The sequence below is a fragment of the Pogoniulus pusillus genome, chromosome 5 (genome assembly GCF_015220805.1).
Source record: "Pogoniulus pusillus isolate bPogPus1 chromosome 5, bPogPus1.pri, whole genome shotgun sequence".
Taxonomy (NCBI): Eukaryota; Metazoa; Chordata; class Aves; order Piciformes; family Lybiidae; genus Pogoniulus; species Pogoniulus pusillus.
In genome coordinates this window covers 34,286,305-35,171,775 of record NC_087268.1, presented here as the reverse complement: position 1 = coordinate 35,171,775, position 885,471 = coordinate 34,286,305, and the positions used below count along the sequence as shown (strand labels likewise).

The 885,471-nt window shown below is 39.6% G+C and overlaps 4 protein-coding genes and 1 long non-coding RNA gene across 6 annotated transcripts; 3 read left to right on the top strand and 2 right to left on the bottom strand.

Moving 5' to 3' along the window:
* Positions 1–79,248: 79,248 nt before the first annotated feature.
* NALF1 (NALCN channel auxiliary factor 1) lies at positions 79,249–604,471 on the bottom strand. The gene is made up of 3 exons (XM_064143774.1): positions 603,652–604,471; positions 96,939–97,110; positions 79,249–82,751 (listed from the first exon to the last, which is right to left on the bottom strand). Exons 1-3 carry the CDS (start codon positions 604,468–604,470, stop codon positions 82,456–82,458), a joined length of 1,287 nt encoding a protein of 428 aa, XP_063999844.1. The 5' UTR covers position 604,471; the 3' UTR covers positions 79,249–82,455.
* LOC135175531 (uncharacterized) lies at positions 603,824–606,270 on the top strand. The gene is made up of 3 exons (XR_010302380.1): positions 603,824–603,891; positions 605,911–606,000; positions 606,101–606,270. It is a non-coding gene; the product is annotated as an uncharacterized LOC135175531 (long non-coding RNA).
* Positions 606,271–789,823: 183,553 nt separating this feature from the next.
* LIG4 (DNA ligase 4) lies at positions 789,824–794,081 on the bottom strand. 2 transcript variants are annotated; one of them, XM_064143771.1, is made up of 2 exons: positions 794,017–794,081; positions 789,824–793,417 (listed from the first exon to the last, which is right to left on the bottom strand). In XM_064143771.1, the coding sequence occupies exon 2, from the start codon at positions 793,399–793,401 to the stop codon at positions 790,666–790,668; it is 2,736 nt and encodes a 911-aa protein (XP_063999841.1). In that variant the 5' UTR covers positions 793,402–793,417; positions 794,017–794,081; the 3' UTR covers positions 789,824–790,665. The 2 variants fall into 2 exon arrangements, with proteins under 2 accessions (XP_063999841.1, XP_063999843.1); XM_064143773.1 differs by having other exon boundaries at positions 793,956–794,037.
* Positions 794,082–794,163: 82 nt separating this feature from the next.
* ABHD13 (abhydrolase domain containing 13) lies at positions 794,164–806,412 on the top strand. Its single transcript, XM_064143770.1, has 2 exons — positions 794,164–794,427; positions 805,069–806,412. Exon 2 carries the CDS (start codon positions 805,104–805,106, stop codon positions 806,115–806,117), a length of 1,014 nt encoding a protein of 337 aa, XP_063999840.1. The 5' UTR covers positions 794,164–794,427; positions 805,069–805,103; the 3' UTR covers positions 806,118–806,412.
* Positions 806,413–818,213: 11,801 nt separating this feature from the next.
* On the top strand, positions 818,214–831,987 carry TNFSF13B (TNF superfamily member 13b). The gene is made up of 6 exons (XM_064144035.1): positions 818,214–818,531; positions 818,614–818,719; positions 828,134–828,190; positions 828,819–828,931; positions 829,028–829,178; positions 831,532–831,987. The coding sequence occupies exons 1-6, from the start codon at positions 818,214–818,216 to the stop codon at positions 831,642–831,644; spliced, it is 858 nt and encodes a 285-aa protein (XP_064000105.1). The 3' UTR covers positions 831,645–831,987.
* Positions 831,988–885,471: the final 53,484 nt, after the last annotated feature.

The following is an 885,471-nucleotide window of genomic DNA, read 5'->3' as shown; positions in this document are numbered from 1 at the left end:
ACCAACCAACCAAAAAACAACACAGATTGAGGATGAAACTACCACATCTATTGTCTCTCTTTTAACTATGAAAGCAAGAGTTTCTTTCCCATTCTTGTTGGAACTCTTAAGTTGAGAAATTTTATAAAATTCTGATTAATAAACCAAGTATTTTTTTCTCACTCATCATCTATGGCATTTTTGCCCTGCTTTAGCTAAGCCTGGTATCAAATATTAATTTCAAAGTTGTGTCTCTAATAGGAAGCTCACAGCCTGTCTGCATATGTGGAACTGCATTAGGAAGAGCCAGTAGACTAAGAAAAATTAGTTAACCTTCTGCTTAGGATGCCTGTAACACTCTGTCCAGTTCTAGGATGGAACAAATATCAACAAACAGGACAGTTTGGTGAAAGGACATTTATGGATGGTTAAGGTGCCAAAGCATGCAAAGTAAATTAAAGAGATTGAAGGAACAAGATTTTCTTAGCCTGGAGTAGAGAAGCAAAAGGAGAAGTCAAATTGCAGTCTTCCACTACCTAAATGTCCACCTGGAGGCCAGTGACAAGTGGTGTCCCTCAGGGGTCAGTGCTGGCACCAGTGCTGTTTAACATCTTTGTCAGTGATATGGGCAGAGGAATTGAGTGCACCCTCAGCAAGTTTGCAGATGACACCAAGCTGTGTGGTACAGTCAACCTGCTAGAGGGCAGGGATGCCATCCAGAGGGACCTGCACAGGCTGGAGAGGTGGGCCCAGGTCAGACTCATGACATTCAACATGGCCAAGTGTCAGGTCCTGCACCTGGGTTGGTGCAATCCAGATACAGGCTGGGTGACAAATGGCTGGAGAGCAGCCCTGAGGAAAGGGACCTGGGGGTCTGGTTGATGAAAACCTCAACATGGGTTGACAGTGTGCACATGCAGTCCTGACAGCAACCGTGTCCTGGGCTGCAGCAAGAGAAGTGTGACCAGCAGGGCAAGGGAGGGGATTCTCCCCCTTTACTCTGCTCTCATCAGACCTCACCTGGAGTACTGTGTGCAGATCTGGAGCCCCCAGCACAAGAGGGACATGGAACTGTTGGAGTGAGTCCAAAGGAGGGCCACAAAGATGCTGAGAGGGCTGGAGCAGCTCTGCTATGAGGATAGACTATGAGAGTTTGGGCTCTTCACCCTGGAGAAGAGAAGAATTGGAGGAGACCTTATAGTGGCCTCCCAGTATCTGATGAGGGCCTACAGAAAGGTTGGAGATGGACTATTGACAAGGTCTTGTAATGACAGGATGAGGGGTAATGGGTTTAAACTGGCAGAGGGGAGATTTAAACTGGATGTTATGAGGAAGTTCTTTACAGTGAGGGTGGTGAGACACTGGCACAGGTTGCCCAGGGACTTTGTGGGTGCTTCCTCCCTGGAGGTGTTTAAGGCCAGGTTGGATGAGGCCTTGAGCAACATGCTTTAGAGAGAGGTGTCTCTGCCTATGGCAGGGGGTTGGAGCTGGATCCTTGAGGTCCCTTCCAACCTAGACCATTCTATGGTTCTACTCTATGATAAAGAGGGACTACAGAGAAGAAGAAACCATACTTTTCAGAGGCCCACAGAGAAAAGACAAGAGTCAATAGCAACAAACTGTGGCAGGCAAAACTAATATAGTTGCTGCCCAGAGGTCATTCCAAAGAAAAGAATGAACCTTTTTTTTTTGCCTTCTAACTCTTCAGTTTTATCCAACAGGAAAACAGCTGTTAGCATTCATTCCTCTACAGCAAACCTAGGCACAGATGACTGCTATTGCTTCCTCTCTTCTTGTGGGGAGATAGCTCCATTTCTTCAACACAAAAAGTAGCTGAAATTTCTCTTCTATGGGTGTCTATAACTCTTCTTTACATTGCTTGTCTACAAACAACTCACCTCAAACTTTCACCTCAAACTGCTACTTTTAGCTTTCGATATGGGGGTGGCCTCTTCTCCCAGGCAACCAGCAATAGAACAAGGGACACAGTCTCAAGTTGTGCCAGGGTAGGTATAGGCTGGATGTTAGGAGGAAGTTCTGCACAGAGAAAGTGATTTGCCATTAGAGTGGGCTGCCCTGGGAGGTGGTGGAGGCACCGTCCCTGGAGATCTTCAAGAAAAGACTGGATGAGGCACTCGGTGCCATGGTCTAGTTGACTGGCTAGGGCTGGGTGCTAGGATGGCCTGGATGATCTTGGAGGTCTCTTCCAACCTGTTTGATTCCATGATTCTATGATAGTAACTACAGATGATACAGTAACACTTCGGAGGTAAAGAACATTGTAGAGTGCTTTGGTCAGCCCTGCTTTCTCTTCTCACTCCCATCACATGCAGACTTACATACACATCCTTTGTCAGATTCTGTTGGCACATTTTCACTTCTTAGAACAGCATGAGAAGGAATTACATGGCAGGGAAAGGAAGAGAAATCTGACATGAAAGATCTTTTCCGTGTTGTGACCACTGTGGTTATACCAAAGTGACTTCTTCCACAGATTCAGGCAATTGATTTTTTTTTTCACAACTATTTGCCCAGGTATTCTGTCTTATTTCTGGGGGGAAAATAAGAGAGGATCAGGAATAAGTTGCTAGGACAGTATATGTTTGTAAGTTATTCAGGTGCTAATGTTGAATTGCAGTTATGTAATATTAAACTGTTTAAAATAGATTTAATAATAGTAACCTGTAATAGGTAGGTAGACTGACAGATCTGTATCACTACACCAGGCTTATTTCTATTTTCATTGACATTTTCTCATTCAGTAAAAATAATAATGAACAACTTCTTCCTGTATTTTTTTGGATTTTCCTTTCTTTTTTTATATTACTTTTAAGGAATAGAAATAGATCATTTATGATTCCCCCCCCCACCCACCCCCCCCTTATTTCCTTTTTCTCTTCTGGTGTTTCTGCAATAGAATCTTCAGTTTCTGTCTGATCAGTAGTGGAGCTTTTTTTTTTTTTTTTCCTGGATAATTTTCTACTTAAAAATCAAGAATGTGTTTGCATTATTACTCTCTGAAGAAAGCAGGTACTGGAAAGATAGAATGTCAAAAAGAACATTTGTTCAGTTTGGTCACTTGTGAAATACTGACATGTCTGAATCTAAATGACTGATTCTCATACCTTATCCCTCTTGTTCTCTAGTCTTAACAGATAAGCATCTTTGGACCTTAAATCTTCTGGACACAGTCTTGTGTTCAAGCACACAGACAAAACTTTATTGCAAATATCCTGTTGGCTAAGCTTAGTCAAGATCCGGAAACTGCTTCTTTGCCTAAATCCCCTGATTCATTTGTCATGCTCTGAGCATGACCACAAGAGCAGGTTATTCACAGAAAACATTTCATGGCCCTTTTAATTTTTCCCTGGCAGCACAGCACACTAATCCAGCCAGCAGCTGATCTAGCCTCAACTCCTTGTCAGTGTCAGAGAATTCCAGCATCCAGCATTCCCTCTCCCTCTCTTCAGTAAAATCCTGCTAATTCCTTGGGGGGGGGGGGGGGGGGGGGGGGCAGAAAAAAAAAGAAAAAACTATTTTCTAGCTTTGCATTGGCTTTCTATACATCTGTATAAAAGGCATGAACTCTAATTCCAACCTAGGAATAGGAATAGGAATAGGAATAGTCTCAATAGGAAAATTGAGACATAATAATGTTTTCTCCTTTGTGGACTGTTTCTATATTTCATCCAGTCATACTTTCATTTCAGGTGCTTGTGTGAACCACTTTATATTCACTTCTGAAGTTATAAGGAAGCCTGAGTACCCGGTACAAACTTCAGGCTTCCCATGTAGTGACCTTGGAACTGTAAGGCTATTCCAGCTTGTACTCTTTAAATAGTCCAGCTCTGTTGCTGATTTTGGTTTCTACCTTTGAACCAGGAAGGCAGGTGACAGATGATAATACAGGTTGAGGTTTCTCTGAGCTCCCTCTTCCTTTGCCTTTAACATATTTGAAATGACACTTCAATGCTCTTCATGCATGTTCCCCATATTTTTGGGGTGTAATTTCATGCCAACAGCAGTAGCCAAATATCAGTATCTGTTTCAAGGTTTTCTGCAATTCATATATTCTGCTATTGTAGTTATCATTTTTTTAAAGTATACCTGCACAAAAAGCAATTTTCTCACCTTGTAATGTTCTACATTGAACTACATATTGCAGCAGATATGGTTGTCTGGACAGGATTGTTCTTCCTCATTACCCAACAGCTCAGCTTGGTAGTGCAGTGAATTCAAAATCTTGTATCTATGGCTTCACAGTCCTAACCATTGAAACAGCCTGTAATAGCACAAATTCAATGCTGAGGCTTTACTTAAGACAAAACTGGCAAGGACTAAAGGGTGATATTTCAGAAGGAATAATTTGATAAAGAGAAATGAAACAAAAGCAAAAAAGCCATCCAAAATACAAGGGAATTAAGTGTTTTGTTTTGTTGGTTTTTTTTTTCTTTAACCTATAAACAAACATATATTTCATTTGAACAACTTTGGGTAACACTAAACTAGGGCTTATTTTAAGAGAATTTCAAGGCATTGGATGTGTTCCCTTTCCATTTAAATAGGAAGAAGAAGGGAAGAAAAAAATGCATGTGAAGCGAATGGAAAGCAAACCTTGCATAAGGCTCGGTTCACGAGCTTTAAAATATATAGCGATGTTACTGCACCTGGTTCATCTACCCTGCAAGGCATGAGAAATCAGGCCACAAAGATATATGTGTATTTGTATATATATATAAATAAAATTTTATATATACATACATAAAACTACATATATACACAAATAGAATTTCTTTCCCCCAACTATTGGCAGAGTACATGTGATGTCCACCAGAAAGACTGTCTGCTTATCTCTGGTTTCCTTCTTCTGATTGTAAAAGTGAGGCTGAGCTCCTCTGGAGCTGTGACTATAACTTTCCATCTGGAAAAAAAAAAAAAAAAAAAAAAAAAAAGGCAACCCTGTGATGGGAATGGGAGATTTCCCACTGCTCTGAATGGAGCTTGAACTGACACTTGATGGTTGTAGGAGTCACTACACGCTGTGCTCGTGAATTTGCCAGCACTCACATTACACCTTGTTTGATCTCTACTTAAATTTCCTTATACACTGTCTGAAGAAGTTTCTATCGAATCTGATCCAAACTTAGCAGCTGCAATGGCTGGCTCCCAGTCTTGTGATAGAGTGGGCTATAATTGTCTGTATATTACTGCAGTCAGACTGCAGTAGCCTGTAAAGACATTAGCCTCAGCAGGAAACATTTCCTCTGCCACTTTTCCTGCAAGAAGAGTTGGATGTGGTAACAAGCTGGGATAAGTATGGTACTTACAGCTTCTGCTTCCTGTCCCTTTTCATCTTCCCACCTGTACCCCGCAGAAAAGATGTCCCTTCTTTCCCAAGGGCATCCATAGACACTGGGACAGACTGTCATTGAGAAATATGAGAATGAGATGTTCAGGCCAAGCCAAGCACAGACAGAACATGTCTCACTCCTTTCCTCTTTATATGTTCTAAGAGCCAAGTGTTCACTTTGTCTTTGAAGAAGTCCTGAGCAGAAGGTAATTGCTAATGAAAAGGCAATTTGGGATGGATGGGAGAACTCTAAGATGAACATCTTCATAAACTGTATGTTGAATCACATTCGTATAGACATTTTTAGAAGTTCTTCTTAATGTATAAAGTTGTTGGCTTTTTTTTTTCCCTCAAATTTCTTCAAACATTCCCAAGAGTGTCCCAAGTTTTGGACACTTCTGAGAAGAGCCTCTATTTAATCAAGATTTATTTTAAAGCTAATTATGACTTCTAAATCTTTGTGAGGACCTGATGTTTTGGGGAATACTTGATCAGATAGCTTGTCAAGTCTGCAGTTTGCATATCTTTGCGATCATTGAATGTTATCAGAATATTCACACAGAAATAGAACAATGTTCACATAACAGAGAACAGGCTCTGTTTTTAGGAGCTTACCTAGCCCCTCACAGCTCCTTTGATTCCACCTTGATGACATCCTTGATTGCCGTCAAGCTAAAAAGGCTCTCTGAAGCCTACCTGCTTTTGATCACAGTGATATGTTGAACACCATACGAATCAACACCAAGCAGGGAGTTAGAGATTGTTGCTGCCAGAAATGGATCTCAGGCACTGAAGGAAAATTAAACATTAGTTTCTCCCTTAAGTAGCACTTCTTCTTTTATCATCATAATGCTTTCTGTACTGTGATTATTTGTTGTAAATACAAGTGTAGGAAGTGCTGTATAAAGTATACTACACTTGCTAAGCCTTAAGCCATGTTGATACATCCTTGAAGCACTGCAGCACTGACTGAAAGATACTTCTCAAACATCTCTCATTATTCATGGATCATTGACATGATAGACCCTAATGGCTCCCTCAAAGCTATTACAGTGTGCTATATAAATGTGAGTCCTTAATCCATGGATCATTGTCATGATAGAAGGCAACATTCTTTCAAAACCCTTGCAGTTTATCAAAGGAATGCATACTATTAGAGATTTTTAATTTGTGGATTATTACTACAATTGATCATTACACTTCCTCTGATGCTGCTATGATCTATCCTGTTAACACATACTTGGTGAGCACCAGATACATTCTTTTAATACATGGCTCCATGGATAGTGTCACCACCATAAATTTGGGTTCTTTGACAATGGTATGATCTATACAGCACCAAAGTTGTTGACAGCAAACAGAAGACACCTCTCTCAAAGGGGTAAGAGGGTCTTTGCAGAGGATATTGCAGTGCTAGTTGATGGGGCTTTAAATGGGATGTGGAGAGGGAGTGCGACAAAGTCATCAGGCTTCCATGTGGCAATGTGTGGGAGAACAAACCACTGTGTGATCAATGGGAGACTAGTAAGGGCTCTCGATCTGCTGCCCAGAAGTCTTCTGGGGACAAAATAATGCAGGCAAAGACTTACAGAGGTGAGCCAGATTCCCTTCAGGTAGTAGCTGCCAACAGGGAAACATCACGTGGTAATCCATGTGGTAGTGATGACATGAGGGGTAGAGATAGGTTGATAGCTACAGAGGTGCTTAAGCATGGACATGTGGGATCTGAACCTAGGGTTGAAGTACAGACTGAGAAAAGAGTGCCCAAAGAACAGGGTAAGGGAAAATCAGTCAGTAAGTCATCTCCAATAGAGGCACACTGAGGAGGCCTCTACACTAACACAAGGAGCATGGGGAACAAACAGGAAGAATTGCAAATCTGCACAGGTCTACAGGGTTATGATGTCACTGGCACCCCTGAGACATGGTGGGATGGATCTCGTGATTGGAACATAGGGATAGGTGGTTACAGACTCTTCAGGGAGGACAGGCAGGGGCGAAGGGGAGGGGGTGTTGCCCTCTGTATCAGTGAGAAACTAGAGTCCATGGAGCTTCACCTGGGGATGTGCAATGCAAAACCAGAGAGCTTATGTGTAAAGGTTAAAGGGAAGGCAGGGGAAGGTGACATCATAGTAGGAGTCTGCTACAGACCTCCTGATCAGGAAGGCGAAGCAGATGAGGCCCTCTACAAACAAATAGGAGAAGCTTCATGTTCACAGGCCCTGGTCCTCATGGGGGACTTCAGCCACTCTGTCATCTGTTGGAAGGACAACAAATCAGAGCACCAGCAATCTAAGAGGTTCCTGGAATGCACTGATGATAACTTCCTCTTCCAAGTGGTAGAGGAACCCACAAGAAAAGGTGCTATGCTGGACCTTGTCCTCACCAAGAGGGAGGGGCTGGTGAGTGAAGTGAAGTTGAAGAGTTGCCTTGGCTGCAGTGACCACAAAATGGTAGACTTTAAGATCATCATAGAATAGTCTAGGTTGGAAGGGACCCCAAAGATCTTAGACTCTAGATCTATAGGCTCTTCTAGACTATTTAAATCTTAAGTTGATTACTTGAATTTTATTTCTTGTTGTTTGTTTTTTTTTTTTTTAAATATATTATCAATTTCTTATGAAACAAACAAGTTCACCTGTTCAGCTGGTGGTTTATATTTCAGCTAGTAAAATGCAATTCCAGCTTTCACTTCCATTATTTGTGAGATCAGGTATAAAATGACACAGGCAAAAATATGTATTCTGACTTGAAAATGTGGCCCCATGACTCTTGTACTTTGTGAACATAGAAACTACACTTTGAGTGGCAGAGATGGCAAAAACATTTATGAGAAGAATATATCACAGTCCTTTTATACATATTAGGGATGAGTGCCTTTAAATGGACTTTCTCACACAATTCCTCTTAAAGTTACCAAGTTATCCCATGGAGCTTATGGCTTGTAGTCTTGAGATTAACCTTTTAATACTTAACTATTAGTGACATTCAGCTATTTCTGGTCTGTAAGTAATAAAATGGCTAAATCTCACCTCATAAACTCCCATAGCTTACATTCTTGCCTATTCCCGGTAGTACTGTAGTGATAGGTGGTTGGAGTGGGAAACTGATGGTTTGAAGAGTGGCTCAGAACACCACATCTCCCATGTTGCTAGGTAGCAAAAAGACTGAATCCAAGGCTCTTACATTACTCATATTCCCACTCGGGACACAGTTGCAGTTAGCTGTCTACTTACATCCCTGTGAAAATCTGCATTTTGGTTTAGCAAAATCAACACTTCTTACCAAAATAAAATACCTGCTTTGCTAGAAAATTCCTAATAATTTGTTTTTCCTGTAGCTCAGTCTCCTTCATTCATGGTTTGGATAGATCTTTAGATGAGTATAAATCACGTGAACAGGGCATACATCTAGTACTGATGAAGCGAGTGCAGAATCTCAGTTTGTATTAAAAGATTTCCTTTTTTAGCCTTAGTGGTTGCTAAGAAATACTTGGAATGTGAACTGAATGCAATGGCTTTACTTACAGCTACTTGGAGACATGAAAAAGAAGCAGCAGATGGTGGAGCAGCAGTGGTTGCTGGAGTACAAAGCCAGCATGAAAGCCACTTGCTCCCACACCTGCAGAAACAGACATAGTTCTCATTTTCTGGTGGCTGGCGGGGGTGTGAAAACCTGGTTAAGAGTGGTAATCTTCTTGGTCAATGGAGATGGAAACTGTGCAGACATGGCTATGGCAACCATAACAGGGAATAGGATCAGCAGGATGGTTTACTCATCCTTCGCTGCCTCATCATCTGCTATCAACCAGGGTATATAGGGGCATTTCTCCGCTGAAAAATGTTTATCTAGTCTAGAACTGCTGATCTTGTTGGTTTGTTGTTGGGGTTTGTTTTGTTTTGTTTTTTCTTTTTAAGAGATAACTTCTATTTACAATAGAAGTAAGACTTCTGATTTTGTAAAGCCTGCATCCTTTCACAATGAAGGATTGTCATATAAACTCTGTTGCAGCATAGTGTAAGATATGTGAATTCCCTTCACCCTTTTTTTAGCCTCCTGAGAACATAAAGATAGGAAAATCAATTTAAAACAGATAGGTCCATAAATAATGGTTGGGGGGAGAGATATCTGAGTTGAAAGCATATGTATTTTTTTCAGCTAAGAGTATGTATTTTTGGAAACTGTGATAGCCTCTCAGTGGGACAGCAGTAGGTAGTTTAGGCTCCAGATCTGGCTTATGTTAAAATGATCACAATCTGATGGAGATAAACTCAGCAAGTTATTTTATTTGCTTTCCTTCTGCTCTTAGGAGAGAAAATCTTAAATTTCCATTGATTTTAGGGAACGTAAACAAATTATTTAGACTAATGTACTGCTATTTGCCTCGCAGCAGTACTCAGTGTTAACTCCACAAAATTACTTTACAAAATGCAACTCCTCATTAGAACTGCTCTGAAGTCAAATCTGTAGTGAGAGGTTCCCAGCAGAGCCTCTTGACTCACCACAGGTTGTTGCCCTTTCATATGTACTCGTTCAACTGTTTGTGTATCTGTGCTCTAAAGCAGGCTGGTGAGCTGACCTTTGGTATGCACAGCAGCTGTTCTTCAAATGTGGCTGTTTTCATTGGTCTCATCTATAGAACAGACCATGTGATGCTGCTGGGGAAGGCAGCTCATAGTGGGAGGTGACCTTGACAGTGCAAGGGTGGGACAGAGACCTGTAAAATGGTTTTCATAGAATAATAGAATGGGTTGAGATGGAAGAGACCTTAAAGATCATTTAGTTGCAACCCCCCTGCTATGGACTATGAGCAGTGATATCTTCCACCACACCAGGCTGCTGAAAGTCTTATCCAACTTGACCTTGAACACCCTGTGGCAGGTACAACCACCCAGACAGGAACACAACAGCCTGGCAGACAGATGACTGAGACTTGTTAAAGGCTGATAAAGTTCATCTTGGCATCTGTCAGACATCAATCCATACCTCTGGGCCCAGGTGCTTAACCTGCCTTTGTATGGTTCTGTGGTCTTGACTGTCCAACTAATAAATGAGAACAATACACCTTCTACCTAGGGTATAAACAGAATTCTGTTACAGAGCCCTTTTGCGCTGCCCTTCTCACAGCACCCAGCCTTGCAGTCAGATCCTCTCCATTTAGAAAGTGACACAATCTAAGGATACTTTTGCACATCAAGTCTTCATCTCTAGCCTTGGTGAGAGTGTATTTTGAGTACTCTTGAATAGGAGGTTTCCCCTTTATGAGTGTGGATACATTTTGGTTCATCTTTATAGTAGCACATTCTTAACTGACATCCCAAACTTGTAATTTGTGTCTGAAGGAGTGCTGACAATTTTAGCTACAATAAATCTGCATTTTTGTGTAGCCATCACTGTCTGTTTCATGAATGCCTCTGGGAGGCACCTCCAGGGGAGATAACATCCACAGCTTCTCTGCACAACCTGTTCCAGTGTTTCCTCAGTCTTGCACTGAAGAATTTCTCCCTTATATCTAGTCTAAATCTATCCTCTTTCAGTTTAAAGCCATTATGCCTTGTCCTATTACTATATGTCCTTGTAAAATGCCCATCTCCAGCTTTCCTGTAGGCTCCCTTGAAATACTGGAAGGCTGCAACAAGATTTCCCTGGAACTTTCTCTTCTCCAGGCTGAACAACTCCAACTTCCTGTCCTTCTTCAGAGGAGAGATGCTCCAGCCCCCTTATAACTTTCATGGCCTTCATCTGGACTGACTCCAGTAGGTGCTTATGCAGGGAGCTGCAGAGCTGAATGCAGTACTCTAGGTGGGATCTCAAGAGAGCAGAGTAGGAGAGAATCACCTTTCTTGCTTCTTTTGATGCAGCCCAGGGTACTGGCTGCATAGTCACACTGCCAGGTCATGCCGAGCTTCTCATCAACAAACACTCCCAAGCCCTCCTCAGTGTTATCCTCAACCTGATATCTTTCCAGTCTGTATTTGTGCATGAGATTGCCCTGATTTCAATACAGGACTTTGCATTTGACCTTGTCGACTTGCATGAGGTTTGCACAAGTCCACCTCTTAAGCCTCTCAAGGTCCCTCTGGATGACATTGTTTCCCTCCAGCATGTCAGCTGTACCAGACAGCTTGGTGGTGTTGGTAAATATGATGAGGATGTACTCAATTCTACTGTCCATGCTGCTGACAAAGATGTTAAACAGTGTCAATGCCAATATTAATCCCCTAGGAACACCACTCCTCACTGGTCTCCACTGGTTTTGATGAGAACCATCTATTAATATTGGACATGATATGGAGGTTATAGTTGTGTTAGTGGTCTTAAAATGAAGCATTTCAGCTGTTTCATTGTGTATTTTCTTGCACATGTACTTTGTGGGGTACGTACGTCTGAATAAGTACGACAAAAAAAGCTCTGTTGACACATTAAGAAATAGAAACAAATATGGTAATGTCTACTTGTTTTCCTTCTTCCAATGGACTCTAAGATACTTCTGTGAATGAAAAATGTAAGTCAAATCAATATTTAAAATCAGACTGGAATTTCCCTTTAAATTATAGCAGTGCTGCTAGCTGTTGCCACATAACTGCTCTCATGAAGCTGCTTAATGACATCTTGTTAGTGATGGGAGATAATGAGATGATAAGGGCAAAATTCATTGACCTTTCAAAGCTTTTGATTCACTAAATGACACTGTTAGATAAGCTAATTAAATTTTGCTTTTTCTGCTGGAATGATGGCTTGGTTCTGATCTTATTTGATTAAGAAGAAAAATCAGTGGCTGTTTCAGGCTATCATTCTGATTTATTACTGTTACTATCGAAAAGTGCCTTAGGGCTCAAGGATTGATTTACTTATTTTTATTTAGTCCTAGATTATCTCTGAGATATTTGTGATAAGACATAAATTCACTTACATGGCAGCTGACAACGCTATTTTGCACAATGGTTCTGTAATATCTCTGCCTTAATATGCTTGCTTCTAAAATAGCTATAATAAAATCATTTGGAAAGATAAACTTGAGATAATCATAAAAGACTAACTTCAGCTCAGTTTCCCAGGAGACTTGTCAAGGGGAAAGAGTTATTCAGCTAACAGTAAGGCTGTAATAAATTATCAGAGAATAACATGATTAGTCAGAACATTTTACTCATGGCATTCATATACAAATGTTCCAGGCTAAAAGTGTACAGGCTCAGAGTTCTGCAAAACTCTTAATCATGCATTCACTTCTAGGCATTTTAGCAGCTTAGATTTTCCCATCATTGGGAATCCATTTTGGTTTGATGGGACTTCTCACACTCTTTAATTCCTCATATGTTTCTGAACCAGACTCATAGTTCACAAGAAGAAAAGTAAATGACAGGTACTTCCAAAGCTATTAAGGAAAATTACATGAAGAATGCTACCAGGTACATGTGCAATATAAAACCTTCCCAATGGCTTAATATTGCTAGTTACTTTTAGATAAACATTAGCTGGTTGATTTACATGTCACCCTTTTTACTCAGGTTATTTTATGAAGTACAATATCTCAGACTATATAAATTCCTTTTAAAAAAATAAGTGCATTACATCCATTCATGTAACTCCATGTTTCAAACTTTTGTCTCACTAAAAACTGATACCAGAGCTCACAGTCTGTTTTCTTGAAATTACATTGACAGCTGTTATTAATTTCTATCAGTTAAGTTTAAATAGATTTTTTGTTTTGGTACACTACTTGAACTGGAATTCTGACAGAATGATTGAGCTCTATTTGATCAGACAATTCCAAAGGCATTGGTACTTCATTATTATTCTTCTACTCTGGAATTTCCTGGGCTTATTATTAAAAATGACGCCCCATAAACCATCAGGGTTTCTGGAAGCTCCCATGAAACCTGCTCTAGGTGAGTTCCAGCACTCTTCAGACTTTATGCTGCGAAATTAAGACTCAGAGCCTGAACAGATTTTGCAAAGGGTTTTGGGCTCCGTAGCTTCAGCCAGGCCACAGGCACTGCAGTTCTTTTTTGCCTGACTCTGAAGCAGGCGCTACAGGACTCTGTCTTGTTAACTCTACCTGGAGCTGGAGGCAATGTGACATCAGTTAAAGTGTTGGACAGTCTATAATGACCTAAAGAGGACCCTACATGTGCTTTTCATATTAGATCTATGCAGATAAATTTTGCCTGCAAAGTTGCAAAAGAACAGAAGCTTCCAAAAGCCACAGAAACTACAAAACATCTATGAGAAAGATGTAGAACGATAAGAGGCTTATGGGCTTACATAAGACACTAGCATTTACAGCAAAGCAGCAGACCTCTGTAGCAAAGGTAGGAGAGACTAAAATATATGCAAGATCAAAGAAGACAAGCTGATGTAGAGAGACTGTGCCTTGTGAAGAAAAGCAAAGTGGCTATTCATAACTCTTTCCAAACAAGAGCTTCAGATTTGCTAGCAAAAAGTGACAGAAGACCACAAGCAGATTGTATTTTGATCTTGCTGAGGTACTTCATATTCCTGTAAACAAAGTAAGCATTGTACACTGCAAGTAAAATGCACCCTAATGAATGCAGATCTGTTTGGTCATGTTAATCCTGTACTTCTTGAAAAATTAAACTGTAAACTCAAAGTAGTCTAGCAGTGATAGCAGCTTGGGAAAGGTGCTTGTAAGCTACCAAAGACATCTGATTTGTTTATCCTATTTGCCAAATTCTAAAAGACAGATTTTCACACTTAGAAAGTAAAGGGAAAGAGTGACTATGCTTACTATCAGATAGGGTTGCACAAGTCAGAGCAGATTCAGAGTTGAAGTAACTGATGCTGAAGACCTGATGTTCTTGTGATAGGTATTGAAGAAGTTTTGTTTCTTTGGAATAGCTCTAGTGTGCCCACAGACTGACAAGATGGAGGCGATTAAGTGAGCTCCTGTAGTGCCACCTGGTACAAATACAGTTTACATGTCCTAATATCATCCCACAGTGCAAATCAAATCAAAATAAGTAATAATGACTAGGAAATTCTCTTCAAAAGTCATATTGAAAGAACAACATCCCCAAAATGTCTGGATTCCTTAGACCTGGAAATGCTGAAGTGCTTTAAAGGTTCAGGGACTTGAAATACACGGTGAATTTAGCAGTAGATCACCCTGACCAGTGATGGTTACTGTTGTGGTTTGAGGGGTTTTGGGTCATCCCAAACTCCCTTAAAAAACTACAGAGACCAAGATCTATCCCAGGGGACTAACTGGTCACCCTCGGATGTGGTAATTATGTTATAAATCCTGCAAACACTTTAAAAATAAGCAGCAATGTCAATTCGTTCTCTTTTCTCCCTGCATCTCCAGCTCTTCGGATGGATCCTTATCTGGATAACTTGACAACAATGTAAGCAGCACCCAGTAGGCCCACAGCCTTCAAGACTGTGGGCTGCAGTGAATCTGGCCAGCTTGGGCCTAATGGGAGACAATGGGGGTTGGGAGAAAATGAGCACTGGGGCTTTTGGCGGTTTGTTTTTGGTTTGCTTGGAGGGAAGGTTTGGGGGGAATTCTTATGTGTCCTCTATCTCTGTTAGGTGTTAAGGACTCATGTATGCCACATCTGCTCCTGCACATTTTAAAATACAACCTTTCTGCATTTTCTTCTCTAATTCAGCAAGAGTGTTATTATTTTACTGCCCTTTTTCCTTCAAAAAAGCATAAAGTAAGATAATCTCAGTCTGTTGCGCTCTCAAACACAAAACCACTACAGAATAATGGTGGAGAAGAGAAACTCACTCAGATTCCTTAAATCTTTTCTAAAACAAAAGCTTTTATGTTATACTTTAACTTGTGAGCCAGTGTTAGTGATTTTGGATGATTTGTATTGTGCTTCTGCAAACTGCACTTAAGTGCTGAGATTTCCTACATAACATACAGAACCTTGAAGCAGATTGTTTTTCTCACTCTTCTCAGATGCCATCGTGCTTGTTAAAGTGTGGCATCCAAAACAGATGTTGGAGCAGCTAGAGCTGTTTGTTCCTCTTATGTATGTGTCCAAGAACGTGAATGCTGCACCATGCAGCGCTAAATGGCATGGCTACTGAAATACAACACTGCGCTGCTCAGACAAAAACTATTACAGGCCTACAGGGTTAGAGGAAATATTACTTTACAGTTCAGCCGTTTACAAACTGGATCACTTGAACATTGAATACTAGTTTTGAAGCATTTGAACAAGTTAATGTATAATGCTGCAAACCCTTTGTGCCCAGAATTCCTACTGCCTTCCCAGAGAGACTGGTATGTGGCAGATTTATAGAAATACTTTGCAGGCAATTTGATTGTTCAATAAGCAAAGTTGTGTAAGGCACATTTTTTTATATAAAGTCACGTCTACTTCATTCTCCAAACTTCTCTTTCCCTGTTTCCAATTTCATTTCCCAGTCATGCAGAACAATGTGATGTAACCCAAAAAAGGGACTGAGTAAAATTAAGAGGGGCGGCGTACACTGCGGCATACAAAATGTAGCCTGGCAGTGGTGCTGAATGCTAATGAGCAATTATATGGTCTCACCCCAATCAGGCTTGATCAGATAATTAATTCAGGGACTGACCATATGACCCAAATTTCTGAGGGCAATTGCTGCATAGAATCTTTTTCGGTCTGTGCAGAGGTTGTTCACAAAATGCGTTCATTTTAAACAAAATAAATTCCTCTCATCTCAATTTGTCAAAAGCTTAACAGCAAAATCTGCATTAAAAACAAAAATCTATAGGTGTAAGTTAATAATATTTTGTACCCAAACAGTATTTCTTCAAGGTTGCTGCCCAACATAGTGATTGATCTGTTGTATTATGTTTTAAGCACAGTAGAATTAACAAATAGTTGCTTTGAAAATTCAGGTTATCTTAAATTCCCATCCCTGAGCATTATTTATTAACTCAAATGCTACGTGAAAAAAAATATAGATTTGCAACTCCATCTTGGCTACCTCTCAAAATGCATACCTGTCCTGCTCACAGAAAAATACATGACTAATGGACTGTGTATTACTTTTTGTGCTCTTACTTTCTCTTGCTTTGAACCTTTGTTTAAATTTCAGTAGCGCAATGATGGATAAAGGATACTGGGAACAGGAGTGAGATTTTGTTTCCTTTGAATATGTACCTAAATATTTCCAGTTCATGAGTAGGGGTAAATGTGAAATAAAGGCAAATATAGTCTCTGAGGAAATCACATTCCTTGTCTGAGAAAATCACACAGACATGCCACTGGAAGATATGAATTACTGAGTCCCACCTCAAAGAAACAAAGATGGCACGTGGTATTTGCTAAACTTGATGTAAAGTCTAAAATCCTGAATTCTACTTCAGGATACCAAGAATGTCTAGATACTATTTCCTCCTGCTTCTTATGTAGCTACAGATTCAGAAGGTGAGTCAGAAAAAGTAAAAGATTTCACTGAGCACTGCTAATATGAATAAATAAATATTTATATGGAGTATTTGGACCAAGTGGACCTTAAATCAAAGTTATGAATCTTGTTCCACAGTGCTGATGTTGCACCCCCAGAGTAACAATTATGACACCAATGTGGTTAGATAATTGTTCTCCAGATAATCTTTATTTCTGTGATAGAGTGACTTAAATGCCAACTTGGAAGAGGTGTGCATAGCTAACTTAGTTAAGATTGGTACATGTGGAAGGCGCAGATAAGCTTAAGGTTATGTGTGAAGTACATATAGGTTAAACTTATGTAAACAACTTGTAGAGTCAGCCTCCTGCAGCCAGCAGACCCTGCCTCCTTGCAGCTGCATGTGGGGGGCTGTTATCACCGTCCTGGTTCCTGTCTCCGGGATGGACTGAAGGACACCTTGCAGCACGGGCTCCTCATTGTTTATCAGTTCATGTCCTCTGTTAGCAAGAAATCCGTCCACACCACGGTGCCTTGGATTGAGAGATGGGGCTACTCTGATTCAGGAAATAAATTTGGCAAGTAGAGGACAAAGATTTGACACAGAATCTTTAGCACAATCACAGAAAACTCTTAATGTCAAAAGATGTATAACAGTTTTAGCAAGATCAATGCTGGCCCCTTTTTTTGGGTGAAATAGACCTTATCTTTGGAGAGAGGACTGACTACAATTCACTAAGACAGGATTGGAACTGTGTTAGTTAAGAGAAGAGGAAAATGGGAAATAACTACGCTGAAGGTTGGAGCAGGACTGCTTCTGGTGGATTCCATGAATAATCTACTGCATTAAAATCAAACAGAAAATGGAAATAAAATTAAATAAATTAACATTGGAAATGTTAGTTAACAGTGGCAAGCAGTCCTCAGCATGACAGACTCTCCAATTGAAGGGCAATATCCCACCTGCAGGAAAACTTGAAAAAACTCAAGACATTCCTGGACTCTGGGGTAACAACAATGCAAAATAACTGGTAAGTCTTTGAATCACGTGGGAGACATTTGAACCTCCTTCCTATCCTGATGTAGACTTCTGTAGATAGTGTTCCACTTTCTGGAGGAAAGGAATTAGTATGCAGAGGAATATAGCACTTCTTTTGAGGGTTTATGGGATCTTCTCTTTTGGTTTATGCCATCTTACATATATCAGGAACTTAGAAAACTGCTTTATATGTAACATATATGAATTTCTCAAACTCATCAATTCAGAAGTCCATCATCAGCCAACATCACACCCCAATATTTTCAAATTTTACCTGCTGAAAGAAAAAAAAAGTAAAAACAGGTGTAATTTTTTTCCTTCCCAGTTTTGTGAAACTTCCTGAGGCAGACTGCATCTCATTCACTGTGTTAAACAGTTCATGATAGGCCTAATGTCTGTGGCTTTCCCTAATCCTCTCTAAATTTACTTACCTTTTTTTTTTTTTTTTGGCTGCCATTAACATGGTTTATATTTCTTTCAGAGGCAGCAAGTTATTTGAAATTATCATTTAAATTGCACATCTGGCATGGAAGGCCAAAATAGGCCTAAGCATGTCCTGGCTTGCCCAGACATGTTTTCTGCTCTCCCTCCTCCTATCGTTGTGGGAAGCAAGGGCAGGAAAGGAAGACAAAGACCCTGGTGCCTTCCAGTGTCCTTCTCTGCTTCCAAAGTTGTAAACAGGGTACAGTTGTTTGTGTTCTGCCCTAAAAGGGTAAAAGTAAGTCCTGCCTTTACCTAATTTGGGTAAGCTTGGCAAACTGCCATTCTGATTGGCTGATCTGTGGCCAAAAAACCATTAGTCTCAGGCTACATCAATAAAACGAGATGAGCAGGTAAAGACAATGTGCTTCTACTTCATTGCTCTCTGCCTTTGCATCTTGCCATACTCTACCTTCTACATAATAACAAGCTCTGATGTTTTGGGTTTGTATATATGGAAGCTGCCTTTCCTGAGTTTATCAGGAATAGGCATTAAGTGCCTTCACGTTATAGGCTCACTTAGCCAGCATGACATTTTGCCCATCTGCACGTCTGCAAGACATCTGGCCTGCAACTCTGCCATCCTCCATGCCAAGTCTGGAATCATCAAAGAGGAATCAAGATCAGGTCAGAGATTGTCTGCCTCTCTCCTAGCATCCTGTTAAGAGTCTAAGAAGAACTTGAAGCCTCAATGGCTGACAAGACATCAACAGAATTCCCTGTAAGTGTTTGAGTCCTGTCTGGAAACTGTAGTTAGCCCTGGGACTCTGGAGTAAATACTCAAAAACCTCTTTGTAAAACTGTAAATTCTAATTGAATCCACATGCCTTCTGCCTTAAACAGAAAGGAGCTTCTCGACTACCCCTAGTAGGCAAGCAGTATAATCGACTGCAAGAACCTCTTTCCAGTTCTAATGGTTTAATGTTTGTTGTATCTTAGAATCATAGAATCATAGAAACAACCAGGTTGGAAGAGACCTTCAAGATCATCCAGTCCAACCTAGCACCCAGCCCTACCCAGTCATCTAGACCATGGCACTAAACGCCTCATCCAGTCTTTTCTTGAACACCTCCAGGGACGGTGCCTCCACCACCTCCCTGGGCAGCCCATTCCAATGCCAATCACTCTCTCTGTAAAGAACTTCCTTCTAACATCCAGCCTACACCTACCCCGGCACAACTTGAGACTGTGTCCCCTTGTTCTATTGCTGGTTGCCTGGGAGAAGAGGCTACCACCCACCTGGCTACAATGTCCCTTCAGGTAGTTGTAGACAGTGATAAGATCACCCCTGAGCCTCACTAGTTATTTCTTCTGTGTGCTAGATCCTCTGCTTTCCTCTGTGCAATGTTTTCCACGACCGTTTGCAAAGAACCTGTTATTAAAAGTGATGGCCTGTAGCAAGAGTCCTGAATATAAAAATTAATAAATTATATTAAATTTGAAAATAAAATCTCTCACCACACTACCTGCCACTGTAACATCTGAAGGAGGAATTGATCTCATTATACTGATGGTTAGTCAATAGTTGGCTTGAGTATTTGCTTTTTACATAAAGAATTTAATTATTTGGTTTTTGTGACCAACATGTACCTCATGTTTATGTGTTATCATTTATTTTTAAAAAGAAAAAAGTGATTTTCTGGAACATTCCAATCTTGGGTGCAGGTTCTGCATTTTTTGGGGTAAATCAGATAGAATCAAAGAATCATAGAATCAACCGGGTTGGAAGAGATCTCCAAGATCATCCAGTCCAACCTAGCACCCAGCACTGTCCAGTCAACTAGATCATGGCACTAAATGCCTCATCCAGTCTTTTCTTGAACACCCCCAGGGATGGTGACTCCACCACCTCCCCGGGCAGCCCATTCCAATGGCAATCACTTTCTCTGTGAAGAACTTCCTACTAACATCCAGCCTATACCTCCACTGGCACAACTTGAGACTGTGTCCCACATATTTGATAATTTTAGATAAAAGATATTGATGTGCTGTCAACCTATGGAGTATGTCAACACTTAGGATCATAGAATTATTTAGAACACAATTGTGTACTTGGTTGTTATCTCTTCCTAAGATTGTGGTGGTTAGAGAGTTCTACATTTGGTAAACTGCAGAACCCATGGACAGAATTATTCTGAGGAAGGGTATTATAGAAGGAAGCTGGACTTAGCTGAATTTGAAAAGGCTTATAGATGATGGAGCAACTTCCTTTAATGTAACTAGGAACTGAAAAGAAAAAGGTACACACAGGATTTTGACAACCTAAACATACTGGAAGAGTATAAAAAGAAATTGTTGACACACTGTATAGTTAGAGAGCATTTCAATAAATTCTTTAAAGGCAAACTATTCTTTCTATACTACATAGGCATTTTTTAGCAAATATTTCAACTTTTCTCATTTTAGTGCTTTAAGGTGGAACGGATGGTCCCTGGTCCCTGTAGCTGGTGGAAGGCATAGTGTTAATCAAAACATTTGTTACCACTTGTAACTTTTCTGTACCACAAAGAAAACTGCTATTTATCTTGACAACTATTTTTTCAGAGGTTCAGAGATGATTAATATAATTTCTAAAACACCTGCTGACCATAAAGGGGAAAAAAAAAAGATTTAGGAATGCCCAACAGCAATCTTCAGATTGCTTGACAGAGTTAATTTTCCAGAATCACTAGGAAACTCTGAGGGCTTTCCATTGTTTCTAATGGAGTTGTATTGAGATAGCTCTTCAGGACATGTTTGCATTTGCCTGTACTCTGAGTCTTGTAATTATTAAAACTTTTATTTGACAAATAAAACCACTTAAGCAGAAGCATAAATTGCTTGGCTTGGAAAACTGCTGTTAATTTAATCTAGAATTAAGGTGGACATGTCTACATTTATCTTTTCTTGGAGCATACTCTTAAAGATATGCATAAATAAAAACAATTGCACATAGCTATGCAATATGCATTTGATTTTTTTTGCCTCAGATGGCAGTAATCATCAGGTAGACTGGGCTATAAAATTTGTTGATGAAGATATGATTCTATCTGATCTGGAAAAGGTCATTTTACCAGTGAAGAAGTCCTTAACTTGCCTTGCTAAAAACAGGCCAAAGCCTATTCCTGCCAAAGCTAGTTAGCAGTGTGGTAAAATAAGGAAGGGAAAAGAATGGTAAGAAGTTAAAATTATTTCCTGGCAGTATGATGGTGTCAGAAGCATTTCCATAGGTCATAGATAGATGACTGACATCAAACTGTTTCTGAACTTTTCTCAACAGTCTGCTTCAGAGGTTAGTTGAAACCATATATCTGTTTCTGGTTGTCAAGAGTTAGGGCTGGGTCATCCACTAAATAAGTGACAGAGACATATCTATTAACCCCTGTCCTTTCCCAAAGAGGAAGAGAAAGGGAATTAGTGAGAGAATTTAATTAACTGGAAAAGTAAAACTGCTTTAATGAAACTAATAACAATAAAACAAAATATGTACAAACATAAACAAAATCAATATTGAACCCAACCCCTCTAATGGCAATTGCATGAACACCACCACTGATGATGCAAGCAGGCACTAGGGAAGTTCAAGACTGTACCCAGCAGCAGATAGGAATTGGACTCAGAAACTGGATTCTGGAACTGGATTAAGGAACTTGAGATCAAAGGCAGAATGGACAGAATCTTTCTTAGATGTTAATCATTATCTAACTCAACCAAGTCTGGTGCTAAAACTCATCCCTTAGCACCACACCGAGGAGTCTTGAACACCTCCAGGGACGATAACTCAATCACCTCTCTGAGGAGCCTATTTCAGCCTTTCAGTGAAAAAGTTTCTTCTAGTGTTTGCTCTAAACCTCCTCAAGCGCAACTTGAGAAAATTTCCTCTTGCCCAAAGGCTTGATTGTTGACACTGAATTCAGTTTTGCAAAGACCTTGACAGGGTTCTGAGCTTGGTGCTGGAGGATTTATGGAGAGCTTGTATTGCCACTTGGACATAATGACAAATGAATAGCAGGTCTGGTCCAGGCAAAACTGTTTAGTTTGGAGTCAGGTATATTCTACAGAAATTTCTTCTTGAAAATCTCAACAAGATGTTTGTTTATGATTCCTATAAAGATGCTGTCTGAGACCAGGAAACTCAAAAGGGCATTCAGAAGAAGGACAATTTTCTGAATGCAGAAACCAGTCAGAATGAATCACTCAGGTTTTGTGTTCTGAGAAGTTTTCTTACACGTTACTTACGCTGCTTCATAAAAGTACTAGAAATGATAAATGAGAGCTCAGCTTTCATAGCCTAAGGTATACAATTCAGGCTCACTGAAAGAATTCTGGTCATGGTTTCACATTCTTACATGTGGAAACTTTATCTTGACCACTGTCTCAAACCTGTTACTTGAAGAGCTTCCTTTGCTTGGCTGTGTCAGAATTACTGTAATATAATCTTGACATTTGTAATTTGTAAATCAGTATAATCAACACAGTTTACAATCACTATCCTTTTCTACAGAGACAGTTACTTTTGCACATTTAAGGTATTAAACATAAGTAAGATAATACAAGATATTAAGCACAGTTGAGCAAATATTTCCATTGTTATGTAAGTCTTTTTTGATACAGATCACAGAATCACAATCAATGTTCTTACTATACCCTTCACTCAGTGAAATTCTTTACCCCAGTTTAGAGGTGTATCAGTCTTATTTATTAGGATTCACTAATAATCTGAAATTCTGCAATTTTGATGATTTAAATTATTTGATCCCTGATGGTAAAGAGATTGTAGCCTTCAATTCAGAGTCCTAACAGTGATCCTTTCTGTCCACAACCATTTTCAAGGTGCTATTATAAGAATAAAAAAGATCATTATTATTGCATTTTCATGAATAAACATTAATTTGTTGAATCTGAAAGTTCTTGTGTTAAGTTCTTTTAAGAGATGGACCAATTCACATTTTGAATATTTGCATAATGTTTAGTATGGAAGAGCCCAGAGATTGTAAGAGAAAAAAACATGTGAGTCCAGCTCCCCTCATACTCAGTGGGTTATGTTAAACCAAGACAACAATTTAAACTGTTTTTAGCATGGTGTGAATATATTCCAAATGTTCATTCAAATTCTTTCTTGCATCTTTATGTATACCCTACTTTTGCTAGCAGTCCCAAAAATATATATATAATGAGGTGATATTGTAGTTGGATATACACAGAATGATCAATCAATAAAAATATTTTTTAATCTTAAAAATATAGCAATAAAATATAAAAGGTTAGTAATGCACTAGATCTTGCTATGCCTTTTATTTTTTTTTTATGGCTGACATAAAGTGGAAAACCTAAATAAACACCGTTGAAATTCTCAAATATCTTTGAATCAGTGGAAGAAGAACTGCAGTATCTCTAAATGAAGATTGGAAGAAACACTGAAAAAAGGCTGGTACCCTACTGACATAGATACCTGTGGTGATTTGGGTTTTACCCACCCCCACACACTTGGGAAACCACCCAGACTAGACTCAGCTAGATCTGGAAATTGAATGAAGCTTATTATTTACAGCTTAGCACAATATACAAGCAGATATTTACAGTTTATACAGTTGTATACAGAAATATACAAGGTAAAAGGTATCTAGGTATCTATGAAGTTTGTTTTGACTCATCTATTTGTTTGTAAGCTGTGTCTACATTATTAAATAGTCTTTCTGTGAGAGCTTCTGCCCCTCCAGACCAGGAGACCTATTATATTTGTTGTTCCCTTCTCTCTGGAATGGGAAGGTGAAGAGAGAATGGTTCTACCTTCCAAAAGTGAGACAGAGATACAAAGCCACTTACAATGAATCAATGAGGAAATTATATGTGTTTTATTCAGATCTTCCCATCATCGTATCTGCTTTACATCCACTGTTTGCTCAAAGCAGTTTGCAAGCTGACATGGAATTGCAACTATCCACAGAAAAATCTCACTGTCCTTCTCCCCACATGCCTCCATGTGTGGTCAGGTAAAAGCAGGTGTTGTCAAGCATTCCTCTCACTTCTGTAAATGAAGAACTGCAGAGGGATCTTTCAGAGACAAGTGCACATATTTTACAATAATTGTCTGTTTCAGTTTACTTGAAGATACAGAGATGGTATGAACCATTCTGAGAATGAAGGAAAAAAAAGTAATTATTTTTTTTAGGATTATTTCATTAGTTCTCTATGGCCTTGCCAGGACCAGCCTTAGGACCTCAATTTATGGTGTAAATATCTCTGTATGCCTGTAGTTTAAAGCAAATGCTGAACTAAAAATAATCCATGAAAATAAATAAATAAATAAATCTTCTTTGCTTAGAGAAGTATTTGTTTTATTTTGTTCCATAAAAGCAGTCAGAGGAAGAAAACAGATAGCTATTCCATTCTGGAATACTGAACAGTACAAGTTCCTTGTTTAATTTTAGTTATGCTCTCTGGATATTTTACAAGTGCACTTAAAGGCTAGAGTTTTGCAAGTTTTGATCAGAACAAATACTGGAAGGTATCTGAGAAATTTTGTTTTAATTATTAAAATATATTAGAAAAACTTTCTACAGACTTAGAGTGCACCTGAGGTCTTAAGGAAGGTATATAGAAATGGCTTAAACGTCCTTAGAAATATAGCAGGAAGATACTATAAAACAGCTCTCAAGAAATTACTGAAGCAGGTGAGTTCATATGAACTATAAATCGCAGGCCACTCAGGAAAGCAGGCTGTTGGTTCGCCTTTCTAGAGTATTGCCATAAAATACAGCTAAGAAAAGATAACCTGAAGAGAAAGAGAAGTTTCCCTGCAAGCTAGTAAGTGGATCTTCAGACAGCGATCAGATCCAATGTGTATTTAATGTGTTCATAACTGGCGCTCAGTTCATTGAGACAACAGAAAGGTTAGAAGATGCTCAATTTTGGAGACATCTTGACAATAAAGGAAAAATAAAGATTTGAGCAGGTATTTCCATTTAGAAGACAGTCTTCTGAACTTTGTCCAGCCTTTCTAGGAATCCTGGAACTTGCATAGGTGGAAAAGGTGAGGAATATGACTGCTGACTCGAAACAGTTGTCACATCTCAAATTATTTACCAGTGCATAAATGCTTTGTTGAATTATTCATCATTTTCCCAGAATCACAGAAATGCACAATTGTTTACATTAGAAAGAACCTGTAGAGATCCAACTCAAGCAGGGTTAGCCACAGCAGGTTGCCCAGGATCATGATCAGTCAGGCTTTGAATATCTTCAAGGATGAGGATTATACAACCACTCAGTATATTTTCCTATTTCTGATTACTCATACTGAAAAAAATGTCCTCTGTTCAGGTTGAATTTCATATGCTTTAATTTGTGTTGTTTGTCTGTTGTCTGTCAGATGATGCTATTGAGAAGAGCCTGGTTCCATGACCTTCATTCCCTCTCACCAAGTAAATGTGTTGTTCTCAATTCTCTCAATTCCAGACTCCCAGAAACACTCAAGCTTGCTCTGCCAAGAATAGCTATAAAAAACCCCAAGAAGCAAATTCACCTGGAAGAAACTTAACTGGGTTTGAATGTTGTTGTACTAATACATCTTGTCAGATCTGAACCAATTTGTGCTGCCTACATCTATTGTGCTGCTGATAGTATACATAGATAATCCATCCCTAGACAACTGATGTGTATATTCATATTTATAATCCTTAGCAAGGAGTTTAGCACTATTGACTGAAAGTCTTGTTTTAATTGCCATGTTCTTTACTGTGTTGCACACCACAAAAATGTAAGTCCAGAAGCTGATGCTGAATCATTTTGATCCATTGCATTCGGTAGCTTAACAATGTGACATGCTGAAATGACAAAATACCAGATCTCCGTTGAAGATGAGAAGTGCTTAGAATTACTTTTCATTCAGAAAGAACACATCATTTTAGAAGAGGACTTGTGGAACAGAAATAGTATGATGGAGGATAAGACAAGCATCTTTCAAGGTCACAGTCTATCAAAGTCAACAATTTGAAATGCAGTCTTCATAAGCAGAAGTTTTTGAAATATAAACACTATGTATTTTTCTCAGAAACTGTTATGTAACTCCAATCTTGGGAAACTATCCTCTCAGTCCAAATGTGGCAGAAAGGGACCTGGGGGTACTGGTAGATAATAGGCTGAAGATGAGCCAGCAGTGTGCCCAGGTGGTCAAGAGAGACAATGGCATCCTGGCCTGCATCAGGAACAGTGTGGCCAGTAGAACAAGGGAGGTTATTCTTCCCCTGTACTCAGCACTGGTCAGGCCACACCTTGAGTACTGTGCCCAGTTCTGGGCTCCTCATTTCAAGAGAGATGTTGAGGTGCTGGAACACGTCCAGAGAAGTGCAACAAAGCTGGTGAGAGGCTTGGAACACAATGCCTATGAGGAGAGGCTGAGGGAGCTGGGGTTGTTTAGCCTGGACAAAAAGGAGACTCAGGGGTGACCTCATTGCTGTCTACAACTACCTGAAGGGAGATTGTAGCCAGGTGGGGGTTGGTCTCTTCTCCCAGGCAACCAGCAACAGAACAAGAGGACACAGTCTCAAGTTGTGCTAGGGGAAGTATAGGCTGGATGTTAGTAGGAAGTTCTTCACAGAGAGAGTGATTGGCATTGGAATGGGCTGCCCAGGGAGGTGGTGGAGTCACCGTCCCTGGAGCTGTTCAAGAAAAGCCTGGATGAGGCATTTAGTGCCATGGTCTAGTTGAGTGGCTAGGGCTGGGTGCCAGGTTGGAGTGGATGATCTTGGAGGTCTCTTCCAACCTGGTTGATTGTATAACTCTGTAACTGCTTTAAAAATATTTAAATACATCATGCCATTTGAATGCATGGACTATTTGAGAAGGAAACCTGTTGTTCACTGCATAATCAGTAATTTTACAAACACCAAAGAAAATATATTTTCAATGCATATTTCTTTTTAACATGTGTCTTTCTTTTTTCCATATTTGCCTAAAATTTTGTATTTAATGATATTTCAAGTAGGATTGTAAAAAAAATATGGGTTTCATTACACTTTGCCTTTTGTTATCTTGATATACATTTATAAGGGGACCTGTTTTATCTGAAATGGTACACACTGACATTACAAGTAGTCTGAAAAGTTCACAGTACTTTCAGTACTAGGAACATATATTTCAATGCAATTATTTTCTTTCTAACAGTGAGCTAAATGTATTTTGCCCATAGAGAGTGTTGCGGAGGGGAAATTAATTGATGTGAGATGATATTTTCCAAAATTAATATAATTTAATAATTTTGCTATTCAGAACTCTCACCACCCCTAACCACTAATTTTAATAGTATTTTGTTTCTTACACAATTATGGAAACATTCTATGGATAATATCTGCATCTAATATAACCAGCGAAATACATAAACATTAATTGAACTGGAAGAGACTATTCCCATGGTCGAATTCTGCTTGCCCAGTGGATGGGCTCAAGCTCTTTCTGCTCTATGGCAGAAAGCAGTAGAGAATCACAAAGAGGGCATTTAAGCATTTACTCACAGATTAGTATTATTACCCTCACCGGGGTTAGCCACAGTCAAGACAGTACCCAAGTGCTTTCAGGGGACTCTGTCTTGTTGGGCACTAAGGCATGAATCTTCCTGGCTTCTGGGGAAAGGATGCAGACAATCTCTAACCTTGTGTCCTAGCTTCCTCTGGACAATCCGTGTATACGTCCAGGAATTCTAGGCAGGGCCTTAAGGTGCAGAAGGCAGATGTGGTGCAGTCTCAGCACGATGTCATGCTGGCCACACAGGCCGATTGCGTACAGACATCCAGGGTCTGCTCCTGGTAACTCGCGGCTGTGGAGTTTAGCAGGCAAGCAGTAAGGTAGTGTGCAAGAGCAGCAGGGCTGGGCACAGCAGAGAGAGCAGGCAAAGAGCAGGGAAGTAGAGCAGGGAAGCAAAGCAGGGAAGCAAAAGCAGGTTGTTCACCTGCCTATCTCCTTTTATCAATGTGGGCCGAGATTAGTTGCCCTTTGGACACAGAATAGCCAATCAGGATGGCAGTTAGCCAAACCTTACCATATTAGGCAAAGCCACAGGCTCACTTTTCCCTAATTTGGGAAAAGCACGAGGCAGGCACAAGCTAAGTGTGTGCACTTTACACCACACAGCAGGCCAGACTCTATGGATCCAGGCTCTTTTGTGTCCCGTTTCCCATGCTTGCAGAAAAGCATGCCTAGGCAAGGCAGGACATGTGTAAGCCTATTTTGTGCCTATGAGGACTACCACAACACAGAGTATCTCTATAAGCATTTGCATTTAAAGTATTGGTTCACATCATACCTACCACACAGATTTCCACACATTTTGACAAAAACGATCACATGAGAGGAGGCTATTGTTATATATGTAAGTATTGAATGACTATTGGGAACAACGAGGAGGGAAGACCAAACTGAAGAATAAGTCCATTTAGTAAACCATCCTCTAGTTCATACAAGTTGAGTTGAAGCAATTTATGCCATCTGTGTAAACTGCAGCATATTTAAAAGTAAGGGAAAAACTTAAGACATGTGCTAAAAGGCATTCAGCACTTTGCATAAGCTTTCTATCCATAAAAGAACAGTAACAAGTCCTGCTGATGTTTCTTCAGAACTTCAGAATCCTTTCTGATTAGAATTCATCAAGGCCACACAAGGCCTCTGTGTTGATGAGGAACTTGAAGCTTACAGAGATTAGTTTGAAAGTTTAATGTGAAGAACAGTGCCAGATAGTTTCCTACAGCTAGGTCTCAACTATTGAATTAATTCCCCATGGGAATGAATTAGCCCACATCCTTAACAGACCTGAACTAAAATAATAAATGTACTTACTTTTCAAAGTAAGGCAAAGCCATTAGAACAGAAAACAAAAAAAGACCTTTGATGCCAACTAATAACTGAATATTTAGCACCAAAAATAAGCAATTAACATGCAATATGACCTGAAGAAAGTTAGCCGTAGTACGCAGACTTTTTGTGAGGCCAAAATATTTTTTCACTTGAGAATCCATCAGTGTTGTTTTCTAAATAAATCTAGCAGCTATTTTTCCTTGTTTGTTTCCTTTCTTCCTGTCAGGAATGTCACCTTTCATTAAAGAATCAAATTTCTGCAGAATTGTTCTAACAGCCTCTAAAAGAGTAATGTCTCCATGTTAGTTTATCTGCCAAAAGAATAGAAGAAAAGAAAAACACAACCCAAGCTGCTAATCAAAGCTTTAAAATTCACCTTCAAGGTGACTATGCCAGAATAACTTTAAGGTCACTGTGAATGAAACAACTGATAGATGAGAAGTAATAATGCAGACAATCTTTACTTTCAAATATCAGAATAGCTCAAAATGTCCACACCTTCATTACTTTTGTCAAAATACACATTTTAGAAGCAATCACTCAACACCAACATTGTGAAATACCACAAAAATTGAAAACTCAAATACCTTTTCTTAAATACTGCAGCACTATTACAGTTCTTGAGTGCTGTACTGGAAATTTATTTTGCTGGAAATTTATTTTACCTGTTCCTTAGTACACTTTAACTTTGCTCTAGTTTATTAAGCATTTATATTCAAGTGAGGAAAAAGATGATGAAAACCAAATTGACTAAAAAATTAAGTAACATAGAATGAAAATGTAAAAATCTCATTAGTACCTGAATGTATAGATTAGTCTAAAAATAATTTTCATGTGCATGTTTTTTAATGTTTGCAATGTTACTATTGATCAGTGTATCTTAATTAAATAGAGTTACATTGCATAGTTATCAGGGAGATGAGCTTAGATCTTTCAATTTAGAATGATGAAGAAGAGCTAAGGGGGGGAAGGATATACGAAAGTAACAAACAAGGTTTATTTTGTTTAAAGGGCTGTACAAATAATTGCACAGATAGGGAATCATCAATACTAGTTATTTAAGTCAGAGCTAGACTGTCAACAACAGAGGGAAAGAGGCACTTCCAAGAGAAAGATTTACCTCATTCAGTAGAAAGTGCCTAAAATAGCTGGGATGAACACAGGAAGCAGTTTCTCTCTCCACAGGCAAAAGAAAGAACTTTGATTACCAGCTTTGACCAGATGCCTCATGATTAGCAAAAAAGACACATTGCAGTGATTTTATGCATTGACATTTACCATGAATGATAAAAGAAAGAACACTCCAGTTGTGACTTCACCACATGATTACACACTTTTAGTGAGGATTATGGTCTAAATCAATCAAAGTATCATCAGGGAGGGAGAACATTTCTGATACTCTGACATTTTTCACAGCTTATTATCTAGCTGGTAGTGTTGGAAGGTGCACTAGAACTTGACAGTCATAAAATACCATATGAGAAAAAAAAGTAAGACAAAATTAAATCATAAAGTTAGCAATTATCAGAAAAAAGGGAAATGTTCCATGAAAAAGAAATACTATATGAAATTAATTGAATTAACAGATGTAGAGGATATATAAACTGCCTTAGGTCTTTGGTCTTTTTGTGCAAACAGGGTATGCCACCAGTTCTGTGCGCACAGGGATTTTTCTCTGGAACAATATCCATAAAATACATGTTACAAGACCGGGGATCAAATATGTTAATTTACTCTATGCTAAATAAAGCTCACTTTCACAGAGAATAGCTCTTGATAATGTGAGAGCTTAAAAGATTTAGGGCAGGGAAGAATAACACAAAGAATGCAGATCATGTAACTACCTGACTTCTACTTTGTTTGATATTATACATAGAAAAAAGAGTCTATGCATATCTTATAGTTCATCATTAAATATTTTTGACGGGTGTTTTATAATCCAGATGCTATTTAGGTAAAATAAGGTTCATTTTCTTACATACAAGTCTCTATTTTCTCAGAATAGAGGGACAAAATGATTTGCTTGTAGTCCAATGTTACTATACTTCTAGTGTGTATTTCATTTGTTATGTTTCTAGGGAACATCTAATCTACACCAAAGCTGGTTGTCTGAGGCTCTACTGTAGTTAAAGAAAATGAAGAGGCATTTGTAAGACTTATGATTTATGTGAAATATTTAAAATATGTACTTTAAATGAAATTAGGAATTTTATCAAAGGTTTGAGGGTTTTTTTGTTGTTGGTTGTTTGGTTTTTTTCCTTCATCAGTTGTAAAGATAGTCTGGATAGCTAAAGTATCTGTCTACATTTTAGATATATAAAGTTTAGTGAGATGAATCACATCCTCAATAACTCAGTCATTTATAAATCTAACCACTAGGATGTTTGAAAATAGAAAATAAACCTCTGCAGGTTTGTGGGCTAAGATTTCTGTCATGACACTAATTTGAGCTTTACGCAGTCGTTGTCTGCAGTTCACTTAGACTCTACAGTAACTTCCATACATGTATTCCAGAAAGAAATAATAGTCCTCAGAGAGGATTCATTCTTTTAGAGTTTGTAGAATATTTACAAAGATACCTAAAGGCAGCCATCAATCTAGACACAAAACCACATAGAAAATGACAGGATATTTTCGTAAAGACCCTTATCTACTCCATGCTCTTTCAACTTTCAAGAGGATATTTATGTTTCAGAAAGAGCAGAAAGTGAAGCTCATGTTGACATCATGCTGGTGCTGAGGTAATGCCTGATGGATTTGCTCTTATTTTAGTTTTTTTATTTGTCATTGCTAATGGAAGTATATTACCAGCTTTTTAACTTCTTAAAAGTTTCTGCACACAAATTAGTCAGATACACTGCAGGAAAATACAGCACTTTTAATTGATTTAGACTTTCTAAAGATGATGACAAAGTTTCCCCTGAGATTTTTTTTTTGAGTAGTCATTTGATGAGAAGTAAAAAACAGTCACGGATCAGAAGACAGCTAAGAAGTGGAAAACAAAGAGTAGGAATTAATTATTATTATTCATCAGGGTGAAGGTTAACATAGTAGGATCTCTTAAACAGTACCAGTACCAGTTATGAATTTTAATGCTTCTCTAAAAAAGCATGGCAGGCAGGTAACAAAATTGCATGGGAGTAACAGAAAGCTTAGCATCTCTGTGGCCTAACTGTACTGATAGAAAGCATTTATACATGTAGGGATGTAGCTGTTCATCACTGGGGGTGACATAATCACCCCAGGAAATTCTAACAACATAAATTCAGCTTTTACAAAGATAAGATATCTGGATTTTTAAATTGAGAGGATTCCTGTTGGATATAGTCAAATTAAATGCAGTGATTTTATAGAATTGTGTGACTGGTGCAGCTGTTGTCCAGCCATGGACAGGAGAGACTTCAGTAAGTGCTGATAGAGGGTTGGAATGACCTTAGAGAATGGTGTAGCAAATATAAACAAGTGTAAGCCTGGAGTCTGTGTTTTTTGCCTATCTCTGCTGACTTAGAATCGCCAGACACAATATACATGTTGTTGAGAGAATATGAGGAATGGCTATGTCAAGAAATGTGTAATCCTTATGCAGTCCTAGTGCAGGTGTGTGTAACCAATCAGAACCTAACATGATGTTGTAATCCTTCTTATGTGGCCTTCTGATAAAAAAGTATAAAACCCCATTCTTGGGGTGCAATAAACAGATTGGAATTGGATTGGGATTTGGATGGGATTTGGATTTGGATTGGCTTGTATCGGGCCTTTGCCCCATCTCTTGTTACCCCCTGATACTATCGTATCGCAGCCTATGACAGAATCCCACTTTTCACAACAACACAACTCTTCACTAACCTGAGCAATTTTAAAGTAGAATATCTGCATCCAAGAGCAGAGGATTGTCTAATTTACTGGATTCTTAAAGTGAAAAACTGCAAAGGCATGGGCAAATCTTAAGATAAGGTAGACTGAGAAACTTGAAAGGCAGCTAGTGTAGATTTACTGTCTATGCATAGCATTTATAAAGCAAGCTTCAGAAACCACCTTGAGAAACATAACAGCATTTGAGCTCTTTAGATATATTCTCATTAATGTATTGGCTGCTCTTAGGGACAAGCTTGCATAGCTAGTCCACAAAGGAGCTATACAAACAGAAGATACTGATGAAATTGGGAGTGCCATGTTTTTGTCTTCAGAGACAGATCTTTCAAAGTCAGACATCTTTTCTGTAGTATTTTAAAATATTTGATTATGTACATATATTTGCATGTGGTTAGAATGTAGAATATTAAAAAATGTTATTGTTAGTTTTATTGCTTATGTTTCAACAAGATCATGCAGAGCTCCCTGCTATATATAGCTCCTAATTCAAAGACCTGTTAGCACTCAAAACCGAAAAAGTGACCCTTCATTTGGATATAGATTACAGCAGACAAGTCTATATATAGCTTGCAAATAACCTAGCTATTGACCAAATGGAAAAGTAGCACTCCTTCAAATAAACTGTTTTGTAAACTTTCAGCAGATTTCAGATGATCAGAGGGAAGATATTGTCATAGATAGATCATCATAATCTGCAAGCTTCCTTCCTGGTAACTAAGTAATGACATTTCAATTTGGAGGGAAAAAAAAAAGAAAAGAAAAAGAAAAAAGCCAAAAAGGCAGCACCCAAGATACATTTAATCATCTCATAGTTATTAACACCTCCATGCCATCTTCATGAGTATCAGTGGTAGACAACAAGTGGAAGAACAAGAGCAAAGGGGAATAGTAGTGAAACTGACTGACATCCAGGGAGTGAAGAAGCTGCTGCAGTCTGCTGAGAAAAATCTGAGGTTACTCATGCATAAATAGGTACATCAATGACTACAAATATCCTCAAATGGAAGCACTGTCAAGGATTGAAATAAAAAGGTGATTTATAGCTACAAATACTTACTATCAATCTCTATTGAAAAGAGGTATATTTTTATCATGTCCCAGACTTCTTCTTTTCATGCAGAAAAGTAGTAACTCTTGTATGAAAAAATACACTTGAAGTACCTGTTATGGTAGGCCTGATAGGTCAAAATAGGCTTATACATGTACTGGCTTGGCTAGGCATGTTTTTCTGCTCTCCCTCCTTCTGTTTTGGAGAGAAGCAACCGTGGGAAAGAAGACAAAGAACCTGGAGCCACTGAGTCTAAGGAATCTGGCCTGCCTAGACTTTTTTTGCTCCTATAGTAAACAAGTTACACAGGCTTAGCTTGTGCCTGCCCTGTGCAAGGCCTGTGCTTTTCCCAAATTTGGCTAAAGCAAGCCTATGGTTGCACCTAATATGCTCAGCTAGCAGAAATTCTGATTGGCTATTCTATGTCCAAAGGCCTGTTAGTCTCGGCTGCATTGGTAAAAGGAGATATACAGGTAAACACAACATGCTCTGCCATTGTATTCATGTCTGCTGTTGTCTGCTGCCATTGTTTACTGCCTCAATGCATCCTGAATTGCCTGGAAACTGCCTGCCTTGACTTTACCAGGACCAGGCTCTAAATGCCTCCACACAATCAGCCTGCACAGGCAGCGTGACATACTAAGACTGCACATCGCAAGACATCCTGCCTACACCTGAAATACACAGATCATCCAGAGGAGCTAGGAGATAAGATCAGAGATTGCCTGCCTCCTTTCCCCAGAAGCCTGTGAAGAATCAGAAGCCTTAGTGGCCGACAAGACAGAATTCCCTGAAAGCACTTTGGGTACTGTCTGAAGCTGCTAGCCCCATGAGTTGGGAGATAATATTTTGAGTAAATGCTTAAAGCCTCTTGGGATTTACCATAGCCTTCTGCCATAAAGGCAGAAAGGACCTCCTTGAGTCCATCTAGAGGGCAAGCGGTATTTGGCTTCAAGAACCTTCTCTTCCAGTTCAGTTAATGTTTATATTTTTGCTGGTTATTTCTAGATAATATATTGCTAACTGCATAAAGTTTCTATGACCATGTGAAGAATCCATTATCATTAAAATTAGTGGTTGAGGGTGGCAAGAGTTCTGAATATCAAAATGAATATACAACATTAATTTTGGAAAATATAACCTTGCATTAATTAATTATCTCTACATAACAGTACCTACATCCACTTTGCTAAAAACATGTGAACAGAATGAAATCTTGAAGTCAAATAATCAGCAGCTTCTAATGCTATCCACTTAATATGCTGCATATACAATAGAGTGTAGCTGTATGTGACAAAAGATGTGTGAGGTCTACAACTACCTGAAGGGTGGTTGTGGCCAGGAGGAGGTTGCTCTCTTCTCTCAGGTGGCCAGCTCCAGAACAAGAGGACACAGCCTCAGGCTGCGCCAGGGGAAATTTTGGCTCGAGGTGAGGAGAAAGTTCTTCACTGAGAGAGTCATTGGGCACTGGAATGGGCTGCCCGGGGAGGTGGTGGAGTCGTCGTCCCTGGGGCAGTTCAAGGCAAGGTTGGATGTGGCACTTGGTGCCATGGTCTAACCTTGGGCACTGTGGTAAAGGGTTGGACTTGATGATCTGTGAGGTCTCTTCCAACCTTGGTGATACTGTGATACTGTGATATCTGTCTGCCTTTAAAAGCATGCAGCCACCCATTGCAGCACTCCAGTCATGACAATCATCCCACCATGTTTCTGTCATGGCAACTCTGTTATCACTGTCCCACTGTAGGATGCTTCCAGCTCCTCCTGTTTATTGCCCATGCTGTGTGCACTGGTGTAGATGTGCTTGAACTGGGCCGTAAGTTTCACCCCAGCGATGCCATGCCACCTCTAGGCTTATGTCTGTCTACCTTGCTTTTATCCCCTTTATCCTATGAACTACCTGAAGAGTAGGTGGGGGTTGGTCTCTTCTCCCAAGCAACCAGCAGTAGAACAAGGGGACACAGTCTCAAGTTGTGCCGGGGGAAGTATAGGCTGGATGTTAGGAGGAAGTTCTTGACAGAGAGAGTGATTGCCATTGGAATGGGCTGCCCAGGGAGGTGGTGGAGTCACTGTCCCTGGAGATGTTCAAGAAAAGCCTGGATGAGGTGTTTAGTGCCATGGGCTAGATGACTGGGTAGGGCTGGGTGCTAGGTAGGACTGGATGATCTTAGAGGTCTCTTCCTACCTGGTTGAATCTATGATTCTATGATAAATGATTCTATGCTATATTTTCTCTTAATTAGTGTTTCTCTTTGCAAACTTTTTCAAACACACACAAAAAAAATGCCTGGAGAAACTTAAGCTTCTTGCTTATGCTAGAACTTTCAAAAGCATTCAAAATGCCTCTTTTCTATTTAATTTTCAAATAATACATACCTGCCAAAAATTCTTTTCTTGATAAGTGTTTCACCTGTATTTCTTTAAGGCTAATAATCTCCAGGTCTATAAACTTTCAATTAAATGTGTTACTTTTTTTCTTGTTAGTTTAACTTTAAAGTGGAGTTTGAAATAAGGAGTGCAAAAATTCAATTGAGGGAATCCTAAATTATTATGAGTCAGCAGTTTAATCATATATGCATATATGTATGTGTGTATATATATATATGTATGCATACAAGTGCAAAGGGATAAGAAACACTTTCCAAATATCATTAAGGGAGGTTATTCTTCCCCTGTACTCAGCACTGGTCAGGCCACACCTTGAGTACTGTGTCCAGTTCTGGGCCCCTCAATTCAAGAAAGATGTTGAGGTGCTGGAAGGTGTCCAGAGAAGGGCAACAAAGCTGGTGAGGGGCCTGGAGCACAAATCCTATGAGGAGAGGTTGAGGGAGCTGGGGGTGTTTAGCCTGGAGAAGAGGAGGCTCAGGGGTGATCTTATTACTGTCTACAACTACCTGAAGGGGCATTGTAGCCAGGTGGGGGGGGGGGCCTCTTCTCCCAGGCAACCAGCAACAGAACAAGGGGACACAGTCTCAAGTTGTGCCAGGGTAGGTATAGGCTGGATATTAGGAAGAAGTTCTTGCCAGAGAGAGTGATTTGCCATTGGAATGGGCTGCCCAGGGAGCTGGCGGAGGCACTGTCCCTGGGGGTCTTCAAGAAAAGCCTGGATGAGGCACTTAGTGCCATGATCTAGTTGATTGGTTAGGGCTGGGTGCTAGGTTGGACTGGATGATCTTAGAGGTCTCTTCCAACCTGGTTGATTCTATGATTCTATGATTCTATTCTTGGGAAAATTCAGTCTGAGATCAGAAAAAAGAAATCTGCCTTAATTTGTGCTGTGCTGTTTGCACTTCAGTACAGCAAAACATACCCATTCACTTAACAGCTGCCATTTTAATACAGACACTTTTCCAGTGTAGAATTTGCCTTTAAAGGTTATCTCAAGACACTTTTCAACATCCAATAGACAGTTGCGCAAGTGCAGTTTTGTGATGGGAAATAATTTTCTCACACTCCTAAGTTGCCATAACATTCTGTCAATTGACAGTATTTGTTTAAAGCATCCGTAATGAAGAGTACTGTATTTCCATCCAACAAACCTGATTCATTAGTGTGTTGTTAAACACTGCAGTTTTGAAGAATGGATAAGAAGCTACAAGAACAAAGTACTTTCCCAGTTCTTTGCTTCATTAAACAGTCTGAAGGAGTGCTTCAAAGGGCACAGTCTTGAATGCGCGGGTTATCTCAACTAAACCTCTGCACTGAAGAACCTACTTCATCAGCAGAGACCCCTCTGTGCCTGCATGTGAATGATAAAAAAGAACAAAAGATTCAGCTCATTGAAACAGTAGGCATTCACTGAATCAGATTCTGTGTGCAAGCAGATTTTAGGATGCTTGAAGCACAACAGAACAGCGAGGAAATAATTTACTTCAGTGGTACAGAGTTGGAGAGTGAAAGCTCTCCCAAGTGAGGGAGGATTGTATTGAATGCAGATGAATCAAGTTAATTAGTAGTGTATATATCACAGATCATGAAATAGGCCTTCAGGATTTAAAAGTATCTGTCTAATACTATAAACATGTCAAATGCATTTTACATTTGTTTCTAGTTTAAGGCTTTTTAATGAATGAAATGAAATGAAATAGGGATGTGACTGAATGTCAGAGTAATAAATTCTAAGAGAAAATCCCTACACAGAAGTGTTTTCCTTTAATAAAGCACTATCCTAAGTTTTGTGGTTGTTGTTGTTGGTAATGGAACCAAGCTTCCTACAAGTAGCAAAACCAAGATAAGCACAACAACAAACAGGCTTTGCAAATAATGAGCATGGCAAGTTCCTCAGCAAGGTAATGCAGCTAATAAAGCCTTTGATCTTGTCAGCACTGGAGGAGAGCAAATAATAAACATGAGTAAATTTCAACAGACATGGACATTATGTATGTGAAATCCCTTAACACTGCTTCTCCTCATGTGTTGAAGTATGTGATTCCATGCAAAGCAAAACAGTACAGTAGGGATTCATTTGTAGCTAATGGGAAAAGCACCGATAAGTTTTCATCAAATATAAAGGAATTCTTAAGGATTCCTGTTCCACTCAGTGCGATTTCAGCTGCAGGATTTTGTAATGGGTACGATTATAAAACCGTATTTTAATAATATGGTTCCTTGCTCATTTCATGTGGAAATGAATTTTATGTCCACATTTAAGTGTGTGTGTGTGAGATTCTTGCTCCATGGACCAAGAGCCTTTAAAATCATCTCTCTTCAGTTAAAATTAAGAGGGAAAAGGAGGTCTCAAATAACCTCATTATGTCAAGTTTTCTGCAAGAAAGGAAAACCAGCAGCAATGAAGGTACCTCAGCTGAAAGTACAGGATGGACAAGGGATCAGGCCCAGCCAGCATGGGTTTAGAAAGGGCAGGTCCTGTCTCACCAACCAGATCTCCTTTTATGATTAGGTTACCTGCCTGGTGAATGTGGGGAAGGCTGTGGATGTAGTCTACCTGGACCTCAGCAAAGCCTTTGACACCGTCTGCCACAGCAAGCTCCTGGCAAAGTTGGCAGCTCGTGGCTTGGACAGATTTACCCTGATATGGGTCAAGAACTGGCTGGGAGGCTGGGCCCAGAGAGTGGTGGTGAATGGTGCCACATCGAGCTGGCAGGCAGTCACTAGTGGTGTTCCCCAAGGATCAATGCTGGGCCCAGGCCTGCTCAATATCTTTATTGATGATCTGGATGAGGGGTTTGAGTCCAGCATCAGAAAGTTTGCAGATGACACCAAGCTAGGAGTAGGTGTTGATCTGTTGAAAGGTAGGAGAGCCCTGCAGAGGGACCTGGACAGGCTGGATGGGTGGGCAGAGGCCAATGGAATGAGATTGAACAAGGCCAAGTGCAGGGTTCTGCACTTTGGCCACAACAACCCCAAGCAGCACTATAGGCTGGGGACAGAGTGGCTGGAGAGCAGCCAGGAAGGGACCTGGGGGTACTGATAGATAGTAGGCTGAAGATGAGCCAGCAGTGTGCCTAGTTGGCCAAGAGAGCCAGTGGCATCCTGGCCTGCATCAGGAACAGTGTGGCCATCAGGACAAAGGAGGTCATTCTTCCCCTGTACTCAACACTGGTCAGGCCACTACCTTGAGTACTGTGTCCAGTTCTGGGCTTCTCAATTCAAGAGAGATGATGAGGTGCTGGAATGTGTCCAGAGAAGGGCAACAAAGCTGGTGAGGGGCCTGGAATACAAACCCTATGAGGAGAGGCTGAGGGAGCTGGGGTTGTTTAGCCTGGAGAAGAGGAGGCTCAGGGGTGACCTCACTGCTGTCTACAACTACCTGAAGGGACATTGTAGCCAGGTGGGGTTGGTCTGTCCTTGCAGGCAACCAGCAATAGAACAAGGGGACACAGTCTCAAATTGTGCCAGGGGAGATATAGGCTGGATGTTAGGAGGAAGTTCTTGACAGAGGAAATGATTTCCCATTGGAATGGGCTGCCCAGGGAGCTGGTGGAATTGCCACCCCTGGAGGTGTTCAAGAAAAGCCTGGATGAGACACTTAGTGTCATGGTCTAGTTGAGTGGCTAGGGCTGGGTGCTAGGTCTCTTCCAACCTGGTTTGTGCTAGTTTGAAGCAAGCTAGAATGTTTTGGTAACAGAACTAGATAACGGGCAGTGAAATGAAAACAATTGATGTCAACTTCTCTCACAGTCACGCTGAGAACTCTGGGAAGAAGAAAGACTTTTTCTCTATTTTGTTTCTCACTCTTGCTTTTGCCTTAGACCTGGTCACATCTCATTAACCCTGCTCCTACTAACCCTCCCCCCGGCCCTCTTAACCTTACCCCAGTTCTCAGGAAGAAGAGAGGTGCAGCCAAGAGGTTAGGGAGCAGGGTTAGTAGGAGCAGGGTTAATGAGATGTGACCAGGTCTAAGGCAAAAGCAAGAGTGAGAAACAAAATAGAGAAAAAGTCTTTCTTCTTCCCAGAGTTCTCAGCGTGACTGTGAGAGAAGTTGACATCAATTGTTTTCATTTCACTGCCCATTATCTAGTTCTGTTACCAAAACATTCTAGCTTGCTTCAAACTAGCACACTGGTTGATTCTATGATTCTATGATAAAGAGATGCAGATGAACACAAAAACAGTACTTTGGCCAAGAATAGTTTAGACGGTTACAAGACTGGGTAGGCACAAAAGGTTATCTGAAAAGACTTTGCCTATGGAGTGAAGTTTGGTGTTTCACAAAATTTCCTTTCTGATATATGATGTTTAGCCTCATCGCTGAACATTTCATCCAGCCCACAAACATGATTTATACTGTGCTGTTCATCACCGTTTGTTAGAATAATGCTTGCCATATCTCTAAGGTCGTTCACCTTCTGAATGATTTTTCACAGGTGAATGAGATGACTTATATAACTTACTGTGTCTAGAAAATAATACCATAATAAATTACGGACTTCACAGCATGTTCTGTAAAGAAAAGATAAGTTTATAGATAGAGAACTATTGGAATGCTTATGAGAAGATGAAGAAATATGATGAAATAGAAGCACCCTGTTCCCACCCCATTTAGCAACTGACACAGTTTAGGGTCCATATGTGACCTGAAGTCTGCTGAACATTGTCTTTTAGCCAGGTTGACAAAACTGAAAACTATCTGTGTGTACGTTGTGGTGGAGGGTTGCACAGGCCTCAAATGACTATGTTTACAAACCTATTCATGCCCAGACCTGTTGTCCCCCCGAAGGGTGTTGCCCTGCCTATACTTGGGGTAAACAAGTTAAGGGGGGCAATGGGGCACAATAGCCTTGGTGCCTTCCAGTCTGGGTTGCCTCCTCGAAGGTTGAAGTAAACACATTACATAAGCTCACGTGCCTAGGGTGGGGAACCCACCTGAGCCCCCTCCTTTTTTGGGGGTAGCAGACCCTCAGACTTTACCTTATTTGGCATGTTTTGGCCTGTTGCCAAGCCCTCATTGGACAGAATTGTGGCCCAAGGACCATCAATCTCGGGGTCAAAGCTCATAAAAAGGGACAATACAGTGCCCCTGCTACCTACCTACCTACCTCGCATCTTGCCTCTCGCTCCTTGCCACCCTTTACCACCCACCTGCTGCTCCCAGCCGTGTCTAGCCGCTTTTGGGGACCACCGCCACTGCATGACTACAGCCCATGGCACCAGCCCAGGGAAGCTGACTAAGGTGCTCCCGGCCAGCCGCCGCTCCAGCCGCCACTTCAGCCACCATTCCTACCTTGACCGTGCCTGTGGAAGCTCCAGACAGCGTGCCCCAATAACCCCTGAGTTGAATTATTCAGACCCATGATACTTGGGACCATCAAAACTGACTCCGGCCAGTGAGTAACTGAGAAACTCGATCTAAGCCAGAATAACTCTCAATAGCTTACCAGTGGCACTTTCATGCCACAGACTCTCTTCCTAAATCCTTTCAAACCTTTGCTAAACTTCTAATTTGTTGTACATAGACATTCTGTAATGTAATCTCGCAACCGCATACAAAGAACTTGTGTGGGGTAGTGTTATGGAGGGTGGCAAAGCCCCTGAAAGGTCCCCATGTCATGAAGGTTACAGTGTCTCACATCTTAAGCCAGAAGCATCGTAAAACCAAAACAATCTTCTAGTCCCATGAGAAGTTTCCTCCCTAGAGGAGATAAAAGGTAAACATCGGCCTTGTTTTCCAACTTTTGGCCTTGGTTCTCATGCACACTGACCACCTGCTGATGGGCCGAGCTTTGGGTGGTCCTACAGGTTGTTTTGGTAAGAACTGTCCAATTATACAGGTTAATTATAACTTTGTACCAACCTGTAATAATATCATAAAAATTGTCAGAAGTGGTGAACACACCTCTTTGAACATCATAAAATGGTGTGTCTGCCTGGATCAATGTTCGGATCGTCTGGTTCGGTTCATACACTACCAACCTGCCTGCGGCCCGTTCCAACTTATCAGCCTGCTCCAGCGTGCTTGCCTGCTTCGGCCTGCCTGCCTGCTTCGGTCTCAGCTCGGTGTAAGACTGCTGATGCCCGACTCCCAGAGGCCGAGGGCCTGCATGGACCCGATCCTGGCCAGGAGAAAAGGGACAACGCCCTAGTGGTGCACCGAAACCCTGCTAAGCTGCTGACTGTGAGTAGACTGATGAACTCTTAGTATCGAAACTGAACAACTTCAAAGACTCAAAGAACTCTTTAAAGAATCACAGACTCTCTTTTATTTACCATTTTCTGAAATGTTACTCTAGCCTAATCAAGAATAATTCACGTGGGTAACTCGGTTCTCGGGAAGGGGATCTTCACATTTAGCAATAAATCACTTGGTTTCTGCAAGCCAGCCTCGCGCGTTTTCCCCATCAATTTCTCGTGAAACTGCGTTCCACGATACGTAGTTGTAAATAAGTTTGGGGAGGGGGGGAATCCTTGTGTATATAATATTAAATTATTTAAACCCTTCTAAAATTCAGCCTCATATTTCATTCCCCCAAAACCTAGATGAGCCCCCCACGACATACGTACATGTGTATGTACACACATACACACAAACACACACACATCTGTACATACAGAATCACCCATAATCAGCATGGACATTTTCTTTTCTACTATGATTTGTTTCTTGCTATAAAAGCTCATTCCTAAGAAGAACAAGAAGTTCAGCTAATCATGCTAAACTCATGTTTTGGTTATCAGATGTGATTTCCACTTACAAGAGTGTCTGGAAGAAAAATCCAAGGACTACAGGCATGTCAGTGTGATCTCACTTCCAAGATCATCTTGATTGCCATCACATGCATGTACAAGACAATCAGAGGATTAGGCCTTGTCACCATAGGCTTATGAAAGGCAGGTCCTACTTGACTAACCTGCTTTTCTACAACAAGGTTACCTGCTCAGCAGATCAGGGAAACTTTGTGAATGTTTTCTATCTGGATTTCAGTACAGCCTTTGACACTGTTTTCCACAGCATTTTCCTTGAGAAACTGGCTGCTCATGGCTTGGGCAGATTAAAAAATTGCCTGCATGGATAAGTGCAGTTGTCAGCCAGTCACAAACAGTGTTCATGGTAGTTAAGTATTGGTAAGAGTTGTATCTGTCTTTATCAATTATCTGGACAAGGAGATTGAATGCACTCTCAGTAAGTTTGCAGATAAAACCAAGTTCAGGGAATCACTGATCTGCTTGAGGATAGGAAAGCCCTACAGATAGACCCGAGTATGATGGACTGATAGGCTGAGACCAGCAGTATGAAGTTCAACAAGGTGTGGTGGTGGGCTATCATCCCATGTGAAACTGCAGGCTTGAGGAAGAGTGGCTGGAAAGTTGTCCTGTGGAAAAGGACTTGAAGATGTTGGATGATAGCTGGCTGAGCATGAGACAGCAGTGTGCTCAGGTGCCCAAGAAGGCCAATAGCATCCTGGCTTGTATAAGAAACAGCATGGCCAACAGGATCAGGGAGTGATTGTTCCCCTGTACTCAGTACTGGTGAGGCTGTACCTTGAATACTGTGTTCAGTTTTTCACTACAAGATACATGTGTAGGTGTTGGATCCTGTTCAAAGAAGGGTGCTGAAGTTGTTGAAGCATTTAGAGTACCTTATGAGGAGTAGATGAGGAAACTCAAGTTGTTTAGTCTGGACAAAAGGAGGCTGAGGAGAGAGATAAAACTATTTCAAATGAGACTGCAGTGAGGTGGCTACTGGTCCTTTCTCTCAAATGACAAGTGATAGGACAAGAGGGAATGACCTCCTTTGTACTAAGGGAGGTTTAGATTTCACTGAAAGGGTTGTGAGACAGATTGGAATAGGCTGCTCAAGCTGATACTGAAGTTACTATCCCTGGAGGTATTTAAACGATGTCTAGATAGGGTGCTTAGCAACTTGGCAGTGCTAGGTTAAAGGTTGGATTCAATGATCTTACTAGTGTTTTCCAACCTAAACTGTTCTATGATTCTATGATTAACATAAAAAAGAACTTCCATTATTGATGTTGTACTGAATTGTCTTTAGGTGTGACATAGCACTCATTTACTGAATTAAAGAACTGGATTCACTGAGATGCTTCCTATGCAAAGACCTTCTTGTCTTTCTCTTCTTTTCTTAAATGTACTCTAAAGGAATAGTAGGCCTTTCACTGAGCTAAGAGGTCTTTAGGGCAAAATCTTCCCTGCTGTGACTTTTTTGTCCATTCATTGATTGAAAATTTCCAACTGTTCCTCAAAAAAATATGATAATAACAGTGACAAAGAGCTTTATTGAACTTGGCAAATAAGAAGAAAGAGTACTTTATTGCCTTTCTACTCTAACCCATAGTTTGTCTTTTTAACTATCTAAATAATACTACACACAGGATTAAGTACTAAAATATCATATAGGAGTTATTATCAAAGTAACCAGCAGTGGTAGTTTTTATTGATGTGTATTCATTGGATAACTGAGGTGCAATGTTCATTTCTGTGACATTCAAGAGGGATTTCTGTCTGCTTTATCGTTCTTCATCTTTTTCTTAAGTGAGCCCTAGTATTTATGTCAGTCACATAAGACAACTGATGTAGGTGAAGATTATCCTCCTAACAATCTCTGCCTACCTTCATATATGTCTGTTTGTTGCATGTATGAAATCTGTCACTAGATGAGATCCCTGTTCAGCTAACAATGTAGTGGCATAAGTGCTAGTGTGGCATAAGGAACAAGATGGGAACATGCAAGGTAAGTAAGGGCAGGAAGGTGAGAGCACTTTGTGTTAAGCTAACTAAAATAAAGTATGAAATTGCATTGCCCTTTATAGACCTTCATTGTCTGAATGAAGTACAGTGTGAGAGATGAGGTTACACTCCATAAACACACTCTAAAGTTTTTATCCTCATTCATACAGTTTTTCAGTCAAGTACTTAGATCTTTTCCCCCCCCCCCTTTTTTTTTCCTCCAGTTTTCTTTTATGCATGAGTTAAGTGCTGCACTGTTAAACAATTTCACTATGAAGAATATGGAAAAGTTACTTTCAGTAACCTCAAGGTGACATCAGACAGCAAGTAGCTTCTGACATCTTGCAGTCCAGACTGTACAATTCAGTGTAATAACAAAAATGAAATTATCTATGCTAAAATCATATCTTAATAATACCCATGAGTATTATGCAGACAGATAATGTATTTGGTTTGGCTGAGCTGCAGGTGATTCTCCCCAGAGCATCTTTCTAGTGCTGTGTTTTGCAGTGCATTGATAACACAGCCCTATTTTGGATACTGCTGAACCAAGCACCAAGGCTGTGCTTTTCCAACGTTTTCCCATTATATAGATATATAAGATATATATAGATATATAAGTTAAGTGAAAGAAGGAAGTGGGGGAACATTCATTGATGGTGTCTGTCTTCCGCAGCAACTGCTATACGTATCGGCCCAGCCTCCTGGTGAGTGACTAAAACACTGTTTGGCTTGATGGAAAGTAGAGAGTAGCATCTTTGTTTGCTTTTGCTTCCACACATTGCCTTTGCTTTGGCTTTGCATTATTAAAATTGCTTCTACCTTATTACAAACCTTTTGCTATGTTTTCCCCTCTCCATATCCATCTAAGAAGGAGAGTGACAGAGCAGCTTTGGTGGGCATTTGGCCCCCAGCCAGAGCCAAACTACCACAGGTAATTATTTGCATTTTTTAGAAGTGTGCAATAACTTAGTTGAAAAAAACATGTTCTAGAGCCCCATAAGTTTAAAAAAAAAAAAAAAAAAGGTAAGGATAATCATCACATTTTTGTTACTTGAGGTTGTAGTTAAGATCACTGGAAACTCATGGGCAGTGTGAAATAATAGATTCTGTGCATTTCAGATCACACCTTAATTTTCTGCTGCCTGACAATAATACTGCCTGTTTAGCAGGGCTGCAGTTTGTAAAAATGCTCAAGTCACATGAAAAATGGCAGCTCAAGAGAATAAAGGTCTTTGCAAACAGTGAAGAAAGGAAGATAGTGAAAATGGAAGGAGATTGCTTTAAGAAATTCAAAGGAAGAAGCAAGAGAGATGAAAAGCAAAAGGGAAACAGATATTTAACACTGGAAAATATGGGAATATTCCTTCTGATATTTAACAGCTGTATCTAATCTCCCATTTTAACACAGGTGTGCATGTAAACCTGTTTGAGCAATGTGTTTGCCATTTGAAGCAAAACATTTTATAGACATTCTTATCTCCATCAACCACCACATGGCCTGACTGTGACAAAATCTAGAGTGATTTGCTGAGAAGAGAGCTTTAGCACACACTGAATCAAGACCTTCAGGTGTACTGTAACACACATCACTCAGGCATACAACTATCCCTTGTTCATTACCTGAGTGAAAAAATCCACTTCTAAGAAAGCCTTTGCACTGCTAAACTTCCCCACAATAAGAAATTACATTCAATAACTACACAGCCTGTTTATGTGAAAAGTTTAGTGCTTGGCACACCTATACAAACAGGGGACTGAGAACTCAATTCTAAAACTGGTTGTGAAAATGTGGATTTTTTTGGTTGATTGATTAATTTTGTTTGTTTGCTTGTTTCTTTGTGTTTTTTTGTTTTTGTTTTGGTTTATTTTGGGTTTGTTTTTCTCCTAGTCTGGCTAAAAATTCAATGGGAATTTGCTTGGTGACTTTTTTCCAGATCTAGACTTTTGAGCTACATTAGGTGTTCATGGATTAGAATGAGAGCAACCTATAAGAAGTCCTCAAAACAACAAAATGTTGAGATTGTGACAGTTTTCATGTTCTTATTGAGTACATATACTTGGTACAAATACATTGATAAAAAAACATATTTTACTGGATCAAGTCCAATTCAATGAAGTTAATTTTCTGGGATGGGTCTCATTTCTCTGAATTTTACCCATCCAAGAGCAGGCTTCTAAGATGAGATGTATTGACTAAATCTCTACCTAGTGGAAGGAAATTAGTGTTTCCAGAAAATAATTCCATCTGCCTAATGTAGAGTCAAATTAATTGCTTTTCTGAAGGGGCTTATCTACCTTTCAGCACTGATTGTGGAAATTAAATGCCAACAGTTTTGTCAGCCAATGTTACTTGCAGCAAATCTAAACTTGAAACTCAAATGCAAAGACCTATACATCGAAATCCAAATGAGAGATCCTGCAAAATCTGGTTCAAATTCTGACTGATTATGGAGGTAATGTGACTTTTAAAATGAAAATATTCAATATAGGTAACTACTATATGTGTGTGAGCATTTGTAGCTGCTGCTAAGATAAGAAATCAGAAATAAGATATTGTTCTGCCTGAGAGCACCATGGGTTTTTCAGAGAATGACTATTGTATGGCGTGTGAGATGGAGTACTGAGCAAAATCTGTTTGAAGTTGCCAGAAAAGGTTGATTTATCCTCAGTTTAAGTACCTAGGAGTTACAATAGTCCTGTGGGAATGGAGACAGAGATGGTCTCAAGCCTGACACTTTCATGCTTCGGGAAACTGCCTTAAGAGTCAGGCTGCAAGCTAATGCAGGCAGAGGGAGGAGGAAATATCCACACATCAAGCAAAATGTGTGTCTATGTAGCAAGTAAAGCAAGGTAGTGTATGGTTATTTTTCTTACCTCTTCCCCAGACATTTTATTTCCTACTGTCAATACAAGGAATTAATTCATTAACAGTGACTTGACTAATTTGGACAGAGTGACAAGGTGATGATTTGACAGTCATCCCTAGAATATATTTAATCTTATTTACAGGAATAATTCCAAAATAGGACATGAAACAATTGGCATACAGTTTCTTGCTCAACAAAAAACTCCAAACTGCAGAGTAAATATCTGTGTCCAGGATCTCTTGATCCTAAACAAACAAGTCTCACTGGTCTCTTATTATAGGAATGATGAAGTGTTCTTTACTTTTTTTTTTTTTTCACTTGCCAAAATATTGACAGGTCGAGTCAATTAATCCTTATTCAAACAGTGTTTCCTGTAGAAAAAGTTCTGTAATAGGCTTCCTCTTTCTGTACTGCAATCAACACACTCTTATCACTGTTTTACCTTGTGATAAAGGCAGGAAAACCAAAGCAACCACAAAAGGCACACTGCACAAAGATACACAGAAACAGAAGGAAAGCAAACTGCCTGATTTTATTCTCCTAAAAACATAAAACTAAAATCAAACCTATCAAATGCAGATGCAAGTGTTGCTAGCAAAGGAACAAAATTGAGTTCAGTCCATTCAAGCAAGCTAAGGATTGCCAATTCTCCTCCCTTCAAGTCGTAGCAACCCAAACTTGTAAAAACATTCCTCTTCCAAATTGTTAGCAGTGGAGACAATTGTAGGGACATGAGTCTGAATACTGGTGTTGCTGAATGGCAGTCTTAGAACTGCTGGTCTGTTTACTTTCTTGGCTGCAGGATAAATGATATAGACAGCTGAACAATTGGAAGGGAATTGAACTGTATACTGCAAGGTTTTTCTCAAGTGCCAGAAGGATAGATGACCCTGCTGTGCTTTCATTTTCTGCCCACTCAAAATTATTTTTCCTGAAATTCTCCTACCAATCTTACATTTGCAACAGCTTAAATTGTACAATTTCCTCCCTTTGTGGGGGTGTCTTTTGAGGTGTTGTGTCCCATCCAGTTAATGACACTAACTTGTTGATGATCAAGATTGTATTCCAATCTCTCTCAAAAGATTAAGACACTTTGCAACACAGAAAGGACATTTGGAATTTAGAAGGGGACAAAAACTACTTTAAACTTATTGTCATTATGATATCAGGTACTTTTTTCTTCTCTCTTAACACCAGAACAGACTCACACATACAGGAAGCTTGGGTTGAAAAGCAGAAAAACCTGAAAACATGCTTAAGGGGTCACAGAAACCCTCCTCTTGAACAGTTTGCCAAATTGCCTGTTACATGTCATGGACCAAAGGACATGTCATGCCAGGGAGAGATAAAATACACTTTACACAGCTATTCCTAAGCAGAAATTTTGTGCATATGGGTCCCTTCAGGGAAAAAATATGTACAGTATGATTTTTCCTACTTGCTACTAGATCAGAAATATCACTCTCTCAGACCATTTCAAAACCCCTCTATTTTCCAAAAGAATATGGGAGACCACAGAAATAAATTTAATATCTTTTATCCACTGCTTTTAACAGCCAGAGAGTAAATATCTTTCTGTGACCCTGAATCTATAAGAAGTCTATCAGGTAGACTGCTTGGCAACCTAATCCAAACAAAGATCAAGGCTAAATAGGAGTAGATAATAAATGTCTGGGAGACAAGGCATGTGTATTCCTATGTTCTTTAAAAGAAAAGAAAAAGCAATGAAGAAATGACTACTATCAACTACTATCTCTCTTATCTCTCTTCCTGGAAACCAGTATGAGGTCTCACATGATAGCAAATTGAACACATTTAAATTTAAAAGTTTGTATTATTTAATACCAGTTTGTGTTGGAGGAAGAGTGACACAGCAAAGACAGAGATTTGCACTCTTTGGTTGTGCCTTACAATTACCTCTTCAGAAAAGTAATCTGCCAATGTATAGATAAAACACCCAATTTTCAGATTTTGTCACCAAAACTAGAAACTTTCTGTATAAAATATTAACAACCTTAAATTTTCTACTTTTTTTGATCATTCCTCATTTGGCCACAAAACAAACTGGAGTCAGAGAAATGTATTTGCCCTAGCAATTTAAAGACTAATGTAAAGAAATTTGGTTGAAAATGTTGCTTTAATGTTTCATTTTTCAACAAAGCACTTCCTCTTCCAATATAAAATTAATTTTTTGAGTCGTGGGCTATGACAACTTTTTTTCTGGGAGTGAATTTTCCCTAGCCTGCCAATTAGAGTGAAGCAGAAACTTCACTTGGATGAGGAGATCGAGAGGGCAATAGTGAAACGAAACACCTGTTCTTACCTATTGGTCTTAACTATCTGTGATATCACTTGATTCTAAATGGTTTAGATTCATTTGTTTTGGGTTTTGGGGTTTTTTTTTTTTTGGAACTTGAGTCTGGGAAGTCCATTACCTTGTCTCCAGTGAGAGCCAACAGCAGATGTTTGGGGGGAAAAAGTGTAAGAAAACAGCAAATATTCTTTCTTTATGTATTTTTATACTTTCCAGACAAAGCCAGAAATTAAATCATAAATGAATTCTTGACCACTGTTTTGTCTTCTTCCCTTAGGTACTCATTCTTGTCACTGCATTGTCCTTTAATGAGCTCTGCAGCTTAATTGTCCACTCTGTGAAGAGCTGTTTCTCTATGCTGCCTGATGGCATAAGTGCTCTTCTAGTTTTGTATGAAGAGCAGTGAATAGTTAAGTTATTCCATAGTATTTTTTCTTTGTCATGTGTAATTAAACCAAAACCCCATAACTTCTGTATTGTTTTTCCCTAAGCAGAGGACATTTACTCCTCCTAACCTCTGCCAATATGTTATCTCTATTATCTGTATCTTATTTAGTTTCTCTGTAAGCTTCTGAAAGTGAGCACAAGACTTTGATGCAGTAGTTATTGATGGAGGCCTACCACATGTTTATGCAAAAGCACAATGACAATAAAATTTCTACCTTGTTCCCATTTCCTTCCTTCATAATTCTCTATGTTCTGCCACTTTTCCTCACATCTCATGAACATGGGGTTGGTATTTTTGGGAGTGACATACTGTGACATTGTGTTCTTTTCTTAGTTACAATACTGAATGTACAGCTTACAATGATATAGTTGTTTTTATGGTTATACTTTTCCACATGAGGCACTTCTTGCTCATGGATGCTGAGTTTCATGTGTTATTTTGCTACCTACTTTCCCATATATTATGACATCTCATTGGACAGGACTGGGTGGTAGGTTAGGCTGGATGATCTTGGAAGCCTCTTCCAACCTGGTTGATTCCATGATCTTTTCACTTTAAATTTTACAGGCAAGTTTTGAAATGTTGGCCTTCTTTTTTATTTTATCATCTGCAAGTTTTCCTTTCTTTCCTTCCTTCCTTCCTTCCTTCCTTCCTTCCTTCCTTCCTTCCTTCCTTCCTTCCTTCCTTCCTTCCTTCCTTCCTTCCTTCCTTCCTTCCTTCCTTCCTTCCTTCCTTCCTTCCTTCCTTCCTTCCTTTCTCTCTTTCTCTCTTTCTCTCTTTCTCTCTTTCTCTCTTTTTCTTTTTCTCTCTTTTTCTCTTTCTCTCTTTCTCTCTTTCTTTCTCTCTTTTTCTCTTTCTCTCTTTCTCTCTTTCTTTCTTTCTTTCTTTCTTTCTTTCTTTCTTTCTTTCTTTCTTTCTTTCTTTCTTTCTTTCTTTCTTTCTTTCTCTCTTTTTCTCTTTCTCTCTTTCTCTCTTTCTTTCTTTCTTTCTTTCTTTCTTTCTCTCTTTTTCTCTTTCTCTCTTTCTCTCTTTCTTTCTTTCTTTCTCTCTTTTTCTCTTTCTCTCTTTTTCTCTATCTTTCTCTCTTTCTTTCTCTCTTTCTTTCTTTCTTTCTTTCTTTCTCTCTTTCTTTCTCTCTTTCTTTCTTTCTTTCTTTCTTTCTTTCTTTCTTTCTTTCTTTCTTTCTTTCTTTCTTTCTTTCTTTCTTTCTTTCTTTCTTTCTTTCTTCTTCCTTCCTTCCTTCCTTCCTTCCTTCCTTCCTTCCTTCCTTCCTTCCTTCCTTCCTTCCTTCCTTCCTTCCTTCCTTCCTTCCTTCCTTCCTTCCTTTTTTTTTTTCCTTTCTCTGAATGTTTATGACTATTTCAGGTTGTAGAGATGGTAGGTTTGGAGCAAAGCTACTTGTATATTCCATCATTCTGGGAACTGAAAGTGCATTCCAGTCCTTTGTTTCCTATTTATAGATCACTTGCCACTCTGTAAGAGCACTTCTTACTCTGGGGTGGGGGGTGGGGGAAGAGAGAGGGTTTTTTTAATGCCTTTGATGAAGATTCTTCTAGAAATTTAACAGCAATGGATAAGACCATTTGTGATGATCTTTCATTGAGGGCTTTTTTCTTTAACCTTTTGTTATGTTATTCTTGTTATCATTATAAATTCCTATAGTGTTATAAAAAATGTATGGGGTCAATTGTTATTTAACTCAATAAAACAGCAAACCTGTGTTTTCTGTCAGTTTACAATTAGAAGGCCAAGATTTAAAAACAAATCAGACAAATAAACAAACAGAAAACTCCCAAACAAACAGAAAAGCCCCCCAAACAATGAGCCATTTTGGAGCTTCGATGGCCCGATTACAAACACAGAACAATTCAAGAGAGCGACTCCTCAACAAATAGCTGTAACTCATCTCATCTCTGAGGCACCAGCCTTGGAACAATTCAGATGTGTAAGTCATTGAAAAGCCCTGGGTTTTTTCCCACTAAGAAAAGAGCTTAGTTGATGACCTTGGATGTAGAAATCTACAGATGTAGAGGAATAGAGATAGATCCCACTTGGCTTATCTAGACAGCGTTTGCATGAGATGATAAGATATTTGGGGCATATCTAAATGTCAAAGCTATCAGCTTTCTTATAGTTGCTTAGAATGAATGAACAGGAAAAACTGCAAAAATCACGTATGAAATCTGTGCGTTCAGCTGAAGTCTGCTGGATGTTTACAGCTCTCATGGTGATACAGAAGGGAGATTGAAAAGAAAAATTGAAATTCAGGCTACTTTGACAGCAGTCAGCTTGTAAACCTGTCAGGAACCCATATATGCAGTTACCACATCATGATAAAAATATTTGTATACTAAAAGTATGTGTGTGCATTATTATTTGTGTGTGTGTGTGTTCTGAAAAAAAAATAGTTAAAGTTTCTTGTCACTAGCATGGGCATAGTGGAGCAGATGCATCACCTGACATGGACTGCTTAATGCAGGCAATATAGTAAACAGCACTCTAGGGAAGGGTTTCAGAAGTGCTTTTAATTGCATTTTCCATTTGTGACATCGAGGGATTTAATTGAGACAAAATCTAATGGAACTAGCTCTTTCCTATATGCCTAAAGAAAGGTGGGAAGTTAACTGAAAACTCTGTTTATTAACCTGCTAGGGAAAAAAGCCTACCCAAAATTAATGAATTTATAAACCTATTATTTCTCATGACTAATGGAGAATTCTTCAGCTGGAATCTAAATGAGTGTTAGAAGAAGTTAAAAAAATAAATACTGGAACCCACTGCCATTATTTACCAGTGTTTAATTCCCACAACCTGATTAAGTTAACTAAGGACATTAATGCATCCATGTGAAATGAGAAACAATGCTCAATCAGATATTGTATATTACTCAAGGATTTAGAAGGTGGTATGTGTTATTCAGTGTTCATATCTGTTCATAAGAAATACCTGTCTTCTGCACTGCTCTAAAAATTACCCAATGTCTTTACACTTCCCTGAATGCAACTTCTGCAGGTTGCTTTTTGAATGTTTTCCTCTACAAATTAAACTATTGTAAATTTTGCATTTATGCCACCACTCCATTTTTTTCTGGAAGAATTCTTTGCTGGGATAAACATCAAAGGAATAAAATATGCCTCTTCAGACATGCAATGGCAGTGTTTGAATCCACATCTACAGCAGTGAACAGTGAATGCCTGCATGTTTCAAGATAACAGAACTTAACAGGTAAGCAGTGATACTCTCTACTAACAAGGGACTGATGTTTAAAAGAAAAAATAAACCAAACCTGCCAAAAAACCTATTTAAGGTTCCAAGAAATAGTCACAGTAAATACTCATACTTGATACTATCTTTCTGCTTTTCAAGGAATAATATTTTTAAATTCTGCTCCCATGTGCAATATCTCTAGAAGTGGAACACCTGAATGCCTGACTCACTAGAGCAATTAAAATGCATAATATTAAGGCAATAGGACAGATATCTCTGAAATGATTGGAAATATTCCTAGGCTTAAAGTGTCACCTAGAGACTAGAGTTATTATAGGAATATACAAGGATGGATGTGTTGAATCAGACCAAACTTTCAGTAAGGCCAAAATTCAGCCTCTGCCTGTTGCTAACAGCAGAAAGAGTAAGGCAATTATATGGTGATGTTCTTTTTGTATGTCTTGTCTAATTTTGGCAATTTGCAGCTAAAGAAATTTTCAAGGCAGATGGAGAACTGGTCCTGATTGGTCTTGATAGGTATTTCTTCCAGAGATTGCTGGACCTCCTTGCTTTTTGAGCTTAGGGTGAAACATGAGGCAAAGTCACTTCCTGCTGCTTCCTCTCAGAGAAGTAGACACAGCACTAAAGGAAGTTAGGAAGTAAATGACAACTTTCCTTGCATCAGAAAAAATATTAGGTGCATGGTAAACAAGCAAACAAAAGACATCCTTTCTTACACGTTTGTGGTGCCAGTCATCTGACACATCCATTCCTCTGTACCATCCTATTCCATCCACAAAACCCTTGTGCTCTAAAGTTTGGTTTAAGCAGCCTTTGCCACAACACTGTTTAACACATCCCCTTGCTTTGTTGTGTGACAAAGCATATTTCTGATAGGCATTACATTTTTGTAAGGAAATAACTTGCCACTCTTTTACCAAAAAACTGTTGAGCTTCTTTTGAATGCAGAGGCATGAACATTTCTTCCTGAAAGACTTTAGGCTCAGAGCTTTGCAGGATGGGTTGGCTAATTTTACAGTTTAAATAGGAGGCTGAGTTTGATGGTTAAGCAGCTGATGCTTGATACTTCTCACTTTCAGATACCAGCTGCTTCCATTTAACTGATGATAAAGACCTATCCCTACCTCAAACACCAAATCAAACCTCACAAACAGTGAGAATTAGCTTTTGTCTGTATGTTGATGTCTCTGCATATATCTGGGTGGATGGGTATGGTCTTATAATCACAGACTGTTCATTTCCTTTGCTAGTTTTAAAAAGTGAAATGTTGAGAGTTATATCTGACCTTAGATCTTACTACTCTTTTTTTGTTGTTGTAAAATATGCAAAAACCTGAGGTTCAAATTCAGAAATCAGTTGCTACAAACAATACAAAGATTTTGAAGTATCTTAATCTTCCACTTTAATTTTCAGTCTCTAGAGGATTTTATTGAACGCTAACTTGCAAAGGTCAGTTCTTTTGTAAAGTGTGCTTTGGGTTTGTTTTTAGTTGTATTTCTATTTTATATTACAAGTGTTTTGTTCCATGATGACATTTTAGTGCATTAGTGCAATTCTCTCTAATGACTCTGTCTTGAATCACAGAATCATTCAGGTTGGAAAAGACCCTCGGGATCACCAAGTGCAACCATTAACCCTACTCTACAAGGTTCACCCTAAACCATATCCCCAAGCACCACATCCAAACGACTTTTAAACCCATCCAGGGTTGGTGGTTCAACCACCTCCCTGGGCAGCCCATTCCAATGCCTGACCACCCTTTCTGTGATTTTTTTTTTTTACTAATGTCCAGTATCAACCTGCTTGGTTGCAGCTTGAGACAACTCCCTCTTGTTCTATCACTAATCACCAGTGAGAAGAGACCAGCAGCAGCATCTCCACGACATCCTTTCAGGTAGCTACAGACAGTGATGAAATCTCCCCTCAGCCTCCTCCTCTTCAAACTAAACAGCCCCACCTCCCTCAGTTGCTTTTTGTAAGATTTATTCTTCAGATCCTTCCCCAACTTTGCTGCCCTCCTCTGCACTCACTCCAGCACCTCAACATCTCTCTTGCATTGAGGTGCCAAAACTGAACGTGATATTTGAGGTGTGGCCTCACCAGTGCCAAGTACAAGGAGACAATCACCTCTCTATTCCTGCTAGACACAGCATTTCTAATACAAGTCAGGATGCCACTGGCTTTCTTGGCCATCTGGGCACACTGCTTGCTCATATTCAGCTGCTTGTTGATTAGAACCCCCAGCTAGACAGCTTTCCAGACACGCTTCCCCAAGCGTGTAGTGTTGCTTGGGGTTATTGTGACCTAAGTGCAGGACCTGGCATTTGGCCTTATTGAAGCTCATGCCATTTACATTGTCCCATTGATCCAATCTATCCAAGTCCCTCTGTAGAGCCTGCCTACTCTTGTGCAGATCTGTGATTATAAGACTCCCACCCACCTTGGTGTTATCTGTAAACTGACATGCTCTATGTCTTCACAAAGATCATCAGTAAAGATGTTATATAGGTGTGATTCCAAGTTTGAGTCCTGAGAAGCATCAGTTGTAACCGACCACCAGCTGGATGTAACTCCATTGACTATCAGTTTTTGAGCCTGTTCATCCAGCCAGTGCTTTATCCAACAGAGCATTTTCACATCTGTACAGCCTCGTTTCTCTCGCCTTGCCATCTTGTCAGTTTTATTTTATCTTGACAAACACAGCTGGAAGCTACTTAGTGTTTGAAGTGGAGGAATGAAAAAATAAAAGCAGCTTTTTAACTTCTGCATTCTGCCTGCCCTGCACTCTCTCCCACAGCTCTTCAGTGGGTTAGTTTCATTTTGGATTGAAAAATTCAATCAGGTGAACAAAGCACCACCCAATTGGATTTTTTTTCCCCTCTAAATTAAATTACCCAGCTGATCAGATGAAGGGAGAAAGACTCTGGAAATTTAAGAGAGTGATTAAATAAAAAAACAGCCCACAACAAAAACAAAACAAAAAACTTCCAATCCCCTTGTCTGCTTAAAATGTAAGAGCACTAAAATAAGCTTTCCCACTAATTCCATCCCCAGTTACTCTGTTATTCTAGCTGTATTGTTTACTACAATATATCCCATTATATTGTATAATACGAGTGCACTGGCCAGTAGAAAAGAGAGTTTCTTGAGAGGTCTTGCAATAGAATATGTAATCTGGACTAGAGAGGTTGATCAACTAGCAGTCATGAGCAAATTAGAAACTAAGAGAGTAAGAGACTCCTGAGTAAAAAGAAAAGCTTTAAAACAAGGAAAGACAGCAGATTCATTAAATATGTTTAGCATATTCATTCTTGTTCTCGTTCAGTCATGATAGGATCTATTTGAAGAGGTGTTTTAAACTGTGGTGTAGCCTGCTAATTAAACACACATACACATGTGCACTCTAGGATAACCTAATACTGATCAATCTCCCAAAAGATTTGAAGCCTCTTGTATAAGCCAATTTCTGCTTGGGCTTCTTGGTGAACTGTAAGACTATTTTGTTTGTTTGTTTGTTTTATTAATGTTAAATACAGAGAACTACATCTACTGGGAAGACTTAGTTGCATTGTCCTAAGTTACAGCACCTGATTTTTACAGTATCTAGCAGAATTCTGATACTCATGTTCAGTATCCAAACTACTCAAAATCTACCATTTGTAGGGCAAGGAAAGACATTTTCAGTGTTCAGTTGCTTTCACTCAGATTAGTGCTGTAATCATGGGATCTTTATGCTGAAGGAGAGCTGAAAGAGGACTAAGTCCACTTCTATTGGATCTGTGTCCTTATATGCATCACAATGGAATTCACAAATATGGCTCCTTTAGTGGGACTCTATTAGCTTCCCAGATGTGACCTCTAAAGTACCTTAAATCCCTGCCTCTTCTGAGTTTAGGCTCTTAATTTGACAAAGTGAAATATATCTCTTTGCAGTGGATTTGCAGTAGTCTTACAGTGGAGTAACTGGGGCATAAAGCAAACTGAAGAAACATTGATAAGGTTTTGAATAAAGAAAATAAAAAGTGCATTTCTCTGCTTTATTGCTTTACTTTTTAAATGTGCATTGCTAAATTAAAAACAAACCAACAAACAAACAGACCAAACAAAAAAAAAAAAAAAACAAAACAAACCCAAACCAACAACAAACAAAAGCACCACCATCAGCAAACCACAAGCAAACACTCCTAAATGAATGACAGGTGAACTGCATGAAACAAAATAATGTGATAAGGAAAAGAATAAATGAAAAATATCTAATAATTGCCTCAAATTCAGGTCTTCAATTTCATGATCTTTAATGGCATTGTATTTACTTATCCTAGATCTATATATGGAATCCTTCTTCCATTGGATTATGTTAGAGAAATCATATGACCTGAAAGCAGCTATGATCTATAGCAGATGTCTATCAAACTATTTGCAGTCTGCTTGTATTTATTTTTATGTGCTTTGAGTTCTTGGAGTAATCATTTCCCATTAAATTATGGTTTTCCTACTTTATTCTTAAATACAATATTGACATTTTGTGTGCTGTCTCTTTCTTTGTGTGTGTTTGTCCATTCAACCTCATGCACAACTGCTGTGGAGGGGATTCTGCCGCCTACGCCAATTGTGGTGGAGGGGAGAAATTAATTGGTGCAAGATGATACTCTACAAAAATATATCATTTATTAACTTTAATATTCTGAACTCTCACCACCCCCAACCACTGAATTTTAATATTAATATTTGTTCTTGCATGGTTATGGAAGACATTCTAGGAATAATAGCAGACAGAACTTGTTAATAACTAGCAAACATTCAAACTATAAACAGAGAGAGAAATTTCCCCACGGCCAAATGCTGCTTGGGGTCAATATGCTGCTTGCCCAGTGGATGGGCCCAAGCTCTTTCTGCTCTATGGCAGGAGGCAATATAGAATTACAGAGGCATTAAAGCATTTACTCACAAATTCTTATTAATTATCAGTCGCCCTCCTGGGCTACCCCACAGCCTATACAAGTGCCCAATCTTCAGGGGAGTATGCCCATGGACTTTGAGGCTGGAATCCTTCCAGCTTCATGGGGAATGGACAATCTCTGACCTTGTTCTCCTGGCTTCTTCTGGATGATCTGTATGTATGTCCAGGAATTCTTAGGCAGGTGGGGGACCTCAGGTGCAGAAGGAGTACGATGCCGTGCAGTCTCAGCATGGTGTCACGCTGACCACACAGGCCGATTGCTTGCAGACAGCCCAGGGTCTAGTCCTGGCAACTCACAGCAGTGGAGCTTACCAGGCAGTGATAAGGCAGCGGATGTGCAATAGGGTACACGGCTGCACAGGAGACTGAGCTCCGTAGATGCAGGCAAGACAGGAGCTAGTCCTGGTAACTCACTGCAGTGGTGTACAAGTGTGCACAGCTGACTGGGAGCCCATGAGAGATTCCGTGGCTGAGCAGGCAGACAGGCATAAGCAAAAGCAGTGTGGGTGAGTCTAAGCACTTGTTTACCTGTGTACCTCTACTTATCAAATGTGGGCTGAAATTAATGCCCTTTGGACACCAAAATGACCAATCAGCTTGGAAGTTAGCTAAAAGCATATCATAATAGGCGAAGTCCACAAGCCTGGACCTCCCAAATATGGGGATAGCATGGGTCTAGCACCCGGTGAGCCATAAGGTGGGCATGTGGGCTTACACAACCATGTTACAGGATCAGGGGCCCTGGGCAGGCCAGGCTTTATGGCACCAGGTTTGTTACGCCCCTTTGTTTTTGTTTATGTGTTTACCTCTGATGTGGGCAGAAAAACGTGTCCAGGAAAGACAAGGCATGAATAAGCCTATTTTTGGGCCGAAGGACCCTCCACGACAACAACATAGTCTGAAAAGCCATCAAGATTTTAGCACACATATCATTAATTACAGTCTAATTCTATACAACTAAAGAGAGATAGAGCTTATTTTAAAATTCTTTGTGTGTGGAAATAAATAAATTTTTGGAATGCCTATTTTTCAATGTATAAAAATAAGAGAGATGTGTGTGTACTGAAATAAATTACATCTAGCTGCACCTACTTGACTTGACCTTCAAATACAGGTTTGTAGCATGTACATACGTATCACAGACAGTCAGGTAAAGTGTTTGTCCTGGAGTCCTGGATACCCCAAAATTCCTCTCCCTCTGTGGTTTGAATGGGAGAGGAAAAGGTGTGAAAAGATCTGTTTCCCCCTCCCTGCAGGCGTGAAGGAGGGGAGCAAGGGGCTCTTCTGGCATGAGGGGTGCCCCATGCAGTGCCTGCACTGGAATCAGGCTGGGATTGGCTGTGGTCTTCATGCCTAGGCAGTGGTAACTCTGCTCTTTGTCTAGGGAGAGTATAAATATTGGGAGACTTCCCACCTTGGGGTGCCCGCCTTAGAGTTCACCCCCCACCTGGATAGATTCTGCAGGAAAGAGTCCCCTGGTGCTCCGAAGGACAAGCTCCTGAGGGACAGGACTGTCTCTGCTTTGGATGGTTTCCACCTTAAACACCCTTTATGCAGGCTCAATAGGCCTTAACGACCCTCGGATGGCATCTGAAAGAGGGAGGAGACAAGCATCTGGACTGCCCTTCCTTTCAGCCAGCCTGACTCACCTGTGAGTAACTTAGGCTCAGCCTTATTAATAGTGGGGGATGTTATATTTAATAGCTCAGCCTTTTCCAACTTCAGCTTCCAAAATAGTCAAATCTACCTATGGCATCCTTGTAGATCTTCTCAATCAACTAAATCTGCTCATTAAAATGGAATTAATTTCTGTATATAGTTTTTGGGAAATAAAATAACTCTGTTTTTCTATAAAATTCCTGACTTGGCCTCACTAATTCCCTGCCTCCACAACAGTGCTGCAGCAAAGCAATATGGACCTGTGGGATTGACTGGGAGCTCCAACAACCTCCTGACCCATCCATCAAGAAACTGTACAGATGTAATATCTTTCCAGTGAAGAGTTCACTGTGGACTTATTTCTTACATTCAGTTGTCCTCCTGCTGAGTAAGGGTTTTGTGGTCAAGTGAAAAATGGTAACCTTAATTAAATGCAAATGCCTCAGGTCACTTTTTTCCTGGATAGCTTTGAATAAGAGAAGAAAAACCTTTGATCTGAAACTTGACTCTAAATGGGAACAAGTGCAAAATTGATTTATGAAATAATAACTTCATGGGACATTATATTACCAGCTTTTGATAAAGAGGTTTGGTCGAGGTCAGAGAGGTCAGTATCAACATTTGACAGGCTCAGATACAGCCAGCAAGTCCTCCTAATAGTGTGAATGAAGTGCTTTTGGATGAGTGAGGGAATTTTATTGTCTCTTTGAGGACTGGGTCACACTTAACTAACTTTAAATTTCCTGAAGTTAGATATACAGGCTTGACCTACTCACTTGAGATTTGTCTACATTCAGCAAAGAGTAATAGGCATTCTTAAAGTGAAGTTTTTCTAACCTCTCTTAGATGTTCACACCTTGGGAATGTTAGTTCACCAGAAGTCACTCGAGAATTTTCTTGTTCTCTCCATAAGGACCCTTGGATAACTATGTCAAGCCATGATAGCTTTAAGATGCTAGAGTGAAATCCTTCATCATGATAAATCTTAAATATATCATTGCTATTTCTGCTTCATAATTTGAATTCTCAATGGTCTTGTGCGTGGAGATCTACGTGTATACACCTCTGAGACATAGGAAGGAGGTGGGAGCTGACTGAATATGCAGCAATATGAATATCTTGTAATTGCTTATGACTAATTGCTAAGGTGAAGAATAGCTTTATCTGCCTGGTTCTTGCAGATTATCTAAGTCAAATTCATCATATATTCATGCATTTTCTCTATCAATTCTCCTAGAAGGTATTTTCTATCTGAAAGGTGGCAAAATGTCAACACAATTGTCTCTGAGTTCAGATAAAGTGAATGCACTCAAAGGATTCTGTTGCAAATGAGCTGAGGCATTAATGCAAAGAAGAGAAGAGAATCATTATGATATCTTCAGTTTGTTTATCTCTATTGGCCCGAATTCATGACAGCTGTCTGGAAATCTTCCACTGGGAAATGCACATTCAACAACATTTCAGATGTTCCACCAAAACATGTCAAATTCTTCTAATTTCCCGATTGGACCCAGGAAAATTTCTCAGGAAAAACCTGTTTGATGAACAGCCGGCTTTCTATTTCCTTGGCACTCCTCGTGGCAAGCTCCTGCAGTGCTGGTAAGCTGGGGAGGCCAAGGACCAATACCTCCAGTGAAGAATTCCAAGTCCCCTGCTGTGCACGCAGATCACTGAGGGCCCTGAGGACCTCGGCTTGCCTTGCAGCAATTAGAGCTTCCAGACTACTGGCCACATGGCAGAAAACCTGGTAGTAGGGCAGTTTAGATTTGAGGAAAGTTGGAAAGTTGCATCAGAGAAAAACAAAACAAACAAACAAACAAAAAAAGGCTGATGGTATTTTTCCTAAAGAAAGATATTGAGGAATTGTCTTTCAAGGAGAAAATTTTGTGTGCTGCTCAGCTGGCATTCTGAAATGCAAAGAGTGGGCAGCTATTTAGCAGTATGATTCAGGTGGTAACAATACTTTTGAACAGAGACCTGATGTTTGTTACCATAAGGCAAAAATTGTGTTCTGGCACCTGTATTTTGCACTACTACGAGATAGCTCTTAACTTGTTTATGATCATGATGTCTTTAGGGAAAGGTTGCTTAGTAGTTTCATCAGTATGAACCAATGAAGACACTTGTTTCATCTAGGATGGAACATTTTAGCAGTTGGGTAAGCTTCTCAGCTCATTCTTCAGATGGGAGATAAAAACTGTAGAAATGGTTGCTAGGGTCAAAGTAAGGATATGCTGCAGGCTGTAACAGCTTACTCAACCTTGCTATAGCTGGAACAAAATGTACATTTACAACCAGCAGAAGGTCTTTTATACCTGTACAATTTCATCACCACTGTAGACAGTGGCACTGCAGTCGTTTATTCAAGCTGGCATAATTAAAGTACAAACAAATATGTTCATGGGCACTTAAAGCAATAATAAGTTCAGGCAAGTTCTGGGAAGAATCAGCAGAAGATTGAATAATGTAACACACCTGCAGATTCAGTGCAGCAGTTAGTATTAAGCACAGCTGAAAAATTTCAGGGAGCTACACTAGACAGATAGTGAAAGATCAGCTAAATAAAATGCTAAGTGAAAGATGTCAGGCCTTTTCTGGAAAGGTTAGGATGCTAAGAATAAACTATGTCATTGGGAAGAGGAAAATAGAGATAGGAAAACTGGTGTGAAGAAGAGAGGATGAAGAGCTGAGAAAGTACATGCGATTCCCCAGTTTTTTGGAGGCAAGGTTTTGTGCCATACACATACTATAACCCCACTTGAAATAGTTGCCTGGAGGCTGAGTTGAGAGTGAGGATATATGTTTCAAGGTTAGATGAATATGAAATATTTCTCTTTGTAAACGAAAGCAAACATATTAATTGGATTGCAAACAGTTTAAAATAAAAACGTTAATTAAACACTCTGGATTTTGTGACATATACGTAATACATAGGTGCAAAATTATCCAACACAAGCATTTTCAAATGATCAGGCTGAGCTGTTAGAGGAATAGGATGCATAATTTTCGTGCTGTAAAGGAGTGTTGTCACTGTGGTCTTCACCCTTTTATTTCAATATCTCCTGCATAATGATAAACCGAGATCCAAAGATGACACCAGCACTGCTGAAAAGTACAATATGAGTGTCTAATATAATTATAATTAACAGTTTCCATTCATCTGCAGAATATACCCTGATGGCATTGCTCAAGAGAGGGGGAGCATTAGAGGTAATTATGCTTTGACTTTGTAATGTTGCATTGAAGTGATGGTTTCTGACACCACCAGGAATACGGACGCGGCGCTTTGACTGGTGTAACACTGCCATCTAACGACTGCTCAGGGGAAATACAAGTTAGCGCCGCAATCATAGAATCATAGAATCAACCAGGTTGGAAGAGACCTCCAAGATCATCCAGTCCAACCTATCACCCTGCCCTATCCACCTCAGATGAAAGCATCTGTAAGCATCAACCAAACCACCTCAGATGAAAGCATCTGTAAGGCCCTTGTATTTTTCTTGTTTAATGCTGACTGTATAGTCTCTCAAGCATTTCTTACAATCAGAAATTATCCAATTTTAACTTTTCCAAGGAGTAATATCAAACCTTTGTATTTGTTCTAAATTGGATTTTAAGCAGCGAATTTTATCTTTGAGTGACCGAGGAAAGGTTAAAACTGTAATGGAAATGTACTTTGCCTTTGTCAGGGGGTGAGATACCATAACAGGTGTATGCTGGAGGGCAGTGAAAAGCCAAAGGATACAACAGACTACATGATCACAGGAATTTCTACATCAACTAGAAGTACAGGCTGGATGTTAGGAGGAAGTTCTTCACAGAGAGAGTGATTTGCCATTGGAATGGGCTGCCCAGGGAGGTGGTGGAGTCACCATCCCTGGGGGGTGTTCAAGAAAAGCCTGGATGAGGCACTTGGTGCCATGGTCTAGTTGAGTGGCTAGGGCTGGGTGCCAGGTTGGACTGGATGATCTTGCAGATCTCTTCCAACCTGGTTGATTGTGTGACTCTGTAACTGCTTTAAAAATATTTAAATACATCAAGCCATTCAAATGCATGGACTATCTGAGAAGGAAACCTGTTGTTCACTGCATAATCAGTAATTTTACAAACACCAAAGAAAATATATTTTCAATGCATATTTCTTTTTAACATGTGTCTTTCTTTTTTCCATATTTGCCTAAAATTTTGCCTTTAATGATATTTCAAGTAGTATTTCAAGGATTGGGTGCTAGGTTGGACTGGGTAATCTTGGAGGTCTCTTCCAACCTGGTTGATTCTATGATTCTATATGTCCCCTACCTTGTACCAACCTAACAAATGCTCCAGAAGGATATTGAAGAACACTTAAAAGTGGGAAATGGTAGATAACTAACTCACAGCCAGTGTCATTCTATAAGATATTTTCCTATCATTAGGGTGCCTCATGTAGATTGAGATGGTCTCATTAGTACTATTTTTTCACATGCTGTTAGCACTGCTACCTCTGAAAGAGACTTTTGCCTGCAAGTAGGTTGAACATGAAAGTGTCTTATTTCCATGTGTGCTAGTTTGAATCAGGCTAGAATGTTTTGGTAAGAAAAAGTAGATAATTGGTTATGAAAGGAAAACATTGGTGATGTCTCCTTCCCTCACAGTCTCGCTGAGATGTATGGGAACAACAAGGGTAAACATTAGATAACTTTCGCCATTTTCTCTCTGCTTTTGGCTTCAGACCGAGCCACATCTCCTTAACCTCGCTGCCACTGACCTTGCTTCTTAACCTCTTGGCTGCACCTCTTTTCTTCCTTAGGACTGGGATAAGGTTGAGAGGGGCAGGGGGAGGTGCAGGGGTGGTCGAGAGCCCCTCCTGGGGACTCAGGTTTCTGGGAGGGGAGTTGTGTTTCTGTATTACCTTTTACCTTCTATATTTCTGTCTATAACTGTATATATTGTACATATCTGCTTGTATATTGTGCTAGCTGTAAATAAATAGCTTCATTCATATTCCCAGAGCCCGTCTGAGTTAGCTGGGTGTTTCTAAAAAGTGTGTGGGGGTGGGATAGAAGCCAAACCACCACACCATGCTTTAAAACTGATGGCCTTCAAAGCTTATTATATGATGGGTTCCCCCCCCCCGTATCTGATACTGAGGTCTTCAAACAGCTCCTACTCTATTCTTTGTTTCTCTGAGTTCTATTATTTCCAAGTATTTAACAGTGGAGTGGCTGTTACAGGCTTTTCAGCTTTTCAAAATCAAATGACATTAAGAGGGAAAGTGCAGAACCTCTTTGCCTGCCCAGCAGAGATCTGCAATGCCTCATGCAAAGCCTTGACAGAAGACAGGGGGGAAAACAAGTACTTCAGGATGAATTAGTAAAAATTAGTTATTTTACTTGGATAGAAAAGACAATTAAAAAAAATATATATATATTTTGCAGGAATGCTCACTATGGTCACTGTCCAAAAGGCTGGAAATGCCACATGAGTAATAAGCTATCTACAGGCCCTTTGTGAGACAAAGTACATCTTTCAACAGAATACATTTTTTTCAAGGTTAGCTGCTCAGGATTTAATGACATGAAATAAGTAATTTAGAAGCATGAACATGGTTTCACCTAGTTTCACTCATGACAGACAACACAGTATAATAGTCACCATGGAGATATCTTTCTCTGCTTTACGCTTACAGCATATTCTCAGGCTGCAGTAACTGCTTCAGAAGGGCTGATTAGAGCAAGCTAAGTTTATGATTGCCACCTGGTGGCTATTAAAGAACTTAGTTTTTTGAAGCTCCAGGACTTAAAATGTCAGTGCTGAAGGTAATTTTATTTAAAAAAAGTAAATTGGAGTTTCATGTGTTCTGTGGGAAAGCTCAATGAAATTATACAGAGACATATGCAAAGTTTTCATTCATCCTTTTCCTCATGTTTCATCTTTTAAAAGAGCAATTAAAATAGAAACCAATACACTGAACACAGGAGCTGAGATTCAGTCAATCATAGAATCATAGAATCAGTCAGGGTTGGAAGGGACCACAAGGATCATCTAGTTCCAACCCCACTGCCATGCCCAGGGACACCCTACCCTAGATCAGCCTGGCCAGAGCCCCATCTAGCCTGGCCTTAAACACCTTCAGGGATGGGGCCTCAACCACCTCCCTGGGCAACCCATTCCAGGCTCTCACCACTCTCATGCTCAACAACTTCCTCCTCATGTCCAGTCTGAACCTACCCATCCTGAACCTACCCATCTCCAGCTTTGCTCCATTCCCCCATGTCCTCTCACTCCCTGATATCCTAAAAAGTCCCAGCTCTTTTGTAGCCCCCCTTCAGATTCTGGAAGGTCACAATAAGGTCACCTGGGAGCCTCCTCTTCTCCAGACTGAACAGCCCCAACTCTTTCAGTCTGTCCTCATAGGAGAGGTGCTCCAGCCCTCTGATCATCCCTGTGGCCCTTCTCTGGACACACTCCAGCATGTCCACATCCTTCATGTAATAAGGGCTCCAGAACTGGATGCAGTACTCCAGGTGGTAGCGACTCGACCCAGATACAGGACCCTGCACTTGGTCCTGTTGAGGGCCAAGGCTTGAGACGTTCACTGAACTGACTTTCATCAGCATTTTCTTAACAGTTGAAATTTGTTTGGAGTGAAACTCATTTATGAACAGTACCACTGTTTATAAACAATCGAAACCCAATACAAAACCCTTGCAAAGTTAATTTCCTATGTTTTTTGTTTGCCTGACACCTGCAACTAGAGTCTATGGGAACTTCTGTTGTGGAATTAACAATATGAGCAAGCAACAAGTATATGTTGTCAAGATTTAAAATGCTGGATTGCAGATCTCCCTTCTGGTTTATGGTGAACTCAGTATTATTGACTGTTCAGATTTACTGTAACAAAAAAGCAAGTGAAATTGCATTTATTAAATCACTGGGAAATACCCAACTGTTTCAAACAGGTTAATTGTACTTTAAGTAACAGAATCATAGAATTGCGGAATATTAGGGATTAGGAAGGACCTCCAGAGAGCATCAAATCCAAATGCCCTACCAAAGCTGGATCAACTAGGGTAGGCCACACAGCAACGCATTCAGGAGGGTTTTGAAAGTCTCCAGAGAAGCATACTCCACAACCTCTCTGGGCAGTCTGTTCCATTGCTCCACCATTCTCACTCTAAAGAAATGTCACCTCATGCTGAGGTGGAACCTCCTGTGTTCTAGTTTGTCTGTGATGCTCCATCTCTGGGCATCACAAAAAGAGACTGCCACTTTCATCTTGACACCCACCCCTCAGATACTTATAGACATTGATAAGACCCCTCTCTCAGCCTTCTCTTTTCATGACTAAACAGCCCCAGGTCTCTCAGTTTCTCCTCACAGGAGAGGTGTTCAATTCCCACAAGCATGCTTGCAGCTCTCCTTTGGGCTCTTTTCATCAGAGTCTTGTCTCTCTTGAACTAGAGACCCCAAAACTGGACACAATATTGCAGGTGTGGTCTCACAAGGGCAGAGGACAACCTCCCTAAACCTTCTGGACACACTTTTCTTAATACACCCCAGGATGCTGGTGACCCTCTTGGCCACAAGGGCACATTGCTGTCCCATGGATAACTTGCTGACCACTGGGACTCCAAAGTCTTTCTCTCTGGAGCTGTTTTCCAGAAGGATGACCACTAGTCTGTATTGACGTCTGGTGTTATTCCTTCCTGATGCAAGACTCTGCACTTGTCCTTATTGAACTTCATGAGGATTGCCTTCAACCATCTCTCCAGCTTGTCCAGATCTCATTGGATGACAGCAGACCCCCTCAGTGTGTCAGCCACCGTCCTGGCTTTGTATCATCAGCAAACTCAATCCCCCCGTCGAGGTAACTGATGAAGATACTGAACAAATCTAGATGCAGTAATAATGCCTGAGGAACACCATTGGTTTCCAGCTGGACTCTGCACTGCTGATCACAACTCTGAAATCTATTGTTGAGCCAGTTACCAATCCACCTCAGGGTCCAAACATCTAACCCAATTTTCTTGAGTTTACCTATGAGGATAATGAGATCACTGTATGATTTGAAAATAGATAAAACTGGATATAATTTTTGTTTTCCAGTGGTTTTTTTTAAAGAAGGTATTTGAGTAAAGAAGAGTTGAAAATGCAAAGTAAAATGTTAGAATTTAGAGATCCTTCACCTGGAATGTCTGCCTCTGGCTTACTCTTCTATGGGCCAAGTGTCCTGGAAAGACACATCTCTGGAGGATTGCCTTTTGGCAAGAATAGGTAATGAGTCATGAAGACCCTGGATGTGATGGATAATGTGAAATGTATTACAGCAAGATGCTGAAAGCTAGAGAAGAAAAAGAACAGGAAGCAAGCGAATTTATCTGCCCTCATAACTATTTTGTTTCTATTTCTAGTCTTTCTTTTTCTGCCCTCATTAATTTGTAATTGGAAACATGTCATATATGATGGAAAGGAAAAAAGCCAAACAAACAAACAAAAAAAGAACAAGGGTATTATGCCCACTAGTATGAAGGTCAGGGCATTTCCATGAAGGATGCAGATCTCAGACACAAGAGAAACTGAACCAGCATTGCTCACGCGCTGCATATATTTAAACCACTTTACTGAAAATAAGTATGATTGTGTGCAGTAATACAAGGAGTGGAAGAGGAAACCGAAGTAAATTAACTCCCCCTCCCCATATCATAAAGATTACTAAATCTCCTCTCCCTTATTTCAGATCAGTCCTTAGACACTTGGAGGAAAAGCAGAGATATTCCACATAAAGAGAAGAATTATACATTATATTCTCGCATATATTCTTCCTGTATTTTTTAATAGGATGCTCAAATCCTAGGGAGAAAATAATTTTAAGACTATGGAATTCTTATGGATACAGAGAGTATATTTCCTCTGAGTAGCTTAAAGTGTTTTCTGAGTGAAGAACTCTGTTTCTAACATATGTGTGGGTTAAAAAACCGCTCTTTGCCTGACACAGATCTGTAGATTTGTTGTAGAGCTGGTAGAAGATAGCAGGCACTGTAAGTCTCTACTTGCATTCCATTCAATTTCACTACTTATTGAATCCATTATGTTTATAATGCATTTTATTTAGGGGAGAAATTTATCTATCCAATTTTAAAACTTGACACTTCAGATAGAACTCTTAAGCAGTGAAATGGGATCTGAATTATAAATGAGAGATGGAATCAACACCTACATGGGAATTCTGGTTACCAGATTAGAGAAAGAGAGATTGTTCAGCTCTGAGTCTTTGATTGACTTGAAGACAATACAGGACCTGACTGAGAAATTTATTTCCAGGTTTCAAAATATAAAGACCTATTAAGAAAGAAACCTACAGACTCTAAAAAGCATTTGTTTCACGTGCAGCTTTGCTTTAAATAAAATACTGTGTTAAGTTCTGTGCTAGTTTGAAGCTAGCTAGAATGTTTTGGTGAGAAGAACTAGATCATAGGCTGTGAAAGGAAAACAATGGTGATGTCTACTGCCCTCAGAGTCTTGCTGAAGAAGAAAGGAAAACATTAGATAACACTCTCATCATTTTCACTCACTCTGCCTTGGGCTTCTGACTGAGCTACATCTCTCTAACACACCCTCCACTCACCTTTGCCTCTTAACCTCTTGGCTGAACCTCCATTCTTCCTTAGGACTGGGATAAGGTTGAGAGGGGCAGGGGGAAGGTGCCGGGATGGTTGAGAGCCCCTCTTGGGGACTCAGGTTTCTGGGAGGGGAGTTGTGTTTCTGTATTACCTTTTACCTTGCATATTTCTGTCTATAACTGTATATACTGTAAATATCTGCTTGTATATTGTGCTAGCTGTAAATAAATAGCTTCATTTATATTCCCAGAGCTGGCTGAGTCTAGTCTGGGTGATTTCTAAAGTGTGTGTGTGTGGGGAACACCCAAACCATCACAAGTTCAGAGGCAGGACAGATAGGTAATACTGCTGAACTTTGTGCTCTGTCTGAAGATGAAGAAACAACTAATAACTGTTTTTCTACGGATAAATTTTGTCCCTAGTTCTGTGCTTCTGGAAGATACAGCATTGATAGCCACGATGTAATAGTGATAAACCAAACATCCCATCCCAAACTTCACAAAATTATGCATCTGGAAAGCAGAAAGCAGCTGTGAAAGTACCTCTTGACTGCAGTAGTCATGGGATGAGTAGTAGACATCCTGCTCAGTATACACTTGAGTAAATAAAAATTGCCTATGCTTATAAATAGAAATTCAAAATATTATTGATGCCAAGAACCACATACTGGGATTATGAGGGCTAAAATATCCAAGACACTTTATTGCAGACAGGTGAGAGTAACTTTGATGTAACTGGATTCTATCAAAAGGTCTGGGAGTATGTGTGGAACTAGATTTAAGAGCTTGAGGATTTGACCTGTATGGCTGCTTCAGAAGTAAACCAGCCACAGTGTCAGCTTCCTTCCTCTAAATCAAGAGATGAACTTTCAATTTTTTCTTTAAGTCACAAGAGTCAAAACTGACTGACTTGGCTTCCATATATCATTTGATATTTCAAAACACTTGGGGTTTGGGTGCAGTTCTTAATACACATTCTGTTATTTTACAAGACTGATTTTTACAGCTTTGTGTGGAGCATGAAAAAAACTATAACGGCATCAAAATCAGAAGACATATTCAAGAAAACAAATAATTATATGTTATTTTGATAAAATAGGAATCACAAAGTTTCACTAATATAAGGGAATACATATTTGATATGAAGCTGAGACTGAATTTCCTGTGTGTACCGAATGGTATTTATAATAAAGTTAATATTGACAAGAAATGTGTATTTCTGATACTGTAAAATATGAATAATCTAAAATTTATTGTTTAACTTCAGCATAAGTTAAATGCCTAATTATGTGTATTACTTCATTTTAATAGTTCTTGTGACAAAAAATTCCTGATACCCTTCATTATGTCAGTGTTAGATTAATGTTGACATGAAAGCATCTATGTATTTGACTAGAAAAGGGATCACAGGATCACAGAATGTTAAGGATTGGAAAGGACCTCCATAAAACGAGTCCAACTAGCACAGGTCACACAGGAACACATCCAGACGGGTTTTGAAAGCCTCCAGCGATGGAAACTCCACAACCTCCCTGGGGAGCCTGTTCCAGTGCTCTGTGACCCTTACAGTAAAAAAGCTCATGTCAAGATGCTGTAGTTTATATCCATTGCCCCTTGTCCTATCACAGGGTGCAACTGAGAAGAGCCTTCCCCCTCCCTCTTGGCACCCAGTCCTCGTATACTTATAAACATTGATTAGATATAGATTAGTTATACTCCCATTCTAAAACAGACAAAGATTTCTAGGAGCACAGATATCTCAATCCCCTGAACCTCCAGGCAGGCACTAGGTCCCACCCATTCAAGTGAAGGTCAGAGTCAAGACTACCTGAGGATCCCAAACATACCTACATCTGTGGAACCTGATGAGATGCTTCCCAGGGTCCTGAGGGAAATGATTGACGTAGTTGCCAAACCACTCTCCATGAAAAATCATGGTTGTCAGATGAAGTGTCCAGAGTCTGAAAAAAGGGAAATGTTACATCTATTTTTTAAAAGGATAGAAAGAAAGACCCTGGGAACTACCAACCAGTCAGCCTCCTGTCTGTACCTGGTACGATCATGCAGCAGATCCTCCTGGAACTGTGGAAGACAAGGACATAATTCAAGGCAGCCAAGGACAAATCATGCCTGAACTAATCTAGTGGCATTCCATCACGAAGTGGTTTCATCAGTGAATGAGCAAAGAGCCATGGGTGTCATCTACCTGCAGTTCTCTAAGGCCTTTGCAAGATCCCATATATAACATTCTCACTCTTAATTTGGAGAGGTGTGAGGTTTATGGATGAAATTGTCTGGGGGAGGTGGGGTGGGTAACTCCCAAAGCATCACATCTGCGTAGCCATGGCTGAAGTCTTGCAGTCAATGACTCAGTGTCACAGTGGACATGAGTAGTGTCCATTCTGGGAACAAACCTATTTAATGTTTTCATCAACAACAACAGTTGCATTCAGGAGGATCTTTAACAAGTTTGTGGCTGACATCAAGCCAAGTGATGTGGTTCCTATGCTTGAGGGAAGGAATGCAATACAGAGGGACTGTGCCAGCCTTGTGGGGTGGGCCCATGTGAACCTCACTGAGTTAAGGCCAAGTGCAAGTTTCTGCACCTGAATAGGGGCAATTCCCACTATCAATGCAGACTGGGATCTCACATAGGTTACAGGGCTGTGAGGAAACTGTGAGACTTTTGGCTTATTTCTGAACTGTACTGTGCTAGTTTGAGCCTAGCTAGAATGTTTTGGTGAGAAGAACTAGATTACAGGCTGTGAGAGGAAAACAAGGCTGAGGTCTACCTCACTCATAGGCTTGCTGAGATGTATGAAAACAAAAATCAAAACATAGGTAAGGCATTCTGCACTTCTGCTGCTGGGAAGCTCTGAGCTGCATCTCCCTCTCTCTAACCTCAACCTCCATTTTTTTCTTTCCTAATCCATTTTGCTTCCTAACCCCCTGGCCGAACCTCCATTCTTCCTTGGGACTGGGGTAAGGTTGAGAGGGGTAGGGGGAAGGTGCAGGGGCGGTTGGGAGCCCCTCCTGGGGACTCAGGTTTCTGGGAGGGGAGTTGTGTTTCTGTATTACCTTTTACCTTGTATATTTCTGCATATAACTGTATATACTGTAAATATCTGCTTGCATATTCTGCTAAGCTGTAAATATAAGCTTCATTCATATTTCCAGAGCCGTCTGAGTCTAGTCTGGGTGATTTCCAAAACTGTGGGGTGGCAGGGAACACCCAAACCATCACATGTACTTGCAAATCAGATAGCTACAAATGGGTTTATTTTCACCCATTATTTGCCAGAGCACCTTATATCAGTTTCATTGTACATTGGCTCCTCTTGTCAGGAGGGGCAGCACCGATTTCGCAGACATGTTGCTATCATTCATAGTCACCCCAAACAGTTCCTAAAACATTTGAAATCTGGCATGTCAATATCTCTGTACTTACCTCTCTGGACAGTTGCTTTGTTGTCTAGCCCTTTTGAAAACAACCAATCCTTGCATGACTCGACAGACATACATCTAACACCGCTGATTAATTCACAGCCTTGCTGTACACAATCGTATGTCTTATAGGTAAGAAAGGCACACATTTTTTTGTAGCTGTCACACCATTGAGAGTTGATGTACACATGACCTAAAAATTAAATTCTTCCATTTTGTAGGTCTTACTTTTCATGTCTTCTAATTTTACTCCATTCATAAGAAATCTGACATGATCATCTGTAAAGTAGAGATATGCTATACAATAGAGTCTGGAAAAAGGTTGAATAAGAGGCAAGTACCTCAACCATTATATTTTTGTTAGAGGCCTCTTATGAAACAGGTAGCTGCAGTCCAGGTAAGAACATAACTTACTTCCTTTTTGCTTTTGTTTTGTTTGGTCGTCTTTCTTTTGAGGAAAACTGAAAGTTGTTTAAATTTAACCATTCTCCAAAAATCATTATCTCCCCCCCCCAACTCCCCAACACTTTGGGCTTATTTTCATTTCACAAATCCCTAGTACCCAAAAAGTCAGACTCACTGTTTGCATTGTTAAATTTATTCTTAGTAGAGCATTATCTTTAGTAATTTTTTTTTCACAATCTTCAACAGTTTCTCCTGTCATTTTGAAAACAAGTGTTTCTGTGAGTCATTGTAATAAATTATTTCATCAAAGTTCTCTGTAAAAAATTAAAGATAGTATTAATTACTTAACTAAAGTTGCTATAATAATACAATATTTAATATATTATTACAATTTACAGCTTTTGCTTTTTGTTATTGTTTGTGGTTTTTTGTTTGTTTGTTTTTGTTTGTTTGTTTGTTTTTCTCACAGGACCACATAGCCCTCTCTTCAGTGCTAAGAATCATAGGACATTCCATATAGTTAAAAAACACTGATGCCAGTTCAGCCCATTTCAATTAAAATTCAGTCCTTAACTCTGAAGGAAGAAGACAAGAAAAGAAAAAAACAAAAACCAAAACCACAAAACAAGCAACAAAAAAAAAAAGTAAACAAGATGAAACACAGTTAATTTAATTTGCTTTTAACATGAGCTTTCTATTTATACAATTTTGGAATAACAGAAGAGTTGAATAATTTTAATTGCAAATCTATTTAACATAAGCATGTGATTTGTAGCTGCATAGTTCAATATGAATCTTTAAAAGGCCAAGAATCTGGTTTTGAACCAAACAATAGAGAACAAAGGAAACAAAGCAGCTTCTCAAGAGCTACATAAATAAATTGTCACTACGGGTTAATAATAACAAATGCAATGATCAGAATTCATTAATTTAATTTTCACCTGTAGGAGTGAAAATATAGTCAATCTTCCTCAATAGTTCTTCTTTATATTTATAATCCTGTGTAAGTTTTTGCATATTCAGACCCTGAATGAAGATTGTTAGATTTCAGAAAAAGAAAAATCTATCAAATCAAAGCTCAAAGCTTTGGCTAAACATGACTTTTGCATAGAGCTGCAGCTAATTATTTGACCAACCCCTTGGACAAACCTTTGGAACTTTTCGACCTTTCAGCTGTTCACATGCTTAGTTATTTATCCATATGAGTTTAAATGTGCTCAAAGAGATCTCGGTCTTTTCAAGTCCTCCCTGAAATCAGTAGAAGGACTTGGTAGGTTTTGATCCATGGCATAAACTCTAGTCCCATCTAGATGAAAAGCATGAGCCCCATTGAATTCAGTGGACCAGCAGACTAGTGATGGATAGGAAACGAGAGTATAATTCTTTGTGAATGAAAGTCTCTTTTTTCTCTGTTTATGTTGTTTTGGGTTTGTCTTTTGTGAGTTTTTTGGGGGTTGGTTTTTGGATTTTGTGTGTGTGTGGTTTGTTAATCTTTTTGTTTTGTTGTGTTTGTTGGTTGTTTTTTTCCCCTACATGTGTATGAAATATAAAGCAGGAGAGCTTCACACCTTATCAAATGCATTCAACTTTTCATAGGGCTACTAAGGCAAACGTATGTCTTTGTTCAGACTGGCAACTGTCAGAGAAAGGGAAAGGTAGAGTGAAGGAAGAAATAGGAGAAAGGAAAGACTTTTTGTCTTCCTTCTGTCTTTGCTTTTACCAGTCTTTTCCAAACCACAGAAAATCTAATTGCTGCATTTCCCACTGTTTGCAGGCCTGATGTCTTCCAATGGACGTAGCTGCTCTGCTTCCTTTTCAGAAATTTCTTAGAAAGCTGATTAGTAGCTGACAATAGTTAAGTAGATCTTGGTCCTCTAAAGTGCTAGGTGCTCTTTGCCATCAAATGAAATAATTAGAACTGAGCACACTTGGTTGAAATTCTGTCTTCTCTCTGCAAATTATAATAAATGCAGTTAAAATAAGGTAATTCTGCTTAATATATGTCAACATTCCTCTGAAAAGGAAAAGATCATCTCTCTCTCATGAGTGTGCAGTAACCAGACCTTGAATAGTTTTACTAGGCAAAGTAATAGTCCATTACTTTTTGTCCACTGGAGCAACACTAGGAAAGAAGCAGATAAAATCCTACTTTTTCTTTCTTGCTCAGTAGAGAGTAGTCAGATGGTTAGAAAAAGGACTTATGTGCACTCACAGAAAACTCAGTCTCAGCATTCCAGCTAGTAGAGTTATAATTTCATCTTCCATCCATATTTCATGAAAAAAAAAGGCTGATGTAGGAGTCTAAGTCCAGTAAAAAAAATCAGAAATGTGAATAACTGGTAGAGAGAAGTACTTCCCAGGTGTTCAAAGAGTGATTCTGAGAGGGAGGGCTGAAATAAGACTATACTGTTCAGTGTAGACCACTGACTTAGGTACACGTTCCTCAGTAGATTCTCTTTTCATATTGCCAACTTCTCTTGTGTATTACACTTCATCCAGCTTAATTCAAAACTGTGTATTCATCTCTTATAAGATAGATAAGTTTGATGCTGCAGAGCTCAGTATTATCCTGATTAAAGGTGCACTCAAAACTTGCAGCAGTGTGGGAAGTTATTATTTACTTCTGCTGCCTACTTTATCCCTCTGACAGCAAATATCCCTCTCCTTTCTTAATCCCCCTCACTGCTAAGGACTTGATGGAAGGGTATGTATGCCTGTGTTACAGATGTTCCAGCTGGCAATAGTCTTCACCCAAATGCTCCTCATCTTGCACTGGAGTGCAGCATCACATCTCTTTGGATTATCCTACTCAGATTCAAAAGATCCTGGCAAAATCTTACAGGCAGCTGCGAGGGGTGATGTCTGAAATGTCACAGAGAAATATGACACCAATTCACTGATGAACCTTTTATCTCTTGTGCTAACACAGTCATTGTGAGAAGAGCAAAAAGGATTTGAAGACACACACCTGGCAAAATCTTCACTCTTAGTCAAATGACTAGTTACAAAATATGCCTCTAATTTTAATCCTGTTTCAGTTGCTTGCAGAGTTCAGTGCCTATAATGCATTTAAAGTACCCTGGTGGTTCCTCTCACTTTTGTCATGGGACCTGAGACTGAGACTGAAGGTGTGATCAGGATAGGGACAGTCCCCTCTGAAGAGGACACTGAGTCATGTGTATGTGGTGTTAGGAGAATGAGAGAATCTAGAGATTGGATTGAATGTTGAAGCACAGTGAGCACTTTGAATGGAAGCTCTGCCTTACAAGCCCTGACTGAGACATCCTGTGCTACAAACACCCACTGGAACTGCTGCAACCGAGTCTGTGTTTGGAACTTTCTGCAGAAGTCAAGAATTGAATGAAAAGTTCAGAAGAATATTAATTACATTTAGAGGAGACAGAAGGGTGGAATGAATAACCAAACAAGCCCCTTCCTCACAAATTGTTAACTTTTCTTATTACAAAATATGCTGCTGAAATTCTGCCTAGAAATCCACACTCCGTAGTAAGAAATACAAATATAGCCATTTTACCCTATTCTATAGGTCTTATCCTTTGGTGCTTTTACTCTGAAGTATGCTGCATTAGTAATCATTGTGGATTTTCCAAATTGGTCCAGATTGATTTATTTTTTTTAGTTTCATAATTCACAGTAGTTCTCTCTTCCTTCTTCTCCCCCAAGGGACAGATAAAGCTTGCTAACCTTTGAAAAATTGCTGGAGAACACTGCAAAACTTAGGTCTTCAATAAACGTGATTGCTCAGAGTTGTTGCAGATGTTGGCAAATTAAATCCCTCAGTTGAGATGGCATGTGCTTCAGTCATATTTGACATCCAACAGCCCGGTTCTAACGAGTGCTATTATCATACTCAGAACTGAATGGAACATTTTTCCAAAGTTTTTTTTTTTTCTAAAACCAATCCTTTGCCAAATTAATATAATTATAGACAATAACATTAAACCAGAACCATTCACAAGTAATTCGGCATTGCCAGTCTCTTCTTTAGACTCAGATGGCTAGGGCTGAACCCAGTGTTCCTCTGTTGGTGCACCATGCCCAAGAGCAATTCCTGAGTAAAAGCTATGGGACAACAAATCAAGACCTATGCACTACAGTGAATTTTTTTGTGGGTATGCACCCACCTGTATCTGTATTGAGGCCCACTGAAGTCAGCATGACACAAAGTGCAGCTCGAATCCTGCCTGTGCAAGGCTCATCACAGGGCTGTGGCACTGATGAGATATACAGTGAAAGCTGCAGTAAGGACCAGGCACCCTCACAGACACTTGCTTAGATGACTGAGTGTATTTTGAAATATCCTAAACCAAAACTACCTGTACTCTTCAAATGAGTTTTGTTTGTGCTTTGGACAGTCACTTAAGACAGGTTTCACTGTGTAATTTTGAGTGCATGTATATAAGCTGTCTTCAGCTCTCCCAATGAGCAGATACCTTCTGTGCAGAGAGGCAACACTTACAAAAAGAACATTCATTATCATAACAAATACAGAGAGAGCAAAAGACAATGGCCTCGTCCCTCATGTTTAATAGAAGAGCATAATTGTATAAAGGGAGAGCCACATCAGGTACCAGATGAAACCTGCCACCTCTGCTGTTTGAAATGTGGCTCTCATTCTTTCTCCTTTAACCACTTAGAATAACCCTCAAGAAGGAATTTCTTAAAAGTCTGTGTTTGGTTTGTATCTATTGTTCCACAGATTCTTTGGCAGCTGATGGCTTGGTTTCACCATTTATAGAACTAGAATTTCATTTTAACGTTTTGTTGGAGTTTGTCTTTACATTAGGGTGTGCAGAAGGACAGCATTCACCTGCTATTTTTTTTGTTAAAAAAGGATACTGTCTCTTTAATGAAAGAAAAGTGTCAGCATAATGCATTACCAAATGTAAATGCCATAAGGTGTAACATAGAGCTCTAGTTATGTTATATGACATTTGGCTTAGCAGTATTAACATAATGCACAAAATATGAATTTTCCCTATTGAGAAAATAAGACAATAAAAGACATGGGAAATTTCTCTCTTCCATATGATCATGAAATAGTTATTATTCTATTTTTTTTTTTTGCTTGCTTTTCTTCTCATCAGTCATTTGCAGGAATATTTTAGTATTACTTCTTTGTTAAGACAGCTCTTTATCATGTATGTATTAGGCATACAGTACAAGGAGAAATGGAACAAGATGGCAGTTACAGCAGTGGCAAGATGCAAATTTATTCTGGCAATAAAGTAATATGTGCACAATATCAAGCATGCTTAAGTTTGTGCCAGGAAAACTATTACGAATGAGGAATGGATGGAATGGAATTTCGCATCATACATGATTACGTGTTGCTTAACTTCATAGAAGAGTCTTTGCCAACTCCTGATGTCCCAGATGCCATCAAGAGAAGCTGCATACCACAATGCTGGAGTGAAAATAGCAACAGATACCCCAGCAGTAGTCATCTCTGCAACATGACTCTTTGTTTCAAAAATAAAAGAAACAGACCTCAAAAAGATGACAGAGAAAAATCAACAGACCATTGAACTGCAGGCACTAACTCCAGGTGGAGAGAGGGGGAGGAATTGATTACATCTTGTACTTGTGTAATAATTGAAAGTCCATAATTGTTTTCTGCTTCATTTTGCCCAAGCTTAATTTGGCTACTTTATGCATTTGATGATGTTGTCACTGTTTCCTCATGTCTGTCTCGTATTGTATGACACATGATTCTATGTAGCCAGCAGTGGAGGAGTCATATTTTTCACTGACACCATTTCAAAACACTTTTAATAGAAAATTAAGGAATGAAGGATGAAGAAGAGCAGCAGGAAAGAAAGAATATGCCTTAAATATATCTCTCTACATTAATTCATCATGAGGCCAAACAGAAATAATAACTCTTCTTTGTGCGCCCATTCAATTAGGATGAACCAGATTTGCTACTGTATTGGTACAATGTAGAAATAGATGACACTGAGTAATGATGTGAACAAAAAAACCATGAGGAACATCACATAAATGTATGCTGGATGGCCTTTGCACAGCAGAGGTAGATAAAGGTTATAACAAACTGTTTACTGACCATGCACACTTACTAGAATTAAGAGGTCAGTTGAACAAGAGCTCACCTAGCAAGAGCTTTCTCAGAAGTGACTCATCAGCTGTTGTACAGCACCAGAACACTGCCCAGTTATTGCTCCATCACTTTTTTTTCAATAACATCTCTGTCCTTTCAAAAGTCTACATTCTACCATTAGTTAAGGCTTTTTCATTTGCATTTCTACATTTTCCCCCACTTTTTGCATCAATTCAACACAATTAATACATGTGCCTCTAATGGAAAATAAAATAACTAAAAAGCATCATGTTTTATTAAACAAAATATAGCATGTGCAAGGAAGGATAGGGAGAAATTATAGAAAGAAACCACTGCTGAAGAATTTTGCATTAGCTGGTGCTTTTTGCAGTTGCCATATTTGCACAGATCATTTTAAGCTCCTCAGTCCAAGCTGTAGTAAAACTCTATCAAAACAAATACTCTTGCAAAATATTTGAGCTTTTGCAGCTTTACATGTGCATCGTGAACTGCTTAAGCAGCGTGGTTATCTCCTTTTTGTTTTGCTCCAGAATTTAACAGACCATAAAGTGTATACAAAAATTCATTATGCACCAGTGATTAAATGTTCTTACAACATTAATATTTATCAAGGGGTATTTCATAGCAAGAAAGTAGGTAACTATGCTTTATTTCCTAAGAGAACATTTCCTATAGTTTTCCTTCGTCTCCCAGCTACACAGCAAACATCTCTAAAGTGCACTTTCCAAGTGTAGTTAGAGAATAGGAAGGAATGTAAAGTTTTTAAAAACAGCCCTTATGAACTTTTCCTTCCATTGATTCTACTGTAAACTCTTAAAAGCCTTTTTAAAAAGCAAATCTCATACACTCAGCAGGTGAAATGTTCCCACAAAAATAAAAGTCAACAAATTAAAAAAAAACCCCAAACAATGAAAAATCAGCAATCATGTTACATTTTTTTTCTCTTGGTTACTCATATCCTAGTATATCTTTACTGGGTTTATTGCACATTTATGAAAATGGTTGTTCTGTATTAAAAGAAAAAAAGAAGTTTCTTTACCTGTGCTAACACATTCTTGTGCATCCTCAGTAACTAGAGTAACTTTCAGCAACACATAGGCATTAGAAAAAGAATGGAATCAAAACCAAAGAGATACTTTGTATTGCGGATGCTCAAAGGCTTCTAGTGGAATTTCATTGAGACAAAAAGACTTGAATTTTAGAAGCTCTTTGCTCCCATTCCTTATGGAAAGCTGCTGGTTATGTGACAGCAGAACTCAAAACGTAATTCACAATGAATGCCAATCCTTCACCTCCAATATGAAGGCTTTCCAACTATATAACTTGCTGAGCATAACTGGTTTTCCACACCATATCTAAAAAAAAAAGGCTGCTCCTGTTCAACTGACCAGTGAGAAAGGACTGGACTTCTTCAAAACGGGTATTGGAGCAACAGTTTGTTATGTATTTCTTTACATTTTTTAACTGTCCAATCCCACCTTGTAAGGAGAGCACTTATTTGTTCAGCTAAAAGGAACCCCCTTCATGCTCCTTTTGGGTTTGCTCAGTCAACTGGTTTGTGCAACAGCGGCAGAGGCACACTAGAATTGTGTACCCATTCATTGTGATTACACAGACAGAAGCAAATGTATGTTGTCTGCGACAGGAGATGGGAAAGGGAAAGGAGATGAATGGTTCCCAGGGGTAAGAGGACAGTTAGATTTGTTTGGGGTTTTTTGTGGTTGTTTTGATTTTTTTTTTAATTACTATTTTTTCTTGTTACATTTTGTTTTGCTGTTCTTTTTGCTTAGTTTTTTAAATTTGTTGTTGTTTTTGTTTTGCTTTGTTTTTTTTTTGTTGTGTTTGGTTTTTGTTTTTGTTTTGTTTTTTTTGCTATGTCGTGGAGTCATAGCAATCATTCCTCTAATAGAAACTGACAGGACATAAAAGACAGAACTATCAGATGAACACACACAATGACTAGAAATCTATTGACAGAGAAAAGACTTAATTTAGCTTTGAGAAACCGTCCCAAAAATAAAATCCCATATTAACAAGAGCAAAAAAACAAACAAAAAAGAAACTCCAAACATTAAAACACAGTGTATAAAATGGTGTGAGAAATTTTAGTCACCATACAGCCTTTTAGTCAATAAAAAGCTGTGTTCATGTGTCCTTGTTGTTTGGGTAGTGACCCATTCTTTTCATTTTACCCAAAAGGTTATTCAAGAAGAGATCTGAGGGTGAAGTACTCAGTCCTCACTACTTTTGACTGTGGTCATTTGGACCTGTTTCTATAACATAAGATGAATTTTTTTAAGTTTATTTTTTTATTCCTCATTGGATGAATTGTCTTCCAAAGCTGTTATGCCTCCAAAAGCCAGTCCTGTCGAGTTCTGTGCTGCTGAGACTGTAAGTACTGTATGTAAGAGAATTAATACAAGAAGACACAGTTTAAGTCTGCTGCTACACAGTCTTGATGCTGATGAAACTGTGAGCGATGTCCTGTGACACATTGTTGAGCCACTTGTTTTTATAGTCCCTTTGGATTGGCGATCTGATAATAGTCCCCATCTGACATCACAGCATTCTGGTTCTGCATTGGTTGGATAGTTTTCATAGAGCCCTGTAGGATAAACACATGGGAAAATAAACACCAAGCACAAAAAGTTTGGCAAAAATTGATAGCTCTATGGAGCAGTCAATAGTCTAGTCTAAGCTATCAGATCCAAGTTTTTGTGTGTGCCTGAGGCCCTCAAAACACCTGCTATTCTGTATAATTAGAGTTGTCAAAGAGATTTGTGTCATCTAACAGGAAGCAGCATCCAGAGATGATTCAACAGAAGTGTGACACTAAGTGTATAAAGAAATGGCATCAAAAAGTAATTATTGATTTTGAATGACAAAACTATTTGAATCCTTCCTGCTTGGAAAGTAATGATTAATGATTAAGTAGCAACTGATTTTCATCTTGACATTCTTCCTCAGTCTGCAAGCACATCTTGTAGCATCGCTGTCCAGGAAAAGAAAAGCATTAAATAACAAATAATTGATATACTGACAATATTGACAATATTTGTCATCAAATCAGTACAGATCCAACAGCTTTACATGAACAGCTTTCGAATGTTCAGAGTCTACTGGATTATCCTGCCTCAGTTGAATTCCTTCAGATAGGATGTTTTCTTCGGCATATGCAAGAGGCGAGAATCCCACTTGCTATGTAATTGTGGCCGTTTCAGCTGATCCTCTAGCTCAGACGTAGGGGAGAGATGAACATTTCGCCCTTCTCTGGACACGCTCAAGCATCTCAACGTTCCTTCTAAACTGGGGAGCCCAGAACTGAACACAGTACTCAAGGTGTGGTCTAACCAGTGCAGAGTACAGGGGCAGAATGACCTCCCTGCTCCTGCTGACCACACCATGATGCAGGTCAGGATGCCACTGGCTCTCTTGGCCACCTGGGCACACTGCTGGTTCATGTTCAGGCAGGTATCAATCAGTACCCCCAGATCCCTCTTTGTCTGGCTGCTCTCCAGCCACTCCGACCCTAGCCTGTATCTCTCCATGGGGTTGTTGTGGCCAAAGTGCAGCACCCTGCACTTGGAGCTATTGAACCCCATCCCATTGGACTCTGCCCATCTGTCCAGGCGGTCAAGGTCCCGCTGCAGAGCCCTTCTGCCTTCCAACTCAGTCACATCTGCCCACAGCTTGGTGTCATCTGCAAACTTGCTGATGACTGACTCCATGCCCTCATCCAGGTCTCTTCCAACCCTGATGATACTGTGATACTGTGATACATAAATGGCAACAATAGATAAATTAATATAATTTCATTGGAGCATCAAGAACTTAATGTCTAGAAGCACAGTTTGTTCTCCCCTTTTTCTCCCGCTAGCTTCTGCTGCTGCAGCTTCGCCTGTCGTCCCCCGGCTGCTGTTTTGGCTACTGCTGCTTCTGCTGCTTCACCGCCTGGAATGTTCATCTCTCCCCTACGTCTGAGCCAGAGGATCAGCTCAAACGGCCACAGTAATCCTTGCTATGTAATAATTTGATCTTTTAGTGTTTCTGATTATATATCTAGGCCATTTCTGGTTCTGGAACTTCACTGAGTTACTCAGTTTGATCTTATTATGAATTTTTGGAACCATTAGAGGAATTCTGTCCTTTCCAGAAGACACCTATCTTTTTGGAAATTGTTAATGCTGTGTCTGCATTACCGCATGGGAGATTAATACAAGCAGATGATTCTGTTTCCTTCTCATATACCTTCTTTCCCAATAAGCTAAAAGAATCTAACTAATTTGCTTAACTAGTGGTGAAATGCAACAATGTCTAACATAACGGACAGGCATTTTATTTCTGTTTAAAGTAATCTCAATAACGATTTTGCAGTAAATAATTGCTCCAGGGTACTGCTAGGGTTTATCAGAAAAGAAACCAAACTGATCTGTGTTGAAATATCAGGATAAGGATTTGAAAGCAGCTGCATAAATGACATAATTTATAAATTAACTTCCCTTCTTGGAGCAAGAATTACTTTCCATATGAAGTATCCCAGCAATGATATTAGTTAAAAAAAAAAAAAAAGAAAAAGCAGTATGGAGAAGTTTAGCCATAATGTTCTTAGGTCAGGCACCAGACTGCTTGTTTTGTATAATCTGTAAAGAAATGCAGCACACCTTAAAATAAAACTGAACTCTTTTGTTCCCACTTTCATAACACTGATCTGCAGCTAAACAAAAAGTACAGCAGGTATGGTGAGCACATTAAAATGCAGGTTAAACCAAGACTGGAAGTTTTTTTACATAGCTGGTTCATAGGTTCATAGAATACCAGGTTTGAAAGGACCTCAAGGATCATCTACTATGCAACAGTCTATTGTGTCTACACAGCCTACTATGTTTTACATGAGTTCAAGTAAAGCTGCATCTACTTTTTGATTTTTTTTTTAAATATGGCAATAAGAACAGGCTGTTTGATTTTATGCAGTTAGGGTTTTCTCTATAAGAAATCAGGCTGTTCTTGCACATATACAGTCAGATACTCAAGGCAGCATACCAATGGTTGAAAATTATTTATTCTCTCTCAGATCATTACTGAACTACGTGAAGGGACATTGTAGCCAGGTGGGGGGTGGCTTCTTCTCCCAGGCAACCAGCAATAGAACAAGGGGACACAGTCTCAAGTTGTGCCAGGGTAGGTATAGGCTGGGTGTTAGGAGGAACTTCTTGACAGAGAGAGGGATTGGCATTGGAATGGGCTGTCCAGGGAGGTGGTGGAGTCACCATCCCTGGAGGTGTTGAAGAAAAGACTGGATGAGGCACTCAGTGCCATGGTCTAGTTGACTGGCTAGGGCTGGGTGCTATGTTGGACTGGATAATCTTGGAGGTCTCTTCCAACCTGGTTGATTCTATGATTCTATGATTTTTAAATGTACTTCATGTTTTTAAAGAGATTCTGCTGCATTTTCAAACTTGCGGACAGATGCTTATTGTAAGTATAATAAAGCAGTCTTATTACTAATATTGTATTTTAAACATGGTAGCATACAGAACTGCATCACAAAGCAGGCAACTATATGACCTTTTCTGTGACTGTGGTATCTCAAACCATTAGTAGTAACTGAAGAAATACAGAGAATGGTGTCCTGGAGTCCTGGATACCCTAAAATTCCTCTCTCTCCGTGGTTTTAATGGGAGAGGAAAGGCGTGAATAACCTGTTCCCCCTTCCCCTGCCCTTCAAGTGTGGAGGGGGAGAGCAGGGCGTCCTTCCGGCACGAGGAGTGCCCCGTGCAGATGCCCACGCTGGAATCAGGCTGGGGATTGGTTGTGGTCTTCATGCCTAGGAAGTGGTAAATCATCTATTTGTCCAGAGAAGGTATTGGGGTCCTTCCTGCCTTGGGGTACCCATCTTAGAGTTCTCCCCTGCCTGGATTGTTCCTGCAGAAAGAGTCCCCTGGCACTCCAAAGGACAAGCTCTTGAGGGACAGGACCATCCCTGCTTTGGACAGCTTCCCATCATAAGCATCCTTTGTGCAAGCTCAGTTGGCCTAACAAGCCTCCGATGTCCTCTGAAAGAGAGAGAGCTGGCAAGTATCTGGACCACTCTTTTTCTCAGACAGCCTTGGTCACCTGTTAGTAAAGGTTCTGCTCAGCCTGATTGATAACTGGGAAATCTGTGTTTATAGCTTAGCTTTTTCCATTTTCTGACTTCCAAAATAGCAAAATTTATCTATAGTATCCTTGTAAGATCTTCTCAATCAAACTGAGTCTGTTAATTAAACTAAATTAATTTCTGTATATAGTTTTGGGGGTGGAGTTTCAGGAAAATAAAATAATTCTATTTTTATATATATATTTCTGATTCAGCCACATTAATTCCCTGCCTCCACAACAAATGGTTAATGCTTTGACTTCAACAAGGATTTTTGCTACTCAAACAAGTATTTTCTGCTTTTTTTGTTATAGGGAAACCCAGACTATTGAAATTAAACCCTATATATACAAGTTGGTAATCAAAAGGTATTTAGATAACACATAGGCATTTAATGACTTTAAACAATAAATTGAAGGCAGCTCCACATTCACAATATCAATTTGGGAACTGAGCTTAGGTTTTGAATTTGCAGCTAAAGAACCACTGTTCATATGAGAGTTTCAGAGCATGTAGATAAATTTGGTTAGAGCTTTTACTCATAAAATTTCATTACTGTGCTTGACTACATACTTGTTTGTAGCCATAACTATCAGTTTTGACTCCTTAAAACTAATTAGTCAATCTACTCAGTCAGACAGTAACAAACACCTGACTTACAAGAAACCCTGGAAAATTTGCTACATTAGCCTTTGAAAATCAAGAAGAAAAAAAACTACTTTGTTGTTTTATTAAAATATTGTATATAGACACAGGGTCTGGAATAAGAAATAAAAATAATATCTTTAGGTCCTAAATCACCAAGGCTTCACTCTTCCTTTTTTTTTTCTTTATTTGAGTCTGTAGACATCATTACTCTGTACTACTTGGATGTTAGGTACTCATGTTTTCTGAGAGCAACTTATCAACTGTTACCAGCTCAAAATATACTTTTCACTTAAAATGCTCAACCCTGGACATCCATATCCCAGCTTTTCCCAGCACTCATCTGTATTTCACCAGAAGAAATCTCATCCCATATGGAAGTTCTTAGACCTTGATCTTAATCAAGGATCCAGAATTTGCCAGGTTACTTTTCATTATTAAGGCATCCTGCAGACAGATGTTGCATGGAAAAAAAGTCATGTAAAAGCTATCTCTTTTTTGTGTAACTGAATTTTTTTTACATTTTGATGTTCAACACAGCAGTAACATGTAGAGAGTGTGTGTTGTAAATGCTGATGCAAGAATTAAGGTTATCATTTGACTGAGATTATGTTAATGAAGACATGGTTACAGGTAAATCCCAGGTATCCTGCTCAGCTGAATCATACTGAAAGAAAAAGAAGAAACAGTATGAACATCATATTCAATCTGTGTGGAAACAGCTTTGGGACATAAGCAGCAAACTACAAGTAAGCTTTTACACAAAACCCCTAAAATCACAAGTACCATCTATGCATGCACAGTCTGCCAACCAGATAGATCACCAACTAACTCAGAGAATTCAGTGGTCTCTGATTGAGAATTTTCATGTCTTTTACACAGGAACCAGTATGCAAAAGAAGTGGTTGCATTTCCACACCTCACTCCAACACTCTCAGGATGTGTTCTGTTTGTAGCTGGATTTAACTTGGCCTACAACTTGATTTCTTTGCTACAGAAAGAGCTACAGAGCCATATTATTTTCTATCGAAGAAAATTGGTCTGGTTGATAAATTTGTTGTCATACATTAATATTTTTGGGAAGCAAATAAATCAGATCTTATTTTATCTCACGCTTTTTTCCTCTTCTTATATCTGCAGATGTCTAAACTGCAGTCCTTTCAAACATAGACTTCTGGTTATTTTGAGAGGCATACTAAACTTCTTCTGCTTGAAAAAAGACCATGAACTAGAGGAAGAAACCAGATAAGTGGATGTAGCATACCAGAAGTTTCAAATGATCCATTTCACTCTGAAGTTCAAAGTAAATAATGTCTGCCAAAAGTGATCCATCCAGCGTGACATCATTGTATCAGTGAACACCAACACTCTGCATGACATTTCTCTTTCTGAGGAATTATTTCTGAGATTTTAATATTAACATTTTCCAACTACAGAAGGCAAGAGAACACATTAGGTATTATATGACTAGATTTCACTGCTTGTTTACATCTAATCAGGAAGCCAGCACTCTTCGATCTTATCCAGATGGTCCTCTTGTGTTCTAAATTGCTATGGCTGTGACAGATTATGATGCTTCTGTTCAGATATGTACTCTTCATATTATAAAAAGTAATAAAATTAAATGTAGGAGAAGGATTAAAGATAAATAAATTATTCTTTAGTCAAAAACATGACTGTTAAACTGGTAAATAAGCCTGTTCAACTCTTTTGAAAAGTCTGATTTCCATTTCAGACTCCATTCCAATTACTGGAGGACATTTGGGTTGCTGTGTTTTAATTTTATCACTGCATGTTGTTGACTGTTTCAGATATTTGTTTCTCAGATATTTTCCTGTGTGTGTTGCCCTGGAAGGGTAGAAAACCCAGCTAAAGTAGTTTGGCCACTGCCCCTCTTCCTCTCGTTGCAGGGTCCAGGAACAGAAAGAACAGACAATAGGGTTGGCTCCAGTAAGCTTGCCCTAAGAAGTAGCAATCCAGCACCACATCTAGGGTGTCTCATGCAGCTCAAAACACGTGCCCTATTGCCTTGTCTGGAATATATGTGTCACTCAGGTGAGGTACAACACTTTGAATTCATTGGCCAAACTCCTGACACTTGTGCTTATTGGACAGTTTCATTTCCAAAATGCAATTAATAGGGGAATGTTTCCAAAGAATGCGATTCTGTGACTCACTCTGTAGCCATTCTCAGCCATTCTTAGCCATTCTGCAATTCCTAGGGCAATTCTTCAGTGAATCCCCAGGGGCGCCCTGGAGCCCTATTAGTGGCTCATTAACTGTGTTCCTCTATGCAGCAGCACGACTCACAGCTTTTGTTTCACAGAGGCCACTTGTCTGCCGCATTCACTTACAGTGACTCAATTTTCCTCTCCTCCCCACTGCCTTTGAATTATATTGTATTTTTACTGGTGAGATTATAACCGTGGGTTTTTGGAAGGGTCTTTAGACAGGAAAACTCCCTTTGTGCACAGTTTTGGGTTAGTTTTCTATAAATTACAAGACTTGGCTAATTTGGCCTCATGCAGCAAGCCTGTTTGGTTCATCTTGTGACCAGAGCTCGTATTGCCTGTTGCATGTACTTAGTATTTTTCCTGTTTTCCACTTTCCTATTTTCCAAGTTCTGACTGCCTTAAACTGTTTAACTCTGCGTTTATAAATACCCTTTATGTAAATACTTGCCATTGACTGATAATTTGATTGAAATTAATGTGATCCAGTGATTTTACATTAGCAAATCATATTTTCATAATATTGATATAAAATTATCACATGTATGTGTCCCCATTCAAGAAAATTTCATTGTGTTTCTTCAGCATGCATGGATTTTTTTCTCTTGGCACATGTACAGGGCCAATCTTCTCCTACTGGTATAAACATCAGTGTTATCTCTGTAAAACATTGAATTGCTTCAAGTCAGAAAGATAAGTATATAACTGACTCTCAAAAATACACCCTGAATCTTTTCTTTTGTTCTGTTATGTTGAAATACAGGATAAGGACGTGGCAACTTGTGTCTAGTGAAGGCTTGGATTTCCCCACCTCCGGTTTTTTTACATGTTATAGAATATGCTATAACAGAGATTGACTGTTGTAATATAATGTGAAAGGAAAGGTCATACATATCAATGCCACCATTGAAAGTGCAGGGATATCAACAACTTAACTGTCTGAGTTGTTTTTATAGGAGAATAATGTTTGCAGCTAATGACCCTATTATGATACAGTATTTTATAGAAAATCCCCAATATTCAACACTAGAAGAAAACTAGACTGAAGGAAAAAAAAAGAGCTATTTAATCAATAGGTTCTGAAAAAAAAACAAACCCAATGTCAAACTCTCCTTGCATGCTGATCCATAGATAGTAACAATTTCAACCATGCTTGTCAAACGTTAAGTGGGATTTGTCCTTCTGTCTACATTAGCTTAGTATTTTGATATATTAGGACCTACTAAGATGTGTAGGCAGGATGCAAATGACACATTGTTATAATTTTTTTTAAGAGTAAGAATTAGGATCAAGTATATCCATTTTGTGGAGTTTGATAAGGACAACATAAAGTGCATTGAATTCAGAGATATTATCTTCTTGAATTTTGCAACATAGATTGTGATGCATTCTACATATCACATTTTTCTCAAGGAAAATAGCTTTTTCAAATTGTACTGAAATCATAGCACCTGCTTTGCAACAGACATTTTACAGCTAAACCTGATGGTGAAACCCAAACACACATCAACCCCTTGGGAGCAAGCTGTAGTTTAAATAATTGTTCCCAATACCTTTGTTGAGATTTGTTAGTCAGCAAACTCCTACAGATTGGTGAGAATTCTCTGCAATAACTCTCAGTATAGGCTTAGAATCATTAGTATGGGCTATAAAGCATGCAGGCAGTTTCATTTCTAGCGAATATTCTTCTTTAAAGGAGAAGAATTTTCTGAGGAAGTGCTACTTTGCACAGATCACATAAAATATGCTACTGATATTCACCAAAAATTGGTGTATAGAATATCCACAGTGCTCTTATGGAGTACCAGAGGGTGCCATACTTGTTCTGGAAGAAGCTAATTTCTGCCTTATTGCTGCTCAATAGATTCCTTTTCTTTCCTTCACAGAGGAATTTAACATGCTCCGTTAATTCCATGACATCTATTGCACAGGTAGAGAATGTGAATGTGTGTCTGGGATTTCCTGCTTGATAGTTGTTGCCAGGTGATGGCTCCTTTCTGTTACAAGGCACAAAAAGACCTTAAGTCTTGATCAATACAGATAAAGCCCTTAGCAATACAACTTGTCTCTAAAGTCTGCTCCGTCATGGTAGGCCTCCTAGGCCCAAAATAGGCTTACACATGTCCTGCCTTGCCTAGGCATGCTTTTCTGCTCCATCAGAGAGGCAAGCACAAGAAATGGACACAAAAGTACCTGGAGCCACTGAGTCTGGCCTGCCCAGGGTCCTGTAGTGTAAGGTGCACACACTTAGCTTGTGCCTGCCTAGTGCAAGGCCTCTGCTTTTCCCAGACTAGGGAAAAGTGAGCCTGTGGCTTTGCCTAATATGGTAAGGTTTGGCTAACTGCCATCCTGATTGGCTGTTCTGTGTCCAAAGGGCAATTAATCTCAGCCCACATTGATAAAAGGAGATAGGCAGGTGAGCAACCTGCTTTTGCTTCCCTGCTTTGTTCCCTGCTCTTTGCCTGCTCTCTCTGCTGTGCCCAGCCCTGCTGCTCTTGCACACTGCCTTATTGCTTGCCTGCTAAACTCCACTGCCGCCAGTTACCAGGAGCAGACCCTGGATGTCTGCACGCAATCGGCCTGTGTGGCCAGCGTGACATCGTGCTGAGACTGCACCACATCTGCCTCTGCACCTGAAGGTCCTGCCTATGTCCTATCCCTGGGCATACACACAGATCATCCAGAGGAAGCCAGGAGACAAGGTCAAAGATTATCTGTGTCCATTCCCTAGAAGCCAGGAACATTCAAGCTTCAAGGTCCAACAAGACAGAAACCCCTGAAAGCATTTGGGCACTGTCAGGACTGTGGCTAGCCCTCTGTAAGTGGATAATAATAATAATTTGTGAGTAAATGCTCAATGCCTCTTTGTAATTCTCTACTGCCTTCTGCCATAGAGCAGAAAGAGCTTGGGCCCATCTACTGGGCAAGCAGAATTTGACCACAGATATAGTCTCTTCCAGTTCAATTAATGTTTATGTATTTTGCTGGTTATATCAAATGTAGATATTATCCATGGAATGTTTTCATAACCGTGTAAGAACCGGAATATTATTAAAATCAGTGGTCAGGGGTGGTGAGAGTTCTGTATAGCAAAATTAATAGACAATATTAATTTTGGAAAATATCGTCTTGCATCAATTAATTTCCCCTCCCCAACATGCTCTCTAAAGTATTCCAGACTTGGATAGCAGTTTTGCATTTCCTGTCTGCCTTTTCTTCATGCCTCCATTCTCAGCAGGTGCCTCTGAGCCTCAGGTCTTAGCCATAGTTGGACAGGAAGGGGCAGCGGTGGCTTTGTATTGTGTTGTGGAGGGGATTTCTCTATTCCTCCCCTGTTAGGGGAAGGTGAGAAATTAATTTGAGGTGGTTTTGATATTTTATAAAATTATTTATTAAAATTAATATACACAAATTTGTACCACCCCCAACCACTAAGAAATCAGGTTCATTTGCAAAGTTATGAAAATAGCTTTGGGATATATTTACAGGGATTGATTATTAAATGGAAATATCAAATTATGAACAACTATAGACAGAGAGAAATTCCCTTAGGCTTAATGCCTCTTAACAACTCTAGTGTCTGCCCAGTAGGGGCTGAACCTGTGTGTGCTCTTTAGATAGAGATAACTTATATTACAAAGGAATTAAAGTTTGTTTAGATGTGTTGCTCTTGAGTATTAATCATTAATCACCCTCCTGGGATTCTGTCTCAGCGTGTGCCCAGTACTTGGGGTCTTTGCAGCTGGAGTCTGTCCTGGCTTGCAGGAAATGATAAGGGTTCCCTGTCTCTGGGTAACAGAATTTCTCTAACCTTCTCTCCTGGTGTGGTCTCCGCCTTGGAGCTGCTACTTCTGGAAGCCGTGTGTCCAGGGATGATCAGCTGGCAGGATTCCCAGGTGCAGGAGGAGCATTTGTCCATGTAGCTTCTGACATGGTCTCACAGCTAGCAGGCTGTGTTTGCAGGTTTGCAGACTGAAGGTCTGCTGGGCCTGGACCTTTCCAGACTTCCAGTACAGCTGGCAAGCAGTATCTATGCCGGGCAAGCAGGGTCTATGCCGTGCTGCATGGAGACGAGCTCCGTAGATAAATCAAGATAGCTCTAGGCTTAGGCAGGGGGTTCTTGGCTCCCCATATATGTATGGTGCAGGTGTGCATGCGCTCTGCTTCTCAAAGGGCTCGCAGGTAGCTTGACTGCGCCTTGAGATCAATGCATGAGGTCTGAGCCTCTGTAATGCTTGCAAGTGAGTAAGGCCTGATCCTGTGTCTAGGCCACGCAAGCAGGTCAGGGCAGCAGGGTGCTGCTGTGGATCAGAGCTGAGTCTGAATGCTCTGAGCTTCTGAACGGTTTGAACGGTCTGGACCGTCTGACCACGTGGTGCTGCTGTGCACCCCTCTTTATAAACTCTGGGCCGAGATGCGTGGCTCGTTGGACATATAAAGGTGACCAATCAGGTTGGCCGTAAGCCAAACCTTGCCCCAATAGGCAGTAGAGACATGCCTGGACCTCCCAATAGGGCATCACCTGCCAGACCTCAGGGTACACGGACTGGGCGTGTGTGTGATACACAATTTGTTTGCTGCCTCATGGGTCCTGGCAGAAGAACAAGTCCGGGCACGTAGAGGCATAGAGAATCCTCAGTTCTGGGGCTGCTGCCCCTCCACCACATATTGCCACACCAGCTGGTAACATGAAGCCACACTAACCTTTTACCTAGCTGTAATTTGAAAACAGTATGTAATACATTCATCCTGCTCACTTCCACAGTGAATTGAGATGTTTTAGAGAAACCAATCCCTCTGTCTTTCCATTAACTTTAATCTCTAATGAGTCTTAGAGGAAACAGTCTGTTTCCATGGAGAAGCCCTTATTACAAAGCTATTGCTTCTAAATTCATACTTAAAACAAAACAAAAAAACTCCAAAAAAAAGCCCCTTGAATCCACACATTTTGATGTTTCTCAGAACCAAATCATTCTATTAGCAAAGGAGCATTTGTTTGGTTGGTTTTGCCCTCCAGACAATATTTTATAATTATCAGTGTTCCTTAGCTAGTCAGCTACACTTTCATTAGTTTCATGGGGAAAAAAATTACATACTGACATAACTGAATTCACTTCCTGATGGAGTTCTCTGAAAATGTATGTCAACGTTTCACAAAAGAACCTGTAGCGTTTTCCCCCATGGGTTATCATTGGAGTCAGGAGCAGGAGAGATATTTGAGTCTAATTTAAATGAGTGATGGGTTGTGGCAAAATGCTGTTCACGAGGACAAAATTTGCTCTTGCTGTGCTTCCTGTAGCAGAGTTCAATGGCAACCAGCTTCACAGTGAACTTAGGTCAAATGATGACACCACACAACCATCTATAACAGATAAATACCAAATAAAACCACTTTTGATCAGACTCCTTTGGCTTTTGCCAATGAATTTCACTCACCCAAGGAAAAGCAGGATTGGCAACTAGAAATCTCAGAACATGTCTACAAGACAGGAGCTTACTGAAAAAAGCAGCAGAAAAGGTCCCTCAAGACATGGGGGACTTTCTTTTAATTGCTTTTCTGCAGAAGGAAGTTAATTGTCAAGGCATAAGCTATGCTAGGTAGAGCCCTGCCTGCTGTTGGACTCACTGTGCTTCGCATGATACAATTCTGTTTTCACTAAGATGTAGAGAAGTGTAATTCTTTAATCCCACAGCAGATATTAGTCTGTTCTCTCATTGTTTAATTGCAGGAAGCGCTCTTGCAGTGAGTTGCTAATTAAAAGAGCGTTACAATAGGGCTGTATTCTAGGCAAAGTTTGAACTGCAGCTTTGTACCTCCCCTCAGCATCTCACACGCAACTGTCTAGTGATAGCATACTGATTCCTATGGGTCTATGAATACAAAATCTGCTCTGCTAGGCTCAGAGTCTTGACTCAAAAGTTTGCAAAAAGTTCAACCATATATTAGTGAACTGCTGAGATAAGATTCATGTCACCCTGATCCTATGCATCCGCAATAAGACCTTGGCAACTAAGAGTAGCTGCAGCAGCAATTAAAGTGCAGTCAGCACCCATTAATAAGGCATGGAGAAGCTAGTCAGGTGCAGGTGTCTACTTAGGCTGAATTGCGCAGCTCTCAGCTCTACTGACTACACCAGACCTTCAGTGACTCTAGTTAGAGCTTACTCACAGAGTTTATATGTAGTCACTCACATGACTAATGCCTGCAATAAAACGAGTTTAATCCTTCCCTGAACCTGCTTTTCATCCCAAACTCAGAAATACTGACTGTCAGGAAACATTATGAGTTCACCAATTTCATATGTTTTCAGAATTAATTTGGAATTGTACATTAGGAAAGTGAAAAGTCGAATATGTATTTCCTAAGAGTTTTTTTCTGAAATAATTACTAAGACTTTCTTGAAATTGTTTGTATGTTCTTTGCCATTATGCCTCTGTGTGTGCACAGCTTTATATACACATGCACACAAACACACATATAGCATACATGTTGTAAATAAAAGCATCCTAAGTTTCTCACTTCAACTGTCCTATGTTAATTCACTAAGTAATACTAATTTTGTTACTGGAAGGTTATTAATATTTATGAACTGCACTGAAGTGCTAAGCACAACTGCCTTATTGATGACTACCAAATTGTAACTCAGCTTACATTTCTTTGTATTGTCTTTTGCATATGGATGCATATTGCTCAATTGTGTGGAATAGGCTCAATCTTGACGAAGAAATATGGTAAATGCTTTGCTATCAGGACTTACATGGGGTATGTGATGAAGTGAGTTGTCACAAACATTACTCCTTCCTCAGGGACAGTTAGTATAGAGCACTTATGGAGTTTTATATTTACCTCTGATTTTAAGTAGTTTACCTTGGGCAATACGTTTAGCATCAAGCTTTCCAGTGCAGCCTTAATTTAAGGTGGATGTTGTTTAATTTCAGATATTTGGACCAGGCTGTCAAGTGACCAAAGTGTCCAAATGCCTCTTTTATTGATTTAGTGGGAATAAGTTGCCTAAATATCTTCAAAATTCTCACTGGATACTTCAGGAACCAGAAATCTGCAGCTAACATTGCTAAAAGCTGAAATTTTGTGTGGATGACTCCCAGACAGTCCTGTAAAAAGTATCAAGGATACCTGAGGTATCTGTATGAAAGATATTTCTTCCCTATCATGCCCTGTTTGGCTGGACCATTCTAGGATAGTATTTGAAGCAGAATGGAATGTAAAAGGAACCAAACCTTTTATTCAAGAAGAGACCAAAAAATCAGCTCCTTACAAGCGAACAATGAATTCTTAACATTCTTCACCAGTGAAAGACTTTTCATTTGACATTTATTTTCCAAGAGCTGTTCAGTTTGCAATGCTGTGCCTCAGATTCTTAGTTTACCTGACATGAGAATGCAGGTGAACAAAGGTGAATACACTAAAAACTGGACCTGTCTTTTTTCCTGAATATTGCATGACATAGCACTTCTTTTCTCCGAGGACTGCATGACACAGAGGAATAGAAATCGTCTACAAAATAATTACAGGTTAAAAAATATTAGGATAAATTTCTTTTAGCACTTTCTGCAAGGTTAATGACAGTGGCAAGCTGTTGCATAAATGTGCATTACTAAATCTGGGCTCAAATCCTAGCACCTCTAACAAATCTTTGTGACGAGGAAATCCTTCAGGCTCTCACAGTTAGAGCTAATTTAAAAAAAAGAAACATTATTCACACTCTCCTTCACATTCAGGTTTACTAAAACAAGTGAAAATAGCTTTTCTATACTATACCTGTACAGATGAAACTTGATAGTCCTCCATAGATGACATCATCATTGTCTGGTAATATAAAGGGACACCTCGTCTGAACTTCCAAACAGTATTGCTTGCAAGGAATTCTGTTGCTGCAGTGAAACTGTGTGACTTCAAAATACTGGGAACAGAGCCAGGCTTTGTAGACAGTCTGGAAAGAGAAAAGAACCAGAAGTATAGATGGATGGCAATGGCAACAGCACTGTCTTTATTAGAAGAACATACTGTCCTGCACACCTACATTTAACACTGCTTCTGAAAGTAAATTTTGAGAGAATTTTACCTGGTTAAAATATACTCTCAACTGCTGACTATTCTCCTTCTCAGAAATTAAGGCCTCAGCCAAGTCACTTAAAAGCAATAGTTAGTTTGGACTAAGGTGATGCTATTATTTCATCTTAGTTTGTAAGCAGGTATATTTCTTGGATGCCCCTTTTCATTGGGAACATGCCACACACCCCTATCCCTGTACCTTATTATAGACAGAAATCCTAACCTCATGTGAAGGTTGTCTGGGAAAAAAAACTTATGGAAGTAAGAGATTAAAACTGGGCTCAGGAGTGCTCTGTTCTTTAAATCACCTAGAGCTAAGCTACCAGGCTACAATAGATGGTGCTGCTTCCCTTCAAATATAGCCTTATCCAGACCACAGCATTAAAGCACACATTTGGGTTCCTAAACAGACCAGGTGTAGACTGGCAGGTAAATAGGCAACAGTGAGGACTGATGTCTGTACTAGGGAGCTAAAAGGAATACATTATAGATGCTGTCATCTGATGCTGTGTAGCCTTGACTGCAGGATCTGTGATTACTAAAATTACTATCATTATCTAAATGAAAAAGCAAAATATACATTTTGATTTTAGATTCTTTAGCCTATTCTTTTCATAGTAAAGGTCTTTGTCACAGGAATTAAACTATTTTTTTGAACACAGAAGAGTTTTACATGTGATCATACTCTAGAAATGGATTTGATACCAGGGTATAAAGATGACAAAATACCTGTATGTCTGATTACAGAGAGGTTTGCTTGTTTACCATTTTGCTTTGAACTTATCCATGTTGAAGTACATTATTTACTGGCTAGATACTTGCTATCTAGCTTGTTATTTCATGAAAATTTCCTCTTTGCATTCATTCAGAATGTCTGAAAATCTTAGCAACTACCTTTCCTTTGTCACTGGCTGAAAAGCAATGTAGGCAGCTGATTACTTTCCTTCTTCCTAAACCTGCTTTTAATAAAAAAAGAAATTTAGATTAACTTTTTAATTACTGAAAATTCAGAACCTGACACCTGAAGAGAGTAATCTAGCTGAAAGTATGGTTTGACTTCAGTATGTTTCATCTCATCAGTTATTTTATTCATGTCACAACAGCTTAAATTGTATAATTAATTTCAGTGTATTAGTTTAGTTCTAGAATTACACAACTTTTAGCTTGTTTTCAATGGTGGCAAGTATGGGTATGGTTGCTGGATGATAAAGTGAAGTCTTCACCACTAATCTATGGTTCATTGTTATCTCTTTATAGTAGCTTTTGCCTACTAGATTCTATAGATTTTTTTTTTTCATTACAACTTAGAATCATATAGAATCATAGAATCAAGCAGGTTGGAAGAGACCTCCAATATCATCCAGTCAAACCTAGCACACAGCCCTAGCCAGTCAACTAGACCATGGCACTAAGTGCCTCAGCCAGGCTTTTCTTGAGCACCTCCAGGGATGGTGCCTCCACCACCTCCCTGGGCAGCCCATTCCAATGGCAAATCACTCTCTCTGGCAAGAACTTCCTCCTAACATTCAGCCTATACTCCCCCTAGCACAACTTGAGACTGTGTCCCCTTGTTCTATTGCTGGTTGTCTGGTAGAAGAGACCAACCCCCACCTGGCTACAACCTCCCTTCAGGTAGTTGTAGACAGCAATGAGGTCGCCCTGAGCCTCCTCTTGCTTACAAATGCAATGAATTTAATTTCTTAGCCACAGTTAATGATTAACTAGAAGGAAGATCTGGTTATAGGTTTACTTTTTTGTATTTAAATAAACACTGCATTTTTAATGTCTGGTTGCTGTACTAACATTTACAATAATAAAAGAAATAAAGTGATTGGCTTTCTGTTTTTAATTAGTGAGCACACTCTCTTCATCATAGACAGGAACGCTGGGACAGATAAAGATACACACATTTGCAGGTGTTACTTTCTGATCAATAACATTGTAGACCTGTTTAGTATGAACCTACATGTTGTCTTCATAGAATAAGACTACAACATTTGAGAAATGTACTTCAGTTTATAGGGAGTATATTGAACAGCACATCACACATAGTAACAAGAAAATGAGTAAACCTATATGTCTACTTAAGCATCAGGAAATAAATGTTTGTTCAAGAGCAAAAGTAAATAATGCAGGCATAGACTTCTGTGAATGTTTTTATTTATCCAGTCTCAGTTGGTACACATCAGCTTCCTGTTCTCATGAACGTGTCCATAGCTGTGTATCATGTTTGAACTCCTGCTTACATTTTAAAAGAATGTGTAGCTATACCTTTTCCTGAGATCAACTTCTCTGATAATTCCCTCCCAGTCTGTGTCATTTTTATTGCAGCCCCTTTCAGCCTTATCTCCAGTATATATTGAGACTTTTAATATGCTGTTCCCACTTTGCTCTGTTTTGGCCAGCAGGGCTTACACAGAAACCAAGACTTTCAGAGTTCTGTCTGGATCAGATTTAGGTTGTATCCCACTTTGGGTTGAGATGCTGATACTTATCCAACTTCTGATCCCCATACTCTGTCTTCATCTAAAGAAACTTCAGGTTCATTAAACACGTAAAACATATATAAAAGCTCCTCTTGTATAAGAAGACCTGGGGCTGTTTACTTTGAAAAAGAGAAGACTGAGAGGGTGCCTTATCGATGGCTACAAATATCTGAAGAGTAGCTGTCAGGAGGATTAAGCCAGTCTCTTTTCAGTGATACCAAGTGAGTGACAGGATGAGGGGCAATAGACATAAACTCAATCACAGGAAATCCCATCTCAACATGATAAAAATCTTCTTTACTGTGAGAGTGATGGAATACTGGAATAGGCTGCCCAAAGCAGTTGTGGAATCTCCTTCTCTAGAGAGCTTCATAACTCTCCTGGATGCATGCCCTAAGTGGTCTTGCTTTGCAGGAGTTTGGTATCAATGATCTCTGGAGGTCCTTTCCAAACCCCAGTATTCTGTGATTCTGTGATTCTGTAACAGAAGTCGTAAATGTATGAAATACAAACTCTATGTTTTGTGATAGTTTTGCATTTGGTTTTGGTAGCTTACCTTAAATTCATAAAACATTTATTAATGAAAATGCTAATTATGCCTTCTAAAGGCAAAACTTCTTATAAAAATCACTAGATATAAATTATTAATTGGGTAGATCAATTCACTACAGAATCACAGAACATCAGGGGTTGGAAGAGATCTCAAAAGATCGTCTAGCCCAATCCCCCTTACAGAGCAGCATCATCTACACCAGATCACACTGGATCACATCCAGGTGGGTCTTGAATATCTCCAGAGAGGGGAACTCCATAACCTCCTCGGGCAGCCTGTTCCAGTGTTCTGTCACCCTTCCAGTGAAAAAAAACAAACAAACTTCCTCATATTTACATGGAATTTCCTATGCCTCAGCTTCCAGCCACTGCCTGTTGTCCTGTCATTGGTCATCATCAAGAAGAGCCTGGCTCCATCCTCTTGGCACTCACTCTTTATGTATTTATGAACATTAATGAGCTCACCCCTCAGCCTCCTCCTCTCCAAATCAAAGAGCCCCAGCTTCCTCAGTCTCTCTTTGTAAGATGTTCCACTCCCTTAATAATTTTTGTGGCTCTACACTGGACTCTCAAGCAGTTCCATGTCTTTTTTGAACTGAAGGGTCCAGAACTGGACACAGCATTCCAGATGTGGCCCCACCAGGGCAAAGTAGAGTGGGAGGAGAACCTCTCTTAATATACTAACCACAGCCCTTCTAATACACTCCAGCATGGCATTGGCCATCTTGGCCAAAATACCACATTGCTGGCTCATGGTCAACCTTCCACCAACTAGGACCCCCAGGTCTTTTTCTCCTTCACTGCACTCCAGCAGGACAGTCCTCAGCCTATACCACTATGTTGGGTTGCTCTTTCCCAGGTGCAACACTCTACACTTGCCCTTGATGAACTTCATTCAATTTCACCCTGCCTAGCTCTCCAGCCTGTCCCCACTGTCAGCAAACTTGCTGATAGTGCACTCTGCACCTTCATCCGGGTCATTGATGAATATATTGAATAGTACTGGTTCCAGTACTGACCCTTGAGGGACTCATTAGGTACAGGCCTCCAACTAGACTCTGTCCCATTGACCACAACTCCCTGACTTCTTTCCTTCTACCAGTGCCAAATCCGCCTCCTACCCAATCATCCAGAACGCAATGCCTCAGTTTAGCTGCAAGGCTGCTGTGGGAGACAGTGTCAAATGCTTTACTGAAATCAAGATAAACCACATTCGCTGCTCCACCATCATCTATCCAGCTCGTTATGTCCTCATAAAAGGCCCTGTCCAATCAACTAGACCATGGCACTAAGTGCCTCATCCAGGCTTTTTGAACACCTCCAGGGACGGTGACTCCACCACTTCCTTGGGCAGCCCACTCCAATGAAAAATGATTCATAATTAATAACCATGACACCTGGTCATTGCACTAGCTGACTTGTGTCTAGCTGTGCTATTGCATAAATCCAATTTTAATTTTATGAACAGTATTTACTGCGACTGGAAAAATTATTGGAAGATAAAGTTATGTTTATTGTGCGTATATGCCCACAGTGTCCTTCCCCCTCATTCTCTCTCGCTCATACATGCACAACACATGTGATTTTTAAAAACCTACTTTCTGTCAAAACAGACTGAGTACACAGCCTGAATCCTCTGAGTCACAGTGCATGAGATATATCCACAGAAAGGAATGGAAAAGCTCATTCAGTTTCATTCTCTACACCTGCCAAATCCTCACAGTTTTCAAGAGATTAATTCAGCACTCCTCTGCCCTTTCCCCTGTCATTTGTGACTCCAGTTACCATCACAGTTCTTATTAAGCAGTGTGAAACACCCAGGAAGTATTTAATCTAGCTATTCTTCATGAAAATTGCATTTTTTTTCCCTCACTGAATGAAAATTTGATACTACTGTCTGGGTTGTCAAAATAATAATACAAAAGGGAATGCAGAAATCATCAAATGGCTCTTAACTGTGTAGATGTGGAAGATGATAAGAGGGAAAGAAAGTAGAAGTCACAACAGAAGCTCTCAATATGGTAAATTTTATGAATCAAAATAAAATTTAACTGCTTTATAGTGATGCTTTGCAACTATATTCATTCCTCTCTATAAAAATGGAGACTTCAAGCAGAGAACAATTTAATAATATCATCTACCAGTTGACAAGGAAGAGCCCTCCCATGAATTTGCATGGCATTTTCAAACACATCAGGAAATTATACCTTATTGGAATAAAAGCATGAACAATATTGCCTTGGGCAGTGTGATATGACTTCAGCTCAAATTCTTCCAAAGCTTTTGAGTATTTTGAAATAATTTCTGCAGTCTTTATCTATACTGAGGAGTATCTCAGACTGTGATTGACTAATTAATTTATTTTCCCAAGGATATTAAGGGAATGACTTACTATGTAAGCTGAGCATTTTCAGTGGAAGTAGATATAGAAATAGCATTAATTAATAAATAAACAAATGAAATCTCGATTGCAGAAAGTGGTGTAGCTTTTGCTGTGTTCTACCTCAGTGGTCTCTAGCCCATGCTGACTCCTTGATGATGACAGTGAATAAGGTGTATAAAGAGAGCAAAATCCTTCTTTCCCTGTCACCCTTATTTTTGACATATCACAGAATCACAGAATGCCTCAGTTTGGAAGGGACCTAAGTGATCATCTACTCCATGGTAGGGACATCTCACAACTAGACTTGGCTGCTCAAGGCCTCATCCAACCTGACCTTGAGCATCCTCAGGGAGGCAGCATCCACAACATCCCTAGGCAACCTATTTCAGAGTCACAGCACCCTTGTACTGAAGAACATCTACCTAATATCCAGCCTGAATCTACTCTCCTTCATCTTAAAACCATTCTCTCTTGTCTTATTGCTAGACATTTGTGCTAGTTTGAAGCAAGCTGGGATGTTTTGGTAACAGAACTAGATAACGGGCAGTGAAATGAAAAACAATTGATGTCAACTTCTCTCACAGTTACGCTGAGAACTCTGGGAAGAAGAAAGACTTTTTCTCCATTTTTGTTTCTCTCTCTTGCTTTGGCCTTAGACCTGGTCACATCTCATTAACCCTGCTCCTACTAACCTTGCTCCCTAACCTCTTGGCTGCACCTCTTTTCTTCCTGAGAACTGGGGTAAGGTTGAGAGGGCCGGGGGGAGGTGTTGGGGTGGTTTGAAAGCCCCTCCTGGGGACCTTGGTTTCTGGGAGGGGAGTTGTGCTTTTGTATTGTTTATCCTTTGTATATAATTGTATATAATTGTATATAACTGTATATAGTGTAAATAGCTGCTTGTAAATTCTGCTAGCTGTAAATAAATTGCTTCATCTATATTCCCAGAGGCCGTCTGAGTTAGCTGGGGCAAATACAAAGAGTGGGAGGGGCGGGGTAACCCCCAAACCATCACATTTTTTAATTGGCTTTCCCAACGTGGGGCTAGATATTTCAGTGAGTGGAAATTAGCTCTGGGAATTAAGATGAAGCTAATCAAGCAGCTATTGTATTTGGTTGGTGCATTGCTCTGGTCTGGTTTTGTTTACTTGGCATTTAATTGGATAAAAGCTCAAATTGTTGCTTATTTCATTGATCTGGCTTATAATAAGGCTAAAGCTAAGGTTTCAGATATGTTCTGGAGCTGGGGTGATTTTATTCTTGGTTATGCTGGTTTTAATATCTCTGAGAATATTACCAAGGACATTACTGGAGCTCTGGTCAATAATGTGACAATCAATGGAAATTCTGCTTTAAATATGGCTCTAATGAGAGTTATTCAGCCTAAGACAGGAATTCCAACTGTTTGTATAGGTACATGCTCGTGTAAAACTGTTTTTCTTCTCACAATTTTTAATATTTGCCTCATGATTTTAATATTCATATTAATTTTGGCATTATGTGTGAAAAATTCAAAACCAGCTTCTGCAAGAGCTAGGAAAATTTCTGTGTCTCAGAAGCAGTCTCTTTCACAGCAAAACAAGGGAACACAGTTGTCGGCTTCCCCCTTGCCAGCCTCTGCCCCTCCTTCTCCAAGTGCTGGGAACACAGCCAGTGTTCCTGCCAATAACGTAAACAATGATAAGGATAACCAAAACAAGCCACAGAGTTTAGCAGGAGCCTCAGGAGCACAGGCAGGTACCCAAAATCAGAATGTTCCTAGCAACAATCAAAACAAGTCAGGGTTGGCAGGCATCCCAGGAGGACAGGCAAATAATCCCACTAATGATAATAACGCTAATGCTGGTAACGCTAGCCCAGTCAGTCCAAATCATAATGACACCAGCTCAGCCAATTCGAAACCCCAGCCAGCAGACCAGAATAAAAATCCTCCTGTTAAAAGCAAGGCAGATTTGAACTCACAAGCTCCAAGTCAGACCTCCAATAATTCAAATGCTCCAGGTCAGACCCCTAAGGATTCAAACCCTCCAAGTCAGACTCCTAAAAATTCAAATCCTCCAGCAGACACATCCAAGTCTGTTGCTGCTCAGGCCCTTCTGGCACCTGCTAAGGCAAAAGCTAAAACAAAGAGTGGTTCGCAGGAGGATGTAAGACAGGGGACGTCTGGTGATCAGCAGCAAGAGGAGGAAGAGGAGGCAGTTAGTCTGCGAGACCTTGTAGATGTGCTGAGACAACAATACTCAAGTGAGAGGAGCGCTGTGAGGTTAGCTGCCAAGAGAGAGGATGGTTCCAATGAGTTTAGGAATGCTATGAGGAAGATTGTGTTAGGCCAGGCACCACCAGAACAACAGGAAGAAGAGGAGGAAGATGACATCCAAGGCTCCAAGGATCCACTCAGAGAGGTCAGGGAAGTTAGGAAGGAATACACAAGAGAATCAGGTGAGCCAATCTTAAGCTGGCTAGTGAGATGCCGTGGCATTGGTGCTAATGCTCTGCAGGTAGGAGACAAGTCTGCCAAGCAGCTGGGACCACTCACTAAAGAGAGTGGAGTGGACAAACACCTAGCAAGTCCTCTTGGTAGGGTTAGCTTGTGGACACGCCTTCTGTTGGCTGTGGCTATGAGATATCCTTCCCGAGATGATTTGCCATGGGCTGCCAAGAAGTGGAACACCGTTGAGCAGGGAATTAAGCTTCTGAAGGAGTTTGCTATGAAGGAAGTGCTTTATGGAGATCATGGTACTCATGAGCCTGACGATATTCCTTTGGGAACAGGTCTCATGAAGAAGCTGATTAAGCTTGCTCCTTCATCCTATGCTAACATCTTGGCCAGTAAATTCCTAGCAAGGAGTGATAATGGAAGGTCTTTCACTGTTGGTGAATTCACTGATCAGCTCAGGCAGATTGAGGACAGCTTGTCACATTCTGGCCTAGTCTCTGCCATACAAACTATGACCACAGAGATTAAAGATACCATGAAAGAACTGAAGGAGGATCTTAAAAACATTACTAATCTGGTAAAGGATACCATTCCTGCATCATCTGAATGGGTGCATGTTTCTGCAGTCAGGAACAGACGCCCACCTCCTGCAAGGCAATTCCAGCCTAGGAGGAGACAAATTCCACCCAGACAGCAGCAATCACGTGCGTCACTGTGGATACTTCTGCGTGACACATACGGGGAGAACATGAACAAATGGGATGGTAAACCTACTTCAGCTCTTTCAAAGAGAGTCAGGGATCTGCAGAGTGGCAGAAACAGAGGCAGTAATGCCCGAAAGGTAGCTGTCACTTCTTCAGCTCCTGAGAGCAACTGCAATTGCTCCAACAGTTGCAGTTCCTCTCGCAACAACACCAATCATTGTGTACACCCTACATGCCATGTTCAGCATTAGGGGTGCCCTGCCTCCAGCCAGGAGGAGGAAAGGGATAGTGGAGAAAACTGAATCTATTGGAATGTATTCATTAGGTGGCCTGGCAGTTCAAGAGTTCGGAAATACAGGGCTTTGGTTGACACAGGTGCTCAGTGTACTTTATTGCCATCTAATTGCAAAGGGACAGAGTCCATTTCTATTTTTGGAATCACTGGTGGATCTCAAGAGTTAACTAAGGTAAAGGCTGAGATCAGTTTAACTGGTAAAGAGTGGAAGACACATACTATTGTAACTGGTCCTGATGCGCCTTGCATTCTGGGAATTGACTTTTTGAGACAAGGTTGTTTCAAAGATCCTAAGGGTCATAAATGGGCTTTTGGAATAGCATCTGTAGAGATTGAGGATGATAAATTGAAATTGTCTGTTAGACCTGAACTTTCTGATGAATCTGCAGTTGTGGGACATCATGACATAGAGGACCTGGAAGTGCCAATTGCAACTCAAACTGTTCATCATAGGCAGTACAGAACTAACCGTGACTCTTTGTTGCCCATTCATCAGCTGATTCGTCAATTGGAGGATCAGGCTGTCATCGAGAAAGCTCATTCACCTTTCAACAGTCCCATCTGGCCTGTGCGTAAACCTACGGGCGACTGGAGACTGACAGTTGACTTTCGTGCCCTGAACGAGGTGACGCCACCCATGAGTGCAGCTGTGCCAGACATGCTGGAACTCCAGTACGAGCTGGAATCGAAGGAGGCTAAATGGTATGCAACCATAGACATTGCTAATGCTTTCTTCTCTATTCCCATAGCAAAGGAGTGCAGGCCTCAGTTTGCATTCACCTGGAGAGGAATCCAGTACCAGTTCAACCGTTTGCCTCAGGGGTGGAAACACAGCTCAACCATCTGTCACTCAGTCATCCACAATGCACTGGAGAAAGGTAAAGCTCCAGAGCACATCCAGTACATTGACGACATCATTGTGTGGGGCCAAACTGCTGAGGAAGTCTTCGAGAAAGGTAACAAAATCATTGACATTCTGCTGCAAGCAGGTTTTGCCATAAAGAGAGACAAGGTCAAAGGACCTGCCAGAGAAATTCAGTTTCTGGGAGTGCGGTGGCAGGATGGTCGCCGTTACATTCCTCAGGATGTGATCAACAAAGTCTCTACCATGGCAGTTCCCACCAGTAAGAAGGACACACTTTCTTTTCTTGGTTTGGTGGGATTTTGGAGACTACACATTCCTGGTTTCAGTCAGATTGTCAAACCTCTGCATGATGTGACTCGTAAGAGAAACAATTTTGAGTGGGGACCTGAACAACAAGCAGCCTTTGATCAAATCAAACGAGAAATAGTCCATGCAGTGGGCTTAGGACCTGTGAGATCTGGTCCGGACATTAAAAACATTCTGTACACGGCTGCCAGTGACAATGGTCCAACTTGGAGTCTTTGGCAGAGAGCTCCAAATGAGACACGTGGTCGTCCACTTGGTTTCTGGGGACGTTGTTACAGAGATTCAGAGACAAATTACACTGCAACTGAGAAAGAGATCCTAGCAGCCTATGAGGGAGTGAAAGCAGCTTCTGAAGTGATTGGAACTGAGTCACAATTACTTTTAGCTCCTAGACTGCCAGTTCTGAACTGGATGTTCAAGGGCAAAGGTTTATCACCACATCATGCCACAGATGCAACCTGGTCTAAATGGATGGCTTTGATAACCCAACGAGCACGAATGGGTAATCTTGACCGACCTGGTCTGGTGGAGGTGATCACCAACTGGCCGGAAGGCACAGACTGTTCCAAACCTCCAGAGGAGAAAATAACTCGTGCTGAGGAAGCTCCTCCCTATGGTGATCTCTCTGATCAGGAAAAGAACTATGCTTTGTTCACAGACGGTTCCTGTCGTCTTGTTGGGAACAAGCGAAGATGGAAGTCAGCGGTTTGGAGTCCAACCAGGAGAGTTACCGAAACGAAAGATGGCGAAGGAGAATCCAGTCAGTTCGCTGAGGTAAAAGCTGTTCAACTTGCTCTTGATGTGGCTGAACGTGAGAATTGGCCTATCCTTTACCTCTACACCGACTCGTGGATGGTAGCCAATGCTCTATGGGGTTGGCTAAAGGACTGGAAGAAGAATGGTTGGCAGAGGAAAGGAAAGCCTATTTGGTGTGCTGATCTATGGCAGGACATTGATGCACGGCTGGAGAAAACTCCAGTGAAGGTGCGGCACGTAGATGCACACATGCCTAAGAGCAGAGCCACTGAGGAACATCAACATAACCAGAAGGCAGATCAAGCTGCTAAGATTGCTCAAGTTGATACCAACTCTGATCTTGACATTGACCTTGATTGGAAACACCGAGGTGAGTTGTTCTTAGCTCGGTGGGCCCATGACTCATCTGGACATCAAGGCAGAGATGGAACATACCGATGGGCTCGTGATAGGTCAATTGACTTGTCCATGGACGCTATCACCCAAGTCATCTATGACTGTGACATTTGTGCTGCTATTAAGCAAGCTAAGCGAATCAAGCCCTTATGGTATGGTGATAGATGGTCAAAGTACAAGTATGGTGAAGCCTGGCAGATTGACTACATCACTTTACCTCGATCTCGTTCTGGCAAGCAGTATGTGCTGACAATGGTAGAAGCCAGCACTGGATGGTTGGAAACTTATCCAGTTCCACATGCTACTGCACGTAACACCATTGTTGGTTTGGAGAGACAGATCCTGTGGAGACATGGAACTCCAGAGAGAATTGAGTCAGACAATGGTACTCATTTCAAGAATAATCTTGTGAAAAACTGGGCCAAAGAGCATGGTATTGAATGGATCTATCACATACCCTACTATGCACCAGCTTCAGGGAAGATTGAACGCTACAATGGTTTGCTGAAAACGACCCTAAAAGCCATGGGGGGTGGAACTCTGAAAAACTGGGACAAACATTTAGCACAAGCTACCTGGTTGGTAAATAGTAGAGGTTCAGTAAACAGAGCAGGACCTGCACAATCAGATTTGGTCCAAACAGTAGACGGTGATAAAGTTCCTGTTATACATGAGAAGAATCTGTTAGGGAAAACTGTTTGGGTATTTTCTCCTTCGGGCGAAGGGAAACCTGTCCGAGGGGTGGTTTCTGCTGAAGGTCCTGGTCATACATACTGGGTAATGCAGGAGAATGGTGAAATTCAGTGTATTCCACAGAGAAATCTAACTTTAGCTGAGAGAGTTTAAATTCAAGCTGTTAGGAGTTTTCTGTTCTAGGTAACATCGGCGCCCAACACTGAGAAAAATCTACAGTATGTGAGCACGAACCCAACATCACCTGGGAGTCCCTGTTCTGAGCTTTTGAATCACCTACATCTGATTGAAGTGTGAACTGAACTTGTATATATTGTTTTAGTGTAAATATTGGTTTAGATTAGATTGGATAATTCTCAGCGATACTCTGAGCGAAGTAGACAGGGGTGGATTGTGCTAGTTTGAAGCAAGCTGGGATGTTTTGGTAACAGAACTAGATAACGGGCAGTGAAATGAAAAACAATTGATGTCAACTTCTCTCACAGTTACGCTGAGAACTCTGGGAAGAAGAAAGACTTTTTCTCCATTTTTGTTTCTCTCTCTTGCTTTGGCCTTAGACCTGGTCACATCTCATTAACCCTGCTCCTACTAACCTTGCTCCCTAACCTCTTGGCTGCACCTCTTTTCTTCCTGAGAACTGGGGTAAGGTTGAGAGGGCCGGGGGGAGGTGTTGGGGTGGTTTGAAAGCCCCTCCTGGGGACCTTGGTTTCTGGGAGGGGAGTTGTGCTTTTGTATTGTTTATCCTTTGTATATAATTGTATATAATTGTATATAACTGTATATAGTGTAAATAGCTGCTTGTAAATTCTGCTAGCTGTAAATAAATTGCTTCATCTATATTCCCAGAGGCCGTCTGAGTTAGCTGGGGCAAATACAAAGTGTGGGAGGGGCGGGGTAACCCCCAAACCATCACAACATTCTTATGAAAAGTTCCTGTCTAATCTTCCTGTAGGACCCCTTCAGATACTGGAAGGCAGCAATAAGGATTCCCAGAGCCTTCTCTTCTCCAGGCTGAACAACATCACCTTCTCCAGCCTATAGCAGCCCTTGGATCACCTTTGTGGCCCCTCTCTGGACTCCAACAACTCTATATCCTTCTTATGATAGGGACACAAACTGGATTCAGTATTTGAGGTGGGGTATTTCAGTACATGAGCAGAGCAAAGGGGATGAATCACTTCTCTTGTCCTGGTGGCCACACAGCTCTTAATGCAGCCTAGGATATGATTTACCTTCTGGGCTGCATGAGTGCACTGCTGCCTCACATCAAGCTTCTTATTAATCATTATACCCAAGTATCTTTCTTCAGAGCTACTCTCAACCCACTCTGCACCCAGTATGTCTTTGTGCCTGGGATTGGCCCAACACACATACAAGACCTCGACTTATTGAACCTCATGCAGTTAGGATTGGCCCGCTTCTCAAGCATGTCAAAATCCTTCTGGATGACATCCCTTCCCTCAAGTGAGCCCTCTGCATCACACAGCTTGACAACACCAGCAAACTTGCTGATGGTGCACTCAATGCCACTGTCCATGTTACTGACAAAGATGTTAAATAGCACTGCACCCAGTACAGCTCCCTGTGAAAAGTGGAGGAGCTCCACTTGTCACTGGTCTCTACCTGAACACTGAGCCTTTGATTACAACTCTTTGAGTCTGTCCATCCATCCAGTTTCTTATCCATCAGATGCTCCATCCATCAAGTCCATGTCTCTCCATCGTAGAGACAAGGATGTCACGTGGAACAGTATCAAATGCCTTGCACAAGTCCAGGTAGATGATGTCAATTCCTTTTCCCATATCTACCAGAGCTGTAACTCTGTTGTAGTAGGCCACTAGATTCTCCAGCCATGATTTGCTCTTTGTGAAGCCATGTTGGCTGTCACTGATCACCTTGTTGTATTCCATGCACCTTAGCACAGTTACCAGGAGGATCTGTTCCATGACCTTACCTGGCACAGAAGTGAGACTGATTGGTATGTAGTTCATTGGGTTTTCTTTGATTCTATTTTTAAAAGTGGGGGTTACATTTCCCCTTTTCCAATCTGATTTTCTGTAGCCAAAAGTAACCTTAAATATACTAGTCAGCAATTTGCTGCTTATATGCAATGGGCAATAGCTACTTCACAAGGCTAATCTCTGCCTTATTCATGGAGTTTTGAAGGTATAAATTATTAAAAGGAACATGTGCCTTTAAAGTTAGAGCATACTTTCATTTGTTTTTTAATCTGAGTGAATTGTTGTCTCTGTGGTATTCTGTGGCATTATCACAATCAGTAGTGCCTTCTCTAGGGTTTCTGTTTCAACCTGGCTGTGAAAGGGTTTAATAGTATCTATTTCTAACTTGCTTTACTTCATTTTAGTTTGCTTTAGTACCCCATAACCTTAAAGGATAGAATATATTAGGGAGTTTAAAATAGTAGTAATTCAGTTTGTGAGATGAGATCTTGTCAATGAAGAAGCTGGAGAAAAGCTACTGGTAAAAGTTAGAAAATCTCCTAAGCCCTTGGTTACCCAAATAAAGACATTCACTCATCTACTCAGAACTGCACTTCAACATTGGCCAGGCAAAGATAAATATATTAAACAATATATTTAGGAAATAAGGGATAGTATCTGAATGTAATTATGGATTTCATGTCAGCAATGAGTGACCACATGCTATTATTCCTGTGATAAAGCTTCTGCTGTGAAATCCACAGCAGTAATAGCTGCTGTCACCTCCCAGCTAACACACTGCCTGTGCAGTGCAGTCTTTAAAAGGCTTTTTATATTTGGGTCACCAGAGTATTATGTGCTGGCTTGAGTGACAGTGCATCTTCTTTAAGAAACACTTGAATCAGTCTCAGTGTCTGCTTTGTGCACCAGGACCTTAGATATGGTATCATGTACAAGCAGAGATGTCTCTTGGATAGCTTATAAGTGTTATTTTATATAGACTACATAACCAAAATATAGATGGCTAACTGGTACAAGATCTGATTCAGCCTGACAAGGAATAGTATTACAAATGTGAAGTCCTCCAGGAACTTTGTCAGTTTTGAGCAGTGAGGGCTGTCAGAATGCGTTTTATGGAAGAAAAAATCAGCTCTTACAGAAAGCCTTCTGCCCATGAGATCTGAGAACACTGGTGGAATTTCTCTTCTGCTGGCCTTCATTCCCAGCTCAGTTTTGAGACTGTGGACAGCCTCAGGATAAGGCTGGATAAGCACACAAACAGTACAGCAATAGTGACTGGATAGGAGGGATCAATCCTCCTTAAGTTGTCTTTGCCAAAAGAGTCAATGGTACCATCATTGCCTGAAGCAGGAAACAAGTAAGTGGCTTGCTGAAAAGATCTTTTACAGCAACAAGCTTTCAATGGATGAAGTTGTTCTGTCTTTTTTTAAAAGTTATGATTTTCACCTGAACACTATAATTTATTTTTTAAAATTGACTGAAAAAATATGTTTCAATTACATTCAGACTTTTCTTATAAAACATTCATTTAAATACACATCATATTAAAAAAAATAATTACATAAATTATTGTTTCAAAACCATTCTGCTTTGTGGAGAAGTTGCTTTGTACATCCACACACGTTTGCACTCATATCTGCCACTTCTTTTCCCTAGAGAATTCTATTTTTTTTTTGTTTGATCTCTTTTTTATTTTAATCTGGTACAAAATGACCAGAAATTAACAATCTGAGCTTCCTGTTGAACAGACATCATATTTCCCAGTTACTCCATTCAACATCAGTGTTTTAAATCCCTTGTGTTAAAAGACCACACCATGAAATGAGAGTTTCTCTTTAGTATTATCAAAATTTGCAACTGAAATTTACAGTAATTTGGCAACAAACACATCTCTCTGGTGGTTATTTTAACATTTGATTTGATTTGTATTTCGTCATGATGAAGATGTATCCGCATGGATGGACTATCATAAGTTAAATAATTAAATATTTATTTAGAATATCTTGACACCAGTGAATGAAAACCACTGTATTAAGAGAGAAAAAAAAAATATTATTTTATAATGGTAAATTAAATAGAAAAGCTTCTTTATTTTTGTATTTTACCTATTATATGAATGATTTCATGTGTAAGATACACACGGTACTTGAGAGAGTGATTTGCCATTGGAATGGGCTGCCCAGGGAGGTGGTGGAGTCACCGTCCCTGGAGGTGCTCAAGAAAAGCCTGGATGAGGCACTTAGTGCCATGGTCTAGCTGACTGGATAGGACTGAGTGATAGGTTGGACTGGATGATCTTGGAGATCTCTTCTAACCTGGCTGATTCTATGATTCTATAAATTCTATGATTCTATAAATTCTATGATTCTATTTGAAGACAGAGGAAACGTAAACCAAGGTCGAAATTTATTTGCCAGAACATTTATGATCTTAGCTTCAGTTTATATACTACATAGAAATCTCTTTTAACCAAATATAATCAAGAGGAATGACAAGCTGCTCTGTTCACATCTTTGTTGTTTTTATTGGAAAAGACAACCAGAAAGATGCAAATATGCCAGCTCCTAATAATAATATGCTTATTCAATTATGGAGAAATTACTGCACAAGAGATAACATCGATGTCTTGCTGCCACTTCAACAATCTTAAAAGAGAAATTAGGCACAGATATAGAAGAGATCTAAAAAAGAAGTTAAAAATTCTTCAAGGAATAGATGTTGTGCAAAAAGCTGATCCACTCATCCTATGGTTTTGATGATCAGCCTCACAATTGACTGCGGTCATCACAAAGATTAACTTCACTGTTTTACAACACCCTAAAATCCGAACTAATCATCTGTATCAGAATTCAGTCTTAGGTCTTACTGACTATCACAAAGAAGCTTTCTTCTGGAGATGATAAGCATCTCTTTGGATGAGCTTAAAGGGAAAAGAAAATTAACTAATTACAGACATAAGTGATCTGGAGAAAAACGAAAAAGCAGACACTAGCCTTTGATTTTGTGAGGTTAATAACACTCCATCTAATCAGATACTATATTAAAATGTTTAAATTATTAAAAGATAACAGTTTATAAAGCATCTGATCAGTTTCCCTGGAAGATCTTAAGTCAACTGACATGGTGTCAGATCACAATGGGCAGGGGCTTGATTTAAAGATTTGCAATCTGTTCTAAAAGTACATCTGAATTCATGAACCAAGCAACCTATCAAGGCTGGCAAGTCTTTGTATTCAAGACCATTCTCCATCACTTTCCAAGTGATAGCAGTCTATATAAATCAGCTCAATCTGACATTATTTGGAAGATTGATGCTGTTTACTACCAGTGTACATGGGAGGCCAGGACAGTCTCTTTCTATAATCTGCTTGCTCAAATTAAGGACATGATTTTTTTCTGCCTGCAAAGTTCTGGTGTTGCTCAGAAGAAGCAAGCCCTTACGGGTTCAGAGAGCCTCTCATCAACACATAACATATGAAGGAGCATCTCATAGTGTGGGCTCTATTAATGACATAATTTGTATCAGTGATTCAAGCTTATTTTAATTACACTCATTAGAAAATGTTTAGAAGAATATGCCAAAACTTGCCTGGATGGGGATATACATGTAGGGATATATATGAGACTGCATTCAGAGCCATGACAGCTTGTGATCATACATTCAATACATCATGTTTTCCAAGAGAATACAGCAGGCTCTCTGAAGAGTTCAATAAGATCAGCAATAACCTCACCCAAGAGCAGGTGTTTCAAGTGAGGAGTTTCCCTAGTTTTGTGTGACTCTGCAAAGGACTAGATATTTGCCACAGTAGAATGAAACTTGTTATCAGAGGAGATTACAGAGCAATGGGCAAATTGCTCATACGTGTTGCCAATCTAGTGTTCATGAGCAAAATGATTGCAACAAACTATTCTCACCTTCGATTTTGCAGAAGTGTTGGAGGCATAAGGTGTCTATTCAGGGCTCCGTGCAAATTGTCTGCAGGTTGGCTCACAGTTCAGCATTCAGAGCTCTTACACCATGTAATACAGTATTCATGAAACTTCAAGCTTTTACCCACCTTAAGAAGGCTGTGTTGTTTGGTTTGGGGGTTTGGGGGTTTTGTTTTGTTTTCTTGCTCTGTTTTCTTTCCATAATCTTGTTGTAATGTTGTTTGAGAAATCCCTTGAAAGCTAGTGTATGTGTTGTTTATCATCACACAAAACCCATGGTGCCTCTGAATTGTATTCTTTATGAGCAGGTTTGTAATTCACGGGCTGTTTCTGAACTTCTCTTTTTTATAGATTAACCATGCTGCTGCTGTTTTATCCTGGAAAGAATCTGAGGTGCATTTTTGACCCTTTCTGCATTTACTCTCATATAAAGATAAATAAATGTAAGATATTTAAGGCCCTAACTAATTATTCAGATACTGCAGTCATATATTCTGCCACACCTCTAGACAGAGATGAATCATTTTAACATGAAAATCTTTGTCAGGTAAATTCTCCTCCATTAGAGTAGTGTTGGAAGCAGAGATTAGTGCCAGATGTTCTTGCTGACATTCAGAAATTAAAGCAGAATTTCTCAAGCACTATTAAGGCTATAAATTCTTATTCAAATACCTAGAATTATCAGGTTTTGCCACTTAAAATGTAATACATCTTTTATATCCCTTGAACTTGTAACCTTAAGGCACTTAATCTTGATTATTGTTCAATTTGAAGGAATACAAAGATGAACTATTAAATTGAAATTCCAATGAAGACAAGACAGATCTGTGACTTCCAACAATTTTTGTGTGACAGACCAACAGGCATGTCTCATAGAGTGGAAGAGGGTCTCCATAAGGCTCTCCACAGAAGAGTAGAAGATAGGTACCACTTTAGATAGCATTAGTCTCAGGGCACAAGTTTCAAAACTTAGTAATAGAAAATAAGTTTCAGGAGTTTTTGGCTGATGAGATTAGTGCAGAGTCTTGAAGACTATAGAGAGTGAGACCTCAAGAAAGTTATGGGTACAGGATTCAAAACTGTTAAGTAAGCATGAAAATAAAACCAGAGTCTTTCAACCTCTTTGAAACAAGGATTCTCAGTATACTTCCTTACAGTATTAACTATAAAAGCTTTGGTTTTGTTCCCATACAGAATAATTGTTCTGCACAGCTGTCAAGAAAGTTCATGGAGACTTCCTATCTTACTCTCACTTCTACTCATTCTTTTCACCTTATATTTATGATTTTTTTTTTTCTTTCCCCCTCCTCCTTTCTTATTCTGCACTTCTGAAATTCAAATGCCTTTACAAATCCATTTCTGTGTTAGCAGTGGTAAAAAATGTTCTCATGTCTAGATATGTGACAGTTCTTGTAAATAAAAAATAGATCTAATTCCTCCAAACCTTATAGTGTTTCCAGAGTTTTTGGAGAAATCCCAAGAATATCTCAGAGATTCCACCCCAAGACTGCCAGCACTCAGCATTACTATACAGACCTGCAGAAAAAATAGCTAATTTTAAAAATACCCAGAATCACAGAATAGTAGGAGTTGAAATGGACCTCTGGGGATCATCTGGTCCAACCCCCCTGCTAAAGCAGGTACACCTGGATTAGGTTGCATAGGAGCACATCCAGGTGGGTTTCTAAAGCCTGCAAAGAGACTCTGCAACCTCTCTGGGCAGACTGTTCCAGTGTCACATCACCCTCAAAGCAAAAGTTTTACCTTCTGTTTAGGTGGAACTTCCTGTTTTCTAGTTTGTGCCTGTTGCCCCTTGCCCTACCACTGGCCACCAGTTAGGAGAGTCTGGCCCCATCCTCTTGATCCCCCTTCTCCTCAGCCTCGGGTCTCTCAGTCTCTCCTCATGGGAGAGATACTCCAGCTGTCCACTGGACTCTTATCAGTAGTTCACAGTCTCTCAAACTGGACAGTTCAGAACTGGACACAATTCTCCAGATTCAGCCTCACCAGAGCAGAGTAAAGAGAGAGGAGAGTATCCATAGACTCCTCTTAATGCACCTCAGGATACCACTGGCATTCTTGTCCACAAGGGCACATTATTGGTTCAGGCTTCTTCACACAGCTGCTTCACAGCAAGTCAAACCCTAACCTGTATTGATGCATGCGGTTATTCTTCTCCAGATGCAGGGCTCTACACCTGCCCTTATTGAACTTCATGAAGGTCCTCTCTGCCCACCTGTCTAGCCTGTCCAGGTTTCACTGAATAGCAGCACAGACTTCTCCCATATTTGTTTCATCAGAACTTGCTTGAGGTTACACTCTGTCCCTTCACCCAGGTCATTGATAAAGCTGTTGAACAATATAGGACCCAGTACTGACCCCTAGGGAATGCTGCTAGCATCCAACTGGACCCTGCATGGATGATTACAACCTTCTGAGTTCTGTCGTTCAGCCACTTCTCAGTCCACCTCGCTCATCTAACCCACACTTCGTAAATTTACCTATGCAGGTGTTGTGAGAGACAGTGCCAAGAGCCTTGCCAAAGTCAAGGTAGACAACACTACTTTCCCCTCTTCTACCCAGCTGGTCACACCGTCACAGAAGGCTGATAGGTCACATGTGACTTCCCATTGTGAATCCATACACCTGAGAACCTTATTTTCCTGTACATGCTTAGAGATGACCTCTAGAATGAGCTGTTCTATCACCTTTCCAAGGATAGAGGTGAGATGATTGGTCTGTAATGTCACTGGAATGACACTGGCTTTCCACTACTCCTGTTGCCCATGACCTTTCAAAAATGATGGAGAGTGCTAAAGAACTAACACCAGCCAACTCCTTCAACACATACATATGCAATATATGTTCACTGTTGTCTTCAGAATACCTAATACTGGGACCAGATCTGCATGACTTCCTTTTTTCTTTTAAGGAAAAAAAAAGATGTAGTTTTATGTTAGACTCTTAAGGCTAGCTGAGGTGGAAATTACAAGACAGGGCACATTATGTACCATTTTCCCTAACAAAGGAAAAAAAAGCCTTAGATATTGTATGATGAACACAATACTTCTTTGTGAATGGCTGTATTTCTGTTGAGAGACATAAAAAAATCAGCAAAAGTTAGGCAACCATGATGGATATGCTTTGAAACCATAGTAACAGGAACAGAGAGTCCTTAAGAACAGCATATTGTAATAGTCACCGTGTGGCCAACCTATTGTTCAAAAGAGATTCAAACAGAGACTGTAGCCAGACATGGAGTTATCCAAAAATTTAGTCTTGTGAACGGCTAATTATAATACAATACTAAAAAAACACACCTCTAGGAGAAGAATTTACATACAAGTGTAGGACCACATTAATTTAATGAGTTGGATAGGATGTTCAAAATAACTTCTGTAACATAATCATAGGTAACCAACCAAATATTGCAGGCTGCGCTGCCTGCTATCTCTGCTTGCTAGAGGGACTGCAGTAAACAAGCCCATAGACCAGTATGGTCATAGGCCAGCCACAAGGGAACTCCAGATGATTCAATGTGAATTATGCAGAAGCCAATTTTATTCATGCAACAGCCCGAATATATACACTCAGCCAGCAGAGCACACACCTACACATTAGCATAATTAGTCAGGGACAATCAACCACATCTGCATACATACACACCTTGTTATTCTCGTTAGTGAAGTCCCCATTATCTGTTCCTTCTGAGATAAGGTGGCCAGTTGTTGTTGAGAACCAAGGTCTGTGATTGTAAGAATCATTTCTCTTCACTCTGTTCCCACAACTCTCCTGCACCTGCACCCCACAACTCTTCTGCATTCTGCATTCCCACAACCAGATACCATGCTGCAATTTTTCCTTAATTACCTTTTAACATATAAGACACTCTGTGGTTCTTTGGGGGTGTGCTAGCTTCACAAATTATCACCTAGCATCTTTTTTTCTGCCCAGAACAGAAAACAAATATCTTGATTCTGTGTGTTGATCAGTCTTCACACCAGGAAAGGAATTCAGACTTGGTGCAACTGCACTGGCAGTTATCTCCATAAGGAGAAATATTTTTTTCTGTTTCCTCTGATGGATTTCCATAATATTTAATAGTATCAAATATGACATATATGTTTTTATCTGAAACAGCAAAATGTTTTCCTTATTGAATGTGGTATTTTTGTGGGAAACTGAAAAAAAAAAAAAAAAAGCTCTATATGATAATGTCCAATGATTTCTATACATTTCTTTTTATTTGGTTCTGTTGGATTACATGATCATAGTATCATAGTATCATCAGGGTTGGAAGAGACCTCACAGATCATCAAGTCCAACCCTTTACCACAGAGCTCAAGGCTAGACCATGGCACCATGATGCTCTCTCAGTTTCAGACTATTTTTTTGCTTAAATGTCTATATTTTTGTTATATATTAGACATCAATAATTACTTGCAGCCTTTAGAGGCATCTCATTAAGTGTGGTGCCATCTTAGGGGGAATCTGGGGATCTGGGACTGCACATTTTTCATATTTCATTTAGTTAGGTATGCATAAAGGATACCAAAAAAAAGGCTCAGTATCTTCTACAGTGATACTGTTTTAGAGTTATACATTAATTAAACAAGATTAGCTTGTCATGAATACACCAACTCACTATCACATTGTTTTGGTGGTACATATATCAAATATTGTCATCACAATAGCCTATCTGCCCTCTCTTTTCCTAAAGAACTGCCTGAGGTATGAAAAACTGGTATTTTTGCAAGCTATGGCAAAATGGAACACTTTCTGTCTGAATTAAAGTGTTGTTTATTTTTAAAACACACACACACACACCCCCAATATTTAGCTTATTTGCAGTTTTATGTAGATGATTCTTTATGCTACATGTTGTCAAGTTTGAATGCTGCTATCTGCTGACACATCTAATGATTTGCATAGGTCAGTCACATCGGGAAGACATTGAGATGCCGAGTTTTGTCCTTCAAATTTGCTTGCATTTGTTGCTGCCACAAATGTTCAGCAAATGGAAGACAATGCTGGAAAACTACTAAAGAACATGAGAATAAAACCCCAGACCTGCTACCAAAAATTGTACTGTCTATTATAAAGGAAAGTTATGGATTACATGGGTTGAGAGCAGAAAATACTTAACTTTTTACATTTTGGAATGATTCCCTAAAACATCCAGAGACTCTGACAAGTAAGCCTGTAGTAGTTTAAGGGTTAGTGGAAAATTCCAAACTGAGAAATTGGGACTTCTGTGAAAGTTCAGTGCAGAATCTGAGTGAGCAGGGCATTGGTTGTGAAACAATAACAATGATAAAGTCTGTATCATTCACTGGTTTGCTAAGAGGTATAAAAAGACAGTGTATAAATAATCTTCCTCTCTCAGTTTTTAGGCACTGGATCTGTTCGCTGCTCCTTTGCTCCTCTTTAACTCCTCCACTAACATTTTTCCAGATAACACATAAGCCTTGCTGATTGTTTTCTATCTAGGGGGAGAGAGAGAGGTGTTGGTCCCTTCTGGGATTTCTTTGCCTAGGGGGGGAAGATTTGATTTCTGTATTATTTCTAAATGGTATATAATTGTGAAAACATGTAAATAGACACTGCACTCAGGAAAACAATACAAACTGAGCTAAGTTGCAAGCTTCTGCCTGGCCGCTTCTGCCTTGCTGCCTCCACTTGCTGCTTCTGCCTCATGAAGCTGCTTCTGCCTTACTGCTCTTGGACAATGTGTTCTGCTCTGCCTCATGCTTCAGACCAGCTTAGCCCTGAAATTTTGGGCTTGAACCACCTGGAAACTTAAGTGTCTCAAGTTTCCCAGGAGAAGGCATTTAAGTGCCTCACAATGTGGCAAGAAGTGCCACCAACATTGTGCTCTCTGCACATTTGCAAGAGATCCGTGCCGGGAGGAATGAGAATCAGATCAGAGATTGTCTGCCTCTTTCCCAGCACCCTGGGAAGATCTAGAAGCCTCTCAATGGCTGAGGAGTTCCAACACCGTCACAAAGGAGCCAGGGACTATCTTGAAATTCCTACTCCACCAGAGTGGGTAGAACAGACTTTCCCTAGGGCTCCAGGCTACCTATTTGTAAGTGGGGCAAAGCCATTTTGTGGCTAAACTTTTCCAATTTTTCTGATTTTCCTAAATGAATGAATTGCTCACAAACATCCTTGTGAAGATTTTCCTGACCAACTTTGAACCCAAATTTAAATGATTTCTATATACTTGTGGTTGGGGCTTCCCGAAAATGAAAAATAACTACGTAATTTATAATTCCTGTCTCATTAATGCCCCATCTAAATCAGGCAAATATACTGCTTGCACACTAGATGGACTCAGTAAGCCCCTTCCTGATTATGGCAGAAGGCAACTGGAGAATTACAAGAGGCTTTAAGTATTTACTCACAAAATATTAGTCTCCCAATTCCTCAGGACCAAATGAGGTCCAACAAGAACAGGTGAAGAAGAGTCCTGCACCAGGGGAGGAATAATAAACTGCAGCAGTACAGGTTGGGAGGTGATCTGCTGGAGAGCAGCCCTGTGGAGAGGGACCCGGGAGTGCCGGTGGATAACAGTGCTGGTGGATAACAAGTTATCCATGGGACAGCAATGTGCCTTGGTCAAGAAGGCAAATGGGATCCCTGGATATATTAAGAAGAATGTATCCAGCAGATCAAGGGAGGTGCTCCTCCCCCTCTACTCTGCCCTGGTGAGACCTCATCTTGAGTACTGTGTTCAGTTTTGGGCTCCCCAGTTTAAGAGGGACAGGGATCTACTGGAGAGGGTCAGCAGAGGGCTATGAGGATGATTAGGGGGCTGGAGCACTGTCTGATGAGGAGAGGCTGAGTGACCTGGGGATTTTTAATCTGGAGAAGAGAAGACTGAGAGGAGATTTAATAAATATCTATAAATACCTGAGGGCTGGGTGTCAGGAGGTGGGGGACAGGTTCTTCTCACTTGCTCCTTGTGAGCAAGGGGCAATGGATGTAAGTTGCAGCATAAGAGGTTCCATCTCAACAGAATTGGAAACTTCTTTACTGTAAGGGTCACAGAGCACTGGAACAGGCTTCCCAGAGAGGTCATGGAGTCTCCTTTTCTGCAGACTTTCAAGGCCCATCTAGATGCATTCCTCTGTGACCTGAGCTAGATTGTATGGTCCTGCTCTGGCAGGGGGATTGGACTTGATGATCTCTTTGAGTCACTTCCAATCCCTGACATCCTTTGACCCTGTGATCCTGTGAAATTAGGCCACAGGTTATTTCTGATTTTTTTATTTCTCTTTGGAAGGTTATATGCTTTGAAACTTTTGAACATATGGTTAGTTTTAAGTTTTCACTGTTATTTTGTGGTGGTTTGTGTTCCTTCATTAAACCCTGTTATGTCTCGAAGCTCTACTGTGACTTTTTGTCAAAATGCCTCTTTCTAAATGCACTCAACAAAACAACTGTAGATCTCTATTTGCTAGCCTGTGACCTAGTTAATTAGTGTTTTATGAAGCTGGATTTCTTCTCATATTGACATATTTTATTCATCTGTGGTTTTTTTGGTGAAGATACTGTCTTTATGAATATCAAAGACATCTTGAAAAGTCAGCACTGGCAGTATAGCCTGTCAACCTGTGCTGTATGCAGTATTTTCTGGAGTACAGAATGGGAAAAAAGCAAAGAACTAAATAAATGTTTTTCTGTGATCAGCTGCTCTTCTTCTTGCTCAGAAACTCACTTTTACTAATCATGTTCTTTACAACAGCATGCCTCCCTATCTTCTTATAAAGCTCTCCTCTTTAGTAGAGTGAGAAAATAATACATTAAGCCTCTGTGCTCTTTTGCCTTTAAAGTCCTAAATTCCTTCAGAGTTGGTTAATCTCAGAAACCAGACTCAGACATCTCCGTTTTGGGGTGATTACAGTTCCACTGATTGACATACAGAATCCTTCATCTAGGTTATGAACTAGCTGTGTGACGTGGTAAGTCCTAAAGATCCACTCTCATGAATGCTAACAAGCTGCTTGGAAACTCGTCAAATCTCCCCTGTCTACTTTTTTGCTTCTTAATGACTTATTTATACTAAATTTCTTCTCAGCCATGGTGTGTTAGCTGAATTTTATTTTTATTTTACATAATCTTTTTTTTTTTCTCTTCACATTTTTCTTTCTCTCCTTTTGCTTGTCCACTAACTCTAAACACACTGATATTTAATTACTGTTGGTTCACAGCCTTATCTAGGGGCCACAATTCCTGGTCAGAATCAGAGCCTAGTCATGCTACTTAGGAATTAACTGTGACAGGCAAAAATCCAACACTGAAGCAGACTACTGACAAGTCCCTTTTCAAAGACCTGGTCTTTGCAGGCATTAAAATAGACCTCACTGACTACAACTGAACTGATTCCTGCTTTCTTAGATAGCAAGTAGCCTTTGTATAGTTAAAATGATGCAAGAAAGTTGTTCACAAAGGCAGAAGCCCCAAAGATACTGAATTCTCATAAGTTTGCAAAACTAGATGACTGAGGACAGTAAAGAAATAAAGGTGAGAATGATATAAAAATACCAACTTAATCCTTACTACACATCAAAGATGCCATTCGGGAGTTTAGCACAAGACATGAAGCTATGCTTCAACACTCCTGTTTACGAATATAACTGATTTGTCATTATTGCTGTGGTCTCAGTGGTGTCATTTAAAAATACTCTCCTGTTGCTAAATAACATTTCTTTCCACTATATTTGTTTCCAGAACTGTTACTCTTCAAATAAACAAATGGTTCCATCATATGTAGCCACATTATGCAATGATTTTGAGTATTACACCATGGCGTAGTCAGAGTTGATTATGAACAGAGTTGTGTGCTCAGCCTCATTTTTGAGAATTATGATTCTTTTGAGAAGTTTTCTATGTACACCATTCTATTAGAGATCACCAGAACAGGTACTACACTTTTTGCTGCCATTCTTATATTATCTGGAATAAAGGCATTTATGTGCTATTTTCTGATGTCTTTCACAGTGCTATACTGTCCCATGTTTTATCTCTATGCACTTTTTTGTACCATCAGGAACAATATCTAATAGTTTCTAAAGTAATCATCCTGCATGAAAATCCTCTTTGCAGGAAATTTTGAAGTATCAAAGGAAGTCACAGGGCCAGAAGATCCATGCGTTTCAGAGATAAAGGAAAGCTCAGCACATTAGTGAAGTTGAAGAAAAGAGTAATGGTTCAAAGCAACTTGGAGAGATGAGCATGTGTCTCTGTGGTATATTCCAAGTCCTCAAAAGATTGGAGATTGGTCAGATCTGGTCAGATGATCAGTCAAAGTTAAAAGACACCATATGTCCTTCCATATGGCTTTATGTGTGATGTGAATACAGACACTATACCTTTACCACTTAGGGCTGTATGAAAAACAAGATGGAAAGTTCTGAAGCCTACTGCCAGTACAATGGCTCAGCTGTCGATATGTATGCTAAGGATCCCAGGATACACTTCAGAAAGTCAACCTGTTAATCTCACTGCTCTGACCACTCTTTTCAATGTCAATATGTATGCTAAGGATCCCAGGATACACTTCAGAAAGTCAACCTGTTAATCTCACTGCTCTGACCACTCTTTTCAATGTCAGTGAAATAGTTTCTGGTGCCAGGAGTTTGTATGAGCTATTACAAGCTGAATAATAAGTAGGATTTGCAAATCCTGTAGGGGTTGATTTGTGAAGGGTCTTTCATGAACTGAATCCAAACATGTAGCTGTCAAGACCAGGAGTTAATTTTTAATATTTTTCTTTAAATGATATGTTCTGTTAACAGAATTCAGCAGAGGAATACAAGAGAGAAGGAGAAAGAGCTGATGACACCTAAGAAATATAGCAGCATATGTGACAACCTCTCCCTTTCCCTGCAGCTATGTTGAGTCCTATGTAGACATAACAGCTATGTTGAGTTATGTCCTTGTAGACATAACTTCAAAGTACAGAAATATTTTTTCCTGTCTCCATCTTACCTATTTTGATATCACCTCACTTCTGTTTTCTGAAATACTCCAATCAGAAATAAAGAACAATAAAATAGACTTTGTTCTTTTTGGCATGGTAATTTAAAGCTTTAGTTATTTAAGTCTCTACATAATGTTTTACTCTTTCATTTTTTACCTATTTTGTCAAATAGGATTTTTTTTTCATGAATCTCTTTTGATATGCATTGTGAAAGGTTGCTGTCTCAAACATCTATCAAAACAAGTAGACTAGACTGTGATTTAACTGTGGAAAAGGGAAATGTAGGTGGAATTCATGCTTAGACTTTCTAAAAGGAAGTCTTAGTCTTAGCTCAATCAAGGCTAATTGAATGGAGGAAGATAATATCTGTTTAAATGTTTAATGAAGCATTACTAACCTGGCACTCCAGGTATCATGGTTGTCTTTTTCTGTTTTCTGTGTCGTCAGTGAAGACACCTACTATGACTTGCTTGCTGAAAGTGGCTGCTTATCCACCCTAGGGATGCAGAGATTTAGAGAGATTATCCTCTCCTACTCTAAACCCCTCTATTAGTGGATATAAGCAATCACATTCTGTTGATAAACTGCTACTAATTCTAAAGATAAGAAATAGATCCAAATACATAAAGGAAGTTTATTAACATTGATTTTGCTTGCTGTACTTCCACAGATTGTGGAGTGAATGAATCACGGAATGCAATGAGATGTCTGCATTTGGGAAATGTGGCATTCTTCCTATCAAAAAAAAGAGGCAAGCTTGTATTAGGGAAAAATATCCATTGTGAGTTTTGGGGTTTTGGGGCTTGGTTGGTTTTGTTTGTTTAGGGTTTTTTGTTTTGTTTTTTTTTTTTTTTTTTTTTTTTTGAGGGGGGGATTGTTTACTTTTAGTTTGCTCATTTGTTTGGTTATGTTTTCTAAATACGATTGTTCTGTTAAACAGGGTGGATCTGCACAAGCAAATAGATTTTGTGCTCTGTGGATTTAGGCCTGGGTGTAGGAGAGAGAAGGGGATATATATTTTGTCTGTAAATTTAACCTTCTGCTAAGTAACTCAAAAACATGTAAGAAGTTGGCCAGTACTAATATTACTGGTCAAGTCCAATTCTAAAAAGTGCTGTAGCCACAATATCAGGAACAACATTTTTGGCAGCTGATTCTGCTTTTGAATTGAATATGACCTGTTATAAGACTGGCCAAGGACTTTGTGACAAACTGTGCAAAGTAATTTCTTGTAAAAATTTACTATATAATTTCCCCCACCAGGAAGTCCTGTTTGTGAGACATAGAAATAATTCTACTATCCATCTTACTCTACACAATAAAATGCTGGTGCTAAACCAAAGTGGCAGTTGTTCAAAATTAAAGATTAAATAATTATACTGATTTATGCATAAAAAGAGTGCTGGGGATAATGCGTTCAGTCTGCATCTGGCAATGACACACATCACAGCATAGAGTAACCTGTCACATTCTAGCATTGTATATAAATGTCAACCCAGCTATTTATTTTCAATTTAAAATGCATTAATATCAGCTCTATCATGCTGACAAATCTGATAATGAAGACAGTTGATTATTTTTTTTTCCTGAAGGACAGGCAAAGACAATCATGAAATGCAATGCAATGTTGAGCATGTCTCTTATTATTTTATTGGAAAATCCACACATTCATTCTGTTCTTATTCTTGGCAAAATAGTCTATAAACCAAGACATAAGGAAGGAGAGATGGGAACTAATTGCATAAGAAAAATTGCTAGGAAATGTTGAAGAGGGCAAGAACAATGTTTTTATTTGTATGTATTTTGATACCTACATTTAATCGCTTTACATTAATTGCTTTACAATAAAGCAATTACACAATTGCTTTACTTGTAATTCATCACATTTTTGCTAATATTAAATTGTTTTACACTTCTTGAAGATTCTACAGGCATGATTGTTTAACTGCATGGTTTAATGGACCACAGAACAAATCGCTCTATTTATTTATTTACTTATTTATTTATCAATCTGTATTTTGCTCAGCTAACAAAAGGCAGTGCTATCATAGAGTGGTGTGGTTTTAAGTGTATGCAAGGTCATGTTTAACATTCAATAAAACTAAGACAGAGACTGACAAAGTCACAAAGCTAGATTATTAATCATGTTCTCTTATAAATGTGTATTCAGGATTCATCTTCCCTAAACAAATAAGAATGAAACTATGAATATTTTCAACAGCAATTTTTGCGAGCAAAATGTATAAGGCACTTGCTGAATGAAAATATGCTTTAAAGAAATGGTCACTAAAAGCTATTTGATGTGGTGATGTTGAAACATGTCCAGAGAATCAAAGAATACAATCTGGATAGTCTAGATAGGAAAGGATGTCAGGAGATACCTAGAGCTCAAACCAAGGGCACCTGTGAGATGAGAGCATGTTGCTCAGGGCTTTATCATTAAATCACCCCACAGGCTATGATGCCACAGGCATCAGAAGAGACGGGGAGATGCTTGATGTAAGCCAATCCAATCTGTTTCTTGCATTCCAAACATGTGTCTGTATACCTTTCATCAGAAGGCTACAAATTGTATTAAACTGTAATTGGTTATATGTACTTGCGTTAGAAATTACATGGTACATATTCTCTCAACAATATGTACATTGTGTCTAAGCAATCTAAGTCAGCAGAGATAGGTGAAAACCACAGGCTCCAGCTTTACATTTGTTTATATTTGTTACACCATTCTCTAAGGACATTCCAACCTTCTATTTTATCTTAACTCAGTACTTCTGAGCTCATGCACTCTCACCTGTCCATGGCTTATCTTCCAGTATTTCAAGTTCCAATAGCTGTACCATTCCAACAAGGAGATACCTAGAGCATCCCTCTGCTCAAAGCAAGGACACCTGTGAGATGATAGTATGTTGCTCAGGGCTTTATCTTTTAAATCACCCCAATGACAGAGCCTCCTTGTCCAGCTGATGATGGTTCTCATGCAAGAAAAAAGTATTTTCCATTAAAATTTTGGAAGCTCTGTTGTTTAAGCTGTGTCTATTATATTCTCACTGTGAAGAGCCTGGATTTGTTTTCTTTGTGACCTTCCTCTAGATAGCATTAGAGTGGTGTTACACTGTGCTAGTTTGAAGCAGGCTAGAATGTTTTTGGTGAGAAGAACTAGATTACAGGCTGTAAAAGGAAAACAATGGGGATGTCTACTTCACTCATAGGCTTGCTGAGAGGTATAAAAACATAAGCCAAAACATAGATAAGACACTTGGCACATCACTCTCACTTGGGCTGCTGGCTGAGCTGCATCTCTCTAACCTCACCCTCCATTTTGGACTAATCCACTTTGCTTCCTAACCCCCTGGCCAAACCTCTATTCCTCCTTGGGACTGGGGTAAGGTTGAGAGGGGTAGGGGGAAGGTGAGGGGTGGTTGAGAGCCCCTCCTGGGGACTCAGGTTTCTGGGAGGGGAGTTGTGTTTCTGTATTACCTTTTTACCTTGTATATTTCTGTCTATAACTGTATATACTGTAAATATCTGCTTGTATATTGTGTCAGCTGTAAATATAAGCTTCATTCATATTTCCAGAGCTGACTGAGTCTAGTCTGGGTGATTTCTAAACTGGGGGGGGGGGGGGGGGGGGGGAGGGGGGGACAGGGAACAATCAAACCGTCACATACACCCCTTAAACTTTAGAAACATTATCACTTGATGTTTACTCTTTGCTACATACCAATTAGCCCTCACACTCAAAGTGCTTGAAACTTGATAAACATTTAGTCTGATCCATCAGTTTTCTTCTTTTTTTCAGAAATTAAAAATATATATATAAAGTTCTTCCTCATGTACTGATTAAAAGGGACTGAATTTATATAAGGTAATTGCTAAAAGAGTTTGAGGTGGTGTAAAGTATATTTAAACAAACTCACTAAACTCTTCTGTAACCTACAAATAGAATGTTTTGTTGGTGCTGGGCTTTCATTGTGTTGTTTTTTTTTCAACAAAAAATAAAGACTATTCTTCTCTAATGAAATAACTTGACTAATCTTATGTCAGTAAAATGACAGATTTCAAATAAAGGATTACATTTTGTGAATTTTGACAGAAATTGTAAGATACAGCAGCTGTCGCAATATGTGCTAGAATTTATATGGCCTTTCCAAATGATGTTCCTCCTCTGTTTCCGAAATAATGATGAAGGAAAATTAAGTTAAGAAAGTTTCTAAAGAGCACATAAACCAACAGAAGCAAAAGAGAAGCAAGCATAAAAATTTTGCTACTAACAATCATGAGTCACATTGTGATGGTACTTTAAAGCATACTCACATCATTGAAATTAATAACTGTTTGACATTAAAATCTGAAGCACATTACGGCTCAGTATAGATACTTTATACTTCTAAACTCACAGTTCTCAGAACCACTGTCAACACTGGGTAACACTCATCACTCTCACCACCCACGGGGAGACATGAAAAAACATTTGACAAGTAGGTAAACAGCAGTAGAGTAAAAGGTCAACAAATGTAAATACGGGAGACCAAATATGAATCCATTAAATGCATACAGACACAAAGAAGGGCTTCCTTCTGCTTTGTTCACAATGGCCGGACTGCTTGACATCTGCTCACAAAAGCTTTTTTATACATAAGCATGTATGACATTGTGGTGGTTTGGGTGTTATCCGCCCCCCCCCCACTGTAGAAGGTACCCCAGCTAACTCAGACGGGCTCTGGGAATATAAATGAAGCTATTTATTTACAGCTAGCACAATATACAAGCAGATATTTACAGTATATACAGTTATAGACAGAAACGTACATGGTAAAAACAACACAGAAACACAACTCCCCTCCCAGAAACCTGAGTCCCCAGGAGGGGCTCTCAACCATCCCTGCACCTTCCCCCTGCCCCTCTCAGCCTTACCCCAGTCCAAAGAAAGAAGAGGTTCAGCCAAGAGGTTAAGGAGCAAGGTTAGTGGCAGTGAGGTTAGGGAGATGTAGCTCAGTCTGAAGCCAGAAGCAGAGTGAGAAAATGGCGAAAAGTGTTATCTAATGTTTACATTCTTCTTCAGCGAGACTCTGAGGGAAGGAGACATCACCAATGTTTTCCTTTCACAGCCAATTATCTACTTTTTCTTACCAAAACATTCTAGCCTGCTTCAAACTAGCACAGAGATAAGGCAGGATTTTAAAGCAGAATCTTTCTCTGCTGTATTCTAATGAAAACCAAAGTGTTGAATATACATAATGCAATTAATTAAAATGAACACAAGGTGGTTGAAAGCAAAGTTAGAGAAATTCAGTAATTATTGTGGAGATTAGATCAGTAATGTAAGTTAAATTAATGCTTAACTGCAAAACATTCTTGTTGTAAGATATGGGTTTGTTTTAAATGAAGAATGAGACATGCCAGGAAATAAATAAGGTATTTTTGTTCAGCTTTGAGGACCTCGCTATATTCAGGTCATTATCAAATCATGTGACTGCAATACAGGTCCAGGTGCTAACTGGTATCTTCTCATTGAACAAACCTATAAATAATAAATGTTTATAAGTATATGAAAGCTGGCCAGGAGGGGGGGACAGGCTTTTCTCACTTGCTTCCTGTGATAGCACAAGGAGCAACGGGTGTAAGTTGCAGCAAAAGAGGTTCTGCCTCAACACAAGGGGGAACTTCTTTGCTGTAAGGGTCACAGAGCACTGGAACAGGCTCCTCAGAGAGGTTGTGGGGTCTCCTTCTCTGGAGACTTTCAAGGCCTGTCTGGAGGTGCTCCTCTGTGATCTGTGTTAGATAGTATTGTCCTGCTCTGGCAAGGGGGTTGACCTTGATGATCTCATTGGGTCCCTTCCAACCCCTGACATCCTGTGATCCTGTGAAACCTGAACCAAAGAGGCTGATTCTCATTTTGCAGAGGAAGTTTTACATTCCTGCAACGTACATGCAGTATCACTATGAAATATATTCAAATTATTTTTCAGAGTGTGCAAAGGGACATTTGTCTAACTACATTCAGGAGATTTATGAAGTGACTAAATATTTTGCTCCATCCTTTTTGCTGTCTTCATTCTAAAGAAAGTCACGTTCACTTTTTCTCCTATAGAGGACTGTACTTTGGCTTACCTCAGCACTAAAAGATCAGTGAGCAAGCTAAGAGTTAAAGTTTTTTTCTTTTTTTTTGGTAGTACAGCTTCAAAGTATACATCAGGAAGTGGGGAAACTAGATGAAACTACTCTGTGCCATATATGCCATCTGCACCAAATCTGTTTTCACATCGATTTCTTAATTTGACCACAATGGATTACTTTCAACCATCAGTACTGCTACGATGCTTCAAAACGTCTACTTTTACAACATATTACTGTTTTTCTGCAGAGTTCTCCTGTTTGCACTGAAGCCTTTCCCCCCCCCCCCCCCCCCCCCCCCTCCCTTTCAACTACAGTTTCTCTGCAAGTGCATTTTATACTTAGGTGTGACCTCTCGTCAGTCTTTACATATTCTGAATTTATTATCTGTGCTTTCAAGTAAAATTGACCAACTCGCATAATTTCTGAGTTTAAGAATATAAACACTATAAAAACATCAGGAAGTGGAGGGAAAGCTGTTCAGGGACATCACTATTAACTTAGGTTCAGTGCTCATTTATTTTCTAAATGGGACAAACATGATATAAGTTAGGATCAGGTAAGTCAGGTCAATCAGCAGGAGTCTGGACATGTTTCTGAGTGTTTGGCTTCTGGCAAGAGGAAGGAATTAGAGGAAAAATCCTGTCCATCTGAGGATGATAGCCTTGCAGGTTTTCCAAGTCTCACCCCCATCTTGGGTGCTATTAGAGGACTGCAAACCTTACTTCTCTGTTATTTGTTGGCATGATCCCCTTAACGCAATTCTAGTCTCAGGGATAAATTGCATGTTTCCAGGCAGATCAGAGCACTAACCCACTTCTTTTGGTAATCTGACAGTTTTTCTTGAGTTGTATATCCCCTGAACCCTGCTTGGTCTAGCCTTTGATTAAACTGAAGGGTGATGAAGCTAAAATTGCAACAGGCAACCTCAGCATCCCCTGGAAGGTGGCAAATAGCCTACACTCTGGCAGCTATGGACATTTGTCTTTTCCTCTGCAAGTTTTAGCATTTCATAGCTGGAGTAGGCCACCCATTTCTGTCAGAAATAGCTCTGTCTCCTTCAAAGTCTGTCTGTATTCCTCCCATCTTCCCTGGGATTTATGCTCTCTGATCTGCATGACTAACTTTGCTGCTTTCACCACTGTTTCACAGGATGCCTATTCATAAACCATATTTTCCACTGATTAAAGAAGAAACTTGTTGAAACTGTAGGATATTGCAGTGTAATACAGATCAATTCCTAATTCTCTCAGCATTTGTGTAAAGTAACTGGGGAAGTAGGTTTCTTGTCAATATTTAGCCTCACTTAGTTTCCTAGGTATCAGTTATATAGGCACAGATAGATTGCCTAAAGACATTTTATAACATCTGAAGACACATTATAGCATAATATACTTTTGCATCTCTGAGGAGCTGAAAAGTGATTCTTGTTCACTGCAGTGCACAGCTGTATGCATGACAAACCAGCCAGGAGAAACTTAAAAGGAAATATTGAGACATTCCCTGTCTTTTTAAACACTTTAATCTTTTAATAAGAGTTGGCAGGTGCTAACAGTTTCGTACGAAGTTCTTTCTCCTTTTTTGGTTATCTTAGTCCTGTGGAGGTAGATTAATTTTCTGAGTTCATTAAGTATTCCTTCACCTGCCTTGAAATGGAACTGCAGACTCTGATAAATAGATTAAGCAGTTATCTAATTTCACTGTTGCTTCTACAAGTATCTTTGTTTTCTGTGATGAAATTCTCTTTTGTAGCTATCTAGAGCGTTAAACTCCATGAATCTCAATAAATGTCCCTACTCCTCCCACAGCAAAACCAAATCAAGGGGGGAAGGAAATTGCCTTAATTCTGCAACAAAGACATTCAAAGCAGTGCTAAACAACAAGACTCTTCTGTGCTGATTTCAGCAGCTCCCCAGTGAAAATTACAATGCCAAATTAGCCCCTCGCTAAGGCCATTAATGGAGATTCACTAAAAGTAATTTCGTTCTGTTATTAATAAGAGCAATTTATATACTGAATCATGAAGGAATACAGAGTCACAGGAAGCTCCAGTGCCTTTACCATATACTCACACAGCCATAACTGAGATAAGAACCAGGCAAGTGGAAAGATGCAGTAAAATTCTCAAGTTGTGCCAGGGTAGGTATAGGCTGGATATTAGGAAGAAGTTCTTCACAGAGAGAGTGATTTCCCATTGGAATGGGCTGCCCAGGGAGGTGGTGGAGGCACCGTCCCTGGGGGTCTTCAAGAAAAGACTGGATGAGGCACTTAGTGCCATGGTCTAGTTGATTGGTTAGGGCTGGGTGCTAGGTTGAACTGGCTGATCTTGGAGGTCTCTTCCAACCTGGTTGATTCTATGATTCTGTGACTCTATGACAGGTTTAACATTGGACACAAATAGTAAGTGATCTGGTAAAAACACCCCTAAACTAGAACAATTTAGGAAAAATATAGCATGTGAGATAGGGATTACTGAGGTGGACACAAATGTTGCAGCATGTGATGCCTGACAAAGTACACGCTCCATGAAATGTGGTGGGAAAGCTGCTGTTGTACCTCCTTATGTGGCACTGATCACTGGAGCACACAATAGGGTATACAATTTTGCCATGGCATGACTTGCTTCTTTCTGGGAGATACCACTCAGACACACACCACAGGTTGTGGGAGAGAAAGGGATGTTAACTCTCTAAGCCAGGGGTCCTCAAACTTTTTAAACAGGGGGCCGGTTCACTGTCCCTCAGACACTGTTGGGGGACGGACCATAGTTTGTCAGGGGCCAAGCTATAGTTTGGTTCCAGCCCAGTAGTGTCGGGGGCCGGACCATAGTTTGGTTCCAGCCGAGTCTGGGCGGGTGCCTGTGGGCTGCAGAGGATCAGGTGGCAGGAAGTGGCTGCTTGATTTCCCACCCAGCCCCCAGCAGGGGCAGGGGGGCTCTGTAAATACCGTCAGGCCAGATTGAAGAGCCTGGGGGCTGTTTCCAGCCGTGGGCCGTAGTTCGAGGACCCCTGCTCTAAACCATAATGCTTAGGGAATAATATATGCTGTGAGACCCCAAGTGTTGGCATTGCCTCAAACAGTACTACTGAATGGTGGCTTTGTTCATGGCACTTTGCACAGTCCTGGGGCTGCTGCCCTGCCCCACTCCTGCTGTTTGGGGCGGTGAGAATGGGGGAACTTACACAGGAAACAGGAGGGAGTAGGGGCCTGGAGGAAGGTGTGTGGTCCCTACTGCTCCACTCGGTCCTGCCCATTGGCAGGCTGCAGCGGCAGTGGCCGCGTGGCACGGCCCTGTGTCCCTGTTGCTCCATTCAGCCCTGTTCTGGCCATGTGAAACAGCATTGCATCCCTGCCACTTTGCTCGGTCCCTTGCCCTGCCTTCCCACTGCTGCCTGCATGACTAAAGGGCTGTGAGGCAGGCAGCCTGTGCCGCTGCCAGAGCACGCTGTTTGGCTCTCCTACTGCCTGCATCCCACAGAAAAGCCATGTGGCACGTCTCTGCTCAGCCTCTTTGCTTGCCCTCTGTGGCCTGCAGACAAACCACACAGCACAGCCCTGCTTTGCGCTGCCTGCAGCCTAGAGAAGACCACGTGGCACGGCCCTGCTCTCTCACAGCCAACAGGAAACTTAGATGTTTCATAAATCAAAGCCAGGAAAGAAGAGTGCATTGCAGGAATTGGTTGAGGTCTTTCAAATGAAGCTGGTAACTGAGTGGGAAAAATGTCTACAGGCTGAAATGGAATTGAGAGTTGAGTGAGTGAAATGGCTGCAAACTTACATGGTTGATTCCGACAGGATCAAGACTTTACTTCTAGGGAGAGAACTCATGTCCCTTGTCATACGGTTCAAAGTGAAGAGATTGAGGCGGCCAATCAGATGCACTCCAAAATGATTGTTCTGTCTTTCGTTGGGTGTCTGCCTACTCACTGCTATAGTGATTCTGGCTGCCAGTATCTGTTGTTATTTTGCCAGTTGTTGCAAATAAGTTGTTGTATATTCCCCGCTGGTATATTCCCTGCATATTGTTGTTGTTATAGATTGCATACATATTATCATAAAGTTTAGTTTGCCAAGCAAATTACCTGCAACTGTTTGACTTGTCAGAAGATAAATAAGAAGGTTGTGTGTCAAGTCCCTGGTGGGGGAAGGCAGTTATTGTACAGGCCTTCTGAAAGGGTCCAGGCTGATTATACTGAATTGCCTCAAGTAAATGGGTGTGGAATGATTTGCAAGTCAGGGAAACTGTGATATCCCTTCTCTCTGATATGCATTTTCCCCACTGCTTTTCTCTCCCATTTTCCTTATGCTTCAGTTTCAATCTAATCAACCCAGTATATTAACTGTTTGGCATTGTTTTGCCTTCATTTACTCCAAGGGAATTATTTGAACTTTAGCCTGACCACCCGCCACCCCTACTGACCAGGGATGGTAAGGGGAATACTGGATCTTGGCATACGCTGTCTGAAAATACATTCTGTGGTTTGTTGCTGTCGTCCTCCTAAGACAATCACAACTGGTAATATTTGTGCAGATAGTGCTCTGCTTTTTCTTAGCATTCCTTCCTCAGATGCATTGAAAAAGAAAAACCACTGACAAATAACCAGTGGATGTTATGCACATGTAAATATATTAACTTGTGGTCAGTAGGAGCAGGGAGGTCATTCTGCCCCTGTACTCTGCACTGGTTAGACCTCACCTTGAGTACTGTGTTCAGTTCTGGGCCCCCCAGTTTAGGAGGGACATTGAGATGCTTGAGTGTGTCCAGAGAAGGGCGACGAGGCTGGGGAGAGGCCTTGAGCACAGCCCTACGAGGAGAGGCTGAGGGAGCTGGGATTGGTTAGCCTGGAGAAGAGGAGGCTCAGGGGTGACCTTATTGCTGTCTATAACTACCTGAGGGGAGGTTGTGGCCAGGAGGAGGTTGCTCTCTTCTCTCAGGTGGCCAGCACCAGAATGAGAAGACACAGCCTCAAGCTATGCCAGGGGAAATTTAGGCTTGAGGTGAGGAGAAAGTTCTTCACTGAGAGAGTCACTGGACACTGGAATGGGCTGCCCGGGGAGGTGGTGGAGTCGCTATCCCTGGAGCTCTTCAAGGCAAGATTGGATGTGGCACTTGGTGCCATGGTCTAGCCTTGAGCTCTCTGGTAAAGGGTTGGACTTGATGATCTGTGAGGTCTCTTCCAACCTTGATGATACTGTGATACTGTGATACTGTGATACCTGAGGGCTTTTCTAGATGAAGGCTGAACCACACACTAGGAATGGGAAACGTGTCTCAAAACTTTCCTCATGCTTTGAATAAAATAGTCCTATTTCCTGTAATTTTGCAGAGTCATCATTTTTTCTTCATTCATTGTCTAGAAAGACTTCTAAGCAAGAGAACAGTATCAGTGACAATATAAGCAATATCAATATTACAGAAGATAGCTTCTGTTCTGCTAGGTGGAAGATCAACTGGCTCACCCCCATGCTGCTCACAACTTACTTGTGACGGATTTAAATATTTATGTCCGTTCAAAGGCTAAGGAGACAACTAATCACTAAAGACACTGTGGATAATTAGGACCCAGAGAAGCTCAAAAGAGAAAGCTCTTTTGCTCTTTTTATTCCCAGACATTCTTCACATTTCTTATGACTCTAGGAAACATCTGTGACCCTTGTGATTTTCAGGTGTCATTTTCCAGATCTGGGCATAGCTTGGTAGTATGCATTTACTCAGAATGTGAGATATTTCATATAGCTTGCTGAAATACAGTTGTAACCTTAGATTCAGCTCCAGAGTCTATGGCTTCTGCAGTACCCAATAAGTTAGAATATGAGACACTCATACAGAGAAACAACAACAACAACAAAAAAATACAGAGAACATCTTCATATAATGTTGCAGAAGCTCAGCATGATACAAACAGTAGAACACTCGAAAGCTGTGAAAGGAAGCACACAACATATATATATGCATTCAGAAAATATGTATTGAGAGACATTGAAAAAAATACTACTTTAGGAAAGGAAAAACTGAGTGTTAGAAATTCAGGGACATTTATGGGACAGCCACTGCTTGAGGTCATGAATGTAATCAAAGCCTATTACCATGCCAACAAGTACACACTGTTTTGTACAATGTGAAGGAAAAGCCATTCAAGATCATGAACTGAAAAAAACAAAACCCCAAATACTCACATTTGAAAAGGGCAAGGACAATGACAATGGCAATAGCAATAGTTCCTGTAGTGAATCTTATGCTACTGTGTTTTTTTTTTCTCACAATAAAACAGTTATGTCTTTATTTTCTATAATTTATATTTTCCTATGTTTACAAAACCATTAAAAAATAATTTTAGTTAAATGATATAAGATGACCAGAGTCTACAATTGACTTGTAGGGACTTAAGAAGGTAAGACAAGAGATCTTCACTCCTTTATACTTGCTTCTTATGTCATATAGGCTTCAGGCACATTAAAGGGGAAACTGGGACAATTGCCTATTCTCTTTCAGCCCAAAAGCAGCTCTGGAATTTGTTGGCATTTCTCCTGCTGAAATAACCTACAGTCATGAGGAAGAAAAAAACAGAGGAAAAAATGAGACTACCGTCTATTCTGCAAGTAAGAATTTGAGACTATTTTTCTATTATGGTTTTGTAGAAATTAGAGAGAGAAATAAAGATGGAAAAAGACAATGGCTTTCTCACTGTGACTGATATGTTACTCAAATCAATTTTAAATTGAAAATACTATTATGTCTAGAGTTTTGTGAAAGCAATTTTTGTAATTCTAGCACAATAGTGTTCTCTTTTCCAAATGTATGCTTTAAGGAAACTCTATTGAAGAATCGGAGAATTGAAGAATTCTATTGGAGAATCACATGGAAATTGCTTTCAAATGATTTCAGCCATTTCTCTGCACCATGGGACACCCACTGACTTTCATGAATATAAAATATCAGAAAGTATGGATTTTCTCATCAGCTGAAGTAGTACCACTATAAATCACCTATGGCTCTGGTATTATAATTTATCTAGGTATGTTAAGAAGAAAAGCCTTGTCAATACCCTATGGCTTTGGGACATAAGTGAAATTAGAATTCAAACCAGGAAAGATGTTATACAATTGGAATGTTAATGCTTCCAAAGCACTAATGTTTCCAAAAGATGTTAAATCAATGGTGTGGTCTAGGACAAGATGACTCAGATCTACACTCTTGTCAAATAATCAGGCAACCAAGTCATTTAGCCTATGCTAGGATTTCTAACTAACGCAGAATGTGACCTGTTCATGTAGTTCCTCATGTACGTTTTTTCTTTCTTTGTTGCTAGTGTTCTAATGGTGGCACAATCAGCCAGTTACTTCACCTAACACTGAACAAACAGATTTTGTTTCAAAATATTTAAAATGCATCTTTTCATAAGCATTTCACCCAATCTAATAACTTTAATCATGCCAACACATCTTAGTATTATGTCCATGGCTTTTCTTAAGTTATTGTTCTCTGTTTAAATTTAAAGGTTGAGACATCTTTGCTCATCTTGGTATGTTAGATCTAGTTAACTGACATAGATAATAAAAAAGAATAGCAATTCTTACAGTACAGAATGCATTAATTTGCTGAAAGTGTAATAGGCTATCATATTAATCTGTCAACAAGTAAATTCTCGGAATCAGATGAGAATTTGCTTATTTCATTCCATATGTGATCTCCAAAAGAAGAAAAAGAAAGAAGACATGAAACCTATGTCACTTACACGAATTATGGCATCCAAGAAACATTAAAGTCTCCAGTAAAACAGACCAAAGAAACCCAAAGATTTCATATTTGAGCCTACAAATACACTTGTGTAGAATTTACAACTCATACAATCATCATGAAACATTATTCTAATGAAGTGTTACCCTAAATAAGTCAGCTATAAGGAAAATTCTCCAACAAAAATGGTGGATGGAAGGATTGCCATGAGCCAGCAGTGTGCTCTTGTGGCCAGGAAGGCCAATGTCATTCTGAGGTATATTAGAAGGGGTGTGGTTAGTAGGTCAAGAGAGGTTCACCTTCCCCTCTACTCTGCCCTGGTGAGGTCTCATCTGTAGTATGTGTCCAGTGCTGGGCCCCGTAGTTCAAGAGGGACAAGAATCTGTTTGAGAGAGTCCAGTTCAGAGCCACAAAAATGATTAAGGAAGTTGAACATCTTCCTTACGAGGAGAGACTGAGGGAGCTGGGGCTCTTTAGTTTGGAGAAGACGAGACTAAGGGGTCTGGTATGATGCTATAACAAAGCTAATAAGGCAGAAATTAACTAGGAAATCTCAACAGATTGATATTGATTGAAATTCTGGGACCAGGCAAACAGAGTATTTTCTTATTTAGTAGAGACAAAAGTAGCTTGGGTGAACACCAGTAAGAGTTTAATGACCAACACTGCCAGAGACTACAGCCTTACTAAAATTCCTTTGTCAGTGTAAACACTGATATATAAGCAGGTCATTCTAGATTTCCTGTTACAGTCAATGAAAAGAAATACATGGTTGTGAAATACGATTCATCTCCTATTATGTAAGAAATATAAAAGAAGTAAGATGTAGATGTCCTTGGCCCAGAAACCTTTCTAGATGAGTTCATCTAATGCACAATTACTAAATCAGTCAATGCACACATCCAACTGGATGAGTACAAAGTTGACTTTTTAACAGTGGACCGTCAGGTCGGTCAAGCATGCCAAATGTTTTGTCTTTTCCATCTGATGAATAAGACATAACATGACATTCAGTAGCCAGATAAATATGCAATGAAAACATATTCTGTTGTGTTTAAGGCAAAAAATGTGTGATTCTGACCTTATTAATATTACATATATATATATATTTTACATCTGTGCACATAGACTGCCTGCAGGGTTTGTTGGTGAATGGGATTTTCAGTATAGCAATCTCCTACCTAGTCTGTGTGATAATTACTGTTTCAAATATCATTCCTTTAACTGAAGACCAAAAAAAAAAAAAGACTCAGAAACTCTTCTGAATTCAATGTGCCCCACTCTTTGAAATTATGTCCCAAGTCTATAGTGCAATAGGCTGTGGAAGTGATTAAGTAGAAATCTCTACTGTCTCTTGTAAGACTGATCTGATCTCCCTGCAAAGAAATCTGTCCATGTAGAATGTGCTACAGCGTGCTTTTCCTGATCGTTAACCTCGATGCAAATGCTGTATTCTTTCCTCGGGAAATAAGCATGGAAAGCATGTCTTTACTCTTCTGAAATTGTTCAGAATCCTTGAACCTCTGTTGGAGTTGAGGGAAAGTTGAAGGTTTTTGCTCATGAGAAGGTTTCAAGCAAACTCTTATGTACTGTTAGAACTATGGAGATCTACAGAGTACTTCTTATTCTGGTATATTAAACAGCAAGAACAAAAGTCAAAGTATTTCACTTTATCCAGAAACTCCTTCAAAAACCAAGAAGTAGCTGCAAATTCGAGTAGTGCTTATTTTCCCCCCTGGGATGCACTGTCTGAAAGGAAGCTTTGTTTACTGGAAGAACAATTGTCAGTATAATCATAACTTCTTACAGTTCTATCAAGTTGGATAATTTGGAACATATTATGTCAGAACATCTCTGCTGCTTAAAAGAGTGTTAATGAAAAGACTAACAAAAAGAGATTACTGAGCATCCCCAATGCTATTGTGCTTTTGAATTACATGATTTTACAGTCCTCTTCAATAGATTTTACATTTCTCAAAGTCAAAAACATAATTTTATCATTTCCACAAGCAAAACTTAAGATAGAGTGCTGGATTACATGATTTAATGAAAATGACACAATAAAGCACTTAACTATGTTCGGCCTGTCAGACTACTTGTATGCATGAATCAAAAAAAAAAGCTCTGCAGTTTGGACTGTCTTACATGATCTTCCTTCATGATTATGTTCAGCCAGCATGTGTTACCATTCAACTGTGACAAAACAGATGTTCTCCATTAATTCTAAATTCAGCAAAACTGATCCATTTTATGCTTTAGAATGAATTTATATGCTGCCTTGGGGGTAACCTTTATGTAATACAGGGAATCTTGTTCACAGTTTTGGCAAGTTAAAATAATTCTGCTTTGTTTTATGGCTTTATCCTAGGGCTAGCACGACATTTTCTGAAATTGTTATGGACACAATACGCAGTTATTGATACAATTTTCTGTACTCAGTCACTTAGGTGCCATAAAGTACATTAATATGAGAATTATCAAACACAATTTTAAAGCAATTTCTAATAGAAAACTCCAAATTTTAGGTTCTCAGTACAGACACCTGGCTCTTACAATTGGCAGAGACAGGTATACCAGCCACAATGACAGTTCAGAAAATTCGTAGACTAAAATTGCTGCTGGAGAATACTCTAAGCAACCTTGGTTTGGCAAGTCAGATTTTGAAACTGGAATTTTCACTCTCACTTATGAAAATATGGGAGCTTGAAAAACATCACCTAGCTAACATCTGCAAGGAGAAATACTTTTTGAAATACAGTCTGCCAACAGAGTGCAGTATGTTCACACACATGTGGTCTCCTGTATTTGTCTCAACCAAAACCAGCTGAAAATAACTGCTTCTACTGAGAATAAGTAGTTTCTGCTGCTTGCAACAGAAGTTCTATGAAGATCTAAGTACAACAGACTGTCCTAGATGAAAACTGTTATCAACTTTGCTTATTATCTGCAAGTACAGTTGATTTTATTTTTTAATCTGCTTTAACTTTGTGGACATTTTAAAGGGCTACTAATGAACTATTGCTGTGTTCTATAGAAATACAAAGCAGGTTTAATTAAAAGACAATATTTCAAAAGATTATGTTTTAAATATATAATCAGAAAATGGAAAAACAAATAACCATGTTCTTCAAAGTTTGGAGGAAAGTTCATGATGACATTAACTTTTAGAGAAGATAAAATAATTCTAAGATTAAACTAAATACAAAAGACTGAAAGAGAGGTTGGCAGAAAAAGGTGTTAGCAATTATAGATCTGGGAAGGTTAATTCATTTTGCCATATTACAAGGCAGTCAACTCCCTGGAGAACTTTTCTGAAGGGTATAGAGAGTTGAATACTTTACTTTTATGCATTAAAAGCAAAATGCTGCAGCAAATTTGCTTTCGACAAGCCAGACTTTATACATATAAAGCAGTCAAATAAATGGAATTGATTGTTTGCTAGGTACAAAGTTTATGCTTTGCATACATTTATTATGTTTCCAATCTCTTTCCTAAACTGTCCACAAAATATACTTTGTTTCCAGGCTTCGCTTTAATTTCCTGTCATTTGCTTATCTAACTGTTTCTGTTGTTATTTTGTAATCACAGATGTCAGGATTTTTTATGAGTAAAATACCACTTCAAGACGTTCACATAAAACTTGGTATTTCTGCAAATGAAGATTGTTTTCTAAAAGGTCTTCTATCAGCTCAACATATTTACAGAAAACCACCTTTTTTTTTTTTTCTTTTAGCAGTTTCTAGAAAATAAAAGGTCTGTTACCTAAATTAAGTGTGATCTTCAGAGTGATCTCTGGAGCTGATGTGTAGAGATGCATAGAACAATATAATGTGACCCTACAGATGTATCCGTACAGCGGCAGCAAGATTATGTCTGGCGCAGAACTGCCGCATGAACAGCATTTGCCACTTTGTGGTTTAATGATGAACAGTCTGCCACTCACGCAAATTTCTGGAACACTGACACAAACACTGCACTGTTTTAACAAGAAATTATTGACTGACTTTACATCTAAGCCAGTCTACTCCATAGCTACTCCCAGTCCACATATGTGAGGGAGAGGCTGGCCTAGATGATGGTCTCTTATCAAAATTTTTTTTCTGTTTCTACTATCAAAAAAGATTGTTTCTGCTGTATTGTCTCCTACTCCCTAAGTGTTCTCTGGTCTGATCCTTCATTGAGTACATTCAAAGAGTTAAGGTTGTACAAAATTACTGTGAACTCAAAAAAAAAAAAAAAAAGAAGATAAAATCCATTTCTAACAGGCTGAAACAGTTTACCAACTATACAGACAAGTTTTTGTTCAGCTACAAATTATAATGAAGAGATGGAAATGTATGGCTAGCAGCAAGAACGGACAGAAGACTGACCTTTACTGCAGTGGCAAGCCTTTAGATTGCACAGCTGCACCATCGAATAGTGTGCTAGGAGCAATTGAGGAACCAGCTTTGCAGGTGATATTCTTTACAAGCTTAATCAAGTCACAGTAGTATGTTCAATATTATGTTAACAATGCTGCTAATGACACAGATGAACAATAATGATTACAAAGAACAAAATCTAAGAGAAATGACTCCTACTGACTGTTAAATTTCATAAAACTCTTATGCCATGTCTTTTTCTGAACTATCCTATTTAGGTAAAAACTAAATTAAATTTAAAAAAAATAATAGACTGTGTTTGTAAAGATGGTTTAAATATTTCAGTGGCAATGAAACATTTCATAGATGATACTTGATGCCTCTGGTGAAAATTAAGAGCAAATAATTTAAAAAAAATATTTTTATATGTATATATAACAGAACAAGGGGACACAGTCTCAAGTTGTGCTGGGGGAAGTATAGGCTGGATGTTAGGAGGAAGTTCTTCACAGAGAGAGTGATTTGCCATTGGAATGGGCTGCCCAGGGAGGTGGTGGAGTTGCCGTCCCTGGAGGTCTTAAAAATAAAAGACTGGATGAGGCACTTAGTGCCATGGTCTAGTTGACTGGCTAGGGCTGGGTGTTAGGTTGGAGTGGATGATCTCGGAGGTCTCTTCCAACCTGTTTGATTCTATGATTCTCTATATATATATAATATAAAAATACAATAATGTAGGAGATGGATACAAATCGCTTTTTTTTCTGCAAATGTTAATTCTTCTGCCTATGTTTTTTTAGTAATTATTATTATTCTGGTTTAGCACCAGAAGCACTTCTCATTGAAAGTCTGTTCAATTTGTCCGACATGATTGAAGAATATAGGAAGATGGCATCTCTGAAATATGACCTAAGTTTGGTCATAATATGGATTCATTCAATTTTCCTTAATATTTAAGAAGTTTAGCATATGACGTGAGGTTAAGTTTTATAAGGATTCTGTGACCAGATGGTATGAGAAAATGGAAAACAAAAATTTGGAAGTTGGATAATATTCTGAGATTTGAAAAAAAAGGCATAATTTCAGGTAGTTTTTAACAGAGCAGAAAAAAAGAATGGGTTGTAACTTTCTGCTACTGGATGTGAAAATATTACTTCTATCACCTGGCGCTTGATCTCAGTAATTTCTGTGACAGTTTGCTGTTTACTTGTTGTCTGTCAGAGTTCATAATTGATCCATATGTTCACCGAGGTAATTACAATATTTCTCTAAAAATCCTTTCAAAATTTACTTGCAAGAAACCTGAATTCCCTGGAAAAGAATGTAAGATGCCACGGGCTTCAATGCTATGGGCATCAGAAGAGACGGGGCGAAGGCCTGATACAAGCCGATCCAATCCAAGCTGTTTATTGCATTCCAAACATGTGTTTTTATACCTTTCATCAGAAGGCTACAAATTGTATTAAACTGTAATTGGTTACATGTACTTGTGTTAGAAATTACACACTAATTAGCGTAGACATTCATCATATTCTCTCAGCAACACGCACATTGTCTAAGCGATCTAAGCCAGTAGAGATAGGCAAAAACCACGGGCTCCAGCCTTACATTTGTTACACCATTCTCTAAGGTCATTCCAACCTTCCACTTCATCTCAATTCAGCACTTACTGAGCTCATGCACTCTCGCCTGTCCATGGCTTATGTTCCAGTTTTTCAGTTTCCAATAGCTGTACCATAATTAGACAATTCTATAGAATCACTACATTTAATATTACTATACCCAACAGTAAGACTGCAAAGCCTGTGTCTTTCTGATTAACAATCAGCACAAAGATACTAATTTAGGAGCAAGTAGCAACATGTTTAAATAAGTGCATAATAAAAATTCTGCGAGTAGGATGACCATTTGAGTGGCAGTTAGCTTTTTCTCAAGGTGGGCTCATAGAATCATAGAATGGTTTAGGTTGGAAAGGACCTCAGGGATCTTCCAGTTCCAATGCCCTGCCGTAGGCAGAGACACCTCCCACAAAAACAGGTTGCTCAAGGCTTCATCCAGCCTGGCCTTGAACACCTCCAAGGAGGGAGCATCCACAGCCTCCATGGGCAACCTGTGCCAGTGTCTCATCACCCTCACTGTAAAGAACTTCTTTCTCACATCTAGTTTAAATCTCCCCTCTTCAAGTTTAAACCCATTACCCCTTGTGCTGTCATTACAAGACCTTATAGATATTCGCTCCCCAGCCTTCCTGTAGGTCCATTTCAGATACTGGAAGGCCACTTCTCGAAGCCTTCTCTTCTCCAGGCTGAAGAGCCCCAACTCTCGTAGCCTGTCCTCATAGCAGAGATGCTGCAGCCCTCTGATCACCTTGGTAGCCTTTCTGGACTCACTCTAACAGTTCTAAGTCCTTCTTGTGTTGGGGGCTCCAGAACTACACACAGTGCTCCAGAGGAGGTCTCACGAGAGTAGAGTAAAGGAGAAGAATCATCTCCCTTGCCCTGCTGGCCTCATTTCGCTTGACGCAGCCCAGGACACAGTTGGCTGTCAGGGCTGCACGTGCACACTGTTGGCTCATGTTGAGCTTTTCATCAACCCAGACCCCGAGGTCCTTTACCTCAGGGCTGCTCTCCAGCCATTTGCCACCCAGCCTGTATTTGTGCTTGGTATCATGCCTACCCAGGTGCAGGACCTTACATTTGGCCTTGTTGAATGTCATGAGGTTGGCCTGGGCCCACCTCTCCAGCCTGTCCAGGTCCCTCTGGATGGCATCCCTGCTCTCTAGAAAGTTGACTGTGCCACACAGCTTGGTGTCATCTGCAGACTTGCTGAGGGTGTACTTGATTCCTCTGTCCATATCACTGACAAAGGCGTTAAACAGCACTGGTCCCAGCACTGCCTCCTGAAGGATGCCACTTGTCACTGCTCTCTAGGTGGACATTGTGCTGTTGATCACCACTCTCTGTGTGTGATCATCCAGCCAATTCCTTATCCAGCTGTGCTCCACCCATCAAATCTGTGTTTTCCAGTTTGGCGACCAGGATGTCACATGGGACAGAATCAAATGTCTTATTCAGATCCAGGTAGATGATGTCAATTGCCCATCCCTTGTCCGTTGTTGCTGTGACTTCATTGTAAAAAGCCACTAAATTTGTCAGGCATGATTTGCCTTTGGTGAAGCCATGCTGCTTACCACCAGTCACCTCTGCTTTGTTTTCCATTTGCCTTAGCAGAGCCTTCAGCAGGATAATATTCTTCAGAAAACTGAAGTGTTATAAGGATACAAATACAAAGAAATACTGAATTTTGTGGACAGTTTGATCTTCAGTATCATTTCAGAAGGTACATGTAGCTATGTTATGTGGAAGTGTGTGTACAATTAAAACTACTAAATGCTTGTGTTATCTGTTTCTAGCAATGTCTGTCATCGTCAAAGACATGGATATGTATAACAAAGGATTTTCCATTGTTCAAATGTAGAATCAAGTAAGTTTGTACTTTAAAAAATACTCATGTATGAGACACATGCATGATATATAGTATATATCTACAGATAGGCATTGTATGCAATTTAGCAGTGTTTGTTGCTACTACTTCTAAAATGTACAGCTTGGTGTGAATCTATGTCCATATAAAATGACTAATGCCTGTTAAAATCTGTAAAGCCCTAAGGGCGGATATAAAATTCAATTCCAAACCAAACTAAATAAACCAAATAATGTCTACAAATAGACATTCTATGTATTTTATCAATGTTTGTTGCTACTACTTCTAAAATGTACAGCTTGGTGTGAGTCTATGTCCACATAAAATGACCAGTGCCTTTTAAAATCTGTAAAGCCCTAAGGGCAGATATAAAATTCAACTCCAAACCAACCAAACCAACCAACCAACCAAAACCCAAACAATGAACTATGGTCTTTGCTGCAGCTTTAAAATGTTAAAGGTAAGTTGTAGAAAGGTTGTATCATAGTATAGAAATAAGAGTACTTATTTTGCGTAAAATTGTTATTCAAATTTAAAGTCCACAAGTGAAAATATTAAGGATGTGTTGAATAATCAGTAAATTACTCTGATATTACTTGAAATGTAGATAATTGATGTATCAATTAAATAAACCTTTAAGTTACTTACAGAAGTGTAAATTCAAATGCTAGCTAATTTCTTTTTACCACAATACCGATGTGAATTCCAATCAAGATTTTATTTCCTATGTGGATGAAGACATCAGCTTTGAAAGTCAGGAACAGAAAAAAAGAAGAAAAAGAAAATTCTACGAATGAGTTGGGTGCATTTGTTGAAAACAATTGTTATTTCATTATGATTGCTTATGTCTAGTCTACATGTTCAGCAAATTTCATGCATCCAACATGACGTTAAGAAAAGATTTCTATCATTAAGTATAATTTCATTCTAAATAAAATTATTTTTCTTTATACTCTATCAACCTCTTTATGTATTTTCTATGAAAAATATTAAGAAAAAGGTTTCTGGTAGTCCTATCTGAAAACTAACATCCTGAAACAGAGCATAGGTCAGATTAGATAACCACAAGGAAAAAAATCTTTCCATTATAGCTAATAGTAATTATCATAATAATAAAAACATATTATCTTGGAAAATAATGAGGATATACTGCTCCTGCTGCACAGCAGACATGATTTCATTAATTGTTAATTATTTTTACAATCTCTTTTTAAATGAAAAAAATTATTTCAGACTTTGAAATTACTGGGTACTTTCTTTACAAACAAAGGAACACAACATAAAGGAAACTGGGAAAACTAGGCTGATGAAGCAAGTCCTTTCTGCAAGCTGCCTGAAGCCCGACCCTTTTTCTTAATGCAGTTTGCTAAAGGAGACTTAGTGCATTGGCTCAACACTGCTTCCCAGTTTTCCTTCTTTTGGCAGTTATTTTAAATATCACAAATCTCTCCCTGCAATTTCCAAGTTCTTGGGGAGTAAGATAAGAAAACACAGGAAAGACTTTCTGCTTTTTGCTTTCTAAGATCATAAAAGAATTTAGAATCTAGAAGTAACCAAATTACGGAATTTTAATATTTTATTCCAGTGCACTAATATATTTTTCAAATGATTTTTTTTAAGAATGCATCTTGTAAGCCTGCTGTCCCTGAAATTCCACAATTTAAGGGATAATGTGATATGACACATAATTTTATTTACTCTTTATAGAGATACTGAGTAATCCACAGGCTTACTTAGAGCATTCACATCCCATTTTCTACTTGGCCAAAACAGAGATGTAAAAAGACACATTTGCTATTTAGCTGTCAGGGAGCAAACTGCTGCACAGCTTAGGCAACTACTGTTTAGCAGCAGGACCTACCCAGGGTGCTAGAAAGACAATCTCCAACTCTTTCCTTCCCTTCAGGAGAGCTGCTAAATCCAACCAGTCCACTGTTTGTTTGAGTGTTTGGTTTTTGTTGGGTTTTGTGATTTTGTTTTGTTTTGTTCTCTTATTCCACATCAGCTTTTAGTCTCCTCTTACACCAGGAAAAGAGATGGTGCTGGTGGTGTTTGTAAATCAGTGCAGTGTATTCTGCTGAGAAGCTTGAGTTGAGGAATTGTTTATAATAGTAGCTGTGGTTTGGAGGCTGTTTGGAGATTCAATCCCCAAGGCACTGCAGAAAGAAACACACAGAGAGCACAAAGCCATGCCCCAAGGAGCTTGCCAACTAAAAGGTAAAAAAAAAACAATTAGACAAGTAAGCAAGATAAACTCAATAACTAATATAATGTTTTAGTTAATCCTAAGGCATTGTTGGTAACCAGCTCACGGCAATGAGCATAGCCCCTATCCTGCCTTCCCCATGTTACCACATACAAGCTTTCTCTATTATTTTTACCTTCGTTCTACTTCACTTTATGTTATTAATGCTCAGATGAGCTGCAGGCTGAAACAAAACTTTATTCAGTATGTAAACAGATCATTCTGCTGCTGTGCTACTGATATATTCTGATCAGCTTCTTTGATCATTAATACAAACTGTGAAAAGATAAATAAAGCAGGAATGACATTTCCTGAGAACAAATGAATATTTCAGATTAAAAGGAGGAAGAGTGGAGTGATTTCTTCCATAAGAGATAAAATGCAATGGGAAAACACCTGGTTGCTGGTCTCATTTTGTTTATGACATTTTTCAGTGTGCTGAGGGAACTTCATGCGGTGAATTCTAGATACAAAACACTTTGCTATTTCCTAGAATCAAACACAAAGTTTGGAAAAATAGTACCTCTTGTCTCAGTGCTTGAGAGTAATAGGAATGTTTATTAGTTTTTAATTTAGTTCTCAATTTTTTGACCTCTACTGAACTATTCTTCAGCCAAACAAATGTTTAAAATTATTTAAAATTACCTCAAAATGAAAAACATTATCCATACGCTAAAGTAAATTAGTGTATATGTGCACAACAATATAGAGGATCAAGATGATTATATCAAAATCAAAATGTCTTGTGGAGGCCATATTTATTTAAAGGCACTTATCTCTGGAATATATTATCCTTCAAGTCTGATAAGCACTAATCCTATTGCTTTTTACTGTATGATATGAAGCACATCTGTTTATAAGTGTGTGATGGTTTGGGTGTTACCCACCCGTCCCTCCCACATAAGAAAAATCACCCAGACTAGACTCAGCCAAGCTGGAATATTAAAGAATGAAGCTACATTTACAGCTTGGCACAATATACAAGCAGGTATTTACAATAGATACAGCTTTATACAGAAACATACAAGTTAAAAAAGTAATAGAGAAACACAGCAGCTCTTCCAGAAACCAGAGTCCCCAGGAGAGGCTCCCAACCACCCTTTCACCTCCTTTCCACCCCTCTACCTTATCCCAGACTTGGCCTTACATTCAGGGTGAGTTTGGAGAATTGGCCAGGGAGGTTAGGAAGCAGAAGGATTAGTTACACAGACAGCAGGTTAGAGAGAGAAGGGAGGCAGCCAAAGTCAGAGAGCAACTCTGCTATCTGTGTTTGTGTTCTTGTTTTTTTCACATCTCAGCAAGCTTATGAGTGAAGTAGGCATCACCATTGTTTCCTTTTCACAGCCTATAATCGAATTCCTCTCACCAAAATATCACAGCTGGGCTCAAACTAGCACAAAATGGATGTTCATGAAGTCAGTTCCTGTTTAATGTTATATTGGTCAAACGGTAATTTTAGAAACTAAAAGGATAAGCAATTGAAAAAAAAATACATATGCCTGCATATACATATACATATATGTGTGTGTGTGTGTGTGTATTAAAAAAATGCATTTTATATTTCAACTCTTGGCAAAAATCTAAGACAATTCATTTGTCCCACACAGGGACATGGAAAGACTAAAGATGATATATAGAATGCCATGACTCAAATGAAGAAATAGGACAATAAACACTCATTTTGAATAACACCTACAGAATACAGCAGCCATTGGTGAATTCTCCTGGTTCATTGCTGCAATAAGTGCCAGTATTTTAATTATCCTGATAATTTTACACTTGAAACATACAAGTCAACTCTATAGAAATATTGCAGCATATTCTTGACATTCTTTTTTTTTACTAAGATAGGCTTTGTATAGGTAAAGCTTTGAAATTTCAGTGCTGAAAAATATTTTTCTCTATTTAAGTCCTTTTCTTGACTAAAAGAAAACTATTATTTTAAAATATAGGTGGAGAAATGCAGAATAACTTGGAGATACTGCAGTATCCCAGGGAGAATCTCCTCTGTCAACTTTCTATATATCTCCAAGACAAAATATTTCCATTGATATGAAAACTGAAGCACATTCCTGAAATTTGTGCTGATTCTTGTCAAACTGAGCTTAAGGAGCTCAGTATCTGCTACACAAGATCTAATCTGTTCAGGAAAGAAAATAGCTCAAGGGTCTTAAATTGCCTGTGAGAACTCAGTGTGGAGAAGGCAGTTGTCAGGCTCAGCAATAGGTAAACCATTGCCCATGCCATGCTAGTTAAATAATTCAAATCTGAAGGGCAGCAGAAGAAAGTGAATAGAAGGGTGAGAGGAAGAAGGACAATTTACATATAAATATAGCTAGACACTTTTGTTTTTCCTTCTGCTATTGCTTTTTTTCTTTGCCAATGATTCACTCAAGGTACTCCACAGAAAGACAATTCACAGAATCAGAGAATGACACAATGGTAGGGGTTGGAAGTGACTTCTGAAGATCACCTAGTCCAACTGCAATGCAGGTGTGCATAGATCAGGTTGCACTGGAATCCATCCAGATAGCATCTGAAAGTCTCCAGAGGAGACTTAACATTAGATAATTAAAATATTATTTGTATCAATAACGGTAAATCTTACATAAAACAATCTTCTGTCCCTCAGAAGAATGCAAACAAGAGCCATTCAATGATGTTTTGGAGATAATTTTGAACCTCAAGGATTTAATCTTTTCCATATAATTTTAATTATTCAAGCATAATCTTTATGTTCATTGAAAAGAGAGTGAGAGACTGTGACAGATGGCAATACAGAATGAAGTTAGCGTTTTCCTCTGCTGTACTATGACTCTTTACTTTTCTATAGGCTGCATGTGGGACTATCTTCTTAAGCTAAAACTTAGTTATGCACCTAAAACTGGGTGTTCTGGATACTACTATAAATCCTGATTTTTAATTCTTTTCTGCCTGGCTGTGGTGCTGTGTCAAGATATGGTGCAGTGTTTCATAATACTTTTTAATTAAACATTTTTTTTTCCTGGAACTTTTAGTAGTAAACCACATAGTTGTTATTAATCATACTAGTTACATTCCATTTCAAATAATAAATAAATGATATTGTTATTGCATTTTATTATTTATTCATGTATTGTGTAGAATTATATTAGACATAATTATATAAACCTCTAATTTTATGCATCTTTATCCATAGAATCATAGCATGCATCAGGTTGGAACGGATTCTCAAAGGTCATTTTGTCCAACCACCCTTCAATGAGCAGGGACATCTTTAACTAGATCAGGTTGCTCAGGGCCCTGTCAAGTTTGACCTTGAATGTCTCCAGTGATGGGGCCTCCACCACCATTCTGGGCAACCTGGTCCAGTATTTAACTGCCCTCATTGTAAAGAACACCTGAAAAATTAAAGGTAGGGTTAAATCTTGCAGTATCTTTCCCTTTCTGTTCAATTTTCATGAATATCAACAGCTCCTGTAAGAGTCTGATGAATTTCGAGTTCATCCATGCTTGCTTTGTGACAAAGTGCAATTATTTTCAAATGGAAGTGAAACTGCTATTTCTTTTCAAGATGTTTTTCTGGTTTTGCAAAAGCTCAACATTATCTTATACCAGGAGCAGTGACAGATTGTGCCACACTGACACAGCTTTTATTGTGAGAGTCTTCCCTCATTTTTATGGAACTTAAATGCATTTCTGGCAGTCTCTGGCCTCTCTTCACTGCTAGCATATTTATTCTCCTTAGGCTTTGCTAATGCTAAGCAGTAGAAACAGCCTATCACAGAAAAAAAGGTTAATTTAACACACCAGATGCAGAGACCTGTTGAAATGGTTTACAGATTATTGGCCAATGCCCAGGCACAGAGGTTATTAAAAGGTCCAGCCAGAGTCCCAGCTGACACTGGGCTCATGACACCTACAACAGGAGTGAATATGCATACAATCAGAAACTGCATATTGTACCAGGACATGTTATTGTGCCAAAGTTGGAAGACACAAATGAAGTAGAGGACAAGTTACTAATCCTTCCAGGGATCTTTAATCGGATTTGCATAATTGAGTGAAAATGTTCTCTGCTCTTTTTCTGATATGCATAGATACAATTAATATTAAGCTCATCCCTTCTGAAACTGCTAAAATGGAGACCGACTGAGGCTTCTAGGCTAACCTAATCATCTAGACTACCTCTGAAGTCAACAGAGATGGAAACAGAGCTTCTAGGAAAAAATAATCCCTGTTGCAGACACTTGCTGACTACATGGGATGAGATCCTAGTTGATCTTCTTCAAGGCCCTCTCATTGAACTATAGAAGAACCACAAGTGTAAACATTGTCTGGAAGAAGAGTTCCTTAAATGCCAATAAATTTAGATCATGTATTTATTTTCTTCACTAGTACTGTGGTGGAGGGGCAGCAGCCTTAAAGCTGAGGCTTCACCACGCCTCTGCATGCCTGGACATGTTCTTCTGCCAGGACCCACGAGGCAGCAAACAAATTGTGTAACACACACACGCTTAGCCTGTGTGCCCCTGAGGTCTGGGCAGGTAATCCCCTATTGGGAGGTCCAGGCATATCTCTACTGCCTATTGAGGCAAGGTTTGGCTTACGGCCAACCTGATTGGTCATTTTATAAGTCCAATGAGCCACGAATCTCGGCCCAGAGTCCATAAGGAGGGTTGCACAGCAGCACCACGTGGTCAGACGGTCCAGAGGTTCAAACAGTTCAGAAGCTCAGAGCATTTAGACTCAACTCTGATCCACAGCAGCATCCTGCTACCCTGACCCTGCTTGCATGGCCTAGACACAGGATCAGGCCTTACTCACTTGCAAGCATTACAGAGGCTCAGACCTCATGCATTGATCTCAAGGCGCAGTCAAGCTACCTGCAAGCCCTTTGAGAAGCAGAGCGCATTCATGCCTGCACCATACATATATGGGGAGCCAAGAACCCCCTGCCTAAGCCTAGAGCTATCTTGATTCATCTATGGAGCTCGTCTCCATGCAGCACGGCATAGACCCTGCTTGCCCGGCATAGATATTGCTTGCCAGCTATTCTGTAACTCTGGAAAGACCCAGAGCCAGCAGACCCCTTGCCAGATGGTCTGCAAACCTGCAAACGCAGCCTGCTGGCTGTGAGACCATGTCAGAAGCTGCACAGACAAATCCTTCTCCTGCATTGGGAAATTCCTGCCAGCTGATCATCCCTGGACACGCACAGCATCCAGAAGCCGCAGCACCGAGGCAGAGCCCACTTCACCCCAGGAGAGAAGGTTAGAGAAATACTGTTACCCCAGAGACTGAGAAAACCTTTATCATCCCTGCAAGCCAGGACAGACTCCAGCTGCAAAGACCCCAATACTGGGCACACGCTGAGACAGATTCCTGGGAGGGTGATCAATGATTAATACTCAAGAGCATCACACCTAAGTAAGCCTTAATACCTTTGTAATATGTTATCTCTATATGAAGAGCACACACAGTTTCAGCCCTTGCTGGGCAAACACTAGAGCTGTTAAGAGGCATTAAGCCTAAGAAATATTTCTCTCTGTCAATAATTGTTAATAATTTGATATTTCCATTTAATAATCAATGCCTATAAATATATCCCAAAGCTATTTTCATAAACTTGCAAACGAACCTGATTTCACAGTGGTAGGGGGTGGTGCAAATTTGTAAATATTAATTTTAATAAATAATTTTATAAAAAATCAAAACCACCTCAAATTAATTTCTCACCTCCCCCTAACAGGGGAGGAATAGAGAAATCCCCTCCACAACAGGTACCAAAAGTAGTGATACAGACATATAGCATGAAAAAGATGAATAAGAACAAAACAGTTTTATTGCACCAGCTTCCAGCATAAAAAAGACTAGAACAAGCAAAATTATTTTACTTTGCTGCTGCAAACACCTATGTAGCAAAGCAGTAAGGTCATCCTTAAGAAAAATATATCTGAGAAAAGAAAATACTCAGACTACTGTTAAAATGTGAAAAAAATGTTTAAACTTGTTAATGATCTGAACTGATTTTAAATGGAACTGTCTTAGAATTTTGTTATACTGTTTTGTTTTGGACTACCCCATACACTTTCTGTACTAATTAGAAAACACATCCATATTTACAGGTCAATTTTGTTGCCTTGGTAGAAGTAAAAGATCTGAGTAAATAATATAAAAAGAGAAAGTGAGAGAATATTTTAAAATAAAAATTCAGACAATATGTAATTTGAAATTCTTGTCCCAGGTAACATCAAATAAAATAGTATGTATAGCAGGCACATGTATTCTATCTATCTCCAGTGTTTCCAATGTTTGCTTACAAATAGTGCAAGGTATTTCTCCTCAAATCTCTCTCAGTTCACCTAGAAGTAAACTGAAGTAAATACTGTAAAACATAAAAATAGACTACCCAGAAAAGCGTTGGATTTACTGTCCCTGGATGAATTTTAAAGACATACAGATGTGGAACTGAGAGACAAGGTTTAATGGTGACTTGGCAATGTTAGGTTAATGGTTGGACTTGATGAAGTCTCTTCCAACTGAGATGATGCTATGCTTATAAAAATACTATCCAGGCAAGAGTAGAAAAGCCAGCCTTAAATCTGATGTATGCCCTTGTTCTTTCATTCCTTCCTTGAATCTTTTCTTGAAAGCTGTTTGACAGACTGTCCACTAAACCTCTGCTTTCAATTTACAATCACTTTAACAAAATGACAACTAATGATGTGTATACTTTAATAACTTAGGGAATTAGAGCCATAGAGTCCAAAGGAAATACCAGAAAGTTTAAAAATGCCTTGGGCTGATATATTATGCAGTTATTTTAAAATCTATTGAAGACAAAAATGCAACAAACAGAGTTAATTGCTTCCTTAATCTATGCTTTATTTTGAAGGAGGTTCTCACCTCCTTCATTTTTTTTACTGGTTAAATGATAAAAAATGACAAAAGTTCGATATGAGGTCCCTTGTTTCTGGAATTTTATTATCTAACAATGGGGAGATGTTACCACTAACAGCAATAAAGCTTTGCAGCACTTGATCATCCTGGTTATCTTGATCATCCTGGAAATCTCCATGAGATTTCCATCAGATTAGACACAGTAAAATGATTTCACCAAAAACGTCAATAAATGAAGTTCAAATGAAGTTAAGTTGGTTACAGAAGTTTGAGAACTGTTGCAACAGATTTCTGGCCTAAGTCTCTTCTATTTATTTCTTGTTAAGAGGTTAGTAAGATATCTTAAACAGAATTTTTGGATCCCTGTCTCTTTCAATTGCTGTAATCCTGTCACAGTTCTGTAAAAGACTTTCATCTTATTGTTTTTGCAGTTTTGCTGTTTTAGAAATAGCAAGAATAGTTCATTTTAAAGGGACACTGATATTTTTAAATCAGTCCAAACACAAGGCAAAACACAGTCGATTTTATGATATCTTATTTTCTCCGTCTGTGTTAGAAACCATATGTAAATTTTAAGTAGTTTATGATCATTTATTATTGCTTGCAAAGACTACTACAAAGATATCTGGATTTGTATATAGTTTTGACAATAATAATTTGAATTACTGAGAGTATTACTTGCCAGAAAAAAACAAACCTGAATTTATTTCACACTTGTAGGAAATAATAGTTTTCTTTTTTTAATGTTACTTAATTATCACAACCTGGTGAATTAAAATATTTTCTCTAGCTTTTTGTTGCAGTCCCTTTATTAATATTATTTATGCTGCATCTTAGTACAAAAGTTAGGAGACTGATGAAAGTTAATATTCCAGTCGTAATGTTTTGTCATTGCCTTTTAAAATAGTGTTGAAATGGACTTTGAATGGAAACATTCTGAATAAGATCAGAGTTTTATTTTCACCTCTTAACTTCACAGCAAATTCATAGAGTTGTTAAAAATTATTTTTATTTTATTTACTTCTTTCATTTCAGTTATTTAATATAACAGGCAGGCTCTGGATATCTTCATAGAACACAGTAGGAAAATACCATGCTTTTCAAGTGTTAAATGGCATTGATGTTATGATCATCTCTTATTGCTATCATCAGATACCTTTCCGGTGTAATATAGTATGAAAACAACTGAAACCCACAAGAATTGTGAGCATGACCCACTTACCATTCCTGTTCCATGAAGATCCTGAGACAAAAATAGTAAGAAAAGATATTTCTAGTATTATCAAGAGGTTTTGTTTATTATTCTTCCCTTTTCTGATTTCTTCCTGGGACATGTGCTAATAGCCACTTCTGAATACTAATGAGAATGAATACTTGATCTGATCCTATCAAGCCATTCTTTACTTTCCTAAACACTACCAAGGCATGTCTATTGCCTTTCACTCTCAACAGTAAATGATGCAGAAAAGAGAATGAGCATGGCACTATGCAGCATGGAATGCCTCACTAATGAATTAATCAGATTTGAAATTCCAAAAGCACAACCTGTTGGCCACTGGAGGCTCAAGAAAACTTGGAAGAGATTTATTTTAAGTGTAGTATCCTGCATCACACTGGCTGAAGGTAATCTTTTAAAGCAGCTCATAGCCTGCAGTCCCACAGGCTAAATAGTCCTCTGAAGACAAAAGCTTGGCAATACATGCTCCACATAGCTGGAGGGTAACTTAACTCAGCAGTTTGCTTACTCTACATACTTCCTGAGCATTCAGCTTAGGAATGAAGTGAAGGATATTGTTTGATTTAAAAGAGACAGTCTGGGCCCATTTCAACTGTGAATTAAAATATAACAAGACTGAAGTGACAACAGTTATTTTTTAATTATCATGTAACATTAAGTAACTTACTGAAATTATCATATTTGTTCCCTCTTTCCATTTTACAAGCATAAAATCCTTAAACAGCTTCGTCTATCGGACAGCTTTGCTTCAGAAAGTGTATGAATTTCCAATTAAATCAAAGTAGATTAATTTATTTCTGCCATCATCAAAATGTGAAAATCAAATAAAGCATTTGACATATTGCAGCCTAATGGCAAAATAATAGAGCAAGCTGATATGTAGCCAAGTATTTATTATCCAATAGGCAGCTAAAGAAAATCACAGCTAATAATACAGGTTACTAGGCAGGAACTCTTCTTTCCATTCCTCCCTGCTTCTTTGGTCTGGAACAGCAGAAGAATACAGCTTTGAAGCTGCTCTGAAAAACACCTTTGGAAAATGATAAAACTGAATGAGCTGCCTTCTTTATGTTAGGGCACAGGACCTCTTATTTTTACAGCTGTCAGGGTCTTGATGGCTATTCTTGTGATTTAAAACTGGATTTCTACTGCTCAGTTTCCATTAGATTTCCATTGATAGTGCCCTCACAAAGACAGCCACCTGTCAGCAAAATAGGTTTCCCAGTTAGCACCAGTAGAATTGTGGCACTTTAGGGCTAGCAGAGGCACTGTCCCTGCTTCTGTAGTTTTGATGCACAGGAAATGACATACAGCTTATATTTTACAGATGGAAGTACCATACAGAGGCATAATCTTTACTTGATATCTCTGCTTGAGAGGCTGACACATAGCAACCAGCTTCCTGGCTAAGCTGTTTGTATATTCTTTTTCTTTTCTGGTTCAGTCAAAGGTAGTCAAAGTTATTCCTGTAAATGAATCTATTTCCACTTGAAATGATCACACAAGCAGTGTACTTGTGTTCAGAGTTGAGAGGGTGGAAAATGCTGAAACTTCAGCTAGTATTTCGAGATAACAATAGATAGAAAAGCAGGTGAGTGCAATTATCTTGCTATAATAAAGACATGGATAAAGACAACCACATGTTTAGGACTCCTTGCAATATGTGTCATCAAATGTGCATAACCTCAGATTAATCATTTCTCCAAAGTTCTTCTGTAGCTCAGCAGGTAGCAATTACAACTGTTCCAGTTTAGATACTAGCTTTGAGGGAGCACTTCCTCTTCAGAGGTTTTCATACAACAGTTTTGGTTATGAAAGAAACCAAGTGTCTATACAAGAGTATGAATTTAGAGCAGTAGAGAGAACCCATAGTTGAAGTCTAGCTCACTCTTTCTAAATTGCATAAAAGGAGAATCTATTTTTTTGGTACTGTCACTATCTGTGCCCTTACTCAGAAGTTCTCATTACACATAGTATATAGTAGGTCTATCTCACTTACAGAGCCTTAGAGAGGCTTAACTAATGGTATGACTAGATGAAAAAAATTCACCATTGAAAATCCATCAGTGGATCAAATGACAGAAGAAATTACTTCTTTTTTTTTTTTTTTTTTTAAACAACCAACAGGAAAAAAGGGAAGAAATTATCTGGAAATGTAAGCTTTTGGGGATATTATGTATCCTGCAGTCATATATTACACAGGCATGGTGACACTTGTCATTCAGAGGTATACACAGGCTGAAAAAACAATGAACTTAAAATCCTGCAGAGAAAAGGCTGCAGGTCAGAGATGAAAGAGACGAAACTAAGAGTACTTCAGATACTATTTTAAACCATAGGATACTCCAGACAACAGCTTGGCACGATCAAAGACAGTAGTAAGAGGCATCTGGTTAGACCACACCTTGAGGATGGTGCTCAGTTCTGGGCCCCCCAGTTTAAAAGGGACGTTGAGATGCTTGAGCGTGTCCAGAGAAGGGCGACGAGGCTGGGGAGAGGCCTCGAGCACAAGCCCTATGAGGAGAGGCTGAGGGAGCTGGGATTGTTTAGCCTGGAGAAGAGGAGGCTCGGGGTGACCTTATTGCTGTCTACAACTACCTGAGGGGTGGTTGTGGCCAGGAGGAGGTTGCTCTCTTTTCTCAGGTGGTCAGCGCCAGAACAAGAGGACACAGCCTCAGGCTGCGCCAGGGGAGATTTAGGCTGGAGGTGAGGAGAAAGTTCTTCACTGAGAGAGTCATTGGACACTGGAATGGGCTGCCCGGGGAGGTGGTGGAGTCACCGTCCCTGGGGCAGTTCAAGGCAAGGTTGGACATGGCACTTGGTGCCATGGTCTAGCCTTGAGCTCTGTGGTGAAGGGTTGGACTTGATGATCTGTGAGGTCTCTTCCAACCCTGATGATACTGTGATACTGTGTGATACTGTGATCTATTAAAAATTGTCAAGAAATGGAAAGACTCAAAGCTAAGCCAGGCTTTAAACTGTGTCATATGAGAAAGGTTTTCACTGAGTAAAGACTTTATACCAAGCAAATGGTGGGCCACTGTGGAAGACATTGCACTAGGAGACAGTGATTTCAAACAGAATTTAGACAGATTTTCAGCTGTAGGCCTTGGATGCAGTGACCCAATTGTTAGCATAAATGACTGCTAGATAGCCTGAGCACATGAGCATGCACTACTTTTAACAATACCACATGTACATACTTGTAGGAACTTTCCTTGGAGCCATGTAAAAGCATAATCCTCTCCATGACATCTAGGAAGTTCAGCATTGTACAGGTGAAGGATTGATAGCTCTGTTCAGTTGTGAAAATGCTCTAAAGATACAAAGAACATCGAGGCTGGAGAATGCCAGCATAGGTGGGTTCTATGCAGTATGCTGCCATCTATGAGGAGGGGCATTTCAGATGTTACAATAGGAAGAGTTTGCAGCATCTAAAGAGATATAAGACTGCTAGCATCTTTTCTATAATTTTTATCCTTTACTCAATAAACCAGTTAATCAACCTTGAGAGTGAGTGCCTCTCTTACTGAGATCCTAAGACAATTATTACCTCCACCGTGCAAAACCAAATGTCAGAACTTCAAAACTAGGATTGCAACAAAACTGAGAACAGTTTTGGTTTGTAAAAGAAAGGTCAGTAAAGGAACTAAAGTCACTAAGCAAACTGGTAGTTATTACTTTCAATATTCAAGATTACTTTCAATATTCAGTCTTGCTGCAAGATAACCGAATTAAATTGTTGTCCTGTTCTGTCATTGGTTAAATTATTATGTTAAAACAAAGACATTATGCCCTAAATATTGTTTAGGTTTATCACTCTTTCATAGTAGCTGGCTATGTAAATGAGTACTGGAGATGAATGAAAAATGTCAGGTCCATCCATTTCTTTAGCCAATGCATGTTTTACAATGAAAACTATAATAAACGTTGGGGGAAAATCAAAACCCACCAAAACCCCCAAACTATTTACATGACTGTGGAAAATGTTCCATTTTCTCAGTAAAGCATAGAATTACAATTTTGGGCCCTGGCTAGTTGGTGTTCTGTCTTCTGTTCTGTTGCACCACAACATTTTTGGTTTATTTTCCACTCAAACTTGTTTGATTTAGAATCATAGAATCAGTCAGGTTGGAAAGGACCACAAGAATCATCCAGTTCCAACCCCTCTGCCATGCCCAGGGACACCCTACCCTAGGTCAGCTTGGTCAGAGCTCCATCCAGCCTGGCCTTAAACACCTTCAGGGATGGGGCCTCAACCACCTCCCTGGGCAACCCATTCCAGGCTCTCACCACTCTCAGGCTGAACAACTTCCTCCTCACATCCTGTCTGAACCTACCCACCTCCAGCTTTGCTCCATTCCCCCTAGTCCTGTCACTCCCTGATATCCTAAAAAGTCCCTCCCCAGCTTTTTTGTAGGCCCCCTTCAGATACTGGAAGGCCACAAGAAGGTCACCTGGGAGCCTCCTCTTCTGCAGACTGAACAGCCCCAACTCTTTCAGTCTGTCCTCATAGCAGAGCTGCTCCAGCTCTCTGATCATCCCAGTGGCCCTTCTCTGGACACACTCCAGCACATCCACATCTCTCTTGTAATGGGGGCTCCAGAACTGGATGCAGTACTCCAGGTGGGGTCTCAGCAAAGTGGAGCAGAGGGGGAGAATCACCTCCCTCAACCTGCTGGCCACACTTCTCCTGATGTAGTCCAGGATCTGGTTGGCCTTTGGGGCTGCAAGTGCACATTGCTGGCTCATGTTGAGCTTCTCATCCACCAGCACCTCCAAATCCCTCTCCTCAGGGCTGCTCTCCAGACATTCACTGCCCAGCCTGGATTTGTGCTTGGAATTGCCTCAATCCAGATGCAAGACACTGCACTTGGTCTTGTTGAATCTCATGAAACTGGCTTGTTCCCACCTCTCCAGCCTGGAGGGAAGGCATCCCTTCCGTCCAGTGTGTCTGCTGCACCACACAGCTTGGTGTCATCAGCAAACTTGCTGAGGGTGCACTCAGTGCCACTGTCCATGGCACTGACAAAGATGCTGAAAAATTTGTATCAGTTTCTGTCATGTTTTTTTCTAAGTAAAAGGTTTTTTTTAAAAAAAATAGGTCATTCTGTAGAAGATAAAATCCAGAGCCTGATTTCCTTAAGAAAATGATGTGATGAAAAATTTACTAAGAAAAATTCAGAGTATTCTTGAGAATAATTAAAAGTTCACAGGTTTAGTAAGTCGCTGAGTTCACATTACAAATACATACACTGATATTAAAAAAAAACCCAAACAAACCAAAAACCCAAATTCCACCCAAATAATTTGAAAAATATTTTTATCTAGTAATTTATATCCTCTGGTTTTAATCTGATGAGGTAATAAATAAATAAATAAATAAATAAAGGTGTAAATTAAATTCTTGTCAAAAGTACTGTTTGTGTTAATCATGCAAGCCATAATGTTATTATAGTTGGAAGAACTGGTCAGTTTGGTTCACTGATCTTACAATGACCTTCTAAACTTTCTTCATCCATTAGTATGAACTGATCAAAGAATTAACATTTTTAAGACATTAAAATTATTTTCCAAAATAAATGAAATGTCCACTTCTGGGCTCCTCAATTCAAGAGAGATGTTGAGGTGCTGGAATGTGTCCAGAGAAGGGCAACAATGCTGGTGAAGGGCCTGGAACACAAACCCTATGAGGAGAGGTTGAGGGAGCTGGGGGTGTGCAGCCTGGAGAAGAGGAGGCTCAGGGGGGTCCTCATTGCTGTCTACTACTACCTGAAGGGACATTGTAGCCAGGTGGGGGGTGGCCTCTTCTCCCAGACAACCAGCAACAGAACAAGGGGACACAGTCTCAAGTTGTGCCGGGGGAAGTATAGGCTGGATGTTAGGAGGAAGTTCTTCCCAGAGAGAGTGATTTGCCATTGGAATGGGCTGCCCAGGTTGGTGGTGGAGTCACCGTCCCTGGAAGTGTTCAAGAAAAGACTGGATGAGGCACTTGGTCTAGTTGACTGGATGGGGCTGGGTGCTAGGTTTGACTGGATGATCTTGGAAGTCTCTTCCAACCTGGTTGATTCTATGATTCTATGATCTTACAATGACCTTCTAAATGTTCTTCATCCATTAAGTATGAACTGATGAAAGAATTAACATTTTTAAGACACAAAAATTATTTTCCAAAGTAAATGAAATATTTTAGTATCTGTTAGATTTACAGACTAAATCTACTTGCTTCATTTTGTACATTCTGTGTACCTCCTAAAACTTAAAATCACAGTATCAAAAGCTTATGTATCCTACAAACCTTTTCTTTTCTTTCTCCTTTTTTTTATTTTAAAGATTACTACATGAATTAGGGAAGTCTCACAATTTTTACTTTCAAGTGAAGAATGAAAATCCTTTCCAAAGTTAAAAAAAAAAGCCTTTGAAAATCCACAGAAATGCACTTAACTCCTCTGAAACTTTAATCCTTATCATTAATGACATACTCTTTCCTTAAACTTTTCAATATGTTTTGTGTAGTCATCCAAGCAATTAATTTAATACATAAGAAGGATCAGCCCACCTGTCAAAACTCTCTGGCCACCACAGAAAAAAGTACACAATCTGAATGTGATGTAGGGAAAACATCATGTACAGATGATTTCTATATGTATATGTACTATGGAAATCAGGTTTACTGACTCTGGATGTTTAGCTGAAGAGTTCCTCTATATAAGGACTCTACATTAAGTTCTCCAGAGGACTTTTCATTATAAAACAATGTTTTGGTTTTAGAGGTGCTACCCAACAGGTGTCAGAATCTTAAAAGGCAAAGGTCTCCCAATGCCCAGAATGAACCCTGGTCATAGTTACAAACATCTACAAATTGAAAACTAAAAACAAAACAACAACAAAAAAAAAAAAAAAAAAAAAAAACCAACAAAGGTCCAAAACTGGGCTATAGTATATATACAGGTCAGCTGTCAACACATACACAGTTCACAGCTCCCATACTACATACAGAACTTTCATTCTGCTTATTTGTCAGAAGACACATATACATCATATGAATGAACAGGAACACAGGCCCTAAATCTTTACACTAATCCAATTTATTAATACATACAGCAGAACACTAGATTTTTGTACACATGCTTCAAGCTGTCCTTCTGCTGCAACTAATCATTTGTTAGAATCTTAGAATCATAGAATCAACCAGGTTGGAAGAGACCTCCAAGATCATCCAGTCCAACCTAGCACCCAGTCCTATCCAGTCAACTAGACCATGGCACTAAGTGCCTCATCCAGGCTTTTCTTGAACACCTTAGGTCTTATTTAATCTAAAATCAAGTTCATAGTCAAGATAAATATAAACTGGATTTCTGACGAATATTTGCAGTTCCCATACTTAACCCAAAAAATGAGGAATCATTGAATCATAGAATGCACTGGATCGGAAGGGACCTCTAGATGTTATCTAGTCAACCCTCCTGCAGGAAACAGGGTCATCCACAACTAGATCAGCTTGCTCAGTGCCCTATCAAGCCTGACCCTGAGTGTCTCCAGGATGGGGCCTCCACCACCTCCCTGGGCAACCTGTTCCAGTATTCCACCACCCTTATAGTAAATAACTTCTTTCTAATCTCCAATCTAAATCTACCCATCCCTCATTTTAAGCCATTACTCCTTGTCCTGTTGTGACATGCCTTTGTAAACAGTCCCTCCCCAATTTTCTTGTAGGTTTCTCTGATGTACTGGAACTATAAGGTCTCCCCACAGGCTTCTCGAGGCTGACCAATTCCAATCTCTCAGCCTGTCTTCCTAAGAGAGGTGCTTCAGCTCTCTGATCATTTTTGTGTGCCTTTTCTGGACCCTTGTCTATCAGGTCCATGTCCTTCTTATGTTGAGAGCCCCAGAGCTGGACACAAGTACTCCGGGTGAGGTCTCACCAGACCAGAGTGGCAAAATCAGCTCTCTTGATCTTCTGGTTTTTACTTTCACAGAGGGTTAGGTCACCTTTCTGGGGCAGAACAGTAGAGATAAAAGCCATCTGCCCTAAAGCTCTTACAAGCTGCTTTAGCTCTGTTGTCAAATCAAAATGTTGCACTTCTTTTTATTATTTCGATGTGTTTGTTGTTTGTTTGGTTTTGTGGTTTTGAGGGGGTGTTTGTGTTTTTTTTTCTGGACTCCAGAACTAAGTACTCATAAAAATACAAGAAAGTGGGAAAACAGAAAATTTTATGCAAGTCTATTTGGCACCAGCCTTTAATCCTTTCAACTTTCCAGAATGGAATGCTTTGCAAAGCACAGAAAAGTGCAAAGAAACTAAGCTGTAGTTTTCCTGATACCGAATAACAGTTGAGAATGAAATATTTATATGAATTACAGAGACAAAACACACAAGAGTTGAACATATGTTACTTTAATGAATGCCATCATCTATGACTGGAAATAATCAGTACTAATCTTGATGAAATGTAAGGAGTTGTTAAATGAGATGATATTTGTGAGGGCGTGCTCAGTGATTAAAAAAGCGAAAGGAAGCAGAATATTCTCACCTTTTTTCCTTTGTCTTTCCACTTAATTTTTTCCCAGAAACTCACTACAAACCTGACTTAAATCCAGCTCTACATCTCTGAGAAACTGTCTGTATTTTATTTTCTCTATGATTTTTTTCCTTAAAATGTCAGTGCAGGATGGTTGAATGTGCAATTACTCTTTCAACAGAATTGTGACCCTTCTGCTAATATACTGTTTTACAGCATCTGATTAATAATGTTAATATTTAGATGTTTTAAGTCACTTATTCCCCATATCTTTCAGAAGACCGAGTTAGAGTTCTCTGGGACTGAAAATAATGCACATAACTGTGTCCCTCAGATATTACTTTAAAGCACACTGAAAGAACACTGTTAAAATTTGTAGATAATAATGAAAATAATTCCAAAAAAATGTAGAAAATTTAATCTCTACAAATTTAATGACAAAAAATGCATTAACAGTCTGTATCAGGAGGGACAGGCAGAAGTAATGCCGCTGCGAATAATGCTGTCAAAAAACAAATACCCTGTGAAGCAATATCTTGCAAAGTCTTTTGATCAAGCTCTGAAGTTCTGATGCACATCTCAGAAGGAATTCTGATTATTCAGTGTTGACTAATAGATTATTACTGTTTGCCATAACATACCTTTGCTTTTCACGCAGAGTAACACAAATTATCCAGCTTTCTAAAGCCTGTATTTTGATTTTCTATCGAGCATGTTATTAACCACAATCAAATATGCAAAGTCATATTCTAAATTTGTACCCTTTTCCTCAATGACTGTTATTTTCCCATTAGTCATATTGATATAATCAAAAATTTGTCAAATTATGTTTTGACTAATTATTTTCTTTCTCCTGCTATACTTAATAAGCACACAATGGCAATCATCACTGCGAGAAACCTTCTCCCATCTGGATTTTCATACTGTAAAGAATGAATCTCGTATTAGGTCTCTTATTGACAATTCTTCTCAGAAACTAAAAGATATTATGAAGCACAGTCAGAAAGTATGTATAAGGACTGTTTGCTCATGTAAACAAAAATGGGTACTTTAGAGCATCATTCTAGGGTTGCTAGTGTAGCTCTGAAATCAGTTTTCTGGTAGTCTCTGAGCATATGTTAGAGGAACTGGCATTGACAGTGGCATTTCTTGAAATAGTTTGCTTAAGAAAAAAAAGAAAAGAGCAAGTTCATCTTTAAAGATGTGAACTCCTTGAATTTTCTGTAAGAAATAAAGTGGGAGTAGAAGATTCATTAAGAATATTCTTTCACACTCTTCTTAACTTTTTTTACTTGACCAGGAAGAAAATAGGCTTAACAAGCTACCACAGTAAATAACAGATAGGAAACAACCAGGAACTGTAGGAATACTTGCAAGAGAATAGCTGAATTTCTAGAAAGGATTTTGCAAGTGGAAGGAAAAAGGTAACAACAGAATTTTTGAATAAATTTGGAGGTAAAAATTAATTCCAAATTTAGAGCTGAACATAAAATTACAGAAAATGAAAGTGTGTCTCATTTTCTTGATGCTATCCGAAACACTGCAAAGTTTAATGAGAACTACAGCCCAGATGAAATAAGAATATGCAGGTGTTTTGCTTTCCTATCCAAAAGTTCAAGTCATACACAACAGGAGAATATTTTTTGCCATTGTATCCATTGCCTATTGAGATATTTAAGCTTTCAGCTATTGCCTATTATTTATTTAAGGTGTACTGACCAGTCAGCCTTGCTCTTCCTAACAGAATTCCCTTTATCTGGAGTCTTTTCTTCTGTATGATAAGCAGGTCTATACTCTAATGGCATTGAGGCTGGAATAGATCTCTGAGATCATCAAGTCCAATCCGTGACCTAACACCACTACACTGACTAAGTGCCACATCCAGTCTTTCCTTAAACACTTTCAGGGCTGGCAACTCCACCACCTCCCTGGAAGCCCATTCCAGTGTCTAACTACCCTTTCCATGAGGAAGTGCTTCCTAAAACCCAACTTAAACCCTGCCACAGCTTCAGGCTATGTCCATTTGTCTTGTCACAAGTTGCCTAGGAGAAGAGCTTGACCTCCTCCTTACTACAATTTCCCTTCAGGTAGTTGTAGAGTATGATAAGGTCTCCCCTGAGTCTCCTCTTCTCCAGACCAAACAACTCCAGCTCCCTCAGTCTCTTCTCACAAGACTTTCCCTCCAACCCCCTCACCTGTCACATCACTCTCCTCTGGACCCGCTCCAGCACCTCACTTGCAGTGAGTGGCCCAAAGCTGCATACAGTGCTCGAGGTGAGGCCTCGCCAGTGCCAAAGTCAAGGACAGAATTACATCCCCAGTCCTGCTGGCCACACCATTCCTGACACAGACCAAGATGCCATTGGCCTTCCGTGCCACCTGGGCACATTGCTGGCTCATGCTGAGCTGACTGTCAGTCAGCATCCCCACATCCCTCTCTGCCAGGCTGTTCTCCAGCCTCTCTTCCCCCAGTCTGTAGTTCTGCATGGGCTTATTGTGGACAAAGTGTAGGACCCTGCACTTGGCCTCGTTAGCCTTACTAAAGATGCATGTGGGTGCCACCTGTGTGTATACAGCTACTTTTATGCCTTTATAGTTCTATATTGTCACGGAGAGAAATCCATTTTTCCATCTCTTTGTTTTTCTTTGTTTCCATGTCTGCTTGTGCACATACACAAGGCAGTCATACTAGGGAACTGAGGTAGTACCTGCAAAAATGAGTGGGGTTTTGTTTATTCATTGTTTTAGGGGGGTTTTCTGGTTGTTTTTTTTTTTGGTTTTTTTTTGGTTGGTTGGTTGGTTTTGTCATTGTTGGTGTTTTTTGGAGGGTTGTTTGTTTGGTCTTTTTTGGTTTGGTTTGGTTTTCCTATATGTATTTTAATGCCTTGATGAGAAAAGACACATACCAGGAGGGAAGACAAGGACCAATCAGCTAATCACATAACAGTAAGAAAAATCCATTTCCTTCTAGAATACACTGAATTTAGAAGGATACTGAGTTGAAATTGCTGTATGAGCATAAGTTTGCTGTTTGGAATTGGGTTTTCTGTTCTCTTGTCATAAAACATAGTCAGCAGGAGGAAGGTAGAAGTAACGTAGCAAGAGGGACCTTGAATCAGAATACTAATAAAAATGTTAAAATATTCAAAAGCTACAAATTACAAGATCTGAAGTTGATTACAGACGCTTCTGATGAGGTTACATGTGATATCATATCCTATTTTCTCACAGAATGTTAATCTTACGCAATCCATATCTGCTGTACAAGATCTGCTCAGATGATTAAATACTCTAAGGACACAATTGATTATGACAAAGTAACATTGAGAATATTTAAAACTGGGAAAATGAAGAAGAGGAATTAAATTCAGCTCTTATCTGCAATACTTTCATTCATCTTACTGGTAGATAAAATGTCTAATTTCTAGAAAAACAGAAAGTATCAAATAAAACACATTAAACCTAGAATTTGACATCATGAAGGAGCAAGTGACCTGTAATATCAGATAGTCTTCAGCTTTATGCATATTCAGGACTGAAGGCCATCTGTTGTCAAGCAACCAGTTTCCATCTCATCATTTTCAATTACTGCAGTTTCCATCTATAATCAATTCCAGAGTGCTTTTATAAAAACTGTTATATTAATTGACCTGATACCATACTGTTAACATTAGTGAGTAACAGATCATTCCAGGGGAGATGAGCAAAACTAACTAGAAGTTTTGTGGTACAAGAAATAGGTCTTACTGAGAAGGGCATCTTTGAAATAAGACAGTGGATACAGAGGGCAAATTTATAGTGCTGCTATGCTTGATAAAAGAATTCTCTCTCCCTCAGCAAAACAAAACTGTACACATAAAAAAGATTTGATTGTTCAGTGTACTATATCATGCTGATGCTTTTTTCATATCATGAAGACAGTATTTAAAAGAGAAGACCTGAGATCTATGCCCCAAAATATTGTGACTGATTTTTTGCAGTTGCATTGACAGTCACTGATTCTTTCTTTTCTAATAGTTCAGTGAAAAAAATCTTGTCTCTCAGGATCTCTATACTATAATAAATGACACCAAGCTAGGAGCAGGTGTTGATCTATTGGAAGGTAGGAGAACCCTGCAGAGGGACCTGGACAGGCTGGATAGGTGGGCAGAGGCCAATGGGATGACATTTAACAAGGCCAAGTGCAGGGCTCTGCACTTCGGCCACAACAACCCCAAGCAGCACTACAGGCTGGGGACTGAGTGGCTGGAAAGCAGCCAGGAGGAAAGGGACCTGGGGGTACTGGTAGATAGTAGGCTGAACATGAGCCAGGAGTGTGCCCAGGTGGCGAAAAGAGCCAATGGCATCCTGGCCTGGATCAGGAACAGTGTGGCCAGTAGGACAAGGGAGGTTATTCTTGCCCTGTCCTCAGCACTGGTCAGGCCACACCTTGAGTCCTGTGTCCAGTTCTGGGCTCCTCAATTCAAGAGAGATGTTGAGGTGCTTGAACGTGTCCAGAGAAGGGCAACAAAGCTGGTGAGGGGCCTGGAACACAAATCCTATGAGGAGAGGCTGAGGGAGCTGGGCCTGTTTAGCCTGGAGAAGAGGAGGCTCAGGGCTGATCTCATTGCTGTCTACAACTACCTGAAGGGAGGTTGTAGCCAGGTGGGGGGTGGCCTCTTCTCCCAGGCAACCAGCAACAGAACAAGGGGACACAGTCTCAAGTTGTGCCGGGGGGAAGTATAGGCTGGATGTTAGGAGGAAGTTCTTCCCAGAGAGTGATTTGCCATTGGAATGGGCTGCCCAGGGAGGTGGTGGAGGCACTGTCCCTGGAGGTGTTCAAGAAAAGCCTGGATGAGGCACTTAGTGCCATGGTCCAGTTGACTGGCTAGGGCTGGGTGCTAGGTTGGACTGGCTGATCTTGGAGGTCTCTTCCAACCTGGTTGTTTCTATGATTCTATGAATAATTACAATCTACTTTGTGTCATGGCTTTCAGATCATATCTTGGTTATCATTCACTCACTGAGGCCCACTAACTTCATGCTTTGCTGTCAGTTGCAGAAATATATCCCAAACTTGTCATTCAAAGCCAAAATGTAGAGTGTTCCTTAGGCAGAGTGCAATAAAATGTCTAATACAATCACTTTTGCACTTTCTATATGCAATATAAAATGCTTCAGGAAAGTTAAAATCAAGTGAATGAAAGCTGATTGTGTTTTTCTCGACGGTACTAGATGTCACCATTATGTCATGAAATGTTTTGTTTCTGAACACAACCAAGGTAGAGAAAAGATAATAACATGGAAGAATACAGTTCACCCAACTAAATAAATGACATTACTCACTGAAACTGGGGAGCAGGGGGGGATTATGGGAGGATATGATCCTGAATTCCTGTTTGCAGAGAAGTACTCTGTTTGAATAGGGAATTCAAACATCTACTGTCAGTCTTTCATCTTGAATGCACACTTCATGAGAAGCTTTACGAGAACTTAAAATATTAGTACAGACTGTTCTGCAGAGTCAGTCCTTCTGGATGAGAAAGCAGGAAAGAAGAAATCAGATAAGGTTAGGCCAAAAAAGACTTAGAGAATTTATTTTTTTTTTTCTTTCTAACACATTCTTGACAGATGTTTACTTTATCCATTCATAAATCCCTAAGGATCCCAGCATTCTGACTTAGGCAAGTAATTAGAATTTTTAATCATCCTTAAAATTAGTGGGTTTTCCCCTGTGTCTATTTTAAACATTCTTTACTGCAGGTTAAACTCATTACTTCTCCTATACCAGGAGGTATAGAAAAAGTTTTCCCTTTATCTTTTCAGCAAGTTTCCCTCTGTGAAAACCCTTCTTATGCCACCAGCAGTCTTACTTTTCCTAAATATTTAAGCTTTTCTGAGCATCTAAGCTTATGACCCTTTCTTCCCTTGTCCTCTTCAATCTAAGAAGGACAAACACAGCTGACCCTGAGCTGCAGCTTTGCTCCTTAGTGTTTCACTTATCTCTTGCAAGATGCACCATAATCCTGTTCATGATATAAAAAAATGTTATCATAACCTTTGTTAATTGATGTAAAACAGTACCATGAAAAAGGTTGAGCAGTTTGTCTCAGCTGTTTGATTTTAACTTGTACCTGATTAGAAAAGTTTTAGTTCATTGAGGGAAGCAAAATGGGCTAGAGATCTGTTTTTTACTTAAGAAATTATATTCTGAATATCTAAATGGCTTTGGAGATCATCATTGATTGTTAGTCAGTAGGAACCTTTCCATTAACTCCAGGAAAGACTTGAATCAGATTCTTAGAATTCTAAAATCCAAAATTACATAATTCTTATTATATCAATCTCTGAGTGTCTCTGCAAAACCCATTTTTAGTGCTTAGTAATTAAAAAAAAAAAAAAAAAACAGTTCTATTATTTCCATTTCTTAAAGGGACCCTACAGGAAAGATGGGGAAGGACTCTTTATCAAGGAGTGTAGTAATAGGATAAGAAGTAAAAGTTTTAAACTGCAAGTGGATTGACTTAGAATGTGATGAGCCACTGAAACAGTTTGCCCAAAGAAATGATAAATGTCCCTTCCCTGAAAGTGTCTGATTGGGGCTTTGAGCAGTCTAATCTGGCAGAAGGTGTCTCTGCATGTGGTAAGGGGGTTAGAACTAGATCTTTAAGGTCCCTTGTGCTAGTTTGAAGCAGGCTAGAATGTTTTGGTGAGAAGAACTAGATTGCAGGCTGTGGAAAGAAAACAATGGTGATGTCTACTTCACTCATAGGCTTTCTGAGATGTATAGGAACAAGGAATAAAAACATTACATAACCACTCTCACTTGGGCTGCTGGCTGAGCTGCATCTCTCTAACCTCACCCTCCATTTTGGATTAATTCACTTTGCTTCCTAACCCCTCTGGCCAAACCTCTATTCTTCCTTGGGATGGGGGTAAGGTTGAGAGGGGTAGGGGGGAAGGTGCAGGGATGGTTGAGAGCCCCTCCTGGGGACTCAGGTTTCTGGGAGGGGAGCTGTGTTTCTGTGTTACCTTTTACCTTGTATATTTCTGTCTATAACTGTATATACTGTAAATACCTGCTTGTATGTTGTGCTAGCTGTAAATACAAGCTTCATTCATATTTCCAGAGCTGACTGAGTCTAGTCTGGGTGATTTCTAAAGTGTGTGGGGGTGGGTAACACCCAAACCATCACATCCCTTCAAACCCAAACCATTCTGTGATGCAAAACATCAGATTGTCCTATCAAAAGTGGGACTAATGCTTCATTTGCACAACAATTTAAAAACATAGGATATTATTTAGATGCAATTTACAGGAGAAACAGCAGAAGTAACAATCTGTACACACCAGCTGCTGGCAACTTAGCAGAGTACATGTTGATTTCAGATGTTTGATGTCTCTTCATTTAGAACTCATGAGATTTGTATGAATAGCTCGCTCTGGGCTTTTGACATACTCTAGTAACCAATCTGTTCTATTGGATGTAGTTGCTGTTCACAAGACAGATGTGCCAACCACCTTAATGAAGTGCTGTAAATTCTAATTTAGTGTCTGCAGGATAAGTGAGGTTGTTCAGAAACAATCTAACTTACTTGCATGTCCCTATATTAATACTTGAAGGGTGCTGTTGTGTTTATCAAGCAATATCCCCACAGTTCAAACGTTCCTCCTAGGCTTTTCACAAAGCTTACATGTGAGAATGATGTACTACCAATACATTTCTTCTCAGTGACTGTCACAAGCAAGACAGAAGTGCTAAACTGATAACATACAATCAGACTCTATAGGCTGCAGAGCGTTTATCTATTGCCTCCATTCCTTTCTGGATCTCTCAGAGTCTGGACAACCTTAGTTGCTCAATAAGATTTCCTCCAATTCTGTTCTATGAAATATGCATATTTTTACTACATTGAATTTGGATTCAGAGGTTTGTCTTCTACAGTATTATATGTATTTTGTTGACATCCTTTTTTGTGACATCTGTACTTTTCTCACATTCTTCTGAAACAAGAGTTTTCTGCAATGTAAAATAATAAGAAATGTCTATTTCTACCTCTTTTGTAAGATTTTAAGAACATGTTAAGAGTATCAGATCTTTAACATATTTTTATTCAGTGCTCAAAAAGTATTCTTCTGCTTGTTTCCATTTTAAGATTAAGTAACATTTTGAGGATTGGGAGCAAAAAAGAAAATATTTTCTTAGTGATTTTATCTTTTTTTACTGACAAGTCAGACACAAAATCAAAAAAACTTCCAGACTGATCAGGAGTTTGGCACATTATTGACTCTTTAGCATGTGTTTAGTTGTTCAATGACAAGAAGCAAAAGAGGTTTCCACAGAACTACCTTAACAAAGAAAGAAAACTTTCTATATTTTCATTTATTCTCAGTTTTACTTTATTCTTTTTACATTTAGCTTTTTTTTGGTCATAGTATTTTTAAAGTTGTTTTTTTTTAAACCAATTTACTGGAATTACTGATAAAGAATTACCTGAATAACACAAAGCTTTTATTCCTTGTGTTTTCACAGTATCACAGTATTATCAGGGTTGGAAGAGACCTCACAGATCACCAAGTCCAACCCTTTACCACAGAGCTCAAGGCTAGACCATGGCACCAAGTGCCACGTCCAACCTTGCCTTGAACAGCTCCAGGGATGGTGACTCCACCACCTCCCCGGGCAGCCCATTCCAGTGTCCAATGACTCTCTCAGTGAAGAACTTTCTCCTCTTTAAATCTTTGTGATTTAAAGAAGCTGCTTTGAATCAAAATTTTCTGCCACTTTGCCAAGACAATGTGATAATTATTGACAAAGCCTCCCTCAATTGATTTTATTGCTTGTTTAAACTGATATGGGTTTTGAAATTTACAACAAAGATCATTTCAGTGCCATGCTGCAACATTAAAAACTTGATACCACGACTCGATGGTTGTCCTGATGCAGTACTTACATGCACAGAGCCTGTTCAGCTGACACCCAGAAGATGCATTAATCAAAATCATATATTCTCATTAATAAGAAATGTGTATTTTTCTTCACTTTTCATACTCGTATGTCAAGAATATTAATCCTTTCAAAACTAGTGACAGATGGACTACTCAGATCAATAGGTATAAAATATTCTATGTATAAAATTGCATTACTATATGAATTTATATTATCATATGGGAAAACGTGCAAATAACCAAATAATGACTGGAATGGCTGCTTCTGATGCTTAATTTCAAATCACTTTCCAGAATACTGGATGTGTTCATTTAAAGTCATACTGTGGTCTTTGTGTCCCTGTTGTCTGCTGCTCCAAATTTCTTCTCTCAAAAGATACAGATAAATGTTTTAGTGTGTTTTGTGATCCCAGTGTTTAGTTGTTGTTTTTTTTTTCTGAGTTGAAATTCAAGAAATTTTACTGACAAGTGGGTCAAATTATCTGTGGTCAAAAGATAATCCAATTTTTTATCCAAACTCCTAAAGATTAAAATTGCTAAATTTTATAGCAGTGTTCATTTTCTCCTAATGGAATCCATGCAATATACATCTCTGCACTATTTGGACTTTACTTGCCATATTAAAAGTTTTACCAGAACTGATGTGGTTCTATGAGGTGTTTTGATTCTGATGGACTGAACTACCAGAACTAGTAAATAATTACATATGAATGAAACTCTGTAAATAGTACCCATTACTTATAAAAATGGGTGTATAGAAATGAATTAATGAGAAAAACATGGCAAGAGTGTGTTCTCTATAAGGAGAGAATTTGTATTTGCTGTATAAGTGAACCTGTAAGTATGAATGTGCTGTCACTGAGCAGGCTCTTTCCAAACTGCCACTGTTTGTCTGTTCTTATTACACATCACTGACACACTGACTCTACAACTACTGATCAGAGTACTACTAAACTACTATAGCTGACTATGTGTAATCACTGGCAATGAGATTTTCAATTTATGACTGTGTACTTGTGACTACATCGTGGACATTAAGACTGTAATGTGGACATTACCACTACTTGGAAAAGGGATTTCTATTACTCTCTTTTGATCTGCTCTCATTTAATGTGGTTGGTCAGATGTAAATGTTTGCTTGGATGGTAATCAAAATGAACTTTCACAAACACAGTATTTGACTTTATCACATGATATTGAGAATGACTAACTGAAAAATCTACCCTGATTCTTCATTTCTTTTTCTTTGGTTGATAATCTAAGATATAACTCATCTTATTTCTAAATTCAAGAGTATCTGATAAGATGAACAGACAGACTTTATGGCTGATGGCTTTTATCCTGATCAACAGATGAACGATATCAAGGATATAAATAGAAAGCACATATCTATACTGTGGTTTTAAAAAGAGGTAGTTCATATTTCAGTAAATGAAGGAACTCAATGTTCCATTAGAGAAGGGCAAGAAAATATTCTTAGGTGAATCTTAACACACATACATCTGAAGCAGATTATGAATTTAGCAGGCAGCTTTCATTCCCTCTTCTCAATGTGTCATAATTGTAATTAATATGGCTCTGACTGAGAGATAGTGTGAACTCTTCTTTTTTTTTTTCCCTCTCCCTCCCTGTGAAAGACAGGTGGGGATAGAAAGCTTTGCTAGACTGAAATCACTAATGATTGCTTTCAGAGGAAGGAGTGGCAATTTGGGCAGGGCAAAAGCTGTCAGTCGAAGAGAAGCAAAATGAGCAGATAATTGAAATCTTCAATTTCCAAGGTTCACTTGAACCTTTAAATGAAATGAGCAAATTCATGCCCTTTCCTCCTTTTCTTTTACAAGAGTCCTAAGCTTCTCCCATTTATTTTTCTGGTGTAAAGGAACTGATAGGAAGATAGATGGGAGAGCAGTCATATTCCTCCTAGTTGCTTTGTATGTGGTGGTTTGTTGTTCTTCTATGCATGGGGTTTTGGTTGGTTTTTGGTTGGTTTTGGTTTGTTTTTTTTTTAAACTTAATGGATCATCTAAGAATTCTATCAGTGATATACTGGTGTACTCTATTTCACATGCCTTGTGTCTTTCCGACCTTGAGGCTATGGGCCACTCTCAGGTGCTACTCAAATCAATTACCTTCATCTAGAACAAAGGTTATTGACTCATGTGCCATTGCAGCAAAACAGCATGCTGATCTCCACATCAACCTAGACTATTGTCACGGTACCTTTTAAAGTCACATGCATCATGTCTTGTTTTTCTCCTGGGCCAGGTGTCCCACTATCTTTCCTTCTCCATGAGAGCCATCCTGAAGCTGTGGGAATGAAGGTCAAGTGCTTAAACGCTGCTCATTATTTTTCTGTCATATATTGGATTCCCACAGTTCTTAGACTGCTCTGTGGACATTAACTGTGGCTTTTGGAAACAGGATACTGGGCTTCGTGTTCTTAATTTGTTCAGAGTTAGAGTAATTTCTTGAAGGTCACTGAGCACTGACAAAAGCTGATCTTAACTTCTCATTGTTAATGGTTGCTGTAACAATTACTTTACAGACAGAATAATGACAATCACAGCCCTTTAAATAACTATATGAAGATAAAATATAGATGTTAATTGTCTGTGCAAATACAATCATAAAGCACTACTTCTTCCATTCACATTAAAAGCATTCTATTCTACATAGTACTAATATTATTCTGCCACTCAAAACTGCAGTATGAAAGTCTGAGCATATGACCAGAGTAAAAATAAATGCCAATTTTTACTGCACAACATGAGTCCACACTTCCCTTTGAGGAGTTCAACTAGTTGATTAATTATTCAGTTTTGCACCATCTTCTGTTCCATGGTAGGCCTAATAGTAAGTATCTGAGGGTGTTGCAATACCAGTCCAGAGAAGTGATACAAGTCCTTTTCCTGGAAACACATTCAGGCTGGATGGGGTTCTGTGCAACACAATCTAGTTGTAGATGTGCTTGCTCATTGCATTAGATAGATGATTTTTAAAAGTCCTTTCCATCTCAAAGCATTCTATGATTCTATGCTCCTATATAAGATAGAATACATTTCTCACTCTATAGGTCTTATTTACTGTGTTATGACTGTGTGCAAATAAGACTTATTCAGATATAAAATCTGTTGGAAAATGCAGCGCTGTTAAGGACCATTGGAGCAGGTCCATAGAATGTACTACATGGACTTTATTACACTTGTGCTAAGGATTAGTACTACTTCAGCTCATGAGTTAAATCAGATCAAGTCTAGAACAATATGGTTGGTTGTAGTCTGTAAGCTGCTCAGGCATGCAACTGTCCAATGCCACAGTCTTGATTCTCTTAACAGGAGTTCACATAAAGCGCAATGCTGCTTCATTGAGATTTAATATACCAAAAGATGCCATAATCATAGAATCATAGAATCATAGAATCAACCAGGTTGAAAGAGACCTCCAAGATCATCCAGTCCAACCTATCACCCAGCCCTATCCAGTCAACTAGACCATGGCACTAATCTGTAAATTGTCAGACTTACTCAGATAAACATTTGATAAATTTGCTAAATGGGAGGTTGAGGGAAACGTTGCTTATAAGAAAATGCTACAAAACTTTTACTGTGCACCCAAAAGTTTTAGATAGGACCTCAGCTTTACTTTCTTTAAACGTTCTGAAATTCCTTCGTCCTTCTTCCAGGCAATTATGTAATTTGGAATAGTCATGTCTGTTGGGATGGTACAGCTATTGGAACTTGAAATGCTGGAGCATGAGCCATGGACAGGCGAGAGTGCACGAGCTCAGAAGTGCTGAATTGAGATAGAGTAGAAGCTTGGAATGACCTTAGAGAATGGTGTAACAAATATAAACAAATGTAAGGCTGCAGCCTGTGGGTTTTGCCTATCTCTGCTGACTTAGATTGCTTAGACACAATGTACGTATTGCTGAGAGAACATGATGTATGTCTATGCTAATTAGTATGTAATTTCTGACACAAGTACATGTAACCAATTACAGTTTAATATAATTTGAAGCCTTCTGATGAAAGATATAAACACATGTTTGGAATGTAATAAATGGATTGAATTTGCTTGCATCAAGTGTCTCCCCATCTCTTCTGATGCCTGTGGCAATGTAGCCCGTGGCGCATGTCAACTTTGGAAGTAAGCTTATTCAAGAAGAGTTAAAAGGCACATTCACTTGTCATTGTACACTGGCCAGAAACAGCTCTATTTCACCATAGCTTTTTTGATTTGTAGTACTCCCCATCAGAGAAATTTGCCATTGTAAGGAGTTATATTGCACCAATTTGATATCTCATCACAGCTGGCAACATAACAAGTTTTATGTATATATTTTAAGACATGTTTTATCTCCTGCTTTTTACAAGTAATGAAAATTCTTCACCAGATTTCAGTAGGAACAATCTCATTCTTCATAAATATTCTTCTATGACTAAGCTTATCATTCTTAAAAATATTTTTTAGGGGAAGAAATTTACTTGTAAAAAGTAATTATTAGTTTTATAAAATCAAAGAACTTCTTCCAAAGTGTCTAGTAGATATTGGACTGTTTAGAAGAGTATCTGCACCCATCAGCTAGTGTTGAGATTTAGACATGTGTGTCTTCATAGGCTGGATGTTAGGAGGAAGTTCTTCACAGAGAGAGTGATTTCCCATTGGAATGGGCTGCCCAGGGAGGTGGTGGAGTCACCATCCCTGGAGGTGCTCAAGAAAAGACTGGATGGGGCACTTAGTGCCATGGTCTAGTTGACTGGATAGAGCTGGGTGCTAGGTTGGACTGGATGATCTTGGAGGTCTCTTCCAACCTGGTTGATTCTATGATTCTATGATTTTATGATTCATCACAAAGTCTTCTGAGGGTTATCAGTTGCTTAGATCTGTGCTAACAGATTCTCAATATTTTTTTCCCTTCTCATTCCTCACATATGCAAGAGATCTTGACATTAAATTATGCCTACTTTGAGCTTCTCTTTCACTCAGATTACCAAGAAGGGCTTCTAATTCTGTAAAAAACAGGTCAGCCAAAAATAGAGCTTTATGACTGGGACCCACATATTGTTATGAGAACTTTTGTTGAGAATATTAATTTATGTGTAGAAATAGTTCCATGTCTTGATCTTGAAATATATCTACTCACGTCATGCAAGGTAGCTTGCTTTTAAACCTTTCCTCAGATCAATTTGCTATGGAAAAAGTAAGCATCCTGAAGTTTTCCCTAGAAATTGTTTTCTTTAGTAAAAAACAGTGTTACATGTCTCCTAAGGCAAAGGATAGCTCTTCACTGAATCCATGTAAGCATCCTCTGTTTTCCAGTGCAGATTCTGCTATACCATGAACTGGTCAATAGAGTAATGTTGATATTTATGTACATTGGAGAGTTCAGTAATCATTTTGCTTTATTGGATGAGTTATTTTCCTCATAGAAATGTTCTAAATAGTAAATCCCCCTCAAATGATCATAGAATCAGTCAGGGTTGGAATGGACCACAAGGATCATCTAGTTCCAACCCCCCTGCAATGCCAAGGGACACCCTACCCTAGATCAGCCTGGCCAGAGCCCATCCAGCCTGGTCTTAAACACCTCCAGGGATGGGGCCTCAACTATGTCCCTGGGCAACCCATTCCAGGCTCTCACCACTCTCCTGCTGAACAACTTCCTCCTCACATCCTGTCTGAATCTCCCCATGTTCAGCTTTGCTCCATTCCCCCTAGTCCTGTCACTACCTGATAGCCTAAAAAGTCCCTCCCCAGCTTTTTTTGTAGCCCCTCTTCAGATACTGGGAGGCCACAATAAGGTCACCTCTTCTCCAAACTGAATACCCCCACCCCTTCAGTCTGTCTTCATAGCAGAGGTGCTCCAGCCCTCTGATCATCCTTGTGGCTCTTCTCTGGACACACTCCAGCATCTCCACATCCCTCTTGTAATAAGGGCTCCAGAATGATGAAGGCAGTTATCTGAAAGCTTTGTAACTCAATTGTTTCACTACATGGAACAGTGAAAATCCTTCTAAATTGATTAAAGAGAATCAGAGGAATCAATGCATACTATGAATATTTTTTATGAGGAAAAAAACCCGTTTTATAATAATTTGCTTAAAGAAATTAAAAGAAACAGGCCCATTTTGCTGTTTATTGTATGTCCTCATTCTGCTTCTCCCCACATACAGGAAAGACTTATTTCTGGTATTCTCAATGATGAAGAGAACAAATCATCAGCTACTGCACTGCAGAGTTTCCTATTATCTTATTAGTCCATTTTTGTTGTTGTTAAAATTAATGTTTCTGTAAAGACCAGATGAATTATCTTTTTTTTTTTTTTAATGTGAATTTTGTTAAAATTATATATATATATAAAAATGCTTTAGAGCATCTGTTGTTCAGCCTCAGGAGGATCTGCTCTCTGTAGATGCATCACGTCCATTTCATAAGCCTCTTGTTAACGTTAGAATAATATCACCGTTAGAAGAACTTATAAGTCTGTATACCAATTATTAATTTATGCACTTTACTTGGAATTTTGAAACAAGAATAAGAAAGAATAGACTACAAGAGATGAATGTATAAAGCTCTTTCAATTTTTGTGTTATTGAGATATAAACAAGTCTCAGGCATTCTGAAGGTTACAAAAAAGCCTCATATTCAAATAACCATATCTGCTGCAATCAGGAAAAAAAAAACACAGAAGAAAATAGGAAAATCTGGCAATGAGGTGTGCAATTGGATCATCCATTTTATCTTTACACTGAAAGAAATTATTAGAAGACACAAGGAAGGATGACAAAAGCCATGGGAGTTGAAAGAAGGATATAATGTAGAAAGTAAATGAAAAAGAAATATATGTAATCTGGGAAAGGGTGGGTGCCACATTTTACTGACTCAAATAATAACAGTGAGTAGCAGAAAAAATAACTGTGAGATGCAAAAAATGAGTGAATATGATAAATTTAATTTTTGTTGTCCGTATACTAGCCTCCTCTAAAGATACGATTCACAGTCAAAACCAACTAACAAACAGAAAATTACCACAAAGGAATATTTTGACAAAGCTGACTCTATCATAGGTCTTCATATATAGGTCACAAACATTTCATGTGGAGTGTTAGTTAGCTTTAAAGGCAAAAATATTACATTGAGGTGGTCCTGATAATCACAGAATCATAGAATCAACCAGATTGGAGGAGACCTTTGAGATTATCCAGTCCAATCTAGCACCCAGCCCTATTCAGTCAACTAGACCATGGCACTAAGTGCCTCATCCAGTCTAAAACTGCTATTACTGTAATATTCCAAGCAACATTAAAGAACAGTTATGGAATTGTATAACCACTTGTGCAAAATAGCCCTATATCTACAGGATAAGCAGAAAGTAGAATATAAAATTCTTCTTCTATTAACTTCTATTTGACTCTTTGTTTAGGGTACAAAAATCAAATACAAGACAAACAATCAAAAATCTAAAACCCTAAAGAAATATTTATGGATGGCAAGTAATGTCATGACACAATTGTGCTAGATCAAATCAATATCAGTTTATGATAGTAAAAAAGGCCCTCTGATTTTCCTGCATAGCTCATTGTCTCCACTGAATGTTGAGTCTCCATCCTGTGGTACACATCAACAAGTCTCTAGGACATTGGAGCCTACAACTCTCAGGAGTCAACTATAAAAAAAATTGTCATGTATATATGTATGTATCATATATATATATATAAATATATATATAAATATATATATATACACTTAGATATATATATTTCTAGTTGGAATATTGTATTAAAGAACTTTCGATACTTGCTATGGACAGAATGCAAAAAATCATGTGCCCAACTTTGGACTTCTGCTCAGACAATTTATATGATACTGTTTCTATTCCATGAAGGAATAAATGCATAATTGCATGCAACAATTTACAGTTTTAAGCTTGGATGTCTTAGCTTACTAAAATTTGTGTCAACAAAACTATCAAATGGATTTTGATGGATAAATAGCTCAAAAAGGCAGCAAACACAAAGAAAGCACAGGCCAACAACTGGTCAAAATCAACACTCAGATTTTGATGTGATTTTGAGCATATCTTAAGTGTGTTCTATCCACACAGTAGCACAGTTCAAGCATTTTCTTAATACTGTAATGAAATGTTGCTGAATATTATAACATACCATGCAAAGCAGATGTTTGGCTATATTTTGTCCTCTAAATATCAGAATTTTTGCTCCCTTTTCCCTGCCTCCAGGGAACACTGTATTCATAGACTGGGTAAAACGTAAAACATGATTTTTACAGATAATTTAACTTTATTATATTTTTCTTTTTTGTGACAATCTGCAAACAAGCATAACATGACCTGGGTGGTCACTACTGTCATTGTGAAACAGGAATAGCACAAAAGAAGCACACTTCATATCTGGATTCTTAAAATCCTAAGAGTTAAATCCTAAGAGTTCACTGGAACTCAGCTTTTAAATGAGACACTTATGTGACATTCCTCAGGTGAAGAGAAAGAAGTGGAAGAGAAATTGGTTCAACTCACTCAAGATATGGATGAATCTGAAAGTAGATTGGATAGATTTATGCCTAAGTGCCCCGAGATAAAACCCAAAATCCATAAATCTCAATACACTTGTCATTACATGGAGTCCATCATCACTTATGTCACATGCTCCCATGGGATCAAATTCTGAAATGTTAGCCAAGTTATAATCAATTCAATCTCAGTTACATGTCCTAAGAATTTAATGTGATGTTACCCCAATAACAAAAAATGAGAGGCAGAAGAGTAGTATCTGCAGGATTTGCATTATTAATAGCAGCAGTAGAAAATTTCTAAGGAGCAGAAATTTTCAACTGATTTGATCTTAATTCAAAATTGATAATGTGAAAAACATTATTCATTTGCTTTCACTGTTTCACAGACGCAAAGAGCAGCACTGATTAAGTGTTTCTTCAAAAGAGAAGAGCACACTGGTTTCCTCAGTTGGGCTGCCTGTGATACTGTGCTCAATTGCAGCAAATAAAACATGACAAAATACAATATTAATGTTGTCATCAATGGAATATTGTTATTGTACTCATTCAAACATACTCCTTTGCTGCTGAGAAAATACTTTGCAGAGCCAGAAATTGAAGGCTGAATACCAAAGGGTGATAGTTTTAGGTTTCTTGAAAACATTCTCTATTCCTCATGGGAATCCTTTAGTAAACAAGGATTTCAAATTGTTCCAAAGTCACTGAAGGAAGGAAATTTCCATTCTTTTTCATCATTTTACATGAAAGTTGCTATAGAAAAGTAGTTCCATCTGTATCATGAACTCAGGAATGACATGAAAATGAAAGTAGATATCTGGATCTACTGAATATCCAGTAAAAATCTGGATATTCAAAGCTGGATAAATATGAAGCACAACACCCTGAGAACTTCTACTTTGATAATATCTTCCCAGTTCTAAACTAATGAGATAACTTTGCCATTTTTTAAAAAGTGTATTTATTTATGAATTAGGAACAAAGCAAAACATATAGTTGAATACAGATGGACTTCCACATTAAAATCTGTGCAGGATTTGGTCTCCAAGTAGATCTAAGCCAAATAAAGGCACCACAGAAATTGATTAACTTCTCTGAACTAATAATACAAAGACATTGTCATCCAGCCCTACAAAACCATTGAAGTGGTAAAAAGACTTGAAACTTGGAATCAAATTTCCCTCCTAGCAGAGTCAGTTCTAACTTTTATGCATCCATCAGTGTATCAGAATGGAATGTACCTGAAGAAATTAAGGTTTTGGTAAAGCAATATTCAAGTGTTCATGTTGTGTAGATCTTTCAGAAGAAGCTGTGTGTCTCAGAAATAAGGTGTGTTCTTACCATTATACTAGAAAGTGTTTTCACAGAATCACAGAGTCAGTCAGGGTTGGAATGGACCACAAGGATCATCTAGTTCTAATCCCCCTGCCATGGGCAGGGACACCTTACCCTAGACCAGGTTGGCCAGAGCTTCATCCAGCATGGCCTTAAACACTTCCAGGGATGGGGTCCCAGACACTTCCCTGGGCAACCTAGGGAGGTTTGGATTATAGTGCACACTCAAATATGTTTCAGTTAGCTTCTTCAACAAATCAATATGATATCTGAAGCTACTTTAATTACCTAAGTGTATAGCTAAAATATTTCTTTCTTTATGTCTTCTGTACTGAAAGCAAGAAAAGAAATTAAAATTCTTCATTATGCAATTCTGTTATTACATTTTTTTTCTGAGTTGTGGTTGTAGTTTCTCTACCACTTTACATCTTGCTTTTCACTAAAGCAGAGAGATTTCTGGTAGATAACAGGACTTAGTGTTTCAATGGTGTTACAGTTATGAAGTAATGATATTTATTTTGGTTGACACAAGAGAAATGTTCCAGAAGAGAGAATCTTCAGAACACTTTCAATTTTCTGTTCACTTTCACTGTACTGAAAAGGAAATTAAACCTTGCGGTGGCAAAAAAAAATCTGGATAATCTGGAGGTCATCAGAAATCTGAAAATAAAACCTCAATTAGAACTTCATCCTCCACTCAAATTTATCTAACAATCTTTGGGATAATCATAAATATCTGAGGGGAATTTTCCTTACTGTCTGGGTTATCTTTTGTATTTTCACTGAAATATAGTGCTTACCAGTTACTATAGTAACAATACCACTTGAGAATGCATTTGCTTTCCAAGTAATTTCTGGGTATTTGTATGCAAACTGCTGAACTACATCTTTCAAACCGAATATGAGACTGTTCTTAATTCAAATGACAAAGAAGAAGGTATAATGCTAAAATAAGGAAAGAAAAAAAAATATGTTGATGGAATTCTCTCAAATACACAAAGGGTCTTCTACCAAAAGTCTGTTCTTTTGCACCATCTATTCATCGTTCTGCCTCTCCTTTGAATGAGCTTGCAACTCTAGATTCTCATTTTGATGATCCTATAGGAAATGGATAAAAGGTTATAGTGTTTATGAAGAGAGAGAAGCCTAAGTACAACAAGCTAGTTTAGGAAGTAAGATGATGCTTTGTATAATCACTATTAGAATGATTCTCACTCTGTTCAGCAGTGATATTGTGAAATGCAGTTTAGCAAACATGTGATGTTTATTAGAAACTCTAAAAGAAACCAGTGAGAAAAATGAGCACCTACCTGATAAGATCAAACTGTTTGCAACTGAACTTTCCAGCAAATTTGGCTAATACTGGGAAAGAGTAATGGAGTTTTAAGTTGAATGCTTGGCTATTTTTTTCCTAGTAGACAATACCAAGCTTTCAGAGCCATTTGTTTAATTTTACTTGTACTTTAAACTACAGTCTCGCAAACTACTAGAGACACTTAGTAAAGCACTGTAATCATTCCTAGGCTACACATATAAATAATTTTATGTGCTTATATCTAACATATCTGAAATTAAGCAAGGTTTCTTAGCCCCCTGTTCTGCAACAGAATCCACACAAAATTATCATTTCACACTCACTGCTTCTATTATACTGCTGGGCTCAGTGTACTGCAATTCATGGACTAACACTTCTGTGGAGTTGCAACACTAATTTACTGCAGAGACTAAGTGCTTTGATGCTGCATCTTGAGGTTCTACTCATTCAACTTTTCCCAAAGTTGCTAAATACAAAATAAATCATGAAACAGAATTACAACTATTTTATCTCTCAAGTAAGAAAGAGGCGGTTCTAAAACTGATAAACAAAAGACTTGTCCGTGATGACTCTGAAGTGGGGAGCCTCTTTTCCAGGTGTTCTCGGGGTGCCTGTGAGGGGATTTCTATGATAAGCTTATCTGTGGAATGGAAAATGCTACATCAATTGTCTCCAACATAAAAATGACTTTCATTATTAAAGAGTTTATTTTCTCAAAGCACAGATGGTGTCAACATGCTTCAGAAGCTGTCTTTCAGTATCTTGAGAACAGAATGACTTTACAAAGTAGTGAAATAGGCCAAGTATAAAGAGCAGAGCTGTGCAGTTTGATGAACAAAATGGAGTTTTATTTCATGAAGATCAAGAAATAAAAAACCTCAGGTATCTTTCCACCCCACCTGCCCTTCTTGTTTTAAAACAAAACCATTCTTACATTTCAAAAGGTCATAGTACCTTTACATTTTCCCAATCATTCTTGAACCATAAGAATTCCTCAAAGTCTGTATTTAAAAACTAGTCTCAGCTTTCAGGTTGTTTTCTTCAGTCGTGTATCCTACTGAATTCCTCTCAGAACTGGGATGACTAAACCCTCTTTAATGAAGCCTGTAAGCAGATATTGCAGCTCCATGTAATGAGGTAAAGCACCTGCCTGAAGCCAATGGGGTTCATTTCCAACAGAGTTTTATAGACCTTGAAAGAATCTTTGGGGTTATGTCTTAGCAGTGACACCTAGCAGCAGCATAGCACTATGGAGTTTGAAGGGAACAAATAAAACAAAACAATAACTGTAACTTATTAATTCAGTTAATATTAATAGAGTCAAAAGGTTTAATTGTAATACAGTGAAAAAAAATTTTAAATGGGCATTATCTTTCAAAGCATTTTGCTATTTCATCCTGTATGCCCCTTTTTGTGAAATTGCTGATGAAAGTTAAGGACCACACTTAATTTATTCTCTATGCGCTGTCATGTTTAAAGTGATGCAAAATTGAGCATAGTTCTTGGGAGTCAGTTTTGGCCAGCCCCACTACCTGCAAGTTGGGTCAAAGTACACAAAAATGTCCTACTGAAGTAGATCTCAGTGGCAGTTTCACTGACTACTCAAGCTTGCAGAGATGAGCATGCAGCAGCTGGGGCTCAGCAGAAACAGAGACACACAGCAAAGTTACAAGGACATGAACCTTTACAAAGTCATTAGTATTTTTTTGTTTTCCATTGCATAACAGCTAAATATTTTTATCCTGTGAGTATAATCTTATATTAAAAATAATAGATCTATATGAAACTTGCTTTTTGTTACACTTGTACTCATTTTTTAATCCCACTATGCATGCATACAAGTGCATGGACACACATATGTATAGGTTTTATACCACAGGAAGTGGGGGGAGTGGGCTAACCATCACCTGGAGTGTGGCCCACCCCTGAGGAGGGGCCGAGACCCCTAGGGTCAGGTTCAGGGTCACTCCCCCAGGAGTGTTAACCCTATACAACATACACACAAATATTCTTAATATCCCCACCAGCTAAAGTCCTCTAGAGCCACTACTAAACAATTATGCTCAATGACTGTGTCAGCTCCTAAAATGCTCATTTATGTATAAGTTTTCAAGGACCTTCCTAAGTGAGTAATTGACTTTGATTAAGGATTCTAAGGCAGCCAGTAACAGAACAAGGGGACACAATCTCAAGTTGTGCCAAGGGAAGTATAGGCTGGATGTTAGGAGGAAGTTCTTCCCAGAGAGAGTGATTGCCATTGGAATGGGCTGCCCAGGGAGGTGGTGGAGTCACCATCCCTGGAGGTGTTCAAGAAAAGCCTGGATGAGGCACTTAGTGCCATGGTCTAGTTGACTGGCTAGGGCTGGGTGCTAGGTTGGACTGGCTGATCTTGGCTATGATTCTATGATAAGTTAAGCCAGGACACAAAAGGACCCATAAACAGAAATGTTCATGGTCCCCAAGCTACTCAAGTCAAAAGGCCAAAAGAAGTCACCATGATCCAAAAAGAAAATCATTCTTAGCAGTGCTTTAAAAAAATATGTACTAAGGAGGGGGAAAAAAAACTCAAGTCTATTCCACCACTGGAGGGTATTTATTCTGTCTCTCTGAAATACAGATGTTGATGCTGTCATTCACTGTAATCACACTAGTGACAAGACTAAAGAATTAATGATAATGTCTCCTGAAAGTTTGCAAGCGAAATCTAAGTTAAAAATACTCCTCATGGCGTGGGTTTTTGTTTGGGTTTGGTTTTTCCCTTTTACTGTTGTGAGGTGGTTTTAAAAAGCTGAGCACTGTGGTTAGCAGCATCTCAAGAAATACATTGATGTACAGCTGGACAGCAACATCAGAAGAATTAGGAATATTCAAGTCTCTTCCTAAAGGGAAATTTATTTCACTTTTATAGAAATAGAGGCCGCAGTGCCTTTACCACACACAATTATCACAACTTTTCTCCAAAAAACTTTCTGAATTAAATTCTTTTCCTTTTATGTTGCACCCCTGAGTGCCTTTTCAGAGACAGAGAGCCCTTTAAAAATGATTTTTTTTTTAAATTGCATCTCCTTATTTTTTCTCCTGGTAAAAGGAAGGTGATTTATCTTTTGAACTCAGAAGAAATAAAGTGTACATGCATACAAGGCACTTGAAATGGCTGTAGAGAAAAAAGCTGCTGTTACTTTGGAATACGACTGGAAATAATAGGCTTAAGTTACAACAGAAGAAATATTGGTTAGACAGGGGAATAGAATCATAGAATCATAGAATCAACCAGGTTGGAAGAGACCTCCAAGATCATCCAGTCCAACCTAGCACCCAGCCCTAGCCAGTCAACTAGACCATGGCACTAAGTGCCTCATCCAGTCTTTCCTTGAAGACCCCCAGGGACGGTGCCTCCACCACCTCCCAGGGCAGCCCATTCCAATGCCAATCACTCTCTCTGGCAAGAACTTCCTCCTAACATCCAGCCTAGACCTACCCCAGCACAACTTGAGACTGTGTCCCCTTGTTCTATTGCTGGTTGCCTGGGAGAAGAAGCCACCCCCCACCTGGCTACAATGTCCCTTCAGGTAGTTGTAGACAGTAATAAGATCACCCCTGAGCCTCCTCTTCTCCAGGCTAAACAACCCCAGCTCCCTCAGCCTCTCCTCATAGGATTTGTGTTCCAGACCCCTCACCAGCTTTGTTGCCCTTCTCTGGACATGTTCCAGCACCTCAACATCCTTCTTGAATTGAGGAGCCCAGAACTGGACACAGGACTCAAGGTGTGGCCTGACCAGTGCTGAGTACAGGGGAAGAATAACCTCCCTTGTCCTACTGGCCACACTGTTCCTGATGCAGGCCAGGATGCCATTGGCTCTCTTGGCTACCTGGGCACACAGCTGGCTCATCTTCAGCCTACTATCTATCAGTACCCCCAGGTCCCTTTCCTCCTGGCTGCTCTCCAGCCACTCAGTCCCCAGCCTATAGCGCTGCTTGGGGTTGTTGTGGCCAAAGTGCAGAACCCTGCACTTGGCCTTGTTAAATCTCATCCCATTGGGAAAGCATAGTAACTCTGTAGCTTGGGTTTGCTTACACAGTGTGGGAGTCTAAATCCTCTCTCTTGGTCATCAACAAAGGTAAAATTTGCATCCTCTCCCTAATCAACAAAGACAAAGATTGCCTTTGCTAACTTCCAGGACCCAGACTATTTGGTTGGCCAAAAGCTCAGGGATGCAAATCAACAGACAACGCCTTGGAAACTACTGGACTTCACCCTGGCTGGAACACCCAGGATGCCGACATCTTATCTCAGCTACCCCCAAGGGAAAAGGTTTATGTGGATTCAGGGTATGGACAGGTGCAGCCAGGGAGGGGGCAGAGGCTCTCCCCTGCCACTGCCACAGGACCCCTGTGAATGCATGAGAATACACAGGAAGATTTCCTGGTGACCTGCACCTGGACACCAAGCTAAAAGGCAGGAGGAATGCCTGCCAAAGGGTACACTTCCACCAGACTACCAAGGATGGACCTCCACCAGACTACCAGAGCTGCACCACCACCAGAAGAATCCCTGACGAACTCCACGGAAGATCATCCCTGGGTTCAATTCTCTTATTCCCACTATTGTTTTGCACAAATACTAAGGAAAAAAAAAAAAGAGAGAGTATTAAAATGTCTTTATTTTTACTTTTTGTCAGTAATTGCACTATCGTGGTAACCACTGCCAGCCTCCTTTGTGCTGTCTCTTATGAAGCTAAAGAGTGGTAATTGGATTTGGGGGTTTCCATAGCATTATATGGACTCTTGGTTTAATGTATTGCTATCCTCTAATTTGCTAGGACAGTGAAACTCCATCAACAGTGAAACTCCATCCTCTGGTTAAAGGGAAGATAAAAGGACATTTCAGGGCTAAATGTGTTCAGGGAGCCCTTTGTGAGGACTGTTGCTTAACCTCTTAAATATATAATTAAGGAAGAAAAAAAAAGAAAAGGAGAGAAACAATTAAACTCCACCAAAAGAGCATTCTAGAGTAAAGTAGCTAAAGTATCTGAACAAAATATGTATAAATCTGCACACTCATTACCACTGCATTTTGTATATTCATCTTTCTGTCTCAATTTCGTATCCTAAGCAGCTGTCAGCATGCAGCAAGAGCCATCTCATGTTCAGTTGCTTTTGGGAATTCATGGTTTATCTCCTGATTTGTGGAACCTTTCTCTCATATGTAATTGTTTTCTGAATTCAGCCATCTAGCTAGGTAGAGCTATTTCTGATGTTTGCCTAAGCTCCCCCATGTACTGAACAGCATTTGTCTGCTGAGGTTCTTACTTGTTTTTCCTCCCTACCTGCCTCTTTTTTTGTTGTTGTTGTATTTAAATGAGATTTCCACCATCATACAACACCCAAAGGATCACAGGCTTCTCTACTCTGCTTTGGGTAATTTTCCATTGTTTCAAAATCAACTCCTCCCCACAGACATAGAAGAGAACACTGGTTCTCCTGGGCTTCTGCTAACCCATCATACCAGCTTGCTTTTAACTACTATTTCTGGTCTGGAGGGATACAGCGTAGTCCTTGCCAGCAATACTGCATACACAACATAGAAGAATTAAAAAGAAATAATAAAGAGAGAGAGAAATTTTGTAGTAACTCTAAACCCTGAAACAGATTCTGTAACAGATTCTGTAAATTATGTCTATATAATTAATCAGATCACCAGGGCCAGTGACCTTATTTGGACCTGATACATTTTGGTATTTGCTCCCAGTGGAAGTATCAGGAAAGTCCTCCTAGGATAGAAAATTAAATGAGATCGAGATAATCTCTTTGCAAAACCTCTGGGTACTTTCATCTCTCTAATATGCTATAATACAATGAGGTAAAATCTGTGCCACCATGCTAACAAAACACTCATGGATTTTCATCCTCCACCCATCTTCTGTCCCAGAGAGTGAAAGGGAAAATGAAACTAATGCTGTGTATTTATGGAAAGGGCTGTGCATAGTTTGTATTTGTGAACTACAATGCCAGTGAGATTTAGCAGTTTGCAGGTCTGTGTTCTGTTAGCTTTGATCATCGTTATTGCAAAATCATTCTTGGTCAGAATTTGGACGGACCGTTTTACTATTATGTAACTGTGTAACATAGATAAACAATGTTTATATACTTCTATAAAAGAACACACTTGTTAATGTAAATCAGAACATATAAAAGCAGAAATCAGATGAAGCATGATTGCATCAGGATTGGTGTGGTCAGCAGGAGCAGGGAGGTCATTCTGCCCCTGTGCTCTGCACTGGTTACACCACACCTTGAGTACTGTGTTCAGTTCTGGGCCCCCCAGTTTAGGAGGGACATTGAGATGCTTGAGCGTGTCCAGAGAAGGGCGACAAGGCTGGGGAGAGGCCTTGAGCACAGCCCTACAAGGAGAGGCTGAGGGAGCTGGGATTGGTTAGCCTGGAGAAGAGGAGGCTCAGGGGTGACCTTATTGCTGTCTACAACTACCTGAGGGGTGGTTGTGGCCAGGAGGAGGTTGCTCTCTTCTCTCAGGTGGCCAGCGCCAGAATGAGAGGACACAGCCTCAGGCTGTGCCAGGGGAGATTTAGGCTCGAGGTGAGAAGAAAGTTCTTCACTGAGAGAGTCATTGGACACTGGAATGGGCTGCCCAGGGAGGTGGTGGAGTCGCCATCCCTGGAGCTGTTCAAGGCAGGGTTGGACGTGGCACTTGGTGCCATGGTCTAGCCTTGAGCTCTGTGGTAAAGGGTTGGACTTGATGATCTGTGAGGTCTCTTCCAAACTTGGCAATACTGTGATACTGTGATCCTGTGTGCTTTTCAACCTAATTTTAAGAAAGCAAGATAGAACTGACCAAAGTTTACCTTTCCCAGCAGTCATTAAGAGTAGTTAACAGGTTCAAATTACTGTGATTTGACTCAAATCTGGCTTGAACCATTAAGATTCCAAGTCTCACATGCCACCATGCAATTTGTCCTTGAAAGTCACCAGTTTTTATAGACTACAAAATTAATGTTAGTTAGAATGGTGCCACATTCAGTTGGCAGCCAGTCACTAGTGGTGTTCCCCAGGGATCAGTGCTGGGCCCAGTCCTGTTCAGTATCTTTATTGGTGACCTGGACGAGGGGATTGCGTCCAGCATCAGTAAGTTTGCAGATGACACCAAGCTAGGAGCAGGTGTTGATCTGTTGAAAGGTAGGAGAGCCCTGCAGAGGGACCTGGACAGGCTGGATGGGTGGGCAGAGGCCAATGGGATGAGATTTAACAAGGCCAAGTGCAGGGTTCTACACTTTGGCCACAACAACCCCAAGCAGCACTACAGGCTGGGGACTGAGTGGCTGGAGAGCAGCCAGGAGGAAAGGGACCTGGGGGTACAGATAGATAGTAGGCTGAACATGAGCCAGGAGTGTGCCCAGGTGGCCAAGAGAGCCAATGGCATCCTGGCCTGCATCAGGAACAGTGTGGCCAGTAGGACAAGGGAGGTTATTCTTCCCCTGTACTCAGCACTGGTCAGGCCACACCTTGAGTCCTGTGTCCAGTTCTGGGCCCCTCAATTCAAGAGGAATGTTGAGGTGCTGGAGCATGTCCAGAGAAGGGCAACAAAGCTGGTGAGGGGCCTGGAATACAAACCCTATGAGGAGAGGCTGAGGGAGCTGGGGTTGTTTAGCCTGGAGAAGAGGAGGCTCAGGGGTGATCTTATTACTGTCTACAACTACCTGAAGGGACATTGTAGCCAGGTGGGGGGTGGCCTCTTCTCCCAGGCAACCAGCAATAGAACAAGGGGACACAGTCTCAAGTTGTGCTGGGGTAGGTCTAGGCTGGATGTTAGGAGGAAGTTCTTGCCAGAGAGAGTGATTGGCATTGGAATGGGCTGCCCAGGGAGGTGGTGGAGGCACTGTCCCTGGAGGTGTTCAAGAAAAGACTGCACGAGGCACTTAGTGCCATGGTCTATTTGACTGGATAGGGCTGGGTGATAGGTTGGGCTGGATGATCTTGGAGGTCTCTTCCAACCTGGTTGATTCTATGATTCTATGATTCTATGATCCTATGATTAGTGGAGTAGAACTCTAGTTCCATTTTACACAGAGTTGAAGTGGAGAAACAAAACCAAAAAGGAACTATGGTTTTCTCTTCTTCTGTGTGACTCTTTCCGGGAAAACAATGTCTTGGTCTTGCTTTAGGATCCTGTAGATTTCTGCCAAATAGCTTTGTTTCAGTGCGACAATAAGGCCAAATGAATGCACCATAGTTAGTCCCTAACTCAGCAGGAGGGAACAGAGAGTGAGGACATTGACTGGCAAGCAGTGACAAATCTTGTGACAGCCCCCAGCTGGCGACTCTGCCCTTCTGACAGAGGTCAGCAGCAGAGTCAGCAGAGATAATGTGGGCCTGCCTGTCAGCCGCTTCAGCACAAAGTCCTTTGCTGGCAGCCTAAACCGAGACTTCCAGCTTTACATTTGCATCTCTGAGGGTGAGAATTTTTGACAAAGCTGAACCATTCTAATGGCTCATTCCCAGTAAAATTGAGCCTCCCTTTCTCCCACATTCTCTCATCAAGGATGCTCGATTCTACCTCCTCCCTGCTGCAGACTCTGGAACTCATCTGACCTCAAAATGAGACAGTTCAACTTGCAGGGTTCTGCACTTTGGCCATAACAACCCCAAGCAGTGAAAGGCCTGGAACACAAACCCTATGAGGAGAGGCTGAGGGAGCTGGGGGTGTGCAGCCTGGAGAAGAGGAGGCTCAGGGCTGACCTCATTGCTATCTACAACTACCTGAAGGGAGGTTGTAGCCAGGTGGGGAGTGGCCTCTTCTCCCAGGCAACCAGCAATAGAACAAGGGGACACAGTCTCAAGTTGTGCAAGGGTAGGTATAGGCTGGGTGTTAGGAGGAAGTTCTTCACAGAGAGAGTGATTGGTATTGGAATGGGCTGCTCGGGGAGGTGGTGGAGTCACTGTCTCTGGAGGTGTTCAAGCAAAGACTGGATGAGGCACTTAGTGCCATGGTCTAGTTGACTGGATAGGGCTGGGTGATAGGTTGGACTGGATGATCTTGGAGGTCTCTTCCAACATGGTTGATTCTATGATTCCTAGCCAACAAAAGGCTAACAAAAGTAAAACAAGGATGGATGTCTAGCAGTGGAGGCAGCTCAAAGGAGGAAAGAAAACTGTGCCTGTAGGTGGGAAAAGGAGGACTGCTCACTTTGCTGTTGCAAAGAGTTGTCTCATTCAAACTGTAGAGCCTCATCCTGTGGACTGGAAATTAAGAACTTGCCTTATGTTAGCTCTAGAGTGTAGCTACAGTCACCAAAGAGAGAGAAATAGTTGAGAATGGTAATGCACCCACTGCACAATCTGCCACAATCAGCATTCTTCCTGGGGTTGCCCAGTATTTGGATTACACTGGAGTTAACCATTAAATCAGCAAGTTGCCAGGGTTTTCCCTTATTATGATCCATCTTGTCACATCATTATTGGTCTACTTTCTAAAACCATCAACACTTTAATTGCAACTGGTCCCACAAACAAATCAGGTAGGATGCAACTAAAGTTTTGTCCATGCTGTAATTATAAAATGCAATTACATGTACAAAATACTTGAATTTACTTTAATCTGGCTACCAGATCTGTTAAGAGCAGTGAAACTGAAGTAGTATGGCTTCTGCAGGAGCCAACTAACACTGCCTAGGACCCTGCCCAGCTGTTTGGTTGTGTCATACAATGTCTGCTAAAATCTGAGCACCTGAAGACTACTTTGCATTTATTAATTAATTAATAAGTATTATACTCAGAACACTGAAATCAGCCTCAAAATGCAATGCAGATACTACCTTCATTTGAACTTTTCCAAAACCAATTGCTGTTGTTCCCCCTGAACTACCAAGAAATCCAGCAGCCCTGTTTTGACCTTGAGTTGAATCTGGCAAGCTAAACTTTGGAAGGCTTGCCTGCTTTCTATCAATTTTCTTCATCAAACTAAAAGCATTCTAAAGAAATGTATCATCTGGCTAATTTCACATCTCAGATTATTTCTATTAGTTAACTGTTTGGCCCCTGGTTACATGAGTAAGAGTATTATCCTCTTAAGTATACCTTTGTAAGTGGAGGAATTGCTCTGCAATACATCTGTGCTGTATGATGCAGATGCAGTTGTAGGATGCAAAAATATTTCCATAGAAAAACACAACAGAAGCCAGGAAACACCACTAAAGCCTAATAGCTTTTAATTTCATTTAACTGGAAGCAAAACTTCATTATTTAACAAATTTAGGATTCTCTGTTTTGAATTGTTACCAGGCAATTGAAACAGTATTTGCAGGAAGAGGGAGAAAAAGAGAGGGCAGGCAAGTTTGCTCTAAGCCTTCTGTTCAGCTTGTGGAGCTTAAAACATTTCTATTCTGTTAATTTCACGTCATTCAGATACTCACTGTGCATGTCAAATACTGCCATAAGCCAGAGTAAATAATTTTCTGTTCATGCATCTCAGCCTGACTGAATGAACTACCAAATCCCAGCCTTGCATCAAGTTTACTCTGTAGAGAAGTTCTATACATTTCCAGTTAAGCATCATCATCTGTTGCTAGAATTAATTAGCTAGGGCTAAGGTAGAGCTGGAAGCTGGTTCTGGAGGAAGAACCTAATTTAAGGTGATGAAAATGCCCTGATAATGAATACAAAATGTTAGAGGAAACAGCCTGGTCTAGGGTAACATGCTTCAGCTGGCTTCCTGCGCTTACATCTCAGCAAATCAGGAAGAAATAAAAGACCTGCACAATGTCAGCCTCTTCATTTTTATACTAAATTAATTCAGCTAAAGAAAAAATTACTCTAGGCTTCCTTAGCGCTTTTTTTTTCCTGGGCATTTTCATACCTACTTTATAGAAGGACATGATTCATGTGTCCTTCCTACAATGTCTGTTACATATGACAGGAAGAAACTGTGGGATAAGCACATATTTAAAAGCAAATCAAATTCAGATGACTAAAAATAAAATCCCTCCATAAAACTGTTCCCTTTCTTCAAGAAATAAGAGTATTTAGAATCCTAAATACTACATAGGAATATATTTGTGGTTACAATTTTAATTAACAGTCAAATTAACCAATAAATAGCCCAGCTAGACATACATAAACATCTCTTTGCTCTCAAGATGTACAATTTAGTTCTAATCAATATTGTTGATTAAGAACATATGAAACAAAACCTGCTGTGGAAAGGACACAGTTCTTCTTCCTATTCCAGAGTAGCATTGGGAAATTTTACTCTCCATGCTTTGTCCCTTCTGCATCAAGGGAATAACAGCACTGGCAAATAAGCAGAGGTTTTAAAACTATGCTTGCATCAAGTATTTGCACTCATCATTTCTTGCATTCTGTACATAAATATGCTTTATCTTATAGGATATAGTACCACTGTGAATATTTCTGTCAGTGCAGTACTTCAGGAGAATGTATTAGGAACCAGACACAGTGGGAATGAGTAGTAAGTTTAAGCTAATCTATATGAAAAGAATGAAACAAAAAGTCACTCACTGAAATTTATGTGACTGCTATATGCCAGTAATCATTACTTTTTAGGCACTTGACCCTGAGTCTTAATTCTGTTCCCTAGAATGTAAAGTAAGCCACATTAAAGGTCCAGCTGGGCATAAATCAGGAGTGAATCTCAGCCACATCCAGCACCATGCTGGAATATCAAGGGGGTTTAACTTCTGGCATATTGCCCACTGTTGGACCATGACAGAATGATAGAAAAGGTGGTGAGATTTTTCTATGTTATAGTTTAGTTTCTGAATTTATCCTTAGCAACACATGCCACTTCTTGGGGAGAAGATTTTTACAAATACTGCATGCAGTGTTAGTTTATTTGTTAGTTATAGGTTGGACTTGATGAGCTTGAAGGTCTTTTCCAACCTGGTTAATTCTGTGGTTCTGTGATCTTCTCAGTAAGAAGTTTCCATAACTCCAAGCCTTTTTCCTTTGGTTTGTACAATGTAAATAGAAAGGTTTATGATACAAATCACAGAATCACAGGTTAGGGGTTGGAAAGGACCTGTCGAGATCATCTAGCCCAACCTCCCTGCCACAACAGGATTACCGAGAGTAGTTTACACAGGAACAACTCCAGGCAGATTTTGACTGTCTCCAGAGCAGGAGACTCCTAAACCACTCTGGACAGTCTGTTCCAGGGTTGACACCCTCTCAGTCAAAAAAAAGTTTTTCCTTATGTTCCTATGCTTCAGCTTGCACTCATTGCCCCTTGGCCTGAACTGCAACACTAAATCTATGGGAAAACATAAAATTAAGTTTAAAAAATTCACTCTCCCATACTGCCAGAGTCTAAAAGCTCTCCAACTAACTGATTATTTTTTTACCCTATTTTTTTAATGAGGATAACCTGAGGAAATAGCCAAATAATATTAGAGAGGCTTCCTGTTTACACCCAGTTGACTTTTTGCTCTCCAGCTGTGATCTTTTTTGGCTCCCTGGCATCAGGAACACATCCACATGCTGATGAACATCAGACAGTGGTTTCGGTGTGAGATCAGGCTCTAAACTCAGGCACCTAAATTAACAGCTATGAAGGTGGCTATATGTATTTAAATATCTCAACACTATTTATCAAATAGATAAGAATTACAAGCTCCCAGGTAAAGATGCTGGACTGAAAGCACAAATTCCTGTGAGCACAGAACAGGCTAAGACAAAAGGAAAATTCTGGCCCTGCACTCAGAATTTATTCCTTACTCACCTTCAAGACACTAGAAACAAAATCATCACAATTCCAGGTTATTTAGGGCAGCAGAACAGAGTTTGGTTCATGAGGGTAAATTTAGCTTATGTCAAGCAAGTGTCAACCAGCTGTAAAATACATACCATGAATTTCACAGAATGCCAGAATACCAGGGGCTGGAAGGGACCTCGAAATATCCAACCCCCCTGTCAGAGCAGGATCACCTATAGCAGATCACACAGGAATGCGTCCAGGTGGGTTTTGAGTATCCCCAGAGAGGGAGACTCCACAGCCCTCCTGGGCAGCCTGTTCCAGTGTTCTGTCACCCTCACAGTGAAGAAATTCCTCCTCATGTTTACATGAAATTTTCTGTGCCTGAACTTCCACCCATTGTCCCTTGTCCTGTCATTGGACATCACTGAGAAGAGCCTGGCTCTGTCCTCCTGGCACTCATCCTTTAAATATGTATAATCATTGGTGAGGTCACCTCTCAGTCTCCTCTTCTCCAATCCAGGCACATGTGTATTACCAGTACTAGATTTTTATTTAGGTCTTCATTAATGAAGCTTTTTTCTTGCTTTGTTGCTACTTCTCACTTTCTTCTTTATTTGAGATATATTTTTAGTCATTCCTTGCCTGTATTCTTCCTTAAACCAAGTCATCAAATATTCCCAGAGAAATATCTGCGGGTTTTGTCTGCCATTATACTTTCTTTTGCACTTTATTATTTTCAGTTTTGATTTATATTTCTCAACTACCAAATTTTCACCTCCAGATCACAATCAAAAATACATCTGCTATAATAGCTGACTCATCTAGAGCTGTAAAAAAACATAGTTAAATTCTTTCGTTTCAGTTTTGGCAAGACGATGATAGGAGAGAAAAGTGTTAATTCCAGGTTTTCAGAATCCTTACAATATTAAATACTAACCATAGACAATAAAACAGATCAAAAAGGTCACAATCCACTAAATACTAACCTGCAACAGCAGAATTAATAATAGAAGAATGGAGTTGCAATCCCTGTAATATTTTAACTGAGAGAATAATTTATCACTGGAACAATATGCCAAAGCATGTGGTAGATTCTGCACTGTTTGAAGTATTTATTATTCAGCTGCTACTGTTTTTTAAATGATGTCTTAGCTAGTAACATTTTAATGAGTGGTTTAGATTCATGAATCACAAGAAAACCTTGAATGTTGTTAAAATATATCAAGAAATAATAAGCCTTGCAGGTAAAGTATTTGCTTTTCTTAATTTACTGTCTTTAAAACTGTTTGATTCCTTATAAAATCCAGGAAAAAGAACTAGTGAATGTAGAGAAGAGTGAATGAGCCTCAGCAGGATTCAGGGATTTTCCAGACCCTAAAAAAATGTGGAAGAGGTGTTATAATTGCAAAGGCAATGCAGAGAAGCCTTTGCAGCATAGAACAGCCTTCTGTTTTGCAATGGAATCATGGTCCCTTGGAGTCCAAAGGAGAAAATACAAGTTGGTTCAAGGAAGGTAGAGTGAACAGGACTTGGAAAAAGGCTTGGTAGAAATAGGCAGATGCTACAGTGACAACACAAGTGTTTCTTAGAATACCATTTTGTGCCTGCAGATTCCAGATAGTTTTACTAATGCTTTGTATTAAAGAAGCAGAGTAACAGCAACATAGATTAGAGCTGCTGGAGATGAATCACCTTCAACCAGACATGGCCTCTGTCTTTCTTGTTGCTGCAGGGCCTGTTAGAGGATGATGCTATATTAAGTCTCTGCTGAGAGCTTATGCCATTAAGTAATATTCATACCACAAAGGTGAAAAAATAACCAAAGACACTGGAAAAAGGGCTATGCCATTGCCTTTGTGTAATGTAATATTCAGCATTTATACACCTAGATTCATTTGCATGTAAAACTATGCAGGATATTTTTTTGAGGCTATTGTCTTCTCATTGATTTTATTAAAAAATTGGGATTGCCTTTAAGACTTGACACAATCTTCTCACCAAGGGTATAACAAGCACTTTCTTCTTGCTCAATGACTCACTCACTACTACAGTATAATTGCTAATAAAGTCCAAGGAGTGCTTCTGTTATGTACTAATAAGTAACAGGATTTCAAGCCCCACCAAAGTTATTAACAGCAGAGGTATCCCCTTCTTCTCAAATTCACTTTTATAGCAGTGTGCTAGTTTGAAGCAGGCTAGAATGTTTTGGTGAGAACTAGATTACAGGCTGCAAAAGGAAAACAATGGTGATGTCTACTTCACTCATAGGCTTGCTGAGGTGTATAAAAATATAAGTCAAAACATAGATAAGACACTTGGCACATCACTCTCACTTGGGCTGCTGGCTGAGCTGCATCTCTCTAACCTCACCCTCCATTTTGGACTAATCCACTTTGCTTCCTAATCTCCTGGCAAACCTCCATTCTTCCTTGGGACTGGGGTAAGGTTGAGAGGGGTAGGGGGGGAAGGTGAAGGGGCGGTTGAGAGCCCCTCCTGGGGACTCAGGTTTCTGGGAGGGGAGTTGTGTTTCTGTATTACCTTTTTACCTTGTACATTTCTGTCTATAACTGTACATACTGTAAATATCTGCTTGTATATTGTGTCAGCTGTAAATACAAGCTTCATTCATATTTCCAGAGCTGACTGAGTCTAGTCTGAGTGATTTCTAAAGTGTGGGGGGTGGGGAACACCCAAACCATCACAAGCAGATGTCACCCAGATATACTTACTTAAGGAATGAGTTGTTTTGCTGAAATTCTCATGAAAAGAAACTAACTGAGTACCAGATTTTTTTTGAGAGCATTTAAGGACACGGAGATACAAATAAGCCTTTGGGGAAGGTTTTTTTCCCAAGTCTTTTTGTTCTTCATCAGATCAGTGGATATCAGATTCTTTATGGCAGAAGCCATCCAATAGTGAATTTTAAGCTGTTCATAAGTAGCTTGCTTATAGGTCCCTTGGGCTGCTGAAGTGGTGAAACAGTCAACAACAGAGCTGTACTGGCATGGAGTCTTTTAGGTAGCTTGGATATTTAGCTCCTTAGCTCTTACCAATGAAATACTCTCACACCTCACAGACTTCTCAGCTGAAGTATGTTTCTCAGGTAAGGTTTTGATACATCACCTGGTCAGGAGGACCAGTCATCTTTGCATTTAAATGGTTTTGAAAATGCAATTAGAGTCCTAGTATTAACCATGTTCCATGTTTTTATTGTTGGAAGCATCCTGTATTTCATACACAACACCCTGCGAGCTTGGTATATTCCCCTGAAGCTACTTCAATTTAGCAGTGAGCAGGGCAGGCTATAGCACATACCTTTTGCCCCTCCCTCACCTCCTCCTGCCTTCCACCTACCACCAGCATGCTAAGAATACATCTGGATTTAGTCAGAAAATTATAGGAGAAACAAACTGGAATACTTTTGTGAATGAATTGGTCTTTCACAAGAACAAGTTCCTCTGAGATATGCTTACAAAGTGGTTCAGGGGCTCTGCTACTCATCCGTAAATGAAACTGATGAGAGTGCCTTTGGCTGCCTCCCCCAAATTTCCATATGATGAGTGGAATATGACTACATTAAACATTACCTGTATCACTCTAAAATATAATGCCAAATGTAGACATTCTCATGTCAGACTGAAATACTAGTACATCTCATCTTTAAAAAGCATTTTACTCTTCAAAAGGCTTGAAGGAAAACAATGCTCTCTAGAGCACACATCACTGTATTTAGGATGCCACATCACTGTGTTTAGTGTCTGTTTGCCAGTTATCAAGTACATTAAAGTGCAGTCCTCCTAAAGGTTTTGATTTTCTGTGGAATCATCAGCTTTTAGATCAGATGCCACTTCCTTGGGACAGTCTCAGAAAGCTGGGTTGAAATCTTTTGAAAGAACACTTATCAGGAAATATGATACTGCTGTAGGCAACACAGTCATTCCCTGTGAAGATGACTGCATCCTCTGAAGTGGGGGAGCCACAGCTTCCCTCCATGCTAAATTTTGGGGTAGGATGCTAAATACTGGAGTAAGATATAAAATGGAGATAAGATGCTAAATGTTGGGGTGGGATGCTAATTTTTGGGGTAAGATACAAAATGAAGATAAGATGTTAAATTTTGGGGTGAGATATAAAATGGAGATAAGAGATAAGATACTAAATGTTGGGGTGGGATGCTAATTTTTGGGATAAGATTCTAAATTTTGGGATAAGATACAAAATGGAGATAAAATGTTAAATTTTGAGGTGAGATATAAAATGGAGATAAGATGTAAATTGAAGTAGGATGCTAAATTTTGGGGTTAAGATATCAAATGAAGATAAGATGCTAAATTTTGGGGTGGGATGCTAAATTTTGGGGTAAGATATCAAATGGAGATAAGATGTAAATTGAGGTGAGATGTTAAATTTTGGGGTGACATGCTAAATTTTGGGGTGAGATGCTAAATTTTGGGGTGAGATGCTAAATTGATGTAAGATGTGTCCCTGCCCATGGCAGGGGGGTTGGAATGAGATGATCCTTGTGGTCCCTTCCATCCCTGACTGATTCTATGCTAAATTGGTTACATAGCCTCTGGAGCCGTTTAGGGACCTCCCATTGCCATACAAACATACAGAGTGTGATATTGTCTCAAACAAGGTGCGACATACCTGGTCTTGAATAGACCTGATGTCTTTAATTGCTCTGGTAGAGAGCTGCTGTCTTAACAATGAAAAGAGAGAATTTCTGTGGAGGCAAGAAATGCCTCTTTAAAATAGATGTAACAGCCCAAGTGACAGACGTTGCACTGCAGGGGCCTGTTGCACATCTCTCTTTGTGATTTGGAGAGACTGTGCCCAGCACTCCACCAAAAGGGTATAAAATGACCGCAACTTCCAGGGGCCACGTGTTGCATTTCCTGCAGAACACCCTGTACATCTACCACCAAGAACTTGAATTATTCCTGTGAAATCATTACTGGATCTGGGGAGTGGTGATATCTTTATTTTCTCTGACTTCTTAACTCTCTGTTGCTCTCTTTCTCTTTTTTTTCTCTCTTTTTTCCTCTCATTCTTGTTCACATTTTCCCCTGCTCCAGTGCATTACTGGGAATTTTCACTAGCTCTAATAAACCCACATCATCAGCCTTTTGATGTCAGTTCTCTTTAATTTACTCCAAGGGAATTTTTGAATGTTAGCATGCCCAGAGTTGGCTCAGAATATCAGCTTGTGACACACAGTAATTTCCTCCCCCCCTGCTCCCTTTTTTTTTTTAATAGAAATGGTTTTGACCCCAAAAAATACCCCCAAATTCAGTCTGAAGTCCATACATCTAGACCTACCTATAATATGTATATATACCTAGAATATATATATATATACCTATATATATACACACACATATATATATACACCTATAATTCTGTAATAATAAATAATAAAATGTAAATGTAAATAAGAAAAAATAATAAAAAATAATTTCAGTTTCTGTAAATGCAGACAGCTCTGCATTACTGTGGCTAAAGGAAAATCTCCTTGAAAATTCTTCTGCTTTCAGCGAGAACCAAAGCTTCAAATTGATCTTCAGACTGAAACAGAAGCTCCTCTAAATCAGTCATATTTGACTGCATGGCAGCTCTTCTGTTGTGTCTATTATCACAGTATCACAGTATCACCAAGGTTGGAAGAGACCTCACAGATCATTAAGTCCAACCCTTTACCACAGAGCTCAAGGCTAGACCATGGCACCAAGTGCCACGTCCAACCTTGCCTTGAACTGCCCCAGGGACGGCGACTCCACCACCTCCCCGGGCAGCCCATTCCAGTGTCCAATGACTCTCTCAGTGAAGAACTTTCTCCTCACCTCAAGCCTAAATTTCCCCTGGCGCAGCCTGAGGCTGTGTCCTTGAACTGCTCTTCTGCTGTGTGTAGTGGAAGTACCTGGAGATAAGAATATTTTGAAGAAATTAGGTTTTGTTCCCCAGAACTATGTTCAGCCTGTGAGGAAATTTTTCAAGTAGTTCTAATCATTTGGCTGAAGCATTATGCATTTGTCTGGGTAAATATGCACTAAGTTCAGCAGTTCAGCACTGATGGACATTTATATTAATTTATTTCTTTTTTTTCTTATGAAGCAATGCTTCTGTAAATGTTCCAGGTCCTATCATTTAGCTTAAATGATGTTAGATGCTATGTTAATTTAAAACTAATGCTTTGGTTAGACTGATGAAAATACTATGGCTCCAGTGTCAAATGTTAATGGCCAAAATGAAGGGCACATGTAAGGGAAACACTGCAAGAAGCTTAAAATAATTTTGAATTTCTGTAACAGACCCTATAATTTGTATTTCATGAATCACTAAGTCAAAGTTACAAAATGCACATTAATATAAGTGGTATATTTTTATGAGACAGAAGTAAAAAGAGACACGGTTATAAGGATATTGTGAAGCTGTTTCCTTCCTTCTGAGTTCCTTCCTTTTCTCTTCTTCTCTTCTCTTCTCTTCTCTTCTCTTCTCTTCTCTTCTCTTCTCTTCTCTTCTCTTCTCTTCTCTTCTCTTCTCTTCTCTTCTCTTCTCTTCTCTTCTCTTCTCTTCTCTTCTCTTCTCTTCTCTTCTCTTTCTTTCTTTCTTTCTTTCTTTCTTTCTTTCTTCTTTCTTTCTTTCTTTCTTTCTTTCTTTCTTTCTTTCTTTCTTTCTTTCTTTCTTTCTTTCTTTCTTTCTTTCTTTCTTTCTCTTCTCTTTCTCTTTCTCTCTTTTCTTTCTTTCTTTCTCTTCTCTTTCTCTTTCTCTCTTTTCTTTCTTTCTTTCTCTTCTCTTTCTCTTTCTTTCTTTCTTTTCTTTCTTTCTTTCTTCTCTTTCTCTCTTCATCTTTCTTTCTTTCTTTCTTTCTTTCTTTCTTTCTTTCTTTCTTTCTTTCTTTCTTTCTTTCTTTCTTTCTTTCTTTCTTTCTTTCTTTCTTTTTCTTCTCTTTCTTTCTTTATCTTTCTTTTTCTTCTCTTTCTTTCTTTATCTTTCTTTCTTTTTCTTCTCTCTCTTCTTTAACTTACTTTCTTTCTTTTTCTTCTTTCTTTTTTTATCTTTTCTTCTTTCTTTTTCTTCTCTCCTTCTCTCTCTTTCTCTCTCTTTCTTTTATTCCTTTTCCTTCTCTCTTCTTTCTTTCTTTCTTTCTTTCTTTCTTTCTTTCTTTCTTTCTTTCTTTCTTTCTTTCTTTCTTTCTTTCTTTCTTTCTTTCTTTCTTTCTTTCTTCCTTCCTTCCTTCCTTCCTTCCTTCCTTCCTTCCTTCCTTCCTTCCTTCCTTCCTTCCTTCCTTCCTTCCTTCCTTCCTTCCTTCCTTCCTTCCTTTCTTTCTTTCTTTCTTTTCTTTCTTTCTTTCTTTCTTTCTTTCTTTCTTTCTTTCTTTCTTTCTTTCTTTCTTTCTTTCTTTCTTTCTTTCTTTCTTTCTTTCTTTCTTTCTTTCTTTCTTTCTTTCTTTCTTTCTTTCTTTCTTTCTTTCTTTCTTTCTTTCTTTCTTTCTTTCTTTCTTTCTTTCTTTCTTTCTTTTTCCTCTTTCTCTTTCTCTCTCTCTTTTCTTTCTCTCAGTATTAAGAATAATTTTTCATGCTAGAGAGACAATACATATTGCAACAAACACTGATGTCTGTTCACTGACTTCATTTAAGGTTTGAGTGGTCTTTCTTTGTATAGAGACACAGAACCTTACCAAGAAGTAATGAAATGTTTTTTCATCCACCTCTCAGCTCCAAGTGAGGATCAAGTTTAACACAGTGATACATCACAGAATCATAGAATCAACCAGGTTGGAAGAGACCTCCAAGATCATCCAGTCCAACCTAGCACCCAGCCCTATCCAGGCAACTAGACCTTGGCACTAAGTGCCTCATCCAGGCTTTTCTTGAACACCTCCAGGAGAAGTGACATTCACAATCACTTTCCAGATGTTTTTAGATCAAAGTAATAGGCTATAAATAGGTTTGATCTGGAGACATATTGTTACAAGACAGTATATCTCACAATGCTGTTCATAAATACTACAAAATATTTATTATTTGAGTCAGAAAGTTGTTGCCCTCACCTCTCCTCTCGCACCTCAACTTGTTATCCTGATAGTCAGAAAACTTTCTAACCTACATTTCTTCATGACCTGTGTGTACTTACTTCTTTTTGTACCAATATTACCTGTTGTGTTAGTGTTTATTTTCTCTCACAAGTGTTATGTTCCTGAAGGATTTAGAAAGAACATTTGTATCTACTCTCAGCTCTTTGCTTGCTGAAGTACAAGTCTTAGGACTGGATCCTCTAAGGTATTTGTGCACCTAACTTCTATTTAGACCTCATATTCCCACTGAAACTAATTATTTCAACGTGCATTAGGCTCCTCGGCAGGAGTTCAGTGTGTGAAGAACTTGGAAAGGCTGAACTGAAGCACCTTTGCTTTCTTTCATTATTTTTCTTGGGCATGGACAACACTGCACCACAGATAACATGTTCTCAGTGCCTGATAAAAAGATAATAATAAATTCCCAAGTCTTTAGGTTAACTTTGCCTTTATCTTAGGTTAACTTTATCCTTTAACAGGCTGAATCATACTTGAGGTACTGTTTGTGTCCAACTAATGTGATCAAGCCTTTCTACCCAGAGTCACTATGAATAAATCATCTAATAGTAGAACTGTTGTTACTGGTCTTTAATTATATATCTGTAACTAAATTTTCATCCTAGTTCAACTATGCCTCTTGAGAACACTCAGTTCTTTCTATACAGTATTCATTCCATTTCTGGTTATCCACATTCTATATCTTAATATTATCAGAGCTTGATGTCATCAACAAAATTATTGTTACTCTCAACTCTGTCTTTGAGTGATTCACGAGTAGCATCTCTCTGGTCTTCTGATTCATGGCTGCATGCAGTTCATCAGTGCTCTAAGGCAGTTGTGATTTTGGACAGGATTTGGAAAACAGGAAACAACAATGCAGCATAGTTGAAACTTTTTTTGTTTGCATTTTGATTATTGTTTTGTAGTTCTTGTGCTGTTGCTCTGCTTTTCCAGCCCAGGTGGTGGTTTCTCATGAGGTACTATGCTTTACTGAAGTCTCTGTGTATCAGATTATTTGGAATCACCTGCATGGTGCTTCTGCATCTCATCCACCAAGTAGGTAGACTCCACATTAAGAGTAATTTCTTTATCTGAAAATGTCTATTCCATGTCTGCAGAACATCTCAGACACGCACAACTCTGCTACCTGCAACCATCCAGAATCAAGGTTGGGGCTGCTGTTTTAAGACGGTAACGGGATGTTATAGATTTACCTTCTGCCACAAGAAGCTCCTAGCCAAGCTGGCAGCTCATGGTTTGGACAGATTCACTCTGTGCTGGATCAAGAACTGGCTGGATGGCAGAGCTCAGAGAGTGGTGGTGAATGGTGCCACATCCAGTTGGCAGCCAGTCACTAGTGGTGTTCCCCAAGGATCAGTGCTGGGCCCAGTCCTGTTCAATATCTTTATTGATGACCTGGACGAGGGGATTGAGTCCAGCATCAGTAAGTTTGCAGATGACACCAAGCTAGGAGCAGGTGTTGATCTGCTGGAAGGTAGGAGAGCCCTGCAGAGGGACCTGGACAGGCAGAGGTCAATGGGATGAGATTTAACAAGGCCAAGTGCAGGGTCCTGCACTTTGGCCACAACAACCCCAAGCAGTGCTATAGGCTGGGGACTGAGTGGCTGGAGAGCAGCCAGGAGGAAAAGGACCTGGGGGTACTGATAGATAGTAAGCTGAAGATGAGCCAGCAGTGTGCCCAGGTGGCCAATGGCATCCTGGCCTGCATCAGGAACAGTGTGGCCAGTAGGACGAGGGAGGTTATTCTTCCCCTGTACTCAACACTGGTCAGACCACACCTTGAGTCCTGTGTCCAGTTCTGGGCCCCTCAATTCAAGAGAGATGTTGAGGTGCTGGAGCATGTCCAGAGAAGGGCAACAAAGCTGGTGAAGGGCCTGGAAAACAAACCCTATGAGGAGAGGTTGAGGGAGCTGGGCCTGTTTAGCCTGGAGAAGAGGAGGCTCAGGGGTGATCTTATTACTGTCTACAACTACCTGAAAGGGCATTGTAGCCAGGTGGGGGGTGGCCTCTTCTCCCAGGCAACCAGCAATAGAACAAGGGGACACAGTCTCAAGTTGTGCAAGGGTAGGTATAGGCTGGATGTTAGGAAGAAGTTCTTCACAGAGAGAGTGATTTCCCATTGGAATGGGCTGCCCAGGGAGGTGGTGGAGTCACCGTCCCTGGAGGTGTTCAAGAAAAGCCTGGATGAGGCACTTAGTGTCATGGTCTAGTTGACTGGATAGGGCCTGGTGCTAGGTTGGATTGGATGATCTTGGAGGTCTCTTCCAACCTGGTTGATTCTATGATTCTATGATTCTACCTGAATCAGTCAAGAAAAGAACATTTAAACTTCACTGTTGTCTTTATAAAATGTCAGAGAAATTGTCACTCCACGGAAAATACAAATATAAAGTGCACCACAACACCCAACAACTCGTTATGCTGATAAAACTTAGTTAACTGTTGTCCATTTAATGTAACGCTACAGAAAAAAATCTCAGTCACTGAGGCACAGTCAACACCGTACATTAACCAAATGCATAAACTCGAATGCTAAAGGACTTTTATTCTGTCTTTGCTTACATGATCATCTCACACCAAAAAGGAAAATATTGGTATACTGGTCCAATTCAATACACATTCAAGAAAATTTTGTCTTTAATATCTAACTTGTGGTGCTTCCCTCCTAATATCTGTCTGTGAAAAATCTCTGGTGTTTACAATCTCTCCCCACCACTCTCCCATTTGAGTCCAAGCATCAAATACAAGCAGCTGGCTACTTTTAAAGTATTAACAATATCCTTTCTCAGATGAATGTGAGCAATGCTAGTTATATTTTCAAACACCAAAGGAGTCAGGTTTTCTTTGTTGCCATTATCACAGAATCAAGAAACAGAGAATGTTTGAGGTTAAGAGGAGCCTCTAGAGGTTATCCAGTGCAACTCATTGCTGTCTACAACTACCTGAAGGAAGGTTTTAACCAGATAGGGGTTGGTCTCTTCTCCCAGACAACCAGCAACAGATCAAGGGGCACAGTCTCAAGTTGTGCTGGGGGAAGTATAGGCTGGATGTTAGGAGGAAGTTCTTGCCAGAGAGAGTGATTTGCCATTGGAATGGGCTGCCCAGGGAGGTGGTAGAGTCACCATCCCTGGAAGTGTTCAAGAAAAGCCTGGATGAGGCACTTAGTGCCATGGTCTAGTTGACTGGTAGGACTGGGTGCTAGGTTGGACTGGATGATCTTGGAGGTCTCTGCCAACCTAGCTGATTCTACAATTCTCTGGCTCAAGCAGGGCCACCTAGAGTTATTTGCTCCTGACTGATTCAATGTTTGAAGATGTCACACCTCCCTGTGCAACCTGTGCCAGAGCTTGATAACCTTCACAGTGAAAATATGGTTCCTGACATTCAGATGAAACTTTCTGTGCTTCATGTTCACAGGATCACAGGAAGGGACCCAAGGAGATCATCCAGTCCAACCCTCCTGACAGAGCAGGACAATACTATCTAAAACAGATCACAGAGGAACACATCCAGACAGGGCTTGAAAGTCTCCATAGAAGGAGACTGGTTTTCTCATTGTCTCTTGAAGGATTATGAACTAATTGACCTAGGGGATTAGTGGTTACTTTTTTTTTTTGAAGTTTGGGGTTTTTTTTGGTGGTGGTGGGGTTCTTTTTCCCTACTATTGAGACACAAAATTACTTTGCTCTTCAGAAAAATAAACGGGGTTGCTTTTGTGGTGAAGTGATAAAATGCTGAGTTTCTTGGTGTGTGATTGTACTTACAATGCCCTACAGGTTTACAGGACTTCTCCTGAGGGAACTTCTTATATCATCTCTGAGTAAACTAGCAGGATTTCAGCGGATGTTATAAACAACAGGGAACAAACAATTCTTGTTCATTCTCTTACTCTTCACTGCCAAACATGAGCAGGGACATTGGTAAAATGTCAGCAGAGAATCCCTGCAACATCCTTTGCAAAACAAGAGTGTCTGTCTTTGCCAGCTGTTTTTCTTTGTTATTTCTGATATGTCCCATGTGTAATTAATTTTAAACTGTCTTAAGTTAACCTGTAGAACCTGCCTTAATAACCTTGAAGTCCATTGAATAAAGTGCATAAGTAACAGGGACAAAACACAATAGAAAGCCAGTTTATGACTGTTGTAGCTCTGTGAAGAAAATCATATTAAATATCTCTGGTAGTTTGAGGCCTCAAAGCATGACAGCATGTGCTAGTTTGAAGCAGGCTAGAATGTTTTGGTAAAAGAACTAGATAACAGGCAGTGAAATGAAAAACAATTGTGTCTCCTTCGCTCACAGTCATGCTGAGAACTCTGGAAAGAAGTAAACATTCTCCATTTTGGTCTTTCATTCTGCCTTTGCCTTCAGACCTGGTCACATCTCATTAACCTTGCTCCCACTAACCTTGCTCCCTAACCTCGTGGCTGCACCTCTCTTCTTCCTGAGAACTGGGGTAAGGTTGAGAGGGCAAGGGGAGGTCTTGGGGTGGTTTGAGAGCCCCTCCTGGGGACTCAGGTTTCTGGGAGGGGAGTTGTGCTTCTGTATTGTTTATCCTTTGTATATTTCTGTATATAACTGTATATATTGTAAATAGCTGCCTGTATATTTGCTGCTGTAAAATAAATAGCTTCATTTATATTCCCAGAGGCTGTCTGAGTTAGCTGGGGCAAATTCAAAAGTGTGGGGGGTGGGTAAGAGCCCAAACCATCACACAGCATCTTTAAGCCCAGACTAGAAGAAAATGCTGATGCATGCTACTTTTTGTTTTTTACATTGTTACCATCATTTTCTTTTTCAAATTTTGTGGGTTTTTTTTGATAGTGTTTTAAGCCAGCTACTAACAAATACTGTGAATTATTAAACTACATGGCAATCACTTAGTCCCATGTGAATTTTAGCACACATATCCCAGCAGATGTGCAATTTTATTCAACTCTCTCCTTTCTTCCTGCCCCTCGCTCCTTTCCCTGATAGCTTTTAATGAGCTAGAATAGCTACCACTATTCTAAGGAAGCCAGAACGGATTAAACTGAAAAGATTTGCAAAGTTTTTTTCTTGGGCAACTATGAGTTTTTAATACACAGGTTTCAATTTATAGCAAGAGTAGCAGGAACAAATTATACAACTACTTCTTATTATCATTTGCTCATTAACACTTTAATGAATAAATTATTATGCTGTATCAGTTCTGTTCTGCTATCATGGCAAAACCTGCATTTATATAACCTGTAATCAGTTTCACTATAGGCACAAGGGAAAAAAACTGATTCTGAGATGACAACCACATTTTTTTCTTTACATATTAGTTGATTTTGAGAATTTACAAATGGTTTGCAGAAACAGGGCAAAGGGAAGTGTTACTATAGGTGTGTCCACCTCAATTATTACTGGACTTAGAGTTAGAATGGATGGAACGAATAGGCTACGTCATCCACACTTAACTTGCCTGAGCTAAAACACATATTCCGCTTCTTGCAGTTTACTTTGCTGCTACTCTAACTATTTTGTCTGAAGGAAGAAAAAAAAATTCTGTAGCTACACAAGATAAAAAAGTGGATTTCAACATGAAAGTAGTCAATCTCAGAAAGCTGGAGATGTTTCGCTAAATGGTTCACAGGTATTTTTATTCCATAGAGATTTTTTTCAATGTCTATAAATAAAGGCATTAAATATCTTTCTTCTCCCTTAGAAATCTTTTAAATCATAATTCATCAAGTCTTCAGTGGCAAAAAAAAAATACTTTCTTTTCCTCTTCACACAAAACTTGCTAGTTTCCTTTTCCTATTTTCAATTGACTGCTAGGTGACAAATTTGAAGGTTAGCTTCAGAGTATGAGGGCAAAGGCATATAATTTCATCCATGTCACACATAAGTTCTGTCAATCTTTTTTCCTCACCAGGATGGACTAGAATTTATCTGCAAGAGTGTAACTCTGTAACATTAGCTTCATAAATTCATCACTGTGCTTAGTGAGTGGTAGTGTTCTTCTAGCAGCATAACTAACATTCTGAACATCTCGGTGTAATGTTGTCTACGATGCAAAGAAGTTGAACAGAAAAGTGGAGATGTATGGTTTTCAGTTTGCTTTTATGACAGGGTAACATGGAGGCCTTCTGCAGCTACCTAACCTCTATGTCACTACACTTAATACTTACCATGACCGGAAGATCCAGAAAAGGGTTTCAGTGTCACAGTCAAGCAAGAGGGCAAGAATGGGAAGCCTAAGTCATTTTACAAGGTCAGACCTCAGTGCTTTCCAAATATCATTAATTTATCATTGCAACATTCTCCTGAAATAGTAGAACTCCCAGTCCTTGCACAGATCTGAGAAAACCGAGACTTATGAAGTTCTTCAGAGAGAGAGTGATTGACATTAGAATGGGCTGCCCAGGTTGGTGGTGGAGTCACCATCCCTGGAGGTGTTCAAGAAAAGCCTGGATGAGGCACTTGGTGCTATGGTCTAGTTGACTGGATAGGGCTGGGTGCTAGGTTGGACTGGATGATCTTGGAGGTCTCTTCCAACCTGGTTGATTCTATGATTCTGTGATAGTGATGATTAAGACAACATGAAAAGGTGGAAGTTGAGTATATGCAGAGTCAGGAAAACTTGGCTAATGCCACAGTAAAAGTCAGGTGGACATTTTGCTAAAGTAGAACTGAAGTACCCTGAAACATTTTCTATAGTTTATTTTTTACAAGGACTCAAAGAACTCTAGCTCCTTATTTGCCCTTATTCTTTGAACAGACTTTCCTAGCATCCTGTAGATAATGAGAAATGATAAATTTTGATAAATAGCAACTCTGAACCCCTCCTCCTCCAAGTTCAACAGCATCCCTGTAAAACATTGATCTTAAATTCTGTTCATACCAAGACTATCTCATTCTATTTTATTTTCTCTGGCTTGATTCTTATTGAAGTTGTCAAAAATGTTACACCTAAAAGTATAGAAAAGCAGACAAATAACAAGATACTTGCTATTTAAAAAACTTCTGCATAGCACAGTTTCAGAATCTGAGTGTGTTTAGAATATATACATCTCATCATACTTTTTTATTATTAGCTTTGCTTGAATTTTCAGGTTTTTAATTGCAGAATGTTTAGTGGAAGTCTAAGATGTAGTAACTAATAGCAATTTTCACAGAAACTCTGCTGTTGCCAGGTGGTTTTTTTGGAACTTCAGCATCCCATTATGAGTTTTGGGTTTTATTTTTGAAGTTCAGAAGACACTGAATCACTCAGTTTTAAATACAAAATATCAAATACAATGCCAATTCATGGTAATAGAGAGAACCAGCAATGATTTAGAATTCAGGTAGTTGAGTTCCACATCATGCAGCAAACATCCTTTTACTTGAATTCTATTTTCACTGCTAGTAACATTTCAGTGATTCAAATCATGTCAACTGCTGCCATAGTGGCCCTCTTGAGAGGAGAAGGCTGTAATAAAGGTTTTCAATCTCTCTGTACTAGTTTAGCTGAGTGGAAACATCAAATGGAGCTTTCACATTTATAATGAGTACGATTAAAGAATGCATTTTGAAAAATGCACACTTGAAATATGAAATTAAGATTAGAAACAATGTTATGAGCATTGAGCCATATTTGGGAAGAGGGCTGTACATTTTACTGAGATCTGAAGAGTACTACTTACATTCAAGAGTCTGAATTATTTTAATCATTTGGTTTGTCCCTGTTACATCCATTAACAGCTGGCAGAAGCACTCACATTTGTTTCCAGACAAGACATGTGTTGTCCAGGAGTGAGTAATCTTTGCTTTTGTGGTTCAATTCTTTCAAAGAATAGCTTTTGTAAGAAGGTTATTTCTTGGCCCTGAAAGAGGGCCAAGAAAAGAACTGTGGTGCCAGGCAGAATGAAATTGGTTTGCATATCTGCCAACTTGGCTATTCTTCGGAATTCAAAGCAGCATGCATGCAAAGAACTTCTCTCCTCTCCTCTCCTCTCCCCTCCCCTCTCCTCTCCTCTCCTCTCCTCTCCTCTCCTCTCCTCTCCTCTCCTCTCCTCTCCTCTCCTCTCCTCTCCTCTCCTCTCCTCTCCTCTCCTCTCCTCTCCTCTCCTCTCCTCTCCTCTCCTCTCCTCTCCTCTCCTCTCCTCTCCTCTCCTCTCCTCTCCTCTCCTCTCCTCTCCTCTCCTCTCCTCTCCTCTCCTCTCCTCTCCTCTCCTCTCCTCTCCTCTCCTCTCCTCTCCTCTCCTCTCCTCTCCTCTCCTCTCCTCTCCTCTCCTCTCCTCTCCTCTCCTCTCCTCTCCTCTCCTCTCCTCTCCTCTCCTCTCCTCTCCTCTCCTCTCCTCTCCTCTCCTCTCCTCTCCTCTCCTCTCCTCTCCTCTCCTCTCCTCTCCTCTCCTCTCCTCTCCTCTCCTCTCCTCTCCTCTCCTCTTCTCTTTAAAACTGAAAAGTGATGTGAGACATGTAGTAGCCTTTCAGGATCTGAAGGGGGCCTACAGGAGGGATGGGGAGTGACTATTTACAAGGTCTTGTAATGACAGGACGAGGGGTATTGGGTTTAAACTGGAAGAGGAAAGATTCAAGCTAGATGTCAGGAAGAAGTTCTTTACAGTGAAGGTGGTGAGATGCTGGCACAGTTTGCCCAGGGAGGTTGTGGATGCTCCCTCCCTGGAGGTGTTCAAGGCCAGGCTGGATGAAGCTTTGAGTGACCTGTTCTAGTGGGAGGTGTCCCTGCCTATGGCAGAGAGGGGGAACTAGAGGATCTTTGAGGTCACTTCCAACCTAAACCATTCTGTGATTCTATGATTCTGTGACATATCTAAGGACACAGCATCAGTGTCTGATGCACAAAATACATTTTCTTTTATTGTTGACAGTACTTCATTGGGGGTTGGACTTGATGATCTCCTTGGGTCCATTCCAACCCCTAACATCCTGTGATCCTGTGATTAACCATACCTAGTGCACATCACAGAGTAGTTGCAAAGCATAAAAAGTGATTGATCAATTAAACTAATCATTTACACTCATGAGGTATTTGGGCCATGAGGATAAAATTCTGTTTTTTTCCTTAGGGGTGCAGAGACTTCTCCCTACCTGCTTGACAAATTTCTGTGAGGCAGCAGCACAGTCCTGTGCTTTGGAAGCTGAGCATGGAAAGAAAGGGGTATTAGCGTAAGGAATAATAAAGAGTCTGGACAATGATGACCAAAAAGAAATACAAAGGCATGTAGAGAAACAACAGATTTGCCTTACTTTATTATCTTACTTTATTATAACACTAAGAGAAAATATTTGTTAATGTGAAGCCTAACTCGAATTTATGCTACGTGTTCCATAAATTGCTCCCAGTGCTTACTTCAGAGTATTACCTTTGCAATAATACATAAAGGGAGTAATGAGAAACCAATTTTAAACTGTGACAGACTTCTTTCCTTCTGCTCCCAAGCCTGGTAGAGGATATGCTTAAATTTAATGAGGTGATGTAATTTCTGAGGTGTCCTTAATTGATCAGGACTGAAATGTTGCAGAGTTTCCTTAGTTACATTTATTTTCATCTTTCTGGACAGGTTAACCATTTCAAATAATTTAAGCCATCAGCTATTATACTTTTTGCCTTTTCTCTCCATTATTTTAAGATCCTGAATATGAAATTTCACTTAAAGCAAGAAAGCAACCTTATTTAACCTCGAGAGTCATTACTTGATAACTTATAGTTACCTTAAGCTATTTAAGCGTACATTCAGACAAGTAACTAACCATTTGTTCTTTAGAGATTGGTGCCCCAACCCATACCCCTGGAGACACTCTTCAGTCTCAACCAAATTCTGCTCTCTTGTTCTTCACTTAATTGTTCATATTTTTCTTCTGTCCAAAAATTGCTCTTTATTTTTAACTATAATAATATGCTACATCACAGATCTTTTAAGTATATACATATCTTGTACTCAATCTGCCTACAAATACAGAAATTAATTAATGAATAAATTTCAAGTCTGCAGAATTAGACAGTAATTAAACACAGAATATCCATATACAATGTGTATGCATTCACAAAACCACACATACACATGCGTGTATTTCAGAGTGCATTAAATGAGTATATACGAATAAAGACTATGTACTTATCCATGAATCAACGGATACATATGTATGAGTAGCTGTACACAGATATTTGCACACACTCCTCCAACATTCTGTAAAATGTTATCATGATTAACATCAGTAGCCAAGGGGAGTTAAAATATTATCATAGTTTCCAATTATATTCCATTTTATACCGGATTAGTGAATGGAGATGTTGAGATACTGAAACGTGTCCAGAGAAGGGTGACGAAGCTGATGAGAGGGTTGGAATACAAACCCTATGAGGAGAGGCTGAGGGAGCTGGGGTTGTTTAGCCTGGAGAAGAAGAGGCTCTCTATAACTTCCTGAAGGGAAGTTGTAGCCAGGTGGGGGTTGGTCTCTTCTGCCAGGCAATCAGCAACAGAACAAGGGGACACAGTCTCAGGTTGTGCCGGGGGAGGTCTAGGCTGGATGTTAGGAGGAAGTTCCCAGAGAGTGATTTGCCATTGGAATGGGCTTCCCAGGGAGGTGGTGGAGTCATTGTCCCTGGAGGTGTTCAAGAAAAGCCTGGATGAGTCACTTAGTGCCATGGTCTAGATGACTGGATAGGGCTGGGTAAATAGGTTGGGCTGGATGATATTGGAGGCCTCTTCCAACCTGGTTGATTCTATGATTCTATGATATTTCCTCTTTTTAAAAACAAAGCACTGGAATCATAGTAATAACTGCTAATCCCACAATACAAGTTGGAAAGGAACTTCTGGATATTTGTAACAGAATATATATTAATCTGAGGAATTAATACTCTTTCATTGTACGGAAACCCAGAGGTTATGGTATATGTAAACCTCAGGTTTGGTTCCTTCTCCTGCTTGAAACTCAAATCTCCTTTCTTCTACTGGAATATTCTAGTCATCAAGTTTTAATTATTTTAGAGCAGGAAACGCTTTCAGTCTTGTCTCTCTTTCAAAGCCAGTCTGTCCTAATTGAGCTACCCTTTTTTTTGCCTTCTCATTGCATAAACACTTAAGAGTTTTATAGAAGTGAAAAAGCTCCCTCAGGAATGAACTGAGATAACCCATACCAGACTACTTCATAATTGCAATCTAGGACATTCAGACAAGAACTGTAGTCATTTGTCCAAATATCTGGGCCAAATGAGACAGCTGATAGTCTGAAATACATTTCTCTGACATCCTCAGAATGTTTCCTGGCTGGCAGATTGAGACCTTCTCTTATATTTTAGATTTGGAATGAGGAGTGTCAATTTTCCTCAGTCATTATATTGAAAATGTTTCACATTATTGTGAAGAACAGCTTACTCTTGCAACTCTTATTATTTTTCCCAGATGAGAGAGTATGGTGAGTTTAATATTAATTTGATCACTTTTTTTTTTCTTAAATAAAAAAAAAAAAAGCTAATTGCTGAAAGAAAAATCAGGTTTAATTCAAACACTGTAAGCAAAATCTTCCCATACAGAGTTACTTTACGTCAAGCTTATGGCAAGCATTTTAGTAAGAATGTATAGCTGCAATGTGTGTGGTCATAATCATCTCATGCTCATAGGATTGAGTCAGTAAAGAAATTCTTTGTTTCAGAGAAAAAACACTGCTTTCAGAAATGTGATAGATTACATAAAATGAAATCCAACAAAGTAGAATGATCACTAGAACATAAAAAAAAAAAAAAAAGAATAATATACCTTTTTATATATGATTGAACTACTGTGTCAAATATGAACAAATTGTGATGGTTTGGGTGCTACCTGCCCCCTCCTCCCCCTTATGAAATCACCCAGACTAGACTGAGCCAGCTGGAAATTAAGAAATGAAGTTTTATCTTTATAGCTTAGCACAAGCAGGTATTTACAATATATACAGAAATAAACAAGTTAAAGGTAATGCCGAAAACACAAGACCCCTCCCAGAAATCAGAGTCCCCAGGAGGGGCTCCCAAACACCTTTCCACCCCTCTACCTTATCCCAGAGTTTTCTTTATGTGCAAGATGAGCTTGGAGGATCGGCCAGGGGGGCTAGAAAGCAGAAGCACTAGTTGCACAAGAAGCAGAACTGGGAGAAAAGCACAGGCATCAGCTGCAACAGAGAGCCACTGCAACTGTGTTTTCTATGTTTGTGTTTTTGTTTTTATACATCTCAGCAAGCCTATGAGTGAAGTAGACATCACCAGTGTTTCCTTTTCACAGCCTATAATCTAATTCTTCTCATGAAAATATTCCAGCTAGTCCCAAACCAGCACACAAGTGAAAATTGAAAAGCTGTGGGAAAAAGAAGAAATACCTAAATATACACTGCCCAACTTCAATGTTCACCAAACGATGACCACAGATGGTGTGATTTCCAGGTAAAACAATGACATCTGTTTGGCAGCTCTGAGTTCCTCCTCAGATAAGCAAACTGTAACCTTTACATTTTCAAGTGTCCCTAAAGTGCCTAGGCTAGACAGATCATTATACATTAAACATAAGAAATATTTTTACCTTACGGGCTGGTTCAGGGTTGCACTAATCCTAACTAAGCACTTTCTCTGCAGACAGACCGAGGCAAAAAAAAAAGAAAAGCAGAAGAGGAAAACACAACAATACAATTAATGCCCAAAAAACTTCAATTTAATTAATTTCAGTCAGCCAGATCTTCTGATTAAGTTAACTATATTAATTCCTTCCCATTCTTTATTATCTTAGATAATTTTACTGTGACTGTGCAAAGGTTTCTAATAATGTACTACACTTGGAAAGTGTTGTGTCTCCATGTGATGCTCAAAAAGATTGAGAGCAGAAATCTCTCTTTGCCCCCAGTCACCTTGGAGTTGACAAGAACTCATACAGAAAATAAATGACAAGTTATTTATTGACAGGGAAATTACAGATCTGTCCATAGTGACTAAAGATAACCTATGTATTACTGTGCTTTGAAGATTAGGTGAGGAAGCAGTTGTTCACTTATGTAAAGTTCCATGAAGCAAACAGACTAGAAGAAACAAAGATCACAGAATTAGAGAATTAACCAGGCTGGAAAAGACCTTCGAGATCATTGAGTCCAACCTATCACCTAATACCTTCTAATAACTAAGCCATGTCACTAAGTACCTCGTCCAGCCTCCTTTTAAACACCTCCAGGGATGGTCACTCCACTCTAAGCTTGGTAAATGAGGCAAAAAATATGCAAAAGGACACACAAAGTATTTTTATATCTGATCTTCCAAGGTTAGGATTTGGTTTGATTTGGGTTTTTTAATGAATGTTATATGAGTAAAAGAGTGATGCTGGCTACAAATCTCCAGTGCTTTCTAGAAGATCTTTTAGATCTCAGCCCTAGAAATTCACTCATCTATAGCTTTATGAAAACAGATAAACCCATATAAGTCAATGAGGACACTTATGATTGAAGGCACTGCCTCAATAGGATCAGGCCAGTAGATTGTAGTCCAATGCAGTCAATGTTACAAGCTTTAGTTAGTGTTTTTTGTGACGCGTGCAAGAGTGAAGAGGTGTATATACAATTTGGTCCAAAGCCATGACAAAAGGTGTGCTAGTTTGAAGCTAGCTAGAATATTTTGGTGAGAACTACATTACAGGCTGTGAAAGGAAAACCAGGCTGATGTCTACCTCACTCATTGGCTTGCTGAGATGTATAAGAATCAAAACATAGATAAGGCACTCATTTCTGCTTCTGCTGGGGAACTGGCTGAGCTGCATTTCTCTCTCTAGCCTCTCTCTCTCTGCCATTTCTTTAATTAATCTACTGTGCTTCTTAACCCCCTGGCCTAACCTTCATTCTTCCTTGGGACTGGGGTAAGGTTGAAATGAGTAGGGGAAAGGTGAAGGGGCAGTTGGGAGCCCCTCCTGGGGACTCAGGTTTCTGGGAGGGGAGTTGTGTTTCTGTATTACCTTATACCTTGTATATTTCTGTCTATAACTGTATATACTGTAAATATCTACTTGTATATTGTGCTAGCTGTAAATATAAGCTTCATTCAAATTCCCAAAGCCATCTGAGTCTAGTCTGGGTGATTTCTAAAGTGGGGGGGGGGGGGGGGGGGAGCAGGGAACACCCAAACCATCACGAAAGGACAGCTTACTGAATGCCATAAAGAAAATCTACTAATTAATAACCAGAAAGCAACCATGATGATCTGCTCCTTGGAAACAGCAGCAATCGTTCTGTTGCAAAAGGAATTATAACAAATAACATCTTAAATATGCTATGATAAAATCTGCAATGCAGTAGTAAATCCCAATTATTGTTTTCTCAAAATGCATGAAGTTTTAAAGAAGAAAAAGTTTTAAAAGTCGCAAGAGAAGAGAATGCATTTTTGTGTCTTGCATTCGCATTGTACTAGATGGTGTAAAGGCAAAGGGTGATCACTTTTGCTGTTTTCCTCAGTCTGGTTTTGACTGCAGGAAACCTTACTTTTCTTGGTATCATGTATTTTTCATTCATAAAAGCAAGTGTGTGTATACCTATACAAAAGTCTGAACACCTATGCAGACGCTGAATAATGAAATCTCTATTATGCCACAGTATTTACTTACATATGCATACCATGCTCTCAGCTTTTAGAAGAATAGGAAGAAGTGAGAGAGTGTTGGAATTATTTTTATTATATTAATAATTACTAATATTACATTAATATATAATATACTGAATACATTAATATATTAAACATATACTACATATCATTATATTAATAATTATTATATTATGATAACATTATTATATTAAGCATTTTTCAAATTTCAGCTGAAAATAGCAGAACTGAGATTTTTGCTGTTTATGAAGTGAGTAAATAAAGAGTGTAAGTGTGATGGTTTGGATGCTACCTGCCCCCCCACATACACTTCAGAAAATCACCCAGACTAAAATCAGCCAATCTGGAAATTAAAGAATGAATCTATATTTACAACTTAGCACAATATACAAGCAGATATTTACAATATATACAGCTATATATAGAAATACACAAGTTAAAAAAGTAATACAGAAACACAGCACCCATCCCAGAAACCAGAGTCCCCAGGAGGGACTCCCAACCACCCTTCCACCTCCTCTCCACCCCTCTACCTTATTCCAAACTTTGCCTTACATTCAAGGTGAGTTTGGAGAGTTGGCCAGGGGAGTTAGGAAGCAGATGGATTAATCACACAGAAAGCAGGTTAAGGAGAGAAGGTAGGCAGCCTAAAAGCCAGAGAGCAACTTTGTTATCTATATTTATGTTCTTGTTTTTATACAACTCAGCAAACATATGAGTGAAGTAGACATCACCATTGTTTTCTTTTCACAGCCTATAATCTAATTTCTCTCACTAAAATATCCCAGCTAGGCTCAAGCTAGCACAGTAAGAGATTACAGCCTCTGTTCTGAACAGCATTCTGTACTGTTTGGGACATGTTTCAGCTCCCTTTCTGTAAAATAATTAGCTAGCAATGCTTTCTTTATACTTTCCTTCTCTCTCTGCCCTACTTAGAATCCAGGTTTCACAGACCAAGTGTAATGGTTTAAAACAAAACCAGTAGGGTAACCTATCTGCTCCCCTGACACAGAAGTGAGGGAAAAGTAATACACAAAACTCAGAGCTGAGATAAAGAGATAAGAGTTTAATATAACACACTCATAATTCATAATTACCTTAGCTTGCAGAAAAAAAGATAACATAATGTAACATCACAATTACTTTGCCTTAGCCTACTTGCAGAAAAGCACATTGAAATGCAGGAAAGAAAAAAAAAACCAGCATGAGATAGAAAACAAAACAAAACAAACAAAAAGACCAGCATGCTACCTGACTCCCTCCTGTCTTGCCACCACGCCTGTGGAAAGAAGTCAACACCCAAAAACTTGCATCCCAGAAACAGTAACTGAATAGGAAACTTCCCATGTTACAATCTGGACTTCAAGCCCCATAATACTTCGCTCCAGCCAGTATTTTCACTTTGAAGCTGGCATGAGGCAGGATGGTATGAATAGCAGCAGACTAAAAGTCAACTTATGACACCAGGGAGTGTCTTTTGCTGCAATCTGTCTGGGATCTCTTCAAAGGTTTCTAAAGCACCAATGTCCAATACAAAGGAAATGTTCTGCTAAATGGCAACCAAAAGAACGAACATAAGCACGAAAGAACACAGATCCTTTGATAACATCATTTGAGAAAACATTTCTGAAGAAGAGACATGAGTAAGTATAAAGAGAGAAATAAAGAAGGAAAAATGTTCTGAGGAAACCCAGACAAGATTAATGTTAACTTAATATGAATTATTTAAAGTACCTTTTCAATCCTTATTTCAGGGCCTATATAAAACTGACGGGCACAAAATTAAGACAAAAAAGAAGCTGAGATGTGATTAAGATTTCTCAGTATTAGCCTTTGTATTATGACTGCCACACTGTCAGAGGATAAAATTGCTGTATGACCTCTTTGTTGTGCTGTAGGCAGACGATATGAGCAGCATGCTGAAAAGGCATAATTCTTTCTAAGTGTGTCTTACACATATACTTAATCAATTTGTTTTCAAGAGACACACAGAATCTGAGGTAAATCATTCCATAAGTCTCAGTCAAAACTCCCCACCCCAAGTCACGTAAAAATGCAATTGATTTGATTCCTGTTGTCCAACACAATGAATGACTACAACAACAGCAAAGTGCAGGAAACACAGAGCACTTCGAAAATGCTCTTTTGGCAGAGAATTTGTATTCTATCTATGCACTTTCAAACCTGTCCTCTGTTCACATCCTGTAACAGACATAAGCAAACCTTGCAGTGAAGACCATGACCTAGACTGTTCTGCTTTTTCCTGTTGTGCACCAACTACAAAATTACAGGAGCATATCCTTTTTTGTCTGAATCTAGGTTATTACTGTTACTTACTATGTATACTATGTATATACTCCAGCTCAGCCAGAGATAAGGGGTTAGGGCACTGCTTTAAGATAAATACAGAAGAACCACCTTGCAGGTAAGGAAGACAGAAAACTCAGCTCTCCTAAACGTGGGATTAGTGTTGTTATTCCAGAGTTATTGGACAAACCCCAATAGTAGCACTACATCTAAAAGCATAAGTGAAACAAATATGGCCATCGATAGCGCATCTTGCACAGCAATCAGCCATGCCAGTGTTTTTAAAGGAAAACCTGAGCACATCATTTACATTATATTCCAATCCCTAACATCTTGTGATACTGTGATTATATTCCTCTGGATATAAAAGAAATGAGAATGCACACTTACTTGTAAGATCTTAAAACAGAAGAGAAACTGAGAAGCTCAGTGATTTCTGGACCATAATTTCTGTACAAGAACTGATGATCCTTAAACACAGAGTGCATTTAGCACTATAATCTTAGATATCTAGAAACCAAGTGTTCCTAAGTTTATAGTCTTGTACTATAAGCTCTACTTCTTCTGCAATGTTTCCATCAAAGACAGAGTTTGCATGTGAGAAACAAAACATCGTATCTAGAATATTTGTAAAGGATTACCAGATACAGAAGTTAAATAAATGGGACTAGTCCAAACTTTTATTTTTATATATATATATATATATATATATATATATATATAAAACAGCCTTATTTTCTAAAATATAAGAAGTCCTAAGAAAATGTGCCTGAATCTATTCAAGACTGTTGAAACAAAAATCTTCTCTAAACTTCTTAAACGACAAAAGAATGTTCTGGCACTGTGGGACTGATTTACTTCCCCTTCACTGCTGAGTGATAAGATTTCCATAGAGAATAATCTCCTCTCTTCCTACTTCATCAGAAGTGACCACTGTTAGTAATGTGGCTTAACTGCATTGACTTCCACAGTACATCCTCTTACACTGCCTTGTAGACAGGACTGAATGCTGCTAATGTAAATGAGCTCTGCTAAGTTGGTTTGCAGAAACATTTTATTCAGTTATGTAACATAGATTTTCTTCCTGCAGATTATTAAAGAAAGTGGGAGTCTGTCGTGGAGGGCCCATAGGCCCACAATAGGCTTATACCTGTTCACCTACTAAAAGGGACACAATAGACCTGGTGCCTTAAAATCGGTCCTGCCCAGGGCCCAGGTTGGTAACATGGTTGTGTAAGCCCATGCATCTAGTATATGGCTTACCGGGTGCAAGCCCATGCTCTCCCCATATTTGGGGGGCCTAGGCCTGTGGCCCTTGCCTAATATGGTATGGTTTGGCTAACTGCCAAGCTGATTGGTCATTCTGGTGGCCATGGGGCCATTAATCTCAGCCCACATCTGATAAATAGGAGGTACACAGGTAAACAAAGTACTTGCCTGCATGCTTGCTTGCTTTTGCTTCACTGCTTTTGCTTCACTGCTTGCTGCTGTTTGCCTGTGTTGGCTGCCTTTCTCTACAGAGCCCAGTCTCCCATGCAGCCGTGCACCCTATTGCACACCCGCTGCCTTATCACTGCCTGTGAACCCCACTGCTGTGAGTTACCAGGACCAGACCCTGGATTGTCTGCACGCCATCGGCCTGTGTGGTCAGCATGACATCGTGCTGAGACTGCACAACATCATAGAATCATAGAATCATAGAATCAACCAGGTTGGAAGAGACCTCCAAGATCATCCAGTCCAACCTAGCACCCTGCCCTATCCAATCAACTAGACCATGGCACTAAGTGCCTCATCCAGGCTTTTCTTGAAGACCCCCAGGGACGGTGCCTCCACCACCTCCCCGGGCAGCCCATTCCAATGGCAAATCACTCTCTCTGGGAAGAACTTCTTCCTAACATCCAGCCTATACCTACCCTGGCACAACTTGAGACTGTGTCCCCTTGTTCTATTGCTGGTTACCTCCCTGCCTGCCCCTGAAAGTCTTCCTGCTAAGACTACAAGTCCTGGAGATCATCCAGAGGAGCCAGGGACAAGGTCAGGGATTGTCTGCCTCCTTTCAAAAGTAGCCTGGGAGAAATCAAGTCTCAGCAGCCAATTGGACAGACTTCCACCTGCTTTGAGTACTGTCTGAGTAATAATAATACATGAGTAAATGCTTTAATGCATCTTTGTGATTCTCTATTGCTTTCTGCCATAGAGCAGAAAGAGCTTGGGCCCATCTACTGGGCAAACGGGATACTGACCCCAGGTGGCATATTGACTGTGGCGATTCTCTCTGTTTATTGTTTGAATGTTTGCTACATAACAATAGTTCTGTTTGGTGTTATTCCTAGAATGTCTTTCATAACCATGTAAGGACAAATATTAATGTTAAAATTCAGTGTTTGGGGGTGGCATGAGTTCAGAATATTATAATTAATAAATTATATATTTTTATAAAATATCACAGTATCACAGTATCACAGTATCATCAAGGTTGGAAGAGACCTCATAGATCATCAAGTCCAACCCTTTACCACAGAGCTCAAGGCTAGACCATGGCACCAAGTGCCACGTCCAATCCTGCCTTGAACAGCTCCAGGGATGGCGACTCCACCACCTCCCCAGGCAGCCCATTCCAGTGTCCAATGACTCTCTCAGTGAAGAACTTTCTCCTCACCTCAAGCCTAAATCTCCCCTGGCACAGCCTGAGGCTGTGTCCTCTTGTTCTGGTGCTGGCCACCTGAGAGAAGAGAGCAACCTCCTCCTGGCCACAACCACCCCTCAGGTAGTTGTAGACAGCAATGAGGTCACCCCTGAGCCTCCTCTTCTCCAGGCTAACCAATCCCAGCTCCCTCAGCCTCTCCTCGTAGGGCTGTGCTCAAGGCCTCTCACCAGCCTCGTCGCCCTTCTCTGGACATGCTCAAGCATCTCAATGTCCTTCCTAAACTGGGGGGCCTAGAACTGAACACAGTACTCAAGATGTGGTCATCTTGCATCAATTAATTTCCCCTCCACAACAGAGCCCAAGAGGAAAAAAAATCATCAGTTTTGCATAACTTCTTTTAATTTCTTCTCTTCAAGTAGTAGTGCAGATAACGGAAGGACAACTGTAAGAAACAAGATACAAACAATGTGAATGAAGAAAATTAGGTTGAATAGACAACCTGTAGTGCAATATTTGCTGCAGTCTTCTGAGGATAGCACTTGATAAAAAGCATGAGAAGAAAGTTAGTCTCAAAAAGCTCTATTTTTCTTCTTTTTTGTTGATCTATTTGCAAAATGTATGATTAGATATAGGTTTGCCACTCCAGGTGATTTCTCTGGTTTATATTCTACAACTCAAGCAATCTGTCAGTAACGCCATTGAAATAAGCTATGTAGTACACCCAGCTATGCTGGGCTTATGAGTAGCTGAATTGTATTGTGCCTACTTTTCACTTTGATCACTGAAAAAAAGTTTTTAAACTGTGTTTTTTTAAAAGAAATAAAAATAATTAACTGTATCATTATTATATCTCATGCTTGCTTGTATTCAGTTTTGTAATTATCTTTTTCACAATACTTTGAAGTGCATCAAAGTTGCTTAAAACTCAAAGCACTTGAACATACCATCAAAGCACAGAGGCATTCAATGTAATAAGAGAAGAGAGGTAATGTGTCACATCTACTAGGTCTCACAAAAGGTAATGCTTAGATATTGATGTGATACTTCATAATGATATCTTTTGTGCTAAAATGGTAACTGTTGCTACAAAACAATTTTTTTCTTCTTATTATTTTTATTATTTATGAGGTTAGGAAGAAAAAACCAATATTTTAAGGAGACAGTAATTCTAGAAATGTTAGATTGTGTAAATATATATGTATCTATATTTTTATACATATATATATGTTTATGCAGATGTATGTAAAGAACTGTTGTTTTATGTAAATAAGTTGTCACCTGGGAAAATAAAAGAAAATAAGTCTGTGCTTCTAAATTTTATTAAGATATTTGCATGCCTCCAAGTAGGCTCAATTTTAAAATTACTTCAAAATGCAAACTGGCTACTTAATTCTTTAACTTATTAAAAGCAGCTATTAATTTATATTGAGAACAGAACTATCAATCAAAGCAACATCTTATGTGGTAAAGGCATAATACTTGCACAGGCATTATTGCACTTAGCTGATGGTTTATGGCCATATGCTAATGTTCACCTAGCTAATGGTTTATGTAAATGCATCTAACTGATGTTTTTATGACCAAGGGTTTTGAAGAGGTTAAATGGTATAAAATCTGCCCCATTCAGGCCTATCTATCTCTCTGTCTATCCATCACACTGTTATTCTATTGATTTCATTTTTGTCTGCACAGTTGAAGAGTCTTTGAACACTCAATAACCTAAACAAACAAATAAATAAACATACTGGCAACTTCTATTCTCTGAATTCTCACACATTCTTTTCATGATCAAATGCATGCCAAAAGGAACATAGACTTTAATCTCCAGCCTGGCATTATGGCTTTTCTACATATTAACAGAAATGTCACATTTAGTGACCATAAAGACTTCATATTTATAGCTGATAAATATGAATTCATATATATTGCTGCACCGTGCACCTCCTGTAAAAATCTGTGGCTGACTGAAATGGAGAATGTTATCTTTTTGTTTAATACACAAGCGACACCTGAAGAAACATCATGGGATGCTTCTCAGATAGAGGTGACAATAACGAATACCTTGTAGGATGGATTAATTTGTACTTTGTTTATTTTTAAGCATGTTAAGTCTCACCTGAGTGCACATTTTTCTAACCAATTCTACTTGGTCAGCAGTTCCATGAGGTCAGCTTCCACTTGTATCCACTTCACAAACATGAAACAAGAATACCTGCTGCCTGCTGGACATGTTTAAAATTCCCTTTTATTGTATAAAAATATGCACAAAGAGGTGGTCAGCAGGAGCAGGGAGGTCATTCTGCCCCTGTACTCTGCACTGGTTAGACCACACCTGGAGTACTGTGTCCAGTTCTGGGCCCCCCCTTTTTAGGAGGGACATCGAGATGCTTGAGCGTGTCCAGGGAAGGGCGACGAGGCTGGGGAGAGGCCTTGAGCACAGCCCTGCGAGGAGAGGCTGAGGGAGCTGGGATTGGTTAGCCTGGAGAAGAGGAGGCTCAGGGGAGACCTTATTGCTGTCTACAACTACCTGAAGGGAGGTTGTGGCCAGGAGGAGGTTGCTCTCTTCTCTCAGGTGGCCAGCACCAGAACGAGAGGACACAGCCTCAAGCTACACCAGGGGAGATTTAGGCTCGAGGTAGGGAGCCACGCACCCATCTCTCTCTCTCCCCTCCATCTGCGACTGAGGGCAACTCTTTTCCTTCCCTGCTTCTTCTCTTCTGCTCTGTCATTATCTCTCTCCTCCTTCCCCCTCTCTGCCTCTGTTTTGTCCAACCTTATCCTTTAATAAATAGTTTCATGGTGATATATGGTCTCGTTTGCACCTTAATTTCACAACACGGAACCCATGAGAACAGATCTTGCTCCTCTGGACAGAGATACTGTTAATCTCTGTTCTCTGGACCTTGACAACAGGAAAAGGAAGGACATCTGTTTCGATTTTGGCAAGATTGAAGAGAAAAGAATATGAATGTTTGATATCAGAGATAGTAAGTGAACAGGGAATTCAGATGAGTTTAAGAAAAAAAATTGTATTTTAAAAGTTGTTTGTAAGCAAAGAGCATAGATATGCAACTCGAGTGTACCCATTCCCTACAAAGTTTAGTTCATTAACTGGAAAACAGTAGATTCTTATTCATAATAATCACAGTATCATCATCATCAGGGCTGGAAGAGACCTCACAGATCATCAAGTCCAACTGTTTACCAGAGCACTAAGAATCTTAGAGCTCGTGACCACTAGAGCTCATTAGATTCTTAATTGCTCTTAAACACTAAATGAAACCTGTGATCTTAAAGTACTGTTAAATAATGATGAATCAGAGTGCAATGAATTTAAATGTGATGCCACATATTCAGCTGAAACAATTCGATGATAGTATGATTCTGTGATTCTGTTCTCTCTGTAAAATACTCATGGATGGAACAAGCTTTTTTTTTTGTTGTTGTTGTTTAGTTATTTTGTCTCAGGCATTAACTAAACAGTTTTCTGTAAAGAAAATATGATTTACAACCCACGACTGTGTTACTATGTAGCTAACTCTTAAAAAACTATCAGTCTTGTCAACTTGCTGACTGCTCATAATGGTTATTCACTACTTCTACTTGTAACATCCACTGAAATCCTACAAAAATAAATTATATTTGACCAAAAAAAGCCTCAATCAAAACTGTTAGGAGAAAAAAAAAGGAAGGGGGGATGGGGTGGGGTGGTTTCCAGTCCTAGAGATATATTAATCTTCTATCCCAGGAAATACAAAATGACAAAGTAAGTAGTTAGCTTTTCTCATCACAGTAAATTTGAAGAGAGCAATGGTGGACAACAAACATTTTAAGAAAAGACTGGCTGAGGCACTTAGTGCCATGGTCTAGTTGATTGGTTAGGGCTGGGTGATAGGTTGGACTAGATGATCTTGGAGGTCTCTTCCAACCTGGTTGATTCTATGATTCTATGGTTCTATGTGTTAGATGGTCAAGCAGAGCTTTTAAATTTCAACCTCATACAATTTTTCATTTTCCTATAAGGCATTATACTGCAAAACTCCAAATAATAGTTTTACATTTCAGGTGGTGATTATTGTGATAATAGTGACAGTTTGCATCACAGATAATTGCCCTCTGCTTATTGGTTCTAGAACTGAAAAGAAGAATCAGACAAATGTTAGAAGTGCTTCAGCAAATTTGAACAGTGTAGTAAATAACTTGTTTCAGTGACAATGTATGTGAATATATGTACTTATATCAATGTCTAAAATGAATAGAAGAAAATACCAAATCTTAAGTAAATAACTATGTTCTTAGTCAATGAATCTACATTCTTCCAGAAAAGAAACAGGATGCTAGGTTTCTATGGTAAAACACCATTTTGTACTAAACTCAGAAGCATCTTTTTGTCAGAACTTCAATTTATCATTTGTGCTTTTCTGCTCAAGGTACCCTCTGTATTAAATACAAAAGTAAATATATGTAAGGCATAGACCTCTCCCAGCTATCAAATAAAGCGAGTGGATCTGGAGAGCAAGGAGGTATTCTTATGCACTTTCAAAGGGCTCAGAGTGAGAGTTCAGAGGAAGCTGGCATTGTCAATGATGCCTAAAGGAATTAATGGAGTAAATAAAATAAAATATCTAGGTAATTTCTAGAGATTTATTCAATTTCCAAAATCAAACTAGAAAGAAAAGCTGAAATCCTAAACTTCTTCCTCTGTATATTCTCTGGAAAAGAAAAAAGAAAAGAAGAAAAAAAAATTAAAAAATCATAGAATCATAGAATCAACCAGGTTGGAAGAGACCTCCAAGATCATCCAGTCCAATCTGTCCCCCAGCCCTAGCCAGTCAACTAGACCATGGCAGTAAAGAGACTATTTTTCCCAAGTGACAGTGTTTCCTTGTGGTATTAGGAATATGGGAGAGACTTATTATAATTAAGAGTACATTGCCTGTAAATTCAGGAAAACCACACTATTTTGCTCTTGAATTGAAACTCCACTGTCTTTGTAGCAACAAGATTACAATTACCCTGATCTAGGGTAGGCTGTCCCTGCCCATGCCAGGGAGGTTGGAACTACATGATCCTTGCGGTCCCTTCCAACCCTGACTGATTCTGTGATTCTATGATTATTAGAATGTTGGAGACTGCCTGTCAATCCTGCTGAACCTCACTTGGAATACACTGACAAATAAGATGCTATTGTCTATTAAAAACTTTTTTTTTTGTTGTTAATGATGTGCTATTATTTAAAACAAGGTTAAGAAACCAACAATAAAATTATTTTTGTAACCATTCTGATCAAGGCTTTCACCACTTCAGTGGCTTATGCTACATGTGAGAAAGCATGTTATCAGTGTTTTTCAACACGTACATTTTATAGCTGACTGCGTTTTCTCAGGATTTATAGAATCATAGAATCAGTCAGGGTTGGAAGGGACCACAAGGATCATCTAGTTTCAACCCCCCTGTCATGGGCAGGGGTGCCCTACCCTAGATCAAGCTGGCCAGAGCCACCAGATTAAGTTTAAGATTAATCATTCAGGTTCTTAATAATCTTTTGTGCTTCCATATGCCCTTAAGAAGTGTGATTTCCCCCCATCACCCATTTACCTAATGCTGGTGTTTAACACCTTTGTCAGCCACGTGTTTAGCCTGGAGAAGAGGAGGCTCAGAGGTGACCTTATTGCTGTCTACAACTACCTGAGGGGTGGTTGTGGCCAGGAGGAGGTTGCTCTCTTCTCTCAGGTGGCCAGCACCAGAACAAGAGGACACAGCCTCAGGCTGCGCCAGGGGAGATTTAGGCTGGAGGTGAGGAGAAAGTTCTTCACTGAGAGAGTCATTGGACACTGGAATGGGCTGCCCGGGGAGGTGGTGGAGTCGCCGTCCCTGGAGCTGTTCAAGGCAAGGTTGGACATGGCACTTGGTGCCATGGTCTAGCCTTGAGCTCTGTGGTAAAGGGTTGGACTTGATGATCTGTGAGGTCTCTTCCAACCCTGATGATACTGTGATACTGTGATACTGTGACTGTGGGATTGAAGGCACCCTCACTCAGCAAGGTTGCTGGTGGCATGGTTGACATGCTGGAGGGAAAGGATGCCATAGAGAGGGATCTTGACAGACTTGAGATGTGCGCCAGCAATGTGTGCTTGCAGCCCAGAAAGCCAGACAAATCCTGGACTGCATGAAAAGAAGCCTGTTCAGGAAATGTTGCATTTGCTCATGAATTCTGGAATAAATGAGGACACTGATCACAGAAAAGGTGAATCCATCAGACTGTAGGCAAAAGTAAGTATCTAAATATAATTAGGGAGTTTCTTGCAGTGTTTGGGTGCAGATAAATGCAGTTCTGTAAATATTTGAAAAAAGAACAAAGTTTAAAATGTTGCCAGAGAAGAAAAGGTTTAACCACAGGAATATACCTGAAATGAAATATTATAAAATATGTCTCTGGCCCTGTGAATTCCCACACAGCCTATCTGACCCTCTATCTTTGAAGGCCCAGAGAATTCACACACAAAATGCCATGTGACTTCGTGATTAAAAATAACCTGCCACCTAGACATTGACAGCACAAAGCAAACAGTTTTTTCCCAGTACATGCTACTGATGAGAGGCACTATGCACTTTCTGCAAATAAACACTTAAAGTCATCTTTTTAAAGACACCAATACCATCCCTAATTAAGAACCAACTCACATGTTGTAGTAAATTAAGGTTTGTAATTGGCTTAGACACTCAATGATATGAAAATATGACAGGATTCTTATATATACACCAATCTAGATGAGCTAATCATTGTTTTTTACTTTCTTTAGTCTGCTGAGATTGATGTTAGCTGTATCATTTGAACTCTTATCTGACATATGCCTTTTTTCTGGTTACCAGGCAACCAACATCATTGAGAAAGCTAAACATGTGCACCAACTATTATTCACATCAATGCTTTAATTCAGGGTACTTCAAAACAGCTTTGCCAATTCACAAGTTTGGTTCCCAGCCTGTGGTCCCTTTGGAACAACTTCACATCGCTGAGTCCAGTAAGAGATGTGGATGCATTTTGTATTAACAACAACAAAAAGTTCTTAGATGTTATTGAAGGAAAACATAAACCTAGGTCTAGAATTCAGAGATTTTGATTTTAAAAAAATTTATTTGAGCTAAAAAGAACCCCAAAGCCTTAAATAATCATTACACAACTGTGGTACATGTAAAGATTTACACTCCTTTTCACAAGTATAAGTCTTTTCTTCATGGCCCTAGAGAGCTTATGCAAAGTCTGAAGAGTAACATCAATACTCGGCTATTAAGAAATAGGAAAATACAAAGTCTGAAGTAATGAGCTGAATCTCTCATGGTATTCACAGGCAGTTTTTTAGGTGAAAGAATGAAAGCATAAATTAATTCTTCATGTAGTTTAGTAATCCCTAATGTTTTGGGTTTTTTTTGTAAATCCAGTGGCATATACTGAACCCATGATTGTGTAGCTTAGTCAGGAAAATGACAGAACTGCTTTGATTTTACCTCAGTAACTATGAAGTGAAATGGAAATTGGAGATGTTTTCTTCCAGTTCTTTTACACCATAGAGAAATCATCTACAAAAACTATACAGTCTAATTCTAGCTGAGTTCATATCACATTGGAATAAAATATGAAAAGGATTTGAAGGTTTATTTATCAGTTGTACCTGACACAAGTGAGGACTTCATCTTCATACAACTCCAGTCATACCGAATGATTTGTTTAACTTGAATACTTTTATGAACAGAGGGCTACCTACACTGGATTAACATTTCACTAGTAATAACTGTTTCTCTAAGATTTTGAAAGAAAAATGTCTTTTAGACTATAAGTAAGAATTTTCCCTGGCAGAATATAAATATATGCATACATATATGCATAAATATATGCATATATATATGTGTGTGCATACATATAAATGCATGCATACACATGCAGCCTAAGTATTTTTGGGTGATATTTTTTTCCTTTAATTGTGACCTTGGTTGTTCATTTCCTGGGTACACAAACTCATGATATCTTTCGGAGGTGTTTAGATGCTTAGAGATTACAGGAAAGCAAGATAAGCCTCAGAAGATATGAATATACAGAAATACTTCAATTCAATTCTGTATGACCATCAAAATCTTCTTTTAAGTATACACATTTCATTAAAACACCTTACCAATTAAGAGTAGTGCTATTATGCAGAGGGTGCTGGGGCTAATGTGTGTAAAGATAAAACCTGGCACAGATTTGTCATCAGAGGACCTGAATGAGTCTTCCAAACTTCAGTTTTAATTTTTTGTATTTTCATTTGACAGTAAAATGAAAATTTAATTCAGGGGATAAAAAATATGTAGTGGCTACATAATTTGTGATAGCTCACAGCAAGTAAATTTCTATAAGATCATAACCAGGCTAGGAGGAGTTCTCAGTTTACCTAATCATTAAGAATAATTCATTAGGGATCAATTTGTGTCTGTAGCAATTGTGGAAACAGTTTAATTTGTTGTTTTATGCTCCCCTGAGTCACACATCTTTCAGCAGATGTACCACCCAAATGTAGTTTTGTATTTGTGAATATATCTAGTGATTTAAACAAATAAATTCATCTGAAAAAAAAATCTGTAATATCCCTGAAATTTAAAAAGATGACTTCACAGTTTCTGCATTGAAATATCCATGATAGAGATATTGAGGGAGACTAGGAAACAGAAAAAAAAAATGAATTCTCATAAGGAAATGATGAAAAATTAATTTTCTTACTCTCAGTTAAAAAAAAAGAACAAATACTAAAAGTAAATGAAGTGATTAAAAGTCTTTTGAAATAAAAAAATAAGGTATCTACTTCCCTCCCTAACTTCCAAATTCTTTTGGTACTATATTGTTTAAATCTTCCCTAACCAAATGAAATCAGCTTGCAAAAACATGATTTTTTTGCTTCATCCTTTCTCACTCTTCACAAGAGTAAAAACAACCTTCCTGTTTGCACTACAGTTATTGACAAGGGAATATTGTTATCTCCCATTACAAAAATAGTTGAAACAGCTCCTTTTCCAGCATGAAGAAATCCTAAGTCTTGTTTTAAATTAAAGGAGGACTAAAATGAGAAAATTCACCCAGTGCAAAGTCTGGTCATGGTCATTAATGCTGCTGTCTGTATGATGTACAGCTATAACTGCTGTAGTCTTGCCATTAGCATTGCCTCTTCAGTTTCCTTTGGTTTACTTCAATTTCTTTCCAAAGAAGAAAATGAAATTAGTCACATTGTGTTTTGCAGAATCAGTGAAGTATTCTAGACTTTCTGAGGTTAACATGAATTACAACCATTTTATTTTTTTAAAAAAGACTGTTATGTTTGAGGACCAGTTTAGTCAAAGAAATAATCAATGTTCTCATAGCAAAGGAAAAAAAAAGGGAAAAAAAAACCCACAAAACTAAAAAGAGCTACAATGCATGGATACTTTTCCTGAGTCCACAAGATTACTGGAAGTTTCAAATAGGAACTATCTCAAGAAGAATGAAGTCTGAAATATAGCTCCATTTCTTGCGTCCTGCTTAATCTTAGAATCATAGAATCAACCAGGTTGGAAGAGACCTCCAAGATCATCCAGGCCAACCTAGCACCCAGCCCTATCCAATCAACTAGACCATGGCACTAAGTGCCTCATCCAGTCTTTTCTTGAAGACCTCCAGAGACGGTGCCTCCACCACCTCCCTGGGCAGCCCATTCCAATGGGAAATCACTCTCTCTGTGAAGAACTTCTTCCTAACATCCAGCCTATACCTACCCTGGCACAACTTGAGACTGAGTCCCCTTGTTCTATTGCTGGTTACCTGGGAGAAGAGGCCACCCCCACCTGGCTACAATGCCCCTTCAGGTAGTTGTAGACAGTAATAAGATCACCCCTGAGCCTCCTCTTCTCCAGGCTAAACAGGCTCAGCTCCCTCAACCTCTCCTCATAGGATTTGTGCTCCAGGCCTCTCACCAGCTTCGTTGCCCTTTTCTGGACATGTTCCAGCACCTCAACATCCTTCTTGAATTGAGGGGCCCAGAACTGGACACAGTACTCAAGGTGTGGCCTGACCAGTGCTGAATACAGGGGAAGAATAACCTCCCTTGTCCTACTGGCCACACTGTTCCTGATGCAGGCCAGGATGCCATTGGCTCTCTTGGCCACCTGGGCATATGGCAACTGAAGAATTAAAACGATAATAGAGGACCTCCAAAAAAATCAGTTTGTAACTAAATATTCAAAAAATGCTAACAAAAATGGGAAAATATAAATTACTATTCTGAAGTTTGCAACTTGTAGTAACAAGCATGGAGTCCTCAGTTACAATACTGACAATAATGAAATAATGTCCTATCCCATCTTTTGCAGTGCATCAAACTGGAACTGGTAAACCTTCTGGCAGTTATACTGTCACACCACACTTGAAACCTGCCAGGAGAAACAGCTGGAAATTGGAAGTGGAACAGTTAATGTAGGGGTCTCCAGCTGAATTTGCAGTGGTTATAAGTAGACTTCTGAACTCCAGAGCAGTCCTATTAGTCTCTTTCCTTTAGGATGAATCCTTTGGCTTCTAGAAGCCAACAACATGGAGTTAGGGCAGAGGGCTTTTTCCTCAAACTCAATACCGTGGTGCCAAGCCCAACAGTGTACTTATTTTCCTTTCCTCAAGTAGGCTGTGGTGGAGAAATAGCAGTTCTCCACCATGTGAAGGATTGCAAGGAGACTGAACTACTCAGAGGTCCCACAGTCTTGTGAGACACTGAGAATTTGGACTTCTGTGAATTGCTTAATGGACAGGGCAATCTATAAAGCAACAGTAATTAAACTCTCTGAAGATAAGGCACAGTATCCAAATACTGATTTTTCTCCAAAACAATCTCCAGACGTGGGAAATATGTGTACAAAACTTTGTCCTCAATTTAGCTATCCCAGGATAATTAGAGATGACTCAGCTAAGTCTTTTACATTGCCTGAACATGTTTCTTGTGACACTTTCACAGATTAGCCTGATAATGGAACTTATTTTTGTTATTATAGCTATTGTTAATGCCATCAATGCTTTTATCAGTCGGGGTGATGAAGCAAAAAGCAGTATTCAAGCATGGACAAGTATTGGTATGAGTAATGCAGAGACATTCAGATAGCACAGAATCATAAAATCATTTAAGTCAGAAAAGACATTTAGGATCACTGAGTCCAGACATTAACATAGCACTGCCAAGTCCACCACTAAATCACGTGCTAAGCAACACATCTGTACACCTTTTAAATACCTCGAGAAATTGTGACTTCACCACTTCTCTGGGCAACCTGTTCAAATGCTTGACAAACTTATCTGTAAATAAGTTTTTCCTAATCTCCAATCTAAACATCCTATGGCAGAATGTGAGGCTATCTCCTCTTGTCCTGCGACTTGTTATTTGGAAAAGAGACTTACACCCACCTCACTGCAACCTCCTTTAAGGTAGTTGCAGAGAGCCTCCCTTTCCTAGACTAAAACAATCCCAATTCCCTCAGCTGCTCCTCGTAAGAATTACCTTGAACAACTCTTTGCAAAACATGCAAGCAATCAGGCTTAAAAACAAACAAACAAAGAAACAACCTAGAACATTTCTGACTATTTTACATGCTTTACAAGCATTGAATGTGTTTTAAAATATATTTCCTAGCTATTTTCTCAGAATGAAGCATTTATTACATTAATTCCAGGACAGCTGGATTTATTGAAGTGCTGCGTATGAAGAACTGTTGCTGAGTTTTGCTTTAAAGTAAGGTAAACTACTCTAAGTACTATAAAACTAGACCTTTGAGTATTTCAGGTTAGTTTTAATATGAAACCCCACATTCTTTCAGAATAGATTTGAGAAAACAAATGTGTCCATGCATGTTTCCCATCTCTTGAAAGAAATTGCCTTTATAATAAATAGAAATTAGCTATCTCTAAATTACATTGTAAAGATGGAAATAATATCTCTTCTTTCAATAACTGAATACTATTGAGTATGAAAATGTACTATTGAATACTATTGAGTATGAAAATGATTTAGTGACATCCATGACCCAACTTGACAAATTTTGCTTCAAACTCACTACTGCCAAAGAATTTTGAATCCTCCAACTGTCAGTTCTGAAAGAGATGTCATAGAATCAGAGAATCATAGAATCAACCACATTGGAAGAGACCTCCAAGATCATTCAGTCCAACCTAGCACCCAGCCCTATCCAGTCAACTACACCATGGCACTAAGTGCCTTATCCAGGCTTTTCTCGAACACCTCCAGGGATGGTGCCTCCAACACCTCCTTGGGCAGCCCATTCCAATGCCAATCACTCTCTCTGGCAACAACTTCCTCCTAAGATCCAGCCTATACCTCCCCGGCACAACTTGAGACTGTGTCCCCTTGTTCTATTGGTCCATACTATTTAGTAGCAAATAAAAAAAATATTAATTTTCCAGAGCCATAGCTGTTATTTTAAAGAAACATCAATAATACATAACTTAATAGATGTCTTAGTGGGTACCTTTTAGCTGTTTAGTCAATGACACAGCAATTCAATAGTACTGACAGAAGCTGCATGTAACTAACCCAGTTCAGCTCAGCGTCAGAGATGCTTGAAGATCACAGTGCAAAGAAAATGAAGTGTAGATATCAAAATACTAGTTTTAAAAGAATGGGAGGTCTAAAGCCTGTCTTCACTAGAGGTTTTTACTCAAGTTGACTTCCAATTTCATTACATTAATCTATCTAGTAATATCATGTTCATTTGAACCCTCTTTAGATGCTTGAGGAGATGAACATTCTGTTCAGAACTTCCCACATGCAGATTAGGGCATTCGAATTGATGTAAACAGATCATTACTTAATCTGAATTAATCTTAACTCAAAGTGTGGTGATAATCAGAAAAAAAAACCCAACCAACAACAAAAAAAAAATAAAACCAACAAAAAAACCCCAAACCAAAAACCAAACCTCAAACAACCAAAAAAACAACAAAACAAAAATAGACTACATCAGGGACATGGACTTGCAACCCTGTGCATCAGAAAGATGTTATTTTAACTGGGCAAATACCTATGAGATGAGAGGTTCTACCACACAAATCACATATGGTCAGAAACTTAAATGTATTTAGATAATCAAAAAAGGGTTGAAATACATTTGGAAATCTAAACCTTCTTCCAGAACACCTCTGTGATAGATTGCACTGAGATTTAGAATATAAAATGTATTCCTTTAATTCTCCTGAACTATGAAGTTAACACAAATGTCCAAATGTCACAGAATTGTCAGGGTTGGATGGGACTCCAAAGGACACTCTCCACTAGATCAGGTTGCCCAGAGCCACATCTAGCCTGGCCTTAAAATCTTCCAGGGATGGGGCTTCCACCATCACCCTGGGCAACCTGTTCCAGTGTCTCATGTTTAATCTGAATCTAACCTGCTCTAGCTTGGATGCATTCCCCCTAGTCCTGTCACTACCCAACACCCTAAAAAGTCCCTCACCAGCTTTCTTGTAGGTCCCCTTCCAATATTGGAAGAATAAGTTCTCCTCAGAGCCTTCTCTTCTCATAACCAAACAACCTCAACTCTCAGCCTGTACTCACAAGAGAGGTGCTCCAGCCTTCTGATCATCCTTGTGGCCCTGCTCTGGAAATGTCTCAGCAAATCCATCTCTTTCCTGTAATAGGGGTTCCAGAACAGGACACAGTACTGCAGGTGGGGTCTCACAAGAGCATTGCAGACTGAGAGAATGATGTCTTTCAACCTGCTGGCCACACTCCTCTTGGTGCAGCTCATGATACGGTTGGCTTTCTGGGTTGCACGTGTACACTGGCAGCTCATATTGAGCTTCTCATCCACCAGCACTCTCAAGCCCTTTTCTTCAGGGCTGCTCTCAAGCTCAGCCTATACTGGTGCCTGGAATTGCCTCAACCCATATGCAGGACTATACACCTGGTCTTGTTAAACCTCATGAGGTTGGCACAGGCACACCTCTCCAGCCTGTCCAGGACCCTCTGGATGGCATCCCTGCCCTCTAGTGTGTCAGCCACACCACACAGCTTGGTGTCATCAGCAAATTTGCTGAGGGTGCACTCAATGCCACTGTTCACATTGCCAGTGAAGATGTAGAACAAGACTGGTTCCAGTACTGATCCTTGAGGAATTCCACTTGTCACTGCGCTCCACTTGGACGTGGACCTATTTGTGATCTGTGGACTGACCATGCTGTGTATTGTGCAATAACTACACAAATATGTGTGTATAGGGATAGTCTCCTTAATTTCTGACATGCTTTTCAAAATATAGTTCCATGCATCCAGCTTATTAAAAAAAATATATTTTCCTGTTTCAAAGAAGCAGTGCTCAACAGTTTACAATGTTACAACCTTTGAATGGTCCACCAGGGGAAGCTCCTCATGTGGCAGTTTTAATATGGCATTGACTACAGATTTCTTTTTCTTACGAGGCTTCAGAGATCTTAAAGGGTGCTAACAGCAGCAGTTCAAAAACTGACTTAAAGATATTTTTAAGGGGATGTAATCAATGTCTTATCTTGTCCTGAATCCTCACACTATTATATTCAGTCAAGATAAATGAATATCCTTTTCCTGCAAGCCACAGACATCTATATAATGCCTTTTTTTTTTTTTTGTGGTCAGCAACATTTATCTACATCACATTAAATATGAATGACACTTCTTACTGCATTATTTGAATTATGAGTTCTCTCATCCTTGACATAAATTGGGCAGCTCTGTTTAGTTTGGGTTTTGTCGTTGTTGTTTTGTTTTGTTTGTTTGCGGGTTTGTGTTTTCTTTTTCCCTCTTGGCTTTGGGGAACGAAATAGAAGCAGAAAGAGAAAACAGAGAGCTGAGATAATTCACAACATTTTCAAACATGAAATGTGTGAATTTGTAATTTGCACTAGCATCCAAGTGGAAATTATTTGATAGAGCAATAACATAAGCATTCGATGCTCCCACAGAATTAAAACCCCATCAATCTATCCAGAAAATACCTGCCTTTGAGATACTCAGATATATTCTTTATAAAAGTACTTATGTTCCTGGAAATAAAAAATATGCATCATTGCTCTGATCTGCTACAAAATAACAGAAAATGCTTCCTAAAACAATTTCTTAATGAGGTTTGTCAATGAAGTCTAAAATTAGAGGAGTTTTGGCAGCCTCCATGAATCCTCTTTCTAGTACAATAAGGAATTAAGACTCGCGTGAAGGAGGCACTGCAAAGACTGGAAAGATGTGTCCTTTTTCTACTGTTGCACTGTTTGCTTTTATTGGGAAAACCTGTATGGAAAATGCTACCAGAATACACTATATTTTAGAGGCTGACTTGCAGCCAGAAGGTCATAGTAGGTGAATGATGTGTTGTACTGGAAGTCTCAAGAGGGACATCCACAGTCCTAGTTACATCTTGTAAGTGAATAAACACAGTTTCACATGGTTCAGTTCTCTGAGCTTACAGACTGCTCTCTTTAATGTAGACAAGGTATTTACACAAAACTGATCACATTTTCTATACCTACATGCCTGCTCTATAATCTCACTGAATTTAAGAGGGATTAGGTCAATGTTGGAATTTATAATTTTCTGTTTAATTTCTCCCATTCTGTCGTCATCTTAAGAATCTCTGATTCTAGTGTCTTCCATTTAGCATCCAAATAAGTCTCCATCTCCAGGAAACACTGGACTCATCTTTACCAGACTAACCTTCATGGTTTGGTAGAAAATGCCTACTGCAATTCCAGATAAAGTCTTTGTGTTCAGACAAGTAAATTGATAAACTTACCCCAAAATGAGGAAAATGAGATGTCTTGACTGCTTTCTATGATGCAATACAGTAGTCAGAGAACTAACCACTTATGTGGGGAAAAACTGGTTCAAAGATACCCTCTTCTGATATTTGTAGTAAACAGGTATGTCAACATGTTTCAGCCCAGATCTCAGCCTTGATATATCCAAGGTTTGAGGAGTCAAGTCTCTTAAACAGTCTTAATCACATTACAGTTTATTTGAACATCCTTCAGAACAGGGACTTCTTTATGTAAGGTATTTAATTCTTTCCTAGCTTAATATTTAATATATATATATATTTTTCAAAACAGATTGAAGCATATGTTCCTGTAAAGCTTTGGAAACAACCATCAGGTAGCCAAGAGGACCCTTGATTAAGGAAACATGATGACAAAAGAACGTTAAACTGGTCAGCTTCACTAAGTTGTGGCTGTTCACATGTTTGCCAGTAAAAATGTAAGTACTGGAAAGAAGCTGACCATTTATAGAGCACTGAGAGCTACATTTGGGCTTTGATTTTAAAAGTAGAATGTAGATACTCAAATCTTTTTTTTGTGGATCTTTCCCTTTGTGATTTATTCTGAATTCCACTGGCTAAAGCAAGTGTAGATTAATTTATGGAAACATTAAAAATCTCAATTTTCACAGGTTAAAGTAAATAAACAATAATAGATTGATTTATCTTTTGTCTTTTTAAGTGTGGCATGATATCAATTCTTTTAGAAGCAAAAAACAGGAAGCATTTTTTTTTAACAGGTAAAGCAAGATAAATCTTTGTACTTAAATTTCATAATATATAATGCATTTTGCATTCAAAGTGTATGAAAACATGGCCACATCAGAATGGCTATACCTTATAAATTACATCCTCCATTACTTGTCTCCAGAAAACCCTGTTCTCCCTCAGGTTTCAAGCCAGAGAATCAGTGAGACATCTCAGATCTGGAACAAGACATCAATCTATTGTTCCTTTAAGTCAGTAACTGCCTCTCAGAAAAACCTTAAGCTAGATCCGAGTCAGTGAGATTAACTGCTCTTCACAAATTAGCTACATCCACTCTTGCTATTGATGCAACTGTCACCCTTGAAGACAGAGAATCCATATGTCTTCTACTAAAACCAGAGTGTGTTTTTACTGTGCAGTTAGAGCTAGTCTTCTTGCAATTTCTATGCAGTCTTCTTATCTAAAACTCAGTTACAGCTTTTTCTCAGGCACAGTGACAGAAAGGCCCAGTTATGAGCTACCTCATGAGATTTGGAACTTTTTTTTTTTAATTAATTTTAAATTAAATTAAAAAAAAAAAAACTAAAAAGGAATAGGAAAAAAACCTACTCACACTGAATTTTGGACAACATAGCAAGTTTTTGTGTTCAAAACTGATGATAGAACATCATATTTTTATGGAGTGATTTTTTTGTTTCCATAAACTTCAGTAAACACTAACAAAATAAATCCCTCATAAGTAAATATAAAATAAGCTTATTTTTCCAGCTTATAGGAAAGGAGCTTAATATACAGATACAGATAAGTAGTTTTGAGACTGCCCTGGGTAAACATTTCAAAAGCAATTAAAAAGGTAACTACTGATTTCCGATAGAGGAGAACTCAGAGTGACCTGTGAGCATATTAAAATATTGTTATAAGTGCAAAATGTTTTCTTTTTTAATGAAGTGTATTTTGTGTGCATAGCAACATGTAACCCATCTGAAACATAAGTTAAATATTATTAAACACTAGAGTGGGCATTTGCTTTACACTGGATTTAAAGACTTCTTTGTTTGAATGGTGGTGAAAATGGATGCTTTTGTTGGCTGCAGCATAACTGTCCCCCACAGCAAACTGCTGGCTAAGCTGTCAGGCCATGGCTTGGATGGCAACACTCTGTGCTGGGTTAGGAACTGGCTGGAGGGCCGGACCCAGAGAGTGGTGGTGAATGGTGCCACATCCAGCTGGCGGCCAGTCACTAGTGGTGTCCCTCAGGGATCTGTGCTGGGCCCCATCCTCTTTAACATCTTCATGGATGATCTGGATGAGGGCATGGAGTCAGTCATCAGCAAGTTTGCAGATGACACCAAGCTGGAGGCAGATGTGACTGAGTTGGAAGGCAGAAGGGCTCTGCAGCAGGACCTCGACCGCCTGGACAGATGGGCAGAGTCCAATGGGATGGCGTTCAATAGCTCCAAGTGCAGGGTGCTGCACTTTGGCCACAACAACCCCATGCAGAGATACAGGCTGGGGTCGGAGTGGCTGGAGAGCAGCCAGACAGAGAGGGATCTGGGGGTGCTGATTGATACCCGCCTGAACATGAGCCAGCAGTGTGCCCAGGTGGCCAAGAGAGCCAGTGGCATCCTGGCCTGCATCAGGAATGGTGTGGTCAGCAGGAGCAGGGAGGTCATTCTGCCCCTGTACTCTGCACTGCTTAGACCACACCTTGAGTACTGTGTTCAGTTCTGGGCCCCCCAGTTTAGGAAGGACATTGAGATGCTTGAGCGTGTCCAGAGAAGGGCGACGAGGCTGGTGAGAGGCCTTGAGCACAGCCCTACGAGGAGAGGCTGAGGGAGCTGGGGTTGTTTAGCCTGGAGAAGAGGAGGCTCAGGGGTGACCTTATTGCTGTCTACAACTACCTGAAGGGTGGTTGTGGCCAGGGGGAGGTTGCTCTCTTCTCTCAGGTGGCCAGCACCAGAACGAGAGGACACAGCCTCAGGCTGTACCAGGGGAGATTTAGGCTTGAGGTGAGGAGAAAGTTCTTCACTGAGAGAGTCATTGGGCACTGGAATGGGCTGCCCAGGGAGGTGGTGGAGTCGCCGTCCCTGGAGCTGTTCAAGGCAAGATTGGACGTGGCACTTGGTGCCATGGTCTAGCCTTGGGCACTGTGGTAAAGGGTTGGACTTGATGATCTGTGAGGTCTCTTCCAACCCTGATGATACTGTGATAAATTTCTTTTGCAAACAAAGAACAATCCCGAAAAAGGTCAACACATAGGTGGGAATTGAGCATTCAGCACAGAATCAACATCTGGATTCACATCAATGGTAAGAGCTCATAGTTTCTAAGGAAAGCATGATTATGGCCAAGAAAACAATGACTAGTTTTATTACACGAGGATTCAAATTTAGTGAACAAACACAAAGTCTAAAAAGAAGGTTAACCAATGTCGTAACTTTAGACAAGTAGGAACTCAAAATATGGGACATAGTCCTTCATTATATCACAAAAGGCAAAAAGAAGGGAGGGGAGGGAAAAAAAAAGGAGGGGGGGACTGAAAAAAAGAAACAGATACTGGTTTATTTCACCTGTAGGCACCTCACCCTGTCTGAGATCACCAAGAGAGAAGGAAATTATTTTGTGAGGTGTCGTGTTAACCGAAACAGGCACAGTTATTCATCACAGAAAGAGAAGGTAATATGGTTCAGCCAGACCTAGAGAGTGGTGGTGAATGGTGCCACATCCAGTTGGCAGCCAGTCACTAGTGGTGTGCCCCAGGGATCAGTGCTAGGCCCAGTCCTGTTTAATGGCTTCAGTGATGATCTGGAGGAGGGGATTGAGTCCAGCATTAGTAAGTTTGCAGATGACACCAAGTTAGGAGCATGTGTTGATCTGTTAGAGGGCAGAAGGGTTCTGCAGAGGGACCTGGACAGGCTGGACAGATGGGTGCAGTCCAACCCCCTGAGTTTTAACAAGCCCAGGTGCTGGGTTCTGCACTTTGGCCACAACAACCCCATGCAGCACTGCAGGCTAGGGACAGAGTGGCTGGAGAGCACCCAGGCAAAGAGGGACCTGGGGATACTGGTCGACAGCTGACTGAACGTGAGCCTGCAGTGTGCCCAGGTGGCCAAGAAGGCCAATGGCATCCTGGCCTGCATCAGGAATAGTGTGGCCAGCAGGTCCAGAGAAGTCCTTTTGCCCCTGTACTCAGAGCTGGTTAGGTCACATCTTAAGTACTGTGTCCAGTTCTGGGCCACTCAATTCAAGAAAGATGTTGAGGTGCTTGAACGTTTCCAGAGAACAGCAACAGGGCTGGTGAGGGGGCTGGAGCACAGCCCTACAAGGAGCAGCTGAGGAAGCTGGGGTTGTTCAGCCTGGAGAAGAGGAGGCTCAGAGGGGGCATTATTTCTCTCTACAACTATCTGAAAGGAGTCTGTAGCCAGACGAGGGTTGGTCTCTTTTCCCAGGCAACCAATAACAGTTGGCATAAGAATAATGAAGGCTTTTTTTGTGCAAAAAAAAAAAAATTAAACTGATAGAATAAACAGATTCAAAAATGTTTGCCAATTTCCTTCTGACTACCTCAAGAAATTTGGTGATCTTCAGAGAACATTTCTGACAAGATATGAATGTATGTCTGCAATTAAAAACTTGTCATACATAGGGGCTGGGAATATAAACCTTATATACAAGACACATTTGTTATACAGAATTTAATTTCTTGTAATCACTCAGCAACCCTAGTTGGCATCACTGTTTACACTGAGATATTTGATAAACCAATGGTGATTTGGAAGAACAAGACTGATAAAAAAAAATATTGCAAAACTCAAATAGCAACAAGAATATCAATGATCTCTGAGCAAACAGACTAAGATCACTTCATACAACATGATTAGTGAAAAGATATGTTATGATAGTTCCTTGATGTTATTCCAGATCTCCCTTTAATAACACACAGAACCAAAATGAGAAATAACTAGCTTGGCTTTTAGCTTTGTTAAACTCTCAAGAACTACTTTTGGCATTTGGCTTGCAAAGAAAAGCTTTTGTGCATCACATTGCTGATTATATGATGTCCCAGAAAGCAGTGGGTAAAATTATAGCAGTTCTCCTAATAAGGCCATTTGACTTTGAAATCACCAGTCACAGAGTACAACATGGACAGTTTAGTCCTATCATGATCAGTTATTGTGTTTAAATTAACATCCATGACCAAGAATTTTGCTAGTGACAGCTAAAAAAAAAAAAAAAAAAAAAGAAGAAGTGAAAATGTCTATTTTGTTTTTGGAAGAACAGTTTAGAACCAAGTTGGCAAGGAAATCTGCCTAGTTGGCAAAATCTGGTCCATGTGATTTTCCAGGGCAGATGAAAAATCTTAGCTTTGTCAGTTCAGTATATTTTAATGACTTTACTTGGCTGCTCTCTTTTCACTATAGATTATTTTACAGTGGAACAATCAACTTGAGATCTACAATAACTTAGCTAGTAGGTAACATTATTGTGGAATGATCAGCTCAGGATATATAATAGCTTAAACATGGTTGCATACTAATATACCTAATGCACCCTGTCCTTTCACCACACATAGAGCAGCCGAGAAGGTGCTGCAGCAGGAAAATAGAAAATTCTGCATGTACTCCATGTGATTTATGTGAAATATGCATATTTAGGGTGAAATGTAAGCAAAGGAACAGAACAACATACTCTGGAAATATAGACAAATGTTCCTCCATGATGCAGACAAGTATGGTATAAGGTATTTAGCAAAAATAACTAGTTTAGAAGCAGTTGAGATACACACTAGAGATGGACTGCAAGGCAGGACTGCTCAGGCCACTCAGGGAGGTTGTGCAGGATCAATCATTGCAGGTTTTCAAAACTCAGCTGAGCAAAGACCTTAAAAGCCGGGTCCAGTTTTGCAGATGGCTCTGGACCTCCTGAGGTCACATCCAGTCTGAATGGCCATATGACTCCAACACAGACACCAACTCTGTCCCCAGCTTGTCTAGTACCCTTTTTCTTAGCCTTGTGCACGAAATTAGACTGATTACTATTCCTAGTCATGTATTACACTACTGTATACTGTGTAGAATAGGATATAAAGATGTTACTGAAATCAAATGGAATTCAAGGAAAAAATAAATGTAAAGAAAATATATGCAAACATTAATTTCTTGTTTTGTTTTTCTAGAAAACATGGGTGGGTTTTTTTTTTTTGGTCCAACTTCTTATGGATATTTGCGTAAAGGATACTTGTGGAGTGTAAGTTAATATATATGAATGAAAAACTAATTCTTCTCCTATAAGTAAAGAATATTTAATCCTGTTCTTATTGCTGTGGCTTAATCATTAATATCCTTGCAATAGGTAAAAAATTGGTATCATATGGCTTGTCTTATGAGAAGAACTTCTTCTTCTTACCTAACTCAAAACTCTCTGGATGCTGGAAGATAAGTTGATGAAAATCTTACTATGCTTACAGATATTCTAGGAGAAGAAAAAGTGGCTAAATTTATCAGATGGATTATTCATTATGAGTTACTATGAACACATATTATTGATACTATTTGTGTTGATATTTCCATTGTTCCTATGCCACAATTTTCACTGCTGGATGTCAGGTGCACTGATTAAAGATATAATTAAGTTCTTTTGACCAAAAACTGACTTCCCAGTCCAAAAAAATGTATACTTTTATCAAGTCATCTTAGAAGCACTGTGACTATTGTCAAAGAAGACAGGAAAGAAAAAGAATGTTTACTTAAAGATCCTTCCTCATTAAATAGCACAACCTACTAAGTAAGCTCAAATGTACTGGGTTCAGGAAGGAAAATAATAATTTTTGGGAATACAGAAAGTAGGTAGTTTCCAAATTGACAGCCAGAGAATACTAACAGTCTATCAATTTTTAAGAGTCATTAGAAAACAAAACAAAACAAATTTAAAAGAAACCACAAATCCAACCTGTACCTCCTGCTAGTCAAAGCAGAGAACTTTCATTTAGAGTCTTAATATTTTAATTGATTTCATCAATTAAAACGTAAACCAAAAAATGCCCTTTTATTCTGGCCATCTTTACCAAAGTTAACTCAAGACTGCTCTCCATTGCTCTAATTTAGCTACTTCCAGCACACTAATTTTGTTGACTTGTGCAATTAAATATTTGATTAATGCATATTTATACCATGTTACAGTCTGAGTCACTCAGGGCTTAATATATCTACATCACTTGAAAAGACATTTCAATAAATCCCAAAGCATTTCTGTGGAAGGCATCAGTCTCCTCCACACGCCTGAAGGAGTACCAAAGTATGATGGCAGATGGGAAACCCAGTAGCTAAGCCAGAGATGTAGGCCATTCAGCAACCTGTCCCAAGGGAGCTGCCAGCCCCATGGGAAGGTGAAACGCCTATAATAAGTTTATGGGAGATACTTTCCTGGATCACCTTTTGAAATGAAGGATTCACTGTCTACAGGGGTGTGAGACTCACTGTGGGTACAGGGAAAGAGCATTTCAGGATTTCACAATAAATTGTGGGATGTCTAGGAGGAACCAAATATGGAGAAAGAGTGGGATTAAGGTGGAAAAAACTAAGAAAAGGAGGGATAAAGGTTAAAAAGCATTGGGCAAATGCAAAACATGCAAAAAAATTGACTGGTTAGGCTGTAACTGTCACCTGATCAGCACAATTTGTCCTCATCGTATGACATCTGCAATTCCTTTCCTGTATGAGAAAATAGCAATTCAGTGTGCATGTGTGCATGGAGGTGTGCATGCCAGCAACTGGAGTAAGATCAGAAGGTCTATCTGTCTATGTGTCTTTCTGTGGTGTCAGCAACTACAGAGGCCAATGAGACTGCATGTAAAGTTGATGTGTGTGTACCAGTGTCACTGCTGGTGAAAATCAAGCTGGACTAGCTGAGAAATAGGCTAAGAGGCTTGAAAGCCAGGTATTGTAGTAACCATGAGTCTGGGACAGACACTGGCAAGTAACAAGTTGGCTTCTGGAGAGGCCAGAAGGTCCAAGTCATTTTATGGGGAGACTCTAAAGATAGAGGGTCACCTATTGGTAAGGCTTTAGGTCTAGTCCAGCAACTGGCAAGACTCTTTTGTAAATGTATATCCTGGTGTGTGTAGAGACAAGAGGTACATATTGGGTGACTGTATGTCATAGTAGACCTAAGAGGCCAGAATAAGCTTATACATGTCCTGGCTTGCCCAGACATGTTCTTCTGCTTTGCCTCCTGTTTTGGGGAGAAGCAACCATGGGAAAGAGGATAAAGAACCTGGAGCCACTGAATCTAAGGACTATGGCTTGCCCAGACTTGTTTTACTCCTGCTTACATCCTGTGGTGACCAAGGTACATACACTTGGCTTGTGCCTGCCTCGTGCAAGGCCTATATTCTGCCCTAAAATGGTAAAACAAGCCTATGGCATCACTTAGTATGGTCATTCTTGGCTAACCACCATTGTGATTGGCTATTTTGTGTCCAAAGGCCCATTAGTCTCAGGCTGTATTGATAAAACGAGATAAGCAGGTAACACAACATGCTCTGCTGTTGTTTTTGTGCTTGCTTGACTGCTGTTGCCTGCTGCAATTGCTCTTTGCTTCTGGCAGTGCTCTGCCTCACTGCCTTATTGCATCCTGAACTGCCTGGAAACTGCCTGCCTTGATTTTACCAGGAACAGGCTTTAAACACCTCCACACAATAGGCCTGCATAGCCAGTGTGACATTCATTGCAAGACGTCCTGCCTACACCTGCCAAGATGAGAAGTCCTGGAAGAGACACACAGGTTGTCCAGAGGGGCCAGGACCACGCCTCATGGTCTGCCTCCTTTCCCCAGCACCCCACGAAGTCTGGGAAGAATCAGAAGCCTCAGCAGCTGACAAGACACCAACAGAACCCTCTGAAAGCATTTGGGAACTGTCTGAATCTGTAGCTAACCTCATGTGTCGGGAGATGATTTTTATGAGTGAATACTTAAAGCCTCTTGTAATTCACCTATTGCCTTCTGCCATAAGCAAAAAAGGGCTCCTTGAGTCCATCGAGTGGACAAGTGGTATATCGACTGCAAGTGGTGCACTGATTGCAGGAACCTGTTCAGTTGAGTTCAATTAATGTTATATTATTGCTAGTTTTTTGTTCTAGATCCTATGTAGTCATCTGCATAATGTGTTGTGGCCATTTGATCTAGATTTCTAGGTCAGACATAAAAAGAAAATCAGAACAGAGAAACTTAGAAGTGGAAGCGCTGAGTGGAGAGGTGAACATTCCTAGGGATAAGCCACATAATCACAACAATGGATAAATTAATATAATTTCATTGGGCCATCAAGAGCTCTATGTCTGGAAGCACAGCTTGTACCTTCTGTCTTGCTGCTTCTGCTGCTTCTGCTGCCCCTGCTGCCCCTGCTGCTATTTTCCCCCTGCCACTGTTTTGACTGCTGCTGCTGCTTTTGCTGCTTTGCCACCACTTGACCCCCTCCCCATCTTCCTCAAGGTCATTATATTTCTGTGGTAGTTTATTCACCTTATACTGTTATATTTAGTTTGAACTCTAAGAAAATACAATTTTCTTTTCCCTGACTTTCCAAAAATCTGTGCTGTAGTGAGTTTACTCTACCAAGGGAGGGATTTGCCTTAAGCTGGTACATTAATTTTGGCACCCGACGTGGGACACAAACCCACAACCTTGAGATTAAGTCATCTCATGCTCTACCCACTGAGCTAGCCAGGCCCTCTGCTGCCAGTAAGTCTAAGGGGTGGAATGGCTCAGGTTGGGAACTATAGGGTTAAAAATCCTCTAGGGACTAGAAAAACTGTCATTCAATCCCATAATTCTGCTACCTCTTTAAAAACTCACATTGAGGCCAGCTAGCTCTGCTTTCTTCCTCCTCCAGCCCTGTGTTGGGTAGGTTCTGCTTTTATTGGGACAAACATGTAAAGAGTAGGCCTGTTTTGAGGCCTCCAGAGGCTTGCATTTCGGCCCATGGGTGGCAGAGGTGTTTGGTGGGGGGCAGAGGATTGGAGCACTGGGGATTATAGACTTAGATTTGGGTGGGGGGGAAAATCGAAGAGCTTTGCTATGGATTTTGTATCTGCTTTGTCATTTCTTCCTGTATCTCTCTTTCCAAATATAATTCTGTTTTCTCTCCAATTCACTTGAGAGCTTCGTTCTGTCGCCTCGTTAAAAACCACAGCATGTTTCCAGGATCATTGAAGAAGAAGCTGATTATTATTAAAAGCAGTGGTTGGAGGGGTGAGACTCCTAAATCCCAAAATTAACAACCAATATTCATTTAGAAAAAACACCATCTCGCAGCTAACTGATGACCCTTCCATTACACTGTAGCAGTCTGTGCTAGTTAGAAGCAAGCTGGAATGTTTTGGTAAAAGAACTAGATAACAGGCAGTGAAATGAAAACAATTGATGTCAACTTCTCTCACAGTCTCGCTGAGAGCTCTGGGAAGAAGAAGTAAAACATTCTCCATTTTGTCTTCACTTCTGCCTTTGCCTTCAGACCTGGTCACATCTCATTAACCTTGCTCCCACTAACCTTGCTCCCTAACCTCTTGGCCGCACCTCTCTTCTTCCTGAGAACTGGGGTAAGGTTGAGAGGGCCGGGGGAGGTGTTGGGGTGGTTTGAAAGCCCCCCCTGGGGACTCAGGTTTCTGGGAGGGGAGTTGTGCTTCTGTATTGTTTATCCTTTGTATATTTCTGTATATAATTGTATATAACTGTATATATTGTAAATAGCTGCTTGTAAATTCTGCTAGCTGTAAATAAATTGCTTCATCTATATTCCCAGGGTCCGTCTGAGTTAGCTGGGGCAAATACAAAGTGTGGGGGGGCGAGTAAGAGCCCAAACCATCACACAGTCTATACTGTGCAGCAGTGTGTGTAAGTGTGTGTGTGTGTGTTCAGGTCTGAGTCCTAGCCACAGGAGAGGAGTTGTGAGCTTTAGTGGCTGGTTTGCCCAGGGGCCCAGTTACTGGATACAGCTACTGGGGAATGAGAAAGTTTTCTGACCTTAGATTGTTTTGGAGTCAGAAGTGGAAGCAGGAGGTGAATGGACTATTCTACACTCCATTAATAAAATACTTTTTCCTTATCTCATGACTGTGTCTCAACTGCTGAAGCCTGCTTGCTTCACTCCCCCCGCACAAAGATGACAGTAAGATCACATCAAAGGACAGTGTGTGTGACAAAAGTGGCTATCCTGTGGCATGAGAACTACAATTTTGTTTTCTTAGTTGAGAAGCTATTACTTAATAGTTCTCTTACAAAAGCACCCAAGGGTCCTGCTTTATGATTGGAGAGTGTCTGTGATGGGCATCGGCTTTGGAGTGAAACAGATTTAATTCCTGTCTTAAGAAACTATGATGATGGACAGAGTGGCAGCTCAAAAAAAGCTGCTACTGGTCCCAGAACTACTTGACCCATTTTCAAACAGTTTAGTTTTGCCTTTAAGCACACAGAAGCAAAAAGTTTTCCTCTAGGTACAACAAAACTCAAATCCTATCTTGATCTTTAAGTAATGTAAATACTTTGGTGATATATTTAGATTAACTGTTTTTGTTTCTGTATTTGTTATGCTATAAAAGAATGTGAAAAAAAGAGGATCTAACTATGCTTCATTATATACTAGTCCATTTTCACTTAAGGATTTTAACCTCTATTTTCAATATTGTAGCTTGAAATATACAAATATAACACACATATATTGCTTTTCAAAAGTCAGTCAACATACCTGATGATGAAATATCTACCATTATGTCTCTCAAATTTACTTCTGTGCTATTATTTACTTTAAAATGCCACTTAAAGATAAATACTACAGTCATTTTATCATTACTAGTTAGACATGCTAGAAAAATGGCCAAAAAAAGCAGGGAATTTTAAAAAGCTTTGTGGTGAACAGCATGAGCCAATAGCATGATGCACCAGATCTAGGAGGGAAGCCTGTGCAGATTCTGAGATGTGTTTAAGGCCAGGCTGGATGGGGCTCTGACCAGCCTGATCTAGGGTAGGGTGTCCCTGCCCATGGCAGGGGGATTTGAACTAGTTGATCCTTCCAACCCTGACTCATTCTATGATTCTATTCTATGAAGTACTCTGAACTGAAGGCCATGGGACAGGGGAATTGATATGTGGTTATGCAGGTGATAAGGCAAAGACTGCAGCATGTAAGAGTATCTTCTTGATGTATCTAAGAATTCCATTAATGATCTCTCAGCTGCAGGGCTGTGAAAAGATGAGGTACAATAAGTACTGATGGAAAACCTCATGAAAAAGAAATCAGAGAAAAAAAATTAGTCTAGAGTGAGAAGTCAGATGACCCATTTAGTTCACACTGTTGGAACCTGCCCTCTTAAATAAATGCAACAGAAGCAATAATTCATCACTGTTCTACATTCTAGTCTCTTTTGTGAACACTGAATGTATTAGTGCTCTCTGACTTTTTCCTGCATGATTACAATATGCCATGAAGTCTGATTATTCATGCATTAAGTGATTATTTTTTGTTTTAACTTATGGAATATCTTTTGCTCTATCAATGCCATCATTAAAAAAATCACTTCACTGCATAAAGTGAAACCACAGGAGAAAAAAAGAAAATTTAAGTCTAGAAAGACATGTGTAGGCTCGGCTATACTGAAGTATTTTATACTTGTGGTCCAGTGAGGAATACGAAGGACATGGAAAGCATACTGAGAAGCTATTTTAAGGAGGGAAAATACTAAAGCACTGTAAAAAATGATGCAATCATAGCTGCTTTTATAAAATGAAACAAAACATTCCTATAAAAGATGCTACCAATGTATTTACAATACCTGAAAAAGCCATTTGTGTGTTACAGTAGCATTACTGAAAGACTGAATGGGGGAAAAAGTATGCAAAGTAGATTATCCTTCTTCTGCCACAGATATCTGCTCTTCAAAATGCATATTTTCTTCCTCTAAATTTCTGCAGATGATATTGAGTTAATTCAAGTCTGAGATTGGAAGATTCTGATATTTCTTGGACTTTTACAAACCGCTGTAATTATATTTCTTCTTTTGAGTATGCACACTGACCTAAATATACCTAATCATAGAGGAACACAGCATTGTCCTTAAAACTATTCTCGAGGCAAATAACTTGTTCTTCATTTCTAAATATCAGAACGCAAAACAGCTTTAAATTCCAAGGTAGTAACTCTGAATCTCTGTTTACCAGGCAGTGGAAAAAATATGTTGAATGGGGAGTCAAGTAAGATCACGGATTTTATTTTAATATGCAAGTCATTTTTTCCCTAATGATAGGATCAACAGAAACGTCCAAATATTTGTTGTATAATTACTTACTGCTTAGGGGTAAATACACTGAGCTTTTTCAAAGTGATGTCTACCTCTCTTAAACTGTACACAATTCTATGTTTAGCATGTTGATTTCCAATTTTATTTACACAAAGAAATACAATTGTTTGACATAATTACTGGCATGCTGTTGACAATTTGTTATTTGTCTCATCCGTGGTGAATATTTTCAAGAGCAACTGTTGTGATCTTTTTAGCACCACTCTACAACAGTAAATGGAGATTCCTCCCCCCCCCCCCCTTTTTTTTTTATGATGAGTGTTTCAGAACTCTGTGCAAGAAATTTGTCTGCACTTCTTTTTAATTTGCCCTAGCAGTATTGCAGGATGCTACACAGTGAAACAAACAAACAAACAAACAAAAGAGGAAGCAACTGACTGTAACCCAAGCTATAGTTAAATTTGATTTAGCAGTTGAAACTGTAATTGGTTTTAACAGTTGAAACACATCCAAGCTTTTACACATAAAACATAAATGAAAACAGACGATTTACAATTCAATCGTGTGCTATGGCAGAGTTTAGACTGCAAAAAAAGAAGCATCTGCTCATACTGCCTGAATTCAGTTTAAATGTGGGAATTAAAATGTTTCCACAACCTAAATGGTAAATAGCATGTTTTCAATATGCTTGCATGTCCCTTTTCTGGAAACTTCAACCTTAGGAAACACTACCACTGATTTAATGGTTCACAGATTTTGTCTGAATTGATAACTAAGCTCTTCAGGAGACAGTACACTCATTACTAAGAAAAGAAACACTTCAAAGAACAGCTCAGATGTCGGTGGATTTATGTCACAATGTTGCTCAGTATGGGCAATGAAATGTTCTCAAGGATAGCTTTACTGTAGGTGAAATTTTATTATTAACAATTGCCTAAGCATTATTACTTTCCATGAATATAAGAATTCTGTTCCTGAAAGCTGGTGGACATCCTCAAGTGCTATTATATTAAATGGGAGTCAAGAGCTTGAAGTTTCTTACAGAAGATGCTTGGAGGAATATCCATTGAGACCCCCTAGAAGTTAAAACCTAACATTCATCCAAACATGAATGTTGGAGTACACCAACAGATGTCATTTTCTCTAAGTACAAGCCTTTTGTACAAAATAGTCAGGGCTATAATAAAAGGTACTATGATGATTTCCAAGCATTAGACATTTCCATTAAGCATGACAAAAAAGCAACACATTTTTATTCTGAAGGAAGACATAAGGGCAGGTTAGCCATGTCCTAATTTTTCCATCATGATGAATAAGTTGTTATTCTGCATTTTAAAGTCCTCCAGCGTAAAGTATTAGATATGGGTATTCCTGTTTTAAAGATTACATACAGATAGCATTAAAAGATAACTGTTTTTATAGTACTGCATGATGCAAGAAAAGTGGAAAAAACTAAACCCCACCATTCCTTCTGAAGAAAAACCCTTCTCTAACTTCCTAATTAATATGAACTAAAAGAAATATTTGTCAAATGAATTTAAAAGATAATTTATTTCCTCATTTTCAAGTGTAAAATTGAAGTGCATCCGTTTGAAGTCTAAATAAGTTAAATTTTTGAGACACAGGTCTCTGTGTATGTTAAGTGATAAGCTTCATTTAAATTAATTAATTTCTAGACTCAATTTGAGTTATTTGTTCATATTGTACACACACAAAGTAGAAAGCACCATTGAAGGAGAGATCACAGAATCACAAAACTTTACAGGTTGGAAGGGACCTCCAGAGTTCATCAAGTCCAGTCTCCCTAATAAAGAAGGATCACCCAAGGTAGTTTGCTCAGAAATGCATCCAGGTGGGTTTTAAAAGTCTCCAGAGAAGGAGTCTCCACAACCCCTCTGGGCAGCCTGTTCCAATTCTCTGTCACCCTCACTGTAAAGAAGTTTCTCCTCATGTTGAGGTGAAACCTTCTATGTTCTAATTTGTAGTCGTTGCTCCTTGTCTTATTGCTGCAGAGCAGCAAAAAGAGATTGGCCCCATCCACTTGACATCCACTCAGATGTTTGTATACATTGATAAGATCTCCTCTCAGTCTTCTCTTCTCCAGACTAAATAGCCCCAGGTTTCTCAGTTTCTCTTTGTAAGGGAGATGCTCAAGTCCTCCAGCCATCCTTGTGGCTTTCCACTGGACTCTTTCCAACAGGTCCCTGTCTCTCTTGAACTGGGGAACCCAAAACTGGGCACAGTATTCTAGATGTGGTTTCATCAGGGCAGAGTAGAGGTGGGAGAAGAACCTCCCTAAACGTGCTGGTCACGTTTTTCCTGATGCGCCCCAGGAAGGCATTGGTTTAGGAATTGTTTTAACTGCCATTCTTCTCCTCTTGTGTAGAGAGAAATGCCCCAGGTTTTTCTCACTAACTGCATCTTATACCCATGCTTATCCTCAGACACAGACATGCTATTTCTAAATGACAGAGAAGACTGGAGAAGTAGCATTTGTACTTTTATCTATTACTCCAGATATGGTCACTCTCTATGTACAACATCCTACATATGGGTCTGAGAAGCTAGAAGGTATTCTGAATAGTCTGACTTTTTTCAGCTAAGCTAGAGTGATTTGCTGCCTTCTGAGGTACCTCACGTTTTTCCTCAGGAAATCTCTGTCATTCAAAGTAGTACTCATGAAGAAGAAATACTTACACTTCTAATAAATTAGATGTCAACAAATGATAACAGTTCTCAGAAAACAACTGTCCAAAGTGCATTATGAAATGTTCTTAACTGGCCTATTCTGTAGCCATGAAAATACAAAATATACTTGGCTGTATATATATTCTTTATAATTTTATGGAAAGAATAATTCATTAAAAAAAAAAAATCCATTCTGTATTGTGATGAAGCTGAGACCATCTCAGACTGAAAATATGTTCGGTATCAGTTGTTAAGAGTATTCAGATGGGGAATAAAACATCACTTTCTATCTATTATATATATAAGGATGAACAGAACAATCTCAGCTTGCCATTTCTGGAGTGTTTGTCTTCACGGTAGCTGTCCTGGCTGTTTTAGAGATGAGAGTAAGCAGGGGAGAATATTCCTTTGTTATGACCAGAAATCTAATTCAAGACAACGGAAAGAGTAACATTTCCTTAAACAGTTTTGGCCTTGCCAAAATGCTTTTTTCTCAGCTAAAGTGTCAGGTTGAAATACTGCATGCTACCACTAAGCTAACTCAATATTCTTATCAGTACAGTTGATACAAAAAAGGGAAACATTACCCAGAAAAACCCAATTGTTGATTCTGTTTTTGCCACATAATTCAATATTCAAAATTATGGAGGTGAGACAACTGATGAAAGATTATACTGCATCTCTCACTGAAAAGTAAGCTCCATGGACACCTCCTTAAACACTAATAACCAGTGGAGGCTCTTTTCCTCTACCAAAAAGTGATCTTTTTCAGCACACTGTCTGCTGTTGATAGTTCTCTGCCTATATACCACAGTAATGAGCATTTTCACAGAATCATAGAATTATATAATCAACCAGGTTGGAAGAGACCTCCAAGATCCATCCCATCCAACCTATGACCCAGTCCTGTGTAATCAACTAGACCATGGCACCAAGTGCCTCATCCAGTCTTTTCTTGAACACCTTCAGGGACAGCAACTCCACCACCTCCCCGGGCAGCACATTCCGTTGGCAAATATCCAGTTTCAAAATCTTGTGTCTTTAAGTCTTTTTCAGTTCTTACCATCTACACTCTTTTTATCTATGCTGCTGTGAACTCATTTGTATGTGGGACAGCAGCTGCTGCACGAAGGTCACAGACAGGAGGCATACTTGAATAGCCAGCATGTTGTTGAATTCTGGCTGCAACTTTGCTCTAAAACACTTATTATTATAATGAATGTCATACCTTACACAGAAAAAAAATCACAGTTTACAAAGGACAAAGCGTTTAGACAGAGAAAAGAGATGCTTACATCCTTAAAGGAGGAAGTCATCATTCCTGACACTCTTCTGGCAGAAAGAATCTGACATTCAGAGACAAACTCAGGAGAAAGAGTTTAATCTCAGAGCTTGAATTCTGTAACTGAGTGATAGAGATGGATTTCTCTAGTTAGACCACTTCATGCAGTGTGTAAGCTTGGAAATACCTCATTGTTGTGTTGTTGTGTGCTAGTTTGAAGCAGGATAGAATGTTTTGGTGAGAAAAAGTAGATTATAGGCTGTGAAAGGAAAACAATGGTGATGTCTGCTTCCCTCAGAGTATTGCTGAAGAAGAAAGTAAACATCAGATAACACTCTCACCATTTTATCTTCACTCTTGGGCTGGGCTTTGACTGAGCTGCATCTCCCTAACCTCACCTTCCACTCACCTTTGCTCCTTAACCTCTTGGCTGAACCTCCATTCTTCCTTAGGACTGGGGTAAGGTTGAGAGGGGCAGGGGGAAGGTGCAGGGGTGGCTGAGAGCCCCTCCTGGGGACTCAGGTTTCTGGGAGGGGAGTTGTGCTTCGGTATTACCTTTTACCTTGCATATTTCTGTCTATAACTGTATATACTGTAAATATCTGCTTGCATATTGTGCTAGCTGTAAATAAATAGCTTCATTTATATTCCCAGAGCCAGCTGAGTCTAGTTGGGTATTTCTAAAGTGTGGGGGGGGCGGGGAAGGTCCAAACCATCACATGTTGTAACCATTTATTCCTGTATTCTATGAGAGGATTTTTGATTTTTATATCTGTTTTTAGATTGGTTTTTGTTTGGTGTTTTGGGGTTTTTTTTTGTTTTTTTTTGTGAATGTGAAGAATTTTGTGATGCTACTAGCAACCCTTTAAATTATATAATGAAGGAAAAGATTCTTCAATCTGCTCATTTTGAAGCTAACGATCAAAATAACACAGAACTAAAGGTGCCTTTAAAAGCAGTGTTTTCTTCAAGTCTTCAAGTGTCTTGGAAACATAATGACAGAAGAAGAGTTACTAAGCATGATAGTGGCATCTTTTTCAGATCTGTTCCGGTGAGGAATCATAGAATCATAGAATCAACCAGGATGGAAGAGACCTTCAAGACCATCCAGTCCAACCTAGCACCCAGCCCTAGCCAGTCATCTAGACCATGGCACTAAGTGTCTCATACAATCTTTTCTTGAACACCTCCAGGGATGGTGCCTCCACCACCTCCCTGGGCAGCCCATTCCAATGACAAATCACTCTCTCTGGGAAGAACTTCCTCCTAACATCCAGCCTATACTTCCCCCCAGCACAACTTGAGACTGTGTCCCCTTGTGATGGTTTGGGGGTTACCCCGCCCCTCCCACACTTTGTATTTGCCCCAGCTAACTCAGACGGACCCTGGGAATATAGAAGAAGCAATTTATTTACAGCTAGCAGAATTTACAAGCAGCTATTTACAATATATACAGTTATATACAATTATATACAGAAATATACAAAGGATAAACAATACAAAAGCACAACTCCCCTCCCAGAAACCTGAGTCCCCAGGAGGGGCTTTCAAACCACCCCAACACCTCCCCCGGCCCCTCTCAACCTTACCCCAGTTCTCAGGAAGAATAGAGGTGCAGCCAAGAGGTTAGGGAGCAAGGTTAGTGGGAGCAGGGTTAATGAGATGTGACCAGGTCTAAGGCAAAAGCAAGAGTGAGTAACAAAATGGAGAAAAAGTCTTTCTTCTTCCCAGAGTTCTCAGCGAGACTGTGAGAGAAGTTGACATCAATTGTTTTCATTTCACTGCCTGTTATCTAGGTCTTTTACCAAAACATTCCAGCTTGCTTCAAACTAGCACACCCCTTGGAGGTCTCTTCCAACCCCCACTGGCCACATTGCCTCCTGACAGACAGATCTACTCTCCATCTACTCAGATAAAGAATGTATCCCAGACAGCTTTGCAAAGTGTCTGCCTGGAGGGTTGGTCTCTTCTCCCAGACAACCAGCAACAGAACAAGGGGACACAGTCTCAAGTTGTGCTGAGGGAAGTATAGGCTGGATGTTAGGAGGAAGTTCTTCCCAGTGAGAGTGATTTGCCATTGGAATGGGCTGCCCAGGGAGGTGGTGGAATTGCCATCCCTGGAGGTGTTCAAGAAAAGCCTGGATGAGGCATTTAGTGCCATGGTCTAGTTGACTGGCTAGGGCTGGGGGATAGGTTGGACTGGATGATCTTGGAGGTCTCTTCCAACCTGGTTGATTCTATGATTCTACGATAAATTGGAAGCCTGCACCAGAGAAAGTCACTTAATGTAGAAAAATATAGCAGACTGGCAACAAGAAAGTTAAAAATATTTAGTTCAATCTGCAATGTTGACAAAGTGTGTTGGTAAATACCTAGCAATGGACTGTGAAGTAATTTAAAAATACATAAAAGTGTGGTAAAATGCCATCTGCACATATTGTCATTGCTATATTAACTGCAGTCAACCCAGAAATAAAAATTAGCACACCTGCATATCCTGCAGCAAAGCTCTCTTGAAATTCTATCACCACAAAAAAGCAAATTCTATCACCACAAAAAAGCAAATTCAGTCACATTAAGAATATTATTGAAGACTTTTGAAGACTACATTAACCTAAAGCAATACTAGTAAACTTTACTTGAGTTTACTGGGAGGTGAGTGCTCTTTAGTTGGAATAAGGATCAAGAGGATCAATGACACTGCAGAACTTCTGGGAAATGGATCTCGTGTACATATACAAAGTTTAGGGGTCTGTTACAATAACTCAGTTTTGATCATCTTGCACTGAATAATTTTGTTCCACTACACCAGTCACTGAGATAATTTTTTTTAGAGTATCTTAGAAGGTTAAACTGAGTTGGGCAACATGTTCTGTGACAGTAAGGAAGAATACATCTCGGAGACCGCTGCACATAACAGTAATAAAATCTTCACAAGGACATCACTATAATATATATGGCTTTGAAGCAACTATGTTTATAAAATTGCCATATACTAGATATTAATAAATCTGTAACTTTAATAATGCTAGAGGCACAAATCTGTATGTGTATTTGTCATTCATGTCTGTCCTGGGTTACTGCATTTGAATCAGTCCTTGCCAATGGAAAAAAACAGTCCTGTAAATATATTGCAAATTTATAGTCTTCAGTGTTAATACTCTTTCTACATTCACTTTAAAATAAGCTGCTGCTTCATCTTGTGCCAGGTTTGATTTATGGCATTCATAGTAAATACAAGAATGAGAGACATGAATACTTGTTATCTCCTAGTAAATTACGGGCTTTCACAAGCCTCTATTTTATGGGCTGATGTTAAGGAACATAAATATAAAGCACGCTATAAAAGCTTTGTCAGTGATGACCCAAAGGACTTACAAAGACTGTTGCTAACAACTGTTGGATCTTTAACTAAAGGTCAAGTAAAATAACACTGGAAGCCATGGGGAAACCTTCAAGCTGTCATGTAGTAGGAGACTACATTTTGGTGATTCGTCTCCAAAATGGCACAAATTTTATATATATATATATATATATATATATATATATATATGTGTGTGTGTGTGTGTGTGTGTGTGTGTATACACAGTGTTACTGTGTGGCATGTGGAGAAAATTAAGGTTATCAGAAGCAGTCAACGTGTACTCAACAAAGGAAAGTCATGCCTGACTAATCTGATCGTCTTCTGTGAGGGCATGATTGGATGGATAGATGAGAGGAGGGCAGTGAATGTTGTCTACCTTGACTTCAGCAAGGCATTCAACACCATCTCCCACAACATTCTCATAGGCAAGCTCAGGAAGTCTATGTTAGATGAATGGACAGTGTGGTGAATTTAAAACTGGCTGAAAGATGGAGCTCAGAGTGCTGTTGTCAGTGGCACAGATACTACTTGGAGGTCCATAACAGGTGGTGTTCCCCAGAGGTCAGTTGTGGGTACAGTCCTGTTCAATATATTCACCAACAACCAGGATGAAGGGATAGAGTGTGCCCTCAGCAAGTTTGCTGATGACACAAACCGGGAAGGGGTGGCTGACACACCAGAAGGTTGTGCTGCCACCCAGTTTTGCCTGGACAGGCTGCAGAGTTGGGCACAGAGTAAATGTGATAAAATTCAAGAAGAGCAAGTGTAGGGTACTGTACCCTATGTAGGGACTGACCCAATGTGAAGCAGCTCTGTTGGAAACGACCTAGGAAATCTGCTGGACAACAGAGTGAGCATGAGCAAGCAACGTGCTCTTGTGGCCAAGAAGGCCAAAAGCGTCCTAGGAGACATCAAGAAGAGTATGGCCAGAAGGTCAAGGGAGGTTCTCCTCCCACTCTACTCTGTCCTGGTCAGGCCTTATCTGGAGTACTGTGTCCAGCTCTGGGCTCCTAGTTCAAGAAGAACAGGGAACTACTTAAACAGGAGGATACAGCAAAGATAGACAAAGATGATTAGAGGACTGGAATATCTCTCTGATAAAGAAAGGCTGAGAGAATTAGAACATTTTTTAGCCTGGGGAAGAGAAGACTGAGGTGGGATCTTATCAACACTTATAAATATTTAAAATGGTGATTGTCAGGAGGATTGGGATAGGTGTTATTTAGTGGTAGGACAGGATGAGATGTAATGGGCACAAACTTGAACACTGGAAGTTCACCTAAACATGAGAAGGAATGTCTTTACTTTGAGAATGATAGATCACTGGAGCAGGATGCATGGAGATGTGGAGTCTCCATCTCTGGAGTCATTCAAAATCTGCTCTGGATGTTTTTCTGTGCTATTTGCCCTAAATTAACCTCACAGAATCATAGAATGTCAGGGGCTGGAAGGGACCTCGAAAGATCATCTGGCCCAAGTCTCCTGCCAGAGCAGGACTATCTAGAGCAGATCACACTGGAACGCATCCAGACAGTTCTGGAATATGTCGAGAGAGGGAGACTCCACAACATCCCTGGGCAGCTGGTTCCACTGTTCTGTCACACTCACTGTGAAAAAAATTCTTCCTCAGATTCACATGGAACCTCCTATGCCTCAACTTCCACCCATTGCCCCTTGTTCTGTCACCGGGCATCACTGAGAAGTGGCTGGCTCCATCCTCCTGGTGCTTACCTTTCATATATTTATAAACATGAATCAGGTCACCCCTTAGTCTCCTCCTCTCCAAGCTAAAGACCCCCAGCTCCCTCAGTCTCTCCTCATAAGGAAGATGTTCAACTTCCTTAATCATTTTTGTGGCTCTGTGCTGGACTTTCTCAAGCAGCTCCCTGTCCTGTTCTGGTGGGGAGGGGTGAACAGGATGATCTCCAGAAGTCCCTTCCAACCCCTATCATTCTGTGATCCTGTGATTCTGTATCATCTAAATGTAGATAGTTTCTTACATAGGCTACTCAGTTACATCTTTCCCAAGTGATTATTTTAAGTGTAAAGAGCATTCCCTTTGCACTCTTGCAGTGTGATTAAGAACAGGCAGGCTCCACAAAAGAATCACTCCTCTGGCTTCACAACCTGTAGACTGTTGCCTCACATGGGACTTGCAGGATGTACAACAGATAGCTAAGCAGCAAGGGAATCAGTGTCCTGCAGGGTGACTCCTGAAACTGTTCAACCAATGCTGGACAACCCCAAACACAATTGTGAGTTTATTTATTTATTTTTGTGATAGAACCAAGACATATTGAAGGAAAATTGGAATCGTTTATGCAGGCATTATGAGGGTCATAATAAAAACTATTTCTTCTCTTTCAAATGACTGGAAAAGATTTTATTCCATTTTCATGATAAAATATAAAGTAGGTTCAAACTTGACAAAAGCAATGACATTGCTCATAGGAGATCTGGAAACTGAATTCAAATGTTCTGAATCCTGCACAGTTTAAGTTACTGTTAATCTGAAGTAGAGGACAGGTCAGGGTATGAACTAAAAACAGAGTGAACTTTGAAACTTTTACAGTTATTTAAGGAGTATCCTTAAAATATTCAAATTAACCATTGCATAACTTTTTCCATTTCTTTTTCCATTTCTTTTTGAAATTTGGTCATTATTTTTAAAACACTTTCATTTTTACAGCAGTCTTTAGTCTGATTTTCTAATCTGTGATTTTTTCATCATCTATTAGCACACTTGAGAATTTTTTATCACATTAAATTGCCTTGCTTATTTGATTCTTTATCAAAAAAAAAAGCCTCTTTTGATGCATCTATTTGTGTTTCAAATTTAGCCCTAATTTATGCTAAAGTTATAAGTGAAGATTTTAACATGAAAATATGAGAAACTCAGATAATTGCACTCATAAATATGCTTTTAACTCCTAAGCATCAGTTATCACTTTTTATTGGATTTGCATTTCCAAAAGGTTATTACAGCATTACAGGAAAGTTGCCTGGTGGAAAAGGACTTGGAGGCGCTGGCTGACAACCAAGCTGAACATTAGCCAGTAATGTGCTCAGCTGGCCAAGAAGGTCAACAGCATCCTGGACTGCATCAGGAACAGTGTGGCCAGTAGGGGTAGGCGAGTGATCATGCCTATGTACTCGGCACTGGTGAGGCTGCACCTTGAATATTATGTACATTTCTGGGCCCATCTCTAGAAGGGAGACTTTGAGGTGCTGCAGCAAGTCCAGTGAGGGGCAACAAAGCTGGTGAAGGATCTAGAGAAAATGTCTTATAAGGAGAGGCTGAGGGAACTGGGATAGTTTAGCCTGGAGAAGAGGAGGCTGAGGGAAGACCTCGTTGCTCTCTAAAACTACCTGAAAGAAGGTTGCAGCAAGGTGGGGGTCAGTCTCTTCTCTCTAGATAGGACAAGAGGAAATGGCCTCAAATTGCAGCAGTGTAGGTTTATACTGGCTATTAGGAAACATTTCTTTATGCAAAAGTGGTCAAGTATTGGAATAGGTTGCTCAAGGAGGTGGTGGAGTCACCATTCCTGGAGGTGTTCAAGAAATGTGTGGACACAGCACTTTGGAACATGGTTCAATGTCCATGGTGGTGTTAGGCTGATGGCTGGATTCAGTGATCTTAGAAGTCTTTTCCAATCAAAACAATTCTGTGATCCTATGCGTATGACATAATTCTCTGTCTTTTCTTTCATTTTATTTCTTACCATAACTTTTGAAAAATAGGTTGTTATTTCAATCAACATGTAGGATATTCACTAAACACACAAGACAACAGATCAGATCAAGTTTATGTTTAAGAAAAGGTTTTCTTTGCATGAGGAAGGAAGTCTGTAAACATACGTTGATTTTTAGCTCAATGTTCTGTGAACAATCTTCCTGAAGTCAGCTTCTACTTGAAGTTTAGGAAGCTGAAAGTGCACATCAACCTTCGTAAGATCAGACACTAAGACAATAAGCGATGTTTTATTTTCCTGAGTTTAAAATACAGAAGTCAAAAGCTGAGATTTCTCCATACAAGTAAATTATGGCAACTAGATATGTGGCACTACTTCTGCCTCTTTTCCTGACACTACTGCTTTTGTCACCACTTCTGTCTCCCTTATTGTTGCTTTGATTGCTAGCATTTATGTTGGAGACAGGAGCAACGGCAGTGAGCACACAGCAGGCAGCTTTAATCTGTGAGACACATCTTCATTTTACATATTCCGTGAAAAGAGATATTCCTACATATTGTCATGGTTTAACTCCAACCAACAACTACATATCACACAGCTGCTTGCTCACTCACTCACTCACCCCATGGTGAGACAGGAGAGAGAAGTGGGAGAGTAAAATATGAGAAAATTCGTGAGTTCAGATAAAGATAGTTTAATAAGTAAAGCAAAAGCTATGTGTACAAGTAAAGCAATGCAAGGAATTCCCTACTTCCCAGCAGCAGGCAAATGTTTGGCCAATCCCAGGAAAGCAAGGCTCCATCACATATAACAGTTACTTGGGAAGATAAATGCCATCACTCTGAATATCCCATCTTCTCTGCTTCTTTCCCCCAGCTTTATAAGCTGAGCATGACATCATATGATACGGAATCTCTCTTTGAGGTCAGCTGCCCCAGCTCTTTCCTCTTTGAACTTATTGTGCACCAACTCACTGTTGGGTTGGTGTAAGAAGCAGAAAAGGACTTGACACTGTTCAAGCACTGCTTGTCAGTAACTACAACATCCCTGTATTAACATTGTTTTCATAGCCACATACTGGCTACTGTGAAGAAGACTAGCTCTAGCCCAGCCACAGCTAGTATATATGTAATAGATTATGACATAGAATCATAGAATCAACCAGTTTGGAAGAGACCTCCAAGATCATCCAGATGCAACAAAAGATGTGTAGCATGGATAAAGGACAATCCACATACAGTCTACACAATTTTGTAAAAGCAAAGGACCAAACGCAGCAGAAAATGTAGGCTGTGTATAGCATTCATACTCCATACATTTTTGATGGTTTTGCTTGTATTATGTAAACCATAAAACAGCCTTTGCCATGCTCAGGTTTTTGTTTTGTTTTGTTTCGTTCTTCTGTTAGAACAACTCGTTCTCAAAGAATAAAAGGCCAAATGAAAGGATTTAGTTATTTTGACTACACATATTTATGAATTCTCCAAGGAAAGGTAAAGGAATAAACAATTGAGTTGCAAATGTGCAAAAATAGTTCCTTCTATTTTCCTGTTCTTAAGGAAAAATATTAGAGGAAAAAAAATAATAAAACCCACAAAATCACAGTCAATTTTCTTTACTTTGCAGGAATACTTCATATTTTCCAATATTTTTCCTTTCCCTCAGTTTAATACTTTTATTCCTCTCAGTCATATGAAAAGGTAATAATAATATTTGCTGAAATGCTCTATTTTGAATAAAGTAAAGGACTGTAATTTGGAGTCTCATACAGCAGCAATACTGTGGTCTCATCTGAGCCTAAAAGGTGATGTTTTCTGACTTAGTTCATTGCTTTTCTTGGTCATTTTTGTGTGTTCATGGGTGGCTGGCATTTATAGTCACTTGTTTCCTCATGACTATTGTAACCAACTACTGCTCATTTATAATTTGCTGAGAAGCAACCTACCAAAACTGCATATAGTAGTGAAAATTAAAGAGCAAGAGGTTGAAAAGATTTACAGAAAACTATAAACTTTTAAGGTTAAGGGGGTCTTCTACAACCACCAGTAAATTTCACAAACCACTTCTAGCATTGCATTCTTCTCTTTTGCAAATTCCTGTAGAAAGGAGTAGTTCTCAGCATTTTCCCAAGTGTTAAAGAGAACCAAAACCTACCTTCATAGGCCAGGGAAAGTTTGACTCCCTTTATGTAGCTCATTTAGTCTGGCAGATAAAAACTTAGACTTCTAACTACTAGTTATATAAAGTTTTTCCTCCTCCACAGTTATACTGCTGTTAGCAATCAAAGACAGTTAGTTGCTACCTGGCTTGTATAAATACTGCTGGTAATTACAGCACTTCTTTTCCCTTTTCTTCCTTTTCTTACAGCTCCCCTTTAGCTGGAGAAGGAAAAGAAAGGAAGAGTGTGATCCATGGAAGGGAGTTCAGGAAAGAAGCCACAGAGGAAGAGGTAAACACAGAAGACACTTGTGATTTCTAAGAGTTTGAGAGGACACAAGTGAAATGAAGCTGGTTATTTTTCCAAATACTGAAGACAAGAAGGCTACCATTTTAGCAGATTCTGCTACCCATGGCAGCTTTAGTCTTGTACAATTTGGAAGCATTCCAAATATTCCTCTTAAGCTGTGAACATGTGGCATCCAGAATGATTCAACGATTGTTCTTAGAAGCAGTGTTTTCAGGAAAAAATCCAAAGGAATGGCTGTTACTAGGAGACTCAAGCAGGCAGGGGCTTGTGGATTAAGCACCCAGGGAATGGCTGCCCTGTCTCTCCTGTTAGCCACCCTGCCTGATACCAGCCCAGGTCCTCCACTGGCCACATTGCCTCCTGACAGACAGATCTACTCTCCATCTACTCAGATAAAGAATGTATCTCAGACAGCTTTGCAAACTATCTGCCTGGAGGGTTGGTCTCTTCTCCCAGACAACCAGCAACAGAACAAGGGGACACAGTCTCAAGTTGTGCTGGGGGAAGTATAGGCTGGATGTTAGAAGGAAGTTCTTCCCAGAGAGAGTGATTTGCCATTGGAATCACCATCCCTGGAAGTGTTCAAGAAGAGGCTGGCTGAGGCATTTAGTGCCATGGTCTAGTTGACTGGCTAGGGCTGGGTGCTAGGTTGGACTGGATGATCTTGGAGATCTCTTCCAACCTGGTTGATTCTATGATTCTATGATTCTATGTGGGTCATCTCCTTTTCAGGCCATAAGTGAATAATACCTAGAGGCAGACTTCAGCTCGCAGATAGATGCTCTCTCAAGAGGTCTTGTCTAGCTCAGCATCTTCTTTTTTTCCCCCTTTTCTCCCCTTCTTTCTGTTAGTACTGCTTAGTTTGTATGCCTTCTATTTTTAATTCTCCAGTACTGCTTTCATTGCTTTATATTGGCAATTACCAAAGACTACCTGTATGAGTATAAATTAAAATTTAACAACAACTAATTAAAATTTATACATGACTACTTTATATTTTAGAAGTGAATTATGCATCATTACATTCAGTCATTCAATATTAGTTGATTCAATAAATTCCAAACAAAAGCTTTTATGTCTCCCTGTCTCCTAAATGACTTCATCCTTATCATGTCATTTTCACAGTATCACAGTATCACCAAGGTTGGAAGAGACCTCACAGATCATCAAGTCCAACCCTTTACCACAGAGCTCAAGGCTAGACCATGGCACCAAGTGCCACGTCCAATCCTGCTTTGAACAGCTCCAGGGACGGCGACTCCACCACCTCCCCGGGCAGCCCATTCCAGTGTCCAATGACTCTCTCAGTGAAGAACTTTCTCCTCACCTCGAGCCTAAATTTTCCCTGGCGCAGCCTGAGGCTGTGTCCTCTCGTTCTGGTGCTGGCCACCTGAGAGAAGAGAGCAACCTCCCCCTGGCCACAACCACCCCTCAGGTAGTTGTAGACAGCAATAAGGTCACCCCTGAGCCTCCTCTTCTCTTTTGTCTACAGTAAAGTTAGGAATTGAGGTGTGTTTTTTTTTTTCTTTTCCTAATTCAAATTCTAAAACTGAGATATGTCACAATTCTCACATAAATGATGTATTCTGGGTTCAAATTACCTCTGAAATGTTTTGTTCTTTCAGTCTTAATGAATTTTTTTTTAATGGAGATATTCTCAAGAAACTGCTCTTGAAAAATGAGTAACGATTATATTCCTAAAAGCAATTCACACAGCTCTTTAGCTTCATTACATACTGATTTTTTTCAAACTTTTGTGAGTCAAAACCAAAAAGTCAAATGTATAAAATCACTCTGGAACAGCATTAGAAGCAGCTGAGACCAAAAATCTCAGTCTTATTTACAATTAATCACAGATCTTCCAGTACAACTGGAATTTCTAGATATTGCCACAAGTAAAAAACAAACAAACAAATAAAACAAACAAACAGCAAAACAATTGATTATGATTTCTTACAACTCAAAGGTTAGTTAAACAATATTTCTCACTGTGTGGTTATTTTATGCAGACAAACTCCCACAAAATAATAGGAAGATGTAGCACTGCAACTGCAGCCTGTTATTCACCTAAGTCCACCTCTGGAGAATTTTCTTGGAATACAAGATAACAGCTTTCAAAACTTGCATTGTTTAATACACAATATTGTGTGGGGACAAAAAAAATACCAATAGAGAAGAAAAAATAATCTCTTGAAGAATACACTACAAGGCATTTTATACCCAATTCTGCCTTTTCTGTGAACATGTTAGTCATGTTGCATACAAAATATACTACTGAAGGACTTTAAAATACTAGGTTCATTATCAAAGCCTGTAGAATTTTGAATAAAATCTTCAAGTTGTTTTATCATGCTTTTATTCCCAAGACATTATATTCACTTTTGTAGGCTGTGCCAATTCAGCTACAGGCTGTTTAGGGAAATGAAGTTATCATGTTATAGCAAATTTCCAGATGGACTGAACAACACCAGCTGCTACATCTGGTTTTGGCCAGAAGCCTAGGGTGTGAGTGCAAGCCACTCAGTTTTTCATGAACAGTCAATGAATATTTCCTATCTCCTGATGACAATGGTGACTGGATCTTTTAGGAGATTCAATTTAAAATGCAAACTCTTCTGAATTTTTGGAGTAATTTAATGCCCAAGAATAAAAGTGAATAGACTAGGTTCTACTAATACTACTGGGAGAAGTGAAAGGAGGCCAAAGTAAGCTACTCAAATCACTAGATACCTGTCATGTTATAGGAAAGTCAAAATATCAATATGACCCACTGTGATGTGGGATTGTTTCACGTATAAGAATATGGACAGAAGTGAGAAATAAAAGTGCTTAAAACCTCTACAAAAGCAAGAGAGCAAGGGCTAGAGATGAGGATTACTGTTAGTAACAATCCTGAGGAACAATTTGCACCTGAAAGCTCAACAGAATTTATTTTTGATACATGAGCGAGGTGTCCAAGAAAAGCCTGGATGAGGCACTTAGTGCCATGGTCTAGTTGACTGGCTAGGGCTGGGTGCTAGGTTAGACTGGATGATCTTGGAGGTCTCTTCCAGCCTGGTTGATTCTGTGATTCTATGACTATCTTCTCCAAGAACAAACACCAGGTACACACACGGACAGAAACTTAAACATATTTTCAAATTATTTTATCTTTGTCCAAAGGAATTTTAAGTAAGTGAAATGGAAGGTGATGATAGAATTATAGAATGTCAGGGGCTGGAATGGACCTTAAAAATCATCTGGTCCAGCCCCCCTGCCAGAGCAGGATCACCCAGAGCAGGTGACTCTGGAAAGCATCCAGACAGTTCTTAAATATCTCCAGAGAGGGAGACTCCACAACCGCCCTGGGCAGCTGGTTCCAGTGCTCTGTCATCCTCACAGTGAAAAATTTCTTCCCCAGGTTCACATGGAAGCTCCTAAGCTTGAAGGAAAGGAGTTTAAAGAATCTAATGCTAAGCAGAATCACCAGAAGTATCACTGCGCATGATAACAAGCAGACTTTCACTCTGCAAAGAGAATTCTGTTAAGCAAAATCAGAAGGCATGCTGCTAAGTTACGCCTGAGATAATGGTGGTGGTTCAGGAGAATGTAGTTGAATAGCTTACTTAAAAATACAGATAATCATGGATCTACACTGCAGAGAGTGCTGGCAAATTGTTTCTGAATATGCTTTCAATTATGTTTTACATTTTTCTTGAATTTTGAAGCTCCCTTCAGTTTTGGTCCAGACTATTATTTTATCCAACGAGTATTCCATCAACATTTCTAGCTCAATGAATGCGACCAAATGCTGCAGTTTACACAGGGAACTCAGACTCTCTATTGGAACTAACAGGAGGATTTGCCAAAGAACTATTCCAGTAAAATTACTGTGCTATTTTCAGTGACTGTGTTTACAAAGAGTTGGATAAATTACTTTTTAGTATTCAAAAGAATAGATTATTGAGACTGAAGATTCATTATTGTTTTTACAAACTAATTTGACAGCTGTTGATTTGGCCACTCAAAGCAATCTCTGAGCATTTATAGCCTAGTATCATCTCATATGGAACTTCTGGAAAAGCATATTACTAACCACAGAAATAATTTGATTATTTGCGAGAATATGCCTGAAACCTGCTTGGAGTGTGTGAGGACACAGAGGCTACTGTGGAGACACACTCAGTGTTCATTAAAATTAATGGTTCTAGGCAAACTAGTATTGTTTTATATTTTAATCTGAATTTGAATGTTCTTAAACTGCATTATTCAACTAAGAAACTGATGAACCTATGGGTGCAAACCACCCTGTTACAAACAATTCATTGTAGGACAATAATAACAAATAATGACCAAAATAACAGTGTTCAGTATTTGTTCAAGGCCAGGTTGGATGAGGCCTTGAGCAACCTGCTCTAGTGGGAGGTGTCCCTGCCTATGGCAGGGGTTGGAACTAGGTGATCTTTGAGGTCCCTTCCAACCTAAACCTTCTATGATTCAACTTGGAAATCAGCTAAAATGGTACTTAAGCCCTGAGTTTCAGAAAATCTTAGACTGCAGCGAAGATGCTTTGCAAAGATACAGATGCTTTTCATAAATTCAAGAGTCTTTCTAAAAGATGCCAGTGAACATGTAGCAATTTGAAAATTAGCCAGATTTACTGCTTAAGAAGTAAAACTTTACATCATTTAGTGTACTTCCCGAATATGATAGCCCTGTGATAACAGAGCACCATTGTTCAACTGTGTTTTACATAAAATCTCTTTTATCACAAAATTCTGATCTCTTAACTCATAGAAACTGGTCTAGCTTTTTTACTAAGATTGCTCAAAATACAGGTGATCATAACTGAAAACATAAACTATTCAGTAACACAGAGTACCCAAATAATTTAAACACCATATTTTAATTTAGGTGGGCCACATGCTGGCAGCCATAACAGCCAGATGTCTATGTGCATTTGAAAGACTTTCTAAAGCAATATGAAGATAGCTTCAGATGCCTCACATTAAAAGTCTTAAGTCTGTCAGATGGAAGTCAGTTTGAGAATGCATCAGGTACTTATAACATAGCTAAAATTACAGCAGTTATCACAGTACCTCTCTCCCTTGTGGAGCATGTTTATGATTTAAATGTGCTGTATTTTAAAATGACCAGTTGCAAGACTGTTGAATGTCATTTCATTACATAATCAAGGCTTGCATATGAACTGCAGTGAATTTAAAGCATCATGAACTTACAGAAATCTCTTCTCTACCTAGTGCTGGTCATTTATTCAACAATGACTTCTTTCTTTGGTTTTAGGGAGCTGTTCTTTTTCACCTGCATACCTTTAAATCAATTTCATGGGCAGATCTCCACTCCTCCAGCTCTCAAAGGTAGGCAGCATAATATTTTTTGCCTTTTTATTGCAGTGAAAATTTTGAAAAAATATGCTTAAGAATACTTTGCCCTAGAGGGAAATTTGAAAATATATTTAATGACTCTGTTTATCCCATACCCTAATGTGGATGGAAAACACTGTGATATCTCTTGCAAGGTTCTTTTCTATTATGCTTTATTCTTGTGCAAGTGGAGAAAATGTACCTAAGTGCGAAACAGAAACACTACTGAAGTTGAGAACACAAAAAAGAAGACTGAGATCTGGCATATGCTGGTGCAGGCTAATTCATCAGTGTTCAAAGGCACACAAATTGTCATAGAATCATAAAATCATAGAATCAATCAGGTTGGAAGAGACCTCCGAGATCATCCAGTCCAACCTAACACCCAGCCCTAGCCAGTCACCTAGACCATGGCACTAAATGCCTCATCCAGGCTTTTCTTGGAAACCTCCATGGATGGTGACTCCACCACCTCCCTGGGCAGCCCATTCCAATGGCAAATCACTCTCTCTGGCAAGAGCTTCCTCTTAACATCCAGCCTAAACTTCTGACAGTACAACTTGAGACTGTGTTTGCTTCTTTTGAGCCAGCCACTAGTAAATGAACCAATCCCTGTTTAGACAACACAGTTGCATTAGTACATGAAGTTATTAATTACATAACAATATATAATAGAAAGCATTTAATTCACCCAAATTCTAATGTTCTCATAATCTGATGAAGTGTTACAGTTAAAATCCACTTTCTTATTAAATATGACACTGAGAATAACAAATTCAGTTACAGGCATAACATCACAGAACTCAACTTTAAAACTGCATATAAAAATAATATTTTATCTGATTTTCTCTTTGAAAAAAAAAAGGGTAAAAAAAATATTCTTTTAATACTAAGTAGATTCAGCATTTGCTAAACAATGTGGTACTGGATTAAAAAAACCCTGATTTGAGCATCTCAACAGAAACTAAATAATCACCAGGGATCACATGACAAAGACAAGCTGTTTTTAAGTTCTGTCAATGCAGAATAATCTTAACCATGTTAAGATAGGTCCTCAGTCCATGTATACTGCCAGAAACTGTTGCTAGCAACAGAGGTTGCCCCTAGTGCACGAAAAATGCAGAGGAATAAAGGAATCATCGTACTGATTACAAGGCATGAAAACACAAGGCAGCTTAGTCTACAGATGACAGGGCATTAGCTGTTAATGTTGAAGCAGTGTGGTGGAGGGGCAGCAGCCCCAAAACTGAGGCTTTTCTATGACTCTGCATGCCCAGACATGCTTTTCTGCCAGGACCCATGAGGCAGCAAACAAGTTGCATAACACACACATGCCCAGCCCTTGTGCCCCTGAGGTCCGGGCAGGTAATCCCCTATTGGGAGGGTCCAGGCATGTCTCTACTGCCTATTGGGGCAAGGTTTGGCTTAGAGAAAACTCAATTTACCCCAGAGACTGGGAAAAGCTTTATCATCCCTTGCAAGCAGGGACAAATCCCCAGCTCCATCAAGTCCCCAGAGACTGAGGCACATGCTGAGGCAGATTCCCAGAAGGGTGATTATTGATTAATACTTAAGAACAGCACACATAAGTAAGCTTCAATACCTTTGTAATATAAGTTGTCTCTACCTGAAGAGCACACATAGTTTCATCCCTTGCTGGGCAAACACTAGAGCTGTTAAGAGGCATTAAGCCTAAGAAATATTTCTCTCTGTCAATAATTGTTAATAATTTGATAATTCCATTTAATAATCAATCCCTGTAAATATATCCCAAAGCTATTTTCATAAACTTGCAAATGAACCCCGGATTTCATAGTGGTTAGGGGTGGTGTAAATTTGTAAATATTAATTTTAATAAATAATTTTATAAAAAATCAAAACCACCTCAAATTAATTTCTCACCTCCCCCTAACAGGGAAGGAATAGAGAAAACAAAAAAAAAAAAGTAAGCCTGGCACCAGCTGAAACCATATTGGACAAAAAGAAGGATGAGTGGTCAGCTGCCAAAAAGCACACAATACAACTCTACATGTCCAGATTAATGATAAAGACATTGGGAATCCAAACACTTAAATAATTCTACAGTAAACATAACTGGCAATTACTATACATGGAATATCTGGATAGGAATATTTAATTTGTCTGCAAATATGTTTGCTCTATTTGCTAAGAATAATCTTTGAAATTCTGCTTACATAAAAATTCAATCTAGGAATTCAGTTGCTCTAACAACATGCTGCATTAGTTCTCTGATTTTATTTTTTATCATTTGACTACAGAGTTGTTTGCCAGGATTTTTGTGACTTAACTGTTCAGTGTGTCTCAGTACTACTTGAATGAAGACTCTGCATGTTTATTTAATTTTGAAGACACTTCATAACTTATTTTCCTTAAAGAAGCAAGACAAGGTCAAGGAATCTGATTCTTAAATAATAACACTATTTAAATTTTGCACATGCATTCTGGAATCAGAGAAAACACGAGAAAATAAAATTAGGTAAACACATTTCACCCTTTTATGCTTTTGCTGGCAGTATTAGATTGCAGCATCACATTTTTACTGAAAAAAATGCTTAATCAGACTAATTAAAAGCCATACTCTTCTACACAGCTCTTCAGTATTTCCCATATTTTGTGAAAAAACACACTTTCAAAGAATGCCATGCTCTGAAGACTGCATTTCAATTCTTGCCTTTGCAACATGAAACCAAATTTGTGTTTATAAAACAGAAATACAAAACAAACCCTCCCCTACAATCTACATAATTTTTGTGAAGTGGAGGGTATATCTCTTGTAATGTGTCTGTCGCCAGCTGAAAACCCAAAAGGAAGCAAATGCAAAAGATGTGAAATTCTGTCCATGTCTCTCATCTAGTGAAAGCTGGCTGTATCAGGACTCCACAACACTCATGAGGAAGAATGAAATCTTCTGTATCAGTGGGGATACATTCACATTTGTTGCAGTGCAAAATGGAACGGCGTGCAAAGGCTAACGTTAAAGCTGAGCAATTGCTAATGCTAGCAGCAGATATTCTACAAGTCCACAGACTACTCATGAATGTATGTTTCATTTTAAAACTGTTTGGTTCAGTTAGAAGTCACTTTCCACTGATGCATCAAGAATGTATCTACTGAAGGATCAGCAAATTGTATAAGTTGGTTACATAGTCAAATATTTTCATTCAAAAAGTAAATCATATTCTACCTCTCTACGTACTCCAAGCTCTGTCATGCTCTTTGTTTCTTCCCAAATATCTTAGCTACTTACAAACCATGTTCAAGTATGTTTTCTTATCATGTATTATGCAGTATTATTACAGCATACTTTCTTGTTTGTTAAAATCATAGAATTATAGAATCAATAAGGTTGGAAGAGACCTCCAAGATCATCCACTCCAACCTAGCACCCAGCCCTATCCAATCAACTAGACCATGGCACCAAGTGCCTCATCCAGGCTTTTCTTGAACACCTGCAGGGATGGTGGCTCCACCACCTTCCTGGGCAGCCCATTCCAATGCCAATCACTCTCTCTGGCAACAACTTCCTCCTAACATCCAGCCTAGACTTCCTCCGGCACAACTTGAGACTGTGTCCCCTTGTTCTATTGCTGGTTGCCTGGGAGAAGAGATCAACCCCCATCTGGCTACAGCCTTCCTTCAGGTAGTTGTAGACAGCAATGAGGTCACCCCTGAGCCTCCTCTTCTCCAGGCTGTACACCCCCACCTCCCTCAGTCTCTCCTCACAGGGCTGTGTTCCAGGCCTCTCAGCAGCTTCGTCACCCTTCTCTGAACACATTCATTGAATTGAGGAGCCCAGAACTGGACACACTTCAAGAAGTGTTCAAGCAAGTGTAAAGTATGTTCAAGTAGACATAGACAAAAGAAGAAGTAGGGAGAACATGTATAACATGTTTTATTAAACCTGTGAGTGGGACTAGACTAAGACAACAGGTTTTTAACAAGAACTGGACTGAGAACATATTAAAAGAAGAGATAGACTGAAAAAAAAAAAAAAAACCAAGAAAGAAAAAAGGAAAACCCAAATCCGACGAACCAAACAAAAACAGTTGAGTATTTGAGGGAGACATTCTACTTTAGTAGATTATTATCAGCTTTCCATCTTTTTTATTTTCTTCAGTTTCACATTTTGACCTGTCACATTTCCTTGTTACCTGTTTCAAATGTTAAATATTTCTTTTTATCTCTTGTTCTTAAGTTATGTTGAAACAAACAAACAAACAAAAAAGCCTAATCCCTTTTCAGTAGAAATACCTCAACATCCCAATTCAAACTAAACACATATTCACCTGGATCTGGCATTCATCCAGAAAGTAAATGTAAAATGAAATTTTCACAAGGTCAGAATGAGCAGGATGACCATGAGCCAGCAATGTGCCCTCATGGCCAACAAGGACTGGGATCCCCAGTTCAAGAAGGACAGGGAACTGCTTGACAGTGAGGATACAGCAAAGGGCTGAAATGGACTAGGACATCTTTCTTACAAAGAAAAGCTGAGAGACATAAGGCTTTTTAGCCTGGAGAAGAGAAGACTGAGGTGGGATCTTATCAATGCTTATAAATACTTCAAGGGTGGTTTTCATGAGGATGGAGCCACTTTTTTCAGTTGTGTTTAGTGACTGGACAAGAGGCAATGGGCACAAACTTTAGAAGGTTCATGTAAATATGAGAAGGGACATTTTTACTTTGAGGGTGACAGAGAACTGAGACAGGCTGCCCAGAGAGCTGATGGAGTCCCATCTGTGAAGTCAGTCAACACCTGCCTGGATGTATTCTGTGCAGGTGAACCTGCTTTGCTGGGGAGTTGGACCAGATGATCTCTTCCAAATTCTACCACTCTGTGATTCTGTGAAAAAAATATAATCTTGCATATTTAATATATGGATTGACATTTCTCCCAAGCCAGTTTTAAATGAGGCTAAATTGTGAAATTTATGCCTGACTTTCTCAGAAAATGTTTTCCTTTAAATTGTAGGAGAAACCTAATATATTGTCCTATTTGTTGGATCATTCATAGCTGCTATCAGATCAGCTTCACACATCCTATAAAGTGACTGCAAGATGCTGTGAGGCTTAAGATGAGATTGTGTTATTATTGAGGAAAAGGGAGAAAACACATAGGAATTGTTTCTGTCAACATTTTGTGTGTGAGAAGTCTGGATAATTCTATTACTATGCCATGTGTAAAATTTGACAAGCATAAAGAAGAAATTAATAAATGTTAAGAAAGCCTGAAAATAGCAAAACCCCCAAACAAACAACAACAACAAAAGAAAACGTGAACCAACCAACCAAAAAAACAAACCAACCAACGAACAAACCAAACCCATGATGGTTTGGGTGTTCCCTGCCCCCCTACACTTCAGAAATCACCCAGACTAGACTCAGTCGGCTCTGGAAATATGAATGAAGCTTATATTTACACCTCAGCATAATATACAAGCAGATATTTACAGTTTACACAGTTATATACAGAAATATACAAGGTAAAAGGGAATACAGAAACACAACTCCCCTCCCAGAAACCTGAGTCCCCAGGAGGGGCTCTCAACCACCCCTTCACCTTCCCCCTACCCCTCTCAACCTTACCCCAGTCCCAAGGAAGAATGGAGGTTCAGCCAGGGGGTTAGGAAGCAAAGTGGATTAGTCCAAAATGGAGGGTGAGGTTAGAAAGTAAGATACAGCTCAGCCAGCAGCCCAAGTGAGAGTGGTTATCTAATGTTATCATTTCTTGTTCCTATACATCTCAGCAAGCCTGTGAGTGAAGTAGACATCACCATTGTTTTCTTTCCACAGCCTGTAATCTAGTTCTTCTTACCAAAACATTCTAGCCTGCTTCAAACTAGCACAATACCAAAGCAAAGGAAAAAAAAACCAAACCAAAAGAATCATCTATTACAGATGAGGAAAGGGTTTTGTGGGCAAGAAATGTTAAAAGAGGATCCAGGACTGAATTTCTAGGGTGGACAAGTAGAAAATGGAAAAACACAATTTGCAGTGAAGGCAGTAACTGGGGAGGAAAGAAGCAAATTAACTCAGAAGCCAAGGAGAGAGAAAAAGATATTTTGATCATATAGAATCATAGAATCATAGAATCAAAGAGGTTGGAAGAGACCTCCAAGATCATCCAGTCCAACCCATCCCCCATCCCTATCCAGTCAACTAAACCATGGCACTAAATGCCTTATCCAGTCTTTTCTTGAGCACCTCCAGGGATGGTGACTCAACCACCTCCGTGGGCAGCCCATTCTTCAAAATTGTCATGTATCCCTCCATACTAAATACATCTTTAATTGTCAGGGTCATTACAGGTCTGAAATTACACACCTCTAGAATAGAGAGGAAGATGAGCAAAACCATTTGTGGGTGGAAAAGTCTGCAATACATGTTCCCATTTTAATGCATCTGAGGAGTGATTATAAGCATGTGAAATATCATCATGCCACTGTCTAAATTGCATAACTTTCTATCACATTCATCTAGTAGAACTAGAACGCAACCTTGCACCAGAAAATTCCTTGCCTGCCGTTCTCCAGAACTTTCTCTGGTTCTGAATTCCCAAAGATATTCCATGTGAAACACAAGGAAAAAAATTGTCAGCAGGGAACTTTTTAGCTGTACAGCCTTAGCTTTTCCTAACTAGACTTGGTGACTATAATGAAGGAAGATGGTGCTCAGGTTGGAATAGAACCTATATCCCTAAGGCACTACATGTTGTAATGCACCTTTACTACTGATCCGCCATACAGCTGCTTATTTGTACCTGATATATATACAAGATAATTACATGTTTGCTACTCTTTGATAGCTTTAACTAGCCAATATGCACCTGTTTGCTATTTTTCTGTTGTTTTTTTAAAGGTATTTTTTAACTACAACTTTGAAGATCATTGTATTACATCATACTCTTGAAATCATAATTTTGCAGTGTTGAAATACACAAAGCTCAGAATTTGAGGCATATTTCTAGCAGTTTTATATCAGCAGAACCTGTTTAACATTAGAAACATGATCTCCACACACAATAATTGTGTGCATTGGTCCCTTACCATAACTTATTTAAAAAGCCATCATTCAATCCTGACACCAAATGGCAATCCATTCGTTGTATTTGCCTAATGATTTCAGCTGAAGACTGCCTGCTATCTTTTCCCCAAAGCATTCACTGGGAGTACTCAAGTGCCACTGTATTGATATGCTGTAGTTGTGAATTTTCCAATTCCAAAAATGTAATGAGGCTCAGGTGGATTTAAAACCACAATCTGATTTGCCTGTTACATTCAAGGTCTGTATGCTGTAGGTACCACACTTCCAGCCCCTGACACACTGTGGTTCTATGCCACTGTACTCTGATCTGGTGAGGCCTGACCTGGCTTATCAACTTCATCTGCCCTGCTGCATTAGGCTTGCTGTTCAAATTACTTGCCTTTTTATTTCTATTTTAAAATTTTTTTTTACAAAGATTCATAGGCACTTTCCCAATATATTTCATAGAATCACAGAATCAACCTAGTTGGAAGAGACCTTCAAGATCATCCAGTCCAACCTAGCACTCAGCCCTATGCAATCAACTAGACCATGGCACTAAGTGCCTCAGCCAGGCTTTTCTTGAACACCTAGCCTTGAGCTCTGTGGTAGAGGGTTGGACTTGATGATCTGTGAGGTCTCTTCCAACCCTGATGATACTGTGATACTGTGATACCTCCAGAGACAGCAACAGCACTGCCTCCTCGGGCAGCCCATTCCAATGGCAAATCACCCTCTCTGTGAAAGACTTCCTCCTAACATCCTGCCTATACCTCCCCTGGCACAACTCTTCCCTAATCTACAGAGTGCTGTGCTACTTTAAATTCACAATACTGATTTCTGTGTTACTTACCCAGTTCCAGCATTTTCTGAGTCAAGCTGTGATTTATTCTTTTTACCATCAGAGTTTTTCAGCACTGCTTAGTGATTGTTTTATGAGAAAATAAACAAATTTCTTGTTTGGCATCAGTGGTAACAACAAAATTAAATCATAGAATCATGGAATCAACCAGGTTGGAAGAGACCTCCAAGATCATCCAGTCCAACCTAGCACCCAGCCCTATCCAGTCAACCAGACCATGGCACTGAGTGCCTCATCCAGGCTTTTCTTGAACACCTCCAGGGACGGTGACTCCACCACCTCCCTGGGCAGCCCATTCCAATGCCAGTCACTCTCTCTGTGAAGAACTTTCTCCTAACATCCAGCCTATACTTTGCCTGGCACAACTTGAGACTGTGTCCCTCTTTCCTAGAAAATAAATTAATAATGTAGCACTAAGATGTTAACATTAAGGTGAGCTTTGGTTAGATGTGTAGCAGTTTAACCTTCTATTCTGGTTCTGTATTATAAAGAAGAAATAGGAAAACTCCAAAGACATTGAATAGTGAAAAAAATAATAAATTAGTAAAAAGTCAATAAAATAGGGCATTGGATGCAAAAGAAAAATAATAGATAAGTCTATATCATTCCATTGGATTGTTAAATATTATGAAGTATGCTGCACAAACTGTTCTTCCTCCTTTTTTTGTGCCCAGGTGGCCAAGAGAGCCAATGGCATCCTGGCCTGCATCAGGAACAGTGTGGCCAGTAGGACAAGGGAGGTTATTCTGCCCCTGTACTCAGCACTGGTCAGGCCACACCTTGAGTACTGTGTCCAGTTCTGGGCCCCTCAATTCAAGAAAGATGTTGAAGTGCTGGAACGTGTCTAGAGAAGGGCAACAAAGCTGGTGAGGGGCCTGGAGCACAAATCCTATGAGGAGAGGTTGAGGGAACTGGGCCTGTTTAGCCTGGAGAAGAGGAGGCTCAGGGGTGATCTTATTGCTGTCTACAACTACCTGAAGGGCATTGTAGCCAGGTGGGGGGTGGCCTCTTCTCCCAGGCAACCAGCAATAGAACAAGGGGACACAGTCTCAAGTTGTGCCAGGGTAGGTCTAGGCTGGATATTAGGAAGAAGTTCTTCACAGAGAGAGTGATTTCCCATTGGAATGGGCTGCCCAGGGAGGTGGTGGAGGCAACGTCCCTGAGGGTCTTCAAGAAAAGCCTGGATGAGGCACTTAGTGCCATGGTCTAGTTGATTGGATAGGGCTGGGTGCTAGGTTGGACTGGATGATCTTGGAGGTCTCTGCCAACCTGGTTGATTCTATGATTCTATGATTCTCTTCTTCGGTCTGGCCACTGGCTAATCCTTATGCATAGCTTCGCTGACCTTGGCTGAGACTTCTTGTTTATGGCAAAGTAGATAGCAGTGGGGCTCTTCTGATCTCTCTCTGTGAAGGGAGAGCTATTCCACTGTTCCCTCGTCCATGGGAGTGGAGGAACAATTCAAGGGTTTATTTGTATTATTTCTGCATTGTTAATAATTGTAAATATATGTAAATATATTTTGTACATATTCATTGTATTTTATGCTTTTAGATTTTAGCTTTGCTGTAAATAAAGCTTTATTTTGCTTCCAAACTTTCTGAGCTAATCCAGTGATTTTATTTTGAGGGTAATTTTAATCCTATCACGAGATGAATGCTTCCTGACTGCAGCAAAAAGGTAATATCAACACTCAGATTTTTATGAAGGATAGAAAGCCACTTTATTGGTTTTCTATCAAAAATAATGTTCTATTATGCAAAATCATAGAATCATAGAATGAGTCATGGTTGGAAAAGACCGCGAGGATCATCTAATTCCAACCCCCCTGACATGGGCAGGGACACCCTACCCTAGATCAGGCTTCCCACAGCCTCATCCAGCCTGGCCTTAAATCCCCTCCAGGCATGGGGCCTCACCATCTCCCTGGGCAACACATTCCAGGCTCTCACCATTCTCATGCTGAACAACTTCCTCCTCAGGTCCAGTCTGAATCTCCCCACCTCCAGCTTTGCTCCACTCCCCCTGGTCCCATCACTACCTGATGGTCCCATCACTACCTGATTGTCCCTCCCCAGCTTTTTTGTAGGACTCCTTCAGATACTGGAAGGCCACAAGAAGGTCACCTCAGAGCTTCCTCTTCTCCAGACTGAACAGCCCCAACTCTTTCAGTCTGTCCCCACAGCAGAGCTGCTCCAGCCCTCTGATCATCCCAGTGGCTCCTCTCTGGACACACTCCAGCATGTCCACATTCTTCTTGTAATAGGGGCTCCAGAACTGGATGCAGTACTCCAATTCAGGAGGCATTTATTTTGATGGAAATCTGTGGTGTTTCAAGGCAGCTTGAAATCCAAGTCTTATTTTTGTAAAGGCAGTGGAGTTTAAGTATCTTTATTTAACCACTTTGTTGGGAAAAAAAAAAAGGCAGCTATGAGTGAGAACATAACAAGTGAAAAAAGCATAAGGATGGATGGCATCTAGGACTATCAGCCTTGATATCTCTTCACAACCCATGGTCCCTCAAACATGTCTTCGAATATGTGGTCACTTGAGGTTGAAGGCAACACAGTGAGGGTTATTTTGGCTGTTAGCTTTAAACAACAATGAACTCCCTACTCTCTATTTAGCTCATGCTTCACAAGCAAGCAAGATCACACTGCTACAAAATGTTAGCCTGTAGTGGCGGGTTTAATGACCTTTATAGTGTGTCCCATCCTGCAGAAAGTTATGTGCAATGATGTATTTGGATTATGTTTCCTTCTCTGGCCATACCACTCTACTGGAGTATTTTGTTTACAACTGCTTAAATTGCCTGGGAAATTGAAGTCTAGTTTACAAGCAGTCTTTTCTAGTTTTTCTTAACTAGTGACAATCCCTTGAAATCTATACTCCATGTGCTGTACTGTAGATCTCTGGAAGTGTCAAGTGCTTTGCTGTCTGTGTAACTACTGACATCTGTTACGCACACTATGCTATTGTGTTCAGACTGTTACATGCACCGCTATTATATGCCAGTCTATGCTTTTGCTTTTGTGTTTTGTCACTAGTTTTATGTAGTGCAACATACTGTTTAGGGACTCTGAGAAGGGCTTTAGATAGAGCAGTGGCTAACCACTGGAGCACCAATTCATAAGCAAATGGTATTTCAAAATACTTAACTGCCTTTTGGAGTGCTTGATGCAGAAAAGCATAGGCACTAACTAGTTATTGGAGAGTATGCATAGGTTGGGGCTTGGGGGGGTGGAGCTGTTGCTTTCTTTTTCTTCTTTCCACTGTAAAAAATAAATCTTTTCATGGTGAACTGCTAGCAAGCTTATGATCTCAATTTCATTAGCAATTTGTATCAAGCAGACCAGAGGCTCTGTTTAATATGGTCACTTTTGTTTCAGTAAGCTCTTGGATGCAGAAAGATTTTGTGTTACAAAAGACAGACTATGTTTAAATCACATGTGAATACATATCTTTCAACATTTCCAGATTTGCTTAAACCATCCTAAAATACCCACTGGAATGGACAAACCTTGGACAAGAGCAAGCCATCTGTTTAAACATTTCAGATTCAGTAAGAACACAAATTAAGTCAACATTAGGTTTACGTCCTTTGATAGTATGAGAGAATTGTGGTATTTAATAGGTCATAAATATCTTTATAAATATTTTGTTATCTTCTCCTTTTCCCAGATAGTACTAGGACATAGTCCTAAGCAACCTGACTTGTCACTAGTTCTACTTGAAAAAGGCAGTGGATCAGGAGATCTCAAAAAACTCCCTCAGTCCCTAAATCTATACTGCCACAGCAGAAAAGAAGATTCCAGGCAGCTTTTCTAGGACATTTGCTAGGTGCTTCAGAAATTGCAAGCTGCTAATCTATAATGTCCTCAGTACAAACAGTAAGCTCCTATGGATATAAAATTTTAGCTGTGCTGAGTATTTTTCCTTTTAATATACTGGTAAAGTCACTGCAGTGCTTGAAAACGTCTAAGGGTAAGAGTCAGAAATCACTTGCCCAAATGCCACCCCCCAAGCCCCACCCTCTCCCAGCAGCACTGCTCCCTACAGTCTCCAACTTCTGCTCCTCTCTTGGCTGGACTGCTTCTAGACTGGAACTACTTCTTTCAGTGTTTCTTCTCACCTACCATGCAGCATCTTTCTATTTCTTTTTCTTTTCAGGAAATAAATCTTTCCAAGTGTTGAATAGTAACACTTTATTTTACAATTGGTTAGTAAAGTACCAAGAAAAAGAAAAAAAATATATAATAATCTTGAGAACTTATGAAATGTTCCAGGATATATAATTCCTCATCCTACCTCTCCCATCCTGCCCTGTGCCATTATACATTAGTGTACAATAGCATATTAAACCGGTCCCGTTGAGCTCAATGTGGGATATCCATCTTCACTGTAACTCAAGATACTCATTTGAACTTGCTCTCCTGCTTCCCATATTTTCCACAGGTCACATATACTGTCTGTAGACATACTGGTAACTGCCTTCTTTCAACAAGAAATTCTACCTTAGCTGTGAGAAATATCTGCTATGATGTGTGCTGATGAAACATTTCTTTTTCTAGTAGATATTTTGCTTTCTCCCCAGGTTCTAAACATCTTCTAATTATTTTTCTCTGTATAACCAGGTATTTGATTTTCTTATAATAATCCAAAACTATCTTAAAGGGAAAAAATACATTTCATAGGATTTAGGAATTTGTTCTCTGGGAGATACAAAATCTAACTGAAGCAATTCTGATAATATTTCTTTTAGTTTCTTCAGAGCTTGCTGGGATGCATTTCATCAAAGTTTATGCTTCTATTGCCAATTTATTCAACTTTTCTTCCACATTTCTACTTCAGATGTCTTTTTTTTTTTTAAGTGCTAGATTACATACCACTAAATGGAGAAATAACCACTACAGTGGTATGTAATCTAGCAAGTTAAAAAAAAAGTCCACTAAATGGAGAAATCAGGATATTTCCCAAGGAATAGAATTAAAACCTAATGATACTTATCAGCAAGAAATGCTCCTTGATTGGGATAGTAATTCGTTTAACTGGGATGCCAGTAATCAGGTAAGGACACCTGATCCTTATTTTCCTGAGAAGAATATCAAAACTGCTAGTTCTAGAAAGATGTCATAATTACATTAACACAGTATTTCAAGTGTCATACTCTCATCTGAGTTATTGGCCACCTGTTCACAGCTGCACTGTATCTATATTCACCATATAGGCTATACCACAGACATCTTCCTTTGAGCCACAGGAGCCAAAGTGACATCCTGAGTGTTCCCTAGCCCCTAGGACAGGATAAGAGTACAGCAATTCATGCTAGGAATGAACTTGGAAATAATTCATTAAAGCCATATGATCACTGTCTGACAGCAAGATCATATAACCAGCACTGAACTAATGGAATAATCTAATAATGGCTATGAAAAAACGAATGTCACTCAACAGATTCTCCTGGTAAGGCCCTTGAGGACACACATGCAACAAGAACTTGAGCAGCATTTCAGTGAGCTGCAGCTATTTGGTAACTGCAAATGTAAATGTCTCTTTCTGGGCTATTTAGGAAACTATACTCTCTAGGATGGCTATATTAAAAAAGTCTAGGAGAGTGTTTCAGTATGCTACTTTAATTCATTGTATTTTAGCTCACTTGGTCAAATATAATAAAAGTTGAACTGCTGGCAGAGAACATGATATAATTTTCAGCTCTTTAATGAGACAATAGTTTTGAGATGGGTAGGACAAGGGAAAGCTACTTCAGACTCAAAATATTATTTTGCTAATTATACTCCATCACAGCATTATGCAGATGAAAGTATTCAGCCTCAGTATTAGACATAATGGAACCAATCATGCAAAGCATCACTGTGGAGATAGAGGTTGTTACAATTAGGACTAAAACTAACAGAAAATAATCTTCTTTTTCTTTCCCCTCCTTCCTCTCCCCCTTTCTTTGTCCTTTCATTATTAACAATTTTACTGCAAGCTGAGTGCACCAGAGCTTTAAAAGTTGTAACTAATGGACAATCCATTCTTGATTGTTCTTATCGTGAAATTCACTTACTATTTTTACCTGACTGAATGTCTTACTGTGCTTGGAGGTCAGGAGTTTACTCATCTAAGCCTCCTACTCCCGGCCCTTGGGAATGGAAAGGATGAGGAATGATTGATTCCATTAGTAACCACTTATTCAGGCATTTACAAACCAGGAAGAATGGCAGTGAACATAAAAATAATGCATTCAAACATGCAGAGTTAATGCCTGTCACCCTATTTCAAGGATCTTAGAAAGCAATTACTCTGTCTTTTGCTTTTCATTCTCCAATGGTCATTTCTGCTTCATTACATAGGACTGTGCTGAGCCCAAGGAGCACTTGCAGACTTCATCTGAAATTTCTGAGAAAAGAGAGTGTAATAAAATACTGATATTTCCATAAAGAAGAACTGTACCACTTCCTTTTGATTTTTGGCATCTGCTATACAGGAAGGAAGCTTTGTAAATTCATTTATGGTTAGCCTGGATTCACAAAAATCTCCATGAACATAGATTTCTCAGGTAAGGGGAAGAAAATATTAGCTTCGGGGGTTGGACTCGATCTCTTTGGGTCCCTTCCAACCCCTAATATCCTGTGATCCTGTAAGCTTGTAAGAGTAGTCCAATACCTGCTTTTCATCCACTCAGGTTATGTTTTCCACTGAGTAATCCCATCCCAATAATAACTCAGAGTCCATATGACTTCATTGCAGGAGTTCACAAATGGACATGAAACAGAAAAGAGAATGCACAAATGTGCAGCTACCAGTGAATCTTATCAATACCCTTTCTGGCCCTACTGCTGTGGACATCTGACACAGCAGTCTCCACTTGACTCATTTACCCAAAGAAGACAAAATATCTCCCCAACAGATTTTGAAACAGATTTCTAGAAGAACTGAATAAAGAACAACATCCAGTTATTTTTGTATGGTTTTAGAGACTGATCAAGCTTTTGAAATGACTGTATACAGCATGGTAGATATTGAATTCTGTCTAACAGCCTTCAGAGATGCTGTGCTTTGTGCAGTAATACTTTACAGCATCTACAGAATATTCCTAGACATAAATCCTTTGATGGACATTAGTGTATAAAAAAACCCAAAGCTTTTTTAGGCAGTGTGCAGTCTGTTCCCTGACCCAGATCCATCAGTGTGTATGAACTGATGATGATAACAAAGGCTGTAAAGCTCTGGCAGCTCACTTCCAGGAGTTTAAGGTGCCTGTCACTAATGGAGCTCATTTGATCGCTTTTCCTACAGCAGAGCTCTGCTCATGATCTTTATAAAGCAGCAAATAATCATGGACCAAAGGCTCCTTGTTCTTAGATCATCTTAGATGTACGTTTCCAGCCAAAAACACAGGCAGTCTCCAAAATCTGCAGTAAATGATAAATACTTATATACCAGTCACATGGATATACCAGCAAGTTTGTTTTGAGTATGTACCAAATAATATGCTTGCTTTACTTTTGAACTCTGAGTGAGCCATTTGAACTGTTTGAACATCATGAAATAGAGGCTGAGCACTTTTTGCTCTGTATTATAATCAGTCATTCTGCTTACCTAGTAGCAAGATGCCAATTCATAGAATCATAAAATCATAGAATCAACCAGGTTGGAAGAGACCTCCAAGATCATTCAGTCCAACCTATCCCCCAGCCCTAGCCAGTCACCTAGACCATGACACTAAATGCCTCATCCAGGCTTTTCTTGAAGACCTCCAGGGACGATGTCTCCACCACCTTCCTGGGCAGCCCATTCCAATGCCAATCACTCTCTCTGGGAAGAACTTCCTCCTAACATCCAGCCTAGACTTTCCCCAGTACAAATTCAGACTGTGTCCCCTTGTTCTGTTGCTGGTTGTCTGGGAGAAGAGGCCACCCTCACCTGTCTACAACCTCCCTTCAGGTAGTTGTAGACAACAATGAGGTCAGCCCTGAGCCTCCTCTTCTCTAGGCTAAACAACTCCAGCTCCCTCAGCCTCCCCTCTTGGGGTTTGTGTTCCAGGCCCCTCACCAGCTTTGTCACCCTTCTCTGGATGCATTCCAGCACCTCAACATCTCTCTTGAATTGAGAATTCATGGCAATTTTGGCTAGGATTTGTTTCAGATTGGGCCTCCTTTCAGAAGGGCATGCCAATATCAAATATGCTGCTCATTACACTGTGTAGCCCTAATTTCCAAGAGCACTTTGCTGTTTTATTTGCTGTTTACAAAACAATACTGAAGATTTTTGTTTATTTGTTTGGTTTTGTTAAGAGTAAATACAGAGTGAAATTCTACCCTCCTGAAGGTGATAGAATGCTTTTAATTTGGTTTCATTTTGACTACAGGTTCATTGTGAAATAATAACACCAGGGGAAAAAAAAAGAAAAGCGACTTTGGGAAAGGACAATCTGTCTCATTACAGGAGAAGAAAATTGTTTTGATCAAGAGGCATATTTAAATGCATAAGTAGGAAAAGACAGTTCTAGCATGAATAACAGATATGGTGTCATCACATGCAATGAACAGCATTTAGATTATATGACCCCAGCAATATCCCTGTAGAAAATAAAACCCACAAACAAACACAACCAAAACCAACCAAACAAAATGCCCCAAACCAACACCACCCCTTTCCAACACCTTCTCTTAGCCAGAGTTTGTTCGATTAATAGTCAAAAGCAATGGAGAACCAGTTTGCTGATCAAAGGGGTCCTCATATTCAAACCATCTCCTTCATTGCTGTCTACAGCTACCTGAAGGGACATTGTAGCCAGGTGGGGGTTGGTTTCTTCTCCCAGACAACCAGCAACAGAACAAGGAGACACAGTCTCAAGTTGTGCCAGGCGAAGTATAGGCTGGATGTTAGGAGGAAGTTCTTCACAGAGAGAGTGATTGGCATTGGAATGGGCTGCCCAGGGAGGTGGTGGAGGCACCGTCCCTGGCAGTGTTCAAGAAAAGCCTGGATGAGGCATTTAGTGCCATGGTCTAGTTGACTGGTTAGGGCTGGGTGCTAGGTTGGCCTGGATGATCTTGGAGGTCTCTTCCAATCTGATTGCTTCTATGATTCTATGATTCCTTGATTAGCTGTGGTATAGCTCTGTGGTGAGACGGACTGGGAAAGTAATCTCAACAACATTTAGGTTGAAGGAAATGAAAAAAAAAGAAATTGCTGTGTTTGATGACAGTTTACAGTCACACAGAAATTAAGTTATTCCAGATAACACCTGAAGTACTGCAAATAAACAGACTTTTGACGAAGTTCAATAATTAGGGTTACCACACTGTGCTATGTGGACTAGCTTGTATAAATCTACCTAGCGTTGGTTCAGTACTAGTATCATATCTCATTGCACAACAGCAGATGTGTGCTGAGAGAAATTTCAGGCAATGTGACAACCCCCCCTTTTTTTTTTTAATACATTGGTTCATGGTATAATTAAAATATTCACTCTATTACTATATTAGGAATAATTATTAGTATTAGAATTTTGTATGAGTGTGGATCTCCATCAAGTTCAGAATTGCATTGTACCTGTTTTCTTTTCTATGTAAAATAATTTGCCAATTTCTAAATGAAAAAGTCTCTGTGGAGTTGAAACAAACACACATAGCAGATGGTTACTTCATTACTCAAAATCACAAGTGAAAATAATTCTACTTTTTCTACGCTGTTTGTCCATATGACAAAGCAGACCTCCATACTGCAGAAACACTGTAGCTCGTTAATTGCAATTTCATGGCTTTAGGTAGGTACATTGCAATTAAGTCAACACAGTTAATCATGTGTTAGTAATTCCATTTCATAGCTATTTCCAAATTTTCAGAACTTTTTTTTTCCCCAGTGGAATATTGCCTGCTGAAAGGCAATATTTAGCTGGGCATTTGAAGATTGAAAATCAAGCTCTCTAACACAGGAAGCAGGGTACATATTTTTTGGATTGGACCTAATTTCGGTCCTCCTGAATGTTCATACCAAAAATGCTCAAACGACAAAATGCCTAATCCAAAACGGAGATGTGGTTAAAGGAAGGAGCTTGGCTCTGTGCTCTTGTGATTAGGACACTTAGCTGCCTGAGAATGTCAAAGACCTAATTTCTTGTACTACCAAGATGTACAAAAGCACTGAAGAGTTTTTTAGGAGGTTCCACTTTAAGGTAGAGAAGTTTAAAAAAAAGAAGTCATAATGCATATGGTCTGAACTATGCAATGCTGAATAGAGAAAGAAATATTATTTCTTGATCTAAGCACTGTTTATTCCCTCAAGCATGAGGTTATGAAGATGAATGACATTTTCTTCACTGTCATTTTTCAACACAATATGCCACCCGCATCACAATTCAACAGCATTTTATACTGGAAATGTTTAAGACCTCACCATGGTTTTCTTCCAAAATATGAGTTTAAAGAGATGTCATTTATGTGATAGAAAAGACAAAAAAATCCTTTATTATGAGCTTAGATAGTTCATATCTCTATAAATAAGAGGCATTTCTACAGTGTACTTTAAAATATTTTTCCAGCTATGAAGGTTTTACTTACAGCTAGCTTTGCACTGAAGTGATCTCAAATTTACACTAAATAATAAAATCAGTGATCAAGATTAAATTTTTGCCCATTTAAAACACTAAGAGGAGTAATCTTACTGTAACCTTGTCACAGATCTGCTTTACTAGGTATATTAACTGGTGAAACAATGAAGACATCAAAATTTATTCCAAGCTAAGAATATATTTCATTTTCAGTATAGAACTGTGTAATATAACATTAGAGCTCATGAAATATCTTGCACCGAAAAACAGCATTAAAATGTGATACTTTGGGACACTCAAAATGATTCATACACTTGTGCCAAATGTGCAAATAACTTTGGCTGCAAAAAAAATCAATTCTTTCCCCCAAGCACAAAAAAAATAATTTGGAAATAAAGATAAAATTAATTTAAAAAGGAAAACATTTAGAAATTGCCAAAAGTCAAAGTCATTTTAATCCAGAGACCCAAGCCTACACTGCTTGAATGGCAAATTCTTTTTCTCATACAGCTGGTCTCACAAGAAGCTATATAATCATCTTGTTTGAGAGGGGGTTTTTTGTTTGGTTTGGTTTTTGTTTTCTTTTGTTTGCGTTGGTTGTTGTTGTTCTTGTTGTTTTCTATCACATATCTACAACTAGGAGAGAGGCTTGCGCTTTATTAAAGGAATGGCATCCAAAAGTCTCAAATTGTTTTTATTTAATTGGCTTCTCCAGAGATATTTTCTGATTTGATTTTCTTTATTTTTGACCAAGCTAAAACAAAAAACAATGGCAATGATTCTCTCACAGAGAATTTTGTCCATTACAAAGTACGTGTGATGGTTTGGGTTTTACAGCTTCTTCTAACAACAAAGCTAAGAAATTCCATCAATGCCAAGAGCACATAATTATATTCATGCAGTCCTACTGCCATTGGAATGAGCTGCCCAAGGAGGTGGTGGAGTCACCATCCCTGGGGGTGTTCAAGAAAAGTCTGGATGAGGCAGTTAGTGCCATGGTCTAGATGACTGGCCAGGGCTGAGTGATAGGTTGGACTGGATGACCTTGGAGGTCTCTTCCAACCTGGTTGATTCTATGATTCTATTTTACATATAAGTAAAATTTAGCTGTGATAATTCCAATGGCTGCCACTTTTCAGCTGATTTTGTTCCCAAGTGCTTACTGAAAGTCATGTCTTTCAAACAGGGATGGCTCACAAACCAATTATAACCTTACCTCGTAAAATTAACAAGCCCTCAGCTTCAATTTTCCCTAATTCACCATAATGCAATTTTCAACAGTTTAGGAAATATCACACAAGCATCTGAGCTGTCCTGGCAATAAATGCAGTTTGATAACTGAGAGGGGTTTAGGGAGCTGGAAAGCAGTGTTGCAAGGGAAAACTATTCCCAACTAAACAATTCCCAGAGCAAATCAGAGCTTTCAGATAGTAATTCAGTGCACACCAAAAAGTCAAGCCTCCCTCAAATCATAGGCAATTATCCAAACACAAATACAGATGCTGTTATTAACTTATTATTCATCAATTATTTAATAAGGATAATAATTATAATTGAAGCAAATTATATTTCATTAACTTTCATACAAGCTTGTAAAGTTCATGTGATTTTTTTTCTCTTTGAGCTGTAGCAATAGTATCTTTTGGGCAATGCATAGTCCCTTTCTTAAACCTAAACTGTTCTGAGGAATATATCTTCAACCAACCATTATAAAATGCATTTTTATTTCATGAAAGTGCTTTCCTTTTTTGTAGGCACTACACTGTAAACGGGAGTCCATTGATTTGTTTGTGAACTGTATTATTAAAGTATGATGATGTTATGCCCAATTGGGCAGCCTAGAATGAAAGAAACCTTCCCTAGGGAAACTGAGTTAATATTAAAGGAGAAAAAATCTACAACCATAATTTTTTCCTTAGACAAAATTCTTAACTATGTGAAATGAGATACTATCACTAAAATGGCAATGTAGGCAATATTTGCCATAAAACAGGCAAACCTAAACTTTTCACCTGAAAGAATCACTTTCCACACCTAAAGCCACTAAGTGATGTTCTCTTTCATGTATCTTTGTTTGTATTTTCTACCTGGTGTGCCTTCAGTGACTGTACTCCAAAGCACAACTTCGACACTATTAGTAAAGACCAAGATCAAAAACATGCTTTGCTTTTTCCCTTCTAAAGCAGCACTTGGAAAGCTGTCACATATCTTTCATTATTTACTTCAAAGCTAGTCTGGCACACCCCTTATCATCTGATCATCTCCTAAAATACTGATAAGTATAATTAGTGTTTTAATAGCTTTGCACTCCACAACTGTGATCAAGACGACGACATAAGAAAAATATGTCTTTTCAGTATATAAATGAATGAATTTAATGTCTTAGCTCTTTTTATGACTGAAATAGTCCCAGTCTAGCATTCTTGTTGAATAAAGTCTTAACTTGAAGTGGTTTGGCAGTAGTGACTCTCAGCTGCTGGCTTTCAAATAATCTAGCAGTGCAAACTCTTTTTGCTGTACTATTAAAGCCAAACAAGCATAGACCAAGAAAACCAAAGGATACCATATTTATCCTTTGTACCCATTAAAGAGTGTACCATTAGAGAGTGACTTGCCATTGGAATGGGCTGCCCAGGAAGGTGGTGGAGTCACCATCCCTGGTGGTGTTCAAGCAAAGCCTGGATGGGGCACTTAGTGCCATGGTCTAGTTGACTGGCTAGGGCTGGGTGCTAGGTTGGCCTGGATGATCTTGGAGGTCTCTTCCAATCTGATTGATTCTATGATTCTATGATTCCTTGATTAGCTGTGGTATAGCTCTGTGGTGAGACGGACTGGGAAACCAATCTCAACAACAATTAGATTGAAGGAAATGAAAAAAAAAGAAACTGCTGTGTTTGATGACAGTTTACAGTCACACAGAAATTAAGTTATTCCAGATAACACCTATGATTCTATGATTTAGATTGTGAGTGACTTTATCCAGGTGGACCAGGAGTGTTGTGATGAACCGTCACTATCTTTTTTCAGGTCACACTTTGTCTAATGCTATGTAGCTTTGAAGTCTCTACTAGTTAAAAATCAGAATATTTATGTATAATGGCAAGGAAATTAAATAATAGGATCATGGAAAGAAGATGGGAAGTAGTGATATTACTATCATTAAGTTACTCCTTTTCCCCTCTTAACAGTTTAATGATAGTTACCTAAACATAGACTTATAAAAGTATAATTACAGGATGGTTACTGTATGGTGATATAGATACAGCTAAGGTAGATAGCACAGGCTGTGGAGTCAAATGTGTTTGCCTGTGTTCCCACTGATTTTTAGTGGTATAAGGTGCATCCAATAAAAAGGGTGGAAAAGGATCATGTAAACCAAGATTAGGCAGTCTGCTACAGTAAACTACACCTAATCACCTCTATAATCAAGTAACTGAGAAGAATGTGAAACATATTTACATATATATATATATATATATATATAATTTTGTTACCAACTGGTATTATGCATGTGCTTATGTATAAAACATGTAAAAATATAAATTTTGCTGAAAAAAAGAGCAGCTTGTGGGTGAGTGAAACTATGCAATTAAATAAGAGAATATTTTTGTTGAGTTCTTTTTCTTCTACTTCAGATTCCCCCCAGTATCTAGAACCTGATTTATGAAAATACATTTTCTCAGAATTAGTATTTGGTTTACTCTGCAGCAGTTTATCCTAGCTTTTAATTTCTCTGAGAGACAGAAATAGAGTATGACAAGAAAGATTCTAAATTACTTTTCATTCATGACATCAGTTCATTCATGACATCAAACTCCCTTCCCACACACATACACATTTGCTCTCACAGGCAAATAGAGAATCATTAGCCCAATAAAAACGATGAATAAAACAAAAGAAGTCAAAAGCATACTTGATTTTCTGACTGAAAATAGACAACAGCTTTGAGTCCAGAACACCAATGTTTTTCAAAGCCTAGAAAGACAACAGAAAACTGGAAAGAAAAGTTCTAACTTAGAATGTCAATAGAGGATAGATCTTTCAGAATGTGAGCAGATCAATTCCAAAGTAATCAGTCCCTAGGATATATCATTACTGTGTTATTACTTCAGATTTATATAAACAAACAGCGTTACTGTAGTGGGCTTTTTTTGTGACAGATGTAAAATCAGCCTCAAGCTGTTCCAACTTGAGACTCCTGATAATGTGGAAAACACACTGCTAGCCACGGATTGAAGCAAGTGGTCTGAGAATAAAACTCTGGGGTCAATCTCAGATAAGTCATCTTAGAAAGACAAATTGCATCAGATCTTGAAGTTTCCACAGCACACAATGAAAAGTGCACAAAAAGAAGTGAAATATGCATGAAGCTTCTGCCTGAAATATTCCTCAAAAGTATGATGCATTTTCACAAAGCTGGCATGAATGTGAGAAGGAAGAATGCAAATACAAAGTGATTTTAGCTCTGATAAATTTCTCACGAGAATCATGAGTTGAATTTCTCACAAGAATCATGAGTTGGAGAAAAAGAAAGGATATTATTATTTAGTTGATACATTACCTGAAATTGGAATATTATCTCTTTAAGTAATTTTTGGCCTAAGTATGGTATTTTTTTAAATCATGTTTTCTGAGTTAAACAAATGTTCAACTACAGTAATCAGTAGCTTTATTAAATACGGTCTTGTGGATAATTGCCATCCATGTGAGATTAAAACTTTACCAATGGTTCTGTGCCAGGTTTCCTTCCAAGAAGCATTACAAATAGTGCTTTTCAGCAATCCTAGTCACTGCAAGTTAGTAAAAAGCAATTAGATACTTTAACAGCACTCTGGCTAGAGCATCGACAAACCCAGTAATTGAAAGCGATGTGTTTGTGTTTTGCAATATGGTACACGCCCACACAAATAGACAATCACATAAAGCAAAACTTGGTCAAAACTTGAGAAAACACAACCATGGATTTATTTCTATCTTTTTTATTGCAGATTTGTTATTCAATTTGTTGTGGACGGATTTCTTGCTAACAGGAGGACGTGAAAGGATAAATAATGAGCAACCTGTGCTGCAGAGCGTCCTTGAGGCAGGAAACCAGGCGGTGAATAACAGCCCCCCACATGCAGCTGTAGGAGGCAGGGTCTGCCAGCTGCAAGAGGCTGACCCTACAGGTTGTTTATAAAAGTTAACCTATCTGTACCTCACACATAACCTCAAGCCAGTCTGTACTTTCCACATGTACCAATCTTAAACTAAGCTATGCACACCTCTTCCAAGTAGCATATAACATGGAAATGAATCAGAGAACGATCATCTAACCATATTGGTGTTCTATGATTGTTACTCTCACGGTGCAACGCCGGCAATTTGTAGTATAAAGAAGCAATCATTAAGAGCTGAGGTTTAATCACTACTATGCCTTAGTTTGCTTACAATTTTAAGAAAGTTTTCTATTCTAAAGTTCCTTATGAATATTTTCATACTTGAGATACCACTCAAAAAATATTTGAGAGCTACGGTAAGCAATGTCTCAGTCAGCTTGGTACTAGTTGGTTTTTTTTTTTTTAAGACTATATTTTTTACAGGATTTTCTCTCCTGGAGCAGTGTGCACACCACATTTGCTTCATCTTGTGATTGAAATCATTGTTGTTTCAGCTCCCTACACAGAGATTAGTAGGTGTCAGGAGAATTTTGTCCCAAACACTAATGTATAAAGGAGACACCTAAAACATTAATTTTGAGAAGTTTTGGGCTCTGGAAGTCAAATAAAGCACCAACTGAAGAGTGAAAGAAAAAAATCTAACAGTATGCTGGCAGGCCACCTCTAAACAAAGCCTACTAGAAAAATAAATCACTATTTATTTTCCTATATAAAGCTCATCTCTCCTAAGTACTGAGACAAACAAACAAACAAACAAGTCCTCAAACCAACCAAACAAAAAAACCTCACATTACTTAGCTACAAACTCCATGGACTTTTTCACAGAACCACAGAATTAACCAGGTTGGAAAAGACCTCTGAGATCATCAAGACCAGCCTATCACCTAACCCTTCCAATTAACTAAATCATGGCACTAAGTGCCTCATCCAGTCTCCTTTTAAACATCTCCAGGGATGGTGACTCCATAACCTTCCTGGGTAGCCCATTCTAATGGCCAATCACTCTGTATAGAATTTCTTCCTAACGTCCAGCCTAAACCTGCCCTGGTGCAGTTTGAGACTGTGTCCTCTTGTTCTGTCACTGGAGGTTTTGTATGTTGTTTATCAAAACCAGACTTTTTAGTACTGCTATTTTCTGTAAGTAATGATTACAGTAAAATCCAGAAACAAAGATGAGTGCAGATTTGTCCTTAGTAAGTCTTAGTTACATAAATCCCCAAATGTGTGAGGTGTATTCCAGTTTCCCTCTATCAGAATGTGCTTATGATGGCAACCCCACCTGCAGTTCTGTGTACAGTTCTGGAGCCCCCCAATACAAGAGGGACATGGAACTGTTGGAGTGAGTCCAAAGGAGGGCCATGAAGATGATCAAAGGGCTGGAACACCTCTGCTATGAGGACAGGCTATGAGAGTTGGGGCTCTTCAGTCTGGAGAAGAGAAGGATTCAAGGAGACCTTATAGTGGTTTTCCAGTATCTGAAGGGGGCCTACAGGAAGGCTGGAGAGGGAATATTTACAAGGTCTTGTAATGACAGGATGAGGGGTAATGGGTTTAAACTGGAAGAGGGGAGATTTAGAGTAGATGTTAGGAGGAAGGTCTTTACAGAGAGGGTGGTGAGACACTGGAACAGGTTGCCCAGGGAGGTTGTGGATGCTTCCTCCCTGGAGGTGTTTAAGGCCAGGTTGGATGAGGCTTTGAGCAACCTGTTCTTGTGGGAGCTGTCCCTGCCTATGGCAGGAAGTTGGAGCTGGATGATCCTTGAGGTCCCTTCCAACGTAGACCATTCTATGATTCTATGATATTTATTTGTAATACATAAACACTTAGATACAAATATTAAATAAAAATCTCAAAAGTGGTGATACTTATTTTATCAGCTAGTCATATGCATAGTCTACTATATGGTAAACTCCATGATTGGTACCATCATTCATAACATGATACATAACATCTGGCAATTTCCTAACATGTTAATTCTATCTAATAAAGTTGTCCTTCAAAATTATTTAAGAGACAGATGTGAAAATTGGTGTGAGGCCTCCCACCAATTTTATATCAGGCACCTGGCAGGTTCAGGTGGTCCTGTCAATAATATGTTCATCAAAAGAAGAATGAGACATAAGAATATTAGTCAGATTTTTGGATCAAAGTGTTCTGTCACAGAAAACATCTTCGTTCATCAATTCACAGGAAAGCTTCTGAATGAAGTGGATTCTATTGCTTCCACATCTAAGAGTTTTATGCCACCTTCCTCTCACTTCTGATTTCACTTGCCTACTGCACATACAAGTTTAGCACCACGACTAAGAGATTTCTGAGTTCAACATGTATTCAAACTATCATATATAGTATACGACATTCCAACAGCACTAAAATTGCAAAGCCATGTTCTCATTAGATTTTTTAATTCCAGAATTTTTCAGGAGTGTCTCAGTTCTTGAAAAGGCTGGTACATCTACAGTCTAGACAAAGGCTTAAAAAAGGCACTCAGGTTTTAAACAACTACTGAAATTTGTATTGGTTACTGCCTATTCCTATAAACATCACTTTACAAAATACTGATTGCCAGAAATTCAGTCCAATAGCTCTAAAAATGCCTGTCCCATTGCATCATCACAGTAAGCAGTGCATCAGCTGACCAGTCAAGCACAGCTATTTGCTACCACAGAAGTATTTTCCTCCTCCTTCGGTTCTTGAAATTAATTAGATGGGTAAGGGGTGAACAGGCTCAAACTTGCCTCTTCCAGGTTACTAAACTGCTCCTGGAGAGGAATCATTTCGATGCCTCTCCACTCTTCAGATGGCAGTTACAATTCACTGGGGTAGAAAGCAAAGATGCCACCTGAAACAAAATTCCAGTTTCATCTAGGGATAACAACAAAAACAAGAGGTCCAATATGCAAACCTTTGCTCCAAAGTAGTATCATAATAATTTGACCTAGATTTGAATCTCATCTTGAATTTTTCCTGGAGTTCACAGTAAAGAGCAGCACAGCTTCAGAGGGAAGTGTGGAGAGCTTACCCCACAGTGGCACATACCCTGTGGCCAAGATGTTCTCCTGAGAAGTCATCTGAGACTACTTCAGGATACAGGTGGATACCCAACTTGGTTTCCAGTAGGGGGATCACATCAGCTATCACATAATGGAGAACTATCAGTTATTGTATAAAAGAAGCACCATTTTTTCCTCTGTTTATTCTACATAGACATTCACATTCACCATGTTAAGTGGCTCTAAATCCCAGGTATTCTTTCCTGGGGCCCCATCCTGAGCAGGCTGTGCCATACCATAGCTTTCCAGACTGAACCAATTGGGCTAGGGCAACCAAACACTTTGCCTAATACAGGCCTAATGCAGAAAACAGGATTAACTGCTATTGCTTAAGCTGCTAGCCTTTTTCCACAGGTCATTATGATTTTCCTGATGCATCAAGTACTATTAATTGAGCAAGGGGAATTGAGAAGTTATTGTAGCAATGTTCTTTGCAATTGATGAGAATTGTGGTTCCTTAATTCTAAACCTGACAAAGACTTTAAAAGTTAATGTGCAGCTTGTACAGAACAATAACAGGAAAATATTATAATGAATAGTTAATCATAACTTAATTAAATTTTCAAGATACAAGGGCTACTAAGCAATTAAGCAAATATTATGTACTTAAGGACATAATTAAAGGGCCTTCCTGCTTCCTGCATATAACGTAGGTTTTAAAACTTTACATTTCTCATGATCATTTCTATTGGGAAATACCCGAGGCAGAATGCAGATTATGCAGCAATATTTCATTGCTTCTTCAAGGCTGTCACAATTTAAAATTATGTCTTAAGCAATTTACATACTAATCAGTCATAAAGCTATTTGTTTATTAAGTGTAGCGTATTAGGAGTCAATGCCTTATAACTAACTTTATAGCTGAAATAACAGAATGTGCTCTTTTCAGTAGTGTGATGTCTGAGACTGACTGATCAGAGCCTTCCATCTCTAGTCAATAAAATCTGGCTGGGACTTCTACTTTTGAGCCTTAGTTTGCTGTAGAGTTTATATGACAGGGCATTATGAGACTGGATGTTATCTAAGGACAACAAACATGTACACATTGTAACAATTTAGAAAAAACATCAAAATGTATGAATCAAAGTCTATCAAATCAAACCAGCCTTTATCAGAATGAGTTCTGGTTTGGAAATACATGCAAGCTCTCTTGAGATTCAGGCCACTATAGTCAATTCTCAGACTCATTGATTTCCACTAGTATGAATAAAATTTACAGGAAAAAAAAACCCATTTCTGATTATTTCAGCACAAATCTTTCAGTTGATTCAGACTCATTCTTCCCTTCTTTCTCAATTCATCCTGCTATTCAAAGCATTCCTGTCATCATGATATCATAAATTGCTCAGAGCAACAGTTTTGCAGGAATTTCAATTAAATAAGCAGACAACTCCAGTTATGTAGAATCTGCTATGTAGTTCTGGTTTCAGCAGCCTTATTGAACCAGCTCAACAGGATGCTATGACAATGGTGTTGACTACTCTGGTTTACCTTATAGATTGCTTTTTTAATCTAGTATTTTTAACAATACCATTTATTCCATTTCTCATTGCTCAAATTATCTAGAAGAAAGACCAGCCCAGTTATCTTGCCACCCAATTGATCTCCTGTACATTTCCTGAGCTATGTGCATACATAAATTCTATCAGGCTGTGAACAATAGTTAATGTAACATGTTTATACTCCTTTTTAATGTGCTATCTTTAAAAAGAAAGCTTAAATTGTATCATGATATGAAATGACAGCCAACAGAAAATGTAGAAATAAAGGCACATTTGTAATTTTGACAGTTATTTGTTCTAGCTTTGGCTGACATGTTGACAGATATTTCCCTGAGTTTCCTCCTGTAAGTGAGGTTGGTCATGATTATTCCAATTTTAGCATGTAAAGTGCAAAATAAAAAGACACACAATGAAGAAAAGTTCTTCACTACTCCTCCTCAGAGAACTTAAGAACTGAGCAACTCATCAGATTTGTTTGCTACTATCCTACTAGAAAAACATATTTGGATATCAGGAAAATCATAACCAAATCCCAGTCTACACTTTTCTAAATATAAGTGGTTCCACAGTTCTCCCCTCCTACTCAAATTCTACTATATGACAAAAAACAAAACAAAACAAAAACCCACACAGACACACACAAAAAAAAAATCAAAACAAACAAAGAAGAGCAAAAAATAAATGAAAACCAAACACCATAAAAAAAACCCCAATCATCCCCACAGTCAAAAACCCTCTAGAACAGCAACATTAAAACTGCTGGTGCTCTTCTCTGTCTCTCACTTTCTCTCTGGTTAAACACTCATGACATCACTAGCTATACCAGCTCATACCCTCATGAAGAATCATAGATCATAGAATCACAGAATCAATCAGATTGGAAGAGACCTCCAAGATCATCCAGTCCAACCTAGCACCCAGCCCTAGCCACTCAACTAGACCATGGCACTAAGTGCCTCAGCCAAGCTTTTCTTGAACACCCCTAGGGATGGTGACTCCACCACCTCCCTGGGCAGCCCATTCCAATGCCAATCACTCTTTCTGTCAAGAACTTCCTCCTAACATCCAGCCTATACCTCCCCTTGCACAACTTGAGACTGTGTCCTCTTGTTCTGTTGCTTGTTGCTTAGGAGAAGAGACCAACCCCCACCTGGCCACAGCCTCCCTTCAGGGAGTAGTTGTAGACAGCACTGAGGTCCCCCCTGAGCCTCCTCTTCTCCAGGCTAAACAACCCCAGCTCCCTCAGCCTCTCCTCAGAGGGTTTGTGTTCCAGGCCCTTCACCAGCTGCCAGGATCTCAGCTGCTGATGCAAAAATGGCTTTGTAAAACAAACCAGTCAGAAGAAAACAAAGAGAAGCTGCATTTTTCTCAGTAATAATCTCCAGGTTCAAACTAGTTCACATGCACTACTATTCAGTCTCAAGAAGACAGTTTATCAGCAGAGGCTATAAATTATCAACATAAATTGATTTTCTGTTGAATCTTTCTTATGACCTTCTACAGTCCACATTAGGATTTAGCAGTCCACCATTATTTCTATGAACTGAGTGTTAATTTGTCAGTACACATACTTTGACTCCTTCACATCTCTCTGCAGAAGAATCCTCAAAATGCAGAATAAATTTTATAGTAACACAGCACTTGAAAGTCGTTGAGGAGTTCTACATTGAAATTGCAAGTTATTAAATAAATACTTTGGTTACTGAAAACAAGAATACACATATTGACTCCACTAAGATACTTTTCATTACTCAGCTGCAGGTCTGTGTATTAGGACACAAAAATACTTTCAGCAGGATGTTTTGTGAGGAATTCTCACTTCTACAGAAAAAATCCTTTTGATGCTACCCAGGTGATGGTGATCTATGGAAAGCAACTTAATCTATTCAAGAAAAGAAAAGAAAAGAAAAGAAAAGAAAAGAAAAGAAAAGAAAAGAAAAGAAAAGAAAAGAAAAGAAAAGAAAAGAAAAGAAAAGAAAAGAAAAGAAAAGAAAAGAAAAGAAAAGAAAAGAAAAGAAAAGAAAAGAAAAGAAAAGAAAAGAAAAGAAAAGAAAAGAAAAGAAAAGAAAAGAAAAGAAAAGAAAAGAAAAGAAAAGAAAACCAAAAACCCAAACAAACCTAAATTTTGAGTAGGCTGAAGACATGATCTGGGATGTCTTTTCATACAATATTAAATCTCGCTACCTCACCTTTTTGGCATTTCTGTCAGATTATTCATTTCCTAGCAGTCCACTTAGTCTCCCAGACACATTGTTCTTAAACCTGTGAACTCTGAAATGGTCTATCTTCCAGGGAATTGTGTGGTTTGAGAATCCTATTTTCCATTAAAACACAGTAAAACTAAAGCTTAAGAAGTAAACATGCTGCAACCCATGCTGCACCCCCTAAAGTTCCACAACAGAAGCTGTCTTATGGTCAAGGCTTGCAGAACATCATATACAAGATCTATTAGACTCCAGCATCAACTAAGACCTCCAGAATTTTTTTTTCTGCCTAAAAGAACTCCATACTATAATTACTAAAATAAAAGGAAACAGAAGGAGGAATTTTTTTTATCACTTATCTGTGGAAATCTAATGTAGCAAGTAAAACTTCTTCAGTCCCTTCTGAAATTCACTGAGTGGAAAAAAAAAAGAAGGTGACAGGGGTGAAGCAGCACAAACTGTGCTTTGCATACTACTCATTCTCTGTCATTCATTTTTCCCTAACAGCAGAAATGCTGTGGAAAAGAGCAGGGCATCTAAAATGGGTGGTATGAAGTAATTTCTAAAGCCCTTTCCAACCACAGCTCTCACCAGAATTAATTGTATTCGAAGCAAGTACATACACATAAATGGAATGAGGTCCAAGTTATTGTTGTGGAGACAGGGAATTAACGTGGCTGAGTCGGGAATATATGTAAAAGTAGAACTGTTTTATTTTCTTGAAACCCGCCCCCAAAACTATATACAGAAATTAATTTAGCTTAATTAGCAGACTCAGTTTCATTGAGAATCTCTTACAAAGGATACCACAGGTAAATTTGGCTATTTTAGAAGTCAGGAAATGGAAAAGGCTAAGCTATAAATATAGCCTTTCCTGCTATGAATTAGGCTGAACAGAAAAGTTATACTACTCATAGGTGAGTCAGGCTGTCTGGGAGAAAGGGCAGTCCAGATGCTTGCCAGCTCTCTCTCTTTCAAAACCCATCCGAGGCTCGTTAGGCCCATTAAACTTGCACAAAGAGGTGCTTATGGTGGGAAGTTGTCCAAAGCAGGGACGATCCAGTCCCTCAGGAGCTTGTCCTTCACAGCACCAGGGGACTCTGCAGGAACTATGCAGGTGGGGGAGAACTCTAAGGCGGGAACCCCAAAGCAGGAACCACCCCAATATTTATACCTTTCCTAGACAAAGATTCGATTTACCACTTCCTAGGCGTGAAGACTACAGACAATCACCAGCGCAATTCCAGCACGGGCATCTGCATGGGTCACCCCTCATGCTGGTAGGACCCTTTGCTCCCCCTCCTGCAAGCATGCAGGGCAAGGGAGGGGAAAAGATGTTTTTCTCACCTTTTCTTTCCCATTCAAACCACGGAGTGAGAGGAATTTTGGGGTATCCAGGACTCCAGGATAGTTATTAAGAGCAAATGTGAGGGAGAAGACAACAGTGTAAGAACGCCAAAACTTTCCTGCCTTCCTCCAGAGGGTATCTCTGAAGGCTAACTGAAGCCACTGTCATTGTTCTAACTAGCAGAAGCAATGTCTCAATGCTAGGTACCTGAATAATAACAACGAGGAGGAAAAAAAGAATGAAGTTTGTTGGTTTTCCTTTCTTATCCTTTGCTCTTGTGTATCGGCTTGTGTTACACTAATGTTCATTTTATTCAACAACCTTCTGGTCTGAGCTTTGTAGAGTTGCAACAGAGACAAAAATTTCATTACTGTTCATGGTCTGCAGCCTCCAGTTTCAGAAATATAGTACTCAAAGTCCAAAATACAAACATGAGGGGTAATGGCAACAGCATACTCAAAACATCTTGGGGGATGTTGTGAACAACGCATGTGTCAGTTAAGGCACTGGATTTGGTTGTCATAGGACAACGAGTTCCCTTCTGATTGTCTCTTATGCTATATGCAAGACTGACATATCTTCAGAGTATTCTCAGATTATTCCTCCAAACAATTTCTTCCCCAGTTATATGATTTTGCTATTGATTTTCTCTCTTCATCCATTGTTCACTCCTGAAGTTTCTTCCAAGATGCTTGCTAAATACAGCTTATACTCTTTTACATAAAATGGAGAATTATATTTATAAAAATCTTGCCAAGTCTTGTCATGAAGACTTCTGGAGTACATTTTGAAGTAATTTAATGTTAATTTAATGCTAATTTTAATTCTGTCACAGAGAAATTTTGGAAATATGTTGTTAACTGAACTATATCAAATGCAATTTAAAATGAAAGAGCTCTCTCAATCAGATCCACTCTTAGGTTTTGATAGCTTCTGACAGCACAAAACTGTGGAGATATTACTTTTACTACAAAGACATGAATATCTTGATCTAAACAGTACAACAGAGGAAACTCCCTCTAATCTAGGTTAATTAGGTCGCTAATTTATGATTCTGAAAAGGGCTAATAAAATTTAAGCCAGACAACATAGGGGTAATGGAAATTATAGCTTGCTCAGCTTCTTCTAAATGTCTTTTTCCTTTTAATGAAATAACAAAATTGACAGATTAGTTTAGTAGAGTCAATGCTATATTCATAAGCCTTTTCAAATTAGGGGTATAGCAGCTATGTAAAGCAGAATATAAATTTGTATGGCCCTTGTTTCTGCTGCATATTTATCTAAGTTTACTTCACAGATACTCACTTTAATCACTTGTAATGTATGGTCATGAGAGTAATTAATGGAATATAGAGTCTAGTGTGGCACTATTACCAAAATGAATGTTACAGCCCTTGGATATCTGAACAAGGGAAATATTAATTAGGCATGAATCAGTTATGCTATGTGTTTATTTCTAGTGGTACTACTAACATTTTGCAAGCAGCTTCAAAAGAAAAATGAGAAAACAATGGGAGGCATTTAGACACCAGGATCCAGAATGATGAATGAACTATAAAATATGTCACTCATGACCATTTGGCAACATTCACCCCATATCTATGTAATTTATCACACTGAAATCAATTAGTTAATTAATCACCTGATTTATAAGTTAATACCATGAGACTCCATGCCTGAAAGTGAATGTTAGGTAGATTGTCATGCAGGATTGAAAAAATACTTTTTTTCTTTTTCAGTCATGATTTCTAGTATCATTTGTAGTGGTTCTTTAACATTTCTGCTGAAAATTGTCAATGAGATGTTTGAATTCTTGGGATTTTTTTTACACTGATTAGATTTCAAAATGTATTTTCACTAGTTCTGATAGTAATAGACTGAGGAAAGACATATGAGCTCTGTACACATGACCATACCAGTTCTCAGGAGCAGTCTCTTTTTACTCTGCTCTAGACCTTGCCTGGAGTCCTGCATTCAACTCTGAAGCCCTCAGCACAAGGACATGAACCTATTGGAGGAACAGAGAACTGGACTGCCTGTCTTACGGAGGGGGATGAAAGAGCTGGGGTGGATTGGCCTGAAGAGACTGTATTACAGACTTTCAGTACTTAAAAGGGGCCTATGAGAAAGATGGGAACAGTCATTTTAGCAAAGCCTGCCGTGACAGGACAAGGGGTGACGGTTTTAAGCTAAAACAGGGAAGATTCAAACTAGATCTACAAAAGAAATGTCTTACAATTACAATCTCTTAAAAGAGAGATGGTACACTGTTAAATCAAACTTCCTCAGCCAGAATCATGGTGCCTTCTTGCGCTCTTCTGCTTCTAACCAATAAAAGGATGCACAAAAATAATTCTAAAATTGAATACCATTGCACTGCTTTTTTTGATATTAACTGACTGGAGAACTTTTTAATAATATTTTAATAAAGGAAACAATAGTCTCTTTTTATATGACTTTTGATGGTAACATCCATGATTGACTGTTAGGAGAGGAGAACATAAAATACACTTGCAGAGAGTTTTTGTCTTATGTGCATGGCAAAGAGAAACATCCATGTATTAAGTACTTTTCATAATGCAAGAATGTCAAGTCATAGATTTAGAAGGCCAGTTCTAATGCTTCGTTGTTGTTGTAAAATAAAGCTCTCCAGAACAAAGAAGATTCTCATGAAGCTTATTGCTGCAAGCACAAGAAAGGAAACCTTGCATCCAATTTAGTACTGAACAAAATCAGTTCCTGAGCAGAGTTTTTGGAGGGGTAAAAAGAGCTACCAAATTAGATCATAAATTGGTGTGGCAATTGAGAGTTGTACAATGCTATAATTAACTGAAGGAAATGGCAGCCTTCAGCTTGATGACATTAGTGATCAAAAGTAACCACAGAGGTTTTGGAACTTTGTTCTTATTCCGAAATCCTAGAAATAAATTATTTGTAGCTACTATTTTTCTGTACCTTTCCTAGTTCTTGTTTGGTTACTGTATTAAATGATTTCTATATTATTTGCATTTTTTATGGACACAAAAGGTAAAATTGTGCTTTACATTAAACCCCCCCAAATTTATGACTAAAATAACTTCTTTACACACGTATAGGCCTAATATGACTGAAATTAACAATCACTGCATGCTATTATTTGGGAAAATAATTTTCTCTCTTTTGACTTCATTTTTCATCTATAAACAAAAAAATACATAAAGGAAGGGATTCTGCTGCTGTGCATTTGTTTGTGTGTATGTCAGGTTTGGAGAAAAACAGATATAAGGTACAACACTTGCATACAAGGATTCCTCTCACCAAGACACCAAAGCTTTGGAGAAATCAAGCACCATCATCTTTTTCACAGTTTGCTGAGTAGCAAGGGGCTGGACTCTGTCCAAGGCACTCTTAGAGTCTACTGACAAGAACTCCCCTGCTGTCAAACTTCAGCACTCTAGAAAGCAGATCAAAGATGGATTTCCCACTACGTATCTGGGCTCCTTCAGTTCTTTTTCTGTTTCCAGAAACTGTGGAAGTCTGTCCTCAGCCTCTTCACAACTTACGCTGTGGGTAAGTGAGACACATTCACAAGCACAAAGAATCTTTGTTTTGCATGCCAAGCAGAAAAGGACATCATATAGATAAGGATCCAGGCCTTGCTAGTGCTTTCTCAAGTTCATATTTCAATACTTAAAAGATAGTCACCTCACCTAATCAAAGCCTACATCTTCTAGAGGCAAATCTTCTTTAAAAAAAAAAAAAAGGGGATTTGTTCCTATTGCTATTTTCTTTATGAGAGATAGAACTTTGTTGACAGACAACAGCTTCAGATTTCACATATGCTTTTCCCAGTCCTAGGCTAGCAGCATAGTAGGCACTGAACCCACTGAATGATGACAGAAGCCAGCATGTAAAGTTACAGCTTGCATTTAACAGCAATTTTTCTGGCTGTGTTTGTACCAGTAAAGCAAAACAGGTAAATAAAGAAACATTTCAAATAGATGATCATTAATACAATGTAAATATTATACCAGTCTTGTCCATTGCAGAAATGAGGTGCTTTCAGTACTACGTGGGAAGTTAAAACACACTGCTAGCCTTCACACATCAGAAAGCAAGTAAAAGTACACCCATGGCTGATAAGAGAAGCATCTGGCAGGCTGTCTGGTAGGAGGTGTAAAGCAATACCACCCACAGGGTTCGATGACAAAAACAATTCCTCCCACTTTCTAGACAGTGCCTTGGGCTTTGCCAGCACAAGGTGAACTTTAGTTACAAGTAAAATTTCAGCAAAAATAATATAGTTTCATGAAGACAAACCTGACGTGACACAACTATGCTTTATCTTAGGTATGCTAATTAACAACCAATAGGCATCATTCCAGAGTGCAGGTCCTTTCCTGCATCAGGAATCAGAGTCAGGAAAGTAGATGGCTGACTTTAGTTTCCACGTCTGGGAATCCTAACAAAGCAAGTAATCTGATCTGATTTTTTTCCAGACCTAATGTATATCTAAAATTATCATTTCTTACTTGAACTACTCAAACACCACTCTCTACAGTGTTAGACACATCCATAATTTGTTATCCTGGTGAAAATAAAAGACAACTGAAATGAGCAAAGTTATTATAAATTTAACAGCAATATTTTGCCCAAAAGTTTTATTTTTCCAAGTATTTTTCTCGGCTTTTCTCCTAATTCAAGTGCTTAAAAAACCCTGGGTTTTTTCCTTACAGTTTATGAAACTTTGGGAAAAAAAAAAACAGATGTTATAAATATCACATCTACAAAATAGATGTGTACATCTGTGTTAGTGGTTGAGGATTTTCTATAGACATTAACGAGTTAAAAGTCACATCATATCTGATCTTACAGAGCAGATAAGTTGAACTCAATTAGTGCTCATTTCTCTGTCTTAACTATGAAAGGATTTTATAGCTGACATGCATTCACTTACATCATAAGCACCTAATCCTACCCAAGAATTCTCACAACGTTCCACTAGCTGTGTCAGGCATACCTAAATTAGGTACTAAGGAGGAAACAGAGAAAGATAATATTTCTTAAATATCTAAAATAACTCCTCTGTGGAACATTTTTCTAATTTCAGTGTAAGAGACACTCAGAACAGAAATTTAGTTCTAAATTAATTTCCAAGTTTCTTTTTAATTTTACCTCTAATGGTTTCCCATATTCCACAGCCAAGAGAGGTGCAATTCCAGAAAACAGGATGTATGGTTTGCAGTATTTCACTACTGAAGTGGGCTGAAACTTCTAACATATCATATCCACATTTTTGGAACATAACTTTGAAGCAAATTATAGTACACTGTGACAGATTATAGATAGCTTGCTGGATTGGATGGAGAAATAATGAGCAGAAGAAGAGGATGTAATTCTGAAAGAAGTCCAACAGTTCTGCTTGATTTGTCTTCTTAGTCAGGCTGAACTTATTATATTAGCTTTAAATAGTCTTTTGCTTTATTCTTTATATTTCCTCCTGTCCATATTCCCCAATTTCCTTTGACATCAATGATGTTTCAATCTGAAAAGGTCAATCAATGGATGCAAATTAAACACAACATTTAATAGCCACTGGTTTTACAGTCCCTTAGGAAAATCTCACCTCAACTCACATGGGTATGTGCTTCTAAAAAACAAACCAAAAAATAAACAAACCAAAACCCAATCCAAATAAAATAACCATATGCAAACAGCAAGTTTGGTTGTTTTTTTTACTGGCAATGTAGGGCTGAAGCACCACTACTATGAAGACAGACTGAGAGAGCTGGGGTTGTTCAGTTTGGAGAAGAGGAGGCTCCAAGGAGACCTTACTGTGACCTTACAGTATTTGAAGGGGGTCAACAAGAAGGCTGGTGAGGAACTTTTTTAGGGTGAATGGATCCAAGGTAGAGGAGGGTAGATTTGGATTAGACATTAGGAAGAAGTCCTTCACCATGAGGGTTGTGAGATACTGAAACATTTTTCCCAAGGAGATGGTGGAAGTCCCATCTCTGGATGTTTTTAAGGCCAGGCTGGACAGGGGTCTGGGCAACTCAATCTAGTGGAAGGTGTCCCTGCCCATGGAACCAGATGATCCCTGAGATCACTTCCAACTCTGACAATTCTGTGAAATTTCAAAGATTCTTAATATTTCTATTACTTCCCTTCATAATTGAAAAACCTAACAGTCTTACAAGCATTCTGTATATAATGATCCTAAGGAAAAAAAAGCCACATCTCCTCCCATAAAAACCAACCCAAAACAAACAAACAAACAAAAAAATCACCAAAACAGCAACCAAAAAACCCAAACAACAAAATCCCAATCTTTCAATCTGTTGATATATTCTGCTCAAAGATTTCTTTCTCTGCTACATTTCCACTTTCAGCCAAGCTCCAGCTTTTAATTTAATAGCTATACCTCTAGATTTCCCATTGGAATGGGCTGCCCAGGGAGGTGGTGGAGGCACCATCCCTGGGGGTCTTCAAGAAAAGCCTGGATGAGGCACTTAGTGCCATGGTCTAGTTGATTGGCTAGGACTGGGTGATAGGTTGGACTGGATGATCTTGGAGGTCTCTTCCAACCTGGTTGATTCTATGATTCTATGATTTTATTTAAAATGTGCAACTATAAATTTACTAAGTTTCTGTAAGAAATCCACACACGATATTTCAAAGAAGTGACTATGAAAAAATTGACATTTTTAATCAAGAAAATATAACAGTTATTTTCAGGGTCGCATCTTTCTCTCACAACAAAACAAAAAAATGCTGGTTTTATTGTTGTTGTCTTTTTAATATTCTCAGTAACAATGTGCTTATAAAGAAATGACACAAGAATTTTCCTTATAATCCTATTAATAGAGTAGTTAATTGATTTGATCTTCATCTATATTATCTTTCTCCACTGAAATTTCTCAGTATTACACAGTTCTTTCTAGCAATGTTAGGCAGGAAAGATCTCAGATCTCAGTACCAATGTGCTCATAAAGAAAAGAGACAAGAATTTTCCTTATAATCCCTATTAATAGAATAGTTAATTGATTTGATCTCCATCTATATTATCTTTCTCCACTGAAATTTCTCAGTATTACACAGTTTTTTCTAGCAATGTTAGGCAGGAAAGATCTCAGTACCAATGTGCTCATAAAGAAAAGAGACAAGAATTTTCCTTATAATCCCTATTAATAGAATAGTTAATTGATTTGATCTTCATCTGTATTATCTTTCTCCACTGAAATTTCTCAGTATTACACAGTTCTTTCTAGCAATGTTAGTCAGGAAAGATCTGCACATTAAGTAAATGATGGGTTTATTTGAGTTTAGTTTACATTGTGATTAAATGTCAGCCTCATTAGTATAGGAGTAGCACAGTGAAAAATAAGGGAAGGAGGTTACTGTAGGTAAAAACTTCACTTTGCCTGTATGATCCCTCCCCAAGATAAAATGCTTTGGTATAAATGAATGAAACTAGAATAATATTTCTTGATAGATTTATATAGAAAAAAAAAAAAGAATCAAGTTGTTTTTTTGATTCACAAGCAGAGTTTCTATATATGGCAAAAGAAAAGTCTATCTGTGTTTCTCCTTTTCCAAATACCCTCTTGTGAGCTTCCCTCTTTCTGTTGGGAAGTTACTGAGCTGTGAAGAGTCATAGAATCATAGAATCATAGAATCAACCAGGTTGGAAGAGACCTCCAAGCTCATCCAGTCACACCTAGCACCCAGCCCTATCCAATCAACTAGACCATGGCACTAAGTGCCCCATCCAGTCTTTTCTTGAAGACCCCCAGGGACGGTGCCTCCACCACCTCCCTGGGCAGCCCATTCCAATGCCAATCACTCTCTCTGTGAAGAACTTCCTCCTAACATCCAGCCTATACCTACCCTGGCACAACTTGAGACTGTGTCCCCTTGTTCTATTGCTGGTTGCCTGGGAGAAGAGGCCACCCCCCACCTGGCTACAATGCCCCTTCAGGTAGTTGTAGACAGCAATGAGGTCACCCCTGAGCTTTCTCTTCTCCAGGCTAAACAACCCCAGCTCCCTCAACCTCTCCTCACAGTCACCTGTCTTTTGGTTTTCATTGCATGCATGCACTGGAAGTACCTGGGGACAGGAACTGTCTGTTCTATACACGACTCCCATCATTGAACTGACGCACAACTGAAACATTTGGAAAGCTGTACCTAAGATTCAATTAAGGCACCTGAATCCAGATTTAACATATGTCATGGTTTAAGCCCACCCAGCTGGCAACAAAGCAACGCCATGAAGTAGCTGATTGAGTCCTACTCCTTTCCAGTGGGGAGCAAAAGGCTCAAGTCAAAGGACAGAGAAGACTCACCAATTATGGTCACAGGCAAAAGGCTTGAGTTGGAAAATCAAAATTTACTTGGTTTAAACAAATCCATCACAAATTTACTAATTGAATAAGAGTAGGATAGATAGTGAGAAATACAACCAGAATCTAAAAACACCTTCCCCTCTTCCCTCCCTTCTTCCTGGGCAGAGCTGCTACCTCCTCCCCCAGCAATGCAGGGAAGTACAAACACAGGGGTTACTGTCAGCCCTCCCCATGCTTTCTCTGCCGCTCCTTCCTTCTCAGGGAGAAAACTTCACAGTCCTTCTCACAGTCCTCCCCTGCAGCGTCCCCACTACAGGAGAGAGTTCTCCATGAACCTCTCCAACTAGCATGAGTCCCTCTGTGAGCTGCAGTTCTCCCAGTGACAGCTTGCTCGTCTGAACTTCCCTCAGAGAGACAGCCTTTCTTGGGAGCAGTCACCTGCTCCAGTTTGGGTTCTTCCATGGGCTGCACATGGGATCCTTCTCCACCACTGATCCCTGAGGGCTGGAAAGGCTCAGCCCATGGGCAACAGCACGCATCCTTCTCTCCTCAGTGAGGGAATCCTCTCTTGAACACGTAAAACACCTGGCGATTACGTTCTTCCTTCCTTTCTGCCTCTCTTCCTTTCTTTCTTCCTCTCTTCCTTCCTTTCTTTCTTCCTTCCTCCTTCCCTTCTCTCTCTCTTTCCTTCTCTCTTTCCTTCTCTCTTTCCTTCTCTCTTTTTCCTTCTCTCTTTCCTTCTCTCTTTTTCCTTCTCTCTTTCCTTCTCTCTCTTTCCTTTCTCTCACTTTCATTCTCTATCCTTTCCCTCTCTCCTTCCTCTTTCCTTTCTCTATCTCCTTCCTCTCTTCTTCCTTCTCTCTTTCCTTCCACTCTCTCCTTTCTCTCTTTCCTTCCTCTCTCTCCCCTTTCTCTCTCTTTCCTTCTCTTTCTCTCCTTCCTTCCTTCCTTCCTTCCTTCCTTCCTTCCTTCCTTCCTTCCTTCCTTCCTTCCTTCCTTCCTTCCTTCCTTCCTTCCTTCCTTCTCTCCCTCCCTCCCTTTCTGTCTTCCTTTCTCTCTCTCTTCCTCTCTTTTCTTTGCACCATTTACAAAACAGAAAACAAAAACACCTCTTCTGTATAAAGCTTTGAAAGTTTACTTTTTAAATATATCTATTAAACACAGTGGTTCTTTATCCATTTGATTTATCATGTCAATATCTTCATGGAATGCTCATCGAATGAATGTTAAATTTGTCTCCAAGGTCATGCATACTGATGGATCTGTAACTGGAAACCATTGATTGTTAGTCTAGTAGTTACCTCCAAATACTACTGAAGATGGTCAAATTTTGTAAGTTTATCAAATATGTATGTTGGGAAATCTGGAATGAAAATAATAGTGAAATTAATCAAATTTCTTTCCGTATTTTAAGAGCTAAATCTATTTCGTAGTTATTAAATGTCTTATTTTCAGAGATTGATGCTTTTCCCCCCTTGTCTCATTGGCATAGTGGCATTTCATTACTCCCTTCTAACTCACCAGCTGAATCATATTCAGAAATCAAATTGGAAGTTCTTGAATCATGTATCTGAAACCTGAAAAAAAAATTCTAAATGAGATATCTTTTTGGTAGGACATTTTTAAACTGTCTAATTTACTTTGAACAGAAGAGATGCATTTAGAATTTGGGCATATATAGCAAGACAGAAAGACAAAATGACCCCAAAGAGCTTTTGGGGCATATGTGGTAGAACATTTGCAAGTAACTGTAATTTATGGTCTTAGTGACCAAATGAAGCATTTATACTGATTAGATCTTAAGAAAGACAAGAATTTGTCTTCATATTTCTTTATTTTTCATTTCAATGAAGAAAGAATTTTTTTCCACACACTGAAACGAGTGAAAGATATGGGAAGGAGAAAAAGTTAGGACAGAGAAGGAGAACAGGTTTCTTAAGCTTTGGAAAAGCGCAACACAACTCAGTGTTGTGGGTGGCACAGAGCATAAACATCATACAAAACATCTCACAACAATTCATAAAGCTGAAGACTTCTTCACTGGCTGCTTTTGAATGAAAGGCTCTTTTATTCTTCTGTATCATATACCTACAATTTAATAGGCATGCATTTTAGTGAGAGCTTTTGCCCAGAAGTTTCTCCACTTCTGTTGCTTCTCCCAGGCAACCAGCAATAGAACAAGGGGACACAGTCTCAAGTTGTGCTGGGGCAAGTATAGGCTGGATGTTAGGAGGAAGATCTTGCCAGAGAGAGTGACTGGCATTGGAATGGGCTGCCCAGGGAGGTGGTGGAGGCACCGTCCCTGAAGGTGCTCAAGAAGAGCCTGGATGAGGCATTTAGTGCCATGGTCTAGTTGATTGGCTAGGGCTGGGTGATAGGTTGGGCTGGATGATCTTGGAGATCTCTTCCAACCTGGTTGATTCTGTGATTCTATGATTCTAAGTATCTGGCATACAGAATTGTGTAAATGGAATTTAAAAATTGTATTTACTGTGCACTTATTCTAAGTTCACTGCTTCCTTCTTCTGCAGAGGAAACAAAGCATTTCTGAAGCAAACAAGAATGTCCTTATTCCTAGATTCATTAGGATTGTTAGTTTATTTACCATCCCTGTAACAGACAGTGAAAGTGTGCTGTCTCTGTTATAAAGAAGTGGCAGAACCCAGTTTGGGAAGTCAGATATGTCAGTGTTTCCTGACCACATTCCACTTGTGTATGAGGGTTAAAAGGAGCATCTGACTGTACTTCGACTGAAAAAAAAAACCCCAAACTCAGTCAAATATGCCTTTGGAAAAAACCTTCAACTTTTCTCCCAGGGGGTTCTATTGATAATATCCTCTAACTTAAAACCAAAACCCCCAAAACTCCAAAGACAAAATCAAATGGACAACAACAAAAGAAACAAACACAACAACAACCAATAAAACTCCACCAAACAAAAAAATCCAATAGCCAAATCACGGTGGAATGGAGAAACAGGTGGGGGCTGTTATCTTTAATTTCCCTGGAGATGTTCTGGAAAATAAATCTAGAGGTTAAAAAAAAAAAAATGGGAACACTACTCTGCTTACCACCTAAAAGGAGAAAGTTGGCATGTACAGATTGTTTGTGGTAGTGAAATTAAGCAGCAAACAACTCTGCAAGTGACATTAAACAGCAGTTATATATCCATAAAAGAGAATACCCATCTGAGGAAATCTGAGGCAATGATGGCATATATTTATGTGTTGAAAGTCTACATATACTTATGTACTGGAAAAAACATATAAAAATAGATTATAATCTGGATTTCTATGTTGCTTTTGCATAGCACTTGCAAGTTAATTCTAACAGAGTTAAACTGTTGCAGAAATATTCAGTACATCCAAAAAAATACTGAAACAGAAGAAGAACCTGCATACACATCTGTTCACACACTGGATGTATCCAAACTCATGGTTAATGGTTAGAGTGGCCCACTACGTGACAGTACATCCAAATCAAATGCCTTAATCTGGATGATGTAGTTCAGATTAAACTAGAATTACATATGGCTTTTCATCTGCATTGCTCAAGTTTACATTAACTACTGGAAGACCATCATTAAATTAGATTAACTGACTCTGAATTAGTATTACATGTAACTATATTGATACTTGATTAAAAAACACCCTTTATTTTATTCTCATACTGATCTTTCCTTTCCTGCTAAAGCTATGATCCTGGGATCATGAGGATATTTCAAAGTGCCACATGTTTTCCACATTTTGTGTAGGTGAGTATAATCTGTCATACACTTTACCAGCTCATATGCATCATTTGTTCCCTGAACAGTAGATTTCTAAGTTCCCTTTCAGATAGTTACAAGTGCTGAAGCTAGATAAAACATTCCTACTCATACTATATAGCTACTACAGATCAACAGTCTTAACTTGGCATGCACTGCCCTCCACCTGTAATGGCTACTATCATAGGCCTCAAGCAAGGCTGAATGAGGCAAATCTATTTAATCTCATTTTTTATGTCATCAGATATATGAGCAGAAAAAAAAAATCATACCTACCACTAGCTAAATTTGAGCTAATAATACCTCTTAATAAATACAATTATAGTCCTGAGACATTTAATCTTCAAACATTAACTTTTATCAGCCTGTCCATTCTGTAGACAATGAAAGCATTAATCAAATGTAATTTGAGCAAACTGGGGCCTGTTTCTAAGTATGATACATCACTGGAGCTCATAGACATTTATTACACTAGATATATTAAAAAACAACAACAACATTTTATTTCCCCTGCACAGGAACTAACAAAGTTTGTTTTCCTTTGGATTTATATCCAAGATCATTTAAGTTACATCACCATAATAGCTGTGTGCTCTTTTCTATCCCACTGGCACAAAAAAAAAGTATATATCCTTGTTCCTGTATTCTCTCTGTCACCTGAACCATACCCCAGTGTATGTGCTTTCCTCTTTTATTCCTAACTAGAGCTAGATCAGTGGCAGCACACGTGATGGCTCTGAGAGCACCTGCTGACTAGTTTGATACCAGGGAAAGGCTGAGTTCACTTTTCATCTTGCCATCCATGGAGGTATGCAGTAGGAATGCTTCTTTCCCTCCATCAACTTTCACAATACTTGTGTAACATGTTACCTTTCAGGCACTTCATCTTTTATTGGATTTGGCTAAAATTTGCAGTAGAGGGGAAGTCAGAAGTAATGAAAGCAAATTTGCACAGACCTCATTTCCTCAAGATTCATCTCAATGTGTTCAAATCCTCACAAAGTGCTGTAAGAAATACAGCTATGCTAGAAATGTAGTAAAGGATTATGAAAATTTCTAAGCTCATCATATTAAAGTCCTTTAAAAGCCTCTGTGGATGAAAATACATGCAAAATACCTTCTAAGACCATTGCAGGCTCATATGCATACTGAATAACTTTATTTTTCTACTGACTGATTCAAGAGGTGCATTTCTAAATATGTTCTCAAGTCCTGTGTTTGCATGTAATCAAAGATCTGTTAGCAAGGCAATTCTCTGTGCAATTCTCTCTGTCCAGCTTGAAGCTACATTTGATACAACTTCTTATTGACAGACTGCAATGAAAAATTGCTATTACTAGTCAGAAACCAAGATACCTTATGGTCATAAATATTAACTCTGCTGTGTGAGATTGTTTCACATTAATCTTACAGTTATTCCAGCTATTTTGTGGAGGGGTTCTTTATGATTGATGGGCTGCCCAGGGAGGTGGTGGAGTCACCATCCCTGGAGGTGTTCAAGAAAAGACTAGATGAGGCACTTAACGCCATGGTTGACTGGATAGGGCTGGGGGGTAGGCTGGACTGGATGATCTTGGAGGTCTCTTCCAACCTGGTTGATTCTATGATTCTGTGATTCTATAATTAAATTTTTGGTTAAAACCAGACAGGAAAGCATTCCAGACCATTTTTTTTAAATATCCAGCAGCCTAGTAACTAGAGCATGTGTTTAAGAGAGAGAACAAACAGACTGCAGTCCCTGCCTTCCTAATTTGAGTTCTTTAGTTTCACAGGTTGATACCCTGATGACATCTATCACATCTATAGAAGTTAATAGCAGAGGGTACCTTGTAAGAAGGCTAGGCTCTCTCTTAGAGCCTTTTTGACTGACTATTGTGGTACAAATGCCTGTGCACAGCTCAGAGTCATGGGGTGCCTGCAGTTTCAGCTTTGGTGGTCAGACCAGCTTTCTGTTCATAGAAAGGTAGCCTGTAAAGATGTGTAACAAGTTTGCTTTATTTTTTTTTTTCCTGTATTGCTGTGTAATATCACTCAGTTTGTCAAGCAACTGTCACATCCTTATGTGGACTGAGAAGATTTCTGCGCTGGGCATGTTTACAATATGCTTCAAAAGGAGAGGAGCAGCAGCAGCATGCAGCACAGAGACAGCACCCTCAGAGCGGAAAGCTGACTTGGTGTTGTTCAGGTGGCCCACTATCTGCTGGGCTGTCCTATTTGTTACAGTGTGGGAACACATTTTAGTAAGTGTTGAAAACTTGGACTTTGCTAGTTCATTAGTTCACATTCAATAATAGAAAATCAATTGCCCACAGCAAAGAAAAATAAATCTAGCATTATAGAAGAGCTATAGCTGTGCAACTGGCTTGATTTTGTGAACTCTTACTACCATGCTGCAAGTCACATGGACTCAAGATGTTGCACTGCATTACTTGAAGTAAGATTCTCCTCTATTTGTGACCCTGGAACCTGCACAGGCTTCTGTAACTTCTTGTAACTTGAGTCTCTTCTTTCCAGTTAATTTGCACATTCTGCACTCTGCTGTTAATATGCATTTTATGTAACAACCTGAAGATGTGTTAGGGAAAGACATAGCAGGTATTATAGGCATTATAGGGTTGCTTTCAAGCAGTGAGAAGTTCAATCTTTTCTGATGAATCTTTACATTTAGGAATTCTTACAATGAGTAAGCTTTCACCTGTCTCTGCTCCTGTCTCTCAATATTTGTTAAACTAATACTAACCTTTTTATCTCCTATCTCTTCTGCTAAATTTAACTTCATGCATACAACCCATCTTTTCTTCTGGAGTAATGCCAGCAAGCCTTACAGAAGGACATGAACTTGTTAGCTAAGTGTTTCTGCAAGGTCTTTCTTTCCCATTGATACAATAAAGGGAGACTTTAATTTTGAAAAGTTAATGACTGAAAGATCTGTATCTAAAACAGTGACATTCAAAACAATTGCAGAAGTGTAAATATAATGGTGAAGAGCAGAGGACTATGAATCTTAGGATCTTTGGGGTTTATTTTTCAGTTTCTGTTGTGTTCTTTTGCTATTTATTTTTAGATGTTATTCTTTTGTTTGAAAACCAAGATCATTCTGTGTTCCTGAGAGCAAATGGGTTTTCCTGTCTTTTCTGATCCAGGAAGACATCCACTGACAAATAGAGTAAGTTTTAAGAGTAAAAATAATATGTAATATAATATATAACACAAATATAATAAATAAAGCCACATTGTTTTAAAAATTAGAAATCTCTAGCCTAAGATTTCCCTCGTGAAGAGATGATCAATCTAGCACTTTTCTTGGAGCACATATATATTGACAGCCTGTGAATATTTTTTGTTGTTCATAGAATCAGTCAGAGTTGGAAGGGACCACAAGAATCATCTACTTCCAACACCCCTGCCATGAGCAGGAACACCTCACATCAGATCAGGCTGGCCAGAGCCTCATCCAGCCTGACCTTAAACACCTCCAGGGAAGGGGCCCCATTCACCTCTCTGGGCAACCCATTCCAGGCTCTCACCACTCTCATGATGAAGAACTTCCTCCTTACATCCAGTCTGAATCTCCCTGCCTCCAGCTTTGCTCCATTCCCCTTAGTCCTGTCACTCCCTGATAGACTAAAAAGTCCCTCCTCATCTTTTTCCATAGAATTGTTGTACCTCCCTTTCTACAAGTATGTACTTTTTAACTATTAAGGATATATATATAAATATAATGTACACATTTGTTGGACAGAAATGAACAGCCGTAGTCTAGTAAGTTCCCATGGAAAAGATACTGCTACTAAGACTAATGTTTAACCCTCTACTGAACCAAGTAAGAAAAAAAAAATGTGTATTGAGATAGCTGTGGCTCTGCTGCAAGTATGGTATCCAAAAAGCAGTATTTGTTTCCAAGAGAAATATGTGTACCCCAGGACATATTCAGGTTCTTGAAGACTTTGGTTATTTAATCTGGAAACAACCATCATATTTTTTTACATTCTCCACAAACTCACCCACCTTAGGTATCTTAATTTTTAATTAACCATACAAATATTTTTCCACAAATTCTGAGACTTTGCTCTCTTTCACATGAGGTTTTTAGGGACGGCACACTAAGGAGCATGTCAAGGCATAGCTCTTCAAGAGTTTTCAGAAGAAAAAAACCTGCAAAATTATATCAATAACAAAACTGTTGAGAGCAATGGAGATATTTGTCTGTACTCCATCTTCATGCTATATAATTTGAGCTATAATATTTTATTAAGCCAACCCCAGGGCACTCCAGATCTCTTACAAATGTGTATTTGGTTTTGTTTTTTTTCTGAAGATAGTAATTTTCCTGGTGATTAATCATTAAAATGTTCCATTGAAAATGAAATATCAGATTCATAACAAACATGCATTTTTAAAAACAGAGATTAAGAAATCCTACCAAAAGAGGCTAGGGTAACACTTTTGTCTTGGATTTTTTTGCATAAAATATGTACAAGTCCAGAGTTTTATCTGGAATTTGCTTAAAAGAAGCATACAAACTTTCTTTAAACAAAGTGTCACTGTCACTGCATGGCTTGGCTGTTGTGAACTATCAATTTTGAAAATATTTAAATTTTGCCCTGTAATTGGAATTATAATCTAATTGGAACTATAACCTGTTTCATCATCAGAAGGACAATTTCTTTCTTTTACCCATAGATCAGGCTATACCTTGAGTACTGTGTCCAGTTCTGGGCTCCGCAATTCAAGAGAGATGTTGAGGTGTTGGAACATGTCCAGAGAAGGGCAACAAAGCTGGTGAGGGGCCTGGAGCACAAATCCTATGAGGAGAGGCTGAAGGAGCTGGGGTTGTTTAGCCTGGAGAAGAGGAGGCTCAGGGCTAACCTCATTGCTGTCTACAACTACCTGAAGGGAGGTTGTAGCCATGTGGGGGTTGGCCTCTTCTCCCAGGCAACCAGCAATAGAACAAGGGGACATAGTCTCAAGTTGTGCTGGGGGAAGTATAGGCTGTATGTTAGGAAGAAGTTCTTCCCAGAGAGAGTGATTTCCCATTGGAATGGGCTGCCCAGGGAGGTGGTGGAGGCACCGTCCCTGGAGTTGTTCAAGAAAAGCCTGGATGAGGCACTTGGTGCCATGGTCTAGTTGAGTGGCTAGGGCTGGGTGCTAGGTTGGACTGGATGATCTTGGAGGTCTCTTCCATCTGGTTGATTCTATCATCAACATAGTTCACTCATCAGGGTGAAGCAAGACTGCCAGTTTTTTAATGGGTTAGATGCTGACCTGTGGAAATCTGATCGATTCACAGACTTTAAATCAAATCACTACCAAAGCAATTTATTGATTTATTAATGACTTGTAATTAACCAGCAAACACTATGTTCAGGATCAGCATCAGAAACACAGAAAAACAAAGTAATAGACACTTGTAAAATCTTAATATATCTGTCTAAATGCTTTTTTGTATCTTCTCTAAAGAAGTTCTATACCACCCTGATCTGGTGATGGTCCCCCCAGCTGTGGGGATTAGAAGGTCAGTTTGATTTATAAACTTGGTATAAACACAGTCTTCAATGAAGAAATCATCTTGTCACATGAGTTTTCTTGCTGCATATATGAAATAAAAATGATTTACTGTGCGCACAAGCTGTGCAAAAAAACTCCAGTAAAAACTACCCACTGTGCAGAACTGCTGTATATTACATAGCTTTAGTGAGAGACTGTGTAGGGACATGCAAGCAACAATCCAATTGTTCCTCTCTTATCCGTCTCTGTAAACTCCCCAAAAGAGGAGGAGAAATTAATCTTAATTCTGTTCTTAATCGGATTAGAATCACTGTCTCTGATAACAGGTGGGGAAAAAAGGTGAGGTAATGGAAAGTCTACCCTGCTTACACAGTGAAATGTATGACCACCTTGCCAAAAGAAGAGGACATCTTCAGAGAGTGCATCCTCTGTATTAAGACAGATTTTTGTATCCCCATGGTACAAAATGCCTTGCTGTGCTCCTGCCAGAGTGGTTTCTGTGCCACGTTCCTTATGCCAGATTTAGACAACAAACCACCATCTGTCCTGAAGCTTATGTGTAATACCAGTTAGCCAGGATATTAGGCTATCATTCAGTTATTTGTTTCCAACTATATGTTTAGACATCCTGTCTAAATATATTTGTTTTTACAATTTTCAATGAAGGATAAGGGAACTCAAAATATCAAGCATGTAATGCCAATTAATTGTGCATCTGCCTACAACAAAGCCTTCATTCCAATGCACTATAATAGCTGTTCCTTTAATATTGATTTTATTTCAGAAGTAAGTATCACTCTGAATTTCTTGTTGTTCCAAGATTATTTTGAGGGAAATGCATAATAAGAGTTCTCTACTTTCAGAATTATTGTCCTGATTGGATAAATAGAGGCTCTTGTGATGTTCTAAAAGTGGCCATCATCTAATTGTTAATATAATAGGAAGATTAATACAATGTATTGCTTTTCAGATTTAACAGAATATAAAACACCCAAGGAATTCATATCTGACACTCAGCATTGCTTGAAAATGTTAACTATTGCAGACAGTGGAAATGTCCATTAGGGAAACCTATAAAAATCTGCAGAAATATTTTTTTAGAAAATGATTCCAAGATTTACCTACTTAAATTATCATTATAGACTCCTAAGGGATTTCTTAATTGGCCATTGATATTTACAAGAACAATTAAATTGATTACACCTTACAAACCCTTCCAATAAACAAAATGAAAAATAGCATTTATGCCTTCTTCCTCAGAAACTTTTTCAAATGCCCTGTGATTAATAATTCACCTGTGAAAAATAAACCAAAGATCTGCATGACCATGCAGGAAGTCTCCCATCTGTGGCTTCAAAGGGAACATTCTATCTTCTGTGTTGCTTCTATTACTCTGTTCTGCAGAGGCTGCTGCAGTTCTAGTGCTGCATAATCATATTTCTCGTCCTTCCTAACAGTGATTTTTACTTCTTAGCATTCTGGAAAGACTGTCTCCTCACTTTCCTCCTTCCCCACGATCCCCATGATTTCTGGAGGAGTTACTTCATACTTCTCAAAATATTATTTTCATTAACAATGCTTTCAGGATGAAAAGACAAAGCTCTGATCAAATCAAAGGCTCTGGAGCAATCAGGCAGCTCGGGAATCCCTGGTGATTGTAGAAACGAAGAAAAGCACTTTCCCTCTGCTTGCTTCCCCCTTGCTGTGAACTATCTGGATAGATACTATAGCAACTGTTCTTAAGTTACATGATCCCTAGCTTCTTGGAAAAAAAATTACATATGCAGCAGAAGCAAACTATGCAGTGCAAGACACAGACAAACTACATGTGGCAATCCTTTGCCTAACAAGAGCATTTGAAATGCTAAAACCACAGGATCTGTTCACAAAGTGGCCAGGCACCGGCAGAGGGCTCTAGACACCTCAAGAAAATGGACAATTTGACATGGAAATAAAGAAAGAAGTCAGAGGAATAAAGAGTGTTACATTTTCAGACTAATATTTTGCTGTGCAGTAAAAACAACCAAAAAAAGAGAAAGAAAACAATTGTATCATAGAAGAGAAGTCTGACTGCAAAAATAAAGGGCTGAACTTGATGCAAACAAGGTGGGGATTATTCCCGTGTAAATGTGCAGTCAGAAAAATAAAGACTGTGAGAACAGAGTCAGAAATATTTCCACCATTCTTAAGTTGAAGAGGAAACTTCAAACTGCCTCTCATGATGGTGATGCCACAACCTTGCTGGTGTCTGTCAAGGCTTTGCTGTTTTTTCAGAAGTGATGCACTGTTATGCCACCACTTCTTGTGTTATAACCACTGGACACAAAAACCAGCTTCCTCTCTCCAAAAATAATCTACTTTTAACTTGGCTTTCTAATGCTGAATTAGATAGATTAAAGCAAAGTATCCAAAAAGAATGAGGGGAGAACTGTCATTGTATCCTTTCCAAGTGCCAGCTATGCACATGATAGATCACAAAATCGTTGTACACACAACAGCTATCAACAATCAGTGTTTCTCTGTACCTCTGCTAGCCAGTGCTGTTCTTTGCCTTAGCAAAAGTAAAGCTGAGATTTCAGCTGCTGCTGTGCTGAAGTGCTACGTATTCTGACGACTGCTGTTGTTTCACTAATTCTTTGTAAACATGTAGTCATGATCATTATTGACACCAAGAATTATACTAGAGAACATGTTTAGCAGAATGATACATAATCAGAAAAGAGGCCATCCAACTAATTTTAGAGCATTATGGACTACATAATTAAGGAGCTTTTCCATATGATAAAAGCTCATCATTCTGGCATTCAGCAGTTGGAATCACTGCTACTTAAACAGTGTTTTAGAACAGAATTTCATACTAATAAGTACTTCCTTCTTCCTGAGTTTCTTTTTTTTTCATTTGAAAGGGGAATATTCAGAGCACATGTAATAGAATATAATAAGAGTGATTCCCTAGTTGTTAGAGGTCAATTTGCTTTGCAATCTATTGGAAATGATTAAGAAAAAGAATAACACAGCAGTAATGTGGCATTAAATTAGTCCATTTGTCCAAACAAGGACATTTCAATGATTATTAGATGCCTAACTACGTTGTGCAGATTTCTCTAGCAGATGTTAAAAGCCAATATTAAAAAACGGAAGAGAAAGACTGAAATGAAAACAATATTACAGATTTTTTTTTCCTGGCTTCAGATTCTGTCAATAATTGTGTTTTCATATAGCAGGAGGAAGACACTTACAACCACTGTTTCATGAATGATATTTTGGCTGCTCAGTTCCTAACTCTTTACAGGCTTTTACAGAAATGGTCCTATGCTCCCCCCTGCTCCCATGGTCCCACTCTCTGAAGCAAATACATTTTGCAAAAAACCCAGCACTGCAACAGAATCAGAATCACAGAATGTTAGAGGTTGGAAGGGACTGCCAGAGATCATCCAGTCCAACCTCCCTGCCAAAGCAGGATCACCTTGGGCAGTCCACACAAGAATGCATCCAGGTGGGTACTGAAAGTCTCCAGAGAAGGAAACTCCACAAACTCTCCGGGAAGCCTGTTCTAGTGCTCGGTCACCCTCACTCTAAAGAAGTTTCTCCTCGTGTTGAGGTGAAACCACTTACGTTCAAGTTTGCATCCATTGTTCCTTGTCTTATTATTGGGCACTACCAAAAAGAGATTGGCCTCATCCACTTGACCCCCACCCTCAGACATTTATAGACATTGATCAGATCCCCTTTCAGTCTTCTCTTCTCTAGACTAAACAGCCCCAGGTCTCACAGTCCCTCTTTACAGGGGAGGTGCTCAAGTCCCTCAGTCATCCTTGTGACTCTCCATCAGACTCTCTCCAGCAGGTCCTTTCTCTCTTGAATTGGGGAGCCCACAACTGGACAGAGTATTCTAGGTGTGGTCTCACCAGAGCAGAGTAGACGGGGAGAAGAATTTCCCTAGACCTGCTGGCCACACTTTTCTTGTTGCATCCCAGGATGCCTTTGGCCTTCTTGGTCACAAGGGCACATTGCTGTCCCATGGAGAACTTGCTGTCTGCCAGGACTCCAAGGTCTTTCTCCATGGAGCTGCTCTTCAGCAGGGCAACCCCTAACCTGTCCTGGTGCCTGCTGTTATTCCTTCCCAGGTGCAGGACCCTGCACTTGTCCTTATTGAACTTCATGAGGTTTGCTTTCACCCAGCTCTCCAGCCAGTCCAGATCTTGTTGATGGTAGCACAGCCTAACAGGATGTCAGCCACCCCCCTCTATTCCTGCCCTCCATTCCAGCAAACTTGCTGAGTGTACACTCAATCCCCTCATCCAGGTTGCCAGTAAAGATATTGAACGAACATGGGTCCAGCACTGATCCCTGGGGAAAATCATAGCCACAAGCCTTCAAGTTGATTCTGTGCCTCTTATCACAATCCTCTGAACTCTGTTGTTGAGACAGTTTTCAATCCACCTCACAGACCAACCATCCATACCACATTTCCTTAGCATTTCTGTGAGGTTGTTAAGAGAGACAGTATCAGAAGTCTTGCTGAAGTCAAGGTAGATAACATCCACAGCTCCTCCTTTGGCTACCCATTTGGTCATGGTTTTCTAGAAGGCTATCAGATTAGTCAAGCAAGATCTCTCCTTGGTAAAATCCATGGTGGCTACCCCTGATGACCCCCCTTTTTGCCATGTGATTAGAGATGACCTCCAAAACGAGCTGCTCCATCATCTTTCCAGGGATGGAGGTGAGCCTGACTGGTCTGTAGTTGTCTGGGACTCCCTTCTTGCCTTTTTTGAAGACTGGAGTGATATTCACTTTCTTCCAGTCATCAGGCACCTCTCCTGTTCTCCATGACTTTTCAATAATGATGCAGAGAGGCTCAGCAGCAGTATCAGCAGTTCTCCTAGCGCTCATGGAAGCAATTCATTGGGACCCATGGATTCGTATGTCTTCAGTTGGTACAAGTGATCTTTAACCCAGTCCTGACTGACTAGTGGAGTGTCCTCCTCCTTCCAGTTCTGCTCCCTTACTTCCAGAGACTGAGGTTCCTGAGGACCAGTCTTAGGAGTAAAGACTGAGGCAAAGAAGGCATTCAGCAACTCGCTCATCTCCGCATTTTCTGTTTCCGTATCTCCCATATCACCCAGTAGCAGACCCAACTTTTCCCTGCTCTTCCTTTTGTATTTAAAAAAGCTCTTGTTTTCTTTCACCTCCCTGACAAGACTTAGTTCCAAGACAGCCTTGGCCTTTCTTGGTCCTGTACTGTATTTCAAACTGTTTCTCTAGACTGGGTATATTAATTAAGGCTGCTTCTGGATCAAGAACAGTTTTGAAGACAGGCCCCAGGGAAAATATATGTAGGCCATTCATAGTGATTATTCCCAAGGCTGCAGACTAGGTTTACTTCTTGGTGAATAAGATGCATGCCCAGAGGGAGAAAGGCTGAGTAGAACAGCAGTGTATGCTTACTGCCTGGATCAGCTATGGTGTTACATCACCTGGTTCTAGGAGACAACCTTAAAGTGTTCACCATCTAGCTGCTGGTGATGTCACTTGAATAAGGCTTGGTAGAAGGATGGGAAAATTACAACCTCTCATGGCAGAGCTAAGACACTGTCTGCAATAAGGCACCTTCTTTTTTTGCAAGAAGCTCTCTTTCAGTGTTCTGCAAGAGCTGAATGGATCTGTCCTGACATGTCTCAGAAATGTATAAGGCTCTCTACCATGCTTATGCTCAACTGAAGATGGCACAGTGCTGATACAGAAGAAGTGGCTCCCTAAGATCTTTTCCAGCACTTCTTTTCTCTAATTGTCCACATGAGCTAACACAAACCCATGATAAATTTATCCTCTGAGAAATCCACTGTTCACTCTGCCTTTAAAAAAACAAGCCAGCCTCAATCCCAAACCAAATCTAAAAATTGTAGTGATCAGCAGACTGCTTTCTATAGAGGAATGTGTTGAGAAGAGGAATTTGGTTTCCTGTCCAGCTACCCACTCACCAGTATGACTGACTGTAGATTGTTAAATCTGAAGCATAGTTCTAATTGATGTCTGAATACGTAACAGCATGCTGTAAATATGCTATTTATTTATGTTTAATCAAAATTAAATCGTAAGCCCTCACGAAATTTTATGCAAAGCAATACTTCACTTCCTGAACCACAACTGCCCAGCTTTGACTACGTCAAGAAAACGGATACCGAATACAGGACCCTTTTTTCATTCTCCTGATGTGCATGAAAGCCATTTCCAAAAGCCTTAAGTTTTTCTCATTTTCTCATTCTACATTTCTCTTTGAGCCTAATCTTTGGGTGACAGGTGAAATGACTCAAAGCAGAATTCTGTGTCATCTTTACATTGCCTTTGTCCTACCCTATGAGGAGAGGTTAACCCTATGAGGAGAGGCTGAGGGAGCTGGGGTTGTTTAGCCTGGAGAAGAGGAGGCTGAGGGGTGATCTTATTACTGTCTACAACTACCTGAAAGGACATTGTAGCCAGGTGGGGGGTGGCCTCTTCTCCCACGCAACCAGCAATAGAACAAGGGGACACAGTCTCAAGTTGTGCCGGGGTAGGTCTAGGCTAGATGTTAGGAGGAAGTTCTTCACAGAGAGAGTGATTTGCCATTGGAATGGGCTGCCCAGGGAGGTGGTGGAGTCACCATCCCTGGAGGTCTTCAAGAAAAGACTGGATGAGGCACTTAGTGCCATGGTCTAGTTGACTGGCTAGGGCTGGGTGCTAGGTTGGACTGGATGACCTTGGAGGTCTCTTCCAACCTGGTTGATTCTATGATTCTATGATTCTACCTGTGGTACAACTATTTTGAAATAACCTGAATATTATTGTCTAATAATAATTCTGTTTTCCATGAGAAACTATTCATCATCCTGCACATGATGCTTTAAGAGAAATGGGCTGTAGTGTCTGCCTTTTCTGGGGGAGGATGGGGGAATCTTACAAGAAAAGCAATTGTTTTAAGTCCAGCTACAGTAGCAGAACAACTGTATTCCTGTGCTGAGAAAGATGGTGCTAATACCAAACGTCTTCGTTTTTACAGTCATAGTTATAATCTTGTGAGTGCCAAGCAAGCAGGAAAGGGATAATGAATTAACTAAAACATGGAGATCACCAGGCAGTGAGAACATTCACAATGGCCTTCCTTTGCTCTTGATGCAGAATTCAAAATATATGTGACCCACATTAATAACTTCACATTATTTTGACTGAATATGATCTTAGGAAGCAGTGACACAGTCATTCACACAGACTGCAAGTCATTGTCTTTAGAAGGAAATACATTTCACTGTGTTACTCAGTCGTCTGCCCTGTGTCCTTGTAATGACCATGGCACACTGTAGCCAACTGTTTTATCTGGTTGGAGTCCAATGTTGGTGCCTTTAAAATAATTTTTAGAAACGACAGTAGAGCAAACTGGTACAATAATAGCAGCACAGGACAGTGTGGGTGCAATTCCTTACAGTCATATTTGCACATGGATTTAACACTGCAGCAAGTCACTTGGTGTACTGAGTTTGCTGTCCAACCTAGGCAAGTACATGCACATGATATTTCTTTCTTTACCTACACACTTTGCACTCATCAAGATTTTTCTCATTTTAAGAACATGAAACCTTTATGAGAATTCACATTAAGTGGTAAGACAGTCTTTACTAATGACTTAAGGTACACATTTATAACTCCAGCATGTCCTGAGGATGAAATTTCACTACATCTCAACATTCAAGTCAAGAGGAATGTGTGGAAATTACAGTAATATTTTCTATTGTATCAAGGGGAATTGATTTAGCAGAGATTTAAAGCACACATTTAAATGGTTTGCCAGAAAAGGGATCATATGGAGAATCAGAGCTGAAAACAGAAGGGAGTATTAAGATAGCTTTAACAGCTATCAGAAACACACATAGTTTAAAGGGTCACATATTCTTTTAACACATAGGTTGGTAAGGTCAAGAGTATTTTAGATTCAAGATCAAGCAGTGTAAGATTTGTATGCAACTAACACTGAATCTCACTACTGTGGGAAAGTCCAGAATTACTGTTATTTGGTCCATTTGGGGGCAATTATTTCTTCGCCTAGCTGCCAGGTGGCTTTGCAGTGTCTCTCTCTGAACAACAGAACTCGTCTCAAGGAGAGAAGAATTGAAAGGTAATTCATCATCCTAAAATTGCAGTACAACTGATGCACTGAAGGACGCCCATACAAACTATACTCAACATAAATAATTGAAGTACTCAAGTATTTATGAGTTAGCTAACACACTGTGTTATTTTTCACACACTGTATATTTTTTACTTACCAAACTGCTAAGATATTAGTCAGTTTGACTTTACAGCTGCCACTATATAAGGGTAATTATAAATTAAGAATTCACTGATATTGGATCTTCAGGAAATGGAAAATAATGGAAATTTTGAAATTTATTCAAATCATGTGAGGCAGGAGTTGAAAAATGAGAGTATCTTTATGCTTTGAAAAGTCTCCTGCTCCTTAGAATCATAGAATCATAGAATCAACCAGGTTGGAAGAGACCTCCAAGATCATCTAGTCCAACCTATCACCCAGCCCTATCATCTTTCACAATTTTATCACTGGGCTACGAGGATGATTAGGGGACAGGTGGGCATGGCTGATAAGGAGAGGCTGAGGGACCTGGGGCTTTTTAGTCTGGAGAAGAGAAGACTTGGAGGGGATTTGATAAATGTTTATAAGTATCTGAAGGCTGGCCAGGAGCAGCGAGGGCACAGGCTCTGCTCACTTGCTCCCTGTGACAGGACAAGAGGCAATAGGTGAAAGTTGCAGCAAAAGAGGTTCTGCCTCAACACAAGGGGGAACTTCTTTACGGTAAGAGTCACAGAGCACTGGAACAGGCTCCTCAGAGAGGTCGTGGGGTCTCCTTCTCTGTAGGCTATCAAGGCCTGTCTGGATGTGTTCCTCTGTGATCTGTGTTAGATAGAATTGTCCTGCTCTGGCAGGGGAGTTGGACTTGATGATCTCCTTGGGTCCCTTCCAACCCCTAATATCCTGTGATCCTGTGATCACTGCTCTCTAGTGATTTTTTTTTTATTTGCCCATTTATTGCTGACATTTTTTTAATAAATAAATTCCCTATCCTTTATTCTCACCTCAAAAATTGGTTTGTTAAATTTGAGAAAACTCTTCAAATGTAACACATAGGAAACCTAGCAGAAAGAGGATTTTTTTCCCTATATAAATAAACTGTAAAGCTAGACTTTTAAAAAGAAGTTAATTCTTCAGCTATTCTCTCACACTCTGTTAGGCAATGTGAAATTTTGGAAATTAAGTGAAATAAATAGGAATAGGTAATAACATGAAGTACATCATTCTCATTAATAATTAGAGTAATGGAAATTTTTTATTAAGCCTCCATTCCCTTCCACAAATTTCCTAATCAATAAAAAGCACTGTGAGAGGAGGATGGACAAACATAAGGTGGAAGTCCAGAGAACTTCATTCACTCCTGTGCTAAAGGATGCTTTCTTTCCCTAGGCATGGCTCAGATCCATACAGTTAACAGGCTGAGTCCTCCTGCTTTCTAAGAGCTACTCTCTTCATTGGCAAAATTGTTGTGCTGTTTTGGTTTGGGTATTTTGTGGTGGTGTTGTTTATTTTGTTTGTTTGTTTTGATTTTAATTATTATTGCTAAAGCTAATTAGCATCAGTTATTTCATTCCTTATTACAGGAGCTTCAGATTCAAGACACTACTGTTTGTGTTTTCATCAGTCTCTCCCTCCCTTGATAATCTGAATAAGAGCTGTCCAAGTGCAGATGAAAATATACAACCTCAGCATCTCAACACAAGTCCAGAAGTTCATTCACTTCAATGAATATAAGCTGATCTGGTACTGAACGCATCAGCACAAGAAGCTCCTTAGTGCTGGGGTGCTAACATTGTAATTTGCTACTTGGTGTATTTCAACTTCAACAAGGAGAACATAAAATTCTGTGGACATATATTTTATTTGAACATAAAATTCAATAGTTCTGTAAATATGTGTACACCACATATATACAGAATTTTGTTTCCCAAACAGAAACTTGGTGACATCAAAGACCTTTTAGGGTGACAAATGTGTTCTCCATATAAAGTTTACATTGTGCTTTGAAAATAACCCTAACAACAACAACAAAAGTTATGCAATATTTTTGTCACTAGAGATCCTTTGTATAAGTCCTGTTTGCTCTCACAGACTCCCGGGGAGGCAAAATATATCTGACCTTAAGACCTCCTGCTCCACAATGCTGTTGTCAAATTAATGACACTTGGCAAAGGAATTTACAGGGGTATTAACTGAAACATTGGCCAGCCGTTCACAAGATAAAATACAGTGGAGGACAAATTTTAATTAAGCAACTTCTGCAGGAAGATGTCCTCAGGCAGCAAAAGCTGGTCTCCCCCTTGCCTTTCTGGTTCTGATGATAAACAGCTGAATCCTGCGTATATGAAAGGCTCCCAACTCCCGTGTGTGTAACCTGTGAAGAAATAACACTTATGCTATTTTTCCAGTCCCTCTCACTCTGCCACAGCTTGTATTTTCTCAGAGTTTGTTCTCAGTTTCAAAGTCACGCTCTTAAAATTTGCCCAGCAGACATAAACCAAATAAAGATACTAATTTCTACTTGAATTTGCTGCTGGAGTGGGATGGGCAAGGAGGGAAGGGCAAATTCTTCTCCTCAATGACAGTATTGGCCTGAGAGGAAAGACATACGTCCCCTTAACTCTCCTCTCATCAAATCCTTCTTGCTTGGTGATGAATACTGACTTGTACCTTTTAGCACAGCAAATGTACAATATCAGACCTAATTTCTTAAATACACACAGATTGCATCTCTGAGCAAGCAAATTATGTTGATGGTATTACAACCTATAATAGAAAGGAAGAGTAAGAATATACTTAAATATTAGTAGTACAGTAATTGCTATTATAGGGCAATTACATGAAAATCTGCTAACCCAGAATATTAAACTTTTATTTTTATGTATCCTATTTCTCATAAACTTTAACAGCTAAACCCAAGATATTCTAGTCCAGTATACAGTCAGCTATATGAGGACAACTGAAAATATAAAGCACCTTTTCAATTGTCTACTAAGTAGGAACTTCTGGACAGATACTGTATCAGGCTTCACTTCTTAGGCATATATAAGCTAAATCCAGCAAATCCTCATACACATATTGGTTGTATGGATAAAACACTAAAAGCAATTTCAGTGACAGTTCCTCTGCTTAAAATCAAATGGGGTTCAGGATCAACCCCCTATTTTTTATGTACTCCTCCTGTTTTCACTGAAGTAATTGGAAAATTAAGATACTACACAGGTTAGGAATTGTTGTGGTTCAGCCCCAGCCAGCAGCCAAGCTCTCCACAGCTCATAACACAACTGCCTCCTCTCCATCTCCCCATCCCGGTGGGATGTGAAGGAAAACTGGGAGAAAAAGGCAAGACCCCATGAGTTTAGATAAAGAGAGTTTAGTAGAACAACAAAAAGAGGTGACAGCAACCAGGGAGAACAAAACTACTATGAAATAAGATATATGGCAAGCAACACAAAAACCAGCACTGACCACAATGGCCCAGCCTGGTCCAGTCCCATCCAGACCAGCCTCCTGATCCTGTTGTCGGAGGTGTTTGTAAGAGTGTGACAGATTGAGATTATCTTATTGTACTGTTTTTCTATAGAAAAAGGGCAGTAAGATAATAATGCTGTATCTGAATTGGAGATGAAATCCAGAAAGATAGCCAGTGGCATCCTGGCCTGCATCAGGAGTGGTGTGGTCAGGAGGAGCAGGGAGGTCATTCTGCCCCTGTACTCTGCACTGGTCAGACCACACCTCAAGTACTGCGTTCAGTTCTGGGCCCCCCAGTTTAGGAAGGACACTGAGATGCTTGAGCGTGTCCAGAGAAGGGCGACGAGGCTGGTGAGAGGCCTTGAGCACAGCCCTACGAGGAGAGGCTTAGGGAGCTGGGGTTGTTTAGCCTGGAGAAGAGGAGGCTCAGGGGGGACCTTATTGCTGTCTACAACTACCTGAAGGGTGGTTGTGGCCAGGAGGAGGTTGCTCTCTTCTCTCAGGTGGCCAGCTCCAGAACAAGAGGACACAGCCTCAGGCTGCGCCAGGGGAAATTTCGGCTCGAGGTGAGGAGAAAGTTCTTCACTGAGAGAGTCATTGGGCACTGGAATGGGCTGCCTGGGGAGGTGGTGGAGTCGTCGTCCCTGGGGCAGTTCAAGGCAAGGTTGGATGTGGCACTTGGTGCCATGGTCTAGCCTTGGGCACTGTGGTAAAGGGTTGGACTTGATGATCTGTGAGGTCTCTTCCAACCTTGGTGATACTGTGATACTGTGATTTAAAGATGAGCAGGAAAAGATGCACCTAATTAACACCTAATACAGATACAGGATACATGAAAATTCCCCCAAAACCTTAAACCTTCCCCCCAAGCAAACCACAAACCACCAAAACCCAAAAACCCCAGTGCTCATTTTCTCCCATCCTACATTGTCTCCCAATTGGCCCCAAACAGGTCGAAATTCACTGCAGCAGCCCGCAGCCTTGAAGGGTCCTACCACAGGGTCCACCTACATAGTTACCCAGCTACCAGATAAAGGATCCCTTTGAAGGGCTGGAGAGGTAGGCAGGAGAGAGAAAGGATTGCCCTTGCTGCTTACTTTAAAAGTGTTTGCAGGATTATGGGACTGAATAACATAATTACAGTATCTGGGGGCGACTAGTTCATTCCCTGGGACAGACCTTGGTCTCTGTAGTTTTCTCAGGGATAACCTGGAACCCCTCAAACCTGATCCTATCCCACCACCACCACCTGCTTAAATCATCCACTTGTCCTGGTCAGTCCTTTCCCTTCTATAACAGACATGGCCTCGACATAGTATCAAATACCCATTGGCTGACTCACCTGCCCATCTTGGCTGTGGCCCCTGACAGCTTCTTGTGAAGGGGGAAAGCAAACAAACAAACCAAATAAAAGCAAGCAACCATCAGCAACCAAATAACTCCCCACAAAAATGAGCAAACAAACCAACCAACCTACCCAAAACCCCACCACCCAAAATCTTATCCTTACCCTAGCTGAATCCAGGACAGGAATGTGGAATCTACCCCTCAAATTCATGCCATTGTAGCTAGTTCAAAGCTTAGGAGATAATTGGGACATATAAGCTGAAGTTTAACATCCACAAGATGAATAAACATACTTTAGTTGACATTAAACTTGAAAAATTATTTTAATAATATTTTGGAATTCCAGGCACAGTAACCTCCTTACACATCAAAATTAAATCTGAGTTTGGGACACCGCTGAGAACGCGAAAGAAGCCTTTGCAAAAACTGACTGCACTGAAGTGTGAAAAATCAATTAAAACTTCCAGCCACCTCTGGATAGAAATATTTTCCAATAAACAAAATGTTGCTAAAACCTGAAAAAAAAAGAATAATTACAAAATATTTAAGTTGAAGCTTTAAATGGAATTAAATTGGTCTTTAAATATCAACCCCTTAAATAAAAGAAAAACAGCACACATTTTCTGCTTTGTATTCATATGTATTCTTTCTTACATAGTTAATGTACTTGTACCTAACCAGGCAACCTTAGATAAATTAATACTCCATTTGAAGTGCAAAGCCAAAAGACTGCAATTGCTGCTGTATAACCAAAGCCTCTGTAGAGCTAAACATCAACAGCTTCACTGTTTTGAATCACAGTGTCATCTGTCTGGAAATGACCTTAAGATCATTGAGTCCAACCATAACCTAACATCTCCCTGTAGACTACTGTCACTAAGCACCTCATCCAAGCATCTTTTAAACACTTCCAGGGATGGAGACTTCATCACTTTCCCTCACAGCCTGTACCAGTGCCGGATGACCCTTTGTTGTTGACAGTATAGAGGAAACAAAGGTCTAAGATAACAAATTTAGTTTTCACTACTTTGAAAATCAGTGAAAGCATTGGACAGTTGCAGCACACCATGTTGCTTTCAAATACTGATCAGATGCATTCCTGTACAGTCCCATGTAAATTGTTGTGTGTAAATTATAGTTTGAAGCTAGCTAGAATGTTTTGGTGAGAAGAACGAGATTACAGGCTGTGGAAGGAAAACAATGGTGATGTCTGCTTCACTCATAGGCTTATTGAGAGATATAAGAATCAGAATCAAAACATAGATAAAGGCACTTCTCCTGCTGGGGAGCTCTGAGCTGAATCTCTCTCTCTAACCTCACCCTCCATTTTTTCCTTTCCTAATCCACTTTGCTTCCTAACCCCCTGGCCGAACCTCCATTCTTCCTTGGGACTGGGGTAACATTGAGAGGGGTAGGAGGACAGTGAAGGGGCAGTTGGGAGCCCCTCCTGGGGACTCAGGTTTCTGGGAGGGGAGTTGTGTTTCTGTATTACCTTTTACCTTGTATATCTCTGTATATAACTATATATACTGTAAATATCTGCTTGTATATTGTGCTAAGCTGTAAATATAAGCTTCATTCAGTTTCCAGAGCCGGCTGAGTCTAGTCTGGGTTATTTCCAAAGTGTGGGGGAGCAGGTAACACCCCAACCATCACACCCTTGTCTTGTGACTTGTTACTAGGGACAAGAGGCTGGCTTTCACCTCGCTGAAGTCTCCTTTCAGGTAGTTGTAGAGAGCGATGAGGTCTCCCCTCAGTCCTCTCTTCTCCAGGATGAAAAACCCCATCTCCCTCAGCTGTTCCTCACAGGACTGGCCTTCTTGGCCACCTGGGCACACTGCAGGCTCATGTTCACTTGGCTGTCAATGAGTAACCTCAGATGCCTATCTGCCAAGTAACTTTCAAGACAATCTTCCCCAAGCCCATAGTGTTGCATTGAGTTTGGGTGACTGAAGAGCAGGACCTGGCCTTGCTGAACATCATACAGCTGGCCTTAGCCTGTAGATCCAGCCTGTCCAGATCACTCTGCAGAGCCTTCCCAGACTCCAGTGGATGGATAGTCCTGCCCAGCTTTGTGTTGTCCTCAAACTTAGTGTGGGCAAACCCTGCAGCTTTGTACGTAAAGTCTTAATATGCCTTCATTAATCTCACCCTTCAGCCTTTCCTGTGCATTTATGACATTCTTCTTACAGCAGTATGTCAGCTCTAGCACTTCTTTGTTTAATCTTATTCTGCTACATTTGGAGCCTCCCATACTAAGTGGTTAGCAGTCTGAGTGTATCTCTCTAGTTCCTGTTTAGCAAAGCATCATCTGGCAAGCAGCAGCAGTCTCAGGCATGTAGCAACAGGTGGCACGAGGCTAACTCATCCAGCAATTGAACTGAGAGGACCTCACTAAGGATATCAGTCCAGATAAAGGAATATTGGTTGCAACTTTTAGTTTTAACAGCTAGATAATTGACAATTTGTAATTCCCAAAACTCTGAGAAAATTTCAATTTTATTTTAGCAGGGTGAAACTTACCAAAACCAAACATGCAAATCATCAAACAAAGCAAATTAACTTTCTTTTACTACAGTAATGTCTACATTTCACAGAACAGTATTTTCATACTGACAGCTGCTGAGAGACCTAGCACTCATTCCTTAAAACACATTAGAATGGAAAAATTAACACCTTACTGGCTCAGACCAGAAGTTTCAGAGAGCTCAGTTTCTTGTCACTGACCGTATGTATAGACTGCAGCTGGGGAAACATTCACTGTACTTGACAAAGTACTAAAAGTAAATTTAATCTGTCTAGTTTAAGGAAAAAGTGCTGTGAGAACATGTCAAGATGGGTTTATACAAACCTGTCAGAGCATTGGAATGCTAGTCTGCAATGAATATCATACTGCTGAGGTGTTTTGGGTGTTGGTTTGTTCTCTTTTTTAAGATAGGTTGGATTTAAAACAGTGTTGGTGTGTTTATTGATACTGTCTTAAGTTCCCAGTTATAGCAGAAATCATAGGCCACAATGACCTGCAGAAAATGTTTCAAAGGGAATAAACTCAACAGCACAGGAGTAACTGAATCACACTTGTGGTAAAAATTTCTGTTACCATTTTCTGTTAGAAAATACCTTAAGACAGATACACTTTCAAATATTGTCTTTTTTTCCCCATCTTTAATATAATAATTATGGACAATACATTATAGTTAAGGCCAGAAAACTGGACATAGTGTTCCATAGGAAAATTACTTGTTTTGTAGGCATTTTTTTTTAAGTCAATGATAAAGAGAAGAAAATAAAGAGCACTGGAACATTAGTAGGGATTTCTCATGTCCAGTGGTATAAATTATTGATCTAATCAGTTTATCATTTGATAACCCAAACTTGAAATGTTCTAACATCCTTGTACAAGTGAAATGTTCATTTTTTTTATAAGCACAGCAAAATATATGCTTTTCAAGAAAGCAACAGAAAGGAGAAAGCTGATGAATATCTTGACGCTGCTAGAAAGCTCATACAAGTTTCTCTGCAGCATTTCTATGTAGGTGATTCTTCTACTTTAAATTGATTGACCTTTCCTCAAAATCCATGTCCCAGTGCACCAGCTACTGCTATATACAAGGACTACATGCCAGCCTGTGCTATAACCAGCTGTCCCTGCTCATCTCTTGTCAGCCTGTGCATGTTAACATTGCTGCCTCAGGGAAAAAGATTTTCACACCAAGGAAAAGAGACATGAAGGAATGGAAGAGGAAGTCAAGAGCTGCCGAGTTTCTGATGAGACTTCATTCTCCATCCTTTCTTGCTTCTTCTTTCCCTAACTCCAACAGGGCCCGGCTTGAAAATATGACATCTAATTTATTCAAGAGACCTCAAATACAAAAGCAGAGAGACAGAATATAAAATAGGCCATGAAGGGAGTTACACAGAAGACAGCTGTGGGGTCTTGATGTTCTCCTTTGTCAGAAGCAGCATGGTCAGATGAAGGCATGAGGAGGGATTTTTATGGGTTATTTTCTTTCCAGCACTCACGCTTCAGGAGCAGCCAAAGCAGTCAGGTACGTGTGACACATTTACATGAGGAAAAGCCTGGCATGAACAGCATCTAAGGGGCTCTAACAGAGTCCCACAGAAAATACAGTTTAGGAACTTCTGCCTTTACAGCTGAAGGAAAGAGAAAAAAATCACAACAGCACTCATATACACTTTGACGTAGAAATGCTTGAGTTTATACAACTATTGCTTTCACTTGCTGTAGCATTTCATTTTCTTGTAGTAGCAACAGTCAACCCACTGTGTCTACTTGGCAAGACTGCTGTGCAGATCTAGGAAACGCTATGCTTTCTGTTGCTAACGTGTCTTTGCTATCTCAAGAAAGCACATGCCAGTGCTTCTTATTTTGAATTAGTAACCACATCCTACACATTGCAAGCTCTCAGATGTCAGCTACTAGCAAACTGTTCCATGTTGCCAGCTATCCTTGATATTAGATCGTTTGATAGTTGCTTAGTGGTTGCTAAGACAGAGTCTTCCTCAGCCTCATTCATGCAGAATAGGATTTTTTCACTGCTTTGACTTCCAACTTGCCTGTCCTCCTAAATGAGAATCACAATTAATTTGATGGCATATTAAAAAAAACTACATCCTTGCCCAGTTTTTCAAGAAACTCTCCTTACTTCAGTATTCATAAAGGGATACTGAAGTAAGGCTTGAGGTGAGGAGAAAGTTCTTCACTGAGAGAGTCATTGGACACTGGAATGGGCTGCCCGGGGATGTGGTGGAGTCGCCGTCCCTGGGGCAGTTCAAGGCAAGGTTGGACATGGCACTTGGTGCCATGGTCTAGCCTTGAGCTCTGTGGTAAAGGGTTAGACTTGATGATCTGTGAGGTCTCTTCCAACCCTGATGATACTGTGATACTGTGAGAAGGACTTGACTGTGACAAGCTTCAGAGACAAATCTGCCTGAATTTGAACTTCGAATACTCTGGGTTTTCTGCTCTTCAAGTTTATCAGACAAACTATTCCCCTTGTTTATGAAAACATTTCTAATTAGATTATATCAAACCACACATTAATCATCAGAATCCAAATTTCCCTAGTACAGGCATGGTTTCTAATTCAGATGGAGATTTGGCTAAGGAAAATCTAAACTGCTATTTTGCTCACTGCAAAAAGAAACACAGCATTGCAGTTATTTCACTCACGCTTTGCTGAGCACAGTAATCAAAGTGATATCAGGAACACAGGAAAGCCACTTTGTATGCCAAAGTTCATCTGTTTATAACACACTCTTTAATATCAGGATCACTTTCACATTGTCTGTTCTGTTTTAGCAAAACAGTAACATGCTTATGCTTCCATACCAACAAAGGCTATTATTAAAACTAGAGTTACATTTTTTTCTTCCAATTTACTCAGTTGCTAAGGGCAAACCAATGCAGATAATATAATCTTTTACACACCAATGCACTTTTAAAGTATCTCTTTGCCCATTGCATATGTGTGCCTGGTACTTCAAGCTGGGCAGATTTTTGAGTATTAGTTTATCTGGTGCAGTGATGTGCTGATGTTGGAAGAAGTTTACCTTTATAAACCTTAAATTAACCAAAGTATGTCATTTCCAAAGCATGCCATTGACACTGCAAAATTCTGCATGCCTTTAATTGAAGTTATTGTTGAATTTTATCTGGGGAAAAACAAATGCTTGGATATATCTAGTTTCAGAAAGGAGAAGTGACCCTTCTTAGCACAGCAGGCATTACAGCCACTCATCATCACTGTGAAAGCTCATTTCTATTTTTACTCTCTTGCTTGACAACATCTCAATGCAAACCCTCTAGGAAGCATTTCTAAAAGCAGATTTTTGAGTCTCTTTTTATACTTGTGTATTTTACTATTATAGTTAGAACTAATAGAATTAGATTTAACTTGTGAGTTTGGTTTTTTTTTTTCAGATTAAGTCTTTGCTAGAGAGACTGCTAAATGTGGTGCAATTTATGTTTTGGGGGATCCGTGAAGAAAAGTTGTTCTTCATTGCAAGCGTAAGTTATGCAACAAGGGATGCTGCAGAGTGTAGTTCCATTGTATAAAATCAGCCCTGTGGTGCAATTTTCTACCATTTCCTTTATGCTTACATATTAAACAGCAAGAAGGTTTTGAGCACACTAGCCAATAGAAAGGTATCACAGGCTGCAGCTGTTCCCTGTTTAACATGTCAAAGACTTTTTGTTCTTGCTAGACTTGTAGGTTTTTAATATGTGAAAAATGTGGTGTTCTCAGGTGGAACTAAGCAGAAAACAAACTGTCTCAAAGGCATAAAAAAATAGAGAAGGAAAAAAAGAAAGAAAGGTGAGAGCAGTTGGAAGTGAATTCCTGTTTACAGTAGTATCAGGCTCACAGCTGTGGTGGCATGACTTGCTCTTCATGCCTCCATATTATGCCACCTTCTTTCAATAGAACTGAAAGCCAATGACTGTGATGTATACAATTAAACTGTATCTATGTAATTATTAACATGGAAAGTTGAAAACACTGAATTTAGGTTTTGAGGTGTGTCTGTCTTTTGCACCAGCATGTCAGAATATGGAAGCATATATCTGTATCACTAGGGACAGGAGTGGTCTTGATAAAATTTGTAGTACAGAGAGCAGGCAAGTAAAGCTAGCACTGCAACTGGGAAAAGGCATTTTGCTTCCTTTGGAGTTTTTGGGTTGTTTGGGTTTTTTGTTAATGACTGAGTTAAGTGTAACACAATGGAAAGGCTACAGCCACAGATAAGAAAAGGAAAGAGAAATTACTGTGAAATGGAAGTGGTGAAGAATAAACCAAATACCTAGTTATACCAGAAGCATGAATGCAACCAGTGGAAGTTGTAGTAGGTTAAGAAATCTTAGAAGAGCAATGGAAGATTTTACTTGAGTAGGAAAAAGGAAGAAGCCTGGGGATGAGTTACTGCATATGAATAAAAAAAAATACGCTTTTTAGAAATGTTAGAACTTTTCTCTTTTTTTTATTGTTTTGTCACACAGAATGGTTTGGATGGGAATTACAGGATCACTGGATGGTAGGGGTTGAAAGGTACCACTGGAGATCTTTGGGTCCAACCCTGCTTCCACAATGGGACCATATAATCCAGTGTATGTCACACAAGGATGCATCCACATAGGTCTGTAAAATCTCTGGAGAAGACACTACAAGCTCTCTGGGAAGCCTGTTACAGCACTCTCTGTCCCTTACAGTAAAGAAGTTCTTCCTCATGTTGAGGTGGAACTTCTTGTGCTGTAGTTTACATCCACTGCCCCTTGTCCTGTCACAGGGCATGTGAGGAGAGGCTGTTCCTTCCTTCTTGACACCCAGCCCTCATATATTTGTATACATTTATTACATCTCCTCTCAAGCATCTCTCCAGACTAAAAATCTCCAGGTGTTTCAGCCTGTCCTCATAAGGCAGTGCTCCAGTCCCTTAATCATCCTTGCAGCCCTCCATTGAACTCTTTCAAGTAGATCTCTGTTCCTCTTGAACTGGGAAGCCCAGAACTGGATGCAATACTCAAGGTGGGGTCTCATTAGGGCATAGTAGAGGCAGAAGAGAACATCCTTTGATCTGCTGGACACTCTTCTTAACACACCCCAGGGTTCCATTGGTCTTCTTGGCTACAAGGGCACATTGCTGTCTCATGGGACTCCTGGGTCCTTCTCCACAGGGCTGCTTTCCAGCAGATCACCTCCCAACCTGTATTGGTGCAGTTTATAGTTCCTCCCCAGGTGCAGGACTCTGCACTTTTCCTTGTTGAACCTCATTAGGTTCCTCTGTGCCCAGCTCTCCAGTCTGCCCAAGTCTTGCTGGATGGCCACACAGCCTTTAGCTGTATCAGCCAAGCCTCTCAGTTTGGTATTATCAGCAAACTTGCTGAGCAAACACTCTGCCTTCTCATCAGTGTCATTGGTAAAGATATCAAACAGGACTGGACCCAGCACTGATGTCTGGAGGACTCCACTAGTTACAGTTACAGGAGTGGGTGATGGTGGAAGGGCAGTTGGGAGCCCCTCCTGGGGACTCAGGTTGCTGGGAAGGGAGTTGTGTTTCTGTACTACCTTTTACCTTATATATTCTCTATATATTGTAAATATCTGCTTGTATATTGTGCTAAGCTGTAAATAATAAGATTCATTCTATTTCCAGAGCCAGCTGAGTCTAGTCTGGGTGATTTCTAAAGTGGGGGGGAGTGGGGAGCAGGTAACACCCAAACCATCACATCATATTAAACTTCTTTTCAACCAGCATCCTCAAGTCCTTGGGACCACTTTCTATCCATTCCTCACCAAGCATGCATTGTGCTTGGAATTGTCCCAGTCCTGGCACAGTACCTTCTACCTGGCTTTGTTGAAATTTATGAGGTTGGCATTGGCCCACATCAAGGTCCCTCAGGATGACATGCCTTCCCTCCAGCATGACAACTGAACCACACAGCTTGTTGCCATCATCAAATTTGCTGAGGACACACTCAATTCCACTGCCCATGTCATCAATTAGGCTGTCAAACAACACTGATACCAATACCAACCTCTGAAGAAAACTGTTTCTCACTTGTCTCCACATAGTTACTCTTTGAGTGTAATCAGTAAGCCAATTCCTTACCTGCTGAGTGATACACCCATCAAATCCATGTCTTTCCAATTTGGAGTCTAGGATGTGGTGGGGAAAGTATACATACTACTCACCCATGAGCTTCCAGTTCAGCCAAGTACTTCAGGTAACAACACAATACTACTCACCTGTGAGCTTCCAGTTCAGCCAGGTACTTCATGTAACAACACAATACTACTCACCTGTGAGCTTCCAGTTCAGCCAGGTACTTCATGTAACAACACAATACTACTCACCTGTGAGCTTCCAGTTCAGCCAGGTACTTCATGTAACAACACAATACTACTCACCTGTGAGCTTCCAGTTCAGCCAAGTACTTCATGTAAGAACACAATACTACTCACCTGTGAGCTTCCAGTTCAGCCAGGTACTTCATGTAACAACACAATACTACTCACCTGTGAGCTTCCAGTTCAGCCAGGTACTTCATGTAAGAACACAATACTACTCACCCGTGAGCTTTCAGTCAGCCAAGTACTTCAGATGACAGCACAATGCTTCTCACCCATGAGCTTCCAGTTCAGCCAAGTACTTCAGCTAATCGTAAATGAGCAAAAAGAAGCAGCTAAACACACAGAGGAGCTCAGCTTAAGAAAGGAGGTGTAACCAGCACCTATGAATGATATTGGAGTAATTGTCAATTCCCTATCCTACCTAACCGGGGGGCCACCAGGCCCCCCGGCCTTTAGATCACCTCCACCATTCACCCAGTGATGCACCACAGGGACTCACCAGTGATGATCGGAGGAGGATCCCTCTGCCCAATTGGGCAAGCTTGGGGCTTGCTTCTCCTGGGGCCCATTAAAAAGGGGAGTGGGCAAAGTGATCACACCTGGGGTGGGAGGAGACTCCAACAGAACCCAGATTAAAAAGGGGCGTGGGCAGGGAGGGCAAAGTGCTTCACACTTGCTGTGGGAGGACATTCCAACAGAAGTCAAGTGCTCTGGGAGAAAGAAAGGGAAAACGCAGACTAAGGTAAGAAAGGTGCAGAAATAGTAGAAAAGGGGAGGTGGTGCTGAAAGCAGGAACATGAGAGGGAAAGGATGGAGATGAAAAGAGAAAGGTGGGGGGAAAGGAAGGAGATGGAGAGGAAAGAAAAGGAGAAAGATGAAGGAGAAGTGGGGTTTAAAAAAAAGTAATAAAAATGAAAGCTAGATTGTTAAAAAAAAAAACCAAAAAACAAAAGGGTGCTGGTCTGGCAGGAGGGTTGGACTAGGTGATCTTTTGAGGTCACTTCCAGCCCTGGAAAGTCTGTGATTCTGTGATCTGGAGAGACAGGAGTTGCTCTTCCTTTCTCTATCAATGCTGCTACTACATCATAAAAAGACCCCAGATTTATCAAGCATGATTTGTCCTTGGTGAAGCCACCTTGGCTATCACCAAGCAGCTCCTCATTTTTAGTGTTTAGAGTTTCCTGGAGGTTCTGTTCCATGATCTTGCTGGGCACAGATGTGAAACTGACAAGACTGCAGGTCTCTGGTTTCCCTTTTTGAAAATGAGAGCATGTTCCCTTTTTTTCAGTCAATGGTAACTTCACCAGACTGCCATGACTTTTCAAAAACTATGGAAAGCAGTTTGGCTTCTTCATCTACCAATTTCCTCAGGATCTGTGGATGGATAACATCAGGTCTTATGAACCTGTGCACCTTGTGCACATAAGAACTTTTCCAGCTATTTGAATGGTTTTCTACTTATCCATTCTGATACAACAAAAAAAGGGCTTCTTCATTCTGATGGAAGAATACCCCAAAATCACCTCAAATTTGACTCAACTGGGCTTTTTACATCTTAGCTGTGATCCAAAAGGCCTGCTTCAGTATATGTACAAGCCTGTGTGATCACCCCAGCCATAAGTGTGTATGTCTTGACCTTCCAATTTCCTTGAGAACAAGCTAACAGGATAGTCATACCCTCTGGAGATAGTTATTAAAAGAAAAAAAAAGGAAGAAGAAAACCCTTGCCACATTCTGGCATTTCCAGAAAAAATAATCCAGCTAATGGGAAGTAGTTGACAATCCTTGCTTTTGGCTTTGCCCTTGCATGTTCACCTGCACCTAATCTTTTGTTTGCAGCTGATAAGTCAGGACAAATTACATGTTTGTCTGTGCCTACTGAAAGAAAAGGAGCAAAGGTTTCAAAATCAGCTGTAGAAAAAGGAGTTATTTTTCTCATTTCTGGCAAATATTTAAATTGTTTGCTCTGCAGAAACTGACATTTCCCATGAAACTTTAAAAGACTCAGTTTTGGGCTCCCCAGCTTAAGAGGGACAAGGATCTGCTGGAGAGGCTCCAGTGGTGGGCTATGAGGATGATTCAGGGACAGGAGGGCATGGCTTACGAGGAGAGGCTGAGGGACCTGGGGCTTTTTAGTCTGGAGAAGAGAAGACTTGGAGGGGATTTGATAAATGTTTATAAGTATCTGAAGGCTGCCAGGAGGGGGAGACAGGCTCTGCTCACTTGCTCCCTGTGACAGGACAAGGAGCAATGGGTGTAAGTTGCAGCAAAAGAGGTTCTGCCTCAACATGAGGGGAAACTTCTTTACTGTAAGGGTCACAGAGCACTGGAACAGGCTTCCCAGAGCGGTTGTGGGATTTCCTTCACTGGAGACTTTCAAGGCCTGTCTGGATGTGTTCCTCTGTGATCTGTGTTAGATAGAATTGTCCTGCTCTGGCAGGGGAGTTGGACTTGATGATCTCCTTAGGTCCCTTCCAATCCCTAACATCCTGTGCCTTTTCTATAAAAATAAGAAATTTGCCATGCAAATACTTTCAGGAGTAGTTAAGTGGAAGGCTTTTGAGGGGCCTGGAACATAAACCCTCTGAGGAGAGACTGAGGGAGCTGGGGTTGTTTAGCTTGGAGAAGAGGAGGCTCAAGGGCGACCTCATTGCTGTCTACAACTACCTGAAGGGACATTGTAGCCAGGTGAGGGGTGGCCTCTTCTCCCAGGCAACCAGCAACAGAACAAGGGGACACAGTCTCAAGTTGTGCTGGGGGAAGTATAGGCTGGCTGTTAGGAGGAAGTTCTTCACAGAGAGAGTGATTGGCATTGGAATGGGCTGCCCAGGGAGATGGTGGAGTCACCATCCCTGGAGGTGTTCAAGAAGAGACTGGATGAGGCACTTAGTGCCATGGTCTAGTTGACTGGCTAGGGCTGGGTGCTAGGTTTTGCTGGATGATCTTGGAGGTCTCTTCCAACCTGGTTTATTCTATGTTAGACTTTACAAAACAACATTAATTTTATGTATCACTGTTTTGTTTCTAGGTTTTTCTGATGAAAGAATGCATAAAGTGGGCAAATCCTCAAAAATGTTCCTTTTATTTGGAAACTATTTGTTTAACATCAGTTTTGAGGTACTCCTGGTGTTGCGTTTAGTGAAGGAAACATTTAATAAGAGATTAATCCCCTTGTGTAATAGGCAGGATTTCATTAGTTCTTTCCACAATCATGTACCAGTTACAGACTCAGTTGTCCACAGGTGGCGCTGTGCCCCTACAGACTACATCTATAAAGCAGAAAGGACCTGGTATGATTACACTTTGTCTCCTTCTTAACTGTTGTTCTTTATTCAAGCCTCATATCAATGATAATAAACTTCTCTCGAGTTTCTGAAGGAAAGGAGCGAGAGCAAAATTCTAATGGTCTCTCTGATCATTCTGGTCCTCACTGCCATGGATTGCAATGGGAGCTGTGATCACTGAATCCTCACTCTGCGTTGATTGGATCAGTTGAGTGTAAGTGGCCTGATTGTTGGAAAAGTCTAAATTCTTTAAGCAGTAAATTAAATGCTACCTCCTATTGTTCAGTCCATTCCCATGATTCATGTCTTTTTAGCACACTGTATAAAGGGCAGGCAATAGCAGAAAAGACAAGGATGTGTTTGCATCAGTAATTTTGAGACCCTAAAGCATGCTGTAATTCCTTTTTCCTAGCAGGACTCTGTCCGTGTTTCACATTTTCCAAGGTGTCCACAAGGACAATGGCAGCTCCTTTAATCCATCAGACCCCTAGCAACTTAACTCCTTTGCTGGTCCTTAACACTTGGATGTCTGAGTGTCTGGCCCTAGAGCTTGTGTATCTTGTATATTCTCCATGGTGTGCTTGACCTCTTCAGGCTTTTCCCCTTTCGTGTTGGAATTTGGCTGTCTATAAGTGACTGTAAGTCACCACTCTCCATTTGATTTCCTCCCTGGCCACAGTGAAGAGTTGTAGAGAGAATAGTAAATACTGCAAATAGTAATGTCTGGGTTTTTTTCCAAGTCTGCCACCACATCATCATACCTGAATATGTAACTGATGGCAGGAGATACTGCTTTACATTAGTAATTTTGGATTACTAATCCAATTGCCCCCACCCAATTTTGGACTGGGGGCAAAGGTATAGCTATTTCTAGGTAGTCTTAAGTTCTGTGCCCAGCAAAACTCCCTATGGATCCATCAGGGTGTTTACCACACTGCCATATAAGAGATCAAATTCTAATAAGTTATTATTGGCACCTCCTACCAGAATTTCTGCTTTGGTGAACTGTTTTTCCTCTGGGAAACCATAAAGAAATCTTTGTTGTTGGACATTTCTTTATGATTCCGTTGATCCCTGAGACTGATAGGCTTTGCATTTAGGAATTCTGAAGTTTCTTTAGTGATTACTGACATTTGAGCACCTGTATCAATAAGAAAATATATATTTTTTTTTCCTGGGCTGAAGAGAATACTAATAATTACTGTTCAGGGCAGTGGTGGAGTCACCATCCCTGGAGATGTTGAAGCAGCATGTGGACCTGGCACTTAGAGACATGGCTTAGTGTTCACCCTTCAGTTCTGGCTCAAAGGTTGGATTGGATAATCTTTGTGGTCTCTTCCAACCACATTTTTTTCCTGTGATTCTATTTGAGAGCCACAGCCACAACTAGAACTTTCTGGGGTAGGGCGGCTCACTGCCCTCTCTGGAAATGCAAAGTTTTTGGCTTCAGCTTGTTTGGATCAATGAAGCCCTATTTGGAGCTGAAGGTTTAGTCTTAGCTGGAGTGGATTTGAGCCCAGCCAAATGGCCTGCTTTATCTTGTTCTGAGGTTTTTGTCTTATTAACCATAATAAAGCTTGGAGGTTAGCTGCAGTCATACCATGTATAAGTAGGCATGGTACTCTTAAGGCTAAAGCTTAGTGCCATAAGCTATTTAATTCTGGATCAAATTGTGGTTTATATTCTGGCCTATGCATGTTGGTATGGAGCTGTTGGACTTGTTGGGGTGGTTTGAGTAGCCTCCTGGGAGACATTCCAGCCCACTCAATGTGATGCCCATTATTAACTATTTCCTGAATGAATTTACTTGAAATAGGTATGTGAATTTGCTTCCTGAGTGGTTGTGCTTCCTCTGCAGCAGTGTTCATAGCACGACTCTCCAAGATCATCCAGTCCAACCCTCCAGCCCTATACAATCAATTAGACCATGGCACTAATTGCCTCATCCAGTCTCTTCTTGAACACCTCCAGGACAGTGACTCCACCTCTCTAGGCAGCCCATTTCAATGGCAAATCACTCTCTCTCTGGAAGAACTTTCTTCTAACATCCACCCTTGTACTTCCCCTGGCACAATTTGAGACTGTACCAGTTCTGTAAAGAGTAAGTGTTCAGTTTTGTGCAGCGAAAAGAATAAAGCCAATGCATTTAATATGATTTACTACAGGAAAAATGAGAGTTGGATTTTCTCTTGGAAAAATGATTCAAGCAAATGAGGTCTCAATCTAGAGAATGCCATGAATATGTGAAAGTAGATGTGTATTTTGCATATGCTTATATATTTGAGATGAGTCAAGCCACTCTTGTGTTTCTGTAGATTAAAAAAAGTGTTTCTGATCTGGGACAAGGGCTTCTCTGCAAGAGTACAATAGAAAAGTATCACAGTATCATCAGGGTTGGAAGAGACCTCACAGATCATCAAGTCCAACCCTTTACCACAGAGCTCAAGGCTAGACCATGGCACCAAGTGCCACGTCCAACCTTGCCTTGAAGTGCCCCAGGGACGGCGACTCCACCACCTCCCCGGGCAGCCCATTCCAGTGTCCAATGACTCTCTCAGTGAAGAACTTTCTCCTCACCTCCAGCCTAAATCTCCCCTGGCGCAGCCTGAGGCTGTGTCCTCTTGTTCTGGCGCTGGCCACCTGAGAGAAGAGAGCAACCTCCTCCTGGCCACAACCACCCTTCAGGTAGTTGTAGACAGCAATAAGGTCCCCCCTGAGCCTCCTCTTCTCCAGGCTAACCAATCCCAGCTCCCTCAGCCTCTCCTCGTAGGGCTGTGCTCAAGGCCTCTCACCAGCCTCGTCGCCCTTCTCTGGACACGCTCAAGCATCTCAATGTCCCTCCTAAACTGGGGGGCCCAGAACTGAACACAGTACTCAAGGTGTGGTCTAACCAGTGCAGAGTACAGGGGCAGAATGACCTCCCTGCTCCTCCTGACCACACCATTCCTGATGCAGGCCAGGATGCCACTGGCTCTCTTGGCCACCTGGGCACACTGCTGGCTCATGTTCAGGCGGGTATCAATCAGCACCTCCAGATCCCTCTGTTTGGCTGCTCTCCAGCCACTCCGACCCCAGCCTGTATCTCTGCATGGGGTTGTGGTGGCCAAAGTGCAGCACCCTGCACTTGGAGCTATTGAATGCCATCCCATTGGACTCTGCCCATCTGTCCAGGCGGTCAAGTTCTCGCTGCAGAGCCCTTCTGCCCTCCAACCCAGCCACATCTGCTCCCAGCTTAGTGTCATCTGCAAACTTGCTGATGACTGACTCGATGCCCTCATCCAGATCATCTATGAAGATGTTAAAGAGGATGAGGCCCAGTGTTCTTCAGTAGCCAATTAGAATAGCAGAAGAGCAAATGGGTCTTTAGCATTTGCTTCAATGTGCTTGCATCTTCAGTATAGAATAAAAATCTTCTTTGCACATAGTCTGAAATTATCAGTCATGTTTTCAGACCAATTGGAGGCTGAAATGGATTCTCTAAGTCTTTTAATGGAAATCAAATTTGTCAGAGCAATATTGGGCAAATTGTATGCTCTTGCATATGTCTCATCAGCATTTTTAGGTGAAAAATAAAAATTACTTGAAGAGGCTTATTCATTCTAGAGAATACTTGGGTTTCTGTAATGCATAAGCTCAAAAAGTTCATTATTAATTACTGCACACTGCTCACAAAAGTTTTAAATAAGGTTAAGCTGTCATAAAAATCCCTGCCCTGTAGTGCTAGGCAGAAGAGATGCTCCAAGCTCAGAGGGATTGAGTTACGTTGTCCTGACCTGTTCTTCTGCCCTCTCATAGAACAAAGGACTTTGTATAGCAGTTTCTGCAGTTCTCTTGGTCAATAACAGCTAGATCTATCCAAAATTTGATGTTAAAAAAGCTTCATCTGGGAATATGTAATATCATTTGCAGCCCACTGTTTGTATTTTGGCAAAATCTACCTAAGGTCTTTGCATGTTTGGGTTTGTGTAGGTGTTTTTTATTTGGTTTGGGGGGGGTGTGTTGTTGTTTTGGGTTTTTTTGGTTGTTTTCGTTTTGTTTATTGTCTGTGTTTTTGGGGCTCTTTTTGAAGGGTGAGGGTTGATAAAATGACAAATCCAGTTCTCAGAATTTTGGTTAAAATTAATTTCATGAGCATTTCTGTTAAAATGAATCCTAGTTATAATAAAAGCTGTTTTCTAGACTTCCCTATGCACAACAAGCCAATTTTTGTAAGTTGTTATTGTAACTTCAGCCAAAAAGAAATGTAGATAGGACCAAAAAATGAGTAAAGTAACATATAGCAAGGAACAACCAGGGAGTATATGGTCAATTATGCAGCTCTATTCTGAAAAGAAGGACAACAAAGCTGGTGAAAGGCCTGGAACACACACCCTATGAGGAGAGGCTGAGGGAGCTGGGGTTGTTTAGCCTGGAGAAGAGTAGGCTCAGGACTGACCTCATTGCTGTCTACAGCTACCTGAAGGGAGGCTGTAGCCAGGTGGGGGTTGGTCTCTTCTGCCAGACAACCAGCAATAGAACAAGGGGATACAGTCTCAAGTTGTGCTGGGGGAAGTATAGGCTGGATGTTAGGAGGAAGTTCTTCCCAGAGAGAGTGATTTGCCATTGGAATGGGCTGCCCAGGGAAGTGGTGGAGTTGCCATCCCTGGGGGTGTTCAAGAAAAGCCTGGCTGAGGCACTTAGTCTATTTGACTGATAGGGCTGGGTGCTAGGTTGGACTGGATGATCTTGGAGGTCTCTTCAAACATGGTTGATTCTATGAAAATATAGTTCCTTAAACTGGAAGGTAAGTGGCTTTACCTGATGGAGGAGAAAAAGAACCTGACCAATAACTGTTGTTTGCTGGAGAAAAGAACAATACTGTGCTGAATGTGATCAGTACGTAGCATGCTGGGATCTCTGTACTTACCTTTCCTCGTTATCTGTGGCCATGCTAAACCATGCTGCTCTTGGCACGAAAATGACATGCTAACCCACCCTGCCTATAAAAAGTATTGTTTATATGTGTTGAAAACTAATTCCTTCATAATGAAGGAGAGGAAACATAGAAGCTTTCTCCATAGGTAAAATACTGTTTTATTAGAGGCGTTTCTTTGATGCTGAGTATTTTCGACTCCCTTTAGTTTTAACTGTACTTCTAGGAACACTTTAAAGACTCAAACCACTGTTTTTATAACATAAATCTAAAAGCTTCCTCTAAACACCCTCTGGCTGTTATACACTATCTTGCTTTTTAAAGATAGCATAACAAAAGAAATTCCTGAAGGTGTGGAGGAGGTAAGAATCAGTTTTGGGAATGGTAATAGCATCACACTAAAATTAAACTTGAAGCAATTGTCCCAGTAAGTAGTTGTCTCCTTTCTTGTATTGTAATGAGCATAAAACAAATTCTGACAGAATCAATCAAATAATTCATAGTAAATATAATTTGGAATAAATGTATTGGAACCTCCTTTCATAAACTCACACGTCCTAAGATCATCAAATGTAACTTTCTGGTGGCTAAAGAAATTAGGTTTGCCAGTGAATTTCTTTTAATTGCAAAGTGCAGCATGCTCCATTTTTCCTTGGTACAAATGTCTGTAGGCATGGTGTTGCATTTTCTCATTTATCTTCAAGAAAATACAGCACAAACCTGTCACTCTTCTGGATTAAAGCTAGGAAAGTGGACAGCTTCAGCAGCTGTCAGGATACAGCTGATGTTTTCTAGCTGTTATTTAATAAACCTCTCTAAGCGTAAGAGTGGACCTCTGCTTCTGAAATTTGTATTCTCTTTTTTTTTCTAATGACATCCTGATGCACAAACGGCTGGAGCTTTCACATTAGTGCTCCCCATGGATCTCCACATCTCAGAGAGTTAAGTACACAAATGAGAAGAGCAAAACACAGCATGAATATTAATGTTCTGGCCGTGCGTCTTTGAGCTGGCAGGGCTCTTTCACTTGGGCAGCTGCCAGATGTGATCATTTGGAATATGATCACATATTTCTACTTTGGAGAAAAAGTAAGAAATGAATCATGAAAACACTGGAAAGCAGAAAGTGGTTTGTTTTTTTTTTAAATTAAACTATGCATTTCTATTTGCCCCAAATCTGCTGGAATAGCTGCTAGAAGCTTCAAAGAAAAATGGGTGTTACCCAAATTTAAATAAAATGCTGCAAATTTACAGCTAAAATTAGACTAAATAGTAGGTAAAGATGTGCAGAACTAGAGCCAGTGCCTTTTTTCATGTCTGTGAGATGCATTTAATGGATATTTGAGTATCAACATATTGCTGATTTTTTTTTTCTCCTTCTTCCCCTCCTTTTCTGGTTTTTTTTTTTTTTTTTTTTTTTTTTTTTTTTTGTTTTTTTTTTTGGGGGGGGGGGGGAGTGGGTGGGGAGGAGGGGGTAGTGCTTGCTTGTTTGCTTGCTTGTTTGTTCTTGTGGCAGAGAAAACAAGGCTGTCGGCAGACTGGCAGTGGCTAACCCCAGCTGTTTCCTGTAGTTTTCCTAAGCTGAGCAGCTCGCATTATCAGTTGCTGTGACACATGCAGTATCATTAGACAGGGAATAAACAAGTTCAAAATCATCTACAGAGCCCATCATCTAATTAGCCAAACAAGCAGAGTAGGAAATCAAAACCACCAGAGCCAACACTAGCTTACAAAGTACTGTGAGGAAAAACTTACTCCTACTGCATCTACACTTCAAGGCAGTACTGAAATGACTTCAGGTACAAATAAACATGATCCTATGAGACTCCAAAAAAGACTTATTTTGTAATACTTCAGAGATAAACAAACAAAAAAAAAAGGGTATTTATATACTATAGCTGCATAGTAGAAGGGAGGGGGAGAAAATTCTTCTGTTATGAGTGAAATTATACACCAGGAAAAGGCAGAAGGAAGATACCAGGGCATTGTGGGACAGGAGTCTAACTTATTCTTCCTGGCAAATTACTATGATTGCCAAATATCCAGCAAAAATCCTCTTCTGACTGTGGCACCATCTCTTATACTGAAGGGCTTAAAACTTATCTGCATGAGTAGATAAAATCATGTCATCCAATACAGACAGGTAAAATAAAAAGATGCAATCAGGCTGTTCTGTGGGATGCACAGAACACAAAAAAAGAAGCAAAAGACTGTAGCAAGGCAAGTTCTGACTGGAGGAAACGGGAAAGAAAACTTGTGCAAGTCTTTAAACACCAGGCTGTATTATCCAGAGAGGTTCCTGGAAATTTTCAAAACTGAACTAGAAGTCTTCAGTAACCTTTGAAGTTAGCTCTGATTGGAGCAGATGACTGGGTTCGATGAACACCAGAGGTCTCTGACAGCCCGAATTATCCTACGATGATGTGATCTTTTACCATGTTTCGGGAAGAGGGTCTTTAACTATTAGGCAAGACTATGTGTCAGGCTGGCATTCACATTTTGAGGAAGGTTGTTCTGCCACAAGGAATGAGACTGTTGTTCTTTAAAGGTGAAGTAGTTCTTAATGCGTTTGTGTGTGTTGCTTCATTTCCAAATCTATTAATCTATCTAGTCTTCTATCATCTCTCACTGTAGAGAGAACTCTCCACCTGGACATCTTTTCTTAAACTACTTTTTAATTCTGTGAGTCAGAGCAATGTCTTCTGCTACTCCTGTCTTTAGAGAACTGTAGGACTGCTTCAGCTCATTATTTACATAGTGTCCACGCTATGTGCTTGACTAGTACTCAGTTCCAGGTTTCTTCATAACTTAACTGACCTGAAGAAACCAAACAGCTGTGCCGGTTGTAACTGCAACCCGTACATAAAAGGTAACTCTGACAAAATCATCTTAGTTCTCTTTTGCAGACAAAATTTTCAGCCTTACGCAAGCACTGATGCTGTGTAAAACCAAATGTTTATTTTATTAGGTTCTGAACCCTCACTTGTCATTCTAGTGATGAAAAATAAAATAAACCAAACAAATAGAAGAACAACCCAAAACAAAGAATAAGATCAAGCCCTGACTTATTGTACAAAGAAGACATTTCCAGGTCAAAATGAAAGAACACAAGTCCTTTCACTATTCCTGTGTTTATACACGTTTTCTGTATCTCTTATTTTTCTTTTGTGTTACCTTGAAGAAAACTGTTAAATAACTTATTGCTGCATGAGCAAGAGAGAAACCATTATCACCCTGATCACTAGTGATAGCAGCTGTTAGATAATTTTATTATGGAGCTATTTCCTGCTGCTAAAGGGCTGGAAATAACATTTACTCTTATAATTGTAATTCCATTTATTTTACTCATTCTGGTCTAAATAAAAAGCATAAATTAATCTGTATTGGATATTTTGTGGAGATAACTTCTTCAGGATAAATGTGTTTTCTAACATTTGACAAGCTATTACAAGATAACTGGTCATAGAAGACTTGCCTCAAACATCCGAACCTACACAAACATCAGTTTGTCCTCCCATAGTCTTTGTATAATGGCATGACACTAAAAGGCCTTGGTGACCCAATGAGCACAGGGCCCAGTGTCAGCAGAGGTTTAGGGGTTTCTGGGTATTGGGGGATGTGAGAAATTTATTAGGTGATGTCAAGGAGCGGAGTCAAAAGTAGGGGAAGGAAGGGATAAGTGTGGATCCAAGGAAACAGTTGTAAGGGAAAAGGAAACATGGACTGGCTAACTGCAATGAGAATTAGAACGTAAGCTTGAGGATTCTGAGGGCCAGGTCTCAGGAATTCAAGGAAGCTTTATTTCTGAAAATCAGGATCAGAATAGTCAGTGCTTCTTGTGCTAGGATGAGAGCTGCGCCAAGAAAGATGTTTTTCTATTGCTGGTCTGTGCAGTCAGCCGCCTTGGTACCTAGCACATGTTTTTGCTGGGAGTATGTACTCAGCCTTGCAGCAGGCTGGACCTGCCCAGATCCTCTAGGCCCTAGGATTCAGCTGCCCCTGATGAGATGCAACCTCACTCTGACACATGAACTACAGAAGCACAGAATAGCACTTTCAACCGCTTGTTAGGGCAGAACAATATTACTTAACAGGTCACTCCTCTCTGTTTTCTGGACTGCAACTGGAAGGAAGAACATGACAGATCTTCATCCATACTCGGACCTCTCTTAATTACTATCTGCCTGCAATTTCCCTGTAGGAGGCTCTTTAAACTTTTAAAAGTAAAATAATAATAATAAAAATCTACATTTCCTTCTAATGTGTTCCCTAGCCTCCATGTGGCCTGTGAAATAGGGTTCATTACACGAATTCAAGTACTCATCTATTAAAAATAGTTAATAAACCACCAACCACAAAAAAAGAGCAACCAATCTTCAGGAAAGTAAAACTAGAAAGTACTAAGTAATCTGACTCTTAAATGAGCAAATAGGTAATGTGCTCATTCTAGTGGAGACTGCTTATCTACTATAGTCAACTCTGTGAAGAAAATTGGTGAATGAGAGCTCACTTCAATTGTCTACTGGTTTCTGAGTCCTTCTGCTTTCCATACAGCACTACATTCACATCCTTCATTTGGTTATCTGTAGTATTAGCAAATCAGCAGAAGAAAAAAAAACAGCCCAACCAAACAACAACAAAAAAAGAAGCTGCTATTCAGATGCTATTATGCACGAATTAAAACTCAAAAAGCTCTTACCCCTGCTGTTGACTACAGAGATTTATCTTGATCTCAATGCATTGCTCACATTAAGTATCATCTTGAGTAACAACAATAGAAACTTGAAACTTGAATCACACTTTAATCTGTGATTGCATCTGAATATATTTCATCCAACTCCCTGAATATTTATTTTTAATCACTCCAGCACATGATCTGCCAAAGTACAGTGAAACGAGAGATGAGAGGACTGAAAACTAAAAGAAATCTTACCTGGGGGGAAAAAATAATACTATTGCCTCCTTTTTCTTATCTTTTTTTCTCACTCTATACTGGTACCATACTCAGTAGTCCAAGTACTTGTCCTAGGTTTTTTAATCCAAGAATGAGGTGCTTGTGAGCCACTACAATATAAATATTAGATGATAAATGCATTCTGGATTATAGCCTACAAACAATAAGAATATAGCATAAAACCAATGGTCTTAGAACTTCTAATCAGTACTTTGCTGTTGATCTAGATTTAGAATACTTCTCTAAAATCCAACTTTTAAAAGATGAATTGTTGGTAGCAGTTAAATAATCTAATGATGGGAAGCAGAAGAAAATTACAAGGTGAGATAGTAGCTTGAGAGAGGACAAGGAGTTGGGACGGGGATGGGGATAAGGAGTTGGGAAAGACAAGAGAAAAACAGAAAAAAAAGGGAAAAACACCCAGAATCTGAAATGTCATAGCAAGCAATATCTACCTGAGACAGATGAGAAAAAAACAAGAAGACAGAGAAGATTGTGAAATAATAATTAATAAAAAGATTTAGAAAACTTAAGGAGAAGAACAATTAAAACATTCAAGAAACCAAAGGAAAAGAATTAATGGGGGAAAAGCACTTTTTCATTTTTTTTTCCATGCAGCTCTACCTAAAGGAAAGGAGGATAGGTAGCAGCAGGTGGATAGATGATTCCCAGAGGTCTCTTCCAACCCTTACCACTCTATGGTTCTAGATGGAACAGGACAAAAACAAAACTTAAAAAAAGAAAAATAGAAAATAAAAAGCATAAAAGGAAATCCTTAGAGATGCTACCACAGAAACAAAAGCAAGGCCAACAGCAAAAGGCAACATGGTATAGCTCATGCTGCAGACACCAACATTTAAATAGATCAGCATTTTACAATATATTTTACTTTCTTTTAATTCCAATTCATTACACTATTTTTTAGAAATCTTGCCTTGACCTCTATCTCACAAACTGTTAGAAATTAAATTCCACCTGCATCATTAAGGTTGCATTTCACTGCTGCTTAAAATAGCTGAAAAGTTGCAAACCCTTGAAATACAGGTAATCTAGAATAGAATCATAGAATCAGTCAGGGTTGGAAGGAATCACAAGGATCATCTAGTTCCACCCACACCCCCTGCCATGGGCAGGGACACCCTACCCTAGATCAGGTACCACTGTACTTTGATTTTCACTGGTATAAACTAAAAAGATAGTTAGGTTATTATTTCTTTTTATATTTCAAAATTTGAGAGGTCCTTTGCATCAATAAAGATATCCTCAGAGCATGTGTAAGGCTACATAAAGAAACAAAGACACCTCAACAAGTAATGTAAGATGCACCAATCATTCATAGAGTAAATCAGTGTGAATAGGCTCAGTAAGACTAAACTTCATTGCTTGCCCAACTTTCCTCCCATTGAATTTGGACAGGATGACTGGAATGATGATGTTCTGAAGCACAGAGGCAAGCTTCTTGCAGACCAGTTTTGCCCCAGCTGAAGTGAAATTAACTTAGAGCCCTGCATCCTGTTTACAATGCTAGCAGATTTTCATCAGCATAACTCCAGTGGAGGCAGACAATAATAGCAGTACATTTTGAATCATATCTGTCACTTTAGTAAGGTCTAGGATTCTGTAGAGAGATTCTCTGCAGAAGAGGATTAGCTGTCTCAAGATCACATCTAAATTGTGATCTGTGAACCTAAAAAAGTTTTACTTTACCTCCTTGAGTAGAATTCTGCTGGAATTATACCATTTTAGACTAGGTCTAGAAAAGTTTTTAATTTCAAATGAAAATAATTATTATTTTATTGCATGACTTTTAAGAAACATTGATGAATTTTACTGAAATCTTGAATGAAACAGTTGAGGGTTCAGTTGCCAAACCAGACTTTCTTTTCTCCTTCTTTTTTTTCCTAACAAATCACAATTACTTTTACACCTGCAGACAGGTTCTGTGGGACTGCCAAAGTCCAAATTCTTTTTTTTTTCTTTAGATTTCTCATTATCAAAAGGAAAATGAGAAAGCTTACTCAGATGTAATAATGGCCACGTGGAAAATCAGATCAGAGGTTTCACTCCAAAAGTTAAATGTTTGTACTCATAATGATACACTGTCAGTGCATTTGTATGCTTAAAACACTATTAAACAATCCCTGTAAAGGTTACTGCACAGTGCCAGGGTAGGTATAGGCTGGATATTAGGAAGAAGTTCTTCACAGAGAGAGTGATTTGCCATTGGAATGGGCTGCCCAGGGAGGTGGTGGAGGCACCGTCCCTGGGGGTCTGCAAGAAAAGACTGGATGAGGCACTTAGTGCCATGGTCTAGTTGATTGGTTAGGGCTGGGTGCTAGGTTGGACTGGATGATCTTGGAGGTCTCTTCCAACCTGGTTGATTCTATGATTCTATGATTCTATGTCATGCTGTGACCCAGAGGTACAGAATTCTGACATCTTCTGCTCTCTAGTTATCTCCTGTTCTCTAAGTATTGTTGGTCAGTGACCTAAAGCACTCTCTCTGTTTTCACTCTTAGTGATTTTGTTGTATATAAAAAATGCGTAGAACAACCATACACACATGTCCTATCTTGTGATCTAGATTTAAAATGCATATATATCTAGAAGATAAAAATGTTCATTGTTATTTTGTTCCACCTGCTAAAATGGGATCAGGAAAACCAACTCCTACAAAATGAAGTTGTTTTCCTGTGAACAATATTTTGAAATCTCAATGCATAAAGATAGCAACACTACATGGAGATGCAGGTTTAAAACCCTACACGATATTAAAATTCACACTGGCAGATACAAAGGTCTGTTAAAATCAAGTATTTGTAATCTTTCACACTGCATAGACAGATGCTGCACCCAGGCATTCTTTCTGCTATGGACAAATTGCTTGATGCCTCAAGACACTAAACTCGGGGCTTGAAGGTACTGCATCAGCTCCTAGATTCAGTCTCCTAGGAGCAACTGTGGGAAAGAAAAGCAGTAAGGACTGAACTCAAATAAATTCTCCTAAACATCTGGCCTATTATATTCTGTACAATAGAGGCATGAGACACCTCTGAAATATGACGCTTATACAAAGGACCACATGCCTCAAGGTATCAGAAAAAGAGCAGGAGCTAAGAAGGTTGCCAGTAATGCAGTGAATTACCGAAGTGCAGAGAATTTGTTATCCAGAAGTGAATGCAGTCACTTCCCTAATGATCTCCACCCATCTGCCTGGAGGAAAATTGTTTCCTATTTCCTGAAATGAAATATCTGGTAATCACATTAAATTGTCTTGTAAATATAGGAGCAAATAGCACTAATCAACAACTTAGAAATTTGGAAAACCAGCTCCTTGTATGGAGAAGCTGAACAATTAGATTCATCCTTAATTCTGAACACTGAGACCTTGGGATTTGATGCAATCACTGCTAGGGTAAACCAATATTTTTCCAGGAGTGGGGTTTAATGCTTCTGTATGTCGTACACATTAAATACATATTTAGATTCAAACAACTAACTGTGATGTAAAGATCAATAAACTCAGGTCAAGGGTTGGGGCAGGAGAGAGAATCACAAATCCTTTATTGTTTAATTATTAACACAGCACCCCAGTGACAACTATCAGAATGGACTCTTCAAAAACTCAAGCATGGATATTTGTAGTCAGCTTCCCAGCTACAGCAAAAAGAAAAAGTCATTGATCATTTCTATGAACTGGTTTCTAGGATATTGTCTAAATGTTGGTTTGTGAGATCAGCCTTTTAAATTCAAAGATGTGTACCTATATTATTATACTTTACCAACCACAGTGCAATCCAAGGAAACATTAATATAGTGGCAGAATCTGATGACCAAACCAGAGAGGCAAATTCATCCCTGAGCATATGTTTTGATGTGAACAAAGAAAATTTCCACTCTAAAAAACCCTGGCCTAATTATGCAGTCAGGGAACATATCACCAACTAAATGGTCAGAGGTAACCAATCCACTACTGACTAAATGCTGATTGGGAAGGAGATGATTGAAAGAGAGAAGCTTTTAGAATAGATATGTGTTCTAATGGCCATAAAAGTTAGTGGTATTAATCAGAATTTGCAATACTTGTGATATAACTATAAATAAGGAGTGGACTAAACCAAACCTTCTACATGATAACATGCCATTAAGTTTGTTTTTTTTTTTTAAGTTCTTACTTTTTACTTAATCTCATACATATTTTCATTCTTTTCTTTCCAATCCCTGATAATTTAGGAAATGTGCCCTCGGGAGTCACAATGGATCACAACCTTCCCAATAACACAACTGTTGAGCATAGGGAGGTCTCCAATATGGTTGAGAACCAGAAAAAATAACACAGTAATGAAGAAACTGAAGATACATTGATTTAGAATTATCACAAAATCAGAGAATTTCTTAGATTGGACCTTCAAGATCATCGAGTCCAATCACTAGTTTCACACTGACAAGTCCTTCACTAAACCAAATCCCTCAGCACAACATCTAATCACTACAAATCACTATGGTTGGAGAGGACCACCAGGATCATCCAGTCCAACCTTCATTCCAGCATTCTTAATCACTAGACCATAGCCTCAAGCACCACATCCACTCTCCTTTTAAACACCTCCAGAGATGGCAACTACGCTACCTCCCTGGGCATCCTGTTCCAGTGCCTGACCACCTGCTCAGGAAAGAACTTCCTCCCAACATCAAACCTAAACCTCCCCTGATGCAACTTGAGGCCATTTCCTCTTGTTCTATCATTAGTAATTCGTGACAAGATACCAGCTCCAGCCTCACTACAACCTCCTTTTAGGTAGTTGTAGAGGGCAATAAGGTCCCCTCTCAGCCTCCTCTTCTCAAGACTAAACACCTCAGTTCCCTCAGCCACTCCTCATACGTCATGTTTTCCAGACCTCTCACCAGCTTTGTTGCCTTTCTCTGCACCCACTCCAGCACCTCAATGTCTCTCCTATACTGTGGTGACCAAAACTGAACACAGTACTTGAGGTGTGGTCTCACGAGTGCTGAGTACAGGGGCATGGTCACCTCCCTACGCCTGCTGGTCACACAATAATACCTTGCTTCTCAGGCCTGTTCCTTGAAAGAATAAGAGTTTTTACCCAAAATGCTAGACTTCTGGCTATGTTTAACAGAAGTCCTTGTAGAAGGGGTGTAGCAAGAACCCTTCTTTCCCTACAACATCCATATTCTTCACAAGGTCCATTTCTCTTGTACCCAAGGGATGATACCAATGACAATGGAAAAACAGAAGATATCTGCAAGTACATTAGGGATAAGTGTTAAATCTGAATATGCAGAAGCTATCTACAGTGTGCTTCCACAACACTCCTTTAAAAAAACCAAAGATGTATAACCCACTTTGATGGTTAAAATTGATACTTCACTGAATGCGTAAGAAGCAAATAAGCCATCTTCAAAGTCCTCATGGATGAGGCATGAATCACCTAAGTGGCCATTCCACTCTAGTATCCGTGGCATCTGCAGAGGGGTAACATCCAGAGCTATGCACACATCATTTTCACTTATCAACAAGTCTTTTCTAAATCCACGCAGTTCCAAGGTGAACTGTGCCATCAGGATGTTTTAAAAGCAAACCTACAAGATTATGCTCCCTTTAACTGGCATTTATGTCTAAAACATATAATTTGAGTGAAATAATTACTGATTGGAAAAGATAGTTGTTGGGTTTTTTTCCCTGTATCATAGTCATAATATTCTTTAACAGTACACATGAGCAGTTAGGTCATTTCATAGAATCTACGCTCAAGTTGGAGGGTGTCATCATCTATCTACGAGCAGAAAGGGCTACAGTTAGGTGTAAAGATAAAATGTTTTCCAGGAGAAAAAGCCTGTAAATCACTATGTGTTTGCTTCTGCAGTTTAAGGCTAGTCGGAAAATCATGTGAAATGACGCTGGGAAAATTCAGTTTGACAATATGCAGAGTATTTAAAGCAAAATTCATCTGTGTATTTTGGAGAACTCTAAACCTGAGGAATCAATGCTTTGGGCTTTCTTTATTCCAAGATGCATCCAGTACACCTGCCTGCAGTACTCAAGTTCTGGAATTCCTTGTGTGGAAGTCTCCTTTGGATACAGCTTGAGTGAGAGGTACTGGAGTCCTTAGCCTTATCCTCAAGCCATGAACGTGAATCCTGTCTCTTAACAGGACCCTCTACTTGATAGATCTTCAGGCCAAAATAATATTTTAAATCTCCTGACATTTCTTAACTCCATTCTGGACAGTTCTACTCTTGATTTACTGTCACAGCAAATTTAAGTTATTTCTTTTTAAATACATATCTAAGAAAAAAATGTAAAAATTGTAGGTAGGACAAACTACATAAAGAGTTCTGTCATAAGCTGGCTTGAAAGAGGAAGGATAAAGATGAAAAGCTTTGTCTAGAGTGATGAGAAAGAAGAGAAAATGTCTGGTTCATCTGTAAAGCTAAACTAAAGACAAGACATGTAAGGACATCTGTACTCAGCACTGGTCAGGCCACACCTTGAGTAATGTGCCCAGTTCTGGGGTCCTCAATTCAAGGGAGATGTTGAGGTGCTGGAACATGTTCAGAGAAGGGCAACAAGGCTGGGAGGGGCCTGGAACACAAACCCTATGAGGAGAGGCTGAGGGAGTTGGGGTTGTTTAGCCTGGAGAAGAGGAGGCTCAGGGCTGACCTCATTGCTGTCTACAACTACCTGAAGGGAGGCTGTAGCCAGGTGGGGGTTGGTCTCTACTACCAGGCACATAGCAATAGAACAAGGGGATACAGTCTCAAGTTATGCTGGGGGAAGTATAGGCTGGATGTTAGGAGGAAGTTCTTGCCAGACAGAGTGATTGGCATTGGAATGGGCTGCCCAGGGAGGTGGTGGAGTCACCATCCCTGGAGATGTTCAAGAAAAGCCTGGATGAGGCACTTGGTGCCATGGTCTAGTTGACTGGCTAGGGCTGGGTGCTAGGTTGGACTGGGTGACCTTGGAGGTCTCTTCCAACCTGTTTGATTCTATGATTCTATGATCTGCAACATACTACTGGAGCCTTCTGGAGAGATTTGGTACTTTGTGTACAAGGGCAACAGTAAACCTATGTAACAGATCTGCAACTGAGCGCATCACAATTTGATTGTATTTGCTATGAAACACCCAGTACTTCCACTTCCCAAGCTTCCAGATTGCACCAAGTAAATCATTGAACTGAGTGACATGGCATTTATCAATAAATGATCATAGTGGTTCTCATTATTAATGACTGTGAAGTGCTCATCTAACAAAGGTATTTGTGAATGCTGGTTTCTAACACAGACATCTATTACCTAATACAGGAATAGTCAACATTAGTTAAAAACATAAAAGCAGCATAATTAATGTAGCTAGCAAGAAAAACTAAAGCCTCATTTATTTCAGGATAAGCCTGGTGAATAATTTTATATAAACAAGGAAGAAGAAGTGACTGGAATGTCATTATTCAAAGTTGTGTTTCCTTGATAAAACTAATGCAAAGAAAAACTACTTACTGCTCTCATTCATTTTATTCCTCATTTCTTCATATGTTTTGTGTAGGGATGGCATACCCTATCTGCCCTCCACTTGTTCTAGGAACAGATAATTACTGCACTGATTGACTCAGTTCTAAGATACTCTGTGCATGGTGACCGCAAGCTTGTTAAGTGCAAACAAGATATGAAAAAATAGAGAAAAAGCAAACCAGGGATGTGTCAAGCATTTTCTTTTTTAAATGCTATCTTGAAATAGTAAGAAAAGCTTTATGGCAGGTTTGGTTGTTTTGGTTCTTTTTACTGTCAGATAAGAATCAAACTGTCTAAAGTACCAGTGGACCTTAACTAACATGTCTGTGCCTATCTAAATGATAAAAGGCTTTGCCAATCTTATCGCTTAAAGCACTTTTCTTTACCTGCACTGCAGAAAGAAAGAAATGGCAAAGCAAACACCTGCTTGTAACTGAAAGCAACCTAGGCAAAAAGTTGCTTTTGTGAAGCTATACATACCCTACAGAAGGGAAAAAAAAAAAAAGCAAAAAAAAAAGAGCAAAAGCCTCGTAAATATGCAACATTCCTCTGACAAACTGATATAGACACTTCTATCTCTGATACAAAGAAATCTGCTTTATAAACTAGGTAGCCATCGCCAAAAAAAATGATAACAGCCTTGCTTCTTTAGAGGTGACATAACAGAAAAGATACTACCAGCTGGAAAAGATACTACCAGGTAGCCACAGAATAATGCTGTCACGGTAGTAGTGACACAAATCTGAATAACCAACATGGCCTGAATTCTTCTGTTACAACAGCAGTATTCATCTCTTGAGAATAAAGTTTTATCTTTTCTGCAACATAGTATTTGCTGGTTAATAAGGAAAACCCTTAAATTTAAGCTTTTGAAAGTTTTGATTTCATTATATACGTATAGGAAGCAGCCTATTATGCTGACTCAAACTCAACAGGCTTATCTATGTTAAAGTTTGTTTTTCTAGGTATGCCTGCCCTGGAAGTCCTCAGGTATGATCTGTATTTCTCAACCTTGGCATTAAATAAACATCACTCAATAGTTTAGACTATACAGTTTGTGCCTGTACTCAGGCTATACAATTTGGAATGGGCAGCCCAGGGAGGTGGTGGAGTTGCCATCCCTGGAGGCGTTCACAAAAGCCTCCCTTAGTGCCATGGTGTAGTTGATTGGACAGGGCTGGGGGATAGGTTGGACTGGATGATCTTTGAGCTCTCTTCCAACCCAGTAGATTCTATGATTCTATAAAGACCCTTATTTAATGAACTAAACTAAGCTAACATGACACACACAAATTCACAGTGTCAATAGTTCAGAAATGTGGAATATGCTAGAAAACAGTAACTATGAAACACATATTCCATTAATTCTTATCAGAAAAGTTACTGAAGTAAAACAGGTAAGTATCAAAGTACTTTCTACTTCTTGAACTAGTATATATTTATGTCTAGATTGCATGAGGCTTTGCTTGATTTTTAAATCAGAATCCTCTAAATAAAAGTAAAACCAAACCAAACAAAAACCCCAAACAAATCACCCAAAAACCCCATATGCAAAGTTATTTGAAACATGAAGGTACTTCATTTTTCTAACTAAATTTTTACCACCTCTTGCATAGACAGGCCAGATAAGAAAAACAAAGATTATTTGTCTGATCAAGATACATTTGGAAGTAAAAATCCTAATGACATTCCACGCTTTGAGAAAAAATAACAAAACATATCAAGCCATCTCCAAAACTCAGAAGATTGTTCAAATTATATTTTACCCCAGTTTCTATTCACTTTCCTGAAGCACTCTGGACTGCCTTTCTAATGTGGGAAAGGAACCACCATTTATCATAACTTGTTCCTTTCTTGCAAGGCTCTGTTAACCTCACTATCAGGTCCTGCCACCTCTTCTTAGGTAACGGTGAAGGACAGCTTTCCTGTCATCAGAAGATAGCAAAAATGTGCAAAGCTACAAAACTGTTTTATGCCCACAGTTAATTCAGTCATGTTCTTTGAAAAGTTGTCAGGTATCTGAAAACTGAAAACATGAATTTGTTTCTTATGTTGTATATGTTATTTCAAAAAATGAGGTGAGTAAATACTGGGAAAAGAGAAAAAGGGGAAAACACAAGTTTAAATCTAATCTGCAAGGACCCCTTCATTTCAGAAAAACATAAAAGATCTCTGGCAGGTGATATTCTGTCCAGTTCAATATGTATCCACAGAATCATAGAATCACAGAACTTCAAAGGTTGAAAGAGACCTCCAGAGTCCAACCTCCCTGCCAAGGCAGGATCACCTATGGTAATTCACTCAGGAACGCATCCAGGTGGGTTTTGGAAGTCTCCAAAGAAGGAGACTCCACAACTTCTCTGGGCAGCCTGTTCCAGAGCTCTGTCACCCTCACTGTAAATAAGTTTCTCCTCACGCTGAGGTGAAACCGTCTATGTTCCAATTTGTAGTCTTTGCTCCTTGTCTTATTGCTGCTGACCAGTGAGAATAGACTGGCTCTATCCACTTGATACCCACCCCTCAGATATTTGCATAATACATTGATAAGATCTCTCAGTCTTGTCTTCTCCAGACTAAACAGATCCAGATTTCTCAGTCTCTCATCTTAGGGGAGATGCTGAAGTCCCCCAGTCATCCACATGGCTCTCCACTGGACTCTTTTCCAGCAGGTCCCTATCTCTCTTGAACTGGGGAGCCCAAGACTGAGCATAGTATTCCAGGTGTGGTCTCACCAGGGAGGAGTAGAGAGGGAGAAGAACCTCCCTAGACCTGCTGGCCACACTTTTCCTGATGCACCCCAGGATGCCATTGGCTCTCTTGACCATGAGGGCACATTGCTGGCCCATGCAGAACTTGCTGTCCCCCAGAACTCCAAGGTCTTTCTCCACAGAGCTGCTTTCCAGCAGGGCAGCCCCCAACCTGTACTGGTGTCTGCTGTTATTTCTCCCCAGATGGAGGACGCTACACTTGTCGTTATTGAACTTCATAAGGTTAGCCTTCATCCGGTTCTCCAGCCTGTCCAGATCTCACTGGATGGCAGCAGAGCCTGATGGGCTGTTGGCCACCCCCTCCCCCCATTTTGTACCATCCAAGTAATTGATAAAGATACTGAGGAAATACAGTCCATTCACTTAAAACTTCTCAATCAAGGTGCAGTAACAAGCATCTTTTTGGATTACAGGATAACCAAGGTTTCACAATTCCTATGGACTCTGTACTTCCAAAATTGTTTCTCAGTACTTCCCAACACCATCCTATTGCTTGTATCCATCTGCTAATCTGATCTGTGCTTCTCTGTAATCTCCAATTGTCAGTGTGACAGCATACAGAGATGCTCGTTCATAAGCTCCTCACACTGTAAATTCTCTCCATTTCTCATGTGCTGAAGCTGGCTGTGGCACTCCAGGGAGAAGGGCAATCTGCATCCAAGGATGCCACAGGGCCTATTTTCTAAGCATGATCTCAGCACAACTTCAATGCCTGTGATCAGTTATCTTAAAAGGAAAAAAATCCTAGAGTCTAAACATCTGTTGTATAACCCTGTGTTGCATGATTCACTTAAGTATCTGCTTATGTTCCTATTAATTTTATGACATATGCAGCCAAAAAAAAAAACCCAAACACATCAGAAGTCAATTGATGAAGTGAAACAAAATGTGATTATCAACAAAAGAGATGAAAATCCTTTTCACTGAAGATTATTTCCCAGTCCAGTTTCTGTTTTCTTCCCCTTTCTTATCCTGTCATTTCACCTACTAACAGAAAATAGGTATGTAGCACAAACCAGTCTTCACATTTTTAATAACAACCCTATACTTTTGCTCATAGCTTCCAGAGAGGACAAATGAATCAGAAATCACCTGTGGAAACCTTTAACTCACACATTACTGTTTTAAGTAAAAATGAGTTAATAAGAATAGAAAGAGAATAGGAATACTGATAAAATTTAACTATAATATTCATTTACATGCAAATGCAATATGAATAAAGGCATTTAACAGCTTCACATGAGGATGAGCTGCAATAATGAGGGAATCCTGAAGAAAGAAGCCAGTTTTCAATGGAATCTCTTGTTTCTAAAGCAGAAATTGTGTGCAACATGTGAGAATGTTCTATTAATAACCTTGGACAAGACTGAAAAGACTGAAGCAGAGAAGTGCATGTTGTTCTGTTGTTTCATACGTAACAAGCTGCTTTCTCTAACATTTCATCCTTACACAGCCATGGAAATTTTGATAAAAGTATTCTCCGTGTCCTTTTCCCAACCTTTCTTGTAAAACATTCATGAAAACAGAAAAGGAGCAGCACTGGGAAGAAAAAGTACATATTAAACATCCACTTAAGCAGGAAGAATTTTAAAATGAAAGCCTCACTTTTCCATTACAATGTGTTGAAAGGGCTTTTTTTGGTTTTTAGTGTCCCTACCCAAAAGGAGCAATCCTCTTTAAGCCATCATTGGCCACAAGACTTTTTTTTTTTTTTTTAAATACATGTTTAAAGACACAATGCCAAAAAGGGAAACTTAAAAAGAAATCATCCGGGACCATAAATGTCTCTCTCCTCAATAGATACATATTATAGTAACTGAAATTTGGTTAACAGCTTTGCACAACAAGGTGATAACGACTTTAGAGATCATCTGGACAAATATGTAAAGAAATACAGGCCATGCAGTTGAAGACATATCCAAACAAGACCCAAATCTACCTTCTCAATCATAAGATTGAAAGCATGATACTATAATGAATTGGATATGCCTGCCTTTGATTTATTGTCTCTTTCACATAGTCATTGCAAAGCCTACTACTGCTGTCTACAACTACCTGAGGGGTGGTTGTGGCCAGGGGGAGGTTGCTCTCTTCTCTCAGGTGGCCAGCACCAGAACAAGAGGACACAGCCTCAGGCTGCGCCAGGGGAGATTTAGGCTGGAGGTGAGGAGAAAGTTCTTCACTGAGAGAGTCATTGGACACTGGAATGGGCTGCCCGGGGAGGTGGTGGAGTCACCGTCCCTGGGGCAGTTCAAGGCAAGATTGGACATGGCACTTGGTGCCATGGTCTAGCCTTGAGCTCTGTGGTAAAGGGTTGGACTTGATGATCTGTGAGGTCTCTTCCTACCCTGATGATACTGTGATACTGTGAAAAAAAAAAAAAATGAAACACAGTGTTTGATAAAATCTTCATGTTTTTGCTGGGTAGAGATACAGTGCACAGCAAGACTACAATCTACCAGCACAAGTAGAATACTCTGTACTGCTTTCTTTTTTCTTCCTGGTTAAATGTCCTAGGAGAGTCTTTTCTTATAAAGTTTACCAACAGAACCTTATCAATGGGTGTTTAGTTTGCACACAAAGCATGCCCACACCTTAATGAAGTCATTTCCCCCATTACATTTTCAGTAAATGCTGAAGTTCCTTGTTGCTCCTAGTAAATGCACATCAAATCCAGCATCAAGCAAGAAAGCAGAAGTGTAAGGGCACCTAAAGTGAAGAAGTGAATGTCCTGGGAGAGGTTGAACTTGGTGATCCTGAGGGTCTTTTCCAATCTGGATGTTTCTGTGATTCTGTGAAACACTAGACTCTGCTTCTACGTAAGCTGCAAGGAAGCTTGAACAGCAGCAAAGGAAAAAGCAAGAGGTACAGTCAGAGGAATACACAGATGATACCTCTGACATTTTATGTTTTTGCAACTCATTGATAATTTCCCCAGTTTTTTTCTCTATGCTTTGGCTGAGAAAAGATGATTCTTTCAAAGCCTACCTAGTATGAATTGTGATCCCTCTCCTCAGCCTTTTCATTCCTGCCCTAAGATTATCTATTGCATTATACACATTGTAGAATTCTTGTGAGTTGAGAAGCATGCTTTTCAGGGCTTTTTCACTTTTCTCCTCAAGAGGTGGATTGAGGTCAGTTAATAACGAGTATCACACACAACAGCCAAAAGAAATCTCTTCTCTAGTCAGCTCTTCTCTGCTAAGAGTTTATAGCTCTGAGAGTACTGATTCTTCTTGTTGTTGTTTGGTTTTATTTTAAAGAAAATTAGCAGATGTTTTATTTGTTGAAACAAGTAGAAGATGCAACCGATTAAACATTTTGTTGTGTTTTCACAGTAAGCAATATTATTTCTCAAAAACCACCTAGGTTCTTGTATTGCCTCTTTTGTGGCAGTTCAAGCTGCCCAATACTTAACAGTAACAACGCATTGGATTCCCTACCTTATAGGCTCATTCCCATTTTGTTTTGCAACAAATGCAGTGAAAACCTCTCTTAATTCTCACATGAAGTTTTAAAAGAATAATCAAAATTTCTCTTCCAACTCATACTTCCAATGGCATCCTGGCCTGCATCAGGAATGGTGTGGTCAGCAGGAGCAGGGAGGTCATTCTGCCCCTGTACTCTGCACTGGTTAGACCACACCTTGAGTCCTGTGTTCAGTTCTGTGCCCCCCAGTTTAGGAGGGACATTGAGATGCTTGAGCGTGTCCAGAGAAGGGCGACGAGGCTGGTGAGAGGCCTTGAGCACAGCCCTACGAGGAGAGGCTGAGGGAGCTGGGATTGGTTAGCCTGGAGAAGAGGAGGCTCAGGGGTGACCTTATTGCTGTCTACAACTACCTGAGGGGGGTGGTTGTGGCCAGGAGGAGGTTGCTCTCTTCTCTCAGGTGGCCAGCACCAGAACAAGAGGACACAGCCTCAAGCTACGCCAGGGGAAATTTAGGCTGGAGGTGAGGAGAAAGTTCTTCACTGAGAGAGTCATTGGACACTGGAATGGGCTGCCCGGGGAGGTGGTGGAGTCGCCGTCCCTGGAGCTGTTCAAGGCAGGATTGGACGTGGCACTTGGTGCCATGGTCTAGCCTTGAGCTCTGTGGTAAAGGGTTGGACTTGATGATCTGTGAGGTCTCTTCCAATCCTAATAATACTGTGATACTGTGATACTGTGATACTGCTAAAGACATAGATGAAGCTGTAGCATGATACAGAAAGTAGGAGAGATTGCTGTTGAAAAGTCTTAATGAGGATTTCTGGCTTGCTTGTTTTCCTGGCCTTTGGCCAATTTTCTGTGAATCGGTGTGACCATATTGACAAATGTGTCACCACTGACAACACTGAGCCAAAGGAATTAACAGAAGCGGACATTTCTTGAACCATTTGGAAGAGAGGTTTTGGAATTGAATTAAATGTGACTTTGCAGACTGTAGGCTCACAGAGCTTGACTGTAGTGGAGAAGATTTTTCCCTGTGAATGTCTGTTCCCTTGAATGTTGTACATTTGGAGCTCTCGAAACGGCATTCTGTTTGGATTGTAATCTAATAAATCACATTTCTCGGGAGGAGAAAAACATTGTGTGTTTCTACATCAGGCAACTGGCAGCACCAAGTGCCTTAGAAAAAGACCATGGAATTAACATTCTGTAACTGTGCAAGAAAATTATACTGGGTAGGATCCTACTCACCATTCACACAAATGTGCCAAGGAATAATAGTGTGATGCGGTTTTGATATAGATTAAACATTTTAACAAGCTGAAAATTATCAGCTTAACCAAAGGTTAGTGCAGGGTACTGATAGAACTGACTTGTTTCTAGTCCAGTTTAATTTAAATGCTGGCAAGGAAACCTGAGGCAGTAAGTGACAGGCTGGTCACTGCCAAGATATTTTGGACCTTCTTTTTACAATATTAAATCATTTGTTTCTGTGCTTTTTTCTGCCCCCATGCAATGTTTGTACTACTACCAATGTAAGCAAGCGAGATCTTTGTCCAAAATGCAGACATTTGGTGGAAACTCTGTTTTCACAGCATTTTATGACAGAATTCCTATTGTGAATTATGAATGATATCATAACCACAGAGGTACCCACATGAAACAATAATCCTGGTTTCCATAACTTCAATGGTCAGTCAGCCTCTATCTTTCACCATCCCTCTTGGACTGGCCACTGAGGACCATTGAGTTCACTCCTCTGTCCTGTATTGTTTAAAGGACTTCTTGATAAGAAACTTAGCTTCTCCTGTTTCATGCATGCTATGATCTTATAGTAGGCTGACACAGAGGTAGATTCACAACCTAGGTCAGTTATTCTGGCAAGCCACAAAGCTTCCATTGTACAGACAATCCAGTGTGTATTAGTAGAGAACACAATGCTACCATGGTCAAAATCCACTCACAATATGCCAAGCAGCCTTTTGAATCAATCAGAGGCAGTGAGCTGTAGAGGAATTGCATCCCAAGGAATCTCCTTGCACTCCATTTTAGTGTGCAGCATCATTACAGATTTCACATCACATAAAATCTGACTTCTGTGAAAACAAATGAGGGCATTAAATTCTTTTAACTTCCACTGACATGGCTGCAACTATAAATCATGCTCAGATTTGCCTGGAAGTCACAAAACTAAACCAGACAACAAAGTAAACCCACCAAAATTACTTCATTTTTATACAAATCTCTATGGTGAACAAAAGAAAATCTGTATGCAGCACTGATGCTCAAACTCAGCTATCTATCTGAGGACCTTTATGCTCACAGTCTACATTCAACCAGCAAGAAAATCCAATGGAACAACATCCAGTCATATGTATTTGCAGGTTCAAAGCACTAGATTACCTTCAGCTACTGAGTGCAAGTAATGTATTTTCCTTTCAAATTTTATTTTGATATTATAAACCATAAAGACCATTTTTCATCTCTTAGAACATTTCCATGAAGGTGAAACCTCCAAGACACAAATGAAAGCTTTATCAGCTCTGCGAGAATCTGGCAGATTGTGTAAACTTCTGCTGCTACTCGAGGAAATTGAGTGGATGGAAGGAATTTAAAATTTCACCAACAAACACAAAAACAGCCGCTGGCAAAAGAAGTTCTAGTTACAAATTCACCACAGGAAAAATACTGATGTTCTAGTTCAAGTATCAACAGCACGTTCCCTGATGGCAAAGCTAGACAACTTCTACTAATTCTCATATCTCCAACTGAGTATGGGAAGACTTCTGTTCTGTCTGTCAGCATCAGAGGGAAGTCAGATAGGAGGGAAGTCACTTATGCCAGTTTGCTAAAAAGAAGTGATATCCATCTCAGAGCATCAACAGCAGCATAGCAATAATACGCCAATAATTAAAGAGCAGAGCTAGTGCCTTGCATTTCTGTGCAAAAAACATATCATGAACCTTATCTGTACAATAGTCAGTCTCACTGTCACACATATTGCTGGCATTGTTGAAATTGCAAATGTTACACTTCTAAATGCTGTCAAGGCCAAAGGCACACTTCCCTGGACTGTGGGGAGTAAAGAGGTATGCGACCTCCAGGGAGAACTTCATATCTAAAGACAACATTTCATGGAAGTAGCAAGAATGAAGTGGCTATTATCAATGTGGTAAAGAAATTGGTCCAGGGTGTGGGCACAAAAACCTATCAGTATGGTATAAAGTTAATGACAAGCAGCAGACTAGGCAATGGAAAGGTTCCTTCCATATATTAGGTATTACTGAGAAAAGAAAAGAAAAAAAAAAAAAAAAGGAAACTGTCTTTCAACTTAATAAAAATTCACTTCACACTAACCAACACTTCTGTGTGGAGCAATTTAATCCTACAGATGTTAGGACTTAAGAATGTAAATGTATGAGACTGTAAGGAGTGGAAGTACTATGTCCTTAAAAGCAGCTGCTATGACACTGCATGCCACATTAACTTAATTAAATCTCCTATATGGTGTTCCATATTGTTTCACTAGTTTTTGCTTGGGCTCATTCTGACAATTCAGAGGAGGTGAACCAGCAAATCAATATCTGAAAACGGAGCAGATCATGAACCTGTATGTAATAAAAGTGATTTAATTAGTTTAGAGAATGTGACTTCAGTGAGGAAGGCACACAGGATACACTATATTGATTTGCAGAACTGTGACATAAGGAGAGCAATTAAACAAAGAAATTACCTTGAGGAGAAGTATCTACTCAGATACAGGAACAGGAGTTCCTTCCTCAAAGTTTCAAAATTATGGGAGATTTTTTTAAAGAAGCTATAAACTGGGAGTATCTTTACAGTTGCTAGGTAAAATAAAATAGTAATAGGATACCAGATACAAGATACTTGGAATACTTTTCCTTGGATGGAGGGGAAACAACTTGACTTAATCTGGATTGAAAAATGGGGTTTTTTTTTGACCACGTTGCAAATCATAGAATCACAGAAAACAACCAGTTGAAGGAGATCTCATCATCTAGTCCAATCTTCAGCCTAGTTTAGGGTCAATCCTAAACTATGTCTCTGAGTACCAGCTCCACACACTAAATATTACAGAATTTTGCTGTCTACATTTCATAATAAAGTTAGCACTCAAACAGAACAAAAAATATATTGCCTCTTAGAAAAAAATAAATAGGCAGAAGATCAAAGACAAATTTAGTTGACTAAATTTTTGCAGATGTGTGCGATATGGTCTTCAACAGTTAGAATTCAATGTGTCATTAACATGGATTAATCAACCATATTGCAGCCAAAATATATCCCTTAAATGAAATAATAATTGATAGTGGAAGGTGTGTGAATGGCCAGAGACATGCTCTTCTGTCAAAAGTCATTCTTTTTAAATCCAGACCTAAATGCTTCCTAAAATCCCTCAGTTCAGCATGGAAGGGAAGGAGCACGATGGGTCTGTCCTGGCACAGCGTGTTAGAATAGTCTCTTGTGGATATCTATGGAGTTTGAATATTCCAAAGCACAGTAACTCACTTAACAGCTATCCATGTATAAGCATCCAGCACATGCACTGTACCTCTTCTGATTTTTGTGAGGCATTTAGAGCCAGTCTCAGCCACATTGGTGGCAAAATACCCCAGCATGCTCCTACATATCCCTTAATAATCATAGAATCATCATAGAATCAACCAGGTTGGAAGAGACCTCCAAGATCATCCAGTCCAAATTAGCACCCAGCCCTATCCAATCAACTAGACCATGGCACTAAGTGCCTCATCCAGTCTTTTCTTGAAGACCCCCAGGGACGGTGCCTCCACCACCTCCCTGGGCAGCCCATTCCAATGGGAAATCAATGGGGAGTGCCTGATGCAACTAAACAGAAGGTTTTTTTACTTATTTATGATGTTTATATTCAGTCCATCTCACCACATGTCTGAATGTTCAGTTGTAGTCAAACAAAACAGGTGGCAGAAATGTGTGGTGGTAGAGAGCAGTATCATCCTTCTGGGCACAGCATGTATTAGAGCAACTGCACCTGTAATATCTGACAGCCTAAATAAGAATATTGGAGCATTTATTTCTACAGAATTTAACAGAAATGTTGTTACCAGAGTGCAGGAGTCCAGGATTCCATCTGTAATTGTTAAGTTGAGTATATTTGACTTTGACTCAAGGTACTTTAACTCTGTGTATAGACTGGCATATGTGAACAGCTTCAGCTGACTTGACAGCCTTGTGGTAGTTTTTTCCTGAAATATTGGATATTCATACTTGATTTATCCCGTGGGAAAGTCCTCCCTGAAGCAAACAACACTTAGAGGGAAGAATTTGGCTCTAGCTTAGAAGCATTTAGGTGTTATTTTTAAGTTTTCCTGAACTATGAAGAAATTCTAGTTTTATGTTTCCCAAAAACCAGTTTAACAGCAGGCTTTCTTAATCAATGTGAATAAAATCTAAGTATAAGAGGAATATATAATAACTCACTGTCTCTTCAAATATGAAAAATTGTCTCTGGGGAATAATTGCAGCGCTTTCTCTGACTGGCTAACTCACAACTTGAGGGCAGTTGGAATAAACTTCCCAAATACCTACTAACTTTCACTAAAAATGGAGAAATAGACTTCTGCACATAGTATGTAAAACAGAAGAAAGCCTCGCAGGTTGAGATGTGCTTTCCCCTGTTTTTCAGCAGGGAAAATTTGAAATTGTACAACAAAGAATAAACAATACATAGTTCCTTTCTCTTCTAGCTCACATTGTTCAAAGAAAGGTTTTAAAAGCAGTGGTGAAGAAAATGTATTTGATCACTCATAAAAGAAGGATGTTGCATAACTCCTCAAAATTAGCATTACTTCTTTTCCCATTACTGAAATTAGAATACCCACAGGTTCTAATCGCCTGCATTCACTTGTTAAAAAATCAGCCTTTTATATGCATTCATTCTACAGTAAAATCAAATTTCCTTATTCACTTTTCAATTCAGGCAGAACTCCTACAAAATACAAAAGTCAGGATAAATGCTGTACCAATCAGTGTTACTTTGTCATTTGTATTACTTATTTTATTAAAACTCCTGTTCTTCTCTGTCTGTCTTTTAATTACTACTTTGTGAAATAACTTGCATTTTATTCAAACTTATAGAAAGGGTCAGAGTCGAAGCCAGACTTGGAAAAGTTGCTATTAGAAGGCAACTCAAAAAGACTTTACATGATGTATCTTCGTTGTTTGCATATAATTTGCTGTATAAGCAAGATTAACTGATTTCAGTGAAGAGTCTTGTATATAGTTATGATTTCCATGAGAGGCCTGACTTAGTAATTTGCAGCAGGCACAAAAATGTTCTCTTTAGATTTGTTGTTTTTCCTCTGTTTTTTATTAATCTCTTTTTTTTTAAATCCTTTTTTTTTTTGTTGGTTGGGTTTTTGTTCTTACAAATACAATGCTTTACTTTCCAATGTCTCTGGGAAAGCAATATTAAGCAAGACTTTTCATTGAGGAAACTCTCCAAATCTGTCTTTTTTGTAACAATTTTGTGTATGTATCTCTGGAACAGAAGGAAATCTTTCTCACTTCATTGTAAAGCTATCTTCCTTCAAGAAAAAAGAGTCAAGATTTTCAGGTCCTTGAGCAAGAGCAAAGTGAAAAATATGCACACTAATATTTTTATTCACTGAAGCTATTACTGTAAGGTCAATAAGGTCACAGTATCTTTCTTATCTCTTTACTGATGCAGTCATAAAAACATTAAGCACTGACAAACTCCCATTTTCTGTTAATGCTTCTGTGCTTTCTCTTATTCTGAGAGTCCATAATGTTAGGCCATCTTTGGGCTTAAGTTAAATCCCTGCTCTGGCAGGATTTCCTGTTATCCATTGCTTAATATAATAAAAATCAATACAGATGAGAGTTCAAAAGTAACTAACCTTAGCCATTAATTCAAAACCTGGTAGAAAATGTGAAGTGTGTATATATATAATGAAGGTGAAACTGTGACTTAGAACTTTTCTCTACAGTCAGTTTAGAAAATATTTGCATACTTAATAGCTGGTGAGCAAAGGTCAACTCCATCAGCAGCACTGTTGTGTAATACAACATAGAAATCTGCATGATAAGAGTTACAGTCTTTCTGGTGAGGAAGTTATAGTGGTCTGCACACTGCTGAAGTGAAAAGCAACCCTAATTCCTGTAGCCCTCTTAAACAAATTCAATTGTCTGTTATCTGAATCAGAAGACATTAATGGGTACTTCTCAAAAGGAAAATATATATATATATGATCAGGAATGTAAAATATATTAAATTACCATAAAACCATAGAAAATTAACTGCCAATTAAGAAAGAAGATAGAAAACAAATGTGACAAAGTTTGAAAATGCAACCACTAGAAAGGAATTGGAATAGCAACCTTTCAGTAGGAATTCAATACATTTAGGTAGTTTTTCACTTGCTAAAAGGATGTTTTTTTCCACGTTTCTTGGAGTTGATTAATACTGGCACTGTAGAAGGCAGAAGCTTCAGGGAGGTGACTGTCATTGATCACCATATGTAGCACTAATAGTTTTTCTTTCTAATAACATAGTCACATTTTCCCCTGAAAGCTCCATTTGATTATGAGGATATTTCATATTTACTCCACAAGATGGGAACTTTGATGGCTATTTCTGGAATTAGGCATAGAACCACACACAAAAAGAAATGTGACTGAACACAAAGAGTGGGTATTTAACGTTCATAGGTGCTTAAACATGACATAAATTACTGACATATGCAGTAAAGACTGTTCTATGCGTAAAAAAGAACCATGAACTCATACAAATCAGTCCCTGTCTTTTTTGTATAAAGATCCTAGATTTGGACTGAAAAATAAATATTCCAAAGACTGTGACTCACCAGCTGAAAAACTAAACACAAAGATGAGATACAGAAATCTCAGTAACTGGGGGTGTGACATTGTAAAAAGTGTTTCCTGAAAATAATTCTCACATGCACAAAGATTTCATCATTAGAAATCTTCCACCAGGAGATCCAGTCACTGGAAAAATAACTTGTTTCATTTTCACTGACTTGCAGCTAGTCTGAGGTCACTTTTTCTTTGTATTTTTAAAGAAGCTACTTCATCATATTCTTCTCCCATTTTGACAAAAGTCAAAAGGATTTATTGCAAAGTCCTCACCTAAGCAGAAAGGTGAGGGAGAATAATGACTGGGTATTTCTAATATCAACCACAATAAAATATTGCTCCACAGGACTGTGTGAATAGTACCTGAATATTGAAAGTATATTCCTATCTTGCATTCCAACAGTCAAATTTAAACACTGAGATACACACATGCACATATGTGTCTGTGTATATATATATATATGCACATCTTCATGATCAGATGCACAAGCATGTACTTCATATTAGTTTTATTTCTTTTAATCTCTAAGGAAGTGCAAGAACACAGAAAGTGGGGGGAGATGAAAAGGAGATTTGATCAGCATGTCAGAAAATATTCAACACCTTTGTTGAACAGAAGCTCAATAGAAAAGTCACAGAACTATTACAGAGGGAGATAGGAGAGTCAACCTAGCCAGTTCTCAGCTTCCACAGCTGCTTACTGTACATATGCCATTAGCCACCTAAAGGTGATGGATTTTCACCATGATCACCACACTGTATCACATTCCAGATGATGAAGCATCTTAGCATTGACTGATTGGTAGTAAATCAACTTTATTAACAGTTCCTACAGAAGTTAGCAGTTCCATTTCCATCCTTCCTCCTCCTTTTCAAAAGGGCAATTTATGAACTGGGGTTGAGTAATGGTGTGACGACTAGCACAATTTATGAAATGAAGATCATCTCTTAGAGGGTGAACAGTTTGTGTAATAACAGGTTCAGCTGAACAATTTGGGAAGAAATCTTCCCAAGCATGAAGGCTTTATTTCTATTCACTTTCCTTTTATTGTACATAAATAATACAAACATTCTAGGGATTTAAAATGTTGGACTGAGGTGGGCTCATCAGGGAAGTGTTTCAGAAGAACATAGTAGCATGTACACCACTCTTAAGCATGTGATTAGCCTGACTGAAGTCGGAGACAGGCACAGAGCTGCGAGAAGAATTCATATTTCCAGCTCCCGAGGGTTTATGATATAAAAATGTTCTCCTCCCACAACTGTAAGTGCCTTCAACATGTAAAAATATAACCTACAATGATATTATCATTGCATGAAACACAATATTATTACAGAAGGAGAATCATTTGTGATGTGTGGGAAGGTGGAGGGGGGAGCGGAGAGGAGAGGCAGAAGGAAAAGGGAGAGAGGCAGAAGGAAAAGGAGGAAGGTGGGAGAAGGAGAAATGAGAAGAAAGAAGATGAAAGAAGGAGAAGAAGAGGAGGAGGAAGAAAGAGGAGAAGAAGGAGGAGAAGGAGGAGGAGGAGGTGGAGGAGGAGGAGGAGGAGGAGGAGGAGGAGGAGGAGGAGGAGGAGGAGGAGGAGGAGGAGGAGAGAAAGATTCAGATTCATGCCAGGAAAGGAATACAAAAATGGCGATGAAAGCCATAAAGCTGTCCTAGGAAAGTAAGAATAGCAGAAAATTGTGGACACAAAACAGCATTACAGAAAAGGAAAGAAGTATTATCAGGAAACAGGATGAATCAAGGTGGTTAGGATAAAATAAAGCAAATGGAAGGGTTACATAGGCATGTTAAGACAGGGTAATTGAAATGAACAAGACATGAGAGAGCTCAGAGTGGAGAGGAATGAGTTGCATTTACCACTGATTATGAAAGTTTCATGAAAGAAGGTAGTGTAGAGACTGTCACCTATTATAAAACCTTCACCTGACAGTCATTCCTTTTGAAGTCATTTATAGAAAGCATTTCTCTTTTTTGTCTACTTAGTATATTCATAATATTGCTTTGGTCTTTGCTTGTTAAAAAGATACTGTGACTCACTTTGAGATAAAACAGTGCATCTCTAGGAAATCAGTTTTCATGTTACAGTTCTCATGAAAGCTCATTCTTTTATTTTTAATGCAGTCTTTTACCACACAGAAGTGATAACCCAAGACAAACATTCCAAGAGTTCTTATTCTTATGTACACAAGGTCATCATAAAGTGGCTTTATCCTCAAGTCTTATGAAGACTATCACTGGAAATATGTACTAACAGAGGGATTCACTGAAATTGCATAATTATATCCAAATCCAAGAGCCTGATTATAGACACATTCATATATGGTAGGATGCTGTCTCCTATTATCCAAAGGACATCTTTCTGTGCACTTAAAAAATGTCTCTGCAATTCAAGATCCAGAGTCCAAAACATCTATGTGGCAAAATGATTTTCACAGTTGCTCTGAGAATTAAACCCTACTACAGCAGTATTTTGTTAATGTTTTTAAGATGAAAATGGCACTCTTGGGTGGCAAACCTACACAATGCACACCTTTATTTCTTTTGCTCTTTCTTTTATAAGAGGCAGTTCTAATTCATTGGCTAGAATGCACTAGATAAAACTGAACTGTTGGGCTGTATTATTCATCTATGGGTTTCCTTACAGTGCAAATGACATGCAGCTAATAAGAATCAAACTAATTAGCACATGTATAGCACTTTGTATCTTGGAAGTGCCATACAAATGTTAACTAATTAATTCTCACAACAGTCCTGTGAGGAAGTGAAGTAATTATCCTGAGCCCCATTTAAGACTCAGGAAGAGGTTAAGCATTATTCTGGTTGGAAAATGCAAACCGTGGGCAGGTTGGTATTATAGTGCTTAACGCTTGTGATTTTTCAGCGATATTGCTCTTCAAGGGTCAGGACTGCAAAGTCAGGGACAGCCTGAATGGGACAGGCTTTACTTTCATTCCCTTGCTCTGCTACCAGCTCAGCCAGGGCACAGCCCACATAGGCTTCATGGCTGGCCACGTGTGTGGACAGGAGACAATCTGCCTCCTGTTACCTCCCCTTTGTTACCCTTTCCTTTTCATACCATCCTTTCCCTCAATTCCACTGCTTCCTAGGGGCTTTTTGGTTTCAGTGAAGCCATTAGGCCTGCAGTGGCTTCCCTGTGTTTCAACCATGCCCTGTGTGGCACCTGCAAACTTCTTTGGATGGCTCTGCAGTGTATGGTGGACACTAACATGCAACCTGTGATTCAGGGAGGAACAATAGGAAAATCTTACTTGTCAGCAAGGACTGAGCAAGAGAAAGAAGTAAAATAATTTCTGACATCAGCATTAATAGATTTACCTTTTCTATTCTACACACAAGGAACAGACAGATTACATGAGAAGAGACCACATTCCTGCAATTCATCAGGGAATCAAAATCAGTTTTAGGGTACTTCCTTGCAGTGAAAGCAGGTTACTACATGATTGCAGAACTAGAATCTCTCTTCTTGCTTGTAAAATAAGCACAGACATTCACATAAGACACTATTTATTTCCTAGATTAATTTTTGTTAACACATCATATGGAGGCAAAATTGCAATGCAAATGGAGCAGCCCAGATGTTGAGACAACAGTTGATGATTACAAGAAATACTCCCAAATTAAAATATATCTAGATCAAGAGTAGACCAGGGCTACATATCGTTTCACTACAGCTTCCATTTCATTAGCATTACTGTGTATTCCAACCTGTTAGAATTCTAGACCACTGGTCATGTAAAGGTTATCTGTTTCCACTAACATTTTTGAGGGGAGATCATTATGCTGGATGCTACCTTCAAGAACTCAGAAGTCAGAAAATGCAGAGTAAGAAGTAAAGGACTACGAAGACAATGAATAATGTGTCTAAAGCCATGCAAAGAAGTTAAGAGACTAGCTTCTTGTTTTGTAAACCTGTGCTAACATGACTTTGAAACTACAAACATTGCATTCTAATAAACTGGAAAATTGAGTGCTACAATTTTCTGCTTTTAGAAAACAGTAAGAATAGAAAACAATAAGAATAGAAAAAGAAAAGATCTAGAGGTGTTCAGGAAAGGACTGGATGAGGCACTTAGTGCGATAATCTCATTGACTGGCTAGGGTGCTAGGTTGGACTGGATAATCTTGGAGGTCTCCTCCAACCTGGTTGATTCTATGATTCTATGACAAAGTAACTATAAGGAATGAAACAGTAGCTCTGCTTTGTTATGGATTTCTCTGAAGAAGCAACAATGTGCACAGTGCTTTATCTCAGACTTCCAATAATACTTTTTGTTCACCTTGACCATAAAATATTACCTTGTAGAGATGCACACTATCTGACAGATGTAGTATCCACATGTAGACCTTTCTAAGAAGTCTCAGAACAAGTTCTGGAATAAAGTCAGATTTCACACTAGGTGAGAATGAAACAAATAAGTAATTCACCTAATTAAGTGTTATACATTTGTGAAACAAAATTGATTTTGTAGTGCAGGTTTATCAAGAGAGATACTTAATGGCAATTAATCATCTATCATCATTGCCAGGACTTCAATTGTCAACCACAATTACGCACAAATTCCTCTCATTAACACAGACTTAATCATGCAAATCCAACTTAACTTGTAACTGTGTCAGGGCCACCAGATGGTATAATCCAATAGAAGTGTCTCACAAGTAAACAAATAAAGGAAAATAGTCTCCCATAATACAAAACCATTGGGAGGATAAGAAATCCGACAACCCTCACAGCTGTTTCTTTCCATGATGTTTTCAGTATCTACATTTATGGAAGATTTGGTGGTTTATATTCAGCTTAAGTGCCTTGAATTACTCTGATAATTGATGAATGGGAATCATGTAATAGACTGGAAACAAAATTATGCTTTTCCTAAATCACTCTTGTCTTGGGGTGTTCCTTAGGGAAATAATGCTTCTTTGGGATGCAAGAATTTTCCTGGCATCTGTATGTTTCCAGAGCCACCTACAAGATGGGCTTGATAGCCACTTCAGACTGACTCATTGTCTCCTGTTATCAGATCGAGATCTAGTGTCAGAGTGAACATGACAACTCCATTTATAACTGTACTTGCAGCCTTGTAAATTCACCATTTCTGCATTGTCTGTAAAGTAGAGCCATCTGTGCTTATAAGTGTTCTACACTAGACTCCCTTGCTGCTATCTACTTGTTTGGTAAAATACATCAAGTTACATTAACCACATAAATTAGTAATTTAACAGCTTTCTGAGCAATATCTTATCTCTCCAGTAAGATTACATATTAAAGTGTGGGGGGGGGAAGTCTATATGCATGCTTATATCTACATAAAAACATCTATCTCGAGTCACTGATTAAGATGGAGTTTATATTTCATAATGCTCTTACATATATTTCACAACTGCTGTTAAGAAGAAATGTGTTTAAAATTCATACACGCTCCTTAATATGTATGGCAAATTGAGAGAGGAATTAACATAAAGAATGGAGGCACACTGTTTCCATCTCTCACAAAGTTAATCAGTAAAGTCTGCAATCTGAATCTTTTAAATGCAGAAAATGCTTTAAAACTTTTTAGTAAAGTTACTAGAATCTGATGTGTTCTTTTTAGTAATCGACACAGTATCAATGCATATTTCAAGTTAGCATATCTCTCTCAATGAATCTAACATAGACTCGTATACACATACAAATAGTAGTAAACTCATTAACACAGGGCTTCAAAGGTTACTGCCACAGCGGCTTTGCTCTTAAGCTGGAGTTGCCTCTGTATTTCTGCTTTTCAACCAATAGGTGGCACCAGGAATGTCTCGAAAATACCTATAAATTTGACACACTTTTTGATGGCAACTTAGATTCAGGGTGATCAGTAGCCAAACTATCATCTCGATATAACAAATAATTATATGGCAGCAATTGGAATATGAAGGAGGCATACAAGAAAAAAAAATAGAGTAAGAATAATTTTAAAAAAACACCTCCTAACAAGAACTATGACACCAAAAAACAGATGCAATAAGAAATGATAACCTGATGAAAGACTGCCAGAATAGATGACAAGAACTGAATCCTGGCAACAACAATACAACAGCATGCAAATTGATACAAATTACTAAGACACATTTCTGACAGGTAATTGCCCTGCAGAAAATAAGATCCTTATAACATGTCTAAAAATTAAAGCACCTTAAGTAAACTTACTTGAAAACCAGAGGAGTATATGAACACATGATACATATGCAAACTCTTATATTGTGTCAAATCTGAAGGAAAATTAATGCCTGAAGGGGCAGCTCAGAAAAATACGAAATGCGCTCAAAAGCTGTCAAATTGCACTTGTGGCCGAAGAAGGACATGCGAACACCTGCCCTATGACACCCTGACCCACAAAGGCTCACAGTAGTATGTGCAAAATATGTACAACTAGAGACAAGGTGCTCCTGTACTAGAACACATAAAAATAAAACAAAACAAAAGGATAACCTACACTTTTAACAAAAACTGACACAGTAGCCAAAGGAATTTACTGTTGGATCCTGCTACTGGGATGCTGATACTGTGGGAAGTACTGCACCATGTGATAACAAAGATATTTACACACACTCACATATGCACAAATCCGTGTTTTTAATATATCCCTCCTCTTCTCCCTATTGAGACAAATTTTCATGTGGAAGCCTATCAATCATTGCAGATATTTTCTCCAGAAAGGCAGCCAATGCATCCAGTATTTAGCTTCAATGATACAAAAGCAAGCAAGCAAGCAAACAAAAAAGCATTGCAAGAAATTGAATACAATATGTTATGTGAATCTAAAGAAAGAAGTCATTTTAAAAGTCTTACAAAACAACAGATGACATACTGTGCTAGTTTGAAGCTAGCTAGAATGTTTTGGTGAGAAGGACTAGATCATAGGCTGTGAAATGAAAACAAGAATGGTGTCTGCTTCCCTCATAGGCTTGCTGAGATGTATAAGAACATAAGAAGGATATCAGAAAGTGACAGGACTAGGGGAAATGGAGCAAAGCTGGAGATGGGTAGGATCAGGCTGGACATGAGGAGAAAGTTCTTTACCATGAGAGTGGTGAGACCCTGGAACGTGTTGCCCAGGGTTGAGGCCCCGTCCCTGGAAGTGTTTAAGGCCAGGCTGGATGGAGCTCTGGCCAGCCTGCTCTATTCACAGTATTCACAGTATTATTAGGATTGGAAGAGACCTCACAGATTATCAAGTCCAACCCTTTACCACAGAGCTCAAGGCTAGACCATGGCACCAAGTGCCACGTCCAATCCTGCCTTGAACAGCCCCAGGGACGGTGACTCCACCACCTCCCCGGGCAGCCCATTCCAGTGTCCAATGACTCTCTCAGTGAAGAACTTTCTCCTCACCTCCAGCCTAAATTTCCCCTGGCATAGCTTGAGGCTGTGTCCTCTTGTTCTGGTGCTGGCCACTTGAGAGAAGAGAGCAACCTCCTCCTGGCCACAACCACCCCTCAGGTAGTTGTAGACAGCAATAAGGTCACCCCTGAGCCTCCCCTTCTCCAGGCTAACCAATCCCAGCTCCCTCAGCCTCTCCTCGTAGGGCTGTGCTCAAGGCCTCTCACCAGCCTTGTCGCCCTTCTCTGGACACGCTCAAGCATCTCAATGTCCCTCCTAAACTGGGGGGCCCAGAACTGAACACAGTACTCAAGGTGAGGTCTAACCAGTGCAGAGTACAGGGGCAGAATGATCTCCCTGCTCCTGCTGACCACACCATTCCTGATGCAGGCCAGGATGCCACTGGCTCTCTTGGCCACTTGGGCACACTGCTGGCTCATGTTCAGGCGGGTATCAATCAGCACCCCCAGATCCCTCTCTGTCTGGCCGCTCTCCAGCCACTCCGACCCCAGCCTGTATCTCTACATGGGGTTGTGGTGGCCAAAGTGCAGCACCCTGCACTTGGAGCTATTGAATGCCATCCCATTGGACTCTGCCCATCTGTCCAGGCGGTCAAGGTCCCGCTGCAGAGCCCTTCTAGGGCATGGTGTCCCTGCCCATGGCAGGGGGGTCGGAACTAGATGATCCTTGTGGTCCCTTCCAACCCTCACTGATTCTACGATTCTATGATAATCATAAAATAAGAAAATAAAGTCATTTTTAAAAGTTTTAAAGAACTCACCTTTGGCAAGAAGGCAAACCACTAAATCTGCTAAGGAGTTTGCAAATGCTTCAACACATCACACCTGACTAGATTTGTTAAGGGAGTATAACCATTTAATGACATTTAAAAACCAAAACAAACCCACAGCTTCTCACTTTTCTTTTGCAGATTCCAGAGGAATTAAAAATCATGGCCTTTGCTGTTCACTCACCCCTACGGCTATGCAAACAATTCATTCTACAGTTCACTAGCTGCACACTATAGTAGAGGCAACAGAAAGAAGAAGGGCAATAAAATGTGGCAAGATGTAAACAAAAATATTTTCAAGTCAAATGAAAAAATACCTTTAGGGGGCATTTTTTACTAAAAAGAAAATAAATCTCTTTTGAGACATTATGAGTTTTGGCATTGTTATAGACAGAAGTCTTTGAAAGCAAGAAAGTGTTGTATAGAAATGCCTAAACAAGAGTTTCTCCTTTTCTTCCTATGGAGGAAAAGGAAGATCTAGAACAGGGGTCCTGAAACTATGGCCCGGGGGCCAGATACAGTCCCCCAGGGTCCTCAATCTGGCCTGCCGGTATTTACAGAACCCCCCTGTCCCCCCACGCCGGGGGTTGGGCTGGAAACCAAGCGGCCACTTCCTGCCACTTAATCCACTCTCCAGCCTCTAGAGCCCACAGGCACCCGCCGGGACTGGGCGGGAACCAAACTATAATCCGGCCCCTAACACTACTGGTCTGGAACCAAACTATAGTCTGGCCCCCGACAAACTAGAGTCCGGTCCCCGACTGTGGTGGAGGGCCACATAGGCCAAATAGGTTTGGTTACAAGTCTGTGCTTGCCCGGACGTGTTTTCCCGCTGAAAGGTGTTTTTCTGTCTAACCCAGGGGAAAACACATTGAGGGGGCAAAGGGGCACAACAAGCCTGGCGCCTTAGGGTCTGGCCTGCCCTGGTTATATAAGGTGGATGTAAACAGGTTGCATAAGCCCACGTGCTTAGCGTGTGGCCCACCTGTGCTCTCTCCATATTTGGGGGTACCAGGCCTGTGGACTCTTCCTTATTTGGCATGTTTTGGCCTGCTGCCAAATTGGACAGTATTGTGGCCAAAGGACCATCAATCTCAGCCCACATCTCATATAAAGGACAGTTCAGTGCTCCTGCCACCCTGCTCCACCCACCGCTCCCAGCCTCCTCGTCACCTGGGGGCAGCGCCCAATCCTTGTGAGGAGCTCCGGGAATCAGCGTCCAGCCTGAACCAGACCCACAGAAGCTCAAACAGCACACCCAAATCCACGATACTTAGAACTTTTCTGAACTGCATTTGAACAGCAACTGACAAGAACTTAATTTAAAGACTGAACAATCTCTCAAGCTTCCAGTGAACTCTCTCAAAATCACCGACTCTCTTCCTAAAATCCTGGCATTTTCAAGCCACAGACTCTCTTTCTAAATTCTTTTACAAACTGTTGCTAAATTCCTGATTTCTTGTACATAATCATTCTGTGATCTAATTCATAAACCGCATATAAAGAACTTACGTGGGATAGTTGTAAATAAGTTTGGGGAAGGGGATTTCTAGTGTACATAATATTAAATCATTTAAACCTTTTATAAAATTGGCCTCGCATTTAATTCCCCAAACTCCCCCAAACAAAACTCCCTTCCACGACAAGCACCTGAGACATTTAAGCCCTGCTCATCCACAGAGATAATAAGCATTCAGTGCTGCTTATTCATATGCTCTGAGATACTTTTAAAAAACTGATTTTTATGATAAACTGTCACTTAAGGGGACTTTATTTTTGTGTACAATTACTTCCCAACTAATTGCACCCATGCCCATTGGTATCTGTCTATTTTTGTGATATTTGTACCTTTTTCATAGTATATTAAGACCTGTAAGAATTGGCAAAGTTTACCACACTGACACCGTTCACAATTTCATTGTAAATACTCTGCCATAGCAGCTGCTAATCACTTGCTTACAACCTGGTTGATTCTATGATTCTATGATTATTTGGTGACCATAAACCAGAGTGAAATCAAGATCTATAAATGAAAAAGAGGTATCCGAGCAAAATATATGTGATATGTAATACACTTCTGTGTATCCCTTCCAGCACAAGAGCCTTGTTTTGTTCAGCTTTAGACAACACTGATTTAAACAGCTATGCAATCTTACAGATAGTCTGGTGGGTTCTAATAATCCTAGCAGATAGACACTGAGGAGGAAATCTCCTTCTGTATGGATATCACTGTGTGATGGTTTGGGTGTTCCCTGCCCCCCACACTTTAGAAGTTACCCAGACTAGTCTCATCTGGCTCTGAGAATATAAATGAAGCTATTGATTTACAGCTAGCACAATATACAAGCAGATTGTACAATATATACAGTTATATACAGTAATATACAAGGTAGAAAGATAATACAGAAACACAACTCCCCTCCCAGAAACCTGAGTCCCCAGGAGGGGCTCTCAACTACCCCTGCACCTTCCCCCCTGCCCCTCTCAACCTTACCCCAGTCCTAAAGAAGAATAGAGATTCAGCCAAGAGGTTATGAAGCAAAGGTGAGTTAGTCCAAATGGAAGGTGAGGTTAGGGAGATGCAGTTCGGTCAGAAGCCCAAGGCAGAGTGAGACAAAATGGTGAGAGTGTTATCTATGTTTTCGTTTCTTCTTCAGCAAGACTCTGAGGGGAGCAGACATCACCATTGTTTTCCTTTCACAGCCTATCATCTAGTTCTTCTCACCAAAACGTTCTACCCTGCTTCAAACTAGCACACACTGTTCAAGTTCAAGTGTAGTTTTGGCTCTCTTCAGTTTTACTACAGTAAAGCTCAGTGCAGCTCCATTGCTCTCTTTTCTTGACATCAGGAACAGTTTTCCTTTCCTGAAGAAGCTGCAAATAGAATTGATCATCTGAGACTGAACTCATCAGGAATAAGAAAATCTTTAAATTTTCCTGTCTTACTTTTCTTTGAAATGGGATTAACTGTTTTTTTCTTTTGCTGCTGTTTAATTTTGTTTACAGGGTACAATATCCAGAAATTATAGAATTGTCTGGTTTGCACCTGATAAAGTCTTTGATTACCATCTGCAAACCACATTACATCAGGCCTGATGTGGGAATGGCAGAAATCCAATGTCATGTCAGACCACTCGTATCCTATCTAAACAAACCTCTGCACATCACTTTCATCATCATGAATTACATGTTGGTCTGTAGATTGCAAAATATAGCTCTAATTGCAGCACTCCACAACAAAAAATTAAACCAGGCTACTGACATACCCAAGTACTGTGTAGCCAGACACCACCTGCTCTAGTAGGAGGGATAGCTTTGTGTCCCACTACAGTCTGCTGTTTGAGTCCAGCCCTCAGTTGTTGAAAGCTACAGAGACAGCACTGAAGGGCATTAGGGGGAAAAAGGAAAACACTCCTCAGTGCATTTTGTACTGTAATTGCCACTGCTTTTTTGATTAAGGACTGACAAAATTTAAAAAAAAAGAGTGCTTTGCTTTTGTACCTAAGGGGTTTTGCTTGTCTCATTGTGCCAGACAAGAATGTGTTATCTTTTTCATGATTCTAGACCTGGGCTCCTTCATTTATGATCATAAATAAAAGCCTGAAATCTTTTAGAAAGATGATTTTTTATGGTTTAATTTTATACTTTCTAATTACACTTGGCACATATTGATTATAATTACAGTTTACTGTTCATCAAAATAGTGATGTTCCTACACATAACAGAAGACAACATTTTTTCAATCATGGGTAGCTAGTACAGTCACAAACCCTTGGTTTACATAGTTTCTACTGAACTTTATTTTTAAAGGTTGCTGTCTGCTTTAAAAATTTTGTCCACTTTAGCTCAAACAGGGAATTGGCAATGGATATGTCACTGCAGCATTCAACATTTAGGTCTGCTTACTTAAGTATTAAGAGAAGTGATACCTCAAATTTGCTTGATTTTCTGGAGAAATTACTAACATTCAATTATGTTTAAAAAATTATATAACTCAAAGATTTAAAGCTCTTGATCTTTCCACAGTTTTAGAAGCAAGACAGTTCTTAAAAGAGCGAGAAAGCAAAACTAAGGTAAGACAACAACACTGCTTTAAATCACAACTATCCAGAAGCTCAGCTGCTTAGAGCAGGTAGAGTTCCACTGGGTTCAGCAGAGCTCTATACTCTTGCACTGCTTTAGGATGCAGTCAGGATTATGTAAGATGTTTCTTGCCTCTCTCCTTGATTCTGTGTTTTGCACTTGCTACCTAAACCCAGACTATTTAGAAATGTTTTGCATGCCAATATCTGTTTAGTGACAGCTGATCCACTTCAACAAATTTTTCAAACACTGTTTCCAGATCTATTTTTATTTTTAATAAGGTTCTGTAAAAAGCAAGTACAAATGAAGTCCTAATACAATAGTACTACATAAACACATGTGCTTTGCTCAGAATGAAAACTCTGGAGAGATAATTAACTCAGATTACAGGGGGTTTCTCCAAATGCTCTGCAGTTACTAACAATTTATCCTCTTTTAATTACCTTATTATTATAAATTATCTATATGCCAGACCACTTTGTCATTTTTCTATTGGCTAGTAAGAAATAAAAGCTCAATCTGTAGTTTGTCTTCTTCCTTTATACTATATCATATCATCTCCATGATTGCTATCAGAAATGAGAGAAAAGAGCAACTCTAAAGTACCTTCAGTCAAAATGTTGCTAATTTGTAAACCCCTTTGTTACTAGTAGCAATGAATGCTGACTTATATTTGCATGCCTTCGTATAATACACAAGTTCCTTTTACACAAAAGCCATTATATTCACATCTAAATATCACTAATAATGACAATAAGAGTTTTTAATGTTGTCATTTATTTCTTTAAAAATATTATCACTATTATCAAATAGCAGTTTCACTTATGTACTGAACATGATAATATTTTCTTTACCATGGACATAGCCACCACTGTCATGTCAATTCTATCCCTAGAAAACAGTCTCAAGCATCTGGTCATAGATGCTGAATTAAGTGTTTGGTTGGTTGGGGGTTTTTGGGGGGTTGGAGGTTTTTTGTTTATTGAGGGTTTTTTAATTTATTTGGTTTGGAGTGGTTGTCAGTCTTGAACACAAGACTATTATTAATCTTGTTGGCAAGATGAACTTCTTGTTTAAGGGTTTAGATTTGATACATGAGATGTTTATGTTGGGTTGAATGTTGCTTCCTGACAGTAGTCTAATATATCTGAGAAGATACTAAGATTCGTATTACATTTACTTGTGTGTTAGATCAGCACAGAGTATCAGATCTGTGTGAGTAGCCAGAAAAATATTTGTATTAAATAGCTATTACTAAGCATCAAAAGAAACAAAAAGGAAAAAGCAAAAACATCTGATGTGAACCCAAATGTCCCCACTTCCCTTTTTTTTTTTTTTTTTTTTTTTTTTAATGTCACTGGCTATATAAAACCTCTAGTGATGACAACTTCATCCTTTTCTTTCTCTCTGCCTCCAAAGGAGCAAAGCCAGCCATTTTGGAGAAAAGACTGGTCTATGAATATAGGCTGATTTTAATGGTGAACTCTCAGTGTTCTTTGACACTATATGAACCGTATATTCCAGTATATAACAATCTTTGCAGACTGATTTTTTCCCTTGCCCTTGCTGGATCCTCTCTTTTTAATGAACCCAGAGGAAAAATGGAATCACTTTTTCAACACTGTTCACACTCCAGGTGTCACAATCAGACCTCAATTAGCCACACTAATACCAAAACTATTTAATAAAAAGTCTTAAAATGAAACTTTTTAAAAGTAATAGAACATCAAGGGCAAATTGTTTTCTTTTGTCAAAGAGTTACCCAAATACAATGTCTCACATTAAAAGGAAGAAGCAGGACCATGAACACACATTTGAAGGACTGTTTTTCCTTTTTTCCCCTACAGAATCAATGAATACTCATTACATTGGTTTTTCTTATAGCTCCAATTTGATGCATCAGTTCATATTCCCAAACAAGTGTTATTCATTTTTGCAATATAATTAGAGTGTATACCAGTGCAACATAGTTGTATTGCTAAACAAAAAAACCCACTCCACCTCCATTTTGCATTGATGCAGATCCAAAGCCTGAATAACCAGCCTGGCATCTGGATAGGTTCCTTTGATATGAATGACAAAAGTGCTGACATCAGTGGATGTAACGACCCACTCCAGCAACCTCATTTCCTTTGCATAGATTTGGGGTTTGTTTTCCTCGATTTAAAAAAATACTTTTGCCATTTAAAATTATGCTATACAGATTAAATCACCTCTCACCTCACTCCAGCAAACACCCCATCGAGTATACTTTGTGTGCTAGTTTGAAGCAGGCTAGAATGTTTTGGTAAGAAAAAACTAGATGATGGGCTGTGAAAAGGAAAACAATGGTGGTGTCTCCTTCCCTCAGAGTCTCACTGAAGAAGAAAGGAAACATTAGATAACACTCTCACCATTTTGGTCTTCACTTTCTGGCTGGGCTCGGACTGAGCTGCATCTTCCTAACCTCACCTGCCACTCACCTTTGCTTCTTAACCTCTTGGCTAAACCTCTTTTCTTCCTTAGGACTGGGGTAAGGTTGAGAGGGGCAGGGGGGAGGTGCAGGGGTGGTTGAGAGCCCCTCCTGGGGACTCAGGTTTCTGGGAGGGGAGTTGTGTTTCTGTAATACCTTTTTACCTTTTATATTTCTGTCTATAACTGTATATACTGTAAATATCTGCTTGTATATTGTGCTAGCTGTAAATAAATAGCTTCATTTATATTCCCAGAGCCCGCCTGAGTCTAGCTGGGTATTTCTAAAAGTGGGGGGGGGGGGGCAGGGAACATCCAAACCACCACACTTTGAGAACATAAACTTTGGGAAATACTTCAAACTCAGTCAAAACCTACTTCATTACCAGAAATAATAATAATAATTAAAAAATTGCATTAAACTTATCACAGAATCACAGAATGTCAGGGGCTAGAAGGGACCTCAAAAGATCATCTAGTCCAATTCCCCTGCCAGAGCAGGATCACATATCATAGAATCATAGAACCAATCAGGTTGGAAGAGAACTCCAAAATCATCCAGACCAACCTATCACCCAGCCCTGTCCAATAAACTAGACCATGGCACTAAATGCTTCATCCAGTCTTTTCTTGAACACTTCCCAGGGACAGCAACTCCACCACCTCCCTGGGCAGCCCATTCCAATGGCAAATCGCTCTCTCTGGGAAGAACTTCCTCCTAACATCCAGCCTGTACCTCCCCTGGCACAACTTGAGACAGGAATGCATTCAGTTTTGAATATTTCCAGAGAGGAAGACATGACAACAGCCCTTGGGCAGCCTGTTCCAGTGTTCCATCACCCTCACAGTGATAAAATCCCTCCTCATGTTTACATGAAACTTCCTATGCCTAATCGTAAAGTGTGTGACATTAGGGAGGTTACAAGAAACCCGGAGAGGGTCTTTCTACAGGGGTATGTAGTGACAGATAAGGAGTAATGATTTTAAACTGAAAGAGAGTAGATTTAGTTTAGATGTATGGAAGAAGTTCCTCACTATGAGGATGGTGAGGCACTGGAACACATTGCCCAGAGAGGCTGTGGATGTCCCATCCCTGGAAGTTTTCAAGGGTATGTTGGATGAGAATGTGAGCAACCTACTCTAATGGAAGGTGTTGCTGCCCATGTCAGAGGATTTGGAACTGTATAATCTTTAAGGCCTTTTCCAACCCAAACTCTACTATGATTCTTTGACTGTATGATCAGTGACATATTCTTTATTTATCCAAATGAAGTACATATTTCACATTTATACAAGCTAGTACTTGTGCTTTGCATTACGCCACTTTCTGTGCTTGCTATTAAACTAAAAACCACCTCACACACTGTTGTGGAGGGCCTGTAGGCCCAAAAATAGGCTTATTTATGCCTTGCCCTGCCTGGACATGTATTTCTGCCAGGGCCTCTGGTTGTAAACATGTTGTGTAAGCTCCCACACGCACCCAGCTCGTGTCTCCCTGGGGTAAGCCCATGTGATTCCCATATTTGGGGAAAGTCCAGGCAAGTGGCATTTGCCTATTATGGTAAGATTTGGCTGGCTGCCAACCTGATTGGTCATTCTAATGGCCAAGGGACCATTAATCTTGGCCCACATTCAATAAATAGGGGAACACAGATAAACAACGTGCTCAGACCCTCATGCTCAGACCCCTGCATAGCTCAGACACTCATACACTCAGATGCTCATGCTCTGATCCACTCGCAACTCAGACTCCCCTGCCTGCGTACCTTACTTGCAGAGCTCACTTAAGCCTGCCTATATATATATATATATGGAGCCTATAGTCTCCTAGCCAGCTGTGCACATCTGCACACCACTGTGTTATCAGGACCAGATCCTGCATTACCTGCCTTTACCTACGGAGCTCAGACTCCTGAGCAGCGCGCACTTTGCATGCCCGCTGCCTGTTAGTGCATGGTAAGCGCTGTTGCCGCTGAGATAACCAGGAAGCAGACTCTGAATTGTCTGAACACGCTATCAGCCTGCTAGCCACAAAAGAACCGTGCTAGAGACAGCATGATATTCTACTCCTGCACCTGAGGTCCTTGCTGCTAAGAATCCTTGGACAGAGCATCCAGAAGAAGCCAGCAGCACAAAGGCAGAGATTGCATCCCTCGCCAAGAGAACCAGGTCAGAGACTATCACTTCCCCAGAAGCCGGGAAGAATCTCCTTTCCTCTCAAGCTGAGAGGATTCCAGGCTCAAAGTCCATGGGCAAAGCTCCCCTGAAGTTTGGATGCTAGGCATAGGCTGTGACATAACCCCAGAGAGTGATTTATAAGAATTGTGAGTAATTATTTTGATGCCTCTGTAAATATCTGTTGCCTCTGCCATAGAGCAGAATCAGTTTCCATCTCTGCTGGACGAATAGTGTATAGACCCCAAACAGCATTAAGCCACGCAGAAAATTCCTCTCTCTGTTTATAGTTTGAATGTTTGCTAGTTATTAATAAGTTATACTGTAGATATTTTATCCTGGAATGTTTTCATAACCATGTAAGAATCCTTTTAATATTAATATACAGTGGTTGGGGGTGGCAAGAGTTCAGAATATTGAATTTAATAAATATATATTTTTATAGAATATTATCTCGCCCCAATTAATTTCTCCCCTCCGCCAAAATCGGCGTAGGCGGCAGAATACCTCTCCGTGACACACACCACCCTCAAGTCTTCTTCAATAAGCAAAACATACACAAATCATATAATTAATGAAGAAAATATCCCTATTAGCAATGATCAGAATTCAATTAGGGAAAAAAAAGCAGCCCACAATATGGTATTTACTTTCTCATAATGGCCTGAAATTCCAGTTTGCCCAGGACTGAGACGAGCTGACATTTTTACTTGCAAGTAAAGAACGTGAGAGGTTTAACGTTGTTTTTAGCATCTTTGGTGCTAGTCAGAGGTCATAGTTAAGTTTTAGTCTTGCTCCCAGTTTTATTCCCAGCAAAAGCTATAGCATAATAAACCTCTAGAACAGTGGAAAAATATCCTTCTCACACATTTCTGAACATGACAGAAGAAAGATAAAGTTTAATGTGATAAAATATTGACCCTAGTCAGTAAAAGATACTTTAACAGAATTAGTATAAAGCTCCTTTTAATTGCAGTGAGGTCACTCCCTATTTACATTTTTTAAAAAGTCAGTGTAACAATCTGCTGTTAAAAGCAAAAACACTTCCAAAAAGAAAAAAAAATATGGTGGATGGGTAAAAGGCAGGGAAAGAGAAACAAGGCAACCTTCAAAAAGGTCAGTGGGAGGGAGAAACAACAGGGAGAGAACAAGGGAGCTCAGACTCTGAAATCCTTTTAGTCACTACTACCTTGTAACTGATGAAGGTGAAGTGATTATTATGTTTGACTCTGTGTCAGAAGAGATGGGAGAAGTATTGTATCAGCTTTTCTATAAGGACTGGAGGGAGAAAACCCAGTGAAGAACATAAATGAACAGGATGAAAAGAAAGGATGAAAGATCACAAAAAGTGCAAGCAGAGAGGAACTTCCTTCCTAAATATGGCCATGCAGAGGTATGAATCTTTAATATGCAGAAGTAAAAATATATATTTACACACACAGATGTGTTTATATTTATTTATAAGAGGAAATATAACTTGCCTTCTTGGGGATAGTACTATCTTAGGATAGTAATCATGAATAAATTAGAGCTTGTTGCAGTAGATAGGATGACATAAGCCTCAAAGATGTTGTTACTGAGTTTGAACTTGTTTTGGGGAATGACAAGATGATATGAAATAGCCATCTGTTTCTTTAGGATATGTATATATCAGTGCTGTTGTCTAAAAAAAAATCACTTTTGTGGAGGATATTTCCATGAAATGGTACAAACACTGCCCAGCATGCCATTTTGCAGAACTGCTCCCTTGGTCCCAATCTCTTTGTTTAACTTTAATTGTGCTTTTAAGTTTCTTCCTCCTCTTGGGAAAGGAAACAAACAGCAACAAAAAGACCCTGTGGTAGCTGAATCTGATTGTAGTGAAACCTACTGAGAAAATAAATGACCTGATGCTGAACTCAGGTAGCAAGCAGCTTACATACAACAGAGAGCTCAGGCTCTTTTGAGAAAGGAGACAGATAAACAGAGAAACTTGTGCTGGCAATAGTATTGGATGTTCATCCATCTTTCCTTCATGAAATGAAACCATAACTCAGTTCAAAATCCAGTCAGAGGCATCAGGAATATGCAGTATGGGAGTTAGATCTCAAAAATACAGTGAGGAAGACAAGAAAATAAGGTTTAGATTCACCCAATTGTGTTTATGTGGACCATGCTGTCCTTCTTCCTTACACTTTTTTTCCCCCATTTCATACATTGTCAAAATCATCTCAAGTAAATGCAGTCAACTGACTTCGACATATATTAAGCTGGCTCTTTTTTTTCCTCACCGTGGAAAGAATAGAGATGTGTCTGTTAGTGGATGAGAAGGCAGTACAGTCACCATGTCTGAAATATAATAAGCAAATAATCCTACCTTCTTGATGCATTTTGAGAAATGTCTGAGTCTGAAAGAACACTTTCACAAACGTATCCAGGAGCTTTTGGGTTTGTATAAAAAATAGATGGCACTATTACATGTCATGTTAAATCTGATTTTTTGGTACACGAAGTATCTTTGAGGTAGTTCATCTAACAGCAGAACTGAACCCAAATAACTTTCTTGCTTATACAACATTTTTTCCAAGATTTTAGAAAAACAAGTCAATGAAAATAGGATGTTTGTTGTACAGCAGGAACACTATAAATGACTGGGGCATAAAAAAAACCTTCTCTGCCCTTAAGGAGCTGTGCAGAAAGGCTGACTTTTGGATAGGTGAAATTCAAAAGAATAGAGCAGGAGTCTTCTGCAATTTGAATACGAGTTGTCTAATGCAAAATTATTTAAACACTTCTAATACTAATTCACAATAACAACTGCCAAATATTCAGGCATGAAAAGGAGGAAGGATTTGTGATAATGTCCAAGCCATTTCATGTTAGCCTTGTCCAAAATGAAATGTTCAATTTCATTACCATAAAATGTTTCCTTTAAAAATTTTAAAACAAAACTTTCAAATTCAAAACTTCTTTTTTAACCCTGCAAAACTATTTTAAGAGGCCACAAAGCAAAATCAAGCATCCTTTGCCTTTACCCAAAGTAGATTTGTTAACAATGTAATAACTTTCTCATGACAAATTCTTAGAAAACAATTGTTCCAGTTCATGAGACCGCTTATTTTTCTTAATTTTGTTTTAGTTACTGAACTAAAAAATTATTACCTGCTTAGCATTAGCCCTAAATCTATTTTTAAAGTCAGGTAGAAACACATGTACATTTTTTAAACAAGAACCCTTTTTAGCAATATTTCTGATCTTGATAACACAGAGTGTGTAAAACCATCAAAGTTTAAGGCATCCTTTGGTAATGGAGACATAACTTTTCTTCCTACAAATTGTATTATCTTTGCTACAGCTCAAGGAAAATGGAGCTGTCCAGAGAAGGGCCACAAGGATGATCAGAGGGCTGGAGCACCTCTCCTATGAGGACAGACTGAAAGAGTTAGGGTTGTTTAGTCTGGAGAAGAGGAGGATCCAAGATGACCTTATTGTGGCCTCCCAGTATCTGAAGGGGGCCTATAAAAAGCTAGGGAGGGACTTTTTAGGATATCAGGTAATGACAGGACATGGGGCAATGGAGCGAAGGTGGAGATGAGTAGGTTTAGAGTGGATGTGAGGAGGAAGTTGTTCAGCATGAGAGTGGTGAGAGCCTGGAATGAGTTGCCCAGGGAGGCTGTTGAGGCCTCATCCCTGGAGATGTTTAAGGCCAGGCTGGATGAGGCTCTGGCCAGCCTGATCTAGAGTAAGTTGTCCCTACCTGTGGCAAGGGGGCTGGAACTAGATGATCCTTGTGGTCCCTTCCAATCCTGACTGATTCTATGATTCTGTGAATCTCATCTTACTTACAATACATCAAATCCCAAGTGTGCTATGTTTGGGAGTGGAGAGATTACTTGCATGATGAAGACCAGGTAAAAATGGCTATGTTAATGTCAATAATGTATTACCACATTTGGGAGTTATGTATTTATTGAATCAATGCGGTAAGATTGGTATTGTGATGAATATTGATTTTTCTGTAAATAAATGTTACCTCAATAGTTCAGTTTATTTTGGAGGACAGCTGCCTACAAAGCTCTAATTTTAAATCAAAGGACTTTAGTTAGTCATTTCACATTTAGTCATGCCTCCTTGTCTTCCAAATCCCTGTAATTTAGATTTTTAATAAATCTGTATTTAACTATTTAAAACAAAGATAAGAACTCTCTTTACTGTAACATCAAGCCCCAGGGCACAAGATCCAGTTGTGTCTGGATTTAGCAACTGTATTAGAAGATGGCTCTTTAGAAGGATATGTTACAGCATTTTGGTGGAATTAGCAATCAATCATGAACCAGTACTGCAGAATGAAGAATCAGATGAGAAACCAGAAAACTCTTAGCTTTAAAAAACCATGAAACTAACAAGGCGACACATTCTGATCTACATAAATCTTCTCTTTCCAACATATTCCATAATTAAATCAAGGAAGTCTGGGATCCTTCAAGGACAATACTGTGGTGGACAATAAAACATACAGTGGTACGTGTGACCTGTATGACATAATACATCTGCTGCTCAAGCTCCCTCTGTGTCACTGTGACCTCTGATGGAATCAGTGTCACAGATCCTATACTTCACTCTTTATTCGGTATAAAACTTCTCCAAAACTTGAGATAATAAGGCTTTGCATTCACTTCACATATGAACTTGCAGACAGAGAGCACAGCTGAGGCCAAGTAGTATTTTAGCATGTTGAAACACTACTGAGGCATAGTTTTTTCACTCTGGTTGTAAAAGGAGTGTGAGTGGAGAGAAGTATATTAATTGTCTGTTCTGCTGAACAGTGCTATACTTGTCTTAATTTTCTAACTCTTTTTCCCCACTCTGACCAAGAAAGGAACAAGAATCATGCCATATGGAAAAAAAAAAGTTTCTTTTTAATGAATTAGTCTTCTCATCTTTAAAATGGAGTATTATTTAGATGACTATTATAGACTCATGAAAAGGAGGTTACTGAAAACAAACACTTATCCACTAAAATTAATTCCAAGCATTTATGCTTTCTGCATTAACAAGATGCATGTCTTGTTTTTGGCTTTCAGTATGCATTTGCAGATATGAACTGAGGCCATTCATTTGTTAACCATGTGTTAAGAAATAAGAGATGTCACTCTGCCTATAAAATTGTTAGCAATCAAAGTGGATTTTATGAGAAGTAAAAAAAAAATAAAGTTTTAGTCACAATTTTCTGCACATCTGGTACATAGCACAGAGATGGAAAATTTTGCCTACAGAACTAGAGGCATGAATCAGGATGATCCACACAGGGTTACCATTCCAGAGGCTTTGTCACGGAACGGAAGCCTATTTGTATTCAGTAGATGTGTGTCAACCTAGATATCTATTCCAATCTCATCACCAAGACATCTATGGATGCTTTAGGCTGGATGAACAACCAAGCTCTCAAACAAAATATGGCAATGCCCCTTATTCTGAACCAAAGAAGCCTACACACCTTAAATAGCAGCAAAACAAGGAAAACAGAAAGCTCGTGATGAAATGTCACGAAACTGTAAACCAAAATTAATACAGATGGTATCAGAAGCAGTAATTCCACACTGAACATGAGACTCTACTATTTGGACTAAAAAAAAAAAGACTTCCAACTGTATTTCATAGATGAGTGGTTGGGCAGAGATTTATCAAGAGATATAAAACCTATTTAAAAAGTCACTGCTTACATTTTAAATAGACATAAAAACAGTCCATGCTAAGAATTAAGGATGGTAGGAAGAATGAAAAAAAGGAAACATTTATGTTTTGGTATTATTCCAATTTACTGACCACCCTCTGCCTCAGCAACTTCAAAATACTTTCCAAAGAAAAATGCATTGTCAGTTTCACAAAAATCGAGATCCACCAAGCCATAGAAACAAGAGTGAGCTACATTTTATGCTCTAAGAGAGTTCAATTTTACCTTGGTCACTGATGAGAATTATTGGTTACTAATATATCTTCCTTCCTTACAAAAATAAGATCTCTGGCCTTTCTGATGCAAGTTCGAAACCAAATGTTAACTATCTGCAAAGGAAAGTTAGCTAGCTTCAACTGAGAGAAAGAAAGTGGATACTGTAGATGGATTTGAGCTAACTTTAAACTACAATTGTCACTGTACATGGCCTACATAAACATTATCTATTTCATTACTCTCTGATAGATCTTAACAGGTAGTGTCATGTTTGCCATTTTTAGAAACACCTACTGTTATTTCCTCCCTTGTGGACATAATTCTCAGCCAGAGAGAACTCAGTCTCAATATTTGAATGCTAAATACTCTGTTTTACTGACACTAATGGAATAGTTTATCCAAATATGAAGGAGCTGGTTAAGACAGATACTGAAAACACTGGATCATGAATCACACACCAGATATACATTAGGAGTTAGTTATTTCTGTTTCTTTTCAAGCCAATGATTTCTAGATTTCTAGTGACTCTGGTTGTAGTTTACGAGCAACAGAATTCAAAACCAGGTGTCTTCACTCAATTAAAAAACAACCTCTTTTTATTTACTTCAGAAATGCAAATACAGCTAAGAAATACAAAATAAAAACTCACAGATTCTTCAGCACTGTGCACATCTTCTAAAACACATGATTCCAAAAGGTATGTCAGATCCAAAGGACAAGAAAAATCCCTTTGTAATGCTCACTTAGCTGGCCAGTTGACTTAGTTGGTTAGAGCACAGCGTTGAGTGGCTGTGTGTCATATCCCCTATCACACACCAGCTGCTGAGAAGATCGAATGTTATGACAGCCTGCTAAAAAACACCCTGAGAGCAATGGGAGGAGGGACCTTTAAAAATTGGGATGCACATCTAGCACAAGCCACTTGACTGGGTAACACCAGAGGATCTATTAATCAAGCCACCAAAGAAAACAGATTGTCCTGGTTTAACAGTCTGCTCTCACAAGCAAGTGTCATCCCCCTCCAAAGACTGGCAGGGAAAGTAACACACAAAGCCCTGTGTCTGCGATAAAGAGTTTAATGAAAATAATACAGTGTGCAATTACCTTAGCCTATGTCACAGGAAAGCACAGCAAAACCAGAAGCATCAGCAGAACCCAGCCATAAAATTACATTGCACCACATCCCCAAAAGCCCACAGCCAGCCCAGCAGAAATGATCAACACCCCAAAATGGGAAAGCTGAAAGAGCAACTGGAAACAGGAAACCTCTCATCTTAAAAGTCAAACTACAAGCCCCATAATACTCTGCTCCAGCTAGCACTTTCATTTTAAAGCTGGCATCTCATCAGCATGGTATTGAATACTCATCAGTACATACATTCAACTGGCTAAACTCATGACATTTGCAATGCTCAGCAACTCCTGGATATCGTTTAGCACCCCCAACTCTCACTAAGGTCATCTCTTATTTCTGGGGGGGAGTCACTTTACTAAGGTACTGAACTCACTTGTTTACTACATGACAAAGGCTGGCTACAGAAATCTCTCTTAGCTTGTTTGTACGATTTCATATCAAAAGGCTTCCAAAGAAATTACCATAAAAATGGTCATTTGCAGAAGAATTTTTAATTTTAGTAGGTTGAAAACATACAGTGGTGAAAACATATAGAGGTGAACACTCCACGTATTCACACCTTTAGGCATTTTTTAAATTACAGTGCTATCAAAAAGACAGATGATCTATAAACATAACATGTTTAGAGAAATAGGGAAATAGAGGATATGCTCAAAAATATTAATAAAATCTGCTAGGAATCCTTCAAAGCCTCACAGCTGTTCTTCATTCTGTACACAAGTGTGCACATGTAGTTTTTCCTATTTATAAGTGGGCATTTTCTGTAATAAAAGGGTCTGTAATTTTACAAGCATTTTGGATTGTTTCAGTGCAACTCAAGCAGCACATAAACAACCAAAACAGCAGAAAAGAAATCTCCTTTACTAAGCTAATTACTATGCTTTATAAAACTAAACGAGTTCTGAAATTTGCTAATTACATAGAGAATGTATGAATATTTCCTCTGGCATATAGCATTTAAGGACTGAGTTTGAGAAGATATGAAAGGAAATGAGCACCTTGAGTGATTAAGTATGATACCAGCTTGATTCCATTAGAATAATTTGTCAACTGCTGTCTGATTAAGGAATGAAACAGAGTATTTTGGCTCCTTTTTTTTTTCTTATACTTACTATGACACATAAAAAAAACTTACAGTCAAGGTCAACACTTTGTGTTATGATAAATTTCATGGGTTTTACATTTTTTTCTCAGCATTTAGCCTAAGTCTAGGCAAAACTCATTAGCCAGCAGGAGCTTTGTTTCAGTTTCAAGAAGCCAGAAGCAATATTGTATAAAATGCAAAGTTATTTCTTGAAGTTTTATGTAAGGGCTTACGAGTTCCTAGAAGGAGAAAAATAAAACAAAACCCCACAACCAAAACTCAAAACCAAACAACAATTCTTCAGAAAGAGTAAAGGAAGAAAGACGTACAAAGTACATATGCTTATTTCTATAGATTATACAGAACCGAATGGGAACTTCAAGTTATTTGGTGGTGCTCATCTACCAAGTCTCAAGCATCCCATGGAATAGGAGTATCTTGGTGTCAGTTTGCACAGGTAAGGAAAACCAAGGCCAAGCAATGGTTTTGGCTTCAAGGCAGGAGTAGTTTCATTCATGGTCAGTACTAACTATGCTCTTTCCTCAGAACTGCTGTTCCTGACAGTTCCTAATGTTTCTTTTGACTCCACAGAGCAAATCAAAACACATTTCTCACTTCCCTTTTCCTCTAGTCCTTCATTTCCCAACCAATAGTTTCCTGCCATCAAGTTAGATCAAATATTTTCAAGTATTTATTTATACTGTAGTAAAGTGTATACATACACATACACACAAAAAGAAAATTGAGTAATATCTTCAGAACACTGATGAAAATAATGAAGGTGCTTTTGCTCTTTCTGCATAAAAGGATTAATTACAGCTCCATTGTGTTCAAGTGTAACAAGCAGGACAATAGTGAGATATTATCTTCTTGGTCTCCTGCACAGTTGGCTGTTGTATCTCATGAGTCTACATGTTGCAGCTAACTATCTGCTGCTGCGGAAACATTATCAAAGCTCATGCAGATCAGCGCGATCAGAGCGATGCCACATGGACTCCAGATGACTCAATGTGAATTATACCAGAGACCTTTACTGATTGTTTTGGCTCTCATTATATAGTCTCAAGCATAGAACACACACCTCCACATTAGCATAATTAGGCAAGGACAACCCAGTCTTTTACATACACCATGCCTTGTTTTTCTCATTAATGAGATGTCCACTTATCTATCCTTCTCTTCAGATAAGGCAGCCAGCTGTGGGAACCAAAGTCAGCATTCGCTTGTTATTATTCTTCTCACATTGCATTCCCACATCTACATTTATTAGACTTCCTAAAGCTACCAGAAGTGGCAAAGAATAGGAAAAGAAAAAGAGAGAATTGGCTGTGTGCATATAACAAACTGAAGCACGGGTCATCTATTCTTACCTTATATCAATGTCTCAATGTCTAAGTTCTCAGGTCTAATTCATATCAATGAAGTATTACAGTGTTTGCTATCTTGCAAGGCAGCTGAGCACAAGGTGTATTTTTCTGTAGATAAGACTCTGTAACAGCATACCTGTACACCTTGAGGTATTCACTCTGTTAGCATAATCCTTCGTGGGAAAAGTTGGACTTAAAAAACATTTTGCCAGACAGTTCCTACAAATTTCTTACATACTTAACAACAGCCAAAGGCAAAACCTGTATTTCAAAAACATGCAGAAGAATGATGTGTTTGTTTGTTTTTTTGGTTGGCTAAGTTTTGGTTTGGTTTTTTTTTTTCCTTAATTTTTATTTGGTTTGAGGTTTGGGTTTTTTTTAAGGAAATAGGGGAAATGACCTGTCCCAACTGCTTTGCTATTACAGACTGGCTATTTTTCTATCAAACCCAGAGAATCTTATAAAGAGTCTAAAAGAACTTTGGTGCTTTTATCCAACACAAGTTCTCACTTCAAAAAGAGTAGAAAAGATTAAAAAGACAAGCCATGTACAGGTCAACTTCTTAGTAAATCACTGATGTTTTAAATCACTTAATTTGCACTTCTATCATTTCATTTACAGACAACTTGAACTCTAAACTGTCTTTCACAGACCATCTTCTACCATTCTTGTTAAGATGTGCATGTGTGTGCGGGGTAGGGCAGGTGAAGAGATATGAATGATTTTGCACTTTTCCACCAGAGCCATATCAAGTGGACACAGTAACTGATCTGTCAGCTACCAGAACCTTAGGCTACTAATGATTCCTTACACGTTTGTACTCTAGGCATAAAAGCCCTTTATCTAGTTTATTTTATGTTTGAAAAGACCGAGATGTTAAAATCCTGTTATATTCCATAGAATATGTTTTACAATATTAAATGTGCACTAACAGAAATGTACTAACAGGAATATGATAAATTTAAGAAGGAAGGAGCTAAATAAATATGCAGAAGTATTCTACATACATAAAAAAGTAGAACTATTCAGATTCCTCAGGTAATTCTATTTGTTCTAGTGAAATGTGAGATTTTTATGCAACATTTTAAATCTTTCATGCAAGGGCATCCCCCCCCCCCAAATATTTTTAAACAACTTTTTTTGTTTGTTTTGTTTTGTTTTTAATATCCTCATTATCCCATCTAAGTAATGTATTCAGGCAATGCCCATTATCCAAAATTTTACTGGCAGTTCACAAAAATTTCTAAAACATGCAGTCCAAGCAGTGACTGCAGCACGCAAAGATTTTGTGTACTTCTACACAAGTGTGCACATTGTTTATCTTATTAAAAAAAACAAAACTTAAATTTATTTCCTCAGTATTTTTCATTAATAAAATTCATAAATGAAAAGCATAGACCTTTCTCCATAAAACATGTAGTAGATCTTCAAAGAGCTTCAGTGATATACACAATTTAAATGTCAGTGGACCTCATATTACTTTCATGATGGTAATTTGTGTAGACAAAGATTGCTTTTTTTGAATCAAGTACCACCACACAATTACTCATTTTTAAATCTGCCTAATTAACTCAGACAGACAAAAACAGTTTATAATTTCCTCAGCTATATTATGCAGGCCTCTAGGTTGTGTTTTTTGAGTACAGGTGTGGTATTTGTTTTTCTTACTTGAAATCACTCTTTAATGACTACTGTCTTGAAAAAAAATATGTATTGGACAAGATTTTATCCTTTCATATTTGTTTCCCTTGCTTCCCATTGTGGCAGACTCAATATAATTTTGTCAAATACCCTTCTGATTCTCAGCTCTTTGGAGAAATTTACAGGTTAAATAGCAAAAAAACCTATAGAAGAGGTCACATAATCTTTAACATCTTATGCACTGAAATAACTACATCGGTGGACAAACAGAGGAGCAGTGGATGCCATTTACTTGTACTTCAGCTGGACAGAGCCAGCAGCAAGCTCTAGCAGCAGAGAAGTCCAGCAGCATCCAGGGCTGCAACAGCAGAAGCATAGACAAAAGCTTGGGGCAGGGCATTGTCCCCTCTGCCTGGTGTCTGCTATTAGATCACATCTAGATGCTATGAGTTTGGTGTTCCCAGTGAAGGAAAGTCAGTGATAACCTGGGATGGATTCACCTCTGTGATGGTCAGAACTAGAGCACTGTCCCACAGACAGAGTGGGACAGTGGGGCAGACACCTTCAAGGACATCTCTCAGCCACTGCTGTACTGTGCACTTCAGGGCGACAAAATAGAGAAGGCATGAACTGAAACGAGAGGGACTCCAGCTGAATATTGAGGACTCTCCTCTACAAGGTTACAGATCAGGCAAATGAACAGGCTGACCCATGCGGTTGGGCAGGCTCCATCCTGGAAGTTTTTCAAGATCTGGCTAAGCAAAGCCCTGAGCAACAACGTCTAATCTCACAGCTGGGCCTGCTTGGAGCAGGGATGCATGAGGGACCTCCTGAGGTCCCCTCCAGCTTCCAATATCCTACAAACCCATGACTTTTCAGTAAAATACGATTTTCCAGAGAAAATACTCTGATCACTTCTAGTACTAACCCCGAGGGGTTTCCTTAAAAGAAAGCTCATGTGGTATCTGTCCTTCTGCAAACTCACTGAGATGTTTTACATTTCTAGAGGACAGCTATTCTGCTAATGAATGACAATAATTTCTTGATTAAAATATCACTAGGACAAAGCCAGAGGATACTCTGACATGAAATATTCAGTACCTTATAATTTGATCACTTATTACTACTTATGAGTCAAAATCATAAGCATAAGAAACTAAAATTAAAAAGGTTGATTCCATGTGGAAGCTAACTTTTATGTGATGATTCAGTGTTTATATGAATACGAGAGTGGAAAAGTTTACAGGAAATTTAAGGTTAGAAATAAAACAATTGTTAGGAACTTCAATGTAACTGGGAGGCAGCTGTTCCACATGAAATTGTTTGCATTGTTCAGAAACTGCACTGCTCCTCCTGAAGACCATTTACTCTCTTCCTCTCAAGCATGCACTGTGTAAAGCTTTCTTTCCCCTTTCCTGCCCCACCACCTGACATTGTGCCAGCCATTAGCAAGGAAATGGAAATGTTCATGTCTATCTCAGGCTGCTGCTTTCCCCCATATCGTTTGGCCACAACAACCCCATGCAGAGATACAGGCTGGGGTCGGAGTGGCTGGAGAGCAGCCAGACAGAGAGGGATCTGGGGGTACTGATTGATACCCGCCTGAACATGAGCCAGCAGTGTGCCCAGGTGGCCAAGAGAGCCAGTGGCATCCTGGCCTGCATCAGGAATGGTGTGATCAGCAGGAGCAGGGAGGTCATTCTGCCCCTGTACTCTGCACTGGTTAGACCACACCTTGAGTACTGTGTTCAGTTCTGGGCCCCCCAGTTTAGGAGGGACATTGAGATGCTTGAGCATGTCCAGAGAAGGGCGACGAGGCTGGGGAGAGGCCTTGAGCACAGCCCTACGAGGAGAGGCTGAGGGAGCTGGGATTGTTTAGCCTGGAGAAGAGGAGGCTCAGGGGTGATCTCATTGCTGTCTACAACTACCTGAGGGGTGGTTGTGGCCAGGAGGAGGTTGCTCTCTTCTCTCAGGTGACCAGCGCCAGAATGAGAGGACACAGCCTCAGGCTGCGCCAGGGGAAATTTAGGCTGGAGGTGAGGAGAAAGTTCTTCACTGAGAGAGTCATTGGACACTGGAATGGGCTGCCTGGGGAGGTGGTGGAGTCGCCGTCCCTGGGGCTGTTCAAGGCAAGGCTGGACGTGGCACTTGGTGCCATGGTCTAGCCTTGAGCTCTGTGGTAAAGGGTTGGACTTGATGATCTGTGAGGTCTCTTCCAACCCTGATACTGTGATACTGTGATACTGTTAGTTGTGCCTCATTCCCCTTCATTTTGACACTAAAACTAACAGTTTTTCACCAGTTCCAGTTTGTGGCACCACTGAGAAAATGTATCCTACTTTCTTTGCCCTGCATTTCCCCTCCATGTTGCTAAACAGTAGCACAGAGGTATGCCACTCTTTTCTCTGAAGATGTTTAATCACATCTAGAGGATTCTACATGTCCTTTCAGCAGGGCAGCCGAGCAAGTATGCTTCCCCTAAACGAGCTCAACTGACAGTCAGCTCTTTCAACAAAAAGAAATAAAGCATTTGAGGCCAGAATAAGTCAAAAGATGTTCTCCAACGTGAGAGAGTCTATTTTCAAATTATTAGAGAATCACTTTGATGCCACTTGAAGTATGCTTTGTCTGAGATGTCAGAACGAAATAAGAGCAGAGGCTGTTGTGTGGGAAAGTCATGGTAACAATCCAACAGCTCCTGTCAAACCTGTAGTCTTACAGCAAGATTTTCTATACTTAATCTCACAGGGTGGAGAAGCTCTGACTCTCCGTTTCTTTATTAACTTTCACAATATTGGAGGACTTAGAAACCTTTCAAATGTCTTAAGGTAAAACTATTTGATCATGAATTTCAGTTAACCAGAGTCTACCTTACCTGAATCTGCAAAGAAATATCAGACAAGCTATTGTGTTAACACATTAAAACTCAGACTCCATAGAAGTAAAGGGAGATCAAACCTCTTCTAATCAGGTGTCTTGGACAGAAGGGAAGTTTGTTGACAGAATTTATCTCTATAGGAAAATCTGTAGGAGCTGAGAAATGATCACTGGATGAAGGCTACTTATTTTCTGTTTTGAAAGGCCAAACCCTGGATGAGGAATTGACTGGATGGTCACTCCCAGAGAGCTGTGATCAACAGCACAATGTCCACCTAGAGAGCAGTGACAAGTGGCATCCTTCAGGAGACAGTGCTGGGACCAGTGCTGTTTAACATCTTTGTCAGTGACATGGGCAGAGGAATCGAGTGCACCCTCAGTACGTTTGCAGATGACACCAAGCTGTGTGGCACAGTTTACTTGTTAGAGAGCAGAGATGCCATCCAGAGGGACCTGGACAGGCTGGAGAGGTGGGCCCAGGCCAACCTCAAGACATTCAACAAGGCCAAGTGTAAGGTCCTGCACCTGGGTCGGTGCCATCCCAAGCACAGATACAGGCTGGGTGGTGAATTGCTGGAGAGCAGCCCTGAGGAAAAGGACCTGTGGGTCTGGTTGATGAAAAGCTCAACATGAGCCAGCAGTGTGCACAAGCAGCCCAGACAGTAACTGTGTCCTGGGCTGCATCAAGAGAAGTGTGGCCAGCAGGGCAAGGGAGGGGATTCTGCCCCTTTACTCTGCTCTTGTCAGACCCCACCTGGAGTACTGTGTGCATTTCTGGAGCCCCCAACACAAGAAGGACATTGAACTGTTGGAGCGAGTCCAGAGGAGGGCCACAAAGATGATCAGAGGGCTGGAGCAGCCCTGCTATGAGGACAGGCTACAAGAGTTGAGACTCTTCAGTCTGGAGAGAAGAAGGCTTCAAGGAGACCTTATAGTGGCCTTCCAGTATCTGAAGAAGCCCTACAGGAAGGCTGGGGAAGGACTATTGATGAGATCTTGAAATGACAGGATGAGTGGCAATGGGTTTAAACTGGAAGAGAGGAGATTGAAAGTGGATGTTAGGAGGAAGTTCTTTACAGTGAGGGTGGTGAGACACTGGCACAGGTTGCCCAGGGAGGTTGTGAATGCTCCCTCCTTGGAGGTGTTCAAGGTTGGATGAGGCCTTGAGTGACCTGCTCTAGTGGGAAGTGTCCCTGCTGATGGCAGGCAGTTGGAACTAGATTATCTTCGAGGTCCCTTCCAACTTAACCCCTTCTATGATTCTATAAAGTCAGAAAGGAAGGTAACAGATTTCTAATGACCAAAATTCTGAGCAGAGTGCAGATGAGGACTAGCACTGTACACAGAGATACTGCAGCTGCCCTGGGAATAGTTTTACTTGAAACTCATCATTTCAGAACTTGGAAACAGACACAGGATAAAGACATTTCCACAATTTAAATTCCTGAATGGAGCCAAGAAGAAGTAATAAATATATCTATCATACCTGCATGGAAAAAATTTACACTTTCAACTAGTTTACATATCATGTTACCTTGCCAAGCTATTAAGCAGTAAAATAATTTCTAGATCATAATTTATTTACCATCACCACTTCCATCACAAGTGAAGGATGGCTTACCACTTCCCTTGCTTAATTTAAAGTATTTCAAAGCTAATAAATCCCAAGTTAGAAGAGAAAAAAGTAGAATTTAACCATAGGATCTAACTCCTTCACATATACATGACTGTGATTAGCTTTCTACACTTAGGATATGAAGTGTAACAGAGCTCCCCACATGCAGAGAATTAAATGCAGACATACACGCTTGCCAGCTCAAAGTCTGCAACACTTGTCTTTTTTCTCAATTCCTGAATTATGGTTTTGCCTAACTCAGAGAATCAGCAAGAAAATATTGACAAGCTGTAAAAAAAAACAACAAAAAAAACCCCCAACCAACACCAAGCAAAAAAACACCCACAAAACAATCCCATCTTCTACTATTTAGACAGCTGTTGCACGTATGAAACTATGGTCATAGGAAAAATAATTGCAGTTTTACAATTAATAAATTATTTCCCTATTCATTTAGTAAATGCAAAAAAAAAGGAGATTTTTCTACAGTGACACTGCAACCACATTAGTTTTTTCTTTGCAAATTTAATCTCAACATTTACTTTTATATAAGTGTGGTGCCACCTATTCTGCCTGCCTAGGCTGTATTTAAATTGCAGGATAGTTAAAGTTGAACTTATGCATTTTTTCTATTCAAAAAGCTAAAAGATCTTTACTAAAAGTGTCACATTGTCATCGCTTGGTTTGTTTTGTGTTTTTTTGTTTCATTTCTTTTTTTAAATTGAAAATTTCCAGATTAGTCTATAAATCAAATGAAGTTGTCTGATAGTTAAAATTACTTTAAAACATATTTAAACCTAAACAGTAAGCCAAATAGTACAGAGAAGCATAGTCAGGTGTTGTGAGAGTCTAAATCCTCTCTCTTGTTCATCAACAAGGATGAAGATTCCATGGTCTCTCCCTAGTCAACAAAGATAAAGATTGCCTTTGCGAACTTCCAGGACTCAGTCTAGGTGCTTGGCCTAAAGCTCAGGGATGCAGAGCAACAGACAATGCCTTGGAAACTCCTGGCCCTCATCGTCTGGAATGCCCAGCATGCCTACATCTTATCTCAGCTACCCCGAAGGGAAAAGGCTGATGTGCATTCAGGATATGGCCAGGTACAGCCAGGGAGGGGGCAGAGGCCCTCTCCCCAGTGGTGCCAGACCCCTACAGATTTCGTGAGAATACACAGGAAGAGTTCCTGGGGAGATGCAGCTGGACATTGAGCAGACAACTGTACAAAAGGTAGGAGGAATGCCTGCCACAGTGTGGCACTCCCAGCAGACTACCAGCTGTGCACTTCTACCAGACTACCAAGGGCAGACCTCCAACAGACCACCAAGTGCACCTCCATCAGAATGCCAGAGATGCACAACCACCAGAAGAACCCCTGATGAACTCCACTGAAGATCATTCCTGGGCCACACACCCATCTCTCCCTCTCCCCCCAATCTGCGACTGAGGGTAACATCATCCCAGCTCTTTTCCTTCCCTGCTTCTTCTCTTCTTCTCTTTCTCTTTATCTCTCTCACTCCTCCCCCCCTTCCTCTGTTTTGTCCAACCTTGTCCTTTAATAAATAGTTTTGTGGTGATATAAGGTCTCATTTGCACCTTAACTTCACAACATGGAAGTCCATAAGAACAGATCTTGCTCCTCTGGACAGAGGTAGAGATATTGTTAATGTCTGTTCTCTGGACCTTGACAGGTGTCATGGGTTGAGTTGAATCTGCTGATGTGTATTCAACACCATGCTGACGCCAGCTTCAAAATGGAAGTGCTGACTGGAGCAAAGTGTCTTGGGGTGTGCAGCTCAGACTGTAACATGAGAAGCCTCCTGTTCCAGTTGCTTCCCCCAATTTCCAGTTTTGGCATGATCTTTCCTGCTCTTTGACATTAAATCACGAAGGTTGTGAAATTATATAAATAAAGATCACATTTGGGGTTATTCAGAGTCACAGTAAAATTCTTTAGAGTTCAATAATTAGCCCAGATGCTTGAAAGCTGTTATTTTTCTCATTATCAAAGCAAAATATTTGGATTGATAACAATATACACATATCATATCTGAGAATGTGCTCACAGTCATTTATTATCAAAAACCTCAGGCTTGCACACATTGGCAGGAATCAACATTCACCACATATAACCACAAACAGAAAGAGAACAGATTGAATGAAAATCTCCCGAGGCAATTGAGGAGGGTTCAACTGAAGTATATGTTGAAGATGTGTTTCATTATAATTTCTGACTCTAGAGACATACTTCAGGTTTGCATTCAACAACTGCAGAACTAAGATGTGATTATATTATTTTTCACTATCACCTTAAGTTTCTTCATGAACTATCATTTTTCTTCTCTTCATGATTGTAATTATGTCCCCATTCATAAATGCAGAAATATTACTGCAGAAAGACAGAGAGTGAAGTCTGCACAAGCGTGAGTGTTAATTGTGTTTAGCTCACCCCAATTTCTACTGAAACTTCTGCAGACTATAAAGGGATATCTATTTCTGCAAAGTTAATCAAGGTAAGGAAAACATCACTTTTAAAAGATCAATATTCTTCTACAATTTAGCAGAAAATGTTGTAAAAAGTGATAGATGGATTTTAAATATCTCAGAAAGAGCCTAGACAGCTTTCTCTATCCCCCACCCCGATCTCATCACAGATATGAAGAAATAAAGAAACTGGCAAATGGCAAAGCTAAATGAAGACAAAGCCTTCAAGCACAACCTGAGAAGGACCCAGTCCTCTACTTTTGCACAGCCAACACCATGTTTTCCTGAGCTCCAGGTAAAGAAAGTGTGAAGCAAACTGTGTCCATTTCTTTAAAGAACTCCACAGAGCTCAAACACATTCTTAAAACGGAACCAGGAGGGTTCACACTTTCTGGAGCGGTCAGCTTTGGTCATTAGTTGTTCACTTTTGATCTTGACAGCCTGTGATAGACCAAGCCTCTGCTGTTAACCTAGCTGATTGGACAGGGCTCAGCAATGTGTTGACTGGATGATCTTGAAGGTGTCTTCCAACCTAGTTGATTCTATGATTCTATGATTAAGCTAAATTCAATTTCACAAGTATGTGGATCATATCAGGTTATGCTTCTTTCATTTTTCCCACCTCCAAGTTATCACCACAACTAGGCAAATGTATCTAATTCAACAGCTTAAATTTTAATGCTCAAAAAGCCCAAAAGCCTCATTTAGACCAATAGAGTATTTTGAATAGAAAATAAGGAAAGAACAAAAAGAAGATTCTGTAAGAGCCATTGGTGTGCAACAAGTATTGATATCTTGATATGATCTTTCCCAAACACACACATTTTTTGAGTAATTCCTCTTCACCTTTCAAAGCACAGTTCTACAAACCTAAAAGGGATTACTTGCTTAGAGGCAAACATGTATTCTTTGCCATAAATAGATGCTTTGTTTCTGCTCTGAAATATGAATAACTGCAAGTCTGTAGAACACGGAGAAAAACAGAGGGACAGTGAACACCCTCCTGTGGTTCACTTATTTCATGAGTTCTCTCTAGCATCAAATTTCCCTTAAGAATTTGTCAATATTTATATTTACCATTCTTGTTATTACTTTACAACTCTACTTATAAATCCTTTCCCACTAATTCAACATCATTGAAACATTCAGAAGCCATAGAAAAACAGATGGGATGTTGAAAAGACAGAGATTTCATGCATATGTTAGGACAGGTGAATGTAATTTCCCAAACAAACAAGCAAATAAACCCCCCACAATTCCTTTCAATGCAACACTCAATGCAATGTTTCCTTGCAATATTCCTTTTCTGCCTCATTTAGTATACTGCTTTCTAAGATGACAGTCACAGCAGTAGGACTACAGTTGTGTAAACAAAAAACAAAGCCACACTCGAATATGAAAAATGCCCAAGGAAATCCAGCAAGATTTATTAAGCTGACTTCAAAGAAGGCTGAAGAACTCTACCTCTCCAGCACCTCACTGTGCATTACTTTGTGTTTTTTCCTTACCCCAGAAAATGTGAAACAGAACTGCAGCTCCAACTTTTCTGCAGCTCCACTAATTTCAATTTATTCCAGTATCCCTCTTTATGAAAATTCTGCAAGGATTTTTAAGCAGGTAGGAGACTGTCCTCTTAATTGGGATCTGTGCATAACAGCAGTATCATTTTTATCAATTTAAGTATCAAGAGAAATGAATACTGTGGGTGGTAAGAGTCAAAAAAATCCCCCCAAACCACAAAAAAAACTACCGCAAAAAATACCAGAAACAAGGCAGTGTACAAATAGAAACAAACATTTTTCTTCTCTTTGTCATTGTTTTGGCAAGACACAAAGTAATTTGTTAATAAGATAGTTTGTGCCATTTTTTTTTGCAAGCAAGAACAGACCATGGGAGGAAGATAGGGCTTTTCCTGTGCTCCCTGTTCTAGGTGCTTTTACTCAGGACTCAGGTGCACTCAATATCTGTTGTCTTCTTCATCCCAAATAAATTTCTGATACGGTCTGTGAATGAATCCTTGCCAACAGAATGCAGATAATTTATGACAGTGAATATGAAGTCCTTAGTATTTGTCAGCAGGACTTATTATGAAATGTGAAGTCTTTCCAGATGTCTTAGGACTCATACACATGATAAAAAAAGAAGCAAAATGTGGGCATGGAAACTGAGGGCTGAATTCTACACAATTTGCTAGGCAAAGGTAGGTAAAACTATAAAAAAGAAGCACAAAACCAACCAAACCGAACCAACTACATGAACAAACCAACCAAACCAGCAAACAAAAAACTCCACCTTTAATACTTGTCTGTATAATGTGTATATATAGTGGTCATTTAATAATATATAGAATTTTAGAATGGTTTGAGCTGAAATGGACTGTAAAGATCATCTAAAGTAACCTCCCTGCCATGGGCAACCTTATACTAGATTAGGTTGCTGAAAGCCTCATTCAACCTGACATTGAACACTTCCAGGGATGAGGCATCCACAGCTTCTTTGGGCAAGCTGTTCCACTGACTCACTACCCTCATGTGCTAGTTTGAGGCCAATTGGAATATTTGAATGAGAGAAATTAGATTATAGGCTGTGAAAAGGAAACAATAGTGATGTCTACTTCACTCATAGGCTTGCTGGGATGTATAAAAACAAGGACATAAACATAGATAAGACAGTTTCTATCTGTTGGAGTCGATGTCTGTGTTTTCTCCCTGGGCTCCTGCTGTTGTTTTTGGATCTGTGTAACCCAACTAATCATTCTGCTTCTAACCCCCCTTGATGATCCTCACAACTCACCTTGCAAGTAAGGCAGATGCCGGGTTAAGGTAGAGGGGTAGAAAGAAGGTGGAAGGGTGGTTAGGAGCCCCTCCTGAGGACTTTGATTTCTGGGAGGGGTATTGTGTTTCTGTATTATTGTATTACTTTTAACTTGTATATTTCTGTATATAGTTGTAAATATTTGTGTATATTGTGTATATATATGCTTGTAAATTGTGCTAAGCTGCAAATATAGCTTCATTCCTTAGCTTCCAGCCAGCTGAGTCTAGTCTGGGTGATTTCATAAGAGTGTGGGGGTGGGTAACTCCCAAATCAGAGATGACCAAATAAGGGTAAGCAAGCCCTGGTTTCAGCTAATATGGTCAGTTTTGCAAATGCCATTTTGATTGGTGAATCTCTGTGGCCAAAGGAGCCATTGCACTCGGGTAAATAATATAAACTGAGCTAAGTTTCAAGCAGTTGTGTTGCCTCTGCCTCACTGCTCTGCCTCAGTGTGTGCTGCTCTACGTTCTGCTCTACTCAGACAACACGCTTCTGCCTCACTGCTCTCAGCTTGGACAATGTGTTCTGCTCTGCATTGTGCTTCAGACCAGCTTAGCCCTGATGTTCTGGGCTTGAAATACCTGAGAACTTAAATGCTTCAAGTTTACCAGGAGAAGGCATTAAGCACCTCATGACATGGTGAGAAGTGCCACCAACATCATGCTCTCTACACATCTGCAAGAGATCCTGCCTGAATGTCTTCAAACCTCCATGCCAAGAGGAACCAGGACCAGGTCACAGATCATCTGCCTCTTTCCCAGCACCCTGATAGAGCCTGGGAAGATCTAGAAGCTTCTCAATGGCTATCAAGATGCTGAGCAGTTCCAACACTGCTGCAAAGGAGCCAAGGACTATCTCAAAATTTCTACTCCACTGCCATGAGTAGAACAGACATTCCCTAGGGCTCCAGGCTGTGGGGCAAAGTCATTTTGTTGCTAAACCTTTCAAATTTACCAATTTTCCTAAATTACTAAATTGCCTATAAACATCCTTGTGAAGCCTCAAGCTACACCAGGGGAAATTTAGGCTTGAGGTGAGGAGAAAGTTCTTCACTGAGAGAGTCATTGGACACTGGAATGGGCTGCCCGGGGAGGTGGTGGAGTCGCCGTCCCTGGAGCTGTTCAAGGCAGGATTGGACGTGGCACTTGGTGCCATGGTCTAGCCTTGAGCTCTGTGGTAAAGGGTTGGACTCGATGATCTATGAGGTCTCTTCCAACCTTGGTGATACTGTGATACTGTGAATGAACTAGAACCCAAATTTAACTAGTTTGCATATAGTCTGTGGGCAGGGCTTTTTGGAAATAAAATAACTATGTATTTTATAATCCCTGCCTCATTAATTGCTCCAATTAAATCACTGGATTCTGAGCAGACACTGTCTGCTCATACTGAATTTTTCATTCACCAATATTCTTAAGTCCTTCTTTGCAGGACTACTTTCAACCCGGTCTATCCTGGAGATTGCTCTGACTCAGTTTTTTAAGACATTAAACTTGGCCTTGCTCAATTCTATGAGAGTCACATGGACCCATGTCTCAAGCCAGTCAAGGTCCCTCTGGTTGCATCCCTTCCCTCAAGAATATCAACAGCACACAATATCTACGTCAGTAAAACAGATGCTGGATAGTTCCAGTCCCAGCATGGCCCATTGAAGGACACTGCTTCTGCTGATCTCCATTAGGATATTTAGCCTTTAATTTGTTGGATGCAGACAATCTGATAATATATTATTCATCAATTAGTCCGTCCACCAAACCTCTATCTCCCCAATTTAGAGAGAAACTTCTCCGTGGGGTCATGTCAGAGGTCTTACACAAGTCAAATGTACCTTGAACTTGCAGTTAAGTTAACCAACTCTAAAATAAAGAATCAACCCTTTCATCAAAACACAGGACACAGGATCATTTTCCACATACAGTATGTCAGTGCTTCCATTCCATTAAATAATGCAGTAGGAAGTTATGGATCACAAATAAAACATGAAACAGATGTTTAATTTGAACAAAGGCACTCACTCTCTCTCTCTCTCTCTCTCTCCCCCCTTCCCCCTTCCCCCTCCTTTAGCTGAGAGTGCACTCAGTCAGCTGTAATTCCCAAATACACCAGGAACAAAGTGTATTACAAGACCACAGAGCTGAAGTGAAGGATCTAATCTGGGCTGACAAGACTCATTTAAAAACGTGGAGACATCTTTCTAGGACACTGCAGCTGGTTCAGTCTCCTTAAAAATTAATTCACATTAAATTTTCTGCCCTTTGGAGACTGCAATTAAGTCCTACTTGTGGGATGGACAGCTACATAAAAAACTTTCACCCAAACTTTAAGCTATCAAACACAAACTCAGTTCCAAAGGTAGGTGGTTTTCTACTTTAATTCTGAATTTTATTTCATTAAATACCAATACAATTTAATAGTTTAGCAACAGATACGAGAGAACATTGACCTTAGGCTTTCTTGTTATGTCATTTATCTGACACATCTGAGACCACCTGCTGCTATTGATTCATTTTCCTCTAAGTGTTCCAAAAGCTGACATATTCATTCTGGTTGTTCTATATCACACTCTTCCCCTTTTTCATGTCTGTTCTTCTATACTGCCAATGCAATAGATCCTGTTCGGCATTTCTCTCTAGTGGAAAATCAAACTTCTGTTGTACGCTGCTGGCTCCTTCACAAAAATGATGCTCTGCCTCCTTGCAGAGCTGCATCCTTATAGGAGCAAGCCATCATACCAGGAAACTCCTTATTAATTCTGGAATTTTGAGGTATGAGATTTACTAAATCAAAGAGCACAATTATGGTTGTTCAGATTCCAGTAAGTAGCTTGGAAGTAGACTTCTGCCATCTAACATTTTTTGCATGTGAAGTCTCACCATTAGAGGTTTGAGCATAATAGTTTAACCAAGATACTGAAAGATCCTCCTTAGTCTTCCCTCTTGCTTATCTTTTCCTTCCAACATGTGTACATGCACATTTTTTTTCCTTTCTCTCTGCATATATATCTATATATTTAAAAATCTATTACTTAGACAATTAATTACCTTTGCAATATGTAAGCTTTCCCAGTAGATTTGTTATAGTTTTGCTTGTGGTTGTTAATTTTTATGTATTATTTGATATGTATTGCAGTTCAGACACAGATATTTTCCTGTTGGGATAGTCTATGAAAGGTGGAAAGAGGGACATAAAAAACTCCAGCAGTTAAATGAAAACCTTCAGTTACTGCAAGAATGGGAAATGATATTTTATCTAATTATGCATTTTTTTGACAGAAAACAGAAAAAAACTTCACAGGAGTCATAATTAAAAGAAAACATTTATTTTGCTTTTTGAAATAACATCACAAAATGAGTATCAGAATAAAAAGTGCAAAATTACATGAATCATGACCATGAATTCCTTGCTACTTCCTGTTGACTATGAACCGTACTTGCAGCAGTCCTCATAGGATTGACCAATAGAGAAGATAACTCCTCTTAGAACAAGAAAAATGCTCTGATAAACAAACTTCCTTTGTTTTCAACTTTTTCCAAACTAGCTAATACCACTGATCCCCCAAATCCATAGGTTAAAATATGAAGGAAACTTGAAAGACAATTCATTGGGTTTGACTGTTTCTTCACTGACCTGAGATTTTCATCCAAGAATTTCATTCTCATCAATATTCTTTCAGCACTTCCTTGTAGAGATAAATTTTGATAAGAAGATATGAGCATAACATGGAAGAAAGTCACACACTTGTTCCAGGGTCCAGAACTGGCTTTTTCTTCTGCAAGTTGAACTTTTATGTCCTTTTCTCATCAGATCAACTCCATTATGGCAGACAGGGTATATTCTCCTTTGTGTACATCTTCTAAGCATCCATGCATAATACCTGCTTGTCTCACACAATGGAAGTAACATGTACCTCTGCTTGAGATAAACTGGGTGGATGCTGAAGAGGCAAAATAACTTGAGAACAAACAGAGGTTTCTGCTTCAAGACTGTCTCTGTTCTACTGAACTTTAGAAAGAACAGCTCATGCTTTTTCTTTCAAACTGCTCAAGCAGCCTTAATGTCCAGCGACTCTCTAGTGACAGCATGTGACTCTCGCTTACAGAAGAGTGTCTGCTGACAGATACAGAATCGGCAGGTGAAGAGTCCTGTAAATTAAAACAAATAACAAGATTTTTAGACAATAAAATCCAATAGCTTCACTTTTTATTTTATTTCTTTATTATTTACAAAGTTTCTTAGTATATGCTGCTTGCTGGATACAGAATGAACTTACTTCTGAAGCCAGGAGAAGTCTTCACCAGTAAGGAGCAGGATCGTGCACTCTGCCTGGCTACTTCAGAGAACATGGAAGGGGAAAGAGCATCTCCAAGACAGATGCTGTAGATGACTTTAAAGAGAAAGCTGATGACTAATAACTAGCCATTTAAGGAGCATCAGAGCTTTATGGCAAATACTCATTGTGTGTTTAGTAACAATATGCTGCTCTTCCAGAAGACAGAAAGCCAAAACATACTGACTTACAGCCTACCACTTGGGATTGACTTTTATTATATACTCTGGATTTATACAGTTTTATTATTATTTGCCATTTGTAATGCATTTAGCACATGGTCACTGGAACTATTTCTTCTAGATGCTTTCTTGCATTTAATACAATGGTTTTTTTTCCCTCCGTGTCTTGTAGGGAAGGATAATAAGAGGCTTTGCCCTAACAACTGAATAAGTTCAGTAGTATTTTTACAGTAGCATTCCTGTAAACTAATATCACTCATAAAAAACAGGTGATACTAGCACTACCAACATCGAAATCAAAACATACAACTACTGGATGGATTGTCACAAAAACAGTACTTGCTTCCTTTGCTCCAGGCCTGCCTATGCTCATATTTTGAGAGATAAAAATTATTTTCTTGTTCAAAAGGCCCTCAGGTCTTCCATGAAGAGATTATATACTGTTTCAGTGAAACTACCTTTTGCTAGTTGTCCTTAATATTTCTTTAGATAGCAGTTTCCTAAACACATTTACATTCCCTAAATCCTAATTTGTGTAGTCGAATTAATGACACTCAAACCTATTGACACTGAATGCCCCCATCCAAGTGCTTCAAAGCAACAGAAATTAGCTGGACCAAATTCAGGCTGCCTACTGTAGCCTTTAAGGCAAAATCAGGATGCATAAAAGCACTTATGTGCAAGGCAGCGGTGACTAATTGCACAAGACTCAGCACACAAATTCTGGTTTGGTAATGTGAATAAAAGTGGGCATGATGCCTAATAGACAACCATATCACCAATGTATGGTATCTCTTGGATCAGTAATATGCAGCTGAAGCAAACAGGAATGTGAACATATTCTCCTATGCAAACTTCTTATACTACTGTTTCACGTTCTGAATTAACTGGTTCAGTTCAGTAAAAACTTCACTCTTTGACTCTCTGGAGCATGTGTTGGGATTCCTTTTACTCAATAGACAAATGTCTAAGTAAGAATATTGCTAGAGCAGCAGGGATTTTCATTTTGGAAAACACACCACAACAGTGGTCTCTTTCTCTCTGTGTCTCGTTTTTAACATAATTTTTGACAGTATACATTCATGATAAGTCAATATTATCTCAGCAGTCTATGACTGAACTTAGAAACTGAGCAATAGATTTTAACAACATGGCATAAAATCAGCCTCAAGAGAGATCAATGCAAGCAGTCTCTCTCATGGTCAAGCAAGCCATGCACTAGAAAAAAGTTAAGGATGAAAAGAAGGCTAATGTTTACCTAGAATATAGAAGTAGATGATTAAGATGAGATATGCTGTGGAACAGTTCTAAGAAGATTAAAAAGAACACTGACATGAAATGTTTAATTATCCCGTAAAAATTCAAATATACTTTAGCTCAGAAGTGCATGAAAATGTCAGCAAGGGATGTTAAGAAATTATCTTTCCAAGACTTGTATGGAAAAAAACACAGAGAGCTGGTGCGGTGTTTCAAAGTGCTGCTTTGACAGGATAATGATCCTGGGGGACTCTAAGAGATCTCACCCAGTCAGTGTTTTCATGGTTATATGAAGTAACCTCGTTCAATTTGCTCATTGTTAGAGGTCTGTTACGTGTGCCTAAAGGAATTAAATGTAGGAAATAAACGCCCATCTTTCTTTTTTTAATATTAAAATTCAGACAACAGCCAAAACTACAAAAGCTAGGAAAAGATGTGAAAATCCTTACAAAGCCACGAGCTTGAGACAATAATAATATGGACATTTCTTTTCAACTCTATATAATTAACAAGTGTCAACTCTTAAAATATGTAATAGCTATTCTTTTTCATACTAGCCAGCCAAAGAAATTGCAGATACTTACTGTAGAGAATTAATGACAGACTGAATTAAAAGAAAATAAAAAGGTCTCTATATCTGAAGAATATATTGATATGAATAATTTATTTCATTATGATAAATATAACTCAATCAACCTTTCCCAGAGTTTTTATTATCTCTTTCCTAAGAAAGTAATCATATTATTGCAGTTTCTCCTGATATATGGTTAAATAGCTGAATGATTAAGAGAAGAAGACTACATCTTTTGCTGGATAAATTTGCTCTTAAAAGAGTTGTTTGAAGAAGTTATTCATACAATATTGTGTTGGTTTGAGGCTAATTGGACGATTGGATGAGGCACTCATTGCCATGGTCTAGTAGACAGGGCTGGGTGATAGGTTGGACTGAATGATCTTGGAGATATCTTCCAACCTGGTTGATTCTATGATTCTATGATTTTAATGAGACAAACTAGATCATTGGTTGCAAAAAGAAAATAATGATGAAGTCTCTATCATTATATATCACTGTGTATCACTGCTGTACTGAAAGGGATAAAAAGCCAAAATGTAAACAATTTGTCCCTTTTTGTTCTGGGACACTGCTTCCTTTCACTTCTCCTTCACTCCACTTTAATATCACTCCACTTTAATATCTTCCACTAACCTTGGCTAACCAGAAAACAAGTAAGCTTTGCTGGTTGTTTTGGTTTCCGTCTGGGAAGGAAGAGGGAGATAAAGAGGCTTTGAGCCCCTTCTTGGCAGTTTCTTTGTCTAGGAGGGAGACTGGATTTTGGTATTATTTCTACTTTGTATATGTAGTTGTAAATATATTGTGTATATATTGTAAATTTAGCTTTCCTGTAAATACAGCTTTATCTTATTTCCAAGCCCTCTGAGCTGGCTAGGTAAATTTCAATAGTGTGTGGGAGGGAAGTTCCTAACCCACCACAAATCTAGATGTTACACACACACACCAAAAAATGTTTTTATTATGTTTTCTCTTTGTCTCCTCAAATTAAACAGACCCTATAGGAATGAATAATTTAAATAAGCAACCTTTTTTATTCAATGATAAACTGATTAATTTCATAATCACAAAAGTTTGTCCTTCGCTTCTGAAGAAGAAAACTAGGGACTTCCTCTTGATCTGTTTTCTGCAGATGAAAAGGCAAAGCCTGTATTCCTGCAAAGCTAGTGCAAAAATTAATTAAGGAAAAATGTTCTTGTAATTTTGGCACAACATGCCTACTGTTTCAATCATGCATGTTTAATCCACATGTGTCTCTGTTGCTTTGAATATCTGTAATATTTCATTGCATCCACTTTTCAGTTAAAGGGTCATAGGGGAGTTAACTTACCATTGATTCATTCTGCTACAGGGTATAAACTTGATTTGAGCTTGATTTTAAGCATGCTGATGAATGTGAGTAGATTTGTTTTCTTCAATAATTGAGAAGTTTTATAATTTTACCCATTACAGCAATTCAGCTTTTTTTTGTTTGGTTGGTTGGTTTTTTTGAAATTTAAAACTGATTTTGACCTCATCAGCGTAGCAGTTTGTTGTGTAATCCTGCCAATGCAATACAATGAATATCAGGGATCATACACGTGGAATTGGGACAGTTAAAATGAAAAAGGCATTTTTCCAAAGCTCAAGGAAAGTAAGCAGAAATTTCTTGAAAAGATTTTAGAAGAAACATCATTGTATCAAGCAGATTTGAAAGAAATTTGCTGGTGAACCAAAACATTAAGGACAATCATATTTTATCGATGAAATAAAGAATCACAGAATCATAAAATGGCTGAGATCAGAAGGGACCTCTCGGGGTCACCTGGTGAAACCTCTTTGCTCAAACAGGACCACCTAAAGCCTTTTAGGTGGCTTTGGGTGCCTCCACAACCTCCCTGAGCAATCTGTGCCAGTGCTTGGTCACCCTCACAGTTAAAAAGAGTTCTCTGATGTTCAGAGGCAACTGCCTCTGTTTCAGTTTGTGTGCATTATTTCTGGTCCTGTCACTGGGCACTACTGAGATGAGCCTGGATTTGTCTTCTTTGCATCCTTTCCTTCAGCTATTTATACACATTAGTAAGATCCTTCTGAGCTTTTATTCAGGCTGAACAGTCCCAGCTGTCATCCTTTCCTCATAGAAGAGACACTCCAGTCCCTTCATCATCTTAGCAGCCTGTCACTGGATTCTCTCCATTACATTCATGTCTATTTCATACTGGGAACCCAGAACTAAACCCAGCAATACTGGTGTGGTGTCACCAGTGCTGAGGAGCAGGTAAAGATCACCCCTCTCTACATGCTGGCAATAATTTGTCTAACACAGCCCAGCATAGCTTTTGCCTTCTTTGTAGGAAGGGCATTGTACTGGCCCACATTCAACTTTGTGTCCACCAGGACCCTTGTGTCCTTTTCTGCAAAGCTAAAGCCTTTAACTCAAATGACAATTTAAATTCAAGTTACCATTTAACGGTATTTTTTCCCTGCAGATTCTGAAGGACTTGATCAGAGAATTTTAAATCAGAATTTTCTGAATCTTTACTCTCCGTTTTACTATTCTGACACATGATATTGCTACCCAGCTTGACACATTTCTTCATGGAGACAGGGCAGGATTTTAGGGGACTGTACGATGCTATGTGAAGCTGTGTACTCAGTGGCTTTTATGGCATTATTACTCTTTAGAGCTTTGACATAATACATAAGCCAATACTGTTTTTTCTTCCTCTCAGTTGAGAAGATGAAAATTAATCTTCTGTCTCATCAGTTGCTTTTCAAATGTCTTTCTTTCAGCAATTTCATTATAGCAAAGGAGCCTATTGACACTTCTTGCTTCCTGTATGGTGCCAAATATAGAGATCCTAAAAAGGAAGCATACTCTTTATTTCCTAGAATTTCAACCAAAAGCGAATGTGAAGAAACACCCTTAATAATGTGAAGAATCAAAATATGAGAAAAGAGGTGGACTTGAACAATCCTCCCAATCTGTCACTGCTTCTTGTTCTTCATTTCTGAAAGGAGTGTAACTGGTTTTTCTTTATTTTTAATTCTCCCATTGCACATCTTGCTCCTTTCTTCACATTTCTTTTGTTTTTATTTCCATTCATTTTTTTTAAATCATCTGTAGCAGGTTGGAAATCCATCTCTCAACCACTCTTTCCTGCAGATCTCCTCCAATGTACTTCCTTTCAGCTAGCTGGAGCCCACAATACTCTATCCCACAACAAAACAAGAACAAAATGTTACTAGTCTGTGTTTTTACAGCCAATTTGCTATAATTACTTTCTTTTGTATTATATAACACAAAGTACAGTACATCATCTTCAAGAACAGGGAGGCTTCTTCTCAACTATTTTTAACAGATTTCTGTTTGCATTCCCTTTCCAACTTTTTCTTTGCAATCTCCCTGCTATTTTTCTCACAATCCAGAGTGCATGGTTTGACAATGAACACTGAATCATTGACCCTTTGGGTCAAGATCAACTGAGGTAATGAATTGTTGAATCTGAACAGGGAGGGTTCCTTACAATTGGTAAAGATTAAAAAACATATGTAACACAGCTCATAACACATAAAATGTTGAAGCTACTTTATAAACACATATTTTACTTTTCAGTGAATAACATGCTGAAGCTTTATTACATTTACAGTCTTGATAATGCCACACTTTTACACTGATAAAAAAATAACTGAAAATTGGGGGAAAATACATATACTGCTCTGCCACTTGAGCAACAGCGATAAATGGAAACAAGAATAGACAGTCCTTGAATGTAAAGAAATGCTCATAACTTTGAAAAGCTTTTTCAGTGAAAGCTTTTTCAGAGAAAGAGGCTTCCCATATGGTAAATTTCAGGAAGTTTTCTCTCTAACTTACACTACCATTTTAATGAGACTACTAAGTATATTTTTCCTTCTTCTCCTCTTTGTTTCTTATACATTTATATTATTTATTGTCATTTAGTGCAGAGCTTATTTTCTGATTTTAAACCTCAATTATTTTATTCTTTGCAATCTTCATCAATGTGAACTCGTGTTTTTAACTGGTAAGGTCACAGGAAAACTAATGGGATCAGAGAATCATGAGGTTGGAGGAGACCTCCAAGATCATCCAGTCAAACCTAGCACCCAGCCCTAGCCAGTCATCTGGACCATGGCACTAAGTGCCTCAGCCAGGCTTTGCTGGAACACCTCCAGGGATGGTGACCCCACCACCTCCCTGGGCAGCCCATTCCAATGCCAATCACTCTCTCTGCCAACAACTTCCTCCTAACATCCAGCCTAGACTTCCCCCGGCACAACTTGAGACTGTGTCCTCTTGTTCTGTTGCTGGTTGTCTGGGAGAAGAGACCAACCCCCACCTAGCTACAACCTCCCTTCAGGTAGTTGTAGACAGCAATGAGGTCCCCCCTGAGCCTCCTCTTCTCCAGGCTAAACAACCCCAGCTCACTCAGCCTCTCCTCACAGGGTTTGTGTTCCAGGCCCTTCATAAAGCTAAGCAACCTCAGCCCTATCCTTAGCTTGCTGCTCCCTGGCTCCCTTAGCTTTCCAGAAAATACATTATGTATGCATCAACTGTAGCATTTCTGTGTCAAGCACTGTTGGATATTAGTCTACTCCAGAATTGTTTATTTGGAAAAATCATGTTAACTTGCACTTGAGACTGTTTACATGCAATTCCAATAAAGCCATATTTTCCCCTTCTGGAGGCAAATAATATACATTCAAAACGTGCTAATTACTGTAAGAGCATCACTGAAAATATGACAGCCTATATTTATACTCATAGACCATGTTCACAGTTTGACTTTTTTTATATGTTATACTCTTAGGACTAAGTGCATTCTCTCCTTTAGCTCCTCCCCCACATATACTGGCCCAGAAGCAACAAGAAACTATCAGCTTACTGAAATGCAATAGAGACTCCTGCACGCTTTATATCCTATTCTTTCAGCTGTTGCTAAGACAAGGTGAAATCTCTTTAGAGCACATGTAGCTTTAATATATAATAACTAGAAGAGGTTTACTGCAAATGCTACATAAAGTGACTGCTAAATTTATTAGACACTAAATTTCTCATAGTTTTGACCTATACATCTCACTTGTGCATTGCTCTGGTCTAGAAATTTATGAGCAAGAGCTGTTGTGATTCCAGAATGGGATAGGTGTAATGCTGGTGTATGTACACACTCCACTGAGCTGAGTCCTGCTTTTAGAGACTAAATGGAGCATGCAGGAAAAACAAAGGGTTTATGTTATTGCTTTTGTCATATTATATAATAAGATGCAATATGGCACTACTGCAGTATTGCTACGGGTTCATGAGTCAGAAGAGATGTACACTCAGCAAAAGTTCAACCATATTTCAATTTGGCTACTCTTGCATTATATATCTTAAATGTCATTCTTACAACTACCTCAAAACAAGGCTATGTTAAGTATTAGCCTGCCTCAGAGTATCAAGGATGAACTTGGCCTAAGTGACCTGCTATAAAAAGTGTGGGCTAAAGTGAAAACTGGAGAAACACTTGAGATCCTTTTTGAGTGGTAGTCATGACAACTAAGCTGGGAGAATCACCCTTCCATATTAAAAACAAGGGGTGTGTAATGGACGGTTGTGGACTGTGCCTTATCTCACTAGGAGGGCAGAAATTCAACAAGAAGTAGTTCATATATTTCAACTTAATTTCAATCAGAATATGAGACAAATTTCAATACTACAGTGGTATGAAAGACCATTCCAGCTTTGACACCAATACCGTGTGATGACATAGGATGTGCTAACAAATGCTGACTCAGGTCTAGCCTATGCATAATAACGTGACCAACTGAGTGAGAGAAACTAACAATAGGCACAGACATTGATAAATCTACTGCTGGCCCTGCCTAATCCCTGAAAAGCTAAGACAATTGCTTCTGCTGCTGACAAAATGCTGAAGAGTGCGTGTGTTAAGCAAGATCACACTTCTCTCACCTTCTCATTACTCACAGCAATTTGCAAGACTGTTCCTCCCACTCAGCTGCACCATGCAGCCAATCGTCTTTCCCTCTCACAGGAATATCTGTAATATCCTCACAGGAATATCACAGACAGAAATAGACTCTTGTATATTATAATAGCATATTTAAGAGCTGTTTATGCAGTGCCTGTATAAATGGCGCAAAGAACACCACACTCATATCAAAGTGTTATTTTTGCTCCATTTCTCTTTTAAAGGTTATGGCCAATGCGTAAAGAAAATGAAACCAACTCAGTGCACTGTTCCAAACTTACTCATGCAAAACTCCAAATTACTTCAAAGGGACTTTTTGCAGTAGCAAGACAACCTAGTTCTTCAATTCTGAACTCACTGTGTCTATACACTGTTGTGTAGTAAAAAGTTTCTGTAACTTCAGAACTCACTGCGAAAAAAATAAAAATGCTACAAAATTTGCAAAGCTACAACTGATGTGATGGTCTTAAACCATTCTGCAGGATCACAAGTAGTGTTGGAAAGAAATAAACTATATCACCCATATACTTCGCTATGATACTTGGATTTTTGATTTCCCCTCTGGCTTGCAATTTTTATTTATTCCTTTTTCCTCCTCAGTAGAACTGGTGTGAGGATTAGAGTGCACAGGGAATTGATACATAAATGCTATAATTTTCTGGAGGAGGGAATGGAAAGGGGAATAAAATGCACTAATGGATCATAACCAGTCACAAGAAATTTTGAAAAGTATAATTTTGTTGGTCAAGAAGAGACGTGAGAGAAAAAGAGTGGAAATAAACGACTGAAGTGGTGACAGCAATTAGGAAAGAAAAAAGTATGTTAAAAAAAAAGGCAAGAAAAAAACCAAACCACTGGAATTTAAGGGATTCAATGAAGAAAGGTTAGTAAGTCTTGGGAGAATTTCAAAATGCTTCCCGTCTCCTCAATACAAAGTGACAGCCTACAACCACAGCAGTGAGTTTACATTCACATGGATCGAACTCAGTGAAGCGAGAAAAAGCAGTACAGTTCTCCTACCTTAAAGTGACTCAACCAAATCCATTATTATTGTCCTGTCTCACTATCAAAAGTCAGATTCTGCATACAGTGAATATATGAGCTATTCATACAGTTATTTCTTTTTGACTTCTGAGTTTCTTTTTGTTTTTAACTTCCTGGGCTGCTGCTCTAGATTCACTACTCATCACCAGTGTTCAGACTATAGCAAGGGAGGGGCTCCAATGAAGACAGTATGATCTAAACTTCATCTTGAGGACTGGAACTGAGGTGAAGACAGGGCAGTCTCTAAATTAAACTTCCAATAATCTTTTTGGGTTTTGTTTTAGCCCTGAATGAATACAGAAACAATAAATTTATTGATGTGACTGAGATTTCACAGTTTCATATCTGACATAGATATGTCTTTTGGGTTGTTGACCACGACCAGTAAAAACAAATATGTGATATATATGCAAGGACAGGCATTCAATTAATGTCTGAATAATTTTTTCTTTTAATACTCAAAGAAACAGATAAAACCCCCTCCACAATCCATCCAGGCATGCTTCACACCTGAAAACAGTCTTTAGAAAGTGCACAAATATGTTTTCAAGAAGGGTATGAAAATGCTAGGTTGATGTGCAATCATACAAACCCACAATACAAAATGCTTCTCAGCAAGCACAGCAAAATAAAGTTCTGCACAGCATACAAATTTAATCACTAATTGCCTCTCGAAAGGAGACTGAGTTGATTTTGCACTCCACCTCTAATATTTTTACTTTTGTGAATTTGTTAATATCCACTGAACTGTCTTCATCAACAAAGCCACCCTGGAAATACTTGTAGAACATTTAATGGAAAAAAAGCAGCAGTGAAGTCCATTCCTTGTACAGGAGAGGGAAAAGAGCAACAGTTGTTCAAAGTTAGCACCCAGCAGAAGAAGCTTTTCATACAGCAACAAAGCATTCTCAAACTACAGATCTGTTTAAACAAAAACTCTCTATCATGTTACTTGCTCTTCCCAGCTCTTAAATATGGTGTTAGTTAAAAGCTTCATCAAAGCACAACAAGGTGAGGTTCGTGACCAGGTAAAGAGGATGTTAGAACATTCTCAGCCAATTGATGTCTGGCCCTATGAATGGGCACATTGATTTCCTTCTGCATTGCTGGTACTGCAAAATCACTATCACTAATAGTATAAAGAGTTTAAATTGATGTTCACACTGTAAGAAAGAAATAAAGAACATTGGACATGACACTGCACTATCACTTGTAAAGCATTTACTTTTTTTTAAAAATAATTTTAAAAATCCAATTTCTTTTTAGAAATACTTTTCTCATTCCATTGTAGAATTGGCCAATTTAGAAAGTCAAATATCTCTTCTCATGAGTTGTTTTCTTATAGCATTATGTAATTGTTTCAGTTGGAAAAGATCTCCAGGAGCATTGAGTCCAACCACTGAACTAACACCACCATAACCCATGATCCATGTCCCAGAGTGCCATGTCTATGGATTTTTTAAACAGCTCCAGGGACAGTGAGTCCACCACCTCCCTGGGCAGCCTGTTCCAATCCATGACCACTCAGCAAAGATATTTTTCCTAATATCCAATCTAAACCTCCTCTGATGCAATTTGAGGCCATTTCCTGTCATTCTATCACTTGATGCTAGAGCGAAGAGACTGATCTCCTTTCAAGTAGTCAAAGAAAGCAATCAGGTCTCTCCTCTGCCTCCTCCAGACTAAACGACTCCAATTTCCTCAGCTGCTCCTCATATGACTTGTTCTCCAGACCCTTCACCAGCTTCACTACCCTCCTCTGGACATGTTTCAGCAACACAGTGTCTTTCTTGTAGTGAGGGGCCCTTATATATATACATAATAGCTTTCTCTCCTGTGTATTCTAATGTAAGATGTTATTGAGTCTGAGATTAATCAAACAACAAGCTGATGCCAAAATCAGAGAATTATTCAATATTTTATATCCAGCTTAACTCAATTCTTCAAAATTCCCCAAAGAATCAACTGCTTTGGCTTTGGCTTTGTTTAGTTTTGTTTCCCGTTTTTTAAATATTAGACTCCTTTGAGCCTTTCACTGAGAATCACAGAATCACATAATGGTCTGGGTTAGAAGGGACCTCTGAAGGTCATCTAGTCCAACTGCCTCTGCAGTCAGCAGGGACATCCTCAACTAGATCAGGTTGCTCAGAACCCTGTTGAGTCTCACATTGAATATCTCCAGGGATGGGGCCTCAACTTGTTCCAGTGTTCCACTACCATCACGGTAAAGAACTTGTTCCTAGCATCCAGTCTAAATCTACTCCTCTAGTGTCAATACATCATCCCCCCCTCATCCTATTATTACAGGCCTTTGCAAACTGTCTCTCTCCATCCTTCTCATAGGTCTCCTTCATGTACTGTAAGGCTGCTATTAGGTCTCCCCTGAGCCTCCCCTTTTCCAGGTTGAACAATAGAGCTCCCTCAGCCTATCCTTGTAGCAGAGGTGCACCAATCCCCTGTTCATTTTTGTGGCTTTCCTCTGGACCCATTCCATCAGGTCCACATTCTTCCTGTATTGAGAACTCCAGACCCAGATGCAGTAGTCCAGATGAGGGTTCACCAGAGCAAAGTGTCAGAATCACCTCACTCAATCATCAGGCACAACCCTGATCTCACAGATTCAATTTCTGGATAGGGGCTATTCCTGCCCATACAAATAATGGGAGAAACTCCATCAATATTGACTTCTACTTATAATAGTTATTAAGTTCTGCAAAAAGTTACACAGTAGTAGGCACCCTCAAAAAGGCCAAGGTGGTGTCTGGTATACTGGATGTGCTCACTAAGCATGCACTGTGAAATAATTATGTTATAGCCGTGCTTGGGATGGATGGAGATAAAACTTCTCAGCACAGCTTAGCTGATTAAATACAGAAAAAACCTGCAGCTTCTTCTACTGCCTTATTTGCTATATATGTAGCATCAGAGACTGTACTGAATGTACTTTTTCATCTATGTTTTTATTCCCCCAAACAAAGGAGGCAGAGGAAGAAAGCTGAAGTTCCCCTCCTCTTTACCCACTCTCACAGGTCTTGAGTGTGACAAGGAAGAAACCCCAATACATTTAAAATACATAAAACAGTATGAAAGCAATCTGGAAGAGACTACTGATGTCCCTTGACAATTCAGTGGTTTCACTGCTGTGCCAGGAATCTATGACACCTAATGGCTCTGGGTCTGCCAAGTCTTCCAGCCCTCCTGTCATGTTTAGCAAAACCACTCATGTGTGCAAGGTCTTGCAGATCCAAGCAGTAAAAGGTGATGCAGAAGAAATGTGTCATGAGGAACATCTTAGCAGGATCAGTCTTGATTTAAGTCAAATTTTCACTTTCTTCAGTACAAGTTAAAACATGTCTCTCTTAGCTGCACCTAATATATTTCCCCATCCTTCCACTCAATACTTGAATACAGAAAAAAGATGTAGCTTCAAGGCTGTATTACAACACTACCTCATAGAGCTGTACACGAAAGAACAAACTACTCTGTTTTGCAGACTCATTTTGATTCACTTTCTAAAAATCAGAAATTAAAATAGGTATTTATCTGAAGATGGATATAAAGGTGCATCAGATAGGAGTTGTCAGGCCAATGCAGCATTTCCTCTGTGAGCCACATGTTACTCTAATGCTTGTAAGGAATAGCAGTAAAGCCATAAGACAATCAAACATAGTTTTCAAGTGGTTTATTTTGAAAAAAAATGAGTGTTACATATGTCAGTTTTCATTCTTCAACACCACACTTATTCGAACATTGTAATGTTCCTTAAATATCAGTATTCAATTATTTGACGCACTCATGGAAATGAAAGAGGTATTTTTAGGTAAAGCCATTGTTAAGAGCAATGTTACCACACCAGAGTTAGCAGTATGTTTATAGTGTCAAGGTTTTGGGTGTTTTTTTAAATTTCAAGAGGAACAAAATATAACCTTAAACTTAAATCATCATCTCTGGAATCTGGGCAATCTACAGAATCTCTACTTCCCTAAGCAGATATTGGGGGAAAAAAAAAGGAAAACCAGGGGGAAAATTAGATGAAATCCCAGTATCAACACCTTTCATTTCAATTTACATAACATTTCACTCATTCCACTCCTTGCCCCCCCCCCGAATATTTCATTGAACCTCCATGACATTTATTAAATACAGATTTTCATAAAAGCTATCAGTTTGCACTAAAATAACTCTGAATTTAGCAAACGAGGCTGATAATTTCTTTAAGAAAATCTAGTGATGTAGGTATATCAAGAAGAATCCTTATTATTCAGACAGACTCATATCTGTCCTTTTCACATCATAATAAATTGTTTGCCTGTAATTTAAATTTGACCTCTTTTATGAAAAAAAATCCATCCTGATTTCTTAATGAGTTCAAATAGCATTGCCATGCACAGTATTTTCTCTTCTGAGCAGTCTCTGAACAAAGCTGAATCCTCAACTAATTTCATGAAGGTTATGTGTCTGATGATTTCACAACATTGTGTTCTTTTTGAACAAAATAAACCTGACTAGGCAACATTTTGTACACCACAGGACTGAAACCACTGTAATCGGTAAGAAACATGACTGCAGAACAACTGGCACAGATAAACTCTATTTCATTTCATTAACTCTGTCAGATATGACTGGAAAATGGAAACATTAGGAAAAAAATAAATTGAAACAGAGTATTGTACTAGAAGGTTTCAGGTTTACATAGAAAACACCATTTTTTTAAACATAAGTAGTCAAACCAAGTATTCCTGACCAACTGGAGTCAGTACATCAAAATGTTTAGGGAGTGCATAATGAAGCTGCATATTTTCCTCTATTAATTTCTAACACTGCTTCAGGGAAAAAAGCTCTGAAAGATCATGTCCCAGACATATTCAATATGCAGGAGTATACAAAAAGTACTTTCAAAACTAGCAAAATAGAATGATTCTCAAAGTTGATGAAATACATACCTTGAAAGCATCTGTAAAATGAGCTTTAAAATCTGTTGTGATTGAGAAAAGAGATTAGTTTGCCTGTACAAATCAAACCTTTTCCCATTTAGTGGCAACAAAACAGAGTTCTTTATTCTGTTCTGAAACTCAGATTCTGCTAAATGATAAGAATTTCTACAACAGATCAGAGATAGAATTTTTAGTTTGCATAGTGCAGTGCATGACTGAAAAATCACATGCTGCTATTTAATGTTGGTATTCCAATGTACATTGTTTTTTGAGAAATAAATTATAAAAAATACACTACTGTTAAGATTTTAGCTTTCTAAAGGAAAAAGAAACAATCTGCTCCTTAGTTTCTCTGCTGTGATGCTCATTTCTTCAAAAAAACACCGCTGTATCTTAATTTGGCTTTCATGTATGTTTACCCTTCTTTCCTAAATACATTTAGCCAAAGAAATTTCTGCTGCCTAACTTGTTTCAAAAGCATTGAAAATGGGAGCAGGAAAAAATCTAGTCACAGAGATCACTTTGTCACAAACACACACGTGGAGACATAGACAGGAGATCACTAGTGATGCTAAAGAATAAAGACCTGCATATACACATACAACTGCATATTCCCAATGAGGAGATGTTTAGACTATCCTTTTTAGATTATCTCATCTGGTTTTGAGCACAGAATGAAAGCATTTCCTATTCTGTGTGGAAAAAAAAAGCGTTACACATGATTCTATGACTATCATCACCTGGTGAGTGACAGCTAAATCGACCACTGCTGGTATTTAAGACCAACCAAGCCAACTCATTAGGTAGAAAAGTGATCATAGAGTTATAGAATCAACCAGGTTGGAAGAAACCTCCAAGATCATCCAGTCAAACCTAGAACCCAGCCCTAGCCAATCAACAAGACCATGGCACTAAGTGCCTCAGCCAGGCTTTGCTTGAACACCTCCAGGAACGGTGACTCCACCACCCCCCTGGGCAGCCCATTCCAATGCCAATCACTCTCTCTGCCAACAACTTCCTCCTAACATCCAGCCTAGACTTCCCCCGGCACAACTTGAGACTGTGTCCCCTTATTCTGTTGCTGGTTGTCTGGGAGAAGAGACCAACCCCCACATGGCTACAACCTCTCTTCAGGTAGTTGTAGACAGCAATGAGGTCCCCCCTGAGCCTCCTCTTCTCCAGGATAAACAACTCCAGCTCTCTCAGCCTCTCCTCAGAGGACTTGTGTGCAGGCCTTTCACCAGCTTTGTCGCCCTTCTCTGGACATGTTCCAGCACCTCAACATCTCTCTTGAATTGAGGAGCCCAGAACTGGACACAGGACTCAAGGTGTGGCCTGACCAGCGTTGAGTATAGGGGAAGAATAACCTCCCTTGTCCTACTGGCCACACTGTTCCTGATGCAGGCCAGGATGCCATTGGCTCTCTTGGCCACCTGGGCACACTGCTGGCTCATCTTCAGCCTACTATCTACCAGTACCCCCAGCTCCTTTTCTTCCTGGCTGCTCTCCAGCCACTCTGTCCTCAGCCTTTAGTGATATACTATGCAGCTGAAGGAAGGTCCCTCAGAAGTCAGCTGAATCTAACCAAGTTGCATGTTGAAACTAAACACAATTGCATTGAACAATAAATATTCTACACATTAATCAGAGACAAAAGTTAATCAAATCCCAGATACATAGCAAGCAGTCTAAAAAAAGCAGTCATTCAAAGAAAAAAAAAAAACAGAAGAACAAAAAGGTAAAATAATTACAGCATTTTATATATCATCATTAGAGATGTCCAATGAAACTCTAAATCTAATTTAAACATATCTTTTGTCTGTAATAATCCACTCAGAAAGTTGTTTTGAATGTGTTATTCTACATTTACAACAAAGTTCAAACCAAAACATTGTCCAAAACTGAATCACATTAAGGTCTAATTCACAATTATGCTTTCTACTTTAGTATCAGAAATTAAAAATTCCTTGAAACCTATTCTGTAAACAAAAGTCAGAAGGAAAAGAACAGACTGAAGAGATCAAATTTATGGACACCATTCATTATTAAAGGCATCAATGAAATGTGAATGCTGGAAAGCAGTGGTCATTTCAGTAAAATGCTGGGGTTTTCTTATGGTGGGGTTTTTGGTTTTTTTGTTTGTTTGTTTTGGCTTTTTTTGGTTGATTTTTGATTTTTTTAAATAAGGATTAATGATTCAGGCTTCATTGTTTCTTGCACAGTATTTTGTTTTGTGATATAAAACCACCACCTCATTTGCTGGAACAATACCAATCCTTATATAAAAGAGATCAAGGAACTATTTCCTTCTGAATATGAGGGAAGTATCATTGTCAAAAAATCCCTCCTTTCTTTTTCTGCTAGTTCTCCAGATGACTTTGCAATCCTGAATTATTTACATCTAGACAAAAGCTGTGATATAATTTTACAAGAGGATGTCTCAAAAATTTTCCACCTCAGTCAACAAGACATATGATATTCCCTGAGCATAACAGCTTTCCTGCCAAAAATTAAAGTACCTTTCTACTTACTGCCAACCCACCTGACTCTACCTAAGCAAATTCCTTGCCAGGTCCATCAGTCTTTCCATCCTAGACCCTCAATCCATTCATTCTTGCTCAACTTAATATGTGTTTTCCTATCTGCCAAATAATGAAACACCACTTAAACAGTCTAAAATATGCTAAAGTGCTATCTCTTTAGATAAAGTGAGGCACGGGCTGCTTAATTCTGTGAATCTTGATCTTGTCATATGGACTGTAAATTCAGAGAGTGAGACCTCATGTGATCTGAATGGATCTTCTCTGATTGCCAATGATCTCTGCAGTAGAAAGTGCCAATACATTGGAAGTAGGAATGGTCCCCAACAGAAAGTAAGGAAACACAGCCACAGTTGCCAAAGAGCTGCTCTGAACTACAGCTTCTACTAAATTCAAATACCAGGTCTCCTCAAAAGTCACACCGGCAAAAATTCAAGCTAAAGATCACCTTTATAGTTCAGTATATTCTAAGAACCTTGAATGAAAGATTTGGTTTGATTATGATTAGTGAAGCTAAAGCAATCAGTAAACTTTTCATTCCAGCCCCCTCTCCTCTACTAAGATTATAATTCAAATTCCCTTTTGCATTTCCTGCTCAGGAAGCTATTCAAAGCAGCTAAACAGAAATGAAGGAAAAACAAAACTTCAGAGAGTAATATCCCAGTGCTCTTGGTACCTAAAATAAATGTCTTTTTAAAAAGGTGAACAGTTGCAAAATCAACTGGATTACTTAGTCTGCCTTGTAACTTTATCTCCTAGTCCTAAGAGTTAACTAAAGAGGAAATGCTGGTGCCAGGAGGACAGGAAAGGAGTAAAAGCCAAGCGATAGCACAAGCAAAAAAAAGGGACAAAAAGAACTCTGAAAGGCAAAAGGCATGGAAAAGAGGGAATTTTATAACAATAGAGAAAAAAGGAGAACAGCCCACACTACTTAAATTAAGCAGGTAATTAAGGAGCCTTAGTTGTGTAGTAAACTCTATATAGCCAAGCAAAGGTGGCAGATACAAAAGCAAAACGGAGATTGTACTTCAGGAAGTTTCAGAATAGTCTGACTTCATCAATGAATTCACATCTTAGATCTCCATTTGGCTGCTATGCAAAATACATAGTAACAGTTTGCAATTTACTCTTATTAGAGTGAAGCCATTCTGTTTGATTTTCAGTCCACTGAATCAATCATTAAGCTTTTTTGCCAAGATCAAGCACTGATTTGTTTCTAGATGGTAACTCTATAGGTCAGTTAGATCCTCATGATACTAACCTGTCAAAGAGAATGCTTTAGGTTATTCCCTACTGTGGTAATCCAGACATCCAGATAGTTACTACACAATATTTTATGAGTTGAAATTTAATAAAGATGTTGATGTGCTTGAACGTGTCCAGAGAAGGGCAACAAGGTTGGTGAAGGAGTTGGAGTACAGCCCTATGAAGAGCATCTGAGGTAGCTGTTTAGCCTGCAGAGGAAGATGCTCAGGAGCTACCTCACTGATGTCTACAACTACCTGAAGGGAGGCTGTAGCCAGGTGGGGGTTGGTGTCTTCTCCTAGGCAACCAGTGACAGAGCAAGAGAACACAGTCTCAAGCTGTGCCAGTGCAGGTTCAGGCTGGACGTTGGGAAGAAGTTCTTCACAGAAAGAGTGATTGCCATTGGAATGCACTGCCCAGGGAGGTGGTGGAGTCACCACCTCTGGAGGTGTTTAAAAGGAGACCGGATGAGGTACTTAGTGCCATGGTTTAGTTAATTAGAAGGGTTAGGTGATAGGTTTGACCTGATGATCGCAAAGGTCTTTTCCAACCTGGTTAATTCTGTGATTTATCTGCATATCTATGTGCATACACAATCCATACAGCTTTTGTGTGATATTACTGTTTGCAATACTCCTACTTACATTATAGATAATTATGACTTTTTTCTTTCATGTCCTCTGTGTATATGAACAATTTGGCTGATGTTCCAAACACTGAATTAATCTCGTTCTCATTGTAATGACAGATTAAAAGAAATGACCTACTTTTACGATGTGCTTATTGGGTTTTCTCCTGAATTTATCTTTATTGCTTTCTAAGCTCCCCTACTATCATGTGTTTTCCTCATTTCTTACATCTTAATGTTCCAGTCTTCCATTTCCTGTGTAAAATAGCTATAAGTGGATTAAAAGGCAAGCATTAAAGATATAGTTTGTACTGCATAATCAGATGATCAAATGTTAGCAAAATACAAGGCTGAATTTCCTAGTATGTTTTAACTCTTTGTAATCATATTTGATCCTTTCCAGGCGGTACTTTGATCCTTTCCAGAGGTACTTAAATGAAATTTTTAAACAAAAACCCAAGAAGTCCTTGAGAAATTTTGATGCTTGGAAAAAGCTGCATTTTTCACAAGACTTTTCTTCATAAAGTCTGACAGAAAATAATATGCAAACATCATTTTCAAAGAAATAACCTTTTCATCTCTTTCTTGAGAGTTATTTTGCTGTAACTTTGAAATTACCAGAACAAATTGTGATCTTTCAGCCTATCTTTCATTGTTAACCAAACCTATATCTGAGTCATTCAAATAACACGTGAGTATTCAGATACTTGCATTTTAAAGAGAAAGCATAGGTAACCATGGGACAATCTATTCTGCAACACTAGTTCCATCAAATAGCTAATCAAAGCAGAAACTTGGTAATGCTTTCAAAATATACAACAAAGTAACAAAATATCTAGATATTTACAAATATGTATATTTTAAGATTCTTTTTGTGTGTGTTCACACACTTGTCTCCGTATCAGCACACATTTGCAATCCATGTTTAATGTCATGCATTGTATTCAATTTAAGGAAATACAACACAGACTTAAAGGTTATGCTTCACACTGTAGTACAGACTTGAAAAAATATGTTAAGTTTTATTTAAGCTTCCAGTCACAGCCTATAGAGCAAGGAAAGGGCAACATTAAGTATGTTGTCTTCTAAATGCATGTTATGATTGTGTATACACTTTTCTCCCATATAGATCTTGTTATACTCGGTGCATACTTTGCTCATTAAATGACTCTCCAGTAGTTTTCTTCTCATAAATTGCTTAATATAGAGCCTTATTTATTGCATATTTTTCAGACCTACTTTGATAGCACAATTAGTCATTCCTTGCAGGATTTTAGAGTGATTCTCTGTATGGCAGGGGAGTGTTTGCAAAGACTTTTTGCTCCACATCTATTAAGTGAAGTTAGCATTTAGTGAATTTCCATCTAGGCAAGGAAAAAAGAGAAAAAAGTATCAAAGCCAACGACTCCTTCCAACACTGGGTGACCAATTCAGGGTGCCCAACACCTAATTTTTCAAAGTACTTTAGCCTTTAAAGATATGTTCAACACTGCTTTGTCTGAGCATAGCACTCCTGAGATCACAGCACAGATTAAGTGCTCTTAGACTATCAGGCAAGTTTCCTGGGCGATGGCGTTCAAGATTGGACATGGCACTTGGTGCCATGGTCTAGCCTTGAGCTCTGTGGCAAAGGGTTGGACTTGATGATCTGTGAGGTCTCTTCCAATCCTAATAATACTGTGATATTGTGATATCAGCTCATGCAGCTCATGTCCAGAAACTGTTGTGGAGCATATGCAAACAGAATTTTTGCCACTTGGCCAAATCTGGATGGAATTTTATGAGACCGGTAAAAATTCCTCTCTAGCACATACCTCTCAACATCCCATAATATCTATAATCCTGTTCCATATCTGTGAGGTTTTAACAAGATTTATCATCTTAGCCTTTTTTCTCAAAATTAAATGAATGGAATTGATACAAATTTGGTCAATCTGAATAAATTATCAACCTCTAATGTTTTAGATCACACAGTCAACAACTGATACATGGCTGATAAAGTGACCTACTGCCAGCCCCAATCCTATTTTTCCAAGGCAATTCTATACTACCACAGGGACGGTAGCACTATTAATATGCAAACTGTATTTGCCTATCTCATTCGCACTCATCTCCTTGCCTGCTTCAGCTGAAGTGGTTTATTTTACTTTCTTAGTGTACTTGCTGACTTGGTCATTTCTCTATGTAAAGCACACACAGTAAGTCATACTAAGTATTTTTACTGTTAGCCTTTATGTTTCGTTCATTGTTGCTGGCATCCAAACTATTGAATACTGAATGATAGCAGCATCTGTCAGCAGTAACTAATTAATTGAATAGACTGAGACAAGGGGAAAAGGAATAGGCAAAAAGTGAGGCCAAAAGTGCTGATGCTCTGAAGTATTATGAAAAGCTGCAACGAACATGCAGGAGTTTGTCCTATTCAAACAAAACCATGTAAGTGATCTATTCATTTGTATACCTTAATATATCTTTATTTACCTTGTAAAGGTAAGATATACCTTGTATATTTTAATTTGTAACTAAAATGAAGGGTCTGAAAATAAATCTAAACAAAAAGATACTCAAGTTCTTTGCTTTATAAACTAACCTTGGAAATCACAGGGTTTCCTTCAAAACTATTCAGGACAACAAACTCCAAACTTCTGAAACTACTTCATTGTTCCAAGCATAATTAAACGTATGGTAAGAAATTAGGGCATAGATTTCTTTTTACTTGTATAATGAGCGTGAAGCAATAGAATTTTTTTTTGTGGGAAGCTTCTGGTTAAGTATAACAGTATTTAGATTCTGTTTCTATGTGTCTATTATTCTTAATCTTAAAACCTGCCCCCTTGTATTGGGAATGGTAGACATAGTAGTGAAAGACTGCTTTTAGTGGTATCTCTTACACTGCCTTTTCAAGAAATGTATTTTTCTGTAGGAATATCACACATAAAATAAATGTATATCTATTCATAGTAAATTATCTTGTTCTTCAGTGTACAAATGATATAGAATCGTTTAGGTTGGACAGGACCTCAAAGATCATCCAGTCCAACCCCCCATCATAGGCAGAGACAGCTCCCAGTAGAACAGATCACTCAAATCCTCATCCATCCTGGCCCTGAACATCGCCAGGGGGGGAGCAGCCACAACCTCCCTCCATATGCACATGGATTGTGAATGAAGTAGTTTGAAAGCTGAATTATCTGCTAAATAATACAACCTTACACTCCATAAATGGAGCCCTATACTGATCATGCTGAACTGGGACTGACTTTAAAACAACAAAGCCTAGAAAAAAAAGTATGCAATTTTTTTTTTTAAATGAATCACTCATCACGTCCATTAGTCACTAACATGAAGATTTCTCTGGTCACAATTAACAGCAGTAGTAATATGAGGGAAATTAAATCATTTCAGCTGAAGCTCTGCCATCAAATACAGACAGGTGGTCTTTAACAGGGTAAGACTCTGATTAGGCCTGCACTTTAGTTAGACTTCTAAATCACAAGTCTGAATCAACAGTCCTGCAGTACTCTACAATTAAACAAGGTTTGCAAGCCGGGTAAGAAACTTCTTTGGGCTCTTCCTCTTCTATTATTGAACATTTAGGGAGATGCTGGAATGTGTCCAGAGAAGGGCAACAAGGATGGTGAAGGGCCTGGACACAAACCCTATGAGGAGAGGCTGAGGGAGCTGGGGTTGTTTAGCCAGGAAAAGAGCAGGCTCAGGGCTGACCTCATTGCTATCTACAACTACCTGAAGGGAGGCTGTAGCCAGGTGGGGGTTGGTCTCTTCTCCCAGACAACCAGCAACAGAAGAAGGGGACACAGACTCAAGTTGTGCCGGGGGAAGTATAGGCTGGATGTTAGGAGGAAGTTCTTCCCAGGGAGAGTGATTGGCATTGGAATGGGCTGCTCAGGGAGGTGGTGGAGTCACCGTCCCTGGAGGTGTTCAAGAAAAGCCTGGATGAGGCACTTAGTGCCATGGTCTGGTTGACTGGCTCGGGCTGGGTGCTAGGTTGGCCTGGATGATCTTGGAGGTCTCTTCCAACCTGGTCAATTCTATGATTCTATGATCACCATGACTGTTCTTTTAGTTAATGGTAGGTTACCAAAACTTCATGGGCTCAGCTATTTACATCTAGACTCCTCACCTAAGAAAATCTATAGAAGGGCTACACAGAGCCGATATCACCCTGTAAAAGATGAGAAATACTTTTGGCTTAGTTCTTCACAGCTACTTCACTACTAGCTCACGACTTCATTTGACAGCTCAGTATATCAACCACATCAGTTCTACTTCAATGAAGGATAGCATTCACATAGAAGCAAAGATATGTCACCTTCTCAAGATGTCTCATGACAAACTGCACACACTTCAAACAATGTATATCAACAAATAGATGGTTTAGTTTCACAGTGTACATTACAGGAAAAGTCTTCCCTGACAGCCTATTTGTCAGTGCGTCAGATGCAGCACTGTAACACCAGACCATCTGGAGATTCCAGTGAAAAAACCACTTAGGGTGAAATTCCTCCTTTGGCTACTGCTCACTGAAAGGAGACAGAATAATGGGCCTTCTCTGGGGTTTGTCATAACATCAGAAACCAGGGATTGACTGTGCTGCTTTTATTTGTATTGGCTTGAAAAAAAGATAGAATATACTGTAGCAGTGAAAGCAGAGGATTGAAATTAAGACTGAGTCATGACAAAACACTGCTAAGATTTACTCCTCCATTTTCACAAGGGGAGGAACGTGTATTCTATATACACACACATTTTCAGTCTTTAAATGCCACAGCACCAAACTCATCAGACTACTCAGATTCAAACAGCAGTTTTCATCAGATTCTTGATGGGAGCCATGAACACTACTGAATTATTTTGTCTCATTTGCATCAAATGACCCACAGTCACTAATGACTTATGAACTCCTGATGCTCGTAATATAAAACTCACTAATACGTCTATTGCTCTAATTGGCCAGGTGGAGTTTTAACAGCAATACTATCTTACAACAAAACATACTTTGTATAATTAGTGTGAAATTTGTTACACACTACTTTAGAGCACTCTGTCCAATAGCTGCAAGAAAAAGAAAGAAAAGAATCTTCACTATTTTTATAGTGATTTCTACCTGCTGCAATTAATGCTACTGTTGGAGGAAGAAGTTTTTGGGACTATAGAAACTTACATAAAATACACCTAGGTAAATGCTCCAAATGAAATACCAGGGGAAAAATGAAATATATGCAAATAGAATTGGATGACAGTTAACTGTGTCCTTGGGATAAAAATAATCTAGATTGGACAATGTATTTATAAAGTAGTTAAACAACAATCCCACAGTAGTCATGCTATACTTAGTTTAGTAACAAAGCTGATCCATTTAGATTTGCTCACATTTGCTGTTAGATGCACTATAATTGAGGAATACCAAATGCTGTACTTTCATCTGATTTGCTGCTGATTAACAGCAGAAGAGATCAAACTTAGAGCTTTTTAAGAACAGATGGTGCTTCTTTCCTCTTCTTACTGGTCAAAAAATTCAGAGAAAATGCATATGAGAAGACGGATGTAGATAGAGAAGCAACTGAAAGAGAAAAAGGAGTTTGCCAGATCCCATAAGCAGCTATAGAAACAAATTATACCCATTTTCCACTGTGGGTGTGCAAATTTGAGGATTCACAGATGGCTTGGAATTCAGCTCCTTATCAGAGATGAATCTGTTTCCAAGTCAGTCTGAAAAAGGGGTGCCGAGTGACTGCAAAATCATTTTTTTGCCACTTTTACTACTTGACAGTTTCCCATGTTTCCCTCGGCTTTTTTCTCCAAATTGATAAAACTTTAAGTAAAAATGATAGTTTATTGAGGTACTGTGGAAAAAATGGACAGTGCCACTACCTGCCCAGATCAGACAACTGAAAATTAGTTTCAATGTGGTTTTCCCTAAAGCCTAAGGGGACTTGAGGAGTTCTCATATCCTCCCACCTACTCCTTATAAATAAAACCATGACTCACTTTTAAAAATTTGGTACCAAGTGAGTCATTCATTTGCACGCTAAGCTTGAGACACCTCAAAATGGTGGTCTCCTTTCCTCCAGCATGAGGACAGGAACATTTCCAAATTCTAGGAAGTACAATTCAATGTAAAGGGATGTGCTCTGCTTTCTGAGAATCAATCATAACAATAAGGAAAATTATCTCAAGTGTGCCGAGCAAGTGTTTGGTCAGTAATGAGGTACTAGAATACAATGCCAGAAGCAGACCTGTTGCTGTTGAGAAGGCATTGTCCATTTTTGTTCCAGAGCACCAAAATGCTGGTTTGGAGTGTGGTATTTCTAGTTTTATACTGACAGTAGCCCTTTCTTCGAAGTCCACTGGATTATCAACACATCTTTTATAAGCTAAGATCCTTTATTTGCCATCCAAATGCATCAGGCTCCATCTGCTACGACTTGCACCAGTCTGTTCTGTAAGTCAGAAAAATCGAGCATTTCAGCCTACTGACACATCTTTCTATTGATTAATGTTATGAAAGAGGTAAGAAACTTGTTTTGATCTCTGCCAGACTCACCAGTGGACCAAAATCTCACCATGCACTGACCTACTGCATGATTTTAATTCTTTGTGATGACCCAGTTGAAATTTCATCAATATAGCTTAGCTAGTGCATCTATCAGTGAAAACCAACTGCAACAGCCTTGCTGAGCCCTTATTTGCTTCTGTCACATAGTTCATGAGGGTTTTCAAAAGTGAGAAAGGCAAAAGTGCACATGTGCCCCACTCAGTCAGACAAATCCACCATATCCTATCTGAAAGAGACACTAACTCTTCCTGTAAAGGATTTTTAAACATGTGGGTTAACTCTGTTTCTCATCACAACTTAGAGGCAAATGCACTTCAGCTTACTCTGTTTAGAAAACTGATGAGGTTTTCAGAACAAGAGAAAGGCAAGACTGCTATTAAGAATGTCTTAAAAGGCTTAAAATGCTTCCAGAGCTAAAACAGCCTCAGGGAACATTTTTCTGTGGCCTGCTAAGTTTCCAGTGGAACTCTCATGGGGTACATAATAAAATACCTCTGGTTTTATAAGTCTGATGAAGCCATGTTAGCAGCACGTAAATGTTTTGACATGTCAGATGCTGCTAAAACAGTAAATTAAAAAAAGCAAGCTGGTAATTGGAATCCTAATAAAGTCTGTAGGCTAAACTAGCCATAAATAAGTTATGCCTAATAATTCCATAGATAAACATCTGAAAACATGAAAATATAAGCCAGCATAAAATTAAAGTTCAGTATCCAAAATAGGAGACAGATTCTATCTACACATGTTGCTGTTTGGATGACTGATGCTATTTCAAAAGCCTTTACTTCACTAAAATCACCCTAGACAAGAAACAAGACAGAAATCTTGATTCTCCTTCTTTGTTGTTAATGAGCTGCTGAGAAATAAATTTACCAGAGTGAAGAGTTAAGCTGAGGACTTTCTTGCTCTGAAATGAAAATACTGAGTTAACAATTATTCTCTCCCTATACTTGCTATTGAGTATTTCAAAACTCTTAATAAGTTCATGAAGCTGTGATTAGTCATTTACCTGCTACACATCTATCAGGAAAATGCTGGGTTTCAATCTTCTTTTCCCTCCATTTACAAATACTGTTTCATGAAGTTCATTTTTCCTTACATATTTCCAAACTGATCTTAATGGAATTGCAGGGTTTTCGTGATAGCAAAACATTTTTATGTTTTACCTTTATGGTTTAAAGACTACATAGTCTACAAAATATCAAAGAAAATGCAGAAGAAAGTACTCAAATCTGAGAACTGCAGAGTGTACTTTACACTATTCATTGCGAGTATCTTTCTGGACCTATCACACCTGTTAATATCCAGAAGGTAGCAAAACATAAATAAAAGCACTAAGTATGTAATGCCCTAAAGAACTGTAAAATCAACCAGATTGGAAGAGACCTCCAAGATCATCCAGGTCTACCTAGAACCCAGCCCTATCCAGTCAATTAGACCATGGCACTAAGTGCCTCATCCAGGCTTTGCTTGAACACCTCCAGGGACGGTGACGCCACCACCTCCCTGAGCAGCCCATTCCAATGCCAATCACTCTCTCTGGCAACAACTTCCTCCTGAAGAACTGTCAAGAAGTACTTTTTAATTTTTTTTTTCAACACCGATTTCTTCTTGCATTTTAAGAACAATCCTTGAACTTCACTGATCTTCAGAAGGGATGGGAATGTTATCTAGTAGGTCAGGAGACATATTTTTAATGTATTGCTGGAAGGTTTTTCCTATTCTTTGAAACTACATCTGAAACTACAGAATTATGTTATCTGCAGAAAGGTTGTTTAAGAGCCTCAACATCGCACAGTCTTCAGAAGAAACTAAAAAGCTGTAGAAGTAACAGCTCAAATTATTGCTCCTACTGCTTATTTGCTTACATTCACTGCAACATGAAATGCTAGGAGAGCAAACTGCAGTTTTCCTCCTCACAAAGTTGTTGTCACAAGTAGAAAGACTGTGGGTGGGACTAACTTCAGGTTTTAAACACCTATCATAGATATCTGTAAGAGAGCTCAGAGGCTAACCTATTGCAGTTAATGAAACGTAGAAAACAATTCAATAACTAACCACTGGGTGTCTTCTTCAGATAGATAGGCTGGATTACTTTCTATACTTCATTGACCACATAGAGAACTTAAATTCCCTACAGACAGCATATTTGGGCACTGAATCTCACACTTGGTCTGCTTGAGAAGCAAAACAGAACAAAGAGAAACAAATTGACAGTAAACCAGTCAGTGCTAGAAACAAAACCATTCTGGTCCATATTGAAACACATATAACTCAAGTTATTACAACAGAAATCAGATTCCATTATATGATCATAGAGTCACTTTGGTTGGAAAAGACTTTTAACATCATTGAGTCCAAGCATTATCTAACTTTACCATGTGTGGTGCTAACCTCCTTAGCACCATATCTATGTGTCTTTTAAACATCTCTAAGGGTAACAATTCAGCTACCTCCCTGAGAAGCCTATTCCAGTGTTTGATAATAGTGAAGTTTCTTCTCATATCCAAACTAAACCTCCTCTGGGGCAACTTGAGGCCATTTCCTCTTGTCCTGCCACTTGTTAGTAAGGGCAAGAGACCGAAAATCATCTCTCTACAACCTCCCTTCAGGTAACTGCAGACAGCAATCAGGTCTACCCTTAGCCTCCTTTTCTCCAGGCTATGCAACTTCAGTTCCCTCAGCTGCTCCTCAAGAGACTTGCTTTCTAGACCCTTCACCAGGTGTGTTACCCTTCTCTGGACCTACTCCAGGACCTCAATGTCTTTAGTATAGTGAACTGAACACAATACTCAAGGTGTGACCTCACCAGTGCTGACTACAGGGGGAAACTATACTCCTTGCAATTGTATAATCAGTATGTCCAAGAGTACAAATTTACTTAAAACATTAAACATTTATTAGAATGTTTATTAGGGGGGATGGTGGTGTATAATCTCAGTTTACAATGCTTTTTAAATCAGTAGGAAAAAAATCAGCTGCTGCACAAATTTTTTCCATTCTCCTTTGGTTTCTCACAGGTTTTGTGCTGCAGGTATATAAAGTTCCTTTGCAAATTTTTGCTTTCCAGCTTCTTCAGGTTGTGAAGGTTGTTCTTTGTTTCATTAACTCCAACTTTTTAATTTCTTGCACTAAGGCCATGTATGAAGAAGAATTGCCTGTTTCATTTTTCACTACTTAGAGAGGAAACTATGTACCTAGCTCAGACTAGGTGTCTAATTTTTTGAGAGCTAAAACTACATTAGCCCATAAGATTATTCCACCTTTGGATACGGCTTTAGCTGGAGGGAAGAGGAGAAGAGTAAGGGAGTGATGCTATTAAATTCCCACACTACACAAATGCAACCTACCTGTGGCTTGGTATGCATCCTGAATACTTTTCACTGTATTACTGAGCCTGCTCCCATATGTCACTGTTCAGTATGAGTGGACTACATTTTACTTGCATGCTGTGACGCTGACAAGCAAGCAGCTCAGCCAGAATTGCACTGTCAGACTGACAGCAGTTTGACATTGTCCCCTCTTTTGTAACATCTCCTTCAGAAGACAACTGTCATCTGTGTATGCAAAAATCCAGGGCTCAAGGTTTATTTGTCTCTGACCTTCTAAAGCTGAAAACTGTGCTGTACGTGGATGTGGCAACCTTCCAGTCTTTCTGCAGAAGTGCTTGTGTGGTCTGTGCTATTTAAGTCACCTGTATATTTTCAAGCTTGCTCAGCTGAACTGTCTTTTTTTCACAGCTACTTTTTCTATGCTGCCTCAGGTTTCAACAAAGTAGATTGCTATCCTTTTACTTGCCTTAATACAACTTTAAAAGATATCTTCTTGTGACAAAACTGTGCCTAAACACACTTCATAGCATTCCCACTCAGGAAAAAAACACAACAATCCCACCACTACCACCAGGCAACCAGCAACAGAACAAGGGGACACAGTCTCAAGTTGTGCCGGGGGAAGTCTAGGCTGGATGTTAGGAGGAAGTTCTTCCCAGAGAGAGTGATTGGCATTGGAATGGGCTGCCCAGGGAGGTGGTGAAGATGTTCAAGAAAAGCCTGGATGAGGCACTTAGTGCCATGGTCTAGGTGACTGGATAGGGCTGGGTGATAGGTTGGACTGGATGATCTTGAAGGTCTCTTCCAACCTGGTTGATTCTATGATTCTATGAAAACAAACACAACAATAAAAACAAAACAAAGCAAAAAAAACAAAAAAACCACTAAGCAAAACCCAAACAGAACCAAAATGAGCCAACCAACCAAAAAACACAAAACACAAAGCAAACATAGAACTGCATTTTTGTTAAAAATCAATGAGAGGAAAATGTGAAGATAAAATCATAGAATCAGTCAGGGTTGGAAGGAGACCATAAGGACCATCTAGTTCCAACCCCCCTGCTATGAATTAGGAGACATAAAATAGAATAATGCACACTAATCGGTAACACTGAAGAAGCATGAATTTCACAACAAAACAATTGCTCCTGTAGGTACAGTCTCTGTTTATGATGTATATAACATTAAGCAGGCAATAACTTATATAAGTTTTGTGTATCCCTCAGAGTCAAGCTCACAGTCGTCTTGGGAATCCTGAGAGAAATATTTTGCAATAAGACCATGATGACCATTATTCATTCCCAGTGTGCATTACATTTGAACAGCTTAACAAGCCAGTTTATTATTGAACAACAGATTACACAGGTGAGATGCACAATTGTTTGCAGTATAATAATTATGAAAAAAATTAGATATTTAACTGTGATTACAAACTTGTCTTTTTTGACAATGCATCAGGCACCAGAAGGATGCAGATAGTATCAAGTCCTTACTGTGCCAGATGACACAAGGATGCAATGAAGAGAAACACTGAGAATGAATGGACTTAATACAGATGCACCATAAATCTTAAATTTGAAAATCAAATTACCAGGGACAACACTGAAGACTGTAGTAGTACATGGTATACCTTGAAAGAATTAAACTCTACTAAACCTGTCCAGCAGGTTTCCAGCTATGCAGGAAGCCTGAAATTTTTTTCTGGGCAGTGACTGGCTGGGGAGCAGCCCTGAGAAGAGGGACTTGAGGGTGCTGGTGGATGAGAAGCTCAACATGAGCCAGCAGTGTGCACTTGAAGCCCCAAGGGCCAACCAGATCCTAGGCTGCACCAGGAGAAGTGTGGCCAGCAGGGCAAGGGAGGTGACTCTCCCCCTCTATTCTGCTCTGCTGAGACCCCACCTGCAGTACTGCATTCAGTTCTGGAGCCCACATTACAAGAAGGATGTGGATGTGCTGGAGTGTGTCCAGAAAAGGGCCACTGGGATGCTCAGAGGGCTGGAGCTCCTCTCCTATGAGGACAGACTGAAAGAGTTGGGGCTGTTCAGTCTGGAGAAGAGGAGGCTCCCAGGTGACCTTACTGTGGCCTTCCAGTATCTGAAGGGGGCCTACAAAAAACCTGGGGAGGGACTTTTTAGGATATCAGGGAGTGACAGGACTAGGGGGAATGGAGCAAAGCTGGAGATGGGTAAGTTCAGGCTGAATGTGAGGAGGAAGTTCTTCAGCATGAGAGTGGTGAGAGCCTGGAATGAGTTGCTCAGGGAGGTGTTTGAGGCCCAGTCCCTGGAGGTGTTTAAGGCCAGGCTGGATGAGGCTCTGGCCAGCCTGCTCTAGGGTAGGGTGCCCCTGCCCATGGCAGGGGGGTTGGAACTGGATGATCCTTGTGGTGCCTTTCAACCCTGACTCATTCTATGATTCTATGATTCTGATTCTAAATGTTATAAGCACCCACAAGGCACTGTCATTCTGGGATGTTATGGTTTGGTTGCTTTTTTTTTGTTTTGGTTTGGTTTTTTTTTTTTCTTTCTCTACTGCTCATGAATCATACAATAGATAAATAAGCACATTAAGAAATAATAGGTTAATAACAAAACCAACAATCCCTAAGTTCTAAGAATTTTCTGTTCTAAATAGAGAGCAGACATTTCAAGGACAAATTTCTAAACCAGACTAGCTTTTTAAAAGGCTTTTATATGTGCAATTTATTATGCTAGGAACAATCAACTTGGCAGTCAAATCTGTTTTTCTATCAAATTGGTTAACAGAAATGTAAAAGGATCAAATATGGGTTTGATTTTTAGATACCTCTATCAAAATGTCAATTAAAAGAGTTCAATTCCGTAAGTGGCTGAAAATTGAGAAAATTAAAAAAGCAACAAAAACAAAATTTCTGAAATATTTCAGTCACCTCTACTTTGTGGTAGCAACAGTCATGTATTTAAGTTACTGCAGGTCTGACTGAAGAATAAAATCCCTATTTTCACAAAATCAAAGATAGTTTTGCAAATTCTCTCAAGTATTTGCCTATCTATAAATATTTTGCAACTCATGGCTGCAGCCAATGGTCAGTTGACTTTACAAGGTAAGAAATTTGGCTGTAAAGGAGTAATTTGCATAGACTTCTCTGGACCAAAACTCAGCCTGCAAGTTTCCTAAGGATAAATCATGAAGCCTGCTGCCTCCTTTTAGCCCACTGAACTCTCCCAACTGTCACCTCCAGCAAGTGAGTCACTTATTTCACTTTAATTTCTTGCAGCTCTATAGACTTCCTTTAAATGAAATAACGTTTTTATAATCAAAGAAATAGAAAAAATAAAGCTCAAACTTAAAATCCAGAAGCTGCAGCATTCGATACTGATATCACCTGATTTTCAGAGATATTAACCATATTTGAGCTCTTTCACTGGCACAAGTCTATATGCTATGTTGCTAATAACTGTCTGAAGGCCTCCTAGTAACAGAATAATGACTGTATTCGGCTACCAAGAGCAGCACAATAAACTGTTTGTCTAAACTCTACTACCCTCTGATCTATCTTTTGACTTTCTGATTCTCCAAGTACTAAAGATGCTTATTCACCTTTGCAACCAATAATATGCTGGTAGCTGAAATACCCTTCAGAATTTGAGCAAGTTGGACAAGTTTCTGCCACCCATATTTACTGGTAACTGAAATGAAGGAGGCTGAACTTAACTCTTTTGAACTCTTTTCTTAATCTGCCTTAGGGCAATAGTTCTAGATTTAGTGACAATTCATCACCTGGCTTTGATGCTTGCATAAAGTGGTCTTCTTTCTGCAAAGACAACACTGCTTGCTAGCATAAATTTGTATATAATAAATATGAGAGCTTGAATGACACTCAGAACTAGGGAGAAATAGAGGCATTAAAAGATCACATGAGTTGATCCAAGCAGTAAAGCAAGCCACAGGAGGGATCTGAGGCACAACTTGCGTGATTTGCTTCTAAAGCTACCATCTCAGTTCCACTAACACACATCCTTTCAGTAGCTTTCAGTATCTGTACAAACTGAATCAGGGAGATAAGGAATAAAATTCTAAATATGGCATGACCATATGCTCTGAGTTAAAGTCACTAAAAGGCTACCTAGTTTCCCATGTGCAGAACCACATCTTCAGGCCCACATTCTCAGAAAAAAACATCTGATGACAAGGAACATTCTGAAGAAAAGTACTTGCATTTTGATGAACAATACTAGTAAGAATAGAATGGGATGAGGAAGATGTACATTAAAAGACTCATGTTACAGTAATTAGTACCAACATAGAACATAGCAGGAAAAAATCGTCTGTCACGACTGGCACTAATGGACATCTATGACACTAAACGATTCCACTGAAATCACAACAGAGGAGTGAAATGTATAAAGCCAAATAATTGCAATTTTTATAACAGTGAATCCCTCCTAGAGGTAAACCACTATATTAACATTAAAAATACATAATAACAGAAAAACAAATCACTGTTTCTGCACTCTCATTTTGCCAATATTTACTAATTTATTTAACCACAGTACTTCCAGGAACTTGACCTATGGGTATGGAACAAACACACAAACAAAATCACTGAAAAATCACCTAAGTAGGTAGAGATACATAGTTAAAATAATATTTTATTACTGTTCTTTTTAAATGTATAGTTTACATGTATAAAATGTTTATGGGTTTTGGTTTGGGACCAGAAGATTGCCAGATCTCACTAAAGAATTGTATGTATTCCTCTGCATGTGAATTACATCTAGTAACAAAAAGTAATAAAGACAGACTACATAATTTATAACTTTTGTTTGAACATCTAGGAAGAAAGTATCTTCATTCTCTATGGATCCTTCATAATTTATCTTGTTTAGGAACTTAACAACCTGGGCACATTTCTGAGAGTTGGCGCATGTTCCATAAATCCTACTTCGGGAAGAAGCTAGGAGGGAGAAGAGGAAAAATAGAACCAAAACAAAGGCTAAAGACATCAGAGTACAATCCAGTTTGTAAGTACTGCATGCATTTGTCTTCCGTCCTGAACAATCTTGGGGGTTTCAATCCAGAATGCTACTCATCCTGCTAAAATATGGCCATCTCCTTCAGTGGGCGTGTTGAACAGCTTTACACTCAACACTTAGTCAAAAAGTGTCACATGTCTTTTTGCCAGCATAATTCTCCAGCAAAATTCTTCCCTGGGTAACAGAATTTATATGCAGTAAAGCTGGATGGGAAAAGAAGACAGACTACACTGAGAACAGCTCAGGAGCATAAGAAACTCAGCAGAAATATGAGGTATGAAGAATGCATTAACATCAAGCTCCCAGGAGCTCAGCCAACTATATACCGATTTGGATTACTTCTACTTAAAAGTGCCAGCTAGATTTTAATATTTTCCCTCCCCTATCATTCTTTTTCCATGTTTAGCGAGCACTCCCCTTCCCTGCTTGACATTGTAATCCCTGATTCTGTACTTTCACAAGCTCTTTACAGCCCTTGCTGATATTCATACTGCAAGTGAAATGCAAAGGGTAGGAAAAGCCAGGCAATTATATTTTGAAAGTGCAATGTTCTGAGCAGTAACTCCATAAAAGCCTGGGAACTTCCAAACCATATATTTCATCTTGACGATGAAGAATGAAAAAAGAAAAGTATTTGTTATTTGTACAGGTCTTTCAATTTTGAGCTTTATTAATATCAGAATTCCTGTAGGGAACCATTTGGACCCAACAACTAAAAATGACAGAGCAGAAATTAACAGTCCTAGAAATTGGGTCATTATCATCACCCACATTCTGCAAATGAGATGCTCAGAAAGCTATGAACAACTGTTTAAACTAAAATACCTAGAGCTTTTCTTTCTTAAATCCCATTCTACCTGGCAGGCATATGACTTGTTTAACAAGAGTGTCAAACACGAGCTAATCTCACTGATTTCACACTAGCCCACAAAGTCAAACAGCTGTATTTGGGTCTGCCACAGCTGTCAACAGGAAGGCAGAAGCTTCTTAGAGTGCACGCCTGGCATCACTCTTCTGTGTCATGAACCTGTCAATTAGATGAGCTCTCAAAATTCCTCTCTTCAATTGTCTTGGTCCAGTGTTCACATTTAGGAAAGTGAATTCTTTGGAAACAGGCACTCATATTTTGGTGTCATGAAATATATTTGTTTTCAGAATCACTGCCTCCATCCTTTCTCTGTAAGTCTCTAAATTTTGCTTCCCTTGTTTCCAGAACTTTGGCAGCTTTCTTTTTTACCCAAACTCTCTTTTTTCTTCCTTTGGCAATTTGCACATAATAATCACCCAAAGACCAACACAAATATTCATCTCTTTTATTTTTACAACAGTCGTGTTTCTCATCTGTTTACATCTCACCTCTGGCTTCTGATCTCTTTCCATATCAACTACCAGATGTTCATCCCACCTCAACACAGGTAGGAAACCTGGCAAAGATGCAGTTGGACTGCATCTTGCAGAAAGACAAGATGTAAGTGCACTCACTAATATTAAGGTCAGAGGAAAAAGATAAGTTACTTATTTGCATCAATATTGATGGCAAAACAGCTTAGGAAACGTCCAATACTCAAATTTTAATTTAGAGGAGAAGGCATGAGAAGAACTTAATTTGAAATATCTATAGAGGAAGTTTTGGAAGGATTCAGGAAAAAAAAACAGTAAAAAAATAAAGTCATCATAGATTGAACACTGCACTCATTTTCTCTAAGTAGGAAAGCACTGAGCTGTCATTCAAACCACCCTCAGTATAAGAAGGCAACAAGTAGTAATAATAAGAAGAATGTTAATTTCTGAAGCACTTTAATGTACTTGATTTCTAGCAACACATTGAGAGTATAACACAGAATAAAGTTAACTGACCCACAGCCACTATGGTGAAGATTCAACACTTTATTTTTTAACTGGACTTCACAAAGTTATTATAAGGCATTTTGATAAACTTAGTAAGCAGAGGAGATGAGTAAAATGGATGAAACAGGGAATCAGAACTCTTGGAAATGTCTTTCAACTAAAATGAGAAGATTCAGAGGCCAAGAACAAGAGGTTGGCATTCACCATTTTGAAATTATTCTCAGTAATCAAAAATAAAGTTGACAGTAGAGTAATGATGGAAGCTTGTTATTAAGGGATTGAAGTTCACCTTCCACCTTAGCAACCAGTACCAGGGCACATGAACTAACACACACAGAGAAAAGCAATCCTAGCCATACATACATGACACGTTAAATTGTTTTTTGCCATGCAACCAAGAGATGTTGTGGATATTGATGATGGTCCTCTGAAGATTTTGGGTCCTGATTAGTAATTTGCAACTCTGGCTGCCCCATCTCTAAAAGAATAAAGAGAGGACTGGAGAATGTTGACTAGAGTGATCAGAGGTAGGGAAAGGCAGGCATCAAAACTGAGGAGAAACAGACCACATGGATGGTTTTGCTTTGAAACTGGAAGATGTATGAATCTGTAAAGTAAAACATGATACAGGAAGGAGAAATAGGGAAGGGGTTTTTGTCTTTTTTGTAATGTAAGGCTGTGTGCACCCCCAAAAATTTGCAAAATATAAGACTTAAAACATATGGTAGTACTTTTCACAAGTAATAACATTATTACATCAATTGCCACAGAATGTGAGAGAAATCAAGGTGTAAATAGGACCAGGAAATTGTCTAATAATAATAATAATAATAATAATAATAATAATAATAATAATAATAATAATAGTTGCTGTTGTTGCTGTTGTTAATATTTAAAACTACATTCCAGAATTTCAGAACTTCAGGAGGGTTTGCTTCAGGAAAAGTCATGAAAGATTTAGGCCTTGACTGCTGATGCAATTCAGTCTGAACTCTGGAAGTACCTAAACTACTGATTTCTAAATTTTTAAGAGGAAAAGATTTCTCTGTACTTTTGTATTTGTTATTCTCTTTCCTTAAAACCTCTACTGGCTAGTAAAAGTCAGGCTGTTAGGTGACATGGATGAGTATATTTGCTGCTACATTTTCATCTTTTCTTATGTCCTAACAGCTTTTAAGCTCTGAACTCCTGACTGTACAATAAGATTGTCTTTCTCCCACACATAATTTGTAAAGGTTCTGTTTGATTACTGATCCTCTGTGTATCACACAGCCCACTGTAATTCCTATCCTTCAGTGCTTCTCCTTACAAACCACTTCCTTCTGACAGCCTGCTAACATGAATTTTTCTGCTTCAATTTTGTTTCCTCTAATTATCTTTCCTTCTCTTTTACTTCTTTAATATTCTACCTGTCCTTCCAATAACCCTTCTCACTCTGGGGTAACTGGTGTATTGCATCGATTTAAATTAGTGGCTGTCTGAGTTTCCTTTTCACTTCCTTGCCTAGAAAACTAACTGCACGCTGACTGTGCTGCCCACGATGCATACTGGTGGAAGTGTTAATAACTACCATGCACAGTACTGAGCAGGTCACATTTCCAGTCCCCAGACAAATCGCAGAACTAACACAGGAGGCTGCATCTCTGTTTTACAACCTGTGCTGTAGCCTGTGCTTTAGATAAAATGTCACATAGAGTCTCACAAAAGATTTCACACATTCATATTCTTCTATTAGATTTCAGAGAATATGAAAAGGTGCTACAATTCCAGTTTGCAGGATTTAGGGCATTACGTTTAATTATTAAGCGATCCTACTGTAGCAGTGCCCATAGGTCATTGACATACATTAAATCCTAGGAAGCAGAGCAGCAGCAGGTTTATCAAGCATTGTTCATGCACTAATATTAGCTGCTTAAATCTACCTGTAAAAGGCTCATCATCCAGCAAAGCGGCCAGAAGAATCAGCCAGAAGCCAACCAGAGTAGACAGTGAAGACCACAGTGAGAAAAAGGACAGCAGACAGAGGAGAATGACTGTTGAATTGTTTCAACTGATGGTTGATAGCTGCCAAAATCATGATTTGATTTTTCCAAATTCGAGAGGCAGAAATGTGCAGGTTACAGTATACAGAAAAATAAACCAGAAATTGCTTGAGCAACTAAATGTTGCAACATATCACAGAATCATAGAAATCAACCAGGAGGGAAGAGACCTCCAAGATCACCCAGTCCAACCTAGCACCCAGCCCTGTCCAATCAACTAGACCATGGCACTAAGTGCCTCATCCAGGCTTTTCCTGAACACCTCCGGGGACGGCAACTCCACCACCTCCCTGGGCAGCCCATTCCAATGGCAAATCACTCTCTGTGAAGAAATTTCTCCTAACATCCAGAACCCTTAATGAGAGAAAAAAGATGAGCCTTGAATATGAGCTTTGGTTTTGGATCTTGTTTCCTGTTTCAATGACCAAGTTTATAAAATCTGTTTAAATCTTGTGCTTATGTCCCACATTTTGAAATCTTTAATAAACAATTTGGAACGTTTTTAAAATTATTGCACTCACTTTTGGAAGCAATGCTCCTTGAAATCAGATGAACAGATTCTACAAGCAGTAACACGGTTCTCAGAAAGAGCCATCAAAATACTATTATCCCTGTTTCAGTTATGGAGGTAGAGCAGTGTTATGTGTACTGCTATATGCATCACAGAACAATCTACAGTTTATATTTACTCCTGCCATTGCTAAAACATAGGCATGTGAGATGACTACAAGCAGGTTCATCTCTTCATGGGACAAGAAACTATAACTGTTCACCTAAATAAAATGGTCAAGGCCTCTATCCCTCTAAGTAAGCTGCAAATAGAGCTTGTGTCCCTGTAGCTAAACCCTTTCACAACTGTGAGTCATTAAACAGGTGGTCTTATCTATGCAACTTATATTGAATAGGTCCTGATCTTTGAAGCAATCACAAGCACTGGCTGGAATGTGTTGGTACAGACAAAAGCTCTAGCAGAAAGTGTATTATCAAACCCTGAGGATTGTAGAGGATAACAGTGCTCAAGATGAAGTCCTGGCTCTGATGAGTTTACCGATTCTTCCATGACTACAGGAATCACCTTCTCTTCATTTCTGTGCTTAACCCTTTTCAATTTTTCATTCTGGATGCATTAAGGATAGCAAGCAACTTGATTAATATTTCTTTTGTACATCACTGCAGATAGCGCTTTGCAAAACAAGAGGATTCTAGACTTTACTCATCCCATTCCTCTCCCTCTTTCTTCAGCTGGAGATCCTGGATAGCACCACTACATGTAAATGACACATTAATACCAGGACACACACTGCTCACTGCTGCAATGGGTGCTACAGCTTCTTTAGGTACTTCACCTCCTCTCCCTCTTAAATACATTTCTGGGCTACCTGTGATAGGAAAAGTTAATACTTTGCCTGGATAAGAGTTTAGCCCAGAGTCAACACTCAGATATCAACTCGGAAAAGTGCTGCTCCTTTAAAGCTTTTAAAATTAATTGGCTGTACTTAGTGTTCATTCAAATTCTGGCTATTACTCAATGATTTAATTAGGCCTCTTAATGGGATTTCTAGGAAAAGTATTATTATGTGATAACCAAAAGCCATTGTGAGCCGAAATGATACTGAAATATTTGACTCAGCACTAAAAATTCAAACTCTTACTCAGTAAAATAGATCTTATTTTTACTAGCAGCTGATTTCACTGTGAATGAAAATTAAGGTTGTTTGGAATCAGCTTCCAACACACAACTTCCTCTTTCATGTAATTCCAAGGAAGTTATTGACTTATAGCAGGCATGTAGCTTCCTACTATATTTATGCATAGGCTCCAACAGACACTGAGAGAGTTCTTCCTCTTTTATTATGTTCTGTTTAATTGCAAGCAAGTCTTGTTGAGTCTCAGTCCTGGCTGAAAGACCTGTGTTTGAACTGTGCATTAAGCTTAAACTATTTTAGCCAATTTTAGACTAGTTTTCATTAGTAACTGCATAGCCTGAATTAAGCATCCTTTTAACAGACTTCTAAGTATCTTTTAATAAGATAAAACTCAAGTGACAGCATTTTTCTAAATAAGTGGTCCTTGAATGTATTTCACACTACTTTTGCATTTTAATAGATCTTAGTATAATGCTTCCTTTTAATTTGTTCTTTGCTCACTCTGTAAACAGTTATTGACAAAAAACAATGCGGCAAACAGCAGCCAGTCTCTGTAATCCCAGCAGAGTGATATAACCAGTTGCACATAGAAATGTGCTTACTTTTCCTTCTTTTTGGAGAATTCTGAATTATCTTCTGGGAAGAAGAGGGGGAAAAAAAGAAAGCAAGAAAAAAAAAAAGTAACAACTTGATGTGCCAAAGCCTGCCTTTTCTCTCCAGGCCTTCTGTGTGATTTTAAGACTCTTGAAGATGTGTACAAGTATCCTAATCAGAGAACCTGGGTCTCTGAAACCATCAGTGAGTATCTCAATCACACACAAAAAAAGGAAGACACCAACATTATTATTTCTACTTCTGCAAAGTCTGATATCTGCCTGAGTTCAGGAAGACAGGAGAAGAAACAAGGGGTATAGCTGTCAAGCCAAAAGGGATTGTGCCATCTGAACACTGCAGCGTATTCAGTGTACCTCCAGCTGCTGCAACAGGAAGAGGCAGCTCTCCTGGAAATCCTGGACTAGACCTGCAAGTTCTGTGCAGGTGCCTCAAGCACTCTGGAGAAATTAAAACAGCTGTAAGCATGAAACACTAAGTCATGTCTAATACTCATTCATGGCCATGGAATTGTTTTCCTTGAGGTGTGTAGTGGAAATTATTTCCCTATTGGTTAAGCCTAGGCAACAGTGTCTTCTAAAAAAAAAGTCTCACAAGGAACTTCAATATCTATCCAAGCATCCTGGATCTCATTTTTGTAGTTTCATAACTGAGCACTGCTTGGCTGAGAAAGCCCAAATGACATCTGGAGTGTTTTAATGAGATACTGTTAGACCAAAACTTGAGTAGATTTTCATATTACTTCATTTGAAGGCTACAATTGAGATGTTAAAATGTTTCCTGAGAAACAAAGATAATTGTTTTACTGCACCAACTTACATAAATCAAGTTTTGACCTTATTACAATGGATTTCTAAGAAAGTTGTCTTGTAGTCCTGTCCTCATATAAATTCTCTGGACTAAGCAAACTTGCTGACAGACAACAAGGACTTTCAATCAACCAAATCAACAATCAATGTGGTCAGATGCTAATATGGAGATAGGATATGCTGTCCAAACATGTTAAATAATATTTGTTTTAAAATAATGCTTTCCATTTTCAAATTTTGATTATTTTAAAAGCTAACTACCTGTTGCTGTCATGATCTGTGGTCACTGCACATAGCATGTCATATGTAGCAACATTACATCACTGACCTCAGATGAAAAATAACTTCTAGGAAAACCAAAAAAAAAAAAAAAAAAAAAAAAAAAAAAAAAAAAAGGGAAATGTTTGGGAAGTAAAATTTGTCTGGATGCAATACACGACAGTGGCAATATTCAGCAGAAGTCTGCTGCCTTTTTGTGGACTCCACTGGTGCATCTCATTTCACTAGACAGGTCATGTAGCTGTTGTCCTTAGAAATGAGAACTGCCACTGCTAGTGAACATTGGTACATAGGGCAGAAAGCAAAATCGTGGATCCAGACAGAGGTTTGGGGGGCTCAGAATACAAAAATCTATCATAACTGTTTCTGACAGCATTTATATTGAACTAAAATCAATTAAAAAGAGTGACTAGAAGGTTAAAATATTGATAGCTATGCAATTTCTCCAAATATGAGTTTATATATACATATTTCACAGATACAGCTTAAGGAATCTGTCTAAAATTTCCAAAAGCTCAGTACAAACTTGTTCAAAGTCACATTTTGAGCTCATACAAATAAGAAATGGATCTACATTTGCTACATTTTAAACCTGTCTGCATGTTTAACCTGTCCTGACTTGCCCAGCAGTTACAGTTCAAACAAATCAAAGAAGCTTTGTCTTGAGATACTACAAATCTTACTGTAGAATTAGTTCTCCCAGCTTATCTTCCAGAGCATCCATCTATATCCAGAGATTTCCCACAGAGGCTGAGCATAACTAGACCTGTCACAGTCCACTGGGCTATCAATATCCCTGACACCACTGCTTCTTTTACAGATTGCTATTTGCATTCTATCACTCTCAACCTCTCCTTCTTCCTCTGTTTGATTTACTCAAGTTTGTTGGAAAAGTCATTACAAAAATAATCTTGTGTACATCTGCATCTTTAATAGTGTGGTTCTGAAGTAGCACAGTACAGAACAAAATTTGCAGAGTCATTTATCCTGAGTACCACCAAGGTGTATTAAACTAAATAAAAAATGGGAAAACAAATTCAAGTTTTCCCTTTTTGACTAGGGAATAAGATGTGACAATCAAACACTGGCAACTGCAAGTTTAAAAAACAAACAAACTAACTAACTAAACCCCCAAAAGTCTCCCAAAGCACCAAAAAAACCAAAACCTGGAGACTGGCAACGTTGTCAAACTCTGTGTTATTTAATAATCCCAGTAACATGATGATAATGAAATATACCGATGCTTTGAGTAAAACTTGGATTTACCAGAACATACTTTGAAGGAGAGCCTGAATTAGTCATAAAGTCATTCCTCAAAATTACAAGTACTATATAAACATCTAGATAAATACTAACTTCATAACATTAGCACTCCTTTGAATATCTCTAAAGCCTCGTAGTTCACGTGTTGTATGTAACATACTTAAGCCAATACATGCAACTGTTAGATGGCTACCAGATGAGTACCAGATCTTGGTTTACATTCTGTGCTAGACTTGTATCTTCACAGTCATTTTCATTGACCTTGCTTTCAGAATATAATAAAACTAAATTTTCTTAATTAGTCTGAGTAATCTAGAAAAATTGTGCACCTCTGTGCTTGTATTTCTGTCTGGTCATGGGCAAACGCTGTAGGACATCTTCCTGACATGGGATAAGGTGCAATCAAGTGTGGAAAGACTATGGCACCTGTAAGACACAGATTCACTACTGTAATCTTGGCAGATCCCACATCAGTTTAGACAGTTGCCTAAAAGACTAACTGATTTGAATTTGTTGCATGTGTAGGAAGTGCACTTTGCAGTGAAATTGCATCAATACACCGAGGATTAAATATTAAACACAGAAGGCAGATAAGAGAGATTTGGGCATTTAGCACAGGTGCCAAAAAGGTGAGAGGCACTGAACTGCATTCTTCCTCCTCTTGGCAAGCGCTCAAGATGCTCTAAGTGCAGAAGTTCAGCTTGAAGACTTTTATCAGCATCCACAGCCAAACAAAGCCCCTTGTCTTATGCTCTTTCTGGGGCAAATTCATGCACAAACAACTCTGTTGATTTAGCTGAACTTTGGGGAGGATATAAAAACCCTAATCCTGCATGATTTATCACCTCTGGGAGTTCTTCTGATGAAGGAACAGAAGTCCCTCTTGTTTTCTTCTGTTATTCATTAGAAAGAATGCATATGACTAACAGCACGTTATTTTCTTGAGGGTTTTGGTTTTTTTTTATTCCCTTACGTGTGGATAGATTTTTGTTATGTCTCACTTGGGAGCAGGCCTTTTGCTGTTTTGTTTTTCCCATTTGTGCTGGTTTTGGTTGGGATAGAGTTAATTTATTTTATCATTATTATTATTATTATTATTTAATAGTAGCTAGTATGGGGCTATGTTTTGGATTTCCGAGATTTGTGATGAAAATAATGGTGGAAACAGAGCAATGTTTTAGCTGTTGCTGAGCAGTGCTTACACAGAGTCAAACTGTTCTCTGTTCCTTGTACCACCCCATCAGAAACCAGGCTGGGAATGCTCAAGAAAATGGGAGGGGATACAACTGGGACAGTTGATCTCAATAGACGGAAGGGATATTTCATACCATACGATGTAATGCTCAGCATGTAAAGCTGGGGGAAGAAAGAGCAACAGGGAGATGTTCAAAATTATGGCATTTGTCTTCCCACGTAACTGTTATGCATGATGGAGCCCTGCTTTCCTGAGGATGGCTAATGCTTGCTGATGGGAAGTAGTGGATGAATTCCTTATTTTCTTTGCTTGCATGACTGGGTTTTTATTTACTTATTAAACTGTTTTTATATCAGTCCATGAGTTTTCACACTTCTATTTTTTTAGTTTCTCCCCATCCCATCAAGGTGGGGAGTGAGCAAGCAGCCACATACAGCAGTTGCAGGCTGATGTTAAATAATGGTACCATTTACAATTGTAATAATAATACCCACCAACCAAATTATTTGGATATTTTCAACTTCAAGTTCTCTGCAGTTGGACACAGGTGTTTTGCTGTTATCCACAGCTTGAGTATAATACATCTCTTTAGGTGGATTGCCCCATGATATGGTATAAGTCCCTGAGGAACTAGCATTTGGCAAAATTCTAAGTAATGCACCACTGAAAATGCTGACTCCTCTGGACTCACACGAGAGGGAGGGAAAAGGAGAGACAAATTAATATTTGTTTGTTCTTAAAGAGACAAAGGAATCTACCTTGCTTTCTTTATTCACATAAAAAAAAGAACTATGTCTTCCTTCTCTTTGAAGCTAGTGCAATTCTTCATATTTCAAATTCAACATAAATGAGACTGTCCTACGGTGCTGCCTTCATGGAGTGTAATAAGATCCTACTTTGCTGTGATTCTTTTGTACTCACATACATGTAGGGGAACCAGAACAAGGAAAAGATCATCCTGCAGAGTCCCAGTGGACAGAATCTTTCTCTCTCTCTCTCTCTCTCTCTCTCTCTCTCTCTGTATATATATATATATATATATATATATATATAAAAAATTGTTTTCCATTAAGTAATGAATGTCAAATTTGGAAGTAATGATTCCAAAACAGGTAGCAAGAGATCTTGGAAAGTATTTAAAGAAGTCTTGAAGTTTGATACTAAATATATGATTCTGAAACTTGCTTGCTTTTTGTCATACACACAAATAAGATGCCTATTCAGAGGACATTGCACCATATTCTCCATGGCTTTTGGGGGTCTGAATTCATACTTCTGTATGCAATGGAGGAAAGAATCTCTTACTTCAGTGTCTGATTAATCAAGCACCATAAAATAACGGAATGGAAGTATTTTATATTGGGATTGCAAACAATACTAAACAAGTACATTGTTTTTTATATCCATGCATCTAGCTATTTTTGATAACCAATGCATTTGGAACACTTTGAGCTAACTTTCATTTTGTTTTAACATGAATTACATGATGCATCATACAATGGAAAGGAGCTGTTAACATCAAGGGGAAGAGTGTTTAAAGAATGTGATGGTAATCTTAGACTGACTTTTTGTTCTTGTCATCCTTTGATGTTTTCATTCTTGCATTGTCCTTATTTCCTTCTCCTTGACAAGATATTTAAAATGTTACACTTGATGATCACCATTAGTAAATCCAAAACAAAAGTTTACATAAGTGCATTTTGAAGGAAAATCTGGTTTTCACTGCAAAGAGTTTCTAGTGAATCTCAGTGAATAAATAAACAATGGGCTCTATCTAAATATCATGCTTCCTAGAAATGATACAAGGATGTTAAAGATGCAGAGTGCATTTACACCATGTTTTTAATATTTGGTCTTCTCCCTCAATGTTATCAGTTCCTCAGATGAAAAACAACTGCTGTCAAGCCAGTAAAACCCCTACAACTTATTATACAATTGAAAATTTTGTGTCTTTAGCAATTCAAAATGAAGCAGCAACAAGAAGTAGTCTTCTAGGGTGATTCCAGGAAAATGCTTTGTTTGCTGGGCCAACAGAGCTAAAAGACATTGTGTTTCACCATTCTTCTCCACTGTACTGTGTAACTAATCCTGATTTTGTGGTGGAGTTTAAAGATTGGATCCCATAATAAAAAGAATTCCACAATTGTTTTCATGCTACTCAAAATGTAAACCAGTGAACATACACCCATGTATATTCCCTAGAATGTGTTCAAAACTACTGTTAATTGGCAAGTAGATGTAAAAGGTTTTTTAAAACCTTATTAAAGAGAGAAGACCATAACTTGCATATAGCTATTAGTAAATAAACGCACAAGAACCATCAATAAGAAGAACAACTACAAAGTAATGCATCAGAGGAAAATAACGACCTGCTTAACATATAAAAAAACCCAGGCATTCCGATGTTGTATTTTAAGTCACAGTCAAAGATGCTGCCATTTGGACTTTTCATGCCTAATAATAGTGAAATTAGATAATTAACTAGCTGAGAAATAGGCAAGTTTTCAAATGTCCAGATGGTTCCACCACCCACCTCATTTAGCAAAACTTCCTTTATTCACACTGCTCTAACATGCTGCCTATTTCCTCAATTTGTACCCATTAGCTGACAAGAAAAGGGCTGAACTCAGAAATCAACAGGATCTGACAGGAAACCAATTCCCAGGGGTTCTCTTAGAAGAAGTAGGAATTTAACCGATGTTGCCCAGGAGACAGCTGTAGCAACTAAATCCCTATCTGAAGTAATATTAGTGAAGCACATGAAAGGATTTACAGTACAAAGACCTCTTAATATTCTTAGTAAGCTGCAAGGAATGATCTTTAGGCCACAGGAAGGCAAGACTGTGGGCTTGGGATAAGAATACTAATGCAAATTATTTGTCATTTGCTAGTGAATAAAATTTCCACATGTCACTACGTGATCCAGCTACAAAATGCGGTTTATATAGTTTGGTAGATATAAGGGGCAAGATCAGATTTATGGTGGAAGGCATATTCATGTCTCTGCAAACATCTGAGAACTCTCCAGGTTCTGGGGAGAAGCAGCCACCTCACTGCATCAGCAGCCATGTCACAGGCAAGGACTTGATTTGCTACTGGTCACGTTTGGGAATTATGCAGCATTCTGACAGCAGAGGCATGTGTGGCCTTGAAAGGGAGGACAGAAAGAAATGCACAAACAAGGTCATCTCACAGATGTCATCTTGTGAAGTATCAAAAGACGCTAACAGCTAATTAATTTCAGCAAACCAAATGAAGTTACTTCTCTGATTAACCTGATGATCTTAAAACATACTCTAAAACATCACTACTTTACCTGCCTTTACAACATGAATATTCACTACGCCAGAAAGGCAGTGAGATCATTTTAATTTGTAGCATGAGGACAACAAAGAATAAATATAATGTTTGGAGTTTTGTTTTGTTACAGTGAAAGCAATCAGCAAATAATGGAAGTTTCATTTCAAGCTCCTTAACAGTAACTGCCTCAGAGAGAAAAGTAATTCACCTAACACTGAACAACAAAGCTCAGATACCGTGATGACTGTATCTGTTACATGGCCTGAGAAACATATTAGATAATTATCTATAGGCATAATGATTCCCTGACAAAACCTAAATTAAAAAGGAGTTGCTACCAAGAGTACATGTTAGTAGTTTATGGTAAATGACAAAGCAAGCATTTTACAGTTATCCTTAAATCTTGCATTTTAATCTAAGACAGTGAGTGAAGGTTAAAAGAAAGCCATGCTTACTGTGAGAAGAAAATCCAGCAAGGACAGCAAAAATGCTTCACTTCAGAACCATCAAAGATGTCACAGATTGGCAATGAAATAGATTTGGATTGAAATCTAGTGCCTACACAGCATCAGATAGCAAAAAAAATTGCTTAGAAGTGAATGTCTCTAACTTTTCTAATACAACATAAATAGGGAACATTTGGAACTGACAGTGTATCAATTGGTACTAGGTGGCAAATGATTGAATCTTTAATAACTATAAAACTAAAATCTTAATCTCAAATCTTTAATAACAAATAATCTAAAATCTCCCATGAAAAAATTTTGCATCAAACACCCTTTAGAGAAGATACATCTTTGAAGAAGAAAAAGAGAAAAGGCACACAATAAGATTAATATTTAGAAGCCTTAAGAATATCAGAGAAGGGTGATCTGGCCTGCAGAATACAGTAAGTATAGAGTACTGAGCTGACAGATGCTTTCAGCTACTTCTGCCTTTTGGCATAAAATTAGTCTGTAAGACATTAGAATCATAGAATCACAGAATCAACCAGGTTGGAAGAGACCTCCAAGATCATCCAGGCCAACCTAGCACCCAGCCCTAGCCAGTCATCTAGACCATGGCACTAAGTGACTCAGCCAGGCTTTTCTTGAAGACCTCCAGGGATGGTGACTCCATCACCTCCCTGGGCAGCCCATTACAATGGCAAATCACTCTCTCTGGGAAGAACTTCCTCCTAACATCCAGCCTGTACTTCCCCAGGCATAACTTGAGACTGTGTCCCCTTGTTCTATTGCTGGTTGCCTGGCAGAAGAGGCCACCCTCCACCTGGCTACAATGTCCCTTCAGGTAGTTGTAGACAGCAATGAGTTCACAATACTCTTAAGGAGAAAAGAAAAACAAATGAGACAAATAAATAGACTAAGCCTCAAAAGAAAAAGAGAACTGTCTGAAGCATTCTAGTTTATCAGTTTATATTATTGGTTAACTGTTTATAAATAGCAGTATATAAATACTATCATCCTTTCTGTCCTTCAGATAGGCCTATTATCCCAGGTAAGGGGCATATGAGGACTCATTAATCCTGCTCAAAAACTACAACATTTTTCTTTTGCTTGCTTAATAAATGACTGTAAAATACTAGTCTTCAAAAAGATTCCTTTGAAATAGATATTCACACATACTTCTTAAAGATTTACATTCTTATTCCTTTAATACAATATATATGTGTATATATATATATATAAAGGTGAAATGTCATCACTTCTGAAATTTTAGTGATCTCTCATATGCTGCAGAGTAAATAACTCCTAGAGAGTCAAAACCTCAAGAGACAAAGAAAAGCAGCCCACTATTGGTACTTTGATTGAACAGAATAGGAGAGAAGTCACAACCAAGGCAGGCTTTGGATTATTACTATTTGCAGTACTGTAGTTTTCAAAAGGATTACAGTAACTTAATATTTCATTATATTCATTTAATTGTTTCCTTCACTTGCTGAAAATTTAATCAGGGAAGTGAAGCTTACTTTCCAATAAATAATAGACAAGATAACAATATAGTTAGACAGACTCCTCAAAGTTACCAAATATACTCTGCTTGCCCTCCCCAGCTATGATAGCAACTTTTTCCTCTGTAATTGTTGAAACCTCAGGATGGAAGAAGTCTGTCTTGGTAACTATTGTCTACCACCAAAGTACACCTTTAAAGTGAAGCTGTTGTTCATTTCTGATGAAAAACTATAATCACCTTTATTCTGTATTGTTTCCTTCATCTAATAGAATTATAGAATCAACAAGATTGGAAGAGACCTCCAAGATGAGCCAGGCCAACCTAGCACCCAGCCCTAGCCAATCAACCAGACCATGGCACTAAGTGCCTCATCCAGGCTTCTCTTGAACACCTCCAGGCATGGTGACTCCACCACCTCCCTGGGCAGCCCATTCCAATGCCAATCACTCTCTCTGGCAACAACTTCCTCCTAACATCCAGCCTAGACTTCCCCCAGCACACACCTGAGACTGTGTCCCCTTGTTCTGTTCCTGGTTGCCTGGCAGAAGGCAACCCCCACCTGGCTACAACCTCTCTTCAGGTAGTTGTAGACAGTAATGAGGTCACCCCTGAGCCTCCTCTTCTCCAGGATAAACAACCCCAGCTCCCTCAGCCTCTCCTCATAGGACTTGTGTCCAGGCCTCTCACCAGCTTTGTTGCCCTTCTCTGGACATGTTCCAGTATCTCAACATCTCTCTTGAATTGAGGAGCCCAGAACTGGACACAGTACTCAAGATGTGGCCTGACCAGTGCTGAGTACAGGGGAAGAATAACCTCCCTTGTCCTACTGGCCACAGTGGCCAGGACTCAGTCGCTCCTTACTTTCAGATACTGTCACTTGATTGATACTCAGTTAATATCAGAAAATCATTCTTGTACAACACTTTTTTCCCTCTTGTACTAGTTTAATTTTGCTATCAGGACGTAATTAATCAACTAGACTTTCCATTTTGATTTTAACCTACTGGTGTGAGAATGTCTTTTACCAGAAAATATGTATTTCTATTTAGTCTCAAAATAAATGTCCTGATATAAGCATGTTTTTCATTGTGTTGCATTAATAATGTCATGGTACACAGTTTTACACTCTACAGCACATTAATTATACAGCTAGTAGGATAACTAGAAGTACTGACTAGAGAGTCCTCTAGAAAGCACTCATTTCAGTGATATTAACATGTGCTAGGACAAGTAAAGGCAACCAAGCACAGGTAAATAGGACTTTGTGTAAAGCAATAACTGTAGATCATGTATGTCACCTAAAAACTTAAATAGATGACTTTAGAAAAAAAATGTTTGTGTTTTTGAGCTTGGTATAGAAAGAGCCTCAAGTCTGTGTCTGCCTTACACATCCTGCAGCCTTTCCAGGATGTACTGTGCAGTGAATTCTGATTTTCTCAGGGTGAAACATTCTCTGAAGTGTGTCTCTTCTCACATGCAGTGTGCTTTGAGAGGTATTTGTCTCTAAAATGTCCTGTAGCATACTCCAGCACATAAATACAGATATCCTTTAAAGGTTAGAAAAACTCAAAAGTAATCTATGCATGTGCCTGGCTTCTGGTGTTCTTTTGCATAGTTCCTTAAAATTAAGAAGATTGTCTGTAACCTATAATACTAATAACATCCACCCATTTTTTGGCTCATAGAGTCAAGCACACATCCATTTATTCACAACTAAATGAATAACCATATCTCTACTTCAACTCAAGCTGAAGAGCTCTTTCTTCACAACTTGAAGGATTGATTCAAGGACAACAGGTTAATGCAGTTAGAAGAGAGAACAGAGAAGGGCTGATCTAGGTAATACTGCTACACTGAAAAGTACCAGAGTGATTTCTGAGTAAATCAGAGACAACAAAAAGCTATATGGCTATATAACCAAAACAAGTCAAGGAAAGGCTGTTCCATTATTCTCTTCCTTGTCCCTCTTTCTCTTGAAGGACAAATGTGGCTGGAACACCTTTGTTTGTTACCTTTACATATAAAGGTCGTGTTGTCTTTGAAATGCATGAAAACACATGCTTTTTCAGACTTGAGATGTTTCACTGCAGAGGAACTGAAGGACAGAGATGCAATGTGCAAGATTTCTGGTAACTGTGATGGGGAGTTACAGACAAGCGTGGACTGGATACAGAAATCAATAAAGTGCACGCTTCACTTTCAAAAACCTTATTTCTCAAAACAACAGAAGTGTCTAATATACTGTGGGAATGCAGAATGCAGGAGAGTTGTGGGGTGCAGATGCAGGAGAACTGTGAGAACGGAGTGAAGAGAAATGACAACAGGCAGATCCTTGTAATAACAGACCTTGGTTCTCACAGGTAACTGGCTGACTTATCTCAGAAGGAGTAGATAATGGAGACTTCACTAATGAGAATAACAAGGCGTGGTTTATGCTGATGTGGTGGGTTGTCCTTGACTGATTATGCTAATGTGCAGGCATGTGCCCTACTGGATGAGTGTATATATTTGGGCTGCTACATGAATAAAATTGGCTCCTGTGTAATTCAAACTGAGTGGTCTGCAGACCCTCGCAGCTGGCCCGCCACCACACTGGTCCATGGGCTTGTTTACCACGGTCCCGCAGCAAGCAGAGATAGCAGGCAGCACAACCTGCAACAATGTACTATTAACACATACCCAATATAAAGAATACATCTCAGTATAATGTGCAAAGTTCTTATGGCTCAGGTAATGACACCTTTAATGGATGTCAAGCTAATGTACCCTACCAAACAACTGCATTATTTCTTAAACTGAAACCCACATGGATATACTCCATACATGACACCATTCAGCCTTCATGGACTTTGCTATGTTTGCTTTCTCAGGTGCTTTCTCAGCCTGAAAAAAAAAATTGGACAGTATTTGAAGTTCCCTAATTTTCTAAAAGGAGGCTCTTTATCTTCCTGTAAAATTTGAAGGTAACTCAAATAAGCAGAAAAACTCAGTTGGAAGCAAACATCAAAATACTGTACCATAAGGAAGGCTGGGAGGGTGGAAGGAGATATAAGTCATTTCAGTACTCAGGACCATGTATTTAGGAATACATCCTGTACTGAGGCTGAGATCTAGCTGTTGACTTTACTTAGCAGCTAGAAGCCAAAAGCACAGCCCTGAATACAAAATAAACAGAAGCCTGAAATCCAGAAAGCGCTGCTGAAAATTTGACAAGTATTTTCTTTTCTTCCAGCAAACAGTCATGTTGGAGGAGAGGATTTGCAGCAGTGGGAGAACTGTCTAGTTACTGTTCCAGTCAATACATACTGTGGTTGTATGCAGCAGCAGCAACAATAAAAGAAACTCTGCAGCAGCAACAATAAAAGAAACTCTAACTAGTAGTACAGAGGTTTAATGTGCTGAAGAAGCTCTCAGAGCTTAACAGTGCAATTTAACCTGTGAGAAGCTATGCCCACAGTGACTGTCTGGAACACCTAGCAATGTACTGATTACAAGCACTTCTGCTCAGGAAAGTGTGAATTGAAATTGGTTGGCACTTTTAAGAAACAGCTTTCCACAGCAATGAAAATGCACATTTCTATTCCCTGCCTGGGAAAGGAACTCATTCTTACACAGGCAGAAGAAACCTAGAAAGACCCAGAAACTCAGAAAAGTTCTAACAATTTTGCATTTTTTGTTTTCTGAAGTAGAGAGAGAGACTACAAAACACATGACCCTGGAGTCTAGCAAGACTGAGAGGCTTCAGCAGGCTTTTTTTTCCACCGGTTCTCTACGCCTGATCTGATCTGAGCACACAGAGCTCATGGGTTGCTCAGCTTTGTCTAGCCTGTCTTCATCAGCCATCACTTGACAAGCACTCTGTTAGAGGTTTGTGGCATCTAGCTGGTTAGGAACAATTCACATCAAATTAAACGCTAGCCTCCTACACGAAAGATTTGACAGCAAAAGCTGGCCTCAGGGAAACCATAGCAGGATCCTGCACATATGGAAGTTCTGTATTAAGATTTCATTAGGATGTAGGCTGATACAATGGCATGAATGAAAGAAGCCAAGGAGCAAAATCCATCCTTCAAAAGTAGAGCACTGTTTTCATTGTTATTTCAGCATCCTTAGCCCTAATACCTGGAAATATTGCTTTTCCTTGTTTCCTTTTGCCACACCCTGAGGAAAATTATTTGAAGAGCTGAACATTATTTCTAAATGTTAAAAAAAATCCAAGAAGTTCTGATTTAATTAAGGTGTACTTTTAATCTGCCTCTTAACAAAAGGGAGAAAATATCTGTTTTCATTTCAGCTTCTACTAGTAAACGTATCTGATTTAATTTAGGACATTTTCATTATTTGTGTATTTAAGGAATGGATCCTTAAGTAGTGTCCATGCAGGGATTTCACAGAAGACATCCTTTGAGTGAAGCTATGTGACATTACACTACTGTCACTGCAGGTGGTAGGTACATTTTTAAAGCCCTTTGCAGGTTTTTACTTTAGCACCTCAGGGTACGACCATATCTGAAAGTGTCTCTAACAGGTGATAAAGTGAAGTCTGATGAAAGCACTGCCTCTTAATGTAGGATTCAGTGGACAGCTTTGGTGATAAAATTCAAGTTGTGCAAAAATCACCCTGGACAGTATGTCATCTGGCCAGTACCAGTCACTCAATATTTTACAATGCTCACCCCACTTTTCTATTGAAATTTCTTATGTTATACCAAAGTGGCATAACATGATGTGCCAGCAATGAGACACCCTTGTTCACAGGGGAAATAAATAAAGTCTGTCACCATCCTCTAAACTACGACATCTGCATCTGCAGTGCTTCTTGCTGCCTTTTGTGGTTGGATGTAGCCATGCACACAGGCAGCAGCGTGCCCTTGTGGCCAAAGCCAGTGGTATCCTGGTATGTATTAAGAACAGCATGACTGGCAGGTCATTGGCCAGTCTCTTTGCAGTGGTGTCTAGTGATAGAACAAATAGTAACAGGCACAAACTAGAGCACAGGAAGTTCTACCTCAATGTAAGAAAACATCTCTTTGATGGTGATGGAGCACTGAAAAAGGCTGCCCAGCGAGGTTATGGAATTTTCTTTTCTGGAGACTTTCAAGACTTGCTTGCACATATCCCTGTGCAACCTGATCTAGGCAAACCTGCTTTAGCACAGATGCTGGATCAGATGATCTTCAGAGGTCCCTTCTAACCCCTATCATTTTGTAATTCTGTGACACATAGAGCTGGTAGTAACAGGACATTTTCCTACGTAGGGTATGAAAATTGTATGTGACAATTCTACCCTTCGTCTGGGAAATTCAGGGCATGATATCTTGTATCTTAAACTCAGAATTGCTCTCCTGGACAGTATAACTCAAAAATTACCTTCATTCAAAGGAACATCATAAAAATAAATCTCTTCTTTTCTATAGTGTCTATTTCAAGTTCAGACTCAGTACAAGGTCTATGCTGCTTGAATGACAGCTTTCAATAAAGCTGGCCTTTTAAAGCACACGGCATAGAATCCTGCTGTGTTAAGGCCACATTATCTAAGCCAGGTGGGTTTTGGGTTGGATTTGCTTTTGTTTGTTTGCCATTTGAGTTTTTTTTCCAGTTTTGAGTCAATGTGAAAGTAATGAAAAATTTACTTTCTCCCTAGAAAGAACATGAGTATAGGATTTACAAACTACCTCAGCATATCGGGTTAATCTGCTTCAATATTGGTTTATTTCTGCATATACATCAATATTTGTTTAAAATTATTTGGTTTGGTAATGTTGTATGTATGGAAACAGTATTTGTGCCAATATCACCATCTTACCATATTACTGTTCAACTTGTCTATTGTATTAACCACATTACACACAATATAGTTCCTGAACTGTAATGAAAAATATATTCCTTTTTTTCCTTTAATAGTCAGCATTTGCTATACATTGCATGTTATTCAAATGAATGTTTGACCCCTGCTGCCTGGGTTTGGCTCAGGATACTTGCACTTCTTATTAATAACAAAAGAAATATGTGTTTCCATAGATTTTTACATACAATGCTGAGTCAACTACCTCTGTTGTTCCCTACAGGGCACCTAGACACATTTTTGGAATGCTGATCATCAAACTCAAATCCTTGGCAATCTTAACCCTGAGTCTCAAAATCTTAGTGTCTTTTTCTTGCTAGAAGAGAACAATGGGTGATCATTTAAAATGCCTGTTAAATCAATCCTTGCATTTCCAACTGAACAAACATTTCAGAAGGACAAAGGTACCAGAAAAGTGTCTGATTACTCCTCTGTACCAGTGCAACTCTCTGTGGGTTCAGGGACTGCGGGTCAGATTTAACAAAATATATACATTAGTGACTTTCAGAAGATATTCTTTTTCTTGTTGTAAAGGAAGAAACCTAATGCAAGAGTAACAAGATTTCTACAAGCAGTTTCTCCTTATTAGCTCTGGCTATTTATAATCAACTGACATTGAAATCTTAACTTAAGATCAGTAAAATTTCTCCCAGCATTCAGAAAAAAAAATACACTATTTTTTTCTCTGGTTTACCAGTCAACTTTTGACTGGAAAGATGGTGTAGTGGTGAAAGACGTCATCTCAAACCTGATGAAAAATGGATGCAATTCTTTTCAGCAGGACTGACTTGCTGACAAAACTAATTTCATTAAGAGGAATCAGATGCCATGATTACACACACACACATGCACACAAAAAAAAACCAAAAAGCAAACCAGCCCAAAAAAACACACACCCCCCAAACAAAGAAACAAGCAAGCAAACAAAAATGCTTGTATGGTTTAATAGGCTTTTAACCCTCTACTAGAGGGAGAAGATTTCTTTCTTTTATGCTCTATTTAAGCCTGTCTGGGAAATTCTTATTCTTCCTTCGTTTCTTATGCCACTCCAAATATCTTCCCAAATTTTTAGTTAAATAACTTTAAAGGTTTCTTGAACTTTGATATCTCCACTACTTCTCCAGAATTTCATTACAAACAGTGCACAGAACACTTAGTACAAAATCTGCTTCAAACAATGAAAGATACAGGAACCATGTAGATGTATGAAGGTGCCCTCCCCATAGTGCTGACAACAGCTTGAATAATCTGCACTGTTAATCGACCACTGCTGCCATGTAACCTAAGCTGAAAATTGTATCTGAATTGTTTTACAAGGGAATTCCTGAAATATATATTTTTTTAGTATCTTAATTTATTTTAAACATGATCAGTCAGTTCTTTTGGTTTGTTTGTTTGTGATTTTTTTTTTTGTTTGATGAGTCTTTTTTGTGTGGTTTTGTTTGTCTGTTTGTTTAAAGAGCAACTTGTTAACTTATTCTAGGTTCATTTGGCTGTTCCACATTCACCCATACCATCACCATACAAAAACCAGTACTCCATGTATTACACCCTAAGCTGAAAAGGTAAACAAGCAGTTCAATAGGGAAAAAAAATCAGCTTTTCTCACCAAAATTAGAAGCTGCAGGTCAATCACAGAATCACAGAATTGTCAGGGTTGGGAGTGACCTCAAGGATCATGTAGCTTCAGTCCCCATGACATGGGCAGGGAAATCTTCCACTAGATCAAATTGTCCAGAGTCACATCCAGCCTGGCCTTAAAAACATCCAGGGATGGAGCTTCCACCACCTCCCTGGGCAACCTGCCCCAGTGTCTCATCGTCCCTATGATAAAGAACTTCCTCCCAATGTCTAATCTACATCTACCCTCCTCTAGCTTGGATCCATTCTTCATAGTCCTATCACTACCCAACACCTTAAAATGTCCCTCATCAGATTTCTTGCAGTCCCCTTCAGATATTGGAAGGCCAAAATAAGGTCTCCTCGGAGCTTTCTCTTCTTCAAACTGAACAACAATGGACAAGATGACTGCACACTTGTAGCAAAGCTGACCACGCTGGCCAACTAGAAATCTGCTGAGGTTAAAGTCTTGTACTGCTCAGATAATATATTCTGAGTATTGTTCAATGCTGGCAGATTGGAAGACTTATCCCCCCACCCTCTTCCTGGCATGTGTCCTGCACACTGGTTCTCTGTCAATTTCTTCTTCAAAAAATACATTTATCAAGCTCTCTGAAGCAGTGATAATGCTTGGCACCCTGCAACAAACAGTGTAAGCACATTCTCTTGCTCAGAGTTTCAACCTTGAGAGGTATCCTAGATTTACAGCTCACCAACTCAGTGGCATGTGGCAAATTAAGCAAATAGACAAGAAAGTGTCACAAGGGCTCTGAAACTCACACTAACCTCACTTAGTTTCTATAAATAGGACTAAGAAATGTCTATTTGTTCTCAGAGATATTTAACATTTCATGATCCTAGAACACAATCCTCTACAGCACCGAAGATTTATCTGTGGAAATGTGTAACTTACCAAAACCTTTGTGTTTTTCCTACTCTTTTACTCAGATTAATTTTTCTGATTTCACATACTAAAATGTGAGATGTGCATTCATTTAGGGAACTCCTGTCAGGTTTGCATAATTCTTCATTAATAAGAAAAATGTCATTTAAATGTAAAAATTCAGTTTCCTCTGTACGACAGCCATCCATTTGTTCCTAGGATGCCTTAGTGAATGAAAACCTGTGTTTAATGGTGCTCCATTATGATCCCTGTGACAGATGCAATATTTTTTCATGTCATTTGCTATTGACTTTGCAGCAAAATACAGACACACAATGCAGAAGTGATGGGAACCAAACCTTAAATACAGAACAGATTTTTTTGTCTGACAGATACAAGTAGCAATTCTCCAGCACCAAACAGAATGAATAACATGTATACATACTCCTCACATCACTGCAACTGATTGAATGTATTGTCAGCCTGATTCTGCCAACTCCTTCCAGCATACATTTCCCATGTCTAACGCTCCTTGTCTACCCTATGTCAGCTTTTGGGCTTGGAACACAGAGAAGATATTTGTGCACGTACTCATTTGGTGTGTAGTCTTTGTAATAACCACAGACACTGTAATGAACTGTGAAGTCTGGTTGTAGTCAACAAGGTATTGGTTTTCATATGGTTTTCATCTCTGCAGAGAATTTCAGGTACTAACTCATTTTGACAGAACTTCTGTCTTCCTGAGCTTCTACTTTTCCTTTCTGCTTTTATTTCTAGACACAATGAAGATGTGAATTATGCTTCACATTTCTGCAATGTGTTTTCTCGGAGCAATGACATTCTAATTAAAGTTACTGATTAGCTACACTTAAATTAAGCACAGAACACCTCAATGCCAGTATTTGGAGGAAAGGGGAAGCTTCTATGGCAGAATGCTGCAGTAGATTGATTTTATATTTTCTGGGAATATTCTCACACAAGCCACGTAAAGTATTCATATTCATCTCTGCTCTTTTAGAAGTTAGAGATATTAGACACACAACAAAGTAAAATTCTGAAAAAAATAAGCAGTTGATGGATGAGTTAAAAACTAATGTTGAAGAAACAGTATCAAACTTCTTATTAAAGATAGTTCAACACATTATATTAAAAAATCAACGACCTTGAAGGCAAGGGAAGTCCATGCTTATTCAGGGAATCTAAGCAAAATTCACATTAGCTGTGGTAGCGACTCTTAAGACACAGGACCAAAAACCAGCTTCATAGATCTAAACAAAATATGTAATTTTATATATATATGTCATCATATGCAGAATTTATATGACAAAAAAATCTATAAAAACCTGAGATCGATTAATTCATACAGACTAATTAACCATTATATAGATGTAGCTAGCGGAGTCCCCCATGGGTAGCTGTAACTTGTGGAGTCCCCCAGGGATCAGTGCTGGGTCTGGTGCTGTTCAACACCTTCATCAATGACACTGATGAGGGGACAGAGTGTCTGCTCAGCAAGTTTGCTGATGACACCAAACTGGGAGGCTTGGCTGAAGGCTGTGCGGCCATCCAGCGAGAGCTGGACAGATCGGAGAGATGGGCACAGAGGAACCAAATGAGGTTCAACAAGGATAAGTGCAGAGTCCTGCATCTGGGGAGGAATAATAAACTGCACCAGTACAGCTTGGGAGGTGATCTGCTGGAGAGCAGCCCTGTGGAGAGGCACCTGTGAGTGCTGATGAAGTTATCCATGGGACAGCAATGTGCCTTTGTGGCCAAAAGAGCCAATGGGATTTTGGGATGAATCAGGAAGAGTGTGTCCAGCAGATCAAGGGAGATTCTCTTCCCACTCTGCTCTGCCCTGGTGAGACCCCATCTTGAGTACTGCATTCAGTTTTAGGCTCCCCAGTTTAAGAGGGACAGGGATCTGCTGGAGAGGGTCCAGTGGAGGGCTATGAGAATGGTTAGGGGACTGGAGCACTGCCTTGTGAGGAGAGGCTCACAGAGCACTGGAACAGGCTCCCCAGAGAGGTTGTGGAGTCTCCTTCTCTGGAGATTTTCAAGGCCCCTCTGGATCTGTGTCTTGGCATTATATTGAAGCCCAAGTGTTTCTTTTCACTTCTCTCTCCATTTCTTATCTCATTCTCTTTATATCTTATAAGCCAAATCATAGACAAATGAGTCTTGCATTACCCACAAGTTTAAAGCCAAATTTTAATATAGAGCTACCTCTCAGTCAGTATTCAGAGCACAACTTCCCAAGAAATAGCAGTGTTGTCATATGAATGGCTTCTCAGTTCAGTAGTAAGCAGTGAGCACCACAACAATGCTCAGACACTGCAGTACAAGAATTATGCTACAAACACCTGCGAGTTCTCTATCATAGAATCATAGAATCAACCAGGTTGGAAGAGACCTCCAAGATCATCCAGTCCAACCTAGCACCCAGCCCTAGCCAGTCATCTAGACCATGGCACTAAGTGCCTCAGCCAAGCTCTTCTTGAATACCTCGAGGGATGGTGACTCCACCACCTCCCTGGGCAGCCCATTCCAATGCTAATCACTCTCTCTGGCAAGAACTTCCTCCTAACATCCAGCCTAGACTTCCTCCGGCACAACTTGAGACTGTGTCCCCTTGTTCTATTGCTGGTTCTATTTTGTACTTCTGAATATTCAATAGCAATATTCAGAAGTATATACTTCCTGCTCCTGGTTTTGTAGTTTGTCATCTCTACCTAGATACTGTACTATGAAAGTGTACTACCTTCCGCAGTTCTTTTTCTCGTTATATACATTGCTCCTCATTGTTGAAGCTCCTCAAATACATTTCTCCTACACTGTTGAAACTATCATACCGATAAGAAAGAGCCTCAGTCTTAAGAGTCACAAAACACTGTCTGGAAACCTGAGGCCTTGGGGACAATTTTCCCAAAGTGTAAATTCAGGTACTCTGGTTTCATTTGTCGAAGAGAAGACTTTTTGAGACGATGTATATAATAAATTGTATACTTCCTATTATCTGCATATGATGATTGAGCTAGCCATATTTGACACTGTTTCTTAGGCACAGAGGACTTTAAAATAAGTAATAAAGAAAAATTCTGTCTCCTGACGTATGCATTATGCTATTCAAACTAGTTGAGTGACAGCTGATATTATTATCGACAGTACACTATTAAGTGTTCTTTTTTCACACAGCAAAAGACTTTACAAGAGACGTGGTTACTACATAAGGTTAACTTTCACTCCATCCACAGTCGTTAAAAAAACATTTAAAACTCAATAATTGTCTATTAAGTCTTCCTTAATGATAATGGAAAGAGAGCTTGACTTTAAACTTTCCATGCTTTTATTTCTAAACCAGAGAGAAGTAAAAAATAGTAGCAGCACAGAAAAATGCTCCCTCCCATATGCCAAAGTAGGTAAAAGGCACTATTCAGATAATTTCATTTAGAACTAAATCTTTTCTCATTTTCTACATTTTCTATTCCTGTGAAACAGCTAATGTTTTTCAACTTCATCATTTTATACCAACAAAACACTATAATTTCCTATGCTTCTCTCTCTCTCCCCCCACACCCATCCATCTTAATTTTGAATAGATTGTGTGAAATTCACCCATCTGCTACTTCTGTTTAACTTGTATGCTGCTGATTTTATATAGTGGTTGCTGATCCTCATTTGAAAAACAAAGACATGGGCTGGAAGCCTGATTTTATCTATCTACTAACAAGCTGTCTGTAAAGTCATTAGTTTACATAGATTTTAACAGGGAAAAAGAAAAATACAGTATTCCTGATAGAATTCTCCAGCTCTGACAAAGGGGGTTCTTAAGTTTGCTTGTTAGTTTTTGTGTTTGGGGTTTTTTGTTGTTGATTGTTTTGTTTTTTAGAATTTTGCACACAGAAGCAACTGGGAATAAGAAAAGATTGTTTAGCTTTAAATGTTTGCTTCATGAAATGACTATGAATTGGCAGTAAAATTGATTATATTGATGGTTGTTTCAGTGCTTTGTGTATATTGATGAAAATAAGTGGCCAAAATCAGTTAGGATTATTTTGGTTTAGAATATCAGATGTCTCGTAACATGGCAACAAGGTGTTGTTTACAAGTATAAAGTAACTGCCTAGATAGATTGATTTTATATTTTAATCCAGGGTGTGCAATGAATCTGAAGACTAGCTGTATAATAAAAATAATATGTACAAATTCCAATGACTAATATATTTTTCAACTTAAAATCATATGTGTGTGTATATAAGTATATATGTATATATATTATATAGTCATATATATAAACATATGTGTGTATATATGTGTATGTATATATACATATGTATATATGTTCATGTATATATAGATGTGTATATATATACACAGATACATATGTATATATACATACTCTATATATATACATACTATAGTGTGTATGTTTGTAGTATATAGGTATTAATTTTCTCCTTTTTTTCAGATGTGCTTTGATCTCCCTATCAGTTTCATATTGTAAAATTATCTTTACTCTCTATTGATTCTCCATCTGGTCCAACTCACATGCCTTTAATTGCACACAGAGAAATCACTGCTTCAAAACTCTGTTATATTAAATCCAGACTAGATTAGACAAAACAGCAACAAAATAAGCCATTATAGTTAATCAGCAGATTTCAGCTCGCTCATTTCTGCTATCAGTAACAGTGGTTCATATCCAAATAAAAAGTTATTTGTCAACAAACTAACAATTAATAGAAGATGTAATAGATTTCTGTACCTTCCATGGTTCTGAACGACTTTGTGGTGCCTGATTTTAAAATAACTATTTTTTTTCTTTTGCTTTGTGCATCTGAATTTTGCCTTAGCTGGGGCAAGAATGCAGCACTGGATCAGAAAGTTGTGTCGTGGTTAAAAAAAAAAAAATGCATGTAAGGACTAGGAATAGTTTGGTGAAGTTGAAGCTTAAGTTTTGTCATTTGCAATCAATGTAACTTCACTTCAAGCAGTCAGTATAACAGATATGATGGTTAACAAGTATTTCTGACTAAGAAACAGGTTGTATAGTGCACACTTAACAGTATAAAAGCTCTTGGAAGGTCATTTAATACTTTTTCTTCTCCTAGTTTAGCTGTCTACCAACTACATGAGAGTTCTTAGCAGGTTTAATTTTGCTTCTCCCTTATATTTACATTGATTGCAATCACATAATTGCTCCATACACTGAGTATAGCTGATTTTGAAGAGATTTTTTTTTCCAGTCCAACTTTGGGAATAATTTTTCTGTAGTTTGTGTTGAAGATTATTATCTTGAAATATAGAATTGAAGCACCTTATTTCTAAAGGATAAGATTAATTCCATAGCAAATCAGTTTACAGGTGCAAATCTATTCATATGCTCCTTTACTTGGAAATCTCTTCGAGACTGTATTCATTATCTGCAATTTTTCAAGTTTGAAAACACTTTTGTGTCAACAGATTGACTTGAACAATGAGATAATGGTGTTTCAAAATAAGTGTATTCAACAACTTTATTCACTCTTTTTTGATGACAATATAAATAAGAACAAAAAGGAAAATCTGAAGTTACTTCTATTTTGTTTTATTGGATATTCTAATTCATGTGTGAGCTAATGTAGTCTTCACAAATACTAGTATTTTGCAGTTTCTATGTTCTTCACAATCATTTGTTTGTCACTTTAAACAACTTGCATGTATTTGTAAATTGTTTTTAATCTCTGTGCCATTACACATAATACAAGATTGACTCACCTGTGTATTTTACCTGGCGTTTGGAACTCATTTGGAAGCTAGGAAAGAAATTTCTACCTGATCAACCATCCTGTACATTAATAGTGCCACATTTAAATTGGAGACTCAGGAATGGTAACAGATTTATTGCACCAAAATGTCATCTAGGTAGAAATTATTATTATCCAGGCAGAAATTATGAGTACAAGAAAATAAACAATTTGATTGCCAAAACTCCCTACAGAATAGCCTTCCCTACAACATGGGCTTCCTCCTGCAGGCTTCCTACTGCCTGCTTGTAGCAAAGAGCCTATTGAGGGGGTGGTTAGTCACTAATCCTATGAGGAGAGGTTGAAGGAACTGGGCCTGTTTAGCCTGGAGAAGAGGAGGCTCAGGGGTGATCTTATTACTGTCTACAACTACCTGAAGGGACATTGTAGCCAGGTGGGGGGTGGCCTCTTCTCCCAGGTAACCAGCAATAGAACAAGGGGACACATTCTCAAGTTGTGCCAGGGTAGGTATAGGCTGGATGTTAGGAAGAAGTTCTTCACAGAGAGAGTGATTTCCCATTGGAATGGGCTGCCCAGGGAGGTGGTGGAGGCACCATCCCTGGGGGTCTTCAAGAAAAGCCTGGATGAGGCACTTAGTGCCATGGTCTAGTTGACTGGATAGGGCTGGGTGCTAGGTTGGACTGGATGATCTTGGAGGTCTCTTCCAACCTGGTTGATTCTGTGATTCTATGATTCTAATGGCACAGCACTGATCCTGATCTGCTCAACTAACTTGACACTCAGCTGGCAGTCATCCTAAAACACACCTCAAAGGAGCTGCAATGTGGAAGTGATGTAACCCTGTGACCCTGGGCAGTGCCTTTCAAATCAGGAGGACATTGTTCACCAGTGTTCTTCCCCATAGTACCAAGCCTATGGCTATCACTGTGGTGGGACAGAAGAAACATCAGACAATATGCTGAATCATTTTAAGACAGTTGTCTGTGCGGTCGCGGGAAGCTGGTGGAGGCGAGATCGGGGTACTGACGAGTCGACTCAGCTTCTAGCAGTGCAGTACACTTTATTAAGGCAGTGTAACTGCTTAAATATTACTTAGGAGAGGCGTGCATGATTAGTTTGGGGTTGGCACAAGTGGACGGTACAGACTGGCTCAGAGTTATGTGTAAGGTACAGATAGGTTGCCCTGTATCAAAACAATCTGCGGTGCCCACCCCTGGGAGCTGGCAGGCTCAGCCCCCTGCAGCTGTGTGTGGGGTGCTCATTGTTTACAGCTTGGTTTCCTGAGCCAGAGCCAGGCCCAAGGACACTTCCCAGAACGGGTTCTCAGGTTTACCAGCTCATGTCCTGCTGCGGGAGAATTCTCCCACAGTCTGCTCATTAAAAGCTGGGACCTCACTGATGAAGACATGGCTTCTTCATTTCTCCCAATTTCAATTTCTACATGACAATAGTCATATAATAGTGTTTCAAGACTGCTTCATTGGAATCAGAGTAGGGAACTGTTTGAAGTATGTGTATCATTCCCTTAAAATATCTTCTTGTCTTTCAAACTGCTCTTCTGTTAAACTGAGGTGAATTTACAAACTACATGTCACTGATAGAAATCAAATTGCAAAAGAGGATTTTTTTTCCCCCACCAAGGTCTCTCAGAAAGTGAGAACATCAAACTGCTCCATCACTCTGGGAAAACACAACTAAACACTAGTCTGGAAAAAGTTAAGCCCCTGCACCTACTCAAACTATCACAATTTTTTGTCAAATTTCTTTCTGATACCTAAAGATCAGTGAAAATGCTTTGAATAATTTATTTTTTCTTCCACTTGAAATACTTTTGAAATTCAGAAATATTAAAGATTTCCATGTATAATACTCTAAGTACAATTGGACATGCCTATCACATTTAGCATCTTACAAGTGGAATGATTTTCTTAAATTATTATAAATCAATCAGATTATCATCTTTCATTTCCAGAAGTATATCATCAGTTGCAAATGTGCCTTGTGAATTTGCTTGCTGTGATAAGTCACCCAAAACCTGAAGCAACAATATGAATTCATAATTACCTCTACTTTCTGAATCAGAAGTTACTATTTTTACTTAGATTATGAAGTTGTACTCAGAATTCATCACATATTTCCCATTTCTTTTTTATCTCATCTAGCTACTTGTTTGAGCTAGAGAGGAATTTGTTTGATTGATGACCATTAAAGACCCAGCTTTCAGACAACTGATGCTAGTTTTGCCATTTGCAACCCATTCTCAGATTACTTTTGCTGCATTCACGACACATAAACCCTGGTTGTAAGACTAATCTCTTTTACAGCCTGAAGTGTGACTGTAGCTTACTCTAAGCTTCAAATCAGTTGGGGAACTGTTTACAGCACAGCTGCTGCACTGCTGCCTGCATTGCAAACAGTCACATACCCTGAAGCAGCCCAATATTTCAGCAACTGCAACCTGCACTAAGCTGTTTCTCTAGAGATAAACCTTTGATTTCACTTGTAGTTCAGTTTTCCTTAGCTTGCAGTTTATCCAAAGGAATGATCTTGATTTAGTCATGCAGTGGAATATCATAATTTCAGACCCTGGTCTGAGACAGTTGGAGGATTTTCCACCACAGACACTATCATGCTGAAAGATGACAGCCTCAAATCTGTCAGTGCTAGACCTACTACAGAGCATCTTATTTCTCTGGCTAGCCAAACAGTTAAGCTTGAGAACAGCAGTTCTAAGCAAGACCATGAAATTACTAGTAGCTCAGCAGACAGTGTGTGACACCTCTTACTGCTTTATGGGGCAGAGCAATACAAGATTATAGATATGACTAAATATTTAACTAAAGGAAAGTTCTCTCTTATATACAAAATCCTGGTAGACATTAAAGGAAAACAGAGGAAAAGACAAGTCTTTTTTTTTCTCAAATAGCTACATCAGATGTCCATATGATACATGGAGATTGTTTCAGAATATAACAGCAAGTCCAGCCTCCCTAATAGTTTAGCTAGTTTGTTCTACAGTTAACAGAGACTTCAAGGAAAAAGCAATCAATAATGCTCTGCCACTTTCTCCAGCCTGGGAAGTACACTATCGGCTCTGAGGAATGTCACAACCCAGAGACAGGATCTGGGGACTTGGGGAAAGCTTCTTCCAAACCCATATAGTTTATTTATACTCTGTATCACCTCTTCCCATGCACATATGCTCTGTAAAGGGATGAAATCCATGGGAGGGATGTGGGGAAGGAGGGTACACAAGTGTGGGAGGCAAGGCAGGATTCCCTCACATAACTTTTCTCCAAAAGATGGATGTGGAGGCCTGAATTAGTCACCTAGCCTCTCTATACCTCTCTCTATGTCTTCATCAGGCTCAATAGATGTTCTGAACACCACTTCACATCTGGGTATTTACTGTAGTCAGACAAATCCCACCACAAGTTTCAGACCCTTGGTTAGGGCGCATGAGAAATGGAGTTCAGAGCTGTCAGATGTCTGGTTATGCCTAGGACATGAATAACCTTAGAAGATTTAAGGTTAACATTTGAGGCACTGATGGGAATGGGAGAGGTGTGTGTATGTGTGTGCTTGTTCATTCAAGACAGGGCAGTTCTGTGGAGGGGATTGCCCTGAGAGAGGAATGCATTTCTGAAAATACCTCTTCTCCTCAGCTGAAGATTTGCCAGCAAATACTTAGAATCATGGAGGATACACTGATAAGCATAATTTGTTTACTGAGGCCTTAGTTGCTTTTACTGAAAATAATAAAGTTATCAGAAAAGTTTGCTTGTCATAGACTTACTGTAAGAGGAAAACTTAGGCTAGATATTTACAATCTTTTTTCTCAGACCAGCTGTCAAACTAGGAAAATAGCAACACAATTGGCAGAGATGTCATCAGATCATACTAACACAGTAGTATGGCTCTGTGGCTAATTAATTTGGTTTTAGCAGTAACTACATTTGGAACCTGTAAAATCTGGTCCATAAATTCAAATTGATCACTACGAGTCTGGAGTAGCATGACAATGTGATGAATCAGCCTAAGATGACATAGGACATGGAGATGGACAATAAATTTGGGCAAATAGAGGAATAATTTTATAAAGAAAAATAGAACTGTATTTTAATAACTTGTGTTTAATACACTATACCCAAATTTAATTATATCTAACATCATAAGCGTAAAAAATATCTCAACAGTTGTTACATGTGAAGATTAACAGGCCACTCCTTAGAGCCTTGATCTTGTACTCTTAACCTGTGAAAAAAGAACTGTAAAGGGTTGCCTTCCCCATTTTGTAGCTTTTAACACAGAGACTGTGTATGATACACACAAGGAGAAAGGTGAAATAGATCAAGTACAGAAACCATGTAGACTGATAGTGACATACCTGGTAAACTTGAATGTTAACACCAGAAAAAAGTTAATGTTGTCCTATGAGGGCTGTCTATAAAGCCTACTGAACTTCTAAAACTGAAAAATAACTTTATCACCCATATTGGACAGGAAACCTTATTTCACAGTTCCAGAAACTTAAAGCAGGCATAAGAATGTCAGAACTATGAAAACAAATCCATAGGTAATATATTTTATTTTTAAAGGCGTGAGTTACTAATTTAAAAATCGATCATTCAGGCCTGTGATATATTAAAATCATATCTGAGACTCCAGAAGAAACAAGGTCTGTCTATGAACAACTTAACCCTTCATCACTGATACTGACTTGAACTGAGTCAGACTGAATTCCAAATCCTGGAAAAAAAATTTTCCTACTTTTGTCCAGAGATTTTTTTAAAATTATTATTATAGTTCCTTCAAATCTGCCTCCCTTCTCTTCCTGGACAACAAGTATTTTAAACTTAGATCACAGTTTCTGACTTTTTGAATATATATGATGGTAAGAACCATTGAGTTTTAAACTGTATTGTGGAAGCAACCAGCTATGTAGACATTTCTTTTTCCTTAATGCAATTCAATGACAGAACAAAACCCTGCAGGAATTGCCAATTCTTGGCAGAGTGGGGAACAAAGAAAAGGAGAGAATAGAAATATGAAGGTATTTTAATGTCATGGGAATTAATTATGGTGCCCTTGAATAAATATTTGAATAGCAACATTAGTACAATGCAGTAAGAGCTCTCTGGTGGCAAAAAATTATCATTACATTGCATCTCATTGTTTTACAGGAAATAGAGGGGCTTTGACCTGCACATTTCCTTTCCCACTTCACTTGAAAATATAAGCAAACCATTTTTACAAGAACATAGTTTTTAACTCTGGGTTTATATTTCTGCAAGAATTTTAACTCAATAGGTTCTACGTTTCTGGTCTTTTGTACCTGCACTGGGTTCCCACCAGAGCAGTGATTGCTTCCAAAGACTTACCTGACAACATCAGTTCTGAAATTTCTTATTCATCTTATCAAGTGTTCCTAATGGACATATTTTATGTTTGATTGTTTGATACCAATTGCTTTTTCATTATTATTCTTAATGGAAACACAGAAGACAAGTACTACACAGCATAAAACAAGCTGTTTCTTAACAGCGTGCATGAAAATGTATGAAAAAGTTCCCCTGATTCCATTCTAACAGAAGCTGACAACACTCCACTTTTTGTGCTGACAATGTTTGCAACACAGGCAAGATGTCAATGCAAAATTATATGTGCAATGTGAAACAAACAATATACTTAATAAAACAATGCAATGCCACACAATGCAAATGCAGCGCACTAGTTATGAGCATGTGTATTTCTACATCAGTAACCTCTTTGAAAGAATCTGACTAACAAGCATCTCACTTATTCCTAACTTCTAGATCTCTGATGCAGTATTCCTCACAAAGGGGAGAGTAAGTGGTTAGACAGAGCTAATTTTGAAAATATTAGAGGATGATCCTGTCCATCTAGTAAATGGGTTTAAAATTGCAAACGCCTTCTTTCAGAAGATACGCACATTGTTAAAGTAATTAAGACAAGAATGGTGTAAGCTAAGACCACGTTTAAGGATATCAATATCTATTAAAACTTAATGCATAATCAATGGTCATCATCTAGACTTTGTAAAAGACAGAGAATGTGATTCGAAATGAAGCAGAGGCCAGGAGATCAAAGAACACAGTCCAGATTTGTCAGTCTGTACCAATCTCTTGCTCCTTCAGGTCATCTGGAGTTGGCCAACACCTAAGAACTGAGTCAGCCAAGAAAAGAGGCAGGATTTTCTGCAGTGAATCAGCACAGTTATCAGTAAGTATCTAGCAGAGCAGATCTTCAAGTACAGTACACCTCACATAAACTACACATAGTTCTCCCAGCCACCTTCCTTGTCACACTTTTTCGCACTTTTCTGTGCTAACAGGGCACAAGACTGTTTAAAGAAAGTACCAGAAATGATGTTGACATGTGCCAATCGTATTTTGCTGCTGAAGCTCTATCAGTGTTAGTAGAACAGTTGCAATTTACTAAAACAGGCTCTGTAAAAAAGCAAATGGTATGAACAATTCTCCAGGAAAATGACAGCTAATTTTGGCAAGAACTGAAATCTCCTGTATGTGTAAATATGCCAAATTACATGCTTGCAAAGTGCTCAATGTTGGGTTCCTCTAATGCATTCTCCTGGGGAGATGCAGAACCTCAGCAGGAGCAGAGTTTGGATGCCTACTCATAAAACAGAATTTCCTTTAAAAATGCAGATTTTTTTCAGTACTACAAACTAGAGCAATATTAGCATGTACAATTGAAAGCTTCATTCACATGATACAAGACTGTCAGTGAACTTGCTATCTCCAAATTTATTCTTTTCCTTAGCTGAAAAGCTCTGCAAAGCAAGAGAGACCAATAGTATTCCTCTTCAAAGTAACTGAAGAAGAGTCTAGGTTTTGCATAGTGAAAACCAACTCCTATGCCATCCTACTGGACAGTTTCACCTCATCCATTAACACTTTAAGACTTCTCTATCTTTTTGGTATCTAAATAGAAAAAAAAAATACAAGCATGCTACAAGTAGCAATGAATAGTCCATACTGCCATCAGTGAAACACCTGCCTTGGCCATGAATTTCAAAACAAAGAATATAATATTGGAAATGGTACTTCTACAAAGAGTGCAAAGCCATATAGAATCACAGAATCACAAAGAGTGCAAAGCCATACAGAATCACAGAATCATAGAATCAATCAGGTTGGAAGAGACCTCCAAGATCATCCAGTCCAACCTGGCACCCAGCCCTATCCAGTCAACTAGACCATGGCACTAACTGCCTCATCCAGGCTTTTCTGGAACACTTCCAGGGATGGTGCCTCCACCACCTCCCTGGGCAGCCCATTCCAACAGCAAATGCTCCACTCAGAAAATTATTTTTAAAAATAATTAAAATTAAATTCCTCTCATAGTTTTAAATTCTTCCCATCCACTTGCAGCACTTACACTGTTATCTAACTCTTAACTATAAACTACAGAGTTCTCCCTAACAACGCTCTCCTTTGTCATTTGCTTTATTACCATAAGCTGTGTGGATAGAAGCATGAATTGGGGAGCCAAGCACTAGAAATTCAGAAAGAAATACACTGAGGGAGGAAGGGAGGGAGGAACTTTGTCACTGTTTATTAGTCACAGAATAATGGAAATTGCAATTTATACATTGCAAACTATTACTTTCCATCTATAAATGCCTAAAATACATTTGTGGAGTGAAATTTCATAAGCTGTTGAAAAATATCCTGATAAAATACCCAGTTTAAAACATAGAGTGTTCTTGGTCATCCTCTTTGCCTCCTTATGAAGAGGATGGTTTTCCACTTACACACACACCCCCCTCAAATGGTATAACAGAACCTGGTTTTAGAAAACATGTAAAATTTCTCTTTTCTGAACTTTGAAAAAAAGGAACAGGAAGATACACATTACTTCGAGTTATGGCATTCAATACCTCGAAGTTCCGGGTGCTGCACTTTGGCCACAACAACCCCACGCAGAGATACAATCTGGGGTCGGAGTGGCTGGAGAGCAGCCAAACAGAGAGGGATCTGGGGGTGCTGATTGATACCCACCTGAACATGAGCCAGCAGTGTGCCCAGGTGACCAAGAGAGCCAGTGGCATCCTGGCCTGCATCAGGAATGGTGTAGTCAGCAGGAGCAGGGAAGTCATTCTGCCCCTGTACTCTGCACTGGTTAGACCACACCTTGAGTACTGTGTTCAGTTCTGGGCCCCCCCAGTTTAGGAGGGACATTGAGATGCTTGAGCATGTCCAGAGAAGGGCGACGAGGCTGGGGAGAGGCCTTGAGCACAGCCCTACGAGGAGAGGCTGAGGGAGCTGGGATTGGTTAGCCTGGAGAAGAGGAGGCTCAGGAGTGACCTTATTGCTGTCTACAACTACCTGAGGGGTGATTGTGGCCAGGAGGAGGTTGCTCTCTTCTCTCAGGTGGCTGGCCAGTGCCAGAACAAGAGGACACAGCCTCAGGCTGCGCCAGGGGAAATTTAGGCTGGAGGTGAGGAGAAAGTTCTTCACTGAGAGAGTCATTGGACACTGGAATGGGCTGCCCGGGGAGGTGGTGGAGTCGCTGTCCCTGGAGCTGTTCAAGGCAAGGTTGGACGTGGCACTTGGTGCCATAGTCTAGCCTTGAGCTCTGTGGTAAAGGGTTGGACTTGATGATCTGTGAGGTCTCTTCCTACCCTGATGATACTGTGATACTGTGATACTGAGGCAAAATGAGCACCAAGTGTGTGTTTGATGTAAAGTTCTCATTTCACATATCAGTCAGCCTTCCCTGCAGTGGCCAATCATGAACTTCAGTCCTTCCTAAGACTCTTCACCATGGCTCTCCAAGCATATTCTGCTCCCTTGTCTCCCCAGTATATATAGTCTCAAAACTGCACATTTTTAATGCAGAATATAGTGTGAAAAACAGACATATTAGAGAAGGTCAAGACAAAGAATGAGTCTGAGAAAGCAAATGTCCAGGAATAAGTGGGGATTGCTGTACCTCAGACTAAAGTATACAGATTGTTTTTCAATTAGCAGCATGATTCACAGCAAACTCCATGTATTAATTAGAAAGAATATTAAAATGAAAATAAAGATCTGCCTACTGACAACACAATTTAAACCTGAGGGTAAGCGGCAATTTTTGTTTTCAAGGGACTTTAAAGAATGTTTGTGACTTCCCCACTGACATTTCAAGGAAATTAAACATATGATATTTAATTATTGCTGATTTGGTTTTCTTTACACAATCAACTGCGTATTCTCCTAAAATGCAATTCATACTTGGAATGCTAATATGCAAGAATAGAAACTGCCACCAAAGATAAGGACCCAGAACATTGCTCATTAATCTAATATTTGTTCTGATAGACAAGTCATACAAAGCAGCCAAAATCATATTGATATGCATTACAACTTTCATAAACTGGTTGACCTGGCAGTTAAAAAAGAAAGAAAAAAAATAAGTTGTACAGAAGGAAAATTCTATTCTCCTAGGTGAGACCTTCAAATATCAGTTTAGAGTGAGATAAAGTTGAATATAGGAAAGAGCAAGCTCTTGTTAGCAATGTGGCCAAGATTTGACTTGATTCAGGCAAAAGAGAATTAATTTGCAATTGCAGCACTTTTAAAAAGAAAGGCAAAAGCACCTTTCACTTCTAAGGAACTAGAAAGGCAAAGTAAAGTGCAATACCGCAAGCAAAAAAGGGCTGGTTTAAAGAGAAAAGTTCCTTTTTATTGAAACAATATTGATGCTTTCAAGGGTCATGTTGTATTCACCAAGTTGCAGTGTTTTTTTGGTTGTTGTTGTGTTTTTTTTTTAATGTAACCAAAATTACTGCCAAACTCACATGAAGGTAGAATCTGGAGCTTTCAGTGAAATGATCTGTCAGAAGACAAAAATTACAAGGTCTGGCAACAAACCCACTAAAACAGACCATTTTATTAGGTACTAGATGTTGCATGATTGCTTTTTGTTATTTTTTCCTGTGTATATTTCCCACAGTTTCGGAGAAAAGAAATGTTGAGCATGTTCCTTTTATATATTCACATCAAATTTTTAATATGAACACTGGAAAGAAAGCAAACAAAAAAAAAAAAACCAATTCTACCACTCTCACATTCACTATGCCTTTCTTGAACTTAAGTGTGTAAATACATAGTTCTTTAAAGATGAGGCTCTCCAGTCTGAAATGATATGTATTGCTCAATGCGCCACTTATCAAGAGACCCCAGCTGGAGTACTGCATCCAGTTCTGGAGCCCCCATTACAAGAAGGATGTGGACATGCTGGAGTGTGTCCAGAGAAGGGCCACAGGGATGATCAGAGGGCTTCAGCACCTCTCCTGTGACATAGACTGAAAGAGTTGGGACTGTTCAGTCTGGAGAAGAGGAGGCTCCTAGGTGACCTTATTGTGGCCTTCCAGGATCTGAAGGGGGCCTACAAAAGAAGCTGGGGAGGGACTTTTTAGGATATCAGGGAGTGACAGGACTAGGGGGAATGGAGCAAAGCTGGAGATGGGTAGGTTCAGACTGGATGTTAGGAAGAATTTCTTCAGCATGAGAGTGGTGAGAGCCTGGAATGGATTGCCCAGAGAGGTGTTTGAGGCCCCATCCCTGGAGGTGTTTAAGGCCAGGCTGGATGAGGCTCTGGCCAGCCTGATCTAGGGTAGGGTGTCCCTGCCCATGGCAGAGGGGTTGGAACTGGCTGATCCTTGTGGTCCCTTTCAACCCTCACTGATTCTATGGTTCTGTGATACTGTGAATGACCCCAGGAGCCAGTATTCAGTGTGTGGATTTCTGTCTGTAAAATAAGCATTAATAGGTAGCACATATATTACAATGTTCAGTGTCTGTATAATATTTTTAAAGATTTAAGTTCTGAAATTTAAGCAGGAGTGCACTTTTTAGTACATTTATTACAACTGAAATGTATTATTTAGCTTCAGTTTTGTAGTGGACATTCAAACATGACTAGCTCTCTGGTGAGCATATTCAAATTTATGTTACACAAATAATTAGTTATATTAAATTTAACTCAAAGGTGAAGTTCCCCATTTTTAAAGGTACTGGATTCAAGTACAATGTTGGCTGATTTTAGAATTTTCTTCTCTTTTATTTTATATTTTTCCCCTTGCTGCATTTGCTACACTAAATTATTCTCTTAAAGGCAGCAGTAACAACAGAAATCCAATTAATAGCATTGCAGTCTTTGGGACTCCTGTACTTTGATCTGGCTAATTTCGTTTCACCTTAGCAATTACTCAGTTTAAAATGGCTTCATATTATGAGCATTTGTACACAGAATGTTGTCATAACTTTTGTGCATGCTCCTAATCTAAACCCCTGAAAGCCTGCATATCATATTTGATACATGTCTGGAGTACAAACAATTCACAGACTTTAGTGGTCATTAAGAGGCAGGAAAGACAATCACCCATTATGACATCCTTATATCTAAATAGTAATGGTGGACTTTATTTTTTCCTCTGATGTCTTGGAAGTTTTGGGTTGGTTTTTTTTTCCTAAAAGCAATACTACAATACTACCTTTCCTTACCCTTTAGGTCTGTAGCTGGATATGTGTATCACCACCTCAGACTGCTCTGTTTTCCCTTTAGGTTGTTCTTTCTGATCCAAGATTATGACAAATCTCTGTACTGATAACAGTAACGGTGCATGAAAGAGTGCTTGATACCCACATTACATGTGGGAATGAAGGATGCTGATACAATCCTGGATGCCCTAGGCACTTATGACTCACAAGGACAGCCTTATTAGAGTACACTGTTGTTTACATCAGCAGTGGAGTCTGCTGGCATCAGAGAAAAGAGAGCAGTGACGTATGTCACAAAACAGCATGGAAGTAAAAAAGACATATGGACAGTTAGAGAACGTGCAATGCAGTCAACGACAACCAGTATGTCATGAGTACTGCATGCATTAGTTACCAAGCTCTTATTCTTTAACATTCTTCCTCACTTGGTATGTTTGTATCACAATTTCTGCTTTAACAAATCATTAAAAAATCTCAGTGTGCTTCTGAACTGCTATATATTCTTCTCCACTCTCTTCTCTCTGTACCATGCTGTCCAAGAGTCGCTACCTATGTGCATAAGCACACATATTCCCTCCTATAACAGCAGCACACAGGACTGTAATGTATATTACAGAGCCCTTAGTTCTCTGAACTTCATTAGTCTCTGTTTATACACCACTTCCCAGAAAATATATAACATCATTATTCCACAGTAGTATAAAGCAATTGTTGTCATGGCTACATAAGCTACAAGCCAGAATTACTCTCTCTAAGTTCATGATCCTTGCTTGTGTCCTCCTTCTAACTCCTACATAATGAAACTGTTGAATCACACTGATGCACTGATGCCTTCAGAAAAGGAAATCACCTAAAGATTCCTCAGACAAGTTGATTTCATCAATCAGAATAGCAGAAATCAATTATATCAATTGCAATAGCATTATCCGTTTAGACCTAGGCAAGGACAGAGAAAAATACACATCTAAATTCAATACAAATAAATTTAAATAGAAATTAAAAAAAGAACAATGCACTGACTCCAAGTTCTGGTGACCACTGCACACTAAAGCTACCAACAGTCACTTAGCATCTCACTTTTTGGCCTGAGGACTTCCTCAGTGCAGATGCTTCACTTCTCATAAAATTTCTATGTGTGCAAAACTGTGACCAGAAGAAGATTAGAAAAGGTCTGGTTCCACCAGCTCCCTGAAGCACTGAGCTCAACACAAAGTGTAGCAGTCACAGACATTTATAGGCAAAAACATCGCTAGAAGAGTCACCCCTGCCCACCTTTTACATTAGCTCATTTTCTAATGACAACACCATTACATGGTATATCTATTCAACGCTACCCCTCTCCGTTTTAATGAGAATGTTCTAACCACAAGTTGACAGAAACACCCAGAAAATGAATCCACATCTTCAAATATTTGCAGCTAAGTGCTCTGTCCAGCCCAGTCATTCTGGGACAAGACACCCAGAGGAATTCATGAAGTTATACTATTTCAAAGCAAAAGCTCTGGCAGATTTTAAGTATATTAGAAACTAATGGCTGATTGTGGTCAGGGAGTTCTGATGTATATTGAAAATCAAGCTGTACCAGTATAATGGTATGGGTGGGATCTATTCTAAAATGAATATAGTTTATTAATTCTGATATTTAGCAATCTCTCCACAGACCACAGTTTTTTTAAATAATAAGTTCTTTGTACTACACAGAGGGAAATGAACAGGGAATCTAGAACACTAGCAAGAATATAAGAAACATTAAACTATTTAGGAAAGGGAATCCTGAGGCCAATATGCTGATTGCCCTTGAGGGAGACCCAAGAGGCTCCTTTCTACTAAAGCAGAAGGCACAATAGAATTCAGTTATAGAGGGGCTTACGAATACATACTCACAAAGTATTATCTCTGGATTCCCAGGGCTAACTACAGTTTCCAGACAGTACCCAAACACATGAAGGGAGTTCTGTCAATGTCTTGATAGCTATTGAGAGGTTTCTAGACCTTCCCAGGATCTAGCAGGGTGTTGGGAAAGAGGCAGATGATCTCTGATCTGATTCTGGTTCCTCTTGGCACAGAGGTTTGCAGAGAAGCAGGCAGGTTGTCTTGCAGATGTGCAAGAGAGCACAATGTCAGTGGCACTGCTCACATCATGAGGCACTTAATGCCTTCTCCTGATAAACTTGAAGCACAGCAAGTTTCCAGGTAGCCAAAGCTTGTACATCAAAGATTTGCTGGTCTGAAGCACGAGGCAGAGCAAAACACCCTGAGGTAGGGCAGAACATGTTGTCTGAACAGAGAGCCAAGAGCATGTTGTCCAAGCAGAGCAGCGAGACAGGGCAGAGCAGACTGCTTGCAATTTAGCACAATTTATATTATTTGCCTGAGTGCAATGGCTGCTTTGGACACAGACATTCACCAATCAGAATGGCACTTTGCCAAACTGACCATATTAGGTGAAACCAGGGCTTGCTTACCTTTACTTGCGCAAGACACTCACAAGTGCATAAACACCTGTGGGTACCTGTTTATCACTTTGAGAGGGGACATAAGGGCCCAAGCCTTTCTTTTCCTCTTGCCCTTGCTTCCCCCATCAGCAGAAGGGTGGGGCAGACCAGGACATGTTTTAGGCCTATTAGCCTTCCATGACAATGAAGCGGTAGCTCAAAAATGGAAAAAAGGACTTTTTCCTGGGAGGTAGACAAAACATCTCACAAGCAGATCACATAATGAAAGCTGGTAATAGCTGTGCTTGTTCATTTCAGTCCACCGTCTTTGACAGTCCTTACCTGTCCTGAGGAAGAAAGGCTTTTTTAAAGATTTGGTGAAAGAAATTGAAAGTGGTTCAAATTATCATGATTTAATTCCCACATCAAATTATGTGTATTAAATATCCCTGAAAACAAGAGTACTACAGATATCACTGGAAAGAGAAACAAATATTACTCTAGATTTCACCAAGAATGGCATTTTCTTTGATAGCTTCAAAGAAAAGCTGTTTTCATAAGTATTCTCCTTGTATATACTTTAGCTTTATGATAATTTTATCATTAAATGACAGTTATTGTTATGAACATTCAGTATCCTACAATGAAAACTTACATATTTCCAGTGATCTTTCTGTATTTCATCCATTTGAGGAATTATATATTTGCTGTGATTTCTCATATACAATATGAAATTCTTATCACTGATAGAGGTCAGAGATAACTATCTAGACAGTGAATGAAGTGGTTGTCACTTCAGGATTTCATTTCCTAGACAATAATATCCAGTACAATGCAATTACTATCATAATTACTTCAGATTTTGAAAGTCCCTTCTCCCAGGTCTTAAGTTATAAGTTTGGGGTTAGTATTTTAGAAATGTTTACAGTATCATAAAATACTTTTATTACAAAAATTATTTTGCATAGAGTAATTTTGAATACATTGCATTGAGATGTGATTGTCTTGTGGACTATTATGCACTGAAAATTCCAGAAGTTAAGATCTGAAAGAGTATTATCATTAAAAAATCACAGAATCATAGAATCAACCAGGTTGGAAGAGACCTCCAAGATCATCCAGGCCAGCCTAGCACCCAGCCCCATCCAGTCAACTAGACCATGGCACTAAGTGCCTCATCCAGTCTCCTCTTGAACACCCCCAGGGATGGCAACTCCACCACCTCCCTGGGCAGCCCATTCCAATGGCAAATCACTCTCTCTGCAAAGAACTTCCTCCTAACATCCAGCCTAGACTTCCCCCAGCACAACTTGAGACTGTGTCCCCTTGTTCTATTGCTGGTTGTCTGGGAGAAGAGACCAATCCCCACCTAGCTACAGCCTCCCTTCAGGTAGTTGTAGACAGCAATGAGGTCCCCCCTGAGCCTCCTCTTCTCCAGGCTAAACACACCCAGCTCCCTCAGCCTCTCCTCATAGGGTTTGTGTTCCAGGCCTTTCACCAGCCTTGTTGCCCTTCTCTGGACACATTCCAGCACCTCAACATCTCTCTTGAACTGAGTGGCCCAGAACTGCACACAGTAAGTGTGTAAGTATGCACAGTATTCTAATAGTGTGCACAAAACCCTTCTGTCTCCCTCCCCCTTGCAGAGCTGGGACGGGGGGAAGAGAAAAACACAGGAAAGGGGCAGGAGAAGGCACCTTTCTCTTCTAGGGCTGCAGTCATTGACACATAGACCCTTCCTCAAGCCACATGTCAGAACTCCCACACTTTGGCAAGCCTGGGATGCTATAGGCTGAGCTTTCCACTGCTTTTGGTGACATTATGACAACTGTTAGCTGGGAGGTATTAAAAAGGAGTGAGGCAAAAAGCACACATTTCTTCCTTCGCTACAAAGCATTGCCCTCATTGCAAAGAGCGCTCACTGGGTCTCTATCGTCTGGCTTTCTGCATTGTGCATGTGGACAGTAACAGCAGTTCCAGAAGGCTTCCCAAGAAGGAGACATGACTAACAATGCCACCTCATGAATAAAGTAAAATTGGAATATTTCCTAGAGTCTTCAGGGAAAGCTTGCCTCTTGTTAGTGAGGATATTCACCGCTTGTGCATTTACCTTTTCCAAATACTTTTCCTGAAACTATTTGTACCCATTCCTATATTCTCAACCAAACATAATAACCTGTATAACTTTCAGAACTTTATATATAGTTGTGTGTGGGCAGGGTTTGAATTAGTAAATTATTTATATTTTTATTAATTCCCCACCTCACTCCCTCTTTATTTCAAAACAAGCGTACATACAGTACACATATAATGCTATATTCAAAGATAGCTTCAAAATTGAAACTTTTTCATATAATCTTGCATTATTTCATATTTCAAACTGTATTTAACACCACAAAACTTCAGCTTGATTTTTATTATCTCTTAGAGGGTTTGTTCATTATTGAACAGAAGGATGGGATTCACACTCAAGTTTTTGTCATCTCTGATATCATACAGAAGTTTATTTTGGAGATATTCAGGACCCATCTGCATGCGTTACGGTGTGATCTGGTATAGGAGATCCTACTCTGCAGAGGGTTTGGACTAGATTATCTTTTGAGGTCCCTTCCAGCCCCTAACGTTCTGTGATTCTGTAATTTATCATTCAGAAGGTTGTCTACATCCCTCATGAAAAATATTTCTAACCATAAGTTGGCAGTGTTTTGGTAAAATTCTAGTCAGAACAGACCAACCTCCAGTTGCCTACGTCAGTCATGAACAGTAAAGAGAATAAATTCCTCTAGCAGGACCCTTTCTACTTCTTCAGTAAAATAACTACCCATACTGCCTCATAAAATTGTGAAGAACACTGAACATGAGCTCTCTAAAATATAAGCACCCAGGTTGAAAAAAAAAGAAAGACAGAAAACACATTCTTCTCTCAAGGAAGAAGCAGCACTGGGTTTTGAATATACCCAAACTCTCTTTTCAGTTCTTTCAAAATAAACAAAACAAAACAAAAAAAAAAAGCCTGTGTCTTCATTCAACAAATATAGTCATCGAGGCAGGACTAAAATCACAGGCCTAAAACAACCTGACATGAGTTTCTGGGGAAAATCCTGACAAATAGCAAGCCTAATTTAAGCTATAGCTTGACTGAGTGATAAAGCGTACCTGAAACAGATTAACCGTTGCGAGCCGCACTACTCAACTGGTTGTGCTTTTAAACAGTCCAAAATGCCAACTCCATCTTCTGCACTTCCACCCTCCACTCCAGCAGTACAGTTAACTAGGAATCTTTCTTTTCTTTCTTCACGACCCACCTCCTCCATTTTTTTTTAATTACATAATGATCTGTTGGAGGTTTTTTTAATTGACTTTGTAAATAGAAAAATAGTAAGATAGGCTTTTTCCCTTTGCTTATCTTATAGTTGTTCATATAAATGTGGCTATCTACATGCAATACCCAAAATTACATTAAATTTCACATTAATATTTCTTTTAGGTAGGATCATTTTTATGTCTGTCCTGTTTTCTTTCATGTTCCATCAATGAAGGTATTTCCTCTGTTGTGCACATTTACATATACAACCTCTACACACTTTCAAGAGAAAGGCACTACCTGAAAACATTGGATTCTGTCATGATTGGAATCATAAATCTTTATTATGAGAAAAGTCACAGAGCAACAGAGAAGCCCTCTCCGCTGCCAGAGTGCTGAACTAGTGCTTCTTAGGCAGGAAAAGGCAAAAGACCAAGAATCAAATCTGAGAAAGAATGACCTAAATACAGTTCAGGTAGCAGGTCACCCAACCTCTCTGTGTTGTCTCTTGGAAGCCAGAAAACCCTTAAGAGGCAACTAAGAGATTAACTTAGAGATTTTAAATCAGGCAGCATGAATACACTTTTCAACCCTACAGCAGTTGCTTTTGTGCAAGATATTTTCTGTATCTTGACTGCAGAGCCTTAATTGTATATTTAATCTAAATAAATTGTTCTTCAAACAGTCAAGATAAAGATGCTAAATTTCATTTGACTGTGTTCCCTTCATTTCCTCATTGCACTAATCCAGATACCTCCCCGGTGTTTTGCACCGCTTGCCACAAGCCACATTCCTTCCATTTCCTTTTATTCCTGGGCTTCCTAGCCAGCACAGTGATGAGGAGCAGCAGAGAGCAGCAAACAGTGCCTATGGGCCAGCTGCCAAGGCAGTATGAATAGGCACACCCTAGGCAACTGCTGAGTGTGAATGACAGCCACTTCTGTAGTCTTCTTCCACTGCTCAGAAACCCCATGGGAGTTTCAGTTCTTTGGGAGGTCTGCTTGTCACAGATGGCAGAAAGTGGCCAATGGGTTCAAAAGTTACTTAAAGGTGGAAAGAAAAGCAGGGAAATAGCATGATTACATAGGCTTTAAGGAAACTAAGCAAGAAAGGGGAATCAAGACATTTATCTCATCTTCACTGAGCTGATTCCCAAAGTCAGTGTATGTTCTCCCAATGCAAACCCTACTCACTTTCTATGCATCCTTTTCTCTTTCTTTTTTTTTTTTTTTTTTTTTGGTTTGGTTTGGTTTTTTGTTTATAGTAGGAAGTGTCTGAGTCACAGATTTATAGATTCTTAGATTTATAGAATGGAAGGGACTTTAAAGACCATCTAGTTCCAAACTTCTTGCCATGGGCAGGAGGACCTTCCATTAGACCAGGTCACTCAAGGCCTCATCTAATCTCTCTCCTTCAACATGTCCAGGTACAGGGCACACCCAACCTCCCTGGCCAATCTGTTCCAGTGTCTCACCATTATGACTGTAAAGAATTTCTTCATGATATCCATTCTAAATCTCCCCTCCTCAAGCTTCAATCTATTCCCTCTCATTGTATCACTACAAGTCCTTGCAAAAAATCACTTCCCAGTTTTATTTTAGGCCACTTTCAAGTACTGGAAGGCCACTATAAGGTCTTCCCAAAGCCTTCTTTTCTCCAAAGTGAAGAGCCTCAACTCTTGCAGCCTGTCCCTATAGAGGAGGTGGTCCAGCCCTCTAATCATTTTCATGTCCTTCCTCTAGACCCACTCCAGCAGTTTGATGTCCTTATTACGCTGGGGGCACCAGAACTGGACTCCAATTGGGCTCTTATAAGAGCAGAGTAGAGGGGGACAATCATCTCCTTCATCCCACTGGTCATGCTTCTTTTGATAAAGCCCAGGATATGGCTGGCCTGCTGGGCTGCAAGTGCACGTTGCCAGCTTTTCATTAATCCCAAAGTCCTTTTCCTCCAGACTGCTCTCGAGCCACTTCTCTCCCAGCCTATACTGGTGTTTGAAATTGCCCCAACCCACGTGTAGGACCTTGCACTTGGCCTTGTTGGTCTTCCTGAGGCTGGCTTAGGCCCATATCTCAAGCATATTCAAGTATCTCTGGATGACATTCCTTCCCTTTAGTGTCTAAACTGCACAGTTTGGTGTCATGTCAAAACCTGTTGATGCTAAAAATGGAATATAGGTATAAGATTGGACTGAAACACATTTTTTTTAAAGTAATCACTCATTTAATTTGCTTTGTCATTAATTTACTGTGCTACTTTGAAGCTAGATGGAATATTTTGGTGAGAAGAATTAGATTATAGGCTGGGAAAAGGAAACAGTGATGATATCTACACGCATAGGCTTGCTGAGATATATAAAAACAAGAACATAAATATAGATAACACAGTTGCTCTCTGACTCTGGCTACCTCCCTTCTCTCCCTAACCTGCTGTCTGTGTAACTAATGCTTCTGCTGCCTAACCCCCTGGATGATTCTCCAAACTCACCTTGAACATAAGGCAAAGTCTGTGGTAAGGTAGAGGGATGGAAAGGAGGTAGAAGAGTGGTTGGGAGCCTCTCCTGGGGACTCTGGTTTCTGGGAGGGCTGTTGTGTTTCTGTATTACTTTTTTTTCACTTGTCTATTTCTGTACACAGCTGTATATATTGCAAATATCTGCTTGTATCTTGTGCTAACCTGTAAATATAAAGCTTCATTCTTTAATTTCCAGCTCAGCTGAGTCTATTCTGGGTGATTTTATAAGGCAAGGGGGAGGCAGGTAATACCCAAACTGTCACATTTACTCATAATGACTATGTTTTAAATATGTATTTATGTGCGTGTGTTTTTTTTTAATTCAAGAAGACAGTAATGGATAACAAGCTTCAATATGAATCCATTTAACTTCCATTGACTGTCAAGACATAACACATGGATCATTCAAGTATGAATTAGAATTAAGTGATACTACACTGAGGGATTAGGATGCCTCTGTTTCCATTTCATGTAGTCAGCCACCAGCTGAACACAAACTTCAAGCAAGCAGATTCAGCTCATTGTCTCATTTCCAGATTTCTCACTCTCAGTGCTTACAAAACTGAGACAAGACATGAAAATGTTTCTGAATCTACAGATAAAATATGCTAGGAAAAATGCAAGGCACTGTTGTCATCTAATGGACTGTCTTCCAAGTGCTGTCAATCCCAAATAAAATCATGGGTGCTAAAGTTCTCTGCAAAGTCATTTTCTCAGACCATTAATTCCAAATTGCCATTTAGAGAATAATTGCACTTCTGTTTCCCTAGGGATCTTGCTGGTGTGCTTGAACCTGTGCTATCCTTCTTAACCCTCACATCAAAATATATACAGCAGAAATGGAAGTCATGAGCTTATAGGTCATTAAGGCAGAGCTGGGCCTAAGGGTATCTTTAATAGTTCTGTTAGGACACGTTTACAATGACTGTATTTTTAGGGGAGTGGGAATATTTTGTACAAAGGGCACAGCTGGATCTATTCTGAGAAAGGTTAGCTAGGACAGCTGAATGTCCCTGTGGAGATAATAAATTGCATTGGCCAATTTGATAGAGCTGATTCTGAACTGGAGGAAATCCAAACAGCAAAAGCCTGGAGAACGATAAATACTTCCCCCATTAATTGCTCAAAATACAGGTAGGCTTCAGGGAGTTTCAGTGTGACTATGCCTTTTTTCCCCCTTCTTTGTATAGGTAACTAAGAGATAAAAAATGTACTCTACTTGAAAATTACTTTCATGGCTTTGATGAGGCTGAGGTTGAGAAAAAAATCCTCTTTCTTTCCTTTTAGGAACCACCAAGGGAGGAATAAGGCTAACAAAGTTAATGGCTTGATGTCAGAAGTCAGGAGTGGCAGATCTAAGGCAGGAAAGGAGTGTAGCTGCCTCCTGCTATTGTGCAGGGTAAGTAGGAAGGCACTGCATTAGCAAGAACATCATCCTGGCCACACTTTTGTCAGGCTCTGAATAGAAGGTCACTGTCTCCCTCATTTTTCCCTTCCAATCAATATTTAGCCTTCTCAGCAGTTGCCAGAGCTGACTGCCTCTGAACTTCATTGCTGTAAGTTACTGAGAATCCGGCTTATTACGACAACTCAGATCTCCCATCAGATCTGACCTGCAGCGGCTGCCCTGTCTCTTTCAATCTACTCCAAAATATAAAGATGACTCCAGCACACAGCATTTACTGTACAAACCACTGAGGAGAAGCTCCAGATCAATAGGAAAAGTAACAGGCTACGAAGGAATTAGGGGCTAAGTATGTTGCATGGAACAAAAAAAGTGTCATCTAATAAGGTTAACTAGTTGTTAAAAAGTACACCTATGAAAACTTATTAGTTAAAAAAACATAGCTCTACTTCCTCAGCTTTTACCAATAGAAGCTCCAACACAACTGTATTTTCCAAGTTTGTTTTACTTTTCTCAAGGCTTTGTACAAGATACATCATATCTGTAACACGTCACAAGCCAGTGAGTAATTTTTTTGGTGAGATTTTATGTAAGTGCAGTACCCAAGTACTATATAACAGAGTAACAGTGCAATTTTGTTTAAAATTATCCTGCAAACTCATTGTTTTGCAGGTTCAAATGACTGGTAACACTAACATCACCATGGCCAGTATTTTGAGACAACGCTAAGAACTGAAGGAGAAAGGGAAAAAAATTATTTGCCATGTTGTTAAGTGAGCAGCCCACAAAAATGAATCCTGGGCAGGCTATTAGCTTTTTTGTGTATCCGTTGGAAACATTAATATACTTCCATTCATTTAATCTTGAGGTTTAACATGAAATCAGGATGTGGAAAGAATGTTTTGCTCTAGTCATAATAAATATTTCAATCTCAAATCTCAGATTATCTGTTTAGGAATTAGATTATTGCTCAAATACAACGGAGAAGACTCCACTAGAAACAGGGCTTCAGCATGAATGGAGGTACTCAGACCAGTTATTTCATGATAATGAACTTGTTTCATGAATTACACACTGTTAAAAAGTAGTATCATACTGTTACAAGATTCTGTTCTCTTTTATTTCAGTTTTAAACACAATTAGTTTTACAAAAATGACTGTGAAAACTTCCATTTTCTTTGAATTCTACTTTGAATCGTTTTGGCTTTCAAGAGATAGCCAAAAATCTGCATGTAAACTTTCAGCTGGATAAAAGAACTGCTAAAAAATTCTATTTGAAGCAAAAAAGCCAGACAGAAGCTAAAACTTTGACCAAAGTAAACTAACGATGATAAAAATGATAGTAAGAATACAGCTGTACATCTAAAAACCTTAACAAACAAACAAAACTAACAAAAAAATCCCACCAATAAAACCAGGAATACATTTACTTAGAAAGCTCTCATAATCCTACCAAAAGTAAACTTCCCAAAGTTTGCCTGTTATTTTTGGAGGAGTTGTGACTGACCAAGGGCTGTGTTGTGGCTACCTTTGCATAGGTACCTCAGGGGGAGGGAAGTGATATAGGCATGGGTTGTGAGCTAAGGTCTTTTCCAAGTTCTCTCCCAACTTCCTCTGTGACCTTGAGCGAAGCACCTAATTCCTCTGTATTTCAATTCCATTTCTAGAAAATGAGGACAAGGAAATTATGATATCTCAAGAGTGCTGTGAAAAGAAAATTAATTAGCAGTTATGAAGCATTCATATGCTGCGGCCACAGCAATCTTCACTCTAACAAAAATGGGGCAGTGTAGTACAGGTTTTTGTGTGTTCTGTACACCTACGGAATATGTAGGAGGCAGTCCTATAAGCTCAAATATTAAGCACTTGGCATTGATGAAATAAATTACAGTCTGCTTTCAACCCCTGTTTGCCTCTGAAAAAAATATATGAAAATTGGATTGTAAGAGCAGCAGAATTGCTATACAAACATGTATGTTCATTTTTCTGCCAATAAAAAAACCTCTGTCTTAAATCTTATTTCTTTACTGAAATAAGCTTTTCCAAAGTTGTTTCTTAGAAAATTTATTTTGAGTAACCTAAAAGTAAATTAACAAAGAAAAAAGAAAAGAAAAGAAAAGAAAAGAAAAGAAAAGAAAAGAAAAGAAAAGAAAAGAAAAGAAAAGAAAAGAAAAGAAAAGAAAAGAGAAAAGAAAAGAGAAAAGAAAAGAGAAAAGAAAAGAAAATAAAAGAAAAAGAAAGGGAGCATCAGATTCAGAAAACACCAAGAAGAGGAGATTCCCCTTTACCTACTATTTTAGTAGCTAGTATACTCTGCAAAATATGCACAGTGATCTCTCCTACGGGAGACACAGATCTAAATCTCTTGGCTATCTCACCTCCCACATTCCACATTTCTCACCTATTCCCATTATTTCTACTTGATGCCTTCCTACAAATTCATCACAGATTCATAAATAGCTTGGGGATGACTTAAACTGGGGGTAGGATTGGCGTATTTAGTAGTCACGCAACATTTTTAAAGAGATTTTGATGCAAATCCCTTTTTTTTTTTAAGCTTTGTTAACTGTTTAGTGATGATGCATATGCATGTAGACTATTACAAATATGTTTATATATTGCTTATTTCAGTTACCTTGAAATTATAGAACCATAGAATCAACCAGGTTGGAAGAGACCTCCAAGATCATCCAGTCTAACCTAGCACCCAGCCCTAGCCAGTCAACTAGACCATGGCACTAAGTGCCTCAGCCAGGCTTTTCTTGAACACCTCCAGGCACGGTGACTCCACCACCTCCCTGGGCAGCTCATTCCAATGGCCAATCACTCTCTCTGTGACAAGCTTCCTCCTAACATCCAGCCTGTACTTCTCCCGGCACAAATTGAGACTGTGTCTCCTTATTCTGTTGCTGGTTGTCTGGGAGAAGAGACCAACCCCCACCTGGCTACAACCTCCCTTCAGGTAGTTATAGACAGCAATGAAGTCCCCCCTGAGTCTCCTCTTCTCTGGGCTGAACAACCCCAGCTCCCTCAGCCTCTCCTCATAGGGTTTGTGTTCCAGGCCTTTCACCAGCTTCGTCGCCCTTCTTAAACACTCAGCTGACTCTTTCGATCTGGTTTGAGCTTTAGAATAGGTAGTTCTCCGCAGTACAAATATTCTCACCAACAGAATACTCAGTATGTCTGGAAAGGCTACACTCTTACAATTCATTCCTGTGAGGTGTATACTATGAATATCAATTTCACAAATATAGCATGGGTCAGTTGATGCCTGGAAAGCAAACAGGAATACAAAAAAGAACAAAGAAACTTTTAGCCAACAAGCTAAATTGGCAGGTTTTTTACTCATCTCTAGAAATGTACATTAGATATCTGTAAAAAATAGCTGTTAACTCAGATGCAAATTTAAGAATCCACTTTGAATAATATTTTGAGTAATCTGAATAAAACTTGTAATATGCTTTCAAATCCCTTTTTTTCCCCCCTGCCAATACTACCTGCCAAATGCTATTTCTGAAAGCCTTAGTTTTACAGAGATGATTCTATTATTAAAGATCTCTGTGATGCTTCAAAACCATCATAATCTTTGCAGACTATTTTATTTACACATGTCTGTAAATGCTCAGGAAACATATGAATGTTTCACTGCAAAATGTTCGTGATATGGTCCTGATTCAGGAGCTTATTTATGTGCTTCCATAACTTTTGGAATTCTCATAGCACAGCAGTGTTTTCCCCTGATATGTATGTTCACCACCTGGCACAATGCCTGACTAATCCCACAGAAAAAGCTGCAGCAAAGACAATTGCTGAGACAGAATATAATGGTGAAAACACAGGAGTTACAGACATTGTAAGCTGAAGAATGTTCAAGTGTGGCCATTGTTATTCTTCTTTCTGACCTGTCTTGCTCTTTCCAAAGAAGGAAGCCAGTTCTGCAGTGTGAAGCCTAGTTGTGGGTTGCAGATAACTCTGCAAACACTGTGTAAAGTCTCCAGGACTAGAACTTCTTCCCAGCAGAAAGACTAAAAAGAATTATTGGCACATCTATGTAAAACACCACACAACTGCATTCATTCAACTCACACATCATGAGGCTAGCAATAGGCTCAGAAGGCTCCACAGATGGCAGGTTACATGACTGTGCTGCTTTGGTAGCCTTGGCAATCCATTCGTATTGGGGCAATGAGAAAGTCCTGGCACTGATGTGGACAGTGTGTGAATGTGTTGCCTTGTCCTGTTGCAGGTGTAAGGATTGATTCAACACCACAGTCCACATGAGAACCCTTTGGAAAACAGAGTGTTTCAAGGCCAGAACTGAATTTCTGAGTTTGTTTGCTAATTGGCTTGTTTGTTTGTTTGTTTTTCCAGACCTTTGTTATCAATTAGAAACCATCTGAATGTCCCAGGAGCCAGAATGGCTATGTTTACTTGGTGTACCACTACATGTTTTGGGTGGTATCAACAACTTAGAGCTGGGCTTAATATATGAGGGTAGAAAACAGCAACAACAATAACATTTAAAATCATGCAGTTTACCCTACTTTACCAAGGGTAATAAAAATAATTTGTTTGTTTTTTATACTCATTTTATTGTACAAGTTGGTAGGAATGAAGGGATTGAATATTTGCAAAACCACAGTGCCATGATGTTAGAGGGGTAATCCCTTGAAGTATGGTTAAATTTGCTTGATCTATAGTTGTGATTTCAGTAAAAACTACTGAAAGGCACTATTAAAGTCAAGAAGTAATTAAGGATTTTAAGAATTCTGGTAGGAAATCCATGCAGGACAGAAGAGGTTTATTGTATCTTCTGCAGTAGGAAAGTATGCAGCAACAGATGGTACAGAATGAAAAGTTCACAGTAAATGCTCCTCCTTTAGATTACAGATACTTTCACACAGCAGAATATACATGCTTCAGTACAAATATCTGGCCTTAAATTTGAAACTGAAACAAATATTCAAGCACTCATCTCTCTCAGCAGCTATGTATGATTATGCTGCTAACAAGAGGTAGGCCAACTCACTTGCCATAAGAAAACACCAATTTGAATCTACCACCAAATTTAATCTTGATTTTGAGTAAAACCAAAATGTTTTCACACACAATTTAAAAGTCCATATGCTTCCAGTCCATATTTACTTGTATACATGTTTAAAATAAGCCCATAAAAATATTGCACTGTAACTCAAATGAACTCAGGAAACTTCTGTAGTTTCAACAGAAAATATAAAAGAGTAAAAGCTTTGTGTAATTCTGTATTTTTAGATATTTATTTCTGTGTCAACTTGTGTAATATCATCTTTCTAAAAATTGCTGTATCATTAGAATCAGGATAGTCAGCAAAACTGTGATATAATCATATATCAATCCCACATGTAAGTACAATACCCAGAGTGATAAATGTGTTTAAATAAGATAAATAGCTTTAAATAGGTTGTGATGTGGACTTGAAGGCCTAATTACTTAGGAATTTTTGGAAGCTGTATTTAAACACAAAAAGTCTAGAATGATACCTCATACCAACCCAATGTGATTTCAGACCAATTCAAATAAATGCTGCAACTTTACCTGAAGTTAATCTTGCAACAATATTCTGTAATCAGTACAAGAATATTGTGTAATCAAAAATGAAGTTGAAAATTTTCCCTCAAAGCCATGAAGAAGGAGGCTTCAATCTCACAAATGCTTTTTTATAAGCTTTGTTCCCCCTTTCATTCTATGTCTCATTAAGAAGGTATTGCTTTTTACATTGTAGGCACCTAAGGTCAGGTAGCACTGGCTTCTAATTTTTAGTAAGCTGCCCAAAAGGCATGCCGTGTTAGTTCAACTAGATTACCAGGTGCAAAGCCACCAGTTATTTACAACAGTACTCATCACTGTAATGGAATATCGCCCACAGGTTGTGACTACTCCTCCTGCAATGTCATTATGAAGCACTTACAAAGAATTCTTCACCAGCAGGCCATTCTCAAACAAACAAACTTGTTAGATAACACACATCTTCAGCTGAACCCAAAAACTGCCACACAACAGACAGACCTGCATGCTTCTTTGTTTTCTTTGTCCTTTTGAGAATAAGTAGTCCTGGCATTTTCCCACAGCATCTGCAGCTATACATCTGATTCTATTGTGCCATAACCTTTATACTGTCTAGACTTGCATTGTTGCTCTGGAAACATTCCTCGTCCTTTGCTCTCATGAGGTTCTCCATTGAAGTATTATACTACAAGTAATTACTCTCACAGACCAATCTATGCTTTGTAGTACTCAAGCTTCCATTTTCTTTGCTTTCCATAGTGGCCACTCACCATAATGTCTTAATATCATTCAGTCAGTCTTTAAATTACATGCATGATCTTTTGTCACACTCTTATTGTCTTTCATAATCTGAGAAAATTATGCCAATGACATCATCCTTCAAGCTGAAAGAGTTCAAAGGGAGAAGTATCATAGAATCATAGAATCAACCAGGTTGGAAGAGACCTCCAAGATCATCGAGGCCAATCTAGCACCCAGCCCTGTCCAATCAACTAGACCATGGCACTAAGTGCCTCATCCAGTCTTTCCCTGAACACCTCCAGGGACGGCAACTCCACCACCTCCCTGGGCAGCCCATTCCAATGGCAAATCACTCTCTCAAGTAGAGGAAGAAGACTGGAATTACAGTTAGGTGTCCTTGATATTTTTGAGTCAGATGAACATTATCTTCAACTTGCTTCTGAAATTTAGCTACTCCTATTTCAAATGTTTTGTAACACTCTACTGTCACTATTTAATCTTCTGACATCAATTTTACAGCTGTCTGTGCATCTATTCTCCTGAAGAACATACTCATTCTTTCCGAAAAACAAGCTACAACACCTTTTAAATGCCCTCCAGTTTTGATGCATAATTCTAGCAGGCATCGCAACTGCAAAGAGCAAGTTCAAGACATCAGTAAAGTTTCTTGGGAAATAAAACTTCCATGCACGTTACTAAGTCTACCCACAGGGTTGGCTGCATTTGTCAGTATGTTTCACACTTTTGTTTTCCTTCTTTTTTGCTGTTGACAAGATACTCAAAAACACTTCCTATGCTCAGCACTGGTTCTGAAGTCACAGTGTGTGCATCATGTGGAACACAACAGATAACACAGCATGGAAAGCAATCAGTGAGACATTTGGCCAAGATTTCCACAGAAACCATCACCAAGAGCATAACACAGCAGTTTCTGCTGTCTGATTTTATCTTTCACTCTTTAACATAATGAGGATGAAGGCATTTTGACATCCTCCAATATTTCTTGTTTTTCTGTATGGAGGAAGTAGTCAACAAAGGTCCATCATTTTACCAACATTTCACATGGACATGTGTCTGTCAATGCACTATCACAAGCTTTATAAAATCATTTACAGCCTTTGGTTAAACACTGGAAGACCACAGAGTTAAATCAGTGATGTTTAGCTAGTACAGTTCTAAAGTTTCTCACTCCCCGTTGTCTCCTTATGCACTCGCCATTCTACCACTATCTACTCATGATTCTTTTCCTCTTAGCAAATAATTTCTTGCCTCTCACTTCCTTTGTAAATGTTTGCTCTCTGCTCTGGGACTGAATGACAATTTCATCATCTCTGCATGACTACATACAAAAGGAACTCTGAGACATTTTAGGAAAGACATTTTATCAAAGAATGGCTTTCCTATTCTTCAAAAGTGATTTAAAACTAAATGTATCAAGTATTTAAAGTTATTGAAGCAGTACAAAGGGGCTTTCTTTTTTCATGATTTTCTCTACAAATAGAGGAGAATACAGTTGTGTTCAGACTTTCTACCTTAATTCAAATGGAAAATAACAGAATCACAGGGTCACTAGCTGCTATACCACAGACAGCAACAATAGCATTTTACAGAAAAAATATAAATGGTAGTGTCACTGAAATACCATCTCAAAATTATGTCATGTGTTTTCCAATTTAAAGCACCTTGAGTCCATTAAGCTAAAGAAACCACAACCCTTTATTTGAATTTACAGTGTTTAAATGTTTTCAGTTAAATGTTCCATGGGGAGAGTTGTACTGGGCTGTGTCATTTTTACCAGTTAATATCCATTGGAGAATATTCATTGAATTCAGTGGGGAAAGCCCCAGAAAGCATATGCTATTTATCACAGTATCACAGTATCACCAAGGTTGAAAGAGACCTCATAGATCATCAAGTCCAACCCTTTACCACAGAGGTCAAGGCTAGACCATGGCACCAAGTGCCACGTCCAATCCTGCCTTGAACAGCTCCAGGGATGGTGACTCCACCACCTCCCTGGGTATTTAAACTACAAATACATTTTCACAGAGTGCTTTCATCCTTATTTAGGTGATAGGATTTACATCTCCTGGAAAGACATCTTTGCACAATTCTTTCTAAAAAAGCTAAACAAAAAGTGACTCTTAGATGTTTTTTGCCTCGTCTCTTACCATATGATGCACTCAAGATAACCAGCAATGTAAACGTGATCTGGACACACAGCCAGCTGTCTCAGACAGTTCACACTATTGAAGACTTTCTATAGCTCATCTTTAAAGCTACTGCAACAAACTTGTTCCAGAACTGTTTTTTACTTTCTTCCTTTTTAGGAATGTGTTCTGCTTAATTCAAGGAAACACCAAATAAGGTGCTAATGATCATCTTTCCCTAGATAATTAAAGAACTTTCCTGAGAAATATCATGCTGTTGTTCAGGCTTTTATGCAATGATTACTAGCAGATATCAAGTGTTTACACTGAATGTGTTACAAATTAACCTAGCAGGAACCTCATTACTGCTGTGTACTTAAATAGTTACAAATTAACATATGTACCCATCGAAATTTGAAGGTGGGAAATGTTTAGCAAGCTGAATCTGGAATAGTGTTGCTGTTTCACACAAAAGACACCAATTCCATTCTAGACTGCCATAGGAAACCTGTTAAAATCCAAACAGCCGTCATAAAACACAGGTAAATCATTCAGCTTTTCTATAATGCATTCCTCCCACAACTTCCTTCCTCCTTTGCATCTTTCATTTCACCACACTTATGGGCCTACTACTACTCCTGATTTAACAATATGTACTTGCTTTCCTTGTTTCCTCCTACTGATAACCTATTTTACAACAGTTCTGTACCCTAATTTATCTCCTTTTACTTTGAGACTCTGGTGTAGTGACCAATCTCAGAATTTATGACACATAAAAAATAACTGTATTTTAAATGCATTTGGAAATACTCCAGTAATATTTTACACTACATATTTTTTTAATTTTAAAATGTTGATAAGCATTAAACACAATTACTAAATAGGAGATTGATATTCTGTATGAATAACAATTCAATGATTTATTTCCTAAAAGGCTGCAATGTTCCAGGTAAAATGGTTTGACTACTACACTGATTTTGAGTAACAGTACTGAAAAGACAAGCAATAATGCACATACCACCTAGACTCATGGTTTCCAAAAGTATGAAGAGAGACATTAAGAAACACAACACAAATAATCGCACAGAATCACAGAATCAACCAGGCTGGAAAAGACTCTAGAATCATTAAGTTCAACCTATCACCTAATCCTTCTAATTAACTAAACCATAGCACTAAGTGCCCCATCCAGTCTCCTCTTGAACACCTCCAGGGACAGTGACTCCATCACCTCCCCAGGCAGCCCATTCCAACAGGCAATCATTCTTTCCATGTAGAACTTCTTCCTAACATTCAGCCTAAACCTGCCCTGGCACAGTTTGAGACTGTGTCCTCTTGTTTTGTCACTGGCTGCCTGGCAGAATAGACCAACTGCTGCCTGGCTACAATCTCCTTCGAGATAGTTGTAGAGAGCAGTAAGGTCTGCCCTGAGCCTCCTCATCTCCAGGTTGAACAACCCCAGTTCCCTCAGCCTCTCCTCACAGGGCTTGTGTCCAGCCCCCTCACCATCCTTCTTGCCCTTCTCTGAACATATTCAACACCCTTCTTAAATTGAGAGGCACAGAACTGGACACAGTACTGAAGGTATGGCCTAACCAGTGCTGAGTACAGGGGAAGAATGACTTCCCTGGTGTTCTCCAGCCACTCTGTCCCCAGCCTGTAGCGCTGCATGGGGTTATTGTGGCCAAGGTGCAGAACCCAGCACTTGGCCTTGTTAAAACTCATGGCATCAGACTGCACCCATCTGTCCAGCCTGTTCAGGTCTGTCTACAGAGTCCTCTTGCCCTCTAACAGATCGACACATGCTCCCAACTTGGTGTCATCCGCAAACTTATTGACCGTGGACTCAATCCCCTCATCCAGATCATCCGTGAAGATATTAAACAGGACTGAGCCCAGTACTGATCCCTGGGTCACACCACTAGTGACTGGCTGTCAACTGGATGTGGCACTACTCACCACCATGCTCTTGGCCTGGCCATCCAGCCAGCTCCTAACTCAGCATAGACTGCCCCTCTCCAAGCCATGGGCTGCCAGCTTGGCCAGAGTTTGCTATGGCAGACAGTGTTAAAGACCTTGCTGAAGTCCAAGTAGACTACATTCACAGCCTTTCCCACATCCACCAGGCAGGTCACCTGGTCATAAAAAGAGAAATAATCCACAACTTTCTTATGAAGAAAGCTTAAGTGAAAGTTTAATATATTATCTGTTATTATTACAAACTAACCATTTCATCAAAATTTAGCTTTCATTGATGAAGACAGAGGAAAATGCCAGAGCTTGCTAAAATTGGAAGTAATCCATGAATTCAGTATTATATGGGAGAGGTTAAGCCCTAAAAAGCTTTTGAAGAAAGAGTGAGAATTCTTTCTTTCAAGCAGCAGGTAATAAGTCTTGTCCAACATTAAAACCAGAAAAATGTTTTAGGGTTATTTAAGAGAGGAAAATCTTCATAACAGGGACAGTCACCTTAGCTCGTTAAACCAAGAATCTTAAACAAAAGACTTTCAAGGTCAGATGTTCCTTTGCTTCCCTCAGTAATGCTCGCAGTGTGTAAGTACTGCAATCCCTTTAACTGCTTCTTTTCATGGACAGTGCCTCTATTGATTCAACAAATTGAGGTTGCTTCAGTATGCTCAGAAAGAAATCCTGAGTACGCATGCGCACTGATGCAAAATAGTCTCTTAACAGTTATCCACTTCTTGGAAACCCATTAAAATGGCTCTTTAATGTGCTTATGCATAGGGATGCCAAACAAAGTCATCCAGTTCACATAGATCAATGATCCTGAGGTGAGAAACTTTGATCTGCTCTAAATTCCAACAAAGTTCCTTATACAGTGGTAGCAATTTCAATGATAGGGAGCCTACGTTTGAAAAACTCAAGACTTAAGCAGACCTCCTCAACTACTGCTCTGTGATCCAGGATGTCATTGATGAAAGTTTAGTTCTCAGAACTGCCTGATCTGCAAAACTGAGGAAACTGTGATGGTACAGATGCATTCATCCTAATTGACAACTCAATCTGTGCACCTAGTGCTCTGTTTGCTAGATGTCTGTGAAGATCCTAATTCTATCCATAAGAAACTCAATTGGATATGTATGATAATCTGGGTTTAATCAGCATTCCACTCTGCTCTTCTTGGAGAAAGACCACCTATTTGCCTATCTCAAATTCATTTTATGATAACTATGCTAAGTTTTGTGGGGTGCTTATGCATTAAACATATCATATTTATCTTAGGTGCCTGTAAAAATACAAACTGAGATACTCTAACTGAAATAATCTGTACTGCTGACATTCAATATCCCCCAAAGAAGACACATTCAGTTAAATTAATGTTTTTGTAACACTAAAAGTCTGCAGAGCATTCTTTAAAAAGATGTGATCCTGGCTTGAATTATTATCACTGAAAGTGGATAAAAAGAGAACCTGAAGGTAGTAGACAAAAGAAGATGAAAGGAAAAGAATACAAAAAAGACAATGATCCTGCAGGTGTCCCTGCTCACTCTGGTGGGGTTGGACAAGATGACCTTTGAGGGCCCCTTCCAACCCAATGCAATCTGTGATTCTGTGAATGGTAATTACAGGCAAGCCTTAGAAAATGCTTCTTTGAACTCTGATTCATAAACTGAACTGGATTTAACTATAACAGCTAAAGAGGTTACTGTTACTAACTTGCTCCCACAGTCTCTTCCAGAGGCTAGGGACATTCTGCAATAACTGATTTTCAGACGGTTGGTTGTTATCTCAATCCGCCACTGTGTTATGTAAAAGGATGAGGATAAGGGCTATGACAACTCAAAATCAGCGGTCCCTTCCACTCTAATGACCCTGCCAGGGATGTAGATGAATGGTGCAAACACACCAGAGCAGCTGCACTTGAGTGGCTGAGGCCTCATTCCTGGAGATACTCGATTTGAAGGGCTGGAGCACCTCTCCTATGAGGAGAGACTGAGGGATTTGGGGCTGTTCAGTCTGGAGAGGTGAAGGCTCTGAGGTGACATTAATGTAGCCTTTTAGTATCTTAAAGAGGCCTACAAGAAAGCTGGGGAGGGACTCTTTAGGATGTCTGGTAGTGATAGGACTAGGTGGGATGGATCAAAGCTAGAAATGGGTAGATTCAGACTGGATGTTAGGAAGAATTTTTTCACCACGAGGGTGGTGAGACACTGGAAAGGGCTGCCCAGGGAGGTGGTCAAAGCCTCGTCTCTGGAGATGTTTAAGGCCAGGCTGGATGAGGCTCTAGACAGCCTGATCTACTGTGAAGTGTTCCTACTCATGGCAGGTGCTCCTGCCCATGGAACTAGATGATCCCTTCCAACCCTGACTGATTCTGTGGTTCTATAATGACTGATTCTGATTCTATAATATGAGGCTCAACAGGGCTCTGGGCAACCTGGTCTAGTTAAAGGTCTGTGCTAGTTTGAAGCAGGGTAGAATGTTTTGGTGAGAAAAAATAGATTATAGGCTGTGAAAGGAAAACAATGGTGATGTCTGCTTCCCTCAGAGTCTTGCTGAACAAGAACAAAGTAAACATTAGATAACACTCTAGCCATTTTTGTCTTCATTCTCTGGCTGGGCTTTGCCTGAGCTGCATCTCCCTAATCTCACCTTCCACTCACCTTTGCTTCTTAACCTCTTGGCTGAACCTCTTTTCTTCCTTAGGACTGGGGTAAGGTTGAGAGGGGCAGGGGGAAGGTGCAGGGGTGGTTGAGAGCCCCTCCTGGGGACTCAGGTTTCTGGGAGGGGAGTTGTGTTTCTGTATTACTTTTACCTTGTATATTTCTGTATATTTATTGTAAATATTTGCTTGTACATTGGGCTGCTGTAAATAAATAGCTTCATTTATATTCCCAGAGCCCGGCTGAGTCTAGTTGGGTACTTCTAAAGTGTGGAGGGGCGGGTAACACCCAAACCATCACAAGGTCTCTTCTGACCTGGGTGATTCTATGATTTTACAATTCTACGCTTCTGTCAGCTCCAGAATTGAAGTTTTGGGTTGCAATGGCAAATGAGAGCTCACCCAGGGAGAAACAAAGTAAAAACAAAAATGGCTTCCCTGTTAAATTATATGCAGGAGAGGTGATTCATGAAAAGAAGGACCAAACTGAACAGCAGTTTGCTCCGTGTGAGAAGAACCAATGTGAATGTGGACTGGGTATGCCCTATTCAAACAGTAAAAAGTTATACATGTTTCCTCTAAAGGAAGGGTATAGCTGGAACCTCCTATCAAGAAGGTCTGCTGACTACAAGCTCTACCTGAATCTCATCTTTCTCTGCAGCTCTGATCTGAAATGTTAGTCTGAACTTTTGTTTGTGTGGATGGCTCTTGGCTGAGAAATTCCCCCTTCAAGTAGTGAATTAATCCAGGAAGCATGAATTTGACTGGAGGATGTGAGTATGCACTTAATCAAAAGTGTAAATACATTTCAGTTTTGGCCTGTATTTCATCTTTGTATTTAAGTCAGTCAAGATTTTTATCAGAGGATGGCTGATAGGCTCCTAAAGGCAGCCATGAGAATGAAAAGTAGACATAAGTAAGTCTTTAAACACTTGATAGCAGCTTTCCCAGCTAGAAGACTGGAGTCTAGAATCATTCTGTGGTCATTTCTGGGTGATTTGCAATTGTTTCCTTGAAGAGAGACGAAGACCAGAGTGTGTGTGGATGGACCTGCTGAGCCTCTCATCAGCTCTTATGTCTGCCACAGTCTGATTCAGAGAACAGCAGCCTTACTTTTAATGGGAGCGAGAATGACATAAGAGCTCATTCAAAATCAATCCAGCCTGCTGTAGGTGCATAAGGGATAATTCTGAGAAATAGATAAGTGCAACGGAAAGAGTGGAAAGAAAAGCAGGGGATAAGAGTGCAACCAAAAGCTTCATCATGCTCCTGTAGTTTCTGGCTGGACAATCCTCTCTTGTCTGGCAGACAACTGCTTTAAGAGCACATACAGCATTTGCTGCATGCTCACATTGTGTCCTGGAACTGACAGCTGTCTGATACAAAAGTGAGAAAGTTTCAGATACCTGATCACAGAGAGAGAAAATATTTACATTAGGAGTCTAACAATCCTGGGATCAGATTGTATGTTATAAAAAGTCCTGAACTACCTAAGTCTCAACTGTCTTATTCAGTGAGATCAATATCATTTTAAACAACAGGAAAATCTGGGCCTCAGATTTGTTTTTTAGAGGGCAAGAAAGCCAGTTTAAATCTCCTTTAGAAATTTGTTAATAATTTTTCTAGTTTGGTATGTAATTAGGAGACATATTCCCAAATGTTAAAGGCATCAAGTGGTTCAGTGGAAATTATGAGAAGACCAGGACTGCCTACAGTCAAGGCACTTATTTAAATGCTTTCTTAACTAACTTGGGACAACAGATTATACATCACCAAGATTCTACGGAACAATGCCTCAACAGCATTGCTGTTCTTTTGTTCCAGTATGCCAGCTGTGAACAAACTTTTCACTGTCACTTACATGTATTAGTTTCCAGGAAAATAGTTTGTATGATGCAGTCCACTGGAAACTCAGACAGCATATTAAAAAACTGATATAGAAGAAAGATTCTGACCAATAAAATTAATGTGAAATAGAGAGTTGAGCACTTTACTTGTTGGTTTGGTTTGATTTTGTTGTCTTATCTTCATGGAGAAATCAGGTAATTGGGCTTTCATCCAGTTCTAACTCACTTCTCAGCTAATCTTGCTCGGCAGGCGTAACATTTACATATGGACAAGAACAGAGCAATCACAAAAATCTGCAAACATGGAAAAGCTGTCATCTTTACCACAGTAGCATTTGCTGCATGGATAGAAACCTAACCCCCAAATTTCCCATCACACTTATGCAAGTATTTGCTCACACTTTAACACTGAATAATATTGCAGCAGGCATACTAAATCTTTTCTGATAATACTGTCAGCGTGACATAAAAATAGTCTATAGTCCATTTTAAGATCAGCTCAATATGCTAACCACTAATTTACAGGAAACTCACTAGCTAAGAAGATGGAATTAAACAGACTTCTATTCTAAAATCTTCCATCTTTTTTCCCTTTAATTGGAATTTGCAGATTTCCAACACACTGAAATACTTTAACACTCCAAAAACACACTGAAAAAGCAGACTTTAAAAAAACCCCAAACAACAAACAAACCACAAGGAAGGTTTTCAAGCTTGTAGTATTCTTCCCTACATACTTTTCCAGTTCCAGTAGGCCAAGGTGGTATTGAAGTTATGCATAAGGTGTATACATTTGGTCAGGCAGAAAGGCAAAAGAGCTAACATGAACAAAAAAGGCAAAGTGATAAGTAGCCAAGTTATTCCAGCAAGCAAGTGGAATGCAGTGTTTTAAATGAAGACACTTCTGCTATTTTTTTATTTGTATTTTTAAAAGACCTGCATTTTAAAGAACGAAAAGTAAATGTGAGCAAGCACGCAACATCGTTTTGCTTATCTGTTAATAAAACATCATAGAATCAACCAGGTTGGAAGAGACCTCCAAGATCAGCCAGTCACACCTAGCACCCAGCCCTAGCCAGTCAAACAGACCATGGCACTAAATGCCTCATCCAGGCTTTTCTTGAACACCTCCAGGGACGGTGACTCCACCACCTCCCTGGGCAGCCCATTCCAATGCAAATCACTCTCTCTGGCAACAACTTCCTCCTAACATCCAGCCTAGACTTCCCCCGGCACAACTTGAGACTCTGTCCCCTTGTTCTGTTGCTGGTTGTCTGGGAGAAGAGACCAACCCCCACCTGGCTACAACCTCCCTTCAGGTAGTTGTAGACAGCAGTGAGATCCCCCCTGAGCCTCCCCTTCACCAGGCTAAACAACCCCAGCTCCCTCAGCCTCTCAAGCTACCACACTGATCCTGATTTTGTTTTCCTTACTCTGTGTGGTGTTCTTCCCTCAGCCTGCATGACAATAGTAAAAAAGGATATGTCTTGGCCTCTTAGAAGTGTGTCTTGGTGAATGTCTTGACTGCACTGTGTACAAGTCAATATAATATTGAACTTCCAGAATATTGTTTTATTTAGTTCTACCAGCCTAGTAAATACCACAAAATATTTACAAAGTTGTCATGTTTTAACCCTGGTTGACTGCTAAGCCCCACAGAGTCTTTCACTCACTTCCCCCCATTTGGTGGGGGAGAGATTCAGAAGGGTAGAAGTGAGAAACCTCTTGGGTCAAGATATAAACAGTTTAATGAATAAAGTAAAGGTGTACAATGATCAGTATGCTATCAACACCATTGTGATGGTTTGGGTATTACCTGCCCCCCCCCTAGTCTTATAAAATCACCCAGACTAGACTCAGCAGAGCTGGAAGTTAAGGAATGAAGATATATTTACAGCGTAGCACAATATACAAGCACTTACATACACAAATATATAAAGCTATATACAAGTTAAAAGTAATACAGGAACACAATATCCCTCCCAGAAATCAGAGTTCCTAGGAGGGCTCCTGACCCAAACCTCCTCCACCCTCTCTCTTTCTCTCCCTTCAGAAATAACCAGATCAATCCCTCTATATCTCACAGGATAAATCTGGAGATCTGATGTGAGATGTCAAAAAGACAACAAAGAGGTTAGAGGAAAAAAGGTTGTCAGTTAAGGCAGACACAGCCACAAAGACCAGACTGCCAGAAGGAAGGAACAGAAAAGAAGTGAGAGCTATCAGAGAAGTGTGTGAGAAGCGAGTGTCTTATCTATATTTTGACTAGTTGCATTTCTCAGCAGGAGAATGAGTGGTACAGGGTACTGTTGCATTTTTTCTTTCCTCTCACAGCTAAAGATTTAATTTCTCTCAGTAAAATATTCCAATTAGCCTCAACCCAGCACAACCACGTTGGTCACGAAGCATAGCATCCTACAAGCTGCTAGGAAAAAACCCACATGTATCCCAGTAAAAAAAAAGTACAAAAGTAAACAGAGCACAGAAGTATTTGGAAAAGACTGAAATATTTGGAAAAGGGTTAAAATTAACTCTACATAAATATAGTGGTAAACTCATTTTGCTTAACTTTCAGTCAGTCAGTTGTCATAGATTCTCATTTGCAGGTCACTGTATAACTATTTCAAGTACATAGTGGCACATTAATAATTTCTATCATCTTAAATGCAAGGAGCCAGTGCACTTTACCATGTAGCAATACACAAGTCTGTGTGGTTGCTTTGTTATCAACAATTTTGACAATGCAATTTTTACTCCAGGTGTTGATGAGACTATGATTCCGTACATGTGGATGTATCTTGGGATGCACTGTTGACCTGTCTTTAGGAGTTGGTTTAACCCTGAAAGCAAAGAAGACCACACACACCAAGGAAAAAAAAAAATCAGGACCAGTGTAGCTTGAGAAGGCTTCTTGTGAACTCTAACACAGAGGTAAATGCTGGCAAAGGAAAATGAAAACAAACCAAATTGGAGGCCAAAATTGTATGCCACAAGGATTTCCTAAAAGACCTTGTGGAAATCTCTGCCCCAAATTAGGGTTTGCTTAGGGTAGAAGAAATAGTCTTGGGAGACTAGTCAGAAAAATAATCTTCTTTTCTACCCTTACTCTGCAATTCAGGGTAATCGACTTTTGATTGCAGTGGTATACACTCATTTTCTTTCCAAACACCCAAGAGGCTAGTCTGAATAACACTGTTTTCCCAGAGCTACACCAGTAAGATGCACAAGAGTGTGTATGTCTGTGCCTGGGTGTTAAGCAAGGAAGCAAACTAATCTCAAAATCTCATTCTTCCTAACATCTCACAGAGTTCACTATATGTTGCAATTTTAATTCTATCAGAAATTCTCTGTACTTTGAATGGGATGCTACTTCCCCCTCCACCTCAAAAAAGACAATGAAAAAAGAATATTAACAATGTCATGCACTTGTGGTATGTTTACTGTCTCTAACCCCAAGGAACACATTTTCATGTTCTTCATCAGATTATTTCTTTTATATTCATTTTAATATTGCATCGCGCTCAGAATCACAGAATTAACCAGGTTGGAAAAGACCTCTAGGATCATCAAGTCCAACCTACCACCAAACCCTTCTAATTAACTAACACATGGCACTAAGTGCCTCATCCACTCTCCTCTTAAACACCTCCAGGGGTGGTGGCTCCACCACCTCCCTGGGCAGCCCATTCCAATGCCAGTCACTCTTTCGGTGAATAATATAAGCTTTGCTCTTTTCCCACATCACATTTCCCCCTTTTAACCCCCAAACCCACAGCACCTGGGTGCTGTTGCAGTCTCCTCCCACCCCAGATGTGACCACTTTGCCCTCCCTGCTTGCTCCCCTTTATAATCGGCCCCAGAAGAGGCAGTAGCCCTAAGCTTGCCCGACTGGGCAGAGGATCCTTCTCCAGTCACCATTGGTGAGTCTCCTACCTTGGTGTGTGCACACTGGGTGAGTGGTGGAGGTGATCAAAGGCCGGGGGGCCTGGTGGCCCCCCGGCTATATAGGGCTAGGCTTGATGATTGCTCTAACATCAGTCATGGGTGCTGGCTGAGCTCCTCTGCGTTTAGCTGCTGCCTTCTGCTCTCTTGTCACAAAGTAGAAAGTGCAGGACTGAATTTGTGAAGCACTGAAAGAGCATGGAGGGAATGTCTGAGACTCCCTGACAAGGTAAGTGGAACAAAACTCCAATCTCATTGGCACTCCTTTGTGTCAGAGTAGCTAAAATTCTGTTTTGTTTTGTAATGAAGCTAGAACTGGCTTTATTCACAGACTCACAGAATCAGCCAGGTTGGAAGAGACCTCCAAGCTCAGCCAGCCCAACCTAGCACCCAGCCCTGCCCAATCAGCCACACCATGGCACTAAGTGCCCCAGCCAGGCTTGGCTTCAACACCTCCAGCCACAGAGACTCCACCACCCCCCTGGGCAGCCCATTCCAATGCAAATCGCTCTCTCTGCCAACAACTTCCTCCTAACATCCAGCCCAGACCTCACCTGGCACAGCTTGAGGCTGTGTCCCCTTGTTCTGTTGCTGCTTGCCTGGCAGCAGAGCCCAACCCCACCTGTCTACAGCCTCCCTGCAGGTAGCTCGCTAGATAAATATTTCATCTTAGATTCATGCTCAGTTCTATTCTCCTTAACAGGTCTTGACATCTCTCCTGCACGCAGTTCTCACTGGCTGTATTGGATAGTGCACCTACGAGGTGAACTCTAGCCAGGAACTTCAGTCAAGAATAAACCAGTGTAAACCCTAAATAATAACAAATCATACCTAGTGCAACAGAATAAGGCAGGAATTTTGCAAGATCATTTCTTTTTTCCCCTGCATAGTTTTCCAAAAATGACATTTCCTTTCCCAATGGCTTCTAACCATCTTGGTTAGTAGCAACTCCTTAAAGTGAAAAATGGTCACTGGGAAAACCCTTTTCTTTCAAAACTAAGTTTTACAAATGACATTCAGATTCTGGGCATAAGTGTTTATGAGTAACACTGATTTAACCATGGGGTTATACACTGTGGCACTGACACAGGAGGAAGAGTACTCCCCCTTCCTGCCTCCCCATACATTTTAATGGCAGCCACCTCCCTTCGGTTTTCCTTCCACCTACATGGACAAGGACTGCTTTCTCCACTCCCTGACTTGAAGCATGCACTGGAGACCGCACAGATTGCCTAAACCACACCTGCAGTTTGAAGCAAGCTGTAGCAGAAGGGGATTATGTGTCCCTGCCTGCGTTCTCTTATTTGTTGCACAGGAGCTGAAGAGTAACTGTATTAATATCCACATAGTAAAGTGTTTCAGAACATCATGTTTCAGGGTTTTTTCCTGTTCATATTTGTATTCATATTCTACAATCTTGTAATTGTTTTTGACATTTATTCTTCTATTCCTCCCTTGCAGTCTTCTTGATTTCTCTGTCAATTATGATTTTATACACATTGTGAGTCACTTCAGAGTCTGCCCATTCAAAACATTAATCATAACATTCTTAAAAGAATAAGCATTTTTTTTAAAGCTGTATATAACTTTGTGGGCTTTCTTAAAATAGTGTGTAAGATTTCCAACAGAAATTCCAGTCTTACCCTCCTACAGCAATGTATAGGACAGCAACAGTTAGGAATTGTAGGACATTTCAAGGCTTTTGTATAGGTTAAGGCAGAACCAGTATCACCGGAGCAATGAAAGAACTCCTGCGATAGCAGTTGTCACATAGGAAATTTATCACATAATTATCATATATTTACATAATCTCTGAGCCTGTTGATTGTACAGGGAAAAAAAGGAAATACTTTTCCTCTCTTATTCTTGTCCTACTAAGCTGGAAAAATGGAACCCATCATTTGAATATATCATTACTTTATGAAATCGTAACATAATTACTTCAGGTGTCTAATTACACAATTTTTTTACTCGGGTCTATGAAGTCACTTGAGTCCTTAACTGGGTAGAAGTTAGGCACCTCTACTCCTTAGTAACATGAGCCCACACCCTTTTGGTAACAAACCCAAATCCATCCTGAGATGTGTTGCTTTGTTTCCTTGAGGACAAGGTTCTTTGGGGTTTTTAGTGGGTATTTCCAACGAATTATTATCTTGCATTTGTTCAGATTACTAGTTCTGCTTATATAAACAGCCTGAGTGCCAAATGCATATCCATGGTAACTGATTTAATACAGAATCAGACTGCAGTGGTGTTAACTTGTTATTGCTAATGTCAGTGGCAGATCTCCTACCGATTTCAGTGCTGCCAGTAATGCTACTGTTCTCCCAAACTGCATGGAGAATCCTAACAATCATCAGTGTAATCATCTTATTAAACACTGTGCATATCTGAAAGCATTAACAAGGTCTCCATATCAGAAGTTTACCAGCTATCATTTATATATTAATATCTCTGGGTTTCTATATCTGGCATACATATATCATGTACCTGAAATATATGGAAACTTGAGGCAGGCTCTTGATATCACTTATTCTCCTCCTATGCCTGCAAACAGTGTTGGATCTATCTTTGCCACTTCTCTTGCCATGAGTCTGTTCCTCCATACCTTCCAACTATAAAATTAGTATCTCAAATTCTGATGCTATAAGTAGTCTCCATGTGACAAGGTCATTTATTGATTGCACTATTTATGAAAGTATTGATGCTCAGCTGTAGCATTAACTCTCATTATTCTTCCCAATTGCTTTCCTCCTAATCCAGTCAATGAAGAGAAACCTTGCCTTAATTTCAGTAATATATGAACTCTGGGGCAGGTTGCTCCAAATGACCAATCAATTGCACAGCTCTATAACAATCATGAGGTCCTCTTTGGGGCCATTACAGCAGAAAACCTTATTGTTCTGTTACAGCCTCAGTATTATCTACTTGACAATGCCAGCACCTGTCACTATTCATTACTTCACACTGCCTGTGTGAAGACTTGCCTTTTTTTTTCGTAGTGAATTACTGAACATAACATTTCATCTGAACATCCCATACTATATCTGCCCACATTCCTGCTTCTTCTTAATATACAATTTAATATGCCTATGAAATTCTTGTTTGATGACCTCATTGGTGAGTCTAAGTGCAACTCAAACTTTTTTACTGTAGTTCTTGATCTACGACCTCTCAAACAGCACCAGTACTATCTATCAAATATTTAAATGTAATGGCATGGCTTTGAACAGAAAAAAAATTAGAATGATTTCAAGAAATGAGAACCTTGCTGTGTTTCCAAGGGGCTGATGCATAGCATAAAACACTGCGTAATATATAACCTTCACACATTTGCCCCAGATACTCCGGAGGTGGGTAGGAATATCATCAATAAACTAATCCTTATTAAAGAAAGAAAAATAACTGTGTCTTCATTGTTACAAAACTGCAAGCACAAAACAGGCACACTAAAAGAACAAAATAATTTGATTCATAATATCACCTCTTTTTTTTTTTTTTTTTTTGTTTGTGTTTGTATGTTTGAGAAGCTTTGAAAATACTCTGAAATATCTTGGGTGTAATCAGGAAGAATGCAGTGCATATGATTGTGTTTCAGAAAAGGCAGCTGTCACCCACTGTAGTAGTTGCATGGATATTTATAAACATGTCATTTACAAAAAGTGAATAATGTACCCAGATAAAAATGTGTGGGTTTCCTCAAAAAATATTTTATATTCATAAAAGCCTAAAGTGAAGTTTGTCTTGAGCTAACTCTCCAGGAATTACAAATTACAAATTTGATTTTACACTGCCACATAGCACAGATCCCAGCACACGTATACATTTTTTTTTTGACAGACCTGATTTGTACAATGCCAGACCCAGTCCTGTGGGTCCCATCTGTTTCTGGAATGAAATTATGTAATTTTAAAGTCCTTCTATGAAAGATTATGAAATTACTTGCCAGAAAGTAATGATAAATAGGATTTAGAGGCAACCTCAGTATAGTCTGCTAAAGAACAGCACAGATACCAGCAGCTGAGATGCCATTTTCACAGAATAAGCAAATATGGGTCAGGGAGCAGCATTCTGCTATTAATAAAAGGCCATACTGATCATCAGACTAATTAAACTCCTTTTCTGTGTGTAGTTACAGTGGATGCAGTTTCCACCTCTGCTCTTCCTATTCACAAACAAGTGTTTCACTTTCCTGGGACCTAAAGTACTTTATATCATGAAGCTTTTATTTTAAAGGCTAGCTATATATGCATATACGCATGTATGTATGCAATTTAAGAGTAATATTAAAAGTGAAGGTATAAATATTTGCATAAATATTTGAATACCTTCAATATTTGAATATTGAAGGTATAAATATCTGCAGCGACCTGATATGCAAGGACTGCATGGGAAGTTCTATATATCCATATGCCTCAAGACTGTGGTAAAGAATGTGGGCTTCATTTTCCGAGTCCTTGTGTAACCCCAGAAGAAGTAAGAATGATAGATGTGCAGTGTGGAGAGATTTTTGCTAACAGGACATGAAATGATAAACATGAGCAACCCGTGCTGGGAAGTGTCCTTGAGTCCATCTTGGACTTAAGATACCAGGTGCTGGGTGGCACCCCCCACATGCAGCTGCAGAGGGTGGAGTGCCAGCTGCATGTGGGCAGGGTTGGCCAGCCCAAGGGGCTGACCCTCAGATTGTTATTGTAAATTACCCTGTCTGTACCATGCCTGTAACCCTGGACCAACCGTGTACCTTGGATGTGTACCAATCCTAAACTAAGTTAGTTGTGCATGCCTCTTCCAAGTAAGCATATAACACACTGCAACATGGAAATAAGGCAGAGAATGACCATCTAATCATATTGATGACCCAAGAGTCATTTCATCCCAGGTGCAACACCGGCAGTGCAGCAACTTGAAAAGTATCTCCTCTGCTTCCACAAAGGGAAATAGAGGTCAGGTTCAGATGTGGACTCCAATGTCAAGTGAATCAAATTAAAATATTTGTTTTTGTGAAGCCCAATTAAGATATATCATCTAAGAAAGCTACATTTAGCTTAACTGGTCACCATGTATGATATTTGTTAAGATTTTACTGAAGCTGTATTAGGGAAAAACACTTGATAAGCTGTATTCTAAGGGTCTCTACAGCCTATGAAGGCCTCATATTAATAGTCACTAATAAGTAAGAAAATTGAATTAATATTCTGTAGCTAAGGCAGGTGGGAAAACATGAAAACACAACAAAGACCAAATTCCTCAAAATATAAATCACATGAAAATTTCTATCAAATGAACATTAATTTCAGAGTAATGCTCCTAATAAACATACCTCAGACATATTTAGGAAATATAAAGCCATGTTTAGTAACAGTTAAAGATCATAAAGATCATTCTAAATCCAGAACTAAACACTGCCATCCTAAAGACCAGTGTGGTGGGCCTTAAGTGTAATGATTTCAAGTCATATCATCTTAACTTAGGAAAGGGAACTTCCAGCTCTACAAGGAGTTAGTGGATAGAAACCCCTGGTATGCAGTCCTCAGAGACAAGAGAGCAGAACAAAACAGGCAGATATTTAAGGTGCTCTTGATCCTCAGGTATAGGAAATCAAGCAAGGAAGGGAAGAGACCAGCATGGCTGCATCAAGACGTGCTGGCCAAACTAGAAGGCAAGAAGGAACTGTGAAGGCAGTTCAGAGACAGATATATTGGGAAAAGTACAGGGACACTGCCCAGTTGTGTAGCAATGAGGCCAGGATGTCCAAGGTGCAGCTGGAGCTGAGCTTAGGGATACAAAGAGTAAGAGCTATGGGTATGTCAACCAGGAAAGGAAAGTTAAAGAAAATGTACCCAAGCTGATGAGCAAGAATGGCGAGCTAGTAACAGAGGAGGAGAAGGCTGAGGTTCTCAACAATTTTGCCTCAGTCTTCACAGGCAACCTCTCTCCATGCACCTCCCAAGTTGAACAATCAGAAAACAGGGACCAGAGAGACAAAGTCCCTTTCACTGGAAGTGAAGACAAGGTTCATGACCACCTGAAGATATACAAGTCCATAGGACCTGATGAAACGAATCCCAGAGTCCCGAGCGAAATATCTGATGCAGCTGCCAAGCCAATCTCCAGGTCTGGCAGTCAGGAGTAGTCCCTGGAGACTGAAAGGAAGGAAACATTATACCCATTTTTAAAAAGGGTAGAACAGAGGATCCTGGGAACTACCAACCTGTCAGCCTCACCTCTGTGTCTGGCAAGATCATGGAACAGATCCTCTTACCAGATCTGATAAGGCATATGGAGGACTGGAAGGTAATTTGAGACAGCCAGCATGGCTTTACTAAGTGCAAGCCCTACCTCATCAATCTAGTGGCTTCCTACAATGGAGTGACAACATCAATGCACAAGAGAATGGCAATGGGTGTCATCTACCTGGACTTCTGCAAGGCCTTTGACAGTCCTCCACAACATGCTTCCCTCTAAACTGGAGAGGTACAGATTTGATGCATGGACTGTTTGGTGGATAAGGAATTGGCTGGATGGGTGCATCCAGAGGGTAATAGTCAGTGGCTCAATGTTCAAATGGAGATGGGCGGCAAGAGGTGTCTCTCAGGAGTCCAAACTGGTACGGGTGCTGTTTAATGTCCTCATCAAAGATAAAGACAGTGATGAACTTTCAAGGTCCCTTTCAGCCCCTGACATTCTGTAATTCTGTGACATAGGGAAAAATGTTACATAGAGGGACCTGGACAAGCTGGAGAAGTGGGCCCAGCTGAACCTTATGAGATTCAAGAAGTCCAAGTGCAAGGTCCTGCACCTAGGCTGGGACAATCCTCATTATCAGTGTAGGCTGGGTGAGATAGAGGAGCCCTGTGGAAAAGGACCTAGGGATAGCAGCAGACAAAAAGCTGGACACAAGTCAACAATGTGCATCTGCAGCCCAGAAGGCCAACCACATCCTGTGCTATACCAAAAAGTGTGGCAGAGTGAGGCCCTCTGCAGTGCCAGGTGAGAGCATGACCAGGTGTGGCATAACCCCACCTGCTCTCAGGCAATACCTTTCCTGCCAGGAGCAGAACAAGCTCCTGCTGCCTCCTGCTTCTTCTGGAGGCAAACCAAGCTCCCTGGCATCACCTCTATTTAGCTAGGTCCAGATCCCAGCCTAGCAGTGAGGTCCTGCTGGCCCCCAGGGATAAAGGAGCTTAGGGCACACACTGGGCAAAACACAGCCCCTGACTTCAGCAAAGGCTAGTGTGGGCTCCACTCATGATAGGTGATTCTGCCCCTCTACTCTGCTCTGGTGACACCTCACTTGGAGTACTCTGTCCAGCTCTGGAGTCCCCAACACAAAAAGGACATGAACCTAATGGAGAGGGTCCAGAGAAGGCTACAATGACACTATTGCAGCCTTCTGGTACCTTAAAAGAAAGCTGTGGAGCGATAATGGTTTAAAATGAAGGAAGAGCAGATTTAGATTGGACATTAGGAAGAAGTTCTCTGCCACACACGTGGTGCAACACTGGAACAGGTTGTGCAGGGAAGTGGTGCAGGCCCCACCCCTGGAGACATTCAAGGTCAGCCCTGATGGGAACTCTAAGCAACCTGATCAAGTTAAAGACGTGCCTGCTTACTGCAGGGGCGTTGAACTGGATGACCTTTAAAGGTCCTTTCCAACCCAATGCATTCTATGATTCATTCTGTGATTCTATGACTAAGCTAACATTTAAAAAATAAGTTTGCTGGAAACTGTAAAAAGTGAAATAAGTGGAATTCTAAGTCATTTTTGTCAATACTAATTGCGTGGCTGCACAAACATAAATTAGTTGTCTCTACAGTCAATATTCAATATTCTCCAAGTAGTCTGAGTTTCACTTCTTCCTGTATCTTCTTTAAAAGAACAAATTAAAGATTCATAGAATCACAGAACTGCTTCAGTTGGAAAAGACCTCTAAGATCATTGAGTCAAACTATCAGCCTGACATCACCATGACTATTAAACCGTGTCCCAAAGTGCCATGCCTACATGTTTTTTGACCACCTCCACGGACAATGACTCCACCACCTCCCTGGGCAGCCTGTGCTAATGCTTGACCACTCATTCAGTAAAGAAATTTTCCTAATATCAAATCTAAACCTCCCTTGGTGCATTTCAAGGTCATTTCCCCTCATTGCATCAGTTAATACTTGGGAGACAACAACAACCTTACTTCAAACTTGTTTCAGTGTTGTGCTGTAAGCTTACACTTTTTCTCTCTACTCCCTCAAAGGTTTTTTTTTTTTTATTAAGTAGGTTTTTACTAGCAGAAAGATGAGACACATGACAATTAATCTGAATCAGTTTCTACTGGAGTTATAATTAATATTATTCACCCCTAAAGAAATATGTTATAAATTCAGGTATCTAGATATAAGAAAGAAAATTTGAAGAATGAAGTGTCGATTGTACTTCTTAGTCCTCATACTTTTGTTTCACCAAAGAAAGTGCTGTACTCACTGTAAATTTTCAAAATCAGAAAAAGTTGAAAAACATATAAATATAGCCCTTCAAATGTCAGATAGCTAAACCAATTTCTGTATATCATTCTATGAATTATAGATGTAATTCTCAAAACTTGCTTCCCAACCTGAGTCCTGTTTCCAGTAGAGTAATTATAAAAAGGATGCAAATTCATTATATATATACAAAAAAATAAATGAAGCCCAGCAATTCTGACTGCTGTGAAAGGAAGTCCCTTCCAGAAATCTGTGAACAATTCCAGGAAGGAGTTTGCAAGAAAATGGTCCAGAATCCTGGACCAAATTTAAAGAAAATGTGATGTTAAGAAAATAAATACATACAGAAGCAACTGCATTGAATAATCATTTAGAAGACACTGTGCATTATTGTGATAAAATTACTGAGAATTTGGTAGTAATGATAATTTGCATCATTTCACTCATATTAATGAAAAGTGGCCTCGTTTTTTTTAGAACATAAATTGTTATATATCTCTCTATGCAAATTATTTAGAACTCTATCCACTCACACCTCAAGACAATCAGCCTCAAATCTAGGTGAAGTTTTTCATCAAGGATCAAATAGGCTGGAGATGATTTTTCAACACCTTTTTTTGAATCAAGTATTTTTCTATCTGGCAACTTTACTACAAAAGGTAAAGCTTACTATCTTCGAGCAACTATTAAAGACTAAAATCTCCATCTCTTTCAAACAACTCAGTTTTAGAAACACAAAGTCCTTCTTCCTGTAAAACAGATACAGTCAGAGAAATCTAAGAAGTGTCTTTAAAAAGTAAATAAATGCAAAGCCAAAATCCACTCCATAAATTTAAGTCTGCCTTTTTCATACATCTAACAACATTGTTTAGAAGTATCACCAGGCAACTATTCAAAAATATCTTCCTGATTTTATTCGTTCATAAAAACCCTTGAGGAAAAGCAGGTGACACTGATAGTAATTTTTTAAAGTATATAAAACTGTTGAAAAAGTAGTAAACAATAATCAGTGGCTGCCAAAACCATACTGACAAAGAAGAGTTAGGGTGAAAAATAGAACAGAGGATACAAAACTCTCATTTTAGTTTTGAACACTGTAGATGAAATATGTACCTTGACCTCACAGTCAGTATACTCATTTTTGTGTGGATCTAAGCTGAGACAGACAATGGTAATAAATGCAGCTGTTTCTAAAGCTACAGTCAGTAAACTGAAATTTCTTATTTTCAAAAATTAAATAGTAGTTTATATATTTTATACTGACTCTTCTTACAGAATGGGAAAGACATATTCTGAGAGGTTTACCTTTCGATATGCAAGGAAAGAAACAAATTGATGATACAATCGTATTACTATGTGATAAGCCAGTTTGGTTTTGAAAACCCTTCAAATTTGCTTGAGTTTCTTGATGTTTTGCCATCAGGAGATGGAACTGCAGGGAGAAAACGGTTGTAATTTTAACATGTAGCACATTTGCTTCATTATTTTCTTGCACCTTGTAAGAAGAAAAATCTTCGCCAACTTTAAAGCAATCACTACAAATGCAGTGTGAATGGGAAAAAAAAAAAAAAAAAGCAAAACGACTCCACCACCTCCCTGGGCAGCCCATTCCAATGCCAATCACTCTCTCTGGCAACAACTTCCTCCTAACATCCAGCCTAGACTTCCCCCTACACAACTTGAGACTCTGTCCCTTTGTTCTGTTGCTGGTTGTCTGGGAGAAGAGACCAAACCCCACCTGGCTACAAACTCCTCTCAGATAGTTGTAGACAGCAATGAGATCACCTCTGAGCCTCATCTTCTCCAGGCTAAACAACCCCAGCTCCCTCAGCCTCTCCTCATAAGGTTTGTGTTCCAGGCCCCTCACCAGCTTTATTGCCCTTCTCTGGACATGCTCCAGCATCTCAACATCTCTCTTGAATTGAGGAACCCAGAACTAGACACAGGACTCAAGGTGTGGCCTGACCAGTGTTGAGTACAGGGGAAGAATAACCTCCCTCGTCCTACTGGCCACAATGTTCCTGATGCAGGCCAGGATGCCATTGGCTCTCTTGGCTACTTGGGCACAATGCTGGCTCATCTTCAGCCTACTGTCTACCAGTATCCCCAGGTCCCTTTCCTCCTGGCTGCTCTCCAGCCACTCTGTCCCCAGCCTGTAGTGCTGCACCTTGTTAAATCTCATCCCATTGGCCTCTGCCCACCTATCCAGCCTGTCTAGGTCCCTCTGCAGGGCTCTCCTGGATGAGGCACTTAGTGCCATGGTCTAGTTCACTGGATAGGGCTGGGTGATAGGTTGGACTGGGTGATCTTGGAGGTCTCTTCCAACCTGGTTGATTCTATGATTCTATGAAAACCCAACATAAACTCCTCAGTGAGAACAAGTGAAGACCCCATTAGGTTAGAAGAGAAAGCTAGAAGCAAGTCATACTACAATTTTATTGTCAGGGTATGAAGTGGTGCATGAAAACATTAAATTTTCATACTGCATTCAGTCTCAATTCAAGATTTGACAGAAAATGCCTTTTTTTTTTATATATATAGTGATTATCCTGAACTGTTAAAATGCTGTTTACATACTGTTTGGAAAAATTGTAATTCATATTAATTTGTCAGTACTTGTCCCACTCAGTCAGGCAAAGAGAGAATATCACAATTCCAAATCAAAGTCGTTTTTCTGTCAGTGATATTCATTGCTTCTAAATACCAACATGTAGACAACTTTTTCCTGATTCTTAATCCTGCTTGCATATTTCGTAATGCTACATTTCAGACTAACCCTTTATAATTTCCATGTGAAGAGTTATATTCAGGAGAGAAATGGGAACTTCTGTTACGGAGCCAGTATGTCTTTTGATCTCTCTCTTTAGCGAAATACATTATTTCCCTGACATGCTGCAACATCAAAGAGAGCTGTTCTACAAAAACCTGGCCATAACATTTCAGAGAACTCTCTTTGCATAATGTATCTCCATTAGTGTTTCCATACAACTTGTCAGCATGACAGTTAAATGTCTTTATGCATTTCTGTCACTTCACGTAAGAAAGTGTCAGACTTTCGTACGCACATTGAAGACAAAAATGTACAATATGTTATGCACACAGCCAGAGCATGACAAAATCCTATAAACAGGGGTAGTTGGTATCAGACTGAAATCTAGAAATTGCAGTCTCTTAGGTATAATGGTTTCATTAAAATGTTCAAACAGTGTCTCCAAAGCTAATTTTCTTTCCAACGTACCCATGCATAGGAAGTACAGCAATAAGACATCCCCCTGCTATGCCTTTCTGAATAGCAGATTAACTGCAGAACTAGAATGATGTCAATTTGTTTCAAAATATTGCAGCAAAGCTTTTGAATGGATGAGCAATTACTAACAGAGGGTGCAATTATAATGGAGTCACAGGGAATGCTTTAATATGGCTCTTCTCCTGTGTACAAGGAATAACAAGAAAATGTAGTGAAAGTGGAATAATGAGACAGCTGGGTTTGACAGCACCTTGGCAGCTGTCTCTAAGAAAGTAAGTGCACTAGTTCAGTGAAGTCCATTCTTTAAGACTTATCCTAAAGAAGGACGAAGACAATTAGCATCTTCTCAGAGGGCAGCTGAAAGCAGAACCAACAGAGGATGCTGAGTATTTATTTGAATCAAAACAAAAATTAATTTATACTAACTAACAGTTAAAAGGCAGACATTTAGGCAGTTTGAACTGAAATGTCTTTACATTTTTTTCTCTTCCTATACCAGATTTTGTTAGCTCTGTAGAGATGATACAAAAATCTACTCGCTTGTGACCTCCCTTTCCCAAAAGCTCACTCAAAAATTCATTCTATTTTTTTGAATGAAATTTTTACAAAGTGCTTTTTGCCATTTGTCACATTAAGGTGGTTTAATACTATTTCTACACTTAAACAGGCCCTGCCTGGAGCCAGCTGGTCTGCCTAGACAGGTTTGGGAGGAACAAAATTAAGTTTGAGAAGCAATGGGCCAAATTCTCCTTTCAATTATCCATTGTAACCTTATTACAAGCAAAATCAATGATACAGTGTGCTCCCATGTTTTGCTAGTAGAATCAATATAATTGCCCTTTATGGAATTCAAATGCTACAAATATGGCAAATGTTTTTATTAAAGATAAACAACTCCAACAAAACCCCTAAACAGAAAAAGGCTGTATTTAGACTACTGCCAAAGTTCATGTTTTGAACACTGTTGTCCTTGAGTTGGCAAAGCTACATGAAAAAAACAACGACTATGAGATCAAACTGTACTGTCGAGTTTTGGCCTCCTTAGTATAAGAAAGACATGGAGAGAGTAATGGAGAGAGTCCAACAACGATGTTTAAAGGACTGGTGCATGTGCCTTATGAGGAAAGCCTAAGAGAGCTGTAATTACTTAGCCAAGAGAAGAGAGGGCTCAGGAGGATTCCTGTTAATGTGTGCAAGTACCTGAAAGGAGGATGTGAACAGGGTGGAGACAGACTCTTTTCGCTTGTACAGGACCAGGGGCAATAGGCATATACTAAAATACACAAGGTTCCTGATGAACATGAGATCGACCAAGCACTGACACAGGTTGCCCAGGGAGACTTTTCATCCTTGGAGACAGTCAAGACCTGCCTGGACATGATTCAGGGCAATTGGCTCTAAGTGGCTCTCTCTGAGCAGAGGGTTTGGACCACAGACCTCCAGAGGTTCCATCCAACCTCAATCATTCTGTAATGTGATTGTCATAAATATTCACAAACTTAGTAGAAACTCTGGAAAAAAAAGGTATGAACAAAAAGATAATCAATGGTACAAGTTGCTTCTTCAGCACATTACTTCTACTATGTAGTAACTTGTCTTTGGAGTGTCCCTGTGTAAACAGCTCTCAAGAGATGGAAGGTATCAGCACAATTAATCCAATAGAATAATTTAGATTTCATAGAATCATGCAATCTTTTTAATTGGAGAAGATGAAGTTCATTAAATCCAATCATTATTTAACACTACCAAAACTGGTGCTAAACCATGTCCCTTTAAACCACATCTGTGTTTCTTTAAAACCCCTTCAGGCATGGGGATCCTACCACCTCCCTCAGAATCTTACTCCAGTGCTGATAATCCTTTCAATTAAGAAATTTCTTCTTGTACCCAATCCAAACCCCCCCAGTTGCAACTTGAGGCCATTTCTTCTCATCTTATCACTTGTTACCAGAGAGAAGAGACCAACACATATCTTGCTACAACCTCTTTCAGGGAGTTGTAGAGAGCAGTAAGGTCTCCCTCAGTCTCCTCTTCTCCAGACTATGCAACCTCAGGTTCCTTGTATGACTCATTCTCCAGACCCTTCACTACCTTCATTGCCCTTCTGTGGACATGCTCCAGAACCCCAATGTCTTTCTTGCAGTTAGGGCCCCAAAACTGAACAGAGTTGAAGTGTTTTGTTGTACATTTGTTTTTTTCTAAGACTTAAAACCATACATAAATTCAAACATGGAAAAAAACACATTAATAATGTATTCCATCTTTATGAAAGAGAAGAACTTTTCTTTACTCGCCCTTTTTTTTTTAATCCCCCTTTATTACCATCTAGAATCGCAGAAACATTCAGGTTGGAAAAGACCTTTGAGATGACCAAGTCCAATCAATAATCCTACTCTACAAGGTTAACTGTAAACCATATCCCCAAGCACCACACCCAAATGACTTTTAAACACATCCAGGGTTGGTGACTCAACCACCTCCTTGGACAACCCATTCCAATGCCTGACCATTCTTTCTGGCAAAAAAAAATTCCTAATGTCCAGTCTAAACCACTCTGTTGCAGCTTGAAGCCATTTCTTCTTGTTCTATCTCTAATTTTTGTGAGAGGAGACCAGCACCAACCTCTCCACAACACCCTTTCAGGTAGCTGTAGACAGCAATGAAGTCTCCTCTCAGCCTCCTCTTTTTCAAACTAACCATCCCCTCAGTCAGTCTTCACAAGATTTATTCTCCAGGCCCTTCATCAGCTTTCTTGCTCTCCTCTGCACTCACTTCAGCATCTCAACATCTCTCTTGTACTGAGGTGCCCAAACTGAACACAATACTTGAAGTGCAGCCTCACCAGAGACCAAGGGGACAGTCGCCTCTTATTCCTGCTGCAGCATTTCTAACACAAGCCAGGATGCCACAGGCTCTCTTGGCCACCTGGGCACACTGCTTGCTCATATTCAGTTGCTTGTCAATTAGAACTCCCAGGTCCCTTTCTGCTAGACAGATTTCCAGCCACAATAAGAAGTATGCCTATGGACTTTGTCACATACATATATTTCTTGGCTCTTTATTGCTAGATCATATGTTCACTGTTACTATCTGCATGAGCAAGAAATAGATTTTTACCATTAAATCTACACTTAGTAATACAAGGAATAGGAATAATAATAATAACTCAGCATCTGGGACGACAAGAGAGACTTACTATGACTCCATTGTGCTATGCACTCTTGAATTGCAAGACTAAAATGCGATGACTCTTGTAGAAAGCTTTAAAAAGTCTTTCTTTCTACATCTTCATGTTGTAATTCATTTCTAATTTTTCCTTTGTAGAGCAAGAAATATATTCTTAAAACATGCATAACCACAGCAGAAATCTAGAGGCAGAATTAAATCACTTGAGTAATTTCTTGCACATCCCATCAGTAGCCCCTTACATTTCCCCACTGTTGTACTACATACATCCAAGAGAAATCCAAGCAGGAAATCAGGTCTTCTGGCTTTCTCCACCATTTTTCAAAAGAACCTGTGCATGAGAAGACAGCTTACTTCCCAATTACATTTTCAAAACAAAAAGAAACACATCCTTTATACTCTTTGGTGGGAACTTTAAATTGCACTCATTGCTTTACAGTAAGTATCTCACTCTTAAAGAAAAATAAAATTATAATCCTGAATAATTGCCTGATGCTTTCCAACTTCGAAGTGCTTTGTAAATGTGACCCAATTCATCACAATTTTAAGTGCTATGGGGAATTGAGTACACAACAGCAGAGAGGAAAAGCAATGCAGACAGGGTTAATGGTTAAATTCCACATTTTTCCCAAGTATGTCCTTTCTCAGGATTTTCCTTAAATAAAACCCCAGCATAAAAAAGGAGGTACACTTTTCAAAATCAAAAACTATAGCTACAAGTGCAGCTCTCACGGATTTGGGTTGTGTGATTAACAACAGTGCTTTCAGAAATCTCCGTGACTCCACATGAAACCTGTGGATAAGGACACTGTGCCAGGACCTCAGAATTTGCATACAGCAGATAGAAATTCCTTTCCCTTCTGCTACCAGTTCTGGATTGGTTTTATCTTCCCATAAGAAGATTTAGCTGGTCAGCTCACACTATATTTGTGCCCTTAACAACTCATTCAACTTCTGCTCCAAAAGCTTCCTATCCTGCAAGCACAAAACACTTCTTCCTTACAATCACTGCTGTGTGCAAACATGAGACTACAGTAGATCTGTGGCTTTGAAGCCTTATCATCTAAAGGGAATCATATTATTCCTGCAACTTTAACCATGCAAAAGAGGTAACACCATTACCATGACTTGCCCATGTCTATCTATAAATGTATGTGATCTTTGGAAACATGATGAAATGAAGGAATGCTCCAGTGAATGAACTCCGGAGTGAACCGTTTTTCCTTCCAAACCTTAACTAAAAATAGTTGTGCACAACAACTAATACAAGGCTTTCTAATAGTGATACATTAAATGAATGTGTTGTTATTTACATTTATACATATATATAAATACCTATGTACTGCACAAATATATGTGTCTATATATATTATATATATATGTATGTATGTGTGTGTGTGTGTGTATATATATATATATATATAATAGAATCATAGAATAGTTTAGGTTGGAAGTGATCTCAAAGATCATATAGTTCCAACCCCCATAGGCAGGGTCACCTCCCACTAGCACAGGTCGCTCAAGGCCTCAATGTGTGTATAATATGAGATCACCATGAAATAAAAACAGTAGGGAAAGCAGACTTGATGATATTGAAGATAATTCATGTCTATCATACATGACTGCTTAGATAAAATACATGCTTCTCATTAGACATCTATGTAGCTAATTGTTTGGAGAACACTGGCTAGGCTTCCAGAGCTTCTGTATATTAAAATGTTACATTAAAAAATAAAGCAAAAGCTGTATGTTTTGCATTTAAAACAGTCAAAAGGCAGCTGATCTGAAGACAGTCTTGTTATCTACTTTTGACACTTTTTTACAATATTCCATTTAGTTGTGGCTTCCAGAGAAATTAGGAAGGAGGCTGCAGAAGAAAGAAAGCAAGAAATAAAAAAAGCAAACTACCCCATTCATCTCTATGTTAAATTCTTGGGTTCCTCCTAACAGCTGTAGATAATATTGGCAAACCTTACTCAGCACAATTATCTGTTTGCCAGGAATAGGTAAGATGACAAGTAGCTGGAAATACAGAGGAAAATGAATGGGGCTTTCTACAGGAATTACTTAAACTAAACCATCCCTAATATGAGATGTTCTCACCTCTTAAAATTGTATTAATGACGATGACCATAAGCAAAGCCAGTGTATTTTATTTTAATCCAGCAGGAAAAGAAATTATTAGTACTTGTACTGTAAACACTTTCTTCATTCATGTTTGGCCACTAGACTACTAGCATTTTCTGCATATAAAATCACAGTTACTGGGCATTTTCAGAAATGCTTTTGCTATTTTAACACTTGTACAATGCTTGAGCATTTCTGCAAACATATTAATCGGCCAAGAAGATGAAATTACATTTAGCAAAAATATATGTGGGGTGGGAGATAAGCCAGCGCAGTGGTGCTGGAAGATGTCTGCTACCAAATCATTTCTTCTTTCAGGGAACTATATAAAACAGCATATAATTATGTGATCTGTTTTTAAGTTTCAATAATGACATATTTTACTGTGCTTGTAGCTCTTTTTCTGTGTTTAATGAGCTCAGATTTAAGCAGATCAATAAGACATACTGTGTAAGTAAATCAGTAGTAGTTAAAAAGTCAAAGTTTGGATCTGATGAGGATAACAAAGACTCTTAAAAAATGACCATATGACACTATTTTATCTACTGTATGTGTCCAACTATCCTTCTGGCCTTCCTAAGGAGATGCCCCACAAGTTCTAAGGAGATGCCCCCACCTGGATCATCCCATTAAGCAAGCCAGAGGCTTGAAGAAGCAGGTCTATAAAAGATGTGGGATAATGTCACTATTGTGCAGATTCAACTTACTATCCAGAAATAACATGAAACAAATGATTGATCTGTTAATTTAGATTAATAGCTAGCATAAAACATTTGGTAACATGGATTCAGCAGGAGAAATCTTGACCCAGCAGTACCTGGAAAACACACCATGGAAGTGTGGACACCAACCAGAGTACAATCAAGTTTCTTTCCCCTCTGCTCCACAACAATCTACAACATACTAACTTCCTCCTTGGTCTGCCACAAAGTGGCAATGAGGGTTTGGCAATGAATTGTTCTGTCTGACTGCATGGATTTCTCACCACCTGGCTCTGTAAGGGCAGGGAGAGCTGCTGCAACGGCAGTGCACAGACACAAGACACAGCAATAGTGCCAGGGATGCAGGAGTCACTGCTGAGTTCACACGTGTGAGGCTGGGGACCACGCTGTCCCAAAATGACCCTTCCATGGGTAGTAACTTTCTTGAATGAAATCACTCATTAATTAGCAGCTACTTGTTTATTAATGATACAGTTCAGAAATGAAAGAGGAAAACTCGAAAGTTCAATCTGTCACACTATAACCTAAAAACACAAATGAAAAAGCAAACAAAAACACCACAAAAAAAAAAAAAAAAAAAAAAAAAAAAAAAAACCCAAAACCCAAAACCAACCAAAATCCACTTCACATAAATGAGCCCTGCCCTAAGTTACTGGTGGTTGGAGTTTGGCTGAAGGGAACGTGTGCTTGTTTTTTATTTAATGTAGAGATTTATCTCAGTTGTAATGTCATGATGTTTTTAAAAAGGAAATCAATGGAAACAGTTTACTTATTTGGTTTTCTTGTTCCTGCAGAAATGGAAACCTGAGCATGCCAGTGCTGTGCTAATGTGTGTAAACCATAAAATTACACTGTCCGAAGACAGCAGCTCCAACTAACTCAGACAGCAGGCTACTTCCATTATCCACCCTAAGCAAAACTAGAATATTGAGAAGAACAAAATGTGAAAACTAAATTAGGAACTGATTTTATAAATCCCTGTAAGCAGCCTGCTAGTCTTTACATATAAACAACAATCAAATACAAAATACTTTAAGGAATAAGGATTTACAGGCTTGAAACTGCTAATGAAAAGGGTAATGTAAGGTGCTACTAGCACCTTACATGTCTGAGCTAGAGGATCAGCTCAAACGGCCAAAAAACAAACAAAAAAGATTCTTATATGTATCTACTTATTGCAATCTTGGTTAATTCTATTAAAATATTGCTACTTATTAGATTACTGTGGGATTTTTTTTCCTCTTTTTGTTGTTCCTCCTGATAACAAGTATTTCTTACATAAAGCACAAATTTTAGGGAAAACATGAGCAGGCTATGATTCTCAGGGGTATTATGCTAAGAAAATGCTAAATTTAATGTAATTGTTCCTAATGAAATCAAAGAATGTAATCAGAAAGTTTAGGAAGGAGGATGCTAACAAGAAAATCTATCCAAAATGATCCAATCATCAATCACACAGCTGGGAGCAATTTTTACTATTTGGCTCAAGATAACAATTGCCTAAGTCTTATCCACATGCTAAGTGTTGAGCATAAGCCTTGGTGAACAAGTGTTTAGAGAAGGCAAAGTGAATCAGGATATTAGCTTCCCCTATTCCTACAGAATTCCTCAAAAAAACAAACAAGTTGCCAAACACTACACCTAAGGGCAGAATTTGATAATAAAGCAAATACAGCTTTGAAACACCTTGTCAGATCAACACCAGCACAAATTCATAATGCAAGCCATTGACCACATGCAAATGCCAGCTGCTGGTGCAAATGTGTTCAAAGGGGTTTTTTTGACAGATTCACTTTACACTGTCAAGCTTGAGTGCTGCTCAAATATTGTCTGTCTACCACTGCCCATATGAAGTCAGTATAAATGCATAAGGCCAACATAAGCTCTGTGTACATGATCTGGTTAATTTGCCAGAAATGAAATTGGAGGCCCATTCCTCATCCAGAGGAAATTAGCACTCCTGGGTCACCCAGTAGCACACAGATCAGGTATTAACAATTGTGAAATTAAAGCCTAATTACATTTACTGTAAAATGGGTATATTGATAGCTCTCACCACAGCCAGAGTATCGAGAGGATTAATTCAAATCCCTGTAAATCCCAGAGGCCCTTTATCTCATTCTATTGTGGAAAATTCAGCAAAGTCATAATGTTTCATAACTTCATTTTTTATATTTTGAAATTGTCTTCACAGGAATATGTATCAATACTATCATTCACGATGCATAAGCAAAAGTAACAGTAGAAACTAGACCACAAAATCCTAAATAATGTACCTCTTTCTAATATGTTCACTATCCAAAGTACAACTGAAGACACTTTATTATACAAATGGCATATTGGAGAGGAATTCTTGGTTAAATTCTCATGGGAAAGCTTGCCTTGGTGGGAATAAAAAGAATTATCTACTGATATTCCCTGAAAACATCTGGAATCTTACTTAATTCAGCCCATAGGCTGATTAGAAAATTGCAAATAGGTTATTAATTCAAGTAAAAGTGACACACATTTATGCAGCTGATGCTGTAAACTACTGGCAAGGGAAAATGCAGTTTCATTCATATTGGGGAGATGAATAAACTAACAGAAACAATTACCCTGTTTTGACTCGCTATTTTTGCAGGAGGATGAGCCACTTAACCCAGTGTCCAAAGCTCAAGTCCACTGAGTCAGATAACTGCTTTTTTTCCTTTTTCCCTTTCATCCTATTACATCAAACTACTCAGTTTCTATCATATTACTTAGACTCCACAGTCTTGTAAATGGAGTAATGCAGAATCTCCACAAAAATTGCTATCCCTTTCTGCATCACAATAACTGCAACATCAAAGCTCCACCCTTCATCTTAAGTGTAGAGCTACTTGAAGTCAAGCCTCCACTTGTTTCCAAGGTAACAAAGAGAAACTCAACTCCAGCCTGTTTCTGATTTACAAGTGAAAATTAAGCAAATGGTGGATATGTATATGCTCTGTTTTCACTATTTGTCGAAAGTTGACAATTGTACCAAGTAGAATAAACAAAATTAAATATATTTCAAATAGTGAGAGCATTTTGGAATGAATAATATCAACAAAACATTACAAATTCTGAGATAAATTTCCATCCACATCCTTTACTCTCTGTAGAGAGTACATAATTTAGTGAACCAATTTGTGAATTTCATTGTCTTATTCAATGACAGTCACTTAGGAGAAATGTATCTGTGTTAACAGCTTATGTGTTATAAAAAATACATTGGACACATTGGCTATCAGTATCTTAAAATACCTTAGTGTGATTGTTCAAGGCTACATCTTCACTTCTAGTGATTGTACCACGCTTTTAAATATGGATAAAGCATATTGTAACTCACAGACAAATGCATGATTTCAAAGTATAGGGTAGCAAACAAGCTAATCAGAGCCAGAACGGAAGCAGCAAACTTTTCACAATGCTTGGGACAGAAGCACTTCTCATGGAACTGATAACTGCAACTTTCAACCTAGGCAAACCACAGTGTAGTCCAAGACAGAACGGACCACATTTTTTTCTTTTCCATCTCACGATAATTCTGATCTCTGTCTTGAAACTTTCCCTGCCAGCGCTACCTACAATTTTCCTTCACAGATTTCATTTTAGCTTACCTCAGGTACTGGCAACTCCTATTCCAAGTTAGCATACTTCTGATGTTACCTTAACTTTTAAAATAACCCACCCTGGTAGATCAACAAATCACACACTCAAAATACAGTTTACTGCCTTCTGTCACTCAGATTCAAGAAATCTGATTTACTCTTTTTTTCATAGAAAACACTAAGAAATGTAGACTTCCAAGTTGCTTCTGATACATCTCAAACGTGCAGATTACTTCTGCCCTTGAAATTTTGCTTCCTGCTTTCACTGTGGTTTTTCTCCGAACTACCCATTGGAATGGGCTGCTCAGGGAGGTGGTGGAGGCACTGTCCCTGGGGGTCTTCAAGAAAAGCCTGGATGAGGCACTTAGTGACATGGTCTAGTTGATTGGATAGGGCTGGGTGATAGGTTGGACTGGATGATCTTGGAGGTCTCTTCCAACCTGGTTGATTCTATGATTCTATGATTCTACTGTGACACCCACAGAAGGAGACCACAAGTAACTAAAGCAAATTTTAGTCTAAGCAATGTGAATTACACCTGTTGTGGAGGCAGGAAAATTAATGTGTGGCCGAGTCGGGAATTTTTATACAAAAATAGAGTTATTTTATTTTCCCAAAACCCATCCCCAAAACTATATATACAAAGATTGATTTAGTTTAATTAGCAGATTCAGTTGCTTGAGAATATCTACAGGAATGCCATTGATAATCTGACTACTTTGGAAGTCAGAAGTTGGAAAAGGCTTTAGCTATTAATTAATAGCGTTTTCTTACTAATAAAGTTGAGCCAAAATAACTCACAATCAGGCTGACTTCCTCGTGTGGTCTCTCTCGTTCCCTTTCAGCAGCTGCAGGTGGACCATTAAGGGTCGCTAGGCTTACAAAGGGTGTCAATGGCTGTAGCAGTCCTTTGAAGCTTTCTGTATCCAGTTTAGGCAAGCCGGGGCGGGGGGTGGGGGGTGGAACTCTCAGGCAAGCACGAAGGTTCAGGCAGTAATGAACTCCAAGTGGGAATGAACTCCAAGGTGGGAACCCCCAAAGGTGGGAAGCCCCCAATATTTGTACCCTCGCTAGACAAAGGGCAGAGTTATCACTTCCTTAGGCGCGAAAGGGCACAGCCAATCCCAGCCCGATTCCAGCGCGGGCACTGAACGGGCACCCCTCGTGCGGACAGGACGCCTTTGCTCACCCCCTTCACCTGCAGGGCAGGTGAGGGGGGGAGGGGTAACAGGCAGCTTTCTCCCTCCCATTCAAGTCACGCAGAGAGAGCAATTTAGGGGTATACAGGACTCCAGGACAACACCCTGAATACCATTCAAGACTTGAGTAACTCCAGGCAAGCAACTTATTCACATACATAATCCATGTGCCTGTTTGTGTGTGAAGACTAAGCTATACAAAAAGATATCTAAAGAGAAAAATGGTCTACACAGGTACAGATCAGACAAATAAAAGAATCAGTTGCCAAGACACAGTAAACAGAATGGGCTTCCAAACGGAAATATCAATAAAAAATTACAATTATTCAACTACCACTCTCCCTCATTTAACTATTCTTTTCTCAACTCTTCATGATCTTCAACAACTACTTTCTCTCCCTTCCTAAAAATATAGAGGACTATTAAAGATGTAAAATTCAATAAAATATCTAAAACTGAATGTTGTGCCTTTTGGTCAAAGAAAACACTCTGAAAATTGACACTGTAGTTCTTTGTTTGAAAGCTTCAGTTGCACCCAGAAGAAAAGTGCTTCCTTCAGATTTCTAAGTAAAGGCTCAATAAGAAAAGAATACAACAAATTAAATTAACCAACAAGCTTGAAGCCAGGCAAAACTCCTCTGCTAAGACTGCTTAGTCAGGCAAGCATTCCTGATGAGTTCTTTGGTGCTGTTTCCAGACCAAAAGGTAGTGAGCTGTCTCAGTATCACAGTATCACCAATGTTGGAAGAGACCTCACAGATCATTAAGTCCAACCCTTTACCACAGAGCCCAAGGCTAGACCATGGCACCAAGTGCCACGTCCAACCTTGCCTTGAACTGCCCCAGGGACGGCGACTCCACCACCTCCCCAGGCAGCCCATTCCAGTGTCCAATGACTCTCTCAGTGAAGAACTTTCTCCTCACCTCGAGCCTAAATCTCCCCTGGCGCAGCCTGAGGCTGTGTCCTCTGTTCTGGTGCTGGCCACCTGAGAGAAGAGAGCAACCTCCCCCTGGCCACAACCACCCCTCAGGTAGTTGTAGACAGCAATAAGGTCACCCCTGAGCCTACAAAATTTTTTGTCATAAAAATCCACTGTGCATTATTAGAGAAACAGAACTTTCTGGTGGTTCCTAGATTGGAAAGTAAAATAAAGGAAGTCTTTGGATGGAGTCGGGGAGGCTTTTAGAGGCAGACAAATGCAGAAGGTTGAAAGGAGAAGTTTTAAGTGTGTAGAATAGAGGGTGACTTGACAGACAAAATGAAGATTCAAGAGGCCTCATTAGTTACACTGGGCAGTCATTTGAGTAGGAAAGAAAGGATTATATTGTAGTCACAGAAGAACTCCTGGATGCTGACTTGAAAAAAACAAGAAATGACAGAGGCATAAGAAACTATTTCTCTGTGCTAAACCGAAGAGAATTTGGGACTGATCCTTGAGTTTGAAGCCAAGTGGCTCACCCTTCTCAAGAAGAATTGTACTGGAAGAAGCCAGATGTAATTCTCCCAAACATACCCAGAAACAGATAAAATATTCAGCTGTGGACCACCATGGCTTCAGTGACTTCGACATTTTTAATTGATGCATATATTCAACAGCATAAACACTTCCACAGTTGCAAAGCAGGATCATGATAATAAGGCAGTAAGCTATTTGAAGAAGTATATATTAAGTGTGTTATATCTTAACACTTCAGTGTGCACAAAAAGCAGTAAAACATGCAGTTTGCTTGTGTGAAGTGAAAAATTCCAAACAAGTCTTTATTGGTCCATTTGTAAGCCTCATCCCAGCTTGACATCAAATAGATTAATCTAAAAGGATACTGTGTATGACCATATCTCTAATCCTTTCTAATTTACCCAGGGCTATGTTCTTTCTATAAACCTTTGGGTTCTTGCATAAGGCTTTAGAACATGAAGATGAGAAGTTCCACGTATCACTATCCTTTCCTGGGCACCCAATGGGCACTGGACTGTGCTATCACAAAATCTACTTTCAGTCAAATTCCAGACTGAAGAGAAGCTCCACTCAGTTCACTCAGGATCCTGAAATGACAGAGGAACCAACACCTATAGAAGCAGTCCCTTCCTGATTGTCCATATGTCTCAGAGTAATAAAAGAAACCTTTTGCACTACCATTTTGCCGCTTTCATTCACAAAAATCAAGGAAGTAAAGCAAAACAGTGAATCAAGAAACAAGTCTAACATATGTAGTTTTAAATATTTTACAAGCAATTCCCCCTTCTGCCTCATTTAATGAAATCTTTAGCTGAATAGCAGGAGGAACAAAAAAAAGCAGGGAAATGTTGGTCTACTGACCAAGAAAATCACTCTCTGTTGGCAGAGGTGTCTCATGTTTATTGTTTTTTTCCTGTGCTAGGCAGTAAATAAAAGTCATTTTACAGCTGAGGTTTTCAAATATAATTTTGTTTACTTATACTTTCTGAGATGATTTATCTTTCTTAATTCTATTTTGAACGGATTGTATCTGTGTCTTCACAGATGACAAAAATAGATTCACAGGTATTTCCCACATCCAGGCAAAGGCTGTTTAAATGTATTTTTCAAGCTTATTTAATATACAGTTTCAGCTCTGAAGAAAAAAGTATTTATCAGAACTTGACTGACTTTTGATATAGTTCTAGGTGAAACCACTGGCTTCCTGTGTTCTCAAACAGTACCTCAAACAGCAAACAAAGATTCGGGGCACAAATTTAAACATAGGAAATTCCATCTAAACATGAAGAGGAACTTCTTTTACTTTGAGAGTGGATGCTATTCTGTGCAATATGCTGCAGGTGAACCTGCTCTGGCAGGGGCACTGGCCTAGATGATCTTCAAAAATGCCTTCCAACCCCTACCACTCTGTAATTCCATGGCTTACTGGAAATTACAAGCACTACTTTAGAGGAAAGTTCAAGTCAAACTTTGCAACTTTGGAGGTGAACTGAAGCGTAAATTTTAGCCACTGCATCCTTCCATAAATTACAGAATTTAATCTTTCAGTACAGAATACTGCTATTTAACGGACTGGTTATATTGACTTTTGAAGTGCCACTCCAAATAGTAGCAGAGTGTATTAAAAATGTTCAGCTCGGACAGCTGAACACGTGAACATCAGATGAACACTCAGTTTAATCCCATGTGGAATTGTAATATATTGATATTCATTTTACAACCACTTTAGCATTTAGTATATTTAATATTGTGACTTGATGTCCTAATTCAAGAAAGCACCTAGCGCCACCAGCTACAGACTCCCCTGTAAGGTTGTATTTTTCAACACAAGAGTACAAGAGTTCTGCATTGTTTTTCCAGTGGATATAGGCTCAGTTCAGTCATATACTATTGTTCACGAATATTCACCTGAAGCTATGACTTGACAGGGGTGAGGAGATAATTATAGGAGGTGCAGCAAATAGGAAATAATAGGAGGCTGCTGTTTGGTAAGGTGGAGGAAAGTACACGCACGGGAAGGGAGTTGCCCACATGTCCTTAAGTTCGGCAAGTTCCTTCTTAAGTTCTGGGCCCTTCAGTTTAAGAAAGATGTTGAGGTACTCAAATGTGTCCAGAGAAGGACAACAAGGCTGGTGAGGGAGCTGGAGCACAAGACCAATGAGGAGAGGCTGAGGGAAGTGGGGTTGTTCAGCCTGGAGAAGAGGAGGCTCAGGAGAGATCTTACTGCTACCTACAACTACCTGAAAGGAGACTGTAGTCAGGTGTGTGTTGGTGTCTTCTCCCAGGCACCCAGGGACAGAACAAGAGGACATCGTCTCAAACTGTGTCAAGGCAGGTTTAGGCTGGACATTAGGAAGAAGTTCTTCGCATAAAGACTGATTGCCCATTGGAATGGGCTGCCTGGGGAGGTGGTGAAGTCATCATCCCTGGAGGTGTTTAAGAGAAGACTGGATGTGGCACTTAGTGCCATGGTTTAGTTAACTAATTAGAAGGGTCAGGTGATATGTTGGACTCAATGATCCTAAAGGTCTTTTCCAACCTGGTTAATTCTGTGGTTCTGTGGTATTCGACAAAAGGCATCCCCTGCTACTCAAGCAGCCTTTCTGCTATGGAGACAAAGACAAAGCTCCTCCATAACCCCTGCACCATCTCCCAGATCTCCTACTGCTTACTCAGCGTCTTGCCCAAAATCTCTCTCCCAACAATCTGACTTGCAAAGTTAAGGGAAAAAAAATCATAAAGGTTTATACAAGACAACTTGTTTCTTTGCACTGAACTATGACAAATTCTAATTAGCTTGAACTTGAAGCAGAACATGGAGTGTTCTATAGTGCAGCTCACTGCTCCACCTAAAACACATTTTCAGTGCTCTGAAGCCAAGTGAAGAAGTGGGCTTTAAAGGGATCAAGATATGGCAGAGTGGGTGGCTTTGCTCTAAAATGTGAGAAAACCTGACAGCACATACGAGTGTGAAATGAATTCCATGCAGAAACAATTTTAGAATGTGTAATAGACTTGATGTTTCATGACTTCTGATTTTCATTTAGTTATATACGCCCTTTGAAATTAAAATGTATGGGAAAAAACATTTCTAATCAAAAAGGTCATTATTTCACAATCAGATGGATGAGACAGTTTAAATGCATGACATATTTAGTGCACCTAATTTTCTCTGTCTTCAATGCTACAAAGGCATAAGGTTCAGGTCTTTCTTTAAAAAAAAAAAACAAACATGCAAATGCTTATTTCCAAATGTAAACCCAATTAGTCTACTCAAATGACATAGAAGTGACTTTAAGTTGTCAAATAAATACATTTTTACTTAAAAAAAAAGTTACTTGTGGTTTTCATACTCTGTTACAACAACTGAAACCTTTGTCAGTTTAATTGCAATTTAAAGTCTAAGCCTTAGCACTACTCAAAAGAAAATTACTGGGTTGATAATAAAAAAAACACCACAACATCAGCTCATAAGTCTCCCTTAATCAAAACTCAAAATTTGGCAACAAAATGTCATTGTGAAGTGTTCCTTTTATGTACTGCTGGGAAAAGGTTTGCAATGTTAATATTTCAAAATTAATAACTTTGTGGAGTTTCTTAATTATTAATAAGCATTTAAAACATAAAAGCAATTTAAAACATGAGCTGCAACTTTGTATTCCTAACAAAAAATAGATGGAAAATTGTAAGCAGTTCAAGAATCATAGAATCATAGAATCAACCAGGTTGGAAGAGACATCCAAAATCATCCAGTCCAACCTAGCACCCAGCCCCATCCAGTCAAACAGACCATGGCACTAAGGGCCTCACCCAGGCTTTTCTTGAACACCTCCAGGGACGGTGCCTCCACCACCTCCCTGGGCAGCCCATTCCAATGGCAAATCACTCTCTCTGTGAAGAACTTCCTCCTAACATCCAGCCTAGACCTCCCCTGGCACACCTTGAGACTGTGTCCCCTTGTTCTGTTGCTGGTTGCCTGGGAGAAGAGACCAACCCCCACCTGGCTACAGCCTCCCTTCAGGTAGCTGCAGACAGCAATGAGGTTAGCCCTGAGCCTCCTCTTCTCCAGGCTAAACAACCCCAGCTCCCTCAGCCTCTCCTCATAGGGTTTGTGTTCCAGGTATTATTTTTTTAATGTCATGTACTCTGACACCATTCACATCACCATAGTGCACAACAGTGCAGGATTTGCCACATTATGTGGGAAAAACAAACTGTATTTCTGGTTTGACCATGAAATACTGCAGTGTATTCACAGAGCACAATTCAGTTCTTAGATGTACATTGCTCCCTTATCTCCTTCCCTTTAGCAGTTTTGGTGCCTGGGAAATGTTTACATGCCTTAGTAGATGCCATTGTGACAATTTCTATTACCAGAAATTATAACTATTCCTCTGGACAAAAACTGTCTGATTATCTACCGAGGTTTCATTCTAAACCCATCTTTGTACTATTCTTGTGCCCACTACAACCCCATGGCTAGCAGAGTTCGTGTCACACAGCTTGGGCATGGCAGAAGTATCAAGTCTCTTTCCAGAGCTTCCCTCTCTGCTGCTCTGGCAGGAGTGAGCAGAGTTCACCTGCCAAACATGGCAAAACTGTGTTCCTAGCTCAAGCAAAAACTTGGCTTTGCTGAAACCCATGGCATGATGCCCCTGTTCTCTTTAGCACAGCCAAGCTTCTGGCTACGTGATGGTGATGGGGAAGGACATAACAGCCCCATGAAGTGAGGAGAGCACCAGTTGAAGAAAGCTGAGATGTTATGCACACAGATGAGAAGAGGACAGGAAGAAAGTCAGGTAGCCACAGATCTTAGGTTTTTGGTCTCACTTGATGTGGTATATAAAGATGGATGATATTCACAACATTACTGAAATTATTTATTGACCAGAGTAGGCAAAACAACACACTCACCATTCTATTTTTCTTTATTAACTTATACAATTTACTCTTATGTCTAACCTGAGCCTTGTAACATTTCATCACTGTGCTCTTTGTCCCTATTTACCCCATCATCCTCCTTACTACGTATCATCCACATTAATCATGTCATATTTAAAATTTAGGCAGCAAAATCTCTCAGAACAAAGCTAGGTCTCACAGAAGCTCCTGAACAGAGCCTGCAGCACACCTTTCTTTATGTGGAATATAATGAAATCAATACAAGTTTACTTTCATTGTTCTCTTCCTATAGCAAGAGATGACAGAATTAGGTTCCCTGGCATCTAGTACTCTAAAGATATCATTTGATTTTTTTTAATCCTTGGATAAAGTTTAATTTTTGCTCTTTTTAGCTTTAATCGTGACCTGTTTTCAATACAGCAAAATCTTTAGAAGACCAAACTCCTCACTTTATCTATTGTCTGTTCACAGCCTCACAAAATGCATGGTGGAAAGGGGTAAGAGTCATTTGGCCAACAGACATGTTCAGAAACATGAGTAACTAACTACAGGTCCATCATTTCTTGTCTAATCACCAGTGGCCATGAAGAGCTAGATACTCCTTTTTTTTCTGTAGCAACCTTTCACTTACTTGAGTATTGAATAAAGTGCTTGTTATCTTAGGAGTGCTAACTCAGCTCATCTCCTGTGATTATTTTGTTACCGGGCTTGACATTTCTGGGTATCTTGATGTCCTTTCCTTTGTGTGTTTTAAATGTAATTTGTTCTGCACCATTGCATCATATATTTGATACTTCGGTGCTGACTCCCTAGGGCAGGTGTCAGCAACTCAACTGGAACAGTTTGCTGAACTGCAAGTTTATTTCTCAAATCCAAGATTGTGTTTATCGTCAGTCATCTTCTTGATATAATCTTAAATGCATTTGCCAGTGGAGCTTGGTTCTTGCTTATGTTGACTTTCCAGCAAGCCAAAAGCTGCAATGCTCCCAAGATGCCTTCCTCAGGAAGAAGAAGTCTCAGCATCTGGCTCCAAAGCTGCATCTGTATCTAAAACCTCCCCCACTTCCATAATACAGGTGGTGACTTCCTTCCAGATGTCTACTTATTCCCACCCCTGAGACATTAGACAAAAAGAAACAGAAGCTTGCAAGCTGCAAAGAGAATTGGCAAACTCAGCATGCATAGCCATAACATTTTGACCTGTATTAATTCACACATAGGTATTCTGCAGCTCTCAAAAAATACCAACACTTGACAACAAATTCACAGAAAAATAGCAACCTTTGACATTTTCCATATCCTTAGATGACTACCTTAGCATTAAAAGCCAGAGGGAAAACTGTGACCTACCAGACTGGAGAGTAAAGGCTGTGGAATAAGGTATTTAGAGAGAAAATGAAATGTTATCTGTTTGCATAGGCCAAGATGCTTTAGGCAGAAGGGATTTTGGTGGTTTACCTCTTATTTCTTCAATATTACTCCCTAAACTAGTGTTGAATTTCAAGGATGGCAGGAGTTTTACAGATAACCTTGGCCATTTCAGTTTGTTGTTATGTTTAACAATTCTCCCCTCTCTTACCTAATTGGTATATTAAGAAATATGAATTAAATTCTATTTCCTATTCATTTCACAAGTGAATACAAACTAAAATAGCATGTTATTTAAATGAAGATGGAGAATTTGTTGACAGTATTCCATAAATTCTGCAACAATCTGTGTCAAATATTGCTCCCTAAAGTTGTCGATTTCATGCCAAACTATTTAGAAATGGAAAATAGTTTGATTGGAAAACAGAGAAACTTTATTTTCAATTTGGAAGTAGCAAAAATTATAGGGGAAAAGAAGACTATCAGGAGTAGTCAGTATGGATTCATACATGGGAAATCAAACTTCACCAATCTGATTGCCTTCTATGATGGTGTGACTAGCATTATAGATGAGGGGGATACACTGGATGTCATTCTTAACAACCTTGCCTTCAGCAAACTTTTTGGCACTGCCTCCCATAATATCCTCATAGGTAAACTTAGGAAGTGTGGATTAGATGAGTGCACAATGAGGTGGATTGAGAACTGGCTGAATGACATAGCTCAGAGGGTTGTAATCAGCAATGGAGTGTCTAGTTGGAGGCTGTAGCCAGAAGCATTCAGTCTTGTTCAACATCTTCATCAATGACCCAGATGAAGGAACAGAGTGTACCCTCAGCAAGTTTTCTGATGACACAAAACTGAGGATTCAGTGACATACCAGAAGGTTGTTACTGTGATTCAGCAAGACTTTAGCATGCAATGTGTCAATATTTCATTTTCAAATCTTTTGATCATTAGAGGCAAGCTAAATATAATTTCTGTTTCACACCAAAGTATTGAAACTAGGCATATTCCCTGAACTTTCCACTCCCCTACAAATGCTTTAAATAGAACAAAACAAAACTAAAACTCAGCCCAAATATATTTCATCAAAAAAATCCTGACCACCTACAGTAAAAAACAAACCAACCTGAGCAACAACAACAACAAAATAACAGAAAGTTCCATAATTAAATTATTTCCCTGGAGAATATAACAGATAAAATGAGAGCAGAGAGGACAGAAAGCAATGAGAAAAGAAAAAGAAAGCAGAATCTGTGGACTGTTGGGAAGTAGCACATGGCATGCTTTCAAGAACTGTATTCTCCACCCATTGTGTCAGTTTAGCACTTAATACCAAAGGTCAATTTGTAATTTTCCTTTTCTTTCTGGGAATTTTTCCATGTCTTGTTGTTGCATTTAAATTTTACACAAATTAATATATGACCAGATTGCTAACACAACATGTTTAACAAAATGAAAGACCAAAATTACTTAAAAGAATTAAATGAGGTTCCATCAGCTTCTCTGCCAAAAACGCTGCCAGTGGCATGTCAGTGACAACATACTTTCCAAGTGAGTGAACTAGGAAACAGCAGTGTCTCGCTCTAGGAGGATGTGAAGATTCCCAGAAAAGAGGCTGCTTCATTCAGTTATATCCTCCACGTCTCACAGAAGCACTGCCATACAGTTACCTTGTGCAGAGGACTACACAGGAACAGTGTAATGCATCTCACATGGCTCCAGTGTCCTTATAAACCCAGCTAGCTTATCCAAGAAGAGACACTTGTAGCAACTGCCAGTAGAATCAATAGAATGAAATTAATCTGCTGACTGAGCTCAGTAGGAGCCAGCATGTGCTAGTCAAAGGAAATGCAAGAGAGATGAACTTTTTAATCTGCCTCAAGATTGTCTTTGACAGTCTTACAGTCAGCCTAATATGAGAACTTCATGACACTGTTCAGCTATTCCAGGCTTGAACCATCATTTCTGGGTGTTTACAGAAAACTAGGGCCACCACAGGACGTCCACTTTTCCTAAGGGTTTAAAGAAAGGAGAATATGATGTCCAATGCCCCATGGGGACACAGAGGTTCTAGTAGAGCATGAAGGCCCTAGCAGAAACCTGAAGGAAACCCAAGAATGGTTCCACCACAGTCTTTGTGTCTGATCTTGAAAGTGACTCATTTTACCATCTGCTCAACATCACAGGAGCACTGTGAGGATAAATACATTATGAGTAGGAAGCAGCAAGTTACTACAGTGATAAAGGCAATATAGCATGTTGGCTACCAAAATGAAGGCGTAATTGTAGCTTATGCTACATTCTTTTGCAATAGTAGTAGAGAAAAGCCAGCATAGACTTCAGTAGGTGGTAGCTGACACCAAAAAAAAATCTGAAGGAGCTCAGAAGATACACAAGAGATATTGATTCTATATTTAGTGATAAATATACTCACCTCAGACAAGAAACTCAAGCTCAATTTCCACATCATCAGCTATTTGTTTACATAAACTGAAAGAGCTTTGACAACATAAACACAGAATAAACCATATATTCCAGAAAGTACTCAGTAGATGTTTGGTTGAACTAGGCTTGGTTTCAAGATCTTCTTTCAAACAAGTTGAAATGAGAAATTTAGTCCATATCATCTGTGTTCCAGGACTTTGTTTTTCAGTTTCATTATGAAAAAAAATAATATCTATCCATCCACAAAATATTTCATTTCGAATTTACATTCTTGTTGCTTGTGTACTCATGAGCTTTTACTTCTTCTATTGTGAAGAGGGCAGAAAGGGCAATCAATCTCAGAAACAAGTACACCTTTGTCCCTTCAGCAACAGTTTAGTTTCTTCTGTACACCACCACAGCAGTTTTTTATTTCACTGTCACTGAGAGCATCTTGGTTGTCAAGGTATTTTGCTGTGGTGAACACTACACCCCCTTCTTAATATTTGTGTATTGTTTATTAATTCCATTGCTGTATGCATATATAAAAAGTATGAAAGCACAAACTGTAAAATTCTGATGACTTTCAAGATGGAGTGATTATGATAAAAATGCTACATCAACTAAATGTACTATAGAAATAAAAAATAATAATTAAAAAAAAAAAACATAAAAAGCCCACCAAAAACCAAAACCATTTTCTTTATTCAAGTGTTTCTTTCTTTATTTATTGACAATGACTGTGAGATAATTGGAAACTAAAGAACAATATAAGTATGTATTCCATTTCTTGTACATGGACTTATCCCATGCAGAGATACAAGCTGGGATCGAAGTGGCTGGAGGGCAGCCAAACAGAGAGGGATCTGGGGGTGCTGATTGATACCCGTCTGAACATGAGCCAGCAGTGTGCCCAGGTGGCTAAGAGAGCCAGTGGCATTCTGGCCTGCATCAGGAACAGTGTGGTCAGCAGGAGCAGGGAGGTCATTCTGCCCCTGTACTCTGCACTGGTTAGACCACACCTTGAGTACTGTGTTCAGTTCTGGGCCCCCCAGTTTAGGAGGGACATTGAGATGCTTGAGCGTGTCCAGAGAAGGGCGACGAGGCTGGTGAGAGGCCTCGAGCACAGCCCTACGAGGAGAGGCTGAGGGAGCTGGGATTGTTTAGCCTGGAGAAGGGGAGGCTCAGGGGTGACCATATTGCTGTCTACAACTACCAGAGGGGTGATTGTGGCCAGGAGGAGGTTGCTCTCTTCTCTCAGGTGGCCAGCGCCAGAACGAGAGGACACAGCCTCAGGCTGCGCCAGGGGAAATTTAGGCTCGAGGTGAGGAGAAAGTTCTTCACTGAGAGAGTCATTGGACACTGAAATAGGCTGCCCGGGGAGGTGGTGGAGTCGCCGTCCCTGGGGCTGTTCAAAGCAGGATTGGACGTGGCACTTGGTGCCATGGTCTAGCCCTGAGCTCTGTGGTAAAGGGTTGGACTTGATGATTCATGAGGTTTCTTCCAACCTTGATGATACTGTGATACTGTGACTTTTTAGGGACTTTCCACACAATTATCCAAATTTTTAATAAGACTGAATTTTACTTTTTATAATCCACAGACAAGTCACTGGAAAAAGCAGAAGGAAATCCTTGCTGCTTACCAAGCCTGACAGTTAACTGCCTCAATAAAAAGCCTTAAGCCCAATTTGGCCATGATCAGAATAATTATTCTAGCACCTCAACGTTTACTCCTTGGACACAACATGTCAAGCTGCTACCATGGGAACACTTGCAGGACCTAGTGTAACTGAGTTATAAAGAGATTTTTGCCTTTCTTCCACAATCCATATCTGTATAAGACTTACAAAAGAACAGTTTCAAGAGGAGACAGTTTACACAGAATAATGACTTCTGGTAGTTCTCACAAGTATAAATGCATATATACTCCTTCTGAGTTTAAGTTCCTAAATTCCATTTTTCAGGTACTCACTAGTATAATACATGTTAACGTTCTGCATTTGGAGAAACTTTTCAGGAAGGATTAGGTAAAAAATTAATTTCTTTTATGATAGTAAAGATGAAAGCATTTCTGTTGTTATTTATTTGTTTATTCATTCATTTATTTTAAATTTAAAACTGGTATTTTTATTTGATAAATGGATCGGCCAACAGTGTCAGGAATGACTCTGTCCCACTACGCAAACCTACACGTAGCAGTATGAAACCTGTCACTCAAATGTTTACTTGTACTTCCAGGCACTCAACAAGTGGCAAGTCTTAAAATATCTCAGTAAACAAAGTTATTTGAACTACCTTTTCATGTCATCTCTTATTTGGGTAAATTTCCACTTAAAATACTGATAATGCTTTTAAAATATCCTTTTCTGTCTTTTTTTCTTTTTCTTCTAACTAACACATGCTCTTCTCACAGTTTGCATTCCAAATTGCAAGTATCTGTCGATAGGACTTGATAGGAGTAGTCATCCTCACAAGAAGTAATGACTTCACATATACCTGAAATGTCCCTTCTACTCTACATAGACCTTCTGCAAAAAGCAGTCAAACAAAATACATGAAAATAAAAAAGTCTAGCAGTGATAGATCACAAAGAAAGTGCTCTGACAGACTAACAATCTTCAAGAGGTTGCCCAGAGAAGTTGTGTGTGTTTCATTCCTGGAAGTGTTCAAGGCCAAGTTGGATGGGGCTCTAAGCAGTCTGATCTAGTTAAAACTGCAGGTGCCCATAGCAGGAGAATTCTTTGGATGATCTTTAAAGGACCCTTCTAACTCAGATTATTCTATGGTTCTGTTATTACATGAAAATGATGTACAATTCACCTAATTTCACTTACAAAGATCAGCCCTTTTTTTTTTTTTTTAAGCTTTATAGGCATTACTCCTATATGCTAGGAAAAATAAACCTAGTGTAACTAGGATTAAATGTGCTGAAACTTGTGCCCTACAACACATGCATCTTTGAATAGCAATTGTTAATGCCATGACATAAGTAATACCAGTAGCAGCAGACTGATGGAGAGCAAAACACCAGCCTAACATAGTCTACTGAAGTGATCAAATCTCGAGCCTGAGAGACACTCAGAAGAAAAGCAGTAAGGAGCAACTAGTTAACTAACTTGATATCTAGGTCTCCCTTCCCAGCTCTATACCAGGCAAAACAGGACTTTGTTACACTCTTCATATATACCAAATGAAAACACTTTTTAAAATAGGTGGCATATGGCATTTTCCCCACATTTGCTCACACAGACTAAGTTCAGAAGCTGGAAGATGTTAATGTGCATTTAAAACGCTATTAACAGCTATTCAGCAGTAAGACTAACTGACCCAGGGTTAGCTTCTGACCCTTATGCAACAGGAGCTCAGGGAGACCAAAGCAGTAAACCACTGAAAACTATTCATGCAGAGATACGAATACATGCAGATGTTATTCGCTAGAGTTCTGCATTTCCCTGGTAGGCTTATGTGTATGCATTATACTTCTTCGGACATGTAGATTTTGCAAGTACCAGGTTGGGATTTTTCTGTTGTTGTTGGGAGTTTTTTTTTTGTTCAGCTCCATATTTTTCAAGGTATTTAAGAAACTTCTTTTTTTTTTTTTTCAAATTCATGCAGTGAATTCAACTGATAAATGCCCTGAAAAATTTTGTTCAGTTGTGTGTTTATGGATTTTAAATTAAACACTTTCTCATTTTACTACAAAATGTGGCAAATCCTTCAGTTTAATTCAGAAAATGTTAAAAACTACTACTTTTTTTGTTTTGTTTTACAACTGCAAACATCACTTTAAGGATTAATAATTATTAAAAAATCATATTCTATAATTTAGCTGAAGAATATGAAAATCAAATATTTACATAGATATACCTCATATTAATTATTCCTAAACTTTTTAAATGAAAACTTGAGAAAGACCTAAAGGCATGAGAGGGACTTACAGACTCATAGATAGTCATGCCAATATTTAGCCTGTTTAACCATTTCTTTAGATAAAAAGGGAGTTTTGGTTTCCAATGCTACCTTTGCAGCACTTTTCCCAGTTGCACTTGGTAATAAATAAACTTCTTCTCTGCCTTCAACACAAACTCTTAAATCTAAGGTACATTCCATCCCACTTAGTTTAAATAATAACACTTAAGAAAGGCCATATTTGTAGTGAGTTATTAATTTTTGAACGTTTTGCAGTAGCAGAGCTCATGGTCAAAGTTCATTAACTGCATGAAACACACTCAGAAGATAGCTGCAGCTATAATTTTTAAAACTGTGTTGTGAAAATTATTAAGACAGTGGAATACTGTCGTATGTATGACATTACTAATAATTAGAATGGTTTTCTCTTGTACAGTTCAAACAGTCACACAATTCATAACAGCACAGCAAAATACAAGAGAATATGGCTAACTAATGGTACTGCAGTTACCTATTTTCTTGTGAAAAAAATTATTTACTATTACTTACAGTAAACTGCACAGCAGGTATGTTATATAAAGGACTTCAGTAATCTACACATTACTCATACTGAAAGGGTGAATGACAGATAAATTCTAGAAAATGTTAATAAAACCTTCCTATCAAAAAATTAAAACAATGTATTTTCTATTTTATGTTGCAAATGGCATAAAAATCTTCAGTAGAGATTTACAATTTTATTTGAGGAAATTTTACCAAGAGCACTCCAAATTTCCAGTTTTGATTCAAGAATCTCATGTGACATGAGATCAGTCATCATTATGGAGATAAGGGTGGCCCAGATTTTAATATCATCTGAAAGGCAGATATGTATTGCAAATAAAGTCTAATTTTATGTGAAAACAAAAAACAACAACCAAAAAAATCAGCAACAAAACACTTTTCTTAAATGTATTCAAAAAACAATGTTTTTATCCTGCCCCTATATGAAATATCAGAATTCTAGGAGATTCTGCTCAGCTATTTTTGAACATATGATTTGCCTTATGCTCATAAATTCAAATCAATAGTGATATAGCAGAATATTAATATGTTTTACTGTAAGTCTATGTCAGATAGCAAATTACAAATGTAACAATAGGAACTTTTCCCAGCACCCAGATACACTTTTCTAAAGCACTAATTAGTTCTTAAAAGTCAGCAGTAGCAGAGTGATCAATTACTAAGAAAAAGCTTCATCCATGTAAGTTTTATTGCCTAGCAGTTCTAACTTTTAATTTGGAGGTTTTATACTGCATCATATAAAACCCTCAAACTAATTTACTATATAACTTCACTGCATTAACCTGCTGCTACAGAAAAGCATTTAACTTGTAAGGTTTTGCCCATATATATCTTTAATATATATCATGGCATGCACACGTATACGTAACTTATCTTCAATGCAAACTTTTCATTTTAAACAATACAAAACATTTTCTTTTCCTTACTTCAGAAATGGCATTCAACTTGATCTCAAGTCTAAAAGAATTCATGATGCACTATTAATCTTGGAGAGGCACTGGGGACGCGATCATTCTAATACATGGCTTTATACAAAGAGATTTCCCTATGTTTTGCATGCATAGGAATAATATCTAGCTATTCCAAAGTAAACACAGCTAGGAAGCTTTGGTTTCAATAGGATACTCACAAAACTTCAGAGCAACGATTTTACAAGTAAATGAAAAAAATCAATTGACATTTACTGTCAAAGAGTAATAGTGTATATGAGGATGGAGAGAGCAATAAGCCACTCTACTTTAGTCTCGTATACTTTGATCGCAAGAGGCGCACACTACCAAAGCAAGCATCAGCCTCTCCAGTGTTTTTATGCATAGATGAAATCGCATCGTTACTGTGTTCTCCTCACAAAAAATGAAAAAAAAAAACAGAAAAATATAAAAGGCAATAATTGTACATTAATATGACCAATATTTGAAACTAGAAATGCTCAGGTCATTTAATTTGCAGCAGAGAATCCAAGAACATTACTTCTCTTTATACACATTTAATAATACTTGAATAAAAAATACCTACACTACAGTCTGGTAGACACTAAGAACAACCAGCTATAGCCAGCCTTGCAACACCACAGTATCAGGAAAGCAGTGGCTCAAGGCACACATATTTCTGTACACAGGGGTGCAAAAGCTATAATAAAGCAACAGACACAAATCTGCTACAGATGCTGCTGAGCAACCTGGGTAGAGCAAATGGTTTCATGTCATGTCCAATTCCCTTGCAAGGTCTGTGGTATCTGAAGTCTCAAACTACCATCGGTCAGTGTAAGTGAACATGCTGACTGCCAATCAGAATCAAAGCCTCAACATCCTCAAGTAATTCTTGACGCTGCTCTGGAGGCCAAATTATACGTGCAACTTTAGGCACATTGCGTGCTACTAAAGTAATGCCTGGTAGCAAAATTTACACATGATATAATAACATTTCCTGAGTCTGATGCAAATGTCTGGTTTGTCAGCTAAAAAGACTCTATGCCAATCAGATTTACAAAATTAAATTACTGCATATAATGCTTCAGCACACAGATTAGCCATGACCTTTCTTCATCTGATGACTTTCTAAACATGATGGACATTGATCTGTGGCTCAGAATTGAAGAGAAGGCATTTAAGATTTGAAATATAAATCAGACTAATTCAGATATGGCGCTAAAAGCAAGGTGTGCAATTTAATTTTGATATTTCTGTCAAAACATTATTCAGTTGTAACTGTACCTTCCTGAATGTGGGATGATAATTTCCTTTATAGGAAATCACTCAGAAAGGTTTCTAAGGAAACCAGGCAAGCACACCAAAATAATATCAGGTTTTATACGACAGTAAGTGCCACACAAGGAGAGGTGGAAGAGAATTTTCAAGAGAAAGTGCTGTAAATGTGAATAAAGATAAACCTAGGTTTAAACACTGACTCTGTCTGAGAATTCTCTGTTTCTTGGGTTTACTACATGAAGCAAATAGACTTATTCAGCCCATGAACAGGAATGTACCTCATGACTATGAACAGCAGCATGTGGAAGAGAACTTATCTGGCAAAATCCAAAGAAAACCAAGATGCAGATTAGTTTAATGGCAAACACCTTCAGAATGGGCAACTCAAGCAAAATGGGAGAAAACTTAACATTGAATTAATAACAGATGCTGTCATGGCTTGACTATGGTCACCCAAAAATATGGCCAGAGACAAAAGGCAAGGAAACTAAATGGGAACCTTTTTCATGTACAAAGCATGCCCACTCATCATGCTGTTGAAAATCAGCTTCCCAAAAAAAGAGGAAAAGGGAGGGAGCATGTCTGAATTTTTGATTCTTCAAATTTCAGGGAGAGTCTAGTGCTTTCAATAAAGCCTTAAATGTCTTTAATTACATATTCCTTTGTGGAGGTTGTTCCTTGCTTTCTTCCCCATCACTGCTAAACTCCTCCCTTGGTATGTCAGGGACCAGAAGGAAAGTGGTGGTTCAGGCACTGTGGAGCAGTGTTCTGCTGTTTAGGGTGTGGGTGCAGATGCATCACCCTGATAAATCAATCAATAAATAAATCAGTCGGGCTGGAGGCATTATTTTTTTTCCTCTCAGTGAAGAGGTAAGCACAGTCATGCTTGCTGGAAATGGGGAGCAAAGCAGACTACACACAGCTCTACTACAGCAGGTGCCAATTGTGAACAATAAAGAACCTCCGTGCTCAAAATCAAGCATCTCCTACAGATGAAAAAGAGACCAACTGATGTAAATGGTTATAATTACACAAGAGGCAAACTTTGTAGCAGGATTAATGCCTTACATTAGATCATTTCATATAGATAGGGGGGAAAAATCACACTTATTGAGAACACAAACATTTCCTCAGGCATCTGTGGTTACATCCAGATCGGGGGCAGATGGGAGATCACCTGTGGTACAAGGCAACTCAATTCTGACCTTGCAAGGCTTTTTCCCAGCTGAAACCAAGGTGCAGGAATGAGGATGATTGCGGTTGTCTATACTGTACTTCCAAATAAAATAGACCCGAGGTCTGTCTTTCCTGTCTAAATAATGGGAAGATTTCTCTGGGCCCATAATTATAAACTAGTTTGTGATGATGTAAGTGACATAGTGTACCATTTTATGTATTTTTCTACATTTACATTTTTCCAAAGATATTTTAAGAGTCTATGCCCCTATTGATGTGATTTAGATAAACAAATAGTGAGTTTTGAGTTCTCCCTTTGTTCAAGATACAGTCTTTGAATTTCTTTTCAACAGATTGTGTCATGATTAATAAAAATACATTGCTTTTTATCTGACTTTGGACTTTCTTTTGCTTGGATTTCTGTAGCTACTAGAGTTTAAAGTTTCAGTCACAGGACTCTTTCTAAGTTTTCTATCTCATTTGCTTAGCTGGACAACTAGTCTGGTGATTAAAAAAATCACTAATATCTCAAAAGTACACAAATCTTTGAGTCACAGTATTAGACAGCACTTCTCTCATGATAAATTGTATACATTATATTATTTGCCACTGCTTGGACATCATTATCATATTGTAAGCCAACAGGAAGTAATATGTCACTTGCAGCTTCAGATACATGGACTTTGGTTTACCTTATTATAAAGAGATAAATGCATAAATATTGAACAAATTATCTCATTTATAAACTTTCATCACATACCGCAAACGCAAATGGAACAAAATAATAAGATTGCTTCACTACCACCTCCTGAAAATATTCATCACTAATCACATAAACAGCCTTTTTACCTTCATTATCCAGTGGTGTTTAATTAGCAACCTACTAATTCTGAAATTTTTGAGATCCATGCTGGAAATGATTTGGAAGTAAAATTACTTTACAAAGAAAGATATGAGGGTACATTTAATAATGCTCAGCAGATCTTTATCCAACAATTCCTCTACACAGGTTGCAAAACTCTAAATGCTTTGGGTGCAATCCAAATGTCTCTTACAAGCAGGAGAACTCATATCCTCCCCCCAGAACTTCGTAAAGAATCTTTATGCCTCAAAAGCAGGAAACCAAACACAGTTTGCTGTCAGAGATTAAAACTTCTTGTGAGAGGAAGGCTTTTGCAGTTTTGTTCCAGAAAACAAAACAAAACAAAACCTGGCATTTCCCTCTCTGAACTTAACAAAAAGGACTCCCTGTTTATCAACCTTTCTGTAAAATAAGAGATGATTGTTTGAATCCTGATCAAGAAAGAAATTAGCTACCTATTGTCTTGTCATCAAATCCAGCCCTCAAGATTTATCTCTAATCTTCAGGCAAAAGGCAGACCCCTGTTTAAAGGCATATAATATATATTTATCTTTCTGAAAGTCATCTATTGTCACTTTTCCAAATACATATACCAATATGTATTTAAATCTAGACACTTCGAGACTTAATGTCATATGGAAAGAGGAGAGGACAAATGTAAATCACAAACAAAGCACAAGGCCTTTGCCCGAAGAGGGAAAATATAATCAACACTTTAACTAGTAAAGATGGATGCTAAACGGTCACCTATTTTCTCTTTTGTCATCACTGCAAGAATACTTCTCTGGATATAAAGTAAAAGCCACCAAGCCATATCATCTTGTTCAAGAAATACTTCTTACAGACAGGGAATTGTTTTCCTCAGACCATTGTACCAAAAGGAGGGGAAAGACAGACAAAAACCTAAGTGTAACATGAAAGACTTCAGGAGGATCCATTCAGAAAGTGTTTCTGGTAGCTTTGTTTCATTGCAACAACCTGTAACATGTTATTTACAAGAAAATAATTAGAAATAAATCTCCAGTATTAGGTTGGACTGGATGATCTTGGAGGTCTCTTCCAATGTGGTTGATTCTATGATTATGTGATTCTATTGTAGACCATAAGCAATTCTTCAGATTATAATGTACCATAAAGAGCAATAATGTCACTTGAAAACAAACGAACGTTATCAAAAGGTAATAAAATTGCTGCATATACACACATTTAATAAAAATGTCTGTATACAACACACAGACCTATTTATAGAAACATTACTCTTCACTTTTTTGTTTTTTACTTTCGTTTTTACATTTTACTCTACATTGTCGGACAAAGAAGATTCCTCTAATATCATTTCACTACAGGACACTTTTCTGAAGGCGCTTACAAAGACCACATACTAATGATAACAAGAAACAGCTAAAACACCCCAAAAAAAGTTTTAAAAATAAAATTCTTACTGTTTTGAGGGGTAGAAGCTATTTATAGGTGACAGGTACAAACTGTATTAATGGCTTTCTCTAGATTACCAATGCATACATATAACAGCATTTCAAAAGAATTAGCTCATGCTTGTTCTAATGTCCTTGTTTGAAAATTACAGATTGTCTTGCTACAGCATGGTCAGATGCTGTTTTTTTCTCTGTCCAGAAGAACAAATGAAAGCTAATGTTGTGTAGGGTGTCTTACCGTCACACATTTTATTATGCTTGGCTTTTCATCAAATGAAGTGTTGCAATTTTGTCACAACAACCCTTGCAGCTGTAGTCAAGCAAGTTGGAGCCTGACATTGCAACAGGGTACCCAGGATCTCTGTTACTTGTCCTTCACACATTATAAATTTCTCCCACTGTTGGACATCTGCTGAAAAATTGCACAAGTCCTTATCTGCAGACTCAGATCTGCAGTGCATTTGAAGTAGTGAAATAGCTTCTTGTTTGATTATCTAGACAGATATTCTAGACAGAAGATAAATATTGGTTGGGTTTGGTTTTTTTTTTTCAATTTTGGAAAAATGATGCTGGTTTACAACAGGAAATAAATTGACCTATTAAAGAAAAAGATGAGTAAAACCTTAGAAACAAACAAATGAAAAAAAATCTACTTGCCTCTAATTTATAAATGGCTAAACCCATTTAAACTTAAAGTCATTTTCCAGACTCACAGAACGAAATCCCTTTCTAACAATTCTGTTGGTATAATAAAGCCTTGAAGAATCAGAACTTATAATGGAAGCTGTGACAGACCATTAACTACAGTGGATACTGCCATAAAATAGCAGGGAAGCTGTCAGTGGGAATACAACTTTCAAGCAATTTACATTTGTAGTTATATAAGAATGTTAAATAAGGGCACTATAATACAGGAAACCTTACTGCATCAATTTTACTTGGCACGTTTTACTGTACCTGTTTTCCTTCAGAGCCGCTTTTCTCATTTCATCAATATTTGTCAAGACAGCTAAAAACTCTTCAAACAAATGTATCAACCTGGACCATTATACAAAGATGAACTCAAAGAAGAATGCTTAAATCTGATAATTTGAAAAGTATTGTGTCAGTTAATGCCATGTGTTGTCAAAAGCTAGCACTGTTGTACTGCTGGGATATATTTGCTGGGACATTTCCAACAAATAACTGGTGTTGAGAATAACCCATTAGGGGTGAAAGTAGAAGTTGCCTCCAAAATTCTGATGGAGAAATGTATCTTACAGATTTTTCACATCAGTAACCACTTGATGTGCAGTAAATGGTTGCCCAACATCGCCTTCTAATGATTGTGCTGCTAAGAAGCTGTGGCTTTTCAGTATTTCTCTGGCTCGAAACTAATACACTCTCTAGAGTAAAGGAGGTTTGTGTTTATTTTGTGTTTACTTTCTTTTGTGTTTGTTTTGTAAAGGCATAGACCTGAACTAAAATACAAGACAAACATAATCATACACATGGACTGCATGAAGCAGACTGTCTCTCTCAAAATAAAGCAGAAAGCAAATCACAAAGAAATTAAGTTAAAGAAATTTATCACTTTGTCTCCTCTTAAATTTTATCCTGTCTGCTCCACATTTTTGCAGCCTGTGGGTGAGAACAGAATTAAGTAATGTATTTCCATTGAAAATGTACCTGAGTCATCACTGATCTCCAGAGGAAACAAGTTTACAGGTAACGAAAGTTTTGGGTCTGTCTGGTTAGGGAGGAGATCTCTAGAAGGCTGAACCCAGTGTGTTGGTCTAATCAAAACAGACGGAAGCCCCAGTGGTGGGAGGTGCTCTCAGATGAATTCAGCCTTCCCAAAACACAGCCAATTTCTTAATAAACAACTATGAAACTTAACAACTATGAACAACTATGAAACTTAAATGGACTTTGGGCAAGTTAAGTTGTACCCTGCAAATTTATACAGTTTTTCCTTTTCTGCATTTAACTTCCTTTATATTCTAATCAATAAACAACTTGCTTCTACATGAATGGGCTGGGAAAATGGTAGCTCAAAATGTGGTGCTACCAGCTTTAAATCACATGTATGTTAGACATCACTCAAATACAACTGATGGAAATCAATCTCTGAAATTCTGCTATACTTGTATTGTTTTCTTTCTAATTCTGTTTTAGCAGGAGGACCAGCCTCTTCATAAATTTAGAGTAAGTCAAGCCTGGTTGCAGACTGAATGCCTATTAGCAGTTAAAGCACATCTTCCAGTTGAATTTCACACCAAAGAAATCCCATTCACATGCTCTGAGGTCACTTAGTAATGTGAGCTCATAAACAAGATCAGTCAGGAGATTAATTTTTAAAGAGTAATTTGGGTCAGAACTAAAATACTAAAATATTTGTAAGAGACAAGTGCCATGTCCATTGTGCTAAAAGTAAAACAAAACAAAACAAATGAGCAAACCAAAAAGCACCAACAAACACCAACACACAAACCCACAATCTGTGTTTTTTAAAAGCAAGCAAACAAACAAGAAACAAGAAAAACTTTTTAAGAAGGATAGCTCTAATTCAGTTTTAGGTGTCAACAACTGATATCTAGATTTAGGTGTACCTTTATAACCAATTTAAGGAATAAAGACCTACAGAAACTTCCAAATTACTCATCTACTATTGCTCTCCCAATAAAATATGTGTTTCATTTAAAAATTATTATTAAGCTTGCAGGGAACATGTATATATTAATTTTCACACTTACATTAAGATATATCTTAAAGTAATAAAACATAAATGGTAAATTAAGATCACCTTTGCTCCCAATTTTTCATCCAGTGACAAATAATCTCTCTCTAATCCATACAATGTACTCAAACCCAAAAAATCCATAGGAGACATTTCATCAGGCCTTTAGGTCAGGTGGATTTTACATCCACTGAAATCCTGAAACATTCTTTAATGTTACTATTTGCTGAAAATAACTTATTTAGTTTCACAGAATGTTAATTTAAATAATCTAGAAATATACTACTTAAGTTTTTATTAACAGTACATTAAATAAACAGAAATTCTGGATTGAGTAAGTATTAAATAATTTATTAAATTATAAATGACTGAAATACTCTTTGTAGTGGTTATTTTTATATGGCCACTTGATTATAAATGTCAGCTAAATTACACAGTCAAATCCAATCATCTCTGCCTTTTATAGAATTGTGTGGCTTAAAATGGGTTCAAGTTATTATCCAACAGAACTTTAGTCTTTTATGTAACCATTGTCTTTAACCACTCCCAATACACTTCTCAGTGAAAAGGCTAATCCAAGCTACAATTTTCATACAACTTGAAGTCTGTGTGCAGGAAACTAATTCAAGAATGCCTGCTTACATTTGTGAGAGATTCAAAACCTGCAGTTTTCTGAAAAACATATCTACTTGGCTAAAATTCTGCCATTAAGTAAACTGAATAAAGTTCCCATTTTCCTGAAAGCAGGCATCCACCCAAGTACTTTAAACAATTTGTTTTGGTAGCTCATACCAAAATAAATCCGTAAGATTGCCCACATCCCAGATGACAGATACCATGGTTTTACCACCCATTTATTAGAGGACAGCCTTCTGGTGATAAGGTCTGGGGAGAAAATGAAGACTGGCACCTTAACTAGAACTTTGAGGAGACTACGGCTATTATTTTCCAGGACAGTAACAAGTAATAAGCTACAGAATATAGTGTAGGTCAAAACTGGACACCTCTTGAGATGGAAAGGATGAGGAGCCAGAAGGAAATCTGTATCAAAACACAAAAATGCAGACTTCAGGGTAAAGCATCTCTTAGCTCACTTTAATTTGGGTCCAGGATTCCTGCACTTCTGATTGCATTGTATTCTAGAACTAGCAGAGGGGCTAGTGCAGACTCATCTGTAGAAATCCTTACTTTGTAATTAATTTGTGGAAGCAGATCACTCAGGGTGAAATAAGTCTAGGACCTCTGCTTCCTGCATGAAGAGCAGTCTCACTTCTTCAGAAAAGAGGTCATGTGCCATAAAACTCACACCATGGAGTTCAAAATTTCTTTTCAACAGATGCGGGCAGTGATAAACATGCCAAAGAGTCTCAGCCACATCTCAAGCTTTTATCTGACTTCAAAACACAAGAATCCAGCACTGTGGCTGGCATCAACTACATTCGTCTTAGTTAGCACTTTCCTACACCAACATGGTTATTACTGTCTACAACTACCTGAAGGGATATTGTAGCCAGGTGGGGGGTGGCCTCTTCTCCCAGACAAGCAGCAATAGAACAAGAGGACATAGTCTCAAGTTGTGCCAGGGTAGGTATAGGCTGGATATTAGGAAGAAGTTCTTCACAGAGAGAGTGATTTCCCATTGGAATGGGCTGCCCAGGGAGGTGGTGGAGGCACCATCCCTGGGGGTCTTCAAGAAAAGACTGGATGAGGCACTTAGTGCCATGGTCTAGTTGATTGGTTAGGGCTGGGTGATAAGTTGGACTAGATGATCTTGGAGGTCTCTTCAACCTGGTTGATTCTATGATTCTATGATTCTGTGGTTAACTCCATCCTTAGTTTTGGCTATCTGGTTTGCCATACAGTCTCTGCAACTACCCTGCAACAGGTTTAGTGATGAGTTGTTAAGTGTTGCCTCTGATTTCTGGGTTTTCACCAGGTACACCTCTATTACTATAGGTTACTATACAGAATCTGACACTTTGACATTGTGTTTTCTTCCAGTATAAAACGTGAGGAGGGTATATTCTTCAACTGAAGAGTACATAGGGAAGTGAAACAGTTTGTGCAACTGTACCCCACAAGGGATGTGATAGAATAGGTGATGCTTATGTCGAGTGGAAAGCTTCAGCCTTCTTAAGTACCCTGAATAAAATATGCTCTTGAGCCAAATACTGAGAAAAATAGAGTTACATCCTGAACACTCTCAATAAAAGGTAAAACTCTGGTTTACAAACCAGTTCAGAAATGTAAAATACTGACCTTACCCAAGAAGCACAGCTGGGTTTAAAGCTGGTTATAAATAAATATTTCTCCACTCCCTAATTCTCTGCCAAAGTGGTTGTAACAAGAACTACCTGTACAAAAATAATGCCTACTTAATTATATGAGCTCTGCTACTCATGGATCTAAAAAAAAACAATGAAAGCACTTCTTTCGTTCTCTGCTCCATTTATTTTGTTGGCTTGAGCACCATTCATACACACTTAGATGTTTATTATACATGGCTTTACATCTTAATTTACTTTGCCCAGACAACAAGATAAATGTAGCAAGGGAATTTTTAAACCTGACAAAACCAAATATTTTAGATGTTTCCATGAAAGAAAATGAAGGAAGTAAAACCTATCAATCAAATAAAATCACTGCAAAAACATTCTAATGTCAGTAATTAAGATAGGGTGGATGATTTTGTTTAGCTTGGTTTGTTTTTCTTTTAATATCAAATTACTCCTGTCTACAAGTCTTTGCATCCTAGATCTTGATGGATTCCATATTACACATTATGTTTACCAAAGATTACAATGAAATTGAAGCAGTCAGAATGCATAATCTTCCATTCAGACATAATCTTCATAGAGAGAATGCCAAACAGTGCCTGAATTATTTAAATATAGCAGTTAGGTTCTTTTTAATGCTTAGTTTCCCTTTTATATGTCAGGAACCTTTATAAAATGTTGAGTTCTTTACTAAATACAATCATAAGGTACTAATTAAATGAATAATACTTTGATGCACAGAAATCTAACAACTGCTCACAATTTGACAGTGAAATGGATACACTTTAGAAGAATACAAGTGTTTTAATATTTCCCTCCATTCTTCATCTACTTCAGTCTAGCTTCTGCATACACATTATCCTTGCTATCTTGACATTGCCCTTGCCACCAGCACCTGATGGTGGGAAAGCTCCTTCCCATTTCACACACAGTAAGGCTGCTTACGCTGGTAAATATCACAGACAGGTGTTACTCAGCTGAAAGAGCTATCTCTATGGTATTTTTTCTGATGCCACATAGATACTCATCCATGCCTCTTTCATCTGTGACTAACTGCTTGCAACTTCAGCCAGGCACTGGAAGCATCCTCGATAGGAACATTTGGTGCCCTGACTCATGAGTACTGGAATGAACGAAGAGGAAAAAGCTGGTATATCCGGAAGAGCCCGAGGCTGAATTCTCAAATTCAATTTCCATTCCTTTGGACAACTACAGAGATAAATTGAGCGACACGAAATCTCTAAAACCTCAAAAGAAAGACATCTAGGGTTTTGGGTTTTTTTTCACAGAACAATCTAAGCAATGAAGAGAAGCTGTTGGTAAGAGTCTTCATAGAAGATGACTGATAATGATATTTAGAATATTTTTTTCCATACAGAGTATAGAAGTGGCCAAGTTCCAATCTACATTCTGCCTTGAGATACTTTTGCTCATTCTGAGAGCAGAAATTTATCAAAGTACTACATTATCAACAGTGAGTACCTACAATGAAGCTAAAGGCATAGAAAGTTTCATGTAAACATGAGGAGTAATTTCACTGTGAGGGTAACGTAACACTGGAACAGGCTGCCCAGGAGGGCTGCAGAGTCTCCCTCTCTGGAGATGTTCAAAACCTGCCTGGATGAGTTCCTATGTGATCTGATACAGGTGATTCTCCTCTGCAGCAGGACTGGACTAGATGATCTTTCAAGGTTCCTTCCAGTCCCTGACATTCTGTGATCCTGTGATTAAACTGTTTTTCAACAAAGTACAAAATTTTCCCTATCTGAACAAAATCATATGCCTGGAGAGTATATTTGCTACAGAAGAGAAGCTCAACTTTTAAAAATCAAAATTCTGAGTAACACAACAGTAGAAGAAAAAACCCACAGAGGTTTCCAAAGCCACACATACTGTTTTGGAAATATAGACTGATGAATGATATTTCAGCAGAGAAACGTTTTTGAAGAAAATACATTTTTAGGATTTAAGATAAATTATTTAGATCTTCCTTTTCTGTCTCCCCTGTTCTGATTCTTACAAGTGCCTGACAAAAAATATGGATTTTTTTCTTCTCTCAGAGATTCTTCTAAATTTATCACAAAACCCTTATTTTAGTTCCAGCGTTATTCTCAAGATTCACATTTTAACTTTTAGCCTAACATAACATCAGTGACTATGACAGACCTGAACTGCAAATATGTACAGAAGTATCCAGCATCTTTTAACAGAAGTCACATCAGGTTTCCAACATTCTTTGAAGTCTCAAGTTATGTTTTCGCCTCACAATTAGACAAGTAGTTCAAGTTATTTTCCCTCTTCTCCTGACCAGGTAAATATTTGCTAGGAAGTCTCTGGAGGAAAATATTTATCTCTGTAAACTATATTCAAAAGCCAAAAGATAAATGTGAAGCTAGAATGATCTCACTTCACATGTTCTCTCACATTTCAGCCATTAACTGTGGCTCCTAGGTGAAGACTTGTCCACATTTTTTCCTAACCTACAAATTGTCACACTTTATTCCACGTTCCAAATGAAGACAAGAGAAAATAAGAGCTCCTGAAGGTTCCACTTGGCCATTTTCCTGGGAAGCAGATTTGTAACACTAGCTAACCCATTTTTCAACAGCACAAATTCTCACTGCCCTGATTATTATGTGCTTATTTGCACTGATTTAAAGTCAGTTCACAAAATTAACACAATCTAATTTGATAATAATATATATCCACCTAAAAACTGAAATTATTAGACAAGATTCAGCTGTGGTATAAAGTCATATTTGGAAGTGTATTTCTCTTTCTAAAAATATTTTTTCAGTTATTTTAAAAATCTTTCTGAGATGAATGGCAAGGCTACAGTTGCCAAAAAGTGGTGTCTCACCACTTGAGGAAAAAGAAAATGGTCTCTCTGTGGTCTGTTTTCTTCTTCCAAAGATTTAAAGCTAACATTCCTAGAGATTGCAATTGGAAAAAAAAAATCCCATTCTAATTATTTTATTTTTCATGCATTTGGATGTAAGTGCTGTTTGAATTCATGAAATCAAACATAAAAAGCAGTATTACAAATGATGTTAAGTAGTTAATAGAAACCAAGGACTACTCCATTGCCAGAGATGCATGACACAAGCAGCTTTTTAAACTAAATGAACCTCAGTATCTCAGCTTCACAGAAGTAACTTTATGTGATTCCTCTCACCTAGCCTTAATGAGACAACATCCTAGTAAGAATGATAGATTCTTAGACTCAACAGACTGCATTGTATTACCTGAGCAGCACCATAGACCCTGGCTAAGAAACATTCCTAGTGACGTTCTGCTAGCACAGGCACTCCAGCTTATCTCAGCTGTGACTGTCATACACAGTAAGAAAAGTTTTATTCCAAATGATAAATGCTTATGCTATGTATAGCTTTCCTTTTTAAAGCTTACCCTCAACCACAAAAGCTGCTCCCATGCAATTGCCAGAGGACCAGTCTATTGAGCTTTCTTTAACTAACTCCACCAAGCAAGCTGAAAGTTGAATGAGCTGAAGTATTTCAGTGCCAAACTTTCAATGATTGTTATGGCTTAAAAAAGGCCAGTGCTATTTTGAGTGCAGTTACAATAGCAGGCCACCTGTGAACAGCTAGTTGGAATTGCAACACTGACAAAAGCCTCATTGGCTTACATGAACTAAATTTCTACCCTCTAGCAATAACCTAAACTACTCAGATGTGAAACTCACTTGTCCTTCACTGCTCTCTAAAGCTGCAGCTGTACACCAGCTATTTTTTCAAGCATTTTTTTCAAACATTTTCTCAAGAATGTAAAATCATTATATATGTACAGGCAGACATTTTAAGTGATAGCACTCTCAGCTGGAAAAACTACCATCATCTGCACCATTTTGATGATCAGATTTACCTATCAGATTCATTTATTTTTACCAGCAGAGCGTTCCTGTTCCCACTATCACCTTCTGACTAAAGCAGTGAACATATTTGGCACTGTAAATCCAGGTGGTGACAGACATGAACATTTTACTGACATCTGATGGGCAGAGATGCTTTCAAGGTTCTAGCTGAGCGATACTTTAAATTAAGGATTCTTTCTCACCAAGACATATGCACTGTCTTGATTTGTCTTTCCAGGAAGCACTCACTGTGCATAAAATTAAACACATATCACAGTTCTAGTAGATCTCTCCAGCTGAACATTTATCAGGTTGATACATTTTACTTTAGTATAGGTCCATGCCTTCTTAAGTTTTCCTTGGGTGACATGGTTTCCCTCGAAGGTTTCCTGAAAACAAGGAAATCCTTTCCTAGTAATGAGACCATGTGCCACTCACTTCCACAGTTAGCTTCAGTTTGTTCTTTCCCAGAGTTCAAACCTGTGGGTTTACCATTTCCTTCTTCAAGAAGAGGCAACAATGAAATCAGACACGAAGTCATGAGTTCTCAATTTAAACTAGTACAGTCTATGAAATTAAATTGTAATTATATAAATCTGTTTACCTACCTTAGCTTTACCATAGTTCACAGACATCTGTGCAGACAGACTCTGTCAGATTCACCAACACCTGACATTTAGGTTGTTGCTCTTTCTAGATATGGCTTTCCTTTTGAATTGTAGAATTTCCCTCACTTTCTCCACATCTAGCAAAGTCCTTAATTTAACTTTGTCTCTCTGCTGTAGAGCCATGGCTTTATTGCATATCCTTTCCTTGCTCATTTGAAAAGAGCTTTAATTTTTTTCATCTAAGCTACATTTCATGTATTTTTCTTTCATTTTTCCCCCTCCACAGAGAAGGCACTCTGCTTTTAAGACTGTTCACTATTATCTACCTCTGTTTTCCATGCTCCACACTATATTGCCTACAGATGGGAAAGAAAAAAATAGGTTTATGTAGGATGCTGCCATCCTGGTAGACTGATACACTTTTATGCCCGTGGGATCAATCCAGGTTTTAAAGATATTCTGGTGTCCTTCTTCTGAGAGGTAAGATACCATCCTGGCAACAGACAGGGACTCCCACATACTCAGGACTTGCAGTGATTCAGCAGAATGCATCCAGTTGTCCACAAACAAACTTAACACACTTCCTATACTGTCACAACAGGATTTAGTCTTTTTGGAGGTAATGACTAACCCATAAAAAACACTTTTGTATTAATATATTCAGGTTTGTTACTGTGTTGTACCTCATGGAAACCAGACAAAAAATTCCTTCACAAATCCCACGGGCTTATGCATCATGCTTAGGGTGATTCTATGCCGTAACTTCTGTTTCTGCTATAGCTTCACAAACATTCTGAGTTAGTCTTTCTTTGCCAGAAACTGAATCACGAAAGAATATCATTCCTTTTGGCTTTTAATGCTGTAATCACAATTATGTGAATCTACAGACAGTCAGAATAAGAACTCTTTAGAGTGTACCAATTTTATTATTGTGACTGATATATTGGACATGCATGTTCCTTTCTACTCTGTTCCATTCACAGAATATGTGCATCTTCTGTTCCTGGCACAAGAGAGTACATAGCTAAAATCCAGAAATAACATTTCAGAAGTACAATTGAAACCTCCAGGTCTTAATTCCACTTTATGTCAGTCTATCTGTCTAGTAATGAAACACTCACAGGAGTTAAAAAATTAAGCAATATCAGGACACTTGCCCTTCTATTTCCCTATCACAGAATCATAGAATGGTTTGGGTTGGAAGGGACCTTAAAGGTCGTCAAGTTCCAAACTCCTTGCCATGGTCAGGGTCCACTAGACCAGGTTGCTCAAGGCTTCATCCAACCTTGAACACCTACCATTTTTATTAAACAGTAGCTGATTCTGCTTTTGACAAGACTGGAAATTTATCTCCAGCAAACTGGAGATAAGGCAACTTGAGTTCAGATGCTTGCTTGAACCTGAGAGATCAGCTAAAAGGGGTTTTAATATTATTTTTTGACCCAGACATTAAACTGCTTCTGTTACAAATTATCAACGTTAAACTGTTGAAGCTTGTGTAGTTAGACTTCAGAGTTACTGAATATGAAGCTATAAATGGTCTGGTAACACAAATTAAATATTTTGTATGCCATGTTCACAGATTTCAAACTGCAACATTTGCTTATAGCTCATTCAGATTCGAGCTTATCTTCAAAACCAGACTTACAGTTGCATTTATCTGTTTAATTCTTATTAAAAAAACAAACCAACCAAACCTTGGAGTACAAATATTCAATAATATGCACTCTGCACTATTTTCCTAAAGCCAGGGAAAAAAATAAATCCCAAGTCCATTTTTCTATTCAAAATTCACTCCAGCTTCTCTTTAAAATGTAAAGTATGTTGTTTGCTGTCTGCACAGCACTACAATACCCAATGTTGATGTACCAATTATTTCAATGAAGTGTATAGTGTTGCTCTGAAAGTTTCACAATGTAACCTACTTTTTCAGCTATCCTTATATTTATGTTGCACCTTCCCTTTCTAAAAGTCATATAACTGCATTGTGTTGTTTCAAGTGCAGCATTAGCTCTATGCAAAAATAGAGGTTCACTTGGTATATTGTGAAATTTATTTGACCTGGATAAATTTGCTAGTTAATATATAATTTACATTTGACTTTAAAATTGCCTCTGGGAGATGTGAGGGCTGCCTTTAATTTCTTTCAGCCAGCCAACAGATAAAGACTTCCTCGTATTTCTCACAGATTTTCTTCTTTTTCCTTTCTCTTTATCCTTCTCCATCATACCCATCTATGACAAAAGAGTACCCAGAAGTATAACAGCAAAGCCGCTGGTATCTATGTATACAAATGTGTCAACATGGACATAAACCTCTTCCTAGGTTCATTAGCTGATCCCCAAGCACAATCCCTCTTAACTTACATGACATGCTGTATCTCAGTGTATCTTTTAAACCATTATTCCTTTTTCTCCTCTTATAGTATGTGAATTCTTTTCAATCCTTATTCTTACTCACCTAGAGTACACAGAAACAGTGTCCACCTTTCTAGTGGTCTCTGCTATAATTCCCCATTATGCCATAATTATGCCTTATACTTTTCCCCAAGTTTAATATCCATTTGATGGGACAAGAGACAGTATGTTTCAGTAAGGCACAGACTGCCATTCAAGCAAAAGTCAGATAGCCCAATAGGTAAGTCACAAAGCCAATGATAAAATACAGACAAATATTGTCAAAGAAACACAGAAACACCTGGGGAAAAATATTTCTTTTTTTTTTTTTCCAAATTAATAATATTCCATCTGTGATATTTAGAACTTGAAATCTCTCATCACTTCAGTATAATAAATTAGAAATTCTTCTGCCTCTCATAGAGCTCTGCATAATTCTCAACATGATCTTCCTGCTGTCTACATTTGTGGTGCTAATCAGGCATGTATCTTATGTTTATGATTCCCTCTCCTTGACAACCAGAGTACAAACAGAGAAAGGAAATCTAATATGAGCATGCTTGGTTGAAGATTCCCTACAAAAGATTAATGCTTAGTAGTATAAACCACACTGAATTAAGGGTAACTTTTAGCATAAGATTTTTCAATCTGAAAGTGTCACCTGAAGTTGTGTTCTTTAAAGATAATTTATTTGGACATAACTTTCACACTGGAATAAAAGACACAAGCACTCATCTTCTTTTTTCATCTGAAAAAATGTAAGAAAACAATAATCCTTTCAAAAGAAACCAACCTGGTAAATAAAAATCATGCCATTTTGGTCAATTTTCATATTCTTTAAATATGCTGGCTTACTTTGTGCTTTTGAAAGGCATCCCATTTTTTTTATTTAGAGGCTGAGCTGAACTGCTTGTCTCTCTTCCTTTCTCGGTATGGGTCTCAACTGGAATACTCCCAAGGGGAATGATGATACCATCATAGAAAGAGATGTATAGAAACTGAAATTTAAAAAGAACAAGCCTGGGACTGAATACAGCTCCAGAATAAAGCAAATAAAATATGTTTTTTATGGTGACCAGGATTACTTTTAAGGACAGCATACTTACTACAGTTATCTTGGTGAAAAAGGGTGGCTAAATGTAAGAGCCTAAAGTTCACCATTACAGCTCTTTTATTTGGGTTTCCCCCATTCCAACTTTTAATTGTCCCTCTTGTATGAACAACTAACTGGAGGCAATGAAAGAAGTATTTGTTCTGTGTTTTTGTGCCCAACATTCTTTTGTGGGTGATCCTGAATTAAATGAAGGGGGAAGGGAGAAACAAGAGAGGGAAAAAATCACCTCTTAATGTATCTTGCAGGATCTCCTTATGTTTACTTAATTATGCTGACAATGTGGGGAGAGTAAGTAGTGTTGAACTACTCTCAAAACTGTTACAGAGTACAAAGCATTTTGCACACAAGCAGTTATAAGATAGCAGCTGGCATCTTGCACATCTGCATTCTGCTTGACACTGCAGTAACTTACTCATGAAACCAAAACCTAGAAAACAGGTTTGCAGTCAAACTAGGCAGCAATGACTCATTGATAGTAAATAGTTGAGAGTTAAGAAGAAAAAAAAGCAAACACTAAAATCCAGGGTGCTGTGAAAGATAAGTTTGTTTTTAAGCTCCAGTTAGAAGGAAATCACTGGATAATAAAGAAGTACAAAGAAAATTATGCAGAACAACATCATTTACTAAAAAGGAGAACTGGGTCTATCTTGAGCTATTCAGTTCATTAGATCTCTTAATCCTTGCTTTTGCATGGAAACTAATTTGAAGCTATGTCCCTTGGCACTTAGGAAATGTAGTATTTTCTTTATGAAGTCGTGATGCAGACAACAGCCTCACGTTCCTTAGACATCTAATGCTGCAAAGTGGTTGTGAAACATCCACAAAGGCTCAGCACTCAAGAACCTCCACTGTGCAGAAGGCTCTGAGGCAGTGGCATCTTGCAGAGGCACTTCACTTCTCAAACATATTTTGAAGTACCATTTATCTTCTTTCCTAACACACGAAATCAGGGAAAAAGGCAATGGGAGATCAGCAGCACATCTCTAACACGATGGATTTGTAGCCTTACATCCCTCAGAGAACAGAAGAGCCTGATCTGCCATGACTTTCAGAAAGAAATTAATCTCATTTAATTTTATCTGTCTAGTCTAACCTGTCATCTTTTTCAAGTATTTGTCTGTCAACTTAGGGTCCCTTCATATACTCCTTTGCCCTGTCACAAGTGCCCATGTTAGAGGAATATGGATGAAATGTCATTTCCCCTCGTTTGATACACTGAATTTATCTAAGACTTTGGAATCCAGCTTTTAGACATTAGAGCTGAAGAATCTCTTTTAATTAATGGAGAATGTGCAGAAACTCCAGAGAGTAATTCAACACATCTATTTTAAATGCCTATTTAGAGAAGAGAGGAAACCATTTTCTCCCCATTAGCTATGCAGGGAGCCAACTTAACTTGCTTAACTAGACACTTAGCTTTTGGACAGTACAAGTTGCTAAGATTAATTATAATCCACGTACTGCAGCCCACAAGGGAATTTTCTTTCAATTCCCTCAAATCTTGGGAAAAACCCTCTTAAAGCTTGTTGATTCAGACTTTAAACATAGGTCACTCTTTAGCTCTCTGACAGTGAGATACAATTCAGGAGTGCCTGGTGATGTTTTTTTTCTTTTCCTTTCTTTTCTTGACTAAAGAAAGAAAACATTTCCAAGCTAGATATCACTTCTAATGTACTAGGTCATCTTCATCTCCTCAATCAATAGAGGGAATACAATTGTGAAGGTTAGCTTTAAAAAATCCCTCTTCATAACAAATTTCAGAATGGAACAAAAGGAAACTTACAATTGTCTTATCAAAGGCTACTACTTCAACCCATTTTCATATTAGCAAATCTCATTGCTCTGTGAGAGACCAGCATCTCTAAGGCTGAAGTGCAAATGCTGAAAGAACTCATTATTTGCTTGTAAATTCCATTCATAAGTGGAATTCAGGAAGTATTTAATTGATAACAACTCCATTCTTACATTTTACAGATATTTCAAACAGCCACTGCCCTATTACTTTTTAAACATTTTATGTTTTTATTAACTGAATAATGGCCAATTACTAGCCTAAAGTATGTAGTAGCCTTCAATACAAATTAGAGACAGAGAATATGATTTCTCTGTGGGTAAAACTCTGCACTGTAACACAGGAAATTTAACCTTCAAGAAGATGCTCTTAATTTTCCCTGTCAGTATGTAGTTACTCTCTTAAAAATAAAGATAATGTTTCCTTCTAAACAGACTAGTTTGCCTTTTTGGAGAAAACTGACCTGAGAAATAATTTCCTTGAAGTTAATGGAAACCAATGAAACTAGCAGACCCTCATTAAACTTCATAGAGGCCAAAATAAACACACTTGATCCCTTAGATATAAGAAATTTTGATATCCTGTATTTGATCCATGAATTACCAACACAGATAACAGGCCTCAGCATATACCTTGCACAATGCATATTTAGTGAAGTTATCCAGATTATTAATTAAGACTTTTCTGGAACTTTCATTATACAAATACACTAATATAGATACTACAGACAGAAAACATCCAACTGTACTTGGTCGAAGCTTACCGTAATGGTCTGCCAAATTTTCAGTTTAGAAACATTTGAGAAGATCCTAACACAGCTATTTTAATGTGAATTGAATTGTAACCATTTATGCATGTGCAGTGAAGTTCATGTATTTTAAAAGCTAAAAGGTACAGTAAAACATACCGTCTTCTGATAGAAAAAAAAAACCAACAACAACAAAAAAAACCCCAACAAACTCTGTAATAAAAACAGATGTGCATTATTCCAAAACAGCTATTCCCTAAGGAGACCTAACTGATTTCCCTTCTGGACACAGCAAGCTCATTTTATGCTTTTAATGTTTAATTTGTTGATTTAGTAGAAGAGAACTTAAAAAAAAAATAGGTCCTATATAAAAAAATCAATTATACTACTCAAAAAGTAGTATAATTCAAAATTCTGTCCATTTGAGGTTCATCTCATTCCCAGCCACTAGCAAAACTATGAACTGTTCTTGTTGCCAATGATTCAATGGAAGTGCTTCATCTTACAGTGAATTCCAGCACAGGGGAATTTCTTGTACATGAAAGTGTCTTATGACTAGTCCAGAAAGAGGAAAATATATCAGTTTTTATGGTGAAGAACCACAAGGGATTATTTTAAGTTAGTCAGTTGCTTGCCTGGGGAATGGTGTATGGAGAGCTAAATGTGCACATTCTGTAGTGTGCTCTAGAGGATCTTACCTGTAATAGACCAACCACAGAGAGTCACCTATGAGGAAGGAGGTAGTGATGCACTTGTTTCAAAAGCCACCAGTACAGAAAGTGCTCTCGCTCTGTACATGGTGTATATGCCCTATCAGTCAGAACCAAGAGCTTCTGCAAGAAAATAACAGTCCTGGCACGTGACTAATTTTTCTCATGGAGATGACTGTTGTCATAAGGAAAATAAAACAACCAACCAATCAAAAACAAAAAAAAAAGGTCAGCAATATCTTTAGTCACTCATGACAAAGACAATTATTTTTCTGTAGGCTGCCTATTTCTGTTGTATGCTGAAAAAAAAAAAGCCTAATGTTACCACAGACTAGTTCATTATTTATCGAGGAAGTATGATCTTATAGAAGTATCCAGACAGATTAGCCAAAAACATCCAAAATTCTGTTTTATATTCTGCTTCATTTCAGTCATCTGTATTCAAAAAGACATTATTTCAAAGGACATCAATCTGTCTTGTGTAAATAAATAAAAAAAAAACCCCACAACAGAGAAAAAACACTTCCAACTATGTGTTTTTTTTTCATATGACAGACCCTAATTTGTACCCCAACTCAGGATACGAGTGCTCAGTGCCTCTGAAAGACAGGTCATTTATCTTAATTTCCCTTGGACACTGTTTCCTGAGACTGTTCTCCTAAGTACTTCTTACTTGGATGATCCTGAGAGAAGAACAGAGAAGAGATACTATTTTCCACCACCGTAAAACATCCCTAGAGGGAAACAACATGTACTCTGTATCCACTGGGCATACTTTGTTGTTTGTAACAGTCCCGTGTGTATGCTGAAAGACCCAGAAGAAGCTATTACTGAAGCGAAAGTTCCTCTGGGTCTGTTACTGCATAGTTTTGGTACAGTTTCAAACTTTGCAGCCTAATGGTTTAAAACATTCCCTGGAGTGCATATTTTGAGGTGAGAATTATTCAAACACACCAGCAGTTCCACTACTATTCTGTTCAAAGTCTAGAATCATTATTTGGATAGCTATGAGAGTTTCAGTAGCTACTTCACACTGCATGTACCATAGGAGCACCTTTCTTAGCTGAGGACGAGAGGTCTGGTGCAGAAGCAGCAGAAAGGGTAACATGAGGCATACTTGATCAAAAATAATTCAGTTTATCTGACAGGAGATTTTATATCAAAATATTTTGAGAATAATAATTAAAAGTAGTTCCCAGCAATATTTAGAAATATGGAGGAGGAAAACAAACAAACAAAACCCACAAAACAACATCCCACCATACAACCAAAACCAGGATCCAAATAATTTTGAAGACAGAGCAAAATCACTACATAATTCTCAAAAACCCATCAACTATTCCTTCATTATCTTCAAGTGACCGTGAGTATCTTCAAGCTGGGGAGGACACTGAACATGTACCAGCAAATTCCCTACATTGTAACTGAGTTCTCCAGCTACTAGACAGTAACACACAGGGTAGAGAACGACATCTGCCAGTTTACATTTTTGTGGGGAAAAGAGGTTTCTTTTTAAAATGCTTCTGAAGGAAGAGGTGCAGAAACCATGCATATTACAGTGGTTTTGAGAAGCAGCACCTCAGAAAATGAGGTATGTGTGTACATAGATGCCACAATACATCCAGCCATGAAGAGACTTGGAAAGAAAAAGGCTACTTGGAAACAGTATCTGAGTAAAAATTTCAAGGATTTTCTTTTGTCCTATATTTCTCATCAGAATGTAAATTTGCTATTATTACCTTCCAAGCTACAACCCTGTTGCATAACCCAACACAAGTCTTCACTTCTGTGTCCTTTCTTGGAGAAAAACATGTTACTCTCTCTTTTAGCTGATAGACTTTAGAAAAAAATGTTTCAAACCAATTAGATCTTTGAACAAATACTATCAAGGTAATTTTCAGTACAACATCTAAGCTATTTGTAAATTGGCCAGTGTATGTGGCACAGAACATTCAGTATTTTCAGGATGTAGAAAGTGGCAGGAATATTTTAATAGGGAAGTCATACATCTAAATGACAGTGTATAAAGTAACTAGGTACAAAATATATGGTAAAGCAACATCACAGTTACCCCTCCAAGAACATAAAGGAGAAACTGGAAAAAGATAAGAACATAAGAGAAAGCAAATTATTTTTACATCACTTTTGGTCTCAGAGAGCACTGAGAAATTCCTAGTCATTTCAAATAAAGATAAGGAGATTTCAACCATCCAAGAAGAATGGATGAAACCAATCAATAAATAAAAGATTGGTCTATCCCAAGAATAGGACACTGTTTATTCAAGGGGCCCAAAGTAATTTAAGACTAACAACAGAAATGTATGCAGTCTCACACTGAAATCAGTTTGTGTACTGAACCAAGCAGGAGAGTAGTCATCCTCATTCAGCTACTGAGAGAAACCAAGCAAGATTTCAAACTGTTCCATGCAAATATAACTGCAGTAATAAATACACTAACTGAGGCACCAACAAAAAAAAATTAGAATTCATTTGCATGTTAATAAATGGCAGATAAACCAGAAATGGCCAATATAAGCTTTTGGGATTTCCAGTGGATGCCTCTAAGAATGCCTCCCATAAAGGCTATTACAGAAACTAAGTAATCACAAAAGTGAGAAGTATAGCTTTGTCATTGATTAGAAATCAACTACAAAAAGCAGAATACATTTATTAGTGGTCACTGCTCTGTGTGGCTGAAAACAGCAGGGCACCCCCAGGTTCTTTACTAGGGATGAGAGTGTTTCAGCTATTTATTAATCATCTGGAAATGGGACCAACAGAAAGATGGAAATGTTTACAACTGACAAAACAAGTCTGAAATTAATCAAGGCCAAAGCAGGCTAAGAAGAGTTCATTGAAAGGGGAAAGAACAGCAGATGGAATCCAGCACTGCCAAGCCTAATAGATGCACACTGGAAAGAACCATATGAAATACTTCCGTCTAGAATGAAAAACTCATAATGACCACTGAATGGGGGAAATGCACAGATAAAGGAAGCCATTCCTTTAGGACAAAACACAATCTAAAATCAAGATATTGTTGAGAAAGAGATGAAAAGGAAAAGAGTACTGGTATAGAGACTACGAAGGCTAAGATTTATTTATTTAAGCAGGAAGCTTGATGCCTCTGAAGGAAAAGGCTAAAAAGATGTAATAACTAAATATAAATGACAAATAAAGTAAATTATGTAATTACTTATCTTCTACATAAGACAAATTAAGAGTTCAGCAAAACTGAAAATTGAATGTTTAAAACAGACAAATGCTTTTTATTTAAACCAAACAGATGTAACTCCCTATTTGACATTACAAAGTCCAAAAGGTAACACCATTTCAATGAAGGACTTTGATTTTACTGTGGATTTATATATAAAGTTCCTCACAGCAAAGTGCTCTGCTCTGTACAACAAGCCAGAAAAAAACCAACAGAAACAATAAATGAAAAGTCAGGCTACCTCTGTAGCTACCCTCTTCTGTTTTCTGAGCACATAGCTGACTCTCATGCCAATTTCTATATAGTACAAAGCACACTTTTTACTTGCAGAGTTGCTGTCATGAATGCTCATCTTTCATTTTCCTTTTCAAAAAAATGTCCTGTCCTTCTTAGTACAGCATATTACTATATCAATTATATCAGGAGAGGTTAGTTTAGGAAAGGGCTGGAACAGAAGGAAAGAGAAAAAAGACTAAGTAGTACTGAACAAGAACAGTAATGTCCTAAGAGATAAACTGTCATCTCTACTACTGGTTGGTGTGAATTGCAAATGTTGTAAGCACAACTGTGGCTGCATCATAACAAATTCTGCTTTGTACTAATGTCCTTTAGAGTGTTAAAGTGGCTAAACAGCAAACATGTGAAACTGTATCAATGAGAAACTGCCAATTGCAGAAGCTTGATGAACAAGGGACTTGTTAGATGCATCAATATTGACAATAATCACAGGTAAAAGTCTACATCGTAATGCATCACAGTTGCAGATCTATTACAGCAGATGTGCAGATGTTGTTCTCATTTGTGTATACAATACACAAAAATCTTCCTTTGTCATGCAAGAAACTGGCCTTCACCAGCCAGTAGTCATTAGTACAGCCCCAAAACTGTGCAAGGGGCATGTAATCCCCTTTACTAGTAGTCCAATATATTCAAAACTGTGTTATTTTTTGGGTTTGATTGCTAATTTGGCCATACAACTTTAACATAATTTACATAAATATAATTATCTTCTTCTAACCTGTTCTTCATATTCATCTAACAATTTGCCACTAGATACAGACAAAAAATTCTATAGGAGGTATACAAATAAATCAGTAAGAATTACAGGAATAAAAACTCTATTATAATTATTACAAAGAACCATCAAAACCAAAGCATGAAACTTAGCAAGAACTACATTTTGATGAAACTTCGGTAATTTACTACACAATCAGAAAAAAATCAGGATTTTGAATGCCATTGTAAGTGCCTTACAAAATGAAAGGTGTGTCTCCAAGGAAAAGATATTCCTTCATGTGTGAAACTATACTAACACAAAGTAGATGGAAAAAATATTTTACTGAATTATAATCATGAAAACTGACTACTGACTAGTATGTATTAAGAAGAAACTTTGCAAACTAGCAATTTTTTCTAACTGCCTGTTACAGCACTCATTTCACTTCCCAAGCTTATTCTCAGAGAGAAGACATGACACCAAGCAGATCACTGACCAGTGTAGCATGTCAGTTACTACATTCCACTTACCACAAGTACACCTTCTTCAGTTTTCTAATTTCTTCACTATGGGCTCCTTGAGGCTTCACGATAAAGTGACACATAATCTGGGATACATCCAATTCAAGCTGTATAGGAATATGTGATCTATCTACTCTTATGATGACCTGTTGAACATCTGCAGATCTGGCTACTTGCCATTTCCATTGTTTCACCCACTGGCAGGACAATGTCCTGCCTCTGCTGGTTTGTCTCCCTTGCAGTTCCTTGTCAGTTCAGTAGCATCTAGTGGTAATCTAAACTCCGGTCACCTGAGGGACTTCTCCTAATGTTTCAATCAACCACACAAATTTATGCTATTTCAGCAAATTATTTCTTTATCCATTTTTGATAGGCCAGCAAGTCGCTTGTTTTGCCTGTTTTCAGACCCACCAAATTTCTGAGTTTAGCACAAGGTAAGAAAGCTTAGGGTGGTTATCAAAGGCTGGTTATCATTAGGCCACACAGATCATTAGTAACAGTGTTACTATTGGAAGAGAGTTAATCAAGACCTCTGGGAGAACTAATTTTCTTCCCAGAACTGCAGTAAACTTACTTAGAAACAACTCAATAACTGGTATGAATTCTCAAGGTTCAAAAGCAATGACCACCTCTAATTATTGGGGGTATCACAATAAATAAGTCTAAATAATAAAAATTGAGAAGGTAGCACTTTCTCATACTAACAACATACATTCTGTCAGTAAAACAATATTCTTCTAGTGGTTTATTTTCTAAAGTAATACTTCATACTTTTTAGCCTTTTGAAGAAGATGAGCTTTATTCTGTGAAGAAAAAGAATATAAATCCATATGATTTACATATGCTGAAAAAATCCAAAGAAAATTAAGTCTTTGCAAGTATATAGAAAAATTAATAGTTATCAAAGAGAATCAGTTACTAAAGCATTCCTGTGTATCTAGTTTGCAGTTCAGTGCCTACTGAAGACTGCCCAATATTTTTTTTCCCTAGCGGGAAACAAGAAAACAGAAGATGAGGGCAGTATTTTAGGAAAGAAGGTCAGACTTTTTACATTGCTGATTTCCTTCCCTCACCACACAAATCTCTATTTTAATGATTACTTAGATATTTTTGCACTGTTTTGAAACTACAAAGTCAGGAGTTGCCACAAAGAGGCAGTGAAAGGTCTGCTCCACCTTATATCTCTGTGCTCAGAAGGTGCAGTTAGCTCCACAGCAAGGACAGAAGCAATCCAAAGAGTCCAAAACACAGCAGAGCTGAAGTGGTTCTGCTGTACTGAGGCTTGGCAACTGCTAGGAAGACACAGAGAAATAGCCTGCACCATACTGTGTGCATCATCTCCATAGGCATAGCAACACAAGATGAGGAGGAAAAACAATAAAAAATGTTTAAAAGGTAAAATAAAAATAATAGATAATGGCTAATGACATGGTTATATAGAGCCAGGTCCAGTCAATCATTTTGGAGCTCCTGCCCAGGGTCTTGAGGTGCAGTTCAGCAGAAATTACTGAAATATTTTGGGAATTATCTCCAGTTGAGAGGCAAATTTCATTCTCTTCAGCTTTAGTTGTGTGGCTACTAACAAAGAGAGTGGCTCTGTAGAAATGGTCTGCAGACTGAAGCAGTGCTTTATTAAGTATAAACACTCTGCAGATTGTGAGAACTTGGCTTCTACGTTAAATGTGTTTCATAGGTTTAACATCCAGCTAATCCTATTCCTATAGACTGCATGTCCCTTAGTTCTTGCAACATATCAGACATACTTCTGGGCCACTCCTTTGCCTTTACTTTCAGCAGAAAGTAATCCAGTTTATATGCTCCCAGATTGTTCTGTGACGTAAATCAAGTTACAATAAGATTGGCAGTGGGGGCAAATAGGAGATTTGTTTCAAAGCACCCCCTTGACCTGAACTAAAATGCTAATAGTGACACAGCCTCAGGGTAGCTGCATGTACACAGTTCAGGCACTTGAGATTTGTGAGCTGTGTTCCCATGTGTGTGCAGACTCTATAAGAAATAAGTACCTGCCTCTTAACTCTGACAGGTTTTGACAGAAAGTGGAAAAATAGAATTTGAAGAAGGATCATCCCTTTGAGGAGTAGAGCAGGTGTAATTCATGGTGCAATGCATGCTGTAGGGCTCCAATACCCCTGAGTTACTGTAATGTTTGAGTTCCCCAACAATATCATTACCTGCAGGAAGAAAATTCAAAACGGTTTCAGGTCTTCTGCTTCTCTTTCAAATATATTATCAAATAATTTCAAACATCAATTTGTTCACATATACTTTAAGCTCCCTTTCCTATCCCCTACACAAGGACCACAAATTCAGAGCAACCCAAATTAAAGCTGACAGATATTCATAGCTCTCTTATTGCTCCCTGTAAGCCTAATGGTCTTCCCTTCCAGTCATGATTTTTGTAACATGTTAAGTATTTCCTGCAAGCTGCAAAACATATCATCTCCTCCACTTGCAGACATAAACAACTATAAGAGGAGAGAAGGATCTCTTCCTTCCCAAAAATCAGATCTCTTCACAGGACCACAGGATGTTAGGAGTTGGACGAGACCTCTGAAGATCTTTGGGTCCAACCTCCCCTGTGTTGTGGTAGGCCTGATAGGCCCAAAATAGGCTTATACATGTCCTGCCTTGCCTAGGCAGGCTTTTCTGCTCCACCAGAGAGAAAAGTGAAACTGACACAAAAGAACCTGGAGCCACTGAGTCTGGCCTGCCCAGGGTCCTGTGGTGTAAGGTGCACACACTTAGCTTGTGCCTGCCTAGTGCAAGGCCTCTGCTTTTCCCAGATTAGGGAAAAGTGAGCCTGTGGCTTTGCCTAATGCGGTAAGGTTTGGCTAACTGCCATCCTGATTGGCTGTTCTGTGTCCAAAGGGCAACTAATCTCGGCCCACATTGATAAAAGGAGATGGGCAGGTGAACAACCTGCTTTTGCTTTACTGCTCTTTGCTGTGCTCTCTCTGCTGTGCCCAGCCGTGCTGCTATTGCACACTGTCTTGCTGCTTGCCTGGTAAACTCCACTGCCATGAGTTACCAGGAGCAGACCCTGGATGTCTGCAAGCAATCATCCTGTGTGGCCAGCATGACATCGTGATGAGACTGCACCACATCTGCCTTCTGCAGCTAAAGGTCCTGCCTAGAATCCCTGGACATATACACAGATCATCCAGAAGAAGCCAGGAGACAAGGTCAGAGATTGTCTGTGTGCTGTCCCCAGAAGCCAGAAAGATTCAAATCTCAATGTCCAACAAGACAGAGTCCCCTGAAAGCATCTGGGCACTGTCAGGACTGTGGCTAGTCCCCTGTAAGTGGGTAATAATAATTTTGAGTAAATGCTTAAATGCCTCTTTGTAATTCTCTACTGCCTTCTGCCATAGAGCAGAAAGAGCTCCTTAAGTCCATCTACTGGGCAAGCGGCATATTGACCACAAGTGGCATTTGGCCGTGGGAACCTTCTCTTCCAGTTCAATTAATGTTTATCTATTTTGCTGGTTATTACTAGATCTAGATATTATCCATAGAATGTTTCCATGACCATACAAAAAACAAAATATTATTAAAATTAGTGGCCAGGGGTGGTGAGAGTTCTGAATAGCAAAATTAATAAACAATATTAATTTTGGAAAATATCATCTCACATCAATTCATTTCCCCTCCATAACATCCTGCCAGAGCAGGACCATACAATCTAGTGCAGGTCACAAAGGAACAAATTCTGACTATACCAAAAATTACGGGGAAAAACAAAAAAACAAACAAAAAAACCCCACCATATTTGCATTTATTTAAAAAAAAAATGTTATACCAAAATAATGAAGGAATGTTTCTCCAGTAATCAAAATGAAAACACCAGAAGGAGACAGAAAACTGCAAAAAAGGTTTAAAAAAATATTTGGAAAGTTACTGAAAGTGATGCTTATATTACATAAGCTGAAATAATTCTGCTTTTTAAAATAATTCAGAAAAAAACATAAAACTCGAACAGTAGCAAAAACCTGATCTTCAAGATGACAACAGCAATAAAAAAATATCCTAGTGTTAAAAAAACCACATACACACACAAACAAACAACATTATCATGTAATGTGCAAATAAAGAAGCAGAAATGAAAGTAATCTAAAATATTCCAATTAAGAAAATAGAACATTCTGCATAACTTCTTCCATAAATTATCCAAACACTGATCCAAACTGCAGTCCAAACACAATGAGGGTCTCTACAAAGGAGCTGCAAGGGCAGCATAAAACAGGGTTAGAATGTGCTTTCTGGCTATATCATCACCAACTGATGCTTGTTTGTTCCACATTTATTGTAAAACCTTTCTGAAGTCTTTAAAAAAGAGAAAGAAAAAGACCCTAAATAATTTGCATTTCCAGATCAGTGGGGAAAAAAAAAAGTTAGATTTTCCTGTACTTCCTAAACTACTTTTTAATTTTAAAGAATTCAGGATATTTCAAAGATTTCCATAGGACTCGAATTCAGGACTGTGCTAGCCTCCCCAAGATGCCTGATCCAGCTTCAGCAATTTCCTTGTCACACTTTCTGTAAGATAAATGCATATACGTATATCACACATATATATACATATATATAGATATAGATATGATATATATATATATAGAGAGAGAGATTATATATATATATATATATATATATGCATACATATGTGTGCACAATACCTGTAATTTTAATTTAGGACGAGTCATTATTAAAATTACTACCTTTTCTATGTGTGTTGAAATCTAGCACAGAACAAAACTTTCATTACCTGATCAATTGTTTGAACTTAGGCTAAAATTCTAACCGAATTCACAGCATCCTAAATAGAGAGTATTTACAGCGATCAAAGCAGTTTCTCTGAATTTAAACTAGCAATACTGCTGAGCAGCATCTCTCCTTTTAACCCTGGCAGATGACCTACAATCTTCTCTAAAAAAGGTAAATTAACTCTGCTTTGTTTTCTTGAAGGCTTTCCTGCCCCAGGTAGCTGAATAAGTTAAGCTTGTAATATTTTACTACAATGTGCCTAAAAAAATCAATAGAATAATAGAAAGGGATCAGAACCAAATAGAACAACAAAGAAAAGGGGAGGAAAATCTAATCCAACAACACTATCATATCAGTAACATCAGTCAAAGACAAGGAAATGAGAATTTTAAGTACTCTGCATATTGCTTTCTGTACCAAGGTTTGTAAAGCAAACCTGAGTCAAATCTGTCCCTCAGATTTAATACATTTGAGTTGGTAAAGCATTCCACGTGACTATTGCTCTGAAAACAGTATTACATTTAAGGAAGCCATTGCTTTCCAAGGAGTTTGTCCTGGTTTATGTCATTGTAGATTCCCATGTAAAGAAATTGGTCTGTATTTGCAAATGAAAATAAAACAGTATTTTAAATTCACATCTGTCACACACATGGGTCTTGAGACATGGGTCCTGTCTCAAGAATCAGTGTCAGCTGCTGAATTTTGACAAGGTAGTGTTACAGTAACGGTTTACATTTAATTAATACACTGGGGTTGGGGAAAAAAATGAAACACGTACTTACAGAATTTATAAGAGTTAAAGAGAAATAAAAGAAACCACAATGCACTTCTAACTGAATTGTGATATAAAACAGCAAGCCTCGTTTCCTGAACTCTGATACACTATATCTTCTTAGCTAAAATGATTTTATAATAGAGGTCATTTCCCCAAGGACTGTTATATCAGAAAGAGTACAAGAAAGAAATAATAAGACAAAAATTAATTCTTCTTTTAAGATAATTTGGAAAACATTTCAAACACATCTTGTTCAGAAACTCCTACATCTTCATAATACTGATCCAAACTCTGTCAGGTTCTGTGTAGAAATACAGGAAGACTTCAACTTGAGAGCAGAACAAAACTGGGAATTAACATCTCTCATCTCTGAATATAAGAAAAAAATGAAATGCCATCCCACAGAATGTGTCTATGTTTTTGTTTTGCCTCTTTTTTCTTTTAAGTGCAAAACCTCAAGCCAGTGGAATCCAGTCCCCAAATATCCTCAGCCCTGGCCATGCTCCAGTAGTGTAAGCAAAGGGGCAGAGGCCTCATGTTTCTAGCAGCATGTGCTGGGGCGCATCTGTGAGGACAATAATGGGACTTCCCACGTTTGTACCCTTCTGTGAGAAAACATTCTTCTTACCAAGACTGCCAAATCTCATTTTACACCACTGTACTTTTTGGTCTGGGGCGGAGAAGACTGAGAGGCGATCTAATAAATGTATATAAATATATGACAGTTGGATGTCAAAAAGGAAGAGATGGTCTCTTCTCACTTTCACCCTGGGACAGGACATGGAGCAATCACAGAATCATAGAATCAATCAGATTGGAAGAGACCAGTCCAATCTATCACCCAGCCCTATCCAATCAACCAGACCATGGCACTAAGTGCATAATCCAGTCTTTTGTTGAACACTTCCAAGGACAGCAACTCCACCACCTCCCTGGGCAGCCCATTCCAATGGCAAATCACTCTCTGGAAATAACTTCCTAACATCCAGACTATACCTCCCCTGGCGCAACTTGAGACTGTGTCCCCTTGTTCTGTTGCTGGTTGCCTGGCAGAAGAGACCAACCCGCACCTGGCTACAGCCTCCCTTCAGGTAGTTGTAGACAGCAATGAGGTCACCCCTGAGCCTCCTCCAGGCTAAACAACCCCATCTCCCTCAGCCTCTCCACATAGGGTTTGTGTTCCAGCCCCTTCACCAGCTTTGTCACCCCTCTCTGGACACGTTCCTCTATCTCAACATCTCTCTTGAATTGAGGGGCCAAGAATTATGGATGTAAAGCACAGCACAGGAACTTTCACCTTAACATAAGGAAAAACTTCTTCACTGTAAGGGTCATACAAAACTAGTTTTCTGAGAAGCACCTGTGAGTGCAACCCTCAGAGAGCAAGCTAGCCAAAGTAATGATCAGGAAATCATCAATCAATAAACTCTAGAAACTCTTTCATTCTCCTGAAAGAATTAATAAAATGAAAAAAAAAAAAGTTTTTCTAAACATCACAGGCAATCTATCTTTCTCCCTTACCTTTAAAAATGAATATCCTCTGGTTCTAGATGGCTAATATTTTAAAAATGTAATAAAGATACTTCATTATGATATTTTTACAGAGATCCAAGTGTGCTGACAACCCCAAGATGCCATTTATGGAAGCATTCAGGCAAACTCAAAGCAATATCTAATCTTACATGCAGAGGATAGGCAAGAATTAAACATGTATTTTAAAAATATTCTAAGTATCATATTTGCTTCCTGGAAAATATCACCTGAAAACTAGACTACATTGCATATTATAAAACACAACTTTTTTTCCCCTTCTATTTTAGGTTATGAATAAATTTAAAAATAAAATGGTGTGACTGAGGAACTTGTCTAAATTGTAGTAACAAAACAAAACAAAATCATAAAAATGCTACTATTCTATCTCAAAAGTGAAAACTTGGACACTTTTCTATAAGCTTTCAGGTATGGTTTCCCTCTAATTTCGTTGAATTCATTTAAAACATCCACAGTGACTTTCAAACTGCTGCAGAATTTCTAAATACCTAGACCCAAATCCATTGTTCATTGGTTACTTCACTTGACACCATATTTGCTAACATTTTTAATCAGCAAGTAATGATCTCTCACCATCAACCTATATAAAAGATGAACACTCCTATCAGGATTTCAAAGACACTTCAAAGTATCACAATGTTCAAATAGAACTGATGATGTTTATCAGTTCAACATTTATGATGGCCTTCTATCCCCATAGGGGCTGCATCTGACCAGTGCTTCAAGTGGTCGTGACAGGTTTTTCCACAAAGGCTTTGGGATAATTTGTTTTAAACACAAATGTCAAGACATGCCCATCAGCTTGGATGAAAGAGATGAGACAAAGGGTGGGAGAATAACAAGTGTTGATCAACTTCACTTCAAAGTTGCTTACAAGATCCCCTGTTCTCTTCATCTTTATGGACTGGGAGTATGTCAGATACAGATCTTCAATGTGCATATTCTTCAGGAGTAAAGAAAAGGTGAGATCACAAATCCAGAAATAAACCTTGTTCTTATATTTTTAACCTATCTCCAAATTAATAAAATCTACAAACCAGAATATGTTTCTAGTGCCTCACTACATTTGTATTCATCGAACTGATTGACGCTGTAAAGTAAATGAAACTATCACACATTTTCACTTAGCAGTGTTTGGTCTACAGTTCTGACAAGAGAAAAGTACAGTGAAAAGTACATGGAGAAGTACAATATGGTTATTTTAGTAAAGTGGCATAAACGTCTAAGAATATGTGCTTCTTGAGTGGGAGACTGAGTAAGGCTTGGGAGTTCCCTCTGATTTGGTCTAAGGAAAGAAAATGAAAAATAGTGTAATGTATAGGAATTCTCACACACATAGACACCTGCACACACAAACACACCAAAAAAAAATCAACCAAAGGAAAAAAAACCCAAACCTACAACCTTCCTTGTGAAGAGAGAATGAAGAATTAAAAAAACAATCTGTAGCAGATTTACCTGCAGAAAACTGCTATTAAGAAGATGGCTTACTATTCATATTTTGTGATTTCTCAGTAGAAATAACTGGACAAATACTACATAGAAGCTCTTAGTCTGCCTGTGATAGGACAAGGAGCAATGCGTATAAGTTGCAGCATAAGAGGTTTCACCTCAACACAAGGGGGAACTTCTTTACTGTAAGGGTTACAGAACACTGGAACAGGCTCCCCAGAGAGGCTGTGGAGTCTCCTTCTCTGGAGATTTCCAAGGCCTGTCTGGATGTGTTCCTCTGTGACCTGAGCTAGATTGTAAGGTCCTGCTCTGGCAGGAGACAGATCTCTTTGGGTCCCTTCCAACCCCTGACATCCTGTGATCCCCTCTTTCAAAATAAGTGATAAAAATATAGTTGTGTCATAAAAGGCCCCTTCCAGTTCTCATCACTAAGATGCAAATTGCATAATCGCACATTCTTTAGGGACAGTATAAGTTATCAGAGAAGTGGAAGATACTTGTAATTTCACCAGGTTAGTGTGGGACAGAACAAGCAGCAGGACTCTACAAACTTCCTTGCAGATATATTTTGCATATGAATACAACTTCATTCAAACTTGTTTTTAATTTCAAAATCAGTTTGCTAGGATTCACCTAATTTGTCTTTAGAGGTCAACAGTGGAGGAGTTTGAGATAAAATGACAGTATGTCTCTAAAGAGATGGTATATCTCTTTGGAGACAAAGACAGAAAATAAATACTTTAGTGCATAATCCATCTGACCTGTTTTAGATGTGTACTTCATTGCAAACACACTCAGCCTCCAGAATTACCTGTGTATCATCACTGACTACAAGCAGAGACTGAACTTTTGTATTTGATGTAAACATGTCCATACTGGATATCCACTCTTTTATTGTTCCTTTTTTTTTCCCAGGTGAACTACTTACTTTTTCTATTTTCTGAGGTGTTACAAATTATATTTATTAAAAGTAATATTTAAGAAGTCAGCTTCTAAGTTACTTTTTACCTTTTACACAATTCATAGATCTAAATACATCATGGATTTTAATGCAAGACTGAAGCAATAAATTACTAAGTATAGGCCTAACAATTTTTAGGCAGGATAAGTGATAGAAGTATAATTTGCATTTTGATTACTTTTCCTAGAAGAACATGAAATGAAGAAGCAATACTGACACTTTCTCTGCAAGGTGCATATGAAGTGTATGGCTTGATACAAAGAGACATAGAGAACAAAGGAAAATTCAGGGCAGAGCCATGAGATCCCTAAGCATGTGACAGTAATACCACAAAGTGCTAAATGGCCGCTGCTGAACTAGGGTGGAATTTATTTCATCTGCTCTGTACAAGTCAACTACAGTCCTTTTTTTTCCCCTAAATCAGAATGAAGTACCTATTAACACTATGAATGGGATGAGTATCTCAATGATAGATTAGATGCAAACTTTCAGAAAGTTGGGTGGAGGGAACTCATTGCTGGAAAGAACACCCTGGGAAATTTGCTCTTTTAGGAGTGAAGTGACCTGATCCTGATCAAACAAAGCATTTAAGTAATTGAATGACTACAAGCATATGCACAGTCTTTCCTGAGTGCAGTGCCATTCATCTAGCTCAAAATAGAAGACTGAAGCAGACTGCCAAATTAGAATTTTAGGCCAAAATGCAAAATCCATTAGTACATAGTTGGTGTAGCTCCTTATATTAAAATACCAGTGCATTATTACAAGAACAGTCATACTAAATTAATCCACATATTTCTCTTAAATTAGTTTTGAAATATAATGCAATTTCTACTTTTTCTTTCAATCAAACTAACAAACAGCATGTGCAAACATCAACTTATTAAGTCACACTTGTTTCAAAGCATTTTAAATGAAACTTTTACAGATATATATACCTAGTCAAGTGCCACATCTTTTTAACAGAGCATAATATTCACTTCAAAAACAGCTTTACAATAAACACTAGAATTTCAACACATTCTGAAAAGTCATCAATTCGGTAATTAGTTTGTACTGTTTCCTGTTTGTATTAGATGCTGACCTTCAGTGCAAATTTCTGATTGTAAAATTTGTAAGAGTGTCTTCTGATTAGCTTAGGTGCCACTCTTGAATATAATATAAATAGTGTGATTAAGATGTACAATTGAAATGTCTACCTTTGTGGCAGTCGCTGGTCTATGTGACCTTTTGTAACAAAATGATTCTTTTATCACTTGAGCTTTTACTTTCATATTTCTCGTCTGCTCTTTTCTGGCCACTTAACTGAGAGTTTAAATCAAAACCTAATTAGACTGCATATGCTTTTTAGGAAAAAAATCTTGGAAAAATCATTATTCATATAAGCTTTGATATTCCCAGATAAGTGCAAACAAATGTGATTTTAGTTGGTTTAGGTAACTTTCAATCATCATTTTACTGAGATAAAAGTAGTGGAACACAGTCCTTAAATTAAAAAATAAACAAAAATAATTTAGTATCAAAAGTACTACCTCTATATCCCTATCAGATATACCACATATATTTAATGATGAAAGCATTTACTGATATGGATGCTCTTCTAGTAGTATTATAACTCAGCTATTTTCTTAAATATTTCTGATACCAGCATCATAAACATCAAATCAAGTTGTTATATTCAATTCCTGAATAAAAAAGGTTGTTGAGCACCTAGGATGACAGCTAAATGACAAAACACTCCTTTCAGCATATATTTTAGCAATGGTGATATAAAATGAGTTGGTGTCTTTTTATTTTCTTCCTTAGATATTCTAGGAGGAAAACTGAATTATTTTCATGTTGTTTTTGTTATAAGGTACTTACTTAAATTGCACATTTCATTTTAACTAGCACTGAAGAAAGTAATGTTTTAAACACTCTCAGTTTTCACTGGGTTAAAGAAATTTCTGTCAAAAAATGGTAACTTACAAGAAGAAGAAGAAGAAGAAGAAGAAGAAGAAGAAGAAGAAGAAGAAGAAGAAGAAGAAGAAGAAGAAGAAGAAGAAGAAGAAGAAGAAGAAGAAGAAGAAGATATTAAAAGTCTTTATATTTATGTCCTACTTAGTTATTTGACCCAGTTCCTAATCTGAAGTAGCCAGAAATCTCTTTTATTCCACAGAGTGATTGCCCTCTGATAGAAAGGTGATAAGTCATTATGAATAATTGCATCTTCCAACAGCAAGTCAGGAGATTTCTCTGTTAATTGTCTCAATATAGTCTCATGTCACACTGCATATAAAAATGTTATTCTCAAAATTACAGACGTTACCAAGAACAATCTCTGTAAATATAACCAAGAATTATAATGTGCAAAAACTACAGCAATTTATGTCACCTTGCTGAGTGTGTAATGCATTGAAATATCCCTCTCATATTTGCATTGTTTAGCCATTGCTAGAATGTAACTACCAAGACAAGAAAATAATATATAAAGACAGCAAACGTAAGGATCTTTCTTAAGTTGGAGTTCTAATGAGGTAACACTGAAATCCAGAACTTGTAAACAATATACAAACTCTACCAACATTGTGACAATATAAAATGCATATGAGTGTTCACTGATTATTACTCAAAAAATAGACAGTGATTTTGCAAATTCTATACTTATAAATTCTTGGCATTTTCTACAAAAACTTTCAAAAAATCCTAATACAACTCAATAAGTTTAATAGTAAGACCTTAATTACAGGGCAGTATCCTTTCAAAAAAACGGAATGAGAATACTTATACATTGAAACTGAAACCAAAACTCTCCACATACAGTAGCTAAATGTGAACTGACAACCCAAACAGCTCCTGTATGCATATTTCCAAAACATGAAGCAATTTAATTAAAAATATCATTGAGAATATATGTAGTGAAACACAGAATATTTTGAAAGTAAAGTTCATTTTCTTCTGGTTTCAAACAAAAGGTATTAAAATACAAAGCCTGAAGTTTAGATCAAATGTATTTTGATAAGTGCTACTTGTTATAACCAGTAGTACTTTCTGTAAGGGGATAACTTCCTGGATTGAGAAACCCCCACAATTCCCACTCTTACTGTGAGAACTGACTGTGTCAAGGGTGGAAGACAATGGTGCAGAGGGCAAGTGGAAAGTAATATCCTATTACTAGGTTTAGGTTGACTGTTATTCAGTGTAAATTTTATTGATTTTGTCATCAGCAATAATTGGTGAGCTGGATGAAAAGCCATCTTCTCTGAATGGTGCAGCCCTCACAGAACATTGAAGACAGAAATAAATTATTTAACAAGCCTTTCATTGTATTAATTCAGTGCTTACATACATGATTGTTGAGAAAACTCAGTATTTTCACCAATTTGTTTAAAAGAAAAAGCAGCTCATCACATAAACCAACCAAATATACTGTGTACCTAAAATGCATATTTTCATTCTGATTCTTAAGCTAACAATTACCTAGACGTCCACCACTCAAAAAAATTTTTCCTGACACTCAAGAAAGCTATTTTCCAATTGAGTTTCAAAAATAAAGCATGCATAAAACACCAGAAAGTCCAGCCAAAACATTGCAACAGTCACAATGTATTCACAATGCGTTTCTAGGTTCACCTCTACACACTGCAAAGCATACTACCTACAAGCACATCAGCACACTGACGGCTATCAGACTGCTGAACCTGCTAAATGCTCGGCTCTGCAAGCCCCCTGAATGTACCAAAACACTTCGGAGTAACCCAGAAGAATCAACTTAGGCCGCAGCTGCAAGCGGCTGTCAGTGCACCCGCGGGATCCGTGCAATCTACAGCACCTCGGACAGCAACCTCTCCGTCAGCAGCCGCTGGCCTTCTACACGAACCAGAGCAGCCCGGCTCAGCTCAGCCCCGTCCAACACAGTCCAGTCCAATCCAATCCAGGCCACAACACCACTCCACGCCCAACACCAACCAGCACGTAACAGATTCCCCGAGAAAGCGGAAGAAAACACTAAGTTGCACCCTTGTTTAGGGTTTGGTGAGTTTTTTCTTTCCCTTACTAGAATATCCTTCATTTTTCACTCAGACTGGTTGGTCAAAGTCTCAAAGTATAGAGCAATACAATTTCACACTCAGAACTGAAGAAGTGTTGGCCAATGGCACTGCATTTGTCTGGTTCATTTATACATTTCACATATCATTTAAATGTCAGTAACTTTTTCCCCATCATTAGAAAAATATTTTTCCTTATTCAGTCCCTGAAGGGCAAATCATTACATAGTTTACAGCTGCTGTTCTTCTCACTTTCGACGTCTTTTATGCAATGACATTCTGTAAAGCAACTGTACACTTTGCCACAAAGTTGAGTCAAACTAAAATGTGATACAAATACCCACTTTCAGCACATACATGTAGATTGTTTGGCAGCCCTCAGCAGTAGGTCAAATTCTAGTTAGAGTTACTAAAATGGGGAAGATGTCATTACAGCAGCAGACACCTATTTATATCTGATAAGATTTTTACTTATCCAATTCATTTTGGAAATAAAATACATTTACATGATCAGTAACCAAACAACGAGTACGTGCACACAGTTTAGAACCTAGAAACTCTGGAGTCAATATTACTGATGAGAGTACTTTTGTTAAATTTAACAAGAGCAAAATAAATACAGAAACTTTTCTACTTTATCCAGATAGATACCAAGATATTTCAGCTTCTGGAGGGACTGTGAATTGGTGTGTTTTGGTTTGGTTTGCGTTTTCATTTTGGTGTTTGGGGCTTTGGTTTTTTTTTGGTTGATTGGTTGTCTTTTGTGGGAAAAATATATGTGAATTGCACTAACTTACTGGTGAATGAGATTCTTCAGGCATGGACCATTACCACAAAATTATTTCAGAAGACCCTGCATAAGTTACAAAGCACAGAGGTACCGCTAGGCCTTCTGTTCGGGGCAGTGATTTGCACGCAGTGTTGTGCTCCACTACTGTGCTAGTTTGAAGAAAGCTAGAATGTTTGAAGAAAGCAGGATTTGGTTCAGACTGATTAATGTAGTGCTACACTGTAGTCGAGATAATCCTGTTCAGGACAGAGACCCTTCAACTGGCCTGGCTCCCAACAAACACTTCAAAAGGGTTTAAACACATGCAGTTAGTAATTTTTAGGTGCTAAGGACAAGAGGGGTTTTTCTTTCTGTCCTTTCCTGTTTTGAGACCCAGACCAACCAATTTTGCACGAAATTAGAGAAAAGACAACTACGAAGAGCCAAATTGGGACCTTGCTTTCTAACAAAGGAAAAGAAAAAACTCTGTATCTCTCTGAGGGGTCACTGGTAACACCAAAGAAGGTCTCACCACCAATTTCCAACCAAGAAGCACTGCACTGCCCGCTGATAACCACACTCTCCATCTTTTCCCAGCTTCACAAATTTTGGCAGAGAGCCTGCAGACTCAGAACCGCTTCCGAGCCGGCCGCTACCCGGCGCCAGGCACCCGACGTAACCCACCAGGAGCCGCCGGTACGGTCTCCCGGTCTCCGAGAAGAGACTGGTTGCACTCGTCCTCTGAACATTGCCTCACCCGCCGTCCCGGGGCCACCGCTGCGTCTCCCGCAGGCTTGGTCGTGGGCCTGTAGGCTCCGGCCGCGGCCAGCCCGGAGGGCAGGCGGGCAGGGCAGCGCTGTCGGGTGGCCCCGACCCCGAATGCCTTTCGGGACTCCGCACACTGGCATGCAGTCCCCGTCGCTGCCTGCCGCCAAATCCCATTCTAGCCCGCTGGAAGCTGGCAGGCGAGCCGGAGCCAATCGCATATTCATGAGGAAGGGGAAATCCAGTGCTGCACTCCCAGAGGACCAAGGCTCACTTCTCACTTCTTTTTCCTTTCTCTTCCCGCCCTCCCTACCGCACACACACACACACACACACCCCGAAGCTTCCCTCTCTTTCTGCCTCCTTTTTTGGCAGTGTGCTAACGGCGGCTCCGCGCCGATAATCCTCCGCCAACTCCAACTGCACCCTAAAAACCACGGCCGCCGGCGACAGAAGCAAAGACCGAAGCAGCCAAAACAAGGACCACAGCAGCCACAACAGACGAGGGAGGCACGCCAGCCCGCCAACCAGGGACAGGAAACACAGCAGAGACTCCTACCTTACAATCCTCAGGACACGATTTCACTGAGTACTCATCCGACTGTAAATATTTATGGAGCATAACCTCAAACTCTTCGTATTTCTCCTGAGCGTGCTGGTCGTAGCGCTGGTAAGCCTGGACGCACTGGCTGCAGGAGCCTCCCCCCCTCAGCACCACATCCAGACTGCAGTTCAAAGTGTCCGGATTGGACAACCCGGCGAACAACTCCCAAAGTGTGTAGGAATTACAAAAGGAAAGGTAAAAATCCGTCAGGTCCCAGCCGGGCGCCGGGCTCTGCCCAGCGCCCCGCGTCCCCCCTGGCCCCCCCTGCCGCTGGCACACCGCCTCCGCGTCCCCCACGCTGAAGCACTGCCCGGACGAGGAGCTCGGGGGGGAGCAGGTCTCCAAGGGCCTGGCGGTAGAGTTCCCCAGAAAAGCAGCCTTGCTGTGCCGGGGCTCGGTGCCGTTGGTGCGGCTGCCGCGGCTGCCTCCGTCGCTGCTGCCGGGGGAGGGCGGGAGGGAGGGCGAGGGGGGCGCGAGGAGCCGGGGCGCGGGGGGCGCCTGCTCCCCCATGCCCGCGAGCAGCTCCGGCTCCGCGGGCTCCGGCTTCTCGGGCGGTGGCTGCTCTTTCTCTCCGGTCCCCGTGAATTTTGCCTCGGCGCAGAACCACAAGTGATCAGAGAGCAGGACTGTGAAAAACAAGAGCGATGCCAGGGACAGTCGCCATTTCTGAGCCCTCTCTGAATCCGTGAAGGGTTTCTCGTTCTCCCGGGGTGCGAACCAGATTTTTAAGCCGTCATCATACTTCCGACTGCACATCCAAGCACCCCTGGTCATATTTTGGGAACGCACAGCCCTGACCGACTCCACCGTGAGGGCTCCTTTGCCGGTGTCACTACAATATGCATTGACTTAAAAGACTGAGGGGTTTTCTTGCCTACCTTCCCTTGTGTCGCTCCCCCGCTCGCTCCCTCTTCCACTCTCCCTCTCTTTCTCCCTCTTTTTTTTTCTTTCTTTCCTTCTTTCTTTCTCTTTTTTTCCTCTTTCTTTTTTTCTTTTTTTCTTTCTTTCTTTGTTTCTTTCTTTCTTTCTTCTTTTTCTTCCTCTGAGATACTACTAGGTTTAGCCGGTGGCTTTGCCTTGGTCTCACCACACGAAGCAGCCCCAGTCCATCCAACGCGAGTGCCGTGGAGAAGATAAGAGCAATAACGCAGAGAGAGGAGGAGGGAGAGGAGATGGTGGTGGTAGTGGTGATAGTTGGTGGTGGCGGGGCTGCGCGGCTGGTCCTTTCCCCCTCTCAACCAGGCATGGTCAGATCGCAGCTCCCCATCTCCCTCCTGAGAAAAGCCCGCTGCCCCTGGACAGCTGCATGTCGCGTCCCCCGCTGCCGACGGACGACTCCAGGGGGGCTCCTCGCCTCCTCTTCGTCCCTGCCGCCGCCGCTGCTCCTCTTCCTCAGCCCCGAACCGCGGCACTGATGCCTGCACCGCTGTCTCCGTCTCCTCTTTCTCCTCTCCCCCCTCCGCTCTAACTAGAGAGACACTGCTGCAGGGCTCCCGGAATGCTGCCGAGGATGCTGAAGAGGAGGAGGAGGAAGAGGAAGAGGAGGAGGAGGCTGCCGGGGCCGCCGCCGCTGGTGACAATGGGCTGCGGCTGCCGCCGCTGCTGCCGCCGGGCGCGGTGTCCCCGGGCGCACGGGGCGGAACTGCCTGGCTGGGGGCCCGCGATGGGCACAGGCATCTTGGGTCCCTGGGCTAAGTTGCCGCCATCTTCGTCCTGGAGAAACACTTTTTTGGGGGGAGCTCTGCCTTTTGCGTCATCTCCTCCCGCGCCGAGATCTCTCTATCCTGGCGCATTGGCAGCTGCAGCAACTCTGCCTCCTTCTGACTGAGAAGGAGGAGGTGGGGGAGGTATTGGGGACCACATGGCCCCTCCGAAGGTATAACTCTTTCTACTTGTCGCACCAAAGGGACTGTAGGGTAACACCTTTCAGCCCTCTCTCCCTCAGAGCCTCCTTCCCTCTGTGGCCCTGAGGCACCATGTCCACGTAGGATGGTGGCTGAAAAGGTCTGTCACTGTGTCTGTCGTTGTCGTAGCAAATGTCCTATGAAACTCTATGTGCTGGATCCTAGTAAGTTTTGACCCCACAGTAAAATGCCTGAACACAGCTAACTGTCTTCCAGTCAGCAAGCTGTAAAGCATAATGCCCGTAAGCCCCAAGCTGTTCCCCAGCATAAGCTGAGTAAATACTGCCAGTATTTGTACTTCACCTTTTAGATGTCACCGCCTGGAGAGAGAGACAGCGCAGGCTTAACTTCAACTAGAGTGATGAATTCCTGATGATCTCCACTCAGACTCACAGCAGAGGTACCACCACATTTTGCCTTCAACCAGCAGGGTCTTTTGCTTAAATAGACTGTTTGGTCACTCCTAAATTACCTTCATCTTGCTTGCCGACACACCCTAGTGTAACGACAACAGAGGGACTTGGATACCAAACAAGACAAGAAAAGGCACCAACTAGATGTTGAACATTATCAGATGAGGTCCTTTGAATGACAAGGTCTTCCTGAGACATCAAGTATGCTCTCTGGCTATAGCATAACCAAGATGTATCATTTAATATCTTCTTTGGACTATGGGAAGTTTTAGAGACCATGTCTCTCCTTGTTACAGAAATTTTCTCCATCTCTGGCTAAGAACTGCTAATGCCCCTTGATCATAGTGTGCAATAGACCCCAAACAGTGGCCTTTCCCCATTATTTCGCTAAAGAAAGCTTTTTTTCCTTAAAAAACATGCCAGTGGTCTGTAAGCTGATCCAGATAACTAAAAACTACAAAAGATATAGTAGGAAGACAGATGAAACCAAAACATATCATAGGAAGACAAACCCTATGCCTCTTCTGACTGCAGCTGCCATTAACTGAGGGACGATCTTACCAAGGAACGTGCTGGAATTTCCATCACTTTGAATAATAAGTCAAGGCTGAATGTCTTTCAGAAGGAAATGGTGTGCCTCAAACAGAAGACACAGAGGAGTTATTGAGTGAGGTTCCATGCCCTGTGTTATGCTGAGGGTCAAGACACATTATCATAATAGTCTCATCTGGCCTTTTTAAGGATCTATGAGTCAAATTCTACATGAAGCAGAAGAGATCTGTGGATTTTATTTTGATAGACTATTTAAAGACCGAGAAATAAGTGCTAATATTATAAGAAAAAGTCTACAGTAATCAAATCAGAATGCATCTTTGAAATTCACAGTCAATCAGCTAACACTGTCTGCTAATGGTACATTATAAATTTTGGTCTTGGAGATTTGATTGCAGTGATTTGACATACTGGGCCTCGGACTGCATCTGCATTTTTGTTATACTTTCTGTTCTGGGACAAGACTGTGACTGAGCTTTTAAAAGAGAATCAGAACAATTTTACTTCTCCAACGTGTAATGACATACATTTTGTTATATTTTGCTTGGTTGTTTATATATGTCGTGATGGAACAGAGGGACTGAAACACAAATACAGAGGGGGAAAAAAAGAACCAAAACCAACCAAACTACAAAACAACTGGGATAAGCAGCAAGTTTGGAGATTTTCGGATTGTTCTCTATGAAGGTATGTGGAATTTATTACACAATTATTCTCTGCTTGACAGCCAGACTTGGGCTGAAGGAAGTTGGTTTTGGAGTCCACACCTGGCAAACAGGCTTGATTTTTACTTGTTTTGTTTGTGGTTTTTGTTTGGCTTTGTTTGTTTGGTGGGGTTTTTTTAACTTTTTTTTTCCCTGTTGTTTGTTTTCCCATGTTGTCCTGTTGTGGAAATGAGAGGGTAATAGGCTATTTTACAAACCACAGAAATTAGAAATGTTCTTTATAGTGGAATTTTAAGAATTGGTAATGAAAAAATGTTAATACTCAGACGTCATCCAAAACTTAGTATAAGAATGAATTCATAACTCTGTGCTCCTCTGTTTACACTTGTGTAGGATCAAAGCAAATACACCCAAAGTCAATCTGCTAGGATTTTTAAGATGTACTTGGCTTCTCCAGAAAATCTATTTTCACATCATACAATATCTTCACACATTTCCCAACTTTTATCTTGTAAAAATAGTGTGAGAGTTCTTTTTCAACACCTGGTGATAGACTTTAGTAAGATAGTGAGCATTCCCTAAATGAGCGGATCCTTGCTTTTCCAGTGAGTGTTTTCTTATACAGTAATGTGTCATGCAGAACTGTTGTTTCACCTGTTACGTTTCCCCCAAAGTCCCATTCCCCCTTCCCCTCGCACGGTGAGTAACTTACATGTTAGTTGCAGCAGCTGGTTCCTGACGGATCTGAGCAGATGCAGTTCGGTTCTCTGGTGCCCCTTAGTGTTAGGTCTTGGAGCTCGAGGGGGGGAAATAAGGCTATAAAATAATGTTTGAAAATTAAGAGGCTGATTGCATGCGGTGGAGGAAAGAAGCATGTATTGTCACTGCTTTCTCTCAATGCTCCTTCAAAACAGTTCTATCATTAATCTAAATAACAGAATTTTATTTAAACTAGGTTAATAAATTTTATGAACCTGAAGGAAAGGGACAAATTTTCCTCCAAAATATCATTAAAAAAATGTGTCCCCATATTCATCATTCATCCTACGTAATTCTAATGGCACAAAACACTGGCTTCACTTTGAAATGACACTTTTGTATTTGCAATGTTTATTACTATGTTACAAAGCTTGGCAAGTATGAGGAACACCTGGAAGCCTGTCTTCCTAGCTGGAGTCACCAGATGTTTCACAGGCAGATGTCCTTAAAGTAATGTAGTTCAGTATCAACTCTGACATACAAGGCTTCAGTCAGTGCAGTCATAACTGATCTTCTTTAATTCTTTAACTCATAATATGTGCTAGCTAATTTATCAAGCACTGAGGACAAAGTCTAACAGAATGACCCTGCACAGCATTCAAGAGACTTGAATTCATTGCTTAACCTGTGTACCATGTATTTCCTTTGTGAAAGTGCTTTATCTTACCAAGCAGAAATAATTCTTGACATAACATGTTAATGACAATCAAAATTCATCAGAAAAGAAGGCTTTGATCTTTCAAAGTAAATGTTCTTAAAGTTTTGTCTAGTATCATGCATAGTGCAATATCCTTCATCATTCTCTTGCTTTTCATTGGTTATTTTTTATACACAGTTGTAAGACCTGAAATGTAGGTATTTTATATGATTATAACAGGTTTGAGAGCTGTGTCTTGTCTTTGTAATGTGTATTCTTTATATAAGAAAAAAATACTTTTTAATTGCTAAGCAGCATCTCTTTTTGTAAAATCATGCAGCAGGCTGCTTTTAAACTAGTAGACTTAATTTAATTTTGGGGTTGACTGGTTCTACTGGATAGGAGCAATTGTTGCAGCAATTATCAGCTGAAATACTCAGTTAAGCCCTTGCAATAGAGTGTCATCCAGCACTTTCTAATTACTAGCAAACATCAACCCTTTACTAGTCGTTCTTATACTGAATATTTTTTACAGATTAAACAATTTGTATTCAGTAGGAATATCGGCACATTCCTTGTAGGGAAAATGATAGGGTATGTGCTTTAGCATTCTCAGTTGTATAGTTTATTTTATTGTGACTTCTTACAACAAATTGTGGGTATCTGAGTCAGGCTTAATTATCTGAGTCTGTTTGCTGATAATATACAGGAGGGTTAACAAGCAAGTTAAGAGCAATGAAGAATTAATTCTATTTCCCATCATACTTTAGTTTCCTCTTCAGTATTTTTCAGACAGCTGAATTATTGTGAGAAAACTTCAGGCACCTGGGTCTGATCACCCCAAAGCAATTGAAAATTTATGTTAATATTAGCAGGAACTGAAATTACTAATCCTTGTTCAGACAGCTCTAGCTCAGATTTTAAGATTCCTGCACTCTCCTTTGTTCCCACTTTTCACCTTACTTTAGATTTCCTTGCTTTGGCGTGAATATTTGTCTGTTTGTTTTGGGGTTTTGGTTGGGCTTGGGTTTGATTTTTTTTTTTTTTTGGTTGTCTTTTTTTGGTTCATTGGGTTTTGTGTTTTTTTTTGTTCAGCTTTTCTTGCAAAATTAGAGAATTAACTATCTCCCAGTAAGTCATAAAAGTTTATCAGACTGGATTTTAAAAGGCCTTCCAGTACAGACTTGGAAGATACCACAGTCATTACTTTGATTGGATTATCTTGCAGATGTTTGCATGGTATGAGACCAGAGAATGAGATCATGTTTTTGTTTGTGACACTTTCAGTCATGGAACAATGAATAGATAACATGGGATCTGAAAGTCCAATAATTTCTCTCCAAAAATTGTAGGTCATCTTTATCATGACATCTTTATAATGAGAGCCTGGTCATAATATTACATCCAGCTGATATACTTGGGCACAAGCTGAAATGAACTGAAGCAATTCTTCATTAACTGAAGCCATCAAACAAGTGAAATATAACTTTTGCACATGACTGCAGCAGGAAGAGATAATAGAAATGTCTCGCACAAATTAGCTTATGTCTGTTAGACTGAGATCTGATCCAAAGCATGCTGAGATCAGGGGAAAGATTGCATTGGGTTTTTAGACCAGGTTTGTATAAAGGAAATAGGCAGAAGAATACAGATCCTGTCTGTATGGGAATAGAAGAAAAAAGGATTGAAAGAACCACCAAAAGGTAGAGGACAGCTTTTAAAATATTTTTTTCCTCCTTTCCCTTAGTTACCACCTGCATACCTTTTCTGTCTTCTAATAAATGCTGTAGCCTGATTATGTTTTTACAGACATCAAAGACATCTTTTTGTCTTTTCTGTTTGACTCTCTTACAGATGTCCAGCTCTTCTTTCTAGTAAAATTTACCTCACAGGGGGGAAAAAAATCATCAAACTTTATTTTTCTCAAAAAATCAATTTTATAGTATTTTTCTTAAATGAAATTAAGAACTGTGTGCCCTGTGTAAAAAGTCTTATATTTTGGCTGATCAGCTAAATAGTTTTCACTTGCATTCTCACCCTCACTCAAAGGGAAAAAAAAAAAAAAGGACTTTGAGATATTACTTCTGTATTTAATTCATAGCCTGATTTTCTTTTTAAGCATGTTACTGTAGAATAATTTTACCAGCTTAGGTTACAATACCTCTATTAGATAGAATTTCTTTGTGATGCACAGATACATTGACTCCAGAGTGCATACGAACTTGTATTTGTAGCCCTGTTTCTGCTGTGTCTGCACTATGAAGAATGTTGAAAAGAGAGAAATAATAACTGTTATCAGGTGAATTTGTCCCTGATTTTTTACCCCACATTTTATTCCACTTTCCTGGAAAATATGTCATCCTAGAAAACTCTTTTCAGACTAGTCATGTGAAAGTTTGATAATATCCTTGTGTTTCAAGTACTCACAGCTGCAGTGTGAGTTTTAAATGCCTTTGAGAGCATGGGCATGCAGGAGAGGGATTTAGCAGATTCTCCCCTGAGGTTGTCTCATGTGAGGGTTTCTTCTGAATGGAAGAAATACTCCTGCTGTTAAAACATATGTAATCATGATGCAGAGCAAGAGCACTCATTGAATAATTATCTTTGTTATGTATATGTGTGTGTATGTGTTTCCTCTAAAAGGTAAACCATTTTCTGAAACTTATCATCTCATTTAGCATTGGCTATCTAGATTTAAGCACCCCAAGTTTATCCTTTCATCATCTTGCTAGTAAAAAGATACCGCTCCTTCTAGAGCAGAGCTTCTTTGGATCTTAAATAAGTGTTGAAAACAGTCACTGTTGAATGGCATCATCTTCTGCCATCTCTCCACTGATCATGGCAGAAATCTTCCCAGATGACTTTAAATTGTTGCCTGTGCAACCAAGCTTTAATTCTTTGAAAGACAGGTGATAATTTTAAGTTAGTCGTCTGCTTTTCTGGCTCTGTTTCCTACAATTTTTTTAAAAGAAAAATATGTAAACAGGTGTGAAAGTGTTTTTCTTCATACCAACTTTATTTTGTTGCCTACTAAAAGGCAGGCATTAATGAACCATATACTGATACTCTCATTTTTTGACCCAGAACAATCATTTTCCACCAAACTATAAGATGCTGCCTTCTGTCAGATGGCTGCAATGCCATCTGTCAGCAAGGGTGAGAGAGGGTGAGGTTTTTCTCTCTACCTCCCTTGCCTTCCAGGGTATTCCTGTGGAGAAGGCATGTGACTTGAGTTGTAGGATGATTCAAGCTCTTGTGGCCTTGGAATCATCCTACAATCAATTTAATGTGTCTGACCTGAAGACAAACATCTCCTTTCATCTGCGACATCACCAGCAAGTCTCTAAACACTTTAGATTCTATTCCATATGCCTTGCAAGAGGTTCAGAGAACTGAGTGCAGACAAGTAAATAGCTCCTGGGATTTTATTTTACTCATGTTCTATAGATGGGAGATGATTCTGGCAAAGCAAAAGCATCCTTTGCCTCTTCTTCAGCATCTCTATTTATAAACAGAGGAGGCTGAGGGAATTAGCTAATGCCTGAAAAATACTGTTTTCAATAATAAGAAAAAATAATTAATTCACCCCTTGATGGGCTACTATGTAGGTCAGCAAATCATGTTATTTCTTAATCTTACTTAGCTCCTAAGGACTGAATATTTGTTATTGTTTCAAATAAGGTTGTGTTTCCTTTCCAAGTATCATACACAGCTTGGTGAATACAGAAATAAAGATTTTATACAGAAGAGGTCTCATTGAGATAATTTTCAATCATAGATTAAATGAACAGTATTGCTTTTCTAATTTTCCACTGAAATACATTGCTTGATATTTAGCAGTATATTATAGTTCCACTAGATTACATGGCTAGGAAAGCACAGCTTTATTTTCCTGCCTTTTTCTTGCAGAGTAGGGAAGATAGACCAAGGAAATATAATGATACTGGGTGCTTTGGTCTCCTAATTAGTTTCACTGGGTCTTAAATTTGACTCTTACATCGAGTTAATTTTTCTTCTTTGTCCTGTCTTTTTGTTTATTGCTTCTGGAGACAGCCCCTGATGGCAGGCTGGGGCTGTGTAACACTTGGTTCCTCCCATAGCACCAAAGCAAATACAGCTTAGCTTCCAGCCTGTTACCTAGCATATTCAGCCTTGCTAGGAGTAGGCCACCATTATGGCTGTAATTTGCTTGAAGCCTCAAATGCATCTGTCTCAAGGCCAGTGGAAGTATAGCATGTGTTGCTGAGGTGACTGCATGCTCTCAGAGTTCACAGACCAGTTGACTGATTCTGCTCCATAAAAGCTTCATGAAAGTTCAAACACTTCAGAAGGGCAATGGTCTTCAATGTCTTTCTGGTATTTCTGTAAAATAAACTAAGCAACACAGTGCAATTACTGACAGGGGAGAACTCTTTCAAAGCCTGAATTACAGACCAGAATTCCTTTTAGTACCCAAAGGAAAATACAAAAACAGAGGGGGAGTCACTGCTGTACTTTAGCTACTTAACATTAGTAGAGAAGGAATTCTCTGAGGTAAGACAGTTAATCTCTCTGAAGCTATTCCTTAGTGTAGAAAGATAGGCTTATTTACAGGGAACAATCTTAACAAGGCTCTGCATCATGCTGCAGAACCTCTTTTTTCTCTGTCCCCCGAGTCTCAGCAGGTAGTTGGTTTAGTCTATCACCTAAGGTGAGGTTTAACACTATTCTCCAGAGTCTCTGATGTGCAGGGCACTTAAGTTAAAAATCACAAAATACCATAGGTGGTTAACAGACATACAGTACCAGGAAAAGTTGAGAGTATTATGCCAGTAAAGACACAGTTAAAGAGTATCCAGTGTAGTTATGTGGTGACACTGTAATTCACAGTAACATTAAAACTTGGAGACATCCTTCTCAATGGAAAATTGTTTTTCTTTCCCCCCCTTTTCCTTTTTTAATTAAATGTTTCTGACTTCCTTATTTATCAACTGCTGTGCAAGGTACACTTTTTTCCTGCAATGACTACAAATGGGACAGATTTGAGAATCCAGAGCAGTGAAACTTATACTGCTCATAAAAGGTATCAAGGCAGATCAAATCAAATAACACTTTGGCTCTTAGCTTTTAAGTTTACCAGTAAAGAGAATATACTCATGTCTTAAAGTATTTTAACATCAAAACTAACACAGTTAGGTTAAGAAGTGACACAAAGAAAGCACAAAAGTAATGAGGAATTAATTTTGCTTTATTGGTGTGTGATATGGAAAACTTAGAAGTTTTTGATGGAAAAAATCATCCAGAAATGTGGAGTTAGTATTGGAAACCAATTGTAATTTTTTGTACACTTGTCAGTGATTTGATTTCCTAATTGCAATTGCATGAGGAAGGTACAGCTGAATAAATGAATGCTCAAAAAAATGATGGTATGTTCTTAATATTATACATTCCAAAACCATTAATTAGATTTCAAAAGTTAAATAGATGTTTAGTCAGTATTCAGGTGATTGAAATGTTTACAATATTCTACTGAGGGATAAAGCTAGTCTATGTACTTTGCATAACTTCAGTTTAGAAGCTTTGTCATATTTCCTAGGCAATTTCAGTCTTTAGATGCTATAACAGTAGAAGCATACATACTGCTAATTCTTGGGGGAAACATGATTTATTTTATAGTAGCTAATTTTGGCTCAATGAAGACTTTTTCTCTTTCTTGCCAAGAAAAAGGAAGACCCTTTTAGGGTGATTCAGAGTTTATAAGTTTAGCACACCAGTGCCAAAAAAAATTTGGATATGAAAATTAAAGCTTTTAGTTTCACAGATGCATTTGAGAATGCTGTTCCTAGTTTAATGTACAAAATTGTACATTCACAACTTTTGCACTTTCAAGCACCAATGCAAGCAAGAACCTAATAAAAAGTTGCTTTCAGGCATTTACTATTTCATTAGTTATTTTGTATTATGATGAACATATATTTTTTTGTTCTTCATAAGCACAAACAAACATCATCTTGAGAAGAGACAGGAAAGATGATCTGCTCTTGACTATAAGCAAATGTTACAGTTCATGCCACACACCTATACGTAGCTATCAATACCATGAATTAGAAAGCTTTTGAGCCATTAAAATGCAAAAAGCACAAATCTAAGGTGAAATCAGGCATTTCCTTCTCTTCTGCACATGTAACCTTCCCAGGCCACCTTCACAGCAGAGGGTCTAGATTTGCCCATCTGCTTTGATGTGAACAAGCTTTGTGTCATGGAAATATTTGCACAGATACTGTAAATAGATTGTCCAAACATAGTTAATTTTAGTCAACAGGAAAAGGAAGGGGATGCAAAGGAATCCTAGGTTCCACCACAGATTTTCTTATATGGATTTAAGATCCCTCAGTTGTTCCCAACTCAATAGTTCCTTAATTCCTGACTTAACTGATGCTTGTGCCCCAAGGAGGGGACATTATTCTAATTTTGTAACTAGCAAATGTGCAACACAATATATAAACGTTAAACAAATTAAAAGAGAAATAAGGTGCTGTGGGTATGAATTTGGATAGTCTATTACTAGATTGTTTCCCTTAGCAGAGCTGTTAGGAATGTCTTAAGTAGTCTCTCTGTTTCCATTCTAAACATGGAAGAGTTGTTCAGAGTGGATAACTCAGACAGTTTGGCACTTATTAATAATTCAAATACTGTATTTTCAATTATATTCTTAATTTCAAGACAAAGTAAACAACATTAAATTTGAAAGGACTGTATAGTTTTTGGGTGCATTTCTGTACAAATATCTTGATAAGACATCTGCCCAGATAGATATTTCTCAAAGATGGCAAGATGGGTAGAGTATGAGTTTTGATCTCAATTAAAAATATCTGCACTGACTTACTAAAGGCTAATTCATCTGCCTGAGTAAAGTCTGATTTTTTTTGTTATGTTTTACATCCTCTTAAATATGCTAATGCATTTATGCCTCTCTCTTTTTCACTTATTTTTCTCCTAGAAAATAGGTGATTTAGAAAGATTAATCACAACTACAGTATTAAAGTCCCTATCATATTACAAAGGCCTACACCTCCACAGAACCATCATAATTTTTACCTGCAGAGCTGTATCATCTGATAAGGCTTCAACTACCAATGGGCATTGTTCAGAAAGCTGCAAAACCCAGGTGTAAAAGGTATGAAGAACAGTCATTCCATAAGTAAGTTTGCTATGATGTATGGTTTGCTTTTTTCACCTTGCACCTGGGCATGTGTGTCAGTAGGCTCCACAATGAAATACAAATTCATCTGCAAAGAATCCACAACATGCAATTGAGACACAAAGTATATCTTCAGAATACCAAAGGACTGACACCCAGCCACTCCGACCTCAGCCTGTATCTCTGCATCCCACCATTTCTTCCTCCAGGTGATTTTTCCTACCCACTCACTTGTATCCTTGCTCTGTCTTCCTCAGTCAACGCAGCCATTATTCTGTAAACTGAAGTAGTGAAGTGAGTTATTCACAGTGCCTCACAGAGAGAGTGATTTCCCATTGGAATGGGCTGCCCAGCGAGGTGGTGGAGTTGCCATCCCTGGAGGTGTTCAAGAGAAGACTGGATAAGGCACTTAGTGATGTGGTCTAGTTGATTGGACAGGGCTGGGTGATAGGTTGGACTGGATGATCTTGGAGGTCTCTTTCAACCTGCTTAATTCTGTGATTCTATGATGATAGCAACCGAGTTAATCTCGGTAGTGCAGTTTTTTGTTTCATTCAACAAGCAGTTGGTGCAATTGAGTGCAACACAAGGTAAACAACATCGTGGTAGCCATAACTTATCTAAACAGTTTTGTGGCTAAGAAATTGTATTTTCAAACTGTAATGGTTTAGTGCAGTGGCTACCCTGCTAGTTGCACCATCACAACAATGAGGGGAAGAGTGACACACACAGCTCAGGGTTGAGATAAAGAAATAAGGGTTTGATATAAGATATGCTAAGCACAATGCATAATTACCTTAGCTAATAATCTAATTAATCTAATAATGCAATACATGATTACCTTATCTTAGACTATTTGCAGAAGTGCAGTGACATGCAGAGGGAAACTAACGCAGCATAAAACAGAAAGGCAAAACTAATGCTACCCAGCTTTTACCCGTTCCACTACTGTGCCTGTAGAATGAGCCCACCCCCAAAACCCTAGAACCCATAAGAATCAACCAGAACAGCCAACCTCCCATGCTGCAATCTGAACTTCAAGTCTCATGACACTTTGCTCCAGTTAGCACTTTCACTTTTTGAAGCTGGCATGACTGCAGCAAGGTGTGAATAACAGCAGCAAGTTCAACTCCATCTGTGACACAAACTTATCCTGAGAGAGTTTTCTTGTGGAAATCAGAAATGCAAGTTGCTTTCAAATATCATTTAACAAATTTGCATAAAGGGCCCTCAATTTTCAAACCTAGTAACATCTGATGAAAAGACTATGTTTTTAATAGAAACCTGAGAACATGTAATTAGTGCAGAAGTGCTGTAAGTCTGCTCAAAGTCTACTTCAAGTGAGAGAACTTATAAAGACAGAAGATGAGGTGGGAATCTACAGCCCAAGGTGATATTTTACTTACTGAAAAAAAATGGATCAGGACTTTAGCTTACTAAGTAGTATTCTTTTAAACAGTTTTTATTTTTATTTTGTAGAAATAATACTTTGATTTACAGCACCTGTAAGTACCCTGGTTAATTTAATGCACTGGACTCTTAATTTTCTCTCTTGTTATTACTCCATCTTTACTGATTTTGCCAATATTCTACTATACTTGCCTAAACCTATATCGCAAAATAAAGCAACATTAATTTGAATCCTTTAATAATTGCCTTCTCTGAGTTCATGAACCCTTCATAGGGATTTTTAACTGAGTTTACAGTACAAACATTCACAGGAAATGAAGGATGAATTAGAAAATACAGAGAGGCATTAGTTGGAAAGGCTTTCTAACCCAAGAAGAAAAACCACATCCTGTGTCTTAACAAATATGTGTTGACAATATAAAACTCTTGAGTAAACTCTCAGATGCAGAAAGTAGTTATTAAATAAATATGAACAACAAATGTTTTGGAAGCCTATGATCAGCTAAAAAAAAAATCTCTCAGACAAATTGAGTAAAGAGTGTGTTGTTTTTCATGCAGACCTAACTGTACATTAGCATTTTGTTAGGGATTTTCTAGCTGTCCTGTCCGGTTTTGCTGCTTCTGTATAAGTTCACCCTTTTCTTCCTTGCTGATGCAAATATATGTCTTATGTTACACCCCTTTTCTCTTTTTAAAGACAGGCTATAATAGCATTGCTGCTTGAATAACAGGGGACTGATGGTTTGCCCAACTTCTGTGATCAGAACCATTGCAATGCTCTGTGAGAATTCTGAGGAGAACATTTTGCTGGACTCTAAGTGAAACAGTATAAAATACTGAGCAAAGTCTGTGTCAGTCAGTAGTTGCAATCACTGCATTATCAGATGCCATTTCCACTTTTCTTAACCAAGAACCACTCTAAGAGACTACCTGTTCTGGAAAACATCTTTGAAATGGTTCATCCACTCCACTTATTCCTTCCAAGAATTCACTAGTCCTATTACTATAATTGTCTGTCCTTGAACTATGAGTAACTACACAATATACATGTTTCACTGACTAATTTTGTGCTAAGAATATTAAATCTTGTTCTCTAGCCATCTTTTCTATAACATTCATAGTCTCCTGAAACACAGTGGCCTTCTCCGAACTGCTAGTCAGCTGGCACAGGCCCTGTGATTTCACAAAACATAAGACTTACATATCATCCTTTGGCTCATGTAAGGCAGACAAGTTTTACCCATGTGCACCATGTACCCAAACCAGTAGTCTGTGCCATATCTTTGTGCAGAGTACAGATCACAGTAGTATCACAGTATCATCAGGGTTGGAAGAGACCTCATAGATCATCAAGTCCAACCCTTTACCACAGAGCTCAAGGCTAGACCATGGCACCAAGTGCCACGTCCAACCTTGCCTTGAACAGCCCCAGGGACGGTGACTCCACCACCTCCCCAGGCAGCCCATTCCAGTGTCCAATGACTCTCTCAGTGAAGAACTTTCTCCTCACCTTCCATACAAGACCTGCCTCCAGAGTGGAGATCTGACACCTTGGAGAGGGTGTCCCGCTGGTGGGATATGTGATGAAGCAAAAGGATGATTGGTAGTGGGTGCAGAACATCCATATTCCACGGTCTTTCTCTGCAGGAAGCTCTAGTCCTCCTCTAAGTCCATCCCAGTGGAGAAATGAGTTGCAATCATCTTCTGGATCTTTGCTGCCTCTGACTATCCACTATTAGCTATAACAGTGAATCCTATGACAGAAGATACTTCAATATACTCTGCTTTCCAAAAGTGAGGCAAAAAGGGGAAAATTTAGTGTAAGGTATCAACCTGTGGTCCTCATTCCATTCTTCACTATGGCAGATGTTACCTACTCATCACAGTTATGAATTCTGAAGTTACTTCAGGACAGTTACAGACTCTGCTCACTTCAGTCTTGATAGGTCTTGGAGAGCTGTACATTCAGCCACTTGACTGAAAAAAGGTTAATCTTGAGGGAAAGGTTGGACAACATGGTTCTTAATGTTAAGTGTATCATAAAGTCCTGATCTACTTTATGCCCAAGGATTCTTACAAGCCTTTCTGACAAGAGACGTTCATAGTTGGACAAGATCCTTTAGCTCTTGTATGTCCATTCCAGAAGTGAGTGTCAGGGAGATGGAAATAGGTGTCTGAACAGGGTATAGCTTCACCAAAGATCTCAAGTGCAACTGGGAAAGCAACATCATGAGTTTTCATTCTTGCTCCAACAGCTATCAAAAAGATCTGACTCTTCTTCCTCTCCACACTTTTCACACTGGCAATCATTGCCAGTTGCTGACCTCTGCACCATTTTTAATGTGGTCTTTTCTTCAGAGAACCTTCCTGCCTGCAACCTTCCCAGCCCCTTTCCTTTCCCTAGGAAGTACAGAGTCATAGCCTGCTTGCCTCTGTTCTCTTGATCATTGTTCTTCATCCACAACATTTCTTTCTCTCTCTGCTTTCCTCCACATGTTGTCCTGGTGGATTACAAGTTAACTATGGCACAGCAATGTGCCCTTGTGGCCAAGAAGGCCAATGGCATCCTGGGGTATATTAGGAAGAGTGTGTCCAGCAGATCAAGGGAGGTTCTGTTTGAGTTATAACAATGCTTATTTAGGAGCAGAATATAATATATCATGGAGGTGCTCCATTTCTTCCTCTGACTTTCAGTTGATGCCTTGGGACATTCCATTGCCTGCCGTGATCACCTTTTTTAAGGAGAAAGACAGCCCAGAGTGTCCAGTGGATCACTTCAGATGGGCTGCAGATTTCACTTTGATCTGTTTGCCTGGAACCATTTCTGGCCCTTCTAGGCAAGCCTCTAAAGTGACCCCGTAGTTGTGCTAATACCATGAGATGGACATTTGTGAGGAGAGAGGGTGGACATGAAAAAAATGTGGTAGCAGAGGTTGTGTCATCAGCAATGTTCTCCCAATCAAGACAGATTCAGGAAAAGCTGTTTTCTCTAGGTGCACTTCCAGGAGAACATGGGCAAAACATGCTGCTGTCTAGCTGTGATGGACAGTGCTATTTTTACAATTTGTGTTGTCCTCAACCAGGTAGAGTGGGCAGGTGGCTTGTTCACTGCCTTCTCTGGGTGGCACCAAAGCCAGTCTTATTCAGGAGACCTGCACAACAGGAAAACAGAATTAGCTGTGATATCAGCACGCTAGAGTGATGATGTAGGATATAAGGGCTGAGATGCAAGCATGCTACCTGTAAGGTGCTGTTTTGTTAAGTTTGGCCGGCAAGTACAGTGTCAGAGAAGGGCGACAAAGCTGGTGAGGGGCCTGAAACACAAATCCTATGAGGAGAGGCTGAGGGAGCTGGGGTTGTTTAGCCTGGAGAAGAGGAGGCTCAGGGGGGACCTCATTGCTGTCTACAACTACCTGAAGGAAGGTTGTAGCCAGGTGGGGATTGGTGTCTTCTCCCAGGCAACCAGCAACAGAACAAGGGGACACAGTCTCAAGTTGTGCCAGGGGAAGTATAGGCTGGATGTTAGGAGGAAGTTCTTGCCAGAGAGAGTGATTGGCATTGGAATGGGCTGCTCAGGGAGGTGGTGGAGGCACCATCCCTGGAGGTGTTCAAGAAAAGCCTGGGTGAGGCACTTAGTGCCGTGGTCTAGTTGACTATCTAGGGCTGGGTGATAGGTTGGGCTGGATGATCTTGGAGGTCTCTTCCAAGAAAATTGATTACTCTTTTAGATCCCAGATAAGTTGTCATGATGAGTCAGACCAATTATTTTGTTTGGAGCAAAATTTCCAGAATGTCTCAGTAAATTATGAGTCCTGATTTCATTTTCCAATTTAATTTCAGGATTGGTATTTAAATATTTGTGAAATTTCTACGCTATAATCAACAAAAATTATAACTTTAAGTGATGTGGCAATAACTACAGGTTCTCAGGTCCCACTTCCATTTTTTCCTGCAAAGTTACCTGTCTCCAGTAAATTCTAGAAGATTTCCTGCTACTATCTCTTTAGACTGTATACATTATTCTGGTTAGCATGCTAGGCTTGCAAAACAGAGGAAGAATAAGGCAGGCTGACAAGTTGTGACAGACATAAAGCAAAGTTATATTTAGTCAAAATAGTACATGGCTGTTGTTTTCCTTTTTTTTTAGCAATCTGAATCATTCAAAAGTTGATTTAAATTAAAAACAGTTAGAAATATAGCATGATATGAAAGATGTAATAATGAAGCTGCTTAACATTGAACTATGTCTCTTGTAATGATCAGTCCTAAGTTTGAGTTCTGAGTAATACAGATGGATTTATTTCCTTCAATTATTTAACCATTCATAAAAATGGATTTGCAGGCAAGTTAAAGTTTGGAGTCTTGAAAGGACTCATGCAGATGCTTATCTTATTGATAGGCCTTCACCTTTTTCTTAGTGCATAAATGAGAATGTACTGATGTGTCTGGAAGGCTGGAACCCCACTTGTCAGCAATGTGTTATCCATCATTCATCCCAGAGGCAGGGAAATAATGACTGCATACTGAACAGTCATCAGTACCCAAATTTTTCCTGGTGAAGTTCTCTTAGTGTAAATGTTTCTTTTCACAGGAAGATACAGAACTTCCTCAGTACTGTCATCACATAACTGCACAGGATCTACTGCAAGCCCATATTGCAGCATGGCTCAAAACACAGAAATTACTCTGCCTGTATTTCCAGAGTGTCTGAGAGATATTTTTTGGAAAATGCCCATCCAATTGAGATTAATTTTTTTTTTTTTTGGGGGGGGAGGAGGAGTGATTGAGGCTACTTATTTTGCCCTGGAAAATGATAATTCAGAAGGTAAGTGCAATGGCTTAGCACTGACTTTTTGGTAAGGTAGCCCAGCCTTCACAGAGGAATACTCTTCAGTTTAAATTGCTTTTCAAAGGGACCAGCAGCCTTGTTTCTTAAGGTGATAGCCTGCAGAGATGTTCAAAGCCTTGTAGATGCCATTTCTATGTGATGTCTTACCATACGCCAACCTAATGTTGATGGTTTTGAATATCTGTCTTCACTAGCATTTTTATGGAAAATAATGTTAAAAATATGTAATAGAAACATAGTAAAAGGGAAATAATACTAATCAAAATAATGCAATGAACTATTTGAATAAAAAGTGAAGAATAATTATTCTTTCCAATATTGTGATTTGTGAAGATTACTTGGTGGAGTGGGAAGAGATATTTCCTTTCTCTGGTAGGAATCCTAAATGTAGTTTCAAACCCCAAGAGAAATTGCTAATTTCCTGAATACTGAAAATCTTCCAGGCTTGACGTTTTCAACAAGACACCTCTTCTCAACAGGCTTGAGACTCCCATTTTAATCTTCTACAAGAAAATCTCCCTTAATTCAAAAGTCACTAGCTGCTAATCAGCAGTTGTGATAAGCTTAATGTTCCCCTCAAAGGAAAGCCCATCCCTGACAGAGTCCTAGACATTTTAGTCCTAGTTATTATCCAAGTAGCCTTTATATAAAGACCTGTTAGTAGCTGCCAGGTTTTCTTCCTTTCCTCCTTCCTTCCTTCCTTCCTTCCTTCCTTCCTTCCTTCCTTCCTTCCTTCCTTCCTTCCTTCCTTCCTTCCTTCCTTCCTTCCTTCCTTCCTTCCTTCCTTCCTTCCTTCCTTCCTCCATCTTTCTTGCTTTCTTTCTTGCTTTTTCTCTCTAAATCTCTCCCTCTTTCTTTCTTGCTTTCTTTCTTGCCATTTCTCTCTAAATTTCTCCTGTTTTCTTTCTTGCTTTTTCTCTCTAAATCTTTCTTTCTTTCTTTCTTTCTTTCTTTCTTTCTTTCTTTCTTTCTTTCTTTCTTTCTTTCTTTCTTTCTTTCTTTCTTTCTTTCTTTCTTTCTTTCTTTCTTTCTTTCTTTCTTTCTTTCTCTCTCTCTCTCTCTCTCTCTTTCTCTCTTTCTCTCTTTCTCTCTTTCTCTCTTTCTCTCTCTCTTTCTTACTTTCTTTTTTTTTTTCCCTAAAAAGCAAGACCTCACAAGCTCTGACAATTTATTCTTCTCTTTGGAGCAGTTTGGTCATGTTATTTCTCTAGCTTCAGGAGAATGGCAACAACTTACGTGAGCTGTCAAGTCTTATCATTGGAGTAACTCCTAAATACTTCACCACAGAAAGTAAAACATGGTGATTAATACTCTAACATCTGTTCCACTTTGCCATGAATCCTGAAATTGCCAACCATCTAAAATGGCAGCACATTTTGCAGCCAGATGTGTCAAGCTTTCATCTGCTTCTTCACTTGAATTCTAGGAAATCTAAGCCCCTGCATCATTTACATTCTAAAAGATAAAACAAAACTCTTCTCTCCAGAGAAGATATGATGTGTGCTTTGTGAAGTGTAAAGAGATGATGTTCTGCTTTAATCTTTTCTTATCTAATTGAAGATTCAGTTTGAGAAACATTTACTCATAGTAAATGTTTGAGGGGAATGCCTCAATTCATTCGTACTTAGATGGATTGTAAAATAGAGGAGGGAAAAAGATCGAAAATCATCAATCATATTTGTTTGATCTGATTAAATCAAAATTTTGGGAGGATTTCTACAGTTAATAAGATGTGTGCTTTTGAATACACCATCTCCCAATACCAGACATGTCATGAACTGAAAGATCTTTTTAAGAACAAGGTCACAGCTGTCCGCTTTGTTTCAGCCTGATTCTTTATGCTTGAGGTTTGCATGTATTACTTCTTGCCAGGGGAGACTTTGTGTGGTAATTTAAAAATTAACCAGCTGAGTCCTACCTTCTTATGTGAAAATTAAGTAAGAAAATGTTTTGGTTTATTTTCTATTATTCTATGCTATTCTATTCTATTCTATTCTATTCTATTCTATTCTATTCTATTTGATTCTATTGTATTCTATTCCATTCCATTCTAATTCTGTTCCGTTCTATTCTAATTCTGTTCTTCCAGGCTAGCTGAAATTCCAATAATTTTATAATTGAGAAATATATTATATAATACATGATGCAGTATAAGGAAACCTTCAAGTACCTAAGCTTAGAAGTGCTTCCTAGTGGCATCTACGAAATCTCTAAATTAATACGGTACCTAATTGTCCTTGTCTGGGAGTATGCATTAAGTGATTAAATGACTTGTCTGCTTACAGCACTTCCATAAATCCTAGGATGCATGAATTTAAACATTGTAGTCTAAATTTATTGGCATTTTCTATTACATAAATAAAATGCTCCTTATAAAGCTGAATTTTCATACAGATTCAGAGCAGCCACACAAAAAGCCTCTTTGAGTCATGACTTACTGTGGAGACTACTGCATAAGGAAACCTTCACAGTATCACAGTATCACAGTATCACGGTATCAACAAGGTTGGAAAAGACCTCACAGATCATCAAGTCCAACCCTTTACCACAATTCTCAAGGCTAGACCATGGCACCAAGTGCCACATCCAATCTTGCCTTGAACAGCTCCAGGGACGGCGACTCCACCACCTCCCCAGGCAGCCCATTCCAGTGTCCAATGACTCTCTCAGTGAAGAACTTTCTCCTCACCTCAAGCCTAAATCTCCCCTGGCGCAGCCTGAGGCTGTGTCCTCTTGTTCTGGTGCTGGCCACCTGAGAGAAGAGAGCAACCTCCTCCTGGCCACAACCACCCCTCAGGTAGTTGTAGACAGCAATAAGGTCACCCCTGAGCCTCCTCTTCTCCAGGCTAAACAATCCCAGCTCCCTCAGCCTCTCCTCGTAGGGCTGTGCTCGAGGCCTCTCACCAGCCTCGTCGCCCTTCTCTGGACACGCTCAAGCATCTCAATGTCCCTCCTAAACTGGGGGGCCCAGAACTGAACACCTTTTACTGTTCCCATTCTTCCTGGTTGCCTTCTTTGGAAGTCTAGTTAATTGACTAAATGTAGATGGTTGCAGGATTCTTACTTTTGTTTTATCTGAGAAAAAAAAATATCCCACCTCATTTCTTTTGATCTTTGGTCATTTGATTTTAAATTTTACTTTCTATTTTCTGTAGCCCATTCTGTAATTTATTTTTACACGGCAGAGCTGCACTGACAGCAATGTTTTATTTTAATAATTAAAAAAAAACAACAACTACTTTTAGACATACCATCTACACCAGGTTCCCATCAGATCTTACAAGCTAGGTCAGGTCAGGATGGATTAATACCTGGAAGACATACCTCCTAGGAATATCTAGGCCTCTCAGAAATCAATACACAGCACAGTGCTAGAGGGCAATGTACTGCTGAAAGTGTCATCCTTTATATACATTAAAAACTGAACACTTGACACTTGTAAAATCTTGTGACAGAAAAAAGTATTGATTTTTCATGCTTCACTTTTGGGTATTGCACTTGGAATGTTAACATTTTCAAAAGCTAGTCTGCCAAAATACAGTATTTCCAGTTTTGGAAAACTAGGCCACTTTACTTGTCTCAAAGTACACTTGAAAAAAATGGAGGCTCCCAAGATACCAGTTCTTCCTAAAAGTTTTGGTCAGTGTCTATTGAAAACCTGTGGTGGACTGACCCTGGCTGAATGCCAGGTACCCACCATAGCTGCTCTATCACTTCCCACTCCCCACCTGGACAGGGGAGAGAAATTATAATGAAAGCTTCATGGGGAGGACAGGGAGATAACTCTCCAACTACAGTCACAGGAAAAACATACTTGACTTGGGGGAATTAGTTTAATTACATTCCAATCAAAATTAAGAAATCAAGAAATAAAATTGAATCTTTAAAACACCTTCCCTTTACTCCTTCTTTCTTCCTGGGCATAACTTGACTCATGATTTTCTTTACCTTCTTCTCTTGAACAGTGCAGGTGGACAAGGAATGAGGGTTGCCATCAGCTCATAATGTGTTATGTTTGTCACTCTTTTCTTTGCAGAGGGAACACTTCTCACATTCTTCCCTTGCTCCAGTATGGAGTCCTTCCCATGGGAGACAGTCTTCCATTAACTTCTCCAACATGAGTCCTTCCCACTGGCTTCAGTTCTTCATGAACCACTTCAGCATGGGTCCTTTCCACAGGGTATAGTCTTTCACAAACAGACTGTTCCAGCATGGGCCTCCCACAGGGTCACAAGTCCTTCCAGCGAGCTTATGCCAACTGTTCTGGTCTGGGTTTCCCCATGGACTACAGGTAGATATCTATTCCACTGTTAATCTTCATGGGCTGCATGGAAACATTCTATCTCACCATGGGGGAATCTCTTGTCCAGTGCCTCAAACACCTCCTCTCCCTTATTCTCTACTGACCTTGGTGTCTGCAGAGTTTATTCTTTCACATATTCTCATTCCTCACTCCATCTGCAATTATGAAGGTTTTTCTGGTTTTCCCTCTTCTTATATATGCTATTACAGACATGGTACCATCATTAATGGTGGACTCACTCAGTAGTGAGTCTATCTTGGAGACATCTGGGCCTGGCTATCATGAACACAAGAGAAGCTTCTAGCAGCTTCTCACAGAAGCCATGCTTATAGCCAGCCCCCTTACTAACAAAGCCTTGCCACACAAATCCAGTACGAAGTTTCACCTCCAGTGTCAAATAAGTAGTAGCTGCCAATTAAGTATCTCCAGGGCTTGCTTTGGTAAAAATTACAGAATCAAAATTACAGAATTTATCTTCAGCTAGAGCAGAAAGTAACTTGTTTTTTACTGATCACTATTGATCCTTCTTGCATAAAACATAAACTGATTTGAGGTGTGAATTATCCCTGCTTAAACTGTGAACACAGGCAGGCCCAAGTTATGATGCTTTGGTACAGTTTCAGTGTAAGCTTATCTCTAAACAAGAAGAAATGAAAATGGTTTACCTATTCTGAGATTCTTTGTCATGCAAGACTTCTCCTGTCTCAGATGCTTAATGAGGAGACATGACAAAAGCCTCTAGAAGCAGATTCTTTTTCAGAGTACCATTTACACCTCTTGCATTCTGTTATGTAGGTCTGACTTTTTCCTACAAGCACCACATGCTGTGTTGAAAGAAGAAATCAAAGTGCAAACTAATGTGTGTTATATGGGCATAGAGCATAATGGCCCACTTTTTGGAACTACAGGAGATAGTGAAGCTTAACACTTCAGAACACACCTGGGATAAGTCAAAATCCTATATAGGTAGCTAGCACCCTGCTCCCCTGTACACCCTAAGAATTAGGTACTGAAAGTTGAGATTCATAGAAGTCATCTACCAGAGCTGCAAGATGCCTAAGTTGGCTTTTTATAGGCTTCCTCTCCTTCTAAACTCCCACAGTTTGATCACTCTTGTATGAAGAGTAAATATTATGATACACAGTTTCTAGCCCCATAAATCCTTTCCCAGATAGATGAACTTGCTCCTATACAGTATACAGTAAAAAAAAATACATTTGAACTTTGCCCTTTAAAATACCAGACTGACATCTCAGTCACCACAGAAGATGTGCTCATTTTTTTATGTTTGAATGACTTAAGAAAGAAAGAAAAAAAAGAAATGTCTTACTTCAGATTATTCTGTCTCCCAGCATGTAAGGAATGTAAGGACACCCTCTTGACTAAGCTACTGCCAGGCACATAAATTAGCTAAGTGCTTTACAGAACTACTCTACCCTAGACAAGGGGAAAGCTGGAGAAGAGTATGCTGGAACATTTCCTCTTGCATTTTATGCAAGCACATCTTCAGGTAATGCCAATGGATTTCCAGATGAGATCAAATGAATTTCAATGGAGCTTTCAGATCACATGAGTGTAAAGTAGTTCAGGGCTGCCAAGAGTGCAAACGCATGGAAGAAAGCAAGGAAAGACATTCAGGCCACCTCAAACAGCACAAGCAGCATACAATATTGAAGTCAATATATATATACAGCTTCTCTGAGAGGAGCAGTCCAAAGATTGTTATCTGTTTCATCATTATCATCAGGAATCCAGAACCTCTTACCCCAGGGACTTGACTGAAATTCAGGCTAACATCTTAGCAACAGTTCTGCAGCAGCCTACCCTATAATAACTCACTGATTCCTGCAAAATGTAATGTGGTACAGAGTGAGGTCTCTGTGGGAAGAAGCCAGCCTTGGACCAAAGGTCTGTACCTGCCAAGTATGATGGACAGTTCCACTCTCCAAGACCATCACCTCAGAATGAAGAATGGAACTGCTGTCATGAGAAACTGATGTCCCCTGGTGTTGCTAAGGAAACCATGAACTTGAGTGAACTTTGCTCATTATAATGTTATTATAATACCAAAACACACCTCCTGGCCTCAGGCTACCTGCCTCCAAGGCAGACCATGCCTTGAGCATGCCTCCTTAGGCCCTGACTACACTTCAGTCACTTCTCCTTGGGCATGCCCAAAACCCATTGCCAGCCTTAGAGAGAAAAATTCTACCTGCAGGTGACAACAGCCTAGACTATGCAGAAGGGGTAAGACCAGGAGAGCCAAGTGCCCCTGAGTAAGCTGCATTACTGCCAATAATTACAGCTATTGAAAGTAAATCACTTCCAGCCTGAGTGCCCACTTACATAGACCTCACTGCAGCCTATGTGGTGAGAGAGAGCAGGTTACTGACAAGCCACAAGACATCGTGTCTGCCTGCACACCTGCATGCAAACCTCTGTGCTGAGCCCAGAGCCCCGAGAGGACATTGTCAGCCTGAGAATGGACCAAGACCAGGTCAGAGAGACCGTGCACGCCCCAGCATCCTGTCAGAATCCTGGGAAAACTCTAAAAGATTTTGCTGGTTACCATACTGGAGACAGTATCCCTTCAAGTGTTTTGGGTACCGTCTGGACTATAATGCAGCTCCAGAAATCTAGAGATACTGATTTGTGAGTAAGTATGCTAGAAAGTCTCTTTGTAATTAAAGCACTTTGATTTGGTTCTGTTTACTGTGTAACTAACTGTGCTTCCTGCTTCAGCAGAAAGGAGCCTCTGTCTAGAGGGCAAGTGGCATATTGCACTGCAACGATCTCTTTCCAGAAGCTTACTGGTTTGAGTTTTGCTAGTTTGAAATTGTTTGGTACTGCCCTACTACACATTCTGTAATCTATTTGTACAGCTGAGCATGAAACACCCTGTAAATAAAGAAAATAATTCGTTTATTAAAAATTAATATTTTAATAAAGATTAATATTTCATGTTTCATACTTCCATAACAAGGAGTACAGTTAGAAAGTCCTGGGAATGTCAATGATTTACTCTCCTCATCTGCTTAGCCATGTCATCATAGAAAACTACCAGGTTGGTCAAGCATGGTTTACTCTGAGTATTTTTTTGCTGGTTTTCCCAATGACCTTCTTCTTTATCTTGGCCTGGAAAAGGCTTTGTGGAGGATTTACTCCATAACCTGCAGCAGGTCTAACACGAGGCTGACTTGCCTGTAATTCTCTGTATCTTCCTCTTTGGAGATGGATGTGATGTTTGTCCTTTTCCAGCCACCAAGAAGCTTCTCTAGCTGATGCAAGCTTTCAAAGATGACAAAGAGCTGGCTCTACCAGCACCCTGCCTGGCCTCATGGACTTGTGTGTATCTGAAAAGGTTAAGAGCTCCTTAACTCTAGCTTCCTTTAATATGGTTAATGTTTCACTTTTTCTTCCTCCTTATTTAACATTTAGATCTCAGTCCATAGTGCATATTTGTCACCAAAGCTTTCTCTCCTTAAATGGTGGGCAATTTTTCATGACAGAGACAAGAGTGCTAGCTGTGCTATCTGTCCCCATAGTTAGGACAGCCCGGGTCACCAGGTACTCTACAATGAAGACAAAGAGGAAGGTAGACATTTTACATGGTCTTTGTATCCATAGCACTGCTCCTAGCCCTATTTATGACAGTAGAAATATTTGATAGATTCATTTCCTTCAACATTTTGGCTTCACTTTTTAATAGGGACATATACTTGTGTACTGATTTTTTGTTTCTTTAGGATTCCATAGATCTTTAATAGCTGTATAAGTGAAAGAAAGGGAGGTCATGAGTATTGTGATCAATGATTCACTGTTTATTCTATCTCTAAAAATGCCTGGAGCCACATAATTTTGTTTCAACATTTGCTCTGCTCTGCAGTAATAACGCTATTATTATTCATCTTTTCTGTGTAATGCTAGTACCGATTGCTCTGATGAAAATAATGCAAGGGAGTTATCTGAAACACCTGGATTAACTTTAACCTGTTGTTTGCTGAAGTGAACTTGCATGCCTTCAACAGCACCCCAGAAAGTTGCACTTTAAATGAACAGACCAAAAAGAATAATTTCTTCAGGCAACACTCTATGAGCTTTACTGGAAGATCATGATTCCTTAGACTTCTTTTTCAAAGCAGAAAAAAAGATTAATAGCATTGTAATAGTAATGACAAACTACATATAAGGCAAATCTATTTTGCTGGTGTAGCATAGTTTTTATGGGTGAAAGAAATCAGGATTTGGTTTTAGATGTAGATATTATTCCAATTAGTGAGAGTTTGTTTGGTGTGACTTTTTAAAGGTTTTTATTTCAGAGCCTCCAGGATATTATCATTATTGACAGATAACTTGGAATGTTCTCAGTGTTTAGCAGCTCAGTGGTTCAGTTTAGCTGTGATTGGATGTATCTGTCAAGTGAAATAGTTTTTTGCTTCTAAGCATATGAAAGGAACTGCTAGGAAACATGTTTTAAAACTTAGAAAAGAGTAAAATGTTTATTTTCAGACCATCTAGTGCATTGTTCCTATAATATTTGGTTATAATGAGATTTGCAGAGATAAGTTCAGTGAGCAATTGTTGTCTCAGATTTAAAGAAAATTTTGCATGCAGAAGGTGCCTCCATGACCTTCCATGGCTTATTTCCCTGCCTCTGGCAAGAAGATTTGAAGCTCCTCTTGTCTGTTAAGACTGTATAAATCGTAGGTTAGATTTGACTAGGAACTTTGTGCATTGTGTGAACACACAAAAGGCAGACTAATTTCTTTATTTCCTTGAAGTATTAATTTTATACTTTTAGCTTATGAAGCTTAAAGCTGAACAGGTAAAAGTAGTATTTTCTAGCAAAAGTTTTGCATTTTCAGGAAATTTAAGTTAGTGACACCAAATTTTATTCAGTATAGTGTAAGTATAAAGCAATTTCCATTGTAAAATAAGATAAAATGCAAATAGCTTTTTTGACTCTGTTACATATCTAAGTTACTAAATATTTTCAAAGTTTGCCACCAGTGAAAGAAAGTCTTTACTTTCATCATCAGCTATTAAACAAAGGCTTGGAGTTTCCAGCAGAAACATAAAAAAATCTTGTTCTGTATATTTTTCAGAAGCAAAGTCTGTTTCCATAAGCTTCCATAACAGTAAAAATTAATCCAGGTCCAAAATAAGAGTGCATTTCAGTTATTAAGTACACAACTAATATGCTGGGAGAGAACATGCTGCTCTTCCTCCAATGAGATATTGATTTAATATCAGTAATCTACAGGATCACCATCTCTAAATTAAACCTAGGAGAATGAAGAGGAAGAGGGTTTCTTCCTGCTCTTAGGAGACTCCAAGTCAATAACAGTAATGTTTCATGTGTATAGCAAAATGTTTTGAGATACCTTATAGATGTCAATTATGCCTCACAATAACCCTTAAAGGCTGTAATGAACTACATAGCATATTCATTATGCTGCCCAGAGAGGTAGTTGAATCCCCATATCTGGAGATGTTTCAAGGAGATGTGGTGTGGAGGAACATGGTTTAGCACCAGACTTGAAGGAGTTAGATCTGCAACTAGAGCAGGTTGCTCAGAACCCCATACAACATGGTTCCAGGCATGGGGCATCTGCCACCTCTCTGGGCAGCCTGGAGCAGGATCTCACCACCCTCAGCATCATATATTTCTTCTCTCTCTCCAGTTTGAATCTCCATATTGTAGTTTAGACTATCACCCCTTGTACTGTCATAGAATAGAATCATAGAATCAGTCAGGGTTGGAAGGGACCACAAGGATCATCTAGTTCTAACCTTCCTGCCCTAGATCATGCAAGATGTCACAAGATGGGAAGCAAGGTGAGGCGAGGTGAGGCGAGTGGAGGAGAGATGGGGGAGGGAATAGGAGGGGAGAGGAGAGACTTCATTCCTGGAAGACCAGGCTACATGAGATTTGGAGCAACCTCTTGTAGTGGGAGGTCAGGGGAGTTGGAAATTAATGGTCTTTAAGGTCCCTTTCAAGTCAGCCCATTCTACAATTCCAGTTCTCTATCTAAAAGTCAAGGTCTGCTCTTTTTTTGACAGTCAATGCTTACTTTCTAGTCACATTGACAAGGAATGTGATCACGACATAAAGCTCATTGTGCACCTGATGCTACCTCTGCCTTTGTACCACAAATACAGTAGACATGATAGAACTTGTTCTAGTAATACTTGAGTTAAAACCAGAAGGCCCAGCTGGGGTCTGTACTGGCTCCATGATGCCCAGAGGCCAGAGCTGAGGGTACTCAAACAGCTCAGGGGTTACTAAACTATCAGACTTCACATGCAACAACGTCTTTAAAGAAGAAGAAATTAAAACCAGCTTAACTTAGTATGCCTGCGATCAGCAGTAATTTAGCAAGAGTTAGTCCCTGCTCCACTGCCCAAATAGGATGGGCAGTTGTGAGGGCTTGGCTCATTGACTCCTCCCAACTCAGCTGTCACCTCTTCCAGCCAGAAACCCAAGCGCTCCAGTGTGTCTCGAAGATGAAAAACAGAGGATGCTAACCAACATAAAATTACAGCAAACATTTGCCAATATCTTTGCTTGCCTATAAAAAGAAGTGCTGACTGCTTTCAATGGATAGGTTAAGCAACTGTATTCCTAGAGAAATAATTTCCTGAGAGGAAAAAAAAAAGGTATTTAATGAAAACTTTATTTGGTACATTATTGCCAAAAAGACCACTGCCCCCTAAATGTCCTTGCCACTCATTGTAGTGTCTATCTTTCACCTTTTTCATTCAGTAACAGCCATCAGTACCAAAGCCAGAGTAGGAGCCAGGACTTCTAGTGTCTTACATGGATCTTCTGTATGGTCTTTTTCAAGTACAAAGAAGTGAGGGATTTATTTCAAGAGGGGCATTTAATTTTATTACTTTTTCTTGTGTTACCCTGTGAAAGCCTGAGGTGGAACGCTCTTTATTTATGAACCAGACTGGGTTATAAAACAGAGTATTGCCAGTTTCCCCTCACATTAGCATTCATTTCATGATTTTTATTTTTTTCCCTGGCTGGAAGAACTGCCTACACCCCTGCTCACCATGGCAACTGCAGAATCTAGCAGCAGACTCAGGGTAGGAAAAATATAAGAAAAAAATGCTCAAAAATATCCACTGATACTAAAACTGGGTTTGTTTTCACAGCCACATACTATGTAATTGCAAGAGAGAGGGACCTATCTACCTATATGTCAGTTGGAATCACCCAGCATGGGAGGAGTACAAAATGTAATGTGTATGTTTGCATGTTACACTGGAGTATGTTAGGGGTAGGTGGCACTTATTTTCAAAGCATATTTTGACTGCTGAAGGAGGGTGAGATGTTGACAATGATATGTTAGTAGATGTTTCTGTGGCAGAGGAGGCATTCATACGTATTGGATGGAAGTCACAGCAATTCTGTTTGAAAAGTTTTCCCTCTGCTACTGAGTTGGTGCAGTAAATATAACTGTTGACAAATATTTATCAGCATGCCTAAATACATAGAAAGAATAAACCAAAATCTCTCAACCACTGTCAGAATGAAAACAGGCACAGATGTGTTTGTTAACAGCATAGTTGAATGCTGTGCAAGGCATGTCAGCTGCATAGGTTATAGTTACTTCAAACAACAAACTGTGAGTTTATAGGAATAATTCCCCACAGATTTCTCTTTAAACAAAGAGAGATTTTCAGCATCATCTGGACACAAATTTGAAATCATTAGTAATTAAAAGAATACTAAATTAAGTTGTTGCTTTTCTAATTGGGAAACCACATATAGTAGAAATCAGTAAGGAAACTCCCCACACCGTTCTGCCCCATGTTATTAAAGAGGAAGGGGTCAATATCAAACCTAGTATGTTAAAAAAAAAAAATAGTGATTTTTTCTTCATTTCTGTGAGAAAACCACTTGATTCATACGAGAAAGGAGAACAACCTGTCAAGCATTAATTTAATCACAGCAGACAAGCTTATTGAAAACTGCCCTTTCATAAAGCTAGTTAAACAGTCTGTTACTCCTAATGAGAAGACAATAGGTAAAATAACTTTGTTTGCCATCAGCTGCAAATGACTTGCAACAGAATAATTAAAAAAGATGAAAAAAAGGAACAAAGTTACCTTTGATATTATTTTCTACCACATTTCAAAGGCAAATACTTCATTTATTAAAAAAGAGCTCTTAAGATAAACACTGCTACCTGAAGATCAGAGACCACAAACTTCTTGGACGCTCAATAGATCCACTGAAACATTGTTTCACTCCAAACACACCCCTCACAGGTCCCTCATCACCCATCATAAGTGAAGATCAGGTTCACGATCACCTGAAGAACCTGAAAGTGTTCAAGTCCATGGGACTGGATGAGCTACCCACACAGGTGCTGAGGGAACTGGCAGAGGAGATTGCTAAACCCCTCTCTATGATATTCCTAAGGTCATGGCAGTCCAGTGAAGTCCCTACTGACTGGAAAAGGGGAAACATAACTCCCATTTTCAAAAAAAGTAAGAAGGAAGAACCAGGGAACTACAGGCCAGTCAGTCTCACCTCTGTGCCCCTTTAGATCATGGAGCAGATCCTCCTGGAGGCACTACCAACACAGGAGAATAGTGAAGAGGTGATTTGGTACAGTCAGCATAGCTTCACCAAGGGCAAATCCTGCCTGACAAACCTGGTGGCCTTCTGCCTTCTATGAACAGGTCACAACATTAATTGATGAGGGGCAAGCAACTGATGCCATTTACCTGGACCTGAGCAAGACCTTTGACACTGTCCTGCACCACATCCTGATCGCCAACATGGGGTGGATGGATGGACCACTAGACGGGTAAAGATTTGATGGCTGCACCCAAAGAGTGGCTGTCAATGGCTCCATCTCCCAGTGGAGGCCAGTGACAAGTGGAGTCCCTCAGGGATCAGTCCTGGGACCAATCTCATTTAACATCTTTGTCGGTGACATGGACAGTGGCATAGAGTACACTCACAGCAAGTTTGCTGACAACACCAAGCTGTGTGGTATGACTGACACACTGGAGGGAAGGGATAGATCCTGAGAGATCTTGACAGGCTGGAGAGATGGGCCCAAGCCAACCTCATGCAGTTCAACAAGACCAAGTGCAAGGTCCTGGGTTGTGGCAATCCCAAGCACCAATATAGGCTGGGCAATGACTGGCTTGAAAGCAGCCCTGAGGAGAGGGATTTAGGGGTACTGGTGGACGAGAAGTTCAATATGAGCTCTTGCAGCCCAGAAAGCCAAACAGATCCTGGGCTGCATCAAGAGAAATGAGGCCAGCAAGTCCAGGGGTATTGATACTCCCCCTCTGCTCTGCCCTGGGGTACTTCATCCAGTCCTGGAGCCCCTATTACAAGAGGGATGTAGAGGTGCTGGAAAGTGTCCAGAGGAGGGCCACAAGGCTGATCAAAGGGCTGGTGCACCTCTCTTATGAGTAGAGACTGAGGGAGTTGGGGCTGTTCAGTCTGGAGAGGAAAAGGCTCCAAGGTGACCTTATTGTGGCCTTTAAGTATCTTAAGGAGGCCTACAAGAAAGATGGGGAGGGACCCTTTAGGATATCAGGGAGTGATAGGACCAGGGGGGAATGGAAAAAAGCTAGAAATGGGTAGATTCAGACTGGATGTTAGGAAGAATTTCTTCACCATCAGGGTGGTGAGAGCCTGGAATGGGTTGCCCAGGGAGGTGGTTGAGGCCCCATCCCTGGAGGTGTTTAAGGCCAGGCTGGATGAAGCTCTGTCCAGCCTGATCTAGGGTAGGGTGTACCTGGGCATGGCAGGGGGGTTGGAACTGGCTGATCCTTGTGGTCCCCTCTGACCCTGACTGATTCTATGTTTCTGTGATTCTATGATTCTCATATAGAAGGAAAGCACTGGCTGTCCAACTCTGGTCCAATACAGGGGAGTTTCAGACAGGATGCAGTTGGATTCAGGAGCTGAAATGCACACCTGTGATTACAGTGCAGATGACAGCCATTGTCAAAAACTTGATGGTCATGGTTTTCTTCTGCACAAAATTGGAATAGATGGTTGTCAGATTTGACAGGCCAGATCATAATGGGCATGTGTTCAGATGCAACTGGATGAATTTTTGTTTATTTCTGTCAGCATCAGACTCATTACCTCTTGATTTCATGAATTAACTTTCTGTTGCTATTTATTCTCTGATTCTTTGAGCCTTTCACTCTCAGTGAACATAATTGCAGAGGAATGAAGGACAGGATAAACAAAATGCAGAATGCAGAACTAGTGCTACAGGAAGTGGCACTAAAGTTGAAGACAATTAAAGGCAAGTATGACTGAAATGGATGACTGGAAAAAGTATGCATTGATAAGGAAAGATAATAGTAAAAGTGCTGATGTAGTGTTAAAAAGTAATGATATGAAATTACTGGTTTGTTTTTTTTTAAGGATTTAAAACATTTTTCATAAATGAAATATCTAGGTTAAAACCACTTGGGGAATGACTGGAAAATAATTAATCTTTGGACAGTTTTAGAACGATATTCTGTTCCTGCATGCAAATTCTGTTGGAGTCCTGAGGGATAAAGGTGCTTGCTAGACCTTAGATGTAGAACCAGCTTTGAATACCAAGTTAGAAGCATTAAACTTCATTTTGTTTCCCATTACAAGGAATGGGGAAAATAATGCAGAAATGCTCCAGAGACAATGCCTAAAAATCACCCAAAGAAAGATATTATGAGTTAGCCAAGAGACAAGGGAGGACTGAGAAAAAAAAAGTGTAAGAATGAAGGCAGACATGACAAAAGTTGAATGACAAAAGTTATTTATGCAAATAAAAGAAGAATAAGGTGTAAGTGGACTGCTTTCTGTGATAACCTTAATTAATGAGAAAATTCTAAATCCTTTATTTCTATTCATCAGGAAGTACTTTAAATCACTTCCAAAAGCTATTTTGATTCATGTTTTTTTAATTAAAATTAAATTCTTTGGATCTCACTGCAAATGAGAGAAAAATAACGAACTCTAGAAGTATGTAGCAAAGCTGCCAAAAGAGTAGAATTTTTAATTGGGAAATTTTCATGAGAATTTGCTTCTAAAAGAGAGAAAAATATTTACTGGAAATTTGCATTTGTGTTAGACCCCTTTCATTATGCTAAATGACATCTCCAAGTGCCTCAGGCAGGCATTTCTAATAGAAACTGAAGGAAGAAAAAGTGCTAAAGAAATTAAAATCTAATAACACATTATGATAGAATATTTATAAGTGATGAACAGTGTATTAAGCTGTAACGAATACTGATCACAGTCACTCTGGCTGGTTATATTCTCTCCTACAGAAGTATCTAACCCAAGGCTAGATTGCTTTGAAATCTGAAAACAGGTTTTTTAGCATTAGACAGTGCATCTATTACCATAAACAGTTCTAGCATGTGAGTGTGTATATATACTAAATTAAGCCAGGTGCTATCTTCAAGGTTTCTTATTTATAGATGCACATTTCTTCCAGGTTTTAAGATGGTTTTGAAGTTAATTGTACTGAGTCAGGCAGCTTTAGTACACAGAGTACAACTCAGTCCTTACACGAATTGGAGTAACTGCACCAACTTAGCACCAGCTAAGAATCTATTGAAAAATGTCAGTTTCTGTTCACAACAACGTAATATCCCAAAACCTTCATCCCATATCCAGCATCTAACCCCCTTACATGCAACTCCTTGAAAATACTATTCCTTGTGCCATAGTGGAATCATAGAATCATAGAATCAGCCAGTTTAGAAGAGACCTCCAAGATCATCCAGTCCAACCTAGCACCCAGCCCTATCCAGTCAACTAGACCATGGCACTAAGTGCCTCATCCAGGCTTTTCTTGAACACCTCCAGGGATGGTGACTCCACCACCTCCCTGGGCAGCCCATTCCAATGGCAAAACACTTTCTCTGTGAAGAACTTCCTCCTAACATCCAGTCTATACCTCCCATGGTACAAGTTGAGACTGTGTCCCCTTGTTCTGTTGCTGGTTGCCTGGGAGAAGACACCAACCCCAGCTGGCTGCAGCTCCCCTTCAGGTATATTTCCTTAAAACAGATTACTTCAGCATATTACTTTACTCAGGGAAGTAAAGCAGAGTGCAAATTCTAAACATCAAAATGGATGCTATTTTACTAAACACAACCTCACTTTGCTCAAAATCTAAATGCATAATCCCTGTATTTTACAAGGAATCTTCTAAGCATCTAGGTCAAATAAGGTAATTTTTAGGCGTTGGTTATTTTATTTTATTTTATTTTTATAATGTTGTTGTGGTTGTTGTTTTTATTTTGTTTGTTTGCTTAGAGTTTTTTGGGGGGAGGCGAATTTTTCTGCTTGTATCTTATTCATAGCCACTGTCTATAACTTAGCAAGTTTTAGAAGTGCCAACTTTCTTTCAAAGCCTTCTGGATTTTGTTTTATAATCTCAATTACTTAACATTCAGTGATGGATTTGCAGAAAATGTTTTACTTAGGTATGGATTTCCTATTGTAAGATATTAAATTTCAGAATTTTTTTTGCTACAGATCTACTCTGTGCTACATGAAGTTAGAGTTTGCCAAGAAGCGAAGGGGACAATAAACCTAGTTGAGCTGGGAAAATCCAGCAACAGTACACAATAGGTCTCTGACAGTATGCTAGAAATGACAGAAAAGCACACTTTCAACAATCATAAGCCATTGTTAAGAACAGGATTTTGTCTGGCTTTTGGAATTCAACAAATGCAGTGGATATTCTATAAAAAATATGGCCTGGAGTTCTTCAAGAAGCTTGAGGTGGTGCTGCATATGCAAAACGTCTGGTGATGTTACTTCCAGAAAATCCAAATTATATTTTTGAGTAATCACTGTTAGAAAACATGCTTGATACCTAAGAGATGTCTCAGAGAAACAAAAAAGACTCAGTGGAAATATAAATTAACTATTTTTGTATTACTCTCCAAACATGAATAATTTCCAATTTTCTCCTTTCCTTTCACTTAAATTGTTTTCTTATCATCCTGAAGTTCTATTATCCAGCAGCTCTAGCAGGATGACTTGCTTAGTTATCCTCAGTTAACAGGCAAAGAAGCAGCAGAGCTCTGTATTGAGGCAAAAACATTAATGAATTAAATATAAGAGAATAATCTGGAGGTGAAGGGAGCCCTGAATGATTATTGTGCTGGGAGAAATATGAAATCAGAGACCATTAGAATGATATCTACTGAAAGAGGAAACTCAGAAGGCATGGTTATAAGCTGTCTTCGCCCCTAGAGTACTTGTCTCTGCCTAGCATCCCCTAGTGTCCACCTCCACTCTATCCATCTCCCAGGGTTTCATTTCAGCCCCACACTAAGTCTGTCAGTGCCTACTACAGTGATGCTGTAGAAATGCTGGTCCCTGGATCTATCTCTGCCGATCCTGACTTGTTTGCTGTGCCTCCTAGGTTGTCTTTGGCCTTGACTCGTTGTTTCACCTTCTCTGCCTGAGGAAACTCTTATTACCTCAGCCCTGCCCCTGCACAGGGTAGTGGAGTTAGACTAGAAGAGAGTAAGAAACTACCTGTACAGGTGGGGAATTGGGAGCTCGGCAAAAGACTGTGTGAAAGGAGACAAAGCAAGACAGAAACCTGTTTTTATCTTTATTTCCATACTTTTGCTGCACTGTTACTAATATTGGTTCAAGGTTGAACGGCTTCAGAGGCATTTCATCCAAAATTACTTGTTTGTAGTTTGTAATTGCTCTTCATAGAAAAGAGTTGAATCAAAGAATTATTTTGCAAGCTAAAAATACTCCTAAGGATTATCACAGGCTTAAAGCAAAGGTGGGAACTAAACTATGGGAAACAGACTAATATTTAGATTTCTGGACTGGTTTCTCTGACCAATAGAGAAATATAGGAGGATGTGAACAGATGTACTGAACAATATTTATTCAATATTACTTCAGAGTACAGCACAATCTAAAAAGTTTCAGGAGAATGATACATAACTCTGCTGCTTCATATTAGCAAAGCTGCATCAATGCAGTACTTTGTTTAAAATAATTCATGTATTTTTTTCCTAAGACCATAAGAACTCATTACTTTTTCTCCCCACACAAAGCTGCTTTGCCAGACAGTATGAAATACGAACATTGCCTGTATGAGGAGCAACAGGCTTTCTTCTGTGAGATTGTGGTATCACAGAGCATTCACCTTAGCCAAGCAACTTCATATTGTCATCATCCAGACTATCACCTTTTCCAGCTCTTCTTGAGCTAAAGTCACGCTTATTTCAGTGTGAGTGAAGGTAGCCATATGGTTAGCATTATATTTGTTGTCTGTGAAATACAAGGATTGCTAACTTCTCCTGCTTGACTGAAGAAGATTTGTTATAGGACTTTCTCATTCTTTGATGGACAGGACTATATGCACAGCCAGATCTTTGACAGGAACCAGCATTCAGCTGTTCACCACATGGAAACTGTCAGGCAGTCAATATCACATTGAAAGCAGTGGTGTCCCTCATGTTTGGAAGTATTCTGATCTAGGTATTTAGATATGTCACTCACCATCTCCTTCTGAGCTGCCATGCTAAACCAATCCACACTTCAAGCATTCCAATTCTCTGTTTCTTTTGGAAACTAAAGTTACTCTGTTTGAAAGTTTGAGACTTTCTCAGTAGTGACCGATTCATCCTCTTGAAAAGGAAATGATCAATACAAACTCTTTTATTTTTTGTTTTTCTGTGAAGATGATGACATTACTGCTTGAAGCTCAGATTTGGCCAGCAGTTTGTCATAAATCCAGTAGAAGTGTGGTGAAAGAAATACTGAATCTAAATAGCCTTATGAAAATTTTTTTGTCTGATTAAAATATCTGTGTAAAATATTTTGATCTAGCATTTGCTTGTGCTTTTTTTTTTTTCTTTTCAGCTCATATGTAAATGATTTCATAATCCTTTAGACATTAAAAGATGGAAGTAAAAAATCTGTATGCCTTAAATTTAAAAAGAGTCCAAATGGATTTCAAAAAGGAGAATCAAAGGGCAAATCTTTCACTCTTGTAGACATTTCTGTGACTCACAGACACATCTTCAGGGGATAATTAACTAACAAAAAGAAATGTCAGTATATATTTGGTTTACAAGGAAAAGCGATTTCTATTTAGCTGAAAAAAACGACGTGTCTAGAGCCAATGGTAACAGTTCTTTGCTGTGTAGTTTGGGGCTTTAAAATATATTGCCACTCCTTTTTACTTTTTATTATTTGGAAAAAGTATTACAAAACTACATTTGTATTTCCTTGCATGCAGGTAGATATTCTCTCTATAAGTAGAGGCAGATACCCATAGAAATGATAATGAATACACACATAAACCCACATAAAGTATTGCTTTTTAAATTCATCTGTACTTTATGTCATAGAGCAAGTTAAGTACCATCAAGAAGATGCCACATACAGCTCAGCATGAGATACTTCTTATCTTTAGGTTTTGTTCATTCTTTCTGTAGACCTTACATTTTCAGCAAGTGCCATATGGACAAAACAGTTCCTGGTAAAATTCTGGACAACAATTAACATAAGCACAGCAGGAGATCCCAACTGTTGACCCCTAAAAGGTGGTTAATCAACAGCATATGGGTTTATTTATCCCAGCACGCCCTTTTAATTAACAGTTCTGGAAACTGTACTTTTTAATGAACCCTTTGGTATAACATATTGTGAAAATTCTAAAGTGTAAGTGAAACTCCAGCTTGAAACAAAATAACATCATTTATAAGAGAAAAAGAAATCTGTCAAGAAGTCAACCTGTAAGAAGCGCTAATACTCAAACAATGCTAGATTAACAATGTTTATGTCCTACAACCAGACTTGAATTTCTAAGAAAACCTCAAAACTGCAGAAAGTTTGGATTCAGTGTTTAAACTACTCTTTTAAAAATAAACATACATCACGAAGTTCATGTTTAGAGCGAAAAATGTCAGTAGGACATGGAGGAAGGTCTCCAATCCTGCGCTTTGGTTTGATCCCACTCTCTGAAAAATACCATGACATTTTCTTTCAAGCTGATGGTAGAAGATACTTGATAATAGGGTAAGTTGAAAGGAAGAGAGGGCACAAAAATAAACAGTGACACCAAACTAGAAAAGAGAAGAAAACACAAACAAGCATGCATGGAGCACAGGATAAGCAAACATGAGAAAAGTGACAAAGATGCAGAGTACTTTTTAATACTGCATCTTTATTAATGCAATGCAAATCTTTCAAGATGAGCCTTAGGTATACTGAAGCTTTAAGGCAAACTGAAATATTTAAGATAAATTATTTAAGGAAAACAGCAAAATGAATTTTCAATTTATATCAATCAAGGTAACTACTTAGAGAAAATTTATTTTCATGGGTCTTGAAAATATAAACTACTAAAGGTATTCAGACAACAAATCAAAGTCTTTTTTTCTTCTCTGATCAACTGAGAAATAAAAATGTCTTTGATAGAATTACATCAGTTTATAAAACCTTCTGGTAAGCTTCCTACAAACTATGTCCCAAATATGAATGCACTGGGAGCTTTTAAGGCTTTCAAACACCTCTAATTCAGAAAGCATAGAAAATTAAATAAGAATGGAATGCTTTGGAGTATATTCATGCTTCACCTCTCAGCATAAAGTTCAAACCTTTGTTAACAGCAGTTGCTGCTCCAGAAGGATTATTTTGTAAACACTCACTGAGTAGCAGAATAGGAGTCAGAAGTAATACAGTATTTTCCTATTTTATTTTGGCTACAGCAATGTGGGAGATTGCCATACAGAAGAATGCAGATTTGAAGTAGAGGTCAACTCCAAAATACAGCATTAGCTATCACCTTCTAAAATGTTTACCAAAGAAACCCTTAGTCATCTGAGATTAGACTAAGCAACATATTACTTCAGTCTTCAAAACAAATTGAAAAACGTTTCTGCTGTACCATTGACTTACTCTGCCACATTAGAAATAAGAGAAAACATAATTTTAAATGTCAATTATTATCTATCCTGTACTATGTACTTTTGAAGAATGACAAAGCAACCGCAATATGAGTCCACTAGAAGAAGTAAAGATGACATTCTTACAAGTAACCTATATAGAGCATTGTTGTCTCTTCCTCTGTTGAATACCATACAAGATCAGCTCAGAAAAGCAACATTTTGTAATGCTAACCCTTTCAGCTCTGTAAAACTGTCAGGAGATGTAACCACATCACAAAGTTTAGGGTAAATACTAAAGATAACAGTAGAAAGATATCCTGATATCTACACTGTCCTCTATAACAGTCTTTACCATTTCATATATTTGAAATTGTGGGAGACATACTTTCAGTAAAATCTTTCTATATTCATAAGGATTTTCAGGTTTGGCTACTACTAAATAAACGTAAAAAATGTAACTTAACTTACAAAATATATTTTCTAGTATGGATGTGAGACTCCAAGTGCCTGATTGTTCCCATTTTGAAAAAAAAGATCATTATTGAAAGCCAAAAAATAATGTGATAAACACATTTACAGTGGCTTACAGCTTCTAAATAAACATGGGTGTTGTCAATGTTGGAGTTTAACTCCAGCCAGCAACTAAGCAAGATGTAGCCACTCACTCATTCCTCTCCCTTCAGCACAATGGGAAGGACAATTGAAACCAGGAAGGAGAAATAAAACTTGTGTTGATATGAGAAGAGTTTAATAACTAAAGTAATAACAGTAATGCAAATTAATATAGCAGAAAGAAACAAAACTCAAGACAACAGAAATGATGCACAATGCAGTTTGCTTATCACTTACTGACCAATGCCCAAACAGTGATCAACCCACTCAGTCAACTCACCACAGTTTATATACTGGGCACATTGTCCTACGGTATGGAATATCCTTTTAGCTAGTTTAAGTCAGCTGTCCTGGCCATGCTCCTTCACATCTTGTTGTGCACCTCCTCACTAGTAGAGCATGAGAAACATTGAAAAAGCCGTGACTTAGGACAAGCACTACTTAGCAACAGCTAAATCACCTATGTATTACCCACATTATTCTCAGGGTAAATCCAAATGACAGCTACTAGGAAAAATCTTAACTCTATCTTTGCCCAAATCAAGACATTCAGCTATACAGATAACACAGCAAAATTATTCTCATATCTGTGTGAAGGAGGAAAAGGAAGGAATGTGTTGTATAAATTACACTAGCTATCAACTTCCTACACATTGAAAATTAATTTTTCTAAAAAGAAAGGAAAAAATGCCATAGATTAGTCCAAAATGTTACCTTAAGTGAACAACAAATGTCACAAAACTGTAGACAGTACCCTGTGTACAAATAGAGAAGAAATGAAACCCTTTGTGATGATTAAGCTAAGTGATTCCTGCAGAGCTGTTGATTTGATTTTCAAAAGAAGATCAATAATGAGGCAGATCTTGTGTCTTACATTCTTTCTGTCATTGCCAGTAGAAATACATAAACCTTTTATTTTGAAAAGACTTTTAACTCCACTAGAAGTTATTTCTGATTTTAATGTTTAAAGTACAAGTGAGTAATAACAGCATACATACTAAGGTAGAAGTATGCTCCAGATGGCGCATTTTAAAGACATCAGCAATGTTTGTTTGTTTTTTTTTTTTTAAGAAACTACCAATATATGTTTGGATTTCCACCATAGTGACTACCTCTAGAATATGTGTTTGGTACCTGCTTCGTCCTGATGTGTGAACTCAGTTGAGATCTGATTTGCTATTGGAATGGGCTGCCCAAAGAGGTGGTGGAGTCACCATCCCTGGAGGTGTTCAAGAAAAGCCTGTATGAGGCACTTAGTGCCATGGTCTAGTTGACTGGATAGGGCTGGGTGCTAGGTTGGACTGGAAGTCTCTTCCAACCTGGTTGATTCTATGATCTCACATACTCTTCTTGATCATTTCTATGAAAAGAAGACATAGTTAAGAGTTATTCTAGATCTGGGCACAGCTTCTAATTTGTGCAGTGTTTTGTGTTTATGTGTGTTCTCAGTCAGACATATTAAAAAAAACCTAATATAAATGATTTTACAGATTAATCTAGTTCTAGTGCACCAAAAGTAAAAATCAGCTACCAACTACTTTCAGTCCAATTATGTCAAGGGGTTTCCACCCAAGACAAGAAATGAAGACCTAAGAAACCCATGAGTATCTCAATCCTACAACTGCAATGGAGCACTAATGGGCTAGACTCGATTTTCAGAACTGTCAAAGGCCTCTTCTCTCTAGCAATGTGACTCCTTCCTAACAATGTGAACAGCAAGAGCAGAGATGTTTGCACAGTTCTGCTTTAAAATATTAGTCCTAATTTAGCTGTGTCAGGAAAAAAAAAACTTCTAAATCCAATGAGTTAGTGCAAAGAGTATGACTAAGGCATAGGCATAGTGATGATATAGCAAGATAATTGTACCTAATCTGTAGTGATGATATACCAAGATACATAATCAGTAGGATTATACAATGTATTTTGGAAAGACAATTTTTTGTTACATATACAGTATTCCTGTGGCTCTCTGTTTCTTAAATCTTTGTTGAGAAGAAGAGAGAAACAGTGTTTCCTTCAAAATTACAGAGTTTGGGTGTTATCCAAGCAAAAATTAGTGAGCTTCCATTGTGATTAATTGAAATTGGATACTATTTTCATTAAACTCTCATCAACTTCACATTTTGTTTATTTTCAAGTGTAGATTTCAAGTGTTGCAGATGTGTTAGCTACATCTCAGGGAGGAAATGTGAACTGTCACACCTGGTTTGCTATGTTATGCCTTTTTGGTACTGAGCTGCAAAATGTTCTTTTCTTCCTTACTGCTTGGGAGATTTTTTTTTGGGTGCCTTATAATTCACCTCTCTTTCTAGTAGTTAAAAATAAGTCTATGGTTAAAAGCTCACATAATTTGAATCAAAGTTGACAAACTTGCATGGTCTCTTGTTCACAATGAAAATATTTGTACTAATGTGGACCCAAACTGTTGATGGTTTATTTGATTTTCTACATCTTTATTTTTTTTTAAATCTGACAAAACTATGTATTGGGGGAGGATTAATTTTCTTATTATTATCTACTTTGGGTTGTTTATTTTGTTCTATATATAAGTAAAAGAGGACAATGCTTCAATGTGGAATGGACATAGCAGGAAGAAGGTAGAAAGAGCACCTCTCCAAATTGTTGTGGACTGAGAAATGTGGCAAAGAAAGAGATTGAAAAACTCAACTGTAATGTAAAGGAATGAAAATTTGCATAGAAGAAGGAGAAATTGAGCAGACGCTGGTGGCTAAATAATTTCTCTCAGATAAAAACAAATTAATAGTCATCTTTAACAGCCTACATTTTGGAACTTTATATTCTTAAGTCTGTTCAATAATGTTGAGAATGAGTTTACTTCCAGGTTTAGAATGCATATAATGAATTTCTGTCACTTGAAGGTAAAGATTTTCCTGTATTTTGATGTAGAACATTTGGAGAAGCTTTACTTCTAGGAAACAACTCCTAAAAAATAAATGTGTAAGCACACAGCCTTCAGCTACTGAAAACCAATATGAAACATAGAATCGTAGAATGGTACGTGATGGAAGGCACCTCTGGAGACTGTCAAGTCCACTTCGCGTGCTAAAGTAGAATCACTTGGAGCAAGAATGTGTTTGCTGAAATCAGTAGGAAATAGCAGGCAAAAATCAGTCTGATTGGATAATCATCACACTTTTGTGTTAAAACTTTGCTGCTTCTTGCTACTAACGCACACTTATGTTACCTGAACGCGACTTCTGACCAAGCTGCACTACTTAACAGCTCCTCACAGCAAACCTTGAAAACCATTTCACATCTCTGAGTTCCTTAGTTGGCCATAAAAATATCACCACAAATCTTAGTGGACCAAAATATGTAATGCACAGTCATATCACTGCTTTCATGAGCTAATGGTAGACCATTCAAAACCAAGTTGAATTCTTTGCCTTACCATCCCAGTGGAAGCTTTCTTCAAAAACTTCTTCCAAACATGGCTGGAAATTTGAAAATTCAGGACTAGGTCTACTCCTTACCACTTCTTTGTCACTTTTTCTCTTATCAATGATGTTGTTTAAGGAATACTTTCCTCTGTTTGTGCTTGATGCTTGGATTTAACCACAGACATTATCAACCTTTGTGTTGCCTAAATAAAAAAGGCCATGTCTTTTTAGTTCACAGGATATATGTTCTCCTTTTTTACCAGTCATTTTCCAAGACTATTCCAGTTAGAATTTGTTGCAGATGTGACTGAGTTGGAGGGCAGAAGGGCTCTGCAGCGGGACCTTGACCGCTTGGACAGATGGGCAGAGTCCAATGGGATGGCGTTCAATAGCTCCAAATGCAAGGTGCTGCACTTTGGCCACAACAACCCCATGCAGAGATACAGGCTGGGATCGGAGTGGCTGGAGAGTGGCCAGACAGAGAGGGATCTGGGGGTATTGATTGATACCCACCTGAACATGAGCCAGCAGTGTGCCCAGGTGGCCAAGAGAGCCAGTGGCATCCTGGCCTGCATCAGGAATGGTGTGGTCAGCAGGAGCAGGGAGGTCATTCTGCCCCTGTACTCTGCACTGGTTAGACCACACCCTGAGTACTGTGTTCAGTTCTGGGCCCCCCAGTTTAGGAAGGACATTGAGATGCTTGAGCGTGTCCAGAGAAGGGCGACGAGGCTGGTGAGAGGCCTCGAGCACAGCCCTACGAGAAGAGGCTGAGGGAGCTGGGATTGTTTAGCCTGGAGAAGAGGAGGCTCAGGGGTGACCTTATTGCTGTCTACAACTACCTGAGGGGTGGTTGTGGCCAGGGGGAGGTTGCTCTCTTCTCTCAGGTGGCCAGCACCAGAACAAGAGGACACAGCCTCAGGCTATGCCAGGAGAGATTTAGGCTGGAGGTGAGGAGAAAGTTCTTCACTGAGAGAGTCATTGGACACTGGAATGGGCTGCTCGGGGAGGTGGTGGAGTCGCCGTCCCTGGGGCAGTTCAAGGCAAGGTTGGACGTGGCACTTGGTGCCATGGTCTAGCCTTGAGCTCTGTGGTAAAGGGTTGGACTTGATGATCTGTGAGGTCTCTTCCAACCTTGGTGATACTGTGATACTGTGGCTATAATTTCTATTCTCACATGAATGGCATTACTCCTTCCTTTTTGTAAAGAAGTATCACAGCTGTTGATTCTTAACATTGTATTTTCCACTTTCACAGCCACATTATACTGATCCCTGACTGTCTTTCATGGATGAATAATATGCTTTGGTTTGAGGCTAATTGGAATATTTTAATGAGAGAAATTAGATCATTGGTTATAAAAAGAAAATAATGATGAAGTCTATGTCATTCACTGGTTTGCTGAAAGGGATAAAAAGCCAAAATGTAAACAATTTTACAGAATCATGGAATGATAGAACTAGTCGGGGTTGGAAGGGACCACAAGGATCATCTAGTTCCAACCCCCCTGCCATGGGCAGGGACACCTCACACTAGATCAGGCTGGCCAGAGCCTCATCCAGCCTGGCCTTAAACACCTCCAGGGATGGGGCCTCAACCACCTCTCTGGGCAACCCACTCCGGGGTCTCACCACTCTCATGGGGAAAAACTTCGTCCTAACATCCAGTCTGAATCTAACCATTTCTATGCTTTTTTCCATTCCCCCTAGTCCTATCACTACCTGACATCGTAGACCAGGAGTCCTCAGACTTTTTAAACAGGGGGCTGGTCACTGTCCCTCAGACAATGTCGGAGGCTGGACTATAGTTTGTCGGGGGCCGGACTCTAGTTTGGCCCCAGCCCAGTCCCGGCGAGTGCTTGGGCAGCCGGCGAGCGGATCGAGCGGATCGAGCGGCAGGAAGCGGCTGCTCTGTTTCCCGCCCAACCCCCGGCGGGCGGAGGGCGAGGCGGGGAGGTTCAGTAAGCGACAGCGGGCCGGGTTGAGGACCCTGGGGGGCCGTATTCGGCCCGCGGGCCGTAGTTTCAGGACCCTTGCCCTAAAGAGTCCCTCCCCAGCTTTCTTGTGGGCCCCCTTAAGATGCTGAAATGCCACAATAATGTCACCTCGGAGCATTTTCCTCTCCAGACTGAACATCCCCAACTCTGTCAGTCTGTCCTCACAGCAGAGCTGCTCCAGCCCTCTGATCATCCTCGTGGCCCTTCTCTGGACATGCTCCAGCATCTCCACATCCCTCTTGGAATAGCGGCTCCAGAACTGGATGCAGTACTCCAGGTGGGGCCTCATTAGAATGGAATAGAGGGGGGGAGAATTACCTCCCTTGACCTGATGGCCACACTTCTGATGCAGTCCCACTTTGTTCTAGGACACTGCTTCTTTTCACTTCCACTGCACTCTGCCCTAATATCTTCCACTAACATATAACAGTAAGCTTTGCAGATTGTTCTTTCTGTCTGGGAGAGAGAGAGAGGTAGAGTTTCTTTGGGAGAGAATTTGTATTTCTGTATTATTTCTAATTAGTACTTGTAAATATATTGTGTGTATATGCTTGTAAATTATGCTTTGCTGTAAATATAGCTTTGTCCTACTTCCAAGCCATCGGAGATGGTCTGTTAAATTAAAATAGTGTGTGTGTGTAAAGTTCCTAACCCACCACACCTCCCCCCTCCATTAGTCATCCCAAATTCATGTAATAACAGCAGAAATTATTAATCACAGTATCACAGTATCATCAGGATTGGAAGAGACCTCACAGATCATCAAGTCCAACCCTTTACCACAATTCTCAAGGCTAGACCATGGCACCAAGTGCCACGTCCAACCTTGCCTTTAACTGCCCCAGGGACAGCGACTCCACCACCTCCCCGGGCAGCTCATTCCAGTGTCCAATGACTCTCTCAGTGAAGAACTTTCTCCTCACCTCAAGCCTAAATTTCCCTTGGTGCAGCTTGAGGTTGTGTCCTCTTGTTCTGGCGCTGGCCACCTGAGAGAAGAGAGCAACCTCCTCCTGGCCACAACCACCCCTCAGGTAGTTGTAGACAGCAATAAGGTCACCCCTGAGCCTCCTCTTCTCCAGGCTAACCAATCCCAGCTCCCTCAGCCTCTCCTCATAGGGCTGTGCTCGAGGCCTCTCACCAGCCTCGTCGCCCTTCTCTGGACACGCTCAAGCATCTCAACGTCCCTTCTAAACTGGGGAGCCCAGAACTGAACACAGGACTCAAGGTGTGGTCTAACCAGTGCAGAGTACAGGGGCAGAATGACCTCCCTGCTCCTGCTGACCACACCATTCCTGATGCAGGCCAGGATGCCACTGGCTCTCTTGGCCACCTGGGCACACTGCTGGCTCATGTTCAGGCGGGTATCAATCAATACCCCCAGATCCCTCTCTGTCTGGCTGCTCTCCAGCCACTCCAACCCTAGCCTGTATCTCTCCATGGGGTTGACCCCTTCATGAATGATATCATGCTTGATAACAAGATAATTTCATCATACTCTATCTTTTAAAAGAAATTTACATTGTTAACATACAAATAATATATCCTGGTTTTTGATCACAGGATCACAGGATGTCAGGGGTTGGAAGGGACCCAAAGAGACCCTGCCAGAGCAGGAGCATAATCTGTCCTATGTCACAGAGGAAGGCATGGGAAACAATTAACAGAACACTGCTAGATTTTGTGCTATAGTTAGAAATTAAAATATTAAGCAACATTTACCTCTGTGACAATTCTTAAGTAGAAATATTACTAAATTCCTTTTAATTCAATGGTAATCATAATGTTTATATTAGATTTTTATGTAGACTACATTTCACAGTATCACAGTATCATCAGGGTTGGAAGAGACCTCACAGATCATCAAGTCCAACCCTTTACCACAATTCTCAAGGCTAGACCATGGCACCAAGTGCCACATCCAACCTTGCCTTGAACTGCCCCAGGGACGGCGACTCCACCACCTCCCCGAGCAGCCCATTCCAGTGTCCAATGACTCTCTCAGTGAAGAACTTTCTCCTCACCTCGAGCCTAAATCTCCCCTGGCGTAGCCTGAGGCTGTGTCCTCTCGTTCTGGTGCTGGCCACCTGAGAGAAGAGAGCAACTTCCTCCTGGCCACAACCACCCCTCAGGTAGTTGTAGACAGCAATAAGGTCACCCCTGAGCCTCCTCTTCTCCAGGCTAAACAATCCCAGCTCCCTCAGCCTCTCCTTGTAGGGCTGTGCTCAAGGCCTCTCACCAGCCTCGTCGCCCTTCTCTGGACACGCTCAAGCATCTCAATGTCCCTTCTAAACTGGGGGGCCCAGAACTGAACACAGGACTCAAGGTGTGGTCTAACCAGTGCAGAGTACAGGGGCAGAATGACCTCCCTGCTCCTGCTGACCACACCATTCCTTAGACTATTCCGTTATCTTATTTAGTCTAACCAGTAACGACATGTGTCCCTTATCTGGAAAATTACATACTTTATCAAAGAAAATACCAGATGTGCTAGTTTGAAGCAGGGTAGAATGTTTTGGTGAGAAAAAGTAGATCATAGGCTGTGAAAGGAAAACAATGGTGATGTTTACTCCACTCACAGTCTCACTGAGAGGTATGGGAACAAGAAGGGAAAACATTAGATAACACTCTCGCCATTTTGTCTCACTCTGCTTCTGGCTTCGGACTGAGCTGCAGCCCCCTAAACTCACTTTCCACTAACCTTGCTTCTTAACTTCTTGGCTGAACCTCTATTCTTCCTTAGGACTGAGGTAAGGTGGAGGTGTGGTTGAGAGCCCCTCCTGGGGACTCAGATTTCTGGGAGGAGAGTTGTGCTTCTGTATTACTTTTAAATTGTATATTTCTGTATATAATTGTATATACTGTAAATAACTGCTTGTATATTGTGCTAGCTGTAAATAAATAGCTTCATTTATATTCCCAGAGCCTGGCTGAGTCTAGTTGGGTACTTCTAAAGTGTGGGGGGGTGGGTAACACCCTAAACCACCACACCAGATCAGTACAGCATGATGTACTATGTGAATGCATTCTTTCAGCTTCCTACTTACTCGCATGGGTGATTGCGTTTTATCTGTGTTCATTTTTTTTAAGGAAAGTATATTTCTGAAGCATTTACACCATCAGAGTAAGACTAATGGTGGTCTATGTTCTGTTCCTTCTTATACATACCTAGAACGTTTATTACTCTTCAGCAGTATGCTACTACTTAATAATAATATCTGTTAAAAAATCTTTCCCCTTGGACCACCTGCTAACAATAGCAATAAAGTGATAGTTTCTGTTGAGAAAACCTCACATCTACCAGGGCTCTGAAGCACTGATGCATTTTACTAGCCTATGTTTTGGAGAAAAAAATGTGTAACTTTTTTTTTTCCTCATTCTATAAAAAATTAACTGTCTCAGGAGGTTTGACTAATCACTTTTTTGACTGCAGAATTTTCATAGAGGCATAAATGCAGCAGCATTTTCACTGTGAGTGTCAGGAAAGGTCTCTCATTGGTCAAGGCAGAGAATGTAGCTGCAGCCTGGCTGGAGTCTCATGCATATGCACAACTAACACACCACCATAGCAGCAAGCAGTGCTGGGTGATACAAGTGTGTTGTGTGGCAGGTTGTAGGGGTCATATTTATTAGCAAGTCATTAACTGACAAAAACACAATATCAAGTAAATCAATAAATAAGTATACTTATTACTATATAGGCAAACATATTTATGCTTTCTCTTCCTTTAAGTGGGGTCCTTTGTTTCTTGTGGTGATGGACTGATCTGCTATTGGATTCAGGAGCGGTATATAACTCTATATATCTTGCATTGACATTGGTATTAATTTGTCTGCTTCATTCAATCTGTTTTTCTTTCTACCTATGTGTCTTCTCTCCTTTTCCTGGTTCTTCTTCTCTGATGGGGAGGGGTTGTTCAGTGATTGAGTAACTGTTATAGTGTAGCCCTAGATAGGAGCTAAATCCGGACAATTACTTAAGCTGAAATACATCTGGGCTTACTAAAGCATAGTCCAAAGCCCAAAACACAGCTGGGAAGGCAATAAAGAAGTTAGCCGACTACAATGTGACCAACGGAATAACAATACAGCCAGCTGCAAGCTGAATGTAGTAGGAACTTCTCAGCAATTACAAATCACTCTGCGTCCGCAGATTCTCATCAACTATTTATAACTGGTTTCTTTATTTATATTAAAGATAATGTCCAGTAGCATTTTGTTTTAAAGAGCAAGAGCTAGTTTAATAGGTAAAAATACAAAACATTCAAGCAATTGGATATGGACTTTAGGGTTTGGGGTTTTTTTAACCAGTTTCCCACTAAAAAGACAGAAGTTATGAGAGTCTGCTTTGAGTAAGCAATGGTATATCTACCTTATGACACCCAGGGCAAAGTCAGGCATGCTGAAGGTATTTTGCATATACCTGTTGAAGAAAATTTTGGTAGCATGGGTTTGCTAGCAAACTGACACAAATACTAGAAGATCTGACAAGTGTTGAGGCTGAAACAAAGATTGATGAGTCATGTCTAGGTAGGCTTGGAGAAATAGGAATCACTCAGCAAGAAAAAGATCAAACACATGACTTCTAAGGAAGTGATTAAAAAACAAAAGTAAAAAAGAAAATGTGAGATCTTTATTTAGATAGGTGACTTCATCAAACTGCTTCAGCATCTCTCTCTTATTAAACAATGCATTCCCAAGTTTCATGCATGTTTAAGCAGGATATTAAGGAAAACTTATTAAAGATAAAGTCTGTGTTCTGTGCTTTTTTTCCTCAAACAATACTTCCTGCTGCAATCCCTTAAAGGTGAAATATTTTTTACATTCTAACATTCTGACTTTATTCAGATTTCTTTCTCAATTTGAATAGGAGTTTAACATCTAACATTTTAGCAAATATATGTTCAAGAAGCAGAGCCTTCCTTTGTGTTACAGTTTGAAACTGAAAATTAGTTGTAAACAGAAGTTGCTCGAGATTTCAGAGAAGTTCAAGAGAGACAGATTCCTCAGAGTGCACATAATAATAATATAAATTCATCTCACTCTATTGGTCTGAAGAAAAAAGTTTATGTACTCTGAAACAGTTTACATTCTGTGGAATCACAGAATCACAGAATGAACCAGGTTGGAAAAGACCTCCAGGATCATCAAATCCAACCTATCATCTAACCCTTCTAATTAACTAACCCACAGCACTAAGTGCCTCATGCAGCCTCCTCCTAAACTCCAGGGATGGGGCACTCCACCACCTCCCTGGGCAGCCCATTTCAATGCCAGTCACTCTTTCTGTGAAGAATATAATCTTTGCTCATTTCCCACTTCACATTTCCCCCTTTTTTCCCCCAAACTCACAGCACCTGGGTGCTGTTGCAGTCTCCTCCCACCCCAGGTGTGACCACTTTGCCCTCCCTGCTCACTCCCCTTTATAATCGGCCCCAGAAGAGACAGTAGCCCCAAGTTTGCCCAGCTGGGCGGAGGATCCTCCTCTTGTCGCCACTGGTGAGTCTCCTACCCTGGTGAGTGCACACTGGGTGAGTGGTGGAGGTGATCAAAAAGGCCGGGGGGCCTAGTGGCCCCCCGGCTATGTAGGACTAGGCTTGATGATTGCTCTAACATCATCCACGGGTGCTTTAATGTCCCTTCCAACCTAAACCATTCTATGTTTTTGTCTGCTTAATGTCCTGCTTCTGAATACTTTGGCCAAGTTGAGAATCCCATTAATCAAATAGTGGAGAAAGTGATCTTGGTGGTGAACAGTTGATGTCTCCCATCTGATGTCCATCAAGGTGAACAAAGTGAAGGCTGAACTCCCTGCGTGCAGCCATCAGCCTACCAAAACCCCATTAAGCCCTAACAAAGAACCAAGATTTGCCATTGGAATGGGCTGCCCAGGGAGGTGCTCAAGAAAAGACTGAATGAGGCATTTAGTGCCATGGTCTGGTTGACTGGATAGGGCTGGGTGCTAGGTTGGGCTGGATGATCCCAGAGGTCTTTTCCAACCTGGTCGATTGTATGATAAGTAGCCATGCAGATTTGCACTTCCTGGGGACAAAAGCTACTATGCAAAATGAGGAGGTATTTTATAGGGCATCCATGTCTGACCTCAGATCCACAAAAAGTTAGCAGTTCTGTCAGGAACATCTGAGGAAACTCAAGGTCTGCAGTCAGCTGTGACTAGGAGCAGCAGCACTTTGGAGAACTCTGAAGAGTTGTGCTGTGCCAGGACCATGCAAGGTTGTGTGTGGTACTGTACAAATAGAGCAAAACAAAAGTTAATCCTTGCCCTGAAGGATTTCGATGGGAGAAGAAAAGATTCTTTACAAAAAAGCCTCACCCCAGACATTAAGTGTACAGGAATGAGTCATCTGGGCAAATGCTGACGTGGTACCTGAGAAAGAGGTGGTTTCTAAGGACTGTGGCAAACCCCTCCTGCCACAGTCTATTTAGAGTTCTCCAACTGCACTGAAGCAATCCTCACATTAAAAAACAGAAGTAATGTGCTTTCTTTTTTTGGTTTTCTTTTCTTCTCCCCAGCAGACTGCTGCATGCAGCATCTCATGCTGCAACCAGAACATCAGCACTGTACTAGTGGGTGTGGAGGACATCGGGAAATCGTTGTGTGTATTTTAAGGCCACTTGAATTCTGGCGGTATACAGCCAGGGGTTTAGTCTCAGCCAGCTTCCAGCTATACCATCTTAAGCCACGCTGAAGGAAACAGATATACTCTTCCATTTGATACTTTCCACAGGAACGTCTGAGAGCGTCTCATAAATCACAGCCTTGCTAGAGCAAACTGTGAGGTTGGGGAGGGGATAATGGCAACAGACTTGATTTATTTTTCTTCGCCCAGCTTGCATTTCTTGTTCTCAGAAAAGGACTTAGGACCTGCAAAAAACAGTCTACTATCTCTTTTCCCTCACTGCTCTGCTGAGCTTTGGGCTGTGCTTTCCTCTCTCTGACCTTGCTGCTTCTCTCTGTTTCGGATTCCGTAAGATACAGTGGGGGGAAGAGGAAGTGCATGAGATACCAGCCTCTGGGGGCTTTTGTCCCCAGAAGGGGTTAAAAGAGCTGAATTGAGGGGCCCTGTGTTGTTGTTAAACTCTGTGTGTGTATATATATAAAACCATATATTTTCTACATTTGTTGTTGCCTTTTATATTCTTATAGTTTCTTTTGTAAATATGATTCCCTTTTTGCTTCCAAGTTCAGAGTGTAGTGAAATTGCTCTTTGAGGGTGTGCTAGTTTGAAGCAAGCTAGAATGTTTTGGTAAAAGAACTAGATAATGGGCAGTGAAATGAAAAACAATTGTGTCTCTTCACTCACAGTCACGCTGAGAACTCTGGGAAGAAGTAAAACATTCTCCATTTTGTCTTTCATTCTGCCTTTGCCTCCAGACCTAGTCACATCTCATTAACCTTGCTCCCACTAACCTCGCTCCCTAACCTCTTGGCTGCACCTCTCTTCTTTCTGAGAACTGGGGTAAGGTTGAGAGGGCCGGGGGAGGTGTTGGGGTGGTTTGAGAGCCCCTCCTGGGGACTCAGGTTTCTGGGAGGGGAGTTGTGCTTCTGTATTGTTTATCCTTTGTATATTTCTGTATATAACTGTATATATTGTAAATAGCTGCCTGTATATTTGCTGTTGTAAAATAAATAGCTTCATTTATATTCCCAGAGGCCATCTGAGTTAGCTGGGGCAAATTCAAAAGTGGGGGGGGGGGGGCAGGTTAAGAGCCCAAACCATCACAGAGGGACAGATTTCCAGAAGAGGTTATTGAGGAGGATCCAACGCAACCAATAACACTTTGCCAATAGAATGTTAGAAGTGCTTCAGTTAATTTTTAGTCTTTCAACAGAAATTATTTGCCTTTACTTCTTGTATTAAAAAAATCATTGAAAATAAACTGAAACTTTTTTTGAGCTACTGTTAATTTTTTTGAGTCTTGCTTTATATTCTTTCCCCTTTTTTAATATAAAAAGTTCAAATACAAAGAAATACAAACTCATCCCCTTTTCCTGCCTTTTGGCATTGTTTTAAAACTTGCAAAATAAAGATTGAATTTTCCATTTCATCACATGTTGCAGGTTAGAAAGGATCTTTACAGGTCACCTAGTCCAAGACTCTGTCCAAGCAGGGACATCTTCAACCAGATTTTCCCCATCCTTCTTATAGACCCCCTTTAAGTGTTGAAATGGTGTAATAAGGTCCCCCTGCAACTTTCTCTTCTTCAGGCTGAGCAACCCAACTCTCTCAAACTCCAGCCCTCAGATAATATCTACAGCCTTTCTCTGGACCTGCTCCAACAGCCTTCTTAGATTCTGCAAGTGTACTGCCCCAACAAGGGTTAAAAAAAAAATTAACAAGAGGCTGTTGGAAGCACCAAAATCTTTTTAAAAATTAACTAACTACGACTACTTATTCTGGGAGTATGGCCTGGCTGCATATAGAAACAAAGTAGCATGTTGCTCTTTCTAGATCCTACTGCAGGAGCTGGTTACCTCGCTGCTCAGGACACATATGAGCAGACTTGGAGGCATATCTGCATCCTTACTTGAATGCCACAGGCTCCCAGTACCTCTGAGCAAAGGAGAGCTGGTGAAATCACTACAAAAATCTAGCAAAATCCCTCAGATGTTTCCCAGTTCTTCCTGATAATCAGTATTTTTAGTCTTCACTATCATGTAGTTCTCAGAAGGTACTTGCCTATGTTTCCCAATGGACCACTAATCTCTAAAGTGTCTTTAACAACTGTGAAGGTATCATTTTATGGTTTTGTCACCACATGCAAGATTGCAGTCATTGCTGGAGCCTAAACACATACAAACATCAAGAGGGACCCATTCCTCACTTATAGTTAATGGTTTTCTTGATTAGCTAAAAATAGATCTGATAAAGAAACAAGGTTCAACATAAAAATTTTACATGAATTGCATTCATTTGATGGAGCTCAGAGCTGAATGGTATTTTTCAAGAAGGTTAATTGGGAAATTATGACTCAATTAAACTTTAATACATCCCGTCGTGATAACGGTGGATAAATTGTCCCTCCTAAAGGATTTGGAAAGATTACTGAATTTAGGGTCATGAAGTATTTAAAAAGAACAGTACAAAATTCTAGTTTCACTCCACTGTAGAATGTTTTCTTCATATAAACTTTTGTCATCTTGACACAAGCTCACACTCAGCTTTGACACATTTAAATCAACATATAAATCGTAGTATATAGCCACTGGATGTTGACAGTACCAAGTAAAATATATGTCTTCAGAGTCAGCTAGCACAGACTATTCTCTTGTCTTTCATGCATCTTAAAAGCTTGTGTGGCCTGCAATTTAGTTTACTTGGTGATTTAACAGGGAACTACCTGAAGGGAGGTTGTAGCCAGATAGGGATTGGTCTCTTCTCTCAGACAACCAGCAACAGAACAAGGGGACACAGTCTCAAGTTGTGCCAAGGGAAGTCTAGGCTGGATGTTAGGAGGAAGTTGTTGCCAGAGAGAGTGATTGGCATTGGAATGGGCTGCCCAGGGAGGTGGTGGAGACACCGTCCCTGGGGGTCTTCAAGAAAAGCCTGAATGAAGCTCTTAGTGCCATGGTCTAGTTGACTGGCTAGGCCTGGGTGCTAGGTTGGACTGACTGATCTTGGAGGTCTCTTCCAACCTGGTTGATCCTATGATTATCTAGTGAGGTCATTAGGAGCTTCCAAAGCTTCTCCTGAAGGCTTTACTTGAGAGGATAGTGAGAGGGAGATTGCTCAGGCAATCAATTTCTCTTCTCTGAAATTAAATTTCTTTCATAACAGTCTAGGTTACAGTAAGGGGGAACAAGAGAATGGCTGCAAAGTCTTAAGGAAGAATTATTTTTAAAGTAATGGTGGGAACCAGTGTCTGAACTGGAGTGTCCCCACCCCCAAATCATCTGTTTTGTCATGAACTTCTAATATAACCTACTTGGTGAAGATTTTGCCTGTTAAGATTTAACTATCAGAAGTACTCTAAAAGTGCATGTGATAAGCATTCACATAGTTTCTCATGCTGAGCTTGATATGATGCTCAGACCTTACAAAGAATTCAAGAAATCTAGACTAGGTTGTTTCCTATATAAATAAACACAACTCCCCACCTACAATCCCCAGCAGATGACAGTGGATGAAAACAAACTAGTTGAATTCAGAGATTTGGAGCGTGGGAGTGGGGAATACCAGAGTAATATCCTTTAAAGTTGTACAGAAAGCCTAGTCTGGTGGTGGTGCAGACAGAATGCTTTTAAGAAGATAGATCACCATTTCAAAGAAGATGAACACAAGCTGTTACAGTTCAGGTAACCAGGCTCTCATCTGGCTTAGCATCTGGAGAAAGGAAAGAGGAAGTACACTGGAATTAAAAACTCACTGCAGAAAAAGACTCTTCAATTTTAAAACAACCACCCTGTGGTACCAACCACCATAAATTATTGTTAAATCACCGATTTTGGTTGTTTAGCATTCATGTAGTTAAAAATATAATTCTCAATTATTTATAGATAGACTTTTCAGAATACATTGACTTCCAGATTTTTGCCATTTCTGTTATTAACTGAAGACAAATTGTACCAGTCACAGCAGACTGAGAAATCAACCTACTGATCTGATCCTGGGGACAAGTAATTCTTTGATACTGATGTTTGCACAACTAGCCACTTCCTGGCTCATTCAAAACTAAATTTGAAAATTATGCAAAAAAACCCAACAATTTCCCATTGTTGTTTCAAAAAGTGATATTCAATCCAGCACAAAGAGCTCTTCAGATATAATCTGTGCTACAGAGAAGACATCCAATATTTCATGGGCTGCCCAGGGAGGTGGTGGAGTCACCATCCCTGGACGTGATCAAAAAAAGACTGTATGAGGCACTTAGTGCCATGGTCTAGTTGATTGGACAGGGCTGGGTGATAGGTTGAACTGGATGATTTTGGAAGCCTCTTCCAACCTGGTTGATTCTATGATTCATTTATATATATATATGTGTGTGTGTGTGTGTGTGTGTGTGTTCAATATTCAGTCAGCTGTGGAAGGATGTTTTTATACATCAAGTAGAAGAAGTATCACTGAACTGATTCCATTTAAGAGAGTTCTATAGAAGAATTTGGACAATGCAAGTGACTTTGAAATCACCATATATATTTGTATTTGTTTCTCCTATATTGTCATATTTTTAGAACCTAGTTATTGTATTCTTTAAACCAGATCCTGCAAAAGCAAAGCTCCCACTGCTGTGAATGTAAAAAATGCAAAGAAAAGCATTTGCATAAAGAGTATGGGTGCATTCTTTTTGTAAGCCAAAGGTTATACAGCACCACAGGAATTTAACACTCAGGCAGAAAATAAAGGTTATGTGTTTCTATTGGGAGGTCTCTGGCATCTCAGTTAGACAATAGTTGTACTGCTCATTATCTGTTGCTAGAAGAAGAGTGCTTCTTGTTCAGAACTCGTTATGTTATGGCAATTTTGGTTAAATAAGAAAAATAAGTATACATGAGTATGTCTGCATGGAAGAGAAAGAAAAAATATTTCCTTTTGGAGGAAAAAGCAGGTGCATTCTTATAGTTATTCATAGCAATAACTGTTGGAAGGCACAAGGGAAAAATGTTAATAAATTGAACTATGCAGCTTCTCAGTGTTATTATTTGTTGAGGAATTAATACAATTTCAAGCTAAAGTACTTTTAAAAAAAAATCTGCAGTTTGTCAATATAGGAAGCATACAAATGAATATAAACTTCTCTGTCTTTAATGCATAACATATGTTTGCTGCTGCTGGGCTTGTAGAAGGAATTGGGCTGAGGGTATGAGGGAAGAAGGGGAAAAGTAGAGGAGAGATTCTGGTGGGCAATTGCTTTCTGTACTCTAGCTGCAAAACCTGAACTTGTTTGCAAGAGGGAAGAAAATTCAGCACTGCCGAAAACAAATGCCCTTACTTAAAGAAAGCTGGAGGTGGTTAGGGAAGGGAATTTCTTTACTGAAATCAAATCTATTCTCACTGTAGAAAAAATAACCACTCAAACCAAACTAAACAAACAAACAAAGAACCCCCCAATCAAACAAAATACCCAAACAACAAACACACACACAAACAAAATTAACTCAGTATCTCAAGACTGCTTAATACCTAGCTGGGAATCTATTTCTTGGTGATTGGAAGAGAACGGGCAGTAGGAGGGGTTGCCTTGAATTTCTCTGAAGTGGAGGATTGTGGGGGTGGACTAGAGGGAGTTGAAGACTGTGTAACATCAGGAGACACATTTGTTCAGTCTGCACTGGCATTTCCAAGCTGAAGTATTTGTTTCTGAAAAAAAAAAAAAAGAAAAAGGTTAAAAATTGTTCTGTGACTGGGATTAAATTAATTTCTTTGTCATTAAAAGATATACTTTTACATTGCTCTGCTTAGTGTCCCGATCAGAACGATCGTATTTTGTTGCTGTTTGCTGTTCTAATTTGCCAGCATCGTTAGGCTTTTCCTTGCTTGCACATAAATATTCTGTTATGAAATACGATTTCTTTTCCCTGTTACAGATCCTAATTCACATCTTTGTTCCTCACTTGTCATCTTTCTCACGCTAAATGTGGGGAATTAAATTTTGTTTAGAATTGGTTCAAACCTTGCTCAGGGCTTGTTTGGTTCTCATTTCTGTCTGCTGGAGAAAATAAGTATAAACACAGGAAGTTAGAAGCTTTCCTAAGTTTTAGCAGTTGGGGGCCTGCGGACACAGTTCTTGTTTAAGGTATTATTTTTCACATGTCCTGTTACAGAAATTGTGTTATGTTACCCGGAACACTTACTTCAATGAACAATTTCTTTTTCAAACAAACAGCAACAAAAAAAGTTTTTTTTTCCATATGAGATCAAAGCTTGCTAAAAAAATGTATAAACTCAATCTAAGGTCCAAAAAGTCTACAGTATTCTCTGCAAATTCCATTTGCGCTAGTTACGCTCACTGCCTGTATGTTTCAGTGGTTCTTGGCTAACCAGATTTTTAGACCCTCTGTGCTGATGACTGTACAGTCCTAAGGACAGCAGCTCAATGTATTTATTGTGACAACATTCCCATTTGTTGTTTTGGGGGGGTTTCCCTCTCATCTCCTCCTCATCTACATGAGTTTCCTTCTTCAGTTTAAGATCGCTATTTCCTATACTATCTCATACAGTGAAAGAATCAGATTATTTCCTTACTAGCAAGACTTTTTGTTCCTTCAAACTGTCCCATTTCTCTTAGGAGCAGTCCTAATTCTCATACTGGTAAGACTTAGAAGTTTTGACTGTATGTCTTTTCTAGATATTCAGCTATTCAACTATTTCTTTTCTGTTTACTTTTTCCTGTGGATCACATCAGGTTGGTTACTGTCCCTGTGCCACTTCTGCCTTATGCAGGATAGTAATATGTAAGAGAAATCCCAAGTGATTCACTAGGGAGTTGTGTAATATGGCAGCTGCCTCTACCTTTCCATTTAAATAAGCCTGGACTAATTTAATTACATATTTTTAAGCCTTTCCTTCCCGTAACCTATGTTTATTTCATCGATTCTCATGCATTTAGTAAATTCTTTCTTTTTTTTTTTTATTTTTGCTGTCATTTTACTTGTGCAGTCATCATGACAAAGAATTACTCTTGAGATGTATTCAAAATGTTTCCAACTTTTCTGAATGTGACAGGATAGGATGCTGGAAATGGTTGAAGTTGTGCAATGAAAAACATCATGGGAATATGACTCAGGACTAGTCATCACCACCTGGAGAGCTGTCATTAAAAAAAATTGATGTTAGAATTCAACATACAGTTCTGAGTCTTGCAAAGTTGCTGGTAGGCATGTTAACAAACAAGAATCAGGTTCTGGATGTTTACAACAGTGGTCTTTGTCAAGGTAAAGATTTTGTCTTAAAGAAAGACATTCTGAAATAATGCCTGACCTCTAGAATGCATTTTCAGAATGAGTTCAAAGGGGAGTTCAGATTTCCTCCACGCTTCTTTGCTTTTGTCTGCATAGTGCAGAGCATTGCAGGAAAGGAAGCAGCATCTGATATTCCAAATTATTCTGTGTAACAACTTTCCTGATAACAAAGCAGTTGTAATAATTCTCAAGTCACTACAATCTACTCTGTAGTTTTTGGATCATGAGCCCAAAACCACCAGTTGTGCTCCTAGGCTATTTTCAAGGTTGGATGTTTTGCTCTATTAGTGTATAAATGATGCACAAGAATTTGTTCTAAAGTATTTAACCAGAGACACTGGCAATGTACACACCTTGGAACCGTCCTATTCTTACTTTTGTCTGTGTCAAATCATACTTTATTGTTTTAATCTGTTTCAGTGTTTAATTTTCTGCTTCTTGTGCTTTTCTGCCAGTTCAAATCTTCAGGACTGTCCTCAGCCCTGTTACTTCACAGAATCACAAAACTTTAGAGGTTGGAAGCAACTTCCAGAGATCAAGTCCAACCCCTCTGCCAAGCAAGGATCACCTAGGGTAGTTCACACAGGAACATATCCAGGCAGGTTTTGGAAGTCTCTAGAGGAGACTCCACAATCTCTCTGGGCAGCCTGCTCCAGTGCTCCATCACCCTTACTGTAAGGAAGCTTCTCCTCAAATTGAGGTCAAGCCTTCTATGTTCCAATTTGTAGCCATTGCTCCTTGTCTTATTGCTGCTGATCAGCGAAAAGAGATTGGCCCCATCCACTTGACACCCATTTTCCTCATTAAGCCTCATACTGGCATCTAGTATGACAAAGTACTCAAAAGCCCAAAAGTGTCCCACAGGGAGGTCTCTCAGAATGAGGCTCTACTTAAGTTCCATATTAATGCATAAATAAGAATATGGAATGTCTCCTGAGTCTACATGAGAAGTACTAAAATATTTAGTTTTTAAAATCTAAAATATTTACTCTCCTTTCTTCCAATCCAGCCAAAATTCTTTAGAAGAACATAATTTAACCAAAGCTAAATGTACCAAAACTGCTTTAGGCTTCAGTTTTAATTTTTCCCTTCATCTCCTTTCATTTCTGGTTGTCTCATTAACATAATGGCTGTATTTGCAGTCAATACAAGAATGACATTATGTAGTGATGCAAGTGAAGTATTTAAACTAAGGTGTGTCACATTACAGGTAAGATTTGCAATGTGTCTGCCTGTCTCAGAGTCTGGGACACTAACTGTCCCACAGTAAGGGTGTTAGAGCACTAGGAGCTGCAGTGGCTGTAGTCGGAGTGATGAATGCTGAGCACCAACTGAAAAACTACACAGCACCTTGAAGAATCTGGCCTTAGTGCTTAATTCTTGGTTCTATTTAATTTTCAAGTGCATTTGTTATTTTTCATAATTTACTTGGTGGGGTTTTTTTAAACTTTTTCCATCAAGCCTCAGATTTTTCAATTTAAATCAGAAAACTTGCATCAGTTTGTCAGGAGAGAGTGCTCGGCACATCATGAACTGAAGTAATTCTCTTTTTATGAAGTAAATCTCTTTTTATGACTAGGTGACCCACCTAGTGATGTGAGGGAGCCTGTGGATGTAGTCTACCTGGACTTCAGCAAGGTCTTTCAAACTGTCTGCCATAGCAAACTCCTGGCCAAGCTGTCAGCTCATGGCTTGGAGAGGGGCACCCTGTGCTGGGTTAAGAACTGGCTGGATGGCTGGGCCCAGAGAGTGGTGGTGAATGGTGCCACATCCAGTTGGCAACCAGTCACTAGTGGTGTTCCCCAGGGATCAGTGCTGGGCTCAGTCCTGTTTAATATCTTCATGAATGATCTGGATGAGGGGATTGAGTTCACCATCAATAAGTTTGTAGATGACACCAAATTGGGAGTATGTGTCAATCTGTTAGAGGGTAGGAGGTCTCTGCAGAGGGACATGGGCAGGCTGGATAGATGGGCGCAGTTCAACATCAGGAGTTTTAACAAGTCCAAATGCCAGGTTCTGCACTTTGGCCACAACAACCCTGTGCAGGCTGGGGACAGAGTGGCTGGAGAGTAGCCAGGCAGAGAGGGACCTGAGGATACAGGTTGACAGCTGCGGGAACATGAGCCAGCAGTGTGCCCAGGTGGCCAAGAGGGCCAATGGCATCCTGGCCTGTATCAGGAATTATGTGGCCAGCAGGACCAGGGAAGTCATTCTGCGCTTGTACTCAGTGCTGGTTAGGTCACATCTTGAGTACTGTGTTCAAGCACTGAGGTGCTTGAACATGTCCAGAGAAAGGCAAGAATGCTTGTAAGGGGGCTGGAGCACAGCCCTATGAGGAGAGGCTGAGGGAGCTGGAGTTGTTCAGCCTGGAGAAGAGGTGGCTCAGGAGACACCTCACTGCTCTCTACAACTACCTGAAAGGAGGTTGTAGCCAGGTGGGGGTTGGTTTCTTCTTCCAGGCAACCAGTGATAGAACAAGAGGACACAGCCCCAAACTGCACCAGGGCAGGTTTAGGCTGGATATTAGGAAGAAGTTCTTCCCAGAAAGAGTGATTGCTATTGGAATGGGCTGCCCAGGGAGGTGGTGGAGTCACCTTCTCTGGAGGTGTTTAAAAGGAGACTGGATGAGGCACTTAGTGCCATGGTTTAGTTAATAAGAAGGTGTTAGGTGATAGGTTGGATTCGATGATCTCTAAGGTCTTTTTCAAGCTGGTTAATTCTGTGATTCTGTAATTACAGCCTCCCATCTACATAATATTAAGATGCTTCATGAATTTTAAAATATTTACTTCTACAGGCTGTGCTCAGCACCTCAAGTGATGTAATCATGAAGACTCTCAAATTGAGTTACATGCATCCTCTAACATCTTGACACTAATTTCTGGCTGAAATCATGATGTGCACATCAACTGTCAACCATTTAAACTTTTGCTTTCTTTTTTTTTTTTTTGTTAATGGATTGGAGAATAGCAGATGTATCACCCATCTACAAGAAAGGAGGATCTGGGAAACTATAGATCTGTCAGCCTGACCTCCATACCTGGGAAGGTTGTAGAGCAGGTCATCTCAAGTGCCATTACATGCTTTGTGATAATGAATACCTATTAGGACATGGCTTTAAGCAACCAGCTTTAGATGATCCTGCTTGAGTAGGGTGGTTGGACAAAACGGCCTTCAAGAACCCCTTTCAAATTTTCCTCTTCGCTATTAACGCTAAGATATCTAATGGAGAATGTGAACTTTGGAATGCTAAATAATTGGGTGCAATTTAGATAGAAATAGTTGTTTATCCCAGACTTCAGCCTTTAGTCAACACACATGAACACAAGCACAAATTCATTTATGCAAAGTAGCCAGAAGGCCAGCCTAAATGCAAGGTCTAGATGACTGGATAGGGCTGGGTGCTAGGTTAGACTGGATGATCTTGGAGGTCTCTTCCAAACTGGTTGATTCTATGATATGATTCTATGATATCAATACAGGCATGGAAACAAAGGAATTGAGAGCAGTTCTGTGGAGAGGGACCAGTGGAGAGGAAGCTGAACATAAACCAGTAATGTGCACTCTCAGCCCAGAAGACCAGCCATATCCTGGGCCACCTCAAAAGAAGTATGGCCAGAAGGTCAAAAGAGGTGGTTCTACCCATTTGTTTTGCTGAGACCTTATCTGGAGTACTGTATCGAGCTCTGGAGTCTTAAGCATAGGAAAAACAGGGACCTGTTGCATCAGGTCCAGAGGAGGGCCACAATAATGATCAGTGATAGAACACCTCTCCTATGAAGAAAGCCTGAAGAAAAGGAGTGTTTGGACTGTTTAGCCTGGAGAAGAGGAGGCTCCAGGATATCTGCAGCTTTTCAGTACTAAAAAGGGGCTTGTAAGAAATATGAAGACAATCTTTTTAGCAAGACCTGATGCAACAGATAAGGGATAATGGTCTTAGTACAAATAAACATAGATCTAGACTAGATATAAGGAAGAAGTAGGACAATGGGAGGTTGTGGAAGCCCCATGCCTGGGAACTTTCAAGGTCAGGTTGAACTGGACTCTGAGCAACTTACCTGGTTGAAGATGTTCCTTTTTATTGTAGAGAAGATTGGACTAGATGACCTTTAAAAGTCCCTTCCAACACACGCTTTGGTTTTACAAATCCATGATGCCTGGATGGAATTAACTGGAAGTAGCATTCCCTGGTAACACAGATGTGGTATTAAATAGAGAATTTCCAACTTAGTGGGGGAAAAAAAAGGAAGAAAAAAAATAAGGAAGAGACCTTCTTTATGGAAGTGGAGTAGAATAGCAGAATATTAAAATATGGTCTTGGGGAAGATGATATTACGTGTCTGTATCATGAGTAAAGGGATCAAACAGAAAAATAAGTATACTTCTAGAAACTATATCATGACTTGATCAAAATTAGGGAAAAAAATAGAGATAATGAAGAGAGTTACAAGAGTCCATTATCCACTGGGGTTTTATTTCCTCCTCTTTCAGCATTTGTTGATCAACCTCTCTCCACTCAGGATTTTTGAAGTTTACATAGAACTGAAGGAAATATCTGTTGAAAGCATTTAGCTGAAAATGAAAAGGAGTTGAACAAAGTTTGATTCAATTGTAGGTGTTTGATAAATTAAAAGGAGGTGTGGGCTGAAACAAACTGTTTGTGACTCACTAGGTGAAACAAACAAACAAAAAAGTAATGGAAGTCTTAGAAACTATATTTCTTGAGGAAAATTATAGCAGTATATATTTGAAAGAAAAAAAAGGTTAAAAAAAAAAGTTGGAAACAATAATTAAGAGCAGCTCTTTTACAGTACATTGTTAATATGGCAGCATTAACTTACACTGTAGAAAGGCACAATGGATAAAACTGATCACAAAACAAGAGAGTTTGTGATTTTAAAGTGTGCTAGTTTGAAGCTAGCTAGAATGTTTTGGTGAGAAGAATTAGGTTACAGGCTGTGAGAAGGAAACAATGGTGATGTCTACTTCACTCATAGGCTTGCTGAGATGTATAAGAACAAGAATGTAAATATAGATTAAATAGTCGCTGTCTGGGCTTTGGGCTGCACTTCTCTCTCTAACCTAATCTGCCGTCTTTGTAACCAATCCACCTGCTTCCTAACCCCCCTGTCTGACCCTCCAATCTTCCTTGGACACAAGATAATGTCTGGGGTAAGCTAGAGAGGGATGGGAGAAGGTGGAAGGGCAGTTGTAAGCCCCTCTTGGGGACTCAGGTTTCTAGGAGGGCTGTTGTGTTTCTGTATTACCTTTTAACTTGTATATTTCTGTATATAACTGTATATACTGTAAATGTCTGCTTGTTTATTGTGCTAAGCTGTAAATATAAACCTTCATTCAATTTCCAGAGCTGCTGAATCTAGTCTGGGTGATTTTCCAAAGTGTGTGGGGGTGGGGAACACCCAAACCATCACATAAGGCGTGGAACATGTCAGAGCAGTGGGACAATAAAAATCTTTGAACAAATGCAAATTTCAGTCTAGAGAGTTACTAGATCCAGGCAGGGAAAAAGTTCATTACAAGACTTCATTTTGATGAATGTCACTATAAAGTCATAAGAACAAACTGTTTCAAAAAAAGAGAAAAGATGGGAAATTATAGGCCATTACTGCTACAAAATCTCAAAACTAAACCAATGTATATGTAACCTGTTCCTCTCTAAAACCAAATCCAGTAGAAGATGCTTACCCGTGTAGAAATACAAAACAGAATAAAAGGAGACTGAAAGAGTAACACCTGGTAAAGGGACACCAAGTAAAGAAAGCTTTTATAAAAAAGACTGTGCTAGTTTGAAGCTAGCTGGCATATTTTAGTGAGAGGAATTAGATTATAGGCTGTGAAAGGGAAACAATGGTGATGTCTACTTCACTCATAGGCTTGCTGAGATGTATAAAAACAAGAACACATAGATAACACAGTTGCTGCCTCACTTCTCTCTCTGACCTGCTCTCTTGTGGCGAATCCATCTGCTTCCTAACCCTCCTGGCCAATTCTCCAAACTCACCTTGAATATAAGGCAAAGTCTGGGATAAGGTAGAGGGGTGGAAAGGAGGTGGAAGGGTGGTTGAGAGCCCCTCCTAGGGACTCTGGTTTCTGGGAGGTCTGTTGTGTTTCTGTACTGCCTTTGTAACTTGTCTGTTTCTGTATATAGCTGTATATATTGTAAAGACCTGCTTGTATATTCTGCTAAGCTGTAAATATAAAGCTTCAGTTTCCAGCCACTGAGTCTAGTCTGGGTGATTTTCTTAAGATGTGTTTCTTAACACCCAAACCATCACAAAGACAAACAAGAAGAGCAGGGATTCTCCTACTGGGTAGAAAGCAAATTGTAGTTGATTTCAAGAAAAATTCAAGGCCCATTAAGTGAAAGAACTACCATAATTGAGTGCTGTTGTTATCTTAGAGAAGGCAATTATTCTGCATTGCTCCATGCAAGGTAAGTGTGAGCTGGAACAGTGTGTCCAGTTTTAGATACCACACTATGAAAGATGTTAACAAATTGGAACAAATTGAAAGGACAGCAGAAATACAAGGTTTTGGATACATAACCCAGTAGGAGAGGTCTAGAAGTTAAATTGGATTTGCTTATGGAAGAATGAAGGGTATGTGATAGGTGTCTCCAGTTGCATATTAAATTATCATAAAAAGACATGGATTATTAATATTTCTTGGTTATGTAATCTGCCTAATTTGCAGCAAGGGAGATTTAGTTTAGAAAATTGTAGCAATATCTATTTATAAGGAGGGGGAAAAAAAAAACAGAGGAACAGCTATTGAAGCTGTGAAACCTAATCAGTTTCATGATGAGGTCAGTTGATGAAATGATCAAACAACTTAAAAAGCTATTCCTCAGCAGTTTTGTCATCTTACCTGCTTCTTCAAAACTGAAACATTTGCTTTTTCTTGCTTTCCTGTATAATAACAGCCCATCATATTTGTTACATAAAAATCAATCCCTGTTCCATTTCCTCCCCCTCCCCCCATTGTTTCATAGCGTTATGGGATATAAGAGTCTCTTCCTTCCTCATCCAATTGTGGTTTATCTTGGATGGACTGTGTCAAGACCAATTTTACAGTCTCAATTCCACTTTTTTTTTCCTTTACTGAAATGTTTTACAATCAAGTATTTTTGCAGCTGAATAAATAACACGTTTCAAGAGGTGAGTTTCTGGTGTTAACTAGTAAAATTTGCTTTTCACTGAAAAGAAACCCAAATCTATTCCTAGCTTTCAGTCCTGCATTTCACATGACACTGTGCAGTCCTGCATCTGTGTTACAATCCTTACAAAGAAGAAATATACTAACTTCTACTTAAAAATGAATGAAGCAAATAAACTTCCAGATTATGTGTTTTAACTTTACCATTCAATGAGTCCTCAAATTATTCTGTATTTGTTTAAACTTCTGATTTCTGAAATGAAGAACAACAAATTTATTTCCATTTCAAATTATATTATAAAATATAATACATACACAGTACTGTTCTGGAGCCTCCAACACAAGAGGGACATGAAACTGTTGGAGCGAGTCCAGAGGAGGGCCACGAAGATGATCAAAGGGCTGGAACACCTCTGCTATGAGAACAGGCTACGAGAGTTGGGGCTCTTCAGTCTGGAGAAGAGAAGGATTTGAGGAGACCTTATAGTGGCCTTCCAGTATCTGAAGGGGGCCTACAGGAAGGCTGGGGAGGGACTGTTTACAAGGTCTTGTAAAGACAGGATGAAGGTTAATGGGTTTAAACTGGAAGAGGGGAGATTTAGACTGGATGCTAGGAGGAAGCTCTTTACAGTGAGGGTGGTGAGACACTGGCACAGGTTGCCCAGGGAGGCTGTGGGTGCTTCCTCCCTGGAGGTGTTTAAGGCCGGGTTGGATGAGGTCTTGAGCAACCTGCTCTAGTGGGAGGTGTCCCTGCCTATGGCGAGGGGTTGGAGCTGGATGATCCTTAAGGTCCCTTCCAACCTAGACCATTCTATGATTCTATTCTATGATTACTGTAAAAAGAGATGGATAATTTATATTTCTCAATTATATAATCTATGATGCCTAATTTGCAGCAAGGGAGATTTAGTCTAGAAAATTGTCCCTTTTTTTAATAAAAATAGGAAGTCAGATGGGTAGTTTGTGCATCTAGGCAACTTGAACAATGTGCAGGACTGCTAAAATATGTTAGAATATTTAATATCATCATTGACGTAAGTTAACCTTAGTTATATTTAATATCATTTGTATGATCATTAAAATATGTTAGAATATTTAATATCATCATTGACATAAGTTAACCTTAGTTATATTTTATATCATTTGTATGTTATATTTCATATCATTTGTATGATCATTAAAGTCACAGGTTAACAGGTAAATTATATTATGTATAAAAGCAAATGTATGTAAAATCCCCATTAAAAAAAAATCATTACTTTCACAAAATCATTTGTGAAATGAAGACATATATTTCACAAATCAAATCTTTAATTTCCCATTATCTAAAAGACATCTTGTATTTAGGAGCCTTTTATTATTTAGAGAAATAAATGAAGCTATCATTTGTTTTTCTGGCAATGGTAACTCTTTGAAAAACTTTCTGCACTGCTTCTGAAAGCTCTAATCCAGTATCTCTGCTTTCACCTTAGTGGTCTCTGATAAAAAGATCATAAACTGCTTTTTAGCCAGTTTTTGTTCTCTTATATCCTTCATTCTTCTTTATCACAATGCATTATCTACATCATTACCAGGAAGAGAACTCTCTCACTGCTGTTCTACTCAGACTATTCTTTTTTAGAGCAGCAGTTTCATTTGCTTTTTTCCCATCAGCTACTATTACCAAGAATGCTGCCGTGAGCTTTGTCAATCAGCTTGTCCCAATCTCCCTTCTTCAGGCAAGTAAGAATCTCCATCCTTGTACTTTCCAAAGAATGCTTTTAGTTATCATCACCCTTGGGATTGTCTTTTGGCATACTTTAATATAGAACAATTTAAGATCTGGAAAGAAAGGTACCAGGTATAATAGTATAAACCCTTTGGAGATGATGCTAGAGGAATTTCAGAGGCCAGTGAGACCATCTTCCACTAGCTTCTACTTCCAAACCACACACAGTTACAAAACCTTCATAAAGAGCTTCAGCCAAAATTTTCTTTGGCTTGGACTCAAATAATCTATTTATGAAAAAAAAAAAAAAAAAGTTGTCTTATACTGAAAATAAAATTTGTCAGCCGTGCCACAGTGTTTTTGCCAGGTCAGTGACTCAACTCAAAAGATGTACTGCTGTCATTTCACTTGAAGCATTGGGGAAATTAGAGTGGATGTTGTAGATGTTAGGTTTTTTTATTCCTTAAGTAAACTTAATATGAGGCTCATGCTGGGATCAAAATGACAGTGCTTATTGAAAACATGCAAAACACAAGGTCTAATCACCTGTAAACCAGCTGGAGCTTGGATGCTCCTTAAGCAAAAGATCTAGCAGTCATCAGTAGTAGATTTACAAAATATTTAAAGAGGTACTATTCGGTCCTACAATTTTTACCCTACAGGGTCAGCTGGTTAATTTTCATGAAGATGTGTGTAGCCGAAGCCAGCATAGTGACTTTAGCTCTGCTGGCCAGTTTGGCTCAATATCCTCCCACCACAGTAGTGATGGGCTGTAGCTAAACCTGAAGCAACCCAGAACACAGAAAATATTGTGACGTGTTTGATAAACCCTACAAACATCACAAAAGGATTCATTAAATTGAATTGCATATAGGTAATGTAAATGTCTACCTTTGACCATTAATTCTGTGAAGAGCTGGAGAGGAAGAAGCCACATTTTTCCCTAACATTTCTCCAAGTTATTTCATGTTTTTATCCTAGGGTGATGTGAACTGTTTAACTGATGTCTATTCTTTTTTATGAAACACTGTTTAAAGCTATGCAAACCATTACCAGTGTTGCAGCAATTCAATTTCTATTCTGGTCTTTTCAGACAGGTAGAATTTTACATTAGCAAGATGGTTGTGATGGTTTGGGTGTTCCCCACCTCCCCACAATTTGGAAATCACCCAGGCTAGAATCAGACAGCTCTGGAAATTGAATGAAGTTTAATATTTACAGCTTAGCAGAATATACAAGCAGATATTTACAGTATATACAGTTATATACAGAAATATACTAGTTAAAAGGTAATGCAGAAACACAACTCCCCTCCCAGAAACCTGAGTCCCCAGGAGGGGCTCCCAACTGCCCCTTCACCTTCCCCCTACCCCTCTCAACTGTACCCCAGTCCCAAGGAAGAATGGAGGTTCTGCCAGGGGGTTAAGAAGCAAAGTGGATTAATCAGAGAAACAGCAGAGAGGTCAGAGAGAGATGCAGCTCAGAGCTCCCCAGCAGGAGAAGTACTTTAACTATGTTTTGATTCTTATTCTTATACATCTCGGCAAGCCAATGAGTGAGGTAGACATCAGCCTTGTTTTCCTTCCACAGTCTGTAATCTAGTTCTTCTCACCAAAACATTCTAGCTAGGCTCAAACTAGCACAATGGTGTTCTAGTTTTTAGAAGATCTTTACAAATACAGATTTTTGGTTGGGTTGTTTTTTTTTTTTTTTTTTGCTATGACATTTCCAGGTTTATTAAACAATATTCCACCTCCTTACTGTTTCACTTATTTTTCTTTCTCCCTTAGTCTTCTCCTCAAAAACAAGGGGAGTTAATTTACCACAGTATCACCAGGGTTGGAAGAGACCTCACAGATCATCAAGTCCAACCCTTTACCACAGAGCTCAAGGCTAGACCATGGCACCAAGTGCCACGTCCAACCTTGCCTTGAACAGCCCCAGGGACAGCGACTCCACCACCTCCCTGGGCAGCCCATTCCAGTGTCCAATGACTCTCTCAGTGAAGAACTTTCTCCTCACCTCGAGCCTAAATCTCCCCTGGCGCAGCCTGAGGCTGTGTCCTCTTGTTCTGGTGCTGGCCACCTGAGAGAAGAGAGCAATCTCCTCCTGGCCACAACCACCCCTCAGGTAGTTGTAGACAGCAATAAGGTCACCCCTGAGCCTCCTCTTCTCCAGGCTAAACAATCCCAGCTCCCTCAGCCTCTCCTCGTAGGGCTGTGCTCAAGGCCTCTCACCAGCCTCGTCGCCCTTCTCTGGACACGCTCAAGCATCTCAATGTCCCTCCTAAACTGGGGAGCCCAGAACTGAACACAGGACTCAAGGTGTGGTCTAACCAGTGCAGAGTACAGGGGCAGAATGACCTCCCTGCTCCTGCTGACCACACCATTCCTGATGCAGGCCAGGATGCCACTGGCTCTCTTGGCCACAAATGTTTCAAGATGACTATCATTTAAAAAAATTTAGAAGCATGTCATGTAATTCTAAAATGAGTTCAAACACTTAAGTTTAACCAAAATGTTTAAGGGTACTATTCCTATGTACCTCTCCTCCATAAAGTATAGAACTAGTTTCATCAAAGAACTCTGAAGGACATGACCAGTTTGCTTTTTCCTAACACAGATCTTCCTTCCTGCTTTCCCTTCCTCTATCACACACAAACGCAAATGTACTCACATATCCTCTAATAATGGACCTGTTCTGATAGGCAGTCTCCAAAAGCAAGCACTCTGATTTGATTTTGTCTCTTAATTAATTCAGAGTAAGGATTGCCCCAGCATACACTCCAGTCTAGAGATTTTCTGACAGCTAACCAAAGGCCTGTTTATTACCACTCAATGAAAACAAATAAAGCAAATAAATAAGAAGACAAAGGAATAAACGTGGTCATCTGCACCCACTTAACAACATGCAACTGTAAACCAAAAAGCAAACCAAAACCAGCTGGCATCTGGCACTTTGGATGTTGCAGACCTTGCTGCTAGCCACAGGGGCTTCACAAAACCAAACTTTAAAAAAGCAAAATCTGTGGTTTAGTGCCTGTATTTTGTAATGTTTACAAGCACTTGGTTAATGACACAGGATGCTGGCACTATCATGCATATAGCACTGGTAGCATTATCTACTTCCTATTTTATATTGTTTCCAGTGGAGATGCATGAATGTATTTGCTCTCATGCTGTTATGTTAAAATTCCATGCTGTTTTTCACGGTAGCTCACTAAAAGCACTACCAGCACAGAGTGAGTCAAATTTTGCTCAGTGTGGGGCACCAAGAATGAAGAATGACTGAAAAGCGTGATGGAGCTGCTAGACTTATGTTTAATGTACTTGCTGGAAAAGCAATACAAAAATACTTCTCCCTGCAGGGAAGTATAAAACCACCTCCCCAAAACCTCATCTAATTTCTGATAGAGACAAACAGTGAGTGTGATGAGCACTGGAACAGGCTGTCCAGAGATGTTATAGGATCTCATCCTCTGGAGACTTTCAAAATCCACACGGATGTATTTCTGTGCTGCCTCCCCTAGGCGATCCTGGCTTGGCAGAGGAGTTGGACTTGATAATTTCTGCAGGTCCTTTCCAATCCCCCAACACTCTGCAATTTCATGATTTTGTCATTCTGTGATGTGTTTGAGAAGTGTCCAATATGGAGCATTTAGTATGGCACACTCATAAGGTGGCGACATGTCAGTAGTTCGATGCCACAGAGCAAAGATGTAGGCTAAAATCATCACAGTCACAAATGTCATCTCAAGCAGTTCACCAAGTCACCCATAAATGTGACTTTTCTGTTACATCTGATTTCTGCCAGGCTCCCAGTTTTACTTTTCACTGATGTCACATACTTGCTTTATTTTTTTTTTTCTTGAAACATCAATTCTTACTTTGACTTTTCCCTTTCAGTTCCATCCCTCACTGAGGCTTCATTAGATAGCTTTCAGATCTGAGGCCGGCCTCTCTCTCTCTCTTTCTTCCTTCCTTCCTTCCTTCCTTTCTTTCTTTCTTTCTTTCTTTCTTTCTTTCTTTCTTTCTTTCTTTCTTTCTTTCTCTCTCTCTTTCTTCCTTTCTCTCTTTCTTTCATTCTCTCTTTCTCTCTCTTCCTCTCCTTCCATTTTTCTCTCTTTTTGTGTCTCTCTTTCTTTCTCTTTCTTTCTTCTTTCATTCTCTCTTTCTCTCTCTTTCTTTCTTTCTTTCTTTCTTTCTTTCTTTCTTTCTTTCTTTCTTTCTTTCTTTCTTTCCTTCCTTCCTTCCTTCCTTCCTTCCTTCCTTCCTTCCTTCCTTCCTTCCTTCCTTCCTTCCTTCCTCTCTTCCTTCCTCTCTTCCTTCCTTCCTTTCTCTCTTTCTTTCTTTCTTATTGGGCAATTTTTCCTCTGACAAAAGAATTGACAACTGTGCATATTTATAACCAGTTTTGTGGATTTTTTAAATAAAAAGTATATATTTTATTTGCTGAACTTGAAGAAAGGTGACAGGAAAGGCTAGGCAAAAAAAAATAAATAAAAAAAATCATGTGAGTCTTAAGAAAGCCTCAGGTGTCAGGAAAACAGTTCCTGAAAGAAATCCTGTGAAAGCACACACAAGAGTTTCTCTCTGGCTACCCCTTTGAATTCCATTCCTGCTCCCTGTTTGGTTGCAAATTTTGTCCCTCTTTTATTTTCATAGTCCAGCTTCACCCCCAAAATTTTGATTGGGTTAAAGCCCAGAGAAAACACCATACCTGGTGTTAAGACCTTTTAAAAAGTCATATTGTAAATCACTATTTCATAGAATCATAGAATCATAGAATCACAGAATCAACCAGGTTGGAAGAGACCTCCAAGATCATCCAGTCCAACCTAGCACCCAGCCCTAGCCAGTCAACTAGGCCATGGCACTAAGTGCCTCATTCAGTCTTTTCTTGAACACCTCCAGGGACGGTGACTCCACCACCTCCCTGGGCAGCCATTTCTTCTTTGCATTATGTCAAAAGGCTGCAATTCCACATTCCCCCTGTGTTTTTAATAAATGGACATGTCACTGGGAATGCACCAGCCTGGATAAGCAGCCGACTGGTGTCACAAATGTTAGTGCTCCACTTGTTTATTTTCACAACTTCCACATGCTGTACCTGCAGTCCTGCTGCTACCCTATTTAACTTGACATGTTTCTGTTTATGCTAAGCAGGTTGGATCTTACTGCATCCATTTAGGAACAGATGTTACTTATACCTCGCACTCCTCCACGCTGTCTTTTTTTCACAGCTCTCTGAGAAGCGACTGCAGGTAGTGCACTCTCAACTTCTATGTCACCCTTCTGACAACAGCTCCTGGAAGAAGAGAGCAAGAAAAGATGAGCTTTTAATGTTGTTATGAAACCATATGCACCCTGCTGCCACCATATCAGAGACAGCATTTTCTCCCCAAGTGTTTAATACACCTCTTTTGACACTGCAGAAAATGAATTCTGAAGGATACCGCAGTTAGGAAAGTGTTGATTTTTGCCTGGGGAAAAGAAAATCAGAAAAGGTTATAAAAATCACTGTTCAATATTAACTTAATCACAATACACATTTTAGCAATGTACAGTATGTTACTTTTAATGCACAGCTACAGTTCTGTGCCTGTCTCTTTCTTTAGTCTAGCCTGCAGCTCTTGCTGGCTGTGGAAGTTAAGATTTATAGCGATAATATTTGCTATCTGACAAAGAGTTTCAAAGCTAACAGCTTTGTGGTATTTTCCCTATCTTGTTGCATATGTTTTTTCACTTGCAGCAGCCATTAAAGTTTAATAGGAGAATTGTGCACATCATGAACACAAAAATGAGAATATAATTACCCCTCTGTTTTCAGATCACTAAAATCAATCTTCTTGTTTTGTTACAAAGTTTCAGGCTGCTTCACAGAAATCTCAAAACCCCCTTCTAAGTCTAATGACTACCTATGCTACAAACCAGGATATTTCTTCTTTTGGATTTTAAAAGCCATTTATCCTCTTCTTATAATACATTATCCAAAACCAGAATTCACAAAGTAGCCACATATGATTCTATTTGTCTGAAGTAATTTCAAAGGAAGTACAAAAACAGTACCAGGAAAATTACTAAGCTGCCTTAGACAACCTACCAGCCTGCCCTGCTTTTTATAAGGGGCAAGAGTTTGTCTTTTCTTTAGTTACTTTTATAATTGGGCATATAACTAATATGTAATTCTGCATTTGGGAAATGAGGTGTGCTGGTAACAGGCATATCTAACTTAGAAATATGACTGCAGAACCATTCCTACAGTACTGTGGCAGTTGCTGAAGCTCAAACAACTGCAGTGCAAAGCTGGAGTTTGTCAGCTGACAAACAAAGCCCTGACACCCAAACTGACACCTAGAATTGATTTAGCTAAGTCTTCTCTCCTTAAGTAGCATTTATCTAGGCATAAGGTCTACCCCAAAACATCACTCAGGTAGGTGAGACTGACCACAAATGCCCAGCCCTAACAGATTAGGTGTTTCTGGTGTGTGCTCAGAAAGCAGATACGTGCAGATAAATGTCATGGAGATGCCCAAGTGACAGCACAGCTAGATGAGACACAGGCAAATCTGTTCTGCTGTAGCAGTTTAGGTACGTGCAGGAAAGAAACAAGGAAACCGAGGCGAGGTATTAGCAGCTTCATAGCTCTGTAACTAGTTTGGGGCAGGAGGCTGGAAGGTGATGGTAACACAGGTAATGAACTGTAATTGGCTCTGGATATGGGCAAAATTACAGACATCAGCCTGAGGCTGCGGAAGCAGGAAGGCCTTTGGCAACTTATTCTGACAACCTGTTTTAAAACAGCTGGCCCTCAGGGGACACTGGGTGTGTGCATGCAGGTGCATGTATGACGGCTTAAGATAGAACTACAAAGGATGGGGCTGCTTGCCAGGACCCAGTTGACATAAGTGCCCTCTTTCCCCAGGTCCACTGTCCAGGCCTGAGCTGTACTAAAGTCAGGGCGAAACCCAGTTCCTGTGGCATGAGTCTAGTGTGCTTGTGTTGAAGACAACAAATTCACCACCAGCCAGCGATATGCCCTTGTGACCAAGGATGCCAATAGCGGTATTCTGAATTAGGGAGACTGTGTCCAGCAGGTCAAGGGAGATTATCTTCTACCTCTGCTCTGGTGAGGCCTCATCTGAAGTATTATGTCCAGTTCTCAGCTACCCAGTTCAAGAAAGAAAGGGAACTACTGGCAAGAGTACATCAGAGGGCTCAAAGATGATTAGCGGACTGGAGCACAGTCTGAGAAATGTGGAGCTCTTTAGCCTGGAGAAGAGCAGACTGAGAGGTGATCTTATTAATGCTTATGGATATCTAAAGAGTGTCAGGAGGATGAGGCCAGTCTCTTTTCAGTGATGCCCTGTAATAGGTAATGGGCACAAACTGGAATACTGGAAGTTCCATCTGAACACGAGGGAAAGCCTCGTTACTTTGGAGGTGACACAGCACTGGAACAGGCTGCCCAAGAGGCCATGGAATCTCCCTCTCTGGATATCCTATGAAAACCAATGTGGATGCAATCCTGGGCGACCTGCTTTAGGTGAACATGCTTGAGCAGAGGGGTTGCACTAGATGATCTGCAGAGCTTTCTTCCAACTGCTACCAGTCCGTGACAGATATCTCAGAATTGGGATCTGAGCAAAGAAATTGTTATCTTGCCTTTTGTGTAAATATAAATTATATTTTGTGCCACGGAGTGGTACAGTTGTTTCTTGTGATTACAACATGTTGAACTCCCCCACGAAAAGCACTGCAATAAATATTTAGTTCATTCATAGACAGAAGCTCTTTATCTTGGTTGTTGTTTTCAAAATTTCTGAAACCTAGGATTCTCCATGCACCAAGTAATATTTATGTTGCATTTCAAAACAAAACCCATCATGAAAACCTCACCATTATGGCACAGTTTTATTTCTAAATGAGATAAATATCTCATTCCTTCCCTCCTGCCTTCTTCAAAACCATCTGCACATTCTTTACTTTAGGTTAGCTGCAAGAATTGAGAAAAAGGCATAAAATGTTTCATTTGTTTCTCCACAAGTGTTCAATTTCAAAGGGAATTGTTAATCACCACTTGCTCTTCTTGAAAAACAGGATTTCAGAGAATACTTTAAATAAATATTTTTTTGCATAAAGCTTATTAAAGATGTTGTTAAAATTTCATTTAATAGTAGATGTTCATATGGCTTTTGCAAGCACATACATTACAAGGAAATAAAAAGCAAAACAAACCCCAGAAACCTGTAAACCATGGTTACTCTGAAAAGCTTCGGTGCAAATACTCTGCAATGACAAGTTGTTAGCTGTAAATAGTGATTATATCTATCATTATATTGTCTAGATATCCTTATCTGGGTTGGTCTCCTGAGTGCATACAATGGAACAAAAAAAAAAGACAATTAATCTGGTTCTCATCTTGTCCTTCCAAGAGTACATCTACTGACTTTAAATGACTCTTTTCAAATGAACCAGGGAAAGATCTTGTCTACTAAATGGAGGCTTACAATAAAGACTTAACATTTAACCTATGAACCGATGGGGAATATCCTATTCAGACTTGTTCAAAACATTTCATTTTGACAATGTTCATTATCAATATCCCCCTTTCATAAGAATTTTTTTGTAACCGACTTTTACTTTGCCATTGTTTATCAACTGACTTCAAAGATTTAATCCAGTTGGTCCAAATTTTTAATCCAGTCCATTTTTAATCCAGCCCAAACTTTTAACCATCTGCTGGGTTTTGTGTACAATATGATGAGTTTTCATTAAGCCATTAGGTCTTCTGTTAGATCTTCTAAAATAGAAGGATTTTGAAGCATAGGAGAAGTATCCTTACCTATTTGTTCCACCATAACCTTCCCAAAGGTGTATGAGAGATGTCAGTAACTCCTTGACAAGGTGAAAGCACTCGCACTTTGTTTTGAGTGCCTCTCTCAGTTCTGGTCTTTCCTTGCCTACAGCTCCAGGAGCATGCTATTCAGTAGATGGATCCTGTACGCACCTAGCACTCTACTGGGATTCTAGTTCCCATTTGATACCACCATGGGCATGTTTGGCTGAATTCAGACCCTCTTTGAGCTGACTATGATGTGTCTGACGTTGAAACTGAAGCCTGCCTCCCGGTTGCTGCCTCTAGCTCTTGCCTCGCAGCTATCCTGCCCACATGGGGCAACACCCTGGCTGCTGCCCAGCAGTGACTCTTGACAGTCAGTATGAAATGGAAATCTGACAAAGTATGGACTGCCTGTATGGCCTAATATTGATTTTACCAGGATGAGTCCTGACTCAAGGTACTGTCAAAAAGTAGATTATGATTGATACTCTTAACTGCTGGAGATATTCTTTCAAAATGCTTTCTAGGGAAAACTGTTTTCAGAACTAGGTTTTGGATTCAGCGCCGTGATTATTCTAAGCACTAGCATACAGGCATGACAACAATTACTGATCTCTGCTGCCATGTTAAGAAGAATATGCCTATTCTTTGAAAACATATATGAAAATATTCATAATACTGATTGAAGAACAGTTGCTTCATTTTGACTAAAACATTGCTTGAAAAAAATAGGACAATTTTCTCTGGATTTTTATCAGGTTTTTGTATAAAATGTTACAGTGTCTTCTAGTATAAATATGCATTTGTAACAGGGGAGTTTGGAATAGAATGAGAATGTACAGTATTCTCTTTAAACTGCTGTTTGAAATTCAAAGTCTCCAATTAGAAGAACTTTTAAATTCATACTCAATTTTGTAAACACTACTAGGACTATAAAGGATTCATAATCTCAGACTCATTAATGATGTCTCATTTTTTTCTGCATTTCAATAGGTTCTCATCTCAAGAATTGCAGGATGTATATGAAATTCATACATGCTGGTTTTGTATGTCGTACATGTTGCTGCAAGAATGAAAATAGCTTTGTTTAATGGATGACCACTGTGCAGTCATTGCATAACTCAGATGAGTTAATAATATCTGGTTGATTTCCTGTTTTGTAACTCAAATAAAGCAAAAAGAGAGGCCAGAAAGTAAATCTAGCTAGCTTAAAACTGAAGTTAAACATCTTTGCTTGTGTAATCGCAGGTCTAATAACAACTTGAACTTTCAGGGGTAAGGAGTGGGTTTTTGGTTGGTTTTTTTCTGATAAGGAAAATCTGCTGTTGTGAAAATGGTGGCAGTACAATGTCACCAGCATTAGTAATGTTAACTTTTTACTTAAAATATGAAGCATGTGGTATTTAACTTGTAAATATTAGTTCAGAAGGAAAAGAGATGCTTAAGTGCTCTGGGCCCTATGCCAGTATTTCCCCCACTGCACACTGAATCATTCCAGAAAATTATACTATTGTGAAGATAACCTACAAGCTTGAACACTGCTTTCCATGGAGCACCTGCTGAACACAACTGTGCCCTGAAGGCTGGGATACCTCATTAGAATCATCACCAGAAATGTACATGTTGGAGTCTTCCTGGAAGAGCAAATATTTAAAGACACAAAAGCATACAAAGCCAGTTTGCAGACTGTTGATGAATAAATATTAGAGAAGGGAAGAAGAAATAATAAAATATATTACACATACAAAATCTATATTAGAAGAATATTATTACAGAAAAAAAAAGGTCAGAAACAAAAAGGTCAAAAAATGACAACGTGACTCCACTAGTGCAACGACACCAATTCTTTCTCTTGCACATGTTTGTCATTTTGGGGAAAAAAAATGGAGTGACTAAAAATATTCATGCATTGAGGAATACATCAAACAATGGAAAGTTTTGAGAGAAAGCAGAAAAAAAATCAGTGCTTGAACTAGTTCAGTTGGACTTTTCCTATCTGAAACATTGTAGGAAAATAAGTTCAAAGGAATATATTCCCAGAAGCAGGGAATAGAGATGCTATGGTGCAACTTTTTGTGTTCCACTTCTTACCTGGTGCTTGAGGTATAGACTTAGAAGAGGGAAGAAAAATTTACATAAGGCAGTAAAAAGACAGTTTCATTCCAAATCTGTTTGTTGTAAAAAAAGATGAAGCCATGAGCTGGCAACTTCAGAGGATCTAATCTTCTAAAGAGCTAATATTGCCTAGCCTCCAACAAAAGCAATATGACAGTATGACATTTATAAAGGGAGAGGTGGCGACGTGGATGTGATCAATCACCCTTATCAAAGAGCCACACTAAGACAATACAGGTTATGTTCTTTGTAGTGTCTAATGCCTAAAGAAATCAGAATTCACTGCTGTGGAAGAGTCTTCATTTTCAAACTTTGATGGCCAGGGCAAAAGAGATCTTGGTGACTGCAGCTGCATTACATGTGAAGTTTCTGTATCTAAATTAACTCACAGACATGTTAGCCATCATTCAAGCACACTGAATTGCAGCACAGATTCTGTGCTTACTCTTTCCTAATGACTGGCTGGAGGGCTGCAGAGGAAGGGAAAGTAGTGGATACAAGGCAACACCATCAATGTATGAGGCCTGAGAAGGCTACTTCTCAGGCAATAAAACCAGAGACACTTAACTCAGAAGAGAAATTATATAAACAACAGTGCTAAATTTTCAAGAAATAGATAATCTGAGGGAATGTATATCTGGTTGATTCTATGATTCTATATTTTTTCCCCTTTCTATATATGCATATACTGAATTGATTAATTAAATGGTTTGGATTATAACATTTCCATATCTGTCCTAAAGTGCATTGAATTGTCTAAGAATGGATGGCCTACTAAATTTTCCTATGCCAGGTTTAATTTTAGATAATCATGCAAAAAAAAAAATTGTCCAAGCCTCTTTGCTTCCAAAATTGAACTTGTACATTTGCACAATGCATACTAATCATTACATTACCTTTAACAGAGACACCTCCTGTCATTCATCAATGGCTCACTTGTAATGCAAATTCCTAACTAATAATATCCCAGATTCTTCTGCTAGGTCTGTGACTAGTTTCAACCACATGTTCTTTCTAAGACAAATGTTACAAAACACTAACTTGAGGCAACTAACTAGCCACTTTTTTAACAACATGGAAAATTTCACTTCCAAGTCACCATAGACACACATTATGATGACTCTTGAATTCTTAAATTAGGGCAGCATCTTGGACTCTATACTACAGTAGCTTTGGTTTCTGAAAATATATATTTTCTTTACTAGTTATGTCCTAGCCCAAGTAGAAATATGAAAGACATAATACATTTCTTTATAAAAGTCCTGTTCAGTATCTTTATTGATGATCTGGATGAGGGGATTGAGTCCAGCATCAGTAAGTTTGCAGATGACACCAAGCTGGGAGCAGGTGTTGATCTGTTGGAAGGTAGGAGGGCCCTGCAGAGGGACCTGGACAGGCTGGATGGGTGGGCTGAGGCCAATGGGACGAGATTTAACAAGGCCAAATGCAGGATTCTGCACTTTGGCCACAACAACCCCAAGCATCGCTACAGGCTGGGGACTGAGTGGCTGGAGAGCAGCCAGGTGGAAAGGGACCTGGTGGTACTGATAGTAGGCTGAAGATGAGCCAGCAGTGTGCCCAGGTGGCCAAGAGAGCCAATGACATCCTGGCCTGTATCAGGAACAGTGTGGCCAGTAGGACAAGGGAGGTTATTCTTCCCCTGTACTCAGCACTGCTCAGGCCACACCTTGAGTCCTGTGTCCAGTTCTGGGCCCCTCAATTCAAGAAAGATGTTGAGGTGCTGGAACATGTCCAGAGAAGGGCAACAAAGCTGTTGAAGGGCCTGGAACACAATGCCTATGAGGAGAGGCTGAGGGAGCTGGGGTTGTTTAGCCTGAAGAAGAGAAGGCTCAGGGGTGACCTCACTGCTGTCTACAAGTACCTGAAGGGACATTGTAGCCAGGTGGGGGTTGACCTCTTCTCCCAGGCAACCAGCAACAGAACAAGGGGACACAGTCTCAAGTTGTGCTGGGGGAAGTATAGACTGGATGTTAGGAGGAAATTCTTGCCAGAGAGAGTGATTTGCCATTGGAATGGGCTGCCCAGGGAGGTGGTGGAGTCACCGTCCCTGGAGGTCTTCAAGCAAAGCCTGGCTGAGGCACTCAGTGCCATGGTCTAGTTGACTGGATAGGGCTGGGTGCTAGGTTGGACTGGATGATCTTGGAGGTCTCTTCCAACCTGGTTAATTCTGTGATTGCATGATTCTAAAAGACTTTTGTTGAATGGTATTGGTTTTCATTCATGTGTCCCTTCTTTTCTTATGCTTCCCTATCTTTTGTTTTATCTATTGTTAGCTGTACTTGTACACTTAGATCGTAAGATCTTCAGAATGGGAGTGGCTTCACTGAATGATTGAACTCTATCTAAGATAGGGAGACATGGCCTTCAAATGCAAAACATAATTTGTTAGTAAAATTAGAGCAGAAGAAAACCTATGTGAAACACTATGTAAGATTTTCTTCATTAAACACTTCTAATTTTATAAACTTAAGCCAAACCTTTCAAGACAGCTTTAATCAACATAGCTGGTGCTATGTTGATTAAACTCCAACTAGAGTTTCTTGATCACACTTTCTTTCACAGAGCAAGAATTTTTATTGTTTTACTGTTCAGCTGCTGTGGCAGAAGGAAAACTTTCCTGTTCATCCCAATCTTCTTAAAGTTCATGAAAGATTAGATTGTAATTGGGTGATACTATGTGTACATGAACTGCTTATCTTATTATTCTCTGATCCTAAATATCTGTCACTTAATTTCTGGATGCTGTGTGGCTTACTAACATCTGTAGCCTCATTTGACCACAGGGGAAAAAAATCTAAAGCAACATCTAAGTATGCATTACATTTTGTTTTTATTGATGTGGTTAGCTAGTAGCAATTTCTGCAGTTTAATTTACATTGCTGAAAGAGCTGTGACTGTATTTGTTGTTTCTTACTAGAAGTGATTGGTCCAGAATTTGGCAATTTTCACTTTCCAGCAGCTGAATGCAAAATGTCAGCATTGATTATAAGATATTTTACATTTTCTAATTGTAGAAACCTCCTTATAAATGTAGCATTTTCATGACAAATTTTAGCTGGTGATCCTTCCACATGTAATGTGACTGAAGTAATTCAATCTCGTAATCCTTCTGCAATCTGCTGTACACAGCATGCTCATCTCCTTAACACAGCCAAAAGGAGCACACATGACTTTTCATGCACACTGCACGAACCTCCAAACCTGCCACATGTCACCACAGGCAGGCTTAATGCTGCCTGGGCAGCTGCTCCATTACCCTCATATGAAGGTTGTCTGCTCACTCTAATGGTGGAGATAAAAATGTCAAGGTACATAGATGTTAGAAAAACATAATTTTATGCACCTCGTGCTTAAACATAGACACCAGCCTGCTGCCCTCAGGCAAGCACTTATATGCTTAGCCCTGAGGCAAAATTTCAGGGGGTTCCAAGAATTTTATATCAGCCAGGTTTTGTTGGTACCCTGCTCAGCAGTTGGATTTCTGGTCTGTTTGAATGTTGCTTCCACCCATGCCTCTGACTTTAGATCTTGGATATTTCTGTAGGAGCAATGCATCTCTAAATCAAGCACTGCCTTCAGATACAGAGCTACAATTTTCCTTATTGGATTAAACTCCTTGTTTCAGATAGAAAATATTGTAAACTCAAGCTTCTGCAAGCCTCTGTCAAGCCTCTAATTGTCTTGGAAATATTACCACCTTGTATTGCTGAACAGACTCTCGTTTTCCAAAGCCTTTATGAACTAAATATTTCAACTCTTCTTGAGGCTGTAAGATATTTGAATTGTATAAATGCTAAAAATCCAGATTTCCAAGAATGCCTGGATTTCTAAGCATTAAGTTTCTAAATTATGTATTTCTTACCAACTGCTGAAACCATGCCAAAGTAGGAGATGAAATAGATGATTAAATAGATGAAAGTTCAGATTACACTTTCTGATTTAGAGTATTAGAAAATACAGTACAATACTTCTAATGCTACTGTTTTTATCACCAAACTGACTTTAATTTTGATGGAACTGCAAAACAGCTCAGCTTAACAATTGATAGGGTTTAGGTTAGGATCTACTTTTCTATGCTATTTTAAATTGCCTTTTTTTTTTTTTCTTAAGAGAGTATCTATAAAGGTAAAATGGTAATTATAAAACTAAACCAGCAATTTTACTGAAATATATCCTATTAAATAATGCATTTGCATTTGAATACAGAAGTTCATTTAACAACAGGAACAATTTACAAGCATCTATGGAGGCATTTCAAAAACACATTACTGTAGTTTCCCCAAATGACACTGTACTTATCAAAAGGAATGATTAAAAGGCATTCAGAAATTCTACTAGCAGTACTTGCAACAGTTGGAACATAAGAGAGTATGTGTAGCCTATGTATCTTCAATGAAAGGGCCATGAGTTAGTCTCTATTCAGGTTTGTTCATTCAATAATTACATTAAAATGAGCTAATTATACTTTAAACTTCTCTTGTTTCCCCTTGCCTCTCAGTTCAATAATCACAGTATCACAGTATCATCAGGGTTGGAAGAGACCTCACAGATCATCAAGTCCAACCCTTTACCACACAGCTCAAGGCTAGACCATGTCACCAAGTGCCACGTCCAATCTTGCCTTGAACAGCTCCAGGGACGGCGACTCCACCACCTCCCCGGGCAGCCCATTCCAGTGTCCAATGACTCTCTCAGTGAAGAACTTTCTCCTCACCTCCAGCCTAAATTTCCCCTGGCACAGCCTAAGGCTGTGTCCTCTCGTTCTGGTGCTGGCCACCTGAGAGAAGAGAGCAACCTCCTCCTGACCACATCCACCCTTCAGGTAGTTGTAGACAGCAATAAGGTCACCCCTGAGCCTCTTCTTCTCCAGGCTAACCAATCCCAGCTCCCTCAGCCTCTCCTCGTAGGGCTGTGCTCAAGGCCTCTCACCAGCCTCATCACCCCTCTCTGGACATGCTCAAGCATCTCAATGTCCCTCCTAAACTGGGGGGCCTGGTCAATCTCAACAAATGTTTTCTGCAGTATTGCTTTAGAATGAGTCTCATATTAGGGGTGTGTAAGCAGCATCCAATCTGCTGGCTGAATTCTTTCCTCTTATCTATTTTAAAAACCTAACTTTTTAAAATTCATGGTCCAATACAATTTGACTTCATTTCTCTGTTGATCCCAACTTCAGCAAAACAGGAGCAAAAGTAGATCAAAGCAATTGCTGAGAACTATACATCTGTAATAAATGTAATCTGGGGTTTTAATTCAAGCTACTCAGTTCTTTGGACCTGGCACCCCACAACATGTGATTTCAATTAGTGATCTTTGCCTTGGACCATTATTTTATCCTTTATGGGGTAGAGTGCACTTGGTGAGCACCTAAATCAGAGTCCTAATGTCATTACCCCTGAAAGGAGTCTCATTTTTGTGCACCAGAACCTCTCTATGAACCAAACTGCTGTTCAGGGCAATGAAGGGATTTGTCTTTCCCCAAATGAAAATGTTAGTGTAGACAAAGCTTTAATATTCCAATTTTGATTACTTTGATTTGGTAGTTCTGCTGTGCTTAACCCTCCCTGGGTTCATTGGGTACTACTCTGTGATCCAAGCATTCCTCCTTTATCTCTGCCTCCGAGGCAATGAATCTTTCCTTTTTCTGCAAAATAAAAAAAGTTCAAAAAGCAGTCAAACTGGAACAGCTGGTGGTTAAAGAAATTTCAGATAAGTGTGAAATATATCTCCTTATTCAGGAGAAGGCACTGAACCCGGGCCTCCCACCTCCACAAACTTATAAACTCATTCCACTCAAATATGGTTTTCACCAACAGCTTTTTTGAAACAAAGATTATTGACTATCGCTTCTTATTTTTTAGAGGAACTGTGGGCTAAGGACCACAGGATAATGTAAGACTCTCCAATTGATTCCAGCTGGGTACTGAAATCAACAGAAGAGCAAAATGCAAGCTTCATCTTCCACAGTTCCCAACAGCCAGTTTGGACAGCTCTGTGCCCAGTCCACTGGCCTAATGCCTCCCAGCTATGGGGTAGCACTGCAGGGTAATACTGTAGTTAGCCACCTGACATACTGCCAAGCTATTGTTTTTGTTAAGCACAAATAAATGGATCCAGGACTTTCTAAACCATAAAATATCACAGGTGATCTCATATTTTAAGAAAAAACGTGTTTCATGCAGGTAGGAAACTCTCAAAGTCTACAGGAGACAAAGACTACGAGTTTATTTGGTATTACTGAATTCCTTATTTTCAGAAGTGCAAGCACAGCAAGTCACTGGAGTAGCATAACATCTCAGCAGGTGACACCAACTGATCAAAAAGACTGAATAAAAGCACAGTAAGGTTCATCCAGGAAATACAATTTCAGACCTCACAGTCCCACTAGGAAGTAGTACTGGTAAGCCAGCTCCTGAAGTCTTAATTCAATTTTTTTTTCCTCTGTGAAGAAAACCAAATGGAGGTGAATGAAGCATTTTCTAGAATGAAAAAACAAAAACCAACCAAACAAAAAAAAAACCCAATAAACAAAATAAACAGAGAGAACAAATATAAGAAAAATAATAGTAGAAAATCATTTAGCATCCTTTAGTTCATTTTAAATTACTATTTCCAAGCTGCAGTGTAGCTCTAAGTACAGTAGTCATTTGAGCATACCCTTTACAAATGTATTAGAGAAGCAGATAGGGTAATAAATCATGTGTATTCTGTGACAACACGCAGAATCCAAATGCAGTTAGTGTTGCCATACTTTGAGAGATACAAACAGAACAGAAAATTTACACGTGGATAGAAGCTGACAAAGGTATTGGGAGACAGTAGAAGAGACTGTGTTCCTCCTTAGGTGGTTCAAGAACTCCTCAATACTTCTGTGCTTTAACAATAGTTGTCATAATTAGCTTTAGTTGTCATAGATTAGCTTTGGTTGTCATCTGTTGCATAAATGAAGGGAAAACTAGGTCAAGATGTACTAACAAGTGCATAATTGCCATTATCTATAAGGATAAACCCACCTCCTTTTGTCACTTACCTTCACAAAAGCTGCCAGCAAGGATCAGAACATTATTAGTCTGCTTAACTCTGTGTGCTGTCTCACTCTGGTTAGCACCAGGTGGCTTAGAAAAGGCCAAGAAATTCCGGCATTGAGAAATACAGACTGCATTGCTGATAGGGCATATTTTCTTTGTACTGCCTGTGAATTAATGACTTGCTTGTGCCTTGGAACATAACCTTTAAATCTCAAGTATATTAGATGGCATTAAAAATAATATTTTTGTAACTGTGAATTACAATATGAAATTATTTGCACAAGGAAACATTAATATGATCTGAAACTGAAATGAAACACTTCATGCTGTTTTGCTTGGGACTTTCAGTTCAAAAAAATTACATTCTGGGCTACAATTTATGTTAATGTGTGTTTCCTGATTAACTGCAACATTTAATGGAACACTCAGAAAATGATACCTATCTATTGTGAAGAACTTACCAAACTGATTCCTGAAGACACAAAAGCACAACTTTTGGGGTATCATGGAGAAATACACTGGAGATCCAAGCTGAGTATGAATATTCCAGAGCTCCAGTTAGAGAAATTAACATAAAAATTGGAGTAAATTGTCATATCCCAAGCACAAATACAGGCTGGGCAGTGACTGCCTGGAGAGCAGCCCTGAGGAGAGGGACTTGGGGATGCTGGTGGACGAGAAGCTCAACATGAGCCAGCAGTGTGCACTTGCAGCCCAGAGGGACAACCAGTTCCTGGGCTGCATCAGGAGAAGTGTAGCCAGCAGGGCGAGGGAGGTGATTCCCCCCCTCTACTCTGCTCTGCTGAGACCTCAGCTGGAGTACTGCATCCAGTTCTGGAGCCCCCATTACAAGAAGGATGTGAACATGCTGGAGCATGTCCAGAGAAGGTCCATGAGGATGCTCAGAGGGCTGGAGCACCTCTTCTATGAGGACAGACTGAAAGAGTTGGGGCTGTTCAGTCTGCAGAAGAGGAGGCTCCGAGGTGACCTTATTGTGGCCTTCCAGTATCTGAAAGGGGCCTACAAAGAAGCTGGGGAGGGACTTTTTAGGCTGTCAGGGAGTGACAGGACTAGGGGAGATGGAGCAAAGCTGAAGATGGGTAGGTTCAGGATGGGTAGGTTCAGACTGGATGTGAGGGGGAAGTTGTTCACCATGAGAATGAACAACTGGTTTAATTTAAAGGCAGATAGAAATACTTAGCACATCTAGAAAGATTTGTAAATAAAAGAAAAAGAAAACAGTTACAATTAATCTACTTAGTTATTCATCAGTCTGTCTTTTCTGCAGGCAATGCAATCTTAAATGCTTACAGTCTGTCTCATTACATTCTGGTCTTTTTTTCAACACTGCTACTTCTGTCTTCCTCCTCATCTCAATCTTGTAAATTTGGCACCACATTGATCAAAACTGGGAAATGGACATTTCTTGCAGGATTGTTTGTTTGTTGAAATTGAGAGGGGAAAAAAAGCTACCTAGGTTGCTATTTTTAGAGCTGGATCAACTCCACAGCGTGAAGTTTTTCTAAACATTGAGTACTAGATTTCACAGCTCTTCTCAAATTTGCAAGTAGACTTCATTCCAGACACTTACATGCGATTGGCACTCATAGTTCATTGCCAACTGTGGCTTTACACCATGTATAAATAATTTTGCTATGGTAAAATTCTAGGTCAATTTTTTAGGCTTATCAAAAAAAACCCCCAAAACTTATAAGAGATACAGTTCAAGTACTTTGTGCCCTCATCATTTCTTTATAGCCAGACTTTCCAGACAAATCATATCAATGCAGAGTATGCTATGGGCTAAAAGGTGTTTGTGAGGCTGCTACTTGTGAGAAAAGTTTGTGTTTTATTAGGAATTACTCTTCTTCTTGTGACTTTAGAAAGACATTTTCCCTATCCCTTGCCTACAACAAGAGTTCTGGTGTACTGTGATGGTTTGGGTGTTCCCCGCCCCCCCACACTTCAGAAATACCCAGATTAGTCTCAGCTGGCTCTGGGAATATAAATGAAGCTATTTACTTACAGCTGGCACAATATACAAGCAGATATTTACAGTATATACAGTTATAGACAGAAATATACAAGGTAAAAGGGAATACAGAAACACAACTCCCCTCCCAGAAACCTGAGTCCCCAGGAGGGGCTCTCACCCACCCCTGCACCTTCCCCCTGCCCCTCTCAACCTTACCCCAGTCCCAAGGAAGAATGGAGGTTCGGCCAAGAGGTTAAGAAGCAAAGGTGAGTGGAGGGTGTGTTAGAGAGCTGCAGCTCAGTCAGAACCCAAGGCAGAGTGAGTGAAAAATGGTGAGAGTGTTATCTAATGTTTTTGTTTCTTCTTCAGCAAGACTCTGAGGGGAGTAGACATCACCATTGTTTTCCTTTCACAGCCTATGATCTAGTTCTTCTCACCAAAACATTCTAGCTTGCTTCAGACTAACACATGTACCTTACTAATCATCTAAACCTTCAGATTTGGATGAGACTCTCAGCAACCTGATCTGGTTAAAGACATCCAAGATGTCCCTGCTTACTGCAGGGGGGTTAGACTAGATGACATTTAAAGGTCTCTTCCATACAAGAATGTTCTGTGATTCTAAGATTCTTTTATTCTATGACTTGCTGCTGACTTAGAGATGTGAGTATACTCAGCATAACAAAAAGGCTGTGACCCAGACAGAAAAACAGGCTGGTTAAGAAGCAAGTCTCATCAAAGTGTAAGGCAGGCAAGTTAGCACCAATTTAACCTGAAAGTTGAGCCTTTTGTCTTGTGACTCAGTGTCTGCACTTGGCTGAGTAATGGGGTGCTGGAGACCAGACCTGGCTCACAGTTGCTGGGGCAGGAACGGACAGCCTTGAGGGAACTAAAATGGGGTCCTGGGGCATAGGCAAGATGGAAACTGAGTAGAGATAGATTAGTTCTCAGTTCCCTAAGGCCCTAGGAGGACACTGGAATGGGCTGCCCGGGGAGGTGGTGGAGTCGCCGTCACTGGGGCAGTTCAAGGCAAGGTTGGATGTGGCACTTGGTGCCATGGTCTAGCCTTGAGCTCTGTGGTAAAGGGTTGGACTTGATGATCTGTGAGGTCTCTTCCAACCCTGATGATACTGTGATACTGTGATACTGTGACATAAGTGAAGTGTGGTTCAGATCGAATATCAACACAGCAGATACTTCAAACCCTGTGCCCACAAAGAGATTATCTGCCTTCTCCCATAACAGAAAATTCAGAGCAAATATTTTCCTTTTGGAATTTTTCACTTCCTCAGAATGCAAATGTTTCACTAAAATAGTCCAATTGTGATGAAATCCCAGTGGAAGTCACCACCAGACAAGCTCTGAAACTTTTCTTGGTATCCTGCCAGCTCATCCCTGTGGTTCCTCAATAAAACACCTGCTGGGTACCATGACCACAAACTCCGGGTCTTCCAGGGCCTTCAGGACAGACAGATAGGTGGATATTCCTAGTGCCAAAACTCCATCCTTTTTCCTAGTAAATGTGATTATTCCTGGATTTTGATCCAAGCTAGACTGAGAACCATTTTCCAAACATCAAAATAAGCTACAAAAGGGAACTATAATATATTCAGTAAATTCAAGAATGAAGGTTGCATCAAAAGCTTCTATTATTTCATCACAGACTTTAAAAAGAAAATAACAAATATGTATTCTAGTATGGAGGGTGGGGGATGGATGCTGCATCAGCATGGAATTCTTTGCTATTATTTGGGTATTTGTTTAAATAAATCATAACTCTATTACTTATTGTTCACATGAAAGGTGTGCTAGTTTGAAGCTAGCTAGAATGTTTTGGTGAGAAGAGCTAGATCATAGGCTGTGAAAGGAAAACAATGGTGATGTCTGCTCCCCTCAGAGTCTTGCTGGAGAAGAAACGAAAACATTAGATAACACTCTGGCCATTTTGTCTCACTCTCTGCCTTGGGCTCTGACTGAGCTGCAGCTCTCTAACACACCCTCCACTCACCTTTGCTTCTTAACCTCTTGGCCGAACCTCTATTCTTCCTTGGGACTGGGGTAAGGTTGAGAGGGGCAGGGGGAAGGTGCAGGGGTGGCTGAGAGCCCCTCCTGGGGACTCAGGTTTCTGGGAAGGGAGTTGTGTTTCTGTATTCCCTTTTACCTTGTCTATTTCTGTCTATAACTGTATATACTGTAAATATCTGCTTGTATATTGTGCTAGCTGTAAATAAATAGCTTCATTTATATTCCCAGAGCCGGCTGAGACTAGTCTGGGTATTTCTGAAGTGTGGGGGGGCAGGGAACACCCAAACCATCACAAAAGGCTATACAAGTTTTCAGAAAAGTGAGAAGCAATTGTTCAAATCTCTCTGGATTGCCAGAAATAAACCAATGGAATGTCATGTAAGACATTTTGTTATTACAGATGAAGAGGGTAGAGATTAATAAAATCCTGTCAGATGGAGAGGAAACTAATGTAGGGGAGAAGCAAAAAAATCTAGCTTTAAATGTGCAACCAGAGTAGGTAGAGTGTATCAGCAAAGCTCCTGAGTAGACCCTGAGGCCACTTGGTCCGTTTGCAAGGAGTGGAAGTCTTATGATGACATCTGTCAGTGAGGGAAAGCTGACTCCACATCACAGAGAATTGGAAGATTCAAGAAAGAGAAAATACCATCTGTTTTTGAGGCTCTGTTCTAAAAATGCTGTTTAAAAAATGAGATGCAAGGTCTTAATACTGAGAATTTCTGCTCTGAAATGGAATTTATCAGTTAGAAGTTATAAAAGGGAATGGTGGCATTAAGTAATCATGGGATACCTATGATTCGACAGCACAGAGTAATAATAAAAAGCAAGTCCAGAATGCATCACCTGATGCACCTCCTGTGGAGATGGAGAACAACAAAGCTCATGTAGAATGGTGAGTATCACTTCTTCCCTATCACAGTATCACCAAGGTTGGAAGAGACCTCACAGATCATCAAGTCCAACCCTTTACCACACAGCTCAAGGCTAGACCATAGCACCAAGTGCCACGTCCAGTCCTGCCTTGAACAGCTCCAGGGATGGCGACTCCACCACATCCCCGGGCAGCCCATTCCAGTGTCCAATGACTCTCTCAGTGAAGAACTTTCTCCTCACCTCAAGCCCAAATTTCCCCTGGCATAGCTTGAGACTGTGTCCTCTCGTTCTGGTGCTGGCCACCTGAGAGAAGAGAGCAACCTCCCCCTGGCCACAACCACCCTTCAGGTAGTTGTAGACAGCAATAAGGTCACCCCTGAGCCTCCTCTTCTCCAGGCTAAACAATCCCAGCTCCCTCAGCCTCTCCTCATAGGGCTGTGCTCAAGAGCTCTCACCAGCCTTGTCACCCTTCTCTGGACATGCTCAAGTATCTCAATGTCCCTCCTAAACTGGGGGGCCCAGAACTGAACACAGTACTCAAGGCGTGGTCTAACCAGTGCAGAGTACAGGGGCAGAATGACCTCCCTGCTCCTGCTGGCAGGGAGGTCATTCTATCACTTCTACTCAGAAAATAGGTCATATTAGAACAAACACAAAATCCAAACAAACAAAACCCCAAACAGAGCAAAGGGCTGGAAATTCTATCACAGGAAAAGCAAATAACAACTCCTTATCCTAGTCCAAAATAAGTGTGGTACAGTACTGCTGTCTGTGCATACAGCAGAGATAATAACTGAAGTGAGAAAATAATTATTTAACTATGGAGAAATGTGATTTGAAAAGTGAAGGACTGTAACATGGACTTAGTTGTGCCAGGGGAAGTATAGGCTGGATGCTAGGAGGAAGTTCTTGGCAGAGAGAGTGATTGGCATTGGAATGGGCTGCCCAGGGAGGTGGTGGAGTCACCGTCCCTGGAGGTGTTCAAGAAAAGACTGAATGAGGCACTTAGTGCCATGGCCTAGTTGACTGGCTAGGGCTGGGTGCTAGGTTGGACTGGATGACCTTGGAGGTCTCTTCCAACCTGGTTGATTCTATGACTGATGGCAAGCAGGATAGTAATAGTAGCAGCAGCAGAATAGAGGGAGGTTAGTTGTTTTTTTCAATTTTTAATAACAAGATTTTCCTGAAGTTAAAACTGGACTGGACACCAGAAAGTCACTTCCAGTTAAATTTAGATTGACATTGAATTACATTTAAGGTTGCAATCCAAGTGAATGGTAAAAAAGGTAGAATAGATGGAAATAAACTGTACCAAAAAATCACCAAATAACCTTTACCATGTAGTTCATAAATGGCTCTTATAAATAAGTAGCTTGCCTGCACTGAATTCATTCAGAGTGGATCAAAGTGCAGCTGCTTTGCCTTTTGCATAAGAATGACAAAGGATGAAGACAATCTTGTGAGCACTGACTACAACAAAACTCATCTTTTTTCCATTTTTCCTTCCCTTTTTTTTTTTTCCCCTGAGGTGGGGGGTTGGGGTTTTTTGTTTGGTTGGTTTTAATTGTTGAGTTTGAAAGGTTTGATGATTAGGACAATGAAAGGAATATTTTAATCACTTCCAGTAAGGCTATGAAAGAAAGAATTGCACTAGTGTAATTCAAAGTGTATTGTATTAATGTAATAAGGATTCTGTAAACAGGGCAATAAAAAATAAGATTGCTGCCAATATCGCTGTCAGCCTCATCATTCCAAATCATCATAACTCTGTAATAGCAGAGTTTAAAAGAACTGAAAATAAAGAACAAATGAGTTTAATGATAGCAAAGGCCTTAATCAACAATTTGCTTCATTAAACACAGAATGCACCTCAGCCTGACAGAAATTCAAAGCTGATTAAAAACAGGCCAAGTGGTAATTTAAAAATGCTTGTCAAGGAAGAAATCAACTGAAAGTGTAATTCTTAATCCTTTTATATGCATCAGTGGGGTACTAATACATTTGTGCACAAGCCACTTGACTGTGTTCAAGCCAAATGAACTCAAACTGAGTGCAGAGAGACCACTATTCAGTGACTTTTAAAATTGTTGAGTGAAAGCAGAACAGTGGAGCTTCTAAGCCTGCCATTCAGTGATGATGGAGTACAGAAATTCTGCGGTAAGGTAATGTGAAAAACTCACTCAGGTTGATAAATCCTTTGGGGTTAGAGTTTCCTAAGGTCATGTCCTAAATATTCTCAGAAGTTAAAATTTGCCAGCAGATACTACCTTTCAAATATAAATTTGTTGTCATGGAGGTTATATGGATATTTTCCTACAGCTCTGTGGCAAATTGCAGAAGTCACAGCGGAACACTTAAATTTCCTGTCTCAATCACATACACTCAAATCTGTTCAGAAAATAAAGAAATAATTTTAAATTGACTATTTCATGGGAAGCCCCGGAACTAAAAATAGGGATATTTGTTCAACCATGTAACCCTTGGAAAGCAAAAAAATAGGCTGTCTTGCTTTCCACCCATTAAGTGGTTCTTCTAGATTTCAAATCTGTCCAAGGTATTGCTAGACACGCAAGCTCTCGATCTTTCTCTTACCAGCAAATCTCAGGTTTAAAAGTGTTTGACAGCTGCAAGTGAAAATTCTTTATAAAAAGCAAAGATTCATCAGTAACTCCACATCCCATAATCAAATTATTTCTTTAATAGTGTGACCAATCCATTGGTACTAGGTACTGAAGTGCCTCTGCAATGTTCCTCATCTCGTCTCAGGGCAAACATAATTCCTCCCGATTAATTAAAAGGGAGACATCCACTAAAATACAAAACAAAAAAAAAAAGTTTTAATATTCTCCACATTCTTCTTGATAATGAAAAGGAGAAGGAAAAAAAGTTCTGTCAGACACCATATACACAGAACATACACCTTTTGCATAGAAAGAAGTATCTCTCCTTCTCTTTTGGGAATTTCAACAATAGATGCAGTCAAAATGAAACAAAGGATGGTGTGTTAAAAGCTTAACTTTTGGAAAGAGCACAGCAAAGCTTCTTTAATTCTTCTCTGCTGAGCACTGCCTGAGGTGTGATATTTTGGAGGTAGGAGGAGAGAGGATGTCATGCACTGTGTCAACAGAGATGCATCCATTTTGTTAGGTCTTTTTTCTTCCTGCTTAGTAAATATATGCCTGTAGTCCATTAAGGGAAAAAACAGAACAAAACAAAACAAAACAAAACAAAAAAAAAAAAAACAAAAAAAAAAAAACAAGAGAAGAGATGAAAGAACAGGTTTAGTTTTTTCTGAATGGCTGAGGAAAAAAAAAAAGTTCTAAAAATCAAAGCACATATATTTTTTTCCCTTATCACAGATATTTAAAAAAAGCAAAGATATATTTTATTATTACTATCCAAAAAGTGAAAACTTGTCCCACACCCATACATAAGTAAATTATTCTCACTTGTGATGGTTTGGGTGTTCCCGTGTTCCCCCCCCCCCCCCCCCCCCCCCCCACACACACACTTTAGAAATCACCCAGACTAGAGTCAGTCGACTCTGGGAATATAAAGGAAGCTTATATTTACAGCTAGCACAATATACAAGCAGATATTTACAGTGTATACAGTTATAGACAGAAATATACAAGGTAAAAGGGAATACAGAAACACAACTCCCCTCCCAGAAACCTGAGTCCCCAGGAGGGGCTCTCAACCACCCCTGCACCTTCCCCCTGCCCCTCTCAACCTTACCCCAGTCCTAAAGAAGAATAGAGGTTCGGCCAAGAGGTTAAGAAGCAAAGGTGAGTGGCAGGTGAGGTTAGGGAGCTGCAGCTCAGTCAGAGCCCAAGGCAGAGAGTGAGACAAAATGGCCAGTGTTATCTAATGTTTTCCTTTCTTCTCCAGCAAGACTCTGAGGGGAGTAGACATCACCACTGTTTTCCTTTCACAGCCTATGATCTAGTTCTTCTCACCAAAACATTCTACCCTGCTTCAAACTAGCACATCACTATAAGGTAATGTATACAATTCACAGTACTTACATTGCAGATGAGGCTCTACCTACCACAGGTCCATATTTATTTTAGCATTTCTATTTGCATAAAAACAGTGCCTATTGTTTGAATTATTTTGCCCTCAAACAACAGTGGTGGTACAAAGAGCTCCAGATGCTTCTTGCTGTGGTGGAAGGGAGAAATGGGCCCTAAGTAAGCCCAAAACGAACCCAATACAAATCCTTGTTTGTCCAGGTATAATCCTTCTTTCCCTCTCCCTCTTTTTGGAGGAAAAGCTGGGAAATGTGGGGAAGAAGAGTGTGTCCAGCAGATCAAGGGAGGTTCTCCTTCCCCTCTGCTCTGCCCTGGTGAGACCTCATCTTGAATACTGCCTTCAGTTTTGGGCTCCCCAGTTTAAGAGGGACAGGGATCTGCTGGAGAGGGTCCAGTGGAGGGCTATGAGGATGATTAGGGGACTGGAGGGCATGGCTTATGAGGAGAGGCTGAGGGACCTGGGGCTTTTTAGTGTGGAGAAGACTGAGAGGGGAACTTACTAAATGTTTATAAACCTCTGAGGGCTGGTCGGGACACACACACAGGCTCTGCTCACCTGCTCCCTGGGATAGGACAAGGAGCAATGGGTGTAAGCTGCAGCCCAGGAGGTTCCACCTCAGCACAATGGGGAACTTCTTTACTGTAAGGGTCACAGAGCACTGGAACAGGCTCCCCAGAGAGGTTGTAGAGTCTCCTTCTCTGGAGCCTTTCAAGGCCTGTCTGGATGTATTCCTCTGTACCCTGTGCTAGATTGTGTGGTCCTGCTCTGGCAGGGGGGGTGGACTCGACGATCTCCTTGGGTCCCTTCCTACCCCTAATATCCTGTGGCCCTTTGATCCTGTGAAACAAGGGCCTGCCCAGTCCTATTTTGCTCATGTCTGCAGCTTGCAGTAAACAAGGCGCACACACCTGGCCTGTGCTCACCGTGTGGAAGAATCATGTCTTCTCCAAACACAGTCAGTCTGGCTTAATGCCATTACGCTGGCGAATGGTTCTGTTTACCTGTGTTGCCAATGGCCAAATTATTTCTTGGGCAACTGATGACTACAACATAAGGTGCCTTGCTACCTTGCCTACCTTGCCATGCCTCAGTTTACCCAGGAGAAGCACAAGTACCTGGCGTGTCACCCATTGGCAAGCAGCACAAGTGCCTGGTGCATCGTAAAGTGAACCTCTCGCTTGGTTTTACGAAGGATCCCCCTCTGCTGGCAAGCCACAGCGCCTGGACTGTAAGAAACAGGTAAGCACTGGGTGAGCCGAGGGGTCCTGTAGCTGTAGCACTGCAACTCCTAATTACATCCAGCAAGCAAAGGAGCTTCGCACCCAGACCCTGACGCAGGTTCAGCATGTAGAGTGAACCAAGGACGTCGTCCAAGAGCCTCAGACCTGGACAGCCTTCGAGCCCTGCGAAACCCCAAAACCTTCCTAGCAGAGCCCCAGGGTAACTGAGAGAGACAGCAGCGCCCTGTGAACCGAGAGCAACCCGCCGACAGCCACCGCTTGGCTCCACACCACTTTGCTTGGCGTTTAAACCCAGTCCCGCGGGTTCCGCATTCTCTGGTTGATAAGCGCAGAGAGATTCTAGGAAACCTCCGTGCGAGAGGCGCTTGCGCTGCACCTTGTGCTTGGCTGCCGCTGATCGAGTCTCCCCCTAGCGGACAAGAGGCATTTTGTGCCGCGTGTACTCTCCAGTTCAAATCACTGCGTTGCGTGTTATGGATTTGACTAATTGTTTCAGTTGTTTAATATTGCCCGTGCACTGCACATGTCCTATAAGTCTCTTGCACAACTGAACGACGGCCCTATAAATAAGACAAGTATTTTTTCTTAATAAATTATAATTAATATTTTTATTAATATATGGCTTCTTAATAATTTCATATAATTTGAAGCACTTGTGTCATCTTCAGGAGACTACTGCTCCAGTGATCACTCCCAGTTCACAACTCAGGAAGGAGTTTACACTATCACAGTATCACAGTATCATCAGGGTTGGAAAAGACCTCACAGGTCATCAAGTCCAACCCTTTACCACACAGCTCAAGGCTAGACCATGGCACCAAGTGCCACGTCCAATCCTGCCTTGAACAGCTCCAGGGACGGCGACTCCACCACCTCCCCGGGCAGCCCATTCCAGTGTCCGATGACTCTCTCAGTGAAGAACTTTCTCCTCACCTCCAGCCTAAATCTCCCCTGGCGCAGCCTGAGGCTGTGTCCTCTTGTTCTGGTGCTGGCCACCTGAGAGAAGAGAGCAACCTCCTCCTGGCCACAGCCACCCCTCAGGTAGTTGTAGACAGCAGAGTTACTGGAGCTGTTGGAGATGGTGATTATAGTTTTTAACAATCTGGAAAATACACTAAAGGAGAAATTGTAGCCTCACTCATTCTGGGACACAAACTACAATATCTCATATACCTTCAACAGTTCTATACTCAAAAAGCTATATCTGAGTTCAGTTCTTCCACAGAAATTCATGTTCTCAGTAGTGTTTCCCCCTATAGATACACTCAAACATCTTGATATTTCAAAGTGAATCTTTCAAGAGAGAAGTTGGTTTAGCTAATGAAAGTTTTCAGTGGAAATCATGCACTGTTTTATTTCCTTTCTAATTATGTGCACTCTGTGACTCCTGTCGACTTTGTACAGATCTCTAGGTTAAATAAAACCTGAAGGTGAGATCTAATCTGCCATCTGCGGTCTGTAGACATTTTGAACCAAATTAAAAGATGGCAAATCTTGTTATGATTGTTGAGAGTGTGACTTTACGCCCAAATAATCTAAAACAAAAAAAGGTCTTTGATGCTTTATGATCCCAAAAGAGGAACCAGCTTAGATACTGATGTACCACATGCAACAGAGGTTCCTGTTCTGACGTCAAGGGCTGTGCAACCACAGCAAAGGATAAAGTTAGGTTTGGACTATATTTTGGAATAGGATTGTTGAGGAGAATCATATAAATATAAAAGTATTTTCTTTAAATTTCTGTCTACTTTCAGATTTTCTTCATGCCCTTTTTACTCTAGAATTCTTTTTTTTTTTTTGGGGGGGGGGGGGCAGGGGGCGGGGAGGAATCATAACTGCTTAAACTGTGGAGCCTAAACTTCTATTATCCAGGGATTTTCCCTTATTTGACTCAGACTCTGAGTTTAATGGCCAGGGTCATATGTAGAATATCAAAACAGTGGTCTCCAGGTAAAGGCAGGGCTTAGATGGAATAAAAGAATTCTCCACTAGCCCATCATATCTGGGGCATCTGAAGCAGAATTTGATGCTTTTTGATCTGTCTATAGCTATAGTATTGAAATTGCAATTTGTGATGCAGTTCTAACACATTCCTCCACCTGGGAATCAGTTCATTGCCACAATAAGGACAATCATGTTTGTACAAGAAATCCATCTGTTTGCAGAAATAACTCTATTTTAAGAGACTCTGGGGCTTGGGACCCTATTTTCCTATTACCTTGCTGTCTTATTCAAGACATTGATACATGTGTTCTTAAACTCCTAAAGTACAAACAAAATTGACATAAGTCAAATACTCTTTAACTGACACTTAAAAAACCCAAAACAATCTACTGTTGTTCAGCTTCTGATTCATTGTGACAGGAATAAACAAACTGCCTACTTGGTACACCATTAACAAAGCATCTGGTTTGCTGAAGGAACTGATTAAGCACTGGTGGCACAACTGAGTACTACCATTGGAATGGGCTGCCCAGGGAGGTGGTGGAGGTGGTGGAGGCACCGTCTCTGGGGGTCTTCAAGAAAAGACTGGATGAGGCACTTAGTGCCATGGTCTAGTTGATTGGTTAGGGCTGGGTGCTAGGTTGGACTGGATGATCTTGGAGGTCTCTTCCAACCTGGCTGATTCTATGATTCTATGATTCTATGATTCTACTGAATATGTTCCACACTACTTCTCTTTTATATAAAAGAATCAACAGTCTTTGTTATCTCTGTTCCCCAGTGCTTGGCTGGATTAGGTACAGGACATGAGTTTACATCAATTTAAAACAGTAGCAGTTAAAACAGTACAAATGTCATGTATAGATTTATTTTTTGTTTAGAATTCTCTTATTTAATTTTGATTCCTAAGTGACTTCAGCTAAACTAAAAAGAGGTTCAGATTTAAGTGATGAGTTTTGGCTGATTCAGTGATTTTTTTTTTTCTAACTCATGCTAAATTGATCACCACTGTTTTTTTTCCATAAGCAAGCACTCAAGCTAGATTTTGATGTGCCTTACATCTCTAGCATGGATAATGTAGCTTGATACTTGAAGAACTGGCTTTCGGTGCTTACAATAATTTACAAGTGAATGCTCACTTTCTGAGGATATAAATTCCCATTTGAAGTGGAGATTCAGCCCTTTCACCATCTACTAATAGATTCACAAGTCTGGCCTTGCTTACACCATGGAGAGTTCTGCTACAATGAATGAATGGATAAACAGTATCAGTTAAAATAGTACAAATGTCATGTATAGATTTATTTTTTTGTTTAGAATTCTCTAATTTTGATTCCTAAGTGACTTCAGCTAAACTAAAAAGAGGTTCAGATTTAAGTGATCCCAAAACACAATAAACTTGGTCACAAAAATGGAAGGCAGAGCTGCTCTGTCAATTATAGTGAAAAGTTACTGACTGTAGACATGCTAGTTGAAGAAGCAGAGCCATTCTGACCAGAAAAAAATACAGGCTAATTAGTCCTCCTTTTTGGTGGCCTCTACATAATTTCATCATGCCTATTTGAAACCATTGCTAGATCAGATTTTGAATAAATACAGTGAATGATTTTTGTGCATTACAAATGTTTGCTCAGTTCAATTTGTAACACAAAGAACATATCAATATTTCCACATCTTTACAGGAACCTTTAGGTTGTAAAAGGTTTCTTAAGATCTTTGAAGTGTGCTCCCCTACTCAAGCACAGTCACATAGAGTCAACAGTCTGGAAACTTGTTCAGCCTGCAGTGACTCCGCAGCTTATCTGGACAACTTATCCCAGTGTTTGGCCATCCTCACAGTAAAAAACAAATATTTTCTTTTGGTCAGGTAGAATTTGTTTTGTTTATGTTCTCTTGCCTTTCAGTGGAAAACCAAGAAAAGTCTGGCTCTCTCATTTTCATTCCTTCACATCAGGTATTTACATAACTCCTAAACTTTCTCCAGACTGAAAAGTCGCAGCTCTCCAGTTTGTTTAAATGATTCCTATCCTGATCCTCCTCCACCTGGGGTCTCTTGTTCTAGAATTTCCCCATTCTTATTCCAGAATTTCCCCATAGTCCTAGAGGCCTGGGATACCTGAAGGCTGGGTTTAATGTAAATAGTTTGTTTGGGGTTTTTTTTGTTTAAATTAAGAGGTATTTTTTCTCTCAAATCAAGATTGATTAAGACAGAAATATGTGTGGGGTTTTCCATCTACCACTGCTAGATCACTTATATAGGTCAGAAGCTAGGTTCAGTCTGCTGCCTTACTATAGGCTTGGTTCATCAAAGAACAGAAAAAGGAATACTCCTACTGGAACTGTCACTATTCAGTAGGAACTACACTGGGAACTGTTGATTAATCTCTTCAGATTTCATGGAAAGGACTGATCATAGCATCCAGTATAGCCTGTGGACCAAATCTGAAGTTGATAATAGCTAGGTGTACAAACAGTTAAGAAAGGACTGGTGACCAAGGCAGAACAAATTATTAGTGGGTAGCTTCTAGATAAGGCAAGTTAATAAAAATGTGAACTAATTAAGTCATGCAGCCTGTGTCTTATCTCTGTCTGCAAGCTCAACACAGTGGTTCTCATTAGCCACTCAGGTAACCTAGCTGAAAAGTTCAAAAGAAGAGAGTGGTTTCTTGCCTCTACTAGAAATGGGCAGAACTGAGATTATGGAAGCTTCAGAGTTGTAATTTCTTAACTTCTCTAACATGAGATAATGTAGGTGAAGAGCATACTTCCATGTCTGTAGCAAGCAAGGCCTTTTCTTTTAAGCCAAGCCAAAATCTTTGCAGCAGTAGCAATATGCAACTACCTGTGACTCCTTGTTCACTCTCACAAACATTCATAAGCAGAGCGGACTGTAGATTGGCAGACAAGATCACAGGATCACAAGATGTCAGGGGTTGGAAGGGACATCAGGTTCAAGGCTCAGGCTGTGTAGGCAGTCAAAACTGGAGAGATTTTGAACTATTCTCCTATTATTATTGTGCTAGCATCGCATTCTCAAGCATAAATTTGAATAAATTTGCTTTGTGGTTTGTATGTTTGTTATGGTTAAGCAGCAGTGGTGGTTTAGCTTCTTCTTAGTGCTAATGAAATTACTTTGACACTTCTTAGTGATCTCAAACACAGCAGAAGTTTACATACTGATTTAAACTGATAAATGGCTTGAAAAATTAAGCAACAAGTCAGTGATCTGACTGAATGGCCCTCCTTCCTTTTCAGCACACATTGATCTGCCAGGATTTTGTTGGTTCTAACTATTGCTTATTTCCAGTAATAATGTACTATAGCTCTGCTAAAAGGAGTTTCAACTGTCTTTTTTTGTTTGTTTGTTTTTAATATAATGAGACTTATCCAGTGGCTTGTCTTGCTTCTCTGAGTACACATGCCTGTGACTGAAAACCTTAAGTGTGACAAGATGGTGCCTAAGACAACTTTTTCAAACGTTACTGAAATTTTGGCAATTGCATTATATCAGTGGGGGCATGGTGCTCATTCCCTCTGCTGTGATTCCTCTGTTCTCTGTAAGTCTTAAATTACAAGCCAAGTTCTAAATGACACATCTGCCCAGCTACATAAAGACTCAGATGAGTGTTATCAGCTAAAATCAAGACACAAGGCGCAGTAGAGTTCTGTCAAGGTTTTGAGATAAAAATTATTTCAGTGGGTTTAAGCCTTTCTCTGCCTTTGTCTGTTCATTGCCTTCGCAGGAAGGCAGTAGGTGAAAGACTGCTGTGCCTTTCCCCCTTCCATCTGGACCCCCAAAGCAGATGGGCTTTTGCCTTATTGACTGCAGGCTTCTGCCTCTAGAGCTCAGTGGGAAAAAATGTCATCATTTCAGTAGAGTTATATATACTTCTCAGGTTCAATGTAATAGTGAAATGCCCTTAGATATTCATGGCCAATTTTTTTTTGAAGATGGAATTTCCAGCAGGCTGATTGTCTTCCAAATTTTTGTCCTCTTAATCTTGCTGGCTTCCAGCCTCCACCTGTTATCACATTGTGTAGGCATTTCAAAATGCAGTGTGAAAAAAACAGTCCAATGGCCTAACAAATTTGGCCATATTTAACTTTGAAATTATCTCTTTTGACAACATTTGCAACTAGCAGTATGCTGTAATTTGGCTGCAGTGTGAATTGAGTTTGGCTGGGCTGGAGTTAACTCTCCCCAGAGCATCTTTCTAGTGCTGTTTTGCAGTGCAGTAGCTAGGTATAGATAACACACCAGTGTTTTGGCTACGGCTGTGCTGAGCACCAAGGCTGTGCTTTTCCAGTATTTCTCTGTCCCAAGAGTACACTAAAGATAGGACAAGATCTTGGCAGGGGACACGGTTGGGCCAGCTGATCCAAACTGGGGTATTCCATACCATATGACACCAGACCAGAGAAGTGAAAGAAGGAAGTGTGGGAACATACATTGATGGTGCCTGTCTTCCAGAGCAACCACTCTATGTATTGAAGTCCTGCTTCCCAGAAGTGTTTGCTGGATGGGAAGAACAAAATAACATTGCTTTTATGCATGGTCTTTGCTTTGGCATTAGATTTTATTAGATTGCTTCCACCTTGACTCCTCCTCTTTTGTTATATTTTCCCTCTTCTCTGTCTATCTAAGAAGGGGAGCAATAGAGCGGCTCAGTTAATGAGCTGCTAGTGGGGAAAGGCAGAAAGACTCCGTGCAGAAAGGCAGGTGTGCTAGTTTGAGCCTAGCTGGGATATGTAGGTGAGAAGAATTAGATTATAGGCTGTGAAAAAGAAACAATGGTGATGTCTGCTTCACTCATAGGCTTGCTGAGATGCATGAAAACAAAAACATAAACATAGATAAAGGAGTTTTCTCTCTGGCTTTGGGCTGCACTTGTCTCTCTAATCGGCTGGCTGCCTGACTAATCCTTCTGCTTCCTAACCCTCCAAACTCACTTTGAATAGAATAGAATAGAATAGAATAGAATCAACCAGGTTGGAAGAGACCTCAAAGATCATCCAGTCCAACCTATCACCCAGCCCTAGCCAGTCAACTAGACCATGGCACTGAGTGCCTCATCCAGTCTTTTCTTGAAGACCCCCAGGGACGGTGCCTCCACCACCTCCCTGGGCAGCCCATTCCAATGGGAAATCACTCTCTCTGTGAAAAACTTCTTCCTAACATCCAGCCTATACCTACCCTGGCACAACTTGAGACTGTGTCCCCTTGTTCTATTGCTGGTTACCTGGGAGAAGAGGCCAACCCCCACCTGGCTACAATGCCCCTTCAGGTAGTTGTAGACAGTAATAAGATCACCCCTGAGCCTCCTCTTCTCCAGGCTAAACAGGCCCAGTTCTCTCAACCTCTCCTCATAGGATTTGTGTTCCAGGCCCCTCACCAGCTTCGTTGCCCTTCTCTGGACATGTTCCAGTACCTCAACATCTTTCTTGAATTGAGGGGCCCAGAACTGGACACAGTACTCAAGGTGTGGCCTGACCAGTGCTGAGTACAGGGGAAGAATAACCTCCCTTGTCCTGCTGGCCACACTGTTCCTGATGCAGGCCAGGATGCCATTGGCTCTCTTGGCCACCTGGGCACACTGCTGGCTCATCTTCAGCTTACTATCTATCAGTACCCCCAGGTCCCTTTCCTCCTGGCTGCTCTCCAGCCACTCAGTCCCCAGCCTATAGCGCTGCTTGGGGTTATTGTGGCCAAAGTGCAGAACCCTGCACTTGGCCTTGTTAAATCTCATCTCATTGGCCTCTGCCCACCCATCCAGCCTGTCCAGGTCCCTCTGCAGGGCTCTCCTACCTTCCAACAGATCAACACCTGCTCCTAGCTGAATGTAAGGCAAAGTCTGGGGTAAGGTAAAGAGGTGGGAAGAAGGTGGAAGGTTGGCTGAGAGCCTCTCCCAGGGACTCTGGTTTCTGGGAGGGCTGTTGTATTTCTGTATTACTTTTTAACTTGTGTATTTCTGTATATAGCTGTATATATTGTAAATATCTGCTTGTTTATTGTGCTAAGCTGTAAATATAGCTTCATTCTTTAATTTCCAGCCACTGAGTCTAGTCTGGGTGATTTTTCTTAAGTGTGGGGTGCTGGGTAACACCCAAACCATCACATCAGGGAAGCAGAAAGGCAAAAGGCATGGTTTCTAAATCACTGCCCTTTAAATACTTCATTTTGAAAATCAAACTGGCCAATAGGCACTAGCACCATTGTTCTGGCCAACGATTTCAGATCTTCATGCCATGTTTGAGCATGCAGGCACATTGAGGGCAGCACAAGACACCTGACACATGGTGCTAAGCCCCTAGTTCTCAAGGCTCTGCTCATCTGACTCAACTTCCTGGACCCACAATAGGAGGAGGAGAGCAAGGGTTAAACCAGCCTGGCAGGATTTATGCCCTACCAAGGACTAAGACTCAATAGGACCATAATGCAGGTATCATATCTGAAAGGAAAACGTGGCAAGAATATGTGTATATACAGTTGTCTTTTTTTTTTTTTCTCTTCACAAAACTCATTGTTCTATCACAGTCTCTATACAAGATTTCTGCCTTTTGTAGCCTGCTTATTTCATAAACTTGAATGCAACAGTCCTAAAAGTAGACATATAACAATTTCGCCAGGCTCAAGAAGCGAAAGAATGGATGAATATTCAATGTATACAACAACTGCAGCTCTCAGAAGCAAAAAGATGCAGCTCAACATTGAGTAATATCAGCCACAGGGAAAAAGGAAAAACAAACAAAGAAGAAACTACCTTCTGGTGCCAAAATGGAAAAGTTTCTTCCAGACTCTTTCCCAAAAAGGACTTGTCTTCCCATAGAAGTGGAGGGAAAGGCTGGCTGCAACCCTGACACTAAGTGATTGATGAAATCAACTAAAGATGGTACTGCTACTAAAGTAGTAGCAGTTTTTTTTTGTTGTTTGTTTGTTTGTTTGTTTTGTGCACTCTGGCTACTAACACTAAGAAGAAAACTTGGTTTCCAGATGATGGTTGCCGGACTGACAGAGGGAAGTAACAGAAAAAGTCTGTACAGGATTTCATGTCCTGTAGCAAGGTGTCATAAAAGGGAATCATCAGACCCTTTTGTGGACGGGCATCTGCTGGTAGAATTGGCTCTGAATGTTACCTGTTCTGTTAGACAATCACTTCTCATGAATCAAAAGCACTTAGTGAACTGGTTAAGTATCTCAGCAAACCTTACTGAAAGTAGCAGCATATGTAGCAAGACAAAATAACATGCAAGTAACGTCTAATGCACATTGTTTTCACTTCTTCAAGATGATTTGAGTTTGTTTCTCAGGTTTGGGGTTTGGTTTTGGTTTTCATTTAATTTTAAGAGTTTAGAAATAGTGCTTGGCTGGAACCTGAGAAGAAACTCTTTGATTTACAGTACAGGTTTCTGCTAGGCTGTCAGCCTGATGAAGGCAGCTGTAGGATTTGTCCCCTTAACACGTTTTTTGGATTTCAGTGTTGCCCTAGTAAGTGTTCACTGACGGGAAAAAGAAGATACTTATAGAGAATGATATGCAAATCTGCATGGATGGTGGAGGATAGCTATGTGAGCTGAATAAACCAGAAAAACAGACCAAAAAAACCAATCCCTCCAAGTAAAAAACAGACAAAAAAGCAATTCCTCCAAGTAAAAACCAACCAACCAAGTTACTGAACTGTTTGAGCTGCTGACTCTGCATTTACTACAATGTCCCTAAATGCTTTCCATTCCCCTGAAATCTCTACCAATCTTTTAAATGAGATGTATATTTATCAGCTAACACCACTACTGCCTTGGTGTTTGACAGATATGCATGTGTTGGACTTCTGAAGATTAATCCTGTATGAATATCTAGCCTACTACTCTAATGAGGAAGGAAAATCAGGCAGAACAGCTCACATCATGGCTTTTTAATGCAGAAGTTGGATGGGTTATGTGTATTCCTAAGCTCACCAAATATGGTCTTATTGATATTCTTATAGACTTCACAGAAAATCAGAGCTCTACAAAGTACAGGGACCTTAAAGCACATTAAAGAAATAAAATAGTGCAATATGTATTTTTAGTAGGCTTAAATCTTGCTCAACAAGCAAATTAGAGCAGTTAGATAGTCTTGTTACTGCTTCAGTGATAAATGCTAAAATAGATAGTAGTCCTCTGGAGAATGTCATGGCACAGGCATGTTGTGCCCTGGGATTATTTTCCTGCAGCAGCAGAATCCTCATTTATCAGTGAGATAAGCAATTTATACCACCACAGTTCATCATGAAATTACCACAGTCTATAAGGAAGACTTCCTCTAGTCTGCAATTAGGAGTAAATTTGAAATACATTTTGCCTAATTTGAAACCGCTTTCTTTTACATATTTTAATTTTATTGCCTTTTCATTTCTTCCCCCCCGCCCCCCCACCCCCTTCTAATTTTTAACCTGTTTCAAAAGCACTTCACTAAATTTGTTGAGGTTAAAGCTCCCAAATTTCATACAAAGGTCAATGGCAGAGCCATAGATCTGATTTCAGTCAAGGTTTAGTAGTATGTGTGTGTGTGTGTGTGTGTATGCAAATACCTTCTTCTTGCAATTCAAGAGCACTGCTAAGCAGCTAATGCAAGTAATTAAAGACTTGGAAGTGTCACATTTTTTTCCCCCTGTATATTATTAATATATTCCCTCTTCTTTCCTATTCTTCATTCAGTTTCAGCTGATGTCCAAAGCAGACCTGCAGCTCTAAAAGGCTCTCCAGTGATAGCAGTAGGCTAATCTAATCTCAATGAGAACCTACTTGTTGTGTCTCTGAATCTTCTCTGCAAAATATATCATTATATATTTTATATATTAAACATTGAATTCTATACAGAATTATTACTTGCAATCCTGCATTTTTCTAAGCTCTTCAACACCCAAGTCTCTCAGCATTTTACAAATATAAGTTTTTACACAGCTTTCCTGGGGGACAAGGAGTTATGTACAAGGTGAAGTGTTGAAGTGCATTAATTACCAGTAGGGCAGGGAATATCAGTGAAAATAAAGTAGTTCTTACATCCATTTATGTATATGGAAAAAACCCCAACTCAATAGAAATAAAACAAGGTGAAGTGTTGAAATGTATTAATTACCAGTAGGGCAGAGACTATCAGTGAAAATAAAGTAGTTCTTACATTCATTTATGTAGATGGAAAAAAAAAACAACTCAATATAAATGAAAATATTTACAGTATTTTTTACTGTTATGCCTTTTCCTTATGCCAAGTTAAAAGTGTATGTAAATAGTATTAGATTTATAAATATATAAATTATATATTAAAATATTAAAATAAATTGTGTGAAATAGTTTTTGAGGGTTTTTGGTTTGTTTGTTTGTTTGTAGCAGGTTGGTACAGCACTTGAACTTTTTATGAACTCTTAAGAAAATCACTCAGACTAGACTCAGCCAGCTGGAAGTTAAGGAATGAAGCTATATTTACAGCTTAGCACAATTTACAAGCATATATGTACACAAATATATACAATTATATACAAGTTAAAAGTAATACAGAAACACAATACCCCTCCCAGAAAATCACATTATCAGGAGGGCTCCTGACCCAAACCCACTTTGTCCTCCTCCCCTCTTTCCTTCCCTTCAGAAATAACCAGATCAACCCACATATATCTCACATGATATATCTGGAGAGATCTGAGGTGAGATGTCAAAAAGGACGACAAAGAGGTTAGAGGAAAAAGGTTAGGTCAGATTAAATAGTTAAGACAGAGGCAACCATGCAGACTGCCAGAAAGAAGGAGCAGAACTGAGAGCTGAGAAGTGTGTGAGGAGTGTCTTATCTATATTTTGAGTAGTTGTGTTTCTCAGCAGAAGAATGACTGATATAGGGTACTGTTGTTTTATTCTCTTTTCTTCTCACAGTTAAGAATTTAATTTCTCTCAGTAAAATCTTCTAATTAGCTTCAAACCAGCAAAATATCTTTGTGTGTTGCTTGGTATTTAATACATTCATTTATTATTTCCTATACCATCCCTGGAGGTGTTCAAGAAAATCCTGTCTGAGGCACTTAGTGCCATGGTCTAGTTGACTGGCTAGGGCTGGTGCTAGGTTGGACTGGATGATTTTGGAGGTCTCTTCCAACCTGGTTGATTCTATGATTCAATATACTCTTTATTATACACTAGCATGAATACTCTCCAGATATACAGATCTATATGCAGTTAAACACCCTAAATACCTCATTGCTTCTTTGATTTCAATAGCTTTTTCAACATTTTCTTTTTAACAACATTTCACTTTTAGGTTTTTGAAAAAGGTTCAGGTTAGTGAATGAATGGCACAATGTTCCCTGTGCTCTGATATCCTGAGATACCAGATATCCCGTGATAGCACAAACCAGGCTAGAGAGTTTGCTGGTGGTTAATACTACCTTCCCATGCTTACTTCTGCAGTAGGAAACTGCTGAGGCAACCTCTGCATCAAGTATGTTAATTTCAGCTTTGTGCAATCACTTTGACCTGCAGGAGGTGAATCATTCAGCCATTTATCTGCTAATCAATCCTGACATCTTCCAAGAACAGGCATAATTAATCACACCTCCCTTGGTTTTGTGTTTTCATAAACACCATTGTTCTGCTGTCAGGATCTCTAGGTTCAATGTACTTGGGAGCATGCCACCTGTGAATCAGAACTTATTTCATGACAAAAAAATCATGTTGATGAAATAACTCTTTTATTATAACTTAATTACACTATAGCTTTAAGTTGATACCTACTTCAGCTTCCATTGAAGAGTAATAAAATACATTAATTCTGTGGAAAGAAAAAGCATCACAAATACTGACTCATTCAGCTGTGTGACCTGTCACTGGACACAGAGATAGGTTTTGCCACACTGCTTAATCTTGCATTGATGTTTATTGTTCTGTAGTTAGTTTGGATAATGCAGTCTGTTCCTATGCTTCGAAGCTGTACATCATTGCTCTGGCAGTGTTGGTCTGCCCTATTTTGTTATTCTAACTTCTGGTTCCAGAACACATTACCTGAGTTCTTCCATGCATTTCTAAAGGCAGATATATTTCAGGTGGTTTTGATGGTTTTCCTAGTACTGTTTCCCCATATTTGCTGCTGCACATTAGATATAACCAGGTGTACTTTCAGAACATCATGTATTGTTTGATGCTGTGTGAGGTATACAGATTTCATCATGTCCTCTCAGCATGCTCCATTTCAATACCCCAGGTCTGTCTGATCTTAAAAGACTTACATAAGTCCTCTCTAACAATGTGCTACATGGTAGCAAATCCTGAACTGAAGCTAGGACAGTGAGAGACAATCAGACTGGCTCTCTCAAATGTCACTAATGGACTATTTCAACTATCCGGCTGAATAGGTCTTGGACCTCTTAGCGACCAGTTTCCTGTATTCCACTGAAACAGACCACTTACACTCTCTGGGGTGGCAAAGTCGGCCATCATAACTAATCTGTGTTAAAGACTTCCTTACAACCTTCAGAAAGAAAAGGTCTTAAGACACTTTGCATGTCACAGTGTAAAACTACAGACATGTGGACAAGACCTGTGCAGACAAGATGATGCTACCCTTACCCAAACATACTTTACATTAATGTCTTCACATGTCCATTTAATTGGAAAAGCCAAAGGTCGTTTTTGCATCTATGAAAACAAATATATAATAATCATCTAACCAACTTAACTAAGTCACATTGAGATTTTAGTTGCCAATATGGTCATCCTCTTTAGCTTTCAATAGCCAAGCAAATTTGGAAATAAAACCTTCAAAGTTTATAATTCTTACTGCTCTAATTAATGAGTGCGAGCTTGCTCGGCATCTTCCCTTGCTTTGAAAAAGAATGCATGTGGACACTTTAAAGTTACTTACTTACCAAGTAATTCCTGAAAAGCATTAGCAGTTAAGAAAATACAAATTCCATTTTAGAAATTTATTTACTGAAAACAATGGAGATACAGAGAAAAATTGAATGGAATAATCATTAAATGAATTGGAAGGCTTAAATGTGGTGCTTCCTCGTTCTATGCTGGAGAAAATTAAAAAATAAAATAAAGTAAAATAAAATAAAATAGAAAATAACAGTAGAAACATCAACTGAAAAGTGAAGTATGATGGATTGAGGGGTTTTAATTAAAAAAAAATACTTCAAGACAAGTAGAAGAGAATAAGCACAGCAGCTGGATATAGCCATCAACTACAATGTCTCTTTATATGGATAGATTTGCTACAGTGTTCATCTTGAATTTAGGCATTCAAATCAAACCTTCTACTCACTGGAGAGATCCTTAGTTCTTGAGCTAAGAGGAGTGACAATTTCCCATCTGTCAGATAAAGCTGATGCCCCTCTAATCCTGAGCTGGAACTAGGGAATCCCAGGCTCTGTTCCCCCAGACTTCGTATTCCACTGGTGCATAGGCGAGATCACACATTACAGAGGTCAATATTTAGGTTCCCTTAACTTGTCCTCTTCTAGTCCTCTTTCTTAGCCTATTATACATCTATTCTGTGCTGTCTGGTCAAAATACTTTGTTAAGAATGCCAGCAACAGTCCAAGCCCTGTAGAGCATTCAGTGCCAGAAGATACAACTTAGAACTCTCATAAGGCTGAGAATATATTAAACTTAGGTCTGAGGATATATTAAATCTAAGTCTCCCATTTGCTATTCAAAAGCTGTAAACATCAATAATTGCATTTTGAAATGAAGAAACAACTCTAGCTTGCTCTCTAAATGAATAACTCTAGCTGCAGAACTTCAGGTTTCAAGCCCTAGGGAAGAGAGAAATCTGTGTGCAGCCTTGCCTCCATTATCTCATTTCCAGAGAAGATGGAATTTCAGAAACAACCCAGGCTTAACATTTCCACTTTGCCTTGTTTCTATGAGTGTCCTTACACAGAAGCTCATGCAGTCTTCTCAGGCATGCAGCTCTCTTCAGCACTGCAGAAGGAGCTTAGGCATCCAATCCTAGATTTTTGATTCCTTTCACTTTATCACACTTTGTACATCTGGTACGTATATTCATCTAAAGATAGACTACATTGCCAGATATACACTGAAGTAAATCTTCTTCTCTGTAAATAATGATGGTGTATTGAATATGTCCACAAAACTGTGGCAATTTAAATGTTGAGCAATTTATTTAACAATGTAACATGAATAGATCAGCTACAGAAATCGATTATTCCTGAGCCCTTCACCCATAGACAATCTTAAAATAAAAAAAAGCTATTTCTGGAAGTGTGGTGAAGATGAGACACAAATCCTGCAGAAACGTTGGAGAAAGCTGTCCTTCTTTACTGTGTTCAGCCTACATGTTGCCAGGTGATGTAGACTGACCAGCTGCATCCATCACTTTGTGGCAGAGGACTGACTGTTCATAATTCATGAGATCTGACAAAGGGTCATTGCAAAAGAAAGCACTGTCTGTAATTAAAAACAAAACAAAACAAAACAAACAAAACCCCCCAATCCCCCCAAAACTTCAAGCAAAAAAAAAAAACAAACCCAAACTTGTGTGGTTACTGCCAGTAAAATGTCCTGAATTTAACATAGCAACTGTGTGACTAGATATATAAGTGGGAAAAAATAATCACAGGAATTCAGGTCCTAATTCAAGTAGTGTGTACAAAGTTCAAACATTCCAATCAATTTCATAGGGATTTAAAATCCAATGTAATTTTGAGGATCTACGTTACAGCAAATACCTGTTTCTAAATGCTACTTTGTTCTGGCCAATATTGATTTAATGCCTAATTCAATGTATCCTTAGATGATCTTCTACATTGCTGTCAATAGTAGTTATCTCATGGCAAAACTCTGTAGTAAGGAGAGAAAAAATCAACACTTCTCCCAAATACATGTCTTCCAAACACAAATGTGAGGAGGGTAATTTTAGTTTGTCTCTGAAATTTAAGCAACATTCAGGTCCACTAGCTATGGAAATATTTGTGGTTATTCTGATTGCAAGCATGGCCATCTGCAAATGCTCCCATCTTCCCAGACACTTTTGAGTCTGTTGACTGATCTCTATTATAACTGATACAAAACCCAAGAATCTCAAAGGTGTTTCAGGAAACAGGGTACAAGGGTTTATTAACACTTTTCCTACAAGAAAGGCTAAAGCACTGTACTTCAGACACGACTAACTACCTGGCATTGCATGAAAGGAACATGAGATGATACATATTCATGCAGCATCAGACAGAAGTCTATAGAAAATCCATTGATCAATTGGATTCCATGATTTCTGACTGAAGATTTCAGATCTGCTCCAATACAAACTTCATATTTGATTTTAATTTTGAAGATAAAAATATAGCTGACCACAGTATTACTTCAAAAATAGGTCTTCTATCAAGCAAATTTTATGTTAGTCTTCTGAAAAATCCATTTGGTTTGCTTTCTACTTATTTTGCTAGGGGAGTGGGAACTCTACTATGTCTTTTGTGTAACTAATGGTAAAAATGCCATGCACATACTGCAAATGAAGGCTTCAAACACATCTGGCAGTTTACATACCACCACTTGCTGTCTTTTAACAGTTATCTGAGAGGGGTACACTGACAGTTTTGGGGCAGAGCTTTCATAAACACTGCACTTAAGTAAAGAATGGTGAGTCTGAGCAATTTTATTTCAGCCAAAATATTCTCTTTCTCCAGCAATGCTTAGTGTTTATTGACATGCCAGAAGTCAAATATCCACTTAAGTAAACTGTTATTATCAGTAATGCAGAAATAAGTATAATAGCTAATGCTTTCTAAATGCATACAGTAAATAGAAATGAAATTAAGTGTATTGGTAAGTACAGATAGCTTTGCCTGTGGCATGGAGCTTTCTACAGTAAAGAAATAGGCAACGCACTTGCCATGCATGCATACATTTATCCTATTAGGTCAGTTTGGCCTCAGCTTCTGGACATGCACTTTCAAACTCTGTGCTGTTACACCATGGTGAAATCCCCATTAAAACTCATGACATTTGCTTGAGTAATGCAGAAGGCTCATTAAGAGATGAACTTTTACACTTCCTGAAGAGAAACACCCAGAAGCAGTAACACCTCCAACCCAGGAAATTACGGGTCAAAATTATACCCTAGAGTTTCTCCATTTATGAATGTTGGCATCCAAGATTGTCACCAAGAAACAGCATTTCCTCTGTGTGTGGTTTCCTCAAACTGGGAAGACTTTTTTGTCAGTTTGCATTCTAATTTGTTTGTCCTTTGAATTTTTCAAGTTGAGGAGAAATTATGGCATACAGCAAAAAAAAAAAATCAAGAAAAATGAGGCTGTAACTGTGTAAAGATGTGCATCTTCTGTAATTATTTGCTCCTATGTGATAGTGACATAAGCAATCTGTTCCTTGGAAATTTATATTGATTCCTATGATGATAACATTTTTCACTCAGCATGCCAAAACTTTTACCAGAAAATATTATATGGAGCTAAAGACTGAAATATAAAAAAATAAAAATAATAATAATTAAAAAATCATTCCCTTTGTAATTCTGCCACAAGCCTCATGAATAATCCTGAGAAGTAGTTTAATTTTTCCCACTTACCCATCTGTGAAATATGAATATAATTGTTTTCATAAATGCTAGCACAGTTGAGCATTTGTTTGCTCTTATATTGCCAGTGATTGTAATCTTTAGATGGAAAGAACAGAGTAAGAGCTATAATGTCATTACTGCATAATAGCAGAAAAATTGCTAACTGATGTGTGACATCTGACACTTCAAGGTCTACAGCTAGGTAGAAAATTCATGCCTGAAGTATCACATCCAAGTCTGAACCTCATGTACTATGTAGTCTCTTACTCCTGTGAAATTCTTTTCCAATGTCTTAGATTTCAAACTTGCCTTGTTTAATTTTAGCACACTTTTTTTTTTTTTTTTTTTAATAAAGAGGCCTAATTTCTGTCCCTGGAACTTGGGCCAGGTGAAGCTGAAAGGGAAATTCATGCACACAAGTATACAGAGGTCGTTAGCTACATCCCAACAGAGGTAGCATGCCTACTGACAGTAAGTGGATGGGTGGAACTGAATAACTGCAAACCTTTTAACCACAATTGCCTGCTGATCCTCTTCTGAGAATTAGTTTAGCCAAAAGAGTTCTGCAACATCAGGGTCTCTGCTGCCTCTAGTAAAACACAAATATGGATTTTCTGCAGTTTAAAGTGGTGGGCAATTAACCAAAGCAGATGTGTAATTCGTGCAGCAGTACCTTGAATTTACATCAGAAGTACATGGACTGTGCACGCCTAATGAGTATCTTCAACAGTAATGTTATAGCCAACCATACAATTGATTCATGTGCTTAACTCTGATGGATATGCTTTCAAAGCAAGCACGTTGGTGGAAGGGTGGGCTACGAAATCCCATGCAAACAATCTGTTACAATTTGGCTCAGAAGGTAAGTGCACTTGTAACTACACTATTTGAAAAGAATGATTAACAATATGGATAATAATTCTTGTGCAAGCTTAGATATGTAAATTCTCTACTGTAAAATATGTAGAATGAGTAATCAGCATTTTTCCTGGATGATTTTGCATTATGAATGGATATTGCACTATCACTGCTCCTACTCAAGGACAAGTGTTGATGTTGTTTATCAATTTAAATGAATATGAACTTTTTGTTTGCTTGTTTCAATATTTACCATAGGTGGTTTGCTATACATGGTGCTACCCATCCCAATTTAAAAAACTGAACACTATGGAAGTGACAGAAATGCAAAAAAAAATATGACTAAGCAGTTCATTAAAAGCTTGTCATTTTTGAATGTTCAGTGAGATGTTTGAAGAGGAATACTTTGAAAGTATGGTGGATCCATTCTCCCCACTTACTTTGGAGTAATTAAATGGTTCCCAGGTATATACAATAGAATACCTACTCTAATCAAAATAAGCCATTAAATCTATCTCCCTGTCCCAATGCAATATCAGTTACTAATTCTTCATTATTTAAAACAGTTTTGTCTGGCTTATTCTTTTTGAAAAGACTGGTGCAGGGAAATCCTGTGATCCCTACTAAGCAGTACATGCTTGGGAAACACTTGCTGCAGTCTAGCTGGACATCTGTTAGTCTGCACAAAAATAATTACATTCATTTCTGACAAATCAGGACACACACTTTTGGGGCAGTTTTTATCCATTTTGCTATCATGTCACAGGTAGCTGTGGAGAGCAACTTACTTCATTTCAACCTGTAAAAAGTTTCCACGAACTTGACAGGACATTAGAACAGAAAGGATTTGGCCTATGATACACTGGTGGCTGTGGTGAGGCTATTGCTCTCACCTCCACCATCCTTAGCAGTATTCATCCTGTCTTTAGCCTTCATGTCCTCCACAATCATGTTATAAACCCTTGTGACCTCCGTATGCCTGATCACATAGACCATTAGTTTGCCATCTGTGATGGTTTGGGTGGTCCCTGCCCCCCCACACTTTAGAAATCACCCAGACTAGACTCAGCTGGCTCTGGAAATATAAATGAAGCTATTTATTTACAGCTAGCACAATATACAAGCAGATATTTACAGTATATACAGTTATATACAGAAATACACAAGGTAAAAGGTAATACAGAAACACAACTCCTCTCCCAGAAACCTGAGTCCCCAGGAGGGGCTCTCAACCACCCCTGCACCTTCCCCTACCCCTATCAACCTTACCCCAGTCCCAAGGAAGAGTAGAGGTTCGGCCAGAGGTTAAGAAGCAAAGTGGGTTAGTCCAAAATTGAGGGTGAGGTTAGAGAGATGCAGCTCAGCCAGCAGCCTGAGTGAGAGCTGTGCCAAGTGTGGTATTTATGTTTTGACTTATTTTTTTATACTTCTCAGCAGGCCTATGAGTGAAGTAGACATCACCATTGTTTTCCTTTCACAGCCTGTAATCTAGTTCTTCTCACCAAACCATTCTAGCCTGCTTCAAGCTAGCACACCATCTTTTTCTTTTTTTACAATAAAGTACAGTTTGCCCAGAAATCCTTAGTGAGAAAGAGATAGCATTTAAAGCAATTGTATCAGTCTATTTCAGCAGCATTTCCATGGCTTCTTGCTATGAGAGTTTTGCAAATATACAGAATTCTGATCTTCTCCTGATACTAGAATAAGCAAAGAAATGTAGATTGGCTTCATGTGGGAATGCAGAATGCAGAAGAGTTGCAGGGTGCAGGTGCAGGAGAGCTGTGGGAACGGAGTGAAGAGAAATGACAACAGGCAGATCCTTATAATAATAAACCTTGGTTCTCACATGCAGCTGGCCAACTTATCTCAGAATGGGTAGGTAATGGAGACTGTGCTAACAGGAATAACAAGGTGTGTATGTATGCAGATGTGGTGGGTTGTCCCTGACTAATTATGCTAATGTGTAGGTGTGTGCTCTACTGCCTGAGTGTGTATATTTGGGCTGATACATAAATAAAGTGGCCTCTGCATAATTCACATTGAATCATCTGGAGACCCTTGTGGCCGTTGTGGCTGACCTACGACCATAGTGGTCTATAGGCTTGTTTACCGCAGTCCCATGGCAAGCAGAGATAGCAGGCATCATGGCCTGCAACAGCTTCAGGGGTTATTCTTCAGTCTTTCCTCTAAATAGCTGCATAGTCCACATCTAGTCTGTAATCTTGCCCAGGTTTTAATTTTTTACTGTGTGACAACTTTCTTCAATCAGAGTCTTTTAATGTGGTCTGCAAATTCATTGAAAGCAGAACATGGCTGCTGTGCAGACAGATTGTAATTGGTGGAAATTATTGCTATTTTCTATTACAGAAATCAGGATGCAGGCAGATGGGGAAAGCAAATGCAGCAGAAAATTAAAGGGATTTGAGTCTCTGTGGTAAATTCTTAGTGTGTACTAGGTCCAACCTGTGCCGATGGAAAGATAAGAAACATTGGGAGGGTCTATCATGTGGCAGGAGATAGAAAGCAGACCCTTACTGAAATGCTGGACAGATAGTGGAGAGGAAGGTGGCAACTGTAATTTGGTGACCTGTTCTGAAGGGATCCTGATTTCTATCCACATTTCTTCTTTCTCAGCGAGAGATAGGTGGAAGCACATTTATTATACCTGCCACTTTCTGCTCCCTGGCCATCTCAGTGAACACTGCAATGAGGATTCATCTATTTCTTCTCAGCATTGTCTACTGTTATGTCAATAAATTATCCTTATCTGTTAGAGTTCCTGTTGTCTCCTTTGCTGACCTTTTGTTCTCTATTTACTTGAAACATTTTTTACGGTTTATCTTAACCTCCTGTGCAATCTCCCTGTCATTCTCAGTCTTTGCTTCCTTCTCTTTTATTTCACAGTGGGTTAACTTAATTGTGTAATATTTCCAGTCTTTTACAGTTTTTGTCTTAGGTCTTTTGAATGACCCCTTTGTATTGAGAACTTATTTTGCTCTTTCTGTATTGACCTTTCTGGCCTTTTCATTTTCTTTTTTTTTTTTAAAGTCAGGACAAGGGGGAAAAAAGGAAGTTATTACTACAAAGCTAACATTCTATTTACAAGTAGCTGTGGGTTTGTGAAAGAGTAACTGTTGTATGAACCATTTTTCTGGTGTGGTTTTGGTTGTTTGTTTGTTTATTTTTTAATTTCAGCTTTTCTGCATTTCAAAGATCAGGGAAAGTTGATAGTTGTCACATCTGAAATTTGCTGATGTTCATATATACATATATAGAGTCATAGAATCATTTCAGTTGGAAAAGACCTTCCATATCTTTGAGTCTAAGCATTACCTAACTAAACCAAGGTCGGTGCTAAGCGCCTTACTAAGTCAGGCTACAATAGGAGACATTTCCTAGAATTTCAGGGACAGTCCTGAAGTTCATCTCTTCACTTTCTGTTGCTTCGTTCTCTGGATCATCTCCACTATGTTCTGCTCACTGATTACACTCTTATGTATAATGTTAACATTGTTTCTCCAGTTGGCTTCACTCAAAATATCTTTGGTCTTGAGCAATGGGAAATAAATTTGTTTATTTGATATAAAATACGAAGAAGGGAGTTTTCCCTCTTATCTCTATTTTTCCTTTTGGAAACAAGACTTCCCAGACATCAGTGATTCTCACTTGTGTAAGTCTGAATACACCTTTGCTCAGATCACACTCTATATGAAATTCAAATTCCCGCCTATGGCAGTACTAGATTTCTCCATCTGTTACAGGAGCATGGCACAAGTGCATACTTGATATTCATAGGTCTCAGACAGGCCATGGCCACACTCAGAGAGTTACGGTCAATGGCTCACTGTTCGAATGGAGACTAGTGACAAGTGGTGTCCCCCAGGGGTTGGTACTGGGACCAGTGTTGTTTAACATCATTTTCAGTGATATGGACTGTGGAACTGAATGTGCCCTCAGCAAATCTACAGATCATATCGAGTTGTATGGTTCATTTGACATGCTGAAGGAAGAGATGCCAACCAGAGGGACGTGGACATGCTTGAGATTTGGGCCCAAGTCAGCCTCAGCAAGCTCAACAAAGCCAAGTGCAAGGTAGGGACACGTGTGTCAGGCAATCTCAAGCAAGTCTGGGCAAGCAATGGCTTGAGAGCAGTACTGAGGAAAAGGACTTGAGTGTGTCTGTTGCAAAACATTCAATGTGAGCTAGCAACGTGCACTTGCTGCCCTGAAAGCCAACCATTGGGCCTGGGTTCTATCAAAAGAAATGTGGCCAGCAGAACAAGGGAGGTGATTGTCTCCCTTCACTCTTGTGAGACCCCACCTAGTGTACCTCATCCAGTTCTGGCGCCCCCAGCATAAGAAGGCAGCACTGAACAGCTGCAATGGGTCCAAAGGAGAGCCACAAAAATGATCAGAGTACTGGAGCACCTTCCCTTTGGGGACAGGCTGCAAGAGTTGTGGCCTGAAGGTAAGAAAGCTTAAGGGACCCCTTACAGGGACTGTCCAGTGCCTGAAGGGGGCCTAACAAGAAAGCCAGGAAGGGACTTCTTACAATGGCTTGTCATAATAGGATGAGAGAGAAGGGAATAAAGCTTGAGGAGACTAGATTTAGTCTAGATATTAGAAAGAAATTCTTTCCAGTGAGGGTGGTGAGACACAGATTGCCCAGAGAGGTCATGGATGCCCCCTCCTTGGAGGTGTTCAAGTCTAGGCTGGATGAGGCCTTAGCAACCTGGTCTAATGGAAGGTGTCCCTGTCCATGGCAAGGGGTTTGGGACTAGATGGTCTTTAGGGCTCCTTCTAACCCATCTCATTCTATGACTCTAGGATGACTGGTTAAATAACATGATACTTTAATATAGTTAAAATAAAATTTCTATGCCCTTTTTCTACAAAAAGTATGTATTAATTCCTGTAATTAGTGTAATTAATTAGACTGAGAGCTTCAGGTCTTTGGCAGTCCCTTGTTAATTTTACCTTAGTGTATGGGAACCATGACTAGAGATATTTTTTTTCTAGAGACATATATAAAATGTCAGTAAAAATGCCAAATTGATATATTCAGAGATTTATCAGCAATGCCTTGCAGTATTTACAGCCTTGGGAACCTAATGTTCTCCGTTTCTTCTGCCTCCTAGTTCTTTTGAGTGTCTGTGCTTGCTTCTCTCCATTGAAAGTGAATAATTATTTGCAGTGGCAAAAAGGCAAATCGGTGCCTTAAACCCAAGTTTTTCTTTTCAGAAACCATTTCAGTGTGTGTTTGTTGCAGGGTGGTGATAGAAAGCAGGCACATATACATGTAGAATATAGACATGAATGAAAACACCATATTGTGAATGCCTAAGCTACCACACAGCCACAAATTCTTTAGGAGCGTGTCATTGATCACTGTGTAAGGCCAACAACTCAACACTGGTAATAGCCCCTCATAATTCAGAGGAGCACATAACCACTGCACATGACACAAGCTGGTATTTTATATTTCCTATAACACAATTCCCTACAATGTTTCCCCACAAACTCTGTAGACATTATTATGAAATATCTGAAACAGAAAAAAAAAAAGATATCTCCTCAAAGTCTGCATTATTATTTCTGTTCTTTGGAGCATAATTTTTTTCAACCCCCCTTGGGATTATGTCAAAAGCTTTAAATCCATACTGTCATTTTAACGCTGTTTTTCACTCATGTTCAGATGTTTGCATATGTATCTTAGGTCTGTAACTGCTCTGAGTTGACATTCTGTAATGTTTAAAACTCTTTCTGCATTTACATTCTTGCACCTCTGCATTGTTTTGCTTTGCAAACTAAAAGTTTTCTGGATTTCATAATACATCTTTTTCATCTCACTTTTACTATATTCTCAATGCATATGCTTAACATTTCAGCTTCCTCCTATATTACATCATCAAGGTTTTTTCCCCATGTGATTGCTTTTGTTCTTTGCTCCTTCATGGCCATTGCACAGATTGCTGTAAGGAATTGCACCTGCTGCATTTCCAAAGTGTTTCAAGGTTTTATTCAGTGACCAGATTCATATCCTAACTTTGGAGTATGCAAACACATCTGAAATGTGACATCTTTCCTTTTTATGCCCTGTCTTAAAAGCTGGAGTCATTGTTTCAGCTATCAGTCCTCAGGCTGAGCTCTGCAGATTTTACTTCTTCCCAGATAGTAACAAAAAAGGGGAGAGAGCTCAGAACTAATTTCCTTTTCAAACTATCCCATGCAGAGACACTAATAGAAGGAAGATCTTTCATGTCCTGAAGCATGTGTTAATACCTAGAAATACGAGAAGCAGCATCATCTAATTATACTGTGTTTCAGAGATCACTTGTTCTGTGTTCTGAAACCTGCAGTTTAGCTATACCAAAGGATGGTATTTCATTTCCTTGATATCAGAGGTATTGGTTCTCTAATGAAACAGTCACTTCCTAATAAAAAAGTACATTACTAAGTGTGAATTTTTAAAGGCAACTATAGAAATTGTCTCCATAAAATCACAAAGTAACAATTGCATATAACACACTCTGCCTTATACCAGTAGTTTACAGAAAATTATCTTAAAATGTACTTAATTACAGGAAATTGTCACATTTTGAGAGAGTCAGTTAAATACTAAAGTCACCTTCACAACACAGTATTTATTTGTAGCAATGTCCACCTTAAGTTTTACTGTTGTAATGCAGTTTTAAAAATCAGGTTTTGTTAAAATTCTAATACTTCAAATTCAGTTCTGTGATATGCATATATTTTAAACTACCCTTAAGTCCATTGTTTCCTGTCATTATTGTCTCATTAGTCTCAAGTGACAGTTTTGTCTTTTGTATCTTAATACAGTAATGATACCAATTTTGCTGCAAGGAAAATGAAAGAAAGTGATGAAATAAAGAAAGAACATTTGATTACTTTGCTTAGAAGAATCATTAAATTGTCATCTTAGGCATATGCTACATTGAGGGGAAATAAAAGCACTGATCAATAGTTCTGAGTAGTTACTGGAGTCATTTAGCCTGGAGAAGAGGAGGCTCAGGGGGGACCTCATTGCTGTCTACAACTACCTGAAGGGAGGCTGTAGCCAGGTGGGGGTTGGTCTCTTCTCCCAGGCAACCAGCAACAGAACAAGGGGACTCAGTCCCAAGTTGTGCTGGGGAAAGTATAGGCTGGATGTTAGGAGGAAGTTCTTGGCAAAGAGAGTGATTTGCCTTTGGAATAGGCTGCCCAGGGAGGTGGTGGAGTCACCATCCCTGGAGGTGTTTAAGCAAAGCCTGGATGAGGCACTTAGTGCCATGGTCTAGTTGACTGGCTAGGGCTGGGTGCTAGGTTGGCCTGGATGACCTTGGAGGTCTCTTCCAACCTGGTTGATTCTATGATTCTATGAAAAATTACAAGTATCTATTTTTAGGAGAATATGCAAGGCTAGGGGAAATATCCTAAGCAACTAGAAAGAAATAGACCTTTCTGTGTGTTTCAGAACTATTTTCTTTTAGATCAATATAGTGTTGCAAACCACCAATCACAATTGCAATTCATGTCGAACCGTTTAAGTTCATTAGCTTCAGTCTCTCTTTCAGCTGAGACATCACCCTAAAATTCACCATGCCATATGGCTAGTCAAATGACCAGATCATTTTTGTGCTTGCCAAGCTGTTTAAAACCTCTATTTGTGCAGTATGAAGTGCAAACTGAGAAAGACTGAGAACTCATTACTTTTTAAAAAGGCACCAGACAGAAATGCTAATAGCTGCAGCACACTATGGCATGGCAGAGCTGCACACAACAAAAGCAACACATTTCCTCATTACTTATTGGTCTACCTTAATTTGATTTGAAATCTATTTCTCCTCCAAGCTCTCTGCATTCACACCCCATTTCAGTTCCCTTAATTCTGACCCAGAATTAAGAATCTGTGTTTATTTACTCTGAAATCCTATTGAAGAGTGATGAACTACATCACATTGAAAAAAGAAAACTGTTCTGTGCAGGTTGAAAAAAAGACAACTGTTCTGTGTCTTGGATACTGACTATTGAACATTGGATGTCCTGGATAAATTCCTTCAATAGGGAATAGAGCAGTAAGATGCAACAGTCTTGTTTTGGCAGGGGAAAAGCTAATATAAGACAGGCAAATAAATATTGTACAGTTCAGTTCTACCATTTCACATCTCAGAGGTCAGGACAGGGTCCAGCACAGAGCCCCAGAGATGATTAAGGGAGTCGATATCTCCTCTATGAGGAAAGGCTGAGGGAGCTGGGCCTATAGGAGACTGAGAGGTGACCTCATTAATGTTAATGAATATGTGAAGGGAGTGTGTCAGCAGGACAGAGCCAGGCTCTTCTCAGTGATGTCCAATGGCAGAACAAGGGGCAGTGAGTGCAAACTGGAGCATAGGAGGTTCCATGTGAACATAAGGAAAAACTTTTTCACTGTGAGGGTCATGAAACACTGGGATGGGCTGCCCAGAGAGGTTGCAGAGTCTCCTTCTCTAGAGATATTCAAAACCCAGCTGGATTCCATCTTATGTGATCTGCTATAGGTGATTCTGGTCTGGCAGGGAGATTGAACTAGATGATCTTTTGAGGTCCCTTACAACCCCTAGCATTCTGTGATTTTTTGATTCTTTCAGGACTCCACCAAAGCATGCACTAAAGTTTGCCTTAAAGTTAAGCTACCCAGCTTTATTGGCTATTTATCTTAACTTGATATGTTTCCAAATAAGCTTGTGTTTTATGCAATTTAATCTCAATCAGGATTTTTACTTAAGGGAAAATCACTATGATCTTTGAAAGCAGTTTTCTGGTGTCCTTCAGGTATGTCATCTTACAAGTGGTAAATGCAGGAGAGAGAAATAGCTGTTATGCTCACACCCAGAAATTACACAGAAAGGTTAGGAGAAATTAGGAATCCCTTTTTTTTTGGTACCAATTACTCTGTTAAAGAAATTGGTGCTTCACACAGTCTAGGGACAGAAAGGCATCAAAGACAGAATGAGCTGTACAAAGTGAAACTACCAATCTTTCCTGCAATAGGATTCCAAACTGAGCTTTGGGAGAAAAGGCAATGAATAGAACTGTTGGGGTAAACCTATAACGTTCTTGTAGTTTCACACCTGACAAAAGCAAATGTGTCCTGTATCACATGTGTTGTAGTCTGAAGAGCACAAGAATGAAGACTTCAGAGAAGGTTGAAGGAACAGGAAAAATGGGAGCCACTGACAGAGTGATGGATGGTGCAAAAGAGAATGGAGAACAGACTCAGAAGGAGGATGCTCAGCAAAACTTTAACAAAATTAAGGGAAAAGTTAAATTATTTCAAGGACAAGTGGTTTTAAAAACAGATGATTTTCAAGTGATCAGCATTCCTGTTGTGAGGAATTCTAAAATTACTCTTAAGTTTCCAGGAAAATCTGTGACAGTGATAATTTCTTGGCCTAGCATCAGCAAGAGCAATATCAAAGGAATTTTTTTGTGTCCCATTAAACATATTAGGGATAGGGGGAAAAAACCTTTAATTAACAATATATCCTCTATTGTCTAAATATTGAACAAATCTCTATGAAATTGTAAAAGAGAGTATAAACTTGTGCATCACTTCATGAGTTTAGAGACACTGCTGGAGCTCTAATGAGCTTCCAGGCAAACCCCAATACTTCTGTGAAAGAGTTTTCAAGCTGGAAGTTCATTGTGGTTGTTAATACAGAGAGAAGTGCACCACATCTTGTGAGTCATCTGATACAAATAAAACTTTGATTGCAGTGTAAACAATTTTCTACATCTGTTGATTTAGACTAAATGACTTTATTGTTGTTCTCAGAATACTGAAAATCTTCAGTGAAAAAGACACTGATAACACAGTTGGTGTCTTTCACTCATAGCACAAGGAATTGAATGCACCTTCTGTACAGTTCTCTCAAAAGAGATCTCACATCAGGAGATCACATCAGGCTCAGGGGGGACCTCATTGCTGTCTACAACTACCTGAAGGGAGGTTGTAGCCAGGTGGGGGTGGCCTCTTCTCCCAGGCAACCAGCAATAGAACAAGGGGACACAGTCTCAAGTTGTGCCGGGGGAAGTCTAGGCTGGATGTTAGGAGGAAGTTCTTGCCAGAGAGAGTGATTGGCATTGGAATGGGCTGCCCAGGGAGGTGGTGGAGTCACCATCCCTGGAGGTGTTCAATAAAAGACTGGATGTGCTAGTTTGAAGCAAGCTAGAAAGTTTTGGTAAAAGAACTAGATAATGGGCAGTGAAATGAAAAACAATTGTGTCTCTTCGCTCACAGTCATGCTGAGAACTCTGGGAAGAAGAAGTAAAACATTTTCCATTTTGTCTTTCATTCTGCCTTTGCCTTCAGACCTGGTCACATCTCATTAACCTTGCTCCCACTAACCTCGCTCCCTAACCTCTTGGCTGCACCTCTCTTCTTTCTGAGAACTGGGGTAAGGTTGAGAGGGCAAGGGGAGGTGTTGGGGTGGTTTCAGAGCCCCTCCTGGGGACTCAGGTTTCTGGGAGGGGAGTTGTGCTTCTGTATTGTTTATCCTTTGTATATTTCTGTATATAACTGTATATATTGTAAATAGCTGCTTGTATATTTGCTGCTGTAAAATAAATAGCTTCATTTATATTCCCAGAGGCCATCTGAGTTAGCTGGGGCAAATTCAAAAGTGTGGGGGGGCGGGTAAGAGCCCAAAACCATCACACTGGATGAGGCACTTAGTGCCATGGTCTAGTTGACTGGATGGGGCTGGGTGCTAGGTTGGCCTGGATGATCTTGGAGGTCTCTTCCAACCTGGCTGATTCTATGATTTCTTGGATGATGGTTTTGCACATGGAATGAATTTAAAGACAGCAAAACTTAACCAATTTTCTGCTAATTACAATTCTGTCAACGTGAAAGAAAGAGTAGGTTTTATAGATGAAGAAAAAAAAAGGCAACTAAACAAACTAAATTTTTTCTTATTCTCAAAAATGGCAAGAAAAGATCCTAAAACCAGGAAATGAAAATAAAAAATTATCTTTTTCAATAAACATTAATGCTATGTTGACATCACAGAATATTTTAAAACAACTTTCATGGCTACTGCTGTGTTACTTTTTGTATGTTCTTAAGTTCACAGTTGAAAATGTTTCTGAGGTTAAAAATTAAATGACCTCATTATGATGTTAAACTTCAATAAAGTTCATCCTCCAGTCTAAGGCATTCTATCTTGTGTTTACTTAATTGCTATAACTGGTTAATATTACCATTAATAATTTTGATTTTTGTGGCCTTGGGAGAATTAAAAATATTGATGCTATGAAAAAAAATAGTGATGAAACAGTTTGTATGGGATTTGTCTTCATGCTTCATAAATATAGTGTAAATCATAGCTGCAAACCCCTACCTTGGATGTATAGAATGTCACAGGATATTCCTTATTAAGAATACAGAGCTGCCTCTTAACCAAATAATGCACTTATGAATCAGTTTAAAGTAAGAAGTTTTGCAAAGAACTTAGTACAGATTGTATTTGTCTAATAATCTCCAATAATACTGTGCTTGTGGGCAGGATTATGAATTGTGAAGGAAAAAAACAAAGAAGATTTGGAAAAGAAGATAAAACATGACAACAGTGGAATTGGTCCTTTCAACTAATTTTGCTGAGAATTCTGTGCTCACACAAAGTCCTTTCCCTTAGTGTACTCTTTTATACATATGTGTACCTAATTGCACTATGTTTCTCTTGATTGTGAGGTGTAAGAAAATTGTTCAGAAAAAAGAATACACCTACAGGATAGCCAAGGGATCAGGCCCAACCAGCATGGGTTTAGGAAGGGCAGGTCCTGCCTCACCAACCTGATCTCCTTTTATGATCAGGTTACCCGCCTGGTGAATGTGGGGAAGGCTGTGGATGTAGTCTACTTGGACTTCAGCAAAGCCTTTGACACTGTCTGCCACAAGAAGCTCCTAGCCAAGTTGGCAGCTCATGGTTTGGACAGATTCACTCTGTGCTGGATCAAGACCTGGCTGGATGGCAGAGCCCAGAGAGTGGTGGTGAATGGTGCCACATCCAGTTGGCAGCCAGTCACTAGTGGTGTTCCCCAAGGATCAGTGCTGGGACCAGTCCTGTTCAATATCTTTATTGATGACCTGGACGAGGGCATTGAGTCCAGCATCAGTAAGTTTGCAGATGACACCAAGCTAGGAGCAGGTGTTGATCTGTTGGAAGGTAGGAGAGCCCTGCAGAGGGACCTGGACAGGCTGGATGGGTGGGCAGAGGCCAATGGGATGAGATTTAACAAGGCCAAGTGCAGGGTTCTACACTTTGGCCACAACAACCCCAAGCAGCACTACAGGCTGGGGACTGAGTGGCTGGAGAGCAGCCAGGAGGAAAGGGACCTGGGGGTACTGATAGACGGTAAGCTGAAGATGAGGCAGCAGTGTGCCCAGGTGGCCAAGAGAGCCAATGGCATCCTGGCCTGCATCAGGAAGAGTGTGGCCAGTAGGACAAGGGAGGTTATTCTTCCCCTGTACTCAGCACTGGTCAGGCCACACCTTGAGTCCTGTGTCCAGTTCTGGGCCCCTCAATTCAAGAAAGATGTTGAGGTGCTGGAACATGTCCAGAGAAGGGCAACAAAGCTGGTGAGGGGCCTGGAGCACAAATCCTATGAGGAGAGGTTGAGGGATCTGGGGTTGTTTAGCCTGAAGAAGAGGAGGCTCAGGGGTGATCTTATTACTGTCTACAACTACCTGAAGGGGCATTGTAGCCAGGTGGGGGGTGGCCTCTTCTCCCAGGCAACCAGCAACAGAACAAGGGGACACAGTCTCAAGTTGTGCCAGGGTAGGTATAGGCTGGATATTAGGAAGAAGTTCTTCACAGAGAGAGTGATTTTCCATTGGAATGGGCTGCCCAGGGAGGTGGTGGAGGCACCATCCCTGGGGGTCTTCAAGAAAAGCCTGGATGAGGCACTTAGTGCCATGGTCTAGTTGATTGGATAGGGCTGGCTGCTAGGTTGGCCTGGATGATCTTAGAGGTCTCTTCCAACCTGGTTGATTCTATGATTCTAATAAAAGAATAGTTTGTCAGTATGGAATATTATGGGTTTTGCTTACATTTTGCCTACCTACCCTCAACAATTGAACTGTTGCTTTCATCATGTGCAGGGGTCACCTAGATGTCGCAGGGACCGGAACAACACTGAGACACCAATGTGATGCATAAGTCGAACCTTTATTGCAGCTAAAAGCAATGCTTATATAGAGAGCTAACACAATGTGTATAATTCTGATAGGTTGCACAGCAGAACATGGGCTGTTCACATGTACTGGGAACGAATCTGACTGACCAGCCGCCCTTAGTCTCCTCGCCCAGCTGACTTTGCAGCTTCTCTGCCAACTTTTCCAAGGTGATTTTCCCTGAAGCTGCACTCCTTATCTCTGTGTCTTAATGTTATCCCTCTTGCTCTCCTATTTCAAGTCACTCAGCGCTGCCCAAACCCCAACAATCATGAATTGTCAATGATGGTACATAGACATGAAACTATTGCATTGTATGTATTAATATGTTCGGTTAATGGCAATTGTAAAGATTTTAGGATTGTTATAAAACATAGTGCAGTACTGAGAGATTATTGCAGAATGATACAATATCAGGGATTAGCATTTGTTTTTCAATATAAGTATCTGCACTCTAAAGGAAAAAAATTACAGCCCTAATAACACCTCATTGTAGTCAAAGATGTATTCCATTGGAATGGGCTGCCCAGGGAGGTGGTGGAGTCACCATCCCTGAAGGTGTTCAAGAAAAGCCTGGCTGAGACTCTTAGTGCTATGGTCTGGATGACTGGATAGGGCTGGGTGCTAGGTTGGCCTGGATGATCTTGAAGGTCTTTTCCAACCTGGTTGTTTCTATGATGATTCTATAGCAGGTTTTTTTGGTCAGATTCTTTGGTTACACAGAAATCAAACTGTTCAACAGCTCATGTAACCCACTGCTGTGTCTCAGTGCCATATGTTTAAATCCAAGTGAAACTCCAAACTCAAACCAAGAAATCAAAATGAAATTATATCTAGTCTGTCTCCAGTTGGATGTTTTCAAAGTCAGAAAAAATGTAGTAAATATTGCTCCAAGTGTTTTTGTTGCAAAATATGTTGTGTGAGTACATGTTTTGAATACCATGTGCAATCATTTAAAATACATCTTTTTTGTTAAGATGTATCTCTTATTCCATATGTTTTAATTCGCTCTCTATGCCATGAGTTAAAAATACCTTTATGTAAGTAAGCTGCATGTTGCTGCAAAAATGTTGTCAAGTGTGTCAGAAGCAAAACATATGCCAAATTGTGCAAGCAGCAAGGTGATGTTTCATCCACCAATGACTATTTTTCTTGTCATTTACTACTAGTGAGCACCTGCAGGAGATGCTTTTGCTTTTGGGAAAGACTGGAAAATGTCTGCATGAATGACAATTGTACATGGCCAGTAGGCTTGGTAGAGGTTGGAACTGAATTTGTAGAAGAGGTAATGGGAGTTTTCTCCTGATCTTTGAGGGTATTGCTATATTTTATGTTTTAGATGCTACTACACAAGGTCTTATTTTAATGGGAAATGGGAAAATCACACATACACAGCTAACTACCTGTTGCGGAGGGCAGTAATAATTCGTGGCCGAGAAGAAAATTTATCAAAAATAGATATTTTTTATTTTTACAAAACCCGCCCCCACAACTATATATACAAAGATTAATTTCGTTTGATAAACAGGTTAAGTTGCATGAGAATTCTACAAGGATACCATTAATAATCTGACTATATATATTTAGAAGTCAGTTTTTGGAAAAGGATTCTGCTATTAATTAATAGCGGTTTCTTACTAAATTAAGCTAAGCCAAATAACTCACTCAGGCTGGCTCGTGCAGTCGGTCTTCCTCCTCCAGCGGCTACAGGAGTCGTTAAGAGTCGTTAAGGGTCGTTAGGCAGACAAAGGTGTGCCTAACACCAAGGCAAGTCCTTTGGTCTCTCTGCAGTGCAGGCACAGGAGAGTGAGCGAACTCGTCCAGGCACAGGCAAAATCCAAAAGCGGGAACCCCAAAAGCGGGAAGACCCCCAATATTTATACCCTTCGCTAGACAAAGGGCAGAGTTACCACACTTTAGGCGCGAAAGCGCACGGCCAATCCCGGCCTGGCTCCAGCGCGGGAACTCACGGGGCAGTCCCCGCCCCCTTCTCGGCTGCAGGGCAGGCAAGGGGGGGGGAAACCAGGCGGCTTTTCCCCTTTCCCCCCGAAGTCCGGGCAGGAGAGGAATTTAGGGGTACAGGACTCCAGGACACTACCTTACTTCTAATGTCTCCATCAAGTGGTTCACATGCTCTATTACAGTTGAAAACTAGTACCTAGCGTCTGGTCTAGCCAGGTAAACTAAGTATCAATGAAGTTGAACAGAAAAATATTGCTCAGTGCCACCAGTTGAATGTATTTGGCTCAGATCAGAATGACTGGATAGAAAGGTTTTGTCTTATTCTGTGTAAAACAGGCAGCTTTTGCAGAACAAATTAGTCACCATGAAAGCCTTTTTATCCCCACTAATATCACAGTATCACAGTATCACAGTATCACCAAGGTTGGAAGAGACCTCACAGATCATCAAGTCCAACCCTTTACCACAGAGCTCAAGGCTAGACCATGGCACCAAGTGCCACGTCCAACCTTGCCTTGAACAGCTCCAGGGACGGCGACTCCACCACCTCCCCGGGCAGCCCATTCCAGTGTCCAATGACTCTCTCAGTGAAGAACTTTCTCCTCACCTCCAGCCTAAATTTCCCCTGGTGCAGCCTGAGGCTGTGTCCTCTTGTTCTGGTGCTGGCCACCTGAGAGAAGAGAGCAACCTCCTCCTGGCCACAACCTCCCCTCAGGTAGTTGTAGACAGCAATAAGGTCACCCCTGAGCCTCCTCTTCTCCAGGCTAACCAATCCCAGCTCCCTCAGCCTCTCCTCGTAGGGCTGTGCTCAAGGCCTCTCACCAGCCTCGTCGCCCTTCTCTGAACACGCTCAAGCATCTCAACATCCCTCCTAAACTGGGGGGCCCAGAACTGAACACAGTACTCAAGGTGTGGTCTAAGCAGTGCAGAGTACAGGGGCAGAATGACCTCCCTGCTCCTGCTGACCACACCATTCCTGATGCAGGCCAGGATGCCACTGGCTCTCTTGGCCACCTGGGCACACTGCTGGCTCATGTTCAGGTGGGTATCAATCAGCACCCCCAGATCCCTGGGGTCAATGTGGTGGAGGACTACATAGGCCCAAATAGGCTTACATATGCCTATGCTTGCCTGGACATGTTTTCCCACCCAAACATGGTTTTCCCGCCCAAACCAGAGCTAAACACATTAAACGGACAAAAGGGGCACAATAGGCCTGGTGCCACAAAGCCTGGCCTGCCCAAAGCTCAGGTTGTTTAACGTGGCTGCATAAGCCCACACGCTTAGAGTGTGGCCTGCCCATGGTATCCCCATTTTTGGGGGCACTAGACTTGTGAACCCTTCCCAATTTGTTGTGTTTTGGCTGACTGCCAGAAGCCTATTGGACAATATTGTGGCCAAAGGACCATCAACCTCAGCCCACATCTGATACATAGGGTAATCCAGGTAAATGAGATGCTCTTGCCCCCCTCTCCACTCACCTCTCCCAGCCTGCCTGCTGCCTGGGGCCACTACCTTTATCCGCTATACCTGACCCTTTGTTCCAGGGCAGTCTGCACCAACCCAGTGGATGATCAAATGAGGCGTTCCCGGCCGGCCGCCACTCCAGCTCACTGCATCAGCCTGATCATGTCCATGGAATCTTCTCAGTGTGCCCCAAATTCGAATTGAACTATTAGCTCCACGAGAATCAACTATATATTTATATATATATTTGGGACCACAGATACTGAGACTTCCAATTAGTGAGTATTCAAACTCTCTTGATTCAAGTTGCTAGGGAGTTTTACTAACTACCAGCGGCAGTTTATGCCACAAGACTCTCTGACCAGGGCATTTCTAAAACTTCTACCAAGTTGCTTAATTCAGCTGTAAATAGACATTCTGTAAAATAGTTTCACCAACCGCATACAAAGAATTTGTGTGGGTTAGCTGTACAGAAGTTTTGGGGAAATCCTCTTTGTATATAAATATTTATATACATATCAATATATTTTTATATATTTTTTATTTATTTATATATTTATATAAATATAAATTATTCAATAACCTTCAAATCGGCCTCATATCTCACCCCAAACGCAGACTCAAACCCCTCTACAACAGTCAAATCAGAAATATTTGGGTTTCTATGCATAAGAATTTCACTAATGCCTTGAAGATGAATATTCAAACGAGTCCCACATACGCATTTTCAGTTGTTATCTGGGTATTTGTGACAAAACCCACTAATTCGTTCCCTGTGACATTAACAGGTAGGACCCTCTTATTTTTGGCTACTCTGAATTTACACAGAAAGGCTTAGAGTTTCAGATGTAAACTACTCCAAGAAAGAAAGAAAAAATAGCAGCCATGTGACACATTTGTTTAATGAGAAAAAGAGTTGGAAACACACCTTAGAATCATAGAATTATAGGGGTCAGAAGAGACATCCAGAGATCACTGAGTCCAACTCCCCTGTTAAAGCCAGATCATCTAGGTCTTGTCACAAAGGAGTGAACCCAGATGGGTCTTGGAAGTTTCTAGAGAAGAGACTCCACAACCTCTCTGAGTAGCCTTTTCCAGTGCTCCATCATCCTTCAAGTTTTTCCTCATGTTGAGGTGGAACTGCTCGTGTTCCCATTTCTGTGCATTTCCCCTTATCCAATCACAGGACACCATTGAAAAGACTATCACCTTCTTCTGGACTCGCACCCTTCAGAGATTTATAAATCTCAGTCTTCTGTTTTCCACACTAAACAGCCCCGGGTCTCTCAGCCTTTCCTATTAATACAGGTGTTCCAGTCCCTTAATCATCCTTGCAGCCCTCTGTTGGACACTCTCTAGTATATCACTGCCCCTCTTGAACTGATGAGCACAGAAGTGGACACAATATTCCAGATGTGGTCTTACCAGGTGTCAAGGTCCAGAGAACAGAGATTAACAATGTCTCTGTCCAGAGGAGCAAGATCTGTTTGTATGGATTTCTGTGTTGTGAAATTAAGGTGCAAACGAGACCATATATCACCACAACACTATTTTTTAAAGGATAAGGTTGGACAAAATAGAGTGAGAGAGGGGAGAAGGGGGAGAGAGAGAAAGAGAATGATGGAGAAGAGAAGGAGCAGGGATAGAAAAGAGCTGTCATCATATTACCCTCAATCGCAAGTTGTGGGAGAGAGATAGAGATGGGTGCGTGGCCCAGGGGTGATCTTCTGTGGAGTTCGTCAGGGATTCTTCAGGTGGTGTGCAACTCTGCTGGTCTGGTGGTGGTTTGCCCTTGGTGGTCTGGTAGAGGTGCCACTAGTGGTCTGCTGGGAGTGCCACACTGTGGCAGGCATTCCTCCTGCCTTTTATACAGTTGTCCGCTAGGTGTCCAGGCGCAGCTCCCCAGGAACTCTTCCTGTGTATTCTCATGCATTCACAGGGGTCCTGCTCCACCGGGGAGAGGGCCTCTGCCCCCTCCCTGGCTGTACCTGTCCATACCCTGAATCCACATAAATGCATTCCAGCCAGGCTGAGGTCCATGAGTTTCCAAGACGTTGTCTGTTGATTTGCATCCCTGGGCTTTAGGTCAAGCAAATAGTCTGAGTCCCAGAGGTTACCAAAGTCAATCTTTATCTTTGTTGATTAGGGAGAGATGATGCAATCTTTATCTTTGTTGATGAACAAGAGAGAGGATTTAGACTCTCACACCAGGGCAGAGTCTTTTAAAAATCATTACAGCAATACTACTATCGGCTATGGATGTAAGCGCTTACCATTCTCTACAGTTAGATTCAGACATTAAAGAAAGATAGTGAATGAAAAAGAAAAAAGGAATTGATGAATGCTGTGGAGGCAGGGGATTAATGTAGCCAAGTCAGGAATTATAAAAATAGAATTAATTTATTTTCCTGAAAACAGAATTAGTTTATGTTTGTTTACAGGCTCTAATTTGATTGGGAAAAAATCTTCACAGGATGCTATGGGCAAATTTAGAAATTCAGGAAGTCAGGAATTGGAAAAGGCTAAGCTACAAACACAGCTTTACCACACTCTCAATCAGGCTGAGCAGAGAATCTAAGAGGACATCAGGCTTTACTCACAGAGGTGAGATAGGAAATTGGAGATGATTGCTTGCTGGATTCCTCTGTGGCTTGGCTGCTTTCTGATGATGCAAGCAATATCCAATCATGGATCCAAAATGGCAAAAGTCCAAGGCAGGTGGAAAAAATGCCAAAGTGTCTCAAGCACTTCTTCCACGACAGAGATTTGTGGAACACTGCTGCCTTTGCAGCAGCAAGGAAGATCCAAACTATTAGCATCTTCCCAGCTCGGAATAGAACCCAGGAAGTTGGCTACAATATGGTCTGAGAGTTGCTGACAGCTCTCTCAAATGGTCTCCAGGACTTGCCAAGCTTGCAAACCTGCACAGAATGGTGCAAAAGTGGGGAAGAACTGTTCAAAAGCAGGGATGGTGTAAAAGCTGAGAGCCATGCAAAAGGTAGGAGCTGTCCAAAGGTGAGGATGGTCCAAAATGGAAACTCTGCCAAGGCGGGGATCTGTCTTGTAGGGAGCTCTGTCAAGGCAGGAACTTCACACCTTTTTTCCTTGCTCTATTTATTCTTTTCTAGACAAAGTGTCCGTTTGCCATTCCATACTGGATGCAAAAACCCAGCCAGCCACCATCCCAACTCCCTGCACAGGCTTCCACACAGGTCAGTACCCATGTGGAAAAGGCATCTTTTGCTGTCCCCCCCTTCAAGCCCTCAGTGACGGAGGGGGAAGCAGTTTCCACACATTCTTCTCCTCCCTATTCAAACCCAAAGGGATGGGGTGGGGAGAAGGAAGGAATTTGGAGTGCTCCAGAACAATGAAATACAAAGATAATAATAGAATGAAAACAAGACAAAGTTATCAATTTAATAATGCAAACTAATTTCAGCACTCTGAAACACTAGCATCACCTGCTTGTTGACATTTCTGAACATCTTTATGTGTTTATCTAATAAAAATAATTTCATCTGAACAGTTAAAGAGTAATCAGCAACTTCATTTGGTTGTTATTGCTCATGCTTTGGAAAATCTGCAGGTTGAGAATGTGCCCAGGTGGCCAAGAGATCCAATGGCATCCTGGCCTGCATCAGGAACAGTGTGACCAGTAGAACAAGGGAGGTTATTCTCCCCCTGTACTCAGCACTGCTCAGGCCACACCTTGAGTACTGTGTCCAGTTCTGGGTCCCTCAATTCAAGAAGGATGTTGAGGTGCTGGAACATGCCCAGAGAAGGGCAACAAAGCTGGTGAGGGGCCTGGAGCACAAATCCTATGGGGAGAGGTTGAGGGAGCTGGGGTTGTTTAGCGTGGAGAAGAGGAGGCTCAGGGGTGATCTTATTACTGTCTACAACTACCTGAAGGGGCATTGTAGCCAGGTGGGGGGTGGCCTCTTCTCCCAGGTAACCAGCAATAGAACAAGGGGACACAGTCTCAAGTTGTGACGGGGTAGGTATAGGCTGGATATTAGGAAGAAGTTCTTCACAGAGAGAGTGATTGGCATTGGAATGGGCTGCCCAGGGAGGTGGTGGAGTCACCGTCCCTGGAGATGTTCAAGAAAAGCCTGGATGAGGCACTTAGTGCCATGGTCTAGTTGATTGGATAGGGCTGGGTGCTAGGTTGGACTGGATGATCTTGGAGGTCTCTTCCAACCTGGTTGATTCTATGATTCTATGATTCTAACTCAGAAAAATCCCTTACATTGCTGTGTGTTCAAAATTGAAAGCAATCACTGAGCTTTCATACCAAACCTACAATTCATTAGTTAAGAAACCCTATGTTCTATCAGACACTGTGCAACTCTCCAGGGAAACATTTTCAGGAAAAAGATAGTAGATCAAGAAAAATTTTTATTGTATTTACATAAGTATCTCAGAGAATATCCTTTTCTGTTACCCTGGAAAATCTGACAACATTTCTTGTCAGCTACCCTGAAAAACACACAGCAAGTAAGCTGAGATCATCAGACTCGAGTCCAAATGAAGCAAGTATTAACAAATAGAGCAAATGAGACCTTGCCCCGATGTAATTATGTAGTCACCTAATTAACATTGCTTGGCTAATTAATCAATATTAGTGCATTACCCATTCTCCCCTCTCTTCTTTCATCCTGTAGAAGATCATGTGTGCATTTGAACGTGGTGTTAATTACATCAATATCATGGTTCAGGCCCTCTCAGCAGGCAAAACCTCTGCAGCCACTCACACAGCTGCCCTTCTCTATTCACACAGTGGGACAGGAAGGTGAATTGAGAGAAAAAAAGGAAGCCCCATAGGTTGAGATAAGGAGACTTTAAGAGAGCAGTACAAAGAGGTATCAGCAGTCAGGGAGAACAATAGCAGCAATGACATAGAATATACAGTGGGTGACACAGCACACAGCACTGACAATGCAATGACCCAGCCTGTCTGCCTGATCCTGCCCTGCTGCCATGTCACAGTCACCTGCTCAAAGCATCCATGCTTGCCCCAGCCAGCCCTTCCCTTGTACACTATGTATGACACCAGTATGGTGGTGAATTGTCTGGTTCAGTTGCTTGTCTTAGCGGTGGCTCCCAGCTTCTTGTGAAGGAAAAAATACCCAAAAAAACCCTCCAAATCTTATCCCTATCCTAGGTGAACCCAGGATATCAAATAATTTATTCAAGTCTTTAATGGCAATACATAATTTACCAGAATTACTGACCAACCTACAACCAGATTTTACAAAAGAAAGTCTCTGAATTTCAGAGCGATTTCATTTTGTATGCTTTTCAGATGTGATCTGCATAATGGATTAATTTAGAGAAGGGCCAGAAGGACCAGAATAAATTTTAACCAGATCTTTATCATAAAGTGGGGCTCCAAATTCAATTTACAGAATACTGCCAGGCATAGAATACATTAGGTTGGAAGGGACCTTTAAATGTCATCGAGTCCAACCACTCTTAACTGAGCAGGGACATCCCTGACTAGATCAGGTTGCTCAAAGCCCCAGCAAGCCTGACCTTGAATGTACAGGACCTCCACCACTTCCCTGGGCCATCTGTCCTAGTGCTTCAGTGATCTGTGTGTAATAAATTTCTTTTTAGTGTCCAGTGCAAATCTACCATTCTTTGGTTGAAAACCATTGCCCCTTCTCCTATTGCTACATGCCCTTGTACACAGTCCCTGTCCAGATTTCTTGCAGGTCACCTTCATGTACCAGAAGGCCACTATAAGGTCTGCCTGGAGCCTTCTCTTCTCCAGGCTAAACAACCCCAACTTTCTCAGCCTGTCTTCACAGGAGAGGTGTTCCAGACCTCTGATCATTTTGGTGGCTCTTCTCTGGTAGTGCTCCATCAGCTCCATGTCCCTCTTATGTTGAGGGCCCCAGAACTGAACACTATATTCCAGATGAGGTTGCACTAGAACAGAGTGGCAGAACCACCTCTCACTATCTGCTGCCCACAGCTCTTTTGATCCAGTCTGGAATGTAATTTGCCTTCTGGGATGCAAGTGTGTATTGTTGGCTTATGTCCAGCTAGTCTTCCAACAGTTTCCAAGGGTCCTTTTCTGCAGGGTTCTCTATCACATCATCCCCTAGCTTCATTAAGAATCAGGACTGTCCCAACCCAGGTGCAGGACTTTGAGGTTCACCTGGGCTTCCTTCTCCAGGTTGTCTGGTCTCTCTAGGTAACATCCCATCCCTCTGACATATCAACCACACCGTTCAGCTTGGTGTCATCTGCAAGCTTGCTGACAGTGGACTCAATACCAATATCTATATCATTGATTAAGGTATTAAACAGAAATGGTCCCAGATTGGACCCCTGAGAGACAACACTTGTCACTCATCCACACCTGGACATTGAGCAGTTGACCACTACCTTCTGGATGCAACCATCCATCCAATTCCTTATCCACCTAACAGTCCACCCACCAGGTCCATATCTCAAACTTGGAGAGAAGAGTATTGTGGGTCACCATGTCAAAGGCTTTGCAGAAGTCCAGATAGATGGCATGCATTACCCTTCCTTTGTCCACTGATATAGTCACTCCATTGTAGAAAGCCACTGGTTTTGCCAGGCAGGAGTTGCCCTTAATAGAGTCATGTTGGATGTCTTCACTCACCTTCTGTCCTCCATGTGCTTCATTAAGAGATTCTAGGGGATTCTGTTCCATGATCTTCCTAGGCACAGAAGTGAGGCTGACAGGTTGGTAATTCCCAGGGTCCTGCTTTCTACCTTTTTAACATATGAGTGTGAGATTTCCTTCCTTACAGTCACCAGGAACTACACCTGACTGCCAGGACTTTTCAACTATCATAGAGAGAGGATTTGTGACTATGTTGGCCAATTCCCTCAGGACTCTGCGATGAATCTCACCAGGTCTCATAGACTTGTGTATGTTCAGTTTCCTCAGGTGGTCATGAACCTTGTCTTCATTTACAGTGAGAGTGACTGTATGCCTCTGGCCCCAGTCTTCTGCTCCTTGAACCTGGGAGATGTCAGGAGAGAGGTTGCCAGTGAAGGCTGAGGAAAAAAGGTATTGAGAACCTCAGCCTTCTCCTCATCTGTTGTTATAGCTTGCCATTCCTGCTCATCAGGGTGGATACGTTGTCTTTAACTTTCCTTTTCTGGTCAATGTGCTTGTAGAACTCCTTCTGGTTGTTCTTCATATCCCTTGCCAAGTTCAGCTCTGGCTGCACACTAGTGTTCCCAGCCTCATCCTTAGACAGCTGGAAAGCAACTCTTCCCAGGATGTCTGTCCTTCCTTGAACTGTCTGTGCAGTTCCGTCTTGTCTTTAGTTTGACTGGCAGGTCTCAACTCACCCTTGCTGGTCTATTCCCTTCCTAAAATTCAGTGTCCTGACTATGCTGCTTGTCTGACTCGTTTGCTTTAGAACTGTGAGCTCTATCAGCATGTGATCACAGCAGCACAGGCAGCCTCCAGTCTTGAGATCCCTGATGAGTTCACCTGCATTGGTGACTGTCAGACCCAGAATTGCATCTCTTTAGGTAGGGCTCTCTATTTCCTGTCTTAAGAAGTTATTATTGAGGCACTTTAAGAATGACTCAGTCTGATGCAGCAGCTATTGATAGTGGTCACCAACCCTAACTACCCTTGAGGGTGGACAGAACTCTTCCTTCCACTGCTAATAAAACACAGGGCTGAAGTTAGCAACTAGATTGAACACATTTCAAGATGGTTTTCTAGCTGTAACAGAGAACAGCTTTCTATGCCTATATTAGGGATCAATGTCTGAAGCTGTAACAGATAGAACTTGTTTTCTTTCTGTAAGGTTTGGAATCAGTTTGGATGCTTTCTTAAAAAAAAAAAAAAGCAGTGTGCAGATCTCCATCTCACTCAATTTTGAGGACTTCATAGTCTCCTAGTATGCCATATGCACACATTTTTTCCTCACTGTCACAGTTATAGCATAATATTTAATCTTAATGTTCTAATCAGCAAGACAATAAGTAAATAGTCAGTACTGAAGAGAATTGGAAGAGCTAATTTCACTGGAAGTCAAACTTGATTAATTTGAGCCTTTCTACTTATGTTCTACTCATCTCCTTTCATCCTTAGCTAAACAGGTTTGCTTCATGAGGGCCAGATTATTTGTAGTGCTGGGTGATAATGAATTTCCTCTCCTGCTATCTCACTTAGAGATTTCCTGCTCATCATTTTCTCCCCAAAAGAACAAAGTCCAAAAGAACACATGTGGGTTTGTATCTTTCACATTTCAATGATGGAGTTGCAAGCACACAACTGCTAGAATCATCTACATATTGGAAGACAATTCTTAGCTGAGTGCCAGGTCTGGAGCTCTGCTCCGTACCTTTCTGATCTCAACAGTACATGCAATAATGGATTTTCCTTGCATCTACCAGCTGGATGTCATAGAATCATAGAATACCATAGAATCACAGAATTGCTTAGGCTGGAAAAGACCTTTAAGATCCAGTCATTAACCTAACACTGCAAAGTCCACTGCTGAGCCATGTCCCTAAGCACCACATCTATGTGTCTTTTTAAATACCTCCAGGGATGATGATTCAGTTATTTACTTGGGGAGCCTATCTTGCTACCTGACAACCCTTTCAGTGAAGTAATTTTTCCTAATGTTCAACCCAAACCTCCTCTTGTGCATCTTGGGGCAGTTGCCTCTCAGTCTGTCGCTTGCTTCTCAGGAGAACAAAGTAACGTCAGATCACTCGATAGCCTCGGATGAATCCCATCCAATCTCATAGACTTCTGTGTGTCCAATTGGTAGAGCAGGCCACTAAGCATTTCCTCTTGGATTATAGTGATTTTGTCCTGTTCCCTGCCCATGTCTTCCAGCTCAGGAGGCTGGATCCAGAGAATAACCAGTTCTACTACTAAGTCTGAGCAAAAGGTGGCATTAATTATCTCAGTCTTTTCCTCATCCTTAGTCACTATATACTCCTCCTGAGTGGCCTGCACCCTCTTCTAGATCTTACAAACTCTCCTTTTTTCCTTAAGTTGAAGCTAAAGTTCTCTGTTCAACCCAGTTGGTCTTATTCCCCACCTGCTAGTCGCTCAGCACACAGAGACAGCCTCTTCCTCCGCCTTTAAGGTTTTCTTCTTGAAGACTGTAGAGCCTTTCTGGATTCCCCTGCCCTTCAGAACAGCCTCCCATGGGGCTCTTTCAGCCAGTCATGACTATTTTTTTGAGCATTGGGCCACTATTTTTTATTTTTTCAAGCAGGGCATACAATCGATTCTATAACCAAAACCATTTCCTGACATCACCTCTGTAAGAAAGGAGTTGGACAAAGGATTAAGGGACACAATAGTTTTCTTCTCTGTCTACCACCAAACTGACATACAATCCAATGCACAGGGTAGACAATGCTTATAGTAACTAAAGCAATTTAGAAAGGATTAGGAATTGTCACTGCTAAAAGATCAATGTGATATTTTTTAGTATTCAGTGGGCTTTAGTGCTGTTCAGATGTTGCAGTGCAGTCACACCTGCCTCGTTCTGTTAGATTTCATCTTTTCTGCCTTTTATGTGAAAAACCAGCAGGAAATATTGCTACTTCTGTCACTTTTTTTTTTTTTTTTTTTTTTTTTTTTGCTGGTAAGCTCCTCTTTACCATCCTACAGTAGACTTCACCTCATTTTACAGCATGAGCCTAAAAGACAAGTTATCAGTTTTTCCAAGCAATACAGCTACTTTGATGTACTTATTCGGCCACTCCCAGCGCTAGGATCAATATCTCTATATTGAAAAGAATGGTTGTGGCACTTATGTAAGAAAAAAGTAATGGTTGTAGCTTTTGTGCACAGTGGAAGCAGATGTACTGCAGAGAGACACTACACTGGCTTCCCTTGACAATTTTGCCAATATCTTTCAAATCCTGTAACAAGCCCTATTCTGGCCCCAGCATCTCCAGCATGAGCAAAGAACTATTCATGCATTGTATTTAATATGTGTTTCAATGTAAAATGCAGTCCACGTCCTCATGACAAGAGCTTCCACAGCTTTTCTCCCCTCCCTCCAGGTGAGAGGTGGCTCTTAGTATATAGACTTATACTGACTGCTTTTCTATGGCCCTGTGTTATTGCTGAGTGGAATAGCTTCAACCCAACGTATGGAAAATAACCCGCATCTCTTCCTTCTAGGCTGAGGGCAGGGTAAAGCTGCAGGAAAAGAGGATTTAGAAGGTAGCAAAGGAGCAGCCTGCTGGATGAGTGATTTATCTGCTAGGCTGCTATAAAAATAAAGTGGCAACCATAGGCTTTCTGGAACTAATGCCTCAAAAAGAAAAAAAAAGACTTCTGCTCTTAGGGTGTAATTTAAAGTCTGGAGACAAAGAGAAAAGAGTCTTCTTCCTACCATCCTGGATAGGCATCAGAGCTCTGGATGGCATCAAGAACTGAGCATTTCCCACTGACAAACTCTGTTCTCTGCAGATACCCTGTGCAAGACTGTAGATCACCCTTCAAACTTTATGTCATCTATTCTCTACTGTCTCAATACTGATAAAGATAACAATTGCTTCTAGTTGTAGCCTTAACTAACTCAGTATGAGGGGGATGTCTTCACCTTGAATTTAGACACAGAAAATTCCATTAACACAGTACAAGCATGCAGATGAAAGATTTACAGACTTAGAATGAATGCACTTTAGAGATACTATGACTGGCTGCCAATGCACTTTCTTTCAAATAATAATAATATCAGCACTGAGCACCTGCAATTTTCTTTGGCTTCAAAATGTAGAGACATTAAAGGGTCAAAGAAATATAAACTGTAGAATAAGCAAGTGACTATCAGAAGGACTCTGTTTTCTTTAGTGGAGTTTGTCTCTCTATACATAGGAAAGTGTTTAAGAGCTCAAAAATATATATTTAAAAAAGGTCAAGTAACCCATCAAAATACACATACATGCTTTTTCATGAAAACTCAAATCTCTGAGGGTATTAATGCATTACTACTTTTAACAAGATAAAAACCTTTCTCTGTAGCACTAAGGAGCATTCTTGGGCTATACCTGTGCAGATGCTTTACATGATATCTGGCAAAGATTTGTATTTATTTGTGTTTTAAAGTCAAAGAGCAAATAAGTGCTAGTTTGAGGCTAACTGGAATATTTTAGTGAGAAGAATTAGATTATAGGCTGTGAAAATGAAACAATGGTGATGTCTACTTCACTTGTAGGCTTGCTGACACATACAAAAACAAGAACACAAAACATAGATAAGACAGTCGGTGTGTGTCTCTGAGAGCCTGTGCTTTCTCCCTGGTCTGCTTTCTGTGTAACTAATCCTTCTGCTTTCCCCTGGCCAACCCTTGAAGCTCACCTTGCATGTAAGACAAACTCTAGGATAAGGTAGAGGGGTAGAAAGAAGGTGGAAGAGTGGTTGGGAGCCCCTTCTGGGGACTGTTTTCTGAGAGGCATGTTGTGTTTCTTATCACATTAACTTGTATGTTTCTATATATAGCTGTATATACTGTAAATATCTGCTTGTATATTGTGCTAAACTGTAAATATAAAGCTTCATTTCTTAACTTCCAGCTTGGATGAGCCAAGTCTGGGTGATTTCATAAGGTGGGGGGGGGGGGGGAGGGGGGAGGTGGGCAGGTAATACCCAAACCATCACACTTAGGAACACAAAAATGCTGACTGGAAGAGAACTCTGGAAGTCCTCTAGTTCATCTGCCCAGTTCATCTGCTCATTTCTATCAGGATTTTCATGAGCACTCCCCTAGGTCAGCCATAATGAGTAAGAATTCCCATAACAACTAAAAGAAAGGAAACTTTATGAATCAGTTTCATATCAGGAAAGTATATTTGATTTCATAAAAAAAGAGGAAAGGTATTGTATAAAATTAGTGCTTAATTCATTCGTGCATATATGTTTTTGAAAAAAAAAATCCAGAGTTTTAATCAATTTATTTTGTTGTCAAACTTTTAGAATGAAAATTCAACCAAAAATGTAAACATTTGTCACATTTTTATTTTTTAATTTAAAAAATCATTTTCCCCCCACTTTGCTCTTCAAGTTTATCAGTTGTCTTTAACCGTGCATTCACTGTTTTATTCTGAGCATCATTTAATCCCCAAATATGTGCTTCTCTAAATTGACTAATTAAGAAAAGAACTGCAGAAATCAGTGTTATAACTGAGATAATAATCATCCCAATGCCTACCTGACTTTTTCATAATGTCACATCATTGTGCCAAAGTTCCCTCTGTGAAATGGGTGTTACAAAGAAGAAGCAGGAGGAGCTGGGTTTTATTTGACCAGATGGAGTAGAAAAAATCCAATTAAAAAAAAATACTGATGCTTTGGTTTTCAGTTTGTTGCGGAGGCTGAGGGAGCTGGGGTTGTTTGGCCTGGAGAAGAGGAGGCTCAGGAGTGACCTTATTGCTGTCTACACCTACCTGAAGGGAGGTTGTAGCCAGGAGGAGGTTGCTCTCTTCTCTCAGGTGGCCAGCACCAGAACGAGAGGACACAGCCTCAGGCTATGCCAGGGGAAATTTCGGCTCGAGGTGAGGAGAAAGTTCTTCCCTGAGAGAGTCATTGGGCACTGGAATGGGCTGCCCGGGGAGGTGGTGGAGTCGCTGTCCCTGGGGCTGTTCAAGGCAGGATTGGATGTGGCACTTGGTGCCATGGTCTAGCCTTGAGCTCTGTGGTAAAGGGTTGGACTTGATGATCTATGAGGTCTCCTCCGACCTTGGTGATACTGTGATACTGTGATACTGTGAATTAATGTGGCTGAGTCAGGAATTTATAGAAAAATAGTTATTTTATTTCCCCAAAAACCCTCCCTCAAAACTATACACAGAAATTATTTTAGTTTTAATGAGCAGATTCAGTTTGATTGAGAAGATCTACAAGGATACCATAGGCAATTTGACTATTTTGTACCATAGGTAATTTGACTATTTTGGAAGTCAGAAGTTGGAAAAAGGCTTAAGCTATTAAATGATAGCGTTTCCCATTTGATAATAAAGCTGAGCCAAAGTTACTCACAGGTGAGTTGGGTGGCTGAAAGGAAGGGCGGTCCAGCTGCTTGTCCCTTCGCTATCTTTCAGAGGCCTTCGTGGGGTGGGGGATGTCCTTAAGGCCTATTGAGCCTGCATAAAGGGTGCTAATGGTGGGAAGCCTTCAGAGCAGAGCGCCAGGGGCTCCTTCTGCAGAGTCTCTCCAGGCAGGAGAGAACTCTAAGGCGAGAAAGAACTCTCAGGCAGGGGCAAACTCTAAGGCGGGCACCCCAAGGTGGGAAGTCCCCCGATATTTATACTCTCCCTAGACAAAGAGCAGAGTTACCACTGCCTAGGCATGAAGAGCACAGCCAATCCCAGCCCAAAGGCACTGCATGGGGCACCCCTCCTGTCGGCAGGGCCCCTTGCTCCCCCATTTCATGCCTGCAGGGCAGGGGGGGGAAACAGGTCTTTTGGTGCCTTTTCCTCTCCCATTCAAATCACAGAGGGAGAGGAATTTAGGGATGTACAGGACTCCAGGACACAGTTCAAGGTAGCAACAGCAAATGAGAGGGTTTCCACTCAAAAGGTGCCTGAAGACTCCCCAGTGATGAAGGAGCACACACAGTACTTCATAGCACATGAAGCCACTATATCATTACATTAAAATATTTCTTCCCCCATTGCTCAGCCTGTATTCCTTACCTTAATTTGACTTTCCACAATTTAAACAGCACTTCTTATCTTCAAAGCACTCTACATGCATTAGCTAATTTCACTTATTAAAATTTAACACTGCTGTCTAATGATAAATTCCCAAATGCAGTAGATTTGAAAATTTCCTGCTAAGTATGCCTTGACAAGACTCCTTAACCCTACAGCTGTAAACTGGTTTTGACATCATCAGGTCTGCAACCTTTCTCTAGTTGTATGCTGACAGATAATAAGGAGTTACAGAGGTTACTGAACTGCTAGACCAGGAAGAAAGAAATGAAGGCAGGCTTTCCCTTTTCTTGGTGGATTTTGGATATCATTTGGAGACATTGCAAAGTCTCCATAATAACTTGGCCACCAAAATGTAAGCATTCACTGATAGACTACTCAGTATTGTATTTTAAGTGTTGCATGACAAGCTTATCCTTCTAACATGAACGCACAAATGAAGAAGACACCTGCATCACATTTACTCATCAGATCAAACTATTAATGTCCCTAGCAGCAACACTGTACATCAAGGGCAGATATCTCAGGTTTTCTTCACATGACCTTTTTATTTACAGCACAGCTGGAGCCACTTGTCTATTTTACCACTTTTCAGAGGCAGATCTGAATGTTGTCAGTCCATGGGCTAAAATCTCCGTTGAGTGACTGCAAGTCATGACCCTATGTTCTGAATGACAGAAGGCCACAGGTCAGTCTTGATGTGTCCCAAATTAATCCTGGAACACAAGTTAGCATCCAAATATTACTTAATGCTTTTGATCTTTTCTACAGGAATGACCAAAGAGAAAGCCTCCAAGGGTTCACATAGAGTGATTTCCATTTCCAAAGTGCACTAGATGGCTCACTGGATGTCCGAGACTCTTCAGTAACTCTGAGGCAACTTCGCCTTGCTTTCTGACATACTGGGCTGCAAATATTTAAAGCAGTAACACCCATTGAGCATTGATAACATGACCTGCAGAGTAGAGACCTTTCAGAATGATAGGCCAAGTAATTATTAGCAGTAAACAGTAACATACATATAACAGTGAGTCATCAGAAAGAAAATAGAGCACTTTTGAGTTCTAGAGATGAATTAGGACAATTTACTCTGTGCCTTAAACAAATTTCCCCGCAGTGCTTCAGTGTACTTAGTTTTCATACCTTCAGATGTGCCTGCTCCTCCTGAGGTTTGCTGTAGTCACTCTGCTGAGCTTCTGTTACATAAACAGAGAAGTCATCTCTCTTACCCTGCCCTTCCCAGCTTGTCTCAGCATATGCCGCTAGCTTTCACAGTTGACAGACACTCTGACAACTGGCAGTCTGTCTGTCAAGAAGATCCTAAAAGATGAAAGTGTTGAGTAGAAAGTTCAGATCAGGCTTTAGAAATGTGTTTGCAACGCAGATACTGTAGCAGAGTACTGATAAAACCATATACCTTGTGTTCCTGAGAACGTGGATTCTACTTAACAGTGAGAATATTTATTTTATGCAATGTTTAATTACCAGAAAATTAGATATTTTAAAACCCAACCTATCTCTCTTCCTTTCTCTGGGCCAAGTACAATCCTTACAGAAGACTGTGAGAAGTGGGTGTCTTGCCTCAAGGTGACCCTCCTAGCTTTACTTCTCTCTCTACCTTTCTGGAGACTTTGCCAGATTGCTATCACCTTCCTCTTGCTTCTTCTCACCTTTCAGAACATTGTCTACTCTCCTTCTGCCGGGCTTGTCAGGTGAGGAGATGATCCCACACCGTCACACCAGGCAACTGGCATCAAGCCGAGCAATATTGTCCCTTTGTTGCTGGCAGCCAACAACATGAGGAGAGGAGGCGGTGACCTGCCTTGCAACATTGACAGCAGGGAAGGAATGCCAGTGGCAGGGCTGGGATGGTGCCAGAAGCCCTGCTGGGATGGCTCTGGCTCTGCATTATAAGACCTCTACAAGAATGGGGCAACTTCACTGATATCCCTGACAAGCACTTACATTTTATTCTCATAAATGCAGTCCTTGACAGAATTTAGGAGCTGGTGGAGTAAAACAGCTTTGTGCTGCTGTCACTGCTTCTAATTACCAGCTCTAATAAGGCTTCATCCTGATTCCTTCTCCCTGACTTTTAAAATGGTGTTATGGCCTCCTGGGTGAGTGGGCTATTCTTTCTGACAAGCCAGCAGCAAGAGCAAATCTACAGTGCCTGTTTGAACATGAACAAAACCGACTTACAGTAAAATGAAAAGGCAGAACATTATGCACAATATTCACCCCAAAATAAAATAAGACTTAACAGAAATGGATAATGGAGATGCTACGCAATCTTCTCCCTTGACAGTGATTTATTTAAGCCAATTCATTTCAGGAATACAACAAAGAAAGAGCTTTGTATATTATATACTGCCTTTTTCTTTCTGAATAAGAATTTCTCTGCTTAAATAAATCATTTGTCTTTGATAGCAATTTGAAGGATTTTTGGTGCCATCCCTATGTAAGTCTGCAAACTGACAACACCACGCAACTCATCCACAAGCTGTAACACACTTGTCTTCACAAGAGTCTCTTCTTCTTCCCCTCGTTTAGACTCTGCTGTCAAATTTGGGGATTTTTTCAAAGTGGGTTTTCTTCTTTCTTTCTCAGTGAGCTGTCTCACTGAGTCACACAGTTCACCTCAGTGTTTCATACAATAAGTCTGAAAAATAATTTCAATTGGCACAGATGCTATAAGATAACGTCAATCAATTCTAAATGCCATCTGTCACGCTACATTCAAGTGGAGCAGAGAAGAAAGCACCCACTGGTTCAGTTCCCCCCACATTATCTATCAGGTGCCCGACTGCCCATCAGCACCTCTGTGTCTTCCTGCCTTCTGAAGGTTAATAGCACAACCAGTCATCTTGTTTAATCCTGGGGTCTACAGGAGATTCTGTAAAAATTACATCCAAAGCTAAGGTTGTACCTTCGATTCCCAAAGGAAGCCTCAGAGCAGCAGAAATCCTTTAAGATTTCATTAGGAAATGTAGAGGGTAATTCTTCCCTTATCCCCCCTTTCTTTACAATTGAGCACAAAGTTCTGCCTTACAGTTTGTACATACAACAGCTCCTTTTCACCCCAAGACAGTCTAAACTTCTTTCTACTCTGCAAGAGTGAGGTCTGCTGCCTCAGGGCACCATTTACCTTTCCGCTTCTGTGTTTCCTACCTACAAATCCTCAGAATTGTACTTTGTGGTTTTCTTTCTCCATAGAATCATAGAATCATAGAATCAACCAGGTTGGAAGAGACCTCCAAGAGCATCCAGTCCAACCTATCACCCAGCCCTATCCACTCAACTAGACCATGACACTAAGTGCCTCATCCAGGCTTTTCTTGAAGACCCCCAGGGACGGTGCCTCCACCACCTCCCTGGGCAGCCCATTCCAATGCCAATCACTCTCTCTGTGAAGAACTTCTTCCTAACATCCAGCCTATACCTACCCTGGCACAACTTGAGACTGTGTCCCCTTGTTCTATTGCTGGTTGCCTGGGAGAAGAGGCCACCCCCCACCTGGCTACAATGCCCTTCAGGTAGTTGTAGACAGTAATAAGATCATTTTGAGTTTGGTGGGACAAGTAAGAGGTATTACTGTAGAGGAAAGCGGTGCATGTATCTCACAACAACAGACAAAATACTGATGTGCTTCATCCTACCTCCATGCCCCCATCCGTACAGGCATTAGGGGTAATATGGATACTTGACCCATGAGCGGTATCAAGCACACCAAGAGCAGACTGGCAAAGAAGGGCAATCCCTCCCAGTCCATAAACTAGGCTGCATTTAGTGCGCTACTTTGCTTTTCTTCTTGTTTGGCCCCATTTGCTGTTATCCACAGGAACGGGAGCACTGCAGCTGTGCTAGTTAGAAGCAAGCTGGAATGTTTTGGTAAAAGAACTAGATAACAGGCAGTGGAATGAAAACATGGTGTCTCCTTCTCTCACAGTTACGCTGAGAACTCTGGGAAGAAGAAAGACTTTTTTTTTCCCTCCATTTTTGTTTCTCACTCTTGATTTTGCCTTAGACCGAGACACATCTTTCTAACATCACTGCTTCCTTACCCTGCTTCTTACCCTCTTGGTTGCACCTTTATTCCTTTCTCAGGATTGGGGTAAGGTTGAGAGGGCAAGGGGAGGTGTTGGGGTGGTTTGAAAGCCCCTCCTGGGGACTCAGGTTTCTGGGAGGGGAGTTGTGCTTTTGTATTGTTTATCCTTTGTATATTTCTGTATATAATTGTATATAACTGTATATATTGTAAATAGCTGCTTGTAAATTCTGCTAGCTGTAAATAAATTGCTTCTTCTATATTCCCAGCGTCCGTCTGGGTTAGCTGGGTACCTACAAGTGTTGGGGGGGGGCGGGGTAACCCCCAAACCATCACATCAGCCAAGGTGCTTCAGGCAAGAAGATGTTTTCTTAGATTTTTCCAAATCCTTCCCCCAGGGTACCTCTGGTCTCTAAGTGTACCTTACCAGCAAGGCTTTTTTATGTTATGTCGTGTCTATCATTAAAGGACAAACACCACATGAAATTCTTCACATTTTAATGCCCAGCTTTACTCAGCCAGCTGTCTTTATTCAGCATTTTCAAATTATCTGTAAATTTATTCCTTTTATTCCTTCATGAAATTATCAACTTCAAAATCCTTCCCATCTTCTCTGAAGCTTTCATCAGTGCTAATGATAAAAGCAGTAACCAGGCTGATGAAATTTTGTCAATGGCTGAGAGCTCTGAAATGGCCTTTCTCTGCCTAAGAGAGTTGCTCAGACCGGGTGAATTGCTCAGTATCTGTTTCCTTGTGAGACCTTTAATCTGTGTGCTGGGAGATTATGTCTTCTGCCTCTGAAAGCAGTCACAGTGAGTAGAAACCATCTTCTTTGAAAAACATTATTTATTTAAAAGAAACAACAAAGTTTACATCAAATTTAAAGTCACTGAGCAAAGAAAGAGGAAGAAGTAGATCCTGTCCCAGATAACTACATGAACAAATAAAACAAAAGAACTGGTTGAGGGAAGGGATATTAAATCTGTGAGAGTCTGACCATCTCTTATTTTGATTTTTATGGGTATTCTCAACTAGATACCATTTTCAAATAAAAATATGAAAGATAGTTATGCTAGAAATTGGAGAAGCTATGGGTCATTAAATAACATATGTTGAGGTTCATTGATGCCATGAAGCACCTACCTAGTGGATGACAAGGAGCAATGGGTGTAAGTTGCAGCAAAAGAGGTTCTGCCTCAACACAAGGGGGAACTTCTTTGCTGTAAGGATCACAGAGCACTGGAACAGGCTTCCCAGAGAGGTTGTGGGGACTCCTTCTCTGGAGACTTTCAAGACCTGTCTGGATGTGTTCCTCTGAGATCTGTGTTAGATTGTATTGTCCTTCTCTGGCAGGGGGGGTTGGACTTGATGATCTCCTTGAGTCCCTTCCAACCCCCAATATCCTGTGATCCTGTGAAGATACAACCTGATTTTATTCTTGATAAGTGGAATGTATGCTAAGAGTGGGCAGGTGGACAACACCTTAGTTTTGAATAATTGTTGGTTTTCTTCAGTCAAATAATATCTATCTTCACTAGATACAAATTTAAAACCAAGTATTTGTAGAATTTAGACAATGATAAAATACCTTCACTACACCAAATTAGATGGATAAGCTTTCCTGCCTTGTAAACATGTAGCTTAAGTTAAAATCTTTACAGGCATTATCCCACTTTTTATTAACTTCTGTGGGGTTCAAAACATTTTCTACATGACTTACACTGACCCTTATTGCTGTCATCTCTTCTGGAGGACTGTTTGAGAAAAATGCCTAATGACTATGCAAATAGTCAGGAGTACAGTTTGCAATTCCATGTGGATTTGAGTTTCATTATGGCTTATCTTGACTTCATACGCTAAATAAATTAACCTCAATTTCCTTTCTTCTCAGATGAAGAGATAGAATCCAAGTTCTTACCCTTCTTATGTCACTTTCATTACACAATCACAAAGTTACAACACTTTTGTGTAGTATTCATATATTTAGATTTGTTTTTTTTAAAGGTGCTTCCCCATTGTCATTGACAACATGTCCACTTCCACTCTTCCTATCTCCATTTGAACCAGTTACCACATTCTTCATCAGCTTCCTGAGGGAAGAAGCACCTACACATTCTCCAGCAGTCCCCCTTACCTAGGTCAGCAAGTTCCTACACTCTGTTCACACAGTGCTCATTCTCAACGAGGAAGGTGCAGAAAAAAACACATATAAACATTTGAAAAAGGGACTATGACCTCTTTTTAGTGGAGCCCTTCTTACAGAGACACTGCCTTTTCCTCAATCAATTATTTAAAATTAACTTTCTTCATGCTTTTTTTAATACACCATGACAACCCTGACTTCATCAGAGTTCTTCTGTAATGCCTGAGAGGTCTAAAAAGGCTAACACCTATCAGCCACAAATCAGGTTGACTGATGCCTTCCACGGTCTGCTATTAGCAGTCTGCTTCCCTGCTCTAGGTCTGCACAGTAAGCGTCTCAACTCCAATCAACTCAAAAATCTGCCTGAGCTCTACCAGTGCTCAGAAACTCTGCAAGCATGATGCAAATTACATTATCTGTAATCATGTAAATTTGTACAGTCAGAGAGTCGATTTTTATTTGCTTGGCAGGAGAATCCACAGGCTTGCAACACTCCAAAGCATTTAAATTGCTAGGTACAACTGCTGTGACATTTCAATTCAGCTGTGTTCATCCCAAATGATAGAACCACCATCTCTGACCTTTCACATGCACGTATATGCATAAGGCTTGACAGTAAGTAAATGTTTGAAATCTCTCTTGGAGTACCAAAAGCAGCTGCTGCCTTGCATGTATATGTGTGAAGGTTTAGAAAATTGTCATTAATATTCTGCTAAAGTATGCCTGTGAAATTTTATTGTTAGCACTCAGCCTCAGAGAAATAATAGGTAAAAGACAATAAGTGGCATGCATTCACATCAAACATCACCAGAAAATCAACATAGTATCTATGTTGTTTTTTTTCACAAAGGTTCATCTCCCTTACTCCTGAGCAGAGCTGCTAGGCTGATACGGAGCTGTCATCTGTGGCCCAATCCTCAGCTGTATTACGCCAGCATATGTCAGACAGAGATCAGCAACCATACTGTGCCACTCCATTATTGCATTCCTCACTTGACTAGAGGGCCTGAAGTACATTCCCCTGAAGAGGAAAGTGCTAGTTGTCAGAAAAAAATATGAAAGCATATGGCATACAAGAAATGAAGTGATTCAGCGTGGCTCCTAAGTAATCTCTTGCAAACGTAGATCCTCAGAGGTTCTGCCTGTTGTTCAAAGCTTGCTCCTCTACAAAACAGTGTCATGTAAATAACTACTTATTTCCTCTTTCTGGCAGAAGGTTGAAGGACACCTTTGAGACCTATATCTACTAATGTACATAAATTTTCTGCTGGTAACCCCATGCAGGATCTGATAAAGAAAAAAAGGTGACCAAAAGTTCTGCTTTTCATGCTGCCTTTTATCAAAAGAACATTTTTTTTCTCAAATGTGAGGAACTGACTCCCTGAAAGAATAAAAGAAATTACTTCAAAGCCATTTTGTGAGAAGTATCTGGTTCAGATCTCTTGCAATATGTCACATCACTAAGCTGAGTAACAAATCTGCTGCCGCCTCTGTGTGTATGAACAGAGATGTGATATTTAGATCATGAAGGTAAAGACCATTACAAACCCCAAGCACCTCTTTAAAAGCCAACAAATTTCAATAAAGACTTTGTCAACAAGTACATTTTTTTATTTGAACCAGTGTTACTTGCCCTGGAACACAAGTTTACACATAAAGTGTCATGCAGGACAAGAGGAATCCCAATTATTTCTCCTTTGAATCATCATAGAAGAGGAGAATGCAGAAAATGGCTCTCCTAGCCTGTGATATTTTGACACAAAGAAAAAAAAATAAGAAATGAAGATTTCAAGATAGAGACAGGTAAAAAGGTTACTCTGGCCTCAAAATATCCATCAGCCTGATAGTTTGGGGAAAAAAAAAAAAAACCAACCAAGAAACTTGTGGCCATTTGTTGGGAACTGGCTGAAGGAGAAGGGACAGGAGTCCCTAGAAGCTTGTACAATCAAGCCTTTGATGTGGGGTCTGAGTGTATTGAAACGCAGTTAAACCACAATAGTATATGTGAAGAAGCTCAAAGGAATTTGTCCTTGAGCCTTCTGATAAACAACTTCTGTGGGACTGTGTCCACATTAAGAGGGAAATTAGCTTCAGCAGAAACCGCAAGTAGGAGGACCATGCAAATTCCAATCTTTAGATGTGCCATTCGCTAATTAACTGTACTGCATTGTATGCTGGGTTCACACTAAATGGGTTTGCACTAACCTAAAAGTTGAAGCCTGATGCTTCTCAATAAACGTCAGATTGTCTTCTAGCTAGCTCATATTGAGTCGTCTCTTGACTTTCTCAACCCTGCAGCCATTTATACAAGATCTAGAGGTGTTCCATAGTCATAAAATTTCTGCTCCTGAATTTGGCATTTTTTTTTCCTTGTGAAAAATAAAACATTGCATTTGTTGTCCTTTTGAGGAATGTGGGTTTTTCTGACATTAAGCCCTTTTGAAACAAAAATTCTGACAAGAGTCGCCTGAACAGAGCTTTTCACACCTAAATCAGCATGGAAGTACAGTTCACCAGAACTTTTGGCAACAATAAACTTTCTGCTGTGTCATGATGTTTTGGAAAATCAGAATCTAAGCATCTAGGCTCATGTTGTTTGCCATCTGCGTTTTTCTATTCAGTATTTGAAAGAAAAATACCTTTTTGTCTAATTACCATTTAGAATTTAAGATTACTGTCTTGATCTTCACTGTTTTATTGAAAACTAACTTTGAAGGAGGAAAGAAACTGAGTCGTAGAGAGGTCAGCAGCTTGCACTTCTGCAAACAGGCTCAGAGGCATTAGATATGTGCTACCCATCATCTTAATGAATGTCTTTCCCTCTCTGGAGAAGAGGGTTTCTGCTGGACTGGGAATACCTGAGAGCTTGCAGCTGAGGGCTACTGACTTTGTTAAGTGCCAGAACTTCAACCGCCAGCTGTTACAATTTGTTACACTTCGCTCTGTGGGCACCAGGACTGTAAATTACTGAATCTGAATTACCACCTCTAGAATATATGAAATTCTCTCACTTTTGTCTTGGAAGAGTTGCTTAATTATATCTGTGAACTCCAATTTATAACTTGAACATTCTCTGTTACAAAGAATACAGGAACATAAATATTCCTACAAGGAAAAAAAGTACCTATAAGCCACATTTATTCCTCTGTAGCAGATTTCATAGCTTAAAACATTCACCCATGAAATTATTTAAAATTGATGGTGTAAGGGAATGAAGGGCTGAAAAAGTAATTTACAGGGATGAAGTTACATAGTACAATTGTACCACTATTTTAAAAAAAAGTTGTGATATTACAAATTTAAGAATATGTCTACTTTTAAATCTAATTTCTAGCAGTATTTTCTTTTAAAAAAAAAAATTAAGTTTATGTAATACAGCTTACTAATTTTTCACAGAATATAGGGCAAATTCTGACCAAAATTCAGTTAATATTGTCCCAGGATAATCACAGAATCACAGAATTTCTTAGATTGGAAAAGACCTTCAAGATCATCGAGTCAAATCATTCCTTTCACACTGACAATTCCTTGACTAAACCAAATCCCTCAGTACAACATCTAATCACTATGAGTTGCTATGGTTGGAAATGACCATGCTTCATCCCAGCATCCTTAATCACTAGACCATAATGATGGATTTGATTGAATAAGTGTTTGTATTATTTTTACTTATTGTATTTACATAGATACTGATACTATGAATATTGAAACGTTGTCTATTATAATAGCTGTCTGTGTAATCACTGCATCATATATATCACATCAAATTTTCAGCTGGAATCATAGAATTGTAGAATCGACCAGGTTGGAAGAGACCTCCAATATCATCCAGGCCACCCTAGCTCCCAGCCCTATCCAGTCAACTAGACCATGGCACTAAGTGCCTCATCCAAGCTTTTCTTGAACACCTTCAGGCATGGCTACTCCATCACCTCCCTGGGCAGCCCATTCCAACTTCGGGTAGTTGTAAACAGATATGAGGTCACCCCTGAGCCTCCTCTTCTCCAGGCTAAACAACCCCAGCTCCCTCAGCCTCTCCTCATAGGGTTTGTGTTCCAGGCTCCTCACCAACTTTGTCGCCTTTCTCTGGACATGTTTCAGCACCTCAACATCTCTCTTGAATTGAGGAGCCCAGAACTGGACACAGCACTCTAAGTGTGGCTTGACCAGTGCTGAGTACAGGGGAAGAATAACCTCCCTTGTCCTACAAGCCACACTATTCCTGATGCAGGCCAGGATACCATTGGCTCTCTTGGCCACCTGGGCACACTTCTGGCTCATCTTTAGCCTAACATCTACCAGTTCTCCCAGGTCCCTTTCCTTTTGGCTGCTCTCCAGCCACTCTGTCCCCAGCCTGTAGAAGAGATATTTCTTTTCAGTGTTCACCTTGAAAGCAGTTTATTGTAATAAGTTGACAAATAAGTTTTAAGGGAAATGAAACATGGTCAGAAAGTTGTAAAAAATGTTGTATTCTCCTGTTTGTTATTGTTCAAAATTTGTTGAAAATTGTTATCTATTTTATTTTGCAAATAAGTTCTAAGATAAAGTGTCCAGAGAAGGGCAGCAAAGCTGGTGAGGGGCCTGGAACACAAACCCTATGAGGAAAGGCTGAGGGAGCTGGGGTTGTTTAGCCTGGAGAAGAAGAGGCTCGGGAGGGACCTCATTGCTCTCTACAACTACCTGAAGGGACATTGTAGCCAGGTGGGGGTTGGTCTCTTCTCCCAGGCAACCAGCAACAGAACAAGGGGACACAGTCTCAAGTTGTGCCAGGGGAAGTATAGGCTGGATGTTAGGAGGAAGTTGTTTCCAGAGAGAGTGATTGGCATTGGAATGGGCTGCCCAGGGAGGTGGTGGAGTCACCACCTCCCTGGTGGTGTTCAAGAAAAGCCTGGCTGAGGCACTTAGTGCCATGGTCTAGTTGACTGGATGGGGCTGGGTGCTAGGTTGGACTGGATGATCTTGGAGGTCTCCTTCCAACCTGGTTGATTCTATGATTCTAAGCAGACCTTTAATTGACGCTAAACTGCTATGCTTAGTTGGCTACCTCTGAAACTAAGCGAGTAAAACAGCATATATCTGTGCAAATTAAAATCAATCTGACATCTCTACTTGCCTTCAATTCTACTGACTAATCTTGCATAAATATTAAGACATAGTATAAGGACAACAGCTCAGCCTCCTTCACAGTCATACAGGCTTAGAACCAGATCAGTCTTTCAAGAATCCTTGGTAAGCTATAAACAATTCTTCTCCACAATTGTCATTGTACTCAACGGTGAAATATGAATTATTATTTCTTCCAGGGCAGGAATGGTAGCAAGATTTTTAAAATGATGCTATGAACATTCTTCACTTTGGTTGTAAATGATATGAGAGATTGACTGATTCAAACCGACTTCTTGTGCTGAAATTCATCTGATGGATAGTTCTGTGACTGCAGTAGGGCAATGCTGACAGAATAATAACTGCAGGTATTTCAATATATGTAAAGCTATGCACAGTTAAATTGTGATCAATATATCTGGTTTATTTGTTGGCAAGAAGAGTCTTGCTGGATATGATTAACATCAAATCTGCCTCCCACGCCACAGTACTTTGATAGCAAGCTAGGGAGAAAGATAAAAGAAGAAAAAAAAACAACAAAACAGACTGATGGATGAACAACAAATTAAGACTTCCAAATTTCTACATGAACCTGAAAACTAAAACTACATTTCTTCACACTGCTTTCTTACATATTTGAATCAATATACAGACACTACTGTCTCAGCCTTCTTTGTCTCCCTCTATACTGCTGGAGACTGTCCTCAGGAGCCCCTGACACTGGAGGCACCAGAGGAAAGCATGAAAAAGGATTCTGTTTTGGCCTGAGAGGCCAAAAATGGGCTTATCTATGCTCTGCCTTGCCCAGGCATGTTTCTCTGCTTACCTTCCTTCTGTCCTGGGGAGAAGCAACCACAGAAAAGGAAAACAAAAGCCCTAGTTTAACCTAATATGGTCGGGCTTGGAAAAGTGCCATTCTGATTGGCTAATCTACATCTAAAAGCCCATTAGTTTCAGGTGGATATTAGTAAAAGGGATGCCTCGTTGCATCCTGAATTTGCCTGGAAATTCCATGGCCTGGGAAGTTTACCAGGAACAGGTTCTAAACGCCTGCATAGCCAACATGACATTGTGCCAAGTCTGCACATTGCATTGCATCCTGCCTGCCCTTCTGCAAGGCTTCTGCTGAATCGGGAATCAAGAGGAACCAGGTCAGAGACTATGCTATAGAGTCTCAGCTTCCTGAGAAAAGAGCCTGGGAAACTCCAACAGCAATCCCTCCATGTGCTTTGGGTACTGTCTGATAACATTTTGTGAGTAAATACTTAAAAGCCTCTTCTAATTCATTAGTTGCTTTCTGCCATAAGCAGAGAGGAGCTTCCTGTGTCCTCTAGTGGATAAGCAGTATAAGCAACCACGAGAATCTTCTCTTCCAGTATAATGTTTGCATTTGCCACTTTAAGAAATAGGTGATCTAGTTTTGCCTGTTCCCTGTGTGTATAAATTTCCAAACTGTGCATTTTTGAACCTTATGAATAAGTTTTCTGGTGAGTTTTAATGTTAATAAATAGTTTTCATAATTATTAACAATCATTTCCTGCATGTCAGAACTAATACAGAGTATTAATTTTGCATAATCCATCACAATGGGTCATTGCCAGACCACTCTCCACTATCTTCAGTAAGTCATGGTGGACAGGAGAGGTGCCTGGGGACTGGAGAAGGGCAACATCACTCCAGTCTTCAAAAAGGGTAAGAAGGATCCAGGCAATTATAGAATGGCCTTAAATTACAAAGCAGTCAGTCTCACATCCATCCCCATAAAGGTAATGGAACAACTTATCCTTGGTGCTGTCCTCCTTAGGCGTATCAAGGACAAGGGGGCCATTAGCAGTTAACATGGTTTAACCAAAGGGAAGTCATGTTTGGATGATCAGGTAGTGAGGTGGACTGGGAAGATGTTGAAGGAAAGATTAGAGAGTTGGGATGGAGTCTAGTTGGAGGCTGGTAGCTAGTAGAGTCCTACTGCGGTCAGTACTGGGACCAGTTCTGTTCAATATATTCATCAATGACCTGGATGAGGGCACAGAGTGCACTGCCAGCAACTTTGCTGATGACACCACAATGGGTGGAATGGCTGACACACCAGAAGCTGCGCTGCCATTCAGTGAGACATGGACAGGCTGGAGAGCTGGGCAGGGAGAAACTGAATGAAATTCAGCAAGGGCAAGTGCAGAGTCTTGCACCTGGGAAAGAACAACCCCAGGTTGGGGACTGACCTGTTGGAAGGCAGCAGCAAAAGGGAAAGGATCTGTGAGTCCTAGTCAGTGGGAGGTTAACTACGAGCCAGCAGTGTGCTCTTGTGGCCAGGACGCCCAATGTCATTCTGGGGTGAATTTAAAAGGACTGTGGCTAGTAGGTCAGGAGAGGTTCTCCTGCCTCTCTACTCTGTCCTGGTGAAGCCACATCTGGAGTACTGTGTCCAGTTCTGGGCCCCCCAGTTCAAAAGAGGCATAGAACTGCTTGAGAGAGTCTAGTGCAAAGCCATAAAGATGATTAAGGGAATGTAACATCCCTCTTATGAAGAGAGACTGAGTGAGCCAGAGCTCTTCAGCTTGGAGAATAGGAGACTGAGAGGTGACCTTAATAATGTTCATAAATATGTAAAGGGCGAGTGCCAGGAGGCTGGAGCCAGGCTCTGCTTGGTGACTCCCAATGACAGGACAAGGGGCGATGGGTGGAAGTTGAGGCATAGGAAGTTTCATGTAAACATGAGGAAGAATTTTTTTTCACTGTGAGGGTGACAGAACACTGGAACAGGCTGCCTAGGGGGGGTGTGGAGTCTCCTTCTCTGGAGTTACTCAATACCTGTCCAGATGCATTCCTGGGTAATCTACTGTAGGTGATCCTGCTCTGGCAAGAGGGTTGGACTAGATGATCTTTTGAGGTTCCCTTCCAGCCCCCAATATTCTGTGATTCTGTGAAGGCATTAATGACTTTTAATTACCCCAGGAAAGGTTGGTTAGCAAAAAGCCCACTCCCAACCCCCTTTGTTCTGAGACAAGTTCAGCTTTCTTTACAACAGCTGTGCTCACTCCCTATATTATTCTTTTCACAATTTCTGTGTCTTGCCTTTCGACTTCTGTAAAGTGCCCACAACTTTTCAAAGGAGGATAAACTGCATCATTGTTTTTTCTGCATGAATGGGCAAGACTGTTCCAGTACTGAATTCTAAAGGGTTTGGACAGTGATTTGTGGCAAGCATGCACAAACAAAATTTCCCCAGAGATCATATATGTATGCCACTGATAGAGGGGAGAAACCTGCAAGACACCTGTGTTATCATCATTACCATCACTCAAGTTTTCTCTCATGCCTCACCAACTTCTGAATCCAAAATGCTCCTCAGATCCAGTCCATAGCTGAAATTCCTTCTTAAACTGTCTGTTTGCTACAGTTTAAGTGTGCTCTGTGTTAGGTTGCACCCAGTCACAGTTCATCAGCTTCTTTGCCCTAATTAATTACAGTTCAAATGTGGTTTGTTTGGTTCTTTTTTTTTCCAGTAGTACAGATTGTAACATGGAAAACAAATATTTTAGCAGATGATTCAAATATGTGGGTGTGATCTGAAAATCCCAGGTATGTCTGTTTGTACCTACCACTTGTATAAGATCAAATCCTCTGCAGAAAAGGAAGACTTCTTAACATGTCAAACATCTTCAGCTGAGATGGAAAGCTGGCTTCTTAAATTAACCTTTTTAATGTTGATATTGAATACTGAGTACTGAATCTCATGGGAACAAGTAAAACCAATTCCACAAGATTTGTTACTTGCCATTTCCCAAATAGAGTTGATTTAAGTTTGATTTAGTAAGCCACAACTGTACTGGGGTAACCTGTTCCAAGGCAAAGGTTTTCTATGTGCCTTACCCCTCTACATCTGTGATCAGTAGAGATTCTGGGGTTTTGAGGATGTTCATTGTTGTTGGTTGTTTGGTGGTTTGGGGTTTTGTCCTGGAGTCCTGTATACCCCTAAATTCCTCTCCCTCTGTGGTTTGAATGGGAGAGGAAAAGGCAGGAACAGACCTGTTTCCCCCCAGCCCTGCAGGTGTGAAGGGGGGGAGCAAGGGGCCCTGCCGGCACAGGGGTGCCCCATGCAGTGCCTGCACTGGAATCAGGCTGGGATTGGCTGTGCTCTTCGCGCCTAGGCAGTGGTAACTCTGCCCTTTGTCTAGGGAGGGTATAAATATTGGGAGACTTCCCGCCTTGGGGTGCCCGCCTTAGAGTTCTTCCCCCACCTGGATAGATTCTGCAAGAAAGAGTCCCCTGGGACTCCGAAGGACAAGCTCCTGAGGGACAGGACTGTCCCTACTTTGGACGGCTTCCACCTTAAGCACCCTTTATGCAGGCTTAACGATCTTTGGATGGCTTCTGAGAGTGAGGGGACAAGCATCTGGACTGCCCTTCCTTCCAGCCAGCCTGACCCACCTGTGAGTAAACCTTTGGCTCAGCCTGATTAATAGTGGGGGATGCTATGTTCAGTAGCTCAGCCTTTTCCAACTCCTGACTTTCAGAATAGTCAAATTTACCTATGGTATCCTTATAGATCTTCTCAATCTAACTGAATTAAACTAAATTAATTTCTGTATATAGTTTTGGGGGTGGGTTTTCAGGAAAATAAAATAACTCTATTTTTCTATGTATTCCTGACTCAGCTGCATTAATTCCCTGCCTCCACAACAGGTTTGGTTTTATTTTATTTTTGAATAAGCATGTTTAAAACAGTGGCCTCCAGGACAGGCTGTGCTTCATGCTTATTAACTGTATCTTTTGGGATAGGAAGGACTGATAAGACAGGCATTTGGGAGTATGGTGGGGAAATTGTTATTCATGATCAGAGTAATACAGATCAAAAAAACATGCTAAAGCTTTTGGAGATCAGTCTCACCCCAGTATGTTTTCTTCTGGGCTAGACCCATTAGCCAATGTCCTCTGGAAAGTAGGTATCTGTTTTGAGAGAATAGCCATGGTTACAAAAGCTGGCCCTAAATAGTGCATTCAGTATAGCAAAATGGTCTTCCTTCACCAGGAGACATGAGCAGTGACCCTCCTCCTGGAATACCATGCAGTCTTGTGGTTCAAACTTTAGAAACATGAGAGAAGGGACTTCAAAAAAAGGTCTCAAGAGTCTGTATCTTAAACTAGTCACATATTCACAGGCTACAACTAAAAGAATTGTGCCAAAAAGGAGATTTCCTCTCCCTTTTGTCTACATTTAGACAAAGACTTGACTTTAGGAACTGGGGAAACCTACTGTTAAGTTTTGAATCAGAGAGGTAGGTTTTTGTATAAGAAGTGCTGAACTCTTGGTTCTTGACACAAAGAGCAAATGTCTTGCTCAGACATCTGAAAGCTTTTCTCTCCCTGCTTTGAAAGTCTAGGCACCTCATCTTGACTTAGCTTGCTGCAGCAAAGAGACTTACCTTTGATATATTGCAACACCTATTTTAGGAACCCCAAATATGTCCACAGATTCTAGTTTAGAACAATTTCCCTCAGAGAGCTTCCACTGAATTTTCTGTCTCTCTGTGTTACAATCTTCATTATCCATCTGAACTCCCACAGTTTCTTTGACTCTGTACAGGCTAATTTTTCCTTCTGCTTAATTCAGTATCTCAAGCATTTGTCTTACACTCCCTGCTTTTAATTTTGAGGCACTTGGTGCTAAGTGATAAGCCTGTAGCAGATGTAATTATCCAGCAGGACATTATTCACTTGTTACTGCCACCTACCTGCCTTTGTCATAGCAATGTTCTGGCTGGTAAGGAAGATCTTGGAAAGCCTTTCACTTTTATTATTCCTTCATATATAAAGCAATGTGCCCAGTAAATGAGACTTGCAGAACCTGCCTGTGATGGTTTAGGTGTTTCCTGCCCCCCCACTCTTGTGAAAATCACCCAGACTAGACTCAGTGGCTAGAAATTAAAGAATGAAGCTTTCTATTTACAGCTTAGCACAATATACAAGCAGATATTTACAACATATACAGCTATATACAGAAATACACAAGTTACAAAGGTAATAGAGAAACATAACACCCATTCCAGAAACCAGAGTCCCCAGGAGGGGCTCCCAACTATCCTTCCACCTCCTTTCTACCCCTCTACCTTACCCCAGACTTTGCCTTACATTCAAGTTGAGTTTGGAGAATCGGCCAGAGAGGTTAGGAAGCAGACAGATTAGTCTCAGACAGCAAGTTAGGGAGAGAAGGGAGGCAGCCAACACCAGAGAGCAACTCTGTTGTCTGTATTGATGTTCTTGTTTTTATACATCTCAGCAAACCTATGAGTGAAGTAGACATCACCATTGTTTCCTTTTCACAGCCTATAATCGAATTCCTCTTACTAAAATATCCCAGCTAGCTTCAAAGTAGCACACTGCCCCATGTTGTATTGCTATTGCTGGCATCACCATGTTGACTTTTTAAAATGAAAACAGATATAATAAGTTAGTTTGTCCTTAGGCTTCTACTGTTTCTTCCAGACCTTTACCTTCAGCTGGAACTAGACATATTATTCAGAAAGTCATCCCTCTTAACGTTAAAGCTTCAGAAATTGGAGTACAACTGAAGTATAAGCATACTTCACTGTTTAGTTTTTTGGGGTTTTTTTGCATTAGTTTTCCTAGTTTCAATTTGCAGCCTTTGCAGCTCTTTAGAAGATTTGTCATACTGCTGGAGGTGGAACCCACATTGCATTTTAACAAATAAACAATGCATCTGGGAATTGCTGTCTCTCTTCTGTCCAGGTAGTGGAATGGATGGGGACAGAAGGGTAAGCAAACAGGTGAACCACTCCAAATCATAAGGAGGCTGTGTTCAGAGCCTTCCAGGTAACTCTGTAAACTCAGCTCACAGTAATCACTGAATCAGTGGCTGCCCTAAAATTACTCGTGCAGTGGTCTCCTTGCATCAGGCTTCTGGTTTCACACAGCTTTACTAGTTCAGATGCAGCACTGCTTCTGTGTTGGCTCCATCTTTGCTCCTCATTCTCCATGAGAAATAGAATTTTTTTTACTAACACTACTGGAAAGTGAATCTGTAGAATTTCTCTCAGATACCTGCAAACTTATCAACTCTCCTTCTGCCTCAGCCATGGTGGATCTGCACTAGCTTTATGCAGCATCGCTCTGATTCCTCAGTGTCACTCTTTCCAAAGCTGTCAATAGTGAAAATGAGCATATGAGAGCTGCCAGTAATGAGTAGGAAAAGTGGGTTGGGTTTGCATGCAGCAGTACAGGAACCTCTGAATGGCACTACATTTGCTGGTTCAAGATCCAAACTGTGAAACTGACACTTCTGGGCACACATAGCCAGATTCATACAGCTCTGCATTTGAGTTTAGAAGCCCAGCTCACAGAAATTGGCTCTGCATTGAGTTAACTCACTATCTTTGAAACGATTAATGGAGTGATTAATCAGCAACTGGATAAACCACCCACAGATAATTCACAGTTGATTATACTTTCTTTTGTCTGACTGTGCCCTAGAATTGAAATTTTATGTAATGCACACGCCAAGAGTGTTTCAGCTAAATTCCTAGTGGGTATTTGCAATCAAGATACCACAACACAGTTTGATACGAATATTAACTTTTGCTCAAGGGAGTATGGGAATGATGGAGTTACTGTAGGTCAGTACAAAATGAAAGGATGTCAAAACAACAGCCTAGAATTAGCCAAAGCTGACACTGAAATCCTTAAGATGCTATTCAGCGAAGGGAAATCTTGCTCTCCAATTTACAGAGGTTTGGGTTGGATTTGTTTGGCTTTAAAAATGAATCTCCAATGTGGAGGAAGGCAGAAGTGCATCTCTGCTTTGCAATAGAAGTTCATTGTCTGAGGAACAACAACAACAACTACAACAAAAGCAACAGCAAAACAACAACAATAATAACAATAGCTAATAATAGTAATGGAAATAGCTTATTAAAAAAAATCTTTGCTCTTGTGTGTCCCTGAACTCTTACTGCCTCATACTCTGATATTAAGTCAACTAAAGGTCTTATGGATCCTACCTTTGTCATGTTTGAGTCGAAACGGTAGCCAAAAAATTACTTTGAGAATAATCAAAATTTAATTAGCTGTTTCTATAAGAAAAACTACTTTCTTAAATTAACTCCCTTTTACAGTTTTTTTGTACTTGCAAATGACTACACACACTCCAAGAAAATGGCTCAGTTAAAGATCATGCTGTGCTAAAGTAATATTAAATGGGGAACAACCTTTCGACACATTGTATTAATGTAGTAAATGAGGGCAAGAGGCTTTTACAGACTTGAAAACTAACCTACAGAAGTTCACAGAAGGGCTCAGTTTTGCAGCTGCATTTTTGAGCTGCTGACACCTTTCTTTACTGCTTCATGACTCCTGTAGACATCTGAAATGTCACAGTAACTATAATGTTATGTATAACTTACCCTAAATATCTGCTGCTAGCTTCACCCTGCATCAACTGCAACCTGGAAGCTGGCAGACACCTTGCTGGTTCTAATTGCTCGTTAATAACACTGCCCCTCATCTCACTGCTGGGCTCCAGTCTGGAAGATGCTGTCAGAACAGTATGGCCAGCAGGACAGTTTTTCTTCCTCTGTACTCAGCACTGTTTAGGACACACCTTGAGTACTGTGTCTAGTTCTGGGCCCCTCAATTTAAGGAAGATGTTGAGATGCTCAAACTCATCCAGAGAAGGGCAAGAAGGCTGGTGAGGGGGCTGGAGCACAAGCCCTACAAGGAGCAGCTGAGGGAGCTGAGATGGTTCAGCCTGGAGAAGAGGAGGCTCAGGGGAGATCCTATTGCTTTCTACAACTGCCTGAAAGGAGGTTGTAGCCAGGTGGGTGTTGGTCTCTTCTCGCAGGCAATCTATGACAGAACAAGAGGACGCAGTCTCAAGCTGTGCCAGAGCAGGATTATGATGGATTTTAGAAAATAATTCTTCCCAGAAAGAGTGATTGCCAATTGGAATGGGCTGCCTGGGAAGGTGGTGGAGTCACCATCTCTGGAAGAGTTTAAAAAGAAGACTGGATGTGGTGCTTAGTGCCATGCTTCAGTTGATTAGGTGATGTTGAGTATTAGGTTGGACTTGATGATCTTGAAGGTCTTTTCCAATCTGATTAATTCTATGATTCTGTAAATTCACCTGTGCAATGGAAAACATAGAGTAGCTGTGCAGGGAATGCTGCTGCTGATCATAGCATCTCAAACTGCATGTGAGAAACCCATGTTCATACCCATACAAAACTAGGTCAACAGTGGAAGTGGTATCTCAGTTGCTTTTTTCACGTGGTCCCCATGGCAGGAATTCATGGTCCTGTTGACTTTGCCACCTAAAGTTAAAAGGAGAGATCTGAGGTTTTCTGAGATTGGCATATTCTGGATGCAGAACACATAAAGTGAAATGATGATATACAATGAGTAGGTCCCCCAGAATCACAAGAAGGTATCTTTTCTGCTAGGAATCCAAGCGATTTCCTTCATAAGTAGCTTTGTTGGCTGTATGCACTATGCACACACAGTGTCAGTTTGGTGATATTACAGGAGCATCTTTTCTACATCCCAGTCATTTTTTGATTAGACCTAATGGAGGTTTGAGAAAGGCTGAGGAATAGTTCTACATGTGCAGAAATAGTGCTCTGAGGTCTCTGGTGAAGTCTGCAACAGACTCCAGAGATTCAGCTCACCTCAGTCTCAGGGAGCTTTTACCTACCTAAATTCCATTTACATCTTGTTCAAAAATGTTTCATGTCTGTCTCTTATAAACGTCTATGGAATTAAAAAGCTTTGGGATTTACGGATGAAAACAGTTCTTTAAGAGTTAGGTTAACTGATTTCATTTAGGTAAAATATCTGTGGCTTGCCCATAACTGTTCCCCAGTGTGTTGGTGCTGTAGTCATAGGGCAGAAAAACCGGAATCTTTAACAATAAAAAAGTGATAAAGACTCAGTTTACTAATCTACAGGATGTTAATGAATTTATAGCAGTCATTTTCTTGCACATTCTACTCATGTTCTTATTAGCTAAGCAGCAGCCTTTCTTGGAAGTAAATATTTTATTTTAATAGCCCATACTACCACCTGCTGTAAGCAACTGAAATTGCCTTTGCTGTTTTAGAACTTTCAAAGCTGCCTGAGGCAGCCAGCGTTAGATAGATGTAAAATACAGCTAGATTGTCGACATCTTTCCCTGATGTTAATTTAATTAGCTATCCATCCAAATGTTTTCTGTCCCTAGAAGTTTCTTAATCACATATGATTTGTAGTGGTTGAAGCTTGACTGTTTCTAAGGTGCATGGAAATTTTGGAAAGCGTTCTGTTCTAGATAGGAAATTGATAGCACATTGTGTAAAGGGTAATTATTAACCACTTCAGAATACAGAAAATTCCATTGACAAATTAAGAATTGCTCTAAGATGAGCAGAAGTTTTTTTGGTTTTTTTTTTTTAATTAAATCAAGCCATGAGGGATCAAAAATACACTGGAATGGGCTGCCCGGGGAGGTGGTGGAGTCGCCGTCCCTGGGGCACTTCAAGGCAAGGTTGGACGTGGCACTTGGTGCCATGGTCTAGCCTTGAGCTCTGTGGTAAAGGGTTGGACTTGATGATCTGTGAGGTCTCTTCCAACCCTGATGATACTGTGTGATACAGAACATAAATTATTGAATTTTTTTATCATTTTACTTACTTGATCACCTCACTCAAAGGAAAGTCAAGAAATGTGGAGGAGATCAAGACATCTCTTCATGGCTTTTTAGAATAAGAATACTGCAGGGGCAAGGGACATATTCTACATGGCCATTTTAGTGTGTGCATCTGTTTTCTTCTTGGTGTATTTCTCTGCCTCCAATTAAGATGCTGCAGGAAGTGTAAACAACTCTTTTGCCAAATCCTTGTCAGGCATGAATCCATGTAAGTGCTGTCAAGTCTGTATTTAGGCTGTTTGTCACAATCTGGGAAAGGGTTTCTTATGTCTACTCAAGATTTTGGAGGGGAAAAAAGGGATTAAGTCTAGAAGAGAAAAGAAGGAAGACAGAAGGAGGTTTATGTTGAATTGGTAAGTATTCATGTATTTATGTACTACTTACCACTGCATTAGAAAGAAAAAGTACAAAGAAGCTAATAAGAAAAGCCAAGCATATTGTTCTGTGGTAAATTAAATTTATATTCTAGCTTTTATAGGTTGCTTTTAATCCAGAAACAGTCCCAATCATCTTGTCCCTATTGCAAATCTTTCCAGCACGTGGCTGTCTTACAGCAGATTGAATGTTCTCCCTTCTCCATGTATGCAGGGAGCATATCTCCAGACCAGCCACGGGCTGCCAAGTGGTGGTGTTACAGCAGGATCATCCCTTTGCTGGGCTGAACCTGACGGTAAGCACATTCTGCTCTGCTGCCTCACATTGAAGAAACATGTTTTGGGTGTTTCTACAGTGTAAGCTGTGGTGCAGCAAAAGCTGCCCTAAGGACAGTGGGAGGCAATGGCAGCTCTCTCTCAGACTCCTTCTCCACCTGATCATGGAAGCAGCAGCCCTCCAAGGGTCAGGTTCCCCAAAAGGAAAGCCCTTTCCTAGCAGCATGTTGGGTGACATAATTGAATCTGAAGGCTTGTGGGAACAGTGGAGTCTATTCAAGGTAGATCCAGCTCCTTTCTCCCATGGTGGTGTTTCGCTGAGGTTGATTGTCTTAGTTTTAGTTTCAGAGCAGACAGAAAGATATTTTATGCTTCCCCAAAAGGAGTAAACTGAAAATGCTTCTCACAGAATTGGAAATTTAAATGGAAATACTCTTTCCAAATATTTACACTATTTACACAAATGTAAAACACCCAGATTCTTATTTTGGCTTACAACAACATCATTAAGCCAAAAGCCTTCCAACAAACCAGGCTTCAAAGCACCCCCCCAGGCCTCCCACCATTCCTCCCTACCCCCAGTCCCCACTCCCAAGATAAGCAAAATGGCACAGCTACAAAACTAGCTTTGCCAATGCCTGGCCAGGCTGCAAACCTCCCCTCCTCGTTGCAAGAGATAAAAGATCCACACTGGGAAGAGAGAGAGAGGCAGAAAAAAAGAAAAGGGCATGAATTGACTCTGCAACCCATTTATATAGCAGCTGCAGGGGTTATGGGATAAAATAACAAAAGATTACAATTTCCAGACCCTATCTAGTCTCTTGGAGGACTTTTCAACTCTATTGTTAAGACATCCAGTTTTAAACCCACAACCTTGATGCAGGCAAGGGTGTAGTGGGTTCAGGACTGCTCCCCCCACTACTGAAATTTGCCAGCCCAGTAAGATAAAGTTATATTTACAGCAAAGCTAAATTTACAAGCATATATGCACAATATATGTACAAGTACTAGTTAGAAATAATACAGAAATCCAAATTCCCTCCCAGACAAAGAAATTGCCCAGAAGGAACTCAAAGCCACTCTCTCTCAGACAGACACTCAGCAAAGCTTACTTGTTACCTGTTAGTGGAAGATATTAGAGCAGAGCAAAGCAGAAGTGAAAGGAGCAAGGGCTCTGAAGCAGAAGAGGGACAAATTGTTTGTACTTTAGCTCTTTATCCCTTTCAGCAAACCAGTGAATGATATAGACTTTATCATTATTATTCTTTTACAACCAGTGATCTAATTTCTCTCATTAGAATATTCCAATTAGCCTCAAACCAACACAAAGGGAAACTTTAACAGTAATGCTAGAACTGGGCACCTTCCTACCTCCTCATCTCATCACCTAGGCAGCCTCACACTGCAGTTCTAGGTCATCAGTTCCCTTACAAGGCCCATGCAGGTATCCTGTTAGAGGCTTGTTCACCCTAGTGCAACCTACCACTCAGGCCATGGTGTGCTTTTTCATGACCTATCCATACTGAAGGCAGGAACTATTTGCTTCATTCTAAATCTAATTCTAATATTTCTTTTTTTTTTTTTTAGATTTCACATGCCACTTCACACATAGCCTCTTGGGAAATGGATGCCTTCACTGCCTTCTCTCTCCATTTTTTTCCTCTTTTTATCTCTTGGTATCACTGGTCTGGTTTTTCTGAGGTTTTGGGTTGTTTTTTTGGGGTTTTGTTTGGGTTTTTTTTTGTTTTGTTTTTGTTTTTGTGGTGGTGGCAGCTTTTGGTTTTTGTTTGTTTGCTTGCTTATTTTCCCCACTATGTTTATAGACTTCCAATCTTTCACCTATAACCACTATCTTGCTAGTCTTGATTGATTTCCTCATTTTCTCAAAGCTCTTTTTTTCCTACCTGTACAACATCAAAACATTTTGCTGCATGTTCATACATCACTTTCAAAAGCTTCATTGTCTTCCTTAGAGCAGAGCTTTCCAAGACTTCTTATAGTAGTGCCAGTAGGTATTATCCCTGAAAAGACATCAGAACACACTCATTTGGGACTGGCCTACCCCTGACATTGCAGAAAACACTGCCTTCTGCCTGGGGTACACTGCACCAGCAAATCTGGAGCTCTGTTCTTTCATATGTTGGTGAGTGAGAAAAGGAAAGGCTATTTCAATTGTCTTCTCTTGCATAGCCTCATTAGTGAGAATTCCTTGAGTGTCATCCTTCAATCAGTAACCTTTGGTTCAGAATTAGCTTAAACTGACCTAAGGAAAGATTTAAAAAGACCACAAAGAAAGAGGCTACTGCAGGACTCCAAGTGATTTCTGCTCATTGTCACTCTTTGAGAAACTTCTATCAATAAGACTTTTCTGCAAGAGAAGAAATTATGCCTGAAAACATTAGGCTACCAAGAAAACTTCTATGTTGCACTTCCTTAGCTATTAATGACAACAATTCTTACCTTAGCCTTCTGTTCTCCTTTTGGTGTAGTATTTCCCAATTTCTTTATTGGTGTGTCTTATCAATCTGTTGGCTATACTATCTTTGTCCCTACATTATTATCTTCTTTTTGCCCATTCTCCCCTCTGTATCTGACTTTAAAACACACATTTCTCAACAATCCTTATTACCTTAAACTTGAATCCTAATAGTGTCTATTCCTTTAACACCTATCCCATATTTTGACGTCTTGAAAGTGAGAATAGACCACTTGCTATTCCAGGATGTGTGATGCTGGAAGTTGCACTCTACTAGTGCAATTAATCACTTTTTTTTTAATATAAAAAAGATAAACCTATTATGGTGTAAGAGCCTTCCTTTTCAGTAAAAATAAACCAAAACAAAACAAAAACAAACACACACACACAGAGAAAAAAAAAATGCAAACAACAAACCACAAGAGAGAGAGTGAAATAGAACAGAACTATTGTAAAACAATGGCCCACAAATCCTTGCCTGTTATTCAGGAAGTTAAGCAAATTTTCCTCCTGCTTTAGTGATCACTTTTGTTTTACTCTAAAAAATCCCCACCTCTCTGGAGAGGTGCCATACCTCTTCAAATATCTAGGAAATTTCCTGTCAGCTTTCATCTTAACAACTGTAATATTTGGTGAGACATGTCTAATCTGAAGCATTTTCCTTCTCTTTCTACTCTTTTTATAAGTGTCTCATAATTTATGAGGCTCGTTTATGTAGATTACTCATAAATGATGTGTTTTAATGTTAATAACATTTTTTTCTGTCCAAATCTTTCTTTTACTTCCTGTCCTGCTTTTCTTCAGTCAAACCAGTATGGAGGATAGACTACCTGCATCCAGCTTTATTGCTGCTGTTTCTGTTCTGCTGAACTCTGCAGGTTGTCTTCAGAAGTACTCTCTGACAAGGAGATTGTTTCTGCACTGTTTTGTGCTTTCATCCACAAGAATCTGTTGACCAAATTTACCACAGTTGACTGTGCTCTAAATTAAGCAAAATAGTTTGATCACAGCTAGTGTAAAACTGTAACATTCAATCAAAGTCAATGGCTGTACCAGGTTGACTTTTGTAAGTTAACAGCTTGGCTCAAAATGCCACTTGTATGTAAAGATGCCCGGAATAATCTGTGCATATCAAATGGGAAAAGTTCTAAATGTTAATCCTATGCATACTTAAATCAGGCCTTCTAGAAAGGCATTAATTTAAAACTACATGAATTGGTGAAGCTAGTTCCACGCTTGAAATTAACCTCATGCTTAAGCATTTGACAGGATGAAAACAGCAAAACCACTACAAGTCAAAGCACTTCATTCCTTTGCTTTTTTTTTTTTGATAGCCTCTGATCTTTCATCTGCTACAAGGATGGCACACAAATAAATTGTCTGCTCTGGGTGCACTAACCAACACAGGTTTTTTTTGCTTGTGTTATTTGACTTAGCATGAACAGCAAATGCATTTTCAGCAATGAAAGAGCAATATATCTTCAAGCTCTTTGAAATGTGGAAAACAGAAAAGGTCAATTATTACTGCAGATGCACTGCTTCTTCAATGATGACACCAACAGAATAAAAGCGATGCTCTTATCAGAAGTTAGCATTTTGATAGAAACCAACGTCCTTCTAATTTAAAAGACATACAGAAGTACAAAACCATAAAGAAGATGAGAATCTAAATAGGTTTGCCTTATTTTTTTGGCTTTACTTTTGTTAAAATGTTAATTCTATAAACACAATATTTTGTTTTTCTGTATGACAGTATGGTAAAATTAGATTTTAACTCTTGATTTATGTCACAGCCATTCTACACTTCTTTCTATGCATTAGTAAATACTCATCTCTGACTAGCTCTTGTAAGCTCTGAGTATCTCTAATCCTTCTCTTAGTATTTATACAAGGCACAAGGAAACAAAACTCTATACAGGTGCATACAGTAAAAGGATTGTGTCTTCTGTTTTGACTACCAAGGAGACACAACCTAGTAACAAGGACGTGGGTGTATCTCCAGGACTTAGACACTGGACTATAGGGTGTTCAGAGGCATTTCTGTCTAGTTAAAAGTCACAGCTAGGACCTCTTCTGTAGGAGGATACCTGTTTTCTATGTGTATGTGTGTGTACATATATACAAAGCTATAACATATATACAAAGCTGTAACATATATACAAATACACATATAAGTATATATGCACACAGTGATAAATTAATCCCTTAGCTTTGTAATGTTTTAGGATGCAGAAGCTCTAAACCCTAATACCTTTGTGAAGAGTTCTTTATGCATTCTGCATTAAACTGCTACTGGATAAAATGTATAAATATCTCTTGAAGCACAATAGGCAACACACAGCTCTCACAAGCAAGGTGAGGAATGCCCACTGTGGTCTGCAGCCTGCTTGCCTGGGTTTCCTCAGGAAATCTGGCAAGAGTAAGCCTGTAGCCTCTCAGCCACAGGATATTTATCAGAAGTTACCCACATCCTGCATGATAAAGCTTGATAAAACAAGTAGCATCACTTTAAAGAAACAGCGAATTTCATTGCATGTCAGACTGGATCCACACCAATAAGCTTACTATAAAGTGCTAATCACCAACAATGCTCAGTACTGTGACAGCTGAGATGCTGCACTCCAGTAGGAGACAAAATGTTTCTTAAGGTAAAGTATCAGAGCACTTTAAAAAGCTTTAGTAGCTTTTGGTAGCAATTAGACAGGTCTTTTAGAATTGTGATGCTAATTAGAAGTCCCCAGACTCTGCCTCAGGTGATCTTATAATAGCTAAATCCCATTCTGCAACTCTAACAAAATGAGAATAACAATGTGCTCATATGTTGTAGAACTTAGAAAACTTGAATTACATAAAGTGCAAACTCCCACATTATTAGAAATGCTACAAATTAAGAGTTGAAAGACAGTCTGTGCAAGGTGTTGTGTGTCTTTCAAACATGGATGTTTGATTGATCCTTTTTGAACATTTCACCCCTGTAGCACTGCAGTTAATACCCTAATCTTGTTCACTGCTGCAGTTAGGAATCTGACTGATACTTCAAGAACCATGGATTCAATACTCGGTTCATTTAATCTTTACAGATCCTAGATAATCAATCTAATCTAAAAAACACAAAGAGTAGTAGTTTAGCTTTACTTTTGTGCTCAGGAAGTTCAAGCTATGTTGCTCTGGTGGATTTCATACCATCTGTCAGCTGAATTTTCATGTACAGATGTATTCCCTAGGTTTATTTATCAGAAGATTATAAACATAAATTCAGTACTCATAAGGAACCTTTTGCCCACACTAAATGCTGATTGCTGTTAGTGATATTGGGTTACAGAGCACAAGAACAGCCAGTAAAAAAGCCACACCAAGGTCATTGTTTGATTTTATTGTTATTGATTCTCAAGTACTTTCGTTCAGCTCTGATTGCTGTAGAATTTGTTTTCTGAGTGTCTTTAAAAGAAGACATTGACATTTTATGCTGTCTTAAGTGCTAACAATCATCACTGTTGATGAACATGGACTCATTAAAGTCTAAATGATTCACAGCACAAGGGTGTGTCTGCCACTCCTGAGTCTGCTTTCCCTGGGACAATTAATTTTTACATCAGCTACTACATCTGTTTCTAATAGCATCCATGCATTTCAGTTGATCCTTTGGATCACAACACTAAGTTTAGCACAGTGAAGGTGCCATTTTTCAATGCAGAGAAGAATAGTGTCCTGGGTTGGGAACTATAGAGTTAAAAATCCTCTAGGGACTAGAAGATTGTTATTCAATCTCATAATGCTGCTATCTCATTATAAACTAGTGGTGAGGCTAACTCACTCTCCTCTCCCTTCAGCCTGCTGTCTCTGGCAGGAGCTACTTACCAGGACAAACATGTAAGGAGCAAGCCTATTTTGGGGCCCCCAGAGGGTTTTGTTTAGGCCTATGGATGGCAGAGGTGTTGTGGGGGGAGGATTGGAGAACTGAGGATTATAGATTTAGTTTTGGGTATGGGGAAGATTGAAGGGGGTTACCTTGATGTGCTGTGTGTTCTCTGTAATTTCTCTGTATCTTTTCTTTCTAAATACAATTCTGTTTTCCAATTCTCACAGAATCACAGAATCAATCAGGTTGGAAAAGATCTTCAAGATCATCAAGTCCAACCTATCACCCAACATTATCTAATCAACTAAATCACGGCACTAAACAACAAATCCAGTCTCTTTTTAAACATTTACAAGGATGGTGACTCCACCACCTCCCTGGGCAGCTCATTCCAATGGCTAATCACTCTTTCTGCAAAGAACTTCCTCCTAACATCCAGCATAAACCTCTCCCACCAAAGGAAAATGCCAGGTAGAGAGAAACCAGCGATGGCTTCAAGAAGACCAGTCAAATGCTGAGGAGAAAGCCAAGAAACATGAAAGCATGTGACATGTCAGTTGATGGTCAGGCAGATACTGAGGAAAACAGGCAGCCTGTGGTATCCAAATAAAGGAGCCACTTTTGTTTGTCTATTTTGTTTGTCAGTTCATCTGAGAGTCTCCTTCTGTTGGCTCCTTAAAAAAAACACAAGACATAGAAATGCATTTGTATTTATTATATTCTTAAATCTATGACCTACAGCTCTTTTGCCTGTTCCTTAAATCAAAGGTACCATTGTAAGTAACGTTACACTTTGAACCACAGACAAAACACATACACCTTTTGGGCACAGGACTATCAAAACTGAGAGTGCGACTCTGCGACATTATCGAACCATATAGGACCAAGGTAGAAAAGGAATGACACCATCAGACCTGCTCTTATCTTAATTATGGATCCTGAAGCACTTACTTTGAAAAGAAAAGTGCTAACATGTCACTGACATGTTATTGTGACCGCTTCAGGACAAGCACAGCAATGCCAAAGACTTGAGCTGAACCCAAGATCTAAAGTTCCTGCAGAATAAACTGCATTGTCTTGAGAAAAATGAATACTCTGAAACTGAATCACTGACAAAACTATTAAATGGGTAATTCTCCTATAGGCCTGGATAGTGCACCAGCCTTTCATCCTGCACATCCACTGACTCCTTGTCCCGGGTTTGGGCTGATCCCTCCCCCGGGAAGAAAATTCACAACACAAACCCCCCTTCTTTTTTGAAAGTCAGGGAAAGATGAAATTGTATTTTCTTATAGCATAACAGTGTAAAGAGAGATAATAACTAGAGAAGGAAGGAAAGGAAAAAAACAATACAATAACCTTAAGGGAGATGGGGGAGGGGTCAAGCGGCGGCGAAGCAGCAGAAGCAGCAGTAGCCAAAACAGCAGCCGGGGAAGATAGGCGAAGCTGCAGCAGCAGAAGCCAGCGGGAGAAGGGCAGAACAAACTGTGCTTCTAGACATTAAGTTCTTGATGCTCCAATGAAATTATATTAATTTATCTATTGTTGCCATTTATGTGGCCTATCCCTGGAATGTTCATCTCTCCCCTATGTCTGAGCTAGAGGATCAGCTCAAACGGCCACACTCCTATGAAGCATTGAAATACCACCTAACCTATGCCATAATTGAATCATATGATTTTATTGGGCATGTCTTTTGATGACCATATCACCTTTCCTATGCTCTTGGTAAGCAATATTTAGATTATGGAACTAAATGAAACAACCTTTCTGTTTTCCTCATCTTTGGCTCTCTCTGTCTAGGTAGAAATTGCCTCCTGATACATGTACTCACCTTTTATTTTCACAGGGTTTGGACTGAGTGAATATTCATAAAAGGATGCAATAACTTTGCATTTTAATATCTCTCTCACAGAATAAAAATGACAAACAGCACCAGGCTATGGCAAGCCATAACATAGCAGGAGTCTGCTAGATTTTGAGAGTCTGCATAAAAAAGGCAAATAAAAATGACAGCATTTGCAAGAGCGGTGCACATCAGAACACATCATGCACTGCAGCAATGCCAAACACACATAATTCTTTAAGCAACAGAACCAGATGAGAGTGATTGCAAAAAAATTTGTGGATTGCTAATTAGATGCTTTGACACCTAATGACATGAGATTTTCTTGTGGCTGGGCATTCATAGTTACCTCTTCACATCAGTAGCAATCATACAACTGTAGCAGAAGCCCCCCTGGTTTCAGGCCAAGCAGAATGCAAGCCCCAAGCTCACAGGGCTGGTACAGATGGCTATCCTGGGTGTGTCCCTTCCCAGCTTCTTGTAAAGACAAATAACCCTGTCCTAGAAAATTAACCCTATCCAAGCTGAACCCAGGACAGAGAGGCAGTGTCACAGCCAAAGAAACTTGTTTCTATGTTGTGCTTTGGGTACACTTACTTAGATGAGAAGACGACAAAAGCGAGGGAAGTTCTTCTGGCAAATAAAATATTTCACAATTTCTTTTTTCCAGGCTGGGTTCACAGACTCTCTTAGATGCCACTAATGCCTTCTCTTCTGCTTAGGCACCTATCACACTGGAGTTTGGGTAGTTGACTGGGCAGAGAGAGGGATATCGCTGTTCCTTTATGAAATCTGGTTAGAACTGGCTGGTTCACAGTATCACACAGTATCACAGTATCATCAGGGTTGGAAGAGACCTCACAGATCATCAAGTCCAACCCTTTACCACAGAGCTTCTGAACTGGTTGGTTCAGAAGTCATCCCTATGAACCGACACAGACACCAGCATTCACAATTTGACTGCTGTCTACTGCTGCCTGAAAGGATGTTGTGGAGAGGATGGTACTGGTACATAGTGATAGAACAAGAGGGAATGGTCTCAAGCTGTGACTGGGTAGGTTTAGACTAGATATTAGGAATAAAATGTTCACAGAAAGACTGGTCAGGCGTTGGAATAGGCTGCCCAGGGAGGTGGTTGAGTCACCAACCCTGGATGTGTTTAAAAGTCATTTGGGTGTGGTTCTTGGGGGTATGGTTTAGGGTGAACCTTGTAGAGTAGGGTTATCAGTTGAATTTGGTGATCCTGAGGGTCTTTTCCAACCAGAAAGTCTCTGTGATGATTGTGTGATTCTGTTCAACGCTCATTCTTTTCAGGCAAATTGTTTAAAAATGTGATGGGAGGCAGAGTGGACAAGTAACTCGTCTGCTTTTTGTCTGAAGAGGTTAGACTCTTAACAAGGTGCAGCTCCCTTCAATTTAACTCTGATTTTTCACTGTAAGCCTAACATAAACTTCTCTTTGCAAGGGAAGGAAAGAAAGAATCAAGTCCCTGGAAAGCTGGTTTTACTACACTCAGCACTTAATGCACCTAGATTTTTTCTGAATTTATTCCAAAAATGTGGTTGCCTTTCATGTTCTGATATGTATATGTGTGTGTGTTTTATAAATGTAGACCCTTTTTATCTCCACATCTTTCCCTCCCTCCCTCTTTATAGGATTTCTGCTGTGTTTCAAGACTGCAAGCCTTACCTCTGTCAGGGAAACTTGGCTTGGACTTCAGAGGAGCTCACCAAGCTTTGAGAAAACTGTGACAACATCTGCAGAGTGGAACCAAGATAGGTAAAATTGATAGTGGGCATAGGGTTATTGAAATCAGGACTTGTAGTAGCTCAAGAATTCAGGAGTAACATCGACATGGGAAGGAAAACACATAAAGGAAGAAGAAGGATGTGGAAGATTTCACTTTGATGAAGTTCTTTCAGAGAGACTAAAACAGGGTTTCTACTTCTGGCTTCCTGGAGTAAGTGTGTGTGTTTTAAACATTTTGCTAGGAAATAACCCCTGGGAGGAACACCCACTTCATCTTAGAAAGTACTCACTGCTTAGTTTACAGCTACAGTGGACAGGCTGGACACCCAAATTAGCAAACAGCATTGTACCATGGCACTCCTTAAAATTTTTATAGGCATAATGGGAAACAGGTGGGCCTGTTTTCTCACTGCAGGTCTGCAGTTTGCTGTTTAGCAAACTTAAACAGTTCTGTTAAGCAAGCCTGATCACCATTTGAAGCTAGAAACATATGTTAATGGGTCAAAAATTAAGTTACAAAGATATAGTGGAAGAAAGTTTTTCCCTTGAGATGGCCTTGAAACTGTTCACAGTACATACCTGGATGTAATATAGACAATCTAGCCTTGCATACAGAAATTATTTTACAGAGTCAACCAGGTTGGAAGAGACCTCCAAGATCATCCAGTCCAACCTAGCACCCAGCCCTAGCCAGTCAACTAGACCATGGCACCAAGTGCCTCATCCAGGCTTTTCTTGAACACCTCCAGGGACGGTGACTCCACCACCTCCCTGGGCAGCCCATTCCAATGCCAGTCACTCTCTCTGGCAAGAACTTCCTCCTAACATCCAGCCTAGACCTCCCCCGGCACAACTTGAGACTGTGTCCCCTTGTTCTGTTGCTGGTTGCCTGGGAGAAGAGACCAATCCCCACCTGGCTACAGCCTCCCTTCAGGTAGTTTCATACAATTTTCAGCACATACTGCTTAAAGCCATGACTGAATTTTCACATTGTTATATGTTTTCTTGGTTAAGAGCACAACAGACTGAGATTGTCTCTTACTTTACTCTTTCTCTAAGGAAAAAGGACAGTAAAATAATAATGCTCTTGCAGAAAGGTTTTGTTTAAAAATGTGCAGGAAAAGATATGGCACACATGAATCCTTAGCATCTAATACAGATACAGGATTGTGCTGGTTTGAAGCTAGCTAGACTGTTTTGGTGAGAAGGACCAGATTACAGGCTGTGAGAGGGAAACAAGGCTGATGTCTACTTCCCTCATCGGCTTCCTGAGATGTATAAGAGCAAGAATCAAAATATAGATAAGGCACTTCTCCTGCTGGGGAGCTCTGAGCTGCATCTCTCTCTCTCTCTGACCTCACCCTCTGTTTTCTCTGACTAATCCACTTTGCTTCCTAACCCCCTGTCTGAACTTCCATTCTTCCTTGGGACAGGGGTAAGGTTAAGAGGGGTAGGGGGGAGGTGAAGGGGCATTTGGGAGCCCCTCCTGGGGACTCAGGTTTCTGGGAGGGGAGTTGTGTTTCTGTGTTACCTTTTTCCTTGCATATTTCTGTCTATAACTGTATATACTGTAAATATCTGCTTGTATATTGTGCCAGCTGTAAACATAAGCTTCATTCAATTTCCAGAGCCAGCTGAGTCTAGTCTGGGTGATTTCCAAAGTGTGAGGGGGCAGGTAACACCCAAACCATCACAAGGATATATGAAAATTCCCCCAAAACCTTCCCCCAGACACACCAAAACCCACCAAAACCCCAGTGCTCATTTTCTCTCATCCCCCATTGTCTCCCATTAGGCCCCAAGCAGGACAGACTCACTGTGACCTTGAAGGCTGCTTTCCCCCAGGGCACTCCTACATAGTTACCAGATAAAGATCCCTCTGGAGAGTTGAAGGAAAAAGGGAGAAAAGAGAACAAATTGACCTTGCTGTTTACTTTTAAAGCATTTGCAGGATTATGGAATTGAATAACACAATTATGATAGCCAGGGGTGACTGGGATGGAGCTTGGTCTCTGTAGTTTTTCTAAGAAACATGGGATAACCTGGAACCCCTCAAACCACCACATATATTTAAACAACTTCCAAGTCATCCTGCCAATTGTTAATTAAAACAGCCTGTCTCCCTCTTTCAACATAATTTAAACTCAACCTCACCTAAAAGGAATAAGCAGAGGATAAAAAAGGCATGGGAAAATGATTGGCTGACTAATAATACAAAGACCATTGCTGCTTGAACATTGATGAGTCAAGTTATTTATGCTGGCCACGTACCTAACTATTTGGTTCTTGCCAGGGTTTCATTGCCTGTGCTGATCTTCAAAGAACTGTTCTTGCATGAATGCTGCTAAATTATATAAATGTTTATTTTAATTCTTGTTAACTTTTAATGTAATTGTAAAAGTTAATCTGTGATTTGTTTGTTGTCTGATTACTGAAACCCTTGTGGGATAATAAATGAATATTAAGATTCCCTGCTTTGGTTGCATCAACAGAGATTTCTTCAGGTTTTTTTCAGCCTGTGTGAGAGGTAGCTATGGTCTTGTTTTTTTAGCCTCGGGGCACTTATTCTGTTTTGACCTTAACTATATTTGCATGGCCAAGAGTGAACTCTTTTAAGTCTTCCCACAAGCTCAAAGTCTCACAGCAGAGCTCTGCCCGTGCTCAAGGACCAGAAAAATCAGCACCCCCTCTGCGTTTCCTCTCTGCTCCTCAATATAACACACACAGTATCACAGTATCACCAAGGTTGGAAGAGACCTCATAGATCATCAAGTCCAACCCTTTACCACAGAACTCAAGGCTAGACCATGGCACCAAGTGCCACATCCAATCCTGCCTTGAAAGCTCCAGGGATGGCGACTCCACCACCTCCCCGGGCAACATGGAACTTAGCATGGATTTTGCATGAGCCCAAGTTCTCTCTACTTATCAGACATTCACTCCAAGCTCAGGTCTTCATTCTAGCTAGACATATCCATACCACAGGTCAGCCATTACCATGCTATGTCCTCTAATGTTAAGTGCTCAGCATGAACCTAATAGCATTCTCCAAAACAGTGACAGGACACTGCTAGAAGGGCTTGGGTAGGGCTAAGGGGGAAGCTTTTACATGACCAGCCTATTTGTGCTGGTTTGAGGCCAACTGAAATATTTTAATGAGAGGAATTGGATCATTGGCTGTGAAAAGAAAATAATAGTGATGTCTACACCACCCATTTGTTCTGCTGAGATATAAAACCAACAAATCTAAGCAAAGTCAGTCAATCTCTGCCCCAACTGTCAGCTGTTTCATTAATCCCTCTGCCTGGACCTGAGTAACTCAAACTAATCACTCTGCTGAACTTCTTATCTAGCTTCCTGCATCTCACCCCTTGCATATAAGAGATTCTGAGATAAGGGAGGAGGGGTGTAAAGAAAGAGGGGAGCAGGTTTGAAAGCCCTCCTGGCTGGTTCTGATCATCAGGAGGAGTTTTGTATTTCTGCATTACTTTTAACTTGCATATAATTGTATATAGTTGTAAATATCTGTATATATTGTATATATAGGCCTGCAAATTGTGCCACACTATAAATATAGCTTCATTCCTTAACTGCTAGACAGCTGGGTTAGTCTGGTGAATTCGGGAGGGGGAGAATGGCAGGAAACTCCCAAAGTACCACAGTGGTTTAGAGAAATGAGCATGTTCACTGTATGAATGAGAAATGGCTGACATTGCAGATCAAAAAGCTGTAACTTAGGAACCACTCCTTCTGTTTAACATAGGCATCAGGATGCAAGAAATGGTCACACAGTTTGCATCTGGTCCTGGAAACATTTTATTCCTGTCGACCAAGTAAAACTTCCACAGTTCTTTTTCAGGACACAGGAAAGATGTTTGTGTGTAAGGCATATCCACACTGCAAGTTTGGCTAACCTGGGGCAGTCAATTCTATGACATCATTGCAGCTTCTTGTGATCTTACCTTCCCATCAACTTCTGGGATCTCTAAAAATATTCCTCAGCATTGGTAAAGGTGAAGGAAGAAAAAAGAGGTGAGAAATTCTCCTCCCTGGAACTCACTCGCTTGCTGGACAGGCAAGCAGGCAGCAGAAGAAATCCAGAGGAGGGCTCTGACTTCTTTAAGTCAGACCAGAATTCATAAATAATGCAGTATGAAAGGTCGAATTGGCCATGTCTGACAAAAATACAGGTCAGGAAGACAGGTCATCCAAAACATGTACAGCAGAATCATTTTCCTGTCCTACCACTAAGACCTAGCTCTATCTGCAGTGGTAAGACGTCTCTTTATAGCACCCAATCACTAAAAAAGTAAGTTTGATGTTAAGCATCTCTTTTTTATATTACCTTCAGTTGCCATTGACTGAGGCTCTGGCAGGAATCAGTAAAAAAAAGGCAATTGATAGAATCATAGAATCATAGAATCATAGAATCAACCAGGTTGGAAGAGACCTCCAAGATCATCCAGTCCAACCTATCACCCAGCCCTATCCAGTCAACTAGACCATGGCACTAAGTGCCTCATCCAGTCTTTTCTTGAACACCCCCAGGGACGGTGCCTCCACCACCTCCCTGGGCAGCTGATGTGTTTATAAAGCTTTTCATCAAATATTAGAATTTAGACATACCCATATCAAAAAAAAAAAAATCTTCTGGAGTTATCACATAAGTCAGAGGAAAATAACGTGGAGGTTGAAAACATGAATTTGAAAGAATATGTTGCCTCTGGTTGCTGCTGTTACAAAGCCTGTTGAGGAACAGAAGGCTGTAGAGTCTCAGCCGCAGGAGGAAGCTGCCAGGTGCAAAATCAGGAACAGAGAGACGTCCTACCCCTTCCTTTGATCATTACTTGCCTACAGGGGCTCAAACTATGGTTAGGGGTAGTGTTTACATTTGTAAAGCCTACCATCACAAGAAAGAAGATGGTACTTAAGCATCCCCAGATTAAAGCTGGGCAATCAGATGAACATAGGTAAGTTACTGGAAGCTGTTTTCACGTTCCAAACTGATACAGCTACTATCTCCTCATATTGAAAGCAAGCTATACTGTTTTATCAGATATGTCTAGTATTTAAACCTTTATACACTCTACACCTCAAGAGTTATATCCATGGATTGTGAGACTTCAAACAACCTTAGAGTTCATGTTCAATATAGCACAACTTGGTTTATGCTTTGTATTTTTAGGTTTTGGGTTTGAGAGGATTGTTTAGGGTTTCTTTGAGGTTTTTTTTCCCTGCCTATGGACTCACTACCTTATGGATTTTACAGTACAGGATTACATCATTTGCACAGTACATCTTCATGTGTCGCTGGCAAAACCACAATGATAATCCATATACTAATACCTGTTGTACTGCATATGAAACAAAACAACAACAAATGAAAATAAAACAAACAAAAACTACCAAAATATCCCACACTCCCCCATACAGAACAACCCCCACCAAAAAACCAGATTAAATTTGCAGTGTGTAATATGCCACCATTTGACAGGTCACCCATTCACGAGGCACCAGAAATTAGGTGTAGAATGTCTACCAAGCCAGTCTTACACAACAACAAACCACATAATGCTAGACAAATTAATCAATCAGAACCACACATGCTTCTATCAAAACCCTCATATTATCTGAATCGATCTCAAAAGGCTAATTGGAACTTGATAAACCTTTTCTAACTGACTAGAACAAGGGGACACAGTCTCAAATTGTGCCAGGGTAGGTATAGGCTGAATATTAGGAGGAAGTTCTTCACAGAGAGAGTGATTTCCCATTGGAATGGGCTGCCCAGGGAGGTGGTGGAGGCACCGTCCCTGGGGGTCTTCAAGAAAAGACTGGCTGAGGCATTTAGTGCCATGGTCTAGTTGATTGGCTAGGGCTGGGTGATAGGTTGGACTGGATGATCTTGGAGGTCTCTTCCAACCTGGCTGATTCTATGATTCTATGCAACTTACTGGACTGAGTACATTTGTTGTATTCTAGGAAAGACTGAGGATGAGAGTGTGGAATATACAACTCCTTACACCATGCACACTCATATGTAACAATAGAAATACAATCATCCAGGAGGGAAAGGACCTCTGAGATCAAGTCCAGCCATTTCACCCACTCCACCTGCCTGTCACTATACCGTGTCCCAAGCACCAGATCTACCTGGCTTTTAAATATGTCCAGGGATGGTGATTCAACCACCTCCCTGGGCAGCCTGTTCCAGTGCCTAACAACCCTTTCTGTGAAAAAAGTTTTCCTAATGTCCAGTCTAATCCTCCCCTGGTGCAACCCTCCTGTTCTATCATTAGTTACCTGTGAGAAGAGACCAATGCCTACTTCTCTACAACTTCCCTTCAGGTAGTTGCAGAGAGCAATAACATATTCCTTCAGTCTCCTTTTATTGAGACTAAACAGCCTTAGTTCCATCAGCTACTCCTCACAGGACTTGTTCTCCAGATCTTCCACCAGCTGTACCTGCTCCAGTGCCACAATATCCTTCCTGTACTGCAGTGCCCAAAACTAGATACAGTACTTGAGGTGTGGCCTCATCAACACTGAGTACAGAGGGAACATCACCACCCTGCTCCTGCTGGCCACACTATTTCTAATACAGGCCAGGATGCTGTTGGCCTTCTTGGCCAGCTGGGCACAGTGCTGACTCATATTCATCTGTCTATCAATCAGTAGCCCCAGGTCCCTTTCTATCACAGAGCTCTCTAGCCATTCTTCCCCAACCTGTACTGTTGCAGGCAGCTGTTGTGACCCAGGTGCAGGACCTAGAACTCGGCCTTGTTGAAGCTCATACAGTTGACCTCAGCTCATCAGTTCAATCTATCCAGGTCCCTTTGTAGAGCTTCCCTACCCTCAAGCAGATCAACACTTCCACATAATTTTGTGTTGCCTGCAAACATACTGAGAGCACATTCAATCCCCTCATCCAAGTCATTGATAAAGACATGCTTGCAGCTTGAACTTGAAATTATCCCTTATATGTTATTTCCAAATAATCTTCCCTAAAATTACAAAGGAAAAGCTGCAGCTATTGAAAGCATCCCAGTAAAATGCTAAGGAAAATAATCTCAAGATGAATGCTTTTTTAATTTCCTTACTTCTGGAAACATTTAAATTATACCTGTAAGTGCCACCTTCACTGTTAGGCTCGTATAATAATTCAGAATCGTAGACTGTTTCCTCATTCCTATTCCCTAACAGCAAAAAGAAGTACTGTTAAGCTTTATAAGCCCATCTAGTGTTTGTGGTACAACAGCTGTTACCAGCTGGAGAGGCTTTATGTTTGGTTGAACTGACTGAAAAGGCATTTCCCTCATCACCTTCAAATGAACAGTATTTTCTCCTTTAAAAAAAAAAGTACCTTACAACTTCAACTCTTGTGAAAGCATTCAAATGGAATTATATATGGATTGGAAAGGTGAAATTATCATAGAATCAACCAGGTTGGAAGAGACCTCCAAGATCATCCAGTCCAACCTAGCACCCAGCCCTAGCCACTCAACTAGACCATGCCACTAAGTGACTCCACCACCTCCGTGGGCAGCCCATTCCAATACCAGTCACTCTCTCTGGCAAGAACTTCCTCCTAACATCCAGCCTATACTTCCCCCGGCACAACTTGAGACTGTGTCCCCTTGTTCTGTTGCTGGTTGTCTGGCAGAAGAGACCAACCCCCACCTGGCTACAACCTCCCTTCAGGTAGTTGTAGACAGCAATGAGGTCGCCCCTGAGCCTCCTCTTCTCCAGGCTGCACACTCCAGCTCCCTCAGCCTCTCCTCATAGGGTTTGTGTTCCAGGCCCTTCACCAGTAAGTAAAATGCAAAGCATTATAATCCACATATACCAATTTTCTACTCAAATTATGAGAGGAAAAATAAGGCAATGTCTTTCAGTATACACCATCACATGTATATAAAAAATATTCTGCTTTTTAACAGTTCATATGGTGGCTTAAGAAGTGTGGTTATTACATTTTTACCTAAATGTAATCAACAAGGGAGCTCCTAAAATTTACCCTGAATATATAAGAATAAACTTCCCTCCCATTAACCTTTAATGTAACTTTTCTCAATTCTTTTTACAGTATTTTTTCATATGAACACCACAAAGAGCACTGAAGAAACAGGTCAGCCAAAAACTGGTTCTGTGTCATACCAGTTCTGTTTAATATTAGTATTGGCATAAGAAGAATTGAAGCCTTAACTTTTATGCATTATCTAACGGAGTAAAATAAAAAACTTTGTGCTTTTAAAAAAAAATCATTGCTCACTTAAAAAAAAACAAAACCAAACAAGACTTTAAAAATATATTTTATTTACTAGTTGAAAAAAATAATGCACTGAAATGGAAATTTGAGAATTAATCCCAGACTTCTGAAATAGTTTATGAAGCATTTTTTGAAAGATAAAATGATAGTTACATGGTAAAGCCTAATCCTGTCACACTTCATGGTTTAACTGATAACAAGCACAGGCAGACATTACTGTTAACAAGTAATTAAGGTCATTATTAATTCATTAGCACCTGATTCAGAAGTTTAGGTTCCATTTTATAATGGCTATGTGTACAATAAATGTAATATTCTAAATGCAATATTCTAAACTAAAGTGCTACTGAGGCTGTGTGGGGCTTAGTGCTAAAACTAATGTAAACAAATTAAAATAGTAGAGGGTTTATAAATTACTAAATTCAATAGCATATGGAATATACACAAAAGAAATCCACAGAAAACATGAATGTGTTTGCAAATTGATAAATAAACAATAAGTTAAATAGCAGAATCTCCATAAAATGTTAAATTATTGTCTGCACTTTGAGTAATGGAGGCAGGTGCCATTATTAGGCACACAATTAACTGCAATATTCCATCTTTCCTGAGGCCTCTTTATTAAGTAAAATGCTTACATCACCTTTCTTGTGGTGATTGTTTTTTTTTCTCATTCAACACAGTTTGGCATCCCCTTGCTTCCACAATTCTACAATTAAAAACCTTTCTCTGATTTCAACAATAGACTGTTATTAAGCCAGGTTGATGTAAAAAACATAAAAAGCATACAAAAAAGTCAAGGCAAACTTGTAATATCCAAATCTCCTCCCAAGAAGAGTAATATTTTTGTTGTAAGCTTAAAAACTACTTTATATTAAATACTGATTTTCATTCTTTGGAACTCCTCCCTCCACTGACTCTGTTACCCAGAGCTCAGATACAATTTTAAATTTCTTCCCAAATGTTCTCCTGAGTGCTTTCATGTCTTTAACTCGGGAATGATCTTCTCCTGTAACAACATGGGAGACACCCTCTTCAAGGCGAGAAACTAGTTTTGCACCATAAAAACGGAGCTCCAAAGCTCTAATTGATAGTGTTGTTCCATGGATTTTGGTTCTGGGCTCATTAACCACAGCATAATAGTCCACATAAATAGTGTTTCCTCTGAATATATTGAGCTGACAGCTGTTCCATGAATAGCGTTCTTCTAACTCTGCAATCACATCCAAAGGCATCACCTTACTGTCTTTTGTTCTTGAGAACACTTCCTTGAGTTGTGCAACATCTGTGTCTGCTGTGTAGCTGTCTCCATAACAATCATACTCACGAGCAAAGTGTTCTTTTGTGTCAGGAGACATGTGAATCATAAAGGCTGGCTGCCAAGGCACCAGCATTTTAGACTGAAAACACTGAAGAAGCCACTCTGCCCTCACCACATCATATTTGTTGGAAGCAATGATATTCTTCACTCTGACATTCTCAGCTCCTGCGATGACACAATAAGTCTCGGGCCCTGGGTTCTGTACCACGCTGCCACCAAATTCAGCTATTCTGCTTTCTAGTTCAGATTTTGTGTATTTTACTGTTCCAGTCATAACACAAAACTCAACATCTTCAAATACATTTGAAACCTTGTTTACAGTAGAGAGATCAGGAGCTTTAAATTGTTCAGCTATTCCAATAATCTTCTTCACCTTTGATACAGTTCTCCTTTTTTTCTCTTGTGGCTCATCATACTCATCTATATGAAGGTGCTTAGATGCCAGCTTCCCTTCTGCTTTGCTTCTAAGATCTTCTAACATGTCTAAAGTCATGCACTCATACCATTCTTTATCCTCTCTTATCTTCTCAATTCGAGGGAATCTCAAAGTGCAGTCAGTTTTGTACATGTCACTGTTAACAATCTCGGCTGCCTTGACCTGAACTATGACAGAGTTGCAAGGTTCAATATACATTTCAGGTTTCTCAGTTCCACACAAAATGTTACAGGGAGGGTCCTTCCTACGATAGGGCTTCCAGTGTTTAGCCAGTTTCAAACCTAGGTCATACAACTCCTTCATAGTATAGCCAGAGCCAACGCGACAAATAGAATGGAAAATGGTAGGTTTTTCATTTGGGGGAGGTGTCTCTGCAATAGCACACAGAAAATGAGACATCATTCCACCACGTGAGCCCTTCCCCCAGTAACCACCAACAATTAAAAGGTCTAGCTCATCCATCAGTCCATTGACATATTCTGGCTTGATTTTTAACCAGCCTTCCCCACGTTTGTCAGGCTTGTAGGTGGACATGGGATCTTTCACCATAATGCCTTCCTCTCTATTATCTATTGCTTCGTTTAAAGCATCGATTACATCTTTTCTTGTTCTGGCACTTTTTTTATTTACAATGTGTATCCTGCCTGTTACTGGGGTAAATATGCTACTTAAAATTTCATGTCTTTTGCTTAGTATTTCATGCCCCAACTTCTGATCGTTAACCATCAATACATCAAATACACAGAAGCAGGTCTGCAGATCAGAGTCCTCCATCATTCTTTTTACATCAAATTTGTTTCCTTTCTGCATAAAGGTTTGTGTCTCAGGATTGTATGCCATCATTTCACCATCAAGAATGCAGTTTTGTATATTGCTCTTAAATACATTATGAATAAAAGGTGTTAACGAACCATCAAGGGGGGAAGCACCAAACTGCTGGGTGTAGTCAAACCCATTGCGGGAAAAATATTTATACACGTCTCCATCTTTGTGCATCTGCATACGTTCACCATCCAGCTTAGTTTCTATGTAGAACAGCTGGTTATTCATTTGTTTCTCAATTTGTTGGACATCAGCAATGGCAGCAAGCATCGGTTTAAAGGCAGAAAACAACATGATAGAAACATCACTGAGTGAGACAGAAGGATCATGCAGTTGCCTGCAAACCTTTTCCAAATCGGTTGTGACGTTGTGCAATTCAACAGCATCAGGATGGAAAATGGAAAATATCGTTTGCTGACTAACACCGAGCTTTAGATCCTTTATAATCATCCGGATGAGCCATTTTTGTTCCAGTGCTGTGCTCTGGGTAATTAACTGCAGAAGACTTTTCTTTAGTAGACCTTTGTTTTTAGCAGCATTATTATTAGCTATTGCATCTAAGTGTTCATTGACTTGCTCTATTGTCAATCTGCCTTGTTTTGGGCTCCTAGGTTTTAACACAAAGTAAGCGATCATTGCAAAATCTCCAGCATCTCCACGTAAGCCAGCAGGTGCTCTGTAATTTAAAAGCTTTGCAGCATCTTTTCCATCTCTTGGTAAATTAAGCAGTTCAATATATAGCTTTGCAAGCATAGTTTCTTTAATTCCGTATGCCATCCTTTCTCTTTCCAACTGTGGAAGAATAAGTCGCATAGCTGGGTAAAAAGAATCTGTCACGTCTTTCTCTTTGCGATGAAGAGCTTCATGGAACTTTCTCCAGGAATCCAGAAAATCCTTGAAACACTTTGTTTTCTCTGGACGAGATTTACTTTTCTGTATTCGCTCCAGAGTGTCACACAGATGTGCAAAAGGCACGTGAGAGGCCACTGTTTTTTTTGAGGGCTGGGAAGTAGGTGTGGAAGCCATCTGAGTCCGTTTTTCACTAAGAAGAGAACAAAGCATGTATTTGTAGTGATAGAAAACATCAACATGTTATTCTGTTTCAATAAGTAAATAAATAATCTCTCAAGTAGGATTTAGTGATTTTCTCATTTTCCTAAGCAGAATTTAACTGTTATCTTTACTTAAAGGTCCCCAGCTGGCACCACTGTTCTCAGATACAGGTGAGGCTTGGCACCCAGGCTGCAACATTCCAGCACAAGAAATCACTCAGACAAGAGGGTGGCAAGATGCATCACGCATCCTCCTTGCTGCTGTGCAGGCAGGAGCTTTCTCTGCTCTAATTTCTTCCGCCACCCTCTCCTAGAAGTCAGCCCATCCTCGACAGTATCCCGCCCCGGGCCGTCTTGTCCCCCAGCTCCTGGCGCCCGGCAGCTCCCCCGCGGCTGAAGAGACCGTGTGCCACTCGGTGAGGGGGGCACCACAATCAGGGGCGAGGGGCAGCGGACAGAGCGCTCCCGGTACTTCAACCACCGGAATCCCACCCGCACCTCCCGGGTGCACCTTCTGCTGATAGATACCGGGCTAGGAGAAACGGACATCACCCGGGGGCACCGTCTGCTGTGCATCAACTAAGCCCACCTTGGAGCGAGGAAAGAACAGCTATCACCAGAGCAGCCTTTCGGAGAACCGGCCTCAGACAACGGCCCCCCCGACCCGGAAGGGGAGGAGCGCCCCAGTGACATTACAACCCGTGCCCCGCCCGCAGGCGCGGCGGTTTACGGCAACGCAAGCAGGTCCCAGATGCCGCGCCGGTAGCAGCGGCGTCACTGCGCCTGCGCCCTCACCGCCGCGGCAGCGGAGCGCTGGCGAAGCTTGGGGCAGGGGAAGGCGGGGAAAAAGGCGAGAGAACCCTGACCCGGAGGTGGAAGTCTCGGCGAGTGTAACTTCCTGCCTCGGAAGGAACCGTGGTTGAAGTTGCGTGTTGGGGTCTGCGCTAGGCTGAGTTGTCGTCGGCGGCAGCCGCCGCGGCCGCACGAGAGGATGCGGCGGGTGGGTCTCGTCTCGGGCCGGTCCTACGGCGCGGGGAGGGAGCTGGGGTAGGGGTAGGTGGGGGGCTGGGTCGGGTCAGCCCCGTCCCGTCCCTGTAAGGCCGCGACGGGGCGGGAAGGGATCCGGAGCTCTCCTGCAGGGGCGAATGTGTTGCGGGGGAGGTGGAGCGGCGGCCGGCAGACTTGTTTTTGATTTCGTGTGCCGGGTCTCACTGTGACTGGCAGGCGGCGGGTGTAGGTGGCAGGCTGTCCTGTGGGGTGCGTGGCTCCTGCGGCGGGGTTTCGGGACGCCTCTTCCGAGGAACTGCTGCGTTGACAGCGCTGTTAAAAGTTCCCTCAGGTGTTTTCCTGTGAAGCCTCAGGAGAGCTTTTTGCATCTTCGCAGCAAGATTTTTCTCTAATGTTTCGTTCGTCTCCATAGCTATCTGCAATAAAGATGCTTATAGAAGATGAGGCAGATGATAACTTTATTTGTCGTGCAAAGCAAATATATTGAAAAATCTGAGCAGGATATTTCTTTAACATAGGAATGGAAATAATTTAATGTGCTTGGAAAATAGTCTTTTAGAAGCCCATGCTTGCAAGAAAGCTAAGACTAATATGAAAATGTTGTTGTGATTTGTTTACATTCAACATTGTGCTTGTATGGTTCATTAAGGTCTGTCAGTTTGGAAGAGAAATGGAATAAGAGTTAAGAGGTAAACACTTAACGTTATGAGTACTGTGTTCAGTTCTGGGCCCCCCAGTTTAGGAGGGTCACTGAGATGCTTGAGCGTGTCCAGAGAAGGGCGACGAGGCTGGGGAGAGGCCTTGAGCACAGCCCTACGAGGAGAGGCTGAGGGAGCTGGGATTGGTTAGCCTGGAGAAGAGGAGGCTCAGGGGTGACCTTATTGCTGTCTACAACTACCTGAAGGGTGGTTGTGGCCAGGGGGAGGTTGCTCTCTTCTCTCAGGTGGCCAGCACCAGAACGAGAGGACACAGCCTCAGGCTGCATCAGGGGAGATTTAGGCTGGAGGTGAGGAGAAAGTTCTTCACTGAGAGAGTCATCGGACACTGGAATGGGCTGCCCGGGGAGGTGGTGGAGTCGCCGTCCCTGGAGCTGTTCAAGGCAAGGTTGGACGTGGCACTTGGTGCCATGGTCTAGCCTTGAGCTCTGTGGTAAAGGGTTGGACTTGATGATCTATGAGGTCTCTTCCAACCCTGATGATACTGTAATGTACTACTAGATGCAGAGCTGTGGAAGTTTGCTGTTAGAAATAAGTAAGACTAGTGGGTTGCTGATTTTTAAGTCGGAAGTCTTCAGTGTCTGATACTTAATTCTTATTACTCTTTTTCTCCCCCTTTGTTAGGAGTAGCTAGTTTACTGTTTGCTTAATATTTCTACTTATGCAAGTCTTCTGAATAAGCTATGAGTAGATGCAAAACTTATATCAACCTCTTGTCTGGAGGATATGGAGTGTAGGGGAAGGAAGTGCAGTAGAAAGAAATGGATGTTTTTACATATTTCTTAGTTTTTGTAAGAAATAACCTCATTTTATTTGTTTTTAAATAATGAAATCTGAAGGATTGCAGGCTATAAGATTGCTCATAATGCTGGTATTAAGGAGGCAGTGTATGGAATTGTAGATTTCTTTTAGTTGGAAAAGACTTCTAAGATCATTGAGTCCAACTGTCAATCTAAGGCCACCATGGAGTGTAAATCTGTCATAACTTTGTTGTTGTGTGTTATGTTTTATACTGTGTGTTGTATATATGGGCCACGACATTTTAATATGATTCTTGGACTTCTTTATAAGATGTTTTCTAGTCTCTCAGATGTTTCAAACAAGAACTGAGTTCTTGCAGTGACATGATATGCATGATTTCATGAGTAAAACAGGTGTTGGCTCTTAGCCCTTCATTTTCTTCCAGTTAACTGAAAATTCTATTGGCAATTGTCGGGATTAGCACCAAGGACACAGAAACCAAGTTAAAGAGATAGGTTTATCCTTTACTTATACATAACAGGAAAAAGGAAGCAAGCAAAACAGTGGTAGTATGATTAGGATAAATGACAATAACAGAGCAAAGATAAGACATATCAAGGTAATGCAGCTATTCATTACTGCATAAGGTTAGTGATAGTGATTAAGAAAGATACATCACCAGTTGCCCCAGTACTTTACCATCATCCAGATACCACAGTCACTGGGAAGCCCTGATTGCAGCAAGGATTTGGACAACCTTTCCCAGCAACTGGGACATCTTGTGCAGTGCTTGCAGTCGTAGGTGAGGCTTCCAGTTTTTTCAAGAGGGTCTAGCTTTTGTATTGTTGAATAAGCAAGTTTATATAACTTCAAATGTGGGAACGTCTGACTTTTGTTCTCTTATTAGGTTCTTCCCATAGCCCGCCCAGGGAGGAACTAAAGGAGTGTGACTACCTATTTCATTTTGACTGCTCCCTTTCTGACAGCGCCAAACACCTGTCCACGTGGCCTTGATGGTCTGTCAGATATGGTCTTGACAGTCTGTCAAGCGGGGCCAACCACCTGGTTGCATGTAGGGCTTTGATTTACCAAAAAAGCTGAACATCTCCTTATATGGCCTTGATACTGTACTAAATGAAGAAAGTTAATTGCATTCTCATGACATTTCATCCCTACTCATGATTGTATTTTGTCCAAGCTACATCTTTCACTAATGAGTGTGCATATTTTGCTAATGGTTATATGCTAAGAATAGATACGTACCTTGCTAGTGAGCAGATAGTAAGAATGCATAATGCTTGAACGGGATGCGATATTCATCTAGAGGTCAACTTAGGTTTGGGGCCTTATGGTTCGGGCTTCAGCACTTCAGTTGGTCTTTTGACCTACAGATGAACCACAGTCCTCATAATGTGTCTGGTAAGAGCGTAACTTTAGATTCAGATATCAGGCATAAAGGCGTTACCTTTTGCCTTTAAATTAGTCTTTGTTCATCAGTCATGACAGTAATTCTCATTCCTTTTGTAACATCCGTAGTCAATTGTATGAAATGGGATTAGGCTTGGGAGAAAAATCAAAGTGTCAGCTGCACAAATGAGGAAAAGAGATGTTTGCTTAACCCATGGTCCTCCTGGCAGCCACTTTCCCACTCTCATCAGTTTGCAAACAACAGTTAGATTTGGTAAATTTCCCACAAACTCCTTCCTCTTCCTGCAACAAATAATCTAAAACAGGTGATGTGGGATAATTGCATTCCTCATTTGAGAGGATTGGTCACCCAAAAGATCAAGAGACATAACAGTCCAATTGGTTAGTATTTCCAAAGCAGCCTGTAATCTAGTTATCCGATCCAAATCATAAATGGTAGTATCCTTTCCCAAACAGACTTGTTGTGGTAGATGGGTAGATTTAACTCTGCAGGATCTGCAGTGCAGAGTTCTATACAGTGTAGTTATTCTCACAGGTAATATGTAGGGACATAATCCCATTTTTTTCTTGTCCAGGTCTCATGGTCAGAATTGTATTGTTCTTTCCTGCAGCTATGGCTTCAGCCAGTTCCAAAAGGCCATTGGGCTGTTGGACCCACACCTTTGCCCCACTGTTAAGGCCAGTAGATCCAAATCCTTTATCGCTGTGAACAGAGGTAATTTGGAGTGGATCCCCTTTCTGTGTCGCTGTTTTCAAAACTGGCAATATCAGCAATTACACCATCTGTGGTGGGGTTGAATGGTTAAATCTCGTTTGTCATTATTCAGTAGGATTACTTTAAGTAATTTCTCCTTGATAACCTGCATCAGTCACTTGCCTCCATAACATGAACACCTTTCAATGTTAGGTTCAGGCAAGCAGCTATTAAACCAAAATATCCTGGAGGAATTGGGATTCCTATTCCAGTGTTAATAACTTGTCTGGGTTTGGTTTATTCTGATCAATTCCAGTGCGTGGAGATCTAGTTCTGCAGCATCTGGGGTGGCCCAGTAGGGGGCTGTTGCACCTGTAGTGATTTCCAGTTAAAGTGTCACTCACGGTCTGAAGTTTTATGTGTAAATTGGGTGTGGTCATGCCATCAGGGAGGTCTCCATTTCCCTAATGAGCCTATGGCTAAAGATGTGCATCTGTGATGTGGGTTCTTTACTGGGATAAGCTCCCATCTCCCAGTTTTCTTAGCTGCTCCTTCGTCAGGCCATTCATTCATTTGGCAAATCCTGTAGCTTGTGGGTAATATGATATACAAAAAACCCAGTGAATATTTTGTTGCTCAGCATATTGTTGCACAAATTTGTTTTGAAAATGAGGCTCATTATCTGCTTGAATTTGCAAAGAGATTCCATACTGCAGGATTGTCATCTCTCTGGTAGATAGTGCTATGGTGAGTAGCCCTTGTGAAAGGACGGGCAGTCCAATACCCAGAATATGTATCTACAGCAGTACCGACATATTTACATCCCTGCTCCTGGGGTAGGAGCCCAATATAATCCATTTGACAAATTTGTCCTAGGACTTTTCCCCATCCAAATAATTTTCCCCTCCTTAGTTGCCCTTTCTCAATGTTAGGCAGCAGGCATTTATGAGTGTGTTGGTGCACAGGACATTTGGCAATTATAGATTTGATCATACTGAATGACATTATTATGCGGTGTTCTTGAGCCCACCTGTAACTGGCTGCTTCTCCAAAGTACCCATGTTTTTGTTGTGTCTATTTCAACAAGCCTTCATGATCCTCTTTCGGAGGGAAATCCAGTCTGGCTTGGGAAATCTTTGCCTGGTTGTCTGCAACAGTTACAGAGTTGCTCCAGCATGTGTGTAATACTATGAAGATCAACACGAAACACAATCACCTTAGTCCTTTGTGCCATTTCCCAGATATTTTTCCCCAATTCTTTTCCTCAGAATTCTTTGGCATGTATTTTCCATTCCTTGGATACACATGTTGGCAACCAGGAAGTTAACCTTTTAGCTACTGACCAGGCATCAGTGCATAAATTATGTTCTCCTAAATCTTGTTTCAAGGCCTTATAGACAGCCTGTAATTCAGCATATTGACTGCATTTTCCTTCTCTTGTCTCTACAAGTTTATCTACATAGGGATGGTAAGCTACTCCTTTCCAAACCCTCCAAAATTCCTCCTATGTATTTAGCTGACCAATCAGTAAACCAACCATGTTCCTTTTTGAGAGACATTAACTCATATAAAAGTCTTTCCCCATCACACTGGGAGGGACTCCTGTTCAACCTTTAGTCAGTTATTCTCTTGGTCCCTTGTGGGGGCAGCAACTACCCAGTCACAAAAAATGGCTACTCCACAAACCCCTACTTTGTCTCTGTCCTGTATATACCATTTCCACTGCAGGATATTTGATTCCTTGGCATGTCCAATTCTGTGGGTTTTTAGGAGAATTTTTAACCTACTGCATTGCAGGAATTTCAGAACAGAGAGCCACTTCTTGTCCTATCATAAGTTGTCCTGTTTCTGCCATTGCTCAGTAGCATGCTAATAACTGTTTCTTGAAGGGTGTATAATTGCTTCCTGCCTTAATAAGTTTTCTCCCCACCAAAACCCAGGGGAATATTTTTCTTTCCCTGTTTTTGCTGTAGACTCCAGGAGGTCTCTGCTTCAGTGTCAGTTAAGGCTCTTACTGTTTGTAAGGACTAGTTGTTCTGTAATAAGTGAAGCTCCACATGGGTTCACAAGGACCCTTGGCATAATTGCAAGATGCATGAGAATCACAACATGTGCTTCGTAATTCACCATAGATATTCTGGATTAACACATCCTGCTCTCACAAGCCTCACTCTGTGCACACAGGAGGAAAAGTTATAAAACAAACCCAAAGTGAGTTTAATGAGATGCTAATATGCACAATTGCCTTAGCCTGTTTGCAGAAAAGCACAGCAAAATGCAGAACCATCAGCAGAAATCAGAGACATAACTGCCCGTGCTCCTAACCCCCAGTCTGCCCGTGCTCCTAACCCCCAGTCTGCCCAGCAGAAAAGCCCAACACCCCTGACCTGGAAACTGGAAGCAACAACTGATCAAGAAGCCTCTCATGTTACAGTCTGAATTTCAAGCACTGTAATACTTTGTGTCAGTCAGCACCTTCATTTTGAAGCTGGCAGATTCAACTCAACCCAGGACAGTAGATGTTTTGTGTCATAAAATGTAGTATTGTAAACTGAAAGGCTTCTGTCTTCCAATTCAGTATAACAGGAATGGGAAATGAAATCCAAGAGATATTTTTAATACATATTTTATATGTATAGTCTTGTAGTATGTTGAACGGTCTTAAATATCACAGACTTCAGAAAGAGTTGAGGAACACCTTATCATCACCCACTGAAAGTTACAGTATTGTTTTACTCTTCTTATTCACATCTTTTAAGTGGAAATTTTGTTCTGCTTCTGCCATCTTTTATTGTTCAGGTCAAACAAGATATTACTTGTAAGACCTGCTGCTTTGGGCTGAAGAGAAAGCCTGGTTTGCAGCTTTATTGTGAGTTAATTTGTATGGACTTACTTTAGTGTCTCATTTGGTCTGTCCTTGTTTGGGAAATCATCATTGTCCTTTATTATTGCTGGAAGGAGGAAAGGAAGAACCCAGGCAAAATCTGTTTTCTAGCTAACAAATCTTGCAGTAAGCTTTGAAGTTAGAGACATGGTCTGATTCAAGTCTGGAAATGGACAATCTAGTGGTTTCACATAGCTGATGAGAAAACTTTGAATAGTCATGTACTTATGTCTTGGGTTCAAATGCAGGTTCCCAGAGACTCTTATAAATTTGGTAGACCCAATGACAATTTATAGAATTTATAGAGTGCCCTCCCCTCTTCCCCCTCCTTTCCCCAAAAGACAGGGAGAGAGATAAAGGTAGGGACACCCAAATAAATCAATCTCACTCGATTTGGAAGTTAAAAAGGAAAAGTTTAACAGTAACTTAGAAAAAAGGGATTGGAGGTAGGGGAGTTTACAAAGGATAAGGAAGGGAAAACAGCAAAATACAAAACAGGGATGGATACAACCCGAGTAGTGTGATGGTGTCTCTGCCTCGTGGCTGCCACGTGTTGTGCTGGTATGCAGTATCAGTGTGTGTGTGATCATGAACGCAGGAAGAGAGAAAGAGCAAGAGGGAGAGACAGGGAGGTCCTGTCTCTTTTATACCACAGGAAGTGGGGGGAGTGGGCTAACCATCACCTGGAGTGTGGCCCACCCCTGAGGAGGGGCCAAGACCCCTAGGGTCAGGTTCAGGGTCACTCCCCCAGGAGTGTTAACCCTATACAACTTATTATTTCATAGCTTTATTGAAATGTGTAGGTAGGTATGAAAAGTTTGTGCCTGGGTAGTTTACCCTTCCTGCTAACTACCATATATTGAGTTCTAGCTTTAGGGTGCATTGCTTTTGCAGCTCCAGTAGCAAAAATTTTTATCTATATATATAAAAGTAATCATGCAGCAGCAGAATATCAGTAGTGCAATATTTTGATACTATCCTACCGAAATGAAAATGGAAGCAGTGCACAATCAAAGCTATCATGGATGACAAAATCAGCTGTATCAGTCTTCAAATACTTATCCTTAGTGTACATGACATAGCCATCTGCAAAACTTAAGGTGATTAAGTAAGGTGTTTATGACCTCATAGGTTTTCAGTAGTTGTTTTTAGTGGTGAGTCTCCTACTCTTTTGTGAATGTCTTAGAAAGCATTGTTTGAGTCTTTTAATTTGTAAGAAAGTCAGTGTAGTGAAGAAGAATGTCATTGTCAGTGTTCTTATAGTCTTGAAATGTAATTCATAAAATATGTCAGCTTCGCTAGAAGCTCATAAAATGTTTTGAGTTAGAATGGACTTTTAAAGGCCATCTAGTCCAACCCCTTGCAGTGAGCAGGGGCATCTTAAAGTAGATCACTGTTGGTCAGAATTCTGACCAGCCTGATTTGAATGTTTCCAGGGATGGAGCATGTACCACCTCTATGGCCAACCTGTTCCAGTATTTCACAACTCTCATGGTAAAAAAAAATACTCTTTGTATATAGTCTAAATCTACACTCTGTTAGTTTAAAACCATTAGTCCCTGTCCTATTGCAATAAGCCCTGCTGAAAGGATTCTTTCCACCTTTCTTATAGGTCCCCTTTAATTACACAAAGGCCATTAGAATGCCTATGCAGAGTCTTCTCTTCTCCGGGCTGAACAACCCCTTTCTTCACAGCAGAGGTGTCCTGCCCCTCTGATAAATTTTATGGCCCTCCTCAGGACCCACTCCAACAGGCCTGTGTCTTTCTTTGCTGAGGACTGCAGAGTGAGGTCTCACTGGAGCAGAGTAATTAACCTGCTGGCCATGCATCGTAGATGCAGCCCAGGATGTGATTTACCGTTTGGACTGCAAGCACACATTGCTGGCTCACATCCAGCTTTTCGTTCTCAAGTCCTTCTCCACAGGCCACTCTCAATCCTTTCTTCTGCTGGCCTGTACTGGTATCAGGAATTGCCCTGACTCAGGTACAGGACCTTGCACTTGGCCCTCTGTGACTATCCAGCCAATGCCCCATCCACCTAAACAGGCCACTCATGAAATGTGTCTCTCTCCAGCATAGAGAGAGAAGAATGTTGTGCAGGTCCCTGTCAAAAGCCTTAGAGAAATCCAGATAGGTGACATCCATAGCTCTTCCCTTCTCCACTGATATGATTGCTCCATCATAAAAGACCAGTAGCTTGAGTGGTGAGGCGGAACTTGCTCTTGGGCAGTCTTGAATCATCTCTCTGTCCTCCATGAACCTTAGCATAGCTTTTAGGAGGATCTGTTCCATGCTATTCCCAGGCACAGAGGTGAGAATGACAGGGTCAGTAGTTCCCAGGGGCCTTCTTCAAAGCATCTTTGTGTCTGATGAATGTGACATCTTTACTAGAGAAATGGATTGCAAGAACTAAATTTTCATAGAGACAATACTTGTGCATAATTGGATGTGGATATTGAACATGAGCTCATAAATAATACAACAAAGTTGAAATAACTGCTCTCAAGTGTATTTCAGTAGTCATATAATTGAAGGATATTATGTACAAGCTTAATTTCATATTGCCTTTCATCAGTATGTAAATCTTAAGATGTAGCAGATTTCTTTTTATTTCTCATTTGTAGCTAATTGTTATGTAAAGCAATTAGAGATGTCATGTTACACTTGAACCCAGCATTGAATAATGTGAGAGCTTCTGTGTGTGTTGTAAGACATAACTGTCTGTTACAGTTGAAGAAAGGATCTAATTCTTTATTAACATCACTCTCCTGGCCTGCATCAGGAACAGTGTGGCCAGTAGGACAAGGGAGGTTATTCTTCCCCTGTACTCAGCACTGGTCAGGCCACACCTTGAGTACTGTGTCCAGTTCTGGGCCCCTCAATTCAGGAGAGATGTTGAGGTTCTGGAACGTGTCCAGAGAAGGGCAACAAAGCTGGTGAAGGGCCTGGAACACAAACCCTATGAGGAGAGGCTGAGGGAGCTGGGGTTGTTTAGTCTAGAGAAGAGGAGGCTCAGGGCTGACCTCATTGCTGTCTACAACTACCTGAAGGGAGGTTGTAGCCAGGTGGGGGGTGGCCTCTTTTCCCAGGCAACCAGCAACAGAACAAGGGGACACAGTCCAAGTTGTGACGGGGAAAGTATAGGCTGGATGTTAGGAGGAAGTTCTTGCCAAAGAGCGTGATTGGCATTGGAATGGGCTGCCCAGGGAGGTGGTGGAGGCACCATCCCTGGAGGTGTTCAAGAAAACCCTGACTGAGGCACTTAGTGCCATGGTCTAGTTGACTGGCTAGGGCTGGGTGCTAGGTTGGACTGGATGATCTTGGAGGTCTCTTCCAACCTGGTTGATTCTATGATTCTCCTTTTATGCTGTGTGTGTGTTTTTGTCATGAGTCTGGTTTCATGTTTGGACTTTTTGGTAGTTGTACTTTTCATCAATGAGAAAATAATGTTGCTGGCTGATTGTTTTTTGTGGTCTTGACTGATGATACAATCATGCAATTAAAGATCTAATGCCAGCTACTGAGTTGATAGCTTTCCACTATCAGTGTGAGACAATCAAAATACAGCAAACCAGATGGCATTTACTGTGACTACAGTGTGGTGTCGTACTACAGAGGAGTCTTTTTCTTCTGACCAGTTTGTGTTGCTCTGTCATCACAGCTGATGAAGATTCTGGAAGACATCTGCTAAGTAATAGCAGACCCAGTATGTATTGTGAGGTACCACTGGTTGCAGAATGAAGTGCATAGGCCTACTGAATGCTTCTCTTGACCATCATTGGTAGCAAGTTAGAGTTTTAAGGGCTGTTTGACAGACAGGTGAAACGGTCTGTGTGGTTGTTCCATTGGTCTGCAGAGAAAACAGAGGGGAAGCGTAAGTTTTTATTATCCTGGTCATCCACTTTTCTAGTACTACTGATGGGCCTTGACTTCTGAAAAAAAAAAAAAAGGGATTTTGAAGGGTTCTAAATCTTCTTCCTTGAGACTGCTGCTCTGCTTGTTTTACAGAATTGAATGCTCTGCAATAGTTCAAAGGGAGTTTACCATCAAGCTTAATGTTGATATTTTAATGTACTGTCCCACTTTACTTTTCTGCGAGTACAAATGCTTAAATCACTGCCGCAGTTTCCTCTGTATTTATACATGGTTTTGGTTTTTTATTTTTTCAGGTTTTACTTGGAGTAGAGGATCACTGACTTCTACAATGGAAAAGTCATGGATGCTTTGGACCTTTGCTAAAAGATGGCTGCTAGCATTGGCTTCCTGGACTTGGAGTCTCTGCCGTATTTGTCTTCTACCCTTGATAGTGACTTTTCACTTGTATGGAGGCATTTTACTACTTACATTAATATTTGTCTCAATAGCAGGTATATTATATAAGTTCCAGGATGTGCTGCTTTACTTTCCTGAACAGCCCTCTTCATCACGCCTTTATGTTCCTATGCCTACTGGTATACCACATGAAAACATCTTCATCAAAACCAAAGATGGAGTTCTTCTCAATCTTATCCTGCTGAGATACACAGGGGACAATGCAGCGTACTCTCCAACCATCATTTACTTTCATGGGAATGCAGGCAACATTGGCCACAGGTTGCCAAATGCTTTGTTAATGCTGGTAAACCTGAAAGTAAACTTAATTCTTGTTGATTATAGAGGGTATGGAAAAAGTGAAGGAGAAGCAAGCGAAGAAGGTTTGTACTTAGATTCTGAGGCCGTGTTAGACTATGCGATGACTCGGTCCGATCTTGATAAAACAAAAATTTTCCTTTTTGGCCGTTCCTTGGGGGGAGCAGTAGCTATTCATCTAGCTTCTGAAAATTCCCATAGGATTTCTGCCATCGTGGTGGAGAACACCTTTCTTAGCATCCCATACATGGCCAGCACTTTGTTTTCTTTCTTTCCAATGAGATATCTTCCTTTATGGTGCTACAAAAACAAATTTCTGTCCTACAGAAAAATCTCTCAGTGCAGAATGCCTTCTCTCTTCATCTCTGGGTTGTCTGACCAGTTAATTCCACCAGTTATGATGAAGCAGCTGTATGAATTATCCCCAGCTCGGACTAAGAGATTGGCGATCTTTCCTGATGGAACTCATAATGACACTTGGCAGTGCCAGGGTTATTTCACTGCACTTGAACAGTTCATCAAAGAAGTAATAAAGAGTCACTCCCCTGAAGAAATGGCGAAAACATCATCTAATGTAACAATAATATAATTGATGTTCTTCTTTGGGGTGGGGGGAGTTACCTGCACTGTACCTTGATTTGTGAAAAGTGGTAAAAGAATGTTAATTTTTAAATGTATGCCATGTCTGTACTTGCCTAAAAAGTGAAATTAAACTTGGAAAGGTCTGATGCTTTACTGAGATGCTCTAGATAACCGTTCTATTTGAAGCATTGTAAAAGAACCAGTTTATGTCTTTCTCATACTTTTTTGGGATCTCTGTCTGTATATTCCATTTTGTTTGATATGTATAAAGGATGCTATTAAAGAAACTTACTACAAAAGTAGTACAGAATGTATTAGTTTAGAACAATGGGAGGCTTTTCAGTGTTCACTGCTGTATGTGTGAGCTTTTTGGACAGTCATGGTTAGCACAACGATTTGTAGTTTCTCTTAGGGTTTATTTAAAGTGTGCCATGCATGAGGTTATTCCTTGAAACTTTATATTATGCAAGGCGGGAAGTCTTCAATGTGCTAAATAATATCAGATAGCATTAATGGTAGAGTATACTTGCAAGTATACCATCCTGGGTTATTACTGTTGCATACGTATGGATTTCAAACCACAACTGAAGAGGAAAAGATGCTTTCCCTGTATTGATTTTACTGCTTATCATAGTGCTCAGAAAGTTGTATGTACCTAAACATTATGGTTTCAGGATTTTGCCCAGGTAATTTCTTCATAGAAAATAGAAGTAACCTTCAAAAAATGAGCAGTTCAATCTAAGCTCCTTTCTGTCCCAGACTTTCCTCACTGATGTGCAGGCAAAAGGTATGTTGGTATTAGCCTACATGTGCATTTAAGGCAGAATGAGTGGTGTGATAGGAGTTTTATACAAGATCAGAGTTTATGTTTAATTACTTTCCTTTTTTTTTAATCTGGAATAGTTCAATGTTTGTGCCCTTTATACCTCTGAAAGAAACAAATCCAAATTATTACCAGTGAGACAATACAGTTGCTACAATTAAGGATAACAAAAATGAGCAATGCATTAAATTTAGTAGACCTAAGCATAGTGTGAAATGACAGTTTTACAGTTCTACAAATTTGCTTGCAAAGAGTCTTTCACAGTTCCATTGAACCATGTGGAAGTAGTTTAAGCATCAGCTGAAGTGAGTTTTCTTTAGATCTGGTGGGATTTTTGAAGTTTCACCACTTCAGAGCCAGAATTTGGTTCTGAGTGAATGTTGGGGTTCTGCTTTTATTTGGCTTGGTTTTGGTTTTAAGAGTCCTTATCCTAGGTAGTTGTATTGAAGTTGTATGGCTTGCCTCTTCAACTTTATTTTTTTTATGGGAAGAACAAAGTGTGGACACTCTTCCATATAATCTGTAAAATTGCCCTTTTGATTGAAAATTTAAAATAAACTTTCCTGCCACATTGTCCTGCTTCAGAAAAGCAACTCGGCACACACTGAAAATCTGTTTCCTGGTAGGCAGTGCTATGTTAAGCTTGTGCTTAAGTTCTCTCGTTGAATAAAACTGCTTTTCTGAACCGGTGCCTTAATAGTTACGCCTCCTAAAATTTACTGCATGGGCTTAGAGGTCTTAAGTACACATGGATAGTAGTTGTCAGCAATTTATGGACAGGATAATACATCTTTACTTAAATGTGACTTTTCAATTAGTATTTTTACTTTACCATAAACGTTTACCAGAGGTTGCTGCTTTCTCTGGTAAGTATGCTTTGCCCTACTATTTATAAAGGTTCTCTTAGAGTTGAGAGAAAAAACGGTAGACACTTTTGGATCTATAGACTTGGGTCCATTAGATGGAGCATAGCTTTAAATCTAAGTGAAACGCAGTCTCCTCGGCCTTCCACTGGTGGTATTTTTGTTGGGAGTGGGTGGGGAAGGTATATTGGTGATGTTTGGTTGTGATATATGGTTTTACGTAGCAGAAGGGAATAGCAGACATGGCATCCTCTTTCTCTGATGTATTTTACAATGACAGTGTTCAGCTGCTTGCACAGATTGTTTGAGCTACTTTATGTTGCTTTAGAATTAAGAGGGAGGGAGAGAAGGAAAATAAGTGAGGAAAATACTGTTTTTCTAAAGTTAATAAAGCCAGAAGACTATAATACTTATTTAACACAGAGTGAAGAGAGTAAATGATCAATTCAGAACTCATAATAACTTGCCATTAAATAACGTGTTTGGGAGTGGTTGGTTGTTTTCCATGAGATGTCAATTTGTAAAGTAACATGACTTTTTACCCCACTTCTCTACAATCAAAGACAAACCCCTCAACCCCAAGTACTCACAGTATTATATAGCACTTATATACAAACACAGTGTTCTCATATACAAACACAGTGTTCTCATTTGGCCGTGCTGTTGCTAAGTCAAATGGGTAGTATTAGATTGTGGCAGTCTGAACCTGTTCTAAATGGCCTATTTCTGAACCTCCTTTTGGTTAGCAAGCTGCACCTTCCCACTATATTGTCTGCAGGACACAAAGGTGAAAGTTTGTCTGTTTTTGCAAGTATCGGTGTTGAGAACACAAAATTGTCTTTGATTCATCCTTTGTACTTAGTGTGATCGCTTCCATGTATGCACATTTTTACTTCCTTAATGAGCTGGACACAGACTTGTGAATGACTGTCTATTGTTGTGGTATGCTTTGTTGCATTGGCTATGAAATCACCCGAAAGAAAATAGGAAGGAAATTACTTTTTTATGCAAATATTCCACTGCTGTGCATGGGCTCTTTCAAGGGAGGGAGCCGGGGAGAGAAGCTTACTCTGACAAGGCTTGTTTTTATGTTCGGGTCTGTGTGATGGAAACCCAGTTACCTCCTACTGCTACAGTGAACTACAAGCAACACAGTAACTTTAACTTACCGGAAGATACATTCTGATACTGTTGCATTTATTCCACTTAATACCGGTATTTGTTTTGTCTTAACAGTTCTTTGTGTGCAAGTATTTGTCCTGTTTATATAAACTTACCGTTTGAGAAGAGGGAAGCTATTTTCACAGATCTGTGAGAATCTGTAAGAGAGCCTCTTGCTTTAAATATGCTTATTAAAGGAATTATAGGAGGAATTTTAAGTTTAGAGGAGAAAAGGGGGAGGGGAGAGGAAGGGGGAAAAAGAACCCTAAGGAGGGTCAGGAGTTGAACTGGAGCAGCTGTAGCCATACAGTCCTTGTAAGGAAGTATCCAGAATAAGACCTGGTGTGCACCCACGTGTATGTGGTTTTAATTAGTTGAACTATTTGAGACTTTTTGCTAAACCCAAGTTTACATTCCTAGTATTTGTTTCTGAACTGTAAGTGCAGAGAGATATGCTATGCTTTCATCTGAAGAAATGTTAACTGGTGTAGCTGCCCTCATGGCCATTTCTCAGGTAAAATTAGAAATAGAGCACAACTACATTTGGTAGGCTACAGACAATCTCTCAGTTGAAGGGCAGATGGATTAACTATTTATACGAAATATGCATGTGAGCATCTCCAAGATAATCATTTGCATCACCTTGGATGTTCACAGCGAAGAACACAAGGCTGAATTTAGAGTCCAAGGTATGGTCTCTTGTGTTATCAAAAAGATGCAGACATACCTCCATTTGTATTTTGTAATCCATTCCTTGGCAAGTACAGTTTTGCTAATGATCAGTGATTTTGCTAGGGGCACGTTCTGCCAAATACAAAAATGGGTGCCTCTTGCATGCAGTGGGATCAGCCTGGTGTATCCCATTAAGAGTAATTTGCAATGCCATCCTGCTTGTTATAATTTAGAGTAGAACCCCACAGAAGTGTAAATAGAGATAGCCTATTGAAGTTCTAAGTAACACTTGTGTTTTGAATTCAGAAACGCTCATTGAATATATGATGCAAGCTTTTTATTTGATCTTTAATATATAATTGAAACAAAAACATCCTATAAAGTATTATGTTTCGTAGACAAAGCATAAATGTTACCGTGTATGTATGTGCTAATCATGGTAAAGTTTTGCATCCTCATTCTAGTCTGGTTTTTACAATATAATTAATTTTACAAAGAAACACTTTTCTATTTTTATGTACTGACATATGCAATAAATTGATACATTAAATGTGCTGTTAATGCCTTGTTTTAGTTTGTGGCCGGTTTTCATTATGTGCACAGGGGTGGGGTTTGGGGGGTTTTTTTTGGTTGATTTTTGTATGCATGTTTGACTTATCAACCTGAAGGTTTTATTTTCAACTACTTCCTAAAACCAGAGCATGAAGAATAGACATCTGCACTGTTGGATGTGGCATCTGTGGAAAGCTATTACAACAGGGAAAAGCTGTATTATGAATACCAGTTTGTACACCTTGTCCATGTGTCCTCACATTCAGGAAGTGTTAATAAGTAAAACTGATGATGCAGTAGCTCTCCACTGCTTGCTAACACATCCTGCATTTCCTAACTTCTCTGTTATGCTGGACCCTGAGAGACAGTCTAAATATGACTTGACTTAGGAAATAGAATCATAGAATCATAGAATTCTATGATTCTATTTCCTAATTCTATGATTCTATTTCCTAATTCTATGATTCTATTTCCTAATGCTATGATTCTATTTCCTAATTTCCTAATATCTTTAAGTGCTTCTGATTAGCTATATCACCTGTTGCTAGTAATACTTTAAATGTCAATTTTATGTGCTATATTGCCACTCTAGCAGGTTTGTAGGTAACTGGTGTAGCTGCAGTGGGAAACTTGGGCTGAAGCTATTTCTACTTTCTTACAGAGAAATGTGTAACTAAGCTCTGTTTCCATCCTTTGTGGTTATTGTGAAATACTCACAAAATAAGGGTTTACTGCAATCTTTTCTGAAGTTGCAAAATGTGTATCCTCTCCTGGATTACTTCAAGGTTTTTATAATTCTATATAAACCCAATAACTAGGACACAGAGGTAAGGAGTGCATGGTACATTTTGGCACTTCATTCAACAAATCCTGTTACTTTCTAATGAAAAAAAAAACCTAGCAAGCCCAAAACAAAACCACCAAAACAGAAGTATTACCAAATCTTGCAATATAAGCAATGAAAGTAAAGAAACAACTCGGGTTCAAGTACTGTGTATAGATACTGCCTTTCTTGCATGAAAAGCTGTTTGCTGTCTTGGGAACTTTGTCACTGAACCTTACTTGTGCAGCGCTACTCTGAAGAACACAAGTTTTGCATTTCATTTTCTTACTTGAGAACTGATAAATGGCTGGGCTACAAAGTGTAACATAGAATGTGTCCTGCAATGTCTTAATAGATATGTATAGGTCTTCCTATCAAAGAGACAAAGGGAAAAATGCACTCATCAGATTTTTTTTGTCAGGATTTGAAAGTATTGCTTAAGTCATAGTAAGCATTCACATGAGCATCTAAACTGTTATGAATTAAACACATAACAAGTGTTCTAAAAGACAGCTTGTAGGTAAGGCTCTGAGAAAATACTGAACCATCATCTAGGCAAAAATTACTTGTTCTGAAGGTCTTTAATATGCCTTGAGCTTTACACTCTTAGTTGGACTCTCTTCAGGGTCTTAATTTTAGACCTTTTACAGAGTTCTGCCTTTGAAAGTAGATAAGAAAAATAAGTTGAGTATTTTCTGGAAATGTTTTGAAAACCTTAATGTGATTAATTTGTTATTCTTCAGCTTGCATCGGGACAGAACAACTCCTATCAGAAGAAAACAAGACCATTTTTCTTTTCTCTGAAAGACAAAGCAGCTTAAGAGCAGGCCTGGTTTTAATGAGTTGCAGAAGATGGTTTCACACATAATAACTGGAGATACATCATTAATAATCTGAAACAATGACTTGAATAACACAAAACTGCAATGCTGCTGACATAAAATAAGTGTTTGTGTACCAGGTTTGGGGAGATGTCGTCGCTGGTTTTGATGAGCAATTAAGGCATGGATTTTGCTGCTCGAAGACAGAAGGAAAGGAAGTTCTACAGCTGTTTTTTGTTATGCTTATGTCTGGTGTAGGCTAACTATTTACAAAAATTCGAAGAGAGAGGTCAGGCAGAGAGCCCTTCCCTTTTTGCCCTTGAGGAGCAGTAGTGTAGCAATTAGATACAGCTATGAAGAAATAATTTGAGAATACTTGGATCCCTGTTCTGTGCGTTTCATTAAAGGTCCATGGGCTGTAACAGCAGAGCAGTGACCACTCCCACGTGTAGGGCCATGGCTCCATGTTTATTTTGCTGTCACACAAACGCATTTGTAGCCCATCTGCAAAATCTGTGACGTTCCATAGTGCCGGGGAAAGGCAGCAATACTTCTCTTGCTGCTGGATAGCCAAGCCAGTGAGGCTATAAGATAAGTGAGCTACAGCTGTATGACAGAACTTTTTCCTGTGCAGTAAGAAGGAATTGCTATAACATCGGGGGTGGGTGGGGTGGGATGGGGAGGGAGGGGGAGGCTGATGAGGGGAGGAAGCTGACATTAAGATGCTGTATTATATAAGCCTTATATTTTAATATGGTTTTAAAATTACTTTGTTTCTTGGTGGTTCTACTGCATTCTTCCAGAGACATCTCTAATAATTGCTTTTCCTTCCTGCAGCATTTGCTGTTCTCTGTGAAAGCACTGTAAGAGCCATGTAGAATGTAATCATGGCTGCATGTTAGCTGTAGATTTAATTTGTGTCATATGCATTCTGTATTTGGAGCCATGTTGTCTAGATGTCTAAAGAAATAAAGCCTTAGGCAAGGAATAAATTAATCATGGCATATCTAAAGCATGCAGAGACACTTGTTTATACCAGGGAATTTTTAAATTATAAGACAAAGAGAAAAATACCTTTGGTGTTGTTTTTTTTCAGAGGGATCTCACAGGTTTGGGGTTTTGGTTTGGTCTTTTTTCAATATATGGAATAAGGCTTTAACTGTTTCTGTAACATATAATTTACTTGAGATACATTTAACATGTGAAGGGATAGGCTGAAAGATACACAGCCACAGGAGCACAGTATCCACAAAGAGAGTGATTTGTGGATCCATATGTGAGTCAGTTTTTTTCTACTATGTCAATTGCAGTTAATGACTGAAGGAATTAAGTGTCCTTGAAGGAAATGTATAGTATTTCAGAGAACTGTCAATGAATATTCTTGATACAGAAACTGTCATATAGGATTAATTCTGATCTCCTCCAAAATAGTCATTCCATTTTGTCCAGCTTCAGAGGGGACTTGAAATTGAATGTGTTTAAAATGAAACCTTTGCTTATGCTTTACTCTTTTATCCATTCTACACTGTCCTATGTATTAAGGTGAGCTAGTGTGGCCTCTCTTTTTATGTAACAACCATAGTGATCAGTTCCATTTTGAGGCTACTTCAGAAATAGGTGAAGTTGGAGCTTTGTCTCTGAAGGTGTACTTTTTAGTATGGGTGTTGACAGTCGCCTGGATCTCTGGGTCGCATCATCTGCACAGCTTCCCTTTAAAGAATAGAATATTTGGGTTTAAGTAAACAATGTTTTTTTTTCAGTAAATTGGGAGATTATCCAAGTGTTCATACTCAAATCATCTGCTTCTCTTCTGTCTGTTAAACTTCACTACGGGATTTTTTACCTTCCCCTCAAAGAAGATGCTTTTGTGGTTAAAGTACACGGCTGGATTTCAGGAAATCAAGAGTTCAGTTTCTGGTTCAACCACAAATTTCCTGTGTGACTGCTTACTATCTGTGCCTTGGTTCCCCGCAGAGGCAGTGATGACATTTTATAAGTTTGCAGGTTAGCAGGGCCCAGCTTGATTGTTTTATCTGATGCTCTGCATAACAGAGAATTGCTTTCAGGAATTGCAGGGTTTGTTTCTGCTGTAGCACCTTGCAAAGTTTAACCAGACTTGATTTTGTTCATAAATTCAGTTCTCCTAGTGAAACGTCATCATCACTAAGAGGCTTCATTGGCTGCTTCTCATCTGGAATTTTGCATAAAAGTTTTGCTCTTTTTCCTAAAAGTGAAAGAATTAAAGTAAAATTCTTAGACCAGCCAAGGCATTTCTTAGTAGTTTCCCTTGGCTAAATTGAAGAAGTCCTTTAGTCAGTCAACTCGAGTGTTGAACACAGCTCGATCTTTGGGTTAGGGAGGCACTAAATGCTTAGATTTGCTGTGTGTGCGTGGCCCAGATTTTTGGGATACCTTTATTATAGGGGTTTATTCCTATCTGCTGCCAGAGTTAGGTGGCCTGGGGTTCTGCAATTTAATGCAGTAGATTTTTTTTTTTTTTCTGTAGAAATAGTTTGGAAAATGCTGCCTTAAAGTAAGCCTTGCTTAAAGTTAGCCACTTGCTGCCCTAAGGCTTTTGCAGAACGCATGTGTCTAGACACAAAACTGGTTAACATGCTATAAACTGTCACAGAAAGTTTTTCAGGGAAGCTGGCCAGCAGGAGCAGGTTGCTAACCACAAACTGAATACTCTTTCCATGATGACTTCTTGAGGCCTTCTGTAATCATTCTGATTTTTCACTCTGAATGCTTCTTGCTGTTTGATTTTGGCAGTCATGACTACACACAAACAATTTTATCAGTATAAAAGCACAATTACTGTTACCTCTTAGTTTTGCTTACTAATTTGTTTGAACATTTATATAAAAATAGTACATTTTGCTTCAACATGAAAGGTGAACTGAGAGGTCGCTGAGAGATCACATCCAGCTGGAGTCAAAACCTTCACATGTTGGTTAATGGAAAGATTATTTGAGTACTCATTAGTCATTTTAGTCATATTTTACTTTAAAACACAGAAGAAACTGCATGTGTGTGGAACTTACTTTGCTCTCTTTAACCAAGTTAAGAATCACTTTGCAGCTCTGACAAGAAGAGAAATCGTAAAGACAGTATGTTATGATGAGACATAGAGACAAAGATCAAGGCACCAACTCCATGCTCTAGGCTCTGCAAGTAGAGTGGGATTTTTCTGGGGGGAAGTTACAGTTTGGTTTGGGGTTTTTTTAAGTAATTTTTCTGAGTTCTTATTTTAGTGCAGTCTGCAATTTACTGAAGCTTCATTTCATTGTGTTCAAATGGAAGTTGTTCAGCTAACTGTAGCTCTATGAGGAGAAGCTGAGGGAGCTGGGGTTGTTTAGTTTGGAGAAGAGGAGGCTCAGGGGTGACCTCATTGCTGTCTACAACTACCTGAAGGGAGGCTGTGGCCAGGTGGGGGTTGGTCTCTTCTCCCAGGCAACCAGCAAGAGAACAAGGGGACACAGTCTCAAGGTGTGCCAGGAGAGGTCTAGGCTGGATGTTAGGAGGAAGTTCTTCAGGGAGAGAGTGATTGGCATTGGAATGGGCTGCCCAGGGAGGTGGTGGAGGCACCGTCTCTGGAGGTGTTCAAGAAAAGCCTGGATGAGGCACTTAGTGCCATGGTCTAGTTGACTGGATAGGGCTGGGTGCTAGGTTGGACTGGATGATCTTGGAGGTCTCTTCCAACCTGGCTGATTCTATGATTCTATGATTTCTAGGAAATTCATGTTTCTTTTCATGATTGATTTTTCATTGCTTTTGTCCACTTTTTCTTTTGTCATAAAAATTGTCTAAAATTACATTTCCTTTCAAATCACTAAACTGTTTATGAAGCGATAAAGCTACACAAGGTTGCAAACAGAGTGAGCCCTTTGATAAATGAGAGATACCTGTCAAATGTAACCATTTGCTGAGCGTGGGCCATTCTGAATTTCCTTGTCTCCCTTTTGAAATTCCCACTTATCAAAATAATAAGCAAAACAAAACCAGATGTCTTACAGAAGTCCTCTGTGTCACCACAATTATTTTGTCAAATAATGACCCCATTTAAAGAAGGTGTGAAGGCTGAGAACAGCTTATTTTCTCTAGAAGCGACTGAAGTGGTGCTAATTATACATCTGTCTGTTATTCTCTTACACATTAATGACTGCAGAGACCTTATCAGCCAATTGTTTCTCAGTATTCCTAGACAGATACTTAGAACTTTCTTCATCTCCCTTGGTTTCATTTTCTTAACACTTCTTTTTGAACTGTCATATTATTTTATCTTTGGAACACAGTCAGACCTAGGCTGATAATGTTCTGATGCCTAGAGAACATCTGCTTTGTTCTAATTATTGCTTATTCTATATATATATATATATTTTAAAAAAAATCATTAGTTCATCTTAAATTTCTTTCAGAATGCAACCACATCAACACCTTAATTTAGCCTTGAAAATAGATCCAGGAATGGTATAGTGATTTTATTCCACCTTGTGCTGATTTCTGTGTTGTTTCTCACAGAACATGCATGCCTTCTAAGGACATGTTATGTGATATCATTTTTTCCTCTATATTTAGCAAAATAATTACTTGTGCACAATGGCAAAGTAAGGAAAAAACTACCTTATGTCACAGCAGAAGACAACAAAGATTCTAATAGCACTTAATTTCTGGAGAAATAAAAGCAGGAGAGACTATGGAAGTTGTTACTCTATCTTCTGTCTTTATCCTCCTTCCCAACCAAATCAGCTTGTTCTTAACTACTGTAATGGGTATTGTCATGGGAATTATTTAAGCAGCATTCAGGCAGAATTGTAAAAGTTAAAACAAAATAGGTTCCAGGGCAGATGATCTCATGATTTTAGTTTTAGTTGTGATGCTTTTTTGTTTGTTTGGGGTTTTTTTTGGTTGGTTGGTTAGTTGGTTTTGATTGGTTGCTTTGTTTTGGTTTTGTTTTTTTCGGTACCAGTCCACTGAAACTTTAAATGAAGGACTAAAACTATTTCTGTGTGCGAAAAGAATATATGTGAGAAAAACCTAAGAATATGTTTGGGATATTTAGGTAGCCTTGCTGTTGCAGAGAGGAAAGGAATTACTAATGCAGGGTTTTAAGGTGAAAGTACTAGTACAATCTTAAAGAGATGGTCTTAAGCTAAACACTCAGAATTCACCTGGAAAACTTAAGCATACAAGTTTAAAGTTCAAGTTTAGGTTGTTTTGGTTGATTTTTTTTGGTTGGTTGGCTGTTTTTTTTTTTTTTTTTTTTGTTTAAATGGGTTGTATTTGGTTCTGTTTGTTTGCTTGTTTTTCAGTTCTCTAGATGTTATTTTCCTTCTATACCCCCCTGCCCTTTCCTGCCCACCCCATTCTTATTCCTCTTCCCTTATTCTTTCCCATTCTTTGTCTTCACCACTTATAATTCCCTGCTCTCTGTCCTAAGTTTCCTCTCCTCACTTCTTTGTGCCCCTTTTTGCATTAATCCAGGTCCTTGAATTCTGTACAGAAAGTATATTTATCAGGTAAATATAATAAAAGTAAGCCCTTTCTGAGTTAATATGGTGAGCTAAACCGGAGAACCTGCAGCTTCATACAGCTGAGAGACCAGTAATATCATCATAGAATCAACCAGGTTGGAAGAGACCTCCAGTCCAACCTAGCACCCAGCCCTATCCAGTCAACTAGACCATGGCACTAAGTGCCTCATCCAGGCTTTTCTTGAACACCTCCTGGGATGGTGACTCCACCACCTCCCTGGGCAGCCCACCTGAGAACATCTTCCACTATTATGTTTAGGAAACCACAAACATTTTTGTTTGAATAGATAGTCCCCTCTGTAGGCATGTAGGCACTTTAGATATGAATAGATGTATATATTCATATATATGATATACTATCCATGCACAGTAGTACATCTATATACCTACATGCACTGTCATACGTGTATGTCTTTTGAATAGCTGTGCATGATATGCTGCCAGGGAACTTTACATGCTTTCTGCTCTTCTAGATAAGGTTCTAAATTAGCAGGGGCGGCAGCTGTGCCTAAACATAAAGATAATGGGAAACAGTAATAGCAAGTTGTCACATAAATAAATAGTTGAAAGTGAAAGGAGGAAGGTAGCTCGAGCAAGCAGGTCATGAGAAAGTATTCATTGCCAAAATGCAGCACACAAAGAAAAAAGCTAATTGGAAACGGCATCTTAGATGTTCACTCTGTACATTAAGTTTAATGGTTCTATCAACAGCTTCATATGACAGGAAATGATCTGGGCGTTTTTTGCGCTTATTCTGGATGCCCTTAGTTTCAGAGAGCAACCGGTAAGATGGATTGCACCTCGGAAAGGGACAGCTGAATTCTCCCTCTGGCTTTAGTGAGGCAAGAACAGCGATGAAATCCGTGGACTGTATGCACGTCATCCAACAGAAGGATTCCACCTCTGCCCCTCCTGGTGCTGCTTCAGGCACTACGGGACTTTTTTCTGTCACATTCCTGTGGCTTGCAATGCTCCTGTCCTCTTGTCTTGCAGCAGCGTCTCTTTATCATGTTATCACTCTGAAAACAGAACTAGAAGCTCTGCGCAGCGAGCTGATCTACAGGGTCCAGGCAAGGTCTCCGTTAGACCTGCCGCCCACATCCCCGGCTGAAAATAAAGCTGGTACTCCTGTTTCTGCCTTCTTCCAAGTGTCTGCAGCTGGCTCCAGGCAGGTAAGCTGGGAGGGTTGGTTTGTGGCTTGCAGGGGATAAGTAAATGAGGCTCATTCCACTGACCCTTACTTCTCCCTGTTAGGAGAACAGGCTTCCTGGTCCTGGCCCTGCTGAAAGCTTCCAAAAGGAAATCTGGAGTAGCAGCAGAAACAGGGGCAGAAGGTCTGTTATCCACACAGAACAAACAGGTAAACAGCACCCACTGGAGTGGGTTGGGATGCCACAGTTGGATATCATCCTGAGGAAAGTTGCGGTGCTTGATTTGTGTCTTCTCTTGTCAGCTGATTTACACTTCCAGAGCCTGTTATGGTTTCCATAGTTATTACCAAATGAATGGTGTTAGCTGTAGTCATATTCTCATGAGGTTACCACACTGTATAAGGCGTCAGATGTGCTGTCTGCAGGTTGAATTTGAAGCATTACATCTCAAACCTGTTTCTGTAATGGAGATATATCTTGATGATACAATAGAATGGGAGTATGGCAACTTTAAATCATTCAGATAGTAAATTGCTCTGTTCTAAGTCTGTCAGTCTCAACTGAGGGTAATCCCTAACTTTTCTCTCTCTGATCAATGGTAACTTAACAATGTTTAGTCATTTTTTTTCTGGGAAAACACATTAATCTTAAAAGAGAGAAATAGAAAGAAAGCTCTTTAGCTTTAGGGAGGTAGGAGATTTCAAAGACAAAGCTTGGTTTGTACCTGTCAAAACAGACAGGCTGTGAGGACTTCAGAAGTATGATTTCTACCTTAAAACAATCTGTTAATTATAAAATTAGTACAGGCATGGCTATCCAGTGTAATTTTTTTCTGTTATGGCCTATTTAAAAGATGCTGCAGAGAACATTGAAGACCTCTGATGTGTGTTATAATATTGGAATATTAATGGCATATATTTGTTCCCTTTGGGAATAAAATACCTGGGTTTTTTTTGTTTGTTTTCTCTTTTTATCTTTTCTCCATCTTTTTTTTTTTTTTTTTCCTTTCCAAGCACAATGATGCCTGATAGGACAAAATACAGAATTTTATAGTGACAGCTCGCATACATACCACACTTGCAGTGAGTAAATATAAATGCTCATGAGTTGCTAAATGCATTCACAGTATCACAGTATTATCAGGGTTGGAAGAGACCTCACAGATCATCAAGTCCAACCCTTTACCACAGAGCTCAAGGCTAGACCATGGCACCAAGTGCCACGTCCAGTCCTGCCTTGATTTGGTCCACTTACAAATACTTCTAGCATTTTTAACTGAAGAAAGCTGATGTCTTAAGTTATTAATAGAGGAGACTGAAATTTGTGGGTAAAAACTAAATCAAATGTTGCTTAAAATGTGCTTCTGAGTGAGTATTTCATGTGAAATGTATTCACTTAATATTCAGCAAGCAAAATGAAATCTCTGTTCTGGAGTATAATCATTCTAACTGTGTCCAATACTCTTGAAGGAGAATATTAATTCAGGACATCACCCAGGATCTGTAAGTCTAAATGGACTTTATTCTAGTTCATTACTTTGATTCAGAGCCTTGGATAAGAGTGATTTCACAAACAGGGCTGAGGGCAAGATTGCTTAGATTGTATTTCTCGCAGCCTGTTTCCTGCACAGGAACTACAGAGCTTCCCTGCTCTCCCCACCCTACCATCTCCTGAATAAAAGCTAGTGATCTAAAGCACAAGTGTCATAAAAAATAAGAAGACATGTCCTTTTTAGAATGAATCTTGTAACAGCAGTATTCTGCAAGTTACCCAGGTCACTTCAGGGTAGTTTTCATCTTTATCCTTATTGCTGTTTGAGAGTGTGTGGAGGGAGAGGAGGGTCTTAGGCTCCTCAGCTGTTCTTCTGATAGACTTAAATTCTTCTCATCAGGTAACCTCTGATTATAATTATTTACCTTTAGCCCCATAAAATTCTAATTAAGGTACTTATTTCTGTGAGTTTGGAGTTTGCTTTGTTTTATTTTTAAAACCCAGCTGGCTTTAAACTTCTTTAGGATGGATGACAGAAAACAGAGTATAAACACTCACTTTAAAGGGAAAAGTGACATAGGCTGCCCCTACTACAAAACTGCTAACACAATCATCATATTTTTGTACATTAAAAATAATTTTAAAAAAAGAAATAAAGTAAATTACAAATCTTGCATTTGCATTACATATCCTGCATAAAAGGTCATCTCCTAGGATTATCTTTCTGCCAGCTCTAGTTTGAACAAATAAGGTTTGTCAGGATTCAGTATGCTGTTCCATTTTGTCATACCACATTTCACCAGTGACCGTGAAACTAAACTGGCCAATGATAAATTTTGTTTCAGTGGAGTGAGTTAAGAGATCACGGTGTTGTTCATGGTGCTGAATCCTGTCTGTTAGCTGGTCATGTATACAGAATTACTACCCCTGCATTTTAATCTTCTTCTGTTCACTTCTCTGTACTAGAATCTTGACAGTCTTTCAATCATCCTGCAGATGCACTGAACTCGTTCTGGTGCAATGGCAGATAAATCAGTAGGTTGAGTGAGGTGCATTGTTCCTGTCCTATTTCTGTTTGCTTCAACATCTCAGAGTCTGCTCTCATAATTAATTGTTGATCAATAATTTATCACAGACCAATTCCTTAGAAAGTGAATACTTGAAAATACCACTGATGTACAATTACTTCTTTAGTGCTTCATCAGAGAGAAAAAGTAAATCAAAGAACCATTGTTTTATTTATAAATAAAATTGTGTCCTGATTCTGTTGTATTTTTATACTTTAATTATTAAATTGAATTGATGCCCCATGATTTATACTTTAATTATTAAATTGAATTGATACCCCATGATTTATACTTTAATTATTAAATTGAATTGATACCCCACGATTCATACTTTAATTATTAAATTGAATTGGTACCCCACGATTTAGACTTTAATTATTAAATTGAATTGATACCCCATGATTTATACTTTAATTATTAAATTGAATTGATACCCCACGATTTATACTTTAATTATTAAATTGAATTGATACCCCACGATTCAGACTTTAATTATTAAATTGAATTGATACCCCACGATTCAGACTTTAATTATTAAATTGAATTGATACCCCATGATTCATACTTTAATTATTAAATTGAATTGATACCCCATGATTCATACTTTAATTATTAAATTGAATTGATACCCCATGATTCTTTCTAGGCCCCATACAGCTCTTCTTGAGCATGTGGAACTCCTATTTTAGTTTTTTTTTCCTATTACCTTGATGTTGTGTGCATAAAAGAATCCTGAGAATAGAATAGAATATTAGAATTCTGATTAGAATAGAATGTTAAAATAGAATATTAGAATTCTGATTAAAGAGACAACTGAATGAAAATGGATCTAACACAGTGTTGTTCCTTCGTATTTTTGTGAGGTGTTAATTTCTCTGTGTTTGTGGATAAAACTATTAGTCACCAGTAGCTCTACATTTTGTGTCTTGAGAAAATTTCTCTCTCAAGCAGGTTGAAGAGTTTTGTTTTCAAGCATCAGTTCCAAGTAAAGGCATAGAGTTAGCAGTCAGGAGCAGAGTTCTTGATGCAATGAGTGGGAGTTAATGGGTGAGTTTTGAAAGATACATATTATTACTATGCAGGCAGATAGATCATCTAACCACTTCTGTCAAATGTCATATATCTTCAGATGCATTTTCTCAGAGTAGTAGTAGTTTCCTTCAATTGAACCAAATGCCAATATTTCCCCTTCATTGCCTCAAACAAACACACAAATATTTCAGCATGCCTAGAAGACTACATCTGTGAACTGTTTCAGGCAACATGCAATGAAGGCAGTCCAAAATTACACTTTAATATTAATGTTGAGACTAACACCACAAAAATGTACCCAACATTGGCCTGTAGTCTATAACTCTCATACCATAGAAGCAGATACTGCAACAGACACAATCACAGAATAGTCAGAATTGGAAGGGACCTCAAGGATCATCTAGTTCCAACCCCTACTGCCATGGGCACAGACACCTTCCACGAGATCAGGTTGCTCAGAGCCGCATCCAGCCTGGCCTTAAAGACATGCAGGGATGAGGCTTCCACCACCTCCCTGGGCAACCAGTGCCAGTGTCTCACCACCTTCATGGTGAAGAACTTCTTCCCAGGAAGGTGGTGGAATCACCATCCCAGGAGGTGTTCAAGTAAAGCCTGGATGAGGCACTTAGTGCCATGGTCTAGTTGACTGGCTAGGGCTGGGTGCTAGGTTGTACTGGATGATCTTGGAGGTCTCTTCCAACCTGGTTGATTCTGTGATTCTATGATATAAAGGAAAACAGCCACACAACAAAAACCTCTCCTGAATTTTACCCTGTTCACAATTCTCGATTACCTTGCCTGTGTGTTTCTCTCTAAGGTGGATGTGTGCTTGAGTTCAGGAGCAAAATATGGGGTTTGTTACCTAAGTCAGTTCAATATATGAATGCCATTTCATTTACACACTCTCTCTGTGCCCTTTTCTAAGTATTGTGCAATTACAATTCCTATGGCCAACTAGGCCAGTGAGCATCAGTCTTCTGTAAACTGAAATTCAAGTGACATTCTGCTGTGAACAGCCTGGAGCACCCTTGGACTATATTTACTCTGGTATATTGAGGTTACTCTATCTCAACCATTCTGATTGCATATATAGATGCAACTGAGGAGAAATTCTAAGCCACTCCACAAAGTGAGGCAGACTAACCTGCTGCATGTCTTGGCAATTATTCTTGTTTTGCTAGCTGCTACTGGGTTCTACTCCAATATCAGTTATGTCTGTGGGAAATAATTTTTTATTGCCACACAAGCACGGGGCATAAGTTGTGAGAATTTTGCCACTGCTCTTGGTGCTTTACTGGCCAATTGATGTGTTTGTTTTACTGGTTAAAAGCATTTTGAATGCAGGTTATTGTTTTAGATCTCTGTGATGGATAACAAGAAATTCTACAAGTGGAACTTGACTTTAGTGATATTTTAATTGAGAAACCTACGTTTTTGTTACTAATCTAAACAAATGCCACACATAAAATTCCCTTAGCAAGTATTCGGAAGATGACTTCTTATTTTATTGTTTGGAGAAGGGAAGTAGAAGAGTTCTCTTAATAAGAAAAACAAAACCAAAACCAAACAAAGCCTACTTCTTGAAAAGATATGTTATCCTTTTTTGCTTCTGCTGACAAATGTCTGACTCAAAAGGAAGCAAGCCTTTCTAAGTGAAAGAAAATTACTTGCTACAATGCCTGCAATTTTACTTGAAGAATTTCACTGAATGAATCAGTGCTCTCTATTATGCAGAACACTGCAATCAAAAATAGACAAAGGCTTTAATTTTTCAAAACAATCTTCTGCTTTATACTGTGTAATAGAAGCCTACATAAAGTAGTCTTAATTCTTAGTAAATTGTTTCTGTGTTAGTCTGACTGTAACATGTCAGTGTCTGTTAAGGTCAATATAATGTTAACAACACTTCAAAGGTGTCTATGAGATCTGAGTCATATCTGTGACTGTGGCCAAACCATTTTAGCACATAGGCTGATTTAATCCACGGTCAATGCCATATAAGGACATCATTAAGTAGCCTAAAATTACCCAGACTGTAAAAATGCACAAGTAAGAAGTAAAATATCTGTTGTGATGAGAAATTAAGAAATTTAAGGAAGAACTGGAAACTGTTGAAGAACATGCATATAATTTCTAAACTGAATTATCCAGTGTTTATGTGTGTTTTGGGAAGTCTACAGAGAACAAATCTAGACCAAAAAAGGAACCTAATAAGCAAGTCTGGGTTTTAAAGCTCAGGGGTTTTGCTTGTTTTTACTTCAGCAAAAAACTGAGGTAGATGTCTCAGGCTGCAAATGTCAAAACTTTAATTTGTATGCATGGGTTCATAGATAAACTCAATTTTTAAAATGCATTAGGAAAGCAAACTGCAAAATATTAAAATGATGAAGCAAATCAAATAAAAACAAAACTTACACAGGATAGCAAATTTTATTTTATCAATATCAGATTTTTAATCACTTGGATAGGCAGAAGGCTGCTGCAAAATAAGGCTTTTTTGGTTTTTTTTTGGTAAAATTGTGGTTGAATTGCTAACACAGTGGAGAACTACACATTTCCTGTGCACGCTGTGATTTCTAATGCCATCTGGAGTCACCAAATTCTTCAGAATTGGCTGCTCTATTCATGGAAGGAGACAGCCACAGGCTCTGAAATGTTCTTCTCCCTAACCTCACCTCACAGAGCTGTTAAAATCATTAATAAAGAAAAAAAAACAAAGTTCATCAAAACAAATCTTATTATATAAAGTCATAAAAAGTTGTGGCACACTTTGTTTTCTAGATACCCTCTGTTTTATACAGCTAGACCTCATGTTGACACTCAGACTAGATATTTTCTCGTATTTTTAAGAAGTGTTTTGAAAATCTTCTATTCTGCTTGAATTATTAATTACTCAATATTCTCTAGATTAAAAACTGATGCTCAGGTTTGATGTACGCTGGGCTGAAGGACGCTCAGGTAGACTTTTTGGTTGCTTATATGCTCAGTACTGACAGTAACTATTCACCCCATGTATTGTAATGCTTTTATTCTTGTTATCATCTTTAGGTAAGATTAGGATTTTTCTTGGAGCAGAATTGCTAACATTTCTTACTAACTTTTTAACTGAAAATACCCATTAATTTACTCAGAAAACACATCCTGTATATCCAGGTATTGTCTTTAATATTAGTGTGGTTTACTCTGAATTTGTTTCGATTATATAGTTTTACACAAGCATGTAGGTAGCTCCACTGAGGTCCAAGTGAAGTGCTTGTATGTACCACTGAGGTCGAAGTGAAGTGCTTGTATGCACCACTGAGGTCGAAGTGAAGCGCTTGTATGCACCACTGAGGTCGAAGTGAAGCGCTTGTATGCACCACTGAGGTCGAAGTGAAGCGCTTGTATGCACCACTGAGGTCGAAGTGAAGCGCTTGTATGCACCACTGAGGTCGAAGTGAAGTGCTTGTATGCACCACTGAGGTCGAAGTGAAGTGCTTGTATGCACCACTGAGGTCGAAGTGAAGTGCTTGTATGCACCACTGAGGTCGAAGTGAAGCGCTTTTATGTATCACTGAGGTCAAAGTGAAGTGCTTGTATGTACTAGAAACACTTAAGCATCAATCTTGGCTTCTGAACACTTTTTTGACGCATGTTGTAGTTCGATGTCTCAAACACTGTTTTAGGTATGATTTGTCAAGAAAAAAAAGAGGCAAAAAGCATCTTACTATATTATGTGGAGCCTTATTTCTGCATACACTTTTAAGTGTCACTTTTCTTTTTTTGGAGTATAGAAGGAGATTTGCTATCTGCAGAATGAAGCAAAATTGGTTGTGTTTTAAAAAGGTGGGAAAGACCTTAGAGTGTACTGAATTTGCTGATTTTAGTGAATAGCAGTTCTCAACAAGCCAGACTGGTACTTCAGTGCTGTGAAAAAGTGAAATATAAATCCAGACAGACAGACTGTGAATCAGGATTGTTTCAAGAATGCTTATCAAGTTGACAGCGCAGATGTAACAGGAGTTGCTGAAATACTACTAGCTGGTACCCAGCAGGATAGTAGCCGGTCAGTGTGAATCATAACAAGTCCTCTCTTACTTGGCTAGTGGAAAATTCAGTAGCCACACTAGTGAGGACTTCCAAAAGCAGAAATGAGAATTTATCTTACTGAAAGACTAGAGAATTGGCAAATTTCATTCAGTAGGAAGGGCCTTTGCTGCAAATGAGAGTGAACCTCGTGACAAAAGTTGCCTGATGTGCAATTCCAGAACATTGTGCTTTGATTTTATTTGGAGGCTTCTTTTTCAGAAAATTCTGGTTTAGTGTGACACAAAAATGGTAAAAGTATAATAACTTTCTCAGTTCTGTTTTCACTTGATTTTACTATTCTTTATCAGAAGGCACAGAATTCAGGCACCTTTAAGTTTTTGGTTTGAAAAATCTGTTGATTTTCACATGTTAATGATGAATATTGATAGAACTCAAGAACATATTCCTGTGCAGGAGCACATTTCCATCAAATTAATTAGGACTCATAGGCTGTGTGATTATTGTGGCATTGGAATGTTCCCAGATGCGTGCAGCAAACTTTGTCTGCTGCCAGTGCAGCCTCTTCTGGACTATTCAGGCAGGCCACTTTGAAAAGTAGGTTGCTTTTCACCCAGATCCTCTCAGTATCTGCTCTGCAGTGAGAGGTTTATGCTGCTGGGCACTTGGTTGCACACATGGGTACAACCAGCTGATGTAGGCACAGGCGTAGGGCACTACTCATTACAGCAAGAGTGACTAAATCTGACTCACAGCATTCTTACCTGGAAAGAAATCCAAAATGGAGATTCAGCAATCCACAGCAGATTTGCATTTTCCTCTCAACACTTAATGAATTCATTTGTTTTCATCAAGTGCAGTAAATATTACTACACTGTTTTCCAGCCTTTGAAGTAGCACTGGAACCACATGTTTTCATTAGAATCTGCTCTAAGCAAATACAATTGTCTTTTGGGTTTTTTTTCTTTCATCCTGTTCTCTAACAGTTCTGCTTAACAGGTTTTTTGTTTTGGTTTGGCAGTCATCTCTGTATCTTTCTTCCTCATCTCAGTATAGATTGATAAAATGTGGGTATCTGAAAATCATGGTGGAAGTATATCTGTATAGATTTCAACAATTTATTTTGAAAGTGCTATGCAACCAGTATATGTGAGTCATATTTTACAGCAACTATTACTGCAAATTGATTTCTTTAAATACTATGGTAACCATCATTAGACAACCTTATATCCGTCATAGCTGGGAGAGCTGGAGGGGATTTAACCTTTTGCTTAGAAAATGAACAAAGCTAATTAATTTCATGATTCCTCCCTCATTTGACTTACTGCTACATTTTTCTATTATATAAGGACTAGAGATTAAAACAAGCATTCCTTGTGCTGCTATCTGAGGCATTCTACTTAGCTGGAGCTGGGGTTGTTTAGCCTAGAGAAGAGGAGGCTCAAGGATGACCTCATTGCTGTCTGCAACTACCTGAAGGGACATTGTAGCCAGGTGGGGGGTGGCCTCTTCTCCCAGGCAACCAGCAACAGAACAAGGGGACACAGTCTCAAGTTGTTCCTGGGGAAGTACAGGCTGGATGTTAGGAGGAAGTTCTTGACAGAGAGAGTGATTGGCATTGGAATGGGCTGCCCAGGGGGGTGGTGGAGTCACCGTCCCTGGAGGTGTTCAAGAAAAGACTGGATGAGGCACTTGGTGCCATGGTCTAGTTGAGTGGCTAGGGCTGGGTGCTAGGTTGGACTGGATGATCTTGGAGGTCTCTTCCAACCTGGTTGGTTCTATGATTTTATGATTCTAACTCTATGACTCTACGAAAGTTATCCAGTATGCAGTGGTATGATTTTGTTTGACTAAGATGTGTGTTAAAATGAGTAGATCATGTTTTTAAATCACAAGACTGCAAGAAGGTTTTGGGTTTTTTATGTCTTGTGTCACTAGTTAGAAAAGTGTACTCTATTCTATTACTGATTTCTGTCTCCTTGGTTTCAAAATGCTTTCACTTTGCAGTGCTGCAGGCCTGCTTGCAACTGATCGCTGACAGCAAAAGTGACATCCAACAGAACGGTAAGAATATGTTCTGTGATTTATAGCTAACTATTGTACATATTAACTCTTTCATCCTATTTTTATCCAACTTCAAAGCAGGAACTGATTATGACACCAAATTAAAAACAAAATAAAACCCTGAAACACCAAACAGCACAAAATAAAACAAACCAAACCCCCAAAAGTGCTCCAAACAAACAAAACCCACAACACAAAACCAAACCCAAGACAAAACCAAAACGGTTCCCTGTGTCTGAACATCTCTTGCAAGAGAGGTGTGTTGTATTTCTGTATTACCTTTTACCTTGTGTATTTCTGTATATACAAGGTAAATATATATTTAGAAGGTAATTATATATTTCTTACCGATATATTTCTGTCTATAACTGTATGTACTGTAAATATCTGCTTGTATATTCTGCTAAGATGTAAATAATAAGCTTCATTTAATTCCCACAGCTGTCTGAGTCTAGTCTGGGTGATTTCCAAACTGTGGGGGGGCGAGTAACACCCAAATCATCACAAACCCTTTTACAGTAAGACCTGAAGTATTGACTAAAAGTCAATTTTGTTGATTTTTTTGCCACAGGAAAATGAAGAAAGTAACTTTTCTTTCTGATTAACCAAAACTTATTGCTTCTTATAGACGATTCAAGCATTGTCCCTTGGCTTCTGAGCTTTAAACGTGGAACAGCTCTGGAAGAACAAGGAAATAAAATAGTGATCAAAGAAACAGGATATTTTTTCATATACGGCCAGGTGAGAAAGCTCAATTCATTTCAGCATGTGACTCATGAAAGGATTTTTAGTGTCTTCATACAATATGTTTGAAATCCACACCTCTTCATTCTTTAGGTTTTATATACAGATACAACATTTGCTATGGGACATCTAATACAGAGGAAGAAGGCCCACGTGTTTGGTGACGACCTCAGCTTGGTGACATTGTTTCGTTGCATCCAAAATATGCCACAGTCTTATCCGAATAATTCTTGCTATACTGCTGGTAATCATCTAAGTTTTACTTTTGTTTACAAATTAATTGCATCAAATAGAATCTGTAGCATTGGGTGGCTAAGTATTATGGCAGCTATCAAGAAAATAGACTGTATTCATGGATCTGGTTAATCATTTAATTACAGGATAGTTTTGTTTTTAATTATGGTTTTATATAACGTATCAGCAGTTGGAGAGCATTCATTTAACTTTAATAATCTGAATAATCTGACCCATTCCCTTTTCTCTGCTGATTATATAGTAGATAATAATATCTATAATAATATCTATAATAATAATGATATCATCTATTAATAATAGATAATAATATATTATCTATTATAATGTAACACAGTATCACCAAGGTTGGAAGAGACCTCACAGATCATCAAGTCCAACCCTCTACCACAGAGCTCAAGGCTAGACCATGGCACCAAGTGCCACGTCCAACCTTGCCTTGAACTGCCCCAGGGACGGCGACTCCACCACCTCCCTGGGCAGCCCATTCCAGTGTCCAATGACTCTCTCAGTGAAGAACTTTCTCCTCACCTCCAGCCTAAATTTCCCCTGGCGCAGCCTAAGGCTGTGTCCTCTTGTTCTGGCGCTGGCCACCTGAGAGAAGAGAGCAACCTCCCCCTGGCCACAACCACCCTTCAGGTAGTTGTAGACAGCAATAAGGTATATTATAATACGTTATATATCTATTAGAATATATAATAGATATTTTGGTGCCTTCAGTTAGGTATCTGAAGCAGGCAAAAGGATTATATACCGCCCTTATTGAGGAACTCGGTTTAACTTAGGGATTGAATTCCACATTTAGTTATTCAACAAAACATTTAAGAGCTATGTTTTGCTTTAAACCATCATACATTAATTTCAGTTACTCAAGTTTTGCAGACCACACAGTGGGATTTTTCAAAGACATTTCTTATCAGCTTCATTCTCTGCTTTTTACAGTGGCTAATGCAGAGGAAAATTGTTAGCTGAAAAAAAAACTTAGTTGAAAAGTAGTTAATCCCTATAAGGAGCTCTTTATCACTGTGCAGCTTAGAAATACCACAAGAAAGACCAATTACAATATTTAATGCAGGTCTGACAGGCTCGATGTTCGCTATTCCTGAAGCAACCTTCAAGACATGGCATATTAAATCCTGTTTTGGTAGCTCTTACCTGCCTGTCTTTCCTCCTTTGTGATGGATTTAAGGGTTTTCTCTATTTCCCAACAAGACCTGCATGAATAAAAACTACAGTTTTTCTCCAGTGTCTCATGAAAAGGGAGTTACGTTCAGTTACAGCATTGATTATTATCAAGGAATGACATGAAACAAATGGGATGGTGAAATAAGCTGGTTTGTTGTTTGTTTCCCAAATAAAAATAAACAAGCTCTTCCCACTGTCAATTGACACTGTCTGAACATTTTCTTCCACTTCCTGCCTCTCTAATGACAGATTCTGGCACCAAACAAAACTAAGGTTTAATCTATCCTTTTATTTCAAACTTGTGTTACTCCTCCCCATTTCTTAAATATCCTGCTACTTCACAGTTCCTTCTTCCCAAATTCCCACCTTTCTTTCTTCACCTTGTGAACCAGAACTCAGCTGCATTGTCTCATGCTATTGAGCATGTGTTATTGCAGATGTTAGGTGTGCTCTCGGCTCAGTGACTGCACCTGAAGACAGGGTGCATTTGGTTGTCACATCAGCTGATGTGTGCCTGGCAGGAAGCAGACTTTTGTGCCCTACTGTTGCAGTAGATCAGCTGATGTCTGGTAACTTCGTTTGTTTGGTAGAGCTCAAGAGACCTCCTCTAGAAGTGTGCAAACTGTCTGGTCTAGAAGCAGCAATACCCAATGATGACACACTGACTGCAACTTCACCATAGCATGAGGAATCTCTGTCTACCACTGTTAAAAATTATTGCAGCATTTGCTAAAGTGAACTGTGATGTCCTGCATGCAGGAGTGGAAAGTAGCTTCAGCTCCACAGAGGATGTGAAGCATCAGCTTTGGAAAGGTTACAATTTGTAATATAGTGTCTAAAGGGGAAAAAATGTACTCATATTTTACACAGGAGAGAAAAGACAGGCTTGTATTTGTAAGATTATGTGAAATAAGGTGTTCAAGAGAAGACTGGATGAGGTACTTAGTGCCATGGTCTAGTTGACTGAACAGGGCTGGGTGCTAGGTTGGACTGGATGATCTTGGAGGTCTCTTCCATCCTGACTGATTCTATGATTCTAAATGTCTTTCTATGAGTCTAGATGTCTTTTTATATATAATTTAATAATATAATGTTGGTGGGGTTTTATATATATATATACTTTTTATTTTAACTTTAAAATATTCCAAATCTTTTACCAGGCATTGCAAAATTAGAAGAAGGGGATGAGCTTCAACTTACAATACCACGGAGAAGGGCCAAAATATCCTTGGATGGAGATGGCACTTTTTTTGGTGCAGTTAGGCTGCTCTGAAGCCCACCATTTCTGTTATCATGCTTAATGCACTTGTTTTTCTTTCCTATGCCTTTGTCAGAAAAACTCAATAAATAAATAAATGGATGGTAATAAAACTGCCAAATCTCTCCCCACCCACCACCAGCTTCTGAGAACTTTTCTTCATTTGAATAAGCAAAGCCAAAACAGGAAACAGATATACTTGTGAGATGTAACCATCATATGATTACCAGAAAGCAAATTTGGTTTAAGCAACGATAAACTGCAAACAACAACTGTAAAGTAATGGGGGTTTGGCTTTGAAATAATTTCTCATCCATAAGGCAGACCAAAGAAGAAGCTGACCATGGAAGTTTGACATAGAAGGGATCACTGACTATCAAATTATTATGATTAAAAAATACAGCTCATCTTAAAAGTTCTATACTTCATCAATGAAGTGTTTGTAGTGTCAGATATAGGGAGGAAGCATCAAACAGTAGATTCCTCATCACAAAATTGAGGTTCTGCACAGTTTTGGGTGGGTCATTTTGTTTGTTTGGGGGTTTTGTTTGTTTGTTTGGGGGTGTTTTGTTTGTGTGGTTGTTGGGAGGTTTTAATTGATTTCATTGCTTCATTTGGGGTTTTGTTTGTTTTTCCCTTTGACACCAAGATTTTGGTGAAGGGGAAAAAAAGTCCAAATGTATGAGATAATGAAAACAAATTTCTTAGACATGTACAGAATAATACTCACTGCTTGCTTCTTCCCTGTGAGTAGAAGTTAATAAAATCTATTAGTATTTTCTGATTGGAATTAATTTCACTGGAAAAAAGGTCCTTTGAGATGCTCCAACAGCTCAATATTCAAAGCATTACTACTCATCAAGGAATATGTATATACTTCTATGTGAGGTAGGCAGGGGGGAAGCACATGGAATTTAGACACAACACAATAGGTGGAGTTGCATTTTTTACCCTCATCATTTAATAACTTCTGTAGCCATATATAGCTATTGTATATATATATGCAGTATATATATGTATATATGAAAATATGTGCACACACACAGAGAAATCTTTGACATCTGGGCATAGAGTAGTATCTTCTTTTGAAAACTTTATCCAATGAAAATATCTATTTTTTTTCCTCTTGTTTCCTGCTGGGATCCATTGTAAGCAACATAGTAACAAGAAAAATGCAATAAACCTGGAACTAGCATACAACTAAAAATATACATTTCTATCTTAGAAACCTGGGCTCAGCCTCTGGGGTAACTATAGACTTTTTCTGCAGTTTTGAATGGTGCTTAACTCTGTTTTACAAGTAGCCCAGACCTGTAGTATGATTAAACAGATGTCTTTTGGGCAGGGAAGGGTTGTTAGTTTGTGTGTTTTCAGCTTTGATTTTGGTTTGGTTTTTTTTGGTCTTTTTCTTCTGTATGTCTGCTTTGTTTAGTAGATAAGATTTACATCTTTTTTGCCCCAAGAATCCATGTCCACTGCATGGTCAAAGTAATAACATGGTAATACTGTGGTCAAGATTGAAGGAGCTATTGTAATACAAACACTGAATACTTATTCCACTAATGTTCGAAGAGAAATTGTAGTGGAATAGAGAAAATAATAAACCCACAGTAATGAACCATACCTAACTTGAAAATATTTTTAGGGGTTAAGAATTGTGTCACTTAATCTTATTTTGTAAAGAAAAGATGTTTTATATTTCCATTTACCCATCTGTGTCCGTGGATTGTGCTTATTTGATTGAGTTCTCACGGTGATAGAAAATAAATAAAAGAGACTTTGAGATAGAAATTACAGACTGTGGTAAACTGATGAAACAGTTCAGCTTCTCTGGACTTCTAAGAAGACACACCAGCAATAAGCATTTGTGTATTGGATTATCACATAATGATTTCAAAATATCTGGAATTCATCCTTATAGAAATTAATTTATGTGCCACAGAGTCAAAGTTGCTCCTTACCCTTATGCTTATTATTTTGTCATTCTTTAATATGCTAAGTTCACCATAAAAGTGTTTTAAATCCTTTAAGGTTTGGCCAAAGGTTGTGTAAGCTGCACACATTATTAGCATTCAGTGAGTTGTCTGTTATTACTGACATGCATTAAAAAGATGTCCAGAATCTCTAATAAGGCCCTCGCTGATTTTTGCATTGTCTGATTATGGGAGGAGGGGGGAGGAAATGTTATTGTTGCTTTCCCAGAGATTTGATGGTTAAACTTTCAGCTTTCAATTTTGCTATGTAGGGTTTCCCAGTGGTTCCAGTAGACTTGCACATGCTTACCTTGAGCCAGTTCTGAAGGTGCCTGGCACCTTGCAAGGTGTAACTTTGATATAAACAGAGTACAGTATTTCAAACATAGGGCAGACAGCAAAAATTCTGTGAAGCTAAACCAGTGGTCATCACTGTCCCTTTTCCTTGATGTATTTTGGATTTGAATTTTGGAAAATGGTCGGGATTTGGTGTGGCATGGAAGAAAGGTTTTCAGAGCAAAGAGATTTTAAAATGTTCCTTTCCTCTAGCAGGATGAAACTGAGAATTAATTTTCTTCACAAAAATGTGAACTGTGAGAGGTTGTTCAGATACCTCTACTGACAAAACTGGCAATTTTCCTGGGTTTTTTGGTTAGTTTTTCTACTGGCTTCATGAGGAAACCTGTCTTCTCAAAAATAATGTGCTTCTCCACAAAGCTGAGTTTTAACAGATCAGCATTTTCTGACCAAAGGAGTAAGAAAAGGAGAATACCTTGTTCCTGCTGGTGCTGCTGACAAACCAGTGACACATGAAGTATCAAAGTACATACAGACCACAGACATGCTTATGCTGCATTTACTGGGAGTTACTGAAACTTTCTGCATTAGACAGATGCTATTTAAGTAAGTGCAGCATTGCTTGGTTGACACCTTATCTCACATTCTTATCAAGGACATCTAACATTTAAGATAGGACTTTTTTTACGAGGTGTTAAGCAGCATCATGGCAAACATAAGAGACTAGAACATTTTCACAGAAAGCATCACTCTTTCCTTTTTACTAATGTGCAGTTGGCAGCTATGAGGCTGTTTTGAAACAAACAGTTTGTATCTTAAAAATGAAAATGTCTCTTACGAAATGTGCAGCCACACAACCTACTGACATACAGATTATACTCATTACATGGCTTTCCTGCCTCTGGCTGTTCCTCAGATTGGTCAGAATTTGACAGTGTAATACCTTAATTTCAGCTGTCACATAGTTTTGACAAGTTTATACTGCTGGAGTTGAATTTTTGGTTTTTTTTTTTTCACCTCTGGTTTATGTCTTAGGTTGAATTTTATTGGATAACTTCAGCCCCCAAAATTCTACTCTTGCAAAGATGATGGTAAGGACCATCCACTGGATTCTATTTTGTGATTTGGTTACTTTTTATTTGGAAAGGTCTACAGACTACATGTTTTGAAAGAAGAAATATGTGAAAAAATAGGATTGTTTTGGCTTAATCAGAGTTTTCTTCTTTTTTTCCTCTTTCTTGTGCACTAACACTTTGAGACAGTGTATGCTTTTGAAGAATACTCTATACTTTCTCATTCTAACAATATTTGATATCTATGGAACTTTCAAAAGTGGGAGAAAAAAATGTTTTCAGCAGTTTTGTCTCTTGGCTGACTCCATGGATTGCCAAAGACCAGTAAGACATAAGTTCTTTTTTTTTGTCAAGGTCAATCCAAGCAGTGTGGAGAAGGAAGTTGATGCAAACAGAGGGAAGATAAAAGCTTTTTGATGTAGAAAGGATCTCATGGAATTTTCATGTTACATGGAGTTTAGGGTTAATGGGGGAAACAAACCAGATTTGGATCTGGAATGCAGAAATTGAAGAGACCCTAACTAGGATTTAATTGCTTGAGAAGTGGGGAGAAATGCAGGAACACAAAATGGAATGGCTGTGAAAAGCCTAGGAACTACCTGAGATTGGGGAAAGAGAGTAGTGTTGTGGAAAAAGGACAAGAATTCCTGAGGGAAAACAAATTAAACACAAGTCTGTAGTGAACCCTGTCAGCGATGACAGCTAGCAGCACACTGCTCTGCATTAACAGGAGTGTCACCAGTGGATTAAGGGAAGGGGCTATTCTCCATATTTTCTTGGCACCTCTCAGAGTATATCTGAAATCTTGCATCTAGATTTGGACACATTGCACCCAGAATACAAGAAGGACAGTGAGAAACTTGAGAAAATCCATTTGTAATGTAACATGTTGGTTGGAATGGAGGACATGGTCTAGCCTTGAGCTCTGTGGTAAAGGGTTGGACTTGATGATCTGAGGTCTCTTCCAACCCTGATGATACTGTGATACATGCCTGCCCTTGTGAGGAGGGCATGAGGAGGTTTGACCAGCCTGGAGAAGAGGCTCGAGGGGTCCTTAACAGCAATCTTCCACTACCAGATCAGAGGTCATCAGAAAACCAGAATTATAATCTTTGATAGGTCCACAGTGGTGTGAGAAGAGTCATTGGGCACAAATCAAACTGAGAAGTTCATATCTGACGTTGGGGGAAAAATGTTATTATGGTGTCACAGCTCATTTCCATCTCTCAGATTTACAGAATAAAGCAGGTTGGAAAAGACCTTTGAGATCGTTGAATCCAACCTATCACCATGACACTAAGTGCCTCATCCAATCTCCTTTTAAGCACCTCCAGGGATGGTGACTCCACCACCTCCCCAGGCAGCCCATTCCAATGGCCAATCACTCTTTCTGTGAAGCACTCTTCCAAACATCCAGCCTAAACCTGCCCTGGCACAGTTTGAGATTGTGTCCTGTTCTGTCACTGGATGCCTGAGAGGAGACGCCAACCGCCACCAGGCTACAACCTCCTTTCAGATAGTTGCAGAGAGCAATAAGGTCTCCCCTGAGCCTCCTCTTCTCCAGGCTGATCAACCCCACTTCCCCCAGCCTCTCCTTGTAGGGCTTGTACTCCAGGCCCCTCACCAGCCTTCTTGCCCTTCTCTGGACATGTCCAAGCACCTCAATATATTTCTTGAATTGAGAGGCCCAGGACTGCACACAGTTCTCAAGGTGTGGCCTAACCAGTGCTGAGCACAGGGGCAGAATGACCTCCCTGCTCCTGTTGGCCATACAACATACTTCCAAAATTACACTTCATTTTATAAGCTCATAAAAAAAAAAAACACAAATAATTAAAAACAAAACAAAACAAAACAAAAACCTTTCAATCCCCCTTGCACAGACTAATCAACATGTGAATTAACTAATTCATCACTGAAGTCATGAAGCTTCTAACTCACGTGCTAATTCATAGCTCACAACTCAAAAACTCAAAAACCCACAGAACAGTTGCCTAGCTGCTGAGGAGAGAGCACCAATCCTTCTCCCTCCACCATGGTGTGCACATACCCTGTATCACACTGGCAAGTGTGAAAGACTTAGCAGTCTAGCTCTAGTTGAATTTGCTTCAGGAACTTTTTGGGCAAGATGCCATACTTCTGGGGTCGGAGTGGCTGGAGAGCAGCCAAACAGAGAGGCATCTGGGGGTCCTCATTGATACCTGCCTGAACATGAACCAGCAGTGTGCCCAGGTGGCCAAGAGAGCCAGTGGCATCCTGGCCTGCATCAGGAATGGTGTGGTCAGCAGGAGCAGGGATGTCATTCTGCCCCTGTACTCTGCACTGGTTAGACCTCACCTTGAGTCCTGTGTTCAGTTCTGGGCCCCCCAGTTTAGGAGGGACATTGAGATGCTTGAGCGTGTCCAGAGAAGGGCGACGAGGCTGGGGAGAGGCCTTGAGCACAGCCCTACGAGGAGAGGCTGAGGGAGCTGGGATTGTTTAGCCTGGAGAAGAGGATGCTCAGGGGGGGACCTTATTGCTGTCTACAACTACCTGAAGGGTGGCTGTGGCCAGGGGGAGGTTGCTCTCTTCTCCCAGGTGGCCAGCACCCACCAGAACAAGAGGACACAGCCTCAGGCTGCGCCAGGGGAAATTTAGGCTGGAGGTGAGGAGAAAGTTCTTCACTGAGAGAGTCATTGGACACTGGAATGGGCTGCCCGGGGAGGTGGTGGAGTCGCCGTCCCTGGAGCTGCTCAAGGCAAGATTGGACATGGCACTTGGTGCCATGGTCTAGCCTTGAGCTCTGTGGTAAAGGGTTGGACTTGATGATCTGTGAGGTCTCTTCCAACCCTGATAATACTGTGATACTGTGATACTTATACCTTTCAACTTGGAAGTTTGGTCTACACCATTTCTTTGCATTACCAGATAACAAAGAAAGTGCAAGACAAGCACTGCACAGGGATGATGTCTGCAGGAGACAGCAAGCTGCAGGTGACAATAGCTTCCTTTGCTTCATTTTGCACTGATCTCAGCATACATCAGACCTTAGCATGAGCTGTGTGTTAGCTGAAATATCAGCAGCAATTGAGTGAAGAATCATACTATGGGGACAGTCAACCACTGAAGCAGGTTGTCCAGAGTGGCTGTGAAAAATATGTTCCTATAGATTTCCAACAGCTTAATGGATAAAGCCCTGAGCAGCATGTTCTGAACTCAGTGTTGACCTTGCTTTGAGGAGGCTGGATTACAAACTTCCCAAATGACCCTTTCCTTGGCTTGTCAGGGGATGTGACAGGCATAGGAAGGAATGAAACTGATGAAAACAGGTCTGAAAGCATCCTGCTGGGGAAGGAAGAGCATTCAATTCCAGAATGCAGATGAACCATGATTTTCTCAGTGTGTGCTTCAAAAGCATTAGCAAACATTTAAGTAACACACAAGGCAGATTCCAAGTTAAACATGGCAAGCTGCTAGCCATCAATGGGAACTGCCCAACCTGAAACCCAAAAGTACAACTTAAATCAAACCACGTGGCCAAACAGTACTCTTCATTAATTCACTTGCAAGTTGTCCGGCTTGGTGTGGGGGGGTTGTTTGCTTGTTTCATTTTAGGTTTTGGGTTGGTTTTTGTTTTGTTTTGATTTGGAGTTCGTTGGTTTTGGGTTTTTTCCTACCTTTCCTGCCCTTCACTCAGTGGGTAGGAGGCACTGAGTTATTCCTTTGGAAGTGTGATATTGATGGAAAGCATTTGAAGGTGGGCCCAGGCTAATTTTCAGACATATTGGAAGGAAGTAGTAAATGAGGCAGGACATGCAAGAAGAGAAACTGACAACCTGGTTAAATCAGGATTGCATTCCTTCTCTGCCTGTGGAAGCTGAGAGAAAAGCCATGTTTATTTTACAGATTTTGATTTTTTTCTGTCTCTAAACCTCGGGTTGCTTCAGTTTTGACTTAAAACCATTTCTCCCAAAATCTTTTTTTCCCTCCAGGTGTAAATTCTTCAGATTCTATCTCTAATCCTGATTAATGTTAATTATTCCAATGTGCACAGGAATGCTATGTCTCAACATACAATTGAGTTTTCCTTCTACACTGACCTCATGGTATTTGGCTTTCATTGCTTCTTTGTCTAAGAGTCTTGATGAGCTCCTTTGAAAGTGGAGAATACTGCTTCCAGTTTCCCTGGCTTAGTAGTACACAGGAGCCCTTTCAGAAGTCAGAACTGAGTTCTCTCCAGGTGTCAGTTTCAATTTGGTAATAGTTCCTTCAGTGTGAAATGTTTTAAACAGAACATGATGGCTTTTTGGTCAAAGCTCTTTTTTTGTCTGAGAATTTCAGACAAATTCCAAGCTGCCTTAGTCCTCACCTTAGAGTTCCTCAAACTAGATTTCTCACAGGTGGTCACTGACTGGATAGTCCTCATTTTCTGTCTGATTGACTGATGTCTTTGTGGTCTTATTTGTAGAAAGGTTCAAATTCAAAACTGTAGATGAAATTAGCAGGAGCTACACATTGAATATATTGAGGGTTGTATGGTTCTGCTCAGAAATACTACAGCAACAAGGGATAAATAAATTCTGATCCGGAGACAAACTTTTGTTAGCATTGTCCAGTTGGGCCAAGAATTATGTTTTGGAAAAAGCAGGAGGAAAATAGACTGCTTCCTGGAGGGTAGACATAGTGTATTTTCAGCATGATAAGGATATTAATAGGAAGGGCAATCTGAGGTGTCACAAAGTAACTTTCGTTACAAGTGCAAAGAAGTATTACTGAAATTGCAAAAACCATTTTGGCCTATCTTAATTGTGAGTATTTAACTTTGCATTGGAAGATTTGGTAGGTCTTGAAAACAAAGGACCTCCAGTGACTTTTTTCCCCATTTGCTGCTCTAAAAGAGAAGTTCTGCTCCCCACAGACCTCATAGACACTAAAATGTGTGGCTTTGGAAGGAATGCTGATAATTCTACCTGTGCTTAGGCAACGTTTGCCTCCTCAATAAGGGAACTAGAAAGCAGCCACTTCATAGTTCCTACCACCACTGGAAAGCAAATCTAGCACTTTTAAAGGAGGAAGAGTAGGGTGAAAGTTTTCCCAAAGAGCAGCAATCAGTGTCTGGTTGCAGACTGCTGGCTCAGGGTTTCTTAGTTTAGTTTGTTCTCTGAATAAGGTCACAAGGATGACTGAGATTTAAAAAGCTATACAACTCAGTTTCACAATAACCACCCTTTTTCTTTTTATTTTGGGCAGGCAGGAAAGATAGGTGAGGGGTAGCTGCCTCAGAATGAGGCAGAAAGGCAAGACAACAGCAAGAAGACTGCTGTGGGGCTGCTGCCTGTCTTCATTTTCTCAGTTGCTTCATGAAACCTTCCAGTCCTCTGCTGACACCACAGAGGGTAACTTTTTTGAGAGCCATTTCATGGTGAATCATACTTACATCTGTTCAATTACCACCTGCAACTACCAGCTAAAATTACCAGTCCCAGTGCTTAACCTTGGTATAATACAAGTATTATTATACTAATAATGACTATTGACATGCACTGACATGCTACACTGAAGGTGTGAGTCAGGGCTGATGCAAAGAAGCTGAGAAGACTGATGAGAAATGAGGGTGAGACTGGCATTCTTTATATCTAAAATGATGCTGGCACACTTTCCTACCTCTGAAACTGTCAGAGCATATCTTCCACTATCAGTGTAAGCAGTGAGTAGTGGAAACAGGAGAAGCACATATTCTGGTACTTTCCGATCACCTATTTCTTTTCTTCATTACTTGTTCTATCCAGAGTCCCTTTTCCTATCTTATTTTGGGGCTCACTCTCTCTCTCATTCTCAGAATATTAAAAAGAAAAAAACAACAACAATAAAACAAACCCAAAACCCAAACAACAACAAAATAACAAAAAATACCCCAAACCCCACAACCACTTCAAAACCAAACAAAAAAAAAAAACAAACCAAAAAAAAAAACCCAACAACACCAATCCAACAACAAAAATCAAATAGCTAGAAAACCCAAGAGCTTTTAAAGCAGAAAAACATCTAATGTGGATTTTCTCCTTCACTAATTTTTGGTGTATTCCCATCCCCCTTTTTAGAGAGCTGAATCTCGGGCAGGCTGGTGGTGCTTCTGCCCTTTCCCATTCTGCACCAGAGGCAAGCAGTATAAGCAGACTCCCACACATCCCCTAAGCTTCCACCTTGGCTCCAAGCAACCTGGTGGTGAAAAATCCTCTCTTCTTTGAACCAAGGGTGGAAGTGGAAATGACAAAAAATTAAAAGAAAAAAAAAAAAGAGAGAGAGTCAGAGACAAAGAAAAAGAAGCTTCTGGAGCACTGATGTCAGTGAAGTGACCTTTTATGTTTGTGAATTAACAGTGAGCCAATGCTGCCTTTGCATATTGCATTTTCTTGAGGAAGACAACAACAATGACAAAACAAAAAAAACAAACAACCAAAGATCCAAACAAACAACTCCCCAGACAACAGAAAAACTACTTCCTTGAGCTTTGTTTGATACATCTACAGGAGAAGAAACATATGAGCTATCTCTTTATCGGGTAACAGATCTTCTTGGAAGGAACAAATTGCAGGAGCCATTCTGACATTCAGCCCTACAGACAGACAGTTCCTGCATACAAAGCATATACATCAATTACACTGGGAGCAGAACACTTTTCTAAAACAAGTTTCCAAAAACCCTAAGGGTTGTTTTCCAAACAGAAAAGCACTCAGATGTCACAGGGAAAAAAACAACTCACTCTGTTCAGATACTTCTAATGAAGTCAGGACCAGAGTAATTGAATGATTTATTAAAACTCCAAAATTAAGTAGACATCTGGTTTTGTTTGTTTGTTGGCTTGGGTTTTGTCCTGGATCAATATCAATAGTACAGCAGGCAACCTGTAATAGTAGACACTTAGGAAACATGTGTCACACCTTCAAATTTCTAAATACAGCTTATAACTCATCCCAAAGAGTTCAACCCCCCATTTCAGTGATGGTCTCCATCAACCATGGAGGGCCACAAGCTCACCCCTCTACTCCAGGAGTGGCTGCCTTTTTGTGCTAGTTTGAAGCTAGCTAGAATGTTTTGGTGAGAAGAACGGGATTACAGGCTGTGAAAGGGAAACAGTGGTGATGTCTGCTTCACTCATAGGCTTGCTGAGATGTATAAAAGCAAGAATCCAAACATGGAGTCGCTCTCTGTCTGGGCTGTTGCCTGCATTCTTTGCTCTCTAACCTAACCTGATTAATCCACCTGCTTCCTAACCTGCTGGCTGACCCTCCATTCTTCCTTGGGGCACAAGGCAATGTCTGGGGTAAGGTAGAGGGGTGGGAGAAGGTGGAAGGGCAGTTGGGAGCCCCTTCTGGGGACTCAGGTTTCTGGGAAGGGTGTTATGTTTCTGTATTACCTTTTACCTTGTTTATTTCTGTCTATAACTGTATATACTGTAAATATCTGCTTGTATATTGAGCTAAGCTGTAAATAATAAGCTTCCTTCAATTTCCAGAGCCAGCTGAGTCTAGTCTGGGAGATTTCTAAAGTCGGGGGGGGGGTGGGGGTGATGAGGGCAGGTAACACCCAAACCATCACACCTTTGCACATACTCAGGAAGGTACTCTGATGGCTAAGTTAACCATGGCACAGCATGGTGCACTTGTGGCCAAGAAGGCCAATGGGATCCTGGGGTGTATTAGGAAGAGTGTGTCCAGCAGATCAAGGGAGGTTCTCCTTCCCCTCTGCTCTGCCCTGGTGAGACCTCACATTGAATACTGTGTTCAGTTTTGGGCTCCCCAGTTTAAGAGGGACAGGGATCTGCTGGAGAGGGTCCAGCAGAGGGCTACAGGAATGATTAGGGGACTGGAGGGCATGGCTTATGAGGAGAGGCTGAGGGACCTGAGGCTTTTTAGTCTGGAGAAGACTTAGAGGGGATTTGATAAATGTTTATAAGTATCTGAAAGCTGGCCAGGAGGTGGGGGGCTCCTCTCACTTGCTCCCTGTGATAGGACAAGGTGCAATGGGAGTAAGTTGCAGCAAAAGAGGTTCCATCTCAACACAAATGGGGAACTTCTTTGCTGTAAGGGTCACAGAGCACTGGAACAGGCTTCCCAGAGAGGTCATGGAGCCTCCTTCTCTGGAGACTTTTCAAAGCCTGTCTGGATGTCTTCCTCTGAGATCTGTGTTAGATAGAATTGTCCTGCTCTGGCAAGGGGGTTGGACTCGATGATCTCCTTGGGTCCCTTCCAACCCCTAATATCCTGTGATCCTGTGAAACAAGTTGGGCAGTTGGATGACCTGGTGTCTTGTCCTTATGCTTGCTACATCCTATACCCACTGCTCTGTGCACCAATGAGAAACCAGTTATGAAGTTCCCTACGCACTGATGAGATGGCTGACTTGTGGCCCCTTTTTATCTCTGTCCCATCCCCCCCTCTCTATTTCCTACTGCTTGCACAAATTTTCATGTTTCTTCTGTGCTGCTTTACAAGCTGACTGACATCCTGATCTAGATAAAGATGTCCCTGCTCAATGCAGGGGGTTTGGAGAAGATGACACTTGAGGGCTCCTTTCAACCCAATACATTCTATGATTCTGTGATTCAATAATCTCTTTGTAAGTTGCTTTTTTTGATTTGGCTGGTAACTGTTTTCCTCTATGGTGCTACTGAACAGATTTGGGTGTTGTCCTCATTCTTTCCCTCTGCACCCAGCAAGCATCCACTTTCCTGTTGTACCAGATGCTGTTACCCAGGCTGTTCAGTAAAGAGCAGAAGTGTACAAGCATCCTCAACTAGTTGTACAGTATTTTATGTATGAAAATTGGTCCATTAAATCTCCCAATTGCTTTTAAATACGAGGCAAGACCCACAAGTGCCATGGCTTTTTTTTTATTATTATTATTATTATTCCTGCATTTATGTTTTTATTTTTTTATATTAATTTACTTTTTCTGGATACATTTACAAATTTCAGTCATGTCAGACATGCATGAGTAGTCACAGTATTGCTTTACACTGACTTTGCAGGAAAACAGGGCTTTTACTTCTGCTTAGCAGAAAAAGATTCTGGTCACAAGTACAACTTGGGGAATGCCCAGCAGTTGGCTGTGCTAAGTCCTGCCTTGTTGACTTGCACCTGCCATTAAAGGCAGCACCTGCCATTAAAGGCAGCACCTTCACCCACAATCATGTTTCAAAATACTTTCACCTGCCAAATTATACTCCAGAGACCTCTCGCTCAGCTGAGCTGTCAAACACGTTTTCAACCTACAGATCTAACTTCAGCTACTCATGCAGTTGCAAAAAACTTCCCTGGGAGGAAGCTCACATTACTGTCTCCGCACTAGCAGTTAGGAACTGCATCTGCATACCCTCTGAACTGGCTGCATTACCCCCAGATCATCTGCTTTTGTGGTCTCCTAGGTTGAGAGGTCCACAAGCATCAGGAAAATTTAGCAAGAGCCCAATGTGCAGAAAGCCACTAAAGCACAAGCAATTGCAGTGCCAGTATGTGATTCATCCTAACTACACGTAACTATTTAGGCAGCCTAAACAGTAGCAGAGTCTGTAGGCTTTCCAGCTTCCACGGGTAAAGGTGCTTCATATCAAATGTTCTGCCAGTGCACATATTCTAAGGCGGCTAAGTGGCACATTTCAGTACTTATCTCGAGCTGAAATCTAACATGCATAAACTAATCACCTCTATTGATGAAAGCCCAGAGAATGACACAGTTTCATGCTAAAATGGAGCCACAAGAGGAGGAAGTGGTGCGCTGACCTTATTATATGCTACAGCTTGATGGTTTGTGATTTCTTTGTTGAAGAAGTAAGGCAGCTGGAGTTCAGCATTCTCATGAATACTCTGCAGGCAAAGAGCAAGATGGTCCCTCACAGCTGGGGGTAGAATTTATAGCTGTGGATGTGAAACTCAGCTTCAGTCTCTTAGATTTAGAGAAGTGCCAAGTCCTGTTTGATAGTTCCCAATTTTATGTTAATGTCTATGGGCAAGTTTAATGTTTACTACTGACTGGTGTAAACCACACTGCACTGTGTTTGTTTGGTCTGTTGCTTTGTTGTGGTGATGCTGAGCTTCTCTCAAATGCAGGTGGTAAGGTCTTAAGATACTTTCTGTATGACTTACTTTATCTTTCAAGATTAGAATCAAAACATTTGCTACAATTTACTCAGTCCAAGCAAAATTCAGAGAAATGTTTATTTAATGAAAATTCACAGAACTCTCAACCTCCAGGTGCTTGAACTGGTGCAATCGGCTAAACTAAAGAGAAGGAATGAAGAGCACAAGTTTACATTCTATATATGAGAAACAACTTGTATCTGGTAGTGGAAACATATTTGTTTATTATTTGGAAACATAATTTCTTAATTAAGTTGAACTCATGACAGGCTTTGTTTCCTTCAGATACCGTTCTCCTTGTCTTTGAATAATAAAACATCAGAAGAAGAATACTTCCCAGAAAAATCTGATTTGTGTAAATTTGAGGGCCCCTTTTTCACTGTAACTGTATTTCTATTGTTTTGTTTAGCTCACGTACCCACGCATTCACATTCAGACACAGAATTATCTAGGGCGGAAAAGACGCTTAGGATCCTCAAATCCAACTATTCACCTGGCACTGCCAAACCCACCACTTAATCATGTCACTGTGTGCCACATCTGCACATCTCTTAAACACCTCCAGAGATGGTGGCTTAACAAGCTACCTCCATTACATTAGAATTCTCTACAGTCACTTTACTGTGGTTTAATTAAAATTGCACAAACTTGTAAATATAATCCTTTTGCAAAGTGTTTTGCAAGTGCTCATGCTGTCGTGGAGGGCCCAGAGGCCCAAACAGGCTTACACATGCCTTGCCTTGCCTGGACATGTTTTTCTGCCCAAACTAGAGGTAAACACATTAAACAGGCAAAAGGGGCACAATGGGCCTGGTGCCACAAAGTCTGGCCTGCCCAGGGTCCAAATTGCATAACGCGGTTGTGCAAGCGGTTGTATAAGACCACATGCTTAGCGTATGGCCCCCCAGGTGTAAGGCTGTCGTGGGAGGGAGTTTTGTTTGGGGGAGGTTGGGGAATGATATGCAAGGCCAGTGTTTATAAAGGTTTAAATGATTTAATATTATATACACTAAAAAATCCCCTTCCCCAAACTTATTTACAACTATCCCACGTAAGTTCTTTATATGCGGTTTACGAATGTGATGTTCGTCTGGACTTTTGGGTTTTGAACATTTGACTCACTGTCGCTTACAGGAATAGCTTTTGGGATTGCTAGCTAAGCTTGGGTTGTTAGTTTGCCAGACTATTGCCACTAGCAAAAGGGTTCTTAACAGATGCATTCTCTTAACTTTAGCATTGTTGACCTGCACTTGTATCATCCATACCTGTATCAAACACGGCCTGTATAAGATCGAACGTGGGTTGCTCAAAGAAAAGAAGGGAGTATTGTGGGAAGCTTTCTCCTGCAACGAGGTATGGAATGTAAACATCAGGCCCTGTGATGGGAAGTGTCCTTGGAGTCTTACTGATTCCCAGGGGCCTAAACTAACAGACCCATGAGCAACCCACGCACAGCTGTCAGGGGGTGGAATCTGCTGGCCCCCGGGGCGAACACAGCCCCAAGGGGGCTGACCCTGGCCAGCTCCCCTGGGTGGTACTCACAGGTTGTTTACCACAGGTAACCTATCTCTGCCTTACACATAACTTGGGGCCAATCTGTACTGCCCACTTGTGTCAGCCCCAGGCTGGCTGGAAACACCTCCTCGGAGACACTATATAAGCCATTGCACTACCCTAATAAAATTGTACTGATGTACCGATTCACAGATGCCTAGAAGCTGCTGTCTCGAGTTGTCAGTACCCCGATCTCACCTCTCGCCAGCCTCTGGACCCCAACATTAGATCACAGAATGATTATGTACAAGAAATCAGGAATTTAGCAACAGTTTGTAAAAGAATTTAGAAAGAGAGTCTGTGGCTTGAAAATGCCAGGATTTTAGGAAGAGAGTCGGTGATTTTGAGAGAGTTCACTGGAAGCTTGAGAGATTGTTCAGTCTTGTGATGGTTTGGGCTCTTACCCGTCCCCCCACACTTTGTATTTGCCCCAGCTAACTCAGACGGACCCTGGGAATATAGAAGAAGCAATTTATTTACAGCTAGCAGAATTTACAAGCAGCTATTTACAATATATACAGTTATATACAATTATATACAGAAATATACAAAGGATAAACAATACAAAAGCACAACTCCCCTCCCAGAAACCTGAGTCCCCAGGAGGGGCTTTCAAACCACCCCAACACCTCCCCCGGCCCTCTCAACCTTACCCCAGTTCTCAGGAAGAAGAGAGGTGCGGCCAAGAGGTTAGGGAGCAAGGTTAGTAGGAGCAAGGTTAATGAGATGTGACCAGGTCTGAAGGCAAAGGCAGAAGAAAAAGACAAAATGGAGAAAATTTACTTCTTCTTCCCAGAGTTCTCAGCGTAACTGTGAGAGAAGGAGACACCATGTTTTCAGTCCACTGCCTGTTATCTAGTTCTTTTACCAAAACATTCCAGCTTGCTTCAAACTAGCACAAGTCTTTGAATTAAGTTTTTGTCAGTTACTCACTGTTCAAATGCAGTTCAGAAAAGTTCTAAGTTTTTATGGATTTCAAGGCGCGTTGTCCGAGGCTCCTCGGGTCCTGTTGAGCTGAATGCTGACTCCTGGGGCTCATAAGGATCGGGCCCCTGCCTGGAACGGTGCCGTCTCGAGCTGGTTGTTGGCGATGCGAATGCCGCGTGTGTGTGCCACAGTTTTGTGTATAAATGAAAATGTTGCAATAGGGCTCTGCTCCCTTCCATGACAAAGGCCCATGCTCTTCCCGTATTTGGGGAACTAAACCTGTGGACCCTTCCTAATTTGGCGTGTTTTGGCCTGCTGCCAGAAGCCTATTGGGCAATATCGTGGCCAAGCACCATTTATCTTGGCCCACATCTGATAAATAGGGTGATCCAGGTAAACAAGACGCTCCCCTCTCTCCACTCTATTCTCTTGCCACTCTCGCCGCTCACCTCTCCCTGTCTGCTTGCTGCCTGGGGCCACTACCTCTGTTCGTTTTACGTGACCCATTGTTCCACGGCACTCTGCACCGATCCAGTGGACGATCAAACACCGCGTCCCTGGCCAGCCACCGCTCCAGCCCTCTGCATCAGCCCGATCGTGCCCGTGGAACCTTCTCAAACAGCTTGCCCCAATTCGAATTGAACTACCAGCTCCATGTGAAATCAACCAAGTGGCTCTCACTGTATATACTTTGGGAACACAGATACTGAGCCTTCCAACTAGTGAGCATTTGAACCCTCTTGATTCAAGTTGCTAAGGAATTTTGTTAACTTAACCAGCAGCAGTTTATGCCGCAAGACTCTCTGACCAGAACATTTCTAAAACCTCTACCAAGTTGCTTAGTTTGGCTGTAAATAGACATTCCATAAAATAGTTTCACCAACCGTACCAAAGAATTTTGTGTGGGTTAGTTATATAAGTTTGAGGAAAAATTCTCGTTGCATATATTAATAAATTATTCAATAACCTTCAAATCGGCCTCATATCTCACCCCAAACTCAGACTCAGACCCCTCTATAACACATGCTCAATATTACTCTTCATAATGTGACTGAAAAAAACATTCCACAACAAACAGAATATGAGGTGAGATTCCTGCTAGAAGTTTTAGCAGGGAACTACCACCTGTCTACTCTGATTTCCAATGCTTTGCACAATGCAAAGTCTATTCATAGAATCATAGAATCAATCAGGTTGGAAGAGACCTCCAAGATCATCCAGTCCAACCTAGCACCCAGCCCTATCCAATCAACTAGACCATGGCACTAAGTGCCTCATCCAGGCTTTTCTTGAAGACCCCCAGGGACGGTGCCTCCACCACCTCCCTGGGCAGCCCATTCCAATGGGAAATCACTCTCTCTGGGAAGAACTTCTTCCTAATATCCAGCCTATACCTACCCTGGCACAACTTGAGACTGTGTCCCCTTGTTCTGTTGCTGCTTGTCTGGGAGAAGAGGTCAACCCCCACCTGGCTACAACCTCCCTTCAGGTAGTTGTAGACAGTAATAAGATCACCCTGGAGCCTCCCCTTCTCCAGGCTAAACAACCCCAGCTCCCTCAACCTCTCCTCATAGGATTTGTGCTCCAGGCCCCTCACCAGCTTGGTTGCCCTTCTCTGGACATGTTCCAGCACCTCAACATCCTTCTTGAATTGAGGGGCCCAGAACTGGACACAGTACTCAAGGTGTGGCCTGACCAGTGCTGAGTACAGGGGAAGAATAACCTCCCTTGTCCTACTGGCCACACTGTTCCTGATGCAGGCCATTACTAATTTGCAATGTGTTGTTCCCTTTGTATACAATTTTCTGTGGAAAAAATTACCTTGGGACATTTTAATTTTAAGAAATAAATATATTTTTAAAATATTTTTATATATGTAATTTTCCTGATGTATCAGAGGAGTGTTCTTGATTTTTTTTTAGTAATATGCCTTCTTTCATCTCTTCTAAAAAGTGATCTTTTACTACCAGAAGATGGTGTGCTTCCACCATACCATGCTGCAGACAGCTCGAGAAAGGGACTGAATTTTCCTGACAAAAATCATCTCTTTTTGTAAAATCAAGCAATATTTATGAAAAATTAAAACAAATTTATGGTAAAAAATAGAGTTCATATTTAGTGAATGCACACATTACTCTATTTTCAGGCATATTCTGTGTCTACATTCAGTGAATTAGCACATATACAGTAATTTTAACAAAATAGGCTTATCAAGTAATAATAAAACAGATATTAAATTATTATTAGAAATCAATACCCTTATAAAATATCAATATTTAAAAATAATTGGATTGCATTTTCACATTTTAATTTTTAATTTTTTAATTACTTTTAATCAACACTTCATCAGCTGTTGAAGTGTTTGCATATAGAATCATAGAATCATAGAAACAACCAGGTTGGAAGAGACCTCCAAGATCATCCAGTCCAACCTAGCACCCAGCCCTAGCCAGTCAACTAGACCATGGCACTAAGTGCCCCATCCAGGCTTTTCTTGAACACCTCTAGAGACGGTGACTCCACCACCTCCCTGGGCAGCCCATTCCAACGTCAATCACTCTCTCTGTCAAAAACTTCCTCCTAACATCCAGCCTATACCTCCCCCGGCACAACTTGAGACTGTGTCCCCTTGTTCTATTGCAGGTTGTCTGGAAGAAGAGACCAATCCCCACCTGGCTACAACCTCCCTTCAGGTTGTTGTAGACAGCAATGAGGTCACCCCTGAGCCTCCTCTTCTCCAGGCTAAACAACCCCACCTCTCTCAGCCTCTCCTCATAGGATTTGTGCTCCAGGCCTTTCACCAGCTTTGTTGCCCTTCTCTGGACACGTTCCAGCACCTCAACATCTCTCTTGAGTTGAGGGGCTCAGAACTGGACACAATACTCAAGGTGTTGCCTTTTACTTGGTTTCCTATTTAGCTTTGTGGACTTTTGGCCTGATTTCAGCTCAGATAGTTAATTTTCTTTCTAGTACCTGATACGGTGCTGTATTATGGATTCAGTGTGAGAACAACATTGCTAACACACTGGTGCTTTTTTGGCAATGCATGTTTTGTTCTCTGTATAAATTGGACTTGGTTGCCTAGCATGGTAGTTTCTCATTTAGTTTTTCTTGGGGGTAATGTAAGGGTTGCTGGGGCATGTATGGTGAGCAGGGAAGCATAGGACCCTGACTGATGTACTACAAAGAGCAACACAGGTGTCAGGCTGAATTAACTGTAAACAAGGAGGAGTTGAGGGGGGAGGGGTTGATGTTTTGGGGTTTGCCATTGTTTTTCAGGTTATTACTTATCTCAGAATTAAAAATAAAAGAACGTTTTCCATTGGCTATAGAGATTGAGGCTAAAGCAAAAATAAATCAAACTTATTAAAATATGGATATTTTTGCTACAGATTTTTCAATGTGAGATTAAAAAACAACTTCTCAGTTACACTAGCAAGGGTTGCAAATAATGGAGTACAGTTAGTAGTGATGTAGCAAAGCTTAGACATAACCCTGTATTTTGCCACTGGAATTCTGTGATGCCTGTCATCAGAAGAAACTGATTTTACACAAATATGGTGTCTGGAATGGCATAAACAAAGCCAGTGAAGGAAATTAAACACCCATGCTGCACCATTTATAGTTCATGGGTACTGACTATGCTAATAGATTGCTGTGTTCACATACAACATTTCAAAGCCAGCTGCCAAGTGAGAGAATGCAAATGCATGTCATATTTTGAATGTCAGAGACATGAAATGGAATAAACAACCTACCTCATCCATGAGACAGAAAAGATAAACAAGTTTTTTGAAAACAGAAAACAATGAGAAGCCCAGCAAAAATCAGCTTTAAATCTTTATTAATACTGCAGGAATTGAAATATTTTACAATTTCTGGGCCTGTAGTGACTTTACATGAGCCTTTCCATAGCAAATTGAAACTTACTAAAGCTTTTCTAGGCAAATCTTTATCAATGGGTCATAGACTGACGACTGAAAACCAATACAGTATATTGTTGAGAGGATAACTACAACGTGGTTCACAAGAAAAAGTACAAGAAGAGAGCATAGTCTAGGCAGTCATTTGCAGTGGCACAGACTACTTAGCAAGAAAGGTATTTGAAAAGTTACAAACCTTGATGAGCCTGGAAGACACAGGATGCAGATTTTTGCTTTCCTTTAGCTCTCCCTTAGAGGTAAGCATTAAAACCCTTTAAAATAGTATACAAAAAGTAAGAATAAAAGTTCAGGTCTCAACATCCATGATAGGAAGAGGAGGGGGGGTGGAAAAATCCATGTTCTAGAAAAAGCAGGGTAATAAAACATTTCATGTGTTCTCACCAAACAGACCTACTTGCTGTTGAGGCATCAACTGTTAGATTGCAGCAGGGGTTTACCGCAGGGCCAGCAGCACCCACCCTAGGTCCTACCAGAGAATTGCATCCACTTAATGCTGCACATTTTGGATACACCACTACAAGAAAACTGCAAAGGAATAGAGAGAAGTCTAGAGGAGGTCATTGGCAAGGATAAATGACTTTGAAAAAGCCATTCATTAAGTACATTTGAAGGAACTAGACTCAGTTCAACCTGAAAAATAAGCAAATTGCTTCAGATGTAAGAAGCTGCCTTAAAGAGAAGATTTGTGACCACTCTTTTTCCTACTTGTGGAGAATGAAGGTTGGCTTTAACTGACAAAAAAGGAGTTTTGGTTATGCACAGGAGGACATTTCTGAGCTATAAGGACAGTGATACAGTTGAAGTAATCTCTTAGAGTAGTTCTGGAGGGTGTTTAATTGGCTTTGATTCATTTGATATATACCTAGCCAGAGCAAGCAAGAAACACCTCAGCACAAGGACTTGAACTCTGCCAGCTTCTGCTAGCACTGCTGTTCTGCAAGTTTATAGCTTTTTTTTTCAGGCACTTATGAAGAAGGAAACATCATTTTAAGACTCCCATGTGATTAGCGAAGCGATTAATGTAGTTATTCACCTGGAGCACCAAATGCTGTTTATTTGGGCTGAAAGAGGAAACATGTTGTTTAATTTGTAATATCTTGGATGCTAATTTTCCATAGTCGCTGCTCCAGACTGAGGAAGGCAAGAGGAAAATGGTCCAAGTTTGCTCTGTGAACACTAAAATTACTGAAATTGAGCGTGATAGGCTTGTACCTCAAACACATTTTCTAACTTCTAATAAGCATTGAATGAATGTTGAAGCTGTACTGGTGTTTTTAATGAAACTTGGATGCACTTGGTGTTTCTACCCCCTTGAGGAATTTGATTAAACAAATAAAGACATAACAAAAAGTATATGTGAGTGGAGGGTTGTGTGATATGCACAGTGACTTCACATGTTTTTCTCTCTTCAAAAGCAGGTTAAAAATCTCACCACCCTGCCTCATTATAAGTAAAGTGGGAGGGGTGCTTTCCTTCCCAGTCAGGCAGAACTGGAGCCTGAAACTGGATAAGCAGCCCAAGGGAAGATTGCAAGTAGAGACGAGCAGCTTCACAGAAAGTGGAGTAATGAAGAGTGAAGTTTAGAAATCAGCACAGGATGGCCTAAGGGAGATAAATAAAATAGATAATAGGGATGGAGACAGCTGGGACAGATGCAATTAAGGACAGCATCCTAAGGTGCATTCACAAGAACATTAAGGTTACATAACCTTCATTTCCAGTATGTCCCTTTTTTAAAAGTCATTGAATTTGTAACTTTAAAGTTCTTTTAATGTTGTATTTTTGGGATGTATTTTAATTTATACACCTGAAAATAGGCCAAGAAATTACTCTTGGGTCCTGTAATACTGAGTTGAGCCTAGAAGCTTTGAAATTCTGGATTCAAAATCTGGGCTGTGTGATGAAGCTGGTACACACAGCACACTGCCAAACCTGGAAACCTCTAGTTTTGTGATGGAAATCAATTCCCAGTAACATGTGAATGCTGAACAGAAGGTGACTTATATTTACCAATTTCTACAGAAAAAAAAACAACCACACTGTTTATTCACTTTACATTTACCATTTGTTACAAAACAAACAAAAAAACTTAGAAGATAAAAACTGAGGAGTAATCACAAGAGGTGAGAAAATATTAATCCCTCTTTTCCGTGCAATTAGTGAATGCTTTAAAAACTGATTTACATGATTCTCCTCTTTTTAAATGTCTCTAGCCTAATACATTTTGAATTCCTAGTTTTACACTGAAGTCTCTTAGTCCTCTCCACTTCTTTTCCCTCCCTTTCTTGCTCTACTCCCTGAAAAGTCTAGTCTAGCATGTAACCTTATTTTACACTTAAGGCAAATTTCTAATAATGTTTATCAGAGCCTTTCAGGTATTACCATATAATGCAGGAAAAGGAAGATCACAGTATCATCAGGGTTGGAAGAGACCTCACAGATCATCAAGTCCAACCCTTTACCACAGAGCTCAAGGCTAGACCATGGCACCAAGTGCCACGTCCAACCTTGCCTTGAACTGCCCCAGGGACGGCGACTCCACCACCTCCCCGGGCAGCCCATTCCAGTGTCCAATGACTCTCTCAGTAAAGAACTTTCTCCTCACCTCCAGCCTAAATTTCCCCTGGCGCAGCCTGAGGCTGTGTCCTCTTGTTCTGGCGCTGGCCACCTGAGAGAAGAGAGCAACCTCCTCCTGGCCACAACCACCCCTCAGGTAGTTGTAGATGCTAATATAGTCACTGATTTTCTGGGGAAATACCCACAACCTATATGTATTGCGAATGGCCTGATCTAATTAGTGCATTTTAAATTATCTCATTAGGAATTTTTTTTTTTTTTTAAATAACTGATAGCTGACTGCTGATTATTCCTAGTTTGGGATCTATTTGGCATGTGGTGAGATTGAGACACTGTTCTGCCTGGAAAGCTGTAGTGCCAGGCATGTTCACACATGGAGAGCTGCAGAATCAAAACTCAAAGCAGTTTCAGTGTTGAGTGAATGACTGATCAGTGAGAGATTTGGGGGTTTTACCACTGCGCTTAAATGTAAATAAATGTGGCTTGGGATCTGACTCCAGTTGGCATAAATCAAGACTGTCCAGTCATCTTCTGTATGTATGTTGAACATTGTGCATCTCTATTTTAATTAGAGCTGGCTCCTATCTGAGTGAGTCAGTCAACAATTACCCTCATTACAGACCTGCAGAGGTCCTTATGATTCTCTCTAGTCAGTTCAGGGCCAGCTACAAAATAAGACCAGGTTGCTCAGGGCATTACCCAGTCAGGTATTGCAAAATTTTCAAAGGCACTTCATAACCTCCCTCTCAGTCTGTCCCACTGTCTGCTTGTTGTACTGACAAAAAAAATTCTCCTTGTATCTAGTAAGAATATATTTTATTTCATTTTATTCCTGTTATATGTCATCCTCTGCCACACATGATTGCAAAGGGCCCGGTTAGCTCCTCTTAGTCCCCTTCCTGTAGCCACCTGGATGTCTGTGAGGTACCTCCAAAACCATCTCTGTATGAGGTTAGACAAGTCTACTGCTCAAGACTTTGCTCATGGGGCAAAGTTCCAGCCTAATGGCCTCTGCTGAACTTGCTCCATTTTATTCAAAGGGGGGCCTCAAAATGTATGGATCGGTTAAGTGTCAGGTAGAGAGGGTCCAACACTTCACTTAAACTAGGCTTCTTGCCAAGCTGAAATCCTACCAAAACTCAAGGATAATGTTTCTGTCATTAAAAGAGAGGAAGAATTTACATGTTCTGTTTTATTACTTTCTTTTTTCTTAACTGTTTCAATCCCCTTACTGAGACCTTTATTTCAGCGAGTCTCTTTCTATCTTTACCCATATCAATGTGATTATTGCTAACAGCAAACTAAAATAACCTGATCAACAAGGAAAACACAGTAGAGAATCTGTTGCTGTATTTGAGTACTAATGAGCAAGCAAAATGGTATTTAACAACTTGTTAAAACAGTGTAGACTTTAAAGTTTCAGTCTTCCATAACATTTTCATTAAAATTGCCACAAAAAGAAGATTGATGAACCTTACTAAACAATACTACATTAATACATATGTATGTTCTTTGAAATGTTCTAAATAAGGGCAAGAACTTCAGCAGATGACTGTGCATCCACCAGGATCTTCCAAGAAATATAGTTAGTGGGGTAAAGATAGAGCAAATTGTGATGAATGCCATCTAAACATTAACCTATTGCATTAGTTAGTTATTACACAGCAGGAACCTGAAATAGTCCTTTCCATATAAAATCTAACTGCTATATCTAATTTCAAAATAGTCCCATCCATGTCTATTCAAAATAATCAGGTTGAGGTATATCTATCTCGATAGAACATCTCTTGAAAGTGCAAACAAACACTGTAACTTAGAAAATGTACTTTCTAATGCAGAAAATCCTTCTTTCTTGAAAATACATCCTGAAGTGATGCATAGAACATTTGCATTTGTGGTATTTAGTCATCTTGTCACACATTAAATGGTGTATTCCATTGTTTTTGATTTACAGAAGATGTGTTCTTCATTCCCAGAGCATTTTCATTATAAGGTATAGATTTCTCTCATATGATTAAAAATTCCACTGCCTTTGCAGTGAGGATATGCAAAATCAAGTCACCTTCTGCACGCTGAAGATTGCCTATTTCACTGTGGTATAATTTGTGTACATGATCAATGCAGTCATCTTCCCACATCACTGCTATTGACATTCTGCTAAATAATATTCCTCTCATCCTGCAATTTTCCTTTGACAAGTCAAATCTTTCACATAATCTTTTCTGTTAATGGTACAGTTTCTACAAAGAAGCCCTAGTATAACAAGCTGCCTAGTGTCATTCCGGTTGTGTTACAGTGGTAAGCCTCACAAAGAAAGATTTGATTGCAGTTATTGGCATGTGTGTTTTTAAACCTCAAAAGGCATTCAGTGTACATAAGATACAAGCATTTGCTAAGGCTCTTGGTATTCTGAACTTGAAGCAAACTAGTTTTTGTGCCATTGTCACAGTACTAGTGTTGCATTGTTCCTTGTGTGTGTTCTTTATCTTACGTAGTTTTACAAGCACTATTAAATGTGCTTATTTCTTTACAGTATACTTTTGTAATCTCTGCTAGGGAGCAGCAGATGATCTTGAATTTAGCAAAAGGATATGTTTTGTGGACTTCGGTCAAAAGAAAGCTTGTTGTCAAAGTGAAATCTACATTAATTATAATCAGTGTTTCGTTTTCCTGTTAAGCTTTCATTCCCATCATATTTACACCTTTCAGTGGAAAAAAAGCATGTTTGCAGGCAGATTCAGGTGTTCTACAGATGTGAACTTGCATTCAAAAACCACCACATTGCAGCAATATAAAGTAACAAAGACAGATGGAACAGCTAGCAGAAAGCATCATTTTACAGAACACATCTTGATAATGAAGCATCAACACTTAACATCTTCAGATTCACTTGCTCATGAGTGCCTATCCTGCAGACACAAGCATACATGTGCATATTAAGAAAGTCCTAAGGTACTTGCAGAGTCTATCAGAACTAATCAAGCTTCCAGTCCTAAGTTTTGATTACTTACCCATCAGGTACTGAAAACTCCAAAGTGAATTCAGATTTTTGTAGATTGAAATTACATATTTGTATTTGTTAGCAATCTCATTTACTTTAGCAATGCCACAGCTGAAAACTGATGTGCAAGGCAAGGGTTTTGTGCCTAAGCTCTAAATAAATATGTAATAATTTTTATATTATAGAGATTTATATCCTTTTCTTTCAATTAACTAGTACTGTTAACAGGAAGGAAAAAAAAATAATGTATTCATAGTTAAAGTTATCTTTTCCAGTGAGGCTTCTGGTTGATTTTTTTGTCTTTCCAGCTGCAATAGATCTTCTCAGAAGTTAATCCTACACTGTCAGATTTAGGACAAAGAAATAGCATGAATTAAGAAAGCTAGTGAAATGTTGCCTCTTTATCAAAGCATACATTTTTAAGTAAAGCATATGGAATAAAATCTTACTCATGAAATTGTGGAATTGTCTATAATACAAATGTAGTCAATAAATTGAATACAGAGAATTGCTTTGTAGAAAGGAAGTCTGAAGTAGCAGTAGTTCCTATTAGTGGAAGATTAAAGGAGAAGATCATAATGTACATAATGATGAACGATGTGATAAGTGGGTGAGATTAACGATCTAGAGCACCATTTGAAACTAGAAGCAATGACATGACACAAAGGCAGCTTTCTACTGTGGGAAGGTGTTCTTGTCTTTAAAATACTCTTACCAAAAGGCCAAGAAATGAAACCCAAGAAGAGCCTTTTAAAAAGTTATCTTTATGTGCCAGCAGGTGGAAGTAGATATTTAGGAAGCTTTTACTCTTCTTCCCTGAAATGTAGCTAGTAGTGTTGAGGAACTAACAATGGGGAAGTTACAGTAGACCTCCAAAGTCTTCCAGAAATCTAAACTTTGAATGTGCTGTTTGTTTATGTAAGTTAAAAGCTTTCAGATCAGGAATCAGAACAAAGAAAACCAATCTCCTTGCAGAGATTCACATTTTGTTTTGAATCTTGTTTCATAAATTAGAATATTTTCTAAAACAAATATATGTAGTGCTTATGGCCAGGTGACTGTTATGAGAAGCAGAAAATGTGAGTTCAGCTCTCTTTTGGGAAAGAGAGAAAGTAGATTTATGCATGCAGTACACTAGCTGTTTGACAATGAGAACAGACTTTCTAGTAGTGATCAAAGCCCCATACCTGTCACTGTTTAAGAGGCAGCTGAACACTGCCCTTAATAACATACTTAAATTTTTGATCAGGCAGTTTGACCAAACGATTGTTGTAGATTCTTTCCAAGTGGAACTATTGTACTGTACTGTAATTCTATTCTATTCTACTCTACTCTCTTCCAGTAGATGTTTCCAAGGCATCCTGACATATTTAATTTCTCATTTTGGAAAGTGAAAAGACATTTAGCACAGAATTAAATTCACTTAAATCAGTATGTAATAGCCTATATCAGAGTTGGCCATCTAAGGCTACTTCAGATATCAGCAGGAAAAAAAAAAACAAACACATAAAATCACATGAAGGAGACAAACATCTTGAAGTAGACACATGAAGTAGGTCAGGTGATATATTCCTGTAAATAACTGCTAGCAGTAAAAAGAATTTCAAATTTCTGGGTCAGATGTAGACATTTACCTTGCAAACCTCTATAGTTAGGAAAAACAAATCACATCCCTACTTCTGGTGTTCTACAGAATTTTAGTCATGATCTATTCACTCAATTATTTGGCCCTTCCAGAGTTACCAGAGGCAGAATTTCAGACATTGTGGTCTGCCTGAAAATCCAAAAGATCAATTTAGGTGAGTTTGTACTAAACTGATTTTCCTTAAGTGCAATTTTTGTCTGAAATCGAAAGTGCATAGTTTCACATCTGACAGGATACTTTTCCGCAGATGCTGCTGCTCAGATGTCATGTCATTTGGGCTTTTGATGTACAGAGAAGCAAAGTATAGAGAGATAAGAGTGAAGTATTCAACAGAAAAGGTGAAAATCCACTGGTAAGAGGAATAAACCAAGAGGCTGGATCCAGAATGCAGTGAAACCCACTGAAGTGCTCCTTGCTTGACCTCTTTCAGTTCTGGGACTGTTCCCACAGGGGCTGAGAGCTTTACTCCTGTGTCTAGCTTTGTCAATGTTTAGAAACTATATTTTGTAGTATTCCTTCTAATATTAAGGCAGAAAAGCAGATCTTTTAGATGAATTTTATTTCCTCCTTCTTGTGAGTTTATAATTAGAGAAGTTTAGCAGAGATAAGCCATTATACAAGACTTCCGAGAGTGTGAACAGGAGATCTTTTGGGTTTGTTTTTTTTTTTTTTTCTATTAAATCAGCCTTTAACAGGTTTTGTTCTTCACAATTTCAAAAGCTTGCAACTAATTCAGTAACTTAATCCTTGAGGCTTTTAAAAATATTTAAATTGGCCCAATTATTTTTTTCAGCATCAGCAAAAGTCAGCTGCTTTTTGTCTGCACAGTTAAAACTTGCTAGTGAAACTGTATGTCAATCTATTTCCAACTTAATTTCATAGTAAATCAAAGTCATCAAGAAAAGTAATTCTAGCTCTGTGCTCTCATGCTGCCATGCCTCATTAGTTACATTATCAATATTCACAGAAAATGTATAAGCAGCATAGATATTGGGGACAAATGGAATTTAGGTTTGGGTTGTAAAGCTCAGAATCACTTGAAAAGTCACATTTAGAATAAATAATTTCAGAGACAGGGCAAATTAAGTCCTTGCAAGTTATCATAGCTCAGCAGTTCGGTCTCAGTAGCATCCTGTACTATGAAAATTTGGCTTCATCCACTTTGGTATTACATATTTCAAATGGAAGTAGAAAGAAGGAGAAGAAGATCAAAGTATGTAAAGAATATACACAATTAATTGAAGATAAAGGATCCTAACAGATTTTTGCAATAATGTAACACATCTTGGTAGAGTTCCCATTGCTGCTACTTGACATTTCCTAAAACTCTGTAGCAGCCTCTCTGCTATGCTCCAGATAGTTAATAACTGAAACCTCTGACAATTCAGAATACTCTATGCAGTAATCCTTTATTTTTCTCTTTTTATCCTGCCTTTGACATTCCAGGAGCATATTTAAATTTTGTGGTTTATACCCTCACAAACCACTTGTGCTTTTAAGTTCATCTCCATTGTTCAGAAACCTAAATGAGAATTCAAAAGCTTCCAGTGTTGCTCAGTCAAGATATGTTTACACCAGCATAGCAATTAAGATACTCACAATGCATTGGGAAAGACAGTTAAGGTAGACTCTCACTCATGGACCTCAATAGACATTACTGTCAATTTAATTTAGGAGTAAATACATTCTACATTTTTTCCTTGATTTTATTGCAAAATGCACATAGGGGAAAGGCTTTATTAAAAAATGCCTGACTATCTTGAACTTTAGTTTTGTCAGAAGTTTGTTGTCTTGGATATCACTTGAGTCTAGCAAAATTTTCATAATTCATAGAATCATAGAATCATAGAATCAGCCAGGTTGGAAGAGACCTCCAAGATCATCCAGTACAACCTAGCACCCAGCCCTAACCAATCAACTAGACCATGGCACTAAGTGCCTCATCCAGGCTTTTCTTGAAGACCCCCAGGGACGGTGCCTCCACCACCTCCCTGGGCAGCCCATTCCAATGGGAAATCACTCTCTCTGTGAAGAACTTCTTCCTAATATCCAGCCTATACCTACCCTGGCACAACTTGAGACTGTGTCCCCTTGTTCTATTGCTGGTTGTCTGGGAGAAGAGGCCACCCCCCACCTGGCTACAATCCTGACTCAGTTTGTGTGGCATATACAGGTTTGCATCCATTCTTACAGAAGATTCTTTATGACACTTTCAAGAGACACAACTATTATTGTTATTATCTTATCAGATATAACATGATGATGATTAGGGAATAGAACATCTCTCTTTTAAAGCAAAGATGAGAGACTTGGGGCTTTTTTAGCCTACAGAAGGGAAGATTAAGAGGGAATCTTATCAATGTTTATAGACAGTTAAAGGGCAGGTATCAGGAGGATGTGACTTGTGGTTTTTTCAGTGGTGCCCAGTGAGTGTGCAAGGAGCAACTGGAGCAACTGGAGCATTCCTAAACAAGTGAAGGAATTTCTTTACTTTGAGTGTGGTAGACCAGGGACATGCTGCCAGGGGAGGCAACGGACTCTCTATCTCTGAAGTCCTTCAAAATATGCCTGGACACTACCCTGTGCAACTTGCTCTAGGTAAGCCTGCTGTGGCAGAGGGGTTGGCTAGATGATCTCCAGATATCTCTTCCAACCTCTACCATTCAGTGTGATTCTGTGATCATTAACCTCAGATAAATGCTGGACATTTTAAAAATTACTTCACTCCTCATCCTTGGTTCAGCTTCTGGAAGATCTTTCCCCACCTACCTCACCTACAGGCATTTAGCTATGATTTAATAGGCAAAACTAAAAAAAAATAAAAATAGACATGTGGGACAGGTTAAATAAAATTCCATCTTGTCTCTTGTTCCCATTGGAGAAAGATGGAGATGCAGCAACTACTAAAAAGGCTGTGTCCTCTCGTTCTGGCGCTGGCCACCTGAGAGAAGACAGCAACCTCCCCCTGGCCACAACCACCCCTCAGGTAGTTGTAGACAGCAATGAGGTCACCACTGAGCCTCCTCTTCTCCAGGCTAACCAATCCCAGCTCCCTCAGCCTCTCCTCGTAGGGCTGTGCTCAAGGCCTCTCCCCAGCCTCGTCGCCCTTCTCTGGACACGCTCAAGCATCTCAATGTCCCTCCTAAACTGGGGGGCCCAGAACTGAACACAGTACTCAAGGTGTGGTCTAACCAGTGCAGAGTACAGGGGCAGAATGACCTCCCTGCTCCTGCTGACCACACCATTCCTGATGCAGGCCAGGATGCCACTGGCTCTCCTGGCCACCTGGGCATATGGAAGAGTGGAGACAAGCTTCTTCTCATCCTAGGTAAAGTACTTTCCAAACGAAATTTCAATCACCCCATCCATGCAACAAATGTCTGATCAGAAGAATACTAACATCTTGTGGTGAATAGTCCTAAAGGACATAAACCGGGCTTAAGCATGTCCTGTCTTATTTACCTGCCTGTCTGCATTGCAGCCAGAGGTGGGAAAACAGGACAAAGAAACCCAGGCAACCTGCTCTGGTTTAACCCGGTTGCCTGAGAGGGGTTTCATAAGGCCCACGCCCCTGTCCCGTGGCAGGCATATGCCCCCCCCGCCCCGTTTTATGGAAGGCAACAGCCTGTGGGTTCTGCCACTTCTGTGTCTACTTGGGTGATTGCCAGAGGTGATTGGGTGATTGTGTGGCCAATGAGACCGTTAGCCTCGGCCGTTACCATATAAAAGGGGGTGAAGAGGGGAACAAGCTGCTTGCTTGCTCGTTGGTTCCTCGCTGACCTGCTGCTCGCCCGCCCGCCCGCCCGCCGGCCGCCCCAAGCCGCCTCAGCCAGCAGCTGATTTCACTTTGCAGCCCACGTGGAATTTGCCACAGGACTTCTGTTGAGTGTTTTCCTGCCTACGTTTTGGTCCACGGACATCAGGACTAGTGAGTATTCTCCATTCTTTGTTCAAGTTGCTAAAGGATTTTAACCAACCTCACAAGCGGCGAATTGAGCCGCCAGGCTCTCTGGTAAAGACAATTTCTGAACCCTTTGACAATGCCATTGTGCATAGGCATTCTGTAACATAGTTCTGCTAACCGCATCCAAGAACTTGTGTGGAGGGTTGTAAAGAAGTTTGGGGGAATTATTTTGTGTATATTAACAAATCATTAAATAATTTTTTAAATCGACCTCATTGCATTTTACCCCAAACTCAGATTTCAACTAGCCCCACTTATAACACATCTCCAGACCACTTACTGTGTTGGACTCCAGAAGAGAAAGTGTGAGAAATATAAATAGAGCGGGAAGAGAGGTGTGAGATGAGCGCTAAGAACGTAAAACTACAATGGTATTTTGAAACCTTGTGGCAGTTTGAGCTAGATTTCTGCTCAGACATAAAAATATTCAGAGTGGAGAGGTGAACATTCCTAGGGATAGGCCATATAATAGCAATAATGGATAAGTTAATATAATTTCATTGGAGCATCAAGAGTTTTATGTCTGGAAGCACAGGTAGTACCTTCTCCTGCTGCTTCTGCTTCGCCTGCTGCTGTCTTCCCCCCCCCCGCCGCTGTTTTTGCTGCTTCGGTGCTGCTTGACCCCTTCCCCATCTTTGTTACAGTTATTTTATTTCTGTAGTAGTTTATTCTCCTTATGCTGTTATATTTAAACTATAAGAAATACAATTTATTTTTTCCCTGACTTTCCAAAAATCCATGTTGTAGTGAGTTTATTCTACCCGGGGAGGGATCCAACCTAACCCAGGACAACAGCCACTTTCCACAGAATCACAGAATGTTAGGGGCTGGAAAGGACCTCAAAAGATCATCTAGTCAAACCTCCTTGCAGAGCAGGATCACCTATACCAAATCAAACAGCAATGTACCCAGGCTGGTCTTCAATATCTCCAGAGAGTGACGCCAGAACCTTCCTGGGCAGCCTGCTCCTTTTCTAATTCTGTGGTATTTGTAAGCTTTATGTTAAGCAATGCTAAATATCTCCTAAATATATGGATTATCATTCTGAGAACAGAACAAAACTGGTGATCTCTTGCATTTCTCTAGTTTTTGTGTGGTTAGCTTGTATTTTGAGTATTTATGGTTTGCCAGTTCCTTGAAAAGCCCAGAGTAATCTAGAAAGTAGAATATCCCTGAGTCAGCTCGAAAATGTTCTTCCCCATCACCTTTCCTCAAGGGCATGACAACAGCAAATAAATGAGAGACACAAGAATATCCACAAAAGAGGATTGTCAGAGATGGGAAATCCCTCTTGTGAAATTTCCTTTTGAAGGACTTTCTAATAAACTGAAATTTTGTCTCCACATAAACTGATCCTAGCTGCCTGTTTCTTAATGCAGAATAGAATGAGTCTTTGGCAGTTTTAGTTGACTTCAATGCATAAAGATAAATTGAACTAGACAAAAATTCCTTGAGCAAAACAAGGATTTTAGGTTGCCTACATTAAAATAAATATTTTTTTCTTCCTAACTGCAGTGGGCATTTCTGAAAAGAGTTCCAACCAAGAAATGTCTGTCCCTGGTATGTATTTGAAAGTGAAATTAACTTCTTCAAATTATTTTCTAGTAATCAATCAATGAAATTTAAGGCATGTTATTTGTAGTCAGAGTCTGATGCAGACCAGGAAATACTAATGTAGGTGTGACTTTTTTTAACTTCTGAAGCCCTTGAGGACTCTTAGAATGGGTATACAAAGCTGGTTTTAAGCAAAGTAATACAGAACATGTTTTGAATGCAGGATTGTAGTGGAGACTGGTTTAATATGGCTACAGTGGTATTCTCATGAGCAGTGAAGAATAAGTATGGCTTTTTACTCCAGCACAATGCTCTAGTTAATATTCACATTTTTACCTCAGTGGGAAAAAATAGTGAAGAATTTAAAAAGAAATTGTAGATTCATGCACCAAAAATCTTACTAAAGCATAACAAAGCATCGTGAACCATACACACCTTTCAGGACGCAAAAAATGAATTATCACAACACATACATTAAAGTGCACTCAGCTGAAACATGAATCTTAATACTGATAGTATAAGTGTCAAGCTGTCAGATAAAGGAGCTAATAGCTGGAGGCAAGCTGTGGTATTATAGCCAAGTATAACTCTGAACCTCAAGATACATTAACATAAGAAAAATATAATCATTTGCACTATTTTGTGTTTAAAGAAGTAATCTTTCACCTTCTATCACTGAAAGGGTGGAGTTCTGTGGAATGGTGACATGCAATTATTAAATGATACATTTAATTTTTGTTTTCAGAACATCATGACAGTGTCTGAAGCAGTATTTACTTCAAGATCACACAATGATAAAAATGATTGCTAGTGTAATAGTGTGATGGTTTGGGTGTTACCTGCCCCTCCACACACACTTTGAAAATCACCCAGACTAGACTCAAACGGCTCTGGAAATTGAATGAAGCATTTATATTTACAGCTTAGCTCAATATACAAGCAGATAATTACAGTATATACAGTTATATACAGAAATATACAAGGTAAAAGGTAATAGAGAAACACAACAGCCCTCCCAGAAACCTGAGTCCCCAGGAAGGGCTCCCAAATGCCCTTCCACTTTCTCCCACCCCTCTCTACCTTACCCCAGACGTTGCCTTGTACCCAAAAAAGAATGGAGGGTCAGCCGGGGGGATAGGAAGCAAATGGATTAATCAGGTTAGGTTAGAGAGAAATGCAGCTCAAAGCCCAGGCAGTGACCGAATGTCTTATCTATGTTTGGATTCTTGTTCTTATACATCTCAGCAAGCCTATGAGTGAAGTAGACATCACCATTGTTTCCCTTTCACAGCCTGTAATCTAGTTCTTCTCACCAAAACACTCTATCTAGTTTCAAACTAGCACAAAAAGTATCCTGACTACAAAAGGGTCCTCGTTTAATTCTTCAAAGATAAACACATGAAAGCATATTCAAGTATAAGCATTATTTGTTTGTTTGTGATTTTAATTGTAGTTAATGCAGGCAGTTCATTGTCCAGATGACTCTGAGGTTTTGATAATTTCCAATTTCCTATGTCTATACAGCATATTGGAAGCTTTATCTTGGTACAGAAAACACAGGGTTTTTTTTTAAGCATTAGGCTGCTTTGACAGTTTTATTAGGTGAATGCTTGAGAAAAAAATAATTATAGAATCTAGAAATGTTTTGAAATATTGACATTTAAGGAAATAAATAGATTTTTTTTCCCCTGAGAAGATTTTGAATGTGTTTGGCAATGTCTTGCTTGCCAGAAGCATTTGATATAGTGATTCATAGCCTCTGGATATAGTGGTTCTTTAGTTCTGTGATTCTGTTATATAGTGAAGAAGAAAATGGCAAACAGCTTTGAAAAAAACCCTGTGATTCTTAAAATCAACATATATCCAGGAAAAAAGGGGATTTAATAAAGGCATGGAATGAAAGAGGATTACAGGGAAATCTTGAAATATATGAAAGAAGACATCTCATTTCTTTCCTCATGCTGAATTTAGATACTACTTCTGCATAACAGAAACTACTTCAAATTAAGCTTTAAGCAATGGGAATTTAGAAGACTGAGGAAAAGTGTGTTAAATATGACTGCTGGGAAACTGGTAAAAAACATTTGAATAATCCTCTCAAAGTCAAAGAAATCTACAGCAGTTTTTACAGTGACTTACATCATAAAACTGTTTTGTGGCTTAATTTTGCCCATCGTATAACAGATATTTCAGTCATTTTCATGCTGATATAAGGAAATTTGCTTTGCAAGTATAATTTCAAAGTAATGGTAATTAAACATAGATTTTTTTTTTTTTGCAAAGACAATCTCATGAATATATATTTTGTGTAATTCTGGCATAATGCAAATAGAAATGTTTGTGAAACAGATAGGCAGCTTCTACCATGTATCTCTGTCCGGGTGGATTGTGAATGGCAATGTAAGGAGGTATGTTGTCTCAGTGCTATTAGTGAAGCAAAGCTAAGCAGTCTTGTGCAGGTCATAACATGCTGATAAACCAACATTAAAAACTTGTTGCTGTAATGAAGGGGTAGTTAATTAATTGTGAGATTATATTTTTACCCAAATTAATATTGTTTATTAATTTTGATATTCAGAACTCTGGCCACCTCCAACTACTAGTTTTAATAATAATCGATTCTTCACATGGTCATGGAAACATTTTACAGATAATAACTAGAATCTTGAAATAACCAGAGAAATATATAAGCATTAATTGAACTGGTAGTGAATGTTCTTACAGCCAAATACCACTTGCTGTCAATATACCCCATGCCCACTAGATGGCCTCATGGAGCTCCTTTCTGCTTATGGTGGAAAGCAATGGTGAATTAGGATCGTAGGATGTTAGGGGTTGGGAGGGACCCAAAGACATCAGTGAATCCAACCCCTCAAATTACAAAGTCTTTAAGTATTTACTCACAAAATATTGTCTCTCAACTTGCTGGGCTAGCTACAGTTTCAAACAGTACTCAAATGCTTTCAGGCAATCGTTACTGTCCTCTGCTGGGACTTCTGATTCTTCCCGGGTTCCACAGGCTGGGGCCAAGGAGGCGAACAATTTCTGACCTGATCCTATGGATGATCTGTGGACCTTCTGTCTTGGCAGGAGACTTTCAGGTGTAGGCAGAATGTCTTGTGATGTGCAGTATTAGCATGGTATCACTCTGGCTACGTAGGCTGCGTGGAGGCATTGAGAGTCTGCTCCTGGTAAACTTGTGACAATGGAGGCAAACAATAAGGCGGTAAGCAATGGCAGCAGGCAACAGCAGGCCTGAATAGAATGATGGAGCACACATTGTGTTACCTGCTCAATTCCTTTTATCAATGTAGCCGAGACTAATGGGCCTTTGGACACAGAATAATGTGTCAGAATGGCAGTTATCCAAGCCTGTCCACATTAGGTAAAACCATACGCCTGCTTTACCCAAATCTGGGAAAAGCACAGACCTTGCACAAGGCAGGCACAAGCTAAGCCTGTGTACCTTGTTTATCACAAGAGAAAAACATGCCTGGGCAAGCCAGTGTATGTATAAGCCTATTTCTGGCCCATCAGGCCTACCACGACAGTTGCTGACCTACTGGAAAGAAGCCTATATGCAGATGCAAAGTATGTATCATATTAGCTTCCCAATACCTTAATCATCAATATATGATATAAGCTCTATTAAATTATTATCAAAAATATAATAGAGCAACTTTGTCTACATGGCATATTAATGAAGATAAAAACAGATAATGTGATTAATGTCTAAGATCAGACTCCTCCAGCTGCTGATCTAAATCCGCACATGCACCCTATAGGCAAGCTAGTAGATAAGGTAGCATAGTAGAAGCAGATTCTCATATTTACTATGATTACTGTCTACAACTATCTGAAGGGAGGTTGTAGCCAGGTGGAGGTTGGTCTCTTCTCCCAAGCAACCAGCAACAGAACAAGGGGACACAGTCACAAGTTGTGCCAAGGGAAGTGTAGGCTGGATGTTAGGAGGAAGTTCTTGACACAGAGTGATTTGCCATTGGAATGGGCTGCCCAGGGAGGTGGTGGAGTTGCTGTCCTTGAAGGTGTTTAAGCAAAGCCTGGATGAGGCACTTAGTGCCATGGTCTAAGTGACTGGCTAGAACTGGGTGCTAGATTGGACTGGATGATCTTGGAAGTCTCTTCTAACCTGATTGATTCTATGATTTATCCAGTGCTTTAAGGCACTGTGACTCAAGAAAGAATAAATTTTATCTCTATTTTCTTTTTTAAAATTACTACAAAGAAATATCTGCTTCACTTGTGTTAGTTCTCTTGTTCCACTTCCTTCTTGCACATTTTGGATCTCTCATTTTAAGAAGTTCCCTTATTTACTGGGGAATTAAAAACAAACAAACAAAACAAACAAAATCCAAGCATGTGTTTCCTTTCCCATGTTTTTTGGAATCCAGAATAGTGTATAGCAGTTATTATTTTTAAAATGAGACATTAAGATGCAGCAAAAGGCAGTGTCTACAATTCTTTTGTCATATTGCCATAAATTTGAGGCAGCTGGTTCAAGTGAGACTGTGGGACTAAGTGTTTGGTTGTAGAGTCCGTGAGGAGCAATTGGTATGCCATCTCAGGAGTCAGTCATTGTTTCAGGGGCCACCCAAACACCCCATTTGACTTGCAGAGGAAGGAGAAGGCTTTAACCTCAGACTCAAGGTTGTTAGTACCTGGAAGCTACCAAACCTGGTTATCACTAAAAAATGCTTCCAAGTTCTGCAGTGCTTTTTGAAGCTCTGAGAAGATTTATTCTTCTCCCTCCCAGCTATTTCTCTTCTCATTCTTCAAGTTTTGATATCCAGCAGTCTTCACTTTTGCTATTCACAAAAATGTTCCTATCATATTTAACTGAAACACTAATGCATTGAAAAACAAAGTCAGTGACCAACATTAAAGAGTAATGTAGGCCAGTAGGAGGAGACATGTAAAATGAAACAACAATGAAATCCATATTTGAAACTTTTCCTCAGACTAGCACTTGTCCAATCTTGGTGACTAAATGCTCACTAATTTTTGGCACAGGCTCAAAGTACATTTTAAATTTCTAAAGTACATTTAATTTCTAAAACTTGTTTTCCAAAAGGAATTTGGTTTGCATGCTCTGTCTGGGAGCTCTGTAGTATGAATCAAAGCACAGGGAGTGAGGCTAAACTGGGAGATTTACTTCAAAATCACTTCTCTGAAATAAGACATTGATGTAGATGCATCCCTAGATTTCCTGTTCTGGGCCCAAAAGTCAGGCTAAAGGATCTGAATTTGTCAAACTGGAATTTCAGGCATGTGGAAACTAGTTGCCTTTTCATCCAGATTAGGAACACAAGATTTTGATATCTGAAGCTTTTAACTGAATAAAAATATGATTTCTGCCTGTCTCTGGTCTGGTCTGCCAGCTATGTGACATGGGACAATTCATGGAAGAATCCCATCCAGCTACAGAGAGTTGCATACAAGGCATTTCATATGCCTTTTTATTTTTCTCTCAAGGTTGTCTCATCTGCTCTGAAGCCTTTCATCTTTGTTCAGAGTGAAAACCTCCAATGGCACTTAAAATCTCCAGAGAGAGGATGAACAGCAAAACGTTAATTTACACTGTTAATTGGTGTATAAATTAAATCCTGATCTCTGGAGAGTAGCTGCTTCCCAAGTAAGATTTTCATGAGGAAAGTTAAGACTGACAGTTCTGCAGCAATATTTTTTCCTGAAAATTGAACTTTCTATATCAAAAATCAAAGCCAAATTAAATAGTAAAATGAGATTAAGAAAGGAGAAGGAGGGTAGCAGAAGACAGGGATTAGTTTATTACAAGTAAATTGGTTTCTGATTAAAAAAAAAATTTGCTTTGTCACAGAAAGAGTAAGTTTGCATGAGAAAGTGTCTTTCTTGGTGAGCTATTTGTTAGAGGTGAGGTTATGTCCTCACCTACTTCCAGTGCTTGCCCCTTGGTCCTAATAGCAGGGTTTTCTGGGCCAATGTTAGCAAACACTATTCTTATCCCATATTTTTCTGCTTCTCATACTGCACAGTGTTTACCATCAGTGTGTGTTTATTCTAAATATGTATTTAGGATTAGCATCTCCCACAGATTTGTTTTTATTATGTACTTTGATTCTTGTGGGCTACTCTACATTACCAATGAACCAGAATTTATCTTGTTTTTCCTTACTGCATTTTCCCAAACAAGAGAGGGGTTTTTCCTCATGGTTCTTTCTGTAGCAGCTGAAAGCTACAATGCTGACTCCAGGGTACAGTCTGGAGAGGAAATTGCTCTGGATAGACCACATAGCAGCCTTCTACTCAAAAGAGGCCTACAACACAGCTGGAGAGGGACTTTTTACAAGGACAAGGGATAACGGTTTTAAATCAGAAAAGGTTAGATTTAGATCAGATATAAGGAAGAAATTCTTCACTGTGAGGGGGATGAGACACTAGAACAGGTTGCTCAGAGATGTTGTGGATGCCACCTCCCTGAAAGTATGTTCCCATGCGGCCTGCCCCAAATGATCCTGCTGTGGTAGGAGTGTTGGTCTCCATCTCTGGAGGTTCCTTCCAACCCCTAACATTCTGTGATTCTGATTCTGTGACCTTGAGCAACCTGGTCTAGCAGGAGCTGTCCTTACTCATGGCAAGAGAATTGGAACAAGATGCTGCTTTTATGATGTGCACAAACAAGAACACAGGAAGTTCTGACTAAACAGAAGGAAAAAAATTAAATTGAGGGTGATGGAACACTGAACAGATTGCTCAGAGTGGCTGTGGAGCCTCCTTCTTTGGAGACTTTCAAAACCTGCCTGGATATGTTCCTGTGCAACTTGGTCCAGACAAGCCTGTTTTGGCAGGGAGATTGAATTAGACAATCCCCAGAGGTCCATTTCAACCCCTGCTATTCAGTCATTCTGTGATTATGTCCTTTCCAACCCAAACTATTCTATGACTCCCACCAGCCCAACTCATGATTTTCTCTCAGCCCTACCTTAGTGCTTTCTTGCTATGATGGGAAAGCATCTGGAGAAGATAGAGTTCACCTGATGATAAACAGAATCCTTTCTATAGATTTGTCTACATGTTGAACTAACCTGCTCCTTTAAAGGCATCATCAGATTGCCAGCAGCCCAACACAATGCTGGTCAGAGTTATGATTAGAACACTTCTCCTGTCAGAAAATACAGCTCACAGGAAGTGGATCACCCTCTGGAAATATGCTTCTTTTGACAAAGTCCTGGAAAGAGCACAAATAAGTTTTCACTGAAGTTAACCCCAAGTTCTGAGCAGCCAGTGAAGAGCTAGGGAAGGCAGATTGCTTGAAGTGCTCAAAGTTCCCTAGCTTTTTAAAAAAATTCACTTTTAATTTACTTCCTGAAGTCCTATGTAAACTTGAAATCTTAGGCAAGTTATACTGTATCTCACAGCCCAGTTCTAACCAGCAGTTGTTTTGACCTGGATATGTAGTACATAGAGGCTAATACCCAGTTTGAATCACTTTTTGTATCTCTGAGCATAACTCTTTTCCTTTTCTGAACTGCATGATTGAAAATAACTATTCTCTGGAAGAAAAGAAGTGCTGCAGTTACCTGGCTCTACAGAAATAGTGTACAGGAATAGACATTTGTACAGGAATGTACACCAGAACTCATACATGGTTTGTAGGGAAATAATAATTTCTAAAATGCAGCACTAGTAGTCAGATTTCTCAGGGTCCCTGCTGAAAACTTATGTCCATCAAAGACAAAGCATTTCCAAATGTAGTTGTTGCGCATCTAGGAATAGGAATGGAACTATGGCAGCAAAGATTTCCCAGAATCATTGTTTTGCCAGTCTTTGTTGTTAGCATCTTCTTGTGGGCCTGAGAGCCTTAGTGTTTTTTCAGATCATCTGCAGCTTATCTGAACAAATTTATCAAGGTAATTGTTTTTCCCTGAACTGACAGAATAGTCAGTGATAGGCAACTCAAACTAGGCAGTGCAAGGATCCCTATATCATAAGTAATAGAAATCCAGTCAGCAACCTTCTTCCCATGGAAGATGGGACACAGCTTTGTGCTTAGTTTTTGCTGAATGACGCAGATCTGCAGGGCTCTGAATAGTCTTGCAAGGAATTACTGCCACAGTTAATTCCACGTATGATAAGCTGATGCAGATAGACAGCTACTTTGTCGTGTGCCTGTGCACAGCTTAATATAAAACCAAGTGCAGGTGCTGGTCTCATTACCTTGGTAAAACTCAATAACCTTCCTATTGAAATTCCAGAGGATACCATTTAGGGAGGGAACATGGCAGTAAATTAAATGGCTTAATCTATGCACTACTTAAGCATGGCATTTGTCTAGCTGGCCAAATATCTACATGTACATGTTTACAATGAAGGTCTCTACAGATGTGTTGGGTATGTAGGTGTCCGTTGTAGCCAGTTAACTTTGGTGAACTATTTAGATCACCCTAAGTTTACATGGTCATTTGATTAACTCTCAGGTTCACAGATTGCCTTGGGTTGGAAGGCATCCTCAAAGGTCATCTTGTCCAGTCTTCCTGAAGTGAGCAGGGAGAGACATCACTAAATAGATCAGGCCACCCAGGGCCATGTCAAGTCTGATCTTGAATGTCTTTAGGGATGGGGCCTCAACCACATCCCAGGTTCCAATATTTTACCACGCTCACTGTAAAGAACTTCCTCTTTATGTCTAAACTAAATCTACTCTGCTCCAGTTTTAAACCATTGCTCTTCATCCTATAGCTGCAAATCCTTCCCCAATCTTCCTACAGATCCACTTCAGACACTGAAATGTAGCCTTAAGATCTCCCCAAAGCCATGAGGTCATCACAGTAAATGAGGAAGTGGTCAGATCTGCTAAGACAATTACACCCACACCAGTCTATGGGGGCAGATTGGCTACACCCATTGTGTGCATTGTTGGCTGACATCCAGATTATCATTCCCCAGTACCCTCAAGACCTTTTCTGCTCTCAAATCACTCAGATTTATTGACAGGATAACTGTTGACTGCAATGGGAGCTTACACAACTTGCATGAAGTTTCCTGTAAAAGAGCAACTTGAATTTGGGTTTTGCACATAAGACTGAATTCCACCAAAAATGTCATCCCAAAATTTAAATATTGACTTCTTTTGTCTCTTTATGCACTTCATGATGGCTGTTCACGCAGCTCACCTTACTAAATAATTAATATAATGACAGATTTTGAGTACATAAAAATGTCCAAATACTATTGCACATAAACTAAGTCTGCAGCTATTATTTGTTCTGTTTTTGAGGCTGGACATTTAAAAAAAAATTAGTTGAGGCCAGATAAAGACTTTGGTCTCAGTTTCATAGAGTGCCATGAGAACTGAAAGACGATCAGTGAATTCTTGTAAGGCCCACGAGGAAGAATTTTTTCACTGTGAGGGTGACAGAACACTGGAACAGGCTGTCCAGGGGCTTGGTGGAGTCCCTCTCTGGAGATATTTGAAACCCATCTGGACACATTCCTGTGTGATCTGCTATAGGTGATCCTGCTCTGGCAGAAGGGTTGGACTAGATGATCTTTCAAGGTCCCTTCTAGCCTTTGACATTCTGTGATTCTATGACCAGTTCACAGAGCCTCATAATCTTCTGCACAACCTGTGAAAGGCTTTCATGTGATGCGCTCTCAATATATGAAATATCTCATTCTCATTGTCACAAACTTGCAGAAATATTAAGGCTAATACAACTTGAGACTAGATTCACAACTGACTACAGTACTTTTGAACAGCAAAATCGTCGGCTGCATGGTGATGCAAAATCATCATCAGCACGGTAATAAAATATATGCAAGGCTGTGTTTTTTGGGGTACAGAGGAAGAACTAAGGTTCTAAGTTAAGCTTTCAACCATGTTCTTCTTGACACTTTCCAAGAGCATCAAATTAGGACCTAACACTAACATAACAAGAACAAATAAGCTTAACAAATTGCTGGCTTCTCACAAAGAAAACCTTGTTTACATTGTAAGAATTGCAATTTATTTATGGCAAATCCTTGCCTAGATACTTCCTCCATATTTTTTAATATGTATATGAAGAGAAACTGGGAAAATGCTACCAGGTAATTCCATGATACATGATTTGTGTTGATATATGTGAAGTGAGCTCTACATAGGAAACAAAGGCAACATTTAGATTCTAAATTGTAATAGATTGTCACATTAATTTTTGCCTTTATGTTCCTCTGCATGAAGTTGGTAAGGACTTAGCAAGTCTGCTGGGAAAAATGAGCCCCAGATATTTTCTATTCAATACATATTCTCTCTGAGGTACTGTATTACATGTGATATTGGATTTGCAATGCTGAACACATTCGCTAGAAATTGCATACTTCCTATAATAGTTTGTAATAGTGCCATTTTACCCACAATGATCCACTTTCCTGGATTGATTTGATGTGTGCAATTAGGGAAGATGGAAACTTCAGGTATTTGGTTTGCCTGAAGAAGGGATCATCTGTTTGTTTGTATTGAGCTACTGTGTCAGTGAGCATTTATATGATTTTCTTTTTTTTTAAATCACAGTGCATGTAGTGTGAATATTCCATGTGCATCTAAGAAATTCAGAACTGATCTCTGAAACTCAGATTTAACCACAATTGGGAATCTAGTAGAAATGAAAAATCTGCATGTGTTAAAGCAGCATTTTAAGTGTATTCTTCAAAAGAAGTAAGTGAGATTTATACAACTGTCCTATTTGACCTTGTGTATTTTGAACCTGCTGGCCGATTTCAAACAAACATGACAAAGTAGAGAGATGTCAAGCACATCCAGTAAAACTTGTTAAAAATGGGCAGCAGGGTTCTGGGTTATCATAAGTCATGCAGAGTAAAAATCTCATAATCTAATCCTTCATATGGTCCTAAAGAAGCTGTGTGTAGGAAATCAAATCTGATTAGTTTATCTGCTAACAGATCTCTTGAAATAAACCTTACAGACACCTATTTTTATTGCTAGTGTTATTAAAGACTTTGAATTGAAGATGCTAAAAAGAAAGTGATTTTTTTTTCAGTAGGAGTTGTGGGAAAAGGAAGCAAAAGGGAGTATCTTGAGCATTAAAATTCAGAAGCTGTTGAAAATGAAAATGATGGGAGTACAATCAAAGTAGGAAACAAAAAAAATATATAATCTGCTATCCAAAGACTGAAGATTAAGCTGTTTGAGACCACTGAGAAGTCAAACTGTGACAATTTGATTTTTATTTTTTCTGTCATTCTTACCACTATTTAAAGGCTCACAGTTTTCCTTTAACTTTTGCAATGAGTTTCATTCAGATGGATGACAATATCTATGGAGACACCCACTGAGGTGTTGTCCTGCCTTTCATTTAATTCTTCTAACATGTCTCTACTTAAATTTCTAGTTTCCATGTCTCCATTTATCATTGTGCAGGTACTCAGTAAATCAGCACACAAGCCTCAGCATGTATTAAGTGTGCAAGTTCACACTTCTGGGATCAAAAGAGTTTCTTAAGACACAAGATCCTGCAAATTCACACTCTCACTTCCTAAATGAAAATGTCCCAAAATAGACATTGCCTTACATGCTATATAACAGCCAACAAGGATGGGTATTTTTCCTATAGAATGTTAGTGAGTTTGTGTGTTTGTTTTTAATTTTACTAGAATTTGGTACCTGAATTGACACTTACCCAGGCAATTATTGTACTCAGGATTTTATTTAACTTAGATCTTTCATCCTTCCCAATTTTTAATATATTTTGTTGAAGCACAGACCTAGTTGCACAATCTACATGAGTCCAGAATGGACTATGATAGTGACCCCATAGTCCTGCCTATATTTCTAGAGCTTATTCCTGTGAACTTCTAATTCTGATCATGTCAGAAATACTTATGAGAATACTTAGGAGCCAGTCTTTACTTTCTACTATGTTTAAATTTAATTTAAAAATTTAGGAGCAGAATGATATTGTGTTGAAACAAATATCATAGACTCAGCCAGGGTTGGAAGAAACCACAAGGATCATCTACTTCCAACTCCCTTGCCATGGGCAGGGACACCTTACCCTAGATCAGGCTGGCCAGAGCCTCATCCAGCCTGGCCTTAAACACCTCCAGGGATGTGGCCTCAACCACTTCCTTGGGCAACCCGTTCCAGGCTCTCACCACTCTCACAGTGAAGAACTTTCTCCTCATGTCCAGTCTGAACCTACCCATCTCCAGTATTACCTTTGTCTATTGCCTCTCATCACCAATGTTTTGTGTATGAATTGTGTGAATATGTCGCATGGAAAAAAATCTCAGTGTCAGAACATCTATGGAGTGAATCTAAATATATCTAAGTATTAATGTGTTTATATTCAGATGCTATTGTTTAAAAAATACTTCACTTTTATTAAGCTTTCCATATCAGACTTCCTATAAACAGATCTAAAATCACATTATGAAGCCAGGCAACTGTCATTATTCCTGTTTCAATGAGAGCTAAAACTCTTCAGGAATGGCTTCATATAGTATGGCTAGACAAGATGTCTTTAGAGGTTTAGATACCTAGGTAATGTTTGACGGCAGGAAAACAATAACTGTTCTTTCACCAAAATATTTTTATCAAGCTATTTCCAAAAAGTAAAGAAGTGGGCACAGAGTAAAAATAAAGCTGGTGAGGGGCCTGGAGCACAAACCCTATGAGGAGAGGCTGAGGGAGCTGGGGTTGTTTAGCCTGGAGAAGAGGAGGCTCAGGGGGGACCTCATTGCTGTCTACAGCTACCTGAAGGGAGGCTGTAGCCAGGTGGAGGGTTGGTCTCTTCTCCCAGACAACCAGCAATAGAACAAGGGGACACAGTCACAAGTTGTTCCTGGAGAAGTACAGGCTGGATGTTAGGAGGAAGTTCCTCACAGAGAGAGTGATTGGCATTGGAATGGGCTGCCCAGGGAGGTGGTGGAGTCACCGTCCCTGGAGGTGTTCAAGCAAAGCCTGGATGAGGCACTTAGTGCCATGGTCTAGTTGACTGGCTAGGGCTGGTGCTAGGTTGGACTGGATGATCTTGGAGGGCTCTTCCAACCTGGTTGATTCTATGATTCTATGTTCTCATGGAAGATTAATGATAGAACTGTGGAGAAAGAGACATGTCCCACTTTAAGACCACGAGCTACCCGGGACTGGAGGACAGAAATGACACTTACTACTTTTGGTGAGTAAGAACGAAGATACTGTACACTGATTGGAAGTTTAAAGGAAGATTCTGCTCGTAGGTGCATATATGTAAAAGGCAACTGGGTAGAATGAATACATCCACAAGCTAGGCCAAGTCCATCACACTAAAACCATCAAGAATCCTCCACCCCTTCAGCCCTCAGCAGGCCTGGGAGTAGGCCAAAACTGCCCTTCCCAGATTAGGTCTACAAGTCCTCAGTAGGCCACACGATGCAGCTCAGAATTCCCTGCCAGCTAGAAGCCATTTCCTCCACAGAAACCATGAGATAAGTAAGGAGGCACACAGAATCAAATAGTATTACAATATCCTGGGATGACCAAGTCCATCCCCAGGGATGGGATTTTGTCTTCATAGAATCATAGAATCATAGAATCAACCAGGTTGGAAGAGACCTCCAAGATCATCGAGTCCAACCTATCACCCAGCCCTAGCCAGTCAACTAGACCATGGCACTGAGTGCCTCATCCAGTCTTTTCTTGAAGACCCCCAGGGACGGTGCCTCCACCACCTCCCTGGGCAGCCCATTCCAATGGGAAATCACTCTCTCTGTGAAAAACTTCTTCCTAACATCCAGCCTATACCTACCCTGGCACAACTTGAGACTGTGTCCCCTTGTTCTATTGCTGGTTACCTGGGAGAAGAGGCCAACCCCCACCTGGCTACAATGTCCCTTCAGGTAGTTGTAGACAGTAATAAGATCACCCCTGAGCCTCCTCTTCTCCAGGCTAAACAGGCCCAGTTCCCTCAACCTCTCCTCATAGGATTTGTGTTCCAGGCCCCTCACCAGCTTTGTTGCCCTTCTCTGGACATGTTCCAGCACCTCAACATCTTTCTTGAATTGAGGGGCCCAGAACTGGACACAGTACTCAAGGTGTGGCCTGACCAGTGCTGAGTACAGGGGAAGAATAACCTCCCTTGTCCTACTGGCCACACTGTTCCTGATGCCGGCCAGGATGCCATTGGCTCTCTTGGCCACCTGGGCACACTGCTGGCTCATCTTCAGCTTACTATCTATCAGTACCCCCAGGTCCCTTTCCTCCTGGCTGCTCTCCAGCCACTCAGTCCCCAGCCTATAGCGCTGCTTGGGGTTATTGTGGCCGAAGTGCAGAACCCTGCACTTCATAGTTTTCTTAAGGGAACCCAGCCCTTCCCCACACTACCACAGACCAGATCAACATTTTGGCTCCATCGTGGTGAGAAGGAATATTGCCATTTTCTTACGTGAGTTAACTGTCATGCCAGATCCCCTGGTGCCTGATACCTAGGACTTCTCACACAGCCTTTTAGAGTTAAACGTTATTGTAGCTGTGTGGCTTGTTATCCAAAGAGTCTCTCTGCACTTTGTGGGTTATGACTCTTCTTTCAGCAATTTTCATTTTCTTTTTTGGCCTTTTTTTTACTTTATTTGGCCAAGAGGTGCAAAAGAGCCTCCATACAAAATGTAGCAAAACTACCTCAAAGATCATGCAATCATTTGTTTGTCTGAAACCTGTTTGACACACAGAATAACAGCTGTCACTAAACAGAAAAATAGCTTGCTGGTTAATACCCTTCTAAATGAATTGTGGTTCCAAGCAACACTGCCATCCTCCACGTTTTGCTACTTAGACATAAGTATCTATCTGCTGAAGAGATGTGGGAGGGTGACAAATCTCCAGGAAAGCCTTTCATTTATGATTGCCTTATTTAGACTGTGTGAATTAATTTTCTGTACTGCTGGGAAGCAGGTTAATAGGTCCTCCTACTTAAGTCCAAGAACGAAGTGAGTATTGCATGCAAATACATTGCAAAGATTAACTCATTTGCTTCATGAAGATCCCTCAGTTATTTTAAACTTTACAGATTGCCAGCTAGGTCCAGCTGTATACTTCCTTCCAGCAGAGATGTTAGCTATGTGAAGGCTTTATCTAGAATGTTATATTAATGTGCAACCACTCTTTCTGTTAGATCAAGCTTCAGTGGCTGTTTTTTTTCTATCTGAAAATATCAGCCATAACAGAAATACTTCAGTATCACTTTCATATATTTATTTTTAAATGTGGTTTGAATGAACAGCTGTTGTTTAAAACCAAACCAATTATGACAGAACTACAGTAATCCTATGGCTACAGCTCAGGAAGAATTTCTTCCTTGCAAAAAACTAAGCCATAATCAGTGATGAAAGCCCAGTGAGAGTCTTTAGATGACATGTAGGACTAAGTATTATGATGAATAAGCTGGCAACTTTGCCAGAGGAAATCCCCACATCATTTTTGAAATGACAGACACTTGGGAGAAAATGCTGGTATTTGAACAAGTGGGAAATTCTAATATACTTGGTAAGCGCTTTCAGATGACAGTCTGCCTTTGATCTGTAGCTGTCTATCACCCTTCTTTTCACATGTAATAGCAAGGAAATCATGTTTCACTGAATTCTAGCGCTAACTACTCTGTCAAACTGACTCCTACCAAACAGAAGTGAAGCAATATTTACAATAACAGTTTCTCCTTTGTTTAGCTACAGGCATTTAATTAAATATATCATGGAATCAACCAGGTCTGAGGAGACCTCCAAGATCATCCAGTCCAATCTAACACCCAGCCCTGTCCAGTCAACTAGACCATGGCACTAAGATCATCCAGTCCAATCTAACACCCAGCCCTGTCCAGTCAACTAGACCATGGCACTAAGTGCCTCATCCAGGCTTTTCTTGAACACCTCCAGGGATGGAGACTCCACCACCTCCCTGGGCAGCCCATTCCAATGGCAAATCACTCTCTCTGTGAGGAACTTCCTATTAATATCTATGCCTATACCTCCTCCGGCACAACTTGAGACTGTGTCCCCTTGTTCTGTTGCTGATTGCCTGGGAGAAGAGATCAACCTCCACCTGGCTACAACCTCCCTTCAGGTAGTTGTAGACAGCAATGAGGTCACCCCTGAGCCTCCTCTTCTCCAAGCTAAACAACCACAGCTCCTTCAGCCTCTCCTCATAGGGACAAGCCCCTCACCAGCTTCATCATCCTTCTCTGGACACATTCCAGTACCTCAACAACTCTCTTGAATTGAGAAGCCCAAAACTGGATGCAGTGCTCAAGGTGTGGCCTGACCAGTGCTGAGTACAGGGGCAGAAAAACCTCACTTGTCCTACTAGCCACACTGTTCCTAATATATCATGAATGTAAGTAATATATGTACTGTTTTCCTAAAGAAGACTTTCCTCATGTAGAAATTAGACATTCCACAGGAGATTAAAAAAAAGGAAAAGAATGGAATGCCAACATTTCTACATGGAATAAATGTTAATTCTTATTGTGTTTATAATATTTTTACATTGCAGAACACAGAGGGTTGTTTGCATCACTACAAATTGTCTCTCCTCCATGAGACCAGTTAAATCCTTCAGACCAGACCTTGATGCGTGAAATTTACACTTTCCTACTGGTGATTATGGAATACAACACAAACTGAATTATTTCAGGGAAATGTAATAATTTAATAGAAAAAAATGCTTACTTTTAAATTTTTATATGATATTGTGATTATGAAATCATGTAAAAAGTATTTTTATGGTATCTTTTTTCCTTCTAAGACAGCTTTCTTTTTTTGAAGTATAGAGTTCGTATGCAACTGACAGATCAGTTTTTAATTCATCCAAGTGATTCAGTAATTTTTTGGTTTACACCAGCTGTGCTTTGATGACTTTAATGGCTTCTACTCGATGTGAGAGATTCGTCAAGGGTTATGGTAAGGCACAAAACTGTTGTGAGCTTGGTGACAGCCTATTATTGAGCACCAGTAGTGCTATGTCTCTGCAAATACAACTGAAAATCAGGTTGAGGATGACAGTTTCCCTAACTGGCTCATTAAAAGCATCTCCTATTATGATGACAGACTTCCCAGCTTGACCTCAGACCTGTCTCAAATCTGTGAACTTGCACAGAAAGAAACACAGTCAAATGAGTTCAATATGTTGGAACTGTGACTTTTTGCAAAAGAAACATGGAACAGCTACTGAAATTGATTTCCAAATTTTATGTGGCATCTGCTATGACTTTCACCAGCTACAAAACAGCAGCAAGATAAGAAAGTCTTATGGGCAGGAAGCTGACACACGTATTTTGTGCTGCACAGATTGATTCAAAGATTAATAATGAAGAAGAAACATTTGTCATCCTGATGGCAGAACATAACCTTTCATATTCCTGTGGTGGTGCTTTAATTAAATTTATCAAATGAATTTCTCACAGACCTAAAAGCTGCCAAGAATACAAAGAGATGAGTAACAAAATCTAGCAGTCTAAATAGAGAGATGTATTCTTCAGCATGCTGTTGTGTTACTGATTGTCAAGATCCGGAGAACAGAGATTAACAATACCTCTCTCCAGAGGAGAAAGATCTGTTCTTGTAGATTTCCATGTTGTGAAATTAAGATGCAAACAAGACCATATATCACTGCAAAACAAGGGAGAGACAATTTAGACTCTTACACTGATTTGCCTTTATTGTGCCACTTGCCTTATTTCGCTCTTTCCATACTCCTTCCTTGTTGCTCTGAGCATGTCTTGATGAGCACATCAAATGATATGGCATATCTGTTTGGTCAATGTGAATTTGCCATTCAGTCAGTATGCCCTGTCAGCTGCTTGCCACCCACACAGCCTTTTCACTTTTGGAAGCAGAGAGAGGAGATAAAACTTTGAACCCCTTGAGTTAGAGAAAAAAAACTACTGGGATATTCCCAAACATGCAAGTAACTTTGTTAATTGGTACAAGACATGTGTTTAGTAGGCCTGATAGGCCAAAATAGGCTTATATATGTCCCAGTTTTCTCAGGTATGTTTTTCTGCTCTCTCTCTTCTGTTTTGGGGAGAAGCAACTGTGGGAAATAGGACAAAGAACCTGGAACCACTGGGTCTAAGAACTCTGGCCTACATAGACTTGTTTACATTCTGTGATAAACAAGGTACACAGGCTTAGCTTGTGTCTACCTTGTGCAAGGCCTATGCTTTTCCCAAGTTTAGGTAAAGCAAGACTATGGCTTCACCTAATATGGTCAGGCTTGGCTAACTGCCATTCTAATTGGCTATTCTGTGTCCAAAGGCCCATTAGTTTCGAGCTGTATTGATAAAAGAGTTGAGCAGGTAAGGCAGTGTGCTCTGTCGTTGTATTCCTGCCTGCTGTTGCCTGCTATCATTGCTTAGTGTCTCAGTGCATCCTGAATTGCCTGGAAACTGCCTGCCTCAAGTTTACCAGAAACAGGCTCTAAATGCCTCCACATGATCGGCCTGCATAGTCAGCATGACATTGTGCTAAGACTGCACATTGCAAGACTTCTGCCAAGATGGGAAGTCCTGAAGATACACAGATTGTCCAGAGGAGCCAAGAGATAAGGTCAGAGGTTGTCTGCCTCCTTTCCTAGCATTCCATGAAACCTGGGAAGAATCAGAAGCCTCAGTAGCTGGCAAGTAATAGAATTCCCTGACAGCATTTGGGTACTGTCTGAATCCGTAGCTAGTCCCCAAGTTGGGAGATAATATTTTGTGAGTAAATGCATAAAGCATCTTGTAATTCAACACTGCCTTCTGCCATAAGCAGAAAGAAGCTCCTTGAGTCCATCTAGTGGGCAAGGGTGCCTTACATAGTGCCAAAAAACCTAGCACTCTTCTGTGGCTTGACCTCTACCTATTAAGCCTCCCACCAACACCACCTTGAGAGCAGTGCAAGGAGGGCCTCTACATCTTTAGATATCATGGCTGAGGAAGGAACTCAACCCATCCCAAAATTGAACATGCTGATTCTTCTCTCCTGAGTGACCTTGTTAGAAGGTGCCCAAGTTGTTGACTCTTGTTATGAATGTTGTGGAGGAACATGGCATAAAGGAGTAGCATCATGACATGGGATGAGGAAATGAGTTTGTCAAAGAACACAAGATAGTATTTAATGAGTCTGTGTAAGCCCAACTGTTGGATATAAATATGGCTTAAGTGCTTAGCACAAGTTTTACATGTTGATAAGAGGGAATTTCAAGAATGAGAAACAGAATGGAAAAGGAGAACAAAGATGGTTTAGAAGAATAAAACATTTCAGTGCAGCCTGGGTTAGTTAAGTGACTGGAAATGTTTGAGTGGGGTACACAAATGAAACCATATAGGCATGGGATAATGTGAAATCTGAGCATTATGTGAATAATATGTAAGGAATGGAGAATGCACTGGATCTGTATGGGATGGAGTTGTAGCAGCCCATGTGTTATGGTGCTTTTTATCTGGAGCTAAAGCCACCTTGACTATTGCTCAGCAGAGTTTTGGCTATTCTTAAACAGTGCTTGCACAATATCAAAGCTTCTTTCCCAAACCCTTGCCTAAAGAATATCTGGCTGGGGGTGGCAAGAGTCTGGCAGGGAACATCACCTGGATGGTGGCCAAAGTGATCAAAGGAATACTCCATATGATGTGACATTGTGCTTCAGCAAGAATGAGTCAGAGCAAGGGCGAGGTAGTGGGGACATCTGTGGTGATGGTGTTTGTCTCTACAAAGAAATGTTACACATGCTGAGGCTATGCTTGCCAGAAAATGGCTTGATATCTGCCTAATGATGGGATGTAGTGAATTATTAATTATTTTGCCTCTCTTAAGTGTGCAGTTATTGCTTTCCCTACTGAACTCTCACTTATATGATCTGTTTGCCTTCTTTTCTTTCTTTTATCTTCTCCCTATCCTGTGGAAGAGGGAAGGAGTGGGAGTCTAAGGGGGTGTTTTCTAGGGTGAACCCACCACAGATATTGATGGTAATTTTTCCTCTAGTGCACAGCATTTATGTTTGAAGACATGCAATATTTAAATTTCTTTAGTCATTTTAAACATGAGCTTAAAACTGTATCAACAGATTTTGGCATTAGATCATATAATTAGTCATTCTTCATTGGACCTGGCTCTCACGAACTCTGCACAGATTTCAAGTTGATGTACTGCACTTCTGAAGAAAGAGGAATATGCCTAAGGAGGTAGAGCAAGCAGAGTTTGAGAGCACAGGAGCAGAATGCTTCACGCTGATGCCTGCTGAGGGCAGTTTGCAGAAGATTAGTGTGAAAACATGGTCACACTCACATAAGATGTGAAATTTGTTGTTGCATTCAAAAGAAAAATGTCACTGAAAATGTAATTCCTTTGGCAAATGCATTTACCAGAATGTAATTCATGTGCCTTTTCTGATTAAGGAGAAAAGCTGGAGTACAGAGAAAGTGATATTAACAGTTATCTGACCAGCTAGTGGTAGAGTTTTCAATAGTGAAGTTGTGGTGATTTTTCTTTTTATTCCTGAAGTTATTGCTAGCCCTATCACTCTTTTTATTAATAATAGGTCTTAATGTAGAGCTCCTATAATCTGGTGGCCAGTCCATACCATTTCTAATATACACATGCCTTTGCAGGGAAAAATACAAAAAATCATGTTATCAAACTATGTTGCCTCTCTGACTTCCACAGAATGCTTTGCTTTTAGCCCTCTTTTCCTTAGTTTCTCACAGGGCAAATTTGAGACAGCCTTTAAAAAAAATGTTCAACACTCTGTTTGCCTGGATTTGGTATTTTTTTGAGCCTGACAGAAAAAAATCTGAATGGCAAGATTGAGGTTCTCCACTATACCAACTTATAAAGTTGAAATTCACAGTATCACCAAGGTTGGAAGAGACCTCACAGATCATCCAGTCTAACCCTTTACCACAGAGCTCAAGGCTAGACCATGGCACCAAGTGCCATGTCCAATCCTGCCTTGAACAGCTCCAGGGACAGCGACTCCACCACCTCCCTGGGCAGCCCATTCCAGTGTCCAATGACTCTCTCAGTGAAGAACTTTCTCCTCACCTCGAGCCTAAATTTCTCCTGGCGTAGCTTGAGGCTGTGTCCTCTTGTTCTGGTGCTGGCCACCTGATTTAATGAAATAAACAAACAAACAAAAACAAAAGGAATGTGGGAACAATTTAACCCAATTAATAATGTTTAGTCTCTAATGAAAGATAGAAGTGGGCTTGGAG

Bases quoted from the DNA above. Each gene is read 5' to 3' on its own strand.
- TNFSF13B (XM_064144035.1), top strand. From the start codon at position 818,214: ATGAAATCCGTGGACTGTATGCACGTCATCCAACAGAAGGATTCCACC. The intron at 828,191-828,818 runs GTAAGAATATGT...TGCTTCTTATAG, and splicing joins AAGTGACATCCAACAGAACG to ACGATTCAAGCATTGTCCCT. The intron at 828,932-829,027 runs GTGAGAAAGCTC...TTCATTCTTTAG, and splicing joins ATTTTTTCATATACGGCCAG to GTTTTATATACAGATACAAC.
- NALF1 (XM_064143774.1), bottom strand. From the start codon at position 604,470: ATGACCAGGGGTGCTTGGATGTGCAGTCGGAAGTATGATGACGGCTTA. The intron at 97,111-603,651 runs GTAGGAGTCTCT...TTCTCTTTCCAG, and splicing joins CGTGTCCTGAGGATTGTAAG to ACTGTCTACAAAGCCTGGCT. The intron at 82,752-96,938 runs GTATAGTATAGA...TTTATCCTACAG, and splicing joins ATCAAGTTTCATCTGTACAG to GGCTCTATGAAAACTATCCA.
- ABHD13 (XM_064143770.1), top strand. From the start codon at position 805,104: ATGGAAAAGTCATGGATGCTTTGGACCTTTGCTAAAAGATGGCTGCTA.
- LIG4 (XM_064143771.1), bottom strand. From the start codon at position 793,401: ATGGCTTCCACACCTACTTCCCAGCCCTCAAAAAAAACAGTGGCCTCT.